Here is an 896,594-nt window from a genome sequence, read left to right as displayed (position 1 = left end):
ATTCTTCCTGTTAAGAAAATGAACGAGTTGGAGTTTAATCGAGAATATAAGATTAACGGTATCAACGTTATTACAACTCAGTATGGAACTAGGATTGTTGCTAATATAAACGATGAATTTAACATTTATCTACCATCAAGAACTATTCAACATCTAAAAGATGATAACTTCATGAAGAGTTTGAATGAATTAATAGATTCAAACTATCTGTTTCTGCGTTATCATGGTGGAAAATATAATAAATTTGAATTTATTAATTCTAGTCTTGATGTAAAAATGACCAGTGGAATTATTTAATCAATAAAATATTGGATTTCAATATAAATAATTCATTGTTTTTATTTATAATCCCTCGTTTTAAATTTAAGATCAATATTTATAATTCAAATGTTAATGTAGATATATCAGGGATTATATTTTTAATTTAAATTCCCGCGCCTCTTACAGTAGTGACATCTACTATTAGTTTAAATTCTACACATCTTACAACAGTCACATATACTATGTTTATTTATCGCGGGGAATGAAAGTAGTTCAAACCTCCCAGTCCACCGCTACCTTTTACTGTGCCACCTTTAGGAGAGTAGTGAAAGGTGTTTTCCAATAGTAACAGTATGCTATTGCTGTTGGACTATACATCCCACTCCTCAACCATATACCTATGCCTGGCGCGTCTCAAACTTTATATTATTATTAGACTGAATCTTTACAGATGTTAATTTAAAATATGTTTATTTGAAAAAACCTAAATTTCTAATAATAATAATAACTGATTATATATTAGGGTGGGTCAAAAAAATCGAATAATTTATTTTTGACTTTATACTCTGAAAAATAGGTTCGTAGACACCTAAAAAGAATTCTCTCCAAGTATAAGCTCTTAATTATAACGGGAAGGTCCTCCGCTTTGCGGGTTTCTAATTTTTTCGAATAATCAGATAAAAAAATTTATATCTCGCTTCCAACTGCTTGGAAAAATATTCCGTGGCATAGATTTTGTGAGAAATTGAATGCTTTACAAAAAAGGTCTCTTATGACTTTTTCAAAAACTCAACCGATTAAAAGATATTCATAGTTGAAGTTTGGCTATTTTAAGGAAAATATTCGTTTTTATTATGAATTTTATAAGTCGATGAAAAAAATTATTTCGGATTGCGGAACTCATGATTTTGTAGGAAATTTACTGCTCTACAAAAATGGTCTCTTATGATTTTTGATTAAGTGAAGCCGTTACGAGATATTCATCGTCAAACATTAACGAATATCAATATTTCCAGTTTTTGATCAATAATTCGATAAATTTTAATTTAAACTATGAGTTTCAGGAAAATTTACATAAATTTGAGTTTCGATCGATAAAGAAATGTTATAAACAATTTTTTTAATATTGTTTTCAGTCTTGAGCTTGTTTGATTGCATTAAAACAAGAAATTAGAGCATTTTTTTCGACATATAGCCAATGATTAGTTTAATTTGAAGTGAATGACATATTTCTTTGTCAAATTTAATATGAAAAGTATTGAATCAAGTAAGAAACAACCAGTATTTAACTTTTTTATAGATAAATTTTTTATTGAATTATCAATTGCAATATAATTGTCTATATTTTTAACATAACAGTACGCTATTACTATAAATAATTTCTTTTATTACAATTTGGGAATGTTTTTGATGTTCTTTGACAACTTGCAATAAGTACTGGAATTGTTCTTCATTTTTGTCAAGCATTGATTATATTCACTGACTAATGCAACAGCTCGCTCTGCTGAATCATTGACAACTTTTAGTTGTTGAAAGTATTCTTTATTTTCGAGATAACTCTCATTAGTAGGCCATAATTCAACATCGACATCAAGAAAGTCATACGGTAGATCGAAGATTTTGAAAAGATTTAATGACTTTTTAGACACAAAGTCACTCAGAGTTCTCTGCGCCAATGAATTCAAATCTTTTTAGCAATTACAAATCTTTTAGCTTTAGAATCTGTACCTTCACGAGTATTAACAGCTTCAACAATACTTTTTTACTTCTAATGGAACGCCATCGTCAAACAGTGATAAAATGGCAAGTTCATCGCTCAAATACCATAAGTGCGAAATCATTTTTTCACACGTAGCTGAAGAAATCAAAGGATTGATATGTTTGTACTCCAATAAATTTTTCATAAACTGCAAGTCATGATAAGCAGCAGTTGTTGCAGAAGTTGATGAAAACCAAGCTTTTAAATACAATGTGACTATAAAAATACAGAAATGACGAAGACCATGCAATTCTTTCTGAGAGAGTTTGAATTCATCTCTGAATAGATACATTTTCAAACTATAAATGGCCTTAGCCATCCATCTAGCATGATGAACAGTACCAGGACGTTTGAAAGAAATCTTTTCTTGAGGCATTTCTCCAAGGAAAATCAATGATAATTCCAATAATTCTTTATCTAACTTATTATAACATTTCTTTATCGATCGAAACTCAAATTTATGTAAATTTTCCTGAAACTCATAGTTTAAATTAAAATTTATCGAATTATTGATCAAAAACTGGAAATATTGATATTCGTTAATGTTTGACGATGAATATCACGTAACGGCTTCACTTAATCAAAAATCATAAGAGACCATTTTTGTAGAGCAGTAAATTTCCTACAAAATCATGAGTTCCGCAATCCGAAATAATTTTTTTCATCGACTTATAAAATTCATAATAAAAACGAATATTTTCCTTAAAATAGCCAAACTTCAACTATGAATATCTTTTAATCGGTTGAGTTTTTGAAAAAGTCATAAGAGACCTTTTTTGTAAAGCATTCAATTTCTCACAAAATCTATGCCACGGAATATTTTTCCAAGCAGTTGGAAGCGAGATATAAATTTTTTTATCTGATTATTCGAAAAAAATAGAAACCCGCAAAGCGGAGGACCTTCCCGTTATAATTAAGAGCTTATACTTGGAGAGAATTCTTTTTAGGTGTCTACGAACCTATTTTTCAGAGTATAAAATCAAAAATAAATTATTCGATTTTTTTGACCCACCCTATTATATATTCTTTATAACTTTTATTGTTTACATTAATTGTAATTCTAATTTAATATTTATCATTAACGTTTATCTAAAATTATTTTGTATTTATACCCAGTAAACATAATAATGTTAAAATATCAACGCTGAAACAAATATGTAGTAGTAATGATTATTTTTATTATATTTATTGATACATTAAAATACTAATAGAGAAATATAAGCTCTTATAAAAATCAAATTATAATAATAATAATTAAAAAACATTCACATTACATTCATAATTGTAATCGTCTAATTAAACAAGTCTTTATAAATTCTACTACTACAAAATAAATATTAGTTATAAAATTAAGATAAAACTCTGAGTAACAACAATGATTATGTTATTTCAAGCGAAAACAATTATTCATCCATTTTTTAATAGTTAGCTCTGGAAAATATCTTTGCAGAACATCTCCTGTAAAAATGTAGTCCTCCAGAGTTGGATGTTGATGGTCCCACATTCTAAACCACCAACAAAATTTTTCACTAATAATATTCAAGATTGTTGGTTGAGCTGCAATAGTAAAAATTCATTCTTCTATTTCATCTTCACTGTCTAAAATTACAGCTAATCGTTGATCTACAGCTGCAATAATTTCAGTTAACGATAATTGTTGTAACCATACTTTTGGAAAGATAGCTTGATATTGCAGTTGTTGTTCAGAACTTGATAGATATTCCAATCTATTTTCATCGAAAAACCCATCATCTTCATTATTAAGATTGAAATTTGTTAAATTAAAACTGAGAATTTGAAGGTTTCTCCGCTGTTGATTTACTGCATATAAACCTTGTGATGCTGGGAACATCTCAGTTATCAAATTTCCACTAAAAAAATAGTCTTTAGCATTCAAACTCTCGTCACCTTCCCTAACGAAACACCAACACATTTCAATATCAAGTATTTCCAATCTTGTTTGTGTTTCCCCAATTTTTAGCTTCATTTCACTAAATTCAATCTTGCCTTGTTGTAACCTAACGATTTCTCTCTTAATTTCCTCAAATATTTGATGTTTGGAAAAGTTTAGATACCACTCTTCAGGTATCACCATTTCATAGCTTAAAGCACTACCCATCTATATAATTAAAAAAATAAATATATGAATTAAAATATTTATATGTATTAAAATTTAAAATATTTATGATAAAAATTCATTTACCTTGCTGTTTTAATTCCACTTTGCTATTGTTATTGATTTTTGCTTATTTAATACCGCTTCGCTATTGATTTTAACTCTGTAAATGATACTGATTCTGTTGTTGAATAATTATCTATTTTGGTAAATGTAACACATTCAATATAATTTATTCATAAAATTATATTTATTTACGCTGTTACTATTGTACTGTTCCACTAAGTATACTCGCCCCCACAGAACCCCTATCTTACTAGAAAGTTCTTTCTTCCTATAGAACCAGAGGACCCTACAATCCTCCAATAGCAGCTATCAGGCCGAAAACGCATGATGCTGATTGGTTCTTTCATTGGGTACACACTATACATAGCTGACAAGTTGACATTTTTGATGTTAACAAAAAATGTTGATAAACGTTGTTATGTAAAAATTATTGGATAAATATGATAATCATTTTTTCATTACCCCTAAATCCGAAATTTCATCAAAATTCATCAATTTCTTCGATTAAAATTTAATCACAGAAAATTCTGCTTTGAGGGTGCATTTGGCGCGTAAAAGCAGCCAATTCAAAAATATTAAAAAAATTTTCTAGTTATATGAAATTATAACTATTTTATTGATTTAAAAAATTAATTAGTTAAAACCTTGTTGATTATATTTGATTAATTTTAGATATAAAAATATAATAATAATAATTTTTATTTTAAAATTATCATTTTAAAAAACTAATATGCGACTGAAGCGCCCACCTTTAGTTAAATTGAAAAATCTTATATCGAAATATTTTTAAAAAAGTAATATGCGATTGAAGCGCCCACCTTTAGTTAAATTGAAAAATCTTAAATCAATATTTTTTAAAAAACTAATATGTGATTGAAGCGCTACCTTTAGTTAAATTGAAAATCATATATCGAAATATTTTTAAAAAGTAATATGCGACTGAAGCACCATCCTTAGTTAAATTGAAAAATCTTAAATCAATATTTTTTAAAAAACTAATATGTGATTGAAGCGCTACCTTTAGTTAAATTGAAAATCATATATCGAAATATTTTTAAAAAGTAATATGCGACTGAAGCACCATCCTTAGTTAAATTGAAAAATCTTAAATCAATATATTTTTAAAAATCAATACTTATTTTCAAATGGTTATATAAAATAACATACAACTTTTAATTCAAACAAATAAAAAAATGTTAGAAAATAATAATGGGCGTAAAAATTGATTTTCATAATAAAAACATCTACCGTTTAAGTGTATTAGTAACAGGATTGTAAAATAATTTGAATATCCAAATTAAATATATTAAAATTATCTATAGATGGGGGTATTACTAACAACAGCAGTACTGTAAAAGTATTTGAACTTAATGACTAACAATATTTAATTCTATTCTTAATTAAATGTGTTAGGATGAAATAATAATAACAATTATAATTCATTTATTTTAGATTTATTGAGTGCTTACAAACCAATCTTTTAAATTTTTTACATTTTCCAAGGCACATAAATCAGATAAACGATAATGAAAATTACAAAAATGATTATTACATATTTTCATGCTTTTCAGAGAGGGACATTTGAAATTATCGAGATCGATTACAATTTTATTATTACAATCAATTAAATTTTGAACCCATAACTTTTTCTCGATACCTTTGACATAAATAATTTTTTTATTACAAGTTAAATAATTGAGAACTTCTTTGAGCTTGTAATATGAAGTTGTTCCAGCGTTCCAACGGATTCCATGATAATTTCGGATCAGCCAGGTATTCAGACGTTGATAGTTGGTAGGTAGCACCTTCCAGTGATATGGTGGTTGAAATAGTGTGCATGATAACTCTTCAATATTATCAATATCATGTTGAATTGTTATTGAGGCCAACTCCTTAACAATGAAGCGATTATCAGCTCCTCTGAATCCTTGAACGTCTAGAATGATCTCCATTTTTACTGCTCTTGACAACGAAGAGTGACTGAATGATGACTCTTACAATCAATTCAACCTTTTTATAACCCGATCTCTGGATTTTACCCCCACCACTCGATAATCTTATTGGTTAATTAATAATTTGATTGGTTATTCAAACTATACGGTAGAGTTTTGAACTGCGTAGTAGATGATGTCATCAGACAGGTTTGAACCTGTTCAAGGTCTCGTAGCTGTGCAGTTTTTCTTTGTTCTATTTCTGTTGCGTAGTAGATGACGTCATCTCATTTTTACAGGTTATGTTTATGCTTTCCCGCCATTTAACTCATTTTACAGGTTATGTTTATGCTTTCCCACCATTTAACTTATGATTTCAGGTTATGTTAAACTTCTTGTACGTCATCTATCATAACTGCGCAGTTTCTATTTTTAGATTATGAGTCATACTATTCTAGAATTTTTCCAACTGCGCAGTAGATGACGTCATTACCTTGCTATAAAAGCAGCGCGCCGCGAGCATACTTCATCGAAGTGAAGTACCATAGTGTTGTGTGTTAGAAAATATCAAGCTTTTGAAATCTGCTGTTCTGAAACTGTTTTCTGAAGCCTGCTACCAGCTGTTGAAATCTGCTACCTCGTGCTGGAATCTGCTACTTGAAATCTGCTGAAGAAATCTCAATCATGGCACCGTACCGTAAACATCCTGTTACCGATACAATGCATGAAATTGAGAGATCAACAACTTTCAAGCGTGTCAAAGTTGAAGATAAAACTCCAAGCCCGTTGATGTTCAAGAGGATGTGTGAACTTGAGGTGGGAAAAACTTACAAGCTAACTGGGATTAGAACGGTTATGACAGATCATGGACTCAACGTTGAAATCGATCTGGAAAACCACTTTTCAACGTTCTTCCCTGCTACCACCAACCAGAAATATCTCAACAATCCTGATATGATATTTAAAATGAAATTTTTAATCTTATGCAATACTTTAAATCGACACTACATTGGGGCCAATTATAATAAATTCAAGCTTTTTAATCACTTTGGGAAATCAATTACAGAAATTGTGAGAGAATTGTGTTTTGATATGTGCACTTAACTGTTATTCTAAATAATTGTTTTATACTTAACTTTTATACTAAATAATTTTTTATACTTATTCTAGTAAGGTTTGTAATTAAAAAACATTAAATTACAAAAACATTGTTATTTATTTACTATTTTTAATTACATTAAGTTTATTTACTATTTTTAATTACATTAAATTTATTGATTAGTATAGGATCAATAATGTTATTGATTTGTTGTATTCGTCGACGAAATCGTTCTCCGTCTCTTGCTGCTTGTTCCCATGGTCCTTTCCTCGCTTGTCTGGATGCAAAGTCCCATACATACATGTAATGTATGGTGGGTTTCGGATCAAACTGTACCATTAAGTAAGTTTTCTTACAGTGCTGCTGATGGGATTGTACTCAATTATTCGGTCGTGAATTATCAAGCAGTAAGCAGCAGTTTGATTTGGAAACTGTGCTGACGATTCAAACTCCAGACGTATATCCACAGGTCCAGACTTGATTGACTCGTTCTGCTTGGAACAGTCAATTATATACAGAGGTGCTGTACTTAGAAATTTTTCTTAGCCAATAGCGGTTCAGCTTCTTTCCCATTGTAAGCACTTTGAAAATTTGTGTACATATCATACATCAAGGCATACTGATTATGCACAATGTTGAGGTTCAAATTTCCATATGGATAACTCTGAGAGTTCAAGAACAGCTTAATGTCTCTTATGCTGCAGTGATCAAACTCGCTTGCGTTTTGATTCGATTGATTCTTTCTTGCTGTTTGGAATCCAAGGATAACAAAACGAGGTTTCTCAAGCTGATTTGTTATTTTGATTACCCAAATATGCTTGTTGGTAGCTGGTAGCAGTGGATACTCATACAATTCCCAAGTCCGGAAACTGATTGGGATAGCTGGATCGGCGGTTATGTAATTCAGCACCATAATTTTTGCTTGTCAGACATTGTTATGTATGGTACAATCCACTCAATTTTTTGAATCGTAATTGAAACATTTTCATTCTCAACGGTAACAACATAAGCATTTTGATCAGTATTTGATCTGATCAGTATCAATTCATGCTTGGCATTCACGATAATTCGTTGATAATCTTCAGCAAATCCAAGAATGAAACTCAGCGGTACTGAGACATTAAAGTAACCGCTATTATCAGTCAGCTTGTTGTCATCTTCATTAACAATCCAACCAGCATTTTCCAGAATATTTTGTTGTCCCGGACTCAGAGAAGCGTATCCTTTCATAACACTGGTGATAACAACATTCTTACATCTATCGATATCTACACCATTGAGTTCATAACGTATCTCTTCAAACATATGACAAACAGCCATGTTGACCATCTTCGTAGTAGCACTTACAGCAGTACCATCAGCTTTCCTTATTCTTCCATAAAAATGTAATGTGCTCTTGCTTGGGAGCAAGCACAGATCTTGATGTTGAACAGCAATCCTGATTTCATCACTGTTGTTGAATGTTGATGATGCATATGGTAAGTGTGAATGAGCTTTACAGTGTGCAATAGACTCATCGAAAATAATTGATTTTTTTATATCTAAGATTTCCGCCATGGTATCACACAAGCTAGACAACAAAAATTTATTTTTATCTTGTGAATTTTCCACGTAATTTTAGTCCTAGACTTTTTAGGAACTCTGCGTTTTGACGTGTCAACACTTTCAGAGCTCGATGATGACTGATAATCTTTGGACATCCTGCAATCCTTTTATACCCGTTACCAGTCTTTGTCTCATATATGATACCCATTACAGACTTTTTATATGCAGTCTTATCGTTATAGTCTCGCCACGGAAATTTGCTATTCTCCCGTCCTGATCAACAATGCGGAGCCTCAAGTTGTGTATTGCTCGTACGGCGACTGGTAGGTAAATGATGTTTGTTGGCACTTCCACTATCTTATATCCTGCTGGAACCCTCGGGAAAAATTCATGGATTGTGTGATTCTTCTCACCATTGATGTACGATCCAGTAGTTATATTGCACTCGACTCTCAGAGCATTGATTTTCAATATTTTGACTGGTAAATCAGATTTATGTGCTGTGTTAGGTTCAAGCACGCGGTTGGTAAATCCAAGTAATGATCCAATGGAATCTTCAGGCTCAAAATTTATATATTGATCACATCTTATTTCACTTCTCAACTCATTGTTGTTTGCTTTTAAAGTGAAACTTAGTTCAGGTAATGTCTTGTTTATATAAGTTTCAATATCTTTAATTTCATAACTCCCTGTTGGTATAGTTATTTCTTGAAATCTCTTGATTGTACTTCTTTTGGATCTTTTTGATGACACATAAAATTTATTAGCACCAACATCAATATTTGGTATTGAACTAAATGTTAGGAGCTTAACAAGCCCAAGTACATAATTTTTTGTTGGTGATAGCTCAATCGGCGGAAAATAATTTGCCTCCAGTATGGAGGAGTTTTCGGATAGTGTCAAGGTGAATGACTCTGCCATGACTGACGCTTGTTGTCCCGACTCACTTCAATTTATAGTTGTCCAGCCAGGAATTTTAAGCACAAATGTCCACATATGATTGTATCAAAGTCTTGATATCTTTTATGATTGTACTTTACGCTACCTACATCGAGATATTTCATCAAGTCTTGTGGGGGTTGTAGATTACCAAAACTGTCAAAGTAAATTACTTGATTATGATTCTTCTTGTATGCAACCCAGTGAGTTCCAGATCCAAGTTTATCATCTAAATTTATTATTGCTGATTCGTTTGTCTTTGGTCCAGATTTTGGTAAATCATTTCTCATAAAAACTCCTCGAAAATTTGGAATTTTAAGCAGCTTGACATATTTTAATAAGTCGATGTTAGTCAGTGCTCGATGTGGTAGCTCTACTGGTTTTTTGACTTCTTGCAGCCAGCTCCTTCTGGGTATTGTTTCAGATAAAGTCCCATACCACTGCGGTAAGGTTTGAGGTATAATCCTCTACCTACAGCTATTTCCTCCATCTTCAAGTTGTGACGCTTCTTTTCAGCTAATTGATTTTTGGCTGCGCTGGCATCGTTCACAGCTTTTGCAACACCTGCAGCTCCACCTGTTAGAGCACCAACCGCTGATAACCCTGCAAACAGGGGAATCAAGAATGGAAGTACTCCACCAATCTTTGATGGAACTGGTAGAATACGAGGCAATCGAACGTTTTTCTTCCCACCAACTTTCTTGACAGCTTTGCGGGCACCTCCAAGAGCTGTTTTAACTGGATCTCCACCAGGCTGCATGGACTTTTTAGCTTCATCAACAATCTGTCTCAGAGCAACATCCTTCTTCTTGGTTGTCTTTCTTTTGACTGTCTTACGCTTCATTGTTTTTCTTTTAATTGTCTTACGCTTTGTAATAGGTTTTTCTTTTTTAAGACCCATACCGAAACGTCTTTTCAACTTCATGATTTTATTCACACTCCAAGCAGCAGCTTTTTCACCAATAGTAGCGTCCCTCGCTTGAAATCGTTGCCACGCTTTCTCAGCAAGAATTTTATCAGCCTCGTAACGGGCTTCCAAATTTTCACGATTTTTAGAGTAAGCTATATCGTGTTCCTTACACGCAGAGTCCAAAGGATTTATGCCTGGATCACCTCGAGCTAACCTTTTGGCTAACTTTGTTCCCGGACCACAATACTGATATCCTGGTATGTGAAGTTCAAGTGGAAGCTTATTGATTATGTTGTTGAATAAACCTTCACCACGTCTGCTCTCAGACATGTCACATCAAAGACTGACATGCTAATCTATATAAGCTGGTATATATACCCCTTGAGCTCAGAATCTAATCAGCAGTCATGGGCAGCAAATCAAGAGCTCAGTTGCCAGTTATCAATTTTGATCAAATTGTTCAAGGGACCGGTGTGAAACTCAAACGACACGGTGCATTACTTCCCAACAGTATCCGTGCAGTGTTTTGCGGACCATCAAACTGTGGAAAGACCAACGCTCTACTGTCTCTTATTGTACATCCAAACGGTTTGAGGTTTGAGAATATATATCTTTACTCAAAGTCTCTTAACCAACCAAAGTATCAGTTCCTGGAGACGCTGCTTAAACAGATTGATGGTATTGGATTCTTCACATTCAGTGAACATGAAGCTGTAATCAAGCCTGAAGATGCTAAACCTAACTCCCTGATGATATTTGATGATGTTGCTTGTGAAAAACAAGATCACATCAAGGCTTTTTTCTGCATGGGTCGACACAAGGATGTAGACAGCTTTTATCTCTGTCAAACTTATACACGAATACCGAAGCATCTGATTAGAGATAATGCAAACTTTCTCGTGCTATTCCGTCAAGATGAAATGAATCTGAAGCATATTTATAATGATCATGTCAATACAGACATGTCGTACAACTCATTCAGAGATTTATGCTCGGCATGTTGGAATAAATATGGGTTTGTGGTAATAGATAAAGACAGTGAATTGAACAGTGGTAGGTATCGCAAAGGATTCGACTGCTTCATTAGTATAAATTGAGGTACTTTAGAGTGTGATAGTCATACATGCTGTAGACGTTAACCTGTCAACATGAAGCCTGAAGAAATATCAAAGCAGAAAGATATTCTGCATCAGATATCTCAAGCCAGTGATGCCATCCGACGGAAGCACAAGATGTTGAAGTTGGGTAAAGATACAGCTGAGAAAGCTATGAAGGAAATGTTTAAGCCTATTGTGACACCACTCCAGAGTATAGTTGAATCTTCAAAGTTGAAAGGGGAAAATATTAAAAAAGAAGAAAAACCACAGGTTGAAAAACAAGAGGTTGAAAAATCTTTATATGATGATCCAGAAGTATACAACAGTTTAATAACAGATGATGAAAGTTCATTTGAGAATACAGCACTTGCTATTACTCAGCCACCACCATCAACAAGTACTCCAGCTCGTAGAAATCCTCTTCTCACTAATTATCTACAACGTTTAAGTAAAAAACATAAAGATAATGATATGAGATATGGTGACGCAGAAAACGCGGTGAAATGCATATGGGTGATTCACCTATTTCATTTGCAAATGATACAATAACTGTCAAAGAAAAAAATTATCCAATAACTCCTGGGTTGTTGGAATTATTATTTAGAAAATCACCAGAGGATGCACTCATCACCCCAGATGATAAGAAAAAGTACTTGGACATAATTCAACATACCAACGCTCATAGGAAAAATTATGACCCAAATCGTACTATTTATGAAGATACAACAATCAAGTTCAATAAATACATTGCTGATTTTATCACCAAGTTCGGTAAAGGGTTACCAAAATATATGATTGCAAGAAAACAGAGATTACCAATGGACTATGTTTACTGGGATGATCCAAATGAACTAGTTGATCGTTTGCGACTACTTATGGCATCTCAAGCTGCTGGAAATCCAAGTCACACGAATGAAATCATATCAATTATTGAAGAGCTTAGGGAGGCTGGAGTTATATATTAAAAGCTTCTGAAAAATTAAATCATTCACACGCTGACAGTCAAAGTGTTCATAACCATGAGCATCGATATATTTGGACGTCCACTGGACAATAACTTAGGTCAACGAGGGCCAGCTGGTAGAGGTTTCAATGTAACTTCTGATGGAAACTATAACATTGAGAATAAAAGGCTGTGCAATCTCGGTAATCCTTCAAATGTACATGATGCGGCGACAGTGCAGTTTGTACTGAGACAGATGTCTGAACTGAATAAAAGTATAGACAGTGAACAGAAAGAGATTATTTCACATTTACACTCTGAAATAGTAATACTGAAAGCTGCTGTGGGAAATTTGCAGACGACTATTGAGGAAGTTAAAGCAGTACTTTCCTCTCACCAAAATAATATCAAATATCTCACTGAGAAACTCAATGAACGACAAAAAGACAGTGATAGCTGAAGAGCTTCCCAAACCAGCTCGCAGGAACTATAAACGTCGTCATGTTGACATCCGAGGTCTCGATGAGACTTGGCAAGCTGACTTGGTTGAGATGATTCCATATGCGACAGTCAATAAAGGATACAAGTATCTGCTTACAATCATAGACATATTTTCTAAATATGCCTGGGCAGTTCCAATTAAATCAAAAAGTGGTGGAGATGTCACTAGTGCTATGAAGTCTGTACTCCAGCAAGGTCGTGTTCCTAAGAATCTCCATGTTGATCAGGGTAAAGAGTTTTACAACAAAGAATTCAAAGATCTGATGAAGCAGCACAAGATAAATCTTTACTCAACATTCAGCAATCTCAAAGCATCCATATGTGAACGTTTCAATAGAACACTCAAGAATAAAATGTGGCGAGAATTTACAGCTCGTGGCAGCTACAAGTGGACTGATATACTTGATGACTTGGTGAATACTTACAACAACACCAAACACAGTACCATCAAAATGAAACCTGTTGATGTTACCGCTGCTCAGGAGAAACAACTATTGGAAAATATATATCAACCACTGAAAACCAAATCGAAGCAGAAGTTCAAAGTTGGAGACAAAGTCCGAATCAGCAAGTACAAGCATGTTTTTGACAAAGGATACACGCCAAACTGGACAACAGAAATCTTCTCAATCAAATCGGTACAAAATACGAATCCAACGACGTACAAGCTCGTGGACTATCAGGATCAACCAATTGAAGGCGGATTTTACAACGAAGAACTCAGCAAAGTCAAATATCCAGATGTATATCTTGTTGAAAAAGTAATTAGAAAACGTGGAAATAAATACTATGTTAAATGGTTAGGCTTTGATACTAAACATAATAGTTGGATCAATAAATCAGATATATAAAACACAAATTATATTTACATTGTTTTTATTTACAAAACCTTAATACATAAATCCTTAAAAATATATTTACATTATTTTTACTATTACAAAACTTTTTGTCTTTTATTATTATTTTCATCATCTACAAGTTTTCTTTTCTTAAAAACTAGTGAGCCTTTATAACCCCAAGGCACAGTATCCGTGCTTGCCTCAATGAATTGACGTTTGTCATCAGCCCAACTGAGAGCAAGTTTCTCTTGCTTTATTGTGTGTACTAGATGTTTTTTACTTTTTATCATATACTGCTCTTTTCTTAACAATACATTTTCAAAAAGACACTTCTTGAAGTCATCAAACGTGATGGTCTTCAAGGCTGATCCTCTGATACCCTTTGCTCGTTTCTTGATTCTATCTTTTTCCTTCTCAGGATCATGGATTTCGAAGGCGTACAGCTTGGCTCTGAGACCCACGAACTCGGACATGATTTTTCCATTGTTCTCGTCCTTCATGAGTCCCAGAACCTTTTTGTTAACAAGGGGCATGTTGAAGACATTGTCGGGTGGGTAATCGAAGGTATCAAACCTTGAAATATCACGTTTGATGTCTTCATAGATGTTGGGTACATTAAATTGGTAAATTAAACTGTCAGTGTCAGTGTACAATAGTTTTGAATCTTTTTCATAATTTTTCATAACATAATTGTAATGAAAGTCATAGATATAAGTTTTGGATAAATCTAATATACTAAACTCTACATAGATCGGCTTGTTGAAGCAAACTCTTACTTGTTTTAATTCAACTATAACCATATCCTCATCAAAAATTGTAAGGCTGTGGAAGTTTGGTCTACATACTAAATCTGATACATTGTATCGACCTTGCCACTTTGTTCTCAAGTATACATCCTTATATTTTCTAACATTCTCCATCGTCTTTCCAAAAACCGCATTATTCATCAATTTATAAAAGTTCTTTTCGAACTCATTTTTTGCAAGCTTTCGACATTCAGTATTTTTATCGATATATGATTTGAGCCAGTCTGATTGCTAAAATTTCAAGACTCGATGTATTTTCTTAAGAACTAAACCTAAATCTAAACATTGCTTTAAATTCTTATAATGTATTACATAATTAGACTTGTCATACAGAGTTGTTGTTAATTTTTGTTGTTTGCTGCCAGGTGGTACAAAATGTTCTGGGCATAAAGGTAGATTTTTGTGTAGATCATGTAATTTCTCAGGATAGTGTAGGTCCACTTCAAGGATGTAGCCTACACTCTCATCATCATTGAAAAACTGATCTACATTATCTACATTTTCAACCCATTTAAATTTACCCTTGGGTAAAGACATACTCATCGCTGCGCCATACAAATTATTTACATCGTAGTACATCAGGTATGTTTCGGGGTTGTTTGAATCAAAATCTTTGCCCATATACCGGTTGTTAGCTTCAGCATGTCTATTAGCACACATCGATACCCCACCGCGAACACCCTTTTCAATGAAAAGAAGCATCTCAGGATCAGTTAGCAGTTCAAGTTCTACTTCAGTATGCTTTAACATTGCAGCGTTTGATAGACCGGGAGCAGTATAGAAATGAAGTGCATCGAGATTGTACGTCTTGAAACAACTAAGTCTAAAGTTTTCAAAGACATCAGCCAAGAGAAGTACGTCCGTCTTCAAATACAAGTCTGAGTACTCTCCAAGCGTGTTGATTTTAAACTGGTTCCAAACTACTTGAGCAAAAGCATAATCATCATTGGAAATAGTTGAGTTTGTTAATTTTGAATAAAATGATTCCTGGTTAGGTAATTGTCTCTCGTCTAGTCTGTCAATGCTGTCAATGTACTCATACGGGAATACACCCTTACGTATTGCTAACTTAAATTTGTCAGGGTCAGGGTAGTGTAGTCGCGTAATCTGTTTGTCTTTGTCATCAAGGTATGAAGCTAATTTCTCTAAACTGGAGGCCATGAATCTAAAAGAGTCAATAAATCTTAAAGAGACTGAAGTATTTTTAACTGATTTTGTGAAAGAAATGTAACGCTCTTTATTGATTGGTAATAATGAAATTTCACCCTCAAATACTGTAGCTAAGGACTTAATTATGAAGTGTGAGTCGTAGCCGGATAAATTATGAAAGACAATTGGGATAATTGTAGATTTTTGATAATTAACGTTACATGATTTATGAGCTGCGTTTCTATAGTTACCGGTAAAGTGACAATGATCATAGACTTTATCTGTTGTAGAAGTGATTGGTTTTTCACAGATGTGACACTCAGTTGTCTGATTGTGTCTATCTTGTTGCTCTTTCGTTAAAGGTTTCATTTTAATGGGATTCTTTAGAATTTTTTCAAAGTCTAGAGCTAATGACTCTAATTGTTTAACAACCAGTTTATGCAATCAGGAGAACGGTTTAATTGGAATCTAGACAGTGTGTTGTCATAGCTGCAATGTACATAGTAAGCAATACTGTGTGGAACATGTTTATGAACTGTCTTTTCATCATCTCCTGGGGGTTCGAGTATGCATTCAAGATCCACGTAAACTACAAACGGTACAGTATCTTTGGACTTAAAATCTTTGAATTTCAAAATTTTATTTTTTTCACTAGGAAACTCCATACGAACTTTGTTAGATTTAAAACAATCTGCTCGGTGTTCTAAATAACATTTTTCTAATTTGAAATGATTCAAACAACGATCACAAAAGTACAATTTATGTCTTCCTAGAGTTATTTGACTTTTAATTAGTCCGGATAGATTATGTATCCACGCAAAGTGATAGACAGACTCAATATTATCTAAATTATCAGTATAATTTACACTTTTTTTAATCATTAATAAATGAATTGTCGGTATTTCTGACTCGAAGTTACTTAAATATAATGGAATAATCGTACTTTTTTCAGACTTTTTACCCGTGAATTCTGAATCTATGCCGTATACGTTAATGCTAAGGTCATTCATTTTTTCAAATTTTGGTACATCATCAAGTTTAATTGGAAATTGAATATCTTCATAGTTTAATCTAACGCTGAAATGACGGTAACTTGTAGGGTCGCCTGGAACCAATACTGGTGGATGCAAGACAGCGTTGACACATCACAGGAAGCAGAACTCATCATTGTTCTGGATGTTCATAACCGCATTCTTCTTGACAATATCCTTTGGCAATCTGACGAAGGTAGAGTTTCCAACTTGGGTTGGTGTGAATCGTGACATGGTCACCATCAAGCTGTTCGGTCCAAGCAGACTCCATCCGGAACCCTCATGCTCAAAATCTTCAATTCTTTGAAGTAATTTGTCGTAGACATGTTGACTAAACCAATCCTGAAGAGATGTGGCAGGGAGAATCTCACGACTTTTGGTGATGAAAGACTTTCGCTCTTCTACATCTTCTTGTTTCCGGAATGTGCAAAAGAGTTCAACATTCACTTCCAACCCTGCCAAATCTCTCAAGGCACTCTGCACCTTGTTAATGATGATATCCCGTGAGGCCTGGAGGAATGCTGCTGGATCTTTGTGATGTTGGTTGACAACAAATCCAGTCTGGATGTTGCCAGCAAAAGCATTCTCCAAGTCCTTCCATTTGACTCCTTGGTTGAGATCTCCACCAACAACTTGGTTACCGAGTCTGGAGAATTGATCGGCAAACCAGTTGAGTTGGTTGATGTGCGCTTGAACACTTCGTCTCACTTGAATTGTTGTTCCAGGATCCAGTAATATTGTGTTGAAGTACTCAGCGGTCTCCTCACACACTCGTAAACACCTTTGACGATGTTCATCAGTGAGCTGCTCTCCCAACAGATCAGCATATGAGACTGCAATAGTGTCCACCAAGTTCTTGAGAGCCTCGATGAGGTTATGTTGTGTCCCTTTGGAACGAGAATCACTACTGTCTTACACAATATTATAGGTTATGTACACTGTTTATAGGTTATATACACTGTTTATAGGTTATGTACACTTTTAAAGGTTATGTCACTGTTTATAAGTTATATACACTGTTTATAGGTTATATACACTTTTAAAGGTGATGTCACTGTTTATAGATGATGTACACTACACAATAGTTTTTGTACACTGGACTATACTCGCGTACTTCACAACACTGAACTTCACTATATTTTATAACACTGAATACTGTTTAATCACGAGAGATGTTTCACTGGAAACATGTACTTCGTTTTTGTGAAGTCCGGCTTGAGCGCGCTGCTTTTATAGCCAGAGGATACTGCGCAGTTACCCCCACTCATCTACCTCAAAAACGGTTTGATGACGTCATCTACTGCGCAGTTAGAAATAGAACAAAGAAAACTGCGAAGTTACGCAACCTTGAACAGGTTCAAGCCTGTCTGATGACGTCATCTACTGCGCAGTTACCCCCACTCCTCTACCTCAAAACCGGTTTGATGACGCCATCTACTGCGCAGTTAGAAAATTCTAGAACAGAATGAGTCATCTACTGCGCAGTTATATGATCTTGAACAGGTTTAAGCCTGTCTGATGACGTCATCTGGTTCGTGGAAATTTCCCCCACCCCTTTCACAAAACAAGTCTAAACCTGTCTGATGACGTCATCTACTACGCAGTTACAAATAGAACAAAGAAAACTACGCAGTTACGCGACCTTGAACAGGTTCAAACCTATCTGATGACGTCATCTACTACGCAGGAGAACAAAGAAAACTACGTATGACCTTGAACAGGCTTAAACCTAAGGTTGACAAAAACCTCACCAGATGGTGTATCTTCTCGCATGTACTCGTCATACATGCAGTTTGAATATATAAACCTTTTCAGATTATGAACAATAAAATGCACCTGTGATCTAAGCAACTATAGTTGATGGTTAGATCACAGGTGCATTTTTTAACAAAATGGTGAATTCACAATTCAAAATGGCGGATAGCGGTCACCAAATGGCAGATTTCAGATAGCAAATTCAAAATGGCGGATTCAGAATGGCGGATTTCAGATAGCAGCCACCAGATGGCGGAAATCAGATTCAAAATGGCGGATAGCAGCCACCAGATGGCGGATTCAAATGGCTGATAGCAGCCACCAGATGACGGATTCAAAATGGCGGATTCAAATGACGGATTCTCAATTCAAAATGGCGGATAAATTTTAAAAATGGCGGGCAGTAAGATGGCGGCGGAATTCACCACCAGCGCCACCTGCAAAACCTCGACCACATCATCAAACTGTCGGTAAAACAGGTCACCAATATCGACAAATGGTGCTTACCACGAACCTACAATCGGCAATGTAGATCCCTTAGCGCGGACACGAACCCACAAATCTGTTTTACCGGCTGAGTAGCACCCCCTGTTTAACTACTGTGAACATTAGGGTGATTCAAAAAAAAAGAATATTTTTTTTTTCGTTTGGTACTCTGAAAAATAGGTTCCTAGACACCTCTAAGAAAGCCTCTCCAAGCATGAGTTCTTAATTGTAACGGGAAGGTCCTCCTTCTTACAGTTTTCTATTTTTTCTTATTATCAGATAGAAAAATTTATATCTCGCTTCCAACTACTTGAAAAAATATCTTGTTCCTTAGATTTTGTAGGAAATTGAATGCTCTACAAAAAGGTCTCTTACGATTTTTTTCGTAAACCCAACCGTTTAAAAGATATTAACGGTTAAAGTTTGATTATTTTTGGGAAAATTTTTTATTTCTTATGAATTTTATAACTCAATGAAAAAAATCATTATGAATGATGAAACTCATAGTTTTGTAGGAAATTTACTGCTCTATAAAAATGGTCTCTTATGATTTTTCGATCAAGTTGAGCGTTTACGAGATATTCATCGTCAAACATCAATGCATATCAATTTTTCTAGTTTTTGATCAATAATTCGAAAAATTTCAATTTATTCTGTGAGTTTCAAGGAAATTTAGACAAATTTGAGTTTCTATGAATAGAAATATGTTATGAACTATTTTTTTAATTATTTTTTTTAGTCTTGGACATGTTTGATTACATTAAAACAAAAAATTAGTGCATTTTTTTAAATATATAATTCAATTTAGTGTATTTCAAATGTGTTTCACTTTTTTATCGAAGAATTTATTTATTTAATTATCAACTGCCATATAATTTTCAATATTTTCAACATAACGGTACACTTTTACTGTAAATAATTTCCTCTATTGCAGTTTGGGTAGTTTTTTCGATGTTCTTTGATAATTTGCAATAAGTATTGGAATTGCTCTTCATTTTTGTCAAGCATTGATTATACTCACTAACTAATGCAACAGCTCGTTCTGCTGAATCATTAACAACTTTCAATTGGTTAAAGTATTCTTTATTTTCAATGTAACTGTCATTAGTAGGCCACGATTCAATATCTTTATCAAGGAAGTCATATGGTAAATCAAAGATTTTAAAGAGATTTAAAGACTTTTTAGAAACAAAGTCACTCAGACTTTTTGCGTTAATGAATTCAAATCGTTTTTATCAATTATAAATTTTTAGCTTTAGAATCTGTACCGTTACGAGTATTAACAGCTCCAACAATATTTTTTTACTTCCAATGAAACGGTATCGTCAAATAATGATAAAATGGCAAGTTCATCACTTAAATACCATAAATGCAAAATCATTTTTTCACAAGTTGCTGAAGAAATCAATGAATTGATATTTTTGTACTCGAATAAATTTTTCAAAAACTGCAAGTCATGATTAGCAGCAGTTGTTGCAGAAGTTGATGAAAACCAAGCTTTTAAATACAGTGTAACTATAAATATACAAATTTGCCGAAGACCGTCCAATTCTTTATTAGAAAGTTTAAATTCATTTCTGAATAGAAACATTTTTAAACTGTAAATTGCCTTCGCCATCCACCTAGCATGATGAATTGCACCAGGACGTTTGAAAAAAATTTCTTCTGGAGGCATTTCTCCAAGGAAAATCAACGACAATTCCAACAATTCTTTATAGTCATGTCGGGGTTGTAGTAACTATCAAAAACAATTAAAAATTTGTCAGAAACAAGAAAATTTTTTTCTTAAAATCGCAGTTAAATCATACCTGTAAGGATTGTGCAATTAAACTAGATATTTCATTTTTTTATCCAAAATGATATCAGCAACAACAGTATCTTCAATTCCAGATTTATAATTAGTTTTATTTATTTCATCCCATGATTTTTTAAATCTTCCGAACATTGGTACGTTTGGCCCAGATGACACAGGCCAATATACTTCAAATGCACTTCTCAATATGATCTCAAAAATGTGGTGACGACATGGTAACCAGATTAACTCTCTTCCCAAAGTCTTTTCAATTGCCTTACATGTACCGTTATGAATTCCTGTATAAAGAAAATAGATAACTATCGTTAAATTTAATATTTTCAACAAATTGTAGATTATATTTAAAATCCAAATGAGTAAATAATTCTCAATAATTTCAAAAGTGAAATTCAGTAAGCAATAAAAATTAAACTAGAACGTTAATAATTAAATATTTTTTAGATTAAATTATCATTGATAAGTTACCTGTATTAACTGCCATCGTGTCAAAACACATCGCCTTAACATAATTAGTAATACCCCATTCACTCAATGTCGATAAAATGGCTGATGTTTGATTGTCTGCCGTCCCAGAATTCATTTTTGGAACCCCAAGTAATTGTTCGGTACCAAATGCAGTTAAAATAACTGGTAGCCGTTCCACAGATTGTGATCCAACAAGGTCATTCAGCATTTTTCCGTCCCAATGCACAACGTATTTATCGTGTGTCTTAAAGTTGTCATTAAGTCCTTTAGCAATGTCTTCTCTTTGAAGCATACGAGCTCGTTGAATTGAACTATAACTGAGCGTTGTATCTTCAATTTTAATACCTACTGCTAGTAAAACCGGAGCAATAATAAACATCGCATTTCTACTGCTGACATTAGCTCGGTCGAGTCCAAAAATGACTTCAGGAGTTAAGACATCAAGTTTTGCTCGTTTTGTCGGAATTGGAGGTTCATACTCTGAATCAGATCCAAAATTTGTAACTCCACTTAATGTATACGTAGAGAACGACTCTGATTTTTCACTTGGAACAATCGCATGACTGGTAGACGGTTGATCTAAGTCTGGAATAAGATCTGTTTTATAAATTAAACGAAGAAAATGTATAGAATTTATTCATTTTGATGACAAATAATTAAGAAAGGACTCCAAAAATTGTCTAGTCAAATGTCATCTAGTCATCTATGAAAAGTTACACTACTACCTGACTTTATAATAATTAAATATCTCAGATACTTACTACTCTCATCTATTCCCATCATAGTTGTGGTTAAGTTTGATACAGGTACATTATTAGAAAGAATCTCTTTATGGGTACCGAATTTTGATCCAAATACAACTTTCTAATATTATCATCAAGCACTTTTAAGGATTTTTCGCTCACAATGTCGAATAATTGTTCAAGATCAGTCTGAAATTTCATTTCCTTTTGGTTTTGCGCTGAATTCTTTTTATCGAAATTTTTTTGTAATTTTAACCATTGACTGTGATAGCGAAGAAATTTTTGACTGCATTAGGAGCTCCACTAGTTGGAATCTGATTTTTTCTCCACAGTTCAATAACTTGGTCAACTGAATTTTTAGCACTTTGTTTGATTGAATACTTTAAAATTTTAAGTTGGTAGAAAAACACACGCATAACCTCTTTCACTTTTGGTAACTTACGTTCCGAAATTCTTTGTAGAGGTATTCCGATAAAACGTATTTCTTTATTCATTGTAGGTTAATTGATGATAAATAAATTTATGTGATGATTATAAGACTTATTTAAAATGAATTATTTTATTACGTATTCAAGATGATCAGTTTTAGGAACACTGAAAATACGGTATTAAATGGGTAGATACTGAAGATAGTTGAGAGTAAAAACATAGATGGCGTTAGTTTCAGAAGACAAACAGAAGATGAAATGGAATTCAAAACAAAAATCCCCTCGAACGAAAATTTTATGTATATTTTGTGAAAAACAATTTAAAAATACGCACTGAACAAATTTCATAATAATAAATGACAACGCGATTAAGATTTTAAATTATTAAAGATAAAATTAAAAAAATATTATTAGAATAAAAACTTTCAAATGAATTTTTGAACAGAAAACATCTATAGGAGTTGCTTTTATAATAAAAACTCAAATTTGTCTAAATTTCCTTGAAACTCACAGAATAAATTGAAATTTTTCGAATTATTGATCAAAAACTAGAAAAATTGATATGCATTGATGTTTGACGATGAATATCTCGTAAACGCTCAACTTGATCGAAAAATCATAAGAGACCATTTTTATAGAGCAGTAAATTTCCTACAAAACTATGAGTTTCATCATTCATAATGATTTTTTTCATTGAGTTATAAAATTCATAAGAAATAAAAAATTTTCCCAAAAATAATCAAACTTTAACCGTTAATATCTTTTAAACGGTTGGGTTTACGAAAAAAATCGTAAGAGACCTTTTTGTAGAGCATTCAATTTCCTACAAAATCTAAGGAACAAGATATTTTTTCAAGTAGTTGGAAGCGAGATATAAATTTTTCTATCTGATAATAAGAAAAAATAGAAAACTGTAAGAAGGAGGACCTTCCCGTTACAATTAAGAACTCATGCTTGGAGAGGCTTTCTTAGAGGTGTCTAGGAACCTATTTTTCAGAGTACCAAACGAAAAAAAAAATATTCTTTTTTTTTGAATCACCCTAGTGAACATATATGCCGACATATATTTAGCCCGAAAAAAATACATGTGAAAATATAAAATTGAATATATTTTCCGCATATATATTTTTTCACGCAGGACATCTTTCTGTCACTTTGACTATACATGATCACATGAAAAAGAAGTTAACCCTTTCACATCGAACTTTGATCAACTCAGCCTCGCTGTACAAAAAAAAAAGGATCCTCTTAATGCACGATTAAAGACCCCTACATGCTAAGTTTATCAGTCTCAAGCCAATATAGTCCATCGGCAAAAGAGGAAAGCCTGTGCACATTTTATGCCCATGGAAAAACCTTACAAATTTTCGTGTTTGATGGGTTAAGGATTACAAATATCGTATTTGATTTTTTTTAACAAATGATATACACAATTGATTATAACAATTATGTTGTTAAAATCGTAATAACTCGATAACCGTGCGTTTCACGGAGAAGTAAATTTGAAAAAAAAAATTGAAAATAAAATAACCAATAATAAATGCAATTATCAATTTTTCGATAAAATGAATATTTTCAGAGACATCGAAAAAAAACGATGAGTTACGGTCAGAACTCTGTGTCGCTGGAATGCATCTTGCCGACTCTATCAACAAACGACAAACAAAAAAAAATTCAAGAAGGAATAGTTACTTACTTACCTTGAGCGAGCAACGTTAATTTTTCCGCTTAACAACATTAAAAAAAAGCCCTCAAAAGAATTGAACTACAAAATTATTATGTAGAGCGAAATTATACCCGTTTTTAATTTTCATTGGTTTTTAAAGTCCCAGATTTTGCAATAAATTCGCGAATAGCTTGGGTTTCAATTTTTTCGGTGAACAACATCAAAAAGCCCGCAAAAAAAAAATTAACCCGATAAATATTTTGCAGACTAAAATAGAACGCGTTTTTAATTTTTATTGGTTCTTGAACTCCCAGATTTTGCAATAAATTCGCGAACGGCCTAGGTTTTCAATTTTTCCGGTTAACAATATCAGAAAGAAGCCCTCAAAATAAATTTCACCTTAAAATTATTTTGCAGACCGAAACTATACGCGTTTTTAATTTTTATTGGTTCTTGATCTCCCAGATTTTGCAATAAATTCGCGAACGGCTTAGGTTTTCAATTTTTCCGGTTAACAATATGAAAAAGACGCTCTCAAAAAAAATTTACCTTAAAATCATTTTGCAGACCGAAACTATACGCGTTTTTAATTTTTATTGGTTCTTGAACTCCCAGATTTTGCAATAAATTCGCGAACGGCTTAGGTTTTCAATTTTTCCGGTTCACATCATCAAGAAAAAGCCCTGAAAAACAATTCACTACAAAATCATTTTGCAGACCGAAATTATGCGCGTTTTCAATTTTTATTGACCTTAGACGTTCGGGGATTCGCAATTAATTCGCGAATGTCACAGATATTCAATTTTTTCGGTTATTAACATTAAACAGAAGCCCTTAAATAAATTCCAATTCACAACTATTTTGAAAACTGAAATTATACGCGTTTAACGATATTGTTAGCACTTGAAGTCCCAGAATTTGCAATAATTTTGCGAACGGTGTATATTTTTATTTTTAACTTGCAAATGCATTGAAAAAAAGTCCTCAAAAAAATTTCACTGCAATATTATTTTGCAGATTGAAAGTATACACGGTCGCAGGCTTGATCGGTATTCGCACTCTCAGGATTTGCTTTGAATTTGCGAATGTGTCATATTTTTTATTTTTCACGCCCGATGTATCAACCCGATGCTTTTGAAAAATTTTACCGACAAATCACTTTGCTAAACGAAATGAAACGTGGTTAAAGTCTCGGTCGTCATTTGCTATTGATGTGTTTGCAATTAATTTGCGTACAGTTTGCTTTTTTTTCTTATTTGTCAGTTATACAACAAATACATTATAGAAAGAAAAAAAAAATTCCAATGTTGAAAAATTTTTCAATATAGAAGATACATTTTTGACCTCCTCAGGGCCCAACTCAACTTCGTTCTTGGCGCCGCTTATCTGAAGCCCCTAATTTAAGTCGCTAGCTTCAGCTTCATAGTTATCGTTGACGAAAGAAAACCGAAAAAAGTGTTTTTTCGAAGTTACTTCGAAATTCTTAGTCCGATCAAATTAAACTTGAAGATTCTTTATGAGGCTTAAAAAACTTTTATCGGAAATTGTCTGCTCTCTTTGGATCTTTTTTCAAATTCTCGATGTTTGCAAAAAAACGGATTCACCCCCTTTTTTTAACTAATTTTGTTCTTGAATAAAAAATATCTCTTGAATCAAAAAGTTTTTATCCGCAAATGAAACAAAATGGAAGTATCGTAAAACAATGCGACATCTTTAAAACATTGAAAATTATAAAATTTTATTAAATTATTACAAAATTAGACTAAAAATTTGAATTATGATGTTTTAAAAATATTTCAAAATTTTTTTTACATAAATCACATTTGATTAAAAAATTTTTTTCAAGTTTCTGAAAAATTCATACTAACTCTACTTGAAGTATAACACATAAACTTCTTTTTAAAAAAAAAACTTCTGATAGCATAAAGAAGTATTCTACAGAAATGTATAGTATTGTGCATAGCAGAAAAAATTCTTGAATCAAGTAAAATTAACTCAATCTCAGAACGACTTCTTAATTTGAAAATTTTTTGGCTTGATTCTTAAAAATTCTTCTCTTAAAGTTAATCAACTTAATTTTCTCATCAGCAAAGAAATTTCCGATACGATATTTCGAACTAGACCATTATAAATAATCACGCATTTAAAATCTAAAAAACAATAATTACATCGATAAAATATCGTGCATTAAATAATAAAAAAAGTGTAATAATCCATAATGCCATTTATTAATATCAAAAAAGTAAAAAAAAAGAAGCCAAGAAAAGATAAAAGAACCGTAGGATGTTTTTGATCTTCCATATACCCGGGAGCAAATGGTAAGGAATTATGATGTGGGCCGAGATATTGCAGCGTGGATATGGTTATACGGGTATAGGTAGTATGTAGTTCCATTAAGATGCAAATGCACTAATAATTCCGCGAGGTAGAGGCTGAGGCTGAAGCAGTGGCCGGGTCGCTAGCTTGTCGCCCAGTAAAGCCTCGTGCGGCAATTCACTTTATTTAATACTTAAAATTTTTATTTAAATATAAAACATAAACATTATAAACTTTTTTCGACGTCCTCTTTTCCATAGGTTGACTCTATATCTGCCCGGTGATTGGAATCGAGCAACGCCCGTTTTCCAATTCCCGCTTTGGCGCCTACGCTATGAATTAATTATTGTCCCTCGATTTAATTGCCATTCGCACCAGCATCCAGTTCAGGTCCAGTTTCCAGTCTCCAGTGTTTACTGTTCGGAGCAGTGTCCTCATCGATTTACATCGTAAAAGCTCACTACACTCGAGACATATCGCGTGTGTCGTATCTAAACGTAACGTTACCTGCCTACCTTGTCTCCTTATTTTCTAGTCACTCTGGACCGAGACACTTTAGCACCACCATAGTAATTGAGGCTTCGATACTTCGATACCAGACACTCTAACTCCTGATGAGCTCCCATCTCCACATAAACTAATTCGACCTGCCTCGCTATCTAGTTTATTTATCTGAAGATCTGATCTGACAATATTTAGATAGTACTTTCCTGATTTTATTGAAGCTCTAATTTATGTTAAGGAATCATATGCACTTAGATGGTTGAAAAAATAGATATTTATGTCATAAGGCCGCGAAGTCGCGGTTTTCTGACAGCGTCAATATTTCGATATGAGCTTAAGGTTTGCGGCGGGAAGGATCGAAACGGGCGTAATTTTAACGTCCGAGGCGTAGCCGAGGACGGAAATTTACGCTCGTTTTCGAACATTCGCGTCACAATCATTAAAGCGAATATCGAAAAAAAGTCGTTGTCAAAATCGCCATTTAACGGCCGAAAGATATACAATATTTTTTGTTATTATCGCTCCATAAGTAACTTTTGAGGGATAGGAGGCAAATAATGACATATTTAAATTTTATGAAGTTTCACAAGGGCAACAAAACTTAATTTCATATTAATTATCTTTTTATTATTATTTATTTATGGCGTGGTTGTTATTTTACTAACATTAAGTCCGCTTCATGATAAACTGCCAGCAAAGAAATAATTAGCGCCACTCAAAAGTAACTGTTTAAAATTTACTTAAAACAATTAATACACTAGAGAGTGACTTTTTTTTTACAATCTCTCTCAATTTCGTCTGGGTGTACTCAAAAAGTTCGTAAAAAAAAGAAGGGGGTAAAACTTCACGGCCTAGGCCGTGAAAAAAAGACGGTATAGTAGAGTCTCTCGCAAAGAGTCCCTTTACGGACGCCACCCAGCGCTCAAAAGTTGAACTTTTGAAGCGAGTATAACAAAAAGGATTTTTTAGTTTTCTATTCATGGCTTAAGAATAACGTTTACTCAGAAATCTCAAAATTTCACAATTTTTTATCGTTTAGAAGAAGATATTTAATAACAAAATTCACTTTTTTCAGTCTTACTTTTCATTTAAAGCATGTAAAACTCTCTGATTATCCAAATATTTTCTGTTATATTAAAAATTTTTTCGATAGAATTGGAAAACAACTGGCAGAATAAAAAAGAATATTTTTTTTTATTAATTAATATACAGTAAATACTATTTCGTCATTGTGTAGAGTGTTAAAATTTGCGTGTGGAATATTGCACTCTAGTGTGTAAAATATTACACTCTAGTGTGTAGAATTTAACATTCTAGTGAGTTAAATCATTAAATCAAGACATGAGAATGTTAAATTCTACACACTAGAGTGTAATATTCTATATACAAATTTTAACACTTTACACAATGATGAAAAATTTTTTACTGTGTATAAAAAAAAAAAGTAGCTCTTTATCGTTTTGTTGTCGAGTTATAATCATTCACGACTCAAGATGCGAAGCATCAGAGAGTGCTTTACGATCGAAAAATTTTTCATAATTAAATGAGCATTATGAGCCGTGCACTTTTGGATTTTCCAAGTTTTTAAATATTATTTTTGGTTATTTTCTATGGTCAGTATTTGTCAGTAGTTGGTCAGTATATCTATGGTAAATAATGATTTAACAATAGTAAATGATCTCTGACCACATTATATTATGGAGGAACTACTTTAAATATCAAACTGAACTTGTTGAAACGCCCAATTATGTTATACTCAATCAGTTGCTATCGTTGACCCTTTATACCTCAGTGGCTTTGAAGAATTACATTATGAAACAATTACAGAAAATTCAGCTCATTTCTATATTGTTGCAAAACAATCAAAAAATAGTATTTTTTAAATATTGGATGAAAATATTTTAGTTTATTATGTTTCATAAGTTCCACCAAAAGATTATTAAGAAAAAAATTTTTTAAAAGTTTATTTTTAAAAAATTGCTTTTTTTGTTTTTAATATTTATTATCGTCAGTCTATTAATTAGTAGGTTAAAAATGATGTACATTCTAAAAATTAGAAGCCGAAATTTTTATTTATAGAAATCGCGTAAGATTTCTAAAACTTTCTTCAGATTCTGGATAAATATTTTGAAATTAACAATACATTAATAACTATTGTTTTTTTAGACTTATATTTATTTCTTTGGTGTTTGACATGGTTTAGTGTGTCAATTTAATAGAAACAAAATTTAAAGTTCGTTGATGCTAATATTAACAAGTTAAGAGAAAATATTTTAAGCATTGTACGTTGAAAGTATAAAAAATCTTGAGCGAGTTCTAAAACATTTCTTTATTTAGCTGATTTTTGTCGAAGGCTTTTAAAACATTATAAACTAACATATTTTGATAGTCGATTCTACACGAAAAAAAGTAAACTGTAATATTCACTCGGATTCCGGTTAGTTTTTATAGTTTCAAACAGTAAAGCGCACATCGGGGTGGCAAAAATGTAAATATTACAGAACTTAATGTAGAAAGTATAAAAGCCACAATTTATAATTTAATATCCAAAATAAGTAATTAGTAGTTGTCATTATAGTTAATAACGACTCTTTTATCTTTAAAAATTACAGTTTCAAACAGTAAAAATTGCCATTTCAATATATAGTTCATATTATGAAGAGAAGGGGAACTCAGATGAAAGAGAAGGGGGTCTCACTCTGGGAGAATTTAATATTTCAAACAGTAAAAATTATACTTTTAAAATATACATTTTACCAGTCTAAGCAAGTCAATAATTACAGTTTGTTTTTTAGCGTTGCGTTTAAAATTTACCATTTTACTTTGTAAATATTGACGTTGCTTGTATTAGAAATTTACTAACTTTATTCTATACTTTTTACATATCATAACATCATTTTTTAGGTACGAAATGATAAATATTAAAGTCTGAATTCTTAATTATTATACTTTAAGATTTTAGACATTTACATGGCGAATATTACTGTTTGAAATAGTATTTTCTTCCATGTAAAGAGTAAATTGTAACGTTTAAATTGTAAATATTACAATGTGAATAGTAAAATCATGATTTTACTGTTTGAAGTGGTAATTTTTAGCAGTTGATCATTACTTATTATAAATCAACTGTTATTTATTACAGTTTACTTTTTTCCGTGTAAGATTGAAAATAGTCAGTTTTTGGCGAAACCAAAAACTAATTTCTGAAAAATCTTTTTTGCGCTAAATTATTATACTTATCAATAAGTATTTTTTTTTGTTTGACAAATGATTTTTTTAGCTTCTGCAAAATATCACCAAATTAATGTAAGAATTACTTTTTAAACATCAAAGTTCTTATAACTCTAATGGCTCTTAAAAACTTGCGAAGAGAACAAAATGATTAAATGTGAATAAAATTTAATCTTAACTCCAATTGAGTTTCAGAGATTGGGTCTCCCTAGGAGGTCATTAGTTGAATTATTCATGAAAATTTTAAAACTCGGTATCACAACGCACTGATTTTCTCATAGCTCAAGCGTATATACTTCAAGTTGTATGAATACATAAATCTAAATTAAAATCTTAAATATATAAAATAAATGCGTAATATTGTTGAACAAAATAAACTGACACTCGCTGACACACGTCAAAATGTCAAATGATCACGCCTGGCTGACCAAACCTGCCTATAACTCTTTCGCCCGTTTATTTACATACTTATGTACGTATAACAAGTACTATCACTGAGTTCACGTTCTCTATTTCCTTGCATATTTATAAATTACGTAATCAAACTTTAGTTTATCAATATCTATTCATAAGCTTTAACTTTAAAACTCCGTATCTTTTCGAAGATACGATGTAAATACATTTTTTTTGAGGTCATTAAAAAGGAAATTTTATTCTCATCAAATTTTGTATTTTACAAAATTTTCATTAAGTTCGCCGTTCAAAAGTTATCGGCGTTTGAAAGAATCAAAAAATTTTTCTTAACCGAGGTTTAAACTTTTGATCTTGATATCTCAAAAAATTAAATATTACCTAGAAAATACGATGTAAATATTTATTTTTGGAGTTTTTGGAAAGAAAATTTAATTTTCTATAAATTTTATTTCTTATAAAATTTTCCTAAGCTCAACCGTTTAAAAGTTATAGTCAAAAAAAAAAAAAGCTATAAATTTTTTTTAAAACTGAGTTTCTAATTTTTTAATTTTCTGATTAATAAATTATGAAAAATTTAATTTTTTTCTAACAAGATATGATCTATGTCAATTCCAGACACTTGAAAAGATATGAAATTTTTTCGGAAAAATACGATAGTAGCAACAAGTTAAAAAGTTTAAAAAATAACAAAGTGCATCAGAAACTAGTGGCGTAAATCAAGCAGCCGACGACTGATTTCCAATGTGTGGTAGCCAACCCACGCCTGCATTATATCAGCCAGTCGGCATATTTATTGCCCCGAGGCGCTTAGATTGGAACAAATGCCTCATTCCTGATGTCTCACACCACATGAGATCTTCAGTACGCTCACTCTGCTTCTTATTGCCCCTCACTTATTTTCTTATTACTCCACTCTGCCCTCGTACGTCACTCTTACGCGTGTATTAGCAATCTGCTTACATATCTGTTTATTTTTTCGATGCGAGAACCAGATTCCAAAAAAAAAAAAAATAACCCCTTTATTAATTTATGCGGCCGGTTCATTAAAGACCTATCTAATTAATTACATTGAATCGTTCAATATAATTATCTCTTTAAGTATTTATTATTCATCAGACCACAGCTCGAGGGCTTTCTGATACATTTTAATTGCGATTAATAAATTGTGCTTTAAATTTTCCTATCAAAACTTTCAATTAGAGCCAAAATTTTCCTCCGTTTGTAAATATTTGATGGTTAATTTGTAGATAATTTTTTATCGTGATATCTTATCTTTTAATTAGAATTAAAATTTAAAATTATTTTATATTTTAGTTATACCAACTGTGAGACAAGTTTAAAATACATATTCTGGGCCAAATATTGGAGATATGAAAAAGTGATAAGGAAGCTTTTTTTTTTTAACATTAAATTCTCTAGAAAAACACTTCTTATCAATTTCTTCATATCTCTTATCATTTAGTCAAAATTGGAAATTTAGATTTCAAGTTAGATTCTGACCGTTTTTGATTAGACCAGATATCATTAAACTTTAAAATCAATATTTTGGGCTCAATATTAGAGATACAAAAAAAATGATAAGAGACCTTTTTTGTAGGAAATTGAATTTTCTATAACAATGGTACTTATAAATTCTTCCATATCTCTTATCATTTACTCAAAATTTTAATTTAAAATTTGATGATTAGGATATTTGATTATACCACGTTATAAAAGTTTACGATCAATATCCTAGATTAAATAAGGTACCGGTGGGTAATAAGGCCTAGCTAAGGGAGATTTTGAAAAAAATCAAAAATATTGCATTTAATTATTGTAATGTATCATTAATTTTTAAATTAATACATTAGCCATAAAATGGAGTAATGGTAATTTTCACCATAAACAAACTCAAAATTAAATTTTTTCAAAAGCCTTGCGAATAGGTCTTATTTTACTACAGTAGGGTAATAAGGCCTGCGGGTTATACATACTGGAAATAGTTATACTTTACTTGATAAAATTGGTATTAGAGATCAATCATCACTTAAATTGAGCAACAATACTTTTTAAGATGTTGATAAAAATTAAAACAATGATTTTAAATTATTAAATATAAAATTAAAAAAAATGTTTACCATTTACTCAAATCGTCTTTTAGGAATTTCTTCTGCGCTATTTTAGCCTATTTAGGATGATGAAATATAGAAGACAAGAAACGTTGTATCGGGACTTTATAAACTTGTAGCGACATTTCTATGCTCGACGTTTCTACTAGAGAAGTCTTTAGTGGAAGTAGTTATTTTAAATAGCATTTCTATCACTTAGCCCTTATTACCCGCGGGTACCTTATTGGAGATACGAAAAAATCACGAGACCTTGTTTGTAGGAAATTAAATTTTCTACAATAAAAGGACTCAATAGTTTTGTCATTTGACCCACTGATTTTTTACGGTTATCAATATTTAATGGTTATTTTCATAGTTAATTTATTAATTGAAATGAAATGTACGTAAAACTTATGATTCTTATGAAGAATGAGACTATCTACGATGTAAAATAGTAAATGCTACTATTTTTCCGAACTAAATCAAAATCCCGAGGGACATAATGAAATTTGGTGATAAAGACGCTAATGAATATTTATTACAGAGTGACGTTAAGAGGCTGAAAAAAAGTAGTGTGATGTTCCTGGTGGTAGAGGTGGTGGTGGAGTAGCTTCTGCTCCTGACGGTTAGTCATCTCGTGTATTATAAAAGAGCACAATATACAAGAGGGATATATTAGTGGTACATTAGCACAAGAAGCTGACAAGGAAGAATAAAAGACTCGTCTCTCGTCTCGTACTCGTTTACCAGCTGGTTATTGTGCCAGTAAGAACACCAGCATCAGCACGGCCACGGCAAAACTTGTATGCTTGTATACATCGCCGTAATCAAATCCTAATTCTGTTATAAAGATCATTTGTTGTAAGAGATCCCCACAATTTTGTCCTTTCTTCACTGTTTATTTTTAACCAGATTTGAATCATCGTTATTATCATAATGATAATATTTATTCCTAGCATTAATGCTTGTAGTAAATGTTCACGTCATGCCAAACATATGTTTGAGATATTCTAACTTCTGTATCCACTCTATAGTTATTATGATATAGTAATGATAATAACAATAATTTACTTAGGCTCGAGTTTACCTACAAGTTGAACCTTTACTCGGTAACTCTTTACTTCTTCCATGTGTCTTACATTGGAAATCACATACGGAAATCCCGGCTAATTCATAAAGTCGCTACTTAAGATTCTAAAAAATCCACTCAAGGGTCTTTACTTTGTAAGTCTCAGAAGATATTAACTTGCAGACATTTTTATTTGCTGTTTTCTTCTCGGCTTTTTTGCTTTTTTGCTTGGTCTTTACTAATGTAAAAGCCCTTGATCATAAAACTAAACTACATTAAATAAATAATTACTTGATTCAAGGAAAAAATATTATTGATCGAAGAACAGATTTAATTTTAAAAAAACGGATTGTCATGGTTCAATAACTTCTTGTCTTAAAACTTTTTTAACTTCTCGCTAAGAAAATTGAAAATTTTCAAAAATCCTTGATCCAACTTAAATTTTTAATACGATTGGAACCAGTAGATTTCGAGAAATCGCAAAAATGAAATTAAAAAAAAAATGTTTTGACATTACTATCAAGCGGCTGTACCGATCAATTCCAAATACTAATTAGCTCTTAACCGTAAAAAAACTACGTCTATCGGTTCCAAGAACGTGAAAATCGGTTGATTAGTTCGAGAGATACTGTTGATGTAAAATAATCCATGTATGTTTGGAGAAACTACGTTGTATGTTACAAACTTTATAAAAACGATTGATCTGTTGGAAAATATCAAAATTTAAAATTTTCAAAAAAGTTTATTTTTAGCCACCAATAGCTTTTCGACTTCGGAGAGTTCGAAAGAAATGGGAAAGTTGTGATTTTGAACTCGAAGGGTTCAAAACTCCAGTAGATAAAATTTTTTTCAGATTTTTTCATTTAAAATCAATAAATTTTTGTGTAATGTGATGGAATAACGTGAACTTAGTTGGTACTTTTTTATTAAAGATTAATTCTTGGTTTTGCCAACAAGGTAGCTACACCTTCTCGCGCCTTGAAGAATCTTACCAAGGTAGATAAAGACCAAACTTGTCTATCAATGAAATACATTATTCAGGAAATATTTAGAATTAATTTTGTTATTAATTTTATTAAAATTGAACCGGAACCGGAAGGATTTTAGTGGTATCAAAATTTTTTCATTAGTTTTTGCAAGTCTTATGGTGCGAAGCATCACAGAGGGCTTTGCGATCGGAAAATTTTTTTCGACTACTATTTTTACCATTATACCCTTGTTAGTCAAAGAAATCAAAATATTTTGCATACTATTTATTTATTTCCTTAACTTAAACCCAACAGCCCATAGGACCAATAACAATAACTATTTTTAAGATAATTCATTAGAGATTAATTCCATAATTTTCAAGAATTGTTTTAGTGTAATAGAAATGACAAGTAAAAAACCCGTAAACACTGTAACTTGCCAAAAAATCATATTTGGATTTTTCAAACTGTTTTTTTTTTTTTTTCGGTCTATTAATTTAAAGCTTCTGAAATTGTTCCTGAAAGTAGAGTTAACCTAGCTTAACAAGCTCTTCTTAAAAAATAACTCATTTTAATCCCCAATGATTTTTTTTAGACTTTTGTCCCAATTCTCGACAAGGGTATCCTAATTATCACACCAAATCAAAATTCGGCGAGTTCTAAAATTAATTCAATCTAAATGATTCAACAAAAGAGTCAATTTTTCCAAATAATTTGTGCTATAAATCAATTTTTTTTTTTTACTACGTCAAATTAATTTATCCTTCCCCAATGTACTGAAAAACGATTGATCTTTTTATTACAGAATTGCAATCTGGCGGAAGATCGTGACTCACCTGGGAGCCGTCGGCCCCTCATTTCAATAATCGAGCACTTGCGTTCCTACCGGAGGCTGGAAAATGGTGAGTGAATGAAAAGAGTTAACCATTATAATTAAAGCAGAGTAAAAAATATCCACCATTTTTATTTATTTGACCGATTGATCTATCCCCGATGAGCTCAAATAAACCCGTAGCTTGATCTACAACCTCGCGAATAATGAAAACCTCGCAATAAATAATGCATCGGCTACCGAGGGAGGCAGCATAATTCATTGAAACGGCACATCCCCGGCTACTTTTCTCATTCCATTCGTTTCAGCAGGAGCAGGAGCAAGAATCATCTCCACTCTGCTCCGGTCAACTCTTTCGCTCTTTTATTGCAGGGATACAAACACTCTCTCTACCTCTTGTCGTCTTTGTCTTCGTCTCTATCTCCATCTTTGTCTTCGTTTGTCTTCCTCCTCTTATTGTTGTTATTATTTCGTCTTATTTCAAAAGTCGTACTCTCTCATCGGAACTCGAGACTCCGCTGCCATAAATCCGAATGCTACCTATCCTAAGGCTCTAATTGCATTATAAATTGTGGATACCGTGCATCTACTAAGGCATGCATACCGCAATAATAATATTTAATGTAAATACATTGTTTACTTCCATTCCGAGGATTATAATCGATATTTCCCAATCAATTAATGATTCCCTTCTTCTTCCTATAGCCGATTTTTACTTTCAATTTCACTGAATTTAAAATGAAAATCTATTATTTTTAGTTAAATCGTTAAATATTCCGAAAAGTCAACAATAATCCTTATTGCTTGAGGCGTAACAATAATCCTGTTGCGTCGCATAATTGTGCGCCCAGGACAAGATTTATAGGCCGAGATGGCGGAACCTGCGAGATAGTAGTTACCTGTTGCTATCTAACGATCTCCCATTGAGAACCGACCTCATATTTAAGTATATATCTATATATTTATTTATATTTATACTTATATATTTATGTATCTGTGGGCATGCATTTTATATGTTGGATCAAGAACTGCATATGTCCGGACGACACGATTCATTCACGGAGCTTCATTATCTTTAACACACTCTGCAATAATCTTCAGTTTATTTATTTTTCAATTGCCGGTTAGGCTTCTTGTTTTAATATGAGTCTTCATAAAATTTGCGAAAGCATATTTGCTCTGAACCGAATCCCATCAACCATTTGCTGCATAAAGCTCTTTAAAAGTTAATGATTTTTTTTAATAGTGTATTTAAGAGCCTTAATAGAGTTTATAGTCAAAATTTACCCATTTTTGAGACTTTTTGAACTTTGAGATCAAATTTACTACTAAATTAATTAATTTTACGCGTTCCATGCATTGAGAGAATAAATTTCTCTTAAAAAAATGACTAATGTTGTGAAAATGAATTAATTTTCTACAAATTTTTAACAGTTTTATTTCTTAACTAAAGAAATGAAAATTTGTTTCACAGCAATTTTTTTATTGAAAGAAAATTTTTTCTGATTTAGGGAAGAATAATTTTGGATAAATATTTATCCAACAAGAAAGTTACTGTGACAGAAATTTTTATTTCTTCAGCTAAAAAATAAAATTGTTTAAAATTTTCAACAATTGGATTTTTTCAATTAAAAAATAAAAATTTCAACGAATTAATAACTTTTCACAACAATTCCCATTTTTTTTAAAGAAATTTTTTCTCTCAGTGTAAGATCGATTGAGTTGCTCAGAATTATTGAATATTCGCGCAAGTAATAGCCTTTTTCCGTACTAACCCATCTATGAGCCTTGATCAGACACATAGTCAAATTTCACCCGATTTACAAGTGTAGTAGAATTTTGAAGCAACTTAGCGGCTTAAAATAATGAATTGTGCGCGTTTTTCAAGTTTTTCGCTATCATCTATTTTTAAAGCAACCAAGACTGGAGGAAATTACGAAAAAAAAAAAAATTATTTTCTTCAATTAAAAGCTTGAAAATTAGATCTAAATTGCATAGCCAGGATTTTTTTTTAAATAATTAAACTTATTTTTAAAACGATTTGAGCAGGTTAAGCACATGAACAATATTATTTAATTATTAAATGAATTATTATTGAATAAATAAGAGTTTGTTAGCAGAAAGCTAGAAAAGTAACTCTAAATTCTAAGTCTTATCTAGTCACATATTAATCAAGTACTCTGAATGAAAAATTTTCAACATTACTATCAATCGATACGGCATTGTTTCATAGTGTTAGATCAATGCAATCCCATTCATATACTTGAATCAAGTTAGCTAGAAATTGTATGTATCGGTTTGAGTATTAAATAGACTATCTTAACTTGAAAAATTTATTGAAAGCAAAGAATGGTTCAGAAAGAAAACGTAGAGTTAGGACTTTGACTGGGAACCGAACCCAGATCCTTATGATAACACGTTAGAGACTCTACCACTTGAGTAACCTGAGTTCAATTCCTAGTTTGAGTTCTAAACCCTAAAATTTTTTCGAAGTCATTCTTTGTTTTCAATTAATTTTCAAAGTTACGGTGATCTATTTAACACTTAAGAACGTTTCAAGAAAAAACCGTTTCCTTAAATTTTTTTGAAATTTTGAGTACTTATACTCATAACTATCTTCTATACACAGGAATTTTTTTTAAATAGTCCTTGCGGTACTAAATTTTGAAATATTAGCATTTAAAATTTGTATATTTTACATACAAACCCTATGCTGACTTTCAAGCGAACGTTTTATTAAATATCAATCGTACTTTTCTTAGGATTGTTTTTTAAAAAATTAGAATCATTAATTGAAGATATATCAAGTATTTTTTATCAAATATAACAGAAACGAGCGGTATTTATTTTTTTATAAAAAATGTTTGAAGTTAATGACTTTCGATATTTTACGTGAGTGGAAGTAAGTAAACGATAGTTTATAAAGAGAGGCAGCTATAGTGCGTGAGAAAGAAACCAATAGCCACAACCTATTGGTGTCTTTTTCTTGTTTATGAACGTCCTTAAACATATACTTCCAATTTCAAACGAAAAGTAAGCACACGTGGTGGGGATTAGGAGAAATAGCACTCTTGTAGGGAATCTACAAAACCTATTTTTCAAGCTTTCAGCATAGGGTATAAAATTATAGCAAAATATTGAACTTTGTTAAAGAAAAAATAGTAATTTTTTAACAGAAATGTCAAAAAGTGATTCTACGTTATGAAGCAGGATATTTTTTGCAGTAATATAACAATCAATCAAAATCTAAAACTACCCACAAAACTAATTAAATCTGAACCCGCGGACTAAAGTAACTAGTTGGTAAATAAATAATGTGATTGCATTAATCGTAAAAAAAGATCCCGTAGATTCAAGGGCGTTTCTACCATTAGTTAGCAATAACGTTACGTCGTCGTAACGATGCTAATGAGAATTCCAGTGTGTTATTTATGATCTCAGGGATAAATAGTGCTGCGATATTGTAAAAATAATAATTTTTACAAAAACTGAGTAAATAAACGAATTTTTAGGAGTGAGTAATTTCAGTAGCGTGTTAAAGTGCCTCGTTATTTAACGGGGGATTAAAAATTATTTTACCCGGTAAAAAATTGTTCCGTATCGAGTAATAGGCGAGTTCATTAGTGAGTTGAGTAAGTAAACACATTAACGGTCGAGTTATAAATATGTAAGCATACGTCTTGAATATATGTACGTCTGCTGCGGACAGTATAGGGTATAGAGGTATAAAATGTTGATTGGGTCAATTAGTTTTATTATTCGGGCGAGTAGGAGTCGAGGAAATAAAGTTAATAGCGAGGAGTGAGCAGTGAAAAGTAAACACATTGGTGACACTCAAGTCAACTTAGAACTACACTCAAGATCGTTAATCCAACGAGTTGCTGCAATTAATTGTAACGTGACAAATCGTAAGAGCCGGCACTTTTGTTGCCGAACGAGAGTTCAGAAGAAGAAGAAGGAGGAGGAGGAAATGTTCGAGGAGAAGAAGAAGAAGAAGAAGAAGAGGAAGAAGAGGAAGAAGAAAAGGAGGCTGGTCGTTGTTTATAATGTTGCTCTCGCGTGTTCCACGGTGCAAGCGGCACCTTTGTTCCTACAATGATCAGCTCCCGCATCTCTTCTTCTTCTTCTATCTAATACTTTTTGTTTAGCCGTTGAGCTTTCTTTGTGTACATTAGCTTCCTCATTACGTCTCCGTTGCTCCTGTAATTTATTTTCACCAGAGCTATTGGTGTGAAAAATTATTTGATTACATTTAGATCAAGATTGAAGAGAAAGAAGAAGAAGAAGAAGTAGAAGAAGAAGAAGAAGAAGGAGAAAAAGCAGCTAATCTCGATGTTTCTGATCTAATTTCCTTTCACGTTTCAGGCTCCATGATCTTATGACCTTGCTGTAATATCATTGTAGAAATTGTAGTTAATTGGTTTTTTAATTATTGTTTCATTTTTTTTCCTCTACTGGTGAAAAAATTAATTTGAACCAAGAAAGTCATTTCGACGAGTTAAGGTAGTAGCCTCGCCAGAGTCGTTTTCTTAGGATTTTTTTTTTTTTAATTTTGGCAGATTAATGATCACATAATTCTGCATCGATTGGCGCAATTTGAAAATTTTTGACGATCTAGTTTCAGAGATATTTAGTTTCAAAGTTGGAGTTTTGAACGCTCTTATACATTACGGTATACGGGATATCAAAAAGTTTACCTACAAACATTTTTATATATCAGAAATTTTTCTTAGGATCTTTTTAAAAAAATAGAGCAACGTTAACTAACAGCTAAACAATTTTTTTTAAATAATTTCATTGATAATTACCACACAGTTTCAGAGATATTTGTTAATAAGTAATGAAAAATTCACCAGAGTTTAACCGAGAAAGGAATAAGTTAATAAAGCTATGGCAAAACAACGCAAGTTTTGTGAGCCGCGAAAAAAGTATGAGTTAAATTTAGAAACTATTTTAAATTATAATATAACTTTTCTTTAGTTCAACAAATATACTCTGGAATAACAAAAAATATCTAAATTTATTTTATTTAATGTTTTTTATATGAATAAACAATAGGTAAACAAAGCTCCTCCAAAACGTTGATATAAAGCAGACGTACATGATATCTTGATAATGGCTCATCTAAAACACAGAACCCAAATTGATTTATGTTAAATATATAAGTAATTGCACTAGCTACGGAGATTAAATTTTATTGATAATTAATAAAATAGTAGACATGTAAATAAAAATCGTATTTTTAGTCCTCAAGAAATAGTAATAATCAAAATTTTGATTTGGTTCTAGCTGATGAATAGTTACAGTGATTCCGGAGATATCATGTAAATAAATCAACTAGAAAAACGTAGTTTTTCTCAGATGAACGCATTTGAAGTTTTTTTATTAAGAAAAAAAATCTTACCTAAAATCGATCAGGGATGCTGGCAAGATACAAAATCCCTTCAGCTTTTTTAAAAATTTGATTTTCTTCTACTCTAACATCCGCACATAAAAATCGTAAAATAAAATAGTCACAGTGGTCGGATCACATAGAAATCTTAACACAAGTCTTTTAGATAAATGTATTTTCGAAAAATGTAAAAAAAAAAAGTAATTTTTTCATAGTTACAAATTAGAATGATTTCTTAAGTTAATTATTTTTTTTTTTTTTTTTTTTTTCAGTGTAGGGTGAGTTTGTTTTTTTAACAATTATCATTTGATATGCTCTGATATGATACGATGGTTTTTTTTAGGTCAGGAAATATGAACACGCAAATGTTGGATTTTATCGAGTTATAGAACGCAATTATAAGGACATCGTGATATTAATGCATTTATTTTCACGGTCTCGATATCTTAATTATCAGTATAAATATAACGATCAAGTACTAAGTGGTAAAACTTGATTTTATGATGATACTTTTATTAAAGTTTAAGTACTATCTTCTACATTGTATATGCAGATGTATTTATGGATGCAATTAATATTTATGTAAAAATATTAATGGTGAAAATTTCAGTTAAGTACAAAAATTCTTAACTAGAAATAATATAATTCATTCAAAGCCGACTTTTCATATTCATGAAAATCGAAATAATAACTGTTTTTAGATCAAAGTTTTTAAAAAATAAATATTAATAAAATTATTATCACTTATTAAATATACTTCGAGAACTTTGAAAAAAATATTTATTTTTTCATCCTTAATAAATATTAAAATCAATATATAAGCATGAGAAGTACAATATATTTATTATTATTTTTATTACTATTATTATTTATTGATTGATTTTTGTACATGTACATTTTCAATAGAGGTTACAATCTTTTGTTTACTGAAGTGAAAAGTTTTAATTTAAATTAATGTTAGCTTGCAATGTTACACAGTTTCGATTATTTTAAGTTACAGTATACAATATTATGTTAGAGTGCTTTTAGTTCATTTCGCTTGTATCAATTTAATAATTAATTTAAAGTATCGTCTGATTCATCAGGTTCAATACTATTGAAAAGCTTTGGTCTAACTTTCTAAGAAGTAGGACACCTAAATATGAAATAATAATGGTGTTTAATAAATTTTTTCACCTATTTATAACTGCAATTTTCCCGATTTTTTTGTTTTTTTGAGATTTTTCAAAATTTTAAAACGTTAATGCGACAAGAATTTAGATTCAAATTCAGTGGAACAAAATACATGAAAATCGTATTCAATCTAAATATAAAAAATTTTCTTCATCTCGATAATTTCGATTTTTCATGATTTATTGCAATTTTTTGAGGTTTTTCGTAACTTTTTTGAATATTGACTCGAATATCTAATATCTAATATCTATTTTGAATATTAACTCCAAGAACTTTTACATAATTTAAACTCACATGAATTGAATATTTAAAATTTTTTAAATCGGCGATATTATTTATCTTTTCTTGGTAAAATTTTGTTGAATATGCTGACATGAAGCCTTGATAAATATTATTCATAAAAATAACAAAAATTAGGATGGAAACTATAAAAATTTTTAACGAACTTCTAGAGAACTTTAAAAGAATACTTATACTTAATATAAATCGCAAAAGTTCGAGTAACCCTGATCCAATTGATGACTTTTTGCAGAGTTTGAATACAATCCACGTAATTAAAAAAACTATAACAGTTAAAATGTATACTTCAATACTGAAAACAGATTCCATATACTATCTAAAAACAAGGGAACTTTATTGTGACGGGTGAGTATCATAAAAGTTTCGGGAATTGTTGGATAAAGAAACTCAAAAATATCATCTGTAATAGTGTAATACATCATGGTAATGTCATATTTACCATTGAACACACTATGAATTAATTGTTTGCGAGTTTGAAGCTTAATGACTTTCGCGTTTCTGTTGTATTCAGAGTAATAAATTATGGCTCTTACATTTAAAGCAGAAAAAATTTCCTTAAACGCATATCTCGATACGTAAGATATTATATGGCTTATTGAGTCGACATTACGAGTAACTTTTATTGTACTAGTTAAATAAGGTTTTACAGCGACGACTTTAGATCCATTTAGGAGTTTTGTTCTATCAAAAAACAACTCGTTGCAATCATGCTGACCTAATTGAAAAACCAAAAATTTCATTAACCCTTTAGTTGATTTTTGAAATATCAATTTTTCTATGAAACAAATTTTGATTGATATACCTGATGAGTCCAGTTTCTTAAATAGTATCCATTGCTGACCTTGCTTGTTGAATGTAGTGTTCACATGTTGCCATGGGTGTGGTGCATAATTAGCATAAAGATTGTAAGTGTACAATGTAATAGTGTTATCAGTGTCACAATAAATAAATAGGGATGACAGCAAATTCATCTTCCACATGACTTGAAGGATATCCCAGGAATAATTATTATTACAGATTTGAGAAACGTCTACGATGAAAAAGTAAGATTTAATATTCCACCACGGCAAAGATGTTATCTTTTGAAGGACTGTTTGAAGTTCGTTTGTCGACAGAATGTATGTTAGTAATTTTGGTGGAAAAATGAAATTATCATTATTAATTTTAAAGTTCTCGGCAATTGAAATTGTAGGTATAATTTTTTCGGTCCATAATGAATCACCAATAACATTTCTGATGTCATTTGATATGACAACTGAATTAAATTTTCTAGAAATGCACGATTCCATTGATATTGATTCCTGTACACCCAAATTATTCACAGAAAGTTGCATTATAATTAACAGTAATAACTTTAACATTCAAATGAAAGAATTTCTTCTTTTAATTTCACTTACCATTTTTTGATGAATTACCGAAAAGTTTCTGAACTGAAATAATTCACTGTGCGTCCAAGGTATTACAAATAAAAGGCAAAGTACAAGTAAATGTTTAAAAAACTTCATCTTAATGTTTAAAGATTTTTCATCGCGACAAAATCTCCGCAAACAAAATAACCACGTTAATGTAAAGGATAGAAAAAAAATGAATATTGTAGAATTTTATTGAAACTTTTAAAAAACTGCTATTTTTTATGTTACAATTAGTTGCTGAGATATGAAAGTTCGGATTTATTGTCACGCTGATTATATTGATTGGAGTTTTTAAACTCAAGTACAATCAACAACTGATTTCTCTCCATAATCATGCTTTATCGCGATAAAGAAAACATGAATTTTTTATAAATTTCCAAGTGCTGGTGTACTTGAAAATTTCCATGAATAATTATAAAAAGCTCTGCAGCATTATGTTTATCAATGTACATTTGCATAATTTATTTCTTTTTCAATTAGTTCTCCATCGTGTCACACGCTTCCAATTACGACATTCTTGTCATGTATAATAATGAGTTCCAATATGAGATAAAGTTGAAACTGGTTTATTCTAAACAAATATAATTAGGTCGATACAGATTCACTACATACCAAAATATCAGAGAAGATTTTTCAGCCTGTATTTCCAATAGTCCATCCTAATCTAGAAGTTTGTTGCCTCCGAGGACTGAGTTACAATTTTATTAAAACTTGTTAAGATTCTTAGATGGAACTAGATAATAGTTATAATTAACGAATGTAATTATTGTAAGAACTTTTATTACTATACGTAATAGGTATACACATTGGATCTTTATAAAATTTGCTAGACGACTTTGGGTAAATCGACGGATTAGTCTTGAAATAGCGGTCAGCTTAACTGGTTGAGCTTTTGGCGCGTAACCAAATGCTCCGGGTTCGAGTCCCGGTCTGGGCTGTATGAATTATTTTTTCGGTTACCGAAAGGTTTCCACAGAATAAGGTCCTCGCCCTTTTTCCTTCATCATTTCTTTCTCCAATTTCCAAATAATGCAATAATTTTTATAATAAATACGATACACTAACTATTTTTACCGCGAAAAAAATCTGTTACTTATTACAAGTATTACTTTATTGTTTATTTTATTTTTGATATTTTTTTTTATCTAAAAGTATTTAATTATTATAATCTACAAGAATTATTTTTTGATATTACAGGGTCACAAAATATCTCAAAATTTAATTTTGATACGCACTATTTATTCAAGGGTCCAAATGAATGTTTATTAACTACAAAAAATTATTCATTAACTTTTGATAAATTTCATTAAATGAATCATTTATTAACTGTCAATAATTATTTATTAGACCATTTGAATTAAAAAATTATTTATTAAATTTTAACAAATCTTTTTATCAATAAGAGATCCAAAAGAGAATATGAACCTTTTCCGACGTTTTTAGGTTTACCCGTAAAAAATTTCAATCTATGATAAAATATATGAAAAACAATTACTAACATAAAAACTACAAATTTTTTTCTTTTATCAAACACTCATTAAAAAAAAAAAAATTAAAAAAAAAAGTAAAGGCAAGTAATTTAATTTATCTCTGCATGAGGTCGATGTTGAAGAAAGGTGAGAAAGCACTAGAGTATACTTGAGGAAGCCAGACGTCATGCGCGTATTAATAATCCCATTCAACCGGAGCCTGGTCCAATATCTTAATTCTCTTTACACACGGGTCACGTTACAATAACGTCTTCCTTTGTGCTTAGCAGTGTTCCCAGTAAAAAAACAAACAAACAGAAAAGAAAAATGAAAAAAAAGACAAGTTAAAGAAATCTGGACAATAAAAAAATACGACATAGTACAGTATAGTAAATAAAATAAGTTTAAACGAAAAGGAAAAAAGGAAATAATGTAAAAGAGGATGGAGGTCGAGAGGCTCCAAGTGGTTCGTTCGAGACCGGACGTATCCTGACAACGACTAATGGTCGAGCTGCCGCCACAAGAATATGAGATAAACGCGAGACAAGGTAACCCACTCATTCCGTTTTCTCGTTTACAACCATCACGTTTATTTTATTCTATTCCACTTACTTTATTTTCAATTTCAATCCTATCTCCACTTATTGATTTTCATTTTTGTTATTCTTCCTCTCAATAATTATGAGTCATTACTTTTGATAAGGGAATAATTATTTATACAACTGTCAGGCAATATCACGCTCTATAATGGGATTTTAATTATTTACTCTTGTGGTCATTATTCAAGGTGATTATTTTTAACTTCCCGCTAAGAAAATCAATGATATTCGAAAAATCGGGAAGTTGTTGGGTTTACCCCGTCTTGCAAAAATCGAGGTTTCAATAGATCTCGACGTTTTGAAGCCCAAAGAAGCTTTCCTAATTATTTTTACGAGGATGTCCGTACGTCTGTATGTGTGTGTGTGTAAACCTCTTATAACTTTTGAACGGCTCAACCGATTTGATCGCAGTTGGTGTCATTCGAAAGGGCTTCGCCAAATTTAGATTTACTGTAAATTGGAACCAATTGAGACCGGTAGAGTTTGAGAAATTGCAAAAAAATTAAAAAAAAGAATAAAAAGTTTTTTTTTTTCTCAACAATCTCCGAATTGGCTGAACAAATCGACCTCAAAAACTAATCAGCTCTTAACCATAATAATCCGTATTGATCACCACCAAGTGCGTCAGATTTCGGTTGATGTGTTCGTGAAATATCGTTGTCGAAGAAAATCGAGAAAAGTGTTTTTTTGTAATAACTCCGAAATGTTACATCAGATCAATTTTTTTATTTCAAATTTTTTATAAAGCTCAAAAAACTATATCGATTGCCAATAACCATGTAAAAATCGATTAATTCATTCAAAAATTATTGCGGTTTGAAAATTTGAAAAATAATGTTTTATCAAATTTCTATCAGACTTTTGAGCTCGAAAATATTTCGAGCTCAAAATCATACAAAAGATATTTTTTGAGCTCGGAGAGCTCAAAATAACACATAAATTGTATTTTTGAGCTCGAAGAGCTCAAAAATGTCATAAGTGCAATGTCAAGCGTTTAGGTATGGAATTGGCGGGAAGTTGCAGGGGTGACCTTCAGGGTCAACCGTTTTCCTAATTTTTTTTTTTAATTAACATAATCCGAAGAAAATTTGATATAGCTGCATTAGATGATGTATGACCATATTAGGTCATATTTAACCATGTTAGGTCATGTCAGATCACATGTGGCGATATCAGGCCACAATCAACCATATTATACTATATAAGGTCACGTAGCCATATAAGATTATAATTACTAATTAGCCATATGAAGTTATACATATGGTCATATAAGTTGAGACAGCCATATCAGTTCATATAAAGACACATATAGCTATGTCAAATCATAAATAGTTATATAAGGTCACATAAGATTATATTAGGTTACATATAGCCATATCAGATTTAAATTAGCCATACAAGGTCACATAAGGTTATATTGGGTTTCATATCGCCACATCGTATTTCACATTTTTATATCAAATCAGACTTTGCCACATTAAGTCACATATAGGCATATAAGGTCATAAATGATCATATCAGGCCAAATGTGGCCGTACATGAAAATTAATCATATTTGAAAATTTTTTCTTGGTATATTATTTTCCAAACAATTACTACACTTAACATATTCGATAAGAATATTAAAGTCAAAAATCAAACATACAGTCCTTCGCAATAAATTCCTCTATCGGTGAAATACAACGACGTGATCTTTAATCCCTTAAGAGCTTAAAGCCGACAATCCTGATTCCTGGCTTGGGTTACTGGTCCACGACTAACCCCGGATTAATTCCAGATCAGACTGCTCCTGCCGTTGTCTTCTTATTATTCTGTATAAATGTATGGATATGTATTCACATGTAGATGTGTGCGTGTATGGATGGATGCTTACAGATACCCCTGAGTTCAGAGTACCAGCCCGATAAAAGGAGACGCGCATAAAAGGCACAAAGCCGGTTTCGCGAGGTCGCATGCCACGCTATCGGGCGTCGTCGCCGTCGTCCAAATATTTACGATCCCTATACTACCGTCGCTGAGTTTACGACTATGCTACATTTTCGCGAGTCTCTTGAGGAACGTCAAGGTGTCATGATTCGCGGTTTTATGGATGTTTTATGGAAAACTTTTTTACTCTTAGAAATTGATAAAAATTTTTAAGAATTTAAGTTTCTTAGATCACTTTTCTTCTTTGAATTCTCCTTTTTTCTTCAAAATTACACAAGTATCAAGTACAATAAACACAAAAAAAATCCCATTCGGCTTCATCCACTATGAAAAGATACATTTTAACAAGATGTTTAAGTTGAAAAATATTCTAAATGATACCTAAAAATTAATTTTTAAATGGCTACTATTTCTAAACTAACTGACCGATTATGCTCAGTTTTGAACGTATCCAATTTAATCAATAGAGAAATAAATCTACAAAGTTTCACTAAGATTCATTGAGAATTATGGGTGCAATCGCATCCAGGATTTACGCGAAACAACATATTGTCTAAAACTGCATTGAGAAAAAAATGTGGTTGTCTGAACAAAGAAAATCGAGTTAAATTAGCATCACCACTATTTAATTGAAGTTCTTATACCTAAAATTGATTATTATGTTTAACCTCAACACATAGTGACTTAAACTATTTTTAGTTAAATACGGACTTGATAATCATCTTGATTCATTTTAACTCAGAAAACAGAAATAATTATTCGGGCAGCCCGACCGGGAATCGAACCCGGATCTTTTGATCATACATTAAAAGCTCTTCTAGTTAAGCTACTTGAGACATCGTCTGTAACGACTTTTCAGTCACTCAATGATTTTTTATTCAACACGATTACAGAAAAATATTTTTCATATAATTATGTATCAACAATTACTTCAACTAATGCATAATTTGAGTAACCAGAAAAATAAAGTTCACAAGACTGTATTTCAATCCTTGTGACATTACAATTCAGCTAACCATGCACTTTTCTCTCAGTGTATACAAACTATTTTTTCAACTAATGCTTTTTTTGAGCCTTACTCAACAATTCAGAAAATAATATGACTAAATTTTATACCGTAAGTCAAAATTTTAAGTGAATTCTGACTTGAGGACCAATACAATAAATAGCATTCTATAAAATGTAGCTAAAAATAATCACCTTTAATCCCTCAATTGATAATCAATTCACTAAAAAATCGGACACTTTGAAGACACATTCTAGTTTTTTCAGAATTTATAAATAAAAAATAAAGAACAGTTGATCGATTAATTATATATTAGCTCAGAATCTTCGCCTCTTTATATAGATCATCACCGATACATTTAAATATATATATATATATATATATATATATATATATATATATATATATATATATATATATATATATATATATATATATATATATATATATATATTACAGAAGGTCTTTTACGGTTGCAGCCGGTAGTAAATAATAAATTGACGCGTATCGGATCTCCTCGCTGCAAAACGACTAGAAAGACTAGACATGCGAGCGAAGCAAAACAAAGCTAAGAGGAAAGAGCAAGGAGTAAGTAAGGAGGAGACAAGAATCAAGAATAAAAAGCTCTACTGTACTCCTTTACCTCCAGAGTAAGGAGCGGTGGAAGAAGTAAGAAGTTAGATAGAAAGACAGAGAGGCAAGTTTCTTGTGTATAAGTGTATAAATACGCGGAGCAAGACGGTAGTCGCGTGTTAGGTTAGTTATACGTATGTTATACGTTATATGTATTATACCAAGGATCCTCGGTACCTGGTTGCTGCCCACGGGTGCCCTCCTACCTGTCACGGCCCTGTCTCTGACTTAACTCGGCACCACATTCAAAAATAACAAGTAAGTTAACTCGGACTGGATTCGACTTGGACTGTGTATGTTAGTGGCTATTATGTATTATATCGGTAGTCAGTAGTTGGTAGTTAGTACTCGGTACTCGATACATATGAAGGATAAGTACTGAACCAACTGAGGGAAGACTAGATACCAGAACTCAGATAGAAGGAGGAAGAAGAGAGAAGGAGTTTGATTTGCGACCTTCACTTTCGTTACTTTTTAAATTCCGGGCTTAAGGAGACAGCGACGTAGTTTTAACGGAGGGTTTGAGCAACAAGAAAGAAGAGGAGGAGAAGAAGAAGAAGAGAAGGAGTATCCTTGATCATGACAGGACTTAGATCCCCCGGGCCAGACTAGACAGCAAATGAAGATTTATTGAAGCCAACGCCCGACACTCTAGATTCGCTAGATTTGGAAGGATTTTTAACTTCCTGCTTTAATTATCGATAATTTCCGTTTTTCTTGGAGAAAATTTCTTGCTTCCTGATCCATCTTTGATAATTAAGTTGTCATCATAATTTTATGCTTGGAAGGGATGAAAAGCTAATCTGATTACTTTGGCGATGATGGGTTATTTGCACACGGGAAAAAAGTGGTGTGAAAATCGTATCAGGTGATACAAAAACTGAAGTACTGGTGATGCCAATTGAGGTGATTCTACAGCTACACCACAGAGTGATGCAAAATTAGTGTCTAATATATTTTTAAATGGAACTCATTTGAAGAATTCTATACTCCAGCCTCAGTTATAACAGACAGTATGAATACGCATAGATAGGAATTTTCGACTGGTATTTCTATTGAACATTCTTTTAGTTTTCAACGCACAAAGTCATAGGTTACATATTTCTTATGTATTTATCATTATTTTAAGAAAAGTTATGAAAAATATAACTTGTACTTGGGCTGAAAAGTACAGTTGGTTTGCGCATATCCTAAAAAGTGATATAAAATTCACACTACAGTGATAGAATTTTCGTAACACCTGTGATTCTCAAATTTAATCACTTTTGAAATTCAATTTTAGTATCCCTTGTGGTGTGAATTTTAAACTAAAATTCTTTCCGTTTAAAAAATACTATCCCACATTTACAAATTAACTGTTCTCTTTTCTCCGTCAAAGTCAATTAAATTTTTAAATGTTACTTTCCCTCCTCTAGTAATTTAACCATTGCAGAATTCTGGATCATACCGTGTTGCACGTCTTGGCTTGCATAAATGAAATTTTGAATATCGGTAGTAAGGTGAATATCGAGGGACGGTTAATTGCTGATGGATGATACGATGGAACGGTGTCAATAATTAATCGCAGAGACTCGGGAATTGATCAATTTGGTGCGACACCACACTAAGACCCGTTTTGGCGATCCAAAGTCCAGGTAAAGAGGCTCGGAGACTCGGGCAAGGAGGATCAGGATCGTTGGGTTCGCACCTTACAGCCGACACTTGGGATTCGTGAGCGCTGGCTGATACCTCAGATACCGCGTTAATTAACCCCCAGAGATTATGCTCTGTAGATATCATTGTTCGAGGGCTTCCAGGTTTTTCGGTGATTTTTTAGGAGTGGGAATTGTTTAAAAGGTCTTTAATTTTGATATTTCAGTGATGCTTTATCCAAAAAACAAGACCAAGAATGACTTATCAGTGGAAAATTGCTGGTCACTAATTTGAATGGAAAAAGTATCAATTGATCTTCTTCAACTTTACGCTTTATACTTTCTAATATTGTACTGATGGCTACAATCGTGACGCAGTGGTTCTCAGAACTATATCTTTCATAGGCACAAGAAATCTAATTGCCTCTAGATACATTGGTTGTGTTATACGTAAGACTACTTACTTCTATTCCAGTCTATGTCAATTGTAAAATTCTTTCTTCTAACCGCGTCAATCAATTACGCTAACAAGCGTGTTCATTTTTTGAATCGACTTCGGTTTTCTATCCCGGCTACGCAGCGTAAATCATTACGCACGACGTGAATTTTATTTAATTGCCACGATATTTTGCGCGAGTTATAGTAGGAAGCATTAGAGAGTGCTTTATGATCAAAAAATTTTTTTGGTCTCAATATTACTGCATGCCTTCATCGCGAAGCCAGTAGGTATGTTTTATTAGCGCCTAAAAATAAAGATTTCAACGTTTTGTCACATTAAATCGTATGGGACAATTATATTACACATAAAAATCCTTTTCTAAAAAATTGATGGCCGGATATGGTATCGTTTTACGTCACTTCTGTGACTATTTTATTCAATTGTTGATTGTTCGATTGAAATAGAGGCATGACTTTTAAAAGAATGAAGGCGAGCGAAGCGAGCATTTCTGGTCTATTGGTATAAAAAGCACATTGTCCGAAAGAAAAATAATTGTAGAACTAATTAAAATTTTTTTCAAATCAATTAATTGCTATTTTTACATAAAAAAAGTGGTTTTAATGATTCATGGTGAGGGCTTCTCAAGTCTCTATGGAGGGGTAAACACGATAACTTTTAAAAATATCAATTTTTTTAACTTACTTAATTTTTTTAAATCTCTGTCTTTCTTTTGAGAAGCCATAAAATATTAATAGCAGTTTAATATTGTTTTGGTTAGTGATAATTAATTTTTTTTGTCTGACAAATCCAAAAATGTTCGGTCTTCAGATCAGCAATATGTAATAATTTAATCATCAATAAAGCTTGGACAGCTGACACAATACTAAATTATCACCTAGCATGCTAGCTACCGGTGATATACTTTTCTACTGTTTCTTTTAATAATTCTTTTCACACGCGAGAGGACGTTGAATTAATATTAAAATCAATATTATTCGCAGAAAGATTTGTATAAATTTAAAAATTAATTTGTAAGTAAAATCAATTTCTTATCAAATGTTCTTCATCAATTCATAATTATAATTTGCGTTTCAATTTATTTAACATAAAATTATCGAACAGTTGAAAATATACACGGAAAAAAGAAAACTTGAAAAATTACATTGTAAATAGTAATAAGTGTCCCGTCGTATTCAAAACTAGAAAAATTACAGTTCGAAATAACATTTTTTTAATTCAAACTTTGAATGTTAATTTTTAAAATGGAAACGAAGCGCCACGTTACATTATATACTGTAATTTTTCTATTTTTTTTTTTTTTTTTTTTTTTCGTGTAAGCACTTAAGGCTTGCATATTTAAATTTACCAAACTTTTTGATTATAATTTGTTATTATTCACAAAATACACACGGTAAATTTTGATGTTAATGCGCATGCGCGTTATAATATCAAAAGGAGCAGAGTTGAGTCAGAAAAATATTGCGAAATATTTGAAATATAAATTACTTCAATAAATTTTCTTTTTTCTACTTGACTGTATTAATTATCAATTTAATATATTTTTTGTTGAGAATCTAGTAAGATACTTTTTAAAATTATTTTTATTGTAATTTGATAAAAAAGAAAAAAATTAGAGTGAATTTAAAGGCAGCAATTTCTCAATATCAAAGCAGAGATTTAGTCTCAATACAAAAAGGTATAGCCCGCGGAATAGCCGCGTCATAGCGTCCAGTAATGCCAATGCGGAATAACGGATTATACAAAAGCAATAGTGGGCGTTATAATACACTGGTGGTTGTGTGGACTTGGGTTGGGCACTCCTAGAGGTCCTTAGAGGTCAGCGTTGCAGGAAGGTGAGCTCGGAGTTGCCTGGAGCACTCGCGATATCAGGAAACGAATCATTGAACTTCATATACGAGTTTGCTGAGTATGAGGCCTGGTTACAGCCTCCACTTTTATTCTGCTATCAATTCCTACTATGCCTTTACTTTACTCAACTTTTGTTCCTGTTCCTCTGTAATGGTGCTCGATCAATCATATCATTTAGTTGCCTGGTTGTTTTTACCGGGATCTAATTAGGCTCAAGTGTACTTTTGCTATGGAAAATTTCATTCAAGTTCTTTTTTCTTTTATTTTTGTGAACAGATTTTGATTTGAAGATTTCTACTAATCAAAAAAAATTTGTTCTGTTTCAAGTTTCTGGAAAAATTTAGATCCACAATTCTGTAAAAAAACATTGAAAATTTTGAGAATAACAAATTTTTCGAAATTGAATCCATGTCGAATATTAGTCCATGTAATTGGAAAAATAAGTCCAATTTTAGTACCACAGATACCACATGCGTTAAATTTTCTATACAAAGCCTTATTCTATCTACGCACACAGTAAAAATTTTGTGTCATTGCGTCAAATAATTTTGTGTTGAATATTTAACACTTTTTAACTTCCTACTAAGAAAATCAAAGATTTTCAAAAATTGGAAAGTTATTGTTTTAACCCCGTTTTGCAAAAATCGAATTTTCATCATATCTCGACGTTTTAAGGCCACAGGAAACTTCCCTGATGACCTCCGCGATGTCGTCACTATGTTTCCATGTGTGTGTGTGTGTGTGTGTGTGTGTGTGTGTGTGTGTGTGTGTGTGTGTGTGTGTGTGTGTGTGTGTGTGTGTGTGTGTGTGTGTGTGTGTGTGTTTTTGAGCTCGAAGCGCTCAAAAGCATAGAAAATCTATCTTATTGAGCTCAAAATAACACACAAATTATATTTTTGAGCTTGAATAGCTCAAAAACATCATCAGTGCAATTTTAAGCGTCTAGGTATGGATTTAGCGAAAAGTTGCAAGGATGGCCTTCAGGTTTAACCGTTTTCTTAATTATTTGTATAAATTTAATACTTTTTGTGTTGTCTCTTAAATTAACACAAAAAAGTGTTAAATATTTGACCCAAAATTTTTTTTTTTGACGCAATGACGCAAAAACTTTTACTGTGTAGTTGATTTTTCTATAGAAAGTGGCATTAGAGAAAAAGAGAGGGAGATCATTTTTGACAGTTTTCTATTAATTATTACTATCACATGCTAAGAATCTGTACTTTTAATTACGCAAAGGATTTCATAAGTTGTTTCTTTTCATTACTTATAAATTTATATTGAAATCTGAACGTCACTTTTTGTAAAATAAAAGTTGTCATTCCTCATAAGATTTAATGTTTAACCCTAATACTTTGATCAATATTTTTTGAGTGGTTCTCTTGAGCTTTTCAAAAATTTAGTGAGCTTTCATCAAATTTTGCACGGTAAATCTCTAATTGAAAATACTACCTTAAGCTGAAGTTCTTTTATTGATATTCGTAATTTTCGACAGTAATGTAATGCTAATTATTATCATTAGTATATTAATATCTTAACAATACAAAGAAAAGAAAACTAAAACATCTCTTTATTTTCATTTTTTTTTCTTAATTTCGCGGCTTCATATTTTCTAAGAAAATGAGACATGCGAGTATTTATCACAAAAGAAAACTCATATGTAAGAAGCTCGCACGATTAATTTGCTTCCTACGAAGGATTTGGAAACTCTAAGAGGTTCACTACGGGAAGACTAAAAAGGAAGATACGATGACAGAAAGAAGGAATTGAAGATGGAGATGGTTGCCCTTCAACACGAGCACCAATACAAATACTTTAAACAAGTGTAGCTGTGGCGGAGCATTATACAAGAGAGATGAGAAAACACGCGCGAGAGCATTCTTACACGCATCCTGTCTGCGGTTGACGAAACTTATCGGGACACGAAATTTCCGAGAACTCGAACCGGTCAAGTTTAAGGTAAGCTGATCGAGCACCAGCAGAGGAAGAGCGAGAAGAGACCAAAAGGAGGAGGAGGACAAGGCAGCCAGCCTCAGCCTCCTAGGGAGCTATAAAAGACGCCCGTGTCCGGAGATAATAAATAAATGAGAGGAGACCGGAGCATCATTCTCTTTTCTCTTTACGCCAGACTCCAGCATGCCAGCAATCTCGAGACTGAGACTCAAGACACGAGAGGACTTTTCTACCATCCAAAGCCCTCAGTCTTGTCTCAAGTCCAGAAGATCCACTCCCTAATTCGGCTCCTCAACATTCATTTTTTACCATTGTCCTTTCTTTCAGGTTTCTTTATCGACACCGCAAATTATTCGCGACTTTTCAGACACACTCGCTTCTGCTTCTGTCTCTCCTTCTTCTTCTTCTTCTTCTTCTTCTTTTTTTTTTGCTCCTTGTTATTTTTGTTGTTGTCATAACCCACTAAGAAATGATCATTAAGACTTCCGTTTTTGGGCGAGCTAAATTTTACCTTAGTTTTGTGATTTTTGCGGCTGAATTATTATTATCATTAAAATTATTGTTGCTATTGTTATTATTGTATTTACAAGTAAAAAGATATCTGGGATGGTGAGTATTAGGGTGGGTCAAAAAAATCGAATAATTTATTTTTGACTTTATACTCTGAAAAATAGGTTCGTAGACACCTAAAAAGAATTCTCTCCAAGTATAAGCTCTTAATTATAACGGGAAGGTCCTCCGCTTTGCGGGTTTCTATTTTTTTCGAATAATCAGATAAAAAAATTTATATCTCGCTTCCAACTGCTTGGAAAAATATTCCGTGGCATAGATTTTGTGAGAAATTGAATGCTTTACAAAAAAGGTCTCTTATGACTTTTTCAAAAACTCAACCGATTAAAAGATATTCATAGTTGAAGTTTGGCTATTTTAAGGAAAATATTCGTTTTTATTATGAATTTTATAAGTCGATGAAAAAAATTATTATTTCGGATTGCGGAACTCATGGTTTTGTAGGAAATTTACTGCTCTACAAAAATGGTCTCTTATGATTTTTGATTAAGTGAAGCCGTTACGAGATATTCATCGTCAAACATTAACGAATATCAATATTTCCAGTTTTTGATCAATAATTCGATAAATTTTAATTTAAACTATGAGTTTCAGGAAAATTTACATAAATTTGAGTTTCGATCGATAAAGAAATGTTATAAACAATTTTTTTAATATTGTTTTCAGTCTTGAGCTTGTTTGATTGCATTAAAACAAGAAATTAGAGCATTTTTTTCGACATATAGCCAATGATTAGTTTAATTTAAAGTGAATGACATATTTCTTTGTCAAATTTAATATGAAAAGTATTGAATCAAGTGAGAAACAACCAGTATTTAACTTTTTTATAGATAAATTTTTTATTGAATTATCAATTGCAATATAATTGTCTATATTTTTAACATAACAGTACGCTATTACTATAAATAATTTCTTTTATTACAATTTGGGAATGTTTTTTGATGTTCTTTGACAATTTGCAATAAGTACTGGAATTGTTCTTCATTTTTTGTCAAGCATTGATTATATTCACTGACTAATGCAACAGCTCGCTCTGCTGAATCATTGACAACTTTTAGTTGTTGAAAGTATTCTTTATTTTCGAGATAACTCTCATTAGTAGGCCATAATTCAACATCGACATCAAGAAAGTCATACGGTAGATCGAAGATTTTGAAACGATTTAATGACTTTTTAGACACAAAGTCACTCAGAGTTCTCTGCGCCAATGAATTCAAATCTTTTTTAGCAATTACAAATCTTTTAGCTTTAGAATCTGTACCTTAACGAGTATTAACAGCTTCAACAATACGTTTTTTTACTTCTAATGGAACGCCATCGTCAAACAGTGATAAAATGGCAAGTTCATCGCTCAAATACCATAAGTGCGAAATCATTTTTTCACACGTAGCTGAAGAAATCAAAGGATTGATATGTTTGTACTCCAATAAATTTTTCATAAACTGCAAGTCATGATAAGCAGCAGTTGTTGCAGAAGTTGATGAAAACCAAGCTTTTAAATACAATGTGACTATAAAAATACAGAAATGACGAAGACCATGCAATTCTTTCTGAGAGAGTTTGAATTCATCTCTGAATAGATACATTTTCAAACTATAAACGGCCTTAGCCATCCATCTAGCATGATGAACAGCACCAGGACGTTTGAAAGAAATCTTTTCTTGAGGCATTTCTCCAAGGAAAATCAATGATAATTCCAATAATTCTTTATCTAACTTATTATAACATTTCTTTATCGATCGAAACTCAAATTTATGTAAATTTTCCTGAAACTCATAGTTTAAATTAAAATTTATCGAATTATTGATCAAAAACTGGAAATATTGATATTCGTTAATGTTTGACGATGAATATCTCGTAACGGCTTCACTTAATCAAAAAATCATAAGAGACCATTTTTGTAGAGCAGTAAATTTCCTACAAAATCATGAGTTCCGCAATCCGAAATAATTTTTTTCATCGACTTATAAAATTCATAATAAAAACGAATATTTTCCTTAAAATAGCCAAACTTCAACTATGAATATCTTTTAATCGGTTGAGTTTTTGAAAAAGTCATAAGAGACCTTTTTTGTAAAGCATTCAATTTCTCACAAAATCTATGCCACGGAATATTTTTCCAAGCAGTTGGAAGCGAGATATAAATTTTTTTATCTGATTATTCGAAAAAAATAGAAACCCGCAAAGCGGAGGACCTTCCCGTTATAATTAAGAGCTTATACTTGGAGAGAATTCTTTTTAGGTGTCTACGAACCTATTTTTCAGAGTATAAAGTCAAAAATAAATTATTCGATTTTTTTGACCCACCCTAGTGAGTATGCACCAGTTTTCCATCGCGATTTAGCAGTTATGTGTAGACAATGTGCCAGGGAGAAGTGCTTTGCGCAGGTGTTCCTTAAGAATTGGCGGTCGCAGTTTCAAGTATGTAACTACGATCAAGTATGTATGCACGTATGAATGTGTGGATGGTTGGAGGTCGATGTGTGAGTCTGTAGTAACCGGATGTAATAAATTGAATGCGGTGAAAAGCTTAGACCGAGCGCCTACCGTGACTCAACGACAGTCGAGAGAATTGCCCGCTGCGAATCGAGGGAATCGTGATTCGTGACTTTACGAGCATAAGTTCTAGCGCTACTCTGACGCGCTGATAATAACGCGGCATTCGACCTCTCATTTGCTATCTTACTCCTCATTTTCTAAGAGAATTATATTTTTCTTATTGATATTTTGTATTGATTTAAAAAATCATTACAATAATTGAGCTTACATTTGGAACAAGATACTTTACAAAAAAATAATTATAATTTAATTTTTTTGAACCGAACTTAAAAAATTTTTTTTGAGTCAAAAGTATCTCAATATTCTTAAAAAAAATTGTAAATATAAATTTTTTCCATAAAAGTTAAATAAAAAATTGTTATGTAAAAATTATTTAATTTATGATAATTAATTAATTTTACATTTGAAGTGATTAATAGTATTTGGTCCTAGCGTGTTAGGCTAATAGACCGGGAACTTCCGAGTTTTAATTTATTGAGAATGATAGATTTGATTGAATAAATAGTTCGTTAGGTAAATTTAATAAGTATATTATTTAAACTAAAAATTGGTTAAATTATAAATTCATTACAAATAATACAAAAAGGTGAAATCTAATATTTTCTTTCATACAATGCGGTTTCAAAATGTTAAAATTTACAAATTAATAATTTTAAATTTTACCTGGTACAATTGGTGAATCTTGTTCTTTTACTTTTCGTTAATTTAATTCACTTCACAACTTTACTTTATTTTACAATTGGTTGTATATAAAAAAAAAAAAAACAGAATTAGTCGTAATCTATTGATGATGTTAACACTAGATAGGTCAAAACACGAAGAGAGCGAACACCCAGCAGCTTCCCGGGTCCGAGATTTTTACGGGCCCTCCGTTGTCAATTGGAGGGAGAATTGAATACTCTCTCTTCGGATGTGTCGAAAAAATGCTGCGGTGGCGGTTTCCCCGTATTTTGATGTACAAGTATAGATCACAAGTTATCTATTATACTTGTATGCTTTTACCTACTACACATTGTACAACGATACTCTTACTGGTACACTTATGTTAATGTATAGGCGCATCTATACACACACAAATGCACACGGAGATCTTAATGTTACTTGTTGTTTAACATATGAAAATTTTTGAATATTAACATTTCTTAAATTAATTTAATATTTAAACAATTTCTTCGAACGATTTTATCAATAATCGGATGATTTCTTTTTGTGATCGATAAAAATTTTAATAAACAATTAGTCAATTCTTTTTAATAATTAATTTGTAACTTTTAATTTATTTGCTTTTAGTTTTTAACATTTACTAATTGTTCAATTTGAAATTCTTATTTATTATTTTTACCTTAAATTATTTATTATTCTCAAGACATTATCTAACTAAATTTATTGTAAAAGATTGTTTAAGAAATTTTGTTTATTATCATAAAATTATTATTTCTTTTGACTCATACTATATTATCTTCTATGCCTAATATTTGGACAGTAATGAGAGTATAATGATAAAAATTTCCCAGTCTGAGTTCGAGTGCCGCAATGTATTTAAGAAATACCTTTGAACTCTCTGGATATTTTTTCTAATGTTTAAACTCCATTTATTTGTTTGTTCCGGTTTTGTAATCTTAAATGCATTGAGGTCTCAGACTGAGCATCTAAATAAGGGACATGAACTCTAGTTATTTTCTTATCTGGTCTACGAACAACGAAAAATTATGACGGTCTTCAATATTATATAGAAAAGATAAACGTTATAAAAAAAAATGTTTTACATAACAAATTTTTTGTAAATTAATAAAAATTTTTGAAAAAAAATTTTCAATATTTTGAAAACTAAAATTCCTTTAAATCAACCATAAAAAAAAGTAAAGAATGTAAATACTTGGAAAAAAAAAAAAAAAAAAAAAAAATCTTTTTTTTTTAAATTTCGCGGTTTTTTGCGATTTCCCGCGTTGGAATATTTAAAAAAAAATCTAAGCGTGTGAGTACTCATTTTAAAGAGAATTTAACAATCTGCAACATACTTCAATACAAATTAATTATTATCATTATTACAATGATTATAATAGCAAATAACAAAAGCAGCCTTCTGCTTCTATAATTAATTGCTCTCGTTATAACATTTCGCGTAATAACAACTTAAACACACACACAATAAAACAAAATAAAGAGACAATCGTGCAAATATAATTGGACTTGTTACAGTGACTTGTAGCTGGTCAGCATGTCATTAGTTAAGATATATCATTGATATCGTAAAACATAAATCCAACAATATTATACACTTACCTACATGCATAATAAAATAACAATAATAAGTATAAGCACATATAATAGTAATAAGTAAATAAAGTAAATCCAGGACCGGATCGACGATCACGAACAATTTGAATCCCTTATCTAGATATCGCATTAACAGCGATCTAGTCATAGTTACATTATTTTCCATATTACTACACCGCAATAATTAATTCGTGATCAGGCTGCTCGCACGTCGTGCTGACTTTTAGCCATTGTTGCAGCACAACACTAATCATTAAATACATAATAACTTAAACAAGAGCAAGAACAACAGTTTGTTAAAAACATTCACTTTAGCCTTGTTAATGTCCTCTATTTAACATAATTCGATACGAATTAAATCTGCTATTTATTATTTGTGTTTTATTTACATTAGATTCGCTTTTTGCTCCGGCCGCACCTGATAGAACGGAAACCGCGTATTTCCTATTAGTAAATCTAGGCCTGCGAATAGTAATGATAATAATAATAATAATAATAATAATAATAATAATAATAATAATAATAATAATAATAATAATAATAATAATAATAATAATAATAATAATAATAATAATAATAATAATAATAATAATAATAATAATAATAATAATAATAATAATAGCAGTAGTGGTCTCAGCAAGCACTTATACTGGGAGCGAGCATAAGCAGTAAAGACTGTAACTGATGATATAGAAGGATATTGTTAGATCTGGAGATAAAGTTATATGAATCAGAATACACGCTGAGATATTAATATATTCACGTTTAGTAATGCCTCGACTCTGAAATATGAAGACAGTGCGCTGAGAATACATGATACACATATCTGTGTGTAATGTAATAAATTAGTCCTTAGATTCAATGCTCGGCTACTTTCGATATCTTCTTCCAGAGATAAACAATCGGATTTATATATTTATTTTAATATGTGGATCGGGGAGCTGATGCTAGATGCAAGATGTTCAATGTTGTATCTTGTATGTTACGTGTAATATGTGATATGTGATATGAGGCTTCTGATCGCTCCTCTTTTTGGATATTCAATACTCAAGGGCTTAATTAACATGCCGATGTATAATAAAATAATAATGTATCGAAGCGGTTTATTTTTTATCGATTGATTTAATGTGTGGAGGTAAAGAAAAAAAATGAAGATTTCGCAAGAGAAATATTGTTAGCTCGAGGAAATTTTTAGTAGACGAATGTCTTGATTAAAGATTAGGGAAATTAATTTTTAATGTTGAAAATTTTTATTAAAAAGTATAAAACGCTAACAAGAGCAAGAAAGACAACCTGCGTTACTTTTAAGAGCTTTCACTGTAGTTCAATGGAGATCAAATATTTTTTAGGAAGGACTGATTTTTTTTTTTGTCTAAGCATTACACATTTTGGACTAAAAATGTAAAATTAATTGAAACCACAGATATATTAAACTTACTACGGATACCAAACAATCACACATGAGGCTTATAGAAAAATTAGGTGATATTTAATAAGTTTTATTAATTTTTAATAAATGATTTTATAAATATTTATTAAAAATTGATAAATTCTTCATTCAATACAATTAATATTAAGTGAACGGACTGTATCTAAATAAATGAATTAATTAAAAGTTCATGAATTGTTTTATTAGTGTGTTAAGACGTTAATTCAATTAAATCAAAATGTTAGTTCAGAAGTTACCGCTAGGTAGCTATACTTCTTGTAGTTAGAATCATAAAACTTGGATATTTAAGTTCACTAAAAAATTTTCAAAAGTCGAAGATTCGAATCCCAGACAAAGTAATTTTTTTTTATCTTTATTATTTTTATATATTTTTTTTTATATTTATCTTATATAGTGTAGTAATATTTAATAACATTTAACCAATAATTTATCAAATAAAATTTATTAACTGTTAATAAATGTACTTTTTTACAAAAAAGATTTATTAATATTTAAAAAATATTTAGCTATATTTAATAAATTAAAAAACCGTTTCAAAATGAATAAATTTCTTGGCAATAAATTTTTTTATTATTGTAAAAAAATTAAAGTCTTATACTTGAACGGTGTGTTGGCGAAGTGGTATCACTTTTTCTTAAAAACAAAATCCAATTAGGGTTTGAGTTCAGTTTTGGGTTAAATTTACATTATTTTTATTTTCGTACAAAAATAAATATTCTCAAGTCAATAACATTAATATTATTGAGTTAGGTATTTACCTTTTCTGCTTAAATAATTATTTATAAAATTTCCAAGTCTTCTACTTTTTAATGAAAATACCTTTAACATTTATTTAAGAAAAAATTATTTTCCAAATTCATTTTTTTAAATTCTATTAATCAAATAAAATTTTTTGAACTAACAAAACACTTTTTAGTCCAAGAAAAAATTGAAAAATTTTTTTGGGAAATTCAAACACAAAGAACTTAAATTTTTTCTCAAAACGAGTGTTCTTATCTCAAAAACTCGCCGAAGAATCCAGCTTAACAGTTAGTAGTCTCGGATTCCTGCGTGTAAGTTCAGTTTCCTGGTGATAGGTGTACCGGCGTGTCTCGACCTTTGTTGACCTCGGAGACGCGAGTGTCTCCTCAGAGGCAATCCTTCATCTAGTTGACGTCCAGCCAACTGCAATCTCCTTTTAAATCGCCTTCGTCATCAATTATCTTTATCTATTTATTTATTTATAATAAAAAAAAAGGCAAGAAAATAATTTAACTGGCTCTTGCTCTTGCTAGGAGTAATTATCCGAACAAAGGACAAATGGAAGCCTGGTATGAGTTGAAGACAATCGAACAATGTAAGACAGAATAGAAGAGCTGTTGATGATGCGACCGCTGTCTTGCTGCTAACCGCATCTCACGGGGTACGATTGTATGTACAGTGTATATATATATATATATATATATATATATATATATATATATGTCTAACGTTAGTAAGGGCCTGGTCAGGGCAGAGGTATGGGAAAGGGAGAACGAGGGACGACTTTTTGCTGTGGCTACCATGTAGGGCCCACTGGTACATAACACAGAACTGGAGAAGGAGAATGGAAGGAATAAAAAATGAGCAAAAGTTGAAATAAGAAATAAGTTAAGTGAAGAGACATCCGAGTCCCCAGATAGAGGTTCGGGCAGTTGTATCGGTCTTGCTCTCACATGTCACGGTTAAGCTCATCCCTGATCCTCTAAGAATGAAGCTCGAAGGCCCGAATAAGAAAGAGGCCGCTCTCCGAGGATCTGGAAGGACATCAGTCTGTCCTCTGGGGAGCTAAAAAATTTTGTCTGTTCGATCTGTATGGTGAAGCGGGATCTATATTCTAAGAGAGTCAGCTGGATTAGTCACTTGAGAAGGGAGAATTTTAGTCGAGGGAAGAATGGGGACCACCATCAATTAGGTGATGGTTTTGTTTCTATTTAGAATTCATCGATTTTTATGAATTTTCGAAGAGGTTAAGGGTGGTCTAGATCTTTGATGGCACAAAATAGTCAATTTAACTATAATTTATACCAGGTGGTTAGAAAAGTTTTTCTCGAATAATTTGAAAGAACTTTTTCATTTGAGTAGAAAATTTTTTATAATAATAAATTTTTCATTGTTTAAGTGAATTTTTCTTGTCTCAAGAATTTTTCGTCTTGATTCAAAACAATTCTTCAAAATTATTTTCTTGCTTCAAGAATTTTTCTCTTGATTCAAGTTAATTTTTTTCTTCAGTTCAGAGCCTCACAAATCATAAAATCACTTTTAAAATAAGAACTTACGGTAATTATTTACAATTGGGGTCAACCCATGTTGGGCCATGTTAAATTTTTCTTATTTTTTTGGAACAAATTGATCAATTTTTTTTTTAATTGTTCGTTAGCTTATGGACTTTTAATAAAAATATATATCAAAAACATCGAAAATAAGATAAAATAGAAATTTTGAAATGGGTTGACCCCACTTGTAAATAAATAACAATTGAACTTGCGTACCTAAATTCATTTAAAAATCTCAATCTGCGAAAAACTGGAAAAATCTGCGAAATAGAAAATCATTTTTTTTTTTTAATATTCATACAATTATTTAGAAGTGATTTAAAATAAAATAATAATGATAATATGTGAATCTTATGAGCTTAGGGTACAGAAAATTTCCTTTAAAATAAATATCTATGTGTCTAGACTATTTTGAAAATATTAAGCCGCGAAAAACCGCAGAATTCTAGTCCTAGCTTAAGACTTAAATTTGAAAATTTTCTTATGTTAATTAAACAGTTTTTCTCAGAGCGCAAAAATCCGAACAAATTAAAAAACTAATTAGATTTTATTATAAATCGCGATTTAATAGCAGCTGTCATTAAATACAATCCCAATCCCGATCCTTGCAAATAAATAAATCTAATTAAATTAAAGTGAGTATTAAAATAAAATGTAGGCGGATTTAATGAAGCGTAACTGGTGATATTGAGGTTGCATAACGACAGATTGGTGTCTATAAATTATTCAAGATTTCAAAGTATCTTGTCTTTAATATTCATTATTATTATAATTATTATTGATATTATTAAAAAACAACTTTTGTTAATCTCCTGTCTTATTCCCATTGAGCACCGCGCGTACTATCGCCCAGAATAATCTCTAGAACGGCAGCGCAACGGCAGCAGCATCAGCATCAATAGATCGATGACTGACCAGTTGGTAAGAACAGCTGCCGAGACATACAAACCGACCTGTATGATGCTGAGCTGATGCTGAGCAGAGGTTGATCGATGACTTATAAGATGACCCCACCGTTCTGAGATAATGCCGCTCTCTCGACATTCTTTAGCCCTACCTTATAACTTATAACTTCTACCTTTATTTACCTGGTAGATAACTCCAACCTATCTAATGCACCAGTACTCTTTATTTTGTCTAATTGTTTAAATATTCAAAATGAGGCTAGCCTACAAAACATACAGTCATATAGACTCAGGTGAGTTAACGTTTGATTGTATCGTAATTATACCTAAACAAATTGCCCGTCAATTTTGCAAATTGCACGGTTACAAATGAAATCTTGGGTATAATCTGTTATGTATATAAATATTTATATAAGTACATTTCAGTTGAGAAGTTGGTGCTTAATTAGATTCATATTAACTCAACACTCGATTTATTATTATTATTATTATTATTATTATTATTATTATTATTATTATTATTATTATTATTATTATTATTATTATTATTATTATTAAATAAACATCAAGTGCTCCTTATAAATTTCATAATGATAAAATGTAAAAAACAATTGATAAATATCTTAATTTTAAACTTTCTTTTTCAATTCTGCGGTTTTTCGCGGCTTGATAATTTCAAGACAATCGAAGTATATAGTTATTTATTTCAAAGGAAATTTTATGCTTTATACACTTATACGATTAAAATTTTATTATTATTATTAATAAATTTGTAGACGGTTTAAGAAAAATTTTATAACAACAATAATAAATATAATAATATTAATCGATATAATCAAGAGAATGAGAAAAATTTTGGATCCGGCATATTTCTATGATAAAATGAGTTTTTTAAATTTAATTTAGTATCATACGGAAGGTCTTGACCTGAAATTGTGTTTTTTCAATGTTTCATATTTTTTTCAGCAATAGTTGATTTATTATGATAAATTTTCTAAGTAGTTATAAATAGATTCGAATTTCGTATTAAATAAAATTTGTTGATGTATATCCTTTTCTTTTGTATATATCGATGTGGTTATATGTCAAAAAACAATTTGTATAATTAGAAGACTAGGAAAAATTTTTTAATGGATATGTCTATATTGTAAATTGGCTTTGATATTTTTCAGCGATAGTCATTTACGATTTAAATAATTGCGAGAGTAAGGAAAACCTGGTATCATCAGAAAGGTCTTGACAAGAATTAGTGCCATTCCACAATTTTTAATATTTTTTAGTGAAAATAAATTTTTTATGTTAAGTTATTGCAGAGGTTATGAAAAGTTTGTCGGTTCTTCAAATTTATTCCTTTACATGTGTCTATTAAATTATTTGTAATTGATCCTGTGGTAGCTCTATTATTTTTTAAATTTATTTAAAAATTATCCAAACTATGTATTGTTTGATAATAATTATCAAAAATTCATTAAACAAAAATTTTCTTATTCATATTCTGTAAATCTCGGCAGTTGCATAGTCAGTGCAGGTTACTATTAATAATAATTTAAAAAATCCAAATTTTCTTGAATTAATGTTAGAAAATTTTTTTTAATTGCAATACAAAATTTTTCCTTCCAACAATAAATAATAGAACAAATTTTTTTAAAAGAGTAAAAACTATTTCAAGCTATTATCATGATAAATAATTAATAAATAAAACATTGCACAAGCTTGGAAAGGATTTGAATAGAAATACTTGAGTAAAATATATATCTTAGAGTTTTAAAAGTAAAAGATTGTTGGTTCGACGTGCGTATTTCGCGACTGCGTATCGAATAAAATTTCCATGGTGGCAATTATTTTCCTCGGCGGTTCCAGTAGCAGCAACTCACCAACTGTTAGTGCTCCTGTGTCGGGTGCTGCTTGACTAAACTAAAGAGCAAAATAAAGAGCTGACTCTTTATCCTTATTCTCTTCTTTTCTCGCGGTCGAATGTGTACGTTCTTCGCCGGCATCTGCGTCCTAAAGCAGAGCAAGAGCAAGGCTAAGTGGGCGCGGTTGCCATCTCAGCATATTCCCTTTTCCCTTTATGCCTTTACTTAAAAACCTTCTGTTTTGCATACAGTAACCCTTTACGCGATCGTTTCCCGTTTAATCCTACACACTGCACAGCACACACTACTACCACCGCCACCCAGTACCCAGTACCCAGTACCTCAGTACACCGTACCACCAGGTTAACAGCTAAAGCTAAAGACGCCGACTTACGACATCACAAGACCGCCACTACCGCATTTGTTCTCATTCTCTTTCCATATTCCCCATACATTTTTTATTTTTTACTTTATTTACATTTACTTATTCCTTACTCTTTATTTCTTATACCTTATTTATTATTCCCGAGCTGCTCCATTTTATACCCATAATCCATTACCACACGCATTTTCAGTCCTTCTTTATTAACGCGACCATACTTCGGATTTCGAGTATTTTATGTATAAGCAAATAAATCCACTGATGGAAACATTTGCTAATATTTAATAAGCTTCTTTACCTGTTAATAAATGATTTTCTAACATTAAATAACCAATAAACCATTTTTATAAATAACTTTAATAATAAAAATTAATTTTTAATTTAGTTCCAAAAATATCCCCTAGATGGCTACAGTTCTCGTAGTTAGAATTATAAAATTTGGGTATTGGGTTCACTGAAAATTTTCAGAGGTCCAGGGTTCGAATCGTAAACAAAGTAATTTTTTTTTCTATTCGCAGAAGGATTTGTTAATATTTATTAAGCTTTATGAACTGTTAATAAATATTTATTCATTGTTAATGAACGTATGTTTAAGCAATTGAATCAAAAGTGTGTAGAAAAATTAAACTTTGACACTTTTTATATTTCCATAAATTTAATAAATAATTTCATTAAATCAGAAATTTCATTAATTATATGCAAATGAAAAAAAAAAATATCGAAACTACAATGTGCTCTTTTTCAAGGAATGTTTATTTATGTTTAATAAATCAACAAATAATTTTTAAAATAAATCATAATTTATTACCAAATGATATATTCTTCTATCAGTATAATTTAATAGTATTCCAATAAGTTTCAGTATTCTATTATTTTTTTTTTTTAATTTTTTTTTTTTCCATTAATTATAATTCATTTCTTTTCATTTTTATCTATACTAATATTATAAAAAGGAAATATTTGATTGTTTGTTTGTTTGTTTATTTATTTGCATTGAATAGGCCCTGAAACTACTAAACCGATTTGAAAAATTCTTTCACTGTTGGGAAGCTACACTATCCCCGGCCGACAAGGGCTATATTATATTATAATTAATTTTAAGTTAAATACACGTATGAAGCCGTGGTGGACTGCTAGTTTATAATAAAATGTATCGTTATGGGTCGTTATCTCAGAAAACGACAATCTTAGAAAACGTAAGAGATAAACAGACATCCCGCGGGTCAATGGACACCAAATTTTGGCTCCAAATAATGATAAATATTTGAAAGGTATCAGACATTGAAATTCTGCAATTTAAGTTCTTTTAACACAAAAATTAAAAAAATAATTCTTATTTATTTAATTTAACCTTACTAGGAATCGAACCCGCGCCCTCCATAATTAGGCAATTCATGAATTTTAACTTTATCAAACATTTCAGAAAGTTGTCAGTGATTCAAAGTTTAACTTTAAGTTGTTTTATAAATTTTTTTTATGAACTTATTGGGTATATTGCTACTTTAGCAGTCATTTAAAGATAAATTTGATAGTCTGAAAATATTTTAATGTAAATTGCACGCCTCAGAATGCAATTAGTTTGCTTTTGTGCTTTACCCTCCACTTTTTACGGATTTCTTTACACAATTCGATGTTGTCAAATTTAGTACACATTTTCAATCGAGGCTAATCATTTACTAATCTATACAACCTGACATTTCACAGTAAATATTAAAAAAATTAGGACAATTAAAAAATTATTTAATGATTTTAAGATAATTTATGTATCTACAAATTTTTCCTGAATAATTTTTGTAAAATTAGTACTAATAATACAAATAATTAAAGCACTCGAAGCCTTTTTCAGTTTCCTCAGAAATAATAATAACAAGACTGCTAATTAAAGCGAAAAAAAAGTCAGCCCAGATAACTCGGATAAAAGTAAGTCGGCGGTGGTTTTTAGCATAAAAGTCCACTTATAATATGTAATATGCATGTAAGTGAGCAATATTGAGTACGTGGTGTGGTGTGGTGTATGTAGGATGTATGGTTTACCTATGCTCGCCGACTGGTAATATCGAAGGGGGGTAATTAATTACCGAACCGGCAACAGCCACGGTGCTCTCTTATATCTTCTGACATCTTGGCTCTGTTTTACATTGTGACCACCGGTGCGTGGGCGTATCGCATAACTGGCTGCCTACAGCGCGGACCGCGGATCGCGGACTTGGAATCATTAATTCGCTGGCTTCGGCTTCGCGAAATCTCCCTTCTCTCTAGTCCCTACGCTACTATACCTTTACTTGCGTTATTATACTAATAATATATACATACATATTATGTATAATATACATCGTATTGCCACCTTCACCTTTCTCTTTTACATCATTCTTCTGTTATATTTATAGTGATTGTTGATCACTGATATTTATATATTTATAAGAAAAAATGGAAATTTTCAGTTAATTTTTTTTTTATTACAAAATATTGGTTTGCATAAAAATTTTTTAACTTGACAGAAAAAAGTGTTTTCATTCTAAAATAATTTCATTGATTTACCGCAATTAAAAGTTTGGTCTTTATTTAAAATTTGCTAAAATTTTTCTGTAAGCGATAGAGCTTAGCCATCTAGCGGCAAAGCCAAAAACTAACTTACCGAGAAATTTCAAATTTTCAATTATTAGGTTGCTTTAAGTTTTTTTTTTTAAATCTTAATCAGTATTGTCAATCGTCCACTTCGCTAAATTTAAATCGAAATTAAATTTGGAGACTATAGGAGCTATAGCAGGGAAATTAAAAATTTTCATTGTTAATATCTACCCCCGCAACTCTCTGTGGGGTGAGATATCGTAAAATTCATTGATAGATTATTTCTAAATCTCTTACAGAAGATTCCTACAAAATTTGGAGTCGATATGAGCTATAGTTTAAAAACGGGAATTTTTCATTGTTAACGCCCCTGTAACCTCCCTTGTGGGTGGAATTTCGAAAAATCCATTCTTAGCTGACCTCTACTCGGCGAAAGATAGATAGATATTTATTATTATGCCAAGGCTATAATGGCCGAATGGCAAATACAAAATTACATATTTAATAATATACAGTACAAATAACGATAAACATTGTTTATTTAACTACTTATTTTAATATTGATTGATTTATTTTCAATTTATTATTTGTAAATTTAGATTTTGATTTAACTGAGAAGATAACTTAAAATAACGTCTTAGCTCATTTACAAAATTCAAATAACAATTTGTTGTTAATAATTAATATTTTTCGGTTTATTTCATACAATTTTCAAATAATATTAAATTTTAAATGACGAACAACTATCATATATTTTACAATGACTTACTTGATATTAGTATATACAATAACTAAAATATCTAAATTAAACTAGTAATCAAATAATCTATTCTCAAATCCTTCAAGACTAGTTGCATTTATTATTTAACTTGATAATTCTTCCTGAATATTCTTGCGAAAGGAATATTCCTGCCAAATTTCAAGTCTCTAGGTCTTATACTTCCAGAGATATCGTGATGAGTGACTATATATATAGAAGATTAAATAAAATTCATTGAATGAATGAATGAATGTTGATTCTAATGATTAATAAATAAATTATTGAATTTTTATTATAATTTTCCATAAATTGAAAATGCTGAATTTATAATTTATACAAGTTTTATATACATTGTAATAAATAAAATCTGTAAATAGTCAAAAGGTAATTTCCAGCTGAATGAGCAGAATTAACGGTGGTTATCTACAATATTACCGCTTTTATCAAATATTACATATCATAGATGTTATAATATCACTAATTTAAGATACCATTAAATTTATTAACACATCGGGTGAAAGAAAGCCTCTGCTCGCGGAAGTCTAGGCCTCTTGAGTGTAATTAAAGCAGCACACGTGCTACAGAGATTGTGTACATAAATATGTGGTTTTGTGAACAAAACCGTCTTGGCTGACTAAATTTTTCTAACATCTAACATCCAACATCAGAAGAGCCATCCATCGTCTAAGAAAACTCAACCAAAAATAATATTGCGACAACAAACGGCTGCAAGCTAAAAACTACAAGCCGAACTACAAAATTTGAGTCGAAACAAAAATAAAAACTGGCAAGTGGGAGCAGTAGCGACTATTAAGTCAGCTAACGAACGAAGTCTCGGAGCGACGAGCCGCAGCGGGTTAATAAAAGAATACTCTAGTAATGCACAATATAGAATAGCGTGTGGTGATTCTCATATCATGGATATGTATATGTATATTGTATATAAATATAGCCGGGTCTTCGGGTCGACGATGATGCCCTCAGACGGTCTCGTGGCGATGTACAATCACCGGAGCGTGCTCGTAATGACCATTACCGTCTATTCGTTTCGCCACTTCGCCTACTACGGTAATGGCTCGTGTCTACCTACGTCTTAAGCTTCTTCAGATCCTACTATACTTTTTATTATTTATTTATTAATCGTAATTAATATTCACACTCATTTTTTTAGATCAAAAAGTATTTATTTCGATAAGAACAACAACAATAATAATGAAAAAGTTTTTTAATTCATTATTATTATAATTAATAAATTTTTATAAAGCTTAGGAACGATTAATGTGAAAATTCAATTTTTCCGACATTTTTCAGCTAATAATAATGAACACTGATAAAGAATTTCTTTTGAAAAAATGAGAATTGTTGTAATAAAAAGTTAATTTGTTGAAAATTTTAAACAATTTTTTTTTTTTAGCTGAAGAAATAAAAATTTCTGTCACAGTAACTTTCTTGTTGGAAAAAAGCTTGCTAGATTCGGAAAAAAGTTTATCCAAAATTATTCTTCCCTAAATCAGAAAAAATTTTCTTTCAACAAAAAAATTGCTGTGAAAAAAATTTTCATTTCTTTAGTTAAGAAATAAATTTAGTTAAGTAAATTTGATCTCAAAGTTCAAAAAGTCTCAAAAATGGGTAAAATTTGACTATAAACTCTATTAAGGCTCGTAAATGCACTACTAAAAAAAATCGTCAACTTTTAAAGAACTTTATGCAGCAAATAGTTGATGGGATTCGGTTCAGAACAAATATGATTTCGCAAATTTTATGAAGATTCATATTAAAACAAGAAGCCTAACCGGCAATTGAAAAATAAACAAACTTTTTTGTAAAAAAAGATATTTTTCGATATGAAAAAAGGAAAAAAAAATAAATAAATTTACATAGACAACTCGCGAATTTTCTTTTAAAATTGTTTTGCTCCAAATCTAGAAAATTTGTTTTCAACAATAAAGTTACTGTAAAAAAAAATGTTTCAGCTAAGAAATAGATTTGTTATAAATTTTCAAAAAATTAACTTCTTATTACAACATTGCTCATATTTTTCAAAAAAATTTTTTTCTCTCAGTGTATTGATAATATTATAAGATTAACCACATAAAAATTTCATTGGAACAAGTACGCACAGGAATAAATTATTTTTAAAATATAAAATTGTAAAAATCTACGGAATTCAAAAAAAGTTTAAAACACGAATTTTTTTCTAAACACTCGTACACTGTCAGAAGAGTTTATTAGTTCGTAATAAATTCATTTCTTTAGAAACTATTCATTCATTTATTGAATAAAACTAAATACATTCGAGTCTCGTTATGAATCCTACAATTGTCTCTCTCATATTAAGTCTGGAGTCTGGTTAAAAAAAAAAAAAGAAAACAAGTAGGACTCAAAACGAGATTTAACTGTATGTTTCAATTTTTGATGAAGTTCAAAAAAGAACGAAACGTTGTACAAAAATAAAAGAAATCATTGAATAACAACTTTGAGTCCAAATATCTCCTCTAAACAGTTCTAAGTTTATAAATAATTTTTTTTTAATTTCTAATATATATTGTTTTTTTAAAATGTACATTCATTGAAAATTAATCTTTTTGGAGTGAATATGTGTTATTATCGGTAAGACGAGAAGATAATTCATGAAGTACACAGAAAAAAAAAAGTCTTGAGTCAAGCGTAAATTTTCTTAAATCAAAAAAATCTTAAGAAAGACTGAAAATTTCTTGAATGAAGTTAAATTTCTTCTTGCTCCAAAATAACTTCAGTCTTCCTTATAATTTTGTTTAAGAAAATCTTGGTTCAAGAAATTTTTTTTTCTATGCAATGCTGTGAGTTTATATATTAAAGATACAATACTCTAATTATTTTCAGCACTAAAAAAATTTTGTAACATTATAGCTGTTGTTTTTTATTTATTAATTTAATAAAAATTTTTTTATTTTACAATACTTCATGATTCTGATCTAATATAATTGTCAATTGAAATTATAGGAGAAGAAGAAGTTTCAAAGTTCAATTTTTATCCTCACTTTGTATTCAAAGGTCTAAAGAAATGTTTATTAATTATAAACAAATATTGATTAACAGTTCATAAAGCATATTCGGTATTTTTGTAATCACTAATCATTATTGAAAAATATTTATAACAATAGAATACTAAATAATAAAAAAAATCCTTTAGGTATTTAACAGTAAAAAGACACTTTTACTAGCAAGAAAAACTTGTAATTTTAATCCAATTACCAAGAATAAACTAAATAATTAGGATTCTTAAATTCACATAACAACAATGATAATAAAAATGTTATTAAAAAACCAACAAGATCTAATCCTTACCGCAAACAGCGCACTTAAAAAAACAATAATTTTCGGGTCAGCAAGCATGAAGTACAATCCCCGGTTATAAAATAATTACCAACACGCGTCAACATTACCTCCGACCAGCACATTACAGGCCTGCACACAACTCGTCACGCCTCGGACTCATAATTACACTCGTTCTCTAATTAACATCGACCTTAATGCGCTCCTACCGCAAATACTGAATAAAATTCTGCACCGAAGCTTACAAATTCCTTCCTCTCGACTTGAAATTTTCCAAATTGAAAAAATTTTAAAAAAACCTTCAATACATACCTATCGCCTGAAAATTTAAACCCAAGATAGAAATTTTCCAAAATTAAAACCAAGTCCTTCCTCAACTTAAATTGTAGCATTTCTGCACTCAACTCACCGTAGAGAGAAATGAATAGCGTGCGTTCACGGTAAGCGCGCCCCATAATAGTGGCACACGCCGTTACCACTACCTGTTATATATTTATATCTATATGCATATATCTGTATATATATGAATGTATAAGCGCGGGCGTACAGTGTAATAATAATAATAATCACAACAACAATAACAGATGCAAACTTTTAAACCTGCGGTAGGCAGCGACCAGCAAGTACTCTACTTACAATAATTAACATGATTGCCATTACATTAATACTCTCGCACACTGTATACTTTATGTTGTATATTGTATATTATATATAGTATGAGAAATTTACACAGTAGTTGCTGGCTTAACATGCTTATTATTCGTTCCACTTGTTTCCAAGAAGGCCTTGTCTTTTTAATGATTATTAATAATTAGAATACTAAATTTAAATTCATTATTTTTGTACCATGTGATATTTTAAATATTATCAACAGTATTTTTGGAAACAAATTAAGTAAATTATTTTCTTCTTTCTTCTGAATTTTCTTTGTATGATTTCTACAGGTTATTGACTGGGAAAAATCATAGTCTTATTAAAAACTAGCTGACCCGGTGAACTTCATATCACCTAAAACATTTTTTTTTACAACTTTTTATTCGTGATTATCAACCTTTAAACTCTAATTTATTTTTGTCAACAATTAACACTGGTTGTATTGTGTATGGTTAAAATGGTATTAAGTTATAATGCTTGTTGCACATTTGACTGACTTCGACGACCAATGTCAGCTCGTTTTCTTCGTGGCATATTAATAAACAATATAAAAATAAACACGAACAAAACAAAAATAATGAAAAACATTCTTCTTGAGATTTGTGGTTATGTCCTGCAAACTGAATATAGGTAAATAGTATAACTCTGCAGTATACTTGTACGTATCTTCCTACATATTGAACAATTTTGGTACACTATTGCAGCCTTGAGGCTCAAGCGTAACAATAGCGATTCCGATACAAAATTAACAATTTTTTATTTTTTTAGCTGAACTTTCGGGTTTTCCAAAAATTTTTTTTTTCTAAACCATCCCTGAACTATAGCGAACAAAACAAAAAAAAATTTTTTTTTAATCAGTCCAGCCGTTTTTGAGTTTTAGCGTGACTAACGCACAGCAATTCATTTATATATATCTATATATATATATATATATATATATATATATATATATATATATATATATATATATATATATATATATATATATAGATAAGCAGTAATTAATTATGATGAATTTAAATCGTTTATTGAGTTTAGTAGTATCGAATTTGTAAAAGAAAAGTTTTTGAGAAATTCTTAAAAAGTTGAAAGTTAAACATAATCTCAGATTTTTGCATTCTGAGGCGTGCAATTTACTAAAAAATTTTTGAAACTTCAAATTTATGTCAATAAACGCTGGAGTAGTAAAAAAATGAGAGTAACTTGAATTAAGAAATTTGCTTGACTAAATTAGCCTTTTTCTTAATTTGAAAAATTATTTTTAATCAATAAAATTAAAAAAATAACTTTTGATTGAAAAACAAATTATTCTTAAATTAAAATAACACAAATTTTTTTTTTTTTAACGTAGAGGAAATTTAATAAATAATTATCTGAACTGAAGAAGTCAATTTTTAACTCAATAGTATTAAATTTATTGGCTTGAGAATATTTATTTTTGGTCGAAACTAAAAATAATGTGAATTTTACCCAAGACCGAACTCGAACCCTGATCAATTTTCGCTTTTAAAAAAAGAAAGATAGATACTATTTCCTCCACATACCGTTCAAGTATAAGACTTTAATCTGTTGATATATTTGAAGAGCTGATTTTCAAAAGGGTGTCTTTTCATTTTTGATTAATCGAGACAAAAAACTGGTTATCTTCAATTCCAAATATTTTTATCGAACTTTTTTAATTTTGTTATAAAGTGCTATCGGTTATGAAGCTACAATTCGATTTTCATTTAGGAATCTTTATAATTCTCGAAGTAATTAATATTTAAAAGTTTCAAAAACTCGTTTTTTAAAATATGAAAAGATACTTATGATATTTGCGATTTAAAGGCAGCGCTGGTGCCAGATTGTCTAAAGCCAAGACTATCATCTTTGAGAGTTAAATTATTATATTTTGAAGTAAGTTAAACACATCTCTTGTGGAAGAGAGTTTTTAATTTCTTAGTCTGAAATATGTTTAAATGAAAAAATAAATAAATATTTTCATATAATAATTTAACTTTATTAAATCATCTGAAACTTTATAATAAAAATATTCAGCATCAAGATAATAATTTTCTTTAATCAAGACGTTTATAATTCCTACAGAAAAAAAAAAATACTTTGAATTCAGTAAATAATTTTGAAGAATTTTATCTTCTTGGTTTGAGTTAAAAAATTTTTCTTATTTCTTATTTCCATATATCATAGCTAAATTTGTCGTTAAAGACAAATTTGGGAACTGGGAAAATAAAGAATAAAGGGAGAGGGAGGACCTTACTCAGTAGGAATTTTTTATGTCAAATTTAAATAAATTTTTCTTGATTGAAGAATTTTTCGCCTTGATTTAAGACAATGAAACTCTTTAAAATTATTTTCTTCGTTCAAGAATTTTCCTCTTGATTCAACTTAATTTTTTTTAGTGAGAAAATTTTCTTAAGCCATATTCATTTTTTAGTGTATAAATTTTCGGATTAATACATTCAAAAGAAAATTATCCAAACCCACATTAATTAAATTAATTTATTAATATTGCCGCCAACTAATGGTATCTCTTACGACCTTCACCTGACCTGCCTTGAAATAAAAACCTCGTAGCGTTAGAAAGCTCGCTGGTCGCTAAAAATGAAATAGCGTTTTAGTTAATGAGTTAATAAACAACATAAATATAATATAAAATCTAAAACCTAAAGTAACCTTAAAATAAAAAAGGGATAGCAACGCTTAACGCTTGATGCTTAACGCGCAATGTGCAATGTGCAATGTGCAATGTGCAATGTGTATTTTGTTTAATAGATCCAGCATAAGGCTCCCAGTAAGCTATGGTATATGGTTGATGGTTTATCGGCGTATGAAATAGTGAAACGAATCGGGCAGTAGCGCTTATATTAATGCTGAGAGATGTAAGCGTTAGTTTCCGGTCAGCGGCGTTGTTTAGTGTATATAGAATCGCACTTTGTGTAATAGTCTGCTAGAAAGAGTTAAAGGCTGACCTTTAATTAGTTACCCCCGGCTGCCGGTGGAATTAACGGCTTCCTGGCCTAGCTAATGTAAATAAGTTGAGCCCGAGGAGAGCTCAAGCTTGTCTTGGTGTGTGTTGTCGAGGTTTATTGCTACTCTTGCATCTTATATCTTCTCCTCTCTTTTGCATAAGCTTGAGTCTTTAAATGTGTGTATGTGCGTGTAATACTCCTGAGGAAGATGTACAAGATGTATTATCGTTGGGCTGATTACTCCGGTACCAGCAGAGGCTACGCTTCGGAGCCATGTGCCGCGAAACGTTAAATTTAAGCCCGTTTCCGAGACACTATTTACACCTTCAACTTTTATGTTTACATGTTAATTGCTTTAGTTTGATATTATTTATGGACATAGATGTTGAAAGTTTTATTCACTAATTTTTAAGCAAGTCACTCACCAATAAAAAATTTATTTTATTTAAATTACGCTTGACTATTTTTCTTGAAAAACAAATTAGATCTGGAAAATTATTTTAAAAAAATTACATTTATTATTTTTTAGAGCTTCTAATAATTAAATTTTTATTGGTATAATTTATTTGATAAAAAAATTATAAAAATTGTTTCGTTGTTCTCAAGTACAGTTTCATTAATTGAAAAAAAGAATTATTTAATTTTAAATTGTTTGATCATCTTGATTGAAGTAAATTTTTAGATCAAGTAAAATTTCTTGAACTAAGAATTCAAATTGCGCGCTTTAATCCTAACCAATAAGGAATCAGTAACCATTCTTTCGAGATTTTCGATACTAAACTAACTTCAGTTCAATCATCAATTTCATATTGTAGGATCAAAAACAACTTTTTATTTAAAAAATTTTAAGAACTTTCTCTTAAATCAAGTAAATTTTTTTACACGCGTAGTAAACATCAGCATTCCCACCGAAAAATTTTCAAGACTCTTTTCGGTAATTATTTTTATTGATAAGATATTCTTTGAAATTTATGAAACTAACATAATTTTTATAGTATCAGGCAGATAAAAAAAAATTAATTTTTGCAATTTTCAAAAATTTATTTAGAGAAATGAACGCAAAAAAATCATTAAATTCAAATAATAAATTTAGTCCCTTTAGAGTACATAGAAGGTTTAGGGTTCAAAATTTTCATTCTTTAAAAGAAAATTTAATTTTTTTGATCAAAATTTGAATGAAAGAGTATAAAAAAAAAATGAGTTTTATTCTTATTAAAAAGTCTCAATAAGAAAAACGGAAGGTATAGATGAGAACTTGATAGTAAATTTAATGAAATTAGAAATTTTTATTTTTTTTAAAAAAAATTTCATTATTTGGTCAAATATTGGGTCAAACAATGAAAAGAATGATTTGTATTCTTATAGTCGGCGTCAAATGAGAAAAAAAAGATTGAATGAAAATTTGATGGCAATTTATCGGAAACATATAAGAGGTCTAAGATTTGACATATTTCGATTTTGTTTTTCAGGTAAAAAATTTTATTATTTAGGTCAGAATTTGGATTAAAACGTTGAAAAAATAATTTGTTATCTCATCAGAAATTTCGAATAAAAAAAAACATCAGAAAGGAATCGAAATTCGATATCGATTGATCGAAAACATATTATGATCTTATACATATTAAGTTATAGGTTCAAAATCACGTTTTGTAAAACAAAAATTAAATTTTTTGGTGAAAATTTGGGTTAAACAAATGGAAAAAATTATTTGTATTCTTACCAGCAGTTCCGAGCGAGAAAAACAGAATGAATGAATGGATAAAATAAGTATAGTATAGAGTGCAACGGAGGAGAGAAGAGAAGAGAAGAGAAAATGAATGAAATAGAGGATTAACCGTTGTTGTTTGGATTGCGAATATTAACATGTCGTGAAGAATATTTCGCTGTAAGTAATGCTTACTCTCCCACAACAAGTCGCAGAAGATGATGTTATAATGGTCGTAATGGTTGGGAAGTAAACGGACATGTGAGCCAACTCATATCGGACAGGAAGTCCAGGCAAGTCTATGCCCATCGGATCTCCGCATGAAGGACTTAAGGCAACTTCAAAACCTCCTACGCGCACGCAACTCATTCCGATCTTTTCCTCGCAACTTGCATCCTCATTCATATCGACGATATACATTTCATGCTTTTCCTTTTTCCTCTTCACTTCTATTCCATCAGTAAAAACTTGAACTGGCTTGTACTAGTCTACACTGCTAACAAAAATAATTCATATTATCCTCGCACGCAATTCATTCATAAAAATAGCTTCATGTTGTTTTGTCTGTAAAAAGATATCGAAAAATTTTAATGAAGAATTTAAATTATTTTTTTAATTTTTCAAACCATATTTTTATAAAAATAATGTAATTTTCTTTTACAAAACATAAATTTTATACTTTGAAACTTATATGTGTTTTATCAACATATTTCCGACCTATTTTTAAGAAAGGTGTCCACCTTTGAAGGCTAAAAATGCAACATTTTCAATAATTTTTTTTTCAGGCCTTGTGTAAAATATCACAATGGTTTTCTAAACTTTTAATTAAAAGCTTAGAAAATTTTTTTTTAATTTCATTTTTTAACAACTATTCATAAGGCACCAAAGTCGAGGCCTCAAAAAATGCTGTCCTATGACGGATAGTTAATCTCAGAATTGGTGAACATGAAAAATAAAGAAAAGACGGCATCTTTAAGAGAAAGGTCCCTTACAAAAGAAAATGCTGCAATTTGCTAAAAAAAAAAAAATCAAGGATGTTTGAAAAAAATTTTTTGAAAAATATTCCTGTTTTTCATCATTATCTGTTGAAAAAAATGTTAAAATCGACTTTCTTTGGCTAAATGTGATGGAACTCTTAGAAGAAACGAACTTGGCTCAAGTCCGTCTAAGCATACAAATGATAACTTCCTGCCAAGACTGAATATCAGTACTGTGCCAAGACTGAGAATGAGTATTGTTTCAAATTTACAGTTTTAACAATGTCAATAGTGGCTGGCTCTTGTCCCAAGTCTGGCAAGTAAGACTTGTTACATAGACATTGGTTAGATCTTGGTCCAGGAATAGCAAACCAAGACTTGCTATTCAGTTGAATATTGGCTGGGTCTTGGTTCAAAACTGGCAAGCCAAGACTTGTTAGATAGATATTGGGTGGATCTTGGCTCAAGACTGATCAACCAAGACTTGTCAGTTGAGTAGTGGTCATGGGCCAGTATTGTTCGGCCAAGTCTGGGCAACCCAGTATTGTGCCGAGACAGACCCCGTTGTATATAATTTTTTTCCTACAAAGGAATGGCTCACAGTATTTCCCAACGAACAAAACAAGATCAGAAATATTGAAATCGGTAGAGTAATTTCGGAGATTAACTGTCCACCATTTGAAAAAAAGTATTTTTGAAAAAAACACGTTCAAAATTTTTAATCGCTATTGAGCTCTATTTAGAGCACTCGCACACTTTTACGAATTTCACTAGGTTAGAATTCGAATTTTTGCAAAAGAATTTTAGGGGTGATTTTTAAAAAGTCAAAAATTGAGAAAATTCGAAAAAATCGATTTTTTTTTATTTACAAGTCGATCATCTACCTTCAACCCTCCTTTTTCTTTTCATTAACACTGCTAATAAGAACACAAATTAATTTTACAATTATTGAACCCAGACTTCGATAAAAAAAATGAAATTTTTCTTTCAAAAACATTTTTGGTTTCAGGATTTCATATTTTCTAGTTGCTATCAAACATTACTAACTTCCTCCTCAAACCATCCGAAATTTTCCACAAAAACACACCTTTCCACTGAATGATCCTAGCCCCGACGAATCCCCTAAACAGTTCAATAGAAGCATCTCGGTCGAAAATGTAAATGAAAAATGTAAATTGCGTAGCTCGGTACTCTCGGTGGTTGTCCTAAAAAACTCGGCGAAATAAATAAAAAATGGGTCTTAGGCTGGACGGTGGTAGCCGTTCGGTAGCCGGTACATCAACCGGCGGAGTAGGAGATGACTTTTAAGGATTTAAAGAACACGCGGTAACACGATAAAGAAAGAACCGAGTGGAGGATCAGCATCAGGAAAGTCAAAGCATCGGAACCCAGGCCAGATCAGAAGCATCTTACCATCGGACTCGCTAGACTGAAGAGACAATGCCATTGTTTTTGGACTTCAAAGGGGGCAGCCGCTTGTGCCTTTGCTTTCGCCGTCGCTCCTAAATTCTTCTACGTCAACTAAGGGATCCGAACCGCTCTTCCTTCTCTACAACGCGAGAGGTTCCTTCTCTAGAGAGCTCAGGGTAGAACTCAGACTTCCCTCCTGCTATTCCAAGGTCGTGCTCCAGCTCCAGACAATGTTGATCTACTTGCATTGCTAAATTCTCAGATAATGTGGGATGGTATAAATTGATCTTATTATTGTTTGTATTTATTTTTTCTTTTCTTCGCTACTGGAAATACGCACTAGTAGAACGATTTCTTGATATTTGATAGGCTTTATTAACTGTAAATCAATTATTATTTAAAATTAAATTAATTATTAATGTATTTAAAATTTATAAATGTATTTTTTTTCCAAAAGAAATTCAATTAAAATTTAATCAATTATTAAGTATAAAAAAATGGATGCATTAGCACCTGATAAATTTTTTTATCAGCGAGTTAAGAAATGCTATTAACAGTTTCAAATAAAAAGTAAAATTGGATCATAAACTTAGTTAAAAAATTATCCCCTAGGTGGCTACCGTTCTCGCTAGTAGAACTCTGAAATTTAGCTATCTAAATTTCCTATAAAATTTTCAAAAGTCCATACATGGTTCAAATCCGAGACATATAATAATAATAATAATAATAATAATAATAATAATAATAATAATAATAATAATAAGAATAATAAGAATAAGAAGAAGAAGAAGAAGAAATAAAATAAGTCCGGATAAAAAAAATTCGGTCTTTTTATATACTCCGGTAAGATTTTTCTGCTAGCGAAAATATATAGCCATCTAGCGGTGAAACCAAGGACTACTAAAAATTAAAATAACAGTAATAATAATAATAATATGCATCGATAGAAGGATTTATTAATATAAAGTAATTCAATAATCTTTATTAACTGGTTAATAAATTGTTTTTAACATTAAAATATTTAATAAATATTTATTAACAGTAAATCTTTCCTTAAATAAGACATTCACTCAAAAAAAAAAAAAAATTTGATTGTTAATAAATATTTTTTAACTATTCACAATAGCACTTTTCTTCTAAAAAATATTTAACAGTAGTTCAAAAATATTAAGTGACATTTAATAAATAAAAAAATAGCTTCCAAAAAACGAATTTATGCACGGTTAATAAATTCTTCTATCATCGTGGAAATACGGTAGCTTCAGAGTGATCGGTTGGTTCCTGGTCTCTTCTCTCTTGTCGGATGGCTCCCGGTAGTTACGTATATTATTATTAGGGATAAGGGACAAGGGGAAGGAGCCATCCATTGTTAGAACAAGAGGAACCGAGCTGGTGAGTTTTGGTATGGAGCTTCTTTAGCGGGACATTGTGATACTGTCTTATTATAAGCGTTGCCGGTGACCAGTAGCATTTGGGAGCATTTGGACCAAAGGAACTCGCTCCTTGTCTCACACTTGTAGACACACGATTCCCTTCTGCCCGGTTCTTTATGTGTGCTCAACTTTTACCGATTCAACAATAAAGACCGCCCGAATTTAATCCATGATTTATTTACTTTTTGTCCCCGTTTTTATCCGGGCCCTTTTTTTATAATTGCCAACCGCGGTGGCTTTGCTCGAGTTTGCAGTCAAAGGTTCAGTACATTTCTTAAGAAAAGTCATTTTTTCGGGTTAACTACAGACTTTTATGACGAGTTTTTTTTTTTTTTTATTTTTTTTAATTAAAGAAATGTTGAAATTAAAATTTTATTAATTTTTCAAGGCATGAATTGATGAGGAATAATTTTCGATATTTATTATTTATTTAGTAATTTATATTGCTAGAGAATATGATCACTATTAGTGAGACTTTTACTGTTGCTATTGCTATTAAGGAAAAAGGAGAAGAAATGGATGCGATGACGGCGGGTAAGAAAATACTTTTGATTCGCGAGGGCTAACTATATGCGGTCGGAGGTCAGAAGTCGCTGATTATTAATCGATTCCTGTCGCTTAATAGCCGCGAAGCTATACTACATGTCACGTTAAGAGTAATGTTTTTAGCTTTTTAAAAGTAAGTATTTTAAAATTTAAGGGTATTTTATTACAGAATTCGATATCGACTGGTTTAGGTTGTTTTTGAAGTTTTTTTGGTAGTGATGAAAAGGAAAAAGAATACAAAGGCCGCTGAGGTGATGAGTAGAAAATTTATTAAAACGGGACTTCGAGTTATTGAAGTATTTTGTTATTATTATTAAATTATTTTTAGAAATTTGATAAAATAATTCACGTGGAAATTCAATTGCTGAAAATTTTTTTAAATAAGAATAATGATAGGATAAAATGACCTTACAGAACATAAAATATTGTTTGAAATGATAACTCACATGACTACACTGATAAAAAAAAAATCTAGAAAACTAAGGTCAAAATTAAGGCGCGTTATTCAAATTTTTAGTTATGTAAAAAAAAAAACACTTTTTTCCAAATTTTTCGTCAACGATTTCTCTCGAACCAGCATACCGATTTTGACATTCTTGGAGCCAATCGACGTGGTTTTTTACAGTTAAGAGCTGATTAGTTTTTGGAATCGATCAGTAAAGGCGTTAAGAGGTTATTATAAAAAAAATTTTTTTGTAGTTTTTTTGAGATTTCTCATAATCTACCGGTCTAAATTACATTTAAAATCTAAGTTTTTTCAAGTCCTTTTGAATGGCACCAACACACATTTACATCCATATATACATACATACATACACAAAATGTAGCCTATATACTTATCATCGTAAATTGACTATTGTTGAGAATGATATGAAACCTTGAAAAGACACAACTCCAGGTCAAGACCTTTTTAATGATACCAAATTTAACCATAAAAACCCATCTTATCAAATCAATACACTGGCCACAAAATTTTTTTTATTCTCTTAATAATATAGATTATAGAAACTGCCGAGAAAATTTTTTTAATTGTAAAGGTTAATTGAAAATTCATAATCTACGTGAAAATTTCTATTCTAAAAATCCTTTTAAAATAACTAAATATCAAAAATTACGACATACCTAGTATTGAATAATATTTTCATAAAAATCATGGTATTTCTCAACCAAGATAAAAAATCTAGAAAATATAAAACGAGGCCCGTTTATGTCCGCGCTGATGGTCGCGATGTCGCGGTCAAAGGTCTTAGGTCTCGAACCGACCGGCGGGTCTCGCGCACACATCCATATTAAGTGGCTCACTTTCACGTTACGTACAACTAAACACAACGCATATGTATGTATATATATATAGACGTATATTGTTGTGCCACCGCTCGTGCCAGAGCCAGAACTTCTTGCCCCCATATCGTCCCTGATCTTTTGCGATCTTCATAAATACATCAGCGAGCTGGCTCTCCCCCGTTTGGTAACAGCATGCGCAAAATTACCGTTCAATCATTTACAATTTACAATTACATAAATATTTAAAGGAAAAAAAAAATTATAAAGATGGTACAATAATTTTAGTAATGAAATAACAATGTACATTTCTTTCAACATATCTTTGTCATAAAATCACGTTTGTCATTTTTTGTCATTTATATATACGATGGGAAAATAAGACGTGACTGATTGACGATGATTGTCTTAAAATGTTTTACAATAAATGAATGAATAAATAAAAAATTTAAATGTTAAATATAATATTAAAGAAAAACTAAAATCGTAAATTTGTGTGAAAATATTATTAACAATTATTTATAATCAGATAAAAAGAGCAACAAACTAGCGGGCTCTTGGCGTACTTTATATATATACCTGATCGAAATAATTAATAGCCGCGTAAAGTTATAAGTTATAAGTTAAAAGTTGTAATAAATGTTTTAGTGGAATAAATAAAATAATTGGCGAACGGCCTTAACCGTGTAGTGCTATATATATATAATATATATGTAGGATAGTGTACAGGAGGTAGAGCCTGTAGAGCCAGAGATCTGAGATCCCTCAGACGATACTGCCCGCGTTTAAGATTCCTCTTATTAATAAATGTGTAAATTGATGTTTTATAATTAAATATCTCCGGGGACTATTAATGATTCGAGCAGAGTTTAATAGCCGCGATTAATAAAACGCGGTTAGTTTGGGTTGCGGGTAAACGGCAGCGACCAGCTGCCCCTGACGGTGTCGGCCGATAAATGTTTCCAAGCTACTGTAAGATGCTGCTTGTCTTTCTTTTCTCTTAATAATAATAATAACAATAATAATAGTAATGGATGTTATTAATCTTGGATACTAGTTGCTAATGTGTGGCGGACTCAAAATTTTCTTTCGAATAAGTACCCACATGTCGAGATTCTTTTGAATAAACAAAGCCGCGAAAAATCGCGAGAATCCGCAGAATTTAAAAAAAATCCCTTTGAAGACAATTTTTTTAATTTTTTACGAGTATATAATAATAATAGAAGTTTAATTCGAAAGGCTTAAAGAACATAAAATTTTCTTTAAAATTATTACCCACATGACTAAATTGCTCTAAAAATAGTTACTCGCGACAAAACCGCGGAAATCCGTGAAATCAAAAAAACAAAAAAAAATGAAAATATTTATCAACTATTTTTTGATATTTTAATTTTGTAATATCAATAATCGGTATGTTTTTATGAATAATAATAATGAAATTAAAATTTTGTTGTATTAATTAAAAAAAAATTTTTTTTTAATAAAAAATCTTTTAATTTTTTAATTTTGTAAACTTTTACGAAAATTAAAAAAAAACAATAATAATAACAACATAATGTAAACTGCATAAGCGTATAGTGCAGTTTAAAATAAACTATATTTTATTCAAAATGAATACTCATACACAGAAAAAAAATTTTACTTAAATCAAATAAATAATTTTGAAATACTTGACATTTTTTTTTTTCATTCAAGTTCATTTTTTTTTCAGTGTATGTCTAATTTGTCTCAAAAATGATAAGCCCCAAAAAATCAGTTAAAAACTGTGAAATTAAAAAAAAAATTGTTAAATAAAGATTTTCATCATTTTTTATGTACTTTTTTTTTTAATTTACATTTTAATGAACAATAATAATAATTTAAAAAATCCTAATTTTGATCAATTCTAAAAAAATTTATTTTTGAATAAAAAATTTCTTAATTTGTTAATTTTATTGATTTTTACAAAAATTTTTGAAGAACATAAATACTCATATATCTGAATTGTTTTAAAAAAGATCACACAGTAAAAAATTTTGCGTCGTTGCGTCAAAAAGTATTGTGTTATATATTCAATACTTTTATGTATAAATTTAACGTTTGTTGTGTTAAATTAACACAAAAAAGTGTCAAATATTTAACATGAAAATTTTTAACACAAAATTTTTTGACGCAAAATTTTTTACTGTGCAGCTGCGAAAAACCGCGGATTTGAAAGAAGAGCATAAAATAAAAATTTTTTTTTCTTATTTTTTTTATTTTATTATTATGACATCAATAATAGGTGAATTTGGTGAATATTTTTAGCAATAAAAAAAAAAACAATAACAATAATAAATTCTTATTCAGTAACCGAAGGCCGTATAATAGTAGTTTCAATGTTGACATTTTAGATCTGAACATAATGACGCAGTCACTTAAATATAAATTAAAAATAAAAAGTAAAACTAAACTGAAGATGAACAACAAGTAAAGAGAAATAAAAACCCGCGGTTTATACTTAACTTATAGCTTGTGGTGTAAATATAAAAACTGTTTGGCAGTGGTAATGGAAGTAGAAGAGGAAGAAGTCAAGCATAATAATAATAAAACAGAAAGAAGCCGTGGTAGTAGTAGTAGTATATAGTATAGAGGGTCAGCTGTTGGGTCACGTCGAGATCAGAGAGATCGGAGGTCATGGGTCGTATACATCTTAGCCCTGACCTATGCTCTACCCCTTCTCCCACCTTCAGATCGTCGTTGTCAGACGACCTCATGGTCCTCACTGTTGCCGTCCGTCGACGCCATACAACAGTACTATATACCTCGTGCGCTTATACTTAAGCTCCGGTACTTTTAATCCAATGTAACATAACAATTCTTTATTTTTTTATGCAATTGTTTTTTTATTAAACCGTGAAGTGATTGTGAGTGATTGCTTTTTTTGAATTAGTAATTGTTGAAATATTCTTGAGTGTAAATTAAAAAAATAATTTATAAGAACTATTAGTGTTTAAAAAGTTTATTAATATATTTATATAGAAAGTGATTGATGAATCTTTATAAACTTTTAAACGTAGTAAGTGTTGCAAATAAAATTGAGGTGAATTTTCAAAACTTATATCTAGATTTATTACAGTATTCATGAATAATAAATATTATTGTGATTCAAGCTAAAAGTTTGCTGAAATATGATTGTTTTAAGTCATGAAATATCATCATACAAAATGTCATTAAATGTCATACAAAAACATCAAAATTAATCATATACAAATAATTAATCATTCACATTCAAAAGAAGAAAAGAAGGTTTGACCCTTTTTAATAATCTGGTAAGATTTTTCTACTAGCGAGAAATGTAGGTCATCTAGCGGCGGATCCAAGAACTAGATTAAAACTAATTTTTAATGGGAAACTTCTTGAAACTAAAAGACTATTTTTCATAAATAAGTAATTGATAATTCATATTGATGATAGAAGAAAGTTTGGGCCTCATATAATATGGAAAGATTTATCTGCTAGCGATAATTCTAGGCCATCTAACGTGGAAGTCAAATACTAACTTCTAATAAAGTATCAGCCAAAAAGTTCGTCTTGACGTTGATGATACTGATATAAAATTACCGAACCCGAATGTTTAATGCTGTAATGACAAGAGCCGGTTGATGTACTGAAGATTGGTTATTATCAATATTTGTCATATTTTTGGCAATATTAGTTGTTATAATAAAAAGTAACAATAGGCACGAAGTTAGACTTCAATATTTTTCACAAATGAGTCATTAATCATTTATTTGATAATGGAAAAAAATTTGGATCTCCTATATACTCTAGTAAGATTTTTCTTCTAGCGAGAGAGTGTAGCCTCCTAGCGGTAAAATGAAGAACGACATAAAAAATAACTCTCAAGAAAATTTTAAAAATTAGTACAATCCTTTAAACTTATACTAAAAAAAAAAATATTTCTTTTGAAAAAAAATTAGCACTGTTCTAATAAAAAATTTATTTGTTGAATAATTTTAACAAATTAACTTCTTGTCACAACAATGTTAATTTTTTTCAAAAAAAAATTTTTTTTCTCAGTGTTTTAGGGTGGCGCGAAAAAAATTGACTATTGTTATTTTTTGAGTTTTGTATGAAAATATGTTAATATATAATGTTTTTTAAGTCCTCGATAAGAATCAGCTCAATAAAAAATTATTTCAGGACTTGCTTAAGATTTTTAAAACTCTTAAAATAGAATACTTAAAAGTTTTTTTCGTAACTTGTTAATATAAGTATCAACGAACTTAAAATTTTGCATTTATCAAGTTGACTTATTTAACAATCCATATAAACCACCGAAGAAATTTATAAAAAGAATAAGTACTACTGTATTGCTAATTTCGAAATAGATAGGACTTCTATAAATAAAATTTCCGATTTTTAATTTTCAGAATTTACATCATTCAATCTACTAAATAATAGACTGACGATCAAAAATATCAAAAGCACAAAAATTTAATTTTTTACCTGAACTTTCAAAAATCTCGACTCTTACAAAATTTTTATACCCTGCTGATTCTTAGAGGGAACTTTAAAACATATTTTCATAGAAAATTTGAAAGATATATATATTCTTTATAATTCAATCGTATATTTTTTTTTCTTCTTAGATAACTCTTGATCCACTAATAGCCTGTTAAATTAATTAGCTTATGAGGGTGTCGTTGTCGTGTTGATTTTCGCTGCAATAAAGGGTACATAATGATGACCTAGGTGGGCGCAGGGCAGTTGCTAATTGCGAGTAATCGAGTTAACTGTACTATTACCGGTACGGCTAGGCGTAAGTTGTGGAAGCTGCTGTCGATGTCGAGGAAGTTGCAAGTTACAAGGTTATTTACTGAGTTACGGTGGTTAAAGCTGCTCGCAGATTACTGATTATGTTGGCACGATGCTGATTAGACGTTATGCAAATCCGTAAAGGGCAAACGGAGAAAGCGATTAGTAGAATTCGTTTTTTGTAGCGCTGTGACCTCTGCCCCCAAATCTCGTTTGTAATTAATAATTAGTATTAACTATTATAATGTATTGAATTTTTCACTATTTTCATTATAATTATGTATTTACGTAAAGTGAAGGCTTATTGATTATCGTGCTGATAATACGGAGTTTTACTTTGTCGATTGTGGTAATTATTCGTTAATTGGACAATAAAATTATAGTGATTGTTGAGCTTAAGGTTATTCGGACAGTTTCCCGTAAGTCATAATAAAATTTAAGATTTTTTTTTTTATTAAATTAAAAATTTGAGTACGAAAATTCACCATTATAATTTAATCATTACCTATAACTGTTCTTAATTGGATAAATTAAATAATTTAACTAACAAAAACAACAAATAGTCAACATTTGACTCAAATATTTTTTTATTTTCTTTTAAATTTTCTTTGAAATGAGTACTTGTAAACCTGAGTGCTATTGGGAGAATCAAAGCGCGAAAAAGTAGCTTGTCTTAAAAATTTTTTTTGTTATTTTAAAAATTTTCCTATAATTTGATTTTTAAATTTAATTTAAACTTTAATGTAAATTTTCTAATAATAATAATGATAATAATAATAAAAGAGAGGGTTATTAAGCAATCGCGTAACCACGTGGCGTGGGAGTTGATTCGCGGGGATGGGTTGCGCGCGAATAAACTCGAACGCACATGAAACTGTGGGCGGATACTGATTATTCTGGAGGTGGTGGAGGTTAAGGAGGCGGCGTTGGTGGACCTTTACTTCTACTTCACTTAAATGTTTAATGCTTAAACATTATAGTATAAAATATAATGCATCAACCTGTGTATGTATAAGATCCTTACACCATTGCTGAGGTTGTAGTTAATGAAAAATAAAAGTACGTACTGAAGTTGCGATCTTGAGTGGAAGCTTGATACGCAGATCGAATTAACAAAACCGGATCTTCCTTTTATTTTTTACAGTCTTTTTTTATTTTTCCAATTTTAAATAGATTTTTTAAGAAATTTATCTGTTGTAAATTAAAAAAATTCTGTCATGTTTCACTTTGCTAAATTAGATGAAAAAAAAAAAAAAAAAAAAAAAAAAAAAATCATTTTTAATCACTTTGAGCCATTTCGAATCATTTCAAATCTCTTTTTCTAATCAGGGAAAAACAATTTCTCAAACCTATAACATTAACATTATTGAGTTAAGGTAGTTCCTCCACGACAGTCCAAACAAAAAATTTTAGCTCGCTATCCATGTTATACGTATCAACAGAGCTAAGTTTGAAAGTTGAGTTTTTTTGACGTTACTGTACTCTTCCTCTACTATATTCTCTATGCATATATACGCACACTACGGTTTCAGTGATTAGCGGCTGTTTTTTGTACCCCCTCTCCTAAAAATAATAATCTAAAAGTGAAATTGATTGTAATTAATCACGAAATTTACGTGGTAAATAATTTTCACACGGCAAAAAATTTCCAATGAATTTTACTATGTGTGCATAGTAACATAGTAATTACACAATCGTGTCGTCTACTCATACTGTTTACTATGGGAACTTGTAAATTTTGTATCAGTTTTCTTATAGCCCGGTGTTGCTATGCACACATAGTAAAATTCATTGAAAATTTTTTGCAGTGCATTTTTTTTTTTTTTAATTGTTCGAAGTATCATATTCTTCACTCTACTAGTTTTTCGATAGGGTGGTGAAATACCTCTGATGGAAAAAATAAAAAAAAAACTGTAATTTTCCCACGATTCTCCTATGTTACATGTACAAAAAATGTCATTTTCAATTTTAATTATCTCAAGTTACCCTAGTAGAAATAATCAAGTTTTTACTTGATTCTAGCCAATAATTGGCTAGTCTAGTTGAACTGGCCAGTTACTATCCAAAAACTCGATTTCATTTCTACTAGGGTAATTAAGGTAAATCGTCTTCAAATTTTAACAGCATATGCATTATGCATTTAATGACTTATATTCAAAGTTTCAAGGATTTCTTAAAATATTGCTTTCTTAACCGTATTACTTTAAATATTTACTTTTTCAGCTCAGGCAATTATTTATTAAATTTCCAAGTCCTCTATTTGTTAATGATGAAAATCTTCTTTGAGAATAAATTACTATCCAATCAAAAGTTATTTTCTCAATTCACCTTTTCTAATCCTACTAATCAAAAAAATTTTCACAACTTTTTTAGTTCAACAAATTTTTGAAGACCAAATTTTTTTTGGTTCAAATTAACCTTTATTCTGCAGATACAAAATCTTGATCCATTTTCTTTACTCGTTAAAGTTTTTTTCAACAGTATATACCTTCACGTGCTGGTAAATATCCAAGTAGCTGAATTAAACTCTCAGACATCCGGTAGCTCTATTAGCACCTGAGCACGCAACCGTATCACTTGCTGCTAAAGATCTTATCGAGTTGTTCTCTGTTTAGTCGAATAAATTCGATTTACATCCAATTATTTTATTTTCACCACAAGATTTATTGACAGATAAATAATTCAATAGATATTCAATAATTTTTTTCTTTAAACTTTTTCTATAAAAAATAGAAAAAATGTATGTTATTTTCATTTGAGATAGTTGTGATATATTATCTTCGAATCACAGATTAAATATTATATTATTATTACTATTGATAATAATTACTTGCGTTCGAGCAATTCGTTGGAAAAATTTTTCTCAATTAGGTCGATTTATTTATCATATTATGTTAATTTTTATCTCATGAAGAAAACAATATTTAAAATTTTGAATAGTTCATACGATTATAGGATCGCTACTACCTTAATTGCCTCAACTTTGATCTCAATAATAAAAAAAATAACAATCAACTTTAAAACCATTTTTATTAACAAATAATTTTTGATAAATTTATTGAACAGAAAATTTTTATTGATTAAAAATAAATTTTTTATAGTAAAATATACATTAAAAAAAATTAATAAATTTACCGATAAAACAATTTATTAATATATTTAATTTTTTAATATAACTAATTTTTTATCATTTAATGTTATACATATTTATCAACAGTTAATAGATATTTGTGTTAGAAATAACTACTCAGGTATTGTTTAATTATTGTTTATTGATACAAAAGAAAAATAAGTATATTAATTAATATTAAATTAGCTACACACTGAATTTAACTGAACGAACAATATTAAATGAGGTTAAATTGACAAAAATAAAATGTTAAATTATTTGCACTAAAATGACTCTAAGTCTGGACAATCGACATTTGATGGTGAAAGAGTTCAGCTCAACTAACTATAACAGAAAAATTATTAGTTACATTTAGTACTCTCAGTACTCAGTATACTCCACTACTTCATTAAGGGTCAAGGGTTAGTGGAAACATTACCAGGTATACTGAATACAGGACTTTACAGCGAACTGTATACTATACAACCATGTATACTAGGGTGTGCCAAAATGTAACTTCCGTGAAGAACCTTTTAAAATTAGAATTTTGAGTTCCGCTTTTAACAGGAGATGTGTTTGGGCATTTTCTGAAATATTTTGAGGTGAGACGATAAATTTGAATTTCATAGAATTTTTAACAGGAGCTTAGTTTGGGCATTTCCGCTGAAAATTCAAAATTTGTCCGGAAGTGCCAAATTGAATCTCCTGTTAAAAATTCTGTGAAAATCAAATAAATCCTCTCACCCCGAAATATCTCAAGACATACTTAAACACAGCTGCTGTTGAAAGCGGAATTCAAAATTCCAATTTTAAAAGGTTCTTCACTGAAATTACATTTTGGTACACCCTAATACATATTGAGGTATACTAAATACAGTGACGTTATTCTGTACAACTTTTCGCTAAAATAAATTTAAATATTAATTCTAACAATTGCACGACTCATGATGCGAAGCATCAGAGAGTGCTTTACGATCGAAAAATTTTTTTCGCCTCATTTTGGCGGCTATTTTTATTATTATAGCCTTGTTCGTTCACGAAATCAAGATATTTTGCATACTATTGTCGAGATAATTTCATGGAGATTAATTCCATACTTTTTAAAAATTGATTTACTGCAATAAAATTTGAAAAAAACACCAAAATAGGTCAAAATTTTCCTGTCCGTCATGTGTGAAACCCGGGAACACTGTAACTTGTGAAAAAATCCATTATTTGAGTTAAATTTTATTTTTTTAATTCTAATCGACGATTGTAGGTCACTGAATGCGAATGATTAATTAATTCAGTGTCGTTTAATTGCAATTAATAAAAAACGAAAACTACAAGACTGCATATCTATATATATCCATGTAAAATTAACATGGATGGTGATATATCTATATCTATAGATATTATGTACATTTTATTCCACCAGGGGCGCCTGTGCATCACTTTCCTAGTACAGCTGTTATTTTAAAAATTTTTTTTTTTTTTATATTTTATAATTAAATGAGCATTATGAGTCGTGCACTTTTGGATTTTCCAAACTTTTTGTTTGTAGTTACTGAATAATTATTATCTGTTAAATTATCCTTTTATTAGGATATTAAGAAATACATTCAATAAATCAAAAGAAAAATTGAATTAAAAAAGTGTCCGCTAGATGGCTAAAGTTTCCGTAATTAGATTTCTAAAATTTGAGTGTTTAACTTCAACATGCATTTTCAGAGGTTCAGGGTCTGAATTAAGTGGAAAGTAATTTTCTTTTTACATACACGCATACAAGGATACGTAAATAAATCAATATAAATAAATAAATGCATAAATTTTTAATTATCTGTATTAATTATTAATAATTGATTTTTTAACATTAAATAACTTGATAAATATTTATTAACAGCTATAAAATTTTTTGTGAAATACTATTCATTAACTGTTAATAAATATATTTTTTTATAGTGAATGAATATTTGTTTGGACCCTTTAATAAAAAGGGAGCATAAAAGTTAACTTTTGAGACTTTTTATAACTCTATAACTTCATTAGATAATTTCATTAAATCAGAATCATTTATTAATTTCGAATGAAAAAAATATTTATTTATTTATTTAATACACAAACGCTAATCTATATCAATGTACTTTAAATCAATATGCATTAATTATTATAGATATTGCACTATAAGAGTATTGAAGGAAAAAGTAGGCCAGTAAGTAATGAATGAGTCAATAGATACTAATAGTTATTCGGTAGTTATGTTGATTATTTATTTAATATTATATTTTTTATTTTTTAATTGAGAATTTGCCGAGAATTCTCTAAAAAGTTGATAACAGAGCAGTGTTCGTTGACTAGGTTGGAGATTCTATTTCTGGACCCATAGAAGATGTAGCGCTTAGAAGTCTTTGTTAAAATTTTAAATAAATTAAATAATAAAACAATAATTGTAGTAAGTTACGGTGTGAATTAAGAAATTGAGGTATCTAAGTTTACTAAGAAATTATCAGAGATTCAGAGCTCGAATCCTGAACAAAGTAATTTTAATTCATGTGCATTCATAAAAGGATTTTTTAATATTTAATAAGCTGTATGAACTGTTCATAAATGATTTTTTAACATAAATAGATTTAATAAATAAGATTTATTTTCAGTTAATAAATATTTGCTTATAGATGAAAAATAATTAATAATAGTTAAAAAAAATCGCTTATTAAATACAGCTTATTAATTGTTAATAAATATTTATTTTCTGCTAATAAACATTTGTTAACTGTCACTAAAAACATATTAACAGTTAATGAACGTTTTTTTGAGACCGTCGAATAAAAAGTGCGTATAAAAATTAAACTTTTACATCTTTTATAATCCGACAATTTCAATAAATAATTATTATTGATCAGAATCATTAATTATTTTCGAATAAAAAAAATTTATAATAAAATTTCGAATAAAAAAAGTAGTTCTAATATATCCCAGAATTTTTTCAGTGATGGAAATAATTAGCTTATTTTTATTGTATAAAATTATGGAATTATTTTTTTATGAATGATCTTCACATTTTATCGTTAACGAGACATATTCATTCTAAAAAAATTAATTACCTGTTAATAAATATTTATTAACTTCAATGAATGTACTTTTCTCGAAAAAAAAAAAAAAAAGAAATAATATTTATAAACATTTGAAAGATATTTAATAAAAGAACAAAAATTATTTCCAAATAAAATGATCTATCAGTGTAATGTAAAATAATTTTTATCAATTAAAATATAAATTAATGAATAATTATTATCTTGACCACAATACTGATATTTTACTTTATTAATGAATAAATGAATTTGACTGTTGAATTATGAAGAAACTAAAGTCAGAATTGAAGTCTGTAACTTGGATCTCCTGATCGAACATGATATGTGACTCGTTTGTAGCAAGACGTCAATTGGGTCAGTGAGTATGTCCATCCGATTACTCATGTCCTCCATGTAGTGCCATTAAGGTCTCAGTATATCACACATATCACATATATTTATAAGGTATAAGATGGTAAATTCCACGTTGTAATTAAAATTCTCGGGCATAAAAAATGATCCGGTTAAAAGAAAAATAACCAGATTAAAGATTAAACTTGACACTTGACGATACTTTTCTCATTTTTTATTATCATTATTATTATTAATTTAGATGCCAATTACAGGGTAATCGAGAGTTTTAAGAGTTTTGCTCAAAAAGGGAAGGAATAATGTATAATATAATGGTGTAACTCGCGTATCCAGAAATCGTAAAACACGTCGTAACTATTATATATTTTATTTAAGAGAGTAAAGTGTGGGAAAAAGTCCTTTTGATGGTTCAGGAGATCTGTAAGATCGGTAGATCGTTAAAGATTTAGGTTCGGGTTTTATTGATATTATTTATTGTTATCGTTGGATTAATTAAAATAGAAGCTTTTTGTTCATGTAAATTTTATTTCCTTTTATGGAGAGAGTTTAATGAATTTTTTTTGTTTTATAAGTTAATTTTTGAACATAAAATTGTTTGGATTTGAATCTTTAAATTTTATTTTTTAAAAACATTTGAATTTGGAATATTATCAAAAATTTAATTTTTGGTTATTTTTTTTTTAAATTGAACTGTGTATTTCTGAAAATTCAAATTTTTACGTCTTAGATTCAAATTCTTCAAAATTCAATCCTTTGACAACATAAAAAATTCTATTTTCTGGAAATATTGAGAAGGAATTTTTGGTGAAATTAACAATTCATTTTTTTATATCTAAGATTAAAATTCTCAAAAATTCTATTTTTTCAAAATGTAAAAACGTTATTTTTGGAAACGTAAAAAATTCAATCTTAGTAATTATGAGTAAGGATTTTTGAAAACATCAAAAATTTAATTTTTGATCACATCTAAAATAAACGTTTCAAAAATTCAATTTTTAGAAATATCAAATCCAAATTTTGTTTTTTTATAGGTTCAATTTTTAATGTTTCCAAAAATTTTTTAATATTTACAAAAATCTAATTTTTGACGTTTTTAAAATTTCCTTCACTATTTTACAAAAGATTGAATTTTTGAAAATTTTCATTTTGACTTTTATTTTTCTAAAAATTTCAATCTGGGTTGTTATTATAAAACAGATTTTGATTTTTTCAAAGACTGAATTTTTAATACTTCCAAAAAATTGAATATGTTAATTTTTTACATGTTCAAAAATTCTACATTAAACTTAAAAAATCCAATTTTTACCTCCAAACTTTAAATTTCATCAATCAATACCATAAAAAATATCTTTGACCTCAAGTAACATTAACACCAAAAAAATTATCACTCAAACGGTATTTCCTTATCGAACTAAAAGTTCTAGATCACCAAATACATCTGACCACCTAGAGCGGCAACTATCTCACCAGTAATAGAGATATCCCAAAAGTATTTCCGACACAAAAAAATAATTACTGCCTAAAAAAAAAAGTATAATTAAAAAGGTATAAAAATTATTATGTCATTAACAAAAAAAACTACTTATGTGTATCAAAATAAGTCCCAATCATCTTATCAACAAATTAAACCAAATCAATAATGATATAGATAATCCGTAATCAATAAGCCGTAAAATAAATTATTTTAATTGGAGAAAATAATATTTTTAATTAAAGAATAAATAATAATATAATATCAACAAATATACAAATGGATCCAATTAGAGCAGCTTGCTCACATGATTTAATTATCTTGTTAGACGGAACGGAAAACCCGACATTCGTTTGCGCTCGTCGATCAATTATCCGCGATGTTTTCCTGTTATATACGCTTAACGCTCAGCTCAACTCTCTCGTATTGCCAGTAACTATTTTCTTTACACCAAACGCCCTGCTTTGATTTATTCCTTGTAATTTATAATCAAGATCAGTCTCTACAGCCATCGACGAATTCCTCCTATTAGTTAACTTTGTCATACATAAATTTACCCTACAAAGATACTTGATTAATTTTTTTTTTTTTTTTTTTTGTAATTTTATAATTGTAATTTTCTTTTGTTTCAGGTTTTAAAAAAAATGATTTGGAAGAAATTCATTCTTCGCATTTTGGTAAGTAAATTTGAATACATTTTTTCAATCAATATTTTTCTTTTTTATTTATTACCAAAAAAAATATTTTAATCAATTACAAAAATGCTTGTCGATGATTTTTCTTGTACTGTCGCCGAGAATCGAACCCGCGACCTCCGCGCAAGAGTTTTCAGCCTTTAACCCATTGCTAATACTTCGACTTTAATGACATTTTATTAGAAAATTGAACTAAATTGATGTAATTCACATAATTTAGAACGATCTGATAATTTGGAAATCACTAAAAATAGAATAAAAAAAAAAGCGAGGAGATGTTGAAATTTTTTGTAAGTGAACTGTTAGCATAAATCCCCTGACATGTGATTGAACCTTGACATTTCAGTAAATAAAATAAAAGCTAGGAGACGGATTTATGGAGATAATCGATCGATAAATATCCGATTTCGTCATACATCCTCTGTAGAGCAGGAGTTGGAGGGAAATGTGCAATTTGTATCCGGGATGTCCTTTCACTGGATGTGAGAATCTACAAATATTCTGGTACGCTAGCTTTATTTGTAACAACACGGTTTAAATTTCAAAGGTTAACTTTTTCAAAATAAAATTGTACATCATTTGTCGGGTATTCAAGAAGTTTGAAAATAATCTTGGGAAAAACATAACAAACTAACACATTTTCACCGAAAACTCAAAAAAAAAAAAAAATCGGTTTTTTTGCGCCACCCGAAATAAGTTTGAAATATTGTATTTAATTTTAAGTGTTCTTGAATGTTAGTTTTTATATAGTTCTTGGTTTCTCTACTAGGTGGCTACGCCTTCTCACTAGAAGAAAAATCTTACTAGAGTATATATAAAATCCAAAATTTCTTCCACTATCGAAGTAAATGATTAATGACTCATTTGTGAAATATTTTGAAGTGTAACTTCATGCTTACTGTTACTTTTTATTATAATAACAACTAATATTGCCAAAAATATGACAAATATTGATAAAAAACAATCTTCAGTACATCAACCGGCTCTTGTCATTACAGCATTAAACATTCGGGTTCAGTAATTTTATATTAGTATCATCAATATCAAGACGAACTTTTTGGTTGATACTTTATTAGAAGTTAGTATTTGACTTCGACGTTAGATGGCCTAGAATTATTGCTAGCAGATAAATCTTACCATGTTATATATGAGGCCCAAACTTTCTTCTATCATCAATATGAATTATCAATTATTTATTTATGAAAAATAATCTTTTAGTTTCAAGAAGTTTCCCATTAGAAGTTAGTTTTAATGTAGTTCTTGGTTCCGCCGCTAGATGGCTTACACTTCTCGCTGTCAGAAAAATCTTACCAGAGTGTATATAATGACGAAACTTTTCATAAAAATATTTCTTGTTTTCAATCTAAGAGAGCAGAATACACCTATTAGCTTAGTATTTAATCGTTAAATTTAAACTTTGAATATAAATTTATATTTATCCTTATTCTCATTCTTGTAAAAGCACAGAAGGTTTATAGAATCTTACATTAGGAGCATTGAAACATCCGATTTATAATATAATGCAGTGCAAGTACTCTTAGCAGATAGGCCGCAAGTACTTAATGTCCGGCTACTTTACTCTACTGTGGACTCTTAGACCAAAGACCAGTCAATGCTCTTGGTCTTGGTCTCAGTGTTGGTCTGTTATGTGGTATTATGGAGAATGGAGAGATACGGAATGGGAAGAGTCCACCATACCATTCCAGAGTATAGTACAGAGAGTGTAATAAATATAATCACAGAAGCTGTAAGAGCACGACCGAGTGGACTAGGGGACGATCAGGTGAGGCCTTGATGCTCCTGCTGTCTCCCTTTAGTCGTGCAGGCACGCCCACAGCTGCCACTGGTACTGGTACTTGTACTTGTGTTAAGTCTTGCCAGGTCTTACCTTACCGCACATTACAACTTATAACTTATAAGTTATAACTTATAACTCAGTATCCTATTCACCAAGTAGAGGATAAAACACCGAGAGCCAATCGACGATTTTACACCTGAGTTATAAGTAACGTAAATTCCTCGCTTCCTTTATCATTTTTTACTTCCTACCCGTCTCCGTCTCCCTCTTGTAAGCACTGACAGCAGACCCAGGCTGCTATTTCTCCTTCTATCTCGGCTCTAGATACTATCCACTTCCGTTCATATCGATTGATATGAATAATAATTATGGTTTAGTGTTTTATTACTTTTATCCGGGATCATTCTTCATCGGTAATAATTTATCGATTATGTCGAAATTGGTCCTGCGCTTTGGGGTTTGCCGTAATTTTTGCACGATTCATAGTGCTAAAAGACATTTTTTTTAAAGGTAGTTCATGGAATTGATGTAATTTGTGGATTATCAAACAGAGAATAAAATTCTAATTTAATTTTGAAATTTTTAAGAATTTATTGAGGATAATGAAAATTAACTACATTCACTACAGCCAAAAACAATTCATCGCTTGTAATTTTTTTTTTTTTTTGATCAACTGTTTTTGTCCTAGAAAAATTAAAATTTTAAAAAATCAATTATGTAATGATTTCTTTTCTACAATAATAAATATTTAAAGAAAAAATTCAAATTTTAATCGAACATTGGAATTCAATTTTTAGAAGTATATAAATTAGATTCTAATTAAAACATCATTAATATTTAAAAATTTTTCTTGATTTCAGAATAACTTTTCCTAAAAAATTATCTCAGAACTCTTATTTGTTTCTGTAAGAATTAATACTTATTAATTGAAATATAGTTTCTGTAAATCTTAATACTAAGTTTTTTATCAATGTTCATCGAGAAGTGTTTGTTAATAACTACGTAGCTTCTCAATACTTTTGATCCTTAAACTCCAGCAATAATACAACCAGCAACTACTTATTTAATCTGAACAGTAAACTCTCTTTGATAGAGGGCAAAGTGCCACTTGGCGATCCCAGTGAACCCCAACAAGAGCAAACATCTTTCTCAGGTCGTCACGGGCCACGAGCTTCAGCTCTAAATCTTTCTTTATTATCATCATTATTCTCTACTTTTTCTACATTTTAAGCTTACTTCTAGTAAAATTAAATGGAATGTGTATTCTTAAAACATTTTCTGATGTGTCTAGATATAATTTATAAGATTTGACATAAAAATTGGCCTTATCAAATCATATATTACCATATCAAGCGATATCTGGATTGATAGGCCCTTATTCGGTCTAATTTGTCTATGTTTGTTCAGATACAATTTTTCTACGGAAAGTAGTATTGGAATTTTTCAACAGATGGCGCATGATCACTGAATCATTTCACTGCAAGAGAATTAAGTTTGAGATAATAAGTTATAGATTATTGCTTTGACTCTTTTAAGAAGTTTATATGACATTGGTTTTTGATTAAATAATATTTTTAATCGATTTTTGTTCAATTAAACATGTTAACTGACGTAACAATTTTTAGAAAAAATGAAAAATTAAGAATAAATTATATTTTGAATCTCATTCATAGCCTGACATGGTCATATATGACCAGATTAAGCTACATATAGCCGTCAAATTATATATGGCAATATCAGGCCACATGACGCCTTTTATGAAAATATATGTACATAACAAGTCATGTAAAGTCTAAAATTAAAATATCTACATATTTAGTCATATACAGACATATCAGGCCATATATAGACAAATAAGGCTATAAATGGACATATATGAACATATCAGGCCACATAACGCCGTATATGAAAATATATGGCCTTATATGAAAATTTATGGACATATTAAGCCACATATAGACAGGTTAAGCCATATATGAACATACTGTGCTAAATATAGAAATATATTGTGATATCAGACCATATAAGGTCATATATGGACTTATCAGGCCATATACGACAATATCGGTCATGTCTGGGTGTATGAAGCTTTGCATGAAAATATGTGAACATATCAGGTCATATATAGACGTATAAGGGCATATATAAAAAATTTTTCACAGGATGTAAATTAAAAAAGAAAATAAACGAGATAGAAAAACTAAAAAATGAAGTTGGATAGATTATCATTATCAGGTAACTAAAAAATCGCGACATATCTTTGCTTACAACGCGTGTCTGAAACGGTAGTGACGTTCCTTGGGGCCGGGAGGCCTTCTGCGTTCTACCTTCTGTCAGGTTGCTGAGAGTAGAGCAGTAAGGACGACAAGGACGTGGTCGCGGGTCGGAAAAGGAGCAAGCGGGCAAGAAATAAACTGGAAGTGAGGTGAGGTGAGCGGTCGATGAGGTCGTGCCTGTACTCTGTACTCCACTCGAGGATAAAAATAATAATAAAAATAATAAAAAATATAAAATAAAAAATACGTCGGGTGTACAGCACAACAAGTCTTTGAGGATAAAATAAAAATATAAGTTTTAATGAAATAAGAAGAGAAAAGGCTCAGGCGAGTAGTGTAGAGCTCCAGAGGAGCAAGATGAGGTGCAGCCTCGGGTGCCGGGCGGGGCCCAGATATTTATCCCGTTCTCTCTCTTTCTCTTTCTTCTTTCTGCTGTATTTCTGATGCATTATACTGCACACTGTATCTACCACTCTCTTACTCTCTGCTGAGATAATATTTTCTGCACTACGCGGTTTACTCGATCGTTACGCGCCCTCGGCTATCCGGCGCGACGGTTTAGTTGTACTTGCCTACCACACGTATCTTCAACTTGGTACCTTTTCTTTGCCTTTTCCTTTACTGAGCACTTCTTTACTTATTTCAACTCTTTAACTTCTTTTTTCTTTCTCTTTACCCATACAATATTATTATAAATGTACAAATATTATATACAGAGTGACCAGTCGCAGCCTCTGTCGTCCTTGAACGACATGCACACAACACATTTAAATAAAATAATTGTTTATTTCCTTCCAATGAGCTACTTCCGGTGAAATTTCCCGGCAACCAATCATACTATACTATCATACTATAAGATTTCTGACAATGTCTAAAAAAAAAAAAGCTGTTATTAAAAACCCAGGAAACAATGTTAAGAAATCTTTTTCATAGAAATAGATATTTATGTCATATGGCCGGGAAGTGGCGGTTTTCTGACAGCGACGATATTTCGATATGAGCTTAAGGTTAGTGGCGGGAAGGTGTGAAACGGGCGTAATTTTAACGTCCGAGGCGTAGCCGAGGACGGAAATTTACACTCGTTTTCGAACATTCGCGTCACAATCATTAAAGCGAATACCGAAAAAAAGTCGTTGTCAAAATCGCCACTGAACGGCCGAATGACATATTTTTTGTTATTATCGCTCCATAAGTTTAACTTTTGAGGGATAGGAGGCAAATAGTGACATAGTTAAATTTTATGAAGTTTCACAAAGGCAACAAAACTTAATTTTACATTAATTATCTTTTTATTGATATCTATTTATGGCGTGGTTGTTATTTTATTAACATTAAGTCCGCTTCATAATAAACTGCCAGAAGAGAAATAATTAGCGCCACTCAATCGTAACTGTTTAAAATTTACTTAAAATCATTGTTCGGTACACTGGAATGTGACTTTTTTTTTACAATCTCTCTCAATTTCGTCTGGGTGTACTCGAAAAGTTCGTAAAAAAAAGGAGAGGGTAAAACTTCACGGCCTAGGCCGTGAAAAAAAGACGGTATGGTAGAGTCTCTAGAAAAGAATCCCTTTACGGACGCCACCCAGCGCTCAAAAGTTGAACTTCTGAAGTGAGTATAACAAAAAGGTTCTTTTTAATTTTCCGGTATCTTTTATCATTTAGTCAGAAATTTAATTTAAAGTTTGATCGTAAACATTTTTGATTATACTATGTGTAAAGTATGTATGATTACACTGTGTGTAACTTTAAAATCAAAATTCTAGGCTAAGTATTGGAGATTTAAAAAAATGATAAGGAGGCTTTTTTTTTGAAAATTTAATCATCTACAAAAAATAGTTTTATCAATATTTTGATATCTCTTATCATTCAGTCTGAATTTTATTTTAAATGTGACTGTAAGCATGTTTGATTATATCCCGTTATCCAAGTTGAATTTTATTAATATTGAAAAGATTTAAAAGCAGAATTCTGAGCTAAAAATTGAAATTACAAAAAAATCATAAGAAACCTTTTTTCTAGAAAATTAAATTTTCTACAAAAAAAACTCCTATTATTTTATCGCTTTGAGTGACCAATTTTTGTGTAATTATCAATATTTGATGATTATGTTTTTTTCTCTATTTATGTTGTGACATGAAAATTTTTGCATGCAAGAATGATAAAAAAATTTTTTTATGTAATTTATTTAGTTTGTTTACATTAATTTTTTAGCAATTAATTTTTTTGAATGGCTATAAACTTGTCGGTCTATTAACATGAACGGATGTTGTCCGTGAATGAGATAAAATTATTACTGCATTCCATCCTGATCTATCGATCATTCAAACCGACAAAAAAATTGATTTAATATATATTATATCTTATAAATATATATATGTAACGACACCACTTGACTTTATAACTAAACTTTGTATCGTAAATTATTTCTCGATAATTCTGCCGAAGGATCAAATTTTATTTCTACATAAAATAATTTTACAATTAATGAAAAATTCGCAGTATAAATCATCAATAGCGTAAAAATTAACTACAAACTGATAAAATGTGGGATAGGGATAGGCTAGATAATAATCATCTGCTCGTTTATAATATAGTTGGCAAGTAATTACAATGATGAGGAACAACTTGCTACCATTGAACTCACCAGCTACTATTTATATAATAACTAATAATTCTTTTCGAGTTATTTTCTTCGATTTATCCTTTTTTTTTTTTTTTTAATTAATCTAATTAATAAAAATCTATCAGCGTGTTTAAAAATAAATTTAGTCATTTAAAAAAATACAAGTAAAATAAATTGGACCAAAAATTTAGTTCAAAAAGTACTCACTAGGTGATTACAGTTCTCGTAGTTAATATTGTAAAATTTGGGTATTTAAAGTAGTATCCTCGATTAGAGATTTACCGTCCAAAATTTGATGCAATTTTAAAAATTAGTAAATTATGGTAAGATAATAAACCCACTTAAGTTTCGAAAAGCTCAAGAAAACCAGTCAAAAATATTGAGCTTTTAAAGTTTTAGGGTTAAACATTGTCTCATGAGAAATGACGGTTTTTAGTTTGTTCAAAAAAAAGTGGTTTAGATTTTAATAAAAATTTCGGTAATGAAATAAAATGAAGCATTGATTACTTTGCGTAATTAAAAGTAAAGATTTAGAACATATATCAACTACGTAAATAAAGTAAGCCTTTTTATGGAATATCTAAAACTTGTGATATATGTGGTAGTACATTTACGCAAAAATAAAATTTCAGAGGTCCAGGGTTCAAATCCCAGATAGTCATTTTTGTTGTATACACGGAAAGAACAAGATGACACTGGATATCATCCTAGATTATACTGAGTGAAAAAAATTTTTAGATAGTGGATAGTATAATCCAGATTACAATGAGTATAATCCAGATTATAATTAGTATAATCCAGATGACAATGAGTATAATTCAGATATTACGCAGTATAATCTAGATTTTTCTAGTTACTATCTGAAATTTTTTTATCACAGATATCACTGAGTATAATCTGGGATGATATACAGTGTTATCTTGTTTTTTCCGTGTACACTGATAAGAGGATTTTTTTAATATTTAGGAGGCTTTATTAATTAATTAATGACAGTTAATGATCAGAATCATTAATTATTTTATAATTCATAACTACATTTGTCATTAAAGACAAATTTAGGAACTAGGGTAATAAAGGATATAGGGGAAAGGGGGGATCTTTACTCAATGGGAATTTTCGGTAACTGAAAAAATATCATTCGGACAGCCCAGACCGGTTGTTGCAATAATTTACAGACTTTTTTAGCGGAGAAAATGTGTAAGGTTCCTTTATATAATAAAAAAATTACGGCATTATTTATTTATGAATGATCTTCACATCTTACTGGTCGCATTACAAATTCAATAAAATTAACTGTTAATAAATATTTGTTAACTCTTAATTAATATATGATAAATGATAACTATTAATAAATGTATTTTACTTCAAAAAAATTTTTAATTATAGCTAAAAATATTTAGTTATTTTTAATATTCCTAAACAGTTAAATTGTTTTTAAATAAATGAATTTATCATAAGAGTTAATAAATTCTTTTATCAGTATACAAATACTTTATATTGCTTGACAGGGCTGAATTGTTTAATTTATTCCAGTGATTTTCTTGCTCCTATTAAAAAACTAGATAAATTTCATAAAATTGAAAAATTATAATTGACTTTTATCATTTTTTTTTTGATAATATGCATACTATGGTGATATCCGTTTACTATCAAAAGTGTAATAATAAAAATAATCCTTCGCATTATAAGTCATACAAAAATGATTGATATTATCTAAACAACTTTTTAGTTTCCCAACCGATCGAATGCGTCTGCTCAAAAACTTTTTCTCGGTGAATCAAAGTAAAAAAGTTCCTCATCGACCGCATGGAAGGACCTCGTAATATTTTTATTTATTTTATTTATTATTTTTTAATGCTGCGGCTGGAATTGTGAATTTTTGTTGTTCGCGGATGAAAACAAGACACTGTGGTTTACCGCGATGGTGGATGAACAACGGCGTCCCACAGATGGACTCTTTGCTCCCAGAGTCTCAAGAGTAACCATAACCAGGCACAGCTTCAGGTAAAGGTAAAAGTACAACTAGAGGTAAAGTAAAGTAGAGGCAACTCTTCACCCCAAAGCCCATTGAATAGTTTACGGCTTTTAAATAAGCGACCCTCGTTCCCAAACAATTTTCTCGTCCCGCAGATTGCTCGTAAATAAAGATAATCTATTCGACCCGGAAGATAAAAAAATCAACGTCCACGTTAAAAAAGACAATAAAATCTGATACATTTGAACTCTCAGTAAAATCATTTTTTTCAGATTTTTGTTTTTTAACTCGAAAAATTGAATTAAAAAAATTTTTTTAATTTTTTTAATCTATTTTTTTGGCTGTAAAAAAAATCTGAAAAATTTTTTAGAAAACTGAAATAATTTGAAACGACATTAAAAAAATTTTTCTTATAATAACTTAATTATTTAAAAATTTTTTAAAAAATTTTCTGCTATAATTAATTAATCTTTATAATTTTTTTAATAAATTTAATTTTAATGATGGAAAAAAAATTTTTTTTTAATTACAGAAAAAATTTTTTTAATTTCTAAGTGTATTTTTTTTATAATTTTTTTTGTTAAAAAATTATAAAATTTATTTAATCTCTACTATTTTCATTGTTATTATTATCAACCGACCCTTGTTTTAGCACACACTCTTTACTCGTTATGCCAACTTACAGAAAAATTTTTTTTTCTATCAATTTTTTTTTTTTAACAAAATATTTTATTACATATTTTTTACTTATTTTACGTCAAAAGCGGGAAGCATAAGCTCTATCATAGTATTTAAATTTGTAAGTTTGGTAAAGAATTAAAAAATAATATCATTTTTGTTTTTTTTTTTATTATATTAATGTGCAGACTTTTACACCAGCGTGATACAAATTACCCTCGTATTTCCCAGGTTTAGGTTCCGCGTAACTTTTCTCCGTAAAAATGTTACACACCGAGTAAACTTAACGCTCATTCTTCTCCTTCTCTTCGAGTTTAGTTGTATTATTTTTAATTTTTTTATTTCCCGGGTTCATTGCCGGTATTTTACGAGGCAAAAATTATAAAATTGCACTTTGCGCGCCAGAAAACGATCCTCGACAAAAATAAAAGTCTTTTTTATTTATTTTTATCCTTTCAAGTCCTGAGAAAATAATTTACAGTTATTTATATTTTATAATAAAAACATTTTTAAGTTCAAATTAATTTTTCTAAAATAAATGAAAATTTTATTCATAATTAAATGACAAAAAAAAAAGAAGATCTGTAATTAGTACGTTTAAGAAATCAATAAATGTCAGAAGTGCATTATTAAATTCCATAAACTAAATTAAAGTAATTTTTTCCCGATAAGCACTATCGAGTCCAATACAAGATACAAGTTATCTCATAATTACCTACCTTCATACCGGCGTAAGTGGTCTTTCGAGGGTTTCACTTAAAAAGCTAAAGGAGATCATCCAAACAGTAGTTTGACATCTTTATTTCTCTGTAGTGTGTTGAGGGTATTTAAAATAAAAAACTCGACATCGATGTTAATAATTATAACGAAAGAACTTATACTTAAGAAGTATAAGTGAAAAAAGTAAAAAAAAAAAAAAAAAAAACGAATTAAGTAGCTCGAGCTACTAATGAGTTTGATAAGCTTCCAATAAAGCGAAAACTTGATAATGACATTCTTTGGTCGATATCTCGCGGCACAGATGAAACATCTTTTATTCTTTATATATGCTACGATTAGTAATTCTTATGTCAAGTCAAAAGTTCAAAATCAGTAATAATAAAATTATTATTATTATTATTATTATTATTAATCCTATGATTATTATTTCTGTAAAAAATTTACATAAACTTATCTCTTATCTACATATATATTATTCTATATATATCTATATATAAGAGACTTTTTATAGATATAGTCACTCATCACGATATCTCTGGAACTATAAGACCTAGAGACTTGAACTTTGGCAAGAATATTCCTTTCACCGAGTAGAAGTCAGCTAAGAACGGATTTCACGAAATTCCACCCACAAGGGGTCTGCGGGGGCGTTAACAATGAAAAATTCCCGTTTTTAAACTGTAGCTCTTATCGACTTCAAATTTGGTAGAAATCTTCTGTTAGAGATGTAGAAATAATCTATCAATGAATTTTACGATATCTCATCGCACAGAGGGTTGCGGGGGTAGGTATTAACAATGAAAATTTTTAATTTCCAAGCTATAGCTTCTATAGACTCCAAATTTAATAGAAGTCGTCTACATGTGATACAAAAATGATCTAAGAACGGATTTTACACCGAATCACCTCCAATAAAGATCGCGGGGGGTGGGTGTTAACAGTAAAAAATCATAATTTTTTAAATATAGCTTCAAAAAGCTGCAAATTTGGTAAGGATCTTTTATTTGTCGTGTAGAGATCAACGATAACTCACGAACGAATCAACTGATTTTGACCGGCTTAGCGGCGATCGACGTGATTTTTTTATGTTAAGAGCTGATTAGTTTTTAGAATTGGTTGATAAAGCCGTTTAAAAGTTATCCCGAAAAACCATACTTAAAAAAATTTTTTCTTGTAGTTTTTTTTGGAGATTTTTTAAAATCTACTGTTTTGAATCGACCCAAATTGTATTCAAAATCTAAGTTTGGTTAAACCCTTTCGAATGGCGTCAACCACGAAGAAAACGATCAAGCTGTTCAAAAGTTATGAGAGGTTTACACATACACACACTAACCATCTTTGCATTGAAAAATATTTCAATTATTCTGGATGATTGGAACTACAAATTTAGTACGATAAACCCAATCATTTAATTTTCTCCGTGTAAGGACACAACATTTTCTCTTAGATGATTTTGATTGCTCACACGATTCGATTGCCTTGAAAATAGTAATCCGCGAAAATACGCGAATATGAAAATAAAAGTTCAAAATAATTTAGTTATATTATTGATAAAGAATAATCAAGAATTCTTGATTTAATTTTAATAATAATGAAAAAGATATGTTATGAAGAATTAAAATTCTTAAATAAATTACGTGCGTAATTATAAAAAGCATTAGTTATAATTAAAATAATAATTACAATAAATAAACTCTATCGATTAGAAATTAGGCTGTTTATAAAAATTCCATATAGGCGATAGACGATAAATATTAGTATGATCAGATGATGATAATAAATAAATGTGTACTCGAACGATTAACATGCTCTCAACAAGTAGGAACGCACGCGCGAGCATCCTTCGCTGTAATGTAATGTAACATGTAATGGAATATAATGTAGTGGAGAAGTCGATGAGTTTGTGTTAAAGGTCACCGTAATTTAGTATGCATATTAAATATTTAATAGACATTTTAAATATTAATTAGATAGTTTTACTTTTAATAATTTAATGGCATGGGGCATCCTCTGCTGGATTCATTTGATGGGTATGCTCAAAATTATATTTAATGCATGTCTTAGATGGAAAGCTAAGTTTTTTTAGTCATTATTTATCGCCAATTATTTACTTATTTACTTAAGAAAATTACCAATATTAAAATTAATATTCATATTAACATCAATACATAATCCATACAAAACATGTCACGTCAATTACCCGTAGGATTTAAAATTCCCTTCGTGATTCTTACGTTGCAACATGATAAATATATTGAATATTTAAATATTTAATCCTTCCAAATATTGCACGGTTCTTAATGCAAAGCATAAAGAAGTGCATAGCAAAAAATTTGAAGATAGGATTGAATAATTTTTTTCTATTTTTTCCCAAAATGAACATTCGATAAAAAAAATTTTGAAAATAAAACGTCCCGATAAATCAATTTTTGAAAAAGGTACGGCAATTTAAAAATAAAAAAGCGGTTTCGTTGAAAAATTCATAACTTTCTTTGGTTGGGTAAAAAAATTTGAAAAAATTATGAGAGACGTTTTTGATAAGGTAGAAAAGGAGGAAAGACTTTCAGCCGAATTAAAAAGAGTCAGGGTTAAAAGTGGTCGATTTGGTGTGGAATGCTCCATATACATTAAGCTACACCATCCATAATCTGCTGGATTTTTAGTTTCTTTGAAATGTAAAGCAAAATTCGAAAAAAATTTCCTCGAATTTTTTCATCACAAACCGACTGTATATCACTGTTTTACTTTTAAATTATCTGACATTGCTTAAATGAGAAAAGTGTCATGTAAATTTGTAATTATTAAAATCAGTTACATAAATTTTAGTGATAAATGAATCTTTCCTATGTCACATGGATATTTCTATCATGTTCATAAAAAAAATTCCCATGTTATCATTGGAAAAATTCCTATGTTAACATTGGAAAAATTCCCATGTGACATAGGAATTTTTCCTATACAAAAATAGGAAAAATCCCTATGTTTTTTTCTCCGTGTTGTAGTTTGTAAGTTAAAACTATAAAAAGGAGTATGACACTTGTTTCAGCTCATGAACTCTTCCAATAAATTTACAAATAATCTATTTATATTCATTTTATCTAAACCGATTAATATTTTGAGTCTTTACAATATCGAAATTTCAAATTTTTTCAAAACACCGAAAATTCAAATTGTTATAAAATTAGATCTTTTGAAATGTAAAGTCTGAATTTTGAAAACAATCAAATAAAAAATAAAAATTCTGATTTATGTTATCATCCATGATATTAAATATAATAGTTAAATTATCAGGAACTTGGACAGAAAAAAAACACTCAGTGCTAGATTTTTAAATGTTGCAACGTTTCGTTGTATTTCACAACTTCATCAGGCAAACTGTACAAAAGAAACATATTATTATTAACAATATGATCAAGTTAATAAATTATAAATTAAAAACATTAAAAGTCTTACATTAAAATAAACACAATTTTTATTATAAAAATAAAAATATTCGTAGCTTGGAAACACGATTAATATACAAAAAAATCTATTATTTACGGTTTTTTTTTTTTTTTTAAGTCTCATAGTTACCACAAAACATTTTAAATCTAAATTCGTTCCATAATTTCCACCAACAAATTACCTTCTTCCCCACTTTACTTCATGAATCACTAATACAACACATTTTTATCACAAATCCAATGCACATTACAACTTATACGCTTCTGAATCATCTAAACTTTCTTAAAGTAAATTCTCAAAAAATTCAATAATAAAATGAATACCCAATATATTAACTAAAAGAAAAATCTAAAGTCGCGGCATCGTCTTCAACTGCGCAATAAACCAAAAACAGATGGTATCTATCAGAAGTGTATTATCATGCGATCTTATCACGCAGGTCTCGGCAGCTAAGGGATAAATCATCCTTGACTTGACTTTACTTCACTCTACCATCCTATATGTATATATAATAATAATACCACCGCGACGGGATGTCTTTAATTACTGGTCTGCGCAAAAATATTGAGACGTAATGCATGTTATATTCCTCCACACATGTTTATAGTCTAACACATTACATATTGTGCATAACACATCATATATGTATGTATGGATGTATTTAACCATTCATGCTTATTATATTATATGTAAAAAAAAAGTCTAAAGAATTGGTTCTTGTGTTTTCTGTTCTTTGATCTCTAACTTTACTTTTGATGCTTCTTACAAGAATATGAGAATATATTCTCAAGCTCGTAAATTATCTTCTTAAGACTCTTCTTGTAGTGAAACTTGCTATATTTACTGTATATATTTTGCGGAACATGTAGAATACTTTACTTGCAACTTGTAACGTAAACATATCGAGTCTGAGTGGATTGACAAGTTGAGGTTGGAGCCTCGGGTCAAGTATATATATATATATAATTTTTTTTTTTTAAGTTACAAATCAAAATGATTCCTTGAGTAGAAAAATTTTTGAACTTAGAAATATTTTTTTCACCAAAGTAAATTTTACTTGATTTGAGTCAAAGTCATTGTTCACTTGAGTCAAGTCAATTTTTTTTGTGCATTGAAGTTTCAGCCTTACTATATTGTACAGAAAACAGTAGTTAAGGTTGCGTCAAACAAACAGAACTCTCTACCCGAAAGAGAGAGTTTCACGTCATAATTTAATCTCTCTTTGTGCTTCTAGAGCTGGGTCGTTGGCTTCTACATTTCCCTTAAAATGAGTTTACATAAGGTTATTTTTGGACCTGCCTAGATTTTCCATTGATAAGTTTTATTTCAGGCATGTCAACCTCGTCATTTATTTTGTTTAGTTCTTTTGACAGAGTATATCAAATAGTACTATGTTTATTCATGTGACAGGTGTTTAGAAAATATGCTTATGATGTGTATAAATTTAAAAATTGTCTACGATGTTAGGATGACCTGGAATTCAAAAACAAATTAGTATTTTTTGTTTTTTCTATTACTTGCAAAATATTTTATTAATAACCATTAATCGATTATTTATTAAAAAAATCCAGCGGAATTATGTGTTAGTTTTAAAGAGTTCAAAAAATTGATTAATTTTAAATGAATTAAAAAAATTTGAACTTCTGTCGCAAGGTTATCCAACAACTTGCAAAATATCTCAGAATTTTAACCAAAACTTCAAAAAAAAGAATGATTACACTGAAGGTCAAAAATTACTGAATTTAAAATACGAAGTAAAAGTTGCCCAAAAGCAAAATTGAACAGTTAAATTTGGAGTTTAAGCCGGCAATTGTCGTAGAGTTATAAGCCATACCTCAAACATAGGAAAGGTCATTCTAATAACCGAGCCTCTAGCCTAAACATTAACCCTCACCTTGAAACCTTTAGGTCACAGGTCGTAAATAATTCTTATACCTGACGTTTTATCTCTCTAAATCCTCTACTCTTCTACACTGTTATGCTGCAGAGCCTTCTGTAGTCTAATATGCTCGTTTTCGAGATTTGAATTGTGTCTCGAAAGAGAGATCCAAGATCCAATTATCGAAAAACGTCAACCAATTTAATAAACCGGAATTCCATGATCTTAATCCCTTGAAACCCACATCAAATTTATCTGCCGTATCGAAAATCAATAGATCACCGTTCAACTTGGTGCCCTGTTGATCAAACTTTAAAATCAATTTCTTTTCATTTTTTTTTCTGTTTTTATAAACCAGTAGAGATAAAAAATATTTTCTTTTTTTTTTTAAAGTTTTTTTAATAAACTTGTTAATTTATTAAAAAAAAAAAAAAAAATTCGTCAGAAAATATGAAGGTGATATTTCAAATGTTGATGTTTGATTGAAAATTGAAAAAACTACCTCTCAAAACACAAAAAACTAATCAATTTATCTTAATAATTTTTTTGGGTTGTTTTCTTGTATAATATTTTAACTTTTGGACAAAAATTTTGCGTTCATTCCAAAAGATTATCAATTTAATCTTTCAGATTTAGATAGTCATTAGAAATTCTTATCATTACCAAAAATTATCCTATCCATAATTTTTTAACTCACACTAATTATAATCTCATAAATGTCGAACTTTTCCAAATGCTGTCCAAACCATTTTTTTAAGCGAAGTACAAGAATTCTGTTAATACATTTTACCTTAAGTAATAAGTAAAAGTCAAAAAAATATTTCTAAAATTTTCAATTTTAATTATACAAATTTTCAGTTCATTCAAAAAATTTCAATATTTCTTAAAGTTATAAAAAAATTTGAATTAATATTAATAATGAAATATAAATAAATATACTTCAAAAATTTGTCAATTTTTTTAATTATTGCAGACTACAAAATTTTATCTAAAATCAATTTCTCAAAAGTATTATTAGAAAAATTGAAATTGAAATTCATATTTTGGAAGGTCAAAAAAAATATTTCCTAATTTTATATTTATTATTTTCTTTAATTTCAACACATCATTCCCAAACTTTAGATCCTAATTTTTTTCCAAAATTAATTCTCAAAAAAATTCCAATTAACTTTATAAAAAAATTAACAAAGTTCGAAAAAATTTTTTTAAATTTTCAACTCTTTATTTCTAAAATTTCAATCATTAAAATTTTGTAGAAAATAAATTTTTCAAAAAAATGATAGTAAAATTTATTAAAAAATTTGAACCAAAATTAGTAATTGAATTCCAAAAAATGTTCATATCTTTATTCCAAAAATTCAAACTCAAATTTCTTCCAAAAAATAAATTCCTCAAAAAAGCTCAAAAATTGAAAAGCCAAATTTTCGAAATCTAAATCTTCACCAAAAACTAACCACCAAAAAAATTCGACCTCCATAACAAAAATCTTGTCCCAAGGCGAGCCTCGTTGAAGATTCCCAAAAATATGACACCGAATGAATAATGAAGTCCTTAAACAAAACCCATCCTTTCCTCTTTCACCTTCCACCTTCCACCTTCTACCTTCTACCTTCTACCTTCAGCCTCCCCCCCTTTTCTTCAAACTCACTCAGGTAAAATAAGTTAGTACCCAGACAGCATACCACTACACGGCGGCCTCCTTGCCATGTGACTGATACCCCTTCTACTACAGGTTGACTTGGCATGGGCCTGCCTACCTGCCACCCGTTGCCCCGCTTCCATTACGACGCGGACTCTCGCGGCAGGTGCACCAACACCAACTGCCTTTAACACTCGGTATTATTCACTATTCACCTGTGTCCACCGCAAACTCTCTTCCACATTTTAATATCACATATCATTCAGTTCGCCTTTGATCAAACTTTTACTCGATAAATTTTTGTCACCCACCAGTGCTCGATTATTTCCACTGTCCAAAAAAAAAAAATTCCTAGTGTGTAAATTTTTATAAAAATTTTCAAACAAATTCAATTGTGGTGGACTAATCTTCAAGTTTGTGTAGTTTTTTTTAAATATTTAAAAATAAATATATTTTTGCGTTTAAAAAAATAAAATGAAATAAGAAGTGATGCGTATTTTCTGAGTATGATGACAAAGTATGCCTTATCACTGTACTTGAGCTAGTAAAACTGAGTCAACTTGGATTATATCAGCGTACAGGTTTTATCTCTCTTGGAACTCGCCGCTTTTATTTTATTTTTTTTATTTATAATATTATTATTATTATTACGAGTTGTAATTTGTATTGTGTAAATGCGGGATATTTTTGTTGTGCGACACGTGCGATAACTGTTCAGTGATAGGACTGGGACTTACTTTATTACATGTTGGTACGAGTATAGGTATTTTGAATCCTGTTCTCAAGATTTTATTCTGTTTGTAAGGTAGAGTTGTGAGTGAGAGTGATAGGAGTGATAGCAGGTGATTAACTAATTGACAAACTGGACATATTGACTGCTACTGATAGACGACCGACGGAGTGGAAATGTCCGAGGGTCGTTGAAAGAATGAGGGAATTGGACACCGAAAGTCCTGTCGTTTGGCCGGCTTGGTGTTATACTGGTATGTTTTCATTTTTTTTCTAATACTAAGAGAGAAAAATTACACTGATACACTGAAAAAAAAAAAAAATTCTTAACTAGAGTGTAAATTTTCTTGGCTCCAGAAAATATTAAGGAAGATTGAAAATTTTTTGAATACTCCAAAATAACTTTTTTTTTTCCTTAAAAATTTTTTGGCGCAAGAAATTTGTTTTTTGTGTGTAGAATAAATTATTAACTGATAATAAATTTATTTCTTTGGAAATAATTTTTTAACTATTGATAAATATTTTTTCAAAGAAAAATTAATTTAATAACTGTTAAAAATGATTTATTAATAGTTAATTAATTTTTTTGGAGTTGATATGTCTTGTTAACGGTAAGATGTTACGATAAAAAATTGTGCCATCAATTTTTATAATAAAGATACGATACAATGATTTTTTTTACTGCGAATAAAAATTCTACAGATTATTATTGATACTTTTGTATTTGAACATAACTAATAATTCTGATCTATAAGAATTACCTATTAAAATTTTGGAGTTTTAAAAAGTGTCAAAGTTTAATTTTTATTCAAGGGCCTAAACAAACGTTAACTAACAATTAATAAATATTTATGGACGATAAACGAATGTTTGTCAACTATTAATAAATTTTATTTGATAAATGATTTATTAACTCTTGAAAAATATTTATTTAATCATTCAATGTTAAAAAATCATTTATTAACATATGTCAATAATGTTTGTCTTTATTGTGAGGAATATGAATGAAAACTATTTTGATCAATTCTTGAGACAGAAAATATATCACGATATAACTGTTAAAGAATAATTTTTATACATTTAACAAATATTTATTGATAGTTAACAAGTCGTTTATTGAAGATAATTAACTAACTATTGATAAAAATGAGTTATTATTTAAGAAATATTTGTTAACTGTTAATGAATATTTAATAAACATTTTTTTAGACTCTTGAATAAAAAGTGTGTGTAAAAATTAAATTGTGACACTTTTTAAAACTACGATACTTCAATTGATTATTCTATTAGATCAGAGTCATTAATTATTTTCAAATGAAAAAACATAAAAAAAATTAATAGCAGAAAAATAATTGTTATAAAGAATTATAAAAAAATTATGGGATTATTTGTTAAAAATTGATCTTCACATCTTATCGTCAATAAGACACTTTTTTTTTGTTTAAAAGAATTAAATTGAATAAAAAATCTTGGTTAAGAATTGTTAAAATTTTTCATTATTAATTGATTTGAGAAACAATAATTTATGCATTTGACCGATCAAAAAAAAAATATCGATACAAAAAATAAACAAAACTAAATCAAAATCTTTTCCTGGTTTTCTGTCATGAAAAAAAAATATCTTAAAAAGCCAAGGCCGTGAAATCACAAAAAAAAAAACGTTTTAATTATAAAAAAAGTAAACGAATTAAAAATGAACAGTAGTAATAAAAATAAAATGAGTAATGTGTATCTGTGTTTATATCTATATCTATATAGGTATATGTATATGACAATGATACAGGAGATTCTGGAACGAATTATCATGATAATAATTTCTCTTTAAGAAAGATAATAGCATCACGCGGTGTTTTATGCTGTATAGTGATGACGACTGCCGTTGTCTTCCGGACGTGTGTCTAATTGCAATAACGCCGGGCTACCCGCTATGCTACTGTCACTAATGTCATCGTAAGCGTGACTTGTATTGCCTCCTTCCACACTTCAAATCTCTAATAAATATAATTAATAATAATTAAAATAATAATAAAAATGATTCATTCTTATAAAAATGTTATGAGCTACGATTTTGGTTTTTAACGATTTTTTCATAAATTCAATATTTTAGGAGTTTTGGTCATTTTTATCGTAATGAGATAATTATTTTTTAATTTTTCATTTAGTGAGCACTAAAGTGTATATATCTCCGAAATTATTGAAGTTTGACCTATAGTCAAAAGGTTTTTTGTAGCAAATTTTGCAAGCAACAATTTTAATGTCATATGATTTTATCAAGCAATCAATATTTTAGAAGTTATGGCTATTTTTGCAGCGACTAGATGATAATTTCACAATTTTTGCTATGCATGCATTTCTTTAATGATCTCAAATGACTATATCTCCGGAAATACTGAATATAGAGCTATATTATATAAATATTTACATTAGGAAATTTAATAAACTACAATTTTGGTCATTTATGATTTCCCTATAAAGTCAATATTTTAGGAGCTATAGCTACTTTTGTGGTAAAAAGACAATGATTTTTTAATTTTCACTACGTAAGCATTACTTACGATACAGTCAAAAAGAATAGACTATTTTTTTAAAACTCGAGTAACTTATATTTAAAAAAATGTCATTGAAATATGACACATATCGATCGATGAGTCAAAGTTTTATGTAACTCTATCCAAAATTGCTAATTTATAAAAAATTTTTGGCAAGAAATATAAGCAATAAAAGAATAAAAAACGGAGTTTTTTTTTGGGTCTCAAAATAAGCATCAACTTGAGACTTCTGTAAAATCGTAAATTCAAATTTTTTGTTCACGCTGAATTTTTTTGGTGATTAGTTGAACCTTCTTAAACGCAATGATGAAAAAAAAGTAGGTGTCTTTATCTCCGAAATTATTGAAGATAGACTTATAGTTTAAAACGTTTTTTGTAGAAAATTTTGCAAGCTACAATTTTGATTTCTTATAATTTTTTGCTGAAACCAATATTTTTAAATTTAGGGTTACTTTTATAGTAACTAGACAATGGTTTAGTATTTAATTGAAAATTTAATAATAATAATAATAATAATAATAAATTACTTAAAAAATCTTAGAGATATCATGTTGTTTTTCAAAAATATAATTATAAATACAATTAAAAATAAACAAACTTTTAATTATAAAATGCATATTAAAAAAGGTAGCAACAAATTAAAACTAAAATGTGTTAGTGCATAATACAATATAATAAAAATTTACAACTTGTGGTGATGACAAATGACGGGCTGACAATCATATCGCGTTAATTGTATTCAAAGTAAGAGCAGAACGGTTGTGTTATATATTTATATATTTATGTACCCTCATAAATAATGCCCAGTCACTTGAGTTAATTGGTGCGTTATTGTTAGTGACGTTTAATGAAACCCATAGCCATCAACCGATGCCGATTCATCAAACTCTCTCAACAAGACTAAGACCCTCCAGAACCCTAAAACATTTATTATTTGTCATGCAAACATTTTTAAACCTACCTATCACTCCATTTTTTTAATTATTTAATTTGTGATTATTTGTTTTGTTTTTAGAATTTTCAATGGAGAAATATTGTTACTCATTTAAGACCGGATTTAATTTTTTTAAGTCACTCGAGTTTTATTTTCTTTTATAAGTGAGGCTTCAAAAGTTTAATAAGATTTATCTTTTCCAAAAACTTCAAGTTTGTCATTAATTTTTGGCATTTTTTTTTTTTTTATAAATTTTATAAATTTGTTTTTTATTGTAAAGTTTTCTTTTTCCATTAAAAAGTCCCTCAATAGATGATGGGCCAGAAAAAAATTTTATTTTCGCACTTAAAAAATCTAGATCAATTTTATTAAATATGCACGATTTTTATTTAATAAAAATTTATGGAAATTTAATTTTTTTAAATTTTGATTTTTGAAATTTTTTTATTTTGTTGCTGCACAATATTTCAATACATAAAAATGATATTTAGAATTTTTTTTTTTTAATTTTGCTAAAAACATTTAATGTCACCATTAAAAGCTTTCAAAGTATTTGAAAAAAATTTTTTCTTTCAAAATTTTCATAAATTTGCCATAAAATAAAAAAGTTAAAAAAAGAAAAAGTTTTTTATTTAACATTATATATATATATATATATATATATATATATATATATATATATATATATATATATATATATATATAAACAAGTACCTGTCAAACTAAAAAGTTATCGAAATTGTGTCTTTAGACTTTAAAAGCAAAAATTTGGAAAAAAAATTTTCCCTAAATTTTTTTAACAAAACAAAAAATTCCTTGTTTTGTTTATATTATTTAATTTTATCGCAAGAATTTTTTTTCAATGGCTACAAATTTATTAGAACCCTTTAAAATAAAACAATATCGTGTATAAAAACGACAAAATTATTAAAAAAACACTTTTCATGTTTTTTTAATGACCATCTTAGAATCCCGAGCCCGGTAGTGCCTCGTGCCACCCACAATCGTGACGTATTTACATAAAAGTGAGTGTGTAAATTTTCTCAACCTAGAAAATTTTACGAGGATAAAAAAAATTGAAAAATTACAGTTTTTTGTAGAATTTGTAAAAGCTGGAGTTAAAACAAAAAATTGGGAAAATTGAAAATAAAATTTTTTACAATTTTTAAAAAAAGTTCATTTAAGAAAAGAAAAATTTTAATTACATTCGTAACTTTGAAAATTAATCTTAAAAATTTACATAAAATGGAAATATTATTTTACAGTAACAAATTCAGTGTAATATTAACATAAATAGTATGCAAAAATAACACAATAGTGTGTTAAAAAAATGTTTATATATAGATATAATGAGAATGAAAAATTTGACAAATTAAAATGTTAAAGTAACATGAAAAAATGTTAAATTTAAATAATGAAACAAAATTTTTTACCGTAATTTTTTTTTTTTATTCGATAATTTTTTAACTGTTTTTTTTTATTTCGTCTAATTTCTTCAATTTCACAAAATTTTCACCCATAAATCTTATATAAATTTATTCAGTCTTTTTATACAAATCTCAGAATTTAAATTCTCCAATTTAATTAACGCCGACAAATTCGCATAAATAAAACATTAAAATTAAACAGTTATCTTTATTATCATTATAACATAAATGTATCTAACTATTACATACATTTTTTATAAAGACATTACACATGACACCAACCGCGTTAGATAATCCATTAAAAGCAACCATTCGTAATGAAACCCGAAAACAGCCATTGGAGTCTCAAAATAATAAATTCCATTTGATATCCAAATTTATAATTTTTTTTTTTTTTTTTTTTCAATTCCCGGAGAATGTTAGACTCACACGCACAACATATCAAAGATACACACACACACACACACACACACACACACACACACACACACACACACACACACACACACACCGGTTCAAAGCTTATTGATATTCAATCTTAGTACCGTCGGGGTCATCACGCCTGGGATCGGCATTCACTATTTTTATTTTATTATTTTAAAACCGTCAATATTTAAACACGGCATGACAAATTGCACCGGGATCAACATCAACTGAACACAAATAATAAAACTCACATTGTGACACGTATGAGTTTTATCAAAAAAAAAAAAAAAATAAAATTAAAAAAATTTCTCAAAAGTGATATGACACGAAATAATAAATAAATGTAAATATTTAAAGAGTAGTTATTATTACGAAGAATTAAAATATGTGGTGAGATAACTTAAAGGTTGTCCAAATGTCAATGAAATTTCAAAATGTCATATAAGTTACAAGTTTGTAATAAATAAATATATAAATAAATTAATTAATTTAATAAAGTAGACAAAAGTTGTTAAGATTCTTGAGACTATAAATATTAAATTTAATTAAATATCGATTTAATTTAATTTTATTGCTGATAGGAAAATTTGTTGATATTTAATAAGCTTCATTAACTGTTGATATATGGCTTTTTAACATTTAGTGATTTAAAAAATATTTGTTAAGAGTTAATAAATCTACTTTTTATTCAAAATATTATTAATTAATAGTTGAAAAATATTTAGTTATATTTAATGATTTAATACATTTTTTTATCAGTGTTTTAAATAAATTCAATAATTTAGAACAAAATAAATCAGATCGAAAATTTAGTTCAAAAAGTCTCTAAATTCACTAAATTATTTTCAAAGGTCCGGAATCCCATAAGCATATTCTTATGTGCACTAATAGAAAGACCTTCTTATATTTAACAAGATTTATCAATGATTTTTTATAGTAAAATAGTTTGATAAATTTAATAGTTGAAAAATATTTAATTGTATTTAATAAATAAACAAATTATTTCCAAATAAATAAATTTATTAACAGTTAATTAATTTTTTTTATCAGTTTAAATTTAAAATAGAGCGTAAAATAAATTGTATCAAAAATAGTTCAAACAGACTCCGCCAGGTGGCTAAAATTCTCGCAGTCAAAATTCTAAAATTTGGATATTTAAATTCATTAAAAAATTTTGCGAGGTTCTGAGTTTGAATTTAAAGGAACGTAATTTTTTTTTCATATGCACTCTTTAAAGGATTTATTAATAATTAATAAGCTTTGTTTACTGTTAATAAGTTATTTTTGAAAATTAGATAATTTAATAATTAAAAAATAAATTTATAATTCACTTTATTGTTTCTTAATAAATTAATTTATTTATTTTATTTATTTATTTACTTCTGGTAAAGACATTCTATAGAGGTGCAGAAAGAACCTGTTCATAGACACCAGAAAAATATAATACATTTATAAAATTAATACAAAATATTAGATTACCTAAGTAAGTAGTGTACAGAGTTTAGTAAGAATAATTTTACAAATTTTTAAAAATTACCACTTATCATCAATTAAAGTATAATTGATCTAATCCACCTCACAATATGCTTTTTTAACCTTCTATTATAATTTAGGGCTTTCAGATTATTAGGAAGTAGATTGAAGTATTTTATTGCTATATAAATTGCATTTTTAGTATTTAGTGTTTTATTAATTTTTGGTAGAGTTAACTGCCTAGACCGTGTATTAATTATTCTCTCAGAGTACAAAGTTTTGCATTCATAAAAATAATAAGTTAAAGCTTGGACAATGAAAGATTGTTTAATCTTTAGTGGTCCTAACAAATCATCAGTAGTTTTCATTTTTCTTAACAATTTATTTCGAAGATTTTCAGTCAATCAATTTTTTTTTTATTGTGTTAAGAAAAAGATAAAAAAATTAATTGGATCAAAAATTTAGTTCAAAAAGTCTCCGCTGGATGGCTAAAATTCTCATAGTTGAAATTTTAAAATTTAAGTATCTAACCGCTAAAAAATGTTCAAAGGTCCAAGGTTTAAATCTTTGACAGTCATTTTTTTTTTATATGTACTGTTGAATGAATTGTTATTTATTTATTTATTTATTTATTTATCAAATTTTTAGACTCTGAAGCCTTAGCTCCCTAATGACCTTACATATTTAATGTTAAAATTTAATGAACTTTTTATTAACTGTTAATAAATAATTTTTAACATTAAATCATTTAATAAATGTTATTGTTAAATAACATTTAACTATACTTCATAAATGACAAAATTGTTTCCAAATAAATTTATTTATTAATAGTAAACAAATTTATTTATCATCAGTCTATTAAATATTAAATTTGACTCAGTTCAATGTAATTGAATTTATTAAATGAAGGATATGTGCAGGACAGGGAAATTCCTCGTCGATTATTATCGCGGTATTACACAACAAAACGGCGGGACAGTAGTATATTATATTAGTGTTATGTATACATTGTCTGTTCGATATTATGTGCAAATAAGTAATATAGCACCACGGTATACAATACATAATACATAGTAGTATATAAAAAACAAAAAAAAAAGAAATAGCGTTGAGTGATGCCGTGACGATCGCCGGAATTTCCTGTCGGTTTGTAACGCGGTTCGCTGTTTGCTAATCGTCACCCGTAATAAGAACCGCGACTCGTGTAATAATAATGTTAATAATTTACTTTCCGGAGTTTAATGTGTATTGTGTAATGGTGCATTTATTTATTTTTTTATTATTACTGCATAATCGCGTGCTATGATTTTAGAATCCTGGTTGAAGTTTTATCAATGGAGATAATTATTTAATTGCCGGCTGCTACTTGGCTTACGCAAATTTTTAATAGTCGGGTTTTTATCAATGAAAGTTCTAAGATTTCTCTTAAATTTGTCGTTGACAAAAAATTGTTAATTGTTAGGTTGTTAATATATTTAAAAAAAAAAAAAAAAAAAAAGTGACTTTAATTAAACGATATATGATCAAAACTGATAATTAATTTTTTTTTAATAAAAGAATGCAATTTTTATGGATCAAGCAAGTTTCTTACATTAAAATCAAGATTATAAGTAAGCTATTAAAGATTCAAGAAAAGTGACAAGGACCTTTTTCGTAAAATGTTCAATTGTCTATAAAAAAGGGTTCTTATCATTTTTGTGTATCTTCGATATTTTATCTCGAATTTTAATCGCAATTATTTATCATGAATTCTGGTACAAATATGTAAACAATATCTGAAAAAATATATTTACTAACGATTGCAAACAATATTGTAAATTGAATATTAAATATAAGAGAAAATTTATCAGGATTTTTTATTTGTATCTTCCATCCATCGTCGCTAATTACGATTTTAATTGTTACACCTTAATACACAGTAAAAAATTTTGTGTCATTGCTTAAAAAATTTTGTGTTAAATATTTAACACTTTTATGAGTAAATTTAACATTTATTGTGTTAAATTAACACGAAAAAGTGTTAAGTTAACACAAAAAAAGTGTTGAATATTTAAAAAAAAATTTGTTTAACATAAAATTTTTGACGCAATGACGCAAAATTTTTTACTGTGTAAATTCTTATTTAAACATAAAAATAATTCATATAAAAAAATAATTAGCGAACAATTAAAATCATTATTGTGAGTAAAGTCTCAAAAATTCCAAAAAATCCGTGAGCACCTTTTTCGTAGAAAATTAAATTTCCTACAAAAAAATTATCTTATAATTTTCTCGTATCTCTTCTGATTCTGACAGAATCTGAATTTTAAAGTTCTGTAACTTTTTTTTCTTAAAGTTGTTGTCATGGTACAATATTGTCAAAAAATTAGAGATTATACGCACCACAAAAGTATATGAGCTTGTAGATAAGTAATTTATGATTTTTACGCAAGACTACTGTACCCATGGAGACGCGACCCATACAATTGTTTCTGTCCCACTCCGTTGATATATACTTTTTCATAAATTATTGAACTCTAATCCGTTGTTTATAAATAATTAAATGGTCAAAAAAAATTTTTTTTAAACTCACAACAAATACATTAAAAGACTTTCAATTTTTTAAAAGTTTCTGACACTTATTTTTTTTTTTTTTTTTTTTTAATAACTAAGAAACTGGTACAGAACTGCAGAGAGCGTACGGAATCAATGTTAAAAATCAAATTGTTAATTGAATTCATCTCGGCTTATAGGTGTTCAATCGACTCCAAATTTTAAGCGTAATTGTATTCTTAATAAGAATACAAAAATTTTAAATTTTCTAACGGTATGCCTTAAGAGCAGTTGATGGTTAATTCTCAAACATGTTTGTTTATGTATAAGATATAATTTAAAAATTAAATTAATTTAATTATCTATCCAAGAGCAAAGCACTTTTTTTTTTAATTTTTCATTTATTTATGCATAAAATAGTTTTTAAGATTTCATTTGTTGTACAAGTATGACAGAGATACTTCCGTTTGACTAATATAGGGTGTCCTAAATTTATCAAAGAGATAATTCAGCGAATTCTTGAGTGAAATTTCGTGGAGACTAGTTTTTTTGATTTTATAAAAAGTTTCGATTTTCTTCAATAAAATTCTTGAGGCCCAAGTAATAACACAACTATAAAAATGTAAAACGTAGTCTCTATTTATACTGTAGAGCCCGTAAAGCCGTCTTGGTTTCAGTGGCAGGATAAAGCGTTTGGTTTTATGCGAAGGCGTTATACCCACAAAGCGAAGATTCTCTCGGCGATAGAGACATGTTTTCTCGTATTATCCGGTCGTGGACAGGTACGGGCTCTTTAGAGTGGCGTTACGGCCCCAGCCTTCTCTCTTAATCACGTCTTTGCTTGGAACATCCACTATATACATACATAAACACATAAGAACACACGTGTGGTTAGGTGTAACACCCCCCGAGACACAGGAGACTCGGCCCCTACAACTTAGACTATAACTATAACGCTTACCTGTTACCGACCGCGCCCGGTCCAATAATAAACCCTGGTCGGTAAAATGTAAAATAAAATACGAATAAATATAAATATAAAAAAATATGGCGGGTCATTTTGGCTGGCGAACGAGCAAGTTGCTGTCTTTTACGATCGCGAATCTCGGTATGGAGATAGAGCCCTTAAAGTTGCTACCGATCTTTCCTTGAATTTATATTTTATACTTTATTTATACATAAAGATCGGCGAGCGAGACTACCGATATGGGAGTATTAACCGAAGTGGAATACTTGGACAAAGTGACGTTTATGAGGAGAAACGGTACACTATTCGCGACTCTACACTATCCACGTCCTCTTCACTTGGTAATAACAATTTTTATTTAGGGACTGAAGTTTATCGCGGCGTGTTATGTCGCAGATAGTTTTTTGTCACCGATCTAGACATCGCTGTATCTTTAAGTAGGCGGACACTCTTGCTGTACTTTCCAGTCTCTTTTCAGATAAAACAATAAAAAGAGAACAGAAAATAAGGACTAAGGACCCTCACTTCATCATTGCGATTAAATTCCGAGACCGATCAACCGTGAATTTATAATGACGCGATCCTTTTTTTATCTTTAGGTGACATTGGTCAAGGTTGGAATTAAAAATTGTCAAGTTCTGAGTTGGATATTTTAAACTACTTACTTTACAGGATTTTTTTTTAGATGAAATTCGGTCCTTTACAACTTTTTTTTAATGCATTTTTTTTCAAAATTAGCTTTTTTTTCTCTATCTTTGATAGAAGGATTTAGTTCTATTTAATAAGAATAAATAATTGTTACTAAATGATTTAGTAGGGAACCTTTTATTACCAAATATTTAGTAATAGTTACTAAATCATTTATTAAAGCTCATTTATTTCCACCTAATAAATATTTAGTAGTATTTAGCAAATGATTAATTCGTACTCAATAAATCGTTTATTGGTATTAATGAAATTAATTTTTTAACAAATTTTAGCGTATAATCTATAACTTTTTTACTCAAAATAAATCAAATAAATTAAAATAAATAATTGTAAGTAAAAACATAAGTAATTATAAAGAAAAGAATCTTATTAAATTATAATTTTTTATTTGACACATTTATAAAATTTAAAGTTAAACAAGTTTTTAACGTATCAATCATACACTGAAAAAAAAAATTAACTTGAATCAAGAGTAAAATTCTTAAATCAAATAAAATTTACTTAAATTAAGTGAAATTTCTGAGTCCAGGAATTTTTTAACTCAAACCAAGAAGCTAAAATTTTTTAAAATTATTTACTTGATTCAAGTAAATTTTTTTTTCTGTGTAAAAAAATTGAAAAATTTAAACTAAACTCCACTGAGAAATGGCATATAAGCATAAAGAAATAATTTGTTAAACTGTTACAAATAACATTGGTGGGTAAAAAATATTTTTTTCTCCCATATAAATGACTAAAAATTCTGTTACTAAATCCGTTTAGTACTCCGTACTAAATCCTTTTATCAGTGTACTAGTTCAGAAATCAGTGGTGTCTCGCACCAAGTTAAGTTTTCGATTCACTTTATTTTTTTATCTATACTATCGACTTTATAGAAGTCTTTTCAAAATAAAAGTTGTCAAAAATTAAATCCTTTACAATTTTTTATCAAAAAATTATTTTCTAAAATCATTTGGTTCAAAGTTAGCCCTCTTTTCTCTATTAATTCCCAAGCCAGAGGTTTTTCGCGCCAAGCACAGTTTTATTTCGCTGTATTTTTTAAGCTTTTTATAAAAATTTCTATCAAACAAAAGTTCTACACAGAAAGAAAAAAAGTCTTGAGTCAAGCGTAAATTTTCTTAAATCAAGAAAATATTAAAGAAGTTTGAAAATTTCGTGAATGAAGTTAAATTTTTTTAAGCCAAGAAAATTTCTTCTTGCTCCAAAATAAATTCAGTCTTCCTTATAATTTTCTTGGTTCAAGAAATTGTTTTTTTCTGTGTATAAATTTTGTTTGAAAAATTTTCTTTTAACTTCAATTATTCAAAAATGACAGCCAATTTTTTATCCAACTACATTCTTGTAGTCTCTTGCCACGCTAAATATTAAGAATTGTCTGAAAACAAAAAAAAAATTTAGTTCAAAATTTTACAGGTGATTGCAAAAAATATTAAAAAAATTAAAAAATTTATCATCTTATTTTTATGTTTACATGCAATAAAAAATCAGCAGAAGAAAGATAAGAAGCTTCTCTTTTTGCTTAAACAATTTCCGGATAGAATAAATAAAGAAGCAGTTGTAATTTACTTTAAGGCGGCGCTAGATCGTCCAACCGAGACGGAATCGACGCCGGTCGTGCTAAAATCGATCCATCGTCGATGATACCAGCCGATCGATTGCCGATCGAAAGTAAACCGGTTGGTTGTTGATCGCGATCGCTAATACAACTTGTCTACTATCGGTGTTTGCTTCGTCGATTGATGAACGAAATTAACCAGATAAAAATATTCAACAAGCTAAGGACTAAATTGTTTATATGTTGGATCGATGATAAAATTAATGGGGCTGGATTAAATCCTCGTTAACGTCCCGATCGATCTCTAACTGGACACTGAGGAAAAACTATAAATTTTATTAATGTAAATAGGAATGAAAACTCCTGGTGTAATGATAATAATAATGATACAAGTTGAAGTAAGAAGTTAACGAGTTCGTTGGCACGTCGCCTACGCGTTTTATTTTCTGCGATACTATAAAAAGTTTGATTACCTCCGTCATTAAGACACTCAGAGTACTTAATGCATCATGACATCTCCACTTTTTTAATGGCAAATAAAATTTCATCTGTGATATCTCGTTATATTTGAATACGTGGATGTAGAGCTATAAGCCGTCGGTAAAAAATTTAAAGCTACTAGTTTAATTTTTTTTTTTTTTTTTTTTAATTACATTCGTTAAAATTTTTCAATAACTTTGCTCTAATTGGATTACATTCTTCGCTGGATCTTATGAACTATTGATTTTACAGAAATATTTTTGAAACAAAAGTGGTAGCAAATTTTATTCACTACAAATTTTGTTCAAAAATTTTTTATCTGAATTCAATCGTTCAAAAGTTACAGCTGTTTCTTAGCCAGACTAAAAACCAGTACATAGAAAATATCACTTGAGCCCAGAAAATATTTTTATTCCTAATTATTTTCATGAGCGAAAAAAAAATTTTTTTTTTGATACAAGAAAATTTACTTATTCCAACAAAATTAATTTTCTTGCTTTAAGAAATATGTACCTTGATCCAAGAAAATTTATTGAAGTCAAGAAAATCTTCTTGTTTTGAGAAATCTAGCCTCTTGCTCCAAAAAATTTTTTTAATAACTTTTTTTTTGTAAAAACAAAGAATTTAAAAAAAAAACAAAATGATGATTCATCATATACTCGTAAATATTTACCAAATTTTATATTACAATTTTAAGAAATATTAAGTGAATTTTGACTCGAAAAAAAATTTTTTGAATTTGGGTCAACAAAATCTTGATTTTATTATTATTATTAAAGTATAACTAAAATGACTTCTTTGTAGCATTACAACAATATAATAAATATAAAATACTAAAAGAGTCATATTGATCTTGTCAATAATTATTTTATTCCGCGGTTAATCGCGGCTAAATAATTTCTAGTGAATCCAAACGTGTAGGTATTTATTTCAAAGGAAATTTTATGTCCTTGAAGCTTATGTGATTTAATTTTTGTTATGATTATTATTATTATCATTTTTTTGATAATGAAAATAAAAAATTTGTGTTAATACTGACTAGCTTGAAAAAACAATTTCGAACAATTGGCTGAATAAAATCGATGAATAAAAAGTAACAATAAATATTAAAATAATTAATTAATATAAATTAAAAATATTAAATAGTTCGGATGATGGAAGTTGGTTGCCGGGTAGTACTAATTAACCGTGGAATGCAGTATCTAGATTGAAATCTGGGTGACCCGACGCCCTGGGGCCACCACCTCACGGTTGAACCCCGCGGGCTTTATTTCTTATACCAGCTTCAACACGAACAATAAAAGTTTAAGTTGTAGAAAAGGAACAAGAACAAGAAGGTGAAGGAGAAATAAGAAATAACAAGAGAAATAAAAACTTTATACGTGCTCGCTAGCATACGCCATACACCAGCAGCATACGGCGCGGGTTACGGAGAACGAAATTAGGAATTAAAAAAATATAATAATAAAAATAAAATGAAAAAGGCTGAAAGATCAGCACCCGTGTACTTACGCCCTACCGTTCCCCCCTGGCTTCTGCACACTCATCTTCGTTATTATCGCGCAGAGATCGAATCCCCAAGAAGCTCCCGGTAATAATAATAATCACAATAATTGTTTACTATTTTTTTATTAAGAGTAATTATCATTTTAAATTTATCGATTCGATATTCGGATTTTTGACTTTTCGATATTTTTAATTATTTCTTTGCTATGGAAGATTATTTTGATTACTTTATGGTTTTTGAAAAACTTGTTTGATTTCCTACAAGTCTTTGTTAAAAATAAATTTTGAAAAATAATTAATTTGAGAGATACAACGAATTGAAAACTGATCTTGACGTGCGATCTCACAAGGTATATTGGTTCGACAAAGAAACTGCTGTAACTTTCAAAAAGTTGAATTCAGAAAAAAATTTTTTGAACATAAGTTGTAGACAATCAACTTTGCTATAATTTTTACTTAAAAAAAAATTTTTGTAAATTCAGTAGTTCGATAGATTTATCAAATTGAATATTTTACTTGGCGCGAGACCGCCGATTTTTGGACTTTGAGATAAGGCTTGTAACTTTTAAAAAATTTATTTTAGAAAAATTTTTTTCAAGAAAAATTTGTCGAGGAATGAAGTAGCTACATGTTTTGTCCCAAAAAATTTTTTGTAAATTTAATAGTTTTACAAATATAGACAATTGAAAATTTATTTGATGCGAGACTACACAGAAAGAAAAATTTCTGGGTCAAAAAAAAAGATAAAAATTAATCCAAATTTTTCCAAAATAAATTTCTACAAAATTATGAATTTTGTTTCAAAAAATTATCAATTTTTGTTTTTAATTGTTCGTTTCTTTTATGTATTTTTCAAAAAAAAAACTTATCAAAAACATACAAAAAAGATAAAACAGAACTTTTATTCAAAAACATCAAAGCAAATATTTTTTTCAAATTTTAAAGCCAAAAAAAAATGTTCTAATCACAAAATAAGCAATAAAAGCTTCTGAATTGGTCACAATTAATACAAAAAAATCATTATTCGGAATTTGTTCATTATCATTGAAATTTATTTAACCTAATCTGATTAATAAAATGCTATTTTTTTTTTTTTTTTCGTTAATTTTACTGCTTACATGATTTCTATATTTATTCTTATATTAATTTTACTAAATTTATATACATATGCGTACTATAAAATTAAATAAAATAAATTAATAATTTAATAAATTTAAATAAAATTTTTATGTTATTTTGCCATTCTGCTGGTGCCTCGGCATTTATATCAAATAAATAATAACAATAATTATTTTTATAATCTTTAAGATCACTTTTAATCAATAGTATGAGAAGTAAACAATCTAAATGTCATTATTTTTAATGTTAATTATTAATTTCGCCGTTTTCGCAGATTAAAAATTTTTAAACAGTCTTTTAAAATGATTAAAAAAAAAAAATCAAAGCAACCACTTGATTGGCTCTTAAATTATTGCAAAATAAAAATGTTAAAATTTTTTTTTTAATTTTTTTTACTTTAAATTTTGAATTTTAAAATATGAATTATTTTTTATTTAAAAAAAAAAAAACTATCGAAATGTAATGCGTGAAATACTTGACCGTACTCTAAAAAATCACTTGTAAGATATTATTCTTAAAAAAAAAAAAAAAAAAAAATTATTATAAAAATATATTTGAAAGACGTTTAACGAACTTATTATCCCTCGATATTTTTCTTGAATATTTTTCTTGCCTTCCTACAGCAAAAATTAAAAAAAAATATTTGCTAACACCCAGGTGTTTAACAAGTTAATTAAAATAAAAAGTGTGTTAGTTTAGTACAGTGAATTTGAAAACGTCATTCCGAGTGTGGGTATGAATTGAAATGAAGGACTCGTTTTTTGAATAAATAAATATAAATAAAAAATAATAAGAATGATCTAGATTAAAAAGTATCTAAAGTATAGAGATTGAAAGTTAAAGTTCAAGAGAAATTTAAATAAAAATGGGGATAAAATCTCGGCGCTAAGTAGAGAGACACCTTTTCGCGGTTCGCGATTCGTGGCGTGCCGGGAGTGAAAAAGAAAGCAGTTATCCCCTTGTGAACTCAGACATAAGACAGAAGACAGATGCAGAGCGCGACGCGACCAATCGAGATTTCCTCATGACAGTCATGACATGATTCGTGTCTCCTTGAGCCACGAGCAAGCGAGATTTATGGCGAGCCAGCCCGATTTAAATTTTTACCACAGAGGTACATACGATATAAACACGTACTTATAAATACCAATCCACAATCCTTGATCCGCGGTAATATTAAACGCGAAACTCCCAGCGTGGTCTCACCTCCATCAAAGTGTCATTTCCTCATGTCGATTCTCTATCTATCACATCTCGATTTCTCCATCACTATTTTCCAACTCTTTATATTATTATATTATTTTATTTTATACATAAATATGTCGCTCTTATACAATATCTAACTCTATTTATGACTTTATCCTATTTTATAATTATAGTTATTACAATAATCTTTTCTAGTGGGAAACTCACTTCTATATAGTGGCTAGATGATGATTTTTCAATTTTCACTACGTTCACAGAAAAAAAAAATTTCTTGAACCAAGAAAATTGTAAGGAAAACCCAAATTATTTTGGAGCAACAAGGAATTTTCTTGACAAAAAAATTTAATTTTATTCAAGAAATTTTTAAACTTTATTTAAAAATTAAATATATTATACTTTATTTAAACTTAAATTTTTTAAGCTACAATTTTGACCTCCCATAATTTCATCAAGAAAATATTTCACGAGTTGTGGCTATTTTTATAGCGACTAGATGATAATTTTACAATTATTAGTATGCATAAATTTCTTGAATGATCTCAAACAACTGTATCTCCGAAAATACTGAAGATAGAGCTATATTATAAGAAAGTTTGCATTAGGACATTTTGTATGCTACAATTTTGAATTTTGATCATTGATGATTTCCCCATAAAGTTAATATTTTAGGAGTTATGGCTACTTTTGTGGTAAAAAGACAATGATTTTTTAATTTTCACTACGTATGTATTACTTAGGTGTCTTTATCTTCGAAATTATTAAAGATAGACCTATAGTATAAAAACATTTTTTGTAGAAATTTTTGTAAGCTACAATTTTGGTCTCTTATAATTTTCCCTTAAAATCGATATTTCAGGAGTTTTAGCAATTTTCATTACGATTGGAGGATGATTGAATATATAATTAAATTATTTTAAAATAATATCAATAATAATAATAATAATAAATAAAATTATACTCAATATCTTGATTTGGGACTAAATAAGCCCTTGTAAAATTATTCATTTTTTTTTGACAAAATTTACTAGATTTTTTTTTAATTTCAACGATTTACTTGCATAATAATTATTATAAAAATTTTCTTATAAATTTATAAGTTCCTTATAAAAAAACTTTTGAATAAATTACATATTTTTCAAATCATCGCAAATATCCTTGAGCTAAACCTTAACAATTATTAACTAAGAAGAGTATTTAAAGGTTTAAATAAAAATTATTTTAATAATAATAATAATAATAATAATAATAATAATAATAAATAAAATGTAGTTGGATTTGTCAGCAAATGTAAAAGAGTGTTTGTCGGACTAAAAGTGTCACAGGTACCAAAATGTCAGTTAACTTACGACAAAGCTGTCCATCTTTAATCCCCTACCTGTGTCTCGTCATCCTGACAAGAACCGACGACCGCGAGTCTTTACATTCCTTTACCTTACACGGCTCGCGAACCAACAACAGTTCTCTACGTCTTTTTATTTCCTCAAAACAAAAAATAAATAAATAAATAACAAACATTTATACCTTACCGATTACGATTAAACTTGTCAAATAATTGACTCACTTTTTTCCGGATAAAAAATAAAATAAGTTCATTTCCATTTTAATGATATTAATTTAATTATTTATATTTTTTTTTATTGAGGGTCCAGTCTAGTTTGATATTGAGTGTAAGTGGAGGATAAAGTTTTGAAGTCTTAGGGGTTAATTCTCTAGAAGGAGGATTCTCGTAAATGTCTTTATCCTTAAGATATGAGAGGCTGTGGGCGTTTGCTCGCGGATATTCGTGGATATGTATGTATGTATCTATGTAGGCTTAGTGAGGTGGTTGAAGTCATTGTAGTGGGCACTGTTTGCTGGAGATAAAGATACTAAATAAAATAAAGTGTAAAAATAATATAACGAGGAATGGAGAGATAAGAAGAAGATGTTACTCATGACAGCGCGTAATACGACACTCTTTTACCGGCTGAATAATCATTTTTTATTTATTTTTTTTTTTTTTCAAAAGTTGATTTCAAAAATTTTTTTTAATCGAAATTCAATTATTTTTTTTAAGGAATTCGTACAATTTTTTTAATTTATTTTTTTTTCGAAAAAATTTAAAAAAGTTATAATTATTTTAATTTCAATTTTTTGTTCATTTTAACTTTTTTTTTTTAATTAAAAATTTGAAAAATTTTTTTTCATAAAAAACTAAATTCAATCTTAAAAATTTTCATTTTTTGTTTTCAGTTTAAAAAAATTATACAATTTACTAATTATTTTGACTTAATCTTGGTTCTAAAAAATTTTATACAAAAATATTTATCAATTAAAAATTATTATGAATTTTTGAAAAAAGTTTTTAATCATTTCTGTTTATTAGATCAATCAGTTTTTTAACCTGCCAACACGATATTGATATTTGATTGCTTGAAAAAAATCAAATCGTAACTTAGTCTTTTATAGTGTCAATAATTGGGGTTTTTACCTTGTATAAAATAAAAATTTAATCAATATTCTGTCACACATAAAATTTTTCATTAAAAAAATTAGTTTTTAAAAACAATTACCCAGTTATTCAGGTTATATAAATAAAACATCCAATAAAAAATTAATGACTAACATTTCATCAAAGTAGACCAACTGTCCCACAAACAATATCCAGGAATGCGTGAAAAAAACTAACAGTTGCAAAATCTAATATTCACAATACTTTACGAGCAAATCGGCGGTCGTTTTCTTCGTCATAACCGTAAAAAAAAAAAAAAAAAAAAAAAAAAAAAAAAACAAACCGAGTATCCGAACGTTTCACATGATACAAAAAAAAAAAATAATAAAAAGCAAAGCCTGAGTTTGAGTATTTTCCTAAGCGTTGAAATTCCTGAGCGATTAGTGTTGGCGGATTAACGTGGGTAGAACTTAGAGCCCGGTCTACTATAACCATAACTACCTTATACTTAGCATACGCTCTACTCGGTCAGATCTTAAAGTCTTAGCCTCAGTCTTAGTCTCTGTCTGGGATACAATGATACCACAGGGCGTAGGGTTACAAGAATAACAACAACAATAAGACTAAGAATAACGATAATAAGACCAAGACACAAGGGAAAAATAAAAAATAATACCTAAAGAAGGCTCAGGATAAGGAGAAGCAGCTTCAAGTAGAGAGTTAAATAAAGGTCCTGACCCGGGGCGATGTCAAAGGTGAGGCCGCACCCTTTCATTGTCCGGCCCACGTGACCACACGATTACGCGTCATCATTCATGTCACTGCCTTTTTTCGTTCCTGCATATGAATATACATCCACATCTATGTCGGTCTGGCCTTTTTAACCTTCCACCCACCTCAACCCATGATTTTACTCCAATCGCCGATGACAAATGTGTCATATGCCAAGTTTAGTGTAGGTGAGATTACAATTGCGTTATTTATTAATTATTGATCGCATAAGTCACGATTTATTGAAGTTTAAAGAAAATTATCGCTTGGTTTAAATATTCATGATTATGAACTTTGAAAAAATCTTTTATGGCTAATTTTCATATCGTGACATTATTATTATTATTATCATCATCGTTATTATTATATAATTTTTTAATAGTTCTTGGTTTCACCGCTAGGTGGCTATATCTTCTCGCTAGTAGAAAAATCTTACCGAAATATATTAAAAGACCAAATTTTTTTTATTCCCTTTTGGAAAAAATATTCTATGGCCAATTTTTATATCGTGACATTATTATTATTATTGTTGTTGTTGTTGTTGTTGTTGTTGTTGTTGTTGTTGTTGTTGTTGTTGTTGTTGTTGTTGTTGTTGTTGTTGTTGTTGTTGTTGTTGTTGTTGTTGTTGTTGTTGTTGTTGTTGTTGTTGTTGTTGTTGTTGTTGTTGTTGTTGTTGTTGTTGTTGTTGTTGTTGTTGTTGTTGTTGTTGTTGTTGTTGTTGTTGTTGTTGTTGTTGTTGTTGTTGTTGTTGTTGTTGTTGTTGTTGTTGTTGTTGTTGTTGTTGTTGTTGTTGTTGTTGTTGTTGTTGTTGTTGTTGTTGTTGTTGTTGTTGTTGTTGTTGTTGTTGTTGTTGTTGTTGTTGTTGTTGTTGTTGTTGTTGTTGTTGTTGTTGTTGTTGTTGTTGTTGTTGTTGTTGTTGTTGTTGTTGTTGTTGTTGTTGTTGTTGTTGTTGTTGTTGTTGTTGTTGTTGTTGTTGTTGTTGTTGTTGTTGTTGTTGTTGTTGTTGTTGTTGTTGTTGTTGTTGTTGTTGTTGTTGTTGTTGTTGTTGTTGTTGTTGTTGTTGTTGTTGTTGTTGTTGTTGTTGTTGTTGTTGTTGTTGTTGTTGTTGTTGTTGTTGTTGTTGTTGTTGTTGTTGTTGTTGTTGTTGTTGTTGTTGTTGTTGTTGTTGTTGTTGTTGTTGTTGTTGTTGTTGTTGTTGTTGTTGTTGTTGTTGTTGTTGTTGTTGTTGTTGTTGCTGTTGTTGTTGTTGTTGTTGTTGTTGTTGTTGTTGTTGTTGTTGTTGTTGTTGTTGTTGTTGTTGTTGTTGTTGTTGTTGTTGTTGTTGTTGTTGTTGTTGTTGTTGTTGTTGTTGTTGTTGTTGTTGTTGTTGTTGTTGTTACAAGTATAATTAATTTTTTTTTAATTAGTAGTTGGTTTCACCGCTAGATGGCTATACCCTCTCGCTATCAGAAAAATCTTACCGGAGTATATAAAAAGACCGAATTTTTTCTTCATTCCCAAAGTATATGATTAATGACTACTTAATAACTAATTTAGTAGCAAAATAAAATGTCTATCATCATGACAATTGTTTCTCAACAAGATTTTATCAATTGCCATTTTGTCAAATGAATTTATTTACCAAAGTGGTTGGGTTATAGAGTCTCGAAGTTTATAATTGGTAATAGTTACCAATAACAAATAAATAACATGGATAAGATGTGTATCTATAAATGTATGAATGTATGAGTATGTAAGAGTAAGAGTAATAGCAATAGTAATAGTTACAGTGATGGCAAGAGTAAGAGTACAAATGTACTGACTTAATTACACCATAGATCCATGGGAATATGTCGGAGTCGGAGCGAGATTGCTCTTTTGCTATCTCGATAATGGTTTACATTAACTATGAGATTAAGCTTTTTGTGTTAATAATAACAAATACATACTTAGATTTCTTATTTCTTGATTCAAAGTAAAGGTTACCGGTTAATTTATGAGCTTATATTATTAATTACATTTTTATCTTTGTAATTTTCATCGTTAAAATTAATTAGTTTTATTACAATATACTTTACTGCTTATTGATGGGTATAACTAAATATTTATTGTTAATCATTCGACCTCGCCGACTGATGGCTCACAAAAAATTATCTAATGTAAGCCTGTTTAAACAACTATCAACTTAGATGCTTTATTATTATAAATTCGACCTCAAAATTGGTCATAATAATGTCGTTATTTTCTTCGATAACGGATCAAAATTTGATCTATATATATATATATATATATATATATATATATATATATATATATATATATATATATATATATATATATATACTCCGGTAAGATGTTTCTGGAAGCGAGAGAACGTAGCCATCTAGTGGCGAAACTGAGCACTAAAATTAAAAATAACGACTGTAATCACCAGATCTCATAAAATCAATATTTTAGAAGTTATGATTATTATATGATTTAGTATTAAATTAAATTATTTAAATAATAATGATAATAACAATAAAAAGATTTTTATTCTGAAATTTAAAAGGTACAATGGAATGATTACTCCATTTGCAACAACTCATTCTAAAAATAATACAATAATAATCCTCGTATGTCGTTCTGTATTGTGTATCTTTGGTTAATTTATTATCACTCTTGAAAAAAAAAAAAATCAAACTAAAAGTGCTTTTGCAAAGACATTATTGGATTTAACGTTTGATAAATTGACGTTTAAAAAAATGGGTAAATTAATGTGAATGTAAAACAGTTTAAACTTTAGCGACAATAAATAGTCGATGTCTCGAATGAAGACGTAAATCTTTGTTCGAGTGTGTGTCTCTACTCCGTACTGTATTGAGGATGCAGAGTGTATGGTGTATGTTGTTAATGTATGAGTGGAGCGAGTTTGTGGACACTGAGAGCTATTAATTCATTCATGCATTGTCACGCGTCGAGGCGACTGTTTGTCTGTCGTCAGATTACTGAGACCAGATAACAGGTAGTGAGAGAAACCTTCTGATGCATACGCATACTTTCAATACGCCTTTTTATACGTCATTTTAAGTACTATTACTTGTTGAAAAATTTTATTTATCCATTTTACACTGAAATTATTTTGAAAGATCTATTTAAAAAAAAAAAAAAAAATATTTTTAATGCTATAAACTACCTTGATAGAAGAATTTATTAACTGTTGATAAATTACATTTTATGAATGATTTATTAAGTGTTAATCGATATTCATTAAATCATTTTATGTTTACAATTATTTATTAACAATTATTAAAGCTTATTAAATATTAACAATACCTTCGATCAGTTTACATAAAAAAACTACTTTGTCTGAGATTCGAACCCTGGACCTCTAAAAATTTTGAATGGACTTAACTACCCACATTTCAAAAGTCTAACTGCGAGAACTGCAGCCACCTAGCGGAAATTTTTTAAATAAACTTTTTCAATCAACAAACAAATGTCGTAACTTTTTGTAATGAAGATACGATACACTAATTATTTTTTCTTTGAAGAAAATTCTGTAACGTATTAAGTATTGTTTTATTTTTAATGTTTTTTCATTAAAAAATAATTGATGATTTTGATCTAATTGAATTATCTATTGAAGTTATGGAGTTTTAAAAAGTGTAAAAATTTCATTTTTATGCTCACTTTTTATTCAAGAGTCTAAACAAATATCTATTGACCATTATCAAATAATCTTATTTATTAAGTGAATTATTAACTGGACTGATGGAGAAAGAAATTTTTTTTGGAAAAAATGAGCAAGGTAGTTATAAAAAATTAATTTGTTGCAAATTTTCAACAATTTTATTTTTTAGCTAAGGCATTTTTCTTACAGTAACTTTTTTGCAGAAAAAAGGAATTTTTTCTCTCATTGCATTATTTATTAAACCTTTAAAGGTCAAAAATCACTCATTCAGTTACTAAAGCTTATTAAATATTAAAAAATTCTTCTTTCATTATACAATATCAAATTTAGTAACTTTTGCATGTAACAATTGCAAGAAAATGTTAAATTAACGCGCAAATAACCGCGCTGAATTCAGAAATGAAGGCTCTGAGGTGACTATTTGTCACGTAATACTATGCTGATATGATCTAGAGGTCGCGAAGGTGTCGTGACCACGACGTAAGACACACTGAGATTAAAGACTGTGAGGAAGGGGCGTGAGGGGAGATAAATGTGTATTCACATGTCGTACTGCAATGAGAATTTAATTGCTCACGGATAGCTCCGTAGTCTCTTTATTCCGTACTAGACTCTTCAGTAAATAGTTTAGCTTTGATTTATATATAATATACACATATATACGAAGTCAGGTTTAAGTTTACTTGGAGCGTAAACTAATTTGCATCCCAGAGCATCACCATATCAGGATGCTACGATGGTTCACGCGTGCCGAGCAAATAAAAGTAAAGTCTATTTCTCAAAACTATAAATAAATAACGCCAAGAGAAACTAAACTGGATGTAAAATGTTGACAGTTGTGTAAATATTTTATTTAGAAAAAATATTACCAATTTTTTTTGACTACGGACAAAAAAAAACCAAAAAAAATTGGCTGGTTATCAAAGCACTTAAAGTGTCATTTTTTGTTCGGGATTTTAATCTTTCGACACGAAAAAAAAACGAAAAGGAAAGTGGTCGAGTAGGCAGAAGTCCGTGATGTCTGATGCGCGACGGGTGGTGGATAGATATATCGGTATCGAACGGGAGGAGGAATCCAAGTTAGTTCCAATACGTATTATATGGTACCTGAGATTGGAGTTCATTAGCGAGCGGCTGGATGGTGGAAGGCAGAAGTTGAAGCAGCCGAATTCCTTCGGTACTTTTGCTGGGTGACCTTTGCTCCTTGCTGGTCAAACTTGTTCAGCTGATGTCACTCACCAACTAAGAAAAAAAAAAGGATACTTGTGGATTCAGGAAAAATATTCTTGGAAAAATTTGATTCTTGTTCTGAATAATTTAGAAAGACAAATCAAAAAAATAAAATAAAAAATTAAACAGTCGAGAATTTTATCAGTTGGAGCGAATTATTCGACATAATTCAAGTAGTTTTATTCGTTCAGTGTGATAATTTTCAAGTCAAATATATAAATAGACTAGCATCTAACTAATTAAATTAAAATCCAATTTTGATAATATCTGATACTATAATTTATGGCAAATGGTTCTTTAATAATCTGTTTTATTGATGGAAAAAAATTTAGTTTATGTATATACTCTGATAAGGTTTTTCTTCAAGCGAGAAACCGTAGCCACCTTGCGGCGAAACCAAGAACTGATCTTTAATAAAAATAATCAACTAATTTCACGTTATTTAGACTACGATTTTCTTATATAAATTGATTTTGCATCATATTATTTATTTAATATTCTAAAATTTCTATAGAAATAGGAAAAATGAATTCTAACAAAATTTTGAGCATTTTCATCGTTTTTTTCGAATAATCAACTGAAAAATCAGCGATTCAATTTTTAATTGTCTTTTTCCAAACTATAAATTGTTTATTTCAAAATTTTTGCTAATTATCAGATTTTTATCAACATAGGCCACCATATTTTAGGTTAAATATATTGGATATGTGTTTAAGCAGCCTAATATCCAACTAATTAAGTTAAAATCTAATTTTGATAATGTTAGATAACAAATCGCATCCTAAATAGTTTTACATGATGTCTTATTGCCAGAAGAAATTTTGGTCTTAATATATACTCTAGTATGATTTTTCTGCAAGCGAGAGTGTGTAGCCACCTAGCGATGAAGCAAGTAACTATTTTTCTTATAGTTTATCGATCTTAAATATCGAGTATAAGTTTACAATTTTGAACTCTGAAGAATAAGAAATTTAAACAAATTGTTAAAATTTTTGAACGAAAAAATAATGAAACCTTACGCATGAAATTCTTAATAAAAATCAACAAAAAAAAGTGAAAATAACTGAAGAAACAGGAGCAATGACCTGGAAGCAATTCGCCCGTAAAAAACAAACTAAATGCCCATTGAACTCAAAAATGAACAAAAAAGCATCTAGTCATCGATCGAAAAAATTTCTTTAAATGAAAATAAAAAGTTGTGGGTACAAAAGTTCCATTAGTACGCGGCGTTTCATACGGAAGTTGAATTACACGGGCGATTATGCACGGCTCCTAATTCAAGCTGCTGAGCCTTGTTCTACTCGGGTAGAAGGAAGCTAAAAGCCAAGATAGATAGAGCCGATCAACAAACGAGAACAAGGCAAAGAGGAAGAAAGTCGATAGGGGATAAGGCTGTTAATTTACGTTTTATCCAGCCCTTTAACTCTCCACGCTGAGGATCAATCGTCAATCGTGGGTGGTCACACGATTTGTGCCCTAAGGATACCTCGCCTCAGCTTATACCCCCTCCCGGTCAGATTAAGAAGAAGCTATAAACAATGTACGTTCGATTAATTAGACGAGCTTCGACACATTATGCTGCTATTTTTTCGTTTTGATTATTTTATTCTTGGCATATTTTTATTAACAGAAATTTTAAGAAATTTTTGTCATTTCATTGAAAAAAGGAAATTAGTTAGTTTAACAGAAATTTTATTAGACCAATAAAAATATATTTTATCAGACTTTTTTTGATAAAAAATCAATAAATTATTGTATAAAATGTCAAAATAACGTAAAATCAACGGAAATTTTGTTTTAGAAGTTAGTTCTTGGTTTCGCCGCTAGGTGGGTATGCTTTCTCGTATTAGAAATTTAGTAACTATATTTTATACTTTTTACATATCATGCGATCATTTTTTAGGTATGAAATAATAAATATCAAAGTCAAAATTCTTAATTATTTATTACAGTTTATTTTTTTTCTGTGTGACTTAAGTAAGTAATTTTTTTAGGAGTTGGTTCTTGGTTTCGCCACTAGGTGGCTACGCCCTCTCGTTTGCAGAAAAATCTTAACAGATTATATATAAGAACCGAATTTTTTTTCAATAATAAAATAAATTACTGAAGAAATATTTGCAATTAATTTTTTTATGTCTCACAATCAAAATTGTCTCGAGAATATTTTTCTTAAATCAATTATTTTTTTTTTCTTTGGAGTCATTAGTTAGAGAAAAATAATTAATTAATAGAATGTTGATAAAAAAGAATGTTTACAATAAATTAACCCAGTGACATTTAAAGCAATAAAAGACATATGTCAAGTCATCAATCATCGGGCATCAATCTATCAGCTAGTAGCTCTATGCTCCATAAACTCTCATGTGTTCGCCGTACAGCGTTAGTAAGCCAGCCAGAGTTGCTCTAGATTTTCTAATGTCATCCAGATAATTAACTCGTGCGTTGAATTTCAATCCATTTCTACTCCTATTTTTATCCGTGATTCCGAGAATTCATTCTCCCCACATCGAACATCGATGATCAAACATCAATACGAGCAAAACGTGTTTTAATTTGATTTAGAGGTTTATTTTTAAAAAACTGATATGATGATGATGATAATGAGGAATTAAAATAGTAATAACCGCGATAATGACAAAAAATAAATAGTCTGCAAGTCACACAGGTGTAAGGTGAGTAAGGTCGGTGTCAAGACCGCAAGAAGTTACCTGCGGCGTGACTAGCGCTCTTCTTTTCTATTCTCTAGTCTCTATTCTGTGCTATATATCTTTACTCGAAGATAATGTTTTCACCGGATGGAGTTGTATCATGCACAAGTCATCATTCCTCTGCACAAAATAATAAGTGTTTAGAAAAATTTATAATGTGATCCTTCTCGTGCCGTTATGTGTCTTGAATTCATTTTTCAGGATGGAAATTTGTTTTTTTTTTTTTTTTCAAATTTTTCATTTTAATCAATTCATTTTTTAAACAATCAAAAATGTGGTCGGAAAAATTTTGAAATTTAATTTTATATTAAATATAACTTCATTGATTTTTTTGTATCTCTTATCATTGAGCCAGAATTTTATTTTAAAATTTTGTATACAAATTTTAAGCCAAAATTGTGGGCTGAAAATTAAAAATATGAAAAGATAATAAGAAAATTTTTTTTCAAGAAATTTAATTTCCTGCAAATATTGTTCTTATCAATTTTATCAATATTAGATATTTGAATATTAAAATTGTAAAATTTTAATGATGCATTTTGTGTGAGAGAATGGAAGTTTGAGGATTGCCAATGAAAACTCCGAGTGTAGAGTGTGAAATGTCGTAACTACGTGTCAAAAGGCATAAACACTTTTGTCGAAAGACAAAGAAGGCATTGAATGTTAAATAGCAGCCTGCTTAGATGGGTTTAAGTTTTTTATCGCTAATTTTTATTGTTTCTCAGCGAGAGCTTGTTTGTTTGTTTGCGTAGAATATGAGGACTCTGGAGCGTTTGTAGTTTGTAGGATAGGATTTTATTATTTTATTGGCTGTCGTTATGGGAATTGACTGTCATGTCGTAAACTAGTCAAACATTTGAGCGACACCTGCGACAACTGGATAGCTTAGAGTCTTATTTCGTTGAGTTTATCACCAGTCCTGTATTGATGCACTGTTTTTCCTTACAGCTTTCATTGTATAGTTGTTTCTTTTTTTTACCAATGGAAAAAAACATTTTTTCTTTTATAAAAAGCTGTAATGGATAAAAAATACCTCAGCTGTTATAAAAGTTCTAACTTTATTATTATTATTATTATTATTATTATTATTATTATTATTATTATTATTATTATTATTATTATTATTATTATTATTATTATTATTATCAGACTTGATAAATAATTGATTATTTAAAAAAAAATCTAAACTTTTTGTTTTTAATCAATAAAAGATAACATGAAGTAGTTGCTGAAATTTTTTAAAATTGTTACCAAAGATTTTTTGAAAATTGTTTTAAAAATTCAAATTTTTTACATTTCATACCATTGGTTAAAATAATTTTAAAGATTATAACAATAATAATTAAGACTAGTTAAAAATTTTTGTTGTATATTTTGTTATTGGAAAAATTTTAATTTACAATTTTTTTCTTAAAAATATTAAGAAAATTTTGACTTCAAAAAAAAATTTTTTGAATTTATATAAACAAAATTTAAATTTGACTATTTTAAAAATAACAAAAAAAGTTTTATTGGAAATAATTTATTTTCAATTCCGCGGTTTTTCGCGGATTCCCGCGGTTTAATTTTTTTAAAAGAATTTACGCTTGCAGGTACTCATTTTAAAGGGAATTTAAAGCTCTATATTCGTATCACTATAAATTTCAAAAATTTTCAAAAATATGAAATTGGGGATATTTGGGTGTTTAACAAAAACCTTAAAATTGAATTATTCCTTAATTCTGTATTGTGTAACAATAATTAAAAGCATAATTTAAAAAATTTTTTATAATAATAATAATAACAATAATGATATTAATAATATATAATAGAAGTAAAGTCAACAAGAGGCCGCGCCTTGAAGTTTACCAGGCATCGAAGGTCGTATGACGATTCAACAGTACTCTAGAGTGTATTATATGGCGATTGTGCGTCGTATTAGGCGAGGTAAAGGTAACTTAGAAAGAGGTACAAGCATATAGATATAGATATAGGTAAAGGTAAAGGTGTGTTGGTCGCTACCGACAAAATAAAATCACGAGAGGTAAAACGAACACGTAGTCGTAACTACGTGTTCGACTTAACGCCGGAATGCTTGGATGGTTGTGTGCCGACGCATTCCTGCAACTAATTAAATCCTATTGTCAAGTCTAACTAAAGGAGTTAACTTGAGATTAAAAAAAGAGAACTTAATGGAATGGAATTAAATGGAAGGGTAGGGGGCCGAGGTCCTTCGTAGACTTCGTGGGCGACAATGTTGGCTTTCAATTCTCACTTTTTTTTTAAATATTTATTATTGTTGTGAGGTTTGACAATTATTTTCTTGTCTTGTCAGTTATTAAACAAAAGGCTAAATATATTTATCACTATTACCGAGGAATAGAGTCTTTGTGACGGCTAGCTGGTGTCGAGTAGAGGTCATTCAATGTCGGGAACAATATGCATAAATATATAGATAAAAATAAATAAATTTTTAAATAAAATAAAATAACCAACGCGTGGCTGCGTCACGTCGCTTTGCTTGATAGTAAATACTAAGTCTAGTCATCATGCAGATGCTGAGGTTAAATAAGCGGGACTTTAGGTACTCTTTGCCTCTAACTTGTTATTACTTAAACTTTCGCAGCCTCTCTTAATCTAAGGATGCGATAATCTTTCATTAAACATTTCTTTTATGCAAAAAAAATTGAATAGTTACACAGATCAAAATATTTGAACCTAGATAAATGATGTTAAGAATTTTTTTTTTTTAATTGCATATTTTTTTTATAAAAGTTCATGAAACATTAAATATTTCACGAGAAAAAAAAAATTTTAATTTATCAATTTTTTAATAAAGACATTTGAAAAATTGGGATTTTTCTTTAGTATTTTTATCAAATTTGAATTTGACTTAATGTTTTAGCTAAAATGTACGAGATGCGGAAAAATTTAGAAGAATTTTTTTGTAGAGGATCAAATTTTCTATAAAAAGAGTATTTTATCATTTTTCCATCCTTGCAATATTTAACCCAGAATTTTAATTTAAAATGTTTAAACACGTGATTAAACATTCTCAAATTCAACTTATAAAATGAAATTCTGGCTCAATGATAAAAGATACGAAAAAATTGATAGAGATTTTTTTTATAGCGAATTTAATTTTGTACAAGAAAAATTTCCAATCATTTTTTCGTATCTTCAATTTTGAACCCACAATTAAGATTTTAAACATTGTAAAATATTGAGCGTCTGCTTCTATATGTCTGAGTCGGATTAGACAGACCAAGAACTAAACGTAGAGGTAGATTAGCTCCGGGGAATTAAATTGAAATTAAACGATGATGAGTAGGAGAAAGGTTCTGCAAGAATAGATCAAAGTTCGTCAATGTTCGTTATAGCTTGTTATGTGTTCCACACTTTTTGCTTATAACTTACAACTGATTAGGTAAATCAGAGGCATAAAATGAAGATAGAGTGCATTTACGTCTACATTTAGGGAAAGTTCACACGTGAGATGAAAAATGGGATCTAATATCAATGCGGCATTTGTTTTAGCTGAGCTTCTTACTTGGATTTATGGAATCACGTATGCGGTAGGTATGCGGTCGATGATTCAAAGAAAGATTGCTGGTGCTGTGTTTAGTCCGATTTTATTGGAGCGAGATTGAGAGAAAGGAAATTCTGTTAAGGAATCCGTTTTTTACGGCCTTTTTATGGAACTTGTGATGGTTTTTAGTCGTTTTGGGCATCAGTTAATGGATTTATGGATTATAAAGTGCGTGATGCATTTATTTTTATCTTACTTTTGATATAAAATTAAAAATAGATGATAACTTTATCAAATTTATTTTAAAAAAAATTATTTCTCCACTTGAGAAGATAAAATTTCAGCTTGACGCAGCTTGAAAACAATCTGACGGCCGTAATTTTAAAGGGATCGAAATGACATGTAAGGTACTTGTTCCTAGAGGTATCTTGATGGTTCAGTTTGAATTTGAAGTAAATCGGTCAATTAGTTACAAAATGGCGGCTAATAATTATTTTTGAAAATTGAAAAAATGACACTTTGAAGATTTTTAGTCATTTTGGGTATCGGTGAATGAATTCATGAGCTGTAAAGTGCATAATGCGTTTATGTTTATCATATTTTGGATCAAAAATAGAATGAAGACTTTAACTTTATCAAATTTAATAAAAAAAAATCATTTTTTCATTTAATAAATTGGAATTCCTGCATGTCGCGTATTGCAAACAATTTAAAGGCCGTAATTTTAAAGGAATCGGAATGGGACTGAAGACACTTTTTCTTGAAGGTATTTTGGAGTCTCAGTTTGAATTTGAAGTAAATCGGTCGATTATTTTCAAAATGGCGGCTAATAAGTAATAAAAAATTTAAAAAATGATATTATAAGTGTTTTTCTTCTTTAGAGTTGCTTTTTAATAAATAAATAAATTTATTATTTCGATGGTTGAAGCATTAAACCTTCCAGGTAGCATGTTAGAGTGTGATTGCAAGCAAGGAGCGATAAATAATAATTATAAAAACGCATCGAAAATAATGAGATAACGTTAAGGTGTCATACATATTAAATTGCCATCATATTCGCACAGCGAGATTGTTGTTCAACATGTTCGAAATAATTTAAGCTTCAGCTTGTGGATTATGGATTCATGTCGTGGCTGGATTTTTCAGGCATCGATCATTAATCAGAGCAGTATAAATAATGATAATAATAAAATAAAAAAAGAAAATTCTCGGTAAAATAAATCGGAAATTGAAAGTTGAAAAACGAGCGACTATGCTAAGTGCAGCGCACAGCCATTGAAATGTCACCTGTCAAAACACCTGTCACTTAAGGTCATACCCCGTCCTCGGTCGTTTATTGTCAAACATTTATTGTCAACTCACTCAATAAAATTAACCCAATTAATAATAATTCTGTTGATCAATCTTTAAGACTCTTTGAAATTATTTTTAACAATGAATAATAACCAATCAGTTTTAATAATGTTTACTGGCAATAAATGAATTAACTTTATTGAACGTTAATCAAGAAAATTTTCAACCCGAGTGCTTTAAATTGTCATAAATATTTATAAACAACTCAGTTATTCTCTTATACCTCTATCATTAACCTTCCTACCGTAAATTAAGTAGACATTACTGATTGCTGCTGACACTATTCGGATTGAATTACAGTTTACTGCTCACTTTGTGTGTGGTGACTAGTTTTTGTCAGGAAAAATTTGCTTTATTGAAAATAACGACTATAATTTCTAATTTTTCAAAATTTTATTATTTTGGTTTTTTGGGAAAAAGTTGAGTGCAAAATTATAGAAAAAGTATTGAGATGATTTTGAATTAGAAAAATGTTCTTTTTTTTTTTTTTAATTTAAACTTTATTAGTCACTGTAAAAGTGGCTATAATTCCTAAAATATCGATTTTAAGAGAAAATCACAAGAGACTAAAGTTGAAGCTATTAAAATTTCCAACAAAAAATGTTTGCATACTGAAGGTCTATCTCCAATAATTTCGGAGATATAGTCACTTAAGTAGTGTTTACATAATAAAAATTGACAAAACATAATCTTGTCACCATAAAAATAGTCAAAAGCGCGCAGTAGCTTATCGGATCAGGCCCTTGCTTACCAAAGCATTGGACCGGGTTCGAGTCCGACGTACACCAATGAATATTTTCAATATTTAAGTGTATTATTCTATTCAACCCAAAAAATAAAACGAGTTCCAATTTCAAAAGTTTACCTCTTACCGTAGTCGCTCATGACCTCAGTAGTTTATGCGACGTTAAACAATAAAAAAAAATAAATAAATAAGGTACCCGCGGGTAATAAGGCCTAAGTGATAGAAATGCTATTTAAAATAACCGCTTCCGCTAAAGACTACTCTAGTAGAAGCGTCTAACATAGAAATTTATAGCTACAAGTTTATAGAGTCCCGATACAACGTCTCTTGTCTTCTATATTTCATCATCCATCATATGCTAAAGTAGCGCAAAAGAATTCCTAAAAAACGATTTGAGTAAATGGTAAACATTTTTTTTAATTTTATATTTAATAATTTAAAATCATTGTTCTAATTTTTATCAACATCTTAAAAAGTATTGTTGCTCAATTTAAGTGATGATTGATCTCTGATACCAATTTTATCGAGTATAGTATAACTATTTCCAGTATGTATAACAGGTAAGGCCCGCAGGCCTTATTACCCTACCGTAGTAAAATAAGGCCTATTCGCAAGGTTTTTGAAAAAATTTAATTTTGTGTTTGTTTATGGTGAAAATTACCATCACTCCATTATATTTTATAGCTAATGTATTAATTTAAAAATTAATGATACATTGCAATAATTAAATGCAATATTTTTGATTTTTTTCAGAATTTCCCTTAGCTAGGTCTTATTACTCGCCGGTATCTTAAATAAAAAATAGTTGAAATTCTTGTTAATATTATTAATGTTATTAATATTAATATTGATTTTTTTATTATATTTAATATAAACTTTTTAATAAAGATACCTGAAAAGTACATTTATTCGTTGCTTAAGTTGCAAACAAGAATAAAATAAACAAACATTCCGTGGATTATTGACTATCAGATATTTAGTCAGTAACGACCTTTAAGAATATCTCAATCAAGATTCACCAGAAAATAATATAAAAACGTTGATAGTCATCAAATTATTAGGCTTGAAGCGAGATCGTTAAAAATAACAGGAAAAGGTGAATATTGATGTTTAATAGAGTTTATTGATTGATAAATATCTCCTGATTTTTAATGCAGGCTGTTAACTCTTTTTAATGCTGTGCAGGATAATGAGCTCGGAAATTACAGCTTAGCTGTTTACGACAGTTTCAGTTTTGGTTTTACTGAAACTCAAGACTACCCAGAATAATTATTTATTTATGAGTGCTCTGGTGATGTTATTACTCTCTACTTTGATTGCTTCAACAGTTACATTTTTAATTGATGACGAATAAAAATTTATTTATTAAATTTTTATAATTAAAATGCAACATTCAACAGTCAACTCTATTAATAAAATTTTCTATTTAAATCAATTAGATGATTTCTCGATCTCATTGATCAGATTTCTAACGAATTAATGATATTTCAAACAGAGCAGCCTCTTTTAATAATTTTAATAGCTGACATCCGTCAATTAAAATCTCTTATACAATAAATAAATAATAATAAACTAATGGATAGAGAAAATTATTTTTCTGATTGTGATTTTATAATTAATAGTTTCATTTTTTTATGTATGATTTCAGGTGAAGTATCGAGTGATACCGTCTCAACAGGAACGGTACCACGAGGTGGAGAACGCGTGGAAGCTGCGGATTTAGGCCGGCACACGGATAAGTTTGACGAGAGCACCCTGGCCGCTAACACAGCGATCGACGCGAGGGGGGGAAGCCCCCAGGGTGCCCATCTTTCGGGGGCTGTTACTCCGCGACCACCCCGAGGTCGGAGGAGGCCCAATCAGAACGGACTTGACACTACTCAGGTAAGATAAATAATTATTATCCTTCTATACAAATAATTTACGTAAAAAATATATTTTTATACATATTTGATATCTTTGATATATAATTTTAACATTTTTTTTATATAAACCCGAGTAAAAATGAAATTATTATTTTTTACGAACAAATAATGAATTTCTTTCGACCGCCGCACCAATTCTAAATCATACCTACAATTTCACAAAAAATGGTATCATAATTAATTTATTACGCAACAATTAATTAAAAAAAAACCTAACTAGAAATTTTAAAATAAGACCTATTGTTCAACCTCCTTTTATTTAAATGCTTAATATTCAAACAGAAAAAAATTTTTTAAATCAGGGTGCATTATTTTTCGTAAAAAATAATAATTTCATTTTTACTCGGGTCGTCACAGCTGTGGTGCGGCGATAGTGCAGCGAATAGATAAATTCTTTACTTGTCACGGCGGTGGTGCGGCAGTGATATGGTACTTGTAAAATAATCAGAATTGTCACAGCTGTAGTGCAACAGAGGTGCGGTGCTTAAAAAGCCGTGCAGCGATGTTGCGGCGGCGGTGTGGCGGATTCTGTTTTTACTCGGGAATTTTTTCTATGAGAGTCATATATCATTTCTTTTAAGGATTTTCTTATAGCGCTGTTTGATCACTTTTCTATTTATTGATTTAAAAAAGTTTAGAACCACTTTTAAGCTTTTGTTTTTTTCGATTAATAAAAAATATATCTGAAACTCCCTTATTAACAAAATCGGCGAAAAAAAAATTTTTTTTGGAAGTTGAGGCAACGAGCATTGAGTGTGTGTAAGAACACGAGCACAAAAAATCTTATCTACTCAATTCATACATAAATAAATGTAATACTAATGTTTTTTTGCTCAATATTGTGGCGAACAAAACAAATAATTTTATTGAGCAAATTAATTAATGCAAATATTCATTAGTTAAAAATTTTTTATTTATGAAAGTAATAATAAGAAACAGTTTTATTCCAACATAATAAATTAAAAAATCGTTGTACAAGTAAGTGCGTCTTGCAAAACATTTGCTTGGCTTGACTAGTCCTAGCAAAAAGTAAAAAAATTAACAGCTCGGTAAATAAGTAGCCATATTGATATTAAAAAATTTTGAAGTAATGTGACATAGAGCACTTATGCTTGTGATTTACGTTAGACTAAAAAAAATTGAAGTGTTTAATTTGGTAGAGCCATTTCTGAAACCGTTTAAGAGCTTATAAACTACCAGATTTACCGTTTAGCTTAAAAGAAGTGGGAAGTAGTTGCTAGAAGCCAGTAACTGGAATAACTTGATGGTGACAATGATTGACATTGACATCTGGATCTGATGATTTGGTTCCAGGTTAAGACGGAGCGGTTAACGCCAGACAACAATTCGACGTCGTCGAGAAGCGTGACACCATCTTCTTCGAGTCACCCTGGCACGCCACCCAATGCTGCGGCACTGGGAGGACCAGAAGGTCCACCCGCGCCTCATCATCTCAAACATATGGAACAGATGATGGGAAGGAATTATAGCGACTTTATGAGAAGTCTTGCTGCCAAGTACAATAACGCCAATCCTAACGAGTATGTATTTATGTTTGAAAGTTAATTTGTTGAAATTATATAAAATATGAAATCTTGAAAGAAAATAATCAAATTTCAGGCATTTAAAGTAATTTTACCATTTAAATTCAAACTTTTGAATTTAATATTAAATCATTATTTAGTCACTATAAAAGTAGCCATTAATCTTGAAATATCGATTTTAGGGGAAAATTATAAGAGAGCAATGTTGTAGTTAATTAAATTTCCCGATCAAAACATTATTATATTGTCGGTCTAACTTCAATATTTTCGGAAATATAGTCACTTAAGTAGTGCTTACTGTTGGAAGTTATGGATAGGTAATCGTGATTATAAGGTTTTATATTTATAAATGAAATACACAGTGGTTAACATTCATATATTTAGTCTTTATTTAAAAGACTACGTTTTCGAGAAGCGTCCTTACGCTTTAAGGAATCGGTTTGTACTGACTTAAAAACTAATACAAAACATTTACAATGAGGTCTAAGCCTCTCCTTAAGAATCGTAAAATTACAGATGTTTTACTAAAAATATATGTACAACTCCGAAAAGTAAAAGAGTCCTTTGTGTGACCCAAGTGTCCGGGGTCATAAAACAGAGGTAGGACTTACTTTTCCCTTTTAAAAATATTTCTAAATATTAAGTTTCTTTAAATATAAAATCTAAGCATAAAGTAAAATACTAAAATAAAAATACTTTGTAAAATAAGATTCAATTTTGCTCAGAGAAATTCAACACATACACAGCAAAAATAGCAAAATCATTATTTAGTCTCGATAAAAATAACCGTAACTCCTAAAATACCTATTTTATGAGACAATTGTATAGGACTAAAATTATAGCCCTATAAATAAAATCCCTACAAATAAAATAAAAAAACATGAGTTTATATGGGAATCGACATAGGAAATTATGGATTCATATAGGAACCAATAGGAATCTAAGTAGGAAGTATGGATTCCTATAGGAATTTACATGGGAACCTGAGGATGCATAGATTCTTATATGAGAAATCCACATAGGAAATATTAATTTCTATAGGAATCCACATAGGGTCCTGTGGGTTCGTAGATTCCTGTATGGGAATTCCACATCGGGATTATGGATTCCTATAGTGAATGTATATAACTAGAATAAACATAGATCGTGTAAGAACGTGACTTAAGCCAGTGAGTAGCATAGAAGACTGTCAACCATCAGGTACCTGGTTCAAGTCTATCAGACGCGAGCAGTTTTTTCATTAAATAAAATTACAAAATCCGTTTTTCAGAATTAATTTCAATTAATAATTAATTAATAGCAATTACTTTGTAATTGTTTTAAACTTTTTAAATAAATTTTTTTTCGCCTGATTAATATGTGAATCTACGTAGGGACTTACCTTCGATTCCTATATAGGAAACCATATCAGAATCTATCTGAAAACGCCATGTGGGAATTCAGGTTGGTTTCTCATTTGGATTTTTTCGATAGGGAGCTTACAAAATTTTATACAAAAAAGTTTTCAATACAAAAATGGTATTTATATACTGGAAAATGAAAAATCATTGTTTAGTCACTATAAAAATAACTATAATCCCTAAAATAATAATTTTAGGAAAAAATCATAAAGGACTAAATTTGTATTTTCAGAAACATGGTCACTTAAATAATGCTCACATAGTAACCGAATAAAGAATAAAAACTACAAATTCATTAATCCTTAAAAATACTCTATTAGAATATTTCTACAATTGAGAATTCTAGGCCACTTAGCGGTAAAACCAAAAACTAACTTCTGATTTTCTTGAAAATTAAAACTAACCAACAAATTTAATTTATGTTCCAGTTACTTTAGTTCTCCTCGCAACGGATATCCTCCAGGCTTCGACCCGCGGTTTCCCGGCTTCAAAGCAACAGCCACCCCCTTTGTCGGCCTAATGGCGCCTCTTGGAACTCACCCCCAGCCTCCAACAGTTCCCAGTTCCTCTCCTCTCACCGGCAAGGAGCCAAAAGAGCCAAAGCAGGATTCGCTCTTTGGAAACCCAGTTTTCCCACCAATGTTGGACATGTCCTCGACCCAGGCGTTGTTACACATGGTTCGAACAGCAAATGCGGCTCAGAATGCTGCGGAACTGGAAACTTACCTCAAAGGTACGTTTAAAAAATTCTAAAATATTTTTCTGCGGAATAAAATTAAACTAAACAAAATTTGTTCAGGTGCGAATAAACGAGACGTAGGAGTGACGAGTCCTCTAGATTTGTCAAGCCCCGGGGGGTTCGCGCCTCGAAAGCGGCCCAGAATTGAGACCAAGAGGCCGGGAAGTGTCTCGCCGAAACCAAAACCAGCGACAACAGCACCTCCTAGGTCGAGCACACCGCCACCGGTGAGATGTCCTTCACTCTGCGGACACATGCCCTGCGGCGATGGCCAGGCTGTCAATCGGTGGAGCATTGAAGACGTCATTAACTATGTCTCCTCGATCGACATCTGCGCGGAGTATGCACAGGTGAGCTTTTTTTAAACTTTACCCTTGTTTGCTTTGTAATTTGTCTTGTCATGTATAGGCAAATTCTCCAGCAGTTACGAGACAATTCATATATTAATAATATTTCCAATTATTTCTATTATTATTACCTGCCCGCTGCGCTGGGAATTTTATAGAATTGTATTTTTAGATCTAAACTTGAAATTTAATTGGAGCATTGTTTTGACTTGCACAAATTCCAAATTCCATCGAATTAGCTTGTACCTTTTATCCATGTGATTATTCTAGCTAACATTCATTGTAACTTTCAATATGCAATCACTGTAACGTTCGCGTGGCTTTTTCCGAAAAATAAATAATAATTGACACGGAGAAAAAAATTTGAAATCATAAAATTTGTCCATAGACTTTTTCTACATCTCTTACAGCAGATTCCTACCAAATTTGGAGTCGATAAGAGCTGTAGTTTAAAAACGGGAATTTTTCATTGTTAACGCCCCTGCAACCCCCCTTGTGGGTGGAATTTCGTAAAATCCGTTCTTAGCTAACCTCTACTCGGCAAAAAGAATATTCCTACCAAATTTGAAGCCTCTAGGTCTTGTAGTTCCAGAGATATCGTGATGAGTGACTATATCTATAGAAAGTCTCCTATATATATATATATATATATATATATATATATATATATATATATATATATATATATATATATATATATATAATATTTTTAATTATTCTTATTATTATTACCCGGATTAATTTAAAATCGGTTTTTTTTTTTTCAATTTTATTTTTGTAATAATCACCAAATATAATCATATGGATCAATTTGTAAAGCAATAAATAAAAAAACTTGAAAAAATGGTTTTTTCGGCCGTACAAGTGCGTATAACTCTTTAAAGAAAGATTAAGATTATTAATTTAGGCAGGATCATTATCGCGTTTTTGTCATCGATGATCATCATCCTCATCAACATGAAGATTATTATCTTGGGCAATAGCAATAGCAATAAAATAATAATATGTAAATAACAATAAACCGTATGGAGATAGTAATGAGTAGAGTAGAGATAAGTATAAAAACTAAATAAAATGAAATGAAATAAATAATTGGATGTTTAAATAAGTTCCAAGCGTGTTAGTACGTCAAGACGTCTGGTTTTACGGATCGTAAATCTCATGCTCGCACGCGTGTCTCTTGTTCATGAATATTCAAGGAGGATGTACGGTATCTAATGAGGAGATGTTTCACGTCTATCATACCCGATCATTCTATTAAATGACTCAATAAACTCTCCATCGAATTTATATAAATATTCAATAAAACTTCAGTTTTACTGCTAGTTTATTCATTTATTTATTTAGTTATTTATTTATTTATTGTTTGTACCGCTAATTTATTATGGTGCCAATTATTCAATTCGATACATCGGTTTTTAGAATCAATAATATTCCAATGGACTTTTTATCATTTTTTAAATATTTTTTTTTCTGTATGCAAGCTAATTAAATAAAAAATTATTTAAAGATATACAGTTTATAGAAGTCATAAAATTTTTTATTAATAACAATGAAAATTTTTTGAAGTTTTTAGAAAATAAAAAATAATGTATAATATCATTATCCTCAAGTCTCGACTACTTTAAAAAAATTTACTCGCAAAAATTGAAAAAAATTCCAAAATTAAATAAAAGCAGAATTTTTTTATTTTAATGAATGTTTTACAATTATAATCATTTTTATGTGTATATACACTAATTAAAGGATTTTTTAATATTTAATAAGCTATATTAATCGTTAATAAATGATTTTTGAACTTTAAATGATGTAAAAAATATTTATCAAAAGTTAATAACTAATTTTTATTAGATAAGATTTTTTGATGGTTGATAAATACTTGTTAGCTGTAAGGAATACTTTGATCAGTTCCTTGAAGAAAAAAATATTACAAAAATAAACGGTAATTATGCAGAAGTGGGGCTCCACCTATTTTAGATAAAATTGAAATTAAAGTGAAAATTGATCTTTTTGAATATTTTTTTTTTTTTCCAAATTATTCCTCTTTACGGCGGACTTATGATAAAAAATGAAAATGAAGTTAGCCAACGTCTAAAAATTTTTAGAACTTTTTTTTTTTTATTAAAAAAGTTATAAAAAAATGAAAAAAAATTTTCATTTGTAAAAAACTCAAAATTGTAAGTGCTATTTCAAAAAAAATTTTTTTTTGTTGTAATTTAATTATTAAAAAATTAAAAACGTGGGCTAACTGTAGTATTATTGATAAAAATTATAAAAAATAAATATTTTGATGTTTTTTTTTTTTTTTATTTGAAACTTCAAAAATTGAAAATTTCAAAAATTTTTAAATTATGTTGTTTTGAATTTTTTAATCTCTAATTTATTTTATTGTTGTTGCTTTTTAAGAAAAAACATATTTCAATAACTGAAAAAAATAGCATCGTCACCATTTCATTGAAAAACACCTACAATCGTAAATTTTGAACCTTCTACAGAAAAAAAAAACATCAAAATATTTAATTTTCATACTTTTTATCATAAATCTGCCGTGAAGAACACTTTGAAAAAAAAAAAAAAATATTGAAAAAAGATAAATTTTTCGATTTTTTACACTCAAAAATAGGTGGAGCCCCACTTCTGCATAATTACCAAAAATAATCATTTACACAGTAAAAAAAATTTTTTCCTCTTCAAACCAAAGTGCATACACGATCGTTAAAAACCAAAGAGGTCAAAATCATTAGAAAGTAATGATCTAATGTAGAGCTAAGTACGAACATGCTTACGAACATATCCCATAGTGATGATGATGTTAATGTAGTGGTGATCGTTAACCACCGGCAGTTAGGTAGAGGTACAGGTACGACAATGTCTGCAAAAACATGATCGGATCCCGATCCTCGGCTCATCTCGATCCATACTCGTCATGCCTCCCACGTGCCCGACTATCAACTATCATCTATCGCGAAATCGTGAACGAATCATTCGACTTGATTTCATTGCATTATAATCCAAGAGTTATTTATTATCATCATCATCATCATCATCATCATCATCGTCATAACTATTACCAGGATCATTATTATCCTATATTATAATTTTTAATCCCCTGAAGTAGCATCACGTTGATGATTGAATTCCATATCCACCGTGACTTATAGATCATCAACTTTCTACACCGCGACCTCATGATCTCTTGCAACTCGGTTGTAGACGCAAGAACGCGTAACACAAGATTTTTAATGCTACGTTCGTTAATTCTGCAAACTACGAATCAATTAATCTGCATGCGAGATTCATATTTTTATTGTAACCCATAAAGTTCTTCCCGGTACAAAAATCTGCATAAAAATAAAAAATAAAAATTCACCCGGAGATTTATCTCATGCAAATTGTCTAGAAAGTATGAGATTTTAAAAACCGATACGGAATTTCATTCTCCGTACCGACTAATACGAATCATTAGAATAGTTCCTGTGGAATTTGAATTATTTACGAGTGGTCATAGTCGCGTGGTCCAGCTCGTGCGTTAATTAAAATCCGTATGCATGTGGTGCATAAATAAGAAGGTGAGCCTGTACTCACTATCAGCTGAATAAAAGTACTCAGGCAAAGCTTTCTATTTACGTTCGCGTGGCTTCTGTTCGGTTCGTTCTTTAGACTTTTTTTTTTTTTTTTTTTTATAACTGTTTGCTACTTTGCTACCGTTCCTTTGATAACGGGTTTGATAATAAATACTTTGTGTGTCTGTACACGCCCTGATATCTGATATTCAGACTTAAATTACCTTAAGTAATAAGTAGTAACGTAAATAGAAGTAGTAACGTAAATAAGGGGTAACGTAAATAGAAGTTTTAATTGTCTGGCTTGGGTATCAGTGCGTAATTACGGTCACTGTTAAGAGTTAAAGACACCATTAAATCATTGATTTATAGAATGTTTATAAAATAATTCATTTTAAAAATTTTCTTCGAGCTATCTTAAGAATTTTTTAAGCTGCGAAAGTGGCTTCTTTACAATTTTCTTCTTTCAAAGTAGTCAATTTTAAAATTAAAAAAAAAAATCTAAAATTTACCAAATGATTGATTTTTGCGCGTTTAAGTTTAAAAATTATAAAGTTGTTTCAAAATATCTTCTAACTGTAATATCTTTTGAACATAAAGTTTGATTTTAAAATTCTTGACGAAATTTAACGCAATTTTTTAAGCCAAAAAGGTTCATAAAGTATCTTCAATTATTGAATTGATAATTTCAAGTTATTTCTAGAAGCCATAAAAATTTTTTTGGTCAATTTTTATTCTTCAAATATCTTGTTTTTCTTTTTAATATTCATAAACTACTTGACCAATTGATAACAAAGTTTATCAGGTCTAAAGTGTGAAAAAATTAAATCGATTGCCGCAAACCTGGTTCAAATCGAAGGACTAGTTTACGAGTTATCGCTAAAAATAGAAGGATCAAGAAAATTTCCAAATTACTCTTCCTAATCCAGTGTTTTTCCGATATAATTCTAAAACTACTTGACCAATTCATTCCAAATTATATCAGGGTCTTAAAATTGAACAACTGAACTGATTGCCGCAAACCGGGTTCAAATCGGGTGATTCGTTCAAGAATTATTTCCAAAAATTGGTGGATCAAGAAAGTTTTCCAATAATATTGTACTTGACCCAATAATTTTTCTGAATATCTTTAAAACAGCTCTACTGATTAACTTCAAAATTGAATCAGACTCAAGTCTTAGTAGGCTCTTTTGATTGGCGTGTCTCACGTCTTGATCGGTTGGTTGGTTTCAAAGGTATCGGCGGAAAAAAACTACACACACTCACTTGCAGAAATTTTTTTGAAAATTGTCAAAATTACTTTTTGGGGCCTCAAAAATTCGAGATTTAATGGAAAACTTTTCTAATCTCGGACCCAAACAAATAACTTTCATTATTTTTAATTTTTTATTGTAAAAAGTTGAAAATATGTGAAAAAGGGAGGAGTTTCGCTGAAATAATATGTTGAAGGCATAAAAAGCGTAATCTTTAAGATATAATTGTTAGCAATGAAATGCCATAAAATATCACTTATTAAATCAATAACTACTGTAGACTACAGAATAGACTCGGACTAAACATCTAAACTCTCACTGATGGAATCCGAGACTCATTACTCGGTAAGAAAATACAGTAAACAGTTGTTAGCGATCATAAATAAAGCAGGTAACCGTTGATATTTAATATCCCACGCAGAGTCTTCTAAACGCGAGTAGAAGCCACGTGTACTCATATCAATAAAATAAAATAAAATGTGTACGGTTAAAGGAAAAAAAAACAAAAAAGAAACAGTCAACAGTGAGCAGGAGCAATCTCGTATCTCACAACACAAGCGAGCCTTAAACGAGTCGAGACTAAGACTGAAAATACAGCAAACGTGAGCGATGCCTCGGATACTAGCCCAAGACTCACGTTCTCGATACAAGCGTGATGTCGACTCGCGGCTCGATACCTTTTTATTCCGATCTTTACTTTTCCTCAATACTCCGAGCCAGCAGCCGTTCCCTTCAACAGATCGCGTATCCACATATTCCAACAGTTTTCCCATTACTGCACGCCAATCTTTCTAAGGAAATACGATGCCGATTTTCTTACCGATATTAAAGTTTGTCGTAAGTCATAAATTATAAATTTATTCTTGCTTCCGAAATCGGTTCTTTTTTATCTTTTTTAAATTTCACCGTAATACAATATGCCTAGACTTGATAACACATACACTGATACAAGAACAGATTAATGTACTCAATCATTTTTTATTAACATTTGTCGTATTTATGGCAGCATTAATTGTAAAATAAGTCATTAATCATTAATAATTGATTTAAATAGCAGAATAATGTTTGGCCTTTATATATACTCTAGTAAAAATTTTCTGCTAGCGAGAAAGCGTAACCACCTAGCGGCGAGACTAAACACTACCAAATTTTTTTTTATAATTATAATATTCAGAGCTCGAAATAAAGTATTGCAAACAATAATTTAGTAGTTAAACTATTATTTTATAAGAAAGAAAAAAAAACTTGGAAAATAGTTCTAATAGAATATAAGCCAATTTCATGCTTAAGGTAGTAAGCTGAATAATCATGAAATCTTGAAACTTATTGAAGAATTTATAATAACAACTCGATTATCTTAACCCGGTGACCCTCTGGGTAAGATCCTGGATTGGACGAATTTCGCAAGGATCTGAGAGTGAACCGGGTAGACAAGATATTAGACCTGTTTCGCCACAGCATAATATTACGAGAGGTTATCTGCCGGCAGGTAAAAAGTAAATCAAGTAATGCCATTGTCCCACGATTTTTGTGAAAAATCGACGATATGATCGAAAATCCGTGGCCTGGCTGACAAAACATCAGAGTGAAATTGGAATAGTGACTTACTGTGAAGCTGATTGAGTGGATCAAGATGATCAGGAACTGAAAGAGAGAGTGAGGGGATCGCTCCCACACTCGAATCAACATAACATCTCACAGAGTGATCTCAGCAGAGTGATCTATTTCGTGATCGTCTTGCGAGTATGAATGATGCAATTCCGTAAAGAGTTTATGTATGTGTTCTTATTATATTCTGAGGATAATAAGTATGAAGCCTTGGGCAACCCAGATCTGTCACGGGGGGAGGATTACTGTATAATACGAATACGTTTTTACCCGATCCCGACTGACGAGCTTTTACTAAAGTTCTTTATATATTAACAACGCTATTCATCAGTCCCAGTCTCTGTAAATGGCAGACTATAATAATATTATAAACTTGCCAACGGGTCTAAGTTATTTTTGCTATCTTCTTTGTAGTTACCCGAGTACCTGTTATATATTAGCTAAGTAACGTAATTACTGTTGTTATTATTATCATTATTATTGTTGTTGTTATTATATCGAAACTATAGTGTAAGGATAAGTAGAGAGTCATTTAGTATCTGGCAAAACTTTACGCGCAATCATTACGACGTTTTTTCTTTTCATCGACATTTCGTCATTTGCTTTCAATGAAATTTCAATTATTCTTAGCTGATTGTTTATTAATGGCTTTTAGTAGTAAGACATTAAGAAATGTTGAACAAAATCTCTTCTTAGAAAATTATTAAAAAATCATTAAATGATCATTTTCTCAAAAGTTCTTTAAAAGTAGAAGGCTTTGTTATATAATAGGTTTTAATGAACTATTAATAAATATTTGTTGACTATTAATCAAATCTTGCATAAATATCCGTAATAGTGTTTGGTTTCGCCACTAGATGGCCTAGGCTTCTCGCTAGCAGAAAAATCTAACCAAAGTATATGTATAAGGGCTAAAGTTTTTTTTATTGCTAAAAGAAATTATTAATGATTTATTGACGAAATACTCAATAATTTTTTATAATTTTTGATTTGTTTTACTTTCTAATTTAAAAATGAGTAATGATTCGAATTCATAAAACCTATAAGAAATTTTTTTACTAAAATTAGACGCCAAAGTTTGGATATTTAAGTTTGATACTCTAAACTCAAATCCATTTTTATTAAAATTTTGGTTGTACACTTTATTTCAAAATTAGTTTTTGGTTCCACCGCTAGATGGCCTATGCTTCTCACTCTTAGAAAATTCCAACCAGAGTATATAAAGACTACATGATCTTCAATCATGAACATGAATAATTTATGATTTTTTGATAGAGTTCTGAATGATTTTTCATAATATTTCACTTGTGTATCGCCATTTTAATTCAAAAAATGACTACGTTGTCGATTACATTCAACTTTTAGGGAGTTTCTTTTTCAAAACAATAAACAATACCTCAAACAAGCTCAGAAATCTTGTAGTCGACAAAGCAGCCCCGTAAAAGTCAATAAATCACGATGCCGATCTGCAACATGTTCATCATGTAACGCCACGGAAGGGCATCTCAGTATTCATGTCTCGTAGGTCCATCATCGTCTCGTTAGCCGGTGAATTCTCTCTCGAATAGTACTTGAGGATTCGTGGGACTGCCGACTACTGCCCGAGATGGAAACGCATACCCATAAACGGGGGTCAGCTTGTCAATGTCAGTACGGGCTCCAGGCTTGAAGGAATACCGAACCTGGTTAAAGGGGTATAATATGGGATACCGATAATCGGGACTCTGAAGAGAATCGGCATCCATTGCCATTACCAATCTTACATCTAAACGATCCTTCTGATTGCTGATGAACGTCATATAGACGTAGACGTCTTGTGGTATCTTTATCGATTTTATTGGATTTAAACTGACAAACTGCCGAGTCTCTGATGAAAGACCAATGCTCGTTTATCCAATCTAATCAATTTGCATTTATTCCTCCATCTCTCTTTGTAGTTTTGGTATTAAGTGATGCGATTACTCAAGGGAATCTCGTAGGTATGCAGCCAGGTATCTTTATAGTTTCTATCCACCAGCTAGCCTCTAACAGTTACTAGATTGTAGGTTGGTAGGCTGCGTGTTCTCCTCCTCTAATAGACATTGGATCATTAGTTGGCTCAAGAGTTACAGTAGTCGGTCCATTAGTTTCGTTAAACAACTCCAGCTTCTTCAGTCTATCCAAGAACGAGGAAGTCTCGAACTTTTCCACGTGCCAGAGTTATCCGACGATTCGGATTCCTTGTTACGATCAAGGAGGTCTGCGATTTTGTTTTGAGAATGAGAACTTTTAGACTTCATGGGAGGTATTATGTAGAGATTGAAAGTTTGAATTTTTCCAAGTTTAATTCAGTAGTTTTCCTTTTTATTAAACAACAATAATAATAATAATTGCATGACCTTATAGAATATTCAATTTCTTTAAAAAGACATACATGTCGAAATTTTTCTATATTTTATAATTAAAGTCTTAAAAAGAAGTCATTTTAATAACAGAAATAATAATAATAATAAAAAGTGCAATCAAGCAAATGATATTCTCGCATCATTAAACGGGATAAATATAAATAAAATAAAAAAAAAAAAAGAATATAAAAATGATAATAAATGGCTGGCTCTTGAGTATGGTCAACATAAAGTGTCCGTTGGATTAATTATAGCCGTCGCGGAAAATGAGATCGTACGTGTATACATAAAGGTGTCTTCCTCATCAGAGGCGAGCTACCGCACCCGTGTTTCGACCCACTTCTGTCTTACAGGGAAGCTCTTTCTCATACTCATGTACTCTGAGTATGAGTACTTATACCTGTACTGGTATCTAGAACCAGTTAACTCACGAATGAGACGGAGGAAATGATTGAAGACATCGCAAATAACCGAGAATAAAAAGTTTATAAAACCGGCAGCAGCCACCAGGTCAGCTCCCATATAATACTTATACTTATATTTCCCGGGCCAGTGTTGCATTAATTCCCGGTCAACTGGGAAATCATCAGATCATCACGTATCTCTTTCTCTTTGATTCAATTTACATTACGTGCAGCCTCTACATCTCGATAAATACCTCAATTTTAGTTGAAAAGTTTCTTTACACTAATATATTATTATAATAATAATAATTATTATTATTATTATTTTATTTTTTTTAAATTATACGGTTTTTCGCGATTTTTTGCAGTTTGATATTTTTAGAGTAAGCTCAACATATGGGTATTTATTTTAAAGGAAATTTAATGTTCTTTAAGCTCATGCGATGTATATTTTTTATGAAAACGTTGGTAGTCAAAATAACTCTATTTTTTAGGCAAAAATGAAAAGAATGAAAATTGGCCATAATTATGTGATAGGTATTTCAGAAAGATTATAGCTCGGGTGTTAGGTGTAGACTTAGTGAATGTGAGCGGTAGTGAGTACAGTTCATATTGGTAATTAATAATGTCACCTGCATTGCCGTTCTACTAACTCAGCGACCTCATCCGTATATGGTACAAGTACCTCGAAGCATTTATTGAGTCTTGCTCCCGGTTTCCACTTATACTTTCCCGATGTTCAACATTTAACACACTAGGCACGTTCTTTTTTACAACAAAGTCTTCCCAATGGTAATTGAACCGTCAGACCAGCTGAGTACTGAACACTGAACACTATCTTCTCTACTCTGTTGAAAGTTAAAAATGCAAGATGAAAAAGTTTATCATCTTAATGTTTATCTTCAAAATTCAACTACTAAAGTAGAATCGTTTATATTAATCAATAATATTTAATAATATCATTAAATATATAATGAATAATTTTTAGAATTTTTTTTAACAAATCAATTATGGCAAAAAAAATTAGGAAAAAAATTGATATTTAAAAATTAAAAAAAATTAAAAATCCAATTTTTTTTTAAATAATTTTTAGGAACTAATTTTTTTGTTAAATAAAATTTAAAAATTCTCTAGTGACTGCTAACTTCAATGTCATGAAAATGAAAATCAAAACAAAAAAAAATTTTTTTTAAGTTAGAAAAATAGCGCTGAAGTTCCCCTCTCAAAGAAAAAGGACCTACTTGGCGCGTGTTGATTGACTTTTTCTCTGATCTGAAATGAAAAAAAATGACAAATTTTTAATGAGAATAAATATTGTTATCGTCGGAACTAGAATGAAAAAATAAAAAAAATATTTGACAAAATGGCGCGTAGTTAAAAGAATTTTTTGAAAACGAATTTCAGATTCGTACTTTTAGCTACGCGCCATTTTGTCAAATAATGTTTTTTTTTTTTAGTCTAGTTTCGACAATAACTATATTAAAACTAATTAAAAATCTATCATTATTTTTTATTTCCGATCAGAGGCAGAAGTCAATCGACACGCGCCAGTCAGTTTCATTTTTTTTTTAAGAGGGGGAGTTTTAGCCCCATTTTTCTAATTAACAAAAAGTTTTTTTCCGTTTTGATTTCGATTTTCGTGTAGTCGATAAGTAATAGAATAAGTGTAATAAAAATTTAAAAACATTAGTCATTACTCATTACCTTCATATAGAAATAAAATTTTTTGAAATAGCTCAAATTTAAAGCCGCTAGACCACCGGGTCTCCTTAACTTTAAAATTTTTTTACTAACTACAATCGAAGTGACTATCAAAAATAGTAATAAAATTGTCAATATAATTAGTCAATTGTTCAATCAAACAAAATTAATTGAAAATTTGTATTACTAAAACCCAGTTTTTGAATCGTTAATAAAATATTTATTTTAGTTTCTTAAAAATGTTAATCTTAAAAAAATGCTAATCCATTTATTGACCAAATCTTTATCTCAGCAATTGGACAATTCGGCTGTTACCAAAAATAAATCACGCAAGGGATCATTAAAGCCGGCCGCATGCCTGGGGGCAGTAAAATGAAAAAAAAAAAATTGTCCCTACTCGAGAATTTAGGGCTCGGAGATAGTTTAGTTTGCAGAAAAAGATGAAAAAATGAAAAATGAATGAAGATAAAAGTAAAAAAAAACCAAGATAAAAATAGGAGTTGAGAGTTAAAAGCGAGATCCCCGTGGCTCTGAGGAATTATGCAGTCAGCGTGCCGCGCGCCGGGTAGGCTGGTAGTTAGCCGACCCACGATTTGCAGATACTCGCGAATTCGAAACTCGTTTACCCGTGAATCGAGATCGATAGCGCGTGGCGCACTCCGGCTCTTGCTATCGGGTTTTTCCGATCGTAATTCTTCGGGTTTTATAATTTGTTTCGAAACAAATTTTTGAAATTTATTAAATTAATTTTTGATTGACTGCAAATAGCTGATGAATTTACTTTTTTTCCAAAAAAAAAAAAAAAAAATTTTGTCATATTTAATTAATACAAAAATTCTTAGTGAATAAGTGAGTTTATTAATAATTGATGATTTATCCTACCAGTTTAAAAATAAATTTAACAATTTAAAATAAAAAGAAATATAAATCAAAAAGTTACTTCAAAATGTCACCGCTAGGTGGCTACAGTTCTCGCAGTTAGAATTACAAAATTTGGGTGTTAAAATTTCATAAAAAATGTTCAGAGATCAAGAATTCAAGTCCAAGGGAAAATAATTTTTTTTTTTATTATTCACTGATAGAAAAATTTCTCAACCTATAATAAGCTTAATTAAGTTTCAATAATAAATCATTTCAAACAATAAATCATTAATTTAATAAGATTTATTCATAATTAATTAATGAATATTAGTTAATAGTTAAAATATATTTATTAACTATTAATAAATATCTATTAATCGTCACTAAACATTTTTTTAGACTGAGTATAAAAATTAACTTACGAGATTTTTTGTAATCTCATAACTTCAATAGAACATTTTATTAGATCAGAATCATTAATTTTTTTCAAATAAAAAAATATTAATAAAATTAACCATAAAACAGTGGTTGTAATGAATAACAGAATATTTTTAGCGGTGAAAGTGATTATTGTACTGTATTTTTATCATAAAAGATTATGGCATTTTTTTTTTTTTATGTATAGTCTCTATATTTTACCGTTAACAAGACATATTTACTCGAAAAAAATTAATGAACTGTTATTAAATATCTCTTAACTATTAATAAATGTAATTTTCATCCAAAAAAATATTTATTAATAGTTATAAAATATCCAGTTATATTTAATAAATGATCGTATTGTTTCCAAATAAATAAATTTGGTGGCAGTTAATAAATTTTTCTAAAATTGTAATTAAAAATCAACATGAATAGGGATAATAATTGAGAACAAAGTTATGGAAAATTCGAAAGCCCTGAATGTCCAAGGGGACAACAATCACGCAGATGTGGCGGTTAAGTTTGAATAATACAAGAAAAAGTGAACCCATACCGGCATTAGTCGAGGCAAAATGCACAAGATACATCTAATCATCTTCATGAGCGTCTCGCGCGTGTTTAAGTACACATGTCGAAATTAATGTAATTGCATAGAAGCTTGCTCTTTCTTAAACCCACTATTTCTCTTTACTTCAAGTTTCACGTCCGTGGTATGCCCTTTCTTCCACTCTATTATAGCACCTTCGTCATCTAAATCATCGTGTTTGCCGGTGTAGATGCGCAAGTCGAAGTGTGTATGAGTGCGTGTGGTTGAGAGTGATTACAGAGCGCGAGCCTCTGGTTGCCCCCGGCGCGTGCGTCTTCCATCCCAATCTCATTCTTCTGCACCTTGTACTTCTACGGCTCGAATTTATAAATATTACTGTTCTGGGGTTTTTATAAATTTTGCATTGACAAGAATAAATGATTTTTTTTTAATTATATTGAAGTCTTGCAAAATCAAAAGTTGTCAGATTTTGTTTTTAGAACACGGAAAAAAGAAAAATAGAAAAATTACAGTATATAATGTAACGTGGCGCTTCGTGATGAAAACTGGAAAAATTACAGTTTCAGATTTTATAAGAATTACAATGATACTGAAGTCAGCGGTCGGCTGTCAATTTAAAAAATTTTTTTAACAAATTAATTACAATAAAAAAATGCTTCTGAAAATTTTCACTTGTAATTTTTATTAATTTTCACATGTGAAATTTTTTAATTAAATTTTTTTTTTTTAATAATTTAATTGCTATGAAATTTTAAAAAAATTTTAAATATCTGTCAACTTCAATGTTATAAATTACATTGTAAAATGTAATATTTACATTGAAAGCTTTGAAAATTAACATTCAAAGTTTGAATTAGAAAAATGTTATTTCGAACTTTAATTTTTCTAGTTTTGAATACGACGGGACATTTATTACTATTTATAATGTAATTTTTCAAGTTTTCTTTTTTCCGTGGAGTAAAATTTAGATTTATAGCGAAGGTTGAAGATACGGAAAAATTAATAAGGATTTTTCTTGTCAAAAATTTAATTTTTTATGAAAAAGGTTTCTTATAATTTTCCTATATCGTCAACATTTAAACCAAAAATTTGAGTTTTAGATTTTTTGGTAAAACCATTTGAGTAATTTCTAACTTTTGAACTTTGATCTGAATTTTTTGATAAGAGATTGAAGATACGGGAAAAATGATCCTTCTTTATAGAGAATTAAATTCCCTGAAAAAAGTTTAATTTTGATTTTTCCGTATCTTCAAAATTTAATCCAAAACTAAGTTTTAGTTTTTTTTTTTCTAAATATTATTTGAGATATCTTTTACTGACATTCTTGACATTTGAATTTGAATTTTAATTTTTTCCAAAAAAGATACAACAAAATTGATTATAATCTTTTTTGTAACAAAATCAAATTTCCTAAAAAAAAAAATTTCTTATAATTTTTACATATCTTTAATATTCTTCCTGTAAATCACAGTTGAAAGTAAAAATTCTCACCTATTACTAAAAGCATAATAAAAATAATTAAAATGTAGATAATTGCCTGAACTGACACGCGGAAACACGTGAAATATCATCAGACATCTCTCGTCGGTTCTGTAAGAAAGAACTAAATAAAAAGACAGAACTATAAATATATTTATAAAGGCTCTTTTCACCTGAAGTGTCTCGAAGATTTATTGCCCTGGTATTAGCTCAGCGCATCACGAATTCACTTTCTCACTCGACGATTGCCGATTCAGTCGAGTCCTGAAAAATGAGCTTCCTATGGCATACTCCTCAGTGTAATTCCTCTATATTACTCTTTCAGTAATCTCATTAGCCTCATTACACTCCTGGAAGTATGTGCTGTTCATCCACGTACACTTTGACGTAACCAGTTCAAAAAACAAAGTTTAGCGACTCCCGGTTCGATCTCAATCCCGATCCTTCTCGTCACGAGCACAGAGCACCAATAAAAATACTGGCGGTCTTTACTTTGAAAGTTTAAAACGCGACGGGTTTTACGCTCTCCGTGTCGCGGTTATCTCAAGGAAAATCTTCAAATCGTTTGGTATTCGGCTCTCTATATAAATATAAATATAAACACATAGATATCCAGACATCGAGCCCCGCAAGATCATAATTCTGCACATCTTTCCCGCAGTACCAAGCTCCCATTGTAAGATCTGTATCTTTATATCTACATCTAATCCAGATCACTCCGGGCTCTTCTTTACTCCAGACTTCATATTTTTGTTCCAGGTCTAGACATTGCGCTCAGAGCAAAAGCTATTTTTATTTTTATTAAAATTTTCTCGAATCATGGAATTTTAAAATTACTTCGGTTCTGGGTCTCCTCGAAGCCCCGGGACAGATCTAACGTTCAATTTCGATTTCGGGGTCGTCATTTTTTCAAATTCTACTGCCCTCGAGCGGGACAATTATTTCAACCGCTGTTTTACTCGCATGTCAAAAGTTTTAAATTATCCTTTTTATTTTTAAGATTTAAGGATATTATTCTCGGATTTTAATTTAATGTTAATAATATTCTTCGAAAAATATCATTTAAAAAATATCATCTCTGAAATATCACGTTAAGATATCATTAGAAAAATATCATATCAAGAAAATCATTATAGAAAAATCGAGTCTAAAATATTAATTGAAAAATATTATTTTAAACATATTACATCAAATATATTTAAAAAATATGACATTAAGAATGTAATTCAAAAAACATAATTTAGAAAATATTATTTAAAAAAAGATTGTTGAAGTATGAAGTACTATCGAAGGTAAAGGAGTTACAATTATAACTAAACTATAAGTACAAAAGTATTATGAAGTATTGCTCTTTCTGGGACAGTGATAATAATAAGACAGATGAGAAGATGTGATACGTATCTTCCGTTGAATTTAAGGTAGTACTCTCGCCAGAGTCGTTTTCTTAGGATTTTTTAAAAATTTTAGAAGATTAATGTTCATGTAATTCTGCATCGATTGGCGCAATTTGAAAATTTTTGACCATCTAGTTTCAGAGATATTTAATTTCAAAGTTTGATTTTTAAACGCTCTTATACATTAGGGTATACGGGATATCGAAAAGTTTACCTACAAACATTTTTATACCTCAGAAACTTTTCTTAGGATCTTTTTAAAAAACTAGAGAAACGTTAACTAACAACTAAACAATTTTTTAAAAATAATTTTATTGATAATTACCCCACAGTTTCAGAGATATTTATTAATAAGTAATGAAAAATTTACTAGAGTTTAGCCGTGGAAGAGATACGTTAATAAAGCTATGGCAATAACGCAAGTTTTGTGAGCTGCGAAAAAAGTATGAGACGCGCATGCGCTGAAAAATTTGAAAAGTTTAATGTACGTTAAGTGTAATATTGTAGTTATTAATTTTATTTATTTAAAAAAAAATAACGATTATTTTATGAAAATAATTGTTTTTCTATATTTATTAAAAATTCAAAAAAGTTAACAATTTTAATACAAAAATTCATAAGTTATAAAAATAATAGTCAGATGAAATAATAAAAAATAGTAAAATTAAAAATCAGAATACATCAACACAAAAAATGTAATTACTGGTTTTTCTGAAAAAACAAAACAATGCTGTCAATTATTTTTTTTCAGACATTGTAATTATATTTCTGAATAAATAAATAAACGCATGTATCAAAACAGAGGTTAGTCTATAGCTAGTTCAAAACATTGCAGTATAACCACTATAAAATATCTTAACGCTCATGCAGTGTTGCCAGACTTTTCAAACGATCAGTTTCTCGTTCGTGATTGGCTAGAATAAGTACATAAACAGCAAAAAGTCTTAGACTTGTCAAGAATGACTCTAAAGTATATGTACCGTACATTCTAACATAAACTTTTGACTACGGAAATCGCTAAATTTCTACCTTAACAAAAATATCATGTCGATAATATCGTATAAAAAATATCACTTCAAATAATAATTTAAAAAAATTTTACGTCAACAATATCGTGGATAAAAAATATTTCGTCAAAAATATGTAAAGAATATCCTACAAAAAAATATCATTGCAAAAATATCTTCTCCATCGCACTATCTTACAAAGTCACTGGACCCTCGCGTATCATCAGGAAAATAAAAATTTAAATGCTTTCATTAAAACCGTCTCTGTAGGCGTGTCTGAAGAATGTTTCCTACAAAGTACCAATACCAGGACGATCATCACAAAAAACGTCTAATAGGCCGAGTCATAAAATCGATGAGGTGTAGGGTAGGATTAACCGCACTGAAAAATGTCATCTTAACGCACGGCTGCCCAAGGAGCGTGATCTCGAGACATCGAGCTCCGATCATTATTACTAAACCGAAGATCGACATCAGCATCAGCATTTACATCTGCATCCAGGTTGTCATTACCTGGATACGCGTGGCCGAGCTCACTCTGGAGACTGACAGGAATCACCTGTCTTCCTTTTGCGTCTAAGGACGTCAATGTGTAAGAGAAACGAGGACAGGGCACATCACATCACATGCAGCCTTAGATAATAAAAATCGAGAATCTCCGGTGCCGGATTACTGTCCGCGATATGGTACTTACTAATGTAAAGCCTCCATATTATTTATCCAGTAAAAAATTCATCCAGTACCCGGTTATCTCAAATCACTGTCATTATGCTCCAGTCAAACGCGTCCGCGACTCATTTTTATTTTATTACATTCTACTTAAGTAATAACCACGCACTTTTCGCTGAAATTATTCAGAAAATTTTCCACCGCGCGAATTAAGTGATTAGTTCGAGTGATCAATAGGGTGTTTCAAGAAAATTAAAAAAAAACTTTTCTTTTAATGATTCTTGTTAATTTGTCAGAGAGTATTAAAATAAATCATTATAACGTAAAGTTCAAGCTAAATATTCATTTTTAATAGAAGTTTTTTTATAAAAAAAGTGTGAATTTATCATGAATTAAAAGTTTTCTTTAAAAATCGGATCGGTAAAAAATTTTTCAGGGCTTGCTCAAGATTTTTTGAAGTTCATGTCAGAAATTGAATTTTTATCATTTCAAGATTTTTTATTGACAATTTATTATTTATTAGGTTTTAAATGATATACATTCCGAAAATTAAAAGTCGAAATTTTCATTTTATAAGAGTCGCTAAAAATTTTTAAAACTCTTTTCAGATACCGGAAAATATTTTGAAATTAACAATACAGTAGTAATAATTGTTTTGTCAGGCTTTTATTTATTTGTTGATTAATTTATATTGTCGAGTGTGTAAATTTGATAAAACAAAAATTTAAAGTTCGTTGATATTACTACTGACAAGTTAAGAGAATACATTTTAAGTACTCTACGTTAAAAGTCTAAACAATCTTGAGCGAGCCTTAAAACAATTTTTTATCAAGCTGATTTTTATCGTGGGCTCTTAAAATATCATAAACTAAGATTTTTTCATTGTAAACTCGAAGAAAAAAAAGTATTTTTTTGCGCCGCCCTAATATATACTCTGATGAGATTTTTCTGAAAGCGAGAGACGTAAGACACCTGGCGGTGAAACTGAGAACTAATTAAAAAAAAAATTACTTAAATTTTAGAAAATTATATCTCGTCTTACGAGCGACGTATCAAGAAGTGTGACATCTTTTTTGTAGAAAATTGAACACTCTAAAAAAAGGTATCTTGTAATTTTTTGATAAATTCATTTTTTCAAAAGTTATTTGCGTTTAAAATTAAACATTTTCTAAAGTAAAAAATTTTTCTCTTATTTTCGACGAAATTTTTACTATATTATTATTGTAATTATTTTTATTTAGTTAAAAATTTTTCTATTTAGAACAAGATTATATTCTGTTTGAACGAAAAAAAATTATATTATTTGTATCAATAATAATAATTTTAGAGATACAAATATTAAAAATAAAAATTTTTAATTTTTTTAAAATTGACCTTTTTTTAACTTGAAGATTTTGTTATTAGTTACAACACATCCATAATTAGAAATTCTTAGTAATCAGTAATTAAGCGAGTTAATATGCGAGGCCATGAAAAGATGACGAATGCGGCGAACAATCGTCAGGATAATACAATATAAACAATGCTCGAAATCGTCGCAGCAGTCATACGAGATAAAAGTCTTTGATATACAATATATAAATATAAATATAAATATAAATGTATGAAATAAAACAATAGCTAGTATATATAGTTAGGGAGAGGCAGGTCGCGAAGGTGAGCCGCGAATCATGACTACTCATCCATTCTCTTGGGTTCCATTTTTATGAATCGTTTCTTTGGGACTAGACATCATTTTCTTGCAATAGATCACGTCACCTAATATCTAATATATGGATACATATATATGTGTTTGTTGCTGTGTGTCGTCGAGGTATTTGAACAATATAACATGATATGTATGAGTGAGAGTATATAGAGTCATTCTGAGATTAGGTATCAGATCACACTACGAAATGTTAAATAATACAAATGTTGGCATGTTTTAACATGAATAGTTTATATTTTTCAGTAGTATGTATTCGGCTTTTAGTACTTTACTTGGCTCTGATCCTTTCGAATGATAGGAGGTGATATAAGATATTGCATGGGATAGAGAGTAAATTCTCCTGTTGGTTTTCATTGAATTGATTTTGTTTTGTTTTAGTTGACATTATAAATTTTTAAGAGAAAAGTTGCATCTTTGAATTCATCATTCCAATGAATAAATTTATTTTTTACCTGTTAGAATAATTTTAAATCAATATTCTCGGCCAAATAGTCCTGTGTGAAAAAAAATCGTCTTAAAATTGTCGTATGTTTAAGATCTTAAACGTGACACAAACCAAGACTATTTTAAGACTTTTTTTAAGACGCAAAAAAAAAAAATTCCGGGTGCAGATTTTTTAAATTTGGTTTTCGAATTTGTTATTGGGGGTCAGGTTACCTTATATTATGGCCTATGTCGTTAGTTGACGCAAGTTAATTTTTGTGTCCTCATCATTGACATCTGCTAATTTAAAATTAATTTCAACTCGATAAAGTATAAATAAATCTTTAGATGGTTATTTAGACTATAAATAATCTAAAATAATTTTAATTATATAAAAAAAATATTGAGAAATCTAGATTTGAAAATAAGGTCTTTCTTAACGATATTGTTAAGAAATTACAAACGTATAAGCAGTTTTGGCCAACTTAAGAAATGAAATTTTTGTCCGGTAAATAGTTTATACCTTGGAATTAAATTTTATTATTTTTTAATTTTAAACATATGTAAAATTGACATAAAATATCAACAATTTTCGGGAATTTTTTTGACAGGGAAAATAAAGGAATTTGGGGATCGGATTTTTCTTTATTTTATTAAGGGTACATTAAAGATTATTATCCTAAATTTTTATTAAAAAATATTTAAATATTACAAAGTTATTAACAATCTCGTAGAGCACTAGAAAAAATTTCCCCCTCCATGGTCGGTTCGATAACTCAAAAAGGGATGATCTGAAAATAAAAACCGAAATTACTTTTTAACCAGTGAGGATGTAATTATTTTTATTTGAACAAAAATGGTGACTGATTGAAAATTTTCTCACTATTCTTACTGTTTTTTTTTTTTTTGTTTTAACCCGACTAAAAAAATCTTTAAAATAAAAATTTTTTAAATTCCGTAATACTGAAATAATAAAATTAAATAGGGTGTCAATATTAGGGGCTCTGTCAATAATAGGGGCTTTTACGTTACTTTATAAAAAATAAGTTATACTGTAAAATAATAAAAAATACAATTTTCTTCTCTCTGTAAATTAAAAAAAAGTTTGCTCTAGGCCGGCTATAGATCCAAAGGATCTAAACCGCGTTATAAGATGATCCGAAAGGTAAAGGTAAAGCCAAAGGCAAAGAAGTGAGTATGCGGTTTTATTTATGGAGTAAATAAGATGGAGATGAGGTTACTTTGGGAGACGTACAAGGATGTGGAGATGAATTTCATTGGATTTAGTGTACAGTAAGTGTATGTTTGTGTTATGGCGTGCCGGGGGCCTCGCGAAAAGGTCCAAAGGTCAGGTAATAATGGCCCGACACTCTGCAATCACGGGAACGCGCACGCCACGTGGCTTTCTATATCTATATATAGCCTTAACCTCCAACCATTACTTCATATTTTTCTTCTCCTATTCTTCATTCAATGAGGATTAAGACAAAGATTAAGGCTAAGATCAGGATGACTTTCATCTTTGTTTTTAATTTACTTTTCGGAGGTCAAGGACTCACTGATTGGGTATGACTTGCCAATATTTTAAATAGGCGAGTGATAAGAAAAATGAAAATATCGCTTTGTAAACTGCGGGCGAGTCACTCCCTTGTAATTACCGACACCGCGACGCTATGGGGGGTCTTCATCACCTTTCATGGCTAAGTTAAATAAAAATTTTTATTAAATTTGATGGTAATTTATCAATTTTGCAAAAAAATTTTAAATTTATGAATAATAATGGAAATATCAAAAAATTGGTGCGAGCCTTTTTTTATTGAGAATTCTTTCTTATGAATTGCCTATAAAAAAGCTTTCTTATAATTTATTCGTATCTTTAAATTTTTAATTCAGAAAAATATCATGTTGTTGCAAGGTTATTAGCATTTTTGTGGAGCACCAAATAAATTTCCCCCATCACGGTGTGATCTTTAACTCAAAAACGGATTATCTAGAACAAAAAAACGAAACAGCATTGTAATCTGCATACATTTGGTTATTGATGCACGTATAGGATTTTGAAAATTTGGATTAAAAAAATGGCGACATATTAAAAATTTTTTCTTATTTTTTTGGATTCAAACAGCCCGAGAAAATCTTAAAAATCAAAATTTTCAAAGTTACCTACGTGCAACTGTAGCTACTGAATAGACGAATACGAAAAAAAAGAAAAAGTTGCAAATCGGTTCATATTTATGCAAATTAAAGATCCCACCAGTTCAAAAAAAGTACATTGAAAGAAAAAAGTCTTGAGTCAAGCGTAAATTTTCTTAAGTCAAGAAAATCTTAAGGAAGACTGAAAATTTCTTGAATGAAGTTAAATTTTTTTAAGCTAAGAAAATTTCTTCTTGCTCCAAAATAACTTCGGTCTTCCTTGTAATTTTCTTGCTTCAAGAAATTTTTTTTTCTGTTTAGTTTTGAGAAAAACGCGTTTTCGTTGGAGCGCCAAGCGTGCAATGGTCATTTGATACGCTGTTGCGAAAATGACTATAACTCGAAAAATATTCGGAATATTCACATAAAACTCTTGATACATATTTTTGAATGTATAAATTTTGATCTAATATAAGAAAAAAAAAATTTTTTATTCTTTTTTTTTTAATTTCACAGTTGCTATCCCCTTAAACACCCAAAGAGTAAAATTTCAAATTTAAATTTCGGCTGAATGATAAAAGATGTGGGAAAATTGAAAAGGAATTTTTTTTTTTAGAGTTTTGAATTTCCTGAAAAAAAAAATTTATTTTCATTTTTCAATATCTCCAATATTCAAGTCAGAATATTAATTCCAAACTTCTCTAACATCTGATGCTATCCAACACGTTTAGAATATAATTTCAAATTTTAATTTCGGGGAAATGATAGGAGATACGGAAAAATTGAAAAAAAATTTTTTGGTTAAGAATTAAATTTCCTACAAAAAAAAGGACTTACATCTTTTTCTTTGTGTTTTTAATATTGAGCCCAGAATAATGATTATTTTTTTTGACACTTCGTAAAACTAAAAAACACTAAATTTAATTAAAAATTTGAATTATTGATATTATTATAAAAATTTGTTTATCTAATTAATAATAATAATAAAGAAAAAAAAATAATAATAAATGCGTATGAATGAACGTATGAAATTGTGTAATGTGAGATATTTATCATTCAATACGTAATCAGTGATAAAAATAAAACTAAATAATAATTTAATATATTATGAGAGCTACAGGTTATGGGAGAGCTCCAAGTTAGTTTAATGCAATAAAAAAAAAAAAATTATTTATATATGTATATATGAGCGTTTAAACGACCCGCGATACCGTGTTAGTGATAAAGGTGTCGCGAGACACTCGTAAATTATTTTCTTTGATATCAAATAAGTGTAATTAATTGTCACCATTTTAATATTTATATATATGTATATTGTTGAAATATACAATGCGATATATATAGATTGAACTACAATTTTCTTATCTAAGTTGATACACTGTATATAAACTATGATTATTATTTGAACCCGTATGCAAGAATTTAAAACGCTTTGGTCTTGTTTATGAATAATGTATTTGCGATTAGCTTTATATTATATGTTGATACTTTTATTTATACCCACGAGTATGAATATGTATGTAAGGATAATAATTTAGACCTGAGATAATTATGACAATCGTCGTTTAAGATTTTCGCTATGATTAAGACGTTCGATTTCATTTTGTCTCTTTTCAAGTTATTAATATTTTACAGACACTTATTGGTCAAGTTTATCACGAATTATAAATTATTATCGATTTCGTCTGGTTTATGTCTTTACATACTTTATTTAGATCTGGCGGTGATATTATTAAGATTAATTAATAAATTAGAAATTATGAAATCAAAAATGCTGAATTTTTTTTTTTTTTTAAATAAAAAATTCAAATTTTTCGCTGAAGGGCGAGAGATACATTAAAATGGATTATGATCTTTGTAGAAAATTAAATTTTCTATGAAAAAAATTTTTTGCAACTTTAATATGTAGCTCAGAATTTTTAGTTTTAGTTTTTTTGTAAAATACGTTTTACTGATATTTTTGACTCTTGAATTTTGATTTTAATTTCTGGCCAAATGCTTAGAAAATACCAAAATTACTCAACACTTTTTGAGTGTGAAATTAAATTTTCTAAAAAAAAAATTTCTTATAACTTTTTCGTATCTCCAATATTTAACTCAGAATTCCGATCTTAAATTTCCGCTCGTTAATCCTCGAATTCAATATAATGAGAATGATCGATAAAAAAAGCTGGGCATTGATCTTCCTTACAAGCTGCGGGCTGCGGGGTCCGTAGACTAGAATCAATTTGTTGTTGGGTGTAACGACAGAAAAAGATAGCAGCGCCACGCCTGGTGTGCGAGGACGCGGAACGGCCTCGAGGTTCTGCCGCGGAAAACCTTCATTCTCATTTCCTCTATAGATTTCATTATATTTTTAATGTTTCTATGGATTGTAACATGACCACTAACCACCGTGGCACACTGTACAGTCCATTATACAGTACGTGACCACGTCAATATAGAATATAGTCGTACATGCGACACTGTAATTTTTAAAAGAAGAACTAGCAATAATATCCTTCAGTTCCATCTTTTGGTTTTCGACAAACAATTTGAGATTTAGGGGCAAGAAATAAAAAGTAAGAAACAGAATTAATTTTGTTGAAGCAATTTAAATTACAGTAATGATGACCTCTGATCGACGGGTCGGATTGTTGGAATTGATTCGATCACGCTAAGTAGCCCCTTGAGATAAACTTATTAAGGGAAATCATTTCGGTAAGCGAAAGTCCATCAAACTATTATGGAATTATTCAGCTGTAATGAGGAATTTTAATAGATTATTTCAAGCAGTAGCCCAAATTACTTTCTTTGATTAATTTTTAATTAAAAATTTGGGTTAAAAAATCTCTTGTATTTGTAATCAAGTTTGTAAAATTTTTATTTTAATTTCAAATATGAAATTCAAATTAGCTTCTTAAAATACTGTAAATAAATCAGCTACAAAATAATTACTAATCTGAGAAGATTAAACTCAGAATTTTATTTTTTAATTTTTTAGAAAATTGGTCACGTTAAAAACAATCAAAATCCATTTTTGAGTACAAATTTTGACTGAATGATAAAAGCTACGGAAAAATTGATAAAAACTTTTCTTTTAGAGAGTTAAATTTACTACAAAAAAGCTTTCTTTTCATTTTTCCGTATACACAAAAAAAAATTAATTTGAATCAAGTAAAAAATTCTTGAACTAAGAAAATAATTTTGAAAAATTTAATTATCTTGAATCAAGACGAAAAATTCTTGAATCAAGTAAAATTTACTTAAAGCAAAAAAAATCTATTAATTTAAGAATTTTTCTACTCAAATAAAGAAAATGAACTTCTTCAAAATTATTTACTTGATTCAAATAAATTTTTTTTCTGAGTATTTCTAATATGCAACTTAGAATTTTGATTTCTCATTTTTTTGGTTACAATTGGTATAATAAAACATATACAGAATTAAATTTAAAAAAACTTAGCGAGGTATTAGAATAATAAATATTACAATTCTCTATGAAAAAAAATCGTGGTAATTCTCTTTAAAAAAAAAGATAAATTGAAGATCGACAGGAACGACAAACGCCGTGGTCAATCGACTTGAATTAAAGTGTAGTCTGCATAATGCATCAGGAGAGGGAGAGGAGAAGAGCAAAAGGAGGATGTAAAGAGGTGTATCGAGATCACGACGCGTGTGGTCCCGAAGAGGTTAACGTTGTCGGGTATTTATTTATTTATATGTTTATTTAAAAAGGAATATTCAAATAGAGGATCGAGGATCGGAATCGGGACCGTTTGACATTAATCTTGTTAATTATTTACAATGGAGGCAACTCCGAGTTGGAGTTGGAATTGTAATTGTTGTGGCTGTTTTATTAAAGTTGTCGGTAAGGGAATATATTGGAGACCGTGAATTAAATGGGAAATAGTTAATGTCGATTTATTGAAGATCGGAGTGGATGTAACATGGAATAATGAAACTAAATGAAACGAAACGAAATGAAGCTGAAGGGGTCTTGTGTGGCGGCTTGCTCAATGCTCGATACTCACATATTCTACAATATGTACAGCCATATATATATGTAGGTATATAAATAAATATAGACTCGGTACGATGAAACCGCGAGAGTTGGTGTTCATGTCAGAGTGGTGAATTGAAACGATATCGGTACACATAACACATAACAAGCGTGGGTGCTCTCCACGACAACTCATGAGGATAAATCAATGATTACATCGGCAATTAATCAAATTGTATAGTCATGAGGGTTTTATGCTATTATATATATTTAATATGTTAAGTTACGACATTACTTTGTAGCCACATTTTAACTTATTAAATTATTCATCACTTTTTTTTTTTTTTGGTACTAATTTTATTTTGTAGTACAAATTGTATTTATGTTGTTATAATAGTAATAATAATAGTGATAATAATGATGATGAATTTTAAATCGCATCGACTAATCAGTCGTAAAATTTTCTTTAAATTTATTGCCCACACACTGATAGAAGGGTTAGTAACAAAATTTTTAGTTATCTATTTGGGTGCAAAAAATATATTTTACGCATCAATATTATTTGTTACAGTTTAATAAATGATTTTTTTATTCTAAATAAATTATATTAAAAAGTCTTCCCATGTAAAAAAAAAAAATTGTCTTAAAATTGTCGTTTGTTTAAGATCTTAATCGTGACACAAACCAAGACTATTTTAGGACTTTTTTAAGACGCCAAAAAAAAAAAATTCTGAGAGCAGATTTTTGAAATTTGGTTCGCGAATTTGTTATGAATATTAATTTTTAGACGATTTTACGACTTTCTAACCGCTACATATTTGAGTACGCTCTTTTTAAATTGAATTTGAAATTATTGAAAACTTATTAACGGACAATTTTAAGACTTGTTTAAGACGCTCCGTTTCAAAGTTCCCGGGCTCTGTCGCTGTTAGCTCATCTTAAAATAGTCCCGAAAAAATTTTTTAAAACTTTTTCAAGACTATTTCAAAATTTTTTTAAAACTATTTTAAGATTTTCTTAAGACGATTTTTAGATTATTTTAAGACTATTTTAAGACTCTCTATCATAATTTTCCGGAGCTATCGCTGTGATATCGTCTTATTGTCATAAAAATTCGAGAACTAAATTTCAAAAATCTGTTCTCAGAATTTTTTTTTGATGTCTTAAAAAAGTCTTGGTTTGTGTCACATTTAAGATCTTAAACCAACAACAATTTTAAGAGAATTCATTTTTACACGGGTTATTACATTGAAATAAATATTTATTTCCACCAAATAATATTTAGTAGTAGATACTAAATATTTGCTTGGTAAATATTGTCGGTAGATGACTATGCTTTAATTTTAATGTAATACATAACTTATTCACTGATTCAGATTATTTTATTCAGCTCGATTTTGAATGATTTATCAAACCTATGAAAACACACGTACTTCCAAATGGCTTATAAGTCATTTCTCAGTGGAGTATAGTTTTTTTTTTTTTTTTTTTTTTTTTTTTTTTTTGGGCGAGAGGAGGGAAATCTTCAAAAGACACCGGCCAGATGTTGATGATGTTGGTTGCCGGTAGTGTGAGATTTTTACTCACTAAAACCCTCCCCTCTCTTGTACCTGATACTGCGGGACCGCGTTAGCATTACTTCGCAGTACCAGGCTCCCTCCATGCTGCTCCTGCAGCTTAATCCTCCGCTTCTTCTTATTCCTCCACTTCTATTTCTTTCTCCTCTTTCCTCTTTTCCAGCAGGACCTCTCTTATATATCTCGTCATAGCCGTCCAGTTGTTCGTTGATGCCAGCATCCAAGGAACGACGTCTTCGGGCCTTTGTGGCACTTCCTTTTCTTCCTGCCATCGCAGCCGTATTTCAGACCAACGTTGACAATCAAAAAAGGTGTGCTCAGCAGAGTCAGCAACTCCCGGACAGTAAACACAGTAGGGATCGTTTCGGATCCCCATACGATGCAGGTAGGCGTTGAACTGTCCATGACCAGTGAGGAACTGTGTGAGATAGTGGTCTACCTCGCCACAATCCCTCAATACCCAGCCACGGATCTGCCCAACGAGCCTAAAAGTCCAACGTCCTGTCTCCCCAGTTGCCCAGCGCTCTTGCCAGAGCGCAAAAGTCTCCTCCCGTTCGCGGGTTCTCACGTCCATCAAAGATCCTTCGCCAGCCCGTCGGGCGTCCCAAATCCGTCTCCTCTCGAAACCCAGAAGGTCGATTGGAACCACACCTGAGACGACCAACACGGCTGCTTCCGAGACCGTTCGATAGGCGCAAGCTATCCTCAGCGCACCTCTCCGTTGTACCGATGCCAGTTGCCTACGATATTTCTCTACTTTGAGTGCCTCCCCCATATCTCTACTCCATAGAGCATGATCGAGTTTGCAACACTCATGAGAGCTCGTCGGCGGCTGCTCCTTGGTCCCCCGATATTCGGCATAAGCCGGGAAAGATTCGCCACCATCGCTGATGCCTTAGTGGCCGCACTGACAATCTGTTCTCGAAACGTTAGTTTCGAGTCAATCGTCACTCCAAGGTATTTCAGAGCCCCCCGACTCTCTATGTGTTGATCCACAACAAGAGTCTGGAAAGGACACGGAAACCACCTCTGAGTTGTGAGTACCACGACCTCCGTCTTCGCCGTGGCCAGCGATAAACCGTGGTCGTTAAGCCACGCGTTGATTGAAACTGCAACAAGCCGCACCAATCCCTGCGCTTCGTTTTCATTCCGCGCAAGCATTAGCGCTGCTACGTCGTCAGCAAATCCCTCCAACTTAACCTCACTCGGTAGGTCTAGGCGCAGAAGCGCATCGTAGAGGATAATCCAGAGTTCTGGTCCGAGGACGGAACCCTGAGCTGCTCCTCCGCTCAGCTTCTTCATGGCTTGTCCTGTAGTTGTCTCATACATCAAGTAACGATCACTTAAGTAATCATTTATGATGCGGATGAGATACTCCGATAGACCTAATTTCCGAAGCGCCCCCATTATATCCGGCCATCTTGCCGAATTAAATGCATTCTTGACGTCAAACGTCATCATGATGCATACTGGACGGCAACGATGATGACCCGTCCAGGCCTGTTGAGCAAATGAAAGCGCTTCCGAAATGGCACCAATTGTGCTGCGACCCGGACGAAAGCCATGTTGGTTTTCAGCCAGGCCACCGGCATCGGTCACTTCTTTCCGCAGTCGATTCCTGATAAGGGCTTCAAAAATCTTTCCTGCGACGTCCAACATGCACAGTGGTCTGTAGGACGAAGGTGTATAGGGCGGCCCCTTACCTTTATCTAACAGAACCAACCGTTGCAGTTTCCATCTTTTCGGAAAGATTCCAGTCGAGATGCAGGCGTTGAAAGTATCAAGGAGCAGTTGTTCATGCTTTTTTATAAGGACCTTATAGGCCTCGACGGGGATGCCGTCAGGACCCGGAGCCTTACCTACCTTGAGAGACTTTACAACTGCCCGCAGCTCCACTGCTGTGAAAAGTGGGCACTCGTCATCGGATATTGCACTTTGAGTGCATACCCGTTCCTCGCGCTCGGGAAACAGGGTTTGTACTATTTCCTCCATCCTATCGGGTTCCATAGGAGCTACTGAACCGCGACCAACAAATTTGCGAGTGACGATCCGGTAGCCGTTGCCCCATAGATCATCATCCACTTCTCTGCAGATCGCCTTCCAGCACCTACCTTTACTCGCCTTGATCTCCGTGACGAGTCGCTTCTTCGCCGCTTTGTACTCTTCGTTCTTTTGCTGCCCAGTATCTCGTTTTCGCGACCTAAGTGCTTGCCTCCGAAGACGCAAACACTCAGCCCTGAGCAGCGCAATCTCCGCTGTCCACCAGTAAACTGGCTTCCTACGATAGCTTGCGGAACGGCGAGGCATAGCAGCGTCGCACCCTGCAACAATCGCATCCATCGTTTGTCCAACCAGTGACTCAACATTTTCGCGCGACTCTGCAAATGAGTCAGGAAGCGCGTCAATTCTATCTGAGACCGCATTTTGGAATGCGCTCTCATCCAGGAGTGACACTCTCCATCCTGTTTGCTTCATTTGTCGCTCCGGCACAGTAGGTGGGTTACCCCTCACACTGTTGACCGTATACGAAATATATTGATGATCACTGGCCGTATACTCCTCCAGAACAGCCCAGTCTGAGATTTCTCCCGCAATCCGTTGAGTAGCAAACGTTAGGTCTAAGATCGACCAACGCACGCCAGCTCTCCGGAAAGTGGGTGTATTTCCCCTATTCATAATGACAAGATCGGAACCTGCCATCATGTCCAGGAGCTCATCACCCCGCGTGTCACTATATTCCATTCCCCAATCGATGGACTTTGCGTTAAAGTCACCACCTATCACTATCTCTCCTTCAAGATGGCGGACTACTCGCTCGAGATTGTCAACCTTCTTTCGGAAATCCGTAATAGGCTCGCTGGGGGTGAAATAACATGACACGAAGGTAACTGCTGGTGTCTCAACCCACACAATGCCATCCCTCGATCCACCATCACGCACAGAAAGGCGACTTCGATCCGGAATCCAAATTGCCGCTGTGCCCGTAGGGTCACAGTACCAATTTGGCCCAGACACAGAATGGTATTGCTCTGATACCAGAACAATATCCATTCCGTTGTCACGATTTCTAGCGTAAAGTAGATCAAGGGCAAGTTTGCACCGATGTAGATTTACCTGCAGCACCTTAGCCATTTTTCTTTTGGAGCACCTCCCGATATGTCGTACACCGTCCAGAACCTGCCACGTGATCAAAGGCTCGCCCGTTTCCCACCGTTTTACAGAGATGGCAGCACGGAGTCTTGGTACAGGCTTTTGACCGATGAGCTGCTTCACCACATCGCCAGCAACAACTGCTTCGGTCCTCCTCCGCCCTGCACGAGCCAGCTAAGTGACCCAGTCCATGACATCGGTAGCACCGGTCAAGTCGTTCCCAGCGGCGTATTCGGCCCATCACCCAGCCAACCCTGACCCTGCCTAAGGCCTCCAAGGTCGCAGCAGTCCCGAGTCCAGCCTCGATGAAAGCGCGGACGCCTCCCCATTTATTGGGTTTCGTGATTGACACGTTGAGACCGTCCACGGTCCCATCGATGGCATTTCCCAAGGCCTCCCTGACCTCCTCAACCGTCGTAGCGGCGTCCAGCCCGTCCACCACCACCGTAGCGGTAGGGGCAAGATGGCGCACCTCCACGTTTACTCCGGCTACCTCAGTAATCCTCTTACCAAGCGTCGCACGATCCTTTACAGATCCCTCGAACTCGATAAGAAGACCACCTTTTCTGGCAGTCCTCACAGCCTTAATCCCCAAGCCCAACTCCTCCGGATGAAGTCCCGAGCGCAAAGCCCTCAGTACTTCAGCAGAAGACCCGGACGTACCTGGATTAATCAGTACTGCCTCCGGTCGTTGTTTCCTCCTTGGCCTGCGTTCGTCCTTTGATGCTGTGGTCCGTCCTGGTCCTGGTCCTGGTCCCCCAGTTCTTGTCCCTGGTCCTGCTGGCTTTATCACAGCTGCCTGTTTAACTGCCTCTTCTGCCTTCTTTTTCTTCTTCTTCTTTCTCTTCTTCCCCTCCACCAGTTGGAATGGTTCCTCCTCCAGTTTCTTCTGGTTCATGTCACCCGTCTTTACCTGCGTTTAGAGGTCTGCAGCTCGTTTACCCTCGTTATCAGTACGCTGCCTCTTCCCCTTTGCCGTGACGACTGTGATGCTGCCATCCGGTTGCCGCAGTACATTTTTTTCCGGTCCAATTGGTGGGCTGGGTGCCGGTCTCTTTTTATTTTTGGGGCTGGCGTAAGCTCTTCGTGCTGCTGCGAGGTTGATTGTTGGTTCATCAGCTGCTCGAGCAGCAACTGCCTTTCTTCCGCCTCCCTGTCTGCTAGTAGCCGTTGTTTTTGTTTCCAGCACCCACGGTTGATGAGAGTCTCCAGTAACAACCTCTGGGCCTCCTTGACCCTGTTTGTCACCTCCGTGGGTACTGTTCTTTTCACTCTTATAGTGGCAAGCACCTCCTTCATTAGCTCCTGCAGTTCTTCCAGAAGCCGGTCCTCCTTTCCAATGGCCTCGTCCCTCTCGTCGAGAAGAGCGGCCATCTCCTTTTTCGTACTCCCAGTAGCTGAACTAGACGGGGGGCCATGGGGTCCACCCCCCGTCCAAACGGTCGCTGGCTAACGACGACAAGCAGCCCGTCTGCAAACTACTTGCCGCCGGTACTGGGGTATCCCTCCCCTGCACCGTAAACTGATTTGTGTTTGTGGTGTTCATTTCCATAAACCAAAAGAGTAGCTGTAACCCTAGCCAGGAGCCCTTACAGGGTGCTATCATCCGGAGCCAGATGAGCCCTGGTTTTTTAACGAGGTTGTTACTCCTCCGGCTCCTCCTTCCCCTCCCTGAAAGAAAAAGGCCCCGGGCTTGCCACCGGTATAGCGGAGTTGTGGAGTATAGTTTAAATTTCTATCAGTGCACGACTAGATTTTTTTAATTATAGCAGTCCGCGAAAATCCGCGGAATTGAATAAAAGTTAGAAATAATTTTTTTTTTTTATTTTTAATATATTTTGTTGTTATAGTGTTGATGAGAGATAATTTTGCATAAAGTTTTGATAATGATAATGATACTAAGAATCTTAATATAAAATTATAATTTGGGCAAAAATTCCAAAGTATATTAAAGAAAAGAAATATTCGCACGTCCCCACGTGTTTATGGAAGTGGGTATAATTTAAAATATTTTATTTTATTTTGAGCGCCCGAAAGCTGAAGCCGAAGATGCAGAAGCCAAAAGGGAGATATATAAAGTGGTAACGAATGAGCAGAGGCCGCGATTAATTTTTATTAAACAGACGAAATGATTGTCAGAGCATAGCCCGCGAGACGGCAATTCCTTAGCTCCTAAGTAAGGTAGCCCAGTTATTTTATTCTTATTCCAGTTTGAGTTATCATTATTATTATCATCATTATCGTCCGTTTTTTTTTATTTTTGATACTATCAGTTGTTTGTTATTATTATTATTATTATTATTATTATTATTATTGTTATTATTATTATTATTATTATTATTATTAAATATATAGATCTAGAATTGCTTCTTATTGATGAAAATAAAGTTAGCCAACATCTAAAAATTTTTAGAATTTTTTTTTATTAAAAAAATTATCACAAAAAAATAAAAAGAAAATTTGCGCGAGTAAAAAACTTCAAAAACTGCAAGTGCAATTTTTTAAAAATAATTTTTTTGTTTCAATTAAATTATTTAAAAAAAATCAAAAAATTTTAGAACGTCGGCTAATTTACATGACATTTCTTATTGAGAATTTAAAGAGTATAATATATGAATAATCTATGTTACAAAAATATTATTATTATTGTTATTATTATTATTATTATTATTATTATTAAAAATTTATTTTTTATGATAATAATAATTGAGCGAGTCCTGACGAGGATAATTACTTCTATCCAGTGATGGTAGGTCCTTTTATTCTCATTCAAGATAAAATAAACTACAGGCTGTAAGTTGGGTTCCTCGTTCTGCGCGATCGTCTCGACTGCCGAGGATGTACTCGAGAGCCAAACTTATAATTTGATGGTTAATTATATAAGAGTCTCCCGCGATTCGTCGAGCCACTGGGCGGACACAGTGACGTGCAGGAATGCCTCCGGTCTACCCTCAATCCAGAGATACTCGTCTTCTTTTCATTCTCCAGTTTTTTTTTTTTTTTTTTTTTTTTTTTTCCCAATTTGTTATTTTATATTATTTTTTTCCATACCAACCAACTCCCAGTTATTTTTTTACGTAATGACGAGTCAACGAGTATCACACAGGTCGATCAACAAAGTACAGAGCAAAGTAACAAAATAAACAAAAATAACTAAAACTAAATGGAGATAACTCGTTTTTTGAGGTCGCTCCCTCTTTTCCATACTTATATACACATATAAGTATTCGATTCAAGATCTGGAGCAAGTGTATTTCATTTGTGGTTTGTAATTATTTATAATTACTCATCTCTTCTCTTCTTCTTCTTCCAATCCATTCAAGATCGCGATAATAACAAAGACTATTTATAGAAAAACAATTTTATTAACAGCAGGTAGAAAATATTTCGCTACCGCTACTGATATCCTCTGAATTACGCGGTATTAATGACTAAGTTATATGTATTATGTTCATCCTGTAGTCCTACGGATTTATAAGTATAAAAACACCACGGGGTGTCGGATATTAAACCCAAGACGTGTCGGAATAAATTTTGGTAAGAGGTTTGTTTATTTTTATTTAAAACCACCAAAATATTTTAAGTTTAATTTGGTTACCGTTTTACATTTAATTGCAAATGCAGGAAATTTTTTTTCGGTATAATTGAGTAATAAATTTATTTATCACTCGAATTAGTGAATTTAAAAATTTTAATTTTCTAATTCTAACTACGAGAACTGTGTCCATCTAGCGGAGACTTTTTTAAACTAAGTTTTCGGTCCAATATATTTTACTTCTTATTTTAAATTATTCAATCACATCTCAATACACTGATACAACAATGTATCAACCGTAATAAATTTACTCATTTTCAAACAATTGTCCATTTATTAGATGTAAATATTTTCATATTTAGCTGGATATGTCCCAATATGACTTGATATACCCATATATCGTCCGATGAGTTCATATCTATCTATTTATAAATTTTTTTTCAAAGATAGTATTAAAAATTTCCAACAGATGGCGCATGATCGCAGAATCTACTAGCTATAAGAGAGTTCATTTTGAAAAACTAAGTTATAAAATAAAAATAATTTTTTTGACTCTTTTCAAAAGCTTATCGGACATTGGTTTTTAATTTAAGTAATCATTAAATTAATTTTAGTCCAAATTTCTAGAGAAAATGACAAATTATAATAAATTATTACTTTAAACTGATAAAAAATGGTTTTCACAAAAAATTGAAAACAATCTAAGGAATATTTTATATTTTTGTTTCAGGTAAGGAATAGTCTCCAGGATTTTTCACTTCTAATTACACTCACCAATATTGTAAGCATACCTTTTCTTAACTAAAAAACCGAAAGAACCCGAGCAATTCAATCAGCCTAAGGAATCCCGGTGAATAACGAAAGTATTGTTTTGTTAGAACAATGCTGTCTTACTCATTAATTACCTCAGCAGTTTGTCCTTATAGCGCATATAAATTGCAACAATCGGCTGTAAGTTACTTTTACCAAGAGCATCAGCAGCATCCATGTCAATTACTTCTCAGTTAGTCAGTGAGTCGGAGAATTTACAAACAGAAGCTGAATAGGGGAAACAAACTGACGCGAAATCAGTTAAAAATGTTCTGAAGATGTTTGTCTTGTTGGGCTTCCATCAGGGTTTACTAATACTCAACAACAGCAATTGTTGCTCCTCGATTTTAATCATACTTAAACTTGTTCTCCGCGAACCTTAATTGCACAATCGTATTTGTACTCGTCTGCAAATGTTTGTAGCCCTATTTGTAACTGGGATCTGATAGGTGATACGATTTCGAATAAATGAACAAATGAGTTGGAATTCTTGCTGCCACAATTCCCAATTGGTAAACTATAATTTAACCGGTAAGTGTCTGAAGAACCACTCGTCACTCGTCACCCAATGTGCCTTGGTAATTAGCAATAAATCGGGAGATCTGATCGCAAGTGGCGCTGCAATGCTCAAGCCCATCAGTAAATAACTCTTGATATCTCTCAGAAGCTTTTTTCAATCTTGCAGAATCTGTTTTACATCGTCCGTTTACTATTTAAGTTTAAATTGAAATGCTTTCTCTCGTTCTTGTTCTATGCCGTGATCCTTTATTACAATTACAACGGATTAAAGATATTTTTGTAAAGTTAGTTTTGGTTTCACCGCTAGGTGGCTACGTTCTCTCACTAGCAGAAAAATTCTAACAGAGTATATATAAGGATCTTATTTTCGTCTATGATTCAGTGACGAATAAATAACTAATTATTGAACAATTTCACAGTAATAAGTTCAAAAGTAACTAGAACTCAACCTTGAGTGTCTTGAATGACCAAAAAAATTTTTAATTTAAAGAAAACGAAGTTATTATTGACATTTTATTTAGTTAACCTTGCTAAAATGTTTTCTTTGAATAGATTAACTTGAAAAAGTTAGTTCTTGGTTTACCGCTAGATGGCCTAGGTCTCCCGCTAGCAGAAAAATGCTACCAGAGCATATATAAAGAACTTTTTTTAATTTTATTTAATGATTGCATCAAGCGTTAAATTTCAATTTTTTGTACGGGTTTTCAAATAAAAATTACCCGACAAGTCGGATAATTTCTCCACTAAACATCAACAGCCTCGTAAACTGATTAAATTAATTTTTTTTTTTCTCTTAACTATTCAATCTCCATCAATAAATGAATATCATAAAATAAGTATAAAAAAGCTGACTCTCGCTGATAGATACTAAGGTCGTTTTAAATTAGTCTCAGTTAAAACAGCCCTGATTGCATCCTTCCTAAGATGGAAGCCAGGTTCTAACAGCAGGCGATAAAACATTAAAACATATACATACACAGAGAATAGCATGGCGTGTCAGTGAGCTGGGCGATTTCTCGCTCAAAGTGAACAAAAAAGAGCAAAGCGCCTTTGGAAAAAGCGATTCATTCACAGCTCGAGGGTAGCGGTCGCGGCATTTGCCAAGGTGTGTACCGAGAATAAGGTGGAACGTAATTGCAGCAGCCAACTTACATCAACAACAGCTTCAACATCAGCATTACCTCTACTAACACTACTAGCATCAACATCATCAGCATTACTACCAATACAAGAGCAATATCATCTTCAATATTGAGCTTTACGCTAATGCGAGAGCATAATCTCCAGTTGATGCTATATATATACATATTGAATATAAGGTGGTAGAATACTTATTCGCGGAATACAAGTAAACCGCTTTTATGAATGAAATATTCAACTTGTAATGTGACTTGAGCACGCAAGAGCTAAGCTCAACTACAACCGGTCTTCGAGCTCTGGCCGTTCATTCTTTTCAGTTAAAGAAAACACATACACGTGTTCTATTGAGTACAGTCTACAACTAACATCATACGTGCCCCACGTAATGTGAGTGTATATTCAATACTTACCACACATCCTCATCAATATTGCTTATTTATTAAACAGACACCCATTAAATATGGATCGAAAAAGAAGGATTCTTCCGATATTCCTCTTTATTATTTAACGATCTCTTAACATGATACCACGGTTGAACGCGACACGTGTTCGCAGGTAATCTCTGTTATTATATGCCTCCAAGTGCCGATAAATCAGAAGTACAGGGAAAGCTTATGATTTGGAGATGGACATTTTGAGGTCGCCGCGAAAATAGAACTATTTTTATTCTTCCAGTTTTCTATGAACATATGTTTTAAGAGTTTCTTATAAAAATCAGAGCAGTGAAAATTTTTTTAAAGGTCGCTAAAGATTTTTAAAGTTCATATCAAAAATTGAGATTTCGTCCTTTCAATATTTTTTCTCGTCAATTTATTATTTCTTAGGTTAAAATGATGTAAACTCTAAAAAAATTACAAGTCGAAATTTTTATTTATAGAAGTCGCTAAAGTTTCTAAAATTTTCTTCAGATACCGGATAAATATTTTTAACTTGATAGAAACAAAATTTCAAGTTCTCTATTTTATAAGGATAAGCAGCATTTTCTAAAGTAAGCCCTAAATCAATTTTTTATCGAGCTGATTTTCGTCGAGGACTTGAAAAACATTCTATACAAGCATCTTTTCATGGTAAGCTCAAAGAAAGAAATGGTCTTTTTTTGGGGGGTTTCTCTTTTATATACTCTGGTAAAATTTTTTTGAAAGCGAGAGCCGTCGGCCATCTAACGGCAAAACAAAGAACTAACTTATAAAAAATCTTATTAGACCTCGCTATTTTCTATTTCTTATTCAAAAACCAAATCATTTAATTTAAAAAACATGTTTCAAGATTTTTTGCTGCGTGTTGTAGCTTTTAAAACTATTTAAGAAACCCGAAAAACGATCCCGAGCTTTTCTTACCACAACCTTCGACCTGTAACCTAGACCCAAATAAGCAGACCTAGTGTCTAATCGATGTTGGCCAGGTTTAAACCAGTGTTTCTCGTACATATTTATGTGCTCTCTGCATGTATGAGTTTCGCACAGGCTGCGTGAATTTACGAGAGTGTCTTGGGCGCGCGCAGCTGCGCGGTTGCGCGTATATATCATCTTCGTGTTACACCGCGGGCGACCGCTGCACTACTCTCTTCTTTGAATCTTTTAATGCAAAGGAACAAGAAAATAAATAAAAGAAAATAATAAGAGTTCTGTTGTAGGACTCAGAACTGGACAACCTGTATTTTCTCCACCCAGTTCCAAACTAAGCTCTGGTGCATCAATTATACGCCGTTTTCTTAAAGGGATTATTAGCGTAACATCATACACACTTAACTTTGTTGTTATTTTTAAAAAATTTATTCTCCGAGTGAGGCTTCACTATCAGCTAAAAAGTGTCTTGGATCTCGAGTTGAGCCAACTTGATAAAATAAAATAATAAAACCCGAGAAATAAAATACCTAACGGATATTATATTTCTTATGGCTTGAATTCTTAACCTCAAGAGTGGTCGCAACCTCTGAAGAACAAGTATAAGAAGGAGAAGAAGAAGCTCTTGCCCGGAACTGTCGAGCATATTCTAGAGCAGTGACCTTACCTGAGAATTTCCTCGGATCGATGAACCTCACTGTAATCAATAGACTAATGGACAAAAACGGTGATGAGCTTCCCGAAATTAGCAGTCTCGAAGTAATGAGACTGGATCATCACCATCATCATCATCGTTGTCGTTGGTGGAGCCCACGACGATACTGGAGAAAAGAGACTATGATTTCTGTCGAGGAAATTGGGAACAGAAGCGTAATGAGTTTGCGTGTATCACCGCATGGATGCGCCGTTAATGTCGGGAATGTTGGATGTGATCTAGCAAGCATGCGTGCTGCGGATAAGGAAGATCATATTGGATTGGACTAGAGAAATCTTTGAAGCATTGCTTCTTTTTTAGAAAGATTGAGGTCATATTTGAAGTTTAGTCTAAAAAGTGTTGGATCCAGGATGTGGCTGAGGACTATTGAGGACTATGGAGGAAAAAATGAAAATTCCAGTGGAAGCTACGCCATTGCTAAGCGGAGATTAGTGACCTGCCACGCCCTGGCGAGGTCGCCAATCAAGCGCCTCGGGCTATGAGATTAAGCTAGTTGTGCCCTCTGCAGGGTCATAGCGGCGTTGTTAGTGGGTCCGATGAGGGTAATGGCTCAATTTGGGATTGGGGTTAGATACTGGAGCTGTAGGAAAGGGCAGTAATTGAAACTGTAGAAGCAAATATATATTAATTGGTTATTTTCATTGATGTAGAGATATATGCAATGCGTTATTAGAAATTTTGGTATTTTTTTTGGAAATGTAAATTGAAGGCTTTAGCTGAAGAAGTAAAGGTATAGGAAAATTGATAGGAACCTTTTTTTTTTTTTATAGAAAATTCAATTTTCTGCAAGAAAAGTTTTGTACGATTTTTTATATTTAACCAACATCTTTGATTTTTATTTATTTATTTTTTTTTTTTTTCGATGTTTGAGTTATCCTTTGGTTTTTCAACTTCGACCTTATTTTTTTGGCTAATGGTTTGGAGACATAATGTCATGACAAAAAATAAAAGATAAAATCAAAAATCATGATGAATCTTTTTTGTGGAAAGTTAAATTTTTTATAAAAAAAAAAGTCTCTTGTGGTTTATCAGTTTCTCCGATGTTTAATCCAGAATCTTCAGTTTTTAAATTTTCAGTTTGAGCTGTCTGAAGTATTGTATTGTATTGTGTTTATCCAATATGCCAAGGCATTTAGCCAAATGGCAAGAAATTTTACATAATTTTTAACAATAACAGCTTACAAAACTAATTTAATTAATTTCAACATAACATAAGTGTAGATATAATATATTATATTATATCTAATTCTAATATTTTTAATTTTTTATTTTTGACCTCAATTTTTGACTAAAGGTTCAAACATGCAATAAAATTGTATGTCTTTTTCGCAGCTAATTAATTTTCTCTAAAAAAAAGTACCTTGTAATTTCTTCGAATATTCAATATCTATCCAAAAATTATGAGTTTTAATTTCTAGCGATGTTTAAGTCCTTCTTTGATTGTCGAATATATGTAAAAATCATCATGACAATTCAGACTTTTCTGAAACCTAACAAAGAATACTCAATTAAAACCCAGATGTTCTCGATCGTAGCAATTCCGAATCGTGCAGGGGCGCTCCCGACAAGAACAGAATAAGATATCGCCTATCCAGGGAAGAATGTGGGAATGGATCACAAGAAAATTATTACGTCATGCACGAATTGTCTGACACGGATATGCACCAGTTGCTGGCAAGTATCAGGTCCCAAGTCGTGTTTAATATTGCAAAAAGTATCTACTTAGCTCGACTCTGGCTGTAGAAACCATCTAGAGCATATTGTACCGTTGGCAACTCAAAAAATATATTGCACATCAGAACTCGTGACGATAAGCCCCGTGATAGAGGTATCAGGCCTCTCATCTGTCTTCCTTTCTATAATATCTACCAGCATTAGCGATCAACATCTTGGTGATATGTGTCATCACAGATCATCCGTTTCCTTAAAATTGCACTGATAGAAGGATTTGTTAATATTTGATAGGCTTTAGTAACGATGAATAAATCATTTTTGTCATTAAATGGTTTAAGAAATATTTATTGATAGAAGATAAATAACACCGGCATAAGAAAAAAGTCGATTGCATATTTTACTAGATCCATTCAAGGCTATGTATTTCAATGCGTTTAATCTAAATTTGAAGTCGGTGTAACCTATACACCCCCAAAATATTCAGTAAATTGGAAAAGAATCGATAAATGGTTACAGACTGCGAAAAAATGGAGTTATGCAATCTAAAAAATTTCTCTTGAACTATATTAAGTATTTTTATTCTGTATTGCAATGCACTGATTTTAAATCTCAAGTTTATTTAGCTCATTAAGCCTTAAAAATTGAAGTAAATTGCAAAAAACATGTAAAAATTATAAAAAACTGAAATGATGCAAACAAGAAAAAATTTTTTAGATTAGATCAAGTATTTTTCTTATGTATTTTCATAAATTCAAAATCTGTTTGGCATGTAGACTAGGGTGTGTCAAAATGTAACTTCTGTGATGGACCTCTTAAAATTGGAATTTTAAGTACCGCTTTTAGCCGAAGTTGTGTTTGGGCGTTTCCTGACATATTTTGAGCTTAAGGGATTTATTTGATTCTCATAGAATTTTTTACAGAAGCTTTGTTTGGATATTTCCGTCCAAATTTTGAAATTTCAGCGGAAATGCCAAAAAAAAAATTCTCTAAAAATCAAATAAACCCCCCACGCTCAAAATATGTCAGGAAATGCCCCAACACCACTTCTGTTAAAAGCGGAACTCAAAATTCTAATTTTAAGAGGTCCATCACGGAAGTTACACTTTGGAACACCCTAATGTAGACCCTCAAAGTTTGAATAAATTGCCGAAAAACGCTAAAATTAGCAAAAAATCGTAAAAAGTAGTCATGAAGCAATAGATATAAAATAGTATATTATACCCCTAGGGAAAGAAAGTAAAAAATGTCTCAAATCACATGTAATTGTGTAAGAAACGTCTCAGATCACATGAATTACTTCGTTTAGTGTAACGGGGCTAAAGTTGACCCTTTACGCCCGGAGGGGAAAAAATGGTATCGTTCTTACTCACAATAAGATACGAAACATGATTCCATTCAATTTATACTATAACATCAATAGATTGCATTCAAAATTTTTCGCTTGTATCGAACAGTTACTTCGTTGAATATTCTATTCAGTGGGTTTCTCTTTCGTTTTCTACTTTTTCTCGTTATTTCTCTTTTAAAGATCCATAAAAACTCTGTCATATTAACGTATAGCTTTCCATGAGACCGATTGTTATTTTTCATTTATGTCTTGATTAGATCATTTAGAATTTGTAATGTCAAACATGAGAAACGTAGTCACCATTAATGAGCGGAGACTCATTAAAATAACTTTTGATCCAATTGATTCAAGTCTTTATTTAAAATTAAATTCATATTTTACCACTCTGATAAATGAATTTATGAACTGTTAATAAATTATTCTATCAGTGTGATCTTTCATTTCATCAAAATTAACATTACCATTACCATTAAAATTGTGGCGAGCAAAAGCTACCATGAGTTATTGCTGTCCGAGCGTGCCGAATCAGACTGGTATATGGTATAGATTTATCGTCTTATAACATACTAGTTTGTATCGGCGGCACTTACCTTACAACCTTAAGATACCATAATACACCGAGTAAAAATAACTTTAATAGCGACTTATTGCGTTGGCATTAATCACCGCTTATCTCTCTGATAGAGAGCACCCCCACGGATTTTAATATTACTATTATTATTAAAGTTAGCTATTTTAAATCGATAAGTGAGTTAATCGCCATTAGCATACCGCGAATTCCCGGCCCGATTTGTCTTGTCTAGGAATTCCACGGGAGATTTTCTTGGCCAGTTTTACAAAGATCAAAAATATTCGTAATTTTTATCAGCATGATTAAAAAGAGCTCTTCTTGCTTGTTGGTTGTTGCTAAAAGAAGAGTCGTTCCAAAGCAAGATGACACGATAAGAATGATTGACTCCTGAAACGAGTCCAGCTTGTGCGTGCAGACGCTGATGCGTGAGCTATTTTTAAAAGTCTTACATCCAATCTATCCGGAATCCTCTTCTCTTCTTATTACTTCTTCAGGACTGTAAAGCGAGGTTGCTCTTCAATTAGCTCAGAGCGGCAATCGTTAAAAAATTAAAGGGTTTTACGCACTTATAAGGCTGAAGAAAGGGATTTTTTTTTAATAATTCTGACGAGATTTTTTAATTGATTACCATCAAAATTGATGTACATATGGTGGTAATTTTTAATTTTATTTATAACATAAAATTATATCAAACGATCAAAGTCATTTGAAATCACCGAATTAAAAACTAAAGAATTGTAGATTCTGTTTTCGGCAAAGAATCAATACGAAAAATTCATGAGATACTTTTTTTTTATAGGGAATTTAGTTCTCTACGAAAAAAGTCCTTATCAATATCCATCTATCTCTTGTCATCTAGCAGGAATTTCAATTATAATTTAGATTTCAATAATCTTGGACAGTGCTGCCATTAAGCGGGTAACTATCCGTTTTTCGGGTAAATTTACTCTTTGCGGGTAATTCCTCGGGTAATCCAAAAAAACGGGTAAAACCAGGTAATATAAAATGAAAAAGAAAAATTTATCATCACATAGTTTATATGATATTAAATTTAGCCGACAATTTTTTAATTTAATTTAACAAAAAAATTTGTTTCTAAGAATTATCTTTAAAAAATTGCATTTTTAATTTTTTTAAATTTAATTGTTAAAATGTAAATGTTTTTTGTAATTTGGCGCGAAAAAATAATATTTTATCAGATGGCACTGATCTTGGATTAGATCGCATTTTTATATAATTTAACATCTAGATTCTGGTTAAAGGACTGTAGATACTAAAAAATTATAAGATACCTTTATCATAGAAATTTGTATTTTCTATAAAAATGGTCTTTATTATTTTCTGTGTATCTCTTATCTTTCAGTCAAAATTTGAACTCAAACTAATGTCTTCAAAATTAAAAAATCCAGTTTGAAATAAGGTAGTTCTTGGTTTAGCCGCTAGATGGCAAGTTATTCTCGCTAGAAAAAAAGTTTTTCCAGAATATATATGTAGTCAGGACTTTTCTTGAGTCATGTAGACCTTCAAGAGGCTTTCGACCAATTGTTTTACGGTAAAAATTCTATAAATTCGGAGTTATAATCATTTGATGGAATTATTGACTGTTTTCAACCTAAATATTTTCTAAATTCGATTGAACATGCACTGATTGATAAACTATGTCCTTAGATTCTTGATTTGTTGCTTTTCTGATCTAATTTTAAAAATACTTCTCCAATTGACATTAAACTTTCTATGCACATACTTAAATATATCTTCATTACAAAAGTAAAATAAAAAAATTTAATTTTCTAAAGATTCTATTTGCGTACAATCCCTTAATATTTTACTCAATGATCCCTCTGAAACCATTGAATTTCACAAATACGTGAACGATCGATGATTATTTTCCTCCGTTGGGTGATCGAGGCCTAAAACGGAGACTCCTGATCGTAAAAAGCCATCAGGGGATTTAAATTACAGTGACAACACAAGCAGTAGGCAGTGATATTTTAAGAGCCAGGTGTGAATAGACACTGCAGAATACGAATTCGATCGTAATGTAATGTATTATCTTATTCGTATTCGCTACTCGTGCTCACGATTCAACAGCGAGGTGGTTTTTTGTTTTCAACAAACGCGGAATATCTCACAACTCAACTCTCTCTTTCTTCCTCTCTCTTACAATACGACCAGATATTCTTGTCCCGAGTGGTAGCATTTACCAAACGTTCTCACATGCCTCCAGGAAACTTACGCGGAGCTTCACACATAACTACTAAATGTCGGAATATAATTCAACTGTTAGCTGATCTAACGTCTAGACAGTGATCTTTTCCACAAGGATCACGCATAATGCACTCAAAAAAGGTTAATTTCATCTTAGAAAATTTGATCGTCAAAAATTTATTAAACTAAAAAAGCTTTTTTCTAATTTAATAAAATTTTTTTAATTAATAATATTAAAAAAAGTGAATTAAGAAAATTACATTTGATTGAATAATAATTTCATCTGATACCAAGGAAAAAAAGATTTTCATTAAAAAATAGAGGACTTAAAAATTTAATAAATAATTACCTGAACTGAAGAAGTCAATATATAACTCAATAATATTAATTTTAATGGCTTGAGAATATTTATTTTTATTTAAAACGAGAAATAAAGTAAATCTCGAGCGGTGTTGCATTGATTGCATCCGCTCTCTGCAGTTCTGTATAAGTTTCTTAGTTATAAAAAAAAAAAAAAAAAAAAAAAAACTAACTGTCAGAAACTTTAAAAAAATTGAGAGTCTTTTAATATATTTGTTGTGAGTTTAAAAAAAATTCTGACCGTATAATTATTTATAAATAACGGACTAAAGTTCAACAATTTATGAAAAAGTATACGTCTACGGAGTCAAATAGAAACAATTGTATGGGTTGCGTCTTCACGGATACAGTCTTGGGTTAAAAATGATGGATTACTTAGCTACAAGCTCATATACTTCTGCTGCGAGTATAATCTCTAATTTTTTGACAATATTGTGTCATGACAACTACCTTAAGTTGTGCAAAATTGACTTAGTCAAGCTATCTATTCCCGCGAGTAAAAATTATTCCGAGCGAGTAAACAAAGCATTAGCTGTATTATAAAATAATAGTCTTTAGTATCACGAAAATAACTTGCTTAAATCAAGACATTAATTTCTATTTTATCAATCAATCCCGAACTTGGTCATCAACATGCCTCGTAAATGAACCAGGTGAAGAGAGCGATAATGGAAAGTGTCCAGCTCGGCCTCCGGAGTCCTTGCAATGACCTCAGTTGACCCCAGAGCTGAACCAACCCAAGCATACGAAGCAATGTCGTTAGCGTGCGTTTCCTACGGCAGTATTGGTGAGACCTCCAGGACTGAGGCTTATCTCAGTATCTACTCTTGTAGGCATGCACATGAAAGTACTGGACATGCTTCGGACCTAGTCCCTCGGAGTGTCCGCCACTGGTCAAGCTTTTCTCTCCTTTTCTCCCTTTCTCTCTAGTTGTAGAGACCAAAGAAGCTAAAAAAAGAGGAAGCGAAGCAAGTAGACAAGAAGACAACAAGAAACAAAAGTAACAGCAGGAGCCAGAGCATTGATACAAGATACTGCCACGTGTTACACGGTGTTCACCACCACCAGGCGGCCCACGTCCACGTCCAACTTGTATCTGCGACAATAATGGATCGGCCTTTTGTTTTTCCTGCCGCCTTTTTACTCTCTGCCTTTCCGGAAAGAGACCTGTAGCTCCTTAGGTCCAACCAGAAGTCACCTTTACCAGGTGGCTCGTAGAGAGACCTCTGCTCTATAAACCTATCCAAGAGCACAAACTAGAAACAAGATCTTGAGATAGAGCTAGAAAGATACCAGATTGAGATATTCAACGTCCAAGGTCCCAAGCTAGCTGAAGGAATAGCCAGATCTGGTATCTCGGTGTCCCGTGTGGTAATTTGTAAATGCAGTGTCTTTATGCCTGAGCTTCTGGGGTGAGTTCTGAGAGCAGGAACAAGCAAACTACTGAGAGTCTGTTTCTGACTATCGATCTAATCGATCAGTGTCGGTATCAGAAGCCTTTCCTCACCGATCATGAAGGTTGACATTTAGTGCCGTGGGTGGTTGGGCGCGACGAGTAAACGACGTAAATGTCAGGGGCCAGAGGTTTTTATCAAGTTACTAACCTCTGTGAGTGAAAAGTAACCATGTAAATTATACTCTCAAGGTTCGCTACCAGGATCAGTGTTCAGTGACGTTAGCTAACCCTTGGTACGCTACCACGTTGGTCGCTCGCAACACGATCAGCCAAGCCTCAATATCTGGTTCTAGCTAACTGTCCCACGGATATTTTATTCATATTACTGCAATCGTCATCGATCTCTACTCAGGATACGCTTGGGAGCTCCATTGCTTGAAGTGTTAATGAGCCAAGCCTACTGATGATTGATTGGAAAAAAATTTCTGAATAGTACGATACGATAGTCTTCTTTTGGCTTGATGTTCTTTATGGAGGACAATTGTGTTCGAGTGAGATGTGGATCCACCACGTGGTCGGCGAGATCTTAAAGGCCTCAAGTGAAAAAAAATTCATGCTGGTGCACGTCCAGGTCGCCGAGGTCGCAAAATGCTCGTGTATTTGAACCACAACCACTTGGAATGGCTAGTCCTTACAAACCGCAATCGAACAGAATAAAAGCAATTCAGATAAATAAAATTGAATAAAAAAGAGTGTATACACTTATTACCATATGCCCTTCCTTCCTCTTGCTCTTCCTACCTACAGAGTCGCGGTCAGTGTCGCCATAACTTTCATGTAAATAATATAAATTGACCGGCGAGATAAATCGCGTGTATAATGCTAATGCAATCATGTTCACGCTATTTCAACAATCGGATTTTATTTAAAGTTTTCTATGGGTTGGTGACTTGTCGGCAGGAAATTTAAAAAGGTTACAGGATTTATTTGATGATGAAATTTTTATTAATAGGCAGTAAATATTTATTTTTATGAGTGATAAATGTTGGAGATTAATTATACTTTGGTTAGATTTTTTTACTAACGAGAAGTTTTGGCCATCTAGCGGTAAAACCCAGAACTAAATTTATGCTAACTAAAAACCTGAAGGGACTATACCATTTTAGTGTAAAGTTACGGGCTTTGCTGTTTGAAATATTAACTTTAACTTTGAAACGAAAGTTACCCAATTTAGATGTACTATTGATTTTAATAATGGAAGTGAGTTTAATGAATGAAATATTAGAAATAATTATCAAAAACTTCGCCAATAAGTTATCGATCATTTATTTTGATAGTAGAAAAAAGTTTAGTCCTTATGTATACTCTGATGACATTTTTCTGCTAACGAGAAGCTTAGGCCACCTAGGGGTGAAACCAAAAACTAACTTTTAGATCTTCCATTAAAGTAGAACTTTATAACGACGATAAAGTTGAATAACTAGAATGTCAATGAATACTTTTTGATTTAAATTTTATTTTTCAAGTAAGAAATTTAATTTGCTTAAGGTTGAGTTTTAATTTCTTTGTAACTGTAGATTTGTCCAATTATAAGTAATAAATTGTACTCTGAAATAATCGAAAATCGATTAATCCTTATGTACATATATTTTGGTACAACTTTTCTGCAAGTGAGAAACGTAGGCTATCTAGCGGCGACACTAAGAACTAACTTTAGAATAAACAAAGGCTATTAATTAATAACTAGTCAGTCCAATAATTCATCAATACTTACTAAGATTTCTTAATCATGAAAGCTATTTCTCTACCGCAGTACAAAATCTTGACATTCGACAGCCTTCAATTTAGTTTCAAACAATCAATAATAACCTATAATTATAAATTTTTTGCTCACCCTCTTCATAAAAGTAGGATGTAGGTGGAATTGATATTTTATAATAAAGATAACTCAGACACACCTAGTAGTGAAAGGTCTTTCGGATATGCCACTAAAGAGGTTAGCTTGGTCAAGATCCATTCTCGAGTTCACGTTCAGGTGACCTAGGCTTGGTCGTATGTTTAGTTCGCACGCGAGCCATTTCGTCGGATATTAATATAAAACATAAATATTATTTATCTCTACTGACATGTACATTCTCTCTTTACATCATTGCTAATAGAATCACATAAAAAAACAAGAACAATATCAAGAATATTAACAATATTTTTTATTTCTCTTTCAGAATTTCCAAGAGCATCGTATAGATGGCGCCTCGCTGCCTCTTCTGTCGGAGGAACACTTGACGGGGCCAATAGGAATGAAGCTCGGCCCGGCATTGAAGCTCCGCGCCATGTTAGCAAGGAAATTGGGCGCCTGTACAGTGTGCCTTCATTGCGCCCACTGCCACCAGACGCCGTTGCCGGTTATTAATGCGACGGCGAACGCGACTAATAGCGCGGCAAATAATGTCAGTGCTGGTAACATCAATGCTACCGCTGGTAACATGACTGCTGGGGCAATTTCGATGCAAACGACAGCTGGGAGGCGCCCCAGCAGCACTGGAAATTGACAAACAATGGCGGAGACTCCTGGATTCATCAGCGTTGACCCGAATCGCGCGCTCAGGATCGAAAGACGGATTTCTCGGCCTGTCAGAAAGCCAGATATCGTTTTCAAAAAGCCTATTAAACAATAACAATAAGGATTGTTGTTGTTTTTGTTTTTGTTAAGGAGACTCCGCCCAATTCAGTACCTAATTTAGTTGTTATTATTGATAATTTAATTCTATTGGTTAATGTTATTGTAATGTTAATGTTGAGAGGTTAAGAAAGTGTGAGTGCCTTTAGTAAGGGATTATTAACAAGAGATTTACATAAATAGATAAAAAATATCTATATCAATATTAGATATGGTCAAACTAGAAACTTGTTGATTTGGGAAGAAAAATTTTCTTCGAATTTGATAATTGACCTCTTAAATGGAAAATAGGAATAAATTTTATGCCTGATAAGATTTTTCAGAATTTAGTTCTTGGTTTTGCCGCTAGATGGCCTACGGCTCTCGTATCCAGAAAAATTTATCCATAGAATATAGTAGGGTGGCGAAGAAAACCCGACTACTTGCTATACTAGTTTATTATGAAAATATGTTTGTTTACTATGTTTCAAGATCCTTTCATAAAAATTAGCTTGATAAAATAATTTTTTTAAGGAAAATAATAAAATTTTTTTGGATTAATTCAAATATTAATTCAGAAGACAAACAGTTTTTTTTTTTATTATTTAAATTTCGTCCTGGATCGAATTTTTTTTAACGTTTATGAAAGGATACTGAAATTTTTTTAATTTTTTTATTAAATTATTTACATCATTTACATTTTTAATGGAAAATGAGACAGTTGGATTTAATAAGATTTTTGGTAAAAGTTAATTCTTGTTTTCGCCACTAGATGGCATACGGCTCTCGCTTTCAGAAAAATCTTATCAGAGATCATAAAAGGAAAGCGCAAAAGAAACAAACTATTTTTTATCTTCGAGCTTACTATGAAAATATGCTAGTTTATATTATTTCAAGAGCCCACGACAATAATTAACTTGATAAAAAATTGTTTTAGGGCTCGCTCAAGATTTTTTAAACTTTTGAAGTACAGTACTTAAAATGTTTTCTTTTAACTTGTCAATATTAATATCGACGAACTTTAAATTTTGTTTTTACACAGAAAAAAATTTTGTGTCAATGCATCTTTTTTGTGTTAAATATTTAATACTTTTTTGTATTAATTTAACACTCTTTTATATTAATTTAACACAATAAATGTTAAATTTACACATGGAAGTGTTAAATATTTAACACAAACATTTTTAACAAAAAATTTTTTGACGCAATGATGTAAAATTTTTTACTGTGTATCAAGTTGACACACTGAACAATTTAAGGAAACCACCAAAGAAATAAATAAAAGTCTCAAAAAAAAATAATTACCCCTGTATAGTTAATTTCAAAATATTCATCCGGCATCTGCAGAAAATTTTAAAAATCTTTAGCGACTTCTACAGATTAAAATTCCGAATTTCAATTTCCAAAATTCACATCATTTTCAACCTATCAAATAGTCTGACGATAAAAAGAAATTAAACGCATAAAAATTAAATTTTTGAAATGAACTTTTAAAAATCTTGAGCGAGCCCTAAAAAATTTTTTATGGTTCTAATTTTTGTACGAAACATTTTAAAACAAATTTTCGTATGAAACTCGAAGAATAAAAATAGTTTCTTGTGCTACCCGGATTGAAATTTTTTTTTTACAAAATTTTTCCTTTTTATGAGTGTAGTGATCACTGAATTTAGATTATACTTAACCATCGAGTTATTTATTCAATCGTATAGATTCATTGAGTGAAAAAACGTGCAGTTTTCATTCACAATTTTTTTGTAAACTATCAACATAAAAAAAAAAACGATTAAATAAATATTTAAAAAATTAAAAAAAACGTCCTACGAAAATAACGTGCAATAATAATATGTTATTTTGAATAATAATTAATTACAACACTACAAATAATGTTAGCGTTAAGAAATACGTATTTGCTCAAATCGTTATTTCTTTTTATATATTTTAATAAAGGTTTTTATATTATTAAATAGTTATACTCTTTAAATCCATAACATAAATGATAAATTATATTTTTTTTTAATAATATTATGCATAATTATCAATCATAATTTATAATTAATTGATCGATTAGTCAATTAATGGTTGAATTAATTACAGATAATTAATAATAAAAAAATAATAATGAATAATAAAATAAAATATGACAATAAATAATTAAAACATGTCTGATTTATAAATAGTTATCTGTAAAAATTAGCGCATATATTTTTTCAGTTGTAACATTTATTATTTATTATTTTAAAGTATAATGTATTTATAAAAAATTAATTTAGTTCATTAATGTAAAAAGTAATAAGCCTAAGATTAATATTTATAATTAAATGTCGCACACGGAAGACAGTAGTTTTTTTTTTTTTTTTTTTTTTTTTTTTTTTTTTTTTATTTAATTTTGCAATTTTAAATTACATTATTTTAATGTTATTTTTAAACAAAACGTGTGCAAATATTGACGGCTTTTACTTAATAATAAATATCTATTAATTATTAATTATTAATTTTTGATTATTAATTATTGAGAAGAAACAATTATATGTAAATACGTCACTTATAAATTTATTTATGGAAATATTACAAAATAAAAATTTAAGTATTTTAGTTCGTAGATGGTAACGTAGATTTACATTACATTATTTAGTTTTACAAATTTAATATTTAACAGTCAAAGTACGGATAAGAAGCACTTAAAAATAATAAGATAATATTTTGTATAGTATAAATATAAATATTATTAATAATTCTCACAAATAAACTTTGTTTTGAAAATAAATTTTTAAGAATACTGCAGTTTTGTGATACTTTTAAACTTTCTTCTCTTTAAATCTCTTTCATATTCATCTTTTTTTGGTTTTGTTCATATTTATATTGATTAATAAAAGATATTCATGTAAATAAATTTGTTTTTTCATTTTTATTATTCCAATTTTGCCTGCAAAAAAAAAGATTAATATTAATAAAGATAATGATTTTTTCAGTTTTTACTATGAAAGTACTATTTCAGTGGCTATATCTCCGAAAATATTGACAATAAGCCTATGGTATATAAACGTTTTAATAGAAATTTTACTAAGCTTCAATTTCGATCTCTTATGATTTTCTCCTAAAATCAATATTTTAGGAGATATAGCCATTTTAGTGACTAGGTAACGATTTTTCAATTTTTATCATGTAAACATTACTTGAGCGACCTTATATGATTATATATTCAAAAATATTGAAGATAGATTAATGGTATAAAAATATTTTTGATAAGAAATTTACTAAGCTTCAATTTTGATTTCTTATGATTTTATTCTAAAATCAATATTTTAGGAGATATAGCTATTTTAGTGATTGGGTAATAATTTTTCAATTTTTACCATGTAAGCTCTACTTGAATGACCTTAGGTGGCTATATCTTCGAGAATATTGAAGCTAGGCCAATAGTATAGAGACATTTTTTGTAGAAAATTTACTAAGCTACTATTTGGGTATCTTATGATTTTCTCCTAATATATAATGTGGAATGCTTCACGTAATAGTAACCGTAACTCCTATTCCTTTCCGCTTCACAGCATTATTTAATTTTACAAATATAACATCAATATTTTGGGAGATATAAGCATTTTTGTAGTAACTATATGACCAAAAAAATATAGGGATTTTTCCTATTTTTGCTAAGGAAAAATTCCTATGTTGATATAGAAATTTTTCCAATGTCAACATAGGAATTTTTCAAATGTTAACATGGGAATTTTTTTTTTATTAACATGATAGAAATATCCATGTGACACAAGAAAAATTCATTTATCACTAAAATTTATGTAACTTAATTTAATGATTACAAATTTACATAACAATTTTCTCATTCGAGCAATTTCAGATAATTTAAAAGTAAAACCGTGATATACAGTCGGTTTGTGATATAAAAATTCGAGGAAATTTTTTTCAAATTTTGCTTTACATTTCGAAAAAATTAAAAATCCAGCAGATTATGGACGGTGTGGCTTAAATTGCCATAACTTTTTCAAAAATTGACTTATCGGGACGTTTTTTTTTTCAAAATTTTTTTTATTAAATGTTCTTTTTGGGAAAAAATAGAAAAAAATTATTTAAACCTATATTCATCGTTATTTTTCAGATTTTCCGAAAAAACTCCGAATTTCTTGATGATAACCATTTTTAATTTCTTTTTTCTTTCGTTCATATGAAACTTTGACATGTTTTACAAATATCCTAAAAATTTCAGAAAGGTGTATTTTCGATTTCTATTTTCTTTTCAATTGAAAAAAAATTTTTTTTCATGTCATGAATGAATTTTTACTATGTCCCATAGATATTTCTATCATATTAATAAAGAAACAATTCCCATGTTACCATTAGAAAAATTCTTATATTAACATTGGAAAAATAGGAAAAATCCCTATGATTTTTTCGCTGTGTAGATGATCATTTAGTATTTCATGAAAAATTATCTAATAATCTAAAATCTCACGTTGATATGAACCGCGACAACATAATCTTCCTCAGCCATCCCAATGTTGACATTAGCAAATCCATCAGCATCAATAACTAACTTCTTCCCTGTGCAGGACTTTCCTTCAAGATTTCCTGAAATAACATCGCAATAAACACCCTCAGGGAGACACGTCTTGATCCGTTTATTAAGATCAAATTGATCCGCATTAATAGCAACAAAGGCCCGGCTGCCTCTCGAGAAGGCAATTTGATTATTCCAGTTGTCCCACCACTCGCAGATCGGTTTCTTCGCAGCCACATTGCGGAACTCTACCATGTTAACAATCTGACGCCATCTATGCTCGCAGATCCAACCGTTAGCGCAGCCATTTGTGTTGTTATTTTCCTCCAAAGGCGATAGCAAATTGCCCAAAGAATCTGCGGGAGGACCTTGGTCAGAATTTTCAAAAGAAAAAGAACTCATAATTCGGGGCTTTCCGTAAGGATGCGCCAGCATGAAAGCCACTGCCATCTTGTAGAACCGAGGTTCTTTGTGAGTTAACACACCAGGATGGCGCTGGGTGTCGTGATTGTCGATAAAAATAAGCGCGTCCTTGTCGGCAAGGAGTCCCCACTCCTCACCAATATTCTTGAACCATTTAAGAGACTTTTCGCCGCGGATTCCGCTAGTTACTTCTAAGCCGTACCTGAATTCTGTGACGGCGCCAAGAGAGTTGTACTCGTGCTTTGATATGACTTCACTACCCATGTCGATAACTTCTTGGTAGATGTAAGGTCTCGTTTGAGGGAGGAAGCCGTGATTGATGCTGAGATTATGCAGGCGAGAGTAAATTACTGAAAGGTCTCCTGGCCAGATGTGTTTCGCTGCGTCAACTCTAGATAAAAAAAAATTACATCGATGAAATGATATTTTACTTTAAATAAGCTTCATCAACGGTTAAAAAGGTATTCTGGTATAGATGCTTAAATTTGAGGTAATTTTCTAAGTCCCGGAAAAAAAAGCAATCAATATTTTTACTATTCATTTTTTTATAAAGATACTAGAATTTGAATTTGCGCGCGCAAGCGCGCGCCTCATATATATTGTCATGATATATTTACGTGTCGTATATGTATATTATATTCACTTTCAACCAATCAGAATGAGAATAATTATTTTCGACCAATCACATCACGAATAAATTGGTTTCACATACATTTCATCTCTATTTTAATATTTAGATTAATTAATATTTCAAAAACACATTAGGAAAACGGTTGACCCTTAAGGCCATTTCTGCAACTTCCAGCTAATACCATACTTAAGTGCTCAAAATTGCACTCATGCGTGTTTGAGCTCTTCGAGCTCAAAAATACAATTTCTGTGTTGTTTTAAGCTCTCCGAGCTCAAAGAGATCGCTTTTCTATGCTTTTGAATTCTTCGAGCTCAAAAGTCTGATGAAGATTTAATTTTGACAAAGGTGTTCTCAATAAAACACTATTTTTTAAATTTTTAAACCGCAATTACTTTTGAATAAATGAACCGATTTTTACGCGGTTGGCGGCATTCAAAGCAGTTTTTGAAGCTTTATGAAGAATCTTTAAGTTTAAGTTGATCGAACAATAAAATTCAAAGTAATTCTTTCGACAACGATAACTCACGAACGAATCAACAGATTTTGACCGGGCTGGCGGCAATCGACATAATTTTTTGATAGTAAGAGCTGATTAGTTTTTGAAATCGATCAGTAAAGCCGTTTAAAAGTTATTCCAAAAAAACCACATTTAAAGAAAATATTTTTTTTTCATTTTTTTTTGAGATTTCTTAAAATCTACCAGTTTGAATCAGTCTAAATTTCAAATCAGTTTCAGGGATGGCCTTTAGGGTCAAAAAGGCCTTTTTCCAGATTTTTTGCTATGTAATAAAGCTTTGTTTATATTAATATAATTTATTTGGAACAAAAAAATCATTTATTAAACTGTAACAAATAATATCGATACGTACAAATATTTTTTTTTCCCAAATAAATGACTAAAAATTTTATTACTAAATCAGTTTAGTACTTCATACTAAATCCTTCTATCAGGGTACAAAGGGAAAATTTCTAGCTAAAACATGGTTATAATGACTATGTTTAATAGCAATTCTAACTTTGTTTTATAGGAATTGTAACTATGTTAGCATAGCAAAAAATACTCATCTTTGTTTCTCTGTGTATGAATGTCCACTAACCTGATTCCAGCGACCCCAACATCAATGATTTTATTAAGAAACTCGACAATTTTCCCTCTAACATATTCCTCTTTCTGATCAAGATCATGCAACCCCACCAATTCACAATTCCTCACTTGGAAAGGGTCATTCCAATTGTCAATGGAACATGGTGCATGAAAATCGCTATTATTATACGGCACTGCGCTGTAATTTCTAGCCCCCAAGTCAGCTGTGGAATTTCCTGTACCACTCGCAGTTTTTTTCTCCGTAAGATTTTCCGGATTCGCAGACATGTGGTTTATTATCACGTCAACATAAATTTTTACTCCAGCTTTGTTGCAGCGCGTCACCATATCTCGGAACTGAGTCTCGTTTCCAGAGCGCGTCGTCCATTGGTACGAAATTGGCTGGTAGCGCTCCCACCAAGGACGCTTCGGAACTACTACATTCTCTTGTACCGGCGATACCTATTTACATTGATGTTTATTTAAAACAATGCATTGATAGAAAAATTTATGAACTGTTGATTCAATAGATAATGAATTTACTATCAACAATTCAATTATAAATTTATAATTATTTATTAGAACAATTTATTAATTTTGAAATATAAGTAAATATTTTTCAACTATTATTAAACATATATTATCAATTAAAAGAGATTTCTTTTGCTGTGAATAAATATCAATTTCAAAATATTGTGATTAATTTCAAGTAACAAATAGCCAAAAAATTGAAAAAATGTTTTTTTTACAGTTATTTGTAAAAAAAAAAAAAAAAACAGAGTAAAAATCAGTATTTTAACATAATAATCTATTTTGCGAGTATTTTTGTGTCGAATATGAGGTAAAAATTTTAGAAGGATTCCGGAGAAATCGTGTTGATAATCCGTGAAAACGTATTTTTAAAAAAAAAGCCTTCTAGTTTTTTTTAAATAAAAAACCAAAAAATTTTACCAAATACATTCGAAAAATAAAAAAAAATCAAAACTTCAAAAGTGACCATCTAGACTGCACCCTTAAATTTTAATAATTGATTTCTCAATATAATTCATCAATAGATAAATTTATTAACCATTTATAATTGCTTATTAAATCATTTGTTTCCAGTTAATCAAGCTTATTGAATTTTAACACATTCTTCAATTAGTGTATAGAAAAAAAAATAACTCTGTCAGAGATTTCAATCCAGGACCTCTGGAAATTTTTTTGTGGAATTAAATACCTAAATTTTGTAATTCCAACTACAAGAAATGTAGTCATCAAGTGAAAGTTTTTAGAACTACTGCTTTTATCCAATTTATTTCAAATTTTTCTGTTAATGCATTGAATTTTTCATTAAAAAATTTGATAAAAAAAAATAATAATAAGAATAATGATGATAATAATAATAATAATAATAGTGATGTAAATGGTTACCTGAACACCGGCATAACCCTTGGGCCCCAGAAAATGTTCACACTCGACCGCAATATCCGACCACGTCCATTCAAACAGATGTACCATAACATCATATCCAGGAGTGTAATTGGGATTCTTAAAGGCACTATCATCCGCTAAAACAACTGCCACAATAATGCTGGATGTTAAGCTCAGCACAATAATCACACGTGCGTGCATGCTGAAGAAAAATTCACTCTATGAAGAGTAAAATACATCTGTAATGTGTCTTTGTGGTCACCCTGAGCCAAAGGACGTTTTATCCAAGATACAAGACCAAAGACCAAAGACGCTATCGATCATCCGATACAAATAACTTTTATTATCGGTCACCACGCCTTTAATATCTTATTCAATGCAATAATCATGTCCCGTTATCTTGAGCATTTACCGTTGAATACAATAATGCGCTGTAATTACAGGCTACTTCGCAATTTTCAATTCAGTGCAGAAATAATTAAAAAAAAAAATCTAAGATTGTATAATGAATTTTAATTTAAACTGTGCGGAATTAGTTCATTTTGATTTTTTTATAAAATGATAATACATCAAAACCGTATAAATAAGTTACTCAAGAAAAATTCGGTTTTCATATATACTTCAGTAAAATCTTTCTGCTAGCGAGAATTTAAATGCACCTAGCGGCAAAACTCAGAACTAACTTAAAAAATTTCTCTACTGCCAAATTAGGTGCAAAAAAAAGAGAAAAAGATTTTAAAATAAGTTCTTAGATTTTATTGATACTTTGCGTTTCTATTATTCAAACAAATAATTCAATTGATTATCAATTGATAAGATAGCAAAATTTTTTTTTTATCAGGTCAATAGACAAAAAGTTCAGTTCTAAGATATACTTCGCTAAAATATTTCTGCTAGCGAGAATTTCAGACCACCTGGCGGCGAAGTCGAGAACTAACTTTAAAAATTGTTAAAAGATTCTAAAATTTTAATCATTATCCCCCAAAAAAAATTAAAATAATTATTTTCAAAAAATTTCAATATTCAAATATTTCAATTAAAAATTCATAAAAACTTAAGACTCTTCTGTCTTTTTCTCATCTTTGTGATGTTCATCGTTATGATGTTCATCATCATCATCTTCATTTTCAAGTTCCGAATAACTTATCTCGTCATCCTCGCCTTTTTTCCGAAACATGTACACGAGATACCCGGCGCCGATGAAAATCACCATGACTCCAATGAACACACCAATCCACATTATAATACTTTTCCAGGCCTCCGTAAGTCCTAACGCATCGGCAATATCACGCGGAGTGTCACCAGCAATTTTAGCAAACGCCTCCCACAAAGTCGGATTTTCATCACAGCGGGGTCTTACGGTTTCCGACAGCTCTTCAATATTGACATATTGTAATGAATTGTGAGGTGCTGAAGGGTTGCAAGCTACACACGCAGTTTCTGTCCTCTCTTGGTCATCGAGCAAGTCACAAAAATTGGTGAATGTCAATGATTTTCTATTAGCTTCGCAGAATTTATTCATTTTCTCTTCTAAGCCCGGTCTTTCGATTAATTCCTTAATTTCCTTGTTCGTGATGGTATTGTTCTCAATTTTCTTGATTTTTTCTTCAATAATATTCTTCTCTTCTCCATCTCGCTCATCATCAATCAAACGGGATTTGAAATCATTTAACAATTCAGTGGGTTTATATGTCTTGAGATACCTAATCACCAGGTTAAAGTTAGGTATGAGTTTATCCATGGATGTAGAATCGCAATGGGGAATTCTATGGGGATGATCCCCGTAAGCACAAGAGCGATTCTTCAACTTGCACCTACCAGCTTCTCCGGTTTCATTTTTGAAGAGAAAACAGCCTTTGGCCTTGTGACATTCTTGAATCAGTTGGTCAATACCGAGTGCTGCTACTCCTGCTGCTAATACTACTCCACCAGTAGCAGCCGCTGCTTTCAATCCCGCATTATAACGATCTATCAATTTATTTTTCTGTGCCGTTGAAAGCTTCTCCTTCGCCTCATCGATCGGTATATCGTAGTCCTTCATCTTTCCTTTTTTCAACTTAACGATTTCTTCTTCTAAATCCGCAATCCGCTTCGCTGGACAGTGCTCTATTTGTTTTTGTATACCCTTTTCGATCTTCTCACTTATTATGCCATCTAATCTCAATTCGTTAAAGACTTTTCTGACGCGACCGGATTCAAAATAAAACTCAAGATCACTGATCTTGGTTTCCCCAATGTGGACTTCTCCTTCGACCTTCTTGATATTAGGAACTGGAAAGTCATCTAGTCTCTTTATATTGATAAGATCTGGTACGTCAAGTTCCTTTACAAATTTCGATCTTGCGGCTTTAAAAGTTGACACAATTTCCTCGCCTGCTAATTTGAGACCGTTGGATAAAGATTTCCTGAACTTTCCGAAGATAGCACGGATTTTTATTTTCATTTTTAAATTTCCAAACAATTCGGTAAATTAATTTTTGAATTTTATGTTGTTCGATTGTTCTATAATACATTTAAGGTGAAAGGTGATCATTTATTAATATCAATTGTCGCTATCGTGTTTTGTTGTTTTTATTGTATGGCAATTGGCGTTTTGGCTGTTTGGATCATTGGTCGATTGATAATGAGCTCATTGAAAATTAATTAATCATTGCGGGTTGTTTTTAGATATTAGATTAGAGGGAAATTACTTTCGTAGAAGTTAGATCCTGGTTTCGCCACTAGATGGCTACGTCTTCTCGCTATCAGATAAATCATATCTACATTAATATATTAGGTTAATTTTTTCTATAAACAGACTTTTAGTTCCATCCACAGTAAAAGCATTATTTTACTAACATTGACAAAAGTATCGCATTTTCCTCTTTGGTTGTATTTTTCCATTGATTGTTTTGTATTCAAGCCCACTACCATGTTAACATTTTCTTTTATTCTTTATCCGCCGACAGTAATAGCAAATATGGCTATCTTACTACGAAGACACAAATTTTCAAGTCTTAAATAAATTTTTTGTTACATCTGCTTCCAAAGTTCGAGCCTTACCTACCAAACGCAAAGCGCGTATTCTCGTGATGGTTATGCACACTGTATAAGCGTGCGGGAAAGTAGACGGAGTCAAATTATCACACGGAAAATAAAATATCGCTCTCAGAGCAATATTGTGATGCTATAGTAGCTATCCCCACTCAACCAACTGTTAAAGAGTTACTAGAGCCATCTAGTAGATCGCTCTGGCAGGAATACAGTAGTTGGCTAAAATAGCTAAACCAGTGCGCTGAGAGAGCCCTACGGGATTGCTGTGAGGGGTAAATGCCTCGTTGAAGTCTCAGATTCTGCGCGCAGTCTTGTTAGTTGACTTATTTTACAACCTCCAGTATTAATATAATTATTTACTAGCAACCTGTAATTCATACGCGACTGTCGAGAGTTATGGATTATGATTAAAAAAAACTTTGGCTTATTAATTTTTTGTTCTTTTCAATAGAGATATTAATAGTTTGGGTAGTTTTTAAAGAAAGTTCAAAATAATTAGTGCAATGGCAGGATCAAATTCGAATAATTTAATGAAAAATGTGGTGGAGCAAATTTATAGATCCAACAAATTATTTAAAATTCCTCCAAAAAATTTCTTAAAAAATTGACCATCACCAAAAAATATATAAAACTTTGAAAATTCTTAAATTCTTGTGACAATTTTTTTTTAAATGGTCCATGAAAAATAAATAAGTATTATCAAAGACTTGTTAATTTAATATGTAATCTATTTTATAATTTTTAATTACTTATTATTTTTCATTTATTCGTATAATTTTTCAATAATAATTAATAAAAGATTGAATCGATAGAATAATACAATTATTTGTTATTAAATATAAAATATAAAATACTAGCTGTTACCCGCCCGCTTCGCTGGGCATTTTATAGAATTGTATTTTTAGATCTAAACTTGGAATTTAATTAGAGTATTGTTCTGACTTTCACAAATTCCAAATTTCATCGAATTATCATATACCTTTTATCCATGTAATTATTCCAGCTAATATTCATTGTAACTTTCAATGTGCAATCATTATAATGTTTGCGTGGCTTTTTTTCAAAAATGAATAATAATTGACGCGAAAAAAAAAAATTTGAAATGAGAATTTGGAGTCTATTGGAGCTATAGCTTGGAAATTAAAAATTTTTAATGTTAACACCGACCTTCGCAAACCCCTGTGAGATGAGCTATCGTAAAATTTGCCCATAGACTTTTTCTACATCTCTTACAGAAAATTCCTACCAAATTTGGAGTCGATAGGAGCTATAGTTTAAAAACGGGAATTTTTCATTATTAACGCCCCCGCAATTCTCTTTGGGGTAGAATATCGTAAAATTCGTTCATAAATTATTTTTTCATCACTTACAGAAAATTCCTACAAAATTTGGAGTCTGTAGGAGTTATAGCTTGAAAATTAAACATTTTGATAGTTAATACCCACCCCCGCAACCCTCTGTTAGATGAGATATCGTAAAATTCGTTTATAGATTATTTCTACATCTCTTACAGAAGATTCCTACCAAATTTGGAGTCAATAGAGCTTTAGTTTAAAAACGGGAATTTTTCATTGTTAACGCCCCCGCAACCCCCCTTCTGAGTGGAATTTTGTAAAATCCGTTCTTAGCTGACCTCTACTTGGCGAAAGGAATATTCCTGCCAAATTTCAAGTCTCTAGGTCTTTAATATAGTCATAAATAATATTATAGTCATAATTTAGTTTAGCCATATATAATAGCTAAATTTGTCATTAAAGACAAATTTGGAAACTGGGGGAAGGGGAGGACCTTTACTCAGTATGAATTTTTTTTTCGGTAACTGAAAAAAGTAATTCGGACAGCCCAGACCGGGACTCGGACCCGGATCGTTTGGTTACGCGCCAAAGGCTCTACCAGTTAAGCTATCCGAGACACTGTCCGTAATTACTATTCAGTCACCTAATAAGACCTATCGAGTAATAAACACCACCGTCCATCTTACGGTAAAGAGCCTTTATTTTAGACTATATTATCCTGAGATATCGTGATAAGTGACTATATCTATAGAAAGTCTCCTATATATATATATATATATATATATATATATATATATATATATATATATATATATATATATATATATATATATATATATATATATATATAGATTAATTGATGTTCCCAGTAATAATTTAACTTGAAAATGTTATTTTTTTATAAAAATATCACTTAAATCACTTTTTCAATATAATTTTTTTGACAGTTGCTTGTTTACGTTTTTTTAATTGTGACATATGAATGAAATATTAAAGTGAACAATTCATTTGTTTTGAAGATAACTTCAAAGCTTTCAATAATAATAAATAAATAAATAACTAAATAATAAAAAAATATAAATTTTACCAAAATAAATATAAATAAACAAATTAAGTATAAATATAAAAAATTAAATATATGTTCACCCATTAAAATCATTATATATTGAAAAAAATTTATTTAAAAAGAATTGATTTAAAATATGGACATAAATAATTTAAATTTAGAAGTGTTAATTATACATGGAAATAAAGCTTTTCATCCAGACAATTGGTCTCACGAAGTGAAGAAACAGATAATTGGTAAGTAAAAATAATTAATTAATGTAAACATAATTATATTATTTTATTAAAATTTTATTTTCTATTTTTTTAGTTAGTTAAAAAAACTTGTAATCATCAATCATAATTTATTATTCTTTTTTTTTTTTAGACTACGTCGACCAAGTCAATGGGATCTACATTGTTGGTTGCACAACCATAACTAAAGTATTTTTAAAAGATGGGCGAATTCACGAAGCCATTGGGTTTAAAGAATCTCATCAAGAATCATTCGCTGCAGCGTACGATGATGCGCGAAATGTAATTGTCATTTTTTTATTTAAATATTTTTTACAGTATAATATACAAATATGAATTTTACATACACTAACTTTTTTTATCTTCATTATAGGGATCTTTCCTCCGAGCTCTTCACGACACATTTAAATTTTTTAAAGAATTTCAGGACATAATTGAAAAATTAAAGAGGCTTGCAAAGCAGCAAGAATTGCAAATAAAATGGAAAAAGTTAAAATCAATTATTAAAAATATCAATTAAATTTAATTGTGTAATTCTATAAAGATTTGAATTTTTTTTTAATAATAATAATCTTGATCAAAAAACAACGAATATTGGGAGCTGTATTTTTTATAAATGTAACAACAAAATATGTTCTAAGCTATTAAGGTAAAAGTTCCGATAGATGATCACGTACCAGTATATGATCACTCCGTGTATTTGTATATCTATATTCACAAATATGTATACAAATACATAGAGTGATCATATACCGGTACATGATCATCTATTAGGCCTTTTACCTTATATAAAAATTTTTCAGTTTTTTTATATTTAATACCTTCGTATTATCCTTTAGGAATTGAATTTTATAATTTTTTAATTAACGTCCACGCAAGGATTTTTGAGGGTGGCATTTCATAAAATTCATTCTTTACAGCTCAAAAACTCCAAAAAAATCATTCTGGCCAAGTTTCAATCCTTTAGCTGCTATAGATTAAAAGGTACAATTTCTTTTAATTTTACGCCCACGCACGGACATGTGGGGGTAGAATTTAATGAAATTTATTCTTAACAGCTCAAAAACGCCAAAAAAGCATTCTAGCCATGTTTCAAAGTATTAATAGATATAGATTGAAATTTACGAATTTTTTCTTAATTTGACGACCACACACGGGCACGCTAGGGGGGTGGAATGTCACAGAATTCGTCTTTAAAAAATTTCTAAATGTAATTTGAAACATTCTGACCAAGTTTTGGACTATTAAAAGCCATAATTGAAAAATATGAATTTTTTTTCGTGAACACCCCCGCAACCCCCCTTATGGGTGGAATTTCGTGAAATCCGTTCTTAGCTAATCTCTACTTGGCAAAAGGAATATTCCTGCCAAATTTCAAGTCTCTAGGTCTTATAGTTCCAGAGATATCGTAATGAGTGACTATCTTATAATTTCCGAGATCTCGTGTTATGTCAGTGTATTTAATTTCTTTAGGTTAACACCCCCGCAACCCTCCTTCTGGGTGGAATTTCGAAAAATCCATTCTTAGCTGACCTGGACTTCGGAAAAGGAATATGCATACCAAATTTCAAGTCTCTAGGTCTCATGGTTCCAGAGATATCGTGATGAGTGACTACATACGTGAGAATCTCTTATATATATATAGATTTAAATCGTTTTGTCTGGTAAGAGGGCGCTGTACGAAAAATGTTGGTTAGCGATTCTAGCCAACTAACAGATCGCTCCAGTAGCCCTACAGTAGTGCTCTTGTAAAAATACACATTGCTACAGTAAGAATCTACGGATAGGTATCCAATAGATCATCTAGCACCTGCGCATATCAAATAACCACTTATGAAAAGCAGCCTGTCGATCATACGTTCAACTTTGTGCAACTACTAACCATAACTGCGTGTATTATTTATATTATTTATAGTTATCTATCACTTTAATTAAAATTAAAAAAAAAAGTTAAAAATCTACGTGAAAAATGAATGAATTAACGAGACTTTGTAAAATTTTTTGATAACTAATATAGTTAAGCTCATTACAATATTTCTTTGTAAATGAATAATTTTTCTCTACTGAACTTTGAAAGCAATCGTTACAAAATATATTGTTCGATACATATGTCCCAACGGAGGCATTTACAGGGCTTAATTGAGACACTCGCCAGAAGAAACGACACGTTTACAACGAGACCGATTACGCTTTCGCCACTTGGCTAGCGGCTCGTGAGAGAAATCTGCGTACTCTGCACCATTATAAACGCGCCGTTTCTTAGGTTCGTGTCTCAATTTTTAAGCCCTGGAAATACCTCACTTCCCTTATTAAAAAAAAGAATTAAAAATGATCTCACATGTCAAATGCCCATAAGAGATAGTATTAAAAAGGATTTAAAGGTTTATAAAGTATTCAAAATGATTAAAAATCAAATCATTTTGAATTCTTTCTAATTCTTTTTTTTTTTTTTTTTTTTTAAGGGTTCGCACATACGTATCGAAAATGCCTATTACTATCATAATCATTTTTTCAAAAATTAAAAACAGGTAAAAAAAAATTGCATAGTTTTAAAGAATTTTAAGGAGCTCAATAAAACAAAAAAAAACACATTTTACCATCTTTTAAAAATTTAGGAAAAAAAATTTTTCGTTGCTCATTCTACCCCTTTTTGTAGTTCAATTTTTTATTTTCTACCTTTATAAGGATATTGCTATATCGATGCCGCATTATTTTCATGTTTTATGATAAAAAAACATTATTTTAAAATTGTTTTACTAGAGAAACAAAAATTTCAACTCAAGCCTAGCGATTTTCAGTTTGTTAAAAATAAAAAACATTTAAACTAATTTATTTATCATAGATTTTATTGCAGCAACTGAATATATTGTTGAAGTTAAACAATTGTTCTACAACCTTAACGAGTTATTAATCTAATGATTTATTTACCAAAAATCGATCACTGGAGCTGAAAGAACAATCACCAATAAACAAATCTTAATCGTCAATCTCTAATTTTTAAATCCTAGTCTTACCTTAGACTGGCCGCCAATGTGGATCGCCAGAACGCCATCTTCCGCGCTGGCTGGTATATCAACAAAAGCGACTCCATTTTTACCGACTTCGACCGTTTTTCCAGTGCACTTATTGTTCTTAACCTTCCCGGTAATCACATCACAGTATTTGCCAGCAGGAAGACCAGTCACCAAACTTTGCTTCAAGTCCTCATCATCATTATTCAGCGCTATAAAGGCATTTGATCCCCGAGAGAATGCTATCTGGTCCCCGTCATTGTCCCACCAATTGTTAATGGGGTCGTTCTTGGCCACCAGACGGAACACGACCATTTGTTGGATTTGGTGCCAGCGATGTTCGCAAATCCAACCATTTTTACAAGTTCCAGTTTTCGGGTCGATTTCTGGAGACAATATGGACCCGCTTTTATCGGCTGGTGGTCCAATGCTTGGATCGGTGAAGTTGAAAGAACTCATCACTCTGGTAGTTCCATAGGGATGCGCTAATTCGAACGCTGTCGCCATCTAAATTACCAATTTCGATATGACTTTTGAAAATCAGTGCCCATGTAAAAAAAAAATTATCTGAAAAGTCCCGAAATAGTTCCTGGTCCGGAACGTTCCTATGATAAGACAATCCGGAAAATCCCCGAAACACTTTTGCAATAGTCTCGAAATAGTTCACGAACATTCATGGAACACTTCCGGAAAATTTCCGGAAAGTCTCCGGCAAATTTAGAGAATATCGCTGGAATACTTCCAGAATAAATTGGGTATACTGCCGGAACATCTCCGGTACATTTCTGGAACATGTCCGGAATATTTCTAAAAAATTCCTGGAATACTTCCCAGAGAATCGGGAATAGTTACAAATAGGGATGTACGATATCGCAAAAAAGATCGATTTTCAAAAATCGAATTGAAATTTCAATAAAGAATCGATTCTAGAGAAAATCGATAGTAAATAAATCGATTCTTAAAAAATTGAATTGTAAAATTAACGAAGGTATATATTATTAAATTAAGATATAAATTTTTATTTTTAAATTAAAACCATTATTTAATTTAATTAATTCAATAATTACAAGTTAAACAGTAAAATAATGACAAGTTAAACAGTAACATAATGACAAGTTAAACAGTAAAATAATTATGTTAATTACTTAATAAATAATTATAGTTTAAACAGTTAAATAATTAAATAATTATAGTTTAAATCATTTTTAATCAAGCTTCCAATCTTCAATGTTAATTGATTTCAAAAACAGTAATTGTTGTAAATGAGGAGCACTAATCCGATTTCGAATAGCTGAAGCTATTTGACCAGCAGAAGAAAACAGTCTTTCCGATGGAACAGAAGTAGCTGGTATAGATAAATATTTTATTCCTAGTTTCGATAACCGAGGAGCTTCATTTTTTTTTTTTTGGAACCAATAGTCAATTGGATTATTTTCAATTTCAATGATAGCTTGATCCAAAAATTTTTTTAGATCAATGTCCCCTTCTTCAACAGTTGAGTGTTCGTGTAATTCTTGGTCTTGTTTCACTAATTGACGATGATAGTTGAAAAGATCATTGTCAATACTGTTTTTATTAATTGGAGTTTTAAGTTGGTTAGTAGGTTTCAATTTTTCAGTTCCGGACAAGAAGTCATTTATTTTTTTTCGCATGGCAGAGTACGATGTTCCGGGTGGAAAAAATTTTCTTTTCATTCTTGGATCGAGGATTGCAGCAGGACCAACCAAAGAATGATTTTCAATAGATTTGAAACGATTACTTATATAGACTGCACCAATTTTTGTTTCACTTTTTGGGTAATTTCAGTGGTTACAGGTAACTTTGATAATGTTGTGAACAAATAATGTAAATGGTATAACATTTCACTACTAGTCACATAATTTTGGCCACTTACTCTTTTTGTAATATTTTTTGCCGGTCGAAGTAGCTCTACTACTTCACGAAGTATTGTTACATCAGACGCTGATAATAAGAGATTTGCTCTATCAGATTCCACAAGCGCAGTCACTATTGAATCCAACATTCGTAAAAATCGTTCAAGCATGTAAAATTTTGAATTCCACCGAGTAGGAACATCTTGAATGAGTCTTAAAACTTCATCACTGTTTTGTACCTTTTTCAATTCAGCAGCTGCTATTGGACTTTTGAAAAAAATAACTACATTGTGAACTTTGTCAATGATTTCTTTTAGTTCTTGACATTTATCAAAGGTATCAGTCATAGCCAAATTCAGAGAATATGCAAAACATCTTAAGCCTTTGTGAACTCCAAAAGTATCATTTACAGCTTTCACCATGTTTGCACCATTGTCAGTTACAACTGCAGTAACTTTATGTTTTGGAATATTCCATTTTACGAGTATATTTTCAAATTGTTTTGAAATATTCTCAGATGTATGCCGATCAGTCAATTCAATCATATCTAAAGTTAAAGTTTTTAAAGAGTTTTCTTCTACGTAATGGACTGTACAGCCTAGGAAATTTCGCGAGGTTTTTGTCTCTGTCCAAACATCAGCAGTCATCGAAAAAGAATCGATAGCTTCTAATTTTTTTTTTTTTAATAACATGGTCAGAACTTTAGCTTTTTCTTCAATCAACTCAGTTATTTTCCGTCGACTAGGAATTTGATAGTGAGGACAAATTGTCGTTAATAACATTCTTAAGCCCTGTTTCTCAGTAGCCATGTACGGTAAATCATCTTTCACAATCATAAATACTAATGTATTTGTGATTTTTTCATGTTGACTGCCGCCATCTACGTAAAGACATTATTAATTTCATTTAAAATTTGTAAATAAAATTAACATCTTATAACTAAATAAAAATTCCAATTACTTACTTTTAAATGACAACATTCGATTAAAACTCACATCAATTCTCTGCTGCTCTGAATTAAATGTTTTTGATTGAGTATTTAAATCTTTTTTATTGCTGTTGATTTCAACTCCATCCTGAAAAGTTATTTTATCTCAATTTCAATTGCGATAAAAGTAAAACAATAATATTGGAATTAAAATAATAAAAAAAAAATCACCTCAAAACGATCATTTACGCTAAGATCAACGAAGACACTAGAGTAGCTTTCATAATGTGACCTTTTTAAATGATTTTTCAAATTAGTCGTGTTACCAGGAGCTGCAATATTTTTTGTGCATAATTTACATTCTCCTCCTTTTGGAGTTTTAATAAAAAAGCTCCAAACAGAAGATTTTTTCTTCCTCGTATTTTTGATTATTTTTCTAAAAAATTTTATAGTCATTAAACTATTGAAAAAATTAACAAGTAATCACTAAAAGATTTTTAAAATAATAAATAATAAATAATAAATAGAATGAATACCCAGGATTAGAATTTTTTGACTTAGGTTTGGTAGATTCCATTTCAGGTCGATTTTGAGAATTTGACTTAATAACTTCTTGTACCTGAATATCATTGTTCAATATTGTTTAATGTCGTCGTTACTGCTTAACTTTTCTATGAAAATTAATTATTATTGTTAAATTATTGCTCATGTTATTGTGATTTTAGTTAGTAAATACTAATTACCTTTGTTCGTTTCATTTTCTGAAGAATTATCTTTGTCTGTTTTTGAGTCATCTTCGGTGTCTGTAAGTCTGTCAATTGACTTACTAAAATCAAAAATAGTTATAATTAAATAATTTAGATTTTTATTAGTTAATGTATCTCATATCTATTTAATGAATTATAAAGAAAATACATACAAATCCAGACCGTTTTCACTCATGTCTATACGATGAACTCCATTATCAGGAGTCTCGATTCCTCCTTCCATAACCCGGTCCCACATAAAACGACGAGCATGGTCATTATTACTAAATAATTAAGAATGTGTTAATTAAGTTATGGGATATATATTAATAAAATATGTTTCTGCGACGGGTGAATAATAACCCTGATTAAAAATATTGATTGAAAAGTATTGGGAATCAGTCACCCTATGTGAACTGTATATCTATATATACATGAAAAAGAATTGAAATTATTCAAAAGTATTCTAATTTCATCATTTTCAATCCTTTTCAATCAATATTTTTAACCAGGGAAGAAACAAAACAAACCTTGTTATTGCCATATAATTTTGGAAATTAATCCCTTCTACACACCAAATCGTATCTTGGTTCAATGAAAAAAAAATTTGAAATGTTCTTTCAGAAGACGGCACTGAAAGTAAAAATTAAATTAATTTAATAAAAAATAAATGTAAAATGTTTATTCCATATTTCATAATACCGAAGTTAGCTGTCAGCTGTCAATTTAAAAAATTTTTTTAACAAATTAATAACAATAAAAAAATGCTTCTAAAAATTTTCACTTATAATTTTTATTAAATTTCACATGTAAAATTTTTTAATTAAATTTTTTTTATAATTTATAATTTAATTGCTATAAAATTCTAAAAAAATTTTTAATATCTGTCAACTTCAGTATCATTATATTTCAAAAGTATTAATTAATTTATTTTTTTGCATGCACTTTTTAATTATTTAATTTATTATTTGATTATATTATTCTGTAATTTAAATATCAATTGAATTTAAATAAAATTATTTAATACTTACAAGCTTTAAAACACCTCATCATTAGTAAATTGATAAACAACGTTGATTTGTACCAGTAACAGAACTTCTGATATTATACTTATTATTAAAAACAAAAGACGATTTCAAACTCAACGATCGCAGCGCCGTAACTACTTCCTAACGCTAATGCTATATACCTATATGATCTCATTTATTTGTCGCGAGCTTATTGAGCTATTGTTCTAAAACTAAGTCTTCTAAGTCTCCCCAGAGAAAGACATTTTTCAGAATTCTGGAACAACTTTATATAATATTTCATAACGAGATTTCATTCAACGTATCCCGATTGTTAAATTTGACATTTTATTTTCTGTGGTAAAACATGGCACAAAAAGATGAAATAAAAGTTTCTGCAGTTTCGCATAAGTACTTGACTTTATTTAAAATAATTATTATTGTAAATCAATAAAATCTATTTGATAATTTTTCTAAAGTATAAGTTACAATTTAACACCTGTATATTGTACAGATCAATCTGGTGAAAGAAAATATATTTTTTACTTTCAAATCGATGAAGAAGCTGCTAACAAAGTGGAAAATTTGGATTTTATAACTTACTTAAACATTAAACGTAAGTAAATATGAATTCATGTTCAGCTATTTTATTGATATAATTCTAATTAAATTTATTATATAGATGACAATAATTACGCTTTATTGTTTATTCTTAATCTCATCGAGAAGGGGTACTATCCAGTGACATCAAAGGAGTACGCTTCGATCTACAAAAGCATAGATTGCATCGATTTTGAAATTATAAATTAATATCGCTTATCATTATTAAAAATGACTAATAAAAACTAAACATTATAATCAAAAGATTTTTATTTGAACGTGAAAAAATTTTATTCCTTAAACTATACACTAGAATAAAGTGTACATTTTAAAATCCCCGGTCATTCCGCCATCTTGTTTTCAGTCAATCAATCTTCAACCAAAAAAATCGATCTCTCGAATCGTTTTCATGGAACGAATCGATTAAAATAATCGAATTGTCTACATAAATAAATCGATTCTAGTGAAGATCGATCTTGAATCGTACATCCCTAGTTACAAAGCAAGATTTTCCTGGAATATTCTGAGCGTGTCCCCGATGTATTCCTAGTATATTTTTTAAGTATTCCGGATTTGTTCCGGAAGAATTCCAGAAATTTTCCAAAAGTATTTCGGGAATGTTCCAGGAGTGTACCGGAGATGTTCCGGAAGTATACCCAATTAATTCTAGAAGTATTCCAGCAATATTCTATGAATCTGCCGGAGATTTTCCTAAAGTGTTCCATGAATGTTTCTGAAATATTTCGAGAATATAGCAAAAGTGTTCCGGGGATGTTCCGAATTGTCTTATCATAGGAACGTTCCGGACCAGGAACTTTTCCGGAACTTTATAGGAAATTTCTTTTTACACGGGATTTGTGTAATCTATGGTTAGACAGTGATTCGTGAGGTAAAGTCTTAGAAATTCCTCTAATTTTAGAAATAAACTCGATTGGAATACGTTAGGACTCATATCCTAACCAGGAAAAACGCCAATTTTCGATTCCAACGCGATAAACTCAAAATCTACAGGTCATTTCCTTATGGTTGGCATTAATATTTGTGTAATCTATCGTTAGATAGTAATTCCTGAGGTAAAGCCTTAAAAATTCCTCTAATTTTAGAAATAAACTCGATTGGAATACTTTAGAACTTATATATAAGTTGCTAAGCAACAACTACTTGGCAATTACAGGTACTGAGCTCTGGTCGCTAAGAAACAATTGCTAAGTATTAGTTGCTAATCAGCTTATCAATGTTTGTGAGGCAACTATTGCTGAGTAACAGTCGCTAAGAACGTTGCCAGAGTTTTTTGGATCACTAACTATATTATTGAGATTACTGGGCAACGATTTTCGAGATACATGTAATTATTAACTCAATATGTTTACTCTGTATCTAGTTGCTGATAAAATATTGTACCTTGTACTGTTTGGGTAATTTGTAGGTCAAAATCGTAGCACCTCCCGCTCCATGGCCTCGTTGATTATCGTGATTATCGATCATGACCAAGGCATCTTCCGAGGGTAGGAGTCCCCAGCCATTGCCCCAGTTCTTCAAAAACTTCAGCGGTTCGTTTCCCCGAAAGATATTGCCCAAAACGATTCCAAAAGTGAATTCGATCACTCTACCTAGTGAAGTGTACTCCCCCTTTTTGACAGCCTCGCCGCCGAGATCGATGACTTCTTGATAGATAAACGGCCTGGATTTTGTGGGGAATCCATGAGCAACACTCAAATTCTTCAATCGCGAGTAAATGACCTTGAGATCTTCCGGCCACATGTGCTTGGCGGCGTCCACTCTAGATGATATCATCAAAGCAAATTACAGCTTATTGATCAACAAATCATGAATGATGAATCTTGGATGAAAAATATGGAAGTTTGATAATTAACCTGATTCCAGCAACTCCAAGGTCAATGATCCGATTGACAAACTCGACGATCTTGCTCCTGACGTGCTCTTTACTTTGATCCAAGTCGTGGAGTCCGGACAGCTCGCAGTTTCTCACTTCGGTAGCGTTATTGTAGTTGTTTATGGAACAAACGGGCTGGTGGAAATCGGCAAAAGAGAATGGAACCGCGGGATAGGACCTTGAAGAGGTGTTCGCAGTGGATCCTGCAGTTCCTACGGCTGGATTTGCGTCTCCAGACATGTGGTTCACTACGATGTCTACATAGATTCGTACGTCTACAACGTTGCAACGTTTTACCATGCTAGCGAAGGATGATTCGTTTCCGGAACGGGAGTTTATTTTGAAGGACAGGGGCTGGTAGCGCTCGTACCACGGTCGATTTGGCAAGATTAAATTTTCGTTAATTGGTGAGACCTTCAAATATTCAGAAAGAATTAATCCATCTATTAAATTAAGAGAATACGGAAAATACTGTCTCCGGCGTATTTATATGATATAATTATTTTTTTTTTAATTAAATTTAATATAATTGAAAAGGTCGCGACCTCAATATATGACTTTTCAGTGTTTCATAAGCTTTTCCGCAATAGTTCATTTATTACGATAAGTTATCGAAGTAATTATAAATAGATTCGAATTTCACGATTAACAGAATTTGTTTAATTATTTATTCTATTTTGTACATGTCATTGGGGTTATATGGCAAAAATTAGTTTACATAATTAAGAGACTAAGAAAAATTATGAAACGGACATATATTTTTAACTTTCCGCTAAAAAAATTGAAAACTTTCGAAAATCGGGAAGTAATTCCTTTTACCCCGTTTTATTGAAAATCGAGTTTTCATTAGATCTCGATACTTTGAGGTCCTAGAAAGATTCCCTGACTACTCCTGCGGTGATGTCACCATGTCTGTATGTATGTTTATATGTTAATTTTTTTTCTATTTTCGTATTTTTGTATTTTCGAAACTATTTATTAATTTGTCAACAAAGCATTAAGACAAAGTTTTCTTATTCGTAATCTGTAAATCTCGGCACTTATACACTGTAAAAAATCCGGGGTAAGTCCAAGCGGTGTAGGTGTTAAAATTTGCGCTGTTAAATTTCAACACCGAACGCGGTGTTAAAATAACACCACTACCGGTGTAAATATTTTTTTCCCGTGTTAAAGAGGTGATAAAAATTTTACGGCGTTAAAATATTTTTTGATGTTGAAGATATTTTACTTTATAAATATTTTTATTCACTAAATTGCTACTATTGGATAGTATATTCATTAATTCATAAAACTATTAATTATTGAAATGGGAGGTGTAAAATTGTATAATTTTTAAATAATGTTCGTATTACATAGGTAACAATTTAAATATCTACAAAACAACATTCAAATTTGTTCTGGATGATACTCATAGACTTTTAAAATTTTTTTATGATATTCATTTTTTCCTTAACTTTTATAGGCACAATTTTGTTTTTCACTAAAAATCATAAAAATTATACCGGCCCACAAAAAAAAAGTGGTCTTAACTTTTTACCGGACCGTCCTATGTTTATGTATTTTGACGGGCTGAATTCGAATCTGAAGTCAGTTTTGACCGTACACCCTCAAAATTTTGAGTAAAATGCAAAAAACCCCAAAAAAAAAAAAGCAAAAATTGCGAAAAACTTGTCACAGCAATGGATTAATTTTGTGGACCCGGATCAAGTATGATTTTTATATATGTTAATTCACTGAATCTGAATCTACACGTTCTGTAGTCTCTTGAGCCGTTAAAAAAAAAAAAAAAAAAAAAAAAAAAAAAGACTCTTTTTAAATATTTTTTAATCCGCGGGTTTCCGGGAATCGGTATTTATAAAAAAATCTAGTCTCGTGTAAGTACACATTTTAATGTAAATTTTTTTATCTATAAGATACTGTAATTTATTATAGTTATTATTAATTATATAATTTGATACCTGAACACCTCCATAACCCATAGGTCCCAAAAACCGTTCGCATTCATCAGCAATGTCATCAAATTTCCACTCAAACAAGTGGACCATCGTATCCCGATCATCCTTATAATGCGGGTCCTTTTGTGCCCACACTACGTAACCAAGCAAAAATATTTTTAGCATCATACTAAACATGTCGATTAATATAACAAATAATAGACGTCAATTAAACTCCAACTATGCGTCTTGGTAAAATTTATACTAAAAACTAGACAAAGACACATTTGCTTAGCCGGTCACAATATTTCAATTGTTTTATTCCTTATCTGTTGTCGCGACAGCATACACTTGTCAATAGATCACGTAATACTGAACTGTGACGTTTTTATGTTGATAATTTTTACTTACTTTTCTAATTAAAAAAACAACACACAGAAGCAAACAATAATAAATTTATTAATGACAGCTCACTATTTCCGCTTCCTTTATCGTCAGTAAATAAAGTATTTCATTCTTTAAATAACTTTTATTCACATATCAATCAGTTAATCAATGAATTTTTTTTTCATCTTTGTTAATTTTTTATTTTCAATATATAGAGATCGAACTTTAGGTACATATTATTTCGCTTAGCGACCAGTATACATTACAATTTTTTTATACTTTTATTGTTCTGTTTATTATAATTATAAATTTTGACAATAAAATAATTAATATACATATTTATTTTCCTAGACAATTATTTTTTTGATTGTAATTGCTTCGCAGAAGCTGATTTTTATCGCAATTTCAAAATAATAATAATTTAGGATGAATCAAAAGTTCAACATTTCAAATCATTAAACTTGGCGGTGTTTCGCGCCAAAGTAACTAGTCACGCGCATGCGCGTCAGAAGTTCCTTCGTCAAAAATATGACTAATATAAATCAATTTGGAGGAGCAATTGTCAACATTTGCGTCTCAATAATTAAAAATCTCACGCAAAAATTAAATAAAAAAAAAAAAAATTACACATTTCAGGGGATTTTTATTCGTTTTTAGTCAAAATTTCAATACAACCCAACGAGGAAGTGTATATACTTTTTGAATTGATCAATCCAAATATGTTTGTATCATATTTATTAAATAAATATTTATGTATAGAATTAACAAGCATTCGAGTAGCGATTTAATAAAATTTTTAATCGATGTCGAGTATACTTTATCGAAACAAATAACAGATTTTATCAATTTCATTATCATTATAATTGTTATATATATATAATATTATTTATAAGTTTTAACGATATAAAATACTTTGAATATATTTTCATATTTATATTTATAAGTTTGTGTATATATTATATATATATATATATATATATATATATATATATATATATATATATATATATATATATATATATATATATATATATATATATATATATATATATATTTATCAATATTTTATTAAACACACAGTCGAATGTACAATTTTAAAATTTATTTAAATGATTAACAAGCGTATTATATGAGACGAGTAAGATGGGTCGATTTTTTTATTAATTAAACAATGAACACTGACATGCAGAAATATTTTAAATTTATCACTCGCATTAATTATTTAGTTAAAAGTATTTTTTAACCCATTTTACCGTACAGTTTTAAAAATTTTACAGCGATTGAAAACTGGCAATTTAGAAAAAAAAATTGGTACACTTTCTAATTCGTACAATGAAGAAAAATTTATTAATGGTAAATAAATTTATTTTTTTGCAAAGAATTCAATTATTTATAAAATATTTACTGGGAAAAAAAAAAAAAAAAAACAAAAAAAAACGATTGAAAAATATTCTAGAATTAAAAAAAATTCCTTAATTCAAAAATTTTATTACAAAATCAAGTCGATAAATCTCTTCAAAATGATTTTCTTGGTCTAAGAATTTTTTTCTATAATCAAGTCAATTTTTTTTCTCAGTGTAAATATTTTTTTCTTAAAAAGTTTATTTATTAAAAATTAATAAATATTTATTAACAGTTAGCAAATATTTTTTTAATCAACAAATATTCATTTTTAGTTGACTAATTATGTTCAATAAAAGATTTATTAACTATTCATAAATTTTTCTTATTAAGAAATACTTATCAACTGTTATTTAATCGCATTTCATAAATGAATTATTAATTATTAATAAATATTTATCAATTAATTCATCAGTTGATAAAGATCTTCAAACGTTGAAAAATTTTTCTATCAGTGCATTTAGAAAATAAAAAAAAAACCTTTACCTGGGATTCGAACCCTGGACCTCTGATAATTTTTAAGTAAACTTAAATACCCAAATTTAAGAATTCTACCTACGAGAACTTTAGCCATCTGGCGGAGGCTTTTTAACTGACTTTTTTATCCAATTTTATTATAATACTAAAATTAGCCGGTATCTGACAGCTCTGGGAATTTTTGTAACCAATCAATTATCATATCAAAAAATATTGAAAAAAAATTACTTTTAATTTTAAAAAATTTGTCATTTGTTGCTAAAATTTTTACATTATAATTGAATTATTATAAAAATCTTAAGTGTTGTTAATCTGTTAAATTCAGGGTCATAATTTGTTTTGAATAATTCAATTCATTTATTAACACACTGATAGAACGATTTATCTTCAACAATTACAAGGAACTTTAAAAAAAAAGTTTTAATTACACAGACACTAGCTAAGCCCTCAATAATATTTTCAATAACTTCCATTGAAAAAAAAATAGTCCTTTAAACGGGCACCGATTTCTTCGGAAGTACCGAAAATATTGAGGTAGGAAAGTTGTTAGGGCGTCGTAGAGTTTCTCACAGTGGCGACATTCAGATATATATTGTATATTTTATATATATATATTTATATATATTAGGGTATGCCAAAATGTAACTTCTGTGAAGAACCTTTTAAAATTGGAACTTTGAGTTCCGCTTTTAACAGGGGCTGTGTTTGGGCATTTCCTGAGATATTTTGAGAGGAGAGGACTTATTTGATTTTAATATAATTTTTAACAGCAGATTTAATTGGGCACTTCCGGCCAAATTTTGAATTTTCAGCGGAAATAACCAAACAGCATTATTTAATTTGTAAAAATGCTTACCGTAAGATTTTACATAGAATAAGCGAAAGAGAAATTTAATATAGACCGGGTAGCTCAAATGATAGAGTAGCCGATATGTCTGAATTTGTTGCTATCTGAATTTTTTCTCGCACATTCTATAAACTCACATTAAGAAGATCCTCTCCACTTTCCTTTTTCAATCCTTTCCTACCAAGCATCCTGTTACGTGAATGTGGAACGCTTCACGTAATAATAACCGTAACTCATATTCTTTCCCGTTTCACAGGATTATTTAATTTGTAAAAATGTGGAACGCTTCACGATTTTGCCGGAACCCAAATTAAATAAGCTTCTACTAAAAAATTCTATGAAAATCAAATAAATCCTCTCCTCTCAAAATATCTCAGGAAATGCCCAAACACAGCCCCTGTTAAAAGTGGAATTCAAAGCTCCAATTTTAAAAGGTTTTTCACGGAAGTTACATTTTAGCACACCCTAATATATATATACATATTCCATATCAATAACATTACATAACTATTTATATTTATTTATAGTATAATAATAATAATAATAATAATAATAATAATAATAATAATAATAATAATAATAATGTCCGAGACTGAAGGGTTCATATTTGCCTGCCAAGATGGTGTCATTAACACTCTTGAGTACCGTAGCAAGGTGCTCCAGGTGCAGCTTCCGGACACTTCCTGTAGGAGGCGTAAACAACATCCGGAGACGCTTATGCACCTTTTGTCGGCATGTCCTGTGCTGGCGAGAGGTGCATATATCCAGCGTCACAATGCGGCCCTGAGATTACTGTACTACTATCTTCGTCATTGCTACAGTATTGACGTGACACCAGTGCTGCCTTATTTGCCAGGAGATATTCCCCAGGTTGTTGAGAATGACAGTTGCAAAATTTATTGGAACGTGCCATTTGCAACAACCCGGCGGATAGATCACAACAAACCTGATATTGTGCTCTTTGACAAGGCTACTCGTGACATTTATGTTATTGAGTTCTCGGCCCCGGCTGAATACAACATCTCAGCCAAAGAAGAGCACAAAAGACAAATATATCAGGATCTCCTGTTTGAAATTGGCAAACTTTACCCAGGTCACCATGTCAAGCTTGTCGTCCTGATTGTTGGCGTCCTAGGAGGGATGAAACAGTCTTTTGTATCCTCACTTGCCAAAGTTCCAGCTTGCTCATCAAAAGCTGAGTTCTTGGCAGTTAGGATGCAGAAGGCTGTTATACTTGGTTCTCTCCGTCTCTTAAAGGAAATAACTTTGGCCTGCTGTGATCACTAACCGCCTTATTGTGCGGAGTGGTCCAGCAGTAACGGATGGAGCTCAGACTGGGCCCTCGGAGAATCGGACTCCGGGGATAACCCCCCTGAGCATTTAATAACAAAATAATAATAATAATAACAATTTATAATGAATAATTAATTGTAAACGACAGATTTCAATATTGTACGCATTTATCTAAGGAGTTTATCATACCGATTAGATAGTCGAAGACGCCCTCAAAATAACCAGTCAACCAAACTTTGTAATGATTTACAGCGACGTAAAGCCGAATTTACTCTTTTAGGTTATAAACTATTAATTATTAATTTATGAGCTTATTATTAAGTAACTAAGCACTGTCTATAGTTAATAAAGTTATAAATATTCAGCGAAGTATCAACAGTTGATACCGAGTACCAATAAATATTATATATTATCATATATCAACAATTTTAATACTTTTGTTTTCATACTGACGATAACATGATTTTTTTATGAACATTCATTATCAGTAGATGTTGAAAAGTTTTGTCTGATAAGATTTTTCAAAAGTTAGTTCTTGGTTTCACCACTAGGTGGCCTACGTCTCTCGCTTTCAGAAAAATCTCACCAGAGTATATATTAGGGCGGCGCAAAAAAAAAGACTTTTTTATCTTGTAGTTTACTGTGAAAATATATTTGATCCGAGCCCTCGACAAAAAAAAAGCTTGATAAACAATTATTTTAAGGCTCGCTCAAAATTTTTCAAACTTTTTAAAGTAGCGTATTTGAAATGTTTTCTTTTCTTGTCAATATCAAAATCAAAAAACTTCAAATATTGTTTTTATCATTGACACACTAAACAATGTAAATAAACCACCAAAAAAATAAATAAAAATCTTACAAAACATTAATGACCGGTTTATTGTTAATTTCACAATATTTATCCGGCACCTGAAGAAAATTTTAAAAATCTTTAACGACTTCTATAAATCGAAATTTCGACTTTTAATTTTCAGAATTTACATCACTTTTAACCCTTTAAATAATAGACTGACGATTAAAAATATTAAAAGCCGAAAATTCAATTTTTAACATGAACTTTTAAAAATCTTGAGCGACTCCTAAAAAATTTTTTATCGTTCTGATTTTTGGAGGAAACTTTCAAAATATATTTCTATAGGAAACTCGAAGGATAAAAATTGTCAATTTTTTGCCTAAAATAAATACTAAAGATACTCAATCTTAAAAATATGCACACATATACTATATATAAGTTCGAGTACGACCAAAAAAGGTATGGAAGAGAAACAGCGAAACATGGGTTAATTTAATTAGCTCTTAGTATCAAATATATAGTTCGAGTCTTATTTCTTCGGCATTGATGTAATATATGATATAATTATCTTGATTACGTCGACGGATATGTAATTATAATTATGATTTTAATTAATAATTATGCGGTAATTTTTTAAATAATTTAGAACTTTTTAAGAACCACGCGCAGGCTTGATGTCATCTTACAGATGTTCTTATTTCAAAAATTCAATTTAATTTGATTAATATTTATAATATAGATAAATAACAATAAACTAAATCTTTTATATTTTTTTTTTTTTTTAAATATTCACACATTTTATTTAGAATCTCACAACTGAAAGTTAAAAAAAAAAACTAAGGATGCAATTTTTCAAAAGATTCATAAGTATGTGCTGATTTTTGTGTGATAATTGAGCCCATCACCTATTGACATAAGACAATGAAGACAAAAAAAATTACTAACGTCTGTAATCTGATAACATAAAGCCTTTTTGTTCGCTGCCAAGTGGTTTGCTAATCGTTTTATGTACTGTTAGAAGAACTTATTGATTCTTGATAGATTAATTTATTTACTTATAAATTGTTAATATTTGTTAACTATTAATAAAAAATTTTTTGAGTATCAGTTCATTTGTTATAAGTTTTTTCATTTGAAAATAATAAATGATTCAGGGCGCCGTAATAAAAAAACTTTAAACAAAATAACCGAACGACAAAATAACCATGGACAAAATATCCAAAACATAAAATTTTATAATTGATCTCTGAAAATAATTTTTAAATATATATTATATTTTTGTGTGTGTTTATTCGATATTAGATTAACACAAACGCGGGTAATCGTGTTGCGCCCTTTTAGTATGGTTTTTGTGTGTGTTTATTCGAAAATAGGCCATTAAACGAATCTTGTAATTTAAATGTGCCCTTTTTTCATGGATTGTGTGTGTGTTGATGCGAAAATATTTTGATTATAATATTTTCTCGTTCGGTTATTTTGTCCACGGTTTATTTATTTGCGGTTATGATGTCCGGGGTTATTTTGTCGCGGTTATTTTGTACGCGGTTATTTAGTTGCGACACCATGATTCAGATCTAATAGAATTATCTATTGAAGTTATGGGGTTATAAAAATTCTCAAAATTCAATTTTTCTACTCGCTTTTCATTCAAAAAGAAAGAACCAAAAGGGCGTATAAAATTTTTTTTTCTTAATTAATTTAAGAATGTATAAAAGTATAGGTATAAATAAGTAGTCAAAATAGCTTTTAAGGGCCTTGAAACATCGAGATATAATAAAAAAAAATCTGATTTTTGGATTGCAGTCAACTAGTCAGACTGAGAACATTCCGAATTAATAAATTACTAGAACTTGGAAAGTTAATATAAAATAATTAATTTTACAAATTTTGAAATTCCGAAAGATATAATGTTGAATAGAGGAAAAAACTAAATCTATATTAATAGAATCTTTCAAAGTCACAAAGTCGTAATAAATTAAAAAACATAACAACGAAAATTTTTAAACCAAAAGGAATGAACAGACGAACGCTTATTTAGCGGAAAAATGTAAATATATAGTTATTTAAATGAGTAATTTTCGGCCGAATCATTATTCGGATGAATATACGTCGTAACGAACCTTTTTCGAAATTAAATTAATTTTAACTCTTGAGGAATATTAGATTTATGTTCATCTATATTCAAGAACTCAGTGTTTTATAATTTACAAAATTGTTTTTCGGCTGATATTCTATTTAAGCTAATGTATTTTATAAACTTTGAATGGAGCAGAATTTTAAATTTTCTAGAGTTTTGATAATTCGAAATGTTGTCGATTTGACTGGTTAACCGCAACTCGTATTTTATTCTAATCGATTTTATTATGAAAAATGAGATCATTAGGCGTGAACTTTTTGATTTTCCAAACTTTTATACATGCTCAAGTTGATTAGAAAAAAAAAACAATTTTTTATACGCCCTATTGATTTTGTAAAGCCAAAAGAACGTTTATTTTGAGATACACCTTTTTCGTATTAGTAACAAGTAGTAAATCTTATCAAAAATCAATAAATCCTTCTATCAGTTATTTAAACCGAAAGAAATTCAAAACTTGTGAGTTTTATAAAGCCAAACAAGATCGGGTCGTCCATCCTGTTTGATAACCAATCTTATGTAGAGTCCGGTCGTCCTATCAAGATTTCCGTCATCTTCAATGAAGTTTTCCTGCCTGGTGAGGATCATTGTCGACGTCATCAAGTCCTGGTAGTTGTCCTGTATACTATCACTGATGAGATTGTTCTGCGGTTCGATTTTAACCCCACTGTCCTGTTCCTGTTTCTGCTCCTGTTCATGTTTCTGCTGATAACTGTTAACTGAAAGATTATTGTTCTCCTGATCGCGCTCCAGGTCTAGAGAAATGTCCTTAATCTCCTGGATCTGCTCGAGCTCGGACTGCTGCTCCTCAGGCATGGTCAGGGCCGGTGACTGGACCACCACCTGGATGTCAGACTCAACGACCGCAGCGGTCATCGGGAGGAGCGCTGGTGGAGGCAGCCCAGAACTCGCGAGAGCGTCGAGCTTGTTCACAGAGGACGAGTCCGTGACGGTCGCTGCTGGGGCGACCGGGGCCGTAGGTTAGTTGCTGCCCGAGTTCTGCTTCTGGTCCGATCCAACATCGCTTCCACAGGAGCTCAGGGTCGTGTTGCTCCCGTACGGATCCAAAGAAGATTGCACAGACATGCTTCGTCCATGCTTCCTCACTCTGTAAGGAGACAGCTTTCCGACGTCGACACTGGAGGGGTCTGCCTGCAACAATTCTCTTGTCAATACCAATTTTTAACTTCTCGCTAAGAAAATTTAAGATGTTCAAAAATCGGGAAGTTATTGGTTACACCCCGTTTTGCAAAAATCAAATTCTGGCTGGTACCATTTGAAAAGAGCTTGGGAAAACTTAAATCTTGAATAAAATTTGGACCGATTCGGACCGATAGATTTCGAAAAATCTCAAAAAAAACTGTGAAAAAATTTTTTTTTCAAAAGTGGTTTTTTTGGGATAACTTTTGAACGACTTTGCGGCCAATCGTGTAAAAATCGGTTGATTCATTCTAAAGTTATGACAGTTTGAAATTTCAAAAAATAGTGTTTTTTGAGCTCGAAGAGCTCAAAAACGTCATAAGTGCAATTTTAAGCATTTAAATATGGAATTAGCGGGAAGTTGCAGGGATGGCCTTTAGAGTCAACCTTTTTCCAGATTTTTTTTAGTGTACTTGTCTGTAAGTAGCTTCTTATCATTTTTAATCGTTATGTTGATAAAAAATGAGTCAAAAAATTATATTAGTAAATAAATTATTTTACGCACCTGATAAGCGAGAGAATTCATGATAGTAGTGTTGGGGACCAGCCCCAGAGGATGAACTTCTTTCATTAGCATGGTAGCCGGAATTTTATGGAATTGGATGTACTCGAGGAAATTACCGATTACGTCGGGTAATGACAGACCTGGATTACTATCGCAGTATTTCTTACTCCACATCAATGCTGCCTATAATTGATAATTATAGCTTAAAAATGTCAATCGGTATTAAAGATTTGGTTTAGAATGTCGGACTAATTAATAAGATATGAAAAACCGAATAGTTTTAGAAATTATATCTTGTTTTTGCCACTAGGTGGCCTACGGCTCTCGCTTTTAGAAAATTCTTACAAGAGTATATATTAGAGCGGTGCAAAATAATCCAATATTTTTCATCATCGAGTTTACTATGAAAATATGTAAGTTTATAATGTTTTCAGAGCCCTCGACAAAAATCAGCTTGATAAACAATTATTTCAAGGCTCGCTTAAAATTTTTCAAACTTAAAGTAGAATACTTAAAATATTTTCTCTTAACTTGTCAATATCAAAATCAACGAACTTCAAATTTTGTTTCTGTCAAGTTGACACACTAAACAATATCCATAAACTACCAAATAAATAAATTAAAGTTTGACAAGACAATAATTACTACTGTATTGTTAATTTTAAAATATTTATCCGGCATCGGAAAAATGTTTTTAAAATCTTTAGTGACTTCTATAAATAAAATTTTCCGCTTAAAATTTTCAGAATCTAAATCATTTTTAAACTACTAAATAATAATCTGACGATAAAAAATATTAAAAGCCGAAAATTCAATTTTTGACATGAACTTTTAAGAATCTTAATCGGACCCTAAAAATTTTTTCACCACGCTGATTTTTGGAGGATCTTAAACAATTATAAACTAACATACTTTCAAAGGAAACTTGAAAAATAAAAATAATCAGGTTTCTTGCACCAATCTTAAAATGATAATAATAATGATGATGATAATAACAATAATTTTTTTTAATAATAACCTGGAATTTAGTGAATTCATCAGCTCGCAATTCTTCACGGGCTAAGATTAATCTTACGACATGTTGAGGCAATAATGTAAATGATCCAAGATTTAATACTTCATTTCCATGCTCGTCTACGAATTCTAAGACCTGGAATGATAAAACTATATTAATATTTAATTGAAAAAAAAATTAATAATTAGTTATAGTGTCTTATAGATTCAAAGTTATTTTTTAAATGAGTACTTTCACGCCTAAATTTGTTTGTTAATGTCAATCCTCGGAAAATCGCGAAATGTAAAAAAACATTGAAATAATTTTTTTTTTGATTTTACAGATTTTATTTTTTCAGTAATTAATTGAAAGTTATTTCACATAAATTTCTGTAAATTATGATAATAGTAATAATAATTATACCAATTTTTCTGATGTTTACTTTTTCTAAAGACTGATTTTATATTTTTAGTTTTTATTGGCTGTCCAGTCTAATACAATAATTTATTCTCTAATTTTTCTCTATTGCCTGGAGGAAAATACATGCTTACAATATTACGACAAATTAGAGAAAAAATTGTTGTATTAGACTGGACAGCCAATAAAAAATAATAACAAATTACATACGTCAAGATTTTTCTATAAAGATCGATCCGCGGAAAAGCGCGAATTACAAAAAAAAACATTGAAGAAAAGGCTTTTTTTTTTTTTTCCAAATATTTATACATGTTACTTCTTATGCAATTTTTTATAAGTAATTTCACATTAACTTTTTTATAATAAAAAAATAATAATAACCTTTTGTACGAGCGACTTCGTACATTTATATTGAATATATCGTTCAGCAGAAGCTAAAAGCGCACAGACAGTATCAACAGTAATGCAGCATTGTACAAAACCAGCGCAAGCTTTTCTCAACTCGTCCAACCCGTAATAATCAGCAGCATTCATCACTCCTAAAAAATAAATAAAACAATAAATCTTATTCACATTATTATCAATTATTATTTATTATTTCACTATAGCTTTCTTTATTAAAACCTACCTAACAGAGTTCTAGGCTGCAGAGTGACAGATCCCGTATGAATGTACTCTATGAGCTGCCTGAATACATCCGGCTCAAACTCCTCAATAATCAACGTGTGATGCTGGTTCGATTGCGGCTAAACAAATAAATTACAGGGACCATTAATTTATTTATTTCATCTAAAATTGTTCGTTAAACGCTTCAATCTAATCTATACAAGTCGTGCTAAGCAACTATCCAATTTCTTCAACCAAAACTTCTTATTATTCCTAAATAAAATCAAAAAAAAAAAAAAGACCCACAGTCTCAAAGTGGATTAGTCAATTAATTTTTTATCACTCAAAATTTTTAAATCAACAATTTTTAATAGAAAATGCACTAGATCTAGACAGTAAAAGTTTATAGATTAAGGTAGTTGTCGTGGTTAAGGCATAACGTCAGGAAATTCTAAATTGTTGTATACTTATTAAGGACATGATGATACAATCACTCTAAAAATTTTAAATCGATTGACCACCTATAATCCGAAATGAATTCAATTAAAAATTGGGTATTTAACATTGATTGCATGTGCTCTCTGCAGTTCTGTACCAGTTTCTTAGTTATGAAAAAAAAAAAAAACTAATTGTCAGAAAGTTTAAAAAAACTGACAGTCTTTTAATGTATTTGTTGTGAGTTTAAAAAAAAAAAAATAAAACAAATTTTTGACCATTTAATTATTTATAAATAACGAATTAAAGTTCAACAAAATTTATGAAAAAGTATACATCTACGGAGTCGGACGGAAACAATTGTATGGGTTACGTCTTCACGCGTACAATCTTGCGTAAAAATTATGGACTACACGGAAAGAACAAAATTACATTACATATCTTCCCGTATTATACTCAGTGTTATCTTTCAAATAATATCAAATATAATCCAGATTATACTAAATTATTTTTGTATTATACTCAGTGTAATCTCTGATTTGACCAAGTAATTTTTCTGATTATACCGTGTTAGATTACAGTGGATATAATCCGAAAAAATATCCGGTATAATTTGAATTATACTCAGTAGAATTTTGGATTGTATAATTTTTTCGAAAATTGTGATATTCAACTTTTTTCTTTTTTAATTTATTAATTTTTTTTTTAATTGTTCGTTTTTTTGTGTATTTTTCAAAAATGCAATGCAATGCATCGACATAAAATATTTAAGAAGCATTTAAGCACAATTTTTCCGATAATTTGGGGTTGAAAAATTTTTGGTAAATATTTTCAAGTAAGGTCACCATTTTTTTTTTATTTTTTTGAACAAAATTTCTATTTGATTTTATTGATACATATTTTTTTTTGAAAAATACATAAAAAATGAACAATTAAAAAAAAATTGATTGTCACAATTTTCAAAAAAATTTATAAATTTATAAATTAAAAAAGAAAAAAAGTTGAATATCACAATTTTTGAAAAAATTATATAATCCAAGATTCTACTGAGTATAATTCGAATTATATATATACACATATATATAATCTAACGCGGTATAACCCGTAAAATTACTTGGTCAAATCGGACATTACACTGAGTATAATACAAAAATATTTTAGTATAATCTGGATTATATTTGATATTATCTTAAAATTTTTTTCTCCACTGATAACAGGGAGTATGATATGGGAGGATAATTTTGGCAGTGTAATTTTGTTCTTTTCGTGTACTTAGCTACAAGCTCATATACTTTTACGGCCCATATAATCTTTAATTTTTTGACAACATTGTACCACGACAACTACCATAAAAGAAGGTAAAGCATCAATAGAATGGCGAATTTTTAATTTACTTAAGGAAAATTTTTTATTTTATTAATTTATTTATTAGCTTCAAATTCAAATTTATTAAAAATTGTATTTATGGTTTTAATTTTAATCACAATTGCATGCAGTTTTTCTACTACGCCTTTGTTGCATAAAGTACCTCTATTATGGGCGCCAACTGCTGAACGTAACCTGACCGCTGAGTAAATTTTTTTATGAGAAAATTTAATCGTAGAAAGAAGTTAATTTAAAAGTGGATAAAAAGTTATTTTATCTTCTCTTTTTTTTTTATTTTTAAAAGAAGAATTAATTTACCTGTTGAGCCGCGTTCTGGAGATTTAGCAGTGGCTCGGAGCTTCTTTTGAGGAAAAATCTCAGCTTGTCTTTCTGAGGTTCTTTTTTACGCTGTGGACTCGGTGCTTGGTAAAGCATTTTATGGAAAACTCTGAAAGTAATTGTGACGATTATTAGAAATATAATAAGTTGTATTGTATTATGAACTCTTGTATTTTAATATAAATAATGAGTTTTATTGAGGCATTTAGCGGAGGTCGGAGAAAAATTTTTGGGCGAAAAATTAAGTGTATAAAGTAAAAAGAGGGAAAAGAAATTTTTTAATATCTAAAATGGTTTTTAAGGAAAAGCTTTTTGAATTTTGAAATTGAGGGAATTTTAAAAATTTACAACTGATTTTGTGTTTTTTATTTAAAGTTTTATTGAGAAATCTAGAGGTAAAAGGAAAATTTTCACACCAAAAGTTAAGACAAGATATAAGGTCAGTTGAGAGGAAAAAAATTTTAGAATATCTTAGATTGTTTTTAAGAAAAAGTTGTTTAAATTTTCTAAAAAAGAGAATTTTTTAAGATTAATAGTTTAATTATTTTTTTTTTGTTTGAGGGTTCATTGACCAACTTAAAAGAGATGAGAGGGAAATTATCGAACCAAGAGTTGAAAGAGGTTATAAGGTAAGTTGAAGAAAAGTAAATTTTTTAATTTCTTTCTTAGTTTCTGAGCAAAAGCTTTTTGAATTTTAAATAAAAATGAACTTCTAAGAAATAGATTGTTGACATGATATTCTATTTAAGAGTTTATTGGGAAATCTAGAAGAGGTAAGAGGTAAATTTTTGGGCGAAAAATTACGAGAGGATGTGAGATAAGTTAGGAGAGAAAAAATTTTCGAAAATTTTTGATAGTTTTTAAAACAAGCTCTTTGAATCGTATCAAAAAGAGAACTTAAAATAATTCATGGTTAATTTTTTTTTTCTATTTGAGGGTTGATTGAGGAATTTAGAGGAGATAAGAGGGAAATTTTTGAGCCATAAGTTAAGAGAGGATGTAAGGTAGGTTGAGAGGAAAAAAGTTTAAAAATCTATGTGATAGTTTTGGAGAAAAAACTCTTTGAATTTTGAAAAAGAAAGAATTCTTAAAAATAGTTTAAAATGAAAAAATTGTTTTCTGGATGCATATTGGGGAATCGAAAAGAGGTAAAAGGGAAATTTTTGGGCGGAAAATTACAAGAGGGTGTGAAATAAATTAGCGGAGAAAAAATTTTAGAAAATCTGTCATAGTTATTGAGAAGAAGCTTTTTGAATTTTGAAATAAATAAAATTTTATGGAATAATTTGAAGCATTCTATTTTATCAAAATTTTCTATTCTATTGATAGTCACTGACTTTACTGTTACCCGTTGTAGAAACTAACTAGCTAGTGGAATTTTATCGTTCCATTTTATGTAAAAAAATCCGTAGATTAAGAAAATAATAATAAAAAAGCTCTCCCACGTTTTTTAAATAAATAATGAAATTACACTAGGGTCGCTGAGACACCGTGTATTTTTATCAAATAACTTATATATATATCACCGTAAAGCCCTATTAATATTGGTATTGTATCAAAGGGCGAAAAAAAATTAATGAAAAAAAAAAAAAATTAATTGTTTACGTTTAATCACGCGGTGTCTCAGCGACCCTAGTGTAATTTAATTATTTATTCAAAAAACGTAGGGGAGTTGAGCTTTTTTATTATTATTTTCGTAATCTACGGATTTTTTTACATAAAATGGAACAATAAAATTCCACAAAGGGTAAGAGTTAAGTCAGAGGACTATGAGACATAAAATAAACACATTTAATGATTAAATGTAAAATAGAATAGTTTGCTGACTGTTATTGAATAGAATTATTAGGTAAAGTCGTAGCTGTCGGAAAAGCAGTCAGAAAAGCAATCGAAGAAAGTGGAATTAAATGAAATGAAAATGATAATAACCTGCTGCGAGCGGCGAGGACGGCCTTCACCGCGCAAACCGGCTCCCTAGTGTCACCCACGAGAAAGGTCACGTCGCAAAGCTCGGGCATGCTCGCCAGGAACTTCATGTCGTCGGCGAGACCCGTTCTATTTTCGAAGGTCGAGTAATCCTGCTCGTCAGCCACTCCCATCACTCCCAGCTCGACCCCTGACCCCGACGCCTCTGGCATCGAGCTTCCCTTTTCCTAAATCATAATAATAATTATTGTAATCGATTATTTTATTCTATTTTATTTTACCCTTTATTTAGTACCTTAAAAATTATTTATTATCTTCATTTTTATAAATTATTTAAAAATAAATATTAAATTTTCATCAAAAATTATAATTAAATTTTTCTTGATTTTTAAAAATTTTAATCTTGATTTTAAAAGATTTAGTATAATAAATTCCTGAAAAATTATTACGGAATATTAATTCATTCACAAATTTACACAAAAAAATGTTTATTTTTTTAACAATAATTTTTTTAGATCAAAAATAAATATTCATAATTTGTAATAAAATTTTTTTATAAAACAAATAATTTTGTTTTTAAATTATTAACAAGTAAAAAAAAAAGCTTATGAATTTTCAATAAAAATATTTCTACAAAGTTTTTATTTTCGATAAATTGTAATCAAAAAAAATTTTTTTTTTAAATTGTGACCAAGAAAATTTTTTATTTTATAAAATTTTTTTAGAAAAAAATTTTTTGACCTTCAATATTAATTATAATTTTTTTCTATAAATTTTCTTAAAAAAAAATTTAATTCCAATGAATTTTAATTAATAAACTTTTTTGACTCTCAATATCAATCATAATTTTTTTTTTCTAAAATTTAATGATAAAATTTTTATTTTTCGTTAAATGTTTATCAAGAAACTTTTCTTTCAATAAATTTAAATTAAACAAAATTTTCTTCTAGAAATTTGAATAAAAAATTTTTTTCTAAAAATTTAAGTAAAAAAGTTACTTCCAAAAATTTTTTTCAACATCGCAACTAAAAATAAATATAAAAAATCACAACTAAGATTTAAAAAATATAAATTAACAATAAACCTGTTGCTCAAATCCCGGAGCTTCTTCGCTCGCCGGGCTGTTTTTTCCCAGAAAGAACACTTTTAATTTTTTATATAAAAAACTTTGTCAAATCAATCAAAATCCACAACCATACTCCCCAATTAGAAGCTCTTTATCACTTCATTAACTCACTCCTGAATTTATTTTTCAAAAACAAAAAAATAGATAAGACCAAGGCAATCCAAAGGATTTTCTTCGAGCGCAGAATCTCAATACATATTTAAAAAAATATAATCAATAAATTATAACTTCACATATTTTATAATCATCTGTCTTATCAATTAATTATTTTTATTCTAATCAATAATCAATTGGCATTAAAATATTTGTTTTGATTACTTATAATCACTTAATTTGCTGTTAATATTATTATGAAAATTTTAGTATTAATAATAAATTATTATAAACATCAATTTTAAAATCGAGAATAATCATCAGTTGTTCACTCACGTCACGAATGAATGAAACTTAACAGGTCACGAAAGCTTTTAGCAAACTACCCTCAACATTTGTTAAAAAATAACTGGAAGCTTTAGGGCTCGAGCACTTTCACACGCCCGTCCAAGGTCCATAGATAATATGCGGGTCGATCTATGAATGGACAGCTTCCGAAGTTTTGCACCAGAGCGCGGTGCCTATTTTCCAGTATCTGACACCCAGTACTGAGAAATTTCCAGGGAGATATTCCACTTGCTGGAAGGGAGAGACCGCGCAGGCGTGAGCTTTCACTTTTAAGCTTTGAAGGATTAATTTATACATATATATCTATTTTTTTTTTTTTTTATTTTTTTTTCTTCTTTAATTATATCTCTGGAATCATCATCAGAAAATTCTTAATAAATTTTTATATTACTCTAAAAATTAAAAAAAAAAAAAAATGAGGGTGATTTTGGAATTTTCGGAAATGGGTCAAAGGGTGACCTTTCATTGTACCTAGAAATTAGGTCAGGGTGTTCGATAATTGTTTTTCTTGTCTTTTTTTTTAGAGAGAAAAGTTTTAAAGTCAATTTTCTACGTTAAGGTAAATTTGGTTTATTGGATTTTTGTCTGAGGGTTTATTGAGGTATCTAGAGGAGCTGAAAGGGAAATTTTTGGGCGAAAAGTTAGAAGAAGGTGTGAGATAAGTTAAGAGAAAAAAATTTTAGGAATATTTTTGATAGTTTTTAAAAAAAAGCTCTTTGAGTTGTGACAAAAAGAGAATTTTAAGAAATTCATGGTCAATTTATTTTTTTTTCTATTTGAGGGTTCATTGAGAAATTTAGAGGAGATAAGAGGGAAAATTTCGAGCCAAAAGTTAAGAGAGGATGTGAGGTAAGTTGAGAGGAAAAAAACTATAAAATCTCTGTGATAGTTTTAGAGAAATATCTCTTTGAATTTTCAAAAAGAGAGAATTTTTAAAAGTATTTTAAAATAAAAAAATTGTTTTCTGAGTGCATAGTTGAGATAGAAAATTAATTTTGTGCTTGAAAGTTAAATTAATTACTTCGTTAAGTTTTTGAAAAAAAAAAAAAAAATGATAATTTTGTGTGAGTAATTAAATTTTTGGAGTAAAAAATAAAAATTTCTCAACGATATTTATTTACTATAAATGGATTAACGTGAAATTACAAGTGGAGTATCTGGTGAGACTGATCACCCTAGACTAAGAATTAATCTCAATCCGCATGCGTGAGAAGAACGATTTTCATTTTCATTTCACTGAAAAATTCCATAATAATAACAAATAAACACAAAAATAATTTGTTACAAAAAGCTTATTGCAAAAAAAAATTTGGAGAAATTTTGAATAAATAATAAAAATAAATAAAGTCAATTAATATAATGATTTAACATAAAACAACATCAATTTATTTATTCAACATAAATGCTCACATATCATGTAGATTTATAAGTATGATAATTATTTATGATAATAATATTCACATATACATAAAATAAGGCACATTTGATATAATTTATCGCATTCTTTTTAATTAATCAACCCACTAATTTATTAATCCTCACTAATAACTTTTAATTAATTAATTTATTAGTGCATTGATTAATTAAAGCTTACACATTTTAATGCTCACATTTTAAACATTATTTTTAAATCTTACAGATATGCTTCACCAAATGTATAAAATGCCATATATGTATATTTACTGTGTTTATATACATCAAAGATTATTTAATATATTTATATTTATAAATAGAATTTTTTATTTATACTTTATTTAATAAACTAAATTTTAAATACTTGTTCTCTATTTTTGTTCATACACTCATTAATTAAATTAATAGTTAATAATGATATTATTACTTTTTTTTTCATCATATCAACTGATAAAAAATTCAAATTTAATACATCAAAATAAAAATAATTAATTGATCATTTTTAATACTTAAAATTTTTAAATTAAAAAATTTTAACAAAATAATACAAAAAAATTTGTTCGATTTCAATGAATATTTAAATTCAATAAAATAATTTTCTTGATGTCTTATAAATTCTAGCTTGTCCTAATCCACTCACTCGATTAATTTTTTTTTATTTTTTATTATATATATATTTATATTCAAAGAATTTTTTTATATTTATATTTATACTAATATTTATTATTATAATTATGTATTTATACCCAATAGCTTCATAAATTTACATTACGTAAAAATTAAATGCTACGATTGCATCAATTTTTACACTATTGGCACACGAGAAGTCATTAATTCGGGCATTATATATAATTTTTTTTTTTCGTATTATTATTTTTAGTAATTCGATGCAATCAAATTTTTGATAATAAGAAAAAATTTGTAGTTTTTCAAAATCAGAATTTTCAAAATAAATTTGTTAATTTTTATCACTTAATCAATGATTGCTTTTAAAATTTTTAAATCACAAAAAAGTTTTATTTAAAATTATAAAATGATTTTTTGTTTCAATACTTTTAATCATTAATTAAAGATCATAAATTGTTTTTTGGAGATTATAAATCATTAATCGGTAGTGATACACCATCAGTCATAAATTATTAATCATTTATTAAGAATAATAAATTATGGATCATTGATTAAAAATCATTAATTACAAATCATAGATCATTAATTAAAAAATCATCGATTAATGATAATAAACTATAAATCTAAGATCATATAAATCTAATCATGAATCATGAATTAAAGATCATAGATCATGAATGATTAGTTGAAGATCATAAATCATGAATGATGAATTAAAGATTATAGACCATTAACAATTTACAACAGATCATAGATCACTAATAATTTACTAAAGATCATAGATCATGAATGATGAGTTGAAGATCATAAATCATTAATTAGAAATCATTGATTAAAGATAATATATTATAGATTAATAATTAAAAATCATCAATTAATGACAATAAACTATAGATCTTAGATCATAAATCATGAATCATGAATTACAGATCATAGATTATTAATGTGGATTATATAGATCGTTAATAATTTACTAAAGATTATAGATCATTAATTAGAAATTATTGATTAATGATTAGAAATTATAGATCATAGATCATTAATTATTAATTAAAGACCAAAAATCGTTAACGATGAATCATTGACTTACGATCGTAAATTATAGATCATAGATCATTAATGTTTTAAAAATTACACATAAATAAAGTTAATTAATGTTTTAAAGATCATAGACCATTAAAATAAATCATTTAGTAAAAATCATTCATCATAGATCATAGATCATTAATCATGATTTAGAAATCCTAGATCATCAATTTAAAATCATTCATTATGAGTTATAGAGTATTAATTAAATACTACAGACCATGGATTAAAAATCATCAATTTTAGATCATAGATCATTAATATTAAATTTTATATTATGGATTTAAAATCATAAATAATTAAAGAAAAAAATTCTTATTAACAACAACACGAAATTTTTTCTTATCACCAGTAATTAGAAATTAATATTTCTAATGACATTAAAACTTCAGTACTCGACGTAATCCAAACTTTAACCCCCACCAATCCAATTAATCTCATTTCCGAATTTTTACAATTATTTTGATTATTAAACCCTCGGAACATTAAACCTTCAACCTTTAATCATACCTTACGTCGAAACTAACCAAACTGGCATTAAATGTAATATACACGAATGTACAATGGAATGCTCCGTTACTCTTAATACAATAAAAAATCTTAATACATATAATTGTTAACCTTTTAACAATCAATATTCAATATTAATATTTACTTGATAATTCGAAAGGTCTGAGATAAACGAAATGTCGAATGCTATTTAATTTTCCGAGCTTACAGTCACAACCCCGAGACACGGCAATGTCTTGCGCCAAGTACGAGGTACGGTAAAATTATCCATGCAGTCGACAGTTCATTTGTCCAATTAATACATTGTTTAATGCAATCTACCTTTCAAATTATCAATTACAATTATAATTATAAATCTTTAAATTAATTTCTTATCTCTTATTATTACAATAATAGTAATAATCATTATAATTATTAATATAAATTGGAATATTTACAAACTTTCATGTGTGCGTTAAGTTTCGCGCATTAAAAATAAATCTCAAAAAAAGTCTAATCACGTCGATTTAATTAATTTAATGGAGTTTTTATGATTTATTAATTGTAATTTATTAGTAGGTATTAATTAATCGACGAGATATTTAACGGCAGCGTAGCGTTGATATATTCTTGATTTAATCCCGTTGGACTTGTGATTTGACAGTGAAGATGATATTATGGAGGATGATAATAATGAAGATCTACGGCGAGACAATCGATATCACAGTTTTGATGGATTGTAGTTTTCTAGAGACCATCTTTGCCGAGGCGCGCTAAGTGAGCATTCTTCCATTAGAAGTCGTTGTTTGCTTTCTGTTATTGACATACATTTGTCACTGCTTCCATGTCTTATTTGTTTAGTCTGAAAAGAAAATATTGTTGTTAGAAAATATCATTTATTTTTTTAATCACAAGTTCAGGCAAATTTGGTTAATTTAATTTTTTATGGAAGAATTTAAAAGAGGTAAGAAGAGAATTTTTGAGCGAAAAGTTAAGAGAGGGTGTGAGGTAAGTTAAGAAGAAAAAAATTTTGGAAAATCTTCAATAGTTGTTTAGAAAAAGCATTTTAAATTTTCAAAAAGAGAGAATTTTTAACAATTAATGGTTGGCTTGTTTTTTTTTTATTTGAAGGTTTATTGAGGAATCCAAAGGAATTAGGGGGGAAATTTTTGAGCGGAAAGTTGCGAGAGGATATGAGGTAAGTTGAGAAGAAAACAATTTTGGAAAATCTTCAATAGTTTTTCAGAAAAAGCTCTTTCAATTTTCATAAAGGAAAAATTTTAGAGAATTAATGGTTGATTTGTGTTTTTTTTTTTATTTGAGGGTTTATTGAGGAATCTAGAGGAACTAGGAGAGAAATTTTCGAGCGAAAAGTTAAGAGAGGGTGTGAGGTAAGTTGAAAAGAAAAAAATTTTGGAAAATCTTTGATGGTTCATGAAATGAAGGTCTTTAACTTTTCAAAAAGAGGGAATTGTTAAAAATTAATAGTAGATTTGATTTTTTTTGTTTGAGAGTTTGTTGAGGATTCTAAAGGAATGCGGAGGGAAATTTTTGAGCCAAAAGTTTAGTGAGGGTGTGAGTAAAATTGAAAGACAAAAAATTTTGAAAAATCTCTTATAGTTTTAGAGAAAAAGCTCTCTGAATTTTGAAAAGGAAGGAATTGACATAAATATGTCACAGATTTCGTGTCATATTTCTTCCGTTCAAAAATAAAATATTTTTATGAGCCATTAATTAAATTTTGTAGATTTTATATTAACTATTAATTACGCGGACGAGTTTGGAGGATAAATACTTGAGACAGCAGTCAAAGCATGCTTGAACAATAATATTGTCGTGAGTAATGAGATTATGAGCTATGTTTTTACTTTAATCTTTTAATGAAGTGGGAGTGAGAAGCTAATTAAATATTAAGAATGGTATTAATAAAATACCTGAGAGTTATAAATCCATTGTTGGTTTCCTTTACTTCCGTGACAAGGATATAAGATGACATCAGTACCGCTGTAATCCAGGCATGACTCATCTCGACGGATTTCTCCGGTTTTACTCAGCATCCAGTACTTTGAAAAAAATTTAATTTGTTAATATTTATTAAAATTAATTTATAATAATTATAAAAGCATTATTTTAATTGATTTAGACTCGTGATTATTCTTTAAAGCAATAAAAAATTTTTTAGATTTTTACTTTAATTTTAAATTAAAGAATATTTTTTAATAAAAATATTTTCGTGAAAAAATTGATAAAAAATTTTTTTATTGAAGAAAAAATTTTTTTTTCAGTAAAAATTAATAAATAAAAGTCTAAATTAATTTAATTATTTCTAACGTCTGTTTTGTGCATAAAATACCAATAAATTTAGCTTAAAAAAAAAGGAAAATCAATAAATGATTGATAGATTTCTAGCGAACTGATGATTGAATTATCCGCAAAATTACCAGCAAAAACTCTGTTGAAAATTAATGATCACCGCGCGCACATCAGACATCAATAATTGCGTTCTGTTAATGAAGATTAATCAAATTTTCGTAGTATCAGTCAAATTTAATATGACACTTCTATCTTGATAATTCATTGGAATTATCAATTTTCTCACAATAAAAATATTTATTGAATATTTTATGCCACAATTTATTTATTAATTAATAATTGAGATAAATAAAAAATAATGAAGCATGCATCATGTCAAACTTTTAGCACGATTATATTATTATAAGGTTAAATAAATATGATAATAATCACGTATATTAAATAAATAAATGGGTGTTAAGATAACTTGTAATTAAGTGTTACTCAACGGGTGGTAATGGTGAGTTAAACCGGCGATTAATTATAAGGATGAGTACTGATTTTTTTTTCAGATAAATTTTATAAATACGGCTATTTTATTATTATTATTTTTTTGCAAAATCATTTATAATTAATAAAAAAAATTGTTTATTTATCAAAGTTTTGTATGGTCAAACTATGATTCAGAATTTTGAGTCAAATATTGTAAACACGAAAACATTGTATCAAATCTTTTTTGTAGAAGATTAAATTTTTTACACGTAATTAAAAAAAAAAAAAAAAATTACTAATTCATAGAAATATCGACTTTTAAATTTAATATTATTTTTTTATTTATTATTCACGGAAATAACAAGATGACACTGGATATCATCCCAGAATATACTCAGTGATATCTGTGGTGAAAAAAATTTCAGATAGTAGCTAGTATAATCCAGATTATACTGGGTGATATCTGGATTATATTAGGTAATATATGGATTATACTGGGTGATATCTGGATTATACTCATTGTAATCTGGATTATACTAACTACTATCTGAAATTTTTTTTCACTCAGTATAATCTGGGATGATATCCAGTATTATCTTATTCTTTCCGGGTTATTTTTATATTTAGTAAAATTTTATCTGAAATAAATTCTTGCCGACTTTATAACAATTAATAATATAGAAAATTAAGAAAAAGTTTTTATTTTATCAATTACGAGATTTTCCGCGGTTTTTTACAGTAAAATATTTTCCAGGTACTCTAGACGTATGAGTATTCATTTCAAAGGAAATTTTAACACCGACAAGCTTATGAAATTCAAATTTTATTATTATGATTATAAAAATATTGATTGTAGATTTAACATCACGAATAAACACATAAGATTGTATATTGTACGTTCGTGTTTCTCGACACTTAAGAATTGATGATGACTCGAGACTGATTAGAGCTAGCGGTGATTACGGGCCCAAGACGAAGAATTACGTGATCCAACGTGTCACGTTTTATTTATACTTATTAATGTTAGGCAAATATAAAATGATTGTAATTATTATATTACAATAAAGCGGTGTTTAATAAAAAAAATATATGTATAATAAATACGAACTAAAAATTAAAAGCATTAGTTGCGATGATGCATGCGGTAGCTTTTTTAAAACCAACTCCCGGCCAACCTGATTTTTATATATTTATTATTATTATAGTGAAGGTTCTAAACTTTAGTCCTGTTCTGTATCTAAAAATTTGTAAATATTAAATTAATATAAATTATTGGTTTTAGGGAATTTTGTTACAGTCGGGCAGTGAAAGTTTCATTATAGATAGGGTGAAAAATATTAATTTAAATTTTGTGACTTGGTTCTTATTTTTGAAAAAATTACAAACTTATTCAAAAAATTTTATTTTTGATTTATTTGAATTAATTCAAAATTTTATTTAAGAAAATTAATAAATAAAAATAAAATTTAATATAAACTATTTCAAATATTTATAGAAGAATTTTTTAAATGTTAAAAATATTTAGAAAATCATTTAATTAAAAAAAAAAAAATATTAATAGTTCAGAAAGTTTATTAAATATTGAAAAATCTTTCTATAAGTGCATTAAAAAAAATAAAATAAAATACTTTGTCTGAGATTTGAACCCTGGACCTCTGAATATTTTTTAGTGCACTTAAATCCCTAAATTTTAGAATTCTGACTCCGAAAATTTTAGCTACTCAGCGGAAATTTTTTAAGCTAGCTTTTAATGCTATTTATTTTTTTCATTTTAGATCATTTAAAATTTATTTCTCAACACACTAATAAAACTTTAAAATAATTTAACTGTAGTAAATTCATTCATTTAAAGACAATTTGTCTATTAAATGGAACTTAATATTTTTTAACAATTAATAATTTTTATTTTTTTAATAAAAGTACATTAATTAACATTAAAAAAAAATTTTTTAAAAGTCGGTGAATATTTATTAATTGTTTATCATTCTATGCGAAAAAAAATTGAAAAATTGCTTACAAATTTTTGATAATTTTTTTAAGTAAAAATTGAAAAAAAAAATTTTTTTTCCAATTTATAACAAATCACAATAAAAATTTTAAACTAAGTCACAAAATTTTATAATAAAAAAATATTTTGAAATAATTTTAAAAATTTTTGAGCAAAAATGTTAAGTCCTTAAACCCCTTGAATTTAATAAAAAAATTGATAATTGATTATTTAAGTAGCTTCCGTGCAGATCGCTACTGTAATTATGGGGTACCTGGTTACCGCCTTGACGGTGACAAGGCCAGAGTCCTACCGGTTGATGAAGGTCTTCGGGTTTTCCTGACGAGTCTATACACACGTCTTTATCGAGGTTTCTTATCTGCATTTAAATTTATCCAGTAAAGTACAAAAGCAATTCAAGTACAAGTTCGTCAAAATTTTACAATCAACTGATAACTGTCTTTACTTAATATTCTAGTATATTATTATAATTTTTAATTAGTCAGCCCTTAAATTATTATCTGTATTAATCACAAAAATGAAGTCGCGGGAGTTAGTTTTAAATGATAATAAAAACAAAAAATTGTTTTTGCCTGAAATAATGCAAAAAAAAAATTATTATTATTGGTTGGATTATTTGGCGGTATTGTACCTGGTTGCCTCCTTGTCGATGGCAAGGATACAAACCCACTGGTTTGTGTAAATCGGACTTACGAGCTGGTGAATCCAAACAAGTATTTCCACCTTCGCCGAGATTCCGGATCTAGTTTTTATTTTAATATAATTTGATTTGAATATTGAAATAAATTAGTAGAAAAATTTATAGAAATAAGTTTTCCAGAAATTATACGCACTTAAGAATAAAAAGAGTAATTTTGCAATTTATTTTTCTGAAGGCATTTTATTTAATTAAATAAGGATATCTCTAAAAACCTCTCATTTGATTTATCGAGTTTCCTACGGAAATATATTTTAAAGTCTTCGACAAAAATGATTAAAGTAAAAAATATTTTAAAGGTCAATAAAGAATTTTAAAAGTGCATGTTAAAAATCGAATTTTTTTGCGTCTAATATTTTATATCGACAGTCTATTATTTAAAGGATTAAAATTGATGTAAATTCTAAAAATTAAAAGTCGAATATTTTATTTATAGAAGTCGCCAAAGATTTTTAAGACTTTCTTCAGATACTGGACAAATATATTGAAATTAACAATACAAGGGTAATTATTGTTTTGTAAGACTTTTATTTATTTTTTTGGTAATTTATTTATACTGTTCAGTGTGTCAACTTAATAGATACAACTTAAAGTTCGTCGATTTTGATATAGACAAGTTAAAAGAAAATATTTTAAGTATTATACTTAAAGAGTTAGAAAAGTTTTGAGCGAGCCCTAAAATAATTGTTTATCTAGCTTATTTTTTTTAAGTGCTCTGAAAACATCATAATCTATTGTATTTTCATAGTAAACTGAAAGATAAAAAAGGATTTTTTTTTGCGCCGCCCTAATATATACTCTTAAAAGATTTTTCTGAAAGCGAGAAATGTCGGCCACCTAGTGGCGAAACCAATAACTAACTTGTGAAAAATCTTATTAGGCATAATACTTCTTAACATCTACTAATAACACCGGCACACAAAAAAAAAAGTTGTCAGCTCATAAATTTACAATTAACCCGCGCTATGAGATTTTTACTCATGCTCGGTTTCAAGACTTTTATTAATTTCTTTGGTGATTTATTTATATTGTTTAGCTTGTCAACTTGATAGAAACAAAATTTTTCGTTGATTATGATTTTGATAAGTTAAGAGAAAAAATTTTGAGTACTCTACTTTGAAAGTTTAAAAAATCTTGAGCGAGCTCTAAAACAACTTTTTATCTACCTAATTTTTGTCGAAGACTCTGAAAACATTATAAGCTAACATATTTCCATAGTAAACTTAAAGAAAACAAAGAGTCGGATTTTTGGACTGTCCTTATGTATACTCTGGTAAGATTTTTCTGAAAGCGAGAGCCGTAGGCCATCTAGCGGTGAAACCAAGAATTGCTTAAAAAATTTTTTTTTTCATTTAATTCGCGTCAAATTTTCTGTGTACGTTCATAAAATATATGTACATTACAAAAAAAAATATTATTTAAAAATGCCTAAGTGCGCATAACCCATTAATATAAGTAAAAGTGGATAATAAAGGTGTGACATCTGTATGGTAATATCAGCAAATCCGGATTACGGTGTATGCTAAAAATTTAGCTGACGTAGTCGTCTACAAACTATATAATAAAGTACGGTAGGTGAAATAGGTCTTGGGTCTTGATGGCGAATATATGGATGCTGGTTCATAACTCTCTACTCAGAGAAAAGTCTACGTCTATATCTAAAGGCTGGGATAAAAAGAGAAAAATAATGATTCATCGTTTATAGTCCTCGGCAGTGATGAAGTTCCACAGGTCTCGGTCCAGCGTGTACCGTCTTTTTCAGCTCGCGAGGCTGAAAAGCTTTAAAAATGAATTAAAATGACCTGGAGGCTTTCATTCGCAGATGGAGATTATTAATGAACATGTATGGATAAATTATGAGTAATAATAATAATAATCATTTCGAAGAGTGGGTAGATATGTAGTAGTTATGTATAGATATGGATGTATTTGTATATGTGGTTGCTCGGCAGTTGCATATGGCACAGCATTCAAAGAATTAATTAAAATTGATTGGATCATACAGCATTTTAAATGAAAATTTTCCGAATTAAACATTTTAACAATTTATTCTATCTATTATTCATTGCATCAACTCATTAATATATTTCATTATTCATTGTTTCATTTAATATTTATAATGCATAAATCAATTATGGTTATTTTATTTCATTTATCTGGAGAGAAAATTTATAAATTTTAGGAAACAATCATCAGTAAAGAGGATTTTATTATTATCATTATTTTTTGTTATTAAATTTTTGAGCAACTTGGAAAAGATTCTTATGAAAATTTTATTGCCAAAAAATGTTTAAGCTAATAATAATGATAATAATTGAATTATAATGTAATGTAATGTAATTTATTGATTGGCTGTAAGACCAAGTCTCCTGACAGCCAAAAAGTACATAAAATATTATATAGAGTGTATTTTTTAAATAAGAAAAAATAACTATTAAACAATATATAATGCAATAGAACAAAAAGCAAAATTTCTTTAAATAATGTCTCATCGTCATTAATCACAGAAGCTTCAATCAAATCAGTTCATTTATATCAAAAGTAATAATAATAATAAAAATTGAAATTTCTTTGTATTAATTGGGAAACATTTTTTTTCTATTTAAAAATTTTTCTATAATTTTTTTTAATAGATTATGAATCTAAGTTTTCAAAAAAAAAAAAAAAAAAAAATTCGAACAGATTTTTTTCTATTTAAGGAGTTTAGTTTCAAAAGGGTATCTTTTCATTTTTGATAATTTGAGACAAAAAACTGGTTATCTTCAATTGTAAATATTTTTAATTTAGCTACAAAGTGCTCTCGGTTAAGAAGCTACAATTCGATTGTTATTCCGAAATCTTTATAATTCTTGAAGTAATTAATATTAAAAAGTTAAAAAAACTGTTCTTTTAAAATATGAAAAGATACCTTTTTGAAAGTCAGCTCCTCATTTATAGAAATTATTGTTATTATTGTTATAAAATTTTTAAATAGTTTATTAAAAATCTGATAGAAGAAATTCTTGTAGAAATTTCATCAGTCAAAAATATTTAAACCAATAATGATAATAATAATAATGAATATAAAATTTAAATTTAAATAATAATAAAATCTAAATTTTATCAAACCATGTTGAAAACATTTTTAATTCAAAAAATCCTGCAGTCTATAAAAACCGTGATATTTTTTTCCATATAAATAAGCAAACACGGAAGAGCGCGCAAAATCCTAAAAAAAAAAAAACAGGTGACAAAAAAGTTACACTATTTAAAAAAAAAAAAAAAAAAAATATTTTTATAGTTTATAGAACCTAGTGTAATAATTATTTTAATATGCGTCGTTGGATCCTTGATATTTTTTATTCATCATTGTTATATAATTTTATTTAGAGGGAAACGTACTCGACACCGTTCTCAGGCATTTTCCTGTTTTATTATAAATTTAATTTAATTAAATTTACTTTTTATTTTCGTTTATTCATTCATTTATTTATCCGGGAGTCTTTTCCCGGATAAATTTACTCTCTTGATACCCAGCCCTGCTCTCTAGAGAATTTATAGTCAAACGTTACTCTGCGCCGTACAATTCTGGGTCCGAATAGAAAACACTCCGGAAATATGTGAGCTGGACGTTAATAATTTCAAACATCACCAAAATCTTCTATCCGGTAAAATGCTGTTTCCGGAGTGCGATAATTTTTTTTATTTAATAACTAACTAGCAACCTGCAGTCACTATGCGACTGCCAAGATTTACGAATTATGAATAATAAAACTTTGGCTTAGTGATTTTTTGATATTTATAATCCGACTATACAGAGTTTGGATACTTTTTAAATACATTTTAAAAATCATATTGCAATCACAGGATTAATTACAAATAATTTAATGGACAAATGTGACGGAACAAATTTATAGAACCAAGAAACTATTGAAAACTCCTCCAAAAACTTAACATAAAAAATTAGCTATCACTGAAAAAAATATAAAACCGTTAAAGGCCCTAATTATTATCAAGACCTTTCTGATAATACCAAATTTAACTGCAAAAATTTCTTTTAAAATAATAATAAGATACAAGAGAGTGTGAAGCTTGTCAATAGTCGAAACTCGCAAAAAAATGGGACCTGATTCCTTATTGGTTGAAGTTAAGGCGCGCGTAGCGCGCTATTTAAATTTCTACTTTCTATAAAATTGATCACAGCCTTGATGTCTATCAGATAACTAATGTTGATTGTTTCTCGAAATTATGTTTATTAAGTATAGACTGAACCAAAGTATCTTATATATTTACCTATTACGCTAAATATAGTCTTATTACTATTATTATTACTCATAAATATTATTATCAAATATATTGTAACTGTTATTTTTCCTTTTTCTAATTTAACTCGCTTAAGGGATTAAGGTTAGTCAGGGACACGAAAAAATGAGAATTTTCCGTAATTTTTTTTTTTGCTATTAAATCATGTTATTTTTCAAAAGTAAAAATATGGTATTGTTACCAAATGTTTTGACTTAAAGTCATGAAAATTAAAAAAAAAAAAAAGTTATAATTTCCAAATATTCCCATCTAAAATCAATCGAATAAAAAACTTAGTTTTATAAATAGATAATCTTGGGCCCGATCAAAGGATTTTTTTTTTTTTCAAAGATTTCGATTTTTTATGACCAATTAACTGTTGATTTTTTCTCAAAAATCTAGAAAAAAATTTCCTGAGGCCGCCATTCTGTTAATTTTTGGGGAAAAAAAAAAAAAAAAAAGCCTCGATCAGGCCCAAGATTATCTATTTATAAAACTAATTTTTTTCATCCGATTAATTTTAGATGAATCTCCAAGGACTTATGATAGTCACCGCAAGGGATAACTTTAGGAATTATAATTTTTGTTTTTAATTTTCGTGACTTCAAGTCGAAACATTGTGTAATAATGCCATTATTACTTCTGTAAAATAACGTGATTTAATAGCAAAAAAAAATTTTTGAAAATTCTCATTTTTTCGTGTCTCTGATTACCCCTAACCCCTTAATGGTTTTGCTGTAGGGTTCAGTGTATTGTTTAAAATAAAATGAAATAGAATAATAAATTAATTATGGGTGAAATAAATATGAAACTTTGATAAGGCACAAATTTAAATCAAGATCTTTCCAATGATACTAAATTTAATTATCAAAACTCATATTATTATATAAATACGCTGGAGATAAAAATTTTTTTATTCTCTTGATCATATGAATTAAAATATTGATCTCGTTAATTTTGAAAAATAAAAAAAAATATGCATATATTTCAGTTTAATCAGTTTGTTAGTACAAAGCAACTGATCTGATCAAATCGAAGCTTTGATAGGTTAATGATCACCGAATACAGAATCTCCATGAATAGTACGAAATGAAAGCCTTTAAGTCGACTAATTCAAACGGCAGTGGATCAAAGCCAGAATTTATTGGCCTCCAGGTTTGATGGCTTAACGTGGTGCCTACTCCAGCGAGTGTCGTCGACATCTGACGGATTAGACTCAAAAACCTATTTTAATGATCTCAGAACAGTAGATGCTACGCCGTAGAAGTTTTATACACACGAAGTTTGTTAATGCATAATGTATAATAATAATGCAGTTTATACCATATAATTTAGTTTAAGGATTAAAGTTCATACCTCGCCTGAAGCGACTGCTTCTCCTGGAATAAACAGCTCCGGGTAGACGTTGTCGAGGTACCATTTGAATGACTTACATCCAAGTTTACTTCTCAGCTGCTTACGCTCCGATACGTCTCCATAATTACCCTGTTTTAATAAAAATTATTGTTGTGAAAATTTCAAATTATCGGATAACAATAATAATTGTTATATTATGTTTTTTTTTTTTAAATTAATACCTATATGTCTTAAATAAATTGAAAATCTCGAGGTGCAAGAAACTGCGGGATTACAAAAAAAGTGCCGTTCGGCTACATCTGACATGGATAGGTAGATTTTTTGTTTGAATATTGAATAAACACATTGTTAAAAGGCAATTAGGTCTTAAAATTTATTTTTTATTATATTTTTGCAAATAACGATATGAAACCGACTACAACAAGTACACGGAGAAAAAAAAAATATAACTTATTCCTACGTAGAATGGTAACCATTACAATATTACACAGTAACGGAAATTTTTGTGAGAACCCTGTGTAAATTTGCTAATGAAAATCTTAGAAATTGTGATAAAAATATGAACAATCACTCGTTCGATGCAGAATTAAATTCTGAAAATAATGTTGTTGTTTTTTTATTTCTTTGATGAAAATTTCAATTTGTTATTAATAAAAAACAAAACCAAATTAAATAATCTCAGTTGTTCGCAAATAACTCAATAACTATTGGTGATATCACAAATCAGAAAAAAAATCCTTAAAGAGGAGGAAATTTCTGAAAAAAAGTCTTGACTTCTCAAAATCCAGCTTGATAAGCAATAATTTTTATTTAATGTTGAAAATAGGGTTCAGCGCAACTTTTGTCACACGGCCGCGCCATGCTAACATAAGACAGCAGTTGTGAGACTTTTTTTAAGAAATTTCCTTCTTTTTAAGGATCTTTTTTCCGATTTTTGATGTCACCAATAGTTATAGCGTTATTTACGAAAAACTGAGATTTTTCATTTTGGTTATTTTTTTGTTAACAACAAATTAAAATTTTCATCGAAAAAATAAAAAAACTCCAACATTATTGTCAGAATTTAATTCCGCATCGAATGAGTGATTGTTCATATTTCTATCACAATTTCTAAAATTTTTATTAGAAAATTTACACTGGGGTCTCACAAAAATTTCCGTTACTATGTAACATGACAATGGTTACCATTTTAGATAGGAATAAATTCTATTCTTTTCTTTCCATGTAGATATTCAAAGGCATCTACCTAAAAAATAGGATTTGTTACAGATAAAAGTTATTTGATGATAAAAGCTAAAAATTAATTTATTCTTGATTTTTAACTTCTTGCTAAGAAAATTGAAAATGTTCTACGAAAGGGAAGTTATTGATTTCGGTCTGATTTTCGAAAGTCGAGTTTTCATAGGATCTCCACGTTTTGAAGTCCCAGTAAGCAATTCTGACTATTTCCGCCCAGAAGTCCGGCCGCGTGTGTGTGTAAATTAATTTTTTGTCGTACGGTTTCTCAAAAACGAATCAATCGATTGAATTGTACGACACGTCATTCGAGAGGGTTTATGAAAACTTAGGTTTGATTAGATTTGAAAGTGAATCCATCGAGTCATTCCGAAGAAATAAAAAAAAAAAAAAAACTAAAAACAAAATTTGTATTTTTATGTTTTTTTAAAGTAATCTTAAAGCGTGCGGAAAATAAAAATAAAACCATGTACACTTTTTTTGTTCTTTAAAAACTGCGTCGAATGCTTCTTTAAAAATGAAAATCGAACGACGCATTCAAAAGTTATAGATGCTTGAAAATTCACAAAATTTCGTTTTTCGGTATTTTTTCAAGATATGCTTTTTTAAAAAAAAAAATTGAACGACGCATTCAAAAATTGTAGTTGTTTATCAGTAAATAAAGCTTGAAGAGCTCAAAACGTGAAAAGCGTTGCTTTAAGCTTGAAAAGCTCAAATATTGATCGAAAAACACATTTTACGACACATCAAATTTAAACTTAGCGGCAAGTTCTAGGGTTGGCCTGCGAGGTCAACCGATTTTTAGATTTTTTTTTATTTTCTTTTAATTTTCCCAACTACGAAATAAATTAAAAAAAGCATCAAAGCGACGAATAATAGCTTAAATTGAAGGTAATTAAATGAAGTTTGAGATTAATTTAATAGACTTCATCTATCTTCTATATCTGGAAAATTATTTCCATAAAATATACGAAATTCAAAAATTTAACAAAAACTAGCGTAATTTTACCGACTTTGTCCATGTGAAATGTTATTTTAATACTATTAAATGATTTCAAAATTACATCTATCTCATGCAGAATTATTCGAGCTTTACTTTAAAAACAAAAAAGTTCCTTTGCCTTTGTTGAATACTAAAAATTAAATTGCATTACTTTTTTTTTTACCCTCATTGATGTTAGAGGAATACCGTTTAGATGTTTGCCTGTCAGGGGTTATTAATAATATTTTTAATTATGAATTATGACTGACAAAAGCTTCAATGTAGCCTGCGAGTACATTTATACTGTTTAACCTAATTAAACAGATTCTGACTTTTTTGATAGTGTCTAATTCAACCAAAGAAACTCATTTTAAAATAAATATATGCTCGTCACAAAATGTTTTTTGATTCTTTAAATAACATAGAATAATACTTAACGCACATAAAGACAATACCATAATACCATAAACAAAATAAAATAAATAGATAAACAAATTTTTTTTAGTTTGAAACTCTCATCTATATTTATAACAAGTCCGACAAGTTATCATAATAAATTAACTATCGCTAAACAGCATATTAAACCTTTCAAAGGCAAATTAAGGTCAAGTCTTTTTAATAATAATTCATTAAATTGAAAAATCCATTTTATCATATCAATACTCCGAAGACAAAATGTTTTTTATTCTCTCAATTTTATAGATTATTACACTGATACATCCGTGTAAAAAAAAACGTCTTGAAATTGTCGTTAGTTTAAGATCTTAAAGCTGACACAAACCAAGACTATTTTAAGAATTTTTTAAGACGCGAAAAAAAATTCCGAGATCAGATATTTGAAATTTGATTCTTGAATTTGAAATGAAATTTAATTTTTAGACGATTTTACGACTTTCTAACCGCTACATTTTTGAGTACGCTCTTTTTAAATTGAATGATTGGACAATTTTAAGACTTTTTTAAGACGCTCCGTTTTAATATTCCGGGGCTCTGTCGCTGTTAGCTCATCTTAAAATAGTCTTAAAAAATTTTTTAAAAACTTTTTTAAAGATTTTTTTAAGACGATTTTTAGATTATTTTAAGACTATTTTTAGATTTTTTAAAGACTACTTTAAGATTTTTAAGACTTTTTTAAGACTATTTTAAGATTTTGTTAAAACTATTTTAAGATTTTTTTAAGACGAATTTTAGATTATTTTAAGACTAATGATTTTCCGGAGTCGCTGTGATATCGTTTTATTTTCATAACAAATTTCAAAAATCTGCTCTCGGAATTTTTTTGGCGTCTTAAAACAGTTGTGGTTTGTGTCACGTTTAAGATCTTGAACAAACGACAATTCTAAGACGATTTTTTTTTACACGGAGAAGGATTTCTTAGCATTTAAGAAGATTTCTTAAATACGAAGAAATCTTTCTATCAGTATACTAGCATAATCATGAGTTATAAAATTCAAAAACAATGAACTTAAATTAATAATAATATTTAAAATAAATTACTATACAATTAAATACCAACCTTATCATGACCTATACGTTGATAATAATACTGTGCATATTCATCTAGCCACACCTCACTCAGTCTAATGCTATTTCTCTTGAGCACGTTTACTCCACTTCTCCATTTGTATGGCGAGCGCTTTCTGAAGATGTGACCGACATGCGAGCACGGTACTATTTCTAAAGTACCTATAACACGTACAGAAATAAAGTTATTATTAAATAGTAATCACATAGAAAAAAAAAAAAAAAAAAAAAAAAACGAAAAAGAGGATATCGATTGTCCTGAAAAAACTAACAAAACCATCCAACTTATTTCGTTTAATTGATTCCTAGTTTAATATTTCATCCTGTCAATAATTCACCTACTGCATTGTTTAGGACCATTACCGTGAATTATTATTGAGATCAAAGGTGAAGGAATTTTTATTTAATAAAAGTTTTATCGGTTATGAAATATTTTACGGCGTCAATATTTTAGACCATATAGTCCTCGAGTACATACGTGAAAAAATAAACAGTGATCTGTCGATAGTTCGTTCAACATTTATATTTAATATTTACTTTTTTTTTTTATTACCAAATTGCTCTTTTAATTTTTTTAATAAACTTTCAATAAACATAAAATGTTCTCATAAGTTATTATAGAAAAAAATTTGGTGCTTAAATATACTTTGGTTAAGTTTTTCTGCTAGCGAGAAATCCAGGCCATCTAGTGGCAAAACCAAAAACTTATTTTAAACTAAATAAAGTTTGCGGATAAGATGTTGAATTTCAGGTTTAATGTTTGAAATATCACTTCTAATTTTAAGAATTTTTAATTTTTTTTAATTAAATTGAGTTTACTTAATGAAAAAATTATTAAAACTTTTGTCAAAAAATTAATAATTATTAATTTTGATAGTACAATAAAATTTAGTCTTTATATATTTTAAATTAAATTATATATAATTAAAAATTAAAATAAAACAAAAATCGAGGGTATAAATATTCTTAAAGGTGATATGTTTTATATAAAAACTTTTAAAAATCAATCTTTGAAACGCGGCCGTGACCTTTTAAATTCTTAAATTTCCTTCGATTTTCAGGTAGTGTTAAGCTCAAAATAAATAATCTATGAGTATAAATAATAAACGTACCTCCACACATCCAAGTTTTAAAAGAGAGTTCTAAATTTTCACCACCCCAAATGTCAAAGCCGCTATCGTAAGTTCCAAGCCGTTCAAAGAAGGCCCGATCGATTGCGAACAAACCGCCGGCCATCGTCGGCGACCAAACAGGTTCTGCTGAATTTTTGTGCCGCTTTTTCTCACGTTCCGGGACTGCATGCCAATTGAACTTAATAATAAACAGTCATATTATTTATTGATAAACATAAGTTAAAATAAAATATGCTTCTTGGAAAAAGCATCAAAAAAATTTAATTTTTTTATGAATTTCACTAAAGTCCGATACATACTTGGAGGTTCCAGTCAAACCCCCCGACGTTGACACCACCAGAATCGCGCCAATGGTATTCTAAAGTAGTGTCATCGATAACGTCGATCACAGGACAGACAACCGTGGTTGGATCCCTGGCAATCCGGTCCAGCAGGGGTTCTAACCACCCTTCAGTGCATTCGCAATGGCTGTCTAGGTAGGTGAGAACAGGTGCTGTAGCAGCGGCAGCTCCCAACAGACGGGCGCGGATTAATCCTTCACGCTTTGACGCTCGGATTATTTTAACTTTCGGGTAGTTCATCATATAGTCTAACAGCTGCCTCTTTAGATGAGCTGCAAAATGAAAAGTTTGTTGGGAAATAGAAGAAAATAGATTCTTTAATTTAATAAAACGGGTTCTATTGACACAATTTTCATAAATGCTAAAAATTTTTTTGAAAAAAATGCAAATCTCAGTGAGAAATTTTTGGATTTGGACATACAAGTTCTCTTCAAATTTTGTTCTTGTATGATTGATATGCCTCTAAAATCAAGCAAATTGAATTTTTCAATTGTAATAGCTTCTACACTGATAAAAAAAAAATACTTTTACTCAATTAACAATTTCTTGGTTCAAGAAACTCGATGACGATTAAATATTCTATTATCATTAATTATTAATTTCTAAAGAGAAGAGCATCAATATTTATCTTTGGATAATAGATAAACAAGATTGCAGCTTTATCAAAATTAAGTAAAAATTATTTCAATCAATTTAAAAAGTTCGTGAGCTGAGAATATATACCCTGATAGCCACCTTACCTATAACTTACTGTCAATCTACGTCCGCAATTTGAAGCAAACTTGACGGAAAGAGTTGGCAAAGCGAGCGATTACCTATTAGTTACCTATAACCTACTCTGCAAATAGACGTCAAAACTTCCTCTACAAGTATTTCCTTCAAATTGTAGTAAAGTTAAAAGGAAATTTAACTACAAATTTGATTATTAACTTGTATTCAAGTTGCGGCCGTAGATTTCCGTCAATTTGCTTACAACTGTTGTTGAGAGAAGAATTACCGCCAACTTGATGTATAAATTAACCGTAACTGCTGGAAGTCAACACTTACTGAGAAAGCGCTGGCTATCAGGGTATTCTTGAAAATTTTCAAGAACATAAATTCTTGTATCAAAAAAATTTTCTTAGTAAAAGTATTTTTTTTTTCTCAGTGTAAGCTCAAACATATCAAATTAATGTTTAAACAGTCTGATATTTAATTGATTAACTTGAAACCGAATATCACACGGAAAAAAGAAAACTCGAAAAATTACAGTATAAAACGTAAAATCGGTCCCGTCATAATCAAAACTAGAGAAATTACAGTTTGAAATAACATTTTTCTAAATTCAATTTTTTAATTTAATATTCAGAGCTTTCAATGTAAATATTACATTTTACAATGTAATTCTTATAAAATCTGTAATAATTAGATTTAAACTGTAATTTTTCTAAATAAATAAATTTACTGTAAACAGTTCCTTAAAAATATATTCTGTTCACAGAAGAAAGTTGAGAGCTTATATTTACTCTGCTAAGACTTTCTGGTTACGAGAAGGGATAGCCACCTGGTGGCGAAATCAAGAACTAAGTTAAAAAAAAGTTAACTAATTTCTAGTTATTAGGACATTCCACTAAAATGTAGTGATTTTTAAATAAGTTAGAAAATTTTGAATTCCATCAAAATTTTGAGCTTTTTTATCAATTTTTTGTAAATGATTTTTCAGTTTTTGCAGAATATAAAAATTTTTTAAACGTAATCAACAATTCAAAAATCTAAAAATATATTAGATAGTTATTTAGACAGCCGAATATTCAACCAATCAAGTTGAAAAACACTTTTAATAATGTTAGATAACAAAATTAATTCTAATTAGTTTTAAAAAAGTTTATTATTCCAAAAGTGCACGCCTCATAATCTCATTTTTTACAAAAAAATTAATTAAAATAAAATATAAAAAGCAAAATAATAAATTAAATAATAATAAATGTACTTTTTTCCCAAATAAATATTTATTAAATGTTAAAAAATACTTATTAAAATTTAATAAATTAAATTATTAATAGTTTATGAATCCTTCTATCAGTGTGGTAAAATCAAAAACTAATTTCCAGTAAAAAGTATATATTTTACGTTACTTATACTAGATTAGCCTCGAATGTATTCATTCCACACGAAAACTAGTTTTGAAATAACAAATTCTTACATCAGGACATAAAATTCTCTTAAAACTAACTTTGCATTTAAACCAACACTATTTCTCTCTAATAAATGAGTTTTTTTTTTTTAGTTTACATCTCCGACCACGTTTCATTCCTTTTGTTAGTACTCTTGCTTGTTGTAAAAGTTAAAGTTGAATATTTCTCGAAAGAAAGACGTTGGAAAAGGGTCATCAACGTCGCTTCCTTTGCTTTCGGAAGTTGTAAGATAAGCATTCAGCCCGGAAGCTACAATCATAAACACACTTAACGTCTAACCATCCTGGAACTTGCAACAGTTCTGTGCTGTACGTTCTGTACACACTCGTAACTGAACCCAGAGCCTAGAATCCAGTTATAACAATAACATTTCACATGTTATGGGTCAAATGGAGCACGTGACCTATTACATTAACATCATGTCTGATCACGCGAAATCTGTGCCCTAGCCTACAACGGTATCTGCCGTATGGTAGACATAATATAGGTGGATAGCGAACCAACCCGAGACACCAGAATGCTGCTATCGATACTATTTTATCAGCGAGTTCATCATTGTGACACATCTTTCATCGGACAAATTGCGCTTTAACTACCACTAAATCACTGAACCTTGTTACTGGTAATAGTGATAGTAAATTATTGAATTACAGAACAAACTAGAAAAGTCATTGGATTTTTTTTTTTTTTTTTTTTTAAATTACGAAAAAACAACTTAAGTCGGGCGGCATTAGAACTCTAATTACGAGCATAAATATGTACTTTATGCAGGCTCATGGCCCAAAGTTATCTAGAATTACTATCCTAGCTGCTAGCTAAGCTTATAAATCATTAGCGAACGGCTAATTACTAGTTCTCAATCATTATTCAAATCTCTCGTGGCTATGACGTTAATCTTAATCTTCCTTATTACTCATCGCGAATAGAGTAAAGCACCCGGTTATTTAGCTGCTCCATAGATAGTGCTTAGTATCTATTTAATGAGTCAACAAGTCGATAAATATGAATTTTATAGTAAAAATCGTTAATTCCTTCGTCTAATCGTCTCGTTTATTATTTTATATTCCTCCTATAGGATAATGTCAGTTTATAATGCTTTAAAGTCTTCGATAAAAATTAGTCAGGTAAGAAATTTTTTACGGGTCACACTAGATTTTTATGAGTTAAAAATGTCAAAAATTGAATTTTTAACGTTTTTTATCCTCAGCCTATTATTTGGTAGGTTAAAAATTATGTAAGTTCTAAAAATTCAAAGTCGAAATTTTTTCTATTGAAGTCACTAAGAATTTTTAAAACTTTATTCAGATGCCGAATAAATATTTTGAAATTAACAATACAGGGATGATTATTGTTTTGTAAGATTTTTATCTATTTCCTTGGTGGTTTATTTATATTGTTCAGAGTATTAACTTGATAGAAACAAAATTGAAAGTTCGTTGATATTGATAATGACAAGTTAAAAGAAACAATTTTAAGTACACAGTAAAAAATTTTTCATCATTGTGTAAAGTGTTAAAATTTGTGAGTAGAATATTACACTCTAGTGTGTAGAATTTAACATTCTAGTGTGTTAAATCATTAAATCAACACATGAGAATGTTCTATTCACAAATTTTAACACTCTACACAATGACAAAAAATTTTTTACTGTGTAGATTTAGATTTTTAGATTTTAGATTTTTTTTTATTTATTGATTTATTTAGACTTGGAAGTTAACTCCTTGGGACCATATTTTTTTTTACATTTATTACAAGGTTTTTAGCTATTTTGATATAATTTAAAAATATTAAAATACGGCATTTACAGACATTAATCATCGCTCTTACAAATTATCATCATATCCCCTCATCTAGTCTACTCAACTCTTGATTTAATAGATATAAAGTACATTTCTTTTTAAATTCGCCAAGAGTAGACAAATAAGTTATCTCAAATGGCAGCGAATTCCAAAAATTACAACCAGCTACAAGAAATGATCGCTGATATATCGTAGTTCTAGCAAATGGTACTTTATTTTGTTTAAATATGTCAAGGCACGGGCCAAATGGTAATTTTTATTACATAGTACAGACAGTTTTTAGAAGAAAACAATTTCTGTGAGTAGATTATATAGTATTGAATAAAATTAATTTAAATAGTTTGTATATAAACAAGGTAAAATCAAATTAAACTTGGAAGTTAATGTAGAAAATAAGAATTTATAATATAAAATTTTAATGTCAAAAGTTCAAATAATAATTCAGCATAATAATTCTGTGAGTTGCACTCACTTTATCTTTATCATTATCTTTTTAATTATCATTTTAACTATCAAGATTTAATTAGTAATTGAAAACTTCTTTTTAAAAGACTTGCAACTCTACTTTGAAAGTTGAAAAAATCTTGCGCGAGCCCGACCCGGAAATAACAAGATGACACGAGATATAATCTGGGTATAATCTGGGATCAGTATAATCTGGGATGATGCCAGTGTCATCTTGTTTTTTCCGTGTAAAATAATTTTTTATTGATCTGATTTTTGTTGAAGGCGTGTCAAATATTATAAATTAATATATTTTCATAATAAACTCAAAGAAAAGAACAATTTAGTTTTATTGCGTCGCGTCAATATATAATTCGGTAAAGTTTTTCTGGAAACGAGAGCCGTGAGCCATATGGCGATAAAACCAAGAACTACCTTCTCAAAAATCTAGAATTTTTGCTTAACAAATTGTACAGTTGTGCAGGTAATATTCCAACAACAAAACCCGATTTTTAAATGATCAATAAAATATTGTATCACGGAGAAAATAAGAAATATCAATTTTTGTTTTTCGAATTTTGGCTCTACGCAACTAGTCTTAGCGCATATCTAAAATTCTGAAGATTTTTTTAGTAATTAATAAGAAGTTAAATATTTTCAAACTCTTCATTACCAATCACCCCATCAATCTTATAAAATAATATTACAATTTCTCTACAAAACAATTTAATCTCGTATTAAAGTCATAATAACCGGCTTTAATCTAAAATTTAATGAAATTTACTCGAGAGCATTATTGGATTTCATTACATCCCCAAGATAAAGCAGTAGGGCAAGCTGAAAGGTTGAACAAATATTTGAGGATGAAAATATAATATTTAAGGATTAATGAGTTTCTGAATGCCTTTGAGGCCCTAGGTCCATAAACATAACAAACATTTCTACTTACGCATGTCGGAGTAATCGTCGACGAGGATAATTTCCTGGATGAGGTGCTCCGGCGATCTATCCAGCACCGAGTGAACCGTTCTCAGCAGAACCGACCAGGCTTCGTTATGGAAGCAAATAACCACCGCCGTCGCTGGTAAGTCGGTTCGGTATCTGTCGGGTTGTTTACACCTGGAACATTAAATTTTTAATTTTTTTTTCATCATTATTTTACTGCAGCGTCTATAAAATCTTGTAAATTGAAAAAATGTCTATAAAAATTAACAAACTTTGATCTATAATAATTTGTTGGACTGCACTGTAAATCCAAGTATTTTAAAAGTGACTATAAATGGGCATTTAACATAGGAAATTCAAACACGTGGAAGTGTTTTAAAAATGACTACAATGCTTCAAGATAGGAACAAAATACTTTAAGTGTGTTTTGTTAAAACACTTGGATTTACAGTGTAAAGAAGCTTTTTCATAATTTGAGAAATTTTTTTAAATTGATAGGATTAACATAGCTGAATTAAATTCCGATCGAAAAATTATTTATTCTTACACACAAAAAACAAATTTTTTCCGCTAAGAAAATTTTAAGGAAAACAAAAGTTATTTTAGAGAAAGAAGAAATTTTCAATCTTCCTTAATATTTTCTCGAGCCAAGAAAATTTACACTCCAGTCAATCATTTTTTTTTTTTTTTTTCAGTGTAAATAAGGGTAAAAAAGTTTTCATTAAAAAGTAGAGAACTTTGAAATTTAATAAGCAATCATCTGAGCTAAAAAAGTAAATACTTAATTCAATAATATTAATGTCATTGGCTTGAGAAAATTTATTCTTGCCCGAAACTAAAAATAATGTAAATTTAACCCGAGCTCGGACTCGAACCCTGATCGGTGGTTGCTCTTAAGAAAGAGTAATACCATAATCTTTTGATCTATTACTAATGTGTGATTTTGTTTGAGATTTAAAGGCGGCGTCCTTTACGGATGCCACCCAGCGCTCAAAAATTGAACTTTTCGAGCGAGTATCACAAAAAATAATTTCATTGAATTGTTTAAAATTTTTAATGAAAATTTTCAGTATCAGAAAATGATTTTCTTGAATCAAGATATCCTTATTTTCTGTGTATTTAATGATAATGGGAATCTGATAGAGATTGTAATTGTAATTGCAACTGTAATTGGAATAGAGGTTCCGCAACAGCTGATTGCTGATGACTTTCAGCATTATTACTCCACTAAAACTAAACCAAACTCTTTGCTCTTTACTCCAGAAACTCTTCATACACTGAACACTTGTATAGGCACCACACTCACAAATGTACGTAGTACGTAGACACTAAAGCACAAACTATCTCCATGAATGGTTAGGTGCCTTATTCAGTGTGTCGAATGGAGATGGAGGCAAGTGGATAATGCCGGCGTTGAAAGCCAATCGACCAGAAACGATTCAAGTTACACTTGGGTTTAAACCGACTTGAGCGACTTTCATTCACTTCAGTTTAAATTCTATCTTATCGGATATCCTGTACTAAATGTTCCTGCTCTTGTTCCTCCTGTGGTTCTCCTCTTTCCGAGCTTTCACTCCGTCATTTTATGTACACGACTCCAGTGTATTATTTACCGACGATTAATTGGCATTTATCTCTTCACTTTTGGTGTTCATTATTATAACAATGTTCAATGTTGGGATGAAACTTGAGATGATTGAGATTTAATTGATGAACTTAAAACTTTCAATGAAAGAGACATTACTAACTTTTGATGTATACTACAGTCTGTTCGATTCCTATCGCAAAATAATAAGACAATTAAAGCTATTTTAACGATTTTAGATAATAAATTTTTGTTCAAAATATTTGAAAGTTAACTGTAATAAAAACATAGTCTAGAATTACGATATTTGTCATGTTAATTTTCTTAGATTTTTTTTTACCGCGTATAAAGGTGGCATTTATGAAATAATTAAATAAGACTGTAAAGCAGTAAGCACCTATGCATGTTTTCGTGACACAAAGGTTAAATTGTTGACACGTGACAGTGAAATATAAATTATTCGCTCCGCAGTCACGTCTCAAGTAACGCGGCTTAGTCGTTCACCGTATTCGATTAATAATTCACTTGAAATTTCAAGTTATCAATCCGTCTAAAAGTTTTGAATGGAATTTGTTTCAGAATAGCGGTCTTTAGAATATCTTCAAACTTTGATATCTTTTAAATCTTTCGTTCGAATTTGATCATCTTGATAGCATTTAACGCAGTTTTTCAAGTCAAGGAAGTTTATAAAAGATTTCTAGCGAATTGGCTGATAAGTTTGAAAGTTATCTCAAAAAAGGAAAAAAAAAAAGTAAAATTTTTAGTCGATTTTTATTCTTCAAGTACCTTAATTTTTTTTTCTTACTACACGGCGAAAAAAAATAGGGATTTTCCCTATTTTTCCAATATTAACATAGTAATTTTTCCAATGGTAATATGATAGAAATATCCATGTGACATAGGAAAAATTCATTTATGACATGAAAAAAATTTTTTTTTTTTAATTTAAAAAAAAAATAAATCGAAAAAATACCATTCTGAAATTTTCAGGATATTTGTAGAAAATGTCAAAGTTTCATATGAAAGAAAGAAAAAAGAAATTAAAAATGTTTATCATTGAAAAATTCGGAGTTTTTTTGGAAAATCTAAAAAATAACGATGAAGATAGGGTTAAATAATTTTTTTCTCGAAAAGATCATTCAATAAAAAAAATTTTGAAGTGATTTTTCTAAGTATTTTTGAAATAGATCGACTGATTGACTTCAAAATTAAATCAGATCTAAGTCTAAGTAGACTCTTTCGATTTGCATGACGCGCGTCTCAACCGGTTGACTTATTGTAAAAATATCGTACCAAAAAGACAAATTATATACAATAATACAGACGTTCCTCTGAAAATAGTAAGAATCATTTTTTTGGGCTTAAAACTTTAAAATCTGATGAAAATTTTTGTCTGAAATCAGGCTTAGGTCAACAACTTTTGAATTTTTTTAATTATTTAATTTTTCGAAGGAGTTGGTTAAAAATTAAAAAAGTATTTCGTCTACCGACCAGAACTTAATTGACACAAAGGTTCAAATTTTTGAAAACTTGTTCAATTAACAACTCTTTGATTAAGTTTATCAACAAAGTAAGAAAGAGAAGAGGAGAATATACTAAAGACGGTCAGTATTAGTTGCAAGTTTGATGTTGGATCGAATCCAAGTTTACAATCTGCATTTATTGGTCCAGTGTCTAGAATCTAGCATCTAGTGTCTTTGACGCTGCAACGACAGCAATCTACTGGTTTATAAATTTCGAATCCTTGGCTGGGTACAGCTTACAGCTCTAGCATCTGGTACATGGATCTGGAACAAACTGGCGAATAGATATAAAGGAAGACTACCGAACCAGACACTACACAATGCCACAGGGACATACCAACTGTTCGTCCAAATTCATACTACATCCACTGTCTATGTGAACCCAATGGACGTGAAATGGCAACCAGAGATTATTTGACGTCCAAATAACAAACTTTGAACTCTCGAGGTAATTCATCTCAGATCCTACGGCTTGATCCGTCTTATATTATTTTTTTTTTGTAGATTATTATTATTATTATGCTTTCAATTGAATCGATACGCGTTATATATTACGTTAACTTTATTAGTTTCTCGGCGGAATGCGGATTAACATTCCGACCTGCGTGTCGAAGCGGAAATCGATCCGAGATGAAATAGATTTTATTTATTCTTTGTTCTTTTATTACCTTATTTTCGCGTATGAATTCGATTTTGATTTCTTTATACGAGAAATTTTGTTTTAGATTAAATTCGAGTTTGGGTTCGTTAAAGAACAAAGCTAATTTAATATTAATAATTAATATTCTATGAATATAAATATTAATATGAAAAAAATTTGGTTAAAGCTTATCAATTTTAACATTTTTTAATAAAAATTATTTTTAATAAATTCTAATCAGTAAAATTTTTTATATAAGGTATCCGCGGGTCATAAGGCCTAAGTGATAGAAATGCTATTTAAAATAACCACTTCCGCTAAAGACTTCTCTAGTAGAAGCGTCTAGCATAGAAATGTCGCTACAAGTTTATAGAGTCCCAATACAACGTTCTCTGTCGTCTATATTTTGTCATCTGTCATATGCTAAAGTAGCGCAGAAGAATTCCTAAAAAACGATTTGAGTAAATGGTAAACATTTTTAATAATTTTATATTCAATAATTTAAAATCATTGTTATAATTTTTATCAACATCTTAGAAAGTATTGTTGCTCAATTTTTTTCAAAATCTCCCTTAGCTAGGCCTTACGACCCGCCGATACCTTAAGACAAATTATTTTTCTTGGAATTCAAAAAATTATGGTCTTTTTATGTACAATGGTAAGATATATAATAAGTCAAGAAATAAATCCTAAGAAGGTCAATCGACTTTAAACAAAATTTAATATCAATAACATTGAATTAATATATTGTGAATAGAAACTTGATCATTTTACTTTGAATGTTTTTTAATTGATGAGATAGTAAAATGAGTTTTAATTACTTTCAATCTGGGGAATTGTTCAATGATAACTCATTAATCCCGCACTTAAATCATAAACGAAAGTTCGGCTCTTATATATAATCTGGTAAGATTTTTTCACGAGCGAGAAGCATAAGCCATCTAGCGGCAAAACTAAAAACTAACTTAAAAAAAAAACAGTTAAAGTACTTAGTCATTCAAAATATCTACAAATTGAGCATTCTGTAATGTAAATTCTCGACGAAATAACAGAAATTGTCAATTGTTTACACAAAGTATAGCTTTGTAATCTTTTCGGATAAAAAATAGAAACAAACAAGTCCTTGTACTAGCAGAAATGTAAAACAAGTTCGAAATGAACCGTAAAACGTGTAGTGATAGCAGTACAATCAGAGTTTGATCCCGGTTAACGTATAAAAGCCCCCCGGGACACAAATGACGTCTACGGCAGGCAGAGAGCTGCGAGATAGAGACAAGTATTTTCCGTGATCTCCCAGGCATGTACTCGCTGGTGCATACGCTCTAATACTCTTTGGTAGTCATGTGTGCTTTACTTGCTTTTCAAGCTTTCATGTTAATCGATCACAGGAGTTAACCTTACGCCCCCCTCCTTCTGAGTAAGTTTAAATAACCGCGAACGATTTTGTAAATACCCTTGCTGCGGTCTCACGATGATTAAAAGCTCCAAGGATATAAAACCACATGAGAGAATTATGCTTGTACACTTAATTTACGATATAGCTCATGAGCAACCCTGTGTGGTACATACCGCTATTGAACATTCTCTTTATTCCGATATTCAAACGTCATGTTTGAGCGCAGTTTCACTACTTCAATTAGCTTCCAAGCTTTGTGCGTCTATCTACCTTGTCATTATTTATCACTCCTTTGTTCTCAACAAATAAACTTTTCGGAAATTCGTTACATCATACTCCATATGCTCAAATCCAACACAAGTTTATGTAATCACTTTTTTTGATTACTTTTGACGATTATATTTAAATTATACATATGCAACCATTTCAACCGCTAAAATGCCCCTATAAACTTTCGTCCGTCATGACGTTTCGCATATTAATGTTCATTAGCGAATGTACGATGTCCGACTGGCGTAATTGAAGCTCCGTCATATTGCGAGCGAAATAAATCTCCCAGATACATTATATTGTACAATGACAGCCAGCAGCTGAAGAGTAATGTCCTTTGCTGTTAACGAATTAGAAAAGTGGTAAATAAAACAAATGCTGCAGAAATTTTACGGGAATTCAGAAACTTATTTATAACAACAAGTAACATAGTCTCAATTTTCAATATCAGATAGATCTGCCTAGTGAGTTATTAAAAAATTTAATCTTCAAAATTCAAATGTTCTATTCCTTCAAAAAAAATTTAAATTTTTTCATTCATACTTCGGACAATGCCTTGAAAATTGAAATGACAACTTTTCTTGTAATTAACTCTTATTGAACTTCATAACTTTTTCATATAGTGTCGTTTTTGAGAATCATACTCGCTGAGAAATTTATCGTAATGATTCTCATCAAATGATGGTAAAATTTCAAATTTTGGCATGACGGTCATCATTACCATCAGTAATATTGTATTGATAATATTGATATTAATATTTACAACACAAGATGGTGATAATTATTATGCAAGATTTCAACCAATAACATAAAAGTGAATAATTTCAATTATCATCGGGAAAGGTTATCATAAAAAATGAATGATAATAATCATTAACATAAATTTCTCAGCCTGTATGAAATTTTTGGTGTCCGGTCATAAAATCCCAGTAAATATATCCCATCGAAAAAATATCCCATGACGAAATATCCCAAAACAAAAATATCTTTTGGCAGAAATATCCCATGACAAAAATATCTAAAATGAAGGGAAAGGGGAAAGGGAAGGGCGCAACACAGTAACAAGCTTATGTGTTGGTCTAATATCGAATAAACACACACACACACAATAACCATGAAAAAAGGGCGCAAATAATGTAAAGAAATCTTTACTTCAATAATCTGAATGTGATATTGAGCTGATTGGAAGTTTGTGTTGTGAGATATTTTATCAGATAATATTTATGCGGAGGGGATATATTTGTTTTGGGATTATTTTGCGTGGGATATTTTTGCTTGGGATATATTTCGACTTGGGAATTTTTGACCTAGAACCAAAATTTTTGAACGAGTTACCAAAAATTCCAATCTTTAGAGGGCAAATGTTTGCTTTCTCAAAAAAAAAGTCAAGTTTCTTTGTTAAATTCCGAGTAATGCCGGCATAATTTAAAAAGTGACGACTTATGCAATAAACAGTTATTTAAATTAATACCTTCTTGATACAGTGTCACTCTTCCAGATTAGTTTAAATTTTCTAATAAATTATCAGAAATTTCAACATTTAGTGCATAAATTTTTTCTTCTTTCTACATGTACTCGAATTTCTTTAATCAGACTCTAAAATTTGAGAAATACCGACTTTCCTTGCAGCAAAAAGTTATTCAAGTCAATAATATACTTTTTGAGATACAGTCGATTTTCAAAAATATTAAAAATTTTTCTAAAAATTATCAGATATTTCACTCTCTCGGGTCTTAATGACCTCATTATTCAACAAAAACTCAAGTTTCTTCAACAATATTGTTTTGAACAAAATTTGCGCAATCACGACTTCAATTCAATACTTTGTCGCAATAAACTGCTATCAAAGTTAATAAGTCTGTGATGCAATATCTCAGCGCTTGTAATTACACAAAGTTAGGTCTGGAGAGCAGTAACTGAACAGCTAATTCAGCAATACCCAAACCGGGAGCCAGCTTGTATACAATTACTGAGAACTAGCAGAATCTGTAGTCGGAAAATTTGTACTCCTAACGTTCTCAGCCCCTTTTCCACCTCCAAGAACTGATGCTGGTTCTAATAGTGGGTGGAAATCCGTTGAGACACACTATCCAACCTGGGTTAAAACTTTCTCCTCAGCTCGTAATTTCAAGGAGTTTTTACCCATCACTTTAACAGTTTTCTCATATCTGCCTCCACTATTTTCTTAACTTCTTTTCGCATCCCGGGAAGGACTCACTTCAACTTCAAGTACAACTTTAACAACTACTACGTCATCGTTTCATGCATCCTCTGGGCTCCTTGATATTAATCTTAAACTCAAAGTTACGACCCCAAAGTTATTAATTACCTTCATTAAATTATTGTTTTTATCTTAAGTTAACTACTAATAAATCTTGTTTTTTTGTTTGCTTCCAAAAACTGATAACACATCAGCCGCATGAATGGACTTATGCTTATTAATGAGTTAATACAAATGATAACGATGGATTATCACTAATTTTCACTTTTAGACAGCAAGAGTTTCATTAAAAAGTTAAAGGCACTTTTAGAAGAATTAATGCAACGTGATAAAATCTTGAAGCTTTGACTTAACACTTAAATGAACAAAAATTAAATTAAATTTTTTACCAAAAAAGCTACAATCGATTTTCTCCTAACTCGTATCATTTAGCTAGAATTTCAATTTTAAATTTAATTTCAATCGTGTATGATTAGAACACGTAGTTTTAAAGTTTAAGGACGTTCCAAGAAAAAACTGTTTCCTTAAATTTTTTTTGAAATTTTGAGTACTAATACTCATAAGTATCCTCTATACGCAGGAATTTTTTTAAATAGTCCTGGCGGCACTAAATTTTGGAATATTAGCATTTAAAATTTGTATATTTTACATACAAATCCTCTGCTAACCGACGTTCAAGCGAACGTTTTATTAAATATCAATCGTACTTTTCCTAGGATTATTTTTAAAAACTGAGAATTATTACTTGATGATATATCAAGTATTTTTTATCAAAAATAACACAAACAAGCGGTATTTATTTTTTTTTAAAAAATTTTTGAAGTTAGTAACTTTCGATATTTTACGTAAGTAGAAGTAAGTGAACGATAGTCTATAAAGAGAGACAGCTATAGTGCGTGAGGAAGAAACCAATAGCCATAACCTATTGGTGTCTTTTTTTTGTCTATAAAAATATCATAAGGCACCTTGTTAGTAGGAAATCATATTCTCTAGAGAAAAAACCTTATCAATTTATCTCTTATCTCTATCTCTTATCATTTAGCTGAAATTTTGATTTCAATCGTCTCCGAGTAAATCACAAGATAAAATAGTTTGAGTCGAAGTTTTAGGTCAAATTCTGGAGATACAGAAAAAATATTTACCTTTATCGTAGAAAATTTATTTCTTATTAAAAAAAGATCCTAATCAATTTCCGCGTATCTCTTACCTTTGATTTGAACTTAAACTAACATCTCCAGTTTGAGTCATCGAAATTTAAAAATTTTTAAAAAAATTTGGAAGATGTTAAAGGTAAATAAATCGTTAAAAAAGAAAAAAAAAGAAATCAATAAGTGGACGTGGAAAAATGAACAAAAGGAAATTGAAATTTCCGATCAATCGGAAGCAGTGAATAGAATATAATACTAAAGAAAAAAAAACTAATAAGATTTACTGTTACTTTTCGTTTGTTATTGTTATTATATATAAACCTATGAGCAATTTCATATTATATTAAATCGGATGTCGTGACATTGACAGTCGTTTTTCCAACAGAACCTATTTCGAAAATCCAATTATTATGATCTGTAAATAAAAATCTTTTTTTGGAAAAAAATCTCGTCATATTGTCAAATAGGAAACAAGGAATGAATTAACGAATAAATAAATACTCTTATTATTTATGTCATCGATAAATATTTAGCATTGACTGTAAATAAAATTTTGAATATAAATATAAATATTTATCGATTGGTAAAAATACCATTAATCATTTTTTCATGAATAGTTGCCAGTTCGGAAGTCCGCGGGCTGTCGAGCGGACTCGAGTGATCTAAATAAAAGCGCGATCTCTCTATCCGTTTTTCGATCGTTTTCGTTTGTTGAGCGTAGCTTTATGCGATACGAAATAGAGACGTTAAATAAAATGATAGAAGCATTTATATATGGATATAGAGAGATCGAATTCAAGCTCACACGCCGCTTGCATCCGGCATTGTGATCGATACCTATTCCATATGGAGTAGTTTTTATTGTTTTTTCTTTTCCACATATTATTATTATTTTAATCATTACTATTAATTTTTAAAATGAATTAAATAATAATAATAATAATAATAATAATAATAATAATAATAATAACGTTTTTCAGCTAATTTTTTTTATCAATTGTCGATATTAATGATTGGGGATGATGGTTTTTAATTAACATTTAATATTTAATAGGCAATCCAATTTTAGCTTAAACTATTTATTCGTTTATGATTTTGAAATATAATCGTTTAATGCTTCACTTAAACATCATATAAATTTTATAGAAAAATCAGAGAATAACTGAAAAAATGAAGGGTTGGATACTCAGACCAGGAATCGAACTCGAATCATCTTGATTATGCGTCAGATGTTCTATTATTTAAGCCACCTGAACGCTCCATCACACACTCTTTCTCAATGCACTCTTCAATTAAACTTTTTAATGATTTTTTGGCTTTTAATATCGATAGTAACGTTCTTATTACAGCCGAACTAGATATTAGTGATGATAATATATATTTATTCTCCAAGCAAGTATATTTTTTACTGTTTTTACGACAATATGTTTCATGCCAATTATAATTTTTAAGTATTAAATATTACATGTTAGTTATTAATTATTAAACATTAATTAAAAATAATAATAATAATATATTCTAAATGTAAAATCACTTAAAGGAGATTGTCGATGAATAATTATTACAATCTCTTTACTCTCCAGAGAATTAAAACTGTCATTGCTTAATGAAATTAACATTATTGATTGACACTATTTTGAGGATTCGAAATAATGCATCTTGTGAAGACTGACCGCGTATTATTAAATTAGTAGATTACACGTGGATTAATGCAAAACAAGTGTTTTAAAACTTTCAGCTAGTCAATATATATCATGACGTCCATCATTTATTCAAATTCCTTCGCTTTTAATAATTGAAATTTTAACCTTTCCACGATTAAAAATACGAAAATATTCGCAGAAGTCATTTGAACTTAAGCTTGAATTGGGTTAGTTAAAATTATATTTTTGAAGATATCTGTCTGTGATAAAAGTAGTTAGTATCGTAAATAATTAAGTATTAAATCTGTTGAAAAAAGCCAAAATCATCATTTGGCATCAAAAATCGCACGGACCATGACTAGAGAGCTAGTCATGGTACTAACAAAAGCACGGACCTTAACTAGAGAGCTAGTGAAAAATTATTCCAATTATAGTGGGAAATTATTCTAAATTGTTATTGGGCCGCTACCTTCGAAACTCCCACTCAGTCCATCGGAGCTGCCGGGCCAGTGAATTGACAGACTCTAATCCCCTCTCAAATCAACAAACTGTTTAAAAGGAGGTAGCGAGGAGAGCTATACCACAGTCCACTTTAAACCATCAAGCGAGGAAGAAGAACAAGAAGAAGAAGAAGGAATTACGCCAACAGTCTACAGTAAGCGAGCAAGGCTTACATCAACAGTACAGTATTTAGGATAGTAAGCGTGCAAAGCTTGTCTATCTTCAATCGAACGTCTTTATCCAGTCATCTCAATCTCAGCTACGTTCGAGTATCATTAAATCAGCTCTTTTAAGAGCTAAAATTCAAACAGTTCTTTTCAGAGCTCAATATTCATTTTCTCTTATTTAAGAGCGTGTGACTAATAAGTCATCTCAAGACTACTACGTAGTCTTAACCAATCGGTCTTTTTCAAGACCAATAAATAATTTTATTTGTAAGAAAACCTACCCAAGTTTGAAGGAAGGTACCGGTATTAGTACTGAACAAAATCCCTTAAACATTAATTAACAGCCCACCAGTTAAATAATTTAACGGGGTATTATATTTATTGCGACTAACCAAAAAATGGAGTAATAAAAAGAAACATTTATTAGAGTTTGTTCTCACTTGCCGGAGGTTTTAACTTTATTTCTTCCCTTGGAAGCATTTTACTGAGTTCCATGCCAACAGACCTGGCAAAGTACCGAGTAACTTCATTTTATCTCACATACTCTACAGTATACTAGTTTTATAACGATCAAACTTTTTTCAATGGCTCTACTCTTTTTCTATTCTCTTCCCTGTTTTGGCTCACGTGATTTCATCCTACTTTCAATGCTACATTATCTCACTTGTGAATTGTTTTAAATAATGGCCCACATTTTTATTTTCGACCTGAAACTTTTATTCCAGCTCTGATACAATAGAAATTACAGCAATAATAAAAAAAATAATCATAATAATTTCGAGTTTTTAGAATTGATATTGGTACTTTTTTTTTTTTTTTTACATAATTCAAAATTTATTAAAAAGTACTTATCATTGATATCCCAACAATTGAATATAAAGAAAAATATCTTCATTTTATAATCTTCTTTCAATTCCGCGGTTTTTCGCGGATTTTTCACGGTTAAATATTGTAAAGACTATGGTCTTTACAAAAATTTCTAGTAGGCCAAATTACAAACAATGTTTGTAAATCTCAAAGTTTTTTAATGAAATTCGAAGAACAGTTCCGTAAAATTACAATACAAGTAGGATTTTTACATGAAAATCGTAAAATTACAACACATCCTACTAAGTTTTCTGACATGTTTTGAAAAATTACCAAAATTGTTCTATAATTTCGCAATAATAAACATCAATTTGTAATTTTACTCAATCTTTGTTTTATAAAATGACTGTAATTTTTCAAATATTTGGAACAATGTAACCAGACATGTGTGTATTTATTTTAAAAGAAACTTGACATTCAATAAGCTCATACTTATTTATAAGAAATTTATATTTGAGCAAGTATACCATTAAAATGTTGTACTATTTATACTATTTATCAAAAATAATTATCAATACTACTTATCCAATAGTAATTATAATAACAACTATCCATAACTTTACGACTGAACTTTTACTAAGCCGTGACCGAATAAATTTTTTATAAACTTCGTTTTATAATACCAGTACTTACATTATTACTTATATCAATAACACTGTGAAGCCACTGAAGCTTTGCTTTATTATATAAGTCCATAATTAAGATTAAAAATACACTTGATTGTTAGGACAATTTCCACAAAATCTCAAAAAAAAGTTTACTCTCAGCGAAATTAATTTACAAAAATAATAATAAAAAAAAAAAAAAAAAAATTGACAGAAGAGCAATGTGTAAAGCTGATACTAACAAAAGATGTTTCTTTGATGAGGTCGTGATGAAGGAGCCTCATATTGGAGCCAAGTTTACCCTCTTGTCAACACAACACACGTCTGACTACATACTACACTTGCATTTTGAAGATGACTTCCTTAATTACACATTTCATCTACGATAAAACTCGAAAATAACGCGAAAAATACATGGAAGTTTTTAAAAGGGGTTTCGCCTTTTGAAACTTTTTGAGCCATTGATTTTTTAGCGGTTCATTATAAACCACTTGAGATTGGTGTCTTGGATCAAAGCATTGAAAAAGATTGAATTTAGAGCAATGATGAAATGTCACAATTTTTATTTTTTTATTTACAATTAAAAAATCTATACGAATAAATAGTGAGACCTTCCATTTTTTAAATTCCTAATTGAATAAATTACTGAAGCAATATGTACTTGAAACTTATACCAAAAGATGCTGCATATTTCAAATCAAGGTTTTCGTGTAAGATACATTCTCTATTGTTCATCTTTAATCTACATTTTTTGGGCTACAAAATAATAAATTTTATAAATTATAAATTCAGTATTTTCAATTAGTATATATTAGGGTATGTCAAAATTCAATTCTCACGAAGAACCTTTTAAAATTAGAATTTTGAGTTCCGCTTTTGGCAGGAGCTGTGTTTGGGCATTTCCTAAGATATTTTGGGGTGAGATGATTTATTTGATTTTCATAGAATTTTTTAATAGGAGTTTAGTTTGGGTATTTCCGCTGTAATTTCAAATTTTGGCCGGAAGTGCTTAACTAAATCTCCTATGTCAATATACAAAACAAAGAATCATTTTTTGTTTTAAAGATCAACTTGTAAGGCATTTCGAAGGGCGTATCAAACTAGCAGCGGCAAGATCCATCTTAGACTTCTCGGAATCTAAACAAGAAACAATGTTCTAAATGGAGCAACTAATTAGCAACAAAAAAGCAACAAATTTAGCACCACAAATAAATTTTGTTGCTTGAATAATAAGTCATTGCATGATAGACGAATCCACGCTAGCTTGATAGACCTCATTGTTTGATAATATTGACAGCATTTATCCGTGGAATGGAAAAATAATAAAATTTTACAAGAGTCCTTAAAAATATAATTGAAGGTAAATGCTAAAAATAAAGTTAAAAATCGTTTTACTAATAAACAGTAATTTCTATCTAAACCCTACAAAGCGGGCGATTGGCCGTATTTACTGATTATGGTTAAAAAAAACTTAAAACACCCCAATGATTGAAAATTTCTAATTTCGGATTCTACGTCACCGCATTCGAAGTCATTATATCCGCGACATTATATCTTCAAACAATGATATCCGCGACATTATATCCTTGTGCCATGAAATCCTTGGACCACTATATCCGCAACAAATGACTATATTCATTATTAATAGTTTAACTCAGGATAAACAATTGATATACTATATAATAGATCCTCAATAACTAATGTAATACACAATCTGCATTGTTAATCTTTCAACTGGGGGGCTTCGCTCCCCAACTGCCACCGGAGCTCCACCCCTGGATCTACCTCTAACTTTTTGCTTGCCCAAATCTTAACATCATCATCATCATCACCTTCATCATCAAAATCAAAATCATTATCAAACCCATCATTAAAATTATTATCAAAATCATGATCAAAATTATTATCAAAATTGTAATTAATTATTAATTATGAATATTATTTCATTTATTTATTCAACCATGATTTTGTATGTATTTATCTAAAAATACTCCAACGCCTAAGCTTGTTACCGTGTTGAGCCCTTTTATCGTGGACTTTGGGTGTGTTTATTCGACAGTAAATCAAGACATAAGCTTGTTAACGTGTTGTGCTTTTTTATCACGGAGTTTGTGTGTGTTTATCTAAAAACATCATCAAAATCATCGTCAAAGCCAACATCAACATCATCAGCATCATCATGACACGGATATGATGTCACGGATTTAATTGTATGCGGATATAACGTCGCGCATAAAATGGCACGAATATAACGCCAAGGATTTAATGGCCTTAGATCTTATGGTATGTGACCGAATTTCGCGGTAAGTTAGTCCTTGGTTTTTACGCTAGATGGCTACGCTCTCTCGTTTGTAGAAAAATCTTACCAGAGTATGTAGAAGACCCATTTTTTCCTATCTTAGTTCAAAAGAGCATTTTAGGCTATTGTATTTTCAATTTCTGAACTACAAAAAGAGAAACGAAAAACAGCTAGTCAATAAAAAAATTATGTCTGGAACTGTACCGTCTCGAGTTTCTAGCACATATTGTAGAGTACCTTGAGAAACACGTCATGTATGTCGCGGTGGCAAGTGAAGATCTCTTGTACTGTCTAGCTCAGTCGACAATATGCTCATTAAAGGCCAGGTTGAACGACTATACATACCCTTTTCATGCCTCCACTATACACATCACAAGAATTAAATCCATATTGATTTTCTTTACTGCTTCAACTTCAACCCTAGTTGTAATGTCTCTATCGCGGAAGTATTCAATAAAAGTTTTCCCTACTTATTTTCCTTATTTTTAAACACTCCTACAAAATATTTATAAAATTTTCATAAATTTACCTCCCGAATGCGTAATACGGAGAATGCTCGTAGCAGATGTAAATAAAAATGAAAATAAGAAAAATGTAAATCTAAATCCGGAACATGTTGAGGTATGCTGACTTAAACGTAAATATCTTTATAGTCGTGCAGAGAAAAACAAATTTTCTTCTCATCGCAATGGACAAATCTTGCACATTTACTTGTACGTGCTCTTGCAACCCTCTTACTTACTCAATTCGGTACTTTTATGCTGATGGATTCAATAGACAACTTCGAGAAAATTTCTTGGATTTTTATGACAAAAACTTGAAATAATACCGGAGAGAAATTTTTTTTTTTAGAAAAACATGAAGAATTAAAAAAAAAAAAATTGGTCATCTGAATGCACTGATAGAAGGATTTAATACGGAGTATTAAACTGATTTAGTAACAAAATTTTTAGTCATTTATTTAGAAAAAAAAAAAATTTTTTACGCATCAATAATATTTTTTTAACGTTTATTAAATGAATTTTTCATTCTAAATAAATTATATTGATATAGTGCACGAAAAGAACAAGATGACACTGGATATCATTCCCAGATTATACTCAATGATATCTGTGGTGAAAAAAAATTTTCAGATAGTAGCTAAGAAAATGCAGATTATACTGTGTGATATCTGGATTTTACTCATTATAATCCAGATTATACTCATTATAATCCAGATTATACTCATTATAATCTGGATTATACTAGATACTATCTGAAATTTTTTTTCATTTACTATAATCTAGGATGATACCCAGTGTAATCTTGTTCTTACCATGTGGAGTTGAGTTAAAATTTTTTAATTTGTCCATTATTGATTTGTTAAAAACTTGTTTAATTTTAAATTTTATAAATGTCTCAAATAGAAATTATAATTTAATGAAATTCTTTTCTTTATGATACCTTATTTTTTTACTTAAAATTATTTATTTTAATTGTTTTGATTTATTTTGAGTAAAAACGTAAGGCTTTACGCTAATTTTTGTTAAAAAATTAACTTCTTTAATATCAATAAACGATATATTGAGTAGCAATAAATCATTTGTTGAATACTACTATATATTTATTTAGTGGAAATAAATAGGCTTTAATAAACTATTTCGTAACTATTACTAAATTTGATCAAATAGTACTAAATCCTTCTATCAGTGTGGGAAGTAGATTTTTTAAAAGTAAATTTTTTTAATAATCATGCCGCTAACTTTAAAAGTATGATTGAAGGAGTAAAAATAATTTAAAAATGTAACTTACAGCTCATCTGATCATTATTCATGCAAAAATGAACAAAAGTTAAGTTTAAACCAGAAGATAGCCTCGATTTTAAAATCGTAGTTAATGATTAACCGTAAATTAATCTTCCAATTCTCATTAAATATTTCTACTAAAAGCTCCAAGTGAACTTTGAAGCACAAACTTGCCGTTTATCAAATTTATGATTACCGAGATTTAATAATCCAGAACTAGGACCGATCAAAGAGTTTATTTCTTGTAACTTCAGTATAATTCGAAACAACAATAGTTAAACATTGGAATATTTGAATTTAAATTGTCAGAATAGCTGCTTATCAAGTTTTCTCTCGATTAGTTAGAATAATAAAATCCATATTCAAAAACGTGACTGGCGTTTGTACAATATTATATCATATTTTATTTATTCTACTGTCGCTCTTTCTTTGCGACGTCATAGTATTTCGAGCTACTCACTATTCCTCCCGAGGATTGATATTAGATATCACGTATCCATATAATGATGATAGTGATAATAATATAAACTGTGTGACTGTTATGAATTGCAAATTATGAACAAAAAAAACTCGTACTTAATGATTTTTCGATATTTTTAATGATAATGAAAACATAGAGTTTAAGAAATTTTGAAATTAGAAAACTTAATTAAGGTACCCGCGGGTAATAAAGTCTGTCGGGTAATAAAGCCTAAGTGATAGAAATTCTATTTAAAATAACCGCTTCCGCTAAAGACTTCTCTAGTAGAAGCGTCTAGCATAGAAATGTCGCTACAAATTTACAGAGTCCCGATACAACGTTCCCTGTCATCTATACTTCATCATCCGTCATATGCTAAAGAAGTGCAGCAGAATTCCCAAAAAACGATTTGAGTAAATGGTAAACATTTTTTATAATTTTATATTTAATAATTTAAATCATTGCTCTAATTTTTATCAACATCTTAGAAAGTATTGTTGCTCAATTTAAGTGATGAAAGCCCTGACGAAAAAATTCTTTAATAAAGCAAAATTAATCTAAACCAAGAAAAATTCCTTAGTTTAATAACTTTTCTACTCAAATCAAGAAGCCTATGTTCTTCAATTAGTATTTTACGCATAGAGAAAGGAAAGGGATATTCCAACCCGCGTGTAAATTTGTCTCCCGAGCCGAAGGCGAGGGTGATAAATACGCGAATTGAGATATCCTACTTCGTTCGCTGGAGGACACGCAAAATCGTGAAGCGTTCCACATTTTTACAAATTCGAAAATAATGCTGTGAAGCGGGAAAGAATAGGAGTTACGGATAATTATTACGTGAAGCGTTCCAACATTTACGTAACAGGATATTTTGGTGGGAAAGGTTTGAGAAAGGATTAAGGAGAGGAACTTCTTAATGTGAGTGTATAGAATATGCGAGAAAAAATTCAAATAGCTTGGACTATTTTTTATCATATTTGTAACCAAAACTTTTAACTTTATGCTCTTGTTTTTGTGGAAATGTTAGTGCAAATGTCAAGTTCCGAATTTGTTTGTATATATTATTCTATAAAGTAAAAGTCGCACTTTGTTCCCGCAAAACAGGGCAGAAATTTCTATTGGAAAGATATAGAGGCAGCATTGAAAATTTTAATCTCTTGTTTTTTACAATAGTAATATCGTATTTTTTCTCATCGAATTTAATACAATAATTATTTTATGAAATTACAATAGTAAGTTGTAAAATTTCATGGATAAATAGTATATTTTCTTCTAAAATATATGACAATTAATAATAATGAAAGTATAGTCCAGCTTTACAATAGTTGTATCGTAAATTTTCTCAGAAATTTTTTTCCATGTAGACATGTGGGTGTTCATATAAAAGAAAATTTTGTATTTTGTAAGCTTATGTAATTCAAAATAGATTATAATTGCTTCCATTAATGTTATAATTATTATTAATAATAATACGGATCCATTGACAGAGTTAATTAACTTTCTATAAAGCTAAAGCTAACAAAATAATTAATTACCAGAATGCTTCTAATTAATCCGAAGTATTTCTACAAAACAAACTTGTAAATACTAATAAACAATAACCGGTACGGAGAAGTTACATAATATGTTTGTCAAATAAATCTGTTTCACGGTTGTTAGCAACTCCGATCATAAACCCTTTATACAAACCGTTAATAATTCTCTATACTAGTGCACTAATACACTAGTCTAAAACTATAGACTACTCCGGTATAGTATAAACCGTATATAGCGTATAATTCTGTGCGGTGTATACAATGCGGAGTTTGTCAAACCCACACTCCTAGGGTCTGATTGTTTTGTCTATATGTACAGTCTGCGATGTGTAAGGTAATAGTGAGAAACTGGAAACTGGGCAGAGAGAGTCAGATTCAGATTTCAGGCAGCCAAACTAGCACATCAACATCCAGCATTCAACCCCCTTACTATACTCGGATCTTGGTTATACATCTCAATTCTAGTTAATGGGTTTGCTACTACTCAAAAACATCACCGTCTGCCGGCACTTCTGCCGTAACTACTTGCACTTGCTTCCGCGCCGTTCATGAGTGTGTTAAATAATTACTGTATCCTTATCATAGTTACGGTAATTAAAATTTAGTTGAAAGAATTAATTCTGATTTTTATGAAAGAAAATTCGACAATTATCGATTTGATTATCTTTTTAAATCTATATAAAAAAAAATTAAATCTCAAGATTTTGGACTAAAAACTGAATATACGAAAAAATTATAAAAAACCTATTTTGTAAGCAATTATACCCTCCACAAAAAAAGGCCTTTATCAATTTTTATCTACTAGAATTTGAATTTACGCGCGCAAGCGCGCCCCTGAATATAGAGTTTGCATATATTTTCATGCTTATGATATATTCGACCAATCACATTACGAATAAGTTGATGCCTCATGTATCCATCTCTATTTTATATTGGGATCTCTAATTATTTAGTCAAAATTTGATTTCAATTGTCTTCCATATATATAAGATATGTATCTTATATATCTTAATATATATATATATATATATATATATATATATATATATATATATATATATTATATATCTTAATAACCAGAAAATTTACAGGGTAAAATCGGAGATTACATTGAGTATAATCCAAAAATCATTTAGCATAATCTGGATTACATTTGCTATTATCTAAGATTTTTTTTTCACCACAGATATCATTGAGTATAATATGGGAGGATATTCAGTGTCATTTTGTTCTTTCCGTGTAGTGGAACGTTAGTTCTTAATTTTTTGTACAGTGTAATTTTTTGTGTACAGAAAAATTTATTTCCTATAAAAAAAGTCCTGATTAATTTCCACTTATCTCTTATGATTCAGTCTGAATTTCAATTTCAAAATTTGGTTTCAATCTTCGATGAAATCATTTATTTAGAAAGTTTGAAATCAAAATTTTGGGCTGAATTTCGAAGATACAAAAAAATTACAGTCTACCTTATTTGTAGGAAATTGCATTTTTTATAAAACAGGTTCTGATCCATTTTCTTGTATCTCTCGCTTTTTAGTCAGAATTTGAACTCTAACTGATATTTTCGAAGAAAAATTCAAAAAAATTCCTTTGATATAAAATATTTTTTTTGATTATAATAAATTATAAATTATTTCAAATTTCAAAACAATTTCATCAAAAGATGATAAATTATTTCGTATTAAAATCTACAAATATAACAGAGAATAAATAATGAATCCGTAAACCGCAACATTTAGTTTATCGAAACGGAATGAGTTGTCGGTTGAAAATGTTGAATTTCAGACCACAAGTTTAGTTTCGGTTTGAAAATCATTGTAAAACAGGAGTTGTCAGAGTACAAGTACAAGTATTTGGAGATAAATTGTAGGAAGAGAAATTCTATGACTGAATTCACTATCCATTGTTAGTGAAAGCTCTATTGCTGGTTAAATCGAACAAATAAACAATAAATAATAAATTCATTAAATTAAGTACAAAGTACGAAATGCATTGTTTGATATATTTGATAGTTAATATTGTTTGTAGTGACGACCTGTTCTATTATCCAACAGAGATATGTGTCGGCATATTTACGAAGCTTTCGCTTCCCGATCCAGTGTTATACACAGATGAGTCAACAGAAATGTCCGAAAGTTAGCACGAAGGATCTGACGTCTAGTTTCTCGAGAGCTCTTCGCTAAGGGAATAAATCAACACAACAGGTCTTAGCTTTCTATCTCCGCTGTGCTAAGTAAATATGTACACGTTCTGTTACATTTATTTATTTTTTCAACATTCAACCCTTTTTCAAGATTTTAAATTTTCTTTCTTGGATTTTATACTCTAGGGTCAAATTTTCCGTCGGTAATTTATCGGAAAATTTTTATTCAATCTCGTAAAACAATTTTGTATTCCTAATATATACTGAAAGACAAAAATTCTTTTGAAAAGAATTGGTATAGTAGTAATCAATTAATTTGTAATAAATTTTCAAAAATTTTATCTGTTAGCTGAAAAAATTAAAATTTTTCTTACAGTCACTTTCTTGTTGAAAAAACTTTTTCTAAATTTGGAAAAAATAATTTTAGGTAGACAACTCAAGAGTTATCATTCAAAATTGATTTTTTTTTTTTTTTTTTTTTATTATTATTATTAAATATAGAAAACTATTTTTCAACAAGAAAGTTAATGTGAGAAAAAGTTTTATTTCTGCAGCTGAGAAAAAAAATATGTGTGTGTACCAGAGTACACAGGTAGGAAGTGAAACTTCTTTATGACATATCATTTTCCTACTATTTACAACTTCACAGAAATTGGGTAGATAAGGCTTAAGAAAAAAATTTTTTCTGTATGAAATTAAAGCTATTCTAGTATTATAGATATGCATACACAGAAATGAAAATTAACTTGATTCAAGAGAAAAATTCTTGAACCAAGAAAAAAATTTGGAAGAGTTTCGTTGTCTTGAATCAAGTAAAATTTACTTAAACCAAGAAAAATTTTTTAGTTTAAGAATTTTTCTATTTAAATTAAGAAAATGAAGTTCTTCAAAATTATTTACTTGATTCAAGTTAATTTTTTTTTCTGTGTACAAATAATATGAGTAATCCATTTTATCATTGCTCTTATTATAATTATTGTATTTCATCAATTATGATCGTATCATTATTACCATTATTGTCATTATTTAGACTCTGCCATTATTTGATCTAAAAATTAGTTAATCAGTTTACAAAAATTATATTACGAACTTTAATATTCATATTTCATGTTATAACTTAGTAAAAATAATTCAAAGCAGATATTTAATAACTTACTCAATTGCACAAGTTATGAGTAAATAATTGGAATTATCTATTCAAAGTGATACAATTATATGATGACAGCTAATCTTATAGACATGCAATGATTTTATAGAATTCAAAATGAATAAATAAATCATTAGAAACGAATAATTAAAAAATATGGACGTATCCATATTTTTATTTTCTAATTGTGTTTTATTTAATTTTTTAATTATTATTAAATTTATTATTTGAATTGTTTTTAGAATTAATAATGTTTACTAAATTTATTATTTACGTTGCTATACTGAATTTTGATAAAAAAAAAAAACAACATCGCGCGTAACCGTGACGATTTTTTTTACATTGCTATAAAATTTATCCTATACGTCGATAAAGAAATATTACTTCAATAAAATTTTTGAAGAAAATAATTTCTAATTACAGCATTCCTCATTGTTAGAAGAAATTTTTTCTCAGCGAGTACAGAAAATTTTTAAGAGTGATGAAACTCTTGATTCAAAGAAATTAATTTCTTGATACTAACCATTTTTATTAAAAAAATATTTCAGCGCATCTTCAGCTCAAATAATTATTTATTAAATTTGCCAGTCCTTTAATTTTAATGAAATTTTTTTCATCTTAATTTAAGAATAAAATCTTTTCCAATCGAAATTTGTTCCCTTAGTTTAACTTTTCTAATTCTATTAATTGAAAAAATTTCTTAAATTAAGAAAAAGTTTTTTTTAGGCCAAAATTTTGTTGACTAACCTTTTTCTTTTGTGTAAACTTTAAAAATTCTAATTTCACAACAAATCAAATAAAAAGTCTCATAAAATACCAACTACTGCCTCCAGCCGTGACATAACATTCTATTATTTAAAGTAAAAACGCTAGATCAATATGATAGCAAATATTATACGGATGTGAACTTTCCACACATCCCAAGTCTGTCAAAGTTTCATTTCTCGGCAATGAGGATTCACTATACGTACGGAGAAAGTCGAGTCGTTGACACATTGGCGATATTTTTTCAGCAAATACAATAAATAAAATGGGAAATAAAGTGACGTTTTTTATTTGTTATTCGTTATTTTTTTTTTTTTTTTTTTTTTTTTTTGGTGATATGCTCCGACGCTCTACGGGAGTGCATTTGAGTGTATATGCGTCGAGTGTCACCTCTTAGGTCACGCTATATCCTTACTTTTCCGGTAAGTTATAGCGGCGATTGCTGATAAATTCTGCGTTGGCATTAAATCGATTGAGAAAGTAGAGGGAGCGTACGACCATTAGACCTGGGTAAATTCACTATGGTTTACAATAATAATACGTGAGAGTAATTACTGTTGGGATCAAAATATTTTAATTTATATTCAAGACTAATATATAAATCTGTAAAGTTTTTAATCTTTATTCGGTTGTAATTAATTAGCTGCACTTAATTGAGATGAAAATTCTTAATAGAAATAGTCTTAAAAAATCTGGAAAACGATTGATCCTAAAGGCCATCCCGGCAACTTTCCGCTAATTCCATATCTAAGAGCTTAAAATTGCACTGTTATGACGTTTTTGAGCTCTTCGAGCTCAAAAATATAATTTATGTGTTATTTTGAGCTCTCCGAGCTCAAAGAGACAGCTTTTCTATGCTTTTGAGCTTTTCGAGCTCAAAAGTCTGATAGAAGATTGATTAAACGCTATGTTTTGAATGTTCAAACTGCAATAACTTTTGAATGAACAAACCGATTTTTAAGCGGTTGGCGCCATCCAACGTAGTTTTTCAAGCCTCATAAAAAATTTTTGAGTTTAGATTGATCAAAATAAAAATTTTGGGGTACTTCTGAAAAAACACTTTTTTCGGTTTTCTTTCGTTCACGATATCTCTCGAACGAATTAACCAATTTTGACCGGATTACCGACAATCGACGTGGTTTTTTAAGGTTAAGAGCTGATTAGTTTTTGGAGATGATCAATCAAGCTGTTTAAAAATTATTCCCAAAAAGCCACTTGAAAAAAAAATTTTTCTTACATTTTTTCACGGTTCTTTTTTAGATTTCTCGAAATCTATCGAACTATTTTAAGATGTGCTCACAGCAACAGAACCCCGGAACATTAAAACGGAATGTCTTAAAAAAGTCTAAAAATTGTCGGATGATAATTTTTCAATAATTTCAAATTCGCAAAATCGTCTAAAAATTAATTCTCAGAACAATTTCGAGAACCAAATTTCAAAAATCTGCTCTCGAAATTTTTTTTTTTGGCTTCTTTAAAGAATCTTAAAATAGTCTGGGTTTGTGTCACGTTTAAGATCTTAAACAAACGAAATTTTCAAGACGATTTTTTTTACACAGAAATCTTTGAAAGTTTTTTATTGATTATGATTATTACTATCACATCCGTTAGATCTGTCTTTTTAATTACGCAAAGTATTCAACATGTCATTTATTTTTATTACCTAAATATTATTGAAATTTGAATGTCACTATTTGTTTTATAAAAAAAAAAAAAACTGTTCTTCCTCATTAGGCTTAAAGTTTAACCCTAAAACGTTGAAAGGTCAATATTTATTCACTGGTTCTCTTAACTATATCAAGAATCGAGTGAGCTTACTATAATTTACTAATATGTCGAATTTCATTAAATTCTGAACGGTAAACTAACCGAGGGTACTATCTTCAAAGTCAATTATTCTTGATCTAAGTGAAATTCAGTTGATTCAAGAGTTTTTGTCTTAACTCAAGCCAATGAAATAGATAATTAAATTATCTATCGAAGAGCGAAGCGCTTTTTTGGAAAATTTTCATTTATTTATGTATAAAATGGTTTTTAAGATTCCATTTATTGTACAAGTATGATAGAGATACTTCCGTTTGTCGAATAGAGAGCAAGAGAGAAAAAAGTGTCAACCTTTCTTAATTAAATTTTTTTTAGTCTATCAATACTTATTTTTCGACAGCATAATTTATAACTAAAACAATTGAAATTTGAATCAATGAATAACTTGAAGGAAGTGAACTTTGGATGTTTAATTTTGTTTCCATGTTATGTGAAATTGAAATATGTGGTAGGGTGGATTGTCAGTCGCGTATTGCTGAGGATAAGACACAAGAAATAGCAAGTTATTACGAGAGCATTAACATAAGTTTTCATCCTTGTATATGTTAAGCACCTCTCGAGAGTAGCGGAGAGGAGAACGAAATCGTTCAAAATTGTATACATTTCCAAGTTAAATTCACCCTCACATTGTTATTATTAATTTTTTTCAGCTACTTGATCGTTCGTTAATATTTTATTAACTCGCTCACAAAGAGTTATACTTGCTCGAGTTAAATGTATATATACTTAATGTCTAAAACTACAGACTACAGAATCCAGTGTATGGAGTATGGAGTTGAGGGTGTACGGTGTAGAGAAATATGCCCGGAGAATGAGGAAAAATAAAGACAGAATGAAGAGTGTCGTGAAAATTTTATAACACGTACGAGCTTTTTATGTTACTTAAAAAAAGAAGAAGGAAAAACAAAAAAATTGAAACAGAACAATTGACTTTCGCAGTCACTTTAGTCAGGAAATTCAGAACTGTTTTTGTTCTATTTTTGATAAATTTGCTCCTGGTATCATTTTGCTTTGAAATATTTACCAGTTATGCTGACACAATTTATTTTTAACTCATCGAAATATTTATTTTTTCCTGCTGGAAAACTATTTATAAAACTATTTATAAAACTATACAGATCTTGCAATCTATTAGTCATTATGAATTTTTATCCATGAAATAAAATTACATGAATTTTTGTAGTTAATCAATAATCAAAACTAAAAAAAAACGGGACAAAATTCATCATTTTTTTGTCATTCAAATTAATACAGATCAGTGGAATGTGATCTAAATAATGCAAAATTTATTAATATTTTTTATTCAAAGCTAGTTTTTGGATTCGCTACTAGATGGCTACGTCCTCTCACTTGGGAAGAAATCTTAGCAGAGTCTATATAAAGACCAAACTTTTTTCTATCGGCTAAGTATTTATGGAAGAACTATTTTTCATAAATATTGATATTAAAAATAGTTAAAATTGATCTTAAATTTAATTAGTTTGATATTAGGCTATTTAAATATATATTCAATATATCTTAGCTTAAAAAGTATTGCCATGGCAATAAAAATATGATATTTAATAGAAATATTGAAAAGTAAGCAATGCGGTTTTTAAAAGGACAATTACAACTATTAGAATTTTTGGTGAATTGAAAAACTGAAAAACTGAAAACTCATAAAAATATGATATTCCACAAAAATTTTCAAATTTTATTTGATTATGGTTCTTCAAAATAACTAGAAATTTGAATAGCGTACTACGCATCCGCCTTAATTTTAACCAGTGATTAATCATGTAATTAGTCAGTGATTAACCATGGACCGACTTTTGTGAGTTTCGACGGATGACTAACTTCAAGAATTTCATGTCTATTTATTTTAACCATTAAGGAATAAATTAGAGAATTTTTAGTTATCAATTCTCTAAAAATTGATAAAAATATTCTAAATTTTCGGAGAGTTCAATATTTCCTGATTTTTTTTAAATATTTGAAAGTATTAAGATAATAATTTGGTATAAAAACACTAGAAATCAATGAATGATATCTCTATAAAGTAGAATTAGTTCGTCCTTTTCATTATAAGTTAGTTTCTGGGTTCGCCGCTAGGTGGCTACACTCTCCCGCTTGTTGAAAAATCTTACCAGAGTATATAAGGACCAAAGTTTTTTCTACCAATACAATACATTACTAAAAATTGGATGTGAAATCAGCTTTGGTCCTCATTACCAAAATTTGGCGCCCAAAAGTATATTTAACGAAATCTAAGAAGCTTTTATCACATAAAAACGGTGAATTTTTTTTTTTTTTTAATCAAGTGTCATTAAGTATAATTTATGATGCAAAATTAATGAATTTTATAACTTTTAATTAATTTTTTTCTCTCAATTAAAATAACTTTTTACGCTTGAACCACAGAAGCTAAACTTAAAATTGGTTGACAATGAATTTTAGCACAACAATTAATTGTCGAACTATCAATAGACAGAGCGTAAATGAAAATAGAGGGTGTAATTTAAATAGTTTCCAGTATAGCACCGTCTGCCGTAACCAAGAGTTAATAACCTGCACAAGCAACTGCCAGCAGACGTTGCAAAGTTCACCGGTTGTCTCGATAATATCCCGGTTAATATCGCGTAAATAGTAACGTGCACCGTATACCTGCGTAATTAATATACCAATGAGTTAATTAACTAACTCGCGCCTTTAAGGTTCAAATTACTCCATAAAGTTGTATCCATTAATTTACAGCCCCTCCTATATCTATTATTATTATCATCATTATGATTACTATTATTATGACCAAGACGTACCGGCTGTAGATAATTCAGCTCTAATGACTCTGAATTATTATTCAGTTCTATGATTTGTTATTATAGTGTGTTGGAATTATTATGAAAACAAATCACAGTAAAATTATTAATGTCTTACCATTCGTCTCGTGGATCCGGTAGAGATCGATGGACTGATATCAGGTCGCTCACGTACTGATTAAATGCATTATTCATCCATCCATCATCCACGAGTTTCTTTACCTCGGCAGTGAGGTTCGTTGGAAGAACAACTGGGCGACCCATTTCACCTGGATCTTGCTCTTTGGGGGCAGCCAGCACTCCCGCGCCTTTAACAAATATTAATATTCATTATTTGTGTAATTAATCATACATATAGGTGGGTGATTCTTTTTTCCCGATAAAAGTATGATAGTTACGAAGATTTTTAGTACTTATTTTATTTATGGTTTTATGAATTTATTAGAGGGTGTAAAAGACTTTATCGGTTGATGGATAGGTTTAATTATTATTTTAATTTTCTTCTAAATCTGGGTTTCTGAGTTATTTTTTATTTCAGTCGGAGTATTAATAAAATAATTTTTTTAAATAATCATAATAATTACGAGCAACCTGCAGTAACGATGTGACTACCGTGATTTACGGATTGTGAATAAGAAAACTTTGGCTTAAAGATTTTTTGATATTTCTAATCACACTTTATATAATTTGGGTACTTTTTCAATAAATTTTAAAAATAATAGTGCACGGAAAAAAAAAATATAGCTCTCAGAGCAATATTGTAATGCTATAGTAGCTATCCCCACTCAACCAACTGTTAGAGAGTTACTAGAGCCATCTAGTAGATCGCTCTAGCAGGAATACAGTAGTTGGCTAAAATAGCTAAACCGGTGCGCTGAGAGAGCCATACGGGATTGCTGTGAGGGGTAAATGCCTCGTTGAACCCTCAGATTCTGCGCGTAGTCTTGTTTGTTGACATATTTTATAATCTCCAAAATTAATATAATTATTTACTAGCAACCTGTAATTCACATGCGACTGTCGAGAGTTATGGATTATGATTAAAAAAAACTTTGGCTTATTAATTTTTTGTTCTTTCCAATAGAGATATTAATAGTTTGGGTAGTTCTTAAATAAAGTTGAAAATAATTAGTACAATGGCAGGATCAAATCCGAATAATTTAATGAAAAATGTGGTGGAGCAAATTTATAGATCCAGCAAATTATTTAAAACTCCTCCAAAAAATTTCTTAAAAAATTAACCATCACCAAAAAATATATAAAACTTTGAAAATTCTTAAATTCTTGTGACAATTTTTTTTTAATGGTCCATGAAAAATAAATAAGTATTATCAAAAACTTATTAATTTAAAACTCGGAGAGCTCAAAACTACACGAAAATTAGATTTTTGAGATCGAAGATCTCAAAAACATAATCAGTGCAATTTCGAGCGCTTAATTACAAAAGTAGCGGGAAGTTGCAGGGATGGCCGTCAGAGTCAACCGTTTTCCTAATTTTTTTAATACTACAATAATTTAATGTATATAAAATTCTACAAGAATCATTATTTTGAACTTTTTCTTAATTCCTCGGTTTCTCGCGTCTTGATATTTGTAAATCAATCCAAACATGTGGGTATTAATTTCAAAAAAAATTTTATGTTTTATAAACTTGTGCGATCCACAATTTATTGTTATTATTTTCAATTAATTAATTATAAAATAAGATAAATTACCTTGCTCAGGACCAGATGGTTGATTAATCTCAACTCTGTTAACGGGTGGAGCGGTCTCTTGTTTAACAACAGGAACTAAATCATTTGCGATTTGCGGTGCAGCAACTCCCGATGGCGCTAAGCCTTGGACATCCGGCGCCGTTCTGTCTTCGGTGTAAAGTAGAAAACAAATAGTCAGCCAAACAGTAGTACCCAGTACCGCCGCTTTAAGCCATAATGACCGTCGCCGTGGAAATGCCGCCATTATTATTATTATTATTATTGCGTTATTTCTTAATTTCTTATTTCTTTTATCACTTTTAAAGAAATTTTCCTCCTTTTTATATCGAGCAAAATTACGTCTTCTCTTTCCCTTCTTCTTTCTCAATGTTGATATTTTTATTTTTACCTGTATAATTTCGCCGGCGTCGGCAATTTTTCTACTAATTCCCAAGTAAAGCCGGACGCTCGGCGTTACCTCAGCAACATTTTGTCCCAGTTATTTTATTCTTTTCCGTCACTCAAAACGTCTTAACCTTTTCTTTATCGTGACAACTCCCAATTTTTATTTATTTTTTTTTTTTCACCACTTCTGTGAAATTGTCTGCTGCCGGTTGCTTATTTTTATATAATTTAATATCTACTTAAATTAATATGATAAATTTTTTATTGCAATCACGCATTTTACTTTACAAAAGATATGTCGAAGTATCACCAAAAAATTGATTCACCCTCTTTATTTATTTTTTTTTAACTTTTCAATTCGACAAAACTTTATGGCACCTTTTACTTATAATACGACAGATTTATGTCCCGGAGAGTAATAAAAGAGCGCGAAATAAATTTATTTCTAAAGAAGTGCTGGTTAATGCGATATGTCGAAATTGATATGGAAAAGTTTTTATTTATCGAGTAAAAGGTGATAATTTACTATTCTACGTGTTCGTTTTTAGTTAACTTCTCTTGAGCATGATCTGTAACAAAAAACATTTAACCAATTAAAAACAAAATTTATTAATTATTTTTTTTAAATCAAACTTTTTATTTTTACCACTTTAGTAATGGTTGTATAAATCATTTTCAAAATCTATGAATGTATAGGAAACTTTCTATAGATATAGTCACTCATCACGATATCTCTGGAACTATGAGACCTATAGACTTGACATTTGGCAGGAATATTCCTTTCACCGAGTAGAGGTCAGCTAAGAACGGATTTTACAAAATTCCAGCCACAAAGGGATTTGCGGGGGCGTTAACAATGAAAAATTCCCGTTTTCAAACTATAGCTCCTATCGACTCCAATTTTGGTAGGAATCTTTTGTAAGAGATGTAGAAATAATCTATAAAAGAATTTTACGATATTCTACCCCAAAGAGGATTGCGGGGGCGTTAATAATGAAAAATTCCCGTTTTTAAACTATAGCTCCTATCGACTCCAATTTTGGTAGGAATCTTCTGTAAGAGATGTAGAAAAAGTCCATGGGAAAATTTTACGATTGCTCATCTCACAGGGGTTTCCGAAGGTGGGTGTTAACATTAAAAAATTTTAATTTCCAAGCTATAGCTCCTATAGACTCCAAATTATAATTTCAAATTTTTTCTTCGTGTCAATTATTATTCATTTTTGAAAAAAAAGCCACGCAAATATTATAATGATTGCACATTGAAAGTTGCAATTAATATTAGCTGGAATAATTACATGGATAAAAGGTATATGCTAATTCGATGAAATTTGGAATTTGTGAAAGCCAAAACAATACTCTAATCAACTTTCAAGTTTAGATTTAAAAATATAATTCTATAAAATGCCCAGCGAACCGGGCGGGTAACAGCTAGTTTTCTATATATCGTAAACGAGGCAATTGAACGCATTAACACAGAAAACTTTTCTTGTAGGAAATTAAATTTCCTTCCAAATTGCTTCTTACAGTTTTCCTCTTACTTTGATCAATTTCCCAGAAAATACAAAAAAAAAATCATGTTGATGTTTGCATAGTTTTCCCATTTTCTCAATATTTGTAAAATTTATTTTTGAAATACTCTATATCTCTCAAACGAGGAACTTTATCGCTTTGACACAAAGAACTTTTTTTTGTAGGTAATTAAATTTCCTTCCGACAGTTTTTCTGTAACTTCAATCATTTCCGTAAAAATTGCAAAAAAAAAAAAAATTAACTTTTCTTTAAGAACAAAACTCTAAAAAATTTTATACATTAAAATTTTTTTGTACCTAATGTTTTTCCTTCATAAATCCTTTTAGAACATTATCACCAATCCCTTGAATATTCAGCATACATAAAAACACACAATTAAAAAAAAATTCCTACAGTAATTTCACTAACGATACTTATTATAAAAACCTCAAATTACTAAGCACAGAAAAAAGTCCGATTAATTATTTTTCTCTAGTATTTATTTATAATTTAAAAATAATAAAAGCTTATACTTTTATCAGAGGTCACGAATTGTAATTTAACAAACACGTGGTTGGAAGAATGCGAATATACTTAACTCCCATTAATGTTTCGCATATGGTTACTGTACTCATGCAATTCGTACATATTCTATATATGTATATAAATTTAACGAGTAGTGTACTTGAAAATATGATAGCTGTTTTATGCAGAACAACATAACAGCAAGTAGCAAAATATGGATATGCATATGTATAAGTATGAATGTGGTTTGTACAAAATTTCATGTACATACATATGAATATATATATATATATATATATATATATATATATATATATATATATATATATATATATATATATATATATGCTTTTTCCCAGCACGATTAAAGTCCTCTACTTCTACTTAACTTCACTTTACTTCTATTCCTCTATTCCTAGTTGCACACACTCTCACATATATGAATCGTACATTTGTACTCCATATGTGCTTTTTACAGTTTCGTGTCTTGTTTTCCTCAAAATACAACACTCGGGTTTAATTGCATACGCAGCATAGCATTAATACGCAGCATGATGGTACGAAACCGACTAATGTTTTAAGAATAATGCGTGAGTTTGTAATTATTCACTTGCGTGCTTAGCTAATTGTAAATACCTTAAATACTTGATGAAAAATTAAATCCCGGATTTGAGTTTTTAACTATTAGTGAGAGAAATTTGTTCCGTTTATTTTGCTCGTTTTTCAATTTTTAATTGCTTGTTTACTCACGGAGAGTAAACAAAAGTTTTAAGTAGGACGGGGTACTTATACTTGTTCGGAGAAAATACTGTATTTTTCTTTTAACTTTGTCGGATTTATTTAAATATCAAGTCCCGAGGGAAACTGACATTATTTATCGGAGGAATAAAACTTTGTTCATGAGACGAATTTTTTTTTATTTTTGAAGAAAAATTCGAAGTTTTTTTTTTTAATTTAATTGATAAATATAAGTTACTCTAAAGGGGAAAAATGTTAAGTAGATTCAATAAGATTTTTTAGGAGTTAGTTCTTGGTTTCGCCGCTAGATGGCGTACGGCTCTCGCTTCCAGAAAATTTTTACAAAAGTATATATTTGGGCAGCACGAAAAAAAACGACTATTTTTTTTTCTTCGAGTTTGATATGGAAAGATGTCAGTTTATAATGTCTCAAGAGCCCTCGACGAAAAACAGCTCAATAAAAAATTGTTTTAGAGCTCACTCAAAATTTTTTAAACTTTTAAAGTAGAGTAGTTAAATTGTTCTCTCGTAACTTGTTAATATTAATAATCAACGGACTTTAAGTTTTGTTTCTATTAAGCTGACACACTAAAAAATATAAATGATTCACCTAAGACATAATTAAAAGTCTGACAAGACAGTAATTACTATTAATACTACTGTATTTTTTATTTTAAAATATTTATCCGGCATCTGAAGAAAGTTTTAAAAGCCTTTAGCTACACGGAAAGAACAAGATGAACCAGGATATCATCTCAGATAATACTGAGTGAAAAAAAAGATTTCAGACAGTAGCTAGTATAATCCAAATTAGAATGAGTATAATCCAGATATCACTAAGTATAATCGGGGATGATATTCAGTGTCATCTTGTTCTTTTATAAATTAAATTTTCGACTTTTAAATTTCACAATTTACGTCATTTTTAACCTTCAAAATAATAGACAGAAAATAAAAAATATGAGAACCAAAAAAATTTCATTTTTGACATAAATTTTTAAAAATATTGTGCGACCCTTACAAATATTTTTACCATACTCAAAGAAAACTTATAGATATTGATTTCTTTTTATTTAAAGTAAATTGAATTCAACTCTATCAATAAATATGAAGTTTTTCGATTAAAAAAAAAAAAAGCAAGTTTGGAGTATGGATTACTTTTTTTGTAATTTACGTGAAAAAATGTGTCTAAATTCTCCATGAATGATCTATATCAACAAACAAATCCCGTTGATTTTAACACAATATTTATAACTGGGCAAACAGCCATAAATGAAATTTCTGCGCTCAAATAAACATTAATTGACTAAAATAAATCTTGCAGTCTAACATAGATGATGTGCTTTGACGAATGGATTTCACTATTGAGTTTGAGCTGAATAGGACACGCTTGTGCAGTTCACGTGTATTAATCGTCCTCTTCTGCAGTTTTATCCCGCGAAAGGCGTACAGCAATAGCTATACCAATGGGCAAGAGAGGATAGGTGTGGAAATGTATATCTAGAATATTATCGATAGCATCGCGAGCTATATCAAAACCGTGCTCGTCATGAAACCTGAACACGTATCCCTTCATCGACTATATACTGTATCCTATATACTATATCGAATAACCTATCTCTCGTTCGTTCATTCGTTCATTCGTGTCTACTCGATTTCCCCGGCGAGAAATGAAACTGTGCCAAAATTCCTCCATTTCGTTTTATATTTTTCCAATGATATACTTTTTTCACGGATTAAAGTATTTAAATTCTCTTTTTATTTAGTTTTCAAAATATTGCCAGTTTTATCTCTATCTGCTGTCAGGTGATCGCTTTTTTTAGATTTTTTTGTTTGAATGAAATACTCGTATTTATTTTAGGAATTTTATTATATAAAACGTCCGGGTGTAAAATAATTCAACACGTATCGCTGATTTTTATTGTAATTTTCTGTATAAACTTAGTTCTAGGTTTTGCCGCTAGATGGCTTATACTTCTCGCTAGTAGAAAAATTTTGCTAAAGTATATAAGAACCAAACTTTTTCTATTATTACAACAGAGATTAATTTAGGTTTTTTGATAAAATTCTTTCTAAAAATATATAATATAACAAATTGATCGAACAAATTTAAAATCTATTGTAATAAATAACAATTATAATCAACACAAGTTAAATTCATAAAGACAAAAATTGGAAAAAATATCATTCATACTTATATGCAATTCAAATTATACGGGATATTTTTTTGGATTATATCCAGTGTAATCTTGCGCGGTATAACCAAAAAAATTACTGGGTAAAATCGGAGATTACATTGAGTATAATCCAAAAATCATTTAACATAATCTGGATTATATTTGCTATTATCTAAATTTTTTTTCATCACAAATATGACAGAGTATGACAAGGGAGGATTCCAGTGTCATTTTGTTCTTTCCATGTGGTGGAACGTTAGTTCTTAATTTTTTTGCTAGGAAATTACACCCTCTCGATAGCATAAAAATGTTACCAGCGTATATATAAGGTCCAAATAGTTTTTTTATATGAAAGTGATTTTAATTATCATTTAAAGGAAAATAATGCCAGTAAATTATGAGAATCGAGATAATCCACAAACATCAGTCTAACAAATAAAAAAGACAAGACAAATCCTTGAATGTTAGCTCCTTTTTCCTCCTTGAGATGATTGAGTCTTTTGTATCCGTGAAAATATATTCTTATGAAAATGTTGTCGTGGTACAGAAGCGGTAGCCTAGGGCACTGGCGTGAAACCATCCGTAGCTAAACGTTGAGGAAGTAAAAAGGTGTCGCGTCTATGTCTACGAAAGTCGAGTCAAGTTTAGTGTATTGTAGTCTCGCAATAATATTCTCTTTTATTTTATTTCTTCTCGACTTGTTCTTCATTTAAATTAAGCAAAAACACTGTGAGAGAAAATATAGAAGATAAAACAAAATGATAATGAGAATTTTTTATATTTATCCGAGAGATGAAAAGCGGACAAATGCTTCTGTTGACAGCTATAAAAATTATTCCACTTACAGAGTGAAGCGAGCTGGATAAAAAAAAAAAAAAAAACAACAGACCTGAGAAAATAAGAAAAAAAGGGAAAAAATAAAAAAATACGATGAAAATGTGGAAAAGGAAATAGTTAAAAAATTCAAAAGTCGAGATATGAAACGAGAAAATTAATCATATATATAGATTTATATATATATGTTGTTTTAGCAACATACGCCACTTCCAATTATCTTTCCAATCTTTCTGGCGAACCGCCACATTCAGTGGATCATGCAGATTCAAATCCTCTGTGCTTCTACTGCACAATCCTCAACTACGTTTATCCGCCTCCTGGGGGTCGTTCTCCACTTTCGCTGTCTCTTTCGCACCTACTCTTACTCTCGACTAGCTCCCAAATAAAGTAAAAGCCAATCCCTTTATTTTCGAGCTACCTGGATGGGATCGACGAATTTTATCCGCGTGACGCATTCTGACAATAACAAAAGAGTTTAAATATTCCATTCGGTCGCTCGGGTATTTATGCGCTTACGGTTCTAGAATTTTTAACAAACGAATATATTAAAAATTACTATCCGTGAAAATTTTTTACTTTACATTGAAAAAATTTGAAGAATTTTTCAAGGTATTATTTAAATTTGAGAAAAAATTTGTGAATCACTGTGCATATAAATTATGCAAAAAGTTGTGGCGAATTTCGGACGGAGCTTTTAATATATGATACATCCCAAATTGTTTATCTATAACTTATGGAAAATCAAAATGAAAATTTAATGATTAATTGATTAATTTTTAGATTCAATGTTTATTTATTCGATCAAATTTTATTTAATATCGAAAAAAATTTTAACGCTAGATAATTTTTAACCTTATTTTAAATATCAGGCTGAAATTAAGCGACCAAACTAACTTTCTATAGAAGTATTTATATTTTTGAATAACATGTCCTAAGAATAAACTAAATACATATGTTTACTAATCTATAACTGTATTAATAAATTAAGAGCTTATTTTATGAATGTCTAAACGAAGAAAACTTTTAAACCAATAGACATTCAATTGATCTCATAAAATGCAAAGTTTCTCCGTTAATCCTTTAATCTTATAATATTTTTTTAATATTTTGATAATTGAGAGAGTAATAACTTTTTATTAAAAATCGTTTCTCTAATCATTTTTTTTAAGTAAATGAAACGTATTAATTGTACTGTTGATTGATTAATATGATATTGTTAAAGCTAAATACGATTTTGATGACTATTATAGAGATGTCAATACAAAAAACAAAAATTATTTTTAGTTTTGAAAATCAACTTATTGGAAGGCATTTCAATAATACTGGCAGCATTTATCATTGCAAATAAAATGATATAAACGTTTACAAAAGTTCTTGAGAACATGATTGAGAGTCAAATGGATAAAAAGTCGAAAATTGTTTTACGAAAAAACACAAATATCAAGTCACGTCTAGCAAAGTAAATGATTGACAATATTTATCATGGTTAAAAAAAATTTAAAACACCCCTGAGATTCAAAATGTACAATTTCACGGTAAGTTAGTTTTTGTTTTCGCCGCTAGGTGGCTACGCTTTCTCACTTGCAGAAAAATTTCGTTAGAGTATATTAAAGGATCAAATATTTTTTACTTTTTAAACTAAAAGAAAAATTCAGCCTCTTTTACATTTAATTTTGAAGAATAAAAAAACTTTTTTTTTTTTTTTAATAGAACAAAGTTGGAAAATTAATACGCGAATCGTGAAAAGCATAAGCTTTAGAGCCCGCTGGAAAGTTTCCAGAAAAGCGACTTATATATCGCCAATTGCGAAATCACTAGCAAAAGTCCCTTCTCCTCTTCCCGGGAAAGTGATGAGGGTTGTGACGGACGTTCAAGCTAGATGAGCGACGCAGAGAGTCTGATGTACAAGTCCCGTTTTGAGGAAATTAACTTTTCAATGGGAAAACCTACATCTGGATGCCATGGGCTGTCACTTACTTGGAGCTCATGCAAATCAAGTAGATACCAACCGGGGTATCGAATGAATACGTTAGTGCTCTATACAATGAATTTCAATTTAACTAACGTTAACTTTGCATTATTAAAATTACTTTAACTTTTATATATTCATATCATTAAAACAAACAAATTTTATAAGTTCATCATTATCATTATAATTATTATCGTCAAAATTTGCTATAATAATTCAATAAAAATTATTACACTCGAGTACCGACAAGTGAATGAAATGAAAATGCAATTCAATTAAAATCGAGTGGTTGAGAAAACAAATTGCGAAGACAATTCCGGTATTTATTTAACAACTGAGCAAACTTTAATGAAATTAAAGTGATCTCAAAGCGGGAATTAGGTACCGACTTTGAATTATTTTTAAGCCCGCTTTTTCTCTTTTTCTGTTTTTTCTTCCAATACTTTCAGTAACAGTTTGCGTTAACTCTTAGCCCAAGGAATTATTTTATTTTCATTACTGTTTTTCCCGCAGTGGTTTCAAGAGAATTAGGTATAAATTTCGTTAAAGGGCTTTAAGATTTTGTGGGACGCCGATAAAAGGATTCGAAGACTCTTGAACCCGGAAAAGGTATAGCAAGACGAGAACTAAAGAGATTTTAAGAAATCTAAAGACATTCTGAGTTACGTATTCTGACGTTCTATTCAATGCTTTTATAGTCGTAGACTCCTTCATTGAATTCTGATCCATTATTACCTTATTATCTTTCTTCACATTAGTTACTTTGCCCATTTTTTAGCAAACGTCTCTAGATTATTTTATTAAGTGTTATTAAATTCATTTATTTAAAAACAGTTTGTTTATTTATGAGATATAATAAAAGATACTTTTCATGAATAGTAAAGAAATATTTTTGATAATTAATTATTTTTTTCTAGGTTTTGTTCACTTTTAAATTTATTTTCCCTAATAACAGGCTAAACTTTCTTAATTTTTTAGAGATGTAAGCAGCCAACGAAAAAATTATAAGACATCGCCATCTGTTTGAAGCATCTAGAAACTAATTTTTGGTCCCAAATAAAGAAATTTATGAATTATTAGATTTATTTGTTTGGAAACAATTTTTTGTGTATTCAATATAGCTAAATTTTTTTTAATCACTAACAAAATTTTTCTAAAAATAAATTAAAGAATATTTATTAACAATCACCAAAAATTTCATAATTAAAAATCATTAATTGACAAAAAATAAAGCTCATGAAACAGTAACAAATAGTTTCATTAGTGCATCTAAAAAGCTACAAATCAATGGGACTTTAAGCTACTAGAAGATTGACGCAACGAGAAAAAAGGGTGTACTGACGCACGATTTTATATTGCATGCCTTAAGCGCGATATGCTCTATTCTCGCGTAAAAATGAAAAAAATAGGTTCCTTCAGAGTTTTATTTAAATAAATAATAATATAGTGGTTAAAGTCGGTCCGCCTTCATACCACAATAAAAAAAAAACATCAATGGTAATTTTTCACAATTTAGATGAAAAAATAAATTTTCCTGAAATAATCCTATAAAATTCATGTAACACTCTTTTTGTAATCACCATAACTTTCGAATAACAAAACTAATTCTTTCAAATTTTATTTCAATATGTCTGTAAATAGATTGTGATAAACTGTTAAAAAAAATCACAACTCTATTATTATTCATTTGATTATGAAATAATCAAATGTGTACTGGCGAAACTAAAAAATTTACATCTTAGGCTGCTATATAGATAAAAAATATATAAACAGAGTTAGTGATAACCTGCGTTTTCTATCGGAGCATGCTAGATGGCGTTAGCAAAGGTTTCCATTCTATCGGCGGGAATTTGAAAAATTTACAAATTACACGAGCGCTCAAGGCATGCACATTTGGATTTTTCAAGCTTTTTGCAAAACAATACTACGCAGTAAGAAGTTTAGCGTCAATGTGTCAAATGTATTTTGTGTTAAAAATATTCAACATTATTATGCTTAAATTTAACACTGTTTTTTTGTTAATTCTCTTTAATCAACTCAAAAAAGTATTACATATTAAACACCATTAATTTTGACTCGAAATACATTTAACGCAATGACGCTGAATTTTTCACGAGTGTTTAAAAAAAAGAATTTTCCCTGAAAAAATGTTGCTAACTATTTTTAAGTTCAGTAAGACTAATTACCTGTAAATATTTTTATAGTTATTTATGAGGTTTTTTTTTTTTATGACTCTAGTTTCAATCAACGAAATTTGCAGAGTAACTTTTAACAACTGTAGAACAAAAAAAGTTATTGAAAAACAGATTGAATTTCAGATAGTCGAGTAAAGGCACGATTTTAATTGCAGTGTGGTGTGAGTTTTAGTGTGGAAAATTCATATGGAAATAAGGAAACAACACGAGACTTGATGATATACGATGATGATGAAATTGTATTGTGAAGAGGTTAGTTGCAAATGGTGTGGTATTGCGTAAGTGTGAGTGTGAGTATGAGTATGATATGAATTTATGCCAAGCTGCTTTAGGGAGAAATAGACGAACGTGATAGACCAACATTTGTTAGTGACTACGGTGGTTCATTTTCTGACGCGCCTCCACGGTAATTGTGTTCTCACGAATCGCTACTCCTCTTCATGCTTATTACACTTTTATGTGATTTAACGCTCAATATTTTTCGCATCATTTTCATTCCGTAATTTAAAAAATTGTCTAAAACTAAAAACATAATCTTCGAGATTTTAATTATTTTGTTTTGAAGTAAGTTAAATATATTATTTTGTATTTTTTGCGTTTTAGGGCGTGCATAAGAGCGACGACTGAATCAAGCCATTCATTATTCAGTAAGAATCATTTTTGAGCGGGTAAATAAAGCATTAGCTACATCAGCGTGCGGGAATGTCAAACAGTGCTGGTTCGTGGAATTGGTTCGTGCAAAATGTAGTCCAGGACATTAAAGCACAGTCGGACAATAGGTTTAAGCTCAGAGACCAATAAAGAGTTAACACGATAACCACTAATGGAGTAATGGGCATTCCCATCGCGGAGCTGGACAAAAGCCAAATAAGTACCTATTCTACGTATTATATAATATAACATCGCACTTTTATAATTTTATTTTCCACACTACTCTTTCTTTCACTCTCTCAGTTTCCTTTATATTACTGTTCACTCGGATTCGGGGGTAGATTTTAGTTCTTTTCTTTATACACTCGGCTGTGTTTTATGACCTCTTCAATTGTTCGGGACTCAGTGGGCTATAACATTAAACAAGTTCAAGTGGAAAACCCGGTTTAGTTAACTTATACCACTTTTTTTCTCTATGATCGAGCTAAGAATGAGAAAAACGAAGAAACGCTAATTTAAATGTGTAAGAGTCGATGTAATCGAGGATTTCCTGTCTAATGTTCCATTTATTTTCAGTTTTATTGCTGGGAAAATTGAGATAATATTCTTAGAACTTTTCACTTATTTTAAGTTATAGGCTCGTTTTTGTTTTTTCACATGATTTTTCTTTTAAATGGTCAATTTTTACTAATTTCAGACAGTAAGTTTTCATAACTTCAAAATTTCAGTAATTATTTCCATTGATAATTTAAAGTTTGGTCCTTATATATATTCTATTAAAATTTTTCTAACAGCGAGAAGGCGTAGCCATCTAGCGGTGAAACCAATAATTAACTTTTTATGAAAAGAATCTACTATTTACACGGTATTAAGACCTCATTACTCTAAAATTAATTAATGTTCTTCTAAAAAATTCCAAAACAAAGACACCCAATTCTTTCAAAATAATATTTTTGTCAAAAGATTTATTCTAAATATTAAATTAAAATCCTGTTTTTAGTGTTTGGTTGGCTTGAAAATTTCTCGTATGAAAAGGGTTCCCGATAATTAGTAACAATAAACCGCCGTACAATTTACAGGAAAGGTTACCACATAATAAACGATAATTTATAAACAGATCGCATAATTTAAACATAACTAATTAATCGTATTTTACAACGAGTACATATGAATAATTCATATATGGATAAATTATAGAAGAGTGCTTTTAACCACAAGTTTACAAAGTACAAACATACTTGTATGTTTCCTAAACCATAAATTGTAATTATTCGTGGGTTATCCCAACTGGGAAAACTCTATTGATCGGTACCGTTCCGCTACACAGAAATACATTATGTACAGTATGCAAACGTGTTTTTATTAAATATACATATTCGAGCTGGAGGGCAGACAAGTTCGCTGAAAAAGCAGAGCGATCTATCGCGTAGTGTTTAATTCTCTATTTTTTCCATTTTATTTCAAATTACTCCCCTGGTATCACAAAGCAGCAAAAATTTTTTAGTTCATAAATCACCTATGTTAATAATCAGCGCTTTTGTTACGGTAATATTGATTTTGGTGGAAAATATAAACAGCGATTGTTTTCAGAATAGCTTTGAAAAAATTATCACTATACGCTGGAACTGGAAACCAATCACCATTGATTTTTTACTGGTCAATTCATTTTTTAATTTGAAAGTGCTGGGTTTCATCACTCCGAAATGTGCTACTCTCGTGATTGTTTTTTTTGTGGAAATTAATAGGACGGGTTGAAAATTGATTGGATAAAAAATAAAAAAATTCGCAAATTTTCAAGTGTACGATTTATTATGCTTATTAAATTTTTGAAAAAGTTATATTGTATTGGTTCTATAAAATTTTGTGACGTTTAAAATTAAAATTTAAAAAATATAAATAATATAATGAGATACATTACATTTTAAATAATGGAGGCATATTAAATAAATATAATTTTAAGACACTAAATATATATAGCGCATTTGTATAGAAACTTCGTAAAACATTTACGTGATACAAATAACAACCAGTCATTTATTTCATTTATGTACATTGTATTGGTAATGGATAAAGTAAAGTGGAAAATAAGGGAATTAATCTTTGTAAAATTTTGAAGTAATTTATACTCAATTCATAAGTCAACTTGCCTTGAAAGGGACAAAAGGAATTTATTAAAAGAAAAAAAAAAAACAATCACATAAATGATAAATAATTTACTTCTACAATTTTGTTTGTTTTCAATACACTTAATAAATTTTTAGGAAACGTACATAGAAAATAAGGTTCACTTGAGCCAAGAAAATATTTTTCTTCCTAATTATTTTCTTGAGCGAAGAAAAAAATTTTTTTTGACACAAGAAATTTCACTTATTCCAACAAAATTAATTCTCTTGCTTTAAGAAATATGTATCTTGATCCAAGAAAATTTACTTAAGAATAGAATTTCAAGAAAAATTTTTACTTCGTCCAACACAACTTCGGTCTTCCTTCAGGCACCCGAAAATTTTCTTGAGCCAAGAATTTTGTTCGCCAGTCAAGAAATTTTTTTTTCTGTGTAGAATTAATCTCGATGGATTAATCTGTTTGATGATACAAAAATTATTTTAGTTCCGTGTATTGATTATAAAAAAAGGATAAATAAATTGAATTTTTTATGCTTCTAAAGGATTGAACTGCTCATATTTTATAAGGAAATTTAATTTGTAAAACTTTAAAAATTGAAATTCTAAAAATTTTAACATTTAATTCTCACAAAAATGGAAGCTTCATATTTTGAAAAATAAAATTTCCAATATTTTTAAAAGGCTGAATTTATAAAAATTTACAGATTCCTGACTATAAAAAATTCGATCTTCATTCTTCCAAAAATTCAATTTTTAATATTTATAAATGATTAAATATTCGAAAATGTAAAAATTTCATCCTTTTAAAAACATTATTTTTAGATTTCCAAAAAATGGAATTTTTCAAATTAAAAAAAAATCGTTTTTGTTGATTTTTATTTGATATAATTAATAATTGATAAACAATCAATAATTAATAAAATTACTAAAAGTCTTTAGTAAAATAAAAAATTGCTCGCTACTCAAATAAATTTCACTTAATTCTATCATTTTTGTGTTTGATTCAAAATGATCAAATTTTTCAATTTTTCATCGGATCGAATCAATTTTGAATTAGAGTAGTATTTGGTAGTAGTAATTGGTATCATAAGTCGTGCATGTTATACCATATCATTGATCATTTTCCTAGTAATAATAAAAAGACTTGAAAAAAAAAAAAAAAAAATTACTCCAATGAAAAAGCATACTTAATTCAAATCGACAGAACAGTATGTTTATGCCGCACTAATTAACTTGGTTGCATTTGGCGTCTCTCGTGAGCTCGGTGGTATCCAAATCAGTTGAGACTCATAACTAAAAGTAGAACCACAATACCGCGACACAAATTGGTACGGTGACGGTTTTATTTTCCCTTACTATGGTTACAATCCAATTACCAACTTGTTTGTATAGTTACACTCGTACATGTGTACTCAGTTCGCTCGGTGAATCATTCTCGACGCCACCCTTTTCCTGTAACGACAAGGAAATAATGTCTGCTCCACTCAAATATTTTTGTTTATGCATCACCTACTCAAAGCTCCATACTTTATCTACTGTAACGTCCGCTTTAATTTACCGTGCTTTGTTCTTTATTTATTTTTTTATTTTCCCTAAATTACATCGCAAAGTACGTAAGAAAAGCAAATGTTCAAGAATTACAGTTTTTTTGATATTCGCGTGTTAAAATCAATAAACTGAATAGATTTTCGACGAAAAATTTTATAGTTTGTTCCGTAATTTGATTCTTAAGTGCCACGGTGGTTTCTAAAGCCAACAACAGGAATTATAAGACAGCGCCATTTGTTGGAAGCGTCTCGTAACTAACTTTAAAAAAAAAAAATCGAATTTTATGTTTTTTAATTATTTTCAATCAGTATTTTTAAACAGGGCTACCACATTTTCTGAATCTGTAATTTTAAATACGCAAAGTATGAATATGTTATTTTTTTTCATCACCTAAATTTTTATTTAAATCTGAACATGACTTCTTGTGAAATAAAATTTCTTATTAGACTTAATGTTTCACTCTAAAACCCTAAAGGTTACTCAAAAAGAAAAATTTCTTGACTGACGAACAAAATTCTTGGCTCAAGAAAATTTTCGGGTGTCTGAAGGAAGACTGAAGTTGTGTTGGCTGAAGTAAAAATTTTTCTTGAAATTCTATTCTTGGTAGAAGTAATTTTTTCTTAATTCAAATTATCATAAATACTTGATACAATAAATTTTTATATTTGATCAAGATTTTTAGATACTTTAGGGAAGCAGTGCCACCTACTTCAGCTGAGAAAAAAAATTCCTCACCTTGAGAAAATTTTTCTCTTGAATATTTGATACCTATTTTATATTATTTTGGCGTGAAATTAATCATATTGAATAAAAAAAATGATTCAATATTATTTGATCTCATTTGACATGTTAGTTAATAAAAATATTACTGAAAATTTATTATCAAGATATTTAATATTTTGGAGCAAGAGAGAAATTTTCTCAAGACAAGAAAATTTACATCTATCAAGAACTAAATTTTTTGGAACAAGAGGCTGAATCTTCTTAAAACAAGAAGATTTTCTTGACTCAAATAAATTTTCTTGGATCAAGATACGTATTTCTTAAAGCAAGAGAATTAGTTTTGTTCGAATAAGGGAAATTTCTGGTGTAAAAAAAAAATTTTCCTTTCGTTCAAGAAAATAATTAGGAAGAAAAATATTTTCTTGGCTCGAGTAAACCTTTTTTTTTATCTAGTATTTAATTACCATTTCTGATGAGCTTTTCGAAAATCAAGCGGTCGTGTAATCTTACTATAATTTATTAATATATAGAATATCATCAAATTCTGAACGGTAAATCTCTAATTTACAATGTTATCTTAATAAATATCTATTAACTATAGACAAATACTCATTGAAAGTAAATTAATCTTATTGATTAAGGGATTTATTAACTGTTCATAAATATTCATTAAATTATAAAGTATCAACAAATCTTTTTCCTCGATGTAAAAAATGAATACTTTTTTTTGCGTGTTTAGTTGAAAAAATGAGGAAAGAAATTCTAAATGTAACGATGATTTATACGCAAAATATTCCCGTCGAACCGTCGCCCATCACAGCGCGTTATTGTTAACCAATTAATTTATATACAAACGTAAAGTTGGTCGTTTTTACTATCGATTTTTATTTCCGTTTTTTACAGCTCTAATATTCAATCAATCGTTATTTTTTTTTTCGTAAAATTCTTTTCGCATTTGCCACGGTAACGATATCGTCAATCAATATGAATAACCCATTCAATTTAATATTGCCCGTAGTAAAATGAGACCGCGATAATCGCGATATTCATGATAAATTGAAAATATAATAAACGAATTTAAATTTAATCCTATAATACACACGCATATATATGTGTGAATATGCTCACATGGGATAAAAGGTAACGATTATTGTGTAGGTTGAAATCGGATCATATCATTTATACGTTTTCTATTGAATTCTTTCTTAATTTTGTTTCTTTTTTTTTATTTACATGAAGATTAAAAATAACAATGACGTTATGGTTATTATTACATTCATAAGTACCGAAATTGTATATCGCAATCCGGTCACACCCGATGTGGTTAAGTAGATTTCTACGATAAATATTGAAAAAAATGCATTATTAATCGGCAATAATATCCTAAAATTTATTTTTTATTAAATTTCTGAAAATAACGATATAAAAGCGACTACAACAAAGAGATATTCAAATATCTACCTAAAAAATAGGATATGTAACAGATGGAAGTCATTTGATGATAAAAGCTAAAAATTAATTTATTCTTGATATTTTTTAATTTTCTCAACTATCAAATAAATTGAAAAAAGTATCTAAAGTCGATGAATAATAGCTTAAATTGAAGATAATCATATGAACTTTAAAATAAATCTGATAGACTTAAGCTAACTTTTACGGCTTACAAATTATTTAAAGAAAAAGGGCCAAATTACGTTAATTGAAACATTTTTTTAAATTTCCAAAATCACGGAATGAATTAAAAAAATCATAAAAATTAAACGAATATTAGCTTCAATTGAAAGTAATTGAATGCATTTCGAGATAAATTTAATAGATTTCATATATATATTTTACACGTGGAAAATTATTTCCATAAAGTGTACCAAATTCAAAATTTTTTTAAAGTAAAAATAATATTCCATAAAGATTGGGTAAGAACTGTGGACATTATCCTTCTGACATAGCGCGTTACATCACAAATATACATACACGGGGAAAGAACATAGGGATTTTTCCTATTTTTGCTTAGGAAAAATTCATATGAAGAATTTTTCCAATGTTAACATAGGAATTTTTCCAATGGTAACATGGGAATATTTTGTTTGTTAACATGATAAAAATATCTATGGGACACAGGAAAAATTCATTTATGACTGAATTTTCAATTGAAAAAAAATAGAAATCGAAAAAACACCAATCTGAAAATTTCAGGATATTTGTAGAACATGTCAAAGTTTCATATGAAAGAAAGAAAAAAGAAATTAAAAATGGTTATCGAGAAATTCGGAGTTTTTTTTTGGAAAATCTAAAAAATAACGATGAAGATAGGTTCAAATAATTTATTTCTATTTTTTCCCAAAAAGAACATTTAATAAAAAAAAATTTTGAAAAAAAAAATGTCCCGATAAGTCAATTTTTGGAAAAGTTATGGCAATTTAAGCCACATCGTCCATAATCTGCTGAGTTTTTAATTTTTTCGAAATGTAAAGCAAAATTTGAAAAAAATTTCCTCGAATTTTTTCATCACAAACCGACTGTATATCACTGTTTTACTTCTAAATTATATGAAATTGCTCGAGTGAGAAAATTGTTATGTAAATTTGTAATTATTAAATTAAGTTTCATAAATTTTAGTGATAAATTAATTTTTCTTATGTCAAATGGATATTTCTATTATGTTAATAAAAAAAAAAAAATTTCCATGTTAACATTGGAAAAATTTTTATGCGAACATTGGAAAAATTTCTACGTCAACATTGAAATTTTTCCTATACAAAAATAAGAAAAATCCCTATGTTTTTTTCGCCGTGTACATAAACTTGTGAACCAATGCTATTTTTTATCATATTTCAACGAGATAAAACATATTATATCAAAATTTCCTTAAAATTGTGACAAAAGACCGATCACATTAACAAGATTCCAACAACTGAAAAAATCTACCAAAAATTATCAAGAATAAAGTTATTAATTCATGAATTGTAATTTTCAGCATTCAAATGGTTGTTATTGTTATTATTTAAATATTTGACATTTTATATTAATAATAACAATAACACAGACATAAATAGAAAAGTAATAAAATACTTCGCATTGAATTCGAAATATTTTGATTTAATTTAAATGGATGAGTGAATACGAATAAACTTGACAATACATTTATTTATATTTATATAAATTTCTAAAAATATATATTCATTGATGATTTATAGTGAATAAAAATTCAATCGACACTTGACTAGTCTACAATTGTCACGTGAACCGTCATATATATTATATCGATAATAAATAATAAAAAACAAAATAAAAGAGAAAAAGATAAAAAATTCATTTCAAGTGTCGATCGATTCGCTTTATATATATTTATCCATACCATATAAGTCAAATGAATTATTATTATTTTTATAAATGTAATATGGTGTATATAGAGTACTGAATCGATTAATGTCATCATATCGGGTAGCGATGTTTAAAACTTTTTATGGGCACACAATAAGTTGCCGTGGATTCGCAAGAATGCCGAGAGGACATTGTCGCGTGTTGCGATAAGATTGAAATTTCCTGTAAAACGTGACGCGTTGTGCTGTCGTTCTTCTGTGTATGCAATGTATGCATATATTTATATGTTATATTTATACACACCCATACCCAACCAAAGATATTTTATACTTTTATCCATGTACAATATTATCGGTTGAATTTCACCGATTGCCGTTTGCTGTCGTTGCGTGTCAACAGTTGACATAACGCGATAGATTTTTTGCAGGCCCACTTTGCACTCGCGTGTTTATCATATTTAGTTTTTTATACAATCTCGTATTTCCTGCTTATTAATTATTTTCTCTATTGTTTATTTTTTTAATTAGTTCGATAGTATTCTGATGAAAGTCCTGTTGGAGCGATAGCTAGTTGATAGCGAGAATAGCTATATATGATAATAAATAGACACGTTTTATTAAATGCTTAATTAAAGAAAATCATTGACCTATGTTCATAGAAAGTGTACCAAAAGATGCCGTAAATATCGGACAAAGGTTTTAGAACACTAGAAATTTGAATAGCGCGCTGCGCGCGCGCCTAAATTTTAACCAATAATGAATCGTGGCCCGTTTTTTGCCAGTTTAGACCTTTGACTAACTTCAAGACTATCATGTATTTTAATTTAGAGGATAATAAATCCTCAATTAATAGTCTGTAACCTATATTTGTTGGGTTACAAAATAATTAATTTTATAAATTATAAATTCGGTATTTTCGATTAGCATTTGTGGAAAATCGAAATGAAAATTCAATTATTTATTTGTTATTTGTTATAAGAAAGAAATGAAGCAATTTAACTAACTTACTTTTCATAATTTTATTTACATTTTTGAATAACATGTCTCGAGAATAAACTATTAATAAATAATAACTCCGAACTTTACGCTTTGACTTTAGGATTAAAGATGGCTGCGTTTAAAGCAACTCTAGGGGTGGTTTTAATAAGCACATATTAGTATCTAATAAAATTTTATTTGCAGCAAAACAAATGATATTTATATGTAATTAATATTTGTTCACAAGTAGTACTAATATTAAAAAAAAAAATCCAAATACGCGTTATTATTCACTGTTAATGAAATTGTCTTTTAGTGCATAAACTCGGAATCTAGCGCTGTGCACGGCCATCACTCATACTAATTGAAAAATACTTCAATACAGCTATTGTAAAAATTGTAATACTTTTATTGGAACGATAAAGAGGCAGCACTGGAAATTTTAATCTCTTACTTTTTATAATAGGATTAATTGCATTTTTTCTAATCAAATTTAATACAATAATTATTTGGTAAAATTACGATAGCAAATTGTAAAATTCCGTAAATAAATAGTAAATTTTCTTTCAAATATAATCGACAATTAGTAATGAGAGTATAGTCCAGCTTTACAATAAAGTACCGGCGGGTAATAAAGCCTAGCTAAGGGAGATTTTGAAAAAAATCAAAAATATTGCATTTAATTATTGCAATGTATCATTAATTTTTAAATTAATACATTAGCCATAAAATATAATGGAGTAATGGTAATTTTCACCATAAACAAACATAAAATTAAATTTTTTCAAAAACCTTGCGAATAGGCTTTATTCAACTATGGTAGAGTAATAAGGCCTGCGGGTTATACATACTAGAAATAGTTATACTATACTTGATAAAATTGGTATTAGAGATCAATCATCACTTAAATTGAGTAACAATACTTTTTAAGATGTTGATAAAAATTAGAACAATGATTTTAGATTATTAAATATAAAATTATAAAAAATGTTTACCATTTACTCAAATCGTTTTTTAGGAATTCTTCTGCGCTACTTTAGCATATGACGGATGATAAAATATAGAAGATAAAGAACGTTGTATCGGGACTCTATAAATTTTTAGTGACATTTCTATGCTAGACGCTTCTAAGAGAGAAGTCTTTAACAAAAGCGGTTATTTTAAATAGCATTTCTATTACTTAGGCTTTATTTATTACCCGTGGGTACCTTAGTTGTATTTAAAATTTTCCCAGAAATTTTTTTTCCGTGTACATATATTCACTAATTTTTATCTGAATTAATAAATGAAGAGAGCATTTTTATAAAATTCTATTAATTGATTTTTTCGCAAGTTACAGTGATTACGGATTTCATACTTGCCAGACGGGAAAATTTTTCAAACTATTGTGATGTTTTTTTCCGTTTTTTATTCACTAAATCAATTATTAAAAAGTATGGAATAAATTTCCATTAAATTATCTTGACAATAGTATGCAAAATATCTTGATTCCGTGAACTAACTAGGGTATAATAATAAAAATAGTTGCCGAAATGAGGCGAAAAAAATTTTTCGATGGTAAAGTACTTTCTGATGCTTTGCATCATGATTCGTGCAAAAAAAAAACTATAAATATTCAAGTGACAAGCAGAAAAAATAAACACAAATGACCCGGGGTTGATTTTCAATCCCGTTAAAAAATAAATAGATAAAAGACACTCACATCAACTAAAATTGCACTTTGTCGCTTCCCAGTGAATTCTGCCATCCTGCAACAAACAAAATAATTAAATTATTAATATTAACGGCGACGAGCGATCGGTATCAAACACATGTCATCGCATGCTAACCAGCTGTTAAATTTACAACTAATTGGTAATAATCTCAACTGAGGTACTTTTGTACATGACTTATGTATCACTTCGTGTGAGCTTACGTGACACCGACACTTGGGTTATTTTTAAAGCGATTATTTGTTGGTAACTCAGCGCTCCGTAAATCATACTCGGAAATTTCTAAATGTTAACATAAAACTTTGCATACTTTGTATATAAACTTTTTATGTTGTTATTGTTTATTAATCAAATAACATTTCATGAATGTTATTTCCGCGAAAACGGTTTTGTTTTTGTCTTCATTTAAAATAATATAATGACAATGACGATAATTATGATGGTAATTACATTAATGTGCGAAGAATTCGCTGTGGGAGGTGTCACAACCAGGATGGTACTCGCGATGACTATCGCATAACGTTGTATTGCGCATAGCACACTTACATTTTGCCTTTTGCTACCGTCAGAATGTTATGGGTCACGTTTGTTGTATTGCCACTTGATGTACACACTTGCATGTAGAAGCTTGGTAATAACAGTAAGTGAATGCCTACATAAGTGGATTTTAGTACTGACACCTGATATGAATTAATGCACTTATATATATATATATATATATATATATATATATATATATATATATATATATATATATATATATATATATATACATATTTTCTTTTTTTTTTAAAGAATAAGTTGCTTTTAAGTCATGAATTTTTTTGTAAAATCTAACTTGTCTATATGTAAACTCAGTTCACCTTAGTTAAATGTAGTCTAAATAATTTGAACTCGGTTGGTCAATTCTGTGAATAATTAGTTCTTGGTTTGACCACTAGGTGGCTACGCTATCTCGCTTGCAGAAAAATCTTACCAGATTGTATAAAAAGACCAAACATTCTTCTGACAATAGAATACATTATTAATGAACTATTCTGAATGAATTCTGTAAGCTGACATTGTTCAAATTACATTTTAGCTTAATTAGTTCATTGTTAAGCTGTCTTAATATGTATTCTATATATTTTAGCTTAAAAATTGTTCTCTATGTTAATGACAATCTGAAATTGACCAAAAATCTTAACATGTGAGTATTATAGATGTAGGAGCAGGAAAAATATTTTGTATGCTTTTACTTTAGTAAAAGTATTCGTTTTTAAATAGTTTTAACTTGTAAAGATAAGTGGTTGTAAATTTAAGGATTAGATGAGTAACTACTATTTCTGACATGCTGTCACCAGATGTCAAAATATAGTTACTCTGTAAGATGCTTAAGAATATTGTAGCTTGCGTGCGAGTGAGAGAACGAGCACGAGTGTATGAAGTATGCAAGTATGCTGTTTAGAGATTGGGGTGAGAAGGGACCGAGAGGCCCAAGTAATTTTAAGAGATAGTTTTTAGGTTAATCTAACAACACCCAGGCTAGTGAGCAGTCGTGTATTATTTTCTTTATCAATAAATCCATTATTATACTTTTAAAATATCGCCTCGTGTTTTAATTTCTTTCAATTAATGTAATCTAAAAATCTATATTTTACATAGATTTTAAAAAGATAATTAAGGATTAAATCTTAGAACGGTCAGAGTTAATTTAGAAGGGAGTTACGATATTTCAGTCTAATGTAGTTTATTTAGCAAAGTTAGTTTGCACTTTTCATTATGAGATTGTAACCGAGGGGTTTAGCCCAGGTCCAGTTAGCTACCCCTTTCCTCTTTAGAAAGGGCGCCACTGGGATTTTAGACACTGTGTCCCAGAAACCGGGGAAGCATGAGAGGGAAAAGACAGGGTCGTGAGAAGTCCGAGAAAGGCTGTAAATAAAACTGAGAAAATTTATTTATAAAAATTAAACTGATTTATTAATCAACTCTACAAACTTAACAATTTCCTTAATACTAACTTAATTGTGAGAACCTCTCACCTACGTTGGCCCTTGCCAATTATTCTTACAACTTAAACTAACTTAATCGTGAGAACCTCTCACCTACGTTGGCCCTTGCCAATTTATTCAAACCTCGTCACTCCGACGGAATACCTTAAAATCTAAATTTTCCCTCGTCAACCTGACGGAATACCATAAAATACCAATTAATTACCTCGTCAACCTGATGGAATACCAATTAACATTATTTACCTCGTCAACCTGACGGAATACCAATTAAAGCCTATTCTCGACTGCGCCCCCGACTCGGGCGTCTATACAACGTTTCTAAATATTCACTAAATTCCATACAGAAATCGTCCACCGGACGCTAACTTAATACCCACTTTATCCGAATTACTAATTATCTAAATTCCTGAAATTTTACGCTTAACATTTCTTTAATACAAAATACCAAATTCACTAATTTAATTCATTACCAAAATTTCTCAACTAAATTCTTTAACAGTTTTCTCAAAAAATTAATTCACTAAATTTACTAAATTAATTGAATTTAGCCCAACGGCCTAGAATTAATTTTACAAAATTACAAATTTAAAATTCTACAAATTTAACAAGCCTCATTAAATATTCAACGTACATATATTCCAAAGTGACCTTGACTATCTAAATTACACAAATGCTTCTACTATTTCAACTTAATCAAATAATTTTAACTAAATAATTTCTCATAACTAAAAGGCTTGTAACAAACTAATTAATTGACAATTATGAATAATTTACTTATAAAAGAATCTACTAAATTAAAAGTGACATCTGAGACAATAGCGATAGACAATAGAGATCATTAATTGACAAATTTTATTACAGTTAATTCGGCCTCTCAATTTTCAAATTCAAGCTTGGCCTGAAATAATTGTAATAATAATACCTGACTTAACTTTTACAACTCTCCAAACGTTGAGTGAAGTCCTAGTGGAAACGGGCGAAATCAGCGGCTGGTTGGTCTCTCTCTCTCGTCTCGAATAAACTTTCCGGCTCCAAGTAATGGGTTCCCAATTCCGGATCGTAGATTGACTTCCTTCTTGATGGTCCTAAATCTTGATGACAGAATTTACTACACAGCACTACACTGACTCACTGTTTTGCCAAAAGCCTCACTGTCTCAAAGCGTCACTGGCTCAAAAGATGTTACTTGTTCCAAGGGCTGGCTCAAAAAAGCGTTACTTGTTCCAGGGCCTGACTCAAAAAGCCTCGATGTTTCTTTTGTCGGATCTTTTATAACCCTTGACTCCGAGTTCTCGAACTTTCCTATTGTCAACCCCGCTTCGTTTTTGGGGACAGCAGTGGGGACTTTCGATTTGCACGCCCGGTGACAAGTCTGAACTACTTGTCAAAAATCGTACGGTAAGGGAAAACCCTCATTTATCGTGGCGTCAATAAAGTGGTCGATAACGACCATGGGAAGTTCAGTTTTCCCTGTCACAATATAGTTCTTGTTTTCGCCGCTAGGTGGCTACGCTCTCTCACTTGCAGAAAAGTCTTACCCGAGTATATATTAGCTCTTAACTTCGTTTTATTATTACAATACATATTTAAAGAAGCAATTAGAATAAATTTTGTTATCCGACCTTAGTAAAATTGGACTTGAAACTGACATTGGTGTTGAAATTTCAAGTCCAAAAATATATCTAACCTCGCTTAACAGATTTTTACGAATCGAAGTAACTACTTTCTTTTAAATTGGTTAGTTTCAGTTCTAATTTATGGTGAGAGTCCGATTGTTTCGGCCAACTCTTTAATTAATTTAAATTGTGTATTTTTTAACAAGTGCGAAATTTTCGAGAGAATATTTTTTTTAACTTAAGTAAATTTTTTTAGTTAGTAATTTATTTTTTCAGAGTAAGTTGCAGCAATTACAGAAAGTAAATGGATCACAAAAGAGAAATACCTGACAGTAAGCAATATTTCAATTTTATTTGACTGTGGCCGAATGAAAACTTATTTACTCTTTAAATTAATTTTTTTTCCAAAGTATCTACAGGATTGAGAGACGTCATTTAACTGAAAAATATAAATTTATACAAACATAAACACGAAGAAAAATACAAAGTTTGGATGATTTGGCTTATTAAATTCTCTGATGTCGGCATCGAGCATTCAGCACCAGATGGAAAAAATTTTTGCGGCAATTCCACACAGCGTAATTTAATTTAACGGAGCAATGCCCGAGCAAACTTTCTCGTTTGCCGAATCCCTTGAGTGAGGTGTGAGAGTCTAGAGTGATAGTAAGTACTGCCACCTGAGCTGACTGAAGGGTTTGAGAAGGAGGACCCTGGGTACCAAGAAGAATTTTATAAAACTGGTAAGGTAGTGAACTAGTATCTGTTAGTACGGCATGGTCTCAATGCGGGATACATAGATATAGATATATACATGCACCACGCTTATCCCTCACCCTCACCCATATCCTGACTTGGTATTGAGAAGACGAGGCGGGTGGATTTTTATCGCTGACTCGACTCCCAGTCGATTACTAGATAGATATACTTATACTCATGCTCAACTCAAGCTAAGCGTGCATTCTACCCTAGATTTATTATTGTTATTATTGATTTAACTCGCTAGTTTTATCTCGTCTCTTTGCTTTTTAATAGTATTACAAATTTGGAGATATATTTCTTAATTTTCATCATTTTTAGAAATGAATGTCTTTAAAGTTATTGATTTTTCGTTATTTTTAATCACAATATACAGTTTGGGTACTTTTTAAAATAATGTTGCTGTCACAGGATCAATTAAAAAATATTAAATTCAAGTTTATACACTGATAGAAAAATAATCTTGATTCAAGAAACTTTTTTTCTTCAAAATTTGAACTCTTGAAACTAGATATAGATATATTTCTTTCAAGAATTTTTGTCTCTTGGTTCAAGATAGGCGATAACATTGATTCAAGATGTTACCGACTTGTGTTAAGAATGGCTTTTTTTTTTGAGTCATTAATTTACTTATTTCTAAGAAATAATTTTTTTTCGGTATAACAATTAAAGACTATTTTTGAAATATATTTTGATGAATTATTTTAAGTTTTTTAAACGATAATGATATTTTTGTTGAAAAACTAAATGTACTGATTGAAGATAATATAGCTCTTAAGCCAAGGAAATCTAAATCAAGACAAGAAATTCTTAAAGCAAAATAATCATTTGTCTTTCAAAATAAATTCTTAGATCAAGAAAATATCTCTTGAGTCAACATAAATTTTCTATCAGTGTAGAGTCTCGATACAATGTTCCTTATCTTCTATATTTCATCATCCGTCATATGCTAAAGTAGCGCAAAAGAATTCCTAAAAAACGATTTGAGTAAATGGTAAACATTTTTTATAATTTTATATTTAATAATTTAAAATCATTGTTCTAATTTTTATCAACATCTTAAAAAGTATTGTTGCTCAATTTAAGTGATGATTGATCTCTAATACCAATTTTATCAAGTATAGTATAACTATTTCCAGTATGTACAACTCGCAGACCTGATTACCCTACCATAGTTGAATAAGGCCTATTCGCAAGGTTTTTGAAAAAATTTAATTTAGTGTTTGTTTATAGTGAAAATTACCATTACTCCATTATATTTTATGGCTAATGTATTAATTTAAAAATTAATGATACATTGCAATAATTAAATGCAATATTTTTGATTTTTTTCAAAATCTCACTTAGCTAGGTCTTATTACTCGCCGGTACCTTAAATATTCCTCCAAAAAATTTGCTATCACCAAAAAAATATATAAAATTCACCTCTTAAGACATCTGATATCAAATTTTTCTAATTATTCTCATCATTTAAATTAAATTTAATTGTCTTTTTAGATTTTTTGCCCTCGTGTGTCAGCGCACACACTTTGCTCGTTGCACCAACATCTTCAAAACCAAAAATTTCATCCACTGTTACATAGTCAAAAGGCGATGCATAGCTTCATAAAACATTTTTCTAATTAATTTATTTAATTAGTTACAAAAAAATCTTTAAAAATGGTTATTAATGTCTTAACATTTTAAAATTAATTGCACACCTTAAAAATCTAATAATCACTTGAAAAGGATTCAAATCAATTATTTATTCAAACTAACTAATAAATTTTACGATAAATTACATGAAAAAAAAAAAAAAAAAAAAAAAAAAACTGAAAATTTCTCCTCAGAAATGAAAGCTCCCATAAAAAATAAGCCAGACCATTTTTCAGTCAAATTTGATATTCGATATCATGCATCCATCGTCTTCCTCTCGATCCTATAACTTACTTCACTCCCATCTACACTATACCAGAAAGTTTGTAATGTAAAAGGATAACTCGATAAAAATCGCGAAGAATAAAATGAAATAAAATAAATTCAACACTTAACTTGTTCTCCCTCCTACATAATAACAAGTCCCGTATAAATTTTAAAAAGTTATACACATTATTTCTTTTTCTGCCGTAAAGTCAATGAGTTTATTTTCGGTCCTGGAGAAACGAAAAATAAAAACTAAAATGAAATGAAATAAGCGAGGAGGATAATAAAGAAAAAGGACTGCGAGAACAGGTTGTCAGTGGATAACTTTGGGGCGGTGTTTCGATGAGCCACAAGGGGTGCAAATGGTGTGTAACTGCCAGAGCATCCTGCGGGAGCAGTCTGCAGTTGAACAGGCACCACAATAAGGACGAAAGGGATGAAATGAAAAGAGAAATGTTGTTTATATAAATAAATGTGTGCGCTGAAGAAGAGCAAGAGAGGTTTGTTGTGTAGCCCGACTTTATCGCCAGCAACCGCTTTTCTCCCAATGTCCCTCGGTGGGATGGAGCATTTACCTATATGGGCCATGTTGATGCTGAAGATGGAGATGCTGATGGTGATGGCGCGACAACTGCTTCTATACAGTGTCTTGTATATGTATATGTACAGAGTATGTAATCCTACATTTGTCCACGCCCAACTACTCGATCCGATCGACCTATCGCGCTCTATCGTAAACCATTTGTTTCTCTACGGTCTTTTGGTTACTCTATCTCCTGCTCGAGCACAAATAAACCAGATTGATCTAATGCCAGCTAGACCTCTTTTTGAGCACTCCTGTTTTAAGTCTGCTAGGGATTTGTAATTTTATTTTTAAGGACTTGGAAATGGACAGTCTTGATTGCAGATGCACTGATAGAGTTTATTTATTTGTTGATTGAATCTAACTAAATAGTTTTTTACTGTTGATAGAGTTCTTGGAAGAAAATTAAATTTATTAACAGTTATTCAATTTCTTTGGAGTGAATATATCTTCTGACGGTAAGATGTAAAAATCCTTAATCCTCTAAATTAAAATAGATAATAGCCGTGAAGTTAGTTAAAGGTCGAAAATCGCAAAAATTGGGCCACGATTCATTATTGGTTAAAATTTAGGCGCGCGCGTAGCGCGCTATTCAAATTTCTAGTAAGCAAGAAAAGTAATGACTTTTTAGAGTAGAGATAAGATACATTCATTATTTTGTCCACTAAAAAAAATTTGTAATTATTTATAACAGTTTTTTTTTATTATTGTTTCATTTTTCTATTCTTTTCTTGTTCGAAAATCATTAATGATTTTAATTTAATGGAATTATCTATTGAAGTTTTGGGGTGATTAAGAGCCTCAAAGTTTAATTTTTATACTCTCTGTTTACTCGAGGGTCTGATCAAATGTATATTAACAATTAAGAATAATTTATTAACAGTTAACAAATATTCATTAATTATAGCAAATATTTGTTAATGTTGAAAAAATTTTTATTAAAAATTAGGAGACAAATTTCTAGACAAATTTTTTAACAAAAATTGTAGTATTTTATTATACTAGTGAATTTTAGTTAAAAAATAAATTCTAGTCATTATCATTGTTGTTAATGCCACTCAGACGGTTCGGTGAACAATGAACGAGTTAATGACGCGACAATGCCGGGATTTACAGAACCGTATCAAGAGTTGTCAGTGATACTAATAGTTTAGTATAACCCACTACATTACACTAGACATTACACATTACTAGGTATTAACAAAATAAAACACACAAGAAACAACACAAATAATTATATATAATAAATAATAATAATAGTGCATAAATGATTACACTTGTTCTAAAAGTTCAGATTATCAAAAATTAAATTTTTAATATTCCATATCGTTGGTCTATTATTTATGAGATTAAAATTGATGTGAATTCAAATTAATAGAAGTCGCTAAAGATTTTTGAATTTTTCTTTGAGTGCCATATAAATATTTTGAAATTAACAATACAGTAGTAATTACAGTATAATTAATTTCATTGATGGTTTATTTATGTTATTTAGTGTGCCAATTTGACAGAAACAAAATTTCAAATTCGTTATATTAATAATTACAAATTAAGAGACATTTTAAGTACTGTATTTTGAAAGTTTAAAAATCTTGAGCGAGCCCTAAAACAATTTTTTATCGATCTGATTTTTGTCGAGGGCACTTTAAATATCATAAACTAACATATTTTAATAGTAAATTAGAAGAAAAAAAATTATTTGGTTTTTTTGGCGTCCCCGAAATATATACTCTAGTAAGATTTTTTTGGAAGCGAGAGCCGTATGCCATCTAGCGGCGAAACGAAGAACTAATTAAAAAATCTTCAAAACTGATTAACATTTTTCATGCAAAATGGTCTATAATACAATCTTTTTTGCATCACGTTCCTTTTATGAGCAGCAATTACAGATTATTTCTTGTTTATTTCATTAATAAAGTACAATGAAAAAAAAAAGTTCTTGTCAATTAATCAGGATGTATGATCTAAAAATTTTCTACTGATTTTCGAGAATAATATAAGATAAGACTCATTTTATTTCAATGAATCTTATTACTATATCATGGAATACTTGAAGATCAATACAAGTCCAAATAAGCTCACGATCATGAGTATGATACTCGTACTTATACTATTGGCGAGGTATGTAAACATTAATAGTTATTTACATAGATAGGCAGACACAACACAAGTTAGTTAAAGCGTGGAGTACCTAAAAGGAGAAACACGTGCAGCGAAAGAGTATAATAGCTGGGAATTAATCGTAATCCAACGGTACTTTGTTCTAATAGCCTTCGAATATAAGAAGAAGCCATACTGTTATGTACGTAGTTATCGCGTCTAATGGATTAAAAATAAAGGGGCTTAAAAAGTTTTGGATATAAGAAAGTAAGCGATCGTTAATCGTGAGAAGGTATGGATGCAGCTATATATGTATATATATATATATAAATATATGGAAAGAGAATTATAAATTCCTAAGAAGAGATATTAATGAAATAATTAAACAAAAAAATGTAATAATAAAGGGAGTGGATAATGCTGGTGGAAAAAAAAGTTAAATAAAATGTGTGCAAGACTCTAAATGGGGTTTTAAATTTATGAGGGAAATGAGATAAGTTTTTCTCGACGTGCAGAAAGACTTCTATATCCTATCCCGTGCTGGGTCCTCGCCCTCGTGCTATGCCTCTGCTAATATAAAACCAGTGTGTCGTAAATGAAAAGAAAGAAGAAGACGAAGAAGAAGGATGCCCTGGAGTGACGACAAACGGGTGTGGTCGTGATTATATAGAATCCCGAGGGTAGTAAACTATTTAAACACTGCCCGGAGAGACATTTTACCGAATTACTCCATCGTTTTTAAATATTAATATTTTTAGCTTTGGTTTATTCTGGTGGAAAAAATATTTAAATATTGATCATTTTTCAATTTTTGATAAAAATTGGAAGTTTATTTATTAAAAAAAAAAAAAAAAAAAAAAAAAAAAAAAAAAAAATGGTTTTTCAATTCTTTCAGATGAAAATTACATAAATTAATAAAAATCTTATTTTGCAAAATGAAAAATGGAATAATTTTGTCAAAATAGAGTATTGTTATCGGTCCTCGATATATTTACAGAGTTTGAACCAAATCTGGCCGTTTAAAGTGGGTCAAAATCGCGCCCAAAGAAGTCGGTTACAAACATACAAACATACAGGTGAAGCTAATAAAAAGCGTTTTAAAAATTCGATTTTCTACAAAAAAAAAAATCCTTATCAATTATTTTGTGTCTCGTATTATTCAAGCAAAATATTGAGTTAAATTCAAATTTTTATGTAGTACACAAAAATTTTAATTTTCTTTTATCAAAAGTTTGACAATTAAAAAAATTTTTTTTTTTATGATTGTTGAGGTTGTTAAATAATTATAAAAATCATTTTTATGGATTAAAGTAATGTAAACCGTAAAACAAAATAATTAACATAAGATTTGAATGCAGAAAACAAAGCAGGCATTGATAAGCTAAAAATACCATTTGATATTTAATTCTATATTTAGTAACACACGTGATCAGTAAATGCAAGTAGAAACGCCCCTGAACTAGTCAGACATTACTTCTCACTTCTCTTTCCATCTCTTTCTTTTCAGCTGTTTTTTCTCTTCTCTGATTTTATTTTGCGTATCCTTTATCCTTTATTTCCTTTTCCTTCGCCAGAGGCGCTGCATTCAAAGCTTTGCCAGTGAATCGAACAATTGACGTGGAATAATTTGACGGCTGCACGCGAGATTTTCAACCATTGCTGAATTTCGCGTCCGTATATAACAACGACCTTCCGATCATTACCGGTGATACCAAGGCGAACTAAAGATTACCAAGAATTCATAATATAATAATTAATTTAATGTATAACCTAAGAGAACCATAATTAACTCTTTATGCTGCAGAGATCAATAGCATTCGCATTCGTATTCAAAGCAATTGTTTTTTTTTTTTTTACTTTCTTTTTTTTTAATTTATGGATGAGTGGACAAAGAATTATTGTAATTGAACTTTCAAAGATCTGAAAACTTTGAAGTTTATCCTAGGGTCCATTGAAGAGACGAAAAATTGATGAGCTTTTTAATAACGGAAAATTAAATTTCAGCAAAGTTTAGAATTCTTTATTTTTATACTTTTATAAAAAATTTCAATATATTTCGAGTTTTGATAAAAGAGAACACGTGCAATACAGGAAACAAGATTGATTCAGGAAAAAAAAATTATTATTAAAAAAAAATGGCCGTCTTAATTTAATAATTAAAATTTTTTTTTAATTTCTGATCTAGAAGCCGGAATTTCAGGCAAAATTTAGTTTTTTAGGTAAAATAAAAAAAAAATTTAGCCTCAATATTTTACAGAATTCTCATTGACAATTTATTCCAAAAAAAAAAAAAAAAACTCGTTTTCATGTAAAATTCATATATTTGAGAGTGACATTGTCTTAATTATGTGGAAGAAGTTGGTACTGATTCTTTGAAGTTAGTTTTTGGTTTTGCCGCTAGGTGGCTACGTCTTCTCGCTAGCAGACAAATATTTCTAAAGTATATGTAAGGACCAAACTTTATATGATTAATATACTATATTATTAAGGTAGTTTCTCCGCGACAGTCCAAACAAAACATTTTGACTCACTACTCATATTATACGTGTCGACAAAACTAGCATCGAATGTTAGAAATGTTAGAAATGTTACATGTACAAAAAATGTCATTTTCAATTGCAATTATCTCAAGTTAGGAGAGGTAAGTCGTCTTCAAATTAAAAACATATGTATAATGCATTCAATGACGTATATTCAAAATTTCGAGTATTCCTTAAAATATTGCTTTCATAACCGTACTACCTTAAAGAGCTCTCATACGTAAATTCTATTTTGTCGAAAGCTCGTCAAAGCACCGAGATTTTGTGCTTCAGGTTTTCAAAATTTGATTTGATTAATATTTTGGATGAATAGGAATTTTAAATAAATTACACTCGATGTTTGGGACAACAGGAAGAAGTTTATTGTCCCAGAGGAGGAAAAATCTGGTGAAGCCAGATAAAAAAACCTCCTCGATGATAAATACAAGAAAAATCGTGTATGAATGTGTAATTGTTATTTAGTCAGGGCGGGATCGTAACTATTGTTGTTTAGTCAGGGCAGAACCGTAACTATAATAATATTGAACTATTCCCGTTGGATAGTCAATGTGTAGTCAGGGCGGGACCGTAACTATAATAATATTGAACTATTCCCGTTGGATAGTTCAATGTGTATTGCCAATTATAGGCGAATATTAACGACTCGTTGAGAGTCGTGTTAAATTGTATGTGTGTGTGCGAGAACCGATCAAAGCCAAGGCGGCGTGATCAACCACGGGCCGTCAATACCCAAAAAATGTGAGAGAGAGAGAGCTCGGATGTATGGCGTCTGCCCGAATTGTCGCGCAAATTTCTACAAAATTGCACTGATCAGCGAATAACTGGATTCAGCTGAGTTTGTGAAGATGAGTTGAATGATATTGAGTAAAGTGAAGTAAAAACGATATGACCTTTGAAAATTTATGAATTGTATTGTATGCTATGTAATGTGCAAGAGCGAGTGTGTAAATTACTACTGATTCAAGGGCCTCAGAGCAACTAGTGGTCCTGGCCACCACACGAGCCAATTCGGTTTTTCCTATACGGCCCCGATCTGCGCGATACCGTTCTGCGCCTACGCCGCAACTTGACGACTACGATGACTCCCGAATTTAAACGAATTCCGGTAAGAAAATTGTTCGAGAATTTTCTAGTCGAAGCTAGAGCTAATATATAGATATACTCATCCGATTTCGTACGCCCATGCTCTCTCTCAACAGATACAGATGTAATTGTGTGTAGCACAATACATGCATGATTTTACTCTACGCACACACTCGTACATACTCCATCGTATATGTACGAGTCGACTTGACAAATTCTTCGATGTGACTTTATCTTAATTGAATTAAAACTTAATTAGTTCTACATGGGGCTCTCTAAATATCGATCTTATCTATTTAGCTTAAAAATTATCGTTTATGTTGATGAAAGTTCAACATTCAGCATAATTATTAACATTAAATTCTTATAATTCTCGAAGAAAATTATTTTAAAATTTTTGGCAATTAACTCACTAAAATTAATAAAACTATGATGGAATTCAATTGTTTGGTATTTTTTATTAAAAGTTAGTTCTTAGTTTCACTGCTAGGTAGCTAGGCCTTGTTACTAGCGTAAAAGTCTTCAAAAGGATCAAAATTTTTATCATTTAATTGATCAGTAAAATATAGGTTACTCGATTAAAAATAGTATTTGTAGTTTTAGAATAAATTCTTGAATGTTTAACTTTTTCTCTTCAGTCTCTTATTTTTTTGATTCTATCTGTAAATCTCTTGAGTAATTTCTTTCTAATTATTTCGGAGAGTCAAATTTTCTTGAACTAACTTGTATCTATTTGTGCAAGTATGAATAGCCAATGCTTAATATAAATCTGTAAATTTCAACTCCTTCGAATGAGACGACCTTAGTACTTGCTACCGAAATTGATACCTAAAAATAAATTTAACGAGTTTTTATTAACAAAATAGCTAAGTTTCACTACCAATAGTTATTTTTAGATCCCTGTCCTAATTACTGTACCATCTTAATGTTTGGCAAATTCTTGAGTCAATTGAAACTAAATACTTTAAATTTTTCAAAAGAACTTTTCTTGAACGAACTAGTTTTTTTTTTCGTCTGAAACTTTTCGAGAACAATCTTACGGCAAATTAAATTTTATTTGGACCAATTCTTATATACTTTTATAGTTTAGTAAATTCATTGTAAGCTTCCGAGTATTTGCTAAGTACATTTAGTGTAACTGTTATTGTGATTAAAGTTAAAGAATTAAGAAAGTTGTCAAGTTGTAAAATAATCTTGAATTTTCTATTCATTTATATTTTTTGTACTGCAGAAATTGGCTCATTAGAGCGAACATTATTTCCCGAGTCCATAAAATAATTTTGTCGACTCGGTAAAAAATGAGAGAGCAAATCTGAAGCTCACCAAAGGCTAAGGGCTGGCAAAAAAAAATGGTTGATGATGATGACGTAGCCGTCATTGAGAATAACAAGTAATGAGAGTAGGGTTGACTTGAGTCTTTACTTTTAACGTTGTTCTCTCATAAATCACGTCCCTATCGTACAGGGTTTTTTTTTCCAACTTTACTCACTGCGGTCCTTGACTCGGTCCGAATACCACCCGAGCAATCTCGCGATCTTCTAACATAAGCTACCACTACCACTACCATGTCTACTTCTACTACTTTCTACCTCCGTCACCTTTTCCCTTGTGAACTCTTAAGCTTAAAAAATGGTCGCCGTAAAAGCACCATGAGATTAAAATATTTATTTTCATTATAAAAAAAAAGTTTTTTCATTTTAAAATTTTTAATCAACATTTTCTCTGCGGATACTAATGAATTATTATTATCCCTACCATTACACTGGCGATTTCTAATTAGAGGCTTTATTTAGAGAGAGTAATTTGTTCCGAGAAAATAATAATAATTATTGTTATTATTATCGTTGTCATGATTTTATTATTGTGCGATAAAATAATCTTGGTTTGAGTGTTTCAGCGTACTAATGAGCAATTAGCAGATTATAATGACGGTGAAAAATAGCTGCGTAATTATGCTGTTAGGTAGTGAGCCGATTAAGATATTAAACTGTCAATAATTATTTGTAATACCTTCTTACTCGTTATTCACTGAAATACGCAATTGTTGAATTTTATTGGATCTTAAATATTTGAAAAGAAATTTTTTAAGTACAATAATAAGAGGCTTTTTAATTGTTAACAAGTTATTTATTTTTTAATTTTTTGTTCATTTTATTGATACAACTAAATATTTTTTGATTTATAATTAATTTATAGTTAAATAATATTGATTGTTATGGAAAAATGTTTATTAAGAGTTAATTAAATTTTCAAAGTGAATATGTATTGTTTAGAGTAAGGTGTGACGATTATTAGTAGACAAATAATAACGTAACATTTTATGATGAAGATACCATACAATAATTATTTTATCAAAAAAAAAATTCTGTAATTTATTACAGCTATTGTTCTATAATTAATTTTATTATTAATATTTTTGCATTTGAAGAAAATTAATTATTTTAATTTAATAACATTTTTTATTGAAGGTTTGTACTCATTTTCTCCACGGGTCTGAACAAATGTTTATCAAAAATTAATTAACATTCATTTGAAATTAATAATTTATCATCAACAATAAACAAATATGTTTTGACTGTTAATAAATCTTATTCCATTAATGATTCATTAACTTGTAACAGATATTGTTATTTTATAAGAATTACATTGTAAAATGTAATATTTACATTGAAAGCTTTGAAAATTAATATTCAAAGTTTGAATTACAAAAATATTATTTCGAACTGTAATTTTTCTAGTTTTTAATACGACGGGACACTTATTACTATTTATAATGTAATTCTTTAAGTTTTCTTTTTTCCGTGTTGAAAAGTCATTTATTTACTCTGGTAAAATATTTCTGGTAGCGAGAGAGTATAGCCACCTAGCGGCAAAACTAAGAACAAGCTTTCAAAAAAAGCAGTTATTTTATGTTATTTCGACCAAAATAAGTAAATTACTTTTGAAACAAGAAATTCTTCAATTAAAACATCAATTCTGTTCAAAATAATTTTGTTTTTGAATCAAAAATCTTTCTCTTGTATCAAATAAATTTTTATTTTCCTTTCTGAATAATACATACTGAATATTAACAAATATTCACTGATTTACGGAATTTTTATGTAATTTATGTCCAGAGAATAGTGTAAAGAAAAATTATAGATCTAAGAGATCTTTTGTAATGAAAACAGATGGTTTATGTTCAAATAGAAGGTTTAATAATGATAGATAAAGCTGATTAAATAGGGTATGAAGAGAAAATTAATGCAATTGTCCAATTGCATTGAGTAGTTTAATCGTTTAACAGTCCTAAATGTATTAAGCATCGAGATTATGCATACCATTTGCTAATTACTCCGGAAGCTATGTGCTTGTGTAATACCAGAGGAATTTTAATAGTGATACATCGTATCAAGCTTGGGGTAGAGGATTCCGCAACCAACAGTTGAATGAGCAATAGCTGACGCTAATCATCGAAATCATTTTAATTTATATCGGTTTGCCTGGAATTGTTACATCAATTTTTAATATCAGAAAAGGAAATGGCAAAAAAGACGACCAACGATGAATTATCGAGAATGTAAGATAGTTGTTTCGGTTTGACTCCGGTACATTGTTGATTGCAACAATGCCGTGAACTCTGGCCCCGGTAGTTGGTGGATGTTGTTGGTAATTAATTGATAGGAATCGATATTCGATTTCTGAATATTGAAAGCCTTAATAACGTCCGCAGCGGTCCATCGATAATTTATGGGTTCGTGGTATAAAAAAGCGTAGGTCAGACTTCCTAGTTAAAAATTAACGGAGTTCGTCTTTGACCCGCTGGAGATCGTAAATAAAATTGCTGAGTACGGGGGAAAAAATAATACTGGAGAGGAATGGGTATGTCAGTATGTGTGTTCTAAAATTCAACTCCGAGAATAGAAGTCGAGATGTCGTTCTGCTTGACTGGAAACGTTAAATCGCACGATGGACATTTTTACTGATTATTTATTTAGTGTGAACATTTTTTATTTTAAGGAAAAGGATTTTGTTTATTATTACGACTTTTACTTCAATCTTTTTAAATTTAAAGGTGTGTAATTTACTTTTATTGAGATAGAATTGAAAAAAAATTACTAAAAAATAATAAAAAATGTTTGAAAGTTGTTAAAATTCATTTAACATTTAACATTCAAATAAATTTCTCAAAAAACTTAATTAACATGAAAATATTAAGGTATAACAATGAAAATTTGATGTAAAAAAATCAGTAAATTTTAATAGAATGTGATCTAAATAACGGAAAGCTGGTTTTACATCTTTTTAAAAGTTAGTTCCTGGTTTTACCACTAGGTGGCTATGCTCTCTCGCTTTCAGAAAAATCTTACCAAAGTATGTAAGGACTAAACTTTTTTTTTCAATCAAAAATATTATTCACCAAATATTAAGAAGGAATTGTGTTGTTTGCAATGTGTAATATTAGATTTCAATTTAATAAGTTGAATTTTCGACTCCTTAAATATCTAACGTTTTTTTTTTTTTTTTTTTTTTTTTTTTTTTTTTTTTTTAATTACTGCACTGAAAAAAAAGAACTATATTATTAAAGAAAAATCCTTAAGGAAACTACTCAAGACAGTTAGGGAAGAAACTGCTATTTGTGTGCGATAAGTTTACTTGTCGCACGCAAATTATTCTTGGCACGCTCAAACTATCCTTGTCGCACGCAATTGACTGTAAAAACTGCTAAAATGAAAATAAATAACAAAAAAACACAATCTAACTGTCAATATTAAAGAACCGAGGTTGACATTACAAAGTTCATATTTTTAATGAAAGTAAAAATGATTAATTAATATTGAGCTGTTTAATTGTGATGAAAATTAACTTAGCAGAAGTTTGATAATTTCAATAATTTTCGTAACAAATAAATTATGACAAAAAAAAACTTATTTTTTTTAATATTGACATGTAGAAATTTTATAAAATAAAAAATTCAATTTTTTAAAAATAATTTTTTGACAGTTGAATTTAATGTCATTTAATTTTATGTATTGATTGTTTCAATGTGCAAATTTATTTTTTTTAATTAATATTAATTACTTTGCATTTATTACCTAATTCATATTTGTTTCTTTTTTTGAAAACTTTTTATTTGTTTTTAGGGACTGAGGGGGGGATCCGCCTCTTCAACCCCCCGCAGGGGGCTTTGCCCCTGGACCCCGATTTTGTGCCCACATAATTAGCATTCCCATGCTAATATAAGTTTCCAAATTTAATATTAAACAGTAACTTTAAACTCTTTTGACTACGACCATGGTACTTTCTAAGGAAATTGACGCCTAAAGTAGATTTAACCCAGAGCCTGAGGAGCTTTTACCACAAAATAACTAATTTACACTCCCCATAGTTATTCTTAGATCCTTGTCCCAATTATTGTACCAACTTAAAATCCGAGAAATCCTTGAATCAAATCTCCCTGAATATCACTAACCAAAAATGAGACTTTCAAGTAAATATTTTTCTTGAATCAAGTACTCTATTTTTCAATATAAATTCTAAATTTTGCTTATTTTTTGAGTCTTTCTTGATTTTATCCAAAAAAAAAGGTGACATCTCTCTTTTAATCACTGTCATAAACTTCAAACATCCTCGTAACCAATCCAGAATTTCCATTCATTCTCAACCCTGATTGAAATGCTCTCATTTTTTATTCCATCAGAATGAAATTTACTTTTAACTTGATGCGGTTTTCTAGACGCTCCAAGCGTTTTCAATTAACGTTCTAGCTCTTATCCGAACAGACGAGGACTTTCAAAAGTCTTGTCTAAAAAAAGCTCTGTCAGCACTGTCCATACGATAGGTCTTGAAAATTTATAACATGTCATTTCAATTCCACTTCTGTATCTACATCTCAATTATTCAATGAACTGACTGCACATAGCTATAATAATCCATGTTAAAAAATGAATGAGCATTGTAAAATTAGCAATCAACTAATGGATCACGTTGTTCCTGTAAAATTTCAAATTATCCGTTAAGTAACAGAATAAAATAGTAATCCTAAAAAATATTCATTCAACTTATGGATCGAAAGTCGCAAAATAAATAAATAGAGCCGCTTAAGTCTGACTGATTATTAAAAATACTTTTAGCAAAGGAAAGAAAAGATGACTCGGTGTCATAGGAATGAAGTTTGATAAGAGAGTTGGGTCGGTAGGCGGCTACAGAAGATGAGAAATACTTTTAGAGTATCTGCCAGGAAAGTTTTCCAACTAGGTATTCACGTTTTCATTTGAATGCACTAGAAGTGAAGGGAAATGCCTTGTTCCGCGATTCGTCATTTTTAACTTTACTCGATAGCGGATGGACATCTTCTTGGGGGGTTGAGAAAACCCTGGAGCGAGTTTGTTTTTCAGTCTAGTTGATAGTTTGTGTTGATTTTTTTGTTTGTCGTCCTTTCATTTTGTTGAATCTTAAAGAGACTCCAGATGTAGTAGAGGAAGAGCGAGCAAGTTCGAGACGAAGCCTTGAGAATAAATTCTTTCTTACCAAGTGGATGCGCCTTCTCCACTCATTCTTACGATAATCCTGTCGTTATTCATAGCTGACGCGCATTACCAAAGTTCCTTAGTAGGATTACCCGCGAGAGTGGTAACCTGCTGGAATCACAGAAAAAGCTCTGAAGGAAAACTTCTTAACTACCATCTCCGTAGCCTTATCTCCAAGCCCACCTCCGACATTTACTACTACTAGTTTTACTAAAAGAAGAAGGGAAAGAAAAATAAAAAAGAGGGCTGCTTTTTTTTTTTTTTTTTGGTTACTCTTGATTCTTAACGTGGTGGAAGATACTTATATCTTCATCGTATTTAAATCCAATCTCTACGGTGTTGGTTAAATACCAAGCATTCAAAAATTAATGGACTCAGATGTTGGAAAAAAATCACGGTAAATTGCTTCAGGAACTTTTTGATCTTTTTCATTATTATTATTATTATGATTGTAAGATTTTTTCGGTAACAAATTATCTTCGAGTTAAATTGCTCTGACAGAAAAGTTCCTTCCTTCTGGAACTTTCCGATGTGTTCAAGCTCAAAAGTTTCAAATATTTATCAATTAGCTCATTTTTAGCCTTTCAAATTAAAAAATTTGAGAATTGATTCGGAGAAGCGCTTTTGGAAAAATCTCAAATCTGCGATATCTTTTCAATGGATAGTTTGATTTTGATCTTCCGATCAGCAAACGAGGAAGATCTTCGAACCAAAAAAGCATATACAAAGCTTCAAGTAAATCAGTCAAAGACTTTGGACAAAATTTTGGTTTCAAGCAAAAAGTTATCTCAAAAAACATTTGTAAAGAAGATCCGGATGTCACTCTTAACTTATTTCCTGTGTTGAATTAAATAGTGAGCTCCAAAGAAGGACTAGCTCTAAATGATAAATATTATCAGGGATTATTGGATAAAAATTTGTTATTGGGACAGGAGAATCGATAATCCGCGATTACACAGCCAGTGATTTCGAAAAGCATGTCATTGTTTAAACGGGTCGATATAAGCACTTGAGCGGGTGGTATAGCATGGGTCTCGTCTGCCATTCTCTCACCCAGGCTTAAGTTGACGTTGAGACCACGTGTAAACAATCGAGAGTATATATAACTGTCTGCATAAAGTTACCGATCTATGATCGCTATTGTAACCATGATCCAATCCTCTGCAAACATATTTCTTCCGTATCGCCCTTCAAGATTGTTTGACTTTTAAATTCCATCAAATTTAATACTTCAAATTCAGCTTTCGAGAATGATCATCATAATCATAATTTTAATCAAACAGATGGAGATGTAGAAATGCGTGAATTTACATATAAATACTAAAAAAGCCGATAAATTTCAAAATGATTAAAAAACACGACAGGCTGGAAGCCAACAAAGAAAACTCGCATGAGTGAATGCGTATAGTTGGTGCCACAACGGAAACTTTATAGTTTGGAGTCTGCTTAAGACGCGATGAAAACGTAGATGATGCAGTAAAAGCTCGCTTTTTTATTGTTACTTTTTGTGTCTCAGCCACCGTGACATTGTCTCCCTCATCACGTGTTCCCTCCTTTGTGTCGGCCTGACAATGCTCATGCTTCTACCTTCTATCTTCTACTGGGTGCGCTGGTGCATCTGCAGCCCCTGTTACACCAACTAACAAGAAAACTAAAAAGTACGAAGCGTAAAAAATAAAGCGCCGTAAAAAATAAAGGGAAGAAACTCGAGAGTGCTTATGAGTTAGTAAAGCTTTCTCCTTTTTACTAAGAACTCACTAGCCAAGTGTTACTTTTGCTCCTTGCTGACGTCTGCACGCGGGCTCTCAGAAAGGTAAACTCAAAGCTCTCTTTTTGTTCGACTCTGATACGATGACATTAGTTACCTTACATTCTTACTTCGTTCAATGTTATTTTTACTGACGGAATTTTTGAAACGAGATTTGGTTGTTTTTAATTTTTTTTTTTTTTTTTTTTTTTTTTTCAAATGACTTCCAGGACAATTTCGTTTTCAAATCAATATCTTTGCTTTTGAATGAAATATTTCCATGTAATATAATGTCTCAACCATGACAAAATTCATGTTGAATAGCTTCTTAATGATGTATTTTATTGATAGGAGAAAGATTTGTCCTTATTTATACTCTGGTGAGATTTTTCTGCAAGCGAAAAAGCACAGCCACCTAGCGGCGACACCAAGAACTAACTTCTAACATCGAAAGTGCAAATTAATTTTATTATTCAAACTGTATGACACTAAAATGTAGTGATTTTTCACATATTTATCATCGTCATACCTTGAATTTAACTAAAAATCGTGAAATTTCGAATACTATTCATTTTTCAAACATTTTCATCAATTTTCAGTAGATTTTCCACTGGAAAACTCTTGATTGTTTGTTCAAAAACTACAAAACAAATATTTCAGTATTTTCGCAGAATTTTAAATTTTCATCAAAACAGGCAACAGTTTTTTTAGCCGAAATAAAGTAAATATTTAGATAGCCTTGTATTTATCAAAATAAATTGAAATCTAATTTTTCAAATGGCAGATGACAAAGTTTATTTTTAATAGTTCTTTAAAACTGCATTTTAACAAAAGAAACTTAGGAGTTTATATACGGCGTAGTAAGATTTCTAGCGAGAGAGCGTAGCAATCTACCGGTGAAACCAAGAACTGATTTGCGATAAAAACTACCACGTTTTTTTAATTTGGATCGAAATAAAAAACCAATTCTTTTTTTTTTTTTAATTAAGTAGTTTTTTCTCATAACAGAGATTAGGACGTAAAATTCTTGAAATGTTAAAATTTTTTTGTCGAACAATAATGGAACAATAAAGTGTAACATATGTTGAAAGATGAATTTCGCGGTTAGCATAAACTCGAAAATGATTCGGGTCAATGGGCACCGTTGATCTTGCAGACATCGCATATGCATTAGTCCCAAGTGGGGTTTCCGTAACTCTGTTCAAAACTTTGTCCGCGGGTTAGCCGAAAGAGCCTGGATGTTCTGTGCCGTGCGGTAACTGTTAGATAGAGGTGTTTCTATTCGCTTACTAACTTCTGCATATAGAGCACACTTTGTTACATAAACAGCTCTAAATATATACACTCTATGTATTGTATATTGTGGGATAAGAGTAGTTCAGAGGTGGTCTAGGCTTTTCACGGTGGACGGCATGACAAAAGGTGGCTAACTTGCAGGTCAAAACATTCGTCAGCTTTGACCCCATTCCTTTGTTCCAATTCTGTTACAACTAATGAGCTCATACAAATATCCTTATTCAAAAAATTTTTACCCTCCTTTCTTTATTTAGATAACCCGGAAAATAAAAATAGAGTTGATGAGAAATTACTTTCTCTATTGATGGGTATAACTGTGTAACTATCTAACTACGTAGGCTTTGGATGAAAAAATACTCAACATTTTTTTTATTTCTTTTTTTTTTTTGCTTTATCTGATGCAACTGTCAAATGACTTCAGCCCCAATAAGCTCAAGAGATTTCGAGGAAGTACGTGAGTTATTGATCGCACCGAGTATAGTTTCCACTTGTACTTGTTACTGGTAGAATAAAAAAACACTTACACTTTGTATGCTTTTTACGATGGCAGTGTCGCGAGATAAGGAATTTTTTTTCTTTTTGTACTAATTATGTATTTTTTTCCTAGGAATACATTTGCAAAAAGTCAGAAGATTCGAACGACAAATTTTGTAAAGAAAAAAATTTTGTCGAAGTAATCTAAAAGATCTTTGTTGCGCAATTTAGTCGAAATAAAATTTGTAATTTTAGACATTAAACTATTTTTTTTTTTTTTTTAATAAAAAAGAAATTCGTTGATTGGTAATATTTTATCGGAAGTAACAATTTAATGTACCAGTTTTATTGATTCCTATATATTTATGTTTCTTCAATTAAATTTTTTTTTTCTTTTTTTAGAAGAAAAAAATTCTGTTCTTATGTATACTCTAGTTTAATTTTTTTGCAAATGAGAGAGCGCAGCCATATAGCGGTATAATCAAGAACTAACTAGTTACAAAATTAAACATTTTGAATCATCGGATTGAAGACAGTTTTCTTCAACCTTAATCAGTATTGTCGATTGCCCGCTCCGTGAGGATTGAGTGGAAATTTGTGTTTTTTAGTAGAATAAATTTTAACTTCACATCAGCATTCACCAACAATTATGTTTCTAGAAAATTTTGTAACCATTTATTGGACGATTAACGGAGAAAATATCCAATTCATAATATAAATTTAAAATAAAAAATGAACTGAGAAACTTTGCATATTATGAGATTAATGTAAATAATCTCTATTATGTAAATATCTTAATATAATGTCTATTGGTTTACAAGTTTTCTTTGGTAAAGCATTTATAAACATGGCCTTTCCTTCTATAAGTACAGATATAGATTATTGAAGATATATAGGTTTAGTTTTATGAAGTTAGTTTGGTTGGTTAATTTCAGCCTAATATTTAAACATAAATTTTAAAATTATTCATTATTTAAATTTCATTTAATCTATATCATTAAAAGAATGAGCAAAATTTTGTGGTCAGTGTATTTATATGATAGAGTAGGTTTTTATGGCTAAATTTGGTATTGTTGGAAAAGTCTTGACCTGGAGTTGTGCCTTTTCATGCTTTCATATCATTCTCAATAATCAATTGAGACTATTGGTCAATAGAGTAATAGTAGTTACGGACACTGTCTCGGATAGCTTAACTGGTAGAGCCTTTGGCGCGTATCACTGTTACTCTATAGACCAATAGTCGATTTATGATGATAAGTATTTAGGTTGCATTCGAAAATGCTCTATATCTAGATAGGTAATTAAGAATTGACCTCGTACTGTGAACTATTGACATTTTTAAATATATAAGCTCACCCCAATATTACTCATCAAGAGCTTTCATTTGAGCACCTACATCAATTTTTCGAATATATATGTATATTATATATACATATATATGAAAAATATATCAAAATGCATGTAGGTACTCAAATGAAAGCTCTTGATGAGTGTAACATCGGAATGAGGTGATATCTTTAAAAATGTCAATAGTTAAAAATGTACAGTGGAATTTAACAAAATTTATTATTTAATGAAGCAAAATTTTGTTTATTTATAGTTCACAAGTCACGGTAGTTACATAGTGACTGCAGCAAGGTTGCTAGTATTAACTAAAATATCATTGAGCACATAAATGCAGATTTAAATAAATAATGAACAAGTCATCGAATTTTGACACTTGAGAATAAGGAATTTATAATTTATAAAAGTTATTATTTTTTAACCCAAAAAATGTTCGTTATAAATGATCAATTGAGAATCTATTATAGACTAAAACCTTCGTCTGAAATATGCAGCATCTTTTTGTATATTTTTTATGTATATCGATAGAAAACTTTTTTCCCCTCTATCATTTTCAAAAAATAAATTTCTTATTTGTTAGTATAGAAATAAATAATTAATTTTCCCAAAAGTTTTCCATAAAAGGACAAATTTTTCTTGAACTCGGGCTTGTTTTGAATAAATAAAATCCATAACTCAAAGTTGCAAAGAATCAAACAAAATTAGAGGTTCGTAATTTAATACAGGCCTCAACTGGGGATTAGAACTCGCGAAAACAAGTTTTCCGGTTTCACGATTCGGGTGACAAAGGTCGGATCCAAAGTTATTCAAAGTTAGCGCTAGGATTGTACATGCCCAAGTTACTCGACACAATTACTAGTTAAAGGCAGAGCACTGTACAGAACTGTGGAAAAAAAAATCCGAAATGAAATAAAATAAAACAAAGGAGAGTAAAAACAGGAACGTGTCACGCATCTCTTGTTGGCCTTTGCCGGTACAGCTTTACTGTGAAAATCCGCTCACGCGCACGACCCGGCTAATGGATTTACCGTCCACGACAACACCCGCGAATCTCTGTTTTCCCAAGCCCGACACTACACAACTTTTCAGAAAATAAACCGTACAGACACTGTATATATCTATATATACAGTATATATACAGTAATATATATATATAGTATACTATACTATATAGTATACTATATATGTATATATATATATATATATATATATATATATATATAAGGCTGAGGATAAAATAAAAGACGCGAAAACGTACTACTGGGATTTATAATAGAGTTTGTAGGGATAAAGAGACTAAATTCATGCTCTGAGAAAAAGACGTTGAGCTAGGACACCGACACCCAAACTACCAGTCGTTAATTAACGCCTGACAGCCAGCGCCGTGACGACCGCGTCCTTAACTACGCCAGATACAATAATAGCTCCGAATAATAGCGGGTAAATTCAACGTTTAGGTAAATCCTTTTATCTGCAGCTTTTCACAACAAAACTGCGGAGTAAACATACTACGCGCTTTAGCTTCTTCTTTTACGGTTATCGCCGCCTATTGAATGTCATTTTTCGGTTTCATGTTCAATGATAAAATATAACGGCTAGTCGTTAAATGTTACGCATACTAAAAAATTAGGGTCTTATAAAAATTTTACGGGATTTGTGATATCATCAGATGAAATATAGTGATAAATCTGAGATTTATAATCTTCCTTCGGTTATAAATTAGAACTAATCAACTGCATTGAATTGAAAAGAAATTTTTCGGTACAGAGATTGAAATACATAGACTTACATTCAAGCAAACTTTCACTAATTTTGCATGAAGACATCTAAAAATAAAAAAACACATAGATAAATAACATTGAATTTAAATAATGTATTCAACACAACAACTCGCAAGTTCGAAAATTAATTAAGTTTAACTACAATTTAATGCACTGAATATTCACCATTTTCAAGTGACAAGTGTACGGCTAATTTGAATTGATATGCTGTCGGTAAAATAGTGAATATTAATTTATCTATTTAACTATTTCTACTAATTTAAAGTAGTTGAGAAACTGACAGATGAATTGACTTGAAGAAGTTTCAACAATCTAAAAATCTATGTTTTCATTGATAGAAGAAGTTGTTAACTTTTAATAACTTCATTCATTTGGAAGCAATTTGTTTCTCTGTTAAATAAAATTTCTTATAGAATAAATATTTATTTAATTATTTAATGCCAAGAAAAAATTTGTTATTGAATTTAAACAAATCCGTCAATTAGTACACGTAAAAAAATGACTTGAACGTCTGAAAATTTTTAGTGTATTCGAATACCTAAAATTTTGAATTCTAATTAAGAAAAGTATGGCCAACTAGAGGGTACTTTCTTTATCCTATTTATTTTATTTTAAATTATTCAATTTCTTTTTTTAACACACTAATGAGAAAATTTATTTATTTATTTAAGAACAATTCGTTCATCTATTAAATATAGTAAATATTGTTCAGTATTTATGAACAGTTGATAAATATTTATTAAATTATCTAATGTTAAAAAATTATTTATTAATAGTCAATGAAGCTTCTTAAATAGTAAAAAATTCTTCTATCTGTGCATAGAAAAGAAATTACTTCCTGGGATTCGAACCTCAGACCGTCGAAAATTTTTTAGTGTACTTAAATACTCAAATTTTATCATTCTAAGTACGAGAACTGTAGCCATCTAGCGGAAGCTTTTAAACTAACTTTTTAATCCACTTTTTTTTAAATAATTCAATTTATTTCTCAACACACTGATAAAAGAATTAATTAACTTTCAATAGATTTAATGAATTTATTTAATTATCTCATATTGAAAAATTATTTATTAACACTTTTTTTTTTTATTTAATATTAAAAAGTATTTTATCACTGTAGAGTTAAAAAGAAAAACTAAATTTATCCCCGAAATTAAAACAGACTCGTACATTCAAACGTTAATAAACTACAATAGAATCAGACTTCATGATTGTTACATATATACATGTAAATACTCTTATATGATACCGCAGAAACAATTAATGGTGAGATTGCTCAAGCGAAAGTTATATTTGCTTTTAACTTATTACTCAAATGGTTGGTCTGAAAACAGACTACTGAAACTATGGAACAGTAATCGGGTTCTCTCTGCTACTGAAGAGCTAGACAGACTGAGAAATTCATGCACACACTTAAATTCGCACACAGATCATCAGATACCCGGAAACTTTGTTCAAGATCAATGTTTTAGCTGAGACATAAAAACAAATTCAAGAATCCAAGTGGGTTATGCACACAAATGGATGTTCCAAAATGTTACTTCCTCGTTTCGGCCATCGAGACCTGATCAATACAGATTTATACATACACACATATGTATCAGTGTAACTAAACTCTGTCATATATTTTCCGTGATTGTACGAGCAAATTCTACGCTCAGATGACTCTCGAGCTATTTCGACTACCAATTTATATTTTATATATTTTTTTTAACCCGTAAAAAATTCGTCTTATAGCTGTGGGTATGGGTTGTGTGTTCCTGCCATCCAACCGTATAATACAAAAAGATTATACTTGTGTTCACTCAAACGGTAGATGAAATGTACGCCGAAATACATAAAGAAATTGAGAAGTATTTTAGATACATACTGGATTAGTTACTCTAGAACATCGTAAAAAAATTTTATTTAATACAATGTACAATATTTTTTGAATCAACTAAATTTCCCAAATTTTTACATACAATTTGTGATTTTTTGAAAATAAAATTGTTATTATTAGGGCCAGGATTTTTAAATTTATTTAAATGAGCATTCATATGCTTAATCTCAAATTTCAATAAAGGAAAAACACCAACTTTCAGGCTTTAGTTATTATTATTAAAAATGTATTCAAAACTGTCCCTTATCAATACTGTACCTATAAAATGTATCGAAAATAGAAAAAAAAAAAAAAAACAGCATATATGTTAATTTTTCAAAGTAGATGAAATATTAATCACAGAAAGAAAAAAATAAAAGTATTATTTTAAACTTCTTTCCTTCGCGGTTTTTTCCGAATGACTATTTTCAAAATAATCTAGTCATAAGGTTTATTATTTCAAAGAAAATTTTCTATCCTTTAAACTTATTTAATTCACCTTTTGATATTATCTACGTAATTTAGAGGATAAGGAAAATTTTGTCTCCGGCGTATCTGTATGATAAAATAAGTTCTGTGAATTGAATTCAGTGTCATTGGAAAGGTCTTGATTAATGGTGCCTTTTCAATGTTTCATGCGCTTTCCAGCAATAGTTAATTTATTACGATAAGTTTTCGAAATATTTATAAATAGATTCGATTTTCGCGATAAACGTCATTTGTTTATTTATTTATTTTGCTTTGTGTATGTCAATGTAGTTTTACGTCAAAAAAGAATAAGTAATTAAAAATTATGAAATAGATTACTTATTAAATTAACAAGTTCTTGATAATACTTTTTTATTTTTCATGGACCATTTAAAAAAAATTGTCACAAGAATTTAAGAATTTTCAAAGTTTTATGTATTTTTTGATGATGGTCAATTTTTTAAGAAATTTTTTTAAGGAGTTTTAAATAATTTGTTGGATCTATAAATTTGCTCCACCATATTTTTCATTAAATTATTCGGATTTGATCCTGTCATTGCACTAATTATTTTCAACTTTATTTAAGAACTACCCAAACTATTAATATCTCTATTGGAAAGAACAAAAAATTAATAAACCAAAGTTTTTTTTTAATCACAATCCATAACTCTCGACAGTCGCATATGAATTGCACCGGTTTAGCTATTTTAGCCAACTACTGTATTCCTGCCAGAGCGATCTACTAGATGGCTCTAGTAGCTCTCTAACAGTTGGTTGAGTAGGGATAGCTACTATAGCATTACAACATTGCTCTGAGAGCGATATTTTTTTTTCCGTGTGCATTTTTACGGTTTTATAGGTTTTGCAGTAAAAGTCAATATTTGATGTCAAGTTTTTGGAGGAGTTTTTAATAGTTTGTTGGTTCTATAAATTTGTTCTGTCATATTTGTCCATTGAATTATTTTCAATTGATCCTGTCATGGCACTATTATTTTCAAAATTTATTTAAAAAATACCCAAACTATATATAGCGTGATTACGAGTATTAAAAAATCATTAAGCTTAAGTTATCTTTTTTATAATCTGTAAACCTCGACAATCACATAGTGACGGCAGGCTGATAGTTACTATTATTGTTATTAATATCATTTTTTTTTGTTTTTTATTTTAAGCATAAAAATATCATTTTTATGAGATAAATATTGAAAAATTTTATGTGGTAGGTCATCTGTGAGTTAAATTTTAAAAAGTGTTAAAAATGAACATAATGCTATACTCGATCACGTATTGCTTCTTCTCGGTTTTATGTATACATACATACGAGCGTTATCACTCTTACCCAGCCCAATGCACTGTTTCGACGCAGTAACTCTGGCAAGTTAAGCGAATAGAAGTCGGGCCGGTTACCGGTTACTGGTATGGTTTATACCACAACAGTTGACTCTTGTGTGCAGTTTAAAATAAATAATACATATAACGAAACCCATAGAGAGCCCCTGGGGAAACATATAGAGATATTTCTCTCTGAACGCCACTAGCAGCCACTTTATCTCCGAATGTTAATTCTCGACGTTTTCCACTCCTCTAAGTACCTATACACCAACTCCTACACCTACTTTTCGTGGATTCTACTTTGTCTTATCTTCGTTGGTTAACAGATCATTAAAACTTAACTTTAATTACTAGAGTGGTAGTTAAAAATCCTTACGGGCCCAAAATAAAAAACAAATTAATAAAAATAATAATCATATTTTCACACGGAAAAAAAGGTTCACTTGAGCCAAGAAAATGTTTTTCTTCCTAATTATTTTTTTGAACGAAAAAAATTTTTTTTTGACACAAGAAATTTCACTTATTTTAAAACAATTAATTCTCTTGCTTTAAAAAATATGTATCTTAGGGTGTTCCAAAATTCAACTTCCGTGATGGACCTCTTAAAATTGGAATTTTGAGATCCGCTTGTAACAGGAGCTGTGTTTGGGCATTTCTTAAAATATTTCGCGTGGAAGGGATTTATTTGATTGTCATAGAATTTTTCAACAGAAGATTTGTTTAGGCATTTTTGCTGAAATTCAAAAATTTCAAAATTTGTCTAAACAAAACTCCTGTTAAAAAATTCTATGAAAATCAAATAAATCCCTTACGCTCAAAATATCTCAGGAAATGCCCAAACACAACTCCTATTAAAAGCGGATCTCAAAATTCCAATTTTAAGAGGTTCATCACAGAAGTTGAATTTTGGAACACCCTAATGTATCTTGATTCAAGAAAATTTATTTAAGTCAATAAAATCTTCTTGTCTTGAGAAAATTGTTCTCTTGCTTCAAAAAAATAAATATCTCGATAGAAGTCAATTTTCATTAATATTTTTATTAATTAACAGTAAAATGAGAAGATCAAATAATATTGAATCATTTTTTTTTATCTAATATGTATAATTCCACGCTAAAATAATATAAAATAGGTATCAAATATGCAAGAGAAAAATTTTCTCATGGTGAGAAAATTTTTTTCTCAACTGAAGTAAGAAATTTTTCTTTTTGTGTCTAATTTTTATATAATTAATAAAGTTGTAGTAATAGAGATAATTGTAAGGATTGAATTAGATAGGCTAAAGGGTATAAAATTCCGTTTAAAACGACTGCCCACATGACTAGATTATTTTAAAAATGTAGCAACCCACAAAAAACTGCGGAATTAAAAAGAAGATCCAAATTAAACATTTTTCTAAATTTTGCTGTTATTATTTATGAGGGATAATTTCAGATACATTTTTAATAACAATAACCATAAAAATAATAATAACAACAATATAGTTTAATGGCAGTATAAAAGAAACGAAAATAAAAGTTTAATTTGATAAAAAAGAGTAGAATACCTTGAGCGAATAAAATTAAAAATGTAAAGTTGTAATATAATTATCTCAGGAAATGAAGGATATTAGCAAGAAAGATGAATAATAATTTAAATTACAAAATAATAAAATATCTTATGAAATTTGTCGACAAAGCGGTATCAATTTTCTTAGTGTGCTAATCTACAATTCAAAGCGACGAGTTTCCCCTGAACTGTGGCTCGGTCTTATCTCAATTTAACGCCTGATGTTTTATTACCAAGTTTAAGTGATGGAGGAATCGGATTTTACCAGTGATGACGACTCTCGACCACAAAATCACTCTAATTATTGTTGTTAGTTCCCTAACTCTGTTGTTGGATAATATTGGAATAGTAACCCTCGTCACGTTTATGTTCTATTATTGTAATGGTAGGTTGTACCATTTGACGCATCGGTGTTTAATGTTCAATGTTTAGTGTTGATGCTGCACTACTGATGCTGCACCACGCCGCTGATGGTTATTGCTGACGCGCTACTTGAGCCAAAACTCCATCCCCTACCACTCAAGTCAGAGATGTCGAAATCACGTCAACCTTTCCTTTTGTTATTGTTATTACTCTGCTACAATTTGCTAAATTGGACAAACCATTATATTATGTTATGTCAAATCAACGATTAGCACATCGTAAACGCAATCATGTCGACGTTATCTCCACCCGCTGAGTTAATATTTTTTGTTTTATTTTAAAGTACCTCTTTATCTGATTTATTATTCATATCACGACAGTCTCGAGTCAAGAGCGACAACGTAATGATAGTTATTAAAATAATACAGCTTTAGATTTTTGGCACCTGATATTAATTCAATTATTTGCTTATTGATTTATTTTACCGTGAACTTTTATTGAAAAATAAATCAAGTGTTTTTATTTTTAGATTGAAGCTAGAAGGATTTTTATAACTAGAATTTTTTTTTTTTTTTTTAATGAAGTCTCAAGTTTTAAAATAGTGATCAATTTTTTCTGTCCTGAGAAAATTAAAAAAACAAAAAAACGAGATAAAACAGAAGTAATTTAAAAGTTACTCACCAAAAAATTTGTATGGAATTGTTGAGCATGAAAAATTAGTCCAGGCAAAAACTTGATTTTCTAAAACAAAAATGAAAAAAAATTTTTCTATTATAACAATTATTAAAAATGCGTAAAATAATGTAATATTTTTTTTTTTTTAATTTGATTAACGAATATGATTTACTTCTTAGATGATAGTGTTATGAACATTAAATAAAAAATTTTGAAGGTTAGTTCTTGTTTTCACCGCTAGGTGGCCTACGTCTCTCGCTTCCAGAGAAATCTTACCAGAGTATATATTAGCGCAGCGCAAAAACCCAACTATTTTTTTCTTCGAGTTTACTATGAAAATATGTTAGTTTATAATGATTCCAAAGCCTTCAACAAAAATTGTCTACATAAAAAATTGTTTTGAGACTTGCTCAAGATTTTTTAAACTTTTTAATTACAATACTTAATTGTTTTCTATCAACTTATCAATATTAATATCCACGAACTTTAACTTTTGTTTCTATCAAGTTGACATACTAAACAATATGAACAAACCATCAAAGAAATAAATAAAAGTCTGACAAAACAATAATCACCCCTGTATTGTTAATTTCAAAATTTTTATCCAGGATCTGAAGAAAGTTTAAAAATCTTTAATAACTTCTATAAATAAAAATTTCTACTTTCAATTTTCAGAATCAACATAATTTTTTACCTACTTAAAAATAAACTAAAGATAAAAAATTCTAAAAGCTTAAATTTAAATTTTCGACAAGAACTTTTGAAAATCTTGAACGGCTCCTAATAAATTTTTATTAGGCTATTACTTGCAGTATCCATAAATTTCTTCAACAGCCAATATTACTGTTATTGGAAGTTAAATATGCAAAATTGATTTCCCATCGAGAAGAACAATTATTGCTCATAGTACCATGAAGATTCCGTCACGAAGACAAACAACAGAAGAAGACCAAGACCCAGAAAATCAACCAAAGAAGAAGTAGAAGAGGGCTCGGTTATAAAGGCAGAAGGTTATAGAGATCGAGTTATCCTTAGCACGACTTGAACCGGTTTTTACGGAAGAATTATTTCTCTTAGAAACTTGGCCTGTGTTGTTGTTATTGTTGTTGCTGTTGTTATTTCTGCCTGGAGGTGATCTTAGAGTCTCTCGAAGGAACTGCAAATAAGAGTATCTTCGTCTCTTCGGGATCCTCGCGCTGAACAAAGATGTCTTCCTCCTCTTGTTATTATTTTGCTCTGTCTCTGTCTGTCTAGTTTCTTCTCTTTCGTGTCTGCAAGATGTTAGTTCGCGGTCCATGGCCATTTTTATCTTCTCTCGCAACCCTCAGAGGTAAAAGGCACTCATAGCTTCATATATATTTATATAGTTAGATAGTTGCAGATATATATGGTGTGGCGAATACTGTTGATGAGACGAAGATGCAGTGACCTTTAAACGGCACACTTTCCCAATGCCGACTCAAAAGTACGCGACACATGACCTCTCGGTTACACACGACCTCCACCGAAGAGGAGAGACGCTCCGACTTAGGTATCTGCGAGCGGTGACACAATTATAAATAATCTTTCCCGAACCGCAACATTCCGCGGGATTTTTATCCTGAAAATGAAAGTTTGCCGGCATTGTTCTTAAACTCACTTGGCTTCTTTAAACTTTATATCACTTCCGCTAGAGAAAAATTTATTTACTCATCTTTATGTAACGAGAGAAAATTCACTTTTTCATCCTATAGAATTTCAAGAGGCGCTCAGTAGCCTATCGGATCCGGCCCTTGCTCACCAAATCATCGGACCGGGTTCGAGTCCGGCGTACACCAATGAATATTTTCAATATTTAAGTGTATTATTCTGTTCAGCCAAAAAAAAAAAAAAAAACAAGTTCCAACCTCAAAAGTTGACCCCCCACCGTAGTCGCTCATAATCTTGGTAGTTTATGCGACTTTAAACAAATAGAGAAAAAAAAAAAAGAATTCTAAATTTTAGCCTGCAAAAAAAAATTAACAGTTTTCAAAAATTTGTTGGGCTAAAAAAAGCTTATTTGCAATTCAAGAATTTTTTTTAATTATTGCACGAAAAAAAAATAGGTGCTGCAACATGATGCAGTCCTGTGAATGCAACAGAATAAGACTTATAGATAAGACGTAAAAATAAACAGTAACATTAATAACAACAATATGATTCTCTGCATTCTGGGTTAAAAGACTCTAGAATCAAGGACGCGAAAAGGTCTCGACGCGCGTCACCACTTTTATTAGCGTGCATCGATAACATCGAAAACCGGTTCTTGTTCTCAAAAGTTTAATCCGAAGACGACGAAGAAGATCCGACATTTTATCTATGATTTCCAATTGTGAAAGTCCCTGGTAATTTAATGTAACGGGAATTTTATTATTATTTATATTTATATCTAACTTTTTATGAATAGGACCGTAAATCCCGAATAGGAGGTGTGCATAGTAATAGTCACTATCACTACTACACGAGTAATAGTCAATGAGAAGATTCTCCAGGCAAGATTACTTCGGCAAGTGAAGGTGTTTTTTTTTTTTTTTTTTTTTTTGACATGTTGATACTGCTTTCCCATCCATGAAGATGCGCTTTATCATCCCAGAATACCGGATGGTCCATTGTGATTAGGAAGAGATGGCAGATGGGCGGAAAAATTACTTCTAGGAAGAAAAAGTAAGGCGGCGTTAATGTGAACATTTCCGGAACAACGAAAAATTTCTCCGATTGAAACTTTTTTTTTCAACACGCTTTTATTATCTTGAATGCACTGATAGAAGGATTTTTCAATATTTAATAAGCTCTACTGACTGTTAATAAATTCTACTATAGGTGTATTAGATTATTCATATAATTCAGTGATATTTTCTTTGTATCTTTGATAATAACTCACATTAAAAAAAATTTTTTTTTCATGAGCTTATGGACGATCATTTCGAAATTTTCAAATTTGTTTTCGATTATATAAAAAATTTATTATTTAACGATTAAACATTAGATTTTTAATAAACAACCTTGTGGCAGGTCAGCATTATTTTGAATTTAAAATTGTAGTATTTATAGTATTAAAGTAGATACCATAATAAATGATGTTTCAAAAAATCCTAAGATTTATGGAGTTTATACAAATTTATTAAAAAGATAGCGTCGATGAACGTTTAAATTAATTATTTATTATTTTACTTGGTATAATTAAAATTATTTTAGTTTATTTTTAACCGTACTGAAAGCAAGCACCTGAATACAGCTGATTACATTGTTAGAATTGACAGATTTTTCAAATTTATTAAATAATAAAGATGGACGTAAAATTAACGACTTTTTTATATTTACTAATTTTTCAAAATAAATGCCTAAAATACATTTTAAATAAAGAAAAAAATTGTAAATCATTATAAGATTATTGGTACACTTTAAAATTTTTCTCAAGACCCCAATAAATATCATAAAAAAATAAATCACATTTTTTTATTATTTGTTGTTAAATAAAAACTTACTATCGAAGAATTCACTTAAAGCGAAGAATATAATGTAATTATAAATAACGTACATGAAGGATGATAATGGAAAAAATGCAAATTTATGCGATGTTTAATAATAAATAATTAATTACCGTTAAGATATTTTGATTAAGCAATACATTAACGGTAATTACGTTTTGTTTGCGAAAAATGGTGGAAATTGAATAAAAGTAAGATGTAAGAAGTAAGGAGTGTTTAGCAATTGGTGAATATAGCAGCACACACTGTGGAGTGTAGAGTGTAGAGCGTAGAATTTACAGGGAGGACGGTTTACGCAATTAGACGAGATAGGGAGCTCAGAAACCGCGTAATTGACAGCGATTTCGCAATTGGACTTGTCTCGGCTCGTGAATCTCCAACGGATTGCAGAAAGATAAATATTTAGAGTCTTAATTAGATTATCAGATAAATTTTCTATCGATGCGATTTTGCTCAGAAAAACTGGTCTGGTTTGTGAAAAAATATGGGGTGAAAGAAGAATTTTCTATTTGTTAATAAACTTAGTTATTTAGAAAAAAAATTGTTCTGTAATTAAATGTGACTAAATATTTTTTAACAGTTGACAAATTTTTTATTTATTTATTTAATCAATTTTTATGCCGGCAGATAGCCGAATGGCAAAAGTATACACAAGTTTTATAATAAAGTACACGTGTATTGATTTTGAATACAAAAGACCGACAGGATCAAGCTTAAGAAACTTTATAATTAAAAATGATTTTAGTAATAAAGATAAACTGTGTGATATACTAATGATGAGGAAGAGAACAATGTATAATAATTCAGGAAATAAAAATGGTACGTTTTAAAAAGTTGAATTTAAATGCTTAAATGGTAAAGTGTTAAGTACAAGTTATTATTACAATTTAATAACCCAAATTTTAAATGGCTTGATTGATATTTATAGTATACTATCTTGTTCCAGTTTCACAAAAAATTCAAAAGCATTATTTTTGAAAAAGTCTAGGCTACGTGATTCTGTGACTTTAGTTGGTAGTTCTCTCCAGAGTCGAATTGTGGAGATAACAAATGAATGGCCGAAAATTGTAGTTGAGGAGTTTGAAATATTAACGAAAAGGTAGCGAATATGTACCAATTTTTGATAAATCGCATTCAAAAAATCGTTTATTAAAAGTTACTAAAGCTTATTAAATATTAAAAAACCTTTTTTTGAGTGAATGTACAAAAAGAAAGACTGTCTGTAATTAAAATCCTGGACCTCGAAAAATTTTTTAATTAACTTAAATACTCAAATTCTAGAATTGTAACTACAAGAAATGTAGCCATCTAGCGGTTACTTCTAGAATTATTTTTGGTCCAATTTATTTTCCTCCATATTTCAAATTATTAAATTTTCTTCTTACACACATTATTAACTTATATACTAATATAAAGAATTTATTAATCATTTTATGATAAAAAATCTTTTATTAAAAGTTACTATAGCTTATCAAATATCAAAAAATTTTTTTCTAAGTGAATGTACAAAAAAGAAAAAAGACTGTCTGTAATTAAAACTCTGGACTTCTAAACATTTTTTAATTAACTTAAGTACTCAAATTCTATAATTGTAACGACAAGAAATGTAGCCACCTAGCGGTTACTTCTAGAACTATTTTTTGGTCTAATTTATTTCACTCCATATTTCAAATTATTAAATTTTCTTCTTACACACATTATTAGCTTATACACTGATATAAAAAATTTATTAATCATTTTGTGATAAATCATCATTTCTTAAAAGTTAACAAAGCTTATTAAGTAATAAAAAAATTCTTCAAACTATGTGGGCTGAAAGATTCAAAGATTCTCGAGAAAAACCTTTGAAACATAAATAATAATAAATCAGATAAGACCCGATAGAGATAGGGAAACTAGGATATCGGCGAACAAGAATGGCAGGAGCCCGTTGCGTTAAAAATGGATACGGGAAAATGGTTGTACATAAATCACGAGAAGTTGCGCCGGTGCACCGGAAATAAAAAAATAAAAAAGAAAGGAAGGGGCCATTTTTGGATTATTGCCAAGTGGGATGGGGTTGAAAGCTCTGAGCTCAGACTGAAAAACCAAATGAGCTGAGGATCAAGAAGAAGAGGAAGAGGAAGGATGAATGCTACTAAAGTTTGCTATTCGTATCCGTCTAACTCATGCCAAGGGAGCTAACCTAATTTTTTTGGACCGACAAGGGCCCCCGAATCAGAGGGTGAGGACTGGCTTAAGCAATGAATAGCTTAGTGAGCAAGAGTTAAGAGTAAGACGTAAGATTCTCTTCTCGTATCAACGTGCTTACTTCTGTAATCGTCGGTTGAATTTTATATCGTGATTCATGTTCGATTTTCAATGGCTCTTCTGTTCGACGAATGCAATCAAGTTTGTTTTTTCACTCAAGAGAAAATAAAGTTTATGCTAGATGTCTTTGTCCGTAATAGCAATAGTTTTTTATGGAGATTGATTGATTTTGGAAGAAAAAAATTCGATTAAAATTTTATTTATCATGATTTAAAAATTTTTAAGTCAATTCGAAATTATTACCAAGTTACCACAAAAATAGTCATAATTCCTAAAATATTGATTTTAATAGACAATTATAAGAGACTATAAGAAAATTGAAAGAATTTTTATGATTTTATACGAAAAAGAAAACTCGAAAAATTACAGTTTGAAATACCATTTTTCTAAATTCAATTTTTTAATTTAATATTCAGAGCTTTCAATGTAAATATTACATTCTACAATGTAATTCTTATAAAATGTGTAATAATTACATTTGAAACTGTAATTTTTCCAGTTTTCATCACGAAGCGCCACGTTGCATTATATACTGTAATCTTTCGAATTTTCTTTTTCCGTGTACTATCGTAATTTTTTTTTATTAGTATAAATAGAATAGTTACGGTGGACTATACCTCTCATTTAATTTTTATGATCTACTGTCGTAAATTTTATTCAACAATTAATACTAGCAAGAGACATAGAAAGATCAATACTATAGAGCAAATTATACGTTTTAGTGAACTTTACAATTTAACTTTCGTAAAAATGGACAGTCAATTTTTTTAAAGAAATTTGAGGGAAGGAGAAAGATAGAAGGTAGAACGGATAGTTAATTTTGTAGCAGTCGGCATTTTCGACCGGGAATCGAACCCAAAACTTTTAGTTGGTAGCTAGAGACTCCCGTTTCGCTATCCGAGGTAAACCACCACAGATGTACTTTAGAAATGAAAACAAGAATAATAATATTTTTTCATTATATTTAATTTTTTTTTTTCCTATTTACGGCAAAAATATCGTATTTTTTTCTAATCGAATGTAATACAATAATATTTGATAAAATTCCAAGAGTGAATTGTAGAAAATCTTTTCTAAACAGTAAATGTTCGTATTGAAAATTTTCTTAGAATTTTTTTAACTGTGTAGCTTAAAAAATTTCCTAAAGAGAATGATTTTATACTATCGGTCTCACATCAATATTTTTAGAGATGTAATCACTTAAGTTTGATTAAGTAGTGCTCACACAGTATAAATTAAAAAATAATTATTTAATCACTATTAAAAATTGCTATAACTTCTAAAATATTAAGCTTAGGGAATAATTATAAGAAATTAAAATTGTAGCTTAGTAAATTCTCTAGAAAACACATTTGTATTACATAAGTCTATCTTCAATATTTTTGGAGATATCGTCACTTAAGTAGTGCTACAACAATAAAACATTTGAAAAATAAAAATAAAATTATTACGTTAAAATATTTTTTAATTCTATGGTTTTAGTGACTTAATTATGACTCTCCATACACAAAAAAAATTTTAATCCATTGAAATATTTATTGTTAATTAAAAAAATTCGAGCTCTCTAATAACGAACATAAAATAATTAAAAATACCTTTTCTCTTCTAATTAAAAAATACCATTTACAGAATATTTATTAAATTAAAAAAAACCCCCGTATTTTTTCACTATAACATTGAACCAAAATAATTAAAAAAAAAAAAAAAAAATTCATTAAATATTTATAAAGTGTAAAACCGGAGTATCGTACTTCAAAAGGTTTAAAAATACTACCGGTGTAGCGAGCTTATGTACGGAAATTTTCAGTCGGGAAAAAGAGCTCTGAGGTTTAATACTATTTATTTTTTAACATGTAAGCTAAGTAATAAATTACACCGGTATAATCCAGAAGAACGTACCACCTCGACGATCTTTCGCACAACCACCGTCTCGACAACGGGCTCCTTTCTTTTATATGTTGTATATGTATGTATATATATATATATATATATATATATATATATATATATATATATATATATATATATATATATATATTTATGGATATATATACACATTTTCATCCCTTAAATTCTCAAACTGCGTACACCCGGAACGCTGCTTTTATTTTAGATACCAGGAAATTTTCTTCGCAAAATCCCCGAGTGTTAGAATCTGGTTGGAGAACAAGAACAAGAGGAAGCAAAAAAAATGGAAAGGACAATACATACGGTCCTACAGATAATAATAATAAAAAAATAATACATAAGGAATAAAACGCGTGACATTGTAAAGCTGAGCTTTTACGAGCACACAAGCTTACCCCGTAGGAATGAGGAATCGATACACGTGCGAGGTTATCGACGACGTTATTCTGCTACACCTTTTTTTTAATACCCCGGCAAAAAATGCCCTACAGACACAGCTGCGAACAGGTTAATATCAGACTCAAGCCTTTAATATTTTATTATATATTCTTGAGAGGAGTACACAAAAAGTGGATAAGATGGTTCAAGGAAAAAATTGTTGGTTTAAGAAAATTTTGAAGTGGCAAATGTCTTGATCAAAGGAAATTGGTTTTCGATACTGAAAAATTTCATTAAAAAGTTCCAAATAATTCAATAAAGTCTAATTATTTTTTGTCATACTCGTTCTAAAAAGTTTTACCGTCTTTTAGACTCATACCGTTTTTTTTACAGCCTAGGCAGTGAAGTTTACCTCCCCCCTTTTTTTACGGACTTTTCGGGTACACTTAGACGGAATTCAGAAAGATTGTAAAAAAAAAATCACATTTTAGCGTACCGAGCGGGGATTTTGAGTAAATTTTAAACTTAGTTACTATTGAGTGGTGCTAATTATTTCTCTGCTGGCAGTTTATTACGAAGCGGACCTAACGTTATTAAAACAACAACCACGCACTGAAAAAAAAATTTAACTTGAATCAAGATGAAAATTATTGAACCAAGAAAATAATTTTGAAGAGTTTCGTTGTTTTGAATCAAGATGAAAAATTCTTATATCAAGTAAAATTTACTTAAACCAAAAAAAAATTTCTTAGTTTGAGAATATTTCTACTTAAATCAAAGAGATGAAGTTCTTCAAAATTATTTACTTGATTCAAGTAAATTTTTTTTTCTGTGCGCTATAAACAAATATTAATTATAAAAGTTTTTTTGCCCTTGTGAAACTTCATAAAATTTAAATATATAATTATTTGCCTCCTATCCCTCAAAAGTTAAACTTAAGGATCGATAATGACAAAAAATGTTGTGTGCTATTTGACCGTTTAGTGGCGATTAAGACGACTTCTTTCCAACATTCGCTTTAATGTTTGTGACGCGAATGTTCGAAAACGAGCGTAAATGTCCGTCCGAGGTAGAGCCTCGTTAAAATTATGCCCGTTTCGAACCTTCCCGCCACATACCTTAAGCTCATATCGAAATATCGTCGCTGTTGGAAAACCGCCACTTCACGACCTTATGACGTAAATATCTATATCACGAAATGTTGAGTTATATTTCTATTTTTAAATAAAAATTTCGGACTAATAAAATAAAATCTCTCTTTTACAAGAGATACATTTAACTTTCTCCAAAATAAAATAATTAAACTCTCGAATCAACGCTGCCTTTAAATCACATATTATTTATCTTATATATCATCAGATTAAAGTCACATGCTTGAACGGTGTGTTGGCGAAGTAGTATCGCTCTTTCACAAGAGCAAACACCGATCAGGGCTCGAGTCCGGTCTCGGGTTAAATTTACATTATTTTTAGTTTCGAACAAAAATAAATATTTTCAAGCCAATAATATTAATATTATTGATTTACAAGTATTCACTTGTTCAGCTCAGATAATTATTTATTAAATTTCCAAGTCTTCTACTCTATAACAAAAATCTTGATTTAAAAATGAATTTTTTTCAAATCAAAATTGATTTTCTTAATTCACCTTTTTTGATTGGACTGATTCAAAAAAATTCTAGAATTCTGAAAAACTTCAAGTCCAACAAATTTTTTAAGACCAAAAATTTTTTGGTTACCTTTTTCTTCTACCAAGGCTTTAAAAAGCGTTTTTGATAAAAAATCAAAAGAGAGTAAATGAAAATTAAGTATTGAAAATTAACTGGTTGAACTTCTACATAGTTATATAGATGAAGGTAAATAAAAATTAGCAAGGCCATGTACTCGATGACACTACGAAATACACGAATGTATACGGATCGTATGCAGAGGTGCCGAACTGCAAGTGGAATATGTACAGAAGAGTAATACCCGGTAGTGCCGATCGCAAACCTCGTTATATTGCACGTAGTATTTTCCTAAATAAATACGGGACAATCAATAAATCGCGTACAAACACCGAGTTCTGACACTGCACCCTCCCACATCCACTTATACACACGTGCACATATGCACTTTTATTTTTCCGAGGGAAAGTTTTAAAAAATATTAAACATTAATTTATGGTTTTGCGGTGCGGTTTTCAGCCCCGATCATTAAATAATGATACACACTTTAGCAATTAATGTTTGCCGATAAAATTTCCACTCTCTCCGCTTTACTCTTTACTCTCTGTTCTCTACCATCTACTTTTCCTCTTCTCTCTTCTCGCTCTTCTCGCGGGACCACTATCTCGCAGGTCAATTTTTAATTAAATATTTTTGTGTTGTTTATCAAATTTATTTATCTGTTTAACGAAATTTAATCTGTGAAAAAGTATTTATTATTATTATTATTATTATTAAAAATTTGTTTGAAATAATCTCTCTTGACCATCATAACATTAAAATTTATGAAAAATTGAGAAAAAAAAATTAATATTTTTAATCTTTTTATTAATTTTGGGGTTTTTTTTCGCGATTGGTATTTTCCAGGCAATATAGACTTATGGGTATTCATTCCAGAGAGAATTTTAACAGCGATAAAAGCTCATGTCATTTAAAATTTATTCCGATATTATTATTATTATTATTATTATTATTATTATTATTATTATTATTATTGTTATAAATAAAAAATTTTCTCAACAAAGATTAATAATTTATAAAAATGATAGCAAAAAAAATTATTTGAACTAAAAATGATAAAAAGGCGCAAATTTGATATAATATGATCGGTCTATGCGGGAAAAAACATATGTACATGATTTAAGAGAGATAATTTAAAAAGTAATGTTTTCACAAGAACATTCCAAACAGAACAGAAATCCAGGATCAAGGTGGATTTAGAAAAAGAGGTCACGGATGTATGAACTGTCAACCGAGCAAGTGCACCGCGAGCATTAATAAAAGATGATAAATCGCCCTCTACGTTTAGTTACCGTTTAAATTTATCTCAAGATTTTTGGTGATGTATGTTTTACTACGGATAGGACCCGTAAGTACCTTTTACAACTTGTAAAACGGGTTAAACTACTCTTCCATTAATATTTTACATGATTAATTGCTTTTTTAAATCTTACGGTCTGATTCTGTTCTTAAGAACGTTTTGTTTCGTCTAGGTGATTTTACTTTTTTGTCGGATATAGTTAATTTATTAAATAGCGGGTCTCATTGTTATTTTACTAAAAATGCTATAATAGAAATCATTAATTTTTCTAGTAGGAAATTTACTGAGCTACAATTTTGTTCTCCACTGATCCTATAACGTAAACTGAAGTTGGTTTAGTATCGAAAATTTCGAAAGAATGGTTAGATTCCTTATTGGTTAGCATTAAAGCGCGCACGTATGCATGCAATTTGAATTCTCAGTTTTCTCTTAAAATTAATTTTTTAGGAATTATCGCCCTCTCTATAGTAACAAGATAACGATTTTCTAATTTTTACCATGTTAGCACTACTTAAGTGACTATACCCATACAGGAAAATACGACGGGGCCAGATATGGGCCACGCTTGGCGCAATGCTGTTCATCTCTGGCCCATGCTTGTAAACCCGCTTTGGCCCAGCTTTGGTAAAAGTCTGGGATGATAACAGGGTGCCAGGCTTGGTTGTTATCATTGGCCCAGGCATCATTGCCAAGGATGGCCCAAGCATCATTGCCATGGCAGGCCCAAGCGTGGTGGCCAGATCTGGGCCATGCTTGTTAACCAAAACTGTCCCAAGCTTGTTAGCCCATCTTGGCCCAGGCTAGGTAATCGAAACTAGGCCATGTTTGGTTGTCACTATTGGCCCACGCATTACTGCCACCACTGGCCCAAACTTAAATTCTAATTCTGGCCCATGTATGACTGCCGACGATTAACCCATGCAATAATAATAATAATAATAATAATTTATTTATTGAATAAACAGTCTTACGGGTATAAATGTGTTTATTTTTTATAATCCATATAATTAATGAACATCATATTTTACTTAACATTTATATTCTAATACTGTAATTCTAATGTAATATTATGAAATGTTAGAAATTTTTTTAAATTATTACAACTTTCATCTGTACTTAATGATAAACAACAAAATTTAAATATATTTAACTTATCCGCACAAACATATAAATAATATTTTTTATTTATTTAAACTATTGAAGTTTCAGTGCAATACGTTTGACAAGCTCTCTTGAGATCAATCTTTTACAAAACTAGAATATTTGTTCATTTTTTATTATAATTTAATAATTCTTAATATTAAATATTACTTAACATTTGTATTCTAATAATATAATTCTAAAGTAATATCATCAAATATAAGAATTTTTTCTAATTATTACAACTTTTGTTTGCATTTAATATATATTATATTATTAATATAATATATTATTATATAAATAATAAACAAAAAAATAACATTTTATGTCTATTAAAATTATTCAAAGTTTCACTACACTACATGTAACAAGCTATTTTAAGATCAATCTTTTGTGACATCTTTTATCTTAATTTATATTTATTTTTAAATAGTTTTTAATATTAAAAAAATAAATTTTTATCTTAATGTTTTATCGCATTGATTTTTAAATGCTGTTTTGAGAACAATGTTATAATTACAATTATAATTATATTAAAATCTTTCTTTTAAATTATAATAATTTGTTTAAAGCTCTTAAAAATAAAAAATGAAAAAATAAACTTTTCATATATCTAAATTATGAATATTATGGTAAAAAGTTATAAGAGTGTAAAAAGTTATGAGTAACGATAAAAAATTGAAATTAAATTACTCTGTAACTTGAATATTTTTATTTTCACGGTGAGCTCGGCCGCCTTCTCTGTCTTTGGCACCTGATAAAAACCGACTCACCCAACTGATTATCTCCAATTTTCCTTGAGATGCATGATATTTAGCACGGAGAAATTCTAGAACAATAAACATAATTATAAAATCAAGATTAATATTGAATCAACCATTAACTTACCTTCCATGATTTTGAAAGATTCCGTGTCTTTAAAACTTTTTTTTCCAACGCCCTTGATTTTTTTTCCGCATCCACTGTACAGTAGCTGAACATTTTTTTTAATCAGTTTTCCCATTATCTGATTAATATCGTTTTCGCAATTAGTTGACCCAGCCGTTATCATTTGAAAGACATCAATCTGTAAATAATTAAACAAACAATATTTAAATTGTTTTTAAATAACTTCTTAATGATGAATGATTAGAAATATTTAAATAATTAGTAAATAATATTTTAATAAGTCGTAGGTAATTTGTGAATTTTTTTAACTACCAGAGAATTTTTTTTCTGCTTATCCTTTGTTAAAGATTCTTCGAAAGCTAAAAAATTTACTAGAGAATCAAATGGCAAAGTGTTGCCAAGGTCCTGCCAGGCTTTTTGTTTCACTGGTAGTTCAGCCGAGTATTGAATGGTTTTCAAAAGTTGTTTGAATTTATCTGTCATGGAGAGCTCAAGACTTTGCCTCATTTTTTTAAATTCTTTTTGGACAACACCTTCCAGAAAATTCGCTACACCATTGAAATCGACAATATCTGTAAATTGTATAAAAAGGTTGCCATAATGAAAATATTATAAGTATTAAAAATTATAACGATAAGTGTAATAACAATAATAATAATAATAATAATAATAATAATAATAATAATAAATTTTACTAAAATATCTGCCGGTAGCATTTGATAACCAAAGCAATTTCTTATTGTTTAATTTTTTGAAGTAGGCTTCCAATAAATGTTAATTTACTAATTGTAATTTACTACTAGTGTGTGATAACTTTTTGCGAATTAAATAATGGCTAATCAATAAAACAATTTCAAATACCTTTTCGATTCGTTGGCAGCGATTCTGATATTGTCTTCAGCTTCATAGTATTATAAGTTAATTAGAAAATAATGAACAAGATCATTTAAAGAAAGTAATTGATGCATCGTTTTACTTACTTGCTTTAGTGATAATCTCGATAGGATATTTATCCCACGTATCATCAGCATCAGCTTGAATCTTAACTAATTCCCTTAACTTGTGTTCTAGGTTTTTAGGCGGCCAAAAACATAACGTTTCGTTGCAGGTTAGCCAAGAAATCGGAACTAATTCGACCACTTTTTTCCCGTCAAGTATTTCGTCGAATTCGACTACTGCGTAAAATTTTGGCGTATCCGACATTTTAATTATTTTACACAAATTAGCGCTTTATAATCCACACACAAATTGTAAAAAGGCTGAAATTCACTGTCTGTTCCCGAACTCATAAGATAAGACTAAGTAACTATAACTGTCTAAACATAAGAAAGTCCAACAAGTCACCGATTGATATTGAATCCCACTGTAAAATGACACCCTTTTCCCCCTCACACGAATGTTGCACGAAACGGGCCAATAACTAACAACTCTTTTCATTGTTTTCTCACGTACGCACTTATATATACATATTTATATTAATGTATGTATATCTAAACATCTATACTTATGTTTCTCAGATTTATAGTTTAGTGGAAAAGACACAAGTATAATAATAAATAAAATAAACAGAGAATAAAACTGTTCAACAAAAAAAAGCGATTTTTCTTTGTCTCTTAACTTACTTTTTTAATTCATTAAAATTTATTTAAAAATTATAACGATTTAAATTAAAAAAAAAAACAAAATTATTGTTTATAATTAATAATAAATTATTCATCACAAATAAAGTTAGGATATCAGTATTTCAAATAATTCACAGCACTATAGTTTAAAATTTAGAATTTAAATAAAATGTTAGAACAATTTCAAAAGTTAATTTTTTCTAATGAAATTGAAGTTAGCCGACAGCTATCAATTTTTATAAATTTTTTTACTTAATAAATTATACTAAAAATTTACACTAATAGTTTTTAGAAATTTTTAATGTGAAATTAAAAAAAAAAGTTTTAATTACAAAAATAGAATCATTAAAAAATTCTAAAATTTAACAGCTGTGGGCTAATTTCACTATCATTTTTTCTAACATAAATTTTTTCAAAATTTTTCAATATAATGCTTATTTCCGTACACACATTTAAACATGTAGTAGAGTCACTGCAATTTTTGAATTATTCACATTAAAAGAACACATTTACACTTCACATGAGCAAGTTTTACAATAATTTTTGTTTTTCCATGAAACAACTTCCATCATGCCTACGTCAACAGACGAAGTAGGAAAATCGAACACTTCTTTCTTACTATTTTCTACCGTACCGTAGATATATAAATAGTCTATATTTTCTTCAGTTGCAGGATTACTTTGTACATTTAACAAACTGTTAATCACAAATATTTTATTGTTGTGCAATTGAACAACATTATTCGGATGATCACAATATAGAGTAAAACCACGTACATTAACTATTTTAACTTTGAAATATTGTTTTTTATTATAAATAACTGATTCAATAAACCGTTCGTAGATGCACTTACACAACGCACTTTTTTTTTTAATTTTCATGTCATCAGAATTCTCTAATTCCTCCAACCGATTTGCTATTTGGGTAAGAGGTTTGTAGGGCGACTTTACTAAATGTTTGAATAAAGCAATATAGTTTTTTCCCCAAAATGCTGATATTTTGCTCAATGGAGCTTTAAAGTAACGAACATCATCTGGAATATGTATTAAATTATGCATGTTAAGAACTTGAGAATCTTCTCCATATTCCGACGGCAGTAATTCAAAAAAAGTTCTTAGCTGATCTTGAGCATAGTCAACAAATTTAACTGCGTTTAATTCGTCGTTTAAAATTCTACATGCGACAAATAATAATAAATAATGACGATATTTATTTTCCGAGAGTACATCTTTCAAAGCTAAAGGTCCGATATATAATAGAAAAAACCGAAACTGAGTGGCTTTCCACTTTGAAACTTGGTCCGTATCGTACAATTTTCTTTCAAACTCCTGGGGAATATCTGTTGATATGGAATTAATTATTTTTTTTTAATTTCAGTCTTAGATTTTTTCAACCGAGCACTATGTTTTGTCACCACTAGTAATTTTTCCAAGATACTTTTTTGTACGCCAAGATACAATAAATGCATCGAATCTAATACCACATCACACACTAGATCAAATTTTTTCAATTTTAATAATATACACTTTTCGTCTTTTACATGATGATCTGGCTGTTTTCTTTTCTTAAACGACTTTCTTGTACGTAACTCATAATTCATATCCGGATACACGCGCTTGTGATTTTTAGTGAGACCTTTGACCGTACATCTTTTACAAGCGTAAAATCCCCTGGAGTTTTTACACTTTTATAAAAGACCTCGCGGGTGAATCAGCAACGATACAAAAAATTTCAAATGAATATTTAACTTCATTAAGAACGAGTCCATTTAAAATATAATCATTAGCTTCTTCAACAAGGTCACGCAAGTACTCGTTTGCTGAATGAGGCTTAGAGTCACCACAGTATAACGCAATTGTTGCTGACTTGCTGTCGTAATCACGATGATCAACTTTTAAGACAATAGGCCATACTTGAATTGATGAATTATTAAACAGCGACACTCCGTCAATATGTATCTGAACTGATATATGTTTTTCAGTATAAATATCAGGAGATATAATTTTCTGGAGGGCTTTTTTTATCCCAGTATATATATAAGTTCCAAATGTTTCCCGGTTGCTCGTTAATGTCTTCATGGGCCGACAATGCTTGATTCCGAGTAGTTGATGAGCAGTTTTGGGTAAATCCTCATGACCTTCTTCTCGCAATACAGTTAACAGTTGAGTAACTACATTTAATTTTAAACTATTTATATTATCTAAAGTCCAACAACGAAGTTTTTCACTTAGTGTCTTTTTAGTTGTAGATTCTTCATTATTTTGCTGTAGTAAATTAGATAATATGTTGTCATCTAAAACTTGCTGATCTTCAAAAGTATCCTCAATATCAACATTGCTGATCCTATCATCACTGATTTCATCCAAATCTTGTTCAGTAACACTATTGAATTCACTATTTTCTTCTAAACATAATATTTCTGGAGCACTAGTGTTTTCACTTGCACACGTGTTAACAGTTAGGTTAGGTTTACATGATTCACTAGGCTCACTTTTATCAAGTGAAACTTTTTCATTTTGGTGTAACGCACGCCACTTTTTTACACGGGAATAGGAACTAGACATTTTTAGACTCACCTTTAAAAAAACACTAAAAAAAACTTTAAATTTTTATTGTAATGGTCGGGTATGAGTCTTCACTAGTACAGCCACGTCGTAAATAAAAAGTTCCCCTTCCCTAGGCAAACCAATGACACCGAAGTTGACAGACATTATACATTTTTTTAGAATTTTTCAGCAATAAAATTATTATAAAAAAAATTTAATAAAAAAATTCCACATGTGAAAATTAACAAAAATTACAAGTGAAAAAAGTTTGGAAAATCCAAAAGTGCACGACTCATAAAGCTCATTTAACTATAAAATATAAAAAAAAAAAAAAATTTTTTTTAAAATAACAGCTGTACTATGAAAGTGATGCACAGGCGCCCCTGGTGGAATAAAATGTACTTAATATCTATAGATATAGATATATCACCATCCATGTTAATTTTACATGGATATATATAAATATACAGTCTTGTAGTTTTCGTTTTTTATTAATTGCAATTAAACGACACTGAATTAATTAATCATTTGCATTCAGTAACCTACAATCGTCGATTAGAATTAAAAAAAAAAAAATTTAACTCAAATAATGGATTTTTTCACAAGTTACAGTGTTTCCGGGTTTCATACATGACGGACAGGAAAATTTTTTGACCTATTTGGTGTTTTTTTCAAATTCTATTGCAGTAAATCAATTTTTAAAAAGTATGGAATTAATCTCCATTAAATTATCTCGACAATAGTATGCAAAATATCTTGATGCAGTGAACTAACAAGGCTATAATAATAAAAATAGCCGCCAAAATGAGGCGAAAAAAATTTTTCGATCGTAAAGCACTCTCTGATGCTTCGCATCATGAGTCGTGTAATTTTTAGAAGCATTTTTTTATTGTTATCGATTTGTTATAAAAATTAAAAAAATTAACAGTCGTCAGCTATAACTTCAGTATCATGCAAAACATTATAAAATTTTACATTTAAAAATAAGAAAAAAAAATATTCAAATTATGGAGCAACGATTATCTATCACAACATTTATTGAATATATTAAATTACTCCTTTCATTTTTTTACTCAACAATTAACATAAAACAAATTTTTTTTGAAATTGTGAATTTGTAGAAAATGAAAAAAATTTCTAGTACATTTCTTTTTTCCATTAATACAATTAATAAATCATGTTTATATAAGTAATAAACTTTTTTTTCATAAAAATTTTAAATGTTCGATATCTGAATATTTGACTTTCACTAAGGTCCCTCACACGGCATCTAAGAGCTTGGATGAGCAGGTAGTTCAGTGGGCTAGCCCTCGCAAAGTTCGTGGTTCGAATACTGGACGAACATAAGTTTTTTTTTTCTCGGCCGATATGCATAACAATTTACATATAATTTTATTTTTCATTTAATTATATAAATTTTTTTTTTCCTGACAGATCTAATCAACATAAATTACCTGGATGCAAGAAAATATTATAATGACTTTTCATAAAAAATGGGTTATCTAGTCTTGGCCCATGTTAGGGTTACCATTCAACGGCCAAGGCTAGGTTATTCAGCCTTGGCCCATGTTAGGGTTACCATCCAACGGCCGAGGTTAGGTAACGCAAACTTGGCCTAAGTTAGGGTGACTCTAGGCTTGGCCAAGGCTAGGTTAGCCAGTCTTGGCCCATGTTAGGGTTACCATTCAACGGCCAAGGCTAGGTTATTCAGCCTTGGCCCATGTTAGGGTGACTCTAGGCTTGGCCAAGGCTAGGTTATTCAGTCTTGGCCCAAGCCTGGGTAATCATTGGAATGGCCAAAACTAATTACCCAGTTATGGCCCGGGCAAGGGACAGTAAGGGTTTGCCAAGATGGGCTTCCCAATAATGTCCCAGGAATGGCCCCGTCGTTCAACTCTGGGGCTTCCTGTATGGGTATCTCTGAAAATATGAACGATAGGGTTGCATGATAATTGATTCTCCGACAAAATATCCCAATGACAAAACATCCCCAATAATCGATACCAAACAGATAGAATTTATCAATAAAACTATAAATAACAAAAACAAACACACACATAACATTAAAATTACACGAGTAAAATAACATTAATATTTTCATATTTTACCGACGTATTTCACACAAACATTAATACTGAGCGGGTGAATACAAAAGTACCATGCCAACAGATCCCAGCAATTCAAAGAATTAATTATTAATTAATTAAGCAAGTTTATTCGATATTAGATTAACACAAACGCAGGTAATCGTGTTGTGCCCTTTTAACATGGTTTTTATGTGTGTCTATTCAATATTAGACCATCACATACGCTTTTAACCGTACTGTACCCTTTATTAATTTGATTTAAATGCCAAGGCAACAGCCAAATGGCAAGAATACAAAAAAGAATAATATAAAGTACATGTAAGAGTATAAACAGGTCTCATAGACATATTAAACAATATTAAATTAAAAATGAGATGAAAAAGAAATGACGGATGAGTCAGCAAGAAATTTAAAATGAAAAATAACTGCCAGAACAAAGTTTAGATTTGGTATTTCGACCACTACACAATACACCAATTTTAGCAACTTTAAATTTCCTCAGTAGTACCAGGTATCCGGCTCTCCTTGAGGTCAAGATCATGGAAAAATTAAAAAATTTTAATAATAAGAAAAACTTTAATAATTTTTTTTTTTTAATTTTCAAAAACGATAACGAATTCGAAGGATAACTTGTCGGGGATATTTTGTTGGGGATCAATAAGCCTGATACCAACGATAGACCTATAACTCAAAACCATTAGCAGTAGGAAATTTTCTAAGCTACAATTTTGTTCTCTTATGATTTTCTCTTAAAATCAATATTTTAAGAGTTAAGTATATTTTTATAGCAACTTTATAATGATTTAGTATTTAATTAAAAATTTAAAAAAACAATAATAATTTTAAATTGAATATAACGGACGGACAGGGAAAACCATAGCCGATGCGTAAGGTGATTGTTTATCTCAACGTCAGCATCGCAAATCCGCGTGCCTCTGACCAACGAAGTGTATATTTATTTTATATATTATGTGTAATAAAACGCATTAAATAAATCGACAGAGGATTACACACTAGTAAATACAAAAATAAAAGAGTAGCAATAATAATTATTGGAGAAAGCAGAGATGAGAAATATGTTAAAAATTCGTTCTACCAAAAATTACAATCCAATAAATATGCCTCGAGTGAGTTAATGTAATCAGTAATGAAATGACTAAGATTATTTATGTGTGCTGATGTATTAAATACAAACAAAGCTATGTTTATGTTTGCGTGTATTTATATATAAATGTATACATGCATACGGTTAAAATATGCCCGACATGTTATGTGGATGGTGAATGACATGAGCCGGATGAGAGTGAAGCAAGAGACATGAATGTGATGAGAAAGCTGGTGATTGTTAACTCAATAGATATGTGCTCATACAATCGGAAATGGTTACTGGATTTTATGAAATAATATATGCATCAGCGGGTATATATATATATATATATATATATATATATATATATATATATATATATATATATATATATGCTGAATATGCTCTACCTGTTAATTTGTTATTAACTTGGATTAATTATCGCGTGGATAATATGTTTTACATTACATTTATTACAATTATTATAATTTTAGCGTCGTTTTATATTACATTTCGTTGTACCGTAATTTCTGCAGTAAATTTTAATAATAACCTGTTACAGTAATTGATAAGTAATTAAAGTTATTTACATCGGTATCACAGATTTACAATTTAAATAATTTGCAATGATAAAAGAATTTATTATGTGTTAATAAATTCATTTCTTGGGAATAAATTCAATCGTTTATTTTTTATGTAATTAAGCGATTTTTAGCTGTTAATAAATATTTTTTGGAAAAAAAGTAAGTTAACAGCTAGTTAATTATTTTGAAGTAAATTTGTCTTATTTAGAGTAAGATGTAAAGATTATTCGTAAAAAAATAACGCCATAAGTTTTTCTAAGGTATCCACGGGTAATAATGCCTAAGTGATAGAAATACTATTTAAAATAACCGCTTCCGCTAAAGACTTCTCTAGTAGAAGCGTCTAGCATAAAAATGTCGCTATTTGTTCTGTTTTTTTTATATAGTATTTGAGTTGTTGTTGGATTATTAACCAATTACTATATAATGTTGTTTGGAATTATGATATAATTGTATGAGATACAATTACGCTTCACGTAATAATTATCCGTAACTCCTATTCTTTCCCGCTTCACAGCATTATTTTCGAATTTGAAAAATGTGGAACGCTTCACGATTGGAATTCATAATATGAATCAATGGAATCATAATCCAACAATTAACCAAAATGATATAGAACTATAATCACAAATTATAGAATCTCGATACAACCGTTCTTATCTTCCACATTTCATCATCCGTCATATGCTAAAGTAGCGCAAAAGAATTCCTAAAAAACAATTTGAGTAAATGGTAAACATTTTTTATAATTTTATATTTAATAATTTAAAATCATTGTTCTAATTCTTATCAACATCTTAAAAAGTATTGTTGCTCCATTTAAGAGATAATTGATCTCTAATACCAATTTTATCAAGTATAGTATAACTATTTCCAGTATGTATAACTCGCAGGCCTTATTATCCTACCGTAGTAAAATAAGGCCTATTCGCAAGATTTTTGAAAAAATTTAATTTTGAGTTTGTTTATGGTGAAAATTACCATTACTCCATTATATTTTATGGCTAATGTATTAATTTAAAAATTAATGGTACATTGCAATAATTAAAAGCAATATTTTTGATTTTTTTCAAAATCTCCCTTAGCTAGGCTTTATTACCCGCCGGTATCTTAATAACAATACGATACACTAATCATTTTCACCACTAAAAAATTTTGTAATTTATGACAAGCTTTGTTTATTATTAATTTTGTTAATGCTATTTTTTTATTCGAAAATAATTGACGATTCTGATCTAATGGAATTGTCTATTGAAGTTTTAGGGTTTTAAAAAGTCTCAAAGTTTACAACATTGCTCATTTTTTTTTTTTTTTTAATTTTTTTTCTCAGTGAATTTATTAACTATATATTTCTTAAATGTTAATAAAACATTGAATATTAACAAATCCTTTTATGAGCGTAAAAAAGAAAATTGTTCATTAAAAAATAAAAATTTTTCTTCAATTTATTGAACCGTTTTTCAAACTATGTAAATAATGATGATTGATGTTTTGAATGTTCAATATAAATATAATGATATAATGGCCTGTCCTTTTCAGAATGATTTTCAATCACCGAAAGTCATTATAAAATATTACAGTATACTTTAAACCTGCTGCTCCAAGAATCTTAAAATTTCTTGAATGACCGCCTTTCTAAATCAAAAAACTATTTTATGGCTCTTTTAACTAAATTTTCTTTTAACTTTAAATACTTTCTAAAGTGTTTAACTTTCATATTAATTATTATCAAAATACGAGTCAAATTTCCGGTACTTTCAAAATATGAGAAAATTTTTAAATTTTAAATTTACGCAAGGTCCAGTAATGTTAAACTGGTATAAAAAAACGAAATTAGTATTTCTAATTTTTTCCATAAATTAAAAAATATTTTATCCATGATTCAAAAATCGTTATTTCGTTAGAATATTATCGATCTAACTATACAATTTGTTTAACACGAATTTCGGTTCCTCATGTGGGTCGAGTGGAAAGGACGAAAGTGAATGAGTTTAATACATTATTAATATTAATTTAACTATCAAAATAAATAATTATTAAATCGAAATAATTAAAATAAGTTTCTGAAAAGCTTATTTACCTCTCAGAAGATTTGTTTTTTAAAATTACCGATAAAAATTATAAAAATTTTATCGTAATACAGATTTAAAATTTATTTTATTTGATAAATCAGTAGACTAACTATATTGACGACTTTGTAACTAAAGTAAAAGCCTCTATTATTGACACCTTATCCAATTTTATTATTTCATTATTAAAATCTGTTAATAATCACAATTTTTTATATTTCATGACAATTTTACATATTTTTAAAATTAAAAAATAGTAAAATTTGATTCCAAGGTATAAACTGTTTACCGCACAAAAATTTCATTTTTTTAAGTTGGCCAAAACTGCTTAGACGTTTGTAATTTCTTAACAATATCGTTAAGAAAGACCTTATTTTCAAGATTTTTTTTTATGTAATTAAAATTGTTTTAGATTATTTATAGCCTAAATAACCATATAATAATTTATTTATACTTTATCAAGTTAAAATTAATTTTAAAATTAGCGAATGTCAATGATGGGGACACAAAAATTAACTTGCGTCAACTAACAACACAGGCCATCATGTAAGGTAACCTTACCCTCTCAACATACATATCTACGTAGTAATGTTTACCTACTGTCATGTGATTTTATAAGAATCAAAGTATATGACTAGAAAAAATTGCTAAAAAAAACCGAGTAAAAAATATAGAAAAGCTAGGTCTTAAACGAATTTTAAAATAATAAAAATTATTGATAGTTTTGTATTAATTAGTAAAAATGATTATTGTTAATACAAATTTAACTGTAATAAAAGATCTGTCAATAATGGGGTCAATAATCGGCTCTTTGAATTTTTTGCGCTGTCAATAATACATACATTCGATCCGTTAGTTTTAAGTTGATATAATAATTATTAAATGTATTGCTATTCAAGTTAATAAATTGAATTAGATAAGTAAAAACAATGATTAAGGTGTCCTATAAAAAAAATTGACAATATTAATTTGAAACACGATAAAAAAATTCAAATATTCATGATCACTAACAGTATCAATAATAGGGGCATTTATCTCAGTATTTTTTGTCTGGAGATATTGTCATTAATAATTACACAGAAAAAAAAATTTTTTGAACCAAAAAAATTGTAAAGAAGACCGAAGTTATTTTGGAGCAAGAAGAAATTTTCTTGGTTTAAAAAAATTTAACTTCGTTCAAGAAATTTTAACTTCATTCAAGAAATTTTCAATCTTCCTTAAGATTTTCTTGATTTAAAAAAATTTACGCTTGACTCTAGACTTTCTTTCTTTCTGTGTAGTAAAAGTTTGCCTGAATTAAAGTCTGAGTATTCTCAGCAATGAAAAATTTTATTTCAATCAAGTATGGTTAATTAGTTATAACTGAAGAAAAATTGAAAATTGTGGAGATTGATTAATAATAATTAAAAATTCTTCCGACATACCGACGTGTTCACAAAAAAACTTACAAGCAATCCCGTAAAATATCACTGTAATCACTTCTACTTATCACATGTGCACATTTCCTTTACAACCCGTTACATTACATTACACCGTTCACTGTTACTTCAAAGTTACCCAATAATTAAAGTCCGACGAACTGCAGCTACCTCAAAATTACCACTGACATCAAACAATAATGATGCAAAATACCTTCAGCAGTTCAACGATTTAATGTTATTAAATATTTACTATTAACTATTAGCTGCGGACGATTCACCATCAGTGTATCTCTAAAAGGTGCAGACAGAGAACTAAGACTGGCAGCTGTTAAGTACTCATCTCGGCTCATCTATATAGGTCTTGGACATCAACTAGCAACCACGAACACCATCACTAACAGTGAGAAAGATTTCTTAATATGTAATAAGCTTTATTGACTGTTAATAAATTATTAAATTACTTAATCAATATTTATTAACAATTAATAAGTCATTTTTAATCACTATTTATTAATTGTTAATAAAAATTTTTTTAGAGTCTTGAATAAAAAGTAAGTATAAAAATTAAAGTTTAAGACTTTTTGTTAAAATCATTAATTATTTTCGAGTAAAAAAATATCAAAAATAAAATTAATCATAAAAAAATGCTTGAAATAAATTACCGAATTTTTTTTGCCGTCAAAATAATTAGTGTATCGTATTTTTGTCATAAAATATTATGGCATTACTTTTTTTATGAATAATCTTCACATTTTACCCTTAATAAGGCATACTTACTCCAAAAAAAAAATTAACAACAAAAAACTATATTTATATTAAATAAATAAATAAATTGTTTCCAAATAAATAAATTTATTAACAGTTAATAAATTCTTCTATCAGCGTTTTGAAAAATGAATTAAATAATTGAAAATAAATTGAATTATAAATTAGTTCAAAAAGTTCCCGCTAAGTGACTACACTTCTCGTAATTAGAATTCGAAAATTTGAATATTTAATTTCACTAAAAAATTTTCAAAGGTGCACGATTCAAATCCCAGGCAATAAATATTTATCAACAGTTAATAAATCGTTAATTAAATACGATCTACTAAAAGTTAAAAATTATTTAATTCATAAAATAAAAAAATTTGTTTTGAAATTAATTAACAATTTTGTAATAAGAAATCAATTTTTCTTGAATTTTTAACAACTTTATTTCTTAGCTGAAGAAATAAAAATTTATTTACAATTATTTTCTTGTTAAAAAAAATTTTTTTGATGTGGAAAAAAAAATAATTTTCGATGATAATTCTCAACTTGTCAATCTAAAATTATTTTTCTTCAAGTCAAAAATATTTTTTCACATCAAGAAAATTGCTATGACGAAAATTACAATTTTTTTTAGCTAAAAAATAGATTTTTTAAAAATTTTAAACGAATTAATTTTTTATCACAATGCCAATTTAAAAAAAAATTTTTTTTCTTAGTATATTTAACAAATGACCAAATGGTTAAAAAATAAATTCACGAATTTATTAGCAATAAATTTTTCTATAAAAAAATAGAAGGCAAAAACTAACCAAGTAAATATCTTGATATTCCACTGAACAACACAAAATTTGGATCTAAATAACTGCAACAATTACTATCAGTAAAACTGTAGAAAACTATAAGTAACTTCTTTTATTTTTGCACCAAAAGTGTCTTTTTATTTGTTTCAAGTTCTATTTTTTTTTTTTTTTTTTTTCAGTGTCTATTTTCCATTCCCAGAAGATTGTTGCACTTAACACAAGTCTAATGCCTCGAAATGACCGACTAGTCCGGTACGAGTGCTCGTGACGGTAGAAGCAGACTGGAGACTGACTGTAGTTGGTATGCCAAGCCAGTACTTGATTGCAACTTACGGCGATGAGAAGATGAAGAAGAGAAAAAGCTGGGAAGAGAAGGAGAACCAGCATTCAAGTGGAACGATGGTTCACGGTCACGTTTCCGGTTGCACGACTAGTCCGTGACCTCGAGTGTCGTTCAAAAACGTGAGCTAGAGGAATCGATAGTTTTAATCCAATTTCGTTGGATATAACAATAACACTAACAATGACAAGACTAGTGCATGTAAAAGCTCAGATTGATCGTTGAAAATGGTGATGATTTTTAGTCTGGGTGCAAAATGGTTGGATCTGATTTAGATTTGTGGTAGAAAGTTGAGAATTGATGATGAGACCTGGCCTTTCACTTTTGATGGCCCGGGAGTTTAGAGTCGCTTGTAAGAGTCAGTTTGTGTTAGAAATTTGATGGTACAAGTTGACATTTTGATGAATCTTGAGATGATGTTAGTTTTTAATTCTTGAGTAAAGAATTCAAGAAATGCGGGCTAATTTTATCAAGAATGCCCGGAATGGAAGAAATGGAATCGGAACGAGAGGTAGATATGAAGACGGTGTACGATAACAAGGTATTGGATAAAAGTTTCTCAAGTTTTTGATTGCGATTGAGATATAAGTTTTACAGAATTTTTATGGAGCTGTTCTCTATTTTTAGTTTTCGAAGTTTGAAATTTTTTAAAGAGGAAAAAAATGAATGATAATCTTCACGACTCTGCAGGAGATCAAGCTGAATTTTTATGAAATTGTTAATGATACTAAGATGGTTATATATATATATATATATATATATATATTAGCTAAAGATATTGATTTAAAACTTTTCAACACCTGATATAATCTGACACACTTAGAATCTAATTTTAAATTCAAATTTTGGCTAAATGATAAGAGATACGGAAAAATTAATAGCAACCTTTTTTGTAGAGTATTTTCTACAAAAAAACTCTCTTATATTTTTCCTGTATTTCCAATATTTAGCCCAGATTATCGGTGATAAACTTTTTCAACACCTGCTATAATCAGAAATCTTGAAAAAATAGTAATTTAAATATTCTACATAAAAAATTCTACATTTAGTGTGATTTAATTCGAATTTATCCATGCATTGATAGGAAAAACAACTATTTCTTCTTTTTGTACCTAAGAATTTAGTAAGTAGATGATTCAGAGGGCGTAGAATGAACGGATGAATCAGGTGTTGAATTTTCAGAGAATTTTGTGGTTAGAATTAATATTTTTTAAGCTAACAAAATAATTATGGCCAAAAGAGAAAAAAAAAACGATAATTTAAGGTTTTGTTGCTCATAAATTTTTTCTGAGTGTTAGATACAAAGTAGAGATTTTGTACTTCAAGTAGAAGCCAGTGCCTCGTACCAAAAGAATTCATTATTAAATTTCACACCGCGTGGACTTGACTCACCAGCTCCGACAAATTAATTAACAAAGATCATCAAAGAGCCTTCTTACTATAAAATATCAAAATATTATCCAACAATGAGATTCACGAGGTAGAAATTACAAATTAAAAAGCTAATGCATAATAAAATAATGAAAAAGTACAAGTACGGAGAATATTTTTTTCCCGAGGCAATAGATGTGGGAATTGAATGGAAGCTATTTGAATGCAATATCACAACGAGCGGCGAACAAATTCTTTATCGTTCAATGTCCATGTAGGCAAATAGAAGAATAGATGAGTACATCTTGAACAATCGACAGCGCTCCTTTCTAAGAAACCAGCACCGGCAACCAATAAATTGCATTATTCAAACTTAATCAACAGTTTTTTTCCATTTTTATTTTTATTGTCTATTTGCTATTGAGTAGCACCGATTTTCAGATGATTTGAATCCGTGGAAATTAGAATTTGATTTCAAACCTCCGATAAGTTTCTAAAGAATTTTTTTACAGTTCTTTTTTAATTTTTATTTAAAAAAGTTGAAAGTTTTAAAAAATTCCCAATTTAAAGTTATTTGTTCGGAATAAAAAATAAAGAATTAAATTTTTGGCAGATTTCAAAATTTCGCGGGCTCAAGAAGTAATTTTGACTAATTTCAGACATTCAAAACAAATTTTTCTGAGATAACTTTCAAATTTATTAACCAATCGATTCAAAACCAAGAATAAATTTTTTGGGAGTGAAAAACTGCGTTGAATATCTTCAAGAATATCAAAATCAAACTACGGGTTTACAAGATACTTAAAAGCGCGATTGAGAAACAATTATCAAATTTTTTAGCTATCAGCGCGTAAAAATCAAAAAATGGGTAGATTTTAGAGATCTCTGGAGCATTAAAAATTCAGTCTAATTTTGTACAAGTTCAAGAATATTCAAAAATATAAAAACCAAAAAAAAAATAGATCTTTGGAACACCAAAAATTCATTCTAATTTTTTACAAGTTCAAGAATATTCAAAAATATAAAAACCAAAAAAAAATTTTAATTTTTTTTGAGATAACTAACAAACTCCTCCACCAATCGGTTCAAAACCTTGTATAAACATATTTTGTTTGAAAAACTGCATCGATTGCCATCAATAAAATCAAAATCAAATGACGCGTTAAAAAAATATCATAGTTTAAAGATATTTTAAAAAAGGTCGTTCTAAAACAATTATCAAATTTTTGAGCTCTAAGCGCTCAAAAATGCAAAAATTGATAGATTTTCGAACATTTTAAGCTCAAAAATCCTTGAATGTTTGAGGAATAGCCTGCAGAGTCTATCCTTTTAGATTTTTTTGCTCTCATAATTAAATTTGCTTGATAATATGTGGGTTAATCTGAACCAATTTCAAACCTCAGAGCTCAAAGAGTTTAAAAGTCAACTAACTGATCAAATTTCGAGTGGAAAGTTCCAGAGACGGCCAACATAATCAAGATTATTACTGAGTCAAAAAGCCCGTTGATGAAATTTCCACGTTATGAACCTGAGCAATACAAAATTAATCATAAGAGTGTAAATATAACGAGAATATTGCAGACAAACATTTTATAGCGTACTAGTCAAATAAAACGTCATAATAGACATAAATAACGAATTTCCGTATTACTGAGTGTATCTCATTAACAAAGAATGAGCTTTTCAGTTTCTGTTCTTCTACATCGTAGAGGTAGACTCTGTTTTATGTCTTAAAATTGCAGAACTTGCTTCTCAAGAGACATTTCGTATTATACACATAAAATGTACACTCTAGCAAAGGTTCTCTCACCCATGCATCCTATAAATTTCATCTCACTCGTTATTTTCGCGAGCCTTGCTACTAAACTTACGCTCATACTTTTGCATCTGGCGTACCACTTTCCTACGTCTATTACACCGATATATATAGATATAATAACGGAACACTTAACAGAAGACCCCAAAAGATCTATAGCCAGGCAAGACACAAGACATGGGCATCAGAACTTAAATCCTGAGCGATATCTTTTATGCCAATTTGCATGTAAACTGGTTTGGTAAAGTCATGCGCACACACTTGCCCATGTCCTAAATGTGCTAGTCTTCAATCCAAATAAACGTTTATGACTAAACTTGTGAAATTGCAGCCGACATGGCTTCACATTCACCCGTCTGGGTGTAATACAAGAAACAAAGTTAAGACTTAAAGGAAAATTTTGTTTGAAGCAGAAGAAGAGAATAAGAAAGAAGCGGTGAAAACGACATCCTGAGAAAAAAAGATAAACAAATTTATACAAGCGCTCATTTAGTACTAAAATATTTTATTAAAACTTTTGAATTTTTTATGAAATTGAGGGTAAATTATTTTATACGTAATAATGAAAATTATTATTTTAATAATAGAATTTATTGCAATTTTTAGAGTAATTATATCACGATTTTTAAATTTTTACGTCAGTATTACTTATACACGGAAAGAAAAATATGGGAACTATTCCCATACTTCTATGGGAACAGATCCCAGATAATTATAGGAACTGTTCCCATGAATTATGGGAACTGTTCCCATAATTATAGGAAATTTTTCCAAAATTATGGAAACATTTCCCATAACGATGGGAATGGTTCCCATAATGGTATAGGAATGGTATCTATAATTATAGGAATGATTCCGATACTATTATAGGAACTATTCCCATAATATTATGGGAGATATTCCCATAATGATATAGTAATGGTTCCTATCATCATTAGTTAACAATATGCAATGGGCATTCCTCAATAATTAACATTTTCGTAAATATAAGCTCATTCTAATTTTATACTCATCGAGACCTTTCGTTTAGTACCCACATAAATTTTTTTATATATCTTATATATATAATATTTATGAAACATATTAAATATATGAAAAATGCAAGTGGGTACTCAAATGAAAGGTCTGGATGAGTGTAACATCGGGATGAGCTTATATCTTTAAAAACGTCAATAATTAAGAAATTACATTGTATCTGGTCAACTAATGATATTTTTAAAGATATAAGCTCATCTCGACATTACACTCATTGAGAGCTTTCATTTGAGTACCCACATTAATTTTTCATATATTTATATATATTATGTATATGAATATATGAAAAATATATGAAAATGCATGTGGGTACTCAAATGAAAGCTCTTGATGAGGGTAACGTAGGAATGAGCTTATATCTTTAAAAATTTCAATAATTAAGAAATGACCTTGTATCTTGTGAACTATTGACATTTTTAAAGATATTAGCTCATCCCGATGTTACTTGCATTTTTCATATATTTTATATATTTCATAAATATTATATATATAAGATATATAAAAAAATTTGTGTGGGTACTTCAATAAAAGGTTTCGATGAGTATAAAATTAGAATGAGCTTATATTTACGAAAATGTTAATAATAATAATAATAATAATAATAATAATAATAATAATAATAATAAAAATTCAATAATTTGTGTGCATAAGAAAATGAGAGAAATTAAAAAGAAATGTTTCTTCCTATAATATTCTAGGAATTTTTCCTATACCATTATGGGAATAGTTCCCATAATGATATAGGAACTATTCCCATAAATTATGGAAACCATTCCTATAATAGTATAGGAATGATTCCTATAATAGTATAGGAATCATTCCTATAATAGTATAGGAATCATTCCTATAGCATTATGGGAACCATTCCCATAATGGTATGGGAAAAGTTCCTATGGTGTTAAAGGAATAGTTCCCATAATATTATGGGATTATTTCCCATAATGATAGAGGAATAGTTCCTATAATAGTATAGGAATTATTCCTATAGCATTATGGGAACCATTCCCATAATGGTATAGGAAAAGTTCCCATAATTTTCTTTCCGTGTATGACGATTTTTTCGAAATTATTGAAGATAGACTTATGATACAAAAGTATTTTTTGAAGGAAATTTCCCGTGTAAAAAAAAAGTTTCCTGAAAAGTTCCGGAATAGTTCCTGGTCCGGAACGTTCCTATGATAAGATAATCCGGAACATCTCCGGAACACTTTTGCAATATTCTCGAAATAGTTCTGGAACATTCATGGAACTCTTCCGGAACATTTCCGGAAAATCTCCGGGAAATTTAGAGAACATCGCTGGAATACTTTCAGAATAAATTGGGAATACTGCCGGAACATCTCCGGTACACTTCTGGAACATGTCCGAAATATTTCTAGAAAATTTCTGGAATACTTTCCGAACAAATCAGGAATATTTACAAAGAAATATGTTCCTGGAATATTCTGAGCGTGTCCCCGATGTATTCCTAGTATAGTTTGTAAATATTCCGGATTTGTTCCGGAAGAATTTCAGAAATGTTCCATAAGTATGCCGGAGATATTCCGGAACTATTCTCGATTAATTTTAAAAGAAATCTAGACAATCAAGACGTTTACCGAAAATGTTTCAGGAGTATTCGAGAGATGTTCCAGGAATATTTCAAGCATTTCCTCGAAGTGTTTCCAATATAATTTGTAAACATTCCCGATTTGTTCTGGAAGTATTCCAGAAATTTTCCAGAAGTATTTCGGGAATGTTCCAGGAGTGTATCGGAGATGTTCCGGAAGTATTCTCAATTAATTCTAGAAGGATTCCAGCAATATCCCTGAGATGTTCCTAAAGTGTTCCATAGATGTTCCAGAACTGTTTCAAGAACATTGCAAAAGTATTCCAGGGATGTTCCGGATTGTCTTATCAAAGGAACGTTCCAGACTAGGAACTATTTCGGAACTCTTCAGGAACCTTTTTTTTTACTCAAGTTACTGAACTATGATTTTCTCTTAATATAAATATTCTAGTAGTCATGACTACTTCAAATCTAACTCAATATTGATTTTCCAATTTTTACTATGTAAACATTATTTAAGCGACTATCTCCTAAAATATTGAAAATAGACCTTTAGTATGAATGTTGTCCGTAGGAAATTTTGTAAGCTACAACTTTGATTTCTTAGGAATTTCCCCTACAAAGAATATTTTAGAAATTATGGCTACTTTTATAGTGAAGAAATAATGATTCCGTATTTAGTTAAAAATTGGTCAAAAATTTACTAGCGAGAGAGCGTGACCACTTAGCAGCAAAGCTAAGATCTAACATAAAAAAAAAAAAAAAATTATCTTTTCAAGCTTTGTGGACTATCGAGACCGTAGCTCATCCATCAAAAATGCATTTCCAAAATAGCTAGATCGATTTAAAGATATTGAAGCCCCCTATAACCGTTTCATTTTGCGCCGTAGGCGTGCAATAAAATAAACTGCCGGGTGTTAGAGTTAAGTAGCGAAAATCCCTTGGAAAAAGTATCGTTTACGGTATTACAGTTGCTCCTTTCTCAATTCTGTTCTTAAAGTTGTTTCGTAATATCAATAGTAATATTATTTGTTATTTTATATGAAAAAGTTTTAGTTATTTAAATATTTTTCAACAGTTAAAACAAAAAGCGATATAAACTTATGGTAGTGGTGAGTATTTCTCCTCGGATGAGTTAGATAAAAGAACACTCGGTTTGAATGATACAAAGCGAATTGTCAGAGAGGTTTTACGTTTATACTATTTATATTTATAGTATATGTATATAAATTCGAATTCTATTCTTTTATAAAGTATAAAAAGCCTCAGACATTATTTAGACATAGACAAACTGAACACATTTTACTTTAGTTTCCACCATTACTATTTTATTCGTATCCCGGGATCCATTTTATTGTGATGCCGAATTCTAACCCGGGCGTGATTTGTTGGAGTTTGTATTTTTATTTCACCGAGAACAACTTCAAAGGGTTTATTTATTTACTTTTACTTTAACTTGGTATTGAGCTTTCAAGCGAATCTTATGGAAGATACCAGACCTGGAAGCTCTTGTCTATGATCCTTTTGAATTTTTGGGACGCACTAAAATGGAAAATTCCGTTTCGTTGGAGCAGTATTTGCTGTCAGTAGTCTACTGAGGAAATGAAAAATCTAGAAAAGGGCCTACCTTCGAGACATGGAAATATTGAATCCATTAGAGAGGAAACGGAATCATGGACCATTAAACGGGATTTCTGTCATAGACGGGTACTAAGTTTCTGTTTATATCTCTTTTTTTTTATATCATATCAAGTGTGAGCGAACTCGCGAGGAAATATCACGCGTTTATATCGTAACATTCGAGAAAATTTATTGATATTTTTCACTGAAATTTTCTGGAAAAAAAAAAGATAATAAATGTTTACTTTCACGGTCCATAATTTTTTCACATTTTTTTTTTTTTCAATTTTATCAAAAATAGAATAATTTATAAAGATTTTGTGTTTCGTAAACATTTGAGTTTGATATTGACACGGAAAAAAGTAAACTGTAAAATTCACTCGGATTCCAGTTAATTTTTATAGTTTCAAACAGTAAAGAGGACATCTGGGTGGCAAAAATATAAATATTGCAGAACTTAATGTAGAAAGTGTAGAAGCCACTATTTATAATTTAACATCGAAAATAAGTGATTAATAGCTGTCACTATAGTAAAAAACGACTTCTCGTCTTGAAAAATTACAGTTTCAAACAGTAAAAATTACCGTTTCAATATATAGTACATACTATAAGGAGAAGGGGGAACTCAAATGAGGAGAAGGGGTCACACTTTAGGAGAATTCAACATTTGAAACAATAAAAATTCTACTCTTAAAATATGTATTTTACCAGTCCAAGCAAGTCAATAATTACAGTTTCATTTTTAGCATTGCGTTTAAAATTTACCATTTTACTTTGTAAATATTGACGTTGCTTGTATTAGAAATTTAGTAACTGCACGGAAAAAATAAAAAAGCAATGATTACTGTTTCGTACAAATATTAGGAAAATGTTTATAGACAGTAGAGAGTGATGTGCGAAACACCACTGGTTAGTGCCAGAACACGCGTCAGTAGTGTGCAGACAATAGTCAGTACTTTTTATACAGCGCTCTCTACTGTCCTGAACACTTTAACCTTATTTTCTTCTAAAACAGTACTGAGTACTGTACAAAATAGTTATCAATGCTGTTTTTTTTTCTCCGTGTGTATTTGATACTTTTTATATATCATGCGATCATTTTTTAGGTACGAAATGATAAATATCAAAGCCAAAATTTGTAATTATTATACTTTAGCATTTTCGATACTCATATAACGAATATTACTGTTTGAAACAGACAACCCGACGTCCACCGAAATATTTTTTCAAAATGGTTTTTTTTTATACTATCGAAAAAAAATAGTGTTTTTTTAAGTTATTGTCATGCAAAAGTATTATTGTTGATATTTAACAACTCATTCAATACTCAAAGTGCAAAAAAGTTCGGATAAAAGCAATCTAAGCCGAGATAATTGCTTGATCTTGAGTGAGTGAGAGTAAAGCACTACTCACGCTTCACGTTGAGACGTGCAATAAAATTTGAGCTAAATAATAAGATGTACGGAAAAATTTAAAAGTGCCTTACTTTTTAAGAATCAAATTTCCTGCAAAAATGATTTTTTACAATTTTTCCGTATCTCTAATTCTTAGTCCATAATTTAAAAAAAGGTAATCCATAATTCTCAACGAATTTCAATACGAGATCAAAAAGAATAAACGCTTTATAAAATATTAATATTTAGCTTTATATTATGAAAGCAGTTATAACATCAATTGAAGAAGCTCATTAGCCTGAATCCTCGAGGAATGGAGCCGTTTTCCGAGGTTGCCGAGAAAATTGGGTCCCACCATCTTCAGCCAATCGCGTAATACTAATAATAAAAAAATATAATAAACTCCCCGGTATTTTCTGCTCCCAATAAAAATATTTCCTTTCCATTAACGGATTCAATATCAATTGATCATTGAATTTTACCCACCCGTTTATTTTATTTAGATTTTTCCGATTAATTTTATTAATAAAAAAATTTAATTAAACCTTTTTTTACCAATTCAATTCTCATTATTTTTACTGTCAAGCCGGAGTGTAGGTTATTTATTTTTATTTTTATTTTTAAATTAAACTACTGTACTTTTGTAGTTGTCGCAGTCTGTATACATGTATATATATGTATAAGAAAAGTACAGAGTGGAACCAACTGTTTTGCTTGTCTTAAGAACTGTCCGATTTGTCTTTCTTACGAGGTACATTGTGCACGTGGCAACATGACGAACGTTTAGTGAGGGGTTTCGCCTCGTTACGCTCCTCTTTTATGTATTTATGCTTTTACTTACATGTGTTTTTTTTAAACATCAAGTTTAAAATAATGAATGTATCTATTTTTTGACAGGCATAAAATTTACCCGTAACCTAAACTAACGTGAGTCGTAGATCGATTGCTTCTCATTATTTATTTTTATTATCAATGCTTATATTACGTACGACGTACACGTCGATACAAATCATCCTCAAGATCCAAAGGCTAATTTTTTATCTAAGCAGACAGTTTGTGTGAAATATTTCGCGGTAAAGATAAACTATCTTGTTTCGTGTATAAATTGATACAATTATTTTTATTAATAACTTTATGTATGATAGAAATATTGCGCTTAAGAAAAAACTACTTGTTAAAATACGATTAAATTATTTGGGAGGAATTAAAATTATGGGTAAAATATAAGAGATACAAAAAAATTAACTAAAACCTTTTTAATTAAAAAATAAATTTTCTATAAATAAGGTTTCTTATCATTATTTTGTATCTTCAATATTTCACCCGTAATTTAGTTTTCAATTCTTAAGTATGCATACTAATTTAAATTATCTTTTCGAAACGGCTTTACGAAAAAATTATTTGCGAAGAATTAAAATTATGAGTAAAATATTAGAGATACGGAAAAATAGATCAGGACCTTTTTTGTAAAGAAATAAATTTTTAACAAAAAAAGTTTCTTATCATTTTTTCGTACCTTCAATAATCCAGCCGTAATTTAGTGTTCAATTTTGAATCATGGATCCTGATAAAAAAATTTTACAAACAGCTTTACAAAAAAATTAAAATTGAAATTATAAGTAAGGTACCGGCGGGTAATAAGGTCTAGCTAAGGGAGATTTTGAAAAAAATTGAAAATATTGCGTTTAATTATTGCAATGTATCATTAATTTTCAAATTAATACATTAGCCATAAAATATAATGGAGTAATGGTAATTTTCATCATAAACAAACATAAAATTAAATTTTTTCAAAAACCTTGCGAACAGGCCTTATTTTACTACGGTAGGGTAATGAGGCTTGCGGGTTATACATACTAGAAATAGTTATACTATACTTGATAAAATTGGTATTAGAGATCAATTATCTCTTAAATGGAGCAACAATACTTTTTAAGATGTTGATAAGAATTAGAACAATGATTTTAAATTATTAAATATAAAATTATAAAAAATGTTTACCATTTACTCAAATTGTTTTTTAGGAATTCTTTTGCGCTACTTTAGCATATTTAGGATGATGAAATATAGAAGACAAAGAACGTTGTATTGGGACTCTATAAACTTGTAGCGACATTTTTATGCTGGATACTTCTACTTAGAGAAGTCTTTAGCGGAAGCGGTTATTTTAAATAGCATTTCTATCACTTAGGCTTTATTACCCGCGGATACCTTTAATGATTATAGATACGAGAAAATTGGTAGAGAGTTTTTGTAGATTTCATAGAAACCTAACTATTGCATTGGTTCTTATGGGGGAGCTTTTAAAAATTTTGATATATTTCGACTCAGCTCGTCAAGCAAATTCAGAAAATATATATGGTTCAAAAGTTTACATATGTATGCATTATATTGTATATATACATACGATATAACCGGCCTTGTCTCTTCTCTAACTCCTGCAACTCAATACGATTTCAATAAACCATTACATACTTATTCTTATGACGATTTCCGAAATTAAATACGAAAATGAGCCAAATCGGTTGATTAGTTTAGAAATGAGAGCAATTCAAAAATTTTTTAAAATTGTAAAAATTCATATTTTGGCAGTTCTGTGGCGGATCATTTTTTAATGAAGTAACTTATCGAATTTATGTAAATTGCATATTAAAGCCCATTAAACCAGCTTTAGTTCTCATGTCACTTCATTCTCCTAGACTAAAAATAATCTATTCATCTGTGAATATTTAATGAAATTTTACTATCGCAATCATTTTAACTTAATGAAAAGAGCTTAAGCAATGTGATTGAAGTATTTGTATTATTTGTGTTGTGATTTTATTTAAGTAAAAAATCTACTTCCTTTTCGGCTGCCGAATGGCACTTTTTTTATTTTGTAGTGGATTAAATTTTCCGCATAAAAAGTCTTTTGCAAATGTTTAGTATTCCATATATTTTTTCAAAGTTTGATTCCAATAAAAAATGTTTTTGTTAAAGTAAGTAATTTTACTGTGAAAAAAAAAAAAAAATATAAAAGAAATAATATTTATTAAAAACATTCAATCATTTTTATTTTTTAAAATATTTCATATTCACCCTCACGGTTTAAATGACAAACAAACGCAATATTTTTTGAAAGTTTTAAGCTCAAACAACGTTTGTTCAGTAGATTCTATAAATATTCATTACGGAGAATTAACTCGATAAAATAAAACAAATAAACGACGCAAAGCAAAATAAATGAAAATGAAATTATTTTGAGTGGTAATCAGAATTTATTCAACGAAGCGCTTGGAAACTAAAAATTATGCAGAGCACTGTTAATTAATTTAGAGGGAGGAGCTAAATACGTGGGTGATATACAAAAATATTCGGGGAACTGTTTCAAACTTTGTTTAATTTATTTATTAACAGTTGTTTCCCGAATAGAATTTGCATTTTCGAGCCCACTAAGAAGAATATACGGCATTCCGCGCAATAAATTCGTGATCGAAATAAGAGATCCCAGAGAAGGCTTCACTTCACCAAGAGGGACAGGGAATGAAAGAGGACTTTCTTACGGAGTACTGGAGAAGTAAAAGGGTATAAGGAGATAAAATCGTGCTGCACTGAAGCTGAAAGATGCAATTTGCCTTAAGGACATGCCAGGTCCTTCAAATATCTAAGTGGATGACCTTGTTAACTTTGCAGAAAGGCACGCCAGGGGTAGAGTGCCTTCGGGCAATATAATATGTAAGCGAGGGCTTATATCGTGCTAGTCTCCAGGTCTAGTGCCTGAACCTGAATTTTGTGGGAACAAAAGTTGAACCAAGAAAAATTTGGTATTCAAAATTTGTTAGGCTCAAAAAACTTTTTCGTAATTCAAGAAATTTTTTTGTTAATAGGATAAAAAAAAATGAATGAAGATAGTTGTCATGGCACAATGTTATCAAAAAATTAGAGATTATACACACCGCAAAAATATGAGCTTGTAGCTAAGTAATCCGTCATTTTTACGCAAGACCGTACCTGTGGAGACGCAACCCATACAATTTTTTCTGTCCAACTTCGTAGATATATACTTTTTCATAAATTGTTGAGCCTTAATTAGACGGTCCAAATTTTTTTTTGCCCTCCGGGCGGACAGTGACAACTTTTGTTCCACTGCGCTTAATAAAGTTGCCGCTTTCCGCCTTCGTCGGACAAAAAATAGTATACAGCCCTTGGAAAGTAAAGAAGAAAACCTCAGATCACATGTAATTGTGGACCGAGGCGGAGCCGAGGTCGACAAACATGTGATCTGAGGCTTTTTTTTACTTTCCTTTCCAAAAGGTGTAATATACTATTTTATTGTTTTTTGAACTAACAACAAATAAGGGACCCGCGGGTAATGAAGTGACATGAAAACTAAAGCTGGTTTAATGGGCTTTAAAATGCAATTTATATAAATTCGATAAGTTACTTCATTAAAAAATGATCCGCCACAGAACTGCCAAAATATGAATTTTTACAATTTTAAAAAATTTTTGAATTGCTCTCATTTCTAAACTAATCAACGGATTTGGCTCATTTTCGTATTTAATTTCGGAAATCGTCATAAGAATAAGTATGTTATGGTTTATTGAAATCGTATTGAGTTGCAGGAGTTAGAGAAGAGACAAGGCCGGTTATATCGTATGTATATATACAATATAATGCATACATATGCAAACTTTTGAACCATATATATTTTCTGAATCTGCTTGACGAGCTGAGTCGAAATATATCAAAATTTTTCGAAAGTTCCGTCATAAGGATCAATGCAATAGTTGGATTTCTATGAAATCTACCAAAAATCTCTACCAATTTTCTCGTATCTCTACTCATTTAAGGTATCCGCGGGTACTAAAGCCTAAGTGATAGAAATGCTATTTAAAATAACCGCTTCCGCTAAAGACTTCTCTAGTAGAAGCGTCTAGCATAGAAATGTCGCTACAAGTTTATAGAGTCCCGATCCAACGTTCCTTGTCTTCTATATTTTATCATCCGTCATATGCTAAAGTAGCACGGAAGAATTCCTAAAAAACAATTTGAGTAAATGGTAACCATTTTAAAAATTTTTTAAAAATTTTCTTGAGTCTACAATATTTTTCTTTATTTTATTTATTAATGTAACATCGATTAAATTGAGTTCAGAAGAGAAGCAATTAATTATTAAATATTACTGACCTTTTAAAGATTTTTTTCATAAACTATTTTTGAACAAGGCTCATGCAAACTATCGAATTCAGCTTACCTAGAACAGAAAATAAATTAATTTTATTAAGACTTGGTCGAAAGTAATTCATTTGAAAATAAAGTGCATTTATCAAGATCCACGGGAACAAACGAACAAACAAAAGTGTTTAGCCGGATGCAGGGATTTAATGTTCTGACACAATATTAAGTTATCGATCTAAAACAACTCGAGGCACGTTCATTAGACCATGAAACGTAATAATATATAAACTGTGCCAATTAAATGTACTATTTAAACTGTAGAGCCCATTTGAACCGAGCACCCTTAAAGTTTCGCTGTTCAAGTGCACAATAATAATAAAAATAACAATATCCAATACTCAATTGTACATTGTTATAATTTAATATAGATGAAGAGAAAGAACTAAATGATTTTCTCAAAAGACAGTCTTTAACTTTTCATGATTAAGTTAAATAACTTTTTTCATCGAATAATATTTCCTATTTTTTCCATCACTTGCAAAATATTTTTATTAATTTTTATAGATGATTAAAAAATCGGGTCTTCTTCTTAGAATATTATCGGTGTAACTATACAATTTGCCGGATACGGATATTAGTTTGTCAGGCAGGTCTGATTAAAAGGACGTAAGTGAGTTTAATAAATTGCTAATATTAATTATCAAAATAGATAATTATTAAATCGAAATTATTTTATCGAAGTTTCTTAAAAGATAATTTATCTCACAGGAGATTTATTTTCTAAGATTAACAACAAAATTTATAAAAATTTTATCGAAAGACAGCCGAAATATTTTAACAATAATACAAATTTTCAATTTATTTTGTTTGATAAATCAATAGATTAATTGACAATTTTATAACTATTTTGGATAGTCACTTAGATTATACTTGGTGGAAAATTTTTAAGATTCAATGTGAGGAAAAAAAAAGAATCTTTAGTGGAGAATACATTGCTTTGTATTATGTTTTAAATTTTATTTTGTTTATTAATTATAATTTTTTGTTCAGAGATATAATCATTAAAAATTAGTAGAAGTTTGCTTAAATTTAAGATGGACAGCGGAGTTCTTAAGAAGATCCACCTTTACAAACATGGAATGTGAGTGTTATCCATACATGTTCGTAAATTAAAATAAAATTAATTAAAAAAAAAAAAAAAAAAAAAAATTAATTTAATAAAAAAATTTCTTAAACAAAATAAATATTTTTTTTTTGTAATTAATTGTTATATATTTGAGTATCTTCTGTGCCAAAAAATTTTATCTCAATTGAGTGCAGTTAATTAGTAAAAAAATTCTCGAATCTGTATACTAGTATCCACGATTTGATCTCTCTACTATTGAGTAGCGTAGCCACCTAGCGGCAAAACAATTAAATTTTTTTAAAATCTACTTAGTTTTCGCCAAAAATTTAATTTTTAAGTTTTATACCTTTTTGCATTAACATTTGAAAACTACAGCTTTAAAAAAAATTCATGCAGAAGCTTTAATATAAATTTTCCTTTCATTCGCTTGTAAGAATTTAATCATCGACAACATCAGTGTCTATAATGAAATTTAGGTGAATATAAAATGACTAAGTTATTTTAATGACTCAATAGATCGGAAATTAGTCGATGGAGGATTAACTAAAGGATCTTTGAGCCGGGGGTTGGAGTTGGGGCAGAAATGAGTGTAGAGGTTAAGAGCGCTCGTAAATCAGAGAACCAGCGAGCTATGTCTGCAGTAGTGAAGATAATAACGATTTTGCGCTTCTATGGGTTTTCCTGCTAGACTATTAGTTTTTTATGTAATCAATTGTACCCGAGTTCAAGCAAGGAAAGAAGCGTAGAAGGATAAAGAGGAAGAGACTAACCGGAATAAAAATATAGGACTGGTAAATTAAATTGACTTGTCATCAGATTCGTGATTTTTTGTTATCGTCCAATATCACGTAAGTGAGAGCCGAGAGGGCGAAAATATCTAGGAGGGCAGAGGGGACAGGAATTTTGTTAAATTTACGGATGATATAGTGAACGTGAGATAGGAAGAAGACAAGAACTGAAGAGCTGGAGCTACGAAGGAGATGGAGGTTCCGCAGGAACTGCTGCCACTAATAGAGGCAGTTCTCAGATTTATCGCTTACAATGCAGCAAGGCTCCGTATTTTACCCAAAGGTTCAGTCTCCGTCTTCCTCTTGGAGCTTAAATTCTAGCTCCTTGTCTCTGTCTTAGGTTAAGGAGTCTACAGCTCCAGAACTGAAAAGGAGCGCGTACCTGTACTGGGGCAAGCGTCGAACTGCATACCAACGAATTTTAGTCCACTGCAGTGTCTGCTATTACGAGCTAGTCGTAGTTGTCTAATACCGAGTTTGGAGGAAGAGACCAAAGGGCAAGGGGGTTCTACTTCACTTGGAAAGGGATTTTCGATAACTGGAATTTTATTTTTTTAATCCCACCAGAAATTGGATGGCTTCTGTCATGAAATATGGGGTGACGAAGCTGTTAGGTGAAGGAAGAAAAATTGGTTATTAGTCTTTAAATTGAGGTAGAAATTTTTTTTTTCGTATAAAATTCTGTGCAATTAGAAAGTTAGCACGTTAGTAAAACAAATTACACACTAAAAGAGTTTTAAGTTATCTTACACACAATCGTGCGTAACGATACATAATGAAGGCATGTTTTTGTGTAGTTCATAGGTAAATGCTTAAACACAACGCTACATTATACATTAAATGTATTTGATGTAATCATGGAAAATTTTTACTATGTAGTTAATTCAATATAAATATTATTGATCCAAGAGAAGTATTGTTTAAAAAAAAAAAAAAACAAGTTTGTTTGCAAGAATTTCTGCATTTTTTATAAGTTAATTCTTAGTTTTACCGCTAGGTGGCTACGCATTCTCACTAATAGAAATATCTCACCAGAGTATATGAGAGAACCAAACTACCTTCTGTTACTAAAATAGATTACTGAGAACTATTTTTAATGAACATTGCTGTTTAATAAAAATGAAATTTAATTTTAACTAAATTAATTGAATATTAGGCTATTTACATAGATATTTTTAATATTTTGGCTTGGAAATTGTTGCTCATGTTAATGAAAGTCAGATGTTCTGCAAAAATCTTAAAATGTAACTACCGCAGTTTCAAAAAGATATTTAAAGATTAAATCAGAAAATTTTCGGTAGTTTATTCTCTAAAAATTGATAAAAATTATCGAAATTTGAACGGAATTTAAGATTTCACGATTTAAATGGAAATTTTAAAGCATAACAATCATAATTTAATGTGAAAATGATAAAGTTTAGTATAATGTAATCTAACTAATGTGAAATTAGTTGATACTATTTATTGCAAGTTAGTTGTCGATTTTACCGCTAGGTGGCTACGCCCTCTCGCTACCAGAGAAATCCTACGAGAGTATTTATATAACCAGAGTATAAATATAACGATTCAACTTTTTTCCACACATAAAATACACCATAAAATACACCATAAAATACATTAGAAAGAGATGGTTATAATAAATCATCTAACATGATTAAAATTCTTAAATGTTTAATTTTTTTTTTAATTTTATTTTCTTGATCTTACCCGTAAATTTTTAGAATCAATTTAAACTACATATTTTAAAATCAAAGTCAAATTTTTTCAAGTGCTTTTTTTTTTTTTTTTTTCCCAATAAACCCTACAAATGGTTCTATTTCAAACTGACCCGTATTTATATTTTTCTATACATTTATATCCATCGGATCAACCGTAAACATTATAGCTTTAAAAACTGCACAACCTCCAATAAAAACTGTATTCGTCCAGCCAAAAAAAATCTTCTTAAAACTAAAAAATCTCCAACTCCTCTGAAACATAACTATTTCCATGTAAATAATTCAAGCAGCAAAGTTCATCGAATAAGTCGAACAATCCGAAAAATTTTTAATAACGAAAATAATATTTCTGACAAAACAAACTAATCCAACCCGGAATTTTCCAATATATAAAATTATTAAAATACTTTACTTTCGACTATTAACTCAACTTCTACCACCAAAACAATTTTTATCATTCCCCCATCTTTGTTTGTTTGTACTGCTCTCCCTCCTACGCCAGAAAATTCCAGGAATTCTCTATATTCACCGGCATCCATTTTCTGTGGTTGCTTGTACCTACAGAATTCCAATAGCACAAAAAACAGCATAGCAAATCCCGATCTTGATTTCGCTGATGGTATCCAATCCCAAAACACTTACTGCCAGAAAAAAGTGAACTACCTTACAGAAAAAGGAAAGATCGATCACGGTTCGACAAAATGTCCACTCTCGACAGCCATGACTCGGGTTCCATCTTCTAGAGAAATTCTTCAAGTTGCAGCTGTCTATAGTGAGTTCAGTACAGTATATTAGAGTGAGCGTTACCGCTCGATAGCTCCTCGGTACTCAATATAATAGTTGTACTGACCTCTTATCTTTTATCTGATGCTATCTACTTCCGTCCTCTACTTTCTCATTCTTGCGCTGGAATTTCCCGACTGACAAGAATAAAATAGAACTACGCATCTTTTCTGCTTTTCTGATAACAAACTTTTTTTTCAAGCTTTTTTTTGTTGTATTTAGTCGCTTCTTGCTGTCGACTGTCTGTTAGCTTATTGATGAAATAAATATTGACTATCCGGTAGTCTTTTAGCTTTTGTCCACTTCAAATAATAACTTTGATTATTGATAAAAAGTACTTGATTCAAGAGAATTATTTTCTTTAAAATTTCGCTTTTGTTTCGAGATATTTGAGAAAAATTAATTCGAAATATTTTAAGGACGAAATCGAGAAAATAAAACAGAGAAGAAAGAGAGAAAAAGTTAAATATTCGAAAATGTAACCAACCACGAATACTATTTTCAAGATGCCTATATTTTACCTAGAAATTTTTTTTCGCGGGGACATTTCTTCGAAAAATTACAGGATTGTAGCAATAATACTAACGTTCGTTGGATTTTTTAAATTTTCTATTCCAAAAATTAGCCGCAAATACTTTATAAAGAGGTTTCAAGTAGTTTAACTGGTGTTTTTACCAAGAATATTTCTTTCTGACCAAGTAATTTTTTTTTATAGTACTTTAATTTCCACGGTAAAATGTAAAAATTAAATACAAAGTTACAAAGTAAGAAATTTTTTGTCATTATGTAGAGTGTTAAAATTTGTGTGTAGAATATTACACTCTAGTGTGTAGAATTTAACATTCTTATGTGTTGATTTAATGATTTAACACACTAGAATGTTAAATTCTACACACAAATTTTAACACTTTACAAAATGACGAAAAATTTTTTACTGGGTTGCTTAATATTCAACTTATTGATAGAAGAAAATTAAGAGATTTATATATACACTGATAAGACATTTCTATTAGTGAGAAATGGTAGCCACCTAGCGGTGAAATTAAGAACTAACTTCTAAAAAAAATTAATCACTAATTTCACATTAGTAAGATCACATTACTCTAAAATAATTCGAGTTTACGACAAATTATCGTAGAGATGCTTCAAAATTTTCACAAAAATTGAAAAATCCTCCATTCTTAACTCATTGCAAGCATTTTCATCAATTTTTAGTGAATTTACTCGAAATTTTAGAATATAATCTTTAATTGTCTATTTTTAAACAAAAATACCTATGTTTTAAAATTTGTACTAAATACTGGATTTTCATTAACGTAGAAAATAATTTTCAAGCAGAATGTGTAAGAAACATATTGAGTCGGCCTATTATCCAGCTTATTAAACTCAAAGCCAATTTCAATAGCATTGTATAATACAATTCATTCTCAATAGCCCTTCAATCATCTATTCTATTAACAAAAAAGTGTTGAGGCCTACATATACTCTGATGAAACTTATTTGATAGCGAGAGAATTTAGCCATCTAGTAGCGAAACTAAGAACTAACTTGTAATAAAAAGTATCAATTATACATTATTTAAACTACTTTGTAGTTTAATGTATCGATTCGGCACCAAACTGAATTTTAAGATATCGATACTGCCTTTATAATACGTCGTATCCCACATTTAGAAAATTTTACAGCAGACGGTAAAAGCAATTCATTTTTAACATTGATTCAATGGGATTCGACAGACGAAAATATTTGTTTAAAAATAGTAATTAAACTATTTGATCTTTAAAATTATAATACGACTAGCATAATATTGTTATGATTTCATTTTTCAAAAAAAGTCAATTTGTCAAATTTTGTAGGATACGACGTATTAGAATGGTAGTATCGAGTAACCTTATATTCTCACATGTACATACTCATATAAGTATAAACATACACTTACTACATATACAGAAAAACATTACACTTAATACTATATATTATTGTCTTCTCTTCTTATCTATTCATTCGTTATCATCAAGTCGTTGAGTACGGATGTACTATTAAGGAGCTATCTAATAATTCATCATCCAGCAGAACCATCCCAGACCAACAAGATAAAAATTCTTCAATCAAGAACTTATTTAATACATTTTTAATCTAGACGGTCTCTAAAAAAAAAGTAATTAAACGACATAAAGCAACCGATGATTTAATGAAGTATTATGCTCAACCTGCTCAACCTGAGGTCGAAGGTGCAGATTCATACCCATCAGAAATAATGAACAGTATAAGCATCGGCATTTATTGCGGTTTTATTGAAAATGATAAGAATTATTGTTATCGAAATGATGTTATTTATTTGCAGTTGGTTTTAATCGATCTCCTACGACGATAAATGCTTTTTGTATTTAGATTAGAGCTCTGGTAATTAATTGCAACGCGACGCGAAGCGTCAGGGTGGACTTTACGATCGTCATACATTTCCCAGTGATTTTAATGAGAATTTATGGAAAAAAAAAATTTGTTTTATATTTATGGAAATTTTTGGACTATCTACGTTTTTCGAGTCATGTTATTTATTATTATTATCATTATTTTTTCAATCATAATACCGTTTGAAGTGGGACTTTTCGATTATAAAACTTTTTTATTGTATTATTGTTTCACGGAAAGTTTGCGGAACAAAATCATGTATAAGTGCGAGTGATTAAACATTGATTTACTTTTTAGGGCTTTTTTTGTTGTTTTTATTTTTACTGCTGGACCGCAAATTAAGTAGTTTGTTTCGACGTCAACCTGAACGCTGAGTTCGTCAGAGGAGAATAAAATAACCAAAAAATAAAAAAAAAACTTTAAAAAGTAAAACATTAACGGTCTTGGTTTTGTTTTTTTTTTTTTTAGCTTTTGCGATTTAAACTTCAAAGTTACATTTTTTTGCAATTATATTGAAATTTCAAGGGTGAAAAGTTTCGGATGAAAATAAAAATGGTCTTCGAATTTCGAAGGTAAAAATCTAATGGATAAGTGATTATTTTTTTCGATTAATTTGACAAAAAAGTGGAAACTAAAAAAGATCCGATTGGTCAAGTATATCTGGAGTTATGGATTTCCTATTTTTTCCATCATAATAATTTAATTAAGACTTTAAAATTTAAGACGTGCTCACTTCAAGGAAATCTGATAAAAATGGAATATTTTTACATCTAATTTTAGAGTTATCAGATTAATTTTTGTTCAATTATACAATAATTGAATTATAAAAGACTGAATTCTGCAGGCCATTTTTTAAATGTACATCTATTTTTGTGATCAAAATACTCAAAAATGTATCAATTGATTGATTCTTTCAAACTTATTTTTATTAGTTTCACCTGTATGTTTGTATATTTGTAACCGACTCTTTTGGACTTCATTTGACCCACTTCATTTAATTTTAAGTTTAGATTTCTATAACATTTTTTTTTGTTTTTTAAACTATTGTTATTTTACACTCTTGTGATTAATTTCGTTTTATTCAGGTTTATAACGAAGAAATTTGATCAACTGGCTTTTTGACTCATCAATAATCTTAATTATGCAGGCCGTCTTTGAAATTTTCTACTCAGAATTCAACCAATTAGTTAATTTTGAACGGTTTGTGCTCAAAATGTCAAAATTAGTTCAGAATAGCCCTCACTATCAAACAAATTGAATTATGGACACAAAAAATCTGAAAAGAATAGATTCTGCAAGTTATCCCTTAAATTTTAAAGTATTTATGGGTTCAAAATCCTTGAAAATCTACCAATTCTTCGATTTTTGAGCGCTTGGACTGAAAATTTTGATAATTGTTTCAGAACAACACTTCTGTGAGTATTTTTAAACTGCGAAATCTTTTCAACGCGTGGTTCAATATTGACTTTTTTGATAAAATTCAACACATTTTTTTAACCCTTTAATGTTTTGGAGTCGCAAAGAATCTCGGTGTGAGCTGTTAGGGGAGAGAGCCAATCATAATTTGTTATACGGTTGTGTGAGAGAAGGTTTAGTTGTAGTAGTGTGTCCATGCGTCCCTTTCTATTATTTTTCGAGCCCCTTCTCTACACGCAAAAAACAAGATTTATTTATTTATTTATTTAATAATTAAGATAAATAAATAAATAATTATTTATAATTATAATAATTATAAATAAACAATTAATAGATAAATAAATAATTAAGATTTAACTGGTTTCCATCTCGGATAGAACCTACTTTCATCTATAGTGAAAAAATGTACACGGAAAAAAAGAAAGTCTTGAGTCAAGCGTAAATTTTCTTAAATCAAGAAAATCTTAAGGAAGATTGAAAATTTCTTGAATGCTTTTAAGCTAAGAAAATTTCTTCTTGCTCCAAAATAACTTTGGTCTTCCTTACAATTTTCTTGGTTCAAGAAATTTTTTTTTTCTGTGTACAGATGATAACTACTTCTATGTAGATTGTAATGGGAACAATCTTCGTTGAACTGAGTCCCATCTCGGATTGAACTGAGTTCAACAAAGATTGTTCCCACTACAATCTAGATAGAAGTAGTTATAATCTGTACATTTTTTCACTATAGATGGAACTAGTTTCCATCCGACATAGAAAGCAGTTAAATCTTATTTTTTCCGTGTAGGAAAAAGACTATAGCTCTCTCACTTAAAGAAAAAGAAATATGACTCAAACTAAGAATAGGAATTCAAGGCCGAACATCAAAGGGTTAATGAAAAATGTGGATACAAGGTTTTGAGTCAATTAGTTGTAGAGTTTGGGAGGTATCTCAAAAAGTCTTGAATTTTTTTTTTTTGGTTTTTATTTTTTGAATAATTTTGTAACGTCCTGACAGATTGGCTTTAAAATCTAAGCAGGGAGTTGGGAAGCTATTATTATTGTAGGACGTAAATGTCAGTGTAATTCAATCTTAAGGAGAATGGAAATTTTCCCCTAGACCGTAGATATTCGATAACAATTGACAAGTCGATAACGTCGATGAATGTCATGGAAATGTCGAAAATTGTATGCTACCAATTCTAGTGACTTGTCCATATATATATATAGGTATTATATACATGTACAAGGATAATACATCGAAGCTGAGAGTAGATGGATTGACGAATTCCACTGGGTTGTTGTCTCGTATAAATTCAAGACACGTCTGATGCTCTTCTGGAGGCAACCTTGACAGCGAGACAGGGAAACACGTACCGAGACTGCAGTCGTACTACAGCGGAACAAAAACTTTAAATTGCGTTACAATAAAAGATTAAAAATTTTTTGTTCGATAACAAAATAGTGACAAGTGCTGCATTTTATGCATGCCAATATTATGACAAATAAATTTACATTTACATGAAGAGAAAAAAAATAGTTACTGAATTATTTTCATGGAAATAAATAAATTATCTAGAATTTAAATTTAAAATTGCCTTTTGAGCGTTTTTTATTACACTAAAACGTTAAATTAAATATTTTGGGCTAAACATTGAAAATACGAAAAAAATGATGAAAAAGCTTTTTTGAAGGAAGTCGAATTCTCTATGAAAATAAAAAGGTCTATAGCAGTTTTAGTGTATCTCTTATCATTTAGTTAGATTTTGAATTTGTTATTAGATTTTAAGCACTTTCAATTATTAGTAGGTGATAGACAAGTTTGAAATCAAAATTCTGCGACAAATATTGGAGATACAAAAAAATTATAGGCGACTTGTCTCTTACAATTTAGCTAGAATTTTGTTTGAAAATTTAATTATAAACTTATTTGACGATACCACGTGTTAAAAAGTTTTAAGGGACACAACTAGTGTAAATTCTTCAAATAACCGATTTTTTTTTTATATTTTGATAGGTTATAATTTTAAAAATAATATACTAAAATTTTTAATCGATTTCTCAAATAGTTTTTGAGTTACAGCTATTTAAAGAGTAGCCGCTCGGCAGTTAGAATCGGATCATTTTATCTTTAAACGCGTTTTTCTCGAAACAGCATTTTTCGGATTTGCTGCAGTGATTATTCAAAGACAAATGATCCGATCACTACAAAATTTTCTTCTCCATGTTCTGTATATAGTTCTCCTTACAATGACCCTCCAGTTTTTTAATCTGATCTAAAATTGAATTTTGGGAAGCCAAAAACGACCAAAATTTTGAGTAAAATTCAATTTTTTTTTTTTAAACGCCGCCATTTTGTCAACTTTTGACATTTTTTTCGAACGAGGATTATTGTACCGACAATATCTTCTAGTTGAACGAGGATTTTTTTTTTTATGTTTCATCCATGGAGAAGGCCGGAATCTCTGCATGAGTGGAGGACTTTTTTTTAGCGCCGTCAGAAATCGCGTCTAACTCGGAAAATATTTAATTTTCTTCTTCAAAAATTTTACTGTGTATTCTTAAAATATGTATTAATATACCCTTAAAATTTTTAAACAATTTATACAGGAGTTTTTTTTTATTTTAATTCCCAATTAAATCAATATTTTTGGCTAAATATCGGAGTTACGAAAAAAAGGCGTGAAAGCTTTCTTGTAGCAAATTTAATTCTTTAAATAAAATGTCACCTTAATTCTTCCGTATCTCTCATCGTTTAGCCAAAATTTGAATTTAAAATTAAAAAATTGTTAGGTATTTTCCTCCATTTAATTAAATTTGAACTTTAATTTGAAAAAAAATGTTACGGGGATATTCAATGTTTTATCTTTTTCTCCAATGTAAATTTATTGTAAAAATCTGGGGTGAATTTTTTATTTAGCGATTCGTGGCTGATTGTGGCTTTAAATTATCCAATAATAAAAGATGTCACGTTTTTACGGTTCTATGAAATTCGCGTAGTATTGGATTGGAAGAAAAATGTATATGATATTAAAGTTAAGAGCAAGTTTAAGCAAGAGCTAGAAAAGGTAAAGTTTCTTCAGTAGACGTCGATGGAAAAGTTAAGATATATATAAGAAAAGGAAGAAAAGAAAAAATAAAAAGCCCGATATATTTCCGATGGAAAATAAATTGGATACGTTCGACGTTCTCATCAGTATTTCGCGTTTTATATATCGATCTTATTCATTTCATGACTTCTTAAATAATTTTTAAATCATTTTTTTTTATTTCACATTGTGCTTCGCTCTCGCTTCGTTCTATTCACATTATACTCGGTTATTTTTAAGTAATTGTCATCCGGGAAATTGATGAGTTGAAGGATGTATTATGCTGTCAAATCAAATTTGCAGACGGTTATTTTAAGTATAATATTATTCTGAATTTCCTTTGTCAAGGATAAAATTTCGATAATTTTCAGTAGAAAAACTCGCTCATACTATTGTCATTGACAGGAAATTTGACAATTGATATTTAAGCGTCTAATTTTAGTCGCTAGATTTAGCTTCGTCGATTGATAAGGAAATTGATTTACAATTTATTGAATTCATTATCTTCAAAGGTCTGAAAATTAGTGAACGGACAGGATTTCCACACTAATGTTGAATCCGACCTTTTTAATTGACAGTCTAAAGATGGTAAAAAACAATAGAGGTGATTAAATAATTTTTAATATGAGGTACTCGTGGGTAATGAGGCCTAAGTGATAGAAATGCTATTTAAAATAACCGCTTCCGCTAAAGATTTCTCTAAGTAGAAGAGTCTAGCATAGAAATTTCGCTACAAGTTTATATAGTCCCAATACAATGTTCCCTGTCTTCTATATTTTGTCATCCGTCATATGCTAACCCAAGCAAAAAAAAATTCTGATTCAAAATGAGTTTAAGATTGAAGTTCATATTTTGACACAAATATGAATTAGTTTTGAGATCAATCCAAATTTGAAATTGATTTGTAAATATTAATTAGCACGTCTGTAGAAATTTTGATCCTGCTTTAGAATATTAGTAAAGACTTAAAAATATTTAGGATAAATTTTATCTATAAAATATTGCTAAGCCTATTAAAATTCTAAAGCAGAATCAAAATTTCTACAGGCGTGCTAATTAATATTTACAAATCAATTTCAAATTTGGATTGATCTCAAAACTAATTCATATTTGTATCAAAATATGAACTTCAATCTTAAATTCATTTTGAATCAGAATTTTTTTGCACGGGAAAGTAACGCAGAAGAATTCCTAAAAAACGATTTGAGTAAATGTTAAACATTTTTTATAATTTTATATTTAATAATTTAAATCATTGCTCTAATTTTTATCAACATCTTAAAAAGTATTGTTGCTCAATTTAAGGAATGATTGATCTCTAGTACCAATTTTATCAAGTGTAGTATAACTATTTCTAGTATGTATAACCCGCAGGCCTTATTACCCTACCGTAGTAAAATAAGGCCTATTCACAAGGTTTTTAAAAAAATTTAATTTTGTGTTTGTTTATGGTGAAAATTACCATTACTCCATTATATTTTATGGCTAATGTATTAATTTAAAAATTAATGATACATTGCAATAATTAAATGCAATATTTTCAATTTTTTTCAAAATCTCCTTTAGCTCGGCCTTATTACCCGCCGGTACCTTAATTACAGCAGTCATGGCAAAAAAAAATTTTTTTGCAATTTTTTTGACTAAGGGGCACAACTAGTGTAGTTATATATTGTTTAAAATTTCTAACGAGACTGTCAAACTTTCCACTCGTCAATATTATGGACGATATGATAATATGAATTTTTTTGGATAATGAGTAGGAAATATATTAGCTTGGAAACTTAGCAGAAGTAATGTTTTAGTAAATATTGAAATAATGAAATGAAAGTTTCCTTTATAAGCTTCAGTACCTTCAGCAGCATTAAACTAAGTTACTTAATTAAAAAGTTACAAGTATAAGAAGATACGCTGCGGCTAAAAGGTTTCGTTACTTCGATAATTTTAAATGTCTACTAAGATGGCTCATTTGAAGAGCTTGGGCTAGTTTTTCTTGAATTTATTATCAAAAGGAACATTTTATAATCTGTTGTAAAAATGAAATTCTTTTTCTACAAAAATTATGAACAATTTAACTTATTACGGTGTTTAAAAATTGATATTTTCATTCTTTAAAGTTATTCTTTTTATAAATTAAAATTTTACGAAAAGGATGAAAAATACGCTAAAATATATATAAGGTACTTTTTTGAAGAACATAAAATTTTTTCCAAAAAATATTTTTTACAATTTTTCCGTATCTTCAATATTTTACCCAGAAAACAAAATTCCAACTCTGATAAAAATAAACATCAACAAAAGTGACGAAATCAGTGTGTAAGTATTGGTTTTATTGACGTGTCTACAAAAGAAAGAAAAAAATAAGAACAGAATAGAAGTAAGAAACTTTGCCAATCCAACTTTGAACTTAACTAATGACGAAAACGTTTTCACAGAAGATTACCGAATGTAACTACACAGTTGCCTTAGTAGTATAAACTACCCCGGTTGGTTTAACTAGCTTTCATTTTATCCAATTTACTTTTTTACTATTTTCCGTTAAGCCGAACAGTACTGAAATACACTACGGCATTGTGTCAGTAATACAGAGGTCGTCTCGCTGTCTTTGATCTCCAAGAAACTCTAAAGCTCAAAGACAATTCAAATTCCCACGTTACTCTAATACTTAAACAAATAATAACAATAACAATTGGTTAACTTCCGAGACTCAGCACATCAGATTACACGTGTGGTATATTGCGTCACGTTTCTGTCTCAAGTTTATTACCATCAAGTAATAATGAGTTTCTTACACGTCTTGCCACGTAATTACTCGTCGGTTTGTCAACCGGCAAATCGATAATGTATTTGGTGATGGAACTGACTGTTAACAACACAATATTCGGGTAAGCGAATGGAACAACAGTCGTTATGTATTTCTCCGTTTTTTCAATCTTTTTTTTTTTATTCTTTCTCTTCCTCCTGTTTCTCTTTTGTTTCCAGCTGCGTTCTGGATATTCTGCCCGAGAAATACGATTGCTTGAAATTAAACTCGATAAGTGCCCGGTCGCTAAGTACCTGCTGCTGGAATACTGTACGAGCAACAGCTTTTCACGAAATAAATGTCCCTGCGATACGAGATTTCAGCTCAATAAAAAAAAAAAAACAAGCTACAAACTACAAATTAATGAATTCTGTTTATTTTATTTATTATCAGGCATTTGTTGGCGCTGGACATTCAAGATAAAGCATTTAGATTCTTGTTTTTGCACAGATAGAATTTATCCTGGTTTTGGTCATCTTGACTCTCATTTTTTTCTCACACTCGGTAAGTTTATATGTCGTTTATCATCGATCGATAAAATAATAAAAAATTTTGACAGATCAGTCAATGAAGGTTTGGACAGTAAAGATGCTACCTTTTTAAGTATAAGAAAAATTTTTAATTTCACACAGTCTAGAACTAGTTATGTTGAACTGAAATTAAAAAAAAAAAAATTAATATTTTTTTTTTTTTTTTTTTTTTTTTTAATAACTTGAAAAATATTTTATTGATAATTCAAAAATCGAATTTTTGTTAGAATATTATTATTAGGAGTTTAATAAATTGTTAATAATAATTATCAGAATGAATAATTATTAATTCTAATCAATTTTATATATTCATCTTTCAAGAGATTGATTTTATAAAACTACCAACAAAATTTATAACACAATTCAAAAGAAAAAATCTTGAATCAAGAATACCATTTTATAGAAAAAAATTTCTTAGGTCAAGAGGAAAAATTCTTGAATTGAGAATAATTTCTTGACTTCAGATTTTTTTCTCTCGACTCAAGAAAATAATTTCCTTCAAAATGGTACATAGAAAAAAAAATTTACTCGAATCGAATAAATACTTTTCTTGGTTTAAGTAAATTTTACTTGATTCAAGAATTTTTTTTTTTTTATTCAAGTCATTGAAACTGTTCAAAATTATTTTCTTGGTTCAAGAACTTTCGTCTGGACTCAAGTTAAATTTTTTTTCAAGTAAAAAATTTTTGAGATTAACTGTGAGAAAGAAAAAGAGAATTTTCAAAGAAGAACATAGCTTTGTTTGATTTGTTAAAGTTTTTTCAATTATTAATTAGTATTTTTTTTCCAGAGATATTATCGTTAAAAATTAGTCAAAATTGGTTTGAATTCAAGTCTAAATATTCTTTATAAAGAATAACTTCATTTTAATTAAGTAGAATTGATTATCTGTAACCAAGTAAAGATTAAAAATAAATTTTCCCTTAAAATAGAAGTAACCCAATTTGAAAATTTTAAAACGGTGAGTTAAAATGACATTATTTGAATAAATCTTCTATTTTTATCATCAATATTGAACAATTGAATTCCAATAAAAGTTCTAGACGAAATTAATTAATTCTCAAAATAAAAAGAATAGAATAGAGTAACCAACTAATGTGCAGAATGTAAAACTAAAATTACAAGGGTGAGCTTTAAAATAGAAAACGGCGATGTGACACTAGATACATAAAAAATTCAGCTGCTCGGAGTAAAATTATTCAGGAGTTTTCTTTTTTTTATTTTCAGCGTGTTCCACGAACGTCTACTTTAGCGAACGTCAGAAAAGATGAGCTTCACTTCACCAACGTTCCCCTATCCTATCATATTATCCCCTAGCTCAAGTAGAATAAAACTGAGCTTTAAAAAAAATAGACAAGATGAAAAGAATGAAAAAGATATCGTATCGAATCAAAAAGAAATTGAAAAAAATGGAGGCAAAACTTTTGCTTTCTTCATTACTGGATGAAGGAGACTCGTAAATGAACCGCTCAAACTTGGCCCCCTTCCCCCTAATCGGTCGACAAAATCTTACATGAGTTATCAGTATTGGGAATTAATGACCGGAATTTAATTCAATGCTCATTTATTCGGATATTTTTAATCATAGAAAGAATTCTGAAGGACAAAATGAATGAAAAAGATCGATTTTTGTCAAACTGATTTCTATTGGTTGATAAATGGTCGAACTATTGGCTGGAAAATAAACCCGATTGACGGTCAATTAATTCCACGTGGCGAAAGCTCAGATAGTATAAATTAAATCCATAAAAAAATACCGATGGAACTCGAGTGGAAAAAACAGGCTTATTTTTTCCAGTAAGCACACTCATGTTAGAGTTATATAGAGCTGTATTCGTAACGCGAGCGAGGTCTGTGAATAAGTGCTAAAGCGAACTTTTGTACCAACCAGCCATCTGACAAACCGTACGCCAGTCGTGAAAGAAATGGGGAAAAAAATAATAATGGTGATGGTACAAAAAATCGTGAAATATGAATGACGAAAGCTCTGTTGTTATGTGTATAGTATATATGTTTGGAATACAGGACAAAATTTCTCTCTTAATATGGCGTTATTCACTTCTACTTGAAATAATATTTAATAATTTCATGTTCCCTGTAGTCCAGACTTGAGCTTGAATTAAAATTTTATGATCAACTGTTTTTCACATCTCTGTTTTCCCCAAAAAAATATAATAAGGAAGTGCTTGAATATTAATATACTGAGGTGTGAAGCATGAATGGGATTCAATATTGACTGTATAATGAAACCTTAGCGGGTTTTCTGAGATATTTTATGGTTTCATCGATAGGTGGCTACGTTGTTTCTTACAAGTAGAAAGATCTAACAGTGGTTACTAATTTTTAATGATAATATTTCCAGTTAAAAAGTTCTAATTAATAAATAAAATAAAATTTAAAAAACACTACAAAGCAATATATTGTCGATGATTAAATTTTCACGAATGAATGAAAGGAAAATTCATATTAAAGCTTCTACATGAATTTTCTTTAAAGTTGTAGTTTTCAATTATTAACGCAATAAGGTATAAAACACTCTAATAATTAATCTTAATGATTTTATACTCGTTTCCTTACTTCCTTTTGATTTGACCCGGTTGAAGAACTAAAATCCCGATTTTTGCATCAGCAATAAAATATTCAGCAAGTGATAGAAAAAGTAAGAACTACTGATTTGTTTTTGAATTCCTGTTAAACATAACTAGTCGTAGCCTCCGTCTAAAATTTAAAATTTTGTTATACCTAAACCCTAAACCCTAACTTAAGTTAGCGATACCTGTAAACATCCTTCATCCATTTCAAATTCATCTGTCCATTATTCGGAAACATTAAAATAAAATTTCGTCTACTTTTAGCAGTAAATATCCAAAAACACTTAACTGAAAGTATTTAATCATAAAATTCCAACGAAAAGTGTAATAACATAAATGGAGTACTTATGCCAGATGTCTGGTTTATAACACCCACAAAATAGATGTATCTTTATGCTTTATAAACGCGCAACGATCCATTTTACTTGGGTTTCCGTCTACATACCATCTATGTACCATTTTCCATACATAGACACACAGCACATTAACGTGTTTCGACATGTGTGTTTGTGAAAAGAGCAAGAGAGAGAGAGTCTGACTGTACTATTTCTATAAGCATCTACACCAATACTGGTTGCCATTATCACTATCTAGCTGACTGGGTGCATGGTTCAGTCGGATGGCACCCGGTTGCGAAATAGAACCCGACGACACGGAATCCATTCACCTGCATTCAGCGATATCCTTTGCTGCCTCCCGTTACATTTCTTCCTATCCGGCGCATAGCTGCAATTTATGGACTCGCTTACTTCCCGCTCGGTAATGTAAGAACCGAGTGCCGGCTATCAATAAATTCTTACTCGTAAAGCCTCGTCTTTCGGCAGTAAATACATTCTCTTCAATATTTCACTGATGGATTTTTAAATAAACTAAATCGCTTGTATAAATTTTACGCTAAAGGCTTTAAAAACGTATACAAAAATAAAAAGATATTTTTTGATCAAGAAAATTTTTTAGGAGAGACAAATATCTTGATTCAAGAAAATTATTTTCTTGATACTGAACATTTTTCTTAAAACGTTTCAAAGAATTTAATAAAGTTAAACTATTTTTCTGAAAATATTTATTATTTTTTCATTCAAACATAAAATATTTCAGACTAACGAAATGAAATCTCTCTTTCACAAGAGATATATCGATAGTGCAATTTTATTGACTTTTTTTTTAAAATAGAGTCATAACAATATTATGCAAGTTAGATTAAAAATTTAACGGTCAAAGAGTTTAATAAATATTTTTAAATAAATATTTTCATTGAATTTCATTTAATCAATGTTAAAAATGAACTTTTTTACCGCCTGCTGTAAAATTTTCAGAAAATAAACGTGAAATACGACGTATTAGAATAGCTTTATCGATATTTAACTTACTCTAAAATACAAAAAGATAACGTTCTTGGATATAGACAATCTTACAGCAGCACCGTCTCTAAATCCTAAACAAAATCGCATTTTACTATTTTATCAACAGATGTAAGTTTCATGTCTGAACGGTACGTTGGAGAAGTAGTATAACTCTCTTTTAAGTACCAACATCGATCAGGGTTAGAGTCCGGTCTTGAGTCGAATTTACATTACTTTGTTTCTAACAAAAATGAATATTTTCAAGCCAATAACATTAATATTATTGAGTAAAGCATTTAATTCTCTAGCTCGGATCATTATTTATTAAATTTTCAAGTCAAAACAAATTTTTTTAATTGCGGAAGAGATTCCGTATTTCAACAAATTTATGATGACTAAAGTTTTCTTGATTAAATTTTTTTTAACTTTAAAAACCATTCAATTAACTCAATCTTTTTTTCACCAGTTGCAACAAAAGTGAATAAACAAACCAAGACTTAGCGTTCATAAGACAAGACAATAAAGAACTAAGTACCTTCAGAAAGCTCTGATTAAAAAAAGCGTTTAACAATTCCAATTGATTGAAAAGTTATCGCGACAATTAGAGCGCTAATTGCCAAAAAAAAAAAAAAAAACAAGTAAGAATAGAGTAGATGGAATTAATTTAAAATTAACCGTGCAAATGATCTGATCGTTCATCAGATAAATGCAGCAAGTAGGATTGTATGAGTGAGAATCGAGAATTGGATGAATCGATAAAAAAGCGCGGCAGCAAAAGTAAAGGTTTGACTGGGAGAATAAGATCGGGAAGGAGATAAGACCCGGGACAGGATATAATGTTAGGCAAAAGCCGAAAAATGGGAGATGGGAGATGAGAATTGAGAGATGGGTTGAGAATAGAATTGAAAATCGAGAGATAGGGAAGAAGAAACCCTCAACTCACTCAAGACGACAACGACAACAACGAGGGCTTTTTCGAATAAAGCACAAAGCGTCAGCAGCAATGGGAGGATTGAGACACCGGAAACGGAAACCATTAATGGCGGAATGCCGTAGTGTGGTGACTGGTGAGTAGAGGGTGGGTTTACCCGTAACGGTGCCTGCCAGTAATAGTAATAGTAATGGTAGTTATAGTTATAGTTGCAGAAGTAGGCAGTGGGTGCCGACAGTGTGAGTGAATAGGAATAGAGCGGACAGAAAAAGATGGATGGAGAATCCCAACCAGTAAGCACACTGGGATATTGTCGCGACCTACCAATCCGAGGGAAAGAGAGAATAAGCTGTTGAAAGATTGCCGCACAATGCCATTGTGAATTCGTAACCACGCGCTTGCTTTCTGGCATCAACTGAAAATTTAGATTCTTTTTTTTTTACCTTTTTTTTTAATAGACGTAATAAGAGTCTAAGGATTTATAGACGCTACAAAACACTTTTTTTATTTAACGCGTTTTTACTCCCACGTATCACGTAATGCTTTAAGTACCGTGTAGAGGCTTCTCTTTGTGGAGACTAAGCGTCATGTAATGGCGGAGCAAGCGCTCATGTAATGGCGGGACGCGACTGTATAAGTTTATGAAAGGTTGTTTTTAATTCAGTGAGTGAATCTCAGGCCTACGTTCTATTCATCCGTGGCAGTAGGTGTAGATGGATTTTTTTTTTAATGACTATTGCTTCAAATAACGTGATTAAGTGGGCACTTATGCTAATATTTGACTTATTCATGCCTGTGGATATGGCTCTGTACAATTTGTAGTTGAAGATAGGTGATGTTTATTGTTTTTTTATGCATGAATTTTTATTTTTTATTTCTAGAGAGATTATTTTCACAAGACTGTTTTGTTTTTAGTTGATTTAAAGAAATTATTATCAAGAAAATTTGAATTTTTTCTGAAATATTTAGTTTGAATACTGTTTATGAGTTATCTTTTGTAATTACGTGCATTCGTCTCTGAGAAGAATTATCAATCGATGTGATAAATGCTTCCAGTATAGAAATTTTTAAAAGTAAACCTTATAAAGTAAACCTCTTTAATCTGGACATCTAAATTTAAACTAAATCATTAAAATGATTAAAATCATAATTATGAATGTTGTAAACTACTACCTATAATTTTCACTTAAACTGTTTCTTAAAAAATTAGTATTTAAGCAATATTACTTTTACTTATATTATATTATGTTTAAGTATTTATAAGTTCTAATAATCATGTTAAAATTCAAAAATTTAAATATGTATTGTATTCACATAATGTATATTTCTTTTTTGCCATTTGGCCAGTGAAGGCTTTGGCATAAATCAATAAATTCAATTCAATTCAATTCAATTCAATTCAATGTAATTTCTCAATTATCGACATTTTTCTCTCCGTGTAAGAAAAGATTGATTATCTAAAAAATTATCTCATTGTTTTAAGCTTGATCACAGCAAAAAGTTTCATGGACGGCCTCCAAGGTAAACTATTTTTCAAATTTTTTTAGAAATTTACAAAAAATTGCACTAGCCGGGAATCGAACCCGGATCGCCCGCGTGGCAGGCGAGCATTCTACCATTGAACCACCAGTGCTCATATTCTCCCGTAACCAGAGTTCAGTATTGAGCCAGAAGACCAGAGTCTCTATAGTTTCAACGTCTCTCTAAATTCGACCCCCACCTCAACTATTTAGCAACTATAGAGGGGACGAGTTACTTTCTCTGCCACTTCCATGGTGTAAGTGGAGTGCTTTTAATGAATTTTAATCCCATTGCACATGTATTAGAATGGTTTTATTGCCATCAGATTTTATTTCGATGCGACTATGGATTAATTTTAACACAAAAAATAGAATAAAATACTATTTAATGGATATCTTTACTTAAATAAGTAATATTTTATTAAAATATAGATATTGTAGTTATAAGTTGGGTTAATTGTAGAAAAACTAGTCCATAGGTTCATAAATTTAATTTGTTTATTTCCAGGTAACAATATCAGACAATAATTAAATTGGGCCACTACTTCTGTAATCCAAAGAATGTAGGTAGGAATGCTGGTCAAAACATCTGGATGACCAGTGGCACAAGGTATTCCATACAATACAACTCTACACAATACAACTCCACACGCAAGAGGCCCTCCACTGTCACCAAGACAGGTACTTTGATCAAGAAACCCTGTAGCGCAGATTTAATGGATGTACAGCGTCATGTCGGGTAGGTGAGCTTGGCACGTTACAGGATCCATAATTGTCAATGTAAGTTGCATCAATTTTGGATTGATGTCACAAAGAGATTCACTGTATCCCCAGCTAATAACGGTTGCTATTGCTCCGGTTTCAACAATCGTGGAAGAAAGAGATATTGTTCAACAATGATCATCTAATTTCATTTCGTGGTTGATATGACAAAAATTATATTTTTGAGCGCTTAATTATGGAATTAACGGAAAGTTGTTGGGATGGCCTTTGGGCTCAACCGCTTTCCTAATTTTTAGCATAACAGACTTGAAACTGAAATGATAAGAGGGCAAAAAAGAGTGCACGGATGTATAAATACGAAAATTAAGGATAAAGATCACATACATGACGTTATTTATGCTTTTAGTATCATTTGACGTCGTACAGGAACAAAAAGAATAGATGAATGAAGGAGCGAGCAGGGCATTCATTTGTATATAGATATATGTTCCGTTTGCTGGTTCACGTCACGTTTTAACCGTCAAATTTAAATCATAACGGATAACACAGCATAAAATATGTTGAAGAAGAGTAAAACACTGCCGGCATTGACAAATCACCCACCGGAAAATTGTCAAATTCAAAATTTGAAATATCTCTCGCCAGAATGTTGTGCATGTGGTAAGAACTTTTTTTCAGCGCTTTATGCATTGTAAATATGCCTGCTTTCAAATTGCTGCCAGGACTTTATTGGGAATCGAAATGGTCGGCTTATTTTTAGCGGCTTTGTAATTCGATCGGATTAATTTGTTCTCTGTATTGAACATTTTTGTCAGTTCTCTCTTTAAAATTTTTTTTGAAATAATTCATTTCCAACCTCCATTACTTAAATCTTCCCAATTATTTGAATTAAATTTTAAAATACTTGTCCAATTTACATTAATTTTTATGTCCATACTTAAATTTATGTACACTGAATATAAAAGTGTTGTTTCTATCAGTATAAAAATTATTATCGAGCCATAAGATTTCTAATGGTAGAAAACTTATAGTGATTATTAGAATACTAGTCCAGTGTATTTATAATAATTTCAACAACTAGTACAAATAATTATAATTCTTGATACAAAGTGACAATTAACATTTATAATAATAATAATCCACTTTTTGGTTGTATATATTGGGCATACTTTTACAAGGCCGAGTAGATAGCAGCCGTCGCTCAGCGACTATGCTGCCGTCTTTTATGGGTACACTGTACCTCATTGGACCCCAGCGCATCTATCTCACTACATTATTATCACACATATTATCAACGTCCTCCATTTATTATTACACACATATTATCAACGTCTTTTCTTATAATCACATATCTGTTCATCACACTTTCAAATTCTTGCACATATCTTTCACCCCTTTCTATCGGTTGTTGGAATAGTGGCGATGGGGAAACCACAGAGAAAACCCATGCCAGTACAGTTCGGCTACCGGAGCTACCCCCGACGGTTGGTGTTGGAACTATTCGAACAACCGTCGGGGCTCGAACCCTCGCCTCACGACATGACCTGCGAATGAACTAACGGGATAATAACTTAGTCCGCTCGGCCATCATGCCGCCAATTAACATTTAAAATTAGACTCATAATTTCAATTTTTACTCATTCCAATACTTATTAAAAAATCTGGAAAACTGTTGAAAAATTTAATAACAAACTGTTTCAAATTCCTGTGAAATTTAATAACAAAGTAAATCATTTGAATGCCGCCAATCACGTTTCAACACACAAACACATACATACTAAGATACATCCTCGTAGAAATAGTCAGAATGGTTTCCTAAGACCTCGAAACGTGGAGATTCGACGAGAAATCGATTTTTGAAAACTGGAGTGAAATCAATAATTTTCTGATTTTGCGAAAATCATTGATTTACATTGCGGGAAGTTAAAAATTAAGTAATGAGAGTAAAGTAAGGTTGTAATCATTCTATTTTGTTATCGACATTCTAACTAGGGTAAATTAACATATTGTGATAATAAATATACGCATTTTTCTGAGCAAGATGCGTAACGCGCTGAACAAAATATCACGTATTTTTTTTTTTTTTTTTAGTATAAGAAATATTGTGGATAAAAAAAAAGAATTTTTTTTAGTGTTCAGTACGAAAATAAAAAAAAAATTGTTTCAAATTTTAAAGCGTGTATAATTTTGAATATTCTATGCAGGTGTTCGTTGGGCAGTTTGAAATAAGCTAGTTCTTGGATGGTGAGTATCCCTTGCTCGTAGAAAATTTTTTCCAAAGCATATATAAAGCCAAGTATTTTCTCAAGTCATGTAGACCACCAGTAGGCTTCTGATCGATTACTTGAAGGTAAGCATCGTATAAATTCGAAGAAATAGTCATTTGATGAGATTATCTTATTTTAAATTTTAAAATCAATTTCTCTTCACTTTGTTAATCTTTTTGCACAAATGTATTTGATGCAAATGTACAGAGAAATGGCAAAAGGGTGCACGGGCATTATGTATGTACAATGAATAATTACCGAAGCAAATAGGCATTGTTTGCTGGGTTTTATCTCCGTCTCCCTTGGAGAATAGTATGTAGACATATATAAATACATGAAGCCAAACAGTGAGTAAATATATACAAATACCTGTATATGAGTCTATAAATATATCTAGCAGACGTCGCAACGTGTCCATATCACTTGTACGCACAGCCGGCACACGTTTGATCGATTAATGTTGGCTATTTGTTTCGAAAAAGCCTTCTTCCGTCTCTCTCCGATATAAATTTTCTCATTGTTCAATGTTCATCACTGCAGCTGGAGAGCTCCAATTGATTAACCTGTACTGCGTAACAGTTATGTTTGAAGTTTAGCATGTTAATAATTATCTACTGGTACCCAGTACTGGGATGACATCAATTGGAGTAGAGTTATCGATGCAAAAAAACGGTATTAAGTTGCCGTGTCTCTGACAAGACCCTTTTTACAGAAGTTATCTATTTATATTGGATCCTTTGATGTCCGGGTATATAAATCATGGGCGCAATAAATCAATAGCATAAGAGAGAGTATTTAGATGGCCTTGCTAGGCCACCGACCACTCATGGGCGTTTGTGGCAAGTCCGCATATTGGTTATGTGATTTTACCTGACATGCCCTAACGGGAATAAGTATACACTACATTTCGGTTACACTACAACCAGTACCCAAGTTCAACACTTGCTTTTATGATTCTAATTTTCAGAAACTAAATTTAGGCATTACTAAAGAGTTTATTGATAGAAACATCTTGAAATCATTCAATTCCAGTAAAATGTGGTATTAATAACGTAAATTTATTGGTACCTTTTATTAAAAGTTGATTCTTGGTTTGACCGCTAGGTGTATGTGCTCTTTCGCATCCAGAATTATCTCACCAGAGTATATGAAAGATCAAACTTTCTTCTATTAATAAAATAGATTATGAAAGACTATTTACAATTAATTTTTCTGTCTGACATTGATAAAATTAGATTTTAACTACATTAGTCAAATATTAGACTGTCTAGATAGATATTTGATATAGTCAAGCTTAAAAATTGTTGCCTATGTTGATGAAAGTCCAATGATTAGCAAAAATCTTAAAATATAAGTATTATAGTTCCAAAAACCACAATTTAAGTTTAAATTCGAAAATATTACGTAATTTATTTACTAACATTTGATGAAAATCCTCGAAATTTTGATAAAGTTCAAGATTTAATGGTTTTATAGAAATCTTGAGGTTTAAGATTGAAACTTTGATGAAAGATCAATACATCACTGTGTAATGTAATCTTTAAATGAGTTTATATTTTTTTTGTATAATTTAGTTCCTGTTTTCACCGTTAGATGGCTTCTTTTTTTCGCTACCAGAAAAATTTTACCAGTGTGTATATAATGGCTAACTTTTTTTTTTTCTTTTTGTTTTATAGTTGAATATTAGGCTATCGAGAAATATCCACCTAATAAATGTTGGCTTAAAAATTTTTCCGTTAATAATAAAAATCTTGATGTTATTTAGTAAAAATTTTGAAATTCCATTATTATGGTTTTTAAAATAACGTTAGCAACAAAATCTAAAAATTTCCAGTAAATAATTCTACGGCATTGAAAAAACTGCGTTGAAAAACATGATTGATTAAACGTACACCGTTTCAACGACCCGATTGTGTTTGCATTGATCTACAGAACAAAGTGTTAAATTTTTTACAAATAAAGTTTTTGGAAGAATTCTTCTGTGCTATATAAAATTCCTCAGATAGAATAGAATAGAATAGAACAGAAACGAATGAATAGAATTTTTTTGATCAATTTCGCTGACAGGTGGCTTTAGATTTATCTTGCTCTTTAATTTTCTCGGTCTGCGAGCTCTGTAGGACGATTTCTCTCGAGTTATCAGTTGTCAAAGTGAAAATTGTCGTTTTTATAGCCGACATGTACATATATAGAGACGTAAATCTACGAATCAAGATCCCTACTTTAAGCCAAGCGTTTTTCCAGAATATTCTCGCGGCAAGCTTAAATTTTTGTAGCAGTAGTGAGTTTTCAGATCAAACAAGAGTTTTTACTTTACTTTTTAGTAAAATCAAGTATTGGAATATCCTATGAAGCAATTTTAGTTAGCGGCTTTTTTGTTTGAAGTACCGAATAAACATGTAAGTTCAACTGAGAATTTTTTGCCACCACAAATCAAAGTTAAACTTCAAATGGGCAAATTTGACAAAGTTTTTCGATGTAAAAATTTATTTATAACGTTGTAAATTTTTAATTACCGACTTTTTTTGCTCTCATTGTTTATGAACGAGCACTCCGTGCAGTTAATGAATTCAGCTTACCTGTAACAAAAAAAGAATTCCTACTGAGTAAAGGTCCTCCCCTTCCCCCTTTATCCTTTATTTCCCCCAGTTCCCAAAAATTTGTCTTTAATGACAAATTTAGCTATTATATATGGCTAAAAATCAATTTGAAGAGTTATACGCACATGGAATTATAAAAAATTAATTTTTTTTTTCAATTTAATTTTTGTAATATACATATATTTGAATATATACAAGAAATTGGATCTCAGTTTGACAAATGTTTTTTTAATTAAGCTACAATGACAGGTTCCGAAACCAGAGGCTTAGTTTATCAATAAACTTAATTTCAACCAAATTTACAAAATTTTTTGAGAAAAACGCAAAATAATCTCATTGGATAACTCTCCCAAGTTATACGATTTCTACTTTGAAACAATCGGTCAGAAGTCCACCAAAGGTCTAGACGACTTAAGAAAATCTCTGGCCTTAAATATACTTTATAAAAAAATTTCTACTTACGAGAAATACTCGCCATCTAGCAGCGAAACCAAGAACTATCTTAATTCAAATTTGTAAACGAATGCTTACAGTTTAAAGGGTTGTACACACTCAGCACTTTGAAAAAAATAGATTCTATTTGATTTTTATCGTAAAAATATATTAAAGCATGAGCACAAAAAATTTGATACAAATCGATCAAATATTTTTATAGTTATACGGATATTTTTAAAATCTATGCAACTTTAAATATTTTTTCTCAAAACTGTATTTTTTTAATTCAATGAGCAAGACTTATCAAAAAACATCTGATAAGATCAGTCTTTAGTTTTTAACAATTTTCTCGACAACATTTTTCAGTAATAGATCCAAGAATTAATAATTTCGATGAATATTTTATGTTGTTATAATAAATTCAATGCAAAAATTTTCAACGTAAATTTTTAATAAAGTTCAGAGTCACTACTATATAAATGTCGATTTTTATATTCATAATTGAAGAAGTTAAACAAGAAAATGATGAAATAAAATTTTTTTTCGACTTGGAAAGTGCGCTCAATTTCTTAACTCAAATATTTTCCTAACACAAATGTTTTTTTCTCTGCAAGGATCAGGTTAATGAATTTAAACTAAAATCGAGCGTAAAAATAAGGAATGTAAATACCGTTGATAAGTAGACATCGCCCTGAGTCAAGTAAATAAAAGGACATTTTTCATAATACATACCGTTATCATAATTTTAAAATAAATTTGAAGAGATTTTACGGAATAAAAGTGAACTTAAGCTTGACGTTAATTTCCCGGATTATGAACCGCCAACTCTCTCATACTTTTTCGATTCTGCAACTGCATCTACTACAATCTGTACAGAGAATAGAGGACAGAGTGAAGAATTGAGTGCACTATATACATACCAACACGAAGCTAATTAAAATGGCTCGACTTTCCAGATCACAGCTGTTACTTTATTCCTATATTATATTCTATATTAATGTACCACCACGGTGAAATTTCTGGATTCGGTACAAACGCACTCGCACCTGGTTTAATGCCAGAGGTTGGGTGAAAAAAAATTCGACGGGATTCTCTATTTTGCGGAGAGTAAATAGAAAAAATAGCAGAAAGTAAAGAAATTTTCACACCCACTCTGTGCAGAGCTCTCATTAATTCCATCGGCGCTCAAAGAGAACCTCAAATTGCTCGTTGACTTTTTAAATTTCTGTCTTCTGTTCTAGATTGTACCTCGACTCGGCTCGAGAAATCACTAATTAAGAATGGAGTGTAATTAATATCGTAATTATTTACTTTAATTAATTGCAGTGGAGAGTTTAGAGTACTCTTAGCTTTATGTCCCATGTTATCAGAAAAAGTTTCCGTAGAGTTCATCAACGCTATTATTACGAGTGTCCTTGAATGTATGACACTACTGATTTTCATTTATAAAAATACTAATGAATAAATCGAGATTGTTTAAATATCTCGATAACTCGGTTCCTTTTGTTCCTAGGGAGAAACTTTATTAATTAATTTTCCATATAATTAACGGACGCTGGTGCGAAATATTTTGTAACTTTGTGATTTACTATTGTCTAATTATTGATACTTTTTTTTAGGAGGAATTAATTAAAAATTCATGTAACAAGATTTTTTTTTTTTGACGATAAATTAGATTTTTTCTATCAATTTGGGTAATTTTAAACGGAAGTTATTCTTACAAAATTTAATTTAAGTTTCGAGTTTTTGAATTATAAATTTATGAAAATTATATTAAAAGGTAATACCGTTTGCGGATACAAAAACTTAAAACTTGTTACTCTCAACGATGTTACACTCATCGAGACTTTTTATTTGAATACTCACATGAATTTTTCATTTTATATGTATAAATGTAAAATATACATAATAGAACAGAATCAAAACTGAAATAAATTAAAAACAAATTTGATTCCTAGAAAAAAATTTTTTTCGATTATATAAGAAAAATTTTTGTTTAATAATTAGAATTCAGAAAAAAAATTAAATTAAAGAAGGAAAATTTTCGAAATAATTCGAACTTTGTATAAAAAAATATTTAAAATTCGAATTTTGACAGAAATTAAAAAAACGATTATCAATTGTAATTATTAAAATCTTTGAATACGCATTTTATAATTTTTAGACTATTTTTTTATTTTTATTCAAAAAAATAAATAAAAAATTAAGTCTGCTCAGTAAAATCTATTAATCATATAATTTAAATCCGACTAGTAGTGAATTTTATTTCCGGAGGGAGTAAATAAATGGAAAATTTTTTATAATATGACTGCACCTAACCTTTTAATCTGTTAAAAATTCAGACGAATAATTTTTAACATTAAAACGAACAATGAATAAAACTTTAAAAGGCTGTAATTGTATCTGACAGTAGAAATTAATTTTTATTATCACTTAGCCGAGTGTTTGGATATCCATTTGGATTGTATTTATATGTAGCTTTAAAACAGAATAATTGAAGTCTATTTCAATACTCCAGGGTGTATCATTATTATTTATTTTTAAAAAAAGATAGTTTTAGCCATATAAGCCCGTAATAATAGCAACTCTTCATATCGGAGTCTCATTATTTAGTAAATAACTGGGTATTTTGTGGTATTAAACATCATAAAGTGTCTTGATAAATGGGTACGTGAGAAAGTGTGTATCACGGGCTACACAGAAATACTTCTTCCGCGTTCATTACGTTTTATGTTCCACTGGCTACTCTGTATACTGAAGATGAAAAGGAAAAGAATACTTACACTCACTAAAAAATTCAACTTTTAATGCACATGCTATATATTTCCGTGTTACGCTTACATTTTGCTGTTTAAACACTTTTTGATTAGTCTTCTTCATCCGCGTCGATTGTATAGTATTTTGTACATTTATTTATTGTTCATTTTACTTTTTTTATTATGTTTAATCAGGAAATCGGAGCCTTGAGTTATATTTAACTTTTTTTTCTATATATATTTATATAAATTGCGATAGCTTCAAGTGATAATGATAAGATAAATTCATACCGGTGAAATTTACAAAACAATTATCAATGCTTTGTTGAAATATTAATTAATGTGATCATTAATTGCTAATAAATATTAATTAACTATTAATAAACTTTTTTTAACAAAAAAGTGGGTATTAATAGTTATTCACGTCAAAACAATATTCTAATTCAATTTTAAGTCTAGATCTCAAAATACAATTCTATAGAGTGCCCAGCGGAGCGAGCGGGTAACAGCTAGTAAAAATTAAAATTAAAAATGTAACAATACATTTTTTTCAAGCTCACATAAAAAAAGACAGTTGAATTTTATTTTCATCAATGCGTAAATCAAATGAACTGACTAACAGTGTTAAAACGTCGACGGCAGTGACAAGGCACATTATATAGTATTACTGTGCAGAGTATAGGTCTTAAACTGATTTACATTTTGATACAATCACAATACTTGGTATTTTGATTATCAAAATACCTGATATTTTGTTAATCACAATACTTATTTGATTATACTTTGTATTCTGATTATCAAAATACTTTTTTTTCAATGCACAGTAAAGAATTTTGCATCATTGGGTCGAAAAATGTAGGTTAAAAATTTTATATCAAATATATAACATTTTTTTTGTGGTGATTTAGGAGAATTAACATGATAAAGTGTTAAATTTAAACATAATTGTCAAATCGTTGGACCAAAAATTTTTTGATTCAATGACTAAAAATTTTTTGCTGTGCAAAAAATTAATTTGTTGAAAATTTTGAACAATTTTATTTTTTAGCTAAAAAAATAATAAATTTTTCCATATTAACTTTCCGGTTAAAAAAAACTATTTTTTTATTTGGAAAAAAAATAATTTTAGATAAACAATTTGCAAATTTTCATTCAAAATGTTTTTTACGGCTTCTAAAAAATTTTTTTTCAACAAGAAAGCTACTGTGAGATAAAATTTTATTTCTTCATCTAAAAAATACAACTTTTTAAAAATTAATATCTCATTACAACATTGCTCATTTTTTCTTTAAAAGAAATTTTTCCTCTTAGTGTATAAAAATTTTTAATTTTGAGTTTCTACGATCGAATTTCTGTATTTGTTTTCTATTTTTACAGAAAAATAATTGAAAGTTTTTGCTCGAAAATGAGTTTGTTTTCTTCGCATTGTTTTATTTAGTTGTTTTGTTTTCCTATTCTTGTATTGTCTTCGCGAGAGTCAAACTTCTAAGGACAGAACCGTCTATAGTTACATTTAAGTCTCAGTGGATCCAATTCCAAACCGTTAAACTTTTGTGGACACGGAGGAGCAATGAGACGTGTGTCAACATTCGTTTGGAAATAGACACTTGAGTAACGGAATTCGGTCCAATGGAATTTGTGGTTTGAATAAGAATTCTACTCTATTTCTTTGTAAATCTATTATATGGAAACATTTTTTTTTCTTACACTCGCTATCTATTACTCTTCAACGGGTATAACATATCAAATGTTACTTCATCAATTTAGTGATGAAGTTTCTTAAGTCAACAGTTTTTATAAATTTGATATTTCTTTACTTTTTTACTTATAAAAATGATACTTAAATTTTTTTAAACAATAATTGATTTTTTTTGTTCATCAAAAATGAATGAATTTTTTTTTTTTATTTAGAAAACCACAAGTACAATTATTTAATTTAAAGAGTTTAAATCTTTCTATCAGTGTGTAAAAACAAATTATATCGTCTAGAATTCGAAGCCTGGACCTCTGAACATTTTTCAGTGAATTTAAATACCCGAATTTTAGCATTCTAACTGCGAGAATTATAGCCATCTAGCGGATGCTTCTTGAAATATCTTGTTAATATAATTCATTTTACTTTTATTTCTACACGACTAATAATACGAAGCATCAAAGAATGCTTTACAGAAGAAAAAATTCTCTTTACCTCATTTCGGCAACTATTTTTATCATTATACGTTTGTGAGTTAACGGAATCAAGGTATGTTGCATACTATTGTCACGGTAATTTGATGAAAATTAATTCCGTATTTTTATAAAGTTGATTTACTACAGTAGAAACGTAAAAAAACATTCAAGTATGAGACCCGTAAACATTGTTACTTTCCAAAAAATTCATTAATGTAGTAAAATTTTTTTCTATAATTCTCTGAAAAAATTGTACACAGAAAAAAAAATTAACTTGAATAAAGAGAAGAATTCTCGGACCAAGAAAATAATTTTGAAGAATTTCATTGCCTTGAATCAAGACAAAAAATTTTTGAATCAAGTAAAATTACTTAAACCAAGAAAAATTTCTCAGTTTAAAAATTTTTATACTCAAATCAAGAAGATGAAGTTTTTCGAAATTATTTACTTGATTCAAGTAAATATTTTTTTCTGTGTAGATCCCCTGTCACGAATAGCTATGTAACTCAGTGGTATTTAATTGCAATTAATAAAATAAAAAAAACCAACAGGCGGTAGATCTTTATATATTATGAGCCCAGTCAAAAAATACATAAGGTTCAAAAATATACACATGTATCTATATATTTATATATATGGGATAGAACACGGCTTGTCACGACGACGGTGTCTACAATTCACAACGGATCTTTACGAAGTTCAGTAAGTTTATTTTACTGATAAATACAAAGGTCAAGTTTAAATATGAGCTTAATCAGTCATGTAGTTTTCATATTAAAGAATTTATAAATTTTCAAAATCCTAAAAATACACTTTTTTACAGTTTATTTATCGAATTACTTTTGAATGCGACATTATATTGAATTTCTGTAAAATTTAAAGTTTAAATTGAAAGCTCTTTAAATGAGCTTTAACTTTCATATTTTGTTGTACGGGTCAAATAACAATTACATTTAAATCCGCTATCTTTTTATGAAATTTGCTGTTACATTGGTTTTTTTTTTCCCGAAATTACTGAAATTTTAAAACTTTTAATTGATTAAACGCCTTTAAAATTATTTTTATTGAAATATGGAATCTACTTCCATTTCGACTGCCGAATGGCCTTTTTTTTTTCATTATTATTTTATAATTAAATGAACACTATAATTCGTGCACTTTTGGATTTTCCAAACTTTTAAATCATTCAATTGATTTTTTAACACAGTAATAGAATAATGCTTCAACTGTAATTTATATTTAATAAACAATTTATTAATTGATAATAAAGTTAAGTAAACATCAACAAATCCTTCTATAAATGTGTGTTTAATGAAACATCGAGACTGAAGTGGAAATAAAAATGAAAATAAAAATAGAATAGTAGATAATTAAAATCGTATAATGATGAAACAAGTTGATATATTATATTAGCAGCATGCATTTACTCGAAAATGAATATTTACCTCCGCGTTATTGACGCAAGTTTATACACGCCACATACACGCGAATAATATAATTGTGTATGTAATAAATGCACACACGGGATTCGCGATCATCTTGACTACACCGTAATTATTCGGACAAAGCGCTACTTAAGATTTAATTAGAGCTTGATTGTATATCTATTGCAACGTGACCACGGATGCATGGCGCGAGCGTATTACCGCTCCAACACAGATGAACTCGAAGCCTAGCCTCTCATGATAATAATAACAACAATAATCATATCAGTAATAATGATAACAGTAGGGCTGTTATTAATAAGGATATTTGCCGTTCTGAGTAGACAATAACTCACTAGATTAAATGCCGAAACCACGCGTGTCTGTACACATCCTTGCTTAGATGTTCCTGTAATATACCTGTTTAATAAATTTCAATTTTTTATAAAATATTTTCGTAACATGAGGATGAATTTAAATGGATCAATAATTTACTAATTTTCGTTTGTCCTAATTTTTGAGCGAAATATCAATCAATTTTAATTAGACAGTAAAAAAACCTTTTTTATTTATAACGAAATATCTATTTCATTGCTGTGTGAAGAGTAAGATTTTAATGTCGAATATTCAATATTTTACACTGAGAAGAAAATTTATTTAAAAAAAACAGGCATTGCTATGACAAGAAATTAATATGTTAAAAATTTTAAACAATTTTATTTCATATTTGAAGAAATGAAAATTTTTTTCACGGTAACTTGGCATACAAAAATTTATTTATTAAAATTTAACAAATTCTTTTACACTGAAAAAAAAGTTTTCTGCTCAGCACGATACGATGTTGCTACTGTCAAGATACACACGTTGCTATCTAAAAGATAGTGAGATTAGGGAAACTGTATATTAACAGTAGTAATAATATCGTGAATAGCACCCGAATGGATCGTGACGGTCACTGTCTAGACTGCTACTTGTAGTTATACGGATTGTACCCGTAACGATACACTCGTTACAATACAGTAGATGGTGCCGAACAGAAAACTTTTTTTTCAGTGTAGTGTAATTAATTAATTAGTGTAATTAATTAAAATTGCTCTTAAAAATAATATTGAATTTCTCAAAGAACTCTTAAAAAAATTGAGTATAAACAAATTTTTAAAGCTTTGCCTTTTGAGGCGTACAAATTACATAAAAATATTTTTTTTTCCATGAAATTTCTCTCTAAATACCTGCTGGAGTACAGACATACCCAAAAATTTCAAAATAAGTATTTAAATCACTAAAAAACTCTTTGAAGTGTTCAAAGAAGCAAAACTTTACAAATGTATTTACCTACACGGAAAAAAAAATATTATTAAAATGATTATCCAACGTATCCTCAAATGATGTTTTCTTAAAATAACGATCCGAATTTCTGATTAAAGGATTCATTTGTTTGACTTAAGCATACAGAGAATAGCTCTTGTTAATAGGGTAGAAGTACCGTTTATGGCCATTTATTGTTCAAATTAACGATAGAAATGAATTTATATTAATAAACCATTACAAACTCGATTTTTATTAATGTAAATTTTTTAAAATTCAACAAAAATTGGGCTATAATATTATAATTTTTTATAAATTAATTCAAATGTTAACCGTCCAAAAACGGTGCTAAGTTGGCCAAAAACGGTACATCTACCCTATATGTAGTTTCATCAAAACAGGCAACTGTTTTGTTAACGCGAGGATCTGTATAGTTGAATTAACTAAATGTAACGCTAAAATAATGATACGGATCGTCATTTTAATGATCCGCTGTATAGCTGAATTGGCTATACAGCGTATTTCTAAAAAAATGCCTAGACAGAAAAAAAAATTATCTTGATTCAAGAGAAAACTTCTTGAACTAAAAAAATAATTTTAAAGAGTTTCGTTGTCTTGAATCAAGACGAAAAATTTTTAAATCAAGTAAAATTTACTTAAACCAAGAAGAATTTGTTAGTTTAAAAATTTTTCTATTCAAATCGAGAAGATGAAGTTCTTCAAAATTATTTACTTGATTCAAATAAATTTTTTTTTACTGTGTATAGTCGGAATAACGATACGTATTCTTATTCTAACGATGTTGAAAGAAGTCCGAAAAATAAAAAAATTTTTGTTCAATGTTAAAAAAACGAAAACAGTAAAATGTCAATGTCTGAGGTCTTTCAAGCCTTTATCATTAATCGGAAGCGAAATTTGGCATCCATTGACCCGTGTGATGTCTGCTTATCTTTCATATTTCCTGAGATAATCGTTTTCCGAGATAACGACCCGTATGATATATTATATTGTACAAAATAAATATATATATATATATATATATATATATATATATATATATATATATATATATATAAAATAATTGATAGTAATAAAGAAATAAATGGAATAATGGGACATATTGAAAGAGTAATGCTGGAAAGATCGATCGGATTACTATACCGAGAAGGTAGATCGTACATTAAGAACCCGTTTTAAAGCTCTACTCCAGATGTAGGATGTAGGTGTGCATTGTACATTGCGTAAGTGTTCCTACGGCCTAGAACGGAATCTCACAGATATAAGCTAAACTGTTCAGCAATAGTAATAGCAATAGCAATGTATCCTACTGTCCCTGAAATTGATCACGGTCGAGACTCAAGACTGGTAAATTGCAGGTATAAGTATGACTATCTCTCATTACGGGTGCTCTCCATCACCTTATGTATTTTTACCAGTTGTAGTTGTGATAGTAATTTTAATTACAAATGGAATAAAAAGATGTCATAATGCAACTTTGGTGATTAATCATCGGACGATTAATTAACTGTGAACAAACAATAAAGTCCCGAACGGAGGAGAGCAATTATTCACTTATATAATTTAGCATTAAAGAAGGTGTACTTGACCTAAAGATTTATTGTGCCATTTGTAGGCAGGTGACTACTCGACAATTATTATTTCAAGTCCAACTGTTGACCTAATTGATCGTCGTTACCTTTTATAGGAAGTTTTACTATTTTTTTTTTATTTATCGAGTTTGCGAGGAGACAATTGCTATTTTAAGAGCTGGAAATTCACCTGACATCAATTTATTACGTATTGTCGGTCTATTTATTTTAATTAGATGTTTGAAGTTATTTGTATGAATTTTTAACTGATTGAAAGGTTGGGTGCAGTCAGAAGCATGAAAAAATGGGTGGTTTAATATTTTTTTTCAACAATAATTAAAGTTATTTTTTAAAATTAATAATCCCGAGTTATATTATGTGTTTATCTTGACTTGACTAAAATTTTATTGTAAACAAAATTATCGTAATCTTTATCGGAGCCCATTTTCCAAGGGTGCCACCACACTGAAAAGAAAGTATTGTGATTAACAAAATATCAGGTATTTTGATAATCAATATACTACGTATTGTAACTGTTAAAATATAATTCAGTTAAACACCTATACCCGGCGCAGTAATAGTATAATATATGCGTTGTCACTGCCGACGACGTTTTAACACTGTTAGTCAGTTCATTTGATTTACGCATTGATGAAAATAAAATTCAACTATTATTCTTAATGTTAGCTTGAAAAAAATTTATTGTTACACTTTTAATTGCAATTTTTATTTGTTCTGTCAGTTTTGTAAGTAAATTGATTTATGCCAGTAAAGTGAAGTTATAAACATTCACCTGACTATAGTTAATTAAAGTTTAGTGATAATCGCTACACCTACACAGAAAAAAAAATTTACTTGAATCAAGTAAATAATTTTGAAGAATTTCATCTTCTTGATTTGAGTAAAAAAATTCTTAAACTAAGAAATTATTCAGGGTCTAATTAAATTTTACTTGATTCAACAATTTTTCGTCTTTATCCAAGACAATAAAACTCTTCAAAATTATTTTCTTGGTTTAAGAATTTTTCTCTGGATTCAAATTAATTTTTTTTTCTGTCAAAAAATTATTGATCATCAAAAAAAATATTCTGAGTAGAAAAATACTTCTTTTTTTTTTCAGTACATAATTATTTGATAGTACATTAAAAATCAATTATACAAAAAATTATCATTAGTTTGATAGTAAATCTACTACCAAGATCTAAACTTTTTTTTTATTTCTAAAATTAATGAAATTACTGCGTCTAATAGTTTACCCGTGAAGTTTTTTGAAAAAAGCATAAATTTATTGTTAGAGAAAAATAAAAACTTAAAAAAAAAAAAAAAAAACATAAATCCTTAGATCTAGGACTAGCTTTTTATAATTTTAATGAGCTGTAGTTTTACTAAAATTCTAAGTGTGGTTTTACAATGAAAGTGGTCACCAACTTTGCAAATATCGTTTTGAGGGTAACAAGTTTTAAGTTTTTGCCTCCTCAAACGTTGTTGCCTTTTGATATAATTTCTATAAATTTATAGCTCAAAACTTTGAACTTTAATTAAATTTCATAGAAACAATTTTCATTTTAAAATTACCTAAGTTGATAAAAAAAATTTTACAATAGGAATTTTTAATTAATTCACCATGAAAAATGCATTTTAAAAAAATTCTAACAGCACTTAACCCTTTTAAGATACTTAACGATAAAAATTTTAGATCGCCTGTAATAAATGTTTTATGAATTGTTGTACTAGAAAATGAATTAGAGAGATATTTGTATAAGCTCTGGCCGTAATCCTCTAATTCCAAAGTACCCACTCAGAAGTTGGGTATATTTATAATTGTCACTAAACACAGGATGTAACTATCCGTGAAAGTTTTGATACAACATACACATACAACATACATGATCTAATGTAACATATATTTATAATGGCTATGTATATTTATGTGTGAAGGAACTTTTACTCCACGACAACCGACGGCCAGAATAATTATCATCACTTAGTGATTCTGCCAGAACGTCTCCTTTCATACCAATGAAAGTTTTCATTCATCATCTTCACTTATTAGTCATTAGTCATTAGTCATTATTGAATAACTAATTTCTTTGACTGGATTGAGCAGACGTCTGATAAGTAATAGCTTTTTTGATGAATAAATTTGGACTACAAAAATATTTATTGTTTAAAATTCTTTCATCAAATACTAAATTATTATCCAGTTACTGTAAAAAAAAATCATAACTCCTAAAATATTGATGTTGCACGGAAAGAAAGGTTCACTTGAGCCAATAAAATATTTTTCTTTCTAATTATTTTCTTGAACGAACAAAAAAATTTTTTTTGACACAATAAATTTCACTCATTCCAGCAAAATTAATTCTCTTGCTTTAAGAAATATTAATATTGATCCAAGAAAATTTATTTAAGTCAAAAAAATCTTCTTATTTTGAGAAAATTAAGTCTCTTGCTCCAAAAAATTTAGTTCTTGATAGAAGTAAATTTTCTTGTCTTGAGAAAATTTCTCTCTTGCTCAAAAAAATTAAATATTTCGATAGAAGTAAATTTTTATTGATTAACATGTCAAATGGGAAGATCAAATAACATTAAATCATTTTTTTTCATTCAATATGTATAGTTGCACGCTATAATAATATAAAATGGGTATCAAATATTCAAGAGAAAAATTTTCTCAAGGTGAGAAAATTTTTTTCTCAGCTGAATCAGGTGGCGCTGCTTCCCTAAAGTATCTAAAAATCTTGATCAACTATAAAAATTTATTGTTTCAAGTATTTATGATAATTTGAAATAATAAAAAATTACTTCTATCAAGAATAGAATTTCAAGAAAAATTTTTACTTCGACCAACACAACTTCGGTCTTCCTTCAGGCACCCAAAAATTTTCTTGAGCCAAGAATTTTGTTCTCCAGTCAAGAAATTTTTCTTTCTGTGTAGAGATCAAAATTTTACCTTAGTAAATTTCCTACGAAAAACGTTTTGGTGTTATGGGTCTATTTTCAATAATGTTGGACATATGAAGAGCTGATTTTTAAAAGGGTACCTTTTCATATTTTAAAAGAACAGTTTTTTGATCTTTTAAATATTAAGTACTTTGAGAATTATAAAGATTTCTAAATGAAAATCGAATTGTAACTTTATAACCGATAGCACTTTGTAGTTAAATTGAAAAAGTTCAATGAAAATATTTGTAATTGAAGATAACCAGTTTTTTGTCTCGATCAATAAAAATGAAAAGATAGTGAAATTCTTTTCATTATTAGCGCAATTATTATTATCAGCTTGGATTTTCTTCAAATAATAATAATCCTTAAATTGTTGTGTTTTGAAAGAAAAGATTATAATTAAGAACAAAAAGTAAAAAAAAAAAGTTTCTTTTGATATTTAAACATATTTTAAAATAATAAAAGATTTTTTATTGAAGTAACTACTGACAGCTAATTAAAGAAATAAAGTTTAACTGATGATAATAATACAAAGGAAGACATGAAAAATGAAAGAATATTAACAAAATGACAGGAAAAAATGACGACTATTTAATTAAAAATTTTTTAATAACAAGTTGATCGAGTAATCAAGATGAGTTTGACGACTCACTGACACCATTTCTCGCTTACTAATCGATACTAATGTCCTACCTCGATCTATACATATTTACCACTATGTATGTACCATTATACAGTACATATATAATAGCTGCGGCAGTATATAACGAGTTTTGTTGGCGTTTACGGATAGGAGGTGCTCGTTAATTCTACTAGTAGTCAATATTCATCCACACACTAATAAAAAAAAGGTGCTTACGCTTTCAACCAATTAATATTCGAAAGTTATTATTTTAGTTTAGTTTATTAAAATATTACTATCTACTCGAGAGTATATTAAATTCACCTGCTTCTCTCAACCACAACACTATCATTAATTCACTACATATTAAGAATTTTTTTATTACTCTTCAACTTTTTTTTATTATGAATTTTGTACAGCATAAATGTGTTTTAACATTTTTTTTCAGTTCCGCGAGCTTACGCAATTTTTAGCTAAATTCCACAGTTTGTTTTTTGTTTAAAAAATTCATACTTGTGGGTACTCATTTTAAAAAAATTTTAAACCTTATGCTCTAATAGTTGACATAATAATAATAATAATATTTATTATTATTATTATTATTATTATTATTATTATTATTATTATTTGTTTATTTATTTATTTATTATAGAAGGATTGAAAATACAAGTAAAGGAACACGAAACGAAGCAGTTGAAGTAGAAGCAACCGGTCTAACCACATGTTTGTCCCGAGAGTCTCTGGACCGGGATGAGAACTCTTCCCTCCACACAGCTATACATCTCATACACACACATAAATACAACCAATACTGGTATAACTAATATAAATATACGAATGGTGATACTCGTAGTTTAATAGTATTATACAGTATTTGTATAAGTCCTGCACCGTACCTAACCAATAGATAGCATAATGGAAACGATGAGTGTGATCGCTGTTAATCTATAAGCTTGGATGTTGCTATTGCTCTAACTGAACAGCAATGTCCACATTGCTCATTGGTTGCGCGACTGTTTTTGTTCTGATTGGGAAATCATTCAGCTATATAATTAGTTTATGGTTTATATATCAACGGGCTAATGCCAAACTAATTGGGTTTTCCTTCACAGCAGCCACCTAATTAAGGGGTTTTCATTTTATCGCGTTCGATGTTTGATACTCACGGATTTTGATACATGAAAGTCTTTAGTTTAGCCTTGAGATTCTTTATAAAGTTTACGAAAAAAATAATAAACACATTTAATATTTTGAAACAATTTAATTTTTTCAACAAAGTTTTGCATTCAATTTATTACGTAAAATTTTTATTACTATTTTTTATTATGAAATTTCTGATGATATAATTATTATATAATTTTTTTAAAAGCCTAACTGAAGAAACTAATTAACCAATATGTATAAAATTCATACAAAACGATGCTGCGTACTTAAGACGAAGGTTTTAGTAAGTAATACATCGACAATTGCTCATCTTTAACCTACATTTTTTGAGTTAATGAATAATCACTTTTATGTATTATAAATTGGTTATTTTCAATTATTATTTATGGAAAATCAAAATAAAAATTCAATGATTAATTTGAATCAACATTTAGTTAGTCAATGATATTTTATTTAACATCAAATAAAATTTTAATGATAAATAACTTTAAAAATTTATTTTAAATATCTGACTGAAATTAAGCAACCAAACTAACTCACTATTCGTGATAGTATTTATATTTTTCAATAACATATCCTGAAAATAAACTAAATACATAGATTTACTAATCCATATCTGTACTAACAAATGAAGAGACTTATTTTATGAATGCCTAACTGAAGAAAACTTTTAAACCAGTAGACATGTAATTAATCTCATAAAATGTAAAGTTTCTTAGTGAATCTTTTAAGTTTATAAAATTTTTCCGATATTTTGTTAGTTGAGAAAATAATAACTTTTCATTACAAATCGATTCGTTAGTAATTTTACTTAAGTTAATCAAACGTAATAATCCTAATCATATTCTTTATTGACCAATTTGATGTTTTAAAAGTTAAATGGAATTTTAATTACGATTACAGAGATGTCAATATATAAAACTAAGATTCATTTTCATTTTAAGATAGTTGTCACGGTACAATATTGTCAAAAAATTACTTTTTCATAAATTGTTTAACATTAATCGGCTATTTATTAATAATTAGACGGTCAAAATTTTTTTTATTTTCTTTTAAACTCACAACAATTACTTTAAAAGACTGTCAGTTTTTTAAAAGTTTCCGACAGTTAGTTTTTTTTATAACTAAGAAACTGGTACAAAACTGCAGAGAGCGTATGCAATCAATGATTAATTAATATCTAATTTTTAAGTGAATTCATCTCTGATTACAGGTGGTTAATCGACTTCAAATTTTAAGAGTAATTGTATCATTACGTCCTTAATAAGTATACGAAAATTTAGAATTTTCTGACGGTATGTCTTAACTATAACAACTATCTTAAAGATCAACGAATAAGGTATTTCAATAATCTAGACAACATGAATTTTTGCAAATAAAAAGCTATGAACGTTTATAAAAGTCCTTAAGAACGTAATTGAGGTTAAAAACAATTTAAAACACCCCAATGATTGAAAAGTTCAAATTTAGCGTCAAGTTAGTTCTTAGGTTTGCCGCTAGATGGCTACGCTCTATCGCTTGCAGAAAAATCTTACCCAAGTATATATCAAGCCGATTTTTTTGGTTTTTTTTAGCATAAAAAATGCATGGTAACATTTTTTTTTTTTAATCTCAATTTCGCAGTGCAGAAATTTTTTTTTTACTAATAAAATATGTTCGTAAAAACATAATGAGGCGTAAAGTTCAAAATTTGTGTTACTAAAAAATCAACAAATTTCAAGCCCTACAGCTAATAGCTAATTTTTAAAATTTTTAATTTAATAAAAATTGCAAGATCTAGTTAAATTATTAAAAGATCGAAGTATTCTATGCTCTGGTTCTAAATAATGCTAGTCGACAAAAAAAAAAAGTAAAAGAAGAAAAGAAAATAATTCAGTGGGTTTATGTCCCGCAAATGTCAAACTGAATATTCATATTCTCGCTGTCGTGTTCCTCATAATTCGAGTGTAAAAATAAAACAATAAAACCCTGGCAGTGTATTACTAAAAATCGAATAGCAAAAAAATAACAACTGTCAGGTTTATAAATTGTCACGAAATCTACAATACGACATGTACAAGTGAATATGTCACTACTTAAACACGAGCGTATAGTAAACTTGAATTGTAAATTGAACGTCCTCAATTCACTCTTTACTTTTATTATTATTATTATTATTATCATCATCATCATCCGTGCATATATTTATACCGAGAATCATAAAAACAATGATTAATTTATCTTCCATTAACTTTAATATTAGCGAACGAGAATTGGTGAAAAGAAAAATTTCTTTTTTTTATTATTTACTCCAAAAATTAATAACTTATTAGCTTATTATTCATGACAGTGATTAATGTTATGTTGTAATTTCACTTACTACTTTTGTTTATCTACTAATAGGGGACTTTGTTTATTGTTATTGTTGAATAATAAAAGACTTATTAGCGTCAAATATATATTTAGAAAGTTTTCAAAAAAATATAAATACGAATATTACTTTTTAGTTGTCAAATGGTTATTCTAAAGAGAGAAATCAATTAAGAGTATTCTTGTTTTCGTTTTTATCATTAAAATTATGGTAAAAAATGTATTTAATACATAATCACACAGAGAAAAAAAAATATTTAAGATTCCAGAGTATCCATCCTCATTTTTTATAAACTTGTAAATGATACTATGCACAATAGGATTCATGACTATTTATCTGGTAATAATTGCTATTCTCATTATAATAATTATCCAAAAAGTCGATTTCACTCTAATTTAAGTAAATTGAAACTGATTAAAATGCTACTTAGTCCAATATTAAAGAGATTTATTACTAAAAATGAATGAACTATGAAAAATTGATAATTACATAAAAATAGTTACTGAAAGTGACATAATGATAAGGACCTTTTTTTCTTGTAGAATATCTAATTCCCTACAAGAAAGTTATCCTATGATTTTTTTGTATCTCCAATATTTGCCCCGAAATTTAGATTTCAAACTTATCTATCTCCTAGTATAGTTAAAACAGCTTAGGATCAAATCTATATATATATATATATAAATGAATTGCTGTGCATTAGTCACCCTAAAACTCAAAAACGGCTGGACCAATTTAAAAAAATTTTGGAAAACCCGAAAGTTCAACTAAAAAAATAAAAAATTGTTAATTTTGTATCGGAATCGCTATTGTTACGCTTGAGCCTCAAGGCTGCAAGAGTGTACCAAAATTGTTCAATATGTAGGAAGATACGTACAAGTAAGTATACTGCAGAGTTATACTATTTACCTATATTCAGTTTGTAGGACATATCCACAAATCTCAAGAAGAATGTTTTTCATTACTTTTGTCTTGTTCGTGTTTATTTTCATATTGTTTATTAATATGCCACGAAGAAAACGAGCTGACATTGGTCGTTGAAGTCAGTCAAATGTGCGACAAGCATTGTAACTTAATACCATTTTAACCATACACAATACAACCAGTGTTAATTGTTGACAAAAATAAATTAGAGTTTAAAGGTTGATAATCACAAATAAAAAGTTGTAAAAAAAAATGTTGTAGGTGATACGAAGTTCACCGGGTCAACTAGTTATAAATAAAAATTCTAACTAAATGTTAAATTTAACAATTTTTCTATCTTTCTTTTATACGCACTGTAAACTCAACGGACTCTAAGCCTCTATTATCTCTTTCGTTTATATTTATACTGTTTAAATTGTATAATAGGATATGCCAAAATGTGACTTCCGTGATGGACCTCTTAAAATTGTAATGTTGACTTCCGCTTTTAACAGGAGTTGTGTTTGGGCATTTCCTGACATATTTTGAGCACAAGGGATTTATTTGATTTTCAAAGAATTTTTTAACAAGAGTATTGTTTGGGTATTTCCGCTGAAATTTCAAAATTTGGCCGGAAATATCCAAAAAAAACTCCTGTAAAAAATTTTATGAGAATCAAATAAATCCCTTACGCTCAAAATATGTCAGAAAATGCCCAAATACAACTCCTGCTAAAAGTGGAACTCAAAATTACAATCTTGAATGTTCCAGCCGTAATTTTGATTTTAACTCATTACCAAGATTCCTAATATAAATAATCTACATAAATTATTTACAACGAATTCAAATCATAAATTTAAGTAAACTATTAAAGATACGTGAAAATTGATAAGGACATTCTTTGTAAAAAATTTAATTTCCTACCGATAAGTTTTCTTATCATTTTTTCGTATTTTTGATATTTAGCCTAGAATATTAAAGCTAAACTTTTTTCAACATTAACTGCAATCAAAAACGCTTGTGCAAATAAATTTATGTTCATTTTATTTTTTTTCTTCAAAATTTTTTTTTTAAATTAAAAAAAAATTTCAACACGTCATTATTTAGATTTAAAAATTTTGAATCTAATTTCTAATGCGAATAATTATTTTTTGTAATTAATAAATAACAATAAGAATATAAATTCAAGTATCGATGCGTATGGGTATCGTTGGGCCATTGAACTAAAACTGGAGATGGTATTGTATATTATATATCTACATATATATAGCGTATGAATATATACAAATATGCATTACGTGTCGACGTGCAACGGTATGTTGTGCGATGGTCATTTAAAATTTAAATTTACGTTTACCAGACCATAAATATGTTGCCGAGAATCAAGACCCACGATACACTATTTATATTTATTTATCCTTAAACTTTTTAATAGACTGGATTTACAATTTTATTAAAAATTTCGTAATTAACAATTCGGTGATCAATGCGCCTGTTTGTTTATTTAAAATTGAAATAATTGAAATATTTTATTTATTTACTTATATTTATTCAGAAAGTGAAAATAAATAAATAGAAAGAATAGAAATTTAAGAGTGAAGTGAAAAATGAAAAATGAGGGTGAAGAATGAAAATAGAGTAAATAAAGGTGGAAGCGTCTGAGTTGTATATTTTAGCGTAAATGTAGACATTATATAGACGGGGATGCAAAAGGATCAGCCGAGCGAGTATAACATAAGGTATGAGTTTAAGTCAGCCTGGGACTGAGACTGAAGAAAGTGTATACGGATTCTATTCGCATAAAAGGGGATAGGATACATGTATAATAGGAAAAAAATATAAAAAAATTCAAGATAAAGAAGAGAAGACTGAATTGTATAAAATGTTGAATATTAAGGAAAGACAAGAGACAGTAAAATACGACTGCGACAACGCTTTTTTTATTTTATATTGTAAAACTACCCGGATAATGGGTTTACTTTTTTTTTAATACCTCAATTTATGAGTTTGCTAATTACTTGTTATAGCTTCGTTGTAATTTAGTAATTAAATTTTTATGATAAATAGCTGGTTTTTTTTTTTTTTTTTTTTTTTTGGAAATTTGAGAGAATTGGCAGACATCTGGAACTTTTTTTTTTTTTTTTTTTTTATTAATATTAGGATTTAAAAAATAAGAAGAAAAATTTTTAGACATTGTTAGGCATCAAGAGAATAAATTCTTGAGCTAAGAAATTATTCTTAGTCCAAGAAAATTTTCTTGTTTCAAAAATTTATTCTATTGACTCAAAAAAATCATTTTCTTCAAAATCGAATTCTAGGTTCAAGAATTTGGCTCTTGAGTCAAGTCAACTTTTTTATCAGTGTAATAATTTCTAGATAAAATTAATATTTCGTGGTTAAATCCATTTTTATAGTGACTTAGTAATAATTTTTTATTTTTCACTTGGTAAAGACTACTTAAGAAGTTACTATATCTTCGAAAATATTCAAAATAAACCAATGACATAGTAACATTTTTTGTAGAAAATTTATCAAGCTACAATTTTGGTCTCTTATGATTTTTTCCTAAAATCAATATTTTAAAAGTTATGTCTATTTAAATGACAATATATATTAAGTTAATATTTAATTAAAAATGTTTAAACAATAGTTATAATTTTTATTAAAAATTTTATGATTATTCATGATAAATTAAATTTTTATTTAAAATTTCACGATAAATACCCGTCTATGTAAATGAAATTAGAGAGTAGCCATTTTAATTACCACGTAATAGCAGTACTTTTAAGAGCGATAACACTCACTAAGGATACGGAGTTTTTTATGACAAGATCGCGTAGGAGGTAAGCGATTCGCCAAAGATATGCATTTTTTAATGAAAAAACCACAGTTAGATATTTCAAAGCCTAACTAACTATTACGCCACAGAAATAATTATAAATAATCACGAAAATAAATTTTCGGAAAAAATTCTATTCTTATTTTTTCATAAAACTCATCAATCAATCTGTTAATTTTTAGTATCATTTTTTTAGTAATTTTTATTATTATAATTATTATTATTATAGTAATTACATAATCGGCTGAATTGGTAATAATGAACTGTTTAGATTTATACAATGCGTATTAATAACAAGCCAGTGAACTTAAACGTGTAACTAATACCGTGGAGCACTCCACGTGTTATGGTTCGAGGCCTTTACCTTCAACTCCCCTTCATTATTATTATTATTATAATTATAATTATTTGTATAGAATATAAGCATATAAACTCGGTAAGTTATAGAACAATCAACGTATTAGCCAGGAAACGAACTGGATTTTGCACCGTTGCCTTTTATAATAGTTAATAGTTAAATCACTTCAAATAATATAATAATTGCACGTGTGTATATGTAGATAAATATATGACCTACTTTTCATTTTTTTTTTTTGCTTTTCATTTTTTAGCTTTTCTCTTTAATAAGAAATTTAAAAGACCGCTTGGATTTGTTTTTTAATCTAAAAGACAACTGACAATTATTTGTTGAATTTAAACGAATTGTTTTTTAAGAATTAAATTTATTTTTTGTTCTATTTTATTCAAATTTAATTATTAAGAAAAAGAATTTTTTTTTTTTAAATAAATCACAATAAAAAATTTACTAAATTTTTTTACCATCTATTAAAATTAACAAAGTTTTCATCGATTTTTTTTTGCAGACAATTTATATCAACTAAATAATTTTGATATATAAAAAAAATTGACAAAATACTTAACAATATTTATAAAATTAAAAAACAACAGAATTAATTTAAAACAATTTTCATTATAAATAAAGCTCTTCAACTATTTTTTTTTCTCATAATTTATTCGTTAAAAAACTTTTTCAGTTTTTTATTCGAGAATAAAACAAAAACTGAACTTGGAAAATTTTTTTTTTCAACGAATTAACTAAGATAAAAAATGAAAAAATTTTACATGATATATCGAACTTTCTACATGCGCGAATTTCAATAATTAAAAAAAAATCATTACAAGATTGAATAAAAGTTCATAAAATACTAATTAGTGTTTCTAAAACTAAAATTAAAAAACAACGGGCAGTTCTTTCACGAGAACATATTATTTACAAAAATAATTAAAAATTGCACACGTAATTTTTCAATGTACTCTTTTTTTTCTCATTATTTACTTGGTTAAAACTTTGTCAGATTTCTGTTTCAGAACAACACATAATTAATTTTTCCAATAAAAAAAATATGACAGTTCACAGAATATGACTATTGCTGAATTTTTTTTTAAACAGTAAATTATTTTGTAAAAATGAAATTTTTAGTTTATTATCATTTTTTCAGATAAAACTTTAAATGATACTAAAATTAAAAGACATCTGTCGATTTTTTAGATTTTTATAACTGATTTATTATGAAAAAATTTTAATAAAAAAATTCCACACTTAAAAATTTAAAAAAATTACAAGTGCAAATTATTAAAAAAAAATTTTTTTTTTATAATTGATTTTTGATAGAAAACAAAAAGACTGTCAGGCACATTTGACACATTTGTAAATTAATTTTTTTTTAATTTAACAAACAGAAATTTTAATAAGCTATCAGTGCAATGTTTTTTGTAAAAAATTATTTGCCATAAAAATTTTGAAATAAATTATTAAATTTGCTCTAGATCCAATTTTTAGAAACAAATAATTGTCTATCCTCAAAACTCATTTCAGAATTGAGAAAAAAATCCCTATTAATTAATAAAATAGTAATTTGACTCCAAAACCAATGATCAATTTAAAAAATTTTTCAAATGTAAAATTTTTCTAAAACAATTTATATCAGTTGTTTACTAATTTCACACTTAAAAATAAAAATTAATTTAGCAGATATTTAATAATTTGTGTAAGAAATAAATTATGGAAAAAAAAAATTTACTTATAGAAATTTTAAAAAATTACAAATGCAATTTTTTAAAAACAATTTTTCGGAACAAATTTATAAAAATGAATTTAGCAGATATTTAACAATTTCAAGATTTTTATAACAATTAAATTATGGCAAAAATAAATTAGAAAAAAAATTGATATTTAGAAATTTAAAAAAAAAATGAAAAATACAATTTTGTTAACCAAATTTTTTTGTTAAATAAAATTGAAAAATTATGAAGTGACTGCTAATTTTAATGTCATACTTAAAAATAAATTTTCTATGATATTAAAGTTACCGGTCACTTAACCATTTTTCAATTTTTTTTTAACAAATAGATTTTTTCCAAAAAATGATTTAAAAAAAATTGCATTTTTTATTTTTTTAAATTTCTACATGTCAATTTTTTTTTTGCCATAATTTATTTGTTCAAAAAACTCTTAAAATTATCAAATATCTGCTAAATTAATTTCCATAAATTTTCTCCAAAATTACTAAATTACTAATTTGTCTCCAAAATATCAAGTAACTGCTAACTTTAATGTCCTACTTAAAAACAAATTTTCTTAAAAATTTCTAAACTACTAATTTGTCTCCAAAATTAAAAACCAATTTCACAAATATTTACTACACTTTAAATCTTAAAATAATTTCTTCAATAAATTCATGTCAGCTGTCAATTTAACGAAGATTAAGTTAGCCGACATTTAAAAATTTTTAGAATTATTTTTTTTTTTTAAATTATTTAACAAAAAATTTTTTTAAATGTCACTTGTGAAAAACTTGAGAAACTATAAGTGCAATTTTTTAAAAATATTTTTTTGGCTCTAATTTAATGAATGAAAAAAAATTAAAAATGTTGGATAACTTTGTTACATTAAAAAATGTTTAGAATTCTATAACACCTAAATTACTACAAAAAAAATTTAATTAAAAAATTTCACATGTGTAAATTAATAGAAATTACAAGTGAAAATTTTTAGAATTTTTTTATTGCAATCGATTTGTTATAAAAATTTTTTAAATAGTCAGCTGACGGCTAACTTCAGTATTATAAATTTAAATATTAAAAAAAAAGTATCCATAACATAAAAACCAAAATTTTTCGATTCACTCAACAATATCCGTAGAATTTTAGTGTTAAAAAAGAGGAAGTTAATGATTTTATAACATCCCAATGGGCGGAGTGAGATAGAACCTCAAGGACACGCGATCTTTAACTTATAACAGACTAACACGCTTTTGTAACACTGGTACTTAAAACATAATAAGTATTATAATGTATAATACAATATATACAACGAACCTGAAACACAAACACAAATAAAAATAAATATATAATCAACTTCAAATAAATGAATATGAAAATAAAAGTGTAAACACAAACCTTGGACAGATGACAGCTCAGAAAAACAAAACAGAAAACAAACTCACTCACAGCACTGATACAAATTTATTATTATACTTGTACTTAATACTGATAATTAAATAAAAACTTACGCGGTTTATTTAAAATTTTAAATTGTTTAAAATATATTAATTAATCAATTTTATTTAATACTTAAATTGGATTAATGGAAACTCAATAATATTATTTACGGAGAGACGAACGCGGAACAACAGACTGGCGCGAGAGACCGGCATGAACTGTCGCGACACCGTGGATTGAACCTAAAGAACGAAGACTGAAAGCAAGACGTGATGTAGTGGTGTATTTAATATATATGTGTATATGTGTATATGTATATATGTATATATATATTGTATAGATATGGTGAGTTGTATCTCGGTAGAGTTGCCCGATGCGGTAGTGTTGTCCGAGTAGAGCTGAGCAGAGCCGTGGACTGTAGACGGTAGACTCAGCACTGGTATACGCGGATCGGCTTGACCACCGCTGCTGTCAACGACAAGCGGACGGCGGACGTCGACCACCCTGCTTCTGCTTAGTTGCAGATCCCCTCTCGCTGGAAACTCGCTACTCTGCCGGGGATGGGTGCTGGGTAAGGGGCCAAAGCCCAATCTGTACTCTACATTGAGCGCCCTTTCTCACTGGCGTATCGACTCCCACTCCGGGAAATTTCACGGAGAAACACGAGTCACGATGGCGGGGGCGGAGGTTACCGAGCTGGAACAAATATTTGCGGGAAAATTTGAATATTTTTTTTTTTTAGTTTGAATTTTTGGTTTTTTAATAATAATAAATTAAAATTAACTTAGCAGATAGTTAATAATTTTGAAAATTTTTATAACAAATAAATTATGGCAAAAAAAATTGACATTTAGAAATTAAAAAAAACTAAAAATACAATTTTTTAAAAATAATTTTTTTGAAGAAATTTATTTTTTAAAAATAATTAAAAAATTGTCAAGTGACAGTTAACTTTAATCTCATAAAAAAATTTTTAAATTGACTTCAGTATTATTATTAATAATTAATAATTAAATAATTATTATTAACAAAAAAATTTGTTCTAAAAAATTATATTTAAAAAATGGCATTTTTAATTTATTAAAATTTCTACAAGTCTATTTTTTTAATAATTTTTTTTTACTATAATTGATTTGTTACAAACAATTAAAACAATTGTAAAGTGACAGCTAAATTTAATTTCATAGTTTTTTTAAACAAATCAATTACAATAAAAAAATGCTTCTAAAAAATTTCGCTTGTAATTTATGACACTGAAGTCAGCAGACGTCTAAAAATTGTTTAATTGTTTTTATATATTAAATTACAACTAAAAAGATGTTTATAAAAAATTGCACTTATAATTTTTCAAGTTTTTTACATGACATTTTTTTTTAATTGTTTAATTGAAATTTTTTCAATAGAAAATTTCTAAAAATTTTGAAATTTCGGCTAACTTATGAGTGTGAATTTAGCAGAGATCTGATAATTGTTTAATAATTCATTTGTTACAGAAAAAATAGTTCATTCAAAAATATTTCAAAAAATAGAAAATTTTTTTTTTAATTTTTCAATTATAACAATGCGTTTTTTATTTAAATCTAGGATAATTGAAAAGGTGACTGTCCCTTTTTACCAATTTATTTTTTTTTTCTTTCGGTAAGTAGATTTTTCAATATTTTTTATTATAAATTAAAAACTTTCTTTTTAAAAAATTAGAATAGTAATCAAATGAGATTTAAGTAATCATTTTTGTGGAGTACATAAAAATTACAAAATGCAATGAAGATATTAAAATCCAATCGATTGATAAAATTTTACAGTTTATCATCTGATCTCATGTACCAAGTATCATGGATTAAAATAATTTACTCCCGTATTAATCAAAGTAATGGTATTTAATTAATTAAAAAGTAATTTTCATCAATATTAAATTTCCATTTCCCAAAAAGAGACAATGAATAATTAAAAAAAAATCAATTGCCAATTGTAATGTCTGATAACTGATGAAATTATTGAAATAAAAGTAAAAAATTTGTCTGACTAAAGATTATGTACAATAAATTATGAAACTAAAAATAATAAATAATAATTATCCAGTTTACGAAAGTACGTGACATATTTTATCGTAGGATAAATTCGCTCAGATCAAAGAGTAGCTAATATAGAAAGTGATTTATTTTTTCATTTCTTCCAGCTGTTAACTATAAGCTAAACAGCAATCTGCAAGTTTAAGTATAAGTTGATACGTAAACAAGGATAGTTTAAGCAGAAGTTTAAGTAGAAGAGGAGCCAGCCTATTTGCAATTATCTCGCCAACTTGAAAGCGCGCATAAATAACGGACGATTCGCGATATTACCATTTAGCGCGAGATCTCATTCCAACGATTCTATCCTTACCTTTGCTCTGCGCCTCTTCCTTCTATTTGCGCACATACATTATCTGTCTACCTATCTATACATATGTATATAAGCGCATACATCACTATACATTTATGTTAAACCGATGGTTTATGAGATAAACTTTTTTCGAAAAAACTATTTATTTTTGTTTATTCTGATTTATCGATGCATTTTTAAAAATAATTATTACGTTCTAAATATATATATTGTTAAAAAAATTTGGATTACCCAATTCAATCAGTTTTAGAGTCTTGACTCGTATGTTTTTATTATCCGTACTAAATTTAAAGTACCTCGAGGTATTTTTGGATGCCAGTAGGGGTTGAATGTCGAAGTACCTGATTTGATAGCTTAAACAGGGTCTTATCTATATATAAAAATAAACTTTTAACCCAAATCGCGGTTTTTGCTGATTCTGGGCTCTGGGGTTTAGGTGACTTTGGTTACCAGAATAAATAATTTACGCTCCTTTCTCACTGCTGAGGTAACTACCGATGAACTCATACATATACAGAGAACGGTGAAATTACCCGATTTAATATTTTTATTTTTATATAATAACTCAATACTGTCTAGACACCTTTAAATAGATAAATTTTGTAGAAAGTATAAATAAAATAGTTTTGGTTTGTATATATCAATATTTTCATATTAAAATCCTACACATATGTTTCATCTTAACATAAGTCATGATAAATATATATTTTCGCTATATGTCAGGATTTTTTCTTTCAATCTTCGACTTAAATTTTTATTGTTACTACATACAAAAAAAAAAATTTACTTGAATTAAGTAACTAATTTTGAAGAATTTCATCTTCTTGATTTGACTAAAAAAATTTTTAAACTAAGAAATTTTTTTTTGGTTAAAGTAAATTTTATTCAATTCAAAATTATTTTGTCTTGATTCAAGACAATGAAACTTTTAAAAATTATTTTCTTGATTCAAGAATTTTTCTCTTGTCTCAGTTAATTTTTCTTTCAGTTTAGCAGTTTGCAATCACTACACTGATAAAAAAATTAACTTGACTCAAGAGCCAAAATCTTGAACCAAGAATACCATTTTAAAGAAAATGATTTTCTTGAATCAAGAAAATAAATTCTTGAGTTAAGAAATTATTCTTGATCTAAGAACGTTTTTTTGTTTTAAGAATTTATTCTCTTGACTCAAGAAAATCATTTTCTTCAAAATTGTATTCTTCGTTCAAGATTTTGGCTCTTGAGTTGTTAATTTTTTTATCATTGTATATGATTGCCGTATTAATCAAAGTAATGGCATTTAATTAATTAAAAAGTAATTTTCATCAATATTAAATTTCCATTCTTCAAAAACAGACAATGAATAATTAAAAAAAAAATCAATTGCTAGTTGTAATGTCTGATAACTAATGAAATTATTGAAATAGAATTAAAAAATCGTATAACTCCGAGATTTACGAATTATGAATGAGAAAATTTTGATGTAATGATTTTTTGATATTTCTATTCACACTATACGTAGTTTGAATACTTTTAAAAATAATAGTGCTATCACAGGATCCATTACAAATAATTTAATTGCCAAATGTAATAGAACAAATTTATAGAACCAACAAACTATTAAAAACTTAACATAAAAAATTCACCGTCACTGAAACATATATAAAACCGTGAAAAGACAGTAATTCTTATTAAGACCTTTCTGACAATACGTAATTTAATTATATTCGAATAGTTCAAATAATTCGAATGATTCAAATAATTTAAACAGTAGTTTTCTGTTGATAAACTAACAAATTTTTGTGTAAAAATTAATTCATTTTATTTTATTTGACTAAATGAAGTCTTCATAATTATTTGATAGCAAAGTCTGCTTATTATTTGTAATAAATATTTGTTATTGGTGTATTCAGATCCCCCGCCTCGGGGCACCACCATTTTGACATTTCTCCGGAAAAATTCGATTTTTTTTTTAAATGAGATCTACGATACGATGGATCAGACATTGAAAGAGTGTAAATGTAATAACGAAAAGCAACAACAATGAAAACGTCGCATAAGCTTTTTAATAAAAGATTTTATATATATGATATTTCTCATATTTGTAAAATATATAAAAGATTCGTGTGGATATTCAAATGAAGAGTCTCGATAAGCGTAACAAGATGAGCTTACATAATTAAAAATATCATCAGTGGACAAATTACAACGTTATTCCTTAATTACTGACATTTTTTAAGTGTAAGCTCATCCTGATGTTACGCTCGTCGAGACCTTTTATTTGAGTACCCATATGAATTTTTTCATATATTTTATATATTTCACAAATATGAGAAATATCATACATATATATACTTCGAAAACTTATCATAATAAATTAACTATTGCTAAAAAGTATATGAAACATTGAAAAGGTACAAATTCAGGTCAAGACCTTTTCAATAATACTAAATTTAACTTTAAAAAAATTTTTTTATCATACACATACGCCGGAGATAACACTTTTCTTGTTTTTTTTTAATTGTATATAGGTTATCATTAAAAATTTGACTGAAATTATATCTTTCGAGTACCTTAACATTAAAATATATAAAAAAATTGAAAAAGAAAAAAAACATTAAGCATTTTTACACTCTTTTATTAGCTTCACTTGTATGTTTGTATGTTTGTATGTTTGTAACCGACTCCTTTGGGTTCAATTTTGACCCACTTTAAACGGCCAGATTTCGTTCAAACTGTAGATTTATCGAGGACCGATGACAATACACTAATTTGATAAAATTATTTCATTTTTCAATTTGCAAAATAAGATTTTTGTTAATTTATATAATTTTCATCCATAGTCGATAAGGCAGAAATTCTAATTTTCAACCATTATCTTTAGCCGATTTATCTAATATTAACAAAGTGCATGCTGGTAAGTTAGTTGCCAAATAATAGTTTAAAATTAAAAAAACAAGCTATTATAAATAAACCAAACTAAAAAGTAGAAAATAAATAATAGTTTAAAAAAACTAAAAAACGCGCTTTTTATAGAAAACCGAACTAAAAGAATAGAAAATAAGTTTTAATAAATTTAAATTAAGAATAGTGTTAAAAATTTCAATAAATATAAATTAATAATAGTGTAAATAAAAAAAATGTGTTTTATTTTAAAAAAAGCGTAGGGTGCTTTTTAAGATATTCTAAAAATGATAATCACTCTACTCATATCTGTCGATAGAATATTTATATCTATTGACCCATGCACCCCACGCTTTTTTGAACAAACAAGTTTAAAAATTAACTACCAACCGTTCTTAAATAGATGAATTTTAGAAAGTATTAATGAAAAAGCTTTGATTTTTTTCTATCAATATTTTCATATATAAATACTAGGGTGGGTCAAAAAAATCGAATAATTTATTTTTGACTTTATACTCTGAAAAATAGGTTCGTAGACACCTAAAAAGAATTCTCTCCAAGTATAAGCTCTTAATTATAACGGGAAGGTCCTCCGCTTTGCGGGTTTCTAATTTTTTCGAATAATCAGATAAAAAAATTTATATCTCGCTTCCAACTGCTTGGAAAAATATTCCGTGGCATAGATTTTGTGAGAAATTGAATGCTTTACAAAAAGGTCTCTTATGACTTTTTCAAAACTCAACCGATTAAAAGATATTCATAGTTGAAGTTTGGCTATTTTAAGGAAAATATTCGTTTTTATTATGAATTTTATAAGTCGATGAAAAAAATTATTTCGGATTGCGGAACTCATGATTTTGTAGGAAATTTACTGCTCTACAAAATGGTCTCTTATGATTTTTTGATTAAGTGAAGCCGTTACGAGATATTCATCGTCAAACATTAACGAATATCAATATTTCCAGTTTTTGATCAATAATTCGATAAATTTTAATTTAAACTATGAGTTTCAGGAAAATTTACATAAATTTGAGTTTCGATCGATAAAGAAATGTTATAAACAATTTTTTTAATATTGTTTTCAGTCTTGAGCTTGTTTGATTGCATTAAAACAAGAAATTAGAGCATTTTTTCGACATATAGCCAATGATTAGTTTAATTTGAAGTGAATGACATATTTCTTTGTCAAATTTAATATGAAAAGTATTGAATCAAGTGAGAAACAACCAGTATTTAACTTTTTTATAGATAAATTTTTTATTGAATTATCAATTGCAATATAATTGTCTATATTTTTAACATAACAGTACGCTATTACTATAAATAATTTCTTTTATTACAATTTGGGAATGTTTTTGATGTTCTTTGACAACTTGCAATAAGTACTGGAATTGTTCTTCATTTTTGTCAAGCATTGATTATATTCACTGACTAATGTAACAGCTCGCTCTGCTGAATCATTGACAACTTTTAGTTGTTGAAAGTATTCTTTATTTTCGAGATAACTCTCATTAGTAGGCCATAATTCAACATCGACATCAAGAAAGTCATACGGTAGATCGAAGATTTTAAAAAGATTTAATGACTTTTTAGACACAAAGTCACTCAGAGTTCTCTGCGCCAATGAATTCAAATCTTTTTAGCAATTACAAATCTTTTAGCTTTAGAATCTGTACCTTCACGAGTATTAACAGCTTCAACAATACTTTTTTACTTCTAATGGAACGCCATCGTCAAACAGTGATAAAATGGCAAGTTCATCGCTCAAATACCATAAGTGCGAAATCATTTTTTCACACGTAGCTGAAGAAATCAAAGGATTGATATGTTTGTACTCCAATAAATTTTTCATAAACTGCAAGTCATGATAAGCAGCAGTTGTTGCAGAAGTTGATGAAAACCAAGCTTTTAAATACAATGTGACTATAAAAATACAGAAATGACGAAGACCATGCAATTCTTTCTGAGAGAGTTTGAATTCATCTCTGAATAGATACATTTTCAAACTATAAATGGCCTTAGCCATCCATCTAGCATGATGAACAGCACCAGGACGTTTTAAAGAAATCTTTTCTTGAGGCATTTCTCCAAGGAAAATCAATGATAATTCCAATAATTCTTTATCTAACTTATTATAACATTTCTTCATCGATCGAAACTCAAATTTATGTAAATTTTCCTGAAACTCATAGTTTAAATTAAAATTTATCGAATTATTGATCAAAAACTGGAAATATTGATATTCGTTAATGTTTGACGATGAATATCTCGTAACGGCTTCACTTAATCAAAAATCATAAGAGACCATTTTTGTAGAGCAGTAAATTTCCTACAAAATCATGAGTTCCGCAATCCGAAATAATTTTTTTCATCGACTTATAAAATTCATAATAAAAACGAATATTTTCCTTAAAATAGCCAAACTTCAACTATGAATATCTTTTAATCGGTTGAGTTTTTGAAAAAGTCATAAGAGACCTTTTTGTAAAGCATTCAATTTCTCACAAAATCTATGCCACGGAATATTTTTCCAAGCAGTTGGAAGCGAGATATAAATTTTTTTATCTGATTATTCGAAAAAAATAGAAACCCGCAAAGCGGAGGACCTTCCCGTTATAATTAAGAGCTTATACTTGGAGAGAATTCTTTTTAGGTGTCTACGAACCTATTTTTCAGAGTATAAAATCAAAAATAAATTATTCGATTTTTTTGACCCACCCTAATAAATACTACACATATGTTTGATGCTAGCATAAATGTTAGACTTTTATTCATTATTATTATTATTATTATTTTATATTATTTTATTTTATGTCTGAATATCTGACGGCATCTAAACAAATTGTTGACATTCTTATGCACTCATCTCAGCTAAACTCGAAATTGTTTCATCTTCTTTTCTCGTTATTACCTTCACCTGCATTATTCTATATTACTGTCTTATTTATAAGTAAGTCGTAGATTCTGTAATCATTTCATTTCTTAATACCAACCCCCGTTATATAATGTCGTACGAAAATAAATAAATGAAGATGAATGGCAAATAAGCAAATTGATCAAAATGAGATGAGGAATTTATATTGTTTATTATTTTCTATTGGTACTAAATTTTTGTTTGTTTTGTTTTATAAGGTAAAACAATATTAGGCGATAAAAAATAAATTCAGTAAATTGTAGGAGCGTGTCTCAGTCTCGTGAATTACAAGATGGATGTTGCTAAATAAAATTAAGGGTTTTTTTTAGGAGAAAGAGACTTTTTGAGATTAAGACAGTAACATGAAGGTTTACTTTTATTCGCGCTCAAGTTAACAAGCTTTTTTATCCTCTCGAATCTAATGACAGACATTTATCTTTTTGGTTTATTTTATCTGTCAAGGAATATTTATCTTTTTAACTTTGGATAGTTATGCAAGAAGTGAAAAAAATAAGTATTTTTCCTATAATTGCATAGGTATTTCTTTAATGTTGGCATAGATATATTTACTATACAGACATACAGCATAATTATTAACACAATAATGCTGTATGTTCTAAATATAAAACTATTATAATGACTAAAATTATTAACTAAAATTTGAACGAGGTACCTATATTGATAATGAGCATATAAACTAAATATATGACGTCAGAAAGTCATTAGTAATTTGAATAATTTAAAATAATTTAAATTAATACTTGTGGAGTGGACGTGAGGACTGACCCCCACATATATATAAATATACAAAAATTCCATGTAGCTACTCAAATGAAAGGTGTCAATGTGTGTAACATTAGGATGAGCTTATTTCGTTAAAATTATCATCAGTAGACAAAATACAATGTCATTTCTTAATTATTGACATTTTTATAGAGACATAGGCTCTTTCCAATATTACACAGAAAAAAAAATTAACTTGATTCAAGAGAAAAATTCTTGAATCAAGAATATAATTTTGAAGAGGGTAATTGTTTTGAATCAAAACAAAAAATTTTTTGAATTAAGTAAAATTTCCTCAAATCAAGAAAAATGTTCTTAAATCAAGAATTTTTCTACTTAAATCAAGAATATTGAGCTCTTCAAAAATATATACTTGATTCAAGAACATTTTTTTTTCTGTGTATGCTTATCGAAAACGTTTCATTTGAATACCCACATAAATTTCTCATTTATTTTATACACAATGTATTGGTGAAATATATAAAATAATGGTTAATTATATCTATTAAATCAACAAATCATTTCCAGATAAGTGAATCAAATAACAGTTAATAAATTCTTCTATTAGTGCAGTTATGAATACTCTACTCTTTCAAAAATTTTCAATTGCTATGTATAAAATACACGACTAAGTATAATTCAACCAAGTTTGAAATAAAACTATTTGTCTGTGGTATTGCATACGAATAGGATGAGTTTCTAGTGCAATTAAACTTTGATAAACCCCGAGAGATTTATGCAGATAACATTTGAGATTAAACTACAATGATAAGATGGCCGGTTGGTTCTACAATGTGATAAACATTAATATTAATGACACCTTAAACAGCAGATACGAGTTTTTTTTTTTAATTTTCAATTGAAAACTAAAAAAAAAAGTTACTAAAACATTTAGTTAATATGAGTACACTTATATCAAGTCAAATAATTTTTCAGGCACATAAAATATATTTCAATGACAATTCTTTTGTTTAACATTGTTAATTATAGCAGTAAACATAATTTTTTCTGAACGTGTATGGGTGAGTGTATGTGGCAGGAAAATTGGTCGAAAAAATGATCATACGGGAATAATTTTTTTTTTATTATCTAAAGTGACACACGACGGAATTTCTTATTTAATATGAGCGTTCAATTCCCTGTCGTTAAATTATTATTTATAAAAAACTAACATATTACGATGGATTTTTTTGTATATATCTATACATTTCATTGTAGTATTTTTCTTCCTCACCTTAGAGTTATGGTGCCACTAAACCATGGCAGAGTTTTCTGTTTTTTATTATTTTGCTTTTTACATTTTATTTTAATTAATTTTTTTGTGAAAAACGAGATTATAAGGCGTGCACTTTTGGATTTTCCAAAATTTTTATAATTTTGTTTACTACGTAATCATAATAGTATTGTAACGTAAATAATCCTCAAACAAAAACAGGTATAAATTCATAGTTTGTTTAAAGAGATAAAAATGTAATTTAATTGCAGATAATACGCATTGTAAACCGATACGTTCCGTGTAAAGCGTGTTGTGTGTTTTATAATATGAACTTAAAAATAAACAACCGAATCTACCGCTCGTGCGTAAATAGTAAACCTCGGTGTATTTATGCTAATGTTCTACAAAATAAAATTATTTAGTGTATCGTAATAATTTATAAATTTGTTTTTATATCTACTTATTATTTTATATTACCAATGACTTTAATATTAATACGGGGAAATTTAAATAAAGAGTATCCTATCGAGTAAAAATGATATTCGAATGTTGTTATTGCTATTACTGTACGTTAAATCAAATAATTCATTTTATAACCGTTCAGGCTATAAACGAATATGAATATGAAAAAATAAATACCCTTTTTATTTAATCAAATTTAATTAATTTAAAGTTTTTATTGTTGTATTGTTATTGTATTAATTTAATTAAATTATTAAAATAATTAGCCCTCATTGTGAGTATTCATAAAAGTGTAAATGCATTTTATTTTAATTAATCTTTTGTTTTAAATTTTACTGATTATTATTTAACGGATGGGTCAGTATTACGATTTATAAATACATTGATAAATAATAATAATAATAATATTTCAGGAGTTTTAAATATTTTTATAGTAACACAGTAATAATTTTTTCGTTTTTCACTTTTTGACCCGCACTACTTAAGCACCTACATCTTCTAAAATATTGAAGACAGCTCGAGAAAATATGTCTGTGATTATTCATTACTTTTTCAGATATTATTTTTATTAGTATTACTTTATTCATAGTATTATTATTATTGTTATTATTACTTTAATTTCTTTCTAATTATGTATTATCAACAATTTTTGTAATCATTAGGATTTATGGTCAAAAAGAGAATTATCTCCATGATTAATAAATAAATAAATAGTGTAGGAACATCGTCTGTAGGGAATTTCTTGAGCTACATTTTTGGTTTTTTATAATTTTTTGATACAATTAATACATCAGGAGTTATAGCAATTTTTATTGTGACTTGATGATAATTTATCACTTTAATTGCGTGAGTAATACTTAAGAAGCTATTATAGCTTCCAAAATATTAAAAATAGATCTTTCCCGTGTAAAAAAAAATCGTAAAATTGTATTAAAATTATCGTTTGTTTAAGATCTTAAACTTGACACAAACCAAGACTATTTTAGAACTTTTTTAAGACGCCAAAAAATAATTCCGAGAACAGATTTTTGAAATTTGGTTCTCGAGTCTTAAAATAGACTTAAAATAATCTAAAAATCGTCCTAAAAAAATCTTAAAATAATTTTAAAAAAATCTTAAAATAGTCTTAAAAAATCTTTAATTGATCTTAAAAAATTTTAAAATAATCTTAAAAAAGTTTTAAAAAATTTTTTCGAGACCATTTTAAGATGAGCTAACAGCGACAGAGCCCCGAAACATTAAAACAGAGTGTCTTAAAAAAGTCTTAAAATTGTCCGATAATAAGTTTTCGACAATTTCAAATTCAATTTAAAAAGAGCGTACTCAAAAATGTAGCCGTTAGAAAGTCGTAAAATCATTTAAAAATTAATTTTCATAACAAATTCGAGAACCAAATTTCAAAAATCTGCTTGAAGAATTTTTTTGGCGTCTTAAAAAGTCTTAAAATAGTCTTGGTTTGTGTCACGTTTAAGGTCTTAAACAAACGATAATTTTAAGATGATTTTTTTTACATGATTTAGTCTGAACAAAAATGTTTTTATTACGAAATTTTTTAAGCTAAAATTTTAGCCTTACATAATTTTTTGATAAAACCAAGAAATAAGCCAAGAATTTTGTTCTCCAATCAAGAAATTTTTCTTTCTGTAAGGGCTTTAATAAATAATTTAGTTACTACTAAATATTTGGTAATGAAAGGTTTGTAATTAAATCATTTAGCAACAATTTTTAAATTTTATCAAATAGAATTAAATCCTTCTATCAGTGTACTTAATTCATTAATTTCTTTTCATATAATAATAATAGTAATAACAATAATTAAAAAATTTACATGATTCAGGAAACCCACAAAAATCACATATCTGTAATTATTATTGTTTTTATTATTATCATTATTTAACCATAAAAATGCATAATAATAATAATAATAATAATAATAATAATAATAATAATAATAATAATAATAATAATAATAATAATAATAATAATAAGCATGACAATAACAATAATAATAAAGAATAAAATATGAGGTGAACAAACAAGTTGGCAATAATAGATATTACCTGCCCTGGCAGTATTCGTGCATATGGAGTCATATCTGAGAAGCAACCAGTATAAAATACTTTTATATATATATATATATATATATATATATATATATATATATATATATAAAGATGCAGATGAGTTTACTCCAGGTACTCAGTACTCTTTTCATCTCACTCTTGCTATCTCAGTCGGTTTTTCTCGTTAGATATAACCGTACGGTATCTACGTACCCGTATATTATATTATATTATATATTATACGTGTTACTATATAAGTAGACATTAGATTATATATATACATATAAAACGAGGATGCGAATGCGTGCGAGTACCAATAACTAGTGGTATATCTTGTGAAAATTCACATGGGAAATCATCTGCTTCGTTCGTGCCGGTTACTTGATAAATGTCAATATATTGTATCATCTCATTATTTCATACTTTATATATTCCTATTTAATTATTTTAATTATATATCTCGGAAATCTGGGTCAAGCTACGTGAAATTCATTTCGAAGTCATTGCAGTGATAAATGAAAATTGATACATTATCATTTTGACAATTTTTGTACTTAACTTTTAACAACCACCTAACAAATGATTTTTTATTTTTTATAGTTATTCAATTATTATAAAAATAACTTAGTAAAAAATTTCACATGCAAAAATTAAAAGGGAAATTAAGTGTGAATTTTTTTGAAATTTTGTAACAAACTAGCTGTTGCCCGCCCGCTCCGCTGGGCACTTTATAGAATTGTAGTTTTAGATCTAGACTTGAAATTCAATTGGAGTATTATTTTGACTTGCACAGGTTCCACATTCCATCGAATCGGAAGTAGAATTTATTGAAATCCGTATTGAGATGATCTCTGCATGACAAATAAAAGATCCGTACCAAATTTGCAACTTTTTGAAGCTATATTTTAAAAATTATGATTTTTTATTGTTAACACCCACCCCCGCGATCTTTATTGGAGGTGATTCGGTGTAAAATCCATTCTTAGATCATTTTTGTATCACATGTAGACATGTAGACGACTTCTATTAAATTTGGAGTCTATAGAAGCTACAGCTTGGAAATTAAAAATTTTCATTGTTAATACCTACCCCCGCAATCCTCTGTGGGGTGAGATATCGTAAAATTCATTGATAGATTATTTCTACATCTCTTACAGAAGATTCCTACCAAGTTTGGAGTTGATAGGAGCTATAGTTTAAAAACGGGAATTTTTCGTTGTTAACGCCCCCGCAGGCTCCCTTGTGGGTGGAATCTCATAAAATTCGTTCTTAGCTGACCTCTACTCCGTGAAAGGAATATTCCTGCTAAATTTCAAGTCTCTAGGTCGTATAGTTCCAGAGATATCGTGATGAGTGACTATATCTATAGAAAGTCTGCTATATATATATATATATATATATATATATATATATATATATATAGATTAATAATTTTAATAAAAAGAAAATTTTTTGAAAATTCGTACTCATCATTTTTCTAATTTTCTACACGTGGAATTTTTTACTTTATTTTTTATGATACTGAAATTAACAGACATCTGACAATTTAATTAACTTTAATTAAAAATTAATTAATTATAAAAAATAAATATTAAAAAAAATTTGCACTTTTAATTTTTTTTATAAATCTCTCAACGTAGAATTTTTTTATTAAAATTTTTTCACAATAATTCGTTTGTTATAAAATTGTCAGAGATCTGCTGGTTTAAGTATATTAAATTATTTTAAATTTTTGTATTGAATATTATTTTAAAAATTCCATTTAATTATGAATAAATAAATTGTTTTTCATTTTATTTAATAAACTATTTGAAATTTTTTTATTTTCAATTTAAACGAGTTAAAACTTAAATCTGTAAAATTTCAATAAATTATGCAAATCGACTATTAGTATTTCTTGAATACTTTTCTCGTGCAAATAAAAGAATCAGAAATAATTTTTGGGTGAACTGAAAATAAAATTTAAAGGACTCAATAATTGATGCTCTATAAATGAAGTTTCACTAATTTAAGCTCATTAAAGCGTCTGCTCGATTTCCTCAGAAAAGTCGAATTGTCACCTAAAAATATGGATAATTAATACTAAAAATAAAATTGAATAATGCAGTGAAAATAAAATTATAAATTTTAATCTTACGCAGGTTCATTGCTCCAAAATCGCTCCTCAATATTCCCGTGTAAAAAAGTCGTTTGTTTAAGATCTTAAACGTGACACAAACCAAGACTCTTTATTTAATAGGCCAAAAAAAAATTTTGAGAGCAGATTTTCGAAATTTGGTTTTCAAATTTATTATGAAAATTAATTTTTAGACCATTTTGCGAGTTTTTAAAAATTTTTAAAGACTATTTTGAGATGAGCTCGTAGCAACAGAGCCCTGGAACATAAAGGGGTTAGGGATAGTCAGAGACATGGAAAAATGAGAATTTTCAATAAATTTTTTTTGCCAGAAAATCATTTTACTTTATAAAAGTCTTGACGTTACGAAAATTTGAAAAGTAAAAAAAAATTAACAATTTTAAAAGTTATAGCTGTTTGTTTTGACTCAGTTCTAACAAAAGGTCTTTGTGGTGACCATCATAAATCCTTGGAGATTCATCTAAAATCAATCGGGCAAAAAAAAGTTTTACAAATCGATGATCTTGTGCCTGATAGAAGCTTTTTATTTTTTTTTTTAAATTAACAAAATGATGGCCTCAGGAAATTTTTCTCTAGATTTTCGGGGACAATCCAACAGTTAATTGTTTATAAAACATCAAAATTTTTGAAAAAAAAAAATCCTTCGATCAGTTATTAGTTTTTTTATGTTTTTCAAAAGCTGTATAAATTTTATTGAAAGATAATGAGCGGTTTTCGAGTTACAATGGTCACCAGTTCAAACAAAATAGTTTTGAGAAAAACACATTTAAAGTTTTACACTCTCAGAGCTACCTACTCGCAAGCGTTCTGAAGTTCCCGAGCGCCCTTTGTTATTTGTCGAATAACTCGAAAATTATTTGTCGGATTTACTTCAAATTTTCAAAGAATGTTTTTATGATATTAAACTTGTGAAGAAAGTGTAAAAAAAATCGATTTTTTAAAAATTCTAACTACCCCTAATCCCTTAAAAAGGAGCGTCTTCAAATTGTCGGATAATAATTTTTCAACAATTTAAAAAGAGCGTACTCAAAATGTTGCGGTTAAAAACTCGCAAAATTGTCTAAAAATTAATTTTTTTAACAAATTTGAGAACCAAAGTCAAAAAATTTGCTCTTGGAATTTTTTTTGACGTCTTAAAATAGTCTTGGTTTGTGTCACTTTTAAGATCTTAAACAAACGACTTTTTTAAGATTTTTTTACACGGGTGGGCTTGGCGCAATTTTTTACAGTGAAACTGTTTTTATTCGGATTTTACAAACAATAACTCAAAATTCAATATTTTGTTAAAATCAATTTATTATTTTAATTAGAGTGAGAAAAGTTTATTGTTAAAATTTGACTTTTAAAAAAATTGACAGCAACAAACTTTCTTTTTTTTTATAGAAAAATTTACTTAAAAAATTTTGAAAATTCTATGAGCAATTTCTAAAAGGATTTTATGAATTAGTGAAAAAAAAAAAAATAAAATTAATAGTTTTTTAGTATAAGGTTATTGATAATGAACAAATGTTTATATTTTACTACTAATTTATTTATAAAAAAAAATTGTCAAATGACTCAATATTAAAAATTTATTAAAAAATATTTTCAATAAAAATTTTCATTAAGTAGAAATGCAAAATCTGTGTGTTATAATTTTTAACTCAGAAAAAAAATTTTTACGAACACAAAAACTCAAAATCGAAAATTTGATTACTTTTTATTAATAAATACTTCCACATTATTACATTGTTATTAAATAAAAGTGAAACAATTCCATCAGCTTGAATAATTAATTCATATCATTAATTTATTGATCGAATATACAGAGCTGTAATATTTCCAGCATGATAAAAAATGCACATATTAAATTAAACCAAATGAAACTGCGTAATTAAATATTCTCAAACGTTAAAATATAATTATCAAAAATGTCAATTTTACTTAACGTATTATCGATAAATAATAAATTACTTCGTAAAACAATATTACGAACAATAGATTTACTAATTTAAAGCTCAAATAACTTTTCTGACGCGATATATATTCTAACAGAAATGAATTAAAGAAAGTCTTCTTTCTTTCAACCTTTAACAATTAAAGGTTGATTCGTTGGACAGCAAATGCTGGCTAAGTGTAGAACGACCCTCGTGAATAACTCGCGATAATTAATTCATTAGGCATTTAAATACCACAATCGTCAATTTAATCCAATTCTTATTCTTTTATCTTAATTTTATTGTTTTTATTCTGATTGAGCTTGGCTCTTTATAAAATATAGCTGCGAGTTAAATCACGAATTACAAGTAGATGATCGATTTAACGCAGTCTCATCAATCGCTGACTAAAGAGCTAATGAATCAATAAATCAACAGGTTAATGCAATACTATTTTTTATTCATTTATCACTATTTTATTTATTTAGTTTTTTTTCTTAGAAACTCAGTCATAATTTTTGAAATTGTAGTGCTTTAAAATGGATTAATAATTATTTTGCAATCAATGAGTACACGGAAAAAAGTAAACTGTAATAAATAACAGTCGATTTATAATAAGTAATGATCAACTGCTAAAAATTACCACTTCAAACAGTAAAATCATGATTTTACTATTCACATTGTAGTATTTACAATTTACTCTTTACATGGAAGAAAATACTATTTCAAACAGTAATATTCGCCATGTAAATGTCTAAAATGTTAAAGTATAACAATTAAGAATTCAGACTTTAATATTTATCATTTCGTACCTAAAAAATGATGTTATGATATGTAAAAAGTATAGAATAAAGTTAGTAAATTTCTAATACAAGCAACGTCAATATTTACAAAGTAAAATGGTAAATTTTAAACGCAACGCTAAAAATCAAAATTTGAAATATTAAATTCTCCCAGAGTGAGACCCCCTTCTCTTTCATCTGAGTTCCCCTTCTCTTCATAATATAAACTATATATTGAAATGGCAATTTTTACTGTTTTGGATATTAAATTATAAATTGTGGCTTTTATACTTTCTACATTAAGTTCTGTAATATTTACATTTTTGCTACCCCGATGTCCGCTTTACTGTTTGAAACTATAAAAACTAACCGGAAACCGAGTGAATATTACAGTTTACTTTTTTCCCTATAGGAAAATTTTTTGTATACATTTTGTAGGAGTACTTTTCCATTCTCAAAAATTTTCCGTCAACCACCGTACTCTTTGGACGATAAAATCCCTTCCCCGGCATTCAAGGGGCTTATGACGTCACGGGACCCCAAGAACAACGGTTTACGACACTTATCCTATTACTATTTTTTCTCTATTTAACGTATCGCATTATTGTAATCGCGGAGTACCATCTAGACACATATATACTTATAACCGACGTTAATATATTGTATTATTTTACTGAGAACTATATTCTAGGGGATTGATTAAATTATTGTGGAACTTGATTAACTTCATGCGGATATTGTAAAGAGTATAGTTATAACTTGAATAAATTGTCAAACAAAAGAAATAGACTACTACAATTTTATAAATCGATAAATATTATGGTGCTTTTTTTTTTCAACTATTTTTAGGTAGATTTCATCGAAATCTATATCTATTACATTGGCCCTCATGTCAATATTAAGTCGGAATTTTGTTATAATATCATCTAACTAGTCGAGTATAGCTCAAAAAAATTATTGGTTCGAAAGTTTATATATATGTAATATAACGCGGCTTGTGTACACGATAGCACCTAAAATTCTGAACGGATTTATATGAAACTTAGTACACATATTTTTTGGATAATAACCTTGAATAAGTTAGAAAAATCCGTCAATAAGTTTAGAAATGGTAGCTGTTCAAAATTATCAAAATAGTAAAAATCACGTTTTCGATGACTTTATTGATATATAAATTTTGATTAAAAAGGAATGGCTAATTTTTGATAAATTCACGTAAAAGCTCATAAAATTACCTTTAATTGGACGTATATAACATTGAAATTTCAATCATTTTTAGTTATTTTATTAAAGTTAAAAGTGCAATTGATTTCAGGCAATGTCTATAGTACAACCGACTTATGAATGTTATTCTATCGAGAATTCTCAACAGATTCTAATGAAATTAAAATAAATTTCATTTAATGTCAGAGGAAAGTTAATAGGATAATTAGGGTGGGTCAAAAAAATCGAATAATTTATTTTTGATTTTATACTCTGAAAAATAGGTTCGTAGACACCTAAAAAAATTCTCTCCAAGTATAAGCTCTTAATTATAACGGGAAGGTCCGCCGCTTTGCGGGTTTCTATTTTTTCGAATAATCAGATAAAAAAATTTATATCTCGCTTCCAACTGCTTGGAAAAATATTCCGTGGCATAGATTTTGTGAGAAATTGAATGCTTTACAAAAAGGTCTCTTATGACTTTTTCAAAAACTCAACCGATTAAAAGATATTCATAGTTGAAGTTTGGCTATTTTAAGGAAAATATTCGTTTTTATTATGAATTTTATAAGTCGATGAAAAAAATTATTTCGGATTGCGGAACTCATGATTTTGTAGGAAATTTACTGCTCTACAAAAATGGTCTCTTATGATTTTTTGATTAAGTGAAGCCGTTACGAGATATTCATCGTCAAACATTAACGAATATCAATATTTCCAGTTTTTGATCAATAATTCGATAAATTTTAATTTAAACTATGAGTTTCAGGAAAATTTACATAAATTTGAGTTTCGATCGATAAAGAAATGTTATAATAAGTTAGATAAAGAATTATTGGAATTATCATTGATTTTCCTTGGAGAAATGCCTCAAGAAAAGATTTCTTTCAAACGTCCTGGTACTGTTCATCATGCTAGATGGATGGCTAAGGCCATTTATAGTTTGAAAATGTATCTATTCAGAGATGAATTCAAACTCTCTCAGAAAGAATTGCATGGTCTTCGTCATTTCTGTATTTTTATAGTCACATTGTATTTAAAAGCTTGGTTTTCATCAACTTCTGCAACAACTGCTGCTTATCATGACTTGCAGTTTATGAAAAATTTATTGGAGTACAAACATATCAATCCTTTGATTTCTTCAGCTACGTGTGAAAAAATGATTTCGCACTTATGGTATTTGAGCGATGAACTTGCCATTTTATCACTGTTTGACGATGGCGTTCCATTAGAAGTAAAAAAGTATTGTTGAAGCTGTTAATACTCGTGAAGGTACAGATTCTAAAGCTAAAAGATTTGTAATTGCTAAAAAGATTTGAATTCATTGGCGCAGAGAACTCTGAGTGACTTTGTGTCTAAAAAGTCATTAAATCTTTTCAAAATCTTCGATCTACCGTATGACTTTCTTGATGTCGATGTTGAATTATGGCCTACTAATGAGAGTTATCTCGAAAATAAAGAATACTTTCAACAACTAAAAGTTGTCAATGATTCAGCAGAGCGAGCTGTTGCATTAGTCAGTGAATATAATCAATGCTTGACAAAAATGAAGAACAATTCCAGTACTTATTGCAAGTTGTCAAAGAACATCAAAAAACATTCCCAAATTGTAATAAAAGAAATTATTTATAGTAATAGCGTACTGTTATGTTAAAAATATAGACAATTATATTGCAATTGATAATTCAATAAAAAATTTATCTATAAAAAAGTTAAATACTGGTTGTTTCTTACTTGATTCAATACTTTTCATATTAAATTTGACAAAGAAATATGTCATTCACTTCAAATTAAACTAATCATTGGCTATATGTCGAAAAAATGCTCTAATTTCTTGTTTTAATGCAATCAAACAAGCTCAAGACTGAAAACAATATTAAAAAAATTGTTTATAACATTTCTTTATCGATCGAAACTCAAATTTATGTAAATTTTCCTGAAACTCATAGTTTAAATTAAAATTTATCGAATTATTGATCAAAAACTGGAAATATTGATATTCGTTAATGTTTGACGATGAATATCTCGTAACGGCTTCACTTAATCAAAAAATCATAAGAGACCATTTTTGTAAAGCATTCAATTTCTCACAAAATCTATGCCACGGAATATTTTTCCAAGCAGTTGGAAGCGAGATATAAATTTTTTTATCTGATTATTCGAAAAAAATAGAAACCCGCAAAGCGGAGGACCTTCCCGTTATAATTAAGAGCTTATACTTGGAGAGAATTCTTTTTAGGTGTCTACGAACCTATTTTTCAGAGTATAAAGTCAAAAATAAATTATTCGATTTTTTTGACCCACCCTAAGGATAATATGTCAGATATGGGATATATCTGAAAGTAAAAAATAATGAATATATTGCTTGTAAATCTAAACTTTGAAAAAATACTTGAATTTAATATGATTTTGTATTTTGTACGATTAAACACAATTCATTAGACTTTATCAGTGGAGACATGATTATTGGGTCAATAGAAATGAAAATTTTGTAATTAATTCAAATACATTTTTCTTCAAATAGAATGTTACTGTTATTTTAGTTTTTTTTTTTTTTTAATTCAAATCCATATTTTTTTTTAATAAAATGAGTTGAAAAGTCATTATTTTTACCGGTGTTATAACTTTTTTTTTTTTTAAGGCTAATAATTAATTTTTATTAAAAAAACATGATAAACCCTTTTGGCTTAAAATTTTTTGTCTTAGAGCCATCAGGGCGTATAGAAAAAAAATTTTTTTATTCACTTTTCTTACAGATCTTAATGTTATAAACATTTTTAAGTTGGTTGGAGAAAAAAAAATTCTTTTTGTACGCCCTTTTGGCTCTGCAGAGTCAAAAGGGCGTAGATGTTGAGATGCGCCTTTTTGGCAGTAGTAAAGCGATATTATAACAATAAATGTACTTTTTCTCCAAAAAAATGTTGGTTAATAGTTTATTTAGTTAAAATATTTAGTTGTTAATAAAAGAAAAAATTGTTTCCAAATAAATGAATTGATTAACTGTTAATAAAATTTTTTATCATTAAATTTGTAAAAAAAATTTTAAACTAATTGAAAAGTAAGAATGAAAATTTCAGATCAATAAATTTTAATAATTTAATAAAAAATTCTATAAACTATAGACAAGGAATATTGAACTTGTTAGTTCGAATAAAAATTGCAAACGTGGAGAATCTAATTACGCACGTCGAGTATTAACGGTGATTATTATGCAAGATTCGACGCCTTATCGAGGAGTTTCGTATTCAGAGTTGCGGTCTTTGCTTTAACCTTCGACCATCACGGGTTTATGGGTTCGTGGGTCACTTTAAATGCATAGTCGACCACTATCCTCTTTACTACCAACGCTTTATTCAAGGCACTAATTGCTACGTATTAACTACCAAATATTTACTAATTTGTTTGTCACCGGTTTCATTTCTTTTCTCGAATTACTCCTATCAATATTTTCAAAATTTTTTTAACAATTATGAAAATAATTGTTTTAGGAATTTAACTAATTTTCAAAATTTTTTACATACTTTTTCATTTTTTTAAGGGAATAATTACGTGAAAATAACTATAGATTTTACCGACAGTCAATTTTTGTAGACTTTTTAATTTTAACAAATATTAAGTTAATTTTAAGGGTCGGAAAAAAATTTGTTTTCAATTGCACAGAGCAAATTTATTGAAAGCTCTAGGTGCGTTTTTTCATGTTTTTATAAATTTTATCATTTATAAGCTTTTAAAAAATTATCAGTCTGCAACAGTCATAATTATAAAAAAAAATTTCAACTATCTAATATTGGAATATATTTTAATTTTTAAAAAATAATGATAATATTAATCCCACAAATTTCTTTTTTAATATCCAATATGTGAATTTTTTTTTATTCCTACGATATTAAATTTAACGATTCCTATTTTTTAATAATTTTTCTAACAAAAAAATTATGACAATAATTTTTCAAGACTACGATGCAATTATTTAGAAATGATTTTTTTAAACTAATTTATTAATTATTATAATTATTATAATCATAAAAATTAACCGCTGAATAATAAGAATTTTGCAAGAGAAAATTATGAAATCCATTTTATGAATTTTTTCAAATCTATTAAATTATGTTAAAATTTTTTGAAAAATTAAAAACAACTTTTTAACCCTCAAAAAAATTTATTATCTTAAATAATTATTTTAAAAAATCTAAAAAGCTTCATGAGATTAAAGTAATCAGTCACTTGAAAATTTTTTAATTTTTTATTGAAAAATAACCTAGGTCTAAGAAGTTATAAAAAAAAATCTTATAAATTTGTTATTTTTTAAATAAATTTTTCTAGCTATAATTTATGTGTCAAAAAATTCAAAAAATTATGCGATGTAATTAATTTTCTAAAATTTTTTAACAATACAAAAATACAAAAATTGACATAAAACTGGAAAATGAGTTGCGTTGGCCAATAATAGAAATATTGAGAGGACCTGTGATTAAAGAGATTTGTGAGAACATTAGGAAAGTAGAGAGTAAATAGAGAGAGTGAAATTATTAAATTAAGGAGAGAAATGTATGTATGAGTGTGAATCTGGTCATTATGATTAAAGATTAAAGATTAAAAATATAGTGTATAGTAGTCTGTAAAATACTTAATGTAATAGTATGACACTGAAGTTGGCAGACATTAAAATTATTTTAAAATTTTATAATAATGCAATTATTAAAAAAAAAAATTAATTAAAAAATTTCACATATGAAAATTAAAAAAAAATTACAAGTGAAAATTTTTCGAAGCATTTTTTTATTGTAATTGATTTGTTATTAAAATTTTTAAAATTCACAGCTGACGGCTAACTTCAGCATTATTGTAATATTAAGATGTGTGATAACACAAAGTGATTAAAAAAAAAAATATGTATACAAAAATTGGTGATACTGAAATTAAAAGACATCTGATCATTTTTAGAATTTTTTTAACCAATAAATTATTACAAGAAAATTTTATTAAAAAAATTTATCTTTAGAAGCTCTGAAAAATTATGAATGAAATTTTTATAAATAATTTTATAGACCTAGTTTATTTTTCAAACAAAATCAAAAGATTGTCAAATGTCTGCTAACTTCAGCCTCATAAAAATAGACATTAATAATAATAAACAAATAATCTAAAGTTTATAAAAATATATTGTGACATTAAAATTAGCAGTCACTTGACAATTTTTTAATTTTATTTAACAAACAAATTTGTTCAAAAAAAAATAATTTAAAAAAATTGCATTTTTAATTTTTTAAAATTTCTACATGTAAAATTTTTTTTGCCACACTTGATTTGTCAAAAATCTCATTAAAATTATAAAATACCTGCTAAATTAATTTAAATAAATTTTTTTTATTCAATTTAAATAAAAACAGATCGATTTTTAAAATCCGTTGGTATAGCAAAGAAACAAATAAATAATAATAACAAATCAACAATAAGAGTATAGTATTTTCATTTTACATAATAATAATAATAATAATGATAAAAAAAATATACAAATCCGTTACTCACTTTGTTTGTGTAAATAAGAGACACAATCCTCAACTCCAGTGCTCACATCTTATTTTTTTTCTGCTACCCAACCACCAAACACACTTTCATTGTAAGCTCTAGAGAATCGACATCCTTATCTTTACATACTTCGTCTTTTCGTCTTCGCGCGTCAAGCGTCAAGGTGACGGCGTCACTTTGACAACAATAATTTTTTCATTCCGAGAACGTGATTGGCCCAGAGTTTTCATTTCTACTTACGACTAAAATTCGGTGCAATCCGACACTAATACTATTAGAGTTAAGTATTTACACCACCGCTTACAGATCTGATCGGTTCGTGCCGTCTTACGAGTGTCGCATCGTCCATCCAAACAATATATATATATAATACATATAATATATGTCATTATATGTATTGGTATTGAATAATAGTAATAGTATATTTGAATTCTTTGCTCGCTTCACAAAATACAGTGAATTTCAGTTCGCGTCAGGCTGTTGTGTCGAATGGGTGATATTTTGTTTTATTTGAGTTAATTGTTTCAACAATTATTTCCAATGGAGGGCAATAATTCCGTTGTCAAATATCCAGCTGGTTCTGGTGATGTTATTGCTCCTATCATGTAAGTACAAATTAATTTAATTATTATTTATGTGACAATTAAATATGAAAATAAAGTTAGCCGAAATTTAAAAATTTTTATGAGTTTTTTGTTATTTAAAAATTATTATAAAAAAATTAAAAAATTTTTTCATTTGTTAAAAACTATAAATGACATTAAAGTGAGCTGTCACTTGACAATTTTTTTAATTTTATTTAACAAAAAAATTATTTTTAAAAAAGTACATTTTTTATTTTTTTAGATTTCTAGATGTCCATTTTTTTTATCATAATTTATTTTTTAGAAAATTTTTAAAATTATCAAATATGTGCTACATTAATTTTTATAAACTATAAGTGCAATTTTTTTTAAATATCTTTTTTTAGTTATAATTTAATAATTAAGCAAAATAAAAAAATAAAAAATATCGGCTCACTTTATTATTTTCAATTAAATCATGACACTGAAGTTAGCAGACGCCTGATAATTTCCTATTTTTTTTTTTATTAATTAAATTACAACTAAAAAGATATTTCTAAAAAATTACACTTATAAGTTTTTCAAGTTTTTTACAGGTGAAATTTTTTTTTTTTTTAATTATTCAAGTGAAGTTTTTTTTTATAATTACTTTATTGCGCCAATTTTTTTGTTATAAAAATCTACAAAATCATCAAACTTCTTAATTTCTGAATAGTCATTTAATGACACTGAAATTCACAGACATTTTAATTTATTTAAAAAATTTAACTTATTGTTTTTTAATCATTTCTACATGCTGAATTTCGTCAATATTTTTATTATTGCTGGAATTTGTGATAAAATTCTAAAAAATTATCAAATGTCTCAATCTCCGCATTTTATTAATTTTAGTAGAGTAAGAAAAGTTTATTGTTAAAAGTTGACAGCAATAAACTCATATTTTTTTTTAATTTCAAATAAATTTATTTAAAAAATTAAAAAAAATATTTTTAATGTTTTTTTTTTTTAATGAGTAAAAATGTAAAATCTGTAGTAAATACGTTACAATTTTTATATAATACTCTTTTATACTCAATTTTTTAATTTTAATAATTTATCGGTTATGCTTATAAATTAATTTACAGTGTTAATTATTGTGTACTAATGGTTTTGATTGTTTTACAGAAACAAACGAGGAAGAAAGCCTAATCCCCGGAAACAAGTGTATCAATGTGATGAATGTCTATATGAAAGCGACAGAAATTTCAATGTCGAGCGTCACCGAATTAGAATCCACTGTAAAAAAATTAACAAGCAGTGTTGTGGTAATTTACTTTTTATTTTGTTAATATTTTTTACTCTTTTTTATGTATTAAATTTTTTAACTAGTGTTGAGTAAAAATTTTGATAGCAATAATATGATACTGACATTGACAGCTGATAATTTTTTATAAAATTAGCCGACATCTGAAAATTTTTCTAATTTTTTTTTATTGAAAAAATTGATTTAAAAAAAGTGAAAAAAATTTTTACACAAAAATGAATTTTTTTTTTTAATTTTTAAAAATTGTCAGATGTCTACTAATTTTGCTGTCAAATTAAAATCTTAAAAATTGACATTTTTTTAATTCAGTATAATTAATTTTATAATTTTTTTTTAACAAGTAAATTATTGTAGCCAAAATTAGATTAAAATTATGATACCGAAGTTGAGAGAAATTTATCAAATAAATTGTTGTCCAAAAAAGTTTATAAAACAATCCACGTGTAAAAATGTTTAAAAATTATAATTAAAATTTTTTAAATTTATTTTTTTTAATTAGTTTAATAAAATTAAAAAATAATAAAATTTTTTCTAATTTCTGTAACAAAAAAATTTCTCGTTTAAATTGAAAAAAAATCAAATAAATTTTTTTTTTTTAATAATCACAAAAAAAAAAACAATATGTGATTTATTTATTTATTTATCACATTAAAAAATTTTTTTTTTTTAATGAAATTTCTATACTAATTTAAAAATCTATACTCTATCAATAATTAATTTTTAATTAAGTTGATAGCAAAACCGATAAAATATTGAAATATAAAAATTTACAGGAAAAAAATTCCACACTAAAGCTGACTGGTACTACCATGTAGAAGACTGTCACCCGTGCTTGCGCGAAAAGTCATTCGTCTCAAAGCAAAAGTACCAAATCCTGGGCTCTCAATCTTCCGGAAAGCGTTTAGAGCGCCTTAGACACGAGAAGTACTCCTGCCGCTTCTACGCTTCAAAGACGCGGACCCGCGTCCAGAAGATTTACTCATCATCATCAACCAGCAATAAACGATCTTCGCTGCGTATAAAAAAAAAGCTAGAGAGGAAATGCCTGCTAATGATCCGGCAATTCAACGCGACTGGATCACCAGGTTATGATCTGGATGAGTTGCCGCTGTACTATCGGCTAAAATATCCCGAATTACGCGGTGATAGTAGTTATCAGTCTCCCGAGGATTACCAATTGGCACCAGCAGAGAGTCGTCAAATAGAATTAACTACGCCGGTGAAAATCGATTTTTCCTCGGATTTTACCGATGATTTTCACTTTTCTGACGCTGCCAGTCTTCGCTTCACTAATTACACTGATATCATTAATAATATCAATGATGATAATAAATTGATGGATTATTCAGACGACTCTGGATTTACCGAGTCCTTAACAATCCCCGAAGTTGATCACGAAGAAATAATTGAGCAAGTAGTTGAGGAGGAAGAAGCTCAACAAATAACCCGACAAGATAAAATTGAGGACAGCTACTTCAGTGAATTTAAAATCCAGTCGGTTAAGCAGAAAGTTGAATCAAATATTATAGAAAGTGACGGGGCCAATTTAGATTTTTTGCCACCGAAGAAACGAATTTTACGGCAATGGGAAACTAATTTTATTTCTTCGAGCGTTCGCCAGCGGAAGCCCAAGATTAAGAGCAACAGGAGTATCAAGAGAGCCATTGGGGTGAGTAATGATAACGATGAAAATATCAACCCGAATGTGAACAAAGAAAAGGAGAAGGGATTTAAAATTGTCGTGTCCCATGAAAAAATGTCCATTTGGCATCAGAACTTGTCTGACAAAGACAAAGAGAGTAAAGTCGTAGTAATGCAGGAAAAGTCTCGGGAAATTTATTGGAACGCTGAGGAACGACACCGGGCTTTTTTAAACTATTTCGATTTTGATAGATTAAAAATTCTATGATCAAAGATTTTTATTAAAAAATTATTATGCACTTTTATTAAAATTCATTATTTTTAGCGGAAACTTTTTTTTTTTATTTTTTTCAGTAAACTTTGCGAAATTAATTAATTCATGTACAAACTTTTTCAAACAGGATAGATTTTGATTAATTTATTATTTTATACTTTTACATCCATTTTTTAAAATAATCCACAAAACTATTTTTATTTTTCACAACCTTATTACTAAATCGTGATAATCATTGTATTTGAAATAATTTATTATTGATAGTTATTGTTGTTGAATATTTTCTAACTAGTATTTATGTACGGAAAAAAAGTTATCTATTTAATAGATACTTATTATTTATTATAATTATTACGTAACTATTAATATTTATTTCAAAATAGATAAATATATATATTTGATAATTTCATTTTAAAAATTTATTATTCTGAAAATAAGTTACTGTGTTGTAGTGAAGAAAGTTTTATTAGCGCGATAATTATAATATAATTTTTTAACTATAAGATTATTTTATTATTTGAAAATTTATGTTTAAGAAGAAAAAAAAATTTTAAATGGGCTTAAAATTAAAAAGGTATGTTTGAAAAAATAATTAAAAAATTTGCAACATTTTTGAATGTCTAATTGATCTTAATTTTAATTTAAATTACTCAAGTAAAAATTTATGAGATTAATTCTTTGAGGTTTTAAATGTCTATTCAGTCGACCTCAGAATTCTGTGTAATTTTTTATAACTCTTATCAAACGTAAAAATTATTAATGAGTTCATGTGACAATTTTCATAATTAAATTATATTTAATAATTTATCACAAATATTGTGGTGTTCCTTTAAAATTAATGTAATAATTAAAAATTGAAACAACTTTGATAAGCTTCCATTTAAAATTTTTATTTCAAGCTTAATTATTTATGTCTTCTCGTAAAATTTAATAAAAAATTATTTTTGTATTGCTAGAATAATTAAAGATTTAACTATGACAAAAAATTAATGATAAACTATTTTTTTTAAGATAATTAAAAATTGAATAAATATATCATTTTAAAAAATGCAAGGATTGTTTAATTAATTATTAATGATTAATTGTTTGATTGGTGATACTAAAGTTAAGAGACATCTGACAATTTTTTGGATTTCTTAAATGAAGTAATTATTAAGAAATTAAAAAAAAAAAATTTAATACTTGATTTATTCGAAAAAACAGAAGAAACTAAAAAATTTTTAGAAGTTTGCTGAGTTGGGTATCATTTATTTAAGAATTTATAGTACAAATAACAACAATAATAAAATTTTGATTCTTTATTATTATTATTTTTTCTTCAATTATAACCAAAATTACTTATTTTTTTATACTAAAACAATATCGCGTTACCGATGCCATAAGGGCGTATAATAAAAATCGTATTTTAGCTTAAAGAAAAAAATTTTTTTGCATTTCTGCTCATTTCTCGAAAAAATACTTGGGTTTCAAAAAAAAATTTTTTATACGCCCTTATGGCATCCGAAGTGGGTCCCGGGAGCCATAAGGGCGTATAAAAAAATTTTTTTTTTCGGGAATCAACGAATTTTTGAATAAAACGTGCAGAAATGTAAAAAAAAAAATTTTTTGGACTCAAAAAAAATAATAGAATTTTTATTATACGCCCTTATGGCTTTTCACTCGAACCTTTCGCCGGTATACGCCCTTTCGGTATATGGAACGTGATATTGTAATTACAAAATTTAAAAAAAAAATCATTATCTTAAACTTTTTCTCAATTCCGCGGTTTTTCGCGATTTTTGGCAGCTTGATATTTGCTATTAAATCTAGACATGTGCGTATGAATTTTAAAGCAAATTTTAAGACCGAAAATTTAATGTAATTCTAAATTTATTATTACTGTTATAAAAAAAATTTTCATTCAATAATAATAATAATAATAATAATAATAATAACAATAACAATAATGATAATGTTTCGTACGCAAATAAAAAGTTTACTTAAATCAAGTAAATAATTTTGAAGAATTCAATCTTCTTGATTTGAATAAAAAAATTCTTAAACTAAGAAATTTTTCTCGGGTTAAATAAATTTTACTTAATTAAAGAATTTTTCTTATTGATTTAAGACAATTAAATTTTTCAAAATTATTTTCTTGGTTTAAAAGTTTTTTTATTGATTCAAGTTAATTTTTTTTTCTGTGTAATTCTACGCTGTTAATATTACACAGTAAAAAATTTTGCGTCAAAAAATTTTGTGTTAAAAATTTAATACTTTTATGTGTAAATTTAACATTTATTGTGTTAAATTAAAACAAAAAAGTGTTAAATATTTTTCATAAAAATTTTTTAACGTATTGACGCAAAATTTTTTACTGTGTAAGAAAAATAATAATAGAAAAAAATGTATCAAAATATGAGATTTTAATTTTTGATTACTCAGTTTTAATAATAATAATAATAATTATAATAATATCAAAAATACTTACCAAAAAAAAAATTTCATAATTGTAATTTTGGTAAACCAAATAGTTGATAACTAAATTCAGTCATCGAGTATCATCAAACAGACACACTCTTACAGTTAACTGTAGTACCCTCGAGTGTACAGAATAGCCCTGTCGACGCATAGCACCAACAATGAACAATATCACGAGTAAAATTCACGGGCATTCACTATTGTTTAACGTATGCTCATTGTTTAATTCTCTCTCGACTACATCAGTGTATTTGTACTCTATTTAAACGACGCTCAGTGCAGCACAGTGTCTACCCGTGATTACTTCAATGGACTGTTTTTGAGACTGCATCACGTTAAAATTAAGTCGACTACGAATCAGGATTAACATAACATTTATCCAACGTTGATATATATTAATGTACAAACAATTAATTAGAGTAATGTTGAAGTCAAATTCGTTTAATTGTCGAAGAAGATGTAAATTTGACTAAATATCAAGCAATATATTATATTTTATAAATTAAATTAGAGACGGGTGTATGATGTGTGGTGAGTATTAATGTGCAAAGGGACTCAACACGACGGAAACTAACTCCATTTAGTCCTGTTACCAATGTCCAAATGGTTGATACAATGAACCTGCGAATTTGATCGTCCCTTCTATTCTATACTCAATATAATTTATGATCCCTCGTAAATTTATCCTTACACATTGATTTGCCATACCTAATATATACATACGTTTATATTAATGAAATTCAAATTCTACTCTCCTTCACTGTATAAACTAATCCTTCCAAGATTGATTGAATTACTCATTTTAATTATTTTATTCCATTAATTTAATTTGAACAATTAAATTAAGTCAAGAGAGACGTTGTTGATTCAAGAACAATAACAAATCGCGTTCCAGATGCTATAAGGGCATATACCGGCAAAAGGTCCCAGTGAAAAGCCATAAGGGTGCACACAAAAAACACATTTCTTGCGCGAAGAAAATATTAAGGAAAACAAAATTTCTGTTGGAGCAAGAAGAAATTTTCTTGGCTCAAGAAATTTATCTTGTCTTAAGAAACTTTGACTTCATTCAAGAAATTTTCAATCTTCCTAGATATTTTCTTGAGCCAAGAAAATTTACACTCGTCAAGAATTTTTTTTTTTCAGTGTGTATAAAAATTTTTTTTTCGGAAATTGTCGTATTTTGGCCCGCAATGTGCAGCAATGCAAAAAAAAATTTTATACGCTCTTATGGCTCCCGGGACCCACCTCGGATGACATAAGGGCGTATACTAAAAATTCTATTTTTTTTTTCCAAATCCAAAAAAATTTTTAGTTTGAAGAAAAAATTTTTTTTGCATTTCTGCACATTTTATAAAAAAATACGTCGGTTTCTAAAAAAAAATTTTTTTATACACCCTTATGACTTCCGAGACCCACCACAGATTTCATTAGGGCGTACAAAAAAATTTTTTGCGAAGACTTGAATTCAAGATTGTGAGTAAATTATTAGAGATACGTCAAAATTTATGACTTTCTTTTTTTAGAGGATTAAATTTTTAACAAAAACGGTGTCTTATAATTTTTTTATATCTTTAATATTTCATCTATAATTTCAATTTAAATTCTTTATTACGAATCTTAATATAAACTAACAACCTTGCAGTCACTATGTGACAGCCGTGATTTGTAAAATATAAATAGATAAAATTTTGTTTTATTAAATAATGACTTTTGTTAAATTGCACTGTACTTTTTCAACTATTGGCATTTTTAAAATTAGAACCTCATCCCGATGTTACACTCATTAAGAGCTTTCATTTGAGTACCCACATGCATTTTGATATATTTTTCATATATAGATATATATATAATATATATAAATATATAAAATATATGAAAAATTGATGTGGGTACTCAAATGAAAGGTCTCGATGAGTGTATTATCGAAATGAGCTCATATCTTCAAAAATATCATTAGTTGATAAGACAGCAAAGTCAGTTCTTAATTATTGACATTTTTAAAGATATAAGCTCATCCCGATGTTACACTCATCAAGAGCTTTCATTTGAGTACCCATATGCATTTTGATATATTTTTCATATATACATATATATATAATATATAAAATATATGAAAAATTGATGTGGGTACTCAAATGAAAGGTCTTAATGAGTGTAACATCGGGATGAGCTTATATCTTTAAAAATGTCAATAGTTCACAAGATACACGATCATTTCTTAATAATGGATCTAGAGATTGAGCAGCCTAAATACTTATCATCATAAATTGACTATTGGTAATATAAGAATTATATAAAACCTTGAAAAAGCACAACTCCAGATCAAGACCTTTCCAAAGATACCAAATTTAACCATAAAACCTCATTTTATTATATAAATACACTGGCTAAAAAATCTTGCTTATTCTCTTAATAATATAGATAATTTCTATAAATTATTAACGAAGAATTGAAATCAAAATTGTAAGTCAATTATTAAAGATACTCTAAAATTTGTTAGGACTTTTTTTTAGAGAATTAAATTTTCAGCAAAAAAGCTCTCTTGTCATTTTTTTGTAGCTTGAATATTTTATCCATAATTTCGATTTTAATTCTTTACCACGAATCTTCAAATAAATAATTCATATTTAGCTGTAAGGAAAAATATTTTGCGAAGATTAAATTTAAGAATGTGAATAAACTATTAGAGATACGGCAAAATTAACGAGACAATTTTTTTTAGAGGATTAAATTTTTAACAAAAAAGGTTTCTTATAATTTTTTTGTATCTTCAATATTTCAGCAAGAATATTCAAATTTTGGTTTTGGAATAATTTTTTTCTTAATACGTATATTAATTTAATTTTTATTTAAAAACAATTATTCCTCGAGTAAAAATTTTCTAAGCTTCTAAATTGCGCATAAACAACCAGGAACAAATCTTGAGCACACGAATGGGGTGAAATCCCGTTAAAACAAACGAATGACCCCCACAAGGATCAAGAGCATAAGGTGGTAGAATTATAATCCACATACTCCCTGAGCGAGCAAACAAACTTGTTTCTGCTTCTACGGCAGCCCAACGTGGAATGGAACAAGAAGCTATTATTACTTTATGATATGTTTCTCGAGTTGGATATAGAACAAACTCTTTGAGCCATTCCTCAAAAAACCAAAAATAAGTTAAATAATAAATAACAAACATTAAATATCACACACATTAATTCCTCATTTTTTTTTTTTTTATAAATTTCCCCTTGTACAAAGTACATACTAAAATAAAAACAGACATACGATAGGGAATGATTTCAAGAAATCCGCCGCCAGAACGTCGCCACGATATTGGCGATTCTATCAGACGCATGCGTTCTTCCCTTAACGCGCCGTTAATTTGGAAAGTTGTCAACAAATTTCTCATTCTATTCTTCAGACATAAGAGCTCTAGCTCGAATAAAAATTTCCTGATTTTTAAAATTAAATTTTTGAATATTTAAAAACTTAAGAGCAGATTTTTAAACAGATATCGAGCGAGCATCCGTTTTATAAATAAATATTTAATTACTTATCGGTAACTGTGAAGATTGTAGTTAATTATTCAAAAACTGGAAGCTGAGGTCAGTAAATACAATACCCGTGTATTCAAAATAAAATGGTGTAAATATTTTATTGGATAGACAAATAATGGACAAGTCAAATACCGAAAGTCCAAGTATTGCTGTGAGGAATAGGTAATTCTAAATTGATTCATTTAATTATAATTTATGAATAATAAACATTTTAGGATTCACTGTCGATGAATGAGTTATCTTTGAATGGATTTTTAATCATTTACTTGGTATTGATTTTACAGGATTGGAGTCGACCGCTTTGAAGTATTGTTGGATGATGAACAAAATATTTATTACTGTGGAAAAATAGTTACTGGAAAGGTTTTTATTGTTTTAAATTCGACCACTGAGATTACAAGTAAGTGTAATTTGTTTATTTATATTACTGTGGGATAGATATTGAAGATATGAAAAAATTATATGGAATCTTCTGACAGAAAAAAAGGTTCACTTGAGTCAAGAAAATATTTTTTTTTCTAATTATTTTCTTGAGCGAAAAAAAAATTTTTTTTTTGATACAAGAAATTTCACTTAAATCCAGATTACAATGAGTATAATCCAGATTATAATGAGTATAATTCAGATTATAATGAGTATAATTCAGATTATATTGAGTATAATTCAGATATTACGAATTATAATCTAGATTTTTTTCAACACGGATATCACTGAGTATAATCTGGGATGATATCCAGTGTCATTTTGTTCTTTCCGCGTACAAATCAGAATTACTCTTTAAACAATTACATAATTTTGATTTTTTAAAATCATAGTATTAACAATTTTTGAATTCTAAAAAGCTTTCAAGACCATTTAACATATTGATTTATTCTTCAAGAAATTTTTTATAATCAACCCTAATTTATTAAAAAAATTCAATTGCAATATTTCTATTAAATAATTATTAAAAATTCAATAAACAATTTCCAAATTGATAAATTAACTAAAAGCTTTTATTGAACTGAATTTTTAAATTATATATTTTATTTAAACCATTCCATTACAAGCATCGCTTTTACTGAAAAATACAATCCATATTTTAATAGTCAAATGATAATAATAATTAAATTAAATTTAATTAATACTTTAAATTCACTATTTGAATTTCAATTGGGTCAAGTGAGATGCAATAAGAAAATAATAAGTTAATCAAAGCTTTTACCGTTAAGTGTACTGATCTTTCTTGATAATTCAATTAATATGAGAATTACATTTTTTTATTTTTAACTTTAAGAAATGAAAGATATTTAATCATAAAAGAGTGAAGATTTAAGACAATAAAATAATTCTTAAGTGCCTTATCGAGGTCGAGATAGAGGTGGAGCAGGTCAATTGAACCAAAAAAAAGTATAGCAATTTTTTATTATTCGACTATAAATATAACTAAATAATAATAAATAATGAATAATTAATAATAAAACTATTAATTTAAGTTCGTATTACATAGGCAAAAATTTAAATAACTACAAACTAAAATTAAAATTTGTTCTGGATGATACTAATAGACTTTTTATATTTTTTTATGTCATAAATTTTTTTCTTAACTTCTATAGGCACAATTTTTTTTTCACTAAAAATCCCTATATTAAAATTATCTCGCTATGATTTTCTTTATTATTGGATTTTAAGAAATGAATTCTTTACTTCTCTTGCTGTCTGAGATTTGGGTTATGAATTTAACTAATTAATAAGGTTTTGCCATTGTACGTTAAATTATAGAACCAATTTTATCATCAAATTATTTATCAAATTCGATTTCACAAAACGCTTTGCTTAAAATATTCTTGGAATTAATGAAAAATAAATTGTATTGTAAATATTATTGATAGTTATTTACAGTAATATATTAAGTTTGATTGTTTTAAAATTGCATTATTATCTCTGATTTTAAATTTGAGTGCTCTGAGGATATGCATATTATACAATTTGAATTTTTGTTTTATGTCAGTGAAAATATAATAAATAGTTAAAAAAATATTTCAGGCATAAAAGTTACGTGTAAGGGAGAAGGACACGTCAAATTTACAAACCGCTCAGCTGGATTCAAAAGGAAATTTTCATCTCAAGAAGTTTATTTGCATGACGAAATTGAATTACTTGGTAATGTAAATAAATTAATTATAATTCTATCATTTGTAATAATAATTATGATACTGAAATTCATCCTTATCACAACTGTTATTATTCATTTAAAATAACTAAGATGATCAGGATGAGCTTATACACAGAAAAAAAAACTAATTTGAAACAAGAGAAAAATTCTTAAACCAAGAAAAATTTCTTAGTTTAAGAATTTTTCTACTCAAATTAAGAAGATGAAATTCTTCAAAATTTTTTACTTGATTCAAGTTAATTTTTTTTTCTGTTTATCATTAAAAATTCTATCAGTCGAAAAAATACAATGTCATTTTTTTATTGTTGACATTTTTTAAAATATAAGCTCATTCTGACGTTATGCTTATCGAGAGCTTTCATTTGAGTACACAGATGAATTTTTTCACATATTTTATATGTATATATATATATATATAAATGTATATAATAATCATAATGATAATAATTATAACAATGATAATTTAATATTTTATGTGATTATAGAAACCTAAAAAAATCACATCATTATTATTTTTATTATTTTAGAAAAAATATAATTAAAATGCCTTATTTTGGAGACTATAAAACAGTATATATAATAATAGTATTAGTAATATAAAATACTATAGTAATATAAAATTTAAAAACATCATATTGTTGTTTTTCTTAATTCTGCGGTTTTTTGCGTTTTGATATTGTCAAATCAATCTAGACGCGTACACGAAAAGAACAAGATAACACTGAATATCATCCTAGATTATACTGAGTGAAAAAATTTTTTAGATAGTAGCTAGTATAATCCAGATTACAATGAGTATAATCCAGATTATAATGAGTATAATCCAGATATTACGTAGTATAATTTAGATTTTTCTAGCTACTATCTGAATTTTTTTCAACACAGATATCACTGAGTATAATCTGGGATGATATCCAGTGTCATCTTGTTCTTTCCGTGTAGGTATTCATTTTAAAATAAATTTTAAGATCAATAAGTTCATGTTATTCAAAATATATTATTATTATTATTATACTTCAAAAATTTATAATTTTCCTAATAATAACAACACTAAAAGAACGATTGTAAATTTCAGACACAGAAGCCAAAATACAAAGCGATGAATTTTCATTTAATATACCACTGCCAGATAAATTACCATCAAGTTTTGAGGGCCGGTATGGACGCGTACGTTATTCAATATGCGCCAGTTTGAATACAACAAACGAAAATATAAAATTATATTCCGATACACTGTCATTTACAGTGGCATCTATTTTTGATTTGAATAATCATCCCTTGGCACCGGTATGTATTTTTATTATTTTTATTATTATCCGAGTAAACTTTGTTATCAGTCTACTACACTCTGTATTATTTCATTCATTCAACTTTTTCCTATCTCAACATATTCATTTATTCATATTTAAATTCATACATCCATACATATTTGCATTAATACATTACACAAATTTTCAGTTACCTATAAGCGAAAACATCGCTAAAACTTTTATGGGACACGCGGAGCCATTGACTGTGTCAATATTCCTTCCGGTACGTGGATACGTACCAGGTCAAACAATTCCATTAAAAGTTAATTTTGAAAATTCGTCAAATATTGACGTTAAAAAGTTACGCGTTGTTTTAAAAAAGGTTAAATTTATTACTAAATATAAATATAATATAATTTTCCCGGACGGTAAATTTTTATTTAATTTCCATTATTTTTTTATTCCAGGTTGTTTTGTACCGGTCAATGGAAAGTGTGCGCAAGCACAAAGAAATAGTCGTTGAAATTGAACAGATAATTGATAAAAATAATTGCGTTTATAATGAAGAGTTTGTTGTACCGGCAATTCCGCCTTCCGGAACCGTTTGTAATCTCATCGACGTCGAGTACAAGCTCAAAGTTGAAGCTTTTGCGGATATTAATGAGTGGTACTACAAAATGTTTTACAAGAATTTAAAAATTCGGATGGACATTATAATTGGGACGGTTCCGCTCAAGAATTATGAGGACCCCGTTGATTTGAACGAGGATTTGAAAAATGATGAAAAAGTTACTTCAGATGATCAGGTTGATGAAAATCAGTTGACTCCTTGTAAGTATATGATTCAATTTTTTTGTAATTAGTTTCGAATTTTTTATTTTTATTCACTGATAAATATTATTAAATAAAAAAATTCTTCTATCAGTCTGTTAAGAAATAAAATTTATTAAGGAGATCCAAGTACCCTCCTAGAATAAAGAATAATGCGGAGAAATACTTTTGTTATCCATTTTGAAATTAATTTTTAAATTGACTAATAACATTTTTAGATGTTAATCCGAAAATAATAACAAATTAATTTAAAAATTTTGATTTTTGTTAAATAACTTAAACTTTGATTTAATGAATAAATAATTTCAGGTCGACTTAAATATCAAAGGAGCCGTATATACCGATCATCAAAACCCGATCAAGATGAAACAGATGATGAAAAAGACAAAGAAACTCAAGAATTTTCTCCAATGTACCGCGTTTATGAGTTCAAAAATAATTTGAACGTTCCAATAGCATAGACTATACATATAATCAAAATAAGAAAATAATTATTGTAAAATATAAACTAAGGTACTCGCGGACAATAAAGCTTAGCTTAAAGATTTTTATAATAAAAAAAAATCTTTCAACAGGTTGATGTTAATTATTATTTAAGAAAATTTTAATAAAAAATGATTTTGTTTCTTTGAAAGAACTAAACAAATTTAAAAAAAAAAAGAAAATCATATTTAAGGGGCACACCCAGTGAGAAATTAAAAAAAAATCGGTGCATGGTGTCAATAGTTATAAATATTTTATTGACAGATTTGAGTAGAATGATTATCATTTTGATAATATCTTAAAAAGCACTCCACGCTTTTTTTAAAATGAAATAAGTTTTTTTTTATTCACACTATTATTAATTTATATTTATTGAAATTTTCAACACTATTCTTAATTTAAATTTATTTTCTATTTTTTAGTTTGGTTTTCTATAAAAAGTGTGTTTTTTGGTTTTTTAAAACTATTATTTATTTTTTACTTTTTAGTTTGGTTTATTTATAAAAGCGTGATTTTTTAGTTTTTTTAGGACTATTATTTGTTTTGTTGAATTAAAAATTCTCTTTGATGTTCGAAAATTTGTTAACATTATAAATCATATTTTGCAAATTGAAAAATGGAATAATTTTATCAAATTAGTGTATTGTCATCGGTCCTCGATAAATCTACAAAGTTTGAACGAAATCTGGCCGTTTAAAGTGGATAAAAAACGCGCCCAAAGGAGTCGGTTACAAACATACAAACATACAAGTGAAGCTAATAAAAAGCGTGTAAAAATGCCGCTATTTTGTCAATTATTGATATTTTTTTTCGAACGTAGCTCATTGTACGGACGGACAATATCTTCTAGTTAAAGGAGAATTTTTTTTTTTTTTGGTTTTATCCACGAAGAAGGCCGGAATCACTGCAGCAGTAATGGACCTTTTTTTTAGCGTTTAATTTTTTTTTTTCAACAATTTTACTGTGTATTCTTAAAATATGTATAAATATACCCTTAAAATTAAAAAAAAATTGATACAGTAGTTTTTTGTTATTAATTCCTAAAAATTGCGTTTTTTTAAGCTGTCACACTAGGTGTTTCCCTTAATATTCAGATTGAAAGTAATACTAAAATTTAATTAATTTATTAGAGTAACTTTGTGCATTGTAAACTCAGTATATTTATTTATATTGTATATAATATATGTATAATATACTTCAAACTCTAATATCAGTTATTCCCGTCCAATGTCTCGTCTCGAAGTTAATAATACACAATTATTTAATTTAAAGTAAAACAATAAAATAATATAAAGCTAAAATATCTTGGATACAATTGTACTAATAGAAGGATTCTTCAATATTAAATAAGTTTTATTAAATTTAAATAGATGAACTATTAATATTAAATGAGTCGATAAATTAATAATAAAACAATACTTATAATAAGTTTCAGAGTTTTTTAGCGGTAAAAATAAATAGTGTATCGTATCTTTATTATAGAAAGTTGAAAAAATAAATGTATCATTTTCAAATTCAGTATGTTAATTAATTATATATATTTAAATACAAGAATCAGGTTTTTTTTTTCGTGTGCCAAATTTCATCATAATTAAGAATTTTTTGAATTATCTTTCCCGTTATTTTCAAAAAATTTTGAAAAATTCAAAAGTGCACGCCTCATCATCTTATTTTCTGTAAAAAAAATTCATTAAAATAAAATACCCATACTTTTAAATCTTTCACGCCATTGTTGTAAGATGTCCAAAGTATACGACTCGTAATTAGTAATTATTCACTTTTTTAATTAGTGAAAATAGTTACAAATTGAATTAGTAAATTTTTACTAACTAAAAAGTTAAATTCTACTAATACAAAAGTGAGTTTTCTACTAAATGTATAGTAAAATTTTACAGGAGTAAAATTGATTTTTAATAAATAAATAAATGAGTGGAAATCCTTTTTCAATAAAAAAGTCAAATTTCTACTTATGAAAAAATGAAATTTTTATTTATTTCAAATCGTTGTCAATCACTTATATAAAATTTTATTGACACGCATATAAAAATATTGATAATTTCTAATCAGAGTCCAAATCATCACTGCTTTCAGGATCACCGCTTTGAGTATTGACATTATTTAATTGAAAAACAATAATAAATTTTCTAAACATACTCTTTAACAAAAAAAAATGATTAAATAATTACTTTAGTACAAATCTAAAAAATCTAGCGAAAATATTTGGAAAGCGAACATTCCGAGAAAGAAAAATATTATTGTTTACTCTCAGATTTTTTTCCAATCAATTATTCATGATCCCGAATAGACGAGAAGTATCAATCTTCTTTGGGCAGCTTATAGTCTCTCGAGAAAGTATCTAAAGTACAACGTTTGCCTTTTCCTCTTTACTTTATCTCAAGCCTTATCTGTTATCTCTTACATTTCTGATATATTTTTTTTTATTTAAACTTGTTCTTTCTCCTTCTTTATCCGCGAACAGAAATATTGTTGGATTCGGACTATCGGGGATATTGAAATTCAAGAGGATGCCGTAGGCAAAACAACTAAGCCACCTTACCTTATCCATGTATTGCAACTTATAAAAATAATAATAATAAAAAAGGAAAACAAAAATTTAGTGTACGCATATCCACATCCCCGTTGATATTACTCGCGTACTTTACAAACTTCTTTTTAGTAACAGTCCACAAGTTTTCACTATTGAACCAAACCAGTCCCATCTGGATTTTGCGATGTGTTCGATGCACTTTTATTATTTTTTTCCGATTATTTTTCCCTACTTTTTATTTCATCCGTCATCATCCTTTCCATTTCTTTAACAAAAACTTTTCTCGATCTCTGCTACTATATCATACCTGTTATTTTATTTCATCCAACAGACCTTAATTTTATTTGGTTTTATAATAAATATCATAATATTTTCTGGCTTGGAGTGCGTATTAATAGAAGAATTTATTAAGTGTTAAGGGGGGGGGGTACATGTAAAAAAAAAAATTGGGAAGGCCATCCCTGCAACTTTGCGCTAATTTCGTTAATACCTAGGCGCTTAAAATTGCACGTATGAAGTTTTTGAGCTTTTCGAGCTCAAAATACAACCTATGTGTTGTTTTGAGCTCAAAAGTCAAATATAACACTATTTTTTGAATTTTCAAACCGCACGAACAATTGAATGAATGAATGAACCGATTTTTACAAGATTGGCGGCATTCGACGCAGTTTTTACACGCTTTTTATCAGCTTCACCTGTATGTTTGTATGTTTGTATGTTTGTAACCGACTCCTTTGGGTTCGATTTTGACCCACTTTAAACGGCCAGATTTCGTTCAAACTTTGTAGATTTATCGAGGACCGATGACAATACACTAATTTGATAAAATTATTTCATTTTTCAATTTGCAAAATACGATTGTTGTTAATTTATATAATTTTCATATATAGTCGATAAGGTAGAAATTCTAATTTTCAACCATTATCTTTAGCCGATTTATCTAATATTATCAAAGTGCATGCTGGTAAGTTAGTTGCCAAATAATAGTTTAAAATTAAAAAAACAAGCTATTATAAATAAACCAAACTAAAAAGTAGAAAATAAATAATAGTTTAAAAAAACTAAAAAACGCACTTTTTATAGAAAACCGAACTAAAAGAATAGAAAATAAGTTTTAATAAATTTAAATTAAGAATAGTGTTTAAAATTTCAATAAATGTAATTAATAATAGTGTAAATAAAAAAAATGTATTTTATTTTAAAGAAAGCGTGGGGTGCTTTTTAAGATATTCTAAAAATGATAATCACTCTACTTATATCTGTCGATAGAATATTTATATTTATTGACCCATGCACCCCACGCTTTTTTTGAAATAAAATACATTTTTTTTTATTTACACTATTATTAATTACATTTATTGAAATTTTTAACACTATTCTTAATTTAAATTTATTAAAACTTATTTTTTATTCTTTTAGTTCGGTTTTCTATAAAAAGCGTGTTTTTTAGTTTTTTTAAACTATTATTTATTTGAGTTTCATAGAGAATCTCTATATGAAATTTACTAATTAAAGATTTTTAAATTATAATAAATAATAAATTGCATAACTAAGAGGTTCTATTGAAGGTGAATCGTTCAATCAATTAAGGCATTCACCCGCAGGTAAACTATTAATTGAGATAATGAAGTTATATAAATATCAATTAATATACAATTTGATAAGCAAAACGTAGCTCAGTGACAGGTATTTGAAACATTAATTCTGTTATCAGGTAGCTGCGGACATTCGTAGGTTTAGCTTGGCTTACATAGATGCCTGCTACTGTCTGGCCTATACAACCAGCACCGGTTCTATATACACCATAATAGAGAGCTTGTTGGCTTAAATGTCGTATCAACCGTGTTGGGTTCATCAAACGCAATGTCCCAGCGAGTGTATCGCTTCCGATACGGCTGCTACTCGATCTACGTCCTAGTCCAGGACTATTCATTTGTATCGTTAAATTAATTACTATTTATCCTAAAACTCCTTCTCTTCTTCTCTCCTTCTCTCCTTCTCTCCAACTGAACCGATCACTGTTCAACGTTTTATTAACTTCCATTAGCCAATTATGCTCCAACAGAACTCAATAACTCCCACCGGGTCATTGTAATTTGTCATTACTTATCCAAAAATTACTAAGTCTATTTTCATCGAATTTTCAGTTCATTTCATTCATTTTTATTATTTTTTATCGATACTCTTCTCGTCAATAGACCACTCTGCTGATAGAAATTTAATCTATTATTTGAAAATAGAATTGCTTGTGTATATACAGATAACAATTTAGTGGAAGCATTGAACGTGAGCTCGAAAACATGATACTCATCCAAGTGCATTTAGAAATTGGACAACTCTTTTGTAATACGTTCATTTTTTTTTAATTTACTTATCGATATTTTCATTTTATATTTTTAACAATTTTGCATTTATTAATTTGTTAAAATAGTATACTACACATCTAGGAAAGTAAAGTAAGAAATGTTTCAGATCACATGTGATCTGAGGCTTTCTTATTTACTTCCCGAGGAATATATGCTATTTTTCTGACAGTTGAGTAAAAAATGAAATTTATTGTTCATTATTAATCTATATAATACGAAGAATAAGTAAAATTTTGTGTCCGGCGTATTTATATGATAAAATTAGTTTTTTAAAATGAATTTAGTATCATTACCCGTGTAAAAACAATTGTACCAAAAATGTCTAAAACGTGACACAATTTGGGACAATTTTGGGACATCTTAGAAATAAACAGAAATTTTAAAATAGTGCATTTAAGTAATTTTTCGTCAATTTTACGTATTTTTTTGAAAATTATTAGAATAATTCTTCAATTTTACGACAAATTTACTACTACAATTTTAAACGTTTATTAAATGATTTAAGAAAAAAAAATTTACTTTTGCACAGCTGTAAATTTGTCTAGGAATTGATGAATAAAACATTTATTGACCATTTTTGGGACAATTTTGGGACAATTTTAGGACACTTTTAGGACATTTCAAAAATATTTGTAGAACTTTTTAAAAATATTTTTAAGACAATTTTGAACGTTTTTTAAATGATTTTAAGAAAGACAATTTATTTTTGCACGGTTATAGATTTATCGTAAGATTAATGGATGAAAATTTTTAGGACATTTTTGGGACTTTTTGGAACAATTTTAGGACATTTTCGGGACAATTTTCGGACATTTTTGGGATTTTTTAAAAATATTTTTTAATTCCCAAGCTTGGGACATTTTTGGGACAATTTTTTTTTACACGGGTAAGAAGGTTTTGAAAAGGAAATTACTTTTTCAAGACTCTTATAAGACGATTTTTTTCATGTCGGTTTGGGTCATTAAAATTTAAAAATCCAAAATTTTTTAAAGTATCGTGCTTTTTTTTTTTTTTCCAATCAAATACATTTTTTTATCAATAAAAAATATTTTTCTACTTCTCAATTTAATTTTCTATAAAATCTTGTTTTTTATTTTTTTAATCTACAGTTTTTAATAATTGTATAAAAAAATGTCACGAATAATATTTTATTGCTTTTTAATAAACTTATTAAAATCGTAAAGCGAAATAAATGAATTGAAATAAGCTTACAATTGTATACTATACACTGTGGCAGTTAATTTAATGGATTATTAAAATTTATGAGTAGCATTTATTTTTGAAGAACCCTGACATCAGGTAGATTGAATTAAAAATCAACAAAAAAAGCTACTCCTTTGAGATAAGAAAGAGAAGTGAACTTTCAATATACTGAGTGTTTGATAAACACATAAATAAAGGACAAAGAGAGTAAGTCTTAAACTTTAATATTTTATCTGTCTTGAGCCAACGACAGTCCAGCGTTTTTATTTTATTTGTCAATTTTTTTTCTTTCATAATCATAAAGCTAACTATTATTAAAAATATTATTCACAAGTCACTCATCATTATGCTTCATCTCCATCCAGATCCACTTCCACAGATGACAGGATTTCATATTAACTCGAGTCAAAAAGTTTATTTGCTGTTAGAAAAATTAAATGAAGAAAATTCATGTTACAAGTTTCAATTATGGTAAAAATAATTTTTGTGGCTTAAGGTAGTTGTCGTGGTTAAGGCGCATATAGTCAGAAATTTCTTGATTTTTCTATACTTACTTAAGACATAATGATACAATTACACAGTAAAAAATTTTGCGTCATTACGTCTAAAAATTTGTGTTAAATGTTTAACACTTTTATGTGCAAATTTAAGATTTATTGTATTAAATTAACACAAAAAAGTATTAAATATTTAACATAAATTTTTTTGACGCATTAACGCAAAACTGTTTAATGTGTACCCTTAAAATTTGAAGTCGATTGACCAATTATAACCCGCGGAGAATCCACTCTTATAATTTAGATGAAAAATATGAAAATATATGATGTAAGCAAACTATTCGTAACGTGATTGGTCAAATATATCAAAGCATAAAAATATATGCAAATCCTAAATTTATGCGCGCGCTTACGCGCGCAAATTTGAATTCTAGTTCAATTAAAAATTGGATATTTAACATTGATTGCATACCCTGAAAAAAAAATTAACTTGAATCAAGAGTAAAATTGTTGAACCACGAAAATAATTTTAAAGAAGCTCAATGTCTTGAATCAAGACAAAAAATTCTTAAATCAAGTAAAATTTACTTAAACCAAGTGAAATTTCTTAGGTTAAGAATTTTTTAACTCAAACCAAGAAGATGAAATTCTTTAAAATTATTTACTTGATTCAACTAAATTTTTTTTTCTGCATACGCTGTCTGCAGTTCTGTACCAGTTTCTTAATTATAAAAATAAAAAAAAAAAAAAAACTAACTGTGGGAAACTTTAAAAAAACTGACAGTCTTTCAATGTATTTGTTGTGAGTTTAAAAAAAAAAATTTTTTTTTAATTTTGACCGTCTAATTATTTATAAATAACGGATTAAAGTTCAACAATTTTTAAAAAGTATATATCTACGGAATTGGACAAAAACAATTGTATGGGTTGCGCCTCCACGGGCACAGTCTTGCGTAAAAATGATGGATTACTTAACTATAAGCTCATATACTTTTGCGGTGCGTCTAATCTGTAATTTTTTGACAATATTGTACCATGACAACTTGTTTAATTGAAGACAAGTACTAATAAAAAACACATTATTTACCTGCATTACTGCAAGTCAGTTTTTGAATTAAAATGTAAGACTAAAAAATAAAAATTTTAATAATTTTATTCGTTTTTTATTAATAATTAAATAATAAAAAAGTATTGTTTTTCATACTACACAGAAAGAAAGAAAGTCTTGAGTCAAGCGTAAATTTTCTTAAATTAAGAAAATCTTAAGGAAGATTGAAAATTTCTTGAACGAAGTTAAATTTTTTTAAGGAAAGAAAATTTCTTCTTGTTCCAAAATAAATTCGGTCTTCCTTACAATTTTCTTGGTTCAAGAAAATTTTTTTTTCTGTGTAGAACAATTATTAATTTAAAATTATTAATAAAAGAATTACTTCAGAGCCAGACGGTGACATATTTTGATGGTTGACATTTTTAAAAAAGTTTATAAAAATTGTACTAAAATTAGCAGACTTTTATCAATTGATAATTTTTTTCATCAAATAAATTAGAAGTAAAAAAATTTTTTTTTTAATTTCACGTATAATTTTCGAAATCTTTCACCTATGTGAAATTTATCCAACAAAAAAATTCTAAAAACTTTCAGGTGCTGGCTAATTTACTTTTCATAAATAAAATGTCTCTAAAGCGATCAAAGATTCAAATTAAAAAAAAAAAAAAATAAACTTGTCGGTAACTTGACTGTACGTTAACTTAAATTGACTGCAGCTACTGACGGAAACCATTTTGTCGAGATGAGCTAATCAAGGTAAAATTTTATTAAACGTATGATGGTAAGAATATTATTAGAGTTAACATTTCAACCGGTTTTTAATAAAATTGCGATCTTCTTTTTTGTAAGGAAAAAAATTTCAAACACTTACTCCTGATATCTAATTTTTAACAATTTTTTTTATCAAAAAAAATTTTAACAAAAAAAATATTCTTCATATGGAAGAAAAAGAATAAATCTTACTGTTGTTGTTGTTGTTATATAATAAAAAATTTAATTTCTTACCAACAACAATGAAGAAATATTTGAGTAAAGTCGGTTAAGCAAAAATTATCTATATAAGTATAAAAATTGAATGAAGACCACCAGTACCAATAATAATCTTCATATCGTGTTAATCGATTACGAAGTTTAAAATGAACAAGCTTTTGTTACTTACGTTCTTCTCAGTATTTTTGCGTAAGTATATAGTTAATATATTAATAATTTCAAATAATAACAACTAGCAACCTGCACTCACTATGTGACTACGAAGATTTACAGGTAATAATTATGAAAACTTTAGCTTAATAATTTTTGTTAATTATGCACAAGTAGAGTTCCATCTATTTTGGAGTGTAAATAATCGAAAAATTGATCTTTTTAAAAATTTTTCGAACCAAATTGTTTTTACACGCTTTTTATTAGCTTCACTTGTATGTTTGTATGTTTGTATGTTTGTAACCGACTTCTTTGGGCGCGATTTTGACGCACTTTAAACGGCCAGATTTCGTTCAAACTTTGTAGATTTATCGAGGACCGATGACAATACACTAATTTGATAAAATTATTCCATTTTTCAATTTGCAAAATAAGATTTTTGTTAATTTATATAATTTTCATCCATAGTCGATAAGGCAGAAATTCTAATTTTCCAAACAATTATCTTTAGACGATTTATCTAATATTAACAAAGTGCATGCTGGTAAGTTAGTTGCCAAATAATAGTTTTAAATTAAAAAAACAAGCTATTATAAACAAACCAAACTAAAAAGTAGAAAATAAATAATAATTTAATAAAACTAAAAAACGCGCTTTTTATAGAAAACCGAACTAAAAAAAAAGAAAATAAGTTTTAATAAATTTAAATTAAGAATAGTGTTAAAAATTTCAATAAATGTAATTAATAATGGTGTAAATAAAAAAAAAAATGTATTTTATTTTAAAAAAAGCGTGGGGTGCTTTTTAAGATATTCTAAAAATGATAATCACTCTACTCATATCTGTCGATAGAATATTTATATCTTTTGAGCAATGCACCCCATACGGAAAAAAGTAAACTGTAATATTCACTCAGATTCCGGTTAGTTTTTATAGTTTCAAACAGTAAAGCGGACATCGGGGTGTCAAAAATGTAAATATTACAGAACTTAATGTGGAAAGTATAAAAGCCACAATTTATTATTTAATCTCCAAAATAAGTAATTAGTAGTTGTCACTGTAGTAAATAACGACTCTTTTATCTTTAAAAATTACAGTTTCAAACAGTAAAAATTGCCATTTCAATATATAGTTTATATTATGAAGAGAAGGGGAACTCAGATGAAAGAGAAGGGGGTCTCACTCTAGGAGAATTTAATATTTCAAACAGTAAAAATTATACTTTTAAAATATACATTTTACCAGTCTAAGCAAGTCAATAATTACAGTTTGATTTTTAGCGTTACTTTGTAAATATTGACGTTGCTTGTATTAGAAATTTACTAACTTTATTCTATACTTTTTACATATCATAACATCATTTTTTAGGTACGAAATGATAAATATTAAAGTCTGAATTCTTAATTATTATACTTTAACATTTTAGACATTTACATGGCGAATATTACTGTTTGAAATAGTATTTTCTTCCATGTAAAGAGTAAATTGTAAATACTACAATGTGAATAGTAAAATCATGATTTTACTGTTTGAAGTGGTCATTGTTAGCAGTTAATCATTACATATTATAAATCGACTGTTATTTATTACAGTTTACTTTTTTCCGTGCACGCTTTTATCATATAAATACGCCGGAGACAAAATTTTCTTTATTCTCTTAATTACATAATTTATGATTTTAGAAATTAATGGACATCATAAGTGTCGAGAAAACGAAGAATTGAAACGTTGCGGAAGAATTTGCGAACAAACTTGCTTCAATTTTGCCCATAACAAGTTAGACTGTTCTCATGATGAAGTAATAAAAATGGCTTCTTGTTACTAATATTTTTGTTTTTATTAATTTAAATTACTAATGATTAATTTCTTCACAGAAGCAGTGCAGCGAAAAAACTGAAGATTGTAGCTGCAAACAAGGATATATTAGAGACGAAAGCACTGGAGCCTGTGTGAGGCCTAATCAATGTTCTCGCTGTGATTACGGAGAGAGTAATTTACCTTGCGGTAAAATGTGCGAGGTTTCTTGTGAATCTCAAGTTGTGCCTAAAATTTGTAATCGTGCGGTAAGTATTTATACATACTCAATAATTAATGAAATCAATAATAATGATTTTTCTATTGCTTATATTTCTATAAATTTGTCTTCAACTAGCCTTTAATTACTTGAAACTGTTGATAGATTTGTGGCAAATCAGATTGCCGCTGCCATTTTGAAGCCGGGTTCTTACGAGATCATTCTACTGGAAGGTGTACGCTCCGGAAAAATTGTGCTCTGAGAAATTAATTGTATAGTTATGTATGACACTGAAATTGAAAGATATTTAAAAATTTTTAAAATCAATAGTTTAGTATAAAAATTAAAAAAAAAAAATATTTCCCATTTTGAAATAGTAAATGAATATAAATATAATTTTTTTTACAATTTATTGGTCAAATAAAAAAAAAGATCTACTTTGTCTTACTTTCAATGTCATACTTCTTCATAAATTTAGTCATTCAATTGGAAGTAATGGTGTAGTTGTAAAATATGCATACTTAATTTTGAAATAGAAATAAATATTTTCCTGATGATCTTAATTAATTTATTTAAACCTATTACGTAATTTGACTTTAATTATAATTGACATAAATTGGAAATTAGGAAAATTAATAAAATTAAAAATATGTAACTTCAAGTATAATACACAGCATGTATGATTAAAGTTATAGTTATAGTTACAGCAACTGACAATATGTAAAAGATAATTATTATATTCGTTTATTTTGCGAAGAATTATTCGAAGTGATCCTTGGAACTTCAAAATTCGTTAGTGCTGAAGTAAGAACAGTCATGATTCCTAAAAAAAATATTTTGCTTATTAGTAAAAAGTTTAGATTCATTTTTTTAAATTCGACTAAATTTAGATTATTGAATTATTTTTAGTACATAGACGAATTCAAAAAGATAAAAAAGCAACTTTTTGGAAGTAATTGCATAAAAATTTGTACTTGAAATAATGAGACATCATATTTGCAACACATTGATCTATCCAAGGTAAAAAAGTGCGTCTTCTGCTGTTCATTCTTATATATGTTTCACCAAATCCCTCACAGTGTTTCAATTCGTGCTTGATGCGTGCAGATGTTGCAAATCTATAAACATCAAAAATCATGAAATAAGATAACTAAAAAAAAAAAAATAAACCCTGTTGTTGATAAAAATAAGCATCAACTGAGATTGTAAATACACCCAGATGTGTAGAATATCGCATGACAAATGTCAAGAGAGAGTATTACAGCAGTCAGATAGGGTTTTGTGCCATAAGGGCAAATGAAACAATTATTTTTTTTGCCATTTAATTAAAAATCGTTCAAAATCTTGAGATTAATATAAAACAAATTTTTTGAATTACTGAAGCCGATAAGGCGTGTTTCAAGATATGCGCTCTTTAGGTTTAAAAATGGATTTTCTTTGAGCAAAAAAAGTATAGAATAAAATAAATGTTTTAATAGGAAACGTTGACAAAAAGCTTGAAAAATAAAGCTAGATCAAAATAAAATAACTCAAGGTATGAAAATCAACTGTAGAGAGAAGGTACTCAATCGGTTAATGCAAAATTATATGGCACAAAAGAATTATACGCCCGTCTGGCGTTAGATCACTACATTTTTAAATTCCGTAAATGATACTGAAATTGAGAGATCTGATGATCTTTAGAAATTTTTTAACTGATAAATTGCAGCTTAAAAATTTATTGAAAAAATATCTTCAGGGCAAAAAGTTACGAATGCGATTATTTAAAAATGATTTTTAAGACCTTGTTTATTATTCAAGAAAAATGAAAAAATTGTCAAGTGTCTGCCAATTTCAATCTCATATTCCTAAAACTAAAGGGGTGTACATTTTCATAAATACGGCCTTTTGGCTTACGAAAAATTTTTTGATATCGTATATATTATTTTACTCACTTTGATATAAAAAACCAAATTAAATAATCATGAAGATAGTCCGAATACACTGAATATATGACCGAAGGATTTTCGGTGGCATCGCAAATTGCACGTTTGTAAAAGTTCTCTGAAATAGAAAAAAATGAAAAAAAAACTAGTATTTTATTAATAAATTAATTGACACAAAATAATTAAACATAAATGGGAAGTTTCTACTAACAAAAAAATAAAATGAACTTACTTGAAGAGACTGATCCATGTGACTCACTTATATCCTTGAATAGTCTTCGACTAGATAAAAAAAAAAAATTACAATTGAATAACTTATTAATTATTTTCAGACTTTATCTGTTATTCATAAAAAAAAAATAAATACCCTGCCATTAATACAACGATATCATAAGAACTTAATCCAAAATAAGTTTTTTTACTGTTCATGAATTGAGTTAATCCATTGAGAATGTCGATCAAATAAATAGTTGATGGGACGGCGTTTTTTCGGTCAACAAATGGCATTAATGCTTCAGTCTGATAGAACAATAAAATAATAATTATACTGCTAGTGCACACTGAGAGCAAAAAATTTCTTCAGAAAAAATTAGCAATTTTGCAATAAGAAATAAAATTGTTGTAAATTTTTATTAAATTGATTTCCTCATTGTCACAATAATGCCTATTACTTTCAAAAGAAATTTTTTCTATATGGTAATATACATACTTCTGGAATAACGATCCCTGAGATGTTGAACGATATGATTGGTGAAGTAAAAACTCCAAACAACATGTCAATATAATTGTAATACGACAGGATGGGTCTCAACAAAGTACGGGCATCGATACTATCAAAATGAAAGTTTTGATTAATAAACATTTAGAAAATTAACATTAAGATTCAAATCTGAAGCAGCCCAAAAAAGCATATTCATTTAGGAACTAAAAATAAAAAAGTTGTATAATTACATTCCATAATTGAGGATTCGGCCATCTATTATAGGCAATAATTTGACATGCACACGTTCTAAGTTTTCGGCTCCCAAGTTATAATACTCTTGTTTATAAGTATCGTAATCAAATTCTCGTTCTAATTCTAATAAAATAAATTCAAATAATTATTCAGAATATTTAAAAATAGGAGGAGATCTATTAATAATTTTAGTGGATATTATCATGTATACAAAGTTTTGGACACGCCAATCGATAAACTATGTAACTCAGGAGTCTTTTATTAACTCAAATACTCAAAAAGCATGTGTTCAAGCAAGATTCTTGAGCAAGAGCCTAAACAAAACCTATAGTTACAAGTGTCTTCAGCTACGTATGGGTCTTGCGCTAGATCGTGTCACAAGGAACCTACAAGAATTGTCTATCACTTGTCCATAATTGTACGTAAGGTGCTTGCAGCAGATGCTCGCACATAGCTTGACTCAGAATTGAGTGACAGAGATATGTGATTTACTGTGATGACAGAGTCAAATTCTTGTAGGAAACTTGCCCAACATAGGCGATCTCTACCTATCATAATTATCTGCAGCAAGACCCTTAGGTAGAAAACGAGTCTAGCAACTGTCTCACATATAATGATAAACTTTCATACCTTTTTCCTTAGCTAATGCAAGAAGAGCTAATACGTATGTGGAGTTATCACCATCTAAATCATTACCGTTGATATATCGAAGTATGCGACCTCCAATATTACCTTCCTAATGAAACATAATAATATATTATCGAGGAGAAAAGATTGATTCAAGATCTATTCTAGAGAAATTTTATACGTTACCACAATATAAGATGAACCTTTCCGATAAAGCATTATCGCAGATCGTCGGAAGTAATTATGATAAAGAGTAACACCGTCGAATCCAGGCAAATACTTGATTTCAAAAGTTAATCATATTTTTTATTATAGAAGTTACTTAAAGAATTCTAATTATATTTAATAATTAAACTGGCAAGCAATATTAAATTACCTGTCCTAAAGTCTTTGTGTGTCCAATTTTCCAACGATAGTTTACTCTTTTAGCAAAATGTACTATTGTATTGCCATTAAATAACTTCTGTTCTGTTTTATGCAAGTTGATATAATCAGGAGTTCGAGTGTTAGGATTGTTTAAACGAAATGATAGTCCATTATTCGTCAGTTTTATTTGTGATATCGTCACCAAATTGCATTCAATAACTATAGTTATGAAAATTAAGTGACATTATTATAGACATAAAATAATTAATGTACATACATCGTCGGCAAAGACCAAAAAGACGCATATTGTGAAATGTACGACCTTTTGTCTTGAAGAAACTAAAAGTTTTTTGATCTAAAGCAATTTTATTGAGAATTTTGTTTTTTTTTTGTCTTAGAAATTACGTTTAAGAGGCCGAAGTGGGTGTCACACTTTTTTTTGTTCCAAATGTGATCCACTTTGGTACGAATAATTTATGTTTCTCGTTAATTCTATTAAACTAAATAAAAATTCTAATTGTAAATGGAGGAAAATTATACATATTGCTTGACAAATGCCAAAAGGGCATACAAAAATTTTTTTTCTTGCAATTACTTTGCAAACATATGTTACGTTTAAATGGAACAAAAATTCTTTAGGAGTCAAACGGGCGTATGTCTAAACATTTAGGCCCTTTTTAGCTTTAAGAATTTGAAAATTTAGTGATCTAACGCCAAACAGGCGTATAAGTTTTATACTTTTAAATATATATAACATACAATTTAAATAACTTACCGTCTAAATCATAAAAGGCATAAGTAGGATCCTCTACAATTTCAAAGCACGTGTTGTTAAAGCCTTTGTCGAGCAGTGCATTTGTGTTAACAACACAAAACGCAGTGAAAAGTAAAATTTTTATAAGAAACATTTCCTTTGTTGTTCTATCTTTGCCCTTTACTCAAATAATCTTTCGGCTACTGCAATTTAAAATTATCATTTTAATAAAATAAGTATTCTATCACACTGAAAAAAAAAAAATTTTTTTTAAAAACATGAGCAGTATTGTAATAAGAAATTAATTTTAAACAATTTCATTTCTTAGTTGAAAAAATCAAAATTTTCATCATAGTAAGTTTTTTGAGGAAAAAAATTTTCTAAGCCTGGAAAAAAAATTTGGGATGGAAATTTTTAAGTTGTCTATCAAGGATCCTTTTTTTCCAAATATAAAAAAAAAACTTTTTTTTTCATCAGAATGTTACATTGAGAAAAATTTTTATTTCTACAGTTGAAAAACAAAATCATTAAAAATTTTCAACAAATTAATTTCTTATCTTAATGATTTTTTATTTATTTATTTATATATATTTAATGTGACTATGCACAGATACATACTATAAGTGCACAAAATAAGTACTAAAAATTTCAAGATTGATAGATTTATAAAAATTTTCTAATTTTATTGTAATAATCTAAAAAGTGTTTTTAGTTTCAACTCAACAAATCAGTTAATATTTTACAATTTACTTTTTACTTCAAGATTTAAGAAATAGATTAAGGCTTTTTATTTAAAAGAATCTAAAATCTGTGATTGAGTGATTTCATATAACGTTAATTTTTTTTAAAATAAATTTTTTCTCTCAGGGAAATAGATGTATAGTATTTAAAAATTCAAAATTTGTAGTTAATTGAATCTATACCCTAAAAATGGATTAAATATAATTAAGCTTAAGGGGCATAGCCACTGTGACGCTGGAAAAAATAGGCAATTTTCGGGAATTTTTTTTACTAGGATAATAAAGGAATTTGGGGATCGGGTTTTTTTTGTTTTATAAAGTATATGTTGAGGATAATTCTCCTAAATTTTTATTCAAAAATATTTTGTTATCACAAAGTTATAAACATTTTTGTAGAGCACCAAAAAATTTCCCCCTCCATTGCCGGTACTGTAACTCAAAAACGGATTATCTGAAACAAAAAAATCAAACGGCATTTTAATCTATAGGAATGTCGCTATCGTCGCACGTAGGGGATTTTGAAAATTTTGATTTGAGAAAAAATGGCGCCATATTGAAAATTTTTTCGTCTTTTTCCTCATTTTTTGGACTCAAACAGCCTTAAAAATCTTAAAAATTAAAATTTTCAAAATCCTCTACGTGCGACGATAGCCACTAAGTAGACGAATACGGGAAACAAAAAAATTGAGAATCGGTTCATATTTACGAAAGTTACAGTACCGGAAAGTTTGAAAAAGTCGTTTTGAGAAAAACGCGAGTAAAGTTTTAAGAAGATTCTCGCAACTTTAAAATCTAGTCTTTCACAAAATATTCATACTCACATCAAACTATCAAGTCCTGGGCCATATGAGGGTTCTTCCTCCTTATCTTTAGTATTGACCTTGACTTTTTTATTTTTTTACTGGCCGTTTCCATGCGGCTTTCAGCAGCTTTAATACGAGTAGCGTCGCGCTCAGCGCAGTATGAGTAGAGTGTTGGTCCTACTTTAACATCGAGATTCTCTAATATCTTCAGAGTTGCTAGAGCCCCATCATTGAATGTAATTGTTGAAATATATAAAGCTATTTCAACAATAAGGGAACAAGAAGAATTTGTTTTTGGGGCGAGCTGCCACACTAATGCATTGAAGCTTTCATTATTATTTTGTGTAAACCCACCGACACATCGTTCCAATAACTCTGGATTCGATAGATCTTCATCATAAATCGGTATTAAAGCTTCCGCAATATCTGCAGGAAGTGGTGGTTTTTCAACTAATGAGTCCAAAGTATTTGTTGCCACAGCTTTTTGAAATTGACACCACGAATTTGCACCTTCAGGACAAAGAAAATGCTGCGGATCTTCGGGTGATGAAAACTTGTGATAAAATGTTTGCCAAATAGCATTATACATCTCATCAACATCATTAGAATGACGTCTGATTGCTAAACCATAATACTTTGTAAATTCATTAATTGCTTTGTCCGTTAATCGACCTTTCCCACCTAAACTTTTCTGTGTATTTTCTTCTTTTCCTGTTTTTGTCTTCTTGTTAGTTCGTTGCTTCTTCAAAGCCCTTAGTCGACTGCCCATTCGTTTTTGCACGTGATTAATACATTCCTTTTTTTTTTATCTTCACCATGTCCCCATACGGTTTAGCATCACAAATATTTTTATACGTTTTAGTGTCACCATCACCTATATAGTTTACATACTTAACGTTATGTAATAACTCTGATCGCATAAACATCTCTTTTATTCCATCTACCTCCATTTGTCCAGAAGAATTTTCATGGTTTATTGGACAGTCTAGAGCATGGTCTTGCATAAATTGATCGTATTCAGCTGTTCCTTTTTTGAGCTCATTAGCGCACACATCTTACAATAACTGGATTTCATACTTACATCTACGATTTTGCCAGTGAAGTAACCAATTAGAGAAGATATACCAAATGAAGATTTAAACCCTCTTTTCTTCCAACTACCGTCACCGGAGACAGAAATTCCAGGAATGTCATTGGATTTTAAATGCTTGCAGGTTTCTTGGATTTCTTCTTTAGCAGCTTTTTTCAACACTAAATCACAACAGTTTCTAGCTGCATTTCTGATTTGTGTGACCAGACGATCGTAAAAGCTATGGAACATTGGTCGTGGTAAATCCATGAAAGCACAAAATCTTTCAGGTCCAGATAACCCAATACCAATTATCCGCATTGCAAAGATGAAACGGCGATTAATTTCATACGCATTCTTGATGAGTGGACATGAATTTATCAAAACTGGATCACATTTTTGCAATTCACAACTAGTTTAAAACCTAATCCTCGAATACTTGTCTCAGTAAAGTTTACATCACCACCACACTTTTTACACGATACACAGCCACTTAGTAAATTAAATATCGAAAAAAATTTATAATTTTGTAGCTAATACTCGAATCAATTGTACAATCAGATTTTTGTGATAATTTCCTCTTGGAAGCACTATCACGTCGTTGAGAGCCAGTATTTTTTCAGTTTCATATCTGTTGAGCGGTCGATTAAATTTTTTCCTGTCGTTTGGCAGTTTTCTTTCGTTTTTAATAACTTTACTTTGTTTACGATCCATTATTTAACAAATTTTTTTGTTAAATAAACAAAAAAAAAGATCAGAAGATTTAAAAAAAATAAGTAAGTAAACAATAACGAGTACACTAAGAAACTCAATAAATTAAAGAACGAGTGTGTATTCATACAAAACAACTAAACTATGAGGTACAGTATCTCAACAATAAGAAAAAATATACGTTAAAAGTCAAATAATTGTAACGGTTGACAATCGTGAGGGAAAACAATCGCCAACCCGTACGAATCAAAGACGGAGCGAGCAGGCGACGTTTTCGTCGAAGCGCCGCGCGTAAAACGGTCAATCGACGCGCTCTTATAAAAATGACTATAACTCGAAAACTATTCGGAATTTTTCTATAAAATTTGAAATACATAATTTTGAATATATAAACTTCAGTTTAATGAAAAAAAAAAAAAAATTTTTTTTCCGAAATTTTACAGTGGCTATCCCCCTTAAGCATTGTTTGATTAGAACAGATTATCATGGATTTTTCAAATTACAGATATTAAACCATTAAATTGGACTCAAAGTCGTTAAATCAATAACGCTGGGCAAACAATCGAAACATTAAACGTGATTACAAAACTCAAGTTAAGTATTTTTAAAGTGATTATCGAACAAATAAAATTAAAGTACTCAATGACATTCACGGAGTTAAACTGATTATATGACATTTTTTCAAGACAATACGGCGTTAGAACCAGAATTTGATTCTTATCAAGTAACTGTAATTGAGGTTAAACGACGAAGGAATTTAATAAAATTTTTATTATTATCGTTATCAATGTTGAAAATAATTGATCAAGATTAAAAAGCTATGATAAAAAACTTTGTGTTACAATGCCAGAAGGTCATACCTTATAGCACTCGAAAATCATGCGAGGGTATAGAAAAATTTTTTTTTGGGATGGACGTAATTAGGAGAAGGTGGGGCACGACGGCCCCCTCTCCAAAAAAATCATATAAAAAAATTAGGAAAACGCTACTTTTGTAATTAAGCGCTCAAAATTGCGCTTATTACGTTTTTGAACTCGAAGAGCTGAAAAATATAATTTTCATGTAGTTTTGAGCTCTCCGAGCTCAAAAGTCTGATAGAAGTTTAATAAATAGTATATTATACACTTAGGGAAGTAAAGTAAGAAATGTTTCGGCTTCGCCTCGGCCAACAATTACATGTAATCTGAGACATTTCTTATTTTACTTCCCTAGGTGTGTAATATACTATTTATAAATATTACTTCCTTATTAAAAATTTTTAAGTAGTAAAATATTTAAAATAAAAACTCACAGTTTTTAAGTATTGTTGTCACCAATTGACTAATTTTTCGAATAATAGTCGAAGAATTACCGAGCTCTGCTAGGTAGTAGAAGAATTTCATCATTTTATATCATTTTTAGAACTTATCAGCTTCATTAACGATGATTTTATTTACCACGTGACATTGGTTTCTAGTAGGCGTGAGAATAATAATCCGAACAAAAACAGTTTCACTGTAAAAAATTGCGCCAAGTCCACGTTCATAAAACTCATCTCAATAACATCTGCACTTTGCAAAAAAAATAAGACTCGTTACAATAATTTTCATTCTATACAAAAAAAAGTTAAATACAAAAAATACCAAGAAACCGTCATAATGTTGAAAAAATTGAAAAAAATTTGTTGAAAATTTAAAAATTAAGAAAAAATTTTTTTATCGTACTTGGCGCGCGTCATTGAGTACCCCAAATTTTTTCAGGATACATGAACATCCTTTTAATGTTTCAACATTTATAAGTAAGTCAACCTATAAAATGCATAAATGTAATTAATGAAATATTATTTTATGATACGTTTAACAAAAGTTAGGTAAAATCAACATGGCATACGTATTTTATTTGAAATTTTTAAATTCTCCGCCCATCGTTTATGATTTCAATAAAACGCCCTCTCCTGTTCGGTTATGCAATTTGCTTACAAGTGAATACGCCTGCATACGTTGACTCTGTCGTGGAATCACTGCGAAAATTGAGTTGATTAAAAAATAAAACGTATGGCCGATTAAATTGAGAAAATGCGGTGTGATTGCCAATCAAAATGTGTTAATTACAATTAAACGAAGCATGATTAAGTTTCTTCATGAAAGCTTAATGACGGAACTGAAAAAATTGAATTAAAAAATTTTGTGTTATTTCAGATATCTTCACCAGACTACCATATTGACAGATATTTTCACTAAAAATCTGAAAAAATTTTCGAAACGGATTTTTCACTGAAACTGATATTAATCCAGTAAGCAGTGTTTTTAATTCGTTGAGTATACTTCACTGATGTGAATCTATAAACATAACAATATATGAAATCATATATTATATAATTAGAGCTGATAAGATATAATATATATATATATATATATATATATATATATATATATATATATATATATATATATATATATATATATATATATATATATATATAATTATACATATTTACATTACATAAATTCAAGCGAAATCGTTTTTTCTCGGGTTGAAATTCGTTCGAAAAAAATTTGGGGTACTCAATGATGCGCGCCAAGTACGATAAAAAATTTTTCTTAATTTTTAAATTTTCAACAAATTTTTTCAATTTTTTCAACATTATGACGGTTTCTTGGTATTTTTTGTATTTAACTTTTTTTGTATAGAATGAAAATTATTGTAACGAGTCTTATTTTTTTTGCAAAGTGCAGATGTTATTGAGATGAGTTTTATGAACGTGGACTTGGCGCAATTTTTTACAGTGAAACTGTTTTTGTTCGGATTTCATATCTTTTTGTTAAGTGTAATTTTTTGCTCGCCTCTTAATTTTAAAATTGAACTTTTCCCGCGCAAAATTAGAAATATGTAAATAAATTAATTAATGCAGGTAAAGCTATTATCATATAAAAGGTTATTTGTTCGTTAATTTTGAAAATCAAATCCTAACAAAAAAATTAAAATTCTGTTTCTCTCATAGTAGCTAGTAGCATTAAAAAACTTAACGTGACTGACCCGTGTAAACTCTTCGGTTTGAATCAATTAACTAGCTTATCAATGGGGATTTTAAATTTTTTATGTATATATAGTTAAAGTTTAACATTTTTTTGAATTAAAAAAGTTGTTAATCTAGATTTAATGCTCTACTACACATTAATTTAACAATAACAATCATTATTTTGGTATTGATAAACAATGATAATGATACTTTTAACATCAATTTATCATTACCGATATAATAAATTTCATTTTTATAATGATTATTATTGTTATTGTGACAATGACATTATTGTTAATAAAGGGGACAATGCATCATACGCATAATTGTAATACCTATGGCCTAAAAATTACAATTATTTGAAATCCGATCGATTGAATAACAATGCCACCTACAGGCAACGACTACAAAGTCGTAGAATGTGTACACTATCCAATGAGAATTGCCTAAATCTTGAACTGCTGGCCTGAAGGAAGAAAGTAAAACTCAAACAATCTTTAGCCTGTTGTGTATTTAGTCTAGTTAATAAATGAAATTCAATAGAAAGAATAGGTTTGAAAACCATCCACATATGAAGTTGTTTGATAGTTTGTTCTAGAAATTTTGTATTTATAAAGTATTTTAACATTCTTAATTTCAAAATTAAATTTTTCTCGCGCAAAATTGAAAATTCATAAATGAATAAATTAATGCAGGCAAAGCTATTCTAATATGATAGGTTGTTTAATCGTTAATTTTGATAATCAAATCCTAATAAAAAAATTGAAATTCTGTTTCTCTCATAGTAGCGAGTAGCATTAAAAAACTTAACGTGACTGATCCGCGTAAACTCCGCGGTTAAAAGCGATTAACTATCTTATTAATAGGGATTTTACATTTTTATTTATATACACTAAAAATTTTAACATTTTTTTGAATTAAAAACGTTGTTGATTTGGATTTAATACTCTAATACACATTAATTTAATAATAACAATAATTCATTCAGTAATAATAATGATAATGATATTTTTAACCTCAATTTGGTATTACCGATATAATTAATTTCAGTCTCATAATTTTTATTATTAGTGTTATTGTTATTATGACATTGTTGTAAGTAAATGACACAATACATTATGCGCATAATTGTAAGACTTTTCACCTAAAGATTACAATTATTTGAAATCCACTTGATTGGATAACAATGCAACCTATCGGCAATGACCACAAAATCATAGAATGGTACACTATCTAATGGGAATAACCTTTGATTATGATTGTTCATGTACAAAAAACCTTTGTTCCAACCTCAAATTGTTTATTTCTTGTTTAATTAACATTTTTAATAAGCTGAATATTAGTATTCTAAATATTTGCACTGTACATGCGTCAACTTTACGTTTAGACTTTCAGCGCGGACTTTTGAAAATTATATTGACCAGCACAATGATTAGAGTAAGTGTATTTTTCTTGTAATTTCAATTATAGAGGTCACAGGACAAAAGGGCAACGTGTACTTTTTAATAATTTTATAATAAGTTTTATTTTAATAAAGTATTGAAATTTTTTGTTAATTGTTATGGATTTTTTTTTTTTTTTTTTTTTTTTTTTTTTTTTAATAGTTTGTAGTATTAATGAAAATAGAATTGATGAAAATAAAAAAAAAATGTACATGCATTGATTAACAATTCTCTCGATATTTTTAAAAAATTTAGAATGAAATGAATATTTATTAGTTATTTATTTATTTACTTAATGACATTGATATTGGCTGACGTCTAACAATTTTTTTAATTATTTGAATTAATTAAATAGTAATTCCTAAAAAATTACACTCGTAAATTTTTTAATTTTTTACACATGAGATGTGCTTGTCACTATAATTTTCAAAAGACCGCGCTAAAAGTCTATATACGTAAAGTTGACGCATGCGCAGTGCAAATATTTAGAATGCATACATAAAGCTAATTAAAAATGTTAATTAAACAACAAATAAAAAATGTGAAGTAGGAACAAATGTTAAATATACATGAACAATCAAAAATAGAGGCTTGATGACCCAAATTGCTACCAAAATATTAAAAAATGCGACAGGGGGCTAACTTAAAGGTACATTATTAATAAATTCTTTTTAAAATAAATAAATGGAGAACGATCAAATGTTGAGAGTGAATAATAAAGAACAAACGAAAAGCTGAAAACGTGATAGAAAAAAACTCAAAAATTAATAGAAAAAAATTTGGGGTTCTAACTTCAGTGAGCTATCCCGTTGAATCTACAGTTTATGTAGAAATAATTCCAGTGCACTCTGGTGGTTGTAGATGCAAGCTGTGAATGAACTTTTTCAGTGTAGTTGCGTATCTATAGTAAGATTACTACATATTTTTATTTTATCTAGTCTGTGGCGGTGACTTTTCTCCATGAAAAAAAAGTCAGGATCGAAATTTCTGGGCTTACTATAGTTTGTGCTGATAAAATTTAATAATTTTAAGTGAATTAAATGTTATAATTGATTATAATTAATTAATATCAGTAAAATAGAGTATGACTTACTTTTATGATATATTATTTTGGAAAAAGGAGTACCATATAATTAAATAAAATTTTGCAACCTCGAAATACCATTCTGCTTACAGTAAACACAGTCGGTAGTCTGGCGCTCCGTTTACAACGGAATTTTTGAACGGAACTTGGCGCCAGATTCTACCTAATCTGTGGATGACAACGTAGGTAGTGACATCTGAAAGCGACTAAAAATATCACACTGATTTTTAAGTGTAGTCTAAAAATATGAAACATTGGAAATTAGATTTTTAGTTAAGTGTTTCTATGCAGAGATTTTTGAATAAAAAAATTTAATTTAAACAGTTATATTCAACGTTGTCTGAATCGAAATAATTCTGATTTATAAAAATAAATCATTTTTTCATAAAAAAATTTCTCCCTAGCACTTTTGCTATTGAAAAATGAAAAGATGAATTTAATTTTTTAATTTTTATATTTTTGTAATAAAAAGATAATTTTTTATTTTTCATTTTTTATTTCTGTGATAAGAAGAATACTTATCATTCAAAATAAAATATAAATTTATTTCACGAAAAAATATAAGTATGAAATGAAGAATAGTTTATATTGATGAACTAAATTATCAATTAGAAGCTTTCCATTTCAGATAAATTTTAAAAGAAAATTAAGTAACTTTGAATTTAATAATTCAATGATTAATGATTTAATAACAATCTCGATAAGAATAGAGATAAATATTTTTATTCCTATTATTTTTGTCATTAATTTAGTATTACCATTATTATTATTTTCAGTATTATCGTTACTATTATTATTATTATTATACGGCTCCGTATACATGCGAAGTTTTTCGAGTAAAATTTGAATTTCCCGGGAATTTATATTGCTCCGTACACATCCGGAGCCGTATCGTTCATTTGCCGTACCTTTAGGCACATTCAATTTGAATTTATTAATACTTTCTCGCTAAAAGTTTAAAGTAAATCAAAGCAATTAAATAAGAAGGTAATTATAAGCAAATCACCGTAGTTCATTAGAACATATGTGTGTGAGTCCCTTCAAGATTGGAGTTTACTTGAAGCTACAGTATATGTAGATGTGGATTCTAAGGGAATACACTATACCAAAAAAATAACTAGACCAAAGTGATACGGTTATTATTATTTATTAATCAACAGAATATATTTAAATAATTAATTATTATTTTAACGAGCTTTTATTATCTGCAATTGCGTCCACAGCAGTAGTGGTTTTTTTCGCGGGATTTCTATATTATTATTAACCCAACTCCTAGTTCTTGACGCTTGGTGATGTTGAGGCGTTTTTGGTTGCAGGTCGGCCGCCAGAGGCGTGACTGCGCTGACGGTACCGCCACATAGAAAGAATTCCAGTGCACCCTGGCGAGTGTAGATCCAAGCTGCGAAATATCTTTTTTTAACTGTAGTTTCCCATCTATCGAAGGATTACTATGCATTCTCGAATTATTTAGTCTGTGGCAGATCACTTTGCCCATTGAAAAAAAGTCAGGATCGAAATTTTTGCGTTGCTATAGTTTGTGCTGATTAAATTTAATAATATTAAGCAGATTAATTTTTATAATTGCATATAATCAATTAATATCAGGAAAATAAGGTATGAACTACCGTTATAATACTAATTTAAGGAAAAAAAGGACCGTAGAATTAAAAATAAATTTGCAACCTCTAAAAAACGTGATGCTTACAGTAAACACAGTCGGTAGTCTGGCGCTCCGTTTACAACGGAATTTTTGAACGGAACTTGGCGCCAGATTCTACCGAATCTGTGGATCTTCGAGTTATATTAAGAAATTTTTATAATTGCATATGACTAAAAACAAAAAAAAAATCATATTAAGGACGTTCAAGTATGCCAAAGTCAAATGAGATGTGGCTTAAATTGCCATACCTTTAACAAAAATTGACTTATCGGGAAATTTTTATTTTTTTTATTAAATGTTCTTTCTGGGAAAAAATAGAAAAAAATTATTCAAACCTATCTTCATCGTTATTTTTTAGATTTTCCAAAAAAAACTAGGAATTTCTCAATGATAAACATTTTTAATTTCTTTTTTCTTTCTTTGATATGAAATTTTGACATTTTTTACAAACATGTTAACATAGGAATTTGTCTTATGTAAAAATACGAAAAATCCCTATTTTTTTTCGCCGTGCAGCTGTCAATAGATGAATTGAATTTTTCAAATAAATAAATTACTACATTAAAAAAATTAAAAAAAAAAAATGGACATGTAAAAATTTTAATAAATTAAAAATGCAATTTTTTAAAAATAATTTTTCGGAACAAATTTTTTTGTTAAATAAAATTACAAAAATGGCCAAGTGACAGCTAACTTTAATATCATGTAATTTTTTTTTAATTTCAAAAATTCCGCCATCAATTTTATGGCCAATCACAAATCGAATAAGAAAATAGCAGAAATGAGGTCAACTTCGCGTTACTCACAACTCTTGCGCACGCGCGTCACAATCCTAACACCTGTTTTGATGGTTAAACATAATAAAAACTTTAAAAATGTATTTATAAAAATAAACAAGTAAAGTTTTGATAATATAAATTTTAAGTTCAGTGATTATTAATCTTATCAACTGTTTGTTTTTAAAATAATATATAAAACTTGGTATTTTAATATTATAACCACGAATAAATATAAAATTAATTTATGAAAAAAATGGAACTTAAAAATTTAAACTCGTTTTTTACGAATCCGGTCAATGAGAATGATTTTACACAGGTAATTTTAGTAATTATTTTATTTATTTAATTACATGGAAAAAATTAATTGTAAATTTTTTTTTTAACCTAACCAATAGTTTTTTCATGGATGCATCAACGAAATTTGTGGATACCCTAGACCAAGTTACCAACAGTTTGTAAACATCGGTTGGAGTTGCGATGAATACAAATTTTTTTATAATTATACGATAAAATTATTCAGAAATCCTGCAGTACTTTACTGTGATATGACTAAGGTAAAATTTATTTATTTATAACTCATGACAATTTTACTCAAATTAAATAATTAAAATAAGGTAAAAGCCTATGACGTTAAAATTAGCTGTCACTTGACAATTTTTTAATTTTTTTTAACAAATAAATTTGCTCCAAAAAATTATTTAAAAAAAATATGACACTGAAATTGGCAAACATTAAAAATTATTTAAAAATTTTATAATAATGCAATTATTATAAAAAAAATTTAATTAAAAAATTCCACATGTGAAAATCAATAAAAATTACAAGTGAAAATTTCTTAGAAGAATTTTTTTATTGTAATTGATTTGTTATTAAAATTCTCAAAATTGACAGCTGACGGCTAATTTCAGCATTATAAAAAAATTGCTTTTGTAGTTTTTTAAAATTTCTATATGTCAATTTTTTTTCCATAATTTATTTGTTACAAAAATTCTTGAAATTATCAACTATCTGCTAAGTTAATTTTTATTAAAAGCTTTTACTATTGACACCCTATCTAATTTTCTTTTTTCATTATTGAAATCTGTTAATAATCGCAATTGTTGATACCCGTGTCAAAAAAAATTGTCGTTTGTTTAAGATTTTAAACGTGACATAAACAAAGACTATTTTAAGACTTTTTCAAGACGCCAAAAAAAAATTCTGAGAGCAAATTTTTGAAATTTGGTTCTCGAATTTGTTATGAAAATTAATTTTTAGATGATTTTACGACTTTCTAACCGTTACATTTTTAAGTACTCTCTTTTTAAATTAAATTTGAAATTGTTGAAAACTTATTCTAAAAAAATTTTTTTTAAATTATTAAAAAATTGTTGAGTATTTGTTAACTTCAGTGTCATAACTATGAATGCAATTTTTTATGAAATATTTTTTCAGTACTAAATTACTTCTCAAACAAAACTAAAAATTATTGCATGTTTTTATTCATGATACTGAAATTAGCAGACATCGGTCAATTTTTTGAATTTTTATGACAACTAAATAATGATGAAAACATTTTAATAAAAAAACTTCATAACATTAAAGTTAGCAGTCACTTGATTTTAATTTTTAATTTTATTTAACAAACAAATTCTTACCAAAAAAATATTTTTAAAAGAATGGTTTTTTAATTTTTCTAACTTTCTACATTGTCATGTTAATTTTAAGATGGAATTTTTTAAAAAAATTTTCTTGCTATAATTCATTTGTTAAAAAAATCCTCAAAATTATAAGATTTTTCTCAATTTCAGTATCATTTATAGTTCTCTAAAATTTCTAAAAGTAAAATTTTTTCCAATTTATTTTTTGACAAAAAAATTATTTATTGAATAAAATTCTAAAAATTATCAGGTGTCTGCTAATATATAAATTCAGTACCTTAATTAACATAATTTTCAGATGCCCCCAGAGTTTGCAGATTTGCCGGAAAACATAAAGAGAAAAATAATAATATGCCTGACCGTAAGACTCGAGAAGCTGACCAATGTTTTGGTGTCAGAAGCATTACAGAGGGAAAGATCCACGATGATTGACTTTGACTGGAGGATAAAAATGATAATGGGGTCTAGTCACGTAGCTTCCTTGAAGCAGCCAATTGTCCAGCTTGATCTGTTTGTCAAGGATAAAGGTGCGAAAGAGATTGTTAATGTGGAGATGGACCGGGATCAGTTGGATTCTTTTATTAAAACACTCGAAACTGATGATTGATGTGTGTAATTTATGATAATAAATAATATATCTGATATATTCATACAAAACAATTCGATAATATTTATTTTAGATCATTTCGATAAAAAACGAGGAGTTGGAAAATTTTTTACTTTACTTAAAAATGAGTTAATGTTTGAAACAAAGAATATATTTGTGATAAAAGTATATTTCGTGACTCACGCTACCTTGCTTTCAGAAACAACATTTTTTACTAACTGACAGTAAAATTTTATTGACTTCCCCCAATGAAAACAAAATATAAATATGAATTTGTACAATTTACCGTACCACTAGATTTACAATCAATAGAACCTTCTATTCTGCAACACAATCACTAAATCTCCGTAAGTAAATTACAATTGGTCAATTATTTTAGCTTTTTAACTCTGTATGTGTGAAATATTTTTTAGGACAAATTTTAAAAAATGAAAAAAATTTTTATTTAATACGGCTGTCCATTTTTAAACCATAGTAACTGCAAAATTTTTATACCTAATTTTTTTTAGTATTGCTATATTTTTTATAACTTTTAGACATTTATTTCAAGTATTTTTTCTTAAAAAATATTGATATTTAAGTATTTTCTACTCATAAATCAAATTTTCTACCAATTTGGCGAGTTAATACCGAGATCAAGTTCGAAAATTTTTTGATTTTCAAAAAATTTTGAATTTTGTCAAAAAATGACATTGTATTTTGTCTAATGATGGTATTTTTAACGATATAAGCTCATCCTCATGTTACACTCATCCAGAACTTTCATTTGAGTACCCACATGAAATCTATATATATATATATATATATATATATATATATATATATATATATATATATATATATATATATATATATATATATATATATATATATTAGAGTGTATCAAAAAAATCGACTATTTTTTTTTTTCAACGAACATTGAAAAATCGTTAGAGTATCTCTAGAAGAAGATCCTCTGAAAATATGAGCTCTTAATATTAATATTTAGAGATGGCGTCATGTGATTTCTATTTCCCATTTAAATAACATAGGAAAATTTTTTTTTAAAGTTTGGAATTTTGTACCATGATAACGAGCTATCTCATAGGTTAAACACTTATCAGTCCTTATAGGAAATTAAATGCTCTACAAAAAAGGTCTGATTGACATTTTGCATAAGTTAAGCCGTTTCAAAGATATCAAGCGTCAAACTTCAGACTGATAAAAATTGCGCTTAATTTTTTTTTTAAAGAAAAAAAAAATCAATTTATATGTATTTAAAATCAATTATCATCAATTTGAGAATAAATATATGAATATATTTAATAGAATGCATATCCAAAATTCTTAATAATTTTACAAATGCTAATTTTTATTGATTTTCAGCGAAAAATATTTACTTACATAAAAAATATTTCACAAGTTTATTGTAAATTTATTCAAATTTTGTATTAATAATAAATATTCTGATTATATAGTATTATATGTTAATGTGTTAATAGTCCATTTCACTTCATATCAATTTTTTTGTTATCTACTTATTTAAGTAAATCGGTAATCCAAATGTTTGTAGAATAGATTATACAATTGTTATTTGCGCCCTCTACCAGCTATTGTCTATAATTAACTCCAAGCTTTTGTACTATTATACATTTCTTCTCCCTTTTTAATGTTACTGATTACATTTTATTCTGATGATTGTTTAAATTAACCGTTAGTTTATCAATCTTCGAAGAATTAAGTTTATTTATTAAGTGTTAAAGATGGAAAAACAAATTTATTTAATTGGCTACCAAATAACAAAATTTGTGGGACGTAAACTGCCAAGTTTAAAAGAGGTTATGTCTCTTTTTTTCCATTATCATAGTTCTCAACGAATGACAATTAACAAAAGTGCATTATTTACGATTAAAAACGTTTTTGAGTTATGGGCTGAAGCTGGAATTCCGACGTGTACCCAAAGTTCTGCAATAAGAAAGCTTGTTCATTGTCATACTCTTTGGAACAATTTGGTAAAAAGTAAAAATAAAAAGCAGTCTCATAATAAAACATCACATTTTCGTGTGCTAATTGAAAAATTGTTTGACGTTGCTCATCATAATGCAACGAAACTTATTGACAAAGATAAGAAGTTATTTTTGGAAGGCCAACGGCAATTGAACCGACGAGGTTTTATTAATATTAATCCTCAAAATAATATGGAAGTTGACCTAATATCTGATAGTGATGTAAATCAACCAAATGAAATTGGTAAGTGTTTCTTTACTTTTTCGCAGTCTTAGGTAACTTTTGCATACAAATTATATAGAAAATCGTTCACTTTTGAATCGTACATTGTCTTCATTTTTCAAAAACTTCAAAGTATTTAACTGATTTATTTTTTAGATAATAAAAAATGATCTTTTAGAATGTTCTCTTGATAACTAGGCTTTTCTATTTCATTCTTGATACTAGCTTTTTCATGAGTATTTTATGATCCTTGAAAATCAGCAAAGAACATAAAAGTTTAAGTTCACCAAGATTTTTAATTTGCATCTAAAAAATTGCTAAAATGTTTTAACGAATCTTGAAATTAGAAAGTCAAGTTTGTTATGTAACTTATCAATGTTTGGTTTTTATTTCTTCTTGCGGTTAAAATTTTGAATTATTTTACAAATTATCAAGAATTTAACTGAAATTTTGATTATCTTATAGAAAAAAATCAGTCTTTTGTCAACGATACCGGCTTATTAAGTCAAAAAACGGATTCCAGTCTTAGTCAAACTTCACACTCAATTTCTGATTATGAAGATGATGTTAAATTTTCGCAACAGCCAAAAAAAAGGACGTAGTGACACCTCTACTTGCTAGTACACTTGATCGTGCGAATGTGACTGACAGAAATGCTACTTACATCATAGCTGCTACGTTGACGAGTGTAGGACTTGATATAAACGATTACAATATAAGTCATATGACGGTCCATCGAAAGCGTGAATCCATGAGGGAAAATGTAGTGAAGAATTTACAAAACAATCTAGCACTTGATAACTGCGTTCTACACTGGGATGGAAAAATAATGCCTGATAATGAAGAACCTGGGAATGTCGATAGACTGGCAATTGTGATAACAGCTTCGGGACAAGAAACATTTCTTGAAGCTCCCAAAATTTCGTCTGGAACTGGTGAAAATCAAGCTTCAGTAATTGTTTCAAAAATGCGGGATTGGTCTGTCACTGACAAAGTTAAAGCGTTATGCTTCGATACTACGGCAACAAATACAGGTATTATTTACTTGAATTATGGCAGATCTACTTTTTGAGATGTCTTCAATTTTTCATAGCCATGTTTTGATTGTTCAATTTGTCATTTATTTATTTATAAAAATTAATTGAAAATTTATTATTTATTAGGAGTACACAATGGTTCATGCGTTTTAATAGAACAAGCATTAAAAAGAGAGCTTATTTATTTACCGTGTCGTCACCACATTCTTGAGCTGGTTTTAAGATCTGTATTTGAATCATATTGGCCTACATCATCTGGACCTAATGTCCCAATTTTCACCAGATTCAAAGATAAGTGGAGCGAAATAGATCAACAAAAGTATGTTGCAGGAATTTCAGACCAGGGAGTATTTGGAGTCATAGGTGATACCAAAGAACAAATACTGATTCTTCTTACGAATTATTCACAAGTAAAAATAAATATATTTCATGTCTCCCGTAATAATTACTTTAATTATATTAATATTGATTGCAATTTAATAATAATAATAATAATAATGTTATTAATTCATGTTAAATAGATATCACAACCAAGAGGTGATTACAGAGAGCTCTTGGAATTGGCTTTTATTTTTTTGGGAGCGATACCACCTAACGGAGTAATGTTCAAACGACCTGGAGCGGTACATCACGCAAGGTGGATGGCCAAGGCAATTTATAATTTGAAAATATTTTTATTTCGAAATCAATTTAAACTTACGAATTCTGAAATGAAAGGAGTGCGGCAGGTCTGTGTTTTTATAATAAAATTTTATGTGAAAATATGGTTTTCAGCAACATCGGCAATAACAGCACCAAATAATGATTTGAAGCTAATGCAAGAATTGCTTTCCTACAATAAAATAAACCCACTTGTTTCTAAAAATGCATCTGAAAAAATGGCTAAGCATTTATGGTACCTCTCAGAGGAATTAGCTGCTCTATCATTATTTGATATGAATGTTTCGCTAGAAATAAAAAAAAATAGTTACAGCTCTAAAATCGAATGAAGGCACACTTATAAATAAGAAGCGTTTTCAAATAAAAGGCAAAAATTTCAAAACATTATTAAAAAAGATTTGAGCGACTTTGTATCTAAAAAATCTTTAATTTTATTTGAACGGTTCGGTTTGTGTACAGATTTTCTTGATGTAGACATAACTTTATGGCCAATTCATGAAAGCTATCAAAATAATCTTCAATTTTTTAATTTGTTAAAAGTTGTGAATGATGTTGCTGAAAGAAATATTGCGTTAATTTCTCAATATAATCAACGCTTAACTAAAAATGAGGAGCAGTTTCAAGGTTTGTTACAAACTGTGAAAAAACATCGACAAGATTATCCAAATTGTATGAAAAAGAATTTATTGTAGATTTTACTGCTAAGAAGTTCACTAAAAATGTTTCAATAGATCTTGTATTTTACTGTTGTTACTGTTTAATTTATTAATAAACCAATAAATCTATTATTATTAATTGAAATGGATTATTATTACATAATATAAATAGTTTTATTTGAAACTTGTACCACAATTTTTACGTAAGTAAATATTTTTCGCTGAAAACCAATAAAAATTAGCATTTGTAAAATTATTAAGAATTTCGGATATGCATTCTATTAAATATATTCATATATTTATTCTCAAATTGATGATAATTGATTTTAAATACATATAAATTGATTTTTTTCTTTAAAAAAAAAAATTAAGCGCAATTTTTATCAATCTGAAGTTTGACGCTTGATATCTTTGAAACGGCTTAACTTACGCAAAATGTCAATCAGACCTTTTTTGTAGAGCATTTAATTTCCTATAAGGACTGATAAGTGTTTAACCTATGAGATAGCTCGTTATCATGGTACAAAATTCCAAACTTTAAAAAAAAATTTTCCTATGTTATTTAAATGGGAAATAGAAATCACATGACGCCATCTCTAAATATTAATATTAAGAGCTCATATTTTCAGAGGATCTTCTTCTAGAGATACTCTAGAGTCACTCATCACGATATCTCTGGAACTATAAGACCTAGAGATATGAAATTTGGCACGAATATTCCTTTCACCGAGTAGAGGTCAGCTAAGAACGGATTATACGAAATTTCACCCACAAAGGGGTCTGCGGGGGCATTAACAATGAAAAATTCCCGTTTTTAAACTACAGCTCCTATCGACTTCAAATTTGGTAGGAATCTTCTGTAAGAGATGTAGAAATAATCTATCAATGAATTTTACGATATCTCACCCCACAGAGGGTTGCGGGGGTAGGTATTAACAATGAAAATTTTTAATTTCCAAGCTATAGCTCTTAAAGACTCCAAATTTAATAGAAGTCGTCTACATGTGATCCAAAAATGATCTAAGAACGGATTTTACACCGAATCACCTCCAATAAAGATCGCGGGGGCTGGTGTTAACAATAAAAAATTTTAATTTTTAAAATATAGCTTCAAAAAGCTGCAAATTTGGTAAGGATCTTTTATTTGTCATGTAGAGATCATCTCAATACGGATTTCAATAAATTCTACTTCCGATTCGATGGAATGTGGAACCTGTGCAAGTCAAAATAATACTCCAATTGAATTTCGAGTCTAGATCTAAAACTATAATTTTATAATATGCCCAGCGGAGCGGGCGGGCAACAGCTAGTTTTTGTATATGTTACATATATGAGAAATATCGTACATATAAAATATATAATAAAATTATGTGCGTACTCAAATAAAAGGCCTTGATAAGCGTCAATTTTATCGCTATAATTTTTTATTCATCATCAAAGATAGATAGATACAAAAGTTTATTTAATCCTTGAGCATAAGCTCCCTCAGGGCCATTAAATTTCAAATTACATCGCTTTACGCTTTACAATTTTGATAATTTGGCTGATAATTTTTAATATTTTTATTTTATACAAAAACAAACTTAGACATTCTATAATGACTCATCTTTCGTGTAAAATGTAGAATAATATTGTTATTACTTGCTGATAAATTGATACGTTGAATATTAAAACTATGTCACTCAGAAAATCAAGCATAATTTTTTATGATAGTTTTATAGTTTTGCAATAAAATGTTTTGCGACTCAGTTGAATTTTCATTTCGAATATCATAAATTAGTCATGCAAAAATGAATCACATTTCGTGCGAAAAAAAATGTGTCATCCGTATTTGAATAACAGTCATAAAAAATTTTTGATATTATAAAATCATTTTACAATTGCAGTAGCTGAAAAATAAATTGAGAAAAACAAACATATAAACTACTAAAGAAATGTTTCTTATAAAAATTTTACTTTTCACTACGTTTTGTTTTGTTAACACAAATGCACTGCTCGATAAAGGCTTTAATAACACGTGCATTGAAATTATAGAGGATCCTACTTATGCCTTTTATGATTTAGACGGTAAGTTATTTAAATTGTATGTTATATATATTTAAAAGTATAAAACTTATACGCCTGTTTGGCGTTAGATCACTAAATTTTCAAATTCATGGAGCTAAAAAGGGCTTAAATGTTTAGACATACGCCCGTTTGACTTCTAAAAAATTTTTGTTCCATTTAAATGTAACACATGTTTGCAAAGTAATTGCAAAAAAAAAAATTTTTGTACGCCCTTTTGGCATTTGTCATACAATATTTAGAATTTTTCTCCATTTACAATTGGAATTTTTATTTAGTTTAATAGAATTAACGAGAAACATAAATTATTCGTACCAAAGTGGATCACATTTGGAACAAAAAAAAGTGTGACACCCACTTCGGCCTCTTAAACGTAATTTCTAAAACAAAAAAAAACAAAATTCTTAATAAAATTGCTTTAGATCAAAAAAATTTTTAATTTCTTCAAGACAAAAGGCCGTACAGTTTACAATATGCGTCTTTTTGGTCTTTGCCGTCGATGTATGTACATTAATTATTTTATGTCTATAATAATGTCACTTAATTTTCATAACTATAGTTATTGAATGCAATTTGGTGACGATATCACAAATAAAATTGACGAATAATGGACTATCATTTCGTTTAAACAATCCTAACATTCGAACTCCTGATTATATCAGGTTGAATAAAACAGAACAGAAGTTATTTAATGGCAATACAATAGTACATTTTGCTAAAAGAATAAACTATCGTTGGAAAATTGGATACACAAAGACGTTAGGACAGGTAATTTAATATTGCTTGCCAGTTTAATTATTAAATATAATCAGAATTCTTTGAGTAACTTCTATAATAAAAAATATGATTAACTTTTGAAATCAAGTATTTGCCCGGATTCGACGGTGTTACTCTTTATCATAATTACGACCGACGATCTGCGATAATGCTTTATCGGAAAGGTTCATCTTATATTGTGGTAACGTATAAAATTTCTCTAGAATAGATCTTGAATCAATCTTTTCTCCTCGATAATATATTATTATGTTTCATTAGGAAGGTAATATTGGAGGTCGCATACTTCGATATATCAACGGTAATGATTTAGATGGTGATAACTCCACATACGTATTAGCTCTTCTTGCATTAGCTAAGGAAAAAGGTATGAAAGTTTATCATTATATGTGAGACAGTTGCTAGACTCGTTTTCTACCTAAGGGTCTTGCTGCAGATAATTATGATAGGTAGAGATCGCCTATGTTGGGCAAGTTTCCTACAAGAATTTGACTCTGTCATCACAGTAAATCACATATCTCTGTCACTCAATTCTGAGTCAAGCTATGTGCGAGCATCTGCTGCAAGCACCTTACGTACAATTATGGACAAGTGATAGACAATTCTTGTAGGTTCCTTGTGACACGATCTAGCGCAAGACCCATACGTAGCTGAAGACACTTGTAACTATAGGTTTTGTTTAGGCTCTTGCTCAAGAATCTTGCTTGAACACATGCTTTTTGAGTATTTGAGTTAATAAAAGACTCCTGAGTTACATAGTTTATCGATTGGCGTGTCCAAAACTTTGTATACATGATAATATCCACTAAAATTATTAATAGATCTCCTCCTATTTTTAAATATTCTGAATAATTGTTTGAATTTATTTTATTAGAATTAAAACGAGAATTTGATTACGATACTTATAAACAAGAGTATTATAACTTGGGAGCCGAAAACTTAGAACGTGTGCATGTCAAATTATTGCCTATAATAGATGGCCGAATCCTCAATTATGGAATGTAATTATACAACTTTTTTATTTTTAGTTCCTAAATGAATATGCTTTTTTGGGCTGCTTCAGATTTGAATTTTAATGTTAATTTTCTAAATGTTTATTAATCAAAACTTTCATTTTGATAGTATCGATGCCCGTACTTTGTTGAGACCCATCCTGTCGTATTACAATTATATTGACATGTTGTTTGGAGTTTTTACTTCACCAATCATATCGTTCAACATCTCAGGGATCATTATTCCAGAAGTATGTATATTACCATATTGAAAAAATTTCTTTTGAAAGTAATAGGCATTATTGTGACAATAAGGAAATTAATTTAATAAAAATTTTCGCCAATTTTATTTCTTATTGCAACATTGCTAGTTTTTTTTAAAGAAATTTTTTTTCTCAATGTGCTTCAGTAGTATCATTATTTTTTTTTGTTCTATCAGACTGAACCATTTATGCCATTCATTGACACAAAAGACGCCGTTCCACCAACCATTTATTTGATCGACATTCTCAATGGGTTAAGTCAATTCATGTTAAAAAAAAAAACTTATTTTGGATTAAGTTCTTATGATATCGTTATATTAATGGCAGGGTATTTATTTTTTTTCTTTTTTTTATGAATAACAGATAAAGTCTGAAAATAATTAATAAGTTATTCAATTGTAATTTTTTTTTTTTATCTAGTCGAAGACTATTCAAGGATATAAGTGAGTCACATGGATCAGTCTCTTCAAGTAAGTTCATTTTATTTTTTTGTGAGTAGAAACTTCCCATTTATGTTTAATTATTTTGTGTCACAATTAATTTATTAATAAAATACTAGTTTTTTTTTCATTTTTTTCTATTTCAGAGAACTTTTACAAACGTGCAATTTGCGATGCCACCGAAAATCCTTCGGTCATATATTCAGTGTATTCGGACTATCTTCATGATTATTTAATTTGGTTTTTTATATCAAAGTGAGTAAAATAATATATACGATATCAAAAAATTTTTCGTAAGCCAAAAGGCCGTATTTATGAAAATGTACACCCCTTTAGTTTTAGGAATATGAGATTGAAATTGGCAGACACTTGACAATTTTTTCATTTTTCTTGAATAATAAACAAGGTCTTAAAAATTATTTTTAAATAATCGCATTCGTAACTTTTTGCCCTGAAGATATTTTTTCAATAAATTTTTAAGCTGCAGTTTATCAGTTAAAAAATTTCTAAAGATCATCAGATCTCTCAATTTCAGTATCATTTACGGAATTTAAAAATGTAGTGATCTAACGCCAGACGGGCGTATAATTCTTTTATGCCATGTAATTTTGCATTAACCGATTGAGTACCTTCTCTCTACAGTTGATTTTCATACCTTGCGTTATTTTATTTTGATCTAGCTTTATTTTTCAAGCTTTTTGTCAACGTTTCTTATTAAAACATTTATTTTATTCTATACTTTTTTTGCTCAAAGAAAATCCATTTTTAAACCTAAAGAGCGCATATCTTGAAACACGCCTTATCGGCTTCAGTAATTCAAAAAATTTGTTTTATATTAATCTCAAGATTTTGAACGATTTTTAATTAAATGGCAAAAAAAATAATTGTTTCATTTGCCCTTATGGCACAAAACCCTATCTAACTGCTATAATATTCTCTCTTGACATTTGTCATGCGATATTCTACACATCTGGGTGTATTTACAATCTCAGTTGATGCTTATTTTTATCAACAACAGGGTTTATTTTTTTTTTTTTTTTAGTTATCTTATTTCATGATTTTTGACGTTTATAGATTTTCAACATCTGCACGCATCAAGCACGAATTGAAACACTGTGAGGGATTTGGTGAAACATATATAAGAATGAACAGCAGAAGACGCACTTTTTTACCTTGGATAGATCAATGTGTTGCAAATATGATGTCTCATTATTTCAAGTACAAATTTTTATGCAATTACTTCCAAAAAGTTGCTTTTTTATCTTTTTGAATTCGTCTATGTGCTAAAAATAATTCAATAATCTAAATTTAGTCGAATTTAAAAAAATGAATCTAAACTTTTTACTAATAAGCAAAATATTTTTTTTTAGGAATCATGACTGTTCTTACTTCAACAATTACGAATTTTGAAGCTCCAAGAATCACTTCGAATAATTCTTCCCTAAATAAACGAATATAATAATTATCTCTTACATATTGTCAGTTGCTGTAACTATAACTATAACTTTAATCATACATGCCGTGTATTACACTTGAAGTTACATATTCTTAATTTTATTAATTTTCTTAATTTCCAATTAATGTCAATTATAATTAGTCAAATTACTTAATACGTTTAAATAAATTAATTCACTTTACACAATATATAACACAAGTCTAATAAAACCGAAATATTTGAAAAAGAATGACAGACTTGTTACATTATCTCTTTCTCCTTCTTTAAAAGTCGTTCAGTATTTTGTAGTGACAATTTCTCCATTACCTCAACGCAGTCGCGGAGGTTTGAATTCTCCTGAATCTTCTTACGCTCTGTGATATTAAGAAAATTTGTAAATTGTAAAGCAATTGTATTATTTACGTAATGTTTATAATTATTTCCATTAATATATGAAATTATATGCAGCCATTAAATGGTTTATTGGAAGGTATTACTTAAGCAGGTTTTTTCATGTTAACCTTAGCCTCTGGCAGTGGAGAAAACCGAAGTTTCCTATGAAAACAAATTAATGAAAAAAATTATGTCCATCAAACAGTAATTTTTTTACTCAAGAATTTTTTAAAGTAAACAATTAAATATATTTCTTATTTGATAGAAGAATATCAATATCTGTTATCATTATGATGTCATAAGAAAGGCTTCACATTTTTTAAATAATTAAATCAGAATTTAAAAAGTATTAAAAAAAAAAAATTTTTAAAGTTTGGAAAATCCAAATTAGCATGCCTTAAGCGCTCATGTCATAAACAAGTCATTTAGATTGATTAAGGCATGCAAAAAATTTCACTCATAGTTTTTCAAATCTCCGATATGTGGAATTTTTCTATCGATTTTTTTATAATAATTTGTTTAATAAGAAAAATCCAATGGTAAATTTTTAACAGAACTTTTCTTTCTTATTGTACTTTTAATTAAAATTTTTTTAAGTATCGAAATTATATAAAATTTCTGATATTTTTATCATTAATCAAAGTAATGAAGTTAATATTGAAATAAAATCAAATATCAATAGGAGTTTTTATTTTAATTGAAAAATGAAAAACATAAAATTTTTTAATAAAAAAGTAATGCCCAGAAAAAGAAATTAACTTATATTCAATCAAGTATATAAATTTTAAAAATTTTGATCGCCCTAATTTGAATAGAAAAATTTTTAAACGAATAAATTCTTCTTAGTACAACTTAATTTTTTTTTCAATGTAATTGTTACTTACCGAATTTCCCACTCATCTGGATCGATGTCGTCAATAGATAGTGCATAACCACCGGGGCGTTTTGGAGGTGTAGGACGTCTAAAATTCGAAACAATTCATTAACTTCTGAAATTTTACTGTATCATACCTTAACTTAAATTTAATGAACTTAATACTCTGTAAAAGATCAATACTTTCTGATCAGAATTAAATAAAATTTTTGTCGGTAGTAGGTTAAGGTCAAAAGCTATATACCGTAAATTCGTTCAATTTTTTGAAAAATATTGTAAATTTTATTTAACTTATGACACATGAAAAATAATACTATTTTAATCAATTTTTTTTTTAAACAATGTTATGATTATTGATATAAAACTTGTTAGGCTCAACAAAAACGCTCATAAATTACAAAAATAAGATAAAATTTAATTGATTTTAACTCCTTTTTTCGTGTAAAAATGCCAGGTAAAAAGAAGTCCTCAAAAAATAGGTAAAGTCATGTAGGGCAAAAGTGCGCATTTTTTTTAATTATCATAAAATGATAATATTTCAATAAAATAAATTGAAAAAAAAATTAGGAAAATGGACCCTGAAGGCCTTCCCGCCAATTTCATACCTAAACGCTTGAAATTGCACTTATTACGTTTCTGAGCTCTTCGAGCTGAAAAATACAATTTGTGAGTTATTTTGAGCTCTCCGAACTCGAAGAAATAGCTTTTGTATGCTTTTGAGCTCTTCGAGGTCAAAAGTCTGATAGAAGTTTGATAAGACACTATTTTTCAAATTTTCAAACCGCAATAACTTTTGAACGAATGAATCGATTTTTACGCGAATGGCGACATTTGACGCAGTTTTTTAAGCCTCGTAAAGAATCCTTAAGATTAATTTAATCGAACGAAAAATTTTGGAGTAATTCCGAAAAAACACTTTTTTCGGTTTTCTTTCGTTCACGATATCTCTCGAACGAATTAACTGATTTCGATCGGATTTGCGGCGATCGACGTGGTTTTTCAAAGTTAAGAGCTGATTAGTTTTTGAAATCGATTGGTAAAGCCGTTTGAAAGTTATTCCCAAAAATCCATTTAACAAAATTTTTTTTCTTAGTTTTTTTTGAGATTTCTCAAAATTTACCGGTCCGAATTGTATCAAAAATCTAATTTCGGCTAAGCCCTTTCGAATCAGTCCTTACATATCTCATAACAAATTTTTACTTACTTGCGTATTCTATTATGCCAGCCCGGAGGATATTCAACATAACTTAAGCAAGGTGATGGCGATCTTATTTTCCGATCATGCAGAACTGCTTCACGAGCTTTCCGGATTAATGTATTTCTGCACATTTCACTTTGGCTGAAATTAATAAGAAAAACATACTATTATTACTACTTACACAGAAAGAAAACATTTTTTGACTCTAGAATGAATTTTCTTAACTCAAAAAAAAATTTTTAGAAAGAACAAATTTATTTTGGAAGAAGTACAATTTTTTTGTTTCCAAAAAAATTTCAGTGTTGCTAACTATTTTTTTAATACAAATAAACTCTTTTCTGTATAACTTCTTTGAGCTTAAAATTAATTTGAAGATAAAAACTTACCAGTTGACGCACAAAAACACTATTGCGAGTGTTGAGATGAGAAGAAAACTCTTTATGAGATTCATAGTGATTTTTAAAAAATTTATTGAACTCAGAAATAATAAACAATTATTCTTCAAATAAACAATTCGATATATCAATTTTTTGATAGAATTCTATATCAATATTTATTTTCATTATCATAAGAAAACAAATTAATAGCTTCACTTGAATTGAACAAAAATTCTCTTAATCACTTTGGTAAAATTTTCAGATAAGAGATAATTCGTCAAATAAAACAGGACATTATCAGAAATTATATGAGTATAAACGTTCTTGTGTTAAAAAAAATTTTTTTAGGACTATTTTTTCTTCTCAGTGTGATTTTTGGATACTTAAACAACCAAGACTGAAGTAGTTATGTTCATCGGGTAAAAGATCGAGATTTTATATATTACTTAGAGGTGGAGTAAATAGAAGGGATTTTAGTGCGACGGATTTTAAGACGACAACAAATGATAGAGAAACCTCGGAAATTTTGACAATAATAATAAGGTATTGGATTTTGTTGTTTCCAGACGAATATTTTAGTAAGTTAAAAATATAAATAACGGAGTATTGATTGTTTGCCGGTTGATGACTGATACACCTGAATTTAAAATGTATTTTATACAGAAGAATTCAGAAGTTAAGGTCAAAAATAATGTCGGCATAAATTATAGAAAGTTATTCATCGACTTAATTTGATGTAAACGATCAAAAAACATTGGGGTATCCCATATTTAAATCCATACAAACATTTACGCAGTTTGTTTTTTACGGAAGTGTATTTTTAGTGACCGGTTGTAATTAACAGACAATATTGTATAAATACAATTTTATAATGTTTGTGATAATAAAAACGAATCCTTTAAGTTTGAATTCAGTCATCAAAATCAAAAGATAAACAAACTAGGTTAATAATTCACAAAGTATGTTTTTATTTTAACTAGAATCAAAGCATGTTAATGATTTTTAACAAAGGTATCTAAGAGTTATGTCTCACATCGATATTGTTGTGATGATAACTGGAAATTTCAAGGTAATAAAAGTATAGAATTATCATAATTTAAAGAAGCTAATTTAGAGTAGTTGAATAGTTTGGGGTACTAAATGCGAAAATCAAATAAATTACACTTTCAAGTGAATGTTGCTTTTTTTTCCCAAATAAACTTGTTTTCAACAAAAAAATTACTGTGAGTTATTATTATTATTATTATTATTATTATTATTTTGTTATTATGTTATTAAATGCTCAGGGGGGTTATCCCCGGAGTCCGATTCTCCGAGGGCCCAGCCGGAGCGCCATCCGTTACTGCTGGACCACTCCGCACAACAAGGCGGTTAGTGATCACAGCAGGCCAAAGTCATTTCCCTTAAGAGACGGAGAGAACCAAGTATAACAGCCTTCTGCATCCTAACTGCCAAGAACTCAGCTTTTGATGAGCAAGCTGGAACTTTGGCAAGTGAGGATACAAAAGAATGTTTCATCCCTCCAAGGACGCCAACAATCAGGACGACAAGCTTGACACGGTAACCTGGGTAAAGTTTGCCAATTTCAAACAGGAGATCCTGATATATTTGTCTTTTGTGCTCTTCTTTAGCTTAGATGTTGTATTCAGCCGGGGCCGAGAACTCAATGACATAAATGTCACGGGTGGCCTTGTCGAGGAGCACAATATCAGGTTTGTTGTGATCTATCCGCCGGGTTGTTGCAAATGGCACGTTCCAATAAATTTTGCAACTGTCATTCTCAACAACCTGGGGAATATCTCCTGGCAGATAAGGCAGCACTGGTGTCACGTCAATACTGTAGCAATCACGAAGATAGTAGTACAGTACTCTCAGGGCAGCATTGTGACGCTGGATATATGCACCTTTCGCCAGCACAGGACATGCCGACAAAAGGTGCATAAGCGTCTCCGGATGTTGTTTACATCTCCTACAGGAAGTGTCCGGAAGCTGCACCTGGAGCACCTTGCTACGGTACTCTAGAGTGTTAATGACACCATCTTGGCAGGCAAATATGAACCCTTCAGTCTCGGACATCAGGTCAGCTGACTTTAAGAAGGAAAACGTCAGCTGGATGGACAAGCCATGATCACGCACGTGTTTAAAGAACACGCTGTACATGGACTTGTCCATCAGTTCGCCAAGGAGTAGTTTTTCCTCGGCGTTCCTGATGACGCTCTTAAATTCCTCCTTTCGGAGTTCCATAAGAGCGTTTATTTCTCCAAGACCAAGGGTTCTTGCCGCATATATTGCTGCCTTATACAAGAATGACTCCTTATGCGCATTTTCATGTTTATGTACAATTTGCATAAGAAAGTCATCCTCGTCTGCAGTGAAATTGACAACTTATTATTATTATTATTATTATTATTATTATTATTGTTATTGTTATTATGAAAATCTTAGTTCTATCTTTTTACTGCATTCGCCGCTCTAAAAAATAAAATTGATTTTTTAAATTTCGGCGCCTGCGCAGTCGCAAGCGAAACAAAACTTCACTGCGCATGTGTCTTGATGGACTGTACGGATCTGCCATCTACATCTTCTACGTATTATATAAATTAAATTCATGCAAAGAAATGTAATACATAATACTAACACGTGTGATTGTTGTTAAGATACTCCCATGAAAAAGTTTAATAGTTAATAAATTATCGCAAATAATTTATCTGTCCAAAACAGGTAAGTCGAAAAGTTTTGATTGTCATTCTTAGCATAAAGTCATTGTTAGAAAGCGTTTTTTTTTTACACATTTAATTAATTGTTTCAATACATACTAACTTCGCTCATTTGAGGTTATTTTTGATTTTCAAACTAAAAAATTAGTTTTTTAAAAAAAAAAAAAAAAAGACAAAACTGTCTTTTTATAAACAAAAATTAACGAATTATTAAGAAAATAAAATTAAATTATAAAAATTAAGTTAGTTGATAACTACAAATTTTTAGAATTTTTTCTTTATTTTATTTAACAAAAAAATTATTTCTAAAAAATTGCATTTTTAATTTTTAAAAATTTTTGTCAATTTTTTTTTGCTATAATTTATTTGTGACAAAAATTCTTAAAATTATCAAATATCTGCTGATTTAATTTTCTTACAAAATTTTCATTTGTAAAAAACTATATGTAAACTAAAAAAAAATATTTTGTAGTTACAATTTAATGAATGAAAGAAACAAAAATTAAAAACATCGGCTAGTTTTAGTATTATAATTAATTTAATAAAGCAAAAAATATTTAAATTAAAGGGTTGTACGTTTACTAGTAATTTCTTTATAATAAAGTTTATTTACTTGAATATGTGATAGGTCCCCAGTAAATTTTAATTAAAATTTTAAACTAAAATTTTTCCGGTTCCTTTTTTTTTTATTTTATTTTAAATATCTGAAGTTAAAAAACCCAATTATTGCTATAGGCCTAGTTGTTTGATAATTGCAATTTTATTCTAATTAAATAAATTAAATGTTTTCAAAAAAACAATTTAGTTAAAATTTATAATATAAAATAATAAGATAAAATTTAAGACGAGAATAATATATCTTATAAGTATAACTTTAAGAAATATGATAAATCTTGTTTAATAAATGCTTTCTGTCAAACTAAATGGTCTGGTCTTTCTAATACCTGTGATCCCAATTATTTATTTTCTGTAATGTACAATAAGCCTGTTAAAATATTTGATGTAACGATACTTAAAGCTCATATACGTCAGTTCACGACATTTCCTAATTGGTTTACAACTAATGTAATTATTTGACTAGTATTACTTAGCAAATTAGCAACTAAACGGCGTTGAATATGTGCAATTGTATAGTTGCTATAAGTATTATTATTATTTAATTTTTTTTTTATTATTTATCTTTTTGTTTTTATTAATTGCTACTATTTTCTTGAGTTGCTATTGCTAACACATCATTAGCCTTTTCATTTAGAAATTTAACTATTTAATTACTTCAAAAAAAATTTTTTTATGTACTAACCATTGTATCTTTATTTTTTATTTTTTTTTATTTATCAAAATTTTTAGACCCTGAAGCCTTAGCTCTCTAAGGGCCTTACTTATAAATGAATACATAGTAATAATAATAATATTAATCAAACAGTAATGAAAATGATAATAAAAGACAGTATACAAAAGCAATATTAACCCTGTTAATTGTCTAGGCTGTTAGGTTTGTTTATTTAAATAAATAAATAATTCAAAAATAATATTTACTCCCCCGTGTAAAAAAAAATTGTCCCAAAAATGTCCGAAGTTTGGGACATCCAAACGTGTCCTAAAATTGTTCCAAAGTTGTCCCAAAAATGTCTTAAAAATTTTCATCCATTAATCTTACGATAAATCTATAACCGTGCAAAAATAAATTGTCTTTCTTAAAATCATTTGAAAAACGTTTAAAATTGTCTTAAAAATATTTTAAAAAAGTTATAAAAATATTTTTAAAATGTCCCAAATATGTCCTAAAAATGTTTGGTTGTTTGGATGTCCCAAGCTTGGGATATTTTTGGGACAATTTTTTTTACACGGGCCTTTATTAGAGTTGATTTGTTTTTTTTTTAATTTAAATAAAATTGCAAGTGTCAATAATTAAGCCAAAGTCAATAACTCGGTTTTTTACCTTATTACAGTATAATATTTAATTTCTACATTATTCGTTGACCATGTAATTATAGAAATAAAAAATACATTTTTTTTTGCAGTTTCATAATCACAAAAAAAAAAAAATGAAGAAAAGATCAAAATTAAACGAAGCTGAAAATGATTCAGAATCAGAATCTGAGGATCCAAAAGTGAGTGGACCAGTGGACAACGCATGGTCATTAAAAATTCCCGAGTTCAAACCTGAAGACAATCCAAACCGTTTGTTAGAGGAGAGTTCATTTGCAACACTGTTTCCGAAGTATCGTGAGCATTATCTAAAAGAATGCTGGCCCTTGGTGCAACAAGCCTTCGAAAAGTACGGAATTAAGCCGGAGTTAGATTTATTAGAAGGCAGCATGTGCGTGAAGACTACTAGAAAAACTTGGGACCCCTACGTAATAATAAAAGCCAAGCACTTTATAAAATTACTCTCCCGTTCGGTTCCATTCGAGCAGGCGGTCCGCGTTTTGCAGGACGACGTCGACGCGGATATAATTAAAATCAGCAGCTTGGTTCACAACAAAGAAAAATTTATCAAAAGACGGCAGAGGCTGATCGGACCGAACGGTGCGACGTTGAAGTCTATTGAACTTCTGACCAACTGCTACGTTTTAGTCCAAGGTCAGACTGTGTCCGCAGTCGGACCCTACAAGGGACTTCAGCAGGTCAGGAAAATTGTCGAAGATACCATGAAGAATATCCATCCGATTTACAACATCAAGGCGCTGATGATCAAACGGGAGTTAGCGAAAGATCCCAAGCTGAAGAACGAGAACTGGGACCGGTTCCTGCCTAAGTTCAAGAACAAGAATATCGCCAAGAGGAAGAAGCCCAAGAACAAGAAGGTCAAGAAAGAGTACACTCCGTTCCCACCTCCGCAGCCTGAGAGCAAACGCGATAAGGAACTGGCCAGTGGAGAGTTCTTCTTGTCCAAGGAGCAGAAACGCGCCCAAAAGAAGAAAGAAATTGATGAGAAGCACCAGGAAGCCGAGAAAAAGAGGCAGGAAAGGAGAGAGCAGGCATTTGTACCACCCTCTGAGGTTACTCAGAAGAAACGCAAGGCTGATGATGTTGATGTTAAGAAGATTTAGATTTAGATTTATTCATTCAATTATACCAAGGCCTAATTGGCCGAATGGCAAATTTATACAAATATATGTTAACAATATAAAAAATACATAAAAGTACAATATTAGCTGTAAAAATAATGAAAAAAAAATAAATAAATAAATAAATAAATAAATAAAGCACAGATCAAGTAAAACATTAAGCAGATATATAAATAAGTAATTATTAGGATTATAATTATAATACACGACTTAACTTATTCATCAAGTAATATAATACATGATTTAACCAATTTAATAAATAAAAGTTTACATGAGAAATTTGTAAAGAACTATTAAATATCTAGTTTAAATAAATAGTCATAGACTTTATTTTTGAAAATATCTAAGCTTGAGGAATCAACAATATCAGATGGTAACTCTTCCCATAATCGTATAACAGTAATTACAAAAGAGTTTTCATATTGTGTTGTTGTATAATTAGGCAATTTAAAATTAAAATTATTTTTCTTAGCCGCCAATCTTTCTGAGCGTCTAACGTCATCATTATCAATGAACAGATCTCGTAAATAATTTGGTTTACCAATCACTAAAAGCTTATAAAAATAACATGCTGCAAAGTAAATGCGACGACTTTTAATAGACAGCCAACCAAGTTCACGTCTATACGGGGTAATGTGTTCAACACGTTTTAAGCCATAAATAAAGCGTACAGCTGAATTTAAAGCACGCTGAAGCTTGCAATCATTATCATAAGTTGAATTCATCAGAACTATAGAACAGTAATCGATTAAAGGTAGAATAGTTGCAGAGACTAATAGTTTTTTAATATCAACAGTATAAATATTTTTACGTAATTTTAAACTATATAAAGTTGAGTTTATTTTGCTGACAGTTTTTGAGATATGACAGTTCCAGGACAAGTTACACGATAAGTGGAGGCCCAGACATTTTGTAGACTCTGTATAGGGTAAAGCCACGCCATCAATAATGATAGGTGGTAAGCCTTCACGCTGGAGCGCTTTTACTCTATTATTCGATCCTAATAGCATAGCCTTTGTTTTTAAGAGATTAACTTCAAGACCATTTTCTCTAGCCCATTCTACAACCGCAAGGGCATCAATATTCATCAGTCTCACTGCATCTTGTAATTGATAAGGATAAAAGTGAATATAAATGTACGTGTCATCGGCATATAAGGGGGATAGCCACTGTGACGCTGGAAAAAATAGGCAATTTTCGGGAATTTTTTTTACTAGGATAATAAAGGAATTTGGGGATCGGGTTTTTTTTGTTTTATAAAGTATATGTTGAGGATAATTCTCCTAAATTTTTATTCAAAAATATTTTGTTATCACAAAGTTATAAACATTTTTGTAGAGCACCAAAAAAATTTCCCCCTCCATTGCCGGTACTGTAACTCAAAAACGGATTATCTGAAACAAAAAAATCAAACGGCATTTTAATCTATAGGAATGTCGCTATCGTCGCACGTAGGGGATTTTGAAAATTTTGATTTGAGAAAAAATGGCGCCATATTGAAAATTTTTTCGTCTTTTTTCCTCATTTTTTTGGACTCAAACAGCCTTAAAAAATCTTAAAAATTAAAATTTTCAAAATCCTCTACGTGCGACGATAGCCACTAAGTAGACGAATACGGGAAACAAAAAAATTGAGAATCGGTTCATATTTACGAAAGTTACAGTACCGGAAAGTTTGAAAAAAGTCGTTTTGAGAAAAACGCGAGTAAAGTTTTAAGAAGATTCTCGCAACTTTAAAATCTAGTCTTTCACAAAATATTCATACTCACATCAAACTATCAAGTCCTGGGCCATATGAGGGTTCTTCCTCCTTATCTTTAGTATTGACCTTGACTTTTTTTATTTTTTTACTGGCCGTTTCCATGCGGCTTTCAGCAGCTTTAATACGAGTAGCGTCGCGCTCAGCGCAGTATGAGTAGAGTGTTGGTCCTACTTTAACATCGAGATTCTCTAATATCTTCAGAGTTGCTAGAGCCCCATCATTGAATGTAATTGTTGAAATATATAAAGCTATTTCAACAATAAGGGAACAAGAAGAATTTGTTTTTGGGGCGAGCTGCCACACTAATGCATTGAAGCTTTCATTATTATTTTGTGTAAACCCACCGACACATCGTTCCAATAACTCTGGATTCGATAGATCTTCATAAATCGGTATTAAAGCTTCCGCAATATCTGCAGGAAGTGGTGGTTTTTCAACTAATGAGTCCAAAGTATTTGTTGCCACAGCTTTTTGAAATTGACACCACGAATTTGCACCTTCAGGACAAAGAAAATGCTGCGGATCTTCGGGTGATGAAAACTTGTGATAAAATGTTTGCCAAATAGCATTATACATCTCATCAACATCATTAGAATGACGTCTGATTGCTAAACCATAATACTTTGTAAATTCATTAATTGCTTTGTCCGTTAATCGACCTTTCCCACCTAAACTTTTCTGTGTATTTTCTTCTTTTCCTGTTTTTGTCTTCTTGTTAGTTCGTTGCTTCTTCAAAGCCCTTAGTCGACTGCCCATTCGTTTTTGCACGTGATTAATACATTCCTTTTTTTTATCTTCACCATGTCCCCATACGGTTTAGCATCACAAATATTTTTATACGTTTTAGTGTCACCATCACCTATATAGTTTACATACTTAACGTTATGTAATAACTCTGATCGCATAAACATCTCTTTTATTCCATCTACCTCCATTTGTCCAGAAGAATTTTCATGGTTTATTGGACAGTCTAGAGCATGGTCTTGCATAAATTGATCGTATTCAGCTGTTCCTTTTTTGAGCTCATTAGCGCACACATCTTACAATAACTGGATTTCATACTTACATCTACGATTTTGCCAGTGAAGTAACCAATTAGAGAAGATATACCAAATGAAGATTTAAACCCTCTTTTCTTCCAACTACCGTCACCGGAGACAGAAATTCCAGGAATGTCATTGGATTTTAAATGCTTGCAGGTTTCTTGGATTTCTTCTTTAGCAGCTTTTTCAACACTAAATCACAACAGTTTCTAGCTGCATTTCTGATTTGTGTGACCAGACGATCGTAAAAGCTATGGAACATTGGTCGTGGTAAATCCATGAAAGCACAAAATCTTTCAGGTCCAGATAACCCAATACCAATTATCCGCATTGCAAAGATGAAACGGCGATTAATTTCATACGCATTCTTGATGAGTGGACATGAATTTATCAAAACTGGATCACATTTTTGCAATTCACAACTAGTTTAAAACCTAATCCTCGAATACTTGTCTCAGTAAAGTTTACATCACCACCACACTTTTTACACGATACACAGCCACTTAGTAAATTAAATATCGAAAAAAATTTATAATTTTGTAGCTAATACTCGAATCAATTGTACAATCAGATTTTTGTGATAATTTCCTCTTGGAAGCACTATCACGTCGTTGAGAGCCAGTATTTTTTCAGTTTCATATCTGTTGAGCGGTCGATTAAATTTTTTCCTGTCGTTTGGCAGTTTTCTTTCGTTTTTAATAACTTTACTTTGTTTACGATCCATTATTTAACAAATTTTTTTGTTAAATAAACAAAAAAAAAGATCAGAAGATTTAAAAAAATAAGTAAGTAAACAATAACGAGTACACTAAGAAACTCAATAAATTAAAGAACGAGTGTGTATTCATACAAAACAACTAAACTATGAGGTACAGTATCTCAACAATAAGAAAAAATATACGTTAAAAGTCAAATAATTGTAACGGTTGACAATCGTGAGGGAAAACAATCGCCAACCCGTACGAATCAAAGACGGAGCGAGCAGGCGACGTTTTCGTCGAAGCGCCGCGCGTAAAACGGTCAATCGACGCGCTCTTATAAAAATGACTATAACTCGAAAACTATTCGGAATTTTTCTATAAAATTTGAAATACATAATTTTGAATATATAAACTTCAGTTTAATGAAAAAAAAAAAAAATTTTTTTTCCGAAATTTTACAGTGGCTATCCCCCATAAACCATATCGGCTGTACATAATCCGCTTAGTAACTGAGTTCATGACTAGAAGGAATAAAATCGGACCAAGGACCGATCCTTGAGGAACGCCGGACAAAGTTTCCAAAAAACCAACTGGTATCTCTTGTTCATTCACCACTGACTGACTTCTGTTCGTGAGATATGAAAAGAACCAATTTATTGTATCATAGGAAAAGCCTAGTTCGACCAAGGTCTTCAAAATAACCTTTGGATTCACGTAATCAAACGCCTTAGTTAAATCGAAAAGAACTAAAAGCGTCAATTTATTATCATCTATTGCTTTACTAACATCATCCACTAGTTTTAAAAGGGCTGATTGTGTTCCATGATGTTTTCTGAAACCAGACTGAAACTTGTCGAGTAGTTCATTAGTCTCAAGATAATTCATCATTTGATTGGCTATTAATCGTTCAAATACTTTGCTTAAATGAGATGTATTTGCTATTGGACGAGTATCGGAGAGTGTACGTGGGGGTGATATTTTATTCAAGGGGATAATAAAAATCGTTTTCCAATTTTGCGGGAATATACCTGTTTCAAGCGACCTGTTAAAGAGTGCTGTAAGAAATATAGAAATTTGAGGAATATGGTTTTTAAGCCAGCGGAGATCTAACCCATCAGGACTCTTTCCCTTAGATTTACTAACTTAATTTACTAAGCGTTAAATGCAACGCTTTGGTAACCTCTACTATATCAATTTTAGACCACGTGAAGGAGCATGTAACTTGACTACTACATAACAATTGCAGCGAGTTAATATAATCAAGGTCACAAGGAGGATGCTTCCTTACTATATTAGCAAAGTAATTATTTAGATCAGAGGCATTAAAATATTTCAGAGGAGAGGAATCGGATCTTTTGAGTAGTCCTAAATGTTTTAATTTGCCCCAAATATTAATTCCTTGAGGAAGATTGGTTAGTACATTCTACAAATAATTTTCTCTCGCACTGTTAATTTCCATCTTTAACTGTTTTCTAATTGACCTGTACACTCGAAGTAGTTTAATATCATTGTTTCTTTTTGCACGCTTATATATAAAATCACGATTTTTACATTTTTCTTTAAGCTCATTTGACATCCACGGATTTGGGGCCTTCACTACTTTACGTGATTGAAGGGGAGCAAATTCATCAAGTGAAGCAATAATATTCGAATGGAAGAAATGTAATAAATCATTGGGATCGGATTTTTTTAATATTTCCTTGTCTATATTTAGTGACTGCATGATAGAATTACACAGGGCATTATAGTTGGAGTCAGAAAAACGCCTAAAAGTAACAATCTTATTAAATTTTTTGGTAGTTTCAAAAACATATTCACAAATTAAATAATCATGCCCACTTATAAACGGTTGTTGAGACTTATGATAATTACCCAGTTTACATCTATTATCTAATAAAACAACATCAAGCCACGAATCTTTATTATTTGAGTGATGAGTAGCTTCATAAGGAACACAATACAGAGACAATTCTGAAATAAATGTTTTTAAATGATTAGAAACATACGAAGACTCTAATAGGTCACAATTTAGATCACCTGTAATAATAAGATTTTTATAATTAGGCATTAACTTTGAAATAACCTCAAAAAATTCATTTAAAAGATTGCCTTGAGGCCTTCGATAGATCACTGCCAATAGAAGATGACAATTCGAGACTGAAACAACATCTATAATTAAATATTCTGGTTGATTAATATGATCCGTAACAGAGACATGAAGTATCTTAGATTTTAATGATTTGTGAACCAAACAAGCAACACCTCCACCCATAAACACTCGTCCTGTTTTTGAATTAATTAGATTGCGATCTCTCCTAAATATCATATAATCATCCAAGCAAAACACTGAATAGTCATGCACCGGCTTCAACCAAGTTTCAGTCAGTGCAATAACATGTGGCTTAGTCTCTGCAACTAAATCTAAGAATTGAGCAATATGACCATTTAAACTATTTATACTAAAACTTAAAAGCCTAAGTGACGTAAGTTTATTATCGTTGATATTGGTTAAATCAACATGGCGTTATTCAAGGTTATCTAAATCTAGATCAGAGCAAATTTTAATTTTTAAGGAATTTTCATCCTTTTTGACATATATAGACCCATTTTGCACCCAGACATACTTAAAGTGTAGATTCTTGGCCTTATGTTTAGTATTTAATAACAATTTGTGAGTATCTACATTTAAAAATTCATTAATATAAATATTTCCTTGATATGAATCACCAGTAATCTGAGGAAAAACATTTTTAATGAATAAATTTCTTAATTTCTTTCTAGAGTCAATAATATGATCCCGAACTTGCTGAGACTTCATCTTAAGTATAAACGAGTGCAACTTGGGTCTACCTTTTACATTTTCTATATTACTATTGTTATCAATACTATTAGTTTTTTGTTTTTTATCTATTTTTCGAATAGTTAAAATGTCAGTTATTAAATTAGAAATATTTAGCACTTCAAAGACTCCTGATGCAATCTCTAATGATGACAAACTTTCAGTAACACAATCCGGGATTCCAGTGATAATTAATTCAGACGAAACTCGTGTATTTGTTGAAGAAGTTGATACATCCTGATTTACTGAACAACTTGATTTGAGTGAGGCCATTTGATCAGCTAATGTCTTAGCTTTTCTTGTATTGAAATTCGTATCTTCTCTAAGTTCTTCTAAAGCAGTAACCATTTTTGAGATTTTATCAGTATTTGCTAGTACATTTGTGTTTATACTCGTTAACTTTACTTTTGTCGCAGATTGTTCTTCTTGAATACTGTTCAAGCGCTTATTAAAATCATCAATCTTCGATGACAACAACTTGAATTCCGTAGTGAGAGACGGAATTTGCGCGACCGATTTCATGACTAAGGTCAATTTGTCATCAGCTGACAATGATGACCAATTCGAAGGAAGAGCACTTACAATAGCTGTACTTGTGGAGGCACTGACCATAGTTGCATTACCTTCAACAGAATTTGAGTGCATAGTCGCCATTGATAATTTTCCAGAATCTGGTAAAAACACTGAGTCGCTGACAGGAGATTCTGAGCACTGAGGAGAGACTGGCGAAATGACACCAGATTTCTGTTTTGATCTACTATTTTAAGATGGCCTATCCGTTGACTGTGCAGATTTAAAACTCGAATTTGATGAGTTGTTAGAGGTTACTGATCTTAAGGAATTAAGACGAGTTTTAATGGTTTTAGACTTGGTATTATCTTTATTTACTAAGTTTATTTTATTTACTAAGGTCGAACTTAATAGATAATCAAATTTTTGTCTACAACAGTCATCCTTTGCTCTTGACTTTATATAATCACATGCACAACTTCGATGAAAAGATTTATTACAAGTATCACATGTGTACGGTGTTTTGAGAGAGGATTTGCATCTAAAACAAGTATCAAATAGAAATGACATAACTGATCAATTAACACAAATAATAAATAAAGTTGTCAACAATTTATTGCATTAATTTGGAGACATGAGTTTTATTTCAGACATATCATGAAAACAAACATGAAACCAAGTAGGAAACATATACAATATGCCTGTCACTCACACTACTACAGCAGTAGAAAATGTAAACAGACCTCTCCACATTGATACTTGTTAGTGCAATACACACTTAAAATGTCTTGCTGACAATTGCTGACAATTAACACACTAAAGAATAACACTGTGGATGATGCGTCAAATAATTGCGCAGAGAAATACCAAAACTTAACCATAAAACTTTCTTGAAAATTTATAATTTTTTAATCACTGAAAAATCCATTCAATAAAAGCTAGCTTGTGCAGCTTTATATACCAGTTTGATGCACGAAATTTTGTGTTTTAGAAAACATCAAAATCAAAATTAACACTTAATACTAGCCTACACTTAACTAAAATTTCAGTAAGAATAAAATAGAGAGATGCTTTGGAGAGAGGCTTCCAACTCAAATTTCAGAAGATTAAGGAGAAAATTGATAAAAGTTTTAAAAAAAAGAAAAAGGTTCATTAAAATTGATTATAATGTGTATATTTTATTTTTTAGATTAATTAAAATATTTCATTTTCATTAGCTTGTTTATTTTTTTTTTTTTTTTTTTTTTTTTACAAAAACAGTTTCCTAATTAATTATACATTCTTATCGGTAGTTATTCTACGTAAGACTATCAATTAATCTCCCCTTGTGGAAATAATTCTCTGAAAAAACTCTTGAAAAGTCTTTATAACTCTGAATAAGACTTTTCGAAAGTCTTCACATCCCTAACTAAGTAAAGGAAAGACTTAATAAGTCTTCAAAACTCTGCAATACTCTTCAAAAGTCAAATTTTCCCTGCAATTTCGGAATTTCTCAAAGAGTTATTAAGACTTGATAAGACTTGTTCAGTTTTACAGGAAAAGAAGAAAATATTTCTTTTCAAAAAAATTACTTATCAGAATTAAATAAAACTATAAAAAAGAAGTAATGCATGTTTTAAAAAAATTTTTTTTAAATAATATTTTCATCACGAAAATACTTTGATGGGCATCGAATCACTCATAGTTGAGCAAGTCAAAACATCAACAGCAAATGAAGTGCACTTGATGTTGGAAACAGATACTACTCAAAGAGTAAATCCAATCGGTATTTAATTTGGACTATCAAATATTAAAGTCAACTTTCTAGGTAGGACAGAATTTTCTATCCACACGCTATCTGCTGGAATTAATTGATACCTAACATATTTTAGTTTACGAATTTACAGTTAGAATCTTTGAGTGTTCTTAGTTTCTAATAGGTGGCATGTGGTTAGAAAATTCTTTCCTACCTAGAAAGTTGACTTTAATATTTGATAGTCCAAATTAAATACCGATTGGATTTACTCTTTGAGTAATATCTGTTTCCAAAAGCAAGGGCACTTCATTTGCTGTTGATGTTTTGACTTGCTCAACTATGAGTGATTCGATACCCATCAAAGTATTTTCGTGATGAAAATATTATTTAAAAAAATTTTTTAAAACATGCATTAATTCTTTTTATAGTTTTATTTAATTCTGATACGTAATTTTTTTGAAAAGAAATATTTTCTTCTTTTCCTGTAAAACTGAACAAGTCTTATCAAGTCTTAATAACTCTTTGAGAAATTCCGAAATTGCAGGGAAAATTTGATTTTTGAAGAGTATTGCAGAGTTTTGAAGACTTATTAAGTCTTTCCTTCACTTAGTTAGGGATGTGAAGAATTTCGAAAAGTCTTATTCAGAGTTATAAAGACTTGTCAAGAGTTTTTTCAGAGAATTATTTCCACAAGGGTCAGCATCATTTACACTTACGCAAATTACTATTTATTCAATACAAATAAAATTTTATGTAACGCATTTATACAATTATCATTTTTTTTTTATTTTTATAGTAAAGAAAAAAATAGTTAAAAAATTCAGTTAAGTTATAACTAAGTTCTATTTTACATCTTATTTTAGTATAACTTAAACGTAAATTAATAATAAAATCCAATAATTAATAATAAATAACAATAGCTTTATTTACATACGATATTTTTTTATTTTAAAAGCCATTACATTTTTTTATTTTTTTATTTTGAACCATGAACGAAATTGATCACAGTTCAAGAAAATATCAAATTTCGTGTTTTAAGTTTTAATTACAATTTTTTTTTTTTTTTTTAATGATTGTTTTGGTTAATTTAATTAAAACTTATCAAATGGAATTTATTTCGTTGGATTTCATTTTTGCACAACCAAGTTTAAGTACTTAATAAATTTATTATAATTACAAAAATAAATCTCTTGATGTTTATTTAGGTGTAATTATTAATTATGCATTAATTTTTATTTTATAATCTATAATTAATTTTTTTTTAATAAAAATAAACACAAAATTTCATTTAATTAAAAAAAACTTCACTTAAGTTTTCACATATTTTTTTTTTTTATAATAATTGAGTATTTTTCAAGTAAAAAAAATTTTTTTTTTTTTTTCAATTATAAAATTTATAAATGGAAGATTTTATATTTACATATTTTATATAGAAGACTAGATATTAATTATAAACAAATTTAATAATTAAGTCTAAGTAATAAATTTATTTTCTTTTTTCTTTTTAAATAAATTTATAATGTTGGAAGAGTATATGAATAATAAATAATTGCTAGTTAATTCTTCAGAGCAATTACTGAAATAATTCAAAATGAAACGACTTGAAATCTCATTGTGATATACAATATTTAAATTTGAATATAAATTCAAATTTCAATGGTTTAATTATTCGATTATTTCATTTATAAATATGAATCACGAGATGATTTAAATGGAACACTTAATCGGATTATAAACTTATTTATTATTTTCATATAAAACATCAAAAATATTAACGCTAATAAAATATTGTCAAGAAATTTTAATTGAAATTATTATTCATTTTTTATCATTTTATTTATCTTACGTAATCTTATTATTTACGGAGCGAGTCAATTTATAGAAAAAATTTACAGGAAATTTGAAAAAATGAGGTACTGAAAATTTTAATTACTGAAAAATTAAACTAATATTTTAAATTAAAAAAAAATTTAACAGTACCTCATTTTTTCTTTTTTTTTGTTTTAGGGTGGCGCAAAAAAAACTAATTTATTTTTAGTCTCATTTGAAAATACATTAATTTTTATCATTTTTAAAAGCCCTCGTAAAAAAAATTTTTCTAGGGACTAAAAAGGGATTTGAAAAAAATTTTTAGCTCTAAATTTTAAATATTAAATTTTTAATCTTAAAAAAAAAAAAATAAAATTAATTTTTAGCAATCCTAAAAAAATTTTAGAGTTTTGATTTTTAAAATGAATAAAAAATTGAAATATTTTCACAGGAAATTAAAAAAAAAAAAAAACAGTTTATTTTTTTGGCCACACTTAAATAATAAATTTTAGCTAATAAGCTAATAAACATCTTAATCAATTAAGCGCATATACAGACCCTTTTTATAAATTACACTGTAAGAAAAAATTTATTTAAAAAAAAAATGGGCATTGAGATAAGAAATTAATTTGTAAAAATTTTATTTTTTAGCTGAAATAATAAAAATTTTTCTCACATTAATTTTCTTGTTAAAAAAAATTTTTTTAATTTCAAAAATAAAATTTTAGATAGAAAATTTGCGAATTATCATCTGAAATTATTTTTCCTTAATTTAAAAAAATTTTTTTTAAACAAAAATAATAATTTAATTTGTTCAGCTAACAAATAAAATTACCAAATTTTTAACAAATTAATTTCTTATAACAACATCGCTCATTTTGTTAAAAATAAATTTTTTCTTTTATTTAAAAAATTACGTATTTTATAAATAAATTTACATGAATTTAAATTACAAATAACAAATAAAATTACCATAATCTATCTTATGAATATCAATCATTAAATGTTCGAATAAGTTAGTGGTACTTATAATTATTGAGTAAAAAAATAAAAAACTAATGACCGTGGTTGTAAAGATGCCACCGCTGGGACTCAACACTGGAGTCGCACTTTTCGGCAGTGATACCGCGTTGTGCGTGGAACTTAGAGTCCATGCAGACGGGGATCCTCGAGTGTCTTATCAGCCCGCCCTCGAGGTACCTCCACTTCTGGTTTTCGCTTCCGTCGCACACCTGCATCAGCAGGGTCGTGCCTTTTGCGTACATTGGAAGAGTCAGACACAGTTCGTGGTGTTTTATTAAACCATCTTTTGTTAAGCTCCATTCCTGAAATAGTAAATATATTTTTAATTAATAGTGAAAAAAAGTCTCAAATAAAATGGATAATTGTTTAGTTCCAAAGCTTGCAATTTTTCAATTAATTATAAGTTAAAATACCCAGTAGTTGAACAGTTTTCAAAGTAAAACGTATTTGACTCTACTTTGAATGTATAAAGATGTAATTATTAGTTCAGATTAGTGATTTTTATGAAAATTTAAATAATTTTGAATTGGTTGAAGCACAAAATAACGCAGATAATTGAATATTTATATTTTGACAATGTTTTTAAGATAGACTATATAAGGAGTAGTATAACTAATAAAATAATCGCGTTCCAGATGCCATAAGGGCGTATACCGGCAAAAGGTCCCGGTGAAAAGCCATAAGGGCGTATAAAAAATTTTTTTTCGGGAATCGACGTAGTTTTGTCCGAAATGTGGAGAAATGCTAAAAAAAAAATTTATGCGCCTCTATGGCTCCCGGGATCCACCTCGGATGCCATAAGGGCGTATCACAAAAATTCTGTTTTTTTTTCTAAGTCCAAAAAAAATTTTAGTTTGAAAAAAATCTTTTTTTGCATTTCTACACGTTTCATACAAAAATACGTCAGTTCTAAAATATATATATATATATATATATATATATATATATATATATATATATATATATATATATATATATATTAAATAATTTAAAAATAATGTTAATTTTTCAATTTTTTATGCCAAAAAATAAAGCGACCTTAAAACTAAACAATTAAAAAAAATTGACTAGAAGAAAAAAAAATTACCTGATTGCCACCAGTATCATGGCAAGGATAGAGACCAACGTTACCATCTAATAAATGTCCCATGCTGTCAAGACAAGAGTGTCCTTGTTTCAAGGACCCGCCGGGTCCGCCTTCACTTGTTGGAATCACTAATTCCGGATAGACGTTCTTCAGATACCAGCTGAAGGGCTTGCAGTGCAATCTTCTTTTCAAATCAAGTCTATCTGCAATACTGATCGCAAAGTATGAATTATTATATTATTAAAATTTAATTTTTTTTTTTTTTTATTTCACTGAATTTACATCGAATACAAAAAATTAAAAGCTTAAAAAAATTAGGATTTGTTCGTGATTTTAGTTCAATTTCCAAAAATAAATTTTGCCTTTTACGCCTTTTTGGCTTAAAAAAATTTTTTTCTCAAAGCTAAAAGGGTGTATGTCAGAAAAAAATTTTTTATTTTAGCTTTTTAACTCTTCAAAACCAAAAAAGCGTAAATTTTCTGATGCACCCTTTTGACATTATTAACAGGATTTATTCGAATGTTATAATTCAATAATTATATAGGAGAAATAATATTTTAGACGGTAATAAAAACTTCGTTAGTGTCCAAAAAATTAAAATATAATAATTAATAAGCCCAACTTTAATTTTTATTATTTTTCAAGTAAAAATTATGATATATGGGTGATTCTCTGTAAAGATGTTTTTCGCTGTTCCGGGCATTTTTTTACTAGAAAATTGTTATTTTGTTACTAAATAAAATTTATTACGGAAGTAAAAAAATATTTCTATTTGGAGGGTTGAAAACTAAAATGAAATATATTTTGGTTTTTTTTTTTTTGCTATAAATTTGTAAACCACCGAAATAACAGTCCCCTAGGCTGTCCTTTTCCCAAAATTGAAACTTTAAAATTAAATTTCAAGTTATTCGTCTATAATATATAATTTTGTCCATAATTTTTTTTCTAATGAAATCAAAAATAATTTGGTCGAACAATTTTGTACAGATTTAAGACGTCCTTACACACAGTAAAAAATTTTGCGTCAATACGTCGAAAAATTTTGTGTTAAAAATTTTTATGTTAAATATTCAACACTTTTTTTGTGTTAATTTTTAATTATGTTATGCACTTTTTTATGTTAATTCAACACAGTAAATGTTAAATTTAAATATAGAAGTGTTAAATATTTAACACAAAAATTTTTAACACAAAATTTTTTGACGCAATGACGTAAAATTTTTTACTGTGCAAAGAATCACCCATATATTAAAAATATCAAAAAAGATTAATCAAAAAATTTTATTTTAACAAAAAAATTAGTGTGAGAAAAATTTTTAATTTTTCAGTTTAGAAATAAAATTGTTTGAAATTAAAACAAATTAATTTCTTGTCAAAAGAAATTTTTTTTCTCAGCGTAAAATAGAAATAAGTGAATGTAAATATTTATTTATGATAAATATTTTTTTTTAATAGTTGTTATTATTATTATTATTATTAGTAAAATCAAAATTCCGCAGAGCTTAAGTCTAAGGCGGGTTGAGAAAAGTTTAAGAGAAAGTTTGTATTGTTTGGGGACTCGGGGTCGATAAAAAATAAAACGGAAGAGGATGAAGGAAGAAGAGGAGAAAGGTATGGGGATGAAAACTTACTTTCCGTAGGGTATGTTCCGTGCAAGTGGGACCGCGTTGTAATAGAAGTGCTTATAGTCATCCATCCAGACTTCAGCGGCACGTCGGGTATTTCTGGCAAACACGTTTCCACTTCCGCCGGGAAACGAGTACGGGTGACGTTTGCGAAATACGTGGCCAACTCGCGAGCAAGGTATTATCTCCAAACTTCCACCGCACTGCCATACGCGGAAGGATATTTCTGAAATAATTAGTTTTTTGAGTTATTTATCTTTCCTAAAATTTTGGAAATAAAAAACTAACTGTTAAGTCTTTTACTTTACTTTGCAGAAAGATTATTTGTTTTTGTCATTTAATATCTCTTTTGATTACTTGCGAAACTTGTTTATTAGTTTTTTATGTTCTCGTGATAAGTATTAAAACTTTTTTCCGAGTTTTTTGGGGTTCATAAAATAATTATTAACAGTTAGTTAATAATTTTGATAATTTGTATTTCAAATTATTTAAAATCGTTCTTTTAAACATTCGAATTTTCAGCAGATTTGTTGGCAAATTTTTTTTTAAATATATTTTTAGCTTTAAGATAAATTTTTGTTGGAGTACAAAAAAAAACAGCTACACGGAGAAAACTGTTTCATTCAAAAGAAATATTGTTAATGCAAGAACAAAATAATTGTAATTAAAACTTTATGCTTTAATTCAAGAATTTTTCTCATCAATTAAGATTTTGAGCAAATTATCAGAAATATGATAAAATTAATGAGACTTTTTTTTTTAGAGAGAATTGAATTTTCTACAAGAGAGATCGCTTATAATTTTTATGTTAGGTAAAAGACCCAGTTATTGACAGCAGCCTAGTTGTTTGACGCTTGCAATTTTATTCTAATTAAAAAAATTAAATATTCTCAAAAAACCAATTTTTTTTAAATTTATAATTCAAAAATTATATTTATTAATTTATTAGAGTTGATTTGTTTTTTTAATTAAAATAAAATTGCAAGTGTCAATAACTGGGTCTTTTATCTTATATTCAATATTTCACTCATAATTTCAATTTTTATCTATTATCACACATGACGCGTCGAATGTACGGAAAAATAAGTCTTGAAAAATCGTTATTAAAATTATGAGTAATCTATTACAGATTCAAAAAAATTAATAGAAATTTTTTTTTTAAAAAATTTAATTTTTTACAAAGAAGGTTTCATATTGTTTTTTTTTTTTTGTATTTTCAATATTCTAACAGTAATTTTGATTTTCTTACTACACAGAAAAAAAAATGTCTTGAACCAAGAAAATTATAAGGAAGACCGAGGTTATTTTGGAGAAAGAAGAAATTTTCTTGGCTTGAAAAAATTCAACTTCGTTCAAGAAATTTTAACTTAATTCAAGAAATTTTCAATCTTGCTTAAAATTTTTTTGATTTAAAAAAATTTACGCTTGACTCAAGACTTTCTTTCTTCCTGTGTATGGGTCCTAATGTAAATGATCTATATTATTAAGAGAATAAGAAACATTTTGTCTCCAGAATAGTCATATGGTAAAATCGGTTTTTTTTAGTGAAATTTAGTGTCAAACATTACCTCGTATCTAGAGAACTATTGACATTTTTTAAGATATAAGCTCACCCCGATATTACACTCATCAAAACCTTTCATTTGACTACCCACATCAATTTTTCATATATTTATAAATATTATATATATGTATATTAGGGTGGGTCAAAAAAATCGAATAATTTATTTTTGATTTTATACTCTGAAAAATAGGTTCGTAGACACCTAAAAAGAATTCTCTCCAAGTATAAGCTCTTAATTATAACGGGAAGGTCCTCCGCTTTGCGGGTTTCTATTTTTTTCGAATAATCAGATAAAAAAATTTATATCTCGCTTCCAACTGCTTGGAAAAATATTCCGTGGCATAGATTTTGTGAGAAATTGAATGCTTTACAAAAAAGGTCTCTTATGACTTTTTCAAAAACTCAACCGATTAAAAGATATTCATAGTTGAAGTTTGGCTATTTTAAGGAAAATATTCGTTTTTATTATGAATTTTATAAGTCGATGAAAAAAATTATTTCGGATTGCGGAACTCATGATTTTGTAGGAAATTTACTGCTCTACAAAAATGGTCTCTTATGATTTTTTGATTAAGTGAAGCCGTTACGAGATATTCATCGTCAAACATTAACGAATATCAATATTTCCAGTTTTTGATCAATAATTCGATAAATTTTAATTTAAACTATGAGTTTCAGGAAAATTTACATAAATTTGAGTTTCGATCGATAAAGAAATGTTATAATAAGTTAGATAAAGAATTATTGGAATTATCATTGATTTTCCTTGGAGAAATGCCTCAAGAAAAGATTTCTTTCAAACGTCCTGGTGCTGTTCATCATGCTAGATGGATGGCTAAGGCCATTTATAGTTTGAAAATGTATCTATTCAGAGATGAATTCCAACTCTCTCAGAAAGAATTGCATGGTCTTCGTCATTTCTGTATTTTTATAGTCACATTGTATTTAAAAGCTTGGTTTTCATCAACTTCTGCAACAACTGCTGCTTATCATGACTTGCAGTTTATGAAAAATTTATTGGAGTACAAACATATCAATCCTTTGATTTCTTCAGCTACGTGTGAAAAAATGATTTCGCACTTATGGTATTTGAGCGATGAACTTGCCATTTTATCACTGTTTGACGATGGCGTTCCATTAGAAGTAAAAAAAGTATTGTTGAAGCTGTTAATACTCGTGAAGGTACAGATTCTAAAGCTAAAAGATTTGTAATTGCTAAAAAGATTTGAATTCATTGGCGCAGAGAACTCTGAGTGACTTTGTGTCTAAAAAGTCATTAAATCTTTTCAAAATCTTCGATCTACCGTATGACTTTCTTGATGTCGATGTTGAATTATGGCCTACTAATGAGAGTTATCTCGAAAATAAAGAATACTTTCAACAACTAAAAGTTGTCAATGATTCAGCAGAGCGAGCTGTTGCATTAGTCAGTGAATATAATCAATGCTTGACAAAAATGAAGAACAATTCCAGTACTTATTGCAAGTTGTCAAAGAACATCAAAAAACATTCCCAAATTGTAATAAAAGAAATTATTTATAGTAATAGCGTACTGTTATGTTAAAAATATAGACAATTATATTGCAATTGATAATTCAATAAAAAATTTATCTATAAAAAAGTTAAATACTGGTTGTTTCTCACTTGATTCAATACTTTTCATATTAAATTTGACAAAGAAATATGTCATTCACTTCAAATTAAACTAATCATTGGCTATATGTCGAAAAAAATGCTCTAATTTCTTGTTTTAATGCAATCAAACAAGCTCAAGACTGAAAACAATATTAAAAAATTGTTTATAACATTTCTTTATCGATCGAAACTCAAATTTATGTAAATTTTCCTGAAACTCATAGTTTAAATTAAAATTTATCGAATTATTGATCAAAAACTGGAAATATTGATATTCGTTAATGTTTGACGATGAATATCTCGTAACGGCTTCACTTAATCAAAAAATCATAAGAGACCATTTTTGTAGAGCAGTAAATTTCCTACAAAATCATGAGTTCCGCAATCCGAAATAATTTTTTTCATCGACTTATAAAATTCATAATAAAAACGAATATTTTCCTTAAAATAGCCAAACTTCAACTATGAATATCTTTTAATCGGTTGAGTTTTTGAAAAAGTCATAAGAGACCTTTTTTGTAAAGCATTCAATTTCTCACAAAATCTATGCCACGGAATATTTTTCCAAGCAGTTGGAAGCGAGATATAAATTTTTTTATCTGATTATTCGAAAAAAATAGAAACCCGCAAAGCGGAGGACCTTCCCGTTATAATTAAGAGCTTATACTTGGAGAGAATTCTTTTTAGGTGTCTACGAACCTATTTTTCAGAGTATAAAGTCAAAAATAAATTATTCGATTTTTTTGACCCACCCTAATGTATATATGAAAAATATATCAAAATGCATGTGGGTACTCAAATGAAAGCTCTTGAAGAGTGTAACATCGGGATAAGCTCATATTTTTAATAACGTCAGTATTTAAGAAAGTACAGTGCAATTTAACAAGTTATTATTTAATTAAGCAAAATTTTATTTATTCATAGTTCATATAGTGACTGCAAGGTTGCTAGTCGGTATAAATCGACTTTACGAAAAAATCGGTTGTAAATAATTAAAATTAAAATTGTGAATAATCTAGAAGATATACGATAAAATTAATGAGGAATTTTTTTGTAAAAAGTGAAATTTGCTATAAAAAGAGTTTATTATAAATGTTCTGTACCTCCAATACTTTAACCAGAATATAAATTCGAACTTTTTCTTTCAAAATTGTTGGGTAAAATACAGGTTAATTATTTTAAATTAAGAACAGTAAGTAAAGTGCTTACTTAAATTAGTAAAATTCTAGAATCGAGAACTTTTTCTCTTAATCTTTTATTTTTATAATTTGCGAATAAATTTCTCGGGTTAATTTCGAACCGAATATTTCGAAATAATACAGTAAAAAATTTTGTTTCAGTGCATTAAAAAAATTTATGTTCAATTGCTACAGAAAAGTGTTAAATATGTAAAATAAAATTTTTTAACGCACTGAAACAAAATTTTTACTGTAAAAAATGAAATTTAGAATAAAATATTTTTCATGAATCAAATAGGTTTTTTTTTTTTTTTTTTTTTTTTTTTAGCGCAAGACCATACATTATGACATATTAATATTATAGTAATTATATTTTGATCCGATCACTAATAATTAATAATTATTTCGTACATTTTTCAATGAAAATACCTAAATTTTCGCCACCCCAAACATCCATTTGCGTGTCATATTTTCCCAGCTGCTCGAAGTAAGCTTTATCGATAACAAACAAGCCGCCGGCGATCATTGGCGTCCTGATAGCCTGAGTAGGATCTTTTTGCCTCGATTGCCTTTCAGCTTGACTCAAATACTCCCATTTAAATACTAGGCTCCAATCGAATCCACCCCTCAAATCAGCCGATGCACCTGGTGACAATAAATGAATAGAATAATTACAATACAAACCACATATGAACTTTTCCAATAGAAATTGTCTTTTTGTACCTATGTATTGAAATGTATCCATACTGATAACGTCGATTACCGGACAGACTACACGAGAAGGGTCTTCAGCGACTCTTTCAAGCAAAGGTTCCAACCAATCGGCATTACACTCGCAATGAGAGTCCAGGAACGTCAGAACACTTGCCGTCGCAGCGTCAGCACCACGTACTCGCGATCTCATCAGACCTTCACGTTTCTCATTACGAATAACTCTCACTTTATGAATCTTCGATAGCTCTTCGCCGTCTTCCGCTATTCAATTTTGAAAGACAATAAATTATTTTATTTTAATTTAAGGTATTTCATTTTTATTAAAAAAGAAAAAAAGATAGAAGAATAAGAATTTTTTTAATTTACAAATTATTAGTAAAAATCAATCAAATATTTTGGAATTAATCAGTTTTACGGTTTACAATTTTTTAAGCCTTTAATGAAATTCAGAATTTTATTTCATTCACATTTTTTTTCCTAAAATTCATAAAAAATAGAAAAAAAAATTTGAATTACTTATTTTTTCAATAAATTTTTTTTTTTTGGAAAAAAAAATAATAGACATTTTGGAAAAATTCTTTTTCATTTTTTTAATGAACTTTTATGCTAAAATAAATTTTAATCAATGGAAATAATTTTCAAATGCAAAAATTACTATAAAATACTTCAAACAATTTATCTCGATTTTAAATTTGAAAATATTAATTTGATTTTTCCAAAAATTTGACTTTTTTTGGAACATTAAACAAAATTTCCATAAAGTTTATTTATTTTTCAAGTCTTGTTAATAAATCTTGACGTAAAAAGTAAAAAAGAATAAATGATTAATTTTACTATGTTTAATTTAATAAAACTAATTACTTCAATATGATTGAATATAGCAATTTTTAGGATTTCTTAATAAATAAATTATAATGGAGAGATTTTGTTAAAAAATGCTACGATATATTAGAAATAAATAAAACATATGGATGCATTTTTTTTAAAATTAAAATTTATTTGTTACATCAAACTAAGAAAAAAGATTATTTTTTTTTTGAAATCTGTAAGTACAAATTTTTTAACTTTTAAACTGATAAAAATCAATTTTTTTATTTTTATCAAATTAAAAAATGTAAAAGTGCATTATTAGTGTTTAAAATACTGCGTCGAATGCTTTTTGAAAATAAAAATCGAATGATGCATTCAAAAGTTATAGTTGTTTAAAAATTCACATAATTTCGTATTTGGGGCTTTTAAATTTTTAATTAAAATTTTTAACTTCCCGCTAAGAAAATTGAAAATTTTTTTACTTACGATGGTCACTGAAGTCATCTACGAGGATTATTTCTTTGATCAGGTGCTCAGGACTCCGGTTTAATACACTATAACAAGAATTTTCCATTAATTTATTTATTAATTTACAAATTTACTGCATATAAATAAAAAGACGATTTCGTGGTAAAATACTGAATTTATAATAAATAATGAATTTGGCGTTGTTTGTTACTTCTACTTCCACCATAACTACTCGCACTATTTGCAGCTAAGGTAATGGCTTTAATTTAATTATAATATTGTAGAATTTTTTAATTTTCTTGTTTATAAATTATTTATCAAAAATACCAATAGAAACTTGTACAAGTTTCATTAAAAAAATAATAATTAGAAAGAATTCAAAATGATTTGATTTTTAATCATTTTGAATACTTTCAAATCCTTTTTAATACTATCTCTTATGGGTATTTAACATGGGAGATCATTTTTAATTTTTTTATTAAATAAAGGGTTTGTCGATAAAGAAAGTCAATGAATTAAAATTCTTTTTTCAATTTCTTCTAAGCTATAAATTTAAAAATTGAAGAAAATGTTAAAAAGAAGAAAAATCGACAAGTTAAACAAGTAATTACTAAAATCATTAACTTGATCGATGACCACGATTGAAATAATTAAGACTACCACATAAAAATATCTGGCTCACCACTTTGCCCCTGAACTTTCTTAATATAAAATATGAGACGTTAAAGAGTGAAAAATGTCTTAATTAATACCTCGGTTACGAGAAAAACTTTTGATATACGAGTAAAAAAGTGAAAAAAGATAAAATTTAGATCACTTAAAGGGTTTCATTCGCCCCCATTACGCCATTACTCCTATTTTCTTCGTCGTAGCTTCGATGCACGACGAAATGGATACCAACGGAATTACGATTACGAAATTCCATCAGTATCCATTACAAGTTCTTTTTAATTTTTTATATTCTCCGTTTAGTTTTTCTGTACTTATATATTTTATATTTTATTGGAACTTTAGAAAAGCCAGCGGAGAAAGATGTTCGCTATTGGAAATTTTATTAATTTCCGGCGGTTAAGTACCGACCGGTTTATTTCCGTATTGACATTTCCTATCTTTCAACGTCAACTCTATTTATTCTAAATGTATTTTCAATTAAATTTCTATTATTGTTTACATAAAAATGTTTTTACAAATTTTTTATTACCTAACGACTGTTCGCAGCAATGTTGATCTTGCTTCGTTGTGAAAGGTTATAATCACGGAAGTGGGTGGAAGGTCTCGTCGCCATTGTTTCAAGCGGCACCTGGAAAAAAAATTTTATTTTTTTTCATTTTTTTTTTTTTTAAATACTTTAAATAAAATTAAATATTTGAAGGTTTCAGTTCAGTAACAAGTCAGACAAAGTTTGATTAAATTTAAATTAAAAACTAAAGTAATTAAAAGTTATGATATCCTTTTCACGTAAATAAACACGCTGACAGAAAAATTACTTGATTCAACGTAAATATTCTCTTGAAAATTAAAATATTGTTTATATATAATTAGTTCGTATGAATTCAAGAAATTCACAAATTGAATCGAGAAAATATAACTCAAAGATTGAGAAAAAATTTGGAATTCAAATTCAGACTAAAATTTAATTTTCTACAAAAAAGGACTTAGTCAATTTTATTATATCTCATACAGAAAAAAATTTTAGAAAAAAATTAAAAAAAAAAAAAAAATTTTTTTTTTGAAAATTTAAACACTTTCTGGAATAACAATGTGGAAAAAGCCTGGAAAAAATGTTTTTTTTCATTTTTAAAAATTATGAACTTTTCAGAGCAAAAAACGTGATCATTTAATTTTTTTAAAAATTCGATCGAGTGAAACAAAAAAAACGGCTGGCTGGATTAATTTGGATCTTTGTAAGATTTTTGTAAAGATATTGAACTGTAAAAGGCACACTTAACATTAGTGGTTTCCTCAATATTTTAAATCCAGCGCTTAATTTTCCAAAAAACCACTAAAAGCCCTTTTTTTGTTGAATTTTCAAATTCATGTGACAAAAAGAAAAAATTTTTTTCTCAAAAAAGCACTGGCTAGTCATTAAAGAAAATTCATTCAAGTACTTGAAATCCGCCTTTAACTTTCTGTGAGATTATTGGTTGCTGAGATATCGATAATCAAATACAAAAAGATCCTTTTCCATTTGAAGACCGATATCTCGGCGAGTGGACGTATTAAGGTGAATGAAAAAAGGAATTAAAGCTAAAAGTATCCTATTCTAATAGTGGTTAAGCAAATAAAACTTTTTCCACATCCGTAGACCAAAAAAAAAAGCTAAAAAAACTTCAAAAATTTTTTTGTTGCTGGTTTTACTAAGACCACTCAAAAACCGCGGAGGCTACAAAATTTCAAAGTTCTTATCCAAAAACTAGACACTTGGAGCTACAATTTTCTTTTTTTTTTTATTTCTTGTACGACCATTTCTCTCGAAGTTACGGCCTGTCGTAAATTGCCCAAAAATTTGGAATTTTTTTTTGATCTTTTAGTTTTTTCCAGTAGTGTAGTTTACTCATAATTTTAATTTTAATTATTTACAAATGACTTTTTCGTATAGTCGCTTTAAACAGATTATTTACATCAGGATTTATGGTAAAGAATTTAAATCAAAATTACCACTGAGATATTTGAAGGTACAAAAAAAAACCCTTTTTGAAGAAAATTTAGTTTTTTACAAAAAAGTTTTTCTACAATTTCTTATATCTTTAATATTTTTAATATTCTAATACTTTACTCATAAATTTGATTTTAATTACTCTCAAATTATTTTTCCTTACACCTGCTACATACAGAGTTTTTACATCAAGATCCATTGTAAAGAATAAAATTTAAAATCGTGGATTAAATATTGAAGATAAAAAAATTGTTAAAAAACTTTCTCTCGAACTAAGTAATTTTATTTTCAAATTGCATAATTTTTTAACATCATATCACAATTGTAAGTAAAATATAAAAAATTTATTATCAGTACTACTTAAACTTAAGTAAGCTCAATTTTTTCTTCTTTTGTTAGAATAACCTTTACATTTTAATAAAGGTACTGAATACTCAAAAAATCCTTTAGCCATATCAATAAAACAAAGGGAAAAGAAGAATTTTTAAAAAGTAGAATAAAAAAATAGCATAATGAATACAAAGGATAATTCAACACACGTTTTGTGAGTTTATCTTGAGGATGAGATAAAACGAGTAAAAAAGTTTGGCTGACATATTGAGGATCGTTTTACCGTCTCGCCACATTTATGTAGCTTGTGACTCGTGACGCGTATTTTTTATTCTACACCACTTTTATTGTAGTCTTTTATCACGTCTTTACTCTTCTATCGTATTTGGTTAAACAGTGTGGCATTTATTAGTCTGAAATAAATTTTGTATGATACATCTGATCATCAGATTAACAGTCAAAAAAAGTAGTAGAACGGTTGACCCAACAGGCCTTTCCCTGCAACTTCCCGCTAATTTCAAATGCAAAGTGTTCCAAATTTCACCAATTATGTTCTTTTAGCTGACAAACATGGTTTGACAGTTATTTTGAGATCTATAAGCCCCAAAATAGAATTATTTGTCATACTCGCTCCAAAAGTTCAATTTTTAAGTTAAACTCGGCTTCGCTTCGGCCAACAATTACATGTGATCTGAGGCTTTTCTTATTTTCCTTCCCAAGGGGTGTAATATACTATTTAAAAATATTTGAGAAGAAGAAAGAATTGAAAAATTATATTAAAAAACATTTGTGTTGATTTAAAAAAAATTAAATATCTCACGAGAAATCTATCAATTTTGATGCTATGTGCAGTAATCGATGTATTTATTTGAGTAGAAGGGCTGATTAGATCATAGAATTGATTGAAACAAGGGCGTCGAAGTAATTTCAAAAAAACAATTGTTTAAAAATTAAAAAAAATCGAATTTTTGAAGTTTTTTCCGAATCTACACTGAAAAAAAAATTCTTGACTAGAGGGCGAATTTTCTTGGCTCAAGAAAATATAAAGAAAGATTAGAAATGTCTTGAATGAAGTCAAAGTTTCTTGAACCAAAAAAATTTCTTGCTCCGAAACAATTTTTTTTGCCCTCTGAACGGAAAGTGGCAACTTTCGTCCCGCTGCGCTAAACAAAGTTACCGCTTTCCACATATTTGTTGAGTGTGATATACTATTGTCTTTCTAAAAATTTTCTTGGTGCAAGAAATTTTTTTTTCTGTGTACCGTATCAATTCGGTCTAAATTTAAAGAAAATTTTAATTCAGTTAGCTTCTTTTAGATGCCGCAAATTGCTTATCGATCGGATAATCCGTTACAAATCTCCACGACGGCTAGATAAACATTAATGGAAAAAAATAAATAAGGACAGTAAGCATCAAAAATTGCTACAAGAAGTAAATAATTTTTAATTGTTACACTGTCTTTGTATTATGCATATCTATGATCTGGAAATATATCCAGGCATATATTTAACTGGGCAAATTTTTAATATGTTACATATATATTGTCGCATTTATATCACACATATAAAATTATATATTTAAATATATATCCAGGCATTCATATTTTTTTCGTGGGGAAAAGTTATGAGATGTTTGCATGTTTATATACACATTTAAACACGTACGCACATAAATACATCGATTTTTATAATAAAACACTTAAATAAAAAATAATTTAAATTTAGTTTTTTTTTTAATTTTAACCTTATAACAAATTAGATGAAGAATGATTGAATTAAGTGATTTAATTAATTAGCGAAATGCCGACAGTAGTAGAACAAGGGTTCTTTTAAAACGATTCAGCGAGGGAATGAGTAATTGTTAATTAGACAACTATGTACGTACAAATAGTTAGAATAGTTGTCGGGTTGTCGAGTTAGAGGATGGAAGAGAAATGGGTAGAGGCGCTAGAATAAATTGATGGCAACATACCCACGAACGGAGTTGAGGCTGCGTTGATAACCAACACGCGGTCGTCAGACCGAAACCATTTTTCTCCTATCGCGGCTCAATGGTTATTTGCGATGTACATCCGTGTCGCGAGTCCATCGTTGTTAAAATTTCCGCGATTGCTATCTTAATCGATCAGTTATTTTATACCCAATCATATTTCATTTTTATTTACTTGTTATTGATTATTTGGAAATTTATTGCGCGGCTCTTTTCTGCTTTTTAGGAGATAGATTTTGAATATTTTTACAGATCTTTAAATTATTTTAATTACTTACTAATTATACTCCGCTGAGATAAAATTTTTTGATTTTGAAGAGAAATATTCTGGAAATCATCTGGCTGATGATATGTATACAGAAAATTATTCGTGGGGGATTAAAATCAGAATTGTGAGTAAACTATTAGAGGCATGAAAAATTGACGAAGACCTTTGTTATAGAAAATTTAATTTTTGATAAAAAAAAGTTTCTTGTAAATTTTTCGTATCCTCAATGTTTCACCTGTAATTTCGATTTCAATTGTTGACTATGGATTTTTAAAAAAATAATCAATATATTGCGGCTATACGAAAAAATTGTGAGGAATTCAAATTTTTTATAACTACTTCTCTGAAAATTGTTGGGTAAGATATAGGTTATTTTGTTTAAAAAAAGTATGCATAGGTGTCCATGTAAAAAAAACGTCATAAAAGAGTCATAAGCTTAGGATCCTAAACGTGACATAATTTAAGACATTTTTATGACAACTTTATAATATCAAACTGAAATGAAATTTAGATTTTAGCAAAATATTGTCGCAATCACTCAAAGAAAAAATGTTGTAAAAAGTACTTTCATGACAATTTTAGGACACTTTTATGACAACTTTAAGACATTTTTATGACAATTTTAGGACACTTTCTTGACAACTTTAGGATACTTTTATAAAAATTTTAGGATACTTTAATGTAAGAATTTAAGACACTTTTATGACAACTTTAATACAATTTTAGGAAACTTTTATCACTTTTGGACACTTCTGAAATTGACGTAAAAGTATCCTAAAATTGGCCTAAAGTTGTCATAAAAGTATCCTAAAATTCATAATAGTGTCTTAAAATTGTCCGAAAGTTGTCATAAAAATATCCTAAAATTGTCTTAAAGTTATCATATAAGTGTCCTGAAATTATCATAAAATTGTCCTAAAGTTGTCATAAAAGTGTCCTAAAATTGTCATAAAAGTATCCTAAAATTCATAATAGTGTCCTAAAGTTGTCATAAAAGTATGCTAAAATTGTCCTGGAATTGTCATTAAAGTATTCTAAAATTATCAGAAAAGTACTTTTTACATTTTTTTTTTTGAGTCATTGCGACAAAATTTTTCTAAAATCTAAATTTCATTTCGGTCTGGTGTCATAAATTTGTCATAAAAATGTCCTAAATTGGGTCAAATTTAGGATTCTATGCTTTTGACTCCTCTATGACAATTTTATAAGTTTTTTTTTACACGGGTGGTTTAATTGTTAAAATTGTTTAATGCGGAACTTTTTCTCTACAAGCTTGATTTTCATTCTCTTGATATTCACAAGTATATTTTTTGAATTAATCCAACCTGAATGTTTTTCTTGAATTAAAAAGTTTTCATTTCTGAGCATCTAAATAATCAAAGAGTATAATTTAACCCATAAAAGTCTCCACGACATTTATCACCACATAAATCTCGATGACAACATTTAAATTAACAAACTGATAAAAGATAATAATATGCTTTTTATCATGAAAGAACCGCACTTATAAGTTCATAAAGATCAAGATAAAATGATCAGTTGATTGCTATCACCGACGTGCACTTTTGTACTTTATGTACACACACTCGTACCCGTACTTGAACCATATATATTTATTTATTTGTATACATACAAAGGGAGGTTGTGTTTGTATGTACGTAATTGAAATGAGTACACGTTTAACTTTCGCATCGACAACACATACATGATGTGAGAGGACAGAATCGAGTGCACCGAGTGCCTGCCGATCCTTCGTATTCGAGTGCTCTACTCTTCTCATACCATGTCCACATGAAAATCCACTCAATTGCGTCAATTGATTACTACATGTACTTGCTCTAAGATCGCTAAAATAATTTCGAGGTAGTAAAATTCTCGATCGGTCATTTTTATTTTATTTATTTTTTTCAATTTATTGATTAATTTCGTTGGAGGTCATAAGCTCATTATCATTAAAGAGTTTGAAATTTAAAGTGTAAAATTTCCTTTTGGATCTTGAAGCAGGTGGTAAAGAAGTAAACTTGGTTGTAAATAGTTTGTAACTTGCAGGAATTAGTAGGAGTTGTAAATCTTTTTAACAGTAGATTTGTAAATCTTAAATTGTTATGTTCTTAATTACTTACGAAATCAACTAAAAACTAATTACAAATGTATGCAAATATATTTCCTTTGTCTTGTATTTTTGCCATTTGGTTTTGGCCTTGGCATATAAATAAATAAATAAATAAATAAAATAATTAGCTACGAATAACCAATAAAAGAACTTTAGCTTAGTAATTAATTAATATTTTTAATTACATTATACATATTTTGGGTGCTATTGAAAAAAATTTTTAAAATGATATTGCTATCACAGGATCAATTAATAAAAAATTTATTGACAAATGTCAGAGAACAAAATTACAAAACAAAACTTCTCCAAAATCTTAACATAAAAATTCTTATTTAAATTATAATATGGCCGTAATAAAATTTTTCTGATTCTCTTTATTACATCGACTAATATTTAGGATATAATGATATTCACATGGACAAAGAGAAATAAATGAATCAATATTATTCAAAGCGAAATTCGAATCTATTTATAACTATTCAGAAAACTTATCGTAATAAATTAACTATCTCTGAAAACCTTTGAAAGGCACAAACGTAGCTCAAAATCTTTCTAATAATATAAAATTAAACGTAGAAACTGATTTTATTATATAATTACCCCGAAGAAAAAATATTCTTTATTTATTTAATTATGTATAGATAATAATATAGATTTTTCGGTGTTAACATTTCAGATATTTTTTCAACATTGCATCGTATTTAAAGTATATTTTTAATTATTTCCACTGTCTTTGTAATCCTCTACTGAAATACAATTTAAAAAGACACACGAAGCTTTGCGTTAAAGGTGCGCGATACTTAATTAATTATAATTATTGCTCTTACAATCCTCAACGTAAATTACAAAAAATTTACATACACGGTTAAATGAAAGAGAATAATTAGACGTACGACTCGCAGTAACATTGTTTTCTACAAAAATAAATTAAATAACAGAGAGTCAGGTGTACAACGAAAATAAAATTATTTCTAGGTTTAGACTTTCCCTACAAATTTTATTTAGCTTGATACTCGAATTTATTTATAACTAATCCAGAAATTTACCATGATGAATTAACTATCGATTAAAAACATGTGAAATATTTAAAAGGCATAAATTCGGCTCAAAACCTTCCCAAAGATACTAAATTTAAGGCAGTCTTTCCGTGTAACTACTTATTGGCAGATTTTGTTAATTTTTTTTTCACAGATTAAAAATAGCGTTTACTAATATATCTCAAAAGTAGTTAAACAGGGGGGTGGTATATACACAGTCGGTAAAACAGATTTGTGAGTACATATCCACATTAAGCTGGGATCTACATTGCCGACTGTAGGTTCGGGGCAAGTATCGTCTGTGGATATGGGCGACCTATTTTTACCGACAGTAGGTGTTGCCGGCGGTAGATATGTATGTCATTTTGAGGTTATGGATGATGTTTTTATCGAGGTTATAGGTGGCGCTGGTGGGGAATTCTGCCGCCATCTTACTATCCGCCATTTTTAAAAATTTATCCGCTATTTTCCTACCATTTTGAATCCGCCATCTGGTGGCTGCTATCTGAAATCCGCCATTCTGAATCCGCCATCTGGTGGTCGCTATCCACCATTTTGAATCTGCTATGTGATATTTGTTATCTGGTGGTTGCTATCTGACTCCGCCATTTTGAGTCTGATTTCCTCCATTTTGTTAAAAAATGCACCTGTGATCTAAGCATCAACTATAGTTGCTTAGATCAAAGGTGCATTTTATTGTTCATAATCTGAAAAGGTTTATATATTCAAACCGCATGTATGACGGGTACATGCGAGAAGATACGCCATCTGGTGAGGTTTTTGTCCATCTTAGGTTTAAGCCTGTTCAAGGTCGCCTAACTGCGCAGTTTTCTTTGTTCTATTTCTAACTGCGTAGTAGATGACGTCATCAAACAAGTCTAAACCTGTTCAAGGTCATGTAACTGCGCAGTAGATGACTCATACTGTTCTTACTGCGCAATAGATGGCGCTATCAAACAGGTTTTTAGGTAGAGGAGTGGGGGTAACTGCGCAGTATTTTCTGTCTATATAAGCAGCTCGCCGAGAGCGTACTTCACAAAAACGAAGTACACATCTCCAGTGAAGTACGAGCTCTCGGTGAAATACATTTTGTCCCACTCAATATTACTAAATGTAAGTACATATATTCATTTAATTTTATTACCTTCTAATTAATTAGTTAATTGATTGATTAATCAATTAATTAAAATATTAATAAAAAATTTGAATTAAATTATTTTAAAAATATGATTTCAATCATTAATAAAAAATTATTAATTTATAACAAATTATTAATTCATTAAATCATTAATTAATCAGCTGATTAATTATATTTTTTACAGCAATCAATCATGGATCTTACCAAGATAAATAAGGTTAATTGTTTTACTGGGATTCTTCCTGTTAAGAAAATGAATGAGTTGGAATTTAATCGAAAATATAAGATTAACGGTATCAAAGCTATTACAACTCAGTATGGGACTAGGATTGTTGCTAATGTAAACGATGAATTTAACATTTATCTACCATCAAGAACTATTCAACATCTAAAAGATGATAACTTCATGAAGAGTTTGAATGAATTAATAGATTCAAAGTATCTGTTTCTGCGTTATCATGGTGGAAAATATAATAAATTTGAATTTATTAATTCTAGTCTTGATGTAAAAATGTCCAGTGGAATTATTTAAACAATAAAATATTGGATATCAATATAAATAATTCATTGTTTTTATTTATAATCCATCGTTTTAAATTTAAGATCAATATTTATAATTCAAATGTTAATGTAGATATGTCAAGGATTATATTTTTTAATTTAAATTCCCGCGCCTCTTACAGTAGTGACATCTACTATTAGTTTAAATTCTACACATCTTACAACAGTCACATATACTATGTTTATTTATCGCGGGGAATGAGAGTGGTTCAAACCTCCCAGTCCACCGCTACCTTTTACAGTGACACCTTTAGGAGAGTAGTGAAAGGTGTTACCAACGGTAACAGTATGCTGCTGTTGTTAGACTATGCCTCCCACTCCTCAACCATATACCTATGCCTGGCGCGTCTCAAACTTTATATTATTATTAGACTGAATCTTTACAGATGTTAATTTAAAATATGTTTATTTGAAAAAACCTAATTTTCTAATAATAATAATAACTGATTATATATTCTTTATAACTTTTATTGTTTACATTAATTGTAATTCTAATTTAATATTTATCATTAACGTTTATTTAAAATTATTTTGTATTTATACCCAGTAAACATAATAATGTTAAAATATCAAGGCTGAAACAAATATGTAGTAGTAATGATTATTTTTATTATATTTATTGATACATTAAAATACTAATAGAAAAATATAAGCTCTTATAAAAATCAAATTATAATAATAATAATAATTAAAAAACATTCGCATTACATTCATAATTGTAATTGTCTAATGAAACAATTCTTTATAAATTATACTACTACAAAATAAATATTAGTTATAAAATTAAGATAAAACTCTGAGTAACAACAATGATTATGTTATTTCAAGCGAAAACAATTATTCATCCATTTTTTTAATAGTTAGCTCTGGAAAATATCTTTGCAGAAAATCTCCTATAAAAATGTAGTCCTCCAGAGTTGGATGTTGATGGTTCCACATTCTAAACCACCAACAAAATTTTTCATTAATAATATTCAAGATTGTTGGTTGAGCTGCAATAGTAAAAATTCCTTCTTCTATTTCATCTTCACGGTCTAAAATTACAGCTAATCGTTGATCTACAGCTGCAATAATTTCAGTTAACGATAATTGTTGTAACCATACTTTTGGAAAGATAGCTTGATATTGCAGTTGTTGTTCAGAACTTGATAGATATTCCAATCTATTTTCATCGAAAAACCCATCATCTTCATTATTAAGATTGAAATTTGTTAAATTAAAACTGAGAATTTGAAGGTTTCTCCGCTGTTGATTTACTGCATATAAACCTTGCGATGCTGGGAACATCTCAGTTATCAAATTTCCACTAAAAAAATAGTCTTTAGCATTCAAACTCTCGTCACCTTCCCTAACGAAACACCAACACCTTTCAATATCAAGTATTTCCAATCTTGTTTGAGTTTCTCCAATTTTTAGCTTCATTTCACTAAATTCAATCTTGCCTTGTTGTAACTTAACGATTTCTCTCTTAATTTCCTCAAATATTTGATGTTTGGAAAAGTTTAGATACCACTCTTCAGGTATCACCATTTCGTAGCTTAAAGCACTACCCATCTATATAATTAAAAAAAATAAATATATGAATTAAAATATTTTATATGTATTAAAATTTAAAATATTTATGATAAAAATTCATTTACCTTGCTGTTTTAATTCCACTTTGCTATTGTTATTGATTTTTGCTTATTTAATACCGCTTCGCTATTGATTTTAACTCTGTATATGATACTGATTCTGTGGTTGAATAATTATCTATTTTGGTAAATGTAACACATTCAATATAATTTATTCATAAAATTATATTTATTTACGCTGTTACTATTGTACTGTTCCACTAAGTATACTCGCCCCCACAGAACCCTATCTTACTAGAAAGTTCTTTCTTCCTATAGAACCAGAGGGCCCTACAATCCTCCAATAGAAACTATCAGATCGAAAACGCATGATGCTGATTGGTTCTTTCATTAGGTACACACTATACATAGCTGGCAAGTTGACATTTTTGATGTTAACAAAAAATGTTGATAAACATTGTTATGTAAAAATTATTGGATAAATATGATAATCATTTTTCATTATCCCTAAATCCGAAATTTCATCAAAATTCATCAATTTCTTCAATTAAAATTTAATTATTGAAAATTCTGCTTTGAGGGTGCATTTGGCGTGTAAAAGCAGCCAATTCAAAAATATTAAAAAAATTTTCTAGTTATAACTTAATAATTAGATCTTTATTTTTGAAATTAATTAACTATTAATATTGATTGAATATCATTTTAATTAACATTTTAAAAATGATGTGAGGAATAGTATATACTTTGATACATTTTGATTCATGAGAATTTTCATGGTCAGTTATACAGTCAGTTATACAATCGGATATCCACCATTTCAAGAGGGTGATTCAACTTACAGCTATTTGAAATTATAACTATTTTATTGATTTAAAAAATTAATTAGTTAAAAAACTTGTTGATTATATTTGATTAATTTTAGATGTAAAAATATGATAATAATAATAATTTTTATTTTAAAATTATCATTTTAAAAAACTAATAAGCGATTGAAGCGCCCACCTTTAGTTAAATCGAAAAAAATCTTATATATCGATGTATTTTTTAAAAAACTAATATGCGACTGAAGCGCCCACCTTTAGTTAAATTGAAAAATCTTAAATCAATATTTTTAAAAAACTAATATGTGACTGAAGCGCTACCTTTAGTTAAATTGAAAATCTTATATCGAAATATTTTTAAAAAAGTAATATGCGACTGAAGCACCATCCTTCGTTAAATTGAAAAATCTTAAATCAATATATTTTTAAAAATCAATACTTACTTTCAAATGGTTATATAAAATAACATACAACTTTTAATTCAAACAAATAAAAAAATATTAGAAAATAATAATGGGCATAAAAATTGATTTTCATAATAAAAACATCTACCATTTAAGTGTATTAGTAACAGGATTGTAAAATAATTTGAATATCCAAATTAAATATATTAAAATTATCTATAGATGAGGGTATTACTACCAACAGCAGTACTGTAAAAGTATTTGAACTTAATGACTAACAATAATTAATTCTATTCTTAATTAAATGTGTTAGGATGAAATAATAATAACAATTATAATTCATTTATTTTAGATTTATTGAGTGCTTACAAACCAATCTTTTAAATTTTTACATTTTCCAAGGCACATAAATCAGATAAACGATCATGATAATTACAAAAATGATTGTTACAAATTTTCATACTTTTTAGAGAGGGACATTTGAAATTATCGAGATCGATTACAATTTTATTATTACAATCAATTAACTTTTGAACCCATAACTTTTTCTCGATACCTTTTACATAAATAATTTTTTTATCATAAGTTAAATAACTAAGAACTTCTTCAGCGTGTGAATGATTTAATTTTTCAGAAGCTTTTAATATATAACTCCAGCCTCTCTAAGCTTTTCAATAATTGACATGATTTCATTCGTGTGACTTGGATTTCCAGCAGCTTGAGATGCCATAAGTAGTCGCAAACGATCAACTAGTTCATTTGGATCATCCCAGTAAACATAGTCCATTGGTAATCCCTGTTTTCTTGCAATCATATATTTTGGTAACCCTTTACCGAACTTGGTGATAAAATCAGCAATGTATTTTATTGAACTTGATTGTTGTATCTTCATAAATGGTACGATTTGGATCATAATTTTTCCTATGAGCGTTGGTATGTTGAATTATGTCCAAGTACTTTTTCTTATCATCTGGGGTGATGAGTGCATCCTCTGGTGATTTTCTAAATAATAATTCCAACAGGAGTTAAAACAACCCAGGAGTTATTGGATAATTTTTTTCTTTGACAGTTATTGTATCATTTGCAAATGAAATAGGTGAATCACCCATATGCATTTCACCACGTTTTCTGCGTACACCATATCTCATATCATTATCTTTATGTTTTTTACTTAAACGTTGTAGATAATTAGTGAGAAGAGGATTTCTACGAGCTGGAGTACTTGTTGATGGTGGTGGCTGAGTAATAGTAAGTGCTGTATTCTCAAATGAACTTTCATCATCTGTTATTAAACTGTTGTATACTTCTGGATCATCATATAAAGATTTTTCAACCTCTTGTTTTTCAACCTGTGGTTTTTCTTCTTTTTAATATTTTCCCCTTTCAACTTTGAAGATTCAACTATACTCTGGAGTGGTGTCACAATAGGCTTGAACATTTCCTCCATAGCTTTCTCAGCTGTATCTTTACCCAACTTCAACATCTTGTGCTTCCGTCGGATGGCATCACTGGCTTGAGATATCTGATGCAGAATATCTTTCTGCTTTGATATTTCTTCAGGCTTCATGTTGACAGGTTAACGTCTACAGCATGTATGACTATCACACTCTAAAGTACCTCAATTTATACTAATGAAGCAGTCGAATCCTTTGCGATACCTACCACTGTTCAATTCACTGTCTTTATCTATTACCACAAACCCATATTTATTCCAACATGCCGAGCATAAATCTCTGAATGAGTTGTACGACATGTCTGTATTGACATGATCATTATAAATATGCTTCAGATTCATTTCATCTTGACGGAATAGCACGAGAAAGTTTGCATTATCTCTAATCAGATGCTTCGGTATTCGTGTATAAGTTTGACAGAGATAAAAGCTGTCTACATCCTTGTGTCGACCCATGCAGAAAAAAGCCTTGATGTGATCTTGTTTTTCACAAGCAACATCATCAAATATCATCAGGGAGTTAGGTTTAGCATCTTCAGGCTTGATTACAGCTTCATGTTCACTGAATGTGAAGAATCCAATACCATCAATCTGTTTAAGCAGCGTCTCCAGGAACTGATACTTTGGTTGGTTAAGAGACTTTGAGTAAAGATATATATTCTCAAACCTCAAACCGTTTGGATGTACAATAAGAGACAGTAGAGCGTTGGTCTTTCCACAGTTTGATGGTCCGCAAAACACTGCACGGATACTGTTGGGAAGTAATGCACCGTGTCGTTTGAGTTTCACACCGGTCCCTTGAACAATTTGATCAAAATTGATAACTGGCAACTGAGCTCTTGATTTGCTGCCCATGACTGCTGATTAGATTCTGAGCTCAAGGGGTATATATACCAGCTTATATAGATTAGCATGTCAGTCTTTGATGTGACATGTCTGAGAGCAGACGTGGTGAAGGTTTATTCAACAACATAATCAATAAGCTTCCACTTGAACTTCACATACCAAGATATCAGTATTGTGGTCCGGGAACAAAGTTAGCCAAAAGGTTAGCTCGAGGTGATCCAGGCATAAATCCTTTGGACTCTGCGTGTAAGGAACACGATATAGCTTACTCTAAAAATCGTGAAAATTTAGAAGCCCGTCACGAGGCTGATAAAATTCTTGCTGAGAAAGCGTGGCAACGATTTCAAGCGAGGGACGCTACTATTGGTGAAAAAGCTGCTGCTTGGAGTGTGAATAAAATCATGAAGTTGAAAAGACGTTTCGGTATGGGTCTTAAAAAAGAAAAACCTATTACCAAGCGTAAGACAATTAAAAGAAAAACAATGAAGCGTAAGACAGTCAAAAGAAAGACAACCAAGAAGAAGGATGTTGCTCTGAGACAGATTGTTGATGAAGCTAAAAAGTCCATGCAGCCTGGTGGAGATCCAGTTAAAACAGCTCTTGGAGGTGCCCGCAAAGCAGTCAAGAAAATTGGTTGGAAGAAAAACGTTCGATTGCCTCGTATTCTACCAGTTCCATCAAAGATTGGTGGAGTACTTCCATTCTTGATTCCCCTGTTTGCAGGGTTATCAGCGGTTGGTGCTCTAACAGGTGGAGCTGCAGGTATTGCAAAAGCTGTGAACGATGCCAGCGCAGCCAAAAATCAATTAGCTGAAAAGAAACGTCACAACTTGAAGATGGAGGAAATAGCTGTAGGTAGAGGATTATACCTCAAACCTTACCGTAGTGGTATGGGACTTTATCTGAAACCATACCCAGAAGGAGCTGGCTGCAAGAAGTCAAAAAACCAGTAGAGCTACCACATCGAGCACTGACTAACATCGACTTATTAAAGTATGCCAAGCTGCTTAAAATTTCAAATTTTCGTGGAGTTTTCATGAGAAATGATTTACCAAAATCTGGACCAAAGACAAACGAATCAGCAATAATAAATTTAGATGATAAACTTGGACCTGGAACTCACTGGGTTGCATACAAGAAGAATCATAATCAAGTAATTTACTTTGATAGTTTTGGTAATCTACAAACCCCACAAGACTTGATGAAATATCTCGATGTAGGTAGCGTAAAGTACAATTATAAAAGATATCAAGACTTTGATACAATCATATGTGGACATTTGTGCTTAAAATTCCTGGCTGGACAACTATAAATTGAAGTGAGTCGAGACAACAAGCGTCAGTCATGGCAGAGTCATTCACCTTGACACTATCCGGAAACTCCTCCATACTGGAGGCAAATTATTTTCCGCCGATTGAGCTATCACCAACAAAAAATTATGTACTTGGGCTTGTTAAGCTCCTAACATTTAATTCAATACCAAATATTGATGTTGGTGCTAATAAATTTTATGTGTCATCAAAAAGATCCAAAAGAAGTACAATCAAGAGATTTCAAGAAATAACTATGCCAACAGGGAGTTATGAAATTAAAGATATTGAAACTTATATAAACAAGACATTACCTGAAATAAGTTTCACTTTAAAAGCAAACAACAATGAGTTGAGAAGTGAAATAAGATGTGATCAATATATAAATTTTGAGCCTGAAGATTCCATTGGATCATTACTTGGATTTACCAACCGCGTGCTTGAACCTAACACAGCACATAAATCTGATTTACCAGTCAAAATATTGAAAATCATTGCTCTGAGAGTCGAGTGCAATATAACTACTGGATCGTACATCAATGGTGAGAAGAATCACACAATCCATGAATTTTTCCCGAGGGTTCCAGCAGGATATAAGATAGTGGAAGTGCCAACAAACATCATTTACCTACCAGTCGCCGTACGAGCAATACACAACTTGAGGCTCCGCATTGTTGATCAGGACGGGAGAATAGCAAATTTCCGTGGCGAGACTATAACGATAAGACTGCATATAAAAAGCCTGTAATGGGTATCGTATATGAGACAAAGACTGGTAACGGGTATAAAAGGATTGCAGGATGTCCAAAGATTATCAGTCATCATCGAGCTCTGAAAGTGTTGACACGTCAAAACGCAGAGTTCCTAAAAAGTCTAGGACTAAAATTACGTGGAAAATTCACAAGACAAAAATAAATTTTTGTTGTCTAGCTTGTGTGATACCATGGCGGAAATCTTAGATATAAAAAAATCAATTATTTTCGATGAGTCTATTGCACACTGTGAAGCTCATTCACACTTACCATATGCATCATCAACATTCAACAACAGTGATGAAATCAGGATTGCTGTTCAACATCAAGATCTGTGCTTGCTCCCAAGCAAGAGCACATTACATTTTTATGGAAGAATGAGGAAGGCTGATGGTACTGCTGTAAGTGCTACTACGAAGATGGTCAACATGACTGTTTGTCATATGTTTGAAGAGATACGTTATGAGCTCAATGGTGTAGAAATCGATAGATGTAAGAATGTTGGTATCACCAGTGTTATGAAAGGATACGCTTCTCTGAGTCCGGGACAACAAAATATTCTGGAAAATGCTGGTTGGATTGTTAATGAAGATGACAACAAGCTGACTGATAATAGTGGTTACTTTGATGTCTCAGTACCGCTGAGTTTCATTCTTGGATTTGCTGAAGATTATCAACGAATTATCGTGAATGCTAAGCATGAATTGATACTGATCAGATCAAATACTGATCAAAATGCTTATGTTGTTACCGTTGAGAATGAAAATGTTTCAATTACGATTCAAAAAATTGAGTGGATTGTACCATACATAACAATGTCTGACAAGCAAAAAATTATGGTGCTAAATTACATAACCTCCGATCCAGCTATCCCAATCAGTTTCCGGACTTGGGAATTGTATGAGTATCCACTGCTACCAGCTACCAACAAGCATATTTGGGTAATCAAAACAACAAATCAGCTTGAGAAACCTCGTTTTGTTATCCTTGGATTCCAAACAGCAAGAAAGAATCAATCGAATCAAAACGCAAGCGAGTTTGATCATTGCAGCATAAGAGACATTAAGCTGTTCTTGAACTCTCAGAGTTATCCATATGGAAATTTGAACCTCAACATTGTGCATAATCAGTATGCCTTGATGTATGATATGTACACAAATTTTCAAAGTGCTTACTATGGGAAAGAAGCTGAACCGCTATTGGCTAAGAAAAAATTTCTAAGTACAGCACCTCTGTATATAATTGACTGTTCCAAGCAGAACGAGTCAATCAAGTCTGGACCTGTGGCTATACGTCTGGAGTTTGAATCGTCAGCACAGTTTCCAAATCAAACTGCTGCTTACTGCTTGATAATTCACGACCGAATAATTGAGTATAATAAGGAAAGGACCATGGGAACAAGCAGCAAGAGACGGAGAACGATTTCGTCGACGAATACAACAAATCAATAACATTATTGATCCTATACTAATCAATAAACTTAATGTAATTAAAAATAGTAAATAAATAACAATGTTTTTGTAATTTAATGTTTTTTAATTACAAACCTTACTAGAATAAGTATAAAAAATTATTTTTTTCCCCTCCGGGTGTAAAGCGTCAACTTTAGCCCCGCTGCGCTAAACAAAGTTTCCGCTTTACACCTTCGTCAGGGAAAAAAATAGTATACACTCCTCGGGAAGTAAAGTAAGAAATGTCTCAGATCACATGTTTGTTGACCTCGGCTTCGCCTCGGCCAACAATTACATGTGATCTGAGACATTTCTTACTTTACTTCCCTCGGTGTGTAATATACTATAGTATAAAAGTTAAGTATAAAACAATTATTTAGAATAAAAGTTAAGTGCACATATCAAAACACAATTCTCTCACAATTTCTGTAATTGTTTTCCCAGAGTGATTAATAAGCTTGAATTTATTATAATTGGCCCCAATGTAGTGTCGATTTAAAGTATTGCATAAGATTAAAAATTTCATTTTAAATATCATATCAGGATTGTTGAGATATTTCTGGTTGGTGGTAGCAGGGAAGAACGTTGAAAAGTGGTTTTCCAGATCGATTTCAACGTTGAGTCCATGATCTGTCATAACCGTTCTAATCCCAGTTAGCTTGTAAGTTTTTCCCACCTCAAGTTCACACATCCTCTTGAACATCAACGGGCTTGGAGTTTTATCTTCAACTTTGACACGCTTGAAAGTTGTTGATCTCTCAATTTCATGCATTGTATCAGTAACAGGATGTTTACAGTATGGTGCTATGATTGAGATTTCTTCAGCAGATTTCAAGTAGCAGATTCCAGCACGAGGTAGCAGATTTCAACAGCTGGTAGCAGGCTTCAGAAAACAGTTTCAGAACAGCAGATTTCAAAAGCTTGATATTTTCTAACACACAACACTATGGTACTTCACTCGTACTTCACTTCGATGAAGTATGCTCGCGGCGCGCTGCTTTTATAGCAAGGTAATGATGTCATCTACTGCGCAGTTGGAAAAATTCTAGAATAGTATGACTCATAATCTAAAAATAGAAACTGCGCAGTTATGATAGATGACGCACAAGAAGTTTAACATAACCTGAAATCATAAGTTAAATGGTGGGAAAGCATAAACATAACCTGTAAAATGAGTTAAATGGCGGGAAAGCATAAACATAACCTGTAAAAATGAGATGACGTAATCTACTACGCAACAGAAATAGAACAAAGAAAAACTGCACAGCTACGAGACCTTGAACAGGTTCAGAACTGTTGGATAGTGTCATATACTACATAGTTCAAAAATCTACTGTATACTTTGAATAACCAATCAAATTATCAATTAACCAAAAAGAAATAATTGACCAATAAGATTATCGAGTGGTGGGGGTAAAATCCAGAGATCGGGTTATAAAAAGGTTGAATTGATTGTAAGAGTCATCATTCAGTCACTCTTCGTTGTCAAGAGCAGAGAAATGGAGATCATTCTAGACATTCAAGGATTCAGAGGAGCTGATAATCGCTTCATTGTTAAGGAGTTGGCCTCAATAACAATTCAACATGATATTGTTAATATTGAAGAGTTGTCATACACACTATTTCAATCGCCATATCACTGGAAGGTGTTACCAGTCAACTATCAACGTCTGAATACCTGGCTGATCCGAAATTATCATGGAATCGGTTGGAATGCTGGAACAACTTCATATTACAAGCTCAAAGAAATTCTCAATTATTTAACTTGTAATAAAAAAATTATTTATGTCAAAGGTATCGAGAGAAAGTTATGGGTTCAAAATTTAATTGATTGTAATAATAAAATTGTAATCGATCTCGATAATTTCAAATGTCCCTCTCTAAAAAGTATGAAAATTTCTAACAATCATTTTTGTAATTATCATGATCGTTTATCTGATTTATGTGCCTTGGAAAATGTAAAAAATTTAAAAGATTGGTTTGTAAGCACTCAATAAATCTAAAATAAATGAATTATAATTGTTATTATTATTTCATCCTAACACATTTAATTCAGAATAGAATTAATTATTGTTAGTTATTAAATTCAAATAATTTTCCAACACTACTACTGATATTAATACTTATCAACAGATGGCGTAATGGTTTTTGATTTTTTAATTATGATAATCAATAATCAGTTTTTGTTTTTCTAAAATTTTATAATTAATATTTGTTTAAATTAAAAGTCATGCATTATTTTATATAACCATTTAAAAATAAAAACTGAGTATTGATTTTCAAAATATATCGCTAGAAGATTTTTGGATTTGACGATACAGAGCACATCAACCCCATATTAGTTTATCAAATAATACATAACTTTTAATTTAAATAAATATTAATAATATTAATAACAAAATATTATAAACTAATAATAATTATTTATCTTTTATTTAAATTAAAAGTCATGTATTATTCTATATATGTATATATAACTAGAAAATTTTTTTAATATTTATGAATTGACAGCTTTCACGCTCTAAGAATAAACTGATAGTAGATGGCTCTAGTACAAGAAGCGCGAAATTCAAACTATCATTATGATAAGTAACTTAAAAAATTATGATTAAGTATAACTTATTGAATTTGAATTATAAATATTAATCTTAAATTAAAAATGTGAGGAATTATAAATAAAAACAATGAATTATTTATATTGAAATCCAATATTTTATTGATTAAATAATTCCACTGGTCATTTTTACATCAAGACTAGAATTAATAAATTCAAATTTATTATATTTTCCACCATGATAACGCAGAAACAGATACTTTGAATCTATTAATTCATTCAAACTCTTCATGAAGTTATCATCTTTTAGATGTTGAATAGTTCTTGATGGTAGATAAATGTTAAATTCATCGTTTATATTAGCAACAATCCTAGTTCCATACTCAGTTGTAATAGCTTTGATACCGTTAATCTTATATTGTCGATTAAACTCCAACTCGTTCATTTTCTTAACAGGAAGAATCCCAGTAAGACAATTAACCTCATTTATCTTGGTTACATCCATGATTGATTGCTGTAAAAATTTTTTAATTAATTGTAATGGTTGATTAAATGATTCTTCATTTAATTCATATTTTGATTAGACAGTAAATGAATAATTACGATTAGTAATACTGATAGGTAGAAGATGTATATCACCAAGAACTTGTACTTCAACTTGTCGTCACCACCAGCTCGTACTTTACTGGAGACGTGTACTTCGTTTTTGTGAAGTACGGCTTGAGCGCGCTGCTTTTATAGCCAGAGGATACTACGCAGTTACCCCCCACTCCTTTACCTCAAAAACGGTTTGATGACGTCATCTGCTACGCAGTTAGAAATAGAACAATGAAAACTGCGCAGTTACGCAACCTTGAACAGGCTCAGACCTGTATGATGACGTTATCTACTACGCAGTTAGGAATAAAGCAAAGAGAACTACGCAGTTACCGTGACCTTGAAAAGGTTCAGACCTGTTTAGAAGTAGACAGAAATCTCGACAGATGGCGTATCTTCTCACATGTACTCCTCATACGTACAGTTTGAATATATTAATCTTTTCAGAATATAAACAATGAAATGCACCTGTGATCTAAGCAACTATTATTGATGCTGAGATCACAGGTGCATTTTTTAACAAAAATGCAGGAAATCAGAATCAAAATTTGAAATGGCGGAAATCAGACTCAAAATGGCGGAGTCAGATAGCAACCACCAGATGGTAAATTTCAGATAGCAGATTTCAGAGAGCAGACTCAAAATGGCGGATTTCAGACTCAGATAGCAGCCACCAGATGGCGGAAATCAGATAGCAGACTCAAAAAATTCTAGAACAGAATGAGTCATCTACTGCGCCGTTAGAAGTAATGCACGCTGTCACCAGATGGCGTTGCGTGAAATCCTTCTCGCAAGTAGTTGACATAACTTCATTTTAAATATATAGAACATGGATATACCATACTACAAATGCGTAATCCTGAACTATTGATCTGTTATGGCTGAGCCGAAGGCAGGTTAATAGTTGAGGATGCTTTTTAACCTCAAAATGTTGAACTCAAATTCAAAATGGCGGATAGCAGCCACCAAATGGCGGATAGTAAGATTGAAAAAATGGCGGATAGTAAGATGGCGGCAGAATTCCCCACCAGCGCCACCTATAACCTCGATAAAAACCTCACCCATAACCTCAAAATGACATATATATCTACCGCCGGCAACACATACTGTCGGTAAAACAGGTCGCTCATATCCACAGATGACACTTGTCACGAACCTACAGTCGGTAATGTATATCCCAGCTTAGTGCGGACACGAACCCACAACTCTGTTTTACCGATTGAGCATGTGTCCCCTGTTTAACTACTCTCAAAGTTTAAGAATTTTTTACCGTTTAGAAAGCAAGATATTAAATAATAAAGTTTGCGATTTTCAGTCTCATTTGAAGTATGAAAAATTCTCTGACCACCTAAATTTTCTCTTTTATATTAAAAAAATTCCTAGACAGAATTGAAAAAAGAAACTAACAGAATAAAAAATAGGATTTTTTTTTATGAATTAAGAAAAAGAAAGTAGCAATTTATTTTTTTGTTGTTGCGATATAATAATTGAAATATTTTTGTTTGTTATTTTGATAAATCGTATTTCATTAGTGAATAATGATTTGACAATAGAATAAATCTTACGACTATAGTCAATGCTTTGACCACACAATAAACCTCGGAGGAACTACCGTAACTAAAATAACATTTTTTTTTTCTTCATATGAATTCATCGGATTTATGACTTCATTCTTTTAATTGCATGAATTAATAAATAATCATCTTCTTAAAAATATTTAAACAATTAATAGTCCAAACCAAGAAAGATATTTTTCCGGATCGTGACACACAGTAAAAAATTTTGCGTCAATGAATCAAAAAATATTGTGTTAAAAATTTTTATGTTCAATATTTAACACTTTTTTGTGTTAATTTAACACAATAAATGTTAAATTTACACATAAAAGTGTTAAATCTTTAATAGAAAAATTTTTTGACGCAAAATTTTTTACTGTGCACCTTTTCAACTATTCCTACCGCTGTCCCAATAAATAAAATTTTTTTTTGTCGTATCGAATCGAAAAATTCGTGTTGGATAATTAATATTCAACAGACCGCCATTCCTATAAAATTTTGATCAAAAAATTGAAAAACCTATCATATGCACTAATAAATAATAAATAAATTAATTAATTTATGCAAGCGAGTTCACAAACTACAGATAAAAATGAGATCGATTGGGAACTCGGTTTATCTACGGAACCGTAGATTTAAAAATACCCGCGACTTTTTTACTCAGTCGTAGGTGGGTTGCTCCAAAGCCAAACTGTACGAGAGAAAGGTATTCAAAGTGTAGTTTAATTTTATTTTTGAAGAGAATTTTTATTCTAGTGCGCGTACTGTCGTGCAACAGAGTAGGAATGGGGATGAAATACGAGGAATTCTTATTGGATACTTTAGAAGCAGGATTATATAGGAAACTAATAAAATGAGCTCGTGGTTCGGAGACGTTTCTAGTGAATTATTATGTTCCGTTATTGGTTGATGATTTAAATGTATTTGAGTGAGTTTATAGGTTGTTGATTGTCCTCGAGAAAGTATCGGTGAATTATTTGCTTTTACTCCTGATTTATCGTTTTATTTTCACTCTTATAAGATTGACGCGATTCGGAGACTAGAGAGACTTTGGATTGTCATAAAAATTGTTATTTATCTATACAAGCATACAGCGTGCTACTTCCAAAGTGTTCTTCGATTATTCTTTTATTTGACGGAGTTTATGACTTTAATACTGATCGTTAATAATATATTGACTAGAAAAAAAAAACAAGAATACTTTTATTAAGAAAATATGTTTTATAATTATCGAGAGTACATTTTTGTGTGTGAAAAAAATTTTTTTGCTTAATTCCAGTCAAGAGAATTTTGTCTTTCTAAACATTTTTTTTTTATCACAAAAATTATTGTCTTATGAAGAATTGTTTATGTATTGATTTGTATTGAATTTTCTTTACAAAAATACTAAATGATTTTGAATTCAATGAAAATTCGTGAAAATTGTTTATAATATGGTGACCAATATCCAAGTAATAATTTGGTAAAGTAACTAATTTTCAAAATTTGTAAGAATAAACAAATCTTAAAGAAGATAAAATCATTAAAAAGTAAAAGTTCACCTAAAATTTTTTCATAATAAAGTATAGACTTCATCCAAGATAATTTAAATATTTTTAAGTATTTTCTTAAATTAACATTCATTATTACTTCAGTCGAGAATATCTTTCTCTATAAAATTATAGAAATACATAATCTCATTAGAGTAAATTTACTATCAAACCACCGCAAGATCCTCAGGATTGCACTCACGGAAAGGAGTATATATGATGCGTAAAGTTAGATTATTGCTCTCTAATTATAGTTAGAACCGCAATTCTACTTCTTAACACTTCATATCTTCAACGTTAGAGAGTGTTATTTTCGCTTTGAGCTCGACATGTATGTTCACATTTGTGCCAGTGTAATTAGTGACTGTAATTGATCGTAAAGTTCCGTCTTATGGAAAATTATATGTTATTTATTGAGAGAAAAGTTCCTAAAATTTTATAACCTAAATTAAAGTTAAAAAAAATTTTTTTTTTTTTTATTATTAAATTAAAGTTAAAAAAAATTTTTTTTTTTTTTATTATTAAATATATTTATTGAATATTCATATTTACATATACATTTATACATTCTGTGTGCAATTCATATATAGTATATTACACTACAAGGGCAGAAAGTTTGAGATTCCTGCACTGCGCGAAGCCGAGGGCATCACAGCGCGCAGTTCAGGGCTCTCAAACTTTCTGCGCGTGTAGTGTATACTATTTTTCTTGCTACCTGGTCGAAAGTACGGAAAAATGACAAGTTTGTACTAAAGATATTGATGCCTGCCCCGACATTTGCGGCACGAGCGAAGCGAGTGCTGCTGGTCGGGGGCAGGCATCAAATACATCTATAAATAAAGGTATAGATTTATAAATTATAAATCAATACAATTTATACAAATTTTTATAAATACATACTTTATTGGCTAAATGAGTGTAGTCCGGTGCATTATTTATGAATGCCATAACCTCGTCCCACGTCAAGACAGCAGATTTCTTAGGCTTATGACCTTTGGCATTATTTTTAACTAAACCTTTTAATTTATAAAACTTACTGATAACTTACAGATATCAATATTATCTCTGGCATTCAGCGTCGATTTTAACATAGAATGAATACTCCACAAAGTAGATGGACACAATTTTGTGGATAGACTTTTGAAATAAACAATTAAATTATTTTCCTCAGAATCAGATAAAGCACTTTTATTTTTTTGTTTCCATTTTTTGTAAGTATTATAGACTAGCGTATATTTATCAGCAGATTTCTTGGGTAAAGTGTCAGTTTGCACAATCAATTGTGCTTCCGCATCAAAGCCTCTGGTGACTTCTTCTTCATCGGTTGACTCGTCAGATAATTGGTGATGCATTTTTTTATTTTTATTATAAAATTTTAATCACAATAATTTTCTGAATAGAATTTACCAATAAACATTAGCATTAACTTATTGTAAACAAACTTTGAGGTTATACGAGTGCAAGTAAAAGTAGAGGTTGTGGATACGTGAATCGGGTCTTTGTGGTAGTATTGTAGAGGGAATTTCTCATGTATTGAGTGGCAGTGCACGCGACTAAATTTTTACTCCCGCTCAACTAGATGGCGCGCGTACTGCTTGACCGAGGAATAAAAATGAATATTTCTGCCGCGATATCACAGCAGAAGCTACGTACTTTCGACCGAGGTAGTAAGAAAATTTATTTAAGTTCATTTCTATTTCCTGGCCATTTTTGGTTTTAGCTTATATTAAATTTTTTTTTTTTTTTTTCATTTTAATGATAATAGTTACAATAATTTTTTATAATATAGTTTAATAACAGCATTTAGGAAAAATTAAGTTAAAAAATAATTTTTATTTTATGATTCATTTTTTCAGACCTAACTCTCTTACTAGGAGACGATTTAACGACTATGCGCCACCTGTCGGAAAATTATAATACTAAATTTGGTTGAAAAATTATGCATGGTCATATTAGACCAAGTTAAGCCATATTTTGAAACTTTCGGTCACTTCAAAAAATTTTTCCCTAAAATTTGTTTAAAGTAAAGAATTATCAAGTTGAAATAATCTTACACATAAATACGCATCAGTATTGAATGAAGAAGACTCTCCTTGGATAATCCTTTTATTTCTAAATTTATAAACGGCATACGGTGCAATTAGAAAGGATGCGAGAGAGCAGTTCACATTCTACATGTTATACAGATATTGCACGATTTCTAACGTCAACATAAAACCCAAGAGCGCGAAGAATGAGTGAGGAGGTGAATAAGTATTAAGAGAGTACCGAGATGAAATCGCAACAGGAAAACATGCCTCAAGCACTTTGACCTTAATCCATTTATTTTCTTTACTAGGGCAAATTAAATTTACATTTTATCTCCGATCTTCTCGCTTTTACAAATATTTTACTATTATATTATGTATAAATTATTTTATTATAAAATAAATTCAAATAAATTGACGATAATAGTGATAACCGATTAAATTGGAATTGAATTGTCAATGTGTGAATTTATAAGGTAGCTGGATGTACATGTGGAGCAGATGGAGCTTTTATACCGGAAAAGTTTTCCTTGTAAAGTACCTTCAGTGCAAGTGTCGTTAAACTTGTTAATATGAATTCACTCGCACGATTTTACTTTAGATAAAACTTAATTATACAGTTTGTGATTTATTGCTTTATCAGTTTTGAGCTTAATTGTTGATGATATATTGTTTCAAGAACATCTCTATTTTATTTTACATTTATAGCTTCCAAACTATTAAACAAAAGTTTTATTATTTAAAATTAAAAAATTTCAATATTGTTCAGAAAATTTAACTAAATTTGTTACTTATGCTCAATGTTTTTATTTTTTTGTCTTACTCACTCAGTAAATTTTCGAGTTTTTTAAGTTCAAGAATAAGTCTCTTGGATGAAGTTAAATTTTCTTCTGTGTATAATTATATTATTATAAATATTCAAATGAAGTAAAATAATGATTTAAATGAAATAGAGGAAAGACAGTAATTAAAAAAAAATAAATTAACAAGTTAGATGAAGTAGTTTGTCAACGAAAGTTTGATAATTAAATTTAAATTAAAAAGTAAAATGGTTAAAAGTTGTAATATTTTATAAGTAGATAAACAAAGTTTTATAATTTTTCATCAAGTCAGCACGGGAACTCATCACTTTCCTTATCTAGCATTTTAGTTAAAAACAAGTTTTATCTGAGTGATGCAAATGCATTGCCATACTTGCGTTGCAGCTAAGTAATTTCTATTGCTTCTACAGAATCCGTGTTAAAGCTTCTTCATGCACTTCGATAAAGTACAATGAAATACGGTCGATGTGCTTAAGAGAAGGAGATGCTGAGAATGCATAAGAGGGATAAGATACACCATTTAAAGACAAGATTATACACACACTCATGCAGATACATAATTTCTTACATATTGAGCATACAGCTCGCTATGTACACCCAAGTCGTGACTATGTTTCATCCTTCTATTTATTCAAGCTACTGTAAACATGCATCAAACTTACATAAATTACATTCAAATATTTTTATTTAATTAAAATTTTTATACCTCTCTTCAACACGGATGTTTTTTTTTATTTGAGTAAAAATATAATTTAATATTACATTTTTATATGTTGATATTTTCAAATTTAAAATATTTAAAAAAGAATCAAGAGAAGAAAATTAATTTTTGCGCTATGGATCGAAGAAGTAACAAATTTCAATTTGAATTAGTTCTAGTATGGCTCAACAGATGGCGCTGACCCGCAAGTGACGTCATAAGCCCCCACCACAGCGCGAGCAACCAAGTCTTTAATGCAAAACATCAAAAAATTTGAAAAATCTAAAAGTGAACGTATCAACGTTCTTTTATTACAGAAAAAAATTAAAATAACCAGACGTCCACCGAAATATTTTTTTAAATAGATTTTTTTTTATACTATCTAGAAAAAATAGTGTTTTTTAAAGTAATTATTGTCATACAAAAGTGTTATTGTTGATATTTAACAACTCATTCAATACTCAAAGTGCAAAAAAGTTCGGATAAAAGCAATTTAAGCCGAGATAATTGCTTGACCTTGAGAGAGTGAGAGTAAAGCACTACTCACGCTTCGCGTTGAGACGTGCAATAGAAGAATATTTTAGAAAAATTCGAACTTTCTGACCAATTTTTATACTTGTAGCTGAAAATATAACTAACTTAAATAATTTGTCCGCAAAATTTCTAAAGTATGTTAAATAATGAACACGAAAAAGTACCAACTAATTTGCATACTCAAATACACACTTTAGAACTGTGCAATTGCACACGTCTCATGAGTCATGAGTTTTATTCTAATTTAGAAATGTGAACTCAGAAGAGGAACGTAATTATTAAGATTTAACAAACTGGGAGCACGCAGAGAAGTTTGACGGTCTTAATCGCAGATGGTAATTAAGAGTATAAAGAGGAGAACAAACCTGGTAAGAACTATACTAAGACGTAGAATTGTTAAGGTAAAGGTAGAACAAGAAATTGTTACATTACACAGTGCACTAGATTGTAGACTCTACAATCTAAATTCTGTTTCTAGACCGAGGGTTGTTAGTTTTTGCTACTTTACATAGTCGGGTTGCCGTTAAACCTTCTGTTATAATTTATAGTGCACACTCTCGTAATTTTATTAGTTTTATCTTTTGTAATTTTATTTTCATATAGTTTGACAAATTTGATCTTACATGCCGTGAATATTTTATGTTTTTTCAGGATTTTTTTTCGTCATGATCATTGTTTTTGATTAAAGGGGTCATACGAACTTAAAATTTAAAATCAATTTTTTAATTTTATTTTTGTAATCTATAACAATGAAAAAAATTATTTTTAGTTAAATATCGGCTTGATAGTCATCGTGATTTACTTTAACACAAGAAACAGAAAAAATAATTCGACAAGCCCGGACAGGGATTCGAACCCGGAACACTTGGTTACGCACCAAGAATCCTTCCAGTTAAGCTATCTAAGAGATCGTTTATACCGACCATTCAGTCACCTAATGATTTTTTGTTTAACACAATAACAGAAAAATATTTATTAAAATGTAGTCCGTAAAACTATTTATCTTTAATACAAAAAAATGTTCAAAAAACTATATTTTTATACTTGAAAAGTTATAATTCACGGCTGCCCAATTTTAAAACACAGTAACTGCAAAATTTTTATAACTAATTTTTTTTAATATTGCTGCATTTTTTATAACTTTGAGATCTTAATTTCAAGTGATTTTTCTTAAAAATATTTGTCTGCAAGTATTTTCTATTCATAAATCAAATTTTGCATCAATTTGTCAGACAAACTTTTTTTTAATTAGAAAAATTAAGAAAAATTTCTAAATGGTAGTTACTGTGTTTTAAAATTGGGCAGCCGTTAAGTTTACTATCCACTTTTTTCTTAATGCAGTAGTTAGAAAAATCATTATTATTTGTAAAGAAAAAATAGCTTGTAATTAAAATCAAAATTCACTGTTTGATGTTAAGCTATTTTTATATAAGTTAATTAATAAGCCTCTTTAGAATAAATGATTGAAAATCTATTTGATATGTAAACTACGAAATTATCTTACGTTGAGCTCACTTCGGTGAATCGATCGACCCTTTAGTAATTCAGTAAGTAGCCAATAAATTCTAATAAATTCCATAAAATACTTTGGAAGTAAAATTTCCATCTAGCGACAAGAAAATAAAAAAGTCTTTAATAAAATGCCAGTAAAAAATATATCCGGCAGTATATCCTTCGGCATTTCTATTTTCCCCATAATTTGAACGTCTCGTCGTAGTAAAAGTGGAAGTAAAGAGACCAGGTCGGCATACGAGACCCAATGGAATTTAAAATCTAATTTCACATAAGTTTTGAGAAGCTTCTGCTCTTCTTAACCGACTTCATACCACTATGTACTATCTCTGGTACCTTCAACCCTCGGTATTCAAACGCTGTCTCATTTTATCCTGCACCCCGAGGTCTACTTCTGTTCATCCTCCTCGGAATCGTAATTTTGCCACTTGCATTGCAACGTACCACTTTCATTTCATTTATTATTTTTTAGTGCAATTTTATAATCTTTCATTTTTACTTCAAGTGTCGGCTACTTGATTCTATTTTCCTGTACAAGTACTTCAATCTTTCAATCTTATGTTTCAATTTTCAATTAATCAATTGTCCAGAGTAGTATTATACTCGGAGAGGAAAAATTTCTTCTGAGAAATTTAGAGCTACCAGTTGTAACGTTAATTATCACAATTTAATGTTTATTATTATGTATTTTATAAAAAAAAGTATTGTAGTTTATGTTCAAACTATCCAGAAAAAAAAGGTTCACTTGAGCCAAGAAAATATTTTTCTTCCTAACTATTTTTTTGAGCGAAAAAAAAATTTTTTTTTGACACAAGAAGTTTCACTTATTCCAACAAAATTAATTCTCTTGCTTTAAGAAATTCCTTTCTTGATCCAAAAAAATGTATTTAAGTCAAGAAAATCTTCTTGTTTGGAGCAAATTCAGCCTCTTGCTCCAAAAAATTTAGTTCTTGATAGAAGTAAATTTTCTTGTCTGGAGAAAATTTCTCTCTTGTTCCAAAAAATTAAATATCTCGATAGAAGTAAATTTTCATTAACATTTTTAGTGATTAACATGTGAAATGGGAAGATCAAATAATATTGAATAATTTTTTTTATTCAATATGATTAATTGCACACCAAAATAATAAAAAATAGGTATCAAATATTCAAGAGACAAATTTTCTCAAAGTGAGAAAATTTTTTTCTCAGCTAAAGTAGATGGCGCTGCTTTCCTAAACTATCTAAAAATCTTGATCAAATATAAAAATTTATTGTATCAAATATTTATGATAATTTGAATTAAGAAAAAATGACTTCCACCAAGAATAGAATTTCAAGAAAAATTTTTACTTCGGCCTACACAACTTCGGTCTTCCTTCAGGCACCCGAAAATTTTCTTGAGCCAAGAATTTTGTTTGCCAGTCAATAAATTTTTCATTCTGTACATAAAAAAAATCTCAGCTCATAAAATCTTCCATTAAATTTACAAATACTGGATTTATGTTTATTTTATCTACACTGGTCAATATTTAGAGCCTTGCCTCCAGACAACTTGTGAATTTTTATCCAAATCAAAAAAATTTCTTTTCAACGGGACAGTTACTGTGAGAAAAAATTTTATTTCCGCTAAAAAAAAAATTTGTTGCAAATTTTTAAACAATTAATTCCTCATTACAAGAGTGGTATATTATAGAGAGTCGATGCTTGAATTCCAATAAAAGTGAACGGAATACATTAAGATAGCTTAACTTATTTAGTTACTTTTCTATCAAAGTATCATTGAAATGCAGGCTGCAAGTGAGAGGCACGGAAGATGCCAATGAAGAGGAGCAAAGGTATGTGTAACTATGCACTTTCCCTTTTACAAGATTCATACTTCAGCTCTAACTCAGACTAATTCTATTCCCGAGATCACCTTTTAAAAGTACTGATGTGTATTTTATGGACATTACATGCCTTTAATATATATTTACTCTTTTTGCTTACTTATAGCTTATAAGTTATGAAAATAAATCGCTTTTAAATTACTTTTTAATTAATAACTTTCACATTTTATTATTTTATTAGTTTTTCTATTTTATACCAGGAAGAATATTTAAATATATTTCATGCACTGAAAAAAAGAATAACTTAGTTTAAGAGAAAAATACTAGATCTTATAAGAAAAAAATTATTTTTAAAAGAAGCAGTTATCTTTATGGAAAAAATAATGACCAAAAGTTATAAGAGCTCTTAGCAAAAAATTGAAAAATTACAAATTTGAATGATAGTTTTATTGTTCAATTAATTTTAAAATTTAAATAGTATGCGCTTAATTAGCATAAAAACACTCGTAGTCTACTCAGCACTAGACACGTCGTTTGTGTAGAACCTTCACTCTTTCGACACTTCCTTTGTTACACCTCAAAACTCTCGAGTGAGTCTTCTCTAAAATTCTTTACTCCACACCATCCCTAGATAGTTATCATCATCACATTCTTTTATTTTCGCGCTCGGGAAACACAAAAAAACTGAATCATTTATTTATTCATAAATAATCGAGTAATTTCCAAACTCAAACTCAAATTTCGCACATTGACGTATTAAAACCAAAATAGCAGCACTGCGAATAGAGAAGTCTGAAGAGTTAAGAGAAAAGGGGGAGATGAATGGACGGACAGATGAACAACGTTGAGATAGATACTCGTAACGTGTTATCGTCACTCGAGTACCGGATGAGGATCAATTCGAACACTGGAGCTTTTCGCTAATCGACCAGGCGTCTCTCGTTTCTATCAGCCAAATCGATCTATCCGCATTTAAAGGGTAATTTGAATGAAATATTCATCATTTTACAGTTAATTTGAAATTTTTGTTACACTACACTGAGAGAAAAGTGCATAGTTAGGTGAATTATAACGTCACAAGGATGAAAATATAGTTTTTTGTTAAACTCGTTCCAAAAGTTCAACTTTTGAGCGCTGAGTGGCGTCCATAAAGGGACTCTTTTCTAGAGACTCTATACCGTCTTTCTTTCACGGCCTAGGCCGTGAAGTTTTACCTCCTCCTGTTTTTACGAACTTTTCGAGTACACCCAGACGAAATTGAGAGAGATTGTAAAAAAAAAGTCACATTCTAGTGTACCAACCAATGATTTTGAGTAAATTTTAAACAGTTACTATTGAGTGGCGCTAATTATTTCTCTGCTGGCAGTTTATTATGAAGTGAACCTAATGTTAATAAAATAACAACCACTGCATAAATAAATATTAATAAAAAGATCATTCATATGAAATTAAGTTTTTTTGCCCTTGTGAAACTTCATAAAATTTAAATATGTCATGATTTGCCTCCCATCCCTCAAAAGTTAAACTTATGGAGCGATAATAACAAAAAATATTGTATGTCATTCAGCCGTTTAGTGGTGATTTTGACAACAACTTTTTTTCGATATTCGCTTTAATGTTTGTGACGCGAATGTTCGAAAACGAGCGTAAATTTCCGTCCTCGACTTCGCCTCGGACATTAAAATTACACCCGTTTCGGACCTCCCCGCCACAAACCTTAAGCTCATATCGAAATATCGTCGCAGTCAGAAAACCGCCACTTCACGGCCTTATGACATAAATTTGTAGTTTAAACTTTTTTTCTTGTAGTTACTCGAATTATGCATTAGTTGAAGTAATTAGAGATAAATAGTTATATCGACTATATTTCAATAAATATTTTTCTGTTTTTGTGTTAGAAAAAAATTATTATTAGATAACTGATAGATCATTACAGACGTTGTCAGTAACAAAAAAAAAAAAAAATGTTTCAATTATTATGTCTCGAGAACAAAAAAAAATTGCTACTTTCTTCTTCTTAATTTATAAAAAAAAAATACTATTTTTTATTCTGTTAGTTTCTTTTTTCAATTCTGTCTAGGAATTTTTTTAATATAAAAGAGAAAATTTAGGTGGTCAGAGAATTTTTCATACTTCAAATGAGACTGAAAATCGCAAACTTTATTATTTAATATCTTGCTTTCTAAACGGTAAAAAATTCTTAAACTTTGAGATATATTAGTAAACGCTATTTTTAATCTGTGAAAAAAAAAAATTAACAAAATCTGCCAATAAGTAGTTACATGGAAAGACTGCCTTAAATTTAGTATCTTTGGGAAGGTTTTGAGCCGAATTTATGCCTTTTAAATATTTCACATGTTTTTAATCGATAGTTAATTCATCATGGTAAATTTCTGGATTAGTTATAAATAAATTCGAGTATCAAGCTAAATAAAATTTGTAGGGAAAGTCTAAACCTAGAAATAATTTTATTTTCGTTGTACACCTGACTCTCTGTTATTTAATTTATTTTTGTAGAAAACAATGTTACTGCGAGTCGTACGTCTAATTATTCTCTTTCATTTAACCGTGTATGTAAATTTTTTGTAATTTACGTTGAGGATTGTAAGAGCAATAATTATAATTAATTAAGTATCGCGCACCTTTAACGCAAAGCTTCGTGTGTCTTTTTAAATTGTATTTCAGTAGAGGATTACAAAGACAGTGGAAATAATTAAAAATATACTTTAAATACGATGCAATGTTGAAAAAATATCTGAAATGTTAACACCGAAAAATCTATATTATTATCTATACATAATTAAATAAATAAAGAATATTTTTTCTTCGGGGTAATTATATAGTAAAATCAGTTTCTACGTTTAATTCTATATTATTAGAAAGGTTTTGAGCTATGTTTGTGCCTTTCAAAGGTTTTCAGAGATAATTAAATTATTATGATAAATTTTCTGAATAGTAATAAATAGATTAAATACTCGTGCTGATAAAAATTTGTTTTATCTTAATTCAGATCAAGTAAAAGAAATATTCAAGTCAAGATTTTCAAAAATTCAATTTTATGACATATCATCCAAAGAATCGAGCGAAAATCAGCTACTTAAGTGTCACAAGGAATAATATTTTTTTTTTTTAATTTAAAAAATTATACTCAAGGAAGCCAAAAATTAACAACTTTAGACTTAAAATTAACTTACTAGTAAAAAAGTTTTACTAAATAGTTCGAACAGTTTTATAATCAAAGAATAAAAAAACTAAACATTAATGATAAATTTCATGTTAATTTTTGAAAAATAGTTCACTGTTGGTTCTTTATTACAGGCAAGTGCAAAGTGGTGAAAAAGAGGGCGAACTATTTATGAGCACACTTCTAATTACCCGGAGTTTTCAACGGGTAACGAGAGTGAAGGAGTGGAAGAGAAAGAGAGAAGGAAAGATAGAGAAAGAGAGAGTTGAATGAAGACGAAGATGGAGATGGTGGGTTGAGAACAAAAAGAGAGAAATCAGGCTATAACTTATGACCAAACGACTTTTTTATTTTCGTTTTCATTTGAATATGAATTACCCGAGCTCCATACATATATATGCCCCTAATTATTTACGTCACAATTAATAAATATAATATTACTTTATTATGTCTCCCTAAAATGATACTCGGCGTAATAAAAAATTTATCGGGCAAGCCGTAACACTGAACACAGGACGAATTTAACAATCGTGGTACGGCTTATAGAGCCACAAAGAGAGGTGAAATGGCTCTTCATTTTTTCTTTATACGGAGATCCACTACATGAGTCTATGTAAGAAATAGCTGCACTATAACCATACTGTCCTAGGATATTGTAGGGGTAAGGCGGAAAGGGACAGAGGAGAAAAAGAAGTGAAGTACTTGCTCTAAGGACTTCCTATTCTATTTTAACGTCAGCGGGTCGGATAATAAAAAAAAAGCACATGTAGAAAATCTGGGCAGATAGGAGACGACGGGTCATTACGGGCTTTTCTTACAGATATTTACGACCTTGTCGTTAAAATCCATTCCACGCGACCATTAATTTTGATATTATAACAACAAGCATTACCACTAAAGTAGATTTTATCGAATTTTATAGAAATTTAACTATTGCATTTGTCCCCATGGAGGAAGTTTTAAGAAAATTTTATATTTTTTTACTTATACTGAAAAAAAAGTATTTTTCTATTTCGGAATGGGCTTATAATTATGAGTATAACTTGAAGAATAATTAAAAATATGTTAGTTCTTGGTTTTGTCACTAGATGGCGAATTTTTCTCGCTAGTAGAAAACTTTTTCCAGAGTACATATATGGCCATGATTTTTTGTGAACACTGAAAAAAATTTTCTTAAAAAATTACCGCTAAATTTACGGTAATCGTCGAACCGATGGCACAACCTAATCATTTGTCGGTAAGTGAGATAATTTTTAATTTTTACTGCAGTCTACTGTAAATTTTATTCAAGAATTTTTCTCTTGAATCAAGTCAATTTTTTTTTCTGTGTAGGAAAAATACTTATTTTTTTAGAACAGTTTGTCAAGTAGCTTCCAAGAATACATTCGGTATACGTTGACTTAAAGGGTTTCAATGAAACTCGATATCCTAATCACTTGTACGATTCTCGAAGTTAAGTTTGAAGCTGAATCAAATCGGTAGAATAGACTAAGAGAAAAAATTATTTAAAAAAAACGGATAATGCTGCAATAAAAAATTAATTGGTTGAAAATTTTAAATAATTTTATTTCTTAGCTGAAGAAATAAAAATTTATCTTACCGTATCTTTCTTGTTAGGAAAAAGTATTTTAGATTTGAGAAAAAAAATACAATTTTTTATGAAAATCCGCAAGTTGTCTATCTAAAGTTGTTTTTTTCCAAATCAAAAAAATATTATTTTCAATTAAAAAGCAACAACATTACTCATTTTTTTCAAAATAATTTTTTCCTCTTAGTGTAGCAATGAGTCGAGGATTACTTTACTAAATTAATCGTGAAAATTTTTTACTGTTTACTCTAAGAGAGATTTAAAGAGCGTGATAGATTCCGGAGCGATTTGTAAGGGAAGCCGGAAAAAGCTGGTTCAGTAAATATAAAATATAATGTAAGATAACATAATATAATAATAAATCGAGCGCCTCGTGTTTTCAACAAAAATATATAGGGGATATCTTGATCTTTGAACTCAATCGAAAAGCAACGTCTGAGCTTTCGGAAATCTAGCTTAGTAAAGCATTTTATAAAGTTTCTTAAAGTGTCTGGTTGGGATTGTCATTTTGCCGAGAAGGACCGAGGATCGAGTGGTTTTAAAAAGAGATTTAACAGTCAACTTTTTATTAAAAAAATTCACGTGTCAGGAAACTTTTTTTACCATAAATCACGAGGAAATTCTTGGATTTTTCGGCACCATTTTTCATTTATATAAACCCTGAATTTTATTTTATGTCGAGAGGCTTTCTTGAGTCGGACAGAGATTCTACGAGGATTCAGATAAATGCTTTTGTAATTGACTTAGAGGTTAATAAAATCCTTTATTTTTTTTCCATCATTCAGGATCTTCATGCATGAGACTTGATATTATTAAATATAAGTTTATGTTTTAGTTTTGAAAAGTTTAATCATATAATGATATTTCCTTGAAAATTTTTAATTCGTTATAGATTTTTCAAAAAAGTTATTAACGATTGAAAATTAAAAAAAAAAACTTTCTATTGTTGTGGGAAACTTTCACACTTGAGAAATGTGATAGCCAAGTACGGTTTAAAAAAATTTCCAATAAATCTCCAATTAAACTGAAAGTTCGTCGATACGAGCGAATTCATTGACTCGAAGCAACTCTATTTAATGAATGTATAAAAAAATTCCAGATCGATTCAGACCCAAGTACAACATCTGGTTAAAAAAAAAAAAAAAAAAAAAATATATATAAATAAAGATAGCATTTATTGACACGCTAACTCGATTATAAAATATTTTTATACAAGAGTCTGCTCCCAATCATGTGCCTTTAGCGCATAAATCTAGTTACCAGCGAGAAAAATTCAATCACCCTCTGCATCTTCAATGGACTCACGTAAATTTGTGTATTCATAAAATAAATATAAACGTAAATATTAAAAGTTTGGTGGGTACAAATTTGCATCTTCCAAGTATGCTTTGTAATGAAGAAAATCGATTAAATAAATAAATAAATAAATTTGTATCAGAAAAGTTTTATTGGAAACTTTTCTTTGTAATTAGTGAATACTTCGAAGGCAACATAAAACTTTTTTGCTGCAGTCTTTTGTGTCCTTACGAAATCGGACTTTTTAGGAAAAAGCTATATTTTTAGATTCGTGATTTTATTTTTTATTAAAACTTATTCGAAGTTTTTAATTGAATCGAAAGTTTGATCATTTATTTAATCAAAAAATAAGTTTTACTTTTATCGTCATCAATATAGTTTATTGATAATATTTTTAAAGTCTTATGTATTTCTAGTAGCTTGCTTTGCCAGTGAGAAGGACTTTTCCCATGCGCCACCTTGTGGTTGGTTTTGGAAACAACCCGAAAATAGTGTATACCAATTATTTGATTACTTTTGTGTAATCGTGTGCAATAATGCAAATATTTGCACAAAATTATGAATTGAAAAAAGTTTTGAAAATCTTAAAAAGCACGACTCATAATTCTATATGAATTTTAAATAATAAATACATCATATTACTGATTTATAAATTAATGTAGAAAAAAATGAAATTTATTATTGTCGATTATTGAAGTAATTTCTATTTAAAATATTTTGCGGTATTTCTTTTACTGATTCAACTTTGCTCCAGATGTTATATAAAGCGCATGCGCATAAGGAATAAATTTACTGTGCATATTTTAATTATAATAACAACGAAAATGCTATTTTTTTTCATTCATCAAAATTTAACAATACCGAGTTAAATATCTATTCGAGAGACTAAATTCTAACAGGGACAAGACTAGTCTTTAAAAAAAAAAAAAAAATGACGTAAATAATGAATTTTTTGTAAAGTTACCAAATTCCCAAGTTAAGAAAATTTTTTTTTTGTACACAGTAAAAATATTGAGTAAAATCAACACAATTTCTGTGTTAAATACGGTCCACTGAAAATGAGTGTTAAAATTCAACACACTTTGTGTGAAAATGAGACAAACTGTGTGTTAAAATAAAATGTTGAATTTCAACACCAATTTTGTGTGGAATGTATTTAAGACAATATTTTTTACTGTGTATGACGGAAACAAATTTTTCTGATTATTTAAAAAATTTTCTCGTTTCTATTACACTAAATAAATTTTTGAAAATTGGGAAATTAACATTGATTGAATGATCGTTTTGATAATTCACAAACTATGTTGGTGTTCTTGAACTAACAATAAATAATTTTTAAATTTCATAATCCTATAACACTCTCTAATGTCTTGTATTATGAGTTGTGCAATATGAAAATAATTCATTTAAAAACAGCTGAAATTTGTAAGCTAATAATTAAAGCACGAAATTATTTAGTTAACATTTAACTAAATAATTTAATTTTCACTTTTTTAAATTAAAATATCAATATCGACCAATTTATTAATACAATATTTACAAATTTCTCACTTCATTAATATTTTTCATCATAAAAACCAATTTCCGTACTTTTAAATAAATATCGTGATAAATTTACTGAAATTTGGTTTTTAACCGAATTTATTACTTTACGCAAGCAAAAATAAATTGCAATTATTGATTGTTTGTTTTCCGTATGTTTGATACAGAAGTTTTAGAAACGAGCTACAATTTTAGATCCGTCATTTTCTCAGTTATTGATTAAACTATTCTTCTAAATTCTGAAGCATGGAAAGTAAATAAATAAATAAATAAATAATACATAAGTTACAGTAGAACTGAACCCTTTTGATAAAGTTAACTCCATCCGACTTGAGTTGATTCTAAAATTTATCAACACAAGAATAATCCGGTTTGAGATTGAAATAGCGACGATTATGATTCAAAATGTAAAGTCATGGACATAATGTATGACGGGTGATGGGAAATTTACAGAGCGGAGAAAGGGGAAGCGGAAAGGGGCATTCTGAGCGTGTTATTAAAATACGGTGGTAGCTAAATCTAGATAAGAAGAAGCTGGAATTTCAGTGCCTCAAATGCAATTCTGACGCTCGCACGTTGCATTAAACATAGTATGAGATATAAGAAGCATGAGGTGGCTACGGATGAGATGGAAGAGAAACTCGGGATGGAAAAGCTTGCCAAGGGATGGAATGATGCCATGGCCAGAGTGGGTGATGTGTGAACGTGCTGGTGAGTTTAAATGTTGAACACTTTTTGTTGTATTCACTCTCCTCTCTTATTGCTCCGGACGGTGCCTTCAGGCTTATGTACACGTCTTTTTCTCGCTCTCGAGATTGCATTTTTTTAATCTTGCTTTTGCTATTGCTGCCATTGTTGTTGTTGTTAAGCTTTTTTGGAATTCTTTTTTGTTTTATGAAAAAGCTTAAATGTAACACTTTAATGTCAAAGACTATTCAGGGGTCTTTTATTGTGGAAATTAAAAAAATTGATTTTTTAGAGGAGATTTTATGGTAAAGTTCTGCTTTGAAAGTTTAAAAATATTAAATTTTTTGCATGCTCTAGACACGAACGTGAATATACCTATGCTTTGGTATTGCCTAAAAATTCAAGATTTCTACGTTTTCCCACATAAAAAAAAAAATATGACAAAAATATATGTCGAAATATATAAATAATATATTTTAAATATATTAAAAATCTATAAAAAATCGATTTTTCACCTCAATTTATTTTTCAACCTCCTCGTTTGCCTTATGGGAAATTATAGAATGTAAATTGCACATAAATCTTGTTTTGTTTAATTATAATTAATTTTTTTACTGATTGATTGCCGGTATTAGTCTTTAATTGGTTCTTTTTTTATAATTCACTTGTTGAAAGGAAAGAGAGCGTTCCATTCGTATGAAAAAAAAAAAAAAATACTATCCGCGGGAAAATTTAAACGAATTTCAGAATTAAATTTAAATAAAGTTAACTTTTCGTAATTTATTTTTTATTAATTTATTAATAAAATTATTTTTTCAATTTATTCTTATGATGTACAGTAAATAAATAATTTTTTTTTTCTATCGAAAGTTGATATAAAATTATCAATATTGAAAACCATATGATAGTTATTAGTGAAAACTTGTTGTATATTTAAACTTCACTTTGATCAATTAACGTATGACACGGACGTTAAAAGCGTGCACATTTGGATCTAGTAAACTTATTACGATGCTTGTTACTAAAATTTCCAAAACCCTCCAGCTGATGATTCCGAAATTTTCACCGTATAGTCTGTACATATCTGTATCAATCACATAAACTAGGATAATTGGAAAATTTTTATTTTTACTACTTCTTGCTTAGCAAAAATCAGCGAAAAAATTCTATTTTTTGATTTTCTCCATTTGTCCGGCGATTTATTCTTTTTGTACATAAATAAAAAATCATAATTCAACCGACTGTTAGTGATTTATTGAACCTAAAAATTAAAAATTTTTCTCTTTTAAGAGCCTACTTTTCCAATTACAACACTAGAGCAACCGACTTACTAATTGAAGCGTTAGATTCAAATAATGTCTTTGTATTTGGAAAAGGTAAAATTAAAAGATATTTACTAAATCTTACAAACCCTACATCAATATTTTTATTCATAATCTTACAAGAAATTCTTAAAAGTAGCTTTTTTTTCGGACGCAGAAAGTCAACAACATTTTCGAAATAATGAAGTAATTTATAAGGAAATAAAGTGTCAAAACAGTTAAAAATTAATGAGAAGCCAGAAGAGAAGAATAAAGATTGATTACAACTGGAGAATTCACCGGATATCTCATCAAAGTATAGCTTTCAGTCTTGAGTCTCTTTGGATAGTAGGAGAAAAGAAGGAGAAGGAATTGAGAATGAAATCGAACCCTTCATCTGATAGCTTAGAGATCTTAAGGCTGTGGAATGGAAGCTCTCGAGGAGTTAAGGTCAGGAGAGAGGATAAAGGACGTCGAGCTCTCAGATCTTAATGGGATGAGTGAATCTTCCCTCAGAGCCAAGCCACTTACATATATGTATGAAGATATGTTATATATATGTTAAGTTTAGTACAAGTGTGCAAGTAACTTTAAAAGGAAAAAGGAAGCGCCGGAAACGATAGGATTAAGTTTGTAAAGTTAAAGAGAATTTGCTACTTAATGGTATTGCCTACTTCGAATCTTTCTTGTACTCTTTATATCTATACAATCTACCAATCCGGTCAATAAAAAAGCTAGTACTTACCTCTGACTTTTAAAAGTTACCCAACTTAATTTAGCATCCCTGGCTTTTTTATCTTTGAGCTTTCAATTTTAAGTATACTATTGCAATATGTTTTTGATTGTAAAATATAAATTATTGATAAATTTAGCTTTTAATTAAAACTTTTAGTATTTTATTATTCTGTAATGCTTATTTTAAAAAAAGGAAATTTATTGCAAGAAAGAAAAAAAAATACCGCGCTCATCTCTACACGGAAAAAAGTAAACTGTAATATTCACTCGGATTCCGGTTAGTTTTTATAGTTTCAAACAGTAAAGCGGACATCGGGGTAGCAAAAATGTAAATATTACAGAACTTAATGTAGAAAATATAAAAGCCACAATTTATAATTTAATATCCAAAATAAGTAACTAGTAGTTGTCACTATAGTTAATAACGACTCTTTTATCTTTAAAAATTACAGTTTCAAACAGTAAAAATTGCCATTTCAATATATAGTCCATATTATGAAGAGAAGGGGAACTCAGATGAAAGAGAAGGGGGTCTCACTCTGGGAGAATTTAATATTTCAAACAGTAAAAATTATACTTTTAAAATATACATTTTACGTCTAAGCAAGTCAATAATTACAGTTTGATTTTTAGCGTTGCGTTTAAAATTTACCATTTTACTTTGTAAATATTGACGTTGCTTGTATTAGAAATTTACTAACTTTATTCTATACTTTTTACATATCATAACATCATTTTTTAGGTACGAAATGATAAATATTAAAGTCTGAATTCTTAATTATTATACTTTAACATTTTAGACATTTACATAGTGAATATTACTGTTTGAAATAGTATTTTCTTCCATGTAAAGAGTAAATTGTAAGGTTTAAATTGTCAATATTACAATATGAATAGTAGAATCATGATTTTACTGTTTGAAAAGGTAATTTTTAGCAGTTGATCATTACTTATTATAAATCGACTGTTATTTATTACAGTTTACTTTTTTCCGTGTAAACAGTATATGCGTGAATGCTCAATCCATTGTATCGCGATGATCACGATCTACCTGTCACATTTGTCTGAATTGTGCATATCGCGATTCCACTAAAACTTAATTTCATTTTCATAATTCATAATCGGTCTGGATTGTTCAAACTATTTTTGCTGTTTTCTGAGTTAAAATGAATGTAGCAATCAGTTTTTACGGAAAGTTGCAAGTCAGTTGTCAGCTAACTTCATTATGTCATTTTTCGGGTGTCAATATGAAGTGCACCCTAAGAAGTATAACTTAAAAAAAAACTTACATAGCGCTGCGTGTATCAGGAATATCACGATTGCTAGGAAGACCGTCGGAAGCTTCTTGATTAAATTTATTACGAGCGTAAGGATCTTCGCCAGCTCTGAGACCCCCCCTCGACACGTATCTGCAAAAAGTTAATTAATGCAATAAAAAGTTTGTTAGTTTTGTTGAGAATAAATAGAATAATTAATCAAGTTAGCGACGAGCAGCATCAGTAAGTAGAGTAGCTCGTTAACACCGATTAGACAACGGCAACATGTGGAAGCCATTAACTTACCCCTGTTCGTCAAAATAATTCCAAGTTACTCGAGGATCTGGCGTAGGGGGAGGCAGTATCTCCGATGACATGACCATCGCGGTCCCATCAGCTTCTAGGTACGAACCGGAACTACCTCCCCCGCTGCTGGATAATCCCAATCCCGAGTCCTTCAGTCTCAATGCTCGGTTTTCGTTCTGTAACAGAAATAATAAGTTAGGTAAATCTTACTATGCATTCTTCAGGTATTGCTGTTATAATACGTTAATTAATCAAAGTAAAGTTTGAATGTACAAATTCTCATATAGGTACACCGAAAAAGAAAATTTATTTTGAAAAAAATGAGCAATGTTGCAATAAGAAATTAATTTGTAGAAAATTTGAAAAATTATTTTATTTCTAAGCTAAAGAAATAAACATTTTTTTCGGAATAACTTTCTTATTTAAAAAAAGATTTTTGATTTTGAAAAAAACAATTTTAGATAAACAATTTGCGGATTTACATTCAAAAATATTTTTTCCCAAATCTAAAAGACTTTTTTCTAACAAGAAAGTTACGGTAAGGAAAATTTTTATTTCTTCAGCTAAGAAATTATTTAAAAGAATCTGTCACGTTTTTTGAGGAAAAAATTTATTTCTTTCTCTACATGAACGCGATATCTTGATTTTTAGGCGATAATGGAGTATATCTTCATGCTCGCACTTAAGGCATGCAATATTTCAGATGATAGCATAAAAATAACGTTTGTCACTTTTGTCTAAAATGTCGCATTGTCTTCAATAAAAAGAATAGAACATCAATAATAATGACAAGCGTGGTAGATGCGGAACAGGAGTCGCGATTTGAGGGAAATCTAGACAAGATAGGTATTGAGTATTATGGAGTACAGAACATCGATACTAAATCAATAAAAAAGGCGAGTGGTAAAGTGAGAGGCAAGTAAGGTTGAAGGCTGGAGACCGAGTGGAACTGGAGAATGTCGAGAGTAAAGAGACCGGGATGGAGTTTAAGAAAAAAAAGTACCAAACTAAGATAGAGATGGAGATAGTTCTTATCTGGAGAAGCTTTTGTCGATTGTAGATGCCAAGATTGAGGAGGGTTTTCGAGGTATGTGGAACGGCAAGTAATCATAAGATCAATATGTGCATTGGTTACTTGTATTGTCATGTGAATAACCTTTTGTACCACGAGATTTGTTTATTTTATTTTTCATTTTCATTATTGGAAAGATTTGATGAAAGTTTTGGAAAGAAATTTTGCGCAGTTAGAATAATTGTCTTTTAGCTGGAAATTTGTACACTAAGCCAGCGGTACAGAACCTTAGACTCGGGAAGTTAATTCAATTCAAAACGAAGAACATGAAATAGTCACAATTATCATTATAAAAAGAAAGCAGACTCGTTTTTTATTAAATGGTAACAGGTGCTATGGGTAAAAGGATTCATTACTATTTTTTTGGTAATGATTACTAAAAGTATTTTCTTAAAGGACTTTTGTTTAAATAAAGTCTATCATTTCTATTTACTGACATGTAAATAATGTCATTAATTTTGTTAGTTGCTCTGTATTCTAATACAATATCATCTTCAGTATTCATATTGAAACAAATGGTCGAAGCCATACTAATATTAGGTACATTGGATAATTTACAACACCAGTTATTCACCAGAGTATTATTTTAATTTTTAACACGTTTTTTCTAACAAAACACATTGATAATTAATCTTCAATATTCAATTGTTTGGACAAATATTCATTTATTAATTATGAAGTACTAGTTATTACTCACCCGCTCCGCTGGGCGCTTTATAGAATTGCATTTTTAGATCTAGACTTGAAGTTTAATTAAATTATTGCTTTGAATTGCACAGATTCCAAATTTTATTGAATTAACATGTACCTTTTATCCATGTAATTATTCTAGCTAATATTCATTGTAATTTTCAATGTGCAATCATAATAACATTCCCGTGTCTTTCTTATAAAGATGAATAATGATTGATATGAAAAAAAAAATTTGTAATGAGCGTTGAAAATTTCAGTTAAAGAAATTGCAGGTCTCATAAGTGAAGGAATCTGCCAAGTATATAAACATAACCATAATAGAATTAAAAAATGTATTTTAAATAAATGACAATCGAATAGAATAAATTTAGTTACAATAAAAATTCATTATTTCTAAGTCAAAAAAATATAGGTTCCAAATAAATAATCACCAACATATCACATACTTTATAGCAACATATTTCTTTAAATTATTACAAATAAAAAAGCCGACTTATTTGAGTGAACAATTTATTGGTATCGATTCTTGACGATCACAAAGATTAGCTCACAATCAAATAATGTTAACTTTGAAATTCCGCATTTTACATAAAATTATTATGAAAATTCATTTGTTATCACTGTTATTCGTCTCTGACAAACATTGCCCCTTGATATTATTAGTGCTTCCAGTATTGAGGTCTTTAAAACTAAACTGTTCAATTATTTGATGGAGCAAAAGACTTGAGCTAAGTTACTTATTGTCATTCTCGGTGTTATTATAAATAACATTGTTGCTATTTTTGATTGTATAACAACAGATGTCATGTTAACCCATCTACCCTAGTTAAATCATATAAAAAATTGAATTTAAATCATATTATATTAATTATAAGTATTTTTATTGTTATCTTCATTATATTCTAATTCTTATATTATTGTATCTACTATTGCAGAAATGATTTTGTATACCTTGCCATTTGACAACAGCCTTGGCATTATTAAATAAATAAATAAATAAAATAAATATACTAAAACCTTCTCCGAAACACGCTGCATCTTATGGTATAAGTATTATTATTATATTATAGTATAGTATATTATTATAGTAAATTATTATTATATTATAGTATAGTAATATTATTATTATATATGCATATATGCATCTGCGAATTTTCTTTTCAAATATAATTAAACAGTGATAATTACGTCCTGAATATAAAATTAAATTACTAGATTTTTTTTTAAATCAAACTTTTATGCTACCTGATAAATATTTGTTTAATTTATCTAATGGTTTTTCGTTTGAGTAAATTTTACTTTTTTTTAATAATTTTTCTGATTCATTAAAAATGATCAAACTCTTCCAAACAATTTTCTTGGCTCAATAATTTTCCACTTGAATTAACTTAATTTTTTTTTCTTTTATTAAAACAATTTGTAAGGTCTCTTAGCAGCTTTTCTCAAAAGAACGGCAACATAATAATGAAAAGTTAACGTAACAATATTTCAAGAAAAAAGTTTGATGCAGTTTAGCAAAAAGATAAATTGAGTACGTGCTGAGTGTTTGGTAGTTGACGTGATATGTATGAGAAAACGTTGACAGAAACGTTTCTCAACTGTCTCTACACTTATCCTCGTATCCTCCCCTTTAATTCTTAAGTTCCTTGGGTTGTTGGCCTCCACACTTAGTCCTCGATTCTTGATTCTACACTTTGCCCATTTTGCTCCTCGTTATTTCTACCCTTCAAGACTTATCCCCGTTTTCGTGATTCCCATTTTATTTAACGATAAGAACGAGAAACTCCAATAAAGTAAAGTAAGAAATGTTTTCACCCCTCTCGTCTTGCCTTAAATTTTATCTTTTCCCTCTATACTCTCTCTTCCACCCGGAAAAGAGTTATGAGTGGATTTACATAGCCATTGTTGATACCGAAAAGTGGACAGCTGATGCGGCGTTTGAAATTTCGCGAAAACTTACATTTAAAACGAAAAATTACTCAACTCATCTCTTCTTTTGGATAGAAACTTCGCGGACAAGAAATCGTTGAATTTCTATGTATTCACCAAGATGAAAAACTTACTCTCAAGAAAGAGCTATCTGGAGTCTCAATAAATATGCAAATGGAATAATATCCCGTAGTTGAATTTCTTTAGCTAAAAGTTTAAAATATTTTAAAAAGACCGACCTCCAGCTGCCTCTTCTCGGTAAGAAAAGGGAGTACACTTTTTTATTCTATTATTTTTTACTCAATATTGAGAATGTTAGAATCGAACATCAGCCTGGGATACTAAAGCATAATAAAACAGTAGAAGGCTATCGATTTACTTTTTAAAGATTATTTAAGGACCCTTTTATAACATTTATTTGTTTTTAATGTACATAGATTTATGTACATACACTGAGAAAAGGATTTAGTACAGAGTACTTTTTTTAGTCATTTGTTTGGGAGAAAAAAATATTTTTTACTCATCAATATTATTTGTTACAATTTAATAAATGATTTTTTTATTCTAAATAACCCTGAGTAAAAAAAAAGTATTGAGACAAAGAAAAAAGTATTGACAAGAATTGGATTGATTAGAAAACCAATTCTTTTCAATACTTTTTCCTTTGTCTCAATACTTTTTTTTTCATCAGGGAAATTATATTAATATGTATAAAGCCTGATTATATGAAAATAAATATTTGTTTCCATCAAATAATATTTAGTACACACAAAAAACAAATTTCTTGCGCCAAAAAAATTTTAAGGAAAACAACAGTTATTTTGGAGCAAGAAGAAATTTTCTTGGCTCAATAAATTTATCTTGCCTCAAGAAACTTTGACTTTATTCAAGAAATTTTCAATCTTCCTTGATATTTTCTTGAGCCAAGAAAATTTACACTTCAGTCAAGAATTTTTTTTTTTTCAGTGTAGTATAGTTCCTAATTATTTTTTTGGTAAGTATTGTTGGTAGATGGCTATGCTTCAATTTCAATAGATACATAATCTATTCACTGATGCAGATTATTTTATTCAGCTCGCTTTTGGGAGATTTATCGAACCTTTCAAAACACACATATCCCCAAATGGCTTATATGTAATTTCTCAGTGGAGTTTAGTTTAAATTTTTTAATTTGTCTATTATTGATATGTTAAAAACTTGTTTAATTTTAAATTTTATAAATGTCTCAAATAAAAAATTATAATTTAATGAGATTCTTTTCTTCATAACACCTTACCACGGAAAAAAAGTGGCTTTAAAATCTCATCAGGTGATATAAAAATTGTATCACCTGTGAAGTCAACGGAGGTAAACCTAACTTTACATCACCCGGTGATACAAATTTTGTATCTAATGTATTTTAAATAGGACTAACTTGACTGTTGATATACGTACCCTCAAACCTTGAAATAAATTTTTCAAGACAATATTCTTTTAGCATTGAACACACAAAACCATCGGCTATGTTATTTTCACGTTTTTTTATAACAAATTCTTAATAAATAAAAAAATAAATACGACACGAAATATCAAGAACAAATAAAACCGGATTTTTACATCATTTTTTTGGTGCAAATTTTAAATCATCTTTTTTTTCCGTATACTTTGACTTAAAATTATTTATTTTAATTATTTTAATTTATTTTGAGTAAAAAAGTTAGATTGTACGCTAAATGTTAGTTAAAAAATGAATTTCTTTAATAACAATATACGATTTTTTGAGTAGCAATAAATAATTTGTTAAATACTACTAAATATGTATTTGGCGGAAGTGAATGGGCCTTAATAAATAATTTAGTCACTATTACTAAATATTTTATAATGAAAGGATTGATACTAAATCATTTAGTAACAATTACTTACTCTTATTAAATAGAACTAAATTCTTCAATCAGTGCATATCGTTAGAGTCCGTTACTTACACTATAAATATTTGCAATCGTTTATTCTTTTCTATAAATTATTATGTGAGTCTAGACTCTGTATCTAGTTATTTAATACATCGACGAATCTGTTTTGTGTGAGTAAATATTTACTGTTTTATCGAATGAATTTCTGGCTGACTAAATACGCTCGACTCTACTAGCAGCGGCGTATGTGCTTGGATTTTTTATTCAATTTGAGGACCCGAATCGAGTGAAGCCGATCGTCATAGGAGTTTTATAGGAATTCATCTATCGTCTCTGATAAAGAGAGAATGTTTAACAATTTTACGAAGTAAATCAAATTTTTTATTAATTTAAAACGAGATGATCTATATTTCGTTCTATAATAATAAGTTAGAAATATTTTAGAATGTAAATTCTGGCTAAAATAAAGGAGATACGATATATTTATGATAGCCTGTTTAATAGAAAATTTAATTTTCTAAAAAAAAAGTTCTTATTAATTTTATTGTATCTTTAGTACTTTACTCATAATTTTAATATTAGTTATTTACAAATGATTTTTTAGTATAGTTGCTTTATACAGAACTAGCTGTTGCCCGCAAGCTCCGCTGGGCACTTTATAGAATTGTAGTTTTAGATCTAGACTTGAAATTCAATTCGAGTATTATTTTGACTTGCACAGGTTCCACATTCCATCGAATCGGAAGTAGAATTTATTGAAATCCGTATTGAGATGATCTCTACATGACAAATAAAAGATCCTTACCAAATTTGCAGCTTTTTGAAGCTATATTTTAAAAATTAAGATTTTTTATTGTTAACACCCACCCCCGCGATCTTGATTGGAGGTGATTCGATGTAAAATCCGTTCTTAGATCATTTTTGTATCACATGTAGACGACTTCTATTAAATTTGGAGTATATAGAAGCTATAGCTTGGAAATTAAAAATTTTCATTGTTAATACCTACCCCCGCAACCCTCTGTGGGGTGAGATATCGTAAAATTCATTGATAGATTATTTCTACATCTCTTACAGAAGATTCCTATCAAATTTGAAGTCGATAGGAGCTATAGTTTAAAAACTACAATTTTTAACGGTTGACGCCCCCGCAACCCCTCTTGTGGGTGGAATTTCGTAAAATCCGTTCTTAGCTGAGCTCTACTCGGCGAAAGGAATATTCCTGCCAAATTTCAAGTCTCTAGGTCTTATAGTTCCAGAGATATCGTGATGAGTGACTATATCTATAGAGTCTCCTATATGTATATAGAGATTGAAATCAAATTTACGGGGAAATTATTGAGAATACGAAAAAAAAAATGTGAGATTTTTTTTCGTAAATTTTCTTGTATCTCTAATATTTTACTCATAATCTTGACTTTAATGTGAAAAGTTAAATTAATGTGATTTTTATAACAGAAAAAAATCATGAGCAGAAATTCTAATTAATTATAAACTTAAGAAAATGAGACTTAAAACCTAATTTGTTATTTTTACCGTCGATTAAATTTCCTTACAAAACAGTAAATAAAAATACTGAATAATTCTATTCCTAGTAAAAAAAAAAAAAAAGGTTCATCCAATCACTATTTATCAAAATCAATCCTTTCAGTGCATTCAAGCGTGAAGATTAAAAAAACGAGAATTTTTATCCTCGACTATTTATTTCATTAAATATATCAATCACTGTTATTTATCAAGATTATCTGCATTCTAAATTAATCGAAACTAGAAATCCGAAAAAAACATATTAAGTATTAAAAAAATAAAAAACAAAAAAATGAATATGGATGAATAAAAATGAATTCATAAACAAACTGACAGAGATAATACAAATAGTATAAAAAAAACTCTCGATGATCCTTTTGTGCGTACGTCGGATTTGAGTTGCAAAAAAAGTAAGTCGTAAAACGAAAACGTGAATACTCACTCATGAATACACAGCATCGATGCTTTTACAAAACTTTACTGTTTCAATTGTTTTTCTTTCCGAATCTACACTATCAGTTTTCGGTTTATACTTGAAAGTGTATATGTATGTAGAAATAAAAAAAATCTATAACGGCATCTGAGCGCGAAAACTGCAGTTTTATTTAAAACGAGTATTTTTTTAGTCAATAACAAGTATAAGTCTATGTAAGGTAAAAATTTTTTAATAAAAAATTCAGCATTCAGTGTTTGTCTTTACTTTACATCGGGAAGCTCAAAGTTAAAGTTCTTTTGAAGTCTACTTATGGTATTTAATACAATAAAAAAAACATCGTAAAAGGAAATATGAAAAAAGGGTTCAAAGTCGGAAAAGTAATGAATGTTTATCTAAAATTGTTAAGGATGTTCATAGACAAGAAAAAGACACCAATAGGTTATGGATATTGGTTTCTTTCTCACGCACTAGTGCTGCCTCTCTTAACAGAGTATCGCTCACTTACTTCCACTCACGTAAAATATCGAAAGTCACCAACTTCAAACATTTTTTATTAAAAAATGGATACCGCTCGTTTATGATATTTTTGTTGAAAAATACTTGCTATATCTTCAATTAATGATTTTCAGTTTTTTAAAACAATCCTAAGAAAAGTACGATTGATATTTAATAAAACATTCGCTTGAACGTTTGTCAGCATAGGGTTTGTTAGTAAAATTTACAAATTTTAAATGCTAATATTTTAAAATTTAGCACCGCAAGGACTATTTAAAAAAATTCCTGCGTATAGAGGATATTAATGAGTATAAGAACACAAAATTTCAAAATCATTTTAAGAAAACGGTTTTTTCTTCGAACCTTAAGGAGTCATTCTGGTTTACAAGTTTAAAAATATATTTTTTTTTTACATTTTTCAAAAGTACATATTCCTGAAAATATTGAGTTAAAATTTCGAAACGATCAGACAGATGTAGCTGTAATATTCTACGATCTTGATGTGGATGTTAGAGCGGAAAAATAGATATTTATGTCATAAGGCCGTGAAGTGGTGACTTTCTGACAGCAACGATATTTCGATAAGAGCTGACGGTTTATGGCTGGAAGGTTTGAAACGGGCGCAATTTCAATGTCCGAGGCGAAGTCGAGGACGGAAATTTACGCTCGTTTTCGAACATTCGCGTTACAAACATTAAAGCGAATATCGAAAAAAAAGTCGTTCTCAAAATCGCCACTAAACGGCCGAATAACATACAATATTTTTTGTTATTATCGCTCCATAAGTTTAACTTTTGAGGGATGGGAGGCAAATCATGACATATTTAAATTTTATGAAGTTTCACAAGGGCAAAAAAACTTAATTTCATATTAATTATCCTTTTATTAATATTTATTTATGACGTGGTTGTTATTTTATTAACATTAAGTCCGCTTCATAATAAACTGCCAGCAGAGAAATAATTAGCGCCACTCAATAGTAACTGTTTAAAATTTACTCAAAATCATTGGTTGGTACACTAGAATGTGACTTTTTTTTTTACAATCTCTCAATTTCGTCTGGGTGTACTCGAAAAGTTCGTAAAAATACGAGGAGGTAAAACTTCACGACCTAGGCCGTGAAAAAAAGACAGTATGGTAGAGTTTCTAAAAAAGAGTCCCTTTACTGACGCCATCTAGCACTCAAAAGTTGAACTTTTGAAGCGAGTATAACAAAAATCAAATTTTTGAAAAAGCTGGAGAGATTTTGAATTGTGTGGGCATCACTGATTGACTTTAGGTAAGATTTTTGTTTTTAATTTGAAAAAAACTTTAACGCGTTTATCTCAGAAGTATGTTTTTCTGGTTTAGGTACATGATATCTCCGGAACCATTGACATGATCTTAACAAAATATTTAAACGACATATTCTACATACTAGTAGTATTGCATAAGCTACAACCAAATCAAATTTTTGATTTTACTTTTTTTTTTAGGACGAAATACTGTGAAAAAAGCCACATTTTTTTAATTCCTTTAAATGTCTGGCATTTTGTTATTTATCAATAAATATTAATCTCCGTAGCTGATGCTATTACTATTTATTCATTGAAGGTAAACAATTTGGTTTTTTTGTGTTTTATGTACGTCAGCTTTATACCAACGTTTTGGAGGAGCTCTGATCACCCATTGTTTGTTCATATAAAATATATTTAAAAAAATAAATTTAGATATTTTTTTTTGTTATTCAAAAGTGGAATTGTTGAGTTAATTAAATTTTATATCAATATATATAAAAATTTCTGTGTAAAAAAGTTGTGAATATATCAGAATAATCCCTCAATAATTAGATAATTGTTAATAATTAGATAATTTTTTAAAAACTGTGATTAAAAAATTAATAATTTCTTCAAGGAAAAGTATTGAAAAGTTAATCTTAGTCGATGATTATCGATTTTTTTTTAAAGTCACTTTTTGAATCCCTTATATTTATTTACATATTTACTGCTGTACATAAGGAAAGAAATTTCCCGTATCTAATAGAACCATGTATATCTTTATACACACACATTTAAATTTTTATGATTTAGTTTCTGTTTATGGTGGATCTCATTTTCAAGTAATACTACAAAATGTCTTTGTACCTCAGAGTACTTTGCTGTCATACGTATGTATGTATCTAAGTATATATCCATGCAAAGTAGAGGAATATTTTATGATCAAAGGAAGAGGTAGTTAAGAAAATATGTTGAATCCATTTTTTTCCGGAATATATTTTTTTCGATAAAAAGTGCATTTCTGCAAACTTATATTTGCTTTCTTTGACCGTCTTCGATTTATATTTTATCTTATGTTTATTCTTAAGAAGCTAGAAGATAGAGAGTATATCATCAGTGATGATACATCACATACTTTTGCACGAGTTATAATGCACAAGCCATTAGAAAGTGCTCTAGGATCAAAAAATTTTTTTCTTTTATCCTTCGTTTTTTTATTATGCGTAGTAAAAATTTCAACTGAGTTATTGTTAATTATTTGTTTACTCATTCTATGGTATTATACTATAGTATATAATATACTAGATAGTATAATATACTAGATTATAATTCTACTAAATAGGTAGAATTTACATAATTTTTCATGTAAAAATTCTTTGTAAAAATAATAAAATTTTATAGTATATAATATACTAATTATATAATATATATTATATAATATATATATTACTATAATTGTAAAAAATTTTACGTCATTGCGTCAATGAATTTTGTGTTAAAAATTTTTGTGTGAAATATATAACACTTTTAAGTGTAAATTTAACACTTTTTTGTGTTAATTCTCGCAAGAGTCAGGTTTATAGTTGGTTCCGTTCAAAAATTCGATTTTTACAATTTTTTTTTTTTTTCACAAATATAACAGCGAAAAAAAATGATTTTTTCCATTTTTTTGGTTATTGTTACCTAAAATAAAAAACAATTATTTAAAATTTATATTAATAGTCTATCTTGTAGCTATTGTCATACCGAATCTGAAGTAAAACACTTGGGTTTTTTTGTTTCACATATAATAAGCCGTTGCCATGATATCGTGTAGGAGCCGACCGTCTCCACATTATGGTGATCTATTTGAGTACTAATATTTTGTAAAAAAACTGAAAAAAATTAAAAAATAAATTTTTGTTTTTGCAATTTAAAACTTCATTTATCATTCTTAGATGAAATAGACTATACTCTCTTAAATTAACACGAAAAAAGGTGATACATTTAACACAAAATTTTTTCAAGTAATTACGGTAAACGTTTTACTGTTTACATATGATCCTCTAATATAAATTTCTAAAAAATTCCATATAAAAAAGCATCCAATGTTTGCGATTTAATTAAAAAAAAAAAATAAATAATAATAAAGACGTCAATTAAAAAAGAATTTAATTAAGCAATTAATTTCGAATTGCACTGAGATGTAGATTATAATTAATTGATTTTCCCTGCAGACTAATCGTCTGTTGATGACTAATTGCTCTTTCTGATTGTTGGTACTCTAGATGACTGGTTAGAATTTAATTTATCGCGGTTTGTTTCCTACGGTTCTTATTAAATTGCGCGGGTCTACTTCGTTAATCAATTTATGCTGGAGAAATCGAGAAAGTGGGGAAAATGGGTCACAAAACAAGAAAACGACTCTTTGAATAGTTACATTTATCAATCGAGTCCAAAAAAAGTCATTTTGTAATATGATGAAAATTCGTTATAAATATTGAGGAATTTATTAAATGTGAAACAATTTATTTGCCAATGTTTCGTACTCAGTATTTTATTTACGCTGAATTTTTAACGGAATTCGCTAACGAACGACGAGAAAAAATTTATTTCTAGTCTGCGAAAAAAATGTGACAGGAATTATTGAATTATTTGGAAAAAAAATTGATTGAATGAAATTTTACACAAATTTAAAATTCCGGAAAGTCCATAAAAACTTTTAATTTCTTAATAGAATGCTTGGAGCTTCGAAGCTGATGTACTATAATAGGATAATAGTATTTGTGGAAAACAAAGGGTCCTTTATTATTTATTTTCCAGTGAATATTCATCAAAATTCACGCAATGATCTCCAGTGAGTTGCCGCAGGTAGTGCGGACGTAACAGCTTGCAACTGTAGCTTCTCACCCTTCGGGGTTGATCTAGCGAACCAGAATTTCTGACGATCCAAACTTCCGGCGCTTCTGCACTCGCGATTTAATATTTCACGGTTACGTTGATCTTACGCGCATCAACGTCTACCTATTTCTCATTACTCTTCATCTGCTTTCTATTAAATTTTATATCTTTTATTTTTATTTATTCTGTGACGGATAAAAACAAAAAATTTCATTTTAAAAAAGCCACCTATTAAAATAAAAAAAATTTTTAACATTATTCTTAAATTAATTTAACGATTTTACTCATAAATTATGCTTCCAAAATCTTTTTAAGATAATAAATTTAAAGATAATAAATTAAATAATTGCAAAAAATTAATTGAATTTAAGAAAAAGATTTTTAAACAGAAAAAATTCTTTTAAAAAAGTTTTTGGTCTTAAGATAAACAGGAAAGTTTTCGAATCATAAAATTTACACAGAAAAAAAAAATTATCTTGAATCAAAAAAATGATTTTGAAGAACTTGTTAACTTTCTGTAACAATCTGTTGACTTTAAAGAAAGAGAGACAGATAATTTTTAAAACTTTTTTATTCATTTATTACTATCACATGCTCTGAAACTATCACTGTCCCAAACATCTTAACCTCATTTTCTTCCAGAACAGTGCTGAATACTGTACAAAATAGTAATCAATGCTGTTTTTTGACAATATAATACCATGACAACTACCTTAAATTTTTTTATTTTCCTATCAGTTTTTTTTTCTTAAAAACTTTCGCTATCAACAGAAATTCAAGTAAAAATCCCATAATTAAATACAAAAAAAAAATCTGGTAAGAATTGGTGTAAATATTAAATCACGCGTATAATTTAAAATGCTAAGTTAAAAAGTTGATTATTAAACCACTTTTACATGTATCTATTCATTTTAATTTCCCTCGAGACAAAACTTTTCTCCATTTTATTATTACACTACAGTTATACTTACTGAAGAAAATAAAAAGTAAAAAACAAAAGTTACTTTTTATTAAATTTATCAAAGATTTTTCTTGACATTTAATAATAATAATAATAATAATAATGATGATATTTACTATTTTTGTAGGGTAGCACAGAAGTAATTCGAAATTTTCAAGTTGAAGGGCTAGGAGTTGATTTTTCGAGACAATGCGGTATTGAGTATTGATGGAGAAGAGGAGGTGCAGAAACAAAACAGAGATAAAAACAAAACAATGCTAAACAAAGAGAAGAGCATAAGGGAGTACAGAAGAATGTAAAGGTAAAGAAGAGAGGGAACAAAGTAAGCCACTGGTGGGTGGGAGGAGGAAACGAGGTGAAGGAGAATGACAGGGTTTCTTAATCTCCAATCAATTCTCTTAATTAACCAGCAACAATACCGAGTCGATCGACTTCTATTCTCTTGCTCTGGGGTCTTCTTTCTGCTCTGTTCTACTCTACTCTGGTTGTACTCAGTTCTGCCATTAAACTACCGGAGTAACCAACCAGAAACCCTTGGGAGGAAGTGTCAGAAAGTTCTTGTTTCTTAGTTTCCTAACAGCTTCAATGACACAACACTAATTTATTTTTTTATCGCGATAAGAAACGTGGCTAATTAATTTTAGCTGATAAATTTTTATCGTCAATTAGAAAAACTCGTGCAGATGATTAAATAATTAGATTTCATCATTTATTTAGTTATAATTTTTTTCATCACTGAAAATATATAAACGTAGAGTTTTTTTAATTATTATTTAAAGTCGGTTTTAACTGCTGTGGTCATATCGGCGACTTTTAACTGTTGGGAGTGGTACGTTGGGGACTCTTTGGGTTGTGGAAATCTTAATCTACACGACATGGGTCGAATATCAACCAAGATGGTTTCTAAGACCAGCTTGGGATTCGAACCCACGCCTGGCCGGTGAGCCAGTCCGAGTGCTCTATAGACCATGCGCCTTAGACCACTCGGCTAACCTCACCGGTTAATATAGAGTTAATACACTAATAAAACAAATAAAATTGATTTATATTGAAAAGATACGAGAAAAATATTTAAACCTATAGTATACTTATTTGTGACTAAAGCCGATCGAACTTTAAATATTAAACTCACTTGAGTGATCTCTAATAAAAATACATACATTTTCATATTATATTTTAACGCAGTGTTCGCTTCGAGGAAAATAAAACTATCGCCGGAGGAGACAATTTTGGAAACTTTCCTCTCAATGAATAACATATAATTTTCCATAAGACGGAACTCTACGATCAATTACAGTCACTAAATACACTGGCACAAATGTGAGCATAGATGTCGAGCTCAAAGCGAAAATAACACTCTCTAACGTTGAAGATATGAAGTGTTAAGAAGTAGAATTGCGGTTCTAACTATAATTAGAGAGAAATAATCTAACTTTACGCATCATATATACTCCTTTGCGTGAGTGCAATCCTGAGGATCTTGCGGTGGTTTGATAGTAAATTTACTCTAATGAGATTATGTATTTCTATAATTTTATAGAGAAATATATTCTCGACTGAAGTGATAATGAATGTTAATTTAAGAAAATACTTAAAAATATTTAAATTATCTTGGATGAAGTCTTGGGATTAGGTTGTATATTGAGTGAAATATAAATCAGTATAAAATAGTCTGATAGCTAATGGCACTCACAATTAGTTATATAACAAATTGTGAATATTTGCTTACACTTTATATATTATTCTGAATCGTTCAGCCGTTTAAAGTATCGATTAAATAAAGAGCTGTGGCGATTATCCATGGAATTAAATTTGATGCATTAAAATTTTATTTATGTATTTAATTGAAATATTTTAAGAGCTTGATAAAAAATTAATAAATCATTGGTAATTACTTTAAACAACTATCGGAATTTAATTACCGATTTTCCATTAGCGTGAATAAAAATTACTGCTCAGTGAATTATTATTTTCGTGTCAAATGATTATGAGTATTATTAACGATAATACTCGAAGCGTGATAAAGTTTTCGTTGGAATTTCAGATACGCTAAATTACTTTTGGAATTTCGTGTATAATCTTTGCGAGACGCAAGAACCCTTTATCAGGAAAGTAAAGCCTAATCGCCAAAAGGTATCTGAACTTTATCACTTAGACGAGGGCTCTATTAATACCGTACTTATAATTTCACGAGTAAGTCTTTGGACTTGTCATGGGTTCCTTTCAAACTATCGCACCCTTCTTAGTATAAACTTGCTGCTTGCTATTTAAAAGCTCTGTAAAATTAACGTCATTAAATATCGTATTTGACGTTGTGCAAGAATTTACTTGATTACCTTAACTTCTAATTTTTTTTTTTTTTTTTTATCAAAAACATTATTGCATAACTTATAATGCGAAGCATTAGAAGGTATTCTACAATTAAAAAATTTCTTCGCCTCTTTTTTGTCACTTTTTTATTATGATACCCATGTAAGTTCACGAACACAAATATAATTCGTGTTCTATTAAATCGACAATTCAATTAATTTTATTCTTCAATTTTCAAAGATTTATTTAGAGCAATAGAAATGATGAAATCATCAAAACGATCTAGCCAATTTGTTCTCCTTAAATAATAGAAAAATGTTCGTAGCTTGGGAAAACAAAAACGAAGAAAATCAATCAATTGCATCATTTTTTGCTTTTCTAATCGACTCGATTTATTCCATTTATGATTTGGTATTTCAAATATTTGAAATAGAAATTATTTCAATCGTTCACAATGATAAATTCCATTTCTTATCGCTTTAGTTTATCAATTAGTAATATTATAAATTTCTTCTTAAAAATTCAATGAGATATATGAGTCGAGCAATTTTTTTTCAAAAATTTTTTTTATTTCATGACTTTGTGCAAATCTTTACATCAATCAACATGATGACTTAAAATTCATCAAACAATTGATATATACTATTTTCAGGTTGTTTTCGGGATCCACCGCTAGATGGCGCGTGGAAAAAGTCCTTCTCACTAGCAAAGTGAGCCACTAGAAGTATTTAATATTTTTAAAATATCATCCTCAAGGACATGTTTATTCACACGTAAAAAATTTCTGATAAATCCACGTCACGCGAATGTAAAGGCCCTTACATTCAAGCAGCGAAGAGTTATCAGGACTTTTTTACGTGTGAATATACATTTCTCATCCGCAAACTATATTGATGAAAATATGAAAAAAAATCATTTTTTCCATCTAACAATGACTTTTGATAGATTTTGATTGTCTATATTTTTATGTTACAGCACAGGATTACATATAAGCAGTCAAACAATTATTACATACTATTTTTATGTTAGTTCTAGAGTCGACCGCACGGTGGCGCATGTAAAATATCCTTCTCGCTGGCAGAAACGTCTACTAACAGTATATAAGACCCTGAAAATAATATTTGTGAAGTAAACCGATGAAAATGTGAGTAAAATTCATCTTTCTAATCAAATCAACGATGAGTTCTGATTCATTTTATCTATGCGCAGTCAAGGATAAAATTGTTTCCAAGATGAGTCTCGATAATAGCTCCGCAGAAAGTAGTGAGTAATAAGTAGACATTTATAAGAAAGTTCAATAAATGTCGAAAGAAAGGTACTCCAATGAATAAGTGAAAATATTTATTCGGTTTACGGATGCAAATATTGAAATAGCTGTCACGTAGATCCCAGGGTCTGGAAGATGATTAATAGGATACATAATGCAGAATGTCATTCGAATTTATTTTCGCAAACTGGTGGACGAATTTGTAAATTGTAAACATAAATTACATTAGCATCGGAATTTATATCGAGACATAAATCAGAGCTGGTTTTTATTAATACTCGATGAGAAACAATCGAAGATTCGAATTTGTTAAAGTTGGTTGAAAGAGTAATGTTGAAAGAGACCGAATCTAGAAAAGGAAATGCAGCTAGTTTAACAATAACATTGGAAAGTAAATTTTGCGGAAACCGCGAATCTAAATCATTCTGAGCTGTGCTTACACAGCTGCAAATTATGTTATTACTTATTACTTTGCGTAAGCTAAACATTTTCCATTTCCTGTTTTAGCATATTGGGGAATTTATAATTCATATTATTCTCATTAATATTCCAAGACGATTTTCGGATTAAGATTAACTGCTTATATAACTTGGGACGATAAACTTTATTGAGTTCCACGGATATAAAAGATTATACGAAATTTACAAGTACACGTGTCTTATTTATAGAACTGCTAGTTCCACAACGTTTCATTTTACAGTGTAAAAATTTTCCGACAAGATGAAAAATATTCTTTTCCGTCTAACCTCAATTTTAGGAAATTTATTGTTCTACGCTTTGACTTTACCTGTTAAAAATTTATAACATTACCAAATAGATTCGGATTTCGCGATAACCAAAATTTGTACTTGTTAATGTAGTTAAATGTCAAAATAGATTTTTATGTCATAAGGCCGTGAAGTGGCGACTTTCTGACAGCGACGATATTTCGATATGAGCTTAAGGTTTGTGGCGGGAAGATTCAAAACGGGCACAATTTCAATGTCCGAGGCGAAGTCGAGGACGGAAATTTACGCTCGTTTTCGAACATTCGCGTCACAAACATTAAAGCGAATATCGAAAAAAAGTTGTTGTCAAAATCACCACTAAACGGCTGAATGACATACAATATTTTTTGTTATTATCGCTCCATAAGTTTAACTTTTGAGGGATGGGAGGCAAATCATGACATTGTAACGGGTATTTTTCCGGTTTTTTCAAATAAGTTTAATTGCCGTAGTAATTTAGTCAAGGCTTTACCTATACATCTATATCCCCTAGCTCGAATAAAATCTCGCCGGAGTCCAGGATCTTTTAAGGGATAACTTATTTTACTTATAAATAAATTTGGAGCCTAATTATACTTAATACTCTATTTATTTAACAAACAACAAACAACAAAATTGAAACTCAAGTTTATAAAATTTACAAGCGTTATGTCAAACTTTACAATATCGCACATAACCCGCACACAACATTTACTTTCCGGCTCTCTTTAGAGCCATCTGGTGGCCAAACTCTGCCTACTACCTTTACACAGTAGTATTCTTCTTTACCGACGGTTGCGTTTTACGTCACGGCCCTACTTACCCCTAGTTCCCTCTGGGTGCTTGGAAAGCAACCCTTTCCGCTGGCCAAATTTCCCCCAATGGATAAGTCAGCACTTACCTGGTTCCTGGTCGGAGACAAGGTAAGAGTTCCTTGGTTATTCCTTGGTGAAGGGTCTTCTACCAAAAAATAAGAACCACTGGGAAAACTTGGTTGACTTTCCGTCAATCAAAATCGATTTTATTAATTCCTAAACCTTTCTCTACGAGTGAAAGGTTTTGAAAATTTATCGCCACCTATCGCTCGTTGGCGAACTTCAGATTTTGCCATATTTAAGTTTGATTAAAATCGATTTCACTTATTAATTTTAACGGATTACAATCAATTTCATACAAAGATCAATTCCATACAAAAATCACTCGGGACTTAGAAAAAAATAACATTTGCTAAATAATAATCTTCACAAAAATAATTTTCTATACAAAATTACAAGAAAGTAATTAATTACATAATTATTCAGATCTTTTGAATCGGTTTGAGAATTTTAATTAATTCTTTCTTTCAGGTAAATTAAATTTTTGTTCTTTAAAAGAACAAAAATTATCGTCACGCGGTTTCGCTTATATGAGCTTGCCGGTTTTTACTGCAAGCGAACGAGCGGCGGAATTCTTCGCCACCTCTCGCCGTGATGGCGAACTCAAGAACTTGCGCGTATCTTCGGATGATTTTTATTTTTTTTTTTTTAACAAAAATACAAAAGAAACAAGAAACATAAAATACACTCCGGTATTAGTGATAATAATGATAACAATAATAACAATAATGATAATAAAAATAGTGATAACAATGACCAGAATAATAGTAATAATAGTGAAAAGAACAATAGTAATAATATGATAAATAATAGTAATAATAATGCGCTCCGCCGTCTTGCTTGCACTCGCCTTTTACCATCACACCCCTCCTTCCTCGGAAAGAAAAGTGGTGAACTACGTTTGCCACTTTTCGTCTCGTTCCTTCTCCTCTAGCAACTGGTGGACCGTCTTCCCCAACGGCTTGACCCATGGTGTTGGGGTCTTTGCCGTACGTGTGACTCGATAGAGTCTCAGGTCCTGGTCGTATGCAGTGAATTGCCGGCGCTTGGTCACCTGTTCGTCTTGCACCTCCTCTAGCCGGGTAAGGGTGGCTAGGACCTTCTCTAGGGGTGTCAGGACCTTGGTCGGTGCCGTAAAGAGTTCTCCGGTTTGTGGTTGGAACTTGGTTGGATACGCTTCGAGTAACGGTGCGTCGTCGTACGTTAACCACGCTGCGTCGTTGTTGGCTGGTACATCCATCAGTTGGGGACTGTCCGTGGAGATTTTCTTGGGTTGGACTTCCGGCTGGGGACCGCTCTTTGTGAGTGGGCCCGGGTTGGAGGTCTGCTCAGGTATGATTTCCAGCTGGGGACTGCTCTTTGCGAGTGGGCCCGGGTTGGAGATTATTGAGGCTCCTCTCCATCTTCCAATCCTTCTTTTTCTTTTGATGAAACTTGCTGCTGCTTCGGTGGGGAAGGCTGGTTCATTGGTCAGCGTGTGGGATGCTTCGGCGTCGCTAGGCCCTCTGTTGTTAGTCTGTTGGTTCCCCTGGGCCTTAGTTGTCCGACGGGGACCACTGGTGACAGGTGGGCCCGGTCTGATGGCTTTCCTCATCCCCACGATCATCTCGGCGCTGGCTGGGTGAATCAGGGGCCGTTTGAACGGTCGTGAGAGACCTGGCTTCGTTCGAATGAACGGTCGTCTGAGCCAGTGTATCCGGGTCCTCACTGGCCGATTTTCTATTACCCGGATGTTGGGTTTTTTCGGCGTGGTGGGTGTGATGGTAGAGGTCGTAGTGGTCTTCGTCGGTGTGAGGAGTAGTTGTGGTGGTCGTCTCAGCATCTCCTCCATCAGCCATATCTCCTCTTCCATGGTTCGTCTGGGTGTCATCATTGTATTCGCTGAAACAGGCAAAATCACACACACATACAGTCTCGCAAACTTCGCGTATAGCATCGAGTTTTCCTTGTCGTAGCCCTGCTTTCGTTTGTATATATATATTTTTAGCTAGATAGCAGGCAGAGTTCAGGAAAGAGAAAAAGAAAAATCTTTAATCATGTGGCGGCGGGTTACTGCCCAGATTCAAGTTCTTTGTATTAAAATTTTCATATAACCCGGTTCATTTTGACGACTCTTTTTTTTTTTCTTTTTTTTTTTTTAAAATTTTTAGGTTCAACTGGTTTATTTTCAGGTAATTTTTCCGGCTTTTCTCCGTTTCCGTGCCCCTGCCCGAGACCCTACTCTTAAATAATAAAGACCACTCAGAATATTCCTTTGGCTTACAGCATATGCTTTAAGACAGGATTATTTGGTCATCATCGTGGGTTTCTTTTGGTTTGGGCCCGGGTTAGGTAGCGCGGTTCAGGAGGTTCGTCCGGTTCTAGGTTCTCAGTGTCTAAGTTTTTGGGTGTTAGGTTCTCAGGATCGAAGTTTTCGTGGTAAGGTTTTAGGTCTTTCAGGTGCGCGACAAACGTTTTTCCTTCCTTGGAGACTTCATAAACCGAGGGCCCTATGATTTTAGTGATTGTGTACCCTGTGCTAAATTTTTCCGCTAATTTGGCTGCAAAACTGTCGACCGCCGACGATAAATAGTGTTCTCGCTTACATACAAGATCCCCAATGGCCGGTTGCCAAGCACCTCGCTTTTTATCGTAGTGTTTGGCTTGCTGGCTATATGCTTTGGCTAGGTTGACGTTCACTAGTTCGATTGTTTCGTTCAAAGTCTGTACTGCGCGTGGTACGTCGTAGTGTTCGCGGTTTTCCGGTTCTTGCTGTGCTTTTACCGATACAGGTGGTTGGATTTCGCGACCGTAGTTCAAATATGCTGGAGAGAACTCGGTGGAGTCATGTTTCGCGGTATTGTAAGCAAACATTAATTCGGGTATGAGTTTGTCCCAATGTCTCTGATTGGCACCCACGAATTGAGCGATCATTGTCCCGATGACACGATTTGTTCGTTCGACTGGGTTACATTGTGGAGAATATGGGGGGGTTCGTACGTGTTTAATGTGGAAATTTTCCAGTAGCGACGTAAATTCCTTACTAATAAATGGGGTTCCATTGTCAGTGATGACTGTTTCTACCCTTCCAAAACGTAATACTACATGTTCTTTAAAGACCCGAGCGATCGCCGACGCTTTTTGTTGCCGGAGTGGGTGAACTTCAATCCATTTGGTGAACTTGTCTTGGAAAACAACGAGGTAAGACATTCCATTCGACGATCGGGGTTTTGGTCCGATTATATCTGCTGAAACGACGGCCCATGGACGAGTGGCTGGAATTGTACCCATCGGCGCAGATGGGGGTTGTTGCGAGGGTTTATACGCTTGACATTTGATGCATCGTCGCACAAACCCGGTTATTTCTGCTCTCATTCGCGGCCAGTAGTAACTTCGGGATATTCTAGCAATGGTTTTCGCGGTGCCGCCATGCCCTGCTGAAGGAGTGTCATGGTTCTCTCTCATGATTCTATCAACGCCTGCCGCAGGGATACATAGCTTCCATGTGTCTCCTCGGTCGGTATAGTCCAAGCTGTGATACGCGTGTCGATATAATAGCCCGTCTTTTAGGCAATATTCTGGGTATCTCTGCGGATCATTTTCTACACCCTTTTTTATGCGTTCGTACCATGTGTCGCCTAACTCTAACGATTCTATCACGAGTTGACTCCTGGAATCATCCGTTTCGTCATCGTTACTCGGGTGGCTGCGTGATAGCGCGTCTGCCACTTTATTCCACTTTCCTTTCCGGTATACCACGTCGAAGTCGTATTGTTGTAAGAATAGACTCCATCTTGCTACACGTCCACTCGGACTTTCCATAGTTCTAAGCCACTTCAGTGATTGGTGATCCGTAATGACCGTGAACGCATACCCTTCGAGGTATGGTCTCATTTTTTGGATCGCCCAGACCACTGCGAGGCATTCTTTCTCGGTCACGGTGTAGTTTTTCTCGGCTTTGTTCAATGATCGGCTCGCGTAGGCAATTACTTTTTCGTCACCGTCCTGTTCCTGTGTCAAGACGGCACCTATTCCTACGTCACTAGCGTCAGTTTGCACGGAGAAGTTTTTTGAGAAGTCCGGAGCGGCTAATATCGGCGCGGTTTTCAAGCATTTTTTTAGTTCTTCGAACGCGGTTTGTTCTGTCACTTCCCATTTCCATTTCTTTCTTTTCTGGAGCAGAGAGGTGAGTGGTTTGGTCCGGTCAGCACAGTTTGGAATGAATCTCCTATACCAGGAGATCATTCCGAGGAACTGGCGCAATTCTTTCAGGTTTCGCGGTGGTGCAATCTCGGTGATTGCCTTAACCTTTTCTGGGTCTGTCCTGATGCCTTGTCCATCGATGACATGGCCCAAATACACGGTGCTACTTTTTAGGAAGTGGCTTTTTTCTCGGTTTATTTTCAGGTTCGCGGCGTGGAGGCGTTTCATAACCTCTCTCAGTATTTTCATGTGCTGTTCCAGCGTTTCGCTAATGATAATGATATCATCGAGATAAACGACCACGTATGGTTCGAGGTCAGCGCCGATTACTTCATACATTACGCGTTGGAACGTTGCTGGAGCAGAATGTAACCCAAAAGGCATGACACGGAACTGGAAAAGTCCACGACCAGGGATGGTGAACGCAGTGATTGCTTTACTGTTCGCCTCCAGTGGTATTTGCCAGTAACCGCTTTTCAAGTCAATTGTACTAATTACTTTTGCTTTTCGCAGTTTGTTCAGCGACGCGTTTACATGGGGAATCGGAAACGCATCTTTTTCAGATACGTCGTTTACTTTTCGAAAATCAACACAGAACCGGTATTTTCTATCTTTTTTCCGAACTATTACGACAGGAGAATTCCAGGGGCTGTTAGAGGGTTCTATGATCCCATCCTCTAACATTTTGTCGACTTCGGCATTCATGATTTCTTGCATTTTTGGGTTCTTCGGAAAGTAACGAGTTTTGATCGGTTCTGTTCCGGGTTTGATCTTAATCCGGTGTTCCGCGCATTTAACCGGTCCGTGAATGTCTTGGTCACGTTGGAGAAGTTCGTCGATCTCCTTTTGTGCAGTTGTTTCGTCGTAGTTAGTGTTAAGTTCGTAGCAAGTAAAAGATGGGCGGCATTTAAGAAGTTGGTACCCTAATGTAGTGAGATTATCCACTCCTAACAGCATGTCATTCCCGTACGTGGGAATAATGTGAAACGGCAGGGCGAAAATCCGGTTGTCTTCACGGATTTTAACCCACGCAGTGCCCGTAGTGCACACTACATGCTGGCCAAGTGTTGATCCCCTCACTGGTACCGAATTGTATCTTTCATACAAGTTGTTTTGGCGGATGAAGTCCCATACTTTTTGTGATATTACAGATGCTGTGGCCCCGGTGTCCATTAATGCGTTAATTGTCACCTGGCCAACCCCTATTTTCGCGAATGGACGCTTTTCCCCTGGTTTTATTTCTTTTGGTATGAACTGCTCGGTTGCGGTGTCGATTGGTTGGTCGGTTGGTTGGTCGATTGGTTGTATGATTGGTTGGTCGATTGGCTGTATGGTGCAGGATTGGGAGCTCCCTGGTGGTCTCTGGCTCGATTCTGGGAGCTTGAACCGGTCCTCGCTTCGTTTCCCTGTCGTGGGCATGGACAATCTCGGGATAATGTATCCATTTTCCCGCATCGCATGCAGAATTTGACCCATCGGTTTGTGCATTCAGGTTTCCGGTGCCCTTTTGACGGCTCGCCAGCAATTTTCCCTCCAATTGTATTCAAAAAGTTCCAAGGATGTGCTTGGTTTCGTGGAGGCCGGAGTTTTTGCGTAGGTAGTTTTATTTTCGCGGCGCGAAGATGCTTTTTCCTGCATGGAGAGTTGTTCGAGTTCGCCTGCGAGTCGTAGTAACTCTGGGACGCTGGAAAACTCAGTCCGCTTCATGTATCGACGGTATTCAGGTCTTAGATTCTGGTAGAGTCGTGTGAGGCGAGCTGAGGGTGACATTTGCCCATGCCTCCTCATGAGAGTCTGGATCCGGGTGGCATATTCAGCGGCACTCTCTATTGGGCCCTGGACCCGATTCCGGATCTGTTCCTCCAACTCAAGTTCGAGACCTGGGGGTAGATAGAACGCTTTCAGGTCTTGTACGAAGTCTTCCCATGAGACCCAAGCTCTCTTGTTGTTACGGTACCAGAGGAGAGCCTTTTCGCGGAGTAATATCGGTATGCAAGGAAGCAAGTCGTCCATCTCGTACCCGTAACTTTCAGCCAATTCTTCGAGTCGTTCCAGAAAATCTAGGATATCGCGTTCCCCTTTGAACACGACGCCCCATTTTCTCACCATGTCCCTCCTGTGGAGTTCGATGGAGTTATCCATAGACCTAGCTTGATGATGGTCCAACCTGGGTGTCCCTGGGTTTGAGCCGATTGCCCTGGGTAAGTTCACAGGGTCGGTCGCTCGTCCTGATCGCCGTGTCCCATCCTCTCGTCCTGATCGTTGGATACCATTCCCTTGTTTTGACTGCCCATTGTCCTCGTTCGGGCTCGATTGCCCGATATCCTTGCTCAGCCAAGATCTTTGATTGTTGCCACGGGAGTGTGTGTGGTCATCTCGCTCCTCCTTTCTTCGTTGCTCTACTTGGTGCCTTATTTGGACTTCTCTCGCGTCGAGCTGGAGTCTGTACGCTCGCTGTTCCTCTCTTTCCTGCAAAAGTCGCGCCCGTATTTCCTGTCGCAGACGTCCGCGTAGCTCCTGTTCGGCCCGTTCGGCAGTTTCGCGGGCTAACCTCTCTTCTTGGTCCCTTTCCGCCTGATCCCTAGCTTCTCGGATTCGGCGTTCGCGTTCCTCCCGTTCTTCCGCCTCGAGTCGCTCCCGTTCTTCTGCTTCGATTTCAGCCCGCAATTTTCTTTCGCGTTGGCTCGTCTCCGACGTCCCGATTGCCTGATTGTCATCAGTCGGTTCCTCGTCTGAGAGTTGTACGTCATCGTGGTCAGATTCATCCTCCTCAACTACATCGCCAAGGGTTTCGAGGTTGTCTAACTCGGCTTCTGATTGATCGAGGTCGATTAGAAGTTGGTCATATCGACCAGCGCGACCCGCATTCGCCGCTCGTGTCTTATTTAATTCAGTTTTTAATAAGAACCGCAGCTCCGCTAGTGTCGCCTTCGGCTCGATGGTCACCCGATACTTCTCTAGTTCGCTAATGACCGCGTCCTTTCTCAGCGACCAAAGCCACGTGTGTGTCCCTGGCTTTTTACTCGCCATTGTAGTAAGTAGATAAAAAGAAACAAAAGAAAACTAACTTTTCCACAGTTGATTGGTATTCCAAAATTCCCGTTACACGAAAACAAAAATCACGGTCCCTGTTCGAGCGCCATATTTTGTAACGGGTATTTTTCCGGTTTTTTTCAAATAAGTTTAATTGCCGTAGTAATTTAGTCAAGGCTTTACCTATACATCTATATCCCCTAGCTCGAATAAAATCTCGCCGGAGTCCAGGATCTTTTAAGGGATAACTTATTTTACTTATAAATAAATTTGGAGCCTAATTATACTTAATACTCTATTTATTTAACAAACAACAAACAACAAAATTGAAACTCAAGTTTATAAAATTTACAAGCGTTATGTCAAACTTTACAATATCGCACATAACCCGCACACAACATTTACTTTCCGGCTCTCTTTAGAGCCATCTGGTGGCCAAACTCTGCCTACTACCTTTACACAGTAGTATTCTTCTTTACCGACGGTTGCGTTTTACGTCACGGCCCTACTTACCCCTAGTTCCCTCTGGGTGCTTGGAAAGCAACCCTTTCCGCTGGCCAAATTTCCCCCAATGGATAAGTCAGCACTTACCTGGTTCCTGGTCGGAGACAAGGTAAGAGTTCCTTGGTTATTCCTTGGTGAAGGGTCTTCTACCAAAAAATAAGAACCATAAAATTGTTTCCAAGATGAGTCTCGATAATAGCTCCGCAGAAAGTAGTGAGTAATAAGTAGACATTTATAAGAAAGTTCAATAAATGTCGAAAGAAAGGTACTCCAATGAATAAGTGAAAATATTTATTCGGTTTACGGATGCAAATATTGAAATAGCTGTCACGTAGATCCCAGGGTCTGGAAGATGATTAATAGGATACATAATGCAGAATGTCATTCGAATTTATTTTCGCAAACTGGTGGACGAATTTGTAAATTGTAAACATAAATTACATTAGCATCGGAATTTATATCGAGACATAAATCAGAGCTGGTTTTTATTAATACTCGATGAGAAACAATCGAAGATTCGAATTTGTTAAAGTTGGTTGAAAGAGTAATGTTGAAAGAGACCGAATCTAGAAAAGGAAATGCAGCTAGTTTAACAATAACATTGGAAAGTAAATTTTGCGGAAACCGCGAATCTAAATCATTCTGAGCTGTGCTTACACAGCTGCAAATTATGTTATTACTTATTACTTTGCGTAAGCTAAACATTTTCCATTTCCTGTTTTAGCATATTGGGGAATTTATAATTCATATTATTCTCATTAATATTCCAAGACGATTTTCGGATTAAGATTAACTGCTTATATAACTTGGGACGATAAACTTTATTGAGTTCCACGGATATAAAAGATTATACGAAATTTACAAGTACACGTGTCTTATTTATAGAACTGCTAGTTCCACAACGTTTCATTTTACAGTGTAAAAATTTTCCGACAAGATGAAAAATATTCTTTTCCGTCTAACCTCAATTTTAGGAAATTTATTGTTCTACGCTTTGACTTTACCTGTTAAAAATTTATAACATTACCAAATAGATTCGGATTTCGCGATAACCAAAATTTGTACTTGTTAATGTAGTTAAATGTCAAAATAGATTTTTATGTCATAAGGCCGTGAAGTGGCGACTTTCTGACAGCGACGATATTTCGATATGAGCTTAAGGTTTGTGGCGGGAAGATTCAAAACGGGCACAATTTCAATGTCCGAGGCGAAGTCGAGGACGGAAATTTACGCTCGTTTTCGAACATTCGCGTCACAAACATTAAAGCGAATATCGAAAAAAAGTTGTTGTCAAAATCACCACTAAACGGCTGAATGACATACAATATTTTTTGTTATTATCGCTCCATAAGTTTAACTTTTGAGGGATGGGAGGCAAATCATGACATTGTAACGGGTATTTTTCCGGTTTTTTTCAAATAAGTTTAATTGCCGTAGTAATTTAGTCAAGGCTTTACCTATACATCTATATCCCCTAGCTCGAATAAAATCTCGCCGGAGTCCAGGATCTTTTAAGGGATAACTTATTTTACTTATAAATAAATTTGGAGCCTAATTATACTTAATACTCTATTTATTTAACAAACAACAAACAACAAAATTGAAACTCAAGTTTATAAAATTTACAAGCGTTATGTCAAACTTTACAATATCGCACATAACCCGCACACAACATTTACTTTCCGGCTCTCTTTAGAGCCATCTGGTGGCCAAACTCTGCCTACTACCTTTACACAGTAGTATTCTTCTTTACCGACGGTTGCGTTTTACGTCACGGCCCTACTTACCCCTAGTTCCCTCTGGGTGCTTGGAAAGCAACCCTTTCCGCTGGCCAAATTTCCCCCAATGGATAAGTCAGCACTTACCTGGTTCCTGGTCGGAGACAAGGTAAGAGTTCCTTGGTTATTCCTTGGTGAAGGGTCTTCTACCAAAAATAAGAACCACTGGGAAAACTTGGTTGACTTTCCGTCAATCAAAATCGATTTTATTAATTCCTAAACCTTTCTCTACGAGTGAAAGGTTTTGAAAATTTATCGCCACCTATCGCTCGTTGGCGAACTTCAGATTTTGCCATATTTAAGTTTGATTAAAATCGATTTCACTTATTAATTTTAACGGATTACAATCAATTTCATACAAAGATCAATTCCATACAAAAATCACTCGGGACTTAGAAAAAAATAACATTTGCTAAATAATAATCTTCACAAAAATAATTTTCTATACAAAATTACAAGAAAGTAATTAATTACATAATTATTCAGATCTTTTGAATCTGTTTGAGAATTTTAATTAATTCTTTCTTTCAGGTAAATTAAATTTTTGTTCTTTAAAAGAACAAAATTATCGTCACGCGGTTTCGCTTATATGAGCTTGCCGGTTTTTACTGCAAGCGAACGAGCGGCGGAATTCTTCGCCACCTCTCGCCGTGATGGCGAACTCAAGAACTTGCGCGTATCTTCGGATGATTTTTATTTTTTTTTTTTTAACAAAAATACAAAAGAAACAAGAAACATAAAATACACTCCGGTATTAGTGATAATAATGATAACAATAATAACAATAATGATAATAAAAATAGTGATAACAATGACCAGAATAATAGTAATAATAGTGAAAAGAACAATAGTAATAATATGATAAATAATAGTAATAATAATGCGCTCCGCCGTCTTGCTTGCACTCGCCTTTTACCATCACAACATATTTAAATTTTATGAAGTTTCACAAGGGCAAAAAAACTTAATTTCATATGAATGATCTTTTTATTAATATTTATTTATGCAGTGGTTGTTATTTTATTAACATTAGGTTCACTTCATAATAAACTGCCAGCAGAGAAATAATTAGCGCCACTCAATAGTAACTGTTTAAAATTTACTCAAAATCATTGGTTGGTACACTAGAATGTGACTTTTTTATTTACAATCTCTCAATTTTGTCTCGGTATACTCGAAAAGTTCATAAAAACAGGAGGAGGTAAAACTTCACGGCCTAGGCCGTGAAAAAAAGATAGTATGGTAGAGTCTCTAGAAAAAAATCCCTTTACGGACGCTACCTAGCTATCAAAAGTTGAACTTTTGGAGCGAGTATAACAAAAATTAATTGATATAATTAGAAGGCAAAAAAATTTTTTAACGGATATTTTTATCATAAATTGGGTTTAATATTTTTTCAGCAATATTTATTTATGATTTAAGTAATTGAGAGAGTAAGGAAAATTTTGTGACGGAAATATTATGTTTTTTAATGGAATTCTTATAGTTAAATTTGGTATCATCGAGAAGGTATCGACAAGAATCAGTGCCTTTTCATGGTTTTATACATTTTTCTGTCGTCGATGATTCAATCATAAAAGATTAAAGATATTAAATTACTAGTTTTGTATAAATAGAAAATTGTCTCTTAAATGGAATGATTCTGACCTCATTACAGGAAAATTCTATTTGTATGAAAAACCAAAAAAAGTAATCTCCAGAATATAATTGTAACTAAATTTAATTTTTTTAAATAAAAATTTTAATAAATAAAAACATGTACGGGTTTTAAATTGAGATTTTTTCGATTTCCATTCAAGAGTTCTAATTAATTCATTCAAGTGTAAAAGTTTTTTTTAATTAAAAAATGCAAATGTTTTAAAACAAGACTAAAATATTTAAAAAAAAATATATACTATATATAATATATATATATATAAAAAAAAAAAAAAAAAAAACATCACTTGATGAATCTGCCAATAACGGAGCACATGCGAAACAGGAAAACTCTTCAAGTGACAAAGATGGCGATGACAGCTTTGCAATGACGTTTTTTTTTTACTTCTCAATCAGACTTTATGAAGACTAATGAGCGCAAGAAAAAAGTTCTACGGAACAAGAAAGCTTGAAAAACTTTTTTATAAAATTTTTTTAATTACTTCATCAACGGCAATCTGTTGGACGATACTTAAATTTCCTTTTAACATTATTTTTTATTCTTATAAACGTATTGTTTAAAATAATCAGGTTATTTTTTTTTTTTTTTTTTTTTTTTTTTTTATTACAATTACCTGCCGAAACAAGTATTTATTTAACTCTTGATCTAAAACACATTCCAACGTAATGAAAATATAACGCTGTGTAAAGTGCCAAGCAAATAAGTACTTTTCATTCGATAAACTTTGATTCCTAGTTGAGTTTTTCGATCAAGTGGAAAACATTTGACTGGAAAAATTTACGATGAATTTTAATTAGCTGCAAATTTTTTTTTCTTGCACTTTTTAGCAACTCTAATTACCGGGAAAAATAGTATTTCACTATTTGAACCATTATTTTTATTTACAACAAACAATGGGCATTTAAACGGCAATTGAATAATCACTCGTTTAATTTTTTATCTTAATTGCCATGTTAATAAATAAACGAATAATTATCCTTAAGTCGTTAAGCCTGTAATTGAATATTCAAAGTGACCTGTTTTATTCTTCGAGCTTTTTTTTTTTCTTTAATCTGCTCGTTTGATGTTTACAAATAAGGAGATTGTAAATTGCAGCTTAATATTGCTTTGTACAAATGTAATTAATTCATTTCGCCCGGCAGACACTTGTAATTAGCTCTATTTTAATCAGCTATATTGGCTTTTTAATAAATATACGCTTGAGTAACAGCTGGTGCTTCTTTTAGTTTCTCGTTGAAACGTAGTTGAGCGCTTGACTCTTGGAAAAATACGCGGGAAAATTAAAAACTTGAAAATAACTCCGAGACAAAAAAAAATGTCTGTACTTTTGACTAGCCCTATTGTATTTATCTTTGGGTATCTCCATGCGCTGATTTTAAATCAGACGCCCCTTTAGCCAACACACCAAAATTTAAAGGGTTACATGGGTTTCACGGTTTCAAAAAATCGATTTTTTTAAATGTTTTATTAAATTCTACAACATCTCTAGAATATTGTCCTAAAGTTTCAAATCGATCCGAATAATAGTTTCGGAGATACAGTTTTAAAAAGTTGCGCGCTCAAGGCGCTGTTGTATTGAAAATCATAACTTTAAATTTAAATGCATTTTTCTCAAAACTGTGTTTTCAAAAATGGTACCCACGATTCTTCGAGAAATACTCAACCGATCTTGATAAAATTTTAGACAGATCTTCAAGATATAATTTACAAGATCTTACACGGAAGATTTTTTTTTCAATTACAACTATTTAAAAAAAAAAAGTTCCGGGAAATTTAAGCCAAATTTGTATTTTTTTTGTAAAAACTTCAACTAAAAAATCTAATTTTCATTTCCTTCATTCAAGACTTGTTTGAAGTCTTAAGTAGAGCACATATTTTTTTGTTTTCACTTCAAATGATTCTGCAAGGAGTTCTACTGATCACGCGAACGCATCTTTTTTCTGAGAGCTCGCCGGAAATGACGTCACATTAGCAGAGTTTTTAATATTCTTTTTTTCAACATGTCAGTAATCTCTTATTAAACATGTATCTTCAACATAGTAATAAGTTTGAATAAAATATTTCATTTTTTCTATTAAAAAAAAATTGTTGAAAATCGACCATTTTGAGGAAACCGATGTATAAGCCCTTAAGTTAGTTGTGATGGTACAATATTGTCAAAAAATTAGAGATTATACGCGCCGTAAAAGTATATGAGCTTGTAGCTAAGTAACCCATAATTTTTACGTAAGACTGTACCCGTGAAGACGCAACTACACAATTGTTACTGCCCGACTCCTCAGATATATACTTTTTCATAAATTGTTGAACTTTAATCCGTTATTGATAAATAATTAGACGGTCAAATTTTTTTTTTCAAACTCACAAAACAAATCCATTAAAAGACTGTTTTTTAAAAGTTTCTGACAGTTTTTTTTTTCTTATAACTAAAAAACTGTAAAAAAATTTTACATTGTTTTCAGCGATAGTTAATTTAATGTAAGTGTTTAGATTAGTTATGAATATATTTTAATTTTGCGTTACATAAAATTTGTTTCTATATTTATTTTGTCTCGTACTTGTGAATTTTATCATATATTAAATAAAAATATTTATGATTAAGAAAAAAAAGTTAATTCCATAACAGGCACGTCTTTATGGTAAAATTGATTTTTATCGTTAAATTTGGTACCATCAGAATAGTATTGAGGTGAATTTATGCCTTTGAACAATTTTATATAGTGTTTCGTGATAGTAAATTTTTAAATAGTTTTTTGGTTCTATAAGTTTTTGTTCAGGTAATTTTTCCACAAAATAATTAAACACTGATCCTATTTTAGCAGTATGATTTTTAAAATTCATTTCAAATGTACCCAAACTATGTACATTGCGATCAAGAATATCAAAAAATCTTCAAGTCAAAGTTTTCTTTTTTTTTTTTTCATAAATCTTTAGGTTTTTTCACATCGCATGTGTTCTCGCTCGCAAAACGATATTATATAACGTAGATTAGTAACTGGCGCAAAAGATTATTTTTAAAAATATTTGGCATGAATTCATTGAATTTTTTTAAGGAGTCTTTTATTGGATATAAACCATACGGTAACTTTTCAAGTTTTTCCGTCTGCATGAGTAATATTTTATTCAGCCTTTTATATACAAAAATTCGATTCGAATTTACAAATTTATAAAAAATGTATAGTTTTTATTTTATTGGCCTTTAGTAGCCCTACCAAGAATTTAAAGTAGTGCAATGCTTAGCCTTTGCAAACATTTCAATCGGGATATCTTCCTTACATTTTAACTATTTATACCACTATAAAAAAAAAATCCATATGGATTTGGATACTCCGAGCACCATTCCCTGAGGATTCGAATTACAGATGTGAATTTTTTCGATAATCGCAAAAAGTTAGGTGGAAAAATGTGAGGGTGAAATTCGAGGCAACATTCTCGAATGATTTAGTGTTGATAAAGTTTTCTTCACCAAGTACAGTTGGAATTATGAGTGTATTAATAATAAATAGTTTAAGTAATGGCAATTCTCCAAGAACGTGACTGCAATAATTACTATTTGGAATTTCTTCGAGCTTATGTGCTCTATAGTCTTCTTAACTATATATAGACAAATAAATATATATATTTATTTCTAGAAAATAAACTTGGAGCAAATAAGATGTCACGAACGTGATGTGATGCCTTTCATATAATACACGCTAGTCTACTATACTAGTGACACTCAACTTCTTGAACATGTCGAATAACTGACAGTGCATCTTCAAGCTTTTACATTTTCGACTATATTTGTATTTATTTCCGAAAATACGTTCTGATAGTAATAGTCATAAATAAGATAAAACAAAGTTTTTTGCCACACTGAAAAAAGAAATTGGATTCGAATGAAATATTATTAATCCAAGACCAAAATTATAGTTTGAAGGCTATATGGAGAAATTATTTTTAAAAAAGTTTAAAAAATCCAAAAGTGCACGCCTCATAATTTCATTTTCCACAACAAAATCGATAAATATAAAATACAAATACTTTTAAATCTTTTGCGCCATTGTCCACCCAGAAAAGAAAAGGTACTGTGCATGTATTGTAAACGAACCTTATTTACATAGATACAGATATACAAACGCTAAGTGGATTTAAGTTTATTGATAAACATTTAAACACTTTTTTTTTTTTTATTTATTTAAAAATTTCATAAGTGTTGAAACTAGTATTTTTCCATTACATTTATATGTAAATATTGTTCTACAAGTGCGATAAAAAATAAATAGAGACAATTTTAGTTCAAGAAATCGCTTGATGTATAAAGCACAACCTCATCCGCTTCGTTTATGAGACGTGCAAAATTTAAATCAAAATTAGGAACAAAGTACTAAAGATGTGAGAAAACTTGTAAAAACTTTTTTTGTAGAAGATTAAATTTCCTACAAATAAGGTCTCATATAATTTTATTGTATCTTCAATATTTTACCCGAAATTTCTACTTTAATGATTGACTATACACGGAATTAACAAGATGACACTGGATATCATCCCAGATTATACTGAGTGAAAAAAAATTTCAGATAGTATTAGCTAGTATAATCCAGATATCACTCAGTATAATCTGGATTATACTAGCTACTATCTGAAAATTTTTTTCACCACAGATATCACGGAGTATAATCTGGGATGATATTCAGTATCATCTTGTTTTTTCTGTGTAGATTGTAACATAAAAAATCCATTTTATCTTATCAATTTTCAGAAACTATAATTGCTTTAAATTAAAACAAAAAAATGATTTTTTAATCTTTTAATTGAATAGTGAAATTTTTTTTGTGTCTTCTATTGGATGAAAGTGTTAATTATAGGTTAAGAATAATTTAGATTTGTTTTCGTAACATGTAATATTATAAACATCTTTTTCTCGCGTCGCACTCACGGCGAGAAACGGTACTATCCTTGTTGCACTCGTGATGATAAAGCTAATTGCAGTTTTATGTTTTTCTTCTAAACAAATGAGAATTTCGAAAAAAACGCTTCGATATAAAATAGATAATTAAAAAATCTTTCACATAGTAGAGCGTTTTTTTCCAAAATTTTCTTTGTCTAGAAGAGCAATCATAGGGACCGGCTCTTAATAGATTAAATTTTTTGAACTGGGAATTGTAATTATAATTTCGACAAAACGATTAGTTAAAAATAGAAAAGTTTTGCTCGGATAACCGTTTTTGGAGAGGTGATAAAATTTAGATTTGAAGGGCGAGTTGAGTGAATAGAAGACTAGATAGATTGAGGTTAGGTTCGGACCAGAAGTACCTAATTTGATGGCATTATCTGGGAAGTGGCAGAGTAGAGAAATGGGTCTGGGATCCGGGAGGGTAAGAGGAAGTACGGAGCTGAAGATGAGGGCAACCTCAGCACCCGGGGGACTGAGAAATGAAAGCATTTACGGGCAGCCATCTTAACACTATCCGAGTCATGTATCCTCGATATCCATGTCCTGGTCTGGTGTGCGATAACCACTCTAATGCTCGCCCTCACCCTCGTCTTCGCTATTGCCTGATTCGGTTGGGTTGGCTCTAAATGTTATCCATTAGTAGGATACTCTCCTTCACCCGCAAACTCTCTGTCCTCTTCTCAGCTTTTCTTGGATTCAGAGATCAACAGAATTGTTTCTGACTCGCTGGATTTTATTTTTTCGGACTGTTGTGCTCCAGAATATTTTAGGCGATAAAAAATTTATCTCGCGGAGACAGGCGAAGAAATTCACGATGAAGAATGAGTTATGTGTCAAGTTGGATACATCTAGGCAGTGCGAGAAAATAAATGAGAAAAAACTGTATATGAAATAGCATTAGAATTTTTCCATCTTATTCCTATTCTAAATAGAGTTGGATATAGTTCTTGAAAAATTCATTCCTCAGCTGATCCATCTTTTATCTCGATCAAGTCTTGAGGACTAGATTCAATTTACTGTAAAATTTTTGTACCTAAATCAATTTTTTTACATCAGTCATCGTTTTGCGTTCATTAATTTTTTTTCGGTAAATTTATGTCAAAAACAATTTTTTATTGTTTATGATTTTTTAAGAAACAGTTTATAATTTTTAAACATCGTGCTTATAACACTGAAAAAACAATTTGATTAAAAAAAAAAATTTCTTTGGAAAGTTCATTCTTCCTTCGAGATATTTAGTTTCAATTGAGTCAAGAAATTCACTCGTGAATCTAGAAAGTAAAACAAAGAAGATGAAGAGAAAAAATTTCCTATTCAACAATTTTATTAATTTTTAAAATAAAAAATTTTTCTTGGCTTAATTATATTTTACTTAATTAAAGAGTTTTTCGTCTTGATTCAAGACAATGAAACTCTTCAAAATTATTTTCTTGGTTTAAGAATTTTTCTCTTTAATCAAGTTAATTTTTTTTTTTTTTTTTTTTTTTTTCAGTGTACTATGCTGTAAGAATGCGTATTGCTGTAGAAGCTATATAATAGATCGTTCCAGTAGCAATATTTTTTTCTCCGTCCAGTACGTAATTATCAATGTTTAATTATACTTTAAATAAAAATTTACACATAAACATAACACATATGCAGTTGTTATAATAAAAAAAGTAAGTTTGTGTACAAATATCAGAAAGTTGTGAAAATTAATGATTAGAAAATCTCACCGTGTTTACTAAGTACATTCATCATCAATTTATTTAAAATTCATAACCACAAGATCAGTCCTACTTTTCTGTCCTCCACAGCCACGTCATAACTTTGAAGAATCGGCACCTCTCTGTAGACTTTTAAATATTTGCAATAACATTGCCGAACATAATAGTATTCTGGACTAACTTGGCAGCTCTGAACCACCTAACTACAGCACTCTTGTTTCCACTCTATTATCTATGAGGTAAATCACAAGCAATATGTATATCAGCTATCCTACTTTATGTTACTAAAAATTCTGTCATCCTACTATATCTTATTGTCTGTAAAACTAGATTCTAATACTTGTAACTATAATTACGTCTTATTACATCTGTAAAACTTGATTCTTATACTTGTAAAAATGTAAATAATGTAAACCGCATGTATCGTCATTAAGCTATGTTAAAAACATTGTAGAGACCCTGTTATTGGCCTAAGGGCTGTTGGGTTATTTTAATAAGGAAAATAAATAAAATAATCAACAAGTAAGTATTTGTCAAACCGATTGAAAATTGAATATTATTTTCCAATTATTTTTGTTAGAAAAACTATACTAATAATTGAAATAATTAGTATGGCTTCAGTCATTGATTTCAATATGAGTCCTTAAAATGATATTATGTCAGAATACAAGACAACAATACTGAAACCATGAACATATCAGTGAATAGATAACCTAATGCTAAAACTATTAAAGATTCAAAATTAAAATTATTTATGAGTCTAATAAGCATAATAATGCTTGTCAGCATTTAGAACACGAGCGGTCAATATTTAGTGCGTGATGATCAATATTCGGAGCAACCAACTGTAACTTTAATTCCTATAATTTAATGTTTTTTATGATTTATTTTATAAACAAAAGTATTATACTTTGTAAGCTGAAACTATAAAAATAAAGCATAACATTCATCTAGCTTTACAAATAATGTATTTATGTTCATTTTCTTTAAACTGGTCAATATTTGAAGCCTCTACAAAATCATAACATGAATTTTGTTTTGTAGAAAATTTAATTCACAACAAAAGTCCTCATAAATTTTCGGTATCTTTAATACTTTACTCACAATCTTGATAAGAATTTCTTGAATCAAGACAGCCGGTTATCTACGAAATAATTTTGTTTTTACATCAACAATATTTCTTTTTGCTCATGTAATTTTTTTTCAGTGTTTACCGTCAAACTATAAAAAAGTTTTTTAATAAATTAGTTATGATATTAATAATAATAAAAAAAAAAAAAAAAAAAAAAACTTTTAATAACAACAAACGAACAAGACAATTTAATAACCCAACGGTAACGAAAATGAATATTTTTAGTACTGTTCGTTATTATCCTTACAACTATTAAAAAGAGCAAAAAGTTTAAAAGCATTACGAGCTTTTAGTGTTATGAGTTTTCATATCCTTTTACTATGACACACAATTTACGATTTTTACGCTTCCGTTTTTTATCTCTATTCGTTAAAAGTTGATAACTGATACTATTGACTTCTTTTATGGCCATAAACGTGTACCCAGGCTCGGCAAAAGTAACAAGCAACATAAAAGACACATCGAAAACACCCGCGATAACTTTTAATCAAAAATGAAAATAACGGAGTCATTAACCTAATACTTTTTTCCAAACGAAGACAAAAAAGTTCAATCTCAATTACATCGGTCATGTTAATGGCAATATAAATAAGCTTCCTTCGATTTCGGATAAATTTCTTCAGAAAAAAAAAAAAAATAATTGGCCGTAATTCAGAGACCGACTGTTTTATAAAATAATTTAATTCCATGGAATTTTTCGAGCCATTTTCAGCTGCGGAACGTTCAACCGTAACCGATACTTGAGTCGGTTGAACGACAGAGAAGATGCCGAGACCATCCAATGGAATGCGTTTCAACGCTCCATTTATCCCGAATCAAGTATATAAAATTATCCACCTACATTATATATAAAATAAAACTCACTCGGTTAAACCACATTCCATTAAATTTAATTTATCAAACTATCTAACGCGTATTTTCGATTCTATTTTAGGATTATTATTATTATTAACAATTAAATAATTCATCAAAATTTAATAACGTGTCAAAACGTCATTTAAACATGATAAGGATTATGTAATTATATTCTGATGGAATTTGAAATTCAAGCTTTTAGACTCGATATACATCGTACGGCATTCCTATATTTTACTTCATTAAATTCTTTATTTAATTAATATTATTAAATTACATGCAGAAATTATTCGAATTCTTTAATATTTAAAAAAAAAAAGAATAAATTTTGAAACTGCACACAGTTAACCTCTGATAGGCAAACATCTGAACCGTATTCCTCTAACAGCAATGGAGGTATAATAAACTAGTACATTTTAAATTTGAGTATCCAATAAAGACAAAAAAATTTTTTTGTTTTTAAATTAAAGTTTGATTTAATAATATGAAAATAACATTTAACATGAACAAAGCCTATAAAATTCCAATGAAGTTGAATTTCAGGGGTGGGTACTTTCTACCCAGTTAGCCTGTCAGGGGTTGTAAATTTGTGTCAAACATTCAACAATTTTTTGTGTTGATTTAATTTAGAGATTAATACGAAAAAAGTGTTGAATACTTAATTTAACACAAAATTTTTTAACACAAATTTTTTTGGTGCAATGATGCAAAATTTTTTACTGTGCAAATCTAAATTATGGTAACTGGACCAATTCATTAGAATTAAAGCAACAACTAGCGGAGTAGGGCGAATATTTTATACGACATTGTAATGAAATTAAAAACTGTTCTGTGACGGTGCGTAAATAAAACTATTTTTGCATATGTTTTTGGCCACCTTAGCACCGTTTTTGGCCAGTTAACATTTTAATTAATTTATAAAAAAAATTATAATATTATAATCATGTTTTTGTTGAGTTTTAAAAAATTTTAATTAAAATAAATTGAGTTTGTAATGGTTTATTAATGTAAATTCATTTCTACCGTTTATTTGGACAATAAATAGCCATTTTTTTTTTTTATTAATTAATGAATATTTGCGTTTACTATTTCTTACATAATATGACCAGAAGTTTTTTTAAACGAAATTATGCGAAATGTTACATTAATTAAATTTATTTTTGTATGACTGAGTGGATGAGGCTTTCGGCACTCGTGGGTCAGTACACACGCTTCGCTCGTTACGCCAACCTTCTGATAGCCTAAAGCCTCATCCACAGTTAAATTATATATTACCCGCAATCTAGACTTTACTATGTAACTGCTGAATTATGAATACAAGAAGGTTATCTCAGTGATTTTTTGATTTTTTTAATCACAATAAGAAGTACCAGTTTTGGCCATCTTAGGACCATTTTTGGCCACTTGATATTTTAATTAATTTGTAAAAAATTTGACTATTTAAGGAGAATTTTTAAAGAATTTATGAATTAGTACATTTATACGAATTGAATTTATAAAGTCTTGCACTTTTAGAAATATTTATACAATTATTTGAAAATAAAGAAGCCCAAAAAGGTACACTGGCCATAAACGGTACTTCTACCCTATTTAGCGCCACCTAACGATACAACTTACGGTGGCTCTTTTGAATTAAGAAAATCTTACCCACCCAGCGAATACATAAATTGGGTATTTTTTGGGTACTAGATTTGAAAAAGAAGAATTTTGAATGAAAATTCGCAAGTTGTCTCTATTTACAATTTTTTTAATTTTTTTCAACAAGAAAGTTATTGTAAGAAAAATTTTGATTTATTCTAAGAAATAAAATTGTTTAAAATTTTCAACAAATTAATTTATTGGTCCAAAATTGGTCATTTTTTTTCAAAAAAATAATTTTTTTGTTCAATGCAACAAATAAGCAACAACCTTTTACAAGTTTCTTATCGAATTCTGTCAACTTTTTTCATTACAACCTTGACAGACTTTGAGACATAAAGTATTATATACATTTTGATGCAAAAAGAGATTTCAATTATTAAATACGTCGAAGGAAGATATAATACAATATATATTATGCATAATACTGATAGAAATAAATCAATGAAGGGATGAAGAACATGGTCGGATAGACAAACTGCCAGAGGGTAAATAACATCAATTGCATGATCAATTCAGTAATATCTAAAGTTTAGTACACCTGCAACGAAGTAGCTTTGCAAAGCTATAAGCTTACAGTAATACTCTAAGCTCCTGTGTAGCTTTAACGTTTCTGAACATCAGTAGTAATAGAAACAGCTCTGTAAAGATGCACCAGTGCGCACTGTTCACAGTATGCACTTCTGTGAAGATAATGCCGAACCCATCTGTGATTACCCTATTTAATGTCTCTCACACGTCAATGCAGAGAAAAATTTATAAAAGCTTAGTTGAAGAAATATTACTTGTTTCTTAAAGTAAAAATTTGTTTTTATTTTCGAACGAAGCTGGGTTTTTTATTTAATTTATTTTTTAATCTGACAAATAATATTTAATGGATTGCATGAAATTTTATTATTACTTTGGTAGAATAAACTTCAATTGAGCGACAACTGATCACGAAAATATGTAATTTTTTATACTGCTAAGTCGAGAGCGATTGCAGCGCCGTATCAAATTCAGCGGATAATGCTGGTACTCAAATTAATTTTTATAAGAGGCTCCGGTTAATTTTTCGGCGTAAAGTAGTTTTAAAAAGCTCCGACAGAGGACACATGGTAGCTGATTTATCCCCTTACAAGAGAGTTAAGTTTTAAAATTTTGAAATAAAAAACAATTTCTTTTTTTTTTATGAGTTTATATGTGATTTATGTTTAGATTAATTAATTACTTATACAATTTTTGTTTATTTTTGTCAATTTTTGTTAATTAATATGACATACAAATTTATAAAATCAATAAAAATTAAAAAAATTAATTTTTGGAAATTAGCTACACAGTAAAAAATTTTTCGTCATTGTGTAGGGTGTTAAAATTTGTGTGTAGAATATTACATTCTACACACTAGAGTGTAATATTCTACATACAAATTTTAACACCCTACACAATGACGAAAATTTTTTTACTGTGTATAAGAAGTCATATGAGAAAATTTTTGCAAGAATAATAATCTAAATCAAAATTTTAAGTGATTTATCGAGGATTCAAAAAAATTTTACAATTTATTCTCTATACAAGAACTGTTTAAAATTAATAAGCTTAAATTTGTCAATCCGCCAACAAGCGGCCGATGTGGTATATTTGTAATCAAGAGATTGAAGTTGTCAGCGAATTTGGTAAGAATGTATGATATGAAACAGAAATAAGATGGAAAGCTAAAGCCAAGGAGTTAATACGATATGAGTTACGAATAGTGAATACTTAGAAGTGATTTATAGATGAGGTTGCATAAGTTTATATCTGATCTGAAGTTGCCAACTAGACTGGTTATACTTCTCTTCTCTCCAAGAGTTCCATTATTATTTGGGGATCCTCATATATTTAATATCTTATACGAGTTTCACGACTTATATTGCCCGAGTTTGGAAGCTTCTGAAAACTATTAGTTGGCAGTTAATATTTGGGACAACCTGATATTTAGTACAACTTTAATTTAAGCGCTTACTTGAGAAACAACATTAATTATTTATTTTAATCTATTGGAAAGCGAGTTATGATTTTGCGAATTTAAATAAGAATTACCTATGTCTACATGGTAAAAAAATTAAAAGAATTTTGACGATTTTATAAATTTGAACCGTCAACATTACTCAAAATACATCAAAATACATTTTTAAATAGTTAAAAGCTAAGGAAATAGTTGTAAATCAATTTGTAAAGTTCAAAGGTATAATACTTTGAATCATAAATTCTAGTCTAAATTACTTGTTATTTCTATAGAATAATAATCTGTATTTTATGCACTGAGTTTTGAAAAATATACAAGCCATAAGTGTAAGTAAGTGTTACATAATTAATAAATAGTTATATATTCCGATCACTTGGCAAGCACTAGTAGCCGTAAGAAAAATTTCAGTATAAGTAAAAAAGATATGAGTTTTTCTGGTTTGTATTTCTGCTGTAGAAACAGTCGGTATCACACAAAGCCAGGTTGTTAAGTTGTTGGTTCAAGATCGGAGTGCGGACGTCTCAGATCTTAAATATAGAAACTTTAAGCTTTAAATTGTTTTTTTGCTACTTTGATTTGACCATTCTTAACAAGGACACAGCTCGAAAAATTACGATTGGAAAGATACAGAAGAAGGAATGGAAATTTTTAAAATAATCAAATTTTTCCATGTTATTTTTTACTTTCTTACTATTCTTACGACACTAATATCGTATTTTTTCGAATCCAATTTAATATAATCATCTTTTGATAAAATTAAGATAATAAATTGTAAAAATCTTTTCCAAAAAGTAAATTTTCCTCTAAACTATTTAAAGGTTGCCAGTAATAAAAATATAGTCCAGGATTACGATATTTGTATTGGAAATTATTATAGAATTTCTTTTACTGTATAATAAAAAAAAAATTAGAAAATTTTGAAGTCAAACGTTTTTGGCAGAATGACCCTCATAAAAGTTCGTATGTGAAAAAGTTTAAAAGTTATAAAACGCAGAAACTTTTGTCAATTTAATAACTTTATTGACGTAAAAAAGTGGGTTGTCATTTATATCAGCACAGCTGGGACAGGGGACAGAGAATAGGGGATGCGACCTTTTTCATTTCGTAGACCACAGTATCTGGCCTCAAATGCCTCACATCAATCTCTGATCCCAATTGCTGCAGAGTTTGCTTTGGGAAGAAAAATTTAGCTTTCGCGTCAGCAGCAGGCTACCGGAACGAAAACATACCAGTGGTAAACCTCAAATCTTTTACACGACGTCCCATCTCTGCCTTTAATCGGTTTATGCTTTTTGTATGTCTATTTTTATTTAGTATCAATTACTGAGAATTATAAAGGAGCTGCAAGAAGTTTTACTTTAATTTGATGGTTAACCTCGATTAAATAAGATTTGGAAAATGTTTTCCCTCAAAATTGCATTTTTGCAAGAAAAAAAAAATAAATTCGTGCTGTAGAAAAGCAAAATATTTTCATGAACATTTTTGCTTTAAGATATTCAGTTTGAATTCAGTGATAATTGTTATATGGTCATAAATACAATTATTTCGTCATTCGATAAAGAATTTTCGATCAAAGACAAAAAAATTTCAAACCAAGAATATCACAATCAAGAGAAGGCAGCAGAATAATTAAAAAAAAAAAAACGCTGAGAACTAATTTTCCCGTAAAAAATGCTTTTATATTCTCCAGTGTTTAATCTTTAGAAACCAAATTCACAAACCTGAATTCTAAAGTCTTACAAGTAAAAAAATCCGAGAAAAATATTTCTTAAAACACTGAGATTTTCACAAGAAACCCTACATATTTCAATAGACGCAACGCTTTACTTGTTGTCTCTGTAAAAGAAATAAAAACCGCGAGAAATAAAGGGGAAAATGCGGCAAAGAGTGGCCAAATGGTAGAACGAGAAAATAACCCGCGTACAGAAGCTTTAACCAGCTGGTAGCTACTCGGGAAAGTGTCTTTGCATTTGTCCTATTTCTTTTTAATCTTTTTCATCCCTTTGATCAACCAGTCGATTCGATTCAGCTCGACGCACTAGAAAAAAAAATTTTTTTTTTAACTGCAACGCTTCAAAATATCTTTCATTATTTCCTTATTTATTTTCCATCCTTTCAGCATGTCCTTAATCAGCATTTTCACAGAGAATTTCCTCTTAGCGATAAAATATAATGCCTTTTTATTTTAATCGATGAGATCAGGAAGGACAAAGCAGCATTCGTTAAGTTTTAAAAGTCTGGATCAAATTGAGCGTAAGTAATTTGTCCAAGGGCATAACTTTGTTCTTTTAATTTAATTTATTTTTATTTTTTATTTTCTTGATTAAATCTCTTCAATCAATATTTTATTCTCGCTTCTGTTTTCGTCTCTTTGGTAGCAATTTCTGCTCGCTAAAATGACAGACAAAGATTCCACTTCGATGCGACGCTGTAAGAGTAAAGATGACGCTGAAAGACCTACTAAATATAGGTATACACAAGATGAAACTTCTTTGTTCATTAATACCTTCAAAGAATAATTTATTTCGCGAATCATACGCTCTGTTGTCACAGAAGAGCAATAAGCTTAATCCGAGCTTATTGAACTTTTAATTTCCAAAGCGTTTTTTTTGTTGCTTACTTCCGTTGATAATTAAGACCGAAACAATGGCAAGTGAGTAATTACGCAATTAACTGATAATACTTCCGGCTGTTTGCTTCAAGTTCATCCACTTTAAGGACTTCTTAAAGTTTATAATTCGTTAAGTAACTTGTTAATTTATCAGAGAAGATTAATAAGAGGTGTATGCTGGATTGACTTTCTGTGAAGCGTTTAAAGCGAGTTAAAGCGTCCAGGATAAGTGAAGCTTTACTTCATCAGCTGGTTTTGAAGTTTTCTATAAGTTTACGAAGTATCAAAAATTTATAAAACTACCGGATATATTTAATGGGTAATTTATGCAAACAAAATGAATTTTTTAGTGAAGTTTGATAGACAAAACGCTTCAAGCTATCGCTCATATTTTCCCAGTTTTATTAACCGCTAACTTTTATTTACCTCCACTAGTTCAAATTTTAGCTCAAAATTTGCTATTATTTTTACGAAATATTCACTTTTAAAAGCAAACTTTATTGTTCCATTCGAGTCGCTTGGCCGACAAAAGCTTGCCAAACGTTCGGTAAAAAATTTATCGAAATCATTCGAGGTGGACTAAATTTTTTTTATTGAAAAACGAAATAATTCGTTCAATTCAATTGTTTTGGTAAACAATGGATCGTTTTTATTCTACTGAAAAATTTTTGCAATTGCAAAATGGATTTTTTTTTAGAAGAATAAATCTGCCGGTAATTATCGACTGTTACTTTAGTTGCAGCGCCGACTAAGTTGAGGAGTCTTGAGTGTTAGAGAAGTGACAGGTAGCGCCAAGTTAGCCGTTATTTACTACTAATTTAGTATCTCTACCAAAAATTGAGAGTTTTTTATCTTTGCTCCGTTGCAACTTATTAAATACACTTAAAATTGAGATGGAATTTTTGGTAACGTATAGAGAATATTCAGAGTTGAATAATACACTAACTTTTAGATCAATTTTCAATAATAATAAGTGTTTAACTACAGACAAAATACTAATTAATAAATTAAAGAATTTTTTTATATTTAACAAAACAATATGATCGTCTGTCAATTATTTCTTTTATTTTACATTTAAATTTCGAAATTTTTCATTGAATATAATCGGACTAAGTATTCAAAATTGTTATTTGCCGTCAGTTAAATTAGTCAATTGATTTATGGAAAAAATAAATTAAAAATCTAAATTACTGTAAAAATATTCCTACTCAGGACGCGCAGTAGCCTATCGGATCCGGCCCTTACTTACCAAAGCATTGGACCGGGTTCGAGTCTGGCGTAGACCAATCAATATTTTCAATATTTAAAACGAGTTCCAACCTCAAAAGTTGGCCCCCTACCGTAGTCGCTCATGACCTTAGTAGTTTATGCGACTTTAAACAAAAAAAAAAAATTCCTACTCTGTCTATCCGTACAGTTTTTAAAAATCTCGTTTTTAATTTAAAAAAATAAATTTCTGAGAAGGGAATAAAATTTTAAGCAACCAAAAATTGAATTTTTTAGATTGAATAACAATTAACTCTGAAAATTAATTTTAATAATTCATTTAAACTCCTAACTTTATTCGTTTTCATTCGATATGCATGACTAAATTAACTCCTTTTAGTTCTACAATTATATCAATAATATTCGATCAAAAATTCGATTTTGAATTATCAATAAAATATTTGATAAAAGACCGGAAAATTAAGAAATACACATTTTTTTTAATTTTAGTCAATTTGACGTAACTAGAACAGTTAGCGTATATTTTAAAACATTTTGCTTAAAGTTTTCTATGGACTAAAAAAAAACTACATTGACTTCGTTTTTATTGTGTTTTTTTTTAGACAACAAATGTCTTGTTTATCTGGTCGGCAAAATTTGACATTATAAATTAACATAAGAATTTGACGTGCGTTTTTATATTCACATATACAAAACTTTATTTACTTTAGTCTCCATTTACGTCAACTCCATTTGTTCATTTGTTCATCTATACTTTTTATTTCACTGGGTTCGTTCTTCCGCTTTTCATTCGGTCGCTTCATTCCGTTCTATTTTTTGTCTGCGTGGATGAAAAAGTAAAAGAGAAAAAGTAAAAAAGAAAGTAAAAAATAGAAAAAAATAAAAGAAAAAGAATCAAGCGCGTTGTTTTACAAGAAGGTGAATTAACAAAAAGCTCCATATTCACGCGCAGGCAAAAACTGTCAGCATGATTTGTTACATTAAAAGATTATCGAAGTTATCTCTAAATAAACTTGTCCTACTTTAATCCTTCCGTAGAGAGTGCTAGTAATTTGAAGCAATTGCTGAGAAAAATAGAGAAAAACGATCCGTTGGACTTGGAACGAAATTATCCTTAAAAATGACTGTGAAAGTGATGGTAATTATAGGATGTTTCGCAATTCCTGATTTAATTACAATTCTTCTAATAATTTGTGATGAATGTGATGTAAAAATTGCATTAGGAGTTAATTAATCTGAATATTAATCACATATAAGCTTTTCAAAAAAGAAAAAAAATTGATTTTTATTTTAGAACTTCAGAATTCTCTGGTACAAAGATAGATCAGCTACCATGCGTCCCCTGTCGGAGACTTTTAAGATTACTTTGGGCCAAAAAATTACATATAATCATCTATTTTAAAAAATATTGTGAAAATGAAAGTAATCGTTGGACATTCCGGAATTTATTATTTAATTATGGAAAGTTATCATTTATTTTTACTTTAGTCTACCCTTAAAAATTAAGAAACGTGACAAATTATTAAGATTAAGCATTTTTTTTGCTATTTTAATATTAAAAAGAAATAACTGTAAAATAAAATAATTTTACTGATCTATTACAAAATTAAACGCAGCCACTAATTTTTGTAAGGCGAGAGTAAAGCACTACACTGTTAAAAGTTTTTATAAAATTACAATCATATTACAAAACAAATAATAAGTAATATTACCAATCAGTGTATAGCAATGCAAAATAAAACACAATTCATGTAATTTTCCAACACTTGTCAGGAAATTTACTAAGATGTAATATTACAGAGCTGTTAGTCAATTTTTAAGAAAAAGCTTTTTAATTTTGCAAACATTATTCGTGATCTCATTCGATATAATTGTATGTAAGATCACAAAAAATTATTGTAGTTTATATCATAGTAATCTCATAAACAATTGAAAAAGCTTTTTTTTTATTTTTACAATTTTCATTGTAAAATTACACAGTGCATTGTAATGTTACCAGACAATTTTAATTACATTACACGAATTGTAATTCTACTCCACTGTTTACCAATTTTAAAAACAATACTTTTCAATTTTACAAAAATGAAACTGATGTATCAAAAAACAACAATGTCCTTCATATTTATTTCTACTAATTTTTAGTCTATGTTTATTTATTTGTAATAATAAATACGAGGCATAATTTATCTTTTATAAATTTTGTAATTTTAAATAAATCTTTGCCTATTAGCTTCCAATACATTTCTTGTAAAATTGCAATAGAAATTTTTAACAGTGTACTGTTAAAAATATCCGCTTCGCTTATAAGGCGTGCAAATTTTTTTTTTTTTTGTAGTTTTATTTACATCCGATTCGAAAATAACTCGAAGGATTCTAAAGCTCTGATTCATTGTTCCTGGTCCATTTTCCGTAAACAATAGAGCTTGTTCACTGTTTCGCTGACCCTTGAAAGCTTTTTGAGTCTTTAGTAGTTTTTAGGTCTGTTACGGGGAGGGAGGAGGCTGTCATAGATTGTCAAGTTTTTTTTTTTTTTTGTGTTTATTTATCCGTTCCGTAATATTACGCGTAACACGGATCAGTTGTTTCAGGGCATTTAAGATAAGCGTAAAAAATTCAATTATTAAATTGAATAGGTGCGCGGGGCGAGTTGGGTGGGTGAAAGGAGGTGGCACGCTCGTTAATCTCCTCAGTCATGATGAGGATGAGAGGCTTTACAGTGGACTCTTCACCCTACGGGCAAATTGAATTACGAGGCCCAGAAGTGTAATTCGTTATGCACCGAGTCGTACGAGTCGGACTTTGAGTCATGACTCATTAAGTTATACCGATATTATAATATTATTTTTATTGCAATACTATTCGTTTTTGTTTTATATATCCACTTTTGAGTTCTAATCTGTTCGTTATTAATAATCATAATCACATTTATAAGATGTCATTATATGAAGATTTTTTATTGCGATTTGCTTCAATGAGTTTATGAGAGCTTTTGATACTTCTACTTGATGAATTATGAATAAGTATTTGCTAACATGATATCGTATTTTTATTACGCGATAAGTACAGTAGATTGAAAGCAACAAATAATGATTTTCTTACGGCTTTTGATATTATTGAATGGTTGCATTGTGTTTTTCGATAAGACGTACCTGAAAAAAATAAAATAAAATAATTATTATCTGTATAATTAAGGAAATAAAGAAAGTTTTATCTCTGACGCACTAACATGATAAAATGAATTTTTTTACTAAATTTAGTATCATTGGAAAGGTCTTGACCTGAATTTGTGCCTTTTTAATGTTTGATATGCTCTTCACTAATAATTAATTTATTATATGTTTTTCAAAAATTAATTTATATAATTAACAGACTGAGAAAAATTGTTTAATGGATATATACCTTTATCATAAATTGGGTTTGGTATTTTTTCAGCGATAGACATTTATTATTTAAATAATTGAAAGAGTAAGGAAAATTTTGTGACGAGCATATTATTATTTTTAAAGAAATTTTTATAGTTTAATTTGGTATTATCAGAAAGGTCTTGACAAGAATTAGTACTTTTTGATTTTATATATTTTTTAATAGTCAATTTTTTATGTCAAGTTTTTGGAGGAGTTTTGAATAGTTTGTTGGTTCTATATATTTGTATCTGTCATATTTGTCCCTTAAATTATTTATAATTGACCCTGTGATAGCGCTATTATTTTTTTAATTCATTTTACAAGTATCCAAACTATGTACAGTGTAAATAGAAATATCAAAAAGTGCCATTCGGTAGCCGAAATAGAAGTAAATTTCCTACTCAAATAAAATCACAACACGAAGAATAAAAATACAAATACTTCAATCACATTGATGGAATCCCTTCTCCACATGGAGAGAATTTTATATTAATCCTAACAATACTTGTTTTGTAGATTTTACTATCTTTGATGGTAATAAATTTTGTAAAAGTTGAAATGATAAATAAAACAATTTAAATTATCATCAGTACAATAATAAAATGATAATTCCTAAAATAGAGCGATCGTACCATTTACCATCGAGATGATCACATTTATCATCACAAGTTAAAACAAAAATTTATGAAATTTATTTGTTAAATCAAATTACAAAAAAAGGTTATAGAATAGGCATTTTATTATTTTGAACGTTTAATCAAACATTCTGTGGAGTTTCTTGTTAATAGTATTAATTAAATCTTTCTGTGAGTCAATTTCACACCGAAGAAATTGAATCAATCATAAATCATGGACTTCTTGAATTGTTTACAGTATGAAGCTAATCAATGATATTATTATTTGCAGTATATATTTTTAATAATTAGTTAATCCAAGTTTGAAGGTATAGACTTAAAAAAATAAGCATAGAAGCTAAATTTGTTGGAAGTTTTAATTGACTATTAACTTTCGAGGTAATATATGTTTGATAGGTTACACAATAAAGCGTTAGCTTGAGTTTATAAACTACTATATAGATATGTACTGTAAAGCAATGTAGTTTGAGTTTAGGATCAAAGGATCAGGAATTCCCAGGCCGGAACGACTGTAGAATTCATGGATTTCGAAAAGGGCGTGCATGCGAGCACGTATTTATACAGGGTTGTTACATAGGTGTTGAACGACAGACGGGGTAGTAATAGGCATAGCAGGGAATATCCACCTACAATGTACTAGTATTTCAGAAATTGAACATCCCAGAGATTAATTCGATCGCTTCCGAATTCCGAGATAATAATAGTCTGATGTGTAATAGCTTTTATTATTTTTTTAATTATATTTAAAATTTTAATTGAGAATTTTTATTATAAATTTTTGACTAATATAAAATGAAAAAGAAATATTATTATCTTTTCTGGTGTAGCAAAATGAATCGTAAAACTGTATAATGAATCCGGTCATCCAGGATCGATTTGATTTGAAATAATGAACGAGAGCGTCGGATAAACCCAGGAATGATAAATTATTTCGGGTGATCAAAATGACAATAACACAAGTCAGAATTGTCTGATGTTACCATTGAGATCGCCCGGTGGCGAAATTGCGCGATGCAAACTCAATTCCACGGATCAGAGGATACGCGCGTAGGAAGACTAGCATAATTGACTAAATTAACTAAACGATTCGGTTGCATCCTACAGTAACGATTAATGTTAACAATCACCATAACAATACCATCTACGTTTATAATAATAACAATAATAATAATGTTATTACATAAAAAAAAAAATACCTTGGTTCATACATTTTTTCTTTTTATAAAAATTGTTGTTTGCAAATGTTGGAGATACTATAATAAATAATGATTTAAAAATTTTGAGATTCAGATAATTTATAGTAGTATTTATAGTTATTTATAGTAGTTAGAGTGAACATTTGATTGAATAACAACTATAATTTTCTTAGATTTTTTTTTAAAAACTGAGAATATTTAATCGAAGTTATAACAAGTATTTTTTATCAAAAATAACATAAGCGAGCGGTATTCATTTTTTTTTTTATTTTATAAAAAATGTTTGAAGTTAGCGACTTTTAATATTTTACTTAAGTGGAAGTAAGTGAGCGATAGTCTGTAAAGAGAGATAGCACTAGTGCGTAAGAAAGAAACCAATAGCCATAAACTTTTGGTGCCTTTACTTGCTGCAGTGCCTCCTTAAGTTTTTTAATTAGTCAATTGTTAATATGTTAAAAACTTGTTTAATTTTTAATTTTATAAATGTCTCAAATAAAAAATTGTAATTTAATAAGATTTTTTTACGCTAAAATTAGTTAAAAAATTAATTTCTTTAATACCATTAAACAATTTATTGAGTACCAATTAATCATTTGTTAAATACTACTAAATATTTATTTAATGGAAATAAATAGGCTGTAACAAATGATTTAGTAACTATTACTAAATATTTGGTAATGAAAGGTGTATTACTAAATCATTTAGTAATAATTACTTAATCATATTAAATGGAACTAAATCCTTCTATCAGTGTATAAATACACAAAAAAAGTAGTTGGCGAATAGAAATGACAGATTTGTCTAATTTAATACACAATAAGGATCGATGTAAAATCAACGACTAATTAGTAGATTTCATAGAAATCTAACTATTGCATTGGTTCTCATGACGGAACTTTTGAAAAATTTTGCTATATTCCGACTTAACTCGACGAGCTGAGTCAGAAAATACATATGGTTCAAAAGTTTATATATGTATGTATATATATATACGATATAACGCAGCTTGTCACGACGATAGCGTCACCAATTTACAACGGATCTTTACCAAACTCAACATACTTATTCTACAGATAGATACCGAAGTTAAGTTCGAGGATGAGCTTAATCGGTCAAGTAATTTAGAAATGCCAAGATTTCAAAATTTTCAAAATCATAAAAATTCATATTTCTTCACTTTCTAACTCGAATAACTTCTGAATGGAATAACTTATTGAATCTCTGTAAACTGCATTTGAAAGTGCTTTAAATAAGCTTTAATTTAAGTACCAAATCATATGTGTAGTCTTAAAATTAAGTCCTATTCCGCTATGCCAAATATGAAATTTGCTGTTGCACTCGTTTTAGTAGATTTCATAGAAAATTAACGATTTCCAAACATCGAAAAGTTATTGTTTTTACCTAGTTTTGTAAAAATCTAGTTTCGATGAGATTGAATTTTATATAATAACTGTGTAAACTTTGATTACAATGATTACAATATACATCATACGTTAATCTAATTGTATTTTTGATTAATAAGTGATAAAATGAAATCTACTTCCATTTCGGCTGCCGAATGACTCTTTTTTTTCTTTACTGATATTTTAAGATCAATGCCTAAAAAATATTTTGAGGTAAATAAAAAAAAGTTCTACATCATTATAAGATTATTGATATACTTTAAAATTTTTCCCAAGACCTCAATAAAATTTTATAAAAAGTTAGTACTCATTTGGCTCTAAAGAAGCGCATGAGCGTCCTTAAGTTTTTTTAATAATAATAACTGGGAATTTAATAGCCAGCCAAAAATGTGAAAGAAGTGTTTTTACAAAGAGTTACACCGATGATCTCTTTGATATTTTCATTGCAGTACTTTCTCATATGCAAGTGAAAGGACATTTACATAGCAATCACTTTTTATTCGTGCCTTAATTATTCTTCTTAAACACACATTCTTAAATCAATTAACGGGAGCTTGGAAAAATTTATGTAAGGAGACTTTACTTTTGCTTGGACTATTTGTACTTGAGAACGTTTATTTAATTGTCTCTATCTATTAACTTATACACTTTGCTGAATAATTATCAATCATTCCTTCTTACCCTTCGTATTATTCATGTTTTATTGAATAAGATTACACTAAATAAAAAGTAACGAGTAATCACTAATGAACCACAATTTCTTTTGCAGAAATAATATAATTCTGTCCCGTAATGACCTCATTATTTTTTGAGGTTATGGACCTCGGAAGTTCGAGATAAACTTGTCAAATAGCTTGTTAAACTTTTTGCAAAAGAAAATCAATAAATGGCTGCAGTATTATCGAGATTATATATTATGAAATTTTACTTTTGTTTTTGGTATTTCAAGCAAAATTTTTATTGAGCATGTAAAAATTATAATTTTAAATTTAATTTCCTGAAAAATTTCGTATTAATTTTACTGTACCTTGAATTTTTAAAAGAAAATTTGAGTTCAAAAAGTAGAAAAACTGATTTTTAAATGAAAACATATCAAAAATTAAATTCAAGAATGAAGAAAAAAACCTTCCTCTTCTACAATTTCATAAATTCATCCAACTACACATATTATCCCGGGCGGATCTGAAATATCGTAGAATTACGGTATTCTACAGTAAAAATACGGTCGATATACCGTATGGCAACCGTAGATTACAGTAGCATTCTACTTGCACAGTAGAAACCGTAAAACACCGTAACTTACAGTAAAGAACGGTGAAAATACGGTATAGAACGGTAAAATTACGGTAGTGTACGGTGAAAATACGGTAGAATATATACTTCTGAACTTTCCGTATTACCGTATTCCAATGGTAACCTACCGTCAAATATACCCTATTTTAGCGATAAGTTACCGTACAATAACGGTAAATTACTGTACAATCACGGTAAATTACTGTACAATCATGGTACTTTACCGTAAAATTTCCGCAATTTACGGTGTCATACTGTATTGCGGTAAATCACTGTACATACCGTACTCTACCGTACCTTACCGTACATTTACCGTACATTACTGTACTCTACCGCACTTTGGATCCGTCAGGGATTTTCAAATATTGTAACCTAGATTTAATTCAAAAATTTTACTTGAAATTCTGATTAATTCATACAATTTTTGACTAACTCATCAAATTTTCGTCTAAATTATTTGGAAGTTACCAGTAACACAGATATAGTCCAGCATTACAGTAATTGTGTTATAAATTTTCTTAGTACTTCTCTTTACTGTGTATATGAATAGAGAGAAATAATTTTGGAAAAAAAACAATTGCTTTTGAAAAATTGTCTTAGTTTTCAAATTCTTGGATTTAGATCCCTGTATTATCTGTCGGTAATTTTTCATTTAAAGAAAAAACTGTTCAATTCAAAAAAATATTATTGATCTACGAAAAAATTACAACAATGACAATCGATTGTTTTAAATTAATAATTTTTCGTCCGGAAACTTGTGTTCAGCTTTAGAAATTTAAAATTTTCGATCACATATCAGAAATACGAGAAATTTAATGAGAAACTTTCTTGTGAAAAATATAATTTTCTACAAGTAAGGTCTCTAATTATTTTTTTGTAACTTCATAAATTCACCCGCAATTTTGATTTAATTTATTTACTAGAAATCTTGATGTAAATAATTTATGCAAAACAGCTGCATGAAAAATTATTTTTAATTTTTTATTTTCTTACTATTTACGTCAATAATATCGTATTTTTTCTAATCGAATTCAATACAACAATTTTTTGATAAAATTTAGATAGTAAATTGTAAAAATTTTTTCTAAACAGTAACTTTTCGTCTAAAATATTGGAAAGTTACCACTAAAACGAGTATAGTTCAACATTACGATAATTGTAGAAAATTTAACTCTGTATAATAATGTTTCTTATCAATTTTCTTACATCTCTAACAGTTTATACTCGCAATCTTGATTTTAATTTCTTATGAGTAACTTTTCTAAATTTAGCCAGTCTGTTCAGGCTACTTAAACCGTCTTGAAGATTAAGATGCACTGTAACTGAGATTGTAATTCTCAAAAAGGTTCTTTCTAGCGACAAAACGAACCTATTAAAAAAAAAAATGAACGCAATCGATAAATTTTCCCTTGAGTTATTGTGTTTACAAGTTAATAAACTACACAATCAAAAAAAAAGTTGATTTTCGGTATTTTCGTTGTTTCCGTTCCCATAAACCATTTTTCAAAGGTAAAATTAATCTTCATCGAAGTAATCCTAACAGAATGCTCAAAAATAAAAAGGATTTTAAAATTATACTGTCAGGAAATAATGTACTGTCGAAAGTAGTGGGTAGAATTTGTGCACACGACAGCGTCTTTAAGTGGTACATCGATCACAATTTACCTCAAGCTATCGGCAATAAAATAAAATTCCGCTACCGTTAAAATAAATTAAGTAACTATGCACCGGTAAAAACACGAAACACAAAACATTGAAAATAATAGCTCACTAAAAAAATGGACTGAATTTTTATTTTCAGGTGAAGTGACAGTCGCTGTGCAATTAAACACGAACACCGGCTTAGTGAAATAATAGAATTCAAATTGAGTAATCGTGTATTTATCCATGCATCTAGACACTATAGACAGGACACGGTACACACGGCGAGACCTTCTCTAATTACGGGATTTATTTAGCTGAAATGTGTGAATCAGTCAATTCCGTATTATACCTGTATCTCGTGTTCCAATCCTACTGCACACATCACGGTTCATCATTATTGCGTTGGTGATATTCTACTCCGCTGCGCCGCATTATTTAATAATACAAATAAGCTGTATATTTGTTCATAACTAATTATTACATGAATTCTAATATTCGAATATTTGACTCATAGTTCTTATTTAATATTTAAAGTTATTACGAAGTAACTTTAGTACCACTGAAATGTTTATTTAAGCTTTTACCATTGTTTGGAATAAATATTATTTACATTGAATTTGATATTGTGCCTCATATTTCCATAAATTTATAAATAAATAGTATTTGTATTGTATAATAATAAACAAATAAATTGATAAATATACAAATTTACAATTAAAAAGTTTTGTTGCTGTTGGTAATTGAAACCAGGTATGCGAATTGTTTAATTTATAATTTTACATTTCAACTTTCCACTAAAAAAATCAAAGATCGGAAAGTTATCGGTTTTACCCCGTTTTGCAAAAATTGAGTTTTCATCAGATCTTGATGTTTTAAAGCCACAGGAACCGCTTGTAACTTTTGAACGGTTCTACCGATTTTATTGCGGTTGGCGCCATTCGAAAGGGCTTGGTCAAACTTAGATTTTGAATACAATTTGGACCGATTTATACCTGTAGATTTGGAGAAATCTTAAAAAAGCTAAGAAAAAATTTTTTTTTGAATGTGGTTTTTTTGGAATAACTCCTAAACGGCTTTACCGATCAATTTAAAAAACTAATCAGCTTTTAACATGAAATAACCACGTCGATCGCCGCCAAGCTGGTAATAATCGATTGATTCGTTCGATAAATATCGTGAACGAAAGAAAACCAAAAAAAGGGTTTTTTCGGAATTACTCTGAAATTTTTGATTCGATCAATTTAAACTTGAAGATTCTTCATGACGCTGGAAAAAACTGGGTCAAATGCTACCAACCGCGTCAAAATCAGATGTTCCAATCAAAAGTGATTGTGGTTTGAAAATTTGGAAAATAGTGTTTTATGAATCTTCTATCAGACTTTTGAGCTCGAAGAGCTCAAAAACATCATAAGTGCAATTTTAAGCGCCTAGGTATAGAATTAGCGGGAAGTTGCAGGGATGACCTTCAGGGTCAACCGTTTTCCTAATTTTTTAATTTAAGGTAATGCTCTCCGTTAAGAATTTACTGTTCAAAATTTTATCAAATTTTAACCACTAAAAAAATATTGAGCTTTTAAAGTTTTAGGGTTGAACATTAACTTGTAAGAAATTAAAGTTTTTATTTTATTTTACAAAAATTGACCTTAAGATTTATATAAAACTTTTGGAGATGAAAAAAAAAAAAACATTTAATGCAATGACGCAAAATTTTTTTACTGTGTAATTAAAATATCTTTGATAAAATTCATTATTGATTAATGATTTAAAACCATTTTCGCAATAAAGAATAATATTTTTCTGGTATGCATTTCAATTAAAATTCTGAATAGAGTATCAAATTCAATTGAATTCTTTTAAATCATCACTTATATATTTAAATATTAAATTTTTATAATTTAAAATTACTTTGGAATACCATAATATTCAAATTTTGAAAATTTACAGTTTTTGTAGCAGTAGGTAGTACGCGTTTTATGGTGTAAATATTTTGAACAGTTTATAGCGTACATAAGAGCTCGTACAAACATATTTATGAACTTTTAAATTTTAATAACGTGATAACGTCAACGTGAAAGTCATATGAATAATTTACGCGCGTAAATATACACTGGAATAACATACTCGAAACTGTATATAATAGCACAAAAAAAAATTCAACATATTTACTTACAAATTTATTTCCATCCGTGTTTTAAATTATTTATTGTTTTTCGTAACAATGTCAAAATAATTATACTCTATCCCAATTAACGTTGAGATTTTTTTTTTAATTTTAAATTTTTAGATTTAAACTTTAATTTTTTATAAGAAGGCAAGGACATGTTATTCAAAAGTCATAAAAACTGATAATAATATTTTTATGCTTCTTCAAAAATCATTGTTATTGAATGATATATAATTTTATACATCTTTATCTATAAAAAACTTATTTTTTTTTAATAGTTGGTTGAAATATAAGAAAAAATCAAATAAGTTAACTATTAAAATTAAAATTGAAGCTTATTTAATCCATTTTCAGATGAATTCCACAGAAATTTGTGACCTAGGTTGTTTAATTAGTGTATTAGGAGTTTATTTTTATTATTATCAATTATTTAAAAATTAATAGAAACAATTATTATGATTTATTGCAACGATTATTAGTAACTGTCATTATTTGTATTATTTAATTAATATTATTATATTTTTGTTACTATATGTTTGATTAAATTAGAAAACGAAGACGTTACAAATTCAATGTCATCGCGTTCAGATGTTATTTCTAAATCAATAAAACGATGATTACATTTTTTAAATTTTGAATTTCTGTCACTTCTGTTCTATCTGAGCGATTTGGCTAATTTTTAAAACAGAACTCAAGAATTGTCAAAAAAGTAAACATGTCAGGTTTTATCAAGATCCGTTGGAAATTGTGGACATTATCGTTGTGACAAGTTTCGTTATATCGCATTAGAATTCATTTATAAACTTTTGAATTGAAAGAAGTTTTGGAACCAATTTAACAAGCTGTCAGAAAATGACAAAATTTTTCTCATGATTACAGCTGAAATAGTAAATAATGAAGATACTGAGGGAAAAGTGCATAGTTAGCTGAATTATAATGTCACAACTATGAGAATATAGTTTTTTGGACTTTTTTTTGTAATTACTCGAATTATGCATTAGTTTAAGTAATTATTGATAAATAGGAACAACAACTATATTTTGATAAATATTTTTCTGCTATCGTTAAACTATTAAGTGACTGAGAGGTTTCAGATAGCTTAACTGGAAGAGCCCCTAGTGCGTAACCAAAAGATCTAGGTTCGATTCCCGGTCCGGGCTGTCCGAATTAAATTTTCTATTTTCTAAGTTAAAGTGAATCAGGATTACTATAAAGTCCATATTTAACTAAAAATAGTTTAAGTAAATATGTATTGGTGTTGAATGTCATAAATAATTGTAGGTGTGAGAACTTCAATTAAATAGAGGTGATGCTATTTAAGTAGATTTTCCTAGTTCAGAGAATCACTTTTTTCTCTCAGTGTGTCTGTTAAATTTACGGAAAAAATTAATAACTAGCACTTTTAATGGATTACCTCAAGTCCTTTTAATGCGACGTAAATCTAGTTGGCTCATAGAAAAAATATAAAAGAGCTATTTAATAATTTCTTTTTTTATAAAATGCAAATAGTAGATTATAATAAAGTATAAAAATTAAAATGAGCTATAATCACAAAAATATGACTAAATTTTACTTGTCCATATAAAGCAAGCTAATTTTTCTAAAAAAGCTTGCACGATATGTATGCAAGTAATTAGCATATGACCTATTCAAACACCGAGTAAAATAAATCAAGATAATCCAAGATGAATTTAACCCCTTTCAGAGCAGAAATATACTAAACTATTAAATACATTTTTTCTATTCGTGCAGAAGGTCATGGCCAAGTAATTTATATTTTGTTAAATTAGACATTTAAATAATCTGTAAACCCACGCGTATGTATGTATATCGACTGTAGTTCATTCAACCAGTTTGTCACTCCGCCCTCATATTCAGCCTCGTAATTGTGCAGTGAAATAATTTTTTTTGGAAACAAAAACAAGCGTGGATTTATAAGTATGAACATGCGTGGTTGCCCACATAAACGCGACCAGATAGTAGCAGCGGTGCACTAACTAGTGACAACCCCTTTTCATCTGTTTCGGTCTCTCTCTTGTATATAGACCTACCTCCAATACACCCTCTATTCTCACTGCGCCTGCAATTATACTTGATTTATGTTTGTTACGTAAACATACGTTAGCCTGTACCGACGCGGCATAACTCTGCCGAAATAATTATGATAAAAGAGAGGGTGTATTAAAAAAAAAGTTAAAGATTCAGAAAATTAAAAACTGCAAAACTTATAATCCTCATTAAATTTTTTATAAAAAATATAATAGATTGTTAATAAATCGAGTGCACATAGTTAAAATACATCAAAAGTCATTATTAATTGGAAAAATAATTTTTACTCATATTTTCATCAATATAGTTTGTAGATAACATTTTTAAGGTGTTATATATTTTTACTAGCTTGCTCTGCCAGCGAGAAGGACTTTTCCCATGCGCCACCTAGCGGTGGGCCCTAGAAACTACCCGAAAAAAATTTATACCAATTGTTTGATTACTTTTGAGTAATCGTGTGTACTAATGCAAAGATTTGTACAATATTATGAAATAAAAAAATTTTTTCAGATTTAAAGCGCAAGACTCATTATTTTTATTGAATTTTTAATAATAAATACATTTTATTACTAATTGATAAATCAAGTTGGTAAAAAATGAAATTTATTATTGTCAATTATTGAAGTAATGTCTATTTTAAATATTTCGTGGTATTTTTTTAACTCATTCAACCCAGCTCCATTTGTTATTATAACCCTTTGTTATAAAAAAAGATTTAAAACGATTCAACCCATGCAAAATTTACATCTATATATTTGTCAAGTTGAATTTTTTTTAGTCGTTTTGAGCCATTTCGAATTTTTTCAAATCTCCCTTTTTAATCAGGGACGCGCACGGGCATTAAGAACAAAATTTACCGTGCATATTTTATGTATAATAACGAAGAAAATACCAGTTTAGTTTTCCATTCATAATAATTTAAAAAAACTAAGTTAAATAGCTATTTGAGATACTAAATTCTAAAAGGGAGAAACCGAGTCTATTAAAAAAAAAATTACGTAAAATTGACAGAATTAATTTTGATTGAATTATCGGTTTGATGGAGTACAAATTATGTTGGTGTCTGTGAACTAACAAACATATAACAATAAATATAAATTTATTGAGAGGGAAAAACAACTATTCAATCGCATAGCGCAATCTCTAATATTTTACATGATGAACCGAGCAGTATGAAATCAATTTATTCCTAAATAACTGAAATTCTGTGAGCTAATAATTAAAGCTCGGGATATTTGAGTTTATATTCAACTACGTAATTTAATTTTTACATTTTTACAAAAAAATTTAGTTGTGTAAATAAATTACAGATCAGTTAATAATTCCAATGTGTATTAATTTTCATTTTATTTATATTTTTAGCCGTAAAAATTATATTTAGAACTCATAAATAAATATTGAGATAATCGTACTGAAATCAAGTTTAATATAAATAAAATTCATTCAACACAATGACGAAAAATTTTGTACTGTGTACATATATATTTACAAGAGCTATTTTCTATAAGCTTGAGTGAAACAAATGAATCCTTAAATCAGAATAACGGATTGTTATTTTAAGGAAACTTCATTTGAGGATACGTTGGATAGTCATTTTAACATTATTTTTTTTTTTTTTTTCCGTGTATCAAGCAATACGAGAACTTTGATCTGTTTTAATGAACTTTTAAAAAGAAGTGAAGTAATTGGATAAGAACTAATAATTATGTTATAATTAAGGATAAGCTAAGTTTATAATTTGCTCTTATTGGGAAATTTATTTAAAAAGTAATGGTTTTAAGCACGCGCAACTACACTTTTATAGAATTTTTTCTTACCAGAAATGAATCAATAAAAAATAATCATGATTAAAAATTTTCTGAATTTAAAATAAAAAAATCCATTAAATATTTTGTGATAAACAATTTCTCGACTATTAAAAAATCTGATCAAGCCAAAAAAAAAAAGTGTTGAAAGATAAAAAACGTGCTTTAGTATGATAAATTCCATTGTCGCTTGATCGTTGCGTCAAAATGTCTCGTTATTTTTTCCCGGTTTCCTTTGTTCGTAGCGTGAATTTTTTCATGTCGGCATGAAACGACTCGAAAAATAATAATAATAATAATCATAATAATGTATATACGTACGTATGTATATATCTTCTCTAGGCATTTTGTGGAAACAGGTCGTAATTGCCGCGGTGAACAATGCCGCATACGCGAGCGAAAAGCCCTGGGAAAACTGTGGCGAGACTTTTTGGCATGTCGCCAACCGTTGGAAAATGCTGCACGGACACATCAACGATACCAATGCTAAAGCTGATGCTGAAGATGGAAGAGGAGCCTCTAACTATGAATGTATATATATATATATATATATATATATATATATATATATATATATATATATACATTTAAGGACGTGCATAATCGAACACATGTATCTTGGCCTCGTTCATGTTTTTATGTCTTTCTGATTCCAGCGTTCAGATCGAGCAAAATAATTTTCGGAAAATTTTTCATTTCACACTTTACTTTTTTACGTGGTAAAATTTTTAAAATATCTCGACAGAGTAATTTAATTTATGTAAAAATGTAATTTTACGATAAAATAAATTTAAAATTTAATAAAATAAAAAATAAGTTAAGTAACTTAACGACTGAAATTCCACAGGATAATTTATAGTCCAGTTTAATAATTAAAAAAAAAAAAAAAAAAAAAAAAAAAAATACCACCGACAAACTGTTAAATTTTTTGGATAAAAAATTAAAAAGCCGCAATTTAATAAATTTTTACCGGAGAAATTGTTTAAATAAAATTATATAATACATAATTTATAATAAATTAAGTAAAGTATTGAAGTAGAAGCCGGGCTCGGTTTAAGCGGAGGATTTAATATCGTGAGTGAATGATCGTATGCTAAATCGCATGTGTCTACATCGATAAACCTCGAGAGAGGAGACAGGAGATAAGGAACGAGAAAACGATTAATCGGCGGCTACTAAACTGTGAATCCTCTAAATACACATACTCACTCCTACGTCGCGGTGTATGTATTTATGCAGACATATATATTGATAGGAGATAGGAGATAGTGGGATGTTGCTGCTCGATCAAGCATAAATTATTCTACGCAGCCATAAGACCGTAAGCATGCTCAAGCTTTTGTGTTGAATAGTGCACAGAAATTACATCTTTGCTTGCTGTTTATTCATTTAGTAAAAATCTTCTTTTTTTTTTTTTTTTTAAATGTGTATTGATTTCATTTATTGTATTTTTAGCATCGTAATACTTGTAATAAAAAAAAATATTTTTGATTTTGGGCCAAGGCGTTTTTATTGTTTTTATTTGATAAGAATCAAGATTTATCATTAAGCACATTCACAGAAAGAAAAAAAGTTTTGAGTCAAGCGTAAATTTTCTTAAATCAAGAAAATCTTAAGGAAGACTGAAAATTTCTTGAATGAAGTTAAATTTTTTTAAGCCAAGAAAATTTCTTCTTGCTCCAAAATAACTTCAGTTTTCCTTATAATTTTCTTAGTTCAAAAAAAATTTTTTTTCTGTGTCGTGTTGACATACATGAAAAATAAATAATAGTTTAAAAAAACTAAAAAACACGCTTTTTATAGAAAACCGAACTAAAAAAATAGAAAATAAGTTTTAATAAATTTAAATTAAAAGTAGTGTTAAAAAATTTCAATAAATGTAATTAATAATAGTGTAAATAAAAAAAAATGTATTTTATTTCGAAAAAAGTGTAGGGTGCATGGGTCAATAAATATAAATATTCTATCGACAGATATAAGTAGAGTGATTATCATTTTTAGAAAAACTTAAAAAGCACCCCACGCTTTTTTTAAAATAAAATACATTTTTTTTTTATTGACACTATTATTAATTACATTTATTGAAATTTTTAACACTATTTTTAATTTAAATTTAATAAAACTTATTTTTTATTTTTTTAGTTCGGTTTTCTGTAAAAAGCGTGTTTTTTAGTTTTTTTAAACTATTATTTATTTTCTACTTTTTAGATTGGTTTATTTATAATAGCTTGTTTTTTTTATTTTAAATTCTTATTTGGCAACTAACTTGCCAGCATGTACTTTGTTAATATTAAATAAATCGTCTAAAGATAATGGTTGGAAAATTAACATTTCTGCCTTATCGACTATAGATAAAAATTTAATAAATTAACAAAAATCTTATTTTGCAAATTGAAAAATGGAATAATTTTATCAAATTAGTGTATTGTCATCGGTCCTCGATAAATCTACAAAGTTTGAACAAAATCTGGCCGTTTAAAGTGCGTCAAAATCGCGCCCAAAGAAGTCGGTTACAAACATACAAACATACAAACATATAAGTGAAGCTAATAAAAAGCGTATAAAAATGTAGAAAATTGATGTAAAAAAAAAAGCGTGGGGTACTTTATAAGACATTATCGAAATGATAATCCTTTTTCTCATTTGTGTCAATAAAATATTTATAACTATTTACATCATACACCCCACAGTTATTTTTTAAATCAAAAACATTTTTTTATTACTTACACAATTATTAACTTATATTTATTGAAATTTATTTTCTATTTTTTAGTTTGGTTTATTTATAAAAGCGTGTTTTTTTAGTTTTTTAAAACTATTATTTGTTTTTACTCGAAAAGTATCTAAAAAATCGACAAAAATTTACTACAGCACGGAAAAAAGAAAAATAGAAAAATTACATTATATATAATGTAACTTGGCGCTCCGTGATGAAAACTAGAAAAATTATAGTTTCAGATTGTAATTATTACAGATTTCGTAAGAATTAAATTGTAAAATGTAAATATTACATTGAAAGCTCTGAAAATTAATATTTAAAGTTTGAATTCAGAAAAATGCTATTTCGAACTGTAATTGTTCTACTTATGAATACGACGGGACACTCACTTAATTAGATGTTGGGATTTCAATGATTAAAATCTTATCAAAATATTTTTTTTAATTTAATTCCAGAAAAATTTTTCTGACGGATAGCAAAATGGTTCCATTCAATTGCAAATTAACAAGTTTCGAATGAAATAAATCCGACTTTCATCGACACGACTGATGGTATCTACATATATATACATGTACGTTCAACAATTTTGATCCTGCATCATTTTAAAGGGCATTTATTTTCCAATAGGGATTAACAAATCTTATCGGATTAAATTATTTTCGATTTAAAATGGTTGAACCCAATCGGATTATCAAGTTGTACTTGGTCTCCAGTTTGTGTCCTCGTACACATACTATGTTCGTGTACATACTCTCATATGGATTGTGTTTATATAACAGCAAATAAAGGCTCTGTAACGATACGCCCATCGGCATAACGTAAAATTTTGTTCCTCGTTATCTTTCCGGTTGATCAGTTTCCATCGAGGAAATAGAATCGTTTTGTTCATCGAGCACAAACGGCACGAGAGCAAAACCACTCATCCGTTGATTCGCGCTTCGATTTATCAATGCTCGATCCTCCCTAAACTCTGCGAAGTATCGCTCATTTTTTCCGAGTTTTATATACTACTAACTTTTATTTACTACCATTAGTTCAAATTTTAGCTCAAAATTTGCTATTATTTACCAAATATTCACTCTCAAATGCAAACTTTATTGTTCTATTCGAGTCGCTTGGCCGGCAAAAGCATCCCAAACATTCGGTGAAAAATTTATCGAAATCATTCGAGATGTACTAAATTTTTTTTATTGAAAAACGAAATAATTCGTACAATTCAATTGTTTTGGTAAACAATGGATCGTTTTTATTCTATTGAAAAATTTTTGCTAATGCAAAATAGATTTTTTTTAGAAGAATAAATCTGCCGGTAATTACCGACTGTTACTTTAGTTGCAGCGCCGACTAAGTTGAGGAGTCTTGAGTGTTAGAGAAGTGACAGGTAGCGCCAAGTTAGCCGTTATTTGCTACTAATTTAGTATCTTTACCAAAAATTGAGAGTTTTTTATCTTTGATCCGTTGCAACTTATTAAATACACTTAAAATTGAGATGGAATTTTTGGTAACGTATAGAGAATATTCAGAGTTGAATAATACGCTAACTTTTAAATCAATTTTCAATAATAATAAGTGTCTAACTACAGACAAAATACTAATTAATAAATTAAAGAATTTTTTTATATTTAACGAAACAATTTGATCGTCTGTCAATTATTTCTTTTATTTTACATTTAAATTTCAAAATTTTTCATTGAATATCATCTGACTAAGTATTCAAAATTATTATTTGCTGTCAGTCGAATTAATCAATTGATTTATCGAAAAAATAAATTAAAATTCTGAATAACTGTAGAAAATATTCCTACTCTGTCTATCCGTACAGTATTTAAAAATTTAATTCTTAATTTTAAAAAATAAATACCTGAGAAGTGAATAACATTGCAAGAAATTAAAATTAAACTCTTTGGATTGAATAAAAATTAATTGTTATTATTGTATTAATTTATTTTCTGAGTATATATTACTTATTCGTCATTTCTCATTATGTCATATTATCATGTTACTTATCATGTTATATTATCTACAATTACTCTATTATGTTCTATTATTCCAATATTACATTAATTTTAATATTTACTCGTTATGAGTGTACTTAATTATGATGGTCCTTAGGGAGCACTTGCTCTAGAATCAAAATTTAATATGTGAATAAATGGAAAAAAAATATTATAAATACCCGAATCGAAAAGTTTTAACATTAAATAAACTAGACATCAATATAAATTGCTACTTAAAAGCCCATTATTAAAGCCCATTTATTTTCACCAAATAAATATTTAGTAATATTTAACAAATAATTTATTGTTACTTAATAAATCGTTTATTGGTATTGAAGAAATTAATTTTCTACCTAATTTTAGCGTACAACCTAACTTTTTTATTCAAAGGAAATCAAAGTAATTAGTATAAACAACTAGCTGTTACCCGCCCGCTCCACTGGGCACTTTATAGGATTGTAGTTATAGATCGAAACTTGAAATTCAATTGGAGTATTATTTTGACTTGCGCAGGTTCCATATTCCATCGAATCGGAAGTAGAATTGATTGAAATCCGTATTGAGATGATCTCTACATGACAAATAAAAGATCCTTACCAAATTTGAAGCTTTTTGAAGCTATATTTTAAAAATTAAGATTTTTTATTGTTAACACCCACCCCCGCGATCTTTATTGGAGGTGATTCGGTGTAAAATCCGTTCTTAGATCATTTTTGTATCACATGTAGACGACTTCTGTTAAATTTGGAGTCTATAGGAGCTATAGCTTGGAAATTAAAAATTTTCATTGTTAATACCTACTCCCGCAACCCTCTGTGGGGTGAGATATTGTAAAATTCATTGATAGATTATTTCTACATCTCTTACAGAAGATTCCTACCAAATTTGAAGTTGATAGGAGCTATAGTTTAAAAACGGGAATTTTTCATTGTTAACGCCCCCGTAACCCTCCTTGTGGGTGGAATTTCATAAAATCCGTTCTTAGCTGGCCTTTACTCGGCAAAAGGAATATTCCTGCCAAATTTCAAGTCTCTAGGTCTTATAGTTCCAGAGATATCGTGAAGAATGACTATATCTATAGAAAGTCGCCTATATACATATAAATACATCTTTCATGGGTTGAATCGTTTTAAATCTTTTTTTTTTTTAATAAGTGATAAGTGTACTGATAGAAACAACACTTTTTTGCCAGTGTAGTATAGTTTACGTATTATAAAATTTGAAAAGCTTTGTTATATATTAAAAAATAGCATCACATCTTGGCCATCCAGGAATCATGTATTCTCTTCTGATTAATCACCTCAAACAATTGCTTCTATCAGCATGTTACATTCAAAGGTTCGCATCTAGGATTGCAAGGGTTAAGTAAAGCTTTGCATCAAAGTAAATAATCTTGTTACCAAACTAAACGCAGATTACATAATTATTATGTACTTTATTATAACGATGATTATTACCATTTGAAACATCAAGCTCCAGAGATGACACATGTGAAATCCTGAGGTAATTGGCTCAGGAGTGGACAGTCGCAATTATCTCGACAAAGTTATATCCAGATTCAAGTATGCACTGGAGTTGTATTTAGCTGTACTGGAGGATAAACTCGAGCAAGAGGGATTGGAATCAGAAGCAGAGAAGGAGAAGGACTAAGAGCAGGAACAGAAACAAGAGTAGAGCAACTACGGAGTAGATTTGATTATACAGCTCCCAACTAGACTTTGTCAGAGCCACTGCTGGTTCTGTTACCGCTGGTTCAATTGACACAAACCTACGTCTATTAATTGGTAATTGGTGAGGTGTAAACCATCCGGGAATTCCCGCTACTCCAAACACTACATCCTATATTCATCTGTAGAAAGTGTTTCATCCCTCAATTCAAAGTTTATTAATGTTTTAATTAATAGGGTTGCAATTATAAACTTCGCTCTCCGGAAATACGATACATTAAATTATCAAACTCCTGGCGAAAGTAACAAGCATACCCATGACATGTACGTGGTAACTGACATTATTTTGTTTCCGTCTGATTACCTTAGAAAAAATATCATGACATGACCTTATCAGAAAATTTTATATGTCTCTACACGGAAAGAACAAAATGACACTGGATGTCATCCCAGGTTATACTGAGTGAAAAAAAATTTTAGATAGTAGCTAGTATAATCCAGATTACAATGAGTATAATCCAGATTACAATGAGTATAATCCAGATATCACGTAGTGTAATCTAGATTTTTATAGCTACTATCTGAAATTTTTTTCACCACAGATATCACTGAGTATAATCTGGGATGATATCCAGTGTCATCTTGTTCTTTCCGTGTATATGGCTTAAAAGATGTCCTGATCAGACAAGACCATATATGGTCAAATGTGCAAATTACCCGAATGTTGTCTTATTAGAAAACATTTTTAACGATGACGTGATATAGATTTCGTTAGACTATACCAATTAAAAATTTTTCAGCACCATATTTAAAAAAAAAAAAAATGAGGCTGACATTTCCCAGATGGGCGAGCACAGGACTAGGTTGCAACCTCGATTCTAATTCCCACGGGGACGCTTTAAATACGAACCGATCGTTAAATCGCATCCTTATCTACGTGACCTTGTCCTACAATTTGCAGGACTTGTCATGAAACCGCTTTCCCCGAGGAATGCCGCTCAATTCAGTCTGATATTTTTTATTTATGGGGTGAATTTATATAATTTCACTTCCGAGGACTTTAATGGTTGCAATTAGTGAGACCTTTAATGGCCATGAGCTCTTGAAAACATGTATGGAAACTCGCAGGAATTGATGCTCGTCAATTTGTTGACAAAACTTTTAATTGGGAAACATTTATCTCAAATTTAAAAGACGTCGGAATGGAAGCAGATTTCTCATCGTTACAAAAAATGTTTTCATCGAATGTACGAAAAAGTTTTTTTATGGAAAATGGTAGTACTGCACTGAAAAAAAATCTGGAAACTTCTCATAACTTTTGAACGGCTTGACCAATTTTAACGCGGTTGGTGCCATTCAAAAGGACTTGACTAAACTTAGATTTTGAATACAATTTGGACCGATTCGATCCTGTAGATTTTGAGAAATCTCAAAAAAAACTACCACAAAAAATTTTTTTTTAAATGTGGTTTTTTTTTAAAATAATATTTAAACGGCTTGACCGATAAATTCTAAAAACTATTCAACTTTATCTGAGATAAATCTGGCATTTATGCCAGTACAATCTTATTCTTTCCGTGTAGTTTTTCATGAAATCTATTAAAAAAAACTTCTACGTTCAGGAGTACAAGATTTTTTTGTTTCAAAAACATCAAAGATCACTTGTTTTCATAGATCCTTCATGCATTTGCACATATTAGGATAGCTTCTTTGTTAAAGACGTGTTGGTTGTTTGAATTGTCAGCAACCAATATTCCAATGTAGAACAAATATTAATTTGAACCTAAGTAACTGTTTTTGTAATATAAGTACAAGTATTTACTATTTCAAATGTTAATATTTACTAAACTATAATTCAATTCATCTGAAAACATTCAGAATGTTGCAAATTTGGTTCAATATCGTTTCTATGGATCAGAATACGTTTGGATAGAAGAGGAATCAACAAAGAGCGTCTTTTGTTTCGAATTATTCAAGAGTTAGTTACCTTTAGTCGAGATATTGAAGAGCAAATATCAAATAGTTAGGTTTGTCTCCACCAAAACAAACTCGAGTATTTACTTGTTCTAGTCGCCGTTGACGTTGAGGTAATAGTTCCAGCTTAATTGTTTCGTTATTAACGATTTATTGCAGTACAATATCACAATGATACAACCGATGCATGTTGAACAGTAGAAGCTTTGTTAAATATTATACAAAGCTCTCAATGGTCCGCTTCGGTAGACCTGCATTAAAATTTCTTCGTAATAGTTTTTAGTAAAATAAAACTTTTAACTTGACATCTCAATTGCACGGAAAAAAATTGCAGGAAAAATTACAAGTGTAATATTGGAATCCAAGGCTAGCGTTTCAATACGGTCACTTTAATAATTTTTCTATTTTAAAATTAACGATGTTATATTGTTAATCAAAGACAAAATGATCTTTTTCCATTCAAACACCGATACCTCAGTGAGAAATTGAGATTTTTTTAAATCTCAATACGAGTGCTCGTATTGAGATTTAAAAAAAACCAAACTAAAGCTGAATGATTAAGCTATCAATTCCATATGAAAAGTTAGTCAAAAAAATTTTTTCCACGTCCGTAGTTAAAAAAAAATAAAACCAAAAAAATTTCGAAAATTTTTTTTTCGGTGGTTTTCTTAAGATTACTTAAAAACAATTAAAAAAAAAAAATTTCAAACTCAGATCAAAAAACTAGACACTTAGAGCTACAATTTGCTTTTTTTTTTGCTGTACGACCATTTTTGTATAAGTTACAGCCTGTTGAAAATCCCCCGAAAATTTGGATTTTTTTCTTGCTCCTTTAATTTTTGTGAGAAGTGTACATTGTGAAAATTATAACCTTTGAAACAAAAAATTCAGGCACCCAAAAATTTTCTTGAGCCAAGAATTTTGTTCTCCAGTCAAGAAATTTTTCTTTCTGCGTAGGAAGCTTCCCTGACCATGCTCTCGCGATGATGTTACCGTGTCTGTATTGAATGTCATAATCAATTATTTTTGTTAGAAAAAATGTGTTAATAATTGAAATAATACTCTGGTCTACAACTGTTGTTGTAAATTATTTAATGTGCTTAATATTAGAATGGCTTCGGGTATTGATTTAAATATGAGTACTGAAGATAATATTGTATCAAAATACAGAACAACTAACAAAAATAATGTATTTATGTTCATTTTATTTTAATTAATCGATATTTGGAATCTTTGTAGATATTAATTCAGTAGTTTTTTTATTTATAAATTTTATTGCATTTTAAAAAGAGTCTCCTCGCTTACTAACACAAATAATTTATTTCCTGATGTCTTGATTTCGGTTTTTCTGTGTACCATTAATTGGTATTTCGAAAAAAATTCCACAGACGAAACAAATCAAATTAAGGAAATAAACTCGGATTTGAGGGTTAAAATGAGACAGAGGGTGTCGGATTTCAGAGTAAGACCTAATAGGGATAAAATATAAGCGGACTCAACTGATTATAGCAAAATGGACTGTATGTAGTGTGGCTTCGCGTGTCTGAACAAAGACACCTGAACAGTTAAGCTTCGTAAAATTGAGATCTCGCGGAAAAAGTTGATACACATTATCCAGAAAAATTCGCGATAAAACTTTCTGTCATTCTCTTAACTTTTTAGCAAAACTCGTCAATCTTTGTTCCAATAAAAAATTTCTTTTCGCTTAAATTTTTTGGAGAACAACTTGAGAAGCAAACAACCAGCTGGAACTTTTTTAGTACCTATTTTTTTCATAATAATAATTGTTTAATAAAAATTCCGCCTTCTTCTTAAAAAAAAAAATTTGAAAAATTAAAAATTGCACGCCTCAAAAAGAAAAATCATTTTTTATAAGAATAATATGGAAATTTTTTGACCATTGAACCACGCGCAGAACTTTTGAGCAAAAAATTGTTTATCATAATCCAGCAAACAAGCGAAGAGAAAGGTGAGCGAAATAAGCGTAAAAAAATTAACGAGATAATTCTGACAACTTTCGAATAATCAAGTGTGCAAGGAGAGCACATCAGTTAACTCGATCTTGATACATGGAACATCATCATCATCATCTTTCATATTATCGTGATCATTATAATTATTGTTATTATGATGAATAATCTTATATTCTTATTTTATTTTCTTGACGATGCGGAAGTGGCCTAAGTAGAAGGATCTGGCTAATCATTACCATTTTTTACCCTTTTCCACTTTATCTTCCCTTTTGCTTTAGAAAGCTGTAAAGAGCGCATACTGACACGTGCTCCATTAAGACAACGTGAGTTCGCGTGCAATCGGCCCACTTTCTTGTGTTGGCTCTTCTGCGGACTTTTGAGTGATATGCACAGTGTCTTTGAACGAAAACCAAAATTAAATCGATATAATCTGTTGGTTGTATAAAAATAGTTTATTGGAATTCTTTTTTTTGTGCTTCGTTCTTTATTTTTTTTTTTTTTTCAAAGTTAGTATAGTTAGATTCACAATGTAAAATAGTAGGAATCACTTCGTTAGATAGTTTCATTTTTTATCTTCTAATTATTTATAATTAAACTATTGCACTGAAAAAAAAGAATGAATCCCACACTTAAAAATTTTAGTAATATTGCAATACTCAGTATTGGGAATATTCTTATACAATGTCTGAGTCTCAACGCAATATTTTTAAGCACTGCACTGAAACTTGTTTAAGTTGTACACTTAAACCGAGTCTTAGCGCCACCGCAAAACTCATAATAGCACTACACTCAAAGAGCGTGGGGTGCATGGTGTTAATAGTTATAAATATTTTATTGACAGATATGAGTAGAATGATTATTATTTTGATAATATCTTAAAAAGCACCCCACGCTTTTTTTAAAATGAAATAATTTTTGTTTATTCACACTATTATTAATTTATATTTATTGAAATTTTTAACACTATTCTTAATTTAAATTTATTTTTTATTTTTTAGTTTGGTTTTCTGTAAAAAGCGTGTTTTTTTTTTTTTTTTTTTACTTTTCAGTTTGGTTTATTTATAAAAGCGTGATTTTTTAATTTTTTTAAACTATTATTTTTGTTGAATTAAAAATTCTCTTTGGTGTTCGAAAATTTGTTAATATTAGATAAATCGACTAAAGATCATGGTTGAAAATTAAAATTACTGCCTTATCGACTATAGAGAAAAATTATAATGGAATAATTTTATCAAATTAGTGTATTGTCATCGGTCCTCAATAAATCTACAAAGTTTGAACGAAATCTGGCTGTTTAAAGTGGGTCAAAATCGCGCCCAAAGGAGTCGGTTACAAACATACAAACATACAAACATACAAACATACAGGTGAAGCTAATAAAAAGCGTGTAAAAATAAGTAGCTACCTGTTGTGATTCAACATAATAAATAATTTCAAGTATAAGAACTTCAATCTAATACTTATGACGCTATTGAACTAGATTTTCATTGTTCAGAGAGCCAGATTTGTCTCTCAATGTAACGAATCCTATTGTACATAGTATAATTTACAACTTTATAAAAAATGAAGTTTATTTCCGTGCAGAATATTAGGTATTACTATTTTACTTTCTCCGTATATGTACGCAAAAACAATGGAAATTTTTTACCACAGTCAAAGAGACATTCAGTAACAGAAATTGATGATTTGTAAAGAACAAGCACACTTGACCTGAAGAAGAAAACTTTTTAATGGAGCTCTGAAGCGTTGCAAGCGAAATTGTAAAGTGATTTACCACGTACTTGTTTATTCGATTATTTGATGTTGTTGATGCGCAATTGATATTTCTGACTTCGAATGTCATACTCTAAAGGAATTCAATTTATTGTAAGAAAGTTTTCTGATTTTTCGTGCTCACAATATTTGCTGTAAAATTTTAACAATTAACGTTACTGTCTTTATTAAAAATGATTGAATTTGATGGTAGAAAGTTGAATTCAACATAATTGCACTTTATTACCAGACAAGCTTACTTTAAAAACAGAGTAGAGTAAGTATTAAATAACAGGAAATATTTTCAGTGTAATATAAGAAGCTGAAGATAGCGAGGCACAATTATATAGCTTGCGATAAGGACAATATTAACTAAAAGTCGGTGTAATACGACTATAGACTACAAGAGTACAAGGTAAGTACCGCAGTGCCGTCTTTCCTTTGTAACTTAACTTCTCAGGGCCCTCATCTTGCTGCTATTATCGTTTACACTACAGTCTTCTTCATATCTGTTACAGAAGGAACATAATGCAACTTATAATGCTGCACTGGCTCTATCGGAAAATTTATAAAAAATTCTCAGCTAATTTTTTACTTGTCTACGCTAATAATAATAACAATAAAGCAAAAAATCAATTGCCTATTGACCCAATAAATTCACACAGATTTTTTTCTTTATTAAAATTACAGCTCACTTGCATAATGACCTTTAATTGGCCGGTAATTTAATTGAGAAGTTTATTAATAATTAATAATAAAAAATGAAAGGATTTCTTTTTATGTAAGCATGTAATTTCTTTATAAATTAATTTTTGTATAAAATGATATTGTTAAAAAAAAAAGTGAAGGAAGCGAATACGTAACAGGATAGTAAGCGTAAGAAAATGTAGATGAGTTAATATAAATAGAATGGACTATAAAGGAAGTAAGTCTTTTGTGGAATTTAAAAAGATCCGCGAGTGGCATAATAGTGAATGGTGGATCTGTCTCGACTTATTTTGTCTTACTCCATTCAATTTGCTTAATTGGATCTTGGTTAAAAATAAAACCACAATAAGTTTTACAGTCTCACAGTCCTCTGTCTGCAGTCGGTATAGTACGTAACAGGCTGCGTTCGAACGTAACAGAGACACTGAGACGTAACATCTTCCCTCTTTTCAAGGAGATAAAGCAGTTACTGGTACTTGAGGCATTTACTGTAACTGAAAGCGTCAAAACTCGAGAAAATTGGTTTTAAGAGATGAAAGAACAATAAGGATACTCTCTCTACTCATTATTATTATTATTATTATTATTTGGCATTTAGAATAATATTCATAAATTTTTATGCCAAAATTATTACTATTATTCTGTTTAAATATACCCATGAGAGCTTTTCATATTTCTACTTGACAAATAATTAATAATTATTGACTAATATCATTTCAGATGTTTAAAAAAAGAATAAAATAAATTAAAGCAATAAACAATCATTTTATTACTATTGTTGATATTTTTCCATGTCTGGAATACAATTTGGGATAAGACGTACCTAAAATAGAAAAAAATGATGTTTAATTATTAAAAATTATATACATAATTAAAAAATAAATAAAATTTTGTTTTAGTACGGAAAAAAAATTAATAAACTCATTGTAAGTAAATTTTATTTGATTCAATAATTTTTCATCCTGATTCAAGATAATAAAATTTAAAATTAATTTGCCGCCATATTTGTCAAAATCGATTGATTTGTTTGTGAGATATTTCATTTTTTAAAAATTCAAAAAAAAAGTTGTTTCTCATATTATTTTTCAATTATTTATCAGATAGAACTTAATTCTGAACATTTTAGTAAAGCTCCCTTAACTACGCTAACTGCCGCCCAGCACTTAAAAATCGGTTTATTTATATGAGGCTGAAGTTAGCAGACACTTGACATTTTTTTGATTTTTCATGAAAAATAAACTAGGCATAGAAAATTATATTTATAAAAATGTCATTTGTAATTTTTCAGAGCTTTTAAAGATGAAATTTTTAAATAAAACTTTGTTTGTTAAAAAAATTCTAAAAATTTTTAGATGTCTCTCAACTTCAGTGTCATTTATTTATCTCAAATTTATTGGAATTCAAACATATTCAACAAAGTGTCTTTCACGAAATATTGACTCGATTTTTGAGCTCGGAGAGCTAACACAGCTCAAAATAGCGATGAAATTGTATTTCTGAACACAAAGAGCTCACAAACGTTCTACTTAATGAAATTTAAAGCGCACTGCATTTGAAGTTAGCAGAAAGTTACAAGGATAGCCTGTAGGGTCAACCGTTTTACTCATTTTTTTTTTTAAAGAATTTGTACGGTAAATTTTGTTATCACCAGAAAGATCTTGAGGTGAATTTGTGCCTTTGAATGATTTTTTATATTTTTTTATGATAGTCAATTTTTTTAATAAAATAGCAATATTATTTTTTAAATTTATTCAAAAAGTACCCAAACTATTATTTATATCGTGATTAAAAATATCGAACAATCATCAAAATACATTTTTTTTTATTCATTATTCATAATTCCTGGTAGTCATCTAATGATTGTAAGTTGCTTATTATTGTGATTATTTTTCAATAATAATTTCTGTAGAGAGTAAGATGAAGATAGAAAAAAATATAAATTGAATCATGACAAACGACTCCTCCGTTACATTTCTTTCGCTTTCAGTGACTGAATATCTTTTATTCTCTAAAATGAAAAAGCTTTAATTTAAATATCAAAGGTTGTAACTACTGTACTTTTAATTATATTTATAATTTGTTTTATTTTACTCCATTTTCACAGTGAATCTTTATGGACAAATTCTTAAAAAAAAAAAAAAAAAAAAAAAAAAATAAAAAAATGATAGAAATGAAAACGCTGAAAGTAAAAGACCGTACAACTCTTTTTATTATTTTTTTTATCATCTATGTGAGCAATAAAACAACAACTGGGTTTGGTCGTTTCCCAGCAGAAATCGTCAGTGTAAAAATATATTTTTCAGAGAATTTTATTTCGTCTTATTCAGAAGCTAGTTGGGCTTTGAGCGGTTTTTTATTTATTTTTTACACCGGAAGTTCAAAGAAAAAGGATGAAAAATATAGCCGGATAAATGAGCTAGTTATGTGTTAAATTGAGATGAAAAACTCAGAAAAGTTAGTTTGAGAGAAATCAACTAAGAAGAACCAAAAGATGTGGTGAGCATTCCCTACAACGTACACAGCATTAATCAGAACGAGTGTCTGTACACTAAAAGAGACGAATGGAGGAAATTAAAAGCTCCAAGCTTTATTTTGCGATCGCGAGAACAAAGAAGACTAAGTACAGGGAGAGATCAGTAAATAAATTGGCGCTTGTTTTTCAACAACCGATTATTTTTGGTAAGCTTTTGATGAAATAATTATCATTTATTTTATTATATTCATCAAATAAAATTATATAATATTCATTGATAGAAATTGATTTTACTTATATTACACTTACGGAAAACAACTAATAAAAAAAAAAAAAAAAGTATTTTTTGCTTTAAAAAAGAAATTTTGTTACCAAAAAATCAATTTTACAACATTTATTGTGATAAACATTTTTCGAACTGAAAATATAAGTGAAATGAAAAATTAAAAAATATTTTAACTATAAATTAGACAATAATTTACTTGAACAACAAAAATTTTTATTTGATACGTAAAGTTTAAATTATGTAGTTAAATAAAAAGTCAGAAATTCTGTGCTTTAATTATTAGTCTACAGAATTTCAGCTATTTAGGAATAAATTGTTTTCATGCTGAACAGTTCATCATGCGAAATATTAGAGAGTGCGCTACGATTGAATAATCGTTTTTCCCTCTCAATACAATACTTCAATAATTGACAATAATAAATTTCATTTTTTACCAATTTGATTTATCAATTAGTAATAAAATGTATTTATTATTAAAAATTCTGTTATGTCGGACTCAACGTCTGACATTTTTATTTTATAACAAATAGAATTTAATTATTCATAAATAATTTTATGTTCTTACAACTAATTACATACATTTATTTTATTTTTAAAATTTTATTATCATCAAATTTATCAATAGTATTTTCAAAAGAAACTTATTTGAAAAATTTAGTTTTAGTTGGGCCTGACCATACTAAGGGATTTGAGCCTGAACAAATACCCTAATGGAATTTAAAACTTTGTCGAGATCCGAAATAGAAGTTTTCGATAACAAAATAAATGTATATATAAACAATAGTTTAAATAAAATAAAAGTAAATAATGATAAAAGAAAACATAAAAAGGAATATTATGATAATTCTAGTATCAACAGAAAAAAAAATATATGTTGATAATTTAAGGAACAAAATTTAATAACTATAATTTAAGTTTAAACAAAAAAAAAAATAAATAAATGTTTTCTTTTATTTTCGAATAAAATAACGACTTAAATAAAAAGAAAAATTTAGATCTAAGAAACTAATGATAATTTGTAATCTATGCACAAATTAATTTTTATCTAACTAATTTAATATAAAAATTTGGTCACAGTAAATAATTTAATGTAAAATAGTACACATGTATGTCTTTATCTATGCATAAATGTGCTTACGTATACACAAACACATAGATGTATAGTAGAGCATAAGAGTAAAGGAGAAGCGATATTGTACTCTGACCCAAGTAGAGGGGACTCATGCAACATTATAGAAAAATCTAAGAGAGAGGGCAAGGGCTCAAGGAAATAGAAAATTAATTGGACATTATTTCTCCCATCTAGTAAAAATAAGTAACGCCCTAAAATTCGACACCTTTACGATTTTTCAACAAAAATATCTCTCGTTGTCCTGACGTCCTAGTGTTAACATCGAAAAAGTTTTTATAAGTTTCAATGAAACCACGCGTCAGATTAAAAGAAAACAATTGTTAGTAAAGTAAATTTCAATTATGTAAAGAAACGGTAAGTTTCTTTACATAAGTGTTCATTTAAGTAAGTTCTTAATTGAGATTTTTATGTTTGCTTTGTAACCGTGGGGGTTTTGCCCAGGTCCAGTTAGCTACCCCTTTCCTCTTTAGAAAGGGCGCCACTGGGATTTTAGACACGGTGTCCCAGAAACCGGAGGAGCATGAGAAGGAAAGGACAGGGTCGTGAGAAGTCCGAGAAAGGCTGCAAATAAAACTGAGAAAAATTATTTATAACAATTTAAAATAATTTATTCAATCAACCTACAAACTTAAAAATTTCCTTATAGCTAACTTAATTGTGAGAACCTCTCACCTACGTTGACCCTTGCCAATTTATTCTTACAACTTAAACTAACTTAATCGTGAGAACCTCTCACCTACGTTGGCCCTTGCCAATTCTTCTTACAAATAAATAACCAATTTTCTTAACCTCGTCACTCCGACGGAATATCTCAATATCTTAATTTCCTCGTCAACCTGACGGAATACCATAAAATACCAACTAATTACCTCGTCAACCTGACGGAATACCAATTAACATAATTTACCTCGTCAACCTGACGGAATACCAGTTAAAACCTATTCCCGACTGCGCCCCCGACTCGGGCGTCTACGCAGCGGTTTCCTAACTTAATCCGTTGTACCCCCGACTCGGGCGTCTATACAACGTTTCTAAATACTCACTAAATTCCATACAAAAATCGTCCACCGGACGCTAACTTAATACACACTTTCTCTAATTACTCAAATTTCTTCGAATTACTAATTATCTAAATTCCTTGAGTTTTACGCTTAACATTTCTTTAATACAAAATACCAAATTCACTAATTTAATTCATTACCAAAATTTCTCAACTAAATTCTTTAACAGTTTTCTCAAAAATTAATTCACTAAATTTACTAAATTAATTAAATTCAGCCCAACGGCCTAGAATTAATTTTACAAAATTTCAAATTTCAAATTCTACAAGTTTAACAAGCCTCATTAAATATTCAAACTGCATATATTCCAAAGTGACCTTGACTATCTAAATTACACAAATGCTTCTACTATTTAAACTTAATCAAATAATTTTAACTAAATAATTTCCCATAACTAAAAGGCTTGTAACAACTAATTAATTGACATTTATGAATAATTTACTTATAAAAGAATCTACTAAATTAAAAGTGACATCTGAGACAATAGCGATCATTAATTGACAAATTTTTATTACAGTTAATTCGGCCTCTCAATTTTCAAATTCAAGCTTGGCCTGAAATAATTGTAATAATAATACCTGACTTAACTTTTACAACTCTCCAAACGTTGAGTGATGTCCTGGTGGAAACTGGCGAAATCAGCGGCTGGTTGGTCTCTCTCTCGTCTTCAATGAACTATCTGACTCCAAGTAAAGGGTTCCCAATTCCGGATCGTACATTGACTTCCTTCTTGATGGTCCTAAATCTTGATTACAGAATTTACTACACAGCACTACACTGACTCACTGTTTTGCCAAAAGCCTCACTGTCTCAAAGCATCACTGGCTCAAAAGCCTGGCTCAAAAGATGTTACTTGTTCCAAGGGCTGGCTCAAAAAAGCGTTACTTGTTCCAGGGCCTGGCTCAAAAAGCCTTCATGTTTCTTTTTTCGGATCTTTTATAACCCTTGACTCCGAGTTCTCGAACTTTCCTATTGTCAACCCCGCTTCGTTTTTTGGGGACAGCAGTGGGGACTTTCGATTTGCACGCCCGGTGACAAGTCTGAACTACTTGTCAAAATCGAACGGTAAGGGAAAACCCTCATTACCGTGGCGTCAATAAAGTGGTCGATAACGACCATGAGAAGTTCAGTTTTCCCTGTCACAGCTTTAATAATTCAAATCTTTGTATGATAATTTTATAATATATTTATTAAATTGAATTCATTTTCTTATATTATAAACATCAACCCCTTCCCATAAAGCTTCAGATCCTTATCTATTAGCCTAACGGCTAGGATAAAAATAATTAAATTTTAGTTGCGTTTTCGACGTAACAATTCAATAAAAATAATGAGTCTTGCGCTTTAAATCTGAAAATTTTTGTTTATTTTATATTATATTGTACAAATCTTTGCATTAGTATACACGATTACTCAAAAGTAATCAAATAATTGGTATAAATTATTTTCGGGTAGTTTCTAGGGCCCACCGCTAGGTGGCGCATGGGAAAAATCCTTCTCGCTGGTAGAGCAAGCTACTAAAAATATATAAGACCTTAAAAATGTTATCTACAAACTATATTGATGAAAATATAAGTAAAAATTATTTTTCCAATCAATAATGACTTTTGATGTATTTTGACTGCATGCGGTCGATAAATTACTAATCTATCATATTTTGTATAAAAAATTTAATGATCGTTCTGAGTCTTGAACTTTTGTATTTTCCATTGCACTTTTTCTCCTAATTAATTGAAGGCACTGACTGAATTTTCTCAATATGATCGATTAATTTGCACTCGTCAATATTCATTACTGAAAATCAGAATTTATCTATTCATTTCAATTATTAAAAATCTTCTTTCTGCCAATATTTTCTGTTAAATTAATTCTCATCCAAAGAAAAATATCAATAAATGTCCTCATTATATTATTCCTTGTGCGGCATTAACAGCCCCAATTGCTCGACTCTTCCGAAGCCAGTCTAAATGACCCTATTCTATTTTTATAAAATAGATCCACTGTGCGCTTTAAATATGAAATTAGGCCTGGATCTGACAACTTGAAAGTTGTGTTAAGAGAATTCCCGCATCGATGACCGTCCAATAATCAGTTATTCTGAAATAAACTATAGTACCTAACCGAACATTTGGAGAATACAAGAGAATAGAGCAAATTGAAGCAAGAAAGAGGTCAATATTAAATAGAACCAGAAGTGACAGTAGAAGGGTACCTCAAAAGCACCAACCAGGGTAACCAGTTTTGGGTTAACCGATAATTGTGGTTAAAACATTTCCAGTGAAACTCGGTTAATTAATACGAAATACATCGGATCCATAAAGTATGTTTCTGGCTATCCTCTCATCATCTCTATTTGCGGTGGTTAATGTGTCAGCAGCCCTTCGAACCTCAACTTTCTGTCCTCCCTTGACAAAACAAGAGGAAGAATGTCGCGAGTCGAGTGCATTGACTTGCATTTTCAAAACAATGTCATACTATTTTATGGATTATCGAACTCTTGACAGTTAACAGCGCCCAGTAACTTTGTTGCCAGTCAAACTTGCTTCTATTCAGTAACTTTGTTGCATCAAGAACAAGAAAAAGTTTACGAGCTTCATATGTTGGTATGTTCCTGGATAAAAGCTCGACTTTTGATACTTTATAGGGTAGCAAAGTTTGCTCCCTTTGAAAGAGAGGCTTCTTTTCTTCGCATCATAAAATAAAATATAAACTTTCCAACTGTGGTTAATGAAAATAGCAGCAGATTTTAGAATTTGGATTTTTGATTTTCACTTTTAGGTCTACGGAAAGAAAAGTGTATAGTTAGCTGAATTATAACGTCACATCTATATAAATATAGTTTTCTAAACTTTTTTTTTTCCAAACCCGGTCTGGGTTGTCCGAATTATTTTTTCTGTTTTCTGAGTTAAAGTGAATCAAGATGACTACTAAGCCCAGTATTCAACTAAAAGCAGTTTAAGTATATATCTATTGAGGTTCAATATAATAATTTTAGGTACGAAAAATTCAATTAAATAAAGGTGAAGCTATTTAACTAGAGTTTCCTAGTTCAGAGAACTACATTTTTCTTTCAGTGTTGATTTCTTTAGAAATCTCTAGATATTGTAGTCGAACTTATGACTCAATTTGAAGAAAATTTTATCACATATTTTATTTTGTCGTTTTGCCGAAAAACAGCATTTGCTCAAAAATTCATATACATACATGTGATATAACGCGCCATGTCAGCAGAATTGCGTCCACACTTTTTAACCGATCTTTATGAAATTTTGAAGATTCATTCTATGAACCAATACCAAGATCAAGTTTGAAGATGAGCAAAATCGGCCGATAAGTTTGCGAGTTGTGGGTGTTTGAAAATTCTATTCATTTTTAAAAAATTTTGAATTTCGTCAATTTTATGGAAATAATTTTCCAGATGTAAAAGATAAATGAAATCTATTAAATTTATCTCAAACTTCAATTAATAACCTTCAATTTAAGCTATTATTCGTCTAGTTTGATGATTTTTTTAATAAATTCCATGATTTTTAAAATTCGAAAAAATTTTTCAATGAACGTTTTTCGGGCCTTTTTCTTTAAATAATTTTTAGACCGTAAAAGTTAGCTTAAATCTATTAAATTTATTTTATAGCTCCAAATAATTATCTTCTATTTGAGCTATTATTCGTCGACTTTTAGTACTTTTTTCAATTTATTTTGTAGCTGGGAAAATTAAAAAAAAAATCAAGAACAATGTAATTTTTAGCTTTTATCATCAAATAACTCATATATTATAAATTCCAATTTTTAGGTAGATTTATTTTTAATATTCATCCCAGAAATCAACCTATCTATGTCAGCTGTGGTCAAATGGAACTTTCTTTATCTAATCTTTAGTATGTAAATAAATTGTTTTATGAATTTACCGGGTTGTTACATAACGAGTGGGCCATTTGCATGACAAACATATAGTTAGGTGTATTTATCTTAGTTAGGAAGTTGGTTATATTATTCAGTCAGGTATTACGGGCGTATTTGGAAGCAGTTCTATACCAGGTACTGTAGTAATCTAGATTGAATCGGGACGGGATGAAAAGCATTAGGAAAACATTGCCAGGAAGTTGGGAGATTAAGTGAGAAAAATAAGGGTGCACTGTAAGTAAAAGCAAAAAGAAAACGGATTCAATTTTTTCCATTTACTTTCACCGAGACGTCTGTTTTTGTTTCATCTTTTGTCTTTAACTTATTTCAGAGATTCTTTAACTTACTTCTGAGCTCTTTAGGAGCTATAAAGATAATGGAATAGTTTGTCATAGTTATCATTATTGTTTCAACAATATTTCTACAATGTATTTTTGTTTCAGGTTATTAGTGATTAATTTTATTTTTATGACTTGTAAATATTTTTAATGATGAAAATACTCGTTTGAAAAAATAAAAAATTTGTATAAAAAAATTATTTTAGAACAATCAAAAAATGTATCTGATTTTGAATTTATTTGAAACTTTTTTTGTAGAAATAAAAATTTCCTAAAAAAAATATGTCAATCTTGTATCTTTTATTGTTTACCCACAATTTTGACTTCAATCTTTTGGAAATAATTTTTCATGCAGCCGCTTCACTTAAATTATTTACATCAAGATTTTTGGTAAATAAAATAAATCAAAATTAGGGGCGTATTAATGAAGTTACAAAAAAATGATCGATTCTCTCCATTGTAATTTTGTTGTAGATCAAGAATATTTTCTTGAATCGAACAGTTTTTTCTTTAAATGAAAAAAATTATTTATTAAAAAATTTGAATTTGCTGATTGTAGATAACCTAATTTTAAACAAGATCGCTAAGTTACCGACTTATAATCCAGGGATCTAAATCCAAGAATTTGAAAACCAAGACAATTTTTTAAAAATAAATTTTTTTTGTCCAAAATTATTTCTCTCTATTCATGTACACAATAAAAAGAAAAAGTTTGGAAAATCCAAAAGTGCACGCCTCATAATCTCATTTTTCACAATAAAATTGATTAAAATAAAATATAAAAAGCAAAATAATATGAAATAGAAAACTCTGCTAGGTATGATTTAGCGGCGCCATAATTCCAAAGTGAGAAAAAAAATATATAGTGGCGCCATAACTCTAAGGTGAGGAAAAAATATACTAAAAAATAAATGTATATATAGATATACAAATACACAATCGTATTTTAGTTTTTTACAAATTATAATTAAACGACAGTACTTAGAACGCTAATATTAACTAGGAATCAGCCCAAGGTATAACGTTATATAATAAGAAAAAAAGTATTCTGGTACGATAAATTTTTCGATCAATTTCTCTGCCACATACATGGATCCATTAACACAGACTGACGGACGTCCAAGAATGATTGATTTTAATGTTATTATTTACTATGTTAAACAAAATAATTGTTCATAAAAAATACCATATGTGCTTGATAGATTATTTAACTCGATTTTAGTGCACTCATATTATCCTGTAAGTGTTATATTAGTGAGAAAAAAGTCATTCAAGTTTCGAAAGACTGGGTTTTTTGACATGTCGAGAGTAGAGCACTGTCTCCGCTCCGCTAATGAGGCGTGCAATACTAAAAAAATTTACAAGACAACTGCTGTAATTCTGGACTATATTTGTAGTAGTGATAACTTTCAAAATTCTGTTAATTTTCTTACCGTGTAGGTCTAACAGTATTTGTCAAATTCAGTCAAAAATTTAAACATGCATCATAAAAAAATGTTATTCAATATTATTATGATTATTATTATTATTTATATTGTGAACGGTGAGTATAGTCCAAACATGAAAAAGTTCAGTGACCATACTAAAGTTATGTTTATAACAACTCGTCTCGAGATATTTCAAGTGATGTGTATACGTTCCGCATGACATTACATGTTCGTACAGTAGTAGTCGCACTTGTGGAACTTGATGCACTGCAGGAGGCGGGAATTGAGTTGAACTAGCAGCTCTCAGGCGGTCCAGGAAAGCAGTCGTGCACTCTGTATGCTAACTGACTCTCCTTAGCTTCAAACTAACGTGTAAGCGGAAGTTTTCGAGTGACAAGTACTATTGTTGCAGTGTAATTGTCGGGTGCTAAATAATGTCTCCGCTATAAACTATCCGAGTACAACCGCTTAGATATTTACTTACCAAACTTATTTATCAACTAATTACCTTATTTATCCAACCGTTTACCCAACTGCCATCAGAATTGTATCTTCATAACTCATAAATCATAACCAATAATGCTAACGTAACCATTAATCTGAAGACGGAAACAGGCTGGATAAATTAAAATTAGTAACGCTTCATTGAAGCCAATAAAAGTCTTATTTCCACGAAATTGGGTTAAGATCTGGATATGAAATTCATTGAATATAAATTTAAATAATAGAATTTGAATGGTCGAATTAGCGTCGAAAAAATTTTCCGATGTCCCGATTATTGCTCTATGTGCTGAATAAAAAAATTTCCTTATGATTTTAACTACTTATTTTTAATTTTGAAAAGTTTAGAACATTTTATAAATTTATTTTAAAAATTGATAAAAATTGCCAATGAATATTTCTTAAGGAGTCACTCTGATTTGTAATTTTCAAAAAAAATGTTTCCTTACATTTTTTGAAAGTACTTATCATTAAAATTATTTTTTTTTAATTTCTAAGTGATCGGACCACTTCAACTATATTATTTTACGATGTTTACAAAAATATTCGAGTGGAAAAAAATCCAATTTTTAAAAAGGCTGGAAGGATTATTTATACACAGAAAAAAAAAATTTTTGAACCAAAAAAATTTTAAGGAAGACCAAAGTTATTTTGAAGAAGAAATTTTCTTGGCTTAAAAAAATTTAATTTCGTTCAAGAAATTTTAACTTAATTCAAGAAATTTTCAATCTTCCTTAAGATTTTCTTGATTTAAAAAAATTTACGCTTGACTCAAGACTTTCTTTCTTTCTGTATAGTGCCGAATTAGTGATTGACTTCACGTAAGATTTTTTTTAATTAAAAAACCATTAAGCGCGCTCATCTCAGAAGTACGTTTTTTTGTTTTAGGTACATGATATCTTCGAAATCACTGACCCAATCTTAATAAAATTTAAACCACACATTCTACATGGTAGTAGCTATTGTATCAAAATTTTTAGTTTTACTATTTTTTTTTTTTTTAGGACTAAAAACTGTGAAAAAATCCTCATTTTTCAGTTTTTTTTAGTGATATGTCTGCCCTTTTATTATTTATCACTAAATATTAATCTCCGTAGCTGGTGCAATAATTGCTTATACATTGAAAGTAAATAATTTTGGCTTTAGTGTTTTGGATAAGCTATTATTAAGTTATCATGTTATTTATTCTTATAAAAAATATTAAAAAAAAATAAATTTTTTTTAGTATTATTAAAAAGTGTATTTATTGAGCTAAATAGATTTTATATTAATATCTATAAAAATTTCTGGGTAAAAAAAATAATGAATATTGACTTTTTTCGAACGCTAAAACCAAAATGAACTCTTCAATTATTTTGTAAAATACTCTACATCATTTAAACAATATTTTTTAGCGCTTTAGCACACAGAACCTTTTTGTAGGAAATTAAATTTTTTACCAAAAGTTTGAAATAAATTTTCTACAAAAAATTTGAATTAAATTTTCTACAAAAATTTTGAATTACATTTTTTTGAAGCTTTAACTGTTAAATTGAAAAAATTTTTTAATAAAAAAAATAGAGTCAAAATTAAGGGCTTAAGTTATCAGAAATTTTTTTTTTTTTAGTGTCTAAAACAATAATTTGTTGTGAGAGAAAAATAATAAATCATTTAAAACGAACGATCATAGTTATCATGTATGGTCTGATATGAAATTTTTTTCACATGAATTTTTCATCTTAATGACTTTATCAATCAAGATACGACTAATGCATATGGACTCTATTGACAAATATTTAACTGACCTTTTTACATATATATTATCAAGAATCACTGATCATGAATAATCAATTATAACTTCTCGAACATTAGCCGTCTCATTGAAAGCTGCAAGAACTAACTCGGAGTATAAGGTCTAATGCTCGATAAACTCTAGTATTGAGCAGCGCTGGCTAATCAGAGTTTAATGTGCGCTAACACGTACCTACACGGCACAAATTTATATACAAGTAGCTTAATAAAGGGTTTGATAATTATGATATTGCTCGTGTGTTATTAAAGGATTAAATCTATGGAGGTGTTTCAACCAACATTATACCCATGCGAGTGATAACAATCTTGGGTGGAATAAACAGAAAATTGGAAAAATTAGATCGAAAACATTTAATGTGATATTGAAACCTATATTGTTGGTGTGTTCGTAAATTATACTGTTTACTAATTAGTATTTGATAAAATTGCTCGCAAGAAACTTGGTATAAAAGATTTGAAGTCAAGTAAAACGGTACAGATTCAGGTCAAAACCTCTTCAATGTAAACTCATTTTATCATATAGATACGCTGGAGAAATAATTTTTTTTTATTCTCTTAATTATATAGACAATTAAACGTTTTTAATTAGCGATAAATATTTATTTGAAATAAAAATTTATTGGTAGTACTTTTTTTTACTGTTTAGTAAATACACAGAAAAAAAGGTTTAGTTGAGCCAAGAAAATATTTTTCTTCTTAATTATTTTCTTGAGTGAAAAAAAAAATTTTTTTTGACAACAAATTTCATTTATTCCGACAAAATTAATCCTCTTGCTTTAAGAAATACGTATCTTGCTCCAAAAAATTTAGTTTTTGATAGAAGTAAATTTTTTTATCTTGAGAAAATTTCTCTCTTGCTCCAAAAAATTAAATATCTCGATAGAAGTAAATTTTCATTAACATTTTTATTATTAAATGTTATAATATGTTTTAATATAATATTAAAAGAGTTTCAAATATTCAAGAGAAAAATTTTCTCAAGGTGAAAAAATTTTTTTCTCAGCTGAAGTAGATGGCGCTGCTTTTCTAAAGTATCTAAAAATCTTGATCAAATATAAAGATTTATTGTATCAAGTATTTATGATAATTTGAATTAAAAAAAAATTACTTCAACCAAGAAAAAGTTTTACTTTGGCCAACACAACTTTAGTCTTCTTTTAGGCAATCTAAAATTTTCTTGAGCCAAGAATTTTGTTCTCCAGTCACAAAAACTTTTTTTCTGCACTGAAAAAAAATTTAACTTGAATCAAGATAAAAATTCTTGAATAAAGTAAAATTTATTTATTTTCTTAGTTTAAGAATTTTTCTATTCAAATCAAGATAAAGTTCTTCAAAAATATTTATTTAATTCAATTAAATTTTTTTTTTCTGTGTGTGTATATATTAAATCATCTAATGTTGAAAAATCATTTATTAACAATCAATAAGGGTGATTAAATATTATTGAATCCTTCTATCAGAGTCCCTATTCGTTATCTATGACTCTATTCTCTGTTTTTCTTCTTCTGAATCAAAAATTACCAAAATCCATTGAACTTAATTTTTAGTTTTCCCGAAAATTAATATAATTAATTTAAAATCATTAATCATTGACAACCAATGAGCAATGGGTAACAACCCAACAAAAACAGTTAATCAACATAGTATAAATCAATTTTATTAATTGCTAATTGTTAACTGACGAAACAGGAAAAAAGTGACCTAATTTGTGAATTTTTGTAATTCGATAATTTATTAACGAAGCATCGGAAAAGCGAGCTGTCGATACAAATTTATAAGCTTGCGGTGGCAACTGACCAGCTCGTAAACAACCGAGCCAGCAACTAGTGTCGTTAAAGGTGGGATAAACCAATTGTTTATCATCCATAATGTCATTTAGAATTCTTAAATATCGGAATTTCCAGCTCTACAATCTGGAATTTACAATTCACAATCTACAATCTCCAGTTTAGAGAGGACAATTTATGTTCGTATATTAATAACGCCTAAAGAGCTAAGCGACCGAATATTGTGCAGACATTATTGTATATTATATATTATATACACTATATACATAAGTGTCGAAACTAGTTTAATTGCTTATTTGTACCTGACAAGTCTTCTAGTATCATATTTATATCCAGCTAGTATTTAATATCTGATATAACACTCCTACTCGTTATCTGTATCATATCTGTTATTTATATCGTTTCTCTCCATTAATTTATCAATATTATATCAACTGATAGTTATTTTAATATTAAACCACTTTGTAGTGATATAAATCCGCTTTAAGTCATTGATTCAAAACATTCTGTTCGCTTTATTCCAAGTATTTAACGGTTATATAATGATTGTTATCATTGATAATTGTGATTGGTTATGTGTTTAAATAATAGACAATTAATTCTACAAACTTTACTATTTTCAAACGATTTCGCTCAAAATTTTAGGAAAAAAAAAGTTTGCATTTAAATTTTAACTAAAATATAGAAAATATGAAAAATTTATAAGAAACCTTTTTTGTTGGAAAATTAATTATCTTTAAAAAAGGTCTTTTTCAATTTTTTAGTAACTCTAATAGTTTACTCACAACTTTAATTTTACTTTTTCATGAATAATCTTTTCGTAAGCTGGCACGATACAAATTATTTACATAAGAGTTTATTAGAAAAAATTCAAGTCAAAATTATAAAGAAAATATTGAAAATACGAAAAAATATAATGAAACACGGAAAAAAAAAATTTGAATCAAGAGAAAAATTCTTAAACCAAGAAAAATTTCTTAAATTGAAATTTCAAAAAAACTGTTAAAAAAATTTTTTTTCAAAAACAGGTTTTTTTGGAATAATTTTTAAACGGCTTTATCGATCAACTCCAAAAACTAATCAGCTCTTAACTTTGAAAAACCACGTCGATCGCCGCTAATCCGGTCAAAATCGGTCGATTCGTTCGAGAGATATCGTGAAGGAAAGAAAACCAAAAAAAGTGTTTTTTTGGAATTATTCTGAAATTTTAAATTCAAAAAATTTTTGTTGTTGATTTTTTCAAAGGACATAAAAAAACTGCATTGATTGCTGCCAATTGCGTAAAAATCGGTTGATTGATTCCAAAGTTATGACAGTTTGAAATTTCAAAAAATAATGTTTTATTAAACTTTCATCAGACTTTCGATCTCGAAATCACATATAAATTATATTTTTGAGCTCTTCGAGCTCAAAAACGTCATAAGTACAATTTTAAGCGTTCAGATATGGAATTAGCGGGAAGTTGTTTTCCAGATTTTTTTTTTTCTGTGTACCTTTATTTTAGAAAGTTTAACTTTCTACAAAAAAAAGTCATTGTCAATTTTTTTGTATATCTAATAGATCACTCAAAATTATGATTTTGATTTTTCACCGATAATTTTTCTAATGTACTTGAGATGACCGAATAAATAATTGTGAATTACACTAAAATCATCAAAAATTTAACTAATTATAAATTCAAATAATCATGAACCAAAAGACTTGCTGAATGAATTATTTCTTTTTCACGGAACATTAAACTCTTTATTAAAAACAAAAACTTTATTAATACAAATGAAGACAATGACTCAAATAAAAATAAAATTTTATTTTCTCTTCTAAAGTAATATATTATTATATTTGCTGAGTCATAAATTACAACGATTTTGTGACGTGAATAAAAAAAAAGTAACCAGGGATAGTATAGTGTACATAAGTCCGTCCATTAACACTTGAGAAGACACTAACAAATTATAAATATAACTTTAATATAAAAACTTTCTTTTCGTGAATGTTGAGATGTCACGCTACACTAGTGTCACTGAATATCTTACTATATATCCATGTATGTGTAAACAAACATAAATATTAATATTAATAATCTTTAGAAAAGTGAAGATGACGATTTATAAATAATCACAATGATATAAAATTAACATTATGTCACGCTAATGAACTTGTGCTATTTAGCAGTCAATGAATTGTCATGAGTGGAAAGTTAATAAATAAAAGTGTTGGGTGTTGACGTAAGTTATTAATAGTATCAAGTGTCAATGGCATCGGAAGTGTGTGTGTGTGTGTGCGTGTGAATCGTAAATAAAACCTGACAAATGATTTTTAAAGTCCATCTGTCTTTAAATCGATTAATATGTAAATTTAATTTAATTGAATTGCCGAAGTTGAAATTTCAATAAATGTTCCCGCTGGTCTCAATGTGACTGTTGACTCTAAGAAAATGATAATTTAATCGGCTAACGAACCGAAATTCGATCTGGGAACATCCAAGTTAATTGAAGGTGAAGATGGAGGTCGAGGGATACCCGAGCTCTTTGGTTTGGTAATTATTCAGTAAACAAAGACAATGACTTTGGATTTAGAGTGGAGACTTATTGATACCCAGCACAAGAATTAAGGTAGTTGTCGTGGTTAAGGCATACCGTCAGAAAATTCTAAATTTTTGTATTGTACGCCTCATTAGCGGAGCGGAGACAGTGTTCTACTCTCGACATGTCAAAAAACCCAGTCTTTCGAAACTTGAATGACTTTTTTCTCACTAATATAACACTTACAGGATAATATGAGTGCACTAAAATCGAGTTAAATAATCTATCAAGCACATATGGTATTTTTTATGAACAATTATTTTGTTTAACATAGTAAATAATAACATTAAAATCAATCATTCTTGGACGTCCGTCAGTCTGTGTTAATGGATCCATGTATGTGGCAGAGAAATTGATCGAAAAATTTATCGTACCAGAATACTTTTTTTCTTATTATATAACGTTATACCTTGGGCTGATTCCTAGTTAATATTAGCGTTCTAAGTACTGTCGTTTAATTATAATTTGTAAAAAACTAAAATACGATTGTGTATTTGTATATCTATATATACATTTATTTTTTAGTATATTTTTTCCTCACCTTAGAGTTATGGCGCCACTATATATTTTTTTTCTCACTTTGGAATTATGGCGCCGCTAAATCATACCTAGCAGAGTTTTCTATTTCATATTATTTTGCTTTTTATATTTTATTTTAATCAATTTTATTGTGAAAAATGAGATTATGAGGCGTGCACTTTTGGATTTTCCAAACTTTATTTTCGTATACACGGAAAAAAATATCTGGGAAAATTTACGATACTACAAGAAAAATTTTTACTTCGGTCTTCTTTCAGGCACCCAAAAATTTTCTTGAGCCAAGAATTTTGTTCTCCAGTCAAGAAATTTTTTTTTCTGTGTATTTAATTTAATAAAAATTAAGATAGTGAAATAGTAAAAATTCCTTCAATTTTCTTTCCGTGTACTTATATTGAGGACATGATGATACTATTACCCTTAAAATTCGATTGATCACTTATAACCCTCATATCTGATCTATCATCAAAATTACTCATATTAGAACATACTTGTACAGGCTTATTAAGCCATATTAGGATGTTAGGTTTGATATGTCCTAATATGCCAAATTACAAAGGATTAAGCAAGTATCACAAACATCATAATTTGAAAACAGACTTAAAATATTAAATACGGCTCATATATCAATGCGATAGTGAGAAAATCTTACCCAGCGCCACGTAGCGGTTAATCGTAGAACTAATTTAACAAAAAAGTCCAACAATAATTCCCATCCTTAAAATAAATATATATAAAATGATATTCAGAGCAGAAATTAAAACCCAAATGACATATTCCCTCGATTTTGAAATTAAAATTAATTTAGCTTATTGAAACTTTTATTTTCGCTGATGGCATTTATTTACTCGACAAAATACAGCCAATCAAACTTAATAATAAACTTTTAACGAAAGTTCGAGGCCGTAATTCAAGAGAACAAAGACTGAAGCAGACCAACCCGGTCATACCGACAATGACACGCTCGGTATAATGCCGGGATTAAACACATATACGTGTGTACGCGAGTGTGAAGCGATAAAAGTACACAGTAGTCAGAGAGCTAAATTTTACAACGCCCTCACGTAGAGACTGCGGTCGTTCATGGTGTTTTAATCGCATTTAAAGTTTGTTCACGTTGATTACTCTATATAATTTTAATTACCCGTTTTTTCTTTTTATCTAGTTTATTATCATCCCATTGTTGTCGTTACTTTCATAGTTTCTATTATTTTCATTTGAATTGTTATCATTTGTCATCAATATGATCATTTCACTGGAAAAAATATTGTTCTTATCACATACAAAGTAAAATCGCACTTAAAAAAATTATTCCGTGGACGTCCGTGTCTCTGATGTGTGTATGAAAACCGGCGTGGTCACGATAACTGCCAATAAACTTAACTGATCAACTCCATTTTTTTTTTTATATGCTTCAGTATGATTTAAAACTAAGTCCTTTCGAAGATCATGGTCTAATTCAATGTAGCTTACTTATAATTAGCAATAAACTAAAAATCCACTAATCGTTTGTATATCTATATCTATCTAAATAAGCTTCGTTTACAATACATGCGCAGTACCTTTTTTTTCTGGGTAGACAATGGTGCGAAAGATTTAAAAGTATTTGTATATTATTTTTAATCAATTTTATCATTAAATATGAGATGCACTTTTGGATTTTCCAAAATCTTATCTGTAATTGAATTCATCTCGGGTTATAGGTGGTAAATCGACTTCAAATTTTAAGGATAATTGTATCATCATGTCCTTAATAAGTATTCAAAAATTTAGAATTTTCTGACCCTAAGCCTTAAATCACGTCGATTACCTTCATGAAATTCAAACCACATAGTTTACATAGTAGTAACTATTGCATCAGCTTCAATCAAATCAAAATTTTCATTTTTACACGCTTTTTACACACTTTTTATTAGCTTCACTTGTATGTTTATATGTTTATATGTTTGTATGTTTGTAACCAACTTCTTTGGGCGTGATTTTAATGCACTTTAAACGGCTAGATTTCGTTCAAACTTTGTAGATTTATCGAGGACCGATGACAATACACTAATTTGATCAAATTATTCCATTTTTCAATTTGCAAAATAAGATTTTTGTTAATTTATTAAATTTTTATCTATAGTCGATAAGGCAGAAATGTTAATTTTCCAACCATTATCTTTAGACGATTTATCTAATATTAACAAAGTGCATGCCGGTAAGTTAGTTGCCAAATAAGAGTTTAAAATTAACAAAACAAGCTATTATAAATAAACCAAACTAAAAAGTAGAAAATAAATAATAGTTTAAAAAAATTAAAAAACACGCTTTTTATAGAAAACCGAACTAAAGAAATAGAAAATAAGTTTTAATAAATTTAAATTAAGAATAGTGTTTAAAATTTCAATAAATGTAATTAATAATAGTGTAAATAAAAAAAAAATGTATTTAAATATATGTAAATATAAAAAATGTACTCATATCTGTCGATAGAATATTTATATCTATTTCGTGTTATTCAAGAGTGTATTTGTTGAATTGAATAAATTTTATATTAATATCTATAAACGTTTAAATGTAACAGAATCATTAATATTTGCTTCTTTTGGAACGCTGGGACCAGAGTGACTCTTTAAGACATACTTGTAAAAGTATCTCAAAGTTGGATTTTGTACCTTTGAAGCTTAGATTTCATTATAATTCAAAAGATTTAACTGGACAGACACATCAAAAGCTCTTAATAACCGCAGGTTACTAATTTAGAGAAAATCACCTTAGCGTCAGAAAGTAGGGATCAGAGAATGATAGCACAGATCGTAGTGTACAGAGATTGAGCTTAAAGTGAACTCAAGTCTAAGCGGCGATGCTTTGTAGTTATGCATGGTGAGTATGAAATAGACGGCACACTGAGGTAGTTTATAGTTTACTCTAAGGGAGGGTACAAAGTACGAAGGGCAAAAGTTACCAGGATATCCTAAGCTGGTTCTGTGAGCAACTCAGTTGCGCTTTTGTGAAGGTTCCTTTGACCAACGTCTATCCTTGTCCTCAAAATTCAGCTTCTATTCTCCTCTACTTCAACTCCTTTAATCTTCGCACAGTCATCTATCTTTTTCGTACATTGTATCTACATTTACAGAGATATATAGCACAGAGCACAAATAGATACTAATGAAAATAGTTTGGCACGATTTCTAGTGGGCGAAGTATTGGCAGATCGGTGATGTCGAAATAAAGCAAAATCTCGAGAGGCGTTTGGACAAGATCCTTTTATTGGCATACGTACACTTTTTTTGCCACTCTGTGTGTATATATAGAGCTCTTGTTACTCGATCGACTTTTTTCGCTCACTGATCTTAGTTTTTAACTTATTTTGATTTGTTTGATTTGTGATTAGGAGGCGCTTTATAAATAAATCTTAGCAAAAAGATGAGGATGGAAAGTCATCGAGATTGGAAGAGTTGGTGAGCGTAAAATATGACAAAGCACTAGTGGCATTGGTGGGTAACGGGCCGTTATAAAGCGGAAGACAACTTGGAGGAGCTGTAACCTAAGACGCGTTGAAAATCAAATCAAAAGATTTTTATTGAACATTGCATTACGTGGTTTTACGCTACGGTACAGCTATTGTTAAAATGCTTTATCTGTTTATTTAGTTTATCTTTTTTCTTTTTTTCTTTTAAAGCTTTGTACTCCAAACGAAATTCAATAGTCTTCTTAGAAAACTACTTGTCGAAAAATTTTCTAATGTCGTTTGATATGTGGATAAATAATTTTTGATGAATTTTTAGTCGAGCAAAAAATTGATTCTAGAATTAAAAATTTTTTTTCTTAAATTTTTCATAAGTTTTTCTCGATTTGATAATCTTTTTTATATTAAAAAAAATCTAGTAATTTAATTTTACATGCTGTATGTAATTATCAATTTTTAATTATGTTTGAAATAAAAATTTATGCATAAACATAACATATATTTAGTTGTTATAATAATAAAAAAAAAAAAAAAAAAAAAAAAAAAAAACACTGTTATGTCGGACTCAATGTTCGACATTTTTATTTAATATTGAATAGGCTTTAATTATTTTAGTAATAATTTTGTAATTTTTTAGTTACATACATTTACTTTGTTATCTTAAAATTTTGTTATCTTCAAATTTATCAATAGTATTTTCAAAATAAAATTATTTTATAAATTTAGTTTTTAGTTGGGCCTGACCACACTAAGAGATTTAAGCCTGAACAAATACTCTAATGGAATTTTAAACTTTGTCGAGATCCGAAATAGAAGTTTTCGATAACAAAATAAATGTATATGTAAACAATAGTTTAAATAAAATAAAAGTAAATAATGATAAAAGAAAAAAATAAAAAGGAATGTTATGATAATTCTAGTATCAACAGAAAAAAAAATATATGTTGATAATTTAAGGAACAAAATTTAATAACTATAATTTAAGTTTAAACAAAAAAAAAATAAATAAATGTTTTCTTTTATTTCCGAATAAAATAACGAATTTGATAAAAAGAAAAATTTAGATCTAAGAAACTAATGATAATTTGTAATTTATGCACAAATTAATTTTTTTTCTAACTAATTTAATGATACGTCGCGAATAGAATAATAAGATATGATCGTCGAAAATGATATTTTAATTAATAATTTAAAATAGTGAAAAGGGTAAAAATTTAATAATAATTCCTTTTCTAATTATTAAATATAGAATTTAAGAGAAGGGGATCAACAGGCCCTTGAGACAACGTGGAAGGAGTAGTGCGCTACCTGAAGCGATGGGCTCCTTGAGAAAGGGAAACTCGGACCACTGAGTGTTATTGTAATTGGCCTAGAGTTTCCCGGAACATAGAATTTAGGAAAATGTCACCGCCCACAAGGTCTTGTCGATTTCAGTTTTCCAAGTTTTTCAAATCAGTCCAGTTCTAGTTTTTACCACCTCAACACGAGGTCAAGTTTTGGAGTAGTCCCAAGTTTCATCAGTTCATTATACAATTTAAAATTTTTCATTTCGTACACGTTGTTTAAAATAGATTCGATTTAATTCCTTTCTTAAAGTTACTGAAGCAGACAAGAAACGGTGACACAGATATTGAGTAAGTGTAAAATTATAAGTTTCGTTTTTGTGTATTTCTTTTTATTCCAAATTGAAATTTGTACTAGAATTTTAAAATATATCTATGAAATTTAATTCATATTTTATTATTATTTATTTCACAAAATTTCTCCTGTAAGCTTCAGATCCTTATCTATTAGCCTAATGGCTAGGATAAAAATAATTAAATTTTAGTTGCGTTTTCGACGTAACAACACCATTCGGCAGTCGAAATGGAAGTAGATTTCTCAAATAAAGAAAATTTATTTTTAATAAAATAATATCAATACTAATAATATATAAATTAATTCATTGATTAAAAACAAAATTCAATAATAAATTTAAAACTATTCAAAACAAATTATCAATGTTCAAATTTTAAATAACAATTTCCAAGTTACTCAGAATTTTGAAACCGCATGAAATTTTAGTTGAAGAAAACAATATTTAGAAATAATTTGTGACATATTTACTGATGACTTACCCGAACATATTAGATAAAAGACTGATCAATATCGGGATTATTGAATCTATATCATATTTATAGTATGATACAGCCAATAATTCGAAAACGGCTGCAACAGTAAAACTGATTCATTAAACAAACTCTAAAAGGAGTAATATTGAGGCTATTACCACTTCTGAGTAGTGAAAATTGAAGCTTAATAAAAGAGCTTTACGATGCAATTTACCAAATTTGAATATCTTGTTTAGTTCGGTAATTACACCAAGTTGAAGTGGTAAAAACATTAATTTTTCGGAAAATGTCGGAAAATTTGAAAAAAAAAAAATGACAGAAATAAAAAAAAATTTCTTTACTAAATTTTTAATGTACACCTCATTTTGCCCCTCTCTTTCTGTGCCTTGTATTATTATATAAAAAAATTTTTTTTCTGCAGGTACCAGCTTTAAAAGAAGATTTGCTTCCTTTGAAATGAAAAAAACTTTATCCATACTTTAAAAACAATCAGCAGCTGAAGATTCATTTTTCCTCACTCGAAATGGCATGATGAATATTCAAAAATTTTTCCATTACAAAGTCTTATTTGATCAAACATCGAAGGTGGAAAAATTTTCAATCAGTTTTCATTCCGAGGCATTTAAAACCGAAATAGATTAGGCAAATATTAAATGATAAAGAATAGGAGATTTAAATAAAAGTTCGATGGATTTAGCGGAATTGAAATAAGGGATCTTCCAAACGGAATTACATTGTTCCCGCGACACCCGATTGGAAAGTGATACGAGGGAAATTTAAAACTCATAATCTTACAGCTCTTGTCATCATATCTCAATTGATATCAATGCCTGCTGGTGGATCTACTATACTTATATCCACTTGCTGAAGATGAAAGATTCGGGATGAAAAAGAAGAAGAAGAAGAAGAAGATGATGATGGAAATGGAGAACGAGATGGAGGATGAGGAGGTTCTTGCTATACTAATACTGAACCATCAGATCTTACTCGTTAAGTACTCATCGTATCTCATCTCATCTATCAATCACCTAACCCGCAAGAGCGGCGTTTTCCTCTGGTTTGGCGTAGCTTGAGAAAGTAAAGCTTAGATACAGAATAGACTAGACAGCAAAAAGATGAAGCGGGTGAAAAAGGACCCGGTAAATATGATTTTTGATTAAAGTTATGATACGACATCACCCCGAACTCAGTGATCCATTCATGAGTCCGATGATTGATAACGCGGCTGACCCGGATGAACTTCCTACGTTCCTCACATCGCTGTTGCATACTTGTCATATATATCTCTATCTATCTATCTATCCTCGCATATATCCGACTCCATATATCCACAGTCTGTATATCAATCTATATCAATTACGTTCATGTACCTCTCACTATTTGTATAACCCCGCGCTTTCTCTGGAGTGTCTGCTTATGATTGGAATGTAATCGCTCGAATTATTATCACTGTCATCAACTTCCTATTATCTCGCGAATTATTTGTCTAATCGACAAATTTATATGGAAATTGCTATCTAAATCTAATTTATGGGAAAAAGTTTAAAAAATAATTTTTTTTGGGAAAAATATACTTGACGTTTAGAACAATTAGTACAATAAGGTGTTCAAAAATGTAACTTCGATGATGGATCTCTCAAAATTGGAAAATAAACTGTCTAGATTTGATAGGAATTTCACTTCATCAATTTCTAGCTTGAATTCAGAAAGAATTCTATTGAAAATCCTCAGGATTTCTTCCAAAATTCCTCGGGATCCCTTCAAGTTATCGTAATTGATACTAAGCGGACAAAATTGTTCAAATTTTCCTAAATCTATCTAAAAAACTGTCCAAATTTCCATCAATTGCTGAATAAAATCGATAGGACGTTCACTCTGCTTACCTCATGCCTAAAAACCACAAAAATTCCTACGAAAGTCCACAAAGTCTTCTTTTTTGAGAATTTTTTTGAATTCCCGTAAAAAATGTTAATAATCCGAAAAAAGAAAAAAAATAAACCATATAGATTTTCCTAGTTCACAAAACCACATTTTTCTCTCAGTATCTCCGAGAACATATGTTGCTTTGTAAGTACCATATGGATATAAAATCCAATTGAAATTTAACAAAGTGAAATAAATGCCCACCTTCAAACGTTTTGCGTTCTAAAGAGAGTAATTGAAATTCAAATTCCCGATGAAAAATTGAACATATTTTTTTTTGCGGAATATTTTGATAAAAATTTTCTTTTTATTGACACTCAGACGTAATTTATATTTGCAAATCGATAAATCCCGAAAGAAAAATTTCAAATATCCGAAAACTTTTTACCTAAAATTGAAGAATGACAAATAACAACGGCTGTAAAAGCTTTGAAGCGTTATTATTCGAGGGTTTACGAGTATCTAAGTGATGAGACTGGTGAAAGGAAAATCGTTAGACCTTTGGCGTAAAATGCGGCATGAAAAGAAAGTACGGAATATGGGTAAGAGGCGATACACGGAATGACTTTAAATTAACGTGTATCAAGCATCAGAAACTGTAAGCTACAATAGTAGGATATAATAAGAAATTTCCGCTGACCGGTTTCGACGAATTTGGAGCAACGAGCCGCCGGCAATAAAAATCACGTAGCATCGAGTACCGTTATATTACTAAATAGCGATCTCAAAGCATTAACATTTTTTGGTTTTTTGTTTATAAATAATTTGTTGGCCAATTTTTATTGGAATATCATTTTTATTATAATTATAATTATAATATTACGTATGCTCATAAATATTGATCGGAGATTGGATTTTTATTGCTCATTTTCAATTTAATAGTCGGATTTCTGCGAGCCATCAAAATAAAAATAAAAGTTTGCTACTGTACGGATATGAACTGTCGCTCGCAAATTTATTAATAGTCGCAAACTACCGTGGATAAAGCCGCGTATTGTGTGAGTAATATGAGGCGGTAGGATATTAAGTATAAGGTGCCGCGCAGAAGAAGTAGATAACGGCGGTAAAGATGAATTAGTGCAGTGGATACAGACGAATAAATAAGACGAGTAAATAGAAATTAATAGGTGCGGTCTAACAAGAAAATTAATAAAGAGTTATGTTATGTGAGTTAGTAGAACAAATTGCTTGCTGACTGGATAATGGTAGTTGTATTAATAGAATTTTTTTTTCCGTTTAGAAACTTCGTTTCTTTTTTTCAAAATTCTTCGAGAAAAATCATCCGGAGAATCTTGTATTTTTAATTTATGATTTTTATTAGAGACAAATATTATTTCAGAAATTTTTTATCAATTTTATGTTTGAGGATAGGCAGCAAAAAAAGAAAAAGAATTGAAAATATTTAAAATAAAAAAATATATCGTCCATATTCGTTCGAAATTTTGATTTATTGTAGCAAAATTTGAAAGAAATTTTTTAAATACTTTTTTTTGGAATTTACTTTTATTTGAGCGTAATCGAGGCTCGAAAATTTTTTCTCTGGACTCAAAAAATTTATTTTTTTCATTACTATAAAATTTTCTTTTCTAGAGTAAAGCTAACTTTTTTAACAGTGTATAAATTCAAGCTTAATAGTATATTATCCCCCTTGAGAAGGAAAATAAAAAAAGCTCGGCTTCGCCTCGGCCAACAATTACATGTGATTTGAGACATTTCTTACTTTACTTCCCTCGGTGTGTAATATACTATATTAACATTTTGATACGGCTAATTTTTTTCAAAATTACAGTTTTCTAAAGTCAATAATGAAGTTTACTGATAATTACTTAAATCCTTTAATCTTTTTCTAAATAAAAATTGAATTTGACTTTGAAAATTCATCTAATTTAAATTTTGTTTTTGGATTAAAAATCTGAAGTCAATGCATTTAATTTTTATTATTGCTACCTATTTTTGAATATTGTGTGTCAAAAATAGAACAAATTGAATAGATAAAAAAAACAAATTTTTTTTTTGATACATCAATTTTTAAGTTTTTCACCTAATTATTCATTTAAATTGGTAAAAATTTGAAAAATAGACAAATTTCGTTTGTTCTACTTCTGATGCCCACCCTCAAAAAATATATTAAAATTAATTAATCAATACATCTTCTTCAAATTGTTAAAAAATCAAAAGTGCATTTGAACCATTTTCCAAATGAAAAAAATTAATAAATTTAATTTTTTCAATTCGAACTAGTTGTAAAACTTCCTAAAGTGTTAAACATTTAAAAAAATAAATTTTTTATTTAATATCTTGATTTTTGAAATTTTATGCCTAAAAACAATAAAGCATATTAATTTATATCTAATTATAGAAATTTATATCAAAGTATTGTTTATTTTATCAAAAAAATTTTCATTCAATTTTTCAATAAAATTTTCCACTTTTTACGGCCTCAAAATTTTTCGAAAATAATTTTATAACCCTTTTAAACCAAAAACTCTTAATTATTGATTGTATAATCATAATTATAAGTATCTAATTATAATTTCGGCATAAATTTAAAACTGACCTGATTTGGTCCGTTAATTTTTTGAGCGTTGAATAAAAATGTTCATTTAGAATCAATTTTAACCGTAATCACGATCGTAATAACGTAATATATAAGATAAAAAGTATTCACGGACATTAAGCATGAATAAGTGAAAGAAAGAGAGAGAAAGAGTCGACATATAAATTCCGGATCGTCAAGGCCGAAAGGAGAATGGGAACAAGACCTTTCTTTCACTGTTTAGTTCATCATCTCGCTCACTCTCGGTCTCTTGATAGCGGTTGAGGTGTGCACCAGTCTGGTCTAGTGTCTGATCTTATGTACCATCTTTCATCACGGATTTCATGCACTGCCTGCAATAATCCCTGACATTTAGTGTCCGCTTTATCATCATTATCGTAGGTTATTGATGCGGTAATACATGTCTTTCTTTATTTTGAGATTCGATTGGTTTTACTTTTTGAGAAATTATATTTATGATAATGATAATGTCGAAATTAAATATCATTATTATTAATTCAAAATTAAATCAGTTTCTGTAAACACTGGATTCATTTAAGAAAATTTCAATTACAAAATCTGATAAATCCGAAGGTGTTTTAATATCAAAACATCCTCTCAGTTTTTTATACGGTTAGTTGATTAACGATAATAGAAATTTTTTATTCTAGCCTTTTAGTGTATTCGATTACTTAATTATTATTCGTAAGAATATATTCTAATGTCATTCGTTATTAGTAGATTTCATAGAAATCTAACCATTGCATTTGTCCTTATGACGGAACTTTTGAAAAATTTTGCTACATTTTAACTCAGCTCGACATGCGGATTCAGAAAATGCATATGGTTCAAAAGTTTATGTATTTACACTGAAAAAAAAAATTAACTTGAATCAAGAGAAAAATTCTTGAACTAAGTGAAATTTACTTAAACCAAGAAAAATTTCTTAGTTTAAGAATTTTTCTACTTAAATCAAGAAGATGAAATTCTTCAAAATTATATACTTGATTCAAGTAAATTTTTTTTTCTGTGTACATATACACAATATAATCGGCCTTGTCTCTTCTGTAACTCCTGCAATTCTATACGGATCTCAATAAACCATAACTTACTCATTCTTAAGACGATTTCCGAGGTTCAGTTTGAAATTGAGCCAAATCGGTCTTTTAGTTTAGAAATGACAACAATTCAAAAAGTTACAAAAATTCAAATTTTCACTTCTACTGTTTTTCTGCGCGATAACAATTGAACGCAATATCCTATTAAATTTCTGTAAATTGTATCTAAAAACTTATGAAATAAGCTTTAATTTGCATACACATTTTTTGTTTTTTCTATTAAATAAGGCACTAACGGGTAATAAGGCCTAGCTAAGGAAGATTTTGAAAAAAATTTTAAATATTGAATTTAATTATTGCAATGTATCATTAATTTTTAAATTAATACATTAGCCATAACATATAATGTAGTAATGGTAATTTTCACCATAAACAAGCACAAAATTAAATTTTTTCAAAAACCTTGCGAATAGGCCTTATTTTACTACGGTAGGGTAATAAGGCCTGCGGGTTACATATACTAGAAATAGTTGTACTATACTTGTAAAAATGATTATTGTTAATATAAATTTAATTGTAATAAAAGACCTGTCAATAACAGGGTCAATGGTATGTCAATCATCAGCTCTTTGAATTTTTGCGCTGTCAATAATACATACATTCGATCTGTTGGTTTTAAGTTGATATAATAATTATTATATTTATTGTTATTAAAGTTAATTAATTAAATTATGTAACTAAAAACAGTGATTAAGGTGTCCTGTAAAAAAAAAGTTGACAATATTGATTTGAAATACCATAAAAAAATTCAAATATTCATGATCAATCTTAGTGTCAATAATGGGGGTTTTTACTTTATATTGGATCCCAATAGATAGTTACTTGAACTATTTTTAGTTAAATAACGGCTTGATAGTCGTCTTTATTTGCTTTAACTCAGAAAACAGAAATAATAATTTTGACTACCCGACCGGGAATCGAACCCGGATCTTTTGGTTACGCAATAAGGGCTCTTCCAGTTAAGCTGTCTGAGACATCGTCCGTAACAACTTTGCAGCTATCTAATAATTTTTTGTTTAACACGATAACAGAAGAATATTTGTTTGTTGAAATATAGTCGATGTAACTATTTATCAATAGTTACTTCAATAAATGCATAGTTCGAGTAACTATAAAAAAAAAAAAAAGCTCAGAAAACTATATTTTTATATTTGTGACATTATAATTCAGCTAATTGTGCACTTTTTTCTCAGTATACTGTGAATTTCTTTTCTAGTCAATGCAAGATCTATTCGAAAAGAGAAGCTAGAAGCGGATTTTATATTTGTTGAATTTAAAGCAGTGTTACTTTAATGGAGTGAACACTGTCGATGAAAGTATGAAATTCTAAGATGAGAAAAATGTAACAGGCCACGTGACGTGAGATACAGGAAATAAAGCTTTTTTGCAGGACTTATTTTTATTATTATTTACTTTTTTGTGCATTAAGCTTTTTTTCTGCTCCCTTTTTTTTGTGCTTCCGCTAGAAGAATTTCAAGTTTGTTTTTAAATTTTAATAAAGATTTATCTTGTTTGATATAAATTGCTAACAATTTTTGCCTTCAATTTTCACTTTATTATACAAATTCTAGAGGAAGTTATTTTTCATTTTGCTGAATTAAAAACTGAAAAAAAAAAAAAAAAAAATTGGATTAATCTTCTCTAAAAATTTTTTATATCAAGGCAAATTTTCAATTCACTTTAAAAACAATTTTATTTAAGAATCTCAAGCATTGACGATGGAATAAAGAAAAATTCGATTGCTTTTGTTCAACAAAAAAAAATCTATCAAGACTGCACAATGGCGTGGCTGTATTTTTTGCCTATGAACCCGTAAGTTAATCAGTCTCGGTAACATCGCGAGTGCAAAGCGCGATGAGAGTACATTGCTATTTTTTTTTATTTACTTTTTTGCTACTTTACGGCAGCTATACTATCTCGTTTGGTTTCATGGCCGCTGGCTCGTCATTGCTTCTTTTTAGCGGGCTCGACTAATCCAACGTAATTAGACTGCGGGTGTGGTATACCTTCCGCCACACTCTCCACTGCCCAAAGCAAAGTACAAAGTATCCAACAGGAAAAAGGAACATAAAATTTTAAAATAAGGAGAAAATAAATTGGAATACATAAAGTCGCTAATCGAGCTGTGCATGACAAAATCACTTGAACATTTTGCAATTTATAATTATTGTATTGGCTTATTATTTCTAAATACTTAAATATCATTATTATTAGACGAAAAAAAAAATTTTTTTTTAATTTACTGTTTAAATTATGAAAAAAATTACCGGACTGTATTATAATCATGGGGCTGCTTCAGTAACAGCACTACTTTTTTAAATTTATGTCAGTAAAATTTACCAGAGTCTCTAGCGTAAAATAAAAAAAAATTAACGCAGTCTACATGCATGAAATAAAATTATGTTATGTAAAACATTTTTTTTTATAACGTTTATCTTTTCTATATAATATTGAAGACCGTCATAATTTTTCGTTGTTCGTAGACCAGATAAGAAAATAACTAGAGTTCATGTCCCTTATTTAGATGCTCAGTCTAAGACCTCAATGCATTTAAGATTACAAAACCGAAACAAACAAATAAATGGAGTTTAAACATTAGAAAAAATATCCAGAGAGTTCAAAGGTATTTCTTGAATACATTGCGGCACTCGAACTCAGACTGGGAAATTTTTATCATTATACTCTCATTACTGTCCAAATATTAGGCATAGAAGATAATATAGTATGAATCAAAAGAAATAATAATTTTATGATAATAAACAAAATTTCTTAAACAATCTTTTACAATAAATTTAGTTAGATAATGTCTTGAGAATAATAAATAATTTAAGGTAAAAATAATAAATAAGAATTTCAAATTGAACAATTAGTAAATGTTAAAAACTAAAAGCAAATAAATTAAAAGTTACAAATTAATTATTAAAAGGAATTGACTAATTGTTTATTAAAATTTTTATCGATCACAAAAAAGAAATCATCCGATTATTGATAAAATCGTTCGAAGAAATTGTTTAAATATTAAATTAATTTAAGAAATGTTAATATTCAAAAATTTTCATATGTTAAACAACAAGTAACATTAAGATCTCCGTGTGCATTTGTGTGTGTATAGATGCGCCTATACATTAACATAAGTGTACCAGTAAGAGTATCGTTGTACAATGTGTAGGAGGTAAAAGCATACAAGTATAATAGATAACTTGTGATCTATACTTGTACATCAAAATACGGGGAAACCGCCACCGCAGCATTTTTCCGACACATCCGAAGAGAGGGTATTCAATTCTCCCTCCAATTGACAACGGAGGGCCCGTAAAAATCTCGGACCCGGGAAGCTGCTGGGTGTTCGCTCTCTTCGTGCTTTGACCTATCTAGTGTTAACATCATCAATAGATTACGACTAATTCTGTTTTTTTTATACAACCAATTGTAAAATAAAGTAAAGTTGTGAAGTGAATTAAATTAACGAAAAGTAAAAGAACAAGATTCACCAATAGTACCAGGTAAAATTTAAAATTATTAATTTGTAAATTTTAACATTTTGAAACCGCATTGTATGAAAGAAAATATTAGATTTCACCTTTTTGTATTATTTGTAATGAATTTATAATTTAACCAATTTTTAGTTTAAATAATATACTTATTAAATTTACCTAACTAACTATTTATTCAATCAAACCTACCATTCTCAATAAATTAAAACTCAGAAGTTCCCGGTCTATTAGCCTAAGACGCTAGGACCAAATACTGTTAATCATTTCAAATGTAAAATTAATTAATTATCATAAATTAAATAATTTTTACATAACAATTATTATTATTATTTTTATGATAGATTTTGTATTTTAGAAAAAAATGATTTCATCGGGTTATTTTACTTGACAATATATACAGAATATTAACTAATAGTAAAAAAAAAATAAATAAATAAATAAAAAGGCTATTCGGCAGCCGAAATGGAAATATACTTCATAATGAATAAAAAAGAACTTCTGTTACATCGTTACATCGTTAAAATGCTTGAATGAATAGTGTACATCTAAAGTAATCAATAAACAGTACAATTTTGGTCCGTTTATACTCCATTATAACTAAAATAGTAATTTCCAAATTATTAAGAAATTATTTATCTACACAGAAAAAAAAATGTTCTTGAATCAAGTATATACTTTTGAAGAGCTCAATATTCTTGATTTGAGCGGAAAAATTCTTGATTTAAGAAAGTTTTTCTTGATTTGAGGAAATTTTACTTAATTCAAGAATTTTTCTCTGAATTAAGTTAATTTTTTTTTCTGTGTACTATAAAACGAATGTAACAGTAAAATTTTATTAGATAAACGGAGAGAATAGATAATTTTTGGCTTAGACTGATGGTTAGATATGTAAATTAAAACTCATTCATTAAGCTTGTATGATACATTGTAATGATTAAATACAATATTTTCGATTTTTTTCAAAATCTCACTTAGCGAGGCCTAATTACCCGCCAGTACCTTACGTAAAATTGTCATGAAATAGCAACAATTGTGATTATTAACAGATTTTAATGATGAAATAATAAAATTAAATAGGGTGTCAATAATGGGGGCCCTGTCAATAATAGAGGCTTTTACTTTATTAAATAATTTTAGGTATAAGAACTTCAATTAAATAATAATGATGCTAGATTTTCCAAATTCAGAGAACTAAATTTTGCTCTCTTTATATTGTTATTTTTTCAAAAATATAAATTATAATAAATTATAATTGTGTGAGTGTAAATGAATAAGCATTTATTTGGGTAGTGAATAAAATGAAAAGGGTTTTGCGGTGAAGCAACCGAGATGCCATGACATTTCCCGTGACACTAGACTGGCATAAAACGATATATATACGCGGGAGCTTAACAAAGGATTCTACTGCGATAAATCTCACTCGAACTTTGCTTCCCCGCACTCTTACTCTCAACTTTTTACTCACTCACTTTTTTTTGCTCGACCCCACGGGGTCAAAAATTAACCACCTCTATTGTACTCACGACCATTTTTTTCTTGATTAAAAAAATTCTAATTAAATTTTAGATTTTCATTGGCTATTTTATTTTGTCAAATTATATAGAGTTATTTACGTATGAAAACGCTACAGTAAAAAAAAAAAAAAAAAAAATGTTTTCCAGTTTATCGGGTGTTATCGAATTCGTAGTAAAACTCAATTTTTTCGCTCTGAATTTTGATAAAACTCCCGTTTAATGTTACGAACGTTATTTTTTATTGATCGTAAGTTTTACTTATTTAGACACCCTTTTAAATGCAATAATAGTTTCAAAAAAACATAAAATATCATGGGGTATGTTATCTATCGTTAAAGGAAAGTTTTGGGAACGCTGACGACGCCAAGTTAAAGCTTATACTGACGTATAGGTAGCTGCATTATAAAGACATACATATATATTTCCCAACATTAGAATTGCCGAGACCGAAAGTACCGTCATCAATATTATCTCTCAGTGGTCGACTTTACCGATGCGATACTTTACTAACGCTCTCACTGCTCGGGATACTTTAGAGCAATATAACAACAAAGCCGTAATTAATTACGGCTTAAATTTATGGTTTACACAATAAAAATTAACTTATTTATTTGCGAAACTTTATTACGTATTTATTCGGAACTTAACGACTTCTGAATGTAGAAAAGTTTTTAAAATTTTTGAGTGCCCGGTTTACACATTTTTTTTAATATAAAAACTTGCAAATGCTCAAAAATTTATTTATTAGTTCATTTTTAAGCTCAAAAATTTGTAAAATATTTTTTTTTTTTTTTTTTTTTTTTTAAAGGATTGAATTGTAATATTTTTTTGAGACAAGATTTGATTTTTAATTTCTTGGTGATATTGAACTTATTTTTTTAAGCACAAAAATTTTACATAAAGTTTTAAGTCTAGTTATCAAAAAATTTTAAAGTTATCTCAAAAAACTTGAAATAAAATTTTTTCGGATTAACGATTGACACCAAACTCTCATCCTATAAAACAAAATTGATGACTAAAATAAAGTTAGTTTAGTATCGAAATGATATCAATTCTAATTGAAAAAGTGGCCGCTGATTTCTTAGTACAAAAATTAATAATTACAAAATAGATTACTAAGTAAATTGTGTGTAACTAATGTAAACAACACTCCCCTCGGGATTAAAAATACTTTCATTGCTACTGCGTTATGTTTCTATTATCAAGATTGCACAAATCTTTATAATGATAGAATATCTTGTACAAGACATGAGCAACTGTCTGTCCCAAAGATAAGTAAAATAATTTACACACAATCTGCTAACTATGTAGCATTGAAATATTTCAATAAATTACCATCTGAAATGAAAACTTTGAATGGTAAGAAAAAACTGAAAGAATGGATAAAAAATTGATAATTAGTTGAAAATCGTGATATTAAAATAATTACTACAAAAATATTATTTTTATAAAATTTATATCTATATATATATATATATATATATATATATATATATATATATATATATATATATATATATATATATATATATAGAAGACTTTCTATAGATATAGTCACTCATCACGATATCTCTGGAACTATAAGACCTAGAGACTTGAAATTTGGCAGGAATATTCCTTTCGCCGAGTAGAGGTCAGCTAAGAACGGGTTTTACGAAATTCCACCCACAAGAGGGGTTGCGGGGGCGTCAACCGTTAAAAATTGTAGTTTTTAAACTATAGCTCCTATCGACTTCAAATTTGATAGGAATCTTCTGTAAGAGATGTAGAAATAATCTATCAATGCATTTTACGATATCTCGCCCCACAGAGGGTTGCGGGAGTAGGTATTAACAATGAAAATTTTTAATTTCCAAGCTATAGCTCCTATAGACTCCAAATTTAATAGAAGTCGTCTACATGTGATACAAAAATGATCTAAGAACGGATTTTACACCGAATCACCTCCAATAAAGATCGCGCGGGTGAGTGTTGACAATAAAAAATTTTAATTTTTAAAATATAGCTTCAAAAAGCTGGAAATTTGGTAAGGATCTTTTATTTGTCATGTAGAGATCATCTCAATACGGATTTCAATAAATTCTACTTCCGATTCGATGGAATGTGGAACCTGTGCAAGTCTAAATAATACTTCAATTGAATTTCAAGTCTAGATCTAAAACTACAATTCTATAAAGTGCCCAGCGAAGCGGACCGGTAACAGCTAGTAAAATATAAAATTTATAAAATCCATTTTAAATAAGGTAAAATTTTGCTCAGTCAAATTTGATAGGCTGATATTCTTTTAGCTTGCACTGTATTAGGTATCACTATATTTAATATTCACTATATGTAAGTGATATTATACACAGAAAAAAAAATTTCTTGAACCAAGGAAATTACAAGGAAGACTGAAGTTATTTTGGAGCAAGAAGAAATTTTCTTGGCTTAAAAAAATTTAACTTCGTTCAAAAAATTTTAACTTCATTCTTGATTTAAGAAAATTTACGCTTAACTCAAGACTTTTTTTCTTTCTATGTAGAAAAGAAAAATCATACATATAATTCAATATGTACTCGTTCTATGCACAGGTGCTATACGCACCTCTATAGAATTTTTTTGTAACGAAAATAATAAATAAATAAATAAATAAATTTCCTCAAAATATGAAGAATTGAAAAAATTTCTACTGAAATTATCAATCAATACAAATTAATAAAACGATAAATCTGTCATGGACGTTCAACACTTCGTAGTTAATTCATCAAGACTTTCTTAAAGAACAAGCTACTGGGTTCCGATAGTGAAATTAGTGATATTTCAATACAAAAAGGAAAAGAAATCTAATTTCAAGTCCTCACACTTAATGTCACTGTCAATATTAAGTGTTCGAGTGTTTATGAAGATTGACAAATCACGCATTATATTATTCATACTGATCATAACTAATCGAGTATGAATTCTCGTGAAAGTCTTTATACTCCATTCGTCAATCAAAAATAAAATAAAATTTCACACACCAAAGTTCAAATAAAAAAAGACAAAATAAACAAACTAATAAACCAACTAAAAAATTTTTTGTAAAATATAATATAAAGCTTTATTCCCATTAACATGTAACACTTAAAATATTTATAGAATATGCCGTAGTCGCTCATGACCATGTAATTGATGCGACTCTATAAATAAACCAAAAAATAAATTAATGAATAAAATATTAATTTAATATTTAATCTAAAATTTGTATTTTGCCTAAAAATTTCTTTAATAAATAAAATAATGAAGATATGAAATAATAATTAACAAAGTTCTTTATCTGTTGACAAGCTTCTGTTACTTTGAGAGAAGCATACAATATTAATTAACTTCTCTAACTATCTTTGAAACTCGCTGGAAATTGAGACTATTCTCATAAATTATAAATGAAGTCTATAAATTTACAATAACGCTTCGCAATTTTTCGTGAAATTAAAATTAAATTCAGTCTCTACGACATCAAAGTTATCATTGTATCATTACTAAATCATAAGCCGGATTATTTATTTCTCTGAAAAATATTTAAAATAACGCTGAATTAAAAAAAAAAAATAATCCGCAGCGTTATTTGTTCGTTATTATTGTGAATGGTTATGAGGTTGTAATAAATACACAATGGAATTAAAACAGCGTTGTGTTTTTTGCGACCGAACAAACAAGAGTACTGGAAATTCATTTGCATAAAAAAATTTTGTTTCGCATTTGTTGTTTTAAATAAAGATAAAGTTTTTGGTCAATGCAAATATATATCTTATTATTTACGCACTCATGTTAAAAACAATTATTTTAATAATTTAATTTTAAAACTGCATTGAAAAAAAATGTATTGTTTTTATCAGTAGACAAAGTATTATCGAGAGAGTTTTCTGCCATAATTCATAGCTAAATTTGTCATTAAAGACAAATTTGGAAACTGGGGAAATAAAGGATAAAGGAAAAGGAGGGATCTTACTCAGTAGGAATTTTTGAGTAACCGAACAAATATTTAATATTTTTCTGAGGTAAAAATACACATTGTAATTATCAAAATATCAGGTTTTCTAGACAGTACCAAGTTTAATTTGAGATCTATTCTCTAAGCATTAATACTGTATTAAATCTCAAGTTTTCCCGTGTATGTTGTCTTGTTCACATTGATGTCCAGTGTATTTATAATACACTGTTAAAAATTTCTATTGTGATTTTACAAGAAATATATTGGAAGCTAATAAGCAAAACATTTATTTAAAATTACAATCGGGTATAGTAATCCCAATATAAAATAGAAATGGATATATGAGGCATCAACTTATTCGTAATGTGATTGGTCAAATATATCATAAGCATGAAAATATATGCAAACTCTATATTTAGGCGCGCGCTTGCGCGCGAAAATTCAAAATCTAGTATTACAAAACATATATAGCTCTGTGAGGTTACTAATTTTACAAAACGGTTTTGTAATTTTACAAACATTCTAAGATTAGCTAAGTTTGTAAATTTACAATACTTTCCTTGAACTTTACTTAAATTGAAATAATAAAAAAGAAAGTTTTGCTTAAATATTTATTTTCGTTTTATTTTTATGAAGCGCTGACTAGATTTTGAAATTGAAAATAACATTTACCCTAACTAAGAATCGAACGCGAGCCGCGTGCTTGCCTGACCGACACCTAACTCCCTATGCCGAACGACCGATAGGTGGTTCAACATCTCATTTTTGTTATAAGCTAATCCTATGTGGTGATTGAGCATTACGGCTTATTATTTATTATTTACATTATTTGTATTATTTGATGCTGTTTATTGATGGAAAATAACTAACTTACATTATTTATAATTAATTGAATATTATAAAAATTGAAGTCTAACATATGCTCATTCAAATGTCAATGCTGCCATTCTAACACTTCGTATCCCACAAAATTTGACAAACTGACTTTTTTTGATAAATGGAATCACTTGTAATTGAATCAAATTTAAAAAAAAAAAAAAAAAAATTGAATGCTTTAAATTTAAAATAAATTTTCCAACAGGCGCGCAGTAGCCTATCGGATCCAGCCCTTGCTTTCCAAAATGCATTGGACCGGGTTCGAGTCCGGCGTACACCAATGAATATTTTCAATATTTAAGTGTATTATTCTGCTGAGCCCAAAAAAGTTAAAAACGAGTTCCAATCTTAATAGTTCTCCCCTAGTAAGTCGCTCATGACCTTAGTAGTTTATGCGACTTTAAATAAACAAAAAAAAAAAAAAAAAAAAAAAAATTTCCAATATTTATAAAATTTTAGTGACAGTAATTGAAATCTGTGATATTATCGAATTCCGTGGTTTAATTTGCCATTTCTACTTACATTCTCTACGGCACTGATAATTTAAAAAATAAAACGACTCTTTGAATGAATTTATGAAAATAAAAAAAATTCAAGGATTTATAGTCAATAAAAAAAGTTATTGACGAAGAGAATTAACAAAATAAAGAAGCGGAAAAGTGGGTGAAAAATGTGTCTGAGCCTTGGACTGGTACCCGGAGGGAATTCGCCGCTTAGTTTCCACCAGATTTTTCAAACGAAATACCTATCTGATATCCGGGGCAAACGAGTGGTTGACTCGGTTATTTTTTTTACCCCTGTTCGTCCACCCCCAGAATCTTTTTCTCTCTACTCTTTACGTCCCGCCGTCTCCCGGGAAACGTCCGCGAGTTTTGTTCCCGGATATGTGAGTGTATCTCGGATAGAATTCCACCAAATACCGCAGTGCGTCGTATTTATTCGTTTAAATTTTATTTCACGGCTTTCCTTTATCTCTTGCCCGCTTTTATTATTTTTATTATTTGTTTTTATACTTTTTTTTTGGACTCCATACACGCATTAATCACGATTACACGTGGATAACATGTTATATTTTTTTATGAAACAAATTTATCTCATATTTAGTGACATGAATAAATTTTATTCACATCAAATAAAACTGATAATAATTCTGATGGTATTTAATTATTATTACGTTAAAGATTACGGAAAAATAAATAATCAGTAATCCGAATTAATTTTGATTTACTTGAGTAATAAATAAATAAATATTAAAACTAATAATGATAATAATAACGAACAATCTACAATTTTTAAATGACTGCCAAAAATTATTTATAATGGATTAAAAAAACCTTAAGTCAATGATCCTGTGATATTTTAATTACAATACAAATAATTTTGGTACTTTTAAATAAATTTAAAAAATAATATTTCTATCAGAATCAATTACAAATAATTTAATAGATAGACAAATGTGAAGGAATAAATTTATAGAACCAATAAACTATTAAAAACTCCTGCAAAAACTTAACATAAAAAATTGACTATCACAGAAAAATATATAATGCCGCAAAAAGACACTAATTCTTATCAAAACCTTTCTGATAATACCAAATTTAACTTTAAATATTCCTTTTAAATTAATAACATGCTCGTCACAAAATTTATCTTACCCTTTCAATTATTTAAGTCGCGAATGATTATCGCTGAAAAAATATTAAAACCGATTTTGCATACAGATTTACACGTTAAAAATTTTTTCTAAGTCTCTTAATTATAAAATCAATTTTTGACTTATAATCACATTGCCATGGACGAAACGAAATAAATTTATGAACAAATGATATTTATCACGAAATTCGCATCTATTTATAACAACTTCGAAAACTTATCATAATAAATTAAAACTATTGCTGAAAAGTATGTGAACCATTGAAAAGGCACAAAAATTCAGGTCCAGACCTTTTGACTTCAATTCAGAAAACGCAAAAAAAAATCCGGACAGTCCGAACCGGGAATCGAACCCGGACCTTTTGACTATGCACCAAGGACTCTTTGACGTAAGCTATCTGAGACATCGTCTGTACCAGCATTGCAGTCACCCAATAATTTTTTGTTAAACACAATAGCAGAAAAATATTCATTAAAATATAGTTTTTATAACTATTTATCAATATTTACTTAAACTATTACATAGTTCGAGTAACTACAAAAAAAATAACGTTCAGAAAGCTACATGGAGAGAATTTTATGGTAAATACTATCAACGAAGTATTGTAAAAAGCTCTAAGATACTTCGATAGTAACAAATACAAGCTTTTATTATTATAAATACGACATAAATTATTAAAGTTACCACGAATATGTTAATTTTTATCATTTGCTACATTATTATAAAATTGTATTTTCAACTATCTCAGATACCTTGATTAAATATCTCGATAATAACTTTTGAAATCAAATTATTAATTTCTACAATCTTTGATGATAATTATTACCATCAGAGTTTATATTTTATCAAATTGATATTAATATTACATTAGTGACGTTTTTAAAAATATAAGCTCCTCGCGATATTACACCCATCAAGAGCTTTCATTTGAGTACCTACATGCATTTTTACAAGCTTGTATAAAACTTATTACCGTCAAAGATAGTAAAATCTACAAAACAAGTATTGTTAGGGTTAATATAAAATTCTCTCCGTGTACATTTCTACACTTGTAACGTTATAATTTAGCTAACAATGCACTTTTTTTTCAGTGTGGATTAATATCCAAGTTATAATGACATTAACACGTACACAACAAATTAAATGAATGAACAAATTTTATCTAGCGCAAAATTTAAATCTATTTACAACGACGCCGAAAACTTGACATAGTAAATTAGCTATCGCTAAAAACCATATGAAACTTTGAAAAGACACACATTCAAATCGACCTTATCAATTGTTTTAAATTCATCTGAAAAAAACTTATTTTATTATTTAAATTTGCCAGAGACAAAATTTTCCTCATTACTTTAATTATATCGATAATAGAGTTTTTTTTAACTTTTTAACTTTTATTTCATTGTAGCTAATTGAATATCCTTTTAATTAACACCATTCTCATATAAATCTATTGTTCTATAAAAATTCTCATAATAATAATAATAATAATAATCACATAAATTTTAATACCAGTATTCGAATATGAGCAGTCATAATTCACTAACATTATATAGACAGCAAAATAAAAATATAATACTCCATAGAATCAATATTCACAAGTTAAATTTCTGAGCAATAAATCGAAAAGTTTTGAGGAGAACAAATTTATTTTCCTCCTTATCCTCTCAAAGAATAAGTATAAGTAAAAGTACACTACAGCATTATCACGCGGGAAAAAAAGTATTGAGCGTGTTCCTATCGCAATAGATCTAGTGATTTAACTGGAAAACTAAAGTTTACTTGAAACAGCCCCCAGACTAGCTCTAAGGTATGTTTGTGTGTAAATGGATAAATGTGCGAATGTGTTAGGGTGAGTAGAGGATACTCAGTAGCTCTTGCAGTATATTACCTACGACAGAACTTCTGTTACACCTCCCCAGTACAACAACTGTATCTGCGAACTTTGTTAATGTATACTGTGCGTGTGTATGGTGTAATGTACGGACAGGGATACACGCCCGTACGTTAACTTCCATAGAACCAGAAGCAACGCACGTAACGCACATAAATGCTGATATAGACACCCTTATGCCCTTACTGGTGCTATACACCAGTATACACTCTCCGGTGACAAAGCCTTTGACCCTACAGATACATCCACTAGCAGAGATGTTAAATCCCCATGAATCGATCTATTCTGACTCTTCTTTTTTGCATTTTATTCAGTTTTTACTTTCGCATGCCATAAGCGCGAACGCGCTAAGACATAGCTCTACACGGAGAAAAAAAAACTGCATTGATTACTATTTTGTACAGTACTCAGTACTGTTTTGGAAGAAAATAAGGTTAAAGTGTTTGGGACAGTAGAGAGCGCTGTATAAAAATTACTGACTATTGTCTGCACACTACGGACTCGTGTTCTGGCACTAACCAGTCGTGTCTCGTACAGCACTCTCTACTGTCTATGAACATTTTTATAATATTTGTACGAAACAGTAATCATTGCTTTTTTATTTTCTCCGTGTATAAAGGCTTAAAAATCAAGTTTCCTAACTCGTCAAGAGAAATTGTATTTTTAATTCATAATCCTCGTACAAATTTGTTATAAATAATTATTGTTAATAGTATTTATTAGCTTTTTTAAAATTTTTTACAATTGATGTATTTTATAATAATATAAATTTATTTTTGATGTATGTATTAAAAACGTTTTAATTTCAACATATTTTATATTGCTATCTTTATATATTGATAGGATTTTGAAAAAAAAAAAAAAAAAAAAAAAAAAAATGAACCATCAATTACTAAAAACTAAAGAAAAAATTAATTATTTTTTCATTTAACTATTTCTCGAAAAATGTAATTTTTAACAAATTACATTGCACTTGAGGAATTATAAAAACACAATAAATGTATAGATAAATAGAATGAATCTGTGCAATTTAAGGTCAATGTGGACAGAAATTATTTTTATGATTAGTTTAATTTATTCAATAATTGTTTATAATAAATAAAGTTTTATTTATAACTTTTATCGGACTTGAAAATTTAAATCGGATCTCTCGGTTAATGATCGGACCGAGGAGTTCAAAATCCGATTTCTCGGTAAACAGTACGTCCAAGACGTTCAAAATCGGAACTAATCGGACCATGGAGCTCAAAGTACGATCAATTTCGGATCAAAATGTTCAATATCCGATCAAAATTTCGACTCGGGAATGTTTAAAAAAAATACACTGATAGCAAGAAGAATAATTGCACAGAAAGAAAACTTTCGTCTGCCTGAAGGAAGATCGAAGTTGTGTTGGTCGAAGTAAAAATTTTTCTTAAAATTCTATTCTTGGTGGAAGTAATTTTTTATTAATTCAAATTATCATAAATACTTGATACAATAAATTTTTATTTTCGATCAAGATTTTTAGATACTTTAGGGAAGCAGCGCCATTAGGGTGTGTCAAAATGTGACTTCTGTGATGGACCTCTTAAAATTGGAATTTTGAGTTCCGCTTTAAGTAGGAGTTGTGTTTGGGCATTTCTTGACATATTTTGAGCGTAAGGGATTTATTTGATTCTCATAGAATTGTTTACAGGGGCTTTGTTTGGATATTTCCGGCCAAATTTTAAAATTTCAGCGGGAATGCCCAAACGAAGCTTTTGGACTTAGAAACCAGCTTGGTTGAGATTCGACCCTTGCCGCGTAGGTTAAGATTTTCACAACCCAAAAAGACCCCAACGAACCACTCCCAACAGTTAAAGTCGGCGATATGACCACAGCAGTTAAAACCGACTCTAAACAATAATTAAATAAAAAATAAAATTTTATGTAAAAGTTTCTAGAATCTTAAACAATTTTCAAAGAAAACAATAGCGACTAAATCTGAATAATTAATTATCAACACTTTTAAATACAACAACGTCATATGTTTATTCAATGGTATTTAATCATTTTATTAATAATTAGTTACTGTCAGCGGTTAATTAGTTGCAATCTGACATTTATTAATTAATTATCACGCGACATGACAACCAGCTATACTAATTAATTGTTACATTTATAATTCGATGTGAATAATTAAATCCGAATTTTGTTTTAATTAAAATTTTTTGGCTTCATTTGTTTGAATTATCATAATTAACTTGATTTTCAATTTGTGTTAGGATTAATAAGGTTCTATTTAAGATCATTAAAACATTTTCTAATTTCCAGCTTTGTATGTCTAAGGGCTCGATCGTTAGTTTTTAATATCGATGATAGGAGACAAAAGTGTTATTTTCAACCCATTGACCGACATTTCATCAATGAGTCTTTGTACAGAGATCTGATCATTAAAAACGGGGATTGAAGCTGAATGAAGATGTTAACTGACCTTTAGACTGAAAAAAAATTTTTTTCTCTAATCTTTTATCTAGATGTGAAAAAAAAGTTTCATTGTAAGGCTCTCAAACTATCAGACCTTTGGAAATTTACAGCCTTTGAAGCTATATTAAATTATTCTTCACAAAGTTTCAGCCCTTTAGAAATTACGTCTGAAATATCTAATTGTTTGGACTCCTTGATTTTTTTTTAAGTAGTTAAAATATAAGAAACTTCATTTGTGGGTATTGATAATAAAACCGAACGAAAACAGTTTCACTGTAAAAAAAAGATCATTCGGCAGCCGGAATGGACGTAGATTTGAATATGAATAAAAAAAAAAAAAAAAGTACTAGGATTGTATGCAAAAAAAAAACTATAAAATCTTCTGAAAGCAAAGCCACTGCAACAGCAAATTTCATAATTGGCATAGCGGAATAATAGGACTTAATTTCAAAACTATACACATAATGTCGGACTCAAAGTGAAGCTTATTTGAAGGGCTTTTAGTTACAATTTACAGAGATTCAATATGTTAGCCCATTTAAAAGTTATTCTAGTTAGAAAGTGGAGAAATGTGAATTTTTGAAAATTTTGAAATCTTAGCATTTATAAATTACTTGACTGTTTAAGCTCAACTTTGAACTTGCACTGAGAAAATAGTTTGTTTGACTCAAATGCGCAGATTTATTTGGAGTAAATTAAAAATATCGATTTAATGTTAAAAAATTTCTTTCATTTTAATATATATTATTTTGAATCGCAATTACAAATAACCAAAACGAAGCAAATTATTAAAGTCTTATTTATAATTATAATTATTAATTAAATGTAGCAGGGGATGGGACAGTATTAAAGTTTTTTTGTAAAAACTGCACTTAAGAAAATAAATAAATATATTATTTTGAATCAAATAATATTTCGTTTTAATTTAGTTCATTGAATCGACTCATTTATTTCATTTAAATAAAGATTTGTTAACTATTAATAAATCTAGCTTTAAGTAAATTACGCCTGGTGCCTAATTAAATTAAAAGATATAATTAAATTAAATTAAAATTTTTTTTTAATTGCACTGACAGTTTTTCGAATTTTTTTACAAATGAAATTTTAAAAAAATTTTTTGTAATAATTTTTTCAATAAAAAAAATTAAAAAAATTTTTAGATGTCGGCTATCTTTACGGTCATTGTTAATTTCAGTATAATTAATTATTCCAAAAGAAGTGCCCATTTTATCCCAAACGTTCGATACGTCTACTTTTACTACTTTCTTAACCTTAAACTCAAAATCATTGCTTTGAGTATATTCAAACATACTATTTATTTCTTGTAATTAATTATAATTGAAAGAATTTTAAAATTTGGTGATGATATATAAAATGGGGATTTATTTATTTTCCGGCATAAAAAATAAAAAAATTTTTAGTTTGATTTTAAAAAAATCAAATTTCATAATGATAAAATAGAAATAATCAATTTTTGACTAGAAAATAAAAATTTCTCAAGCTAAAAAAAGTTTCTTTGTTACAAGAAAAATCTTATCTAGTCTAAAATTACTTTAATCTTTTTTCTTAATTTTTTTCAATTTAAATCAAATTTTTTTTCTGTAGCGTAAAATGCAATAAAACAAAATTGATAACTTTTTTATGAGTTTATTCGTTCAATTGGAAAACTTCATCAATCTATCACCTCTGAACAAATAAATCATTTATCAATGAAATCGCTCAATTTTTTTTTCAACAAAAATCTATTTCGATTATTTTAATTTTTTTGGATCTTTCTAATTGATTGCGTGCACTATAAAATTAATTTTTAACAGTTAATTTACCATTCAAAATTTTCGTAGAAATATTTTCTTAATATTACTGTCCAGTAAATAAAAAAACCTGGAAATAAATAAAAGACTTTGCGATATTTAACGTGTTATAGTTATAAATAATTGATCGAACAAGATTGACAGTAATGAAATCGTATTTAATAATTTACAGGATTCATTATCGGACAATTTGAATTAGACCAGTTGAAACGCGAATTCCTATCTACATCTAGTACATAGTACAGAGCACACATGATGTATATACATATGTGTTTGGATACGTATGTACTCGTATATACAAATAAATGTACATAACGGGGGAGTAGTTGAAGCGTTAGGGAATGAGGAACGAAAATGTCAAGCCAATAAAATACAAATTCACCCGAGCATTGATACAAAACACATGCATCCAATTTTATATATCACTATATAATACTGGCTATCAGTTCATCTTCCCTCCTTCCATTCCGCTCTTCTTTATCACGCATTACGGATCCAACCGATATTTCTCGCAACTCAAAATGACAAGCTATCAAAAAAATTCAACTTTCAATTTTTATCAATGTTCGTTTCATCGAAACAGATGCTTCCAAAAACTTATTTAACTTTAAACTAGCAACCTTGCAATCACTATGTGACTGCTTTGACTTGTGAACTATAAATAAATAAAATTAATATTTTGCTTTATTAAATAATGACTTTTGTTAAATTGCACTGTACTTTTTTAACTATTGACATTTTTAAAGAAATAAGCTCATCCCGATGTTACACTCATCGAGAGCTTTCATTTGAGTACCCACATGCATTTTGATATATTTTTCATATATACATATATGTAATATATATAAATATATGAAAAGTTGATGTGGGTACTTAAATGAAAGGTCTTGATGAGTGTAACATCGGGATGAGCTTATATCTCTAAAAATGTCCATAGTCCACAAGATACAGATAACTATGATACTATGATAACTATGATAACTAAGATACAGATACAAGATACAGATAACTATGAAAAAGCACAACTCCAGGTTTAGACTTCTCCAATGATACCCAATTTAACCATACTAGAAATTTGAATAGCGCACTACGCGCGCGTCTTATTTTTGACCAATAAGGAATCAGGTCCCATTTTTTGCGAGTTTTGATTATTGACTAACTTCAAACTCTCATGTATTTTTTTTATACACAGAAAAAAAAAATTTCTTGAACCAAGAAAATTATAAGAAAGACCGAAGTTATTTTGGAGCAAGAAGAAATTTTCTTGGCTTAAAAAAATTTAACTTCATTCAAGAAATTTTCAACCTTCCTTAAGATTTTCTTGATTTAAGAAAATTTACGCTTGACTCAAGACTTTCTTTCTTTTTGTGTAAGGAAAACCCCATTTTATCATATAAATACACTGGCCACAAAATTATGTTTATTCTCTTAATAATATAGATAAAAATTCTGGATTAACGATGCAAGATACGGAAAAATTAATAAGCATTTCTTTTTGTAGAAAATTAAATTTCCTAAAAAAAATTTTTTCGTATCTCCAATATTTAACCTACAATTTCAAATTGAAACTTCTAAGAATTATTTTTTTTTTTATCTTGAGGAAAGAGTGAAGACTTCTAATTAAAATTCTAGATCAAAGATCCAAAATACGAAAAAATTGAAAAAGACTTCTCTAGTAGAGAATTAAATTTCTTAAAAAAATGACTTTGGTAATTTTTTTGTATCTTTAATATTTAGCTTGAAATTTTGAGTTTAAATTAATTGCACGCCCCCAGAGGCAGCTGAACTTAGTTCGAAATGAAAAACACGAGACATAGTAAAAATTCATGTTGTAAATAACTAAAAAAAAAGTCTTTACGACTAGAACCAAGTAAAATTTATTTTATCGCCGAAGCATCCGGTAATTTTTCACGCAAAAAAAAAATACTGAGTTAATCTTTTCAGATCGAGTTTATCGGCAGTGAATTTTCAGTTTTACTGCAAATCAAAATAGTAATTCCCCCGCGATAAATATTTTAACGGCAATAATTTAAATGATATCGTTTGGAAAAATCGTAAATAAAAAAATATAATGACTGGAGTAGTTTTGAATGCGAAAAGCATTGAACTTGACGGTAATGGTGCGCAAGTAACGGTCTAGCGACAATACGTGCATCAATGCGCGACAATAAATATATTTTTATCGACAAATAAATAAAGGGTGAGCAGTATTTCGAAAAAGAAGTATTTAAATTTATAAAATAAAAAATTTTTAGCCGATTATGATTATGATTATGAATAATGTATAACATATAATATAACGTGATCTTAATTACGTTAATTCATGAAGCTCATCGACATGAAAACGTCTCGAAAACCGAAACAACATTGAGGAAGAACATAAAACGTATATTATAACATGAAACAGAACATAGTATTGAGTTGTGGTGAATACAATTTCACTATGCTGGATGCGCTAGAATGTATTGTTTGAAATTTCCGGATCTCATTGTCAAAGTCCGCGGTATCCTCCAGGGAAAAAGATGCCAGATAGTAGGACGGTGGAGAAAGAGCTAAATAACTGGATGATATGGATGGGTTGCGGTTGTTAAAAGGAGAAAGACAATAAGTTCGACAAACGAAAGCATCAACAAAAGTAAATAACTCTCATTCGAATATTTTGTAACTTCGCTTAACATTAATTGTTTGTTGAGGATTTTAAATTGTTTTTAACCACACAAAAAACCGTTCATTTTCATTCTCTATAATAGTTTAATACGTAAAAACTCTTAGGATTCAAGTAATTTAATTATCAATTACTTGATCAAGTTTTAACTTGTGCACTATTCAAACTTAGATTAATTGCTTCAAGATTTTTTATTTTTATTAGTTACCTCACATCTGTTACGGCGCACTTTTAATTAGGGTTCTATACAGATAAAATACTATAATTTACAGACTTTTTCGAATAATTTTTTCGAATCGTTTAATTCATAAATATTTTTTTCTTAATTTTTTTCTTGTCTATTTTTTCTATAATTAAAGGAGATTTTCATCTATACAGTCACTCATCATGAAATCTCGGGAACCATAGGACTTGGAAACTTGAAGATTAGTAGGAATATTACTTTTGCTATGTAAAGATTCAGCTAAGAACAGATTTTACAGAATTCCTCCCCCTAAGTGAATTGCGGGGGCGTTAACAATAAAAAATTTCTGTTTTAAAACTATAGCTCTTATAGGCTTAAAATTTGGTAGAAATCTTCTATACACTGGTGAAAAAATTGACTTGACTTAAGAGCCAAAAATTCTATTTTTAAGAAAACGATTTTCTTGAGTCAAGAGAATCAATTCTTGAAACAAGAAATTTTCTTAGACCAAGAATAATTTCTTAGCTTAGTGTTTGTAATGAAGAAATGATCTAAAATTATTTTTTAAGACAACCCGCCCCCAATAACTTTTAAATTAGTGTATCGATCGATTCCAAAAACTAATCAGGTCTTAACCTCAAAAAACAACATTCATTGCCGCAAACTGCATTGAAATGATTTCATTCGTTTAAGAGAAATCGTGGTCGAAAAATTTGAAAAAAACTTTTCGGATCACTTAACAAGTGAGGAGTTGAGTTTCAAAAGGGTATATTTTCATTTTTGATTAATCGAGACAAAAAACTGGTTATTTTCAATTCTAAATATTTTTATCGAACTTTTTTAATTTTGCTATAAAGTGCTATCGGTTACGAAGCTACAATTCGATTTTCATTTAGGAATCTTTAAAATTCTCGAAGTAATTAATATTTAAAAGTTCAAAAAACTTCTTTTTACACGCTTTTTATTAGCTTCACTTGTATGTTTGTATGTTTGTAACCGACTTCTTTGAGCGCAATTTTGACGCACTTTAAACCACCACATTCCGTTCAAACTTTGTAGATTTATCGAGGACCGATGACAATACACTAATTTTATAAAATTATTCCATTTATCAATTTGCAAAATAAGATTTTTGTTAATTTATATAATTTTTATCTATAATCGATAACGCAGAAATTTTAATTTTCCAACCATTATCTTTAGACGATTTATCTAATATTAACAAAGTGCATGCTGGTAAGTTAGTTGTCAAATAATAGTTTAAAATTAAAAAAACAAGCTATTATAAATAAACCAAACTAAAAATTAAAAAATAAATAATAGTTTAAAAAAACTAAAAAACACGCTTTTTATAGAAAACCGAACTAAAAAAATAGAAAATAAGTTTTAATAAATTTAAATTAAGAATAGTGTTAAAAATTTCAATAAATGTAATTAGTAATAGTGTAAATAAAAAAAAATGTATTTTATTTAAAAAAAACCGTGGGGTGCTTTTTAAGATATTCTAAAAATGATAATCACTCTACTCATATCTATCGATAGAATATTTATATCTATTAACCCATGCACCCCACGCTTTTTAAAAAAAAAATACATTTTTTTTTATTTACACTATTATTAATTACATTTATTGAAATTTTTAACACTATTCTTAATTTAAATTTATCAAAACTTATTTTCTATTTTTTTAGTACGGTTTTCTATAAAAAGCGTGTTTTTTAGTTTTTTTAAACTATCATTTATTTAAAATATGAAAAGATACCCTTTTGAAAATCAGCTCCTCATTTATTATTTGGGATATTTGTCATTAATTTGGCTAATGAAAATTTTATTCAGCTAATTAAAATTTATTTTTATTTAATACTTCTTATGCGGAGTTTATTTACTCACTCCGGTTCTTGGAGTGATGGGAATAAAAATTCGCTTTCACTTTTTTACAGTGTTAATTTTCTAAAAAATTACGAATTAGCGGTAATGTCAGTAACGAGGATTGTCTTACTACTCAGTAGCAGAAACAATTTATCTAATTTTAAAAAATTGAGCGCTTTAGCTTTCTAGTTTACAATATTAAAAAAAAAAATGATTATTTACGCTAGAATTACAAATAATTAGGATACTTATTCATGAAATCATGAATTATTATGTATTTTTCAGTTTTGGCACAGTATTATTTGTTTGTTTTTTTTTTTTTTTTTTTTTTAGAACAATTTATTTTAAATTGTATTCGAGTAAATTGTATTCGGTCCATATAAATTAATTCGTAATGAAATCACAATGATACCGAATATTTATTCCACGAAATAACGAAATTGTATCCGATGTTTAACATTACAATTATTGATTATGATAAAATAGTCAATTATTGATATCACTTGATATAAATATTTAGTTTTCAAAGTTGAATGCATAAAAAATTTCGCATAAAATTTTTAGAGGCCAATTTTATACACCAGGTATTCTGCTGTCTCTATATCCGCGTACTTATGTAGTAATATGATAATAAACAAATCCGGGATTCATATAGTATGTACATACAATAATAAAGTTGTATACTTGTACGCCATATAAAAACAATAACTCGGTCAGAATTCGTAAGATAAAACCGCGGTAAATAAAACAAAATATTTTCTCAAATATTTGGATAAAAAACTAAATTTTTATTAAATATAAAATAACCGTAAACACTAAGTTGACAGGTTGGTTACACTGTTATGACATCTGCAAAAATAACCGCGTAACACATGGTTAAAACGTGTGTAGTCTTGGTTGTAACTTGGCACAAACAATGTCTCAAGTCGCTGAATTATATACTATCATAAAAAATTTATACTTACTCGACAACCCTCAAAAACACTTTTTATTATTATTATTATTTTACTAATTATATAATAATCAGAATAATAATAATAATAATAATAATAATGATTTATTTATTTAGCTCTCAGCTATTTTTTTACCATACTCTGACATATTTTTTTATAATCATTAAAAATGTATCACATATATCACAGCAATATTTATTGCTACAATTTAATTTATCAAAAGGTCCTATGTTTTCAGATATATATATTTTTTAGTTCAATTTTAAATATATTAATTCTATTTTTATTTCTAAATCAGATAGCTTATTATACCAAATTATGTCTCTATAAACAACAAATTTAATAATAATAATAAAGATAATTATAATAGTAATAATAATTTAATATATATTCCTACACAGGAAAAAAATTTACTTGAATCAAGTAAATAATTTTTAAGAATTTCTTCTTCTTGGTTTGAGTTAAAAAATTCTTAAACTAAAAAATTTCACTTGGTTTAAGTACATTTTATTTGATTTAAGAATTTTTTGTCTTAATTTAAGACAATGAGCTTCTTCAAAATAATTTTCTTGGTTCAAGAATTTTACTTTTGATTCAAGTTAATTTTTTTTCAGTGTAAGATTTTGATTAGTACTACTAATTTTTAATTATTATTATTATTATTATTATTATTTTGTATTTAATGTTAATTTAATGTTAAAAATTATTTCAAAATATTCTATGGCAAGTAGCTGATGCTAACAAATAAATATTAATAATAATAATAATAATAATAATAGTAACCCAAAAATTTAATTAAAAAATATTATTATTATTTATTTTTTTATTATTAGTAACAATAATAACATTTGCTACCAATAAAAATTTCTAAAAAACTTCCATCAAAATAAGTTGGCGCAAAACTATAACTTTTAAAACTCCGAGTGTAAACTCGCAATAATAAACTCCGCAAACTCAATTTCAAACAAATCAAGCCATTACAATAAAAAAATTTTCGGTGTTACAAATGGCATTCTAATTTCCAAAAATTAATTAATTAATTTTAACACAAATTAACTTTTCCTAAAGTAGATAAATTTTCCCAAAATTTAAAATTTTAAATTTCCGCGGGAAAAATGTCACATTTAAAAATTTAAATTTCATGCCAACTATTTTTTTTAACTTTAACCAAAAATTTGAGTTAAAACTTAAAATTAAAAGAAGAACGGCGGGAAAATTTAGAATAAGACTCACCTTATTATCTCTGGAAGTGTGATAATAATAAACAAAAACAAACATCCACGCACAAGAGAGCAGTAGCACAATTTTTACATTTCGCCTCATGGTAAAGTTTTTTAAAATGAATAATAATAATTAATAATTAATAATCGTAAAATAAAAACAAGTTATATAAAGAAAAAAATGAATATTTAAAAATACGAGGGTGCTGTGGAGTCTGAGTCGTGAATCCTTCAGCTCTCGTTTATCGACCGTAGTCAGCTAACCAGTAAAACTGACGTTTGCCGAGCAGAACTCGAACGAGAACGACGAACCCTCTTTGAAGCACGCGAATTAACGGCACTGGTGAACCAGGGGTGCCTGGCACTGAGTTGGTAAACAATTGTTTTTAAATTAAGTGGTAGCCCACTGACATGCACACACTACACGAGATTTATAAACAAACGTGCTTGCAAATATCTAAAGTTGTTATTCCCGTTCGTGGTCTGACTACCGACAAAGACCAGCCGGCAGCCGAAGCCCTACTGATTTAAATGATCGTGAGAATGTCGTGCGCGCGTAACAATGCAGGTGACGCTTCCGGCATCAATACGAACCTAGACGGAAAGAAACGAGCGAGAACGGGAGGGGGCGAAATCGACCGGCCGCGCTCGAAGAAAAGCGGAACGCTACGGAATCTCGCGAAATTTTGCGAACGCTTACGAGGATAAGAAGTGATATGGGTTGTTTCCTTTTAAATTTTACTAGCTGTTACTCGCCCGCTCCGCTGGGGGCTTTATATAATTGCAATTTTAGATCTAGACTTGAAATTTAATTCAAGTATTGTTTTGACTTGCAGAGATTCAAAATTCTATCGAATTGGCATACGGAAAAAAGTAAACTGTAATAAGTAATAGTGGATTTATAATAATTAATGATCAACTGCTAAAAATTACCATTTCAAACAGTAAAATTGTAATTTTAATAATCACTATGAAATATTTATCATTTAAATGCTACAATTCATTTTTTACATGTAAAAAAATACTATTTTAAATATGACACTGAAGTTGACAGACATAAAAATTTTTTTAGATATTTATAGCAATTAAATTATTGAAAAATAATTAAATTAAAAAGTTTCACATGGAAAAATTAATAAAAATTACAAGTGAAAATTTTTAGAAGCATTTTTTTATTGTAATTAATTTATTAAAAAAATTTTTTTAATTAACAGCTGACTGCTAACTTCAGTATTATTTTTAAATCATAATATTCGCTACGTGAATGTCTAAAATGTTAAAGTATAATAATTAAGAATTTTGACTTTGATATTTATCATTTTATACCTACAAAATGATCGCATGATATGTAATAAGTATAAAATACAGTACCCCGGGTCAAAAAATTTATGATAAATAAAAATTTTTTATATTTTTGGTTCAATTTAATTTTATTATATATATCTACTATAGGCTGTGCCAAAATGTAATTTCCGTGAAGAACCTCTTAAAATTGGAATTTTGAACCCCGCTTTTAACAGCAGCTGTGTTTAGGCATTTCCTGAAATATTTCGGGGTAACAAGATTTATTTGATTTTCACAAAATTTTTAACAGGAGATTCAATTTGGCACTTCCGGCCAAATTTTGAATTTTTAGCGGAAATGTCCAAACTAAGCTCCTGTTAAAAAATTCTATGAAAATCAAATTTATCGTCTCACCTCAAAATATCTCAGAAAATGCTCAAACACATCCCCTGTTAGAAGCGGAACTCAAAATTCCAATTTTAAAAGGTTCTTCACGGAAGTTACATTTTGGCACACCCTAATCTACTAGCTGTTGCCCGCCTGCTCCGCTGGGCACTTTATAGAATTGTAGTTTTAGATCTAGACTTGACTTTCAATTGGAGTATTATTTTGACTTGCACAGGTTCCACATTTCATCGAATCGGAAGGAGAATTTATTGAAATCCATATTGAGATGATCTCTACATGACAAATAAAGATTTTTTTTATTTTAAAATGTGATAACTGTTCAATTGCATTTATGTTTTAATTTTCATGAATTTTTTCATAGTGCACATTGAAAATTAAACAATTGAAAAAAAATTTTTTTTCGATACGATGAATTTCCACCATTTTAAGTTATTACATTTATTTAAATTGACATATTGGCAAATATTTGTTTTGTGATGAATCTAGCTTCGATGCACAACGCGAAATAATAAAACAATACTGAAAAATTATCGAAATATCGTTCCGGTCAAAAAATATTAATATTTTTCATTCAATTGAACTTTATTATACGTTAAAAATTAAAAACTGGTTGACAAAATATTTTTTTCTCTTTCGTGAAAAATTGTCAAGTTATTTTTTTACTTGGAAAAAAATAAGTGAATCGAAAAGTCAGTCAAGCGCAAAGTGAAATGCCCAGAGCCATTCAAAAGAGACGACAGATGGATAACACAAGATAATTTAGTTCGCAAACTCTCATTGCTGTAGTTCCCCAGAGGAAATGCGTAACCAGCTATTATATATACATATATATCTATATAAATAATGTTGATATATAAAAGCGAGTAGTATGAGATTTCGATCATGTCTCTTTTAGTTGGCTTGTGAACAATTCGCTGCTGGGGAAAAAAGTAAAAGAGAGAAAAAATAGTTTACTAATTTTACGAGAAAACTAAACCAACCATCAAATTGCTTTTTATCTATGTCTCTTAAACTCTTATGTCTCATGTCCTGTTTGACATCTTACTGTTAATCCAATACTCTTCTATTCTTAAATCTATTTTTACTGAAATTCAATTTTCAGTAAAGTAAATGAACCAAATGTTAGCAGCATAATAATTTCATTTTAAAAAATCTAGTAATTTAATTTTATATTAAGAACGTAATTATCAATTTTTGATTATTTTATTTAAATAAACAAACCCAACAGCCTAAACTATTAACGGGGTTAATAATAATACATTAGTTAGTACCTATATAAAAAAAAATCATAAAAAAAACTATACTCCGAATAAAAATGTACGCATAAACATAAGACATATACGGTTGTTATAATAAAAAAAAAAAAAAAAATAGTTTATGTACAAATTAAATTAAAAACCCAATAATAAAGCTATTAGAACAAAAGACGCGGTAAAAAATTACCTGCAATGATATAAAAATAAAAATTATTTATAAATCTAATAAGTATAATACTACTGCTCAGTATTTAGAACGTAAGCGGTTAATGTTTAATGTTTAATATTGCTTAATGTTTATTATTGTGTATTTTACAAACAAACGAATTATTGCTTAATGTTTATTATTGTGTGTTTTTAAAACAAAAATGTTATGGTTTGTAACTTAAAATTGTGTAAAAAAAGCATAACACCCATTTCAGCTCATAACTCTTCCAATAAATTAACAAACAATGTATTAATCTTCATTTTATTTAAACTGGTCAATATTTAGATTCTTCAAATGAGAGCAAAAATTAAATTTAAATAAAAAAAGTCGGTTTATAAGCGAATGAAAAACAGTATTGACTCTACACAATTACATTGACATATTGTCATGTAGCTAGCTCTCGAATTCATTAAATCAAATATTCACAAGGTGAGCAGGAGTAAATAACCGTAGATTTTACCGCGAAATATTGCGCTTGTTAAGGTCTGTTTGTTTTATCTTTTTATTTGTTTTTTATTTGTCATACCGATGATGTATCTATCATGTATAACGTGCTAGAGACAACACAACAAACGGAACCAACAAACTGGCAGTGTGTTCATACCGAGAGTACGTCGAGGAATATTGAACTGATACCAATCACCTGTCGATTCGATGGATCAGATTTAATATATGCACCGCCCGTAGGTCCAATTTCGCGATATTACTTTCCTCGATTCACTTCTCATTCCGATCGAATCTCTCTACTTTTTATTTTTTTCCAATGGGAAATTAAAATTGTGTCGATATACGTACTTATTTCCTTATTTTGGACTAGCTGATTTCTACCAATTTTTCTGGACGTATTCTGGATTTACGGATGAGGATTCTACACAGAAAAAAAATTTACTTGAATCAAGTAAATAATCAATGCTTATTATGTAGCAATTAAATATTATAACAAACTCTCTGCTGATATGAAAACTATAGACTGTAGTAAAAAATTGTTAAAAAAAAAAGTTGTTATTGGATAAGAAACCTTAATGGTTAACATGCTTAAAAAATGTAATGGAAAATTCGAGTTTTTAATTGGATATTTCTTTTTCTGATAATTATTTATAATTTTGTATTTCTTTCTCTATAAATTTATTACTTTTTGTACTTATTATTTCTTTGCATTGTATTATCGACAAAAATTTTGTAAAAAGTATATGTATTATAAAATTGTTATTTTTGTATAATGACATGAGACTGACTCCAACAAATATCGATTCAAAGACATCTACATAAAAAATAGGATTTATAACAAATGAAAGTCATTTGATGATAAAAACTAAAAATTAATTTATTCTTAATTTTTTTTTAATTTTCTCAACTACGAAATAAATTAAAAAAAGTATCAAAAGTCGATAAATAATAACTCAAATTAAAGATAATTATGTGAATTTTTAATTAAAGTTAATAGATTTAAGCTAAATTTTACAGCTTAAAAATTATTTAACGAAAAAGGGCCGAAATATGTTAATTGAAAAATTTTTTCGAATTTTGAAAATCACGGAATAAATTTAAAAAATCATCAAAACTAGATGAATGATAGCTTAAATTGAAGGTAATTAAATGAAGTTTGAGATTAATTTAACAGATTTCATCTATCTTTTACAACTGGAAAGACAGTATTTAAAAAGATTTCTTTGTATTTAAGAAATCATTTCTTAGTATTTAAAAATTATTTCTTAGTATATAAGAAATATTTTTTAAATACTAAGAAATCTTATTAAATGCTAAGAAATCCTTCTATCAATGGATAAAATGAAACATGTTATGACAAAATTTTCTGAAAATTACAAAAAATAGATTTCTAGAGAAATCTACCAAAAAATGTCCATGAAATTTGAAAAAAAAAAAAAAAAAAAAAAAAATTCTTTATTTGCAGATGAAAATTAAAATTAAAAAAAGCTGTTAAACTTAAATAAAAATTCGTTCATCAATACAAATGAGGAAACTTTATAAAAAATGCAATCGGTAAAGTATGATATCAATAACTTTAATTTAAAATCAGTCGCTGTTTTAATATTGATGATTCTAAAACAAGAAATAGATATAATAAATATAACGAATTGAGAAGGGAATTCGAAGCAGTCATTAGGTATTCAGTACTGATGGTCAAACACTTGAGCTTAGAGTGTACGCAGTTAGCTCTCGAATTGTATTGACGAAGGGAATCGATCGGCAGTACACGTTGATAAACACGTAGTACGTGAGGAGAGAGGAACTTGAATTGAAATTGCATGAATATGGATGAAGATTTCGATACAGCTGTTTCAAAATTATTTATTTATCTTATCTCCTCAGTTTGTTTCTTACATTAGAGAGTACAGTGAATCGAGGAATTGAGTGTAAAAGGTTTCTTAATGCAATTAAGCAATTATGAATGTGATTGTGATTGTCAGTGTGATTGCACACACCGGGGTTTTATAAAACTCTATTTTTTTGGTGAGTATCAGGTGAAATTTATTTATTTATATTGTACCCAAGAAAAAGTGTGGGATTTAATTTTTTTAAATTATTCGCACGGCAGAACAATTGCTTTTGCTTCATACACTTTCTCCACGGACAATGACATTAGATCCAGACAGTGTACCGTGTACCGTCAGACGTGACAATTACTTGCGTCATGCAATTAATTTGCGAGTTGATTTAATTAATTGATTAAATCCCAGTACTCTCGCATTTATTCGTAATTATTGAAAATAAGTGTTTACTGCAAGGAGTTTATTCATTTCATTCAAAGGAAACTCTTGAACCTTTAATTATAATTATTCGTCGTAATAAATTTGTTGGAAATTCAATTTCACTCTTATTTAATTTGAAGGTGAAATACTTTTTTATTTACTAATAATATTCATTAAATTTACAAAAATGTCTTCAATTTTAGCTGCGTCCAAATAATTCTTTTTTAAATTATGATTTTTCACACAGAAAAATTTCTTTGACAAAAAAAATTACTTGAATCAATAAAATGTTTTTGTTTAAAAATTGCTTCTTAAAAAAATTATTATGACGCGGGAAAATATCTACAGTCGAGTCTCGTTATGAGTCCTATTAGTGCACAGAAAAAAAAAATTTCTTGAATCAAGAAAATTATAAGGAAGACTGAAGTTATTTTGAAGCAAGAAGAAATTTTCTTGGCTTAAAAAAATTTAACTTCCTTAAGATTTTTTTTCGTTCTGTGTGTCTCTCTCATATTAACGCGAGTCCGGTTAAAAAAAAAAGACAACAAATAGGACTCATAACGAGATTCGACTGTATAGAATTAAGAGAATAATAAAAAATTTTGTCTTTAGTATATTTATAAAATAAAATGATTTTTTCAAGTTAAATTTAGTGACATTGAAAATTAAAATTAATCATGACTATTAGTCTCATATTTAACTCAAAATAGTGTATGTAAGTATTAATTAATATCCAAGTTGAAAAAATTAATTTAAATGAACTTAACTGCTATACTAAAACAATTGATTTAAATTTTTTAGATTTGAGATTTTGTTTATTTTATGCAAAGGCACAGGCCAAATGGCAATTTTAAGTCCAGATATAGTACATACGATTAGACATATGAGGTTGTAAACGTGAGTACATAATAGATTGATAGAAGTGGATTATTGCTTTCAATGATACAATAAAAATTAAAAATGCATTAAAATGAAAGATGTCGTAAAAAACTAAAAGATATGACGAAGAAATACAGTGTAAAGATCTGACTTGATTCGATTTGATTTATAGTCGTTCTGATTCAGCTAATAATATTAAGATAGTAATAAATAATAATTAAATAAATAAAGTAGATCCGCGCAAAGTAATCAACCCTGATTAGAAAAAAAGATTTGAAACGATTCGAAATGGCTCAAAGTGATTGAAAACGATCCTGTGATAGCACTATTATTTTTAAAAATTATCCACACTATGTACAGTAGGGTGGGCCAAAATGTAACTTCCGTGAAGAACCTTTTAAAATTGGAATTTTGAGTTCCGCTTTTAACAGGGGGTGTGTTGGGGCTTTTCCTGAGATATTTTGAGGTAAGACAATAAATTTGATTTTTATAGAATTTTTAAACAGGAGTTTAGCTTGGACATTCCCGCTGAAAATTCAAAATTTGGCCGGAAGTGCCAAATTGAATCTCCTGTTAAAAATTCTGTTAAAAATTCAAAATTCCAATTTTAAAAGGTTCTTCACTGAAATTACAAATTACCTAATGTACAGTGTGATAAGAAATAATAAAAAATCATTAAGCCTACATTTTTTTATTCATAATCAATAAATCTAGGCCGGTAATTTAGATGTTTCTAAGAAATAGTTACATAAAATATTAGAATAATTATACCTACGTTTGAAAGTTATTTTTTTATGATTGTATTTAAAATATATTTCATATAAATTTATATAATATAAAGTAGAAAAAATATGGATAGAATTACTAGATTCAATAAATAAAATGGTTAAGTTTGTATTAAAAAATTATGAACTCAATAAAAAAAATACCTAAATATAATAGGTACTATAATATTTATATTTTAGTTCAAATATTTTAATTCATGAAATTATTGTTATTTTAAAAAAAATATTAATTAAAAAGAAATTATTATCAAGTTTAAAAAAAACTTAAATATTTAATTGACCTTTTTTTAGAATTAATATAAATAATATATTTCATTTCGTTAAAAAAAAAATTCTGTAAATAAATTAGTATATAAATTTAATAAATAAAAAAATTAATGTATTGTTGGCCGTAAAACAATGAGTTTTAAATAATTACCTAATTCAATAAAACCTAAAAATTTTTTTAGTTTAAATAAAAAAATAAGTGAAAGAAAAATTTCTAAAAAATAATTTTATTCAGTATTTATATAAACAAAATAATTAAACTAAATTACTAATTAAATGATCATTATTTATAAAGTACCGATGAATAACTTCGGAAATCTCCCAGTCCCGTCAACAAAACATTACCTTTTCTGTCACGATACAAGTGGTCAACAACTTTCACATTTTCATTACGATACAAAGTCATCAGTCTATGATTATCATCATTATTATGATTATTATTATTGACATTACTATTGGTCGAGATCTTCTCACGATTATCTTCGCGTATCCTAGGTCTAGTCCCACCATAAAGGAGCCTGGGATGACTGGATGATTTTATACTCTCACAACAACCATTTTCCAAAGCGACCTTGACATCAAAATTATAATCAAACCCATTTGCCAACAGCTGATCGATCTTCAAAACATTCACGGCGGCTTTATCAGGGCACTCTCCCACATCCTCATCAATTTTATTAGCGCGTGGTAAAATCTCATCAATATAATACTCAAGAGAATTGCAGGATTGAGAGCCGTCAAACTTGCCCGCCTTTCCAAGTCCCCAGGCATCAAATTCTTCGACTTTAAGTGACGAAACTATTTTAGAAAGATGCTCAGCCACTTTATTAATTACGTGGATTTCATTAGCGTTCCGTCTAATATGAACCGATAAACTTCCTGCCTGATAATAATAATTATAATAATTTTATCTTCAATCGCGACTAATAAAATTACTATTATTAATTTATAATTAGACGAGAGGACAGATTTAGTAATCATCTCCCCTATAATTTTTAATGAAACTCAAGTTTGCGGAACTTTAAGATTTTCTTCGTAGATAGTAAATTCGTTAAGGTATTCAGTAATTATGAAGAAGTGGAACTTCATCTATTTAAAAGTATAAAAATGAAATATTTTGATGTTTTTTTTTTTTTTTCATTTGAAAGTTCAAAATTTACGATTTTAGGTGTTTTTCAATGAAATGATAACAATGCTATTTTTTTCAGTTATTGAAATAATTTTTTTCTTAAAGAGTGATAAAAATAGAATAAATTATAAAAAAAAAAAAAAAAAAAAACAGTTCAGAATATCATATTTTAAAAATTTTTGAACTTTCAAATGAAAAAAAAAAAAAAAAAAAAAAAAATATCACAACATTTAATTTTTATCATCAATCCGCCGTTAAGAAGAACAATGTGATAAAAAAATATTATCAAAAATCAATTTGTCGATTTTTTATTTTATTTCAACCTTATCTAAAATACGTGATGCCCCACTTCTGCATAAATGCCAAGGATTCTTCTGGATTGTAACTTAAAAAAAAAAATTATTTTTTACATTGTTTGAAAGTACATGTATGTAAAAGTATTGAGTTAAAATTTCTAAGTGGTTAAACTATATTATTTTACGATGTTTATGTAGATTTTCAAGTGTAAGAAACACGGAGAAAATTAAATGATAGCAGTTACTATCTAGTATGGTAAAAATTATTACCATCAACCCGATAATAGTGAATACTATCTAGATGATTGTAAAAATCATCTAGATATTAGCACTCACCATATTTATAATAATTGTTACAATCCTGTATGTTAACTAGAGTTGATTACTATCAGGAATTATAAAAGTTACTATCTAAGGTAGTATGTTTACCATTTTGTTATTTATCAATAAATATTAATTTTCGTAGCGTATGCAATAACGACTTTCATACTGAAGGTAAATAATTTTTTGTGAAGAATTGAAATTAAAATTTTAAGCAAACTGTTAGAGTTACGAAAAAATTGACTAATATCTTTTTGTAAAGTATTAAATTTTCTACAAAAAATACATCGTATAAATTTCTCGTATCTTCGATAATTCAATCAGAATTAAAATCATAAATTTTTTTAACTCTTAATGAGAATATTTTTCTTGAACCAAGTAGTTTTTTTTTTTTTTTATAAAATAAAATAATTTAATTTTTAATTAACAATACTTACTAATTTACCAAATGATTGGATCCAAAATTTTTCATTGCGAAACTCTAGAACCCCATCGATATTCAAGGCCTCTTTTAGACATTTATCGAGCTCATCAATCAGATAATCGGGTGCTTTCTAAAATTATACTGGGTTTATTTTCACAAGAAAAATAACACTAGCTTAATCGGAAAAAAAAAAAAAAGAAAAATTTTTAAATTATTAAAAATTTAACTTACTTTTAACATAACATTGAATGTATAAAAAGCAAGTGGTAAAATAGTCCTCGTAGTCAGGCCAATTAAAATAAATGCAGCTGCGGTATCAATTATATGAATTTCCCTTCAATTAAAATTATTATTTTCTTTAGTTATGAGAATCTATCTTAATTAAGTTAATTTTCGATTGAAAAATAACGATCATGGAATATGGTTTGATTTAATGAGGAATGATATCATATGATAAAATAAAAAGACCATTCGGCAGCCGAAACGGAAGTAGAATTCATAATGAATCCAAAAACTACTAAAAAAGTTTGGAAAATTCAAAAGTACACGAATCCCCGTAGAATTATGGCGCCACTAAACCGTAGCAGAGTTCACTTTTTTTTTTTAGACTGCGTGCGTATATGACAAGAAAAACGGACACCAATATTCAAAAAAAAAAAAAAATAAAATAAAAAATACTGTGTCAGAAATTAATTAATTAATATAATTTTTTTAATCGTGTACACAATTTATTTTATTTTTTTTAATGAATGAGCGTTATGAGGCGTGCACTTTTGGATTTTCTAAATTTTTTTTGGCCTAGACTGATGGTGGGGTATAGGGTAGAATTGCCGTTTATGGACTGTGTGGACAGTGAAAACGCAAGACTTTGTGAATTCAATTCGTATAAACGTACTGATTCATAAATTCTATAAAAATTCTACTTGAATAGTTAAATTTTTTTCGAATTCACTAAAATATCAAGTGGTCAAAAATGGTCCTAAGATGGCTAAAACCGGTACTTCTACCCTATGCAAATTAAAGTTTATTTAATGAACTTTCAGTTGCAATTTACAAAAATTTTAAAAGTTATCGCATTCAATAATTATTTCGCAAAGAAACAGTAAAAATGCCGATTTTTGAGGATTTAATTTTAACTTTAAATTAACTATTTAATTTAAAAATAAGTAAGTATGCAAATTAAAGCTTATTAAATAAGCTTTCAAATGCAATTTAGAGAATTTAATATGATATCGTATTATTTCACTGTTATTTCTCAAAAATTCGGTAAAAGTGAAAATTTTTGCGATTTAAAAAATTTGATTTATTTTAATCGATTCAAAATGTTAATGATTGTTTAATATTATTTTTGAAAATTTTAAATAAATTTTAGTAATTGAATAGATTCAAAATCTTAAACAAATTTATTTTTTAAATAGTTTTAAAGTATTTAATATAAAAAAAAATTCACTAATTATAGATACACTGAGAAATATAGAGTTATAAATTATGAATTTAGTCTATTTAATCTTGCTAAACTGAAATTACTTGTTTGTAAATTTAAAAAAAAATTGGCTGGTGTTTGCTATAATTATCCTCAAAATTACGTGTGGTAATAACACAGATGAGATAAATGCACCATTATTGATAATGATAATGAATAATGATAGAGCGAATAACAAGTAAAAGAGATAAATCATACCAAAAATGTATAACAAAGTGTGTAGTACACAGGACAACAGCGCTGATAACATTCCCAGAGACTATTGGGTTACATCCTTTGAAAGTAGGACACGGTATGCAACAAATTACATGATTTAGCCCAGCATCTGGATACGCCACTATCGTTCCGATATGGGCAAAGAACCCGAGTATTGCTCCAAATCCTATTCTGCCGCTTTAAAATAAAAAATGAAAAATAAAAATTTATTTCAACATTAAAATTCAGCCTTGTGTTGTCAGAAAATTACTTAAATTTATAAAATTAATAAATTATGTCGATTAATATTTTAAAATTAAATTGAGTAATAATACTAATAAATAAACATACATACAAGTTGATAAATACAAGTCACATGATATATCGATACGTTAAAGTTGAGGAAGAATAGATGACCTTACACTTGGTAATTATAATTTATCAACTACACTCATTTCCCCTTGTTAGCACAAGGTTTTTTATTATTTTATCAATTCACTTTAGAAATATTTTAGAAAGTTTATTTAAATGTCTTAGAATATTTAATATAAAATAAAAGCCTCCATTACTGACACTATAAGAGTTATCATGAATATTTGAATTTTTTTATCGTGTTTCAAATTAATATTGTCAACTTTTTTTTTATAGAACACCTTAATCATTGTTTTTACTTATATAATTTAATTAATTAACTTTAATAGCAGTAAATTTAACAATTATTATATCAACTTAAAACCAATAGGTCGAATGTATGTATTATTGACAGCGCAAAAAATTCAAAGAGCCGATTATTGACATACCATTGACCCTATTATTGATTGACAAGTCGTTTGTTTAAACAATTAAATTTATGTTAACAATAATCAATTTTACTAACTAATGCAAAACTATCAATAATTTTTATTATTTTAAAATTCATTTAAGACCTAGCTTTTCTATATTTTTACCAGGTTTTTTTTTTTAGCAAATTTTTCTAGTCTTAAATACTTTAATTTTTATAAAATCACATGACAGTATGTAAACATTAATACGTTGATGTGTATGTTAAGGCGGTCAGGTTGCCTTAAATTATGGCCAATGTCGTTGATTGACGCAAGTTAATTTTTGTGTCCCCATCATTGACATTCGCTATTTTAAAATTAATTTTAACTCGATAAAGTATGAGTAAATGATTATATGGTTATTTAGACTATAAATAATCTAAAATAATTTTAAACAATGCAATTACATAAAAATTATTGAGAAATCTCGATTTGAAAATAAGGTCTTTCTTAACAATATTGTTGAGAAATTACAAACGTATAAGCAGTTTTGGCCTGCGTGAAAAAATTAAATTTTTTTTTTTGTGGTAAATAGTTTATACACGGAAAGAAAAGAATATAACTTATTCCTATGTAGAATGGTAACCATTACCATGTTACATAGTAACGGAAATTTTTGTGAGAACCCTGCGTAAATTTGATAATAAAAATCTTAGAAATTGTGATAAAACTATAAACAACTACTAAATCGATGCGGAATTAAATTCTGTAAATAATATTGTTGTTTTTTAATTTGTTTGATGAAAATTTCAATTTGTTATGATTTATGATTATGAACAAAAAAAATTGGTGAAATAAAAAATCTAAGTTTTTTATAAATAATTTAGTAACTATTGATGATATCAAAAATTGAAAAAAAGATCCTTAAAAAGGAGGAAATTTCTGAAAAAATTCTCAACTTCTGGAACTCTAGCTTGGTTGTGTTTTTTGTTAATAACAAATTGAAATCTTCATCAAAACAATTAAAAAACAACAACATTGTTTTCAGAATTTAACTTCGCATCGACTGAGTGATTGTTCATATTTTTTTCACAATTTCTAAAATTTTACCTGTCAAATTTACATAAGGCTTTAAAAAATTAAAAAAAAAATTTTTTTTTTTCGAAATTTCTAAATAAGACTTTTGAAATAATTTTGAAAAAGTTTTCTAAAATTTCCTGTTATTTAATAATCTAGTAAAAATGTGTTGTGTACAGTAATATTGCTAATATGTAATTATATTTGTATGTAATAGATGCCTAAAAGCCATGATCCATGGCGAAACGTCGTTGAATTGAAAATAAAATTAACATAAAAAGAAATTGATCCGTAATAACCTGAATCACTTACTTACTTAAATTTTACTATTTTTTTATTTGAAAAAAATATGTAAAATTTCCATGAAATATCAATAATTGTGATTATTATCAGATTCTAATAATAAAGTAATAAAATTAATTAGGGTATCAATAGTGAGGGCTCTGTCAATAATAAGGGCTTTTACTTTAATTTAAATATTGTAACTTACGCATTAATCCGAGGCTGATTACCGATACGGATAATTATTTCAATGAACACAAGCGCCTGAAGAATAAGAACGATGCATGTGGAGATTAAAAGGGCTAACACCTTATATCTTTGGTCAAATGATAGCGACAATTTCGATGTTTTGTCGTTATTGCTTCCAGATGATAAACCATTTTTGTGATATTGCTATTGCTGTGGGCACTATTGCTCTGCACGTTAACAAACTTAATAACCGCAGGTCGCACGATACAACTAGAAGACGAACGATGATGATTTTCATACTTGGAAAAGCTTGGGGTCGATAAACTCCGCTGCGATATGCATACTGATATAAAACAGACTACTAATGTGAATATGTTGAAGATTATTGTATTGACATATGCATTCAATGCTGAAAAAATAATTGATTTTTTTATAATTTTATTGCTAGTAGAAAAATTATTAAATTATTATTACAGAACTTAATGTAGAAAGTGTAAAAGCCATAATTTATAATTTAATATCTAAAATAAGTGATTAGTAGCGGTCGTTATAGTAAATAACGATTCTTTTATCTTAAAAAATTACAGTTTCAAACAGTAAAAATTGCCGTTTCAATATATAGTCCATATTATGAGAGGAAGGGGGTCTCAATCTATGAGAATTTAACATTTGAAACAGTAAAAATTATTCTGCGCTGTAACAAAAAAACCTTAGACAAAATAACTTTGTTGGCTAGTAAATTTAAAAATAATAATTTACTAAATTACCTAAAAGAAAATACACATAGACCGAAACAGTTTTAAAAATTTTAAATTGATTATTTTTTTTTTTAATTTCCGCTGTTTGGTAAAAATAAGAAGAAATTTTGATTACATTCCTTATAACATAGTTCAAAAAAATTAAATTTTATTAATAATAATTATAATAAATTATAAGATAAATAATAATAAAATTTGTTTTATAATAATATTTTGTAATGTTATAATAAATTATCACTGATAAAAGCGTTAATGTAGTTCAAGACGCTCAGCGCCTGGCGCGCTGTCGTAAATAAATTAATTTTGTTTAAACTAATGGCGAGCAGTGAAATTTTCTTCCGAAATTTTAAACTCAAATGGATAAAGCATGTAACCGATAAAAAAAACAGCATTTTCTGCCCGAGAAGTCAGTTAAATTTTCATTTGTTAACTTAAAAGTTAATTAACAATACGAAAATAAATAAATAATTTTAGGTCGTGAATATATTCGTAAAATATAGACATTTGACCATGGATCCTGAAAATTTCACAAATTTATCTCTTGCGGTTGATTTTTAATCCATTTTGTAATTAAAAGTGCTTAAAATTTTCATCATAAAAAAAAAAAATTGTTAAAATCAAAATTTTGAAAAATCGTTTGGGGGATCAATTTTTCATCATAAGTACTAATAAAAAATATATATGTTTAAATTTTTATGATCAAGTGGTAAATGGACGGCCCAGTTGACGTGATCTTGCTCTAATATTACTGCTTAAAATAGTATTTTCTTCCATGTAAAAAATGAATTGTAGCATTTAAATGATAAATATTACATAGTGATTATTAAAATTACAATTTTACTGTTTGAAATGGTAATTTTTAGCCGTTGATCATTACTTATTATAAATCCACTATTACTTATTACAGTTTACTTTTTTCCGTATACATAAAATCAATGCAGATTTAAAATTTTATTATTTGAGTAACTAATGGACAAAAAAAATAAAAAAAAATTTTTTTTACCTCGGAGTTACAATTAAAGAAAAATACAAACAAAGCTAACAGTCTATATTGTATCGTTATAATTGAAAAAAAAAAAAAAAAAAAAAAAAAAAAAAAAAAAAAAATAACGAATAAAAATGCATCTAAAAGCAAATAAAACTTTTCAGACCATTGTTAAAAAATAATTAACGAAAATTTTGCTACAAGAAGTTCTAAATTACCATTGCTAATGCTCACAAAGTTAATTATTGCGACTGAACAATTATTTACTGATGTTTATAAAGTAATATCACAAAGCAAACTTGTTGGTTCCTAATTAAATAATGTTGATGTCATAAATAATAATAATAGTTATTATTATTATCAATATTAATAAACAAAAGAGGATAAACTTTCAATTAGTTTGCCTGACAACTGAAATATAATATAAAATGCAATAAACAGAAATTACGGCCAATGAAAGTTAATATCTTAAGCTAATAAAAAAATGAAATGATATTAATATTCAAAGGATTTATAAATTAACAAGGGGGATAATGTAGTAAGATAATTAGTTGTCAGAGACCTTCAAGGTAAAAGACAACTCGTTAGTTAGATGAGATAGGCTTCCGGGGATTTACTGATATGAACCAACTTTCATATGATCATGTACATCCACAGCGAACAACCCCTATACACACACCTCATCCCCATATATGTATACATATGCACACACATTAACAAGTACACGAGATTGTTGCTAAAGTAAAGATGGATACTGACCTACGCTATTAGTGGATGTAACCCAGCTACAGAGATAGTGGGTAATTATAATGTTATAAGTGATTAAACACAGGATCCATTTAGTTTCCCGTTCCTCTAAGATTTTACGGATTTCGAATCCCAGTGTCCTTGTTATCTCAACTTCGTCGTCTAGTATTTAATTATTTTTATTATTTATCATAATTACTGTTGTTATTAGTTATTACACTGTAAAAAATCGGGGGTGAATTCGGAGAGACTTTTCACTCCAATCACTCAGAGTACCGGAGCAAAAAAAAAACACTCTGTCTATCGAGGAAATTTGGAGTTTTTTTTTCAGCGGAGTGAATACAGATAAAAATGAATTTTTATTTAAGCGAGTAGACAAATTGGTTACTTTCGAGAATTCGAATTTTTTTTTTTGACATTTTTGAATGAATTTGTGTATAAAAATCTCAGGGGATGTTAACTGTTTTGGACCAAGGCTAGCAGATTAAATTTTAGTAAGATATTTTATTTAAGGTAGGTCATGGTACAAGATTGTCAAAAATTAGAGATTATACGCGCCACAAAAGTATAATTTAATTATAATAAAGTTTTTAATTGAATTCATCTCGAGTTTTTTTTAAGACGATTTTTAGATTACTTTAAGACTCTCTATAACAATTTTCCGGAGCTGTCGCTGTGATATCGTCTTAAAAAAATCTTAAAATTGTCCGATAATAAGTTTTCAAAAATTTCAAATTCAATTTAAAAATAGCGTACCCAAAAATTTAACGGTTAGAAAGTCGTAAAATCGTCTAAAAATTAATTTTCATATCAAATTCGAGAACCAAATTTCAAAAATCTGCTCTCAGAATTTTTTTTTGACGTCTTAAAAAAGTCTTAAAATAGTCTTGGTTTGTGTCACGTTTAAAATCTTAAACAAACAAAAATTTTAAAACTGTGTTAATATTAATAAAAATATTTTTATTTTCGTAATTTAAAATTTCATTTGTCATCCCTTACAACTTTTATAAACAAATCTTTCACGAAAAATTTCCAAAAATCACCGATTTTTTAGCCAACAAACTAGACTACACCTTGAACTAAAACAAGTTTTATAATTAAATAAAATAAATTATTTATATTTTGCTGAAATTAACTTCAATATGGCAACTTTTAAGATTTCTTATCTAATAAATTATTCTAGAAAAAATTTATAAAAAAATGCTTCTTGTTAAAAAAAGTTGTATTAATTTTTGAAAATTTTAAATACGCACTTTGTTATTTTTAAAGCAATAACAACTATTTTTTTTTTTTATTCAATACAAAAAAGAACTAGAAAATTCACTCCGCGGAATTTTTTATATTAATACTATAAACTAAGTTAATTTCACACTCTGGAAGAATTTGAATCAATTAAAAATCATATATTCCGCAAATTTTTTACTGTGTAATTATTAGTAATTAGATAAAGATTCGCTTGAAAAATCAGGTGCTAAATACCATGATCAATGAAAATTGAACAATTTCGAGTATTGTTTTCTGCAATGAATACCATCATTACCCATTGTTTCGACTATTTTTCAATCTATTCATGTGTTTCTACAATTTTTTCCAATAGACTTACTAATTTGCACTATCAAGTATGTACTGACGCATAAACTTTCAACGCAAATACGTCGCTAGTGATAACGATAGGTAAACTGGTATTTATTTTTAATTGCTTTGAATAATAAGTTATCTTTGTTCATTGCTTGTATAACTAATTTGTTTTAAAAAGTATTTTAATTGCATACTATGAACTTAAAGCAAAAATTTGTTATTGGGGTTTAATAAATTACATTATTCCCTAAATCTTAATCGATAGTTTTGAGTTTTTTTGTACAATTCTAACACACTAAAAAATTTTAACAGATTATGGGTCCTTGCCTAGTTCAAATATTGTATGCAAATTTTTTTATACATGCAAAATTTTTTAATAATTTTATAGCAATGTAGTTATTATTAAAGAAATTGAATGTAAAAATTCCACATGTGAATATGAAAAAAAAAATTATTAGAAGCATTTTTTTATTGTAATTGATTTGTTTTTAAATTAAAAAAAAATTGATAGTTGTAATTTAATTTTAGTATCATAAATCAATAATATTGAAGTTCACAGACCTATAAAATTTTTCTATAATTTTATAGTAATGAAATTATGATGAAAAAAATTTAATAAAAAAAAAAGCCATTCAGTAACCGAAATGGAAGTAGATTTCCTACTTAAATAAAATCACAACATTAATAATACAAATATTTCAATCACATTGATGGAATCCTTTTTCCCTGAGTTAAAACGAATTCAATAGTAAAATTTCATTAAATATCTTCAGACGAATAGATTATTATAAATCTAAGAAAATGAAAATTAAAGCTTGTTTAATAAGCTTTTAAATGCAATTTATAAAAATTCGATAAGTTGATTTATTAAAAAATTATCCGCAAAAGAAACTGCCTAAATATGAATTTTTACAATTTTGAAACCCTGCAATTTCTGAACTATTTGACCGATGAAGTTCATCTTTGAACTTGACCTTGGTATTCGTCTAAAAATTAAGAATATTGAGTTTGGAGAAGATCCATCATGAATTAGAAAGGCTATAGCCTTTATTATTATACCTATTATAAATATAATAGATATATCTATTATTGCGTACCAAAAAGTAAATTTATTGTGTTAAATTAACACGAAAAAAGTGTTAAATTAACATGATAAAGCGTTAAATATTTAATACAAAATTTTTTGACGCAATGAGGCAAAATTTTTTACTGTGTACTAAAAATTCCACATGCACGGAAAGATGACACGATATCATCCCAGATTATACTCAATGATAGCTGTGGTGAAAAAAAAAATTTCAGATAGTAGCTAAAAAAATCCAGATTATACTGCGTGATATCTGGATTATACTCATTGTAATCCAGATTATACTGTGTGATATCTGGATTATACTCATTGTAATCCAGATTATACTGCGTGATATCTAGATTATACTGCGTGATATTTGGATTATGCTCATTGTAATCCAGATTATACTGTGTGATATCTGGATTATACTCATTGTAATCCAGATTATACTGCGTGATATCTGGATTATACTCATTGTAATCCAGATTATACTGCGTGATATCTGGATTATACTCATTGTAATCTAGATTATACTAGCTACTATCTGAAATTCTTTTTCACTAAATATAATCCAGGATGATATCCAGTGTAATCTTGTTTTTACCGTGTGTGAAAATAAAAAAAAATTATTAGTGGAAATTTTTAGAATTTTTTTTTTTTTCGTAATTGATGACAATTAAATTAGCCTTCATCTGAAAATTAAAAAAAATTTTTTTTAAGAAAAAATTATTACATAAAAATTAAAAGAAAAAATTTCATATGTAAAAATTTTGAAAAATTATACGTGCAATTTTTTTAAGTTTTTTTTTTTTTTTACTTGTCATTTAATTAATTTAAAAATTCAAAAATTTTTGAACGTTGGCTAATTTCAGTGTCATTCGTAATTGATTTATTCTAAAATTAAAATAAATTGCCAGTCATCAGCTAATTTCCGTTCATATATTATCTGATAATCTTACTATAAAAATTAAAAAATAAACAAACAAAAAGAAAAATTATAAAAATTGACAACTTTCTCTATACAAAACATCATTAAAATTACAAAAAAAATACCTGAAACTTTTATCTCTGTAAATTTTTCCGTATTGCATTTCCCTGCTTAATTAACTATTAACTAAACGATAATCAATAATCTCTCAACTATTAAACTCATTAATTACCTGAAGACGATAATTACCGTTTAATTTGATTACATACATCAACCTCGAATATTAACATAATAGTTTCCGATGTTTCTCGTCAAGAACTTGAAAAAAAAAACTATGTAAGCTACGCCACCTATCAGCATAAACACAAACAATTTGTCACTCCTTGATGAAAGCTGCCAATAAAACAGTTTTTAAGAAGAAAATATAATAAAAAAATAGTCATTTTTCCAGCAGAGCCATCATTCGTCATTCTATAAATTCCTGGTTCCATTCCCCATTCAGAATCAGAAGGATCAGAAGTCGTATTCAATCGTCAAGTGTCTTTTCTCGGACGTCGATCTCTGATATTCTGAGCCGTCATTTGCTTTAAATTATCAAGTTTAAATTAAAAAACCAGGAGCTCAATCTAAAATGGTGAGTTAATTTTTTAATAATAAAATAAATTATTTTAAAATTTTATAATGAATAATAAATAATAAAAAATAAATGATAAAAAAGCGGTGTTGGTAATCGACCATCTTACATCACCGAATCATTGATTAGAAGGTTCATTAAAATAACCTCAACTTGACCTTGGCTCTGACCTATTTGTTGGCGAACGTCCAATAAATTTCCATCTAATTTTATAAAATAAATCAGCCCAGCTGATGAATTAAATCCAAGTCCAAGTGCAAATTAATTTATTGTTTTAATTTTCATCATCTAATTATCATTATTTGTTTACTTAACAAACACAGGCGGATCCGATAAATGTCGTAGTAACTGGAGCAGCGGGTCAAATCGCTTACTCACTGCTGTACCAATTAGCAGCTGGATCGGTGTTTGGTCCAGAGCAGCCAATCAACTTGCGCCTGCTTGATATTAAACCAATGATGGATGTCCTCCAGGGTGTTGTGATGGAGCTCGAAGATTTGGCGCTTCCTCTGCTGCGCGGTACTTTTATTTTCCAATCTAGAAGAATATAAAAATTTTAATTTTAAGACAATTTATAAGTTATAAATAATTGTAGACGTTTTGCCAACCGCTGATGCCGGAGTGGCTTTCAAAGACGCAGCAGCTGCCTTTCTGGTGGGCGCGATGCCCCGAAAGCAGGGAATGGAACGTAAAGATCTTCTGGCGGCTAATGTCAAGATCTTTAAAGATCAGGGCGAAGCTTTAGAAAAGTTCGCACGCAAAGACATCAAGGTTCTGGTCGTCGGCAATCCAGCCAACACCAATGCTTTGATTTGCTCTCACTATGCTCCGAGTATTCCTAAGGAAAACTTCACTGCTATGACTCGGTTGGATCAAAATCGGGCTCAGGCTGCTTTGGCTTCACGGCTTGGTGTCCAGGTTCGGTTATTTATTATTTTCTTCATTATCTTGAGGATTTTGTTGAGAATTATGATAAGGGTGTATTCTGGTCTAGACCCTGTTTAAAAATATTGATTGAAAAAAATTAAAAATGATGAAATTCAAATTCTTTTCAATAATTTGGTCAATTGACCAACTCGAAAAATGAGCGTTGGTCATTTTTTAAAAGTAATGGCGGCTCCCGCTGAATGATAAATAATAATTATTACAGAAAATTAATGTCACGAAAAATTGACCAAAAAATGACCAAAAATTTTTTGACGGTCAATTCACATCTAATTTGATTTTCCAGGCGGATTGGTTTCCTAAAACCTTTCGAGTTGACAAAAAAATTAAAGTTTACAAGTGTCTTAACAGCTGAAGATTGTAAAAAAACTATTGTTAATGGTTATTTAATTAAAATTCGAAAAAGTTTTGTTATTTTTCTTCATAAATGCTCAAAAATATTTCTGAGCATTTGCTCGTCAATTGCTCGTGATTTGACCGAAGTAAAAAATGACGGTCATTTTACATCACTACTCCGACCCTTTTCGATTATTTTTTAAATTTTGGCATCTTTCTCTACCCTATTGAAAATAATTTTCAGAATTTTTTCAAATTTTTTTTTCCAACCAAAAAAAAAAGTTATGAGTTATTTAAAAAAATAACTTTTTTTTTTTTGTTAAATAACCATAACTTTTTTGAAAATTGACTTTTTGCGATGTTTTTTTTTTTTTTTAATTTTTGTTTTTAAATGTGCTTTTTAGAAAAAATATAAAAATGTAATTTGGAGTAATTTGGATTGAGATTCAACGTTTTTTTTTTAATTTTTGAAAAAAAGAAAACGAAAATTTCAGGATGATTGACATTTTTTTTTTTTTTTTTTTTTTTTTTTAAACTTCAGTATTTTCTGCGAATTTCCTGAAATTTTCAGAGTGATATTTTTTTCTTTCTATTTTTTTTTTTAGAAATATTTTTTTTTTTTTTCAAATGTTTCTTTTTTGTTTTACCACTCTGAAAACTTTTCCGCAGATTTATAAAACTTCAAAATCCGAGAAAAGAAAATCAAAACAAAAATTAAAAGTGACAATCATCGATAAGATTTGATTATTTTCCAATAAACTTAGATCAAAAATTAAAAGAAGCATTGAATTATTTTTTCGTATTTTTTTCCAAAACTACATGCCGCTACTTGGACTACTTTTTATGGATCTCTTTCGACTAAAAATTTTTTTTCTTGAAACCAAAAAAGAATATGATGAAAAAAAAATTATTTTTGCGTTTTTCAACTTGATTTTTACTTTTACACATACTCTCGTTGATTGTAGAAAAAAATAATGTTTTTATACTCTCTTTTAGCACTAGTAACACGATATATATTCAATATATTACTTAAAAATTTTCCTGAACTCTATTATGATCATAAATGACAATTATATCAACAATCGCAACTATTTGTTAATCCTAATCTAATTAAAAAATTATAACACTGAAGTTGATAGACATTAGAAATTGTTTTAGAATTTTATAACAATTAAATTGTTATAAAAAAAAATTATTAAAAAATTTCACATGTTAAAATTAAAAAAAATTATCAGTGAAAATTTTTAGAAGCACTTTTAGTGTTGTAATTGATTTGTTATAAAAATTAAAAAAATGAACAGGTGTCAGCTAAATTCAGTGTCATAAAAAATAACCATTGATAAAAAAATGTTAACCAACTAAATACAATAACTTTTTAATTAGGTCGACAAAGTGAAGAACGTAATCATCTGGGGTAATCACAGTTCAACCCAGTACCCGGATGCTGCGCATGCAGTCGCTGACCTGCCAGGGAAAGGTTCACTAAAGGTCAGCTCGACGGTAAATGACAATGCCTGGTTGAACGGCGAGTTCTTGGAAACAATCCAAAAACGTGGAGCTGCTGTTATCGCTGCGCGTAAAATGTCATCAGCAATGTCCGCCGCGAAGGCTGCTGGCGACCACATGCGGGACTGGTGGTTCGGCACCAAACCGGGACAGTGGGTCTCTATGGGTGTCGTTTCTGACGGCAGCTACGGGATCCCCAAAGACGTCGTGTTCTCATTCCCGGTCACCATCAAGGATAAGAAATTCGAAATTGTTCAAGGATTGGAAATAAGCGACTTTGCAAGATCCAAACTTGATATTACCGCCAAAGAACTCGAGGAAGAACGCGCTGAAGCTCACCAAGTTCTCATGCCGTGACTATCTAGTGATGGTTCTCATCACGAAGCACCAGAGTGTGTCAAATGTAGATTGTAATCCCAAATATTTTTTCCCCATTTATTTTTTCGTTTTTTCTTGTTTAATTTATTGTCAATAAATTAAATTGTTTTAGATTCTTACCAGTGAATTATCTGATTGTAATGTATGTTGAGACATATCAGCAAATAGATACAAAGATTTTACTTGTTCAATTATGTAATAATTGATCTTTGATAGATATATTTTTGTTTATGGGTTATAGATTAAATCTACTGGTTAAATACTTCTATGATGTTCTATTATTATTTCAAAAATGTGTATGAACAATAAATATATATTTATTGGAATGAAATAGTTCAACTGGTCTCTTATTTATCATAATGATCAACCCGATAGAAAATTTTTTATACATAATCATGATACTAAAAATAACAGAGACTTAAAAATTTTTGAAATTTTCATGACGAATAAATTATTATAAGAATATTTTTACAAATTTATACTTATATTTTTACACGTAGAATTTTTTTGCAAAATTTTTTTTACAAAAATTTAATTGTTATAAAAATCTGAAAAATTCTGAAATTAGCAGAAATTTAAAAATTTTTGAAAATTTCTATAAAAAAAAATATTTTAAAAAATTTGCACTTAAATTTATTTTTTAGTTTTAAACATTTGGAATTTTTTTGTAAAATTTTGTCGTCATAATTTAATTTTTATAAAAATCTTAAAAATTTTTTTATGTCTGTTAAATTCAGTATCATGTACAAGTCAGTTGTAAATAAAAAAAATAGCGAAATAATTGTATAAAATATATGGGATTTATTTTTTTTATTTTTAATAATTTTTTTTTTTTGAAAAAAATTTTTTTTTCATAAATTAAATTGTAAGTCAAAAAATACTTCAAAAAACTTGCATACATAATTTTTCACATCTTTTACGTGTTAAATTTAAAAAAAAAAAAAAAAAAAAACAATTAAAAATTTTAAGATATTTTCTAATTTAATTTTCATAAACTAAATACGATGGTTCAAATAAGGTGAAAGACCCAGTTATAGATACTAGACTACTTACTAATACTTGCAATTTTATTTTAATTAAAAAAATCAAATCAACTCTAATAAATTGATAAATATAATTTTTTAATTATAAATTAAAAAAAAAATTAATTTTTTTAAAACATTTAATTTTTTTAATTAGGATAAAATTGCAAGTGTCAAACAACTAGATCTGTGTCAACAACTGGGTCTTTTACCTTATACCAAATAATTTATATAAAAAAAAATTTTTAAATTACTTTTGGATTTTCTAAACTTTTTATATCTACTATAAAGTCTTACACATCGCGGTATGCCTTAACCACGACAACTACCTTAAATTCAAAAGGGTAAAAAAATGAACAAAATATTTTTAAGTTTGTTTTTTTATTTATTCATCTCCCCAATAATTTTAATATTTATTTATAATTAATAATAATAATTTATAATACATTGATCTTAACTATCTTATCATTTAAAATTTAATTCTTTCTGCTATTTACTCTATTATTTATAATTAATAATAATAGTCATAATATTTAAATAATTGATTCAATAATTATAATCATAATAATAATAATAATCAATAGCTATTTATTTTGTGAGCATTAAGTAGCGTATCGTACAAATATGCGTAGTGCCCAATATACCGAGTCTTCATCTCTTTAAAATTTTTCAATTTATAAATCAGCTTGGTACCCTCGTAATTGTCCTCATTTTTTTTATTTTTAATTTTAAATTCAAATTAAAACTCACTGATCTCAATATATAGTATTTTTTTCAAAAAGCAGTTAATGCAATGCAGTATACTTATATTTATAATTACAAAGAACAAGCTACTTAATTCATGATTCAATTTATTTTCCCGTCAACATCAATTAATATTTATTAATTGATTAAATAAATAAATTCTATGTAACTTGGACCAGAACATGAAGAGTCGATATATTTAAATATATATTATTTATATTATCCATACATTAGGCAACAAATATTTAGTTTTTTTTTCTTTTTTTTTTTTATTTTTATTTTTAAATTTAAATACTCTTCTGATCTTGTCTTGTCTTATCAATTACAAATAAAATTCTTATAACATTTTACATTTACCAGCACTCAAGCTTAAATTTAAATTTTATATTATATTATTTTTATTTTTAAAAAATATTGGCAGATAAAGTAAATTTAAAACCCAAAAGTAATATATATATATAATTATTATTATATTAGAAAAGCAATAATAAAGATTAAATAATCGAATGTACAATCTTCTAAGAAAAAAAAAAAAAAAAAAAGCGAGTAGTAAAAAACTTTACAAATGAAAAAGAAAAAAATTATCTTGCTTTTAATAAATAGAGTGACTAATTGTTTGTCGTACAGAAGTATTGATTTAATTAATAATTATGTATATATATATTTTTTTTAATATATTTTTGATTAAATTAAATAATCGACGGACAGTGTTTAAGCTTCTAATTAATTCCATCTTTAAATTAAATTATATGTATGGTAAACATATATTTATTTATTAATCAATTAATTATAATTTTAATTCATACTTTAAGAAAAAAAAAACCGACTTATTTAATTCGCTGCAATTAAATTTACAAGTACTTAATGATTTTTAAAGGAAAAAAAAATTAACTTAAAGACTGGTGATATATAATTAAAGATTAATAAATTAATAGTAGTAATATTAATAATAAATTGTGAGATTTAATTCTGTACCGTTAAAGTGTTTACTAAACACGAGGCCCGATCACATGACACTTAAAAATTATTTTTATTATTATATTATATTTATGGTTTGTGGTTGTTGTGAATAATTGAATTTTTAAAAATTAATTCAAGTGAAAACCTCGCTCCCGGGTGGCAGCGAGGAGTCGTTCTTTTAGCATTTCTTCTGTGGGGTACTCGGGCAATTTAAGATAGTGGACGCAGGTGTTTACTGATGGGTAACCTCCGGCGCCGGCGTCTACTTTGCGCACGACTGTCAGTCTTGGATGCAGGTTGCAGAGACCGCCCGGTGGTAACGCCGAGCACCCGGTCGCGAACTGCAGGAAGGCCTTACGCTCAGGACCGGTCAGCGACATCAAAACGTTGACGAATCTCTGGAAGCCGGGGCTGTAAAAAAAATTTTCTTAGTTTTGTTCTCAAATTTTTATTTTTACAAATAATAAAAAAAGTTTATTCACTGTTAGAAGGATTTTTTATATTTGATAAGACTTATTATCTGCTAATAAATTGTATTTGAGGGTCAGATGATTTATGTGATATATTTTAATAGTTAAAAAATATTTGTTGATGATTAAAAAATTTTCTATTAAACTCAAGTTACTATTGATAATAAATATTTATTTATAGTTGATATATATTAATTAGATTCTTGAATAAAAAATGAGTGTAAGAATTAAACTTTGACGCTATTTATAGTCCCATAGCTTCAATAGATAAATTTGTTAGATCAGAATTATTAATTCTTTTCTGATAGAAAAAATTGAAAAATTAATATTGATGCAATAAATGTAAAAAGTAAAGGGTCCAAATATTAACCAGGCAGCATAACTTGATTTTTAAAAATTCAGTAATTTAATTTTATATTCACTACGTAATTATCAATTTTTAATTGTACTTTAAATACAAATTTGACTATAAACATAACATAATGCAGTTGTTATAGAAAAAAAAAAAAAAAAATTTAGAATACTTTTATAAAATTGTCATAAAAGTATCCTAAACTTGTCATAAAAGTGTCCTAAAAATGTGTCACAAAAGTATTTTTTACAATATTTTTTCTCTAAGTAATAGGGACAATATTTTTCTAAATTTGATTTCGATTTGGTGTCATAAATTTGTCAATAAAATGTCCTAAATTGTGTCACAATTAGGATCGTAAGCCTATGATTCTTTTAGGACAAGTTTTTTTTCTCGAGGTGTTTGGTAAGTACATATATCATCAACTTGTGTCAAATTAAATACTTCATAATCAATAAATAAATATTTGTCAAAACAATTTAATGTCGAAGATTACTTATCAATTGTTTTTGTTAGAAAGAGCATGTCAATAATTGAAATAATACTCTGGTCAACAATTGTTATTGTAAATTATCCAATGTACCTAATTTTAGAGTGACTTAGGCAATAGACTTAAATTTGAGTACTGAAGATAATATTGTATCAAAATACAAAACTGACAACAGTGCTGAAATTATTAACATGTCAGTGAATCTGACCTAATGTCGAAACTATTATGGATTAAAAATAAAAATTATTTTCAAGTCTAGTAAGTATAATACTACTGGTCAATATTCGGAGCAATTGGCTGTAACGTTAATTATTAAAATTTAATGTTTATTATTGTGTATTTTATAAACAAAAGTATTGTAGTTTGTAAGTTAAAACTATAAAAAAGTATAACTCTTCCAATAAATTTAAAAATAATGTATTTATGTTAATTTTATCTAAGCTGGTCAATATTTGAAGCCTTAACTCTAGTTGTAATAAGTAAAAAAAAATTATTTTTATTTCTGCGATAATAATAATCATATCGTATTTTTACATCACACTTTAAACAAGAAATTTTCACCCTAAAGAAATTTATTAACTGTTAATAAAAATTTGTAATCCAATAATAAAGCTATCAGGACAAAAGACGCGGTAAAAAATTACCTGCGATGATATAAAGGAGAGAAAATTTTTTTCAAAAAATCATGACAGACTCTGGCAGATAATTTGTTAGAGATTTTAAAACCCCCTTTAATTTTTTTTAACGTTACTTTAATAAATATTTATTAACTATTAATGAATATCATTTTATTTGCAAAAATATTTCTATATATTCATCAAATAAAAAAAATGATTTCCTATCAAATAAATTAATAACTCCTTCTATAAGCGTATTAACCAAAAAATCAACAAACCTTTCACGAGTATATCCTAATTTAGGTTCAGTATAATTGAGCAGATCTTCTCTGGTCCAATGAGGATTCTGTTCTCCACAAAGCATCGCCCTAATTTCTTCAGGACTGAAGGCATGAAGCTTCTCCATGGGAAAAACTTTTGAAAATCCAGCCTTGAAGGACTCAAGCTGCCTGGCGATTCCTTTGTTCAAACAATAGTCGATGGTAAGCTCCGCGTACTCCCTGGCATTGTCAACAGTGATTGCAACATCGTACCCTCCTTCAACCAGCTCCTCATGATCATAATCAAAGACCTTAGACCCGGAGGAGTAGGACATGGTGAGCCCCAAGTCTTCGATAGCAACAGAAGTGCCGGACGGATGATTAATACGAATAACATCTTCATCAGAAGATGAGCAGCCCTCGGAAATAGTCCTCTCGCGTCTGGAGGCAACCGCCTGGATTTCCTTCAAAAATTCCCCTCTGACCGGGTCGACCATCACCAGGTCCTCGATGTCGAGGATACCGTCGTACCAGGGACTAGGCTCGAGAGAGTTGAGTCCGTCTGTCTCTCCCTCTTCGCTGATAAAGCTGCTGGCCATGCTGGAGGAGATGCTTTCTTGAGTGACACCAGTCAGTCCAATCTTTTCGTTGACGTTGTTCGCGATGTCTCCCCGGCACATGAGCTTGAGGAAGGACCTGGACAGCGGGAGGTCCACCAGGCGGTTGTCTTGAAGCACTTTCGCCAAAAAGACTCCAAGGAACCAGAAGTATCTTACCGCGCGGTCGCAAGCTTCGGAGTTCTGAGGCAACGGCGCTAAAAAGAGTCCACTGGGTCTGATCACGTAGTAACCCGCTGGTCTAGTTTGCTCGTCCGAGGGGCAGGAGTAACCTTCCGACTGGTCGTGGTCGTCGCAGAGCCACAGGCCTAGATCTTTTCTCTGAAGCTCGGCTGCGACTAACGCGAAAAATTCAAGAGTTGGACCCAGTCCAGTTCCTTCCTCACCGACAAATTCAACTTCTAAGATACTCTTTCTGTGCGCGTGGATTTTCAAAACTTGCTCGGCCCAATCGAGAAGTTTCTCGCCACGGGGAACGCTCACTCTTTCATGTTTTAGTCTTCCAACCCGGAATTCATGACTGTCGTCTCTTCTGGGACTCAATCCTGGCGCGCGTTGACGCTCTAAAATAGCGTCACGCTGAGTTTGGAGCCAGACGATAGATCTTGAGGCTCCGAAGGCCGTACAGCTGAAGTAGAGTCGCCTTGTCTCGAAAGGCAGCAGGAATGGGCAGCTGCGGGCGAGTTCTTCGCACCAGGCTGGGAGAGCACCAGCGGCAAGCGCTAGGGGGTCTTGGATCTGCTGGATTACTTTGTTGGTGATTTTCTTCGAGGTAAAGTCGTCCGGATTCACCCAGCAGGCAGATTCAAGAGAGTCTTCGTTGATTGTCAAGTCCCGGCGGTCGTCTCGGGTGATGCTTAGGACGTACACGTGTCTCAGAAGCTGGAGAACGTCTTCCACGGTGCAGGCGTTATTGCTGACTGCGGGCTTACCCGAGTAGAGGGTTACTATTGGAGTTGCGCGGCCTGAAGATTCTTCGTCCTTTGATTCCCGGTAGATTATCGTGTACGTTGGCTCCCAGATACGACGGAGCTTCTCTTGACGGCTTCCTAGCTCTGTCATCTGCATCAGCTCTTGCACGGCCTGAAAGTCAGATTGTAGTTTTTATTTGAGTATGTTATTTAAATTTTATTAAACTAAAACACTGAGAAAAATTTTATTTTTAAAAAAATTTGCAACGCAATAAAAAATTAATTCGTTTAAAATTTTATACAAGTTTATTTTTTAGCTAAAGAAATGAAATTTTTTTAACTGAATTCACACTCTCATGTATTTTTATTGTAGGGACTTATAACACTCCGAAAACTTTTATAATACTAAAGTTAGCGGTCAGTTGTCAATTTAAAAAATTTTTTTAACAAATTAATTACAATAAAAAATGCTTCTAAAAATTTTCACTTCTAATTTTTATTAATTTTCATGATATTAAAGTTAGCTGTCACTTGACCATTTTTTAATTTTATTTAACAAAAAAATTTTTTCCGAAAAATTATTTTTAAAAAATTGGATTTTTAATTTAATAAAATTTCTAAATATCTATTTCTTTTTTTCTCATTTTTTTTATGCAGCAATTTATTCATTAGAAAAATTATTAAAACGATTAAATATCGGCTAAATTAATTTTCCCACATTTAGAAAATTTTACAGCAGACGGTAAAACCCATTAATTTTTAACATTGATTAAATGGGATTCGACAGATTTATTTAACAATAGTTATTAAACTATTTGACCTTTAAAATTTTAATATTACTTGTATAATATTGTTATGATTCCACTTTTCAAAAAAAGTCAACATTTCAAATTTTATGGGATAAAAAAAAATTATGCGCCCTTTTACAATTTGGCATGCAACATAGATCCATCAAAAAATTTTAATCTCATGATCTTACCTGGAATATACTGGCATTCGGATCTGTGAGAGATAACTCGACATCGGGGGTGTCAGGTAGTCCTGGACCTTTAAGAGAAAGTGACAGTCGAGGAGACGAAACAGTTCCCACTCGTACACTGGACTGTAAATCGCTACCCGGTTGCGGTACTTCAAGATCCGTTGTCTGATTTATATTGGTGCGACCTGGCCTCGGGTCGAATGCGGGTATAAGCGCAGAAAACTGTCGCTTCAAAACAAATTCGTCGTCCCAAGCGCGGCGTTTGGTACTCTGTGGGGTCTCTTCTTCCATATAAGCTGCCAGAAGATTACGAGAGATCATTACTTCTTCGTACTCGGCCTCTCCACCTTCAACCTCTTCCTCATTTTCCTCGTCATCGTCCTGGATCAATAAATCGATCTGTTGTAAAATTATTTACTGCTATATAAATTGTCACTTTTAAAAGGTCAAGGTCGTGCTGGTAAATTTACCTCAGGATCGTTTTCTTCGTTGTCGTCGTCTTCTTCTGCTAGTACTTCTTCGTCATCGTCAAGCTCACCTAGAAGTGTAGGACCGCCAGTTGTTCGAACTCCACCAATACTAGAGCTTGCCACGCCGCCACATGATTCCAAAAAGTCTTCAAGGCTCACCTGTAGCCATAACTTTTCATTACATTAAAATTGAAGTCTACCGAGTTATTATTAACAATTCACCTTTTATTAATTCATTTATTTATTTAATAATTAAAAACGTTCATTCGTGATACTTAATAGCAGATATAAATTTATATTTTGTAGTTTTGATAAGTTTAATTATACAAGGCCCCCACTATTGACACACTATTTAATTTTATTATTTCATTATTCAAATCTGTTAATATTCACATTTGTTGATATTTCATGACAAATTTACATATTTTTAAAATTAAAAAATAATAAAATTTAATTCCAAGGTGTAAACTATTTACCGCAAAAAAATTTCATTTTTTCAAGTAAGCCAAAACTGCTTATACGTTTGTAACTTCTTATAACAATATTGTTAAGAAAGACCTTATTTTCAAATCCAGATTTTTCAATAATTTTTATGTAATTGCATTGTTTAAAATTATTTTAAATTATTTATAGTCTAAATAATCATATAATCATTTACTTATACTTTATCGAGTTAAAATTAATTTAAAAATAGCGAATGTCAATGATGGGGACACAAAAATTAACTTGCGTCAACCAACGACATTGGCCATAATGTAAGGTAATAATGAGGACTTTTACCTTATCGCTAAAAAAAAATATCAAAACCAATTTACGATAAAGATATACCCGTTAAATAATTTTTCAGTCTCTTAATTATATAAATTAATTTTTGACATATGACTATATTGACATGTACAAAATAAAATAAATATATAAACAAATTTTGTTTGGCGTGAAATTCTAATCTATTTATAATTACTTCGAAAACTTCCCTAATATATAAAGCCATATATAATAGGTAAATTTGTTATTAAAGACAAATTTGGGAATTAGAGAAATAAAGGATAAGGGGGAAGGGGGAGGACCTTTACTCAGTAGGAATTTATATAATATATTTATGTATATTATATATAATATAAATTATAATAATATTATTTTCTTTTGATGTATTTTATCAATAGGCGTATGTTGATAATTAAATAAATAAATAAATATAGATTAATAAATGTTAGTATATATTTATGTTAATTACTAAATAGTTAAGACAGCAAAGCGTTAATAATTAATTGAAACAACCGCTAATTTTAGCATAAAAAAAAACTAAAAAATCAGTAGTACCTTCAATTAATAATAAAAAAAAAAAAGGAACAAAAAATCTCACCTGCTCACTGTCGCTGCTGGTACTGGTCAAAGACATAGTCAAAGCCTGTCCCAAACCACCAGCGCCAGTTGTCGTAGTGACTCCACTACCAGCGACCTGACTGCTGCTAGTCAAGCTGGGATAACTTTGTGCGGTACTGAGCAATCCACCGGTAAAGTTTGAACTCAATGCTAAACGCACGAAATTAGACACTGATGTAGGTCCACGTGTGTTCTGAGTTACGTTTGAGTTTGGTGCGATATGCTGTCCACCAGCTGGTCCTACAAGTAATTAGTCACATTATACATCACCCAATCTATTAATTTATTAATTGAAAAAATAATGATAATGATAACACAAAGCGTACCTAAAGTACGTCGTCGAGCCATTGCTGCAAATGTTTCCAGTAAACCAGTCGCCGTAGTAGTTTCTAAGGTGTTGTTAGCATCAGTACATGCTAGATTTGGTACCGAGACAGACATCGGATTGGTAACCACAACTGGGCATCCTCCAGCTGTATTTTGAGATGATGAACTTGTTGCTTCTTTGTCACGGTTGCATTCTTTTGTTGCTGTTGTATTTTTATTTGTTAGTTATTTATCATTAATCATTAGATGAAAATCAAAGTAGCCGACATTTAAAAATTTTTATAATTTATTTTATTGAAAAATAATTTTTGAAAAATTAAAAGAAAAATTTTCACATGTAGAAAATTTTAAAAATCATGCGTGCAATTTTTTAGAAATATTTTTTTTAGTTCTAATTCAATTAATAAAAAAAAAATCAAAAATTGTTGAGTGTCGGCTAATTTTAGTATCATAATCATTAGTTATAATAATGAAATTAAATTATTTAAATAATGTAAAGTAGTTAGTCATCAGTCACAAATTAATTATCCACGATAAAAAAATTGCAGAGCAAATATAAAGTGGATGGTTTTTAACTGACAATAAAAATAATTTTTTATCATTTAGAAATCATAAAACGCGAACTTAAAAATTTTTGTAAATTAATACAACATTTTTTCTAAGTTTTATAAAATAAATAAATTTTAATATTTAAGGTAGTTGTCGTAGTTGAGGCATACTGCCAGAAAATTCTAAATTTTTGCGTAAACATTCTTGCGTAAAAATTATGGATTACTTAGCTACAAGCTCACATAAATTTTTTCAATATTTTTTTTTTTAATTTTTACAAGTTGAATTTTTTTAGAAATTTTCTCTATAATAATTTAGTTTTTAAAAAGAAATCTTAAACATTGCCGTATAGAAATCAATTTCAATAATATTAAAATAATTAATTTTATTCAATTAAACATAATATTGTATCATTTTCTACTTTTTACGTCAAGATTTATCAACAAAACTGAAACTCAAAATAATCTTGATGAAAATTTAATTCAATGTTCCAAAAAATTTTAATTAAAAGAAATGTAATTAATATTTACAAATTTAAATTTAAATCAAAATAAATTGTTCGAATTATTTGTTAATAAATTCGAAATATAAAACTTATTTCAGCTAATTAAAATTTATTATAGTCTAAAAATTATCTACTAGGATGTTTTTCAAATTAAAATCCATATTAACTCTACAATTAATCCGCTCAAATCAAACTCCATTTTACTCCAAAAACAGAGTTTTTTATTTCTTCACTCTGGTCAAAAAACTTGACCAAAAAAAAAAAAAAAAATACGTACCATCAATAGCAGGATTATGACGCGGAACTGGTCTGATCCTCATCGAGTTCTCGTCAGTTTCGCTGGACACAGATATCCTAACAGGTACTAAACCAAGTAATTCACCACTCAAGAAACTGTTAGTGTTATTACGTAACCGATCAGCGCCTTCGCGAAGCCGGTCGAGTACTTCTGACGCTTCGAGACTCAATAAACCGCTTGTTGGCTAAAAGCAACATTTAAACAACAATTACACATAATTAGTGATTAAACACCCAACAGTAATTAAAAACAGCTTGAAAAATCCAAAAGTGCACGACTCATAATGCTCATGATGCTCATAATGCTCATGCTCAAAAAAAAAAAAAAATTTTAAATGTTTATTTTTCACCTAATTATGACTCAAAATGAGATGAGAAGTTTTGTAGTATTTATATTTTTGCCACCCCGATGTCTGCTTTACTGTTTGAAATTATAAAAATTAGTCGGAATCCGGGTGAATTTTACAGTTTACTTTTTTCCGTGTACCACAATCAACATTATTTAAAAAAATTCTGAGATTCATGTAGTTTTTATAAATGCTTCGCATCATGAGTCGTGCAAAATAAATATAAATCTAAAAAAGCATTTACCTTGTTACCGCGAACTGTAGAAAACAGAGGCTTCGAACTAGACGCGCGATTGCTGTTGCTGTTTGGCGGGCAGTCAGTATTCAAAGCCAGACTCTCAACAATGGTGACCAGATCACTGGTGACCGCATTATCAGGTCTCGGATGAAGTACCACAGAGAGTTCCCCAGTATTATTAGCTCCTCCTTCTCCAGTGACCGCTACCACGGCTTCAGCGCGTGCAACCGACAGTACACTCTCCGCAATAGACTCAGCAGCCTGCTTAGCCGCGAGATTCTCAGCACTAGCTGCCTGTTCCGTCGAAGCAACCGAGCCACGCATGCTAACATCAGTGCAGTCTGGTAAACTGGGAGTGCTGCTGGACTTCCTTCCAGTCAGAACTCCAGATCCATTTTTGTTCTTGTTCTCACCGTCCATACTCGTGCCAACCAGCCTGAGGTCGTACTTGCCCTCAGCACCCATACGATACGAATTGGAACCTCCGTGGTCCCAGGTAACGTCGATCCATCCGTTGTGAAGCTCTCCAGTGATAGAACCTTCACCTGGAGGCACTCCGTCTTGGTCCTTCCACTTCCAATCGAGCCCACGAGCGACACGTGCTCCCGCGACTAAGTGTTTCAACACCTGGGTCTTTATCAATCGTCTCTGACGTCTCACTCCCGCTTCAGCTTCTCTTGCCGCGCGTCCCAAGTCCTCGCAGACTCCAGTAACTTCTCCATAAACTTCAAAACCCGAGACTGACAAATAGTGCGTCTGTCCCGAGGCATTCTTTCCTGTCTGCTGTAATCTCAAGTGTCTCCAGCCCTGAGTTTCTTCTCCAGGAGATTCCAGGGTCCAAGTTGTCGTGCTGCCGGGTTCATTTAGCGAACAGTCGTCGATATGCGTGTACAAAGTGGTCCAGTTGATACCATCCTTGGAAGCCTGGAACATCCAGTTCCTGAGAGCGCTCTTTCCGTACCCACGAGCGTGACGAAGCGAGTAAGCACTGGGAATAACCCAGACTCCGAGGTCGATAGAAAACCAGGCGCGTTTGTCGTCGTTGGTATGGCAGTTCAACGCGCTTTGATCGCGACTTAAGATGTCCTCAAGGTGTCCGTAAGGCAAGCTGCGTCCATCGCTGGATGTCACAACTACCAGACCATATTGACCGGGATTCACCCACTCCGGGCTGGTTTTTGCATTGGTGCCTATCCAATAGAGGATCCCGTTTTCATCAAAGTCGTGAGAGTACTGGAAGGTCATTTTGGTGCCTTCTTTTAATTTTTTAACGAAGGTGAAGGTTGAGCGATCGTGATCGTGCCACTGCTTGGCGATCATTTTCAGCAGGTGGTTCTCCAGTTGCTGGATAGTACTCAGCGGCTCCATTTTCAGACTCCGCCCAGACCTATCAATCAGCGAAGATTCACCGGGAGCACGCTCGAGGCGGAAACGAAGCCGGCGAGTGAGAATCTGTAACCCGTATCCGGAGCCAGGGGTGTCGTAAAGATAAACAGGGAGCTTCTCAATCGACTCGAGGACTGAGACTAATTTTTGGACCAGCACTTTTGCTGAGTTACCGTCGTTGGTGTCTTTGGCTTTGAAGCAGTTCTTGAAGACGGCTATCCGTTGAAGTCGCATGCGGTTTGCACGTACAGTGGTTACTTGGGGGCCAGATGGGTTGGCCAGGAGACCCAGAAGCGACTGGACAAGCCCGCTGGAATGCAATTCGTAGGCTGAAACGCGGCCTTCTTCGTTCAGCAGCATCTTTAGCTCTTCTAAAGCTGACTGCAAGACACTACGCCACTCCCGGTTGCCTGATAATTGCTTCTGATATGCTTTGTCTATCTGGTTTACTATAGCTGCTAACTTGGCAACGACTCCACGTGGCTGGGCTTGGGCTGCTTTGAAGTAACTCTCGTAGATCTCTTGGGCTTGGGTTTTTACTTTCTGCTTTATTGCTTCTATCTTTGATCTCAAACGCTTGCAACGCTTTCCAGCCCATCCTGCTGCGAAATCTGGACCTAGACATTAATTATTTTTTGTTAGAGTTATGATTTTTTTTTTTAATTGAAATAAGGTAAAAGCCTCCATTATTGACACTATAAGAGTTATCATGAATATTTGAATTTTTTTATCGTGTTTCAAATTAATATTGTCAACTTTTTTTTTATAGAACACCTTAATCATTGTTTTTACTTATATAATTTAATTAATTAACTTTAATAGCAGTAAATTTAACAATTATTATATCAACTTAAAACCAATAGGTCGAATGTATGTATTATTGACAGCGCAAAAAATTCAAAGAGCCGATTATTGACATACCATTGACCCTATTATTGATTGACAAGTCGTTTATTTAAACAGTTAAATTTATGTTAACAATAATCAATTTTACTAACTAATGCAAAACTATCAATAATTTTTATTATTTTAAAATTCATTTAAGACCTAGCTTTTCTATATTTTTTACCAGGTTTGTTTTTTAGCAAATTTTTCTAGTCTTAAATACTTTAATTTTTATAAAATCATATGACAGTATGTAAACATTAATACGTTGATGTGTATGTTAAGGCGGTCAGGTTGCCTTAAATTATGGCCAATGTCGTTGATTGACGCAAGTTAATTTTTGTGTCCCCATCATTGACATTCGCTATTTTAAAATTAATTTTAACTCGATAAAGTATGAGTAAATGATTATATGGTTATTTAGACTATAAATAATCTAAAATAATTTTAAACAATGCAATTACATAAAAATTATTGAGAAATCTCGATTTGAAAATAAGGTCTTTCTTAACAATATTGTTAAGAAGTTACAAACGTATAAGCAGTTTTGGCCTACTTAAAAAAATGAAATTTTTTTGCGGTAAATATTTTATACCTTGGAATTAAATTTTACTATTTTTTAATTTTAAAAATATGTAAATTTGTCATGAAATATCAACAAATGTGAATATTAACGGATTTGTATAATGAAATAATAAAATTTAATCGGGTGTCAATAGTGGGGGCTCTGTTATTAATAGGGGCTTTTACCTTAAATAATTTTTTGAAAAATACATACCTAAACTAGTTTCAGCTGTAAAAGAGTGCTTAGTACCGCGATTGGATTCAAAAATAAATCCGGGCAAATCTTCGCGTAAAATAGTAGCTTGTTGTTGCCCGTCACTATTATGAATACACATTTCGCTTTCTTTGCGACTCGAAAGTGCCCAATTACCCACTACTAAACGTGTGGGACCGGGCTTTGAAAGAACAGGTTGACTTACGGTATTAGGTTTAACTTGTCCTCGTGCGCGTTGTAATTTTTCCAAAAATTCGCCACGACTCTCTGCAATCGACGCCATTACTTTTAAATTTACAAACCAGTTATTAATTATTCAACCAATAAACAACACAGTTTTATTAATTTATTAATTAATTAACGCTCAGTATGGCAACATGGCGACAAATAATGGGGAGTTAATTAATTAATAATTAATAATGATTAATGATGTACGAATTTGAAACCCACCTTCTGTTGTAAGTGATTCGGTGTTTCGCCCTTTTCCTGTTGGCAGTTAGTAAAAAAAAAAAAGTTAATCTCTAAGCTAATATTCACACTTCGTTAATTACAATTTTTTATTCAACTGATGATTTTTTTTAATGTTTTTAAATTGCAAATGAAATTATTTTTAGTCTACGTAAAATAATTTTAAACAATTTTATTGTACAAACCTTTAGATTAATATTCTATGAGTTCTTTATTCAATAAAACTCAAAGATTAAAAAATTATTTAGTAAGTTATGTTCAAGTTAGCTTTACAAATTAGTAGATTGTAATCTTTTTTTTTTTTTTATTATTATTCTAAAGGTGTATAAATGAAATTAAAAAATTTTTTTTAGTTATAAAATAGACCTAGAGACTGCAGAATGCAGCTTTTATTATTTGTTTTATTTTTGTCCATAAAAAATGTTCTTCATTTTTTAAATTATCCATAATATATCATCTCATGTATGAATAAATATTTATAATACTGAAAAATTGCAGACTTCTAACTACTTTTTTATCTTATTCAATTATTAAGGGATCACTCTGTTTTTTAACTTTGAAAAAAAAATTTTTTACATTCTTGAAAAGTATATAAACTTAATAGTATTGTGTTAAAATTTGTAAGCAATCGGAAGACTAATACTATATTATTTTACGATGTTTAAATTAAAAAATTAAAAAAAAATGATACGTCCTTTTGGCACTAGCAACGAGATATAAAAAAAATAAATTTAGATATTTTTAATGTTATTCAAAAGTGTATTTGTTGAGCTGAATAAATTTTGTATTAATATCTATAATAATTTCTGTGTAAAAAAAAAATTAATATTTGCTTCTCTTCGAGCGCCGGAACCAGAATGACCCCTCAAATTAAAAGTAAAAAAAATTTTCAATTTTTTTTTATAAAAAAAATTCCGAAAAATTTTCAAATGTATAATAATTTTAGTTTAATAAAAATATTTAGCTACCGAACATTTTTTACGTCTTAAATAAAAAGGATGTTCTCACCAGTAGCATCAGTGCCTCCTTCAGGGCTACCGCTGGAGTACATGGTAGCCAATTTCCCATCCAGAATAAACCGGAACCATCCGTTACTGCCATTAGACAACTCCAAGGCCGCGGCGTCCGACCAAACGTAAAGGCAGTCACGGCCACGGCAAATGCACCAGTCTCTCCAATGATAAGCGCGGCCCACAAGCAGTTCTCTCGCGTCTTCTAATTTGTGTTCATCGCCCGTGGAGGCGGTTGCCACAGCAGGTTCATTTTCAGGTTCGGCAGGTGTGTCTTGTGGTCCCGCGAGAGCCGCGACTTTAGAGAATACTCCGAGACGCGCAAAGTGTTCAAGGAATTCTTCTTTGCCTTTCATCATCAAATCTTGAATCATCTGCAGAATAACCAGGTGCCCATCTTCGTCTTCCTATAATAAAATAATCAACCAAAAATCAGATTTTTCCGTAAACAATTGTTAATTAATAAATGGCAAATTAATCACAGATTTAATACTTAGGCAAGCAAAAACATGTATCATTAAATTAAATAAAAAACAATGAAATTATTTTTAAACGTAAAGGCTTGCAGGCAGAGAACATTCGTGTCCTTTAAGAAGCTCAGCCTCGTATTTATTATTAAACTTTTTTTTTTTTTTTTTGCTATTAAACGTGAGTGTAATTAAGGACAATTGGGTATTTATTATTTCACTTGTCAAGTAGTAATATTAATATAAAATATAATATTGAGTTAAGTGAACAATTAAATGATTTAATTAATAAATTAACATATTTCCACCTCCACAAAATAGTTTTAATCGAATTAATACGTGACGAGTCGTAGTGTTAATAACTCGCGACATAATAATAAACGACTAATATAATGTGTTGAGTGGGTATTGGTAATTTGGTAGTTGGTAATTGTTGGTAGTTGTTGCTGTTGAGCATTGCTAGGTGAACTTGAAAAGAAACTACGGATGCTACTACCGTTTTATCAATAATGTAGTTCTGGGAACTGGAAGAAGTAGAAGTAGACTTGCGAAGGCAGGGCAATTTGGGACCAACAATCAACTTGAGAGGTGGAGGCGGTGGTGGCGTTGCTTTTATCTCAAAATCCTGCAAACAATTTAGCTTGTCTATCAGAATCTTTTTATTTAAGCGTCTGCCTGCATGCCTCACTTCTATTTTTATTCCCTTTACGCAGTTACTAGCCGGCTAGAATTCCGTATCTTTTTTTTGCACCTTATACGATCAAGGGGCTTGTTTTTTTTTTTTCTCGTCGAAGTTAAGGAGAGTATTTATAAGGGATTTTTCGTTTTTTTTTTTTTTTTTTTCCCAGAGAATATTACTTTCTATAAAAAAGTACTGATTATATATTTTATACACCATTAACCCTTGACCCAGAAGAATTAATTATACTTTAATTACTATTAAAGCAAGTACGGAAAAAGGTGTAAAAAATTACAGAAAGATTTATTTTTTGTTGTTTTTAGTGGAAAAAATAAGTACTTAATCTTTAAGAAAAGATTTATTTTCTTTTAGAGTTTTTTTTAAGAAAGTAAAGGAACCAAATATTGACCAGGCAATACCAACTTAATTTTATATTGAGTTGGTAATTATCAATTTTTAATTATACTTTAAATAAAAATTTACGTATAAACAATATAAATGCAGTTGCTATAATAAAAAAAAAGTTTGTGTACAAATGTCAGAAAATTTACTTTTATAAAATTGTCATAAAAGTGTTCTAAATTGTCATAAAAGTATCCTAAAATTGTCATAAAAATAACATATAATAAAGCTATCATAAAAGTATCCTCTAATCGTTAAGAGTTTTCTAAAATTGTCATAAAAGTGTCCTAAAAAAGTGTCACAAAAGTATTTTTTACAATATTTTTTCTCTAAGTAATAGCGACAATATTTTTCTAAATTTGATTTCGATTTGGTGTCATAAATTTGTCAATAAAATGTCCTAAATTGTGTCACAATTAGGATCGTAAGCCTATGATTCTTTTAGGACAAGTTTTTTTTCTCGAGGTGTTTGGTAAGTACATATATCATCAACTTGTGTCAAATTAAATACTTCATAATCAATAAATAAATATTTGTCAAAACAATTTAATGTCGAAGATTACTTATCAATTGTTTTTGTTAGAAAGAGAGCATGTCAATAATTGAAATAATACTCTGGTCAACAATTGTTATTGTAAATTATCCAATGTACCTAATTTTAGAGTGACTTAGGCAATAGACTTAAATTTGAGTACTGAAGATAATATTGTATCAAAATACAAAACTGACAACAATGCTGAAATTATTAACATGTCAGTGAATGACCTAATGTCGAAACTATTATGGATTAAAAATAAAAATTATTTTCAAGTCTAGTAAGTATAATACTACTGGTCAATATCCGGAGCAATTGGCTGTAACGTTAATTATTAAAATTTAATGTTTATTATTGTGTATTTTATAAACAAAAGTATTGTAGTTTGTAAGTTAAAACTATAAAAAAGTATAACTCTTCCAATAAATTTAAAAATAATGTATTTATGTTAATTTTATCTAAGCTGGTCAATATTTGAAGCCTTAACTCTAGTTGTAATAAGTAAAAAAAAATTATTTTTATTTCTGCGATAATAATAATCATATCGTATTTTTACATCACACTTTAAACAAGAAATTTTCACCCTAAAGAAATTTATTAACTGTTAATAAAAATTTGTAATCCAATAATAAAGCTATCAGGACAAAAGACGCGGTAAAAAATTACCTGCAATGATATAAAGGAGAGAAAATTTTTTTCAAAAAATCATGACAGACTCTGGCAGATAATTTGTTGGAGATTTTAAAACTCCCTTTTATTTTTTTTTAACGTTACTTTAATAAATATTTATTAACTATTAATGAATATCATTTTGTTTGCAAATATATTTCTATATTTTCAACAAATTAAAAAAAAAAATTATTTCCAATCAAATAAGTTAATAAAACAAAATAAATAACTCCTTCTATCAACATATTAACCATTTTATCTTAATTAGTCAATATATGGAGCCTTTACCTCAACCATTTAATTTAATGTTCCATTAAATCTCACATTTTTCAATAGAAAAATTTTTCTGTAATTTTTAAAGTATTTTTTCCGTAAGTATTTATACCTATAGCCAAGCAATAGCACACCGATAAATGTAAACGTGTGCAGAATCTAAAATAATAAAAAATTACCTCGTTATCTAAAACATTGGTTATAACTTCAACCAGCATAGCTCCGCATCCTGAAGTTTTATCAGCTCCGCAAGTCTCGACCAGTAGATCAGGCTGAATATAATGTACCATCTTACGTATCAAATTTAAACTAGCCTTCCTTACACTAGGTAACATAGTCGACTGAAAAGTGGCACAAAAAACAGGTAACAATCTCCTTAAATAAACGGGCGCCATCTCAGGGTCACCCTTTGGTTCTGTGTATTCACTATCAACATCACTGTCTTGCTTTCTGTGTTCCCGATTACTGGGGGGCAACATCCACTCTCCAGGACTCTGCAAAATAGCCGCGACTTCCCGGTGGCCTTCATCAACACGTTCACGGGCTTTGTCGAGCGGAGTCTTGCCATCTTCATCGCGCAGATCCGGGTTGGCACCATGTCTTAATAATACTTTGGCAATTGCAGGTCTGCCGAAACACGCGGCGTAATGTAGGCTAGACGAGCGCTGTCCTTTATTGACATCAGCACCACGGTCACAGAGAAACTCAACCATTTCCTGAGTTCCAAACGCCGATGCCCAGTTAAGTAAAGTCTGTCCCACGTCGTCCATGAAATTAACTTCAATGCCTCCAGAATCGATCGCCTCTATCAGCGCATCCGTGTCTTTCGAGCGTATGCAATCGATTAACTGCCGGTGTGACTTTTCCCCCGCGCTGTCTAGTCGACGCAACCGAGGCAGAAGAGGCCCTGAAGGTCCACCAGCTGCTCCACCGCGACCTAAAAGTTACAATTTTTTTTTTTATTAAAAATTGGAAATTTTTTACAAAAAAAAAAATTCTATTAATTTGTACAATTATTAATTTAATAATTGATTTTTTTTTTATTAAACATTGTTTTTTTTATGACTGAGCTAAAATTAAACTTCAAAAAAATTTAAGAAGATGGTTAAAAAAAATTATTTTTTAAACAAAAACCATTGTATAGATTTTTTTGAAATTTTTGGGTCAGATTTATAAAAATCTTCAACATCAATTTAGTAGTTGAGTATTTCCACCAATGACAAAAAAAAAGTTGGCTCTACTGCAGTGATTGTGGCCTTCACAGTACACGAAATAAAAAAAACTAGAAGTTAATTGAAAATTGGCGAAGTTTAAAAAAAAAAAAAAGTTTATAAATTTCGCTATAAAATTTGATGATTTTTGGCCTCTTAACATTACCATTTTTATACCATCAAAACACATACATTTTTAATAATAAAAAAAAAAAAAAGCTATTAAAGTAATATAATAATAATAAAAATAATAATAATAAAAGTAATATAATAAGTAATAATAATAAAAGTAATATAATAATAATAAAAAATGGATTTCATGTAAAAATACAAAAGACGGTTCAAATTAAAAAAATTTTATTTTATTTACTAAAATTGCTTAAATGTTTATTAAGATTATCAAAATTTTATAATTCTATCAATAATTCTGAAAGTTTAGTTTCCTGAAGTTTGACTTTTTTCAATTAAATCCGATATTTTATTTTATCGTGTTTTCGTTTTGTAATTTAACCATTAAGCTGTTAAATATATAATAAGCTTATTAATAACCTTAATAATAAGCTAATTTCAAAAATACACGCATTTAAAGATTAGCAAAATTAATAAATAATTTTTAAACTTACAAGGTAATATAGTAATATTAGCATCCATAAATTATTAATTTTTTTCAGACTCGATATTTAATTTCAAAATATTGTAGTATACTAAATTTACCAAAATTTGGAACAATGCATATTCAAAATTTCAATATGTTATTTTTAGAAATACAAACGATCAGAAATACAAAAGAAAATAGATTTTTTTTTATTTCCTACTAGCCTTGCCTTAATGAATTAAAAAAATAATAAATTGAAAAGTATTTTTTAACAGTCTTACTGAATTTCAAAATTCCTTCTTTGCATTTTTTCTCGAAAACGGCAATTAAAATAATTATTATACTATAATTTCTGTTCAAACTGTTCATTGATTCACTGATTAACTGCTGTACAAAATCAATTACTTATTTTCATAAAACTTAAAAGCCTTAACTCGTAATTGATCTAAAATTATCATTGTAATTATATTTTAATGCTTTATACTTGTACAAAAAATGTATTGTTTGTTCAAGGCCTTAAGAAAGCTTTGGCTCTAAGGTCAAATAAATTTAAATAATAATAATAAAAATAATCCTTACCAAGAGCAGATCTTCCTTCAAACAACAATACAAGAAGTAAATCTACAAGACGCATTGAGTCCAACGCGCACCTCTCATCGCCTTTCAAAGCCTTTTCAATAGCATCTGGGAGATCTGATCGCAGCAGATCGTGTGTAATTGAGGGAGATCCCCGGCAAAGCGTAGACAAAAGACTAATAATCGTGGAAACCGAGGCACAAGACTTGGGTTCTGGGGCCGGTATCGTTGAAGACGTCGTAGAAGGTGGAGGTGTCTTAGGATTGTTAGCAGCAGCTGCGATGGACGTTCCTGGTCCAGCAGCATTGGACAGCCTGTAAAGGAGCTCTGAGACGAGTCCATTGCTAGCGAGTGGCGCTGGATCTGTTCCCCGTCGGGAAAAGCGGTCTGCCAGTGACGCAAAGCAACGCAGTGCGCCATCAGCCACATGGGCGTCTTCGTGTCTCAATAAAGTCGATAAAGCTTCCACGCAATCGGGAAGCGTCTTGTCCTGGGGCTCGACTTTCCCGCACAGTCTGGAGACTACTGCCATCGCCGAGTGCAAAGTGTCCCGATGAACTCGTGCTCCGTTTTCTCTTATGAATCCTAGCGCGCAGGGAAGACCTCCGGCTTCGAAAACAGCTCCGGCTTCTCGAGCACAAACCAACTCCAGAACCTTGATGCACTGCTCCGCCAAATCTCTGCTCGCTCTGCAGCCAAGCGCGGCTCCTGATAGCCGTCCGCAAATCGCTCTCACGGCACCCTCCATCCCCACCACTCGTCTCGTACACTCCGCAGATACATCGAGATAGTAAGTTATAGCACGCGCAGTTACTTCCAGCACGCTATCGGGTGCATGCTCGTCTAGGAATATTCTGCACAATGCGGGTAAAAATGTTCTTGGAGGACAGATCTCGAAGCACCGGTCCACATTGTCGCTCATCAGCAGTAGCATGCACAGCTGTTCCAATGCGATCAGCTGCATGTCCCGTTCATCACCCTGGCTCATGCTCAGCCATTCTAGCAGCGTCTCTGGATCAACATCCGCCATCTAAATTCACAATATTCAATTTTATTAGTATTACTTTTATTTTATTGTTATTTTTAATTTATACTACCACAGTCCAACCTCATAGTAAATCTCTTTTTGGTTACACATTTTTTTAACGTCTAAGGACATCATCAGCCAGCACTTTTTTTTCTTAATATATCTAATAACCTTCAATTGTCATAAGTATTTATGTCATTAATTGTCATATAAATGTCATTAATCAAATTTTTTTAATCAAAATTCAATCTATTTTAAGAATTATTTACAACGTTCTGTATTAAATGAGAAATTATACTTGAATTTTTTTATTTGACTACTGTATTTTTGTATACTTAAAAAATTTCCACGGATTTTTTTATCAAACTCGATATGTCAATGTTTTCCAGTAACCATGACTTTGCGAGAAATATGTGTCTTCTTTTACGTAATATTTTTTAACATTGAATTAGAGTATTTCGTTGAATTTTTAAAACTAAAAAAATTATAAATTCAAATTTTTAATAAATTTCAAATTAATTTTTTTGGTTTAAAAAAAATGAATTTTAATTAAAAAAAAAAATTTAATGCTTCAAGTTTTTTGAGCTTGAATATTTTGGTTATGTGACTACGTTATATATTATTAAAAATTTCTCTTAAAGTAGTTTATAAAATGTCTCTGATAATTTATTTATTTAAAAATTCCTAGTACGTAAACTACTTTCACTGTTACATGTAAACTATTTAAATTAAAATAAAAAATTACAGCTAAGTTGAACTGTGTAGAATAATATCACCAGTAAAAATTAACAATTACCTTATTGGCTTTTTAATTAAACTCGAAAAAAGAATCTGAAAAAAAAAAAAGAAGGAAAGTTTATTTTTTTTAATAACAAAGACCTCGAAAAAATATTTTGGGTAGACTTTTATGCCAAGGATGCATGTGTATATGTTGCAATAACTGATAAATATATATCCAATTTTTTTTTTTTTTTTTTTTTCCAAAAATAAATGTTCCAGATGGTCTTGTAAATTTATATATGTGTACACAAATATATAAATATATATCTCGAAATGTCTATGGAAAAATTTATAAATAATTTTATTACTGAGTAAGTTTGGATCAAAAGTATGACAATGAATTTTAAAAAGAGGGGATATGTTTTGCATGACGATTGTAATTTCTGATGTATATATATATATATATATATATATATATATATATATATATATATATATATATATATATATATATATATATATATATATATATATATATGTGTGTGTGTGTGTGTGTGTGTGTGTGTGTGTGTGTGTGTGTGTGTGTGTGTGTGTGTGTGTGTGTGTATGTATTGTATGTATATATAGAGACTTGGTATATACATGTATATATGTAGAGAAGCATGTCGAATTATCAACTGGTTCTGGAAAAAAAGGTCATCTGGATGAGCAATTATCAAAAATGTTAATAATTAACGGGAAATAAGTATACAAGTGTATGAAAATTTACAATCAAAAGCAGAAACCTACCTCGAGATATACAATGTCGATGTTGAAAAGTGTTCCATTCTTTGAGGGGTCAAGTCGCCATTGCTAGAAGTTGATCGTTACCTTGCTTGTAATTTATGACACCTTTGTAATAACTGTAATGCGATAATGTATTTACTTGTAAATTCGAACAAAGGGCTCCGTAAAGTTACTAATTACGGGAGCTCAGGGATCAGCTTTGTCTCGCACTCTTAAAAGTCTTTATTTCTCCCTCAGCGATGTACTTTGCCATTTACGTGACGTGTTGACTGAACTTTCTACTAGAGGCGCTCAGATAACTTTAACTTTTTTTTCTGTTATTATTATTTTAGAGGGCGCCTCGGATTTTTGAATTTTTAATATGAAAAAATAATCAAAATTTTATTTGAAACAAGTCGAAAATTTTTTTTAAAGCTTCCATAGTAAATAAAAGTACTTTTTATCCATTATTTGTTATTATTATTATTGAGAAACTAGTTCGGAAAATTCAGGATTTTTTTAAGTTTAAATTTCGCGCGCAAAATTCAAAAAATGGTAAGCCAATCAAAATGAGACTGGGGATGGGAATTTTGGAATTTTCTCACATGACGCAACAGACGGGAGCGATGAATGTTCTTGAACTTTCTTGTTGTTGTTTTCATGTGGTTAATTGTGATTGATTATGGTAAAGAATGATTAATGATTTAGGAACTGTATGATGTAATAGACAGCCTTCAAAGTTTGGATTATGATTAGAAAGGTATTATTTTACTAAAAAATATGTTAGAAAGAATTCAGGTAAAAAACTTTTGGCAATATGTTTGTTGTTTAAGATAAAACTGAAATAAATGACACTGAAGTTGACAGATATAAAATTTTTTTTAGATATTTATAGCAATTACATTATTATAAAAAAATTTAATTGAAAAGTTTCACATGTAAAAATTAATAAACATTATAAGTGAAAATTTTTAGAAGTATTATTTAACAGAAAAAAAATTAATTTAAAAAAAATTAAAGAGGAAAAATTTTTAAATCAAGATAAAATTTTCAATCACTTTCAGTACCACGTGACAAAAAAATTTTTTTCTACGATGTGGATTTTTGTTTCTTTGCTTGATTGTTTTTCTGATAAAAAAAATTTATTAGAACTGTCAATACTTTTTTCAGATAGTGTCCAATAATTGGAATTTGTTTCTGCGCATCGTTACGAGTCAAAAAAAAAGAAATTCGGTAGATGACAGCACGGTTCATGTCTTTTTGGACCAATTATATAGTTTACAGAAAGTTTTGGTCACAACAGTCACAACAATGCAATGGTAGCCCAATGGCTGTGTGGCATTATATTATAGTTTTGAGTTTCCACGCCCTGATTAAAAATACTGATTGAAAAGAATTGAGAAGCGGTCACTCTATGCAAACTGTATATCTATATATACAAACAAAAGAATTGAAATAATTAAAAAGAATTCAAATTTCATACTTTTGAATTCTTTTCAATCAGTATTTTTAATCAGGGCGTACTTACCCAAAGATAAGCGATTATTCCATCATAATGGAATAATTTTATAGCACACGCTATAGCACACGCAGTTACTTTTATTACGCTGCCGGTTGCATTCTCGTCTAGGAATATTCTGCACAATGCGGGTAAAATATTCTTGGAGGACAGATCTTGGAAGATCGGTCGACATTGTCACTCATTAGCATCAACATGCACAGTTGCTCCAATGCGATCAGCAACATGTCTTGTTCATCGCCCTGGCTCATACTAAGTCATTCTAGCAGCGTCAAACATTTATTTTTTCAATAACGAAGACCTCGAAAAAATATTTTGGGTTGACTTTTATGCTCAAGATACATGTGTATATGTTGCAATAACTGATAAATATATATTAGGGTGGGTCAAAAAAATCGAATAATTTATTTTTGATTTTATACTCTGAAAAATAGGTTCGTAGACACCTAAAAAGAATTCTCTCCAAGTATAAGCTCTTAATTATAACGGGAAGGTCCTCCGCTTTGCGGGTTTCTATTTTTTTCGAATAATCAGATAAAAAAATTTATATCTCGCTTCCAACTGCTTGGAAAAATATTCCGTGGCATAGATTTTGTGAGAAATTGAATGCTTTACAAAAAGGTCTCTTATGACTTTTTCAAAAACTCAACCGATTAAAAGATATTCATAGTTGAAGTTTGGCTATTTTAAGGAAAATATTCGTTTTTATTATGAATTTTATAAGTCGATGAAAAAAATTATTTCGGATTGCGGAACTCATGATTTTGTAGGAAATTTACTGCTCTACAAAAATGGTCTCTTATGATTTTTGATTAAGTGAAGCCGTTACGAGATATTCATCGTCAAACATTAACGAATATCAATATTTCCAGTTTTTGATCAATAATTCGATAAATTTTAATTTAAACTATGAGTTTCAGGAAAATTTACATAAATTTGAGTTTCGATCGATAAAGAAATGTTATAAACAATTTTTTTAATATTGTTTTCAGTCTTGAGCTTGTTTGATTGCATTAAAACAAGAAATTAGAGCATTTTTTCGACATATAGCCAATGATTAGTTTAATTTGAAGTGAATGACATATTTCTTTGTCAAATTTAATATGAAAAGTATTGAATCAAGTGAGAAACAACCAGTATTTAACTTTTTATAGATAAATTTTTTTATTGAATTATCAATTGCAATATAATTGTCTATATTTTTAACATAACAGTACGCTATTACTATAAATAATTTCTTTTATTACAATTTGGGAATGTTTTTGATGTTCTTTGACAACTTGTAATAAGTACTGGAATTGTTCTTCATTTTTGTCAAGCATTGATTATATTCACTGACTAATGCAACAGCTCGCTCTGCTGAATCATTGACAACTTTTAGTTGTTGAAAGTATTCTTTATTTTCGAGATAACTCTCATTAGTAGGCCATAATTCAACATCGACATCAAGAAAGTCATACGGTAGATCGAAGATTTTGAAAAGATTTAATGACTTTTTAGACACAAAGTCACTCAGAGTTCTCTGCGCCAATGAATTCAAATCTTTTTTAGCAATTACAAATCTTTTAGCTTTAGAATCTGTACCTTCACGAGTATTAACAGCTTCAACAATACGTTTTTTTACTTCTAATGGAACGCCATCGTCAAACAGTGATAAAATGGCAAGTTCATCGCTCAAATACCATAAGTGCGAAATCATTTTTTCACACGTAGCTGAAGAAATCAAAGGATTGATATGTTTGTACTCCAATAAATTTTTCATAAACTGCAAGTCATGATAAGCAGCAGTTGTTGCAGAAGTTGATGAAAACCAAGCTTTTAAATACAATGTGACTATAAAAATACAGAAATGACGAAGACCATGCAATTCTTTCTGAGAGAGTTTGAATTCATCTCTGAATAGATACATTTTCAAACTATAAATGGCCTTAGCCATCCATCTAGCATGATGAACAGCACCAGGACGTTTGAAAGAAATCTTTTCTTGAGGCATTTCTCCAAGGAAAATCAATGATAATTCCAATAATTCTTTATCTAACTTATTATAACATTTCTTTATCGATCGAAACTCAAATTTATGTAAATTTTCCTGAAACTCATAGTTTAAATTAAAATTTATCGAATTATTGATCAAAAACTGGAAATATTGATATTCGTTAATGTTTGACGATGAATATCTCGTAACGGCTTCACTTAATCAAAAATCATAAGAGACCATTTTTGTAGAGCAGTAAATTTCCTACAAAATCATGAGTTCCGCAATCCGAAATAATTTTTTTCATCGACTTATAAAATTCATAATAAAAACGAATATTTTCCTTAAAATAGCCAAACTTCAACTATGAATATCTTTTAATCGGTTGAGTTTTTGAAAAAGTCATAAGAGACCTTTTTTGTAAAGCATTCAATTTCTCACAAAATCTATGCCACGGAATATTTTTCCAAGCAGTTGGAAGCGAGATATAAATTTTTTTATCTGATTATTCGAAAAAAATAGAAACCCGCAAAGCGGAGGACCTTCCCGTTATAATTAAGAGCTTATACTTGGAGAGAATTCTTTTTAGGTGTCTACGAACCTATTTTTCAGAGTATAAAATCAAAAATAAATTATTCGATTTTTTTGACCCACCCTAATATATATCCAGGTAATTTTTTTTTTTTTTTCAAGAATAAATGTTCTAGATGGTTTTGTAAATTTTTATGTGTACACAAATATATAAATATATATCTCGAAATGTCTATAGAAAAATTTATAAATAATTTTATTACTGATTATGTTTGGATAAAAAGTATGACAATTAATTTTAAAAAGCGGGGAATTGTTTTGCATTACGATTGCAATTGCTGATGAATATATATTTATATGTGTGTATTATATGTATACATAGAGACTTGGTATATACGGTGTCACGCTTAAATAACCGCAGACAAAATAACCGCGTCAAAATAACCGACGACAAAATAACCAAATGATCAAAAAACCCTTTATATGAATATTTGTAAAAAATTCAAATGTTCAGTATGAAATTTCCGTACTTTATTAACGCAGCACTATAACAAGCTCATGTTATTAAATAAAACAAACCATGTGTTGGTTTATTTTTGATTCATCACACACAAAATCTGTGAAAAAAGGGCACAGTACTTTAACAAGCTTATATGTTGGTCTACTGTCGAATAAACACACACAAAATCCATGAACTGATTTTGGAAAAAAAGGTCATCTGGAAGAGTAATTATCAAAAATATTAATAATTGTCAGGAAATAAGTATACAAGTGAATTAAAATTTTCAATTAAAAGCAGAAACGTACCTTAAGATATGCAATGTCGATGTTGAAAAGTGTTCGATTCTTTGTAGGGTCAAATCGCCTTTGGTAGAAGTTGATCGTTACCTTGCTTGTAATTTATGACACTTTTTTAATAACTGTAATGCAATAATGTATTTACTGGTAAATTCAAACAAAGGGCTCCGTAAAGTTAATAATTACGGAGGTTCAGGAAACAACTTTGTCTTGCACTCTTAAAAATCTTCATTTCTCCCTCAGCGATGTACTTTGCCATTTACGTGACGTGTTGACTGAACTTGCCCCTAGAGGCGCTCAGATAACTTTAACTTTTTATTTCTGTTGTTATTATTTTAGAAAACGCTTCAGATTTTTGAATTTTTAATATGAAAAAAAAATCAAAATTTTATTTGAAACAAGTCGAAAATTTTTTTTAAAGCTTTCACAGTAAATAAAAGTATTTTTTATCCATTATTTGTGGTTATTATTATTAAGAAACTGGTTCGAAAAATTCAGGATTTTTTTAGGTTTAAATTTCGCGCGCAAATTCAAAAAATGGTAAGCCAATCAGAGATGAGACGTAGTGGGAATTTTTGAATTCTCTCACATGACGCAACAGACGGAAGCGATTAATGTTCTTGAATTTTCTTGTCGTTGTTTTCATGTAGTTCATTGTGATTAATTATGATAAAGAATGATTAATGATTTAGGAACTGTATGATGTAATAGGCAGCCTTCAAAGCTTGGATTATGATTGGCGAGCTATTGTTTTGTTAAAAAAGATGTTAAAAAGAATTCAGGTAAAAAACTTTTAGAAATATGTTTGTTTAGGTGAAAATTAAGTTAGCCGACATTTAAAAATTAAAATATTTTTTATAATCGACAAAATTATTACAAAATAGTAAAAAAAATTTTCATTTGCAAAAAACTTGAAAAACTATATAATTGCAATTTCTAAAAAATGTTTTTTAGTTATTATTTAATAAATGAAAAAATGTCAAAAAATTAAAAACGTCGGCTAACTTCAGTATTATTTGTTTGAGATAAAACTGAAATTAGCAAACATCTAACATTTCTTGAAATTTTTACAACAAATCAATTTTATAAAAATTAATCTATCAAATTAATAAATAAAAAATGCATTTATTAAAAAATAATTTTTGTAATGAATTTTATTGTTTAAGAAAATTTAAAAATTATCAAGTGACAGCTAAATTTAATCTCACATTAATTACTAGTATATTAATTACTACAGATAAAAAAAATATTTATAAAAATTCTTAAAAATTTTTTTTAATCAAAAACTGATTTAGAATTTTTATAACTTACAAATCTTAAAAGAAACTATCTAATTTTTGATAAAAATTAATTTAGTAAATATTTAATAACTTTAAGAATTTTGGTGACAAATAAATTATTGCAAAAAAAATATTGTCATGTAAAAATTTGAAAAAATTAAAAATGCAATTTTTTTGCCAAATAAAAGTAAAAAATGATCAAGTGCTAAGCTTATAATGTCACAATTTTTAACAATCATTATTGATACTGAAATCAGCAGACCTTTGACATTTTTTTTTAATTTAAAAAAAATTAAGGATACTTTATGACATCAAAGTTAGCAGTCACAACAATTTTTTAATTTTATTTAACAAAAAAAATTGTCTCGAAAAATTATTTTTAAAAAATTGCATTTTTTATTTCTTAAAATTTCAACGGCAATTTTTTTTTTTTAATTTTTCTTTGCTATAATTTCTCTGTTGTAAAATTGCTAAAATTATTAAATATATTCTAAATTAATTTTCATGGATACTTTTTAAAAAAATTAATCATTTTTCCCACATTACATTTACAGAGCCGATATATATAATATAAACATATAGTATACATACTTATGTATGTAAAATAAATATAGAGAGATATATCATTGAACGCATTGGAGTAATAATATAATGTGAATACAAAATACGACAGTTGTGTTGGACCAATCACGTAAGACCACGATCGCAATGGCTGTGTGGCATTATAGTTTTGTCGTACTAACCCAAAGATAAGCGATTATTCCATAATAAGCAACTGAACATAACTAGTGTTTATAAATTTTTAGTAATAAATCATTAACCACTGAAAGTTTATAAAAAGTTAAAAATGTTTCCGGGTGGTTTTCTTTTTATTCTCTTGAATCTCTATTCCGATGGTAAGTCAATTTAACCTTAAAATAAATTCTACATACCACATAACACCCTTTTTTTATTTTTCAATTTTTAAAAAATTTAGTGATAAAAAAACAATGATAAATAATAATAACAAAAATGAATTTTTGTATTTCAGTGGGTGGTAGTGATGTCGACAAGCACTTAGAGATGGGTCGGAGTTTTTTGATGAGAGGACAGTTACAAGATGCTTTGACTCATTGTCATGCTGCTGTAGGTGTGTGTCAAGTATTTTTTTATTTTTACTTTATTTAATTTATCTACTTAAGACATTGGATTAAAATAAAATTTTAATTGCAGACGGAGATCCAAATAATTATAGAACATACTATCAAAGAGGAATCGCGTATCTCGCGTTAGAAAAACCAAAGTTTGCGTTACAAGACTTTGATAAAGTTTTGGAGCTTAAGCCAGATTTTATTGCTGCTAGGTTTCAACGAGCTAGTGTTCTTTTTAAGCAGGGACAGTTTGAAAAAGCTCGTCAGGATTATCAAGTAGTGGTATGTCTTTTGTTTTATCAAATTTATTAGTATAAAATTAGCAAATAGCTGATTTTCGAAAAATGTTCAAAATACTAAAATTAACAGATATCTGTCGGTTTTTTTTCGGCTTTTATAATAACTAAATTATTATGAAAAAATTCCGAATCTAAAAATTACATATTCAAATTTTCTATAAATATTTTTTTTATGATTTATTTGTAATAAAAATAAAAATAAATTTTCGATGTCTGCTAATTTCAGTATCATTAATTTTATGAATTTGAAATTAGCAGACAGCGAGATTTAGAATATTTTATAAACATTTAAAATTACAAAAAAAAAATTTTTAAATTATAAAGGAAGAATTTTTATACATTTTCACGTTCATTTTTTTTAATTATTATTTTTGTAATTAATAAATTTATAAAAAGAAATAGCAAACCTCTGTTACAATCAGACTCAGGAATATTTGAATTTATTCATAAATTAATAAAAATAATTACTCTATTGTTCGCATGATTAATTTAGATATTTAAAAAAAAATATTTTCAGCTGGAAGTAGAGCCGGCAAACGATGAAGCTCTAAAGTATTATTACCTCATAGATGAAGTGCGTGATACAATAGATCATGCGAAATCCCAAGTAACCAGTGGACGCTGCTATGAAGCCGTGGAACTAATCACCTCAACAATAGAATCGTGTCCTTGGAATGCTGAGTTACGTGAACTACGTGCTGAGTGTCATGTAGCTAACAAAGATTACATGAACGCCGTAGCTGATTTTCACTCGGCAACCAAGCTGTTGTCCGATAACACTGAAGGGTTGTTAAAATTATCAAAGTTTCTTTATCGGCTCGGTCATGTTAGTGAATCATTGAAGTAAGTATTTTTATTTCAAATCAACTGTTGAGATGAATGTAAGAACTTTTTAAGTTACTAATTAATTTATTTAAATTTTTTAGTGAGATTCGTAGCTGTTTGAAACGTGATCCAGAACACAAGGAATGTTTTAAGTTCTATAAAAAAATAAAAGACGTAGCTAAAAATCTCGAAGAAGCTTCACTGGCTGAAGAATCACGCGATCATCCTAAGTGTGTGAAAACTGCGCAAAAAGCCCTCAAGCTCGAGTCCGATGTAGAGAATGTTAAATTGAAAATTTATCAATTACTGTGTAAATGTATGCCGCACACAGATCCTAATTCGGCTATCGAATATTGTCAGGAAGCTTTAAAATTACACAAAGATCAAAATTCGCTGTGTGATAGAGCTGAAGCTTACCTTGCTGCTGAGATGTATGATGATGGTAATTATTTTTTTTTTATTTTAAATTTAAATAATTTAATTAATTTAAGTTTTCATTCTGGTTCTGGCGCTTAAAATAAGTCAATATTAATTTTTTTTACACAGAAACTATTATAGATATTAACATAAAATTTATTCAGTTTAACAAATACACTCTTGAATAATCTTTAAATCTTCCAATAATCTTCAATTTTATGGAGAAAAATAAAATAAATAATAGAAGCTGCGTTCTGCAATTTCTTGGTCTATTTTGTAAGTGAAAAAAATTTTTTTTTTAATTTTAATTATAGACCTTCAGAATAGTAATAAACAAAAAAAGATTTCAATCTACTAATTTGTAAAGACTACTTTAACAGAACTTAAAAAAAAATTTTTTAATCTTTGAGTTTTTTTTTAAATAATTAAAGAACTCATAGAATATTAATCTAAAGGTTTGTAAAATAAAATTGTTTAAAATTATTTTATATAGACTGAAAATAATTTCATTTACAATTTAAGAACATTAAAAAAAATTATAATTAACGAAGTGTGAATACTAGCTTAGAGATATAAATACAGTGTCCCAATCACTTAGAAATTTTAACACAATACTTTTTTGTCTATGTTCTTTCGAAAAATGTAAAAATTTTTTTTTTGAAAAGTTACCAACCAGAATGATCTCTTAATATACTTAGAAAAATTTTTTTTCATTAATTATACTTATAATAAATTTATTTTGCAGCCATAGTAGATTTGAAACAAGCTCTAGAAATAGACCCGAACTTCCAACGAGCCAAGGAATTGCTGCAAACAGCCCAACAGCGTCAAAAGATGTCCGAGTCTCGGGATTACTACAAAATCTTGGGAGTATCCCGAAATGCGCCGAAGAAAGAGATCATAAAGGCATACCGTAAAGCAGCACAGACGTGGCATCCGGACAATTTCCAAGATGGCGAAGAAAAGAAGCGCGCGGAGAAGAAGTTCATTGACATTGCTGCGGCTAAAGAAGTGCTGACGGATCCAGAGAAACGAATGAAATTCGACCGCGGAGAAGATCCTCTGGACCCAGAGTCTGGAAAGCACCCTTCTAACTTCAATCCCTTCCAAGAGTTTCACCAGTTCCACGGCTCGCCCTTCCAGTTCAAATTCCACTTCAACTAAAGCTGATCCATCAGACTCACGATTCATGACTCAATAGTTATAAATAGAAACACATATGACTATTTATAATTAACGACTAGACACACAGGTTTATTACGTTAATTTATTTGGTTAATTTTAAATCAAACCTTTGTGATAATTAGTCGGTAATTAGTATCTCAAGTTTTAATACTGAGTGCTTGAGCGGTTTTTATCACGATTCTTGGATTTTTCGACTGAATGCGTTCATTTTTAAATCAACTATTATACTCGTGTATGTAAATACGCGTATATATAACATATAGATTTTAATAGTTTATTATTATTAATTATCAAAATAATAGTCACAAGATTCGTGGTAATTATATTGAAAAGATAGTAAGTCGAATACTTTTAACTGCACAATTTCAAACTCATTTAATAAACTGGACGGTATTTTTGACCAAAAATTTTTAATTTTTTTACGCCAAAAAAAAAATTTTTTTTTAAATTCTCAATTTAAAAAATAATGGAAATTTTAAAGAATTTAAAAATTCAAATTTTTTTTTTTTTTTTGGCGTAAAAATAAAAATTTTATATGATCGTTCAGAAAATAAAAGCATTTAAGAATGAGTTTGAGAAAAAATTATTGAAATAATTGCAATGTAATTTGTAATTACTCAATTGTCGATCCTGATAAACTTAACTATAGAATTTGTATGATAAATGATATAATTGAACTGCTAGTACGTGGTTTAACGATGTAAATATAATTATTTTTAGTCAGAATCTTCCATGAGGGTTTTGTCGACTGTCGTTTAGAAATTATAAATATAAATAAATTAATTAATTTTTAAAAGTAAATAAATATATATATTATATATAAATATCGCTTTATAATAATGTAATTTAAGTGCTGTGCGCGTGTTTGATGAATTATTAATAATTGTATATAAATTTTAAAATGAACATTGTACTGCTATAAATTTGTTTAAATATATTTGAATAATTTATATACTTTTTGTTTTATTAATTTTATATGGAATTTATTTTGTTTTACTGATTTTAAATAGCATTGATTTTTTTTTATTTTTATATAATAATTAATAAAGAAAACTATTATAAAATAATGTTGATAAAAAATTTCATATTTAGAAATAAAAAAAAAATTATGACTGAAGATGAGGAAATTGAAAAAAAAAAAGTTCAATTTTTTTAAAATTAGTTTATTCTTCAAATGAAATTCAAATAAAAAAAATGTTACGGCTAATTTCAGAGTAATAAAAACTAAAAAATAATCGTTTTCCTAAATTTTTTAAAGTCTTTGGAGTATTTTCAATTAGTCTGATAATTTCCTTCAGTGCATTTTACGTGTTTCAAATAAACAAACCGGGATATTCGATGAGCAATTGTTGTCACTGGTCCGGACTGAATTACCGACATCAGACTGTACTACATGTTCTTAATGTTAATTGTTTAAAATAGGATTTGTTTCTTTTATACTTTCTTCATTGAAAATAACGAGAAACGATAATATCATAAGAATTTTCTGTTAAACTTATTTTTATAAAGATTGTTTCGGATTTATTTCTTCATAATTTCAAGTATTTTTTGCTAGTAATTTTTTTACTCTTTTGTTTCTTAATTTTTTAAATGTTTCAAAATTCGTATATAATTTTAATACCGATTTTTCAACGATTAAAAAATTATTTGAGAAAATTATTGTTGAGAAATTATAAAAGCGTATAAATTTTTTTCTTTTAGAGTTAATGTAATTATATCTTAAAAGTATAATTCCAGAAACAAGAATTTTCTCCAAATTTAATTTATTTTTGTCAGTATTATATTTTTATTAAATAATTACATCGATTTTGAAATAAATTTGTTTAATACTTAATAATTTTTTAAATATTTCTCTATTAAAAAAAAACTACAGAATTTATAAAAAACTGAAGATATAATATGATTTTTATGTTACTAAAATTGGAATTTGCGTGCGCAAGCACGCACCTTGACTATAGAATTTGCATATATTTTCATGCTTATGATATATTTGACCAATCACATCACGAATGAATTGGTTTCACATACATTTCATCTCTATTTTAAAATTAAGAATTTTAATATTGAGATGTCTCAGCGATTTCGTAACTGACGAGTATCCATAAATTTTGAATATATCACGTAGTCGCTTTTACATTGTATCTACAAGACCACGTGAATAACAAGCATGATTAATATTTTCTATATTTTGTATCACATGGTATACTTATCATATTTTTTGAGACGGTTAATTACATACATGTGATTATATTTATTTGTCAGATAAAAGATAAAGTTAGTCGTTGTTATGTCCTCCCGAAAATTTTTCTTTTTATTTAAAATTCCCGCTTTAGATAGAAGACCCACCTATGCGCGAAAACCACCTTAAAATTAATATCGTTGCGACTGCCGACTGACCGATGGGGATTTCTGCAAGCTAAGCAGCGGGAACTTTTAAAAGAGGCGGCAACCACCGCCCAACGTCTTTTAACTAATTCAATTCAAGTATCTTTGTTAACTGACCCACGTTCGTAGAGGCTTTTGGTTTAATTTGCACTGCACTTAGATCAAGCGGGTCCCCGTTAATACGGCGAACGTGATAAAATTTAAATTCAGGTCTTTTAATTAATTTGCACTGCACTTAGTTAAAGCGGACCGCCGTCTGTAAGGGCTTTTGTTCTAATTTGCGCCGCACTTAGTTCAAGCGGGTCTCGGTCATCCGGCAGACGTAAAATAGATAAGTTCGTTAATATAAGGGATTGACCGTTTAATTTGCTCCGCATTTACGTCGGTTCGAATCCATTAAATTTAATTATTATTCGGTCAGTTACGCACTTTTTCCTGCGGGAAACTGGAGAGACGTTAACCGAAAATTAAAGCGTAAAATTTAAATAATTAGCTCATAAGTGCTAAATAAAATTACTGTGAAAGTGTAACATCCCGATTGCTGCTGTTCTAATAAAAACAACCTACACGAATCTCGAGTCGTTCTTTACTGAGAAAGCAGCCCTTAATCATCCATTCCTGGCCCTCAAATTCAACATCCAGACTCGAGAGCGCTTCCAGCTGCCCTTCGAGGCCCGGATCAGTAAGGAACAAGCCATCTAAAGGTAAGTGAAAATTAATCTATTAAATCTAAGAAAATCAAATCTCTACAAAAATTCTCAGTCTCTTCAAAAGGCGTGGTATTTCGTCTCTCGAAAGCTCCCACAACAAATAATTTAACAACGAGAATTAAAACCTCTCATTGTGTATTCTTAAAAGTTAGTCCGATCCTCCACCGTAATTTCGCTACCGCAATTTTAACGCCTACGGACATAACATCGTTCATAATTATCAACAGTTTTGAATTATTGTTTTTAATGTGTAAATTGCAATGAAATAAAAAAACTTAAATCCATTTTAGGTTGCTAGATGTCACGTTGGCACGTTCTATAGTAAGTTTAAAAGGTAAATAGTTACCAAGTAGTCTCGTAAGTAGCAGCGCAGCGCTGTATAACCTCTGTAGGCCTATACTGTATGATATAGTCAAAACTAGTTGAACAGTCATTAAGTGAACTACGTGTCTGCTAAGTTGTTTCTTCCCAAATCTTTACTGACATCACTATATTCTTAATTACTTTAAATGCTAATTTAACCCCCTTAAAGGAAGGGAAGTAATGAGAGGATATAAAGGGTAAGAGTACGTAAGTATGGAACTCGATATAAGTAGGTATAGGTATAGATTTTGAAAGTATGGAAAATTACAGAAGTAGAAGTATAGTTGAGGAAGAAGTAGCGGTAGAAGTATATGTAAAAAGCAATCAGTGAACTCATGGGTCCGGTCGCTGGCTATACGACACAAGTTTCTAGTCCCTTAATTGCTTTTTAGAAAAAGGAAGGTTATTGGAATTTTATGGGAAATGTTTGGGGAAAACCCTTAAGCTTCTGACAGATAAATTTATGAATATTTTTAATCCTACAACAATGTATTTTATTAGGGTCTCGTCAGCTGCAAACGTGAATTTTACTACTTGCAATACAATTGCAATAAAATAAAATTCCCTAAGATGTTCTTGCAGTAGATAAGACTCTATCCGTTACTTGGCATCACCAAGTAAATTATAACCCGGTATAATTTATGGCGATGCGACACAGCTGAAACTTTTCTAACGAAAATCTAAATTATAACTATATTAATTGATTAACTATAACTAATGAATAATAATAATAATTAATAAATTAATAATTAACTAAATAATATTAATGATTCAGTAATTCAGCCGAAGAAACGAAGGGGTAATAGATAATAATTTTGTTAACATTTTTTTTTTTTAGGTTAATAAAAATTTTATTATTTTTACAAAGAATTTTTACATGAAAAATTATGTAAATTCTACCTATTTTGTCTGATAGTAGACTATTAACCAGAAAAATACTTCAAAGCTATACAAGACATTCCTGGAGTTCATATATTTATCATATTTAAGAAATTGAATTTTTTAGCTTCCCGCTAAGAATGTATGTATGTGAACCTCTTATAAGTTTTGAACGGCTCGACCGGTCGGATCGAGATAGGAAATGATCCAAAGAGTATCATTGCCATTAGATTTTGTGAAAATTTGAATCGATGAAGTTACTAATCAACTTACATTGAAGGTTTAAGCATCTTATGATTATTGATGCCCTGATAGCCAGCGCTTTCTCAGTAAGTGTTGACTCCCAGCAGTTACGGTTAAGTTATACATCAAGTTGGCGGTAATTCTTCACTCAACAACAGTTGTAAGCAAATTGACAGAAATCTACGGCCGCAACTTGAATACAAGTTAACAATCAAACTTGTAGTTAAATTTCCTTTCAACTTTACTACAATTTGAAGGAAATACTTGTACACCAAGTTTTGACGTCTATTTGCAGAGTAAGTTATAGGTAACTAATAGGTAATCGCTCGCTTTGCCAACTCTTTCCGTCAAGTTTGTTTCAAATTGCGGACGTAGATTGACAGTAAGTTATAGGTAAGGTGGCTATCAGGGTGGATACCTTTATTTTGTAACAGGGTAAAATTACCCTTAATCGATAAGTCACCGAATATCGATAATTATTCGACATAGCACTGGCGCGTCTCGATCTTCGGGCCTAAAGGGAAAATAGGAGGGGGTGAGTTTGGGTTAAAATAGGTGAGCCGTGCAGTGGAACAGGGAGAAGTAGTGTGACCGCCAGACTGAGTGCCACGGAGATCAAAAAGGACCGTTCCCGAGAGTACTGACGAGACGAAGGAAGCCAACTACAACTAGGACTTCATCCTCAACGAGTGAGTTAGATCATCGTTTTGTTCGTCAAGGTGTCAATTATCAATTATTGCTCTGTGGGAAGGAAGTGGACCGTGGTTTATCCAATGCCCAGTTACTTCTCCTAATTATTTATCAATTGGATCGTTTAATCGACGATTATTAATAGATTAATAGTGAAACATTTGCTAGTTTTGGATTTAGTGATTTTCATGGGGGTTTATACCCGAGGATCACTCAATCGACCTTGCGGGGAAATTTTAATAACTAGAAATAATCAATTAATAAATTAACATCCGAAAATTTCGTTAATTTTATTGTTGTAATTTTTATAACAATTAACTTAGTAAAATTGATTAATTTTTGTCATTGAAAATTGAATATTTCGACTTGTGCCGAATTTTTTATAATTGATAAAACTAGTAGAAAATTATTGATAATATTTTATATTAAGAATTAATTATTAAGAATTTTATATAAGAATTAATTGTTGAGAATAATATATAGTGGAAAATTATCGAAATTAATTTATATTGTAAAATTATTTTATGTCGTGAGGAAATTTAGTAATTTTGGGGATTAAGTCCGTGAAGTAGTCAAATTAAAATTACTGAAATTGATAATTATCGGCGTGGACATTAAGTCCAAGAAATCAGTTATCTGAGTCAAAATTATCACAGTAAAAATTTAGTCAGAATTAATTAATAAATTTTTGTTAATAATTTTGAAGTGATTGTAAAGGTTGATATTGTGACTAAGTTAATTCAAGGCATTAAGCCTCTGGTTCTATAGGGATTAGTTCGAGGTTAATTGAAATTGATAGTTGAATTGGAATTATTGTTTTTACCAAATACTAATGATTGAATAATTTAAATATATTGTAATTAAATTAAAATCATTTTTCAAATTTAAAATTATAAAATCAATTAAGCGAAGTGTGGGTTATGTGTGTGAAAAATTGTATGGGTTATGCGTGATAGAGAGTGTTAATAGTGTTAAGTGCGATAGTCCTGTGGACTTAATTTTAAGTTATAAGTGTGTAAAGTGAGTTCGTTTTGGTAGTCTGGTGGACTTGTAATTTTAAGCTTAGTTTTAGGTCAGGTGTGGGAGACCGTTCGTTAGAAAAAGCCCAGTAGTTTTAAGCAGGTGTGGGAGACCGTTCGTTCAAAAAAGCCCGTCTAGTCATCGTATCGTCGTTGGAAGGTTCGTTGTAAATATCGTTTATTTCGCAGTTGTTCTCCGCTTCGTTAGATTATAAGTGTGTGAGTGAGCGCTTAAATTTGTTAAGTTTGTTAAATTTTTATTGTTAATAAATATCGATATATTGTTAATTAAGATTTTATTATTCAACAGCACCTTCCTCCACTCTCTCTACCCTAAGATAGGTTTTCTCAGCTCTGGACCGGTTCCAGGAACCGTGATTAATAATCCTGGTGGCGCCCTGATAATTTTTATTGTTGTTAGTTTTGTTTAGTTATTTGAAAAATTGATTAGGGGCTAACCTGAGCAGGTAAAACTATTACAATTTCAAAAATTTTCGAGTTTCAGCAAAAATATTTCCGAGCTAACAAAAATGACAATTTTTCTTCCCGAGTGGCATTTAATTTCGTCAAATACACCCCAGATGAGATGTATCCCAGGTGGCATTCGGTGAAAAAATTTGATAATTGTCACAGCTTTGAAGATTTGAACTTCTTATGATTATAGATACACACCCAATTCGAAAGAATCTGAGTTTCAGCAGAAATACTTTCGAACAATTAAAAATGGCAATTTTTTTATTATACATGTATTTTCATGTGATTGTAATTTCAGTTTTGTGATCAACAACTGATACATTAATTTTTCAAGAAGTAAATTTATTTGCTCATAATTCTTTCTATCCTTTATAATAAAATTACACTGCTAATTAAAATGATAAGTAATGACAGCGGTTCTATAGCGTTTGCTGTTCCAGATGAACCATTTCGACTGCCATATGACTCTATTAAATTTTTATTCACAGTTAACCAGTCTAAAATTTTTCCATAGTGGAACTGACTCCAATTCAACATCATTCTAGCGTTAATGATCGATTCATCTAACGTACTACGGATTTCTTCAAATTCTTCTTCATGTTCCATAACAAATGAAATAAGCTAAAAAATTAAATCATTATTTATTAATTAGATACTGAGCTAAGAGTTGTCGGAGTGTAAATTTTGACAGAAAAAAAAATTTTACCTTCTGTATCTGTTCTTCAGTCGATACTTTCGAAACTATGTTTGAAAATAAATTAGCGAAAGAACCCCAATTTTTGTAACTGAAAAATAAAATTAATCAATTTTTGTTTTAAAAATAATTTTTTCAATTAGTGATACTTACAATTTATAAATAGAAGTGTAATTGTTTATAAAAAATTCAATTGATAGATCAACACCATACTTTTCAGCAGAATAAACAGATGAGAAAACATATGCGATATTTTGGTCACGAATTGAACTATTTGATGAAATAGCATAACTTAGATATTTATTGATAGCGGTTGAATTTTGTGAACATCCAAGTGCACTTAAAATCATAACTTTTTCTGATTCAAAATTTGATGCACGGTATTCTTGCCACATTAGTTCCCAGTCATCAAAATCGCCGTGTTTGAGAGCTGTGCACCAAATTGCTGGTTTCGCATTGGGAAAAATACTATTGAAGATAAAATTATTATAATTATTATCAAACTGGGTTTTTTTAATGTTACTAAAATTAAATTTTTCTTCAATGTGTTTCTATTAAACTTTTGTTCAATTTTTTGTTTGATTTTAGCTTTGTTCGAAAATATTTTGAGTACTCAAAAATTTTAATAAATACTTAATTTTTTTACAAAACTCTAACAATAATCATAAATTAATAAGAAAGTGTTAAAACTTACTAGTACGATCCGTTACCTCGCCATGCATCGAATATCTGTTTAGCTTTTTTTATGCATTTGGCATGACCTAATCGACATGTCCAAAATAAAATAAATTGCCTATTTAATTTATCCAAATCCGTATCATTGGCTTTATCTTCAAAACCCAGTTCTTCATAAATTGGTTCAATCAATTTCAAAACGTACTCTTTCAAACTACTAGATATTTTTTGGTTACCATCAAATCGTTCTATAAGAAATTGAACGTTATTCAAAAAAGATTTCCACGGAAGATGATTTTTCTCTTTTATCAAATACATTGTAGCACGAAGTGCAATATCGTACTCAACATAATTAGCTCTTGCTAGAATGAGCAAATCATCTATTATCTGAGCTCTGTTTATTTCTGGAATACCACCGAAATTATCTTCCCATCTCAATGCATCAATCAAATAGTTCCAATTGTTTGTGTCATAATTCACTCGATAAAATCCAAGCTGATTAACATTTACAATAAACCATTCGTCTGTAAGATTAAATTTATCGGATATTGTTCCACGAGTTCCAAACCAGAGATCGGGAGAAGTATGTGAAAAGTTAGCACTTGATTTAGATGTTATTGTTATAGGTATCCAATATAATTCTTTAGCTGAATTATTGTGATCTGATATCAGAAAACGTTCCTAAAATTATAAACAAAGTATGAAAAAGTTTGGTAAATTCAAAAGTGCACGCCTCATAAGCACAAAATAAATCGAAGCAATAAAAGAAAAAAATAATTACTTGTGTAAGAATAAGTGATCCAGCTGTAACAAATGCATGGACTACAGGATGCCCTGCCTGACTAGCCCATGAATCCATTAAGGTGAAAATAGTTTCATTTATCCCCTCTATTTGATTAATATTCATTTGCAAAGATGACCACAAATATTCTGGCTTGCCAGTGTTAAATTTGTTATTGTCAAGATAATTGTGCAATGATTTTTTGAATATATCTTCTCCAACTGCATAATTGATCATGTGAATAACACTTGCAGCTGAAATTTATTTATTTTATTCATTATTTCTCATTATTTTACTAAATAATTAAGATTAAATTGCAGTATTTTTAAGGAGGTTCGAGCGAATCTAATGTGAACAATAATTTCCAACTTTGAGCTTTGAAATTAAGGAAGTACGAGCAACAAGACAACTTTTGATAAAAACCTTGATTTTTTTTTAGTATGGAGTTTAAATATGTCTAAACAAATTCCGAAAATGTGAAGGAGATTGCCCGATCATTTAAATAAATAATTAACTTTAAAGTTGAGCAATTTAACATTGGTCTTATGGAGTAACCTGCAAATATTGATATTTGTATTTCTGTATTTTTCTCGTAAAACTGTCGGTGAATATTTTAAAAAAACTTATGGATGAATATAAATATATTAGTTATAAATTTAATTCAAAAAAATTTACACTTGCCCGACTAATTAAAATATTTATTATTATCATGAGTTTCACTTGTATACCATTTCTGGCTTTTACGAGGCTGATTGTTTCAGCGTCTCCACATATAGTCTTTTTTTTCTCAACTCTCTATTATCAACGTATGCTCCCCGCTTTTATATTATCAACACAATCTTTCAACTCTTATTATCAATATATTCTCCACTTTTATTATCAACATATTCACTACATTCAACGTCTTTTTCTTTATAATCACATATCTGCTCTCACTTTCAAATTCCTGCACATATCTTTCATTATTCTCCATGCGGCTGTGGACCGACTTGTGCTTTCTGTACTACTGCATTTACCCTATTTCTCACTTCTTTCGATCGGTTGTTGGAATAGTGGCAATGGGGAAACCACAGAGAAAACCCATGCCAGTACAGTTCGGCTACCGGAGCGATCCCCGACGGTTGGAGTTGGAACTATTCTAACAATCGTCGGGGCTCAAACCCTCGCCTCACGGCATGATGTGCGACCGAACTAACGGGATAATGACTTAGTCCGCTCGGCCATCATGACGCTTTAATTAAAATATATTAATTAAAAGAAAAATAAATGCCACTATTAGTCAATAAATAAGTTATTTATCTAATCCCAAAATTTTAAAAAGATTAATCGTTTAGTTATTTAGATAATAATAGATTTTAAAAATCTATTATTATTCTCAAATATAAAAAAAAAATTTTTTAAATTAAATTTTATGTTTGTCACACGTTTATCGTTACCAATTTATTCAAATAAAGATTTGGCAACGTCGCGTCAACAGAAATTATAAAAAAATAAAAAAATTATTTTGACTCATAAGTTACGCTCGAACATCCTTAAAACCTGTGTAAAAAAAAAACTAAAGCGGGAAGATATAAAATAAGAAAGAAGAAATAAACTTTTAGATACTTGTGTTAGAGAGATATTAACTTTTTATCAATACCTTTTCCGTAGACAACCGAAGTAAAATCTTTACCGTCGTCATACGGATTTTTCATTTTATTATTCATAGGTCGCATGTGAATATATGAGTCTTTTAATAATGCTGGTTGAATTTCATACACAGAAAATTGTTTCATCAATTGAGCTTCTGGGAAAATCTTGAAACATAGAAATAATTATAATAATCACAATAGTTTGAACAGAAATTGAAAATTTATAACCATTGAAAAGTTAATTTACCGAATCAGTTACAATCCATTCAAGATATTGAGCAAATCCTTCATTAAGCCAAAGATATTCCCACCAATCGCAAGTAACTAAATTTCCAAACCACATGTGAACAAGTTCATGCGCGATAACAGTGTTTAAATATGTCATATAATAAGTTGTAGTTATATTTTCTTTTGATAATAATCCATATTCTCTAAAGAGTAAAGAAAAATTCTATTAATAAAATAAAATTTAATTTTAGGAGGGAGGGGTACGGTTTTCAGCGAAAAAAAACTTTCTTATAACAATAAAGTCATCCGATAATGGTTTTTCAATTCAGATAATTTTGAGCTCTCATGAATTGAACACTGCAAATCGTATTTTTTCAAAGGAGCTTTGGGAAAAGCTCTGTCACCAGTCTGTCAATATTTTACCGTCAAAATTTTCCAGAATTTTCTTAAAACTATATTTAAAAATCTACAAAAGGTTTTAATGAATTTGCTCGAGCCAGTTTTCAAAAAAAAAATTCATAGAAAAATCGGCTCTGAAGTTGACAGACTTAGAAATTTTTTCATAATTTCAAAGCAATGAAATTATTATGAAAAAAATTAAAAAAAAATTCTGCATGCAAAAATTAAAAAAAAAAATTATTAGTGAGAATTTTTAGATTTATTTTTTATTAAAATTGATATGGCTCAGTATTAAATCAAAAAGGAATATTTTTTAGCTTGTCTCCTTCCCCCATTTAATTAGTTAAAAAATACGAGACCCGATTGTACCATGATATCCATAATAAACTCTTTAAAATTTTGATTTCAATCGTAACTACTTAATGCTATTTTGCATCAACGATTGATATTATTATTTACCTGAAAGTAACAAGTCCCCAATTTTCCATTGCGCCAGCAGCAAAGTCAGGAATCGCGACTAAGTCCATTTTTTTAATTGGATAGAGTATTCCGGTGTAATTTTCTAAAAATTTTAATGCCTTTTCTCCAAAATACAAAGCATTGGCAGTGTATTGAACTGCATTTGGACGAGACCAAACTGTGAAATTTTGATGAAAATTTGGATACGACTTAAAATCAGAAATTATAAATGCCACTAGGTAAGAAGACATAGGTACGCTATCTTCATAATAATCCCATGTCCAATTAAATTTCCTTGAAAAAAAAAAAAATAAAATTAATAAAAGAATAAAAAAAAATTTAATTCTTCAAAAAACTCACTCTGACGGTAAGGATATTTTTAACGGCATATTACTAAGTGAATGATAATTATTGGGTCGTTGAATATGAATTTTATATTTAGCTTTGAATATTGGTTCATCAAAGCACGGGAAAGCTTGTCGAGCTCCCAATTTTTCAAATTGCGTTGTTGCTAACCAGCTAGTAATAAATATTTAAATGTTTTTAATTATTATGAGGGTAACCTTTTCAATTATTTTTAAAATCATTTCATTGATAAATAATAATAAATTATGCACATAGAAAAATACTCACTGAGTACTTCCATTGTCATCTTTGTAGTAACTGCGATAAAATCCTTCCATTTTATTATTGAGAATTCCAGTATATTCAATATTAATAGTCAAATTCGATTCATCGCTTACAGTGGTTGATAGATAGATGGTAAATTTATGAGTTGTTGAATTAATAAAATAACTGGATACTGTGAGAGAATTTCCTTCGAGAGAATTTTCTGATACATTTATTTTCTTTATTGTTAACTTATTTGCGTGTAAAACGATGCTTGAAGTGTTTTGCATTACGCTCACATTGATTTCAACTCGACCGTCAAATGTGAAATTATCGAAATATGGAGTGAGATAAATCTTATAAGATGTAGGATAAATATTTTTTGAAAGACGGTAGTCTGAATTTGGGTAAGTTTTATCAAGCCACTCAAATATTTGAGGACTGTAATTGTTGTACCAATCAAGTTCCTTGTAAGCCCGAGATAAGTATGACTTGAGAGACTCTTCGATTGCAGATACATTATTTCTTTTGTTGGTGATAAAATTTTCAAATTTTATAACTAAGTCTTTTATTGAAAATTGAGATAATATATTGTTCAAAATTGCTGCAATTGTGTCATGATTTCCGTAGCTAATATGAAAATATTTAAAAATTTATATCAAACGAAAAGAACAAGATTACACTGGATATTACATTCTAGATTATACTCAGTGGCATCGTTAGTGAAAAAAATTTCAGATAGCAGCTAGTATAATCTAAATTAAACTGAGTGATATCTGGATTATACTCATTTTAATCTCCCATTTCTCTCAGTAAAATCTCGGATTATACTACGTAAGATTCCACTGGATATAATCCGAGATTGTATCCTGTAGAATTTGGATTATATTCAGTAGAATCTTGGATTATACCCAGTTATATTTCCGCCAATTTTTTTCTAGCGCCTGCGCGTAAAGTGCTAGAAAAAAATTGTGGATATATCATTGGGAATAATCCAAGATTCTACTGAGTATAATCCGAGATTCTACTGAGTATAATCCAAGATTTTACTGAGTATAATCCAAATTCTGCAGGATACAATCTCGGATTATATCTAGTAGAATCTTACGCAGTATAATCCGAGATTTGACTGAGAGAAATAAAAGATTACAATGAGTATAATTCAGATATCACTCAGTATAATCTGGATTATGTTAGTTACTGTCTGAAAAATTTTTTTCACTACAGATGTCACTGAGTATAATCTGGAATGTTATCCAGTGTAATCTTATTCTTTCTGTGTATAATTTTCTTTTCTGACTTCAATTTTTTTTTCTTTTTTCAAGTCGAAAAATTTTTTTTAATCCTTCATTAATTTTAATAAAAAATAGACATATAAGAATGCTTACTATTTTAACATGGCATCGTAATATTTATCAACAAAATTTAGAGCATGTTCGGCTCCAAATAAACCAGAGTTATATACTGACGCAAAAATAGTTAAACTGTCTTGAGAACTTATACCGGAATTTTCAGAAATGGCACTTGAGCACAATTTGTTTAGTTTATTTTCATTTTTCGAGCATCCAAGAGCGTTATTTATAATTATTTTTTCATAGGCGACATTAACTGTTTTGGATTTGTTCCACAAAAACTCCCAATCTTCATCAGTACCATATTTTATTGCGGTGCAATACACGGTACTTCGCAGGTTAACAGGAACTCTGTAAAATAATTAATAGTTATCAGTCTATTCCACCCATCTTTACATTGAAAAAAAAATTTTTGGATTTATTTTGACATCCTTATATTAAAAATGGTCAGATAAGATCGTATATGCTCTGTTAACATTAAATATTACGGAACAAGAATGAAATTTTGAAGAGAACATTTTTTTTTTTTTTTTTTTTTAGTCTGTACTTATTTGCCTAAGCAAAAAAATTGTTTAATTTTTGTAAATAATACGCGAGTGACTTTATAGATTTAATTTAAAAGAATGATATTTAAGGATGATAAAAATATTTTAAAATAAATTTTACAATTGTGTGTTGCTCGATTTCCATCTAGAAAATAATGCTATCGAATTTTTAATGCAATCTTGAACACCTAATTCACAAGCCCAATCAATTACGTATCTTCTTAAAAGTTTATCATAGTGAGTATCATTTTGATGATTTTCATTGAAACTTAGTTGATTGTAAACAGGATCCAGTATCGTTAAAATGTGAGTCTAAAAATAAAAATTATGAATTTTTAATCTCAATCAAATTTTTACTAACATATAAATAAAATTATAATAATAGCAATAAATACTTTAAGTAAGTCATAGTTATTTGTTCCGACAAATTTTTGATGTAGAAATGAAAGAGCGTTGAATGCAGCTCTCCATGGTATGTAATTAACTTCTTGTGTTAGATATTGAGTTATGTTTAAGGCAATCGAATAGTCGAGGTATCCAGCACGAGCAAGATTCAGTGCATCATCAAGTATCGATGCGCGGTTTATTTCGTGAATTTTTTCAAATTCTGGACTTTTAAGAGCCTGGGTGATATGCGACCATGAGTCAGTGTCGTAGTTAACTCGGTAATATCCTAAAAAATTTAATAAAAATGTTTAGAAAATCTAAAAATGCACGCCTCAGAACGCTCAATCATTTTTTAACAAGAAAATAAATTGTGCTATTGATTTTTAAAAGAAAAAAAAGTAATTAAGTAATTTTTTATTGAGTATTTTATAATTTTTTTAAGTTATTAGCGCCCGTTTATCTTGTCAAATGCGCGCAGTTTAAAAAAATCTAGCTTGATTAAGTAGCGCCTTAGTTTTCAAGTGAGAGAAATAAGAAAAGTTCTTCTATTTTTGTACATGTGTATCATAGTAAATTTTAATAAAATTCATTAAAAAAAAAAAAAAATAACTACGTAAATTAGGCTATTGATATGAAATACGGCACCAGTTTATCGATTCTGGAACTAATGAAAAAAGCACGATCTCGATATATGATTTTGTTCGGGAGTAATCGTTGGTACATACAAAATTAGCGAGTGACATTAAAATGTTTACGTAATATTTTTTTCAAAACCTTTTTTTTCACAATAGCACCATGAAATGATTTTTGAAAATTGTGGAATGGTTTGCCTCAAGTTACTCGATGTAAATCTACTCATATTATTGTATAAGTGTAATATGGTTGTGTTGGAATAGCAACGATACTGGCATCCACCTCCACAGTGACAGTCACAGGTCATACTGTACATAGCATTGTGGAAGGGGTTTATGACCCTATCGGACCCAAGTTAATACAGTTAGTCCCAAGGATCCCTCCTTAGTAATAACATTGTGACCCATACATTATATATTACTTATTCTCAATCATTTATATTATTCAAACTATTGTAAACAACAGTTAATAAACTCTCACTCATTATTAAATCTTATCGCTGTGTCTTCCATTATAAATTCTAATAGGTTGTAATAGAGTCATTTAAAGATCATAAAATTGCTAGACCTTGATGAGGAGGGTGTAAAGCACTACCTTAAGCGCATCGCGCTGTAAGATTAAGGTGCAAAATTAAGGTAGTACTTATACTACATATACCAAAAGTGTAAATAAAATGTTCCATACAAAGCCTTAGTTGACTCACGTGGTTGATTTTCTTATGCAAAGTCGAATTAGAGAAAGAGAGACGTATAAATTTTGAAAGTTTTTTTATTTATTATTACATGACATGCTCTGAATTTTTACTTTTAATCACGGAAAGTATCTCATTTATTTTCATCACCTAAATTTTTATTTAAACCTGAAGGTCAATTTTAGTAAAATAAAATAGAAACTGTAATTTATTATAAGACTTAATGTTCTAAAAATTAAGTGGGCTTATTGTCTTACTATAATTTACTTATGTATCAAATTCTGAACGGTAAATCTTTAACCAAGGGTTTTATCTTAAATTACTTGACCTTAACGGGTTAAGAGTAAAGCACTACCTTAACCGCTTCGCGTTATGAGGCGTGCAATAATCAACTCTTATAATTTAGATGAAAAATATAAAAATATATCATGTAAGCAAACTATTCGTAGCGTGATTGGTCAAATATATCAAAGCATAAAAATATATGCAAATTCTAAATTCATGCGCGCGCAAATTTGAATTCTAGTAAAATTTTAAATAGCGCACCGATCTAAAATAAATTATATTTTAAAAAAGTAACAACTACAAATATTTACCAGATTGTTGCACATTGAAAATAATCCATTTAGCGGAAGTTGTGTTAATTTTAACAGAATCATTAAATTTATGAAACCAATATTTAGTAACAGTTGAATTAAAATCAGGATTCTCATTTGAAGTCCAACTGATAGGGATCCACCAAGTTTTGTTCACTGATATATCATCCGGATTTTGTAATAGAAATCGCTCTTGTGACAACGTAACAGTTTCATTAAAAATTTTGACATTAACTACTGGAAATCCTGGTTGAGTTGTCCAAGAGTTCAAAATAGTTGTAATATTTAAATTCATATTTGCTTTGTCTGTTTGCTTTTGAAAAGCCGCAAATAAGTCTTCCGGTATTGCATCTGAGTAATTTCTATAAATGATCATTAATAACAAAATAAAATTAGTTATATGTGTAATACACATTGTGTATCATTTATTGTATTAATAATTAAGGAGGTGATTCTCAAAAGGGTATCTTTTCATATTTTAAAAGAGCAGTTTTTTCAACTTTTAAATCTTAAGTACTTCGAAAATTATAAAGATTTCTAAATGAGAATCAAATTGTAGCTTCATAACCGATAGCACTTTATAGATAAATTAAAAAAGTTCAAAAGTTCAATAAAAATATTTATATTTAGAGATAACCAGTTTTTTGTCTCGATTAATCAAAAATGAAAAGATACCCTTTTGAAACTCCACTCCTCAATTATATTTAATGTGTAGCTGACCTCATGCCTAAGTAATCATTAAGTGCCGCGTAAAATAAGTTAGATCCAAAGTTTTTCTCAAGCATACGTAGAATACTGCTGCCTTTTGAGTATGATATTGTATCAAAAATATTTGATATTTCAGCCGGACTATTTACGTCGTGGGACATAGGATGAGATGAAGGCAAACCGTCTACAGAAAACGATGTTTGGAGTTGTTCGACAACAAATTGAGATTCTAGTCCCCAATTAGGTTCAATCTAAAGAAGAAAAAAAAATTTTTTTTTTTTTAATTGTCATAGCAATCCTTAGTGACAATGTTTTTGGAAAAGTTTTTTTGAGCAGACTAATTGACAAAATTATTTGTAGAGAATTAAAGAAAGACGCCAACGGTATCTTATTCTAGAATTCTAAAAATCTGGATGAAGTTACTTGATCAAGAATTTTAAGTCAAATTTACTCAAGATAAAAATTGCTACTAGAAATGTGAATAAGATTGTAATAAAAAATGAATTAAAAATACTGTTGAGGTAGCATGATACTGGTAATATCTTGCAAATCCTTCGCTGAGCCAAACATAACTCCACCAATGAGGACTGACTAAATTTCCAAACCACTGATGAGCTATTTCATGAGCAACAACGTTTGCAATAGCTTGTTTCGATGTTATAGGCGAATAATCAGGATGATAGAGCATGCTTGTTTCACGATACGTTATGAGACCCCAGTTTTCCATAGCACCTGATGTAAAATCAGGCAACGCGATCATGTCTAATTTAGGCAGTTGATAAGAATGACCTAAAGCTTTTTCGAAAAAATTAACTATTGGTTTTATTATTGAAGATGAATAATTGGCTTGAACAATGGCGTTTGGTCGTGCCCATGAAGAGAAAGACTTATCTTGACTGATTGAATTGAAATCTGACACAATAAGAGCCACTAAATACGTCGACATGTTCGGAGTTGGTTCAAAAGTATCGATATAACGATCACCGCTGTTGAGAAAATATTATTAATTTATGAAGATTGTTATTTATTGATATCAAATTTTAAGCTTACTCTTTAACGGTGGATTTCAATAAAGTGTTACTTATAGCTTTGTAGTCAGCTTCACGGCTAACACTCAATTGGAAAGTAGCTTTTAAACCGGGTTCATCGAAACAAGGAAATACTCTTCTAGCTCCAACTGGTTCTAAATGGGTGGCTGCTAACCATCTGCAGATATGGATTATTAGTGACTATAATTTATTGTCTTAATAAAATTAATAATCATATTAAGATTATAAACTGAAGATGTTGTGAAGAAAATTAAGGCTATATCAAGCTTGACATGGCCATATATGATTTGATGTGAATCATATAATATCAGAGCATATATGGCCATATCAGGCTGTATCATCAGGACATATATGGTCATATTAAGCTATATCAGATCATCTAAGGCCGTATCAGGACATATACACATACGATGTATATGATCGTATCCGGATATATCAAGAAATATATGACATATATGGCCATATTAGAGTATATATGGCTATATCAAGACATATATGGCATGTATGACCATATCAGGACATATATGGCATATATGTTCAAATCAAGATACATCAAGCCTGATATAGCTATATACTTCTTGACATAACTTGATATGGTTTAATATGGCCAATTTCCATACCCGGCCATATCGGAAATTTTTTTATGTGTACATATGAACATATATGGGCATTTCAAAAAATTTTTTCATCGGTACTGATAGTGAAATTGATCATGACACTAATATTAATATTGATAATTATATTTATGAAGTTAAACATAATACTATCTACTTTGTTTTATTGAAGTCGTCAATGTAAGAGCTTCGATAAAAACCACGCATTTCTGCATTGAGATTTCCAATATATTCAATTGCAATCTTCAATTGCGATCCCTTGATCATTTGTTCACTTGTAGTAATATTCATAAAATGATACTTCTTATCTTCTGCTGTTGAGTTTACTTTAATCTGTTTATCATTGATACTAAGAGTAACAGTTTCCCACTTAATATCATCAATGTGTAAAACTACTTTATTAGTAGAATTTACTATGTAAGCAATTATTTCAACGTAGCCTTTGAATGTGAAGTTTCCTGGTTCGATAAATGGTGTCAATTTGATGCTATATTTTTTTGGCACTATATTTGTTGGGAGTCGATATTCGTTTGATTTTCCACCAGAGTTTCCATTGAATTTTTGATTATATTCTTCAATCCATGGAATGATTATAGGTGAATTTTTTTCGTAAAAATTAAGTTCAAATTGAGATAGTTTTAAGGATGAGTTTAGTGAATCGATGATTGGATCTAATATTTTGCTGTTATTTGTTATGAATATTTTTAATTTATTGACGAAATTTTTACTCGAAAATTGCTGAGATGCAAGTGCGATAATATCGGAAATTAAATTAATGTCCCCTAAACTGAAAGAAAGAATAAATAATTTTATGATTTTTCAAAGTTATTTAATGTAAATAATTGGTATCAGGCGTCTTGATCCCCCGACAAAGTATCCCCAAGACAAAAAATCCCCGACAAGTAATCCTTCAAATTCGTTAAAGTTTTCGAAAATTTAAATAAGAAAAAAAATTATTAAAAACCACAATGATAAAAGGGCACAACACGGTAACAAGTGTATGTGTTGGTCTAATATCGAATAAACACACACAAAAACCACGTTAAAAGAGCGCAAGACTATTACCCTTGAATTATCTAGTGTTGTAAGTGTTCTCAATTTTATATATTGATACAAACGATAAAATTGTTTAAATAAATTAATTATTTCATTATTATTATTTGGTGGCTATTTGAGATTAATTGTCGGGGATTTTTTGTCGGGGGATCAAATAATTGATAGAAGAGTTGTGCTATTCCAATTATATACTTACTAATCCAGTAATTCATCACAATGATCATTAATAAATTCGAGAATATATTCAGCGCCAAATGGACTCGATTGCGCAACGGATTTAAAAAAATATATCCCGTCTTGTTTTCGAATTTTACTACTTCCAAATCCTTCTAGTATTATTTTTGATATCCTTGAATCAATATTAAAAAAACAATAAATAATATATTTATTTATTTTTTCATTAAAATTTATAGTAATTACCGTTTCAATACAGTAATATTTCTTGTGCAAGCTTGTGCCTCTAAAATCATTGGAGTTTCTATCATAAAGTTACTTAAAAATTTATCTAATGTATATTCAGAAATCAAATCATTGCTTCCAGTAGAGCTCAACCTTGCAACCGTACAGTATACGATGTTCTTTGAATTTTTTGGAATCCTTAAAAATTACATAATTCAAGAAAAATTTTAAAAGTTGTTGACATGGATTATAATTGTAATAATAAATATTTACGTTTCAGAAGAATTATTCATCCACTCTGTAAAATAATTCAATGATTTATCAACACATTTTTTATGATCTAGCTTACAAGCCCATTTGTTAAGCTCTGCTCGAAGTAATACCGTAAGTCGATCGTCATTAATATCATCCTCAAAGCTTAAGCGGGTGTACATTGGAGATATTAAATTTAAGATGAATTCCTGAAAGTAGAATTTATTCCAGTTCAAAAATAATTTATTAATAAATTATATGGAATTTTTGTTCAAGTAATTAAAATGATATGTCGAGTGATAAATGCCAAAAGGGCGTACTCTTACAGTAAAATACATTTTTTAGGACTTATTTTTCAAATCAAAATATGTTTGCAAAGTGATTGAAAAAAAAAAAAAAATTATTTTTATACGCCCTTTTGGCATTTGTCACGCGATATTTTTGCTTACAGCAAATAGTTGATAGTTTTCTTGACCAATAAAACGTTTGTGTAAGTATTCAAGCCCAATAAGTGCTGATTTAAAAGGTAAATATTCTGTTTCCATTCTAAGATATTCAAGACCGCTTAAAGCAGTAGAATAATCAATAAAACCAGCCCGTGCTAAATTTAATAAGTCATCAATGATAGCGGCTCGATTAATCACACTTATTTCTTTGAACGAATCACTGTTCAACAGGTTAATAATGCGATTCCATGTTTGTTGATCGTAATTTATCCGATAGAAACCTAAAAAAAATTATTATGATTTTAGAAATTGTCAGTATGAATGGGAATGAAAATACAATTGTAATTAATATATACGGAAAGAACAAGATTACAATCGATAATATTCTAGATAGTAGCTAATATAATCCAGATTATACTGGGTGATATCTGGATTATGCTCATTGTAATCTTCCATTTCTCCCAGTAAAATTTCAGATTATACTCAGTAAAATCTTGGATTATACTCAGTAGAATCTTGGATTATTCCCAATGATATATCGACTATTTTTTTCTAGCACTTTACGCGCAGGCGTTAGGAAAAAAAATTGCGGAGATATCACTGAGTACAATCCAAGATTCTGCTGAGTATAAATCCAAATTCTGCAAGCTAAAATCTCAGATTATATCTAGTGGAATCTTACGCAGTATAATCTGAGATTTTACTGGAAGAAATGGGAGATTGCAATGAATATAATCCAGATATCACTCAGTATAATCTCGATTATATTAACTACTATCTAAAAATTTTTTTTCACTACAGATGTCACTGAGTATAATCTGAAATGTTATCCAGTGTAATCTTGTTTTTTCCGTGTACCAGATTGTTTGATATTGAAAATAATCCATTCATCCGATGCATTTAATTTAATCTCCGATTTTTTTTCGCTAAACCAATATCGCGGTGAAGTTATTTCGAAATTATGTTCTGATTTCGTAGTCCATGTCAAAGGGATCCACCAGGTTGAATTATCGTCAGTTGATTCATTTCGTATCGAAAAACGTTCTTGCTGTAATTTAGCCGTATTATTTTGGATTGTAACTGTTACGATAGGATAGCCAGATTGACTCGTCCATGAAGTCATTATTGTTTCGACGGATGCAGGAAGGCTTTTATTACTTGAATCTAGCTGTTGTTGGAATGACTTCCAAAGATCAGTTGGAGTAGCTGATTGATATTTTCTGAGATGGAAAGAACACATAATGGAAAGAGTCATTTAAATAATAAAAAAAAAAACACTAGTTGATTCAAGAAAAATATTTTTGATCCAAAAAATCTGAAAGTGACTATTTATTATTTTGCAGCAATAAGCACACCAAGTAACTTTTGCACGGCCTGTCATGCAAAACATCAGAGAATGCTTTACGATCGAAAATTTTTTTTGCCTCATTCCGATAAGTATTTTTATTGTCAATTTTTTGTTTTTACTTCTTTGAAGGATTCGTAGGTCTCTTATTGCGAATGTTTATGTAATTCAGTGTCTTTCAATTGTAATTAATAAAATAGAAAAACCAAAAGTCTGTCTATCTACATATATCATGTAGATTTGTCTCATTAGAGCTTCTTAAGCATTGTTGTCCTATAACAACTGTTGTAGATTTTTTTTTCACATTTTTTATTTTATTATTATTTTATAATTAAATGAGTATTATAAGTCGTGCACTTTTGGATTTTATAAGCTTAATATTATTAATTTAAATCGAATCAAAAGTTAGATATTTTTCTCGAATCAACTTAATTTTTTTCTGTGCATTAGTTACTTTGTTTTAATGTAATTCTGAATGGCAGAATTGAATATATCTGATCCCAAAACTAAATTCATCATTCGTAGAATACTCCCACCCTTCGAATAAGTTATTGTATCACCCGTTGTAGAAATATCTGATCTAGAATTGACTTGTCTGGTCATCGGTTTCGATGATTCTAATCCATCAATTTGAAGTACCATTTGGAGGTGATCTACAATATATTGTTGGTGCATTGCCCAGTCGGGTTCAATCTTAAAGAATCATTAGAAATCATAATATTTATAATCATATTCACTACCAATACATAATCGTGATAATTATAATTTATAATTATTACCAGAGATGTGGCAAAGTATTGGTAATAATTGGCAAACCCCTCACTGAGCCACAAATATCCCCACCATTCCGGGGTGACTAAATTTCCGAACCACATATGAGCGCACTCATGAACAATTGTAGACGCAACTTTTTGCTGTGCACTATCCGATGATTCAGTTTCATCATAGAGTAAGTAATTTTCTCGGTAGGTTATGAGCCCCCAATTTTCCATAGCTCCGGCTGAAAAATCTGGCACTGCTACCATATCCATTTTGTCTATTTGATAACTTTCATTAAATAGACTAGTAAAATAATTTAGTGCATGGTAACCAACTTTCAACGCGTAGTTAGTTAAATTTACAGCTAACGGTTGAGCCCAAACTGTTAAGTTGTTTTTTTCATCTCGGTTAGATTTGAAATCAGGAGCCACGACAAATGCTACGAGATAAGTCGACATTGGGATGCTGCTTTCATAAGTATCCGATTGTAGTTCATCGGTACTAAATAGTTAAAAAGACAGAAAAATAAAAATAATTTATGTTTTTTATTGTTTTCACGTTTAAGGTACCCGCGAGAAATAAGGCCTGAGTGATATAGAAAAAAAAAAGATCTTAATATTAAAATAGAGATGAAATGTATGTGAAACCAATTTATTCGTGATGTGATTGGTCGAAAATAACTATTCTTATTCTGACTGGTTGAAAATGAATATAATATACATAAACTACATATAAATATATCATGACAATAAATATGAGGCGCGCGCAAATTGAATTCTAGTGATTTAAAAATTTTTTTTTTTTTTTTTTTGTTTAAAGTTTATTTATTAATTTTTTAATAGTACGTTTTATAATTTTTGGGTCAAATAAACAAAAAAGAAAACCTTGTGGCTTAATTAGATTTGAATAAGTTACAGGCTGTAATTAGCAGTACTCGGACTTAAACATTCTGTGTGTATTAAAATAAAAAGAAAATTCTTGCTTTATTATATTAGGGTGTTAATTTTTAGATCCTAGACAATCTCTGTTGTATTTTGCTGTTTGGGAAAAAATAATCAATTAAGAGAAAAAAAAACCCTAGCGTAAATCTTTTAAATTATGGCCTTAAATCTAAAGATAAATAGATACGTATATACATATATACATAGGAGTGCAGCTAAGCTGCTATTATAATGTTAATTATAATATTTGATCAGTTGAAGTTATTTATTTATTTACTAATATTAAGTCTGATTGAAATTTCTTCTTCTGAGTAAAAGCTCGGCGTATTCAGTGCTGCGTGTGTCGGTCCACCAGTATTTTTTATGATCCAATCTGTGGTAGTCTGCTTCGTCTGCTTTCGGTAAAGCTGTAGAGTACTTATCAGGTAACAGTTTGAAAGAACTTAAGTCTATATTTTTATTACTTTTGTGCCTGCTTCTATGATAAATTATGGGTATATTTTTACTGTTCTGGATATATCCCAATTTATCAAGGGCAGTGAACGCTTGTGGCTGCAGCAGGCCCTTTTCGGAGTTGGTGTTCAAGTTTTCCCTAATATTCTTGAGATTTTTAATAGTATCGTTCTTTATTTGGTTGAACTTACTGTAGTAATCTCTGGTCAACTTGATCCTGTGATTATCGATCGTTGGAATGTTGGCGGCATCGTACAGTTCTTTATTACTAAATCTTTTTCGATAATTAGTGTCTGGGCGTCTGTGCATATTTAGAGCTGTTTTTAGGCAGGATCTTTCAAATGCTCTTAGTTTTTCAGCTTGGGCTGCGCCTAGGTTCCAGTTGACTGGCGATGCGTAAGTTAACAGTGGCCTGATAAGGAGTTGGTAACAGATTACCTTTGCTCTGGAGCTGATGTGTCTGTTATGGAAGAGTCTGCCCAGTGACTTGTAGGTGTTGCGGGCCTTCACCAGCTGTGCATCTAGGTGTACGTTACATTTAGCCAAGTAGTCTATGTTCATGCCCAGATATTTCACGATGTTTTTGGTAGGGACTTTGATGCGTTCTCTTGAAACTGGATGGAATGTTTCAATGGTGAAGTTGTCCTTAGTGATTCTCTTGGCCTTGGTTACGAATCTGGCTGGTCTTCTGAACACTATTGTTTCACATTTTGCTGGGCTGACACGTAGGTTCCACAATGCGTAGTAATTGTTTATTTTATTTACTAGTCTTTCAAGCTGGTCTTTCAGTGGCTCTGGGTATTTTGCAGCGACATATAGGATTAAGTCGTCTGCGTAAGCTATCGAGTAGGTGTTGTTGTCTTGATTCAGCTTGAAAGCGTTCAATATGTGGCTGGTGAAGATGTTAAAGAGTGTGGGAGAGTTTACTGTCCCCTGTTGTAAACCCTCTTTTATTTTAAAAAGTTTTGGCGATTTTTCTCTTCCATTCCAGGTGTAGAAGGTACGATCGGTGATCATTCTCCAGATTAGTCCTACCAGTTGCTCTGGAAATTTGTTTCTGGTCAGAATGTATATTAATCCAGCTAGCCAGACCGTGTCGAAAGCTTTCTCTAGGTCGATGAGCGTTGCTCCAATGATATCGTCTTGTGCTAGATGCCATGTTACATCAGACAGAAGTTTGTTGATGGCATAAACTGTGGAGTGTTGATACCTGAAACCAAATTGGTTGTCAGGTATTACACTGTATGCTGTACAATGTGAGACGATTGAATCATTGATTATAGCCTCAAAGACCTTGCTTATATTAGGTGTCAGGCTAATAGGTCTGTAGCTGGGTGGTTGGTTGGCTGGTTTCCCTTTTTTGAGAATTGGAATAATCTTTGATATTTTCCAGGCTTTCGGGAAATATTGTCTGTTGAGAGCGTTGTTGAATAATGTCGAGTAGTCTCTGATCATGACCGTAGGCAGATGTTTGAGTACGATGGACGGAATGTCATCGACTCCTGCAGAGGTTTTATTAGGCAGCATTTTTAGAATTTTTTCTAATCTCAGCACATTGCAGAAATAGTTGTCATCGTTGTTGTTGGAGGCATATGCTCTATTTTCTTGAGAGAATATAGTGATTGTTTTATTTTCGGCGGTGTCCTTGGCCAGTTTTTGCTCCAATTCTTGGACTGTTCTGTCCGCAATTTCTTTGGTCCGTGTATTGGCATTTAAATATTTTGGAGAATTAATTGTTTCATAGAAGGCTCCAATGATATTAATTTTGTCAGCTTCTTCTTCAATAATATATTCATTATTTGTTTTGTTCAGTTCTTCTTTTTTGATGTCGCATCTATGAATTAGATGAGAGTCCTCTTCTTTAATCAACAGATTAGGCATGTGTGATCTTTCCCGGGGTCTGAAGACTTTGTTTATTATGGGGAAAAATTTTGTGTGGTCACGATGGTTGACTTTTTTGCAAATTTTTTCCCAATGGTTTTCGATGTTTGTTTTAATTTCCAGCTGAATCTTGGAACGGATTGCTTCAATTTTAATTTTAATGTTTTTTATCGGATGACGATCAGCTGTATTTGACTTTTGTTCTTTATGCAATAGCGTAAGGAGCTGTGACTTTTGTTTATGTAGTTTTACTATCCTGTTGGTGATGTAATAATTGTTTTTTGGTTGTGCTGTATTTTTCGGGACTATTTTTTCTATGGAAGTTTTTATTACCTCATTTAATTGTTCTATATAGTCGTTAATTTCTGCGATATTTAAGTTTCTATCATGAGGAATTTTAATGGAGTAGTTATCATTTATGTATTTGGTAAATTTTTTCCATTTTGTTTTCTTGTATAAAAATGAAGTGTGAGATTCAGTTGATTGTGAATTTATTTCTAAATTTTGTAGGTTTAAATCTATGAGAATTCCTCTGTGGTCGCTGTCGTAATTTAATGTTTTTAGTTTGTTATTTATCAAGTTCACGAGATTCAGTCTGGAGTCGGCGATGCAGAGATCTAGGTAGGATTCACTTCCTTTTGATGTGAATGTAGGTTCATGTGCTGTGTGGATTTTGGACCTGAAAGTTATTGAATTTTCTTTATCCCAGTTTACCAGCCATCTTCCTCTGGTTTTGTTTACCCTGTCATCTAGTTCCTTGTGTCTGGCATTAAAGTCTCCAGCTATTAAATAGAAGTTGTTGTTGTTGTTCAGGTTGAGGTTGAGAAAGAGTGTGTCGAGCTCATCGAGAAACACTTGTTTAGACTCCAGTTTTGTGGTTGCGTAGAGACTAGGGTGATTCAAAAAAAAAGAATATTTTTTTTTTCGTTTGGTACTCTGAAAAATAGGTTCCTAGACACCTCTAAGAAATCCTCTCCAAGCATGAGTTCTTAATTGTAACGGGAAGGTCCTCCTTCTTACAGTTTTCTATTTTTTCTTATTATCAGATAGAAAAATTTATATCTCGCTTCCAACTACTTGAAAAAATATCTTGTTCCTTAGATTTTGTAGGAAATTGAATGCTCTACAAAAAAGGTCTCTTACGATTTTTTCGTAAACCCAACCGTTTAAAAGATATTAACGGTTAAAGTTTGATTATTTTTGGGAAAATTTTTTATTTCTTATGAATTTTATAACTCAATGAAAAAAAATCATTATGAATGATGAAACTCATAGTTTTGTAGGAAATTTACTGCTCTATAAAAATGGTCTCTTATGATTTTTCGATCAAGTTGAGCGTTTACGAGATATTCATCGTCAAACATCAATGCATATCAATTTTTCTAGTTTTTGATCAATAATTCGAAAAATTTCAATTTATTCTGTGAGTTTCAAGGAAATTTAGACAAATTTGAGTTTCTATGAATAGAAATATGTTATGAACTATTTTTTTAATTAGTTTTTTTAGTCTTGGACATGTTTGATTACATTAAAACAAAAAATTGGTGCATTTTTTTAAATATATAATTCAATTTAGTGTGTTTCACATGTGTTTCACTTTTTTATCGAAGAATTTATTTATTTAATTATCAACTGCCATATAATTTTCAATATTTTCAACATAACGGTACACTTTTACTGTAAATAATTTCCTCTATTGCAGTTTGGGTAGTTTTTTCGATGTTCTTTGATAATTTGCAATAAGTATTGGAATTGCTCTTCATTTTTGTCAAGCATTGATTATACTCACTAACTAATGCAACAGCTCGTTCTGCTGAATCATTAACAACTTTCAATTGGTTAAAGTATTCTTTATTTTCAATGTAACTGTCATTAGTAGGCCACGATTCAATATCTTTATCAAGGAAGTCATATGGTAAATCAAAGATTTTAAAGAGATTTAAAGACTTTTTAGAAACAAAGTCACTCAGACTTTTTGCGTTAATGAATTCAAATCGTTTTTATCAATTATAAATTTTTTAGCTTTAGAATCTGTACTGTTACGAGTATTAACAGCTCCAACAATATTTTTTTACTTCCAATGAAACGGTATCGTCAAATAATGATAAAATGGCAAGTTCATCACTTAAATACCATAAATGCAAAATCATTTTTTCACAAGTTGCTGAAGAAATCAATGAATTGATATTTTTGTACTCGAATAAATTTTTCAAAAACTGCAAGTCATGATTAGCAGCAGTTGTTGCAGAAGTTGATGAAAACCAAGCTTTTAAATACAGTGTAACTATAAATATACAAATTTGCCGAAGACCGTCCAATTCTTTATTAGAAAGTTTAAATTCATTTCTGAATAGAAACATTTTTAAACTGTAAATTGCCTTCGCCATCCACCTAGCATGATGAATTGCACCAGGACGTTTGAAAAAATTTCTTCTTGAGGCATTTCTCCAAGGAAAATCAACGACATTTCCAACAATTCTTTATAGTCATCTCGGGGTTGTAGTAACTATCGAAAACAATTAAAAATTTGTCAGAAACAAGAAAATTTTTTTCTTAAAATCGCAGTTAAATCATACCTGTAAGGATTGTGCAATTAAACTAGATATTTCATTTTTTTATCCAAAATGATATCAGCAACAACAGTATCTTCAATTCCAGATTTATAATTAGTTTTATTTATTTCATCCCATGATTTTTAAATCTTCCGAATATTGGTACGTTTGGCCCAGATGACACAGGCCAATATACTTCAAATGCACTTCTCAATATGATCTCAAAAATGTGGTGACGACATGGTAACCAGATTAACTCTCTTCCCAAAGTCTTTTCAATTGCCTTACATGTACCGTTATGAATTCCTGTATAAAGAAAATAGATAACTATCGTTAAATTTAATATTTTCAACAAATTGTAGATTATATTTAAAATCCAAATGAGTAAATAATTCTCAATAATTTCAAAAGTGAAATTCAGTAAGCAATAAAAATTAAACTAGAACGTTAATAATTAAATATTTTTTAGATTAAATTATCATTGATAAGTTACCTGTATTAACTGCCGTCGTGTCAAAACACATCGCCTTAACATAATTAGTAATACCCCATTCACTCAATGTCGATAAAATGGCTGATGTTTGATTGTCTGCCGTCCCAGAATTCATTTTTGGAACCCCAAGTAATTGTTCGGTACCAAATGCAGTTAAAATAACTGGTAGCCGTTCCACAGATTTTGATCCAACAAGGTCATTCAGCATTTTTCCGTCCCAATGCACAACGTATTTATCGTGTGTCTTAAAGTTGTCATTAAGTCCTTTAGCAATGTCTTCTCTTTGAAGCATACGAGCTCGTTGAATTGAACTATAACTGAGCGTTGTATCTTCAATTTTAATACCTACTGCTAGTAAAACCGGAGCAATAATAAACATCGCATTTCTACTGCTGACATTAGCTCGGTCGAGTCCAAAAATGACTTCAGGAGTTAAGACATCAAGTTTTGCTCGTTTTGTCGGAATTGGAGGTTCATACTCTGAATCAGATCCAAAATTTGTAACTCCACTTAATGTATACGTAGAGAACGACTCTGATTTTTCACTTGGAACAATCGCATGACTGGTAGACGGTTGATCTAAGTCTGGAATAAGATCTGTTTTATAAATTAAACGAAGAAAATGTATAGAATTTATTCATTTTGATGACAAATAATTAAGAAAGGACTCCAAAAATTGTCTAGTCAAATGTCATCTAGTCATCTATGAAAAGTTACACTACTACCTGACTTTATAATAATTAAATATCTCAGATACTTACTACTCTCATCTATTCCCATCATAGTTGTGGTTAAGTTTGATACAGGTACATTATTAGAAAGAATCTCTTTATGGGTACCGAATTTTTGATCCAAATACAACTTTCTAATATTATCATCAAGCACTTTTAAGGATTTTTCGCTCACAATGTCGAATAATTGTTCAAGATCAGTCTGAAATTTCATTTCCTTTTGGTTTTGCGCTGAATTCTTTTTATCGAAATTTTTTTGTAATTTTAACCATTGACTGTGATAGCGAAGAAATTTTTGACTGCATTAGGAGCTCCACTAGTTGGAATCTGATTTTTTCTCCACAGTTCAATAACTTGGTCAACTGAATTTTTAGCACTTTGTTTGATTGAATACTTTAAAATTTTAAGTTGGTAGAAAAACACACGCATAACCTCTTTCACTTTTGGTAACTTACGTTCCGAAATTCTTTGTAGAGGTATTCCGATAAAACGTATTTCTTTATTCATTGTAGGTTAATTGATGATAAATAAATTTATGTGATGATTATAAGACTTATTTAAAATGAATTATTTTATTACGTATTCAAGATGATCAGTTTTAGGAACACTGAAAATACGGTATTAAATGGGTAGATACTGAAGATAGTTGAGAGTAAAAAACATAGATGGCGTTAGTTTCAGAAGACAAACAGAAGATGAAATGGAATTCAAAACAAAAATCCCCTCGAACGAAAATTTTATGTATATTTTGTGAAAAACAATTTAAAAATACGCACTGAACAAATTTCATAATAATAAATGACAACGCGATTAAGATTTTAAATTATTAAAGATAAAATTAAAAAAATATTATTAGAATAAAAACTTTCAAATGAATTTTTGAACAGAAAACATCTATAGGAGTTGCTTTTATAATAAAAACTCAAATTTGTCTAAATTTCCTTGAAACTCACAGAATAAATTGAAATTTTTCGAATTATTGATCAAAAACTAGAAAAATTGATATGCATTGATGTTTGACGATGAATATCTCGTAAACGCTCAACTTGATCGAAAAATCATAAGAGACCATTTTTATAGAGCAGTAAATTTCCTACAAAACTATGAGTTTCATCATTCATAATGATTTTTTTCATTGAGTTATAAAATTCATAAGAAATAAAAAATTTTCCCAAAAATAATCAAACTTTAACCGTTAATATCTTTTAAACGGTTGGGTTTACGAAAAAATCGTAAGAGACCTTTTTTGTAGAGCATTCAATTTCCTACAAAATCTAAGGAACAAGATATTTTTTCAAGTAGTTGGAAGCGAGATATAAATTTTTCTATCTGATAATAAGAAAAAATAGAAAACTGTAAGAAGGAGGACCTTCCCGTTACAATTAAGAACTCATGCTTGGAGAGGCTTTCTTAGAGGTGTCTAGGAACCTATTTTTCAGAGTACCAAACGAAAAAAAAAATATTCTTTTTTTTTGAATCACCCTAGTAGAGACTGCCGATTATTAGGTGTCTATTGTTGCTTAGTTTTATTTTTATTAGTGTATATTCTATTATTTTATTGTTAACTGAGTTTGGGTGAGATAAGGTATTGTAGACTATGTCGTTTCTAATTACCATTGCGGTGCCACCACCCCTGTTTAGGCCTGGTCTATCTGTTCTTACTATGTTGTATCCGTCCATTTGGAGTTTATGACGAGGATTCAGTTTTGTTTCAGTGACTAATGTGATGTCTAAGTCGTGTTCGTCAATGAGCTTGGTGAGGTCAAGCCTTCTGTGAAGTTTGACTATTGAATTGACGTTGATTTCTGCTATTCTTAGTAAGTTTCTGGAACTGCTAATGTTGGGGGTCCTTGTATCTTGATTGTTGTTGTTGGAGTTGAGCCTATGAGTCATTGTTGTTGAATTTCAAAGCTATTTACTTCAAGTAAATAATTTATCTTTGACGTGTTGTCGTTTATTTGTGTTTCTATTGTAGTTAGTCTTTGGATTATTTGAGAAAATTGTGTCAACAAATCTTTTGCCCACTGTGGGGGCGATGATGTCTGGTCTTGATGTTGTGGAGCTTGTTGATGCACGTTGGGTGCATTTGGGTAGAGATGCGGGCCTTGTAGGGCACTGGTGTCTTGTCGTTGGCTATTTAGATTCATGGCTGCAGAGTATGAGCGGTTTGGGTTGACGAATGTGTTGATTCTGTTGAGTTTAATTGCCGTTTCTTCGCGTTTTTGTCTGATCCTGTCTTTGATCATTTTTAAAGAGTTTTTGTAGTATTCGCAGCTCTTATAATTGGCTGGATGTCCGGTTTTGCCACAGTTGGCACATTTAAGTACTTCTTTTGTGTCCTCTGGTTTAATTGTGCACATATCTTTGTCATGGGTTTCACGACACTTGACACATTTTTTTTGGAGTTTGCAGTTAGCTTGTGAGTGTCCCAATTTTTGGCAGTTTCGACACTGAAAGATTATTTTTTTTCTGAGAAATTCCCATCTTGTTTTTTGAAAAAGTAACCCTCTCACTTTCATCAGCTCCACTGTGTTGCTCCAATGTGACAATTGCACTAGGTGGTGATGACTCGTGTGATTTCTAGTTTTAAATATTATATCTTGAACTTTAACAATCTCGACGTTTGGGATTTGAAGTTCAGTTAAGGCATTTTTAATGTCGGTACAATTGAAGTCTCCTTTTATGCCTTTAAGAATCAGCGTTCTAGGTTTGAGGCTTTTTGGTTTGTAGGTGTAAAATTTTATTTGATTTGCTGTTAGTAGTCTTACTATTTCGGAGTAAACTGTCAATACTTTGGTTGATACGTTGATGTTATTGCTGGGACTTACTTGTTTTAGTTGAAAGTTGGTTTTTCCAATATTGTTGGAGGTGAATAATTCAATTACCTCTTTAATTGTTGCTCCATTTATTATTATTGGTGGCGGTCTGGCGGATTTTTCTGTGACCGGGGTATTAGTTGTTTGATTTGTTGTCTCTTGTTGTTTTGGAGTGGTATACTCCGTGTTTTGGTCATTTGTTGAGAATTGGGTGGCGCCGCCTGTCGGATCGATTTCAAACTCCATGTCATTTTCATTTTCTGTTAGAGCATTAAATTGGTTGCTGGTAGATGTCTCTGCTTTCTGAATCGGAGTAGTGGTCTTAATTGTGTGTTTGGGTGTTATCCACCCGTTAGGTGGCGGGGCAGTTTCACTGACGTTACCTTTATTTTGCTTTACTTGGAAAATAGGTCTGGTCTTCATTTGTTCGAATAATACTTTCTCAATATTTTTGCTTTTGTCTCTTATTTTTAGGAATTCGTTATCCAACATTTCAGTTGTGATGATTTTAGGCTTAGGTTTTGTATTTTTTGATATTTTACTCACCACGTTTGCGTTGTACGTGTCGTTGACTTTACGTTTGCCTTGATTTTTACGTGAGCCGTCCGCCATGCTGGCATCGGTTAGGTTTTTTGCTAATTTTGTCACTTTATTGAGATTTTTGCTCAGGTTATATTTATATAAGTAATCACTAAACTCGCTAAGTCCCTCGCGGGATGTTTTTATTATTTTTTCACTCACTTTAAAGGTTTTATTTATGTATTTATGTGGACAGCGAAACTATCTGTTGTTGTCACTTCGGTGCCCTCTCCGGGACTAGTGATTTAAAAATCCGATTGTACTAGTGGCGTTAGTTTTGGTTTGAGGTGAAGATACAAATATTGTATCACTGTGATACCGCGATGCAGATTTCACATCACAGTATAGTAAATTATGCGTGCGTTACACGCATGCGCCTGAATATTGTATAGGTTATATCTGTTGTTGATGTTTTGTGTCGTGTGTATTTTTTTATTTATTAAGAATTTGTTATAAAAAATAACGTGAAAATAACATGGCCGATGATTTTATATGTTCAATGCTAGACGAATATTCTCTTGAAAAATTTATTTCAAGGTTTAAGAGTACGTATATTACCGTCGAGTTAGGCCGGCTCACTTCTGGCGGACTCATTATTACATTTTATCGATGTAACGTATGCTAGAAACATTCCTACAGCAATTACTTCCTAGCTATTTTTAATGAAAAAAAAATTATTTTTCGCCTGATTAATACGGGAATCTATGTAAGATCCTACCCTGGATTCCTATATAGGAAACCATATAGAAATCTATCCGAAAACGCTATGTGGGTATTCAGACTGGTTTTTCATATGGAATTTTTTTGATAGGGGATAAGATAATGATGAATTTCGATAATTAAATGCAAAATTTTCGCTTTTTTTAAAATCTCCCTTAACTAAGCCATATTACCCGCAAGTACCTTATACTCGCAAAAAAATTTACTGACATCACCAAACATCAAAATTATAAGACTAGTATACGTTGCGCGCGCAAGCGCGCGTTTGAATGTTGGTATAGAATTTATGTATATTTTCATGCTCATGATATATTTGACCAATCACGTTACGAATAGTTTGATATATTTTCATATTTTTCATCTAAATTATAAGAGAAGATTTATGGTCAGATCAGAAAATTTTTTTACGAACATAAATTAAGTGAATATCCAATTAATTAATTATGATTCTTACATTATTACTGTTTTTTTGAGAGGCATATTACTTAAACTTGTGTACGACGTGGGCCGACGAATAATAATGGTAAAATTAGCTTTTAAATTTGGTTCATCAAAACAAGGAAAAGCATGTCTTGCATGAGTAGTTTGGAATTGGGTCGCAGCTAACCATCTAAGAAGAAAAGTAGATCTTAATAATAATAGCTTCTTTAATTTTTATTTGGGTTTAATTATTTAAAATTAAATCAACTTACTTCAGATCACCAGTTTCAGAAAAATATGAGCTTCTGTAAAAACCGATCATATCATCCCGTATGATTCCATTGTACGTTATTTGTATAATAGTTATCGAATTCGCAGGCATACTGGTGTTTAGTAAAGACACATGTTTCTCCGTTTTATCATAATACGTGTTATCAAATTTTTCAATCGGCCCTTTTTTGTTATTAACAATTGAAATTTCATCTATCGTGATATTTTGTCCACGATGGAAGATAATTTCATCTGTTTCAATATTAACTCGAGTTTTAATTGTTACATCACCACTAAATGTAAAATTATTTTTACTAATAATTGGTGTCAAAATAATTGTATACGAAATTGGAATAATATTTTTCGGTAAACGAAAATCGATATCATGAATGCTTTGATTTTTCTCATCGTTAAAATTTGAATTGTTTAATGCAAAAGCATCGGAATATTCTATACTATAAAAGAAGTAATAAATCGCATAAAGTAGCCACAAAAATTTATTAGATAACATTGTCGCGCAACTGATAGAAATATAACTAAGATTCGAATCCGACTGCGTGTATCTTAAACATAGGTAATTTGATTGATGATAAACATTTTATCTCGTTAATTAAAAATTGAATAAAACTGATAATACGATAAATCAAACTCTACAAAATATATCACTGATTGGAAGTATTGTAACAATATAAGGATTTAAGAAATAAAATTATTTTCTACGCAGATCGTTTTTGCAAGTAATGAGTAATCATTATTAACAATATATTTTAATCGAAACTTTCCTCCCAGCAAATTACTATTATTATCTTTATTTTATTAACAAGATATTATTAAAACACTTCTCGGGAGATAAATATATTAAAAAAAAAGACATTTAATCGGAATATGTTATCTAAAGTTCACAGTTCTTAAATTCTTGATTAGGATTTATTGATTATAACAGTAGAACAAACAAAATAAAAATGAATTTTTGTATTTATTATCTCGAACAGTGGTCTAAAAAATTAATTTAACGATTATATAGGTATTTTTAATTCCATTCGGACGATTTCCTCTGGAATATTCAGCTATGTAGATAAGATGTTGTTGAATTAGGAATCTCGTTAAATTGTTTGAGACTATTAAAGATACAAGCTCATTTTGATATTACACTCATCGAGACCTTTCATTTGAATACCTTCATGAATTTTTTATACATTTTTTATATATATATATATGTGTCGGAGAGTCGATTACAGTGGAGTATTTTCTGACGAATCGATGAGAATATTCTTTAGAATATTTCTATTTTTAGTAATTTTAAGAAATGTACTGTTACTTTAATATTTTGTAAAATAAGGTTTAACTAAATTTTTTCATTGCGGTAGGCTTAGGCTTAGGTAGATACATGGTTGGCAACGTAGTCGGAATCCCAGGACGATAGGGGTATCATAAAATTAATAAGAAAAAGAGAAATGTGCAGCAGGCAGACCATTTGAGAATAGTTTTGGAAAAGACAGTCTTGCTTTGAGATTGAGATCGAACGGACGTCCTGCACGGAAAAAAGTAAACTGTAATATTCACTCGGATTCCGGTTAGTTTTTATAGTTTCAAACAGTAAAGCGGACATCGGGGTGGCAAAAATGTGTAAATATTACAGAACTTAATGTAGAAAGTATAAAAGCCACAATTTATAATTTAATATCCAAAATAAGTAATTAGTAGTTGTCACTATAGTTAATAACGACTTTTTTATCTTTAAAAATTACAGTTTCAAACAGTAAAAATTGCCATTTCAATATATAGTCCATATTATGAAGAGAAGGGGAACTCAGATGAAAGAGAAGGGGGTCTCACTCTGGGAGAATTTAATATTTCAAACAGTAAAAATTATACTTTTAATATATACATTTTACCAGTTTAAGCAAGTCAATAATTACAGTTTGATTTTTAGCGTTGCGTTTAAAATTTACCATTTTACTTTGTAAATATTGACGTTGCTTGTATTAGAAATTTACTAACTTTATTCTATACTTTTTACATATCATAACATCATTTTTTAGGTACGAAATGATAAATATTAAAGTCTGAATTCTTAATTATTATACTTTAACATTTTAGACATTTACATGGCGAATATTACTATTTGAAATAGTATTTTCTTCCATGTAAAGAGTAAATTGTAAGGTTTGAATTGTAAATATTATAATGTGAATAGTAAAATCATGATTTTACTGTTTGAAGTGGTAATTTTTAGTAGTTGATCATTACTTATTATAAATCAACTGTTATTTATTACAGTTTACTTTTTTCCGTGTGGTGATCGCGAATTCGTTATTTCCTAAGTCTCGGTCTATCGCAAGATATCGTTAATATTGTTTGCATTCTAAATTAAGTTAACCTTATACGAGTTTATCTTCCCATTTTTAATAATCGATCTTGTTGTAATTATGAATATTAATTAATTGCAATAAAAAAAATGAGTGAATCACAAAATACTGAATCTCCTACAAAAACTCTTGCCTCTCTGACATATGTATTTGTATATGGTATTCGTAAAGTATATAATTATACGAAAAATTCATGTAGGTACTCAAATGAAAGGTCTCGATGAGTGTAATATTAAGATGAGCTCATATCCTTAATAATGTCATCATTGACAAGATACAATGTAATTTCATAATTGTCGACATTTTTTCTCTCTGTGTAATGGAAGATTACTTATCTAGAAAATTATCTCATCGTTTCAAGCTTGATCACAGCAAAAAGTTCCCTGGATGGCCTGCAAGGTGAACTATTTTCCAAATTTTTCTAGGAATTTGCAAAAAATTGCACTAGCCGGGAATCGAACCCGGATCGCCCGCGTGGCAGGCGAGCATTCTACCATTGAACCACCAGTGCTCATATTCATCTAAAAACAGAGTTCAGTAGTGAGCCAGTACACCGGAGTCTCTATAATTTCGACTTCCCTCTAAATTCGACCCCACCACAGTTAAGCAGGAACTGCAGAGGGGACGAGTTACTTTCTCTGCCACTTTCATGATTTAAGTGGAGTGATAGCTACTCCATTGCCCTGCCAAAACGTGATCAAATAGATCTCCACAGACTAGACGCTGAAAAATATTGGTCGACATGCAAAGAAACCAATGAATACAAAGATTTCCAAAGAAGAAAATTATTATTAAATAATTAAATAAAGTATAAACTGAATAAATTATTATAATTAGTATTATAATAAGCTTTCATCAGTGTAAATATGTAAATATGTATATAATTCGTAGTTGTAAGTTAGTATAAGATCAAAATTAAGATTTAAACTAGGGTTTTTAATTTTTTTTCCCCATAGTTCATCAAGAAAAAAGAGTAAATTAAATAGGATTTAATCCAATTAAAATTAATAAAACAAAGCATTAAATATTAATAACTCAAGACAGCAAGGAGCCGAGAGCTGATAACACCAGCCAATGCTTACCTCATAATTTCAAATAGTTTTTTATTTAGTTTGTTAACTTATAATGTACTTGATTGTTTTTGTGTTGAATAAACAAACTTTTATCAAAAAAAAAAAAAAAAAAAGAAAAAAAGTGGAGTGATAGCGAGTTCCTAAAGTCAATTGAAAGAGTACCAAATACCCAGGGTCGATATTAGAGAGTCTCTTATCTTTAATTGTCTATCGGATGCTTTTAATGACATTTAATCATATTGTTCAAGGTGTTAGAATGGTTTTATTGCCATCAGATTTTATTTCGATGCGACCATGGATTAATTTTAACATAAAAAACAGATTAAAACCTATTTTAATAGATATTAGAACTCAAATTTGCGCGCGCAAGCGCGCGCATGAGTTTCGGATTTGCATATATTTTCATGCTTATGATATATTCGACCAATCACGTTACGAATAGTTTGCTTACATGATATATTTTCATATTTTTCATCTAAATTATAAAAGTGGATCTTACTTAAATAAGCAATATTTTTTAACAAATAGATATTTTTTTAAAACGTTAGTAACTTATATTTAAAAAAAATGTTATTGAAATATGACAAATATCGATCGATGAGTCAAAGTTTTATGTAACTCTATCCAAAATTGCTAATTTATAAAAAATTTATAAACAATGGTCACTCACTATCTTTCGATCAAATAGAGATAGAAATTTGTTTCGAATTAGCATTTATAAAGGGAAATAGTATATTACATACCTAGGCCAGTAAAATAAGAAAAGTCTCAGATCAGATGTAATTGTTGGCCGAGGCGAAGCCGAGGTTGACAAACATGTGGTCTGAGGCTTTACTTTTTACTGGCCAAGGTGTGTATACTATTTTTCTGCTCGACGTAGCCGGAATGTGGCAACTTCGATTAGCGCAGCAGCCAGAAAGTTGCCACTTTCCGGCCGGAGGGCAGAAAAATATTGGAAATACGTGCGAATTATGAAATTTGCCACTATCAAATTTTCTGATTTATTTAATTTTTTAAATTTGAGACAAGTGTTTATGGCCTCTAGAATTAAAAATTATGAGGACTCGTTATTTGGAAAAATCAAATTTCCAGAACGTTCCAATAGTTCTCCAATATTTCTTACATGCGAAACTAAATTGATTCTAGAAAATAAATTTTATTCTACGCTATGGAAGGTTAAAAAATCTCGAGCAACCCTTTGAAAGTAATTAATTTTCATTATCAATTTTATTCTAAAAAATGGTCCACTCACAAAAATTGATAATACTACCAAAACAACCATGAATTCACAAAAAAATTTATTCTATTTTTCAAGTTTCATACTTAAAGCCGTGGTCGTTTTTCATTCTCTTGAGAATCCGAATCAGAATCTGATGAATTGCGGAGAACTGAAAATTCGGGAACAATCTCACGAGGAAACGATTTCGGCTCAGGAACCAACCCCTTGTTGCTCTGATCCATCATAATGTAACTCATCAACGGGTCATTGTAGAGCTGTGAACCATAGTTACTACTATAATCCCTCACAACATGTCCTGTTGAATTCTGAGAACTAGTCGATGGCGCTGAAGACACCGCTGACGTTGACGTACTCTGAGGAACAGTGTTCGGCATGGTTGCTGCTTTTTTAACGGCATTAGCTTCTTCTTGTGCTTTGCCAACAGTTTTTTTGTAACGTATCCTCTTGTTGCCGAACCAATTAGACACTTGAATGAGGGTAAGGCCACATCGTCTCGATAGTGCTTCTTTATCTTCTTCACTAGGATACGGATTGTTCAGATTTGCGTAGAAGTATTCGTTGAGCACATCAGCCGCTCGTTGGCTGAAGTTCCGTCGTTTTCGTCTGGCATCAAGGAATCGACTCTTTAAAGTCATAATAGCTTCGCAGATTATTTGTTTTAGCTCTATCTGGACGTCCAAGAATTTTTTCCTGATAATTCGGCCCATGTTTTCAACTTCGTTGGCTGTAATTGGTCTTACGTTGCTGTGTTGCCTCAGCAGAGTCACAACGTGCATAGTGAAGTCATTGAGAGATTGGTTATATTTATCAATCTGCTCATAATAGTATTGTCTGATTTGACCAAGTTTAGCGCGATATTCAGCGTTTTCGATAGTATCGGTTCCAATTTTTAACGTAGCTCTTACTCTTCCGTCAGTAATACCTTCAGCTTTCAGCATGTGGTCTAATCTTAAAAGTTGAGGATTCGGAGGGGGTTCTGGGATGCTTCTCAGTGGTGTACTTCTTCTGCCTTTGTACTCACAGAGCACCGAGAATAATGCTGTTGTCATTCTATGACAGTCCAGTTCTTGTTTCTTAATCATCATGTCTTCCCAGTTTTGGGTGGGACAATTTGCAAGTTGGGATAATAAAATGTCCCAAACTTCAAGGGTCTGTTGGAGACTCTGGCTGCAAGGCCTGATCGGAATCATGTCGCCAGGTCTGATCGGAACCATAATGCTAGAGCTAATCGGAATCATATTACTAGAGCTGGTCGGAATCATGTTACTAGAGCTGCTCGGAATCATGTTGCTGTATCCGCCGGTATTTTGAGCATTTTTTTCTGATGGTCCATCGTTAGATTTTCTTGACTGAGACATCTCACCAATTCGCGCTGCTTTCAACTAGTTCACTAGAATAAAAATATAAGATATAATTTGGTTATTATGTATAGAATTTTTTCAATACAAGAAATAGTTTTCTCTGACAAAAAAATTAAAAGAAATTAAGGTACCCAAGGGTAATAAAGCCTAAATGACAGAAATGATATTTAAAATAACCGCTTTCGCTAAATACTACTCTAGTGGAAACGTCTAGCATAGAAATTTCGCGACAAGTTTATAAAGTCTTGATACCACGTTCTCTTTCTTCCATATTTCATCATCCTTCATATGTTAAATTAGCAAAGAATAATTCCTAAAAGACGGTTTGAGTAAATAATATGCAATTTTGATATAATTTTATATTTAATAATTTAAAACTATCCCTTATTAAAAAAAAGAATTAAAAATGATCTCACATGTTAAATGCCCATAAGAGATCGTATTAAAAAGAATTTGAAGAATTAGAAAGTATTCAAAATGATTAAAAATCAAATCATTTTGAATGCTTTTTAATTCTTTTTTTAAATGAGAGATTGTTCTAATTTTTATCAACATTATTGATTCGATCATAATCGATTGCAAACAATCGTACGACTACGAGCAGTCACGTAGATAGTCACCATCACGATCTAATTGGGTGGGGTGGTCTCCTTTTCGCATAGATGAACACTTTCCGAATGGTCATTTGACTGAAAAGACGAAATCCACGTCGCCATCTATAGAAAATTTTTTTATCCTCCTTGACATGATTTGACGAGACAAATCTCGAAAGGACATTATCCGAAAGTCATATCGACATTTTCATAAATGGAATTTACTAGAATAGTATTTATCCGAAAAGACAAAATTCGTATCGTAATCAACCGAAAATTTTTATATCCTCCTTGTAATAATCCGAAATGATAATTCCCGAATGGACACTCCGAAAATTTAATGCAGCAAAGAACAGTAGATAATGAAGAAACTTTCTTTTCCTGCTCAGTAAAATAAACAGCAGATAATGTAGAAACTATTTACAAATAATAGAAAAATTTAATATTATAAAAATGATTTAATGCATGAGTATTTTATTACTGCTTGTATGTAACAATATACATCAATTATGCACGATTGTCCAGTTATTCTTCATGACTGTCAGTTTTGCATAATATATAAAAAAGTAAACTATAACATAAGTCTACATAGTGTAGAAATAAAATTAAAGTAAAAAAGTTCTAAATTAAATAAATAAAACAATATATATGTTCCCATAAATATATCTCCTATATAATAATGAAATAATAAATTTAATATTACAGCAGACTTAAATATGCCAAAATTTAAAAATAGTAACATATACTTTTATAATGTATCTTTAACAGCTAATTTGTCATTTAATGAAAAATAAAAATAATTATAATGCATTCTTTACATAAAATAAAAAAAAAGACTAATATGCATGTGCTCTCAGCACGATGATGATGCGCGCTCATCCTACTTTCAAATTCTTGGAAAAAAAAGAAAATTATTTATAATTTCATTATATCTTAATACATTTGAAAATAGACAAAAGGTAATTTATATATAAAGTATGTGTTAATGTGAAAAATACGATTTGTTTATGTGCTTGGATCGATCGATTATAGTTTCGCCTTAAATTACGTTTAAATAATTAAATTATTTATTATCAAAAACTGAATCACCAAACAAATTAACTATCAAAATAGAATCCCTCACGTATAATTATGATAAATTTTCTGATATTATTGACAATTGTTATTATTAATAATGTTATTATTTTAAATAATTACTGCAATTTTAATAAAAATAATTCAAATCATTAACGATATGATTTGAAAAAAATAAGAAATTAAACAATGATTTATTTATAAAATTTATTCATGTTTTCAAATTATAAAATAAAACGGTTTAAAACTTTTATAAATATTTTGATAATTTCACATCAATTATTGATTTTTTAATGACGTAAAATTATAATGTAATTTATGGACTCAAATTATAATAAAATAATTAAGTAAAAATTTCCACGATATGCAAATTTCCTGTTGGGAATTTAATCATTACGGAAACGGTTTTTATAATCTTCGCATATAGTAAAAAATATAAATTAAAAATTTTTAATTTAAAGAAAAAATATTAAAAAAATAAATTCTCATGTATTTACGTATCCATTCGATGGAACAATATTTACACTCTACTAACAATTAATCTGGTAATCTTTTCAAAATGATGGGCTATACATTTTCAAGTAAACTAATTCGAATATTTCTTAATTGTAATTTAATTCATATACTATTAGTCGTGGATCACTTTGATTTACAATCGTCCCTGATAGCCACCTTACCTATAACTTACTGTCAATCTACGTCCGCAATTTAAAGCAAACTTGACGGAAAGAGTTGGCAAAGCGAGCGATTACCTATTAGTTACCTATAACCTACTCTGCAAATAGACGTCAAAACTTGCTCTACAAGTATTTCCTTCAAATTGTAGTAAAGTAAGGAAATTTAACTACAAATTTGATTATTAACTTGTATTCAAGTTGCGGCCGTAGATTTCCGTCAATTTGCTTACAACTGTTGTTGAGTGAAGAATTACCGCCAACTTGATGTATAACTTAACCGTAACTGCTGGGAGTCAACACTGGGTGTTACACCCCTGATAGCCAGCGCTTTCTCAGTAAGTGTTGACTCCCAGCAGTTACGGTTAAGTTATACATCAAGTTGGCGGTAATTCTTCACTCAACAACAGTTGTAAGCAAATTGACGGAAATCTACGGCCGCAACTTGAATACAAGTTAATAATCAAATTTGTAGTTAAATTTCCTTTCAACTTTACTACAATTTGAAGGAAATACTTGTAGAGCAAGTTTTGACGTCTATTTGCAGAGTAGGTTATAGGTAACTAATAGGTAATCGCTCGCTTTGCCAACTCTTTCCGTCAAGTTTGCTTTAAATTGCGGACGTAGATTGACAGTAAGTTATAGGTAAGGTGGCTATCAGGGACGATTTAAAAATTTTATTCATTATCGTTAGAAATTTACATTATCGCCTGCATAAACTTGTGGATCGATAATAAAGTTTTTTCCTTATCATTGGAGCAAATTTTCGGATAGTGTCCAATCCGAAGTTGTCATTTCGGATTATTATCAAGAGGATATAAAAATTTTCGGTTAATTACGATTCAGATTTTGTCTTTTCGGATAAGTACTATTCTAGTAAATTCCATTTATGAAAATGTCGATACGATTTTCGGATAATGTCCTGTCGAGATTTGTCTCGTCGGATCTCGTCACGGAGGATAAAAAAATTTTCTATAGATGGCGACGTGGATTTCGTCTTTTCGGTCAAATGACCATTCGGAAAGTGTTCATCTATGCGAAAAGGAGACCACCCATTGGGTGCCATTCACGATACTGTTACTACCGTTACTATACAGTTTTCATGACCGCACTATCTTCTAGATAGCAACGTGTCGATCGTAACTGTAGCAATATTGTATCGTGTAGAGAAGAAATTTTTTTTTCAGTGTAAAATTAATATTTAAAAAAAATAAAATAATAATATGTTAACTTGTATTAAATATTTCTTTTTTTTATTTATTGTTAGTCAATTTCTTTATCAATTTCAAAATTGAATATTTCAAGTACAATTTGAGTATAGCAAAAAAATTTTGTTGAGTAACACGTTTTTGGAACACTTTTTTTTTTTCAATTTTTATACGTTTATATTAAGATATACCTTATTTTTTTTTTTTAAACTATTCATATTATAATTTAATTTTACTGAAAAAGTAAAATAAAATTCATAAGATCTATAAATAAAATTTATAAAAATTTTACCATGCATTTCTTTTAGTGTCACATGGTTTTTATTAATTTTAAAAATACATTTGATAAATTTAAAAAATATTATTAAAATAAATATTTTTAATTAAAATAACAATATTTTTACTTACTTTAAGAACAGTAGTATTGAAAGATTTGAAACGGTATTTTTCAACCATGCACTGTAATCTATGATAGTTTGAGACGAGAATACTTGCTCGAAGCTTCAGGATCAACTGCTAGTAGTTAACAACTTTGAATCATGCTACTGTAGCATTCATCGCTACATACCTATAGAGCTAATGCTCATACTGTAGAAGTAGCGATATTTGACGATACTCATGAGTCTCGGTACGTATCAAAATTTGACATCTGTCCTATTCAATCAGTTCTGACCTGATGGGAAAATTCGTCACTTTAGTTGAGTTGAATACTTCCATATTGTAATCGAATCTCTGACCGCAATGAGCAAGAGAAAGATAGCTACAATAGTATTGCAAGCGCAATAAAGATGAAGAAAACTGTATACTTTTTACACAGAAATAATTACTGCAGAATTTCTTACTAAGTAAAGATTAAATTTTAATCTTAATCTAACGAAACCCACTTAATCTTCATTAAATGGGTTTCAATAGAAAAAAACTTGACCCTAAAGGCCATCCCTGCAATTTCATGCTTATTCATAAGTTTTCAAAATTTTACTTCTTACGTTTTTCAGCCCTTCGAGTTCTAAAATATAATTTTCGAGTCATTTTGGGCTGTCCAAGTTCAAAAATTTAGTAGAAGCATGATAAAACACTATATTTTCAATTTTTAAACTTAAACCGAAATAACTTTTGAATAAATGAACAAATTTTCATGCGGTTGGCGGCGCAATTTTTTAAACTTCATAAAGAATTTTCAAGTTCAAATTAATTGAAGTAGAAATTTTGGAAGTAATTCCAAAAATACACTTTTTTCGGTTTTCTTTCGACAACGATAAATCACGAACGAATCAACCAATTTGATCGAGATGGCAGCGATCGACGTGGTTATTTGAGGTCAAGAGCTGAGTAATTTTTGGAATTGATCGGTAAAGCCGTTTAAAAGTTATTCCAAAAAAACCACATTTGAAAAAAAGTTTTTTTGTAGTTTTTTTTAGATTTCTCAAAATCTGCCGGTCCAAATCGATTCAAACTGTATTTAAAATCTAAGTTTGGTCAAGTCTTTGCACATGGCGCCAACCGCCATGGAGTCGGTCCAGCCGTTCAAAAGTTATAATATTATTATATCGTTATATCTTTATTATTCAAAAGTTATTGATTTCAACCAAAACCTACACGGAAAAAAAGTAAACTGTAATAAATAATAGTAAATTTATAATAAGTAAAGATCAACTGCTAAAAATTACCATTTCAAACAGTAACATCGTGATTTTAATATTCACTACGTAATATTTATCGTTGAAATGCTACAATTTTTACTCTACATGGAAGAAAATACTATTTCAAGCAGTAATATTCACTATGTGAACGTCTAAAATGTTAAAGTATAATAATTAAGAATTTTGACTTTGATATTTATCATTTGGTACCTAAAAAATGATCGCATGAAATGTAAAAAGTATAAAATACAGTTACTAAATTTCTAATATAAGCAATATCAATATTAACAAAGTTTTATGCAAAGAATTTTTCTTTACATATTTATTAATTATAAAAAAATCAAGTATGATTTTATTCAAATTTTAACGATTGTAAAAAATTTCTCGAGTGTGTTCATTAAGTGTCTCGTTCGATTTTTGTAAGAGGCCCGGGGGAATTCCCGTAACTTATCTTGGCCCCAGCTAGATTAAAGAGATTAAATGAATGAATGGGAGTTTTATTATACGTAAACAATCTCACTTATACTTAAAATAAGAAATACTTAGGCAATAGCGAATAATAGTAAAGTAGATGATTTATTTTAAACCAAAAGATTTTAGAGTAACTTTATTACAGAATTTGAGTGCTGAGAAAAATATTTAAATAAATTTTAATAATGTTCTTTTAAAATAATTTTAGATTATAAAATTTAATATTAAATGAAAAATGAACTTTACACAGAAAAAAAAATTAACTTGATTTAAGAGGAAAATTCTTGAACCAAGAATATAATTTTGAAGACGGTAATTTTCTTGAATTAAGACGAAAAGTTCTTGAATCAAGTAAAATTTCCTTAAATCTAGAATTTTTCTACTCAAATCAAGAACATGAAGCTCTTTAAAATTTTATACTTGACTCAAGAACATTTTTTTTCTGTGTATAAATGTGAAATAAATAATAAAATAGAACTTGACAGTTAAACAATTTATAATAAACAAATATTAAACAATGAAATTCTAAAATAATACAAAAAATTTATGAAATGATAAAAAACAGAAATATTTCTACAAATAAAAAATTAAGTTCAGCTAGATTCAAATACATATTTTTTTATACACTGATAGAAAAACAATCTTGATTCAAAAAACTTTTTTTTTCTTCAAAATTTGAACTCTTGAAACTAGATATAGATATATTTCTTTCAAGAATTTTTGTCTCTTGGTTCAAGATAAGCGATAACATTGATTCAAAATGTTACTGATTTGTGTTAAGAATGGCTTTTTTTGAGTCATTAATTTACTTATTTCCAAGAAATAATTTTTTTTCGGTATAACAATTAAAGACTATTTAGTTTTTGAAATATACTTTGATGAATTGTTTTAAGTTTTTTAAACAATAATGTTATTTTGGTTGAAAAACTAAATGTATCGATTGAAAATAATATAGCTCTTAAGCCAAGAAAATTTAAATCAAGACAAGAAATTCTTAACGCAAAATAATCATTTGTCTTCCAAAATAAATTCTTAGATCAAGAAAATATCTCTTGAGTCAACATAAATTTTCTCTCAGTGTACGATTTAAATAAATTGATTAATGTTAAACAGTACAAATGTATGTCTTTGTCTATACGTAAATAGGCTCAAGTATACATAAATACATAGATGTATAATAAAAAAATAGAGTAAGTAAGAAAACTATGTTACGCTTTGACCCAAGTAGAGGGGACTCTACAAGTAGCATTGCTGATAAACTTAAGAGATAGGGTAAGGGCCCAAGAGAGTAGGCAAATAATTGGACACTGTTTTCCCCCAATCAGTGAAAATTGGTGACGCCCTAAAAATCCATACGTTAATATTTTCACTAAAAAATCTCCCTCATTGTCCTAGACGTCCTAGTATTAAGATTAACATCGTCCTAAGTTTTACTAAGTTTTGAAACCACGTGTGAAAGTAAAATTAAATTGTTTTGTGAAGTGAATTTAAGTTACGTAAAGAATAAATTTAAACGAATCAACGAAAAATAATCAACAAATCAGATATAATTTGAATTATTAATATTTGTGAATTTAGTAATATTGAAACTCGTTATATGAAAGGAAAAGTTAACTTTTAATCACTGTGTATAGTGTAACAATTGTAATTATTGTAATTTAACTAATGATTTTAATTATGGATTTAAACAATATATGTATTAAAGTTATTCAACTACATCAATTTATTTAAGCAAACCTATCATTCTCAATAAATTAAAACTCGGAAGTTCCCGGTTTATTAGCCTAACACGATACTATGCCGTCAAAAATTGTAGACTATTTTTTTAAAACGTGAGTAACTTATATTTAAAAAAATGTCATTGAAATATGACACACATCGATCGATAGTCGATAGGAGTCATAAACACTTGCTTCAAATTTAAAAAATTAAATAAATCACAAAATTTGATAGTGCTAATTCGAAACAAATTTCTATCTCTATTTGATTAAAAGATAGCGAGTAATTTATATAATGATATTGAAGACATTTTCAATTTTCTTTAATATTTTTTAGAGCCAAGAAAATTTACAATCCAGTCAAGAATTTTTTTTTTACTATACAATTTATTTTTTTTCTTGAAACATAAATGAAAAATATAAAGCGTGAACTTTCAGTTTTTTCAAAACATTCTCAATAGATTACTCAGACTTTTCATTAAAATCATTATCAGTGACTCCATTTTCAATAGTAATTCCAATTTTCTTCAATTCTCCAGATTTATTCCTCTTTACAACCGTTTCAAATTGATTTATCGTACCATAATGAGGGAGAATTAATTTTTCGAGGATCAAAAATGGTGACTCAAACAGAATACTAAAAACGAATCCGCCCAGGATGTAAATCACTAGTTCACCGAGAAATTGATGTACCTACAAAATCAGTTCATCGTTAATTAGTTTAGGATTCAGGAGGCTAGGCTATTAAGACAATTATAAAAAATTTTCACCATTTGTGCATCGTTGAAGTAAGTAGGAACTCTGGAGAAAGCTCTCTTAATCGTTTGAATTTCGTAGTGGACTAAGTAAACCGAGTATGATATCCTACTGAATGGAGTATAGATCGGTAATGACAGAAATTTGGTTATAAATCCTGTAAAAATAGAAATAATTAATAAATTTTTTCTCAAAGAAAAATTAATTAATCAATTAATCGATCATCAAGTCTGAGAAAATTCTTTAAGAATTTTATAATAAATTCATCAAGCTTTAAATATGGTCCTTAAATTTTTTTTAATATAGGACTGTTGGAAAAAATTATTGATTTTAGATTAAAATTAAAATTTTTAATGATCAATCATCTAAAATTAAAATACTGTCAAATAATGTTTTTGATTTTTTTTAATTAACTGAATTAGAACTAAAAATATTTTTTAAAAATTGCACTTATATAGGTTTCCAATTTTTTTACAAGTGAAATTTCTTTTAAAATGTTTTTGTAATAATTTTTTCAATAAAAAAATTGTTAAAATTTTTAGATGTCGGCTAACTTAATTTTCATTATAATATCAATGATTTTTAGATATAGTCACCCGTGTAAAAAAAAATCGTTTTAAAATTGTCGGTTGTTTAAGATCTTAAACGTGACACAAACCAAGACTGTTTTAAGACTTTTTTAAGACGCCAAAAAAAAAAAATTCCGAGAGCAGATTTTTGAAATTTGGTTCTCGAATTTGTTATGAAAATAAGACGATATCACAGCGACAGCTGCGGAAAATTATTGTAGAGAGTCTTAAAATAATCTAAAAATCGTCTTAAAAAATCTTAAAATGGTCTTAAAAAATCTTAAAATAGTCTCAAAAAAATCTTAAAATAGTCTTAAAAAAGTTAAAAAAAAATTTTTTTAGACTATTTTAAGATGGAGCTAACAGCGACAGAGCCTCGGAACATTAAAACGCCTTAAAAAAGTCTTAAAATTGTCCGATAATAATTTTTCAACAATTTTAAATTCAATTTAAAAAGAGCGTACTCAAAAATGTAGCGGTTAGAAAGTCGTAAAATCGTCTGAAAATTAATTTTCATAACAAATTCGAAAACCAAATTATAAAAATCTGCTCTCAGAATCTTTTTTGGCGTCTTAAAAAAGTCTTAAAATAGTCTTGGTTAGTGTCACGTTTAAGATTTTAAACAAACGACAATTTTAATACGATTTTTTTTTACACCGACATTATCGAAAAATTTTAATTTTAAGGATTATTTTTGGGTTAAATTTTTTAAGCTAAAAAAAAAACCAGCCTCTAATTTTTTCCCTCTCTTAAGTGTTTTTGATAACCAGCTGAAACTTATCACGATTCAAAAATTTCTTTTTACCTCCATGACCTAAGACAGATACATAGATAATCCAGCAGACTCCAAACGCCCAAATGTGCTGTGACAACCCACCATAAAAGGTTTCCCAGTATATATTCCAGCGGTAGTCTTCACTCTGGTAGATCCTGAACGTAAGAATCGAGAACATAAAAGCTGAAATCGTTAAAATCCAGCCTACTTTCCTAACTCGAGGGGTAGGAATTCTCGGATCGGCAGCCAGAAGATATCCTATCAGGACTCCCAGCAACCACGGACCGGCATGTGTGTAAGAAACGAGGTAGAAATAAAGCATCATATCTAACTTCCTCTCTAAACTTAAAAAAAAAAATCAATTAATGGTCTGTTATCGTCTGAAGATGCATGATTGATAATTGTACACTTACTCGCCAGCAAATGTAAATGCAATAGTGAACTTATTTACTGCCACTACGACAGCTGGTGTGATTATTGACGCAATGATAGCGGCGAAGAGAATACTTAATCCCAGCTTAGGCTTTTTGTAAAGTGGATAAAATATTAATGGACTAAGCAAAAAGAATTGCATCTCCATTGCCAGATACCAAGTGTGGCCCAAACACTCCTAAAATAATTAAAAAAAAAATTTGGATTTCTACAATGGGTGATACAATAATTTATTCAAAGGGTGGGAGCATTTTACGAATGATAAATTTAGTTTTGGGATTTATTCAGAATTTCATCAAAACAAAGTAACTACTCTGTTAAAATGAATCAGTGGAATTTCATTGGTGAATCAGTTGTCGAAATGAGGCGAAAAAAATTTTTCGATTGTAAAATACTCTCTGATGCTTCAGATCATGAATTATGTAATTATTAAATAGATAGGTTAAATTTATACTAACGATTCCGTCCTTGTAAACGTAATTATGAACATACAGGAGCATCGGCCACCAGTTTTTTCGGCAGTAGTGAGTCTGGATGGTCATTGTCGTCTTCCAGAGTGCACCTGAACCCATTTTTGGAAGTAAGAATGTCGTGATCAAAAACAGTGCCAAGAACGCGGGTGTTAATCTGCGTTAATCATTGTTAAAAATGTTAATGTGGCTAAAAGTAGGAGAATTTTTGTAAACATTAAAGTTATCGAAAAAGCTCCCGGTATCAAAAAAAATTAAGAGTAAAATCTACTGAACGAATGACCTCGTTACGTTATTGTGCGCAACCTATTTGGCGAACGTTTCATTTTTTAGGCGTGAGTATTAAGATGTAGTCTAGTCAACAAGTGCTTTTTTGGCCCTAAAGTTTGATAGGGTTTTTGTTTTATTTTTTCCCTCAACCAAGTTTAAAACGATATATATTTTATTGTAATGTAAAACAATAATTTTTTTTTATATGTTATTTATATCTTTTTGGGTTAAGTTAACAAAACAGGTACCAAATAGAAAACCCATAAGCAATGTTACATATCAGGGTGTGCCAAAATGTAACTTCCGTGAAGAACCTTTTAAAATTGGAATTTTGAGTTCCGCTTTTAACAGGGGATGTGTTTGGGTATTTCCTGAGATATTTTGAGGTGAGACGATGAATTTGATTTTCATAGAATTTTTTAACAGGAGCTTAGTTTGGGCATTTCCGCTGAAAATTCAAAATTTGGCCGGAAGTGCCAAATTGAATCTCCTGTTAAAAATTCTGTGAAAATCAAATAAATCCTCTTACCCCGAAATATTTCAGGAAATGCCTAAACACAGCTGCTGTTAAGAGCGGAATTCAAAATTCCAATTTTAAAAGGTTCTTCACGGAAATTACATTTTGGCACACCTTATTACATATGAATGAAAACTTGTATATATATATATATATATATAAAATATAATCAATAAAGACTTTTAAACTCAACTAAACTAAGTGCTTTGTTCGAATCGATCACTCACCTAACATAATATCTCTAAAAATACTTAAGCCTAATTAATTAATAGTTAACTAATTCTAAAATAATTATCTTATACTTTTCACTAAATTTTTTGTTGGTTGCCAGATGCCAAATTTCCCAGATTGTAAAATCATAAATCTAAGTGAACAATAACTTTAGTAGTAGAAAAAACTTAGGCTTTTGAATATTTTTTAGATTGTTGGGATTTTCTAGCAGGCCAGATGTATCGGCATTTTTACAATTAAGTACAATGTTATCCGTCTCAGAATTTTCCCAACCTTTCCTTTTATTACTTAATCCGGTCAAACAGCGTAATCTGCCTGTCATAAATTTTTGTTCTCAAGCCCAGACCTGGCTGGGCCCAACCATCTACCCTTCCTATCGCCCACAGGCCTTCTCAACCATACACCCACAACTAATCATTTCTACCAATAGAATTTTCCATGTTCATTTTTCCATCCTCAACTTCGCCAAAACCCCTATCATTGGTTCACTAACCCTCCTTCCCTTAATTTTAACTAAACATCACACTCCTCTTTCGCTTAGGTAATTTTAAGAAACTCTGTAAAAGTTCTTTTAGAGAGTACTCTTTTACAAGAGTACCTTAACTCACAACTTACAACTAACTTATCGTTAGTATTTTTTGCAACAAAAATTCTCGGTAAACTAATCGAGAATCAACATGCTTTTTTGGTAAATTTTTTTCAGCATGGAATTTCAATCTTCGATACAAATAATGATTTTTAAAAGAAAAATTATTCCTTAAACAAATTTCTGGAGTTTATAGGAGTTTACACACAACTTTTTTATTTATATTTATCGATATTAATATGTGATTTAAAAATATTAACAAGTTAATAGAGTCAACTATTTTGACGAATTAATTGCATAATTAATGTAAAAAATGTATCATGTATGCTTCGGTAAGATAACAGTTAATTTTATTTATCATCATTTACTAATCTATAAACGATATAATCGTTCGTAAGGAGTAAACACATAAATTGTATTTTTGAGCTTGAAGAGCTCAAAATCATTATCAATGCAATTTTAAGCGCCTAGGTATGGATTTAGCGGGAAGTTGCAGGGATGGCCTTTAAGGTTAACCGTTTTTCTAATTTTTTTTCAGTGTATCAATCAATCAATCTATCAATCAATTATTTCTTTGACATAGAATCAATCTTGTGACTTAAGTAATTAATTAATTAATTTCTCACCTTAAATATCTATGAAGATAATAAAGAAAAATATTTAACTTGCGTCCTCTGGCCATCTTTTTCAAAAATATGTATGAACTCAAGAATCCGGTTATCACTAGAAATGTTCCGATGGCAGTCGGAGCTAGAAGGATAAATACAGCATTCCAGGATTTGGTCCACTAGAATAAAATCAACGGTGCATATTCGAATTGTTGAGGCAATGATTAACGGTTAATAATGCATCTTACCGCCACGGTGTCACGAAGATTGATAACACTGCTAGAAATGGTGTTGAAGTAAAAGTGTCCTAACATGATCCAGCATGAGCTGTAGAATCTGAGGCCTGAGATGACCTGAATCTGATTTCCAGAGATCTTGGTGCTCAGGATGCGTTGGATGTTGGTGATTAACGAAAATTTGCAGAGAAAGTTGAAGAACCTACTGTTGATGATTGTAAAACGTGATAGTACATCGCAGAGAGTACAGGTTAATAGAAACGTCAGAAAAACTCCGATAACACAGCTGGAAAAATTATCCAGTAATTGGTTTTTGATAATTCAATTATTATTGGTTTTATAAAAAAATTTCAAAGACTTTTTTTTTTTAAATTAAGTTTTGGAGAATATAAAAAAAAATAAATTAGTGAGGGATCTTTTTCATATATAATTTTCAATTAATTATTTCAAGTTCTGTTCTGATATATTTTACAGCTTTCACGTTATTTTCTCTCAAAAAATTATCTTTATCATTATTGACTCATGATTTGTCTCATTTTTATTGAGTATTGATTTTACATGAATATTAGTAATTTCGAACCGCTTGTTGCTTCTAAAAATATGTTTGTACAAGTGCATGGATGATTAAATTTTTCTGTATTAAGCATACTTGCTTGATCAATCGTTATGGAATTTTTATAAAAGAATTTAACAAGTGCTCTCTTACAAATAGTTTAAATTTCTACTAAAATAGTCTGAGCGATTTTTTGGCAAGCAATTTTTTAATTAATAAGGAATATTTTATTTAAAATTTCAAAATATTCTATTCGTTCTATGAAAGAACTTGAAGAAAATCAAAAAGAGTTTTTTTTGTAACAATAAAAATTTCTTCATGATTCTTTCTGTTTTTTTTTTTTTCAAATTCTTGGTTCAAGAATTTTTCTCTTCATTCAAGTTAATGTTCTTTTCTTTGTGAGTTTTGAACAGTCATTTCCCCAAAAGAAAGATACTCACAGCGTAACAACAGCACCTTGGTCCCAATGATAACCATCGTTTCTGGAGCAGGTTGCGCCGATCACCTGGAGCTTATTTCCGCCCAGGTAGTCACTGGCCATGTCAATCAGTCCTTGCATTTTCTTGGTAACCTGTTCGGCTTTGCAGGTCGCAGGGACGCAGGCACTCAGAACTGGAGATACAGGTATCTTTGTGCCGTTGATATTAACATCAAGTGTATACATGCAGTGCTGTCCTCGTATTGTCTCGTTTCCTACGGTGACGTTAACCGCGTGGCATTGGTCGTACATTCCCAGGTCCTTGATGTTTCCTTGGATGAGTCCCGAGGGAATTTTCGAGCTTGCGTCGAACACTAATAAACCAAAGTACTTATTATTAAGAGGCAATTATTTACAAATTACTCGCAAGTTTTTTACAGGATCATACTTTTCAGCGCCCAAAGCTCATACTTTTGCAGCGAGTTTTCAAAAATTTTCATTTGCCCATCGCATTTCGCTTCCCGAGAATTGTTCCTTGAAAGATAAATCTCGGGAATTTTCAACGGTTCAAAAATCTTGTTTCTCTCAAGACTGCTGGTGTCTCCACATTTCAAAGAACGGAAGAGACAGAAAAGGATTAACAAAGTTAAATTTTTTGCTACCACACGCACTAACATTTTGTAATTATGTGAATTATCATCGTTGCTAAATGATTATTTATCAAACCAAGAATTATTCGTCAAAAGATAACATTCCGGTCGTCATGTAAGTGTGATTAATTATAAATTGAGATATTAGCATACTTCGCTGCTTTTGATATAAACTTAACCTTGAAAAAAATTTTTTTTTATTAATGACAGTGTTTATATTTTTATTATTTTTAAATATTAATATTCTAGTTCTTCAAAAAATTCGATTTTTAAAAATTTTTTTGATTCATTTTTTTTTTTTATGGATTATTTAATTTATTTTTCAAAACTATAGAATTCGATTTGCGCGCGCAAGCGCGCGCTTAACTATAGGCTTTGCATATATTTTTATGCTTATGATATATTTGACCAATCACATAATTTCATCTCAATTTTATGTTGGAATTCTCCATTTTATGTACTTATTATTAATTCGATTTTTTAAATCCCAATTTAATTATTTTACATCACGTATAACTTAAAATTACATTCGTATCGATATTTATAAAGCGATTTTATATATATTTATAGAGCGAAAAAGCAACCTCGCTCTCGTAATCAAGACAGGGTCTTATCATTTTTACAAAGTCCCAAACCGACTTAGTATGGGAAATAATTTTGAAAATTAATTATTATGTGTGAAACTTGTAAATAGTATAAATTTATAGTATATTAAAAAATTAATATCAGTTATCAGAAGAAATTAAAATAATCTCTCTTGGGAACATCAAGTATTAAAAACTTGTAATCAAGCTATGAAAATGTTAGCACAACTTAAAATTAACAATGAAATATTTAATGAACAATTGCGAATAAAATTACACACGAATTACATTGCGAATAAGACTACACGTATATTCCCGATTTTTGATTACTATTGTGCTGCATTTACTAACATGTCGAAAAAGTTGCTACTTAACTTAATTAACTTAACTAAGCTACAAAGAAAAAAATGAATTCTTGTCTAAGATTTATTTTCAAATTATCTAGATACAAACATGTAACGCCGTGTTATAAAAAATTAGGGTGGCTTAAATTAAGTAAAAGAAGAGATTACTTCATATCATGTTTGTTTTTTAAAGAAATAAGGCTAAACTATCGGCAGCTGTTTGGCCCAGGACTTCAATATCTTAATGTTATAACGGGTACGTTTTCAAATTTTTGAACACATCCCCGACTCGAAATTTACTCCCCGGAGTCCAGGGTCATAAACGGGGATTTATATCAAAAGTAACGAAATTATAAAAACAAAACTGTTGTTTTGAGTTGTAAAATTAGACTGTAACTTATTTTTTTTAGTTTTATGATCACTGTAGAGTTTTTACTTTTGTAATTAAGGGTTTAGGGTATCGTAAATTATAAGATTTAAGTAAGTACGTCGAACATACTACTTGCAGATGTTTTGACAGATAGGTAAGATTGTTGTGAGTAAAATTGTGAGAGTGAATTTTAAAAGTATTTTGGAAATGCGTGGGAACTATAAGTTTAAGTTAGTTTTGTGCATTGTAAAAGTATGACTGAGTGGGATGAGAGGCCCAAGTAGTAGGTAGAGTAATTAAGAAAAAGGACTTGAGAAGACAGTCCTGAAGAACTATTCATTGTAGACAGACCTCTGTTTTATTTCCTAATAAACACAACACTTAAATTACCTGACCTGTGATATCCTTTTTAGATATTAACAACATCAATATCCTGTCCAGTATTTCTGATACTACACTATTAATAAAATTTAATTTTTTTTTAACAATGTTATAAGGAATGTAATCAAAATTTCTTCTTATTTTTACCAAACAGCGGAAATTTAAAAAAAAAATAATCAATTTAAAATTTTTAAAACTGTTTCGGTCTATGTGTATTTTCTTTTAGGTAATTTAGTAAATTATTGTGTTTAAATTTACTAGTCAACACTTGTTGACTAATGTTCCATCATAAGTACTAATAAAAAATATATATACACGGAAAAAAGTAAACTGTAATATTCACTTGGATTCCGGTTAGTTTTTATAGTTTCAAACAGTAAAGCGGACATCGGGGTGGCAAAAATGTAAATATTACAGAACTTAATGTAAAAAGTATAAAAGCCACAATTTATAATTTAATATCCAAAATAAGTAATTAGTAGTTGTCACTATAGTAAATAACGACTTTTTTATCTTTAAAAATTACAGTTTCAAACAGTAAAAATTGCCATTTCAATATATAGTCCATATTATGAAGAGAAGGGGAACTCAGATGAAAGAGAAGGGGGTCTCACTCTGGGAGAATTTAATATTTCAAACCCTAAAAATTATACTTTTAAAATATACATTTTACCAGTCTAAGCAAGTCAATAATTACAGTTTGATTTTTAGCGTTGCGTTTAAAATTTACCATTTTACTTTGTAAATATTGACGTTGCTTGTATTAGAAATTTACTAACTTTATTCTATACTTTTTACATATCATAACATCATTTTTTAGGTACGAAATGATAAATATTAAAGTCTGAGTTCTTAATTATTATACTTTAACATTTTAGACATTTACATGGCGAATATTACTGTTTGAAATAGTATTTTCTTCCATGTAAAGAGTAAATTGTAAGGTTTAAATTGTAAATATTACAATGTGAATAGTAACATCATGATTTTACTGTTTGAAGTGGTAATTTTTAGCAGTTGATCATTACTTATTATTTATTTCGACTGTTATTTATTACAGTTTACTTTTTTCCGTGTAGATTAAGTTTTTATGATCAAGTGGTAAATGGGGGGTCCAGTTAACGTGATCTTACTCAAAAATAACAATAACTTCTAATACCCTAATTAAACAACCCACGTCACAATGTTTCAATGCGTAGAGGTGACATTAGACAAGATTATTTGCGCCTGCTTAGAGCCTAAAGTCAAATAAATATATGTTTAACTAACTAACTAACTAAATAACTAACTAAAGCATATTAAATTTATTAATTAATAATGACTGAGCTCATTAAACTCCATTCCAACATTACAGCTTTAATCAGTCTTATTTTTAAAAAATAATTACTCGTCAGTGACCACGTAACTTGAGGTAATGACAGTTAAACTTTTTCATTAAAATTTTTTGTCGACAGTAATAAAAGTGTCATTGCACTATCACAAAGTAACCAACATGCTATCCACCAGTGTCAACGTTTTCTTGGCATTCTTGCTACTACTCGCGACAAACGTGGCTTCAAATGAAATGCAGATGAGTTTAATACTTTCAAAAGACAGTTCAGATGTTCAGTACTTCGCTGGAGAAGGTGCAAAAATTTACAAAAGAAATCTGACATGGACTAAATTTTTCGTTGATGAAATATTCGATTCAATGGTTGAAGTTACGAATGACGGGCGGCAATACGTTATTTATGCTACACTTAGACGCTGTTCTCTACTATACAAACCGGCTTGTGATATGAAAAAAGCGAGAAGGCATGACTGTGCAATTCATGTTGTGACCGAAGATATTGAACCGATCAAAGTTAAATGTCTCAAAAATATGGACTTATATTTTTACTCTAGATTGTATTTTAGTGAAAATCAGCTACCTATTGGTAATCATTATTATTTTAAGAGTTGGAAATAATAAATTGTAATGTGATGTTGTTTGTTAAATATTTATTTATTTTTAACTGAAATTATTAAAGTTAAATAATTTTTTAAATAGTTATTTTTATTTTTTTACCTTTTTTTCCCAAAAATTACATTATATAATGTAAACGTGGCGCTTCATATAAAAAACTGTTTAAATTACTGTTTCAGATTATAATTTTTACAGATTTTGTAAGAATTACATTGTAAAATTTAAATAATAACATTTAACACTAAAAATTGATATTAAAAGTTTGAATTTTGAAAACATTATTTTGCATTGCAATTTTTTAAATTCATAATTTAAAGCGATATTACAATAAAACTTTTCAAAATTATTTTCTTGGTTCAAAAATTTTTCTCTTGATTCAATTGATTTTTTTTGTACATTATCACATATTTAATAAATATCACATTTCATCTCATAAATTGATCATTATCAAATTTTGTCAGCATAACTAATATTCAATTTGGTAAAGCTTTTAAGAAACATTTTAATTACATTTATATGATTCTCATTATTTGTTTCATTGGTTAAGTTGTTAAACCACTTACAACCTTTATAAACAATTGTTTTCTCTGCAGTATGAGCAGGTGTAAGGTAAAAGTCCCTGTTATTGACATCCTATTTAATTTTATTATTATTTCATTATTAAAATCTGTTAATAATCACAATTGTTGATATTCCATGACAATTTTATATATTTTTAAAATTTATAAATAATAAAATTTAATTCTAAGGTATAAACTATTTATTTATACCTTACACGTTGGTAATTTTTTAACAATATTGTTAAGAAAGACTTTATTTCAATTAGCCAACATTTGAAAATTTTTAGAATTTTTTATATTGAAAAATTACTTAAAAAAATAAAAAAAAAATTTCACATGTAGAAAATTTAAAAAACTATATAAAAAAAATTAAAAATGTCGGCTAACTTTAATATCATAATAATGGAAGGTAACCAACCTCCTCAACATTAACGCATATCAAAGTATTAATTTTTACATATTGTCGTGTTATTTCATAAAAATCGAAGTATTGAAGAATAGAAGAAATTGATAAACAAAAGCTGGTAAAAAATATAGGAAAGCTAGGTCTTAAATGAATTTTGAAATAATAAAAATTATTGATAGTTTTGCACTAATTAGTAAAAATGATTATTTGATTATTGTTAATATAAATTTACCTGTGATGAAATACCTGTCTATAAAAGGGTCAATAATTAGCTCTATAAATTTTTTGCGCTGTCAAACAATGCATACATTCGATCTATCGGTTATAAGTTAATATAATAATCATTAAATTTATTACTATTACAATTGAGGAGCTGATTTTCAAAAAGGTATCTTTTCATATTTTGAAAGAGCAGTTTTTAAACTTTTAAATATTAATTACTTTAAGAATTATAAAGATTTCGGAATAAAAATCGAATTGTAGCTTCATAACCGATAGCACTTTGTAGCTAAATTAAAAAAGTTCAATAAAAATATTTATAATTGAAGATAACCAGTTTTTTGTCTCGATTAATCAAAAATGAAAAGATACCCTTTTTGAAAGTCAACTCCTCAATTAATTAATTAAATTACATGAGTAAAAACAATGATTGAGGTGTCCTATGAAAAAAAGTTGACAATATTGATTTGAAACACGATAAAAAAATTCAAATATTCATGATTACTCTTATAGTGTCAATAATGGGAGCTTTTACCTCATACAGAATTTTTAATAAACCTTTAAGTCCGTTATTATTTATCTAACAATATCTATATCGTTACGTTATATTCTTCACATTGATAACAATGTCTCAATAATAATTAAACCGATCCAATTAATAAATAAACTTAATTACAGTTGGAGAAGCCAATTACATCATTTTTTAATTGATTTCCAATTTCGTAGATATAATTTAGTAATTAACGAAGAAAAAACAACGAAAATAAAATGATTGATTCGTTCAGAAGAGAAGAAGATTCTTATTTAAATATAATTATTTTTTTTGCGCATGCAACTGCGCAAGGAGGGACAGGACAGTTCAGTGTCGAAGAGATGAGGGAATGGTGACTACACGGAATGATCTTGGACTGAGTCGATCAATATCGAAAGATTTAACTGTACAGGTAGGCTGAGTAGTCACGTGGGAAAAGATCATTGCTTTGCAGAATACATTTTTTAATATTTAATAATAAAAGTAATAATTTTAATAAATAATGAAACAAAAATGGAACGTGTTAGTGACTGGAGGTGCTGGGTATATCGGCTCTCATACTGTATTAGAATTAGTTAAACAGGATTTTACAGTGGTGGTCATTGATAATCTTGGAAATGCTTACAAAGGTGAGAAATTTATAGTTTTTAGATTTTTTAAATATTTATAAAAGTTTTTACAGTAATAATAATGAAAATTGAAAAAAAAATTTTTTTTAATCATAATTATTATTATTGAAAAAAAAATGTAAAAAATAATAATTATTGAAAAAAAAATTTTTTTTCTGCAATAATAATAATGATAATAATTATTATGTTGTCACATTTGTCTTATGATATTTACAAAGCAAAATTTTATAAATAATTTATATAATTGCATACAATTTTTTGTTGTATGTTTAATTTATTTTTATTTATACACAACTCATTAAAATGTGAATAAAATTTAATTTCTATGCGCTTTTTTAAAAATCTTAAAAAAAATAGATATTTATTCAATATCTTTATATTATTTGTTGGGTCATTGCACTTTTGAAAAAATTAATTTATTATTTTATTCATTTACAAATTTAATATACATTTAATAAGATAGTATATTATTTTATTAATTAAAATATTTTAATTTAAAACCAAAATTTGAGTAATAAATAATTAGTTATCATATATTAGAATCCTATTTATTTTTAACGGTTAATTTGACGTCTTTATTTACAGATCCGAACGCCAGTAGACCAGAATGTATTTTACGTATAGAAAAACTTTCCAATAAAACAGTTATATTTGAAGAATGTGATATTACAGATTTAGGTGCTTTAAAAAAATTATTTAAAAAGGTAAATAATTTTACAAAGATAATTTTATTTAGATTTTTTGGTAGTTTTATAAATAAATTTATTATAATTATTTCAGTACAAATTTCAATGTGTCACTCATTTTGCTGCTTTAAAAGCGGTAGGTGAATCATGTCAAAAACCTTTAGAATATTACAAAACAAATGTCGGAGGTACTCTTAATTTATTGCAAGTAATGAAAGAGCATAATGTCAAAAATCTAATTTTCTCAAGCAGTGCAACTGTTTATGGTGTACCGGAAAAGTTACCTCAAACTGAAGAAATGGTAACTGGTAACTGTACTAATCCTTACGGAAAAACAAAATTTATGGTAGAAGAATTTTTAAAAGATTTATGTTCAGCTGATAAATCGTGGTCAGTAATATCTTTAAGGTATTTTAATCCCGTTGGCGCACACCCATCAGGTGAAATTGGAGAGGATCCGAATGGAATTCCTAATAATTTAATGCCATTTATTGCTCAAGTTGCTGTTGGCAAACGAGATGTATTATATGTTTACGGTGATGATCATGAAACACACGATGGTACAGGTTCGTAAAATATTACTATTATTCTTTTAAAAAAATAATAATAATAGTAATTTATTTATTTAGCTCTCAGCTATTTTTTTTTTTTATAACTCTTACATGTTTTTTTTACAATCATTAAAAATTTTTTACAAATATCACAGTATTAAATATTGTTCTCAGATATATATTTTTTCAAATCAATTTAAAAAAAAATGAATTTTTTTTTCATTTCTAATAGATTTCTAAGCAGTCAGTTTTCTTATACACTGAAAAAAAATTACCTTGAATCAAGAGAAAAATTCTCGAACCAAGAACATAATTTTGAAGAGTTTTATTGACTTGTTTTATTCACTCAAGACGAAAAATTTTTAAATCGAGTAAAATTAAATCAAGAAAAATTTCTTAGTTGAAGAATTTTTCTAGTTAAATCCAGACAATGAAATTCTTCAAAATTATTTACTTTGATTCAAGTAAATTTTTTTTTCTGTGTACTTATTATTTTAAGCGATGATATAGATCTAGTTTTATACTGCATATTATTGAAAACAAATTCGTCAAGTAAATATTTAGGTAGTAAATTATTAAGAATTTTATGAATGAACAAACAAGAATTAAAGACTATTTTCTGCCTTACGGATAATCAATACAAAGTATCAAGCATGGTCTTCAGTTTAGTATATCTATTAATACCTACATAGAAAAAAAAATTTTTTTGAACCAAGAAAATTGTAAGGAAGACTAAAGTTATTTTGGAGCAAGAAGAAATTTTCTTGGGTTAAAAAAATTTAATTTCGTTCGAGAAATTTTAACTTCATTCAAAAAATTTTCAATTTTCCTTAAAATTTTTGTTGATTTTAGAAAATTTATGCTTGACTCAAAACTTTCTTTCTTTCTCTGTAAGATTTGGAATAATGAAATGCGGAAATACGATTATTTTATGGATCTGACATTTTATAAAGTAAGTGACATTGCTATTCGAGAATTTACAAATAAATTTTGAGCTCGAAGAGCTCAAAAACGTTATTTTCGTGTCATTTTGAGCGCTTACACAGAAAGAAAGAAAATCTTGAGTCAAGCGTAAATTTTCTTAAATCAAGAAAATCTAAAGGAAGATTCTCTGATTAAAAAAGAGAATTAAAAAGAATTTCTCCGTGTTAAACGTCCATAAAAGAAAGAATTGTAAGGATTAGAAATCATTGAAAATGATTAAAAATCAAGTTATTTCTAATTCTTTTGAATCCTTTTGTTTTATCAGGGTTGAAAATTTCTTGAATGAAGTTAAAATTTCTTGAACGAAATTAAATTTTTTTAAGCCAAGAAAATTTCTTCTTGCTCCAAAATAACTTCGGTCTTCCTTACAATTTTCTTGGTTCAAGAAATTTTTTTTTTCTGCATAAGTATGGAATTTGTGGGAAGCTGCAGGGATGGTCTTTAGGGTCAACCGTTTTTCTAATTTTTTCATACGCTTCAGTAATAAACCAAAACTAAATTCTTTTGAATATCACGGTCTAATTCGATGTAGTTTAATTATAATTAGCAGTCAACTAAAATCCACTTATCGTTCATATATCTATTAAATAAGGTTTGTTTACAACACATGCGCAGTACCTTTCTTTTGTGGGTAGAAAATGGCGCGAAAAATTTAAAAGTATTTGTATTTTATTTTAATCAATTTTATTATGGAAAATGAGATTATGAGGCGTGCACTTGTGGATTTTCCAAACTTTTTTATTAATTTTACTATGTCACTGTCGTATACAGGTGTTAGAGATTACATACACATAATGGACTTGGCTATTGGTCATGTAAAAGCTATCACTTACCAAAGTTCTCGAGATGTCAAAGGTTTCAAGCCTGTAAATTTAGGCACTGGACGAGGCTATTCAGTTTTAGAAATGATTAAAGCATTCGAGAAAGCTTCTGGAAAAAATCTCAATTATAAAATCGTAAAAAGACGACCTGGAGATATATCGTCGAGTTATGCTGATGCTTCATTGGCGCAAAAAGAATTTGACTGGGTTGCTACAAAAAATATTGATGATATGTGTAAGTTTTAATATTTTTATAGTATCAATGTTAGAAAAAAAAAATAGTATCTCTAATAAAATAATTTTTATTTTTACCAGGCGCTGACACGTGGAATTGGCAAAAAAAAAATCCTAATGGATATAAGAAGTTAAATGAAAATTAACTGCTGTCAATAAAAATGGTTGCCAAATAAAGAAAACCAAATTTTACTGATGTGTATTTTATGAAAACAAAAACTTAAATTATGATTTTCATACTAAAAGATTAAATTTGTGAGATTTGTTGATAACTAGAATTTTGTATTTCTTTTTTTTAACCTTGTTTTATTCCATAAATATTTGTAATATTTCTTACATCTAATTTGTCATTACGAAAAATTGTTGGAATGGGGAGAAGGTTTAATATTTGTAGACTGGATTTATGTTCAAAAATATATTCGACAAATCAATAATATTTTTATATTATCATCCTAAAATTTGCAATGAAAAAAAATATTCGCGGGAACAAAAATTTGTCGACTATTTACTTTACCAATATAACAATACAACAGATGTTCTTCTTTACAAAATTAATAATGATACCATTGAAATAACATTACGTTCCTTTGTGGATTTTTTTATTATTGCAACGACATTTAGGAATAATAACTTAAATATTAACACTTTCCTTCCAAGAATCGACTTCTGTAAACGTTATTTTTCTTCATTAAAAGAGATAAAGTACAAAAAAATATTTTACAAAATTTTGATAACTGTGTTTAGTTATATTAAACTGACTATTATTTTTTTTTTTTTTTTTTTTTGAAGAAAATATTCAAAAATTCTTTTCATCATATTTTAAAAATTTTATTCCTTATTCTGTAATATATTGTTAATCAATTTTTGTGTCATACATTTTAGCAATTTTGAGCAAACATTTGATAGTCAAGCGTTAGGATTTTCAAATGAAGGAAAAATAGAAATTCAACCATTAACATTTAGAACATTGAAAGGTGCTTTGTCTATCATTAAAGAAATTTTTTATGCCGATGAAAGCTTAAGCAAAGGCTGTGGTGTATCTTATGAACGTGGAGCAGCTGAAGAACTAGAGTCGTTATGCAGGAATGTCGCTGCTGATGGGCTTAGTGTCGTTGCAATTGATGTTAATACAAGGGAAGTCGTCGGTGTTGTTTTAAATAAAATATTTGTAAGTAAAGTATGTATTGAAAAAAAATTACTTGATTTAAGAGAAAAATTTAATTAATTTTTAAATCAAATTAGAAAATTTTTTTTTCAAATTAAATTAAAAAATAATTTTTTTTTAATTTTTGTTTTAAATTGAATTTTTAAAAGTTAAAATTTTTTTTTAAATTAAATTAAAAAAAATTTTTTTTAATTCAATTTTTAAAAAATTGTCTTTTTGAATTTTTTTTTTTTAAATTGAATTCTAAAAAGTTTTTATTTAAAAATTATTTTATTTACTGAAAAACAGTTAAAATTAGTGAAAGTAATTTTTAATCCGAATATTTTTTTATTTCTATTAAAGACACCATTGCCTAAAAATAAAAAAGCAACCTTGAATTATTTGGTGAAAATAGCAAACATGAAGCATCGAAATGCTTTGCAGATGTAAACATTTATGTTGAGTCCGGAGTGGATTTCTTCAAATTATACAAGGTCAATTGTATACTGGAAATGACTTTTCTAACAGTCGCAAGAGACCACCAGCGAAAAGGAATCGCCGAATTATTAGTGTCATCAACATTGAAATTAGCAAGAGAATTGAGAAGAGGAATAGCCAAAAAAACGTCGGTTGATTTTAACAGAACATCAGTTAAAAATGCTAATGCTATTCCAAGTGTTGTTTCAGCGACATTTACATCTACATATTCTCAAAAAATAGGCAATAAACTTGGTTTTGATAATATTATGGAGGTGAGTTACGATGATGTGATATTTAATGGTCAAAAATTGAGTACAAAAATTGGTAATATCCAAAAATTTGCACGAATTGCTGCAAAAAGAATTTAAAAACATTACGTTCTCAAATTTATGTTAATTAGTCTGATTTTGATAATGTAATAGTAACAAAAATGATTTTGTTTCAATAAAATTTCATTCTGACAAATCCATGTCGAGTTGTAAAACTAGGCTGTAGCTTATTTTTTAATTTCCCGCTAATAAAATTGAAAATTTTCCAATAAAGGGAAGCTATTAATTTCGGTCGATTTTCGAAAATCGAGTTTTCATCGGATCTCCACGTTTTGAGGTCTCAGGAAGCTATTCTGACTATTTATGGATACAATAAAAAAAACGTCGTGGTAAACAACAAGAAAATCTTGAGTAATTTAATTTTTTTTAAACAAAAATAATATTGCAATGTAAAAATATATCATAATGATTAAAGTTAAAAGTTGACGAGATTAGAAACTTGAATTTTAGGCCCTAGTAGAGCTATGTCTTGGTGCGTTCGCGCTTAAGGCATGCAAAAAAAATAAATTTCAAAATTGAAATATAATAATGAGGTATGTTGCAACAGAACCAGAAATCTGAAAAATTAATAGAAAATGAATAATTAATCAAAAAGAAAAAAAAACACTAAAGTGACAGTTAAAAATATTCCATTAACTTACAAGCACAAGGAGCGTGCGATCCAACGATACTATATCACAACTTGTGATTTTTATTTTCAAACTTAGAAGATCACTCAAAAATTTATTCCACTATTGTAAGAAAAAAAAATATATTATGACTTTTGCATCACGCTAATATTTGCCAATAACTTAATCTTACTTACTTTGTCTTCAGTTCTCTGATTCGTATATTTGTTCACAACCAAAATAATGATTCGAGCTGTTTTTTCATTCTGGAAAAAAATGTGAAATTTAATTTAAAAATTACCAACATAAAAACCTTCTTGTGTACCTGAATATTTATTTTATTGACAGTAGAAGTCAGTATAATCAGGAGAAAACTATGCTGAATTATAAATATTCCATAATAAAATATTGGAATACCACTTTTGAGCCCGCCCATTTCAGATATAACATAGTACATCATGATAACAGCTCTCATAAAAATTACTATAATCGAAAATAAAATCGGTAGTCCATAAAAATTTTCTACGTCTTGGCATATTTCAAACAATGTGTAGTATATAGATTTTAGATTATCAATATTATTCACAGCTGTTTGAAGCGAGACTAACACTTCTGGTCCAAGTATATTCCTTTTTACTTTTTCGAAGTTCAATATTCTTGATTGAATGATTCTGAATCGTTTATTAATCATGTTTAGTATCAATGAGTACTGTAAAATCACTCCAGCAACAGTCATATCAAGCAAAAAGCGAAAAAGTATCAATATTTTTGTCGGGAACTGTGGGGTCATTATAATATGGATGACCATGAAGATAACAGTATTTATAAAAAATAGTATGTAATAAACGGTATGTTTCATTTCATGCTCTCTAACGTTAAGTCTGTTATCTAAACTCATAATACGATTAAGGACTCTCACTAAAAATTTTTGCCTAATTATGTACAGCAAAATAATCAGAACTATCAACAGATTTCCTGTTAATCCAATCGGCATCGTTATTATTCTAATTTTGGTCCGATGAAAGAGGCTGGAATTCGGTATATGAAAAAGATTATAGTAATTTACTAAAATTATTATTGTGATTATTAACATGTTATAGACTGATCCAATACGTGAAGTAGTGCACAAACTTCCGTTATCAAACGCACAATTTTTTCCAAATAGTTGGGACATATTTAATGTCCACGGAGATATTCCACTTAGTTTCAAAATTATGTTGTGGAATAATGTAAAACATCGGTAACACAATGAGTAATTAGATTTTTTTCCTGGTATATTCGGAAGCATGTTTAATGGTTACGAGGTGTACTTTTATTGTAGATGCTTGATATGTTGACTTTCTGTTGTCGCAATTCACACTGAGTAGCATGAAAAATGATTGCATGTTTAGATTTTATTTTTTGCGATTACTACTCCGGATTAGCATTGAAATATTAATGGCTTTAATTGCAAACATGGGTGATAGGTAGAGTTTTATGTTGACATATAATCAATTTTCTGATCATTCGACTTTGTTGAACTTCATTATGGTAGTTTCTTCGTGGTATAGTGTGGTCAGAGAGCATTTAATATTGTCAGAAAGTCTATACTGTTGTCAAATAACAATTTATCATAGAAATACTATGTAACAATGACCAAAAAAAATGTTTTAATTATTATATCTCGACAACAAAACAAAACAAAAAACTGTGTAATTGATGTTTAAAACAAAAATAATTAGGAAAACGGTTGATCCTGAAGACCATCCCTGCAACTTCCCGCTAATTCCATATCTAAGCGCTTAAAATTGCACTGTTATGACGTTTTTGAGCTCTTCGAGCTCAAAAATACAATTCATACTAATATATATTTTTTAATTTTAAAAATATGTAAAATTGCTATGAAATAACAACAATTATGACTATTAACAGTTTTTAATAATGAAATAATAAAAATAAATAGGGCGTCAACAGTTGGGGCCTCGTCAATAATAGGGGCTTTTATCGTATCATAAATATTTATTTATTTCAATATATATTCAATTATATTTTCTTTAATGCCGTTTTCTTGTGACAAAAACATAGTAAGATTGTTCTTGATCCTTTCCTTCACCGGTACATTCGTAGTACCCACTATCTACTATACCTGCATTCTTTATCAGAAATCCTCTTCTCGGATCAAAATTAATGCGATCATTCAAATGAATTTCCTAGAATAATTAAAAAATTCGGATTTATTTTGGCATTCGATCAAGAGATAAAATTTAAATGTTCTGTAATGAATAGTAAGTACTTGACTGTCTTTTGTTAAATTGATCCTGAAGTATGGTGAAGTTGGTCGACATGGAATTAAGATATCATCACCAGTTTTAACGTGGAAGCTTTTCAAATAGGTCCCAGGATCCAACGAAGTGACGGGTGTTTTCATTGCTTTTTCTTACATTTAACAAAAACGTAGATCCACTTGGCGTTAGAATTATTGAAGTTATAAGGTGTGATAGCAGTGTCATTAGCGATTTTGAAATTTTTCAAGTTATCAGCATCGACGCATCCATACCATCCGGAATCACCATAAACTGTTTTATTCGAAAATAATTCGATGCTAACGACATCTTCGAAATTATATCGTGAAAAATTTTTAACTGATGTTGGAATCTATTTAAATAAGAAATCAAAATTATTAATTATATTTTAACTTCCCGCTAAAAAAATTGAAAATTTTCAAAATTCGGGAAGTTATTGGTTTTACCCCGTTTTTCGAAAATCGAGTTCCTATCAGATCTGGGTGCCCAGGAAAGAGCATTTTTTGTTATTATTCACCATGTTAAACAAAATAATCATTATTGAAATATATTTAATGCGTCTGATAAATTATTAGACTTGATATAAGTGCACTTATATTATCCTGTAAGTGCGATATATAAGTAAAAAAAAATCAATGTCATTTTCGAGAAAACTGCTTTTTTTGACAAGTCGAGACTAGAGCACTGCCTCAACGCTTCGCTTATGAGGAGTGCAATATAGTTTTCTGAACTGTTTTTTGTAATTACTCGAACTTAAATTAACCTGAGATCATTATAGATGGCAATGTAATACCATATATAAATTCAACCAAACATCTACGAGTCCATCTCTCAAATAATCTTTCTTGGGATACGCATATCTCGCAGTTATCACGCAAAGTTTATGGTTCACTAAATAGTTTAAAACGTAGGAAGAACTTTCTGTCTACACAGACTCGCAATTTATTGGTTTCTGCTACTATCCTCCCTATTATCGACTATTGCTCAATAGTGTTTCTCAACTTATCTAATGAACTTGATTGCAAATTGCAGCGACTTGTTAACAATGCTATTCGATTCATTTTTAATCTGAGGCGAGATAAGCACATCACACCATATCGACGGTCATTAAATTGGTTAAATGTAAAGTCACGAAGGCTATACTTTCTAGCCTGCGTGTTCTTCAAATTGTTATCAACAGGCGAACTAAAATTTCTACGTGATTTATTTATTGAAAAAGACCCTGTCATCAGACGATCACAAAGAATAGCCAGCAGAAATAATAATGTCACTTTTAAAATACCCAACTTTGTTACCACAATCTACGAGCATTCGTTTGTTATATCAGCTATACGGTTCTGGCAAGATCTACCTCCTGAAATTACAGATTCTCTTGGTTTGGAATCCTTCAAAACAAAAGTATTTGATTTTCTTATAAATCTCGAATAATAACATAATAGTGAGCTGGTTAATATGATTAAAAACATTATGTCTAACTGAACATTATACAAATTCTATACTTTAAATTATCATGCAAATTTCATATTTCCCTTATGTATATATTAGCTGTACTTATGTGAATTATAATTTTATGTATATCATTTTTGCCATCCGGCTTTGTGTTTTGGCATTTAAATCTAATAAATAAATAAATAAATAAATAAATTAGTTTAAGTAACTACTGGTAAATAGTTATATCAACTATATTTTAATAAAAATTTTTCTGTTATCGTGTTAAGCAAAAAATTACTTGGTGAGTGAAAGATTGTTACGGGCGGCGTCTCAGATAGCTTAACTGGAAGAGCTATGTATTTAACACAATCAGAATAAGAAAAAACTATATTATTTACTTCACTATGTACAGCCCCTGAGGCTTATCAGGTATTAAGAAATATCATTTATGTTACCCTCTATGAGAGCCTGTATGGGCCAGGTAGACAATTTATTTTAAGTAATAGGTCTTATGTTTATATCTATGTATCAATGATTTAAATAAATAAACGCTTGAATAAAAAAAAAAAAAAAAAAAAAATGGAAGAGCCCTAGGTACGTAACCAAGAGATCCGGGTTCGATTCCCGGTCCGGGTTATTTGAATTATTTTTTCTATTTTCTAAGTTAAATTTAATCAAGATGACTTTGAGTTTATGCAAAACTAAAAATTGTTTAAATATCTATTTGATTGGGGTTCACTGTAATAAATAATTTTGGAGACCCAGATTTTTTTTTCCCTGTAATCTTGTAAAATAATATAGAATGTGTTTTCTCTTACGTCAATTGAGTTTGATGGATATATAAATGCCGGGTTAGATCCAGTACAATTGATCAGTAGAGTATCATTTTCGACCAAGTGAATCTCTTCAACATTAGGTGATATTTCTAGTGGTTTATGTGCAAAAGATACTGAAATAAAATACAATGAAAAATATTTAATGTGTTAGAAAATTAAAAATATTATAAATAATTTTTATTTCTTGCGTAGTAAATTTACTCGTTAAATTAAGTGTATAAAAATATGTTTAACTTACCCCAAACGTTAAAAAGTATGAAACAAATGTATTTAACGGCCATTTTTTAACGGGTGAATCAACAGTCGTATGAAGATAAGCTTGTAATAAGACTTTGAAAACACGTAAATTGAACTTATAGTCTTTTTTAGCGTTGTATCACGTCGCTTGTCGAAAACAGATCAATAAAGGTAATAATTGGGAGTTCGTATTGATATTTACTTTTTAACTTACACGGAGGTGACTTTTAATAACTACTACTACAATTTTTTATTGATTGGGAAATTCCAATTCCATTAATTTCTTATCATTATAATTAAGCTGAATTTAAAAGCATTAACAAATACAAATAACAAAATTATTAATTTTTTTTTATCAAAATCTTAGTCATGAGCTCCAATAATTGTAATGGTTATTATTAAAAAATTTTGTTTTTCTACAAACTACTACCCGACAAAACTTGATTTGCTTAACGGTAAGTTAAAAAAATAAATAAATAAATAAACCGTAAAATTTGTAATGCGTAAGAAATAAATAATATTTCCATTAAAAATGTTATCTTAAACAATCTATCGCCAGCGGCTTAAATACTTCAAAGCATATTCGATTATCGGTCATTAACAGCGCCCAATTTTTTATTTGAGTAATTAGTCCATCTGATTTTATTGTTGGTTAAAGTCAAAAATAATTCTGTGTATTTTTCAAGTAATTAAGTAACAATGTATTTAAAGTATTCCACTTTAATTTTTATAAATATTTGCTGTAAGTTTTTTTTTCTTATAATTAAATTTGATGAATTTCTAAAGTATCCTCTTTTTTAGTCTGTTTTTTAGAGCTAATTATCCCGCAAGAAGAAATTTACATTGAAGAAGGAAAAACGTTGGAAATAAATTGTACAGCTTCAGAAGATATTGATTTTTTCTATCCAAAAACGATCAAAGATGAAGTAAGTTTGTTTTAAGCTAAAAATTAGACAAACGTAACTATCTCTGTCATACTTGTACAAAAAACGGAATTTTAAAACGAATTTTGAGTAAATGAAAATTTTCAAAAAAAAACACTTCGCTCTTCGATAGATGTTTTATAATATTAAGTTATTTTCGTAATTTTTATTTTTTAACATGAAATTTTTGGATTTGAGAAATTTTTCAGTCTCCAATATTATAAGATTTATGATACCCTCATTTTTAGAATATGTTTTGTTTAATTTATATTTTGGCGTACTATAACTAATGTATTTCGCTTTCTAAATTTAGTTTTGTCCAATTGAAAATTCAAACGGTAATGAGATTTTAGTTCGTTTTATTTACAACTTAATCCTCTGCTCTAAGGTCTTCTAATCTTTCTATTGTCAAAATTCTTTTCCCTAGAAACATCTATTTTTTATTGTTTTATTACTTGGTTTTTTCCTCGGTTTGGAGGATTAGTTATCTGTACATCTGTATGTCATATTGGCATCTAGTTTTCTAATTTCCTTCTCTTTCTAGTTATGAATTATCTCTCTAACTTACTGTTTATTCTACTCTAATTTTGTTCATTTGCCTCGCATTTAATAATTTTATAAGTAATTTTATTCACATTCTTGTATAAATTCATACAAAATAAATTATTAGTAGAACGTTAATTTGGTCTACTAACTTTATCAATTAATGTAACCTGGAGCTTACAACTCCGAACTCCTAATATAGTCATACATTTTGATAAAATTACAATAGATAATTCAATTAAATTTAAAACGTATCTCAAACGTCTCAGGCGCTTAAAACGTATCTTAGGCGCTTAAAACGTTCCGCAGGCGCCAGGCGTTTAAAAGGTCTTACAGGCGCCGGCGCTTAAAAGGTATCGCAGGCGCCTGGCGCTTAAAAGGTATCGTAGGCGCCTGGCGCTTAAAAGGTATCACAGGCGCCTGGCGCTTGAAACGTATCACAGGCGCCTGGCGCTTAAAACGTATTACAGCGCGTTTAAAATGTCTCAGGCGTTAAGAGCGTGCTTAAAACTTTTTAATAGATAATTTTTTGAGCATTTTAAGCTCTTACATAGCGGGTAGTTTTAAAAATAGCCTGCAAGGTCGACCTTTCCAGATTTATTAATTTTTGCATGTATCAGGAAGACCTTACGTTAACTATTTTATTTAAAAATTCACTATAATATTTTAAAAGTGATTAATTTTAATTTCTAAAGTATTACGGAAGCTAAAAATTAATTTTTCAATAGATTATTATATCACCAGTGGAATTCATAGTAGAAACTGCGTTAAACTCATCAAAATTTATATTGAAAAGACCTAATACTGTTTTTGGTGACACTGGATGGTATGGATGGATTGAAGCAAGCAAAAATCAACGAAAGCTAAATTTACGAAACATTTTGGTGACACCCTACTCTTACAATGAAATTGACATCCACTGGGTTTACGTTTACGTAATATGTAACAAAAAAACTACCTTATCAAGCGTATGGATTGTTACATAAAATATATTTATAATTTTATTTTCAACTGAAAAAAAATCACTCACTTTTCTACTGCTCAAATGTATCACCTCAAAACTCCAGTTGGAAGCGATGTAAGTTTTCCGTGCTACCTAACTTCTCCAAATTATAACGTAACTCTCTCTTATGTAGAAAGAGTAAGTATATGATTAATTCAATTAAATCAATTTTACGTAGCATCTTAAATTAATATTTAAGAGTTAAATTGAAAATTTACTCAAATTATTAAACGATGGAAAAGATTTATTTTTCTTTGTGATAATTTGCTTTTTTGCAGAGATCTAGACGAACAGTACTCATCCCTTTGGGCAAAAAATTATCCTATCATAAAATAAAAGGGTTTACTTTGCACAATGTCAACATTAATGACGAGAGAAAATATCTATGCGACGTTCCTGCACCACATAGGACGAACTTTGTTTTGATAAACTTGAGGATTAAAGGTTATTTATAAAAAATATATCTTCCTAAATTTAGCTCATAAATAATTGAATATACCCTTATTAAAAAAAAGAATTAAAAATGATCTCATGTGTTAAATGCTCATAAGAGATAGTACTAATAAGGATTTGAAGGATTAGAAAGTATTCAAAATGATGAGAAATCAAATCATCTCGAATTCTTTTTTTTTTAATGAGGGAAATTTTCACGGTTTTTTTCAGGCAATACTTCCGAAAATTCGTTAGAAATTTCTTCTTGACCTTTGCAACAAATCACTGTTGCTGAAGACTTTTCAATGAATTGTACTATTCACCCTGACAGCCAGCGCTTTCTCAGTAAGTGTTGACTTCCAGCAGTTACGGTTAATTTATACATCAAGTTGGCGGTAATTCTTCTCTCAACAACAGTTGTAAGCAAATTGACGGAAATCTACGGCCGCAACTTGAATACAAGTTAACAATCAAACTTGTAGTTAAATTTCCTTTCAACTTTACTACAATTTGAAGGAAATACTTGTACAGCAAGTTTTGACGTCTATTTGCAGAGTAAGTTATAGGTAACTAATAGGTAATCGCTCGCTTTGCCAACTTTTTCCGTCAAGTTTGCTTCAAATTACGGACGTAGATTGACATTAAGTTATGGGTAAGGTGGCTATCAGGGCACACGGAAAAATCATACTCACATGATACATTTTGCTGGATAACGCCATTACAGGTATTTATCATAATTTTACAGGGTAATTGTTAATTATCTTCAGATGATTAATTATCACAAATCGATACAAGCAGAGCGAATTTAGACTTAATGTAGATTAAGTCTAAAAATCATTTGCATAATTTTCACGGATTAATTATGATTAGTTATTTTCATTGATTTCAAAAATTTCAAAAATTATTAAATTTATTAATAATTATTAATTGATTATTAAAATTTATTAGTAAACATATGGCCGGAATTTACGCTAACAGTAGAGCAACAGTTGTATTTATTACTAGTTTACGTCAAGTTAACGTTAACTTCAACTTTGCGTTAACTTTGAGCGAACCTTTCGAAAATGTTTGAAAGTTTCTTTATCATAGATCAATGTTTCCTGAAAGAAAAACGTTACTTATCGTCGGTCGGGATACTTTATTGAAACAGAATCCTACACACTCAGCACAAATTAAATCAAGTTCACGTAAACCTGCTGCCGGAATTGGACGTAAAGTTTACGCTAACAGTGAGGCAGCAGTTATATTTACAACTAGTTTACGTCAAGTTAACGTTAACTTTCCGCAAACTTCGCGTCAACTTTGATTGTCAAATTCGTGCTAACTGGGAATATTATTCGTTTCTATTAATACACTTGTTTTCCGAAATGAAATCTACTTTTTTTAATTATAGAAAAATTACATCAGAAAATTTATTTCTTATTTTGATGGAAATTTAAACGTCCATGTAAGTCAACTGTCAATAAAAAATGTAACAATCAACAATTTTGGTGAATATAAATGTGAGTTTTACGGATTTGACACTATAAAAAATGCAAAGGTTGACCTTCAAATCCACAGTAAGTAATTATTCAACACTAATTATTAACATTTTCTAAATTGCACGCCTTATAGCGCAAAGCGCGTGGGATAGTGTTTTACTTCTACTTCGTCAAGGTCAAGCAATTTTGTAATGTTTAAATGCTTCTATTACAGTCATACTTCACTTCTACAATAATATGAGTAGAATTACTTCGAGAAAACACTTGAAGTAAACCATTTCATACTTTCTAGAAATTATTTGATGTTACTACTATAAAAAAAAAAAAAAAAAAAAAAAAACGGAAAGAACAAAATTACACTGCATATCCTCCAAGATTATACTCAGTGTTATCTGTGTTAAAAAAAAATTTCAGATAATATCAAATATAATCTAGATTATACTAAATTATTTTTGTATTATACTTAGTGTAATCTTCGATTTAATCAAGTAATTTTTCTGGTTATACCGCGTAAGATCACACTGGATATAATCCGAAAAAATATCCCGTATAATTTGAATTATACTCAGTAGAATCTTGGATTATACAATTTTTCGAAAAATTGTGATATTAAACTTTTTTCTTATTTAATTTATCAATACATCAATTACACAATTTATTTTTTGCTTAAAAAATGAATGAGTGTTATATGGCGTGCACTTTTGGATTTTCCAAACTTTAATTTTATCTTATTTTTTTAAATTGGAAAATTATTGATTTTTAAGATGAAAGCCTCCTAGAAATATCAATGGAAAGCTCGCTTAATAAATCTAAGAAAGAAGTTGGCCAAAGTATCAATTGGACATTAAATATTACGGTATATCCTTTGCCAACATTCAAATGGTAACTCAATATTTATTCTTAATGTATTTGTCATTCTATTATTTTTTAAAATCACATTTCAAAAAAGAAAAAAGTTGAATTTTTTAAAAAATGAATTGATTTTTTTTTCAAAATTAGGCTTGATCCCAAGAATAAAGAAATAAACAATGATTGGACTTTACATAACTATAAAGTTAATGACGAAAATTTTTCCATCAATTTAGTTAAGCCTGACTTAACTCTTGAGGATCGAGGAAATTATACACTAATAGCTACTAATTCAAACGAAACTAAAACTGTAAATATTTTTGTCGATGTACTCAGTAAAAAATAAATTTTTTAAATAATTTATTCTAAATAATTAAATGAAATTTTTTCTACCTCACACTTGATGTCATTTATAAATTTCAGTGAGATCTTTAATAACAAAAAAATTGGATAACATTCAAGTGAATTATTTTTCATTAAACGAGCTATTAGAGTGTAAGTGTGAAGCTCAGGGAAATCCGCTACCATTTATAACATGGGAATATACAAATAATTTTGAAAATTCAACCGAGAGTCTAGCAGAAAATAATTTATTCAAGGTTAGCAAATTATGTTAATAGCATTGATTTTTTTTAGGGTGGCACAGAAAAATTGGCTACAATTTTTTTATGAAAATATTTTATTAATTTATCATGTTTTTAAAATCATATCTATGAATCAGATCGAAAAAAAAAATTTTTACTGTTATGTGTATTCTAAAAATTTCCGGTTGAAATTATTATTAATGAAAAATTTTTTATCCGGCTGATTTTTAAAGAAGGCTTATAAAAATATGATAAACTAACATATTTTCATTTTTTGTGCCATCCTAATCTTTATAAGTCTATTTTTTTTTAAGTAATTTGTTCTATTTAGGTGGAAGATATTAAAAGTAACTGGAATGAAATAAAATCAATAATCAAAATAGGAGCAAAAAATATAGGAAAAATTTTATGTCATGCCAGCAACGAAATCGCCTGTGATTCTGCTGTTGTAAAAATTGTTAATGTGCCAGGTAATCTTCACTCTGCTTAGTGAATCGCTCTATAAATCCCTCAAATAAAAATAATTTCTATTCAGCTCACATCCAATTACTGGCAAACACTAGATCAAAATTAAGGGAAATCTCTATTACTGAAGGCGAACCATTGACAATAGATTGTACAAGTACTCAAAGGACTCTTTTCTTTTATCCAAAACTTCTAATAAAAAACGTAGGTATTACAAGAGAACTTATAATTCATAAAAAACAGGAGCTTTTTCGCTGTTTTGGCATTTCCGCTGAAATTTGAAAATTTGGCCGGAAGTATCCAAACAAAGCTCCTGTAAAAAATTCTCTGAAAATCAAATAAATCCTTTTACGCTCAAAATATGTCAGGAAATGACCAACCCAACTTCTGTCAAAAGCAGAACTCAAAATTCAAATTTTAAGAGGTCCATCAAGGAAGTTACATTTTGACACACCCTAATAATCATGAAATTTTTGAACAGGTGATTTACTCTCCAGAAAATATTTCGTATTCCGTATCAGGAGACGAACACTTTTCCAGATTCGAACGTCGAAAAACAGTTTACAGTGATAGTGGATGGTATGGTTGCGCCATTGTCTCTGAAAAATATAACAAAGTCAATCAGGATCGAATCTTGCTTACTCCTGATATTTATGGTGAACTAGACATCCAATGGATTTACGTTTTTGTTAAATGTAAAGTTAAAAATTAACATTTCGACTTTGTACAGAAAAAAAAAAATACTGCTCTAAAATGAGTTAAAATTGAAACAAAATTTATAAGCGCTTAATTTGAATAATTTGTTTTAGCAACCGAGCATTTGTTTCTTGACTTACCTTTTCATCAGAATTCTGCTGGCGAATTCCTTTTAGAAAAATCAGGTAGTGATGTGACATTACCATGTCGTCCTACTTCATCTAAGTATCAAGTGCAATTGTACGCTATTGAAAAGGAAAAAGCTGAAAAAATTAATGTAATAATAATTTAATTCAAATGAATTAAATTTTTTGACATTTATTAAGCAACATTTTTGATTAGGTTTCAGATGAAACAATCTTTAACATACGATGCGAAGAAAGGATTCATTTTTAAAAATTTCAAAGCCGACAGTGCTTCTTTTGGATATGCGATCATTGAAAACGAAAAACAAGAGCGAAATTTAAAAACTTTCAGAGTTACTTTAACAGGTAATTTAAGATTATCAAATAAACAAACCGGTATATTTAATTGGCATTTGCTGTCTTTGGTCCAGACTAAATTACTGACATCAGACTGTACTGCATGATCTTAATAAAACTTTTAAAAAATAATCCGAAATTTCCCAATAATAATTTCTAATACTTAAATTTTAGGTGAGTTAAAAAAGAGCGACGTACCTACCATCACAACTTCTTCATTGACCCACATGGTAATTGGTAAACATTTCAGTATGAACTGCACAGTTTCTCTTCATGAAGATAGAGAATATTTCGTTCAATGGGTGACGCCTCAACTGGTAATAAAGATTAAACAGTAATTAATTAATTGAAAATTGCACTTGAAAAAATAAAAAATTTTAGAACAATAGAACTGAAGAAACAGAATTTCGGATTACCGAAAACGAAAACTCGCTCTCTGCAAATGGAAAAAGACTTCCGCAAATTTTAAATCTTGAACTTACGATTAAGAATGTAACTGCAGAAGACTATGGTGAATACGAGTGCTTTGTATATCGATACTCCAAAGTCAAATCAGCTAAAATAAATTTAGTGCCCCATCGTAAGTTGATAACATCTCTAATCTTGTATAATAAAGACGTTTTTTAATAATCAATCGATTTTCAGAACATAAACACCTAGACTTATCCTTGAAAAGTTCAGAAATTGACTACGTGAAAGATTTTGGATATCATGCTAAATTGATTATTAGTGTAGACGCCTACCCTCTACCAGAATTCAATTGGTACAACCCAAAAGAACTCGAAATTAACTATCAAAGGCGATTTTTTGACTATCAAATAAATTATATATCATTTCGGAATTATGAACCAAAATATTAACGCAACTGAGGGTAGTGCCATTGAAATGCATTGCAGTGCATCTATTGATAGTTTTCCAAATAAAATTATTTGGTATAACAACAGTAACTCTCTTAGAACGAATGGTAATTGTCTGATTTTATTTCGCTATCTATGAAATGAATAAATTAATGTTCAAATCTTCAAATCATTTTTATTTTAGAAAGAGTTACAATAGATGAATCTCAAGCAGCTTCTTTATATACATCGAAATTGTTTATTGCAAATATAAATAAATAGGACGAAGGTAATTATACTTGTAAAGGAATAACAAAAGAAGGTGGTGTCATGACGAATCGATATCAGTTATATTTAAATGGTAATTTTAAATTTATAGACTTCGGTATTAAAAGATTATAATTACCATGAATATTTTTTAACATTTACGTATTTTTACAGTTGCTTCAGTGTCTTCAACTTAGATAACAATACAAATATCAATAATCTTAATATACTTCATGTATGTGTATGCATGATAAAATAAATTTCTTCTTTATATTGTTAATAAATAAAAAAGACCACCACTTCATCCGCTCTTCTTATCAGAAGTTCAATAATTCATTACAAAATATAATACCAATAAACAAAAATAACATTTTTTGTGTTCCGTAATAAAAATTATTATTGACTGACTTCAAACTCTCAGATTTTTATTTTACTAATAACATCGGCTGGTTCGGTAAGTATTCTATCACATATTAACACATATCAGCTACTAATGGCTCAATTATAATAGCACGACACTTTGAATTTTGCTTATCTGAATTATGTTAATTATCTTGAAGTGACATTTTTAGATTATCTCTAAGTAAGATTGAAAAAACTTATCAAACAAGGTAAAATTATCTAGATAATGTGACCAAAACCGAGTTCGGTTATGCGAATTCTTACTGTATAATTTATGAATTAATTAATCACTACTACATTATGTAGTCATAAAATAGCGAGTCGGAAGGGACGACCGCTCGTTGCAATCTGTGCGATTTCAAGCCTCTGCTGAATCCTCTCTTCATGGTCCGCGCCTTTTGAGGGGTACAATTGATGAAAACTTTTTGAGAATTTAAGTGTGTGTTCTTATTAGAGAATGAGCAGATTAGCATGGCTAGTAATTAACCATTGTTTTAATTTGTATTTCACTGCTTTGGTTAGTTTAGGTACATTCTTTAAATTAGAAGGCAACGTATTGAAGTATTTTGTAGCAGTATATAGAGGGCTACAGCAATATTTAGACTTAGATACTTTTGGTCTCTGAATTATTTTGTGTCTAGAACGACCGTCATAGTTTCTGTATTTGTGTAAACAGAAATCATAATAATTTATTAAACTTTTATAGACGAAGTACTGTTTGATATTCAGTAAGCAACTGGAATCTATTTTTATTTTGATTAATATTCTTACTTGTATATTGAACAATGGTTTGATTGAGTTATTATATGCACCACCCCAGGCTATAATACCATAGATAATAGTATTTTCAAAAAGTGAATGATACAACATTTTTATAACTCTACGATCCATATACAGACTTAACTTATATACAGGGTGTCTCTGAAGTGGCGGGAGTAATTGTTGGGGTCGATAGAGAAAAAAATACTGAATCGAAAGTTCCTGAGCCAAAAATTTTTTTGGGCCATAGAATTTGAGTTATGAATTAAAAACGATAGCCAATCAGAAGCGCGCTATTCGAGAAATGAAAATGAGCGGGGAAGTAGAGGAGACGCGAGAGTGAGATGCTGCAATAGCAGCTTACTCGCTCACACAAAGCCGAGCATGAGAGGGGATTGTGACGCTATGAGCCGAGTACGTAAGTGTGAATGAGTGGATGTATGAGGTCGCAAGCGGACGGCTTAATGTATGAGTGTGTGTCCGTGTATCGCAGCATTATTGGAGGCGTTGTAACGCTGAATTAAAGCTAACCGGGTACTCTAAGACAGAGGAAAAAATTTTAATTTTTATTTTTATTCGAAAAAATTTAATAAAAAAAAAAAAAAGGCCCAAGATTTAACCAGACCCACAGAAACGGAGAGTAAATTTTTAATTCTCATTTATTTTGCTGGGGATTATTTTCAAATACAAAAAAAAAAAAAAGCTAAGATTCAACTGGAATCCAAAAAGAGATGGATGAAAAAATTTTATTTTTTATTTTTAATCAGCAAAATTATTTTTCTTTAAAAAAGAGCCCAATCTCGACTGGAGCAAGAAAAAATGATTGAAAAATTTTATTATTAATTTTCAATCAACAAAATTATTATAAAAAAATAAATGGGCCCAAGTCTCAACCGGACCCAAACAAACGGATAAAAATTTTTATTACTTACTTAATTTGCTGGAAATTATCTTTAAAAACGAAAAAAATGCCCAAGACTCGATCGGATCCAAAAAAATAACAGTACAAAAATTTTTTCCTTATTTTCAATCAGCAAAATTGTTTCTTTTAAAAAAAGGCCCAATCTCAACCGGACTAGAAGAAACTGATTGAAAAATTTTATTTTTTATTATTAATCGAGAAAATTATTTTGAAAAAAAAAATAGGGCCCAGAATCAACCGGACAAACAATGGACTTGAGTTCAATTTTTTTCTTAATTTATAATTTGACATTCTACCTGTTAATTCACCGATAGATAATTCTAATAAAAATATCAAAATTATTCGGACTTGAGTTCAATTTTTTTCTTAATTTATAATTTGACACTCTACCTGTTAATTCACTGATAGATAATTCTAATAAAAATATCAAAATTATTCGGACTTGAGTTCAATTTTTTTCTTAATTTATAATTTGACATTCTACCTGTTAATTCACTGATAGATAATTCTATTAAAAATATCAAAATTATTCGGACTTGAGTTCAATTTTTTTTTAATTTATCATTTGACATTTCGCTTGTTGATTAAGTGATTAATAATTTTAATAATAATATCAAAATTATCAGGACTCGAGAGCGATTTTTTTAGTATATTTTTTTACATTTTACCTGTCAATTAACTGATAAATAATTTCAATTAAAATATCAAAATTATTCGGACTTGAGTTCAATTTTTTTTTTTAATTTATTAGTTGACATTTTACCTGTTAATTAACTGATAAATAATTTTAATAAAAATATCAAAATTATCAGGACTCGAGAGCGATTTTTTTCAATTCCTTATTTGACATTTTACCTGTCAATTAATTAAAAAATAATTTTAATTAAAATATCAAAATTATTGGGACTTGAGTTCAATGTTTGTTTTAATTTATTTTTGACATTTTACCTGACGATTAATTGAAAAATTATTTTACAGAATAATTCCCAGCAAAATAAATGAGAAATGAAAGTTTTCCATCCGTTTGGTTGGGTCCGGTTGAGTCTTGGGCAATTCCTTCTGTTTTCAAAAATTATTCCGAGCATAAGAAATAAGTAATAAAAATTTTCTATCTGTTCGTTTTGGTCCGGTTGAGTCTGGGGCCTATTTTCTTTTTTGAAATAATTTTGTCAATTAATAATTGATAATAAATTTTTTCAATCAGTTTTTTATCGTCTTGTCAAGATTAGGCTGATTTTTGTTCAATAAATTTTTGTTTGTTATTGAAAAGAGAAAATAAATTTTTTTGCATTCTTCTATTCTTGGCTCTGGTCGAGTCTTGGGCATTTTTTTCGTTTTTAAAAATAATTCCTAGCAAAATGAATGGGAAATAAAAGTTTTCGATCCGTTTGTTTGGGTCCGATTGAGTCTGGGGCCTATTAATTTTTTTTTAAGAATAATGTTGTTAATTAATAATTGATAATAAAATTTTTCAATCAGTTATTCGAAGTCTGTTTGAGATTGGGCCTTTCTTTTCAAGGAAAATTAATCTTGGTGATCAAGTAATAAAAAATTTCTATCCGTTTATTTGGGTCCTGCTGCGTCTTGGGTCTATTTTTTTTTTTCTTAATAATTTAGTTAATTAATATTTAGAAATAAAATTTTTCGATTTATCTTTTTCGGGTCCGGTCGAGTCTTGGGCAATTTTTTTGTTTCGAAAAATAATTCCCAACAAAAAAACAGGAATAAAAGTTTTCTTTCCGTTTGTTTGGGTCCAGTTAAGTCTGGGGCCTATTTTCTTTTTTTTAAAAAATTTTGTTGATTAAAAATTCATTATAAAACTTTTCAATTATTTTTTCTTGCTCCAGTCGAGATCAGGCCCTTTTTCAAAGGAAAATAATTTTGCTGATTAAAAATAGAAAAACAAAGATTTTCAATTTATTTTATTTCGGGTCTGGTCGAGTCTAGGGCATTTTTATCGTTTTCAAAAATAATTTCCTGCAAAATAAATAAGTAATAAAAATTATTTATCCGTTTGTTTGGGTCCAGTTGAGTCTAGGGCCTCATTTGTTTTTTTAATTAGTTTTGATGATCAACAATAAAAATAAAATTTTTGGATCATTTTTTCTGGGTCCGGTCGAAATTGAGCCTTTTATTATAAAAAAGTTAATTATGATGATTAAAAATGAATAGTAAAATTTTTTTATTCATCTCCCTTTCGGTCTGATGGAGTCTTGGGCATTTTTTTCGTTTTTAAAGATAATTTCCAGCAAATTAAGTAAGTAATAAAAATTTTCTATCCGTTTGTTTAAGTCCGGTTAAGTCTGTGGCTTATTTTCTTTTTTTAAATAATATTTGATTAATAATAAAAAATAAAATTTTTTAATTAGTTTCTCTTAGTCTGTTTGAGATTGGGCCTTGTTTCGAAAAGAAATTAATTTGGCTGATTGAAAATGAAAACAAAATTATTTAAAAAAAAAAATAGTCCGCAGACTCAACCGGACCCAAACAAACAGATAGATAGTTTTAATTACTTATTTATTTTGATGGGAATTATTTTAAAAAACGAAGAAAATCGCCCAAGACTCGACCGGACCCAAAAAAAAAAAATAAATTGAAAAATTTTGTTTTCATTTTCAATCAGCCAAATTAATTTCTTTTCGAAACAAGGCCCAATCTCAAACAGACTAAGAGAAACTAATTAAAAAATTTTATTTTTATTATTAATCAAATATTATTTAAAAAAGAAAATAAGCCACAGACTTAACCGGACTTAAACAAACGGATAGAAAATTTTTATTACTTACTTAATTTGCTGGAAATTATCTTTAAAAACGAAAAAAATGCCCAAGACTCCATCAGACCGAAAGGGAGATGAATAAAAAAATTTTACTATTCATTTTTAATCATCATAATTAACTTTTTTATAATAAAAGGCTCAATTTCGACCGGACCCAGAAAAAATGATCCAAAAATTTTATTTTTATTGTTGATCATCAAAACTAATTAAAAAAACAAATGAGGCCCTAGACTCAACTGGACCCAAACAAACGGATAAATAATTTTTATTACTTATTTATTTTGCAGGAAATTATTTTTGAAAACGATAAAAATGCCCTAGACTCGACCAGACCCGAAATAAAATAAATTGAAAATCTTTGTTTTTCTATTTTTAATCAGCAAAATTATTTTCCTTTGAAAAAGGGCCTGATCTCGACTGGAGCAAGAAAAATAATTGAAAAGTTTTATAATGAATTTTTAATCAACAAAATTTTTTAAAAAAGAAAAAATAGGCCCCAGACTTAACTGGACCCAAACAAACGGAAAGAAAACTTTTATTCCTGTTTTTTTGTTGGGAATTATTTTTCGAAACAAAAAAATTGCCCAAGACTCGACCGGACCCGAAAAAGATAAATCGAAAAATTTTATTTCTAAATATTAATTAACTAAATTATTAAGAAAAAAAAATAGACCCAAGACGCAGCAGGACCCAAATAAACGGATAGAAATTTTTTATTACTTGATCACCAAGATTAATTTTCCTTGAAAAGAAAGGCCCAATCTCAAACAGACTTCGAATAACTGATTGAAAAATTTTATTATCAATTATTAATTAACAACATTATTCTTAAAAAAATTAATAGGCCCCAGACTCAATCGGACCCAAACAAACGGATCGAAAACTTTTATTTCCCATTCATTTTGCTAGGAATTATTTTTAAAAACGAAAAAAATGCCCAAGACTCGACCAGAGCCAAGAATAGAAGAATGCAAAAAAATTTATTTTCTCTTTTCAATAACAAACAAAAATTTATTGAACAAAAATCAGCCTAATCTTGACAAGACGATAAAAAACTGATTGAAAAAATTTTATTATCAATTATTAATTGACAAAATTATTTCAAAAAAGAAAATAGGCCCCAGACTCAACCGGACCAAAACGAACAGATAGAAAATTTTTATTACTTATTTCTTATGCTCGGAATAATTTTTGAAAACAGAAGGAATTGCCCAAGACTCAACCGGACCCAACCAAACGGATGGAAAACTTTCATTTCTCATTTATTTTGCTGGGAATTATTCTGTAAAATAATTTTTCAATTAATCGTCAGGTAAAATGTCAAAAATAAATTAAAACAAACATTGAACTCAAGTCCCAATAATTTTGATATTTTAATTAAAATTATTTTTTAATTAATTGACAGGTAAAATGTCAAATAAGGAATTGAAAAAAAAATCGCTCTCGAGTCCTGATAATTTTGATATTTTTATTAAAATTATTTATCAGTTAATTAACAGGTAAAATGTCAACTAATAAATTAAAAAAAAAAAAAAATTGAACTCAAGTCCGAATAATTTTGATATTTTAATTGAAATTATTTATCAGTTAATTGACAGGTAAAATGTAAAAAAATATACTAAAAAAATCGCTCTCGAGTCCTGATAATTTTGATATTATTATTAAAATTATTAATCACTTAATCAACAAGCGAAATGTCAAATGATAAATTAAAAAAAAAAATTGAACTCAAGTCCGAATAATTTTGATATTTTTAATAGAATTATCTATCAGTGAATTAACAGGTAGAATGTCAAATTATAAATTAAGAAAAAAATTGAACTCAAGTCCGAATAATTTTGATATTTTTATTAGAATTATCTATCAGTGAATTAACAGGTAGAGTGTCAAATTATAAATTAAGAAAAAAATTGAACTCAAGTCCGAATAATTTTGATATTTTTATTAGAATTATCTATCGGTGAATTAACAGGTAGAATGTCAAATTATAAATTAAGAAAAAAATTGAACTCAAGTCCATTGTTTGTCCGGTTGATTCTGGGCCCTATTTTTTTTTCAAAATAATTTTCTCGATTAATAATAAAAATAAAATTTTTCAATCAGTTTCTTCTAGTCCGGTTGAGATTGGGCCTTTTTTTAAAAGAAACAATTTTGCTGATTGAAAATAAGGAAAAATTTTTGTACTGTTATTTTTTTGGATCCGATCGAGTCTTGGGCATTTTTTCGTTTTTAAAGATAATTTCCAGCAAATTAAGTAAGTAATAAAAATTTTTATCCGTTTGTTTGGGTCCGGTTGAGACTTGGGCCCATTTATTTTTTTATAATAATTTTGTTGATTGAAAATTAATAATAAAAAATTTTCAATCATTTTTTCTTGCTCCAGTCGAGATTGGGCTCTTTTTTAAAGAAAAATAATTTTGCTGATTAAAAATAAAAAATAAAATTTTTTCATCCATCTCTTTTTGGATTCCAGTTGAATCTTAGCCTTTTTTTTTTTTGTATTTGAAAATAATCCCCAGCAAAATAAATGAGAATTAAAAATTTACTCTCCGTTTCTGTGGGTCTGGTTAAATCTTGGGCCTTTTTATTTTTTTATTAAATTTTTTCGAATAAAAATAAAAATTAAAATTTTTTCCTCTGTCTTAGAGTACCCGGTTAGCTTTAATTCAGCGTTACAACGCCTCCAATAATGCTGCGATACACGGACACACACTCATACATTAAGCCGTCCGCTTGCGACCTCATACATCCACTCATTCACACTTACGTACTCGGCTCATAGCGTCACAATCCCCTCTCATGCTCGGCTTTGTGTGAGCGAGTAAGCTGCTATTGCAGCATCTCACTCTCGCGTCTCCTCTACTTCCCCGCTCATTTTCATTTCTCGAATAGCGCGCTTCTGATTGGCTATCGTTTTTAATTCATAACTCAAATTCTATGGCCCAAAAAAATTTTTGGCTCAGGAACTTTCGATTCAGTATTTTTTTCTCTATCGACCCCAACAATTACTCCCGCCACTTCAGAGACACCCTGTATATTGCATCACTAATTCTAAATTTTTAATTTAATTTCATACTTTTTATGTATTTATCACGATTACATTCCAAATTCAAAAAAAATTTTTTGCACGCCTCATAGCGCGAAGCTTTATACCCTACTCGTTAAGGTTAAGCCATTTTGTGATCTTTAAATGCCTCTATTACAATCAGTTTCAGAATTCGATAAACTAGTGCCGTATTTCATACCCCTAGCCTAGTTTTTTTTCAATGAACTTTTTTGTCCGAACTTGTATCATCCTTTAGAGTTAAATGGTACCAAAATAATATGGTTTCATCAACATTATCATAAGTAAACTAGTTTTCAAATCATCTGATAACGGATTCCATTCGTAATTTTAACAAATTTAGTAAATTCTTTATTTTTTATTTTGTTACTTTCTGTCAGAACTCTAATACCTAATCAGAACTTGCAAATACTCAAGAGTGTTCCCATGATCACTACAAATGCATACTTTGACATTTGCACTTGATGCCACAAAAAAACAGGATCAACCCGGTTTGGGCAAGGTAGCCGCTTTAGTCTACCTTTCCCTACACACTACTTTTGACAATCCATTGAAGTTTTCTTCATTTTCGAAGTGGTATAAGGCCAGGGCTGTCTTGTTGTTCTTATTATAGTTTTCAAATCTACAATCAGTCTTGTGTTGAGCTGCCCCCCCTCTTTTTTTTTTATTTTTGTCAAGTTTGACCAACGTACCACCAAGAGTAAATAAATATCTTTTGGCTGACAAAAAAAAACTCAATTTTAAAAAATATCAAAGCGAAAACCATTTTCATCAAATTGACCTATTATTTTTTTAATTTATGATAGTTCTTAGCAGTTTTGCGGTTTTTAGTGATTCAAATCTATTTTTAGGTACATTATAAAAATCTTTTTTCTTAATTATAAATTTATAATTTAATTAGAATCTTGCAACTTTATAATTAACTAGTTAGCTAAGTTCTTCGGAAATATTCTAACCACAAAGTCTACCTTCCTCCTTATTGCAGATAAGTGACATTTTGTTTCAATAATCAATCACCTCAGGTCTCTCCTTAGGTATTGCGCAGTAATATGAGTCACAAAAATAACTTAGGACAATAAGGACTCTTGTTCTGTGTTCCAACATGACTAATGTTTATGCTTCGGAATACAAATAAGTTTTCGTTGACAATGTTTAGTTTAACATTGTTATGATCGATAAAAAAATGTTTACTATTTTTTGCGATTCTTCCACAAATTTATGCATTTATTACACCAAGCGCAGTTTGGAATTTTCTTTAAAAATATGTGTTTTAAAACGATGCGCACGAAAGGGATCGCTGAAAACTTTTGGGGGTAAAAGAGAAATATCTACCGTATAAATTTTATTAGTTCAAGCTTGGTAAATTAGACTTTTCCTATCGTAGCAAATAAGTTGATTTTTTTATCTTTTGTATGCAGACCATACACAAATAGTGGAAATTATTGGGTGGGTGAAAAAAATTAATAATAGTTTAAAACAAACTAAAAATCATGCTTCAACAGAAAACCGAATTACAAAATAATAAACAATTTTCAATATATTTAAAATAAGAATATTATTATTAATAAAAATTAATTTTTATTTTATTGTAAACCGTAGTGCTTGATATCAATTGTTTTTTTTTTTTAATGAATTTTTTATCATTTCATTCTTATTTTAAAGCGTGTTTTTAGTTTTTTAAACTAATATTTGTTGGAACAATTACATCTGCAGTTGTTTGCAAATAATTTTAATACGTTACCCGGAGATACATTTTTGGTACACGGAAAGAAAACTGTATGAAAAATTACGGTAAAACATCGTAATTTTTAGTATAGAATATTGTAATGCCGGACGACCTAAACTCAAACATCGTAATTTTTACGATGCAGTATCGTAAATTTATATCACTTAAATTAAAAAGAAGCTTAGGTTACCGAAAAAAATAATTCTGCACCACCGAGGAATCGAACCCGGAAACCTCTTCGCCACAAGTCCAAGGTTTGTCCCCTCACGCTATCAGAGGAATATCTAAATTTTATGTTCAGTCACATAATAAGACCCTCCATACAGTAATTGGTCATCTTTTGGTGGTGGCGCCGCAAACTATTAGACTCTGTCTTTCTTTTATTAAAACATATAGTATGCGTCCTTATTCACTTGCTCTTACAGAAAAAAAATTTACTAAATAACATCGTAATTTTCAATAATTCAAATTGTATTCTGTAGACGGCAGCATCGTAAAAATCAAGATACTAAAAGTATAGTCCTCGATTACGATATTACTATTGTAATTTTTCATATAATTTTTTTTCCGTGTAGTGAAGATGTCCCATTATGGCAAACTAATAAGTGGTTTCTCCTCATGTGATATTCTTAAAATAGCTAATGTCGCCTTTGGTTTTTTTGGTTTTAAAAAGTATATTTTTATTAACAACAACACGGATATACAAGATATCTCAAAAACATTTTAAAAAATAACTTAAACAGAAATAAAATAATTTTTTGTTTATGCTTAGTAATATTATAATGTAAATCTTAGCATAATTTTTATCTATAAAGTATCTATTTAAATATAAAGTTTTAATCGTTTTTAGGATGAACTTTTTGACATTTTTAACTTATTTTGTAGATATGGAAGAAAGTAAAACTATATTGCCATAAAATAGCCAATGCTAGCGAAGTTGGCCGAACAGTCTGTGCTCAAACTGAGCCCGCCCGTACATCGAGTCGACAGGCGAGGGTTCGAGCCCCGGCGATTGTTGGAATAATTCTTTCAACAGCCACAGGAGGTCGCTCCAGTAGCCGACTGTACTGACATGTGTTTTCTCTCTGCGGTTTCCTCACGTGACTTTGCCAAAATCATTATATTAGACACAGGATAAATACCGTACTGTAATGCAATAATAATAAAATGTACAATTTTGATCAGTAAATGAGAACTGGAACAATTAAATGCTACTAAGGCATAGTCACGGATACTAAACCTCTTTGTAGTATAATTAATTTGTTTGGGTAGGTCGTATGCATACAAAGTATTGGATTATGTCAAAAGTATTGTATGTAGTTCTTGTGTTAGTTTCATTTATTCAGAATTTTAATTCTTTTTTGGAAAAGCTTTATTATTAAAATTTTTTTCCACATAAAATTTTTATAATTAATTTGTCTTTAATCAAGCCAGTTTTTCTCTCAGAATCCGAGCTGTCAGAATTTACAAATCATTTCTTATGTTATTACTCCACATATTTAATACAGTAATTAGATCTCACTAGTTATAAATCCATAAAGTCTGTATATGATATATTATCAATGATGGCAGAGTCCTTGGACCGTTAATTGCATTCCAGATCACATCAACAGCTGCGCCCAGCTATAAAGAAAAATAATACCAAGGATCCTTGCGTTGCCTTTATGCTCGCTAAGAAATTTAATTAACTGCTTTTTCTACGTGTTACATTGCGGATTGTCATTGACACTTATGTTTCTGTCATGAATCATCAAGAAAAGATCTAATCCATCAATCTATTTCTGTAATCCTTAAGCTTACTTGACTTTGTAAGCAGATTTATGCATTGAATAGTAATTAATCTTGAAATTGTTTGATTTTAGGGCACAATATTGAATTCGAAGATCCTTAAAGAGAAAGCTTGATTAAGTATAAAAATTAACTGATTGAATAAATTGAAGAAAGAGTTGAGTTTCCATTGCATTTTCAACTCTGCCGCTCATCCCGGAAGTTCCTTAGCACACTATACCTTATCGGATGATCATTACAATAAGACTCATGTAAGTCCTTTCTTTTCTCCGTTCCACGCTCTTCACTGCATTCAAAAGAAATCTCTTGGAAATAAATAATTCATACGGTTTTTACCCACAGAATCGTGACGCATTTGTTACCAATGCCATCAATTAGTCAATTATCTGTAGTCATGTCGAGATGAAGCTGAACATTGACTAAGTTACTAACTGATAAATGATCACTTGATTTGAGATGTTTGAGAAACTTCCTGCTTTAAATTTGGGTTTAGAATTTTTTTAACTTTTTTTTTTTTAAAGAATAAAAAATTTTTATTTTTAATTCAACTACAAGCTATATGAGAATTAATAATAGTCATTTCAAAGAGTTTTACTAAATTGAGATTTTTTTGGAAATTTAAACTATTTGATTTTAAAAAATTTCTAATATTAAATTTTTTAATAAATTATTTTTTAAAATTGCTTTTAAACAATCGTACACGGAAAGAACAAGATGACACTGCATATCATCCCAGATTATACTCAGTGATATCTGTGGTGAAAAAAAAATTTCAAATAGTAGATAGTATAATCCAGATTATACTGCGTGATATCTGGATTATACCCATTGTAATCTGGATTATACCCATTATAATATGGATTATACTCATTATAATCTGGATTATGCTCATTGTAATCTAGATTATACTCATTATAATCTGGATTATACTCATTGTAATCTGGATTATACTAGCTACTATCTGAAATTTTTTTTTACTCAGTATAATCTGAGATGATATCCAATGTCATCTTGTTCTTTCCGTGTGCACTAAAAGAAAAAATTCATTATTTAATTTTTTTTTATATGAAAAATAATTTTTTTAACAAGAAAGTTATTTTGAAAAAAAATTTTTTTTTTTTAACTATTTAAAAATTCCAAAAAATTTTTTCATTCCAATATATTGTTTATTTTTTTTTTTTTAAATAAATTTTTTCTTTCAATGTATCGATAAATGATAAAATTTACCGAATTTTCTATAATAATTAATTTATATCCCATCAACACTGACAGAAATACATTATTTATAAAATCTTAAGAAATTTTAGATTATTTTGACGAATTACAAAATTTTTTTTTACGAAATAATTTACTTGTCAGATTAATAGATAGATTTAATTGATGCAATATAAACACGAACTTTTTATAATCTTATGAATTTTAATCTAACCATTCGTCAAGTTAAAAAATTCAATGATTTAATAATGAGGAGTAGAGCTGAATTTAATACCCAAGATTTCCAGCTTGATAACTCAATCTATTTTCTTTTTAATTAACTCTTACTTTTTGATTACTTCTTACATTGTATTGCGCTAATTCAACTTGGCGATTTCTAATTCTGTATTGCAAGTTTTTTTTTTTAACACGTAGATAATAGAATTATATTATTAAAATCAATGTTATAATTACAGGATTGTTGGCACATCCTGAACATTAATGCACTTTCACACCGAGAATTATAATTATAAACACGAATAATATTTTAGCTTTTCAGATATATTATAGAAAGTGTACATCACTTGATAAATTAATACAAAATTCAATATCTATTATTTATTTTACTTATACATACAAGATAAATCGATAATTAATGAAATCATAATAAGACGACAGTATGATTAAGTTTTACTTTATTTTACATAGTTGTAACAGTGAAAGTAAGTGATACTACATGTTATATGCATTGAGGTGTGTTGGCGGAGATCCATCGTATGATAGAAGGCAAAAGCTGCTCGGGAGAAGATGGTGAGTCCTTAACAACAGTTGTTGCGCAATAGTGAACTGGAAGGAAAGACTTTCTTTCGTTCATGCTTCTGCCAGCTAAGTATATCGTACATAAAGTGTTATATCTTCAGAGATTATCATTTCTCAGGTAATTAAAATTTTGCACTTTATTGTTCAGGTGCGTAAAATTTTAAGTAAATAATTTTGGAGAATTTCATCTTCTTGATTTGAGTAAAAAAATTCTTAAACTAATAAATTTTTCTTGGTTTAAGTAAATTTTACTTCATTCAAAAAATTTTTGGCCTTCAAAAATTTTTCTTTTGATTCAAGTTAATTTTTTTTCAGTGTAAAATTTTTGTAATTATATAGAAGTAAGTCTCTGTCGATCTTAAAATATTAAAAATTAAAAATTATGATACTTACAGAAAAAAACTTCCAAGATAAATTTTTTAGCGGATTAAAAATGCTTGATTTTTAAAAAATAAAATTTAATGAAAATTTTTGGATTTAAAACGACTTAAATAAAAATTTTGGTGTTATATATTATCTGGATAATATTTTCAAGCAGTTATGACGTTAATTAAGAATTATGTGGCCAAATAAAGCTTAATTTGGTCGGTAAAGCTTAATTAGCTCTATCAGATTATATATAAGAATAAAAAATATAAAATCATTGAAAATATATTTAAACACTAAATTCACGGTCTAGTTTTTTGCTCTTGAGTGTACACAGTTGTAAAAAAATTAGGTAAAAAGAATTAACTTTTATTTGGGAACTTAACTTTCTTCTAAGGAGACGATTTAGCGATCATGCGCCATCTGTCGAAGACTTCAAATATTAAAATTTTTCTAAACATTATATATGGTGATATAAGACCGTGTCAGGCTATATTTAGGTATAGCAAGCAATGTTAACCCCATTATAGCTTAATAAGTTCATATATAATCTAATATTTCTATATTTCATACAAAAATTGAATATAAATATCTAAGACCATTTTAGAAATTTTTTTCTGCATTAATATGTTTTTATTAAAAAACAAAAATAAAAGTAAATTTCTTGCGTCACTCTAATAGAGCGTCAGCATATTTGAAATTTATAAAAAACTAGCTGTTACTCGACGCTTTATAGAATTGAATTTTTAAATTTAGACTTGAAATTTAATTCGAGTATTGTTTTGATTTTCACAAATTCCAAATTTTATCGAATTGTTATGTACTTTTTATTCATGTAATTATTCTAGATGATATTCATTGTGACTTTCAATGAGCAATCATTATAACATTCCTGTATTTTTCTTACAAAAATGAATAATAATTGATATGAAAAAAAAAAAATTTGTAATCAAAAGTTTCAGTTAAAGAAATTGCAGGTCTCATAAGTGAAAAAATCAGCTTAGTGTATAAACATAAGAAATACACAGAAAAAAAAATTTTCTTGAACCAAGAAAATTATTAAGAAGACCGAAATTATTTTGGAGCAAGAAGAAATTTTCTTGGCTTAAAAAAATTTAACTTCGTTCAAGAAATTTTAACTTCATTCAAGAAATTTTCAATTTTCCTTAAGAGTTTCTTAATTTAAGAAAATTTACGCTTGACTCAAGACTTTCTTTCTTTTTGTGTAGAATTAAAAAATTATTTTAACCAAATGACAATCGAATAGAATAAATTTAGTTGCAATAAAAATCCATCATTTCTAAATCAAAAAAATATAAGTTCCGAATAAGTAATGACCATCATATCAAATACTTAAACCTTCACCGAAATACGCTGCATTTTATGGTAAAAGTATTATTCCAATCGGTTCAGTAGTTTTTGCAGTATGACCGAATAAAAAAAACCGGCTCTCCATTTATTAATGTAAATAATAACAATAACTATTTTGTAAAAAAAATTTAGTAAGCCCTTTCAATAATCTATTCTTTCCGTATTACTTTCCCGAGTTTACAAAGAACTAGTTTAAAATAAATGATTGTTTTGTCCTTCATAGAGTTTTTTTACCGGATTAAATAATAAAAAGAAATGTTATCGTAATCTATCTTGAGCAATGATATAGCTTATAGTTCTGTTTATAGAAAAGCGAGTTAAAAAAGTAATCTAAAGAAGTAATTTATTTATTCCACGTTCAGGAATTCTGTAATTGTCGACGGCGTCTCAACTGTTCACAGTGTCACGTGCGAATTAGTTCTTAAAAAAAAATTCAGCAAATTATAGCAAGCACGTTAAATATGTGTAAGATTTTTCAAGCGCTCAAAGCTCACTCTAGTTCCTCATAACTCGAGCCGTTTTCGATTATCTGCTGTCTACTTGTTGACAACGATGAAGTAACATTTACTCGTGCCCCATGTCACTTTATGTCACGAGCACATTGCTCCTTGTTGCACTGAGCCTGTGTAATACTCCGTATACTGATTCTAGCAACCAAAATATGTCAAGCTACGTGTTGATGATCGCTCACATGGGAATAGTTAGTTCAGGCGTACGCACTACTGAAATAGACAGACTGGACATTCTCCTACTGGTTCATCGTCATAGAGGATTTGCAATAGTTACTTATTCCAAGACTCCAGTCATAAACGATTACTAATTTTACATCGTTAAAAGGGAAATGAGGAAGCACTGAGATTGATTAGTTTTTTTTTTTTCTTTTGGATGAGTATCATTTTAGAAAAGTCACTTGTACGGTTATACGCACACACTGTTCCGTGAGAGATGAACCTTATTATGTATTACTTAGATATCGTCATTAAATTATCATTATATCATTCGAGAAAACTGTTTATACAAGTTATCTACCAAACCACCTATTTATTCGGAATAAATTTCTCATCTGTCTACTTACAAAAGCTTTTAGATTACATATATGCAATTCAACGGAATAAAATCATTATTTTGTGATTTTATTAATACTTAATTATTTTTATTATTGCACAATTAACTTTTTAAGACTTCCGCTGTATTTTATGTTAGTAGTCATTTTTATTGGATTGATATACTGTGTGATAAATTTTAATTTTAGTTTCTTTTGCACACCCCGTAAGCGAAGCGAATGAGGTAGCGCTCTATTTTTTATTTATTTATTTATTTATTTATTTATTTATTAAATTTTGATCCTACACAGTAAAAAATTTTGCGTCATTGCGTCAAAAAATTTTGTGTTAAAAATTTGTATGTTAAATATTTAACATTTTTTTTTTTTGTTAGTTTAACACTTTTTCGTATTAATTTAATACAATAAATGTTAAATTTACACATAAAAGTGTTAAATATTTAACACAAAATTTTTTGACGCAATGACGCAAAATTTTTTACTGTGTAGAGCAAGTACTCCCTAAGGACCATAATAATCAAGTACATAATGAGTACATATAAAGTTAATATAGTATTCATTATAATATATATGTAGTATTAGTTGATAAAATATAGTATAAATTGATCTTAAGGCTCTATTTTCGCCTTACAAAAATCAAGTGATTTTTTGAACTAAAATTGTCTCCATTTATTTTCTATCGCACTTGTAGGACAATATTTACACATAAATGTCATGGAAAAACACTAGTTTCAATACTTATAACCTTTTTAAAAGACAGTTTACTTTTTAAATAAATAAAATAAAATTTTAAATAAATAAAATAAATAAAAAATTTTTTGGAATTCGTCAAAATTTGAATTTTTTTTCTTTAACTTCTTTTTGTTCAAATTTGATTATTAAAATATAGTAGCAGTAATTGTTTATTTTTGTTGCTTTTATTTATGTATTATGTTTTATTTATAAACAGTAAAAAATTTTGCGTGATTGCGTCGAATTTTGTGTTAAACATCTAACACTCTTATGTGTAAATTTAACATTAATTGTGTTAAATTAACACAAAAAAGTGTTAAATATTTAGCATAAAAATTTTTAACACAAGCTTTTTTGACGCAAAATTTTTTACTATGTATAAAAAAAATAATAATTATTCATAAACTTATAATAATTAATAAATTAATTTAATAAAAAAAAAATTTCTTAAACAAAATAAAATTTGTTTTAAGCCGTAAGATGGATGGCGGAGTTCTTAAGAAGGTCTACCTTTACAAACATAGAATGTGAGTATTATCCATCCATGTTTAGATAGATAAGAATTTTTTTTTATTCCGAAAATTAAAAATTACTGCAGATAGTACACTAAAAACCATGATTATGTATAAATCGTGGAAAAGATTTAATATAATAAAATACAAGTAGCAAGATTACTCAAGATGTTAATATTGCGAAAGTACTAGAGCTGAGTTAACTTGTATACATATAAATACATACATTCACACATATACACGAATAAATAATATAAAATATATATTATATTACACACACACGTAAGTACATATGTGTATATTGTTTTTAAAACATTATAATTACACAAATTTTCGTAATGAGGCCTGGGTGAAGGTATAAAAGAGTAGACGCTGTTAGCTAAAATGTGGAAAATATATACATGCAGACTAGAAGACATTCACCGACTACCGTGAGTGCCAAAGGGAAAGACGGTGATTTGTGACCTGGTAAAGTAGATTCCACGTCTCAAACTCTCTACTTGAACAATGGAATAAGGTATTTATTTATAATACATAGAAGAGTCTCACGTTAGTCATGCCAAGCCGCATCATGAATTCAGCGACGAAATGAAGGGACTAGCTGGTTATTGAGCTTCGATAAATTGAACATGAATTGCATGTATCATTTAAAAATAATCATCATTCTCGTGAATATCCGGAATACATCAACATTCTCTTTCTTTGCTATAAATAGTTACGAAATGTATTTATTGCAAATAATCGTAACGCGAGATCGTGATCATCCAGGACATCAATATGATGTTCCGCTTAAATCTAAGATTAAATGTAATTTATAATATTCGTGCAAGAGAACTATAAATAAAAAGTGCACACTACAAGGATCTATAAGATACTATGGATTCTTTTGATTAGATAATTTTATTTATTAAAACCAAAAATATAAAAAAATATTGCGAAGCATCAGAGAGTGCTTTACGATCGAAATTTTTTTTTTGCCTCATTTTGACAAATATTTTTATTATTATACCCTAGTTAGTTAACGAAACCAAGATATTTTGCAACTATTGTCAAGATTGTTTAATCAAGATTAATTTCATAATTTTCAAAAATTTCTTTAATGCCATAGAAACGGAAAAATCATCGAAATAGTTTAAGAAATTTTGCTGTAAGTCCAAGATGAAACCCGTAAACACTGTAACTTGCCAAAAAGTCCAATAATTACCCGTGTAAAAAATCGTCTTTGTTTAAGATCTTAAACGTGACACAAACCAAGACTATTTTAAGACTTTTTTAAGACGTCAAAAAAAATTCTGAGAGTAGATTTTTTAAATTGGATTCTCGAATTTGTGATGAAAATTAATTCTTAGACGATTTTACGACTTTTTAACCGCTTCATTTTTGAGTACGCTCTCATTAAATTAAATTTGAAATTGTTGAAAACTCATTATCGGACAATTTTAAGACTTTTTTAAGACACTCAGTTTTAATGTTCCGGGGCTCTGTTGCTGTTAGCTCATCTTAAAATAGTCTTGAAAAATTTTTTTTAAACTTTTTTAAGACGATTTTAAGATTTTTTGCAACTATTTTGAGATTTTTGAGACTATTTTAAGATTTTTTTAAAACTATTTTAAGATTTTTTTAAGACGATTTTTAGATTATTTTTAGACTATTTTAAGACTCTATAATAATTTTCCGGAGCTGTCGCTGTGATATCGTCTTATTTTAATAATAAATTCGAGAACCAAATTTCAAAAATCTGCTCTCGGAATTTTTTTTTGGCGTCTTAAAAAAGTCTTAAAATAGTCTTGGTTTATGTGACGTTTAAAATCTTAAACAAAGACGATTTTTTTTACACGGGTAAGTCAAAAATTATTTTTTTTTAATTATTTGAGGGCATTATAGGTCTCCTGTTGCGAATGGCTATCTAACTCGATGTCGTTTAATTACAACTAATTTAATAAAAAAATCAAAAAACTTTATATCTACAAAAATTGTGTCCAATAACAGCTGTTCTAGATTTTTTTTTTCATATTTTTTATTCATATTAAATGACCATTTATGGGTCGTGCACTTTTGAATTTCCAAACGATGTATAATTAATTTAAAAACAAATTAATAATTTTTAATTTTTAAGTGACATAAAAACAAAGTTTGCGCTCAAGGCGCGCAATTTTTAAAAGAAATTCTTGAAACAAGCCCACAGATTCTTTTAAAAAAAATTAATTAATCTTTTTCTGTTCAAAAGGAACACTTTCGATTATCAAATAAATATATTTATTCAATGAAATAATTTACAAATGTAAAATGTAACTAAAGAGCTGTTTTGTAGTTGGGTTATAAATAAATTTATTTCGTAACATCATTTTATACATTGGAAAAAATAACAAGATGCATGCAACGTGGTATATCTTTGTTCCGAAGACACAATGCTGAGAGAGATAAAAAAAATGAAAGATAAACGTACAAAAGAAATAAACGATATGATCTTATATGACTTGCTGTGACGCATTATCCGCTCATCTTTATTTAAAATCAACCATCGTTTATACCTATAAGCGACTTTAAACTTTCTCCTCAAGCTCTTGGTAAGTACAGATACTTTATTATCTAATATTTTTATGATTTGATTTAACTTCTAATACTTATAATAAACATTGACATTAAATAATATTTATTTTCATTCAATAAAACTGTTATTTCATTAACTTGAATAAACATTTGTTTTATTAAGCTACCTTGACTGTGAGTTGTAACGAATATTGATTATTAAGTGTCATTGCTCCTATCGAATCCAAGATATTTTTTCCATTCAAATTAACTATCATAATAAATTAGTCTGATAGTCTGATGCATACAAATTTAATTGACAAATTACTTGTTTTTAAAAAAATTCAATTTTTGACTTATAAAATTTTTTAAGATCTTTTAAAAATTTTTTTATTGAGTTAATCATTAAAGAAGCCTTCAATATTCTCATCAGACTCTCAAAAATGATTAGTTGAGAATTACATTATGTATTAAACTAATTTCATTAATAAATACATGTAATTAACCAATCATTATGTGAATATTACAATTTAGTCAAAATTAAAATTTATTACGCGTCAAAATTATCTCGTTTGTTTGATGAATAAGGAAAAAATATGTCTGTTCGGAACTAAGGCAGATGTTTAATTGGAATTGCGAGTTAATGTATTGCTAGTAATATCTTCAGTGTATATTTTTCAAATTATATTCTTTGTATTAATTATATTCAAATTATGGAATCATATTTTTTTAAGTGTCTAGATGATACCAGAATTTTTTTCGAATTTGTTAATTAATATTCAATTGCATAAAAAAATTATTTAAAAACTACGCTCACTACAGTAAATATATTTATTTATAATAAAAATTATAAATATTAGAGCTACACAGAAAAAAAAATTTACTTGAATCAAGTAAATGATTTTGAAGAATTTCATCTTCTTGATTTGAGATGAAAAATTCTTAAACTAAGAAATTTCACTTGGTTTAAGGACATTTTATTTGATTTAAGAATTTTTTTGTCTTGATTCAAGACAATGAGCTTCAAAATTAATTTATTGGTTCAAGAATTTTATTCTTAATTCAAGTTAATTTTTTTTTTCAGTGTACAATTCCGGAATCGAGAACTTTCTGACTAAAATTTCCTGCTCTTTCAGAAACTTTTATAATATTTGAGCTATCACTTATATTTTTTGAGATTTTACCAAAAAGCTGGACGGCTACTTTTTTAACAGTTTTTTGTTAATAAAAATTCTAATTTTTTTTTGCAGGAAAAATCCAAAATACTTCTTTTTCTAGATACCATTTCGGATCGTTTAAACCATCAACCATATTTTTAGGAACTAATTTACTCCGGAAATCAATTTTTTGACTAAACTAAATTATTAATATTGTAAGATTTATTTCGTCTAATATTATGTTGAAGCAATTTTTTTTATTTATTTTTATTGTATTTTATTTATTCATTTTTTTTTATTTTATTTTTTTTTTAATGAAAATTTTGTCAGGGATATTTTGTCTAGGGATCAATAAGCCTGATACCGAAAATATTAATTTTGATAAAATTTAATGAAAATATCAATTTTAATAAAATATTAATCCCACCAAAAAAATAATCATTTGGTGGGAATATTACTCGACAAGCTATCTTTACAGGATATTTAATTACGGGCCAATTTATTTACAATCATATAAACGAAATTAAACTAAAATGATTTATCGAATTTTATATTATTTTCCAATGAAAAATTATGATTGAGAAAAATTTTGAAAAAATTATTCATTCTATTTCTTTATGATAATAATAATAATATTTTCTTAATTATGAGATTATTGCAAATTCAAAATAAATTTAATTTAGATTAAATTAATTTTAATTGAACTAAAAAATCATTCTTGATTAAAGTAACTATAATTCAATTGAATAATTTTTCTGTTTAATTAAAAATGATCAAACTTTTTAAAATTAATATTCTTGGTTCAAGATTATATCTCTTTAATCAAGTTAATTTTTTTATCCGTGCAGTTTTTGTAATTTTCATTAAATCAACAATAAATATACTCACTAAGAAATTTCTTTTGTTTTGTGTAATATTACGAACAGATGAATTTTAAAATCCCGATAATGACGTTAATAATATCGTTATTAGATAGAAAGTCATAACATTAATTGAGTATACCGGATTCTTAGGTACTGCAATATATTAATTGCGGAAATGATCAACAAGTGGAATAACGTGGTATTTACGGGCCGCGTAATTAGTTTGAAATACTTTTTAAAGAATCATCTAATAAACTAGCGTGGTTTTTTAATATTATATTTTTTTGTTATTACTAATTATTTCTGCAGTTGATTTTATTGTAGCTATTAGAAATTTTTTCACGATATTAATACTCGAAAGACATTTCACCAGATAATTGAAACAAAAGAAATAAAAATAATATATTGATTCGTTTAAGAAAATAATCTTGAGCACCATTAAACGATATTTATGTGGCATATTATCAATTAAGTGTAATTCTGGGTTGCAGCAAAATCAGCAATCCTGAGTAAATATATTAACCGGGAAATGCTAAATTAAATACAGCTTATACCCATGGCTAATCAAGCTAATTTCATTTATTTAAATTTTATTCCGAATTACGTATAATACCAGCTTAGTAATGATTCCCATATTTGCATGTGTTAAAAATGATCAATTAAGTGTACTATTGAAATTCCGCTTTATGAGTCAACATATAACAAAATTCGATCAATTATTTATTTATTGTGGTCTATATAATTGAATATTTAAATTAAACCAAACTGAAGAAATAATTTGTTTGATTTAAATTCCTAGATTTATTTAAAATAACAACAAATTTGTTTTAATTAAAATATGGATTACTTTTAACAAAATACTATTTTGTTTTGGTTTATTTAATTTAATTCGCCTATTTATTTCATTCAAAAAAGATTTGTTAATAATTATTAATAAATCTCGCTTTAAATAAATCATAAGACGGTTGAGTCGCTACTGTCGCTATTTAAGTTATCGTAATTTTAATACTTTTATCGTCGCCTGTTATAATTGAGTAATTTATATACATACATAAATTTTAGATTAATTTAATAATGAAAAAAAATTATAAAAATCCAACTCTTACCTAATAATTTTAGTTAATTAGGAATTACCCCAATAAAAATTATATTAATAAACTTATCCTCATTGCATTTACAACCCTAAAAATATCTTAGATTATATTTTTAATATTTTGCTTAATTTAATAATGAATTTTGTTAAATTGCACTGTACTTTCTTAACTATTAGCGTTTTTAAAGATATAAGCTCATCCCGATGTTACACTCGTTAAGAGCTTTCATTTGAATACCCACATGCATTTTGATACATTTTTCATATATACATATATATATAATATATGTAAATATATGAAATATTGATGTGGGTACTCAAATGAAAGGTCTCGATGACTGTAATAACGGGGTGAGCTTATATCTTTAAGATTGTCAGTAGTTCACAAGATACAAGGTCATTACTTTATTGAGACTGATATGAAATCTTAAAAAGGCATCAATTTAAGTCAAGACCTTTGCAATAACACTAACTTTAGTTAAACAAACCGATTTTGTCCTATAATTACCCGTGCAAAAAAAAATTGGTCTTAAAATTGTCGTTTGTTGAAGATCTTAAACGATTTTAAAAAAATATTCCGAGAGCAGATTTTTGAAATTTGGTTCTCGAATTTGTTATGAAAATAAGACGATATTACAGCGACAGCTCCGGAAAATTATTATAGAGTCTTAAAATAGTCTTAATATAATCTAAAAATCGTCTTAAAAAAATCTTAAAATAGTTTTAAAAAAATCTTAAAATAGTCTCAAAAAAATCTTAAAATAGTCTTAAAAAAGTTTTAAAAAAATTTTTCGAGACTATTTTGAGATAAGCTAACAGCGACAGAGCCCCGGAACATTAAAACGGAGCGTCTTAAAAAAGTCTTAAAATTGTCCGATAATAATTTTTCAACAATTTAAATTCAATTTAAAAAGAGTGTACTCAAAAATGTAGCGGTTAAAAAGTCGTAAAATCGTCTAAAAATTAATTTTCATCACAAATTCGAGAACGAAATTACAAAAATCAGCTCTCAGAATTTTTTTTGGTGTCTTAAAAAAGTCTTGGTTTGTGTTACGTTTAAGATCTTAAACAAAAGACAATTTTAAGCCGATTTTTTTTATACGGGTATCCTAGAGACACAATATTTTTTATTCTCTTCATAACACAAATTTGTTAACTATAAATAAATTACTATTCTGTTAAAATTAATACACTAGATAAACCATATTTTTGTCTCAAAGAAATTCACTTATTCATATCAAAAAAGTATTAGTTAGTGGTATTCAAATAAGTGATTTATTCACGATAAACGAGTCTTATTTAATTTAAATTTCAATATTTCTAGTTTAAACAATTTAAAGTTAACTAAGAATTCAAATTAAATGTTTTAACAAAGATAAAATTTTTAATGGCGAAATGACATTTAATTTTCACAAACAGTGATACTCTTTAATAAACAAGCGGCTTTTCATCACCTCCAAAAATAATGACATCATTAAAAGAATAATTATGGATTATAGCATGAAAAAATATAAAATTATTAATCTCGGTAACACCTTTGTAGATTATACTCATCTGTCGAGTAAATGAGCAAGCAGACTGTTGAACGATAAACTTCCCTTTCTCTAACTATTACTCAACTGAAATGTAGCATCAAACAATAAAATACAATAGAATATAATTTTTTACAAGAATGATAAGTTACAATTTATTAGTAATACTTTCTTTGAGTGATTATGATTCAGTTGATTGAATGTCGGTCTCTCGACTCTTTTCATCCGTGACACGTGCAGTACCAACAGCAATTATCTTACATTTCGGAGACAATATTTTCTCTTTGCAATGAGACATTAAAAGATTTATTGTTCATTGCACCCGGAAGAATATTTATTTATACCTACTGGCTACATTGCACAAATAAAAAAATATTTCTATTCATAAAAAGAAATATATACATCTATACTAATTGAGAGTTAATTTCTCTGCAGTAAGTTAAAATAATAATAAAATAAATATCAAAAGATTGCACATAATTGTTTTTCTCCGTACTCATTCGAGATAGTAAAATAATTTCAATTACTTCCGAAGCGATCGTGTGCGTTATTACTGAAATTACTTTTTTTTTTATATTAATAATTATTTTCTCTGCATAATAATTTGTAGCACTTGAAATGTTTCGATTTAAAATTTTATGAAAAGTGTGGAATTAATCGGTCGAGTTAAATTTGAGAAATTTAGAAATTTTAATTATTTTAAAAATCTTTTCGCTTGGTGAGTGTTGAAGAATTAAGCCAAGTGACTCAAGAATCGATCAACATTCTGTTTAAAAAAATTATTCACTTGATTGCCACAAACCTGATTTCAATTGGTTTCAGACTCGTTTCTTAAATATTAACAACTATGGAACGAAGTATTTTAATTAGTTCAATATTTCAAAAGATTGGTTCGCTAGAAAAAATTAAGAAATTAAAGCTATTTTTTTTTCTGATTTGTAACCTTAGTGGTTTTTTAATTTTGTAAAAGATATGAGAATTTGTTGCAAACTTTGTTGTTGGTTTCAAGAGACCAATTACTTGCTAAAAACGGCCGCAAAAGTGTGACAAAATTGTCTAAAAAATATTTAAAATGGAAAAGTGTTTTTTCACTAAAAAAATTTAAAATGCTGAGAAAAAAACTTGGCATTGCTTTACTAACAATACGCGGTATTTTACTCACCACTATACGCATACTGCTCAGAAGTATATCTATACTGATTATCACAATACTTCAATTTATTATTATATTTATTTAGGTTTTTTAATTAATAAAAATTTTTTACCTATGAAAATAAAATAATAACTAAAACATGTAAAAATCATATAAATTTATGACAATAAATAATATTTGATACAATTAAGCAAAAATTGCGAGGAATTGTAAACGTATTATTATACACAGCGAAAAGAACATAGGGATTTTTCCTATTTTTCCAATGTTAACATGGGAATTTTTTCTATATTAACATGATAGAAATATCCATGTGACATAAGAAAAATTAATTTATCACTAAAATTTATGTAACTTAATTTAATAATTACAAATTTACATAACAATTTTCCTATTCGAGCAATTTCAGATAATTTAAAAGTACAACAGAAATATACAGTCGGTTTGTGATAAAAAAAAATTCGAGGAAATTTTTTTCAAATTTTGCTTTACATTTCGAAAAAATTAAAAATCCAGCAGATTATGGACGGTGTGACTTAAATTGCCATAACTTTTTCAAAAATTGACTAATCGGGACGTTTTTTTTTTCAAATTTTTTTTTATTAAATGTTCTTTTTGAGAAAAAATAGAAAAAAATTATTCAAACATATCTTCATCGTTATTTTTTAGATTTTCCTAAAAAACTCCGAATTTCTCGATGATAAAGATTTTTAATTTATTTTTTCTTTCTTTAATATGAAACTTTTCGATTTCTATTTTTTTTCAATTGAAAAAAAAAATTTTTTTTCATGTCACATGGATATTTCTATCATGTTAATAAAGAAAAAATTCCTATGTTACCATTGGAAAAATAGAGAAAATTCCTATTTTTTTTTCGCCGTGTACATTTAATTACAATAGCACTTACAATCATGCAATTGCAAGAACTGATGTACAAATTTAAATATATCAATAAATATCTTTTAGTTTTATATAAGTCTTTTTTCGAATATTGGTGATAGCGGTATTATTAGTATGCTAGGAAACTTGTGTAATTTAAAAGCTAGCAATTAGCTCAGTGCATAGAATAATTACCACTCTTTTTTTTCCATTTTTTTCCATCCTTAAGATTTTATGTACCACTTTTGTGTACATTTTAATAAGCATTTAAGCGAAATGATTGACTAATGATTCAATTTAGAAAATAAAATTAACTTCAAATGAATAACTAAGTACCGTTAAATGCCTGAAACGAAAAAAAAAGTATTAAAAATGCAATCCAAAAGAAATGAGTGTCAACTCTCGATAATATTTTGTATTCTGATAGAAACAATAATTTTTTTTGTCAGTGCATCCAAAGCCAGTATATTTAAAATTACTCGAAAATGAATTTATCTCTTTTTAAAGCAACATTACATTGACAATTTTATATTTACAAATAAAATAAAAAAAAAAATAAATTACAACTAATTTAAAATTTTTATCTCATAACTTTTACATATTACGTCGTATTAATTAAAAATATCGTATTTTAGTACCGTTTAATTTGCGATTAAGTCTTCAAAGGTGTCACGAAAAAACTATAAACTTACGCAAACATAAAAGACTAATGCCGCTGATTAAACCCGGAAGAAATCCAATCATATATCTCATCTAACTTTATACATTTCTTTCAACAAAATTTATTAATAAATAATTAAACTATCATTTTAATTTTTGTAAAAGTTAGAAAAAAAATCAATTTCAATCTTTGACAGATTATTTCCTCAATGTAATTTTCAATTTAAAATAAATACATAATTATAATGAAAAAGTCATTAATTTATCTGCTTAATAGTGTTTGTACTTATGCATCTGTCTGACTGGTATAAGATTTACAGCTATTCGAAACGCTCTCTCGGCATTATATTGTCACGATAAATGTAGAATAAACTTTTAGTTGAGAGTTAAGTGTGAGACCAGCAAAAGTTAAGAGATAGATACGTAGAGACGAGCGAAGATTATACACACTATCTACCGACAAATTACAAGTACAATCTGAAAGAGTATAGACGTGGTGCTCCACCAACCGCGTGAGATTTCCTCGCAGTTCGTGAGCCGACATTTCGCAATTATAAACGAGTTGCGAGGTAAGAAGAATAATTGTTTCGCTTCACGGAGTGAAAGATTTACTTTTCCAGCTCTGACTCTCTCGAAAACAAACAAATAATAATATAATTGATTATACAAAATAGTTCGCAAAAATAAAATAACTTTTAAGTGATCTTAATTGTGTAACATGTTTTATCTTGATTTCGTTTTAATAAGTGATCATCGTATCATTAAGTATTACAACAATTATGAAGAATATATTTTATTACTTAATCCGTGAATATTAAATATATATAGCTAAACATTCCACAGGAGGCTTGGGATAATCAAGGTCTTTAGTGTAAACATGCCACGGTATAAGCTAATACGAAACGCTATCGTCGCGATGATATTAGTTGCTTTTTTTGTAATTATATTTTTATGTTTTGAATGTTAAGTATTGCAAGTGGATTTCTTAATGAAAATTATTATTAATTAGATCTAAAATTATGTTTAATAAATTTATTTAGATTTATTTTTTTACAGACGAAATTTAAAGACTAAGAAAATATAAAAAAATTTATTTACGAAATTAATAAAAATTTTTGTTAAATTAAGGTAGTTATGGAACAATATTGTTAAAAAATTAGAGATTAAACGCGCCGCAAAATTATATGAGCTTATAAATTTATAAATTTTTTTGATAATTTGTGAAAATTGTGATAATGAATTTATTTTTTTTAATTGTTCATTTTTTTATGTATTTTAAAAAAAAATGTATTAATAAAATCAAATAGAAATTTTGGTCAAAAAAATAAAAATTAAAATGGTGACTCCACTTGCATTGCATTTTTGAAAAATATATAAAAAAAATGAACAATTTAAAAAAAAAATTAATTATCACAATCTTAACAAATTTTCAAAAAAAAAAAAAATTATAAATTAAAAAAAAAAAAAATTGAATATCACAATTTTCGAAAAAATTGTATAATCCAAGATTCTACTGAGTATAATTCAAATTATACGTGATATTTTTTCAGGTTATATCCAGTGTAATCTTACGCGGTATAACCAGAAAAATTACTTGGTCAAATCGGAGATTACACTGAGTATAATACAAAAATAATTTAGTATAATCCGGATTATATTTTATATTATTTATAAATAATTACTGTCAAAAAATTTTTTTTATTATTTTCTAAACTCACAACAAATACATTAAAAGACTGTCAGTTTTTTGAAAGTTTCTGACAGTTAGTTTTTTTTTTTATAACTAAGAAACTGATACAGAACTGCAGAGAGCCTATGGAATCAATATTAAACATCCAATTTTTAATTGAATTCATCTCGGGTTGTAGATGGTCAATCGACCTCAAAATTTTAGAGTAATTGTATCATCATGTCTGTAATAAGTATACAAAAATTTAGAATTTTCTGACGGTATGCCTCAACCACGATAACTACCTTTTTTACTAATTTTAATTTTGTCAATCTTACCGAAATAATTATAACCGTGAAAGATAGCTCAAATCTTTTAATTTTGTCTTAAAGTAAAATTATTAACAAAGCACACCAATTAAGTTATTTATTTCAATACGCTGCAAGATGATGAAAATCTTAAATTGATTTTAAAAAATACAAATTACCAAAAATTTATATCGATGCATCCCCCCAAAAAAATATAATAATAAATAATTAGATAATACTATTTTTATATTATTCATTTATTTGGTAAGAAAAAAAATTTTCACGTCAATGTGATTCCTGAAATCTAGCGTGTCAGTAATTTGGTAATCGTAAAAAGTGTAATCTACTGTTAAATTAAATACTGTTCGCTGGTTACGGGTGCATTATTACGCGCAGAATTATTACGTGCATTATTGCGTACTATTATTTTTACCTAAATTGTATTTGTAACTAATTGTTAATGCTTGAATGGATTAAATATTACGGTGACAATATTACTTTTGTTCTCTTTGTTATTTTGCGTACATGTTTAAATAAATTAAAATTTTTTATTTCAAAGAACATTCAAATTGCCACACTTTTTTTTTTTTTTTTTTTTTTCTTCTTCAAAAAGACTTCAACATCTATATTGTAATTAAGAATATTAAAAAATCACTATAACTCAAAATTTATCAAATCATTCACAAAAAAAAAAAACAATCTGATTTTCGATAATAAATCTTTAATTTAGCTAAAATACTTAACTGTCTTAAAATAAAATAACAAAAAATTTAAAATATGATTCGTAATTTTTTTTGGTTGCTTAATTTCACTTATTACTAAGTCTAATAACTTTTTCGCTCGATTTCATCATTACAGACTATTTAACTTTTCAATATGGTCTTAAACTATTTTTACATAGACGTAAATTTTTAATTTAGGAATATACAATTAAGCAATACAAATAATGCAAATAAAATATTGAAATTTTTTTAATAAAAGAATTTATATATAACACCTATTATGACGCTTAAAAAACGGCTTACTGAACGAATTGTTACCTGTGCCCTTGTTAATGGTCCCTGTCCATTATTTATAATCCTGGGTTGCCAAGAAAAATATTATTTTGACATAACTTTCCATTTACGTCTAGCACACATACCATATGTTTAAATCTAATATTCCTGAAGCAAGCTGTGTAATCGATAGTAGATACATTACAGACACTGTATTAGTACTAAATGATAATTTTTTATGAAGTAGATCGATCGATTCAGAAATCATTAGCATTGCCTAAGGCTTTTAGAAACAATACACACAAGCACAATCCATAGAACAGTCATAGTCATATGTAATCGTCGAGTGAGTTAAAATATTTTTAGAAGTCACTATTATAGAGGCGGAATTGAATTAATAGTTTCATGTTGGCCTCGGAATTGTTCACTTCATTTTAAACTCTTCGTCTTGTATAACTTTTAAATATGTACACATCTATATATGACTGACCTATTCCAATATAATTTTTATCGTAAAAGGAAATGCCTTGAGGATCATTTTAAGTCATGATTCTGGAAATAATAGTTGTCTGTTTAAAAATATTCAAGTAACTACACGGAAAAAACAAGATTACAGGATAACATTCCAGATTAAATTCAGTGATATCTGTAGTAAAGAAAAAATTTCAGATAGTAACTAGGATAATCCAGATTATACTGAGTGATATCTGGATTATACTCAGTATAATCTCTCATTTCCTCCAGTGAAAGCTCAGATTATACGGTGTAAGATTCCACTGGATATAATCCAAGATTCTACTGAGTATAATCCAAGATTCTACTGAGTATAATCCAAGATTATACTGAGTATAATCCAAGATTATACTGAGTATAATCCAAGATTCTACTGAGTATAATCCAAGATTATACTGAGTATAATCCAAGATTATACTGAGTATAATCCAAGATTATACTGAGTATAATCCAAGATTCTACAGGATACAATCCAAGATTCTACTGAATATAATCCAAGATTCTACAGGATACAATCTCGGATTATATTCAGTGGAATCTTACGCAGTGTAATCTAAGATTTTACTGGGGGAAATATGAGATTACAATGAATATAATCCAAATATCACTCAGTATAATTTAGATTATACTAGCTGCTATCTGAAAATTTTTTTTCACTACCGATGCCACTGAGTATAATCTGGAATGTTATCCAGTGTAATCTTGTTCTTTCCGTGTACTTTAGCTTTAAGATTATCGGCGTAGATCAGCTTCATTCAGCCACACCTGGCATGAAGAAGTAAATTTTTGAAAGAATAGAATTTGTGAAGAATAAAAATAAAATCTGCCCAAAGGTCTTTCGTTAAAAATTGTTTTTTTAATTTTTAGGCACTGAATAAATTATACTGTAGACTTCTAATGGTACACTAATCAATATAAGTATAGGTATTGTTATGCCAAATCGGTAATTACGTTTATAAATTATCCCACCCGACTAGTGAACGCAAGCCGAGCTCCATTGATCTCTCTAAGCAATTGTAGATATAAAACTTTTGCATGGTTAAAACGATTGATTTATATGAGACAGATATACGGAACCTACTTTTACCTAACTAATATTAACGTCTACAGTTCCTGTAGTAATTATTTATTTTTTTTTTTTTAGTTTAATATTCTTTTTTTAGGCATGAAAATTACTGTTGCAAGGTAAAACAAACTGGAATTTTTTGTAAAATAATTCGATTTGGCCATTGTCTAGTCAAAATTAAAAAAAAAAGAGGGATTTATTGATCACTGATTTAATGCTACTGTCGGAATCATTGGACGAGAGATCAGACTCACGGAAACAGTCGTTTTATTTAATCACCATGATTATTTTAGTTTAATAACGGATTTTATTATTGCTTCCCGATTTATTTTAAACTATATAAGTTTGTTATTTTTTTTCGGACATTAGATCAAGGAAGGGACTAGCTGTGATATTGAAACTTTTTCTTAACTATTAGGTAAGTATGGAATCTAGTGTAAAATTGTTATTTTAATTTAAAATAAAAAAAAATAGAATTGAACAATTTTTTACGACAAAACTATAAAATGCTTAATATAAGTGATATTGTAAATTTTTCCAGTCATTAAGTTTTTAAGAATAAAATTTTTGATTAATTATTTAACAAATATATAATTAATCAAGATATTTTGCATACTAATGTCAAAATTATTTAATGGAGATTAATTCCATACGCGGAAAGAAAACTGTATGAAAAATTACGGTAAAAACATCGTAATTTTTAGTATAGAATATCGTAATGCCGGACCTAAACTCAAACATCGTAATTTTTACAATGCAGTATCGTAAATTTCTATCACTTAAATTAAAAAGAAGCTTAGGTTACCGAAAAAAATAATTCTGCACCACCGAGGAATCGAACCCGAACACCTCTTCGCCACAAGTCCAAGGTTTGTCCCCTCACGCTATTAGAGGAATATCTAAATTATATGTTCAGTCACATAATAAGACCCTCCATACAGTAATTGGTCATCTTTTGGTGGTGGCGCCGCAAACTACTAGACTCTGTCTTTCTTTTATTAAAACATATAGTATGCGTCCTTATTCACTTGCTCTTACAGAAAAAAAATTTATTAAATAACATCGTAATTTTCAATAATTCAAATTGTATTCTGTAGACGGCAGCATCGTAAAAATCAAGATACTAAAGGTATAGTCCTGGATTACGATATTACTATTGTAATTTTTCATATAATTTTTTTTCCGTGTACTTTTCAAAAATTTATTTAGTGCAATAAAAACGGAAAAAACATCAAAATAGTTAAAGAAATTTTCCCATTCGTTAATTAAGAAACCCGTCAACACTGTAACTTGCCAAAAAAATCTAATAATTGAGTCAAAAATTTTTTTTTAATTCTTTGAAGGAATTGTAGAACCTTCATTGCGAATGCCAATGTAACTCAGTATCGTTCAATTGCAATTAATAAAATAAAAAAAACCAAAAAACTTTATACTTATGTAAATTGTGTCCATATATCCTATTGTGGGCGCCTAAGCATTATCGTCCTATAACAGCTATTTTAGACTTTTTTTTTTCCATTTTTCATTTTATTATTATTTCATAATTAAATAAGTATTATGAGTCATGCACACGGAAAGAACAAGGTTACACTGAATATCATCTTAAATTACACTGAGTGAAAAAAAATTTCAGATAGTGGC

The 896,594-nt window shown here is 29.3% G+C and overlaps 34 protein-coding genes, 3 long non-coding RNA genes and 2 other non-coding genes across 58 annotated transcripts; 13 read left to right on the top strand and 26 right to left on the bottom strand.

Moving 5' to 3' along the window:
- Positions 1-13,954: 13,954 nt before the first annotated feature.
- Positions 13,955-16,330, bottom strand: LOC141533878 (uncharacterized). The gene is made up of 5 exons (XM_074252971.1): positions 16,101-16,330; positions 15,430-15,977; positions 15,125-15,357; positions 14,182-14,929; positions 13,955-13,980 (listed from the first exon to the last, which is right to left on the bottom strand). The coding sequence occupies exons 1-5, from the start codon at positions 16,328-16,330 to the stop codon at positions 13,955-13,957; spliced, it is 1,785 nt and encodes a 594-aa protein (XP_074109072.1).
- Positions 16,331-112,348: 96,018 nt separating this feature from the next.
- LOC141533710 (uncharacterized) lies at positions 112,349-115,936 on the bottom strand. Of its 2 annotated transcripts, XR_012480333.1 has the most exons (3): positions 115,805-115,936; positions 112,481-114,648; positions 112,349-112,402 (listed from the first exon to the last, which is right to left on the bottom strand). It is a non-coding gene; the product is annotated as an uncharacterized LOC141533710 (long non-coding RNA). The 2 variants fall into 2 exon arrangements; XR_012480332.1 differs by having other exon boundaries at positions 112,349-114,648.
- An 861-nt stretch (positions 115,937-116,797) lies between these two features.
- On the top strand, positions 116,798-205,259 carry LOC141533705 (uncharacterized). The gene is made up of 6 exons (XM_074252723.1): positions 116,798-116,972; positions 151,647-151,882; positions 153,238-153,464; positions 155,296-155,600; positions 155,667-155,956; positions 204,058-205,259. Exons 1-6 carry the CDS (start codon positions 116,918-116,920, stop codon positions 204,382-204,384), a joined length of 1,440 nt encoding a protein of 479 aa, XP_074108824.1. The 5' UTR covers positions 116,798-116,917; the 3' UTR covers positions 204,385-205,259.
- Positions 205,260-205,407: 148 nt separating this feature from the next.
- On the bottom strand, positions 205,408-213,397 carry LOC141533704 (alpha-amylase 1-like). Its single transcript, XM_074252721.1, has 4 exons — positions 212,556-213,397; positions 211,156-211,604; positions 208,960-209,818; positions 205,408-207,414 (listed from the first exon to the last, which is right to left on the bottom strand). The coding sequence occupies exons 1-4, from the start codon at positions 212,754-212,756 to the stop codon at positions 207,400-207,402; spliced, it is 1,524 nt and encodes a 507-aa protein (XP_074108822.1). The 5' UTR covers positions 212,757-213,397; the 3' UTR covers positions 205,408-207,399.
- Positions 213,398-213,540: 143 nt separating this feature from the next.
- LOC141533706 (uncharacterized) lies at positions 213,541-215,069 on the bottom strand. Its single transcript, XM_074252724.1, has one exon. It carries the CDS (start codon positions 214,996-214,998, stop codon positions 213,610-213,612), a length of 1,389 nt encoding a protein of 462 aa, XP_074108825.1. The 5' UTR covers positions 214,999-215,069; the 3' UTR covers positions 213,541-213,609.
- Positions 215,070-221,007: 5,938 nt separating this feature from the next.
- Positions 221,008-230,541, bottom strand: LOC141533645 (alpha-amylase A-like). The gene is made up of 5 exons (XM_074252639.1): positions 230,201-230,541; positions 228,223-228,656; positions 227,750-228,128; positions 221,197-221,700; positions 221,008-221,129 (listed from the first exon to the last, which is right to left on the bottom strand). Exons 1-5 carry the CDS (start codon positions 230,372-230,374, stop codon positions 221,121-221,123), a joined length of 1,500 nt encoding a protein of 499 aa, XP_074108740.1. The 5' UTR covers positions 230,375-230,541; the 3' UTR covers positions 221,008-221,120.
- On the bottom strand, positions 222,825-226,447 carry LOC141533646 (E3 SUMO-protein ligase ZBED1-like). Of its 2 annotated transcripts, none has more exons than XM_074252640.1 (5): positions 224,739-224,892; positions 224,532-224,666; positions 224,227-224,431; positions 224,032-224,143; positions 222,825-223,947 (listed from the first exon to the last, which is right to left on the bottom strand). In XM_074252640.1, exons 2-5 carry the CDS (start codon positions 224,570-224,572, stop codon positions 222,953-222,955), a joined length of 1,353 nt encoding a protein of 450 aa, XP_074108741.1. In that variant the 5' UTR covers positions 224,573-224,666; positions 224,739-224,892; the 3' UTR covers positions 222,825-222,952. The 2 variants fall into 2 exon arrangements, with proteins under 2 accessions (XP_074108741.1, XP_074108742.1); XM_074252641.1 differs by lacking the exons at positions 222,825-223,947; positions 224,032-224,143; positions 224,227-224,431 and adding exons at positions 224,915-225,025; positions 225,272-225,374; positions 225,773-226,447 and having other exon boundaries at positions 224,739-224,821.
- Positions 230,542-237,412: 6,871 nt separating the features above from the next.
- Positions 237,413-238,384, bottom strand: LOC141533692 (uncharacterized). The gene has a single exon (XM_074252704.1). It carries the CDS (start codon positions 238,382-238,384, stop codon positions 237,959-237,961), a length of 426 nt encoding a protein of 141 aa, XP_074108805.1. The 3' UTR covers positions 237,413-237,958.
- Positions 238,385-238,489: 105 nt separating this feature from the next.
- LOC141533691 (serine-enriched protein) lies at positions 238,490-246,539 on the bottom strand. Of its 2 annotated transcripts, none has more exons than XM_074252701.1 (9): positions 246,380-246,539; positions 245,299-245,522; positions 243,349-243,478; positions 243,194-243,232; positions 241,253-241,370; positions 241,006-241,163; positions 240,232-240,363; positions 239,214-239,396; positions 238,490-238,660 (listed from the first exon to the last, which is right to left on the bottom strand). In XM_074252701.1, exons 2-9 carry the CDS (start codon positions 245,505-245,507, stop codon positions 238,490-238,492), a joined length of 1,140 nt encoding a protein of 379 aa, XP_074108802.1. In that variant the 5' UTR covers positions 245,508-245,522; positions 246,380-246,539. The 2 variants fall into 2 exon arrangements, with proteins under 2 accessions (XP_074108802.1, XP_074108804.1); XM_074252703.1 differs by having other exon boundaries at positions 238,499-238,656.
- Positions 246,540-249,992: 3,453 nt separating this feature from the next.
- On the bottom strand, positions 249,993-470,122 carry Pgant9 (polypeptide N-acetylgalactosaminyltransferase 9). Of its 4 annotated transcripts, XM_074252634.1 has the most exons (15): positions 469,874-470,122; positions 445,562-446,299; positions 394,994-395,060; positions 354,581-354,640; positions 322,596-322,641; positions 301,215-302,167; positions 299,618-299,807; positions 272,186-272,355; positions 266,778-267,091; positions 266,458-266,656; positions 265,338-265,507; positions 261,604-261,732; positions 255,901-256,011; positions 252,412-252,540; positions 249,994-251,339 (listed from the first exon to the last, which is right to left on the bottom strand). In XM_074252634.1, exons 6-15 carry the CDS (start codon positions 301,456-301,458, stop codon positions 251,199-251,201), a joined length of 1,797 nt encoding a protein of 598 aa, XP_074108735.1. In that variant the 5' UTR covers positions 301,459-302,167; positions 322,596-322,641; positions 354,581-354,640; positions 394,994-395,060; positions 445,562-446,299; positions 469,874-470,122; the 3' UTR covers positions 249,994-251,198. The 4 variants fall into 4 exon arrangements, with proteins under 4 accessions (XP_074108738.1, XP_074108735.1, XP_074108734.1 ...); XM_074252633.1 differs by lacking the exon at positions 394,994-395,060; XM_074252636.1 differs by lacking the exon at positions 445,562-446,299.
- LOC141533745 (uncharacterized) lies at positions 367,334-369,259 on the bottom strand. The gene is made up of 5 exons (XM_074252771.1): positions 368,711-369,259; positions 368,592-368,631; positions 368,043-368,302; positions 367,731-367,908; positions 367,334-367,671 (listed from the first exon to the last, which is right to left on the bottom strand). Exons 1-5 carry the CDS (start codon positions 368,759-368,761, stop codon positions 367,532-367,534), a joined length of 669 nt encoding a protein of 222 aa, XP_074108872.1. The 5' UTR covers positions 368,762-369,259; the 3' UTR covers positions 367,334-367,531.
- Trnag-gcc (transfer RNA glycine (anticodon GCC)) lies at positions 416,053-416,123 on the bottom strand. The gene has a single exon. It is a non-coding gene; the product is annotated as a tRNA-Gly (tRNA).
- A 158-nt stretch (positions 470,123-470,280) lies between the features above and the next one.
- On the top strand, positions 470,281-474,630 carry LOC141533644 (uncharacterized). The gene is made up of 3 exons (XM_074252638.1): positions 470,281-470,478; positions 471,601-471,740; positions 472,513-474,630. Exons 1-3 carry the CDS (start codon positions 470,414-470,416, stop codon positions 473,646-473,648), a joined length of 1,341 nt encoding a protein of 446 aa, XP_074108739.1. The 5' UTR covers positions 470,281-470,413; the 3' UTR covers positions 473,649-474,630.
- Positions 474,631-479,576: 4,946 nt separating this feature from the next.
- On the top strand, positions 479,577-485,806 carry LOC141533677 (arrestin domain-containing protein 17). Its single transcript, XM_074252680.1, has 7 exons — positions 479,577-479,821; positions 479,944-480,059; positions 481,685-481,801; positions 482,890-483,101; positions 483,273-483,446; positions 483,532-483,895; positions 484,205-485,806. The coding sequence occupies exons 1-7, from the start codon at positions 479,775-479,777 to the stop codon at positions 484,354-484,356; spliced, it is 1,182 nt and encodes a 393-aa protein (XP_074108781.1). The 5' UTR covers positions 479,577-479,774; the 3' UTR covers positions 484,357-485,806.
- An 8,932-nt stretch (positions 485,807-494,738) lies between these two features.
- On the top strand, positions 494,739-495,464 carry LOC141533877 (uncharacterized). The gene is made up of 3 exons (XM_074252970.1): positions 494,739-494,978; positions 495,055-495,243; positions 495,360-495,464. Exons 1-3 carry the CDS (start codon positions 494,853-494,855, stop codon positions 495,462-495,464), a joined length of 420 nt encoding a protein of 139 aa, XP_074109071.1. The 5' UTR covers positions 494,739-494,852.
- Positions 495,465-495,748: 284 nt separating this feature from the next.
- On the bottom strand, positions 495,749-500,003 carry LOC141533667 (uncharacterized). The gene is made up of 11 exons (XM_074252666.1): positions 499,843-500,003; positions 499,078-499,286; positions 498,888-498,980; positions 498,705-498,810; positions 498,071-498,197; positions 497,829-497,949; positions 497,487-497,638; positions 497,352-497,401; positions 497,129-497,237; positions 496,169-496,312; positions 495,749-496,017 (listed from the first exon to the last, which is right to left on the bottom strand). The coding sequence occupies exons 1-11, from the start codon at positions 499,973-499,975 to the stop codon at positions 495,978-495,980; spliced, it is 1,284 nt and encodes a 427-aa protein (XP_074108767.1). The 5' UTR covers positions 499,976-500,003; the 3' UTR covers positions 495,749-495,977.
- A 2,208-nt stretch (positions 500,004-502,211) lies between these two features.
- Positions 502,212-502,811, bottom strand: LOC141533743 (uncharacterized). The gene is made up of 2 exons (XM_074252770.1): positions 502,446-502,811; positions 502,212-502,349 (listed from the first exon to the last, which is right to left on the bottom strand). The coding sequence occupies exons 1-2, from the start codon at positions 502,752-502,754 to the stop codon at positions 502,338-502,340; spliced, it is 321 nt and encodes a 106-aa protein (XP_074108871.1). The 5' UTR covers positions 502,755-502,811; the 3' UTR covers positions 502,212-502,337.
- A 6,988-nt stretch (positions 502,812-509,799) lies between these two features.
- Positions 509,800-513,166, bottom strand: LOC141533953 (uncharacterized). Its single transcript, XR_012480356.1, has 2 exons — positions 513,025-513,166; positions 509,800-510,208 (listed from the first exon to the last, which is right to left on the bottom strand). It is a non-coding gene; the product is annotated as an uncharacterized LOC141533953 (long non-coding RNA).
- LOC141533951 (COMM domain-containing protein 8) lies at positions 510,206-513,407 on the top strand. The gene is made up of 3 exons (XM_074253071.1): positions 510,206-511,423; positions 511,503-511,661; positions 513,046-513,407. The coding sequence occupies exons 1-3, from the start codon at positions 511,352-511,354 to the stop codon at positions 513,352-513,354; spliced, it is 540 nt and encodes a 179-aa protein (XP_074109172.1). The 5' UTR covers positions 510,206-511,351; the 3' UTR covers positions 513,355-513,407.
- Positions 513,408-513,558: 151 nt separating this feature from the next.
- On the top strand, positions 513,559-524,133 carry LOC141533949 (uncharacterized). 2 transcript variants are annotated; one of them, XM_074253066.1, is made up of 12 exons: positions 513,559-513,701; positions 519,802-519,982; positions 520,539-520,747; positions 520,845-520,937; positions 521,015-521,120; positions 521,628-521,754; positions 521,876-521,996; positions 522,185-522,336; positions 522,429-522,478; positions 522,595-522,703; positions 523,523-523,666; positions 523,819-524,133. In XM_074253066.1, the coding sequence occupies exons 2-12, from the start codon at positions 519,850-519,852 to the stop codon at positions 523,856-523,858; spliced, it is 1,284 nt and encodes a 427-aa protein (XP_074109167.1). In that variant the 5' UTR covers positions 513,559-513,701; positions 519,802-519,849; the 3' UTR covers positions 523,859-524,133. The 2 variants fall into 2 exon arrangements, with proteins under 2 accessions (XP_074109167.1, XP_074109168.1); XM_074253067.1 differs by lacking the exon at positions 513,559-513,701 and adding an exon at positions 518,930-519,044.
- Positions 514,880-517,998, top strand: LOC141533950 (uncharacterized). 4 transcript variants are annotated; one of them, XR_012480355.1, is made up of 5 exons: positions 514,880-515,583; positions 516,028-516,596; positions 516,726-517,037; positions 517,121-517,236; positions 517,374-517,507. XR_012480355.1 is itself a non-coding variant. In XM_074253069.1 (5 exons), exons 2-5 carry the CDS (start codon positions 516,287-516,289, stop codon positions 517,399-517,401), a joined length of 738 nt encoding a protein of 245 aa, XP_074109170.1. In that variant the 5' UTR covers positions 514,881-515,583; positions 516,028-516,286; the 3' UTR covers positions 517,402-517,546. The 4 variants fall into 4 exon arrangements, 3 of the variants coding, with proteins under 3 accessions (XP_074109169.1, XP_074109171.1, XP_074109170.1); XM_074253069.1 differs by having other exon boundaries at positions 514,881-515,583; positions 516,726-517,009; positions 517,374-517,546; XM_074253068.1 differs by having other exon boundaries at positions 516,726-517,009; positions 517,121-517,998.
- Positions 524,134-524,288: 155 nt separating the features above from the next.
- On the bottom strand, positions 524,289-526,823 carry LOC141533952 (uncharacterized). Its single transcript, XM_074253073.1, has 4 exons — positions 526,735-526,823; positions 526,355-526,489; positions 525,161-525,238; positions 524,289-524,438 (listed from the first exon to the last, which is right to left on the bottom strand). The coding sequence occupies exons 1-4, from the start codon at positions 526,797-526,799 to the stop codon at positions 524,381-524,383; spliced, it is 336 nt and encodes a 111-aa protein (XP_074109174.1). The 5' UTR covers positions 526,800-526,823; the 3' UTR covers positions 524,289-524,380.
- A 2,506-nt stretch (positions 526,824-529,329) lies between these two features.
- Dbe (KRR1 small subunit processome component homolog dbe) lies at positions 529,330-532,674 on the top strand. The gene is made up of 2 exons (XM_074252717.1): positions 529,330-529,446; positions 531,464-532,674. Exon 2 carries the CDS (start codon positions 531,488-531,490, stop codon positions 532,493-532,495), a length of 1,008 nt encoding a protein of 335 aa, XP_074108818.1. The 5' UTR covers positions 529,330-529,446; positions 531,464-531,487; the 3' UTR covers positions 532,496-532,674.
- A 121-nt stretch (positions 532,675-532,795) lies between these two features.
- LOC141533702 (uncharacterized) lies at positions 532,796-535,055 on the bottom strand. Its single transcript, XM_074252718.1, has 2 exons — positions 534,282-535,055; positions 532,796-533,907 (listed from the first exon to the last, which is right to left on the bottom strand). Exons 1-2 carry the CDS (start codon positions 535,028-535,030, stop codon positions 533,904-533,906), a joined length of 753 nt encoding a protein of 250 aa, XP_074108819.1. The 5' UTR covers positions 535,031-535,055; the 3' UTR covers positions 532,796-533,903.
- An 8,518-nt stretch (positions 535,056-543,573) lies between these two features.
- On the bottom strand, positions 543,574-725,207 carry Pgant2 (polypeptide N-acetylgalactosaminyltransferase 2). The gene is made up of 10 exons (XM_074252495.1): positions 724,718-725,207; positions 597,252-597,427; positions 596,979-597,098; positions 554,217-554,315; positions 553,034-553,101; positions 551,747-551,998; positions 551,453-551,668; positions 546,653-546,872; positions 545,022-545,232; positions 543,574-544,236 (listed from the first exon to the last, which is right to left on the bottom strand). Exons 1-10 carry the CDS (start codon positions 724,805-724,807, stop codon positions 543,967-543,969), a joined length of 1,722 nt encoding a protein of 573 aa, XP_074108596.1. The 5' UTR covers positions 724,808-725,207; the 3' UTR covers positions 543,574-543,966.
- LOC141533730 (uncharacterized) lies at positions 563,945-565,059 on the bottom strand. Its single transcript, XM_074252755.1, has 2 exons — positions 564,748-565,059; positions 563,945-564,661 (listed from the first exon to the last, which is right to left on the bottom strand). The coding sequence occupies exon 2, from the start codon at positions 564,659-564,661 to the stop codon at positions 563,945-563,947; it is 717 nt and encodes a 238-aa protein (XP_074108856.1). The 5' UTR covers positions 564,748-565,059.
- Positions 725,208-732,722: 7,515 nt separating the features above from the next.
- LOC141533560 (zinc transporter 6-like) lies at positions 732,723-744,930 on the bottom strand. Of its 2 annotated transcripts, XM_074252497.1 has the most exons (8): positions 742,629-742,753; positions 741,162-741,311; positions 738,903-739,068; positions 738,679-738,831; positions 736,354-736,548; positions 734,904-735,006; positions 734,686-734,802; positions 732,723-733,385 (listed from the first exon to the last, which is right to left on the bottom strand). In XM_074252497.1, the coding sequence occupies exons 1-8, from the start codon at positions 742,684-742,686 to the stop codon at positions 732,786-732,788; spliced, it is 1,542 nt and encodes a 513-aa protein (XP_074108598.1). In that variant the 5' UTR covers positions 742,687-742,753; the 3' UTR covers positions 732,723-732,785. The 2 variants fall into 2 exon arrangements, with proteins under 2 accessions (XP_074108598.1, XP_074108597.1); XM_074252496.1 differs by lacking the exons at positions 738,679-738,831; positions 738,903-739,068; positions 741,162-741,311; positions 742,629-742,753 and adding an exon at positions 744,850-744,930.
- Positions 744,931-745,198: 268 nt separating this feature from the next.
- On the top strand, positions 745,199-748,854 carry Mdh1 (malate dehydrogenase 1). Its single transcript, XM_074252499.1, has 4 exons — positions 745,199-745,358; positions 745,682-745,877; positions 745,954-746,276; positions 748,023-748,854. Exons 1-4 carry the CDS (start codon positions 745,356-745,358, stop codon positions 748,500-748,502), a joined length of 1,002 nt encoding a protein of 333 aa, XP_074108600.1. The 5' UTR covers positions 745,199-745,355; the 3' UTR covers positions 748,503-748,854.
- A 1,055-nt stretch (positions 748,855-749,909) lies between these two features.
- Positions 749,910-772,796, bottom strand: Ufd4 (ubiquitin fusion-degradation 4-like). 9 transcript variants are annotated; one of them, XM_074252919.1, is made up of 15 exons: positions 772,532-772,796; positions 771,819-771,853; positions 769,999-771,025; positions 767,793-768,550; positions 764,587-764,995; positions 763,561-763,596; positions 763,111-763,395; positions 760,068-762,064; positions 759,457-759,661; positions 758,125-758,328; positions 757,779-758,038; positions 756,416-756,586; positions 755,946-756,344; positions 753,457-755,138; positions 749,910-751,660 (listed from the first exon to the last, which is right to left on the bottom strand). In XM_074252919.1, the coding sequence occupies exons 3-15, from the start codon at positions 771,023-771,025 to the stop codon at positions 751,378-751,380; spliced, it is 7,716 nt and encodes a 2,571-aa protein (XP_074109020.1). In that variant the 5' UTR covers positions 771,819-771,853; positions 772,532-772,796; the 3' UTR covers positions 749,910-751,377. The 9 variants fall into 9 exon arrangements, with proteins under 9 accessions (XP_074109020.1, XP_074109023.1, XP_074109021.1 ...); XM_074252922.1 differs by having other exon boundaries at positions 755,946-756,326; XM_074252920.1 differs by having other exon boundaries at positions 756,416-756,574.
- Positions 772,797-779,294: 6,498 nt separating this feature from the next.
- Positions 779,295-783,418, top strand: P58ipk (dnaJ homolog subfamily C member P58IPK). The gene is made up of 6 exons (XM_074252928.1): positions 779,295-779,506; positions 779,641-779,739; positions 779,823-780,022; positions 780,557-780,882; positions 780,966-781,306; positions 782,027-783,418. The coding sequence occupies exons 1-6, from the start codon at positions 779,458-779,460 to the stop codon at positions 782,443-782,445; spliced, it is 1,434 nt and encodes a 477-aa protein (XP_074109029.1). The 5' UTR covers positions 779,295-779,457; the 3' UTR covers positions 782,446-783,418.
- Positions 783,419-789,550: 6,132 nt separating this feature from the next.
- On the bottom strand, positions 789,551-817,927 carry LOC141533931 (putative aminopeptidase-2). Its single transcript, XM_074253044.1, has 27 exons — positions 817,396-817,927; positions 817,158-817,313; positions 805,558-806,038; positions 805,233-805,471; positions 804,292-804,653; positions 803,437-803,714; positions 803,009-803,196; positions 802,757-802,933; positions 802,533-802,685; positions 801,438-802,067; positions 800,668-800,823; positions 800,132-800,603; positions 799,630-799,868; positions 798,910-799,271; positions 796,998-797,275; positions 796,724-796,914; positions 796,094-796,408; positions 794,730-795,335; positions 794,457-794,615; positions 794,097-794,390; positions 793,258-793,441; positions 793,019-793,175; positions 791,380-791,633; positions 790,618-791,279; positions 790,077-790,391; positions 789,936-790,014; positions 789,551-789,850 (listed from the first exon to the last, which is right to left on the bottom strand). Exons 1-27 carry the CDS (start codon positions 817,902-817,904, stop codon positions 789,599-789,601), a joined length of 8,148 nt encoding a protein of 2,715 aa, XP_074109145.1. The 5' UTR covers positions 817,905-817,927; the 3' UTR covers positions 789,551-789,598.
- Positions 811,465-813,293, bottom strand: LOC141533932 (uncharacterized). The gene is made up of 2 exons (XM_074253045.1): positions 811,858-813,293; positions 811,465-811,670 (listed from the first exon to the last, which is right to left on the bottom strand). Exons 1-2 carry the CDS (start codon positions 812,234-812,236, stop codon positions 811,489-811,491), a joined length of 561 nt encoding a protein of 186 aa, XP_074109146.1. The 5' UTR covers positions 812,237-813,293; the 3' UTR covers positions 811,465-811,488.
- A 2,275-nt stretch (positions 817,928-820,202) lies between the features above and the next one.
- On the bottom strand, positions 820,203-820,273 carry Trnag-gcc (transfer RNA glycine (anticodon GCC)). The gene has a single exon. It is a non-coding gene; the product is annotated as a tRNA-Gly (tRNA).
- A 1,770-nt stretch (positions 820,274-822,043) lies between these two features.
- On the bottom strand, positions 822,044-827,552 carry LOC141533713 (homeobox protein extradenticle-like). The gene is made up of 2 exons (XM_074252737.1): positions 827,394-827,552; positions 822,044-823,465 (listed from the first exon to the last, which is right to left on the bottom strand). Exon 2 carries the CDS (start codon positions 823,431-823,433, stop codon positions 822,159-822,161), a length of 1,275 nt encoding a protein of 424 aa, XP_074108838.1. The 5' UTR covers positions 823,434-823,465; positions 827,394-827,552; the 3' UTR covers positions 822,044-822,158.
- Positions 827,553-831,276: 3,724 nt separating this feature from the next.
- Positions 831,277-837,912, bottom strand: LOC141533876 (nose resistant to fluoxetine protein 6-like). The gene is made up of 9 exons (XM_074252969.1): positions 837,684-837,912; positions 837,258-837,609; positions 836,277-836,550; positions 836,047-836,207; positions 833,805-833,973; positions 833,328-833,524; positions 832,945-833,258; positions 831,585-831,727; positions 831,277-831,507 (listed from the first exon to the last, which is right to left on the bottom strand). Exons 1-9 carry the CDS (start codon positions 837,910-837,912, stop codon positions 831,277-831,279), a joined length of 2,070 nt encoding a protein of 689 aa, XP_074109070.1.
- A 5,662-nt stretch (positions 837,913-843,574) lies between these two features.
- LOC141533766 (UDP-glucose 4-epimerase-like) lies at positions 843,575-847,409 on the top strand. Its single transcript, XM_074252805.1, has 5 exons — positions 843,575-843,855; positions 844,441-844,559; positions 844,636-845,107; positions 846,848-847,132; positions 847,213-847,409. Exons 1-5 carry the CDS (start codon positions 843,729-843,731, stop codon positions 847,275-847,277), a joined length of 1,068 nt encoding a protein of 355 aa, XP_074108906.1. The 5' UTR covers positions 843,575-843,728; the 3' UTR covers positions 847,278-847,409.
- A 90-nt stretch (positions 847,410-847,499) lies between these two features.
- LOC141533875 (uncharacterized) lies at positions 847,500-849,208 on the top strand. The gene is made up of 3 exons (XM_074252968.1): positions 847,500-847,510; positions 848,014-848,299; positions 848,639-849,208. Exons 1-3 carry the CDS (start codon positions 847,500-847,502, stop codon positions 848,723-848,725), a joined length of 384 nt encoding a protein of 127 aa, XP_074109069.1. The 3' UTR covers positions 848,726-849,208.
- Positions 848,788-849,123, top strand: LOC141533874 (uncharacterized). Its single transcript, XM_074252967.1, has one exon. It carries the CDS (start codon positions 848,788-848,790, stop codon positions 849,121-849,123), a length of 336 nt encoding a protein of 111 aa, XP_074109068.1.
- A 274-nt stretch (positions 849,209-849,482) lies between the features above and the next one.
- LOC141533562 (uncharacterized) lies at positions 849,483-849,961 on the bottom strand. The gene is made up of 3 exons (XR_012480316.1): positions 849,890-849,961; positions 849,726-849,815; positions 849,483-849,641 (listed from the first exon to the last, which is right to left on the bottom strand). It is a non-coding gene; the product is annotated as an uncharacterized LOC141533562 (long non-coding RNA).
- Positions 849,962-896,594: the final 46,633 nt, after the last annotated feature.

This window comes from Cotesia typhae, unplaced genomic scaffold (assembly GCF_013202065.1).
Source record: "Cotesia typhae breed Kobodo isofemale line unplaced genomic scaffold, CoteBio_Ctyphae scaffold_121, whole genome shotgun sequence".
Classification (NCBI taxonomy): domain Eukaryota; kingdom Metazoa; phylum Arthropoda; class Insecta; order Hymenoptera; family Braconidae; genus Cotesia; species Cotesia typhae.
The sequence above is the reverse complement of the archived record's forward strand: the minus strand, read 5'-3'. Positions and strand labels throughout refer to the sequence as shown.

What these genes read in the sequence shown, in the direction of transcription:
- LOC141533878 (XM_074252971.1), bottom strand. Translation starts at nt 16,330, where the DNA reads ATGAAACCTTTAACGAAAGAGCAACAAGATAGACACAATCAGACAACT. An exon ending in GACTCACACTTCATAATTAA is followed by an intron (nt 15,978 to 16,100) that starts GTCCTTAGCTAC and finishes TGACTCTTTTAG; the next exon opens with ATTCATGGCCTCCAGTTTAG. An exon ending in CACGGATACTGTGCCTTGGG is followed by an intron (nt 13,981 to 14,181) that starts GTTATAAAGGCT and finishes TATTATGTTTAG; the next exon opens with TATCAAAGCCTAACCATTTA.
- LOC141533705 (XM_074252723.1), top strand. Translation starts at nt 116,918, where the DNA reads ATGAGGGAATTGGACACCGAAAGTCCTGTCGTTTGGCCGGCTTGGTGT. An exon ending in ACGGACTTGACACTACTCAG is followed by an intron (nt 151,883 to 153,237) that starts GTAAGATAAATA and finishes ATTTGGTTCCAG; the next exon opens with GTTAAGACGGAGCGGTTAAC. An exon ending in ACTGGAAACTTACCTCAAAG is followed by an intron (nt 155,601 to 155,666) that starts GTACGTTTAAAA and finishes AAATTTGTTCAG; the next exon opens with GTGCGAATAAACGAGACGTA.
- LOC141533704 (XM_074252721.1), bottom strand. Translation starts at nt 212,756, where the DNA reads ATGCACGCACGTGTGATTATTGTGCTGAGCTTAACATCCAGCATTATT. An exon ending in AGGGTTATGCCGGTGTTCAG is followed by an intron (nt 211,605 to 212,555) that starts GTAACCATTTAC and finishes CAATGTAAATAG; the next exon opens with GTATCGCCGGTACAAGAGAA. An exon ending in GTTGGGGTCGCTGGAATCAG is followed by an intron (nt 209,819 to 211,155) that starts GTTAGTGGACAT and finishes TTTTTTATCTAG; the next exon opens with AGTTGACGCAGCGAAACACA.
- LOC141533706 (XM_074252724.1), bottom strand. Translation starts at nt 214,998, where the DNA reads ATGAAAATAAAAATCCGTGCTATCTTCGGAAAGTTCAGGAAATCTTTA.
- LOC141533646 (XM_074252640.1), bottom strand. Translation starts at nt 224,572, where the DNA reads ATGGAATCTACCAAACCTAAGTCAAAAAATTCTAATCCTGG. An exon ending in TCAAAAAATTCTAATCCTGG is followed by an intron (nt 224,432 to 224,531) that starts GTATTCATTCTA and finishes AAAATTTTTTAG; the next exon opens with AAAAATAATCAAAAATACGA. An exon ending in TCGAATGTTGTCATTTAAAA is followed by an intron (nt 223,948 to 224,031) that starts GTAAGTAATTGG and finishes GTCTTTACGTAG; the next exon opens with ATGGCGGCAGTCAACATGAA.
- LOC141533645 (XM_074252639.1), bottom strand. Translation starts at nt 230,374, where the DNA reads ATGTTTAGTATGATGCTAAAAATATTTTTGCTTGGTTACGTAGTGTGG. An exon ending in CTTGGAGTTGCTGGAATCAG is followed by an intron (nt 228,129 to 228,222) that starts GTTAATTATCAA and finishes GATATCATCTAG; the next exon opens with AGTGGACGCCGCCAAGCACA. An exon ending in AATTACCCAAACAGTACAAG is followed by an intron (nt 221,701 to 227,749) that starts GTACAATATTTT and finishes TTGGTAATTTAG; the next exon opens with ATGGCGACAGCGTTCGAATT.
- LOC141533692 (XM_074252704.1), bottom strand. Translation starts at nt 238,384, where the DNA reads ATGACCGCTGCGGTCGTTGAGTCTGACATCCAGGTGGTGGTCCAGTCA.
- LOC141533691 (XM_074252701.1), bottom strand. Translation starts at nt 245,507, where the DNA reads ATGCCAGAGGCGTCGGGGTCAGGGGTCGAGCTGGGAGTGATGGGAGTG. An exon ending in GCAGCCTAGAACTCTGTTAG is followed by an intron (nt 241,164 to 241,252) that starts GTAGGTTTTAAT and finishes TTTATTTTTTAG; the next exon opens with GAGTGATGAATGCTGCTGAT. An exon ending in CGAAGTCGCTCGTACAAAAG is followed by an intron (nt 240,364 to 241,005) that starts GTTATTATTATT and finishes TTATCATTCCAG; the next exon opens with GTCTTAGAATTCGTAGACGA.
- Pgant9 (XM_074252634.1), bottom strand. Translation starts at nt 301,458, where the DNA reads ATGGCGGCATTTCCACGGCGACGGTCATTATGGCTTAAAGCGGCGGTA. An exon ending in GGTTTGACTGGAACCTCCAA is followed by an intron (nt 266,657 to 266,777) that starts GTATGTATCGGA and finishes TTTATTATTAAG; the next exon opens with TTCAATTGGCATGCAGTCCC. An exon ending in AACGTATAGGTCATGATAAG is followed by an intron (nt 261,733 to 265,337) that starts GTTGGTATTTAA and finishes TTATTAAAACAG; the next exon opens with GGTAATTATGGAGACGTATC.
- LOC141533745 (XM_074252771.1), bottom strand. Translation starts at nt 368,761, where the DNA reads ATGCTGATGATACGTGGGATAAATATCCTATCGAGATTATCACTAAAG. An exon ending in CGAGATTATCACTAAAGCAA is followed by an intron (nt 368,632 to 368,710) that starts GTAAGTAAAACG and finishes AATACTATGAAG; the next exon opens with CTGAAGACAATATCAGAATC. An exon ending in ATCTTTCAAAATCATGGAAG is followed by an intron (nt 367,672 to 367,730) that starts GTAAGTTAATGG and finishes TTATTGTTCTAG; the next exon opens with AATTTCTCCGTGCTAAATAT.
- LOC141533644 (XM_074252638.1), top strand. Translation starts at nt 470,414, where the DNA reads ATGGAGGGCAATAATTCCGTTGTCAAATATCCAGCTGGTTCTGGTGAT. An exon ending in GATGTTATTGCTCCTATCAT is followed by an intron (nt 470,479 to 471,600) that starts GTAAGTACAAAT and finishes ATTGTTTTACAG; the next exon opens with AAACAAACGAGGAAGAAAGC. An exon ending in AATTAACAAGCAGTGTTGTG is followed by an intron (nt 471,741 to 472,512) that starts GTAATTTACTTT and finishes AAAAATTTACAG; the next exon opens with GAAAAAAATTCCACACTAAA.
- LOC141533677 (XM_074252680.1), top strand. Translation starts at nt 479,775, where the DNA reads ATGGACAAGTCAAATACCGAAAGTCCAAGTATTGCTGTGAGGAATAG. An exon ending in TTCGACCACTGAGATTACAA is followed by an intron (nt 480,060 to 481,684) that starts GTAAGTGTAATT and finishes AAAATATTTCAG; the next exon opens with GCATAAAAGTTACGTGTAAG. An exon ending in ATAATCATCCCTTGGCACCG is followed by an intron (nt 483,102 to 483,272) that starts GTATGTATTTTT and finishes ACAAATTTTCAG; the next exon opens with TTACCTATAAGCGAAAACAT.
- LOC141533877 (XM_074252970.1), top strand. Translation starts at nt 494,853, where the DNA reads ATGATTTTAGAAATTAATGGACATCATAAGTGTCGAGAAAACGAAGAA. An exon ending in TAGACTGTTCTCATGATGAA is followed by an intron (nt 494,979 to 495,054) that starts GTAATAAAAATG and finishes ATTTCTTCACAG; the next exon opens with AAGCAGTGCAGCGAAAAAAC. An exon ending in CTAAAATTTGTAATCGTGCG is followed by an intron (nt 495,244 to 495,359) that starts GTAAGTATTTAT and finishes AACTGTTGATAG; the next exon opens with ATTTGTGGCAAATCAGATTG.
- LOC141533667 (XM_074252666.1), bottom strand. Translation starts at nt 499,975, where the DNA reads ATGTTTCTTATAAAAATTTTACTTTTCACTGCGTTTTGTGTTGTTAAC. An exon ending in AAGGTTCATCTTATATTGTG is followed by an intron (nt 498,811 to 498,887) that starts GTAACGTATAAA and finishes ATGTTTCATTAG; the next exon opens with GAAGGTAATATTGGAGGTCG. An exon ending in TGCATTAGCTAAGGAAAAAG is followed by an intron (nt 498,198 to 498,704) that starts GTATGAAAGTTT and finishes TTATTTTATTAG; the next exon opens with AATTAGAACGAGAATTTGAT.
- LOC141533743 (XM_074252770.1), bottom strand. Translation starts at nt 502,754, where the DNA reads ATGCGGATAATTGGTATTGGGTTATCTGGACCTGAAAGATTTTGTGCT.
- LOC141533951 (XM_074253071.1), top strand. Translation starts at nt 511,352, where the DNA reads ATGAAAAAAATGGAACTTAAAAATTTAAACTCGTTTTTTACGAATCCG. An exon ending in ATGAGAATGATTTTACACAG is followed by an intron (nt 511,424 to 511,502) that starts GTAATTTTAGTA and finishes CCTAACCAATAG; the next exon opens with TTTTTTCATGGATGCATCAA. An exon ending in TTTACTGTGATATGACTAAG is followed by an intron (nt 511,662 to 513,045) that starts GTAAAATTTATT and finishes CATAATTTTCAG; the next exon opens with ATGCCCCCAGAGTTTGCAGA.
- LOC141533950 (XM_074253068.1), top strand. Translation starts at nt 516,287, where the DNA reads ATGACGGTCCATCGAAAGCGTGAATCCATGAGGGAAAATGTAGTGAAG. An exon ending in TACTACGGCAACAAATACAG is followed by an intron (nt 516,597 to 516,725) that starts GTATTATTTACT and finishes ATTATTTATTAG; the next exon opens with GAGTACACAATGGTTCATGC. An exon ending in TTCTTACGAATTATTCACAA is followed by an intron (nt 517,010 to 517,120) that starts GTAAAAATAAAT and finishes CATGTTAAATAG; the next exon opens with ATATCACAACCAAGAGGTGA.
- LOC141533949 (XM_074253066.1), top strand. Translation starts at nt 519,850, where the DNA reads ATGTTTCTTATAAAAATTTTACTTTTCACTACGTTTTGTTTTGTTAAC. An exon ending in ACATGGATCAGTCTCTTCAA is followed by an intron (nt 522,479 to 522,594) that starts GTAAGTTCATTT and finishes TTTCTATTTCAG; the next exon opens with AGAACTTTTACAAACGTGCA. An exon ending in ATGATGTCTCATTATTTCAA is followed by an intron (nt 523,667 to 523,818) that starts GTACAAATTTTT and finishes ATTTTTTTTTAG; the next exon opens with GAATCATGACTGTTCTTACT.
- LOC141533952 (XM_074253073.1), bottom strand. Translation starts at nt 526,799, where the DNA reads ATGAATCTCATAAAGAGTTTTCTTCTCATCTCAACACTCGCAATAGTG. An exon ending in TGGCATAATAGAATACGCAA is followed by an intron (nt 525,239 to 526,354) that starts GTAAGTAAAAAT and finishes TTCGAATTTTAG; the next exon opens with ACGTCCTACACCTCCAAAAC. An exon ending in CCAGATGAGTGGGAAATTCG is followed by an intron (nt 524,439 to 525,160) that starts GTAAGTAACAAT and finishes TTGTTTTCATAG; the next exon opens with GAAACTTCGGTTTTCTCCAC.
- Dbe (XM_074252717.1), top strand. Translation starts at nt 531,488, where the DNA reads ATGAAGAAAAGATCAAAATTAAACGAAGCTGAAAATGATTCAGAATCA.
- LOC141533702 (XM_074252718.1), bottom strand. Translation starts at nt 535,030, where the DNA reads ATGGGCAGTCGACTAAGGGCTTTGAAGAAGCAACGAACTAACAAGAAG.
- LOC141533730 (XM_074252755.1), bottom strand. Translation starts at nt 564,661, where the DNA reads ATGGGTAGTGCTTTAAGCTACGAAATGGTGATACCTGAAGAGTGGTAT.
- Pgant2 (XM_074252495.1), bottom strand. Translation starts at nt 724,807, where the DNA reads ATGAGGCGAAATGTAAAAATTGTGCTACTGCTCTCTTGTGCGTGGATG. An exon ending in TTGCTGCGAACAGTCGTTAG is followed by an intron (nt 553,102 to 554,216) that starts GTAATAAAAAAT and finishes TTCTTGTTATAG; the next exon opens with TGTATTAAACCGGAGTCCTG. An exon ending in TTGGGGTGGCGAAAATTTAG is followed by an intron (nt 546,873 to 551,452) that starts GTATTTTCATTG and finishes TAATTATTTCAG; the next exon opens with AAATATCCTTCCGCGTATGG.
- LOC141533560 (XM_074252497.1), bottom strand. Translation starts at nt 742,686, where the DNA reads ATGATGGTATTCATTGCAGAAAACAATACTCGAAATTGTTCAATTTTC. An exon ending in TTCAATTTTCATTGATCATG is followed by an intron (nt 741,312 to 742,628) that starts GTATTTAGCACC and finishes ATTAAATACTAG; the next exon opens with ACGACGAAGTTGAGATAACA. An exon ending in CACTTTGTTATACATTTTTG is followed by an intron (nt 735,007 to 736,353) that starts GTATGATTTATC and finishes TTTTAATTGAAG; the next exon opens with GGAAATTCATATAATTGATA.
- Mdh1 (XM_074252499.1), top strand. An exon ending in GGCGCTTCCTCTGCTGCGCG is followed by an intron (nt 745,878 to 745,953) that starts GTACTTTTATTT and finishes AAATAATTGTAG; the next exon opens with ACGTTTTGCCAACCGCTGAT. An exon ending in CTTCACGGCTTGGTGTCCAG is followed by an intron (nt 746,277 to 748,022) that starts GTTCGGTTATTT and finishes CTTTTTAATTAG; the next exon opens with GTCGACAAAGTGAAGAACGT.
- Ufd4 (XM_074252919.1), bottom strand. Translation starts at nt 771,025, where the DNA reads ATGGCGGATGTTGATCCAGAGACGCTGCTAGAATGGCTGAGCATGAGC. An exon ending in CTACAGTTCGCGGTAACAAG is followed by an intron (nt 759,662 to 760,067) that starts GTAAATGCTTTT and finishes TGTTGCTTTTAG; the next exon opens with CCAACAAGCGGTTTATTGAG. An exon ending in TCATAATCCTGCTATTGATG is followed by an intron (nt 758,329 to 759,456) that starts GTACGTATTTTT and finishes AAAATACAACAG; the next exon opens with CAACAAAAGAATGCAACCGT.
- P58ipk (XM_074252928.1), top strand. Translation starts at nt 779,458, where the DNA reads ATGTTTCCGGGTGGTTTTCTTTTTATTCTCTTGAATCTCTATTCCGAT. An exon ending in CATGTTAGTGAATCATTGAA is followed by an intron (nt 780,883 to 780,965) that starts GTAAGTATTTTT and finishes TAAATTTTTTAG; the next exon opens with TGAGATTCGTAGCTGTTTGA. An exon ending in TGCTGAGATGTATGATGATG is followed by an intron (nt 781,307 to 782,026) that starts GTAATTATTTTT and finishes TTTATTTTGCAG; the next exon opens with CCATAGTAGATTTGAAACAA.
- LOC141533932 (XM_074253045.1), bottom strand. Translation starts at nt 812,236, where the DNA reads ATGTTTATTATTGCTCCGGTTTTACTAGCAGTAGGTATTAAAATTGAA. An exon ending in CACGACGGCAGTTAATACAG is followed by an intron (nt 811,671 to 811,857) that starts GTAACTTATCAA and finishes TTCTTTATACAG; the next exon opens with GAATTCATAACGGTACATGT.
- LOC141533931 (XM_074253044.1), bottom strand. Translation starts at nt 817,904, where the DNA reads ATGTTATCTAATAAATTTTTGTGGCTACTTTATGCGATTTATTACTTC. An exon ending in AATATTACTGTATTGAAACG is followed by an intron (nt 802,686 to 802,756) that starts GTAATTACTATA and finishes TATTGATTCAAG; the next exon opens with GATATCAAAAATAATACTAG. An exon ending in CTGAAGAACAGATACAGAAG is followed by an intron (nt 789,851 to 789,935) that starts GTAAAATTTTTT and finishes TTAATTTTTTAG; the next exon opens with CTTATTTCATTTGTTATGGA.
- LOC141533713 (XM_074252737.1), bottom strand. Translation starts at nt 823,433, where the DNA reads ATGTCTCAGTCAAGAAAATCTAACGATGGACCATCAGAAAAAAATGCT.
- LOC141533876 (XM_074252969.1), bottom strand. Translation starts at nt 837,912, where the DNA reads ATGTTAGTGCGTGTGGTAGCAAAAAATTTAACTTTGTTAATCCTTTTC. An exon ending in TGAGCTTTGGGCGCTGAAAA is followed by an intron (nt 837,610 to 837,683) that starts GTATGATCCTGT and finishes TTGGTTTATTAG; the next exon opens with TGTTCGACGCAAGCTCGAAA. An exon ending in ATCTGTCTTAGGTCATGGAG is followed by an intron (nt 831,728 to 832,944) that starts GTAAAAAGAAAT and finishes CTATTTTTACAG; the next exon opens with GATTTATAACCAAATTTCTG.
- LOC141533766 (XM_074252805.1), top strand. Translation starts at nt 843,729, where the DNA reads ATGAAACAAAAATGGAACGTGTTAGTGACTGGAGGTGCTGGGTATATC. An exon ending in TCTTGGAAATGCTTACAAAG is followed by an intron (nt 843,856 to 844,440) that starts GTGAGAAATTTA and finishes CTTTATTTACAG; the next exon opens with ATCCGAACGCCAGTAGACCA. An exon ending in AAAAAATATTGATGATATGT is followed by an intron (nt 847,133 to 847,212) that starts GTAAGTTTTAAT and finishes TATTTTTACCAG; the next exon opens with GCGCTGACACGTGGAATTGG.
- LOC141533875 (XM_074252968.1), top strand. An exon ending in TTGTTTTAAATAAAATATTT is followed by an intron (nt 848,300 to 848,638) that starts GTAAGTAAAGTA and finishes TTTCTATTAAAG; the next exon opens with ACACCATTGCCTAAAAATAA.
- LOC141533874 (XM_074252967.1), top strand. Translation starts at nt 848,788, where the DNA reads ATGACTTTTCTAACAGTCGCAAGAGACCACCAGCGAAAAGGAATCGCC.